Raw genomic sequence first — 1,153,433 nt, forward strand, 5'->3', positions numbered from 1 at the left:
TTCTGTGCCTCAGTTTCCTCATCTGTAAAATGAGGATTGATTCTGTGAGCCTCATATGAGCAGGGACTGTGTTCAACCCGATTTGCTTTATGTATCCCAGCTGTTAGTACAGTGTCTGGCATACAGTAAGCACTCAACAAATACCAGAATTATTAATATGACTATTATTATTACTATACTAGTCAGAGAGAAGGGGGAGGCAGTCTGAGACTTCAGACTAGAGAAGCAGCCTGGATTAGTGGCAAGAGCCCGGGCTTGGGAGTCAGAAGTCATGGGTTCTAATCCCGCCTCTGCCACTTGTCATCTGTGTGACTTTGGGCAAATGACTTCACTTCTCTGTGCCTCAGTGACCTCATCTGTAAAATGGGGATTAAGACTGTGAGCCCCACGTAGGACAACCTGATCGCCATATATCTACCCCAGTGCTTGGCACATAGTAAGTGCTTAAGAAATACCATTATTATTATTACATTTTCATTTCCACTTTCCAGTCATCTTGCTACAGGCAGAAACCTGGCATTTTCCTTCACATTTTGAAAACGTGGCATTGTGTCTACAAGGGCTCTTCATCAACCACTGCCTCATAGCTTGTGTTGCCCAAAATGGGCTACTTACTTCTTGAAGAGTAAAGACCAAACCTCTATTTCTAATCCAATCATAAACGAACCTCCTCTCCCCCATCCCCGCAGACAAGACTCATCTGGACTGTTCTGTGACATCAGAGATCAGGGAGATGGACTCTCCTGGGAATGCCTCATCATGTCCCACAACTGAGGAGAGAGGAGCCCACAGGCCCCTGGGAAGGATGAAACATTAGAAGATACAAGTCCAGACAGAGATAATCAACAAATTAGCCCCCAAGTGCACATGCCCATGAGTTTAGACTGGAGAATTTACACAAAAACAGATCCTGCCCTTTCTCGTAAGTACGTAGATTTTAAAAGAATGAAATTGGCTTAGAAAACCCTCCTCTCCTTGACCTAGAGGGTTAAGAGGGCCAGACAAACCATGGAGGAAATAGATAAGCCAAAAAGTAGACCTGCAAATTGTTGAGGACATTCTTACCGCCAGGACCTGGATGGGTGCTTACCTTGGTGACAAAAGAGCTTAAAAAGGAGCACACCTCTCGGTCCCTGCCAGATATGTGTCCCAGGATTGGAAGCAGTGGAGAATACAAAGGCTGCCTACCAAGGAGCATACTTAGAGCTTACCTTCCTGGATACCAGGGGCATTGCCTGTTTCCTGGAGGGGAGGGGCTTCCAGGGGCAGCTGGGAAGTTATCTAGCTGCACCTGTGGACAAAACTCTGACTTGGCTGGGAAATCTGGGAAAGAACGGAATCTCTCCCCTCAGGGCACAGGTATATCCTATCCCACTGGGAAGAATTGGGTGCTGGGGTGATGATGAGAAAGTCTGGATCCCTCCTACCAGCAGGATCATCATTATCATCAGTGATATTTATTTAGTGCTTACTATGTGCAGAGCACTGTCCTAAGCATTTGGGAGAACCTGATCTACCCACATCTTAAGCCTTCTCTGAACCTGATTGCCTGGAGCAATGGCTGACTTCATTAGCCACCTGATGGGCTGCAAATGGGGTTACTTCCTGGTCCTCATTTGATGAGAGGAAGCTGAAACTGCCTCAGTTGGTGAGCAATGGCAGAAGCGGTGGCTATTATGCAGGAGAAAGAAGGAGGCGAAGAAAGGACAGGTTGAGGAAATAAATGAAGAGAATGAGAAGATAATTCCCATGCCAAATTATCTTGGGGAGACAAGCCAGGAAGGAGAGTGGCGGCCGGATTCTGGGTTTTAGAGGTGTAATTGCTGAGGTCAAAGAATGGATTGCCCTTTTTTGACACTGTATTTATTTGATCTTTTACAGAAGTCTACAAAAACAGCTCACACCATACAAACAGAAAATAGAAATTCCTCCAAAAGAGATTCGAGAATAGAATCCAAACAGCACTAGCAGTGCTCTGAAAATGTAAGTAAATGAGGAAAGAGGACTTGATCTGGAGAAGGTCTTAGAGGCAGCACCATTCTGTGCCCAGAATGCCTTCTGCTACCTTTCCACTACGGGCTAGCCAGCACAGCTGTATGGCCTATGCCAACAGCGGTTTGTATGTGCCATTTCTCTTGGTTCTGATTCTTAGAGGATAGGCCTGAATTATAGAACCAGATTCGTTGACTGGTCCCTGGTATCAAATCTAATTAATTTGGACTCTGCTCCGTCACTTGGTTCCTTAGAGTGACCAGCCCTTGTGGCATTAGGCTAAGGGTCTCATCTTAGACCACTTGAATTGCTCCAGTAACAGTTACCTTTTGAATGCAGAGGGATTCAGCTTTTAAGTGTCAGATGTTTTTGTTGGATTCCTGGTTTTCTTCTCATGAAAAGCCAGCAAGTACAAAAGACCATTTACTTTCCCCTTCTGCAAAATCGTTTCCCAAAATTCTCATGCTTCACAGACTCCTGCTGGTGGCCTGGTTTATACTACCCTGAATGGGAGGTGAGGTGGCCCCTTCCCTGCCTTGAACATCTCTTCCCAACCAGCGGTAAACTTAAGGGCAGCCCTCATCTCTATCCTCAGAAACCATTCCAGTTCAACTCTGAGTCCACTCGGGAGTGTCTCCGTTCCTGGGCCAATCCGGATCCTACGTAGTGTGCTCCCCCTCCACTTGTGTCCTACCCCGACTCGCCCACACAGAACAGCCCTGAACCTCCAACTCCTCCAGACCAGGAATGGGTCAGGGCCCAGCTGGGAATCCCGGACCTTCCCTGAGTCCACAGCTTCAGGGCTGGATTTTCTTCCAAAGGAAGATGTGACATTCACCCAAGGCCTCATCCCGGATATTAGATTTCCTCCCTAGCTTCAACCTTCAAACCCCTGAAGGTTTTTGTCTTAGAAGTCCCCATTTCACATCTGAATCACCTTTCATCATGAGGCCTTCTGTGACCAGGGATTCTGAAAGGGGCAGGATAAAGCAGTAGTCAGAGAAAGAAGGGAATCAGGTCTCTGACATCAAAGTTTAGGGTAATGATTGGGAGGTGCTAGGCAGCAGGAAGGCCATTATTCCATCACCCCGCTGGCCAGGATGCTTCCTACATATAGCCAATAAAATATCTGGAGACGGGTATCTGATGTAACCAGCTCGGGCAATGCGGAGCCAAACACTGTTGCCTCTCCAGCCAGCTGTTTCCCTCTTTGCCGCCAAAAGGAAACAGTCATAAAGAGAGAGGATGAATGGTAGCTCCTCATCCTGCTTAATTCCTTGCCCCTGCCCTTTCCTTAATACTTTATCTCCCTTACACTTCTAGGACTCTAATACCAGACGTTCAGTCCGCTCCTCCGATCCCCAGCCTCTCTGACACCAACCCTTACTGGCTGCTCCTGAATTGAGTGGAATGGCCACGTTTAGCCTTGGTGGATGGTACAGGTAGAGGATCAGCACTGAAATTTTATCTGGCCTCCCTGAGTGCTATGGCTTATTGTCACATGTTCTTCCATCTGGGTGACTGGAGTTTAGAAGAAACATATTCTAATTCTTTTCCCTTGCAGAATTTGAGCTTCTTAACTTCTTTTGCTTGAGGAAATGAGAGAGGTGTAGGCCTGGGAATCCGATTTTGCTGCCTCACCTTGTGAAACCTAGGTGTCCTGTGGCTTCGAAGAGCCCTGTCGATTTCCTGCCTCTGCTTCCACACAGAGGAAACGGCCGAGTCTCTGTTGAATGTTAATTGCTGAAGGAGTTCAGTGGTTTGGGGAAAACATCGTGCATTCATTCATTCAACTGTATTTATTGAGTGCTATACTAAGTGCTTGGGAGTATAACTTCAGGGCAGTAAAGCAAAAATAAATGCTTATTTGAATGCAGCATTAGTACAAATCTCTGCCGTAAGTGTGGAGGTGTTTTCTAGGCTCTGTTGGGGGTGCTGGCAAGCACCGAGAGACTCACTCAGCCTTATTTTATACAAATGTGACAGGAGCCTTCTGTTGTATAGAATTAAACTGGAATGAAAATGTGGTGCCATTTCTTAACTGCCCTGAACTAGTTCTGATGACATTCTTTCTCACAGACTCTAGGTCACTACTGACAGTTTTAAAGTTATTTTTTCCAAAAAAAATGGATTCACAAATGTTGGTCACCCAGCTTAAACTTCTTCTATAAATCCAGTATTGATCTCATTTTCCTATATGAAAAAGATAAAATTCATAGTACCATGAAAGAGAATATAATCTTGCCATCCTTGCTGATTTGTAGTTTTCCACAATTCATTCTGAGTCACAATTCATCTTATAAACACTAAACTCTTCACCCTTCATATGGCTGCTTTCAGAGTTTTGAATTGGGATGAAAACAGAAAGCCCATCAAAGACAATGTGGGGTGCAGGAATCAGAGAAAATTACTATTAAAAAAATAGAAATAATCTTCACAAGAAATTAGGAACCACGAAATATATATAGGAATGATTTGAAAAATGAGTGTGAGAAAGCTTTGCAAATTACCATGTAGTGCATTTCTCTCTTGCCATAGACATATTGAATGAAAAAGTCACTACTAAGGAAAGATGGTGCAACCTTTCTCTGAGCTCACTGCAAGATTTCACCATGGATCATTATTTCCATGGGGAATTATGTTTGCCGCAGATCAAAGCAATGGTATGTGGTTATCAGCCGATTCATACCATCACAGTACCATGGAAAAAGCAAAACTGGATTGAAATGAAGAGAACGGTTGCATTTCAATTGTCCCGTGAAAATCTTTTTCTAGAATCTCAACACAGAGTTGTTTTTTGCTGATTTCAGTTATTAAAGGCTGTTCATGAAACACTTTTGCATAAATAATAATATATTCACATGTTTATACTAAGCCAACGAATGCTTTTGTGTCAAATTCTTTGCCTGTCCCTTGCATACAATTCTGACCGAAGTCAGTTGGCAGTTGCAGGAGAATAAGTGAGGCTAGAATTGGACTCCTTAAGATTTCTAAATATCTTCCGCATATTAAAAAATAAGAAAAGAATAGACTTTGTTAAAATTCATAATCTGTACTTTGTAAAAATACTCTCCTCTGGCGAGATCAGGCCTACTCCCTCAGATCACTCAGCAACAGAAAATTCTCCCGAGAGAAGTTTTAATTCCAATGGGAAAACCATAAACAGAAGCTGTAGCTCCTGAATCATATCCACTTGAAGGCCAAGAACTTTGTTCTGGGGAAACAAAATGACAGAAAAGCATACTTAAACATACACCATCGTACATAGAGGCAGAATATACAAAAACTTTAATGCTATGGCTGCTGATGTTTTCGTTCGTAGGCTTTGCTAATACGGCCATCGTATAGATTTTCTCAGCAAATAAAATTCAAACATCTACATAACTCCAGCAGAAATATCAACTTCAGGTCCCCTATGGCAGCGTGATCATCAGTTTAAAAAAAAAAAATCTCATGACAAGTTGGAATTAAATTATACATGAGTGCAGCTTGTTCACTGGAAAAACAAAGGGGACAACTCCAGAGATTATTTTCACAATGCCACTCGTATCTGCTTGTTTCCACTCAGATGTCGAGAAGGTCGTCCCCACTTTCATCACTCTCCACAGTGAGCTGCCGGGTCCACCATTTTTTGACTTCGGAGCCACAGGAAGCTGCATCTGACATGGGGTTCATTTTGCAAACCACAGACTTCATTGTGGAACGGCCTCCAAACCGTAAATTGACCGAAGACACAGAATGGCTTATTGGTTTTGGTGCTATGGAATAAAAAAGAGTTGTGTGAGCAAACCGGCTCTGTATTACCCATGACCCATTTTATTTCTGCAGTGCGTGGACTAATTCTTCAAATAATGAGCTTTTCTTTATATGTGGATGAGCAGGGCTGGGAGTGGAATGAGTTCCACTCTCTCCAGTGCTTAGATAGTACTCTGCATATTGTAAGCACTTAATATCACTGCTATGGACACCACTGAAGCAATATCTCAAGGATTACAGGGACAAAGATGCTGAAAACACAAATCCCCAGTATGCTCTGGCCAAAGAAGGAAGAAAAGGATCTGGGTTTAGATTTTTTGGAACTTTCATCTGAGTGCATTATCCCTCTAGAGCATTGGGTTCATCAAGATCAAAATTCCTAATTATTCAGGGCGTGTCCTAATTCCCTTACTTGGGAATTACTTGGGCTGTTTTTTAGTTTATTTGCTGCATGCTATAAGGGAATGATAATAATAACGGTAATAGTATTTAAGCACTTACTATGTTTCAAGCACGGTTCTAAGAGCTGAGTAGATCCAATTTAATCAGGTCATACACAGTCCCTGTCCCATACGGGGCTCAAAGTCTAAGTAGTAGCCAGAACAGGAATTGAATCCCCATTTTACAGATGAGGAAGCCGAGGCATAGGAAAGTTACGTGCCTTGCCCAAGGTCACCAGGAGACAACTGGCAGAGCCGGGACTTTTCACTCATTCAATCGCATTTATTGAGCACTTACTATGTGCAGAGCACAGTACTAAGCGCTTGTATTAAGCGATTAGAACCCAGGTCCTCTGACTCCCAGACAACTGCTCTTCCTACTAGGTACGCTGCTACTCTACATCACGGAAGCGATGTGAGTTGCCATCTCTGCAGTGAGTTAAAGGTTGGCATCTCAATGAAATATTTGACAATAGGAATATTTTGGGAAGAGATTTTCATATAGAAAATTCCATTTTGGCTTGAATCTGCAGAACTGGATCTAACTTTAGGAGGCAACAGAAGATTATTTGGCATTGCCCTGTAAAAGACAGGATTAGATGTATCTGAACTGTAAATGGATCTGCAGTTGATCTTTAGGTAGAGATGACATAGCTAGTAATGAAATTTTTATCCCGCTGTGCAAGTGTGGCTGGTAAAACTAATAATTGAGCAACAATCCTTACAATCCCTTCAAAGAGTGTGCATACAAATATTGCCGTTTGACACTTGTTGAATTAATTACATTGGGGCAGCAAGTGAAACTTATTTTCTTATTTTCTTTCACCCATAGTCTCAGAATTGGGTAGAAGATGGGATATTTCTGATCTGGAATCTCAGGCTGTGGAAGAGAGAGGATCAATAATGAAATTCATGCAAAGCTGAAAAAACTATGAAAGATATGGTATTTGGACAAACAAGAGTTTACTAACTATGAAATGCAGCAGTCTCTGGAGGATTTATTTATTGAGCATTTACTGTGGCACAACACTGTCCTAAGTGCTTGGTTATGCCTTGTGAGACTGTCATCCCTGACTGAATGAACTGGAACTAGCTTCAATTCAGAAAGGAATCTGAAAGATCAGTGCTAGAAGGTGACTTTGCATCTTTAGGATGCAAATTTTTGGTAGTCTTCTTGGGGTGATAATAATAATAATAATTATTATTATCTGTACAAACTGCTCACTGAGGAAAAAAATATCTTAGCTTCTGGAGTCCCTGTTGAGGACTATGGTGGCCAGTTGTCCAGTTTTATATCAGCTAATCCAGTTTTCAGTTGGTTCTGATGTGGTACCAGATGGTTTTATGTCCACTGTTTAAGTTTTGGAGCCAAACGTCCCTTTAGCTGCAGTTCGTGCCACCAAGTTTTGGGGTCAGATGCTGTACCAAACTTCACACTGACTTGTGAAGTAAAAGCTCTGGAGCGAGTCTGGGGGTTCAGAGATGCAAACTTGGCATTGTTCAGAAAAATGGTGCTTATGTTAAGCTGCATGCCTGGGATAAGGCACGTGATGTTATCTTCAGCAACTCGTCTGGGATATGGGAAGGCCATCGGTAGCCACCCTACTAAGGACCTAAGCATAAAAATCATTTGTAGTTACTGGAGCCGGTCCTTGTTTTCTTGTGACCCACATCTCACAATAATATTTTTCTATGGCAGAAAAGCACCACTTCCTAGAAAATGATGTTGTGATTTTTCCCCCAAACTTGCCAATGGCTAGGGAAGATTGTGAGAAAAATGGCCCATTCTGTTTAGGCGACTCGAGTAGGTCTTGGTTAATGTAGTCACATAATTTTCAGAATTTTAGGCTAGATATTTTCAGAAGATAAATTTAATCTTTCTATTTTAGACAAATACGTTTTGTGACATATGTTTTTCCTTTCTTTCTCTTGTTCCTCTGTATATCTACTATGTCCTGGTGATTTTTGCTCATACCTTTAATATTCTTCAGAGAGTCCACTCACCAGATATTTGATGCTCTTCACCTACCTGAAGGCAAACGCCACTGCCCAAATTTCCTTTGAGGTTTTCCAGCATCTGTGGAGTCCTGTCGACACCCTCCTCTATCAGATAGAGTTGGACTCAGTAGCTGTTGCTGGCTGCTTGTCTAAAAGGAGTAATAACAGTTGATGAATTTTGATAATTATCCTCTTTCTTAGTCCCAATCCTCTTTGTCATCCTGGTTTATCTGCACTACCCCCAAAGCTTCTGGTTGATCTTTAAAATAGCTCTGGACTGGGAAAACCAAGGACCGTATAACAAAATGATCAAAAATCAAACATCTAAATGCCAAAGGTCAATCATCAACAATTAATGTTTAAAGTCCAGCTGCCAAAAAAGTCGATCATCCACCCTATTGATAAGCCAACTACTATTCCTACTGCAACTAAAAATCCCAGCTCCGCCACTTGGCAGCTGTGTGACTGTGGGCAAGTCACTTCACTTCTCTGGGCCTCAGTTCCCTCATCTGTAAAATGGGGATGAAAACTGTGAGCCCCATGTGGGACAACCGGATCACCTTGTATCTCCTCCAGCGCATAGAACAGTACTCTGCACATAGCGCTTAACAAATACTAACATTATGAAAAATAATAATAATAATGCTATTTGTTAAGTGCTTACTACATGCCAAGTATTTGGTTAGGCACTGGGGTAGATACAAGATAATCACATCTGGCAGTCAGCCCAACATGGAGCTCACAGCCCAAGTAGAAGGGAGAACAGATATCGAATCACCATTTTCTAGTTGACGAAACTAAGGCGCAGAGAAGTGCAGTGACTTGCCCAAGGTCACACAGCAGGGAAATGGCAGAACCGTGACTGTAGCTGGAACTCAGGTGTTTGACTCCCAGGCCTGCTCTTTCCACTGGATCACACTGCTTCCCAAATCCTAGCTTGGCCTCGCCCTAGTCTTATATTTTGGGTGATTTCAATTCTGGGAGTTTGGGAAATGATGGTGATTGGAATCTGTCAATCACCGCACTCCTAGCACTAAAAGAAGCAGCATGGCTCAGTGGAAAGAGCCTGGGCTTGGAATGAGGTCATGGGTTCGAATCCCGGCTCTGTCACTTGTCAGCTGTGTGACTGTGGGCAAGTCACTTAACTTCTCTGTGCCTCAGTTACCTCATCTGTAAAATGGGGATTAACTGTGAGCCTCACGTGGGACAACCCAATTACCCTGTATCTATCCCAGCGCTTAGAACCGTGCTCTGCACATAGTAAGCGCTTAACAAATACCAACGTCGATTAGATTGTAAGCCCATCACTGGGCAGGAATTGTCTCTATCTGTTGCCGGATTGTACATTACAAGCGCTTAGTACAGTGCTCTGCACATAGGAAGCGCTCAATAAATACTATTGAATGAATGAATGAATGAATGAATGAACCTTCCTCCAGAGTCCTGCTACCGTATGGTGGCCCGACCTTTACCATCCCACATTTTTCTAAGAAAGGAAGAGAAAGAGTGATGAGGTGAGGAGCAGAGAGTGTAATTGACTGACCAAATCAAAAGGGTCCAAAGTCAATAGTAAGAGAGCGAGAACATTTGAGGAAGTACGAGGGACAGGTTGAAAGCTCCAGTCAGGGGGCCAACCTTCCCTTCAGAAAGGGAGGCCACATGGGATTTCCAACCTGTGCGGCTAGTCCTGGCTGGCTGGGTTCAAGGTCTTCCTCTTGACTTCTCTTTCCTTGCTCTTAATTAGTTTCAGAGTTCACTGGGGGTTGAGTCAACGGTTCATTCCCCTCCTGTCTTCCCTTCCCCCTCATTTATTCCCCTTCCAACTCTCAGCCGGCCACATTTCTTCTACTGTCACATCCCAACTCATGCTTTCTTGTTCCCCTACTATCATCCCTTTTATCCTCTTCCTCCCTCACACCCCTTTAATGTCCCTGGCTCCCTGTCAGTCCCTACATGGAGTACCCGGAGAGGTGCTAATAATCAATCGGACTGTAAGCCCATCAAAGGGCAGGAACTGTCTCTATCTGTTACCGATTTGTACATTCCAAGCGCTTAGTACAGTGCTCTGCACATAGTAAGCGCTCAATAAATACTACTGAATGAATCTACTACATTTATTGAGCACTCTGTGTGCAGAGCACTATGCACCTTATTTAGCATGGCTTAGTGGATAGAACACGGGCTTGGGAGTCAGAAAGTCATGGGTTCTAATCCTGGCTCCGCCACTTGTCTGCTGTGTGACTTTGGGCAAATCACTTCCCTTATCTGTCCCTCAGTTGCCTCAGATGTAAAGTGGGGATTTAGACTGTGAGCCCCACATGGGACAGGGATTGTGTCCGACTCCATTTTCCTATATTCACCCCAGCACTTAGTACAGTAACTGTCACATAATAAGCGCTTAACAAATACTATCATTATTATAAGCCCGGCTGCCTGGTTGCAATCCTGGGACAGATTGGATTGGAGAAAACGGCATAGAGTTCCCTCAAACCTGGACTCCATTCACGATTTGGTAATCGGTCCACCCCCTTCCCCCGACCTCTGCCCAAGAAGTTTTAAGCCGTTGGTTTGGCCCTGGCAGAATTAACCCACTGCAGTTTTCATAAGAAACAGAGCCCCTTCTCCCCTTCTCAAAATCCTGGTATCCGCTCAAGGTCATTAAACTCAAATGACAGCTCTGCTCTGATGGCGGCGAATAGGGAAGAACAGTTCTTCTTTGCCAGCTGTTCCTCCCAGTCAGAGTCTCCGTAGGCCTTTGATTCCTGCCTGGTTTTTTATAGGCTTAGTTAGGGCTAACAAACACAAGCATCTCCTAATATGAATTTCTGTAATCTGAGGGCCGAACTTCATTTAATGAGCCGGATTCGCTGAGTGCATAAACCGCATCCCAGGAGCGTTAGACATTTACAGAAATTGCAGAACATTTTAAGACACCAGGGGAAAAGGGATGAAACGACCACTTTGGGACCTAAATTATACCTTAAAATGTAATCTCAGCTTCCAAAAGATCCTTGCTCACTCGTAGCCTGGATAGCAGGAGAACCTACCTGGTTGAATGTGTTTCATTCTGAATATTAAAAAGGTTGACTCCCCTTTTCATAGAACTGAGAAACAAACGTGTGGAAATGTTCTTTGTGACCGTCATCGATTCCACCAATTTTTTTTTTGTTTTTTTCCCAGGGAGGGGCTATCCGGTGAGTTCTTGTCAAGACCCATACCTCTGGTTGGGTGTTGTTATCCTGATTATTGGCGTTCATGTCTTCGCTCGGCTGGGTCGTCTCAATGCTGGGAGGATTCAGAAAGCGGCTCAGCTCTTGCTGCTGGCTCTCTCGCAGGCTGTGGATAATGCTGCATGACTGCTGCTGTTTCTAAGGAGATAGGATATTTACTTCAAAATGGAAAACATAAAAAGCCCAACAGTGTATGAGGTTTTGCAAATTTTTATTTGGCCACTGGTCAGAGCCAAGGTTGGATCAGTGCAGGGTGACACCTGGCTAGTGACCTTCCCTCTCCATGGCTGCCACCACCCCGCCCCCCACCCCAATCCAGCTCAAGCAAAGCAAGGGGGACAGAGATGTATTTAGGTCCTGGGTCCCCTTGTCAGGCTTGGGGAGGGCATCCTGACTAGTTGCTGTGGGACACACCTCTAATGTGCCATATTAGGGTGGGGTTCACTGAGGGTGGAATTAGGGAGCGTGGTTTTGTGTGGGACTGCTGATGCCAGCCCAAGGAATCCTTCTAGAACTCAAGACCCCATACTTTTGGGGGCCTGGACAGTTAGGGTGAACCTGTAGTTGAATTAAGGGTTCGATCCTACTCTAAAGCAGCCACAAGATTTGGTCCTGAACACCAACCCGAGGTCTCAATAGATGGTCTGGTACTTGTCTCATCTTCCCCCAAATCAATGGGCTGGGACGGCCCTGGGGCTGGGCACTTTCTCTGTGCCTGTGTCCCGTCTGGCCACTTCTCTCTTGGTCTGAGTTTACCGCGGTTTAGCCTTCGGGTTTGCGACTGGGGAGATGAGGCCTGTTCTCCTAGTTACATTAACTGACTTCGAACCCATGACCCCTGACTCCCAAGACCAGGATCTTTCCACTGAGCCACATTGCTTCCAGTGAGTCATCTCTTGTCTGGACAGGCTAGCTCAGTGGTGGTGACACTCCTGTTCATTTCTTGTGATGACCTCAGTGGAAAAGCACTTTTCCAGTTACCCTTCCCCCTGAAGCTCTACTTACTGCTCGGATACGCTTTAAGCACTTTTTCAGCCACATGCGTATCGTCTGCTTGGCTACTTCCTCTTCTATTGTGTACTCCAATTGTTCTCTGGCAAGGAGCTCCTCTAGCTGAAGGCTCTTTCTGATATCGACAGATCTGTATGAAAGCATACTGAGGGGGGAAAAGCAACAAGTTAAACCTGGTCAATGTTGTGGACATCACATGACCTCCACGAGGGCAAGGGTCGTATCTACCAAGTAGGCACAAGAAGAAATAGCATGGCCTAGGGAGAGCAGGCAGTGGCCTAGTAGAAAAAGCACAGGCCTGGGAGTCAGAGGACTTGGGTTCTAATCCCGGCTCTGTCAATTGCTCTGCCAACTACTTGCTGTGTGACCTTGGGCAAGTCACTTAACTTATCTGTGTCTTAGTTTCCTCAACTGTAAATTGGGGATTCAATAGCTGTTATCCCTCCCGTGTAAGAGCATGAGCCTCCATACGGGACGGGGAGTGGGTCCGACCTAATTAACTTGTACTTACCCCAACTCAACACACTGTAAGCACTTAATAAGTACCATCAAACGAACAAACACATTCGCTGCCCACACAGGGTTTAAAGGAGAGCCACTAAATATCAGCGGTTCCCTATGCTTTATTAGGATTCTGTTTTTCGAATAGGCTTGAGGCTAGGGTGACTAGAGATGGCATTTGAAATATACACATGATCGACATTTAAAATATACAAATGAATGACGAGATGCACGTGATGTCACACATGATATGCCAGCATACAGTGTGATGCGATGATAACAGATGGTCACCACTTTGTGGAACTTGTTTTGGCCCAGATTGGTCTAACCCTAGAGCATTTCTCTGGGCCATGCTGATCTTCCCAATTACTCCACATCCTTTCCAGGTTTCCTCCATTCTGCACACAGTAAGCGCTCCACAAATACTATTATTACACTACTAATACTATTGCCAATCTGAAACCGCAATTCCCGGCAGGACTCATGGTGGAGTGGGGTTTTGCATCAAGCTCGTTATAGGCAGGGAATGTGTCCGCTAATTCTGTTGTACTGTACTCTCCCAAGTGCTTAGTATGGTGCCCTGCACATAGTAAGCATTCAATAAATATGACTGATTGAAAAATTAAGATAATATGGTACTCTGTCAAGAACGAGAGAGGGGATAGACTGGCTGAAAACCAGACTTTCGGAGATAAAAATGGCTCCCTGGTCCCCCTGACTGAAGCTATCAACAGTACGGTTTTATTTACAATGCTCTAGGGTTAGACCGATTTGGGACAAAACGAGTAAATTTCCACAAAATGGTGACCATCTGTTATCATCGCATCACACTGTATGCTGGCATATCATGTGTGACATCATGTGCATCTCGTCATTCATTTGTATATTTTAAATGTCGATCATGTGCATATTTTAAATGCCATTCCTAGTCACCCTAGCCTTAAGCCTATTCGAAAAGACACAATCCTAATAAAGCATAGGGAAACGCTGATATTTAGTGGCTCTCCTTTAAACCCTGTGTGGGCAGCCACAGTAAGCTCATTGAGGGCATGGAACATGTCTACCAGTTCTGTTGAACTGTACTCTCCCAAGGGCTTAGAACGGTGCTCTTCACACAGTAAGTGCTCCTAAATATCATTAGTGTTTCTATGAATTCTACTACAACAGGCTCCATTAGACATTCCTAAACTTGTATCCACCCTGATTACTGGGTATAAGCGCTCATCACTGCATGAAGTAATGTAACTTATAACTGACATAGCTCGGGGAACAAAACGGCGGATATAACTACGGACACAATTCATTCATGGAGGGAGGGGCGTTCAGGGGCAGGTCTAGTCGTTTGCCCAGGAATATCGTCTACCTTACCTTAGCACATCATGGAAGGTTACGTCACCACCATTATGCAGTCTCTCCATTTCATAGCACATATGTTTGAACAGAAGTTTGTCTTTATCTAGATCCACCTCCAGTCTTCCACGCAGCAGCCTCAGCAGAAACTTCACTCGAAAAGTAGGAATTACCCCCTGGGGAACATTGTAAATCGATCAATAGCGATTCAGGGAAGGCTTCTTTCTCAGCAGACGGATCGGAGCTATTTCCCAGGGTCGAGACCGCACTAAGGGAAAACGCCTGCAGGATCTTTTTTCTTCACCGAAGCTTATGCAATATTACATGCACTAAAACAAGCATCAGAGAAGAAAACTTAGAAATAAATGTGGATGGTTTAAAGTGTTGACAATACTTGTTAGGATTTCTATTTTCAAATTGAGCCCCTTTAATTTTCATTTTAACCACAATACTGTATCCTTTGCAAATAGTTTTCCACTGGATTTTTACCCTGAGGTTTTTGACCTGTATTAACCCTATCTATGAAGACACTTCAGAAAGGCTTAATAAAATTCAGAATGTAGTATATATTATCAAATCTCTTACCTCTCTTTTATCATCGACCATATTCCATATGATCTGAAAGTGCCGAAGATCACTGTAGCTTAAAAGCTGGTCCTCCTCAGTGGAATAAAACAGTGAAAAATTCTCCACAATTATAGCTAAAGATATCCAGAAATTGAACAGTTAATAAAATACCTATTAATGATAGTGGAGTCTTTACTCCACATATTGGGGCAAGTTTCAAAGTAGCCTCTGCCTGAACTCCGTTACTGCATGGCTACAATTGGGACTAATTTATTTACCCACATTTTTGCCTTTTCAGTTCATCAGAACTAGGAGCATAAACACCAGTTCTGGATTCTATATTTAGGCCGAAGAGCACAGAGTAACTATTTACTATTGCTTCTTCCTACCTTTTCCGGATATAATTAAGTTTATTTGGGCAGGGAACACGTCTACCAACTCTTCTGTATTGTCCTTTCCCAAGTGCTTAGTTCAGTGGTCTATATATAGCAGGAAGTGCTCAATAAATGCCATCAATTGATGGATAGATTGATATAATTTGTGAAAAAGCTAGGGGTCCCGGGCTGGGGGCAAGGGGTGTGCCTAAATATTGTCAGTCAATTACTGAGCACCTACTAAGGTGAAAGGTTTATACTTATTGCTGAGAGAGTGAGATTACTCCAGGAACAAAACACACCCTCCTTGCCCTCAAGGGAACTGAAAACTCAATTAAAAAGTTGGGTCTGAGTCGACTAAGTAGACCCCTTAACTACAATCCTGTTACACTGGCACTTGCAATTCACTTTCACTTCCACCCCTATCAAAACAATTTTCCTGCTTTAAACCATGTATAATCCACATTGATTACACCCCATCTACATTCACCCCATGTAATTATCTGAAACAATCAAGGATTTACATCTTTAAATGCAGGCTTTTTAATTTATGCTTCCATTTTCGAAGGGTATTTCTTACCCACAAGTAGATTTAGCATGATGTATGCGATGATGACATAAAAGGAACAGAAATACATGAGAGCACCAGCGTAATTTCCACAATCCGTTGCCCAGTATTTGAATTCATCTGGAGTGCAAAAAGGTGGTTGAACCTTGGGAGGCAAAGAATACAATGTAAATAATTTAGTGGACTTATTTTTCTAAGAATATTCCTCGGTGAAAAAAACATGATGAACTTAAAATGATTAAATCAGCACATCTGGGGCCCCTTCAAGTATTATGAATATTTGATTAGTTGTATATTACTGGTTGTATATATTAGTTGTACATTACTGGTTATGCCCAGGATCTTTCATACTGAGACATCCCATGGTTTATTATTCCTGGAAACCTGGAACTCAAAATGAGTTCCCTCCCCCAACATCCCACGTCTTTCCAAAAGATAAGCTAAAGCCTTTACAACTGGAAAGAGCACAGGCCTGGAAGTCAGAAGGATCTGCTTTTTAATTCTGGCTCTGCCACTTGCCTTCTGCGTAACATTGGGCAAGTCACTTAACGTCTCTGTGCTTCAGTGGCCTCATCTGTAAAATGGAGATTAAGACTATGAGCCCTGTGTGGGATACGAACTATGTCCAACCCAATCATCTCCCTCTAGACTGTAAAATTTGCTATGGGCAGGGAACATGTCCTCTAACTCTGTGGTACTGTATTTTCCCAACTGCTCTCACATAGTCACCGCTCAGTAAATACCAATGATTGATTGAGACCATAAGCATAAACTCATGAAAAAGTCACTAGGAAAATGAGGAAGTTATAAGCTTACGGTATTTGTTAAGTGTTCACAATGTGCCAGGCATTCTACTAAGCGCTGGGAGAGATACAAGCTAATCAGGTTCCACACGGGGCTCACAGTCTTAATCCCCATTTCCAGATGAGGTAACTGAGGCTCAGAGAAGTGAAGTGACTTGCCCAAGGTCACACAGCGGAGCCAGAATTGGAACCCAGAGCCTTCTGACTCGCAGGCCTAAGCTCTTTCCAGTTGTAAAGGCTCTAGCTCAATTTTTGGCAAGACATGGGGGCGGGGCAGGGAGGAAACCCATCAAATCCTTCATAAGACTTATAGGTTGTTGGTTCTCCAAAGGCCTGTCCCACACCCTGGATGGAAATTAGATTTTTCTGGAAGCTGCATGGACTCCTTCAAGTTACAGGTTAGTAAAACACCATTCCAGGCCCCTAGCTATACCAATAGAAGATATTTTTTATTGAAATTACCAATAACCGATAGAGATAAACAAGGAGCATCGTAATGGCCACACGAGAGAGACCTGGTTCTATTTAACATTCAGAAGAAGCAATACCGAAGTGGCTTTGATTCCTGATTGCTCTTTCAGAGCAGAGAGGATCACATTCTAGTTTCTGGAAATAGCTGGTATTTACCATACAGTCATGCATAATCTTGTTCCAATCTTCCCCCGTGACTATTCGGAAGAGAACAGTAATGGCCTTGCCAGCTGAGGAGAAGTTTGCATGTCTATTTTGTTTGAAAAAGGAAAAAAAAAGAGAAAAATGTTCATAGCAAAATGTCACAGATAAATTCCTGAAACTCTTCGAAAATGCAGTCCATCTGACAATCGTTGGTTATTTGTTATTCTCCACAGTTCTTTCTCTACCTAATCCCACCACAATGCGTAGCCCTCCCAACCCTGCCTCATATTGAACACGTTTGTTAGGCTTAAAATCTTTTCTAAAATTTTGTAAATGTTCAGATATTGGATTCTGATGTTTATAAACTATGATAGGACATGATTGAAATGTTAACTTTAAATTAAGATTTTCAGATTTAACACACAAAGGTATACAATCTTTATCCTGCCCCATTTCATGCCTTTAATTTGCCAATTTAAAACTAAAACTAGCCAGACTTTTGGGGATAAAAAGAAAATATCAAACTCCAATTACAGAGAAGCCACAAAGCCAATCTGATTTTATGTATGGAGATCCTCCTGTTCAGCATTGTCTATCTTCCTCTCCGGACTGTGAGCTCGTTGTAGGCAGGGAATGTGTCTACCGACTCTGTTATATTGTACTCTCCCAAGTGCTTAGTACAGTGCTCTGCACGTAATAGGCGCTTAGTAAATATGACTGAATGACTGGCAAATTCACCAGAGAGGGACCATTTTGAAGGATATTTATCAGAGGGACTGTTCTCTTTCTCAAGTGCACTAAGGTTTGGATTTGGCATTGGTAGAAAAGACGGGGTAAGGGAAGGAAGCATGTGCGGCTCCCTCCACAGCTGGTCGGGGTGGGCTTTGGGGGGTTCAGAGTAGGGCGCCCTGCATTTCCCAGGAAATTCACTTCTCTCTGGGGGAGCTTCCAAAGCCCCCACCCGCCCCACCCTCCAAAATAAAAACTTTGGGCATTTTTATACCCAAAATGCCACTGATATCCGAACCCACTCCTCTCCCCCTTCCCACCCCTCTGGGATTGGAGATGAGCCTGGATTCCAGTTCCAGTCACATCCAAACTGCTCCTCACCCACCATTCCCACTGTCTACAGTTTCTTCTTTGGCTTTGGAAAGAGCACGGGAATGCTGATCGAGAGCAAGACTTTGGTTTTGAGCAAGACTCAGTGACTGCTGACTTCTTACCGTGCCCACTCTCCCATATTCAAAACCGTAGGGGATTGTGTCCCTGGACAGAGGACTCAACAGGGAGATTGTCCTACCACTAAGATTGTCCCAAACAGTCAACAGGAAACACTGCCCACAAATCAGAACCTGGCTGGGAGATCCAGGGGAGAGGGCAAATCATAAACCAGTGTAATAATTGGAAGAATCTGAACAGAAATCTTTCCTGCAAGCCTTTCATTTGTTGAAGGAGACTAAGATTAACAGACAGCACACTGGTCATTTACCCACTTCAAATATTTTCTTATATTTTTCAGTGACTTCTTTTCTCTTCCCCCAGGAATCCTTTCATTTGAAAAAAAAAAGATGTTTAACTCAAACTCCAATCTGTATGCCCATGTTTAATAGAACTGTGCTGTAGTATTAAAATCATCAAAATTACTCCCGGAAAAATGAAGTAGAGTGATGCCAACCTGTTAATGTTCTCTCCATATTTCACGGTGCCAAACAAAACAACTCCAGCAAAAGCGTAACAGAGCAGCAATAAAAACATCCCTACTATGATGAAGAAACTTTTGTACATGCTGACAACCACAGTCAGCAGGAGCATCTTTAGTGTAACCTGTTAACAGGAAGAGGAAATATAATGAGAAAAGTTGATAATTCATTCATTCAATCATGTTTATCATTGAGTGCTTACTGTGTGTAGAGCACTGTACTAAGCACTTAGAAAATACAATTCAGTCTCAAAGAGAGACAATCCCTGCCCACAACAGGCTCACAGTCTACAAGGGGGGAGACAGACAATAAACAAGTAAATAGGCATCAATAGCAGCAATATAAATAGAATTATATATCTATATATACACAGCAAAACAAGTTAACAGGCATGAAAATAAATTGATAGAATTACAGATATGTATATATATTCCCAAGAGCTGTGGGGTGGTGGGGTAGAGCAAAGGGAGCAAGTTGGGGTGATGCTGGGGGGAAGGGGAGCTGAGGAAAAGGAAGGCTTAGTCTGGAAAGGCCTCTTGGAGTATTAAAGGACCTTTCATAATAATGATGATGGTATCTGTTAAGCGCTTACTATGTGCCAAGCACTGTTCTAAGCACTGGGTAGATACAAGGTAGTCAGATCATCCCACGTGGGGCTCACAGTCTTAATCCCCATTTTTCAGATGAGGTCACTGAGGCATAGAGAATTTAAGTGACTTGCCCAAAGTCACACAGCTGACAAGTGACGGAGCCAGGATAAGAACCCATGACCTCTGACTCCCCAGCCCGGGCTCGTTCCACTGAGCCACGCTGCAATTGTCTGCTGTGTGACCTTGGGCAAGTCACTTCACTTCTCTGTGCCTCAATTACCTCATCTGTAAAATGGAGATTGAGACTGAGAGCCCCACATGAGAGAGGGACTGTGTCCAAATAGACTGTAAGCCTGTCATTGGGCAGGGATAGTCTCTATCTGTTGCCAAATTGTATATTCCAAGCGCTTAATACAGTGCTCTGCACATAGTAAGGCTCAATGAATACTATTGAATTTACTTGTATCCACCCCAGAGATTAGTTCAGTGCCTGGCACATAGAAAGCACTTAAATACCATCATATCATCATCATCATCCTCATCATCATCAACAACAATTCCTCTCAGATTGCACAGATCCTAGGGATGGATCCAGGATTCATCTCAACTCTCAGAGAAGCTGAGAATACCATTCTTAATCATTTATTGCCCAAATTCCTAACTTAAGTGGGAGTTCAAATGACGAGGTGGGTATTTGAAACCAAGTAAAGTTATACTTACGTGCTTGCCACAAATGGAGAAAAATCTGAAGACAATGACGCAGGCCCCCATCATATATGTATAGGCATTCTGGAATGTAAACGGAAGAGGTGTTCCATTTCTATGTTAAGCCCTCTAAGAACCGTTCAGCACAATATTTCAATAAGGTATGTACACTGGGATTAGAAATTAGTCTAAGAAATGTAGAAAAGGCCACCTTCAACTTCTAAGAAAACATTTTATACCCCAAATGCCACTGATATCCGAAAAACTGAAACGAAACTCTGGTTTGCTCAACGTTTTTTCTACCTTAATGGGTTACTAAGCAGAAAAGGTAGTAAGACATTCATCTGACTGGGGACAGACTGAGAAACGACATTTGTAGTGGTTTATGAAGGATTAAGTTATATCAGCATGGCCTAGTGAAAAGATTGCAGGCCTGGGAGGCAGAATAATAATAATAATAATAATGATGTTTCTAACATAGGCTTTGCCACCTGACTGCTGCGTGACCTTGGGCAAGTCACTTAACTTCTCTGTGCCCCAATTCCCTCATAATAATAATAATAATGATGTTGGTATTTGTTAAGCGCTTACGACATGCAGAGCACTGTTCTAAGTGCTGGGGTAGATACAGGGGAATGAGGTTGTCCCACGTGAGGCTCCCAGTCTTCAGCCTCATTTTACAGATGAGGGAACTGAGGCACAGAGAAGTGAAATGACTTGCCCACAGTCACACAGCTGACAAGGGGCAGAGTCGGAATTTGTAAATGGAGATAGAATACCTCTTCTCCCTCCACCTTAGACTGTGAGCCATGAGGATAAGGGACTGTATCTGACCTGATTATTTTGTATCTACCCCAGCACTCAAGACAGTGCCTGGTATGTGGCAAGTAAATAACAAATATCACAATTATTATTATCAGCCAATCAATTAAGGACATTTATTGAGCATTTACTTGGTGCAGGACACTGTTCTAAGAGCTTGGAAAAGTACAACAGAGTTGGTAGACATGATCCGTGCCCACAGGTAGCTTATAGTCTAGCGTCTATTATTATCTAAAATGTTTTTTGCTGGCAGTGAAAATTATTAATCACAGGAATGGGTTACCCAAGGAGGCCTTAGGCTCTTCTTCTTTAAGGGTACTTAATATTAGGTTGGAGTCTCAATTATTTAGCATCGCTTAGGATTGCTGTCAAAAGGTATGGGCATGGAATAGGTGATGTATTCAGATTGCTTTCAGCCTTAGAATCTCATAGTTTGCCGGTCATAAGTGACTTCTCGACTCCATGTTTAGACTTGATCCCTGTCTATTCTGAGAGGGCCGTCCCACTATTTACAGTTGTTATGATTTTGGCTTTATGACAAGCTTTCGGTCCCAGTATTTTGCCTAACAAAAGGCCACCAGTATCAGAAAAGAATGGCAGCGATACTGATCAATGCATCCCTAAGGTTCTAATGTTGGAACCTGTGTGAGTGTGTTTGGGAAAGAGAGAGAAAGAGAATGTGCAAGAGTGTGTATTAGTGAGCATGGTGACTTTCCAAAAGCAAAGCCAAGTAAGAAAGAGAACAGGAAGTCAGTGTATGCTCTAAGGAAATATTATTTTTTAGGAAGGATAGCCAGAAGGTATTGGAAGAGCAGGACTTAGGGATAGAGGACTTGTGTGTCTTCTCCCTTTCCTCTCAGTAATGAGTGCGGCATTCAGAATTCGTGAGGAGTAGAAGCCGGGGAGTATGGGTTAAAGTTTCCCAGCATTTTGGGAATTCCATACATGCAAGTCCCAAAAGGCTGTGAGGACTAAACTGAATACAGACTAGCCCTGACACAGAAATCCAAGCATTTCGAGTGAACAAGAGCAGTTGGGGCCAGTGTAAGTTACATTTAGCTAGGAGACTCCCAAGCCTAGAATATTTATATGATTATTTAAGATTGCCTAGGACAGGCCCAAAATTCCAGAATTAGTCAACTAATCAGGACCATATCGTCAGCCTGGACTCGGGGATTCTCTTCTCCTCTCTTGGGAGTTGACAGACACCTTTTCTGATGAGAGGTTTAATAGGGAAGTAATAGGAAAGAGGCCCTTTCTCTTTCTCACTCATGAAAGAGGAGAGGTTCCATGGCTTATGAGCCCATGGGATTCCAGCTTTGTAAGCTCTCCTTTTAGGGACTGGAAGAAATCATTTTAGGAAGACAACAGGCATGTGTATCTTCCCTGTGTGTATTATTTTTGTCATTTGTTATTATCACTAAGACATCTACTACTAATAAATAAAGCCAGAATAAATTAAACATAATTGCAAGTTGGTAATCTTACAAGCAGAGCAAAGTGAAGAATCACCCAAATAACCCCAAGAGAAGTCACTAAGAGATCATATCGATTTCTTCTGCTTTGCCAAAAGCCAGCGGGAGACATGGCAATAATCTTCATTGTAACCTAGGAAATAATGAGGACAATGTGAATGCATTGTTTATATTCAAGCAAATTAAAAACAAGAATAACCTGTCACCACTTAAAGGAAATAAAAATATGACTAAGAAGTGATTTTTAGCTTAGGTGAGTTGTGTATTGCTGTACTTTAACGTGAACCTTAGTTTTTTCCTGTGTATTTGCTTTTTCATTTGCTTCTCATTAATTTTGCCAGTAGCATAGTTTGCATCTTCAAGGAAAGTTTACAAAGACATGGATAAACAGAGCTGCTAATTAGTGGAAAGACAATTTTGCCTAATGCTATCAGGAAGTGTGTGTGTGCTTGTGCAGTAGTAGAAATAGTCGTACCGTATTGATGTATTGCAGTAAGTAATTGGAAAGTACAAAGAAATGGCACGTTACCTACCTACAAGGGTCATATATTCTAATGGGGTGACAGACACAAACCTAATTACAATACAGTAGTCAAGGTAAGTAATTCCGAGTCCAAATTGAAAAAAAAATATTCAAAAGTGAGAAACAGTGTGAGTCAGGCAATAAGAGCAAGGATAGTTAAAAGACTCATTTGGAGGAACGAAGGGGGTGAGTTGGAGAATTGTGGATGAAGAGTACGGAAAGTGGAGAACCTTGAAGACAACTGTGAGGAGTTTTTGTTAGATGTAGAGGGTCACGGGAATCTAATAAAGGGTTTTGAGGAACGGAGACCTGTGTGCTGAGTGATGCTGAGTGTGTGTGCTTGATGTGAACTGATATATACTGAATTCCTAAATAGGTAATTTATTTTTAGACTGTTTGGAGACTAGGCCTGCCTAGATGGAGGAAGATTTAAAAAAAAGCCTTTCTTTAACTCTGAGCTCTGAGATGGGGTTGGGTGAGTGGGAGAGGTGGGCCACTAAGGAAGGGTCAGGAATGTGATCTAGACCATCAGAGAGGTGGGCTTCTAAAAAGAGGTTCCATACTTAGTTGTCTAAAGTCTCACTTCAAACATTTAGCCTCTCTTTTCTCTCTCCTTTTGGGGTTAAAGAGGAGAACTCCATTTCAAGCAAATGCCCCTTTCAACTGAGTGCCCACATCCACTTTGACTGACAGTTCAAATAGCTTCTGAATGACCCGATGAATAGTGGGACTATCGGAGAGTTGGAATTTTCCGTGCTTCACGGGAACTGTTCATCCCTCTCAGTGAATCTGCTTTCAATGAGTTTTCTGTGATAGAACGGCGACATTTCACTTTTGGGGTTGGACCACCTCTGTGGGACAAGCACTGTGTCCAGTGTGACTACCTTCTATTTACCTCAGTACTTAGTACAGTGCTTGACATTAAATAAACACATAATACGATTACTGTTAATCTCAATAACAAGGAAAATGTAATTGCTGCCCAATGAAGAGGCACATGTTCAAAAGGGAGTGTTTTAATTGCCAAGTCTTTAAAGCGACCGTTCTAAAACAATGGAACGAATGAGGAAAAGACACATGAAAGGCAGCCACACTATTTCTTTAAAATGGTAAAGAGTGGATTTTTTATTTGTGGACTAACCCAGAAACACATTACTGTACCTCTAGAACGAAGATGAAGGTGAAAACAACTGACATTGTTGCTAAAGGAACAGTCACTGGATCTTCAACATCCCACTGAAAACAGAAACAGCTTAAATTACATCTCATGACAGGAAAAAAGTGAATTTTAGTCATTGTTTAGTGTGACCCTGAGTGTTAGCTACTCTCAGATCATCATCAATGGTATTTATTGAACACTTACTGTGTGCAGAGCACTGTACTAAGGGCTTGGGACAGTACAGTACAACAGAGTTTGTATATACGCTCCCCGCCCACAACGAGTATGATGGGATTTTTATCTCAGCAGGATTTGCTCTTTCCACGGGTGTAGCTCTGGATGAAAAATTCTCTCAGACTACGGAAGGAAGGGAAATAGGCCAACTCAAAGCACCTTAACTGACAGTAACACAGACTGAGCCAGGACGAGTACTGCGATGGTCCGCTTGAAAAATGGATGCTGGGTGATGTCGTACATCTTAGCTCTAAACCCATCATTATCTGGAAGAGAAATGTTTAAGCAAGGGTGTTGGAGATGGAACAGATCTTTTCGGAGTTAATGGTCATCTTTTTGCTTTACAATCATTTTATATTTTGCTACTGAATCACAGACTAAACAGCCCTCTGGAAGGAGTGTCACAAATAAAGTCTTTGCTCCCTGAAAGATGATGGCCGTATTCAGTTTCTGTTAGGCTATTCTTTTTTGCTCATATCATCAAAAAGCAAACAGATGTATTTCATTTAAAAATTCATATTTTGATGGAGGACAAACAACATTTAGGTGGCCAATTTAATAATCTTCTCTATAGAAAGCTCCTACCTCTGCACTAAATTATGCCTAATCTCCTTGTGACCCCTCAAATACAATTCTAGCTTGAACTTTTGACTCTTGGGGAATTATGAACATCAGTATGAATAAAGTCAGAACATTCTGATACCTGGACGAGGTGGAAGATGAAGAGGTTGGGCTATCTTCAGTCGGCTTTTCAGATCTTCCCATCTTCTCTGATCTACAGTCAGCAAAGCCGTACCCTGAATAAATGACGTGAAGCACAGAGAAGCCCTCGGGGATTTAAACTCGGAACACTCGAACGAGTGGACGTGAAAACACAGTAGCTACTGCAGCACAAAACCAAGATTCACACCGTTCAAAATCATTAATTTCCACGGCATTTAGATAGAGAGGGTCGGATTTTCAGTCTGTCACTGGAAAAGGATGCTAAATAAGTATGGCTTGAGGGGAAACTGTTCATCAAATTGAGGGGGACCCACTGGACATTGGGAAATCCTATGAAACTCTTTGGAGGAAAATACTCTGAACTTTGCCATTTAACATTTCTAGAACAAAATAAGAGTTTGCCCATCTCATTGGGCATCACGGACTGTTTCTGAATCTGGTATCCTTATAATGTCAATGATAAAATGCTGCCCTCTCCAGGTGATCAGATAAATAAAGGAGACACGGTGACAATCCATTAATTTCGATTTGGGTCTTCATCTACTTCAGTTCATTGCTTCGTGGGTCCCGAGGCCAGAAAACGGTATTGAAAGATGAAAAGACTGACTTCAAATTGCAGTTCAAAATCCGGCTCTAGGAAGATTTTCCTGATTAGGCTTGATCACTCTCCATACCACCAAGGATTCCGTAGCATCGGCAGGTTCATTGACCCAGTCCTTCTTCCTTGACTCATTCTTACCATTATTAAATCTATTACATACATATCATATGTATATTATATGTATTACATGCATACAGGTAATATATGCATTAAATACTATGTATAAAGCACAATATGCATATCTATTTGGAGCAGTGGAAACTTTAAAGAAAACAACATTTTAAAAAATAATTTTTTTCTCTGGATTTAACTCTAAAAATGATTGGGGAGGGTGTAGAGATTGAGTGATATAAGCTAAATCCTAAAAATCCATACCCTAAAGATAAGCCTTTCTAGGGTATGTACGTGTTTTGACCGATACAGTGCATATCTAATATGGCATTTTTATTCTCCTGAATGCTTGACAAATGTGATGGATGGCAAACTGAGTTTCCCTCAGTGGATATGATCTTTATCGCTGTCCAGGTTCAGAAGAAGCACAGCAAACCAGCTTATCTGCAGGCCTGGAGCTCTGACCATTCTATTTGCCTTGAGAAATTCATTAAGGTTTTAAGGGCCCCTCCTAGATAGATGGTACTGCTAGAGTTGAAGCCTTGATTTATATGAACGTCTGTCTCACCCCTCGAAATTTTTAGCTCCTTGTGGGCCACGAACCTCTTTACCAACTCTGTTACACTGGACTTTCCCATATGCTTATTACAATGCTTTGCACTCAGGAAGCGCTCACTAAATACCACAGGTCAATTGATTGGTTTCCCCTTACCAAAAGAGTGAAACATAGTTTTGTGATAGATCCCGTGTTATTCAATCTCTTCTCTCTGGGCAGGGAATGTGGATATTTATTGTTATATTGTACTTTCCCAAGGGTTTAATACAGTGCTCTGCACACAGTAAGTGCTCTGTAAATATGATTGATTGACTGACTGACTCTGCTATCCAGCTTGGGAATGGGTCAACAGCTCTGAAATCTATTGATAAAATACCCCCTTCTGGTCCTCTTGGAAACCTTTTCAGCTAACAAGTTTAAGTGTCACTGAAAGATCTGAACTGTCATTGAGTACCACTGATTCACTGCTAATGCCGTTTACTCCGTCCTAGAAAACCCACCCCTATTAAGTTCATCTGACCCTACTTTCCCCATCTTAGAAGCCCTCCAAAAACCTTTCCTCCTTCAGGAAGCCTTTCCAAATTAACTCCCAACATCCCAAGTCCCAGCAATCCTCCAGTTATTCTCAACACCTAAGCACATAAGTACAGTTGATCGTATATTCAATTATTTATTCAGCTATTTCATCCTGACATTTATACTAGCACCTGTCATTTGTTCACCATCCTGTTCCTGTGAATGATAAATATTTTTGTCTCTCTCCCCCATTAGGTTGTAAGCGCTTTAAGGGAAGGGGGTGTGTTCTTGCTTCAGTGCTTCTTTCCAAGCTTAGGCTTAAAAAATGTCATTGATTGATTTCAGATGTTTTGCTCTGGGGGTATGTCATGAACGCCCACACAGGTACATGCAGAGGCATGGAGGGGATGGGAAAATACTTTTCACAGTCGGTTTGAGGCTATTGGTTCTAAGCCTGAGGAAGTTTGAGTTTCAGGATCGACTTGCCCCAGGAAATCCTAAACACCTCCCAAATTGTTCAACAGCTGTGAACTAGAACTACTGAATTACATATTTCAGACAGTGAACGGTCCAACAGTAGACTAAAAAAAGGAGGAGAAAATCAATTTAGAGATCTCCCCTAGCCTTTCAGACCGAGGCAACAAGTCAGACCAGACTGAAGGTGTCATGAGTAAGAATAGTACTGCCCAATCTCATCTAAAATAATAATCATGATGATGGTATTTGTTAAGATCTTACTATATGGCAGGAAACTATCAAAAGGCCTACATCTAGCACAGAAATGATATCGGGTTTCTTGATTGAGGTTCCCCTCCAAGTCGAATGTAACATTTACTGGCAACATAGGATAGCTTCCTGGGTCACTTGAGAGGAGAATGAATGATAACTGGACACTTGAGATATTTCTTTACAAGATGCTTAAATAGGCTGTCTTGAAGTAGGGATGGTAGAATAAGTCTTTTTAAAGGCACAGTGAAAAACAACTTCAAATGATGCAACAGCTTTTGGGGGACGAAGGGGGCACAGAGACCTCCAGGGATTGTGGTGGATTTGCCTGTGAGTGGAGGCTTTGAAACGATCATAAGAATCAGAGGCTAGGAACTACAGTTTGTAAACTCTAGACTGTACGCTCCTGTTCTGGACAGGGAACACGTACACTAATTTTGTTGTATTGTGCCCTTCCAAGCACTGAATACAGTGCTCTGCACACGATAGACATTCAATAAATACCACTGGTTGATTGATTGACTGCAAGTCATAATTAGAGGCAAAATAAAGACCAATTTGCCAATGGGCAGGGTGGGTATCTATCTGCTTATCTCTCTTTATACCTGTCATTAAAGTTCACTGTCAGTAACTTCATCTTTGAACATGAAGTGACAATTTAAGACCTTCTTGACCATCATGAAGTTTGGACACTTGAATGGGCTAGAATAGATAGGTCTCTATCCTGGGTGAAAGGGCTTCAGTCTCCACTTGCTTAGAACTAGGAACATGACAATTTGAAAGCACTGTCAGTCTTAATTAATAAGTTCAGGCTGGGGACAAAGAGGACTGGGGCCACTCTTTTCCAAAGAGTGATTGACAAGTTCTGGCTTAGAGAATTCTTAATATCATCCCCCAAAGCTTCAGACCACAGGGGAAATGCGGCAAACGTAAATAGAGTTCAAATCACTCCAATGCTGAGGTTTAAACATTTAAAAGCACGTCTTTGTACTGATTATATCATACAGAAAGAGTATTCAAAAATTAATTTCCTATTAATCTGGGCAAAATTAAACACAATGAGTACTCTGGGATAAGGAACATGCTAACCAATTTACTCTATGAAGTTGTTGAGATTTAAAAGTGAGTGTCACATCCAGCTAATTAAATCTCAGGAAAACCACCTGTTAATGGAGTCACCTGGGACAGATTATAAGCCTCTTCAAGGGCCTGGACATCAGTCCTGACACCAGCCACAGATGGAAGTACTGTTTACCCAACTCTGGCATGGAGGTTCTAAAAATTGCACAGAAGGAGCCTGCCCAAATCTTTCACTCTTCACCCTGCATCCCACGTTTTTAGAATTGGCCGGAACATTTTGGGAGTTGGGGATGGTTGGTGGGGAAATATGACCAAGGAGAAACTCCCAACCTGAGGTAGACAAAATGGAGGGATGGGATGAGAGGGAGAGAAGTACCCTGGGAGCTGGGTTTGAACAGCAGATAAGGCTGCAGGTCATAGAAAGTAGAAGGGAAATATGAGGAGCAGTCTGGGATCTGGGAGTTGAAGGTGAGAACGTATGAAGGCAAAATTTAGGGGAAGGTTGCTGGCTTTCCAAATCCTCCAGAAGTAAGGATAATGGATTGCAAATGGGTGCAAGAACCAGGTGAGAGAATGGAGTCCAGCTGGAGTTGGGGCTGACAGCATGGCAACATAAAGTCAAATTTTTCTGAGGAAGAGCCCCTAACAGTGGATTCGGGAGCCACCTATCAGCTGGCTCCTCTCTGCACTTTGAGAGGCCGGAGTGATTCCAGGCCCAAATGATGGACTATCTTGAACTAAACAACTCTATGTTACCAAGATCAATTCAATATGGGAACAGTAACCTGAAAGAGCACACGTGAAAGGTAGTCTCGAAGCAATGTGTAAAACAGAGATCAATTTTACTCGTAGACTTAGGGTTCAATGTCTCATTTCATACAAACCTTCAAGGAAAGACTAGGAAAGGTTAGATAACTACGGCACTGAAGCCCAGAATTCTTACCTTATTTTCATTGAAATTAGCAATGACTACACCAACAAAAAGAGTCAGTCCAATCATGCAACCCAAGAATACAAAAACGTGAATGTAGATTCCATGGATCTGTAAAAATGGAAACCATTATCATTTATCAAACCAACACAGGCAGGGCTTCAAACACTCAGACGATGCTTTGTGCTGGCTTACCGGCCCCACCCGGTGAATAATAACATCTCGGACTTCAACCCAGCCTTTCAAGGAAAGAACTTCAAACAATGCTAACATAGCATTTCCGACATTGTCAAAATTGAAGTTCCGAGGATTTGCCCTGAAACACAAAGACAGTTTTGCGACATCACAATGAAGAAAAATTTCTTATTTAAGAGTCTGTGGCAGTGTACTTTTCTCTGTAGCTATTCAGTGAAATACTGACTTATCAATGAACCTCACGTGCAGTGGTATTTTAATGTGTTCCAGTGTATTTCTGGTTGGATCTTATAAAACATGACAATACCTGCAAGCATAGTTATAGGCCAAAAGTATATTCCAAAATCTAGAATAGTAATTCAACTCTCCTTCCAGAGGTTCTGCTCCTGTGAAATTACTCACCATACTCGGGGCACCCAAAATCCAGGCTTCTTCTCTCCGGGTCTTAATTTTAAGTTTAAATTTTTGGAGACGCTTACATTAATTCTGAATATGCCATGGCAATCTTCCTAAAGCAGAAGAGACATAAGTCATATTAAACATGGGGATAAATGGACACGCAAGATTCAATAACTTTGTAGATGGCAATAACTAGTAAGATTCCCAGCCTATGGGTTACACATGTATATGTGAGAATGGTGATAATCGTGACGACGAATAATGTTGGAGTGTTACGTCTCAAACAGTGGATGAGCATTAGTCTCGCTCTCAAGACTGAGAAACTGTGCAAAGAAATTGACTTCCAGCATAGGTCTGGGAGTCAAAGGGCCTAAGATCTAATCCCCGAGCTCTACTGATTATCTGCTGTATGACCTTGGGCAAATCACTTCACTTTTCTGTGCCTCAGTTTCCTCATCTGTAAAATGGGGATTCAGTACCTCTCACTTGGACTGCAAGCCCCTTGTAGCATGGCTTAGTGGAAAGAGCCCGGGCTTGGGAGTAAGAGGACGTAGGTTTTAATCCCGGCTCTGCCGCTTGTCAGATGTGTGACTTTGGGCAAGTCACTTCACTTCTCTATGTCTCAGTTACCTCATCTGTAAAATGGGGATTAAGACTGTGAGCCCCACATGGGACAACCTGATGACCTTGTCTCAACTTCAGCACTTAGAACAGTGCTTGGCACATAGCAAGCACTTATTATTCCAGGTGATTCACTGGCAGCTACCTTAGTGTTTAGAACGGTGTTCGACACATAGTAAGTTCTCACCAAATATCACCGTTATTATTATTATTAGGGTGGTGGTGGTCTAGCCTTATGTCACCTACACTTTCAGCTACGTTCACATCATCCTCTTACGTTCTGCTGACTTCCCGGGGAACAGAGAGAGGATAAAACTGAAGGAGAAGCTTGGGGCTAATGGTGGATCTGAGGAAGGGCTGTTCTTAATGGCCTTGGCTTTCCCACTCATTTTTCCACTGTGGTTAATCAATCTATCGGTGGTATTTATTACGTGTTGACTGTGTGCGGTCCCAGCTTTTGCAAGGTCTGCTTGTGATATGGATTTCTTTACTCTGGCAAACGGGGCTCGATTTCATCTGGAGTGCTACTTGTCCATCTGACCAGCTCGGATGCCACGGTTGTCCAATGCCTCACTTCGCACTCTGCCATCCCTGGTATCCTGCCAGCTCACATACTCTGCTTCCCTGTGGACTGCCCTTCACATCAGAAGAGCCATCATTCATTAGCTCACATTAAGAGTTGAATTTATAACCTTCTTTCTTTCCTCTACCTGCAATTCATTTTCGTGTCCATCTCACCCACTAGTTGGAAGCAATCGGGTCTACTAAGGCTACTGCGTTCTCACAAATGCTCAGTTCGGTATTCGGCACAGAACAAGCGCTCAGTAAAAACTATTTGATATAGCCGATTGATTACAACTGAGAGAGGCTGTGCTCCCTTATTTTTGGCTTCGAGGAAAAGGGAGCTCCTTACCCGTCTCATAATTTGAGGATCATTGCACTTCGCCAGTTTCCCAGCGAACAGCTGAACTCCAAAGCTTGCAAAAACAAGCATCAATGTCAGCAAAAGAATGGATACCTGCAAAATGGAGATTATCAACATCCTTTCATAAAAGTTACAGGTGGGAAAATATATACAATAAGACTTTACTTAAACCCTTTTGTTTGCAAACTTTGGCACTGAAAGGCAACTCTTCCAACACAGACCAGCTCAGTTTACTACACACTGACGGCATGAGGATTAGTAAAATGAATGTCTCTCAAGCATTTTGGAATGCACAGATAGAGCGAGTGATACATTATGGAAATAAGAAGAAATCTTTTTATCTTATTTTTGGTATTATGGTCGATGTTTTATCTTTCGTTCGACGAACGAGTACTAGGAGTATCTTCGTATTTGTTTTTAGTTTTCAAAAATCTCTCTTCTAAGTAAAAGCTAATGATGGTGCTTCGTTTGTTACTGTGAGCTTGTATGTGTCTGAGCATTTATGTGGGTATGCACGCATACATCTGAGAGTATTTGAGATTACGCTAGCAAAAATTCCCAAATTTCTATTTTTGAATTCACTTGGACTCCCTCTGCTGGCTATATCCCTCCATTTCAGAAGAGAAAGTTCAGGATTTAGCTAAAATTCTCAATTATTACAGGGGTTAAATTATCTTTCATGTGCTACTCAAGCATATATTTTAAATAATCATCCAGAAACGAAGCTTTAGATAGATTTTTAAAGTCACCACTAAATTTTAACAGCATGAACACTAGTCCAATGTGGGTCCTAAAACTATTAAGTACTTAAGGCGATTGGACTCAAAGAAAGGGGATATTTGCGGTCTATTCACGTATGATATAAATTGTTGAAATAGTATACAATGATCCTTATTTTTCACTGGCTGAAATCACTGCCAGTCTGTAAACCTTGACTCCCTGAATCCAAGAGATAGGAAAATTTCCAAATGCTGTTTGAAGGCTAACATCATGGTCTTGTCCTTAGGAATTATTGAAACTCTGAATCTCTCTGTACTGTCTTTGAGCCTAAAAAGTCAAGGGTCAGATTTCTTAGTATGCAGTTAGCAGTCAGGAATAAAAGCTTTAATTTCTGAAATTCTGCTCTTTCAGTGGTGTGAAGGGAATATGTCACTTTCTTGTTTCATACCCCAAACTCTTAGTACAATCAATAAATCAGTCAGTGGTATTTGTTGAGTGCTTGAGGTGAGCAGATCACTGTTCTAAGTGTTTGGAAGAGTACATGGAAGAGAAATTAGCAGACACGTTCCCATCCATAGTAAGCCTACGTCTAGGAGATTAACATTGTTTATTAAACCCAGAAATGCTATCAGTACTTCTGTTTACTGTGCATTCTGCATAAGTTAAATCTTCTGTGACTACAAGAATAGTGAAATATCTGTGAATTTCAATTTTGCTGCTTTTGCATAAGCATTTACATTGACTTCAAAACGAGCTCCAAGAACATCCTGGGGCAGGTCCCACTCTCTGACGGAGCAGGGCCCTTAAGTCACCCGGGCCCATCTCACATAGCATTGGGAAGTTAGTTTACCTTTTCTACAAAAAAAAGTCACTGAACGTACCAGAAAAATTTCCTTGAAACCGCTGAATAGTTCTCGCACAACCTTCCTCATCTGAGGCACCAATTTGAAAATTCGAAGGGGTCTCAGGCACCGCAGTACCATTAAAAGCTGAGCTCCTGATTTAGCAGGCACGTTCTGAGGCATCCAACAAAGGAATATCAAACTCACCTACAGAGAAAAAATACCCAACATGAAGATGTACTGGAAAGATTAAATAATGACATAAGCCTCTTTTTTTTTATTGTAATAACCATTCCATTCAAATCTCCCTCTGCAGCACAGAGATAAGTTCTCTGAGAGAAAGAGCTCCTGATTGAGGAGGAAATTTACTTGGTAGACCATGTCTTTCCATTAAAAGAATATCCTGAATTTCATTTAGCAAATCTTTTCACATAATCGGCAGGTAATGGGTAAAGTTCAGATTTTCTTTTCTGCATACCGTACTCTTGCCCTCGAATCAAGAGAGGACAAAAACCGAAGAGGCCGTTCTGTGAAATCTATGCATTCTTTATTGCAGGGTCCGGATTCTATCACCTATGACCAAATTTATCAAATCATTTTCTCATCTGTTCATACTTTTTAATTATAGACAGATATTTATGAAGTATTTTATTTGAATAAGGTGGGTGAGTTTTCACAGAAAATGCAATCAAATATCTATTTATGAACTCTCTTGATACCTGAACACTGTTTTGATTCACTCATTTTGTCTTTTGATTAAAAAATGCCTATATATCAACTAATAATAATTGTGGTACTGGTTAATTGCTGACCACATGCCAAGCACTGTGATACGTGATGGGGGAGATAGAGGACAATCTGGTCAGACACAGCCCATGTCCTGTATGGGGCTCACAGTCTGCTACCCCCATCTTACAGATGAGGAAACAGAGGCCCAGAGAGGTTATATGACCCTCTCAAGGTCACACAGAATCTCCAACTGGAGGAGTCAGTTCCAGAACCCAGGTCTCCTGACTCCCAGTTCTGTCCTCTATCCCTAGGTTATGCTACTTCTCATTATACAGAGGATGTAATGCTAATAATAATTACGGAATTTGTTTAGCACTTACTATGTGCAGAACACTGTTCTAAGCGCTGGGATAGATGCAGGATAATCAGATTGTCCCATGTGGGTTCACATTTTTTAATCCCCATTTTTGCAGATGAGGTAACTGAGGCACAGAGAAGTGAAGTGACTTGCCCAAGGTCACACAGCAGACAGGTGGCGGAGCTGGGATGAGAATCCACGACCTCTGTGGTCATGTCACTAAATAACAAACGTTCCCTTTATTAAACTTACAAGATATATAAATATGTCCATTACTCCTCCAAAGTCCCTAATGACAGCGGTGGGGGTAAAAAATAAACCATCGGCCATTATCTTCAGGTTGAGTTCAATGCTCATGAAGATCACGAACACATACTCGGCAATCTGCAAAGTGGGGGAACCAAACGTCAGGGTAGTAAAAGGCAGTGAAAAACAAGAGGTCAGTTTTTAACTGCTTTGGCTCGGTGTTGTGATTTAATGCATTACCTGCAACGTGGGTGCATGCATGACTCTTCGAAAGGGGGATTCAAACATCATCGAAATGCAGGAACAGATAGTCACAATGATCATAACCCAGTCCAGGTACGTAACCAATCCCAGCAGATCACTGCCAAAAAATGGACTTAGCCAATTAAAATAGGCATCAAAACAGCACTGAAAAATATCGCTTACATTACTGAGATGATTAGGGTAGTTTCTTACAACTATTTTATAGTAAAAAATAGTAGTATATAGTAGTATAGGATAAAAGATAGAGGTGGGAGAATATATAAGCTATATCACGATAGGTAAAAACTTCAAGCACACATGTAAAATTGCATTCCACGTTCTTACTAAAGTTGATGATACTTGGTATTTTTCACAGCTCCAGTAACAGGGTCTGTTTTAGAGCTGGAAGAGATAAGAACATTTCAAAGTTGACAAATTATTAAGTATTTTTTGCTTGTTCATAATTCGTATGCATGCAGTGCATGTTTGAAATAGTGATCCTTCTGTTCATGCAAGGGTAAAGGGCCAATTGAAAAATTTGTGCTATGTAATATTATAATTAATATTGGACAAAATAGATTAATTAAGAACATGGAGTAGGATGCTTTGTAGATCAACACTTTAAAATTAGAAGCCAAATTTATTGTTTGAAAAGTGATTTTAAAAAAAAATCAACTAAAATATTTTCCATTTCACTGGAAAAATGAATTTTTTCCTATCCGTGCTCTTAAAATATCCTGTATATCTAATAGCAAAGAAGTTATACTGGACAGTATACTATATCCATAGGCCAATTCACTAGACATAAAGAATGGGAGCAAATTTCCTGATTTTTAAATTTGTAGTGGGCTAAAACTCTTCAAATAAAGCACCTGACATTAGGGTTCTAGTATGTTCAATATATTTTACAATAAACATATTAAATGACTATGTATTATACATATTATAAGAGATTTTTGAATTGATTCAAATTGCAATGTCGGTAAAGGGTAAATTTAACCTAAAGTGAAGGTTTCAAAAGATTTGCTACAGGAATATTAATGATTTTTGTGCCAGAAAAGCTGCATCTAATTTTTTTAAAAATCAGGACAGATTCCATGCTTGAATCTTGCTGATTTGGGAGGACCATTTCTAAACGTTCCACATTCCCGTTCTGCATGTTGGTTAAACCCATTCTCTGGGACCAGAGGGCATTTCTCTTTCTAGTTATTTGTTTATCTGATAGCTCTAGAACGGGCCCACTTTTGCCATTGATTTCAGAAGCCTCCGGTCTCCTGCAAGTGAGTGTAGCAGGGGGGTGAGGCTCTGGAATTAGTTCAATAACTATTCTGCAAATGAATATAATATAGCACATTTTTCTTTCCTTGTGCTATATTACCCAGAGAGACCAGAGGCTGTAATACTGTGAAAATACTGGGGTTGCAAATTCAAGTTTCAAGCCATCTAATGAGGGGTTCATCTTGAGTCTCGGTAAGCTTTTGCCTGTTTCTCCTCATTCATACCCAGGGCAAATAGCACCTACCTAATGGGGTGGCTATTAAGAGTGAAAAAGAAAATGAACTGCAGAGTACTTTGCAAAAATAACATACTACCTCATTGTAAACTATTGATATATTATGTGATTTTAACCCGGTCCCTTGATGAGGAACCATACTTATATTTCTGTCCATCAGTGAGGTTACCCATTTTTTTCCTCTCATTAATGAAACCATTAGCTTGTAAACTCTTCACAGACAGGTACTCTGTTCTTTTACTTGTACAGGATTTTTCCAAACAGTCAGCAGAGAACTCTCCACACAGTCAATGGTCAATAAATATGAAAGATGATGACGATGACGATGAAAACGAAATATACTCACGCATTAAAACGTGCTCGGACCACCACACGACAAAAATTTCGGAACCTGTGTTCACGACCGACTATGAAAAGTGGCTTATCAAAATACGGATGATTCTCCCTCAGTTCTTCTTCTTGCACTTTCCTTTAAAAAAGTGTTTAAAAAACATTCTCAGAAATAAAGAATCCTCCCGAAAGGCATGCCCAAAGCCTGAAATGTTTAATACCTCTTCATTTCGGCTTGTTCTTTTTTTTCCTGGATCATCTTTATTTCACTATCTTCCCTCTGGGCATTTCGGTATCTCACTGTGTTGGAGTGCTAGAAATAAGTAAAGAGAATTCATAGTAAGCACTTAACAAATACATTATTATTTTTCCACCCAAGTAAATATTTGGTATGTTTTTACCAACAAAAGTAATGACTTCATGTGAATCATTCTTTCTCCACACATATAAATATTTTGTATGTTTTTACCAACAAAAGTAATGACTTCATGTGAATTCTAAGGATTCATGTGGTGTTTGGCCAAAGTTTTTTCATTCAATCTAAGAAGACCAATATGACGCTGACATCCACAACAATTTCCCTTACTGTTTAGCTATATGTACTCTATTTGTCAACTAGATTATATGGGGGAAAAAAAACTCCAAAACTATTCTGAATTTAGAACTTTTAAAGGTCAATTTCAATTCTCTGCCCTGGTAAAGAAGAAAAGACGGGGTTCACCCAAAAGCTGAAAAATAAGTATTCATAAACTCAACTGACCCCATCTGATTTGGAATAAAACATGATACACGTTAGAGACTTACCCCCCAGTCTCATTCCACAGAATAGCTCCTCAAGGGCCTGGTTCACATACACTAATACTACTGTACTGTCTCAAGCCTTAGAACAGCCTTCTGCACACCAAAGGTGCTCAACGGATATCACGGATAATAATTATGTTATTTGTTAAGCACTTACCATGTACAAAGCACTGTTTTAAGAGCTGGGGTTGATACAAGGTCATCAGGTCGCCCCCGTGGGGCTCACAGTCTTAATCTAGAGAATCTTAAGCTAGAGAAGCAGCGTGGCTCAGTGGAAAGAGCACGGGTTTGGAAGTCAGAGGTCGTGGGTTCTAATCCCGGCTCCGGCACTTGTCTGCTGTGTGACCTTGGGCAAGTCATTTAACTTCTCTATGCCTCAATTACCTCATCTGTAAAAATGGGGATTAAAAAAATGTGAGTCCCATGTGGGACAATCTGATTACCCTGTATCTACCCCAGCGCTTAGAACGGTGCTCTGCACATAGTAAGCGCTTAACAAGTGCCATAATTATTAATCCCCATTTTGCAGATGGGGCAACTGAGGCACAGAGAAGTGAAGTGACTTGCCCGAAGTCACGCAGCTGATAAGTGGCGGAGCTGGGATTAGAATCTATGACCTCTGACTCCCCAGGCCGGGCCGTTTCCATTAAGCCACACCGGAGCCCCATCGGCAACTTGAAGATATACTGGATGACCCTTTGTTCACCTGAAAGGTGGGCTATACCAGCCGTACAACATAACTCGCGATGACTCCGTATCGACCCTTTTGCAGAAATGTACAGAGCCCTGCCATCACCTCTCCCCCTTGCTCCAGAGCCACCGTCTTCACCCAGATTCTTGTGAACATAGGTGCCGTTACTGAGCTGTAAGACGTAGTGCGAGGAGAAAAAAGGAGGCCCTGGTGTTTAAAAAAAAATACATGGACACGGTGATGTCCAGTACTGCACTGGCAATATAGACAGTGCTTAGTCCAGTTCTCTGAAGCACTCAATCAATATCAATGACTGATCGACTGACACTCCCCGAAAACAAGCTATCCTCTATAAAGCCAGACAAATCATTACCCCAAGGATAAATGTAAATGCAAACGGAAATCTTTACTTTGATAAGTATGGAGTGGTAGTAGAGGACCGGTAGCAATAGCAGGGATGAGCATGCTCACTTGATTCAAATGTATTTACTGAGCGCTTACTGTGTGCAGAGCACTGTAGTACGTGCCGGGGAGAGTACAGTATAACAGACACATTCCCGGCCCACAACGAATTTACAGCGGAAAGTGCCCACTGTATTTTTGTTTTCCTTCCCCAACGGAGTGGAAGCTCCTTGTACACTCTAATGGGGGAGGAGAACAAAAATATTTTTTTACAACGGCTTTTATTAAGCCCTTACTACGGTCCAGGCACCGACCGGTTTAGTGGAAAGAGCCCGGGCTTGGGAGTCAGAGGTCATGGGTTCGAATCCCCGCTCTGCCACTTGTCAGCTGTGTGACTGTGGGCAAGTCACTTCACTTCTCTGGGCCTCAGTGACCTCATCTGTAAAATGGGGATTAACTGTGAGCCTCACGTGGGACAACCTGATGACCCTGTATCTACCCCGGCGCTTAGAACAGTGCTCTGCACATAGTAAGCGCTTAACAAATACCAACATTATTATTAGATGCAAGCTAATCAGGTTGGACACAGTCCATGTCCCATCTGGGACTCACATTCTGGATCTCCATTTTACAGATGAGGTAATGGAGGCCCAGAGAAGTTACCTGACCTGTCCAAAGTCACACAACAGAGAAGTATCGAGGAGGATCTAAATTAAGTTCATGAGTGCTAGAGTAGGGTACAAGCATGATATCTCTCTCTCAAAGAATTGATTTTTGGAGAAGGTGCCACTTGGCAGCTGTGTGACTGTGGGCAAGTCACTTAACTTCTCTGTGCCTCAGTTACCTCATCTGTAAAATGGGGATGAAGACTGTGAGCCTCACGTGGGACAATCTGATTATCCTGTATCTACCCCAGCGCTTAGAACAGTGCTCTGCACATAGTAAGCACTTAACAAATACCAACATCTTAGGAGAGAGATGACTTTGGAGAAAGCTGATGCGGAGAGGGTGGGAGTTTCAAGCCAGAGGAAGAGTGAGTTGTCGTCATGACTAAAGTTATAGCTCTTTGACATGATAAGCTTACCACAATCTAGAAAATGAAGCAAAGAAATGCTTAGAAAGTCACGTTAGGGAAATACTTCCTACATTTGCCATTTCCACTTATTAGACTGTAAACTTTTAGAATAAGAATTCTTAGACAGTGAGCCCAGGGTGGAAAAAGGACTCTGATATTCTGATTATCTTGTATCTATCCCAGTGCTTGCCAGAGCTTGGCATACGGTAAGTGCTTAATAATACCATTCTATACGAAGGAGCCCCAAATGTGTCCCAGAAAGGCACTTCTATGAAGCTTAGATTTAGAAAAATATAGCAATTCAAGAGTATTGTAGTTATAAGATCATGTCTTACAAAAATGTAGATAATGTTCAAAAGAAATGCTGTGGAAATACCGATACCAATATATTGAATTTTTTTGTTCAAATCATTGATTCTAAAAATATGTGCCATAAAAGGTCAGGCTTGCCTTGAATGATTCTGTACTACAGTAATAATATTTTTTTCCAAATCCTTTTTGAGACTCAGTTCTAAGATTTAAGAAAACTACAGACATTGGGTTTATCTATCAATATATTGTATTTTTTTTACAATTTTTTCAAATATCCAAAGAACTTTTTTTATATAAAAACTTACATCTTGTGTTAAGGTTTCAAGGGATTTTCCTCTGCTGATACGCTGACTGTTGGATCCATGTCTTAGTGACCTTAAACAATCAGAAAAGATTTGGTGATAAATACCACACTCAACTTTCAATATTTATGACTAATAGCTCTGATAAGTTGATTTCCTAGCACTTGCATACACACGCACATACACACACCAACACACACCACATACAAACATACACTTATGTGTATGTGTGTGACAGCATATGTGGGTGTGGAATTCAAGGCATGACAATTATGCAGAGGAAGCAGTTATGCTACTGAATACACTGTGCATATATTCTGGGCAGGGACTGACTCTATCTGTTGCCCAATTGTACATTCCAATCGCTTAGTACAGTGCTCTGCATACAGTAAGTGCTCAATAAATATGATTGAATGAATGAATTTACTAGCATAATTGTCTCCAAAGCATAATTGCCCCGCCACTGAGGAGGAAATAAAACATTGTATTTTGAACGACATAACTGTAAGCAGTGATAGAAGTTCAGCAGAGAGAGAGTTCCTTCACTGACTGCCTGTATTGTGGCGGATGCAATAGAAGAGAAGCAGACTCAAGTGCCTTCTTAGCTCCTTCTTCCTTCTTCACTCCTTTCAGTTCGTCAGTCAGTCAGTCATAGCTATTGAGTGCTTACTATGTGCAGATCACTGTACTAAGCGCTTGGGAGAGTACAATATAACAATAAATAGATATGTTCCCTGCCTACATCTCTTCTCCTTATTTTGCTCTTCTCTTCTACCCCGCCCCATCTCCTTGTTACTAGACTTAATTCTTATGACCTGCACAACTTCCCCATTCATGGATTCCTGTAACAAAATCTGGTGAAAAATTGGAACAGTTTTGTAATTGTCATGTCTATGTACTCATATCTATACTTGTAGATCAAAATGCCTATCATTTTCCTTTTCTTATATCGAAAGGGAATATACTCTTCAGCTATCTTTTACCCATTTAACATAAACCCAATTTTTCCCCTATGAACTTGGGAATTAATACTTTCATAGTCCATGAAAAAAGTCCATTTGGAAAAATAACCCATTTCTATCATATTCTTTCTGCTGAAACCAGTTTTCCAAATTAATTTACCTGCGCTCTTGACGGATATGATGCTGTACACTGAGGATTGACCTCTCCTTTGCTGGTTGCCCCTCAAAAGATCCGCTCAGCATCCGTTGCCTGGTACAGGCCCTAGAGAGAAATAACACGTGGGAAGCCCACGATTTGAAAGTTTCAGCATGACAAACTCCATGATGATGCTTTACTATGACTACTTTCATAAAGGAGCAATCTGAAAACAAAATATGAGAAGCTACACCGAATACTTAGGAAATGCTAAACAAATTAGACCTGGGGACCAGAAAGTTTCTGGGTGGACAAATGGCTTCTGGTTTGATAACTGAAAAAACAACAAGCATGCCAACAAAAAACAACAGAGGTTAACATATCACTCGACCTAAGCCCGGTAGCAAATTGTGACTGTCAGATGGGAATAGGAACATTGAGGGTTTCTAATGAGCTGGTTTATAAACATTCATTTCCCTCGGAAATGTTGTTAGTTGAATGAATATAAGCATACAAATATCACTAAAACAGGCACATTATAGAAAATCAAATTTATTCCTTTATGAGTTCCCATTTAGGTCCTCGGCAGAGGAGACAACTGCAAAACAAGCAGCAATTTAGCAAGTGAGTTCGGATTGAAGACATTCCTACTTGGTCCCAGTATACATTCAAGATGAGGATCAGGACCCAAGATGGTTCCGTAGCCTAAAATTTTTAATGGAACATTCAGCAGAATTTAAATTGAACCCGTGATTTATTGGCAACCGAGCTGAAGAACTGCTGTTCTTTTGATCTCAGTAAGAGGAAGTAACTATAAAATGAGCAAACCATATTCTCTCACGGCTACTTCTGGGTTCACTTCAATTGCCGTCTCTTTGCTAGTTTTTTTTACTATGGACTCTGACGAATGATTGGGATGGAAAAATGGTGAACAAACATTTGGAATATGATGGAAGAAAAATATTCAAATTGCTATTAAGTGGCAGATAAAGATTATCAATGATATTTGGGGTTAAAATCAGCTTCCTTGAACAACAAGGATCACTTAACAATAGTACAGATAGCACTTGCCAGCCCTATCAATCCTATAGTCTCAAAATGGCTTTAGAAAACTGATTGCCACAGGATAGTTCTTGAAGTCACTTAGGAATTAGTTGAAGAGGATTTTGTCAGGATCTCAGTTCTGATTTTTCAATCCAGATGATTTTCTGGGGGGCTTCTGGGTCTTGTCTTAGAAGAGATGACATTCCTGAATAACTGGACCATTAAGTGAAAGCCTATTGACTTTCTCACTCATCATCACCTGGGAGAAGACCTTTTCCCACAAGGGAGTGGTGGGCAGAAGCCAAGATTCTGGGGCCCAGAGCTTCTCAATGATCAAAGCTCTGGGGTCCACCTGAGGGGGCCTGAAGATAGGAATGCCCCCCCCCCCACCCCGGTTAGGGGGCAAGTAGATGCAGCCTTCCCTCACTTTGGAATGCTGGGAAGGTTTGGGTGGTTTGGTCAAGATCGTCTCTGCCCAACATGGATAGGGCCAAAGGATTTTCCTGCTAGGTGAGGTACCCACACTCTTCCTGTTATTTCTGTTTTATTTTTTCTTTCCCAATTCACTTCACTGTTTCTTTCCCAGCATATTTGCCCTCCCCTCTTATTTTTAGAAGGATTAGCACCGCTGTACCTGTTGTCCTTAGCACAGTGTTCAGCACATAGGAAATACTTAACAAATACCAGAAACAAATAAAAACTGGGCCATGGCACATGTGACTTAGGCAACTAACAATATAAACACTTTGAAACTGAATTAGAAAAACTAGCCAGAATCAGAATACCTCTTTTTCACGGGAAGCTGTGTAGCAGAAAATATACTTATATATGTAAAATAATTATATATAAAACTCTATTTTACACATATATAGTTTCAAGAAGGATGTGGATGAATGCATAGACCAGTAGTCCATACGGGCTATTAAAGGGAAAGTTGGTGTGTTTAATGATCTGATCCCTACCTAGAGGTTGGGTGCCCAGTAGGCAACTATTAAATGCCTCCCAGAGGCTTAGTGTAATGGCCAGAGATAGTGGAGGCACTACTGGCCTGATCCAGTATTGGCATTTCTCATGTTCTTAGGTTCTTAGATAGGTGCTTTAAATTGTAAATGCTAAACTGGAGGTCTCTGCCATTCTCTTAGAGGGGTCCCCTCTCTGGAACACCTTTTCTTGCGCTCTGCTCAGACCAGGCATAGACTGTGTTTCTTAGTCCAAACGTGACCTGTGAAATCACAGGGGGCTAAGTTTCTGCAATCGGCACCTGGACCGAGCGGCATAGTCTTGCTCATACACATATACAATGTCATACATAATAACAATAATAATACCTTCAATAAATCTAGCATTTTTATTTTACCAAAGCATTTTTTTCATTCATTTTCTCACTTGAGCCTCCCAACATCCCCGTGAAGTAGGATGAGGGAGATGGCGATGAAGAAACTGAGGCCCAGAAAGGTTAAACGGCTGATCCGAGGTTGTGACAGCAGGTGAGTGGAAGAGCTGAGACTAGAACTCAGGTCTCCTGAGTCCTATTCCCATGTTCTTTCCAGTAAGACCACAATGCCTCAGTACAGAAAGCCTTATATAACATATAGGATATTTACCAGGCTCTGGAAATATCAAATACCAAAACCATAGTTAGTCCCAACGCTTAAAAAGTAGGTGAGAGGATACCACTGGAAAACAGGGTATATGCTCTTTGGCTCTTCATTCCATTTTAACCATCCCCCCATCAGAAGAATCAAGATAAATAGAACTCACCTGCTTATAAATGACATTACGGTTTCTCTTGCTTATAGTTCTGTGTCACTTTTGTTCATCTCTGTCATTGGTTTCTCTTACGTTTGGGTATTTCTTTTTTCTGTTTCCTTCATTAGATTATAAATTCGTTGACTAAAAGGAATATATCTTGTCCTTGTACAGTAAATATTCAAACAATGTAGCCATTTACCCGTCAGGCTTGAAGATGACACCATTGACTGGTAAGATTTTATCGGTGTGTCCAAGTGTGGCTGATAAAATTGGTGCTTTTCTGACAATCCCTTCCACATCACATGCACGTAAGATTGCTCTTTGCTGTACTGTTGCATTTGTCACCATACTGTGAGTTGCCTTTTTGTTTCCCCCTCTTGGAGTTACAATATTCCTGAAGCTTCTGCTCCAAGGCAGTCAATCTATTTTCTATTGCTGGGTGTCAGCCTGAAGTATCTTAAGCTGTTTTTTTCCCAACCAACCACTGCTCTGCCATTAAAAAACAAAGTTTTGCTTCACTGCATTTTTAAAATGCTCTTTCTGTCCACCTGATCTAAAATGACCTTATTCAGCTCATCACAGGGCAGCTGTTTTGTGTCCCCTGCTTTAATCTCTTCTTTTCAAATATCCTACCCAGCAAAAGTAGGTGATGAGCACAGCTTTGAAGGTGGGAGTCTGACTGCATTCCAGCCCTTCACTGTTTGAAATCGGGACAAGACAGATGATGTTAAGTATGGCCCAAAGTGGCACTGGGGAAGCAGCTCGAGAAGACAGATATCGTGTCTACGGAGTCTGGATCTCACACCTAAGAAGAAGGCAGGTCAGCCACTAGACCTCCAGATCTGTCTGAATATTGATTCCATACTGATGCCGCTTTGTGTGTGTCCCAAATGAGACACTAACTTTCTTATCAATCAATAACATTTATTATGTGTTAACAGAGTGTCAAACACCTATCCATTAATCAACAGTATTTACTGAACGCAAAAGGAGGGGTGGAGGAGGGCGTGAACAGATACGTGGGGAAATAAACAATGAAATTTAAATATAAATAAATTCAACATCCTTAACATCTGTAAAAGGTAACATTTTATTTCAGTCTCCTCACCACAACATTTTAAATGTTGATAAAGCACGTTTCACAGCAAAGCTCCCGAGTGAAGAGGAGAGGGGAAGTTTCAATCGTGGACGGCCTCTTGGGGAACTCTTGAGTGCAAGTATCCAGATTTCTGTCTGCCCTTTGCTCCGGCAGGGAGAGGCATCTCTCCTTCTGATTGACGGGGTAGGAGGATGGGGATGGGCCCCTATCTCGGGCCATTTGGCTGCAGATTCCAGAGTCATTTTTTCAACTCCCTCTCTCTATCCTTCTTATTCTATCTCTAGATAATATGCTACTTAGGTAACATAATTCTGTAACAGTGCAGCCCTTTGCTTCCTCTGGAGATCTTTGGTTGAGTACAGGGTTTGCAGGAGTGGGCCGGTACCTGATCTTGGTCTTCACACTGATTACCAATCCATATCTCTCTCTTGATTCTGTGAAGCAGTTCCTAGTCATCTTCATGCCTCCTGGGCTGTGTGCAAAATTCTATTAACCCTATGTTAAAACTCTGAAAGTCTTAAACGACTCTCCCAAAGTCACACAGTTGGTAAAAAAAAAGTTTATTCTGCCTTTCAATTATGGATCAATTAGTCAATGTCTTTATAAGGTGCATTTCCACCTAACTTCAGGGGTAGAGAAGCAGCGTGGCTCAGTGGAAAGAGCACGGGCTTTGGAGTCAGAGGTCATGGGTTCAAATCCCCGCTCGGCCATTTGTCAGCTGTGTGACTTTGGTTAAGTCACTTAACTTCTCGGTGCCTCAGTTACCTCATCTGTAAAATGGGGATTAAGACTGTGAGCCCCACGTGGGACAACCTGATTCCCTTGTGTCTACCCCAGCGCTTAGAACAGTGCTCGGCACATAGTAAGCGCTTAACAAATACCAACATTATTATATATGCCAAAAGGGGAAAAAAGGTTATATGCTTGCTAGTGATTTATGGCATCTTGAAGAATCTTGTTCTTTATTTTAAATATTTTGCCTTGGCCGGCAAATATATCAACTGTACTGCACATGATTCCTTTGAAGGGTGGAGGTATTTTTCTTGCATAGCTGGGATAAACACAGTCTGCCAGAGTAAAAATTGTGCTAGAAAATGAAAACATTTGCTAATTATTCATTAGTAGGAATTTAATACATTAAAAAAAAAATCAGTCATATACCCCAACTTGTAAAAATGCTACTGTTGAGATCTTGTCAACCTCACTGAGATGTTGATTTAAGAATGAAAGATAAAATTTTTGTTTTATATTCCTTTTGTTCAAAATAATTTGGCTCAGGCTTTGCTAAAATAAGCATGGTAAATATTTTACTTGTTTAGTTTCAAAAATGTTTAGAGATTAGCCCAGTACTAATGTTGGTATTGATTTTGAAAACTCGGTTTAATGTTCATCCCTACTAGTGTCTTAGAGTTATGGTTTCCTGCTTCTTCACCTGCGTGTCTTTCATCTGAAGGTTCAGACTTGGCAGTGGGGTTGGACTGCGAGCTCTGTAATGAAAAACAAGAGGCCATGTTTTTTCTGGCTTGGGCTGTTCTAAGAATATAAAGAAATGATTTATTCATCATATTGTGTCCCCTTAAAATATCGGCATCTAAGAAATTGCAAGTTTGTACAACAACAATCCACCCAGCAGCAGGTAAGTTGTAAAAGATAACTATAGAAATGTATAAAAAATGTAGGAGCATTTCCTAGAAATGGATCTTACCTGACTCCATTAGAATGACAGTGTTATCCTCCAAGGAAGAGACAATAGCAGGTTCAGATATGAAAGTTTCTCCTGTAAAAGCTTCTCGCTGAGATAATGAACGAGACTGCATTTTTATCTTTGTGACTGCTGCCAGAGTGAAATAGTGTACTTCTATACACACGCCTCTGATCCTTTAATAGCCAGGAATCACATGGTTTTCTTTATTCTTTTGTCTTCCACATAAACATTTTCACATGCTGCTACACAGATCACTCGCATAGCCAATTTATGATCACAGATGAGTAAACTGACCTTTAACGTACATACCTAAAATAATAACTTTCACCTTAAAAATGAACTGACAAATAACTACTATGGATGGAACATGAATTTCTGAAAAAAATGAAGGAAAATGATTTAGATAAATTCAGGCAATAACTTAGAATTCCAGTCTAGTCTTCACAATGGCTTCTCCTCAAACATTGGCAGAAAAGTATTCAGTACAGTATGTTAAATTGGAATAAATGAGTGAATTCTGATCAGACAAAAAGTGAATTTTAGGGAATCTGTGGTCATAGGAACTAATTGTTTTCTGCAAATGTTTGTATTTCACCAAACCCATATGGGAGAATGCATTAAAGACATAGTAAACTCATATGATTATAGATTGTAATCTGTAGGATCATAACATAAAATTGTTAACTTCAAATGCAATTAGTATCTGACCTAAATCTCAAAATTATTCAATAAATTTGTCGTCCTTATCGTTAGTTTGGGAACTTCAAAATTAAGTCATCTGAAAACATAGCGTTGGTGAACTCTATTTGGCTATGTTTCAATATTTTGACAGAAAGATTACTTCAAGTTCTGACTTGTTTTTGCTATCAACAATTCACTGCAACCCACTGACGTCAAATTATTCTACACTAATGTGTGTGAAATATCAAAGGAATGAAAGCTTAATCTATGAAATCGCCCTGAAGTTGCATAATAAGTACTCTGCATTAATACCCAAATTTAGGACTATTTTAAAAATTAGTCTATGACTGTGGGCAAGTCACTTCACTTCTGTATGCCTCAGTTATCTCATCTGCAAAATGGGGAGTTAGACTGTGAGCCTCATGTGGGACAACCTAATTACCTTGTGTCTACCCAAGCGCTTAGAACAGTGCTCTGCACATAGTAAGTGCTTAACAAATACCAACATTATTATTATTATTATTATTATATAGGACAGTTGAAGTAAGCTCATTATGGACAGGGAATGTGTCTGCTAATGCCTTTGTAGTGTACTCTTTCAAGTGTTTAGTACAGTGTTCTGCACATAATAAGCACTCAATAAATACGATTGATTGATTGATTGATTCCACCTTATTCTGGTGAGAAATCACTCATTCCTGTTCAAAGCCTAATGAAAGGAGCTAGAATTTATCTCCTAAATTCAGGGCAGCGATATGACAACTCTCAATTTTAACAAACACCACAGAAGCACACTTTTCATTTCAAAGTCGATTTCTAATAGTGAATTTGTCTTCATACGTTTCTAACCCAAGGTGAGCAACTTTCAGTATAGCACTTTTTCCGATTAACTAGAACAAGCAGAAAGCTCCCTGAGGTATGTTGAAATGAGGGTTTACTGTACATAATGGGACACAATGTGAGTCCCCTCATGAGCCGCTTCGCTTCAGAGCACTCCAGCCCTGCAATGCTGAGTTGGGGGGGAGACGTTCTACTGGGGTTCCACTGGGAGACCGTGGAACGTCACGACATACCCGGCACATCCGGCAGCACGGGAGGTGCATTTTGCCCGACGTACCCGGCACGTTAAGCAGCGGTGAAGTGGTTTGACCTCTTCCAAAGATGCTGAATTGTAACTGGTTAAGAGAAGGAGAGTTTCAAGAGGCAAGTTGCCGAAAGGAAAAGCCAAAATGGGGAGCTACAAACTCTTGTTTCTTATTTTCTTTCGCTCTTAACGTTCTCAGATTTGGCAGTCCACCGACTTGATGTTAGAGACTGCAGATTGGAGAGGGAGGCTCCACATATTACTAGTTACCTGCTTTAGGTGACAGCGGCCATCGTTTGGGAGCATATTAGAGATGGCATTATGTTTCAGAATACTCTGAAACCAGTTCTTTCCCTGAGGTTCTTCATGCTACATTGCCACTTCCCCTTACAAAAGATTATGATATATACTGAGGAGCTCTCAGTGGAGAAAATATTATAATGCGAGAACCTCCTTAGCTAATACGACGTGCCTTACCCTTAACCAGGGGGAGACTATCCTCTTCCTCTCATTTCCCCTCATCTAAACTCTATTCCTAACACCAAAATTCACTGTCAACCCAGCTGGGTGGCAGGGGACAGCAGGAAAAAGAGTCAGAAATGGCCAGTGGAGAGAAGCGAAGAAGGGTGGTGAGTAGTGGCAGTTGCAAGTGATCCGCTGATCCCTTTCCTTCCAGGGTGTGTCTGGGAGCTCAGGAGGAATCTATTTATTTTCGGCCACCCAACACTTCCATCCCCAACCTGGCGAGGCCAGAGTGGCTCCGGAGATGACGGAGGCAATGGAGAATTAGGGCCCGCTGTTGTAGCCCCTCTATAAAAAAAACTCTGCATCCTCTTCCTTTTCTGTGATGGTGACAGTAGTCAGAATTGCCTCTACCACGGCTGCTGCCACTGATGATTCTTTTCTCATCTGTCCTACAATCTCAGATGAGATTTTATCCCTGAATGCTCCCTGGATTTTTGAGTGGTGGGCCAGAATCCTCCCCCCTGCCAAAAAGCCTGACTACTTTATCTAATAGAGGACTTTAAAAATGCATTCTAAATACATATTTTTGTACACACAGAGAAGCAGAGTGGCTTGGTGGAAAGAATGCGATTCCCAGGACCTGTTTTCCAATCAACTCTGTGCCACTTACTTGTTGTATGAACTTGGATAAGTCACTTAGCTTCACTGAGCCTCAGTTTGTTGTCCCTCTTGAGACTGTGAACCCCATGTGGGAGAGGGCCTGTGTCCAACCTATCTTGTATCTACCCCAGCGCTTAGTACAGTGCTTGGCACACAACAAACCCTTAACCTATACCACAATTATTATTACTATTATTTATTCTAAATATATGTGGCCCTATGTCTGACTTGAGTCTCATGTTGGGATTGGAACTATATGAAAAACAGCCTTGTGAAGTATCTACCTCCAATCACAGTTGTAAGACCTTCTTGTCTTACTGGGATAAAGACTATGTGGAGGGAGCCTCTTTTGGGAGGAAGAGCTCCATTCACGTGAGTCTCATCGAAACAAATGCAGCAGGCTTCCTTAAAAGGGTGGTCTCAAGGGTTTAGCTGAACATTTAAGCGATCTGTTGTTGCTACAATGACTCCAAATATACAGATGAAGAAAGCTGATGTGTGCAGAACACTGTTCTAAGCACTTGGGAGAGGACAAAATAACAGAGTTGGTAGACACATGCCCTTCCACAATGACCTTACAGTCCAGAGGGAGTTTTCTTAGCTCTTGGTCTTTACTCTAGCCCTACAGTCTGAATTTTTAGGTCTGTCCAAGGATGTAGATGGAGGTGACAAAATCTACCAAGCATTAGTCTTGCAGTGCCACAGGCGATTTTGAAAAGGGATGTGAGATGGAAAGTGACAACATGGGCTCTGAATTCTGCCCAGCTAAGAGGCCTAGTTATGCAGTATGTGGGCTGTGGTTACATTAGTTCAGCGAATAGTAAAAAATGCTTCATTTTTTGGCACTCTCATTCTTGGAGGATCCCTGTCACCCCAAACCCCTGCCACATATATATTTTGCCACTTTTCCAAGGGGAAAGAAAAATGTGTTGGGGTCTCTGACCCACTGAGAAGGGAAACAAGAGTTACATGCTTTACTTCATTCCTACCAGCAATGACCAAATTCTGGGCTACCTGGGATTAAGCAGAAAAGAGAAAGGGAAGGCCAGGTTTATGCTGGGGGTGGGGGGGAACAATAACGGATGAGGTGAGGCACCCAGGGGAGCTCAATGGCTTGTGAAAAGGGGCTATACTAAGCATGCAAAACATGTTGTGCTAATGCGCAGTAGCCCACTCTCCTCTTCCTTTTTATCTCTTTCCTGTGATCCTTTGATTGATGCCACCTCCAGCTTTCCCATTGCAATGCAGAAAAGAATAAAAGAGTGACAGCTGATAGGTCTGAGTAGAGCTTTGGGAAGTAGTGCTATAATTTGTTCAAAGGTTGCCTAGTGCCTTTGACATTCACCTCCTGTATTAATGGAAATGACTCCATCTTTAACCAAGAGATTTAAAAAAAAAATCTTTTTCATTTTTTATTTGACTGTTCTTACAAATCAAATCATTCTTGTAACTGGACATGTCTCATTGTGTAGGAGAGATGCATTCCTGAAGCATCATTGGTATAAATTCCTTAGACTGAGTTTTTCTTTCCTAACACATTATTAAACTTCCCCTGTAAACTGCAAGGTTCTTTATGGACAGGGACTGTGCCTTCCAATTCGATTGTACTGTGCTTCCCCAAGAGCTTACTGTAGTGTTCTTCACATAGAAATGCTCAGTAAATACCATGGATGGATTAATTGTTTTATTCTTCCTGCTTCGGGACTTTCCTCGAGACTTCCACTCAAGAATCAGAAAAGTGTTCCTACCGATTTCTCACCCTTTCAAATTGGCCTGGTCCCTAGGGAAGAGCCGAAGGAGCTGGGGGGAAAGAATGGGGGAGGGAAAGGGAGAAGAGATGAAAGGGGGATGAGAATTCAGCCATCTGAGTTTTGAACCCAAGCCTCCCTGCCTTATTACGTCAGCTCCAGCTTCTTCTCTGGTTCACAGGCAAGCAACAGCTTCAAAATCCTCAGGTTCTAGGCCTGCTTTAGGGTCTTCAACAGAGACTTCATTAACACTTTGAAAACCCTGGGGAGAGTCTAAATCCCACCCCCACTTTCTGGTGTGAACTTACGGAACTTGCCCAGGGGATCCTGAAAGTCAGGACAACAGGGATATCCATGAGAAGGGTGGGGTCTCTCCTTCTCCCCACAAAGATGGATCAAAAGTTAGACAAATTTCAAGTTAGGTTAGCAAATCTGTCCCCTAAAGTAGGAGTTAAATACAAATTGAGTTGAGGTATGAGGACTGCTTGTTTTTCTATCAACATCAATGGTATTTATTAGGTCCTTACTATCTGCAGAGCACTGTACTAAGAGCTTGGGAGAGCAGAATACAACAGAGTTGGAAGACACATTCCCTGTCCCCAGTGAGCTTACAGTCTTAGGGGGAGACAGACAATAACCTGAATATATAATTCAAACTGTATAATTTAAAGATATGTACATAAGTGCTGTGGTGTTAAGGGTGGGACAAGAATCAAATGCCCGTAGGTCACAGATGCAAGTGCACAGATGACACAGAAGGGAGAGGGACCCAGGGAAAAGATGTCTTCAACAGGGAAGGCTTCTTAGAAGAGATGCGACCTTTAAAGGTCTTTGAGGGTGGGGAGAGTGGTGGTCTGGTGTAAATGAAGTGGGAGAGAGCGCCAGGCTAGGGGAAGGACATGGGAAAGAGGTCAGTGATGAGATAGATGTGATAGGGGTAAAGCGAGTATTCTGGCTCTAGGGGAACAGTGGCCTTGGGCAAGTCATTTCACTTCTCAGTTACCTCCTCTCTAAAAATGGGGATTAAGACTGTGAGCCCCATGTGGGACAGGGACTGTGTCCACCCCTCACTAGTGAGATGAGGTGCTGGGGGAGGCAAGCTGATTGCTTTTTCAGTAATAATAATAATGCTGGTATTTCTTAAGTGCTTATTATGTGCAGAGCACTGTTCTAAGCATTGGGGGAGATACAGGGTAATCAGGTTGTCCCACGTGAGGCTCACAATTAATCCCCATTTTACAGATGAGGGAACTGAGGCACAGAGAAGTTATAGGAGACTACTGAGTTGAGGTGTAGGGTGAGGCAAACTGATTGACTGCTTTAAAGCCAATGTTAGGAGTATTTCTGTCATAAGACAGTGCACTCAAACTCTGCCACAAATCATCCTAAGCACCCAATAAATAAAATGCATGCTGTCCATTGAGGACCACAAAGAATAAAACAGAATAATTAACTAATTAATGTTGGTATTTGTTAAGCTCTTACTATGTACAGAGCACTGTTCTAAGCGCTGGGGTAGATACAGGGTGATCAGGTTGTCCCACGTGGGGCTCACAGTCTTAATCTCCAATTTATAGATGAGGTAACTGAGGCCCAGAGAAGTGAAGTGACTTGCCCACAGTCACACAGCTGACAAGTGACAGAGCCGGGATTCAAACCCATGACCTCTGACTCCCAAGCCCAGGCTCTTTCACTGAGCGACGCTGCTATACAATAAGTATATCTTCTTGAATACTATCTCTCTAGATATATGTAAGTAAAAGGATCGAAAGTCTTGAACTTACCTTAGGCTTCCAGGCCCATTGAAAGTACTGGTAACTTTATAAAATTAAGTAAATCATCATTATTATCAACACTGAGTGGTTTTGTCATTACTCCTTACATTATCCAAAACAGTTAAGAGGGCAATGAAAATCTGGAGCCAGATTTCTGCCCTTGCTCCAAAGATGGCTTGTTCTCATCCAGCCCCAGAAGGAGGAATCGTGGCTTCCAATGTATAAGTAAACGTGTCTAATCAGATAGGTGTGCTGCTCACAGTCCTTAAAGACACCTAAGTGCAAGACAGGTTTCAATTTCCACTCATTAGGTTTATATATTTATCAACGGCATGGTAGTACACTTTGCTGCTGATAGAGCCAGAGACAAATCTAACCTTTACGCTAGACATTCCACCCCAAGGTGAAAGCTGTAGGATAATACGGTTTTAGCTAAATGGGACATCACTAAGCAATACAAAAGTGTGGAACTTTTAAAGGAATTTAAATTTCTTAATTATATTATTTCACCGTGACTGGATGCATCTCTTAGAATGATAGTGTCCATTATTTTTCCCATTTCAGTATCTACGGGTAATTGATAACACTACAGAGATATAAGTGGCAGCGTCTAGGCTTCTGAAAGCACACCGCTGCTTGTTTTTGATTTTCTCCAATATGGAGAAAGGGTCACTGCCTCCTGAGGAATACTTTCTTAAGAGGAGTTGAACAACACACTTTAAATCAGTGTGAATTTAATAGTGGACTTGGGTTTATAATTTAGGCAGTAAAACACCATCCTTTCATACTATACTCCAGTCAAGTCTTCAAAAATATGACAGATGGCTGTTTTTGCCAAGTGAAAACCTGCACTTAAGCATGACAGACAATCCTCTCAGCCTCTGTAAAAATGTCATAAATGTTTTCTTCTAGAAGCAAAAATGTTGTCACTCATATCTAGAAGAGGCTTGCTATTTATCATTACATTAAACGGAGAATGAATCAGTAGCCATTCAAATTAAAGTTGTTAATGTGCTAAAGCCTGACTGCCTTCCACTATTAAAAAAAAAAAATATCCTCTTGAGTACTTTCACTTCTGGCTGACTTCGATGAGGTTGATTTTCTGGTTCGAAAAATTTGGACCATGTCCCCTCCCTGGTAAATTACATGGAACGAGGCACCGTAATACTGTCTGCGGGGGCATATATTTGGGCACGAAGTTTAAAAAATCAATAGCTAAGCTCAGCTCTGGCCCCCAGATCACTTTCTGAAGGTTCCTATTATGGCAAAAGCTGACAGTTAACAATAAGCAGCAAGAGATCCTTTAGATGTCCAGGAGATGTGAAGGTGGACACTGGGAAAGGCGAGACGCTAACACCAATCAGTCGATCAATGATATTTATTGAGCTCTTACTGAGTGCAGAGAGCCCTCCTTAAAGTGCTTAGGAGAGTACAATGCAAGAGAGTTTGTAGAAATATTCTCTGCCCACAGTGAGCTTACGATCTAGGGGGAAAGCTTACAGTCTAGAGGGAGAAACTCTAGAAAACTAGGTGATCTAAAGTTAAGCTCCCATTGATTACTCAGTCTATCAGGACATTGAAATGGTGTGGACCAAGATGTGTGGAGAACAGATTCCCCCCTCCCCCCCAATAATGTTGGGCACAGATGCATTTTCCCTAATCAGTATTGTCCCTAGTAAGTATTGTCACCACTGCCGGTGACACACCTCTAGGTATCAGTTACATATGGAAGACTGATTTAATGAGAAAGATGTATATAAATAAGAAGATAGATATATGGAGAAAGTCATAAGGATCTGTTTTGCTTCTGAACCAAGATGAGAGCATTTGAGGCTATTTTAGCATACCAAGGAGTAGTTTGCCTTAAATTCAATGGATGAAAGTACGCAGAAGGACTCTGTCATATGAGGCACCTTCATAACCTTCTTCCTCGTACCTTCTCCCTCCCTCATGAACAAGTAGTGGAAGTGAAGCCTATACTAGCTTGGAAGGTCTGGAGAATCAACACACATGAAGTCTGTCTCCTGCATATTTGACACTGTTCCCTTTGTTTGCATCTTTCCATCTGTGCTTAGTACAGTGCTCTGCACATAGTATGTGCTCAATAAATACTATTGAGTGAATTGAATGAATGTGTGTGTGTGTGTGTGTGTATATATGTGAGAAAGAGAGTGTGAGTACAGACACTGAAGGGACAATTCCAATTGTTCAGCTGAACTAGGTCTAGTACTTGTGAGGACTGGTTAATATCAATGGAACCTGGGAGGCCAGGATCAGTAGATTCTGAAGGGAAGAGAACACCCAAAATGCGCTCCTAAGGGCACTGTCTCTTAATGAAAGAGCTTACTTTCATTAAAAACGCCTTTATCTTCTAGGCAATTGCCAAGAAGTGAGGTCAAAACTGTTTGTCACATAGAAGGGCAAAGAAAGGGGGATAAGCTGGTGGAACTGGGCTGCACAAGATGGAACACAGAGGGCTGGAAGAAGTCAGTTAAGCAAAGGTTAAGGTGTGGGGGAGGGAAATGAAGGGATAGATGATTTTTTTTTTCCTATTCTGGAATCAGCTTTTAAGGTAATGTCTGAAATTTAGAGGCATCTTGGTTTCAGAGTAATGCAGAATCTTTGAGTTCCCACAATACTGTGGGGGATGGACTACAGCTTCATGACTCTCACAGGATCACACAAAAGAGGAAGTACCATCCTCTGGAATCTATTCTCTCAAAAAGGAAATTACTGAGTATTAAATATGCCCTTTCCCTTAGATTAAGACCTTGGGACATGGCAAATTCCAAAGATATAAAATTGATATGAAAGTACAGAGTTGTCAGGGCCAAAGAGTGGGGAAGGTATTGTTATATTAATGGACAACAGTTGTTCATTCCAGCAAGATCATCTTTTAAAGGTAAAATCCTGAAGAATATTTACTGAGAATATAAAGTATCACCAATGAAGAAAGAATTCCAACTGGCTTAAGATCTTGTTTTGGTAACAAGGTGTGCAAATCAATCAATCAGTTGATCATATTTACTGATGATGATGGCATTTGTTAAGCACTTACTATGTGCCAGGCACTGTACTAAGTATTGGGGTGGATACAGGCAAATTGAATATGGAATTGGACACAGTCCCTGTCCCATGAGGGGATCACAGTCTCAATATCCATTTTAGAGATGAGGTAACTGAGACCCAGGGAAGTGAAGCGACTTGCCCAAGGTCACACAGAAGACAAGTAGCGGATCCGGGATAAGAACTCATTACCTTCTGACTCCCAGGCCCGTGCTCTCCTCCCTACGCCACGCTCATTCTCATATATTGAGAAGTTTACTGCATACGGAGCACTGTACTGACATTTGGGAGAATACAATATAAAACTGTAAGAGACACATTCCCTGTCCACAGTGAGCTTACAGTCTGGAGGGGAGACAGATATTAATATCAATAAATTACAGATATGTACATGAGTGCTGTGGGGCTGGGAAGAGGGCTGAATAAAGAAGCAAGTCAGGGTGATGCAGAAGGGGGTGAAAGAAAAGGCAGATAAGGTTCAGTCAGGGAAGACCTCTTGGAGGAGATGTGCCTTCAATATGGCTTTGAAGGTGGAGAGAGTCAATGTCTGTTAGATAAGAGGAGGGAGGGCATTCCAGGCCAGAGGCAGGAAGTGGGCAAGAGGTACACGGAGAGATGAATGAGAATGAGGTACAGTGAGTGGGATGGCATTAGAGGAGTGAAGTGGGCAGGTTGGGTTGCAGTAGGAGAGTAGCGAGGTGAGGTAGGAGGATTCATTCATTCATTCAATTGTATTTATTGAGCGCTTACTGTGTGCAGAGCACTGTACTAAGAGTTCGGCAAGTACAATTCAGCAATAGAGACCGTCCCTGCCCACCCTGGTACATAATAATAGTGCAAATAATGTGGCAATTATTCAGCACATAAGTGTAATTGTAAATTGTAATTGTTAAGCACTATGTGCCAAGGACTGTACTAAAGTTCTGGGGCAGATACAAAATCAATTTGAGGTTTTAGAAACCTGACTTGACACCCATTTTGTTCTAACGTGGTTCATTCCTTTCGGGATTCAACAAAAATCAGTAAGTCAATCAATAGCATTTTTTGGGCACCTTATCAGGGCAGGACAGTTTGCGTAAGTTGTTGATATGAGCTATATGAGTTGATATGAGTTGATATGGCATAGAGCGATGCCATATAGAGTTACCCATAAGGGAAAGGACTAAAACGAATCATCAGACAAAGGTGATTCACCTGTGCTGGGCAGCAGGGGCACGGGAAAGAGTTAAAGGCCGATGATCAAGGGATCAAAACGTTGATCAAAGAGACTCAAGTTTCTTTACTGCGCGGAAGGTGGCAATGGTAAACCACTTCCATATCTTTACCAAGAAAACTCTCTGGATGCACATATCAGAATGACTTTACAGCAGAAGATGGGAGGTTCTGGAAAGGATGTGTCCACAGAGTCGCTTTGGGTCAGAAACAACTCGATGGCATTCGAAGAAGAAGAATGGTGTAGACAACACCATATTAAGTACTTGGAAGATTACAGCAGGAGTGGAAGATGGGATCCTGCCTTCAAGGAGATTGCTATCAGGTGGAAGAGAGAGACAGCAAAATACATTATAGCTAGGAGGAAGCAAGGCAATGTTAATCATGTCCAAAATGCTGCACATCACTATTTCCTTCTCTCCGTGGTGTGCTGCACAGTGAATATGAGTACAGTTCGGTATAGTCACGTGTCTCAGTTATAACCTGGTGCAGCTTCCTCAATCTAATTAGCCGACACTATGTCTTGGTTAAGCCATAATGGTTTGCATAACTTTTTTGGTGTTCTATTCATTTCCCAAGCGAGATTGATCTTCTATTGATTTTTAAAAATCTCCAACAATTTCCAGTGCTCCTGAGTATCTAAGTTTTGGACTCTTCTCCTGGGTCTCTCCTAGCTCCGTCCCCCACCCCCAGGTTTTGATGTTACATCCGAATAAGAATCCAGGTCAAAGAGTGTAGAAGTATTTCTCTCTGCTTTGCCATCAAATTGCTCACCTTCACTTCATTCAGCTGGAGGTGCTTCTTTAAGGATGATTTAGACATAGTTCAAGAAATAGAAGTCAATATGTGGCTTTATGTGGCTTTATAGTGATGCAGAATTCAAAAGAGGGGCATTCCATTTATCCCAATTTGAAATCCCCCTCTTAAGTACAATACATGGTGATTCACTGCCCTATTAGTACTAAAATATTAATTTCTGATTATATGCACAGCTAAGTGCTGGGAAAGACTACAAAGGAGGGTATTAGAATCTACTAGATCATTCCACTGAGCCACTAGACCACATGTATCAGCGTATATATATATATATGAAGGGTTAAATTTGAACTGCTTCCTTTTATGCACGTGATATTTTTGCTGTGAACCATACTTTACTTTTAATATATGCAAGGGAATGTTTTCTTGTGAATGAGTATGGTAATTTTATGCATGAATGGATGAACATGATAATTCTGTAAACTGACAGATGGGAAGCCCTCAAAAAGACAAGGTCCTCTATAACTACCCTACCATGGTTTAAGCCTGTGGGGAAATAGAACAGTTTTCAGTTCCAGCTTTCTACTGATTAATTAGCATTCCCCAATTTTCCTTATATTGCTCCGGCACCAACTCCTTCCTACTTAGCCTACAAGAAATCATTTCTTCATGGGAACATGCAAAACCTTCTAATCTTGCTCTATAGTAGTTATTTTGAGATGCGGAAGATCTTGTGTCATTATAAGACATAAATAGCATATTTACTAAACATTCTGTCGCTATGGGTGATTATGGAAGGGAGAATGGAAGGTATAGAAGGAGAAACCACACTACGCTCCTAGGTTTCCTTTGCAGTTGGTCATAGTATAAAATGTTATGAACACAGGGCCTTAGCAACACTTCTCCAGCCTCACATAGACATTTCTGGCTCCTCTGAAACACCTACAGAGTGTAACACGTGGATTGCTATCACAGTAGTTAAGTTATATAGAAACAAAGATCTACAAGATCAAGCCCCCCCACATTATTAAAGCAAAGTATAAACCTTTCAGATTTTAAGGTAAATTCACATAATATATGTAATTATCAGAAAAATGCTTAGATTTGTGTGCAATTCATTCATTCGGTGCTATTTATTGGGCACCTAGAGTGTGCAGAGCCTGTACTAGACATTTGGGAAGTGTGACAGAATGTTTGTATTATCTCTTCTCGAAGGATAATTTTTAAAACAATATTTTTTCAATCTAGTTTGGGAAGATTTAGAGTCATATCTTCATATTATATTATTCATATTATATTATTCATATTATTGTAGCTATAAATATGATAGTACAATCTCGGTGTCATCCTTGACTCGTCTCTCTCGTTCACCCCACACATCCTATCCATTAGCGAGACCTGCCGGTTTCACCTTTACAATATCGCCAAGATCCACCCTTTCCTCTCCACCCAAACGGCTACCTTACCGCTACGGGCTCTCGTTATATCCCGGCTAGACTACTGTGTCAGCCTTCTCTCTGACCTCCCTTCCTTCTCTCTCGCCCCGCTCCAGTCTGTTCTTCACTCCACTGCCCGGCTCATCTTCCTGCAGAAACGATCTGGGCATGTCACTCCCCTTCTTAGACAACTTCAGTGGTTGCCTATCAACCTCCGCTCCAAACAAAAACTCCTCACTCTAGGCTTCGAGGCTCTTCATCACCTTGCCCCTTCCTACCTCTCCTCCCTTCTCTCTTTCTACCGCCCACCCCGCACTCTCTGTTCCTCCGCCGCCCACCTCCTCACTGTCCCTCGGTCTCTCCCATCCCGCCGTCGACCCCCGGGCCACGTCCTCCCGCGGTCCCGGAACGCCCTCCCTCCTCACCTCCGCCAAACTGATTCTCTTCCCCTCTTCAAAACCCTACTTAAAACTCACCTCCTCCAAGAGGCCTTCCCAGACTGAGCTCCCCTTCTCCCTCTACTCCCTCTACCACCCCCCTTCACCTCTCCGCAGCTAAACCCTCTTTTCCCCCTTTCCCTCTGCTCCTCCCCCTCTCCCTTCCCATCCCCTCAGCACTGTACTCGTCCGCTCAACTGTATATATTTCCATTACCCTATTTATTTTGTTAATGAATTGTACATCGCCTCGATTCTATTTAGTTGCCATTGTTTTTACGAGATGTTCTTCCCCTCGACTCTATTTATCGCCATCGTTCTCGTCTGTCCGTCTCCCCCGATTAGACCGTAAGCCCATCAAACGGCAGGGACTGTCTCTATCTGTTGCTGACTTGTTCATTCCAAGCGCTTAGTACAGTGCTCTGCACATAGTAAGCGCTCTATAAATACTATTGAATGAATGAATAGTACAATTTTGGTCCCCATTTTCTCTAGTAGTGCTTCCATGGTGTTTTTGAATAAACTGATTGTTGCCTTTTGTACTATTCTACCCTCAATGTTACAATTCATAATCCATATGAGAAACAATGAAATCATATGCAAACAAACAACACATTTTCAAACATTTAAATCTATATCAGATTCAATGACATGGAAACACGACATATGTAAATGATGAATTGCTCATTTTTGGTCTCTTGGTCTTACTCATTTATATTCCTTAAAAGAACGTGACTGTTTTCTTTGTTTACGTGTAAAAATACAAAAGTTTTTGTCTTCCAAAACAATTGGAAAAATATTCTGTGCTAATAGTTTGCTACGTACCTAGAAAATCGGTCGAGTACTTTCACATCCCTGCAGAATAAATACAACAGCCTTTTTTGCTTATTATTATAAATCCACTTGTAATGCAAAGTTCAGTAAGTGTCAGTTTATTGGTGTTACCTAAGAATTTTAGTGATGGCAGTCTCCTTTTCTAGAAGATTTCTTGCCCTGATGCTGAAAACAGATTTACGAAGCTGTAAAATGAAAAGAGTTTTGATTTTAGTATTTTCATGTCATGGAGAAATACACTGACAGACTATTAACGGACACGCTTTATAATAGAACATAAAAACCATTTCAAAGCAAATCTTAAAGAGTCTCATTTTCTGTTTTACTCTCTATTTTTGTTCTAGGAGGGTTCATGGAGTGGTTTGAAGATGGATGGGAAAATGTATGCCTCAGCTTTGTTCCCCTGGAAAGAAGACAGATGACAAAAGAATTTCTCAAACAAATCATTGCTCCCAACTACCACTGGCAAAGTTACCATCAATTAATACCATTATTAACAGTATTACCATTAATCAGCCCTATTCCTGACCCTAGGTGGAAGTCCAGGAAGATTCCAATTTCTCTTGAGTGTTGGAAAAGTCTAAATGAGTCACACAATCCCTGGAGACGTGGCAGGAAGAATGAAGAGAAGGGAGAGGAAGGGGTTTTGTAGTGGGGGGAGGTTAGGGGTTTTCTTTTGATTCATTTCTTTCACTTGTTTTGTATGTACACCGCTACTGAGAGGAGAGGGTCTCCATCAGATTGGAAATACTTCTATTCATGGAGAATGACGTCTTTCAATTGATAATCATCATTAATTAAACTGGACTCTGTCTTTCTTCTATTGGTCAGAGGTTGGCTTCATTGGCTAGAAGTCTGCCTCCCACGGATGGAGATGCCATACAGTCAGGTGAGAGGGATCGGTCAGAGACATGATGGGTCTGTTGCAATCTTTTATAAAAAGTAGAGTAAATTCAGCCATCTGCACCCAGATCAATCAATCAATAGGATTTACTGACCACTTGCAACACAAAACTTTTCCCCGAAGGAGCTTAAAGTCTAGCAGAAATTACAGCCACTAGATAGTGAAAGCAAGAGAATTTAAAGATGTGTAGATAAACGGAACCGGGTGAGGGACGTCAGTACTCCGGTGCTTAAGTGAGACAAAAGTGCTGATCTGGCAGAACTGGGGGAAATAAGCTGAGGAGATGAGAGATCGATCATGGAAGGCCTCTTGAAAGAATTATGATTTCAGAAAGGCTTTGAAGATGAGGAGAGCGGTGGGCTGCGAGTACGAAGAAAGAGGGAGTTCCAGGAAGGAAGGAGGATGTAAGAGATTGATGCGAGAGAAATGAGGGAGTGACACAGTGAGCAGTGGCATGAGAATGAAGGATGAAGGCTGCGTTGTAGATGGAGAGGAGCGAGGAGAGGTAGGAGGGAGAGAGACAATACAGTGCCTTAAAGACTATGGTCAGGAGGTTCTGCTTGATGCTGACATGAATGAGAAGCCACTGACAGTCTGAATTCAGCCAGGTGGCCGATACCAAAAGTTAAGTAGCTGCAATCGACAGCAGTTTTCTTCACGGGGCTGAAAATTCCTTCTATGAAATCGCTTTCTTAAAGTTATAAATTATTCAACATTTCTTAAGTTTATTTGCTATCACCTAGGTCAACTTATGTCTGTGTTTCTTTTAGCCTAGAAGTGTCTAACAAATGTGTAATGATGTTCAATGAATGACATCAACTGAGCACTTTCTGGGTAGAGCACTGTATTAAGCATTTGTGAGAAAAGGAGAGAGTCTCATGAGTGCTAAAACTCTGCCACTGGGTAATTTTGCGGATCAGTATATTTACAAGAAGTAGTAGGAGAAATATTAGAATGGGAGAGTTTGTGATTGTAACAACACCAGGGACTTTAAAAGTTAAGAATTGGAAAAGTCTTAAACAAGAAAAAATGATGTAAGAACTCAGGCTATAGTAATAATAATGATGGTACTTGTTAAGCGCTTACTATGTGACAAGCACTATTCTAAGCGCTGGGGTAGATACAAGGTAATCGGGTTCTCCCATGTTGGGCTCACAGTTTTAATCCCCATTTTACAGATGAGGTAAATGAGGCACCAAGAAGTGAAGTGACTTGCCCAAACTCACACAGCTGACAGGTGTTGAAGCCGGGAGTAGAACCCATGACCTCTGCTCCTAAGCCCGTGCTCTTTTCACTGAGCCACGCTGCTTCTCTGCACACTACTATCACTATTATCATTATTATTATGTCAAGCAGGTTAGACCCAGTGCTTCACTGGGGAAACATTAGAACGCTTTTCATTCAAGAGTATTTATTGAGCGCTTACTATGTGCAGAGCACTGTACTAAGCGCTTGGAATGTACAAGTCGGCAACAGATAGAGACAGTCCCTGCCCTTTGACGGGCTTACAGTCTCATCCATTCATAGGTCAATCCTACGAAGCCCATGAAGGATACCTCAAGTACAGTTCCTCAGAAGCAAGCAGTTCTGGCTATCCCCCAAGCTGCGAAGACTCGTTATTCTTTGCCTATTTTATTTCTGACCGTGAGAGCAGATGTGTTAATTCCTCTATTAGCTGAAATTTCTTGTCCCGCAAAGGGAAGGGTGGCCAGAATTCGGTACGGAGAAAGGGGGAAACCTTCTTCAGCCTGGCTTCTTTTGCTGACTCCAGAGTGAGGTGAGACTAGTGTCATCCAAACTCATGAATAGTATGCACTTTTTTCTAATGAATAATATTAGTAATGATGATTCTGGTATTTGTTAAGCACTTACTATGTTCTAAGCACTGGGGTAGATACAATATAACCATGTCAGTTACAGTACGGGTCCCACATGTGGTTCAGAATCTAAGTAGGAGGGAAAATAATCCCCATTTTACAAATGAAAAAACCAAGGCACAAGAAGAAGTGACTTGCCCAGGGTCACACAGGAGGTAAGTGATGAAGCTGGGATTAGGTCTTCTGAATCCTAGGCCCCAGCTATTTCCATTAAATCACTCAGGAAAAGGGACAAGCAATGAAATATGGGACAGTTCTGTGTATATGGAATGAATGAATGAAATTAATCATATTAACTATGTACGGGGCACTATACTAAGGGCTTGGGAGACTACGACAGAGCTAGATGGCATAATCCTTACACTCAAGGAATTTACAATCTAGCAGACGTCTAGCCACCGTTAAAAAAAAAAGAGTTCCGTCTACTTGGTCACAGCAACTACCCATGAAGTGATTCGAAATTCAAGGAGATTCAGTATCTGTGTATTATCAGGTTTTGGAATGCTGCAGTGACTCATTCTAAAATAAAATTATTAGCCCAATTCAAGTAAACATGCCATTTCCACAGCCATTCTTTTTCAAATCTCTGCTTTTTAAGTTAAAATTCCCTATGATTACAGACTCTTCCTCCGCTGATGATCTTAATTTACTGACAATAATTTCCTGATTTATTACTCCAGGTTTTCCAGCTTTACACTACGAGTTTGCAAGAGTACTTTAGAAACAAAGTTATCTGCCTACATCAGAATATATCATTTTTAGTGTTGAAAGATAGCGGGTCACCACCAGTCTTCATTGCCATCTTGTGCTTGTAAAAAGAAAGTCACGTACTCTGAACGGTCATATTCATACCACACTTTCAAAGAATAAGGTGTTATTTTTTGGGGGAAAATAAATTGAACGAAGCCATGTAGGACATTTAGATGGACTATTAATCTAAGAGACGGGAACTACTTAGGAAATGACGGGCAGGCCTACTTTAGCCTGGTTTGTGTCTTCTTCCGAATCTGCCTTTCTAATTTAAGCCTAGGTGAAGCATGGACAATTTCAATGATGGTAAATAGAATTGTTTTTGGTAAATTGTTTCTAGAGTCCACTGAGTAATATTTTGGCAGTCATTAAGTTCTGAATCATTGATTTATTTGGGGCTTACTGAATGCCAAACGCTATACTAAGCACTTGTAAGAGCATAATAAAAGCAAGGTACATGTTCCCTATCTGCAAGGAATTTATAATCCAGGGGAAGAGATAGAAGGAAAAAAAAATTACATTTTATAGCCAAAAAAGGCTAGAAGAAGTAATAATAATGAATAGTAGTAATTTAACAGTCAGTTTTATTTATTGAGAACTCACTTTGTGCAGAATACTGCAGTAGGTGCTTGGGAGAGTACAATATAATAGTAACCAGACACATTTGATAATAATAATAATAATAATAATAATAATAATAATGTTGGTATTTGTTAAGTGCTTACTATGTGCAGAGCACTGTTCTACGCACGGGGGTAGATACAGGGTAATCAGGTTGTCCCACGTGAGGCTCGCAGTCTCAATCCCCATTTTACAGATGAGGTAACCGAGGCACAGAGAAGTGAAATGACTTGCCCACAGTCACACAGCTGACAAGTGGCACAGTGGGGATTCAAACCCATGACCTCTGACTCCCAAGCCCGGGCTCTTTCCACTGAGCCAAGCTACATTTCCTGCCCACAAAGAGCTTTCAGTCCGGGGGACGTTTACAGTTTAGAGGATGAGTTCAAGTCTAACAATGGAGTAAAGGGGCAAAACCTTGATTGTAGTGGGTCAAGATGAGAGCCGGGGGATAGGAAGTGAATCGAGCGATCAATGACAGGTATTGCTGAACTGTACGTTCCAAGCGCTTAGTACAGTGCTCTGCACCTAGTAAGCGCTCAATAAATGCTATTGAATGAATTTATTGAATGCTTACTGTGTGCAGAGCACTGACTTAAACACTTGCGAGAGTTCAATACAGTTGGGAGACATAATCCCTGCTTTCAAGGAGCTTACGGTCTAAGCAGAGCTCCAGCAGGGAAATGGTAATAAAAGCAGACATGATTATTTCAAGTGGTTGTTAACTTTACTTCGATATTGTTTTATGTCCTTTTTTGTCTGGCCATCTTTGACCAGCAGCACACAAGTGCGATGACTTGGTTCTATTTGTTGCTATTGTTTTTGTCCGTCTGTCTCCCCCGATTAGACTGTAAGCCCGTCAATGGGCAGGGATTGTCTCTATCTGTTGCCGAACTGTCCATTCCGAGTGCTTAGTACAGTGCTCTGCACAGAGTAAGCGTGCAATAAATACTACTGAATGAATGAATGATAGCGGGTATAGTCTATGGTTCCTGAACAAAGACCCTCCGGGGAATACCCCAGCAGCTGACAGGGGTATTCGTTCAGTGGTATTTACTGAGTGCTGACTGTGTGCAAAGCACTGTACTAAGCGCTTGGGACAGTACAACAACAAACCGACCGAGTCCCTGCCCCTAACGAGCTCACAGTCTAGAGGACAGAGGTAGCTGTTCATTCCTACCAAGCGGGCGCAAGACAAAAACAATCATTTTCTGGAAGAAAACGAATATACATCCCACGACACCTACTCATTTTAAGAGCTCTGCCACTTGTCTGCTGTGTGACCTTGGGTAGGTCACTTCACTGGGCCTCAGTTACCTCATCTGTAAAATGGGGAATGAGACCGTGAGCCCCACACGGGACAGGGATTGTGTCCAACCCAATTTGCTTGTATCCAGCCCGGCGCTCAATAATAATAATAATAATAATAATAAGTGGGTATTTGTTAAGCGCTTACTATGTGCAGAGCACTGTTCTAAGCGCTCGGGTAGACAGTGGAATTAGGTTGTCCCACGTGGGGCTCACAGTCTTAATCCCCATTTTACAGATAGATAACTGAGGCACAGAGAAGTGAAGTGACTTGTCCACAGTCACACAGCTGACAGGTAGCAGAGCCAGGATTTGCTTAGTTCAATGCCTGACACATAGTAAGTGTTTAACAAATACTGCAATTATTATTATTGTTATTTTTATTAATAACAAAAACGTAAATTCTCCATTATCTTGGTTAGCATGAGCTGAACAGAAAGACATTTAGAAACTTCTTGGAAACCCATGTTCTGCCACAGCAGGAAAGACGTTGAGTTCTTACCCTTTTAAAAATTCTTTTTATTTAAAAATAAACACTACTCCACAGAATGTGCAATTCCGGTTCAAGATAAGAGGCCATACAACTTTTTGATATAGCCTTTGATTTTTTTAAATAGAAAAATGTTCTTGAACTATTAGGAAAGCTTAAATGGGATTCTTTAGAATATAAAATTCCCTCATCATCAAAACATACAAATGAAGAGCAGACACATTAGTCCGATTTGCTACTTAATGTTAACGTTACAGAGGGAGTGAAAAAGCCGACAAGGGTTTTGCCTATTTCTCTGGTCATCTGCTTGGATTCAGTGGAGGCAAAAAAGACCAACGGTTAAAGTGCCATCCAGAAAGGAGAAACAATTTTGGGCTGAAGCTTGGAGAAGTTGTGAGGAAAAGAAGCTGATGGAAAAATAACATCAGGAATGCAAATGACAAACCCCCCATAACACATTAAAGGAACACGGAATGAACACGGAATGATCGGTGTCTTGGGATCCTCACTGGCCTTTTCAGCCACAACTTTGCCAATTGGGGGATTTCACCACCAGCCACGGCATCTTCTCTGAATATGAGACACATCTCCATATATACACTCTTCCTTTCGACACCGGTGGGAGAGCAGCCGCTACTCACAGGATGCCATTTGACGTTTACAGGGGAAAATGCGAGTATTTCTTTTAAAGAGGCGATCCGAGAAAGGTAACAGAGATAGGCTATTTTTAAGAACGTGCGTCTGTGAATTGCAAGGTTGCCATGGGAATTACTTGTTATTGTTGAAAGCCAAAGTAATTGTGCTGTCAAAATCTTACCTAACGTAAGCGTCTTCCCCTTTTGTTTGCATATGTGAGACCTCCATTTGAAGTGAGAGCTATCCAGAAATGTTCCTTTATCTCTGATTGTACCCTTTGCGAGTTTTAAAAATGGACGCGAGACAGACCAGATTCACTTTTAGATGCAGACCAGGATGTGGACCATTTTGTTCACAAGGAAAATGATAAGGGGAAAAGTTCTATTTTTTGGCAGTTGCCAAGCTCAGTGTGCAAGTGTTACGTTAAGCTCGCCCAAAATATCCCTTTCTATTGTACTGTTCTTTGAAGAGCAGAGATGAAGCACCCTGCACTGACCAGAAGGTGAAATTTTCAAATAGAGGAAAACATTTTTATCTTGGATTTCACAGGTTAGCAGTCTAAAATTCATAGTCTAACATCCTACGGCTGATCGTATTGTGATCGTATCCTGTGTATCTTGATCGTATTGTGAAAAACACATTTTATTTTGGGATAATTTCAAAGTTTCAACCACTTTCCAAATATGAAAGGCCCAAGGGCCAGAATCACTTATTCCTCATTTCTGTTCATGTTTGAACCATATGTCCATTATTTCATTTCACTGTGTATTTGTCCCTAAGGAAAGAGACCACACTACAGATTTCAGTGGATATCCCTCAGTGGAACGAGCACGGGCTTAGGAGTCAGAGGTCACGGGTTCAAATCCCGGCTCTGCCACCTGTCAGCTGTGTGACTGTGGGCAAGTCACTTAACTTCTCTGTGCCTCAGTTCCCTCATCTGCAAAATGGGGATTAAGACTGTGAGCCTCGCGTGGGACAACCTGATGACCCTGTATCTACCCCAGCGCTTAGAACAGTGCTCTGCACATAGTAAGCGCTTAACAAATACCAACATTATTATCCCAACCACACTAGTATACAAGTGATTTGACAACACTGATGAGCACGGAAGTAGAGGACTGATGGGAGTGGAGGAAAAGGTGCATCTACTGTGCCTGAATTCAAAATCCTGGCCTACAGCTTTAAATCTCTTCATTTTTTTCTCTTATCGCAGAGCTTTATAATCACCAGATGGCCAGTACACGCTGTGATATCGCTGCGTGAATATCAGCCCAACCTCAGTGACCTATAAGTAGCAAATTGGACTAATGTGTCTGCTCCTCGTTTGTATGTTTTGATGGTGAGGGAATATTATATACTAAAGAATGACATTTAAGCTTTCCTAATAGTTCAAGAACAGTTTTCTATTTAAAAAATCAAGGGTTATACAGAAAAGTTGCGTGGCCTATTTTCTTACACCTGAATTGCACATTCTGTGGAGTAGTGTTTATTTTTAAATAAAAAGAATGTTAAAGAGGGTAAGAATTAAAAAAACATATTTGATGATTCATCTTTTCCCTCAATACTCCAATGCTGCAACTACTGTGAATTTTGTTCGAGGGCAGAAGGATAATCACAGAAACATAATTTATACTTGAATTTCTCACCCAAGTGGCAGGAAAGACAAGGCCTTTCATGACAAGTCATGTGACTGCGGCCTTTGAATACGTGCTGTCACGTGGTTTCTGTTGATCAGTCATATTCCACAGTGAATGATCGAGAAGAGATTTTGTTCTAGGAGAAAATATAGGCTGAAAAATCAATTTTTGTTACTGAAGGCGATGTTTCTTACCTTTTGATCAATGTATTTATTGTCTTCTATTGCAGATCGTTTAGAGTGATCACATGAGGAAGAAGAGGCTGACGGAAGTCTTCGTAACAGACAGCTCGTATCCTGTTGTTGACGATCAATGAATTGCTTCATGAAACTTTCCCTTTTCAAAAAAACAGACGTATCAAGATTTGCTAACGAAAGTAAGGTGATAAATGCTTACTTCTATATTTGCATGATTCCAAGGTAGATACCTAGGTAGAAAACAACAGTTAACGTGAAACGAAAAATCTGCCAACCAAAAAGCTTTTAGTTTATAGATATGATTATTAAAATACAATTTTATTAAGAGGTGGCTAGCTCACAAGCAATCCAAAACAGAAGCCTCTACTCTCTTTGATAAAGTCTCATTTTTATGTAAGTTTATTCTGTTGCTTATAACTATTTATGAATTTATAATATGGTTCACAAGTTGCCACCTAAGAAATGTTTACACAGTTCTAATGACAAACTTCATCTAATTTTAGAAGGTTAGCGAAAGTCCAAACATCATCTCCCTTAATAACCGATGTAAATCTAGTCTTCTTTAACACGCACCTAAATCAGGCAGGTTCCTACCCTCCAAGAAAAAATAATTATGACATTTACAAAGCGCTTTCAAGTGTTTGAGATGGGATACAGTCCCAGTTCCACATGGGACTCAAAATCTATTTTAAATGCACATTTTATAGCTTGAACTGAGGCTCAGAGAGGTTGAGCACTTTATAGAGAAGGAGTGTGATTTAGTGGAAAGAGCAAGGGCTTGGGAGTCAGAGGTCGTGGATTCTAATCCTGGCTCTGCTTCTTGTCAACCTTGTGATTCTGGGCAAATCACTTTATTTATTACCTTATTTATTTTATTACCCTATTTATTTTGTTAATGAGGTGTCCATTCCCCGATTCTATTTATTGTGATTAAGTTGTCTTGATTTTGCCCGTCTTCCCTGATTAGACTGTAAGGCAGGGATTGTCTCTATCTGTTGCCGAATTGTCCATTCCAAGCGCTTAGTACAGTGCCCTGCACATAGTAAGCGCTCAATAACTACTACTGAATGAATGAATTTAAATTCTCTGTGACTACCTCATCTGAAAAATCGGGATTAAGAATATGAGCCCCATATGGGACAACCTGATTACCTCGTGTCTAACCCAGGGCTTAGAACAGTGCTGGGCACAAAGGGCTTAACAAATATCATCATCATTATTATTATTACAGTGCTCTGCACAGAATAAGTGTTCAATCAATACGATTGAGTGAATGAATGAATTTGCCCTAGGTCACACAGTAGGCCAATGGAGAAGCTGGACTCAAAACCTGGATTTCCTGACTCAGTTCCATGTTCGTCTCACTAGGTTACCTAACGGCAGATCTAGGAAATATGCTAAGTATTAGAAATGACTTTATTTACATTGGTAAAATAATATACTTATCGTTCTCTTTCCCTTTCGATTATCCTCCCAATCTTCAGTAATCTCCACTGTGTGCATGCTTCCTAACTTTCTCTCTCTCTCTCTCTTCTTCTCTTCCCATCCCTCTCTCCACTTTTCCCTCGCTTCTCTGCCCTTTTCTTAACCTATCTCTGCGCCTCTGTGAGTTGGTTGGGAGACATATGAATTTCTCAGGTCTCATAAATACGCCAGTGAACGTGCAGACAACTACACCGGCATTTTGACATTTTGATTTTCAGTTTTTCAGTGACTACTAGACATGCTAATTTCTATTTGCCTGCTAAGTAAAGGGAATAAAATATTTTCAATTTTTTTTTTCATAAAGTGACAGCTCAACCCGATGCTCGGCACTTGAAGCTAATGCCTGCAAATCAGAAACCTTAGTGGCCATCAATTGGGCAATTTTGGAAGCAAGAACATCATAAAGAAGAGCTAAATCCACAGTGGGCCTTTTCAAATTCTGGAAAGAAAAATATGCCATGGCAACCAGAGAACTGGACAGCTTTTGTGTTGTAACCTGCAACTTTTTGTGGGTGTGCCATTTTGAAAAACAAATTTCACAGGAAAAGCTTAAACCACAAAGAGAACCAAAGATAGGCTGTACATTAAATAGGAGATAGCATTCCACTGCAAAAATACAACCAAAAAAATACCGCTTCTGGTATTTTGGTGGTAAAAAATCTCTGCCTAGCTCAAAGAGTGCAAACTGGCCCAAGGAGATGTTAGATTTAAACTGCAAACTAGTTAGCTGATTAAACGGTTTTGTGACGATCACTCCAGGTCAGTAGATAAATACTAGAATACCTTTAAAAGAGGGGAGAGAGAAGCAAAACGGCCCGTTTTAAAAATAAATATTCAATCATTGAAAAAAATACATGCCGTATTTCAATCGCAAGCTTTGGGGTTTTGGAGAAAAGGCAAAATCGAGTGGTAAAGAGGTCACGATAAGCAACTATGTAACACTTAGAAAGGAGTAAAAGATGTTAATACCTGATTTTTGGAACGGTGAAATCTGAAGGCAGTTTTGAAATTTTCACCATCTGAGGCCGGTTGGGAAATTTTTCAAAGATCCGTAAGCGCAAAGGGAGTTTCTCTTTAGTGTCTGCATTTGCTTCACTTTGCTTTAGCTGGAAAGGGAGAGTTCGTTAGGTGCCTGCTCCTTCACCATTTAGAACCGAGAGAACAAGAAGGGAAACCACATGAAGGAACAGAAGATGGCAGCAAAGGCCTGCTGAGGCTAATCTTCCCGTTTACCTGTCGTGGTGTGAAACCTGAGATGAAATGCTGAAAACAGATCAAGTTGAAAAATTAAGAAATGATTATTTTGGTATAAGAGGGATGACTGAAATTGTATAGACTATGACTAGAATTAGATGCCTCTCTAACCAGCTGAGCTTGCATATTCATGTTTTCTTCCTTCTCATTTATCAAAAAAATTAATCTTTTGTGTTTTTATTTAAATGTGTTTCCTTGGGGCAAACGCAATTTACAGAGAGCACAAAAGGAAAGGATGGGAAATTTCAAAAAAGCACGCTCGGCGGTAGTGTTCTGAAAAAGAGAAAACCTTCCGAAAGTGATGACAGTTAATAATCGGTACTTCGATTGCATTCATGTAACAAGAATCTCCATGAGAAAATATCACATCCCGAATTACTTGTGGCATCCTAGAGCCCGGGTTTGGGAGTCAGAGGTCGTGGGTTCTAATCTCCGCTCCGCCACTCGTCAGCTGTGTGACTTTGGGCGAGCCACTTAACTTCTCTGGGCCTCAGTTCCCTCATCTGTAAGATGGGGATTAAGACCGTGAGCCCCACGTGGGACAACCTGATGACCTTGCAGCTACCCCGGTGCTTAGGACAGTGCTTGGTACATAGTAACAAATACCAACATTACTATAATTATTATACTTGGCTCAGTGGAAAGAGCACAGGCTTGGAGTCAGAGGTCATGGGTTCAAATTCTGACTCTGCCACTTGTCAGCTGTGTGAATGTGGACAATTCACTTCACTTCTCTGGGCCTCAGTTACCTCATCTGTAAAATGGGGATTAAGACCGTGAGCCTCATGTGGGACAACCTGATGACTCTGTATCTACCCCAGTGCTTAGAACAGTGCTCTGCACATAGTAAGCACTTAACAAATACCAACATTATTATACTTCTGGCATGTTATAAACAATAAAGATTAACTGATTAATCTTTACAGCATCTTTGTGTGGGAGGTTAAGGTTGTACTACATATATCCTATTTACAGCTCAAATGAATAGAAGGCATGTGACTTTAGGTCTCCCAGCTCAGAGAAAGAAGCCAAAAATGTTCATTTTTGAGGGTTGGGCTATCAGTCATAAATTCATAATAACAGTAACAATAATCATAGTGTTTGTGGTATTTATTAAATGCTTACGTTCTGCCAAGCACTATGAAAAGTGCAATACAGTCATATCAGTCCACGTTCACGTCTCATATACGACTCACAGTTCAGGAAGAGGGGAGAACAATCATTCAATTCCTATTTTATAGATAAGGAAACTGAGGCACAGACAAGGGACTTGCTCAAGGTCACACAGCAGGCAGTTTGGAGAACTCGGAATAAAACCCAGATTTCCTGACTCCTAAATCTGTTCTTTCCACTAACCATGCTGATTCTCATGAAAATTATGATTCTCCCCCAAACTGACCCCCCCAAAGCCCATGAACTATAAATACAATACAGAAGCAGCATGGCCTAGTGGAAAGAGCATGGATCCGGGGAATCAGAGGAGCTGGATTCCAATCCTGGCTCTACTATGTGTCTGCTGTGTGACCTTGGGCAAGTTATTTCACTTCTCTGTGCCTCAGTGCCCTCATCTGCAGAATGGGGATTTAATACCTGTGCTGCTCCTACTTAGTCCTGTGGGACTTGATTATCTTGTAACTACCTGGTGCTTACAGTGTTTGAGACCCAGTAAAGTGCTATCAAATACCACAATTATTATTATTATAAGAAATCAGCTATGTCCAGCTGGCCTTCACTTTCAAAGATGACACCACTGACGGAGAGATCCTAGAGAAAGGAGTGAGGCAAGGAGTGAGTAAGGCTGAGAAGTTGGACATACATTTAATTTGCTCCATTCCACCATAACATGTATTTTCACTACATGTTTCTGGATAGAACGTGATAGCAGTGTTAAGGAAGTTTCTTCTGACACCACGAGCCTGTAAGGATACAGTGGGACATGGTGTTAGATGAAACAGATGGCAGAAGAAGCTGCTGAATGGTGAACTGAAACGTTGGCTATATAATCAAGGACGGCAGAACAAGTACGTTAAAAACACACCCAAGTATCATCTCCAAGAACATTTCATGTTTACCGCTGGGTCGGAAGTCCTTAATGCCCTAACAGTGCACAATGCAGAGAACTCTCATAAACACGAGTGAAGCTCACCTTGAAATCTGAATTCTACCTGGTGCCGAATTGTACATTCCAAGCACTTAGTATTCATTCATTCAATAGTATTTATCGAGCGCTTCCTATGTGCAGAGCACTGTACTAAGCGCTTGGAATGAACAAGTCGGCAACAGATAGAGAGTACAGTGCTCTGCACATAGTAAGCACTCGATAAATACTATTGAATGAATGAATGAAGAGAAAGAGGGCAGAAAGACGGAATATACTCAGTCTATTTTGGTCTGATTCCTTTTACACCTATGACAATCGGCTGAGTGTTTATTTTCAGGCCTATCGGCTCTGCCCCTCATTCCTATTTAAAACTCCTTAAGAGAAAGGTCTGTGCCTTTAGTGTGCTTCATCTCTGCAGCTCCAAGTTAGACTGCTACTCACTAGCGGGTGCTCAATAAGCTTCATCAGTTAAATGACTGACGGAGGCTTCGCTCTCAGTTGGCCAATTATAGCATCTTCGTGAATAAAACTGTTTCCACGTCGAAAAAGTGAAATCTTTGCCTTGTACCCTCTCCCTAAAGGTCTCTTCTGAGTCTCAAATGGCTGGCAAAGTCTTCAGAACACATAAGCACATTCTTTTAACGGGGCTCTTAGAGCAAGAGAGGGAATAAGCCTAGGGGAATAGAGAATATTCAAAATTGCAGCAACCCAGAAAATGAGCCTTCCATTATCTGTGGAAACAGCTGTTGGGTGGAACTGCAGTGAATAATAAGAATAATAACGATGGCATTTGCTAAGCGCTTACTATGTGCCAAGCACTGTTCTAAGCGCTGAGGGAGATACAAGGCGATCAGGTTGCCCCACGTGGGGCTCACAGTCTTCATCCCCATTTGACAGATGAGGGAACTGGGGCGAGAAGTGAAGTGACTTGCCCAAAGTCACCCAGCTGACAAGCAGCGGAGCCGGGCCTAGAACCCATGACCTCTGACTCCCAAGCCCGGGCTCTTGCCGCTCAGCCACGTTGCGTCTCTGCAGTGGAGTGAAACCTCCACCAATGACTATACTCTTTCATCGTACCCTCTGTGGATAGGACACCCGAGGAGAATAAATAATCCAAGAATACTCGATCATTTGCTTGAGTGTGAGCTAAAATGGGCAAACCTCCATTGATGCCGCTTATCAATCACTTAGGAAATGGTATTTATTGAGCGTTTACTACGTGACGAGCACTCTACTAAGTGCTTGGGAGAGTATAATATAACAGAATTAGCAGACACGTTCCCTTCCCCTAACAAGCTTATCGTCTGGAGTCTAGCGATCAATCAACGGCATTTAACAAGCACTATACGGAGCACTTGGAAAAGTACAAGAGAGTTGGTAGAGGCAGCGTGGCTCAGTGGAAAGAGCATGGGCTTTAGAGTCAGAGGTCATGAGTTCGAATCCCAGCTCTGCCACTTGTCAGCTGGGTGACTGTGGGCAAGTCACTTAACTTCTCTGTGCCTCAGTGACCTCATCTGTAAAATAGGGATTAAGACTGTGAGCCCCACATGGGACATCCTGATTCCCCTGTGTCTCCCCCAGCGCTTAGAACGGTGCTCGGCACATAGTAAGTGTGCTTAACAAATACCAACATTATATAATAATAATACCACTTATATATTATTATATAATGTTGGTATTTGTTAAGCACTTACTATGTGCCGAGCACCGTTCTAAGCGCTGGGGGAGATACAGGGCAACCAGGTTGTCCCATGTGAGGCTCATAGTTAATCCCCATTTTATTAATGTTGGTATTTGTTAAGGACTTACTATGTGCAGAGCACTGTTCTAAGCACTGGGGGAGATACAGGGTAACCAGGTTGTCCCATGTGAGGCTCACAGTCTTCATCCTCACTTTACAGATGAGGTCACTGAGGCACAGAGAAGTTAGGTGACTCGCCCACAGTCACATAGCTGACAAGTGGTAGAGCCGGGATTCGAACCCACGACCTCTGACTCCCAAGCCCGGGCTCTTTCCACTGAGCCACACTGGTCCCTTCCCCTCCAGGAGTTTAGATTCTCATTATGATTCTCATAATGATTACGATTATCAACATCATAATATTGTGATTATTATTATCACAATAATAATGTCTCACTATTTTAATGAGACATACATTAAAATAAGTTATAGTTAGGAGAAGCGGCAAAGTAAAGAATATCAGCGGACTGTTGGGCGGCCGAGGTAAATGACAGAAGATGGCCTGGTCGTTAGCATCAGGAATAGGGTGATTTTCTTGGAGCAAGCCCTTCAGAAAGAGGATGATACCAAGAGAAAGAAAGGACGGGAGAGCCGGGTGCTACAGGTAACGTATTCAACACAGCTGCCAAGGAGAATCATTATAAGTACATCACAGAGAAAGGGGCAAGCAGCGTGGCTCAGTGGAAAGAGCCCGGGCTGGGGGGTCAGAGGTCATGGGTTCGAATCCCCGCTCTCCCACTTGTCAGCTGGGTGACTGGGCAAGTCACTTCACTGTGCCTCAGTCTCTGTAAAATGGGGATGAAGACTGTGAGCCTCGCGTGGGACAACCTGATTACCCTGTATCTACCCCAGCGCTTAGAACAGCGCTCTGCACATAGTAAGCGCTTAACAAATAACAACATTATTATTATTATTGGCCTAATCAAGCCCTACTCATCATCCTATTAAAATTTCAACTTCAGTAGCTTCAACTTCAGACCCAATGACAGCAAGACATATTACATGTGGTACCTGAATGCAGACCCCATCCAATAACAAATTTTGAGTATTCAGAGAAATGTAATCCAGGAGACCCTGTAAATCATCTAAAGAACCCACTGCTATGCATTATCGGATAAAAGCCAACAGACGGCTGTTGGGCTATATTTCTAATGGGGGGTTCTCAGTAGATGATCAGTAGCCCTGAATAAAGATTCTGTATAGACAGGTTGACCGTAACATTTATGAAACTCCATATGTGTTTACACTAGCTACCATTAAAAAATGTTTAAATGATCAGAGTGGGATTATTTGCATTTAATCAAAGTTGTAAATCTGCCCAGCAACCCTTTTAGAAATCGAATTTATCTTTTTTTTGCAACTCATCTCGATTAGATTCCTTTAATCTGTACGAGGGCAAAAATGAATTTTAATCTCCATTTCCATCGATTTGGTGAGATGATAGTGGCAAGGCCATTTAATTCCTACATGTTTTAATTTCTCTCTGTGCTACACAAATACAAATGCTTTAAATCTACTTTCACTAATTCATTTAATCTACTTTTATTCATTCATCTTTTAAATGTGATTTCAAAAGGGAAATTTTTCTCAAATATAAAATCAGTGGAGCTCTTTGAAAAAGCTTTTCACATCTGGGATATTCGACTTGGATGCATCACAGTTTTTCTTTTACATGACAAGGTCTCCGAGAGACTCATCTGCACATTCCAAGCGCTTAGTACAGTGCTCTGCACATAGTCAGCGCTCACTAAATACTATTGAATGAACGAATCTGAGTGAATGTCATTGCACCAATGAAGAATCTCTGAGACCATTTCTGAGGGACCATTTTCTACATGCAGATTTTATTATTTTTAACATTTTGGTGTTTGTTAAGTGCTTACTATGCCTCAGGCACTTTTCTAAGTGCTGGGGTAAATGAATGTTAATAATTGGACACAATCCCTGTCTCTCATGGGGCTCTCAGAGTTTAAGTAGGAGGGAGAACAAATACTGATTCCTCATATTGCAGTTGAGGAAATTGAGGCACAGACAAGGTAAGTGATTGTCCAAGGTCATTCGACAGGCTACTGGAAGAGCCAGGATTAGAGCCCGGGTTCCCTGAGTCCTAGTCTGATTTCTCTGACTTCTGCTTTCCACAAGGTCATATTGTTCTTAATGATTTTAAGGATCAAGTTTTCTTTACAGCAAGTTTTATTCAAATACGTAAGTATGAAGATGAATACGAATTGAAGGTCTACCCCATCCCTGCTATAAATGCATTAACATAGCGTGCGTTATCACTGTACAAGAAAAAAGAATGACAAAGGTTATTCACATAACCGTATATATGGAGAAATTAAGAATCTGAAAGTTAGTTATGCTTGAGAAGGGGAAATACCATTCATAGGCGCTTAAAGGAATTTATTCTTTTTACAAAAATTCACTGAGCAATACAAAGGAAAGAATTGATAAAAGATTCAGTTGAGCGTGAAGCCTGAACACTAGTGATAGATCAGAGATAGTTTTGTAATAGACTGCCATATAGCATTGGAAGGCACATTTACAAAAACGTATAGTTTAAAAGGTTGAGCTTTCAAAACCTAAATCATCTAAACTCACTGCTCTTCTAGAGCTCAACATCTGTCATACTGAGATACCATTTCACCCTGGGTAGCTGAAAGCATTCAGCTTTACTCTGTACCTCTCAAGAGATCTATAGTATAATTGCGGTGTATGACAAACACCCTGTTCTGCCTCCGTGCTTAAATTTTCCATATTTCAGCCGGCCTTTCTTAAATCAGAATACACAAATATCATTCAGGTTCTATCTCCTTCTACATATGGCGTTAAATGACAGAAGTGAAGGATTAAGTGAAATGAAATTATGCAGCCCTCTGTCATATTTTTTGTCCTTGCTTCAAATGATTCATTTAAAAAAATGAAACGGAAATGATTCACTTTAGTATATTTGAATCTCAGTTGAAACAGGTTCGCTACTATGTGAGTTTAGAGACAGTTCATGAAAATTCTTGTGGGAGTAAAACACAGCATTTAATATTGCCGGGAAATGACAGGCTACTATTTTCTACTCATTCACCGGCATCTCACGTTTACGAGGTGACATTTCCTCCTACGAAGGTTAGTGTCCTTTTGAGTCCATTCCCTGGTTTTTCCAAATTTCCAAAAACTGTGTGTGATACACCATGTCAGATGATGGTCCTTTTTTGACTGACAGAAACTATTCACCAAAAAGATTCCTGCTGTTACTTTGCATGTGGAGTTTTAAACTCAAATCACACACATAATCACGTAAGCAGAAATACAGTGGTCGGAGGAACTCAAATGGATGGGATTTGCCAGTTTTAACAGGACTCCTGATTGTTCTGATTTGCAAATGGGAAATATTTCCCCTACAAATCCTCCGGGATGCTCCAAAGGATAAAAATCATGTGAATTTAGGGTTCCTCTGACTTCTAAAAGCTGAGCAGATTTTCTACTTTTGCTCACTGTACATTCCTTAAATGAATCAAAAATATTTCAAGATCAGCCATGGATTCCATTCATTTACAAGATATCAGAGAGAAGACAAACCTCACTGTCAGCAGAAAATAAAGAGGTAATTTTTCCTTATGCAACCCCAGAGATTACTATTTCACTTACAGGATAGCTTCAAGATAGTTTGGAACCTAGGAGTCTATAAACACAACCCAAACTGGGTTTTCTATAACATTTATTTTTTACATTATTTCTCTCATTCATTCATTCATTCATCATTCGTATTTATTGAGCGCTTACTACGTGCAGAGCACTGTAGTAAGCGCTTGGAATGTACAAATCGGCAACAGATAGAGACAGTCCCTGCCCACTGGCGGGCGCACAGTCTAATCGGGGTAGACGGACAGACAAAAACAACAGCAATAAATAGAATCAAGGGGATGTACATCTCATTAAAACAACAGCAATAAATAGAATCAAGGGGATGTACATCTCATTAACAAAATTAATAGGGTAATAAAAATATATACAAATTTCTCTCCCAAGCTTTACAGTGGAGATGACTCCCTCATGGGAATTTGAGGGCTGAGTCACAAAAACATGTTCACTGGTGAATAAAAAAAATGCATTCTTTGCTCCTTCTCAAATGAAATTATATAATAATAATAATAATAATAATAATAATGGTATTTTTTAAGTGCTTACTATGTGCCAAGCACCGTTCTAAGTGCTGGAAGGAGACAAGGTTATTAGGTTGTCCCATGTAGGTCTCACAGTGTTAATTGTCCATTTTACAGATGAGGTAACTGAGGCCCACAGAGAAGTTGAGTGACTTGCCCAAAGTCACACAACTGACAGGTGGTGGCGTCGGAATTAGAACCCACAACCTCTGACTCCCAAGCCCGGGCTCTTTCTACTAAGCCATGCTGCTTCTTTTAGATCTAGATATCAACTAGAGACCAGATTCTAGTTGGGAGATGACTAGTCACCTAATAATAACTGGCTGGAGTACTTAAACTGAAGAAAAATACATGGAAAACACAGACATTTAATACACAAATACTGTTTCTGAAATCGAGGCCTAGGCGTGGTTCTGTGGAAAGAGCCCGGGCTTGGGAGTCAGAGGTCATGGGTTCGAATCCCTGCTCTGCCACACGTCAGCTGTGTGACTGTGGGCAAGTCACTTCACTTCTCTGTGCCTCAGTTACCTCATCTGTAAAATGGGGATGAAGACTGTGAGCCTCATGTGAGACAACCTGATGACCCTGTATCTCCCCCAGCGCTTAGAACAGCGCTCTGCACATAGTAAGCACTTAACAGATACCAACATTATTACAGGTGAATTCTATCTGCCTTATGCTCAGTCTCATATGGGACCTCGCCCTCCATTTAGAACCAGTCACTGATCCCACCGACACGTTTATTTTTGGCCTTAATTGTGGCCTGGAAGGAAAATAATACTATTAATAATAATAATGATAAAAATTAATAATTGTGGTTTTTGTTAAGTGCTTACTATGTGCCAAGCACTGTTCGAAACATTGGGGTAGATACAATGTAATCAGATTGGACACAGTCCCTGTCCCACATGGGGCTCACGGTCCTAATCCCCATTTTACAGTTAACGATAATAATAATAACAATGATAATGTTGGTATTTGTTAAGTGCTTATTATGTGCAGAGCACTGTTCTAAGCGCCGGGGGAGATACAGGGTAATCAAGCTGTCCCTCGTATGGCTCCCAGGCTTAATCCCCATTTTACAGATGAGGTAATTGAGGCACAGAGAAGTTAAGTGACTTGCCCACAGTCACACAGCTGACAAGGGGCAGAGCCGGAATTCGAACCCATGACCTCCAACTCTTAAGCCCGGGCTCTTTCCACTGAGCCAGATGAGGCACAGAGAAGTGAAGTGACTCGCCCAAGGTCACCCAGAAGACATGCGGCAGAGCTGGGATTAGAACGCACGTCTTCCGACTCCCAGGCCCGTGCTCCTTCCGTTAGCCCACGCTACTTCTCTAAAGTGAGGGAACTTTGTCTAAAAAGGACAAGGAAAATTCCCTTATTGAGTAGTAACTTTAATAGTGAAGATATAGTCATTTTTCTAGAGTCTGTTTTATTTGTATTATAACAAGCAAATAGAATTAAAGGTGATTAAAAAGGATTTTTTACAAACGGTCCATTCCTTTATCGTTCAAATTCACCATGTTTGAAGCAGGCTTAGAACGCTTTTTCTTGGCCGTCTCAAATCTTTTGGACCTTTATCCAGGGGAAGCAAAGCCTCAGAGGCTCTAATCCCATTTGCCCCATGAGCTTTTGTTCTTATCAACCCCATTTTTGTCAACCACAGGGACTTGCAGGAATCTAACTCCTGTGGTTGATGAGGGTGTTCTGTAAAAAATATTTAAAACCTCTTGAAAGAAGTAAAATATTTCCACCCGCCCCCCCCCAAACAGGCAGTACTACTTTGGGAAAGACTGAGATGGGACAAAAAGAAAATTGGTTTCTGAAGAGGAAAGACCAAATGCCCTCGATCTTTCCTTTATTCCCCAAATGCAGAATAATAGAAGATGATTTATTCCATCCCGCTCTATTTCTACGGGGCTCCCGGAACTGGCTCCTCTGGGACTGCTACTTGAGGTGTGGATCTCTGAAGAAGACCAACTCTTTCATCTCTGATGTCAGCCCTTGGGTATTTAAAGAGTAATACCCTACCACGGGGTATCTAAGAAACAGGTCTTTAAGTGGGAGGCGATGTTGGAAAGGACCAGCGTCCTCCTGAGATTAAAAAAGATAAGGACTAGTGAGCTTAAAGTCCATTAATATTCCTCCGGAACCTCCTAGGGCTCTTCCTGGCCAAGAACCTAACAAGGATTCACCCTCACCTATTCCCATTCATTCTCTTTCCCTAGAGAGAAACCCAGGATGGAATTAAAATCGGAAACCGGGCAGCTTTGTCTGAACCCAGAAAATACCTCGGTGTGTCATTCTCTCCGCTCTCTGGGTCTGTATCCGGCCGAAACTCCGGGGAAATCTATTAAGGTTAATTTCCTGCCTTTCTCAGCACGTCCCCGAAGAAGCGGCTTGGTCTAATGGATAGAGCACGGGCCCGAGAGTCGGAAAGACCTGGGTTCTAATCCTGACTCTGCCACTCGCCTCAGGGCACAATATCAGAAGGGGTGACAGCGAGGCACAGATGCAATTAAAAGCCCCCAGCCCAAATCGGAAGCGGCACCCGTGTGAACAAGGCTCTCGAAGGGGAACGCAATATCTAATAATAATAATGTTGGTATTTGTTAAGCGCTTACTATTTGCAGAGCACTGTTCTAAGCGCTGGGGTAGATACAGGGTCAACAGGTTGTCCCACGGGAGGCTCACAGTCTTCATTCCCATTTTCCAGATGAGGGAACTGAGGCACAGAGAAGTGAAGTGACTTGTCCACAGTCACACAGCTGCCAAGTGGCAGCGCCTGGATTCGAACCCAGGACTGCTGACTCCCAAGCCCGGGCTCTTTCCACTGAGCCACGCTGCTTCTCTTTTTTATGGTATCTGTTAAGTGCTTATTATGTGCCAGGTACTGTCCTAAGTGTTGGGTAGAGACAAGTTAATCTGCTCCACATGGGGCTCACAGTCTAAATCCCCATTTTACAAGATGAGGTCACTGGCACAGAGAAGGGAAGGGACTTGCCTAAAGTCACACAGCAGACAAGTGGTGGATCTGGGATTAGAACCCAGGCCCTTTCGACTCTCAGGCCCATGCTCTACCCACTAGGCCATGCTGCCTCTTTAGTAGGGACTGGGATCACGTTTCATCGGATTGTCCGTTCCAAGCGCTTAGTAATAATAATAATAATAATGTTGGTATTTGTTAAGTGCTTACTATGTGCCGAGCACTCTAAGCGCTGGGGTAGACACAGGGGAATCAGGTTGTCCCACGTGGGGCTCACAGTCTGCATCCTCATTTTACAGATGAGGTAACTGAGGCACCGAGAGGTTAAGTGACTTGCCCAAAGTCACACGGCTGACAAGTGACCGAGCCGGGATTCGAACCCATGACCTCTGACTCCAAAGCCCGTGCTCTTTCCACTGAGCCAGTGCTCTGCACATAGTAGGCGCTCAATAAATACTACTGAATCTCTTGGAGTAATGCTCTAGGTTTAGGGTTTTGAATGGACTTCCGTGTGCACTGTGCTCATTCACTATAGCATAATGCCTATTTTTTAATCTGCCTATTTATTCTACAAAAGGTATCCTGGATCACAGCTTGCAATAGTCTACTTGCAAGGAATAATTACATTGTTTTACAAGTCAAGATATTTGAATACAATATCCTTCGATTGCTTCTTGTCAATTATTGATCAGAAAATGATTAAACTGCTTTGTGCTAGCTCTGTAATTTGTCCCCGTTTTTAAGAGAGAATTTCACACTCTGAATGTCTCTTTGTGTGTGTGTTAAATTCCTTCTCTTTTCATTTGCAAAAAGCTATTACCCAGGAAATCTCTGGATATTTGGGGTCTTAGGAAGAAACGGTATAATCAAAATTATTATTGTTTTGCCGATTACTTTAGCGTGTGTGATTCAGTTATTATAAATATATCATTAGCTTGCATTTGAAGCGAGAAAATAATATTTACAAGAAGATTTTGAATTTACATGTGATATTAACTACATCTTTAATTACACCTTAGCTTTCTTTATACTGTCAAACCAAAGTGCCATCTTTCGCATAGGCTTAATCCTTTGCAGTTCAACTGATGATGAGAGATAAGGAGAGAGAGGCAGTAACTGCAATTTCCCACTGTTATATATTTAAAGAAAATTCCTTTCTAGTTTATATCATATTTTTATCAAAAGTGTAATCTTTGGAATGCATTACTTCCTGACATGCAGAGAGGCATATTTGGCAAAATCAAAGAAACACCATTTCATTATTTTCACTCCCGTAACAATCCTGAAAATTTTTTTTCCTATTTCCAGCAAAGAAGAATAATGACGTCTTGAGTGCCTTTTTCCAGGGTTTTTGCAGTGAACAGATTGAATGAGGTGGAAATGACTTTCAGAATCCTAAATTCCTCTACGTAAACTTTATACTGGGCATGTTTGCTAGCAGATCAATAAATACATGGGCAACTTGGGAAGAAGCATGGAGGGATATAGGAAAATTGTTTAAAGATATCTGAAGGACTTCATTGGAAATTCTGACACCACCATATTGCCCGGGAATTATTGTTAACCGAAACCCTTTACCAAAATCACAGCTGAAAGCTAATTAATTTGTATCTAAGTACAATCTTTACTAATACATGCAGGCAAGTCTATCAGGGGCTTAATAAGTATTTAGTATGTACTTTTCATGCCTGAAAACCACAGGTAGTTTAGAGATCACATTTTGAGCCCATAGGAGAATCCGGAAGGGCCATTTCCCGGCCAGACCCTCAATCTTCATTCCTGCAACTTCAATTCTAAAGACATTTGTTATGACTATTGTCTGTTCCTTCCGCTAAACAGGTCTGATAGGCGAGAGGTATAGGAAAGGTCTTGGACTGTAAAGAGTACTAATAAAAGGCTGTTTCTGAAAACTCAAAACAACCTCTTCTTCTGAAGAAACCGAATCAGTCTCAGGACCCAGACACGATGATGTAGTTCAGAATAAGCTAGATATTTACCTGGGGCTCTCCTTTACTACTACTTGTAAATTTTGGCTCGTGTTCTTGCAGAAATGTGATTTTTGGGGGGGTATATGTTTGTATACGTTGGAGAGAAAATTAAAAAATCCTGTAAAGTTTTGATTTTTCTCACTCAAACCTATCTACCTTTTCACTCTAATAAATTCTCATTCGTTCATATTCTTTTGCTCTCTGTCTCCCTGTGATTGTCTCTCTCCACTGGCTCCAGACGGTAATCCAATGACACAATTCCATAAAGGCAGAGTGTCAGAAAAGGTGACACTTGGCAGTGTGGAATTATAAGCACCCGGCCGAAATCTGAAGCACTGATTGTGTGAACGAGGCTTCTGAAGGGGAACACGGTGTCACTTTAAGGACGGGGATCAAGTTTCCGAGAAACGCTCTAGGTTCAGGGTTTTGAACGGACTTCCACGTGACGCCATTAAACGTGCTGCGTGTTCATTCACTGTAGCGTAATACCTCTAAACATGACATCATAACATAGAGATATCTTATGAAATAGCAGAGGCAGTGAATTGTTCCTGCTTCCAGGGTGGCCAAATGTATGAAACCAATCTCTCTCTCTCTTTTTCCTTCCCTACTAAGCATCCTCTGAAAGTATTCTCAAATGGCGAATGTCAATATGAGGGGTGGGGATGGAAGCCTGCACAGGTGTCAGGCGACACAGTAGCTAGAAAGAAATGGACCGATGGGGAATCGGATGGAGGAGAGTCAGGTCAGCCTATGAGAAACCCAGTCTAAGGAACATCGGGTCTGAATCCTCCCTCGCCGAGCCGAGAACAGGCAAAGAAGTTGGGAGCTCTTAGTTCAGGGCTGAACAGGAGCTTAATACCGTATTTATTTTTAAATTTTCACTGTCTGAATGGGCAGGAATCTTGATGCTTATTGTCAGATTTCTGAATTGTATCAATCCAAAGACTCAACAGGCAGAGGTGAAAATGCTCATTAAAAGAATGTGACAGGCATGTATCTGAGATCAGACTTGGATGGTGTCGCCTGAGCCTACTGTCATGTCACAGTCATGGGTTCGAACCCCGGCTCTGCCCGTTGTCAGCTGTGTGGCTGTGGGCAAGTCACTTCATTTCTCTGTGCCTCAGTTCCCTCATCTGTAAAATGGGGATTAAGACTGTGTGTCTCACGTGGGACAACCTGATTACCCTGTATCGCCCCCAGCGCTTAGAACGGTGCTCTGTACATAGTAAGCGCTTAACGAATACCAACATTATTATTATTATAATGTCCTGAAAGTATCTTTTCCCCAGATTTTCAATTCCAATATGACTGAAAAAATAGATTGGATTTGTAGAGCCGGGTTGGAGGAGAAACCCACTGGAGAGAACCACTTTGTGGAAACATCTGTCCACGGGAAGCCTGGCGATGTCCTGATCTCTGATGCCCTTTCCCCAACTCCCCGAAACTGGTTCTTTCTTCCCACATTTCTTGAGTGGTACACGGTGATTAATTGGTCACAGCTCCCCTGATGCACACACAGGAGCTTCTGGTAACCAAGCAACACCCTCTGTGTGTTAATACAGTAGAAAAGTAAAATGACCAGACTTTAGAATGTCTACTGCATTACCTGGTTGCCTCCAACTATTGAAATGACACCAGGTGATTTCTTTCTGGGGACACGTTTCCCTTTTGACAACTACCTTGTGATTCCTGGGAACTTCCTCCTTGTTTTCTAATACCTGGTCATTGAGCAATTGGCATTCTCTTTGCAGCCAGTCACTCTGGTAACCTTTTCTCAATTGACTGATATTCTGCTTTGTGCCTGGTGCAGATGTTATTCATTATAGAGAGTACTTTCTCAAAAGGTGCATTAGCGCTAGGAATGTCAATATGAATTCAATCAGGAATCTACCACTGTGAGAAAAACTGTCCCCAAAAGCCCTGCAAATCCAATCCATTTTTTTCCCATCATACTGAAATTGAAAGGTCGGGGAAAAAAAATACTTTCGGGACACTCACGTATATGACAGTGGGCCCGGGTGACACCGTCCACGTCTGACATCAAATATGCTCCCGTCAGATTCTTTTCATGAGCATTTTCACCTCTGCCTGTTGAGTCTTTGGGTTGATACAACTCAGAAACCTAACTGTAAGCACCAAGCTTCTTGCCTCCACTCAATCAGGCAGGAAAAAAAAAAAAACAAATATGGCATTAAGCTCCTGTTATGTGCCCAGCCCTGCGCTAACAGCTGGGGTAGATACAAGATAATCAAGGTGGACACACTCCTGGTCTCACAAGCAAAAGGAGAAGATGCATGGAACTGGTATTTCTCAGATATGAACCGAAGCTAAAGGAGTTGTGGTGATTAATCTATTACTTTAGTCCTCCCTATGGACTTCACCCAGTAGACAAGTTCGATAGTAAACTTACTCTAAATGCCCGAGAGATTAACCCCAAAATTTCAAGTATCAACCCATTAGCCTTCAAATGTTGTCACTGAAAGTCAAATCGTCAATGAAATGAATTGTCGCCACAAGAATCGATCTAATCAATTGATCGAGGGCATCCGTGGAGCACTTACTGGGTACGGAGCACTATAATAACCACTTGGGCTAATACGATAGAGTCGGTAAATACGATCCCTACCTTTGAGGAGTTTACAATGCAGTGCGCCAAGCTTTTATCCTTAAGCTTGGATGTGGGAGAATGGGGAAGGAATCTGGGATAACAACTGGGGGGAGCCTATCTCTGCTCTAGAAGCTACTATTTCCCTCTTTATCTCATGTAAAGACATTTAAGTGCAGTCATAAATATGTTTGTATTACTTATGCTATTTCTATTTTTTATATAACTTTTTATAGAAAATGAATTCTTATGTAAATGAATATAAAACTATATTCAAATTTGCACTAAAACGTCATTACTTTGAAGGTATTACCTAAAAGTACACGCAGTCTTCCGATAACATGGGGAACTTTCCTGCAGAGCTGTGTCTTCGGGATATTTGCTTTGCAGTCCCCACCTTGCGTCTGCTGCTGCTAACAACTTCTACCGCCACTCATTACACTATATCCAGACGTTTCTCGTTGGAAGAACGTTCCTTAATCTTCTGCCCGTGCGAACTATCCAAAACGCAAAGTGAAAATACACATTCTGCAGGGCTGTAGTACTTTGCTCTTACTGAAGTCACTTTGGGTAATATACGGACTTGGCCGGTTTATTTTCGACCTGAATGCATTATTCTGTTCTACAACTCTAAACTCTTAGAGAAAACATATTTCAACTAGAAACACATGTCACCTGAAAGAAAAAAGGGGAAAGAAAAGGGACTTTGGATTTCCTAGAACTCCTCTATTTATTCTGTTGACTATGTAACATGATTGCATTAGAGAAAATGTTCGCTAGAAGGAGTCATATCAATATGAAGTGTCAATAAAAAAACTCAAAACGTGGCTGGAGCATCAAGAAGGGCAGAGGAAACACTAAAGGAATAGTTCTGCCACCAGATCAAACTACGGCAAGTCTACCCCTGAAAGACTGGATTCATTCATTCATTCATTCAATAGTATTTATTGAGCGCTTACTATGTACAGAGCACTGTACTAAGCGCTTGGAATGTACAAATCGGCAACAGATAGAGACAGTCCCTGCCCTTTGATGGGCTTACGGTCTAATCGGGGAACAATAATATTGGTATTTGTTAAGCGCTTACTATGTGCAGAGCACTGTTCTAAGCGCTGGGGGAGATACAGGGTAATCAGGTTGTTCCACGTGAGGCACACAGTTAATCCCCATTTTACAGATAATAATAATAATAATGTTGGTATTTGTTAAGCGCTTACTATGTGCCGAGCACTGTTCTAAGCGCTGGGGTAGACACAGGGGAATCAGGTTGTCCCACGTGGGGCTCACAGTCTTAGTCCCCATTTTACAGATGAGGTAACTGAGGCACAGAGAAGTTAAGTGACTTGCCTAAAGTCACACAGCTGACAAGTGGCAGAGCTGGGATTCAAACCCATGACCTCTGACTCCAAAGCCCATGCTCTTTCCACTGAGCCACGCTGCTTCTCTAAGATGAGGGATGAGGCACAGAGAAGTGAAGTGACTTGCCCACAGTCACACAGCTGACAAGTGGCAGAGCCAGGATTCGAACCCATGACCTCTGGCTCCCAAGCCCGGGGTCTTTCCACTGAGCCTGCCTGGATGCAGTTCTGGTCACCATATTTTAGCAAAGACACAACAGAGCTGGAGAAAGTTCAGAGATGGACAACCAAGACCTACTCGGGGGGGGAAGAGGGGGGGTAACGAACTACTTCTGTACCAGGACACACATAAATAAATTGGACTCTTCAGTCTGGACTGAGGTAGATTGAAAGGTGACATGACTGAAGTCTAGAAAATCATATCCACTGTAGACAGAATGAGAATTTTTTATTAAATCCCACAACACCAAGGAAACACCTGTCTTAGCCTAGTCTCAGATGTAAGTTGCTCCATTTTCCCCGCTCATTTTGGTTTCACTGCTCTGGACCTTCTCCAGTCAGGTTGAACGATCATAATAGGGATGGTATTTGTTAAGAGCTTGCTATGCGTCAGGAACTGTACTAAGTGCCGGCGTGATATTAGCAAATCGAATTGGACACAGTCCCCGTCCCATGTGGGCCTCAAAGTCTCAATCCCCATTTTACAGAGGAGAAAATGGAGGCACAGAGAAGTGAGGGGACTTGCCTACGGTCACACAGCAGACAAGTGGGAAGCGAGATGAGACCCATGACCTCCTGACTCCCAGGCCTGTGTTCTACACCCAATATGCCGCGATGCTTCTCTGGACTCTACTCTGTCCTTGGTATCTTGGCTACCTTTGAGATTGTTCTCTTCTCCTTGAAACTCTATCCAACCTTGGTTTCTCTAACGGTATCCAACTGATTCTCCACATACAATAGTTTCGGGAAGGAAAAAGAACACGAGAAATGTGGCGGTCTGGGGTAGCTACGGGGAACACAAAAGAGAGCATCATTTTTAAAGCGTATTTCTCCTATCATGTATAGATAGAGTTAAAATATCTAGCATTACTTTTGTTAACAGATTTTCACACAGACTGAGAAAAAAAACTTTATGAGACTGTCAGACACACCAAGAAAAACTAAAACCCTGTTGTCACACTTTTTTTTCTAGTACTTTAACTACCTAGTTCCTCACCCTGTTAGGGGATTTGAGAAAAAAGTTCCGCTAGTTTTCCCCTTAATGATCTTTTTTGTTATTTTTGATGAAGGAGACAATTTGGTACTTTTTCCACTTTCATCTTCTTAATCAAAAGAATCGCTTGAGTAGAGGTTGCACGGAAGAATCAAAATTTAAAGCTTCTGCATTCCGCCCAGAACCGCCTTTGGGGACAGGAGAAGGGCGGCTATCCGAGGGCTGTGATGGGAAATGGCCATCGCTGGCCTGGCCTGGCTTTCCCCACAAATGGCGATGCCCGAGTCTCTCCCTCGAGCCCTGGCAGTGAGAGAATGGGCCAGCCAGAGACAGACTGGCAGTTCACAGTCCCAGCTTGGTTGGCGTTACCATCTGAACCTGTAGTTTGAACAGTCACCTGGCAGGAGGGCAGTTGAAACACAGAGGGGAGCCTGAATCCTCCGCCATAAGGGCCGGGCCGCTTGGAAGCTCACGGACTCCGAACCCATTCAAGGAACCAATCTCCGTAGTGGACTTGAGTCCAGTTTCCCTTTCCTCCCCCCACCCCAACGACTATAGCCTTCTGTTGGAGCAGAGAGGAGGCTCTGAACACTTGGGATCTCCAGAGCTTTTCCTTTGCTGGACCTGCGGCTGGGGGCAGGAGGAAAACGGGTTAGCTTTGATTCCTCGGCTTCAGCCCAGAACCGGTCCCGACCGGAGGCCAACAGCACAGGGTCCAAACCAGTTGGCCCCCGGCAGTCCTACCAGCTCCTGCAGGGGCCGGCCTGGATCTGAGCGGGCTGCAGGGGCCGTGCTGGGATTGGGGGTGGGGGAAGGGAGGGGAGAAATCAGCTTGAGTTCCTGTTATTCAATAGTATTTATTGAGCGCTTACTCTGTGCAGAGCACTGTACTAAGCGTTTGGAATGGACAATTTGGCAACAGATAGAGACGATCCCTGCCCATCGATGGGCTCACGGTCTGTTCCCACCAATCCTTCTGGCCAGCAGGACTCCTTCCGACCGAGACGGGGGAAACTGAGGGGGGCGTCCTCATCTGCGGGGTAGCAGGGTGACCCACGGCAGCCCTCAGCACCGCGACCGTAGACCGGACCCCCTTCCAGCTCCTCGTGCAACACCTGGCCTTACCGGAATGGCCCCACACTTAAAGTGGCAGGGGCAATTTTAAGTGCCCCGGCCTGCCCCTCTCAATCCCTTGTTCCGTCCAGAGTCGATTCTAACTTTCACCGTTCTCCCGGTGAAATCAGACATGAAATGGCCGCCTTGAAGCAGATGCCTCGGGGAGATGGGGGTAGCAAGAAGGAGTTATGAAAACGTCAGACATCATAGGTAATGAATGCATCCCTGCAGAAGAAGGAAAGCCTCGCAGACACACAGCGTGGGAGGGATCGTCAGTCAAACGGTGCCCTTAGCGGTCACGTTCACCCACGCTACACAGTGTGATTTTTGAATCCCAAGGACAAACCGATACGTAGCTCTAAACACACATCCCACGTTGACATTTTCCTACGATTAGCAATATCTGCCTCCAGGACTAAGACTAATTTAAAAATGAGGTTTTACTGAAAATACCCAAGTTACCATTCAAGAAGAGTACATATTAAAGGGACTAAGGTGAGGAGAGTTGGTATAGTCCCCCAAATTTACATGCACAAAGCTAAAACGCTTCTACACAGCCAAACAGAACTTTCTTGGTTGGCTTTCACTCACAGTGTGGAAAACAGCAACTGATCAATCAGTTCTGATGCTTAACCTCTGCAGTTATGTTCCTCAGAACATAAAGCTCCCCTGATAGCTAGCCAACGGTAAGTGCGATCCCGTACAGCGGATGAATTATGCTGCAAAAAAGCAGCATGCCAAGGGTGACAAATTTTATAGGGCTGAAGATAAAATGCGGTGACAAGCTATATTTCAATTTCCCTTAAGGTTGGCCCCTTCTTTCTTTAACATTTATTTTTGGATGAGCTGAATCTCAAACTAAGATCTTGAAGATGTACAATTTTGTGGGAAATGTCACAGTCGGTTTTACATACAGAGATTCAGAATTTTAGAATTGGTAAAGTTGATTTATTTTTCTGAGTAAAGCTCTAGTCTATACTTCAATATTTCAAATGGTGGTAGGGTCTCATTGGGATTACTGGAGGCCAATGATTACCTGAAACTGCACTCAAATTGGAAGTTGAAATTATTTCTATTGCAGATAAAGCACAAATCAGCATTCTAATTCAATTTTACCGATTCTGTTACATTGTATTACTCTCCCAGGTGTATTTGTTTTTGCTTTTTGTGGTAATTCCTATGCATTTACTAAATGCTTAGTAAGTAGTACTTGTCCCAGGCACTGTACTAAGCACTTAGATAGATACAAACTAAGCAGTAGGACGCAGTCCATGCCCCACATGGGGCTCACGGTCTTAATCCCCATTTTACAGATGAGGTAACTGAGGCGCAGATATGAAATGATCTGCCCAGAGTCACACAGCAGACAAGAGGTGGATCCCAGGCCCGAACTCTATCCAGTAGACCACGTTGTCTCTGTTGTGCCTGACGAGAGTAGATTTCTGTAGGGCATGACTACATTGCCTGATTTTTCCATGCTGGTGCTTTTGACAAACTTTAGAAGTCAGGAGGCGTCTTCTTGTAACTTGAAAAGGAGAGTCTACTTGTGAAGGCTACTGACCTAAGGGATCGGTAGATGGTTAACTGGGGGAAAGACACGGTCCCCGTTTCTGGGAGTTTACAATCCAACAGTGGGGATTGATAGGTTGCACTCTATTCAGGTCTTCAGGCCCACTATTAGAGAAAAGCTGTGTAAAACGCTCGGGTCGATAACACAATAGCATTTAGTGAGCGTCCAATCAATCAATCAACCGGACGTACCGATCCCCTCCCTCAAGGAAGTCCGAAGTATCTCAGAGACCCGACTGATGGTCTAATGACTTCGACAATGACTGATCACTTAAGAGCATTATATTGTGTACTGTGAGGAGAGCGCTGAATTAAGCATTCGCAAAACACACTGGCCTGCCCTGGAAGAGGTCGTGGCTCAGTGGAAAGAGCACGGGCCTGGGAGGCAGAGGTCAGGGGTTCTAATCCCGGCTCCGCCGCTAGTCAGCTGTGTGACCTTGGGCAAGTCATTTAACTTCTCTGTGCCTCAGTTACCTCATCTGTCAAATGGGGATTAAAAAACTGTGAGCCCCACACGGGACAACCTGATCACCCTGTATCCCCCAGTGCTTTGCACATAGTAAGCGCTTAACAAATAGCACAATTTATTTTTGATTTATTTATTTTATTCCCGAGTTCGGGTTACCTTTAAAATTTACTTGTCTCCATTAAACATATGTCCTTCAGATTTGATACTGGACATCATTTTCCAATACATAGACATTGCTGCCTTTTCCATTTCTGCCACCCCAGACCCTTTTCCATTTCTGCCATCCTCACCCCCAAGGCAGCAAATCTGGGAGACCGAGATGTGGTTCGATAGGGTTGGGAGAGGGGCAGGCAGGGATGGTGGATGATTGGTGTAGAATATCCAAGACTCTTCCCTGTCTGCCTCTCTGGCCATCCTAGCCTGGTAGTAGTCGGGATGGGGCTAGAGTGAAAGTGACCGCTAAGAAAGGAGTGGAATATATAACTTCTGAAGATTCGAAGGACGCCAGCATTGACGACTATCAGCGTTATTCAGTCCTGGTAAAACCTGTGATGTTTGATGTTGGTATTTGTTAAGCGCTTACTATGTGCAGAGCACTGTTCTAAGCGCTGGGGTAGATACAGGGTAATCAGGTTGTCCCACGTGAGGCTCACAGTTAATCCCCATTTTACAGATGAGGTCACTGAGGCACCGAGAAGTGAAGTGACTTGCCCCCGGTCACACAGCTGACGAGTGGCAGAGCCGGGATTCGAACCCATGATCTCTGACTCCCAAGCCCGGGCTCTTTCCACTGAGCCACGATGCTTCTCTGTTTGGTCCATCTGTCTTTAGGTCGGCTTCATGCAAACATCACCAATAGCATTTTTCTTTATTTTCTTTTATAGCCCTGTCACATTGTTATTATGTCATTTTTTATAAGACCGCTATCTCCTATTCACTTACTAACGTGCACTTATTTAAAAGTTGCTTACTTGTTTAAGTTTCTTGAGGTCTTCATCAAGTTCCAGGTTGTCTAAAATAACAGCAACAAACAAGCTCAGGAGAATCTGCGAAACAAAAAAATACGTATACGAAAGCACCGTTATCCCAACATTATAATTATACCTAATCATCCCTTCGTGAAGTTTAGGCTGTATTTATTTAATGCGCATTCAAATTAATGAATGGAAAATCCAATATTAATATTTAGTGCAGATACGACAATCCAGGTTCAATGAGAAAGGTATTCCCAGAGAGTTGTTTTCAGGGTTTGTCGGCGGGACTGATCGTGCGCTGGGAATATGTCTGCTTACTGTTGTACTGTACTCTCCCAAGTGCTCAGTAAGTGCTCAATAAATACGGTTGAACGAATAAGATTAAAGTGAGACTGACAAACCCTTTCACACCACGTGTAAGTGAAGATCGGTTCTTGCTGCGCTCCTACATCTGCTCCTTGCAGTGCCTGACACTGTTTTCACTTCTTCTTGGTGTTATGATTTTCCCAAAGCCTCTTTTCCAAGACAGCCACTCCATTTCTGATTCCTGCATGACAGGTTAGCTGCCTTCTGTTGCTGCCTTCCAGCTAATCACTGCTCTAAACTACACTGTGTGAGAGTTTTGTTACTGTGTCTTTAATTTTAAAGTTCAAAGGGACTCAAAAGGACCTGGGTTCTAATCCTGATTTGCCTGCTGTGTGACCTTGAGCAAGTCACTGTAGAAAGGAAGGGTGGAATGTCGAGCATCCGGTGAGCAATCCTTGGCACTTGCTAACAACTGAAAGGAATTATATTGTCATAGGAACATTTGCCGGGCAGGTGTGGTTACACCTAAACACAACCATTTAAACTCGATTTTTATCTCAGTTAAAAAGCGACCTAATAAATAATTCATTCCCTAATTGGGTTTTACCCTACCACAGCCATATCACATGTCTCTATAATTGTTAAAGGTGAAATCATGTTTTAATGGATGAGAAAAGTAGTAATCCTAGGTGGGATCATTTTTTTCCCCTAACTAAATTGGCTTTAGCGGTTAGTGTCACTTTTTCCCCTTAGGCAAAAATAAACTGTATTCGAGATGCCATTATATCAGATATAGCATCTTACTTCACTGAGATATTCCTTTTTAAATGCTTGTTCTGCATAAAAATCAGAACAGAAGAGCAAATAATTCACAAGCCACATGCTATTCACCCAGATTTATTACTAAATATGCTACATAGTTCTGCATTAACGATGCTAAAATATGTGAGTTTATTTTTAAATTAAGAATGCTATTTTTCAAATAATGGAAATGTGTATGTTAATATTATACAAAAGCGGACACAGTTGAAATGTTTTTGTTGGACAAAGAATCCTTCAAACTGCAAGCTATAAAATGGAAATTTTTACCATCACAAAATTTCCCCCAAATAATTTAAACTGCTGCTCCTTGATGGGAGCATTGGAAGGGAACCCACATTTGGAAAAGAACACAAACCCAGGAACGTGAATTTGTTGCATGCGTTCAGGAAAAATGACCAATGGTTCAGTAAATGTGAATAAGGAGCGTTAGAGTACATGTCCTTAAACTAAGATAATAATGTTAATAATGTTGGTATTTGTTAAGCGCTTACTATGTGCCGAGCACTGTTCTAAGCGCTGGGGTAGACATAGGGGAATCAGGTTGTCCCACGTGGGGCTCACAGTCTTAATCCCCATTTTACAGATGAGGGAACTGAGGCACAGAGAAGTTAAGTGACTTGCCCACAGTCACACAGCCGACAAGTGGCAGAGCTGGGATTCGAACTCATGAGCCCTGACTCCAAAGCCCGTGCTCTTTCCACTGCGCCACGCTGCTTCTCTGAGTTGTGTTGTGAGAGTGTGTTAAGAGTTGTGAGATTGAATTTTATAATACATTTGAGCACTTCCGATTCATTAGGGAAATGTCATTAAATTATTAAACATATTACTTCATTTTATGGACACCCATGAAGAGCATGTGCATTCTGGCAAATCACTGAAGACTTCTTCATGTATTAAAAGTTTTAACTAGTGAAGATTTACCCCATGCATTATATGGATTTGGTGATGATTTTTCTAAAGTGAGGACACTGATGAGAAGCAAATTAGCCATTAATCATTTTCAGCTCCAAATTTTTGTCTTCCCCATATGCTGTCTTTATTGGAACAACATTTCTTTTTGAGTTAACACCATGTTATGAGACATTACAATAAGTGCAGACATGAAGTACATTACTTTAGGAAGAGACTCTCTCAATGTGGAAATAACTAGTTCTTCAAAGTACTGCAATTATTTTCTATTTTCTATTTCATAAGTTTCAATCTTACCTAGGTAAATTTCATTAATAATGCTAAAAGTCAGAATGGCTAGAGGTTTGTTTCTTTCCAGTCTCTCATTGCAGAGTTCACTTCCACCAAACCATTTCATTTTTCAAATTGCAATTCTTCTTCAAATGTTCAAATAATATTCACTCATTTCTTCCTAAGTCTCTAAAGTCTTCATCTACTGCATATGCTGAGGAAAGGGCTTGTTTATAAAAAAAAAAACCCACTGTTATCTCTCCTGGAATGTTTCACTGACATTTTAAATTTTCCCTCACTCTCCACCTAGACATTTAAATTCGATTCCTTTCACTTTTCATTTTCTTTTCATTTGCTCTTGCCTTCAAAAGGCTTGATTTAAGTTAAGGTTGTAATTTTTCTTTTCTACAACTAAAAATGGCCTCGGTTGAAATGTCACCTTTAATGTTACTTCCCGCTTTATTAAAAACTGCTATTTTTTGTTTATTTTGGATCTGAGAAAGAAGCACAGCAGGAATCTCATCAACCAGACTTTAGTAGTTCTTATCGTCCTAATCGCATTCTACTCTAATTCCTTGCAGCCAATTCTTTGAAATAATTTCAACTGTATAGGTCATAAAATGCCACATTCAATCCCGGTTAGGACATTTTCAACATTTTAAATGCATTTTGGATAGTTAAGTTATTGAATTCACAAGTTTGTACACTACAGTTTTAAAAGAGATCATCACCACTAAAGCACAGAAAAGGAGATTAGGTCCATTTAAACACCGCAAAGGTGACCAAAAGTCTATTCCAATACACAGCTAACTATATTTTCTCCTTCTGAGCAGTGACATATCAAGGGTTTTCCTTGAAAGAGTCGGGGAAAATGATGCCCAAATAGATAGAGATATCAAATAAAACACCACAGACTCCAACGGAGAATTCAGCGCTTGGTAAAGTGCCTGGCACAAGGTGAAAGCTTAACAAGTACCGTTAAAAATATAATAACGAATGCTGATTCATTTACCTTTCAAAATAAAAAAAACCAGAGAGGATAGTGCAAATAAAGCTTTCAAGCTCACAAATGTTGAAATTATGTGTACCGTACAATATAGTACACTATTTAAAAGAAAAAGAACACTATAGGGGGTCTCTAGGAAATAGTTTAGGATTGCTATAGATCTGGATTTTGAATTCCATTTTAGGTTGATAATCTAACATTTCTCGGGAGGATGAACTCAGTCCATCGATCTGTCAGCATTCTGATCTGACCTACAATAATAATGATAATAATGATAATAGTACCTGTTAAGTACCTACCATGTGCCAAGCACTGTAGTTAGCATTTATGGCCATTGTTCTTGTCTGTCTCCCCCGATTAGACCGTAAGCCCGTCAAAGGGCAGGGACTGTCTCTATCTGTTACCCATTTGTACATTCCAAGCGCTTAGTACTGCGCTCTGCACATAGTAAGCGCTCAATAAATACTATCGAATGAATGAATGAATTCGGGTAGATAAAAGATAATTAGGTCTCACATGGGGCTCACAGTCTAAGTAGGAGCAAAAACTGTGGTACTGAACCCCCATTTTGCAGATGAGGGAACAGAAGCATAGAGGAAGTGAAATGACTTGACCAAGGTCTGACACGGAAGACACGTGACGGAGCCTGGATGAGAACCCAGGACCTCCGACTCCCAGGTCCATGCTCTTTTCACTAGGCCACGGTGCAACAAAGTAAGGAGAAAGAAAGGACACCAGTAAAAGGAGGACATGGACGACATTTAATCCATACAGAGGACGGGGATGAAAGGGTACGTAGTTGAGTGGAGAATCCAAGGGGGGGGAATCATATACAAATGAAAGGGTCAAGTCAGACGGCTGAGCTAGAGATAAAAATGATATGACACTACATAGGACAAGCAGGCCAGTGCCCCAACAGAACCTTAAAGGGAAAACCATATGACTGACAAATTCACGATCGGCAAAAGCCAAATCCAGTTCTCCATAAGTCTGACTTTTAACCTGGTCGAGGTGGGGATTTAAGGGGGAGATGAGAAAAAAGAACGGACCAAAATTTCTGTTTTTACTTGCTTTTCTCTTAACGGTCATGTGGCGGTGGGGAGAGCGGATGGCTGGTGTGATTTTTTTTCTCACGAAAGAAGACAAAGGACAGAGCAGAAGCTAAGTAAGCAGGATGAAACAAATCCCATTTTATTCTCTCATTACATGGTTTGAAGTCACACCCTTTCCTGCACTTGCCCCTTGATTTCAACAGCACTGAGATGATTTTTAATTAACAGCTCGTACCCTAAGGCCTTACGCTTCCGTCTTCAATTTAGTTACAGCTGTGAAGAGACCGCAATGAAACTGGAGAGTGTGTTTCGACATGACAAATAACAAGCCCCAGTTTTACTTGACGATCATCTGAACTGTGAAGGCTCACAGGCAGAAGTACTACGGGGGCACGGGACGGAAGGATTCTGGATTTTAACGTAAGGAGCTGCTCGAACCTGCCAGACGGAAGCGCCCACCTGAAGATAAAAGCAAGCGTCCCGGAGTTCGTAACGAGAAGGCTCACGATAGGATAGAGACACGTCCGTGACGATTAAGGAAACGGTCAAATCCCTGAAATGATTCTTTCAAATGAAAAACGCACACCTAGTAATTGAAATCTCGAGGTCATAACTCACCAGGGTGGCGAAGAGATGATAGAGAATGAAGTAGATTGCAACAACAGGTGCCCACATGTGTCCCACGGCGTTGAGAGTCTGGTCCATTACGTCCACCCATCCTTCCTGGGTAAGTATCTGGAACATTGACATAAATGCCTACGCAGAAAGAGAAACGGGAAGGTCAGCACCAACTGAAGGACCACTTTTTGGACCGTATGGATTGAACAGAGAGTAACAAAGTTCGAAGTCGCACCACGTAGATTTTACAAAGCAACTGGGATACTGATCACCTTCAATCAATCACCAATCAATGGGATTTATTGCGCCATTACTATGTACAGTGATAATAATTATGGTATGTTGTTAAGCACTTACTATGTGCCGGGCACTGTTCTAAGCGCTGGGATAGATACAAGATAATTGGGTTGGACACGGTCCCCGTCCCTCCCAGGGTCACGGTCTTAATCCTCATTTTACAGATGAGGGAACTGAGGCACAGAGAAGTGTGAAGTGATTTCCCCAAGGTCACACGGTGGACAAGTGGCACATCCGGGATTAGAACCCATGGCCTTTGACTCCCAGGCCAATGCTCTATCTACTAGAGCACTGTACTAAGCAACTGGGAGAGAACAACAGAGTTGTTAGATACGTCCCTGCCCACAGAGAGTTTACAGTCTAGAGAGGGAGACAGACATGAATAGAAATCCATTATAAATGAATGTAAAACACATAAATTACTTAAGGATATAATAATAATAATAATGTTGGTATTTGTTAAGCGCTTACTATGTGCAGAGCACTGTTCTAAGCGCTGGGGGAGATACAGGGTCATCGGGTTGTCCCACGTGAGGCACACAGTTAATCCCCATTTTACAGATGAGGGAACTGAGGCCCAGAGAAGTGAAGTGACTTGCTCACTGTGTGACTATGAGTCACAGTCACACAGCTGACAAGTGGCAGAGCCAGGATTTGAACCCGTGACTTCTGGCTCCCAAGCCCGGGCTCTTTACACTGAGCCTGTAGGGTCCTGTGGAGCTGAGGGTGGGGTGGAGCTTAAAGGGTACAGATCCAGACGCAAACAACCGGATACGTGTTTTCTTTGAATGGAATCCCAACAACATCTTAACCTTCCTGTCTTGCACCATCAAAATTCTTACATTAGAAAATAATCGTCTCCCCCCAAAGTGACGCCCAAGTGATTTTTACCTAAAAAGTATTTTTAGCTGAAAAGTGCCTTTCCTACCGCTTACGCTAAAATAAGTCTGAAATTCAACCCTACTGACAGAAACAACAGCTGTGAAAATGAGTCCTAGAGATTTATGCAAATATGACGCTTCTGAATTAATTTCCTTCATAACATCGACTGTCAGGTTTCTTTGAGCATTTATTCCCTACTTTGCCGTTGGTAGTCAAGGTAAATTTCAGAAAGTGGAAGACATCCTTCACCGGTAAACACGTCCTCCAAAATTTGGAAAATTGGGTAAAAGTTCAGCACCGTAGAAATATAGGTACAGGTGTCAGCCCTTCCGCTTTCTTTACATATGGAACTAGATTTAGTATCGTACACACACCGCTCACTCCCATAACAAACAGACATGGGATCTACAAATATAAGCCAGCCTTCGTTAACTTGGGCAGCAACAGGGACTCCTGCAAATGATTCGCTAGAGAAGCAGCGTGGCTCAGTGGAAAAAGCCCGGGCTTGGGAGTCAGAGTTCATGGGTTCGAATCCCGGTTCTGCCACTTGTCAGCTGTGTGACTGTGGGCAAGTCACTTCACTTCTCTGGGCCTCAGTTCCCTTATCTGTAAAATGGGGATTAACTGGGAGTCTCATGTGGGAGAACCTGATTCCCCGGTGTCTACCCCAGCGCTTAGAACAGTGCTCTGCACATAGTAAGCGCTTAACAAATACCAACAATATTATTATTAGTAGTAGTAGTTGTACCATCTCTCTTATTATCACATTCTAGGTAAGGGACCTCAATGAGGAGACTGCTGTTATAAAGACCAAAGATAATAATAATAATGTTGATATTTGTTAAGCGCTTGCTATGTGCAGAGCACTGTTCTAACCACTGGGGTAGATACAGGGTCATCAGGTTGTCCCACGTGAGGCTCCCAGTTAATCCCCATTTTCCAGATGAGGTCACTGAGGCCCAGAGAAGTGAAGTGACTTGCCCACAGTCACACAGCTGACAAGTGGCAGAGCCGGGATTCGAACCCACGACCTCTGACTCCCAAGCCCGGGCTCTTTCCACTGAGCCACACTGCTTCTAAAGCCTCCAGTGGTTAGCCACCCATCTCCACATCCAACAGCAACTCTTTACTCTCAGCTTTAGGACACTTCATCAACTAGCCCCCTTTTACCTTCCACCTCATTTTCAGAAACATACAAGGCTAAATATATTCACAATTAGATCACAGTGGAAAGGAACAGACTGGAAGGCCAGATGTGATTTAAAGACCTCTAGGGAAGGGCAGTGTACTTTTAGAATGGAAAAAAAGATAATTTTCACCCAACCTTTAAGTTTTCATAAAGGATTCTAATTTTACCGATCGACTTGTTCTTGGTGTGCCTTGGTGTAAGGTAAATAATAATAATGTTGGTATTTGTTAAGCACTTACTATGTGCAGAGCACTGTTCTAAGCACTGGGGGAGATACAGGGTAATTAGGTTGTCCCACGTGAGGCTCACAGTTAATCCCCATTTTACCGATGAGGGAACTGAGGCACAGAGAAGTGAAGTGACTTGCCCACAGTCACACAGCTGAGAAGTGGCAGAGCCGCGATTCGAACCCATGACCTCTGACTCCCAAGCCTGAGTTCTTTCCACTGAGCCACGCTGCTTCTCTATATGTTAATGGTAAATGATAAATGGTAAATGATAATAAAACTTCTCTCTCATATTTACTATTTCGATACACACCCGTGGAAAAGTAGTAAATCTATCCAGTTCTTCTACAAAGCAGAACATCTGCAGACTAATCGCTGACATGACGATGAGAAGGCTCGCAGTGAATACAACCAAACTCCCAAGCTTTTTCCCGGGACCAAATATTTTGTACACAAAGTCTTCCAAAGCAGGAGAAATCTTAATAAGTCGGACTACCCGAAGAACCTGTGGAGAGAGAAAATATACTGCACGGTCGTATCGATCATGAACAAATTCATTTAAAAACGCAAGAAAATTCTGTACCGCTCTGCTCTTTAAAACATTTACTACTTGCGCGCCTCTGGAACAATAATAGAGTAGATAGTTATGACATGCATTCTTGTTAAAATGTAGCGGTCAATGGTATTTATTGAGCACTTACTGTGTGCGGTGCACTGTATTAAGTATTTATAATAATAATGTTGGTATTTGTTAAGCCCTTACTATGTGCAGAGCACTGTTCTAAGCGCTGGGGGAGATACAGGGGAATCGGGTTGTCCCACATGGGGCTCACAGTTAATACCCATTTTACAGATGAGGTCACTGAGGCACAGAGAAGTTAAGTGACCTGCCCAAGGTCACACAGCTGACATGTGGCAGATCCGGGATTAGAACCCTTGACCTCTGATTCCTAAGCCCGGGCTCTTTCCACTGAGCCACGCTCTTCTCTATTTGGTAGAGTACAATAGTATTTGGGAGAGTACAATACAAAAGAGTTAGTAGAATCTATTTCTGCCCACAAAGAGCTTCCGGTCGAGAGGGAGCTTCCAGTCCAGAGGGTGTTTAATGGTTTTCCAAACACATAAGCAATTTTTTTTAGAGACAAAGACACCCGCTTGGTTCACTGTTGGGAAAAATCATTTCAAAAAACAATTTTACCCCTTCAAATACTGCATGAGCTATTTCAGGTAAGGGATCATATCTAATAACTCTACTCAACTAAGATCTTCTGATCTTCATCTTTTTATTCTCTTTTGCTCTCACATGTAAATAGTTTTGTGTCTACCATGTTAGACCATAAGCTTATGAGAGCAGGTTTGGCGAATTTTTCACCCCTATTTTCCTCTCCCAGGTATTTAGAACAGTGTTTTTGCGCTCGGTAGACACTCTTAAGAACTACTGAATGAATATCTGCAATATTATAGCACAGTGCTACCGATTTCCTTTAGAGAATCACATCACTTGAAGCTATAATGGCATTTTACATTAGGTAAAATGTACGTTAGGTAGCTAACGTGATTTCTCATCAATAAGAAGCTTCTTGAAATCGATGTTCCAAATGGTTTCCAATACCTGAAAGTACGTGAACTGAGAATGATAGAGATCTGGATATATGTGAAGCGTTGTTCCCATTACAAGGAGCAGTTCAAATTTGTGGAGAGAGGAACTGATGTATCCAGTAAAGCCCAAACACCAAATCTTCAGAAGAGCTTCCAAATCAAAGAGGACAGTGAAAGCAACCTGACGGCGCGTTGGAAAAGGAAAAGAAGTAGTGGAATTTAAATCTTAAATAATCAACGGCTATGTCAGACAACTCATGCACTTCCAATAAATGACTATCGCCGATTAAACTTCCAGATCGACAGAAGCCAACATCTGGTATGATTCTTTGCAGATACACACACACACACACACGATATGATAAGCAAACGGTTTATCCGACAAAATTAAATTCCAAGAGAATTAAGCTACAAGATATAGCTTTATGATACGATATAAGCGAACGGTTTAATCGACAAAATTGAATTCTAAGAGAATTAAGCTACAAGACATAGCCTTAATAGACTCCCTCACGGAGAAAGGAGGCTGTAACAGGAGTAGTGAAGATTGGGAAGTACCTTCATCTCCTTGCACATGTTTCACTCAATCATTCGCTAGTATTTATTGAGCACTTACTGGGTGCGGAGCACTTTACAGTGGGAAAGTACAGTGCAATAGAGTTGGTAGACATAATCCCTGCCCGCGCCTGAGCTCGCTGTAGAAACACCAAAGGAGGGATTCTCCAGTGCAACACTCTGTTCCAGTCAAAGGCGTTAATACATTTGAACGTTTACAATTGAGAAGCAGTGTGGCCTAGAGGAGAGTGCAGGACCCGGGAGTCAGAAGGACCTGGGCTCTAATCCCAGCTCCTTCACTTGTCTTCGGTGAGATGCTGGGGAAGTCACTTCACTTCTCTGTGCCTCAGTTACCTCATCTGTAAAATGGGGATTGAGACGGTCAGCCCTATATGGGACAGGGACTGTGTCCAAACTAATTAGCTTGTATCTACTCCAGAGCTCGGTCAAGCGCCTGGCAAATAGTAAGCGCTTAACAAATACCGTAAAAAAAATGGAATTTTTATAAGACGTTTCAGGTTCTGATCAAATCCCCGTGGGGCACATCCTCCCGCGGTCCTGGAACGCCCTCCCTCCTCACCTCTGCCAAACTCATTCTCTTCCCTCTTTAAAACCCTACTGAGAGCTCACCTCCTCCAAGAGGCCTTCCCAGACTGAGCTCCCCTTTTCCCTCTGCTCCCTCTACCCCCTCCTTCACCTCTCCGCAGCTTAACCCTCTTCTCCCCCTTTCCCTCTGCTCCTCCCCCTCTCCCTTCCCATCCCCTCAGCACCGTACTCGTCCCCTCAACTGTATATATCTTCATCACCCTATTTATTTTGTTAATGAGATGTACAACACCTTGATTCTATTTACTTGCTATTTTTTTAATGAGATGCTCGTCCCCTCGATTCTATTTATTGCCATGGTTCTCGTCTGTCCGTCTCCCCGGATTAGACTGTGCGCCCGTCAAAGGGCAGGGACTGTATCTGCTACCGATTTGTCCATTCCAAGCGCTTAGTACAGTGTTCTGCACATAGTGAGCGCTCAATAAATACTATTGAATGAATGAACCTAATTCAAGTTCCTGAGGCCTGGGCTACGGTTATGCAACTCTCCACTGGGGAGGCCAGTTCAACTAGTCTTGCTTTCGACCCCGGAGGGGACACAGCTGTCGGCACATCAGCTTGAACAACCCAAAGCACTTCTGATGGAAGTACTGCTGCTATCTAACTCTCTGTTATCCGACTGCCATCTTCCGAGGCCCAGAGGGGCATTCTCCCCTCCAGATACACTGACATTGAGGAACAGGGGAAAAGAAGCATCTCCCGCCAGCCAGGTATTAGCTGGCAACTATTAGAACTCTTCCTCAATCAGGAGATCCTCATGCAAGGAAACCGTATCTTCGGAAAGGGTCTCCAAGATCCCCAAATCCCTGCAGTCGCCGGATGAAATGGGGCAAAAACGTGAATTGCCCAATTCCTTAGTCACTGGGTGGAGAGAAAAGATAGGCAGAGCAATGATCGTTCTGGTCTGTGCCATTCAGCCCAATTCTGAGTAGGGGGATTGTAGGGGAAGAAGGCCACTGGCTACGCTGGAGCTCCTGGATTGGAAGCAGGCAAGAACGAGAAGCAGCGTGGCCTAATGGGTAAAGCTAAGCCCTCTTTTTCCCCCTTTCCCTCTGCTCCTCCCCCCTCCTTTCCCATCCCCTCAGCACTGTACTCGTCCGCTCAACTGTATATATTTTCATTACCCTATTAATTTTGTTAATGAGATGTACATCCCCTTGATTCTATTTAGTTGCTATTGTTTTAATGAGATGTTCTTCCCCTCGATCCTATTTATTGCTATCGTTCTTGTCCGTCCGTCTCCCCCGATTAGACCGTGCGCCCGTCAAAGGGCAGGGACCGTCTCTATCTGTTACCGATTTGTCCATTCCAAGCGCTTAGTACAGTGCTCTGCACATGGTAAGCGCTCAATAAATACTATTGAATGAACGAATGAATAAAGCACGGGCCTTGGAGACGGAGGACCTGGATTCTAATCCCGTCTCCGCCACTTATCTGCTGGGTGACGTCGGGCGAGTCACTTAACTTCTCCTGTGCCTCATTTATCAAGTGCGTAAAATGGGGATTGACATTCCGAGTCCCACGTGGGATACCTGATTAACTTGTATCTGCCGCAGTATTTAGAACAGTGCTTTACACATAGTAAGTGCTTAAGAAATATAATAATAATAAAAACCTGATTCGCTTGCTTTTACTCCGGTACTCAGTATAGCACCGGCCACACAGTAGACGCTTAACAAATAGCATCAAGATCAAAGTAAAGAATAATTGGTTGGCTGGGTTCTGAGTTTCTGAATTCTACAGTGGTTTGGGCAGCCAGGCCTGTTGGCTGGTCCAACTGACCTCTGGGGATCCTGATTCAGACTGGGGGGACCTTGGGAGAAATTCAGGTTGGAGCAAGATAGCTTCACGTTGGGGTTCCTTGTAAGAGGCTAATAATAATAATAATAATAATGCTAGTATTTGTTAAGCATTTACTATGTGCACAGCACTGTTCTAAGGACTGGGGGAGATACAGGGTCATCAGGTTGTCCCACGTGAGGCTCACAGTCTTAATCCCCATTTTACAGATGAGGGAACTGAAGCCCAGAGAAGTGAAATGACTTGCCCACAGTCACACAGCTGACAAGTGGCAGAGCCGGGATTCAAACCCATGACCTCTGATTCCCAAGTCTGGGCTCTTTCCACTGAGCCACACTTCTTCCTGGACTCAAACCAATACCGGGGGATTAGATTGGTCCCAAAAGCCAATCACATCTACAGTTGGACCACAATTATTCCAGAAAAAATGCCCAGTAGAGGAGGGGCATCTCAAAGCCTCTGCCCGCCGAGAGATAAAATCTTTCGGTGTCCATATAAATTTAGATCCGGTTGAAAAAATCACCAGGGTTTTCAGTGGAGAGTTTTCTGGAAACTCCCCCTAATGCAGATGAGTAATTTAGGGGATAAAACACAAACATAAAACCACATGCTTTTTAAATGATGCAGAATTTCTATGTTACACAGGTGCCCTCAAGTGAGGAAGAGCTTCTTTCATCTCTGTTGGTGTTTGCACATTAAACACCCCTGATCATATCCATTAGCAGTTGGTTTGCTTATGGCACAAAATACAATTTTGAATAAATCTAGTAGGTAAATCTCACTATATTATGTATTTCACCGTTGACAGAAAAAAACTATTCATTTTACTGAACCTCGCATCTGCTGACAAGAAGAATCTCAAAAATGATGTGTTAAAATGATTTTAATGAGTGCTAAAAACATGTAGTCAAAATCATTTGCATTTTTATTTGTTCAGACAGAACACCGAAGGCTTTTCAAAGGTACCCAAAGCACTAACAATTAAAAACGCTCCAAATAATTTGCGTAAAATGTGCTTACACTTAAACACCTGTCTTCCCACTAAGAGAGCCATTATTTTTCCTCCTTGACTGTCAGTGAATTCAGAAATCAAATAACCAACGATTTGTTGTTCGCAACATAATGCTGAAAATTTTTGCACAATATTTATAATTAGCACAAAAATAGTGACATGCAATTTGAAGGTTCTACTTACAATGTATAGCAAATTCTTCTCATTTACCCTGAAGGGAAATTACTTTTAGAGCACTTAATCCACAAACAACAGGTTCTCAGGGAAAGAACAACAAAAAACCTCTAGAAGATTCTTAACTAGTTTCTCAGAGACTTGAGTTACAGCCGATAGCTGTATCCTTCAATATTTTCAGACGCCTGGTGTGTTTGATGTGAATATTGTCAGTAACGTAGTACGGGAGAGAAGAATGAATATTTTAAGCACGTTTAAGTAAGTTTGGCTTGCTCAACTTTCCAAGATGGGACGTCACTTGCCACTTGCATGGATCTTGGTTAAACCCACTCTGTGGAAGCCCCTGGGAAATACTTTGGAATTGAATGGAAATTTAATGCAGGAAGACGTTATCACTCTAAGGAGCATGGGGCTGCATTTGGTCCCAGGCTGCTGTTTTGTGGAAAACATTTTGTGAGGAAAAAAAATAAAAAGGAGAAATTTAGATTGAGTGTCTGTTTTCTGCTTACGTAATTTGATTCCTAAAGCTAGAGGGCATGGCAATTAGCTGAAGAGTTGAACAAATATAAGAAAAATCTTTTAAATTGCCCAGAGAGCATGACATTTTCATATCGGCGCAAAAAATAAACAATTACCGAAAGTTGGAATACCATTTCATTCTGTAACGATTACATAATTCATAGATGGCAAATCCTAAATGAATTGAAACGTGGCTCGCCGTCCCTAATAACACGAATAACTGTCAGAGTCACCACAGATGGCAAATTCCAATTATAATAAACCCTCTCAAATTGTTAACATCGCTCATATTTCATACAATTGAAGTATCGGGTAGGATGATTCATATTTCGGGTCATCACGCACAACAAGTCAACCGATACATTCTCAAAAGGGATAATCACTGTTAGTATATTTAAGCTACTAGAGATAATCAATTCTCTGCTGCTTAATAGGAAATATCAATTCTTCCTGGTTGAAAAGAATAATTACCCCTGCCTTCTCATTTTTTAGGGTATTTGTTAAACGCTTACTGTTCTCAGCACGGGGCTAGATATGCTATTCAGGTCAGACACAGTCCCTGCCCCACCTGGGGCTCCCAGTCCAAGTAGGAGGGAGAACAAGTATTGAATCCCCATTTTGCAGTTGAAGAAACTGAGGCACAGAGAAATTAAATGACTTGCCCCAGGTCACACAGCAGACATTTTTCTCCTCTCCTTATTGCTAACCTTAATTCTTATATGATTCACATAATAGGCTCACTCCCGTTTAAATGAAATAAAACCAGAGAAATTATGGGCACAAATATAGTATGCGTTTACCACCCATTCATACCGTAATTCGACATAACACCAGCAGTTTTTTAGTGCAAAAAAAGTGCCCTTCAAGGCATATCCTGTTAGCCTGGAAGAGTTAGTACAGCTTCCAAAATGGCCAACAAGTTTTCAGGATGTACACCTTATGTCCTGGGCGAATCTGCTCCGAATTTTTACAGACTCAACACTGAATCATCTCTGACCTCTCTGATTAAAAAACAAAAACAACAAAAACAGAGCCCAGAAAACTTATGGGCTGGCAACCCTTCAGTTTTCATTGGATTAACTGCATTATGGGCTTTTAAAAAAATCAATGGAATCCTTTTAGAGCTTTTCCCAAAAGCGTAGGAGTCCACTGAGTGCCTGGTGCCTGCTGTTTAAGGGGCATGTGGGAGTTATAATTCATATTTTTGACACGGGATAAGTAGTTTGTTTTTTTCAAACGCAAATATGTGTAAAAAAAATACGTGTAGAAAAATGATATTGGATATTTTATTTCTTCCTCAAATATTGGGGTGTGCGATTCTGCGGTAAGAGCAATTGTGCAGGCGAATACGATGCATTTAGAAAAGAAACATAATAAAAACTAAGCATGTTGCAAGTTACCCTCGCCTCCAGTTGCTTCGTTCAAGCACCAATTCATTACTAGAGACACTTGTTTTCGGGAACTACCTTAAGGTAGGCTGTTTGACAGTCCTCTTACACTCTGTCAGAAAGCAGAAGTTTAACAATCCTTAGAGCTTAAGGGAAGCAAAAATGATAAATTAAAAGTTCCCCGGTAATCGCATCTCTTCTGCCCTGCTTGCAACAACATCCGTAGAGCTCGCTCGATGCTCACCTCTGCGAGATAGAATTCATCATACTGTCTTCTGAAGTTTTCTCCTTTGTAGTAATTGCTAGCGGCAACAATGACGTCGACAGCCACCATGCTCAGAATGAACATATGGAAAATGGATGACCTCATCATCTTCTGTAAGGAGAAATAAATAATCCAAAGCTCACCAGGACGTCACTTTTATTAAAGAAATCAAATCAATCACGGCATATTGAAATGGATTCTATACATTGTCAAGACACGTTAAGAGAACCGTACACCCCGATGGCGACTCCCTTTTTTCAAAGAACAACATGTCCAAAAAGATCGTTTCCTCCAGCAATCCCTCGGTAACGCCACTGCTCCAGGATGTTGTTTACTGGGGGATGGAGAATTCAAAGGAAAGACTGTCGTACATGACTTATCTTTTCTGTCTTCTTGTTTCCAGCCTCCAACACAGACATTTTCGGTAGTGTGGGGCTGTGTCACGCCCTTAGTCTTGGAAATTGTTGAAGGAAGTGACAAAGTCCAAAATAGATTCCATAAAATGATATTCCAAAGAACTGTAAGCCCACATAGGATGGGGAGGAGGAAAAAGTGTATAACTGATGGAAAGATGGTCTGTCATATAATAATAATAATGATGATGGCATTCGTTAAGCGCTTACAATGTGCAAAGCACTGTTCTAAGCACTGGGGGTGGTTACAAGGTGATCGGATTGTCCCGCGTGGGGCTCACAGTCCCCATTTTACAGATGAGGTAACTGAGGCCCAGAGAAGTTAAGTGACTTGCCCAAAATCACACAGCTTACAAGTGGAAGAGCTGGGAATAGCTTGAAGTCCCCCAAGCCTATTCATTAATTCAATAGTACTTATTGAGCACTGTACTAAGTGCTTGGAATGAACAATTCGGCCCATCCAGCTCCGCATCCGACAGAAAGGAGTTATAACGGGCTTTGGAGTAGTTCATCAGTTCGACCTCGCCTATTTTACCTCGCTGATTTCCTACTGCAACCAGGGCTCCTCCAATGCCAAGATGCTCGCTGAACCTTGATCTCATCTATCTCGGCACCGATCATTTGCCCACGTCTCCTCTCTGGCCTGGGACTCCCTCCTTCTTCATATAAGACAGAGTACCACGCTCCCCAACTTCAAAGTCTAATTAAAATCACATCTCCTCCAAGAGGCCTTCTCTGGCTAAGCCTGCATTTCCCTTATTCCTTTTCCCTTCTGAGTCTCCTCTACCCACGGATCTGTACCTATTAAGTATTTAATATTCACCACACCTTCGGGCCCACAACACTTACGTATAAATCTCTACGGTTAACATTTGTCTCCTTCTCAAATCACGACAACGATAGTATTTGTGAAATGCCGTCAAGCACTCTTCTGAGGGCTGGGGTAGATAGAAGCTAATCTAGTTGGACACCGTCCATATCCCACCTGGAGCTCACAGTCTTAATCCCCATTTTACCGATGAAGGAACTGCGGCAGAGAGAAGTTCAGTGACTGTCCCAAAGTGGCAATTGGTGGAGCCGGGATTCGAACCCAGGTCCTTCTGACTCCCAGGCCCGTGCTCTATCCATTGGCCACACTGTTCCCTAAATTGTAGAGGCCAGGAACATGTCTTCCACATATGTTGGGTTCTCCCGAGCGCTTCGTCCAATGCACTGCACAAATTAAGCGCTCAGTAAATCCCATTAACTGATTGTATTCACGGTTAGATGTTAGTTCCATTAAGTGGTTGAGTTTCTACACTCTTCTACACTTTCCATCCTTTTTAAAAGGAGGTAATTTACTAAGGGGATGATTCATTCCACGACTGGTAATTCTTGAACACCTACTGTGTGCAGAGCGCTTGGCCAAATGCTTGGGAGAGGACAACCGAGTAAGCAGGCAGAATTCCTGCCCTCAAGAATTTGCAATCTAGCGGGGAAGATATGGGCAGAACGGCTGCTTGGGATCATTTACCACTTGATGTGACAAAATCTTACAATCTGTGGGGAGTATTTAAATGTGGAAGTACTGGAAGTACTTTTAAAGGTCTTCTAAGGGGATGTATTAACATATCCTATGTGAAGCATTAAACCTAATATTTAAGGCATAAAAGAACTTAACGTACTTAGCCACTGATTCACACAAGTGACATCGTCCATTAGTCCCTTTATATAAGTAAGAGCTCTAAAGTTTCCAATACCCATTAGAATAACATTCAGGAAACTATATTCTCCCTGCCACTTAGACGGATAGTGCCAATCAAAAAGAAGAATGGTCTTTTTATTTCTGATGCTTATGCTCACAGCTCTTTGAGCTTCCAAGAGGAGATGTAGCTACAATCTATTTAACTATTATTTTTTTATCTTTTCTTAGAACTATGTAAAAAAACCTATCTGCAAAATTCCCTTTAAAAAAAAAAAAAGAAAAGACATGTTATTTGTTTAAAGCTTACTAGGTTCCGGCACCGTTCTTAGTGCCGGGGCAGATAGACGTTAATCGGGTTGGACACGGTCCATATCCCACATGAGACTCACAGTTTTAATCTCCTTTACAAATGAGGTCACTGAGGCACAGAGAAGTTAAGTGACTTGCCCAAGGTCACAGAGCAGATAAACGGCGGAGCCAGAACTAGCACTAAGGTTCTTCTAACTCCCAGGCTCATGTCTTCCCCACTTGGCCATGCCGGCTTCCACAATTGTGACTGCACAATAATCAAAAGTATCTCATTTTATTTCCCTCGGTTGATGTCTGTCTCAAGTAAACGCATATTATGGAAAGGAACTCACAAAGCCGCTAGAGTTGGTTGTCAAACAATTTTATAAGTAGCGTCAAGAGTGTTGCTTCGCTTTTGTGCTGGCAGGATAATTACGAAGTTATTTGTCCACATACAGCCATTCAGTTCCTAGAATATTTCCTTAAAATAGATTTTGAGATTCCCTAAATGCCCTTGTGGAATCGGAATTTGGAAAATTTTCAATTTCAAAGAGTAAGAGAGCCATTATTCATGACAAAATCTTGGATCTATACGGGGCTGCTGCTTGAAAATAACAGCCTACCAATTGTTCTTAATTACACCTGATTTTCGTAACAAGCAGTAACTTGTAGCTGCATGTCAAGATTTGCATGTCTAACACGAACTAGTTTGGGCAGTTTTATTGTCTTCTACTGTTCTTCCATGGCCTCAAAAGAAATGAGTGCAACTTACCCAGTCCTTTTAATTCCCAACTCTGAAACGCATCGAGACAGGGTTGAATGTATTAGGTGCCTGTACTGGGTGTAGTGTACATATTATATGCAATCGATATTATAATGTTAAATATCATATTATATATATATATATATACACACACTATATATGAATACATATTTCCACACACCCCTTCCCTGGAAATTCCTGGCCTGCTTTTTGGTAAAATTCCAACCTATACATGAATACGCAATCAATACCTATTATATGCAATCAATAGTATAATGTTAAATATACATTATATATAATCAATATTATAATGCTAAATATCATACATTATATATATACACACACACTCTATATGAATATATATTTCCACACACCCCCTTCCCTGGAAATTCCTGGCTTGCTTTATGGTAAAATTCCAACCTATACATGAATATGCAATCAATACATATTATATGCAATCAACAGTATAATGTTAAATATCATACATTATGTATATAATCAATATTATAATGCTAAAATCACACATTATCTATATATACACACTATATATAATAATGTTGGTATTTGTTAAGCGCTTACTATGTGCAGAGTGCTGTTCTAAGCGCTGGGGTAGTTACAGGGTCATCAGGTTGTCCCACATGAGACTCACAGTCGATCCCCATTTCACAGATGAGGGAACTGAGGCACAGAGAAGTGAAGTGACTTGCCCACGGTCACACAGCGGACAAGCGGCACAGCCGGGATTCGAACCCACTGACTCTGACTCCCAAGCTCGGGCTCTTTCCATTGAGCCGCACACCCCCTTTCCTGGAAATTCCTGGCTTGCTTTTTGGTAAAATTCCAACCCATATATGAATATGCAATCAATACATGTTATATGCAATCAATATTATAATGCTAAATATCATACATTATATATATATACACACTATATATGAATATATATTTCCACACACCCCCTTCCCTGGAAATCCCTGGCCTGCTTTACGGTAAAATTCCAAGCTGAGTGGAAATAGATCCTCATCATCCAAAGTCAACCGCGGGTCTGGCGCCACCCTATCTGATCCAGGATTGAGCGGCCCCGACTCTCAGAGCGGAAGGGACTCCGTTGATCCCGGGATTCAGTGAGGAGATTGTTGATGGCAAGAGTTTCCATGGGTGTGACTGATCGGCCCAAGGGGTCCTGTACCTTGTGCCTGTAGAGCCCGTCCCCTGCTGGACTGCCGCACCTCACCCTGCTTCCATTTCTCTCTCTACCAGTTTTCAAAAGACTCTACACTCTGCTCCGTCTATCAGCCCCATTTTTGCTTGCTACTAGTCATTCATTCATTCATTCAATAGCATTTATTGAGTGCTTACTAATAATGTTGGTATTTGTTAAACGCTTACTATGTGCAGGGCACCGTTCTAAGCGCTGGGGGAGATACAGGGTCATCAGGTTGTCCCACGGGAGGCTCACAGTCTTCATCCCCATTTTCCAGAGGAGGTCACTGAGGCACCGAGAAGTGAAGTGACTCGCCCACAGTCACACAGCTGACAAGTGGCAGAGCCGGGATTCGAACCCATGACCTCTGACTCCCAAGCCCGGGCTCTTTCCACCGAGTCACGCTGCTTACTAGATGCAGAGCCCCGTACTAAGCGCTTGGAACGGACGATTCGGCAACAGATACCATCCCTGCCCATGGACGGGCTCACGGTCTAATCGGGGGAGGCGGACGGACAAAAACAAGACAACTTAATAGCGATAAGTAGAATCAAGGGGACGGACGCCTCGTTAACAAAAGAAATAGGGTAATAAAAATATATACTAATGAGCACAGTCTCTTGCTGTACCGACCGTCTATCGCCTGGCGACATCACTTCCACCTACAACCGCGAGACTGACGTTTCGGTAGCTCCCAGAAGACAGCACGGGAATCAGAGGACCTGGGTTCCAGTCCCGGCTCCTCCGCTGGTCTGTTGCGTGACCTCGGGCGAGTCACTTAACTTCTTTGGGCCTCAGTTACCTCATCCGTAAAACGGGGATTAAATCCTCCTCCTTCCGAGGCCCAAGTGGGACAGGGACTGTGTCCAACCTGATTATTTCAAATCTACCGAATTAATTCTCTTCCCCTCTTCAAAACCCTACTTAGAGCTCACCTCCTCCAAGAGGCCTTCCCAGACTGAGCTTCCCCTTTTCCCTCTGCTTCCCCTCTACCCCCTCCTTCACCTCTCCGCAGCTAAACCCTCTTCACCCCGCTTTCCCTCTGCTCCTCCCCCTCTCCCTTCCCCTCCCCTCAGCACTGTGCTCGTCCGCTCAACTGTATATATTTTCTTCACCCTATTTATTTTGTTAATGAGATGTACATCACCTCGATTCTATTTATTCCCTATTGTTTCGGTGAGATGTCCATCCCCTCGATTCTATTTATTGCTAATGTTCTCGTCTGTCCGTCTCCCCCGATTAGACTGTGCGCCCGTCAGAGGGCAGGGACTGTCTCTGTTATCGATTTGTCCATTCCAAGTGCTTAGTACAGCGCTCTGCACATAGTAAGCGCTCAATAAATACTACTGAATGAGTGAATGAATCTACCCCCGGGCCTAGTACGAGTGCCTGGAACGTAATAACGATGCTAACAATAATAACAACAATAACAATGTGGCATTTGTTAAGTGCGTATTATGTGCTAAGCGCTGTCCTAAGCGCTGGAGTAGATACAAAATAATCAGATTCCACACGGGACTCACAGCTCGAATAGGAAGGAGAATGGCTATCGAACCCCCATTTTTCAGAAGAGGGAACTGTGGCCCAGAGACGTTAAGCCCTAAGTAAACGGCAGGCGAGTAGGGGGCCAGAATTAGAACCCAGAGCCTCTGACTATGAGGCCCAAACTCGTTCTACTAGGCTCTTCATAATGGCATTTGTTAAGCACTTACTATGGGTCAGGCACTGTACTAAACACAGGATGGATACCAGCAAATGGGGTCGGACGCAATCCCCGTTCCACATGGGGCTCACAGTCTCAATCCCCATTTTACAGATGAGGTAACTGACGCACAGAGAAGTGAAGTGACTTGCCCACGGTCACACGGTAGACAAGTGGTGGAGCCGGAATTAGAACCCATGACCTTTTGACTCCCAGGCCTGTGCTCTGTCCATTCAGGGGAAGCAGCGCGGCTCAGGGGAAAGAGCCTGGGCTTCGGAGTCAGAGGTCATGGGTTCGACTCCCGGCTCTGCCACTTGTCAGCTGTGTGACTGGGGGCAAGTCAGTTCACTTCTCTGGGCCTCAGTTACCTCATCTGCAAAATGGGGATTAACTGTGAGCCTCACGTGGGACAGCCTGATGACCCTGTGTCTACCCCAGCTCTTAGAACAGTGCTCCGCACATAGGACGCGCTTAACAAATACCGACAATATTGAATAGGATCTCTGGTAATATCCCAGACAATCCGAAGCATCGTGGCTCAGTGGAAAGAGCCGGGCTTGGGAGTCAGAGGTCACGGGTTCGAATGCCGGCTCGGCCCCTTGTCAGCTGTGTGACTGTAGGCAAGTCACTTCACTTCTCTGGGCCTCAGTTACCTCATCCGTAAAGTGGGGATGAAGACCGGGAGCCTCCCGTGGGACAACCTGATGACCCTGTCTCTCCCCCCAGTGCTTAGAACAGTGCTCTGCACCTAGTAAGCGCTGAACAGATACCAACATTATTATTATCATCCATGACATCTCCAGGAAGCTAGGAAGAGTCGATCCCCGATTGGAGTGGACCTTTAAGGTTGCGTTCTCCGTGTCGGAGAGGGGCTGTCTCTGAGCTGATCTTCTCGTATTCTCCCCAGAACTTAGAACAGTGATCGACACACAGTAAGGCCTTAACAGATACTATCATCAGCACAGGTTTTTTGGGAACTGGGGCCGATCCCAGATTTTAAATTCAAAGCCAGGCCCAGAACTAAAATATTCACATAAACGTTTTGTTGTTGTTGTTTTAAAATTGGATATCGCCTCACTAAATTGCTGTGCAGATGCTGCTGCAGCAGCAATTTATTTAGCGTTTAAAAAGTGCAGATGCTCAACTATCTACTGGGTGAGAACACAGTGTACTAGAGGCTTGGGGACGTTTTACAGGGTTAACAGACCTGCAGCTCGGGAGTCAAAGGTCATGGGTTCGAATCCCGGCTCTGCCCCTTGCCAGCTGTGTGACTGTGGGCAAGTCAGTTCACTTCTCCGGGCCTCAGTTCCCTCCTCTGGAAAATGGGGATGAAGACTGGGAGCCTCAGGTGGGACAACCTGATTATCCTGTATCTCTCCCAGCGCTTGGAACAGTGCTCTGCACATAGTCAGCGCTTAACAAATACCAACATTATTATTATCCTTTGGGAATTTACAATCCAATGGTTTTTCTTGTTTTCATATACATTTCTTCCCTTCATTTCATTCCCAGTTTTAACCTCCTGAAGCTCCGATCGCCAAATAAAACCCAATCTATTCACCAGAAGCCACACTATGAGGGAAGAGATTTTCAGAAGCGAGAAGACACTGTGTAGACAATTTCTTCAGGAATCTAAACGAATTCTCTTTTGCTATGGGAATTGACTTCATTTTGTTTTTAGAGCTGTCAACACCTGCGCAATTTTAAAATACCACTTAGGGAACTTTCCTCATCAACACAACACATTTAAGATTCGGAAGACTCTCACATCCAGAAAATCAGAGGCAGAGTTGTGCTCAGACCTCGATCAACAAGTGAGGTTTTCCACGTTTCAGTCTGAACTGCGCTGTTTTAAAATGTCTTTGTGAGTAAGAATAAAAACCTTTCTTTGGAACTCAGTTTTATCTGCGGGTGACAAACTGAATTAACCGCCCCCCAAAAAATCGCACACGCCAAGGCTGAACTGGCAACAAGAGATGCTGAAAATAATTCAATAGTCCTTCAACATAAAATGAAATTCTCAGAACATCTCGGTTGTTATGCAGGCACAGCGATTGTAAGAGGCAGGAAATTCGGTACAAAGCAAATCATCCTCTTCCCCACCTTCTAGCCTGTTCCATTGAAATTAATGTTCCACAGCTTTGCATATCGAGGAAACGTCCAATTTTTCTCTAGCTTGGCTTTAAAGGGGCAGATGTTTAAATAATGGGAGGATTCCTGGAAACAGAGGTCAAGTCTAACGTCCTAGAGCCGAGTCACTGCCATTCCGGTCACTATGAAGTCCTGGAAATGTGCCCACGGACTTATATCGAGCTCCCCGAAGCACTCAGTACAGTGCTCTGTACATAGCAGAGAAGCAGCGTGGCTCGGTGGAAAGAGCCCGGGCTTGGGAGTCGGAGGTCAGGGTTCGAATCCCGGCTCTGCCACTTGGCAGCTGGATGACTGTGGGCAAGCCACCTTCACTTCTCTGGGCCTCAGTTCCCTCACCTGTAAAAATGGGGATTGAGACTGTGGGCCTCACGTGGGACAACCCGATCACCCTGTATCTCCCCCAGCGCTTAGAACGGTGCTCGGGACATAGGAAGCGCTTAACAAATACCAACATTAGAGAAGCAGCGTGGCTCAGTGGAAAGAGCCCGGGCTTGGGAATCGGAGGTCAGGGTTCGAATCCCGGCTCTGCCCCTTGTCAGCTGTGCGATTATGGGGCAAGTCACTTCACTTCTCTGTGCCTCAGTTCCCTCATCTGCCAAATGGGGATTAAGACTGTGGGCCTCAAGCGGGACAACCCGATCACCCTGTATCTCCCCAGCGCTTAGAACGGTGCTCGGCACATAGGAAGCGCTTAACAAACACCAACATTATGATTATTATTATAGCAATAAGTACCACATGTCCATCGAGGCGAAGTGACTACTGGTCTTAGCATTTGGGAATCGGAATGTACAAGAGACTCCGGATTGAAGGTCCGGATCGTTTTTCTTAAAAACCATTCAGTCCACTTCTCCGGGCTCCTCAAGACACTCCAGTGGTGGCCTATCTACTTCGGCATCGAAGAGCAACTCCTTACTATCGGCTTTCAAGCACTCGATCGGCTCACCCCCTCCAACCTCACCTCACTGATTTCCTACCGGAGCCCAGGCTGCTCACTTCGCTCCTTGCTCACGGAGCCTCCGCCTCATCTATCTCACCTCTGACACCTTTCAAATATCCTCCCTCTCGCCTTCATCCCCCTTCATCCACGCCAGACCACCACTCTCCCCATCTTCAGCCTTATTTAAGGTCACATCTCCTCCAAGAGGCCTTCCCTCATTAAGCCCTCTTTTCCCCAACTCCCTCCCCCCATCTTTCATTCAATAGTATTTATTGAGCGCTTACTATCGATATCGCCGAGATCCGCCCTTTCCTCTCCACCCGAACGGCTACCTTACTGCTACAGGCTCCTACCGTGCCGGCCTGCTCTCCGATCTCCCTTCCTCCTCTCTCGCCCCGCTCCAGCCTATTCTTCACTCCGCCGCCCGGCTCATCTTCCCGCAGAAACGCTCTGGGCATGTCGGTCCCCTTCTTAAACACCTCCAGTGGTTGCCTATCGACCTCCGCCCCAAACAAAAACTCCTCACTCTAGGCTTCGAGGCTCTCCGTCACCTCGCCCCTTCCTACCTCCCCTCCCTTCTCTCTTTCTACCGCCCACCCCGCACGCTCCGCTCCTCCGCCGCCCACCTCCTCGCCGTCCCTCGGTCTCGCCCGTCCCGCCGTCGACCCCCGGGCCACGTCCTCCCCCGGTCCCGGAAGGCCCTCCCTCCTCACCTCCGCCAAACTGATTCTCTTCCCCTCTTCAAAACCCTACTTAAAACTCACCTCCTCCAAGAGGCCTTCCCAGACTGAGCTCTTCTCCCTCTACTCCCTCTACCGCCCCCCCTTCACCTCTCGGCGGTTTAACCCTCTTTTCCCCCCATCTCCCTCTGCTCCTCCCCCTCTCCCTTCCCATCCCCTCGGCACTGTACTCGTCCGCTCGACTGTATATATTTTCATCACCCTATTTATTTTGTTAATGAGATGTACATCGCCTCGATTCTATTTAGTTGCCATTGTTTTTACGAGATGTTCTTCCCCTCGACTCTATTTATCGCCATCGTTCTCGTCCGTCCGTCTCCCCCGATTAGACCGTGAGCCCGTCAAAGGGCAGGGACCGTCTCTATCTGTCGCCGACTTGTTCATTCCAAGCGCTTAGTACAGTGCTCTGCACATAGTAAGCGCTCAATAAATACTACTGAATGAATGAATGAATACTATGTGCAGAGCACTGTACTAAGCGCTTGGAATGTACAAACTGCCTGGGGAATTTGATCGGCACCTTTTGAGCACTTGATAATAACGTTGGTATCTGTCAAGCGCTTACTATGTGCAGTGCACTGTTCTAAGCGCTGGGGTAGATACAGGGCAATCGGGTTGTCCCACGTGAGGCTCACGGTCTTAATCCCCATTTTACAGATGAGGGAACTGAGGCACAGAGAAGTGAAGTGACTTGCCCACAGTCACGCAGCTGACAAGTGGCAGAGCAGGCATTCGAACCCATGACCTCTGACTCCCAAGCCCGGGCTCTTTCCACTGAACCACGCTGCTTCTCTCCATGGGTCGATTATTCAATTTTTAAGTTCCTTTGCAAAGTCCCTCCTCTTGTAACCCACTACTTTCTTGTGGACATTTTAGTGTTGTTGACCACCTCCACCGGAATGGACGAGGGAAAGGAAGAGTAATTTTGAATGAATTAATTTTGTTTCTCATAGACAAATGTGGACAATACCGAGGGAGCAACGAGACTGAAGATGCTGTTGAAATGAAGTCATTTACATCATCCGTAGCATCCCATTATAACCGGGCTACGTAACTGCGTAAAATTAAGGGTTGTTTACATAGGTTGATTTCACCCTACTCTCAGCCCCACGGCACTTCTGTACATCTTTTTAATTTCTTTCTATTAATAGTAACGTTGGTATCTGTTAAGCGCCTCCTACGTGCCGAGCGCCGTTCTAAGCGCCAGGGTAGACGCGAGGTAATCAGGTTGTCCCCCGTGGGGCTCACGGGCTTCACCCCCATTTTACAGATGAGGCCCAGAGAAGTGATTTGCCCAAGGTCACACAGCTGACAAGCGGCAGAGTCGGGATTAGAACCCACGACCTCTGACTCCCAAGCCCGGGATCACTCCACGAAGCCACGCTGCTTCTCGTCATCACGGTAATGTCAGTAATCACGGTACCGGTTGAGCGCTTACTCTGTACTTCATTCAACTGTATTTACTAAGCACTCGCTGCGTGCAAAGCGTTGTACTGAGCGCTATACCAAGCACCATTCTAGGTTCTGGGGCATAAACAAGTCATTTAGGTTGGACACAGTCCCTGTCCCACAGTCTGAGGAGGGAGTAGGATTTAATTCCCATTTTGCAGATGGGGTAATTGAGGTACGGAGAAGTCAAGTGACTTGCCCAAGGTCACACAGCCGACGGAGCCAAGGGTTAGAACACGGGTCCTCTGACTTCCGAGCCTGTGCTCTTTCCACTAGGCCACACTGCCCTATCCTAAGATGGGAAGTGTCAGGAGACCAGGGAATGGAGCCGATTTTCGCAGAGCCGGGGCTCTGGTGGAAATACACTTGAAAATGAAGGTATTCATTCATTCAACAGTATTTATTGAGCGCTTACTATGTGCAGAGCACTGTACTAAGCGCTTGGAATGGACAGTTCGGCAACAGATAAGAGACGACACCTGCCCGATGTCGGGCTCACGGCCTAATCTTGAGTCATCTCCTACATGTCACGTGACAGAGACATAGATATCGATCAGTAATATTTTTTGAGTTATTACTCCGTTCAGAGCACCGAACTAAGCGATCGGGAGAGTGCAGTACAATGCTGTTTAATAATTCGCCAAGATGTTCCAGTATAACAATAGTTATCACCCTGGACTTCAAAGAAATAAATCCCGATTCCTGGAAAAGAGGGATAATAGAAGAGAACTAAATCCAGGAATCAGAGGTTCACTGCCCGCCTTTTAAATGATATCTGCGTCCGGGACAACGTAGAGTCATCTAGTTCAGTGGGATGTCCCTAATAATGATGTCGCCATTTGCTAAGCGCTTACTGTGTGCAGAGCACTGTTCTAAGCGCTGGGGGAGATACGGGGTAATCGGGTTATCTCACGTGAGGCTCACGGACTTAATTCCCATTTTCCAGATGAGGTAACTGAGGCCCAGAGAAGTGAAGTGACTTGTCCACAGTCACACAGCTGACAAGTGGCAGAGCTGAATTAATTCTGAGAAGCAGCGTGGCTCAGTGGAAAGCTTGGGAGCCAGCGGTCATGGGTTCGAATCCCGGCTCGGCCGCTCGCCAGCCGTGTGACTTAGGGCCAGTAGCTTTGCCTCTCGCTGCCTCAGTTCACTTCACTTCACTTCTCTGGGCCTCAGTTCCCTCATCTGGAAAATGGGGATGAAGACTGTGAGCCCCACGTGGGACAACCCGATCACGTTGTATCTCCCAGCGCTTAGAACACTGCTTGGCACATAGTGAGTGCTTAACAAATACCACCATTAATACTGAGAGCCCAAATATGCAGAGAGTGTTTGTTCTAAGCAGTCTAAAAGGGCACAAAGGAGAATTTTCTGTACCTCCTAAGAGTTTAATCATGTTTGTTGAAGACTGCGTTCATGAATGCCATTTGTAGGATTTGAGTATTCGCGGCGGAGCTTTAGTGTTAACCGTGAATATAATCATTTGGGAATCTTGGACCTGAGTTAAATCTCCGTCTACTTGCGCTAAAACCTCGCGTTTCTGGCCAAGCGTAATCTTCTCCCCCAGCACGTTTCCCACACAGCTTTCCAACTCAAGTTGTTTGGCAGAAGGACCTGCTAAATCTCTCCCCTGACCCTCTTTGGTTCCAGTGCATTTCTCTGTTGGTGGGAAAAATAGAAATGACTAATGAAACGATCTCCAGAGACCCTTCGAGGTGAAAAACTATAATTTATGGATTAAGGGGTCTAGAGGACTAATCATTGACAAAAGGAAAAGTTTTGAAATTGGATGGGCTGAAAATCCAGCCATTTGGGGACTAATTAGAAAATGTTGCTTTGTAGATCTAGTTCACTTAACGTTTGAGGGTTAAAGCAGAAATTATAATAATAATGTTGGTATTTGTTAAGCGCTTACTATGTGCAGAGCACTGTTCTAAGCGCTGGGGGAGATACAGGGTCATCAGGTCGTCCCACGTGAGGCTCACAGTTAATCCCCATTTTCCAGATGAGGTCACGGAGGCACAGAGAAGTGAAATGACTTGCCCATTGTCACACAGCTGACAGGTGGCAGAGCCGGGATTCGGACTCATAACCTCCGACTCCCAAGCCCGGGCTCTTTCCACTGAGCCACGCCGCTTCTCTATCATTATATCAACCAGTTATATCAACCAATTTTGTTTTAGCTCACTCCAAAATGATCTGTGGCATCTACAGCAACATTCTGTTCCCCCACAGGAGCGGCATGGCCTCGTATTCATTCATTCAATAGTATTTACTGAGCGCTTACCATGTGCAGAGCACTGTACTAAGCGCTTGGAACGGACAATTCGGCAACAGATAGAGACAATCCCTGCCCAGGGCCAGGCTCACAGTCTTAGCGAGCACACGTAAAGGAGAAAAATCAGTTCTTGATCGTTCAGGGAGAGGGATCCAGCCCTTTGAGTCTTTCCCTTTCTCTCTCCATCTCTTGCGCATTATTGACCGGAATCTTATTTAATTCCTCTGAGTTTCAGTTCTCTCGTCTATAAAATGGCTACTGAAAAACTGTTCTCTCTGTCGTTTAGACTTTAGACCCTATGTAATGTTGGTATTTGTTAAGTGCTTACTATGTGATGATGATGATGTTGGTATTTGTTAAGCGCTTCCTATGTGCAGAGCACTGTTCTAAGCGCTGGGGTAGATAAAGGGTCATCAGGTTGTCCCACGTGGGGCTCACAGTCTTAATCCCCATTTTACAGATGAGGGAACTGAGGCACAGAGAAATGAAGTGACTTGCCCCCAGTCACACAGCTGACAAGTGGCAGAGCTGGGATTCGAACCCATGACCTCTGACTCCCAAGCCCGTGCTCTTTCCACTGAACTACATGTGTCTGATCTGACTGTAGTGTATCTACCCCAGCACTTAGAGCAGTTTTTGATGCACTGTGACAAATAAGGAACAAACAAGTAACAAATACCAAAATTTTTAATAAAATGCAGGCATGTCTTAAATTTAAAGTGGAGAAAAGCATTATTACTATTACTACTAGTATTATAGCATTCCTACCACGAGTACTAGTATTAATAACATTAATACTAATAGTATTAGAGAAGCAGCGTGGCTCAGTGGAAAGAGCCCGGGCTTGGGAGTCAGAGGTGATGGGTTCGAATCCCGGCTCCGCCCCTTGTCAGCTGGGTGACTGTGGGCAATACTATTGAATGAAAGTCACTTCACTTCTCTGGGCCTCAGTGACCTCATCTGGAAAATGGGGATTAAGACCGGGAGCCTTATGTGGGACAACCTGATGACCCTGTATCTCCCCCAGCGCTTAGAACAGTGCTCTGCACATAGTAAGCGCTTAACAGATACCAATATTATTATTATTATTCTTGTTATTAAGAGCATACCAGGGTGTCTGATGACGTCAGGAGCGGATTAGAAGTGGTAAGGAGTTGTTTCCCACTGATTACAAGAGGGCCAGGATTCAATAGGATATCTTGGATGAGGAAAGTAAAAGGAATGTATCTTTCGACATGTTACAGAAGAAAATACTTGAACACCCCGCAGGAGATAAAAGTGAAGATCAGGGGGAGAGGTTTGTTTTTCCCCGTTAAATTGTAGACTGCTTAAGGAAAGAACTCACCTTTGTTGTGCTTCTACTTTTAATATATGTACCCGAGCACTTAGTACGGTGTTCTTCACACAGGTAGCGAAGCAGCACGGCCTATTGGATAGAGCACGGGCCTGGGAGCCAGAAGGACCTGGATTCTAATCCCGGCTCCACCATCCGTCTGCCGTCTGCAGATTGTCTACAGTTTGCCTACGGATTGAGAAAAGCCCGAGTGCAACAGATGGGCAAGTCACCCTGGGCAGGTCACTTCACTTCTCTGTGCCTCAGTTACCTCATCTGAATAATGGGGATGAAGACCGTGAGCCCTTATGGGACAGAGGACTGTGTCCAACCCGATTAGCTTGTATCTACCCAAGCGCTTAAGAACAGTGCTTGTCACGTACTAAGCACTTAACAAACACCACTATCCTCTCCTGCCCGCTCCGCCTTCTCCTCCTCACGTTGGGTTCAGGAGTTTCTAACGAATAAATAATGCACGGCCGAGATACGCTTCGGAATAGTGAAGCTGTTGGTTTAATTTAAGCCGAAAGCCAGTGGCAGTGAATGCCGTTATCCAGAGTTGGGCAAAATGGTGATAGAGTGGAGGTCCATATTTAGGTTCTGGGATGTGGAATGTTGGAAAACTGAGCATCAATTTTGTGAGTGGAGAGTAACGCCCTTGGAGCAACCCTGCTGAAAAATAATTTTGGTGACAGAGTTAGGAGACCACGGGGAGGGACAGAGGGGACCTCTGGGGAAGGTAAGGGGTGTCATAAAGAGGTTATTTGATTTCTTTAATCTTTCTCAGTTTAATTAGGGTGTTCAGTATTGCCCTAAAGAGTATTCCACATCCTCTATTCATTCATTCATTCAACAGTATTTATTGAGCGCTTACTATGTGCAGGGCACCTGCACTGTACTAAGCGCTTGGAATGTACAAATTGGTAACAGATAGAGACAGTCCCTGCCCTCTGATGGGCTTTCAGTCTAATCGGGGGAGACAGACAGACAAAATAATGTTGGTATTAAGCGCTTACTATGTGCAGGGCACCGTTCTAAGCGCTGGGGGAGATACAGGGTCATCAGGTTGTCCCACGTGAGGCTCACACTCCTAGTTCCCATTTTACAGATGAGGGAACTGAGGCACAGAGAAGTGAAGTGACTTGCCCACAGTCACACAGCTGACAAGTGGCCGAGTCGGCATTCGAACCCATGACCGCTGACTCCCAAGTCCAGGCTCGTTCCACTGAGCCACGCTGCTTCTCATTTATCTCAGAGATAAATGTCTTTATCTCTGGACATTATTACCTAATACCTACCTGAGTTGCTATGCCATTTTCTATACCCTGCTTATTACAGAGGAATGATTCTTTAAACCGTATTCAAGAAAAATAATTAAAAACAATTAAATGGCATTACAGTTTTTGCTTTGCTCAAATGCGTCATAGTGCCATGCCACTTAGGGAGCCATGCTGTTCCTTTACTTGTACTGCGGTAATTGTGTTAAACGTAAAAAATGGAACGTGATCATTTAAATACTTGGTTTCAACTTGATGGGATTTAAGGGAGGCGACACATACTTAACCCCAGAAACGAAGGCTTATACTGGAAATAGAACCGATCCTTAATTTTAGTGGCAATGTGGAAAAATGCTACATTTCTCCGACGTGAATGTGCCCGCAAAATAGACTATTACTATTACAGGGCAAATGTCCATTAATGAATATAATTAGTCAGGCAAAAGGTCTACATTACTTATTCAAAGTGTAGTTTGGCAATGGAAAAAGCAATGTAAGGTCATTTGAAAGAAGAAAATCCAAAGTTATTTAGAATTTTCCTTTCTCTTAACAATATTCATCACACTAATAAGTTAACCAATGAGTCCCTATTAAAGGAGCAGTGGATACAATCATATATAGTTGTATTACGACGCACCTGACCCTCAGATCTCTCCGCATCAGTACAGTGCTTTGCACACGGCAAGCGCTCAATAAATACAACTGAATGAATTAGAATTTTGAACGTCTATATCTCTTCTGGTGATGGCATTATAAAAATTTTTAAAGATGCTAAAAGTCTATAATGATAATAATAATTTTGTAATATTTCTCGTAAGTGAAATTAAAGTACCCCGTCCATTAAAACTATAGGCGTATTTCTATGATCCAAAAGTCAGTTTCTCTGGCAACTACTAGTTTCATGGGTTCAACAGTAGATGTTCATTTTTCATAAATCTCTGGGTCAGAGCTAACAATACAGCGGCGGAAACCATTCGGCGACTAATAAATAGCTGGAGAGTAAAATGTACTAATACCTAAACAGTCCTATATTTCTGACTGTAATTATTTTAGTCCAAAGGATAAGAAAACTATTAAACAACTGCAAACACTGAGCCCATTTTCTGTTTACAAACAACACAATCTCCAGGTTGCATTTGTATAATATTCCTAATTAGTCCTGCCTGCTTGAGCCCTTACTGCCAGCAACTTTATTCTAATCTTTGAGTTTGAAACCCATGAAAATGATTTAAATTTATTATAATGAAACAGAGGCAAGAAATATTAAGACTACAGAATCAAGCACTCTTCCATCTGAATCAATACAAGTTCCCTGTGAATGTCAGACAACAGAAGGTGGACCGCAAATTGCTAATGTTCAGAAAAGATTTATTTATTTTCCAAGAGACTCCACGGAGGTCCAAAGAGCTCCGTGCGAGTAGGAAGGATGATGTCACACTGCCCCCCACTATCACCGTAACGTTCGGGATTAAAGTTATGAAGACTGGGCGTCACAGTCACCGAAACATTTGTGAGCACGGTTACTAGTGAATAATTATGGGACTTACTGAGTGCTTTCTATGTGCCCAGTACTGTTCCAAGTACTGGCGGAGATAGAAATTAATCAGATTGGATTGACCCTGGCCAACATCTGGGGCTCACGGTCCAAGTAGGAGGGAGTAGGATCGAATCCCCATTTTACATATCAGGTTATCGAGGCACAGACAAGTTTAGTGACTTGCCCCAGGTCACAAGGCAGACATGTGGCAGAGCCAGGATTGGAACCCAGGTCCTCTGATGCCCAGGCCTGTGCTCTTTTCACTAGACCACGCTACTCTGTGGTTAACGTGGGCACGTGATGCTGCCCGGTTCGTGATTTTTCAGATCCTGGCCACTCTAGGGACACAGTCACGCAAACGACCCAACCAGCACTCTGACGGTTGCCAATACCTTCCAGTCTTTTCCCAGACACAAACTTCACAAATTCTACTCAGAAATGGATATATTCTCACTAACTGATGAGCATGCTGCCCTCTAATGCAATAAAAATCTCAGCTACATCAATGATTGCATATTTAAAATCTGTATTTGAATGGGGAGAACAAGGCCAAGTCATCCCCATTAAAAAATCCCCAAATAACCAGTGGTTACTTGGAGTTGTTCACCTTAGAGTGGTAGAACTTTACAGAGCAACATGACAGCTCATGACTGGAGAACAGGATCCACAACAAAAGGTTAAAGAAAGCAGTGAGGTTATTTAGGATGGAGAAGGATGATGTGTCTTCTGTGTGACCTTGGACAAGTCACTTATCTGTGCAAATGGGGACTAAATCTTTGAGCTGCACGTGCCAAGTTTTCTGCCTCTCCCTTGATTATATTGTATTTATCTCAACACCAAGTCACTTAACCTCAGTTCCCTCAGCTGTAAAATGGGGATTAAGACTGTGAGCCTCCCGTGGGACAACCTGATTACCCTGTATCTACCCCAGTGCTTAGAACAGCGCCCTGCACAAAGTAAGCGCTTAAATGCCAACATTTTTATTATTATTGCAATGCCTGGCCGACAGGAAGCACTTAACAAATACCCTAAAAAGGAAGAGCTACTAACCAGCCTTTTTCTATCCAGTATCAAATTCCCACCTGTATATTCTCTCCCACTGCTTAGTACATCGCTCTTGACAAATAAGCATTTCTTAAATGCGATTACTACTTACAACAGTGAAAATGAGTTTATAGACAAATGGTCCTGGGTGGCGGGTAAAAATAAAGCACTGAAATGTACCTGGAGACAAGCTGGAGCTCTACCCTGAGGCTTATTCACATCCACAGCTACAAGTTGCCATCCTCCAGCAGCATCTTCATGGAACATCTTCAAAGGAAGAAAATGTCTGGGTCAAAAACGCTCGCATTAATTCGATATTCTAATCACTGTTAGCGGTAAGGTACAATAGCACACCGGCATCCATCTTCTTCCTTTAGATATAGATAGCTGTTTTAGAAATAAACTTGTTTTTGGCTGTCTCTCAGAATCCCCCACCTAGCAGGGCCCCAAATTCCTCTTGCATCACGATGCACGTTACCGTTGAACCTATTTACAACCCACGGCATATATCGTTCTTTCGGTTAGAAAGTTTATCTCGTCAAAGATTGAGGCATGTCTATTTACCCACTCAAATATTTTCACTTCTCCTCTTTTTGAAAATATTACATTCCGATAACTGGCTCACATATTTTCACTTCTCGTCTTTTTGAAAATATTACATTCCGATAACCGGGGGATACTTTAGGTCACTACGAGGAGTCGGTGTACTGTTTCTACCGGGGACGGGCATTTAAGGCACAGAAATATTTCTTTTGCCGCACACACTTATGTCCTTGTGTTTGGCTGACACTAATAGCGAGGGAAAAATATGTGAGCACGCAAGATTTCGGTAACTCTACGTCTCCCGGTGATGGAAACTTCTGGGAGATCATCTGAAGCCTCGTCTACAAATATCTTTGCCTTGTGTTCTCGTCTTGAAGTACGAATAGCAGAATTCACAGACGATGGCCTCAGCACATGGAAAAATCCTGTGTTCGGGCTCGAAGCAGCTACGGCGGCTACACGATACAGCCCTACAGGTGGCCAAGAATGTCAAAAATGCACCTCCAACTGACCAACGGCCTCGGAATCACTTTCACACTAAAAAGTCGTACTTAGAGAAATAAGGTTATCCTCTTTCTCGACAATAGTTTCGCTTTGCAAACAGAAAAACTGAATGAGAGGAGAATTTATCTCCGCAAAGTCACTACCCAAAAATAGCTGGATGTTTCCTTAAAAGGACAAAATCCTTGAGTCAGTGGCTGAAAACAGTGTTGATATCTCATGAGTTTTCTTACCTCAGCACATAAGGCCCCCGGGACATACAATGTTGTTGAACAGTAGCTATTTTTTTTCTGTTAATTAGGGATAATTCTCATACATCACCTTAATTTTCAGTAAAAGCAAGGTCACTTTCTCGTATGAAATCCTTGCCTATACACTGAAAACCTCTACTACCTAGAATGCTTTGGACTGAGGCAAGTTCAGATGTCCACGTGTCCTGCGGATGACTGAGTTTTCTACACTGTGGCCACATAGATCTCAAAGACCCTCCAGGTCGGGTGACTAACCCATGTGTCAACTACGGTTCGAATCCCGGCTCCGCCGCCTGTCAGCTGTGTGACTGTGGGCAAGTCACTTCACTTCTCGGCGCCTCAGTGACCTCATCTGTAAAACGGGGATTAAGACTGTGAGCCTCATGTGGGACAACCTGATGACCCTGTATATCCCAGCGCTTAGAACAGTGCTCTGCACATAGTAAGCGCTTAACAAATACCAAAACAAAACAAAACAACTCCACGTGAGGAAACTGATATTCCCTTGGGGTTTCAGTCATCTGAGTTGGAGAGCACCTGACATATCTGCTGTCAAAATCTGAAGCAGGAGGCATACGGACAGAAACTGAATTGTACGCCCGGTGTGGGCAGGGATTATCTCTCTTTATTGCTCAATCGTACTTTCCAAGTGCTTAGTACAGTGTTCCGTTCACAGTAAGCGCTCAATAAATCCGACAACGAATGAATACCAGAGGATCGGGCTGCCCTCACGTTGAGAATCCCTTAATAGCAGGTACTTATTGGAACAGAGGCAAATCAGGTCCTGAGTGTGTTTTTACCGCAAGCTTGTTCTACGTCCTATAGGACCGGAGGGCTGATTTTCCTATATATTAGGTCTCTAGGCCATGTGTTTCTCTCTGTCGGCACCCCTGGAAGTTCGGATTTGGATCCAAGTGGTCTGGAAGAACTTCAGGCACGCAGGGAGTACTGTCCGTAAAATATTCTGGCTTTGATCTGGAAGTGACTCAATCATATGGAAAAATCAATGAGAGGTCGAATTAGAAAGGGGGAAGTTGGGGATGGAATTAGAAAGCAATGTGAAGGAGAATGAATGAATTCATTCATTCAATAGTATTTATTGAGCACTTACTATGTGCAGAGGACTGTACTAAGCGCTTGGAATGTACAAATCGGTAACTGATAGAGACAGTTCCTGCCCTTTGACGGGCTTTCGGTCTAATCGGGGGAGACGGACAGACGAGAACAATAGCAATAAATAGAATCAAGGGGAGAGACAACAGCAATAAATTAGAATCAAGGGGATGGACATCTCATTAAAACAACTGCAAATAAATAGAATCAAGGCTATGTACATTTCATTAAAATAAATAACAAAATAACAAAATGAATTCTCAGGCCCACTAGTTATTCATTTTATCCCAGAGAAATTCCAGTCGGAGGGAGCTTCCCAAGGGACATAGGGTCAAAACCTAGAAATTCACCATAGATAGTTATAGATTTGCCAAAGGATTCAGGAATCCTCTGGATAATTGGCAATTTTAGAAATAACTACTTCCTCAGCAGGAAGAGACACGGCTTATAAGGAGAGTCATTTGTAACATAATTAAACTACGAAGGGAAATGGAAAAATCATGTCCAAACTCAGTTGTCCAAACTAATCCTCACTAGTCTATATCGTTAGGTGTGGAAAATTTTTATCTCTTTTAAGAAATGTGCGCTTTTATTTGGCAAAGTCTGGTTTGATTTCCTTAGTGAATTAGGGTTTTGGGGGACTCCATCTGCCTTAAGTGAAATCCTGATTTATTCCTTCCTATCCTGTTGCTATGACCACTCGTTCAATGCTGGTTTTGCATTATGCTTCTTAGTCTGCAGCTCCTCCTAGTAACTGAATTCATTCAATAGCTCAAATATTCTTCTCACGCATGGTCTCAACTGGTGACCAAGTTGCTTTGGATGACTTTTATCATTACCTTGAGCATGTAGTAGTTCTCAGGTTGCTAAGGGGCTTTTCCTCAATATTTTTTCTACGTGTCCCATCCTTTCCTATTTCTTTCTGATATCACATATTCACCCAGAAGTCATCTTCTAAACGGCAGGGCTTCAGATATGTGTTTTTCAGAGGTGACAGGAAGGAAAACAACACGGGACCTAAATTTAGGCTACGTTCTCTCTGGTCAGCGTGTTTCCCCTCTCATTCCTTGAATAATATGTAATATGTGACTTCAGTGGCAAACTCGGAAGTCTGCTGTTGTTGATGATGACGATGGTATTCGTTAAGCGCTTGCTATGTGCAAAGCACCGTTCTAAGCGCTGGGGGGGGGGAATACAAGGTGATCAGGTTGTCCCACGTGGGGCTCACAGTCTCAATCTCCATTTTACAGATGAGGTAACTGAGGCCCAGAGAAGGGAAGTGACTTGCCCAAAGTCACACGGCTGACAAGTGGCGGAGCCCTGGATTAGAACCCACGACCTCTGACTCCCAAGCCCGGGCTCTTCCCACTGAGCGACGTGATCCTTTCTTTAACCCCGAAGTCCGCAGCCCCGATTCCCATGCCGGATGTTCTCTGCTGGAAACAACTGAGGTGGGACCTGGAGGAGGACCGGATCTCCTGGAATACACTGGGAGAGTTCTGAATTGATCACTCTACAACAGGTTGGAAACCCTGGAGTCACACTGAACGGACCGAGAATCTCCACAGTAGCTCTGGAGGAGGTCCTCCCTCTGAGTCACGAGGAGAGATACACAGAAAGATCTGCGTCGGTCCGGAGCGTGTCTCACAGTTCTCGGCTATGCCTAATGGCATATACTTTACCCTATACAACACGGCAAAGTGGGGTGTCTCTAGTTGTAAGCTCCCTTGAGACTGTAAGCTCGCTGTGGGCAGGGCCCGTGTCCGCCGACTCCGTTGAACTGTAATCTCCCAAGGACTGAGTACGGTCCTTTGCAAATATTAAGCGACCAAGAAATAGCACCGATCGATCGACTAAATATCACCGATGATGATGATCGGTTGCATACTGATGATCCTCCTATGGAAAACAACTGGAGAGAGGTGGAATGGCCACAGGTCATCACCTGGCTTCTTGGTAGTCTTCTTAGAGAAGCAGCGTGGCTCAGTGGAAAGAGACCGGGCTTGGGAGTCAGAGGTCACGGGTTCGAATCCCGGCTCTGCCACTTGTCAGCCGCGTGACTGTGGGGCAAGTCACTTCACTTCTCTGTGCCCCAGTTACCTCATCTGTAAAATGGGGATTAACTGTGAGCCTCACGTGGGACAACCTGATTACCCTGTATCTACCCCAGCGCTTAGAACAGTGCTCGGCACATGCTAAGCGCTTAACAAATACCAACATTAATTAATTAATTAATTAGTCTACAGGTCATTAGTAAAAAGAAACGACTCTAGTGATTCTTGTTAGTAATGATTCTTTGGTGGATGTTGGAGATAGATGAGATCGGGAGTTTCTGGTGTACTATTTCTAAAGGCTCCAGGGATCTTCATAGAAGCAGCGTGGCTCAGCGGAAAGAGTCCGGGCTTGGGAGTCAGAGGTCATGGGTTCGAATCCCGGATCTGCCACTTGGCAGCTGTGTGACTGTGGGCAAGTCACTTAACTCCTCTGTGCCTCAGTTACCTCGTCTGTAAAAAGGGGATGAAGACTGTGAGCCTCACGTGGGGCAACCTGATTCCCTGTACTTACCCCGTGCTTAGAACAGTGCTCTGCACATAGTAAGCGCTTCACAAATACCAACATTATCATTACCCGACAGACTTCTGCTGAGAAATGGCAGACTACAGCAATGAGAATCAGAGCTATTAACGAGCGGTTGGAAATGTCTTAGAGAAGCTCCTCTGTCTTAGTAAGATGGATGACTGGATTATCCCTACCGGTCTGAGGAGGTCCACTGTTTCCTGGATATATCCAGGATATACATCTGTTGCCGAATTGTACGTTCCAAGCGCTCAGTACAGTGCTCTGCACATAGTAAGTGCTCAATAAATACTACTGAATGAATGAATATATCCCAACCTGGGTTTACAATTAAAGGTACCTGAGACTACATTTTGAGGTCCAAGTTTAAGGAGTCTTACTCTAAGTATAAAATAGAGAGGGGGGGCAATTCATACAAATGCATTTCACAGCATGTCACAGTAACTGAACTATGATTTGTTCTTTGTGTCGGGATTCTTGCTCCTATTAGCATATCCACACCTACCTGTCACCTTTAAACTAGTCTTTTGTAAAATCCTCCAAAAGATATGCAGGTGTAGATTTTTTCAGCACATCTCACATTTGATAGTTTCATGCTTTTTAGGCTGTACTATCAAATTTTCCGGTAAGGTTCTTCCATTTCTGACAAGGGAGGGCGTTTGGTTGCTAGGCAGCAGGAGTGGTACTGCTTTCGAAGAGGCCGACATGCATGGGCTCATGTTACCTAGCAACTGGCCCTTCAACAATGCCTTTTTTTCTTAGTGTCGATTTCCACCAATTTTTATCCCTTTTTCCTCAGTTTAAAATGAAGATATTTACCCCACAGATGTGCTAAATATCCTCCCGATTGACTACGATGGTAAACCAACATGATTTCTGCCTGTTTTCCTCCAAGGTTCCAGATCTGTCTGTTACAGACTTGATTTTTCAACTGCCGGTCGGGTCGTGTGCCCAAACAAATAATCCCAGAGCTACAGTCATGTGTATCTGCTAAACTGTAATTTCATGGCTGATCGACTTAATTATTCATGCACGCAGACACTTTAGAGCATTTCACAGGCAGATTCCGTGTACACTATGAATTCCAGATTCAGGGGTGCGCTGATGAAATAGTTCAATTTTGATTCACCGCATGTAATAAAATACATATGTAGGTTCTTTCTCTTAGGTGTAAGAAGCCCCTACTTGGGAGAGGATGAAGAGCGTATGATCGCGTGAAGAGCAGTACTTTTGTTTTACGGAATTTGTTAAATACTTCCTATGGGTCTGGCACTGTATTAAGTGCTGGGGTAGAAGCTAATCAGGTTGAACACAGTCCATAGTCTACTGGGGCTCAAAGTCACAGTCACAATTAACAAATGAGGTAACTTGAGGCACAGAGAGAGAATTTAAGGGATTTTCCCAAGGTCGCACAGGGCACAAGTGCTGGAGAACTTCTCAGTCAGAGGCGCTAATATCACCTCTGGTAACCACCAGGACCCCAGTGGTTCTATGTGTAATTATTTAGATAAAAATTAGCTTTACTTAGGAAGGATAAACTGGCTTTACTTAGGATGGATGGAGATTATATGTTTATTTGCTTCATATAATCTTGGACCTTGGGTGTACAGCACCCTCCTTGAAGGCCTTATTGGGGATTAGATGTGCAAAATCCCTGACGGGAGGAATCATGTCTTCCAAATCTATTGTAATTGTACTCTCCCAAGTGCTTAGTCCAGTGCTTAATAAATAGCACTGATTAACTGATTGATTTTTTCTCTCGGAAAAAAAAAAGATTAAAAAGTTCTGTTGTGGAAATAATAAGAACGGAGAATGTAAGATAAAAAATCTGAATTGCAGATTGTTGATTCCTTACTCAACTTTAATACTCCTTCTATGACACAGGCATGGCATATCATAGTCCCTGCCTCAGATAAACTTTGAATAAATATAGATCACATAGATTACCAAATTTCATAGGCGTATAAAATTGATCTTAGGATATCTGAATCAAATACACTCATACAATAAGGCTGCTATATCGCTTCCAAAATAATCTATTCAAATAGCTATACATAGTTTTTGAAAAGCCATGTCAATACACATGAGTTATTGCGATCACTTGAAAGAATGTGTGGAAAAAGAATAGATTAAATTCATTTTTTTCTTGGAACATTCCTGTCACAATTTTCTCAATGAATTACTGCATCTGAATGTTCCGTAGGCTTTCAAGACACCACTACACATTACACTCAATGGATCGAGGAAATTTCAGTAAAATATCCATAACCATTTTTCCATAAAATTCAAGTAATAATGGATCCTTCTCAGTTTGGATTCTTCAAAGCAATATTAATTTTATTTATGTACTCTCCTCTCCTCTTGAGAACTTCCATCTTTATTTTAAAGGAAATTAAATTTAAATGATTAGATTCTCCTTAATTATCTGTGCGAGAACCGAACTAATAATAGTGTTGAGAAATTCCGCTGTGGGTGTTTTAGATGTTCAAAAATAAAGCTGAATGAAAAAACACATAACTATCTGAAACTGGAAAACAGAAAGAACTTGCGGAAAACTTGTGAAAACTTAGTGGCCATTTTAAAAATGAAAACAACAAAAGAATCCTGGTCGGTGGGTTAAAAAAAATGGTTCCGTAGAGACAGATGCTCAGATGCAGACGGAAATGGAAAACCAGAGAAATGCTCCGGTAGGCAACTTGGAGCTCTTTAACATCCCTTTCGCCTTTCACCAAGGACACCCACCAATTCAGTGACCCTAGGTTTTCAAGATACTGAGATGTCTAAGCAGAATGAACGTAATATATACTGAATTTGATTTCCTCCAGGACGTAAGTTGTGGGTGTTCATCACTGCAGGATGGCTTCAAGTGAGGCATCGTCAGCAAATGGAAATCATTTATTTTTCTTAGGTCACATTTACTCCCGATCCTGAGATACTATGCTATTCAAATCTTTGGAGAAGTAGAGTTCAATATTACTTTGCTTTTGCGGAGGACATTTAACTGTTCAAAGTTCTCCCCCTCTAGACTGAGCTCGCGATGGGCAGGAATGTGCCTATTTGTTGTTATACTGTACTTTCCTAAGCCCTGAGTGTGGTGTTTGGCATATAGTAAGACCTCAATAAATATGACTGAATGAAGGAAAGTACGTCCCAATCACTAGAGTATATTTTTTATGTTTCTTTTTCCAGTTGGAGGGTACGCTCTCAAGTGCCTACTATAGTGCACTGAGCTTTGCGGGTGCTCAGTAAATGCGACGACTCCTATTCCTCCTATGAAACGTGAATAGCATTTTGGTACATTACCTGTGTTGTAGCTGTTGAAGTGGTGCTGCTCCTGGATCCCCACATCTGCTGAAACTGCACTCGGATTTCAGCAAACGTTTCAATAATAACGGCAATGAATACGTTCTAAAAGGAAAAAATAAATATATACATGTAACCCGGTCTTAAAAAGAGGCTCGGGAAAGAGGAAAGTCCAAGAGCAAGGCGGCAGAGCATCATTAGTATGCCTGACAGCTTTATCAGAACAGAACAAATTGTACAGTACCTTAACGAGCCAGGCAAGGAAGAAAATCAAGGTGATGAAATAGAAGTACGAACGCCATCGGGGAAAGCTGTCAATTGCTCTATACATAAGGAACACCCAACCTTCTTGGGATGCAGCTTCGTAAACGGTAAATATGCTTGTTCCTGTGGATAGAAATGACAACAGAGGGTTGTTTTTTTTAAGGGAAAATATTCTCCTGCTTTCTGTTTGAAAATGGAAAAAAGCCTTAAGGATATTGTGTACTACATTATCATGCTATTGCTTTTCATCACTTTGGCTAGACATTTTCTATTATTCATCCTGTGTGATTTTAGAAGTATTATGACTATTTCATTCAAACGGTCTAGGCTTTTAAGTATGGGATAACTAATAGGTCTGTAGAGAAGCAGCGTGGCTCAGTGGAATGAGCCCGGGCTTGGGAGTCAGAGGTCGTGGGTTCTAATCCCGACTCCGCCACTTGTCTGCTGGGTGACCTGGGGCAAGTCATTTCACTTCTCTGTGCCTCAGTTACCTCATCTGTAAAAATGGGGATTAAAAAATGTGAGCCCCACGTGGGACAATCTGACTACCCTGTATCTACCCCAGTGCTTAGAACAGTGCTCTGCACAAAGTAAGCGCTTAACAAATACCATAATTACTATTATTATACCAAATGAACTTTCATATGTACTTGAACAATGAGGTTAAGCGAGTAATAAGGTGTTACCAATTTCAGATTCCCTGGTGACCTACCTACACGAGCTCTAATGTTGCCCGGCAGAAAGGAAATCATTTTGAAAACTGAATTTTTCACTTGACCTTTCCTTCCGAGAGGAAGCTGACGCCCTTTGTGCATTCAAAAATCAAAGCCATTAAAAGAGATTATTGCTTTTCCCTGCCTCTCCTGCTTCAGGCTCTGGTGTGGCTTTCTAACCGAATTATCAGGGAACTGAGTTGAAGCTGCTCTCTGCACATGGCCCTTCGGAGTAAGGTTTCCTGCATCAGCACAACATAATGGAGTGGCAACTTGCAGAGACAAGATTTAGGCAAAGGTGCAGCTTTCCAAGAAAGAAGGGCCATTCACAGACGTTTCCCAAGGTAACATTAGATTTGGCAGGAGACTACTTCTCAAAGGTAAGTTAATTTGACCTTTAGGATTTAGGGAATGTTGGAAAGGAGCAGCACAGACTCGAAAGAAGTGGAATCAGACTGGTAGAGGGGTAGGATAGGCAATTCTTCTAGATGATAACTTTTTTAAAAAAGAAAAGCAACAAAAGCATAAAGGGAAAAGTTACGGAAGACAAATCCCAAGGCTCAAACTGTGTTACCAAACAAGATCATTTGTTGTGGCTCAGAGAGATACCTTAAATGGTTTGCACAGAAGACAAAGTGGACACATATTCCCTTTGATTTATTTGTGAAAATTGAATGTTCATTCCGTGTGGACAGAGAACATGTCTCCTAACTCTGCTATATTCTACTCCTCTAAAGTGCTTAATACAGTGCTTCAGCAGTCAGTGAACACAAATGATCGACTGGTTGATTACATTCATTAAATCCAATGAAACTGAATTTCTTAAGACTCTTCTGGTTGAGAAACAGCACACATCGAAAATCTCTTTGGGGGAAAACCTCCATAAAAGCAAATAAATATGGATACACTTAATGTTAAACACGAACACATTTTTATAATAATAATAATGTTGGTATTTGTTAAGCGCTTACTATGTGGAGAGCACTGTTCTAAGCAATGGGGTACACACAGAGGAATCAGGTTGTCCCACGTGGGGCTCACAGTCTTAATTCCCATTTTACAAATGAGGTAACTGAGGCCCAGAGAAGTGAAGTGACTTGCCCACAGTCACACAGCTGATAAGTGGCAGATCCGGGATTCGAACCCATGACCTCTGACTCCAAAGCCCGTGCTCTTTCCACTGAGCCACGCTATATAACATTCATATTCTGATACCCGATATCTTTTTTGAAGCACTTAATACACACCAGGTACTGTACTGTTCGCTGGGACAGGTACCAACAGACCAGGTTGGATGCAGTCTCTGTCCCAGTCTTAATCCCCATTTTACAGATGAGGAAATTGAGGTAAAGAGGAGTGACTTGAAACATGTCTATGTATTCTAGAAGTTCTCCTAAACAGATCAGCTACCTGAACAATCTTCACAATGAGAAGGGAAGTAGAGCATTTGGCAAATATTTGATTATTTGAGCGATATAGGGAAAACAGCTAATTTGGGCCTCAAAATGACATTTTTCATGGTTAATTTGAACCAAATTAACTGAAATGTTACGTCTAAGGTTCATCCTGTTCTGAATAGGCAGTCATAAAACTCTACAAGCCATTTGAACTGAAAGCTATATTTAAAGGAAGAAAGACATTTTCCAAGATTGGTACTAAAAAGCTGTTAATGACAGAACTTGCAATTAATTACCAGAAGTGAATAAAGGAAGAGAACATAAAAGGTGTCATAAAAAACAGTTACAAAAGATTCCGTAGACTATCTGCCACCTATAGATAACACAGTAGAATCAGGGGGATATTAACAACAGAACATATCTTTCTGACAACTTGTAGAGCTTTAAGTTCCAGTTTCATAAAGCAATAATTAAGGATTCGAATTATTTTGTTGAACTTCAGCCTACAAAGTAGCGAGGTCTTTACGCCTGCTACGTTCGGTCATCGAACGAATGGCTAAAGATGTCGATGAACCATCAGAAGATAAGTGCAGTAACGAAAATGCCAACTTCATCTTTAATAGCAAAATAATTCTCAATACATCCCTTAAGATAGATAATAACAATAGATGTTTTAAATTCTGTAATTTATAAATAGGGTAAAACAACTCTAACTAGAAGCTATCTGGGAATGACGTTCAATCTTAAAGTGTTCTTTGGAATCAGAAATACAAAAGTGATCGCAATCTACTTTATTATTCTTCGGGAACAAAGCCAGGAAATAGGATTATTTTTTTTTTAGTACTTATGAAATATATTCTTATACTGTGCCTTCTGTGCTAAATTTCAAACAAAAGGAAATATTTTACAGATAATACACCACCACGACCTTTTCTACCAGAAGACATCACTTAGATGCACTGCAGTAAAATGTAAAGTGGAGAAAGCTAACAGGACTTGAACTGATATATGTATATAGTCCCAAAGGTACCAAACAACTCTTTCAAAATGCTGAGAGTGGTAAAATGAAAGGATTGCCTCCATTTTTATATTCTTTCCATTTTCCTTATCAGATGAGCAGTGGGAAGTTTTGGACGTTGCAGTGCTCAATTTAAGACTGCCAGGAAATATGGAAACTTGCAACTCTAAAATTTGCTGATGAACAGGTCAACGAGTGAGGACACTCGATCAATCAATGGTATTTATGGAGCACTTAGTGCGTGCAGAGCACTTTACTAAGCCCGGATGGCCAGAAAAATGAGCTCTGATTGAGCTATTCTACTGCTCCATTCACCCTGGTGCTCCTCCCCATCGTAAACTTCCAGTTTATCTTCCTGGAATACAGGGATTGAGGGAGGGAGAAGAGGGAGGAAGTTGCCGCACAAGGTTACTAGAGGATCAAGGAGTTTCCTGGGGCTTCTCTGCATATCACTATCAGATGAGATGAGAAGCAGTGTTGCCTAGTGGATAGAGCACGGGCCTGGGAATCAGAAGGCCCTGGGTTCTAATCCTGGCTCTGCCATCTGTCTGTTGTGTGACCCTGAGCAAGTCACTTAACTTCTCTGTACCTCAGTTACCTCATCCGTAAAATGGGGAATAAGTCTGTGAGTCCCATGTGGGACGGGAACTGTGTCCAACCTGGTAAGCTTGTACGTAACGCTTAGTATAGTGCCTGGTAGGTAAGTGCTTAAAAAATACCAATGAAAAAGAAACAAGATTTAGCCAGTGCTTTATTTACACTGGGCAAAGTCCTGGGCATAGAAAAAATACAGAACTTCTCCTACTGACTAGGGAAACTTCTTGGGTTGGATTGCTTGAACAGGGAGAGGAGGAGGGATATCTGGCAAGCAGAAGCTCCTCAATTCACAGCCAAACATATTCCTCAACAGCCCCTGACCCTGGTCAGACATTATCTTGGAAGAGAATTGATGTGGGTAGGCAGGAAGAGCTATTATCTCTATTTTGTTAAAAAATAAAGCTTTCTTTCAAAAATCTGATCATTCCGAACTACACAAAAGAAACTCCCTTTTGACTCTTCCCATTCTCTCTGCAGACGGGTCCCAGGACCATTTTATGGAGGTAATGTGCCTTTATGGAATATGATCCTGCTTTTTGGAAAATCTCTTTAAGGACTGACAGCCATGAAGCTGGTGTTGTGGGTCGTCGATGCTTTCCACAATGAGAAGTCCTCTGAGCATCCCTTTCACCGTACTAACGAAGCGGGGGTGGAATGAAGCTGCTTGAGAGAAGCAGCGTGGCTCAGTGGAAAGAGCCCGGGCTTGGGAGTCAGAGGTCATGGGTTCGAATCCCGACTCTGCCACTTGGCAGCTGTGGGACTGTGGGCGAGTCACAACTTCTCTGTGTCTCAGTGATCTCATCTGTAAAATGGGGATGAAGACCGTGAGCCTCACGTGGGACAATCTGATGACCCTATAACTACCCCAGGGCTTAGAACAGTGCTCTGCACATAGTAAGCGCTTAACAAATACCAACATTATTATTATTATTATCATTAATGAACCAAGCAGGGTGGTCCTAAACACCTGGCATAGAGTGGGTTCTCTGTACAAAATGGGTGCTGGGGTTAAAGTACTCTGCACAGAGCAGATAACCAATATAGTTCCTTTTAAACAACATATATAGCTGCTTCGTTTTAGAAAATGATAGTGCTGATGGTGAGATTCTGAGTACGGTTGAGAACTCCAGTGCATGACTGATGTTTCTTGCACTGATGCACGTAAAACGGTAAGGTAAGGCTCAGAAATGGGCCAGCATCTTCGCGAAGGCTTTGCTTGAGCAATGTCGTGCAATGGCTACTCGTCAGGCCGAACAACCTGCTGCCGTGGTAACAGAAAAATCCAATGTTAGGTCTTAGTGTTGGAGACTGACTTCCTTATGTAATTACTCATTTATTCTACTTTCCCGGTTGCTTGTTCAAGGCCATCGTGCTGCCATCCATCCACTTCACGTCCCACCCAGGGGAGTTGTTTGCTCACAGTCGGTGAACTAACTGCGTTCCAAAGCCATTTGTTTCCAGCCTTTTGATGTTGACTGTGGCAGCCAAAATGCTAAGCTTCAACTCGTAATCAACACCACTAGTTCCGTCGTCCAAAAGAGAGAAAGATATCACGAATGCACTGATGGACTCAGCAATGACCTCATAAATGTTATACTGTTGTCCATAAGCGAACGATGCACAGCCATTTGAGGAACTGAGTTCTGGACTCTGCAACGGGAGCCTAAATGTCAGATAAAAGAAACCTTCCTTCCGTCTAGCTGTGAGCCCCATGTGGGACAGGGACCGTGTCCAACCTGATTAACCTCTATCTACCCCAGCGCTTAGAAAAGTGTTTGACGTACGGTGAGCGCTTAAGAAATACCATAATTAAGGAATTACGCGATTCACCTGAAGACCACGTATCGGTTCGATACCACAGCTACGGCAACCAAGAGAAACTGCAAATCGGGTAGAATAAAGATCCGCTTCTTTCCAAAAACACAATTGGAATAAAATTCTTCTGTGTTGACTATGTCACTAATGTTATCAATGAAGATAATTTTTACTTTGGGCAATATTTATGAATGGTCTAAGTAAGGGGTTTGAAAGAGTACAGTACTCTATTTGCAAATTCTTTTATTCTCAAATGAGGGGCTTTAGTCTTGCAAGTTTGGATGAATTATCAGCAGGAAAGTAGGAAAAATGACACCCTAGGAGTTTCTAGACTGACAGTTCCTTTTTGAGCTACCAGATCTGTGAGACAGAAGTCAACTAAATGAAGTGCAAAGGGTATCATTAAGGCAGGATGACTTCAGGGAGAGTGAATTCCTCAGACTTAACACTGTCAAGGTGTCTTACTCAAAGTCCTCAAGTGTGTTAAGGCTCAATTTGGGCACTGCTTGGCGAGACAGGGAGTGGGGGAAGTAGGCAGGGTGGTATTCCCTCCTCCACTTGCTTTCAACCAACATTTATTGGGGGATACGTATTTTCAGAAGTTGAGGGGAGGGGAAGCTGCCATAAAAGGGGGCCCAGCTCCCTCTTGCCCCATCCCATCTCATCAGCGATCACTCTGCAGTTACCATTCCTCTCCCAGAGCTCCCCGATCGATGAGCGCAACCTCCTAAAAGTCCTTAGACCCACCATTCTTCTCCCAGAGGCCCCACCCTGCTCTTTTCATAGTAGCAGGACGGTGTGGACAACCTGCGGCCTACGACCGTCGGAAAGCTGGACTAGACTGTGAGCCCGTCAATGGGCAGGGATCGTCTCTATCTGTTGCCGAATTGTACATTCCAAGCGCTTAGTACAATGCTCTGCACATAGTAAGCGCTCAATAAATACTACTGAATGAATGAAAGTTTGAGAATCTGAGGTCTGAAGTCACGATGTTACTAGCTGTTAGGACTTTGGACTCTAATAATCTTGTCTTGGTGGCAAGGAGATCTCAACTTCTGTGGTGCTAATTCTTGCCTTTGTCTATTGCCGTTGTTCTCTGTTTTTGCTTTTTTGCTTTTTTCTTTTTCAAACTTTCTCTTCTTAAGGGCACAGAGAAATGGAGTATAGCTATGGCGCGGGGAGGAGGTCTCCGACCTATCAATCAACATATTTATTGGGCACTTATTACGTGCAGATCACTGTATTAAGCGGTTGCAGGCATTGAGCAATCCCATGAGAGAAATCCCATGCCACACACTCCGTATCCCGTACGTACACATCTTTAAACTCCGTTGCCTCCTCCTATTTGTAATTTCACGGTTTTTCTTCCCAATTTCTTGAGAGCCAAGATCGTGTCTACTAACCCCACTGTACAACTCCCAAGTACTTACTCCAGTGCACTGCACAAAATGTTCAATAAATACTATAGATTGATTTATTGCGTGTCAATAGCTCAAAGAGAGAGAGAAAGGGAAAGTATGCGTGTGTGCGCGTTTGTGTGCGTTTCAGTTTCCTCATCTGCAAAGAAAAGAAAAGCTGTGTGACTTTGGGCAAGTCACTTAACTTCTCGGTGTCTCAGTTACCTCATCTGTAAAATGGAGATTAAGACTGTGAGCCCCACGTGGGACCACCTGATTCCCCTGTGTCTACCCCAGCGCTTAGAACAGTGCTCGGCACACAGTAAGCGCTTAACAAACGCCAACATTATTAAAAGATCTGAGCTCTAATCCTGGCTTCTCCATTAAATTTATCCTGGGACACCCAGCAAATCAATGGCAAGGTCTCAAAAAGGACCCAGAAGTCCCGACACCCACCTCCAAGTTGAAGATGCTCAACTATCTTCCCAGTCCTGCTGGAAGGAAACTAATTATAATGTTGGTATCTGTTAAGCGCTTACTATGTGCAGAGCACTGTTCTAAGCGCTGGGGGAGATACAGGGTAATCAGGTCGTCCCACGTGAGGCTCACAGTTAATCCCCATTTTACAGATGAGGTAACCGAGGCCCAGAGAAGTGAAGTGACTTGCCCACAGTCACACAGTTGCCAAGTGGCAGAGCCGGGAATCGAACCCATGACCTCTGACTCCGAAGCCCAGGCTCTTTCCACTGATTGAGAGGCAGTATGTCCTAGTGGAAAGGGCCTGGGAGTCAGAGGACCTGCAATCTAATCCCAACTCTACCATGTGTCTTCTGTGTGACTTTTAGTAAAGTCATTTAACTTCTTTTTGCCTCAGCTTTCTCATCTGTAAAATCCTACTCCTTCTTAGTTAGACTGTGAACCCCATGTATCTATGTGTGCCCTGATAAGTATCTAGTCCAGTACTTGACACAGAGTAAGTATACAACAAATACCATGAAAAAGGGTTGGGAGGAGGAATGCGATCAGAAAGAGCAAGCTGTACCTCTAGGAGAAAGAAAAAATTACTGGAGCAAACACTCAGAGCTGCAATTATCAACCACTCTCCAAGCTGCAGATTCTGTCTAGTCTGGAAGACGGTGGATGCAGGAAAAATCACCGCTTCACCAGGCAGATCTGCCCAACAATCAGATCCTGCTTGAGGGAAACCAATCACGGGAGGAGGTCGGATTGTAATGCTAAATTTTAACTGGTAACAGCAGTACAATGAACCTTTCCCTGAAGGCTTTTCGACTATAAACAGAGCTTTTAGATTAGCAAGATACACCCCATTTGGGTACCTTGAAATGCACTTCATTAAAGGGAGCCAAAGGTTAGCCAGGAACAGTGTTTGGCTTTGTAAAAAGCAATGGATGCTTCAAATAATTTATCTTATTATGGACTTCCACGTTATCATAAACAATCTCTGTCCATTTGTTAAACTAAAGAAAGTCTACCATTTTCCCAGTTTTTTCACTTTTAATTCTATTTTAGAAACTCCTGTTTTTCTTTCCCTCCTTTCTCCTTTCTTTCTCTCTTGGTCTTTGCTGTCTTTCTAGCCCTTTTCCTCTTTCTCTCTATTTTACGTTAGATTACATTAGATTATTTTACATTATATTTACATTTCTCTCTATTACATCTTCCTTTGGGAAGAGTATGCTATTGAAGGGAAGATTGTATTCATGTGTTCTGATTCGACAGATTGAAATCTAATGACAATTCTTTCACGCTGCACCCATTAGAGGCTATCTCTGGAGCCGTGTTGCTTAGCGGACGGAGCACAGGCCAGGGAGTTAGAAGGACCTGGATTCTAATTCTGACTCTGTCACATCTGTTGCGTGACCTTGGGCAAGTCACTTGACTTCTCTGGACCTCAATTACCTCAGTTAAGAGTGTGAACCCCATGAGGGATAGGGACGGAGTCCAACCTGAATGACTTGTATCTACCCCAGCACTTTGAACATAGTAAGTGCTTAACAAGTACCATAATTACCATTATTACCATCCTTCGCTGTGCTGACGCACCTATTAATAGCAATGCCCAATACCGTTCTCAATAGTTTCTTTTGCTATCACAAATTAGAAGTATTTCCTAGAACTCCACTGTGAGGATTGAGATCCATGATAAGATTAAAAAAAAAAAGGTTAAATTCAACCAGATTGGGTTTATAGGGGTTGGGAAAAGAGTTACTGTTACCAGGTAATCCAACATCTTGAGGTTTAGCAGCAATCTGTTACCAGGAAAATTAGCAATATTGATAACTGCTCTGACAGCATCTGGGGGGGACAGACTGACGGATGGAATAACAAAAAGACATGAAAGACAATGATTGGCTAGAAATCCAAAGTACCCGGAAAAAGTAATTTGCAGGATTTAAACATAACTGGTCGCGTAAAGGACAGCCAAGGAGAAAGTATAAGAAAATAATCCATCTTGTGTTTCGTAGCAGATGATGATTATATAGAGATGTAGTTAATAGGCTTTTTTTTTAAACACATCAATTGTATTTATTTAGCGTTTACTATGTCAAGAGCTGTACTAAGCGACGGGGAGAGGACAATAAGACACGCTCCCTGCCCGTAACGAGCTTAGAGAGGGAGACAGGCACTGATATGAATGAATAAGAAATTTATAATAAAGAATTTAAAGATAAGTCCATAGGTACTGTGGGGTTTGGGATGGGGAGAATGTCAAGTGTCCGAAGGTCACAGATTGAAGTGCACAGACAACGCAGAAGGGAGAGTAAGTCAGGGAGAAGAGAGGTGAATTGAGGAATGCCTCTTGAAGGAGAGGTGGCTTTAGTAATGCTTTGAAGATATGTCTTAAATGATATGTCACATATGTCTTAAATCATAAAAGGATACATCTGATTCAGGATTATTCACGGAGAATACAGCCTTTCTAACAAATAACAGTGCAAGAATAAATTACCTTGAAAAATTAACTATTCGGGTCACACTGCCTATATTTTTAGTACTACTAGGCGTACAGATAATTTGTGGAAATTATATACTACAATCAACTTGATTACTCAGGGCAAAGTTTGACAGGGATAATTTGTACAAAAAATATTTTATTTCTTTCTCAACAACTGCAGTATTTTTCCCTGTCCCTGACCAACTTTTTACACGGTGGCTAATAAGCAGCGAAGTGGCAGAGAAACAAGTCACATGGGGAAGAGGGAAGAAAAGCGAAGGGTATTAAAAGGATAATTAGAACTCAGATGATCAAAGTGACTCTGCTCTGTCTATCTTATGTGAATAGGTGCATCCTGCTTCTCTATCTGTTTCGGCTGGGAGCCACACATCTAGAGAAGCAGCGTGGCTCAGTGGAAAGAGCGCGGGCTTGGGAGTCAGAGGTCACGGGTTCTAATCCCGGCTCCGCCGCTAGTCAGCTGTGTGACCTTGGACAAGTCACTTGAGTTCTCTGGGCCTCAGTTACCTCATCTGTCAAATGGGGATTAAAAAACCATGAGCCCCACGTGGGACAATCTGGTCACCTTGTATCCCCAGCGCTTAGAACAGTGCTTTGCACATAGTGGGCGCTTAACAAATACCACCATTTAGTTATTTATTTATCTAATGGAAACGCTGGTTCACCAACAATGAGATCCTAAAACGCGATCCCCTCTCTAGAGTTTTGCTTATTTTGCTAGAGTTTACGCTTATCTACGAGAGGCATTTTATCACTTTAGCTCCCCAAACCCTTTACCTAAAAGTCCATTCTATTAGGCCCATGGGTGGGTTAACATTTATGGAGGATCTAGATGAATTAGAAATTTGGTAATTAACAATTGTATTTTCCCCACAGCAACACCCACTAAGAGTTTACAATTAATCTTGATTATGTCACTCATCCCCTTTAGAATGTAAACTCACTGTGGGAAGGGGATGTGTCTACCGACCGTCGTATTGTACTCGACCAACAGCTAGTACAGTGCTCTACACCCAGTAAATGCTCAATAAATACGAGTGATTGATTGATAGATACATCCTGTTTCCCTACTGTCCTTTGGGAGCCTTCCTTTCCATTTCCTAGTCTTGGTCCTACTCTCCATGCTGTTTTAACATTAGGGTTAATGCATTCATGCTTACTTCAGGGATATGACTTTACAGGAAATAATAATAATAATAACGTTGGTATTTGTTAAGTGCTTACTATGTGCAGAGCACTGTTCTAAGAGCTGGGGTAGACATAGGGGAATCAGGTCGTCCCACATGAGGCTCACATCTTAATCCCCATTTTACAGATGAGGTAACTGAGGCACAGAGAAGTTAAGTGACTTGCCCACAGTCACACAGCTGACAAGTGGCAGAGCTGGGATTCGAACTCACGACCTCTGACTCCAAAGCCCGGGGTCTTTCCACTGAGCCACGCTGCTTAACACTTATACTCTGGGTGTATAATTTAGGTTTGACAGATGTGACCAACTTTCTAAAAAAAAAAACCCTCATAACTTTCTAATTTAGAAGTTTTTTGTGGAATCTTCCAACAGGCGGAATGTGCGATCGTATAATAATAATGTTGGTATTTGTTCAGCGCTTACTATGTGCAGAGCACTGTTCTAAGTGCTGGGGTAGATACAGGGTAATCAGGGTGTCCCACGTGAGGCTCACAGTTAATCCCCATTTTCCAGATGAGGTAACTGAGGCACAGAGAAGTGAAGTGACTTGCCCACAGCCACACAGCTGACAGGTGGCAGAGCCGGAATTCAAACTCATGACCTCTGACTCCCAAGCCCGTGCTCTTTCCACTGAGCCATGCTGCTTCTCTATACATGTGATGTATACTCATCACATCCCACTTAGAGTCGACTAGCAGTTTAACTGGATTGCTGGATTCATTCAATAGTATTTATTGAGCGCTTACTATGTGCACAGCACTGTACTGAGCGCTTGGAATGTACCAATTGGTAACAGATAGAGACGGTCCCTGCCCTTTGACGGGCGCACTGTCTAATCGATACCAATCCCCACCCCTCCAACATTTCTGAGCTGCTGGAGAAGTTTGGTCTTCTCTAGGATAGCCTGAGGAATTCATTCCCGGATCCAGTTACCTGGGAGGGACGGCCCCGCTCCTAACTGGGGAATCCTCAGGGTGCAATGGACGCTGATAAATTCTGGGAGAGTCCAGAACGCGGAGGGGATAACGATAGGGAATCCTGATTAAATCAACTTTTCTGATAACGTTTCATCCTTATTGCAAAAATATTAAGCCTTTTCAAATACCGATGAAGAATAATCCACAGAGAGAGCCGAATTTCCAAGAACCAAAATTCACCCACGTCAACTGGCATACCTGAAATGTCTACTAAAGCCTCCACCTTGCTTTTCTAGGCCAGAAAAAAGCAAGAAAATGGTTGGTGCCGGAGAAAGAGGTAATTTGGCTCTCTGTCAGCAATGTGTTAAGATATTTGAAGCATTTTAAACTTAAAATCTGGGGTAAGAATGATGGATGTCAATGCCAGAAAGAGAAGTAAAACTCCAGAAATTCCATGGAAAAATAAATGAGAACATTGCTGCATTCATTATCTGTCAATCAAAGACATTTTCTTTTTCCACCAAATTATTTTACAGGTCCATCACCCATATAATTTTATTCAACACCAAACCGTTATGCGACAGCAAATGCTTCATGAATTTTTCTTGTTACCTACATCCATAATTTCATCATACCACTAATTTTTCGCACTACAACAGCAACTCTGTTAACTTTTTTTATGGAATTTGTTAAGTGCTTACTACGCTACGTACCGGGCACTGAATTAAGTGCTGGATAGATACAAGATAACGAGGTTGGACACAGTCCATGTCCCGCATAGGGCTCACGGTCTTAAACTCCATTTTATAGATTATGTCACTGAGGCGCACAGAAGTGCCTTGACCAAGGTCACACAGCAGACCAGTGACTCCAGGTTCTCTGACTCCCAGGCTCTTTCCACTAGGCCACACTACTTGCCTGTTTTTTTCCAAGTAACTCCCAGTATCTCATTCAACCTGATTAAGACTAGAAAATGTTTCACCCCAAGGAATGCTTATTCAACAAAGTTCTCCCAGTTTTTCTTCAAGGAAAAAGTATTGCCTTCCTTTATATTCAAGGCTGATAGTCACATTTTCAAAAGTGATGAAATTGGGATGGGTGCCTCTCCCTCTCTTTCACCCAATCTTCCCCACCCTTCTCTTTCTCCAGTTGTTGGATGGAAGAAGTGAAATGATCCGAATTTATCACACCATCTGATTTCATCATTTCAACCCTGAAAGTGCATTGAAAGCTAAGTGAAAAATCCACCTGCCTTACACTAAACGGCCAATTGAAATTCCCTGGCTGCATCCCTGTTTATTGAGTTGACTGACTTGCCAGAGAGAAATAGAAGAGGAAAACGTAAAGGGCCACAATAGAGAAAATAGGAGTCCGTTCAGTAAACGTGCCAATCATGAATAATCATTAGCGGCCTAAATCCCATTTTTCTGAGGCAGGGAATTTTGATGCATCTTTACGAATTGTACTCCCCAGGCAAGAAGAAAAGAATAGCAGAGGCGAGAATGCAATTACTCTAGAAACAGAGTGCAGTATACTTAATGGTTTCCCCTCTTTTGAAGGTGTTTTTAATGGTACAGGTGGGGAAATGAGGAAGCAAGGCAGGTACAAGGAGGTCTTTACTGACTAGAACTCTGCAGGGTTATTTTCTAAGCTTCTCCTCTTAGGCTCCAAGCAATCACACACATTCATTCATCCATTCAATCGTATTTGCTGAGAGCTTACTTTGTAGAGAGCACCCTTCTGAGTGCTTGGGCGAGTACAATATGCCAAGAAACAAACACATTCCCTGCCCACAATGAGCTTACAGTCTAGTACATGATACTTAGCAATCATGGCCGCCTCAACTGGGTGTAAAAGGAAATTACACATAGTCTCATGCTTCTGTTCAGGCAGCGTAAAAAGCAAAATTTAAGCACAAAATACACGATAGCAAATATCATCAGTGAGCATCATCACTCATCATTGGTATTTATTTAGTGTTTACTCTGTGCAGAGCACTGTACTGAGGCCTTGGAAGAATTCAATTCAACAGAGTTGGAAGTCACATCCCCGTCCCACAATAAGTTTACAGTTGGGAGGGGGAGACAGACATTAATATGAAGAAATAATTTATAATATATAATTTATAGGTATCTACGTACCTATTTATCCCCTTTTCACTTGTTAAATCCTCTCCCATTCATCAAGCCAAAGCAGAGCACACTGAGTAGCCTCACTGAGACAAAGCTGTATCTTGTAGATCTCTCGATATTTAAATATTCAGATAAGTGGCAGTTACATAATTATGATGATGATAATAGCAATGATGACATTTATTAGACAATAATGTGTCAAACATTGTGTTAGGGTAATGATAGTGATAATGATCATAATAATATTTAAGTTCTGATTTGTTTACTCTGTATCACCCACTGTGCTAAGCATGGGGATTAATACAAGTTAATCAGATCCCACATGGCACTCACAGTCTTAGCATCCCATTTTACAGATGAGGTAACTGAGGCACAGAAAGTGAAGCGATTTGGCCAAGATCACAGAGCAGAGAAGTGGCAGGGCCGGAATTAGAACCCAGGCCCTTCTGACTTGCAGGCCTGTGCTCTATCCCCTGGACCAGCTTGCTCCTCGCAAGATAATCAAATAGGATTATTCTTGGCCCACTTGGGGCTCACAGTCTAAGGCGGCAGTAGACGAGCTATTTCTATCGCCATTTTACAGATGAGGGAACGGAAAAGAGCTGGGATGAATAAGGATCTACATTTTGATCTTTCAACAATTTCGGAATGGATAGAACCCGACAGTGAAATCCCCTCCCGATCCTAGCCATTTCCTAATTCCTGTAGCTTTCCAGAGTCCTTACTTCAAATGGACCAGAAAATCTCACGGCTCCCCGACTGGTACAATTTCCCTTTTCCCTTCTGCCACTGACCAGAGAGGACACATGGCCAATTAACCCCTGTGAAGGCCTAAGCTGTAGGAAAATCAAGCATATTAAAAAAACAGAGAGAGACGTGTTCGTACATGTGGCAACCTGTGAGCTACACAAGACTTTTTAACGGATAGAACCTTCTTAGGTGGTTGTTCTTGACCCTTCTCGACTACTTAAATTGCATAAAGAAGGAAAGAAAATATAAGTGCTCTCCATATTCTAAAGTCAAGTATCATAAAGTAAATGCAGGTTCTTTTTCAGATTTGATTTTGATATTTTTCTGTCACTATTTTGCACATGAAATTGAGAGTTCAGAACTCTGAAACGATAGGTATTTGGGTAAATTGACTTTGTGCCCTTCTTGAGGCATCTCAGAAAATCTAAAATGGCACATAAACTACAATTTTGGCTGGGGTCTATTCTAATCCAACATCGATGCAGTGGGGTGAAAGAGAATTGATTTTCTTCTCTGTCCACCCTCAGACACATTTCTCCCTGTCGGAACAAGAATATAGGAAAGGGAGAATGGTAGGAGAATGGCAGGACTGGTCGGATCAATGGTCAATCTAATTTTGTATTTCTTCAGCATCATGGAAACAGGATGCTTGGAGGAATAGTGCGAAGGCTTCCTCTCCTTCCACTCCTGTTCAAACTGCTTGACTCGGTGGTACACAGCTGCTGTCTCTACATCTCCTCCAACTTCCTCCTTGACCCTCTACAATCATTCGTTCATTCAATCATATTTATTGAGCGCTTACTGGGTACACAACACTGGGCAGCATTCCCCGCCCACAAGAAGCTCACCTCTTAACTCCACTGAGACCGCGCCTCTCTAAGGCTATCGATGACCTACGTGCTCACAAATCAACCAAATGCAGTCCATGCTAATCTTGCTCGACCTCTTGGCTGTCTTGAATACCCAAGTCCAGCTTAGCACCGAAACACTCTTCCTCTAGCACCAGCTTACTCGCTGTGCCTCGAGCCTCATCTATTTCACCACTCTCTCCGTTCCCATATCCTCCCCCAAACCTGGAACACACTACAGTTACACCAGACCACCACTCTCCCCACCTTGAAAGCATTATTAAAGTCACATCTCCTCCAAGAGATCTTTGCTGATTTTTCCCCACCTCTGTCTCCCTTCCGGGTCATCTGTGAACCTGGATGTGTGACCTTAGGGCACTTGATATTTACTCACCCACCACAGCTCTTAGGTACATATCTTTAAAGTATATATTACAAATTATATATATTAATGTCTATCTCCCCCTCTAGAATGTAAGCGCATTACGGGCAGGGGACATATCTGCCAACTCAGTCGTACTGTACTCTCCCAGATGTTTAATACAGTGCTCTGCAAATAGAAAGTGCTCAATAAATAGCAACGATCGATTCACTGATTTTCAGTCCTCTCCTGGTTTTCTTCTGTTGTTTCTGCTGTATCCTCCTCCGCCTCTTTTGCCAGTTCTTCCTCTTTCCCCCACTCCCTAACTGTGGGCGGGGGGGGGTCTCAAGGTTCTTTTCCGGGTCCATTTTTCTTCTTAATCTACACACTCCCTTGATGAGCCGGTCCCTCTAGATCTTAAGTTCGTTGTGGGCAGGGAATGTGTCTGTTACACTGTCCTCTCCCAAGCACTCAGTTCAGTGCTCCGCACACAGTAAGTGCTGTCTGGTTCACTCGGCTTCCAATCTGCCCCTTGCCGAGCGGGGCCGGGATCCCCTTGGTGAGGACGGGAGCCGGGCGTGAGTCACGATCTTCGTGGCATAGATGTAACCAGAGTCCTCTCTTTGGAAGCAGAGCTATTTTCTTCTCTTCCTCCCTCTCCCATTTCCTCCCACCCCTCCGCTTCTTCCTCCTCTGTTCTGCCAAAGCCCCGTCCTTTGGCTCAAAATGAAAAGTTGACACCCCTTCTACTATGTGAAAAATGAGAGGAATTTTTATAGATAAGTAGCAATTTTCAATGGGGTCAAGGAAAGTTAATGCATTTAACATGGGACTTTTAAGTGAAGTTACTGTTATTTTTCCAGTGATATATATATAATAAAAGCTTTTATATATAATAAAAGCTTTCTTGGGTTTCAAAATTGACATTATCGACTTGGATTTAATCAGGGTGCTACTGAATAATATGACTGTGTCAATGACAATCCTTTTTCTTGAGAAGCAGCGTGGCTCAGTGGAAAGAGCCCGGGCTTGGGAGTCAGAGGTCATGGGTTCTAATTCCAGCTCCCCCACTTGTCAGCTGTGTGACTTGGGCAAGTCACTTAACTTCTTTGTGCCTCAGTTATTGTAAAATGGGGATTAAGAATGTGAGCCCCTCGTAGGACGACCTGATTACCTTGTATCTCCCCCAGCGTTCAGAACAGTGTGTGGCACATAGCAAGCGCTTAACAGATGCTATCATTAGTATTATTATTTTCACGCTGTATGAATATAAAGATTGTCCCTTGCTCCATTGTTCCACCCGCTGCTTAAAGCGTCTGATACTGTTTTAATTTCTCCCTCTTTGGGATAGGGGAGGTGGGGATGTCATAATTGTCCTAAAGTCTATGCTCTAAAACAGTCAGCCCACTTGTGTTTGTTACGCACAATCGAGGCTGACTGGTCTTCTGTTCTCTCAACTGCCAATGGTCATTCATTCGTTTAATGAATGAACAACAGAAATATTCCTGTCCACAGTGAGCTCACAGTCTAGAGGGGTAGGCAGACAGTATAAATACATTAATATAAACGAATGAATAAATTTTACATATGTCCTGCGAGGATAAGAGGGAGTATGAATGAAGGAACAAGTAAGAGTGACACAGAAAGTAGCAGAAGAGGGAAAGGAGGGTTCAGTCAAGGAAGGCTTCAGGGAAAAGATGCGCCTTCCATAAGGTTGTGAAGTGGGGCAGATCAATTATCTGCCTGATATGAGGAGAGAGGGTCATGGTCAGGTCCTGTAGACTGACATTTTGCCCACTGTGCCTTTGAAGTGCCTCTTCTATCCTGCCTATTTACAATCTCTACGCTTCAATTCACCACGAAGCAGCTATTGTCCATTTTCCTCACAAGCCCTGCCTAGTGAAGGAATAGCTCTTCATACTACAGAATAAGTTGTACTTCTATCCAATAACTGTTTTTAAGGTAACCAAAACTATTTGACTTTCTGTATGTTTCTTTATTGTTCAAATCTATCATGTGTAGTGTGGATTTAGAGTGTTCATTTTTAAAACTTGCAACCCTTCCTGAACTTTACTCGCAACCCAAAACATGGAATCGCTAATCCCATTTGTCCCCTAACCCTGTAGCCTTGCCAGCCAAAGGGACTTGCAGGACCTCAGTGCCAGGGTTGGTTTTTTTTTTTTTTGTGTATGTTTGTTTTTAAAATGGTACTTGTTAAGCACTTATCATGACTCAAGCACTGTTCTAAATGCTAGGAGACACCTATGTTGATCAGGTTGGCAAGAGACACCTGCACTGAGTAAATAAAACTTAAAATCTCCAACCTCTGTGTTGTCTTTCTCTACTGACTATACTGTCTTTGATAGGAAGGATGCTGTCTAATCCCTTCTATTGATTTATCTGAGATGATTTATATTCTCAGAAACTCTTATACGTCAACAGTCTGTGACATTCACATTTGCCCAGCCACTGCCTCTTGGGAGTAAAAACCTGTGGTACTCGTTAAGTGCTTACCGTGTTCTAGACTGGGAGCCCGTAGTGGGCAGGGATTGTCTCTGTTTGTTGCTGAATTGTACTTCCCAAGCTCTTATTATGAACACAATAAGATCCAGTCGACAGAGAAAAACACATGGATACTAAGCGCTCAATAAATATGTTTGAATGAACGACTGCGTCCCAGGCACCGTACTGAACACTGGGATGGATACAGGCAAATTAGGTTGGACACGGTCCCTGTCCCACATGGGGCTCACAGTCTTAATCCCCATTTTACAGATGAGGTAACCGAGGCCCAGAGATGTTAAGTGACTCGCCCCAGGCCACACAGCAGACGAAGTGTCGGAGCGGGGATTAGAACCCACGACCTTCTGACTCCCAAGCCCACGCTCCATCCACTGTTAAGACTTGAAATAGGGTTGGCAGAGTTGTTCTATCCGTACACTGACTGGTCTTCTATTGATGCGACTTTCCAAAATCTGTATCGCCCAGCCACCCTAGTTTGGCTCAATCCACTTAACTGTCCCCATTCCCCATCCTTGGATGTGACTCATACAAATGTGGATAATCCTGCCGAGGGCCTGACAAACCATGCATTTATGGTAACTCAGTATAGTGTCATTCTTGGTTTGTTCGATTTGCCCCATTTCATCTACTAAACATCCATTTTAAGGCTTATTTATGTGTTTTCTAAGGCGACCATCTTAAGTGTTGAAAATGCAACTGAACACCTGGGTTTCACTGTATCAGATTACTAAGTAATGCCCAAATCACTTCTGTTTACAGAGCTTAGGAATTAGGCTTCTGTTCTCAATGTTTTGAGAACAAGAACATTTGTAGTTAAATAAATCAGTGTCTTGGATTCCATGATCAGATTTACGTAGATGTGTTTTTGAGATGGAGATTCTCCTGCCGTAGCAGGCAGATAGATTTATGATCTTATATTTTTCTCTCATTCCAAATAAATCTACAAGTTATTTTGGAATCAAGCCACTAAAATTATAGGAATTAAAACGATTTGTATTAAATCTAAAATGCACACAATAAGATCTAAATTACAGAGAAAAATACATGGATAGAAGAACTGTATATCTGAAAAGAATTAGCATGATTCACTTAGAAATCTACTTAATAATGATGTGGGAATTGTAGGAAAAGTGGTCATTTCAAACGTGCTTTTAAAAAATGAATTGTTTCTTTTGAATTAATAAAAATGACCATGCATTTTACTAGATATGCATTCAGGCCATTTGAAAACAATTACATTTCTTTAATTCCAAGGGATTAATAACTCATAACGCGATAAGAAACCTCTGAAACAACTGCTCTGATCATATGAAAATGTCTTGAGATTACTCTTGTTGAACCTTTACCTTCCTAGGGAACCATGAGTTGATCTGACGATCAATAATCGGCATTCCCAATAGTTCAAGAAACTATACATTCAAGAACCCTACAACAGTAATTCAGTAAAATCATATCTTTGCTTTTCTGAATGCATTTTGCTTCTATTCACCTAGGTGTTTTAACCCTGCATTACTATAATTCTTAAATGCTACCTGTGCTATCTCTTGGTAATGTCAAAAATATACCATTATTTCAGAAGTCAGAACAGATATTCCCCAAATAGAAAACTTGAAAATGCATCTAGCGGGTCATAGCAGGTGATGAGAAGACTAAACAGCTTGCAGATAAAGCTTTGAATTCTTTGCTCTTTAGACCCATAGGCATGGAAGTTTCCTAGGCATTTCATTTTCACATAAATCCTGATAAAGGTTTCTCCCATTAAGCACTTTTCCTGGTATTGGACCAGTATCTGACTCTTAGAGAATGTGCTATAATTAGTAGGTTCTAATGAGGGTTCTTAAATTGGCTGACCTTTCACTGCCTCTCAGTAATTGCTGCTGCTAATTTGGGGCTGGACATAGAAAACTCAGCTCTATTTGAACAAAATATTTGTTAATTTTGAGGTCAGCCAGGCCTCAGAGTAAAATAAACCAATAATCACAAGGAAAACTCTGGAAATAAAGATATTTCTCTTCCTAAGTCCCACTACAAAAAGGCACAGATGAAAATACCTACTCATAATATCACTGCCATCACAAAGAAATGGAAGAAAAAAATTATTTTTTCTAGTCATTCACATGCCTATAAAGCTCTAACCAAGTTTGGTCCATCGTACCTCCACTAATGATGTAGATCTTTCAACTGAAATTCTTATTTCTGGATTTACTTCATAAAATATTGACTATCTATTAAGTTCTAATAGCAATTTATAGCAGAAAAAAACCCGTCCACTCAACACTTGGTTCCTGTATCAGCATTTAAATTCCCCAAACAAACTTTTAAGTTTAAGTAAAGATATTACCAACTGGATATTTTGTCACAGTCTCACATTCCATAATACCTTTCCAAATATGCATATTATGGACACCCAAAAAAAATTTACTCTAGCATGTATTACGTTATGGCAAATTTACATTTGATAATATGCATACGTTCAAGGTCTGTCGCTAAGTCACAACATTCCAGGACAACAGCTACCATTAAAAACACACTGGATTTTTATTCAATAGTATTTATTGAGCGCTTACTATGTGCAGAGCACTGCACTAAGCACTTCAATGGACAATTCGGCAACAGATAGAGACAATCCCTGCCCACTGACGGGCTTACAGTCTAATCGGGGGAGACAGATGGACAGATGAAAATCTAATTTTAGTTGCGATGGATTAAAAAACGTGATCCAAAATGTGTAAGTAATTTCCAAGATCATAAGCACAGGCTAGACATTTGGGCAGAAACTTCTTGGGGTTCAATGTCAACCCTGAGGAGAACATTTAGGTCAAATCTCAGCACCTCTAGCCCCAGCACTGGGAGGATTACAGGCAGGTGACTGTAAACTCATTGTGGGCAGGGAACATAATAATAATGATAATGTTGGTATTTGTTAAGCGCTTACTATGTGCAGAGCACTGTTCTAAGCGCTGGGGGAGATACAGGGTCATCAGGTTGTCCCACGTGAGGCTCACAGTTAATCCCCATTTTACAGATAAGGCACAGAGAAGTGAAATGACTTGCCCACAGTCACACAGGTGACGAGTGGCAGGGCCGGGATTTGAACCCATGACCACTGACTCCCAAGCCCGGGCTCTTTCCACTGAGCCTCACTGCTTCTCAACATGTCTGCCAACTCTGCTGTACTCTCCCAAACTCCTAGTTCAGTACTCTCCGCATAGTAAGCGCTCAATAGATACCACTGATGATAAGGAGGCATCTCATATTGATTCTGGTCTCCCATCTTTTCACTCTCTATTCCCATCCTAAGGCAAACTTGGAACTGTAGGTGCTGTTGATATGAGGTGGTTAATAAATCAATCAATCAAGGGTTTTACTGAGAACTTACTATGTGCAGAGCACCATACTCAGCGCTCGGGAGAGTATGGTACGACTAAATTAGCAGAAACATCCCCTGCCCATAACAAGTTTACAGTCCAGAGGCCGATCGTTATCAAGCTCAAAAAAGTGTTCACGGCTTTTCTCGTTGTGATTTACTGCTTTTCTCTACGACTCTTGGTAAAGAAACGGGCAAATTACTTCATTTTCCTGGGCCTGTTTCCTCATTTGCAAAATGGGCATTTAATTCCTGGTCTCCATCCTACTTAGACTGAGTCCAATGAGAGGCTTGGACAGTGTTCAACCTGATTCTCTTTTATCTACATCAGCACTTAGTAAAGTACTTTACACATAATAAGCACTTACCAAATATCATCATTATTATTATCAATACCCATTTTTCTTTGCTAAAGGCAATCAGTAAAAGAAAGTTTCTCCGTTGAAAATGAGGGAAGCAAGAGGAGCTTCCTTGCAGGCTCTTCGTTCATTTTGCTCCGACCACCGGTTTGGGAAACGGCTCTATAATTTATAACATTATCAGGAGATTTTCGTTATGTTCAATTCTCTGACCAGCAGCAGATTTTATTTTGACTGCCAGGACATGACAGCTGTACTCATCTATTTGCGTTAGTTTCACCTGATTGCCTGGTTTAATGTCAAAGTAAATGATTTTTAAAACGCTGCAGTGATACATTAAAATCCTGGAGTTTTGCTACACCCTTCCTCTCCCTGTACCAAGATGGGTCACCCTAAATTCAGATTATTAGCAATAATAATAATAAAATTGTGGTTTTTTTTTTAAGCACTTACTAGTGCCAGGCACTGTTCTACGTCCTGGGGGAGACATGAGTCAATGAAGCCAACGTTGGTTAACGTTTCTAGGAGAAGGGGTGGTCGAAAGCAGCTGAGAGGTTGAGGAGGATTAGTATGGAGCAGAGGTCGTTGGAATTGGCAAGTAGGAGAGGGAGATGGGGCAATAACTGGAGGGAGACAAAGTCAAAGGAGGCTTCTTTTTTAGACTAGAGGAGACACGAGCATGTTTGAAAGCAGTGGGGAAGAAGCCACTGGGGAGGGAAGGGTTGAAGAGGGTGGTCGGGGAGGGAAGAAGAGAGGGAGCAAGCACTTAGACAAGGTAAGATGGAATGATTTCAGAGGGGTAGGTGGAGGGGGTGGATTTTGAGAGAAGGCAGGAGAAATCCTCGTGAAATACTGCTCGGAAGATGGAAGAGTTGAAGAATACGAAGAGGAGCTGGAGGAGGGAAGGACTGAAGAGGAGCAGGGGAGTTTTTAGGGAGATCACGCCAGATGGTTTCGATTTTTTCAATAAAAGCGGCATATTCTAGCAGCATAGGTAGTGCTGATGCACATGGTTCTGAATTCAGGGATTAATTCCTCTTCAGAACAATACTGCACAGTTCAGATGGATTCAGTCAATAGCATTATTGAGCACCCATTGTAAGGAACACTGGAATAAGGATTTACGAGACAGAATATGGCCTTTACACGTACATGGCCCTTGCCAGTATACGGCATTCATCTGTTCATGCAGTCGTATTTATTGAGCGCTTACTGTGTGCAGAGCACTGAATTTAGTGTTTTGGAAAGTACAATACAACAAGGAGTTCACCCTTTCAAAGGGATATTTAAGGGTATGATACAAACTTCTGAATTCATGGAGAGGACAATTTAGGACGATCTATAATGTTAGTTGGGATTTTATGGTCATATCAATTGTAGAAGCAGTTTGTCCTGTTGGAAAGAGCACAGGCTCGGGAGTTGGTGGACCTAAGCCACTTGTCTGCTGTGTGACCTTGGACAAGTCACTTAACTTGTCTGTTTCTCCAATATCTTATCTGTAGGACGGGGGGTGTGGCCACACTTATTATCTCATATATGCCCCAGCTCTTAGTACAGAGACTGGAACCGCTTAACAAATACCATTCTAAACAATGATAGTGTTGACGTCAATTAGTCAAGCTGCTGGTGGAAATGTTCACAGCAGGTAAATGCAACCTTTCGATGCTTTTCAAAGTGGAATTAATTATTTATAACTCCACTGTAAAACTTAAAAGAATTAGTCTTGACGTTGGATTTTAGCAACTGTACCCCCAAAAAGCCTCCCTTGTAACTGTTTTTGGAATTAAAAAACAATCATATTACAGGTGGGTGCTAACTCCCATTCTACGTCATGTGTTTTCAGAGCTAAATTGACCCGACACGCATTATGAAATGACGATTTGGATATCTGGGTTTGTTAACCATTTGGAGTCACCACAGAATCATCTTCACCAATTCATTCATTCGTTCAATCGTATTTACTGAGCGCTTACCGTGTGTGTGGAGCGCTTGAAAAGTACAATCTGGCAACAGATAGAGACAATCCCTACCCAACGATGGGCTCACAGTCTAGAAGGGGGAGACAGACAACAAAACAAGTAGACACGCATCGATACCATCAAAATAGATAAACAGAATTATAGATATATGCACATCATTAATAAAATGGAGCAATAAATACATACAAATAGACACAAGTGCTGTGGGGAGGGGAAGGGGGAAGGGCAGAGGGAGGGAGTCGGGGAGATGGGGAGGGGAAAAGGGGGGCTCAGTCTGGGAAGGCCTCTTGGAAGAGGTGAGATCTCAGGAAGGTTTTGAAGGGGGGAAGAGAGCTAGTTTGGCAGATGAAGGGAGGGAGGGCATTCCAGGACAGAGGCGGGACGAGGGCCGGGGGTCAACGGCGGGACAGGCAAGAACGGGGCACAGAAAGGAGGTTAATGGCAGAGGAGTGGAGTGTGCGGGCTGGCCTGGAGAAGGAGAGAAGGGAGGTGAGGTAGAAGGGGGCAACGTGATGGAGAGCCTTGAAGCCAAGAGTGAGGAGTTTTTGCTTCACGCGAAGGTTGATAGGCAACCACTGGAGATTTCTGAGCAGGGGAGTGACATGCCCAGAGTGTTTTTGTAATCCCTGTCCCACATGGCGCTCACGGTCTAACATCGGGAAAGCAGGAAGTCTAAAAGGCTTATTAGAATGTTTTATGCACCAGTTAGCTAGGGTGATGAACACCCTCCGCCCTAAGCAGAGGAGCGCTTAGCAGATTCCATTTCTCACAGGCAAAAGCTGTTCGACTGAAGAGACAACTTCTGACTCCTCTTGGGGAGAAGCCTAGTTTTCTCTGCTACATTGCTGGATGGGAGAATAGCATTTACGGCTTCCTTTCTGAGCCTAGGACGGCACATGAAGGGCAAAGTTGAGCCCATTACAAGCACATTTTTTAAATGATGATAATGATGACATTTGTTAGGCCAGGGACGGCACTAAACGGTGGGGTAGATAAACCTGATCGATCAATCAATGGTATTTAATCAGGTGGGACGAAGTCCGTGTCCCGTACGGGGTTCACAGTCTTAAGAAGCAGCGTAGCCTAGTGGGTAGGGCATGGGCCCGGGAGTCAGCGGGACCTGGGTGCTAATCCCGACTCCTCCACTTGTCTGCTGTGTGACCTGGGCAATTCACTTCACTTTTCCATGCTTCAGTTCTCTCATCTGTAAAATTGGGACTAAGACTGTATGGGACTCGGGAACTACGACTTGTGGGACGGGGACCGTATCGAACCCCACTTGCTTGCATCCACCCCAGTGCTCAGTACAGTGGCTGGGATAAAACAAGCACTTAAAAATACCACAATTATCAATTATTATTACTCCCCATTTTACAGATGAGGTAACTGAGGCATTGAGAAGCGAAGTGACTTACCCAAGGTCACACAGCAGACAAATGGCAGAGCCAGGATTAGAACCAGTCGGAAGGCCACGTCCACGCCCTTTCTACTAGGCCACGGCTGCTTCTCAAGTATGTAAAAGCGTAAACTTTTTCAGACTCCACATTTAACAGGTCTCCCTTAAATTTCACTGCATTTTACGTTGGTCAATGTAGAGAGCCACAGATTCTTTGGTTTATTTTTGTTTTCTTTAGAAAAAATAGCTTTATCGCATCTCCTATTGCATGTTAGTTTCCTTGATTTTTCTCAAGGGATTATGAGGAGCAAATGGGCTGTGTCTATTCTAATTCAGTTTTGTTCCAACGTCCTATTTTATCAAGTGTTTATTCAAAAGTAAAGAAATACCTTGTTTTTCACTTCAATGTTCAATTAACCCACAGTTGAAACCCATACAGATACAAGGTGTTTCTTTTTTTTTTTTAACGCAGTACAGCTGGTTGTAAAATATTTCCTATCTTTTTTCAAAGATCATGACATTTAAATTACCAGTTTTCTCTCTCTGCTGTTTTTCATGTTTCTATGTAAAATGGATTTCTTCTAAGTGACAGCACTCATTTATCTAGGCAATCCGCTATCTAATCAATGTCTCTCCGTGGGATATTAATGATAACCTTCCATGAGAAAATTAAGACAAGAACTGTATTGCTTTTCAATTTTAGCGGTCTCTTTGGCTCACGAGGATGTTCAGAAATCCTGGGGTTCTATTTTCAGCTCCGGCGGTGATTTGGTAAATATCTCGACAATGCCACAATTTTCCTAATAATGTCTGAATGGGCTTATCCTCTCTATATGGAGGACTGGGGAAATGTCACGAGACTTTTAAGCGCCATCATCTTTCTCATTCAATCCACATATTCACTCTGTTGCCAAATCTTGTCAGTTCTATCTTCACGACACCTCTAAAGCCTGCCCTTCCCTCTCCATCCAGCCCTTCCCTCTCCATCCAATCTGCTATCCAAGGATTTATCATATCCCGCTCTACTCTATCGACCTCGTTCATTCATTCAAATGGTGGAGCCTCCTCGCTGACCTCCCTACTTACTTCCCTCTCTCCCCACCCCAGTTCCTACTTCCTTCTGCTGCCCAGATCATTTTTGCCATTGAAATATTCAGGCCACGTCTACCTACTCCTCCAAATAATAATAATGCTGGTATTTGTTAAGCGCTAACTATGTGCAGAGCACTGTTCTAAGCGCCGGGGTAGATACAGGGTCATCAGGTTGTTCCACGTGAGGCTCCCAGTCTTCATCCCTATTTGACAGATGAGGTAACCGAGGCACAGAGAAGAGAAGTGACTTGCCCACAGTCACCCAGCTGACAAGCGGCGGAGCCGGGATTCGAACCCATGACCCCTGACTCCCAAGCCCAGGCTCTTTCCACTGAGCCACGCTTAAAGACAAGGTGAACACTGCCTCAAACAACTGGACCTCGTAGCGGACTGGAGGTAGCCCGCTGCAATCTATTACATATCCTCAATAATAGTTTGTCAATTTGTTCCAAAGATCAAATTGTCCTTCAAAGAGAATAATTTTAGGAGAAGGCATTTCTATCCTCATTTGAAGACGCTACGTAGTTGATAATGCTTAATCCCAGAACTGAGAAATTTACTTGGAGCCCCCAGATGGCTTTATCGCAATTCTTTGCTAGAAGCTTCCTTTGAACTTCCCTTGATTTCTGTGATTACTTTTAAGAAATGTTTTGCCTATATCCACTCCGAAATATTTTACATTCTTCCTTAAATAAGACAAATAATTCCCTTGTTCCCAGGGGACTAGAAGTGGGATAATTCTTTTGACGAATGCAGGCTGAAGTAGAGAACAAAAGAATACGGGAGAGAGAGATAAAGACAGAACTATCTGCCACTGAAGGCCTTTCTTGTGGGGCAAAGGATCCCCAAATATGTGGCTGAGGGGGAATCAGGGGTGGGGAATCGGAGGGGCAAAGTCCAGGACATCCGACCACTTTATATGTAAAGTCTGTACACGGGAAATTCTCTCTTCATGAAGTTTGTCTCTCTCCCATTCAGAGCTAGTGAAGAGCAATTCAGGAAGGGTACCAAAGCTCATCTTCCCTCCCCTCTCAGAGACAGCAGGTTTCCCAGCCCTAAGGGGAGAAAAACCCCTCAGGCTCATTAATTCTCAACATGGATTAAAAATTGAAGGCATTCCATGATCCATAATTTGATTAGGAGGGAAGAAATGATGTAGTGTTCTTTAATAAATCACGATTATTTACACATAAAAATACACTAGCCAAATTTAGATGCACAATTATGCACTTAATTACACTGCAAATGCAACCTCATGCTCGAATAGATGTCCGCGCTTCCAAGAGCACGATTTAATTCCATGATCTTTAGCAAAAAGCTATCTTTAGTTTCACGAAATCTTAAAAATCACCTTTGCACATTACTTGAGCTGGCCCTCAGTTGACATAAAATTCCCAATTTTTCTTCAGCTACAATTTCCACTTGCATATTGATTTAACCATTACCAAAGCATATAACTATCAAACCTCCTATGAATATAGGTACATTTGGAAAAAAAAAACCCAAAATGCATCCAATAAAAATCTAATGACTAAGTACTAGTCAAATAAAACATGGACAAGAACATGGAGAGGTTATTTTGGCAAGCAGAAAACTTCAGGGGGAATTTCCGTGTTTGGATATATATCAGTCCATTAGACTGTGAGCTTGTCATCAGGCAGGGACTGTCTCTATCTGTTGCCGAACTGTACATTCCAAGTGCTTAGTACAGTGCTCTGCACATAGGAAGCGCTCAATAAATACTATTGAATGAATCAATCGGTTATATTTATTTATTGATTGCTACGTGGGAAACGGTGGGAACTTAATAAAGGTAGTTGCCTGGCTGACGTAGAAATGATGTGATTATCAAGTGTTACTTTGTTTACTTTGTGTTACTTTGCCAATCCTTCCTACTTGCCTATTCCAAGGAAAAAGACTTTGTCCATCCTGATTAACTGATTAACTCCAGGACTTAGAACAGTGCTTGACACATAATAAGGGCTTAATAAATACCTTAATCTTCTAACGATGTGTGTTTTAAGCTAAGAAAAGTTCTGGTTACAACATGGTGACGTCTGAAGAAAATCTTTCGGGCACGCACCTTGTAGCGGAGAGGGAGCAAGTACTATTAAACAAATATCCCCTATACCCAAGTGTGGTCTCCAGCAGGAAGAGGGGATGCGTGACATTTACAAATCTTTACAATGTTGGGATTTTTCCGCTACTTTACAACTGTACTGGAGTTAAGGGAGCGGGAGTGAGGAATGAGGTAGAGTGAGGAAGTGAAATGGGGAGAGAGAAAGAGAGAGAGAGAGAGAGACAGTTTTAGTTCGGATGTTGTCTTTCCTATCTGTTATTTCCATGCTCGTCTTCCCCTGCCAGATTGTGTGATCCTTGTGGGCAGGAATTGTCTTCAAATTATACCTTCCTTGAAGAGTTGCAGGACATTTTGTGTAATAATAATAACAGCTATAATATTAATAACACTATGCCTCAGAAAGGTACTGCAATTTCTCTAAAATAATCCTCTCTTTCCCCAAAAGACCTGTCAACGAATGATCCAGCCCAGGGACACTCTTCAGTAACAGACCCTCAGGGAACCGAGAAGCGGCACTGCTGACTGGAGAGAGCACAGGCCTGGGAGTCAGAAGGACCCGGGTTCTAATCCGAGCTCTGCGACCTTGGACAAGTCATTTCACTTCTCTACACCTCAGTTCCCTCATCTGAAAACGGGGATTAAGACTGTGAGCCCCACATGGGACACGGACTGGGTCCCAGCTGATTAGTTTGTATCTGTCCCGGCACTTGAATAATCCCTGGCACACAGGAAGCACTTCAATACCATTGAAAAAAAAAATAAACGCAGCCCGGTGTACATCAGCTTAGCATGTCAGACAGGTACTCCAATTGAAAACCGTTATCCCAACTCACCAACTTGGCCCCTGTCGTGTTTTTACAAGGAAATAGAAATGAGGATACGGTCAGTGAGCTTTCTCCTGGGAGGGATTTCCAGAACCTTTTGCATCTTCCACAGTCCAGTCCAGTCACTTTTATAGGTGATATTACTGGTGATATTACAGTGGCTACCACGCGACTCCCCCTTCCCTGGCTACTGTAGCTATTAATGCCAAACTACCAGAAAGCAAGGTGATGACTGATGGGACTGTCGGAATAATAACAATAAAAATGTTGCTATTTGTTAAGCGCTTACTATGGACAGACCACTGTTCTAAGCGCTGGGGTAGATACAGGGTCATCAGGTGGTTCCACGTGAGGCTCACAGTTAATCCCCATTTTCCAGATGAGGTAACTGAGACACCGAGAAGTGAAGGGTCCACAGTCACGCAGCTGACAAGTGGCCGAGCAGGGATTCGAACCCGTGACCTCTGACTCCCAAGCTCGGGCTCTTTCCGCTGAGCCACGCCGCTTCTCTAATAGCACCTCACCCTAAAACTCTAGAGGACACCGCACCCCGAGTTCTATCTCCAAAGGTTTCACATCGACCAGATAAGCTGCTGCGGCGATCCATCACTCGCTACAAATAAATCCAAACTCAACCATCTGAGAGGGATCACCAAGATGCAAACGCTCAAATAAAACTAGTTTGAAACTCGAGATCGGTTTTTCAATTTGGACTAGAAACAATCGAGTCAAATGAGTACAATTTGTACTGAACTGCAGCTAATGAAGCATCACTAATTGTGTAGCGACTGTTAAACTGCTAAGATCTTTGATCACTAAGGGGAATGACACATTGCGGGAACCAACAGGAAATAAGGCAGGCTAAGTATAATATTTAATGGTTACATAGCATCGCGCTTGAATATCAATATAATCATATATTCTGGCCTTGGATGTTTTTCACATAATGCAATTGTTGGTTTTAAATGACAGAGCAGAAAGCATAAATTACCTGAAATGAGATATTCTTCTTCTTGATAATATTACCAATGACAAAGACAATACAATGCTTCTCTTTTCTGAAGACACAACTGCATCTGTCTAGTACATATTTTTCTGCGAGTGCCCTGTTGTCTTTTTGATCATTTCATTTTCAGCCATGCTAATTGAATTACTCTAAACTATTCGTGTCCTTATTCTCTTTGGGTACAAAATACATGATTAAGAAATAAAGTTATCATCAGAACAGAATGGCAAATTTTAAAGAAGCCCCAATTTGGGAAAAAAATTCTGAGTGCCAATAATAATAATATTGGTATTTGTACAAATAAATACACATACGCTCACTATGGGCCAAGCACTGCTCTAAGCACTGCGATAGATACAAGGTTATCAGGTTGTTCCACGTGGAGCTCACAGTCGTAATCCCCATTTTACAGATGAGGTAACTGAGGCACGGAGAAGTGAGATGACCCAGCTGACAAGTGGCAGGGCAGGATTAGAAGCCACGACCTCTGACTCCCAAACCCGGGCTTTTCCCACTAAACCACACAATTTAAATAATAATTTAAATTCTTTTTCCATTTAAATTGAAATTAATCTCTCTGAAAATTATAATCAATCATCAAGAAATATTAGCAAGAATATAAAGAGAGCTTTACCTATGGGGCATCAACTAATTTTTCAAAATAAAATACTGCGCAAGTGTAGGATGCCTCTTAAATAGAACAGATCAATCAGCCAATGATATTTACCGAGCATCACCGTACGCAGAACGTTGCTCGTGCGACACAAAGGTCATAAATACAGATTTTCAGAACGATTCAAACTGAACTTCTGTTCCTACTCTGATCAGTATTAACTACCTAGCCATCGTAAAACAAATATAAACATTTTGGCTACAGACACACACTCTTCTCTCCTATGAGCTCTTTGGCTTTTTTCAGAAAGTATTCTCGCGCTTGGATTTGACACGTTATCATTCACATGTCTAGTCCACCCATTTTATAAGCATTTTAAATGGATACTGAAAATGTGTTTACCAGTAAGACAGACCTATCTCATTAAAGCCACTGTAGCCCAGCTCTTGCCTGCTAAGTCCCAGATCTTCAAGGTCCATGCACTTAAATCCTGGTGGGCATTGATAACCTTCTTCCAGTTCTCTCGAACAGTGGGTGTCTGGGATAGCTAAATTATTCCAGGTCACATTTCTGTGAAAAACATATTAAATCGTTAGACGAATTCAATTCTACACAAGTTCACTGAAAATGAAAGCAATCACTGTTAATTCAGAACTGCTGAAAATTGATTTAAACTTGATATTAACGAGTCGTAAATGGAAAACAAAACGGGGAAGAAACTATATTTAAGGCATCCAACTTATCCACGTCCCCAGATGGGAGCTTGCAAGGCTCATTATCCCATTTTATATTCCAAGGAATTGAAAAGGCACAAAGAGAGGTGAACCGAGAGCCTCCTAATATTTAGAATCGCGAGGACTTTTCGCTAGGCAACGGGCCCACCGACGCCGGTAGCGATGAACACAATCTGTGCTGATGTGGCCTTCTGTGACTGCACTTCCCAGACCGTGGATATGAGACAGGGCAACTGGCCTATCTCTGGTGACTTCTCCGTGACCTGTAATTGACGCACTTTGAAAATATAATTAAAGGCATTTTTCGAGCAATCTTATTTATTAAGTGCTTACTGGGTGCACAGCACTGACCTAAGCACTTGGGAGAGTAGAGTAGAACAGATTCGGTAGACACGTTCCCTGCCCTCAACGAGCTCAGAGTCTGGAGAGGGAGACAGACATGAATAAACATAAAAAAAACCTTCTGATACGTATGTAAGTTCTCTGAGGCCGAGGGAAGAGTGAATAGAGAGAGCACACACCAGGGCAATGCAGAAGGGATTGAGAAAAGAGGAAATGAGGCCTCTTGGAGGAGATGTCCCTTCAGTATGGTTTTGCAGGCGGGAGAGCAGGAAGCAGCGTGACTCCCCATTTTCCACATGGGGTCACTGAGGCCCAGAGACGTGAAGTGACTTGCCCACAGTCACACAGCTGACGAATGGCAGCCATGACCGCTGACTCCCAAGCCTGGGCTCTTTCCACTGAGCCGCGCCGCTTCAATGTTGGTATTTGTTAGGCGCTTACTAGGCGCAGAGCACCGTTCTAAGTGCTGGGGGAGATACAGGGTCATCAGGTTGTCCCACGTGAGGCTCACAGTTAATCCCCATTTTATAGATGAGGTCACTGAGGCCCAGAGAAGTGAAGTGACTTGCCCACAGTCACACAGCTGACAAGTGGATTCGAACCCCTGACCTCTGACACCCAAGCCCGGGCTCTTTCCACTGAGCAACGCTGCTTCTCTAAATACGACTGAATGAATACGGCTATTTTTAAAGCAATTTTAAACAATTAAATTCCTGGAGGAGGATGCTGAACGGGGGTTGGTCACAAGAAATTTAACTAGGCTATACAAACTTTATCTTTAATTTACCACAGAAGGATTCGGTGGGGAGGGGAGGAGGAGTTATCTTTGCTAGAAAATGTTATTTCCTTTATTTGAATAATTCAAAAGTTCAAAAGTCTGAGGGTATATCCCCTGCCTCACAGTATCCCCCGCGGCTCTGAGTTCACTTTCAGTCAAACTAAGAGACCATCAGTGCTAATTTGCCCTGGGTTACGGGCTGGCTCCAGTTCGACGACTCCTAGCGAAATGGAATAAATCAAAAATTCAATTTGAAAAATGCCTAAATAGACATGACACATCCTTCCTACTCTGGTTAAGAAATGAGTTCCAGGTGGAAGAGATGGGAATACAGTGAACATTTTGAAACAATTTGCAAAATCGCATTAACCGACGTGCTATATAGTAAAGGCATTTGTTGAGAGCCCAGGAGGCGCAGTGCACTGTACTAAGCCTTTGGAAAAGTACAACAGAAGTATGACTTGAAAATCTAATGCAGGTAGCGGACAAAAATGTATATACCAATAGGGTGAGCAAAGTGATCCGACCGTACAGATGATTACACATCTCTACACTGAGTGCCGAGGGAGGTTATAAATACATACGTGCTAGAGGAACTTCAATTACAACCAAATTGACGTAAAAGTATCTTCTTTTATAGTGCTCTGCGCACAGTGAGCGCTCACTGAATACGATTGAATCAATGAATGAGTGAATGACAATTTTTTTAAGCCAAGTTTCCGACATTACGGTGAACGTTTAGACTGTGAGCCCGTCACTGGGCAGGGATTGTCTCTCCGAACTGTACATTCCAAGGGCTTAGTACAGTGCTCTGCACATAGTAAGTGCTCAATACGTACTACTGAATGAATGAACGCACTCTCTACTCATTTCCATTTTTCCCCATTCAGAGAACACACGGCCCTCTGAAGGACGATTCCCAAGGAGTTTTTTCAAGGAAAAGGCCTGCATTGTTGAAGATATTATTCCTAACCCATTCTCTGCTGAAAAATCCATTATCGATTAAAACTAAAATTCGTACTATACGTTTTATTTATTTGCCTGTTATTCTTTCTTTCTGTCGCCATCAATACCATTTCTTCTACTCTTCTTGCTTTTAAAAGTTGAACATCTACTCCCACATCATCCTTCCCCTTACATTAAACTTTCAACCGTGTTATCTTTTAAAAAATCTTCTTTCAATCTTATTCCAGAACACACTTTTAGCCTCTGAACAACCAATTGTTTCATTTCCTTCACTGAATTCACCATAAGACGGTAGCGACGTCTTCCCATCCTCTACGTTTGTTTTCCCTAGTTTCTGTCACAGAAAACAAAGCATCTCGCCAACACATCTGGCATTCTCTAACACCTGTTTCTGCCACAGGTCATTGCTCTCTTCAGCCTTCCTTAGGACGTTAATTCCTCTGTGTAGTCTGAACTGATTAGCTTCAGTTGTTCCATAATTGCTTTAAGCCTTCCTTCATTACCAGATTATAGGCCTAGCTACTTCTCGCATTTCTCCGACGAAATGGCTGGGGTGACCGGCTGTTTTCTTCCAGTTTAATAAAAGAAGCCATCATAGACAGCGAAACGGCTTCCTCTTCACCCCGCTTGCTTCGGAGAGAAAATTCATTAAGTTCTAAAGGTCAGACAGAGTACACCGAGAGAAAGCGAAATTTTAGGCTGAAAAATGATCCCTTGGAGCATAGATAAGGGTTTTGGTTGTCAGCAGTTCCTGTGTATGCTTGGTAAGTTTTCTGGTTTTTGTTTTTTTTTTTTACCAATTACCATCCATCCCACTGCTACGAAGAATTACGGTATCTATTAGTTGGAGTCCCCACCGTCCTATCCCCCGACCTCCTCCGAGGGCCCGTCAGAAGAGCTAGTCTGCCAATTGCTTCCTTTGTGACTTACCTTCTCTGTGCCTCAGTTTCCTCAACTGTAAAACGGGGATTAAATCCTACTCCCCTCTACTTACATCGTGAACCCATGTGGAACGGGGACGGTTTCCACTCTGATTAACTCGTATCCACCCCAGTCCTTAGAACGGTGCCGGGCACGGAGTAAGTGCTTAATACCACGATAATGATAATTTCACATAATAATAATAGGAATAAAAGAAGGAATGGGGGAGTGATCCAGCCTGTCTTGGATGGGAAAAACCTTGGCAGGGGGGGCAGAAAGAGGCTGTCCTTCTGATATCATTTCTCCCTCGCCCCAATGCTACCATCTCCTGCCATTTAACTGGGTTTGATTTGACCAGAGAAGAGTAACGGAAGGATAAATGGCAAGGGCAATTAGACTTTTAAGGCCACCTGCTCCCCTTAATTACAAAAATACTGAGAAAAGTAATTAGAAAAACATGAAAAGCGGATAAAAAGCTGTGCAGCAAGTCATCAACTGAGCAAATTTAATGCTAAATCAAAAGAAGACACGATTGTGACTGGGCAGAAACTGATGATCACCTAATTTGGAAACGAGAACAAGAGATGTTAGTCCAGACCTGATTAGCAGTGGAGTCTGAGATCGATGTCTCCTGAAACAAAAGTCTTTATTTTGAATGCCCTGATGAGTTAACTAGTCCCAGATCCTATCCAAATGACTAATACCCCGGCTAGACTCCTGTGTCAACCTTCTCTCCGATCTCCCTTCCTCCTCTCTCTCCCCGGTCCGGTCTATTCTTCACTCCGCTGCCCGGCTCATCTTCCCGCAGAAACAATCTGGGCCTGTCACTCCCCTTCTTAAACAACTCCAGTGGTTGCCTATCGACCTCCGCTCCAAACAAAAACTCCTCACTCTAGGCTTCGAGGCTCTCCGTCACCTTGCCCCTTCCTACCTCTTCTCCCTTCTCTCTTTCTACCGCCCACCCCGCACGCTCCGCTCCTCTGCCGCCCACCTCCTCGCCGTCCCTCGCTCTCGCCTGTCCCGCCGTCGACCCCCGGGCCACGTCCTCCCGCGGTCCTGGAACGCCCTCCCTCCTCACCTCCGCCAATCTGATTCTCTTCCCCTCTTCAAATCCCTACTTAAAGCTCACGTCCTCCAAGAGGCCTTCCCAGACTGAGCTCCCCCCTTTTCCCTCTGCTCCCTCTACCCCCCCCACCTCTCCGCAGCTAAACCCTCTTCTCCCCCCTCTCCCTCTGCTCCTTCCCCTCTCCCTTCCCATCCCCTCAGCACTGTATTCGTCCGCTCGACTGTATATATCTTCATCACCCTATTTGTTTAATGAGATGTACATCACCCTGATTCTATTTATTTGCCACTGTTTTAATGAGATGTTCTTCCCCTCGACTCTATTTATTGCCATTGTTCTCGTCTGCCCGTCTCCCCCGATTAGACTGTGCGTCCGTCAAAGGGCAGGGACTGTCTCTATCTGTTGCCGATTTGTACATTCCAAGCGCTTAGTACAGTGCTCTGCACACAGTAAGCGCTCAATAAATACTATTGAATGAATGACTAAACAAAATCCATATTACCTACGATACTGGGAATGTGAAAGAAAGTAAAACATTCAACCTGGGTAATGATATTTTTAGACAACAAGGGAGACATCATTTTGATTTTTCAAAGTAAGTTTTAGGCTATTTAAATTTGAAAGAAGCTTCATTTTCTTTTAAAAATACTGTTCTATGCCTTCCTGAAAATGTGACTAAGATTTCTCAGATTGCTCTAGTTCAGGTGTCTTTACGGAATTAAGAGGTAGCCTGAAACGCAATATACAAACATTATTGCTCTTTCTCCTGAGACTGCTGTAATGTTTCTTAAGTCTGCTGCATGTTGAGACATTTTTAATAATTTTTAGGAAAGTTGTAACAGTCAAATCTATTCCACAGCCCATATGCTCAGTAGGCATGAGAAAGGAACACACCTTTTTTCAATTTCTATAACAATTTGTTGATCACAGTTAAATTTAATCGTCGGTATGGTGCTCAATTGAGGGGATGAATTAAACAAATTATAATCTGACATTCTAGTCCACATTTAATGTCTATGTAACTTTATAATACATTTGGAATAACTGGAATATTTACATAATTCGTTACGGAGCAGCTTCTTAATAATGTTGGTATTTGTTAAGCGCTTACTACCTGCAGAGCACTGTTCTAAGCGCTGGGGGAGATACAGGGGAATGAGGTTGTCCCACGTGAGGCTCACAGTCTTCATCCCCATTTTAGAGATGAGGGAACTGAGGCCCAGAGAAATGAAGTGACTTGCCCACAGTCACACGGCTGACAAGTGGCAGAGTCGGCATTCGAACACATGACCTCTGACTCCCAAGCCCGGGCTGCTTCTCACTGAGGCCTGGTGGAAAAAGCACGGACCTCGGAGTCAGAGAAGAACCTAGGTTTTAATTCTAGCTCCTCCACTTGTCTGCTCTGTGCTCTTGGGCCAGTTCCTTAACTTCTCTGTTCCTCAGTAACCTCACCTATAAAATGGGGATTAAAGGTGTGAATGCCATGGGGTACCCGCTCTGTGACCAACCTGATTATCTTGTAATAATAATAACAATAATGTTGGCATTTGTTAAGCGCTTACTATGTGCAGAGCACTGTTCTAAGCACTGGCTATATAGGGTCATCAGGTTGTCCCACATGAGACTCACAGTCTTAATCTTCATTTTCCAGATGAGGTAACTGAGGCCCAGAGGAGTGAAGTGACTTGCCCACAGTCACCCAGCTGACAAGTGGCAGAGCCGGCATTCGAACCCATGACCTCTGACTCCCAAGCCTGGGCTCTTTCCACTGAGCCACGCTGTCGATCCTAGAACTTAGGACTGTGCCTGGCACATAGTAAATGCTTAACGAACACTATTAAAAAAATCGACCGGATTTCCAAGTTGGCTGCAGAGTCACAGTTAGTGATAGATTATCCTGAATAGTAGCAAATATTCTTGGAACTCTTAGAGTGCACGTGTTTCTAGACTAGAACGTTTTCAGCGTGCGGAGGACAAATCGATCCTGTCTACAAGGACTTCAAGGCGCATTCCCAGAACCTCGACATTAGAGAAGCAGCGGGGCTCTTGCGCTTGGAATGGACAATTCGGCAACAGATAGAGACAATCCCTGCCCAGTGACAGGCTCACAGGCTAATCGGGGGAGAGAGACGGACAAAAACGAGACAACATCATCACGATAAATAGAATCAAGGGGATAGACACCGCATTAACAAAATAAATGGGGTAATATAATAAATAGGGTAATAAAAATCTATACAAATGAGCACAGTGCTGAGGGGAGGGGAAGGGAGGGGGGAGGAGCAGAAGGAAAGGGGGAAAGGGGGCTTAGCTGAGGGGAGGTGAAGGGGGGGCAGAGAGGGAGCAGAGGGAAGAGGGGAAGCTCAGTCTGGAAGGGGAAGCTCAGTCTGGGAAGGCCTCTTGGAGGAAGTGAGCTCTCAGTAGGGCTTTGAAGAGGGGAAGAGAATCAGTTTGGCGCAGGTGAGGAGGGACGGCGTTCCGGGACAGCGGGAGGACGTAGGCCAGGGGACGACGGCGGGATAGGCGGGAACGGGGGACGGTGAGGAGGTGGGCGGCAGAGGAGCGGAGCCTACGGGGCGGGCGGTAGAAAGAGAGAAGGGAGGAGAGGTCGGAGGGGGCAAGGGGATGGACAGCCTTGAAGCCCAGAGTGAGAGGTTTCTGTTTCGTGCGGAGGTTGATAGGCACCGACGAACTGAGCCGATGGCAAACCTACCGAGCTGATATCTTGTGGACACCAGCACGAGGATCACAGATCAGTATTACCTCCTAGAGAATCCAAGTTGTTCACCTGAGTGACCAGGATTCATCGAATTAGATGCCCTAAGCCGGACTAGCTCAAATCAACGGGAAAGGGATGGTGAACAGCTGCAGCTAGAGGAAGGCTCCACCGGTTCGGGAAAGGGGCTGTAATTATTCAGCGGGATATATTGCTGGAGGTTCTTTCTCGGTTTCAGGGTACTGTCCGTTCACTAGGGCAGGGTGACTACAAAGGGATCAATTAGAAAAAATGAGTTATCTCCATGAATGACTGCCTGAATGACCTCACAAAAATAGGCAAGTGCATCCTTCAAGTAAAATTGTTATTTTCGCAATTGGAGGACAGTGAGATACTCTCTGAGGATGTTCCGGAAATTCTTGGTCAGTTTACCACATACACCGGGAGAGGCAAAGCAACTCTCATTCTATAATAATAATCATGTTGGTATTTGTTTAGTGCTTACTATGTTTCCCTCTCCTGTCCCACCCCCTCAGCGCTGTACTCGTCCACTCAACCGTATATATCTTCATCACCCTATTTATTTGGTTTAATGAGATGTACATCACCCTGATTCTATTTAGTTGCCATTGTTTTTATGAGATGTTCTTCCCCTTGACTCTACTTATTGCCATTGTTCTCGTCTGCCCGTCTCCCCCGATTAGACTGTGCGCCCGTCAAAGGGCAGGGACTGCCTCTATCTGTTGCCGATTTGTTCATTCCAAGCGCTTAGTACAGTGCTCTGCACATAGTAAACGCTCAATAAATACTATCGAATGAATATATGTGAGAAGGTGGGAGTCGTCGAATGCTTAGTTGGAAAGTCCCCTCAAAAGCAGCTATCTGACTGGACTAACGAATGAAAAGGAGGGTTCTCTCTCCCTTAATGTGGAGGGTAATTACTGGCACTGCAAGACTCTCTCGCTGAAAATGCTGAGTTAACCAACAAATTGTAATGCTCTTTTCAGCGTGGGCACTTCTGGGAAATGAGTCACGGATTAGGCAGGAACTGTCTCTATCTGTTGCCGACTTGTACATTCCAAGCGCTTAGTACAGTGCTCTGCACATAGTAAGCGCTCAATAAATACTATTGAATGAATACCGTGTGTTGAGCACCGTTCTAAGCGCCGTGGGAAGTCCAGGGTAATCAGGTTGTCCCGCATGAGGCTCACAGTCTTAGTCCCCATTTTACAGATGACAGATGAGGTAACCGAGAAGTTAAGTGACTCGTCCAAAGTCACACACCTGACAGGTGGCGGGGCCGGGATTAGAACCCATGACCCCCGACTCCTAAGCCTGTGCTCCTTCCACTGAGCCACGCTGCTTCTCTTCTTGATCATTCTTCCCCCAAATTCTGGATCTGCCTCTTCCTCCCCCCCCAAACAGCTACCATAATGGGCCAGATTTTTGTAACAATCAATCGAGCAATCAATAAATGCAATTTATTGAGTACCTACTTTGCACAGAATATTGTCCTAAGCACAATACAGTTGATAAACCCGATCGCTACCCTCAAGGAGCTTACAGTCCAGCGGGGTAGGCATACGTTAAAACAGCGGGCTCCAATATCTCCACATCTGCCCTCTTCGGCCTCGACCATCTAGCTCGCTCTCTTTGTTCTACCCTGAAAACTTAATAACTGCACCGTGCTCTCAATCTCCTCCTTCCAACTCCTTGCTCATGCTTTCCCCCAGCCTAGAGCTCCCTGCCCATGAATCCCACCAAACCACTGCTCTCCCCGTCTGCGTGGCTGAGTGGAAGGAGCCCGGGCTTGGGAGTCAGAGGTCACGGGTTCGAATCCCGGCTCTGCCGCTTGTCAGCTGTGTGACTTGTGGGCAAGTCACTTCGCTTCTCTGTGCCTCAGTTACCCCATCTGTAAAATGGGGATTAACTGTGAACTGCACGTGGGACGACCTGATTACCCTGTTCTATCCCTGTGCTTAGAACAGCGCTCTGCACATAGTAAGCGCTTAACAGATGCCAACATTATTATTAGATCCCTCCGACAATCCCACCTCTTCCCGGAAGCCTTTCTTAAGTCACAACGCTCCAGGCACATAAACCTGTCCCCCTAAGCACTTATGCACTTGAAGCATTATTATTAATAATAATAATGATGATAATAATAATAACTCCAACCCTACTGTTAGGTTTCAGGGGCAAGAGGCCTACTGTTGGCAGAGAGAGGATCCATTGTGGTTCAGGGCCTACTGCTCTGAACTTGAGACCATCTATCATGTTTTCCCAGTCACGCAAGAGAAACGGGGGCTCCGTACACGGCCCACAAGACACCAATCGATCATATTTATCGAGCATTTATCGGGCGCACTCTACCAAGCGCTCGGGAGAGGACGATATAAAACATACCAGAGGAAAAGATCAGATATACGTTTGCCTTCAGGGTTTCTTGCCTATTCAGAAGCCCCCACACGCCAACACATTTTGGGTCTTTCTCCCGTGACTCCCTCACATATCATGGGATCCTCAGTTTGGAAAACAGCCCCAGTGGATCCTCCTACTTAAAATGATCATTTGAAGTTGAAAAGAGTTGGAAAAATGATATTCTATTTCTGGATATCAACACTGCCCGATTTTTTTTCAAAAGATGACTCGCTGTAGGTTTTTTTGCAGTCTTATGGCTAATTAACATTTCTCTTAATTTTGGGCCATGACTACTCATTACAGTATATATTTGGTGTCTCTTCTATTTAAAAAAAATATTTATATGCAATTATCTCATCTCATGTCCTTATCTTCTCTCAAGCTTCGGCAGGAAAAGGGCAAGGGAAGAGGGAAATGGAAAATGCTCTTTAAAATATATAATTTTAGAGGCAAATGGAAGAAAATATTGGTACGTTATGTAGAAGAAAGGTCGATAACAGGAAAATCTGAAAAGGAAAAGGAATCATTATTTAACTTTATATTTACAGAAAGGGAACGAGGAACGGTACGGGGAACCGTTACCGTGAGGATGGGAAACCAAACTGGAAGGGGGCAAATTTGGGGGACGACTAGTTTTAAAAGATGTGATGTAAGAAGGTAATGAAAAAGAGTAAGGTAGATTCTCCCAGTGTGTATGAAAAGGCGCACTGCACATAGACAACATTAATATAATAATAATTATGGTATTTGTTAAGCGCTTACTACGTGCAACGCACTGTTTTAAGCGCTGGGGTAGATATGAGGTGATCAGGTTGTCCCGCGTGAGGCTGGTGATGATAAAAATGATGGTGATCCAGGGAATCGTATAGTAGGCGGATCCGGAATCAATACTTGATACACATAAACGTTTGTTTTCAGATGACACTACGCCAGCCTTCAGAGTCATTTCAAAAAACTTTGGGTCACAAAAATATTCACCTGCTAGTGAAATACTTTCATCCCAACACCTTTCATGCATTCAATGGGAGAGCTCTGTAATGCTCCTTTAGACGAAAAATTAGAATAATAAGCTCCCTCAGCCTAACAGCAGTTACATACACAGCGTGGCTTAGTGGAAAGAGCCCGGGCTTGGGAGTCAGAGGTCATGGGTTCGAATCTCCGCTCTGCCACTCGTCAGCTGTGTGACTGTGGGCAAGTCACTTCACTTCTCAGTTACCTCATCTGTAAAATGGGGATAAGACTGTGAGCCTCACGTGGGACAACCCGATGTCCGGTACCTACTCCAGCGCTTAGAACAGTGCTCTGCACATAGTAAGCACTTAACAAATACCAACATTATTATGGGTTCTAATCCTGGCTCCGCTACTTGTCTTCTGTGTGTCCTTGGCCAAGTCACTTCACTTCTCTGTGCCTCAATTAACTCATCTGTCAAATGGGGATTAAAAGCGTGAGCCCCACGGGGACAACCTGATTACCCCGCATCTACCCCAGTGCTTTGAAAAGTGCCTGGCACATAGTAAGCACTTAACAAATACCATAATAATAACCTATGCTTATTTTTTATATCAATTTCTGTCTCTCCCTCTAGTCTGTAAACTCACTGTGGACAGGGAACGTGTCTACTAATATACTGTACTCTCCCAAGTGTTTAGCATAGCGTCACCTGTACATAGTAAGCGCTCAATAAATATGATTAAATATGAGCTCCTTCTTCCCAAGGATGGCTGTTCGTCACTATCCAAATTTCAGGGCCATTTAGTATCAGTTTTTCCTGACTACCTGTGGCTTGACTAGCTACGGCAGCCCAGAGTTTAATATTTTGTTAATGCGCTTAGCAAACAGGTTTCACCTTATGACACATTTCACTAATTGTCTCTAAATCTAATCAAAAAATATTCCTTTAACTATAAACAAGATTGTATTTGGGGTATCTTGAGAGACCGTACTCAAGTCCACTGTGCTACCACACAAAATCCCCGATGGTCTCTCCTGATTCTTGGTTACCTGAAGTTTTTGAATAACTGGCACTTCCCAGTTCAACTTTCACTCTATATGTAATATTGATATGCAGATTATTTATAAAGTAAATATAGTGCATTACTTGTTTCCTGGTAAAATGAATGAAATCAAAGTAGCAGAAATTTAAAAAACACTCATTCAGCCTAAACTGAATATTGTTTATCCATAAACTTACCCTGGTTGAGTGTCGTCCGTTACGCAGTGATAGGTAAAAGTTCCAAACATCTGAACTCCTAAAATTCCATAAAGAAGCAGAAAGAAAAGTAGGAAGATTGAGACACTCCATATTTGCTCTCCTGAGCGCCTGAAAAGTGAAAAATAGAAAAAATTCAGTTTACTTACAGTGAAAATCTGTGAGTCATCCTAGATAAAATCCTTAAAGAATACTTACTTTAAAATATTTGTTATCCTCGTTCTAGGTAATTCAAATCGAAAATAAATCCTGAACGCTCGAATCATAATGAGAGGTCGTGGAATCCTCAGCATACCCCAAGGTGACATCTGATCAACTATGTCGGCAATTTCAAATACCTGCAGATGTAAAGGCGAAGGGTTTTTAAAAAATTCTTTTATTTATCAAATTCATAGCATTTTCAAAATCTTAGTTTCAAAGGATTCTTACAATGTGCATTTCCCCTTAGGTTTAGCTGTTACAGTTTCTTTCAAATCCAACTGTGGATAGAGCTATTGATTGTCTGCCACAAATACAAAAGCACCGTATTTGGTAAAATACAGTAGAAGCTAATAAAAGCGAGCATTCTGTTGACTAAGAACAAAGATTCAAAACTACTGTTCCCAAACTGTCCACGGTAAAACTTTATCTGCTATTTTACCAGATAGAAAACTGCACTAACTGCAAGGTAACCTTAGCTGAGCGATTTCTATCGATGCAGGAGTTTTGAATTTTTCCCAGTAGGTACTTAGCTCTCCAGAGGCACCTGCTCATCCTATTAAGAGGTCATTTAGGTTAAATCTTCAGATCTCTTCAGGACTCTTTAGAAATCCCCATTCTCCACTGATGTGGAGGAGACTGAGCTCCCCTTCTCCCTCTACCACCCCCCCTTCACCTCTCCGCAGCTTAACCCTCTTTTCCCCCCATCACCCTCTGCTCCTCCCCCTCTCCCTTCCCATCCCCTCAGCACCGTATTCGTCCGCTCAACTGTATATATTTTCATCACCCTATTTATTTTGTTAATGAAATGTACATCGCCTCGATTCTATTTAGTTGCCATTGTTTTTACGAGATGTTCTTCCCCTCGATTCTATTTATTGCCATTGTTCTTGTCTGCCTCTCTCCCCCGATTAGACCGTAAGCCCGTCAGACGGCAGGGACTGTCTCTATCCGTTGCCGACTTGTTCATTCCAAGCGCTTAGTACAGTGCTCTGCACGCAGTAAGCGCTCAATAAATACTATTGAATGAATGAATGAATGATGTCCTACTCTGCTTCAAGCAGTTTGCACTTCTCAGGAATGTTCTAGTCCTGGTATTCCTAATGTGATAGCAGACAATCCTCTCAGTTTAAGGATCTGACAGATCTCCCAAGCTGATGAGCAAACTGCCTATCAGTGACTGAGGATCATTATATTGTTTCTCCTCGGCACTTGAGAAGGTATTTACTTGAGTCAACTGGGGGCTAAGCATCACCCTGCTGATCAACTTCTATGCTCAGTTAACTAAATTTCGGTGGACAAATGCCTTCCATCCCCCAAGCAAACTAGATCAATCGCCTAGAATACGTTAGTTTGGCATGAATGTTAAACCTATATATTGATAATCCCACTTACAGCTGATTAGGCTCTCAGCATTCATTCATTCAATCAAATTTATTGAGCGCAAAGCACTGTACTAGCGCTTGGGAGAGTACAATATGGCAATCACCAGATAAATCCCCTGCTCACAACAAGCTTACGGTCTAGAGACGGACCTTAGGGTCTCAGTAGAGAAATGGATGGGTTTAGGGGCTCCAGTTTTAAATATTTAAAGTGACTTCAGAGAGTAAAGTCATAGTTAAAGAGTTGAAAACTATCTAGTGGAAAACTGAAAACACAAGAGATGATTCTTCCTAGAGAAGAAAAGTCTAATAAGGTGTGACTGGATAATATTTCCTGGGTAGATATTGTTATGAGGAATATGGTGTCCACTTAGTTTCACTGAGGATAAATGACAATCAATTGATCAGTAGTATTAACTGAGCCTTTACTGGGCACAGAGAACTGCAGTAATAATAATGTTGGTATTTGTTAAGCGCTATGTGCCGAGCACTGTTCTAAGCGCTGGGGTAGACATAGGGGAATCAGGTTGTCCCACGTGGGGCTCACAGTCTTAATCCCCATTTTACAGATGAGGGAACTGAGGCACAGAGAAGTTAAGTGACTTGCCCACAGTCACACAGCCGACAAGTAGCAGAGCTGGGATTCGAACTCATGAGCCCTGACTCCAAAGCCCGTGCTCTTTCCACTGAGCCACGCTGCTTCTCCAGTAAGTGCTTGGGAGAGTACAAAACTACCGAGTTGGTAGATACTTTCCTGGCCCACGATGAACTTGCAGTCTAGAAGGGAAGACAGGTGTTTATATGAATAATTTATAATTATATACATAAATACGAGGGGTAGGGGACCTGAGGGTGGGGTGAATCTTAGTTTCAAAGGATTCTTACAATGTAATATAATCAGGGCTCCCTTAACGCTTGTTTTCACTCTGCTTTTTGGATAGGATGCTGTGGGGCAGTTAGTCAATGTCTGTCCAATTATGAATAATAATCATAATAATTATGTTGGTATTTGTTAAGCACTTACTATGTGCAGTGCAGAGCACTGTTCTAAGCACTGGGGGAGATACAGGGTCATCAGGTTGTCCCACGTGATGCTCACGGTCTTAATCCCCATTTGACAGATGGGGTCACTGAGGCACAGAGAAGTGAAGTGACTTGCCCACAGTCACACAGCTGACAAGTGGCAGAGCCGGAATTCGAACCCATGACCTCTGACTCCCAAACCCGTGCTCCTGCCACTGAGCCACGCCGCTTCTCAGACAGAATGTCTGTCTGAGTAGCAATGCAAAACATCAGAAGAAGGGTTAGTATTTCATCACAGTGCTCTGCACACAGTGAGCACTCAATAAATACGTTTGAATGAATTTTGCATGGAGCATTGATCAAGGTGTGCAAATCATAACTGTGAGCTTTTCTTTAATGCTTTACAGGAAAACTGAATATACTTTGGCAGCAAGGGATATTGATTTGCACCCAGAACATCCAAAAGAAAGACAGATTCAGCAAACAGCATTCATTAAAGTTAATAGGACGTTAATTATTCTATATATTGTGCTAATAAATTTATACTTTTAATGCCTGCGATAGTTTTGTTTTTAAACAAAGTATATATATTTACTTCAAATTATTTCATTACCTGTAACACTAAGGAGACCCAAAGGCAAAAGACCATAAATCCATCAAATACACACCAGCGATCTTTCACATAGGAATTATCTCCCTGAAAAGGAATTGGAAATAGTGTATTGTCAATTTGAAAACAAAAACAGAACCTCTGTGAATGCAAAGTTGTTGAATTGGTAAAGTTTTTTGCATTTTTCAAATACCAAAGCAACAAAAGGTCAAAATTCCATTCATTATTTAGTCAACAGCAGAAAGTTAGGCAACGCGTTTAGTTGATCCAAGAACAACTTCTCTTCCCCGAAGCACTTTTTCCAAGATAGGTACAAATACAAATAGGTACAAATTTGTACAAATGGTACAAACAGGTAGAAGCCAGACCAAAAGGCACCCAAAACATTTCTTCCTTTTAGACATATGATTATTCATCAACTAAGGCAGCGGGAATCCCATTCTATCAGAAATTCTACCAGTGTTTCACTCGCTTTTCCTTTTCTCTTTTCACTGTCAGCTCTTTGAGGGCAGGACCGTGTTCTTTATCTTAACTGTAATCTCCCAAGAGTTAGAGGTACTGGTTTCACATTGGGGAATAAACGTTTTTACATTAGTCAGGGCAAATCTTTCAGTGTGGATGAATTTTGAGGTGAGACCTGAAAGAAGTCAGCAACGTAGCCGTACGGAGTGAAGAGACGGCTCTTTCCAGGCTCTTTCACCTGCTTGGATGTGGGAGACAGAGAAGCCTCGGTTGAGTCCATCTGGATGGTTGGAAAAGATTTTGTGGGTGGGGGTCAGAAGGAGTAGATGAGGATAGGTAATTTGGTACTCTGTTTAAAAAAACTGACCATTGAAAGTGAAATACTGTAATAGGATTCCCCCGGCTCCGGTCCCCCTTCCCAGACTGGAAATTCACTATGGGAAGGGAATGCATCTGTTTATTGTCAAACTGTCCCTTCCCAAGCACTTAGTACAGTGCTCTGTACACAGTAAGTGAACAATCAATATGATTGGCAGTGCAAGATGAAATGAAAATGGGAAAGTCAGAATACCCAGACTTCTCTGGATTTTTGCTCTAATTCATAATAAATACAATGAGCAGCGGGATGTCAACACTGCTTATATCCGGCTTATTTTCAGGTCAATTTCCTGTGCTGATCATCCTTTCTTTCTGTGTCTTCCTTAGGACTGGCAAAAGATTGAGCCTAGCGGATAGAGTTCGATTTGGTCGGTGACCAGGGCAGGGGTTTGGTGGGAAAGGGATTTATCGCAGATGCTCTTCGTGGCTGCAATTTCATCTTCAGTACATTCTGCTAATCCGAGACAAAGAGGATGGCCAACCCACAGAGTCATATGACTCGCACTTAGGGGTAGAAACCTGCTGGGCTGATGGGTTTGTCGCTCATTTTAGAGTCTGCCTCTTGTCCTAATCTCTAAGTTATTACTTGAGGAGAGCCTTCCCTCTCCTGATTGCTGCCAGAGAGGATGCTTTATCTGCTGCAGTAATTCCACCACAGTCTATTGTAAATTTTTCACGGTTCCAGGGTGTGCTTCACCAGGTCATTATTCTCATCACCGTTAACCGTATCGCCATCCTTCCTGTCTCCCAAACCCGCAACCCTGACATTATCCTTGACTCATCTCTCTCCTTAAGCCCACATATGCAACTAATTACTAAATCTTGTCAATTTTACTCTCACAACAGCTCCAGAATCCAATCCTTCCTCCCCATCCAAATTGCTCTCACATTAGTTGAAGCTCTTGTCATACCCTGGCCTGACAACGGCATCAAGCTTCTTCGTTCACCTCCTTCCTTCTAGGCTTCAGCCCATTCCTCACTCTGCTGCCTGGAATACTGTTCTAAAAACAAAACAAAAAAAATTCTGTGCACATTTTCTCGATCCTCAAATACATCCAATGGCCGCTCATCCATCTAGGCATCAAGCAGAAGCTCCTCACCATCAACTCCAAAGCACTCAACTGCAAGCTTCTCGAGGGGAAGGTTCCTTTTGTCTACTTTACACTTGTGTACTCTTTTCTGGCACCTACCTGCATTCAGAAAACACTTAATAAATATTATTAATAAATCAACTCTCACCCCGTCTTTTTCTTGCTCCTCTCCCATGACAACCCAGCCCACACACTTGCCCTCTCTAATCCCAAACGAGAAGCAGATTGATAAAGTGGATGAAGGATGGGCCTGGGAGACAGAAGGACCTGGGTTCTGATCCTGGTTTCCGCCGCTTATCTACTATGTGCTCTGGGGCAACTTCCTTAACTTTCTGTGCCTCAGTTCCCTCATCTGTAAAATGAGAATAAAGACTGTCAGCCCCATGTGGGGCAGGGACTGAGTCCAAGCCGATTAGCATGTACTTACTTCAGTACTTGATTCAGTGTCTGGCACATAGTAAGCGTGTAACTAATGCCATTAAAAATAAACAAAATAAACCTACTCACTATGCCTTACTCTTATCTCTCCTGCCATCAACATCTGGCTTGTAATCTGCTCCCACTTAATTTCCAACACAAGACTGCCTTCCCCATTTTCAAGGACTACTAAATTCACATATCCTCCAGAAAGCCTTCCTTGATCAATCTCTCATCCCCTCTCCCTTTTTCCCTCCCTTCTGTCATCTATGATTATCATGTCATCTCCTCAACCTATTAAGTCTCTTTTCTGCATCTTGTATGCACTTAAATCCACATCTTCTAAATCCTTTGGTATTCACCCCAATCCCACAGTACTTAATGCACATAACAGTGTAATCCCCCAGTTAGACTGTAAACCCGTCAATGGACAGGGATTATCTCTATCTGTTGCCGAATTGCACATTCCAAGCGCTCAGTACAGTGCTCTGCACATAGTAAGTGCTAAATAAATACTACTGAATGAATGAACAACAGTACTTAATGTACATATCCTTTACTTGGTTGTTTTTCTTACCAGTAATTTATTTTCATACATGTATGTCTTCCCTGCTAGACCGGAAGATTTTCGAGAGCAGGAACTGTATCTATTTACTGTTCAGTACTCTCCCAAGGATTAATAATGTTGGTATTTGTTAAGCGCTTACTATGTGCAGAGCACTGTTCTAAGCACTGGGGGATGTCAGGGACATGAGGTTGTCCCACATGGGGCTCACAATCTTCATCCCCATTTTCCAGATGAGGTCACTGAGGCCCAGAGAAATGAAGTGACTTGCCCACGGTCACACAGCTGACAAGTGGCAGAGTCGGGATTTGAACCCATGACCTCTGACTCCCAACCCCGGGTTCTTTCCACTGAGCCATGCTGCTTCTCTATTAAGAAGCAAATAAAATGCTCTGTACAAAGTAAAACCCGACTGCTTGATTCTGTTTTCCTCACTTGGTGTACTCCTTTGTGGTCCCAAAATATACTTAAACTGGTTGTCATAATCTCCACTGATGAATTACCCCTGTCCTTGCTTCTGAACATGGCCAGTGTAATCATAGTTTAAAACTGTACTTTCAAAATTATATTTTATGTACCAAATTAATATTGCCATTTCTAAAGAAATATCGCCATTTCTAGAGAAGCAGCGTGGCTCAATGGAAAGAGCCCGGGCTTTGGAGTCAGGGGTCATGAGTTCGAATCCCAGCTCTGCCACTTGTCAGCTGTGTGACTGTGGGCTAGTCACTTAACTTCTCTGTGCCTCAGTTACCTCATCTGTAAAATGGGGATTAAGACTGTGAGCCCCATGTGGGACAACGTGATTCCCCTGTGTCTCCCCCAGCGCTTAGAACAGTGCTCTGCACGTAGTAAGCACATAACAAATACCAACATTATTATTATTATTATTAAATGGCATAATCACTGATATGGATTTGAAATGACTTAATACACTTGAGGACATCTGCTGGTTACCGGTTTTAACCTTGTTTTTCTCCCTGCTCCTCTTATTTATCCATAATTTATCTTCGTCTGCTCCAGATAGATTTTAAAGCTGAGGACACATAGCAGGTGGCTTGCTTCCCTTGAACTCTCTCGAGTGCTCGGCACGTAGACACTCGACAGATAGCATTATTGATTGATACTAATAAATGAATCATTTACCACACACACAGATATAAACAGGTTTGTCCCATAGCTTATCACCAACACTTCAGTAGGATCATTTAATATAAAATCTCATATGCACCCAAATAAGAGTTGGGTCTTTCAGATGTGGAACTTTATGTGATATTTGATATTTAGCCTTATAACCTAATGCTGAAAGGATTTTACATTTAAAAAAAGTTTGGGAGTTTCCCTTGTTTACGTAGTTCAAATATTGAAATAATATTGCCATTTGCTACATAATAATTTGAGTAATATGCCACAAAACAGAAAAAAGGCTTTATACTTATTGTAAGAATTAGGCAGAAGTGCTGATTATTTTGAAGTGCAAAGAACTTGACAAAACACTAGTCCTATAATTTTCCAAGGCTTGGCATAAAGCTATTTTAAAATGGGGACAATTATAAATAAACATTTGACAGAAAGAGAGTAATTATAGATTAATGTGATAAAGACAAAAAAGGGGGTTGGTTTTTTTGTTTTTATATGGTATTTTTCCAAGGAAGATTTTTTTTAAATTAAAAAAAGGTTATAGCTAATGTCACTACAATTAGCCTCTTTTATTGCTTTAATTTGCCTTGCAATTAATTAAATTTAACAAAGTTGCATAGTGCAAGCATCTCAAAATATTTTAAGGATTACTTTAATGAAATAAATGAGAGAAATATTCAGTATGAAATGAGAAACAAGGTCAATATTTCTTACATAAAATCACTCCTTCACAGTAATAATTGGCTGACACTGGCAAAACATTTACAGTCTAACAAATCTATAAACAAATCCAACGTTGGTGTAATTTTCCTGTTACATCACGGCCATCTGGCTTTTCAAATGAAAGATTTGGTCATGCTTAACTGCCCTACTGGTTTAAACAATGATTTCACGTTTTAAACACCAAATTCTCCTGTATTTTAAACATCAAATTCTACGATAGTTACTCTTATATATTAGAGAAGGGATAGATCTGTCATTAATCATGCCGGGGCCAAGAAGATGTCCCTAGAGGTCCACGGACTCTCTTCAGGGATGAAACCAAAATTATCCCAGAGAAGCCGGGATTTCTTAAAGGGAGAATTCCCCAATGTCCTAGGTTTAAGCTCTGGTACGATCGAGTGTATTTATTCATTCATTCATTCAATAGTATTTATTGAGCGCTTACTATGTGCAGAGCACATTATTTATTCAACTGCCATTTTCTTTTCAGGGGTCTTGGGTACTACTGAGCTATAGAATACAGTTGTGTCAAACAGTCATCACTCACCGTTCCATATTTACCAAATCTCCAGATTGGAACACTTGAGATTGCTGCTAAGCAACCCCTGAAGCTCTGAGAATGTGCTCTGTCGGCTTCCTACTCCCATTACGCCACCATTGAAGGCATACGCTCATGGAGTTCGCCGGAGGTCTCGCCTCTCTGGAAATGATCACTGAAGAGCTCCAAGCAGCTCTAGAGATTGCTCCCCATCATTGACCACCCAGCCAGGGTCCTATGGCCCAGTTACGGTATTAGATGAGGTGGGAAGGGATCCCCATTTTACAGACGAGGCAACCGAAGCCCAGAGAAGTGAAGCGACTTGCCCCAAGTCGCAAGGCTGACAAGTGGCAGGGTGGGGATTAGAACCCACAACCTCTGACTCCCAAGCCTGTGATCTTTCCACTAAGCCACGCCGCTTCTTTAGGGGAACAAAGGAGAGGTCTTATCCAACTTTCTGGTGGGGTCTCTGAAATCAGAAACTGAAAGAGCACAGTCTTGGGAGTCAGAGGTCATGGGTTTTTATCCCAGCTCTGCCACTTGTCACTTCATTTCTCTGTGCCTCAGTTACCTCATCTGTAAAATGGGGATTAACTGTGAGCCTCACATGGGACACCCTGATGACCCTGTATCTACCCCAGTGCTTAGAAGAGTGCTCTGCATATAGTAAGCGCTTAACAAATACTAACATTATTATTATTACTAATCTTGAAGGGCAACTACGTGCCTCTGGGGCTAGGAGCGGGGTATGTAATCAAACTTGGTGAAAACTCTCAGTAATAATATTAGCTATATACATTACGCAAACAGTACACGGCTCTGCACATATATAGCGCTCAATGAATACCCAGTGGAAAGAGCCCAGGCTTGGGAGTCACTCATGGGTTCGAATCCCGGCTCTGCCACATGTCAGCTGTGTGACCTTGGGCAAGTCACTTAACTTCTCTGTACCTCAGTTACCTCATCTGTAAAATGGGGATTAACTGTGAGCCCCATGAGGGACAACCCGATTACCCTGTATCTACCCCAGCGCTTAGAACAGTGCTCTGCACATAGTAAGCACTTAACAAATACCAACATTCTTATTATTATTACCCTTCATTATATATATATATATATATATATATATATATATATGAGATCCACGTCTGTCTTCCCCATCTTCTCCTCGTGAAACTATTCATTTTCTGCAGTAGCCACCATCCATTCTTTCCAACACGATTTCTAGTGCTGTTGGGTGCGACTGTAAAATAAATTAGTTGGTCGTATTCACGAGTAAAATACATTAACTCCAGAGTTTAAACGATCTAGACAGGCTGCAAGAAGGTGAAGCTGCTTTTCCCCTAGTGTCTAATCAGAATTTGTTCTGGTGCAGCCCGTGGCTTTGGTTTACTTGTTCCAACGTGAGAGATTTCTGTTCACTTATGAATTCCGTTGAAAACATCTACCAACTGTTCCAGCTAGTAGGGAGCAGATTTCAAGAAAAAGAACATTTTGGTTCACGAGCCTTAATCAATCAATTTATTGAGTGCTTACTGTGCGCACAACACTGTACCAAGTGGTTAGGAGAATACAACAGTTGAGAGACACTGTCCTTGCCCACAATGAGCTTACAGTCTATAGGTTATTCTAAATCAACTAAAATATCAAGTATATGTTCCGTAATTTGACTTTCATTAACAAAACTTTAAATTTAAGGTTAAGGACTATGTCCTATACACACTATGTGACATCCCTATCACTAATGGATATTTATTGGTGAAAGATAATATATTGATATATATTAAATATAACTTATTCTTGAATAAGGCACACGGTGATCTCCAGAAGGGGCTCTGGTCACTACATTCCTATTGAAGAAAATTTTCTAAAGCACCGAATTTTTTCAGGGGCATTAGAAGGAGAATCAGGTAGGATGCTAAAAGAAATCAAATTCAAATGACCAGGTTGTCCCTCGAATAAAACACCTCTCCTACTCCATTTTGTCCCCATTTTTCCCAGTGCTTCCTCCTCATTCCTTTCCTCCTTTCCTGCCCGAATCCAGGACTTATCTCCATGTCACGTCTATCCTTTATATCTCTTCTTCATTTCCATACTGCTTCAAGTGGTTTAAATTCTATCCAAAGTCTCTCAACTCTGTTTGACTCATTTATCCTCCAACAGCTGTTCATTTCTCTTCCTACTATCTCAGGTCATTCAAGTATTTCTTTCCTCAAGCACCCCTAATTTATCTCCCTCATTACCACTGTATTTTCATTTAAATTCTATCCTTTGAGTAAAGAGAGCTATACAAAATAAAGTTTGACTCGTTCATTTTACCAAAGTGAACACGCTAATAGCATTAGTTCTTATAAACCAAACTGAACTGCAATTTGTATAGTACTGAAAATATTTTGAAATACTCACCTTTACTATGCCACGTATGTGCATCTTTGCTATCATCTCTGCAGTGTAGAGGAACATCAAGAGAGTGTCCAGGGCAAAAGTTACATATTGTAGAGGCGGATAATGCTCAAAAGTCATTGGAGTATTCATGCACACAGAAATCACACTGATGATGGCACAGATACGCAGCAAAGAGTGAACCCACTAAAAGGAAAATGGAAACAAAATTAACTGCATTTCCACAAATGTTATAGCTTAGATATCTAAAACGTGTTGATATCAATGTGAATAACTTCATATCACTCAACATGTTCTCGGAGGGAGTACGGAAGAATTCCAATCCAATTAAAAAAATAAGCCTAGCTATTTGCTCAACTGGACATTTGTTTTCCTAACATTCCTTTTTTATTTGGGAAACATCCTAGAATGTGAAGCCACTGTTCCTGAGCCCAGAATGGGACGTTTTGGCTGCCTTTTCCCGATTGACACTGGGTAACTTGGAGACTCTGCGAAAATATTACTTTCCTCACTTTGCTTTCTTAGTACACGTAGCCACAACGGTTCCTGACTGAAAAGTTACTTCATTTAACACGATCTTAATTTCTTAATGTCAACTGTTGATTCTTCAAAATGTGGGGAAATCTATAATATACATTTACTGAAACCGAAGCTCGTTGACAAAGTATAAAAAATGAACTATACATATTTATTAACATTTCAATTTAACATAAATTATGCTGTTAGGTAAGGAGTTCATGTCTGTAAATTCTGAAATAAATACACCCATTTGAAAGTTTTGTAAACATTATCGATCAGTAGAATGATACCCTCCTACACAATCAGTAGTACCGATAGCAATAAGTGCTCAGTAAATACCACTGATTGACAGAATGGGGTTTTCTAATTCATTGTCCAGAAAAGTATCCAAGCAACTGCAGAACTCAAATCATGATCTTTGAAATGTAAAAAGTATTAATATATGTACGTACAGATTTTCGTGTATGATCAGATGTTATATTCACAATAATAATAAGAAGAAGAATGGTACTTAAGTGTTTACTATATTCCAAGTACTGTGCTAAATGCTGGGGTAGATAAGTGATTTGCACAAAGTCTCATAGGACCAAGTGGTAGAGCTGGGATGAAAACCCAGGTCCTCGGATTCCTAGGTTCATGCTCTTTCCCTAGATCGTGCTGCTTCTCATGTTTTTAGGTATAGCACCGTTCTGATACAGGAGTTGTATAAAATACATTTAAGCAAATAATTGTAAGTGCTTCTCAGAACACTGAGGTATCTGACTGAATCACAGTATTTATCCAGCCATTATTATATTTTCAGGGAGAAATATTCAGGTTAATGGGGATGCACTGTCCCGCTGAAGTTCAGAAATAGATTTGTGAGCTACCTTAAATTCATATCTTCCAGCTGATGGCTTAAAACATAATAATAATAATAATGATGTCAGCATTTGTTAAGCACTTACTCTGTGCAAAGCACTATTCTAAGCGCTGGGGTAGATACAGGGTCATCAGCTGTCCCACGTAAGGCTCACAGTCTTAATCCCCATTTTACAGATGAGGGAATCTTATAGTTTCTCTAGTTGAGAATTAATCATTTTTTCCAGAACTGACATTACAATATCTAATATCGGTAGAGCAGCTTTATCCAACAATCTCATCATGCACTCAAGCGTCAGTCCTTTTCTGCTTAGCCCTACATGCCCAGGTTTCTAGAGAGACATGAGCACATCCTGTTTCAAAAACTTTTAATGATACCAGATGCTATTCCCATGCCTGGTGGATTTGATTTTACCTCCAAGATAAAATACATGATAAGGTTAAGTGACTAACACCAGGTTTTCACGAGAGCTGAGAAGTGACACTCGGGGCCGGAAGGACCCCAAATTGTGGCTTTCTTTCGACCTGTTGGCTTTATGATGCCTGTCCTGTCCTCCCTAAATCCCCATCCCATTCTCACACCCAAACTCTAAATGAAAAATTGGCACCTTGGTGAAAAGTGGTTATTTCATGCGATACGGTTAAATTACAACTTACTGGCTTGTTAATCCAGAGTATGTCTGCGTTGTCGGACAAAGATTCGTCAGGACCAAAGTCTGTGACTGGCTGGGCTTCCACCCTGGAGCTCTGTTTCCTTTTCAGCATACTGAAGTTAACTTTGGGTATCTATAACAATAGAACACCCTGAGAAAGAAACACAGCTTTTAAAATTCACATCCACAGGGAAGCTAGGACTGTTCGGCGAAGGCGGAGAGGAATCACTCAATGAGGAGGGATACCCTGGCTATTTAGGAATATACTCATCACATGTGGCAATCAGTCAGTGGAACCGCAATTAACTGGGGCAGGATTCCCTCCACAGATGCTAAGGCTAATTCAGGATATGGTTTCAAGTGACCAGAGTTTCTTAGGTCATCCCTGGTTTGGTCTAAATATGTTGCCAGACTGTCCCCGTGACAATATACGGGGTTTGCCTCACTTTGGCCACTTTTCAAATCAGACTTATAAGATTCTGCTTTGTCCCTAATTCCCAACCTCCCTCTCCCTTTTAGGTTGAGATGGCATGTGGGGAATAAAATGTGCATTGTTATGCCCATCATCTGGCCTGGAATGTCCTCCCTCTTCATATTTGACAGACAATTACTCTCCCCACATCTCCTGCAAGAGGACTTCCCTTCCTTTTCTCCCACTCCCTTCTCTGTTGCTCTAATTCCCTTAATTCAACCCTCCCTCAGTTCCACAGCACTTATTTAAATATCTGTAAATTATTTATATTAAATGTCTATCTCCCCCTTTAATAATGTCAATAATAATATTGGTATTTGTTAAGCGCTTACTATGTGCAGAGCACTGTTCTAAGCCCTGGAGTAGATACAGGTCATCGGGTTAATCTGATACAGGGTAATCAGGTTGTCCCACGTGAGGCTCACAGTCTTAATCCCCATTTTACAGATGAGGTAACTGAGGCCCAGAGAAGTGAAGTGACTTGCCCACAGTCACACAGCTGACAAGGGGCAGAGCCGGAATTCAAACCTATGACCTCTGACTCCCAAGCCCATGCTCTTTCCACTGAGCCACGCTGCTTCTCATAAATTCAACTCCATGACTGTACAGTTGCTTATAAAGCCTTCAATACAATTTCTAAAGCATTTCTAAATCAATTATTCATTTTTAATTGACATCACACCATCTTTTAAACCTTTTTTCCTGGGATGTGTGGGACTGCCATCTGATTTTATTTTGGAATTGCTTAGAATTACAAAAGAGAGGAAGGAACATTCATCCACATATGGGGCTCTGCCGTTAGCAGTCAGGAATTCCAATGAATCTTTAAAGTAATATCAATCAATAGCATTCATTGTGTTTCACCTGTGTGCAGAACCCTATACCAACCACTCGGAGAATAAAATAGAGATAAAAGACACAATACCTCCCCACAGAGATCTGACAGAGGAAACGGAAATACATTGCAAACGAGAGGAAGAGGTATTCAAATTTTTAAAACACCTGAAATCCTCAAATTACTAAAGTTGTCCCACACACATCTCCCTGCTCCTCTGAAACCTCCATACCAAGCAGAAATTTCTGAATACGGACCATTTCATCATTTCGTTTTTCACTACACCTCAGCTCACGCTCTTCATTCCGCCAGTTAAACTCAATGTGCCGTGTTTCTTCTTGACACTCCCACCTCCGACTCCTTTACTCTTGCTCCTCTTCTTGTCCGGAACTGCCTTCCCTTCCACCTGCCCCTACCTATCTCCATTTTCAAACCCTTCCTGAAAATTCACTTCCTCCAAGAGTGATTTCCTCCTTTCCAGGTGGCCTCCATCCCACAGCTGCCCTTAGCACTAACATTTACTCACCTACCCTTAGGAACTATCATGTCACTGTATATAAACGTATTTATTTCTCCATTTAACCTTTCATACTTCTGTTATCAATCGGTGTACCGTTGTTTCTTCCACTCCAAACTATTTGTGAATGGCTGGTATCTATCAGTTTTTCCTTGTTAGAAATCCTTTAGGGCAAAGATCACACAAATGCAGTCTCCCAAGAGCATATTACAGTGATCAGCCAACATTAATTGTTCAGTTCAGTTCAGTTCAGTTACTCGATCCATTTATTTATTCATTTTGGGCTTGCTTTCGCTGTTACCAGTTGCGTCTTTTTACCGACTTTGTATTTCTCATATTGCTTTGTATCTGATTATTAGCTCCTTACTGGGGCAGATCATGGCTCCTATTTCCACTGTGGGCTCTGAAACACCTAGTAGAGTGCTCCGTACACAATAGTGATGATGATAACGATGAGGACAAGTCCTGATCTTGAGGATGAGTTTAAGGAGGGTAAACACCACATTTTTCATCCAAGCCTCTTTTATTGGCCGTCAGAGACAGAACGCTGAATGGGATGGACGGCTAGGCTGACCCGACCGTGACATTTATTCTGTTCTTGCTTTCCCTAAGGGACTCTCCTTAATGGTTGTGTCTAATTTTCTGATTTTCAATTGAGCCATTTGTCACTTTGAATTGTTTGGAGACATTTATTTCACAGAATATAGGTCTTCTTCAAGTGAAAGCAGGGTTTGCATTAAAATGAAACTTTCTATTTGGTTCCTTTAAAATGAATTTATGATATACTGATTTATTTCTAAATTGGCCCTAAGAAGACAAGATTCCACTGTCAACAGCCCAAAACAATGTACTAGACAGGAACGCAGGATCGGATAAGGTCATTTGGGGATATTAACCAATGCACACACTTGATGCTCTTTTCTGAAACTCTGTAACCAAGTACCCCATAGAAGAAAATGACTAAAGAAGTTAAGTGTAGTCAAAGTTAATTATTATCGCAGTTAGCAATCCACGAACAACTAACTCTAAAGATACACCGACATCAATAATCTGCATTCACATAATCAAAATCTCATCATCTAGATTTCCCTTCCAAACAACACCCTTCAGACACACTCCCTTTAGTCATCTTCACTGGTAGATATACAAATGATGAATCTATTCATCCATCATCACAGACCGAGGCCTAGTGAAGCCAGGAGTCATCACCTCTAATGATAAGGTCTACGATAGAGTCAGCACTTAATAAATACCAATGACCTCACCTGAACTGAAAAGACTGATGCAAGATGGACACATACACTCCGCTCCACTCTCTGATGTATTTAGAGAAGCAGCGCGGCTCAGTGGGAAGAACCCGGGCTTGGGAGTCAGAGGTCGTGCGTTCTACTCCTGGCTCTTCCACTTATCAGCTGTGGACTTTGGGCAAGCCACTTCGTTTCTCTGTGCCTCAGTTACTTCATCTGTAAAACGGGGATGAAGACTGTGAGCCCCAGGTAGGCCAATCTCACGACCTTTTATCTACCTCAGCACTCAGAACAGTGCTTGGCACCAAGTAAGCACTTAACAAATGCCATTAATATTATTATGATGATATAAGAATAGGTCTTTGCTGTATTATTATACCCCACAAGGACTGCCTTTGCTTGTGAAGAGATACACTCTCACTCATTAATTTGATTATCTTGGGCCACTTCTACCCTTTCGTTCTCTGAGGTAGTAAAAACCATGTCTATTTAAACCAGAAGTCTAAGATTTAAATTTTTTCTTCTTTGAAATAGAAAGTTCCTTGTCAAAATTTGCAATCAACACATTCAGAAAAACGGGAATTCTTCAGTCCTGAAAACTGTTTAGAAAAAAGACCAGCATTCATTTATTCAATCATATTTACTATGTGCACAGCACTGTACTAAGCGCTTGGAATGTACAATTTGGCAACAGATAGAGACAATCCCCGCCCAATAACGGGCTCACAGTCTAAGCAGTTCTCTGAGGTCAACTTGTCCATTCTACATTTCAATTTGCTTCAAGCTAGGAGCTATATCCAGTTAGGAGGAATAAGTATCACAGCATGAAGCTTCCTATGACATTATTAAACCAAAGTTCAAAAGTACATGACAAAAAATTGCATCTTTCACTGATATAGACTAACTCCACAAGTTCTTTTTTTCCCCAAGAGAAACACAGTGACTGGACAAAAACTTGACAAAATATACAAGGAATAAGAGCAGAAGAATAGAGATCAATCCTTTTGCAGATATTCACTAATTCTGTATTTTCAATAACAGGATTAATGGTCACCTGGTTTAAGTAGTGATCAAAAATCCACACAACCATTTTGCATTTATATTCCAATCCTCAGCTCATTCATGGGAAGTCTCTAGGATCACTTTCCTCCTCCGATGAGCCGTAATGAATCAATCAGTGCTATTTTATTGAGCTCTTACTGTGTGCAGAGCACTGTACTAAACACACGGGAGAACACAACACAATTAGCAGGCAAGTTGCCTACCCGTAACGAGCTCACAGTCTAGAGGGATATATTGACAAGGATTCCCTCTTAAATATTCTCTTTAGTTTCCTGAAGTCGTTCCCGAGACGAACTATGAAAATGTTGGTTTCGAGAAATGCTGCCGCTATGTTCTTCCTGTATTTTCCAAAAATGCACATTGTAAATTACTAACCATCTTGAGTTCAAGTAACCAACAGGAAGGAGATAGGTACAGGGGACTAATGAACTTGGAGGTTTTCTTGAACTCCCTGAAATGATGTTTTGCCAACCTGTGATGCCAGCAAAGGGAGAGACAGATATTTGGAAAATTGGGATGTGGAAAGTAGGTGGGAGTCAGGTGTCTAATAGGCTCTAAGTGGAATCCTACGAAGAATGAGAAATATTGCTATTTTCCTGAGTTGTGAATAATCCTGAAGGTAAGAATGTTTGGAAAGTAACCTTAGTAGGAGTAATAGCACTCACTGGACATGGATTGGGAGTACTAGACCGAACAAAGCATTGGATAGCAAAAAAACCAAAATCATAATAATAATTTTGATATTTGTTAAGTGGGTGCCGGTATTGTACTAAGCGCTGAGGTGGATACAAGCAAATCGGGTTGACACAGTCCTCGTTCCACATGGGGCTCACAGTTTCAATCCCCATTATACAGATGAGGGAATGGAGGCCCAGAGAAGTGAAGTGACTTGTCCAAGGTCACACAGCAGACATTTGGTGGATCCAGAATTAGAACCCATGGCCTTCTGATTCTATCCATTACGCGATGCTGCTTCTCTCAAAAAAGTGACCTGCTTTCTCCCCACAAGGGTCATAGACTTTAAAGAGGGTTAAGGTGAAAGGGAGTGAAGAGGGCAGGTTTCTTGTGCCAATGTTTGGCTCGTTTGCCGGAGAAGTATATCATCGATTTTGAGCCCGGGCTGGGGAGCCAGAGGTCATGGGTTCGAATCCCGGCTCTGCCACTCATCAGCTGTGTGACCGTGGGCAAGTCACTTAACTTCTCTGTGCCTCAGTTACCTCATCTGTAAAATGGGGATTAACTGTGAGTCTCACGTGGGCCAACCTGATTACCCTGTATCTACTCAAGCGCTTAGAACAGTGCTCTGCACATAGTAAGCACTTAACAAATACCAACATTACTATTCTGAATATTCGTTTCCAAGTGGCAGCATCTCTACCCGCCCGGGCATTTGAAACTTCCAAGATAATCAATTTGTCATTAAAAGGAAAACACCGACCTCTACAGAGATAAGTACATCATCTTCCCCACTTTTGGCACTAGAGGAGGAAAGGGAAAGCTGGGCTGTCGCATATTCCTTCTCCAGACAGACTTAAATCCCCTCCCTCTCTGTCAAGGCACATGGCGACGGTCCGCCAGCAGAGAAATGGAAGAGATGAGCCCAACAAGTTAGAAGATATGGCCTAGGGCCATTTTGGAATTACCATCCAGAGATTTTAGGCCACACTGAAACTGACTCTCCATTTTACCGAATATGTGAATGTCTTTGCTTCTCTCGTTACAGAGTTCTAGGGGATGAAATGCAGATACGCTTTCATATTTAAAAGGAAGCCTCTGCTCCCCACCATTTCTCATCTCTTCCGTATGCATGATTCATTTTTCTTTTGACATGGCTATTCATTTAGGTCTCAGGACCCAAAACAAGGAGGGCAGTATTGTAAAAATAGAATGTTGTGTGAACCTCATTTTAACAGCAGGGCCACAGGAACCACAAAGGACTGGCAGAGAAATGGAGGAAGTAAAAGATTTCAAAGGAAAATCTCAAAAGAAAGGCTCTTCTTTTCAGTTTTTCTTTTTTGTCAGCAATAATTGCTTAAAAATAAAAACCGGTTTGTAGTTTTTGCACCAAATCCCTAAGAAAAAAACAGTAATGCAATTCTGCGTATTAGTTTTGCAAATATTCCAAATTCCTTACTTTACAAATACATTCTCACATAGACAGATTTGATAATCTTCATTTAATCCTGTCGTTATAATGCTTTACAAAAGACTTCTCTGTGCAGTTCACCTCCCAACATTTTTTTTTCACAATTCCTTCTATCTACTAAAACAAAATAGCAAGAGGACACCTGTGAATCTTTGCCAATAATTCAATTAGACTAAACAGAATATCACCACCTTCTACCGAGAAACATTTCTTCAATGAAGACCTTGTAATTTATGTATGATTTTACAGGTAGACATATATCAAATTTTCATGAAGTAGCTGGGGTACTGAATATGGAGATGTCAGGAAGCCCTAAGGAATTCTTTTTTTTTAATGTAAATTACAAATTTAAAGCAAACTTTTAAAATGGTACAATATGGTTGATGACTTTGAAGACAAACTGATAGGAGATAATAAAGCCACCTGAATTAGATTTGCCTGTCTGTAAAAAAATACCATTTCGTCCAAAGAAGCATTTGTGACATCTTCCATTTGCCTTCTTCCTCTATACTACTGTTAATATGAGTTAGAAATGACTAGAATTGTCAAGTGAGGCTATCGTAGCCTCACTTGATGACAAAAGTCATCATTATTAAGTGAAATTCTAAGATTGAAAATGCATCTTAAGCAAAAAGAATGTGCACGATGGAATTTACCGACGATGGAGAGTAATAGCCCGTAAAGAATGATGACTGTGTCTCATTCCTGAGAATTAAATACCAAGGACTAGGGCGAAGGAATTGCTTTCAGTCATTGCATTCTGCACAGAACCACTCAAACTCGGTCATCCCTGATAACTATATTAATAATGTTAGTATTTGTTAAGCGCTTACTATGTGCTGAGCACTGTTCTAAGCGCTGGGGTAGATACAGGGTAATCAGGTTGTCCCACATGAGGCTCACAATTAATCCTCCTTTTACGGATGAGGTAACTGAGGCACAGAGAAGTTAAGTGACTTGCCCACAGTCACAAAGCTGACAAGTGGCAGAGCCGGGATTCAAACTCATGACCTCTGACTCCCAAGCCCGGGCTCTTTCCACTGAGCCACGCTGCTTCTCTAACCAAAACATGGAATGCGACTGTAAACTCGCTGTGAGCAGGGAATGTGTTTGTTATATTGTTATACTATACAGTGCTCTGCACACAGAAAGTGCTCGATAAAAGTGACTGACCGACTGACAGAAGTACAGCATATTGTGAGATGAATAAAAAGGCTTTTATATTCAAGACCCATTTACTACTGAGATAATAATGATGATGATGATGATGATGACGACGATGATGATGAAGGTATTTGTTAAGCACTTACTATGTGCCAAGCACTAAGTGCTAGGAAGATACAAGGCTATCACGTCTCACTTGGGACTAACAGGGGAAGCAGCGTGGCTCAGTGGCAAGCGCCTGGGCTTTGGAGTCAGAGGTCATGGGTTCGACTCGCGGCTCTGCCACTTGTCAGCTGTGGGACTGTGGGCAAGTCACTTCACTTCTCTGTGCCTCAGTTATCTCATCTGTAAAATGGGGATTAACTGTGAGCCTCACGTGGGACGACCTGATTCCCCTATATCTACCCCGGCGCTTAGAACAGTGCTCTGCACATAGTGAGCGCTTAACAAATACCAACATTATTAAATACCAACATTATTAACAGTCTTCAAATCCATTTTACGGATGAGGTAACTGAGGCACAGAGAAGTTAAGTGACTTGACCAACGTCTCACAGCTAAGTGGGGGAGTCGGGATTAGGACCCACGACCTCTGACTCCCAAGCCCGGGCTCTTTCCACTGAGCCACGCTGCTTCCCCCAACGTCCGCGACACAGTGCCGACGGTACGCCTTGGGCCGAAACGCCGTTATCTGTGGATTTGTGGACCTGTGACTATCTGTGGGTTTGTCACTGTGGTTAGCCAGCTGGTTTTCAGGGTTCTCGATGGGCCCGTCCTCCTTCTGAAATGCTGTACGTGATCCCTCAGTCAGGAATCTTCACCATTGACGGCGTTGCTTCGGCAGACGTTCCCTGACAACAGAACTGAGAGTAGAACCCCGATTTTCTGCTTCTCGATCAATTAATGGTATTTCCTGAGCACTTACCCTGTGCAGAGCAGTACACTAAGTGCTTGGGAGAATATAACAGAGTGGGTAGACACAATCCCCGCCCAGAAGGAGCTCACAGTCGAGCGGGAAGGCAGACGTTAAAACAAATTACGGATAAGTACGAAAGAGCAGAGGGTGAGGTGAATGAAGGGTAGGAAGGGTAGAAAGCCATGTGCGAGGGCGGAACGAGTCGTCTACAATGGCTGCTTAGAATTCCTTAACTCCCATTCTCTCCTGGACCCCCTCCAATCTGGCTTCCGTCCCCTCCATTCTACCGAGACTGCTCTCTCTAAGGTCACCCTCCTTCTTGCCAAATCCACGTGACCTCCTTCTTGCCAAATCCAATGGCTCCTACTCCATTCTGATCCTCCTTGACCTCTCCGCTGCCTTTGACACTGTCGACCAGCCCCTCCTCCTCCACACCTTATCTCACCTTGGCTTCACAGACTCCGTCCTCTCCCGGTTCTCCTCTTACCTCTCTTGCCGGTCATTCTCCTTTGCAGGCGCCTCCTCCCCCTCCCATCCTTTAACTGTTGGAGTTCCTCAAGGGTCACTTCTTGGCCCTCTTCTGTTCTCCATTTACACTCACTCCCTCGGTGAACTCATCCGCTCTCACGGCTTTGACTACCATCTCTACGCAGATGACACGCAGATCTACATCTCCACCCCGTCCTCTCCCCCTCCCTTCAGGCTCGCATCTCCTCCCGCCTCCGGGACGTCTCCACCTGGATGTCGGCCCGCCACCTAAAACTCAACATGAGCGAGACTGAGCTCCTCATCTTCCCTCCCAAACCCGGTCCTCTCCCAGACTTCCCTATCACCGTGGATGGCACGACCATCCTTCCCGTCTCTCGGGCCCGCGATCTCGGTGTCATGACTTGTTCATCCCAAGCGCTTAGTACAGTGCTCTGCACATAGTAAGCGCTCAATAAATACTATTGAATGAATCCTTGACTCGTCTCTCTCGTTCGCCCCACGCATCCTATCCGTTACCGAGACCTGCCGGTTTCACCTTTACAATATCGCCAAGATCCGCCCTTTCCTCTCCACCCAGACAGCTACCTTACCGCTACGGGCTCTCGTTATATCCCGGCTAGACTACTGTGTCGGCCTTCTCTCTGACCTCCCTTCCTCCTCTCTCGCCCCGCTCCGGTCTATTCTTCACTCCGCCGCCCGGCTCATCTTCCCGCAGAAACGATCTGGGCATGTCACTCCCCTTCTTAAACAACTCCAGTGGTTGCCTATCGACCTCCGCTCCAAACAAAAACTCCTCACTCTAGGCTTCGAGGCTCTACGTCACCTCGCCCCTTCCTACCTCTCCTCCCTTCTCTCTTTCTACCGCCCACCCCGCACGCTCCGCTCCTCCGCCGCCCACCTCCTCACCGTCCCTCGGTCTCGCCCATCCCGCCATCGACCCCCGGTCCACATCCTCTCGCGGTCCCGGAACGCCCTCCCTCCTCACCTCCGCCAAACTGATTCTCCGACTGTGAGCCCCACGTGGGACAACCTGATTCCCTTGTGTCTACCCCAGCGCTTAGAACAGTGCTCGGCACATAGTAAGCGCATAACAAATACAAAATACCAACATTATTATTCCCCTCTTCAAAACCCTACTTAAAACTCACCTCCTCCAAGAGGCCTTCCCAGACTGAGCTCCTCTTCTGCCTCTACTCCCTCTACCGCCCCCCCTTCACCTCTCCGCGGCTTAACCCTCTTTTCCCCCCATCTCCCTCTGCTCCTCGCCCTCTCCCTTCCCATCCCCTCGGCACTGTACTCGTCCGCTCGACTGTATATATTTTCATCACCCTATTTATTTTGTTAATGAAATGTACATCGCCTCGATTCTATTTAGTCGCCATTGTTTTTACGAGATGTTCTTCCCCTCGACTCTATTTATCGCCATCGTTCTCGTCTGTCTGTCTCCGCCGATTAGACCGTAAGCCCGTCAAAGGACAGGGACCGTCTCTATCTGTCGCCGACTTGTTCATCCCAAGCGCTTAGTACAGTGCTCTGCACATAGTAAGCGCTCAATAAATACTACTGAATGAATGAATGAATGAATGCAGGAGGGAAAGGAAATAAGGGAAATGTGGGCTTAGTCTGGGAAGGTTTCTTGGAGGAGATGTGATTTTAATAAGGCTTTGAGGGAGATGTGACTTTTATAGGGTTTCTCATGGCCAAGCTCTTTTTCTGGAACCAAAATCAAGAACAGTTTCTCCAAGGCTGTTTCAGTAGAGGCTTAGAATCTTCAACCGGAAACCATACTCACTACTTAATTGGAAAATTAGCCAAGAAGAATCAATATACTTAGTAGTTGTCTCAAGAACAATCTGATTTGACATATAGCTCAAGGAATCAATACAACATTTTTCATAAACAAGATATACACAAAATTAGTCTAATTATTTGCCATACTAGGGGGATTAGAAGGATGTATAATTTTTATAACTCAATTAAAAAAACCATAAAAAACTTAAGGGCCTCAAAATAACTTTCTAACCCTTAGTTATATATCTGTCTCCTAGGCATAAGCTGAAGCCTGTGATTCTTTTCTTCTTTACATTTTATAAAAATGATATTCACCAGGCGCTTACTATGTATCAAGCACCATTCTAAATGCTGGGATAAATACAAGGTAATCCAGTTGGACACAGTCCCTCTTCCACATGGAGCTTATAGTCTAAGTTTTGGATCTCCATTTTACAGTTGAGGAAACTGAGGCAAAGAGAAGTTACGTGACTTGCCCAAGGTCACACAGCAGGCAAGTGGCAGAGGCGACCTTAGAACGCAGGCCGTCAGTTCTACGGCCACGCTCTTTCCACAGACCATGCTGCTTTTTTCTTTCTCTCCATTATATTTTTTATTATCTTCGTCCCTTCTACTTCCCAGCACAGGTAAATGGAATAGCATTTGAGCTGTAAGAAAGCAAAGACAATAGGATTGGTTGATTATGGTGAGATACGCAGAAAAATAATAATGTTGGTATTTGTTAAGCGCCTACTATGTGCCAAGCACCGTTCTAAGCACTGGGGTAGATACAAGGTAATTAGGTTGTCCCACATGAGGCTCACAGTCTTCGTCCCCATTTTACAGAGGAGGTCACTGAGGCACCGAGAAGTTAAGTGACTTGCCCAAAGTCACACAGCTGAAAAAGACTGCTGGATCTGAGAAGACAGACAACTAAGCTGAAAGAGACAATTTCCATATTTTTCTCCTCAAGGATTTTAATTAAATAACATGAAATTCCTCCTAAGGAAGCAGCGATGTCTTTAGGAAACAGACCAATATTTTGCGTCCTGAGAATGCGGCTGAGAAACGGAATCCATCCATCGGTCTCTTGTTCTACTTCCTACCATTCCTTCCTCAGAACGTGCCAATCGTGTCATGAATTTGCATTATTCAAAGAAACCTAAAACAACTGCATATTTAATAAAGGTTGATCATTAGCATTTAGTATTTATTACTAGCAATCTTTATGGTGAGTGGGAGATTTTTTTCCTGATCTGTTTTCCAAACAGTTTTTCGCTAGGAGAGAGAGGCTTTCCAAAGTAACATTCAGAGCTAGGCCTATCAGCATTTGAGCTCCTCATCTGCAATAGACAATATATCATAAAAGACTAGTAGATACCCTTTCGATGTTATCTTGAACACACGCTTAGGTTCTTTAAAATTCTTTGTAATAACTGCACATATCTTTAAACTCCACTAATGTCTCCCATTTATTTTAGTGATGGTCTCCTCCCCCGACTTAAAGTACTTTGCGGGCAGGGATGATACATGTTAATTCTATTGAATTCTTCCAAGACGTTGGTATTGTGCTCTGTGCTCAGTTAATATATTAAAATAATATGAATGATCGATTGTTTGGCCGCATCCCGAACTCCGCTGCTGTGGAGATATAATCTGACAAATTCTCACCAACACCCGGGGAACTGAAATGCATCATTAGCTTTTCACTCATGTACTTATGTTGACGTCCCTAGCCTGTATAAAAGCTGCTCCATAGTACGAGGTACAAGGCAGGATGAAACAGGAGACTGAGACATTTAATTTCTTCAAATGGGAATAAGCTCATGTGATCACGAACTATTTCATAACTCACGAAAACTTCAAGATCTACTACCTCTGAGAATATTTGAAACTCTAGTCAATGGAAGGTTTGACTTTGGGACATAATCCAAATCTGGGTTTTCAATCTGGAAGAGTCCTTGAGGTAATACTTAAATGGGCAAGGGAAAAAAACAACAACACCCAAAAAACAAACCAGCCACTTCTTTTTAACAGTTACCCAGGTATTCTCCATCTTCTTGGAACAACTATCTTCACAAAGGAACAGCTGAACTTGAGAACAACCGTGAATTTATTCCAGGTGCACTTAGTCCACTGTTTTATTCTGTTCATTTTGTTTTATTTTATTTCTCAATTCACTAATGCCAAAGCCCATCATTAAAAATGTAATTAAACAATCGAGAGTTCATTGTTCTGAAATGTGTTCATTTTGACAACATAAGGGCTCCGGGTCATTGAATTGACCGAGCAAACCCTAATATTGCGTTAGTATTTCTTGGGATGAAGCCAGAGACGAGTCTTCCATCTTGTTGTTGAAAATAATGAGGTTCAGACTTTAAAATTGTGAGCAAACTAAAATCTAAAAGGACCTTCGTTTCAGAAGTGAGACCGTATAGCCTCTCACTACTCTCGAAACACTGGAGGTTCTAGAGGAGTGGGGCGACACGGACTTAATAGCTTTTTAGGAAAATGATGAGGGCAGCAGAATGAAGTAAGGACTGGAGGGGGGAGAGCGAGATGAAAGGCAGGAGGTTGAGCGAGGAGGTTGATGTGACTGACAAGACAAGGTACAGGTTCTTGGATCAGCATGGTGATCGTTTGGAGGGAAATGAAAGGGCAGATTTGAGGGATATTGGGAAAGTTACCCTTCCACCTCCTACCCCTCCTCCCTTCTCTCTTTCTACCGCCCACCCAGCACGTTCCGCTCCTCCGCCGCCCACCTCCTCACCGTCCCCCGTTCTCGCCTGTCCCGCCGTCGACCCCCGGCCCACGTCCTCCCGCTGTCCTGGAACGCCCTCCCCCCTCACCTCCGCCAAACTCATTCTCTTCCCCTCTTCAAAGCCCTACTGAGAGCTCACCTCCTCCAAGAGGCCTTCCCAGACTGAGCTTCCCCTTTTCCCTCTGCTCCCTTTGCTGCCTCTCTGCCCCCCCTCACCTCCCCTTTGCTAAGCCCCCTTCCCCCCCTCCCCTTTCCCTCTGCTCCTCCCCCTCTCCCTTCCCCTCCGCACTGTGCTCATCTGCTCATTTGCGTAAATCTTTATGACCCATTTATTTTGTTAATGAGGCGTCCATCCCCTTGATTCTATTTATTGCTATTGTTTTTGTCCGTCTGTCTCCCCCGATTAGACTGTGAGTCCGTCAGTGGGCAGGGACTGTCTCGATCTGTTGCCGAATTGTCCATTCCAAGCGCTTAGTACAGTGCTCTGCACAGAGTAAGCGCGCAATAAATACTATTGAATGAATCAAACAGAAACTTTTTACCATTGGCTGTAAGCTCCCTGGGGACAAGGAATATTTCTACCAACTCTGTAGTCCCATTTTATTGTATTCTCTCTAACTCTTTGTACAGCGCTGGGCACACGGCGTTGGATCAACCTTCACAACGTCCCTAAAATCCACCCTTTCCTCACCATCCAAACTACTACCATGGTAATCAAAGAACTTATCCTATCTCACCTTGATGACTGTATCAGCCTCCTCGCTGACCTCCCCGCCACCTGTCTCTCCCCACTCCAGCCGATACTTCACCCTGCTGCTCGGATCATTTTTCTGCAGAAACACTCGGTCCACCTTTCCCACTCCTCAGGAACCTCCATCGGTTGCCTAGTCACCTCCACGTCAATCATAATAATAATAATGTTGATATTTGTTAAGCACTTACTATGTGCAGAGCACTGTTCTAACTGCTGGGGTAGATACAGGGTCATCAGGTTGTCCCAATCCCCATTTTACTGATGAGGGAACTGAGGTAGCGAGAAGTGAAGTGACTTGTCCACAATCACATAGCTGACAAGTGGCAGAGCCGGAATTCGAACCCATACCTCTGACTCCCAAGCCCGGAGTCGTTCCGCTGAGCCCCGCTGCTTCTCCAGAAACTCCAGCATGGTGTGGTGGATAGAGCAGAGGCCTGAGGTCTCACCCGAGAGTACGGTCTGAGAGTCAGCCCATAACTTCTGGTCATGGGTTCTAAACCCGGCACCACCACTCGTCTGCTGTATGATCTGGGACGAGTCACTTCACCTCTCTGTGTTTGTTACCTCATCTGTAAATTGGTGACTGAGGTGGTGAGTAAAATAATGATAACTATTATTATTATTATTTTAAAGCACTCAATCAACTTGCCCCCTCCTATCTCAACTCACTGCTCTCCTATGACAACCCCGTGTGGCTCAGTGGAAAGAGCCCGGGCTTGGGAGCCACAGATCAAGGGTTCTAATCCCGGCTCTGCCGCTTGCCGGCTGTGTGACCCGTGGGGAAGTCACTTCGCTTCCCTGTCCTCAGTCACCTCATCTGTAAAATGGGGATTAAAAACTGTGAGCCCCACGTGGGACAACCTGATTGCCTTGTATCCCCCCAGGGCCTACAGCAGTCCTTTGCACATAATAAGCGCTTAGCAAACACCACCATTTTTATTACAATTCCCTCCTCCAACGTCTCCTCTAACTTACTGTACCTCAATCACATCTCCCCCGATTAGACTGTGAGCCCGTCAACGGGCAGGGATTGGCTCTATCTGTTGTCCAATTGTACATTCCAAGCGCTTAGTACAGTGCTCTGCACATAGTAAGCGCTCGGTAAATACTATTGAATGAATGAATCTCTCTCACTGCCGTAATCATGTCTTATTCTCTCTCTCACCAATCATATGACAGACCACCACTCTCCCCACCTTCACAGGCTTAAGAAAACCACATCTTCTGCAAGAGGCCTTCTCGACGAAGCCCTTACTTCTCCTGTGCTCCCTTCCCTCCGTATCCCCTATACATTTCGATCACTAACGGTAATCAGTACAGGACCCGGTAAGCACGGGATATTCACCCCATCCTCAGCCCCACGGCTCCTACGTACATATCTTTAATTCGTTTTAATGTCTGACTTCCCCTCCGGACTGTAAACTCCTTGTAGGCATGGGCTTTTCGGCCAACTCTGTTGCACTGTACTCTTCCAAATGCTTCGCACACAACGAGCGCTCAACAGTTACATTTAAAATTCCTTTAGTTCAAAGAGATTGTTGTCATTTTTTTGGGAAAAAAAATCAACACCACCACCTAGAAAAATTCCTTTCCAGAAAGAGAAGAAAATGAAGTCGTTATTTCACCTCTTTACTTTTTCGGTCATTCATTTTTTCCCCCCGTAAATTTTAAATCTATGAGAGGTAATTTCTCATCGCATGACTGTGGGCAAGTACTTGTTTTCTCTACGAATAAATAAAACCATAAACAGTGCCATATTGGGTAAGGCCAGTTGTATCCAACCCAGTTTTCCGATACTAGTAGTGACACTCTAGGTTATTTGGAAAAATACATTTTAAAATGCTGTTCACAGCGTAGCTTTCTCCGTCTCTAGCATCTCCAATCGCTCTCCACTTTTACATAAATTAAAAAAAAACCTGATTTCAACATCAATCATCGCCATCAATATTATCTCTAGCGTGCTCTCCAACCGCCTGCCTTTTACCGGTCCACTTTCTTCTATCTTAGCTTAAGCTCATCCTCGCTCCTCCCAAGCTAACTTTCCAACTCTAGAGTATCCGGTTCGCAATTCTACCATTTCTGACCTATTCTCCCACCATTTCCTCCACATGGGCTACGTACTGTCTGATTAGCACATCACTGAATCAACTACCTCCACAATCGCAAACCACATCCCTTCCGCCTTTAAAGTCCTTCTTAAGATCCACTTCCTCCGAGACACATCCCTTCCTTATGCCTTTCTTGTCTTGACATCCCACCGGCTTTATGAGCACTTGTGGGTATCTGCTTAGGTTCCATCCTATCAACGAGTTACTTTTATTTTCATCCTTTCTACTTATATTTTTACTTTCACCTAGTGTAGCGTGACAACGTGAGCCTCCTTGTCCTCCCACATCCGACCGTAAGCCCCTTAAGAGTCGGAACGATGTACTCTAACTTCATCGTAAGCGCCCCGATTCTCGCAAGACTGATCTGCACGTAGTCGGTGCTCAATAAATGTCGTTAGTGATATAGGATCTCAGTGAAATCCACCTTCGGGATTCATCGCCACCCAAATTCTGGAACTCCGCCCGCCATCACGATCGACGGAACAGTAAAGAAACCCTCCCGACGGCAGTCCGAGGTATTTCGGGTCGAAATCACATAAAGCGGAGAGAGGGTCGGTGGATCGTATCTGCGGCGCGCCACGTCTCGGAGCGGAAAATCAGACCCGTACCCTTTCGAGTACTCTTTTCATCTCTCGATCGAGCCAGGGATCCAACCACAATTTTAACCCCATCGCCAAAACTCCATCGAATACGGCTTCTCTCCGACGCGACCGTCCGCGGCCGGCGACGCGAAGGGAAGCGACACGACTCCCACGGCACAAACCCGTCCTCGAAAGGTCTCCGGCCCGGTGAATTCGCCGACCGGCCTCCGGGTGGGCCTTTACACCTCTGGGTCCGGCGGAACCACACTCTTCTCACCGTCGTCCGGCCGGGGCCGCGAACGGGGCGCGGGCCCGCCGAGGGAGGCCGACGGGGCGGGACGCCCGGCGTCGGCGAGGGAGGACCTAGGAAGGGAGGCCGGTAACCCCAAGACGGTAGGAGGGAGAGAGGCGACGGCGCGGAGGCCGAGGTGACACGGACGGGGTGGACGTCGACCGGGTACCACCTCGCCGCCCGGCATCCCCGTCGGCCGAGCGGCGTCGCGCCGGCGGGCCGCGGCGTGGGATGGGACGTCTTTGGGATCCGTCCCTGTTTTCCCACCACCGAGGCCAAGATCGACTTGCCGGGGCGAAACCTTCCCGTCGAGATCGGCGGGACCGAGCCCGAGGTGGCGACCGGGTGCCGCTGCCCGTGTGCACCCAGCCGGGGCGGAGAGGGATGCTGATTTTCATCCTCGCCCTCTTCTCCCATCCTTGGAGTGGGCTGTGTGGAACTGAGAGCCGGCGGGGGGCAGGTGGCTCTCCGGGGGGGATGGGATGGCCTGTCTTTTGGGAGGGAAGATGGAGATGCACTCGGGGAGCGGTGAGACGGGCAAGGCCCGGCCGGTCCCCGCCGCCCTTTGAGGCCGGGGAGGGGTGTAAAGGCCGGCCGGCCCAGCCCGCCAAGGGTGTGGGGTGTCTCCTCTTGGTCCCCCCGTTATCTTTAGCCCCCCCCAGCCCCCCGGGCGGGGCCCGTTGCTTACCTCCGGCGGGGGCCGACATGGCGCGGGCCTCGGGGGGCCGGGCCCTGCCTCTGCGGCGGCTCGGCGGCGGCTGGACGAGGTCGGGGGGCTCCGGGGGGCTCCGGGGGGCTCGGCTGGCGTTGCGGTGGGCCGAGGGGCGGCGGGAAGGAGGCGGCCGGAGGGAGGAGGGCGGGCGGTGGCGGCGGGTTCCTGCTCTCTGCCCGCAGCCTGCGGTTTCTCAGCAACAGCTCGGCCGTCCTTCCTCAGCCGTCCTTCCCTCTCCGCGCTCTCTCTCTCTCTCCCTCCTCCTTTCCCTTCTCTCTCTTTCCTCTCCCTCGCCCCCTCTTTTTCTCTTCTCTTTCCCTTCTCTCTCTCTCCCTCTTTTTGCTCTTTCCCTTCTCTCCTCTCTCTCTCCTTCTCCCCCTTTTTTCTTTCCCTTCTCTCCCTCTCCTTTCTCTTTCCCTTCTCTCCTCTCCCCCCCCCCTTTGCTCTTTCCCTTCTCTCCTCTCCCTCCCTCTCCCCCTCTTTTTTCTTTCCCATCTCTCCTCTCTCTCCCTCTGCCCCTCTTTTTCTCTTTCCCTTCTCTCCCCTCTCTCTGCCCTCCCCCTCTTTTTTCTTCCTCTCTTCCTCCTCTTCTCTCTTTCCCTTCTCTTTCTCTTCCCTTTCTCCTCCCCTTTTTTCTCTCTTTTCTATTTCCCTTCTCTCTCTGCCCCTTTTTTCTTTTTTCCCACCCTCTTTCTCTTTCCTCTCTCTCCCCCTCTGTTCTCTCTCTTTCCCTCTCTCTCCTCTTTTCTCTCTTTCCCTTCTTTTCCCTCTCCTCCTCTTTTCTCTCTCCCTTTCTTTTCTCTCTATTTCCCTTCTCTCTCTTTCCCCCTCTTTTTTCCTCTCTTCCTTTCTCTCTCTCTCCCCCTCTTTCCCTTCTCTTTCTTTCCTCTCTCCCTTTCCCTTCTTTCCCTTTCTTTTCTCTCTATTTCCCTTGTCTCTCTCTCCCTTTCTTCTCTCACCCCCTCCTCCTCCCCTTCCTATTCTCTCACACCCCCTCACACCCGGGGCGGGCTTCGTCGGGATTCTCCCACCATTCCCAGGCACGGGGCCCAGTTGCCCCCCTCGCCCCTGCCGTGCATCCACACATAACGCCCTGTAACCATAGTACAGGCACATATGGTATGAACACATACACGCCCACAATGTAGGCACCACAGACACATACACAAACAGCCCACCTACTACTCAAGTGTTTAACACAGTGCTCCGTACCAAATAGGTGCAGCACGGCCTAGAGATAGAGCACAGGCCCGGGAGTCGGAAGGACCCGGATTCTAATTTCGGATCCGCCGCCGGTCTGCCGTGTGACCTCGGGCAAGTCGCTTCACTTCTCTGGGCCTCGGTTGCCTCATCTGGAAGACGGAAATTAAGACTGCGAACCCCACCTGGGCCACAGCCTGTGTCCAACCTGATTAGCGTGTATCTTCCCCGGGGCTTAGTACAAGGCCTGGCACGTAGTCAGCCCGTAATACCAGTGAAAAATAAATTCATAAATAGATCCTACTGACCGATTGCTACCGTTTCCCGGGCAAGCACGACGTCACTGTGTAGAAAGAACACGCTCCCGTACCACAGATTCAGCTACACGGAACAGCATTTCGCTTTTGCCGGTTCTCACTGTCACCCATGGTTCACTTAGGTTGCTCAATGCACAGTTACGATTCTATGAGCGGACTGCTTTAGGAGAGCTCCGCTACGTCTGTCAATCCCGAAATCCTGATTCTCCTCAAAGATTCGGTGGCAGGAACCCCGATGCCCAAGAAGAGACAATGGATAGGGTAGGAATGCACAGGATGTCCTAGGCTCCATCGCCTGGGGAGATCTCTAAAAGATCATCAGGAGATTTTCATCTGGGATACTATCATTCCTACCATCTCATGAACAAACTTTATTAGAGACAACCATGGAGCTGTGTCCTTTAACAATCGATCATATTTATTGAGCGCTTGCTGTGTGCAGTGCTCCGTACTAGGCGCTTGGGAGAGAACACTGTCACGGAGCTGGTAGACGTATAACTTGCACACAGTGAGCTTAGGGGGAGACAAACATTAATATTAAGAGAAGCAACGTGGCTCAGTGGAAAGAGCGCGGGCTTTGGAGTCAGGGATCATGGGTTTGAATCCCAGCTCTGCCGCTTGTCAGCTGTGTGACCTTGGGAAAGTCACTTCACTTCTCTGTGCCTCAGTTACCTCATCTGGAAAATGGGGATTAAGACTGTGAGACCCACATGGGACAAACTGATTCCCCTGTGTCTACCCCAGCGCTTAGAACAGTGCTCTGCACATAGTAAGCGCTTAACAAATACCAACATTATTATTATATTAAGTATAGAGATGTATAAAAGTGCTGTAGGGCTGAGGGAGGGTGGGAAAAAAGGCAGCAAATCCAGGGGCAAGGACAATGTAGAATTCATTCAATAGTATTTATTGATTGCTTACTATGGCAGAGCACTGTATTAAGCGCTTGGAATGTACAAATCGGCAACAGATAGAGATGGTCCCTGCCCACTGACGGGCTTACCGTCTAATCTAGAACGGAGTGCGGGATGAGGAAATAAGGGCTTAGTCGGTGAAGGCCTCTTCAACTCCACGGCATTGATTGGTACTTAAAATGTTCTAAAATTCTGTTTTTGCTCTATATCTGGTTTGACTCCACCACCCTAGCTTCCTTTTTGGCACTAGTTTCAAAGGAATATGGGAGCTATAAATAGGGAAAATTGTAAAATTTAGATGAAGGGGAGGAGAAAAGGGGATAAAACATAAAGAAGATGTGGATCCATCTGGATGAGCTTGCTGGGCGGTGGCTTTATCGGATTGCTGGACAGACTCAGGAGGGAGGATTGACGTATCCATCTATGTCTATCTGTAATTGACTGAAATACACAATTTCGGTTCAAGAAATAATCCCCCCATTTATAACACTGTTCTTATAATTAAAATAGGTTCGATTTACAACGTTAGGGCATGACACACTTCTCAGTAAGGAAATGTGTCAGAGAGAGAATGCGAGAACAAGCATGAGAGAGTTTTCCTTTGGTTAGAAAGCAGCAGCAATAAGAACCTTCGCTGGTCCCTTCTCCGCCAGAATAGAATTCTGTTATACAAGAGATCTCTCCCGACCCTCGCCGCCGGGACTTCCCATCGGCTCCCGTCCCGCTCCTGCTCCACGACACGGAGAAAGAGCAGTGACCTTATGAGACCTTCAAAGCTGTAGCTGCGACATTTGTGCTCTGAGACACAGGAAGCCTGAAGGTCTGCTCCCCTAGCCCACAATTCCTTATTGCTCTTTTTATATTTATCACTGTCCTTGTCTTCTGTATGCTCTTTGGAGTTCCTTTTTACAGTTTTAGCCTTTTGTGTTTGATGTTAGCCACCCTCTGTCCACCTACTTATTAGATTTTGAGTCCCTTGGGGGCCAGGGACCATGTCTAATTCTCAAAATTGTGGGGGGTTTTTGCAAGTGCTAAGTACAGTGCTTTGAACATAGGAGGTGCTTAATAAATAACACGGAATGAATGGATGCAATCTAACAGTGACACTATTTATATTTTTTATCTCGTATGAGTTTGGTGCAGTCCCTTCCATCTCATAGGCACGCAATTATTTTCCTTTATTGTACTGCTGTATTTGCTTCCCGGCAAAATTGGTCATTTCCCTTTCTATGCATTGCGGCCTTTTCTAAGACAGTTATCCCATTTCTAAGTGCTGTCACTTTTAGTGACAGAGGAGAGCAATAAAAATGAAAGAAATAATTGATCTTCTATTATAAATTATATAATTTAGGAAGATCATATTCAGCCAGAGGAGATTTGGACCAATTCTAAGCTTACCTTATAACTGTGCATGGATTAACTGATGATACTGGACAGGTGAACAAAATTTACCAATTTGATAGGAGAACTATAAGGATAATCAATCAGCGCTATTTATTGAGTGTTTAATATAATAATAATGATTGTATTTGTTAAGCGCTTACTATGTGCCAGGCATTATGCTAAGCACTGGGGTAGATAACGAGCAAATCGGGTTGGACCCAATCCCTGCCCCATGTGGGCTCACAGTAGCAATCCCCACGTCACAGATGACGTAACCGAGACCCAGGAAAGTGAAGTGAGTTGCTCAAGGCCACACAGCAGACACGTGGTGGAGTCAGGATTAGAACCCATGACCTTCTACTATATGTAGAGCACTGTTCCAAGCAAGTATTTGGAAGACTACACTAGCATATGTAGACACCATTCCTGCTCAATTTACCTTTGATCAACTTTCCCACAGATTTAATTAGCCTTACCATAGAATTAGCTTGTGTACACTTATCTCCAGGGTGTTACGGTATGTGCTATGAGAACTCTTTTAGTGATGGGTTATAATCCCTGAACATGAACTATTACACATTCAAATTAATTGGTCTCTCATTTGATAGCTTGTGGCAGGTAAGGTCCCAAATGAATTACTGAACAAAATTTGGGGTGGTGAGGAAAATGAAATTGGGAGACTAATATTTCCATGGAAAGATCTATGGTACTTTGATTTAAAAAAAAGATTATTAATAGTTTCCTTTTCTTATTCCCAGCCTGGCATTCAATAAAGTGAAAAGGAGAATGGTATTTTGTAGCACAACTAGGTTCAGATTTACCTTAAAAATGCTCACGTTGGGCTATCAAAAAAATCAAAAGTGGCCAGGCATGCTCAGGCACGTTCATGATTAACAGTCGATAACTTGGGGCTCTGCGGGCAGAGAGCAGGGGAGAGGGGAAGGGGGGAGGGAGGGAAGAGGGAAGGTGCTGATAGTCTTGCTCTTCATTCCACAGTGTTGCCAGTCTGCCCGGACTCTGGAGATTGGCCTGAAGCAATCCTAGGCTGGCAGTGGCAGGAAGACAGGAAATCAGGAGTGGGAATGGCAAAGTCTGAGATGCCCACTATCAGGCGGATGTGCTCAGGTCAGAATTTCTGTTAGGGTGGCCATTTATCTGGTTTTACGCCAGACAGTCTGATTTTTTAGTTGGATTGTCCCTTTTCCAGAATGGTTATGGCACCAGTTACTTTTACAACTATTACCACAATGCTAACGCTAACCTTCTCACGGTACCTCCACCTCATCTCCCTCACCGCCTACCCCTCACTCACCGCCTCCCTCTGGCCTGGAACATCCTCCCTCCTCAAATTTAACAATTACCCTCCCCGCCTTCAAAGCGTTATTGACGGCCCCTCTCCTCCAAGAGGTCTTCCCTGACTAAGCCCTCTTTTCTCTTCTCCCACTCCCTTCGGCGTAGCCTTGACTTACTCCCTTTCTTCATCCCTTTTCCCATCCCCACAGCACATAGGTTAAAATCTGTAATTTATTTATATCGTCTTTCTCCTCCTCTAGACTTTAGGCTCATTGTGGGCAGGGAATGTGTCTTTTATTGTTATATTGTACTCCCAAGTACTCAGCATAGTGCTCTGCACACAGGAAGGACTCAATAAATACGATTGACCGAATGAATCGCCGTGGCCAGGGTTGCACAGAATTATGAAATTCTGTACCTACACTTTCTCCCTAATTTTGAATCATTTAGCTTGCCCTGGACTCTGAAAGTATTCTTGTGGGGTAACAAGCAGCACTGGGGGATTGGTCTGAGGTCCTGGGGTTCAGCCAGCCTTAGGGTATGACTGCAAAATTCAATAGTATTTATTGAGCACTTACTATGTGCAGAGCACTGTACTAGGCGCTTGGAATGTACAATTCGGCCACAGATAGAGACAATCCCTGCCCACTGACGGGCTTACAGTCTCCCACCTGGACATTCTTCAGGGTTGGCACCAATAGATGGCTTGAACTGTGATGATTCTATCCCCCAATTGGGTTGTTTTAGTTACCTTCTTGATATTGAATGAAATACGATTTCTCTGTTTTCTGTCCTAAATACTCACCTGGAATTCTTTTGCCCCCCAAATTTGGATGTAAATTCACCATAGCTGGTATAAATGATAGATTCTCATTTCTCTCCATATTCAATTTTCTTCTCAGTAAGGCACCCTTCAAATCTAGGTGACCTCTTGAGATGGTTTTCAGCCTTTAAATTCTAAAGTTATTAATAATCAGAGATCTTTAAATCCACCATCCTGAGGTAGTCAACTTTTTAGTTTGGAAATAGATTTCACAGTAATATCTACTACTAATAAAATACAGACAGAATTTTATTGTTAATAAAACCAGCCCAGTCTCATATGATGGTGTTTAAATTAGATAATGTTCCCTTTTCACGGTTTAAGTGTTTCCAACTTTGACCTCTTACTTATTCTGCCCTGCCCTGTATCTGTAATTTTGAACCAGTTATCTCAATATTAGCATAGATTCTTTCGCCACAGGACCTGTATTCATTCGTTGTATAATTATTCACTGCCATTGTCTTTTTTTTTTCACCAGATGGGGCATTTTATTCTTTTGGGGAAACACGTTGAAATGTTCACCTTATCCTGGGGCCAAACCTCTAAGCCACATAGGCATATTCTGGAATCCTCAGCTCTAAATTTCATACAATTATTTTTTCTGTCCAAAAGTAATAAATTAATGGCAGATGTAGCAAGACTGATAATGCAAAAGGTTTAATTGCTTTCTGCTTGTTGAATACTCTACAGATTTAGTTAATTTTCTTGATGTTTTGATTAGAATCACGATGACATAATCTTTATTGAAAACACTAACACAGACCCAGAAAAGACTCCAGGGCGTGGAAATCTTGTGGAAATCTTGTCAATTCAAAGCAATAATATCTTCTGTAGGTAAGCTACACTTGCAGAGTTAAGACGTAGTAGTTTTCAGAGTCCTTTTCATTACTTAGGAGAGTGAATTCACTCCTCTAGGACACTAATGAATTAAGCAAAGGTGCCTTTCCTGTTGAGCTTCTCCCTCCTCCCTCCCTCTTCAGAAATCACAGATTTCCTGGAATCCAATCTCACCGCACTCCAAACTTGGTCCTCAGTATTCCCCATCCCCTACTGCCTTTCTCTAGTCTATATTTTTGTAGCTTTAATAATTTTCACTGCAGCTCCAACACTAGAAGCAGTGTAGCCTAATGGAGAGAGCAGGGGCCTGGGGTTCACGAAGGACCTGGGTTCTAAACCTGGCCCTGCCACTTGTCTATGTGACTTTGGGCAAGTGGGTTCACTTCTCTGTGCCTCACTTACCTCAGCTGTAAAATAGTGTTGGTATTTGTTAAGCACTCACTATGTGTGGAGCACTGTTCTAAGAGCTGGGGGAGATCCAGGGTCATCAGGTTGTCCCACGGGAGGCTCACAGTCTTCATCCCCATTTTACAGATGAGGTCACTGAGGCACAGAGAAGTCAAGTGACTTGCCCAAAGCCACACAGCTGACAAGCGGCAGAGCCGGGATTCGAACCCATGACCGCTGACTCCCAAGCCCATGCTCTTCCCACTGAGCCACGCTGCTGGGGATAAAGAGTGGGAGCCCCACAGGGGACGGGGACTCTGTCAAATCTGATTAGCTTGTATCTAATCCAGTGCCTAATACAGGGCCTGGCACATAGTAAGCGCTTAAACAATATCATTGAAAAAAAGATGGACTTTCCTATTGGTGAGGCTTTCCACCACACTCTTCCGGTCCAGGCAGTCCCACGTTCTGAGGCTGCAAAACCAGAGGTGGTACCGGGGAATAATAATAATGTTGGTATTAGTTAAGCGCTCACTATGTGCAGATCACTGTTCTAAGCGCTGGGGGAGATACAGGGTCATCAGGTCGTCCCACGTGAGGCTCGCAGTTAATCCCCATTTTACGGATAAGGAAGCTGAGGCCCAGAGAAGTGAAGTGACTTGTCCACAGTCACACAGCTGACGAGTGGCGGAGCCGGGATTCGAACCCATGAATAGGGTAGGCAGCAATGACGAGATGGGGGTGCAAGGAGAAAGGGGGCCGGGAAAGACACAGAAATAAGAGGGGAAGGAATTGGGCTAAGGAAGGGGTGGAGACGCTTTCTTGGTAAACTCAAAAAAGGAACGACTTCAGCAGCCATCACTTTGAGAGGAAATATGGATTTCCCCCCGTGCTGACACAGAACCACCAAAAAAGTACTCAAATTATTATTAGATTATCCTGATTGAATTTACATTCTCCTGAAAGGTGGTAGAATTTACAATTGCTGTTTTTCATCGTACTTAGTATCTGATGATCTTAAGCTTTAATCAATCGTTAAATCAAATAGTCAGTGGTGTTTATTGAGTGCTTGCTTTGTGCAGGGAACTGAACTAAACCCTTGGGGAAGTTCACTGCTGTTGGGTAGAAACAACCCCTGCCCTAAAGAGGCTTAGGTTCTAGTGGAAAAGACAGTAACATAAATTACTAGGAAGGGAAACAATTTAGAATGAGGAAATGTAGGTAAGTGCTGTGTGGGGGTGGGAGTGGGGAAAATATCTAAGTGTTTACACGATATAAATTTAATCCCAGGTTTCTCAGTCACTCCTCATTAATGCTGCTGCCCAATTCTCTATTTGGCCACCTTTAAAAAACAAAACAAAACAAAAAACTAAAGCTATAGTTTTCAGAGACTATTATAAGTTTTCTATAATAACTACCAAGTATATTAATACAGAATTTTACTTCAGGATGAAGTGCTTTCATCTGGAAAATTTCTCCTGTCTTTTTCACAAAACAGTTAGATTGTGAGTATTACTTATATAATGTCCGTTATATAATTATTCCAAAACATTCCTGGAACTATACTCATAATCCTTGATTAAAAGCCACTCCGCCATTTCCATGTAGTAATTTATGTATTCCAAATAGCTGATTATCGAATGGTAGAATCAATACCTCAAGAAATATGACTTCTTCCAGTTCTACCTTAGAAGCATCGCTTTAGATAATGATGATGATGACAGTAATGATAATAATAGTATTTGTTACAGAACCTATGATGTCCTTTAACCATACCAAGCCCTGGGGCATATTCAACCCTAGCAGATTAAGCACAGTCCCTGTCCTACATAGGGTCACAGGCTAAGTAGGAGGGGCATCAGGGATCATATTCCTATTTTACAGATGAGGAAACTGAGACACAGAGAAGTGGGCAGTGTGAGTTCCCCAATCCGGGCCACACGATGCACATAAAAATTGTCCTTTCTTACGTTGCTGTATGTACTGTTTGCATTGCTTGGTTTGATTTTGCTTCTGCCCCCTTGGTGTCATTCTTCTGGCACTGTAATCATATTCATTACAACACAGCGATGCTGGCTAGGACAGCAGCTGCATGGAAAGTTAAAACTGGGAAAGTGAAAACAAGAGCCAGAAAAGATTTCTTATGGATACAGCACAAACACTTCTTCAGACAGTACTGTTACTCAGCAGGAAAGTTGGAAAATCCCTTTCTGATCTTTCAGCAGCAGATCCTGTACCTTATATTACATTACTTTTATATTAATAATGTTGGTATTTGTTTTTGTTAAGCGCTATGTGCAGGGCACTGTTCTAATCGCTGGGGTAGATACAGGGGTAATCGGGTTGTCCCACGTGAGGCTCACAGTCTTCATCTCCATTTTACAGATGAGATAACTGAGGCACAGAGAAGTGAAGCGACTTGCCCACAGTCACACAGCTGACAAGTGGCAGAGCCGGGATTCAAACCCATGATCTCTGACTCCCCAGCCCGGGCTTTTTCCACTGAGCCACGCTGCTTCCCGATTGGATATATCCAATTATATTGGATCTAAAGAATGTCTTTTCCCCAAAACCCCACATTTGCACCTTTTGTAATGGCCCTCTTTTTCAGGCTATGAATTCCAGGTCGCCTGGCGTCCCGTGCGTATTTATTCATACAGTTATGACACGACACCCTATGGATGCAATAAATGTTTACAAAATCTAAGTCATTTTATTCATACTATAATCAATATAAGCAATCCCAACAGTATATATAGGATCAAAAGGCACTAGGAAAGGAGGATTATGAGCATATTAAATATTATTGGCAAAACAGTTGCGAAAGATTTTGAAAAACGACTGGGATTAGCGATAGCAAGTCATGCCTGCACAAAATAAGCAATTATCCCAAAATGTCCTTTTGTACTGTAAAATTCCTTTCAGATCTCTATCTGCATGGGGCTAATCTCCATTCACCGCCAATCCAACCATCCGAGGATTATGCCATATGGATGGGGGCTGGGGAGAGATTTCTCGGTCAATTACCACAATTCCCATTCCCGTCGGAGCTCCTTCCCTTAAATATGGACACGAGCCCCTCCTGATTGGCAGACAAAAGTTATCTAATTTAGCCTTACTTTCCTTGCCCTGCCTTTGGTTCCCGAGTCTGAACTAAGTCATGTTGGTTTATTTATGGGCATTTCGGTCCTAATATATTATTGTCCCCTCTCTCCTTAGGTCACTGACCAGAAGAGGGTAAAAGGATTAGACAGAATGAGAGGTTAAATGTAACGGGAAAGGAAAGTCTTAACAGGAGCCCTCGCATCAGAAAGGTTAAGAATTTTACAGTCCATTAAAAGTTACAGTACGATTTCACACCTTCCTAGAGCATCACGTGGGTCTCCAGCTAAAATCAGCTGCAGTTTGAGCAGTGTCGTCCTTTGGCGTATATAGGGCATCGAAACAATCGGACATCCTAAATCCATATGAGCAAGAGGAACGTATTTCAAATCGTGTGACATTTTCTTATCGAAACCGGGAAGGGGAAAGAGATGACCTTAAAGTGTCAATCAGGCGGCTCGCCTGTCGATCAAGAGGCGTGTGCAAATTCATATCTACTCATGACAAACCCAGCCAGTGATGGAATCGTCAGTTCGCTCTTCAAATATGAAGAAGATACACCTTGGCCAGTGTATTGTAGAGGGGCAGTTTCGGTCCAATCCAGAGTTGAATTAAACGATTACCGGCCTGAGCTATTTCCACTAGGTAGGGCTGCTTTTTATTTAAAATAGTCTTTGAGACTTACACTTTCTGAACTGGGCCAGGGAAAATAGCCATTCGGGATCCGATGGTATTTGTTCAGCATCTTCCGTATTAAGTGCTGGGATAGACCCGACACAATCACGTCTCATGCACTCTCTTGTCCCATATGGGCTTACATAAGTAGGAGGGAGAATGTCCTAATGTTTTCCTTTTCCTTGGTGACTTTTTTCCCGCTATTTCCATCTCAGTGCCTGCATTTCTTGGTCCTGGCCACCTTGGACTTGGCCTGCCTCTTGCACAGAGAGAACAGAACCAGATTCAAGACCAAAGCTGAAGGTGAGGCTCCCTGTGCTGCCACGGCCCACCTGGGACGACTCGAAATAGAGCTCCTGAGAGACTTATAGAGTAATAATAATAATGTTGGTATTCGTTAAGCGCTTACTAGGCGCCGAGCACCGTTCTAAGCGCTGGGATAGATACAAGGTAAGCGGGTTGCCCCACGTAGGGCTCACGGTCTTCATCCCCATTTTCCAGATGAGGTCCCTGAGGCCCAGAGAAGTGACTTGCCCATGTCACCCAGCTGACAAGTGGCGGAGCCGGCATTTGAACCCATGACCTCTGACTCCCAAACCCGGGCTCTTTCCACTGAGCCACGCCGCTTCTCTGAAAAGAAAAGAAACCCCGTGCTCAGAGCAACAAACTATCACACGCTCCACTACCTCAAGGGCTGCCAAACATCTTCTGCAGCCCCTCTGTTCCTGAATTCCACCGAGGGAGATCAGGCCGCTCCTCCCCTCATAGGAGGAGCTGAGCCTGCGCCGTTGGTTTTTTTGGGGGGGGGGGAAGGGGAGGTGTTTTTGCGTGTCTGTATTGTACGTGCCGTGTTGCAGGTGAGTCCGGTGAAGGTGGGGAAAGATGTGAAATGGAAGAGGAGCTAAGCCGTCTCAGTTGAAACTGAAATGTTACACAGGCTGTATTCATTAATAATTGTTATAACTATATTAATAATTGTTATAATAACTATAATATTTGATTCGGTGATTTGTGTGTGTGAATGTCTTGAAGAACCCAAAAGAATAATCCTTTAAGAAAGTTTTGGGGAAGGGACACTCTAAAATTGAGACATCTAATTAAGTTAATTTAAAAATACATAGAGTTCGCAAGAGAAGCAGCGTGGCTCAGTGGAAAGAGCCCGGGTTTGGGAAGCAGAGGTCGAATCCCCGCTCTGCCACTTGTCAGCTGTGTGTCTGTGGGCAAGTCACTTCACTTCTCTGGGCCTCAGTGACCTCATCTATAAAATGGGGATTAAGACTGTGAGCCTCAGGTGGGACAACCTGATTAGCCTGTATAATAATGTTGGTATTTGTTAAGCGCTTACTATGTGCAGAGCACTGTTCTAAGCGCTGGGGTAGACACAAGGGAATCAGATTGTCCCACCCCCAGTGCTTAGAACGGTGCTCTGCACATAGTATGCGCTTAACAAATACCAACAATATTATTATTTGACTCAGCACCGAAAGACAAAACAGTGCTCTGAAAGCCCTCCGTTAAAGTGATCGTCATTGTCTGCAGTCTGTGCTACCTCAGTGGATATTTTATATAAGAGAAGTGATTTCTGGGTATTTTATAATCTAAGAAATGTGATTGGGAAATCACATTTCTCGGATTATCCAAAATAATAGGGCGACAAAACTTATACTCGGTTCAAATATTTTGGTGCCTGGGTTGCGAAAGCTAGTCGGTTTTCTAAAATCTGTGAACGGGACGCTTTTTTGTGTGTGTCAAAATAAGCCATCTGGTTGGACAACTGTTTCTAATTTCTTCCCTGCCTAGACTGTAAACTTTTAGGTTTGGCACCAAGTTCCCTCCCAGAGAAGTGCCGCTGCCCAAATCCTTCCAGGCAGCTAATCAGAGGCACTTGCAGCGCCGAGGAAAGAGTCGAGCCGGTTCTGGCCAGCTCTGGGATTTGCGAGCCTGGTGTCCGGTCGGTCTCTCCGACCGTCGATCTGTCGGTCCGTCCGTCTGCCGAACCCTCTTGCGGAAGCCGACGCCGACCCCCAAGCTTCCTCTGGCCTAGCCATGCCTGTACAAGGCTTCGGGAAGCTCTTGCTCCTGGCATCTCTGCTTCTCGCTGGACTGTCGGCTGTTCCTCAGAGTTTGTCGCTATCCCTGAGGTAAGTCTGATTTGTTATTCTCAAAGTGGTTTGTGTGGCAGGGCTCCGGTTGGAGTCTAGTTGCCTCAAGCAGGAAACTGTTCTTAGGTTGCAGAATAAGGGGGCGGGGGGGGGGGGGGGGCATTTTCAACCTGCTGCCACGGCTTCCTTTCTCTAAATACAGATAAAAAGAGTGTCCCTTTCCTCGTTCAGGTCGTCTTATCCTCTCTGTAGAGGATATGCACGAAGAGCACGGGTAATGCACACACAAAATACATGGTGCATTTTACTTTATACGCTGCCCACTGACTAAGGGTCGCTGACAGAGGTGTATCGAGTTTTATCATTTGACAGACTTCATCCGTGCAAATTCAGATTTCCTTGCCTAGCTCCCTATAGACTCTATTCATTCATTCAGTAGTATCTATTGAGCGCTTACTATGTGTAGAGCACTGTACTAAGCACTTGGAATGTACAATTCGGCAACAGAGAGAGACAATCCCTGCCCATTGACGGTGTCTCAGTCTAATCAGGGGGAGAATAATGTTGGTGTTTAAGCGCTTACTCTGTGCAGAGCACTGTTCTAAGCTCTGGGGTAGTTACAGGGTAATCAGATTGTCCCACGTGAGGCTCACAGTCTTAATCCCCATTTTACAGATAATAATGTTGGTATTTGTTAAGCGCTTACTATGTGCCAAACACTGTTCTAAGCGCTGGGGTAGATACAGGGTCATCAGTTTGTCCCACGTGCGGCTCACAGTCTTCATCCCCATTTTCCAGATGAGGTAACTGAGGCACAGAGAAGTGAAGTGACTTGCCCACAGTCACACAGCTGACAAGTGGCCGAGCTGGGATTCGAACCCACGACTTCTGACTCCCAAGCCCGGGCTCTATACCTATTGCTGTGACACCATAAGCATCTGTGGACCCATTCTTATTTCTGGCCTCTACACAGTGATCGAAAAATCCAGCGGGGAGATTATGAACACGATCAGCACAATAATCTTGCATTAGTCTAATCTTCATCCACCCGAACTATGATTCAGCGACAAACCGTTTCCAGTGACTGTTCTGGCCTTAATGGGCTATTTAAAGCTCGGAATGGGACAAGAAAATGCCTTTCAAAATATGAAGATTCTCACGAGCCCCCGCCAGCCGGATCCTTCCTTCAGGAAAGTTTTCCTGCGGGCAACGCACCGGCTCTTTTCGGTGGGTGGCAAAAACCGAATTGTACATTCCGAGCGATTAGCACGTAGTAAGCGCTCAATAAATACTACTGAATGAATGAATGAAAAAACAAAAAAAGGACCGGGATTTTCACTAACAGGTAGGATGTGTGTTTGTGACTTCCTGTAGGAGCCGGTCAGGGGGTACCTGCAGACTGTCCAAGGCTGAGGCAGAGCGGCGGTGCCGGGCCCCCGGAAGGCCCTCAGGGAGCCAGCTGTGTAATGGCAGAGGCTGGTGTGACTGCGGAGTCTGCATCTGCCAGGTGACCGAGCCCGGCATGTACTTTGGCTCTCTTTGCGAGTGCCATGAATGGGTGTGTGAGACCTATGATGGGGAGACCTGTGCAGGTAAGGGAGAGACAGTGGGGACAAGAGGGGATAAGAACAAATCACCCAGAGGTAAGTGTCCACGTTCACTCGACGCCTTCGCTCTCCCTGCCGTACGAGGTTCGGGAGAGAATTCGGTGCATGTCTGCGTATCGCCGTCGTCGTCGTTCGCCAGGTTGACTCAGGGCGGGCTCTGTATAGAACGCTGCACTAGGTGCGCGGAGCGCTGTCTTGACGACCGGGGAAAACACGGAAGAAACACGACGGAGATCCTGCCCTCCTGAATCTGGCAATCTAATGAGGAAGCGCCCCGCTCTCGGAGCGAATGAGGTACCTATTACATACATAGCTTATTAGCGATCCAGTTAACTGTTCAGTTAGCTTAGTAATGAGAGTCAATCTGAACTAATAACACTTGCTAAATGCATACTTGGCGCCAAGCAATGTACTAAGCACTGGGTGTAGTTACAGGTTAATATGGTCAGACACAATCCCTGGCCCACATGGGGTTCAGTGTCAAATAGGAGGGAGAACAGGTATTGGGATCATTTGCTTCATCAGAACATGTGGATGAATAGTTATTAGATAACTGCAAAATTCACCTAGTAATTCATAAATTTCAACCACCTTCAAGTCCACATTTTGGGTAAACATTATCCATTCGTCATTCAGGAAGAGCGCCGGGACGTAAAATGCAGGCCAGCTCTTTCGCCAAAGAAATTAATAAAGGCATCTTTTTGTTTTCCTGGTTTTCTATATTTCTGATGTCCTGGATTCCAAGGTTGGGTCTGCCTTTCATTCCCATATTTAAGCCATAGAGTGTAGGAGTGAGCAGGGGATTGCAGTGACTAGCCCGATGAATGAACACAGAAAGAAGACCGCTCCGAAATATACTTGCTTTAACATTATTACCACTGCACCTTGGAAACTCTTGCTCCTTATGTCTCTGAACTATGGCCAAATAGGGTACGTTGCAAACAGCCAGGGTGGAAAAAAAAGCAATATCCTTGCAGATTCCTTAGAAATAATGCAGGGCCTGATATGGAAAGAGCCACTGAAATTCTTCTTTGGGAACGCCTCTAACCCCTTTACCAGTTTCACATAAACGTGTCATTTTTTGAGGCCAAAAGGCTCAATTAGGTCATTGTGAATGTTACAGGAATTCCGTTAGTAAAAGGATAACACAAATGCATTCCAACAGCGGCTTTGGCAAATCTTGTAGGAAAAAAAGAGCAACTTATTTTAGCAACAATGTCGCTAAGAATAAGAAGTCCAATACTAACAGGGAAAGATCGAGAGAGTGTTCAAAGCAAAAATGCTTGCGCTTGGCTTCAGGAGTCTTAAATTTAAATGGAAGAGGCGCTTAATATTCAGTCTGCTTAACAGTAAAATGAAAAAAAAAAGGAGAAAGGAATTCTGAGGCTCACCGGTTATCCGCGGTGTCTTGTTTACACTACGTATGCAGCTTTTCAAACCTTTAAAAATTAGGCTAATTCCAGTTTATTATTTATCCTCTTTCCACTGCGGAAGCAAAAATATGGTTGGGGAAATCATCTGGAATGAGAGCGACATATTTTATATTTCATTCCAAATGCACCGCTCCACGGTTTTTATCATCTCCAACGTGTCCTCGTGTAGTATCACAAGGGTTTTTTGTGCTTTCCTGTAAAAGGGAAAGCTGGAAACGAGAAGTCGTCCGTTCTTGAAAGGAAATATAAAACAGTTCGAGAGCAGTCCAAGCCCATGGGGAGAATTGTTGCTTATAAAGAATCTTAGTTGAAGAGTTGAACTTTAGGACCTTTTCCTCACCAGGACGCTGACGGCAGGAAAGGGAACACTGCATGTACTTTCCATAAAAAGAGATTTTAAGGAAGTTTGGGAGTGGCATAATATCATTTTAGCAGTCTCTATTACTTAAAGCAAATATTTTAGCTAGGCTTAATTGATCGATTATATTTACCGAATGCTCATGTGCGAGGCACTGTACTAAGGGATTATTTTTAAAGTGCTATTTGTTAGCACTTAGCTCAGTGCTCTGTACAAATAAGGGCTCAATAAATGAATTAATAAAACTATAAAAATAAATGAATAAATAAACGAATGAATGAGCGAAAATGTGCCAAGCACTACACTAAGCATTGTGGTAGATACGAGCTAATCAGGTTGGACACAGTCCATGACCCATATAGGGCTCACAGTCTTAATCCCCATTTTACAGATAAGGTAACTGAGGCACAGAGAAGTTAGGTCATACAGAAGACAAGCGGTGGAGCCGGGATTAAGAGGCAGCGTGGCTCAGCGGAAAGAGCCCGGGTTTGGGAGTCAGAGGTCATCGGTTCGAATCCCGGCTCTGCCACTTGTTAGCTGTGTGACTGTGGGCAGGTCACTTCTCTGTGCCTCGGTTACCTCATCTGTAAAATGGGGATTAACCGTGAGCCTCACGTGGGACGACCCGATGACCCTGTATCTACCCCGGCGCTTAGAACGGTGCTCTGCACATAGTAAGCGCTTAACAAAAACCAACATCCTTATTATTAAGACCTAGATCCTCTGACTCCGAAGCTCGTGCTCTTTCCCTAGGGCGTGCCGCTTCCTGTTTAGGCTTGGGAGAGTTTAGGAGAATTAGTGGGCATCATCCCTGCTCGCCAGAGACTTACAATCTCATAGAGGGGGAGAGACGCTTTCAGACAGGCAGACGAGTCAGAGTGCAAAGGTATAGTATGTAAATACTACACGGAGGTTCAAGCGCTAAAAGTATTCAACCGCTTAGCTGAGATGGAAGTGCTCTAGTGCCAGTTGGGTTGGGGGAATGAAAGATTAACCAGCGAAGGTCTTCTGGAGCAGATGGGATTTCAGAAGGCCATCAAAGATGGGGAGAACAGAAGAAGTCAGCTGGATGGGGAAAGGGAGGGGGTTTCAGGCAGAAGGAGGGTGTGACCAAGAGTTCAGGAATGAGACAGAAGAGATCGAGCCACAGTGAGTGGGCCGGTTTGAGAAGAATAGCGTGGGTGAACCGTAATGTAGTGAGGGAAGAGTGGTTGCCTGTCCAGTTCAACGTCTAACGGAAACACTTGACCATCCGATTTAAAGCACTCGATCGCCTCTCCCCGTCCTACGTTACCTCACTGATCTACTACATCCCAACCCACGCTCTTCGCTCCTCCAATACCAACGTAACTCACTGTACCGCCGCTTCAGCCAACTCACTCTAACCCCTCGCCCACGTCCTCATTTTTGGCTTGGAACTCCCCTCCCCTTCACATAAGGGAAATCACTCTCTCCGCCTTCAAAGCCTTACCAAAATCACAACTTCTCCACCTCATATCCCAAACTTCCACTTCCTTCTCCATTGTCTATGCACTGGGATTGGTACCCTTTAAAAATACTTGATCATTTCACCCCACATTCGGCCCCACAGAATGTTTATTTGCACAGGTGTAATTTATTTTAACATCTGTCTCCCCTTCTAGATTCTAAGTTCCTGGTGGGCAGGTAACACATCTGATAATGATAATGATGGTATTTGTTCAGCGCTTACTATGTGCAGAGCACTGTTCTAAGTGCTGGGGGAGATACAGGGTAATCAGGTTGTCCCACGTGGGGCTCACGTTTTTAAATCCCCATTTTTACAGATGAGGTCACTGAGGCACGGAGAAGTTAAGTGACTTGCCCAAGGTCACACAGCGGACAAGTGGCGGAGCCGGGATTAGAACCCACGACCTCTGACTCCCAAGCCCGGGCTCTTTCCACTGAGCCACGCTGCTTCTCTACCAACTTGTATTATACTCTCAAGCACTTAGTACAGTGGTCTGCATACAGTAAGTGCTCATTAAATAGCACTGACCGATAAGTGGCGGGGGAGCCGGTTGATGCCTTGACGTCAACGGTTAGAGGTTTCTGCCTAATGTGGGGAAGAACGGACATCGCCTGGAGGTTCTGACTGTGGGGAGACGGGCACAGGATGATGTGTTATAAAAATGATTATAGTAGAGGGAGATATGAACTGGAGAGGGGAAGAGACGAAAGGTAAGTCAGGCGCGAGGAGAGTGACGCAGCAGTAATAATAATGTCGGTATTTGTTAAGCGCTTAGTAGGCGCAGAGCACTGTTCTAAGTGCTGGGGGAGATACAGGGTCATCAGGTCGTCCCACGTTAGGCTCCCAGTTAATCCCCATTTTACAGATGAGGTAACTGAGGCCCAGAGAAGTGAAGTGACTCGCCCACAGTCCCGCAGCTGACGAGCGGCAGAGCCGGGCGTCGAACTCATGACCTCTGACTCCGAAGCCCGGGCTCTTTCCACTGAACCACGCTGCTTCGATGGCAAAGTCAGGTGGCGAAGAGGATTTGGGAGGGGAGATGAGTTGAGTTCAGTCAAGCTTGAGGTGCTGCCAGGTCTCCACGTAGAGATGCAGGAGGAGATGCGAGTTTGCAGAGCACGAAAGGGGTTGCGAGATAGATTTGGGAATCGTCTCCCTGGTGGTGGTTGAAGCCACGATGGCAGACGAGCTTCCCGAGGGGGTAGATGTAGATTGAGAATAGAACTGAGTGTTGAGGGACAGTCACGGAGTAGGAGGCAGAGGAAGAGCTAACGAAAGCCATTCGGAAGGAATGGTCAGAGCGGCGGGAGGAGAACCAAGAGGGGACTCTGTCCAGAAATATGAGGTTTTACGGCTTCTTTGTTATTTTTAATTTGAAACAAAAGGTCACCGGTCAGTTGGTGGTCCAGTCCGGAAAACGCTGAAAGCAAGAATTCTCCGTTTCTCGCAGCCCAGTGATATGGGGAAGGGCTGTAGGGGAATGCAGGGGAATGACAGAGAGGGAAGAAGCGTAGGGAAGCAGCGTGGCTCAGTGGAAAGAGCCTGGGCTTCGGAGTCAGAGGTCATGGGTTCGACTAGACTAGACTACTAGTCCGGCTAGACTACTGTGTCAGCCTTCTCTCTGACCTCCCTTCCTCCTCTCTCGCCCCGCTCCGGTCTATTCTTCACTCCGCTGCCCGGCTCATCTTCCTGCAGAAACGATCTGGGCATGTCACTCCCCTTCTTAAACAACTCCAGTGGTTGCCTATCGACCTCCGCTCCAAACAAAAACTCCTCACTCTAGGCTTCGAGGCTCTCCATCACCTTGCCCCTTCCTACCTCTCCTCCCTTCTCTCTTTCTACCGCCCACCCCGCACGCTCCGCTCCTCTGCCGCCCACCTCCTCGCCGTCCCTCGGTCTCGCCTATCCCGCCGTCGACCCCTGGGTCACGTCCTCCCGCGGTCCTGGAACGCCCTCCCTCCTCACCTCCGCCAAACTGATTCTCTTTCCCTCTTCAAAACCTTACTTAAAAATCACCTCCTCCAAGAGGCCTTCCCAGACTGAGCTCCTCTTCCCCCTCTACTCCCTCTGCCATCCCCCCTTTACCTCTCCGCAGCTAAAGCCTCATTTTCCCCTTTTCCCTCTGCTCCTCCACCTCTCCCTTCCCATCCCCACAGCACTGTACCCGTCCGCTCAACTGTATATATTTTCGTTACCCTATTTATTTTGTTAATGAATTGTACATCGCCTCGATTCTATTTAGTTGCCATTGTTTTTATGAGATGTTCTTCCCCTTGACGCTGTTTAGTGCCATTGTTCTTGTCTGTCCGTCTCCCCCGATTAGACTGTAAGCCTGTCAAACGGCAGGGACTGTCTCTATCTGTTGCCGACTTGTTCATCCCAAGCGCTTAGTACAGTGCTCTGCACATAGTAAGCGCTCAATAAATACTATTGAATGAATGAATGAATGAATGACTCCCGGCTCTGCCCCTTGTCAGCTGGGTGACCGTGGGCGAGTCACTTCACTTCTCTGTGCCTCAGTTACCTCATCTGTAAAATGGGGATTAACTGGGAGCCTCAAGGGGGACGACCTGATGACCCTGTATCCCCCCCAGCGCTTAGAACAGTGCTCTGCACATAGTGAGCGCTTAACAAATACCGACATTATTATTATTATGAAGAAGCGGCGCCGGTTTACGTGTATGGAAAAGGCATATTTTGCAACTTCGTGAAAGTTTTGTAGGGTCAAAGTGATTCTGAGCCCATCTACAAGGCAGCATTAGCTCTGACAGAGGACTCGTTCAGCCAGCGGGAGCTATGGGGAGAGTCGACTCCCGTTACCTCAGGGTTAGTTTGTCGGGCTTGAGAGTAATGCTTCGCAGATGAATTTTTGGAGCACACGTGGCTTGAATGCAGTGGCACGACAGTTTTGGCCCAGGCAGAAGAACACAATATTTTTACTCCGGCTCACCCTGAGGTACTTACAGAATTGAAAGCAGGGAATGTGCCACTCTTGGCCTGAGGACTGGAGGAAAGAGAAAAACAACTCGGCAGAGCAGAAAACCTTATCGGGAAGCTGGAACACTGCAGAGTTTTCGACATGATAATTTTTTAATGGAATTTGTTAAGCCTTTACTTGGCGCCAAACACGTGTACTCAGAACTGGGGTGGAAACGAGATCGTCAGGTCAGAGTCCCTCTTCCACATAGAGTTCACAGGTTAAGTAGGAGTCAGATTTTTATCCCCATTTTGCAGATGAGGAAACTGAGGTACAGATGACTTAAGTGACTGCTCAAGGTCACACAAAAGGCAAGTGGCAGAGTGGCGGTTTCTTTCCACTAGGTCGAGCGGCTTCTCAAATGCTGTTCTATTTCAGGGAAGCCACAGTTCGTTCCTTCAATGGAATTTTTTAAAACATTTAAGCCTTAACTATGTTCCAGACACTGTACGAGGCCCCGGGGTAGATACAAGTTAATCGGGTTGGACAAGATCCACGTCCCACACGGGGTTCGCCGTCTCAATCCCCATTTTACGATGAGGGAATTGAGCCACGGAGAAGTGAAGTGACTCGTCCAGGGTCCCACAGCCGACAAGTGGCAGAGCCAGGTTTAGGAGCCAGGTCATTCTGACTTCCAGGTCTGTGCTTCATCCATCAGGCCACGCTGCTTCTCATTTATTTAATAATAACGGTGGTATTTGTTAAGCGCTTACTATGTGCAAAGCACTGTTCTAAGCGCTGGGGGGATACAGGGTGATCAGACTGTCCCACGTGGGGCTCACAGTTTTAATCCCCATTTTACAGATGAGGTATCTGAGGCACCGAGAAGTTAAGTGACTTGCCCAAAGTCACACAGCTAGCAACCGGCAGAGCCGGGATTCGAACCATGACCTCTGACTCCCAAGCCCGGGCTCTTTCCACTGAGCCACGCTGCTTCTCTGAGCCACGCTGCGTCTGCTAAGAGCCGAGATCGGAACCGAGTTAGGGAGGCAGAAAACCCACCGTCTCTCTCGATAGGGCCAATTCAATAATAATAATAATAATAATGATGATGTTGGTATTTGTTAGGCGCTTACTATGTGCAGAGCACTGTTCTAAGCGCTGGGGTAGACACAGGGGAATCAGGTTGTCCCACGTGGGGCTCACAGTCTTAATCTCCATTTTACAGATGAGGTAACTGAGGCACAGAGAAGTGAAGCGACTTGCCCACAGTCACACAGCTGACGAGTGGCAGAGCCGGCATTTGAACTCATGGCCTCTGACTCCAAAGCCCGTGCTCTTTCCACTGAGCCACGCTGCTTCTCCAATATTCTCTGGCTGTAGGGAGGGTTAGAAGAAAATAGGGCCAAGAACTTACACAGAGCAGAAATTTTTAACAAAAGCAAGAAGGAGGCCGTGAAGAAGGAAGTCTTTTTCCAGAGCCTCCCAATATTTCTACATCTTTAAACACTAGCAATCGAACAAGGAGATTGTCCATATGGAGGGGTGGGGAGAGGGCGTGTACTCGGAAATCACTTGGAAGATCTACATGGATGATAATGAGGCTGATCGCAAACAATCCATCATATGGTCACTTCTGCCATCCTAAACTCTTTATACATATCCACGCGTTCTGAACCCCCTCTTTCAAGGACAGCTTGCTTTCCTGAGATAATAATGATAATGCTGGTATTTGTTAAGCGCTTCCTATGTGCAGAGCACTGTTCTAAGCTCTGGGATAGATACGGGGTCATCAGGTGGTCCCACGGGAGGCTCACAGTCTTCATCCCCATTTTACAGATGAGGGAACTGAGGCACAGAGACGTAAAGCGACCGGCCCACAGTCACACAGCTGACGGGGCAGGGCCGGGATTCGAACGCATGACCTCTGGCTCCCAAGCCCGGGCTCTTTCCACTGAGCCACGAGATCATTCCTTTGGCCAGTATTTTCAAGAAACGTTTATATTTTTGAGGCAGATGGAATGGTTTAATAATCATAACGTTGGTATTTGTTAAGCGCTTACTATGTGCAGAGCACTGTTCTAAGCGCTGGGGTAGATACTTGGGGTAGATACTGACGACCTGATTACCCTGTATCTCCCCCAGCGCTTAGAACAGTGCTCTGCACATAGTAAGCGCTTAACAAATACCAACATTATTATGACCACTTAAAAAATATATATTTTCTTTAAATCCAGGATTAGAACTAGGATTAGGATTAGCACATCCCAGGCACATGCTCTTTCCGCCAGGCCATCAAATCGGCTTTGATATCCATGTCCGTTAAGAACTCAGCTCTATTAAAATATTATCTGAATCGTATTTAATGGAGGATCAGTCTCTTATTATAATGGGTTTCGGGGATAGATCGGAAGACCTGGGGACAAGCAGAAAATGAAAATGTCAGGCCTATTCAGAGATGCCCATTTCCTCCAGTGAATCAATCTGTCCATCAGTTCATCTTACGGACTGAGCGCGAGCGTTCAGGGGTCTACGCTAAGGGCCTAGGAGGGTGCGATAGAATTAGAAAACATGATCCCTTCCATCAAGACTCTTAGAGCGTAGAGGAGAGACGCGTTCAACTGTTTACAGATAAACACGAGGAAGGAAAACTGGACAGGTTAAGTAAGCAAGTCTGTCCTCCATCAGATTTTCCCATCACTGTAGAAAACACCACTGTCCTTCCTGTCTCACAAATCTGGAACTTTGGCATCATCCTCGAATCATCTCTCTCATTCAACCCCCCTATTCAGCTTCTCTAGAATCGCCTTTTCTTCTTCATCCAAGCACTTATAATAATAATGATAATAATGTTGGTATTTTGTTAAGCGCTTACTATGTGCAGAGCACTGTTCTAAGGCTGGAGTAGATACAGGGTCATCGGGTTGTCCCATGTGAGGCTCACAGTCTTAATCCCCAATCAGGTTGTTCCACGTGAGGCACCCAGTCTTCCTCCCCATTTTACAGATGAGGCCACTGAGGCCCAGAGAAGTGAAATGACTTGCCCACAGTCACACAGCTGACAAGTGGCAGAACCGGGATTCGAACCCCCCCAAGCCCGGGCTCTTTCCACTGAGCCACCCTCCTTATCATATTCTTTATCACTTATCATATCATATCCTCCTTGCCTTCTCCTCCTTATCCTTGACAGATCCTCCTTATCACTTATCATATTCCTCCTTGACTACTGGAGGCTGATCTTGCAGACCTCCCTGCTTGTCTCTCTCCTCTCCGGTCTCTACTTCCCTCTGCTGCCCAGATTATTTCTCCTCAAAAAATGTTCAGGCCACAACTCTCCGCTCCTCTAAAACCTCTAATCGTTATCCACGTATCTTGGCGTTACACAGAACTCATTAGCTTTAATCAGCTAACCCTCTTCTTCCCTTACCTCAGTGGTCTCCTAGTGCAAGCAGTGTGAGAAGCAGCGTGGCTCAGTGGAAAGAGCCCGGGCTGGGGAGTCGGAGATCACGGGTTCAAATCCTGGCTCCGTCGCTTGTCAGCTGTGTGACTTTGGGCGACTCACCTCACTTCTCTGTGCCTCAGTTCCCTCATCTCTAAAATGGGGATGTGAGCCCCACGTGAGACGACCTGATGACCTTGTATCCTCCCCAGTGCTTAGAACAGTGCTTTGCACATCGTAAGCATTTAACAAATGCCATCCTCATCATAATCAGTGTTGCCTAGTGGATAAGCTTAGGAGTCTGTTGTGTGACCTTGGTTAAGTCCTCTGTGCTTCAGTTTTCTCATCTGTAAAATGAGAATTCAATATCTTTTCCCCCTCTTATGCACAGTGTGAGCCCCATGTGGGACAGGAACTACATCTGACCTGATTATCTTGTGCCTATCCCAGTGCTTAGTACAATGCTTGGCACCTCGTAAGTATCTGACAAATCCCACAGTTATTATTTCTAAAGTGATTTAAAGATGGGGAGAACTGTGGTCGGACAGCTCCGACTTAATTCTGTATAAAAACAATGGACAAATATATCCCATAAGAAAAAAAAATGTGCTCCCATGGTCCTAACATTTGGAATAATCATTTGTTAAGAAAAGAAGTATTTTACATTTTTGTGGTGTGGTGCTCTGACAACTCTGGAGAAAATGTACAGTACGCCAAATTCCTTGGTCACACATCAGCACAATTTAGCCCTGGGAACAAATTGTTGCTTCGTTTCTCCGTTGCACATAATCAGGCTTCAATTACGAGCTACATCTCCGCTTAAAAAAATCCAAACTGGGTGACTTTTCAGAGGTTGAAATCTTATTTAGAGCAGCAATAGCTTCAAGAATTTAGCGGTCAGCCCGGAGCCATCTTGACGGATTCCCCTAGAGCCCACGCCGGGCGGGCCCCCATGGTGGGCTCCAGGGAAAACCCTACTATTAATAATAACTGTGGTATTTGTTCAGCGCTGACTATGTGCCAGGCACTAAGTGCTGGGGTGGATACAAGGAAATTAAGTGGGACACAGTTCCCGTCCTTCGTGGGGCTCACAGTCTTAATCCCCATTTTACAGCTGAGGTAATTGAGGCACAGAGAAGTGACTTAGCCAATGTCACACAGCAGATAAATGGTGGAGCCAGGTCCTTCCGACTCCCAGGGCAGGGAACGTGTCTGCTAATTCTGTTGTACTGAACTCTCCCGAGCATTTAGTGCAGGGCTTTGCACATAGTAGGGCTCAATAAATGCCACTGATTGATTGGCACCAACTTTTGCCATCCTTCCTCGGTTTATTATTTCCACCTCAGCTTCCTCCCCAGGCTCCAAATCTTATTCCTCTCATTCCTCTTTTTTAAAGTTTATCATCTTTTCTCCCCATGCTTCCTTAGTTTCCTTTCCTCTGCAGGTCTTCGGAGGACGGTACTCCTCTGAAGGCCTTTTTCTGAACCTTCTGGGTTTTTTTTCCAACTCAGCGCTCCTTTCCATTCTGCTGCTGCACACCATGCAAATCTCACTGCCTCAGTCTCATCCGGCTTAAAAGAACAAGGAAGTTCCTTCTCCCACAAGGAGGTCCCAGTGACCCTGACATTCTCTTCCCACTGGGCACCCATTTGATCGTGCCCGCCGTTCTGCGGCATTGCTCAAGGAATAATGGCATCTTGTCAACTGCAGAAAACTCCTGGCCTTGGCCCAGCTGATTTCAAGGCCTCGGAAACAGAAGGAGGGGATGGTTACGGAAGTCTATTTTTTGATCTAAATATTAGGAAATCACCATTTTCGGCTATTTCACTGGACAGATCTCAAACACATTTGAAATGGAACACGACCTTCGAGAGCGGATATATTTACGAGACAATCCGATATTTTAAAATGTATACGGGATGGTCCCTCTTTACGGACTTCTCAAATCATAAGTGAAAATAATGACAATAACGATAACAATACGTGTGATATTTTTTAAGCTCTTAGTATGTGCTGTAAGCCCTTTACTAAGCAAATGTGGGGAGATATAAGATAATCAGGTCTCACGTGGTGCTTATAGTCTGAATAGGAGGGCGAACAGGTGAGGGATGAGGGAACTGAGGCACGAAGAATTTGATGATAATAATAATGATAATAATAATGGTATTTATTAAGTGTTTACTGTGTGCCAAGCAGTCTTAAGTGCTGGGGTAGATGCAAACTATATCAACTAGTGAATAAGAAGTCCCAGTTATCTTGATAATCACAGGATTATCAGAGGAAGAACTTTAACCTAACCTAAATCTCTGCAAATCACATTCAAAGTATCCTTCAGCTACCTGTCTAGTTCTGGATGCTTCTAATACCCCTGTGGTGAGGGACACATGGAAAGAGACAGAAGTAGAATACAAAAGAGATTCCCTTTTCTTTTTGCCTTTAAAGTTAGGTCCTACTGGGAGTGGAAATGAGCAAAACCTGAAATTACATCTATCTTGACCCCAAAAAAATCTATTTAAAACTCCTAGGGCAGTGCTATGTTGCCCCGAAAACAAATCAGCCTTGTAATTGAGCTGTCGACTTACCCCGTGACCCACCACACCTAAAATCTGGTGTAACAGAATAGAAGAGCATCCATCCCTCCTTTCACTTTACCTGAAGACCGTCTATCTTTACCTTTCTATTTCTGGGCCTCTTATGAGTCACACCCCCATTTTCTTTTTCCCTTCATTTTTCGCACAATCCTACAAGCTCTTTGTTATTTATTTTTTTTAACTTAGATGTAGTTTTTGAAGTGCGGCAGGATGCATCAGGTTGAGAGAAACACACCCTCCTACATCCAGTGCTTAGTACAGCGCTTAACAAATACCATGGTCATCATCATGACTTACCCATACTCATGCATATATATATATATATATATATATATATATATATATACATACTTCCAAACAGAGAGAATTAGGTTGTCAGATAATGCGGGCAAGAAAGATAAGGGCAAAGAGGGTTAGGTCAAAAGGAGGAAAGAGATGATATCACTTCCGCTGTTTCCCCATCAGTTTCTGCATACACCATCCCATTTGAGAACACGGCTGGCAATGCTTGACTGCAATTGATTGAGCTGTGACTTCATAATTAAATTTTTAGCATTAAAAATGAGCATTTCATCTCCTTTCATTGATGAAGCAATGTCGTATTTTCTTGACTATCCCCTAGGAAGTTTGCATTTCTCAGCCTTGGTAATTACTTGAATTACAACCAAAGTTCAATAGGATTGAATGACTCAGCCTGACACAGAAAAGGGCCAGGGAACCAAATCAAGACCTCTCTTCCTATTGCTAGATTGGACAAGAGCATTTGACTCCATCAATAAACCAGGGCTCTGGGAACTAGTTACTGTAGCTACTACATTAGACTTCCTTCAGGATCTCACTAAGATCTTTAGGATTCTCCATTATGTCTGGGGTTTAGACAGTTGGAAAAGTGCTTTTATATTGATGGACCTGCCACAGAGCCCGGCTTTTCTTGGATAATCATTTTAACCCTAACACAACTTGCTACGCTCCACAGTGATGGAAAAAGGATGACGATATCCTTATACTCGCGTGCTTATCTGTAATTTATTTTGCAAGCAGAGATGTGGCTATCAATTCTATCGTACTGTACTCTTCCAAGTGCTCAGTATAGTCCTCGGCGGACAGGAGTGCTCAATAAATACCGCTGATTGACACACAGCAATTGTCTAGAAAGTCCACTGTGGCAAATCCCCATCGATATTGGAATAACGTGGGGATGCGAGGTAGGTCTTTCCATGTCCACTATGCTTGAGCATGGCCTACTGGATAGAGCATCGACCTAGGAGTCGTAAGGTCATGGATTCTAGTCCCAGATCCTGCACTGGTCTGCTGCGTGACCTTGGGCAAGTCACTTCACCTCTCTGTGCCTCAGTTACCCTATCTTTAAAGGGACTATGTCCAACTCTACTTGCTTTTATCCACCCCAGTCCTTAGTACAGTGCCTGGCGCATAGTAAGCACTTAAACACCATAATCAGTTTTACCATTTTATTATGACCTGGAAGCTGGTGTCAGCATATATTTCCAGTTCACCTCGAAACTCATCCAAAGCTACAGATTATAAAATCTTCCCAAGGGTCGGAGACAATCACGCTAATACTTTTGACTGTACTCCAAAAGGGAACATCCCCAAGAAGAAATTTTAGACGTGGTAGTCACAGAGCTGCCTGCCTGACGGTGCTTTACCCCACAGTCGCCTCATTTTCTTACTATATGAACATATTCATTCAATCGTATGTATTGAGCGCTTACTGTGTGCAGAGCACTGTACTAAGTGCTTGGGAAGTACAATGCGGCAACAGATAGAGACAATCCCTACCCGACACGGGCTCACAGTCGACAGGGGCGAGACAGACAACAAAACAAAACAAGGAGCCAGGCATCAACAGAATATTAGAATGGCAACTGTGTCGGGACACCTGTGCCTTGCCAACTCTGAACCAGCCTAGAAAACTGGGAAAGAGCATAGATGAAAATCCCCAAAGAATAACTAGTGGTCAATCGTTGTACCCTCATACATCGTGCCCAGTGAAAAATGTGATTTTTCTAAATTGTTTCAGGTATAAATGGCTTCATTAGTACCCCTCTCCCCCCTGCCAAAAAACCCCCAACTAGAACCATCTTTTAATATAGGATCTCCAAGTAATTTTACTTGGGGCTTTTTAAAAGTGTAAAGTGTCCTTTTCCAGACCAATTTTTCCCAGCTAGATAACTCATAACTTAAGCTTGGAACAAAGAAGATTTATGTTCTAATCCCGGCTCGGCACACTTGCTTGTTGTGTTGCCTTAAGCAAGTCACTTAATTCTCTGTGCCTCAGTTTCTTCCCCTGTAAAATGGGGAATCAATACCTATTTTCCCTTCTAGACTGTGAGCCCCATGTGGGGACAAAGACTGTGTTTAATCTGACTATCGCTCTCTGCACACAGTAAGTGCTCAATAAATATGATTGAATGAATGAACCAACTTGTAGCTACCCAGCACCAAGAACAGTGTTTCACACATAGTAGGCACTTAAATATCACAGAAAAGTCTCTCAGTCTGTACCCCTAAAAGATAGAAGTGCAGATTGTCTTCAAATGATGACACTCCCCATTCTTGGCTTCCTATTTGTCAGACACAAATGCACAAAAAATGACGTGAAAATCGGTAGCTGGTGGAGGGGGTCATAAAAATCTCCTTTGTTTTCCTTTCTTTGCAGTAATATTTCAAACATATTTTGAAGTTCTCTAAAAGGGTCCGCTAGTGGGTCTCATTTTTTCATCTCATTTATTTTCACAATTTTGGTAAGGGAAGTCTCCAGCTTTTGCCCTCTGTGCAGTCCATTATGCTGAGAAGAGATAAAACTATGGCTCTTTCCATCCCAGCTTATTATCTTTCACTTACAGCCTAGAGCCAGGTGGTGAGCTCCTCTACAATTTCACGAGCCAATTTAAACTCTGGCTGGTATCAGTTCGTATTAGACCTCGGGAACACAGTAAATGGTGTTGATTCTGCAGATAAAATCCTTTGCTTAAATTAAAACTTACAATAATACCTTTGCCTGTCCAAATGAGTTTATAAACGTTCATTCTAGAATAAAGGCTAGCTTTGATGTAAAACCCAACAATGATGTTTTAATATCTAGCAGCAGATATTACCATTGCAATGTACGGAGTGTTAATGTAAGGGAAATTGGCTAACGTCAAAGAAATCTCAAGATTGTTGCCAGAGAAACTCTCTTTTTGAACAGAAGTGTAAATCTAAGGTCCATCAGTGATTGACCTGCTACAGGCTTTACTCCCCCGCTCCAACACCCCCCTCCAAAAGACGCTGGGAAGCCAAAAGTCCTCCAAATAATTATAAACGACAATTTGATACAGTTTTCTCCTCGGCAATTAGGCTGTGTTTGGGTTTATAAAAGGGATTTATCTATATATTCCAGGCCAAAAGAGTTGTCAAATTTACAAAGAGAACTAACCGCTGAAGGATAACTCTTCCCTTCTAATCGAAGCCTTAATAACATTGATGAAAAGTTATTTATTTTAAATAGTATATAACAGTACATAACAAAAGAATTCATTTAGACTATTGTTTAAGTAAAGCTAGGTGGTGAAAATTTTATGAATTGAGAAATTACTGGTAAAAATACTTAAAAACCCCCAATAAATGTCCATGGATAATAATGCACAAATCTCCTGCCTTTTGAGCATCACGTTCATAAGCACCATGGCAATCAAAGAAAATTGGGCAGTGGTAACCTTGGTAGGTTAAAAAATATGTCTCATTTTCATATCAAATAACATGTGCAGGACATTAAAATAATCATATTCTATTTCAGAATTAATCAGTGAGGATGAAATGCAGGCTAAAGCTTTAAGGAATCAGGTTCTATTCTGTTATTAATCCAAGAGGAAGAGGGAGGCACAGTCAAAACCCTGGTTCGGAATCCTCTTCGTCAGCCTCGATCCTGCTCCGTCCAGCAAGCTTGGTACAATTTAAGATTGGGGACTGAACTCTCCTGGGGTAACACTGAAGAGTGGAGGGGGAACATGGATCTTAGGCAGGTCATTTTACTTCTGGGGAGTCAGAGGTCGTGGGTTCTAATTCCGCCCCGCCACTTGTCAGCTGGGTGACTTTGGGCAAGTCACTTCACTTCTCTGACACTCATCTGTAAAATGGGGATCAAGACTGTGAACCCCAAGTGGGGACAACATGATTACCTTGTACCTATCCCAGCGCTTAGAACAGTGCTTGGCACAGAGTAAGCGCTTAACAAATATCATTATTATTATTATTGATTCTCTGTTTCAGCTTCCTCATCAGTAAAATGGCGATTCAATATCGATTCTGCCTCCTATTTAGGCTTTAAACACCCACGGGGTACAGGGACTCTGAGTATACCCCACTGCTTAGCACAGTGTTTGTGCTGCAGCAAGTGCTGAAATGCCATTCTTTATTATTGTTAATATTATTAGCCTACTCAAATATAGAAAAGGGTGACGGGGACACGAAACCACCATAATAAAGGGTGGGAAAAGGCGGAAAATAATATTGATAATATTTGTCAAGCACTGTTCTAAGTGTTGGGGTAGCTAAGTTAATCAGGTTGGACACTGACCCTGTCCCACACGGGGGTCCCAGTCCTAATCCTCATTTGGCAGATGAGGTAACTGAGGCCCAGAGGAGTTAAGCAACTTCTCCAAGGTCACACAGCTGACTAGCAGAGGAGCCAGAATTAGAACCCAGGTCCTCCTGATCTCCAGGCCCACGCTTTTTCCCCTGGGCCACACTGCTTTTCTATATGAGGCTACTTTAGGCCCCAGACTATAGTCCCAATTCAGCCTCGAGTACCTGTGCTGGGCGATAGCAGCATGACAGGGAGTCGAGGGCGGATACTCAAGGGTACTGTGTCAAAGAAGGCAATGGTAAACGACTACAGGATTTTTAATCAAGTAAATTCTACGGATCCACTACCGGAACAACTGCAGATGGAGGCGGGGAGCTCTGGGAGAGATGTGTCCGTGGAGTCACTATGGGTCGGAGACGACCTGACAGAATAAGGCAAGACGAGACAGTGCAGTAAACGCGTAGGTGGAAGGAAGGGAAGATGAAAGAATCTAGCTCGGTGACTGTTTTAACAAATTAAACTCAATTGTACAATTGTATCTACTCCCTCTTCACTTAAAGGTAACTGAGGATAGGTACGTATTTTTTTACAATGATTCGGAATTCTCTCAGGATCAGACAAATTGCTGGATTTGCCTTCTGCCCAAGTGTATTTTTGACCACGTGATTGGTTTCTCTTGGGTACATATGCTGCCTGACAGATAATTCGTGCTCCTTCAACTCCTCACTTTTCTCTTTACAAAATAAAATGAAGCACAACCTAAAACGTTTATGTTTTTTACGCATTTCAAGTGTTGTTACTCAGAGATTTAACACATTGCTTCTTCTGTCCTACTCACCCCCAAATTTCTCCATTCTTTTTCCCCTCTTCTGTACCATAAAAGAGATGAAGAGCTCTAAAAACTAATTCTCAAACTAGCAGCACCAAATGGTAATGGAAAAACTTGATTCCCAAGATGCTGATTATTTTTATTCATTAATAGATCTAAAAATCCATCGCAATTGGATATCAGAGATGCACAAAACCACTTTGAATAATAAAAAAAATCCAGCAAATCAATCATATTTTTGATAGTGGCAATTCCTAAATGGGCTCTAGATCAAAGTAAACCACTGGAAGAAGTGAATAACCAAGATTAATGATGATATTCACTTCTTGTAATATCCCATTCTTTGATGAATTCTAAAATCAGATTTCAAATTTGGTGTATTTTTCTCATCCAAATTCTGCCTGTGATATTGTCACTGGTATGAAAGGCTATGAGCATACCAGTATGCTTGCTCTCTGGTTGCAAAATAGAAATCTTTAAAAAAATGGAATTGAATGAATTTGAAATTATGATGTGATTGCTAGCTCTTAGAGAAAGGGAACACAGTTACTAAGTGTTTAATATAGTGATTTATACAGGGATTCGGATAAGTTTTTAATGTTCTGTCCAAGTTTTTTTCTTTGACTTTGATATGTTCTATATTTTTTATTGGTGCATGAGTAAAGGGCCATACACATCAGGTTTTCTGCTTTCTCAGAACTGGGTTTTCTATCTGGCCAACTAGGGAGCGCTGACAAACTATCTGGCTTAGGTCATTTCACCTGCTCTCCTACATGCCCTTTCCTTCTCAGCCTTTCACACCTTGTTTAATGGTCAGCCAGCTGCAATCTTGCTCACTGCTGAGCTTCCAATTGGGAACATTAGTTAGTTAAAAGATTAATGTGAGAACTTCTGGATTAGCAAATGATGAATTTAGGCAATAGTGGATCAGGGAAGTGGGATCTGATGGAGGAGAGGAAAGTTTGGGGTTGGGGAGAGAGTGTTCTTGGGGAGCATAATTTTATGTGCTAGACATTTCAGGGGCAGAGAGTCTCGACCCCTTGCTCAAACCCAATCGCTCTCCTGGAACTCCCTCTCTCTTCACATATGACATTAATTCCCTCCATTTTCAAAGCCCTTTTAAAAATCACAGCTCCTACACCAGCCCTTCCTTGATCAATCTCATGTCCCCATCCTGTTTTCCCTTACTGGCACTTTACCATGTCCACAGGGCATGTAATCAATGATACTTATCATAAGAAAAGCTCTGTACTAAGCACTTGGGAGAGCAGAATTAGCAGACATGTTCCCTCCCCATAACTAGCTCACAGTCTAAAGTGGGGTCAAACAACACTACAAGTGCTTTATAAAATATAAAGATGTGTATAATAATTATTATGGTATTTAAGTGCTTAACTATGTGCCAGGCACTCTACTAAATGCTGGGTTGGACACGGTCCTTGTCCCACATGGGGTGGGTTGTCTCAATCTCCATTTCACAAATGAGGTAACTGAGGCACAGAGAAGTGAAGTGACTTACCCAAGGTCACACAGCAGTCCAGTGGCAGGGCCGGGGTTAGAACCCATGACCTATCCTCCACCATGCTGCTTCTGCTTCTCACGTCTCCATAATTCCTTATCCATTTCACTCTTGAACACTTTGACCCAGGGAAAATCAAAAGGCACAAAACCTAATTACATGGTGTAAGTTTATATAGTTGTTCCTTTGAGGAGAGAGAAATAGTATGAAAATTGTGTATAAACTGTCTGTTGTATGTATATATATGTGTATATATTTATATATATATAGGCAATATATATTGCCAATATTCTATATCTATATTCTATATCTATAGAATATTTCTAATTGGCAATATCTATTTTTCTCTCTATCTATGCCAATATGAAATAGCTTTAAAAAAATGAGCATGGGTCAGGTTTTTTTTAGACCAATCCCTGGTGACGTCATAAAGTTTTTCACAGGATGGGACTGCACGGTTTCTGAGTCAACGCCTAGATCCGTGCTGAATAAGAGATTCCCTCTGGTGAGCGGAGAATGTCATTCCATCATTTTCCCGGCACCCTCCTTACTCTAGACCAAAGGGCATTTATTGACATTTGATGTACTCTTAGAAGTACTACAGCCTAGCCATTTTCAGAATGAGTAATGGTGCTAAGATAATCATATATCTAAGCTATTTTTGGCTGAAAGCATGCAGCAAATGTTTTTTCCCCGTAATATTTATAACTTTGAGTTTTATTCCATTGTAATGCCTAGTGAGTCAGCATGGTAGAAAACCTACACTGTCCAAAGAGAGTGCATTCAGCCCTTCTCTTTCCCACATCCTGCCCTAGCCCGGTCTCTGCCTATTGGCTTCGCAATCTAAAGTGGGAGTCGGACTTTTCCTAAATTCCTGATCAAAAAGGATTTTGAAGTTTTGCATGCTGATGAAGATGTTTGGTCTGGAGGGGAAGGTGGGTTTTCCTGATGCAGATTTACCAACTAATCACTCAGAGGCAGTGGGCTGATAGAACCACATACTAAATGTGTTTTTGAATACCATAGGATGGACCGGTCACCATTTGATGGGATGCTATTAATATCAATTTACATTTAAGGGCAGTCATTTGTGCCTTTTCATCCTTCCCCCTCCCCTCCATGGTAAGGGAACAATTTGTTTTCAGTGCGATCTTTTCTGGTATTTGGAGGCTGCTCTGCTCTCACTATGTGTTTCCTTTGGAATTCAGAATCCTGGGTTTAACTGCAGGCATGGGATGAGAAGCAGCGTGGCTCAGTGGAAAGAGCCCGGGCTTTGGAGTCAGAGGTCATGGGTTCGAATCCCAGCTCTGCCACTTGTCAGCTGTGTGACTGTGGGCAAGTCACTTAACTTCTCTGGGCCTCAGTTACCTCATCTGTAAAATGGGGATGAAGACTGTGAGCCTCACGTGGGACGACCTGATTCCCCTGTATCTACCCCAGCGCTTCGAACAGTGCTCTGCACATAGTAAGCACTTAACAAATACCAACATTATTATTATTGTTATTATGTCCTAATTGTACAGAACTCTGGTCCTTCATTCAATCATATTTATTGAGCACCTCATTCTCTTGTCTTTGCATTTGGGAATAAATATCTTCTTAACAGCAAGCTGAATGGGGAAAAGTGTTAATATGATTTTCTCTTTCCTCCGTCTAACTGTCGGGGAGGAAAGATTAGTTAATGCTAGAACCTCCAGATTAACAAATGATGAATTCGGGCAATAGTGGATCTGGGAAGTGGGATCTGGTGGAGGAGAGGAAAGTTTGGGGTAGAGGACAGAAAGGTGTACTGGGGAGCATAATTTTATATGCTAGACATTTCAAGGGCAGAGAGTCTCTACTCGGAATATTAAGGCTGTGATTTCACGGGCTGCAAAGTATAATGACAATATTTTACAGAGAAAAGGCATTTTCAAAATGAAGGGACTTAGGTTATAAACAGGGTTTGTGTAGATTAGGCCCAGTCTTCCTCAAACTAATGTTCATTAATAGAAAAATGTTGCAAGTGAAAATGTTAGGTTATTCTGTAAATATACAGGATTCTTGTAAAGTTTCACCTCAATATCACATGTTCAGTTAAATCTTAACTGCCATCTGTCTATTCAAAACAGAACGATGGGAAGCAATTACAGTCCGGATCATTTTTCAACGAAACCATTCAGTCCTTGTTTAACCAATCCTCAAAAACCTCCGGTGGTTGCCTCTCCACATTCCAAGTGCTTAGTACAGTGCTCTGCACATAGTAAGCTCTCAATAAATACTATTGAATGAAACAGAAACTCGGTACCTTAGGCTTTAAAACAATCACCTTGCCCCCTCCTACCTTACTTTCCTGACTTCTTACTAAAACCCAAGCCACACTCTTCACTTCTCTATTGCCAACCTACTCACTGTGCCTCTATCTCATCTACCATGCTACCGACCTCTCGTCCGCGTACAGACTCGGGCCTGGAACTGTGCCTCCGCCCCCCCATATCTGACAGATCGCTACTCTCCCCACCTTCAAAGCCTTATTAAAAGCACATCTCCAAGAGGCCTTCCCTCAGCCCTCATTTCCTCTTCTCCCACTTCCTTCTGTGTTGATCTTGAACTTGGATTTGCACCCTTTATTTACTCCTCCCTCACCCCACAGCAATTCACTTCTCTGTGCCTCAGTTACCTCATTTGTGAAATGGGGATTGAGACAGTCAGCTCCATGTGGGACAAGGACTGTGTCCAACTTGACTTGCTTGTATCCACCCCAGCATTTGTTTTCCCTCTGCTCCCTCTACCCCCCACTTCACCTCTCCGCAGCTAAACCCTCTTCTCCCCCCTTTCCCTCTGCTCCACCCCCTCTCCCATCCCATCTCCTCAGCACCGTACTCGTCCCCTCAACTGTATATATCTTCATTACCCTATTTATTTTGTTAATGAGATGTATATCGCCTTGATTCTATTTATTTGCTATTGTTTCAATGAGATGTTCTTCCCCTCGATTCTATTTATTGCCATTGTTCTCATCTGTCCGTCCCCCCGATTAGAATGTAAGCCCGTCAAAGGGCAGGGACCGTCTCTATCTGTTACCGATTTGTCCATTCCAAGTGCTTACTACAGTGCTCTGCACATAGTAAGTGCTCAATAAATACTACTGAATGAATGATTTATTTATATTCACGTTCGTATCCTCGTCTAGACTGTAAACTCGTTGTATGCAGAGAATGCGTCTACCAGCTCTCCCACACCTTTGTACAGTGTTCTGTACCTAGCGAGCATTCAATCCATGGATTGATCGATTACGACAGTTTCCCAGTTGTCTAAACGCCCTTTTGGTTTTTAACAGAAACACTGGATAATCCAAACACGATGAACTACTACTCATTTTTTATTCTGGTCTTTTCATTTTGAATGAATGGGATTTTATTCGTTTGAAATATTTAGGAATGGTGGATCAAAACCTGTCTGGAGAATACATCCAAAGAGTATCAGTGGGTTGATTTTCCAGGACTGATTTCTTTAAATTTGTTGCCAGGTTAAAACACCAGACAGTGCAAAACCGGTTCCGAAATACGAGGCGGGCACTTCAATTTGAAAAGGCCAAAGCATTCTGTGAAAAGCTAACATAGAAAGAAACGCTGCTTGTGCCTAATACAGTGGGAGCAATTACTCAAGATGCATTTAGCCGTGTGAAAATATGTTCCCCGTCGTGCTGTCAAAATAATTTCGATCTTGGCTGATCTATTCCCTAAAGTTTAGGCTGAACAAATGAATGATTCTTGAATTTTGTCTACATGCCAGAACCTACATTTCCAGCATTTCTCGTCTCTGGGTACCTTGGCAATCCTGAAATTAAAATGTTGAAAACAAACACAAAAAAACTTTACAAGGTGGGCACATCTTTTTTGGACATAAGCCTATTCATATCTTCTAGAGAGCTATTTTCCAAAGGGTGAGACCAAGCACGGTGTTTTCTCCAAGCTGTCTTCCCCCGTTACCCGTAAGCTCCATGTGGCCAGGGATCGTGCTACTGATTCTGTTGTTCTGTACTCTAACTGCTTAGTACAGTGCTCTGCACAAAGTAAGCACTCAATAAGTACCTTTGAGCGACTGATTGACCAAGTGGGACGGACCTGAGAGTCCGAGGACTTGGGTCCTAAACTTAACCCTACAATTTGCCCGCTCTGTGATGTTGGACAAGTCCTTAACTGCTTTGCTTCAGTTTCCTCAACTGTAAAATGGGTATTTAAGACCCGTTCTCCCTCCTACTTACACTGTGAGCCCCATGTGGGACGGGGACTGTGTCTGAAATGATTACCTTGTACCTACTCCAGTGCTTAGAATAATGCTTGACACGCAATAAGCACTTAAATACCATAATAACAGTGATATTAATAATGGGTGGGGGCAGAGACAGCACTCGATCTCCTAGGAGTTCTACTACTGTCAAATGGGATAGCGGTGGAGAAACGAAGAAGCAGAGCTTCGAGTTCTTGCTCTGGACAGAAAACTGAACTAAGCACTTGGGAGACTGCAGTATTCATTCATTCATTCAATAGTATTTATTGAGCACTTACTATGTGCAGAGCACTGTACTAAGTGCTTGGAATGTACAAATCGGTAACAGATAGCGACAGTCTGAGCTCTATACCTGCCATTTGCAAGAGGTGTGACTGTGGGCAAGTCACTTCACTTCTCTGGGCCTCAGTTCCCTCATCTGTTAATTGGGGATTAACTGTGAGCCTCACGTGGGACAACCTGATTACCCTCTATCTACCCTAGCGCTTAGAACAGTGCTCTGTACATAGTAAGCACTTAAATACCAACATCATTATTTGCAAGACACTTCATTAGGAGCGAATTGCGTTTTTCACCCTTTGAAGCCAGAAACTGTCTTCCGCTTTGAATATATACATCCAACCACTGAGTACTCTACAGGCAGCGGTTCCGTAGTAAAGAATGAACTCTCAATTAAAGGTATTTATTAAGCAATGAGCTCTATTGTGTGCGGAGCTCTGTACTAAGCACCGTCTGACTCACCGTGTGCAAAACACTATACTGAGCAGGTGGAAACAGGTAACAGAAGTAAAATAGAAGGGGGTCACTACCTCTACGGAGTTTATATTCTCAGAGGTGGGTGAAGACAAATAGATGAAGATGGATAATATTCAACAGTCAAATATACAATCTGTAAATGAGAATGATCATAAATGCAAATGAAAAGCTATTAAGCAATTTAAAATGATTCAGACAGATATAGATACGCATGCTAAAATGGCTGATGGTGGCTTTACCAGAAAATGGAGTATGAAAAAGGGAAGGTCTTCTAGAAGAGGTGGACATTAGTCTAAACCATTCAATTACCTTGCTTCTAGTCTCCTTTTCTATTAACCCCTCCTCCTCCCCCAGTCTCTCTCCAAGGAAAGCATGCTGAGCACATCTCTCGGAGGTGCATCGCACTGTATTTGTGGAAAATGTCAACTTTATGGAATGTCAAGAAGTGAAGTGCAGAACACTGCTATTTTGTCCAAATTAAGGGATAATTCTAAGTAGAAATAGGTAAGCACAGAACATAGTGTTCAGCAGGTCATCTCCACATGGAGTGCTTGGCACTTTAAGCATTTTGTGAGTCCATGCTGTGATTTAAGTTATTACCATGTCACAAGGTTGACTACTTAGTTATTACAAACAGTTAAAGCAGGTGATTTTGCCAAGGACCAAACCCTAAAAGGAGTCGATTTATGCAAAAAGCAAGCTATTTTGGGACTTTTTTTAAATCTGCTTTCATTCTGTCTGGAATGCTGTCTGAGTGAAAATGTCGCCACTGTCTCTTGAAGGGAACTTTCAGTTTGTTTGAGGTGTCAAAAGATACCTTGATGCTTTCCTCTTTTCCTTGTGCTCCTGGGGACTTTTGGTGAATGTATTCTGGAAATCCGGATTTGACTTGATTTCAAAAACATTTCTCCTGCGCTCACATAATGGTGATTATAATTTGGGATGACCCAGCAATAATAATACCAACAATAATAAAAATGATTAGTTAAGTACTTACTATGTGCCAAGTACTGTACTAAGTGCTGGGGTAGATACATGATAATCAGGTCAGGCACAGTCCCTGTTCCACATGGGACTCTCAGTCTAAGTAGGAGGGAGGCCAGGCATTTAATTCTTATTTACAGAGGAAACTGAGGCACAGATATGAAGTGACTTGCTAAGGTCACAGAGCAATCAATCAGTGGTATTTATTGAGTACTGTGTGTGGAGCACTACTCTAAGTACTTGGGAAAGTTCAACTGAGTTGGTAGACACATTCATTCATTCACTAGTATTTATTGAGCGCTTACTATGTGCAGAGCACTGTACTGAGCGCTTGGAATGAACACGTCGGCAACAGATAGAGACAGTCCCTGCCGTTTGACGGGCTTACAGTCTTCCCTGTGCTTACGGTGTAGAAAGAAAAACACATTAAAAACATTATGGATACGTACATAATTGTCATGGGGCTGAGGGTGGGTTGAATGTCAAGAAGGGGGGAAATGAGGGCTTAGTAGAGGAAGGCCTCTTGGAAGATATGTAATTTTAGTCAGTCAGTCGTATCTGTTGAGCGCTGTGTGCAGAGCACTGCTTTAAGTGTTCGGGGAAGTACAATACGACAATAAACAGACATCACCTGCCCACAATGAGCTTACAGTCTAGAGGGCTTTTAGTAATGCCTTAGACTGTGAGCCCATCATTGGGCAGGGACTGTCTCTATCTGTTGCCCAATTGTACATTCCAAGTGCTTAGTACACAGTGCTCTGCACATAGTAAGCACTCAATAAATACTATTGAATGAATGAATGAAATATGGGGAGAGGGGTGGTCTCACTTCTGTCAAAGGGGAAGCGAGTTCCAGGCCTGCTTGGGCCTGGGAAAGAAAGGCAGACTGTTTTGTTCTGATGTCAGCTGTGATGGGCCTGGCTCTCCTTGGGGTGGAGGTCACGGTACCTCCAGCGTAGCTCAGTGGAAGGAGCCCGGGCTTGGGAGTCAGAGGTCATGAGTTCTAATCCCAGCTCTGCCACTTGTCACTTTTCTGGGCCTCAGTTACCTCATCTGGAAAATGGGGATGAAGACTGTGAGTCTCACGTGGGACAACCTGATGACCCTGAATCTACCCCACCGCTTAGAACAGTGTAAGCACTTAAATACCAACATTATTATTACTATTATTACATCCTCAGCAGCAGCAGGCCCAGGGGCTGGCCTGCATTACTGTCACGCGTCCCCGACCGACATCTCCCCGGGCAACAGCAGGAGCTCGGCCTCTGTGAGAGAAGCAGCTGGTCCAGGCTTCAGTCCCTCAGCCAGTCCACATACCCAGTCCCTCCCACCCAAGTCTAACGGGCCGGCAGGAGACCCCACCTTTATGTCTCTTTAATCTGCTTCTGAATATTCCTGTCAATTTCTTCTGGTGGAGAGTAAGCCTCGGGCATCTTTTGTACTTTCCCACCACTGAGTAAGGTGAATTGCACCCAGGGGGTGCTCAGTACAGGCCATTACTGCATCATAGTACATCATACGATGGGCAGATGTTCCAAACAAATAAAATCCTATCTACAGGGACCAATCAGCTGATGTGGTTCATTAGCTGGGCATAAATCAACTCTTTCAGATAGAATTCAGGCACCCCTGTAATCCAATCAAAGGGACCCTAGGCGATTTGCACCCCATTGCCCGGACTACTAATACTAATTATTACGAGTGTTATGCCTCTCTCTCTGTGTCTTTTTTTTGCTCTTCTCTCTGGGCTCTGATTTTCTCTGCTCTCTGGATTTGCCTCTGTCTCGGTGACAGAGTGCTATTTTCTTTCATGAACTATTCGCCCTTTTCTCCTCCTTTCCAAAATACAGTTCCAATAGGCTTTTGGCCTTTGTTCTTCCCGTTCTCTGAAGTAAAGGTGACCACCGTGTAAAATCTGTGATTTTTCAATTTGCTACTGGCACAGCAGTGACAAGGAGATGGCAAAATGCAAATAAACAGAGAGTGAACACACACCAACCTTCATAACTGTCAGGGAGGTGTTGACTTTTTGAGTTTTCTCAGTGTCTCTAAATGCTGCTGACCTTGCTGAGTTTGAAAACACCTTGAAAACTAAGATGGCATTCACTACAGTAAAAAGATTGGTCTTTTACTCACATTTATATGCATGGGAACTACCACTCTGTCAATAAGATAATCTCCTAAACCAGGGAAGCTCTATACATATGTATTAATATTCAAAGACATGCAAACACACATAAAAATATGTTTGAACACTTAGGCAAATATTAATCATTTTTTAACCCCTGACAAGAATGAATGTTTTTCTAAATTTTCATTTCTCTTTAAAAATGAGCAAAGTATGTGCATTTTAACTAGGCACTGGTGAACAAACCCTAATTTGGTTTTATAATTTAATTAGCACCCAGCAATTGGCCAGGAAACAAGTTGCTGTTTGATTTTGCTATATGTGTTCACTACAAATAAGCAGCTGTTCAGCAAACATCTGAAATTTCAGTTTTATTGCAGATTATTCAATCGCCACATTTCTACATGGGAACTTGTTACCCTGGGATGGACGTTATAGGGAAAACTAAGTTTTTTGCTGTGCGTTCATGAGGCCATGCCTAGTCCCAGCCTAGAGATCTGAGATCATTTAGAAGCCCAGATAGAGGAAATAGAAGAGAAGCAGTGAGAATGAGTCCTGGCTTTGAACAAACTAATGCAGGTGGAGGAAGAACAGCCTGGACAATTCTCCTGGGCTTTAGCTGAAATTAATAGGCTCCAAAATTGAAGTGGATTTGAGCAGCTGAAAGCTGTTTCAAAAATTCACAGGCCTGGAGGCTATTTTGGAACAGCATACAAGAAGCACAAATAGCCGAGTGCAACTGAGAACAAAAAAGGAAGAGATTCCCAAATCCTTCTCACTTAATGGATAAATTGGCCACGATAAATTTCTTTTTTTTTAATTAGGACACGTGAAGAAACAGTGGTATAACTGAGGTACACCATAACGTCCTACATTATGGGCAGGGAATCTGTCTAATTCTGCTGCATTGTACTCTCCCAAGCGCTTAGTACAGTGCTCTGTTCATAGTAAGTGCTCAATAAATGCCTGATTGATACATGCCTACATGCCCTCATAATATGTATGAATGATGAAAAAAGGTTTTTTTTGAAAGTTAAACCATGGGATAAGGGACAATACTCACAAATGTATAAATCAATGACCCCAACACCATTTACCATGGAAGCGAGCACAAAATGCCCAAATTTCTCATGTAGGATGAGGGGGTCCCCTTCCCCCATCATCTCAGCAGCCTGATCTAATGCAGTCTTTTCCATATGCCATCCCTAGTGTTTCCACGGAGGCAACTAAGAGGAGTAGAATAAAGCTCTTGGGTTTTCCACTTTACTTTTTAATCTGATTTGGTTAAAAACACCTCCAGAGAAGGACTACATTGCTATTTTTTCATGCAGATCTGCTGAACCAAGGAAGGTGAAATAATTTATGACTGGCTGACTGTATGCAGAGAACTGGATTAAGCATCTGGGAGAGTAATAATAATGTTGGTATTTGTTAAGCACTTACTATGTGCAAAGCACTGTTCTAAGCGCTGGGGTAGATACAGGGGAATCAGGTTGTCCCACGTGAGGCTCCCAGTTAATCCCCATTTTACAGTTGAGGTAATTGAGGCACAGAGAAGTGAACTGACTTGCCCACAGTCACACAGCTGACAAGTGGCAGAGCCGGGAGTCGAACCCATGACCCCTGACTCTGAAGCCCAGGCTCTTTCCACTGAGCGACGCTTCTTCGGGAGTTGGTAGATGTTCCTTACCCACAAGGCTAGAGGGGAGACGGGCATTACAGATTACAGATATGTTTATAAGTTCTTGAGGATGAGAGTAGGGTGAATATCAAATGCCTAAAGGTTATAAATTCAATTGCAACATATAAAGGGAGAAGGAGTAGGGAAAATGAGGTTTTAGTCAGGGAAGACCTCTTGGAGAATATGCAGTGTTAACAGGGCTTTGAGGGTGGAGAGGGTAGTGGTTGGTCGGCTAAGGAAGGGTGTTTCAGGCCAGAGGCAGGAGGTGGGCAAGAGTTTGACAGTGAGACAAGATCGAGGTACAGTGAGTAAGCTGGCATTAGAGGAGTGAAGTCAGCACGGTTAGATAGGCGATTGAGTCCTTTAAAAATCAGTGGTAAGGAGTTTGATGTGGAGGTAGATGGGGAGGTTCTTAGAGAGTGGAGAAATATGGACCAAACTTATTTTTAGAAAAATGATCTGGGCAACAGAGTGAAATATGGACTGGAGTGGGCAGAGGCAGGGAGATAAGCAAGCAGGTAAACAAGGTAAAAAATTTATTAAGATGTGGCATTTTTCTCTCCGCAGAAATAGCACAGACATTACAGTTTTGATATTTCTTAAAAAAAAAACAACCTCAATTTTTGAATCACATTTAAAAAGGCTCAATCTTGTATGCTAATAGGTACAAGACAGGTGAACTAAACTCCTAGTGTGCTTTGGGAGGAGAAAGATAACGTCCCACGTGTTGTGTAGAAATTGTTGGGTGCCTGACTAATATTGCCTACGACACTTGCGAGAGAAATAGTTCCAGACAGCAGGAACAAATAGGAGGAAAAGTTGGAAGGCCAGAGCAAGCATCTAATCCTAAGAAAGGAGTCCTTTCTCCCATTCCTTCAAAGGTGTTATTTATTTTGGTTGTATTTCTTTGACTGAGAGGTCCATTTGGGCAGAGACTCTGTCTTAAAATGCCTTCAAATGGGTAAAAATCTGAAGCATTAGCATCTCTGGATTGAATCAGGGTTTATAGGGCTCTAATTCATTCTGTCATATTTGAGCGCTTACTGTGTGCAGACCACTGTAGCCATAGGGAAGCAGCATGGCCTACAGGAAAGAGCAGGGGCCTGGGAGTCAGAAGATCTGGGTTCTAATTCTAGGTCTTCCACATATCGGCTGTGTGACCTTGGGCAGGTCAGTTAACTTTTCTGTGCCTCTGTTCCCTCATCTACAAAATGGGGATTCAATACCTGTTCTTCCTCCTGCTTAGAATGTGAGACCCCTGTGGGACCTGATCATCTTGGATCTACCCTAGCACTTAATACAGTGCTTGGCATATAGGAATTGCTTTAAAAAATACAGAGAAGTAGCGGAGCTTAGCGGAAATAGCTCGGGCTTGGTAGTCAGAGGCTGTGGGTTCTAATCCCCCCTCCACCACTTATTAGCTTTGTGACTTTGGGCAAGTCACTTAACTTCTCTGTGCCTCAGTTACCTCTGCTGTAAAATGGGGGTAAAGAATGAGCCTGCCATGTGGGACAACCTGATTAGCTCGTATCTATCCCAGTGCTTAGAACAGTGGTTGGCACATAGTAACCACTTAACAAATACCAGTTATCATTATAAACCAGGACAAAGATCAATCATCCCCTACAAGAGAGTATCAAAGGAAGGTACGTATTTGAGAAGTCCACCCAGGGCCCCCTTAATTTGGCTCTGTAAACCCCAGCTCACCATGGTCGTGCTAGAGCCCCGTGCAAGTATTATAAGCAATCAGAGTTAATTAGTAACCAATCAGGAATTAATTAGTAACACAAATAGAGAACTTGCAACACAGAACACAGGGAGGGGTTAATCAATCATATTTCTTGAGGGCTTAAGATGTGCAGGGCACTCCACTAAGCACTATAACACCACAAGACAGACACACTCCCTTATGCAACACAATTATGCAGATTTATAAAATGGGTTACCAGACCACCCAACAAGAAGTTAGTGTGATTACCAGACTCTCCTTTTTATCCCATGTATAGATAGCTATATCTACAGCAATATGTACAAATAGATAGATAATCTATATCAATAAGCAGAATTTACCTGCTGCAAATTTTTTCTGGCTGAATTCCTAGGGTTAGGAGTCAGGCCTGCTGCTCCTTACCCTGACAACTTGACAAAAGCACCAACATTCTCCTGTTCACCAGAGCTTAGCCCAGCCCCCAAAGGGGTGGAGCTTTCTATGTTACTAGTCCCAAGACAGTACCTTCCAGAATATTCCAAACAACTCTGGAGAGGTGTGAGTTGGAGGCAGGGAGGAGCATCTTGCCTGAGCCAACTAGAGGCCCGTCCTATATGAGGCCATAGCCATAGATTGCATCTGCTTTGCAATCTTAATGTCACTGTTGCTGAGAAATTGATAAATTTGGAATCTTCATCAAAAATAGTTAGCCAGGTTACATCTCTGATTCTAGTGCGAATGAGCAGCTAGTTGTGCCCTGAAATTTGATTTCAAATATTTTTGCCTTAAATGTACATCACACCACTTACACATTATACCAGTTTCTCAAGAGATCGCCTGCCTTCTCTCAAAATCCAACCCCTCCACCAGCACCTCCTACCTCATCCCTTAACACCTATCAAAGCGATTGCCCCTCTCTTCTTTTTTTTTTTTTTTAGATTAAGCGCTTACTATGTGCCGAGCACTGTTCTAAGCGCTGGGGTAGATACAAGGGAATTAGGTTGTCCCACGTGGGGCTCACAGTCTTCATCCCCATTTTACAGATGAGGTAACTGAGGCACCGAGAAGTTAAGTGACTTGCCCAAAGTCACACAGCTGACAAATGGCCGAGCCGGGATTTGAACCAATGACCTCTGACTCCAAAGCCCGTGCTCTTTCCACTGAGCCACGCTGCTTTCTTCCCCACCTGAACACCAACTTCAACTGTTCATTCATCCAATCATATTTATTCAGCACTTACTGTGTGCAGAGCACTATACCGAGTACTTGCAATGGTTTTTTTTCCCCCCACTGCTTACAAACACGCTCATGCTATCCTAAAAAATCCCTCCCTTAATCCTACAGCTCCATCCAATTATGACCTCATCTCCCTCCTATCATTTCTCTCCAAAATTCTTGAGTAAATTTTGAGGATTTTGAGTAAATACCTGCTCTCCTTGACCCACTCCAGTCTGGTTTCTGCTCCTTTCACTCTCCAGAAACTGCCCTCTTAAAGGGCACACGTGATTTCCTTACCAAATCCAATGGCTTCTACTCCATCCTAATCTTCCTCGACTTCTCAGCTGCCTTTGCAGCTGGAGTTGGCAGATTTGCCACAAAACTAAGGGATGTTACTCATGTTATGTAGCTTTAAAGCCCCATTTCCTCCACCACCCTACTGCCAAGAGCCCAGATGAACCGCTTCACAGCAAAGATCACTATAATAATCTTCTCAATATGCTTTCTAATTTAGCTCTGATGAAGTCACTAACACAAAATCATGAAACATGTAAAACCTGAGTATCTGATGTTATTGTTGAAGAAATAAACCGAGAAGGAAATCAACGTAAAGTTGACGAACAATGTATGGAACTTCGAATAAATGGCACAAGACTTTAAGGTCGTCACATGATCACCACCTTCAAAAGGAAAAGGCTAGAGAAAGCAGTTTGGAAACTTACAGGACATGCTGTCCATTACTGACAAGATTAAAGGAGAATCTTTTGAAGAAGGAGAATCTACTGAAGAACATAGTCAATCATGCATTACCTGAATATAGAGAAAAATGCTGCCAAAGTAATAGGCTTTACAAAAAGTGACACTCAAACCTCTACAATGATTAAAAAGACTTCACCAAAGAAATTGTTACTACTAAGAGATTTGGGTTCTGGCAAATCCGAAGGAAATTTGACCGCCCTGAAAAGTTCATCAAGATCTTTACGCCATGTTAAAATGGTGTCTGAATTGAAAAAGATATCCTGTTTGACTCTTGCACGTTGTTACCATTATGGTGAAACTGAACTGTGTGTTACGTTTGGTCCTGTCCCATCTATTCCATTCCACTATGCTTGCTGACGCAATGAGAGACTGGAAACCAGACAGAATCCATGAGGAGACACTTCAAACTCAACAAACTCTACGCATCATGAGAAGTCTTCTAGGATCTACTGTACCCAACAAATGTGCTTTTTAATTACACCCAGAAAGACAAGTAGATGACTGTGAACTGGTCTGCAGAGTCAATGGAGTGCAAGAGACTGCAAGTATACCCGAAGAAAACTCAGGTTCAAAAGACTGGGCCAGATAGGGAGTCGACTGCACCCAAATGCCAAATTTGAAAGGGAAAAGCATCGCTGACAGGCCTCTAGCATAGCATTGAAACCACCTACTTAGAGTGTCTCTATTTTGTGGTGGGAAAGGTTTGAGATTTGTATTGAAATTTTACCCCCTATTTCAAATTGATGCATTCAAATTAGGTTCTCCCATGGAGCCTTCATATATAATTAGTCACTATGGGGAGTCTGTTAGCTCTTACAGATCACTAGGGTGTCAACTGCAGAATGATAGGTGAGTATTCCATATCTTAATGGTCAGGAAGAGTTAATAAATTTCCAAAAGTGCTTGACTCCCCCTGCCCCCCCAACACAGAACCTTTGAATGAGAGGGATTACATATATATATAGCATATATATATATTGCTAACATTCTCATTAATTCAATCATGTAATTTAATAGCATAACGCCTTTGTCTCTTCTGAGTGTATTCCTACTCTTTGAAGTTAAATAATATGAAGAGGTTTCGTGTTTAAATGAATTTAAATTCATTTCATTTTTAATGAATTTCCAGTCTACAAAGGCAATTAAATGTGGATACGTGCTAATCGATCACTCAGTCAGTAGTATCTGTTGGGTGCTTACTATGTGCAGAACATGGTACTAAGCTCTTGGAAGAGGGCAGTAGAACAGATTTGGTAGATACGTTCCCTGCTCAAAACGTTACGATGGGGATGCAGATGTAGATGAGGAGACAGAAATCAGTTGTGTTTATTGAGTGCTCACTGTATGCGTACCACTGTATTAAACGCTTGGGAGAGAACAACATAACAGACTTGGTAGACACGGTCCCTGCCCACAGTGAGCTTACAGTCTAGAGGGGGAGAGAGACATTGATAGAAATAAATAAATAAATTACAGTCCCCTCAGTATCTCACATCTCACAGCAGCAGGAGCTCATTTCCTCAGGTCTCCTGACTATTAGTTCGGTTTGGATGTGATTGCTGGAGATTGAAGTGGGATAGCAAGATGTATTTTTCACTCCTTCCAAGCCTGGGGGAGTTTCAATACCTTAATCTTTTCTCCTGCAGTTTTCTTCTGCCTCCTCATGAATTTCTGTGAAAAAGCCCAGCTTTCATCTTGGCTGGGACTGTGACGGGAGGTTGGGGAGGATGGGGGGAGTGAACAATAGGGACTCAGGCTCCGGTTCCAGAAATATTAGAGGTAAATGTCAGGGGTCTCTAGGGGACTGGCTGGTCTGAGTCCCACATAGTGGGGCTAGGAGAACCTTCTTGGCAGCACTTTTCCTTCTTTTCCTAGAATCCCCGTGAAAAACCCAGGCAGGACCCAGATCTATCCTGCTTCCTCCCCCATCCCCACTCCCTTTCTACTTGGAATGCTGCAACTGAGCCTTAAGAGATTTGAGAAAGGGAATAATCGCTTTGTAAAGCCTCCTCTAAATCTCTGGGGAATTCTCCAAACAAGAGGATCACTCTCCATTAAATCAGAGTGACTTGGTAGAGACACTTTGACTTCAGAAATATGGGGTTCCACTACAGTACGGAAGAAAATACAATACATAATAAAATATAAAAGACTATTCTTTAGTACTTGTACACAGCTTTAGGCTTTTAATAAAATTTAGTGTCAGGCCTTCTACTGCACGGTCTTGGGTTGTCAACATGGAGATTTAAAGATAGTATTTTGTCCACAAGATGGCTCCAATATTCCTTCCGTACAACATATAGGAGCAAGTAGGTTGCTCATGGAATCTTGAACCAATATATGCCCAACGACCTATGATATACAAATCAAAGTGCGTTTCTAGCTCACATCAAGATCCCTTGAATGCACATAGGATACCCATCTTGAGCTAAGTGTAACCATCTCTTTCGGTTTGAAGAAGACACTACTAGCAGTGAGAGCCCATTCAAGATAGGAGTATCACGCCGAGAATCCCGTGCACACTTGCATATTGTATGGTTCGAATTCCGGCTCTGCCACTTGTTAGCTGTGTGATTGTGGGCAAGTCACTTCACTTCTCTGTGCCTCAGTGACCTCATCTATAAAATGGGGATTAACTGTGAGCCTCACGTGGGACCACCTGATTACGCTGTATCTACCCCAGTGCTTAGAACAGTGCTCTGCACATAGTAAGTGCTTCCCAAATACTAACATTATTATTATTAAATAGCTACGAATACATTAGAGCACCTTTTCTGGACCCCTGTCATTCGGTTGACTAATGCTCTGACACCAGTGATTTAGACTGTGAGCCCGTTTAGCCTGTGAGTCCGTCACTGGGCAGGGATTGTCTCTATCTGTTGCCAAAGTGTACATTCCAAGCGCTTAGTACAGTGCTCTGCACAGAGTAAGTACTCAATAAATACTATTGATTAACTGAATGAATGAACAGAGGGAAAAACACTGCCACTCAGGCTTGAGCTTCAGTAATGATAATAATAATTATGGTATTTGTTAAGCACTTACTATGTGTCCAGCACTGTTCTAAGCACTGATGTAGATACGGGATAGTCAGTTCGTCCCACGTGGGGCTCACACTTTTAATCCCCATTTTACAGATGAGGTCACTGAGGCCCAGAGAAGTGAAGTGACTTGCCCAAGATCACAGAGCAGGGAAGTGGCAGAGACGGGATTAGAACCCACGTCCTCTGACTCCCACGCCCGTGCTCTTTCCACTGAGCCACGCTGCTTCTCAAAGTGAGGTAGTGTGGCCTAATAGAAAGCGCTTGCCTGTGCGTCAGAGGATCTGGGGGTCTGATCCTGGCTCTGCCTCCTGTGTGATTTTAGGTAAGTCACTTAACATCTTGATCCCTCAGTTTAGTCACCTGTAAAATGCAGATTGCATACCTGTTCTCTCTTCTTCTTAAATAATAATAATAATAATTATGGTATTGGTTAAGCTCTTACTATGTGCAGAGCACTGTTCTAAGCACTGGGGTAAATACAGGATAATCAGATTGTCCCACGTGGGGCTCACATTTTTTAAATCCCCATTTTTGCACATGGAACTGAGGCACAGAGAAGTTAAGTGATTTGCCCAAGGTCACACAGCAGAGAAGCGGCGGAGCCGGGATTAGAACCCTTGACCTCTGACTCCCAAGCCTGGGCTCTTTCCACTGAGCCACGCTGCTTCTCTAAACTGTGAACCCTGTGTGGAAAGAGATTATGTCTGAACCGATTATCTTGAAATTACCCTAGAACCTAGTTCAATGCTTAACACATAATGAGTGCTTCATAAATACCATTCTTCTCTTTATTTATTAATTTATTATTATCAAGTTGCCCTTGCAGTTATTGGGGTGGAGTAATAATAATAATAGTATTCATTAAATACCTATGTGAAGCACTGATATGCTATCTAGAGTAGCTTCGGAAGACTTTTTCATTTGCAAAACCGGGGAAATAGTTAAAGCATTAAACCAAAAGCGAAACAGAGCTGGAAAAACATAGACTTGTCCTCTGCATAGGTAGACCGGAATTGAAAAAGCCTAGAGCTTCTGAATCGCAGGGCATAAAGGGGTTGTTGCCGCGGGCAGTACTGTACCGCCAGGCAGTCACTTTTACCTCAAGGCGAATCGCTAACAGTCTAACTACTGTCTGAAATCCTTTCCTCTGATGAGGTAAAACCTCTTCAAAACAGGGTACAACTTGCACCAGGCCTCGTGAACCCTCTCTTGGCAGGCAATCCACCTTGACCCAGTGCTAAGATACTGACTCAACATCTGGCCATCTTCTTCGGGCACTGACTGTTCTCATTGTTCTCATTCTCATCCTTATCAGAATGGGTGGCATGTGTTGATTGTGAAGGAATGGACTAGACAAAGTTAGCCACATAAAAAGATTAAAATCCTCATCTACCCAGAAAGCTAAGATTCAAGGAGCCTGATTCTAGAGGTTCCCTTTTCTGGGTCGGGAGGTGTGGTGTAGGGGAAAGAGCATGGAAATACGAGTCAGAGGAATTGGGTTCTGGACACAGCCTGGCCACGTACCGGCTGAGTGTCTGTGGGCAAATAGTTTCCTCATCTGAAATGTGGGGATAAAAATACCTGCCTTTCCCTAACCCACTGGGATGTTTTGAGAACAAAAATGGTCTAAGTAATGTGAAAGTACTTTGGGAACAAAAATGCTATATAAAATCAAGATATTATGTAATTTTTTTAATATGGTAGGCAGCCCACTTGGTCAAGTGGCAAGCCCTCAGCAAATTCCACTGACTGACTGATTGAATCAGGAGACCCACATTCTAGTCCTAAAATTGCCACTGCTCTGCTCTGTGATCTTGGGCAAGCCACTTAACCCTGTGCCCTAGTTTCCTCACCTGTAAAATGGACGATAAATACCCGTCTGCCTCTTTCTTAGACTGTGAATCCCATATCGGACAGGGATTGTGTCAGATCTGTTTAATTTGTATCTACCCCAGTGCCCTAGCACGTAGTAAATGCATAACATATACCATAAATATTCAAGGCAGGGACGGTATCCTTCGGATAATCTTGTATCTGTCTCTTAGGAGCCAAAGGAGAAAGAATTTTCGTGCTGGACTGAATTCAGGATCAAGCCATGACATCCTGTATTCAAAATTCAGGATTCCATTAATGAAGCTGAATAGGCCATTCGTAAACTTTACCTGCAAACAGGCGGATTAAACAAACCGGATTTAATTCAAAATTTAGAGTGGTGCAACAGAAACTAAGATGTGCACCAAGAAACTCTAAATAGACCATCAACCTCCCCTTTCTGGCCTACATTCTTATCAATTTAAGGATAGGTTCTCTGCTCCCAAGAAGAGCCAACTCTGAAGAGGCCTCTGGCTCACCCAGCATCAGGAGGAAAGGAGAGAGAGCAGAAATTCTTCCTCACCTTTATCAAGGGCAGGAAGGGGCTTCATTCTGGCCCAAGACCACTCTCTCCTGTGGTGTTAAAAGGTCACGAGTCAGCCCCTTTGATTCCCGGGAAATGTAGTTTCTCTTTTTCTTTGCTATATTTTCTTGGCCAACCTTCAGCAGGATCTTTGGGGTGACCTTCAGGACGACCAAAGGCTGACCATAATTCAGCAGAGCCAACATTACCTTAGTGCTTAGCGAATAATATGGCACATAGCAAGGGCTTAATAAATACCTTCTTCTCATCAGATCTGTGGAAGATCATGTAAGAAAGAGAAATGACATCCTTTTAACTTCCTCCTGTTACCTGGATCCAATTTGTATACCTTAGCTGAGGGTGTCTCACTATCAATGTAGAATGTGCTGGCAATTAGAAAGGGCTCCATAATGGAAGTTCTGGTTGAAGGAAGTGAAAGAAAGGGAAAGATGAATACATTTTAAATAAATGGAGTGTGAAATTTCACTCCAGGTTAACCAGAAGTCAAGGGAGGGCTTCTGACATATTTCCCTATAAGCTCTCCTCTCCTGGGGTAACACAATGGAAGGCCATGGAGATGAGAAAAACAAACCAACAGACATAGCGATGTCACTGACTCAGCTTGCTGGTTATCTGTGTCCGAATCCTTCATCTCATTTTTAACCAAGAAAGTAGTGTTGATTCATTTGAATTTGACCACATCCTCTAAGGTACTGTTCATTGTAGGAATCAGTCATCCCACATTAATTATACTCAATTTTATCTCTAAATGAATTCTTGGGAAGCTTGATATTTTTCTCTGAGCGCTAGAAACAAATTTAGCATTTGAAAGAAAAATTTGCCCAAATAGAATGAAAATGGAATTTTAAAAGGATTCATTTGATTATTCATAAATATATCAAAATATGAAACGAAGATCTTGACAATCTTCCTTAATGTTTTCTCTCATTATAACTAACCATGAAGAAATAGTTTTTTCTCCGAATTTCTCTTTAAATAAACCAGGTAATTAATCGGTTAAAAATTAATGTAGGTGGTGTTGAAACACACACAGAATTTTGAGACCAAGGATCCGGGTTTCCTGATTCTCAATGATGCACATTTTTGATCAGATTTTTCAGAGAATTATAGAATATGAAATGGAAGAAAGTGCAACAGTTGTAAAGTAGAGCATCTTCATTTTACTAAAGTAGTTCATAAAGCACTCTGCAATCAGGGTTGAAAACTAACTTTAAAGCTCCAGGGAGCTTTAAAGCTCATACTCCCTTCTCCTCTTATTAGAAGATGACTGTTTGACCATGAGTTTGCATCCATGCATATGAATGTCATTGAGCATCTCTTGCACTCTCGAACACTATGTAATTTTGAAATAAAACATAAGAACTCGGGATGAATCATTTCTTTTCCACGACTAACTAGAGGAAAGTGATTTACCCTCTGTCTCCCTCCTTTTGCTGCTCCTCAAATTCCAGTATGAACCTGGAAGATTCATTTAAAAGGAAAGATTATAGTTCTCCACTGTGCATGCACCACCTAGCTAAGTGAGAGTAAAAAATTCTTGCCATCCCCTGAAAGGTTTAAACATCTGTTATGGAGAGGAACTTCTGAGAAGTGGGTGAATGAAAATCAGCACAGCCTAGAAATCACAGGCAGGTGAATGAGAAGCTGGTAAATTCTAGTTCAGATTCCGGCCGCTTTCAAATGCGTTTTCATCAGCTGAGTGAACTGGGATTTTTGAGGCAAGGACCCAGAAAATGCAGGTCATTTACCTTGCTAGTGAGTATATAGCTACGTCTGCATTGGACAAGCACTTCTCTTCTGTTTGGTTATGTGAGAGTATATTAAATTCTTCTGAAATGTGTGTTTTCACTGTGCATTTTGTTAGAACGTTGCTAGGGAATTAGGAAACATTCATCTGACAGGAGTCTGTTTGAATGCAACCTACCTTGGTGTAGGAAGAAAAGCTTATTCTGATCATCTTGGCGTTTGAATGGGTGAGAACTAAAACAAAACTTTTCCTTATCTTGGAGATTTGAAGAATGCAGCACCTATATTTAAGGAGAATTAGGTGTTGCTTTCCTGCAGAAATATCAAAATATCTGATCCCAATTTGAATCCGGCAAGACAAACCACTTGTCCCATGGAGACAAGAGAAACCTTGGTGCAGTTCAATCCTCCCACCTGAACCCCACCTAGCCACACCAGTCGGTCTCTTTTCCTGTCTATGGCACGCACAGTAGTTGTTTGGATGGGCAAGAGAAAGGTTTCCAGTGTCTTTTCTTTCTTTTCTCTCTTTGGACTCTCCTGGTCAGGAATTTTCCAGCGACTTGGAAAATGACCAGAGCGGGAAGGAGTGGATTCAGAAAAAGGGAAAACAAATTGGTAGTGGGGAAATGTTAAAATATCTACAACTGGTCTTCTTGTGGAAGGGATAGAGGGAAGGAATGCCCCCAGGAGGTAAAATAGTCCCTGAAAGGGAAGTGAGTGGGTAGGGGAAGAGAGGAACAGAAAGACCAAGGAGTGTATCTGCCATCATCATCATCATCATTAATCAATCAATCACTCAACCAATCATATTTGTTGAACATGAACTATGTGCAGAGCACCGGGAAACTACAATATAACAGAGCTATAGTCATGTTCCTTGCTCACAGTGAGTTCAGTCTAGAGAGGGAGACCGAATTAAAATATGGTATGGTACATGAGTGCTCTGAGGCTGACGGAAGGACGAATAAAGTGTGTAAATTCAAATGCAAGGATGATGAAGAAGGGAATGGTAGAAAAGGAAATGAGTGCTTAGTCGGGGAAGGTCTCTTGGAGGAGATGTGGTTTTAATAAGGCTTTGAAGATGGAGAGAGTGAACATAGGTTGGATATGGAGAGGGAAGGAGTTCCAGGCTAGAGGTAGGATGTGGGCAAAGTGTAGGTGACATTGAGGGACAGTGAATAGATTGACAACGGAGGAGTGAAGTGTGTGGACTGGGTTGTAGTAGGAAATCAGGGTAGTGAGGTAGGAGGGGGCAAGATGTTTGAGTGCTTTAAAGCCACTAGTCAGGGGTTGTATTTGGTGCAGAGGGGGACGCACCACCTCTGGAGGTTCTTGAGGAGTGGGGAAACATGGACTGAGCTTTTTTTAGGAAAATGATCCAGAGAGCAGAGTGAAGTATGGACTGGAGTGGGGAGACAGAGGAGGCAGGGAGGTCAGCAAGGTGGCTGTGGGATAAGTAATCAATGTGGGATAAGATAAGTGCCTAGATTAAGACGGTAGCATTTTGGACAGGGAAGAAATGGTGGATTTTAGCGACGTTGTGAAGGGTGGACTGACAGGATTTGATGACAGATCGAATATGTGGATTGAATGAGAGAGATGAGTTGTGGGTAACTCCAAAGTTATAGGCTTGTGATACAGGGAGGATGGTGGTGCTTTCTTCAGTGATGGGAAAGTCAGGGAGAGGATGGGGATTGGGTGGGATCATGAAGAATTCTGTTTTGGACATATTAAATTTGAGGTATTGACAGGACATCCAAGTAGAGATGTCCTGAATGCAGGCAAAAATATGAGATGGCAGAGAAGGAGATAGATAGGGCTGGAAATGTGGATTCCATTTGCATAGAGATGTTAGTTGAAACCATTTTTTATGGTATTTATTAAGTGCTTACTAAGTGTGAAACACTGTTCTAAGGTTGGACACAGTCGCTATCCCACATGGGGCTCAGAGTCTAAGCAGGAGGCAAAACAGGAGAACTGAGGCACAGAGAAGTTAAGTGACTTGCCTAAAGTCACACAACAAGCAATTGGCAGAGCTGGAATTAGAATCCAGGTCCTCTGACTTCCAAGTCTGTGTTCTTTCCACTAGGCCATGCTGCTTTCATCAATGTAGGAGTGAATGAGTTGTCCTAGGGAGTGAGCGTAAACGGAGACCAGAAGGTGACCCAGAATTGAGCCTTGAGGGGCTCTCACAGTGAGGGGGTGGGAGTACAGTCTGTTCTGCCATAATTATCTTGTGTTCAGTATGCAATTTGGATAGAATACAGTTTAAGGTATGGTCTTTCCACGATGTGGGTCTCACTACAGTCAAGTGACACAGTTGTGTGTTTTTGTGCCAAACTGTAAGTACTATATATCACAATCTCTCCTCAGTGTGAGGTTCTTTAAGAACACAACCTGCATTGAGGGAATACTGACTGTATTAATCACATACTGACTTGTACAGAATACTAAAAAAAAAAAAATAGTTGGTATTTGTTAAGCGCTTACTCATTTGATGTCTCTCTGTCTCAGTTCCCTCATCTGCAAAATGGGGATTCAATACTTGTCCTCCCCTCCTTAATAATAATAATAATAATGTTGGTATTTGTTAAGCCCTTACTATGTGCCGAGCACTGTTCTAAGCACTGGGGTAGACACAGGGGAATCAGGTCGTCCCACGTGGGGCTCACAGTCTTAATCCCCATTTTACAGATGAGGTAACTGAGGCACCGAGAAGTGAAGTGATTTGCCCAAAGTCACACAGCTGACAAGTGGCCGAGCCGGGATTCGAACCCATGACCTCTGACTCCAAAGCCCGTGCTCTTTCCACTGAGCCACGCTGCTTCTCTGCTGCTACTAGTATTGGGGAACATTCAATAGTAGTTGGAAACATGGTCCTTGTCTTCAAGAAGCTTACAATCTAATGCGTAAGCCAGACAGTAACAGATAGTGTATATTCAGTGGAAATAAAGGGGACGGTCTAAAGGTGACTGGTAACAACAAAAAGAAACTAAAAATGATGCATCAATGAATTAATGGATAAATAAATCGATCTGGAATGGTTAATGCTAACAATAGCTAATGGGATGAACTGATCAGGGAGATTGGAACTACTATACTGGAAATTTGTCCAACCGCTCATTCAGAAGGAATTCACTGCTGATCACATGGCCACCGTGCTTAGCTTAAAATCACTACCTCAAGTGGTCTTCAGTTATAGAACCTCAGGGTAATGAAACAGATGCCTTACGAATGATAATGGATAAATTGAAGGAGTTTTATGCCTTCTAAGATTGCCTACATTAAAGGGATTAGAGGGAGTAGAGTTTGAAAAAGTCAGATATGAAATGTCACTTTAGCCCAAGTCCTGGGCCAATTGGGAGCCAAGCCTGCAGTCACATGGGGAAAAGAAAAATTAAAACCGTGTTTTCGCTGCCTATAACCAATGACTCATTACATCTATGTAAAGAGTAACTGCTTCTGCTATTTCCACATTTATTGTGTAATAAACATGGCCAGAAGCATTTCCCCTTTTAAAAAGAACATATGGCTCTGGGAATGTTTCTTCAAATGGGTGTTTCTTTTGCCTTATACTGACTTAGACTAGCTACATTAGGTGTGGGGCAGTGGAATAAGGGAAAGGGGGTGCATTCATTTATATAATTTACATTATATGTATATATCTGCTTATATCTGTAATTTCTTGATTGATTTATTGATTGATTTATATTAATGTCTGTCTCTCACTCTACACGGTGAGCTCAATGTGGGCAGGGATTGCATTTGAAATTATACTGTACACTCCCAAGTGCTTAACATAGTGCTTTGCACAAAGCAAGCACTCAATAAATATGATGACTATTATTAATAATACACACACTGGCCTTTAACAAACTGGTAATTACTCAACTACCCACTTCATTTTGCTTTGTTGACCCAGTCTATGTCACTTCTTAAACAACTCCAGTGGTTGCCTATCGACCTCCGCTCCAAACAAAAACTCCTCACTCTAGGCTTCAAGGCTCTCCATCACCTTGCCCTTTCCTACCTCTCCTCCCTTCTCTCTTTCTACCGCCCACCCCGCACGCTCCGCTCCTCTGCCGCCCACCTCCTCACCGTCCCTCGGTCTCGCCTATCCCGCCGTCGACCCCCGGGTCACGTCCTCCCACGGTCCCGGAACGCCCTCCCTCCTCACCTCCGCCAAACTGATTCTCTTTCCCTCTTCAAAACCTTACTTAAAAATCACCTCCTCCAAGAGGCATTCCCAGACTGAGCTCCTCTTCCCCCTCTACTCCCTCTGCCATCCCCCCTTTACCTCTCCGCAGCTAAAGCCTCATTTTCCCCTTTTCCCTCTGCTCCTCCACCTCTCCCTTCCCATCCCCACAGCACTGTACTCGTCCGCTCAACTGTATATATTTTCGTTACCCTATTTATTTTGTTAATGAATTGTACATCGCCTTGATTCTATTTAGTTGCCATTGTTTTTACGAGATGTTCTTCCTCTTGACGCTGTTTAGTGCCATTGTTCTCGTCTGTCCGTCTCCCCCGATTAGACTGTAAGCCCATCAAACAGCAGGGACTGTCTCTATCTGTTGCCGACTTGTTCATCCCAAGTGCTTAGTACAGTGCTCTGCACATAGTAAGCGCTCAATAAATACTATTGAATGAATGAATGAATGAACTTCTACACTTTGAATTCACCAGCAGATCAGGCATTTCATAGTTTCTAGTGAACATCCTGATTTCTCCTAAAAGGCCTCCATCAGGCACAGATGGAGAGAAATATTTGGCTTGCGTAGGTTTTTGCTTGTATAGAAAACATCAATTATTCAATTAATAATACTTACTGAGCTGAGTACTGTAGAGAAGACTATACTAGGTGGCTTGGGAAAGTGTGTAGAGAAGCAGCATGGTAGAGTGGACAGAGCGTGGGCCTGGGGATAAGAAGGTCATGGGTTCTAATCCTCACTCCAGCACTTGTGTGCTGTGTGACCTTGGGCAAGTCATTTCACTTCTCTTCTGTAAAATAGAGGTTGAGACTGTGAGCTCCATCTGGGACAGAGACTTTGTCCGATTTGATAAACCTGTGTCTACCCCTGCTCTTAATAAAGTGCCTGGCACATGGTAAGGGCTTAACAAATACCACAATTAGTATTAATTATTATTGTTATAAAGTTGCAAGAAACACCTCTCCTGACCCCAATAGATTCTTAAACCAATAGGGGGCAGAGATGTGTACAAATGATTTACAAATAGTGGGAGCAGGAGGAAAAGTAAGAACAGAACAGGAAGCAGCACAAATATTATCGGGATAAAAGAACCAAATAGTTGAATACCCAACTCAATATTCATATTCACTAAAATGCAGAGGGTGGGTAGTCAATACACAAGTGCTAAGGATGGCTGTTGGGTTGGGTTAAATCTGGGACGGCTTTCTGGAGGAGGTTTTTTTTTAGAAAGGCTTTGAAATGGGAGAGAGAGCAGGAGAGAGAGCCATGATAGGAGAAGAGCATGAGCAATGGGTGGAAGTGTGGAATGCTAGGTGAGGTTAGAAGAAGAGGTTGGGATAAAACTTTATGGCCACATACTTTCTTTCTCCCCACTTTTCACTTAAGGCTCCTGATCCGTTGCTAGAGGTTGCTGAAGATACTAAATTTTCAAAGGCATTCAATTATATATAACGGGTGGATCTCTTGCAAAAATACCCATGGATGCCAAAATCAACTCGATCCATGTCCAAACCGTACTTTATGTGCTCAAGCATCACTCATCCTTTCTGTATAGAAAACGTTCTGTTGTCTTGAGTATTTGCTAAGTGCAAGCTTCATTCTGTCACTATAGGAGCAGGAACAATGTCTCGTTTTTACTTGGACCTCAACTGCATGTAAATTGATGAATACGGATGAAAATTTAGAATTTCAAATGCAATTTCAGATGCTTAATTTGATGAGGATCGATGAAATCGTCTCTGAATAAGAAGAGGACAGGGAGTGGAAAAATAAATTGCAGTCTACCTTAACGACTCTCAAATATTTGGGGGCTCAGTTGTATTGCTTCTATTCTATTGCATTAGGGTCACATCTGACCTCTTTAGAAGTAGGAGGACCTGAGCCTCACCTTATTGATTCTGTACTTCAACCAAACCTGGGGTTTGCTTATTCTCTGAAATGCATTTTTATTCCACTTTCTGGCATTGCCAGCCACTGAAAATGTTATTTAATCAGCCTACTTTTTGAATGATTTTTTTTTCCAGAATTCTTTACTTATTATTTCTGCACTTAACTGTGAATTGAAGAGAATAACAACATGAAAGGTCTAATTAACTCAATTATACCTCCTACACCTAGACAGTGTACTTAAGACTGCAGGACTGAAGCATGGTGTTTTAGGAGAAAACAACCTGTTCCCCTTTCATCCATTATATTCTTTGAGCATCAGAAGTTTTGTAATTTCTTAAGGAATACAAATGGAATTCATTTCAGTTGGTCCTGCTTTATCATCTTTTAAAGCCAAGGAGAATCAGCACATGCGCCGTGTAAAAAAGTAAAAGAAAAAGACTCCACAACTTCAGTATGATGTTCCTAAATCTGTCAACTGTTGTCTCTTTGCCAATCACAGTGTTATGCTCTTGAGCTCCACTTCTCCACCACTCTGATGACATGCACTTTATTTTTTGTCTCAGGAATCCCAGATTGGTCAAGCAAAGTCTGTATCCCTGGGAAATGAAATAATTTAAAAGATCTTGGTTTAAAATCAATTTGATTTTCTTTTCTAAGCCCTACAATCTGAGCGCTGCATAATGATTAGCTTGATAGGAAAGATCCTCTTCATTATGATCCTTTTTCTCTGTAGGAAGATGTGCATTTCCCAAGGTCTTGATCTGCTCAAAAAAAGCCAAACTATACTAAGAATTACCTATGAATCACCAGGATTTAGATTTGACAGTGCTCATTAGAGACATTTTAATTCCATTTTTGCACAAGGAAATCCACAGACATGGCAAGCGCTAATTAACTTCTTTATAGAAACATCTCTATGTCCTAGTTCACAAACTAGCCGAGAGACTGCTGTATTTTCTAAACAATGACAAAAACAAAACAATCCTTTCCCTGTATATCAGTTCAAGGTAGATAGTAATAACATTTGTGGTAATTGTTAAATGCTGGGGTAGTTACAAAATAATCAGATAGGACCCAGTCCCTGTCCCATGTGAGGCTCACACTCTCAGTATCAAGAAGAACAGGTAATTAATCCCATTCTGCAGATGAGTAAATTGACACAAAGAGAAGTTAAGTGACTTCCACGCAGAAGGTGGGTGGAAAAGTTGGGATTAGAACTCAGTTTCCCTGACTTCCAGGCCTGTGGTTTTTCTATTAGGCCATGCTGCTTCTCACATGAGATTTTTCCAAGAATTATTTTATTCAAAGCCAGATGGTCTGCTTGGGCTACATTCCAATAATCTCTTATGCATCATTCAGGAATTTCCAATGGAATTTGCAGCTTAAAATCTCAATCACAAGTCCTTTCCCTAGCTGCCAAATGCTTTTAGCAAAACACTTCTTCTCACCACAAAAGGATGGATGGCATTGGTTAGTAGGTCTTTTATCACACTCTCTTCAGAATCACATTTCATTATTTGTCATTTCAACGGGAATTAAACATCTTAACCTAACCACCAGACACATATTTCTGGAAAGTAAATTTTTACAATGTAAATTAGATGTACGTTATGTTTTGCTCCTTCTTACAGAGGGCGATCGATCCATCCTTCCCCCTCTCCCACAGCCTTATTCCCATCTTCCCACAATTTATCCTCTCTTCTGTATTTCTTCTTTCAATTTATGTATTGCATAATAGCTTGTAACACCACTGGATTCTACTGGTGACCTTGTGGATGCTATGACCTTAACTGTTCCGATCTGGCCATTTATAGCCCGTGGTCCACAGTCCTGGGTAGGAAGCGATGGGGGTGAACAAAGGTGGGATAAGGAGGGCAGGTGTCAGAACAGGAGGAAGAGGAGGAGAGAGGAGATAAAGAAGTTCTATTGGCCAAACCCTCCTCCCCCTCCACTCCCTGTCCTCCCCACACCCTACCCTACGTCCACTGGGAACCGCCAACTACGAGAATGGTCTACGCCACGGCGACAGCCGCAGGAGCAGCCAGGACTGTGATAGAGCACAACAGTTTGGAGCTATTAAATAAAAATAAATGAAAAGAATAGGTATTACGATAGAGTGGGGATGGGAAAGGATTAAATTATAAGCCCTTTGTCAGCTAAGGAACCTGTCTACTTTGTGTATCTTTTTCCAGTGTACTTATTTCAGGGCCTTAACACACATTAGGTGCTTTGAAAATACTATTAGTCCTACAGAACGACCAGGGAAACAGAATGAGTAAGTTTAGGGTAGAAGGAGGAGGGACAGGAAAGCTGCAGAAACTGGGGAGAGGGCAGGCCGGGCTTACACACCTGGGAGATTTGTCTTCTTCAGTGGGAAAGCGCTTGTGGATCATTTTTCTAAAAAAATTTCAGTCGATGTCTCCCCACTCCTCAAGACCTCCACTGGTTGCATAACTACCTCCACAACAGACGGAAACTCTTTACACCGCCTGGAAAGCTCTCAACTAGCTGTCCCCCTCTTACCTTTCCTCGCTGATCTCCTACTTCTAGCCAAGCCCTCACACTTTGCTCCTCTAACAGCAGCTTACTCACTGTGCCCCAGTCTCATCTATCTCACCGTCGACACCTGTCCCACATCCTCTCTCTGGCCTGGAACTCCCTCCCCCTCCGTATATGCCAGACCACTATTCTCCCCACTTTCAAAGGCCTATTAATGTCACAAGTCCTCCAGGAAGTCTTCCCTGATTAAGCTTTCTTTTTCCCAGACCCCTTCTCCCTTCTGTATCATCTGTGAATTGAATCTGTAACCTTTATTAGACTGTGAGCCCGTCAATGGGCAGGGATGGTCTCTATCTGTTGCCTAATTGTCCATTCCAAGCGCTTAGTACGGTGCTCTGCACATAGTAAGCACTCAATAAATACAACTGAGTGAACTTTATACTTGCCCAGAACAATTGTATTATCTATGAATTATATATTATAAATTACGTCTTTATATTAATGATCCTCTCCCCTTCTAGACTGTAAGCTCCTTGTGGGCAGAGACTACGTCTATCTACTCCATTGTAGGGTACTCTCGCAAGTGATTAGTACAGTGCTCTGCACACAGTAAGTGCTCAATAAGTTCTACTGACGATGACTGACGATGACCACACTTGAAATTGGCGGATAGATGAGAGACAGTGGATAATTTGCATGACAGTGGTTAGGTGAGATTTTTCTGAATTTTAGAATCATTCGTTATTCCTCAGCCTTCTTGAATTATGGAACCATCTCTTTTTTGAAGTCCATCATTTTATTTCATGTAATTCAATACATGTTCTTGGCCCCCTCAGTATAGAATAATTTAGATTCCAGCTGGCTGGGATCACAGTGAATCTATAGATGGACCGTTTCTCTCTCAGGAAAAGGACCAACAATCGTGAGAATGATAATTACAGCATTTGTTAAGTCCGTACTATGTGTCAAGCACTGTTCTAAATATTGTGGTACGAGTTAATCAGATTGGACACAATCCTTATCCCATACGAATCTCACAGTCTAAGGGGAGAGCACTTTCTATCCAGTTTCACATATCTCACAACTCTCTCGTGGAAGGTTGGAGCTTTTCTCCTTTTGCAAGGAGCTCAGTTTAGTACTCCAGGGACTACGAAAATGAAAGGCTTATTTCTTTTTAGACAACATAAAATTGGTGGTAATAAATTTGGCACTTGGAATAGAAGGTGTGGAAATAATTGATGGTGATATGGAAATCAGTGAACAGATGTCAAGGTGCTTTGGGATTTAAGGTGATCTGCAAATGCCATGTTTTACATCATTATTATTATCGTTCTCAATTATACCTTGTTTTGTAGGGCATGTAAATGAAAGGGCCTGGGGTTGTGTAGCTCCAGGAATTGGAAGCTATAATTCAGTGATGATTTCTGCATGCTCCCTTCTCAATTTCCCATTCCATAGTACTAAAGTGCCACACCTTTTAAATGAGAGGGGATGTTGTCAGAGTTCAGTGTCAGAACTAGTTGTTTTAAGCAACAACTTGGCATCATAAATTGGAAGCACTCCCTCTTCCTATGTGCTCATAGGATGCCGACAGCAAATAGAGCCTGTTCCTAGTTTCTTTCAGGTTTAAATTTTCCCAGCTCCCTGGACTGAAGGAGCAGTCCTCCATTCGTTCATTCAATCAATCGTATTTGTTGAGCGCTTACTATGTGCAGAGCACTGAACTAAGTGCTTGGAATGTACAATTTGGCAACAGATAGAGACAATCCCTGCCCAACAACAGGCTCACAGTCTAACCTCCCGCCTTTACCCTCTCCTATACTGCCCTTTAATCTTCTCTCTCCTTCTATAGTCAAGTGACCTTTTTACTTTCTTGGACTCCATGGTTTCCTATCCCTGTTCTACCCCTAACCCCATTCCTAATAATAATAATAACAACTGTGGCAAGGATTAGAGAACAAACAATGATTTTGCTATCAGAGTTGGTTTGGGAATTAGACTTCAGGTAACCCTAAATATATCACATTCTTTTTCCATCATTTAAAGGCATAAAACATTTGATTCAAATAGGAAGTGCCTGGAAAAATATGATGTTGAGACCTTAACACTTAAATTTTTGCTTCAAAAACTACAAGGCCATTCAATGAAAAATACACTGTGACTTTTTTCAAACACAAATACTTGTTATCCGTCAAACACTGTATACTAGATCCTGGGGTAGATCAAATCAAATCAAATCAGACACAGCTCCCACCCAACATGAGACTCCTAGTCTAAAGAGGAGAGAGAACAGGGAGTGAATCCTCATTTTACAGATGGGGAAACTGAGGAATAGAGAAGTTAAGTGACTTGGCCAACATTACACTGTAGGCGAATGGCCGAGTTACGTCATCTGATTTCCAGGCCTGTGCTCCTTCTGTTTTACAAATGAGGAATCTGAGGCAAAGAGAAGAGACTTGCCCAGGTCTCTTGCATCCAATCCAGTGCTCTTTCTGCTAGGTCATGCTATTTTTCGCAGTAATACAAACTTCTTAACGTAAGAGTGGGAGACCCTTGATGCAGGAGAAGAGCCAAACTGAATGGTAATTTAAGGGGAAGAAGGAAAAGTGGTAATGGTAAGAAGGTGATTACCTCCGATGCCTTTCCGAGTTCTGGGAAAATTTAGGAAAATCTGCTTCCCTCAGAAAACTTCTTGGGGTTCCAGGGCAAAGATTAAAGAAGAAACAATGAGTTTGCTATCAGAGCTGGTTTGGGAGGTAGGCTTCAGGTGACAATCTTTTTCCATCAATTAAAGACAAAAAACATTCGATTCAAATAGGTAGTGTCTGGACAAAGACGACATTGAGACTTTTACATTTAAATTCAATTTTTGCTTCAAAAACTACAAGGCCATTCAATGAAAAATACACTGTCCAGCACAAACAGCGAATTATTAACATAAATCTTCAACCCCAAGCTGGTTTGATGGATAAAGCTAATCTGTCTCAGTCTTCCTGGGATATTTATGTAGTCAGCCTAAACAGCATGAATCACATTTGAAACTGTATCAGCTTGTACCTCCTCCAGTGCAACAAGCTAGAGCTGAATCAATTTAATCTAGCTTCCGTCTCTTTAAGATGTTCAGAATCTCTGATTAATTTGGGGTTCAAGTTCCTTCTCTTCAGTTTAGATTTGAAATCAAATTCCAGCAAGAAAGGGAAGGAACACCATTTTATCCTAGAAGATTCCTTTCAACGTTCGGAGAAAAAATGTTCAAAAAGTTGTAATGGTAATAATAATAATAATTATAATTATAATATAGTATTTGTTAAGCGCTATGTGCCAAGGACTGCTCTAAACTGCTGGGCTCCCCCTGATACAAGGAAATCAGTTTGTCCCAAGTGGGGCTTACAGTCTTAATCCCCATTTTACAGCTGAAGCTAAGTGACTTGCCCAAAGTCACACAGCTGATAAATGGTGGATCCGGGATTAGAACCCATGACCTTTGACTCCCAAATCCAGACTCTTTCCACTAAGCCACGCTGCTTCTCCAATACTTTAACAATCTAAAATACCACTGACGCTATTTATGGAAAAATAATCATTCTTATTCCTAGGCAGAAATTCTGAGAAAAGGCAGAATACTTTAGCACAGCGGAAAAGAGATTTGGTTCTAAACTTTATGAACAGATTATTTCATTACTGATGCTAAAATTGAGATCCTAATCAACTCAATTAATGCCTGGCATTAAAGAGTAATGACAGACAACAAAAAGCAGAGCCCCACGCTTTCAAATACCTCCCCTCCCTTTTCACTTGGGAGAAAGTTCTGTGAGGATTCATTTACCTGGGTCTCCAGAGGCCGCAGCAATGTATCTCTGAAAGATAATGAGAGGGAAAAAGCGTCTCTCCTCTTATTCAGTCTGCTTCTCTAACTTGTGCTGCTGCTCCCCTCTCCATGTCTTTCTAAGCCCAACTTTCAAAGACATTAAAAAGATGTTGCCATGGGAACTGGGAAGTGGTCCCTGTGATGGCAGGATCCTTGGAGTAAGAACATCCTCACCAGTACTCTCCCGGCACAGTCTTCGCCAAGCCCTGAAATGGTGCTGTCCCTTTACTGAGGAGGGATGTCACGTAGGGTCCTCTAAGTTGAGCTGCAGTAGCTTATTTACAGGAAGAATCAAGCCCGATATTCACAAAACCTTCTTGAGCCCACTGATTTCTCACGGCATAAAGCATCACCTCTGAGCAATGGGGAAGTTTCTAGAAGTATTTCAGTTCTAATCAGTGGAAGGGTTTGGAGAGTTGGGGAGATGAGGTTTCTCCAACAAGAAAAAGCATGGCAATCAGTTGTAAATTGGCAAGAAAAATGGAAGGATTCCAGTTCGAGGACTTGTTGTCTGTCAGATTGTTGTGTATTGTGTAGTAATCTTCACTCTTTCCATAGCTATCTCCTGAAAACACAATACAAAGGGCACAGCTAACTACACTGTCCCTTAGAGCGAAAAGTCAAGGAATCACCTAAATCTGCTGCTCTCTTTTGATTTGGTACTTTCTAAGTTGAGCATTGTTGGCTATAAATGAGATTGAATTCCCTGGAGTGGGCAAATCTGGTACAGAGTGATACCATGACATAAAAATTATGGTACTTGTTAAGCGCTTACTATGTGACAAGCATTGTTCTAAGCACTGGGGTAGATACAAGTTAATCAGGTTGGACACAGGCACTTAGTAAATGTTCCTACTATTACTAACACACCTACTAACTTAGAGGCTTTTCTTCTGAACTCTGTGCCTTGCACATTTCGTGAGTGGGAGAAGGAGTATTGTGCATTTTCACTCAGAATCAAGCTCTGCAGAATGGATGTGAGTGGTATTTGGATAGCAACTTGTTCAAAACACACTCATGACTGGGGATCTTCCCAGCTGATCAAACCTTTTAAAACTTACATTGGAAATACACATTTTGGGGCTAGATTTGCGATACATAATTAAAATGATTTAAACATGGGGAAAAATAGACTTGGTTGCATTTTTACCAAGAAAATATGATTTTTTTCACTCATCTGATTTAAAAAAAATTAATTTAGACCTCATCAAAATGCCTGTGAAGTTCCCAGTTCTAACAACGTTGCTTTACAATGTTGATTTCGTTCTCTAACTTACCTCTGCAGAAATCATAATTTCTCACAGCAGAACTTCTTTACTGGGTTTGGAGTCATTAGGAGGAATGAAAATATCTATGAACCAGATGGTTTGAATGATCACTCACACCCAAGTGCTCTTCCAAAAATCTTTTTTTTATGATTTCCATATGAGTTTGAGAGTTGATACTACCAAAATGTGTGAAGATATTAACTTCCACTGTCTTGTTTTAACAGCCTTTCAGTAATATCCTCCAGAGGGCACCATTTTATTTTCATTCAACATGCGATTCATAGTTTTCCCCGCTCTCTGTCCCAAAGATGCTAGTTGGTAATATTCTTTTAGGAGATGTAATCTCTCTATTGTGGGGTGGCACAACTTAGATTGGAATGTATAGTTCTGGCCAGGAAAATCTCCCTAAAATAGCTTAATGTATAAAAATAAAAATGAAATAATGCTGAGACGAAACATTAATACGGTTGTACTTCTACCACTAACCAATCAATGAATGGTATTTATTTAGTGCATAACTATGAGGAGAGCAAACAATAACAATTATAGTATTTGTTAAAGCGCTTACTATGTGCCAGGCACTGTTTTAAGTGCTGGGTTAGATACAAGCAAATCAGGTAGGACGTCCCACATGGAGCTCACACTCGTCCCCGTTTTTACAGATGAGGTAACTGGCACAGAGAAGTTAAGTGACTCTCCCAAAGTCAAACAGCGGATATGTGGCGGACCCGGGTTTAGAACCCAGGTCTTTTTGGCTCCCAGCCCCGTGGTCTATCCACTGCACCATGGCGCTTCTGAGAGCACTGTACGAAGATCTTGGGAGAGGACAACACAACAGTATTAGCAAACACATTCCCTGCCCATAATGCACTTACACACTAAGGGAGTGATTTATCTATTCGGATCCATCTCATTTACTTATGCAAGTCCCAGACAGAAAGTCAAGATTCTTCTGGAGTCATGATTGGGCAGTTAGGTTGTGGCTGCTTTAATGAACTTCTTTCAAAGAGTAAATTTCCTAAACTAAAGGATCAGGGTAAAGGAAAGCCTTTGGATGCCTCGCTTGGAAGTTGTACTTTCAATTCAGGATGTTTTAGGGTCCATTTTAACTGATACCTTAGTATTCCAAATGAGGATTAATTATAGTCAGTGGACAAATTGGTAACTTGCACCTGAAATGAGGTAGAATCAATCAGTCAATCGATGGTATTTATTGAGCACTATGTGCATAACATTGTACTAAGCACTTGGAGAGTACAACAGAACGTGCAGCCACGTTCCCTGGCTGGAACAAGAATGACAGTACATAGTAGAGTAATCCCAAAGGAGTTTTCCTAATGAAAGAGAGACAGAGAGGGAGAGAGAGAGAGAGAATGCACACACACATAACTAGGCTTCACTATAACAGCCATAGTTTTTTTCCAGTCCGTTTCTTCTCTTGCCTTATGTAATGAGAACACTTTGAAATGAGTTATGGATAATATCGTCCACACAAACCTTATTCCTTCAGAGATAAATTGATTGTGAGAATGTAGGTCTAAGAAACTGGTCAAGGAAGAAAGGAGATTTGTGGGGATTAAATGATCCAGATTGACGCTAAACTGATCAAATTTGCCAGACGATTACTCTGTTTTACTGGGTCTGTTGGCCTGTGTACCCACACCTGCTGACCATGCCCTGGAAAGGAGCAGAAGAATATTAGCGTAACTCCTCTTTTTTACATTTTTTATGGTTTTTGTTAAGGGCTTTTTATGTGCCAAGCCCAGTACTAAGCACTGGGGAAGATACAAGTTAATCAGGTTGGATACGATCCCTTTTCCACATACGGCTCACAGTCTTAATTCTCATTATACAGAGGAGTTAACTGAGTCCCGGAGAAGTTAAGTGACTTGCCCAAGGTCACACAGCAGATAGATAGCAGAGCTGGAATTAGGACCCAGGTCCTTCTCGCTTCGAGGCCCGTGCTCTATCCGCTAGACCACCCTGTTTCTCTTTTTTATTCTCTTGCAACACATGTACATTTCACGCTAGTTCATTTTGAAATCTAATAATAATCTCAGAAGTAATGATTGAAAACCATCTTCAGGGTAAATCTTAATATGTTCTATTTGGACTATTCCTATATCTTCATTTAAATGAGATTGGATGAAAATTTACAGTATTATGAAATATTTCCTGTTTTTAACTTTTCCATTTCAATCTAAGAATAAATTGTGTCTTGCTATCACGTCTCCACAACTTGGATTATGCTGTTTTTAATTCTGACCATGCATTGTAAATATATCCTCAAGAATTTAGAGGCATTTAATATTTGGGAAAATGTAGTCTGAATAACACTAAATATTACTTGGTGCATTTAACAATGATTCTTATTTCTTTTTCATTCCACACTCCATATGCATTCCATTTCCCAAAAGATTGTAAATTCCTCGAGTCAGGAGTTTTGTCTACCACCTTTATCATACTCCCCCAAGTGCTTAGTATAATGCTCTGCACACAGTAAGAGTTCAAAGAGTGCCACTGATTGATATTAGAGCTGGTTTTGGATTGTCTTTTTGTATGTTAGAAAACCATAGTTTCTATTGGTATAATTCATTTCCTGAATTAGGTTCTGGTTCCTACCATCGTCTGTGCTCAAGCAGGACATAGATTTCTTAATTCGGGTAATTTGTTAAGCCATTCGATTATTATCTTGTGAAGAACTTGTTTGTATTTGAAGTGGAAGACATAGTTATAAGATAAATGCGACCATCTGCGGAGAGAGTGAAGGATTCTCTTGACTCATACATGTTGCCGCTTGGCAATATTCCTCTGTTCACCGCCAGCAGAAGGATGTCTCAGATGTAATGATTCATTCGACTTGTGGAGGTAACAACTATTCTACACATGAATGGGTAATTGCTGTCTGGGCCAGAACTAACTTTAAAGAAAACTGTACCTAACTGCTACCCAATCCAAGTTGAGGTAAAGATTGATTTTATAGAGAACTGTAGATTGCATCTCAATAGCTGGCTCATTCCAGGATAAGCGTATCTTGGGGGCGGAGAAGAAAAGAAAGTGACACATAGAACATTCTATGCCAGTGTGAGCAATCTGCCTATCCTTAATAGTAGGCAACACATTCTCCAGAAGATGATGCTGGCCCTCAGTGTGGAACTGTATTTTCTTCAAATAACGCTACGGTTCTCTGTCTAGAGAGGAGGTAGATGAAATCAGCCACTATGTTATAGGAATGTGGGATGGTGAGTCAGTTATGCATTAGTCCTTTTCGTTACAGCTGCCCCTGTGATCAGGAGCAAATATTAAGAGCTTTTGATAGATCCTATTAAACATCCATCACGTTTCTTCTTCTTCTTCAAATGCCATCAAGTCATTTCCTACCTGCGACTCCATGGACAAACCCTCTACCGAATGTCTTATCTTCTGTAATTAAGGCATTCTGGTATATATATCCACAGAGGTTTCTTGGTAAAGATACAGAAGTGGTTTACCACTGCCTTCTTCTGTGCGGTAAAAACTTGAGTCCTTACCGTTGTCTTGGATCAATGTTTCGATTACTTGATCATCCGCCTTAGACTCTTTCCCAGGCCGCTGATGTCCATGTTTCTAGTTGTCCATATTTATCCTTCACCCTGACCTTTTGGTGATTTGTTTAACTGTTCATTATTCCACTGAGCTAATGCTAGGCACTTTATTAACTGAATTTCCTTGGTTGTCAGACTTTGAAAAATTCTAGCATACACTATCTTAGTTTAATTTTCAAGGGAAAAAATTCCAAACAGAAGAGCCCTAAAAGGAAATCACTCTGCCTCTTTTTTTCTTGATACGTTCCTATTTTTCTTCACATAAACAGGTGAAAGACAAAACATGTGGTTGACATAGTCAATATTCCTAGCTGGGAATTACGTAGGTGGTCTGAATTGTTGAACACTTACCACCTACTTCATCCAAGAGGGTGAGGATCCATACATAAATCTCCATAAACCATTATTTGCTAAAAAGCAAATAATACTGAGCATTATTACATTACAATCTGTTCTCTTGAGGTTTTCTAGGTGCTTCTACAATGACATGGTGAAATGGAGTTATGGATCATCGATAGTATTCATTTAGCACTCACTGTGTACAGAGAACTGTATTAACCACTTGGGAGAGTACACCATTACAGAGTTGGCAGACACATTCCCCGACCACAGTGAGCTTACAGTTTAGGAATGTATGTCCCTACATCCAAATTGTTTTCTGACAGATTAGGAAATTGTGATGGTTCCTGGATACTGACTGAATGATCTTCACAGTAGGCACTCCATGAAGCATGATTCAGGAAGTCTATCTTTCTTTAAGGATGAACCATATGGTCTCTCTGGGGCTAAGCAACACCCCTTTTCCAGCCGGAGAAATCCTCTGGAAAACTGGGTCTCCGGAAGTCACTGCCTAGCAGTTTGAAAACAGAAAAACATTCAAACAGGTTTCAGCCACTGTTTAAAGATCAGCTTGCTCCCAGCTTTGCATTCAAGCCAAAAACTGGATGTCTGACAACTCCTAGCTTTTTATGTGCAATTAAATATGCTTCTCCTTGGAGACTAAGTTAGAAAGGTGAAGCAACAGGCCTGAAAACCACTTTCAGAGTTTCCAGATTTGGTAATGTTTGACCCTGACTGCAGTCCTACTTCACCTGCCCTTCACTCCTGCAGAGAGCAGAGATGGTGCTGAGCTCAAGCAATTAAATCATTTTCTATTTTAAAAGCGCAATGCCAGCCAATGCTTGTCGGTATCATTGTCATTATTAACAGTGACAATAATGCTGGTGCATACATAGTTTGAACTGTTGCAAGTGATGATGAATAATAATAATAAGCAATGCCCATCAATACTCAGGGCAGAGCATTGTACTAAGCATTTGGGAGAGTACAATATAACGATAATGACGGACACATTCCCTGCGCACAAGGAGCTTACAGTTTAGAGGTCCCTTTGATTCTCTTTAAGGTCCACACCTCACGTTTGCTTTGAGCACTGAACAGCAGGAGGAGAGCACACAGTATGACAGAGGAGGTGGAGGGGGAATGGAGAAGAAATGGCCCCACTGAAGGAAGGTGCTTTGTAGAAAAGAAACACAGCTCTCCCTGCTAACCCCCTGTCCTTCTCCCCAGTTGCTAACTCCACTGATTCCCACCCTGACCTAGCCTGCCTATCCCTGGACTAGGCCCCCACCTTTGAGGTTGGAGGATGGCGGAGGGCTGGAGATCTTCAGCTGTGGCAAGGTCAGTTACGTTGGAGCTGTTGAGGGGTCTCGGAGACCAAGGGGAGAGTGAAGGGTGTAGAAAGCCCTGAGTGATCAAGATACGATAAGGGATCATGGTACTGGCGTATATATGGGGAGCGGGCAGACCTAATTTTACATCATTCAAATGGAAAGAGGTCAAAGATATAAGTTTGAAAGCTTCTAAGACAGTAAATGTTAATTCTCTGAAGGAGAACATGTCATGGTTTGGGAAGCAGGATTAGAGGCAGAACTAGTAATTCCAGTTTGAATCCTACATTCCATAGATACATTAAATCTCAATTTTGCATCTTATCAAGGATTCATCAATCCATCACTTAAAATCAAATATAGGAACAATGATAGGCATTCTAAAGCTGAAGAAGGGTGAAAGACAAACAGTCAAGATAAGTTGGGTGGAAGAACTAAAAAAAAATAGGACTCCAGATAGAAATATGAAGGTAAAGAGGGGACATGATTGAGTTCAACACAATCATAAATGATGTGGAAAATGGGAACATAAAATTAATGCTCACTAAATCTTACAACCCTATGATAAGGGGACATCCTTTGAGGATAATACATTCAAACCAAACCAAAGATTCACACCAGGGTGACAGCAAGAAGTTATTTGAGCTGAAAAGATTGGTGGGTTCAAGAGAAATTTGGATATATCCAAGAGTAATAGTTCCTAAGAAGATTCTAGAGGAAAAATTTGTCATGGAAAAGGAAAGTTTAGGGATGTTAGATCACCCATCCCTAGATATGAGACTGGTCATCCAGAAGGAAAACCATCACGTGGTTCCTCAAAGCATCATGTCGCCATTATTGGGATAGAGAATACTGGGATGGATCAGTCTGACCCAGAAATGGCATCTTATATGACCTCATCATTAAATAAAAAAAAGCTTGCCTTAAGGCCTTACTTTCTGTGAAGCCTCAAGCTCTTGCACTAGGAAATGATTTGCCCTTATTTGTACTGAATGCCATTATCTTTTGTAGCAGAACGTTCCAGGGATGGGAAAATGATGCAATTTAGAAGCTATTAGCACATATTTATGTGCTGTGAGCCTAATATGACTGTGAAGATGGCAAGGATTTCTTGGAATACAGGGTTCTTCTGTGCTCAAAGGCAACCAAACTGCTGTCAGATGGTAAATGTTTTCAGTTGCTGCTGACAAGAGTTGGACTCAGGCCGGAGAGACAGACTTATTATGAATCCTTAATCTCCTAGGGCCTTAAAAGCAGATTTTGCAATGAATTTTCATCATTTAATTTCAATAATAATTAATTCAAACTTTAATCCTTTTCCATCATTCATTATATATGGACTTATACTGGCAAATACAGAATAACTGCCACATGACACAAGGAAAAGACTCAATAGGGCTAGAAATGGGCATATTCAAAACATCTTGTGTTTCTCCATGTGATCAAATAATCATTCTCTTGACTGTAAGCTCCTTGTGGGCAGGGAACAGTGCTATTATATTGCATAATGATAATAATAATAATAATGATAATGGTATTTGTTAGTCACTTACTATATGCCAAGCACTGTTCTACGCACTGGGGCAGATACAAGGTTATTAGGTTGTCCCAGATAGGGCTCGCAGTCTTAATCCCCTTTTTACAGATGAGGTAACTGATGCACAGAGAAGTTAAGTGACTTGCCCAAAGTCACACAGTTGACAAGTGGCGGAGCTGGGATTAGAACCCACGACCTCTGACTCCCAAGCCTATGCTCTTTCCACTAAGCTACGCTGCCTCTCTTTGTGAACTCACCTATGTGCTCAAAACAGTTCTCTTCACACAGTATGTGAACAATAATTATGATTGATTGATTGATAGTAAGGTCCCCTGGACTGTAAGATCCTTCTCTGGATGGCAAGCTCCTTGTGGACAGAGAACACATCCACCAATTCCCGCTATACTGTACTTTTAAGTGCTCACTACCATGCTCTGCACAGTGTTTAATAAATATGATCGACTGATCTATCATTTCAAACCAAAATAGGTCCCAAACCTGGGATTTGTGCACTCTATCTTCAGGGAGTTCAGGGAGGTACATTATCAACTGGTTCTATTGAGACTTACTTCTAGTTGCTTCCTCTTCAGGGCATTCTCTTTTTATCTGGAGAAAATGTTTTATGGATCAGTTAAAGCATCTAGAAAATGGAGTATAAGAAGATATTTTCCAATTAAAACAGGGCTTTCAAAAGTGACGTTTTCTACTCTGACTGCCCTTTCTTTCCTTTTCCCTTTTTCCTCTATTTCCTCAGTCACTGAGATCAGGATTAGTGAAGTTGAGAGAGGAAGGCATTGCAGGAGGAAAGTAAGGTGTGAATAATGGTTGGAAATGGGAGCATTGAAAGACTGGAACAGGAGTTTTGTGGTAATAAATTCTCAATACTCAATACTCAATAAATACTATTGAATGAATGGTAAGGTGAGCTGAACTAGTGTACTTTCTAGCAAAGCGGTCAGTATTCAAAAGATTGGGCAGGTTATTTGGGGTGGGGCAAACAGCACAAGCTGTGCTCTAACAGGGAAAGAGAAGATCTTTAAGATGAAGCTAGCTAATAGAGAACCTCGAAGATGATGATCAGAAGGTTTTGCTTGAATTAAGAAGTGATAGGGAGCCACAGGAGATTGTTGAGGAGAGGAATGATATGTTCCAATAGATATTTACTTTCCTGCTGTGACTGTTGACATTTATTGAGCACATACTGTGTGTTTTTCATTTTCCCCTTTAATAGATACTGGGATAGAAAAGAGAAGTTGGGTCTTCTATTTTTGAAATCATCTTTATAAACACCAAGTCAAATACAGTCAAGACATACATCATTACTTAACGAAACACACTGTCCGCCAGTGCCCATGTCATTTCCTTGGTGATATGTCAATTGCTTGAAGGAGGCATATTGAGTCTTTAAGTAAACAAGGGGAACATTCAGGGTAATCATGAAGTGATTTAATAGAAAAACAAGTCCCCGATTACGAGAGTGAGTTCCTTCATTTTAGGCTAAACTGTTCAGTTATTACCAAGTTTTTAAAATTCTACAGTGCTACTTCTTTATGTCCTAATATTGATTACCCTTATGTTCATTATGCACTCACATAAATGTTGTATATAGAATCTAGCTAGATATTGATCTAACTAACTAGATAAGGAAATAGAAAAAAAGGGAACTTCTAAATGCTTTAGAAATTACTTCTTTTGGTTACCTTTTAAAACTCTTAGGATTTAATGAACCTATTGACCAAGTAGTAAACCTACAGATTCTTCTGCTTCAAGATGATGAAATAGTGTTCAAAGATTCCCAAGTTTACTTTATAATAAAAAAGAAACTCAGATAGAATATCAGATGGCATTTCAATAACAAAAGTGTTCAGGCCGAGCAAGGATTCCTCAAAAAAGCACAATTATACCACACAAGAAACTCCAAACACAATTCCATAGTAATCCAATACAACCATTTTGCAGTTGTCATAACTCGAAACAGTCAAGTTTAAAAAGATCTTTGGACAAAACCTAAGAGTAACAGAGAAGATGAGTGGGAAGACTGAAAAACACTTGGAGAAACTTCAAGTGGATTAGATAATTGAGATGAGTAAACCTGTATAATCCTGCTTTAAGCCTTTGCTGACTACCAGACTAGAAGTCCTGAATTAAAAGCAGACCTTTAATTTGGTTCTGGAAAGCCCAGGAGGACCTAGTTTGTCACGGTTTCCCCACTGGTTCCCGAGAGGACTCGGAACCAGATTAGCTGATGTACACCTTCCAGGCCTCGAACTGCAAGTCTGAAACTGAATATTTGGAGAGACTCATCTCTTGTAAAATTCCTGACCCCAGTTTTTGGGAATCCAGAGAGGAGACAATTAGTAAGACAAGTGAATACCTATTGAGTTTATTTTGGAGATCATTTTGAGGTAACTCAAAACTGAATTTTGGGAGTTTCATTCTGGACTGGCTTTACAAAGTAAGTCCAAATATGTGTATGCCATAGTTTCCTACATTTGAAACCAGCAAAGCATAATTGAATCACTAGGCAATATAGTGTGTCCTGTAGGCCCTCAAGAAATACTTATTGAATAAACAGACAAGGTGCACTTTCAGAAGAGGTGGGTACAGCCATGACAGTCCAATTATTGACACTGGGCATTGGCCAGTAGGCAATTATCTCCTTGAATTTGGCTACTGCCCTGAAGCTCTATGTGACTAAAATGAAGATAGGTCTTCATCATGGTGGTCTTCATAGACACACTTTAACAGAGGACATAATTTGAGGTCTGAATATTGCTTATTCCCTTAGTGAGAGATCCTTCTTCTTGAGGGAGATACAAACCCTTAGAATGATGGCAACCTAAAAGGGTATCCGTTTTGGTACCGGTAACTTTTTTATTTATGTTCCTACTAGTGGAGTGATCCAAACAAATCTGGGAGATGGATACAGGTTGAAAATCATGCATTCAGCAGGAAAACATCCATATGTCTGTCTTCTTTGTCCTCTTACAAAGGCTCCCATGATTAGTTCCACTTCAATACTTTGAGCTCTGACATCAGCACCTATATCTGCTGGTTAGAAGGTATCCCAGGGTTTGCTCCCTAACAACATCTTCCATCAGCCCAATTGAACCCATCACCCACAAACTGCCACAGAGTCCTGATCTTAATGTAGAATAACTCTGGATCTTAGTAAGGAAAGTTTAGCAGCAGAGGTGCTTACTAGAAGGAGTTGAGATTTGGAGATCAATGATAATGTCAAGGCTCTGAAAAGCAATCTACTTAGCCTAAAAACCCATGAACATGGAATGATTTGCCACTGTTATGCTGGGCTTCTCTCCTATCCCAACTCACAGTGATCGATCCATCAATCAATAATAATTATTGAGCACTTATTGTGTGCTGAGCACTGCATTAAAAACTTCAGAGGGTATAAGAGAATGAGTAGACGTGATCCTTGTCCTCAAAAACCTAATAATTAAGTGGATGAGACAGACACTAAAATAAATGATCAAAAGGAGAACCAAATGAATAATCAACCGATGGTATTTAAATGCTTAGTTTGTGCATTATATTTACTGTACTAAGCACTTGGGAGAATACAGTATAACAGAGTTGGTAACCTGTTCCTTGCCCACCAGGAGTTTACAGTCTTGAGGAGGAGCTTACAAGCCAAAATCGCATGTTACAGAGATTGTGAGAAATTGATCTACAAGTCCCCTTGAAGATAGGCAAGTTCAGAAAAGTTTTGAAGAGGGGGAGATATGTAGGTGGGAAGATATAGAAGGGGAGAGATTTCCAGGTTCAGGGAGTGCATAAACCAGAGGTTGACTGAGGGAGAGATCGGTATGAGGCACATAGAGTAGGTTAACTTGAGAGAGATGGAAAGTGTGAGTAGGGCATAATGGGAGAAGAGAGAGGATAAGTAGGAAGAAGAGAGCTGATTAAGTGCTTTAAAACCAACCTCTTGGGATTTCTGCTTGATGAGGAGATTGAGCATCCTTTGGAGTTTTAGAAAAATAATCCGAATAGTAGAGTCAAGTATGGACTGTAGAAGGGACAGACTGGAGGCAGGGAGATAAGTGAGGAGATTTGTCAAGTTTGAATAGAATAGATTCTTAGATCAGCATGGTGACCATTTGGTTAGATGGAAATATTGTGTAGGAAAACCTATAGGATTTGGCCACACACTGAATGTAAGGGTTGAAGGGAGAGATGGGGAGTCAAGGATAATACCATCTTTACATCAAACAGAAACTCATCATCTGCTTTAAAACACTCCATCACTCTGTCCCCTCCTCCCTTACCTCACTGCTTTTCTATATGACCCAGCCTGCACATTCCACTCCTCTAGCACCAGCTCACTGTGCCTCGATCTTGCCTATCTCACCGCTGATCTCTTGCCCACATCGTGCCTCCGGTCTGTAATGCCCTTCCTCTTCCATTCCAACAGATGATCACTCACTCCACCTTCAAACCCTGATTGAAGGCACATCTCCCTCAAGAGGCCTTCCCTGACTAAGTCCTCCTTTCTCCTTCTCCCTTTCCCTTCTACATCACTCATGTCCTTGTGTTTATACCCTTTATTCACCCCTCCCTCAGCTCCACAGCTCTTATGTACATATCCATAATTTATTTATTAACATTAACATCTGTGCCTCCCCTTCCCCTCGCCCAGACTGTAAGCTCGTGAGCAGGGACTGTACCAACTGTTATAATGTGCTCTCCCAAGGATTATAATAATGTTGGTATTTGTTCAGCACTTACTATTTGCAGAGCACTGTTCTAAGCGCTGGGGTAGATACAGGGTAATCAGGTTGCCCCACATGAGGCTCACAGCTAATCCCCATTTTACAGATGAGGGAACTGAGGCACAGAGAAGTTGAGTAACTTGCCCACAGTCACACAGATGACAAGTGGTAGAGCCGGGATTCAAACCCATGACCTCTGACTCCCAGGCCCTGGCTCTTTCCACTGAGCCACGCTGCTTAGAACGGTGTTCTGCACATAGTAAGTGCTCACTAAATATGATAGATTGATTATGGTCTTGAGAGATGGGGAGGATAGTGTGAACTCTAAGGGGAAAATTAGATGGTAGAGAGGATGTGGGAGGGAATATGAATTCAGGGTGGGACATTTTTGGTTTGAGGTATTAACAGAGCTTCTATTTAGATATGTCCCGGAGGCAGGAAGAAATGCAAGATTAGGAAAAGGAGAGAGGTCAGGGATAATAAGGTAGATTTGGGATTTACATAGAGTGGTAGTTGAAGCAATGGGAATGAATGAATCTCAAAAGAGGGTGAGTTGAAAGTGAGAAGAGAAGGGCACCTGCTTTTAGGGAGTGGGAGGCAGAGAAAGAGCTGGCAAAGAGACTGAGAGATAAGAGGAGAACCAGAAGAGAGCTGTATCGCAAATCTAAGGATAAATCATTTTTCCAGGAAAAAGGATCGGTCCACAGTGTCAAAGGTGGAAGAGAGGTTGAGGAAAATTGGAAAAGAATCTATGAGATTTGATGAAAGGAAGAGACTAGTGATCTTGGAGAATCTATCAGAGGAGTGAAGGGAGCAGCAAAAACTGGATGGCAGAGGATCAAGAAAGGAGTTAGAAGAGAGGAAGTGGATGGACCAGGTGGATACAACCAGTTCAATTAGGATCAGGACCAATCCCAAAGGGCCAAATCATGGATCAACTGGGTGGGAATGTTGGAGAAATCCTCCTCAGTCTCTCATAAGTTGTTAACGTTTGCTTCTCCTCTCTAATTTGAATAAACAAATAATTTACAGAAGATTTCTATTAATTGAGGAAGCCACCCAGAACATGTCCCTGGAAAATGTCTCTATCAGTCTGGGCCAATAGTGAGTGACAGAAGTCTTGTCTTTGAAAATGTTTCCTACCTGAGCACCTATCTCTTACAATTTCATTTTTCTTTATATCAACCCAGTTTTTAAAAGGAACATATTTATCAAGCATTTATTTTTCTTTCCTTCACCTTGTCCAGGAAGTTCTTTTGAATTTCACAAAATGCTCCATGAGTCACTTGGAAGCTGATAAAATGAATACTAATCAGCCCAATTCAGTCACCATGCCAGCTGCTGATTTTTCTTTCCTGAAGACTAATTTCGTATTATAGAAAGAGGACCTGACATGCAGTCCTTTCACCTGCTCAGCAAGAAAAATATTCCATTTTAGCTCGTAAACAACATTTGTTGAGCACCCATTATGCTCTGAGTTACAAAGGAATTAGAAAATGGAGTCCTTACTCTCAAGGAGCTTACTGTTCAATTTGGTAAATTAAAAGGAAAAATAGGGTGCCTCCACCTGGCTTAGAATCAGGGAACAGATAACGGTCAAAATGAACAACTGAATACTACAAAAGACTATGACACAGAGAAGAGAAAAAAGGACAGTACCAATTCATTTCCCTTTATGGTGTATTAATTGTGTAAGTCGGAAAAATACTTAAAAATAGAAGTGTAACGGATGTTTTGAGTTTCCAGCAATATTTTATTTATTCTGATTTGACCATTGCATGGATATTTTTGAGAGCCCATTTAGAGAAGGATTTAATCATTTTTATTCATCTCTCTCCTTTCCAAAGCTCTCATTTTGGACAGTCCTGTGAGCCATTTGTGGGGGAACACTATGCATTTCCTGGTGAGACTCAGGTCATGCAGTATAATCTTCAAAGGGTGGTCCTTCCATTCTGTTTTCCAGATTTTAGGGTTAAGAGGGTAACAATCAATCAGCTGTTTACTGTGAGTGGCAATCTGTACTGATCACTTGGGAGAATACAGTATAACAGAGTTGGTAAACACATTCCCTACCCACAGTATAACTTCTGGAGGAAATGGTTTGTCTTGTCTTACGCTGGCGAGTTTCTTACGCTGGCGAGTTGTTTCCGACCCATAGCGAAACCATGGACACATCTCTCCCAGAAATCCGCTCCTCCATTTGCAATCGTTCTGGTTGTGTACCCATAGTGTTTTCTTGGTAAAATACAGAAGTGGTTTACCCTTGCCTCCCGCCGCGCAGTAAGCTTGAGTCTCTGCCCTCGACTCTCTTCCATGCTGCTGCTGCCCAGCACAGGTGAGTTTTGACTTGTAGCAGATTGCCTTCCACTCGCTAACCAATGCTCAAGCTAGGAATGGAATGGGTAGGCCTCTGCTTGACTCTCCCTCCAGTACTTGAGACTGGTAGAGGACTGAAAACTCCCCAGGTGTGAGCCTGACCTGGGGGAAAAGGTTTAGAAAGGCATGAAGTGGAGACATATCTTCTATTTGGGTCTGCTTCACAACAATTGCAGAGGCTTTTGTCCCCTCATATTAATTATGATGTTTATAAAGCTCTTAGTCTGTTTCAAGTATTGGGGTACATTTCCACTGAATTAAATTCATCTAGTCTAACTCTACCTACAAAGTGGAAATACCAAGTATATGAGAAGCAGCATGGTGTAGTGCATAGATCATGGGCTTGGGAGTCAGGAAGGCATGGGTTCTAATCCCGGCTCTGCCACTTGTCTGCTGTGTGACCTTGGGCAAGTCACTTAACTTCTCGATGCCTCAGTTCCCTCATCTGTAAAATGGGGATGAAGACTATGAGTCCTCTGTGGGGCAGTGATTGTGTCCAACCTGATTATCTTGTATCTCCCCCAGAGCTTAGAATAGTGCCTGGTATATAGTAAGTGCTGAACTAATACCATAATTAATTAAATTAAATTAAGTGGATTTAGAGCAGGCACCTTTTACTATTTCAAAAACCCCACGGTTTTCTCAAGTCACACACACTCACATTTTAATCTTTTTCTGTCTTTGTGAGGATTTTGTAAATATGTTCAAAGGTTTTAAACAGACGGGTAACTTTAAAGTATCTTTGAGAACAAAAAAGCCGTTTATTTCAGTATCAATTCTGAAAAAAATAAACCCTCAGAATTTTCACTCTGAGGACTGGAGAAGCTCACTCCTCCCCCTGCCCCCCAGCCAAAACCAAATAACCCCCATCCTCCCACCGCCCCCCAAAAAAAAAACCAAATCATAAGTACCAAAGTCACTAAAAAGCTTTTTTGAAAACACGACATTGTTAAAACATAGAAATATGGAATATATAGTGAGTTAATTTTATTCACTGTAACTTTTAGGGCTAAATGTATTTTCAGAATAAATGAACTTATCCATAAAACACATCATGTCTAGAAAATCAGTCCATGGGCACATAAAGGACCGAGTGTTGCTCAGTTACAATTGTAACTTCATTTAATGTTGATATTTGTTGATATTTGTTAAGCGCTTACTATGTGCCAAGCACTGTTCTAAGTGCTGGGGTATACAGGCTAATCAGGTTGTCCCACATGAGACTCACAGTCTTAATCCCCATTTTACAGATGAAGTAACTGAGGCCCAGAGAAGTTAAGTGACTTGCCCACAGTCACACAGCTGACAAGTGGCAGAGCTGGGATTCAAACCCATGACCTCTGACTCCCAAGCCCATGCTCTTTCCACGGAGCCACGCTGCTTCTCTATTTAGTGTGGTTGAAGTAGAATTTTACTATTTAGTTTTCAAGACTTTTGTTTAAGCTGACTGTTAAGCCAAAAACTGAGTTGAGAGGAGTGTTATCCCAAAGTGATTTCACCTTTCAGGCTTATGAAGATAGGAAGTCAAATTAAGTATATCTTATCTAACAATAACCCAATTCAAAGGTCTTCCTCTTTTATTTAACTAATTCTTCCAGAGAAAAATATTTACAGTACTATTATGGTTCTTATTATCAGTATTTAGAAGAGGTTGACATTTCTACTCAGGCAGAATCTTTATTATTGCTCTTTCAAAGCAAAACATTTTAATTTAAAGTGTAAAAATGCTTTTTTCTCTTTGTGAACTAAGGTATTTTGATTACTTCATATCTCCACTTACCTAGGAAGATTAGTGTCTTTCAACAACTCCCGGTGAAAGAGATTGTGAAGTAGTGGTAGCTAAACTGTTGCATCGTTTAAAGAATCAGGAAGACATTTTTCTTTTTTTGTTGGAGATTCTATTTTGTACCAGCTCAGATCAAGTCATTAAGATTATTTGGAAAGCCAACAAGAAAGCAGGCTATGCTAGTGAACTGTGTTTTCCTTTAAGTAAGAAAAGCAAACACAAGTGTTTTTTTTTTAAATTTCCTTTTCCTCGCCACCAGGTTTATCTTAATTTGCAGAGAAGGCACTAACTACCACTTAAGTTAATATCAGTTACCACCATTTTTATCCTATTAATCGGGCTGGATTCTCTTTATCTTTTTTTTTAACTGGGGTCTTATTTGAATATTGTTCCTAAGTATGTGTGGTTGTTCAAATACGTATTTCCTAAATTTTGGAAATCACTCTATTTTCTAGTATGTCTTATACATCATTAATACAAATGTAAAAACGTCTTTAGGATGATATTATGCTAAATCGAACAATGCAAAGAACGAAGGACACCTATTACTTTTGGGTTAGCAAAGCTGTGGCTAGGATACACAAACTCAGTCAGAATCCACCCTAGACCCGAGCAAAAAACTAGGAATCAAGGATAGTCTGACTATCTTCCTGGGTTATCTTCCTCAATCAGGTCTTTTGAATCTAAAAGTTAATTTCCTCCCATGAGGAAATGATTGTATTGTGTTCTTCCAAATGCTTAGCACCGTGCTCCACACTTTAAATACCACTGATGGATTAAACAGGATAAATACAGAGTGGGTCTGTATGGATTACTTCTTGGGCAACTCTGAAAGGTTTTGAGAATTGAAATTCTTTGTAAATCATTTTAGTAAATTTTTAAATGGAATCCTATGGATTTACAGTAGTCCCTGGCATTAGCAGGTTATTTGGTTGGGTTTCAGACTATTCACAGTTGGTTTGACTTAATTGCTACAGTGGAGGACAACAGCTCCAACACTTCAGTTAGCTAGTCTGCCACCCTAAATTCCCTGGAAGACTGTGATTATTTTTAAATAAATGATCACAGCAATGGAACTTGTGGTTTTATCTCCTTCTAACCAATCATCAATAAACAATGAAGCAAATGTATTGAGTGTCTCCCTGGTCCTTGCTTTCACTAGGAACTTGATTTCTAAATCCTTCTAGATTGCCCGTTATCCATCAGTTGTACTTTTGCCAATGGGAAGATGTTGGATCAAGTAAAACTTCCCAGGTTCCTCTTTGGGTGCAAGTATTTGATGAGGCAGATCTTTCAGTCTACTTACTTTCTAGTGCGTCAGAATTTAGAAGCTTCAGAAAACTTAGGCAATAATAATTTTGTAATAACCTAATGGGCAATATATATGCTCTATTTTTGCATGTTCAGAAACACATCAGTGTTTAATAAGACAAACAAAAGGAGGGATGATGTTATTTTGGACCCACCCCAGTTTTAAAATTAGAATGCAGCTATTTTCTCAAATATGTGGATTTTCAAAATGTGCAGTAGATTACCTCTGAATGGTCTCTTAATAGCTGAGCTTTCATCTTCCATTGGACTCTGCGTAATTTTAGGTAACAGACCATGCCTTTATTTCTAGCTAATTCACAAATCAGCCAATTCAGTGTTCATTCATTCAATAGTATTTATCGAACGCTATGTGCAGAGCACTTCCACCCACAGAAAGTACTTAATAAATACTGTTGATAAGCGTAATGATTAAACATTTGTGATGTGAAAGTCACTAGGAATGTATACAAAATTGTTTAATGATATACTAAAGTATTTCTTAGAATGCTGAATTCAATGGAGTTCGGTTAAGATTTATTTTCCTTTAAATGATATATTTAGGAGATGTAAATGTTAGACTTTAATCTGTAAGTATTTCATCATCTCTGTTGCATTGTACTCTCCCACGTGCTTAGTATAGTGCCCTGCACACAATAATCACTCAAATACAAATGAGTACTCAGAAAGACATATTGCTCTGCCACTCCGTCTGAATTTCCTGTCCATTATTTAATACTTTAGAATACCTATCTGAAGTGATTTGCCTGAAAGATTCTAATGCCCCAAATCATATCATGACATCATTTTGATGTCTTTGATGTCTTTATGCTATCCTAGTATCCGGGACACTTTTGTCATATATACTGATACTCTCTGAAATCGACTAGAGAAGCAGTGTGGCCTAGTGGAAAGACTGTGGGCCCAGGGGGACCTGGGTTCTAATCTCAGATCTGCCACTTGTCTGCTGCATGAACTTGGGCGAGTCACAACTTCTCTGTGCCTCGGTTATCTCACCTGTAAAATGGATATTAAGACTGTGAGCAGATGTCCGATAGGAACTGTGTCCAACACAAATATCTGCCACTTGTCAGCTGTGTGACTGTGGGCAAGTCACTTAACTTCTCTGTGCCTCAGTTCCCTCATCTGTAAAATGGGGATTAAGACTGTGAGCCCCACATGGGACAACCTGATTCCCCTGTGTCTACCCCAGCGCTTAGAACAGTGCTCTGCACATAGTAAGCGCTTAACAAATACCAACATTTATTTATTTTATTTTTGTATTTACTCCAATGCATAATATGGTGCCTGGCACGTAGCAAGCACTAAACAGATGCATAAACAAACAAAAACCTACTGTTTACAGGATGTTGCTTCCTTAAATTCCTAGGTCATGGCAAGTGTGACTGTGGAAAGTGCAAGTGTGATGAAGGATGGTATGGTGAGGCTTGTCAGTACCCAGTTAATTGTGACCTTACAAAGAAGAAAAGCAATCAGATGTGTAAGAATTCACAAGATGTCATCTGCTCAAATGCCGGTAAGAAAATTTATTTTTTATAGGTTTATTTTTTAGACCTTTTCACTAGACGTTGAAGTGATAACAATGGTACTATAATGGAACTATTCCTAAAAATATTTTAGCCTGAAGTATGTAGTTTTGTAGAGAAAGTAGGACTGCTTGTGAGTGTATTTTTCTAAAATGAAATTCAAATAAATCAATGGAAAAATCATTATCCCGCTGAGACTTGTACGATCGGCCGAGACCTCAGCTGTTAGAAACATGCTCCTCAGTCAGAATATTTGCAGGAAACCACACTTTTCCTACATTTTCTGCCATAAAAAGTGAATTTCAATGTGAGATTAAATCTTATATAAAGGATTGGTGTAAACCAATTTATTATATTTTGATTATGTATTGAGTGCTTAAATTTCCACATAGTGATTTCACTGATGGAAGCTTCAGTGGTACTAGATAGAAAAATTTACTGAAAGCTTGCTCTAACAACTTGAGCACTGTGGGGACTGAGCCTAGATCTTTTATGGTTTGCGAAAAAGTATTTCATAGGCTTAGAAGCATTTGAAAACATTCTTTCAATTGAAGAACTTTAGAGCAGATTAATAAAAGGATAATGCAAAGCACTTGTGTTCCATTTTGGTACTGTATGAAGGCACTTTCCCAGCAGGAAGACAATCAACCTTCCCCTTCTCCTCTTGAAGAAATTAGGGCCGTGACCCTAATTAACAGGAACTCTGTTTACCCACCTGGGTCATGGTGAAAACAAGCTTCTAAATTCTCAGAATCTCATCTTGACTGGCTCAAGATACATACTCTCCACTGGCTGATAGGCCATTCCCTTCGTGGGGGTTGAAAAGGTTTTTTGTGGATAAGGGCCTGAGGACGCTCTTTAGAGCTTCACTTGGCATTTACAGAATATCACTTTGCTGAACAGTGGTTCTGCTGTACCCGAGAGAGGCCACAACATGACTAACTTCAGACTGTCAAGTAACAGTTGGCGGAAGTAACCATATTTCCAACATCGGTGGCTCCTAACCAGTTCTGAAAACTAGCAGTATAGCATTTATTGAGCACCCACTTGGTCTAGTGTGCTGTACCAGACACTTGGTAAAAACCGAATAACAAAATGGCACATTGCTTGTCCATAAGGCACCTACACTCTACCAGGATCTACCAAAGGTTCGCTTGCCAAACTCTCAAATTGCCACCCCCAGAGCAGATGCCGTGAGGGACAACTGCGGTCAATTAATTAATGGAATTTATTGAGTGCCTGGTAGACACATTCCCTGTTCGCAATGAGTTTAAAGTCTAGAGGCTGAGTTGACAAGATGTAGACAGAAGCTACTGTTAAAGAGTTTGTAGAGCCAGTCTGAGTCACTTCAAAGGCAATAGGGATTCGGAGAGAATTCTGAGGCGATTCAGAGGAGAATCGGCCTAGTCAGTGGGGCAACAGGAACTGTTATGATGGCTTGGGGGACTTCATGCTAATCCCGGATCTTCCACCTGTCAGCTGTATGACTTTGGGCAAGTCACTTCACTTCTCTGTGCCTTAGTTACCTCATCTGTAAAATGGGGATGAAGACTATGAGCCCCATGTGGGACAACCTGATTACCTTGTATCCCCTCCAGCGCTTAGAACAGTGCTTGGCACATAGTAAGTGCTTAACAAATGCCATTATTATTATTGGTTTCCCAATAGGAACCTAGAGGAAAAAGGTTTAATGTGAATCTCATTGACTGGTCCTTGCTCTGTGTAATCTCCCAGCACTTTTCTTAACTCATCATTCAGCAAAAAGAGTCCACATGCAAGCCTACCAATCTGGCTCTTTCATAAAATTAAAATGCACATTTTTTTCCTGTCAACCTTTTCAGGTACTTGCCAGTGCGGCAGGTGTAAGTGTGACAACTCGGATGGCAACGGACTGGTATATGGGAAATATTGTGAGTGTGATGACAGAGAATGCATAGATGAGGAAACAGAAGAACGGTGTGGAGGTACGTGCAAATAAAAACTCCGTGGGGTAGGGACTGTCTCTATCTGTTGCCCAATTGTACTTTCCAAGCACTTAGTACACAGCCCTACGCATACAGTAAGCGCTCAATAAATACGCTTGAATGAATGAAAATAAATTACAGATGGGGGAAATGGCAGAAAGTAAGGATATGCTCCTAAGTGCGCTGGGGCTGGAGTGAATAACGTAATGGGATGAATGTGAAAGTGCCGAAGGTGTACAGAACCAAATATATAGGTGACACATTACTGGTGAGAAGCTCCTAACCACATACTGGAAAGTAGATGAAAAGACCAATGTGTTACCTCATTTACACTGAAGTTTAGATCTTTGCTGCATTAATGGGCTTGTGTAATACAGGACTCTGGTTCTGAGCCAACTTCCTGGTATCCTGATGGTTTCAAAGATCTTGCTCAAAGAGATCAACCCTTTCCTGCTCTCCCACCCACCATGCTGGTTGGTTTACAGCAGAGATTTTCTGATAATTCACTGCCATTCTGCAGGGTTTGAAATTGCAGTGTTGAGGAGAAACTCGTGCGGATGTTTGAGGACGAGGGCCCATCCATCCCATCTTCTCAGGGATCTTTACTGTTTTACGTAGTTTTTGATTGCAGAGATTATTTTCTGATGTGATCTTTCCACATATTGAGATGTCTCTAAAAACTGCCTGTTTCACCCAGACCACACTGGTCTCATCAACAAACCATGACTGATGAGCAGCCCTGGCAAGATCAAAACTGTAAAGGAAATAACACTAATAAAATAACCATCATGTTATGGAACACCTGGACACTATTTGATAATGATTATTATGATGTTTAGGTGCCCATTATGTATCAAGCACTCTTCTAAGCATTGGGGTAGATACAAGTCAATCAAACCAGGCACAGTCCCTGCCCCACCTGTCCTTCACCATAAATAGGAGGGTAAAGAGGCAGTGAGTTCAGATTTTAATAATTGTAGCATTTGTTGAACGCTTACTATACAAGTCAAACCAGGCACAGTCCCTGACCCACCTGTCCTTCACCATCTAAATAAGAGGGTGAAGAGGCCATGAGTTCCGATTTTAATAATTGTAACATATGTTGAACGCTTACTATGTGCCAGGCACTTTAGAAAACACTGAGGTAGATGCAAGTTAACTATGTCGAACACAGTCTGTCTCACGTGGGGTTCAGTTGTAATCCCCATTTTACAGATGTGGTAGGTGAGGCACAGAAACGTTAAGTGACTTGCCCAAGATCAACAGCAGACAAGTGACCGTGCAGGATTAGGACCCTGGTCCTCTGACTCCCGCTCTCATGGTCTTTCCACTAGGCCACGGTCAACTTGCAGCATAAGAACTGGCCACATACTCTGTTTCTATCACAGCAATAAACTAAACTACTGGTTGAAGGACACCTTACAGAGATCAACCTTTTCTTTAAAGAATCACAGCTTTTAGAGTGTGATTGTAATGACCTAAGGGCGTTCCTTCTAGATTGTAAACTCATTGAGGCTAGGAAGCATGTCTACCAACGCTGTTGTATTGGACGTTCCCAAGTGGTTAAGACAGTGCTCTGTAAACAGTAAGCACTCAATAAATACCGTTGATGATGATGATTTTCAAACCCACCCAAAGGTTGAATCAACTGTCTGAAAATACTGTAAGTATCACTGAAGAACAAGAGCTTTGCTATCATCACCAGTGCACATGCCTCCGATGTGATGAATTGTTAAGAATAAAAATGAATGATTGTACTGAGAATTAGTCACACTGCAGAAGTACCAAACATCCCACAAACTAAATACAATGGGAGATTTTAATGCTTGGGCCGACAGCTATGTCCAAACATAAAAAAAGATCACGAGACCATGTAGAATTGTCAAACCTAACAGCAATTGTCCATAGTTACTCCAGGAATGTATTTAACATCGTCTTGACTGCCCAGACTTCTTTCAACAAACAAAGAATACTCATCCCTGAGCTAAAAAGTGGTAATTCTGACTATATCACAGTGAAGAAGGGCATTTTTCATAGCTATGCTGGAAGAAGAAGCAAACAGCCTGGTCACGGATGCTAGAATAAGCTTCTGCTCCTCTCAGAATCTCACCTAATACCTCTTGCTCTGAGCATTCATTCATTCATTCAGTTATATTTATTGAGTGCTTACTGTGTGCAGAACACTGTTCCTTAGTGCTTGGAAAGCTTACTTAAAGTCCCAAAAATTATTGCTATATCATCATCATCATCAGTAGTATTTGAACATTTACTGTGTGCAGAACACTGCACTCTTGGGAGAGTTCAATACAGTAGAGTTGGTGAGTATGTTTCTTGCTCACAGTGATCTTACAGTCTAGAGGGGGAGACAGACATTAATATAAATTATAATTATAATTATATATATTTACATAACTGCTATGGATCTGAGGGGAAGGCAAATATCAAATGCCTAAAGGTCACAGACATAAGTCCACAGACGAGGTAGAAGGGAGACGTGTTGAAGAAGGGAGCGTGGCTGTTCTGTAAAGATACACAGTCAAGAAGACACACAGATGGCAAACCACTTTGACAAATCAGAGCCGTGCTACGGAATGCCCGATAAATCTAAAGGAAACTGATGGAATGTGTTAGCCTGCACCAGAAATTCCTACCCACCATGACAGTTTTTACATCAGCTTCGAGGAGCTAAATGCTACACAGAATTCTATTAACCTAGGCAGCACACGGGTCACTGATGCAACAACTGACAAGGAAGCAGAAAGTCAAATTAAGAAAGTCAGCACATCCTTGGGGAGACTTCCAGGCAGCGAAGTATTGATCTTTCACCTAAAATGAAAGTCTACAGAGCTGGAGTGTTATCTAATCTCATCTATGATGTGGAATCCTGGATATCCTTCAGCACCACATCCTACTCCTGGAGTGGTTTATCAGCACCATTTAGGGGCACATTTAACTGCAAGTGGCAAGGTAGAATTACAAATGAAGTCCTGATATCAAGGTAGTTTGACATCAGTAAAGCTACTTTCACCTCCTCACAACTTTGCTGGGTGGGACATGTAAATAAAAATGGACAACAGTAGGATACACTACTGCATGGTGACCAGAAATTGGACAAATAAAATTATAAGGGACAAAGAAAACGTCAATAATTCAATAAAATTAAGACTCATGATGTTACATATGCTGGAACTCGGAAGATCGCTATGGTATACAGACTGGCAGAGTACGCAGCAATGGAAAGGAGTCGCTCCTCATGAGCAGAGGCTTGGAGAGAGAGGAGTAGAGGCACAAAGAATGCCAGGCTTGGCAAAGCAAATTCAGAAACTTCTGAAGATCGCTGTGCAAGAATGGTGTAGAAGAATAAGAATAATAAGAATAGTTACGGTACTTAAGTGCTTACTAAGCACTGGGGTATTTGCTTGCATCCATCCCAGCGCTTACTATGCAGCAGGGATTGTATTCATTCATTCAATAGTATTTATTGAGCGCTTACTATGTGCAGAGCACTGTACTAAGTGCTTGGAATGAACAAGTCGGCAACAGATAGAGACAGTCCCTGCCGTTTAGACTGGGTTTACAGTCTAATCGGGGGAGATGGGCAGACAAGAACAATGACAATAAATAGAGTCAAGGGGAAGAACATTTCATAAAAACAATGGTAACTAAATAGAATCAGGATGATGTACATCTCATTAAACAAAATAAACAAAATAAATAGGGTGATAAAGATATATACAGTCGAGTGGACGAGTACAGTGCTGAGGGGGTGGGATGGGAGAGGGGGAGGAGGAGAGGGAAAGGGGGGAGAAGACAGTTTAGCTGTGGAGAGGTGAAGGGGGGGTAGAGGGAGCAGAGGGAAAAAGGGGGAAGCTCAGTCTGGGAAGGCCTCTTGGAGGAGGTGAGTTTTAAGTAGGGATTTGAAGAGGGGAAGAGAATTAGATTGTCTGAGGTGAGGAGGGAGAGCATTCCAGGACTGCGGGAGGACGTGGCCCAGGGGTCGACGGCGGGATAGGTGATAGCAAGGGATGGTGAGGAGGTGGGCGGCAGAGGAGCAGAGTGTGCGGGGTGGGCGGTAGAAAGAGAGAAGGGAGGAGAGGTAGGAGGGGGCAAGGTGATGTAGAGCCTTGAAGCCTAGAGTGAGGAGTTTCTGTTAGGAGCGGAGGTTGATACGCAACCATTGGAGGTGTTTAAGAAGGGGAGTGACATGCCCAGATCGTTTCTGCAGGAAGATGAGCCGGGCGGCGGAGTGAAGAAAAGACTGGAGTGGGGCGAGAGAGGAGGAAGGGAGATCAGAGAGAAGGCTGACACAGTAGTCTAGCTGGGATATAACAAGAGCCTGTAGCAGTAAGGTAGCCGTTTGGGTGGAGAGGAAAGGGTGGATCTTGGCGATATTGTAAAGGTGAAACCGGCAGGTCTCGGTAACGGATAGGACGTGTGGGGTGAGCAAGAGAGACGAGTCAAGGATGACACCGAGATTGTGGGCCCAAGAGACGGGAAGGATGGTCGTGCCATCCACGGCGATAGGGAAGTCTGGGAGAGGACCGGGCTTGGGAGGGAAGATGAGGAGCTCAGTCTCGCTCATGTTGAGTTTTAGGTAGTGGGCCGACATCCAGGTGGAGACGTCCCGGAGGCAGGAGGAGATGCGAGTCTGAAGGGAGGGGGAGAGGACAGGGGCAGAGATGTAGAGATGGTAGTCAAAGTAGTGAGAGCGAATGAGTTCACCAAGGGAGTGAGTGTAAATGGAGAACAGAAGAGGGCCAAAAACTGACCCTTGAGGAACTCCAACAGTTAAAGGATGGGAGGGAGAGGAGGTGCGAAGGAGACAGAGAATGACCGGCCAGAGAGACAAGGGGAGAACCAGGAGAGGACAGAGTCCGTGAAGCCAAGGTGAGATAAGGTGTGGAGGAAGAGGGGATGGTCGACAGTGTCAAAGGCAGCTGAGAGGTCAAGGAGGATCAGAATGGAGTAGGAGCCATTGGATTTGGCAAGAAGGAGGTCAAGGGGAACCTTAGAGAGAGCAGTCACGGTAGAGTGGAGGGGACGGAAGCCAGATTGGAGGGGGTCCAAGAGAGAATGGGAGTTAAGGAATTCTAAGCAGCCATTGTAGACGACTCGTTCTAGGATTTTGGAAAGGAAGAGTAGTGGGGAGAGAGGACGATAAATGGAAGGGGAAGTGGGGTTGAGAGCGAGTATTTTTTAGGATGGGGGAGACGTGGGCATGTTTGAAGGCAGAGGGCAAGGAGCCATTGGAGATTGAGTGGTTAAAAAAAGAAGTTAAGGAATACTAAGCGCTGGGTTGGATACAAGCAAATTGGTTTGGACAGAGTCTATGTCCTACATGGGGTTCACAGTCTTAATCCCCATTTTACAGATAAGGTAACTAAGGCACAGAGAAGTAAAATGACTTGCCCAAGGTCACACAGCAGACAAGTGACAGAGTGGGATTAGAATCCTGGTCCTTCTGACCCCCAGGCCTGTGCTCCATAGGTATTCCACATTAATCTTGTCAGCCTCCCGTGAACCCAAAGGTGAACCTCACATTTTATATTTTTCTTCTGAGCATGGAAGGCCGTTAGAATAGAGAAATAGAAAAACACATGTAGATTATAAGCGCTCATTTACTCACCTGGACAAGAAATTTTTAGCGATATATGTGGTCACACTAATACAGACAGACACAAAAATTTGCCTATTTGGAGAAATTGCTTCAACCACAATGTGACTGTGCCTTCTGGGTATTATGAAGCATTGCTTTGTCTATGTAGATAATGCGCTAGTGAGAGCTGAAGCAATTTCTCATTATTTCAAAACCTTTGCCTTCGAGAAAAAGAGGATTATTCGATCAGAATGATCTATCTTGTGTGTCTATATAGATTTTGAATTATCCAGGGAGTGGCTCAACTCTCATTTTCTTTTACCTATGTAGACAAAGCCAATGATATCTAGTTTTAATCTCACCTGGGAGCCAGTGGAAAAGGGAACAGAGTACCCTTAGTATGTAATAATAATAATAATAATGTTGGTATTTGTTAAACGTTTACTATGTGCCGAGCACTGTTCTAAGTGCTGAGGTAGATACAGGGTCATCAGGTTGTCCCACGTGGGGCTCACAGTCTTAATCCCCATTTTACAGATGAGGTAACTGAGGCACCAAGAAGTTAAGTGACTTGCCCAAAATCACACAGCTGACAGGTGGCGTAGCCGGGAATCGAACCCATGATCTCTGACTCCTAAGCCCGGGCTCTTTCCACTGAGCCACGCTGCGAATGCACGTTGCGGGCAGTGCACTCTATTAAGCATTTGAGAGGCACAAGGCAATCAAGCCATCGATGGTATTTACTGAGATCTTACTTTGCGCAGAAAACTGTATGAAGTGCTTGGGGAGGGCTGCAGTACAACAGAGTTGGAAGGCACATTCCCTGCCCACAATGAACCCATTTACAGTCTGTAAGGAGTTTATACTCTAATGGGGGAGACAGACAGACATAAAAGCAGCTAATGAATAATCAAAGTAAGTGAAATGCACTATTGAATAGATATTTATACATAGGTACCAAGGATGAGTACGTGGGACATACATAAAAGTAGCTAGTGAATAATCAAAATATGTTGAATGCATAATCGAACAGACATTTATATATAGGTACTAAGGATGAACAGAAGAAGATACAAGGTAGAAAAGATTCGATTGGCTCATCCTGCAATATAAGAGGTTTCGTTGCTCTTTCAGTTTTGGTGTTTCAAGTCCTGTTTGGTTCTGCTCATGCACAGCCTGACCGGTCCATCCCTCCAGACCTCTCAAAATGGCTCCCAACCATCATTAATGTCATCATTATCCACCTTGTACTATTGATGCCTAGCGAATACACACCAGCCCTAATTTGTCCTGGGAGTTGTCGAGGGGGAATTGAGAATTCTCACAGCTGTCAGTCTCCATCGCGGTGTCTTCGGAATGAAAGGTGGAAGAGCGGGGTTGGGGGACATTTGGGAAGCAAAATTCTTCTGTTATCAGGATTAAATGTTGCCATCCAAGACTTGGAGCTTTCTTCCCTCAGCTGATGGAAAAATGACTTTTGCATAGTGAGTTGAGTTCATTTGGTTGACTGCTGGAAAGGGGAGATTTGGATTGCTCTGATCTCCTTTTGTGGCAGTTTACACATCAGAGATCCCAGCGTTCCGTCCCCAGGTTCAGGGAGTGAGCAAGGCTTGCTCTGACAGGAAGACAACCCTGATACACCCAGTCTTTCCTATGTGACACAGCCCAGAGCCTAAATAGTCCCAGATGCAGCCCAATTTAAAATAACCAAAATTTTAGGAGCTAAAAAAGGAGAAGGGCTCTGGACCGGAACAAGGCAAAATCTGAAAAGGCAGGAAAGACAGAATGGTCGAGTGCCAGAGATGCACAGAGGTGGAAAGGGGGAATAAGACATATGGGAAAGGGAAAAAAAAATCATAGAAAAGTGAGGCCGAGAATCATAAAAGCAAGTATGCAACACTCCTCTGCAGTGGGATATATGCCCCTTTAGCACTTAATATTCATCCTACCCTCTGCCATGCTCCCGTTCTATCATTTATTTTAGTGCCTGTCTGCCCATATTAGACTGTAAACCACTTGTGGCAGAGATCATATCTGCCAACTCTAGCGTATTTTCCCAAGTGCTTAATACAGTGCGCTGCCCACAGTAAATTCTCAATAAATACAACTGATTGACTTCACTACAGGCACCCAAAAAGTGCAAAATAGACATTTCTTTATGTAAATAACTCAAGTTTACAGTCTCTCCATCTAGACTGTAAGTTCCTTGGGGACAGGGAAACTGCCTACCAACTCTGTTATATTGTATTCTCCCAAGTGCTTAGTATGGTGCTCTGCACACGGTGAGCGTTCAATGTGTGTGACTGATTAATTGAAAGACACGTCACTACTTTAGCCATTTCTAGACAAATTCCAATCACTCCACCCCACCCAAGTTTGGTCATATAGGAAGGATCTGAAAATATTACATGTCAAAAAGCAAAGACTTCACTGAGGGAAGAACCATAGTTAATTTCTTTTCGCATTAAGCTTTCTGAATTCTGTTGAAATACCAACTCAGGGAGACAAGGTTGAAGCAATGTTAGGATAAAAATACTATAGTCACAATTCTTATATAAGTATCACCGGAGAAAAATCTCAGTGCTTTTTAATACATGATTACAAGCAGGACAAAATTCAGAGCTTATCACTTCATCGATCAGGCTGTTTAATGAAACCAATAGAAAATCCTTTGAATGGCCAACTTAGACCCTCCAGCAATGACTGGCACTAGTAAAGAAAAGCTGAATAATAGCTGAATGTGGTTTTAATGTTTATCAGTGTTTCTTTCAAATTTATGTAGAGAATGCTATAGATTTCAAATATAAGTCTCACTGATGAGATATTTCAGTTTCGTTCCTTATCTTGGGCTAAATAAGAATGAATTCTATATCATGGATTGGAAATTCATAAGATTATTTATTCATTTATATTAACATCTGTGTCCCCATCTAGACTGTAAACTCATTGAGGGCAGGAAATATGTCTGCCAACTTTCCCAAGCACTTGGTACAGTGTCTGGCACACAGGGAGCACTGAGGAAATACAATTGATTGAAGGTCGCTGTACCAAATTCTGGATGAGAATTGTGGTAGGGAGGCTCAGGAGAGAAGGAAGTGGAAAAGAGAAAGAACCAAAGGGACAGTATAGATAAAGAATAGAATAGGAAATATTTTGAGAACTTTTGGTGGATTTTTACACTTAAAAAGGGTTTGATTCTGAATAATAGGCAGAGAAAACAATCTTACCTTCTCTGCTCAACCCAAAGTATTGTCTTGAAGAGGGAAGACAAAGCTGAATTGCAATAAATGGAATAATTAAGTGCTGAGTACAACACTCTTCACACAGTAAGCACTCAGTAAATACCATCGATTGATTAACAAGTCCCTTTAGTTAGCTGGCTAATGAGTGAGGTCACGCTGGGGTCTCTAGCAAACAGGTGAAATCTGTGAACTGTTTTTCAGTCGGTCACCTGGTTCAAGCCTTTTAGATGCAAGAATGATCACTATTGATTTTCCTCAGGTAAAAGTCCATTGTCTTCTAAATTTGCCCCGCTATTTGAAAAGTACAGTGATTTTAATAATATTCTCCAAAACAGGACCACGCAGGTTTTTGTTTATGGACAAGATGGATCTCTTTGATGTATACATTTTTCTTTTGGAAAAAGCATGGAAATAATTCCTGCCATTTTAGTTTGAATCAACAATTTCCATTATATATAATATACCGGCTTCTGTTAGAACTACTACTAACATGCTTGTTTTAAGGAATGGGAATGTTTTCATTTCCAGTTGTCAATTTTGTCACCTAGCTGAAATGTTGAAGGCAATGGTTTTGCAAAATCATTTTTTTTCACAGGAGAGATTGCTTTAATTATGAATATAATTGTGGCAAAATTGTCACAAATAGTTGGAATGTTAATGCAGCTTTTCAAACTTGCCTTTTTCTCACTTTATAAAATTCATTTTGGGTAAAGGCCATGGAAAGTGTTACTGTGGAAACTGTTTCTGTGAGGCTGGTTGGCATGGAGATAAATGTGAATTCCAGTGTGACATCACCCCCGGGGAGAGTAAGAGAAGATGCACATCTCCAGATGGCAAAATCTGCAGTAACAGAGGTCTGTCTTTCACATACTTTGCTACATATATAGACTGAATGGGGGAAAGAGCATGTGATGTTTCCTCTTTTTATCCTCAAACTTTCTTTTCATTGGGGTGGACCTTGACTTTTAAAGTTATGCATAGGGTGCCTAAAAAAACACTATATGTATATATCTCTATACACACACACACACACACACACACACATATATGCATATATGTATATATAATTTGCTCTGATATTTCCAAACCGGAAGGAAGCAACCTGCAAGATGAAAAATTTACCTTCATCATCTGTTCTGCTTAGCATCACTGAATAAATTGTGAAAATACAGGCTGTAATTTCTTTGGCTGTTTGCCAAACTAGCCCAGTAGCACCAAAAGGCAATTCTCAGAGATACTTATGTTAAATGTATCTCCACTAACAAAGCATTCTATAGCATGTGCGTCTAATTATCCTGAGAACATTTAGAAAACTCTTTTGTTAATTATGGGGAAATTGAAAGCTTGGCACAAATGCCGAATTGATGAAGGTTCATTTAACTTCTGGTCTCAAACAGTAAAAGTCCAATATTGGGAACAATAAATTCACAGAGGGTATGTGTCAAATTGGATATTATTTTCACATTATGATGCTGATATTTTACAATGCAAATTAAGGTAGGACCTAGCCAGAAAACATTTTATTTAAATTAGAGCAGGAAACCTGAGTGGTGAATTAAGATGGATGCCACTCAAAAACAGGCAGACCACTGCAGACGATCAAACAAAACCATTTCTGCTGCTCCAGAGCAGCTGTTTGTTCAAATAGACCTTCATAATGTCTCGTCGTGTTTCAGGGTTTCTTGTAGACACGATCATGCTGCATATTTTGCATTCTAATTTTATCAGGCTTTTAAATTTGTTCACATATTTTTCAAGATTTTGCTATTGTAAAAACATGCCCTTTGGGGTGAACAATCAACTCAGGATTACTTATGTGACATGCCACAGAGTAGAGCGAGGAAGCTGACTGCGTATGACCTTCTGTCACAGCTCAGAGTGGTCCTGGAGTCAAACTTACTGTGAACCCAGTTTTCCGCCCCAGCTACTAGATCCATGATGTCTCCTCATCCAGACCTCAACACCTGTTCTAACACAGGGTGATAAGAAAGGGTTTGAAGAGATAACATGGTAAAGATAAGGCTTTTTCCTAGGGTGTTAAAATCACTGGCCTCTTACCTTTGAAGTCATTTATCATTAACTTCCTGTCTTTAAAAACTCCTTATTTTTAACACCCTATTTTAAAATCTGGTGTGAAGAGCAGACCTTGAGTGGAGAGGGCCCATCTTTAACACTTTCTTTTTTTAGACCCATAATTGAAATGCCCCATCTCAAAACTGAATGGGGAAGGATTTCCCCCCAATCGCAGCCTCCAGAGGATTTGGGAAGGAGCCTGATCCAGTGTGTCTTACACTTTCATTCCTTGTACCTCATGACTTGCTCAAACTCCTGATTATCCAGGATTCAAGTTTTGGCTGCATACAATTAGTTTAGACTAAACATTTAGCCCCAGGTGGGACAACCTGATTACCCTGTCTCTACCCCAGAGCTTAGAACAGTGCTCTGCACATAGTAAACTCTTAAATACCAACATTATTATTATTAAACATTGTTTTCTGGCCACCTCCTCTCCACATTCCAGTAAACCAGTTGCAAACAAAGCTTGGAATGCAGAAACATTTTATCACACTAATCTGGCGTCACTGGTAGCAAATGAGCAACCTTTCCTTACAAACCAATCTTTTTCATTATCATGTAGACTCTAGCTAAATGCCCAGATTAGGAAAAAGTGTCTTTGAAGTCTTGTTTCTAAAAGAAGTGATCTTTCACAGAAATTGTGCTGTCGGTGTTACCTGGCATTTTTACATTTCCGTCGCTATACAAATCGTAGAACTACGTACGTGTTTTTCTATGCCGTTTTATAATAATATCGTTGGTATTTAAGCGCTTACTATGTGCTGAGCACTGTTCTAAGCGCTGGGGTAGATACAGGGTCATCAGGTTGTCCAACGTGAGGCTTACAGTCTTAATCCTCATTATACAGATGAGGTAACTGAGACACCGAGAAGTTAAGTGACTTGCCCACAGTCACGCAGCTAACTAGTGGTAGAGCGGGGATTCGAACCCAGGACCCCCGACTCCCAAGCCCGGGCTCTTTCCACTGAGCCATGCTGCTGTTTTATTTATTATCCTATCGCATTCAAATACATTTCTTAAAACTTGATAGACATTCGTATTCCTTCCCTTCTGCCCTCTTGTCTCTCCACATTTGGTATTTATCTCATCCCCACCTCCGCCATGCTTTTTCATTCATTCATTCATTCATTCATTCATTCATTCATTCATTCATTCATTCATTCATACATATTGAACGCTTACTGTGTGTAAAGCACTGTACTGAGCCCTTGGGCGAGTACGATACTACAATAGACACATTTCCTGCCCACAACGAGCTTACTTATGTACAAATCCATAATTTATATTAATATAGGTTTCCCTCTCTAGAATGTGAGCTCAGTGGGAACAAGGAACATGTCTACCAACTCTGCTGTATTGTGTTCAACCAAGTGCTTAGTACAGTGCTACAGTGCCCTGCACAAAGAAAGCACTCGATACCATTGATTGATTTTAGACATTTACATATGGCTGTCCTCTGGGGTAATTGGAGAGCCTTAGGTAAAACCACCCTGAGGGCTGTTGCTGTATAAAGGCAGATCCGACTACAACGGGAAAATGCTAAACATGGAGGGACAACCACTTGTCAATCTAACTTGTTTCATGTTCACCAAATGCCGACCCCTTCTTCTGCTCCCTGTCACCTCCTCTATCTCTCGACTACCATAGTGGATCTTTGGAAGCCTGATGGATGAAAATATAAGGGAAGGATGTTTGGAGAAGTCCAAACTCAGGAAGCCAGTAGGTACTTCGGAGCCTCATAGATGAGGAAAGGAGGTGTGATTCCCTCTAATTATGCTGAGCAGATTTTCTGGTTTTACCAGGGCAGGATTAGAGATGTGGAGGTTGTTCCAGGCAACTGGAAAAAAAAGTCCAAATATTCATTCATTCAATAGTATTTATTGAGCGCTTACTATGTGCAGAACACTGTACTAAGCGTTTGGAATGTACAGTTCGGCAACAGATAGAGACAATCCCTGCCCAATGGCGGGCTTACAGTCTAAACAGATATTCTAGAGCTCTCAATATCCTGACAAACTGATCAACTGACCTTTCACTTGGATCCACCAAGATGCTTAGCCCACCCTCACAGCACTTATGTCCATATCCTTATACTCAGTTGCTTCCTTTTCTTGGAATTTATTTTAATGTCCACATCCTCTTACTAGGCTGCAAGCTCCTTGAGTTCAGGGGTTGATTCAGTTGCCCTCAGCACACAATAATCACGTGGTAAATTCCATTGATTTACTGCACTGGATTAATGCTGCTCTTGCTCATTTTAAGTGTCTTGATCATTTTAGCTCCTATCTTCATGTCCAGTAGATTATTTTAAATTGGGTAGAGTCAGGAGCAGCTACCAATGGGTTTCCACAGGGTTTGAGGCCAAATGGGTGAGGCGATGGGATATGCAACTTTGACTTTACATCTCAAAGTCCTAGCAGTGCACAGATTTGATGAGCGGGTCAGGAAAATGATATCCACCGCTTCATTTATCCCCGGCTCAGACAAACCTCTGAGTGAATTTCTGCTTTCTTCCAGGCACCTGTGTGTGCGGTGAGTGCACATGTCACGATGTAGATCCGACTGGCGACTGGGGAGACATCCATGGAGACACCTGTGAGTGTGATGAAAGGAACTGCAAAGCTGTCTACGACAGATATTCTGATGACTTCTGTTCAGGTATGAAATATTTTTAATTAAATGACACATTTTCTCAATCCTCCATTGGTTGCCCACCTACCTCTGCATCAAACCAAAACTCCTCACCATTGGCTTCAAAGCACTCAATCGTTTTACCTTTTCACCTTGTCCTATCTCTCCTTGGTACTCTCCTACTACAGCCCAGCCCTCAAAATTTGATCCTCTAACTCTAACCTTCTCACTGTATTTCAATCTCCGTCTATCTCTGTGACAACTTTCACCCATATATTGCCTCTGGCCTGGAAGGCCGTGGCTCCTCAAATCTGACAGACAATTACTCTTCTCCCCTTCAAAGCTTTTTTGAAGGTACATCTCCTCCAAGAGGCCTTCCCTGACAAAGTCTTCTTTTCCCATTCCATTCTGGGTCACCCTGACTTGCTCCTTTTATTTGTAAGCTCGTAGTGGGCAGAGGATTGTTATATTATACTCTCCCAAGTGCTTAGTACAGTGTCTGCATACAGTAAGGGCTCAATAAATATGATATGAATGACTAGAGCATATTTTCAATACATTTGCATTACATTTCCATTATTAAATAAGTTAATAATTTCCATCATTAACTAGGTCAGACTGGCTTAATGTTGATAGTTGCTCTAATTCTTATAATACTCCTAGATTGGCATAGTTTATATTCATAAAAACAGAAGTGTGAGGGCATGTTTTCCCTAGAGACACTGGAGTGAAATATTCTCTGCAGTCTGTTTCCTGACAATCAGGTTCTTCACTTTCCCATCTTTAGCCAAGGCAGCATTTTCCTCAGTTGCAGTCTCCTATGTGAGGCTAATATTTTCAAAATACATCCTGGTCACGTGTGGATGATAGGCAAAAAAATCTTAGTACTGGTCTCCTGTATTTGCTCATATCAAAATGACGATAATAATTAATAATAATTATGGTATTTGTTAAGCGCTTACTATGTGCAGACTCTGTACTAAGCTCGAGGGTTGGATACAAGCAAATCGGGATGGACAGAGTCCCTGACCCACCTGGGGCTCAAAGTGTCAATCCCCGTTTTACAGATGAGGTAACTGAGGCACAGAGAAGTGAAGTGACTTGCAGACAATTGCGGAAGTTAAGTCAAACAGCCGAAAAGTGGCAGATCTGGGAATAGAACCCATGATCTTCTGACTCCTAGACTCATGCTCTATCCCCTATGCCATGCTGATTGTCATGATGATGATGATAGCAATAATAATAATGATAAAAGCAGTTAAGCACTTACTAGGTACCAGCCAAGCCTTGAACTAAACACTGAGGGAGGTTCACCATTATTCATTCATTCATTCGATAGTATTTATTGAGCGTTCACTATGTGCAGAGCACTGTACTAAGCGCCTGGAATATACAATTCGGCAACAGATAGAGACTTACCATGTCAGACACGGTCCCTGTCCCACAGAGGGCTCTCAAAGTCTAAGAGTGGTGAGGGAAAGTGGTATTTAATCCACATTTTACAGATGAGGAAACTTAGGCACTGAGTAGTTAAGTGGCTTGCCAAGGTCAAGCAGCATGCAAGTGGGAGAGTCAAGATTAGAACCCAGCTCCTCGGACTCTCAGTGAGATGCTCTTTCCAGTAGGTCACCCTGCTTCTTTTGTCCATATTCAGGACATATATTTTTAGGCTGACTGAGAATCTGCAAAGAAAATCTAACCTTTAAAAATGGCATTAGTTTGGATTTTCTGAAGTATTGGACTATCTTCTTTTAACCTGTCAAATTTCCCGAGGGACCAACCTACCCAAGGCAATTGTGCGGTGGAACTTTTGATGATGCGATAACCCTTCTAAGCTACTAAGGCACTGTGCAGGACTTAGTTTCTCTGCGCTAAACAGGGTAATATCAACTTTCAGGGACCAGGACCGGCAGAAATTAAAAGATGTGGACATACTGTTTCAAGTTTCTAAATATAATCCTAAGTAGCACTTGATAGTTTTAAGAAATGACTCAATTGCAAGGAATTTGGTTCAGAATGGTATTAAATAATGTCAAGCAGGCCAGAAATAGCTCATTTAGGTTCCAAGAGGGCTTGAAGTGCTCTAAGGAAGAAGCCCACTTGCTCCGAAGATGCTTGGTCAGTGTTCCTTTTCAAAGGCTGCCATTCCACATGCCATTGTCAATCAGTTGTATTTATTGAGTGCTTACCATGTGCAGAGCACTGTACTTGGAAGAGTACAATATTACAGAGTTGGTAGAGACTTTCTCTGCCTACAGTCACTCATTCAATTGTATTTTTTGAGGGCTCACTCTGAGCTGTGCTAAGGTGCTTGGGAGAGTACAAAATAACAATAAACAGACACATTCCCTGCCCACAGTGTACTTAGAATCTAGAGAGGGAGACAGACATTAATATAAATTACAGATATGCACGTAAGTGTTGTGGGGCCGAGGGTGGGATAAATAAACAATACGTATCCAAGTGCAACCCCTCTCAGCATCGCACCTGGAGAGTTTCCAGTATTCTACCAGTCTCGACTACAGGAGGGAGAGTCAAGCAGGGGCATATCCATTCCATTCCTAGCTTGGCCAGGGGCTAGCGAGCGAAAGGCCATATGCTACAAGTTAAAAATCACCTGTGCTGGGCAGCAACGGCATGGGAGAGAGTCGAGGGCTGAGACTCAAGTTTACTGCGTGGAAGGAGAGAATGGTAAACCGCTTCCGTATTTTTAACAAGAAAACTCTGGACACACTATCAGAATAATTGCAGATGGAGGTGGGGCGTTCTGGGAGAGATGTGTCCATGGTATTGCTGTGGGTCGGACCCGACTTGATGGCATAAGACAAGATCCAAGTCCGAGGAAGAATCAGAAGGGTTAGGGAGTAGGAGATATGAAGGCATAACTGGGGAAGGCCTCTTAGAGGAGATATGATTTTAATAAGGCTTTTAAGGTCAGGAAGAGTGATGGTCTGTCAGCTATGAAGGGGGGCAATGTTCCAATCATTCAGGTATAATTGAGCTCTTACCGTGTGCAGAACACTGTATTAAGCACTTGGGAGAGTGCAGCATAGAGTTTGGAGACACTTCTCTGTAGACAATAATAATAATGTTGGTATTTGTTAAATGCTTACTGTGTGCAGAGCACTGTTCTAAGCGCTGGGGGAGATACAGGGTATTCAGGTTGTCCCACGTGAGGCTCACAGTCTTAATCCTCATTTTACAGATGAGGTAACTGGGACACAGATGAGCTTACGGGCCAGAGGTATGGCATGGGTGAGGGGTTGAAGGCAAAATAAACGAGATCAAGATACAGTGAATAGTTTGGCATTAGAGAAGCAAAATGAACATGCTGCATTGCAGTAGAAAATCAGCAATGTAAGATAGGAGAGAGCAAGGGGATTGAGTACTTTAAAGCCGATGATAAGGAGTTTCCCTTTGACGTGGCGGTAGATGGGTAACCACTGGAAATGCTGGAGTGAGGAAGCGTGGACTGAGTGTGGTTGGAGAATAGAAGCGGACCCAGAGTTGAGATCTTGAGGAAGTCTCACATCTAGGGGGTGGGAGGCAGAGGAGGATGCCATAAGAGAGACTGAAAAGGAACTGCCAGAGAGATAAAGTTACATCCCATATGAAAAAAGCTTGAATGCTGATCAACGGGCAGTTCATTGTCCACATACAAAATTTTACTGGATCATTTCAAATTGCCAAAAAATGTTGCACATCCTGCAACTGCAATTCCACAGTATAGAACAACAAACATTTTTTTTTGTTCCTGACTAGTTGTAGATAATGTCTTTAAAAGATCATTTAACCTCCATAGAACTAAAGTGACTGACAATAGTGTCAGCTTCTATATGTATCTGATTTGGGAAATGCCTCTTCAGAGACTTGAATGAAGTAATAGGTCAATCCAAATAAGGATTCCTGATATAGAAATTCTTAATGAGATTACACAGAACTTGAGGCATGAAGTTAATAATAATAATGTTGGTATTTAAGCACTTACTATGTGCAGAGCACTGTTCTAAGCGCTGGGGGAGATACAGGGTCATCAGGTTGTCCCACTTGAGGCTCACAGTTAATCCCCATTTTACAGATGAGGGAACTGAGGCCCAGAGAAGTGAAATGACTTGCCCACAGTCACACAGCTGACAAGTGGCAGAGCCGGGATTCTAACCCATGACCTCTGACTCCCATGCCCAGGGTCTTTCCCTGAGCCTCGCTTGGGGAGACACAACCTGAAGTACTTGTAAATCCAGGACTATGGGATTATGTTGGGAGAAAAAAGATGTTATTAACTGAACAGAAAGGTGATTTCTAAGGGTCTAGGGCATTTTTGCTCCAAGTTATCCTAGAGAACTGCAAATACATTCCCCTTTTTAAAAAAAAAAGAGTGAAGAAATAATTGGACCTGAGATGTATGGAGAATGGGAGAGGAACAGGAAGAATGGGAGGAAACAGAAGTCTAAGGCCACTAAAGGATCAAGCAGGATCTTGATCAAGAATCTGACCAAGAACTGAGGAATCGGGCATGTCACACTCGAGAGTTTCCACCACATGAAGAAGTCAGTTCACTGAAAATGGAGATCATACACAGAAAATGCTATTGCTATTGGTCCATTTGGGCTGACTAGTTTGGCCTAATAGTATATGACTCTGGGAGTCAGTAGGACCTGGGTTCTAATTCTGACTCTGCCACCTGACTGTTGTGTGACTTTGGGCAAGGCAGTTCACCTATGCGTCAGTTGCCCCATCTGTAAAATGGGGATTAAAACCATGGGACATGGACTGTTTCTAACTTGATTAGCTTCTATCTACCCAAGTGTTTAATACCCTGGCACATAAGTGCTTACCAAATACCATTAAACGGCAACATCAACAGCAAAATATTTATGATAGAGCTGTGGGTGTCTTGTCTGACCTATCCCTCACCAACCCTTCATAGTAGAATTGAGTTCTAGATCTAACTTTGTCAATTTAATCTGTGCATCCTCCAGCTTGGCTGCAAGAAAGGGACTAAATAGCAGTACATTTTGCATCCCCCCAAACACACAACGTATAACAGACTATGTGCATAGCCAAAATCCTAAAGGGAGTCATTGAGTGACTGTTCTATGGAGATGGCTGTTAGCGGAGTACACCCAAAGAGTCATTCACATTCGTAAACCTCTTTGCAAAGTCTACGTGGTGCTACGGACCGATTTATGAATCTGAAGAAAATAGAAACAGTGTATCAGATCTACACTGGTAACATGGAAATGCATGCGATCACAGAATTGTTTTACCTGGCAGCACACGATGTAATGATGTAGCGACAGGCAAGTAACAAGTCGGCCAGTCAATCGTATTTATTGGGTGCTTACTTTGTGCAAAGCACCGTTCTAAGTGCTTGGTCATGGGTTCGAATGCCGGCTCCGCCGCTTGCCAGCTGTGTGACTTTGGGCAAGTCACTTAACTTTTCTGTGCCTCAGTTACCTCATCTGGAAAATGGGGATTAAGACTGTGAGCCCCACGTGGGACAACCTGATCACCTTGTATTCCCCCCACAGCGTTTAGAACAGTGCTTTGCACATAGTAAGCACTTAACAAATTATTATTATTATTATTACTATATAACAGTATAACAGATACATTCCCTACCCACAATGAGTTTACAGTCTAGAAGGGAGTAACTAGAAAGAAAGCCCACAGTCTTGAAAGTGGGAGACTTAGGTTTGAATATCAACTCTACCACTTACTTTCTTGGTGTGGGAAAATACCTTAATAATAATAGTAATAATAATAATGTTGGTATTTGTTAAGCACTTACTATGTGCAAAACACTGTTCTAAGCGCTGGGGCATATAAGGTGATCAAGTTGTCCCGCGTGGGGCTCACAGTCTTAATCCCCATTTTCCAGATGAGGTCACTGAGGCACAGATAAGGTAAGTGACTTGCCCAAAGTCACACAGCTGGCAAGCGGCAGAGCCGGGATTCGAACCCATGACCTCTGACTCCCAAGCCCGGGCTCTTTCCACTGAGCCACACTGCTTCTCTGTGTGCTGAGCCACACTGCTTAACCTCTCTGTGAGCCCTGGGTGGGACAGGAAATGGCCTAATCACGAAACCTTGTAGCTTATCAAAGAGTGTAGCACAGAGTAAGCACTTTCATAAATATCACAACTCTTGCAATTCTAAGAAGACCCGTATATACTTCAGCAGATCTTCCAATACGTGACCACAATGGGGCAATCAAACTTTAGACCAAAGAGAAGGGCTAGGGAGCTGTAGTTTTGTCCTACATTCCTTAAAACTATGAGACCCTTCTCTCCCGAAGTGACGTATTTGGTCCTTAAGCACTTCTATCATCATTTTCTATGGGACAAACACAAAAATAAAGCCTGAAGCAAATGATAACACAGCTTGCTGGATGGGAGACATGGCCTACTGGATAGAGCATTGGCCTGGGAGTCAGAGGGACCTGGGTTCTAATCCCGGCTCCATCACTTTTCCACTGTGTGACCTTAGGCGAGTCACTTCACTTCTCTGTGCCTCAGTTCTCTCATCTGTAAAATGGGGATTAAGACTGTGAGCCCTTTGTGAGGCAGGGACTATATCCAAGCTGACTGTCTCGTATCTACCCCAGCACTTAGAACAGTGCCTGGCACATAGTAAGCGCTTAACGAATACCACACTATTATCATTATTATTATTACACATGAGTTGCACGGATGACAGGCAATAGTATACCAAGCAGCTGTTTGGTGAGCTCAATAGGATCCCTGAAAGAGACTGAGAGGAAACACTTAAAAAAAAAAACACCTTACAAAGCAACCTTATTCAGAGAGGCATCAAAGCTGACGGTTGTGCCCAATAGGCCAGCTTGGGCTTCGGCAATCAAAAACAATGTGACTGATTTTGAGCTGAAGCTTCCAGAGGACCATAAACAAAAAAATAGCTGTTTACATTATCTTTAGTGATAGCTTTCTTAGAGTTTTCAGAAGATGTTTTGTGAGATTTTTATCTCTGCGCATGTATATGTCTGCATGGGTGTGATAAGCTTAGGCTTAGTCTGAGCAGCTTTGCCTCTAAATCTTCTTAAGGCATCTAAGATTCAGAGGGTTCAGTGTTTCACTCTTGTTTCCTCCCACTTACTCCCCCATTACCTCAGCAATCTCCCGATTCTCGTAGCTTAACGGAAGCTTTTCTAAGCACAAAGTAGTACAGACGGATCCTCCTTTTGCTGAAAACCTATGCTAGCAGTAGAGAAAGATAGGGAGAAAGCAGAAGGGAGTATCTGATCTGAAGTACCATAAATCCTAGTTTAGAGGGGTCCAAATTAAGGACATTTATGATATGTGTATATTCAGTTGCATGGACTTTCGTGGTAAGTGATAGCCAGTTGCTTGAGGGCAGGGAGTACATCTACTAATTCTATTAAACTCCCCCATGCATTTAGTTCAGTGCTCTGCACACAGTAAAAATCCAAATACTATTGATCGATTGAAGGGATAGGTGCAGAGGCTTCGTGTTTTTCTTGTGGGTTGCTTCTCGTTAGATGGTTCGGGCGATATTTTGCCTAGGTTCCACTGAACAGAAAACAACCTTGAGGTTGTCAAAAGAACAATGGAAAAAATTTGACCAAAAAGACACCTCAACAAAAGTAACAAACAAATCCTAAAACCAACAAATGAATCATAGTTAAAATATGGTACTTACATACCTAGAATACCAAGTATTAAATATTTTCTGGTTTTCATAGTGTACTCTCCATCTGAAACTGACATATGATGCTGTACTGGATAGGATTTTTACTACCGGAGTAGATCTCAAAATGCTGAGATTTTTTTTCAAACAGTCCTCCTGAATCCCAATATTAAAAAACTGGATCATCTGAAGAATTTAACAGAACAATTTGGCCTTCACAACTATGGTGTCAATTCTTGCCAGCTGGGTTTGCATGCCTTAGGAGTTCATTCATTCATTCATTTAATCGTATTTACTATTATATTATATTATTATATTAATTATATTATTATATTAATCGTATTATAGGGGAAGCAGCGTGACTCAGTGGAAAGAGCCTGGGCTTCGGAGTCAGAGGTCATAGGTTCGACTCCCGGCTCTGCCACTTGTCAGCTGTGTGACTGTGGGCAAGTCACTTCATTTCTCTGTGCCTCAGTTACCTCATCTGTAAAATGGAGATTAACTGTGAGCCTCACGAGGGACAACCTGATGACCCTGTATCTACCCCAGCGCTTAGAATAATGCTCTGCACATAGTAAGCGCTTAACATATACCAACATTATTATTATTTACTGAGCATGTACTGTGTGCAAAGCACTGTACTAAGCATTTGGGAGAGTACAATGTAACAATAAACAGGCACATTCCCTGCTACAAAACCTGTTTTTACTTTCTCAGTCACTGAAAAATCTGTTTTCACGTTTCTTTCTTAGCATAGGGCTACCTCAGCTCTCTTAATCAGTTTGCAGCTGTTATTTAATTTAGTTGGTAGTGTCAGACTGCCTTCTCAGAAAAGACAGAGTGTCCTGTATTTTATCCAGCTTCCTGAAAGCAGTTCTAGCAATTCTCCAAATGAAAACATGAACCTCCCAAGACCTGGGATCCTCTTGATCAGTATAAAATTAGAGCCAGACTTCCCAAATTCCTATTTTTCCCCACTTTGGTCTTTTTGAATGACTTCTTTGTGTTCATTTTTCCATGCTGAAGGGATCATTAGATTCTTAAAGTAGATTAGGACATTGGAGGGGAAAAGTAATAGAGCCAAAAGAATACTGGAATAGGGAGAAGGTATCAATTGTTTCCATACATCTGGCTGCGCCATTTCTAGGTGACGTTTCCTAGGCAAGAGGAGGATTGTGTGAATAGATGATAAAGGCGGCATAGACTCCTCTCAAACTAACAGCAGTTGTCAAAGAGGTGAGTTAAAATAAAAAAAAATGGCTGATCACCCTTTTATTCCACTAAAACACTTGCCATGGAGTGATACTGGGTTTTAGCCAAGTCAGACCATAACTTACTATGTGCCAAGCACTGAACTAAGCAGTAGGGTAGATCTGAGGTCATCGAGTTGGGATCAGTCCCTGTCCCCTGGTAACAGTGTCTAGACTGTAGATCTTTAGTGTTTTGAGGAAATGAAAGGAGAAATGTTTCTTTAAGGGATTAGATCCAAACAACATCCCCTTAGGATGCTATTTTTTAGGACTGTTAGAAAGTCATGCAAATTGAATTCTTCACATTCAGATAGATCCAGATTTATAACCCTCTTAAAATATTGGTTTTAGACCGTTTGATTTCATCTTCCCTGCCATCCTAATGATTATTTCATAAAAATCAGGGTTATAGAACATTAGAGAGAGTACATTTTTGTTTCAAGTGTAAGGTATTGTCTGAATTAAAGGCTCTGACTCATTCAAGACCTTCATTCTTGGAATGGAAACTGAGTCTGATACTCTTTTACCTCATGCTCACTGTAAAGGTCACGGACAGTGTAACTGCGGAAAGTGCAAATGCAAAGCTGGATGGTCGGGGAAGAAGTGTGAGCATCCCATTTCCTGCCCGCTGACGGCAGAGGACAGTGCCAAAAGGTGCCGAGGAACCTCCAATCTGCCTTGCTCTGGACGAGGTAAGTCCTCTTCTTTAAAGGCGAGCTAGGTCAGCTCCTGCTAACCTCGACCCACTGGACTATTAGTCTGTAAGCTCCTCGAGGGCAGGCACCCGTGTCTTTAACTCCTTTTGTGCAATCCCAAATTTCCAGGATAGTGTGCTGCTCATGATAGATGGCCGATCAATACTGCAATTAAGTTGACGACATTCTTTCACCTTTTAAAAAAATCAGCTGAGATTCCCTTATGAGGGAAGACTATAGGAGAAGCAGTATGGACTGTGGCAAGAGCCCAGGCCTGGCAGGCCAGGGGACCTTTATCCTCATCCCGACCCCATCGCTTTCCTGGTGCGTGACAATAGGCAATTCTCTTAATGGCTCTGGGCCTCAGTTTCTCCATCTGTAACATGGAAATTAAATGCCTGTTTCACATTCCCTCTATGAACCCCACAGGGGATGGGAACTTTTCCAACTTGATTATTTTGTTAGTAACCTGGTGCTTAAATGCCACGGTTTTGATTAACATTCTTTCGGAAGAAATAATAATTGAATCAGCATGACTGAATGAACATGGCAATAGACACATACAAAATGGCCTTCTTCTCAGGGTCTTCAGCTGTAATAAAATCCATTCGCTTCAATGTCAGACTAATTTTGTGTGGAGGATTAAAAAAAAAAGCCCAAAACACTTAATACCAGTGCTCGACTGTTATAGATGTTGTCATTAATATGTTTCCCATCGATAAAACCTAACTTTCAGTGATTCTTCTGACTCTTGAACACCTCGTTTTGAGAAGCCTAATGTCTTCCACCAAGCTTTAAAACCTTTATTTATGAATTGGCTTGTATAGTTTGAAAAGCTTATAGTCACAGGTGTGTCTTAAACACTGGATCAACAATATCAACCAATATCAGAGTTGAGAGAAAAATCCATCTAAAGAAAACAGGTTTCATTCTTTTTGATTTATCGAAATATGGAATTTGGTTACAGTAGTGATGGGAATAGAAAGTAAACGTGAAATGGACTTTGGCTGGAACTGGTAAGTGAAGTCAGTACAGATTTTTCCAAGGAGAAAAACTGTTGCGTTTGCACCTGACCTCAAATTGCATTTCATTTTGATGGGCTTTTTTCCATTAACGTGGTTTACACTGGAAAGCAACCAAACACCAGATATTATTGATCTAGTTCAGTTGTGTTCCCGCAAATTTGTACCTACTGGCCATGGCATCACTGCAGTGTTCAGGTAAACCTAGCAATTTTTCACAAGGATGAAGATCAACTGCTGCTGGAGAAGAAGATTCTGACCGGCCCTTGCCATTTCTCTACCAAACAAACAGCATACAAGTAAAAACCCTGACTGAAGGGAAGAGTCCCAAGCCTTGGCCTGCCACCTTCCCTGGGAATTCCCAATTCCTGTAATACCAGATTATCTAAGGAACAAGAGGATTGTTGCCAAGCCTGGAGAAATCCCAGGACACACAAATTGAAACCAATCCAAGAGCCTCTCTATATCTCTGAAAGATGTAAAGGTGACAAAGAAGGGAAGGAGGCTAAGACAGGGAAGTGAGAAAAAGCATGACCTAGTGGAAAGAGCATAGGTCTGGGAGTCAGAGGACCTGAGTTCTAATTCCGGATCCACTACATAGCTGCTGTGCAACCTTAGATGAGTCACTTCATCTTTCTGTGCCTCAGTCACTTCATGGGGAAGCAGCGTGGCTCAGTGGAAAGAGCCTGGGCTTAGGAGTCAGAGGTCATGGGTTCGATTCCCGGATCTGCCACTTGTCAGCTGTGTGACTGTGGGCAAGTCACTTCACTTCTCTGTGCCTCAGTTACCTCATCTGTAAAATGGGGATTAACTGTGAGCCTCAAGTGGGACAACCTGATGACCCTGTATCTACCCCAGCGCTTAGAACAGTGCTCTGCACATAGTAAGCGCTTAACAAATACCAACATCATCATCATCATCTGTAAAATGGAGATGAAGTGTGATGAAGCGTGATGGAGATGAAGACTGTGAGCCCCACGTGGGACGACCAGATTACCTTGTATCTCCCCCAGCGCTTAGAATAGTGCTGGGCACATAGTAAGCACTTAACAAATGCCATCATCATCATCAGCCTGTGAGTCCCATGTGGGACCTGCTTATCCTGTACCTATCCCAGAACTTGACACATAGTTAGCACTTAACAAAAATTCCATTGTTTCTCCCCTTACATTGTGCATGTAGGTTGCCCGAGTTGAATCAGCTGTTCTCTCTCACTCACCCCTCCTGGAGTCTCCATGCCATCTGTTGATCCTCCTGGCTCTTATGCCTCAACGGCCACCTCCCCTGGAAATTTCCAGTTCTTGTCTCTGCCCATGGTGCCACCCTACTTTGCTTTCTACCGTTCATTTGCTGTAAGTGGGAGGACACGCTAGAAGTCCGTCAGTGGTAATTACACATATTCGACAATGATCATATAGCAGCTAAACAAGGAACAACGCGTCACAGTAATTCATTCATTCATTCAATAGTATTTATTGAGCGCTTACTATGTGCAGAGCACTGTACTAAGCGCTTGGGATGAACAAGTCGGCAACAGATAGAGACAGTCCCTGCCGTTTGACGGGCTTACAGTCTAATCGGGGGAGACGGACAGACAAGAACAATGGCACTAAACAGCGTCAAGGGGAAGAACATCTCGTAAAAACAATGGCAACTAAATAGAATCAAGGCGATGTACAATTCATTAACAAAATAAATAGGGTAACGAAAATATATACAGTTGAGCGGACAAGTACAGTGCTGTGGGGATGGGAAGGGAGAGGTGGAGGAGCAGAGGGAAAAGGGGAACATGAGGCTTTAGCTGCGGATGAATGAAACCTAATGAAATGCGGAGTAATGAAACCTCTATTATACCTTTTTTCTGTGAAAGATTCAAATATCTTTATTGGAGCCAAATTTAGCATCGCGTGTCCCGTATTGATTTCCAAAAATATTCCTGAAGAGTAGTGACTTGGTTTACTTCATGCGATTTAAGCTTTGGAATTGACTGAAGCATTAGATCTTGAATGTACTTGATAGTGAGAGAAAAATATAGAAAAGGTGATTCTAAAACACAAATGTGATCACGTTTGACCTGATAATCAATAGTTGCAAGAGTATTTTTGGAGAAACCAAGCATCATTTTTTCCTAGTTTGCAACTTAGGAAAGAAACACAGCTCTGGCTCAGCTTCTTTTACAGATAAAATTTGCTTGCTTTCCCACCGGTAATGGGAACTTTGCCACTTGATTTACTACTAAATGCTATTAGAAAAATAAGACATTTGAACATGTAAAAAGAATGTGAGTTTTTTATGGTTCCTTTCACTAGAGTCTTTAAAATCCCTTTAAAGGCCAATAACCTTCCCCATTTTCCTGGCCAGAAAATGGATGTCAGAGTAGGAAGCGAATGCCCAAGACTCACAGAGATTCTAACCAAACCAGAAATGAAAACCCAAGCAACCTGCTGTCAGATGCTACACCAGCATAACTCTGGCACAGGAGTCCTTCGAAGCAAATGGCTGAACAGGATTAGATTCTTACAGTTTATGAATGAAAAGAGCAGCTGTGGTTACACTAGCTAGGAAAGCAATTACAGGGCCCATCAACCTCCCTGATTCAGAGCCCCATCTGCTCACCAGCTGGGGGCCACAGAGGAATTCGACTCATAACCCGCTTTGGTGATTTGTACAATGCTAGCCTCTCCTTCCTTGGAAATACCACATCGTCTGTTGGGACCCAACTCTGATCAGCTGGCTTATGGCAGGGATGATGTTTGGGCCTGTGTCCGAGCTGTGGAACGAGTCACTTGATTTCTCAAAAGGTCAGCCTGGACTCTAAGGAGACTTGGAGCTGCTCCTTATAGTCCTGGAGCTTAGACCAGACAAAGAGCTACCTGCTTCCAGGTCTTCATGTTGAGAATTTCTGGTGAAGATTTTGGCTTAACTCTTCTTTCTCTGATTATATATGCTGGTTTGGACAATTCTTATATATCATATAAGAATAGAGAATAGACGTTATTTATATATATATTAAGTATACATTATTTAATGTGCTTTCTACGTGCCAGACATTGTCCTAGATGCTGAGGTAGATACACACTGATCGGTTTGGACACAATCCATGTCCCACGTGGGGCTCACAGTCTTAATCCCCGTTTTACAGATGAGGTAACTGAGGCAGACAAGTGAAATGACTTGCCCAAGGTCACACAGACTAGCGGAGCAACTGGGATTAGTACCCAGGTCCTGCTGATTCCCAGGCCCATGTCCCATCCACTAGGATCTGCTGCTCCTCAACTTTTAAATTAATGGTATTGAGCACTCACTCTGTGAAGAGCCCTACCCTCAAGCGGTTTACAGTTTAGCTGGGTAGACAAACACTAAATTAAAGGTGTGCGCTGGGGTGGATGGGTGAGTAAGTAGCAACAGAATTTAAAGATATGATAAGTGTAACCAAGGGCAGTAGGACAATATATTTCAACCCATTCATTGTTTGTGCTGCTCTCCTCTTAAATATGGGATTAGGATATTCTTGCCCAACTGCAGATAGGATCCAACCATTGACAAAAAAACCAAAACTATTTGAGATTCCTATCTGGTCCCTGTTTTATAGTATTATTTAGGATGATATTTTCAATAGAGCTTTAAGGAAATGTGATATCATCTTGATCTGTAGAAGCACATCTGATTAGGAATTTATTCCATCACATTATTGTTATGTATTTACTGTTAAGAATTCCCTACAACAACATCTTATTTAGATTTCCATGTAACAAATTCTCCCACCTTCTCTACGTGACATTTTCTCTCTGAGAAAATGGATGATTTTCTGTCAACCACGTCAGCTCTATCGGTCACCCATTCCAAATCGTTTTTGATGTCTGTCATGTGGAACAGTTGAGGGGGCTACCAAGAGTTAGAGGACACAGTCCTTGATCTCGAAGCCTTTAAACATTTTGAGATAGTTTTTTTCTTTCGTAATAATTGACCATGGTCAACCAAATTTCTACAAGAAGTTGTCAAGTGTAAAGTATCTCACAGGAAGCCAACACTGAATGACCATAGAAGCTGGTACCATGTGGGGTCGGAATGGGAGAATTATATGGAGAAATTAGATCTTGAAGAGAACTTGAAAAAGGCAGTGAGGCTTGTCAGGGAAGAAGAGATGGGAGATTCATGCACAGACATGATGAAGCAGCATGGCATAATGGATAGAGCTTGGGCTTGGGAGTCAGAAGGTCATAGGTTCTAATCCCGGTAGGCCACTTATCTGCCATGTGGTCTTGTACAAGTCACTTCGCTTCTCTGAGTCTCAGTTACCTCATCTGTAAAGAGGGGATTAAAACTGTGAGCTGCATAGGTCCAACCTGATTTACTTGTATACACCCCAACTCTTAGTCCGGTGCCTGACACATGGTAAGTGCTTAAATACTATTAATATCATTATTATTATTATTAAGTAAGCACAACCAGCAGTGCAGGGGAGAATGATTGTTAGGGCAGCCTCAATATTTTCAAATCCTCAAATCAGGATTTTATTTGATTTAGAACCATTAAAGGACTACAACATGGTTCTGAGGAGGAACTGTACACTTGAGGTAGAAAAGTTTATTCCTATTCTCAAGGGGCTTATAATACTCTGCCTTCATGGTGAATCCCATATGTCTTTAAGTTTTTAGGTCTTTTTGATTTCCTTCAAGTATAATATCCCATATGTTTTACACCTTTTGGAGTGGACAAGAATTAAGAAATATGCCATCTTCTCTGCCCCGTCCCCTCCCCTCTGCCCCTCCCAAAGTAGTTTCAAACAGATATTTTGGACTAAATTAATTGACTAAAAAGATCCAGAGGAGCATTTCAGTGATACAACATTTAGGAAAGTGGGAATATTGCCTCATTTTTTTAAAATCAGGTACTATTTTAATTATAACATTCTGAAAACTGTTTCAATTCCCTTACCCATGAATGAATATTCTTTGAAATAGAAAGGGTAACATCTGGAGATTTTTTCTTATTTTACTAATTTTCCCCATACCTTTATGAGAAAAAGCCTAGCTCATCCCTTTAAGAACAATTCCCCCTGAATCATCATTGCTTTGGTATTTATTTTGTTCTTGTTTATAAAATCATGGCAGACTAATATTTGCCTATCCACTGATATTTTTAATATTTCCTTCTTCTTCCCCCTCTACAGTCTCCCCCTCTAGACTGTAAGCTTGTTGCGAGCAGGGAACATGTTTACCAACTCTGTTGTATTGCACTCTCCTGAGCCTTTAGTACAGTGTTCTCTCTGCATGCAGTAACACTCAATAAATACAACTGATTGATCGATGTGTGCCCAGTTATCCATGGACCTATTATGAGTAGTCAATGTATCAATGCCTGGTAATAATTTATATTTGCTCATTACAAAATACATGATCTAGTCTAATGCTGTCAAATTTCATACACTTGCTGCTTACAACTGGGAAAAAAAACCCGGCGTTACTTGTGCATAACTGGATGCTACAAATTCTATGCTTGGCATCAGAGTTACAATTTGGGAACATTTCCCCTGTGCGAATTACTGTAATCATCATAATTGCCATTACCTAATCAAAGAACAAACTGACATTAATTTCTGTTAGACTTCCCTTGAATTCTTTAACTAGTCAGTCTCTTTCACTTGATGGTGTATTTAGCTGAATGTAGTCCTGGAACATATCCACATCTTGAATGTGGAAGTAAATACGCTGTTAAGAAGAATTTCTGAATTGACGGTTCTAGATGGATTGTCCATGTGGCAGAATTCAGGAGAATCTCAATATTTCATGATTTTCCTGAAGTGGCTACATTCTTCAGGTTTTGTCTGTCTGTAGCCCTATAAAATCTTAATGTGGGCAGGTTGTTTGAACTTTCCAAACACTTTAGAACAGTGCACAGTGGGTATTAAGCCAGTGTTATTGTACTACTGTACTCAATACAAAATAATTTGTGACCTCTTTAAGAGTGCTCTGGGAAACAATAACCCTCATATTTGAGGGCTTACTGGGTCCAGAACACTTTACTAAGCATTCAAAAGAGTACAGTTTAACAGATTTGCTCACAAGGACAATTTGTTAAATGTTTACTGTGGACCAAACACTGCACTAAGCTAAAGACAATCTAAGAAAATCAGACAGTCCCTGTCTTTGAGGTTTAGAGCTATTTTCTCAATTTTACAGGTCAAGAAACTGAGGCACAGAAAAGTTAGATGACTTGCCTAAGGTCATACAGTAGGCAAGCGGCAGAGGTGGGAATAGAATCTAGATCCCCGGTCTTTGCAAAAAGTATCAAAACTATGACATATCCCAACAGTTTTGATGCAGGTTTAAATAAGTTTGACTTCCAGAATGAAGGTATCATTGAAATATTACTCCAATCTTCAGAGATCAGGCTACGGGTACTATTCAGCAGTGTCTCAATGGCTCCACAAAGATCCACGGGGTCTGAATTATTCTTGAGCTCACTGACCCTGATATCTTAACACTGCTTTAGTTCCATATGTCATTCCAATAATAATATTTGTTAAGCGCTTACTATGTGCCAAGCACTGTTCTAAGCACTGGGATAGATAGAAGGTTATCAGGTTGTCCTTCCTACGTGGGGCTCACAGTCTTCATCCCCATTATACAGATGAGGCAACTGAGGCACACAGAAATGAAGTGACTTGCCCAAAGTCACACAGCTGATAAGTGGTGGAGCTGGGATTAGAACCCACAACCTCTGACTCCCACGCCCGAGCTCTTTCCACTAAGCCATGTATCTCCACTTGGATCTTCAAATGCATCTTTCCACCTTATTGTTGATATTTTTTGCTTTTCTATTCAGATGGATGGAAGTTTCCAGGTAAACCTTCAAATCTTCCAACTTGTTTAGTACAACATAATCCTGATCTTGATCCCTGGGCTTTCAATCCTTTAAAGAGGCAAATTCGTGTAAATAGAAATGCAGTGCTAAAGCTCTTCCATCTTATTTTCACTTAAAAAAGGATAGGTGAACTGATCCACCTTAGACTGATCATAAGCCTGGGATCAGACCCGTATACTCATTTAGGATGTCTCCTCCATGCTTTTCTAAATGTTCCTGGATGCCTTTGCCAGGACACATCTGGATGTCTTTAAATTTTTTTTAAAAAGATAAAAAAGAGTCCAAAAGGAAGTTTGTCACTTTTCAGATAATAATAATAATGTTGGTATTTGTTAAGCGCTATGTGCAGAGCACTGTTCTAAGCGCTGGGGTAGATACAGGGTGATCAGGTAATCAGGTTGTCCCCCATGAGACTCACAGTTAATCCCCATTTTACAGATGAGGTAACTGAGGCACAGAGAATTTAAGTGACTTGCCCACAGTCACACAGCTGACAAGTGGCAGAGGCGGGAGTCGAACCCATGACCTCTGACTCCTAAGCCCAGGCTCTTTCCACTGAGCCACGCTGCTTCCCTATGACTTCTAGGCAAAGTGAGATCCCTTATCTTAGTAAAAAAATAGAAGACTTGACATTGAAAACAAAGTTTTGGGGGAAGGTGAGGGGTGGTGAACAGTAGAAAACAAAAATCAAATAAGGTGGCTAAATCACAGAAGTGAGCTTCTGCAAAGTATATAGGAAGGAATCAAGGAAACAAGCCAGTAAATAATATTCACTAGAGTTGGCAGATGAACAACTGAGGTGATGCCCAGTAATTCTGAAGGAAAAGGAATGTCTCTTCAGGGATTCAAGGGATCATGGTTTCCTTGCTTGAATTAATGGGTGAGAGACCGTAGTTGCTTTATAAGTATTAGCCGTCTCAGAAGATCCAAGCTCTAGGCTACAAAGAGATTAGGGGAGTGAAAACCTTGGAGAGAGATGACCTGCTATTGCCACGGCCAGCTAGCGAGAGCCTCTTCTCTTATTTTTAGAATCAGCATTGAGGAATCTTATACTCTCCCGTATACTAATAATAAATACAACAAAAAACGATACATTCCACTACTAGTCAATACAAGAAAAAGCGATATATTCCCCACTCACCAGTAGCTAACCTTCTCGTAGGAGAAGACAGAGAAAAATTCAAAAATAGAGTTCTTAAAATAAAAAATTTAATATACAGCTGTATAGACATATGTACAAAAGTGCTGAGGCAGGGTATAAATAAGTTTGTAAGTGCTAGGAATGGCTGATGATGCATTTTAGGGTGCTGGTAATCAGGGAAAGTCTTGTTGGAGAGGGTAAGGGAGTTGGGGGTCTGTGAGACTGGGGGGAGTGAGGGAATTTTTAGCTGAGGAATAGCATGAGGGAGGGGTTGGTGGGGAGAGCGAGCAGGCCAAGAGTGAGCTACAGTCAAAGGGCTAGCTTTGGAGGAATGAAGAAAGCGTATTTGGGAGTAGTGGGTGGGATGCAGGACTCAGGGAGTTCAGTGAAGAGGCCTATATGACAGTCTAGCCAGGATGTTCACCAGAGCTTGAACCACAGAGGCAACTAGGTGGAAAGGAAGGGGTGGCTATAGGAAATGTAAAAGAAGGACCAGTAGGATATGTCAGTTGATAGGAAGGGAGAATTTGAAATCAATCAATTTTATTTATTGAAGACTTACTGTATGCAGAACTCTGTGCTAAGCACTTGGGAGACTACAACATAACAGAGTTGCTAGTCACCTTTCCTGCCCACAGCAAGCTTACGGCCTAGACAAGATAGTCAAGCGTCAAAGAGGGCACTGAGAATGCAGGCTTCAGGGACAAAAAGGTTGGTGATATCATCTGAGATGGGATATTTGAGAGGAGGGAAGATGAGGGCTTGTATTTTGGACATAAAATAAGGGAGAAAATGTAGGAGTGCGGGTGAGAGAAGGGGTCAGGGTGAGAAAGATTGATTTGGAAATGATCTGAATTGCCTCTTGTGGGTTAGGGACCGTGTCTCACCTGTTTGATTTGTATCTATCCCAGTGCTTGAGGCATAGTATGTCCTTAACAAATGCCATAAAATAAGCTTAGAACCCATGACCTTCTGATTCCCAATCCCATGCTCTATCCACCAAGCTATGCTGCTTTTCCTGATTGGTCTAATACCTTGTCTGGTTGATGGTTGCCATTGCTCCTCCATCTTTCTCTAGACCGTATAAGTTCCTTGTTGGCAGGGAATATGTCTACCAAATCTGTTATATTGTATTCTCCCAAGTACTTAGTAAGGTGCTCTGCACGCAGTAAGCGGTCAATAAATATGATTGATTGATTCCTGTGAAACTACCCACATTTGGGGAGGGCCCTTAAGTTCCCCCAAGATCAAAGTCAGAGCAACAAGTCCTGGAAAGGAGGAAAAGGAGTGACTGTTGATTGACCCACCAGTGACACCTACAGTGACAACTAATAATAATAATGTTGGTATTTAAGCGCTTACTATGTGCAGAGCACTGTTCTAAGTGCTGGGGTAGATACAGGGGAATCAGGTTGTCCCACGAGAGGCTCACAGTCTTCATCCCCATTTGACAGATGAGGGAACTGAGGCCCAGAGAAGTGAAGTGACTTGCCCACAGTCACACAGCTGCCAAGTGGCAGAGCTGGGATTCAAACCCATGACCTCTGACTCCCAAGCCCGGGCTCTTTCCACTGAGCCACGCTACTTCTCTGGAGTCCTGGAGGAGGCTGGGAAGTAGGATGTTATGGCACATGGTTTGGAAAGCATTAAGCCTGATACTTAGTATGAGGTGTGGCTCCAGGCACGTGGATTTTTCTACTCCACTACAGGGAAAGCAGTATGGTGTAATGTGGATTGAGCATGGGTCTGGGAGTCAGAAGGTCATGGGGTCTAATCCCAGCTGTGCTGTCTTGTCTGCTCTGTGATCTTGGGCAAGTCACTTCACTTTCCTGTTGTTCAGTTACCTCATCTGTAAAACAGGTATTGAGACTGTTAGCCCCTCATGGGACAGGGATTGATTTGCTTGCATCCACCCCAGTGCTTAGTACAGTTCCTGGCATGTAGTAAGTGTTAAACAAATACCATAGTTTCTATGATTGTTTCCAAACAAACTATTTCCCCAGGCAGACTTGTTCCCTCATCCAGAAGGTGGATATTATAAATAATCCTTTTATATATGTGTATTCCTAGAATTCCTTTAGAATCAACTGTCTCCCTTTTCTTTCCTGAACAAAGAACTCCCAATTGCAACTCTAGTATTGATTAGGTAAAGATAACTCTGTTTTTTTTTTTGAGAACCAAATTCTCATCACATCTTTTTTCTTAGAGAGGGTTAGACAAATAACTATCAAGGGACAGTGGGAAAAGAATGGGCCTGGGAGGCAGAGGACTTGGGCTCTGATTCTATCTCTGCCACTTGCCTGCTGTGTGACCTTTGGCAAGTCCCTTAACTTCTCTATACCTCGGTTTCCTCTTCTGTAAAATGGAGTTTCAATACCTGTTCTCCCTCCTACTTAGACTGTGAGCTCCATATAGGACAGGGGATGTGCTCAAACTGTGTTTCTACTTGCAGTTCTTGGCGAAGAGAGTGCCTAACAAATGCTACTGTTATTTATAAATTGCTTAAAGGAACTGGTACAATGACGTTTTGGTAATGGAGACAGAGGGGTATAGGACCAGAAGAAAAGTGAAGGATTTGAAACATAACGAAACTCTTCCTCCCTCTCTCCCTTATTCCCTTTTTAATCTACAAGATGCCTATGACCTTACACAGTGTCAGGAATGAAAACTCAAAACATCGAGGCATTCCTCATCTTTCAATTTCAGTTATGGAGCCAAAACTTCAGCCACAGCCATCTGGAGAAATCCACATATTTCCTTGTTGATAAAATGGCTCAGTAAGGTCTGGAGAAACCTCAGTAGATATTTTATCCCGTAAAGAGACTAAACAGAATGATTTCACTCTGGGATCAGCATTTTCACCCTTGTTTACAAAGGAAATAAGGATCTATTCATCACAGTACATTGCAATAAGGACTTCTTGTCGCTTCCCAGATTTAAGTGTTGTAGTTCTTAACAGTTTATAGGAGGAAGAGATTGGTTGATCACTAGAATGTATTGTGCACGGAACTAAGTACCAGGAGTTAAGGGATAGGTAATAATTGAGAGTTAATGCTAGAAAATGTTTTCTTGATAGTAGATAAATGTAGAATGAAGCCAGTATTTCTAAAATGGGGAGCATTCTTTCTGAGACACAATATAGGCTAATACAATACTTTTTTTCCTGTTTTATCAAATAATTCTCATAGGTTTAATCATTGTCTGATGCACAGCTGATGCAATAAAGTGTCAACAACTGTCCATTTAATTATCATCCTGCTGTTTTGAGATTGGCTTAGAAAATAAATTACCCTGGGCTTTAGCCAGTGAAGGATTTTCAACCAGAGGAGAAATGTGTTATCAACTCTGTGAGAAATCTTCCTGTCTGGGATGGGGATATTACCATCTCTACTATTTGATGTTGTGGTTGGCAATATAGGCTCATGCCCATTCTTCAAGGTTTCGTTTTTACCTGATTAGCTTTGTACCTCTTCAGTCTTGATATCTTTCACTACTGGCCACATTTTTTTTTTTTTTGGCTTGTTGGTATTCCGTGAAGTCGGCCTAGGATCAGTATCTCTTTTTCATGATCATGCTGATCCACCAAGGTGTTTATGATGTCCTGCTTGTTTTGCAACAGCAAGCTCTTCCATCTCAGATCATTCCATCACATATTTTAAAATAAAAACATGAGGCATAATGCCACCTCTGTACCTGACCAGTTGAAAACCAGGTTTTCCGATTGATAACTGGGTAACAGGTTGGCCCTTACCTAGTACTCTGTGCCATGTATAGTGCCAAAAATTTAAGTATCCATATGCTTAGTCCAGCGCTTAGAACAGTGTTTTGTACATAGAAAGCGTTAAACAAATACCGTATTTATTACAGTGTTCTGCACATGGTAGGTGTTCAATAAATGTTATTGAATGAATCAGCTCTCACTGTATAACAGTGATATCAATATCTACTTGGATTTTGGGTACAGCCATGAAGGATAATACGTAAAATGAGTCACAATTCAAAGTGTGAATTTTGTACCCAATATTGACCTGTGTGTCATTTTTTACCTCAGATAATTTGATAACAGCATTTTGAATCCCCCCCTGCCCAGTGAACTAACTGGACTGGTTATCCTCAGGGGATCTGTGCAAACAGTATGCGGCTGATCCTAACATCAGAAAAAACTATCTCTAGTACTCGTGGTTAGAAGGTGATAGATAGTAGGTGATGGTAGGAGGTGAAAGCACGAGCCTAACTTACTTGTGATTCCCAGTTGCAGAAGATCAATCAGAAAAAGCTCATGAATTCATCATATTAGCACTTTTGGATTGGGAAAATGTTCTAAGATGTCAGCAATGTGGGCAGAAAACATCACTGTTTATTGATGTATTTTACTTTCCCAAGTGCTTAGTACAGTGTACTGCCCACAGTAAGCACTTAATAAATATGATTAAATGAATTGCTGCTGCTGTAGAAAGTGTTCTTTTTCAACAGAGGCTGTTACCCAGCTAACCTAATTCCTGGAGCTATTCATCTCACTTTCATGGCAGCAATAATGTTAATAATGTGATGTATGAACAAGAAAGAAAAACAGAGAGATGTGACTTTGTGCGGTTCCAGCATCTGAGGAATGCAAATAAAAAAGGGAAATCTATCTATTTTAATGTTTCAGAAGGCAAGTCTTAAAATTGGTCTCCAGGGGTATTAACCGTATTCCTTCTGGAAGTACCACCAAATGATGGACAGCCCCATCCAGAGAAATTAATTACAGCTTTCTAAGGGCGGGAGGGATGAGGAGTCCATCACAATATTTATGTTTTCAGGAAAGGCAGCCACTTGTCTGTTGCAATGAGTTATGTTCTAAATTTTTCTCTCTGGTTTTCATTTCAACTGAAATGATTACTGAAAGTAATATCTACATTTGTTCAAGCTACATATTTATATAAGTTGATTCAAAATTTAGGTGAGACCAACAAATATTGCAACATTATTTGGACATTTTTGGTGCTTGCGGATTAGTGAAAAAGCTAGAGTGTACATTGCTAAGATTAAATATTTGAAATGGCTAATTAAACAAGGTCTTCCAAAACCAAATTTCCAAAGTCCCAGTTACCCAGATAAGCAAAATGTAAGCCCACCCAACTTATATTGCCTTCTTTTATCAATTACTCTACTTGCAGTTTCACCCTGATCCACTTATCTTCCCAACTGTTGACAGCAAGATCAGAATGATACCAAGGTGAACCAAAAGAATCTCTCTGTAAAATATTTTTGGCTTTGAAAAATGGATGTATGTCCGTGTGGTTGGGGCAGTTGATAGTTTTAAGGCCTTGGTACTTGACATTAGTTAGTGTATTAACAATGAATCAGTAGCCAAAAGCTATCTCTAATGTGATCAGCCTGTTCCCTCCTATCTCATTATTCACCCACCTACACAATTTCAATTCCTAATTAATTTTAAAAGTACTATTTGGCTGTTAGTTGATATTAACATTTCTAAGGTTCAGAGTTGTTCTGAAAATGATGGTCAGTAAAATGGAAATCTCTGGTTTCTATTCCGGGTTCAGAACTAGATTCTCTTTATTGTGGTTGGATGGTTAACACAATATGTGTTTACTGTAATATTTGGCCCAGACATTTCAAAATGCCAGTGATTTGCTCTTTGTAGGGGGTCAAGGAAAAGATATTGTGGTATAATTGCCATGCAGAATTTTGAACAGATGGCTAAATTGGAACACGCCTAAAGTGAAAGGCCAACTTTGAAGCTTACTTCGTAGATTTTGAATTAACTCATACAACCAATAGAGCTGTCATAAGGCAGTCCAAAAGTCCTCTCTTTAAAGTGTTCATTTTCGTATTCTGCAATTCTTTATGCAAAATATGTTTTATAAACAGTGACACTACATAGGAACGAAGAATATTCAAGTTTATTGGTATTCTCTTTAAAGGAAAAGTTTCTTTTCCTTCTGTTTGGAAGCTAATAGTGCTCCTTTGAAGCAACAAAGTCTGTTTCAATATCAGCAAGCAGTAAGATATGTGACATGCAAGTTTTCACCCTGTAGATGTTGGCTGCGTGCACATGCTGTTTACTGTTCCATTAGAAGAAAAAGAAATGTGTGCTTGGGAGACTCTGTGGTGTCACAGGTAGCTACACTTTTCCACACCTTCTAACACAGTGGATATTGTGTGTGTGTGTGTGCGCGTGTATTTGTGTGTGTGTGTGTGTTGTCATTTTCTTCTAAAATGAAGGATGTAGATCATTCAATCAATGGTATTTACTGAGCACTTACTACGTACAGAGCACTGTAAGTGCTTGGGAGAGTACACTGCAAGCGAAAATAGCTGAACATGTTCTCAGCCCATAACGAGGTTGCAGTCTAGAGGTATCACTGGTGTTCGAAAACAGTGAAGAGATTTCATCTGAGTTTATTAAAACGATCTCTTCTACACTGATCCCACAAATTAGGGCCCACTGGTAGAGTATTAACAATAACTGAAAACAATGCAGCAGGGCGGCGGATCAATCAGATTTATTGAACGTTTACTGTGTGCAGAGCACTGTACTAATTCCTTGGGAGAGTACAATATAACAAAATTGGTACAAATGGTCCCTGCCCACAACAAGTCTAGAAGAGGGACAGACATTATCAATAAATAAATTATGGATAGATAAATTATGGCTCTATAAAGATATATAAATATGGAGATTCCTAGGAGGCAAGAGCAACTAACGGACTGACTGGTTAATAGTGAATCAGTGATAGCTATTGAACGTCTATTGTGTTCACAAAGTGCTTGTCAGAATACAATAGAATTAGTAAACATAAATCCTACCCTCAAGATTCATTCAGTCAGTTAATTGTATTTATTGAGCACTTACTGTGGGCAGAGCACTGTACTAAGCACTGGGGAGAGTGTCATATAACTCAAGATTCATTCAGTCAGTTAATTGTATTTATTGAGCACTTACTAGTACAGGTAGAGCACTGTACTAAGCACTGGGGAGAGTGTCATATAACATTATAACAGACGCATTCCCTGCCCTCAACAAATTTACCATCTCTTGCAAACTAGCTCAAAGGCAGTCTAGTGAGGGGAGACAGTTGCCAAAAAATTTATAGACAGAAGGAAGAAGGAAAAAGAGAAGGTGAGTCAAGTAGGAGCAACTTTTCTAGAAGAGAAGGTTGCGATATCAAAGACAGATTGAAAACACCAGACCCTGAACAAAGGAAAGGCCAAACATGTGGAGAGTGTGACAGTTTGTCGGTCACCTCCTTGTCTTTCCAGGAACATCTGAATTTATGGACCGATGATGGCAGCCTTGACCTTTAACCCTGAAAATAGCCCGAGGTTGCCCCATTAGCAGGGAACAACCTAACCAGATCCTTTGGCTCTTCAGAACTTCAAGGAACCAAGCTGATCTTTAAATACTCCAGTTATTACAGCTACTTGAGCAGAGACAAAAAAACAAATGCTAATAACATGAAGGGAGAGAAGAATTCCTCAGAAACGTTTGAGATTTTTATCTGTCAGTAGGCAAGGGAATGCTAAAAGGAAAGGTAGGAAAAGGTATCCTTTCTACTAATTAAGAAACTTTATGCATATCTGACCTTCTTCTGGAGATGTAGCGCTTTTATTTTAAAAACAAAGTCTCTGATCCTGCTGTCTTAATTAATTATAACCATCTAGACTACAACTACAACCAAAACAGCACCGTTAACTCTCCCACTGCCAGAGTAGGACTTCAGCTCAAGACCGAATGCTCAGCAAATGAGAGTATAGTCCTTTGTTTTGCAGTTTTCACATATCTTTATTACAATTCTAATATTTAATAAGCCACTGATGACAAATGGCGAGTTCCTAGCAGCGTTTTCTGAAGACGTAGGCCACGCGGTCAATGTGAGGGCAATTTTCTCACCTACCCCTTAGACCAAATGTCAGATTATTATATTTTTACAGTTATCCAACAATATAGAGCCCTTTCCATGGTTGAACTAGATGAGTAAATTACCCTCCATCTTGAAATTGTACCACTTGCTTCCTTTGGATAAATAGGCCGCAGGAAGTCATTTACCTCAGGTAGGATAATTGAAATAAATCACCTCTTTTAGGTAACCAAATGATCTCCTTGGAAATGATTGTTCTCACATATATTCATGAATATTTATTTAGCACCAATTGAAGGGCAGGGCACTGAATTAATTCCTTTTAGATGCCTGAAGAAAATACCTTTGCTTTTCATTTCACAAACAAGGAGACAGTCTAGACAGTCTTGAAAATTAATCATGCTGTGGGGACATGCCTATCCATGACAGAACATCCACTCTTCTGCCATAAAAACTATTTTGATGGAGAATTTTGTATCGATGAAACGGTAAATTTCTTTTTATTTCATTATATTTCTTTTCTAGCTCCATTTTCTCACTTTTCCTAGACTATTGAAAGGGATACTAAAGTCACTTGGGAAAGATTCCCTCTTTTCTGATTCCTTTTTAAACTAATCAGGTACTGGGTTTTTGGTTGGATACAGATGAGAAATTGATAGATGACAAAGATAGAATGAACCAACGTTTTTGCATATTTTAGGGGAAAAAAATCCATCTAAGCGGCTTACATCTAGTATTTTGTTGTTGTTGAAAATCATTATATTATCAGAGCTTGATATGGAGTAGACAACAGGGTGTGGCCATATTCCTTTCCTTTTCAAGAAGATCTAAACTACCTGCTGCCTTTTAGTGTCTTGGAAATCTACCCAATATTTTCATTTTGCCTGTGGTTAAAAAATTCAACTTCCTTCCTTCTTCAGTTGAAATGATAGAAAAATCCATTCCATTTCTTCTCTTGTCTCCCTAAATGCCCTATTTATTGACAGACTTGTGCTTATTTTTTAGCTGAATAGAACTGATGAAAGTCACATGGTACTTATTTATTTCTTGAACTGCTATAGAAACAAATCAAAGCATCCTTCTCAAGTCGGGACCTTGTGAAAGTTTTGTTTTCCTCCAAATGGGGCAAAGGTACTTTTTTCTAGCTTGAAAAAAGTTCCTAAGGAAGAAATCACAAATGCCCAGTTAAGCTAACCCAGTTACCTGGGATTCATTAAAATCCATCTATCACTGATGCATTTCCATCGAGAAGGAAAACCCCCACTTTTGACTGTAATTCAATCAATCCGCTGGAAACCCTCTTGACAGTTTCCAGCCCTCTCCTTAAAGACGGCGGCTGCCGAGATAGCATCTTAACACAAACCACTTTGAACGGACCAGCTTTTAAAGAACCACTCTTGCTGATGTTAATGGCTTCTGCAACTTCAGCAAGCACTCGGTGCAAATTTCGGGCATCTTTTGGCGAAAAGTAGCACAGCTGTGTATGAAGCTCCATCAAGAAAGTGTTTGTAGTCATGCTTACATGTGAAACAAACCATGTCAACTCACACATTGAGTACAATCTGGTCTGAAAACGTTTCCAAAACTCAATTCAACTCAATGAAAATATGAAGTTTACAGGAGCCCTAAGCAGGTGGAGCTCCTATTACTGTCAACTCTTCAGAAAACTGCTAGACAGGGACTTCTAAAAGGGGATTCCCAGGGCAGCCTGTTGTCAAGACTAGCTGAGTGAGATCAGGTAACTCGCCTTCCTCCCCTGCCCCCTGGAAAGCTCTTCCCTCCCATCTTGCGTATCTAGTAAGTGGATGGCTGGGCCATTTTTTTGACCATCTGCTTATCCAGGAGGCAACTTGGATCAGGGGAAGAGGGCAGAAGAGAGAAATTCAGGAAACTCAGGTTCTAATTTTAACTCTGACACTGGACTGCAGCTGGGTCTTGCGCAAATCGCTTCACCTGCCTAAGCTTCAGGTTCATTTTCTGTGAAAAGGGGACAGAGTATCTGTTCCCTCAGCCGCTTAATTTGCAAGTCCCATTCGGGGCCAGCGTTATCTCATATGATAATTACATATGAGCCAGTGTTCAGCACAATGCAAGTGCTTGAAATATCATCATCATCAGGTATTAGAACTGCTGCAGACTGTAGTGCAGGTCATCTGCACTTCTGATATCTGACAAGTCATTCATTCAATTGTAATTATTGAACACTTACTGTGTGCAGATCACTGTACTAAGCGCTTGGAATGTACAATTCGGCAAAAGATAGAGAAAATCCCTGCCCAACAACGGACTCACAGTATAAATTTTACATGGGATCAATATCAAAAATACAATTGAATGAATGAATGGATCAGTTGAACAGAGTGGCTTACCTGGGAGGATAGCAGAGAAGTTTAGGAGCTTAATGAGTGGTATGGGAAAGGTGGTTATTCTTTTTTTAAAAAAAAACTGTATTTGTTAAGCACTTATTATGTGCCAGGCACTGTATAAAACTCTGGGTTAGATTCAAGCTAATCGGGTTGGACACAGTCTACATCCCACTTGGGGCTCACAGTATCAATCCCCATTTCACAGATGAGGTAACTGAGGCCCAGAGAAGTTAAGTGACTGGCCCACGTTCATACAGCAGAAAAGTTTGCTTTACTGTCCTGATTGAGGCAGTTCGATCCCAGCCAGGGATCAACTAGATCAAACTGGAGTTTCCTGCAGGGAAACAAACAGGTTGGGACTTGGGAGGGAAGGCAAGAGTTAGCAAGCTGTTGAATTAGAAAGATATAATATGAGAACTTCTCCATTCCAAAGGTCTCAGACCATGTCATTGACTTAGGATGAATGTGGATGGGAGTCACAAACTTGAGAATGCAAAAACTATGCTTATACATCCCAAATGGAAAACCAGGGGGGCACCAAACCCAATCACCCATCTCGGAGATGCAGTGGGACCTGGCAGAGACAGGATTCTGAGGACCTGGATTCTAATCCACTTGTTTTCTCTTTGACCTTGAGCAAGTCACTTCTTGGAGCCTCAGTTTTCTGGTCTCTAAAATGTGGTTTCAGAAATTCTTCTCCTTCATCAGAGAGAAAGCTTATTATGGGCAGGGAAAGTATCTGCTAATTCTGTTGCACTCTACTCTCCCAAGTGCTTAGTAGAGTGCTCTGCACGTAGTAAGCCCTCAATAAATATAATTGATTGATCCAACCGGAGTTGGAAATGAAAATGTGCTATCTGTTGTAACTTCCAGGTTGACTATCAACCTGGAAACAGGCAAGACACATTGCTGGGGTCAGTTTGCTTGGCACATTGTAAGAGCTTAACAAATACCATTATCATTATTATTATTATTATTACTTGGTTACAAATAGTCTCTGCCCAAATAAAACCTTTGCGTGTAATTCATAATGTACCGCACCCATATCTGCTAATTCATTTGTTGTGGTCCACGATTGAGAGAACACAATTGTCACGGATGAAAAAGTGTGAGTGTAATGCAAACCATTAGATTATAATCAATTCCATTGCTGAGGCACTCGATCCTGAAATCTCGGTACCGGGATTCATCCGCCAATCGCGATGGGAGTCTCCGTTATCATTACATACTGCTTAGACAGCTGAAAATCTCAGTACTGGGATTCGAAATCTCAGTACTGGGATTCGTCCACCAATCGCGATGGGAGTCTCCATTATCATTACACACCGCTTAGATGGCAGCTTGGCCTCAAGGAAAGAGGAGAGGACTGGGAGTCATTCATTCATTCATTCATTCAATCATATTTATTAAGTGCTTACAATGTGCAGAGCACAGTACTAAGCACTTGGGAAAGAACGAGACAACAATAAACACTGACAATCCTGCCCACAACCAGCTCATAAGCCAGGGGTGGGGACAGACAGACATCAATACAAATAAAGTTACAGATACATACATGAGTGCTGCGAGGCTGAAGTGTCTGGGAAGAGCAAAGGGAATAAGTTAGGGTGACACAGAAAGGAGTGAGAGATGAGGAAAAGTGGGGCTTAGACTGGGGAGGCCTCTTGGACCAAATGTGCCTTCAATAAGGCTTGGAATGGGGCGCAGAGTAATTGTTTGTTGGATTTGAGTCAGGAAACTTGAGTTCAAAATCTGATTCTGCCATTTTCCTGCTGTTTGACTTTGGGGAAGTCACTTAACTTCTCTGTTCCTCAGTTTCCTCATCAAAAAAAATGTAGGGTCTCAGGGACAATAACTGCGGACTGCAACCGTTCTCTCTACTAGCCAACTCACAGAGCCTGTCACTGGCTACAGGGGGACCAGTCAAGAGAGGCTGTGGATGGTTCAGTGCAACAGAGCCACACAGGAAGTAGCAATAACATTTATTAAGCGCTTATTGTATACTAAGCACTATACTAAATGCTGGGAACGAATACCCGGGTGGTAATTTGACACAGTCCCTGTTTCATTCTGAAACCCCATGTCCTACAGATGGTGGGATATACCTTTCTTCTGAACCACTAATAACTGCACGGAGCTCACTTAAATTGTAAAGGACCAGAAGAGGTGCACTGCTATATTTTCAGGGATGAAATTGAGCAAGAGATTTTTGTCATGGTATTTGTTAAATTCTTATTACATGTCAGTCACTGTTCTAAGCACTGGGGTAGATACAAGTTAATCAGGTTGGACACAACCCATGTCTCACATGGGGCTGACCATCATATTTCCCATTTTTCAGATGGCACAGAGAGACAAATTAAGTGACTTGCCCAAGGTCACACAGCAGACAAGTGGTGGAGCAGGGACTAGAACGCAGGTCCTTCTGACTCCCGGACCCATCCTCTATCCATTAGGACAAGGGGCTCCTCAAACTCCTCCACTCACGAAGCTTAGGATGCTATCCCATCAGTAGCAGCCTTGTCTTTACATCTAAAGACAACTCTGCTACTTGTAGAGCCAATCGCATAATAGATCAATTTTGATACTCTGATAATTGGTTACGTTTTAAAGATGAAGCAAACTTCATAGAAATTTTGCTGCGGAAAATAGACTGCAACCCAGAATGTTAGGCCACAGGGCCAAAGGCAAAAAAAATCCTCAAAGAATAACAGGAGAGAAAAGTCTAAGACTTTCTGGTTTAAATGGAAAAGTGCATATATTTACAAAGAGCTGATAGATGGAAAAGTAGAAGAGTTTTTGTCTCTTGGGAAAACAAAACCTTCTGGCATACTTTGCAGTGAATTATGACCCATCCTTCGGTCTAAATAGTCCTGGATTAGTTCAAAGCTAAAATCAAGTTAATTTAAGATTTATTTCCATTGTAAATGTAATATATTTCTAAGGAAATTCGCAAGGGATCATTTTTTTTATGGCAAAACTTTTAAAATGCCTGCTCTAAGCATAGTGAAGTCATCTTTTCCCTTGTTCCTGTCTTAATTTAATCAAGTAAATATGCCTTTAGAGGCATGGTATTTCAGAAAGAGCCTTTGTATAATCCTAATTGGGAGGTTGTCATTGATTGTATTCCCTCAGCCCATTCCAGCAATTTGTTTTTGTTTCTGAAGTATTTAAATTTGCTTCATCTTTAAAACGTAACCAATTATCAGAATATCAGCACATACACAACACGAATAAAAATTAGTCATTCCCCCACTTCTTGCCTTTTGTTTCCTTTGCTGATTGAAGGGTTTGGTAAATGACTATGGTTCTTAATAACTATAACAGTTAAATACTATTTTTATCCATTCAGCTGCGCTTGAAATACAGCACTGCAATCTATCATTCTGTCCTAGACAGAAATTCTAAAAACACATGATAGCATCACTTTTTTTCATATTCTGGAGAATAAAATCTTATACATGCAAGCAATGTCTTCACATGTTAATTATTCAGTCAAGTATTAGAAAGACAGGACACTCCTGAAAACCAGTTTCAATAATTATTTTTGATAAGAATAAGAACTAAACTTTTCCTTAATTTTTTTATAATATAGAGCTATAGGATTCTAATGAATTGGGGCCGTTCATTTAATCAGATGCATCAGCCAGTCAATCAACTGATGACATTTAGTGTTCACTGTGTGCAGAGCACTGTATTAAGCACGAGGGAGTGTAATACAACAGAATTGGCTAGACGCATTCCCTGCTCATGAGGACCTTACCATCTAGCGTCCTTTCAAGGATAAGAATTGGTTTTCACTTTAGCATTATGTATTTATAATAGACAATTATGGATACATATACATTAGGGTAATTTAGGTATAAGTAAATATCAACTTTAGATTTGTACGGTGAAATTATCCTCTTGTACATACATGTGTACATTATATATATATATATATATATATATATATATATGTCTGTAGAGCCATTGATTTTCCCTTTCGACGGTGATGGTTTGCAGTCCAAACCATGGTTTGGTTTCCTCTTGGGAGGCACCATGGCCTAGTTGAAAGAGCATGGAAATGGATTCTAATTGCAGCTCAGCTGCTAGGATGCAGTGACCTGATTATCTTGTATCTACCCCAGTACTTAGTACAGTGTTTAGAACACAGTAAGCCCTTAAATATTACCATTATTATTATTATCACCTTAGCCAAGTTGTCTACCCCAGCACTTTTGTATACATATTCATCTGTAGTGCATTTTACTGTCTGTATGTCTGTCTCCCCATCTAGTCTGTAAACTCCTTGTGAGCTCGGTTGGTGTCTATCTACCCTATTGTACTGTACTTTCCCAAGCACTTAGTAAAATGTTCTGCACACAATAAAAGCTCAATAAATACCATTGATTGACGGAGAAAGGATGCACACCAAAGAGCTAACAGATCAGAATGCTACCATTCTGGGTGCTTTCAATGTTGACTGTACATTCCCAGGTGTTGCCAGACACCTGAAATAAATGGGGCCAGTGATCCAGTTCTAAAATCTGTGTGTGGGATCACCCTCATCCACTCCATGTCCTGAAGCTTATGCCCTTAAATTTCCTCTCTTTGACTTTAGGGGAATGTTCATATTTTATTTGGGATGTCCAAAAGACAACCATGATAATCGGTGTATCAATCAATCGCATTTTGTGAGCCCTGTGTAGAGAGCACTGTATTAAGTGCCTGGGGGAGTACAATTCAGTAGGGTTGATAAGCAGATCCTTGTAGGTGTAGAAATTCACTCTGCCATTATTCCAGTCAAGCTTCCTTTTTGCCAGGCTGACAAAAGCTGTGATTCCCAACCAGCAGTCTCAGCATCTCATCGTATACTAAGAACTGTAAAAATGCACTACCCCCTAGATGTAAGCAGTTAACACTGATTAATGCCAAGTGAAACCATAGTGCATGTTCATAGGGAAGAAAACACCCACTGGTTTTTAATCTTACTTCTGCTGGGTGCTCTATTGATGTGCTTTCGTTGGCTTTTATCCCCCTTCCCTTCATTTTCTCCATTAACTTGTTGAGTTTAAATACCATTTGGGACATTGACACACGTTTGCCGTCCCATGCAGCGATTCTGGGAATGAAACTCTGGAACCTTTTTGACGTAATTTCTCAAGTTTGACTATTCACCATGAAAATTAAATATACTTTAAATAGACCACGTATCAAGTCCTCTTTCCAAAAGGAAGGGCCCACACTTTTTAATTAAGGTAAATTTTTCCTTTAAGAAAGGGAGTGCTTTGCCTTTATAATGGGACTGGGAGTATTGCACTGCTTAGAATTTGCCAGAGGTTTTCATCTCTTATGTTGCTCAAAGGTCACAGATTTTGTACAAAAACCTAACGGTGAACTACATGTTGAGTGTTCAGTGTTGGTCTCTCACAATCTGATATTCTTCTGGGTTTCAAAACCACATGTTTTCTGGAAATCAGTAACGTTCTGCTACTTTTTATGAAATGATAACATAAATAATATTTGGAAAAGAACAGCTTGCAATTAGTAATATGCTAACTGTTGGGATCTTTTGAATCAGCCAAAAAAAATGAGGTTTTTTGTGCATGGCACTGCTGGTATTGAAGGTTCCAAAGGAAATTCTGCACATATTTATTCCTGAGGTGGAGAAACCTAATGATAGTTTAATTTTCTCCTCTTTCCCAAGAGATTTTTTAAGAAGCGGTCTCCTACCTATTCCCTAAATCCACCCCATTACCCGTGTCTCTGGCCCCCAGAAAGTCGATCTCAAGACAACCTAATTTGAATTAATGCCACGACAATAGATCATCAAAATCAGCTTAGCCCTTTTGAAACCATTTTCTGACTCACCAGCTCCTTCCAAATGCTATCCGAAGAGTGACATTCCTGATCCGAATAGTATGTTTCTTTCCGACTTCCTATGACTCTGTAGAAAAATAATGAAGAAGCCAGGTAGATTAAAAATGAAAGCAATTATTTGAAAATGAGGAGCTAATAACAAATTATAAGTAAGAGATATTCCATTTAAAACAGAGCAACTTTGTAGCCTGTGTGTGCATTCGGTGCCTTACTCCTTTCTCCCACCTTCTCTGGCAAATGTGAAAATCTGTCCTTTATTGTGTTCTTTTTTCTTCATCCAATTTTAAACACACACTTTCCATAATTCATCTCCCTTCTTCTAAATGTGAATGATTCAGAAAACTGTCTGAGCATTCTTGCTTCCTTGTCCATTTCTACTGCTCTCAAACCTTCTATGACAGCTAAATATCCTGTCACTCTCCTAATAGCAGAATGACAAAAAATGAAATTGAACTCTCTATCATTTCCTCCAGACTCTCCTTTCCTTTGCTCTGCCAGTTTTGTTCATGGGCAATTTCACTTTGGGGCCATATTTAGCTCCCCCTCTCTTTCTCCATCTTTATCTAAAGGATCCCAAAGATCCATTTCTTTTCCTATTAAGCATTTGCTCAATTCTCAGTGTGTATCCTCTAAGGTTTATAGCATATGCGGGGCTGGATCTGTGGCTGAACAGGGTCTGAGGCGGATCTGTGATGAGGCAAGGGTAAATATGGAGAGCAGGGAGAGAATGTTCCTGGGGGATGTGGCCCATTTCCGTGGAACTGATAGTGACAGATAGCCTGCTCCTAACATCAGGTAGTGTTATGATGTCACTCACTACATTTCTAGCTGGAGCAAACTGGTCATGCCCAATCCTACCCAAACCTCAGGTCTTGTTTTGAATAGAGTCCAAGAAAATGACTCACCTTTATTCTCCTCCACATCCTTTTCCTCTGAATCTGAGTATGGATGCCACATCCTTTTTCTCTTCATCAGCTGAAGCCAGTTTCCAACTCCTTTTCCCAATAACAACAATCAAAGACCAGATTTGAGATTCTGTGAGATTCTTCTCCTCTGTGTCCCTTTTGTACCTGTCCCTGTGTACCTTTTGTTCATTTCTTGGAGCTCTGAAATCATTTCTTCTTCCTATGGGACTTCCTGGCTCTAGAATAATCTGATCCTACTCAATAACAAATTGCCAGGAGTTCATGGGGTTAAAGCTCAAGGACTCCAGCCTAAAGGAGGGTCATGAACAGTCCACTTTGTGGCCTGCAGGCATGTGACTTGCTGTCACCACTGGAGTCTGTGCTTTCAACTAAAGCCACCCTGAAATACGACACACATTTCCCCACTGTCAACCCTCTCCAGCAGTAGAATTCCTTCCCTGCCCTAAAGTTCCAGGCTGTTGTCTGGGAAGATCCCAGAATGTGATTGGCAGAGTGGTCTGACCTCGGGCTGGAGAAGGTGAAGGGAGGGGAAAGTGATGATACTGAAAAAAGAAAAGATTGCATTTACAAAGGAGACAATGGAGTCCACACTTTAGTCTCTCCCACCCAAGCCAAGAGTTTGGGATTCTCAGTGGTACTACCAGAAACCTTCCTACCCACTTCTCCCACCTACTGCTGATTTATCTCATCTGCTCCCTCTGATTTACCTCAGCTGCTGCTTCCCAGGGAGAATCACCAAATTCATAACTCAAGGAAAAAATGAACAAAAGCAGAATGGGAAAGGACCTTTTGGCTTTTTCTTTTTATGGTATTTATTAAGTGCTTACTATTTGCTGGGGGACAAAGTGCTGGGGTAGATACATATGGGGTTCACAGTCTTAATCCCCATTTTACAGGTGATCTGGTAGTTGAGGTGCAGTGAATTTAAGTGGCCTACCCAAGGTCACACAGCAGACAAGTGGCAGAGCCAGGATTAGAACCCAGGTTCTTCTAATTCCCAGGCCTATACTCAATCCACAAGGCCATCCTGTTTCTCTTTGTACTCAAATTGGAATTTGGAGATGCTCCCTAGGAAGCAGGTTGATCTTTGTGAAGCAAGGGGAGGAGGAGAAAACTGAGGGGAATTCTGAATGTGGTGTTGAGAAGAGCTGGGTGGTCCTCGTAGACCACATATGGCTCCTCACTCCGGGGTCTGAACATCCTGGGTACTAGGAAGCAGCATAGTCTAGTGGATAGGGTGTGGGCCTGGCAGTCAGAAGTACATGGTTCCTCATCCTGGTTCTACCACTTGCTTGCTGTGTGACCTTGGGCAAGTTGCTTCACTTCTCTGTGCCTCAGTTACTTCATCTGTAAAATGGGGATTAAGACCACAAGCCTCATTTAGGACAGGGACTGTGTCCAACCCATTTTGGTTGTATCCCCCTCAGTGCTGTAAGGACTGTAGTGTAAGCACAGTAAAAATACCATGGTTATTTACTATTACTAGGAGAAACTCCTGGGCTTCTAGGGGAGATTTCTCTGTTTCCTTTTTGTCCATTTCTCTGCTGCCTCTGACGCATATGACCCGAGATGTAACAATGCCAATCAACTAGCTGGAGGGCTTTTGAAAATTGATTTACCTTGGGCCCAGATGGGGATCCATGCAGTTGTACAGGCACGGAGGATAACCACCTTTTTAAAAATAATTTAAAAAAAAAAATGCTTACCTAGACTGAGAATGGCTTCATCAAATGGAAAAGGTTACTTACATGCATCACTTTGGAAGGATGAGCTTAATTAAAATTAATACCTTACTAAGTGCTCCAATTATTTTTAATGTTCAATTTTGAAGAGAACTGAAGATGACAAGGAGGGATTTTATTTTCATAAAAAAGACACTGAGGATGGGGAGATTGGATCTGTAGGAATTCAGGCCGAGGAAGCGTAATGTTTGTTTTCTGAGTGTTCACGAGTCTCTAACCCCATCGTGCCAGCTCCTTCGAACTGGGAAAATGAGAAGTGCTTAGGTGTAAATGGGCAAGTGCTAAAATTCGTCAGTACGCCACGATTCTGGGCGGTGTTAGTCATCTTTGACACAGGATTAGACACTGTTCTTTGGAAAGGGCAACTAAATGAAACACTCAATATGAATTCCAAAATGATTAGCTAACTCTTTGCTTCTAGAGCAAGCAAGATGGTAGTTACCTGTAAAGTGGGGAACTTGGTCTCTTGCAGAACCTAGTAGTAATAGTAATCAATCATATTTATTGAAGACTTACTGTGTGCAAGTCTTGGACGATTCCAACATCTGATAGACACATTTTGTCACATCAAGTTTATTTATTAAGGGTTTAACGTGTGTGCACTATACTGGTGGAAATTAGACATGGTCCCTGCTCTTTTGGGGGGGCTCACAAACTAAAATAAAAAGCAGAGAGGACTGGAGACAGACTAAGGGAAAATGAACCCAAGCACTAAGGTCACCCCAGCATATGGGCCAGCCAGGAGGGTGGGTTGTTCACCCTAAGTAGAAGCTTTGCAAAGATCAGAATACCAAGAGTCCAGCTTGGGATCAAAGACAGGCCCGTGCAAGAAGGATATACATTTACAGACAGACAATACAGAAGGGCATATAGGTATATATTGAACTTTCTTGCCTTACCCACGCTAGCAAGCACAGTTCAACTCTTACTTCCAGTAACATGATTTTTGAAATTGCAGAACAGTCGGTAAACATGGGGTTTGACATCTGAGTTACCTCCCAGTGTTTCTATTATTTCCTTCCATTTTTAAAAACTTACTACATCTCAAGCACCATTCTGAGAACGGGGTAGATATAAGTTAACAAAGTCGATAAGATCGGACACAGACTCTCACACGGGGCTCACAGTCTAAGTAGGAAAGAGAACGGGCATTGAATCCACATTTTTGCAGGTAAGGAAACTGAGGCACAGAGAAGTGAAGCGAGTTACCCAAAATCACACAGCAGGCAAGTGGAAGAATAGCAGCATAGCCTTCTCGGATTTGGAAACTCCAATTATTCTTCCTGCTTGGAATAGCCTTCAGCTCTCAGTTCCACCAATTACATTCCCTTCAAAGTGTTCAAAAGTCACTCCTCCAGAAAGCCTTCCTTGATTAATCTCTCACCTTTCTGCTCATGCTATCCCAGTTGTCACCCCAGCACTCAAGAAACCACCCATTTATTTACTCTTGATTGAATAATTCCATTCATCCTCTATGGGACAGAAGAAAATTACTGTTACGGGGTGTCTCCATATTTTCAATTATGTCCAATTCGTTATCTGGAAGATAAGCTCACTCATGCTGAACTTATTAACTCATATATGCAAACAAGAGATCTAGGAAGAAAATGCATTTCACAGAAATCTGTGGTTTGGTCAACTCAGAGCCTGCAGTGTTTAGACTTGGAATAACATCTATCCAGAAGAGAAGACATTCACTATTTGTTCCATCTAAATGTAAATGTCTTAAAATGGTCTCTCTGCAGAATTAAATTTATAAAATGCAGGAGTCATTGTATTTCATAATCATTGGAGTAAATAAAATTTAAGGTGATCAAACATATTCATTCATTCAATCATATTTATTGAGCATTTGGGAAAGTACGATATAACAATAAACAGACATATTCCCCACCCACGGTGAGCTTTGGGAGCTCAGCAGGATGGGAGTGGAGACCTCTGGGTGAAAGAGGTGATAAAGTCTGAAAGGAAGTCAGAAGGTTGGAGAGACAAAGAGGGAAAGGACACACAGAGAGAAAAAATAGAAGTTAGGGGAAAAAAGCAAGAGAAAGATTGAGATGAGAGGAAAGAGAAAAGAGTAGAAATGGAAAAGAGAGAAAGGGAGAGAGAAGGAGAGAGAGAGAAGGGAAGACAAACACAACCTTCCTGCCTACTCAAACACAAAACCACTAATATTTCTCCAGCCAGTGGCTTCTCTTGTTGTGCTATGATGGCACTGCCATCATTTTCTGTTTTAGGTTGCCCTAGATCAAGCTCCCTGTTGGTCCCAACTACAGCCAACGACAACTCCCTGGAAGACAGCAGCACCTTTAGTGTAGTAGGATGTAGGACATAATTCAGTGGGTGGGACAGAGATGAGAAGTTCATTATCTGCCCAATGGCCGATTTGGTATATGTAGTCAGAAACAATCCAATTCCCTCAGCAGAGGCCGACAGAGGGTCTTTACATACTTGAAAATGATCAAAATGACAAGAAATTATAAAAGACTGAAGCAATCTAAGAGAACAGCAGCACTTTTTCTTTCATTCATTCATTCATTCATTCATTCATTCATATTTATTGAGCGCTTACTATGTGCAGAGCACTGTACTAAGCGCTTGGAATGTACAATTCGGCAACAGAGACAATCCCTGCCGAGTGAGGGGCTCACAGTCTAATCGGGGGAGACAGACAGACAAAAACAATAGCAATAAATAGAATAAAGGGGATGTATATCTCATTAACAAAATAAATAGGGTAATAAAAACATATACAAATGAACAGATGACCACAGCACAGATCAGGAAGAGTATAGGAACTGTTTCTTGTGCTAATTTTGATTTTTCCAGAAAAAATGAGTATTCGATTTAACCATTCAGTAAAATTTGTAAAAATGACCAGAGTGGATGGTATCAGCCAACCATGTAAATAACGTTTTCAGTCACCCTGTCTGTAAATTATTCCGTCATTCATTAAATCGTATTTATAGAGCGCTTATCGTGTGCAAAGCACTGTACTAAGCACTTGGGAGAGTATAACACAGCAGTGAGATCACAGTCTAGAGGGAAGACAGTCACTAAATAAGAGATATATACATATTCCTTCATGCAATAGTATTTACTGAGTGCTTACTATGTGCAGAGCACTGTACTAAGCACTTGGAATGGACAATTCGGCAACAGATAGAGACAGTCCCTGCCCATCGATGTGTGTTGTGGGGATGGGAGAATGAAGGAAGAGAACAAGTCAGGGCAATGCAGAAGGGAGTGGGAGAAGAGGAGAGGGCGGCCTAGTCAGGGAAGGCTTCTTGGAGGAGGTGTGCCTTCAATAAGGCTTTGAAGTGGGGGAGAGCCATAATTTTTCTGATATGAGGAGGGAGGGTGTTCCAAGCCAGAGGTAGGATGTGGGTGAGGAGTAGGCGGTGAGATAGACAAGATGGAGGTACAGTGGGAAAGTTAGCAGTAGAGGAACCGAGTATGCAGAGTGGCTGGGAGTAGGAGAGTAACAGGGTGAGGTAAGCGGAGGGCAAGGTGATTGACTGCTTTAAAGCCAACGATGAGGAGTTTCTGGAGGCAGAAGGCAGGGAGGTCAGCAAAGGATGCTGATAATATAATCAAGGCAAAATAGGATAAATGCTTGCATTAATAATAATGTTGGTATTTGTTAAGCGCTTACTAGGTGCAGAGCACTGTTCTAAGCGCTGGGGGAGATACAGGGTCATCAGGTTGTTCTATGTGCGGCTCACAGTTAATTCCCATTTTCCCGATGAGGTCACTGAGGCCCAGAGAAGTGAAGTCACTTGCCCACAGTCACCCAGCTGGCAAGGGGCAGAGCCGGGATTCAAACCCTTGACCTCTGACTCCCAAGCCCGGTCTCTTTCCACTGAGCCACGCTAGTTTGGCTGGAGAGGAAAGGGAAGATTTTTACTGATGCTGAGAAGGTAGAACTGAGAGGATTTAGTGAGGGTCTGGATAAGAGCGAGGAATCAAGGATAATACCAAGGTTATGGGTTTGTGAGACAGGAAGGACGATGGTGCCATCAACAGGGTTGGGGATTGAGCTGGAGGACAGGGTTTTGGTGGGAAGATAAAATGTTCAGTTTTAGCTATTAAGAGACAATCATAGGACAAAAGTTAGTTTCCTCCATTATTCTGGAACAAATCATTTATTGTTAGCCTGTGGTATCTGAAAAACTCACCAAACAATTCCATGATTACCCTTAATTAGCAAAGGTCCACGGGAATGACTGTGACTCTGCTGTTTCTCAGGAATGAATTAGTTCCTTTATTTGTGGATTAGTCTGACTTTTTCAGAACAGGTTCAGGAATGAAAGGCCAGGTGTAATTTCATAATAATAGAGATTCATTAACTGTAGCCTCTAATGAATGCATCAGCGGCACCTTGAGTATCTTAATTATACCCTCCTGGCTCCAGTTTCATCATCTGGAAAATGGACCTAACAATGCTCACTTAGTATTGTTACTTACTTCGGTTCTGAGATGTAAACAACAGAAATGACGGCAATAGGGCTTCACAAACAAACAGCTTGAAAAATGGCAAGTAATCAGGCTTCCATTGTTCATTACCGAGTTTATTTCATCAACATCAGCCCCAGAAGCATTTATTAAAGCACTGCTTATGTGTGGGGCTGGACTAGACACTGGGTGAAGTAAATTAAATAGGAACAGTCACTCCTTTTTAGGAGTGTCTGATCTGACACATACAACAAAGATGTAGCCTCCAACGGGGAAGATCTACAGACAAATAAACAAACATGAGACAATTGTGGAAATTTGATTAGGTGCAAGTAATGGGGGAAGGCTTGACGCCATGTATTGTGCTCTCATCTTTTCCAAGGAGATTTTCCTGGAATGAAAAGAGGGTAGATGGTACATCTGTGCCTCTAGCTCTCATTTCATGATTTCCAGTGAATGTTGAGGACTTGTGGCTTCTGAAAAGAGAAAATGGTCTTGTAAAAGGTGGGCTTTACTTATTTGCAAACTACATCTCAATTCCAAGAGATTTTTGGACTACTTGGATTCTCTTGTGGTCGCAAATTTGACTCCACTAACACGGGAACAACTACTTGACAAAGAACAAAATTAATAATGATAATAATAATAATGATGATGATAGCATTTGTTAAGCGCTGTCTATGTGCTAAGCACTACTCTAAGTGCTAGGATGGATGGAGGGTAATCAGATTGCCCCACGTGGGGCTCACAGTCTTAATCCCCATTTTCCAGGTGAGGTAACTGAGGCACAGAGAAGTTAAGTGACTTGCCGAAAAGTCACACAGCTGAAAGTGGCAGAAATGGGATTCGAGCCCATGACCTCTGACTCCCAAGCCCGGGCTCTTTCCACTGAGCCACTCTGTTTCTCAAAATGGCTTAAAATCTGAAACTTTACTTCCCTGAACCATTTCTCAGTATATTATTCAGGCACCTTATACACCAAGACATTTTTGACTTTAGGAAACTTTCTTGTAAACTTATGCAACTTCTACAGAATAGGAAAAGCAAAACTGATTGGACTTGAGGGAATAAGAGTCTTTCATTTTGAATTTTCCTTCACTTTTGTTAGGCTTAGTTTTCTGACAGTTTGCTAGAAATAAATTATTACTGAATTATTTTTGATTGACTATTCTTAAAATAGATATTGCATTTATCTCTTAAGCTGAGTGACCAACTAAGAATTCCTTTAAACAGGCACAACCTGTTCCCATAGCTGTTTTTCAATGTTTTTCAAAGTTCTGAAGTTTAGTTTGTTTACCGTCATTGCAGTGAAAATGTTCCACAAAGCTCTTCTGGATTGAAAGTATGGATGGAAGTAGGAAACTCAATCATCAGCTGTATTTTCAATCCATCAATCTGTTATTTCTTGAGCACTTAGTGTGTGACGAGCATCATACTAAGCCCTTGGGAGAGTTAAGTGTATAAAGCCATGATCCCAGCCCACTAAGAGCTTACAGTCTAGAGGGCATAATAATAGTAGCTTCATTTTTATCTGCTTTTATTGCCCTTATTTCTCTCACAGAGAAGTGCTGTGGCCTTGTGGACAGAGCACGGGCCTGGGAGTCAGAAGGACCTGGGTTCTAATCCTGGCTCCTCTACTTGCCTGTTGTGAGACCTTGGGTAAGTCAATTAACTTCTCTATGCCTCAGTTGCCGCATCTGTAAAATGGGGATTAAGACTGTGAGCCCCACGTGAGTCAGGGACTCTGTCCAACCCAATTTGCTTCAATCATCAGTATTCATTGATCACTTACTGTATTTTATAGATTTATTCCATTATTTCTTTTGACCACTGTAGTGGTAAATAATATTATGTTTATCTCCCTGGTTAGAAGGAAGGCTCCATCTGGGCAGGGAATACGTCCTTATTCTCTAGTTCCCAAGTACCTAGCACTCTACAGTGCACTGTACCAAGTGGGCAATCCAATACTACTACTAATAATAGTGATAATAATAATAATAATAATAATTGTGGTATTTGTTAAGTGCTTACTATGTGCCAGGCACTGTTCTAAGCACTGGGGTGGATACAGGCAAATCAGGTCAGACACAGTCCCTGTCCCATGCCAGGTTCACAGTCTTAATCCCCATTTTACAGACGAAGTAACTGAGGCACAGAGAAGTTAAAAGACTTGCTCGAGGTCACACAACAGACAAGCAGTGGGGCTGGGATTAGAACCCAGATCCTGACTCCCAGGCACCTGCTATATTCTCTAGGCTTTGCTGTTTTCCTCTGATTACTTCTTGGGGAGTGTGCTAAATAAGTATGTGACATGATCCAGGTCCTGGAGGAATTTAGAATCTAATGAGAGTAGACAATACATATAATTGCATAATTAAGCGAATAAAGATACACTGCATGGAGGCAGAGAAAACTGAGGCAGAGGCAAGAATAGGAAGTGGGGGGAGAAATCAGGGAAAGCCTCCCAGGTGATGTGACTTTTTTAGTAGTTCTTTGAAGAGAGAAGGGATGGGGCTTGATGAAGATGAGGTGGCAGACATTTCTGGGTGGGGGAATGTGTGATTGGAGGAAGAAGAGTCAAGAGTGAGAACAGCGAGAAGATTGAATGCGAGGCGAGTTGAAAAATTGCTTCTAAATCGCTTCAGTACGCAGCATTCTCAAATGCAGACTGCTGGATAGCAGTGCTGACAAACATCCATCTGGGCTGAAGCAGTCAGAGTCTCTTGGAACTGAGGGCCTCTCAGACCATGAGTTGGAGAGGCTGAATCGAAAGCTTGGCTGTAGAAAGGGGCTACAAACAAGGATATTGCTGATACGGAGGCACTGCAGAAGGGAATCGCTGACCATGAATAATTGGTCTTTTCAGTAGCCCTCCCTGTGGTTAGTGATAACTATCAGAAGGGCAATCTTCACAAACTATGAAGAAAAGTGTGTGTTGTGTGTTTTCCAGGCAATATTTGCTTCGGTCACAACTCTTGAATAGTCAGAAATGGCCAATGAAAGAATGGTTAGGTGATTCGGAGGTCAGGAAGTTAGCATATTAACAGAAAGTCCTTTTTTCTATTTTGTCCCAGTGGAACAGTAAGTCCTGTGGGGAGAGTTAATTGTCTTTTATTCCAAATGTCAGCCCGAAATAGAAAGAACCATTCCATCTTATAGGTAGACTCATTAGATAGGAAGATGGGATGAGGACTAAGGAACGATCATTATGTGGCTGGTAGAACCCAACCAGCCTTTCGTATTTATTTTTCGATTCATTCAGTTTCAAGAACATCTGTTACCCTTTTTCACTTTCTGCCTCAGAGGTCTCGCACATACTTTTCTGGGGGAAATTATCATATTTTTAATAGTTTGACCTAATCTTCTGAAACATCTTCTTGAAGTAGTTATATCTCCTGCCCTTCTTTCCTTTTCCAGCAGCAAGGAGAATTATAAACTGTGCAGACTGAGGTACGATAATACGATATGTGTAAACTCATCTTGCAGCCAGCACATCATCTGACATTTAGACTCATTAAAAACAATGTCTAACAGCTCTTCCATCAACAGCAATTGATCTGTAATGACTGAGTAGCTTGCGCGTCAAAAAGTTGAAACACCGCTGTCTGGATGGCATATAAAATACGGAATATTTTAGATGTCTAGAGTGAAGTGGTTCGTACCTGCTAAAATGCAGTGCTTCTTTATGTGGATGAAATTCTATGGACTATTAGGGTTCTTCTGTGTTTAATTTCTTCTACAGAGCTCTAGAATTTTGCAGAAGAGTGAAGAGGCAGAAGCTTTTCTAAGAGAAGCAGTTGCCATGGTAAACCTATTGTTCTAGGCAAAGAAAGAGCATGTTACTAAAGTGTTAATCTCCTTTCTGTTTTAAGTGAGCCCCTAATTACTCTCCAAGGATTGAATGTGAACTGCAAGTATGGTTATCACAACAGAAAAGGGAAAAAATGAGGTTATAGAGAGTACGCATGTTGCTCTTTCCCTAGCAGATGCTTTTTATGATCGAACACTATCCCTGACTTAGCTCACTCTTAATTCTTAATGTGAAGATGAAAGAGAAAGGAAGACAGCCTTTACACAATGACCCCAAAATCATCCTGCTGCAATATTCCTTGCATAGCTTCGTGTTCCCTGTGGACACTTAATAAATACTTGAAGAGGTGAGTAATTCTTCTTTCAAACCTCCTAAATTGGACATCAGTTGATGACCTCTAATTTTTTAAAGTAAATATGGCAACGCACTTTGAAATTGCTTTTCCCTGCTTCCACTCCTCCCTTTGAGGGAGAACGTTGAGAAATGCAAAGGCATTTGGGGCCTCAACGAGTACTTCATCATCATAAGCATCAGCTCCATCATCTCCATCATCTCCATCTCCATTAATACATGTTGGTATAATAATGTCTATCATGAATAGTACCGACACGTATAAATCCCTTTCAGGATGCCAAACACTGGACTAAACACTGGGATAAATTCAAGATCAAACACAATCTCTTTCCCACAAGGAGCTCACAATCTAAGTAGGGGAGGTCAGACATCTAGGGCAATAGAAATATAATCCAAAACAGTTAATACATAACATCTAAACAGACTTGGAGAGAGATATCACCTTAGTCTCTCCCACCCTAATTTCCCTCCCTAGTGCCTCAACCATGCATTCATTCCTTTCCCCCCCTCCGCCCAACTCAAGCACTTAGGTACTACTCAGGAGAAGCAGCGTGGCTCAGTGGAAAGAGCCCGGGCTTGGGAGTCAGAGGGCATGGGTTCTAATCCCGGCTTTGCCACTTGTCTGCTGTGTGACCTTGGGCAAGTCACTTGACTTCTCTGTGCCTCAGTTACCTCATCTGGAAAATGGGGATTAAGACTCTGAGCCACACGTGGGACAACCTGATCACCTTGTATCTCCCCAGCGCTTAGAACAGTGCTTTGAACATAGTAAGTGCTTGACAAATACCAGCATTATTATTATTATTACCCATCCTACCCCACAGCACTTATGTACCTACTCTTATACTCCTTCGCTTCCCTTACTTGTGATTTATTTTAATGTCTGTCTCCCCCAGTTAGATCATAAGCTTCTTGAGGATTGGGATTTGATCTACTCCCTGGACCGTACTCTCCCAAGTGCTTAGTCCAGTGCTGGGCACGAATTAAGTGCTCAATAAATACCACTGATTCATTGATTGGTCAAGCACACAAACCCTGCTTAGAAATTGACCCAGCCACAGTTCTAAAAGTGGCACAGGGGTTTCTGCCTATTGTGAATTAGTACAGTTTGTGGCATGGTTTCCCAGCTTCTGATGGGAGGTGGGAGCTTGTTTAGACCTTGAATTAAGTGCTCAATAAATACCACTGATTCATTGATTGGTCAAGCACACAAACCGTGCTTAGAAATTGACCCAGCCACAGTTCTAAAAGTTGCACGGGGGTTTCTGTCTATCGGGAATTAGTACAGAGATTGTGGCTTGGTTTCCCAACTTCTGATGGGAGGTGGGAACTTGGGCGGACATTTACAGACATGGGAGCTTGGGACTTCCCCTCTTCAAAACCCTACTGAGAGCTCACCTCCTCCAGGAAGCCTTTCCAGACTCAGCCCTTTCTTTCCCTCTCCCCCTCCTCCCTCCCTCTGCTCTACCCCCTTCCCCTCCCCACAGCACTTGTGTATATTTGTATATATTATTTATTACTCCATTTATTTTATTAATGATGTAGATATATCTGGAGAAGCCGTGCGGCTTAGTGGAAAGAGCCCTGGCTTGGGAGTCAGAGGTCATGGGTTCTAAACCCAGCTCCACCACTTGTCTGCTGTGTGATCTTGGGCAAGTCACTTACTTTCTCTGTGCCTCAGTGACCTCATCTGTAAAAATGGGGGTTAAAAAAAGTGAGCCCCACGTGGGGCAATCTGATTACCCTGTTTCTACGCCAGCGCTTAGAACGATGTTGAGCACATAGTAAGCGCTTAACAAATATCATTATTATTATTAATAATTTTTTGCTGGTATCGATGCCTGACTACTTGTTTTGTTTTGCTGTCTGTCTCCCTCATTTAGACTGCAAGCCCGTCGGTGGGCAGGGATTGTCTCTATCTGTTGCTGAATTGTACATTCCAAGCGCTTAATACAGTGCTCTGCGCACAGTAAGCCCTCAATATATACGGTTGAATGAATGAATGCCTGCACAGTTGCTGGTCTACCCCCACATCTCTCATTAGACAGCAAGCTGCTTCAGGAGACGGGTCACATCTAACTCCCTTCAGTACCTATTGCAGAGCTCTGCTTTAAAGAATGCTAAATAAATACAGATACTAATTAAAAACCTTTTTTTCTGGGCAGAGACTGGTATTAGGAGCTGGGGAGGTTCAAGGATTATAAAAATACTCTCAGTGCCTTTGGGCTTACAACCTGAGGGTGAGGTAAATGCATAGAAAATGTCTAAAAATGCAAATTGTACGAATGGGGAAAGCAAAGAAGGCAAATAAGAGAAGGATGGTAAGTGGAAATGGCAAGTGTTTCCCAAATTCAGGGCCCAGTGGGCACTTGATGAAAAAAAAAAGAATTCAGAAAACTTGCAGGATTTCTATAAATCGTGTAATAGGTAGTGACTCCGTAGAAAAGCTCCTGGGATTCCCTGGCAGAAAGGGTGGGAGAATTCAAAGGAGTTGGGAGTGGGAATATCAGTGGGGAAAATGGAAGATGCAGGGGAGAGCTGGTGGAAGAAAAGGAAGCAGAGAAGAATGGAGCCTTGAATTCTTACTACCCCAAACTCAGAACCAGTTCCAGGCCCTACATCTCCATGAGGTAAAGCAAGACAGAGCTAACTAAACCAGTCTGGCATCTCGTGGCTTAGTGGCAAGAGCCGGGTTTGGGAGTCAGAGGATGTGGGTTCTAATCCCAGCTCTGACACTTGTCTGCTGTGTTATGTTGGGCAAGCTGCTTAATAATAATAATAATGTTGGTATTTGGTAAGCGCCTACTATGTGCAGAGCACTGTTCTAAGTGCTGGGTTAGATACAGGGTAATCAGGTTGTCCCACGTGGGGCTCACGATCTTAATACCCATTTTACAGATGAGGTAAGTGAGGCCCAGAGAAGTGAAGTGACTTGCCCACAGTCACACAGCTGCCAAGTGGCAGAGCTGGAATTCAAACCCATGACCTCTGACTCCCAAGCCTGGGCTCTTTCCCCTGAGCCATGCTGCTTAACTTTGCTGTGCCTCAGTGACCTCATCTGTAAAATGGGGGTGAAGACTGTGAGCCTCACGAAGGACAACTTGATTATCTTGTATCTATCCCAGCACTTAGAACAGTATTTGGCACACAGTAAGCGCTTAACAAATACCATTATTATTATTATTATTTGAATTTGATAAATCCTATTGAGCCCAGGTTCTATGAAAAGGTTAACGCAATCTCCCACTGAAAGAAGCTCCTGGAACTATTGAAAAAGGGTGAAAACTAAGAAGATGGCAACGTAAAATTATGCCCTTTCATGAACTCCAGTTCATGAAATCTTTGTGGATGGAAGTCTCAGAAGCTCCCCCGGATCTCTTTTCATTTCAGCCTGTGATTCAGTTGTACTTTCTTCTCCTGCAAGTGAAAATGTGCATTTGCTTACTTTCACTGAAATAATGGAATTTTTGCTTATAATTGCTTTATGGCCGCTGCTGGTAAAAACATGACGAATGAGAGTTTCTGTACAAGGCAGTTTTAGTATCCCCAAACTTCAGGTAATTATAGTGATTAAGTGGGATCCTGTTCTCCCGATGAAACTTCATTATTTTACTATTTCAGTTCATCTCTAAAGAGCCTGTTAATTTGCAAATGGGTTGGACTCATTAACAGTTTGTATAAACGGTATTCACAGAGCTCTCTTTCCTAGGCAGGCCAATTTAAAAATTCTATTTCCATTGTAAATTCTTAGGCAGTTGGTTATGATTTAAAGAAGAAGAGCTAAAAAAAAAATCCCACCGAAAAAGTAAGAATGCAAGGAACACTGGATGATGGAACCTTAAACTCCATCAGATAGTGAATAAAAATCACCCTATCCTGAAGTTAATTGCTTGGTATTGGTGTCATGGGTATGATTAAATTTCACATTCGTATTCAAATCATAAGAATATGTGATAGATTTTAAAGAATGCACTCTGCGAGTCACTAATGACCTCCTTCTTGTCAAACATAATGGTTCGTACTCAATCCTTCCCCTCTCAGCAGCCTTCCACACTGGATTTCCTCGGTATAGGAAGATATACTTCATCTTCCTCCTACCTCTCTCCTTGCTCTTTCTCAGTCTCTGTCACTGACTCTTCCTCCATCTCTCATCACCTGTGGGTGCATCCCGCAAGGCTCCTTTCTGAGTCCCTATCTATTCTCACTTCATATTCATTCGATAGGAGAGTTAATCTACTCCCAAGGCATCCTTTAACACCTTTATGTGGGTGGCTAGCAAATCAATTTTGCTAGATGAAAGCAATCTCCCCTTCAACAATCAGATATTGAGACTGTGAGCCCCTCCATGGGCAGAGATTGTCTCTATCTGTTGCCGAATTGTACATTCCAAGCGCTTAATACAGTGCTCTGCACATAGTAAGTGCTCAGTAAATACTATCAAATGAATTAATATTTCTTTTTGGCTACAGGACGTCTAACTTCACATAGGTATTTTCCCATCACCTTAAACTCCAAACATATATTCACTTCCAAACCCTCTTCTCCACCTAACTTTCCCAATCCAGTGGACCAAACCCACATTATCCCCTCTGAAGCCTGAAATTTAACCATTATCTTGGATTCACTCTCATGAGTGAGTCATATCTAGTTGCTAAATCCTGTCTTTTTTTCCATAATTTGTGTTTCTGCCTTCCCCTCCATCCATATGGCCACCATCCTCGTCTAGGTGCTCATCGTATCCCATATTGGCCACCTTAACGGTCTTCCTGCTTCCTGTTGGGAAAGGCCCATGCTCTTTCCAGGGGTGCAGTGTCTGTACATACTATAAAATCAACAAATACTATTCTTACTAATAATGTTACTATTAAGGGAGAGATGGGATTTCTGATTACCTAATGGCAGTTCTAGAGATTAAGCAGCCTAGGGAATGGCCTTTGTAAAACACATGGGCCTGAAATCAGAGGACCAGGATTTTAATCTTGGCTCTGCCACTTGTCTACTGTGTGACCTTAGGCAAATCATTTGATGTCTCTCTGTCTCAGTTCCCTCATCTGCAAAATGGGGATTCAATACTTGTCCTCCCCTCCTTAATAATAATAATAATAATAATGTTGGTATTTGTTAAGCCCTTGTAGAGCACTGTTCTAAGCACTGAGATAGATACAGGGGAATCAGGTTGTCCCACGTGAGGCTCACAGTCTTAATCCCCATTTTACAGATGAGGTAACTGAGGCACGGAGAAGATAAGTGATTTGCCCACAGTCACACAGCTGCCAAGTGGCAGAGCTGAAATTCGAACCCATGACTTCTGACTCTCAAACCCGGGCTCTTTCCACTGACCCATGCTGCTTCCCTAGCTTCCTTAGACTGTGAGCCCCATGTGGGGCAGGACTAGGTCCAACCTGATTACTTTATAACCACCCCAGCCTTTAGTACAATGCTTGGCACACATTAAGTGCTTAACAAGCACCACAAGTATTATTATTATTATTATTATTATTAGGGACCTTGGTAGAGTTGGTCTCTTGATAACCAATTAGAAGACTTTACTAGAACATTCCTCAGCAGTGACTTGCAAGGTTTCCTTGGGTAATACTCGTTCTCACACTGACAAAAGGCATGCTCTTGAAAAAGGATTTGTTTCCTGCTGTTTACGCTTAATTTAGCAGATCTATTTAGTAAATACGAAGGAGGCTTAAACAATAGTATAGTTATATGGGACTGTGAAAACAACCAATCCAGATCACTCAGAGTATAAAATAATCCTGTTAGATTCCTTCAAGATTTTCCAAATAATTGCTCAAACCACAATCCTCTGGCCTTACCATTATCATGATTGTTTGTCAAGAAAATGATGAACATTAGTATTTTACAATTTAATTCGAAGGCCAAGATTAGTGCAAATGAAGCGGATGGGAAGCTATGTGGCTTAGTGGCAGGAGCCCGGGTTTGGGAGTCAGAGGTCACGGGTTCTAATCCCGCCCCCCCCCCCCACTTCTCAGCTGTGTGACCTTGGGCAAATCACTTCACTTCTCTGGGCCTCAGGTACCTCATCTGTAAAATGGGGATGAAGACTGTGAGCCCTACGTGGGACAAGCTGATGACCTCCTATCTACCCCGGTGCTTAGAACAGTGCTTGGCACATAGAAAGCGCTTAACAAATACCAACATTATTATTATTATTATCATTGTTAAAGAGGAGGAAGTTCAGGCAATTCAAGCCTGCAACGCATATCCGCCTCAGTTAGTGGAGATTTTCAGGCCTGGCAACACTGAAAGCTTGGGAATCCTGGTGACAGCAGTAGGATGTAGGTAGGGCTCTGCAAAGGTACTGTGAAGCCACTTTGACTGTAAGCTCACTGTTGGCAGGGAATGTGTCCGTCTATTGTTATACTGTTCTCTCCTAAGTGCGTAGTCCAGTACTCTGCACACAGTCAGTGACTAATAAATATGACTAAATGTAAATGAATTTGATTTAATGGACGATGATCCTCCTGTTTGGTGAATTCCTGAAAAATTGACCATTTTTGAGGTGGCACGTCAAAGGAATTATTTCCTTTCTCAAGCATACTAAAGCCGATTTGGGCATCGCTAATGAAGAATGGGTGTGCGTGTGTTGGGGTGTGTGTGTGGAAGCAGGGCGGATAAGGGTCCTCCCTAGATTTTTTGTGAAGATTCATAGGGAAATAGAGGGAACGTGCCTGTTTTTTGTTGTAATATATTCTCTCTAGCTTGTAGTATAGTGCTCTGCACATAGTAAGTGCTCAATAAATACGATTGAATGAATCTAAGTAGAAGAAAGATTTTCTGCTTCCTCTCATTTTTTTACAGTTTACTTTCTGCTTGCCTTCCCTGCTTACCTCTTGCCTACACTGTTCCCCGAAGAAAAAAATAATCTGCGGAGTTTGATGGAGATTTGTATTTTCTGTTCTCCTTCCCAGTTGTATGTCATTTATTATCAGATTTCCCAGGTTTAATTGTCTGCCAGACTTCTAAGGGGAGCAAAACACCCACCTTCCCCGGTTTAGGTGGCTCCATTGGGAGTTGGATTCAGTTCAGAAACCCTCCCAGTTGCTTCCAGACTCTCCTCCTCACCGTTGCTTCCCGCCACTCACCACACCTTCCACAGTTGCTGTGGAAAGACCAAACAAAAGAGAGTGGGAGCTAGCAGCTGAGATGTTTCCCACCAGTCAGGTTGTGGAAAGCACTCAACAGGCAGGTTTTGCTACCCATAAGCTCCTGTTGCGCCAACAAAACAGAAGAGGGGACAAAAGGGCAGAACATAAAATGTTGTTTTAATTGGAATGAACCCCAACAATAAAAGTTGTTAGCTGCAGGAGTCATAGGTTAGCAAGACATCGATTAGCAAAATGTACACCTTTTGTGTACCCTCCCCAAGTACTTCCCTGACCCCGATGAAATAACTCAGGCCGTTCCACTCTTTGTGCTCTCCCTAATCTGCTCCAGGGGAGGAGGCAAGAAATGAAACCATTTTGTCATCAGGATGGGAGGGAGAGAGGGAGGTGAAAAGAAGATGCTCCCAAGAGAGGGAATCCAATATTACAATCCAGCTCAAGGTACAGTCCTTATTTCAAGAAGATTAATTATCTTGGTCTGAATTATCCGGATAATTACCTCAACTTTCCACTGCAGAAAAGCTGAAAGCCATGAACATTTATCAAAATTCCCAAACTTTCTGGACCGTAATTGATATGTTCTTTGAACACAAAACAAAAAGTCCTTACTTGTTTTCCAGGGGAAGAATAGTTCCGAAAAACTTCATTTCCCCGGGAATTTTCCATCTGAAGAATTCCCTTAGTGGTTCAGCCTTTTTTTATTCAACCTGGATTTCTTCACCCACAGAAGCTCTTCCTGACTTTGGTTTTTATTTTTCTGTCACCCACACTCTTCACGAGTTGGAAACAGGGAGCAAAAGCTAAGACGATCTGTCTATTTATACTTCTCCAATTCAGAATTCCTTTAACCAGGCTTTAGAAACAGCAACAAGGTGACCTATAAAACGCTTTTGGGTCAGCCCCAAAGTAGACAGTGGTAATTTCAGTGGTGACATAATTTTGATAGTGAATAACTGATGTACAAAAGCTGTGGAGGTCCAGTCTTTCAGATGATGGAGTATTCTTTACATTATATACATTATTTTCATGCTGCCTCAAAGAATCAAAGCAATAGTTTGCATACTTCCTGTCTAGTACAGCACACTGCACCAAGAAGGTAATAATAATAATAATATAATTACAGTATTCGTTAAGCAATTACTATGTGCCACGCACTGTTTTAAGCTCTGGGGTGGATACAGGGTAATCAGGTTGTCCCTCGTGGGGCTCACACATTTAATCCCCCTTTTACAGATCAGATAACTGAGGCACAGAGAAGTTAAGTGACTTGCCCAAGGTCACACAGCAGACAAGTGGCGGGGGCGGGGTTAGAACCCATCACCTATGACTCCCAAACCCAGGCTCTTTCCACTAAACCACAACAGCTGACTCTACTTAATACTACAATTAGTATTACTAATTTCCTCCACAATCAAGATCCGAGCCCCAAATCCTGATTTCCCCTAACATTTACATGATTTCATGATTTCACATGAGGGATACATTCCTAGCTTATTAAACATCAGATTTTGGAATAAAGATGGCATTTTCTGGTCACTATTACAGAGCTCATAAACTGTCATGGAGAAACAGCATGGCCTGGTGGATAGAGTTTAGGCCTGAGCTCTAATCCGGCTCTGCCACCTGTCTGCTGTGTGACCTTGGGCACTTCACCTAATTTCTCTGTGCCTCAGTGACCTCATCTGTAAAATGGAGATTAAGAATGTGAGCCCTATATGGGACAGGGCCTGTGTCCAACCCAATTTGCTTGTATCCACCCCAACGTTTAGTACAGTGCCTGGCACATAGTAAGCACTTAACCAATACCACAATTATCATTATTATGATTATCATATTCCTTTTACCTTCCACATCACTTACACACTAGGGAACTCATCCATTAAATACTTGGATACTTCTGGATAGCACATATCTTTAAAGTCGGTAGCTTCTACCTACCTGCAACTTATTTTAGTGTCCGTTTCCCTAATTAGATTGTAAACTCCTTAAAGGTGAAGATCATGTCTACAAACTACTGCACTCTCCCAAGCAGTTAGTACAGCTCTCGGTACAGAGTAAGCGCTCAATAAATATGTTTGATTTGATACAGGGAGGCCTCCCTTTCCCCCACACTAGGGAAAGAAAATGCTCTTGGCACTCTTTCAGTATAGTATTATATTTTAATGCTGAGATTTTTTTAGGCCACCCTCAGATTTCTCAACAGGGCTCTGGTTATACGGCATGTGCCATATTTTCCCCGGTTCAGACACTTCCCTCCTTTCACGCCGTTGAAGAACATTTGAAGTACTTTCGATTGAAAAGATCAATTAAAAATTCATTGCAATAGTCCTTCATTTAGCATTAGATTAGCAATAGATCTTTAATTTGGCATCTCAAGATACTTTTCTGCTAAATGGGATGTAAAAGACACCTCTTTGAAAATATTTACACACGTAAGCATAAGAGATATCAAACTCAAAATATTTTGTTTTTGGAACATACTCATGGTATTATTTGATCCGGTAACTATCTATTGTGTTTTTATCACTGTTTTGAAATACATTTATGTTGTTCTGTTCAACATTGTGGCCTGTGGAAAGCTAAATTTCTTTTAGCACTCTTGTTTAATGCTGTATTTTCTTGGACCAATTATGAGAGTAAATTGGGGAGTTCCTCTTTCATAACTAATGAAATGGGAAGAGGAAGAGTTTGCTGTAACTGAATTCTCTTTCTATGTGGCTGGAAGACAAAGAGAGGAAGAATCAAGGTAAATGTCTCCTGAAATCAGCAATATTATTTTATTTTTTCCTGACATGTTTGCTTCAGAGTTATTTGGAATTCAATTCCCTGCGGGCAGGGATCACATCTACCAGTGCTATTGTACTGTACCTTCCCAAAGACTTCGTGCCGTGCTCAACGCACAGTAAGCACTAAATAAATACCACTGAGTGACTGATGTAGGGAGGCAATATTACTCACTGAATCAATGGTGAAAATGGATGCTTCCATGCTTTTTCTAAAAGCTATATTTTACGAGAAGCTCATTCTTGGTTCTCCTTGTTTTCTTCAGGGAAATGCGAATGTGGTCAATGTACATGTTTCCCACCAGGAGATAGCAGAGTATACGGCAAAACGTGTGAATGTGATAATCGGCGGTGTGAGGATCTGGACGGCACTGTCTGTGGAGGTACGCATTTGCCTCAATCCTCCTATTTAACACATCTCCTTTCATCCCATGCTCAACGTCCTGGAGCTCAGTCAGCTCACAAGCACTGAGGCAGTGATCATCACAATGTAAAAATTCCAAGTACTGTATAAACCAAATATTTTAAACAGCAATCACCGATTGCTTTTTTCATGGTTTTTGTTCAGTGCAGAATGTGAGAAACAACTCTGAACAAGTACTGAATGTTAGCATGCACATGGGGAGACCCAGGCTGTGGATACTGAGAAGAGAGACCACAGAACTTGGAGATTCGGGGGGGTGTCTGTGAAAGTGAGATGTGCGAAAGGCAGCCAGAATGATTTGAATACTAATTTGTTATTTGCCATTAGCGTTCTCTGACCAGCGGTGATGGATTAATGGTGTGGTATCCGGACCAGATGCCCACGTAACTGCTTGGAAAGGCTGTGATGAATGAGATAATAAATGATAAAGACCCTATTACCTTGTCTATGAATGTTTAGAATGAGTCACTTTCTACTGAGGAGCCAACTGTTCATTATTGTAGAATGAAGCAGACCGGATGCTTTCCGTCCTGCAACAGGACTTAACGTGGAATCCAGAGTGATTTCCATCATTTGGTTTATGTTTTCTTTGAATCCTTTTGATACATCCTATGGCCTGGCCACTCTGTTTGAATTGTGTAACTGCCCTTAACCTTTGTAAAATGCATTCCAACAGGCCCAGTCCAGGCTCTGTGAATAGGGAGGGACAGGTCTGGAAGGCAAAACTAGGCCTTTTGACCTCATTTAATCACTAATTCTGATTGGATGAGTTCTTTTATCTCTTCTGTGTCTCTGTCACCTCCCAAATGAAACACACACCCAGAGCCCTACCTGCCTTACCCTGCCTTACGGGGGCAGAGTGGCTTTCAGAAAATACGTGAGACTGTTAGATTCCTGTTCTAATCTTTGCTCTGCCACTTGCCTGCTGTGTGACTTTGAAAAAGTCATTAGCTTCTCTGTTCCTCAGTGTCTTCATCGGTAAAATGGGGATAAAATGATTGCTCCCCCTCCCCATTAGATCGTGAGCCCCATTTGGGACAGTGACTGTGTCTGATCTGAATTATCTTGTGATTACCCCAGCTGTTAACATATTGCTTTGGCACACAGCAATCAATCGATCAATTGATCAATCAATCAATTGCATTTGTTGAGCACTTACAATGTAAAGAAGACTGTCCTAAGCACTTGGGAAAGTACGGTACCACAGATTTAGCATACACATTCCCTGCCCACGACAAGCTTACAGAGTCGAGTCCTACAGTCTAAGTAAGGGCATAAAAAATAATCATCATTATTAGGTAGGGAGAAAAGGAGGGTGATAGGACTCAGAGCAAGATCAAACTAGCCTCAATAAGGTCCAAACCTCCACTGGGCATTACCTGGGACTTCGTGTCCCCCTTTATATGTGACAGACTACCACTTCCCTACCTTCAGAACTATCCTACAATCACACCTCCTCCAAGATGCCTCTTTTTTTTCATGGTACTTGTTAAATGCTTGTATTTGGCAAGCTGGGGTGGATAAAAGAGAATCAGATTGGACACAGTCCATGTACCACATGGGACTCCCAGCTTTAATATAAATGAATAGATTATAGATATGTACATAAGTGCTGTGGGGCTGGGAGGAGGGAAGACTTAAAGAGAGCAAGTCAGAGCGGCGCGAGAGTTGAAGAAAAGGAAAAGAGAGTTTAAAAAGAGGGAAGGCTGCCTATGTAGGAGACTCAGTTGGAGTGGGAGAAGGAGAGGGACTGCCTTCTGACAGGGCAACACATTTCCCCTATCCTTCCCGAAGCAACGGGGCAACGGGGACCAAGTTCTGTGCTCAGTAAGGGAAGAAGAGATCAGAGATGTTTCTCCAGAAAGAAGTGTGAATGTCTGCCTGGCTACATGCTGAACAGGCCCATTTGCCAAAAAGTATTGGAGGTCCCTAGTCCTGGGTGCTTTTCAGGGGCTTAGAGAGCCAAAATCAAGAGCGATCAATACTTATAAGTAACTGAAACATCTCTCTATCTTTTCAAATTGGCCTGACTTGTGGTTCTGTAATAAAGAATGGCTCTAAGACATCCCCCTGATTAAACACAAATGAGCGAATATTTGGTTACCAGTAAGTTGTTGAGGAATTCCTATCCCACCTTAATTACTTGTAGTAACCTCCTTGCTGACCTCCCTGCCTCCTGTCTCTCTCCACACCAGTCCATCCTTCACTCTTCTACCTGAATTGCTTTCCTCCAAAAACGTTCCATTTCACCCACTCCGTGAGCCCGTCGCAGGGAGGGAATGTGTCTGTTTATTGTTACTGTCCCACTAGTACAGTGCTTTGCACACAGTAAGCACTCCATAAATATGACTGAATGAATGGATGCATCTTCAAGTGACTGCCATCCATCCACCTCCGCATCAAACAAGAACTCCTTACCATTGGCCTCATAGCACCTGGTCATCTTGTCCCCTCCTTCCTCACCTTGCTACCTCCTACTACATCCCCAACCACACACCTCGCTCGCCTACTTGATACTTCGATCTCCTCTATCTTGCCACCAACCTCTCCCCCACCTCCTGCCTCTGGCCTGGCACACCCTCCCTCTTCATATCTGAAAGACCATTACTCTCCCCCACTTCAAAGCCCATCTCCTCCAAGAGGCCTTCCCTGACTGAGCCTTCTTTTCCTTCTCTTCTACTACCTCCTGTGTCACCCTTACTTGTTCCCTTTTTTTAATCTGCCCTCTCATCCTCACAGCACTTATGTACATATCCATAATTCATTTATTTCTAGCAATATCTGCCTTCCCCTCTAGACTGTAAGCCACTTGTGGCCAGAGAATGTGACTGTTATGTTGTTACATTGTACTCTCCCAAGTGCTTAGTACAGTGCTCTTCATATAGTAAGTGCTCAATAAACACAATTGATTGATCAGTCGTTTCAGGGTCCACTCCTCTTCCCATACCACCCATTAAAGGGGCGCATTAAACCAGATTTCATCTTGCGCAGTGGTGACTAGTGGTTAGAGAAGTGATCTCTGTGGTCACATGATGCAATAGTCTATTTGCTCTCCTCAAAGCTCTCAAGTTTCCACTTAATTTCATGCCTTTTCCTCGTTTCACAGGGCATGGCACTTGTTCCTGTGGTCGATGCGTTTGCGAGAGAGGGTGGTTTGGAAAACTCTGCCAAAATTCAAGAAAGTGCAACCTGACAGAAGAAGAAAATAAGAGTTTGTGTGAATCAGCAGATGGCATCTTGTGTTCAGGAAAGGGTAAGTCCTCTAGTAATGTAAACCTGTGACTAAATCAGCACCTGTTTTGCAAATGCCTCAGTATACTGCAGGTTGTAGCAATTGTCCTTGAAATGTGGGAAATGTCGAAACGCTGTGGTTTCTGCGATAAAGAAACTACGAATGAGAGAAAAGCATCAAATGCAACCATGCAAATTAGCACTTGTCCACATGTACAAAGGCTTAAAAAAATTACATCAGTCCTACAAAAAAATCAATTGGTGGTTCTAAAAGTAATCAGGCAGCATGTTGAAGGGAAATTTTGTGTTCTCACCCTCTTCTTCCGGTTCCCTTTTTGGTTTGCTTTACCTGAAGAAGTTTGAATGAATTTCCTGTGGGCCAAACTTGTCTTCTCTTGGTCTCAGAGTAAAGAAAGGAGGTAGAATTGATCGGTCTGAAGTGGTGGCATATTAAAGATTGCTTGAACTTGTTTGACATGAAAACTGGAAAGAAATCCGGTAATCAATCAGTGGCATTTATTGAGCGCTTACTGCGTTATGAGTACTGTACTGAGCAATCAAATCATATTTATTGAGCACTTACTGTTCCTTGGGAGAGTACAATATAACAGAGTGGTTTCCTTGCCCACAACAAACTTACAACCTAGAGGTGGAGACATTAATATAAATACAATATATATTTATAAAATATAAATACATTATGGATAAGTGCAAAGGTGCTATGGGTCTGAGGGAGGGGTGAACGAAGGATTCAAATCTAAGTGCAAGGGTATCACAGAAGGGAGTGGGAGAAGAGAAAATGAGGATTTAGGGATGGCCTCTTGGAGATGTGCTAGACTGTAAGCTCATTGAGGGCAGAATATTTTTGCCTGCTAATTCTGTAGTATTGTGCTCTCGCAAGTGCTTAGTACAGTGCTCTGCACATAGTAAATGCTCAATAAATATGATTGATTAATTGATTGAATAAGGCTTTGAAGGTGGGGAGAGTGACCATCTGTAGGATATGAAGGGGAGGTGCGTTCAATCAATCAGTCAAGTTTTTTGAGCACTTGGGAGAGTACAATACAACAGAGGTGGTAGGCACATTCCCTGACCATAGAGAGTTTAGGGTCTAGAGGAATTAGGAATTATTGGAAGGAACACGTAGGGATGGTGGAACACAACAATCAACTTCTTCTTCCTCTCACCAGAAGAGCCAGTCATGGCAGGTCTTCAGGTGGGCCTTCTGCTCTATGTCCTGCTACTCTCCATTCATTGTAAGCTCCTGGAGGACAAGGATCACGTCTACCAACTCTATTGTATGGTATTCTCTCAAGCCCCTACTACAGGGATTGATGGCTTTCGCAGAGAGGATCCCCAATTGAACTAATAAGGTCCTTTTACCACAGGACATTAAATGATAGGATGGTCTGCTGTTTGTAAGTCCGGCACTGTAGAGGATCAGGGCAGGGAACTAGAATTCATTACCTTTCCTGCTTCTGAAAATCAGAAGGAGTGGTGCCCTACATAGAGCCTTAAGGATCTGGTGAGATGGCAAGAGGAAAAATGTTCCAAATGATCAGACTGAGTTGTCTATTTTCATAAACTGCCTAGCTTCTAATCACCCGGTTAGATTTCTCCCTCCTATTTATCCACTTTAGCTCCCAATACACCACCACTTGCAGTCTTCCTTCCACTCCAGTTATAATAATAATGTTGGTATTTAAGCACTTACTATATACAGAGCACTGTTCTAAGCGCTGGGTGAGATACAGGGTAATCAGTTGTCCCATGTGAGGCTCACAGTTAATCCCCATTTTCCAGATGAGGGAACTGAGGCCCAGAGAAGTGAAGTGACTTGCCCACAGTCACACGGCTGCCAAGGGGCAAAGCTGGGAATCGAACCCATGACCTCTGACTACCAAGCCTGGGCTCTTTCCACTGAGCCACGCTGCTTCTCTGACTCACTGCGCCATTTTCATCTCTCCCACTACCGACCACTGCTCACACCCTTTCCTCTTTCTGCAACTCTCTCCCCCTTCATATCCAGCAGAACACTGCTCTCCCCACCTCTGAACCCTTCTGAAATCACACCTCATCCAGAAAACCTTCCCTGATTAGGATCTAATCTTCACAGGTTATATCTCTTCCAGCTGCGTGGCTCAGTGGAAAGAGCACGGGCTTGGGAGTCAGAGGCCATGGGTTCAAATTCCAGCTCTGCCACTTGTCAGCTGTGTGACTGTGAGCAAGTCACTTAACTTCTCTGTGCCTCAATGACCTCATCTGTCAAATGGGGATTAAGACTGTGAGCCTCACGTGGGACAACCTGATTACCCTGTGTCTACCCCAGTGCTTAGAACAGTGCTTGGCACATAGTAAGTGCTTAACAAGTACCAACATTATTATTATTATTATTTCAAAACTGTGGCCACTTAGCTTGTATACTTACATCCTCCTGTAGCTCTCATCTGTATATATTACTTACATACCCTATTACTTAAGCACTAATTTATATCATATGCCCATCTGTAAATTATTTTAGTGTCTATATCACTTGCTGGATTTGAAGCTCCTTTAAGGCAAGGATCATGTTTGCTCAGGTTTTTAATACTGTGGTCTGCACAGAGTAGGAAATCAATAAGTAGTACTGATTGATTTATAAAAATCCACAATTTGGTAAGGTTTTCAGTGAAAAGTACCACTTGAAAGGTTCCTCATTCGTCTTTTTGACATGGGATATGTACGAGAGTTATTCCTTGAGAAGGCTGAGGTAGTTTTATATATATATGTATATATAGATGTATTTACATCTACATCTATATAGAGAGGTATTTGTTAAGTGCTTACTATGTGCCAGGTACTGTACTAAACTAATCAAATTAGACCCTGTCCTTGTCCCACATGGAGCTCATAGTCTTTAATCCCCATTTTATAGACGAGGCAACTGAGACACTGAGAAGTGAACTGACTTTTCAAGATCACGTGGCACAGCAGGATTAGAACCCAGGTCCTCTGACTCCTGGCCCATGCTCTTTCCAGTGGGAAACATTTTTTATCATTGGTACTAAGTTGGTAATTTAGCAGCATCCTTTTACTCAAACTTTCAAAAACTGCAAGACTTTTTGTTATTCAAAGGCTAAACAGAGCTGTCACCTCAGGAGACAGTAGAGAAATGATATTTATTTCCTTCCAGATTTGTAGTGAAGAAAAACCTTAAAACAAATACAGTTTAGAGGACCATTCACACCCCAGGGATTATTACAAAAATGCAAGGTGCCAGCTCCGATGTCACAAATTCTAGCACTTCCACCGGGCCGGCAAATGTGAAGTGAATTTGAAATCTCTGAGTATTTTTAAAGAATCGAAATGATTCGATCTAGCACTTCGAATGTCCACGTGCTACCCGAGAACTCAGTGACTGAGGCTGTCCCGGACTACTTCAACATCCTCCCCATATCAGTGAACTAAGGATGAGTTGTTGTTGAGGTAACCCGATGTGCTTAGTACAGTGCTCTGCAGTAAATGCTCAATAAATGCAATCGATTGATCGATTGATTTCCAGTCGGCTACCCTGGGTCCATCTTTCTGACAAAGCTTTCTCAGGCTCTGGTTGGGATCATTCCCACTCCATCACATGTCACGACCAGTAAATCTTCAAGATATTGGTGAGGCAGTGGTTTAGACATATGGTGATTACTTTTCAGTCACTCCTCATGTCTGAGGTGCCCCATATGAGGTGATATCTGTCCTTGGACCTGTCCTTTAGGAATGTAAGAAGATCGGCGAGATCACGTGGTTGATTCCTGAGAGTTGGGAATTGAAAGAAAGAGGCATGAGGAGGTCTGGATAGCCTTATGTGACCCTCTAAAGAAGACACAATTTCTTCTTCTGATGCACGGGGCATGCGGCCCTTAGATAGAGCAGCCAGCTGAAGGGTATAATTAAAGGTATTAAACGAATCCAGTTCAGCGGTTGGAAACCCAATCTCCCTCGGTGTCGGACATCTACCGTGCTCGAAACAGAGCAAATTGCATTACTGAGTTCAAAGGGAAAGCAAGTGGAACTCTTTGGAGGAAAAAGAATATTTCAGCACATCGTCCATTTCTAGCAAAATAAGAGCCCACTCTAATGAAGTCACCAATCATTCTTTTTCAAACCTTAGTGAACACAAGACCTAATTCGTGGACGGATGCCTCTCACTTAGATCCGTACTGAGATTTCAAAGTCGGCAACTAAGTCTGCCTTTGTGGCAGTGATAATTACGGTATTTGTTAAGCACTTAATGTGCCAGGCACTATTCTAAGCGCTGGGGTAGATACAAAATAATCAGGTTGGACGCAGTTTTGCTCCCACACGGGGCTCACAGTCTTAATCCCCGTTTTATGGATGAGGTAACTGAGGCACAGAGAAGTTAAGTGATTTGCCCAAGGTCACACAGCAGGCACGTGGCAGATCCAGATTAGAACCCACGACCTCTGACTCCCAGGCCTGTGTTTTTCCACTAGGCCACACTGCTTCCTAGGATCAGGGCATTATTGTGCCTCGATCCTAACTTGCAGGAGTATCAAGTTCATGATGGATGTATTTTATACAGATCATTTCATCCCCGGGGTACTTGGCTAGTTATACATGTTGATGATGGTGCTGATGCATATATTATCAAAATATTTCATATAATATCAAATGAAGATCCATTGCAATCTCGATGCTCATGAAACAGTACCGCTATGACCTGAATTGAACCATGGTTGAAGTAACTAGCAAATTAAAGGCCTTCCAAGTTAAATTGATTAAAGAGCTAATGAAATAGTCTCATATTCCTCTAATGAAGGATTGAGGCTGCCAAGTATTAACTTGAAATGAAAGTTCTGCTCATCTATTTCCATGATAGATTTTTTTCCTGTCTCAGTATGATGCAAGTAACAATATGATTATGACATGTACTAATATACATATGAAGTCATATCCCTAACAGAATGATTAATATTGTTTGAATTGTTTTGGAGCTGAATATAAATACCTTTTCAAAATCCACAAAAACATCTGATTTTCCAAATTATTTATCAGGCCTCAAATTTGGCAACAGATGCAGCTGGTAGCTTTAGGACCTTTAGATTCTGCCCTAAGACAATTAAGTGAAATAAAGGATATTCTCTCCTGCTACATCAGCCAAGGAGAGGAAAAATATGCCCGTTACAAAACAGATTACACAACAGGTGTAAAAATCAGGAAACGTTTTGGATTTTAGTAACAGAAAAGAAGGATTTTGTTGTAATGCAAGGGTAAGTCAATGAGGGAGAAAGGAAAAACACAAACTATGCATAAAAAAGCAACTCGACACTACTTTTCTAACATTGAAAATACAACTCAGAACTCCAACATTAATAATGATAGTAATAATGATAATTGTAGCATTTGTTGAGCATTTACTATGTGTCAGGCACTGTACTAAACTCTGGAGTAGAGACAATATGATCAGGTCTCAGGAGGTCTTGCAGTCTAAGTTAGAGGGAGAATAGCTGTTGACTTCCCATTTTACAGGTGAGGCAAGTGAGGCCTAGAGAAGTGAAGTGACTTACCCTAGGTCACACAACAGACAAGGGGTGCAACCGGAATTAGAACCCAGGTCCTCTGGCTTCCCAGACCATATTTTTTCCACTAGGTCATGCTTGCTTTCCCCCCTTTCCCTCTGCTCCTCCCCCTCTCCCTCCCCCGCCCCAGCATTGTGCTCATCTGCTCATTTGTATATATTTTTATCACACTATTTATTTTGTTAATGAGGTGTACATCCCCTTGATTCTATTTACTGCTATTGTTTTTGTCCATCTGTCTCCCCCAAATAGACTGTAAGCCCCTCACGGGGCAGGGATGGTCTCTATCTGTTGCCGAATTGTACAGTCCAAGTGCTTAGCACAGTGCTCTGCACATAGTAAACGCTCAATAAATACTATTTAATGGAAGTCACTTCGCTTCTCTGTGCCTCCGTTCCCTCATCTGTAAAACGGGGATTAAGACTGTGAGCCTCACGTGGGACAACCTGATCACCCTGTATCTACCCCAGCACTTAGAACAGTGCTCTGCACAGGGTAAGCGCTTAACAGATACCAACATTATTATTATCTTTGAATTTCTTTCTGGGTTTAATGTCTGTCTCTCCCTCTAAACCGTAAACTCATTTTGGGCAGGGAGCATGTCTACTAATTCTGTAGTGTTGTACTCTCCTAAGCGCTTAGTATGATGCTCTGCACATAGTAAGCACTCAATAAATACAAGGCCAATAAACACCTGAGGTATGAGGAGCAGTTGCACCAGTTTTATCCCTCGGTCAGCCTCCCAAACTGGGAACACAGGTATGAGAGATACGATCGGTGCCGAACTTTTGGGCTGCCTCACTGGCACTCATAAAACACTTGAAACCGCCAGACGTAAATGAGCCAGCCACATAAAGGTAACGACTAGCCTAGCCGATATTCCCGGACTGATAGTGTGAGGCATTGCCAATTCCGCACGAAAAAATTGGATTTCCAATCCATTCAGTTGCTCAGACTGTCAGCATTTTTCAAACAAAAAGTGATTATTTGAGCCAGGTTTTATCAGAAATGCCTGAAAGGAACCTTTCCATATTTAAAGTTTAAAGTTAATGTGCGAATGGAGAAGCAGTGTAGCTCAGTGGAAGGAGCCCGGGCTTGGGAGTCAGAGGTCATTGGTTCGAATTCCAACTCCGCCACTTGGCAGTTGGGTGACTGTGGGCAAGTCACTTCACCTCTCTGGGCCTCAGTGACCTCATCTGGAAAATGGGGATGAAGACTGTGAGCCTCATGTGGGACAACCTGATTACCCCAGCGCTTAGAACAGTGCTCTACACATAGGAAGTGCTTAACAAATACCATCTTTCATATTAAATAAGAAATCAATTTGCATTGCAATTTGGAACATAACAGATGGAAGAATAATCAAACCCAAAGAACGGTTGCCGCCTCACTTTTCAGAGGGCTCCCGTTACTGAGTGGTCCTGTCTTATTCATCCCTTCACTTCACTCACAGATTTACTCACATCCAGTTGAGCGCTTACATGCAGAACAGAGCACTCAACTCACAGCATCCAATAAGAGCAACAGATACAGTTTCTGCTCTCAAGGTGCAAAAACATTGAAATGTTGCACTCTGAAAGAGTTCTTTCATCGGGGGTTTTTCCTTATATTAGTTTAAACAAAAACAGCGTTCCTCATTTTGATCTCTTTTGATCTCTTTGTAGGAGTTATTAGGTGGACGGAACACAGAATTGACTTTGCCATTTTCCTACTGTGCGACCTCGGGCAAGTTATTTAACTACTGTGCTTTGGGTTTCTTATCTCTAAAACAGGGATAAAATGTCTGTTCTCTTTCCTGTGAGTCCCCTGGTGGACAGGGACTGAAGCCGATCCAATTATCCTCTATCTACCACATGCTTAACTTAACTTACACATAGTAAGTCTTTATTCACCACCCCCTAGGCCTCCCAGCACTTATTTATATATCCATAATTATATTAATATCGGTTTCCCTCTGTAGACTGTAAACTTGTTGGTGGCAGGCAACTTGTAATAATAATAATAATGTTGGTATTTGTTAAGCACTCACTATGTGCAAAGCACTGTTCTGAGAAGTGGGGTAGATACAGGGTAATCAGGTTGTCCCACGTGAGGCTCACAGTTAATCCCCATTTTACAGTTGAGGTCACTGAGGCACAGAGAAGTGAAGTGACTTGCCCACAGTCACCCAGCTGCCAAGTGGCAGAGCTGAGATTCGAACCCATAACCTTTGACTCCCAAGCCCGGCCGCTTCTACTGAGCCACGCTGCTTCTCTTGCACTGCACTCTCCCAAGTGTTTATTTAATACAGTGCTCTGCACACAGTAAGTGCTCAACAAATGCTACTGACTAATTGATTTATATGTGTATTTTGAGCGCTTACTGCGTACAAAGCACTGTACTGTGTGAGAAGCAGCGTGGCTGTGAGAAGCAACGTGGTTCAGTGGAAAGAGTGAGGGCTTGGGAGTCAGAGGTCATGGGTTCGAATCTCAGCTCTGCCACTTGGCAGCTGGGTGACTGTGGGCAGGTCACTTTACTTCTCTGTGCCTCAGTGACCTCAACTGTAAAATGGGGATTAACTGTGAGCCTCACGTGGGACAACCTATTACCCTGTATCCACTCCAGTGCTTAGAACAGTGCTCTGCACATAGTAAGCGCTTAACAAATACCAACATTATTATTATTTGTAATTTATTGATATTAATGTCTGTCTCCCCCTCTAGACTGTAAACTCACTGTAGGCAGGGAAAGTGTCTGCCCAATCTGTTGTACTGTACTCTCCCAAGCCATTAGGAGAGTGCTCTGCACATATAAACACTCAATACATACCATTGATCGACTGATCGATAATAAATATCAACATATCCTATCTTATATTACCAGGTAAGCGTCTAGTTAGCAGGAAATGTGTGTTAAAACTCTATATAATCGTACTCTCCTAAAAACTTAGTAAAGTGCTCTTACCTGCTCAATCAATTCTATTGATTGATATATAATCATATATTCACTGTCACACCCAAATCATACTGTAACAGAAGATTCCCTCTTCCATTAGGGGAGGGGGTTTAGATGTGTGATAGAAAAGGGTTTGGCATTATTATACTTGAACCAGTCTAATCTAGCTCCACATATTGAGAAGTGAGACCCCGGAAATCACTTGGTTACCTCAGCTCCCTATAAGGAGAATCTTGTCTGACGGTGATTGCCGGATCAGGCAGAAGTGAGAGATTTATTTTTGCACATCTTTGACACTTCCACCTCAACCAGAACTGGAAAGAGTGGCTAACGAACCCCCTTAACATTTAGGTTCTGGCTCCTTTTCAACCTGTTTAATGTTAATTACAGCTTCTTGGAAAATCTCAAGGAGCAAAAAAGGAAAAAAGAAGATAAAGGCATTGCCTTTTTCAAGAACCACCTCTTATGTTAAAGCTCTCCTCTAAGGGGCCCTGCTAGTCAATAAGCTTTTATCCTCATTATCTACTTTTAGCTTGCTTTCTAGCTAGGGAGCAATCGTCCAGGGGCCTGCAATGTTCTATTCCACAGTGAAAAGCCCAGCTGTATGGGAACGGCAAGAAACGATCTTGATCATTTCAGGTTCTTGTCACTGCGGGGCCTGCATCTGCTCTGCCCAGGAATGGTACATTTCGGGAGAATTCTGCGAATGCGACGATCGAGACTGCGACAGACACGATGGTCTCATCTGCACAGGTCTGGTATCGACTTCCCCTTCATGGCTTTAAGCGGCGGCCCAGTGAACAAAAAGTTCCCGTCTCTCCAGCCTCTCCTTTTCAGACTTTCTCAGGGGCTCCTCCTCGGTCTCCCACCCTCTGACTGTGGGAACCCCTCGAGGCTCACTTCTGGTTCCCCTTCTATTCTCCACCTACACGCATTCCCTTGGACAATTCATTTGCTCCCAAGTTTCAACTACTATCTCTCCGTGATGATTCCCCAACCTACCTCTCCAGCCCTGACCTCCTTCTTCCTCAGCACTCTCGTATTTTCTCCTTTCTTCAGGACATCTCTATTCAGATGGCCCACTGACACCTCAAACTTAATAAATGGCCAAAGCCAAACTCATCTTCCCACCCAAACCCCTTCCTCCCCAAAACCCTCCCATCAAAACTTTCCCCAAAACTTTCCGAATGTGAGCATCGCCGTCCTCCTTGTTTCGCAAGCCTGCAACCTTGGCGTTATCCTCATCTCATCTCTCTCATTCAATCAGTCAGTTCCTTCCAGGCTAGTGGCATGAAATCGATAAATCAGTGGCATTTATTGAGCGCTTACTGTGGGCAGAGAACTATACTAAGTGCTCGGGAAAGTACAATATACACCCAAGTGCTTAGAACAGTGCTCTGCCCCCAGTAAGGGCTCAATAAATGCCACTGATCGACCGATTAATTGGTAAGTAGGTTCTCTTCCCGCAAGGAAAAGCTGCAAGGGAAGCACCTTGGCCTAGTGGAAAGAGCATGAGCTCTGCCTCTACCTGCCAGATGACCTTGGGCAAGTCACTTCATGTCCTCAAATGTAAAATGGGGACTTGAGGATTGTTTGCCCTTCCACTTTAACAGTGTAAGGCACCATGTAGAGCAGGGACTGTGTCCATCCTGACAATCTCGTACCTAGCTCATACTCAGATGCATAGTAAGCGCTTACCAAATGGCCTTATGCAGTGACATTGATTGAGCACTTACTGCATGCTGAGCACACAGTGGAAGGGGGGATTTCTAAATTGTATACACATTTTATAGTTTATATACATTTCATATAATTTATAAAATATGATTTGTAGATACCTACTTAATCTGTCAACAAATCCTGTCAGTTCTTCCTTCACAATACTGCCTCATCCTTTCTTGGCCATCCAAACTGCCTGATCCAAACACTTATCATATCCCGCCTTGACTACTACATCAGCCTCCTCACTGACCTCTCTACTGCTCTGTCTTTCCCTACTCCAGGCCTTACTTCACTCTGCTGCCCAGATCATGTTTCTAAACAAACAAACAAAAAAAACCAGTCCACATCTCTTCCCTCATCAAGAATCTCAAAGGGTTTCAAATTTACCTCCACATCAAACAGAAACCTCCTTACCATAGTCTTTAGAGAACTCAATCAAGTTCATGTCCTCCTTCCTACCTCTCTGATTTCCTATTACAACCCAGCCCAAACACTTCACTCCTCTAAAATAACTTTCTCACTGAACCTCACTCTCATCTATCTCTCTGCCAACTCCTAACCTCTATCCTCCCTCTAGCCTGGAACTCTCTTTCCCCTTCATATACGACAGACCATCTTCCCTGACAAAACCCTCATTTCCCCCATTTCCTTCCCCTTCTGCATGACCTACGTATTTAGATCCGTACCTGTGAAGTATTTGATATCAAGCAGTGGTGTTTATTGAGCACTTCGGTGTGCAAAACACTGTACTAAGCTCTTGGGGCAGTATGATACAACTTGTTCCCTACTCACAATAAGCTTACTGTCTTGAGGGAGCAAAAGCAGTTGTTGGAAGAAGAGAGGGACTGTACCCTCAGTCCCACAGCACTTATGTACACACACAGAATTCATTTTAACATCTGTCTTCTCCTTTACACTACAAGCTCCTTGAGGCCTGGGAATGTTGCACTTTACTCCACCAAATGCTTAGTGCAGTGCTCTGCACACAGTATAAGCTCAAAAAATGCCATTGATCGATTCAAATGGACCTGCTGTTTTCTCTCTCTGTGGATGGCAGAATTGGAACATTCCTGTCATGAAAATGGATGTTACGTAGACTGTCCTGGCCTATAGGTAGCACAGGCTCGGAGTCACATTGATTTACGAAGGACAGCTGAGTAGCAGAGCGTGGTTAGTAATCAAATCACGGCGGAGCAGCAACCCGAAAACGAAATGAATTTTTTTCAATGCAGCATTCACCCTGGAGCACGGGAGGAGCAGAGGACATTTCTTTGGATTGCAATCTCTTGGAAGGAAGAGATGGTCTTTGAAGGAATGGGGTCCACATTTTGCATAACTTCGAAATCTTAAGAATTGGGTAGTTGTATGAAACACTGTGTGGGCACCAAGAGAGGTGTCTGAAAGCGGTGGTTGGAGGGACTATTGGTTGAACATTTTCAGCTCTCTTGCTGATTTCCAGCAGCAGAAGGAAAAAGTCTGAATAATAATAATAATAAATATATTTGTTAAGCACTTGCTATGTGCCAGGCACTGTATTAAGCACAGGAGAGGAACAGGGACCAAGAGGGCAAATGGGGAAGGGAGAACCTTAGCAGTGAGGTATGGCTCCTCACCGTCTTTGTTTTTAGAGAAAATAAAAATCCGTCCAGGGAATTCCCTTTCATTCTACCTCTGCTCTCGGATGTCAGCCTGCCTTTGTGTGGTTACGCTGGTCTGTGTTTATGACATTAGTTCACTAAAAGTAATGTTGCTGGAGTTTGTAGCTTGCATCTCCATGCACTGAAGGAAGACGGAGGATAACACAGAAGCACAGCTGGGTGCAAAACATGATGGAATAATTACAATATTTACTCTTTCGCTGATGGCATTGCTAGAAAAAATGCCATTAAATATTCGAAAGAGTCAGTATTTCACGGCCGCTTAATCAAACGGAAAGTGTTCTGCACAAAAAGACGATCCATAAAAGGCCAATGAAATGGTTTTATTATGGCTTGCTAAGTTTTATAACAACACGTTTTAATGGTGTTCATTTCAATTATGATAATTATTCCCCTGTTCGTTCTGTTCTAGGCAATGGTATATGTAACTGCGGAAACTGTGAGTGCTGGGATGGATGGAATGGAAATGCCTGTGAAATCTGGCTTGGGGCAGAAAACCCTTAACAATGCATGGAAAACATTATGGACTGAGTTGTTCTTTTATTGTAAGTTGTTAGAACACATAAATGCAAAGCAAACAGCATGTAATCACCACCAGGACTACTTAAACAGACTATTGTTATATTTTTCCAAGTCTGAATGCCTGAGTAAATTCTGGGTATCCATTTAACCACAGAGTCTAAACAGTCTGAGTGGGAAATAGTACAAGACAGAGCTTTCTTGAATAATTTACTCCTCTATCAGCTCTGTCCACGGCAAAATATATATATATATATATATATGTGTGTGTGTGTATATATATATATATATATATATATATATATAAGTACTTACTAGAGCAGCAGCATCTTATTCAAATCTGTAAAGCTCTACTCTAGCACTTTGTGGACTTTGTCTGATTCTGAATTTCTACATGTATATAAGTGAGATGTGAATGATCTGAAGTATAGTCGGTGGGGTCAGGAATCCATGCTGGGGTACAATTCTTTGCCTTAGAACACAGTGCTTTCATTCCACGATTAAGCTGGTTGGTAGGTTGGTTCTAAACCCATGCAGGATTGTAAAGATTAAGGAAAAAGAACAATTTGCCAATTTTAATAAATACTGTCGTTCATGTACGCCCTTTATCATATGCTTTCTGTGAATGTGAACTTACCTATTGAACTTTAAAGCATGGGAAATGAAAAGTGATGATTTTAAAGACTTGGAGCGACTAATCTTTTGTAACCACTAAGCCTCCCTGCTTTGGAAAAGGCTAGAGGTTACACACACAAGGGTTGGATTCACTGAACCTGACGTTCCCCAGGGTCTAAGTTACTGCCCTCTGTCAGAAGTTAGACCGCTAGGGAAGTCTCGAGGTTCGAAAGAGACAAAATGCTTTCCTATTCATTTAAACTATCACGAAGAGGTACTGTAGGCACTGGAAAGATGAGAGCAAAAAAGATGGGCTAAGATTCAGTGCTGTCACTTCACAAGTTCAAAAAGTGGTTAGAAAAGAGCTGCAGATTTAATAGTAAAAACAAATATTCAGTGTAGTGTTCCGAATAAAATTTTATTTCTTTGCAGTGGTGAAATGAAGCTCAGTACCAAATTCACATTGAATTAGGAAAAATCAACAATTTGGGGGCCTTTCGAAATGCATTTACATTGATTTCGGCAGCCCTTCAATTTTTCAGAGCAAAAAAAAACCCACAAACCCTTTGTTTCTAAATAGGAATTACATTCTGTAAAATTCTGGTATAACTTAGCAAAAATCATTTTTATGGTGTGAGAGATGACCATTTTAGTAGCAAACTTCATTTTTAGGATGCAGAAATTTAGGTGCTGTGACTTAGAATTGTTAGAACATGACTAGAAGTTGGGATCTGTGTATATTGAAAAGAAAAACAATTGTGACTTCCGTTATGGAAATCTGAATGCTTTCTGCAAGGACATAATTTTAGCAGTACAAAATTTCTGGTAACCAAAATTGATTGTGGTTGAAAATTGTCAACCTCTTCCAGAAGGTAAATCGATGCAATCTTAATAACCTTACCTATATTCTTTATAAGAGTAGCAGTTACTTTCCTACTAATGGATAGGAAATATTTCAGGTCAAAAGACCCGAAAATACTGAAAGATACATTTGTTTCCCCTCTTTAGATTTAATACCAAAAATGAACTATCTTAGCAGGTTAAATTTGGTAGGGATGAATTATGTGCATTCACTATTCATTTCCCAGGTTTGAAAGAACTTCTCTTTCTGCTCTAGGACTAGTTGTATTGATTCTCCAAAGGAGAGCATAACTTCTCATTACCTTTGGTGGGTTTAATATTCTATATGATTATATATGAATATTTCATTACCTCAGTAAATTTAAACACACAAACACATTTAGTTTTACATTTTCTTGTAAGAAAAGTGTGAAAAATCTCCCCAGAAGGCATTCCTATAAATGTTTCTTTTTCTGGAGAAATGATTTTAACCTAGACATGACAGTTCAAAGGGTGTTTTATCTAAATTGTTTGCCCAAGTAACCGTGAGAGAAATACTTGATCAAGCTAGAGTCTGCAATTAAGAGAACTACAGATTCTTAAAGCTGAATTAGGATTGCATAAGTCTTGGATCGTGATCTGCACGGTAACTAAACTTTCATTTTAAAAGGTATCCTAGTGTGAACAGTGTCGAAATGTTTGCTCTAAGTCTGGCAAAGCAATTCCCGTCAGCTCCACTAAGAGGTGCATCGCAGCTATTAGAGATGAAACGTGGTGCTACATTTAATAATTTCCCACATGTAAACAAACAATTTTTCTTTTAAATTGCTAGGTTACATCTTGACTTAAGGGCCAACTTTTTCTGGGCCCCAAACCTCATAATGACAAAGAAGAAAAGAACAAAATTGGGTAAAGGCCCACCATCTGGACAACGAGAAAGGGATGAGATGGTCTGCGGGGGTCAGAAATGGACAGAACAAAATAATCAAACAGCTGGGCTTTCCTCTTCAGAGGAACTATCGAGACATCCACCTCAAAGCTCTTCCCTTTAGGGCCTTTGCTCTCTATTCATGTAAGTTGACTGGAAGTACGGTATGGGCCCCTGAGACTGATATCTTATTGAAATTCTTCCCCCGCTTCAAACCCTCCAAAGCCTCAGTTAGGTGATTCAGGCACAAATTGACATTTACTGGTCTGTTTCTCTGCAAATAGTTAAGCCTCAGGTTCCGAACAAATTCATCCCATCGGATCCAGCCTCTCTCCCCCAACGAGCTTGTGTTTCACATAGAACCTAACCATAACCTTAGCTGGATGGGCTTCCAGTTTGAGCCCGGAAAGGCAAAGAGCAGGTAAAAATAATGATATGTGGCGGTTCGGGACTAAGTTAATTTGACTGTGGGGGTACCTCTGTAGCCACAGGGATATTTTGCGATATTTTTGAAAAAAAAATAAAAAGAATATGGGTACCAGCTATTTTGCAATGAATTAAGTTGCCTGCCAGAAAATATTTGAGAAGTAAATGGTAAAATATAATAACTATAGGGTATCCTTAATTTCAGCAATCAGCCTCTCACCTAAGAGCATAAATGTCTAGGGAGACATTTAACATATGTATGTCAGCGATCTGGGATTCAGTATCTTTTTAAAAATAACAGTTCCTTCTCTTTAACTTTGGAATGTTCTCTGGGAGAATCGCTAGTGGTTCTGAAGGCTGAAATATGACTTTTAAAGACATTAGATGCTTGTTTGATCCACATACGTGCTTTCCAAAGCTCCAATTCGGAGCAGTGAACAAATCCGCCTCTGAGGATTTGTTTTATGAGGTCACTTAGGAAGGACCTGATTTTTGAAAGGAGGAGGACCAAAGAAACAGAAAATTCAACAGCCAAAATTTTGTCATTAGGACCAAGGCGTTGCTTTGTGTTGATGCCAAAGTGGAATACTGTAACACCTCTCTGCAATTTTGCCAAATAAAATTTTAGCCCCCAAAACTCTCATTTTAAAGTAAAGAGAGTGACTCTACTGCATTATGGAATATCTACATTATAAATTTGCGTGTGTGTTAGTTAATAAAACAGAAGCGATATTGGAGTCTCTCTGTGTGGGCCTCAACAAGGCAATCTAATTCGGTACTACATGACAAGAAGAAAATAATCCCGAAAATAAACCCGCAAAAGTATGGCATAATATAGAGACTCGATACCTGTGGCATAGGTACAGGGGAATATAAACCACACAATCTGTAAATATAAATTGATTCCACCAATTTTACTATACAGTACTTCAGTAGTAACAGACAGTTGAAAATAATTTTCACTTACTTAACAGCAAACTTATAATTTTGGAGGGAACAGCATGGTGAAGTCTTATCCTGGAAAAGAGCAATAGAGGTATTAGCAAGGAGCTAAAATTTTCTTTGGCACGGTAAAAGGGGCGGGGGGCGGGGTAGGGAGAATCGAGTCTGCCAACCTATTTACAGGACGTTCTCAAGATCAGTGGGTGGTGCGCTGATATTTTGCACATTCTAGTTGTTACATAAAGTTGGTTTGATGTTTTTCAATATGCCTTCGTATAAATATTTTATTCAATACATTGCATCTGTGTAATACAACAAATAATAATAAACACATAAACTGTACAATGCAGACAAACTCTTTGCATATATGTATGTAAATTTAGTAATACATACCAACAGTTCTTGATACACAGAACCTACTACATGCAGTTCATCATTGCCATCCTCTTCCCATGCAACAGATGAGACAATAGACGAAATTAAAGTAATAACAAAAGCACAAGGAACAAACAACCCTCTGCTATATGTTCAGACGTATTTTTTAGAAGAAACTGTTTAAAGACAGCCATTCATAAGAATCAACACCCTTATAGACAATCCGTAGAAACAGGGGGAAAAGAAAAGCAAATCAAGAATTTTACATTTACAGTACATCCTAATCATTTACAAAAATAAATCCAGCTGAAATTGTCAAACCAGTCAACTGGCTTGCAGGAGAAATAAGTACCCACCCTGGCGGGGTTTGGTTTCGAAAACGGTGGGGAGGGATGTGTGAATGTATGGGTGAGCGTATGGTACTCAAGGGCCATGTTCTATCTTGTCTTTCTGGCATACTTTGTCACAACAACAGAGCTTTTCCCATTTTTTTTCCCTCTGGGGGGCGGGTGGGGTGAGAGGATATAACAAATAATCAACTTCACCTCCTGTGCTTCATCTCCTATAGTAAAACTACGCACATTTAACACAGGGCTTTTTTTCTTTTCAAATAAATCAACCAGAAATTAATAACTGTTTTAAAAAAAAGTTATCTGTGATTTAGCAGCATTGACAATAATCTACTGAAACATCTGACTAACTTTTATTTATTAAAACTGAATCCGATGTGAAAAATTCATAAGCATCAACAGTTAATGTATTCTGAATCCTTAATCAGCTAAGCAGGCCAAAAGTTTAAACAACCGGCGAGGGCTAAATCTGACAGAGAGCAATGATGAAATAAATCTCCTTAAATACGTCCACGTGGGATAAATGTTAAATATATCATCCTTCAACATTAAAATAGTAGCAGGAGGCCAGGGCATTGATCCCACATGTAGTTTTCTAGAACTGAGGTACAGCTTGGCCTTAATAATGCCTTCTGAGAAGGAAATATGTCATTTTCTTAAGCAGACACGGAGTCCCCTTATCTTTTCAATCTTTGACAAGTTCACTGCTGAGGGTTTTGGAATTGTTGACTTACAACGTTCAGCATTTTGCATCATGTGATAATTTGTTTTGCCTCACTGACCTCATGAAAGCTCAGCTATCAGCATCACTGTTTCCAAAGAAAAAGGAACAACCAAAAAGCACGTAAACGATCCAAGAACTGGGTCTCCTATACAGAGCTGGGTTTCCTCTGGGTTGACTTACAGTAGCTGAATATACTGTATTGTGAGTACAAGGCAAGGCACCTTTAACTGAGCCATTTGGCAAAGCCTGGCCTATGAAGCTGGGTTAGAGGTATTACCTATGAAGTACCCAGGACCGGACTCGCCATGCTGAGCTGAGCTTCAAAAAAGACAAAACAACAACAAAAACCCTTTTATTTTTCCTACGTCCTGTTTAAAAACTCATCTTTAAACCCCAAAACTATTGAAGTCTAATTCAGAACTCACCCTTTCACTGGTACTACAAGAAAACCACACAACGGCCGCCTTGCCCATCCTCCGCTGAGCAAGAGGGGAACGCAGCCAGAAATCACGATGGCGTTAAGTTCGGTTCGTTAAAAACAGGAAGGGATTATATTTGAAATGGATTTAGGTAGCGCAGTTCTTGGTAGTCATAACTACTGTTTTTCAAATCATGAGGGTTAGTTGATGAAGTATGAGCCTTAATTCAGGCCTACAAGGCCTACAGAGTTCTTTGGACCCACTTTCTCCAAAATAAGCAGGTCTGCTTGCTGGCCAAGGCAAATGTTACCATACCAGTAAGCTTGTGATATGTATAAAACACACCACACATACACGCGCACGCACATACATGCACACACACAGACACACACACACACACACACACAGAGAGAAACTACCAGGGGGTGTCAAACACCTGTCTCAGCAAACTCTCTGTTGATTGTGTTTGACCCATCTCCCTCCACAATAATGCCAACCTCGGGACTATGGAATCGGTTATTAAAGTGTACTGTGGTTAATCGATATTGGAAGTCAGAGACAATGACCCCATTCTTGCTAGATGCAATTTATAATAATAAATTTTGAAGGCTTCCTGATTCCCTGATTGCTTTCAGAACTAAGCCACCTGCAACATTTCAATTCTAGAGAAACACATCCCTGCAAAAGGTCACAGACAGTGGAGCAAGCAGCTTGGTGAAAAAAAGGGGAAGAGAAATTCAGAATAGCACGGGTGTACAGCATCTAACTAGAAATTACTTGAGATTATCTGTGTGCTACCAAATCAAACTGAAACACATGGGATTTCGCTGATACTGGACTCAAAAAAGGATTATGGTTACTGTCGGCAGGCAAAGTATCAAGTGAACTTGTGAAAGATGTCATTCACATGAAGTGTCACAGTTACAGAAAAGAGAGTAAAAAGGCATTCCATATCTGGTAGGGGCATTCCATGGTCTGAGTTTAGCTGGTAATCCAGGTGTCTTCTTGTCGGGGTGGAGCGACATGTTGAGATTTATCCCCTTGCAACAAGTTAGTTCAGAAAGGGCCAAGAGCAAGCGTTGGCTTACTTCTAGCCAATCCTCAGCCACTGGTGCCTGTTAGTCTGGCAGGGATAAATCACTCAACTGTGCACGGGTGCAGGAAGTCACAACACCTGTGAGGATCTGGCTATGTCGTCTTACTCTTGTTCACTGGTTTGCCTCCATTCATTATTGCAGAAGCACTTGTGCTTTTACTTGGCGTCACCCCGGGCTTCGGCACTGTTTCTCCGACGTCGTGCAGAGATGGTTCTCGGTACATGGCCACTGGGGATTAAAGCGGAAAGAAAAAGCAAAAACACAAAACACTCGGTCAGCACTTGTCTGGATCCCCCCCACATGGATACTTCCTGTTCTCTCCCTCCCTGATTACATCGGGGTCTTTCTAATCGATCAATGGTATTTACTGAATGCTTACTAGAGCACTGTACTAAACGCCTGGTAGAATGCATGACAACAGAGTCGGCACATACGTTCCCTGCCCTCAGTGAGTTTACAGTCCAGAGGGATATCCATCACTGCCCCCAAATTCAAGTAGGTTTTCTTCTCATCTGTTTGCACACATGGGAAGTGGGTTTTCGGTGGGGGGCTCGTCCTCCAAAATTAGATCGGATTTCTCTCCCTTGACTATACAAGAACATTAAGTCTGGGGAAGGCTGGGCTTTTGTCAAAGCAGATCTAATATCTCAAGCTAAATTCCTGATTGAACTTTGGATTCTAGGTATTTGCAGGTGGAGATGGCGCATTCTGTTTAGTCCTGTCGCTGCAAGGGCATTATGTTCCCATTAGTGTCAAAAGCCAGAGGCGCAGAATAAGATAGAGGAGCAATTTGGACCTTAATTAAAGCAGAGTTTTTCAGAGATTGCCGCTTGATTTATCATATTTAATTGTAAATGCTTTTTTGGCATTTTATTGTCATTCATATGCCATTGACGGATACAACTGTAAAATACAGAGTGAAGAGAGGATATTTGAGGTTAGCGGGGGGAAAAGTAGGTCAGGTAGTGGGTGTTTCTTAGAGACAGACACTCGTGGGAAAGGATATTTCAAAGTGAATGGCACCTGGGGAAATCTGAAGCTACGAGACATAGAAATACCCAGCAAGCACAATTTACAAGACAGTCTGGTTAGCCCAGCAGACTTATAGGTTTTCTAGTAGTTCAAACCCCTTGTGGTAGGCACCTGCTTCGAAACGACAGTCTGCCATTTGGCTTCCCCTTTGATTCATCTTGGATTTTATCCTCCAAAACATTGATATCCATATCTTTATGTGTATAATGTCTAAAAGACACTATACACTCCCTTTGGATGTCTCAGAGGATATCGTGTGCTGGTGAACAGAGGTCCAATTGGCCCCTCGACTTATTAATTAATATTAATAGCAACCAAGGACTGACCTTAGTGGTTTAATGGAGAGAAGTTTCAGAATAAAGACAAATGACCCATAATAGTTCTTACTAATGAGGCACTTGCTCTGCCACCTCCAGTGACAATTTAGATCATTTTATTTCTTAGGAACACTTGAAATGAAAAACAAAGTAGGAGCGAATCTATGGTTTTAGAGCAGCCCCCATCGTTGTTTATAGAGCACTTCAGTTGCTGTCTGATTCGTTAGCAACCCGGGGCAACAGTAGGATGGCTAACACTAAAGATGAGTTCGGAGTTAGACGTAGCCGGCTAAAGACTTGAAGTGAATGAGATACAATGTAGGCCTGTTATTTATGATAGCCCTTCTGGGGGAATGCAAAATAACTCACTTCCGAGCTTTGCCTAACTTAATCAAATAGAAAGACCTAATGGCCCTACTATGGGTGAACCAGAAAAGATTATTTTTTTCCATTATGGGAAGGAGCGTGGATTGCACATAAAACCATATGGCCTCTTTTTCAATAAAAAGAAGTCTCAATTCACTTCAGCAAAGCATGTGGGTTTAAGAGCTAGGAACAGGAGTTGAAAGGCGTTGATATTTCAAAGGCTATCTGCCTATGAGCAAATGACTTAAAACCCTATCAACTTGGAGTACTCATAATTTCAAATCCACGAGTCGGGTTTCTCTCCATCAAGGAAGCTGAACACACCTAAACAGAACACATGTCGGAAAGTCCTTAAAATCACTTCCCACTATGCAATCCTCAAAAGGTTAACATAGAGAGAAAAACCACTTCTGATGGGACAATTAGAAAGGTCTAACAATTTCCATTTCATTGACAAGACATTCTAGTATGGCTGAGTGGTGGTTTGTTTTTTAATGGTATTTATTAAGCGCTTACTAGGTATCAGGCTCTGTTCTAAACATTGGGGTAGATACAAAATAATCAGGTTGAACACAGTCCCCGTCCCTCACGGGGCTCATAATCTTGGGTCCATCCTCTATCCACTAAACCAAGCTGTCGATCAAAGTAAATAAACTTTCATTTGCAAATGCTATGAAAAGACTAGAACCTCAGGTAATAGTGGTAAGTGAACTCAATACATTCATAAACTTGAAGAGAAAACATATTGTACATTATACAAAAAAAGATAGGAAATTTATGACCCTTTATTGTTAGGTCAGATTTCCTTCATTTTGTATCATTTCACACCAATCCCAGTATAAACTGTGTGTTGAATAGGAATATTTACTAAATTTATTTTCTGCCCTGTCAATCATAAACACAAGCACAGAAAATGAAGCAGCTGCTTCTGAATACTTAAATCCTCACACTTTCTTACATTTTTGCAGCATCCCGAATATATGTATTTTATCTACATTTTCAATCACTAACAAAAATGGAAGGATTTATTTTGCCAGTGGACTATTATCAGCTCCTTTCTCTGAGAGGACCTTTTTGTTTTTGAAAAGTGCCATCCCAGGTAACAGATGGTAAAATTTTGAATTTCTATTTACTTAATCTCGCACATGACTATTTTATAATAAAATCTATCCCACTACAACCCAGCCCATATACTTCACTTCTCCAAAACTAAGCTGTCCACTGTACCTCAATCTCACCGGTCTCACAGATAACACCCTCTTCATGCACTCCCTCTAGCCTGGAACTCTCTCTCCCCCTTTAGATCTGACAGACCACCGCTCTCCCCATTTTCACAATCTTATTAACACTAATAAGCAGTGTGGCTCAGTGGAAAAAGCACGGGTTTGGGAGTCAGAGGTCACGGGCTCTAATCCCGGCTCCACCGCTAGTCAGCTGTGTGACCTTGGGCAAGTCACTTAACTTCTCTGTGCCTCAGTTACCTCATCTGTCAGATGGGGATTAGAATTGTGAGCCCCACGTGGGACAACCTGATCACCTTGTATCCCCCACAGCTTAGAACAGTGCTTTGCACATAGTAAGTGTTTAATAAATACCATAATTTTATTTTTTATTTACTCCTCCAAGAGGTCTTTTCTGATTAAACCTGCACTCCCTATCACTTCCTGTGCCCCCTACAGACTTGAGTCTCTAACCCTCAGGCGCTATGATAGCCACCTCATCCCAGCCGCACCAAATTTATATACACATTCCTGTACTCTATTCTTTCTCCTATCTGTGATTTAACTAAATGTATGCCTCCCCTACTGCTTGAGAGAGTCAGCAGTTAGTCAATCATATTTATCGAGCCGCAGCACTGTAATAAGCACTTGGGAGAGTACAATTTGATAATGCACAGACACATTCCCTGCCCACAATGAGGTTATAGTCTAGATGGAGAGACAGACATTAACATAAATATGTAAGAAATAAGCTCTTTAAAGACGGGAATCGAGTTTGGCATAGTTTTCACACTGTACTCCCCCTGGCACTTAGTACAGGGCTGTTCACCTAACAAGTGCTCGATAAATACATATGATAGATTGATTCGGATGAAGAAGCCGATCGAATACTGAAATTTCTCCGAGCGGAGTGGATCACAGGGCCGAGGAGCTGTAAACATGATTGGTTAATACTGGTGGGTCTCACTGGGATCTCACAAAACTCACCTTCCAACGGCTTAGGTAGAAAATGAGCTGCTGGTTTTGTTTTCTTCACTCTGTTACCCTTCATAACTTGGCCTTCCTTATTGAGCCCCAGGAACCACGCCCTACCAGATTCTTGTTGTCTGTACAGCATGGATGAGTAGATTACATAATAGTTTTCAAAAACAGACTCTTTAAACTTGCATTCGGGAGTAAAAAGTTCCTATAAGGAGAAAGAGAAGAGAAAGTTAGAACTAGTAGGAGCATAAATTGATTGCCCACTAGATCTAATACAATATAACAGGTAGCTTGTATACCTGGTGACACATTGCCTGCCCACAAGAAGCTCACATTCTAATAAGGGAGATGAATTAGGCTCCTCTGTAATCAAGAGTACCTTCAGCAACAGTCTTGATTCACCCCAGATCCAATCCTGTACTTGCGGGCAGGTGTTAGGGGAAGGACCCTTAAACGAAGCAGAACCTTGTTTTTAAAACACTCTGTTGCCGTGGAACAGGAAGGCGCTGAAGCTAACCATTGTGCAAATCAACAGGCCTCCTGTTTTCTCCACTTTTCAAATGCCTCATTTCTTTGAACAAGGGAAAACAGGCAGCAACAAGGTTAGAAGAAAACACGTACGTGAGTCGAAAAGCGACAGCTTTCTGATCAGTGGTACCTTAAAAGAGGAACTCTATGTGCTTTGAAATAATTTTCCAGCCACCAAGGAACTGCCAATTACCTAGAGCATAAGAAAATAAGAACCAAACACCAAAGTATCCCAGTACAGTTGCTTAAGCCGATTTCACATTTCATTCGCAAGCACAAGTACAAACACATATTTCCTCCAAATTTTGTAAATGAATTAAGTGAAAGTGCCAGACTGGAAAATGCAGCAAAATCTTTCTTTTGCAGACACAACAGAGCATCAACAGTTGGAAAATTCACTTCCCCACCTCACACCAAATACGTTAGGTGAGCAAGCTTGAGTATGAAATGAGATTCTAATCCAATATCCTTTTGGCTGAAATTTCATATGTGCTCAAGGGTCTAGAGGCTCTAGAGTATAGAAACAGGGTGGCAAAGAAAAATATAGAAGGGCCAGTGTGGATTTTGTGGGTGAAGGTTTTGGACAATTCTTATCAAGGCTGTATTACAGAAGATTTTCTATTAAAATAATCTCACAGTGAAACAAATCTCTTCGGTGGAGTAGGCAGTGAAACTTTGAAAAAAAAAGTCAAACTTTGAGGGATTTGAGAGGCAGCATGGCCTAGTGGATGAAACATGTGCCTGGGAGTCGGAAGGACCCGGATTCTAATCCCACTCCATCACTCACCTGCTGTATGACTGGGCAAATCACTTACCTTTGTGCCCTAGTTACCTCATTTGTAAAATGGGGGCTAAGACTGGGAGCCCCAGGTGACATGGACTGTGTCCAACCTGATTAGCTTGTATCTACCCCAGTGCTTATTACAGTGTCTGGCACGTGGCAAATATCATTTTTAAAAAGGCAATGATAGCTAGAAACCTTTAAAATTGGCCTGAAAAATAGATGGGCAAATTGTACCAGACATGCAACAATAATAATAGTATTTATTAATGCTTACTCTATGCAAAATGCTGTATTAAGCTCTACACATTGGTGAGGTCATAGACAAGATCCCTGGATACTAAGTGGCTCCCAATAAGAAAGTGAGAAGGGAGAGGGAAATTGGCAACAGACAAGGTGGAAATAAGACCAAAAATACATAAGACAGATGATGAGAAACATGAAAGGAGCAGCAGGATTTCGGGTGTCTCGCAGCTCAGACCATCAATCAAAGAAGTCACGGCTGTGGTTACGGTGATGACCTTTCCAACATTCTAAAAGTTTTGAAAGCCAAACAAGGTTGGCATCTGTGTCCTTGCTGGGTTGGAGCAAGGGTTAATGGGAGCTCTGGTGTCAAGGCGGTGGGACAGCATCCCTTCAGCCAGACATCAAAAAATTTCACCAATTTAGAAATCTTTATGCTTTCTACCCTCACCAAATGAAGAAGGCCATAGGACCTGACAGTTTATCACACTGTAGCATATAATAATAATAGTAATAATAATGATGATGGTATTTGTTAAGCTATGTGTTAAGCACTGTTCTAAGTGCTGGGTAGATAAAAGGTAATGAGTTTGGACTTAGTCCCTGTCCCACATGGGGCCCACATCCTTAATCCCCATTTTACAGATGAGGTAACTGAGGCACAGAGAAGTTAAGTGACCTGTCCAAGGTCACATAGCAGAAAAGTGGTAAAGCTGGGATTAGAACCCACATCCTCTGGCACTCAAGCCCATGCTCTTGCCACTAGGCCACTCTTTGAGGACTGAAATGATGACACAATGGGTTGGTTTTTTTAATTTAGGGACTGGCAAGTAATATGAGAAAACAAACTACAACAAAAATCAGAGGAGGGCAAATAAAATTTCTACTTTTGCATAACTATTTCTCAGCAAGTTGGTTATTATTGCCTAACAAATACCGTGATTATTATAACACCAATCCGTTTCCTATAAAGGGGGACACCATAACATACTCCAATCACGGCTTTGTATTTGGAATGAATCATCTGTTTAAACTTGATAAATTTCGTACCTTGGGAATATAATAGCTGTTTTTATTTTCCTCCTTTTAAAAATGTGAAAAATAAGCACATTGGGCATCAACAGGCAAACCCTAACCCATGAATATATTATAAAGGTACAAAGATCAGATAGACTAGAATCTGATCATTTAGTCTCTCTGACTTTTAAATCAGAGAGACTAAAATCTACCACATATGTAACGTACAGATATATTTCATTCCCTTTATCAAGACAATCAAAAATCATGTCTTCAGGAGCAATAGAAAGTTTCACAAGGAATCAGAGTTTGCTTATGAAATACCACCTTGGCCTAGAGTAATGCCATATGGCTTTCACCAAATGTGGATTTTAGGTTTGATGTCTACATCACATTTTCTGTTGACTCCAAAGCTTTGACTCTGGTTTTGCTCCAAGAAAATGGTCTTGGGCCTTCACTGTTCTCCTTCCCATTAACTCCGTATCTAATAAATTACAGTGTCCATCAGTCTACCTGTGTCATGCCTTAAAGAAAAGAACTGATGTTATGGGTTTTGTATATATACTTAGAGTCTGGAGAAATGAATAGAATGTTAGGTATATTTGGCATCCCCCAGAGAGAAATACACAAGATTTACTGGATGAAAATCTACATTCTAAAATAAACAGAATAGCTTGTGGCACCCATTTGTCCTCTTTAAACTAGTCCACAGCTTCAAAGGATATTTTTCACTGATAAAACCTAACAAAGCAACGAGGAACAGAAAATAACATGAGCTGATATTGAAACTCATGCCAAGGAGCAAATAACTAATCCAATTCAAGTATTCTCAGATGTTCCCGGCCCTCAACTACTTCGATCAAATTACCAAGGCAATATTTGGCAATCGGCTTCCTGTTTGGTAATGGTAGACTTTTCATGGGCATAGTTATTATCATTATTATTATATTTGTTAAGGACTTATTATAATAATAGTTATTACTGTGGTATTTGTTAAGCGCTTACTATGTGCCAGGCACTGTACTAAGTGCTGGGATAGACACAAATCTGTCAGGTTGCACACAGTCTCTGTCCCACATGAGGCTCGTGATCTTAATCCCTATTTTCCAGATGAGGTCACTGAGGCCCAGAGAGGTGAAGTGACTTGCCCAAAGTCATATAACAGACAAATGGCAGATCCGGGGTTTGAACCCAGGTCCTTCTGACTCCCAGATTCATGCTCTAGCCACGAGGCAATGCTGCTTCTATCAAGCACTGTTCTAAGCACTTGCGTAGATTCAAGTCAATCAGGTCAGAATCACAGTCTTAGTAGGATGGAGTAGTGGCATTGAATCAGAAAGCTAAGGCGGTCTGAATTATGCTTTAGGGGCTGAGATGAGCCGGTGGGTTATTGCCTAGAGGAGGCACTCAGCCTGCTCCAGTAAAGATCCAATGCGGGCTTAAAGAGGATTCCTCAGCACCTTGAGGAAATGATGATTTTCAGAGGTCATACCCATAACACTGGTGGAAGAATGAATTTGGGGGCTGGGGAGGAGGGAGATACACAGTCAGTCAGTCAATAATATTTATTGGGCACCTACTGTGTGCAGATTACTGTACAAAGCACAAGGGAGAGTACAATGTAATGGACACATTCCCTGCCCGCAACAAGTTGACAGGAAAAGCATGCTCTCAGAAGAACATTAGCTCTCAAGGACTTGCAAAAGTCTGTTGAGTGCGCAATAACCCATCTGAACATTTCTAGCCTGTCATTCTCCTTGGAAACATCTCTTAGAGGGGCTCCAAATTTGGAAAGAACCCCATTTTTTCAAAATTCATTGGGTGAAAGCTGGTGCACAGAATTTGGAAACATTCTCTTGCCTCTTACCAAGCTGCTCCCTGTGCAATTTGGATTTTCTTTTTTTTCCTCAAATCTGTGAGAACCTGATATAAAATTGATTTCTGGAAAGAATAACTAATGAGGCCGAAAGCTACCAGCCTGATGTTCTCTACCTGCCCCTGCTGTCTCAAGAAAATACGGTAACCTAAACCCCACATCGAGTGGATAGAAGGCTATTTCAATTGCTCAACCCCTTGAAGTAGCTCCTTCTGCTAACTACACTCTAAAATCAAACTACTTCCACTATAGTTTTGGTCAATCAAGAGTGAATTCATGAATCCTATCCTGGTATTAGTATATCCTATATCCTATGGTCTATATGAGGTTGTGTGACTAGCATAGTCCCTATCACCCAGTAGGGCTCACAATCTATCATCACCATTTTAGAGGTGAGAAAATTGGGGCCCAGATCAGTTCAATAACTTGCCCTGACATTTGACCATGTACTCTTTCTTCCTCATCCTCCCTGTAATTGCCCTTCACAGTTTTGAGGTCAGTTCAGTCTTCCTTCAAGTCTCCTGTTGTCCAAGTTACACCTAATATTTTCAGTAACATTTCCTCAAAATTTCTGTTTTTAGCATATATTCACTGTGCTTCTCCAAATTATTTCTCATTTCCTACAATTCTCAAGTTCCTTAGTCCTAAACCTGACCCAGGATCCTAATAAGGGCCCGACCAAAACTGAGATTACTTCATTCATGGAGTGTAAACTGGGAGCACCGAATCCCCAGAGTGTCTTCGAAGCACTGTACTCCAGGGGAACGCCGACTCCAACTCCAAAGCATGCAGTGGATTTTGCTTTTGATCTCCAGTTCTCACAGCCGCGGCTGCTGCTACCAATCTCCACTTCTGGATGAATATGAACAGAAGGGGATGTTGGAGAGAAAGGAAGTTTGGGAGGAGGGGGAGGAATCTCTGGAGAAACCTTGAGATGATAAGAGGGGAACCTTTCTAAAAATGGCTGAAGCCTCCTGCCTTAATTTATTTAGGGAGGAATACTTACCACCTGAGTCTTTTCAAATAGGCTGAGCAGTAATTTGGTTTTATAAATAGCAGAAATATTCCTTAAAATGCAAAATGAGACACCAGAATAGTTTTAGTGACAAAATTCCTTCACGTGGTAAATATCACATAGCGTTATTAACTACATGACATTTACCCACTCCTTCTCTATTACAAACCACTTTTTAGTTTCCTCATAAATATGGAAATAGAGTAATTATGCTAATTATCACTAAAATTATCCTGTTTACTTAGATTTTCTATATATAATTTATAATTTTACCATTCTAAAACTAAGTACCTATAGTGAATGATAGCATATTGATCAATAGCGTATCTTTTCCTCAGAAGTTGTGGTAATTCAAAGAAAAAAATTTGGCAACAACTGTAAATCCAAAGGAGCTGTTTTCACTCTCTAGCTTCGAATGTCACATTGAGCTGTGGGGATGAAGTGGAAAACTTAGTTACCAGTAAATTAATCCATGCTTTTTACACAGTTAGTTGATTTCATGATGCTGAAGTGAAAATCCATAAAGTAAATTAGAAATCAATATTAGTACTAGTAGTACAGTGCTCGTTATACAGTAAATGAACCACTGATAATAATATTAGGTTCTAAAGCACTACTCCTGTTGTTCCGGGACTAGGATAGAACAAAATCACAAAATTTAACTCTACAGGAAAATTAGCATACCCTCACCTTCAAGCTCTTACATGGGTAGAATGGGTGACTCACAGAGAGATTTAGCGCTTTATATTTCTCAGCTTTCTCCGATTCTTGTTGATTTTTAATGGTATTGAAATCACTTGGTATTTCACTTCTTGCATGTGAGGAAAATGGATGATAGCAGGGTAACGAAGCAGCTGTCGTACGGTGAAATGAATGGGGATATTGGTAAGCAGCGTGGGCTGAATGAAGAAAGATCTAGGGAGGCAGAGGCTCCAACAACCTTTGGGAGGCCACTGAGAGGATCAGCCTTAAGGCAGATGACAGGAGAGGGGCTGTTCTCTTTCAGCAAAGATTTAGGGAAATTTGGGGGGCCGAGAGGAATACTTAAGAACAGACACTGGAAGCAAGCAAATGCGTTACTATAGTAAGTCATGCATGTGAGCGCAGTTTAAAATGGACTGTCAGTCACAACTGTTCCACTGAACACAATATCTGTATGCTATTTTGTCTTTATACTAAAACTATTACTGTTGTTGGTGTGAGAGCATATACACATATTTAGAGAAAGAAAGATGGAGAGAGAAAGGGAAGAAAGAGACAAAGAGGGAAGGAGAGGCAGAATGAAAGAGTGGGGAGAGAAAAAGGGAGGGTGAGGGAGAGAGAGACAGAGAGTGCAAACATCACGGTCTACCTTTTGAGGCTATCTTGGAACTGAATAAAAATGGCTCTCGTTACTCAACTGAATAGTGGTACTTATTGAGCATCTGCTGTGTTCTGGGCAGTGTACTAAACACTGGGGAGAGTATAATACGCTTAGATGATGTGGTTCCTGCTCCCGAGGAGCTTACCTTTTAGTAGAGGAGGCAGACACTAAGTTGATTTATAAATAGAAGGAATAAAGAAAACAGAGACCAGAAACATGACATGGAGGAGTCAGTGACTTACGAGGTTGCTTTAAAAGAGAGTAGGTGACAGCAAAATCGTCCACGGAGAACCAGGAATAAAGATCACTGAACTCCCGGCTCTTGATTCCCCAGAATGGTTCTGTGGAGTGCACGGCAAAGCAGTCACTAGGTTTCCCTGCCCTGCTCCCCACCTCACTCGGGGTTTGGGGCTGGGTCTTGTTGGTCCATAACCCTCAAGGGCCTTTCCTCAGCTGGGATGGATCCTGAAAGTCATTCCACATTTGCCAGAAGAATGAAAAATGAAATGAAACAAGAGACTGTTTCTGTTAAATGTGTATTCTTTTGGGACTTTATAGGATCTTTTGAGACATTATAGGATTTTTTGGGACATTATAGGCTATATAATGAACAACTCCTCAGCCTCATTAGCATAACTCTCAGAAGCTAGGTGGAGTGGATCACAGATGCCAGGCAGGAGTTGTGTGAGCCTCTCACAGCTCAACTCTGTGTCAGCTGGTTTCATGGGGAAAAGAGCAGGTACAATATTTCCCAAGCTCCAGACCCAGTAACAGAGGAGACCAGGATGAGCATCAATGAGCTATATTCTGCTCTGCACTCTAGGGAAGCTGCCCTCTGGACAGAATCTTGGGGGAATTAGCCGCTGGCTTCATTCCAAATGAATCCTTCAGGGCCTGTCCTGGCAGATGGCCAAAGCAATTCTCTAATTAGGCAGGGAGATAGGGGAAAGAGGGATAGAGATTCGCCAGATATAGAACAGTCTCTCTAGGGAAGTTTCCTGCCTAGACCAGGGCATGAAGGTGCATAAAACTTGCTGAACCTGAATGGATTCTGTATATAGAAAGGTTTTGATTTGGACCACAGACTTTTGTTCCAGTTTATTTCTCATATCCTTAATATTTAGGTACCAAAGGGGATGCATTAAAATGTCAATCAACATTGCAGAAATTCCAACAAAACCATTCATTCTTTGCTTCTCTTGACCTTCTGCAGGTCCTTTGATTAGGGCTTCATGTTCACTAGTTGCTCAATACATACTACTCATTCACTGAAGATCACTTTAAGACATCCACCATTTATCAACCAAATGTAATTTTATAATTCTTTGTGACTTGGGTAAGAAAAGGGGATGTAGAAAGGGGCAAAAACAAGGACAAAATGTTGCTGTACAATACAAGCATTCCATTTTCTTGACACACATCATTTTAAACAACATAACTCCCCAAATTGAATTGACAACAATGTTGGGGTTGAAATAAGACGTAGAATTTTGCCTCCAAAATAAAAAGAAAACAGTCTTTTGAAAAAAGAGAAATAAACACATGACTCATTAGATAGTCAAGAATAGAGCAGCTTTAAACCTTTCCCTATTTCCCAGAGCATTCAAGAGAATAAGGTCACCAGACACACCAGTAATGTTGGAAGCTGTGCTTCATTTTTATCTGGTAAATACCCTGAGGCTGTAAATTGCTCAAAACCGGTGTATTGCAGAATCATGCTGTTTATGCTCTCGCATCTCCCATTATAAGGCTTTTTCACTGTTAGATGATTATATTTTGATTCTGAACAACATTAAGCCAGATTATAAATATCTCCATGACAACATCTCTGCATAATATAGTATTGAAGTGATTTTGTTTCTCAGAAAAGGCAGGGTGGCCTAGTTTAAAGAGCAAGTCAGGAGACCAGGCTCCGGTTCTGGCTCCAGCACCTAGTTGTGAGTGACCTTGGGTAAATCACTTAATTTATCTGTGGTTCAGTTGCCTCACAGGGATAAAATGCACGTTTTCATCCCTCCCCTTAAGACTGTGAGCTCCAGTATGGTCTATGTCTGAACTGATTACCTCGTATCTACCTAGGCACTTAGTAGAGTGCTTGGCCCATAGTAAGCACTTAAAGAAGTTCATCATCATTACTATTAAGGAAAATACGTAGAGCCAAATAATGGAGTAGATGCTTTCCCCATGTGAAATACACATGATTCAGCTTTTAGGGTAAAATAAAATCTTTTGTAGGAAGGGATGTTTATCTTTGAAGAATTACCACTACAAAGGATTTACTGTGAAAGAAGTCAAATGTTGAGATGGTTACTGAAGAGAAAGGATTTTTGTTTCATTTTAGAAATAGAGAATACCAAACTATACGGCCTTAACATCTAAAGAACACTGAACTTGGTACTTCAGGAGCTAAAGAAAAAAAAACAGCCAACAGTCAGTTGGGAGGGTGAAAGATTGAAAAAAAGATAACTTCAGAATAAAAAAATAATTTAGAGGAAGGCGGCACTCAATCTCCTGTAGGGTCAACAACTTGAACAGTGGTTAGAAAAAGCTAAATCCATTGAAGTTCAGTTCTTGTATGGGTTTAGGTCCTCCAAACTAGAAGTGAATCCTTTCCATGTTCTTTTCTAAACATTTAATCAATGGTATTTATTAAATGCTTACTTCAAGCTGAGCACTCTACTAAGCACTTCTGAGAGTGCAACAGAATTGGTAGACATGATCTTACAATCTAAGAGGGGGAGATAGACATTAAAATAAATTGAAGAGATGGGGAAGCAACCAAGTTTGAAGCTAGGTTGGTATATGAGTTGGGGTAAGTACCCACGGGCTTAGTCGTGGAAATATTGATGTGACAATAGTGGGGGAAATTTGATGGGGAGATGAAAGATTAATCAGAAAAGGGAGATAAGATTTTGGGGCTAGTTTTGAAGATGAAAGCAATGGTTTGCCAGACGTGAATGGGGAGGGACTTCCAGGCAGGAGGAAGGACCTGAATAAGAGGTTGATGGTGAAACATGAGAACAAACCACAGTAGGTAGGCTGACTTGAGCATGTAATGGGATAGGAGTGAGAAGTAACTAGGAGACAGATGATTGAATACTTTAAAGCTTAGGGTCTGGAATTTCTATTTGCTGTGGAGAGGAATGAGCAAACTACTAGCTGGCTTTGAGGAGTGATCAGACATGCACAAAACAATGTTTTAGAAAAATGATCTGGACAGCCAAACAAAGTGCTCACTGGAGAGGGGAGAGGCTGGAGACAGACAGTCCTTACAGGAGGCTGACGCTGTAGTAATATTCTGACTTGCATCAGAATGTGGCCATTTCCATGCAGAGGAAGATGCAGAGTCTGTAGATGATGTAAAGAAACAATGCCAAGATTTTGTGACTAACTGATCATGTGGATTGATAAATCAAGGATAAGTCAAGGATAATGCCAAGGTTATGGGCTTGAGAGATGAGAAGAATGGTGGTAAATTTGCTCTGGAAGCTCTCACGGTGCCAGGAAATTCCAGAACAAGGAGGTAGCAATTAGAGGAGGAGAAGTCCCACTTAGATGGTGAAATACTGGCAACTTGTGCTGCTTTGAAAAGAAAAGTGGGAACGTCAAGGCTTTTCCCAACTAATCCCCATTAACTTGCCCCAGCAATCCTATCTGCCTCCCTCAGCACCACTGGGTGTATTATTGGTTTATTTACTTTGCTTGATCATTCAATTCATGTTCTGTGTTCTTCTATTGTATCTATGTTTTTCCTCTTGTTCCTACTGCTCATAAATGCTTGGTGTCTGCTTGTCTCCTCCATTTAATCGCAGGTTTCTCCAGGCAGGGACAGAAACTTCTACCTGCATTTTATGCCTCAAAGAACATAATGCATTTTGCTCCCTAAATATTAACGATAACCAAGATGACAAAGCTCTTGATTCCCAGTCTGTCAGTCATTCGCACTTACTGAGCACTTACTGTGCGCAGAGCACTGTACTAAGAGCTTAGGAGAGCACAGTAAAACAATAACAATGCTATAGGGAGGAAATCCAGTCAGAGCAGGATCCCGACTTCATATCTCAATGGATGATAGCCTCATCGCTGAAAATAATTATGAAATGTATTGATTATTGCCTATGTGCTAAGGCCTGGGGTAGATAGACGCTTAAGAAACCAAACAGTTTCTGTCTTCCTTGGGAATAACAGTCAAAGGCTATCCCCATTTTACATGTGAGGAAATTGAAGTTCAGAGAGGTTAAGTGACCAATCCAAGGATACAAAGCACAAAAGCAGTATATCTGGGTTTAGAAACCGAGTTTGATGACTTCCAGCCCCATGCTCTTCCCAGAGGGCCAATTCGAACCCTATTCCTATGATTCCCAGGCCCACACTTTTTCCCCTATTTCTAAGGATTCAATAGCCTTCTATGATTGTACTCTCCTTTCCATCCAAAAGTAGGTGAAAATCATGATTACTACTCACTGAAATTTAAAAAGATAATCTGTTAAAGACCTTTTCGTTGGCATTTCAAATCAGTTGTATTTTTCTTTTTAAATGAAAGGAGGAGGTTCATACAAATGACTATCACTACCTGGTACACAGTGAAAACAAATAAGGACAGACCTACATGGAGAAACATAAATAACAAAACTTCAGACTTCAGATCAACACCAGCTGATATGGATTTAATGAGTGCATGCCACTCTCCACAAGATGTGCACAAAACAAGATGCCCCCCACCAAAGATGAATTTACTATTGAGAACATTTACATTTAAAACAATGCTCGTTGTGGGCAGGATATATGTCTGTTATTGTACTCTCTCAAGTGCTTAGTACAGTGTTCTGCACCCAGCAAGTGCTCAAGAAATACCACTGATTGGTAAATACTCAGAACTGCTGATGCATAGACTGCCTTGCTGACTTTAGGTGGAAAGACTGTGTATTTTGGTGTATGTCCCGTGTAGTTGGTTGACAATTTGGTCCAGTTTTTATGGTTTGTAGAAGTTGATTCTCTGATTGTGAAAGGCATGTTGAGTAGACCCCTGGAATTTTGATGCCATCTCTGCAGGGTGGAGTCAACTTCACTCTTCAGTGGTATTGTGCTAGTACATGTGGCCTGTTAGTCTTTAATAGTATCCAAAATGCTCCTCAGGAAGTGAAAATACTGGAGGCAGAATTCCAGGAAGTGTTTGGAAGTGTTCCAAGGATATGTTGTCTTATGCAGAAGACGAGGAGTGTTGCCAGCGTGACTTGAAGAAAGCCACGAACGAAAAAAAGGGAGGATCAAGCAAATGATTAAACCAGCAGGAATAAAAAGTGAGGATTTTAAAATGAAAATGGCGTTCTATGCATAGAAGATAGTTGGGAATTTGGTGCTTCTGAAGCTGTTGGAAAAATTTTGGAAAGGGAAGATTTGGTGGTGAACAACATGAAAATATGAACCAAATAACTTGAGAGGTGTAAATCAGTTTTCACAAATTGTTCTAAATCAGTGTTTTTCCTCTCATTTCTCTCTCTCATTTCTACATTTTGCAACCTCTCTGGAGAATTTGACTTACTACCTAATTGGAGGATCTCCTGATGTCTAGAGAATTAAAAGGCAACAAAGTATGGAATTTCCCACAGGGCTAGTCTCCAAGGAGATCTCTTCAATATGTTGGTCTGTGTCGACGGGGCAAAATGGAATTCTCTGTCAACTGAGCCACGTCCTCTGCGTGTTTTTGTATTGACTAAAATTTCACCCAGGGTTATTAACATTCACCTCCCTGCTTAGAAAGAAATTCAGTTGAGGGGCTCATTCATTCATTCAATAATATTGATTGAGCACTTACTATGTGCAGAGCACTATACTAAGCGCTTGGAATGTACAATTCGGCAACAGTTAGAGACAATCCCTGCCCAATGTTGCAACGCTTCTCCAAAAAGGGATAGACATCTATTGACGAATCAACAAGAGAGTATCTGTGAACTAGATTGACTACAACACTGCCCTCGCTGTGTGTTGATAATATCTAAAGCTTGAATGAAAACTTCCAGTTCATATTTCCACACACCTTTTCTAAAAATCTAGAAAGTGAATTCAGTTCCACACTTCTCATCTCTCTCTCTGTGTATATGCGTATTGTTACAAGTGTATCTCTATTTACAAATATTTTATTTTAATGACCAAAAAATGGGTTAAAACTCAGCAATGGGAGAATTTTGTTATGAAAAATTTAAAACCAACCAATACAAAATCAGAACATGGTATGAGGTGTTCAATAAAACACAATTTAAAGGGTCAATTTCTATTCTCTTCATTCTTTCACTGTCAGAGTGTCTAGCTGTTGCTCAGATGAATGCAAATAAAATGAAAATTATTTTCCCAATGTAAGTAAAGTTGGGAAGCAAGTTACCGTTCCATGTCCTTTTCTTCCTACTTTAAATATTACATTTAATTTAGGGAAAGAAAGGAACTGATTTTTGAATGTTGTTCTATCTGCTGTTTGGTTGATACTGCCAATTTTATCTATTTTGGAAACTAGTCCATGTTACAGAGCTTGGAAGTTCAGTGCCATAGCTAAGTCAACTGATTTTCTCCCATTGTACACTGAACATATTTAAAACAGAAGATGAAAGAAGAAATGAGCATTTGTCTTTTACTAATTAGTTTTTCATAGAAATAATTCTTAAAAACTATAATGATTCTAAATATGCAAGATGTGTGGACTGAATAGCATTTGGAAAAGAGCAATGAGGAGTCTTTTCTACATGAAAGTTTTGACAAAAATAAAGTTCTGCAATTTGAACTCTTCCAAATAAACAGAAGCTCTCATTTCCCTTACCTCCCCTCCCCTCTGTGTCTGCTATGCACTTGATCGAATATCCCTTAAGCACTCTGATATTCATTCCAGGCCTTCAGCATATATATACATATCCTTCTACTCTATTTCCACTGTTCTCAATATATTTTAATGTCTGTCTCCCCCCGTAGACTGTAAGTTCCTTGGGGGAAGGGATTGCATCTACCAACTGTATTGTGCTATACTGTTTAGTACAGTGCTTTGCATACAGTAAATGTTCAATAAACACTTCTGATTGATTCACTGATTGATTGACAATCCCATTCTCCTTCCAGGCTCTTCTACTTCCCTTTTGCCAATCAAAAAAATTGGTGGTAATGTCTGTTTCAAAACTACTTTTAGTTACATGTAGATTTATATTTGAAGAACTGACATCACAACCTTCTATTTGATGAAGAAGAGGCATCACAACCTTCTATTTGATAAAATCCTCTGTGCAGTTCATATCTCTCATATTGTTATATCTCTCTGCGAGTTCTTGATTTGTTCCATTCTATACGAAAAATGTATACACCTAAAAAGTCTATTGTGAAGTTGAGAATCAAACTACTCTTTCATTTTCACTGAAGACAAGGAATGTCATTTTTTACAAAACGAAAACATATTTTTATGACTAAACACCATGACTGCAAATTTAACATTTAAAAAAACCTCTCTGGATCTTAATCAGTTGGTTTGTTGTGACAGGAATTATGTTACCACAGGAAAAATTTGATAAGCCTGAAAAATGTTGATATAATGTGAATCCCTAACCTTTAAATAGCAAATGTATTTACACAAGATGATGTTTAGCTGAGCTATTTCTTTTCCAGCTCATGATAACTTTGCATTAGAAACTAAATGATTAAAGCACTTCTTCTTTTCATTTCTTCAGGCAAGTGTTGGAAGAAGGTACAAAGAGGAATGGTAATGTCACGAGAAAAGTAGATATGACCTATACATCACTAATCAAAACTATACGCGTAGGTTTGAAAAGAGAAACTCATTTATCCTTTGTCCTCAGAGCATCTGAATTTTACTTGATATTACCCTCCCCATCCTCTCCACCCAAACGTCTACCACTCTGGTCAAGTCAATCACATTGCAAACAGACTATTACATGTGCCTTCTCACTAATCCCCCTGCTTCCAGGCTCTCCCCATGGATTCTATATTTCATTCTGCTGCACAGATCCAAGACAAAGGTTCCCTCCTTCACCAAATCCCACAGACCACAATGCTCACCACATTCAATGCTCTCCTATAATTTACCTCACCCAACAAATCTTCCTCAATTATTTGCTAGCATCCGGTCATATAAATCTGCTAGCCTCTCCAGCAGTTATGCACTTATTTATGCCTATTGGAAGCCATTTTGTATATATGTTATTCAGTGGAAGAGTCAATTATTTACTCCGGTTACTTTATTGGTTAATATTTTTTTGTCTGTTCCCTTCTAAGTAGGGAACTTTTCTAGAGAAGCAGTGTCTCATAGTGGAAAGAGCACGGCCTTGGGAGTTAGAAGATGTGGGTTCTAATCCCAGCTTTGCCACTTCTCTACTGTGTGACCTTGGGCAAGATACTTCACTTCTCTGTGCCTCAGTGACCTCATATGGAAAATGGGGATGAAGACTGTGAGCCCCACGTGGGACAACCTGATTACCTTGCATCTATCCTAGTGCTTGGCACATAGTAAATGCTTAGCAAATACCATCATCATCATTATTACCAATTCTGTCATGTTGCAATCTCCCAAACACTTAATACAATATGCACAAAGTGCTCCATACATATGATTGATTGTTTGAATGATGGTGGGTACAGGGGTAATGGGAAGAGGAATTAATAATCCAACAATCATCAGTTGTAGAAATTCCCTAGACCCTCAAGAGACCTGCTAAAGATTGAGTTCCTCTTTCTCCAGAAAGTCAGTTTATATTAAGCTCAATTTTGTGGTTCCCAAGTGTTTAGATTCAGTGCATTGCACGCAGGGGATGCTCAGTAAGTACTTTCACTTCTCCCATTTTGTTACCTATAGCATATTTCTTGATGAAATGGTTTGTCTCTATGTCGAAGCCAAACATAACTATGGCTGAATCCCATTTCTGAGAATAAAAGAGAGATTGATCTTCCGGGAACACTGGTGTTTCTCTGAGACACATGTGCTTTATGGAGGAGACAGTTTCTTTGGAAAATATTGTTCTGAGAATGTTTCTAACACTCTACTCCAATTTTCCATTAGCAGTGCCACCCTCCCCCTTCTGATCTGACAGACCATCTCTCACCCCATATTCATAGCCCAATGAAAATAATATATCCTAATAATAATAATGGGGGCATTTGTTAGGTGCTTATTGTGTGTCAGGCACTGTGCTAAGCTTTGGGGTGGATACAAGCAAACTGGGTTGTACACAGTCCATGTCCCATGGGGCTCACAGTCTCAATCCCCATTTTCCAGATGAGGTAACTGAGGCACAGGGAAGTGAAGTGACTGGCCTAAGGTCACACAGCAGACAAAGGTCCTTCCGTAAGCCTTCAATCCCCCATTTTCAGCCTTCGATCCCCCATTTCCCCCCCCTCCTTTGGTTTTGTAGCCCTTAAGCACTCTGATGTTCACCCCAACAACCCAACACTTACGTATCTATTCATCTATGATTTATTTTAATTTCTGTCTCCCTCTCTAATCTGTAAAATCCTTATGGGCAGGGATCATATCTACCAACTCGATTGTATTGTACTCTCCCAAGAGCTTGGTACGGTGCTCTGTACCCAGTAAAGGCTCAATAAATACCATTGATTGATTGATTGATTAATGAGTGAAAATAGAAAACTTCCCAATTAGTTTCTAAATTAATTCAGGAAGTTGGAGCTTAGATTAGTCAATTTCAGATGGGGAGGCTCAGATTTTCTAGTCTAGAATGAGCTAAATTTTCTTGTTCCCTCTTCAGCCAGTATATGGACTAATGGAAGGAAAGCTTGAGGGAGTCATTTACCTAATAACCTCTGACTTATGGACCAGGATTTTATAATGCCTGGGAGGAATAGACTTGTCTAGTTTCTACTCCAGTGTTTAGTACAATGCTTGCCCCATAATAAGTATAGAATACTTGCCATATAATAAGTACTTAATACTATTATTATTAAGGCCAGAACACTCCCCAAACCACTGAAGCATTACCCCCTTGTAGTGAATTCTTCTGGATAAATGTTCTACTGGAATAAGCACAGTGCTTACTAATGACTGCGTGGACTTTTCTGTGTTGCATTTTCTGCTCAGCCCTCAGACAGACTACCATATCTAAGTATATCATAAATGATGAGTGCAACACTCATTACCTTCCCTAGCTAGCTGGTCAGAGAAGAGGAGTTTTTATTGTTCTATTTAAAGAGTGTGGGATATGCTTATTGTATTGGCATTATATCTGCCAGCTGGTGCGTTAATATAATGGGCGGTAGAATTGCTCACATAGATCTTCCATCGGAGTCACTGGACCTTTCACGTATTGATGAATTACAGTGATCTGGCTTGGGCAGTGTTTCCACTGAAGCTAGCCCCCAGGGATGTCGATGAGTTAATAGCGTCCCATCCCAACTCTGCTAGCAAACCGAATCCATTTTCTCTTCAAGCCTATATTTCCAAAGAGTATCCTGTACTCTTGGCAATAGGGTACCAGACCCTTCCTTCTTAATCAACTTCTTGTCTATGTGGAACGTATCTGTGGGCTTATGTTTTCTTCTTCTGATAGCTTGGGCATGATAGAATGATTATTTCCATTTTAAATGAATTAAATTTTGCACCTGAACTGCAGAGGATATACAATTTATTCTTGACAGAGGAATCTAAAGGCTTACTGAATTTACCTTGTATGAAACAGGATGTAGGAAAGATAAAAACCATCACTCCATGACAGAGACCTATACTTAATACACCTTATGTCTCTGTGGAGAGCATCTTCCCTCTCCTTTTTACTTTTGAGGGAAGATAAATCACTTTAGCAAGTCTGAAAGGTCTCGAGGAAGCACTAAATACTCTTCGTTTAATCCCTAGCTATCTTTGGATTTATAATATAGCACCTATCACTCTTCACCCATTATACTTAAAATGCTTCCATGCTGAGCAATTCATGGATTGTCACCAAGGAAACTTTTATAGCTCAGTGACTGCACTCACAGTTTGTGCCTATAAAAACACAGGAAAGGTGGAAGTTGAAGTGATGGTTTAGATTATTCAGGTCATAAAGTCCCCCAATCGCTGAAGGAGAAGCAAGGTTTGGGAGTCCTAAATTATCCAGGCATGGGACCGTTCAACACTTAACTTCACTTTGGCTGGAAGGGGCAACATTAAAATAATCACGCCAGAGATGGATTATGGAAATCTTTTGTTAGTAACATAATTATTCAATAATTGCCCCATTTTTTCTCACATAATTTTTCTGACACTAAAGCAGGGGGGCAGCAGCTACTACACAAATGATAAAAGAATTAAATCTAACCATAAGGGAAACAGGAGCAAAAAAGAGAAGAAAGAGGAGGAAAAGAAGGGAGGAGAAAGAGAAAGGTAGGAAGGCACTTGAGACTGTTTCTTATTTCTATTCATTCAATCGTATTTATTGAGCACTTACTGAGTGCAGAGCTTCCCCAAGCATTGCATTCAATAGACACTCAGTGAATTATGGTAAGAACCCCTCCCCTCTTTTCCTCCAAGAGTGTACCCATTTCAATGAGGAAACTCCCCCTCACCAGCCTGAAATCCATCTCTGTTGCATTTTCTTCTAACCGATCTCCTCTTCTTTTCCCAGCTCACGCTGTTATCACAGTTTATGATTATGTGATACAAACCTGCCTTTTATTCCCTCTTTAAAAATCAGGGTGGGTCAGCTATTCATCGCAGGCAATTAGGGGTGTAAATATAATGTTTCTTTTTATATCTTCCTCTAATAAGACTCTGAACAATCTAAGGATTTGTTGGGATTATCTGAAGAGCAGGACGTTGCAAATCTGCAGGGGACAGGCCTTCTGGTTGCGTATGGAGAAAGAGGGTGGCGGGGCGGGGGGGATACCTTCGGGACAGGTAGACGCTACAGTATGATGATGATGATGTTGGTATTTAAGCTCTTACTATGTGCCAAGCACTATTCTAAGTCCTGGGGTAGATACAAGGTAATGAGGTTGTCTCACGTAGGTCTCACATTCTTCATCCCCATTTTACAGATGAGGTAACTGAGGCCCAGAGACTTGCCCCAGGTCACAGAGCTGGCAAGCGGCGGTGCCGGGATTAGAACTCATGACCTCTGACTCACAAGCCCGGTCTCTTTCCACTGAGCCACACTGCTTCTCTAGGTCTGGACAGGGAAAGTCTCGTGTGAATGCCCTGGGTGATAGGAGAGGGGGCCGTCTGTTGGCCATGGGCTAACAGCAGTTTTTCTGGGAATACAAGAGTGGCCACTTTGCTCCTTTCCATTGCCTTCCACGGTGGGGCAAAGAATCAGGGGAGGGTATGTTTGTTAATCATGGTTGCAGGCACATGGGGAGTGATTCTCCCCTTGAGAAGGTAGGAGACAATTTGAAACTTAAGTTTGGCCCAAACTCTTAAGATGACTGGGAGGCAAAGTGTGGAGGCTGGGCAGCTAGGCAGGTCTCTTTTAGCACAGGAATTTTGAGAAAAACAGAGAAGAAGCAGTGTGGCTTAGTGGAAAGCCTATAGGGGTGGAAATCAGAGGACCTGGGTTCTACTTCCAGCTCTGCCACTTGCCTGTTGTGTGACCTTGGGCTAATCACCTAATTTCTCTGTGCCTCCATTCCCTTATCTGTAAAATGGGGATTAAATGTTTTTTCTTTCTCCCCCTTAGACGGTAAGCCCTATGTAGACAGGGCTTGTGTTCTGCCTGTTTTAGCACAGTGCTTGACACAGAGGGGAAGCAGCCTCTTCTACGGGAAATACCATGGGCCTGGAAGTCAGAGGACCCGGGTTCTAATTCCAGCTACGCTGCTTGTTGGCTATGTGACCTTGGGCAGGTCATTTAGTTTTCTATGCCTCACTTGCCTCATCTGTAAAATGGGGACTAAGACTGTGAGCTCTATGCGGGACCAGGACTGTGTCCAACCTGATTATTCTCTAGCTACCTTCATTACTTAGTACAGTGCCAGGCACATAGTAAGCACTTAATAAATACCATTAAAAAAGCAGGTGCTTATCAAAAACATAATTATTATAATTACCACTTGAGCAGAGGATGAAGTGAAAATAGCTTTAGGTTCTGTAACTGGCTAATGAAACAACTGAAGAAAGGACAATCGCTGACTGTCACACATCAGTCCTTCCATTAGAGTACAATTCTTCACTAGTTCAGCATCTTCATTCAGGAAGCTCAGGTAGCTGTAAAGATACTAATCAAGTCCTGAACATTTGGAAAATGCTCAACTTTAAAACATTTGCTCTACTGAAGACTCTATTTCAATACACACAATTTCTGAGAGTGATGTTTATGCCAATATTACAATCATCAATTTACACTTACTGACTTTTGAAGTGCAAACTTCCCAATGGTTGCTCCCAAGTGTTTTGCACGGGCTTTCTAAGAGTATTCTGTAAATATAACAGAGCTACATTTTTCATATGGCTTCTCCAGCCTCTCAAATGCATATGATTGCTTGGTTAATTTTCTCTTACTTTGCCTTTTCAAAAATCTATGCCCAAAGGAACCTATCTGTATGAAAATTAGATTTCACATATCACAAAGCATCCATAAACTATCAAGGAATTTAGATAAGGTAATGCAATCATGTCCTTGCGAAGGGTAATATAAATTCTTCAACCACTTAAATAAGCTTTGTAGTCCATTCTGGTTAGCTGCTCTTTTCCCCAAAAGTAAAATGTGGTAATTTTGCTCCACTAAAAAGGACAAAAAGAAAATTAACTATAGTTGTCATGTAATCTGCTGTCTATTTGTAACAATTTGATGATTCCTTCTCAGTAGCATCATCAAAACATGACAAAGTTTATTCAGCATTTCTCTTCAAAAACCAGAATTTATCCTTCCTTGAGCCAATTATGAGATCCTACACATACCTTCCGAGTAGTTTTGTTGTATATCACCAATCACCTGCAGTAAATTCCTCCTGTTTTTAGCTCACTGATTCACACCTCACCAGGTGTTTTACAGCTACCCACACCATAATATTGAAAACAGAGAATGAGTTACCCGATATCAAAAACAACAACAAAAATGGCTAGGAAAGAAAAAAAAAAAGCCTCCTATTCTGCGAAACCTTGCTTTAATATAGGGACTTATTTGGTTCAAGTCAAAGGTAGGTGCTTGCTCTTTAGGCTTTGCCAACAAAAAACATTCTAATATTCAGTGCTTAAATGTTTTCCGCTAAATACAAATTATTTAAGCATGTATATATTCTAGAATTGTTCCTATCAGTCAGTCAGTGCACAGGGATCATGTCACCTATAACTCTATTGTATTCTCCTAAATGCTCTGCACTAGCAGAAAGTAAGATGCAAGGACAGGGATCATGTCTACCAATGTTATTGTACTGTACCTTCCCGAACACCAAGTACAGTGTTCCACACACAGTCAGCGCTCAATAAACACCATTAACTGACTGACTGATAGTGAGGGGCTGCCATGTAACGATAATAAGACCATGAGCCCGTTATGGGCAGGGATTGTCTCTATTTGTTGCCTAATTGAACTTCCCAAGTGCTCAGTATAGTGCTCTGCACACAGTAATGCTCCATAAATATGACTGAATGAATACTAATCATGATGGTATTTGTTAAGTGCTTACTATATGATAGGAACTGTACTAAGCACTGGGGTGGATACAAGTAGATTGAGTCGGACACAGTTCCTGTCCCATGTGGGGCTCACAGTCTCAATCCCCATTTTACAGATGAGGAAATTGAGGCACAGAGACAGTTTTGCAGCTGAAGTCAGACAGGACTGGAGATCTCAGTGGGAGTCCCAGGCATCGGGTCTGGTTTCTGACTCTCCGGAGCTGTGTTTGGTTCCAATCCCAGATTCTGCAGTTTGTTCCCACAATGATGCTGACTGGAACAGATTGTTGCTGGATAGAAAATGAGTGTGATAGGGAAATGGGAGATAACTGCAGGCTCCATTCTCCTGCCCTGATAAGACATGGCTTGGTCTCAAGAATCACATCTTCCCTGCTGGAGTCCAGAGTTGCGAGAGGAGGGGAGTGGTGTCATCCACATTTGCACTCCTTTTTGGAACAGAGTTGTCACTGACGGTCGAGATGACAATCAGGCCACATGGTACTTATGTGAAATTGAATGATTAATTTTCCATTCTTTTAAAAGCGGGCAGGCTAATCCTATATTTGCAGCTTTTCTCAAGTGGGTATTTCTTGGTAACAACATTTAGTTTTATTATGAAACGAAACACTGAAGCCCAAATTAAGATACTTTATGTTACAAAAAATCCCACATTGAAAGATATTTTTAAAAAGATTAAACGGGGACAGCTGCTCCTCTTGCCTGCTGCTCGTTACCCCACCGTCCCATTTATGTGGACTAGAAAGTCTCCAAAATATTCTGATGAAAAAAGCAAACACTAATTACCCTATAATGATTATATTTGCTATTTTAAAGTTGACTGGGATCAATGGGACTATTGAATGGAGGAAGGAATGTACTATTTTTTTTTTCAAAAAAGTTTTATAAAATTCAAATGAGTGCAAGAAAATAGAGCCAATAAACACTGTTTAGCACTAAATTGATTGAAAAAGGTCAAGTTCATTTTTAAATGTCACCTAAGAATAAAAACTGAAGGCATTAATTAAGAGGGAAAGCTCTTGAAAGGAAAAATTTTAAGCAGAGTTGTTATTGTAACTGTTGCCAATAATAAAAATGTATTTTGCATTCATTCATTCATTCAATCGCATTTATTGAGTGCTTACTGAGTGCAGAGCACTGCACTAAGCGCTTGGAAAGTACAATTCGGCAACAGATAGAGACAATCCCTACCACATACTATGTGCCAAGCACTGTACTAAATGCAGGAGTAGATACAAGATAATCATAAACAGTTCCTGCCCTGACATGATGTCTACAGTCCACATGGATGGGGAAACGAGTGAGGTACATGAAACACGGAGAAGTTAAGTGGCTTGCTGAAGGTCACACCGCAGACAACTGGTGGAGCTGGGATTAGATCCTTCTGACTCCCAGGCCCATACTCTATCTACTAGGCCACGATGCTTCCCTAATGCATTCGTTTAGTACATGGAAATATTAAGTATGGCCAGGAACTCAAGTGTGTTATTCCCTTCACTGCTAAATTCTCCGAACCATGTCTAGATGAGGTCTGTTCAATTATTTGAGCATCTTGATTTTGTTGGATGTCTTTAAAATATGAATGGGCAACTGGTCATAAGCTAAGCAGCAGTTTTACAGGCCATTAGATTTTATAGTGAAAGAGAATGAGAGGCCCACCTTCACCTTTCCCCAGATCTCTAGTTCTCATTCAGCCAACTGTGCCTCAGACTTAAGCAAGAAAGGAAAATTTAAGAGATAACATGAGCATCAAGACTCCTATCCCACAGTACCGATATAAAAAGTAATTCAGAGTGAAGATTCCCAATGGAATTTCAAGGGAGAATGGTTCTCTTGATTCCATCTGGTCTGTTTCCCCTTGGAAGGTTATTAGCCATCCACTGAGAAGACAGATAATCTTTACAGGAATAGTAAGGAATTCCTAGAGTCACGTAAACCTTGATTTAGATGGAGGTCATCCTCTATGTATTTAGGGCTCCAATTAGAGGAGCAAGGCCACCTTACTATATTAACTCAGAAAAACTGAGATTGAGAACACATTTCGGGAGATTTACATCCAAGTCTCAAAGATGAAGCGACCGGAGCTTAAACTGTCGAGGCGCCCCAAAGCTAGACCTACCTGTTGCTGAGAAATCCAAAGCCACAGTAACCCTAAATATGTTCAAAAACTTCTTGGAATAAATTATGAAACAAGACTTAGAGGCAGCAACCGAATTTACAATTCAGCTTCTGCTGATTTTTAAAATGTAAAAACAATTGCCCAAGAAAGATGAACTACTGTGTTCTCACCCCAAACCACGGTCATTAATCTGACCCCTTCAATAATCAGCACCCTCAAAACATTTTAGATTGAGCCACCTACCTTTTCTGCCCTAAAACTCTTTGTGTTTGCTGGGGTTTGTGGTTTCATGAGGCAGAGCCCTGGCTAGGATTGCTAGGACCTGAATATCTATCTGGTTTAAGTGCACTCTTTGGGGTATTGGCCAAGTGATGAGTGATTCCTGCAGTACCAGTGGATACAGTCCTCCCTGGGAACCAGATCCCGTACACAGTTACCTGAGACCGGCGAAGAAACCAGATTGACTTAAAATTCCTTCTGTAAAACATTTGGTCTAATGGAAAGTGCACAGGCCTGGGCATTTGAGCTTGCCTCCTATATGACCCTGGACAACTCACTCATCTTCTCTGAGCCTTAGTTTCCTCATCTGTAAAATGAGAATTAAGCAGCTATTCTCTTACCCTGCTAGATCGCGAGCTCTGGGTGGGACTGGAATGTGTTTTATCTAATTATCTTTTATCTACCCTACCACTTGGTATAGAGCTTGACAAAGAGTAAGCACTTAAATACCACATTGATAATAATAACAATATTTTTTCACTAGGGAACACAGTAAAAGTAGTTTGAAGAAGAAAATGTTCTGTAGAAACGTAAACCAATAATGATAATGTGTTCAACTTCACACTGCTCATCTTAGGATATTGAAAGAGGACATGGAACAATGGTGCTCTATTGAATTTCTTTAAAAGCCATGATCTGACATCTCTCGGGAAAAAAAATATTTTCAAATAGGCACAGGTTAGTTAATAGAGTCTTTAGATACACTGCTCCACAGAAGCAATGATAAGAATGCTAGCATCAAAGGGCCAAAATATCAGTGGGAAGAACCACACCACATTGACAACTCTGAATGGATATGCTCTTTCTCTAGAGTGCAAGCTCCTGAGGGGCAAGAAATGTGTCTATCAACCTTGCTGTATTGTATTCGCCCAAGCCCTTAGTACACGATTAGACTGTGAGCCCATCATTGGGCAGGGATGGTCTCTATCTGTTGCCAAATTGTACATTCCAAGTGCTTAGTACAGTGCTCTGCACATAGTAAGCGCTCAATAAATACTATTGAATGAATGAATATAGCAAGTGCATAATAAATGCCGATGACATTTTATGCCAATAGACACTCAATAGAAAACTACTATTCGATTGATTCTTGGAGATATTCAGAGAAAAAGGGTCTCAGTAACACTCCTAGATTCTTGTTCTCCTATGAACTAACATGTATCACCACTTTAATTTTACAGTGTTTACCTGCCATTTATTTTAAAGTCTGTTTCCCCCTATAGAAAGGAAGCTCCTGTAATTTCCATGGTATTTGTTCTGCGCATACAGTGTGCCAGGTAGTATACTAAGCTAATCAATCTATGTCCCACATGGGGCCCACAGTCTTACAGATATGGTAACTGAGGCACAGAAAAGTTAAGTGACTTACCCAAGGTCACACAGCAGACTAGTGGTGGGGGCAGGTTTAAAACTCAGTTCCTCTGACTTCCAAGGTCCATGATCTTTCCAATAGGCCACTCTGCTTCTCACTGGTCACTACAGTGAGGGCAGTAATTGTGTCCACCAACTGTACCGATTATACTGTACTTTCCCAAGCAGTTATTATAGGGTTCTGTACACAGTAAGCACTCATACCATTGAATGACTGACTGATATTATCTCTTTCCTATTGAATAACTCAAGCGTTTCCACGTAGGTTGGTCCTAATTCTTCCAGTTCCTCCTGGAAGTGAATTAGGTGGTTGGGAAATTGCCCCAGTTACCTCAGGTCACAAGGGTTCAAACTGGAGCTTTGAAATCATAGGGATAAAGAGGATTCTACAATGATGTGGAGAGATTTCACTGAAGCAGCACCAACGTCAGACAAGATGATTGTCAGATGGTTTTCCAGTGCATTTGCAAGTAGAAGTAACACACAAACCCAGTTGGACCTTGAAGAATTGTGAAGCTAAATATCAGAGGTCTATGAGTGTGCACGCAATGTATATTCAGGTTCGTGTTTTCCACATAGCAGGTGCTAAAACAAATGTTGATGCTGCTGCTACTGATGATGACTGTGATGGAGATGATATTGGGGAGAAGGATCAGTCTCAAATTAAAATGTATCCCTGACCTGATCTAAAGCAGTAGAAATGATTGAGAAGAAAGAGCAGAATAGGGATATAAAGCAAAATTTGGATCAAAGAAACTGACCTGTCAAAAAGAACTCTGATGTCTCCCTTCGGAAGCTAATATAATGGCTAGTGTCTGTTATAATGGGGAAGCAGAGCAATACAGTGGTTTGCAGTGAGAAGATAAGCAGTTCAGCCTTTTACTTTGTTTCAACTGAATTGGCCAATGAGTCTTTAGAGATGGATTTCTCATATTTCCACATAAAACCTATGCTTAACCAACAAATAATTTCATAATCCTCTTCAGGTATATGAGGGCCTCCCTGGCAGGACAAAGGCCTGGAAGAGGAATGAGATTGAAGAGGGATAGGTCGAATGCAATAGACATGAAGAAAACACCATTCCATCGGGACGGGAACTAAGAGAACAAATAGAATATTCTTCCTAAGAAATCTTTATTAAATGTGGGCTTTCATCCGGCTAACTAGGTCAAATGGTGGTCTTCTTGAAAAATGGGAATTTGACTAGATAGAACAGTTGCCAATTAGATGGAGTATTAGAGTGCAATTGCCCCCATTTGAGCCTGATTGCCAGGATGATGAATCTCAGAACACTGAAATGGCCTAAGAACCAGTCAGTCAGGACTGAAAAGATCCCAGATGGAGACTTTCTGGCTTACTAGCTCCTGGAAGCCAGTTTTCTCCTGTCCCTATCCTCATTAAATTTCTGACTCCTTTTATCCCCCGACTCTCAAAATGAAAATTTGGCACCTCTGCTGGATGATTCTTTAAGATAAGTTAATCAATCATTCACATTTATTGAGTGCTTACTGTGCGCAGAGCACTGTACTTTGTGGGAGAGTACGCTATAACTGGTAGTCACGTTACCAGCCCACAACAAGCTTACAGTCTTGAGGGGGAGACGGACGTTAATATTTATAAATAAATTATGTGTATGTACCTTAAGTGCTGTGGGGCAGAGGGAGGGGTGATCACTACCAACTTCAAATAAGGGAATATAGTCGACTAAATATTGTTAACTGAGATACTGTACTAAGCACTGAGGTGATATATTATAATCAAATCAGACACAGTTCCTATCCCACATAGGGTTCACAGTCCAAGCAGGAGGGAGAAGTGACATTGAATCCCTATTTTACAGGCAAGGTAACTGAGGCACAGGGAAGTTAAATGACATGCTCAAGATGACATAGCAAGGAAGTGATAGAGCTGAGACTAGATTTAAAGTCCTCCAACTTTCAGGCTCACGCTCTTTCCACTAAGCCACGAGAGCTCTTGGGTCTAATTCGGCCCCCATCACAGAACCACTGAAGGATCTTAATGAAACCCTTTATCTTCTTTGAGTCTCAGATTCTCTGCAGGAATCAGAATATCTGTTGCTGACTACTTCATGAAAAGATGAAGATAAATGAGATAATACTGAATAGTGAGATGGCAACAAAGCTAAATCCAAAGACTGTTGTTATATAAGCAGCAGAACCAGGTTCAAAAAGAGTCATAAAAAGGGTAGCTTATAAACCTATCCATTTACAACATCTGGGCCCATCATCTCTTCTTAAAACTCCTTCAGAAAAACAGAAAAAAACAAGTTCTTTGCTAATAAAAATACCGGTACCTATTGCCTTTTCCTACAAATTGTTGCTTGGATGTGTTTTATAATCCAGTGTACCAGGGTTCAATAACACTTAAATAATGAGCAGCAATAGTAGAGGAAACCGTTTTCAGCATCCGATGCCTGGTTTTACTTGGCTGGTATGAGCAAGGCAACTCCTACTTGCCATATTGCTACTTTCCTTTACAGCTTCCTCAGAAATCCTGAAGAACTAAAAACAGACAAATAGAAATGACTTCTGTTCAGGTTTCTAATAGGTTTCCAGATTTACCAAACAGACGGCCTCAGATGTGTGTTGTGAAAAGCATGCCAATTTAACAAAACAGTACTGTGGCTCTAACACATTTCTATTCGCTTTCCTTAAAACTGCCTGCCTTTGTTTTAACCCATTTGAGATTGGAAGTTAGCATATTGGGCTCAAGTAATTAGGTGTTTAGCTAACTTTGAAAAGAAGCTAAAAACCCCTTATGCTTTGATGAACAGACTTGGGATAACTTAGCAAGAACAGCCCACCTGCTAACTTTTCTGGATCAACCAGAAAATGGCAAGCAAACATTTTGGCTGACAATCATTCATTAGTGTCCTAAACAAAAGTCATTTGGCATACAATTTGGGATGAAGAGCTCCCCACATGCTTTGTGTTGAGTTTGAGATGATGTTTCTTTGACTTTTTTTTCTCCACTTTGATCTGATTTCTAGCTGGCTTCATCTTGCCTTTGAAATCTACTGTTTGGAACCATTCAACATTGGTCTCATGACAGCATAATAACTCTGGGCCCCTTGCTTCCACACTTTGGAAAGCAAGAACCAGCAACATCAAGTTAATTTGGGCTTTCAGCTCCTTACTGAGTGGATAAGCCTCAGGAAGGGTTTAAGTGGAAGAGTCTACATTTTATTTTCAGGGAAAGAGAAGAGTAAAGGATGGGCGGGAGGAAAAATCCTCATGACTGGAGACGCCATAAAACTGGGCAGGTCTGAGACCCTTGGGAGATACCCAAGGACTTGGCAGCCTCCTCCCCCTTTTTTATGGTATTTTTTAAGCACTTATTCTAAACACTGGAGTAGATGCAAGTGAGTTTGGGCACAGTCCCTGCCCCTCATGGGGCTCACAGTCTAAGTAGAAGGGAAAATAGTAGAACTGAGGCACACGTAAGTTTCTTCCCCAAGGTCAAACAGCAAGCATTTGACAGAGGCAGGATTAGAACTCAGATCCTCTGACTCTTGGGGTCGTACTCTTTCCACTAGGTCACGCTCTTTCTCGACCTTGTGGTAACGAAGCTCTGTCCTTTCACAGGCTCCTCCTTCCTGCCCCAAACTGCAAAAGTGTGGCTCTCTTCCTGGCTGAGGGGAAAGTTGTGAATGTCTGTAAGGAGACTGAAGACTGTGCCCTCCAAATACCCCTTGAGCTGTCCGTTTTCACGTAGGTTAATTTTGATTATTGAATCTTTCATTTATTCTTAGTGTTTGCAATTCATTCCTATCTTCTATGAACTTTTCCTCCCTCATTTAAACAGTAAGCCCCTTGTGAGACTGGGATCATGCATATGATCCAACACTGATAACAGTTCTTGGCAGTCACCAAGTGCTCAATGAATACCATAACCAAATATTACTTCAATCAATGAATCAATAACATTTAATGAGCACTTACTGGGTTTTAGAGCACTGTACTAAGCACTTGGGAGAGTCCAATAGAGCAATTAGACTTGACCCACTCTCATAGAATGCATTTCTTTTGGTATTTGTTAAGCATTTATTATGTGCCAGGCATTGTACTAAGTACTGGGGTAGATAAAAGCTAAACAGGTTTTTCACAGTCCCTGTCCCACATAGAGCTCACAGTCTGAATCCCCATTTTACAGATGAGCCAAGTGAGACCCCGAGAAGTGAAATGATTTGCCCAAGGTCACAGGCAGACAAGTCACAGAGCCAGGATTCTAGCTTCAATTTAAAATGTTCAGAAAAACACCTTCTTGAATCAGCGGGCTCATCGAGAAGAACATGAAAGAAGATACGACTGAACGGTTACCAATTCGATTCAGAAAAGCTTCAGAGGCAATGAGAAACCCCAGTAACTCAGCTCAGGTTATACATTTCCAAAACTGCTGATGCCCCTTTAAAGATTCAGGATTATACTGACAAATCAGTCTCACTCTGGGCCTGCTGAACAGATCAAAGTGAGAAATTCCCTTGAAGAAGGAATCCTTATTGGATGGGAAACCCCTCTGTGTCACCCCCACTGCCGGCAGACACTTAGATATCTTCAAAGGAGTGAAGCCTCTCTTCAGCGGTCGCTGCAGGCAGCGGCTGAAAAGGGCTTTTCCTTGTTAGTAATAAGCACATTGCTTAACAGGAAAAAAGGGAGAGCTCATATTCCCAGTGAGGGAAACCGATGGTCACTAGAATTGATATTAGCAAAACCTATTGATCTACAACTCCTAATCAAGAAATCTGGGAACTGGAAGGAGTGGAGGATTGAGAATGGACTGGTCTCTTCGTGTGTACTCCGTTACGGAAATATATGTAGGTTCTGTGGGGCCGGGAGGGGAGAAGAGCAAAGGGAGCAAGTCAGGGCTTTGCGGAAGGGAGTGGGAGATGAGGAAAGATGGGGCTTAGTCTGGAAAGGCCTCTTGGAGGAGATGGGCCTTCAGTAGGCTTTGAAGGGGGGAGAGTAATCGTCTGTCAGATTTGAGAAGGGAGGGCTTTTCAGGTCAGAGGCAGGACATGGGCTAGGGGTTGGCTGCAAGACAGGTGAGATGGAAGCACAGTGAGAAGGTTCGCCCTAGGGGATGATGATGGCATTTGGTAATCGCTTACTATGTGCAAGGCACTGTTCTAAGTGCTGGGGGGGGATACAAGGTGATCAGGTTGACCCACATGGGGCTCACAGTCTTAATCCCCATTTTACAGATGAGGTAACTGAGGCCCAGAGAAGTGAAGTGACTTGCCCAAAGTCACACAGTTGACAAGCGACGGGGCCGGGATTAGAACCCATGACCTCTGACTCCCAAGCCTGTGCTCTTTCCACTGAGCCATGCTGTTTCCCCATAAGCATGAGAGTGGGGAGTGAAGTGTGTGGGCTGGGTTGTAGAAAGAGAGAAGCGAGATAAGGTAGCAGGGGGTGAGGTGATGGAGTGCTTTAAAGCTAACTGAGAGGAGTTTTTGATTGATATGTAACACCTGGAGTTTTTTGAGGAGGGGGCGGTGACATGTCCTGAAGGTTTCTGTAGAAAAATGATCCGGGCAGCAGACTGAAGTATGAAATGGAGTGAGGAGTCAGGAGGTGGGGAGGTCAGCAATCTCAGACATACAACAAACCACTGTCCCCTTTAACATGTTTCAAAAAGGCTTTTAGGACCCTAGAACCACTCAGAACTCAAATCACATGGTCCAGAGATGCAGCACTAAGATTCTTGGGACTAATAAAAAATTGCCATTGGCTAAATTGGGCTAACCGGGAAATCATGTTTCTCATAAACTGTTGGACCCTGAAGGAGCACAAGTGCTTCTGCAGTCAACCTCCCCATGTTGCATGCCCACATTCCCTGGAAGGAGGTAACCCTGCGGGGGCATCTGTCTGATGTGTGACTGTATAACCAATGTGAAAGAGAAAGAACTGAAGGTACAACTCAGAACTGAAATGTTTTGCCTCGAAGACCTTGCAGCTAAAAAAAAGACCACTTGCCTGCTCGGGGATCACGCCAGTAGACGCAGCCTGTTTTTCGATTTAGTCCGTTTGTGTGAACTGTGGTGATTGCAAATGTCACATTTCCATCCCCCCGACTCTGAATCAAACCCTTTTCGGTCCTCTTGTCAGATTTTTCCTGTTGCCCTGAGGACTATCTTCATTTAAGTCAGTGAGTCATACTGTGGTAGACTCAATACAATGCTGCAGGGAGTGTCTTTTAGTGTCGTCTCCCGCTTGCTCCCCCTCACTGGGTGCCCGCCGCTATTTCTTCAGTAAATATTCCGATCATCCCTTGGGAAAAGCTCTAGGACTGCCAGCCATTTTCCAGCAGCCATTTCTTCATTCCATTTCACAGGAAGTTATCCTTACTTTGGGAAATAAGGTGTGTCTGTGTGTGTATCACACGATCAGGAAGATGATATTGCTGGCACAGATGGAACAGATTAATAGCCCTTCTAATTCATTATCAATGCCACTAGTTAACATCTAATAATATCGGCACTGGAGAGAATTATCAGCACTTTGGAAGCAGCGCGGCCTATTGGCAAGAGCGCGGGCCTGGGAGACAGGAGATTCGGATTCTAATCTCAGGTCCACCACTTACCGGCTGCATGATCTGGGCAATAACTTCACTTTGTGCCGCAAAGTTACTCTTTCCAATAAATCATCAATCAATGATATTTACTGAGGCTACTACACTGAGCACTCTACTCACTGGCTAGAAACACCAGAAACAACAGATGTGGTCCCTGTCCTTGAGAGGCTTGCAATCTAACAGCAAGGAAACAGAAAGCCCTAAAGTAATTTGAATTCACTTAAAAGTAATCACTACCTGCTTGGAGCTATAGGATAGATGCTTAGGTTGGGTTGTGGGGAGGATAGGGGCGGGGGAGGAATTGGCCTTAAAACAATACAATGGAAAGATTTTCCAATTTTAACATCTGCTATTTTTACAAATGGAGCAACATCCAAATCCCCCAGAAGGAGAAAAACACGCATATGCGGAACTGAGAAAATCTGAGGGGTGAGTGGGAGAGGGTATTTTCTGAAAGCAGAACAGAGCGGATTGTGCTCAACAAATGCTTGTTGCCAAGGGGCCTTTTCTGCTACTCCAGCATGCCGCACTGTTAAACTCTACTTTAAGGCAAAATGCTACTCTGTTTTCCTTTCATTGTCCTGTTTGGAATAACGGGAAAGGAAGTGTGAACTCTTTTCAAGCATTCTTAAAAAATGTTAATTTAGGATTCCTTTGTTCACTATCTACAATTCATATGGAGGTGTTGTGCATGAAAGCAAAAATGACCATTGCTTTGCAGAGTCGGGAAATGCCAACAACTGCTTCAATAAACTTCAACCTCTGATCATGCTCTAACCATTGAACACACTATATTTGAGGGTCACTGTAGTGTAATTAGGTTGGCAGTATATTTGAACAATGACGAGAAGCAGAGTTGCCTACAGGATTGAGCACAGGCCTGGGAATCAGAAGGACCTGGGTTCTAATTCCGGCTATGCCACCTGTCTGTTGTGTGACCTTGGACAAGTCACTTAACTTCTCTTTGCCTCAGTTACCTCACCTGTAAAATGGGGATGAAGACCTCTGTGGGCTGTGTCTGTGACTCTGACTGTGACTGTGTCCAACCTGATTATCTTGTATCTACCCCAGCACTTAATACAGTGCCTGGTACAGAGTAAATGTTTAACAAATACCATTTTTTAAAAATATGTGAAATTCATGAGAATCCCACGCATGCTAATGAAATAGAGCATTTCTCTCTTGAACTGTACCCTCCCAAGCAGTTGGTTCAGTAATGTGCACCCAGTAAGCACTCAAAATAAAGCAGTGATTAATTAGATGTGAGCTTTTACAACAGTCCCATTCTAACTATATGTTTCACAATTCCATTTCCATTGGTGAGGTACCAGAAGCAGATAAATCATCAAGCCTAAGACATCTTTCCATTATTGAGAACGGGGAGATCAGGAAGAGCAATTTTCTTTCTGCATCTTCCCTCTAAGGCCCATGAAAGAGAGCTAATGATTCAATGCAGCCAGGGGAATAATCAAATAATAAAAATAAAATTAGAGTGCAACCTGGAAATGAAAATTTTTGAATGGCTATTATGCTCATGTAACTTTTAATGGTGTTATGTGTCATGGGGAGTTTACTCCCTGAGTAATATTTACCTGGGTTCTAAAGTGGCAAAGCAAAGGGATAATGACCAGGCTTGGGAGCCATAAATCGTGGGTTCTAATTCCTGCTCGCCACTTTGGGCAAGTCACTTAACTTCTCTGTGCCTCAGTGATTGCATCTGTGAAATGGGGATTAAGACTGTGAGCCCCACACGGGACAACCTGAATACCTTGTATCTACCTCAGCGATTAGAACAGTGCTCGGCACATAGTAAGCGCTTAGCAAATGTCATTATTATCATTACTTTTTTTTCTAGAGCCTATGACTCAAGAGCTCCATTTGCAAAGTCAGCTGTAATGCGGTCTCTCAGTTCATACAGATCATGGCCACATTATTGCTAGTAAAATCCAGCTTCAAGCTGACTTCCTCATAATATAGACATTGCCACACCGGAAATGGTATTTAAGAAGAGAAGAGAAAATGGTATTTAAGAATGGTGTTTAAGAAGAGAAACTCAGAACCCTGAACAAAACCCAGATCTCTTCAGAAGCCCGTTCACATGCCCAAACCCCGTCAAAACTCTGTATGTTCTAAACGCTGTTTTCTGAGATTCAACTGGTAGTTTCTGTTCTCCACAAAGTAGCAGTGATATACCACCTCAGGGGAAATCTAGCACAGACAGCAGAAAACACTGACCAAAACACTGACCAAAGAGCTTATGCCTGGAGTTCCTGGGTCCTGCCTAATAGCGTTTGATGCCTAATAGCATTTGATGCCAAATAACACAACATAGGTATGTTTCCCCTCATTAGAAACACACATTAGAAATGTCTTTTCTTAAATTCATCAAAAGAGTCTTCCGATTTAAAGCCAGTAGAGTGTCTGCTTATGAGTTTTAAGATTGGAGCTGTAAACTAGTCTGAATATGTCCATAGATTTTCACTAGCTTTTAAACAGCCATTGCCTAGTGCGGCTAGGAGTCAGTGACTCCTCTATAACTCTGTGAGTTAAATCACTACTATAATTCTCCCTAAACAGATGGAGAAATAGAAGAACAGAGACATAAGCGAATTGCCCTGCTCCAACAAAATGGCAGGTTTAGAATGAAAATTACTGGCTTTGTAGATGCCAACTCTCTAACCACCAGTCCACAACAATTACCCAGAGCAAAACGCTATGACTATCCACTGCTGACAGCAATCACAAATGCTACATCACCATGGAAGGTTTGAAAAACCAACGAATTTCTCTGCCGAGGGTCTTCCCCACCGGGTGCCTGACCAGAGAGCTTGGGTTCAGAGAGGTCAGCCTCAAGGGGGTTTATGTGTCCTCGTGGGGGCCCAGGCAGCCCCAATGATGAGTGGCAGGTTGTTGAGGCGCTAGGCCTCGTTAGGCAGCATTTGTAAATCATAATTGCGAAAATGTACTCGCTCGTTTGTAATCAAGCAGAACTACATTACAATTCTAAGGCTGTCACCAACAGCAAGGGCTGACATTTGAATTTAACGGGCACCCATTCTCCTGGCTTGATGTTGCCACCGTGCCGTGGGAGCAGTAGCTGAAGGATTTGCCCTCAAAGACAGCCTTTGGGATTACGACTGAATAAACCACTGGAATTTAAGTCCCTTTTAATTACGCTAATTATCTGCTACAACAAGAGGAGAGTTTTGCCTGCAAACTTCCTATTAAGGCTCCATGTCAAGGCTAAAGGCCAAAGGGACATCTGCATCTGTGGCCGGCTCCTCTGATCGTCTTTGTTTAAATTCCCCAACTCCAGCATTCCAAATTCATGGCGGAATGAATCTGGGTCAGAGCGGCAGGCGGCCTCTTCCCTCGAGCTGCGAAAGCGGCACGGAGCTAACCCGGATACCAGACTGACTGGGCTGCTGTTTCGTCTGAAGTAGCAGAGGAGAGATGAGGACAGCGTCCGGGTGCTCAGCTAAAGAGTTCCACAGAAAGGGAGAAGGAAAAGGTCACCAGCTCCGAGACACAGCTTTAGGCTCCTGAGGCTCGTCCATTGTGGGCAGCCTGAATGTGACTCTGGGACATTCTGGGGCATTCTGAGTCAAGCTGGTTAGTAAAAGATTGAGAGAGGCCTGCCTGGGTACAAAGTTTTGTGATAACACGTATTTGGAGAAGTATTGCGAAGAGAAGTGAGGGAACTGTGGTAGAGGCCGGCCTAGGTATATCGCTTTGTTGCCCTTATTCCCTGGCTACAGATTGCTTCTTCCATCCATGATGGAAGCCCGCTACACTTCCGCCAAGATGTCACTCCTTCTCCAGTCAGGAGGGATGAGGGAATAGCTACTTTCCTTCTCAACTTTTAGAACAATGGGACTGCAGCTGGGACGGTTGGACTCGGAGTCAGGGGAGCCCCCAAACTCGACTACTTCTGCCACGATCTATTGATCCCTCAGTGGTATTTATTGAGTGTTTGTACTGTACTGTACTGTAACCTGTACTTGAGAAACAGGGTGGCTCAGTGGAAATAGCTCAGGCTTGGGAGTCAGAGGTCGTGGGTTCGAATCCCGGATCCACCGCTGGTCAGCTGTGTGACTTTGGGCAAGTCACTTCACTTCTCTGGGCCTCAGTTACCTCATTTGTAAAAAGGGGATGAAGACTGTGAGCCCCACGTGGGGCAACCTGATCACCTTGTATCCCCCAAAGCACTAAGAACAGTGCTTTGCACATAGTGAGTGCTTAACAAATACCAACATTATTATCATTATTATTATTGTTATTATTATTAAGCACTTGGGAGAGAACACTACAACAGAGTTGGTAGACATCCTGTACTTAGGGTTGTCCCGGTCTTTTACATTACCTCTGTGTTTTTATTCTTTTGTTTCCTTCTGTGTGTCTCCACCCCCCATCTCCTTCCTTGCCTGCTGTGTGACCTTGGGCAAATCACTTAACTTCTCTTAGCTTCAATTACCTCATCTGGAAAATGGGGATTAAGACCATGAACCCCACGTGGGACAACCTGGTAATGTTGTATATACCCCAGAGCTTAAAACAGTGCTTGGCACACAGTTAGCACTTAACAAATACCATCATTACTATTTTTATTATTGTTATGTGCCAGGCACTAAGGGCTGGGATGGATACAAGCAAATCAGGTTGGTTGTTACAGTCCCTGTCCCTCATGAGGCTCACAGTCTCAATCCTCATTTTACAGATGGGGTGACTGAGGCCCAGAGAAATTAAGTGACTTGCCCAAGGTCACAGAGCAGACAGGTGGTGGACCCAGGATTAGAACCCAGGTCCTTCTCACTCCCAGGCCCATATCCTATCTACTGGGCCACTAGGAAGCAAGGACATTTTCCCTCTAATTAACTGATGTAGCAGGAGGGAATAGCCTTTATTTCATTTAATTGTCTTAGGACAGAGTTTACAGGTCCTACAGCTACCAGCAGCATCTGTTGCCAAATTTGAGGATGGATAAATAATTTGGAAAATCAGTTTGTTTTGTGTGGATTTTGAAAAGCTATTTGTATTCAGCTGTAAAACAATTGTTTAAATTGTTTAAATGAACAACTCTAATAATTCTGTTGGGAGTATGACTTCATAGGTATGTTAGTATATGTCATAATCATATTGTTACTTAGATCATACCGAGACACAGGAGAAAAAATATTTTATTGTGGAAATAGATGAGCAGAACTTTCATTTCAAGTTTGAGCTTATACTTGGCAGCCCCAATCCTTTGTTAGAGTAATATAGGACTATTTCATTAGCTCTTCAATCAATTTAATTTTGAAGACCTTTAATTTGCTGAAGTTACTTCAACCACGGTTCAATTCAGGTCATCGCAGTACTCTGTGACCTTGGGTGAGTCACTTAACTTCTCTTTGCCTCAATTACCTCATCTGTAAAATGGGATTAAGAATTACTGTTTTATGAACCTCAAGGTTCCAGCAGATCTTAATCTGATATTCTATGAAATATTTTGATAATATATGCATCAGCGCTGTCATCAAAATGTAAAACTAGCCAAATACACTAGGAAGAAATTATCTGTATAATATACATCCATCATGAATTTACCACTCCAAGTTAGGATCAAGGCATTAGTAAGCAGTATGGCCTAGTAGAAAGAGCATAGTCCTGGGTGTCAGAAGACATGGGTTCTAATCCTGGCTCTGCCACATGTCTGCTGTGTGATCTTGGGCACGTCACTTAACTTCTCTGTGCCTCAGTTGCCTCGGCTATAAAATGGGGATTAAGACTGTGAGCCCCATGTGGGATAGGGACTGTGTCCAACTTGATTACATTGTATGTAATCCAGCGCTTAGAACAGTGCTTGGCACCGTAAGTGTTTAACAAATACCATAATTATGGTTATTACTAATAGTTCCTAGATTGTGAGCCCCTTGAGAGACAGGGGTCATGTCTTTTTCTCTCCTGTGAATTTTTTTTCCCCAGATCTTGGTACTGTGCTCTTGTATATAATAAGTGGCTAATAAATCCCATTATTACTGCTGCCGATGGGATGCACAGGATGGAGTCTGGACAGCACGTGTGGAAGTAATGGGACCACTAGAAAGGGCATGGAAGCAGAGGCAGGGGAAATAAGCCCTAATTTTGTCCACAAAGGAGCGGTGGAACCCCAAAGTAAACATAGATTCAAGTTATTGAGATGGGTTCTAAAAGTTACCATTCATCTAAATTTGATAAGAACAATAATGCTACTAATTACGTGCTTACTATATATCAGACATTCTGTCTTAGCTGAGGTAGAAACAGAATAATAAAATTAGGACACAGTCGCTGGCCCACATGGGGGTTAATGTCTAAGAGACAGGAAGAACAGGTATCTTGTCCCCATTTTACATATGAGGAAACTGAGACGTAGAGATTGTACGCTAATGCTGGAACTGGATCCAGAACCCAGGTTTTCTGATTTCCAGGCCGATGCTCTTCCATCCCTCCTGTCTCCTCTCTAGAATACACTCCACCCAAACTCCCTGAGCACAGTTTTCAATTCTTTCCTTGAATCCTGCTAAAGACAAAAATGCTATTTTCTTCCTTGAAAACCGATTCCTGGGCCTAAACAAACATAAATGTCGAAAAATGACCAGCTGCAAAAAGTTCATTCCAAGCAATCAATATTGTTGTGTTAAGCACTTGGCAGTGTAAAATAGTCAGTAGATGTGATCTCTGTCCTTAAAGATCTTAAAATCTAGTGAGAGAGACATTAAAATAAATCACAACTAGGAGGAAGCCACTGAGTATAAAGGTAGATCCATACTTTCATATACGCATGTAAGCTTGTTATGAACAGGAAACATGTCTACCAACTCTAGGTTGTACACTCGTTGTGGACAGGGAATGTGTCCCTGTTAAATGTTATAAAGTACTCTCCCAAGCACTTAGTATGGTGCTTAGCACATAGTAAACGCTCAATAAATACAATTGAATGAATACTTTCCCAAGTACTTAGTACAGTCCTCTGCACACAGTAAGCACTCAATTAAATATGATGAATTGATTGAGTGACATGTGCTTTGGTTTGGATGAGGGAAAGAAAACATGCGTATCCAATTGTTTGGGTGTTACAGGACTCGGGAGGTGGGGAAGTAAGGGGAACAAATTTGTTAGTGGAGAGATTATAACCCACATCAAAAACTATTAATCATTCAAAAGCATTTTCATTAAACAAAAACTCATCAAATGAACAAAAGTAAAAGCAAGACACGTCGGTTGCTGAGTCATTGGACCCTTACATTGATGTCATAAATCCCACCGTCTTGACTCGCTGACCTCAATATTACACACATTGATCTGTTATACTGCACTTGATCCTCTTAATTATCTCGATGGATTAAAGGGATGTAGTTTGCATTCACAAGCTCTCGGCTCTTATAGCACTCTGACTTGTTGATTATCTGACATTAGGTACAACTACAGTGCAAGAGAGGAAATCAGAACATATTGCTTCCAAACTCAATATGCCACTGACCCACAGTGGTTCATCTAAGCTGTGGTTCTGTATCTTCATCTAAAAAAACAACGGTAATCTCTGCTTTCACCCTAATCAACAGGGATGTTATGAGGTTAAATGACAGAAACTTTATGAAACTAAATAAGTTCCTCTCAATAAAAGAATAATATAAAAGAGGATGGAACAACAATTTCCTTAATATCACAGATTTTCAATAGTCCAAGCCAGAAAATTCCCGCTTGCTTCTTTCCTTCTGCAATCATTTGCCTAACCTGAGAGACAAGTACAAGGAAACAGCAACTGATAAAAATCTTGCAAGTTAAAGACTAAATAAAATAGCAATCCAGCATCTACCAGCTGTCATTCTCAGCAGTTTAAGCCACAGAACTGTTGCAACAGATTTTTCTGATTTTTAGTGCGCACCTGCTAAGCACCATATGCTGAAATTTTTTTCCCAAGGAATCCTTGCAACCTTGACGCATTAGACAGATGTCTTTAGACACTGCTGAATAAATTCTTCTTGCTCTCATTCTTCAGAACAGTTGAGCTAAGCTTTGAAGTGTGAATGCACAAAGATTTGGCTCCTTTATTGACTTGCAATTATCCGTGTGCTTGAGAAAGAAAACTTGGATCCACCTTAGATCAAAACATTGGCCACTCCCTGACAGAATCATCAGCCCACACTGAGACTTAATGGAAAATTCACGGGAGTGGGAGTCAAAGGACTTGTCTGCCGAGTAACTTCGGACAAGGCACTTCTCCGGGACTCCTTTTCCTTATCTGTAAAATGGGGATTAGACTTTGAACTCCATTTGGGATAGGGACTCCGTCTGACCTGATTATTTTGCATCTACTGCAACTTTAGTACAGTGCTTGGCATTCATTTAGGAAGTGCTTAACAAATACTATTATCATTAACTATTTTATATTTCTAAATATGCTGCTATGCATGACGCTCAGTATCACACTGATCTTTGGCCGGTATTCTGATCATCCAGATAGTTAAAATGCAAGGTAATGATAATCTGACCTGATTAAAAGATAACCCAGCCTATTTTGTATCCACCATAATGCTAGCATAGTGCTTGACTCATAGTGAGCACTTAACAAATACCATAAATGATAATAATAATAATAATGGGTTTGTTAAACACTCACTATGTGCCAATCACTGTTCTAAGCATTGGGATAGATAAAAATTCTCAGGTTGTGTGGGGTTCACAGTCTTCATCCCCATTTTATGGATGAGATAACTGAGGTGACTTGCACAAGGTCACATAGCTGACAAGTGACGGATCTGGGATTAAGAAGTCAAACTCCCGGCAGAGTACCTCTTGACAACATTGAAGCTGGTTCTGGCCACGTGAGCAATAACTCAACACCTCTACTATTCACCAATCAATGGTATTTACCGAGCACTTGTTCCGTGCGGAACACTGTGCTAAGTGTTGGGAAAGTACAACACAATAGAATTGGTAGGCACAATTTTAAGAAGGAGCTTAGAGTATATCCCACATTGTTGATTAGGTGTTGTCTGTTGCTCTTGTGGAAATAACTACCTCTCCATCAACCAATCAATCCATGGTATTTATTGAGCGCTTACTATGTACAGTCCACTGTACTAAGCATTTGGGAGAGTATAATACAACAGAATTAGCAGACACATTTCCTGCCCACAATGAACTAACAGTCTAAAGCATACTGTAAGCTAGAGGTGACATTCTAAAGGATACAGTCCAGTCTAGAGAATGCTCTCAAAATGATTCGGCACAGGTTTCTGCTTTTGGGAATATGCATAGTAAGGAATTCCCTTTTTCCTCTCCCTATTCCTCCTAGTTTCTGACCTACAGAATCCAAGTGTTAATGATTAGCTGCTTCAAAATTCAAACAGCGACGTATATTCCACCAACTCAATTATTTTCGGTTTTAAAAATTGCAATCTGGCAAGTAAAACCCAAGAATAAAGCATAATAAAGTGTATGTCACAATGAATGAAACCAAATTGGTGTCATTAGGACATTGTAAGTCTTTTGTTTCTTAAAACTGGATAAAATTAATTGAAAATTAAAATGCTGAATAGGGAAAAAGAGTTCAGAACGACTCAAATTGGAACATACCTTCAAGCAGAAAGCAATTTACACCACAGAGGAACATTTGGGATCATAATGTTAATAATAATATTTATTATGCACTTTACTACATGCCAAGTACTGTGATAAAGTGTTGGGGTAGGTAGAAGATAATGAGATTGGACACAGTTCCTGTTCCACATGGGGCAGGCCGTCTAAGAGTGAAGGAAAACCGATATTTCATCCTTATTTTACAGATGAAGATATTTAGGCTGAGAAGTTCAGCCACTTGCTGAAGGTTATAAAGCCAACCAGTGATTTCACAGCTGACTCTCTGTCCCTTCTGAACTGTCCTTGCATTTGGACCTCTGCCCTTTAGGCCCTAGATATTCATCCCATTTTCTGCTCCACAAAAGTTACATATGCACCAGTAAATCATTACACTGTCTGTCTCACCCTTGAGATTGTAAAATCCTTGTGGGCAGGGAATTTAGCTATCAACTCTGTTGTACTCTCCCAAGCTCTTAGTACAGTGTTCTGCATGTAGAAAGTACCATTCATTGATTGACTGAATGGCAGGGCTGGGGCAAGACCCCAAATCTTTCCCCTAGCTCCATCTTCTTTTCCACTACACTATGCTACGAAAGGGCTATCTTGGGCAATATGAAAATCCAGGATTGCTGTAAAACAAGTTTTTCTTATTCATAGCTGAAGTCTCATGTTTCTATCCAGAGTGCACAAAGTAACTGCCGTGATGAAAAAAAAGGATAGTCTAAAGAATACAGTGAAACAGTTCCGGACGCATCTCTCCCCCACCTTCAAATTCCTTGTGAAAACACATTTCCTTCAGGGAGTCTTCCTTTATAAATCTCAAATTCCCCCAGTTTATATGCCTTAATTGCCACTTAAGTATGTATAAACTCCACAAAACACTTTTGTCTCTAGACTGTAAGCTTGTTATGGGCAGGGAACGTTTCTGCTAATTCTGCTGCATTGTACTCTTCCAAGTGTTTTAGTAAAGTGCTGTGCATGTAGTCAGCACTCAATAAATACCATTGATCAACTGATTGATGTACCTATTATACCATATTACTTCTTACCTGTAATTTATGTGTGCCTGTCTTCCTCATGCAATTACAAGCGCCTTGAAGAATGGAACATGTTTACTAACGTCTACTGTACTCTCCCAAGCATTTTAGAGCGCTCTAAAAAGAGCACGTAATCAATTAACATTTGCAGCAGCACCAAAATCCCAGCCATGTTGCAGCTCCCCCAAGTTTCTTGAGGCTAGAAATATTTAAGACAAATGAAGATTTTAATAGTAATATGTGGAAAAAAATTGTTAAGCTTAATCTTTCAAAAGCCACATTAGGTGTGGGGTTATGATAGTGGCCAGGATGAAAAATTTAGGGTTGGAACTTGGGTCTGATTTGGGTTCTTGTTTTTGATAAATGGGATACTGATTGTCAATTAATCAATCAATGGTACTGAGCACTTACTATGTGCAGAGCACTGTACTAAGTGGCTGGGAGAGTACAACAGATTTAGCAGACTAGTTCCCTGACCATTACAGGTTTACCGTCACTTAGTTTTCAATAATCCAGCCGTGTCATTTTTCCATAAGAAAATTCTACTCTTGTGGGTCTAAGAAAACACCAAGCCAGAATGGTTAATTCAATTTGAACAAAAACAAGATGTTAGGCAAAAGTATGAAATCAAAACAGCTACCTGGCTTCCTCGGACTTGACTTCTTTGCCAAAGATGAAATCAGAAGGAAAAGGTAATATAAAATTCAGGTCAGGCCTGGGACAGGTCACTGAAGGGTCCATGTGAGGTCCGGTCTCTAGTCTGAGGAATCCAGAAAGTGGGAAGGGAAGTTTTGGGACCTGCTCCTGAGCTGGGTTTGGATACAGATGGATTCTTGGGACGAAAATAACTTAGCCCCCCCGAGTCCCACTCCTTTCCCTCAGAGCTATCCCAAATCCAAGGACTCTCTGTCCCAGACTCCTCTCATCTGGGAAGTTGACCCAGACATGGCAGTATTTTGGGATCCCTTTGGATTCTCCTGTTTCCATCCCAATTCCCGGGGATCGTTCTGAAGAGCACCCCAGCTGCCCTTGTTCCAACTCTCAGCTCCTTATGGGCAGACTGTTTCTGCCAACTCTATTGTATTTTGCACTTCCAAACACTTAGCACAGTGCTCTGCACACAGTAAGTGCTCAATAAATATCACTGATTGACTGATTGATGGAGGGGCACATACGTATGACTTTTCCAAAATGGCCTCACCAATATAAATGACAACGATCTCACTCTGCAAAGAAAAGAGTTCCCATTGGAATTTGGTGTTTTGCTGTTTCATTCTGGTGTTTATCATACTCAAAACACAAACAAGTCAAATGGCAGAGTTGTCTCCAACAGGAAGAATGTGTGCTGGAAATTGATTAATCAGAAGAGAAAGGATGGCATCAGCGTGCAGTGCCTGAATGCAGATTCAAGCCTTTGGCTTTAGAGATTGTGTCTCGATGACAGTAATGCTGCCTAGGAAGATAAGTCAGATTTTATTTGTCTGATTTTTTTTCATATATCTTCTAGTCAAACATGGCCTAGATTATTAGTCAGAAGAGGAGCAATAATGTCTACCACAAATCTTTTCTGATTTGGGTGGAAACAGCCCAGACCTCAGACATTCCCAAAAGAAAAGCTTCCAGAAAATCTTTTCCCATTATCTTGAGACTACTAAAGCCACACAGTCTTTTTATTCCATTAACAGTGATTACAAAAGGTACCGTTTACTAGGAAAATTCATATTGGAGATTACGGGACAATGGTGTGATTCTGAAATTCTCAAGATAGCAGTGAAAGGCATTTCCCCATCCTGAGATAAGAACTGGGTCTGAAATTTCTTTCCATTTATCTCTTGCCACTGGTTCCAAATGATTCTTTAGACATGACTGTTGGCAACCCTGTATGAGAAATGTAGGAATGCTGTTATTCAAAGGGTATTTTTCCCGAGGAACCAAAAAAAAAAAAATACCTGAGCACAGAGCTTGAAGACCATTCCCTTTTCTTCCAAGATTAATCACTGAGCAGAAAAACAAATTCAAACCACCTAATGATCAATTTAATCCTGGATAGATGCTTTGATTCTGATTCTTATTCCCCAAGATTAGGTCATTAGGATAAAAAGTTCATTTATGAGGTAGCATATGAGCTATTAGTGAGGGTATTTTTCTAGTTATATGAGATATTTCATAAAAATATATGGTAATGAAAAAAGATTGGATTTGAAAGAAAGCAGTTCACCGGTGAATTCATAAATTAACCTACAAGTCCCTTGCCATTAAATCATTGGATAATAATAATAATAATGTTGGTATTTGTTAAGCGCTTACTATGTGCCGAGCACTGTTCTAAGCGCTGGGGTAGACACAAGGGAATCAGGTTGTCCCACGTGGGGCTCACAGTCTTAATCCCCATTTTACAGATGAGGTAACTGAGGCACCGAGAAGTTAAGTGACTTGCCCAAAGTCACACAGCTGACAAATGGCCGAGCCGGGATTTGAACCCATGACCTCTGACTCCAAAGCCCGTGCTCTTTCCACTAAGCCACGCTGCTTCTCTAATAACTGGTGTCTTGTGAAAAATAAATTTATAATTTTCCACTTAAGAAAATAAGGAATTTAGGTCATCTCTTTGTTGGGAACCAACTTTTTTTTTATCAAACCACACTAGACTATTCCCCATAAACTCTTATCAACTAGTTAATCTATCAGGTGTATTCATTGAGTGCCTCTTATGTGCAGAGCTCTCGGGAGAGTACAATACAACAGAATTAGTTACGTTCCCTGCCCATAACAAACTTACAGTTTAAAGAGGGAGAGAGACATTAATATAAACACTTCATTATATATGATGTAAAGATACGTATGGATTGGGGATGGGGTAAATATCAAATGCCGCAAGGTCAGAGGTCCAAGTACATAGATGACATAGAAGGGAGAGCAATCAAACTCTTGATTAGATTATAAAGTCCTCAAGGGAAGTAGCCATGTTGTCTACTTTTACTGTTGCTCCTGAGTATCTGTAAAAGTGCTCTGCACACAGCAGATGAATGAATACTGATGGTGAAGATCTGGAAACACAGAACAGCTGAAAATATTAAAAATGGGAATTTTTTTCCTATCTTGCTTTGGCAGCCAATTTAGTCACTATCTGAGGCAATGTCTTTGAGTAGACTGTGTGTTGGGTAGCAGGAGTGATTTCTCTGGGTGTGACAGGGGTTGGCAAGCCCAACAAATTCATCTGACTTTACACCTCTTCCTCTAATTAGGAGTCATTTAAGAAGTGAAGCAGCGTGGCTCAGTGGAAAGAGCCCAGGCTTGGGAGTCAAAGGTCATGGATTTGAATCCTGGCTCTGCCACTTGTCAGCTGTGTGAATTTGGGCAAGTCACTTCACTTCTCTGTGGCTCAGTGACCTCATCTGTCAAATGGAGGTGAAGACTGTGAGCCTCACGTGGGATAACCGGATTAATCTGTATCTACCCCAGAGCTTAGAATAGTGCTCTGCACATAGTAAGCGCTTAACAAATACCAACATTATTATTATTATTGTAAATACCCCCAAAAGGTTCATATTTGCCAACTAGTGGTACAGGGAAAAGGACTGTTCTCTCACTGTAGGCAGATTTTGCAGCTAATCTCAGCTGGATGTAACAGCAGAGTTATCAGTTTGGTTCTGTCCTCAGGTGTGACGATTAATTCCGCATTGATGTCAATGGGAACATCCTGTCCCTGGGAAGAAAATGGACAGGAAGAAAGAGCTGATTCAAAAAATGGAATCTAGGCTTACTCTGAACCCAACCAGCCAACAGCAGGACAGGAATTGACCCATGTAGGAGCGGATGGAGAGGAAGGCTTAATCTGCAGATGAGGGGAGGTGCAAAAGACATACGGTGGTAGAAAATGAAGGATCTGGGCCTTGGGGCAGAGTGTCCATATACCCCATGGCATCATCAACAATGAATGAATACCACTGATCAATTGACTGATTGATAAGTGTTTCCCGGGACTAGTCTAGTATGGTTTGATTAAAAAAAAAATAGGTTCCCAACAGAGAGATGATCCAAGTCCTAATTTTCCCAAGTGGATAATTATAAATTTGTTTCTCACAAGGCACTAAAGAACATAGTGAGGGGTTACTCTCCATTTCTACCGGTGACACATGAGACAAATTAGGCTGAAATTAGTAGCAGCAGTCCAGAGCAGCTAAGCTCTTGCTAGCACCAGCTCTCAATTATACTGCAGTGTTTGGTGAATTCCCCTCTGCCCCAGCTCAACTCCACCTACAAATGGCATGGGTTTTTGGTAGCCAACCAGGGCAAATCAGATAAAAATCTGGATTCCCTGATCTTAGCTACCTCAAATAATCCCTCTTACAATTCCAAATCCCTCCTGAATTAATCAATCAACGATATTTATGAAGGAATTACGGTGTGTGGAAAACTGTACTATGAATGTCATTCATTCATTCAATCGTATTTATGGAGTGCTTACTGTGTGCAGAGCACTGTACTAAAAGCTTGGGAGAGTATAGTACACCAATAAACAAATGCATTCCCTGTCCCCCAATGAGCTAAGAGTCTAGTGGGGAGATAGACATTAATATAAATACATTACGGATATGTACTTAAGTGCTCTGGGGGTGCGGTGACAAATGAAGGGAGCAAGTCAGGGAGACACAGAAGGCAGTGGGAAAAGGGGAAATGAGGGCTTAGTCATGGAAGGTCTCTTGATGGAGATGCGCCTTCGATAATAATAATAATTATGGTATTTGTTAAGTGCTTACTATGTGTCAAGCACTCTTCTCATCACTGTTCTAAGCAGGGGTAGGTACAAGGTAAGCAGGTTGTCCCACGTGGGACAATTGAAGCAAATTGGGTTGGACACAGTCCCTGACTCACGTGGGACTTTACAGATGAGGTAACTGAGGCCCAGAGAAGTTAAGTAGTTTGCCCAAGGTCACACGGCAGACAAGTGGTGGAGCCGGGATTAGAACCCATGACCTCTGACTCCCAAACCCGGGCTCTTTCCACTGAGCCAAGCTGCTTCTCTACAAGACTTTGCAGCCGGGGAGTGTAAATGTCTGTAGGATCCGAAGAGTCGGGGTATTCCAGGCCAGATGCAGGATTTGGACGAGAGGTCAGCGGTGAGATAAATGAGATGGAGGTACAGTGAGTAGGTTGGCTGTAGAAGAGCAGAGTGTGTGGCCTGGGATGCAGAAGTAGCAGGATAGTAGCGAGGTAAGGAACGAGGGGCAGGGCAATTGAGTGCTTTAAGCCAGAGGTAGGGAGTTTCTGTTTGACACGGAGGTGGATTGGCAAACCCTGGAGGTTCCCGAGGAGTGGGGAAACACGGCCTGAAAATTTTTGTCAAAAAACGATCAAGGCAGCAGAGTGAAATATGGACTTGGCGAGCGGAAGGACAGGAGACACAGAGTTCAGCAAGGAAGCTGATACAGTAATGAAGGCCGATTACGAACGTGAATCTCACCCCACCGCATGTATCTACATATCCCTAATTTATATTAATGTCTATCTCTCCTCTAGACAGGGAACACTGCCATCAGATAATAGGGTTTTGAAGCTGCGACGGGTCCCCCCCAATAATACTTTTAGCTGCGTTGCAAATATTAGGCAGTGCTCCTAAGAGGAGAATTATTATTGGAGCTAAAAGGTAAGACAGGAATATCCTAACCCCAGTGATTTCCAAGATAGTAGACAAGTGGTAGGAAAATGAAAGACCAAAGAAAACTGACTTGATGAATATTACAACCGTCTACGGATCTGTGGCCTAACAAGGGGACTTGGGGGAGAAAGAAAAGGTTCTTAAAAACATCATCCATTATACTCCTGTAGGGTTTGTAGTTCAATATTCATTACTAGGGCTTTTTCCATTCCTGAGGGTACAGGACAAAATTCTGGGACACCGACGCTTTGTCTCAAAATCAGAAACACAACTTCTGACTCTAAACATTGAAAGCCGATCAAAAGGTATCACTGTCCCCTCAAAAATAGTTACTCAATCCTATTTGGCGACTATCACACCGGTGGTTTGTCCATGGACCTATGGCTATACTGTTTGCTCTCTGAATGACCACCACTACAACTTTGAAATGTTCCTTCTTCCTTTCTGGATTTCAGGTGCATCATTTCAATTCACCATGCAGCAGTTTACAAAAGTAGAGCAGATGTGAGTTTCTTAGAATGCATATACTATAATAATAAATTGTATGTAGACATACTGCATACAACATTTAAGTGCTTCAAAGTAGTCATGAATGATATAAAAATGAAGAGAGACCTGGTGCTATAGTAAGGGAAGCCCACAAAGATACTGTAAATAAACTATAATTATACTTCTAATTATAATATAGTAAATACGAACACTACTATTAATAGTAGTGATAATACGCTATATAAATTACTTAACTAACCAGAAAGAGGATTGCTAAATGGACACCCAGAACAAAAGCCTACTGTGTGCCTGGAAAAATCACTTAATGTTTCTGTGCCTCAGTTTCCTCACATGTAAAATGGGGATTTGTTCTCTCCCACTTAGACTGTACATCCCAAGTGGGACAGGAACTGTGTCCCAATCTGATTGTGTTCTACTGACCCATCATTTAGTTCAGTGCCAGGTGCTTAGAGAAGCAGCGTGGCTCAGTGGAAAGATCACAGGCTTAGGAGTCACAGGTCTTGGGTTCTAATCCCTGCCCCACCACCTATCAGTTGTATGACTCTGTGCAAGTCACTTAACCTTTTGGTTCCTCAGTTACCTCATTGGTAAAATGGGCATTAAGACTGTGAGCCTCACGTGGGACAACCTGATTACCTTGTATCTACCCCAGTGCTTAAAACAGTGCTTGGCACATAGTAAGCGCTTAACAAATACCAACATTATTATTATTATTAACCAATACCACAATTATTTATTATGAATATGAAGTTCTTACGCCCAGAAAACATTGTGCACCCTTTCGTAATGGACTCAGATCAACATCATGTTTATTATCATCATTATTTTAACATCAAACTGGAAATGGGAAAGAGCTTCAGTAGTTTTTTTACATCATGAAAGTGAAAATTGAGGTGAATGGTGAGTAAAAACAACTGCTTAAAAATGACTTTATATTACCAAATGGCATTAGATGCATCCTGAAAATCACCTGCCTACTAGCTGCAATCTATATTTCATAATTCACAGCTTTTTGTTACAGTTCTTTGAGTTGCTTAAATCTGCAGTGCATAAACCAACTAACGGGACTTCAAAGCCCATAGAAACACAATCATTAGCAAAGGAAGGGAGCAGTGTTGTCTAGTGGGTAGAGCCCAGCCTGGGAGTCAGAAGGATCTGGATTCTAAATCTTGGCTCTGTCACGGCTGCTGTGTGACCTTGAGGAGTCACTTAACTTCTCTGGGCCTCTGTTACCTCATCTGTAAAATGGGGATGAAGACTGTGAACCCCATGTGGGTAAGGGACTGTGTCCATGTGTATAAAAGACAAACATTAAGGACATCTTTCTGGCCCTTTAGTATTTGAAGTTTTAATAGAAACATCTGCTTTTGTCTTCAGTGTCTAGTAGTTTCAGATTGGCTGTCAAACTCTGCAAATTCATCCCCCAACTGGGGACAAACCTGGCACAGATAAGGGAATCTTCCTTGTTTTTGGCAGTGTTGTTCTGCTAAAACAAACTCTGGGATTTTAGCATATTAAAATTATGTCTATCAGCATCTAGATAGCAGGAATTCCTTCCTACTCAGTCAACCCTCTGTGACCCTTGGAGAAAAATTGAACATTATCCAAATTACATTTTCGTGTTGTTCGAATTTTACTGCTAATTTTAGAGCCATCAGAGTTGCATTCGTTCAAAAGAATAATTCTTCTAAAGGAATAGCAGTGTGTCTTGCTAAATGGATAGAGCACAGTCCTGGGAGTCAGAAGGACCTGGATTCTAACCCTGGCTTGCCACACGTTTGATGTGTGACCTTGGGCAAGTCATTTAACTTCTCTGTGCCTCGGTTCCTTCCTCTGTAAAATGGAGAATACGACTTAAACTCAATCTGGGACACGGACTGTGTCCAACCTAATTGGCCTGTATTCATTCATTCAATCATATTTATTAAGTGCTTACCGTATGCAGAGCACTGTACTAAATGCTTGGGAAAGGACCATACAGCAATAAAGAGAGGCAATCCCTGCCCAGAATGAGCTCACAGTCTAGAGGGTCATCCCAGTGCTTAGTACAGTGCCTGGCACATAGTAAACTCTTAAAAAAATACAATTAAAAAAAGGAGGAGACCAACAGCATTTTCAAGAAGGCTGGCAAGGCTGAAATATATTTTGGAGAGTGATATCCCTCATGTTTATACCACAGTATGTTTTCTTATCAGTTGCACTGATGCAAACCTCTTTCACATCCTGACTGATTCCCAATCTCTGCAATTAGAAGACCACCGTATTCAGGTCACTCCTCAAGCCATAACCTGCTGATAAATATCCCCACATTCACCAGTCACTGAGAGGCAGTTTTTTCTACTTGGAAAAGCTCACTAGTAAACTTCAAGCTCTCTTTCTACATTTCCAACTGGGTGGGAATTTCTTCAGGTCAGGGACTGCACCTTTGATTTCTACTGTAGTCTCTCAAGCACTTGATGTAATGGTGTAAACACAACAGATGCTCAATTATCTTGAGGATGATATGAGCATCTTGTGGGTAGAAACATTTCTAACCAACTCTATGGTCTCTTTCTCTCCCAAACACATGAGGGTACTCAATTAGTGCTCAATAAATACCATTGATTAATTCATTCATTTTCCCCATTGACAGATGGATCTGACAGGACCTGAAACCTGAAAAGTGGAAAAGAAATGTGAGCATGAGTCCCTCCCAGGTGCCATCTTAAGTCCACATTTCATCCTTCTAGTTAGAGATGCTGGCAATGACTCTCACAGCGGTGGCCCCCCCCGACTCATCTTTGTACTCAGTACAGTGCTTCGCCCACTGTAAACGCTCAAAAAATACGATCAAATGAATGAATGAATTCATGTAACTCTGCAGGGTGTTCAACTGTCTGTGAGATGACTGTCGATATGTCGGGAGGATAGTGTTTCCTAGGGCTGAGTATGTATTGTTAGGGATCAGTGTGAGTCTGATTCAATCAGAAACTTCAAAGACTCCTCCTGGGAACACTGTCATGTCTTCTACTTACTCCTGGAAAATACACCTAAAGACGGTGGGCCACGACAGCTTACATAATTCAGCGTCAACGGCATAGAGGTAAGCTTTTGCAGTCATATGAAGAGTCAGTGTCAGAGTTATACTTTTCAATAATGTTAACAAAACCCTTTCATCTTATAAACAAAGTGTCAATGGAAGGACAACTTCCCCGATTTCTGTGTTTTCGTCTCAATCAATCAGTATTATTCATTGAGTACTTACTGTGCAGAGAACTGTACTAAGGGTTGGGAGAGTACGGTATATAATAGAATAAGTAGAATATCCCTGAGCTCAACAAGATCACAGTCTGTCATCAATCGATCAATCATATTTATTGAATGCTTACTATGCACAGAGTACTGTATTAAGTACTTGGGAGAGGACAACAGAAATAACAGATATGTTCCATGCAGAATTTAAACCATGGGAATGAATGAGCTCCTAGGAAGTGTGTGTAGGTGGAGAACAGTAGAGGGTCACCCACAGTTAGGGAGTGAGAGCACGAGGAGGTGCCCATAAAAGAGATTGAGAATGAGCGACCAGAGAGAGAGGAGAAGAACCAAGAGAGGACAGTCAGTGTCAGTGAAGCCAAGGTTGGATAATGTTTCCAGGAAAATGGGGTGGAAGACAGTGTTGAAGGCCGCTGAGAGGTCGACTGGACTAACTCCTCAATCTTATCTGTCTTATCTGTCATTCAATCAATTATATTTGAGAGCTTATTGTCTGCAGAGCACCTTATTAAACTCTTGGGAGAGTACAATATAAAAGAGTTAGTAGACACATTCCTTGCCCATAAGGAGCTTATAATCTACAGGAATGAATCTTTAAAAATCTTATTCTTTATCTTAAAAAAAATATTTTTAAAAAATGGCATATTTTTAAAAAATCCTCTATCTTTTAAATCTTTAAACCTTCTGTCTTTCTGAGACTCCAAAATCTTGTCACTCCTTTATGCTTTATAAGAACTGTATTTGTTATGCAATAACTATATGCCAATCACTATACAAAATGCTGGGGTAGATACAATTTATCCATTTATTTATGTTAATGTCTGTCTCCCCCTCTAGACTCTGAGCTCGCTGTGGGCAGGAATGTCTCTGTTGTTATATTGTACTCTCCCAAGCGCTTAGTACTGTGCTTTGTTGTTACATTGTACTCTCTCAAACACTTAGTACTGTGCTTTGCACACAATAAGTGCTCAATAAATATGATTGAGTGAATACCAGGTAATCCCACTTGAGGCTCTCAGTCTAAGTAGGAGGGAGAATAGCCATTTTGCAGATGAGGGAACTGAAGCAGAGAGAAGTTAAGTGACTTGCCCAAGTTCACACAGCAGGGTTAATGGTGGAGCTCACATTAAAACCCAGGCCCCCTGACTCCCAGACCCTGCTCTTTCCAGTAGGCCACACTCCTCGTTTGTTTTATGGTAGTTGTTAAGCACTCCATATGCGTCAAATACTGTTCTAAGTGCTGGGGTAGATATAATTAGGTCAGACGAAGTCCCTGTCCTGCAAGGAGGCCCAGAGTTTTAAGTAGGAGGGAAAACAGGTATTGAATCCCCATTTTACAGTTGAGGAAACTGAGGCACAGAGAACTTAAGTGATTTGCCCAAGGTCACATGGCAAGCAATTGGCAGAGCCGGATTTAGAACCCAGGTCCTCTGACTCCCAGGCCTGTGCTCTCTCCATTAGGCTGCAATGCTTCCCTATAGTCCGAGGACTGTGTGCAAATGGATAAGCCCACAGCTCCGGAGCTCTTAAGTACTACCCTTAAACTCTCCTATTTCCCCGATCTGTTATTTGTTCTAATGTCTTGCTCCCCTTTCCGACTGTAAATTCCCCGTGGGAAGAGATCACGTCCACCAACTCTACTGTACTGTACTTCTCCCAGTGTTTAGTACAGAGCTCTGCACACATTACGTGCTCAATAACTATCATTTATTAATTGATTGACTGATGGCTAAGAAGGGCAAGTCATGGGGAGTTCCTCTAGCTGCTCTGGTGGGTGTCTGGCAATCGGAGAATCTGAGGATTGCTGAAAATGCAGAGGCTTTGTGAGTTCAATGGTCAACCATAGTAGTTGCATATTCCTGGGGCACGTCTGTGATCTAAATAAATCGGGATCTACCTTTATAGACCAAGGACCTTCATAAGGGAGAAATACCAGCTCCAGTAGCTGAACATTTCTTAGATTTACTACAGTTTTAAAGATATTCATCAAATTTACTTGAGCCTCACGACTTATGTGTAATAGGTTAAAGAATGGTGGATTATTTTTGAGTCCTCATACTGTTTCTAGAGTTATGGGAGTAGAAAAGGAAGCAGAATGGCCTACTGGACCATATCTAAAAATCTGCTGTACTCTCCCAACTGCTTAGTACAGCATTCTGCATACAGTAAGTGCTCAATAAATACCACTGATTGATTGATTTTCCTTTCAACTCATCAGAAGGCTCTAAACTAGCACATCCCTGGAAATGGACACTCACGACGACACATATTTTCTTGGCCCACGGACAGATTCTGTAAATTGAAGTACACAAGACTTCAAGGGGGGTCGGGGCAGATGGCGGGAAGGTGCAGGTCCCTGAGGCTCCTCCCCTGATGTGTCCAGGGTTAGTAGAAGATTGCTCCAGGTCCCTGGACTCACCTACAGCTAAATCAAACTCGGTTCTCCCAAAATGTGTGTTTTCACTCATCTGGGGGCTAGAACGCTATCAGGGAATTTAGAAATATTCTTCTGACAAAGTGAGCCTGGCTGCATCGCGAAGCGACACGGCCTAGTGAAAAAAGCACAGGTCTGGAAGTCAGAGAACCTGAGTTCTAATCCCGACTGCCACTCATCCGATCTAGGGATTTGGGCAAGTCACCCAGGTTCAGCTTCGGGTGCCACAGTTACAAACGAAGAGAGAGGAGATGATCTAGCGATTCTGGCAGCCAAAACGATGTTAAAGGAAGAAGGGGTGAAATTGGGCATCTCGAATAATAACCACCTCATTAATCATCCGGTAACATTTTACTTCTACAAGTGAAATGACACACAGCAGTATTTCTCTCCTGCAGACTGGAGCATGGCTGAAGATAGCCAGGCTGACAAGATAGAAGATGACTGACCTAAAATGGGATATAGCCAGATTTACTTCCTCTACCTCGGCACTCCAGAGTATTATCTTAATCCCAGCCATCAAGTCATCGATGACATAGCCGACCTTCACGAAGGGCAGGAGGGATTCCGCCCTCATGGAGCGGACACGTATCGGACACTAGGCGGTTGCAGGTTTCCTCTGATGTACATTGCCGGCAGCTGTGCCCCAAAACATCCTGTCCCCTTCCTAGTCTTAGGGTTTACTGCCTTTCAGCTTCCTGTGTGGGCTTTCACCTTTTCCCTCATCTCTTTTGCCATCTAAGTTCCAATTCAGGCCTTTGGCAGACCTGCTTTCCCTGGTCATTGCTCTGCCCCCGCCATGTGAGGGGATTTAAGACGAGAATTAATTGCACTGATATGAAGTTATCAAGGGACTCATCTTTGTGAGCTGTTGGCCTACCCCAAGGGATAAAATGTCAAAATTACAACAGAAGCAATAGATCAGTGAACCTAATGGTCCTGATGCCTGACACAATGCATTATTCCCATAAAAGACTTTAGGCTTGGCCATACCGTCATGAAAGAAAAGGAAAGCAGTAATATTTTTAAAGCGGATTTACAAGGAAAAAAATTGAATGCTCTTATTTCTAACTTTGTCTGTGGATAGATTGATCTTTATAATTTTATTCAGATGACTGGGAATAAGGGCATTATTCAAAAGCTGTGTTGAAATGAGAAGCAGCATGACATACCAGAAGGAGCATGGGCCTGGGAGTCAGAGGATCTGAGTTCTAAACATGGCTCCTCCACCTGTCTGCTGTGTGACCTGGGGCAAGTCACTTTAACTTCTCTGTGCCTCAATTATCTCATCTGTAAAATGGTGACATGTGGGACATAAAGCGTGTATCAACCTTGTATCTGCCTCATCACTTAGTACAGTGCTTGGCACATAGTAAGCTCTTAACAAATACCATTAAAAATAGCATAATGGCAATTTCATAATATGTCCAAGGTAAGTAAATCCAAAATGCAGTTTAAACCAAAATCTTTTGTGTTTAAGTACTTAATTAATCAATCAATGGTATTTATTGAATGCTTACTGAATGCAGAGCTCTGTACTAAGCGCTTGGGAGAGTACAAGTGAGTTGTTAGACACTTTCCCTGACCACAGTTTGTCAAATATTAGGGAATCTTCTTAGGTTTCTTAATACCAAACTAAAAGAGTATAAACTAAATATTTAGGTAGTTTTGTGATTCTTGGATTTTCCTCAAATTTATAAAAATATGTTTTCCTTTTGTCACTCTAATGAAAATAGATAAATTCCCTATAGATGTGAGAAGTAGAAAGGAACATGAAAAACCTCAAAGACCTTCTCAAAATGCAGATTTAGGGTAATCCAAGGCTACAGAAATTATATGCAGGTTTCAACGATTCTTTGGGAAAACCTGGTCTTCGGAGAATTCACTTGTAGCAGAAAAATGATATGAGGAAGAACCACCTCAGTTTGGAAACAAATAGGATGATGCGTTCAAGGTGATTCTCCTGTCTGTTTGGGGACGTAAGGTGATTAAGTCTCAATTTGCAAACTAGTTTTACCCCATAAAGCCAGGATGCTGCTGCACTGTAATAAGGAAATTTTGGAGGCAGAAGTAGCCTCACTGGATACCCACAAGTCAACATCAGATCGGATTCTCATCTTGCCTTATTTATAACACCTGTCTCAGCTCCCTGCAAGCAACAGAGAGAAAAATGTCTGGTTCAAATAATAAAACACTGGTGGATAATGCTGTCTTGTGCAGACACTAACCTCTGTCAATAGCAATTATTTTCCTTTTTCTTTCTTACGTGCCATCTTTTCTATAGCAAGATGTCTAGGCCCTCTGGCCTAGTCTGTGATAATGCCCTGACTTTTAAAAAATACGATCTAGTCCTAGACAGTATCCGTCAACTGCCCTGTTTCACATATGGACAATAAACCTGCAAGCATAAAGAAGTACCTCTTATAAGGGGATCAAAATGACCCATTTCTTCTTTTTGTGAATCTAATAACTGTCATTTCATGGTTTGAAAAACTCCAATAGGTCACTGCTTTAAATCCACTTAATTATCTAAGGACAGATAAAGGATAACCACCACAGGCCTCTGGCTGTGACTAAGCAAGTCTGGTTTTCTTGAAAACGGCACCAAGATCGGCTATGCTTGTGCCATCCATCGGGTCAGAGACAAGGTGCCTCGTCCGACTTTTTTCATTTTGGACAGGGTTGTGTAATAACTGCAGTCTTCTTCAATCTCATCTTCAATGCCATGATAGAGAATGCAACATTGGACCCGGAAGCTGGTGTTAGCATACAATTTTGTCCCTCCAGGAAACACTTTTGATTCAACAGATTCGGCATCATGAAAAGTCCTTGAGATATAGCCCAAGAGCTGCATCCTAAACCGGAGGCAATGTATATGAAAAGATAGGCTGATGCTTTTTAACTCCCATGCAAAATCAGATCAATCCTTGGATTAACCGAAAAGGACGAGTTCGTGTACCGGTGATATGAAGGAGTCCCCGTAGGGTAACAGAGATTAATACCGTCATTTCATTTGTTGCCCATGCACTGTGCTAAACAATAATACGTCATTAGATGAAGAAGTGGAAAATCGAATTAAAAATTCTGTTCTCCCTCCCTCTCGGACTATGAGCTCTAAGTGGGATTGGGACTCTGCCTGAACTGATTTTCCTGTATCTATCCTAAAGCTTAGCACAGTTAGTACTTGGCACAGAGTATGCACTTAATGAATACCATAACTATCATTAGTATCATCATTAATATTAACATCAAGTAGCATGATCTTTAGTAGAAGTCAGCCAGATATGCATTTCTTCTCTCTGTTATTTATTTTAATAAATTATTTTAATGTCTGTCTACCCCCGTAGATTGCAAACTCCTTGAGTGCAGGGACTGTGTCTACCAACTGTCTTGTATTCTACTCTCCAAGGTGCTTGGTTGTGGTATTTGTTAATAACTGTGTTATTTGTTAAGTGCTTCCTATGTGACAGGCATTGTACTAAACACTGAAGTAGATACATGAAAATCAGGTCTCACATGGGGCTCACAGCCTAAGTATGAGGGAGAACAGCTATAGAATCCCCATTCTGTAGGGAATTGAGGCACAGAGAAGTTAAATGACTTGCTCAAGGCCACACAGCAGGATATTCCGACTGGAATACTGCATCAGTCTCCTTTCTGATCTCCCATCCTCCTGTCTCTACCCGTTTCAGTCTATACTACACTCTGCTGCCCGGATTATCCTTCTACAGGAACGCTCTGGGCAGGTCACTTCCCTGCTCAAAAATCTCCATTACAGGAAATTACAGGTATATACACAAGTTTTGTAGGGCTGAAAAAGGGAACAAATACAGGAAGAAGTGCTTGTAGAATGGAGTACTAGGAGAGGAAATGAGGGTTTACTTAGGGAAGGCCTCTTGGAGGAGACATGCTCTGAATGAAACTTTGAAGATGGGGAGAGTGATTGTCGGTTATGAAGAGCGAGGGCAATCCAGGTCAGAGGCAGAACGTGGGCAAGAGGTTGGCGGCGAGTTAGACGAGATTGACGTACAGTCAATAGGTTGGTATTAATAATAATGATAATAATGTTGGTATTTGTTAAGCGTTTACTCTGTGCAGAGCACTGTTCTAAGCACTGGGGGAGATACAGGGTCATCAGGTTGTCCCACGTGAGGCTCACAGTTAATCCCCATTTTCCAGATGAGGGAACTGAGGCACAGAGAAGTGAAGTGACTTGCCCACAGTCACACAGCTGACAAGTGGCAGAGCCGGGATTTGAACCCATGAGAGGAGTGAATTGTACTGACTGGGTTGTAGCAAGAAAGCAGCAAGGTAAAGTAGGAGGGGGCGAGCCGATTGAGTGCTTTAAAGCCGACCGTAAGGACTCTCTGTTTGCTGCGGAAGGAGAGCCACTGTTATAAATGTTTGCTTTTGGCCACAGGTGGCATATTCAGCTTCTTGAGTAGCTCCATTAATACCAGATAAGTATATACTCAACCACAAATGGCAAGGCAGGATCCCAAAGTGTAAAGTTCTAGAAGGCAGAGAGTCCACCAGCACAAAGGTAGGACCAGTTGCAAGAGAAGTTTTGCTGGACTACATCTTTGGAAAGAATGGAAGGGCACAGGGACAGCAGAGCAAATTTCAGGGCAGTCAGATGCCCTTTTGAAGACGCAGTGATGCCCCACCCCAATCAATGCAGAAAAGCTTTGGGCTCCTGAGAAATAACAGCCTGTCATTTGGCATTTAGGAATGTCAGTAAAGATCATAACAGCAAAACACAGGACTGAAAGCAGCATCGGTTAAGACCTAAATAGCCAACGTAACAGCCCGGCAAAGATCCGTCTTTACTCTGAGGGTGGGATTTTCATTCATTTATTAATCTTTTCAGATAGCACCATATACATTAGTAAAATCTCACCAACGAGAAGACCGTGTACTGAAGAACAACCCCCACACACGTAGACACGCAGCGTAACCTTTAGCCAGTACCCGGGGATTTGGGTTGCCACTTAATGTTCCATTTGGCTTTTATGAAACACTGTTCGAAGTCACTGTGGTTTCCGGGCCGGCGCATCAACTCGGCACCTGCTGTTTCAGACCGTGTGCGTTATTGTTCACCGCTGTGACGTTGCGTCACTGCCCGGGGCCTGCCGCGCCATCCCCAACGGGGAGTCGATCGATGCCCGAGGCCTCCGGCCCTCACATGTTGAATCACATGGAGCTGTTAAATCTGAACTGGGGCTCCCATCACCCGCTCCTTCTCTAGCCGGAGCATGAGGGGCGGCACCATTTGGACCATCTCCTCCCTGACTGTCACGGTGATTGCGGCTGAGGCTGTTTGAGGGTGAGGGTCTGAAGCGCAAGGAGCTCGAGGCTCTGATCCGATAACCACAACGTCTGATGACTCTGATTTTCTATATCGTGGTCCTTTTATATTTTTGTGTTTTGTACTGTTTCATTCTTCCTTATGTGGCTGTCTTGTACCCCTTCTCCCCTCCTTTGTTCTTGAATCACGAGATCTTTGGCGACTGGGGACCATGACCAATTTTCAGCGGTGTGTCTTTTCCCAGGGTTATCACGGTGCTCTGCCCAAACCAAATGCTTAATAATGAAAGCATTACTAGTGTAGTTTAGTGGAAAGAGCAGGGGCCTGAGACGATAATTAATAATGATTGTGGTATTTAAGCGTTTACTATGTGCCCTGTACTGTTCTAAGCGCTGGGCTAGAACAAGTTAATCAGGTTAGTCACAGTCCCTGTCCCACACTGGGTTCATCCTCTTCATCCCCATTTTACAGATGAGGCCCAGAGAAGTGAAGCGACTTGCCCAAGGTCACACAGTAGACATGTGAGTCAGATGCCAGGTCCTTCTGACTCCCAGGCCCGTGCTCTATCCACTAAGCCACTAGAAAGCTGTGAGATCTACCCCCTCCCCAGGTCTCCAACACCACCTCTGCCCCATAATAAACATCGATGTTAGACAAGATATCCAGGAACAGAGTCCAGGAGTGAAGTCAGTTTTCAGCACTAACTCAGTGCTCTCACTGGGTGGGGTTTGTGCAGCGAATGGGACAGTGGGATATACAAGCAGCTGCTGTCTGGCCCCTGAGGGCAGGATAAAGGGATGGAAGAAATAGTGAAGCACAGTCCCAAATAACCCAAAATAGACCAATTAACAGACCAATCTAGCAGGTAACAAATGTGATGAGAGTTGCTCACCTAGAGTCAAGACTTTATCCTGAGAAAGGGATCGAATAGTGAAGCACAGTCCCGAATAACCCAAAATAGACCAATAACAGACCAATTAACAGACCAATCTAGCAGGTAACAATTGTGAGGAGAGTTGCTCACCAATAACAAAGACTTCGGGAAGACCAGGATGCCAAGAGGCAAGACTTTATTTAAAAAAAAACCCTACGAATCCCTTGTTTTTTAAGCAGGGCTTTTATTTTTCTGAAGCACTTCTACATCAAGTGGAGAATCGAGGAGGAGTTCGGTGGAGGCATCCCTACCTTCCGCACCTAGGAAATCGCAGAAGCGTTCCTGAGATGACACAGGCCCTTGCACTTTTGAAATCCTTCATTTGATCACAAAATCACTGGGTATCATAAGGCTTAGAGAGAAGTTGGTACCAAAAGAACCAAAAGAGTAAGTTGATTCTGTCACACTAGATGAAATTCAAGGATGTGAAAGACTAAAGCTATCGAAAACTGGTTTGTGGTCTGTGGAGACCACTGAGCTTTGCGCTTGAACGTGTACGATAGAGTTGGTAGATATGACCCACGCTCGTTTCAAGCAGTCTGTTCCGTCGGACCCTTTCTCTGACATTTATCAATGATCACTGGCACCTCATTGGAATCACACTGAAAGTCAGCTTCCTGTAAATAATGGATTGATAAATAGTTGTAATTATCCTCTGCCATGTTAAAAAATACTTACAGTGTACCCTGGGGATACTGTCATTTGCTTCAAACGAACTACAGAAGACACTTTCGGTTGTAGAATTTCATGCCATAACCAGTTCAAAGCCACAGTTTGTGGTAATTACTTTCCCCTATTCTTCAGTCAAATTCTAGCCAAATGGCAGCCTTCAACATCGCGCTTAGGCAAAAATCCCTGTATTCCCCAGAGTGATGAGAACAGAGACTAATAAAGATTAAGGGAATTTACAAATCCCTCTAAGATTACACCATTTCTTAATACCTCCAGTAATGCCTTACTGATTCCCTCCATCACTCCAGTTTAGTTGTTTTAAATGGTCTCTAATACCCAGAATCATAATTTTGGTATTGCTTAAGCACTTACCATAAGTCCAACACTGGGTTAAATGCCAACATAGACATAGGATAATCACATCAGAGACAGTTCCTGTCCCAGACAGGGCTCGTCACCTGGAATGGAGGGAAACCAGGTATTTCCCCTCCATTTTACAGATGAGGGAATTGAGGCACAGGGAAGTTAGGTTAATTGCCCAGGGTCACATAGCAGGTAAGTGGCAGAACTGAAATTAGAACCCAGGTCTTCTGACTCCCAGTCCTATGCTCATCCACTGGACCACACTATTTCTTTCCATGTCGTTCTCTCACACACATCTAAATGCAGATTCACTCAATCACACAGCTTACATGACCTATCTTTCTGCCCTGTCTACACAACTCTCCAGTTCTGTAAAAAAAAATCAAAGGCAGGCAAGGTGGCTGGGAACACCTGATGTGATGAACAGAGTCAACTCTTGTCTCTAGTTATATATCTTGAAACAGAAGAGTAACATCTAATTAAACCACGATCTGTTCATTCAAAATTGTGGGCAATCACCACTGTCATCATCTACAACATTTATTTAGCTCACGCAGCTGCTATTCCCCAACTCGATGGCCTATTGTTCTTTAATAAAATTATCATATAACTCTGATAAACTCAGACTCCATTTTTAGACCCTTCTGTTTTAAATGGATAATTACTCTGAATTTCTATGTCCACATTAATTTCTTTTATTTAATAAGGTAATATTCTACATTAAAGCACAATTTATTTGTTCATATTAAAGCTTGTCTTTCCCTCTAGACTCAAAGCTCCTTGTGTGGCAGGGAATGTGTCTACAAGCTTTATGGTATTGTAGTGTCCTAAGCACTTAGCCAAGTAAGCACTCAATAAATCTTGATTGATTGGTTGATAGTATATCGGCCAAAACAATTTAACGTTTGTAACACCCCAATCAGACGAGAAGCTAATTTGTAGTTTTTGTCGATGATGGTAAATTTTGGTGGACCCCACAGAATAATTTTAGAATAAATTGATACACTAGATGCAAAGAAATCACTGCGACAAGGACCAGACGGTATGCACCTGAGAGGTCTGAAAGGACTCCGAGAGAAAGCTGTGCAACTCCTGGCTAGAGTATATAGTCTATTTTTATAAATAGCTACTTAACTAGAGGAATAACATATTGCCAGAGTGGCTTCCCTCTATAAAATGGGTTCCAGAGGTAATCCTAGGAATTAAGAATCATTAACTCATTTCTTCACTTGGCAAATATGGTAAGAAATCCTCACCTTTAATGTTTGCTAGTATTCTGGAAAAAGTACTATAATATTCATTTTAAATAATGATAATAATAATAATCATGACAAAAACTGTGACATTTACTAAGCACTAATTTTATCCAAGCACTGGGGTAGATATACTCAGTGCACAGTCCCTGTCCCACATCAGGCTCTATATTGTAAGCTTGTTGTGGGCAGGGACTGTGTCTACAACTCCGCTATACTGTACTCCCCCAAGTGCTTAGTACAAACCTCTGCATACAGTAAGTTCTCAATAAATATGATTGATTGATTGGCTCACCACATAAGGAGAAGGCAGAACTGGTATTTGATTCCAAATTCAATGATGAGAAAACTGAGGCAGAAAGAGGTTAAGTGACTTAAGTCACGGCAGACAAGCGGCAGAACTAGGAAAGAACCAAGGTCGTCTGACTCTCAGCCCTGGGCTCAGTTCAGGAAGCCACACTGCTTTGTGGGAGAGCTATGGTATGGCAGATTTAGACAGGAGGGGGATGATTTGCTGGAGCAGACTGAGGCCAAGTAAAAGTCAGCTTGATAGACTCAGTATCTTGGAAATGATTTCTCTGCCTTGGGATTCTGGCTGGAAACAAAGCTCACCGAGCAACAACAAAAGAAACACTGGGCAGATGGTAGCTGACAACTGGAATCATTGGGTCTTCCCCACTAAGCTTTAGTGTTTCCACTATAAATCTTTTATTTTTGAAGTTTATATTGTAGTTTGTTGGGGTTTTTTTGGAATTGTTGAAAGCACAACTTCAGAGGCTAAAGGTAGGCTCTTATTTCAACGTTTCAGAGTGACAGCAGGAAGGGAAGATGACCAATAAAAGAGTAATGATTATTATGGTATTTTGTTACGTGCTTACTATGTGCTGAACACTGTTCTAAGCGTTTATTATGGTATTTGTTCAGCACTATGTGCTTACTATGTGCCAAGTACTGTTCTAAGTGCTGGGTCAGATATTAGGTAGTTAGGTTGTCCCATGTGGGGCTCACAGTCTTAATTCCCATTTTCCAGAGGAGGTAACTGAGGCCCAGAGAAGTGAAGTGACTTGCCCAAGGTCACACACCAGATAAGTGGCGGAGCCGGGACAAGAACCCATGACCTTTTGACTCTCAAGCCCATGCTTGATCCACTACGCCATGCTGCTTCTCTAAAACAGGAGCATAGTGTAGAATTTTCACCCCTCAAACACCAAGAAGTTGATTTAGTTTCCATCTTGAATGATTTCAGGAGGTTTTTGTTTGAATGGGATGGTTTAACTACTCCTGAACAAGTCTAAGGTTTGATGATTTGAAAACAGAAAGTGACAAAGACAAGTAAGATTTGTTCTTCTAAAACTGTTCGACTGTTCTCCCTCCTACTTAGACTGTGAGTCCCTTGCAGGACAGGGAATGCTCTGACCTGAATAATTTATATCTACCCCAGCATTTAGGACGATGCTTGACACGTAGGAAGGGCTTGACAAGTACTGTTTTTGTAAAAAAAAAAAAAGCATTGGGGTGTCTCAGCCTCTTCTCCTCTTCTTCCCTTGTCTAAGCATTTCCCCTGCAGCAAAATAATGGGGAGTCAATTAATCAGTCAGTAGTATTTCTGGAGCACTTATTGCGGCAGAGCACTGTTCTAAGCACTGTCCCTTGTCCCCTACTTTTCTTCCATCTTCCACAGAAAATACTATTCACTACCCCAAAAAGGGAAATGGTAATAGATAAGGAGGGAATCTGAGGGAATAGAGAATAAAGAAAGGAGCAATGAATCCAAGGGTCAATAATTAGCAACTGAAATTACAAAAGAAAACAAATCATTTTATATATCATGATCCACCAAGGCAAAGAAAAAGAATCACAGGTGGGAAAAATGCTTTTCCCTTGTCATTAACTGGAGTCGTTATGGGAAAACTTAACCCTTGCAGCCAAGAGCTCTCATTACATTTCCCTCTATAGTTCTGAGGCCCATGGTTGGCAGAAGAATAACTTTAATTGCTACATTTTCTCTCCTTTATTTTGGGTGGACTTTCAAGGGAGTTGCTCCACCAGTAAAGCCACATGAGTAGATACAATGCAGACTGAATTATTTACATGTTCCTAACCCTCAGTCTACTATAGTGCAGCATTTGAAGGACTTTTCACAAGAAGTTTCCTAAAGAAAGAAACAGGGTACAGAGTTGCAGGTATCTTCAATGTGGTCAGGTGCCTTCTCTGTTGATCCTTGTCCTCTCCCCAGGAGCCACATCACCTGATCTCAACTGGTTTCAACTACAGCCTTGCGGTGCACTCTCTCCTATGCCTTCTGAATCAGACTTCCTTTTTCTAGTGTTCAGTGAGCTGAACTTTGTCTTTTTCACAAGCCTCAACTTTTGTCTTATACTGGGCCTTCTGCCTTACAATTCATTCATTCATTCAATAGTATTTATTGAGTGCTTACTATGCGCAGAGCACTGTACTAAGTGCTTGGAATGTACAATTCGGCAACAGAGACAATCCCTGTCCATTGACGGGCTCACAGTCTAATCGGGGGAGACAGATGAACAAAAACAAGACAACTTAATCACAATAAATAGAATTAAGGGGATGTACACCTCATTAACAAAATTAATAGGGTAATAAAAATCTATACAAATGAGCACAGTGCTGAGGGGAGGGGAAGGGAGAGGGGGAGGAGCAGAAGGAAAGGGGGAAAGGGGGCTTAGCTGAGGGGAGGTGAAGGGGGGGCAGAGAGGGAGCGGAGGGAGCAGAGGGAAAAGGGGAAGCTCAGTCTGGGAAGGCCTCTTGGAGGAGGTGAGCGACCAGTAGGAATTCAATGGCGTTCTTGGCTTTCCACTTAAATTCTTCTTTACAGATCTGGCTGTGGTTTCCCTTTTGAGGTCACACAAGAGCTGGCACCTGTAGCCCCCCTCTTTTGAAACGGATCCCTTGTCCAAAGTCATGTTACCTCCGGCAACAGGTACATCAAATAAGATTTTATTACTGTCCCTGAAACTTTCAGGAATAAAAATCCTTACAATTTAATACATCCAGGCTGCAGAGAATTTCCTTTCTGCCAGTCACCACTTGCCAAATACACCCATTACATTAGGAGATTTCAGAGAGAAGTAGTATGTGTGCACCACATAAAGAGAAACAAAGAAAGGAAGATCCAGCTAATTGTCTTTCATTACACCACCGTCTCCAACCATTTTTCAGACCCGACAGTAGGCTCAGAAAAACTGACTGCAAGATCCTCAAGGAAAATTCTCCAGTAAAGGAAACTCTACAGAGCAAGGCCAAAAAAGAATATATAGCATTTGGGTATGAATTTATTAATCCGCTCTCTATCTCCCCATCCTTGGGGCACCCCCTGTTCCCAGTTACTTCCTCTACTAGCATTTATTCCTACCCCATGATTCACAAGGATACAACCAGAGTGTCTACTTGCGGGCTGAGGAACACTGGAAGCACAGAATCATTCCCAAAAGGCAGGTTTCCTGTTGTGCTGTGGAAGCTCTTGCTATTTTTAGTGCCTCCAACTAGTTTGGTTTTTTCTCATTGTCCCATAATCCTTTCAGAGCTTTTGGGATTCCTAAGTGATATATATATCACTTGTGTGACGTATATATATATATACTTTTCAGGGTGTTTCTATCACTTTGGAAGATCCTCACCACAAAGGCCTAGACTGCCCCCAAATTGGTAGATCCTCACTTGGGATAATGTAGTCACATCACCCAGTGGAACTCATCTACTTTACAATCTCACGTTAGAGAATGAATCAGGAACAAATCAGAGTGGGTGCCCTGATTTACCCTTCTGAATGCTTAATCTGACCAGTTTATGCACTTTTGAAAGCAGGAAAAAGTCTCGTTCACCCCAGCCCAGGTTTTTGCTGAGCAATTTGTGAAGTGCTGATTGTCAAATAAACAATAAAGGACTAATTTAAAATTCTAATTTTCAATGACTCAACAGTATTTATTGAGTGCTTACTGCATGCAGAGCACTGTACTAATCACTTGGGAGAGTACAACATAACAATATAGTAGAGTTGGTAGATACATTCCCCACCCAGAATGAGCTTATAGTCTGGAGGATGAGTTTCCAAATCCCTAATTTTAAGATGGCTGTTGGCTTTCAGTTTGGTTTGGATCTCACATGGTGCAGACTACATGCAAAATGATCTTTCCGGCAAGAAAACTGAAACCTACTCTTAGGAACTCACTGATATTCTCTCTTTCAGGGAGGGCATAAACTCTTTCAGGCTCCAGAGATATGTCTTGAAAGTTTCAGCAGAACCAGTGTTTACACAATGGCCTGAGAAAGATACAGCACTTCTAAGTTTACTTATTTCCCATCAGGAGGAACCTATCTGTTAGTATGTGGTTGTCTGACCTTTTGCTTATAGAGACATCAATGGTTCTAGGGCAATACCATGCCCATTCTGAGCACTCAGCAAAAATTAATGGAGGACGAATCATTGAGTCTAGTATTATTCAAATCCCATTTTCTGAGACAGATCCCCTTTTAACAACTGCTTTCGTTCACCTCCATGTGCTAAGGTAACTCGTATGAGGTAATTATGCTCTGTTAAATAAGGTTTTGGCTCTCTCTAAAATTTCCAATTTGGAAGTCATGCAGGAGCCCTTAAAGCCGACAATCATCATGGTTACCATCACAGAGAACTTTTTTCCTCGTCTTTCTGATTGGTGTTTGTATGCAAGCTGAAGAACAATGGAATAAATTTTGGTTTCATTGACTAGGAGTGTTCATACCTTGAGAGTCAGTCGCCCATGTCCTGTTGATCTCTTTGGGAATAAATTTGGAAGCACTAAGACACTATTTCATTGCAGCAGAATTGCTGGACTAGGAAGTTAGATAGAATCAATCGTTCGTATTTTTTGACCGTTTACTACGTGCAAAGCATTCATTCATTCAATCGTATTTATTGAGCGCTTACTGTGTGCCGAACACTGTACTAAGCACTTGGAAAGTACAATTCGGCAACAAATAAAGACAATCCCTAACCAACAATGGGCTATACTTTTAGGGAGAGTGAGATAGAGTCTGTAGACACATTCCCATTGACCATAAAGATATTCACTTTTACTAGGGTAGAATTGAGTTTGGTGCTGCTTCAGTGTAGTCACGCTACTCCGGTGGCCTAAAGAGTTACTGAATCTTCCCAAAGTGCTGAATCAGTTAGCAAAGAACTGGATGATTGTGTCAAATTCTTCATAATTTTTATTATTTTCTTTACAACTCTCGTGTAGGAGACCAATAAGTCTGTCATCACAGAGAGTATAAAGTTGTTTATGAAAGGAGAATCTGAAATAGATCCAAGTACTTCTAGGACTTCTTAAAATATAGCATCTAATACTTGGTTATAAACTCGAATTCCACATAGACAAGAGCCCTTAAAAAACATACAACAAAGTTACCCGTCATAGGTAACCCATCTAATAATCATGGAATTTGTTAAGTATTTACTGTGTGCCAAGCACTGCCCGTTGTTGGGCAGGGATTCTCTCTGTTGCCAAACTGAACATTCCAAGTGCTTAGCACAGTACTCTGCACACAGTAAGCGCTCAACAAATATGATCGAATGAATGAATGAATGCTGGGGAAGATAAAAGATCAGGTCAGTCACTGTCTCTATACCACATGGGACTCACAGTCCAAATAAGAGGCAGAACAGGTATTTAATCCCCAAGAGGAAACTGAGGTCCAGAAAAGTTAAGTTTGTTGTCCAAAGTCCCACAGAAGGCTAATGGAAGAGCTGGCATTAGAAGCCAGGTCACAAGAAGGTACAGAGAAGGACAACCAAGATGACCAGGTGCATGGAGCAGCTTCTGGATAGATTGTTGTCCTTTGGCCTGAAAGACAACTCTGTGGATGGTGAGACTGAACCCACAGGGGTGTATATCCCAAAGAAAATCTTTTGCACACTCGTTCTACCCAACCAGCCCTTCTGACTGGGCCTAGCCCCTGGCCTACATTCCCTACCTCCTATATTATTTATATACTTGCACTAAGCTATCTTAACCCAACATGACTTGAACTATAAGTCTATGGCAAGACTTTGGCATTACACAAGAAAACAAGATAGAATCGGAAGGATCATTCATTAATTCATTCAATAGCATTTACTGAGCGCTTACTATATGCAGAGCACTATACTAAGCACTTGGAACGGACAATTCGGCAACAGATAGAGACTGTTGCCATTGATGGGCTTACAGTCTAATCAGTAAGGCATGCTGAACTTGCATAGTTTAGCATGAAATTAGACAGCAGACTTCAGCCATTTTAGCCCAAAGAACCTAAGGAAAATGAACATACATTAGAGCAAAATAAATAGATATTTTATTAGTGATATTGCTACTTTTTTAGATTTATGACTTGGCCCTGAAAGCATAAAGCCTCTGGGTTTAGGATTTCTCTACTATTAAAATGAGAGAGTGGATTATCCCAGCTGTGTGTGACAGCTAGAAAGAGTCTAAAATGAATAAGAAACTATTTGATAGATCAAGAGAAACACTACATTGTTCAAATATAGAACTGCTCATAATAACAATAATAATAGTTATTACACAGTTTTGGTTGCCATAGAAATCACTTCTCTTCCTGTCTTCCCTCCAAGCAATTTAGAGCTCCCAAACAATTCAGGCTCCTAATCCCAAAATATGATCTCCAGGAGTTAGAATTAAGAGAGGAGTCAAATCCAACTTTGAACTTTCCTTCTCTGCTACAGCTTGAGTCTGTTCATTCAATCGTATCTATTGAGTGCTTACTCCATGCAGAGCACTGTACTAAGCACTTGGGAGAATACAATATAACTATAATCAGACTTATTTCCCGTCTACAAATTTACAGTCTAGACGGGGAGACAAACATTAAAATAAATAAGTAAATTACAGATATGTACATAAGTGCTATGGGGCTGGGAGGAGGGATGAATAAAGGGAGCAAGATGGGGGATGCAGAAGGGAATGGGAGAAGAGGAAAGCAGAAAGACCCCTTGGACGAGATGCGCCTTTAATAAGGCTTTGAAGGGGGGTAGAGTAATTTTCTCTCGGATTTGAGTTGGGAGGGTGTTCCAGACGAGAAGGAGGACAGGGCCTAGAGATCAGTGGCAAGACAGATGAGAATGAGATACAGTGAGTAGTAGAGAAGCGGGGTGTGTGGGCTGGGTTGTAATAGAAAAATGAGGTGAGGTAAGATGGGGAGGGGTGACTGAGAACTTTAAAACCAACAGTGAGGAGCTTTTGTTTGATGTGGAGATGGATGGGCAACCACCAGAGTATCTTGAAAAGTGGCAACTGGTATCCCCACCAGGCTTCTATATTAGCTAAATGTGAACTGTTAGCAAACATAAACACCACACAATCTTTCTGATTCATTACAAATCTGCAAACATGCTAAAACAAGAAGTACATTCTTGCAATAAGCACATATATGCAACTCTATTGCATATGAAACCTGTTCTCACTGTTTGGCGACTAAAGTGCATGCAACCCTTCAGAATAAAAGAAACAAATTTTATGTCTAGCTAGACTGGTTCGTTTATTGGGCTAATGGAGAGATATCAAGTATCTTACAGGGAGGAAATCTGCCTGGCAAACAAATGAAATGAGAGTCCCTTATATTGCGTAAATTCAATATAAGTTCTCAGTTGGAGTGTTGGACATTATTTTCAATGGACCATGGCAGAGTGAATTCGAAAGCATCTAATGTGCTTGTTAGTGATGGGTTAATATTTAATTAGTAAACAGTATATTGTGAACTGCAAACCAAAGGATCCCAGATAATAATATGACAGTTTACTTTCTCTAAGCAGATTTAACTGGTTCATTTCTATACTGAGTGCAAAATACACCCAATGTCATAACTCAAATTCAATTTATTTATTTCAGGGTAATTGCTGAATAATTCTTTATCTCCTCTCACTGCAAGTTCATTCACATACCGTATTTAACCGAGATTGATGAAGTCTGCCAAAACTAGGTTAGAGAAGCACAATCGTTCTGTCTATGTGAAAAGGTCACACAGGGATGGAGTAGCCGACTGCCTTTAACTATCCACCTTACTCATAACGAGAACAGAGCTCCTTATTTTCCTACCCAAACTCTGTTCCTCCCCTTGACTTTCCTATCACTGTAGACAGCACTACCATCCTTCCTGTCTCACAAAAGCCCATAACCTAACTCCTCTCTCTCCCCACTCCAGTCCATACTTGACTCTCCTGCCCAGATCATTTCTCTACAAAGACGTTCAGGACATGTCTCCTCACTCCTCAAAAATCTCAAAAATCTCCATGTCCAACAGGAACTCCTTACTATTGGCTTTGAATCACCTTGCCGTCTTCTATCTCACCTTGTCGTCTTCTATCTCACCTTGTTATTCTCCTACTACAACCCAGCCCGCACACTTTGCTCCTCTAACGTCAACCCACTCACTGTTCCTCGACCTCGTCCATCTCTCCAACAAACTCTAGGTCACCTCCTCTCTCTGGACTAGAATTCCCTCCCTCTTCGTATGTGATAGGCAATTACCCTTCCCACCTTCAAAATGTTATTAAAGGAACATCTCCTCCAGGAGGCCTTCCCTGACTAAGCCCACATTTCCTTTTCTCCCACTCCATTCTGTGATGTCCTGATTTGCTCCCTTTTTTTCACAACCCCCCCCCCCAGCCTCAAAGCACTTATGTCCGTATCCATAATTGATTCATATAAATTAATGTCTACCTCCCTCTCTAGACTGTATGCTCACTGTGGGAGGAGAATGAGTCTGTTATATCGTTCTCTCCCAAGAGCTTAATACAGTGCTCTGCATACAATAAGGGCTCAATAAACACAATCAATGGATTTCTATTTTTTGACCAACCATAGTTAGGCTTCAACTCCTTCACTGCAGTGAAACTGCATTCCCTAAGATCACCAATGACCTCCTTGGAGTCAAGTCCAAAGGATTGGACATATCAGCTGTTTTTGACCCTGTGCACCACTCCTTTCTCCTCAGAATCCTATTCTGTCCTAGTTTGGCTGGTACGATACTCCCCTATTTGTTTAAAATCCCCAACTGCTCCTACATAGTTGTGCCTACTGCTTCTGTTTCTGCCTCTCATCTTCTTAATGAGGACATTTTGCAAGTTTCCATTCTGGGTCTCCTAAGCTTCTCACTCTCCTTTCTCTTTTTATTGGCCTGCATAGCTTCAGCTACCATCTTTATACTGATGATTTTTACATCTTTCTACCCCTGACTTCTCATCCATTCTACATATCCACATCTCTACCTAAATGGTCCCCTGGCACTTCAATTCAATGTCTATAGCAGACCTGAATCAAGACTGTGAGCCTCAGGTGGGAAATGGACTGTGTCCAAATTGATGAGCTCGCATCTTCCCCAGTGCTTGGAACAGTGCCTGGCACATAGTAAGTGCTTTACAAAAAGCATTAAAAAACACAAAAATCCCCCCCCCAAATCCATACTCCTCTTTCTAAATTTGCCATTCCATCAATATCACCATTTTCTCTCTCCCACAATTCCCCCAAAGTCAGAGTCATCCTTGGATTCCTTCTTGCCTTCAATTCTCTCATTTAATTTACTGCAAAATCTGTTTCTTCCTACATAGTATTTTCAAACTTCATCTTTTTTTTCTCCATCTAGTTACCTTTGCCTCCCACCTCTCATCCCTCCAATCTATAATATATTCTGCTACTTGGGTCATCTTATAGGATCCTCAAACTCCAATTCATAGAAACCTACAACAGTCTCCAACACTTAAGCACTTATTTATACCCACCCTGAGAACTTCTGTGTTCATGTTATCCATCAGTACATTCAATTACTTAATCTGTTTACTAGCATATTTTTATGTCTGAACAAAACCATTCCCACAAAAGCAATAGGCAGCCTTGGGGAATGACTGAGGAGAAAGAGACCGCTGATGGACAGAGGCCAAAACCAGATTCAGTTTTTTCCTTAAAGGCCAAAAGGGAAAAAAGAAAAGGGAGAGAGAATGTGAAGTGCATTGTCTAATCAACCATGGCAAAGACCTGCTACTTTTTTTATGGTATTTGTTAAGTGCTTACTATGCGACAGGCATTGTAATGAACGTTGGAACAGATACAAGCTAATCAGGTTGGACAAAGCTATGTCCCAAGAGCAATGCCCATTTTACAGATTAGGTAACGGAGGCAGAGAGAAGTTAAGTGACTTGCTCAGGGTAACACAGCAGATCTGTGGTGGAGATGGGATTAGAACCCAGCTCCTTCTGACTCCCAGGCCTGTGCTCTGTCCACTAGGTCAGGCTGCATCTCAACTACTTCTACTGGTCACTTTTAAAATGTTAGCTTGGAAATTTTAACTTGCTATGAATTGAGTATTAGAACCTTCCTGGAGCCATTTGCAATTAATGTACAAAACACTGATTATTGCTGCAGTCTCCTGTCACCCTCATGAACCACTGAATGAGTCCAGAAACAAAATAAAGCTGTCTGGTTTTGAAAGCTGAGGCAGAATTGCTCCCACCACTTTTCTGGGTTGGCTCAATAATTAACGTTATCGTGAAGACTCCAAATTCAGTAGTGAAAGGGCTATTCCTAATCCATAGGGCTTTTCTTAGTACATTCACTTCCATATAGACATGCAGCTCACATTGATTTTTAGATTAACCTCATAGTAGACATTACCACTCCTTGCTGCCTGACCTGATCAGTACAGTCTGATTGATTGATTTCAATCCTTAGATGTTCCTGATTTTATTCGAATGATCACTGAGGGGAGATGAAAAGTAAATCCTGGCTTGAAGAAGACATCAATGCCTTAAGAAAAAATTGCCTATGGGTCCCACTTCTATTTGTCTTTAGTGAGGTCAGATATGGAAAAAAAAGACACTTAGTGTTCTGACTTCATTCCTTCAGGATTTTCTGTCTTTCTGGAAGAAATTCCATCTTTGTAGGTCAAACAAATACAGCTACTGACGGCAGATTGAAACAAAGTGAGTCGAACTGATTTTACTTGAGCCACTAGTGAGCCAGGTTCTGAAACTTGCATTACAGTTTGATGCATTTTATCAATGAGCCAATCAATGCTAAATTGAGTGTCCTCTGTGTGTAGAGCACTGCACTAACATTTGGGAAAATACGAGAGAGATAAAAGATAGGAACCGGACCCTCGATACACAATAATACAGAATTAAGACACGTGTTCCCTCTCCACAACAAGCTTACAGTCTAGAGGGAAAGACAGACATTAATATGAATAAGTAATTTATAATATACAATTTAAATATGGGCACATATAATAATGTTGGTATTTGTTAAGCGCTTACTGTGTGCAGAGCACTTTTCTAAGCCCTGGGGTAGATACAGGGTAATCAGGTTGTCCCTCGTGAGGCTCACAGTTAATCCCCATTTTACAGATGAGGTAACTGAGGCCCAGACAAGTTAAGTGACTTGCCCACAGTAACACAGCTGACAAGTGGCAGAGCTGGGAGTCAAACCCATGACCTCTGACCCTGAAGCCCAGGCTCTTTCCACTGAGCCACACTGCTTCCCACATATGTGCTGTGGGGTTGGGGGTGGGGTAATATCAAATGTCAGTCAATGAATATTAATTGAGGCCCTTGGCATCAGAGCACACAGAATTTCTTCCTGCATGGAGTTTACAATTTAACACAGAAGACGAGGGGCATAGTTGAGGTCCTCTATTTTAGAACACAGAAATTAGGGTTAGGGTCAGATTGGCCACAGTACCTCTCCCACATGGGGCTCATGGGGAATAAGAATAGGTATGCAATCCCGATTTATCATGCGAGGAAACTGAGGCATAGAGAAGTTAAGGAAACTTGCCCAAGGTCACACAGCAGGCAGGTGCGGAGCCCTGGTCTCCTGACTCTCAGACCCATGCTCTTTCTACTATCACTCACTGATGTTTACAGCTGATTAGCTGATACGACGATGCTTATGACCTTTGAGAAAGGTTATCTCAATTCGTGTTGTTCAAGAGCTCTTTGCCAGTTGAAATGAGAAAAGAACAGTACTGCAGCACCTACTTATTAAAATACTACTGAATACCAATAAAGGGGATTCTGAATTCTCAAAGACTGTGCCTAGAATGTCGACTAGTGTACAAATGGAAATCAATAGGTAATTCATCACCTCCACTGGGGTAATTAGAATTCAGCAATCTGTCCATAGCCATTAAACCCCTGTCCTGTGGCTTGTTGCATAATTGCAGTCTTGGGTTAACTCACCTTCTGTTGATTTCCCTGAACCCGATGCATCCAACAGACCACCTCGTCTGATGGATGGGCTTTGTTATGCTGTGCTGACGATCCAGGGAAGTGAATGGAATGCACTTTCCAAATGGCGGCACACTCCTAATTCACGCCCACCGCTGCTCAACGGGGGAACACCAGCGCCACTTTATCTTCCAAACCGATAATCATGTAGGCCCCAGTGATCATGCAATCACTTCCAAGTGAAAGCATTAGGAGCTTGAAAAATCTTGAAGTACAACAGAAATCGAGACAGGTACGCTATGGGTGCCAATTCATTTCATTTCCTTCCACTGTTTTATTTGCTATATTTACTTTCATGTCTGTTCATCCCTGAACTTCTTGCCCTTTTTTTTTAGTCTGTTGACCTGCTCCATTTTTAGAATTTTATGACTTTGCAAACTTTTTTTCCCCCCAATACTAGCCCACCACAAGCATTTCAAGCAACCCAGACATTAGGGCCAGCTAGATAATAAAAAAAAAAGCAACCTATCTGTAAAGTGGAAGCCTCAAGTGTTGTCTCCCTTTTCAAAGAATAAGGACTATGGCTCAGCATATGATTTGTGAGAGTAATAATAATAACTGTGGTATTTGTTAAGTGCTTACTATGTGCCAAGCACTGTACTAAGCTCTGGGGTGGATAAAAAGAAATCGGGTTGGACACAGTCTCTCTCCCATCTGGGGCTCAAGGTCTTCATCCCCACTGAACAGATGAAGTAACTGAAGCCCAGAGAAGTGAAGTGACTTGTCCAAGGTCACATAGCAGGCAAGAGGTGGAGCTGGGATTAGAACTCATGTCCTTCTGACTTCCAGGCCTGTGCTCTACCCACTGGGCCATGCTGGAACCAACACTGTTTGTTCTTTGTCCACCACCACAGGCTAGAGGAGTTGGGAACGAGCTTTGCATTCATCTTAATCTGAGGAAACCAGAGCTCCTTCCAATCTGCAGCTCATTTATTCTTAAAGTTTCTTCCAAGGCACGTGGCATAATTAACTCCTCTTGGTCTTTAATGAAAAGCGTGGAGACTAGATCAGCTCAGTGATATGAGACTGGACACCCTAGGAAACTAAATCTAGGTCTCTTGTTTCTCCAGTCATGGAAATGAACAACTATTTAGAAGAGGTTCCTTTGTTGAGACTGTAAGATCTGTGAGGACAGGGGATCACGCTTTCAGCCTACTTTGCAAACCTCTTCTGTGGTTTCCTAGTTTGATATAAGTTTTATGTCTTACCATTTGCACACTTTAACCCTTTTCATATTTGTGTTTGAACTCTCAATTGCACACTAAATTGGAAATTCAGGAGTACGGGAATCACTCTTTTTTAAAAAAATTCTGTAATGACACACAGTTTTCCTACTGTTTCTATTACGGTGCTCTGCTAAAGTAGGTACTGTGTAATTGCTGACAATTATCCATATTCATCAGCAGTGATCTCACGGTTTTTATTTTTTCTGCTGGATTTGAACCTTGCCAATTTTTCCCAAATGGGAACTAGTATGTTGTAGAAATAACATGGCCTAGTAGAAAGAATGTGGAGCTAGGAGTCCCAGCTTCCAGGTTCAAGTCCTAACTCGGCTATTTTCCTGATGTGTGACCTTGGGCAAGTAAATTAACTTCTCTGTGCCTCAGTTTCTTCATCTATAAAATGGAAATTTAATGTCTGTTTTTAGACTATGAGCTCCACGTGGAACCAGGATTGTGTCTAATCTGATTTATTTGGTATGTAGCCCAGTGCCTATATGTCTGGCACATAGTAAGCGCCTAACAAATACGACAATTATTATTATGCTGCTGCTGCTGTTGTTGGGGGTGTGTGGAAATGTACAGAATGAGGGAGTCTTGTGCTTCCTCCAAGGAAGAGGACTGTGCCTGGAGGATCCTCAGTAGACCAATCTATCAATCGATAGAATTTATTGAGAATCTACCCTCTCTGCAGAACACTAATCACCTGGGAGAGTACAGCAGCGTTAACAGGCATGATCTCATGATCTCTATCTTCTAGAGACTTAGTCAGGGTTCTCCAGAAACTTAAACTGGCCCTATTTCTCCTTCCTAAGTCTGCTGTTGCCAATTCTCTTCATCAAAAAAACTGCATTGGGTGAAATTTTTGTCCCTAACAAGCAAACAGAAATCACAGATGACATGAAAATCTGGATGTGGTCAGAAAATGAGTGCATGTTTTGGCTACACATTCCAGGAAACAGTCAAAAAATATAATGGGCAAGAAAAACAAGCAGATATGAGCTATCTGTGAGGAACACCAACAATCTTCCTGTAGTCCAAATCTTAAAAGAAAATCCAGAAAATCTCATACGCATGTGATAGATCATATTCTATTAGATTATGAGCCTCATGGGGACAGAGACCATGTTTCCCCCCATGCATGTTCTCTCAGCAACTTGGTGTATTTACTCTGCACACAGTACGTACTTAATAAATACTAACCCACACCTCAAAAAATCTGATGAGCAATAATGTAATTCTTTTTTCATACCATTCTAAGTCTACACGCAGTGTTTGTCTTAGATCCCACAATATACCTTAGAAACATTCTCAATGCATCTCAGCTTGCTCCCTCACCCATGAATTAAGTTCACATTGCCTAATTCACAGCTGAGGCAAGAGAGTCATGGAAAAAATTAGATTTTCTCACACTCCTGAAGGAGCTATAAATAGAATCCCAAGTTCTCTTTCTGACTTCAAAGCTCTTACCGTTCTACTATATTCTATTTTTGTTTGGAAACATCTATTTCCTGAATCACCCCACTCTTCCCAATGGCCATGAGGGGGATTCAGCTCATATCATCTTCTCCTTAATCCAAAACAGAGGTTTAAGATTGATATTGCCTGCACAGTCTACAAGAACATTTACTCTATGAAAAAATATAGTGCTTTTTTCAATATAAATGAAGAAAACAATATGAAGCAATAAAGGATTCATCAAACGCAAAACTTGTAGGCAGTTAAATTGGATATGGTTTCTATTGAGAAGCAGCGTGGCTCAGTGGAAAGAACCCGGGCTTGGGAGTCAGAGGTCATGGGTTCAAATCCTGGCTCTGCCACTTGTCAGCTGTGTGACTGTGGGCAAGTCACTTAACTTCTCTGGGCCTCAGTTACCTCATCTGTAAAATGGGGATTAACTGTGAGCCTCACATGGGACAACCAGATTACCCTGTATCTCCCCCAGTGCTTAGAACAGTGGTCTGCACCATAGTAAGCGCTTAGCAAATATCAACATTATTATCATTATTATTATAAGGCACTTGGGTTTAAATAGTTATACAATTATGTGTGACACAAGGACAAATTATTCTAAAGAATCAAAGGCTTACAGAGTAACCAACCTAAATGTTAAGGAAGATGAACTCTTCCACTGACTCTATCATGCTCTTACAATTATGTTGCCTGCTCTGGCCAATCGTTATGGAAATAAAAAAATGACCGAGTATTCACAGATCAATGTATTTACGGTCTGGCGAGACCTTTTAGGCCTTCAAATCACTGGCTCACTAGACTGAAAATACCCTGTCAGAATCTCCGTTAGATGTTGGATTTATGTTGTTGCCAAGGCGGTGAAATCAATCTGGATGCTACAAATCCTCATTAAATATTCGGTAGAAATGTTTCACTCCAGTTGCTCTTACATCTCCAGCCCTGATCTCTCTCCCTTTCTGCCGTCTCTCATTTCCTCCTGCTTTTAGGACATCTCTACATAGATGACCTGCCATCACCTCAAACGTAATGTGTCAAAAACAGAATCTTCCCACCCAAACCCTGTCCTTCTTGTGACTTTCCCATCACTGTAGATGGCACCACCATCCTTCCTGTCTCACAAGCCAGTAACCTTGGCATTATTCTTGACTCTTCTCTATCATTCAACTCATATATTCAATCTATCACTAAATCCTGTAGGTTCCACCCTTTTCTCTCCAAACTGCAGCCATGTTAATCCAAACACTTATCCTATCATGCCTTGATTGCTGTAGCAGCTAACTTACTGACCTCTCTGTCTCCTATCTCTCCTCACTCCTTTTATTAAATATATTATCTTTTCAGAGGGTGCTCTAAATATATCATTTTCTTAAGAAGAAATTAATATGGAACATAATTCATAGTTTAGATTAGAAAATTGAAAAGCCTGGATACTAGATGAAATGCATTTATTGAGTAGATGTATTTCATTCAATATACAGGCTTTTCAATTTTCTAATTTTCTAAACTTTCAGGAAAGATTGGAGAAAAAAATACCACTTTAATATAAAGTGAAGCTCATTTGAAGATATGCTTTCTGAGGGAAGAGCACAGGCCTGGGAGTCAGAGGACCTGAGTTCTAATCCTAGTTCCGCCACTCACTTACAGTGTGACTGAGCAAGTCAATTAATTTCTATGTGTCTCAGTTTCCTCATGTGTAAAATGAAGATTCAATACCCACTCTCTCTCCCCTTTAAACTATGATACCTCAGAGGGACAGGGGCCTGTGTTCACCATTATAACCGTGTATCCACCCCAGGATTTAGCACAGTGCTTTGCAAATATCGAGTGCTCAACGTATATTATTAGTACCACTATGATTATTATTTATTCAAATTTGTGCAATGAATGCGCTTAAAATTACCAATCACTATTATTATAGCCTCTGACTCTGGTTCCTGCATGGTTGTACCAGTCGATGAGAATATCTTTTTCCCTCCCGAGTGCCAAAGACATTGCCCAGCTGGAAGAGGGGAAACCAGGACAAGGAAGGCATAGGGCATGATGAAAAATCCAAGTTCCTAAATGCACTTTGAGTCAACTCCTCCAAGTTGGAGTGATAACTGAAATTTTACAGCTACATGATCTTCATTTAATTAGATTTAAATCATATAATGAAAATAATGTGATTCAACAAGAGGAGTTTCCATGCCACCCTCTCTACTTAGTTGTCTCCTAAGGCACACAGATTGAATGCACAGAATATTTGAAAATATTGGTCCTGAACATTTAAGATACCAATTCAATTTTCCAAATGCCTGGCTTTATCAACACATTATTCGCTTTGTGAATAAATCTTATTTTGTTCTCTTCAAATCAAGCATTTTTACACTGCTCTGAACAGAACAAGCATTTCAGGAAGTACCACTGTTTGATTAAGGGGCAACTCCTTTAAGAAGTTGGTAAAAATGGGTAAAAAAAATGTAATCCATTAGTAATGTGATTAAGCCCCTTTAGGATAGACTAGAACTGAAGAGGAAAATAATGCAGGCATTTAAAAATGTTGTTTTAAAACAATATACAAACAAGGGAGAGAAATTTTTCCCAGGCGAATTATTATTTTTTCCTATTTGAAAATATTTATGAAAATCATTTCAGAGATACCTATAATCTAAAATTATCTTAGTTTCAGGTATAGTGATATCCCTTGTAATAAAATGACTGTTTCAATTATGTAAATTTGACAGCTACAAGATGCAGTTTATAAATTCCAAAAAAGAATGCTATTGAAATAACTCACTGATGGAACTACTGCCTAAAGAGCCTTCTCTTGCACATAAACTTCAATCTATCATGCAAAACAGCAAATGACCCAGTTCATGCTCAAATCAGTGAAATGTGCTGCTTTCTGAAAAGCTGACTTCTTTCTCTGAAAGATCATGGACTATCTCTTAAAACCATATCATCTATTAGAAACCAGCTGTATTTTAAAAGCAAGGACACATGCCGATTTCACTTTGCAAAGTACAGATCCTTAGAAACCACATTAGAATTCCAAATCTCATCTTCTGGTAAAGCAAATGCTGATGGATCTATAAAGGATGATTTTTTATCAGAGTATTTATAATCTAGGCTCTTCGCAGTTCTAAAGCCAACTTTCTCCAGGCCTGGTTATAAGTAGAGAGCTCATACCAGAGGAAACAAAATGCAGTTCAAAAGTGAAATGTCAAGGGAAATCTAAAGTAACATTTTCCTGCAAAGGAGCAGAGGAATTTGATTCAATCCCTAGTCTTCCCCCCGACCTAGGTTTCATAAGGCCAAATAAAGAGATATGGTCCTTGTTGTGATAATGAGGACAAAGTCTTCCCATCCCTAGGTGATGCCTGATAATCAGTTCCTAACTAGTATTAGGAATGAATAATACATGGGCCCCATGACAATTAGTCTTGACCACAATCTCTACATAAAAACAGTAATTATGATAATAATGATAATAATAACGACATTTTTAAATCACTTATTATGTGCCAACCATTCTAACACAGGGATAGATACAAGATAATCAACTACCTTATAAGGTTTCCAATCTAAGTACGAGCCACGAGAAGCAGCGTGGCTTAGTGGAAAGAGCACGGGCCTTGGAGTCAGAGGTCATGGGTTTGAATCCCAGCTCTGCCACTTGTCAGCTGTGTGACTGTGGGCAAGTCACTTAACTTCTCTGGGCCTCAGTTACCTCATCTGTAAAATGGGGATTAAGACTGTGAGCCCCACGTGGGATGACCTGATTCCCCTGTGTCTACCCCAGTGCTTAGAACAGTGCTCTGCACATAGTAAGCGCTTAACAAATACCAACATTATTATTATAGGGAGAAATAGGTATTGAATCCCCATTTTACAGATGAGGAGACTGAGGCACAGAGAGGTTTTTTTGATGGTACTTGTTAAGCGCTTACAAATTCAATCCCTTAACAGGGCAGCTACACTGACTTTAGCATCACTACGCTGGTTGGAACACGTTAGGAGAATGATTGGTGCAATATACCTAAATAAATGCTTCACGAAGAGTTGGAATTGGGAATCTGAAAGCAAGGAAAGCAGAGGAAACATTTCAAGGACACAGTTAAACAAAGCCTCAAGACATGTCCGCATCCCAGCTGGAAAATAAGGAAGGGTTACTGAGGATAAACAGCATGGCACGCTCCTAATGAAAAAAAAGAGGAGCTCTTTCGAGCAAAAGCTTCGTTAGAAATTAGAGACGAAGTAACCAAACAGAAAACAGCACCTGGCCCTGAAGACATCAAACACACCGATACATCAAGAGATGGCTTTTTTGTAGGCATAATGCTGCTGGGACTGTGATACCCACATTAGCCTTTTCAGTCACACACAGGCAACTTCACCTTTAGTGGGGTTCCACTAGATTGTAAATTCCTTGAAGGCAGCAACTCTAACGTATGTACTGTCTCCCAAGAATACAGTGTTCCCCACACAGTCAGTATTCAATAAATACCATAGCAACAGTGGAGTTTGCTAAGTGCTTACTATATTCCAAGCACTGTATTAAACAGTGGTGTAGATAAGATGGTGTAAATTCAAGCTCTGAACCTTTTTCTCATAAAGACGTTCAAATATTCCACAATGGTCTAGATTTTAAAACGTGCAAAGGGCAACTATAATGAGGCTTAATGAAAATGGATGTGATAATTGAGACTACCTAAAGCCACCTCAGCTCCCCATCTGGAAATCTCCAACTTTACACCTGAATGATTAAATCATCCCAATTGTTTTTTCCATCAGACAGGAGAGATTATCCACAGCGAAATCAAGGAACAAGGAAAGAGAATGATAATCCAGATAACTTGTAGCTGTCAGTACTTTACTATCAGTTCTTTAAAAGAGTTCTTCCAGGATCCATGGCTTGGAGGTCAGGCCAGACACTTTGCTGATACTTTTCTAACTCTTCCTAGTGACAAAACCAAAGCAACACAAAGAGACTGGCTGACTGACAGCTGACTCGCAAACTCTGATTTGTGGCAGCATCAAAGAAAGTCCACTGGAGTAAAACAAATGAACAAAATCATCTCCCACAGCCATGTGGCCGGTAGATGGGTACCCTTACAAAGTAGTGCCAGGCAATTGTATTTATTGAACACTTACTGTGCATAGAACACGTGCTTGGGAGTATAATAAACACAGTCCCTGCTACCAGCTTACAGTCTAGATAGGCAGCAGCTAAGGCTGGGACCCTGTTAGCACAAAGCAGTGAGATCATTTGAATGAGAATGATTATTCTGAGATCAATTCATTCAATAGTACTTATGGAGTGCTTACTAAGTGCAGAGCACTGTACTAAGCGCTTGGAATGTACAGTTCAACAGATAGAGACAATCCCAGCCCAATCAAGGGCTCACAGTCTAATCGGGGGATTAGTGGGATACTTGGAGCAAAACAAGTAACTTATCAGCAAAGGGATGCTTTCAAAGGTGCCACTATTATCATCATCCTCAGGAAGTGATAGAGTTGACTGCAGAAACTAAATAAAATATCACTGCTCTCCATTTCACAATTTTCTAGACCTCGGACTTTCCCCATTTTAAGATGAGATCACTTTTTGAAAAGTTAATTTCTTAACTTTGGAATCAAAGGGCTCAACCCACTTACTACACCACACATTTACTTCAGGCCACCTGGGACAATCATGGAATCATGGATTGCCATGGGACAATCAATATCTTTCTCTTTTAACCACACTCACTTCTATAGCTTCTCATATCACTAGGCTAAGAAAGAATGAGTGGGGATAACCTCAAGAGCTCCTGATTTATAACTTATGAAAGACAGCCTTACCAAAATTAATCAGTGTTACTACTTTAGGAGCTCATGAATCTCAAACTCTATCAAGTCTCCCTAACCTAGGGAGATGGATAAAGTGTTCAGGCTACTATTGCCCTAAATTTTAAGCTAAATTTTAAGGACAGTTTCTGTGGAGTGAAGGGGACAGAAGCCAGATTGGAGGGTTTAAAGAAAAGAACTGGAGGATACATGCAAAAGTTCAGGCTTTATTTAGTTATATCTTTGAGGGCCATGTAATTGTCACTGTCTGAGATAAAATATTTCCTTCCTCCCTAACTTTCTTTCTCTCCTAACAATAGTGGAAGGAGAGTAGAATTCTTACCAAGACTAGAATATGATAAAAAAGACACCCTTATAAGGGAGAGCCTGATGAACTGAGCCAAAAATAACTGTATCTGGTAAAAGTACTCTGAAAAAAAGCACCTTTCCATGATTTATTTGAATGAGTTCTTTACAGTTCCCTGCACATTCTTTTTGGGGGACAATTGGTTTGCAGGGTCCTCCAACCTCAATGGGATACATTCACAACTGAGGTTCACTCTGCTTCCTTCCTTGAAAAAGGGACAAAGAAAGACTGGCAGCCGCAAGAATAACCATGTTAATTCCAGTTCCACTATTTGACCCACAAAGTAAGCCTTCTTTCTTTTTTATATGGGCTGACAATGAAGAATTTCAGGACTTGAAATTGGAATTGTGGGCCTATAAACATATGTATTTTCATAATATGTATCATTATGGGTCCATCTAAAGAGCTATATTTTAAGGGTCCCCCAAAATTCTGATTGTGTCAAGATTTCCAGAGTAGTTCTGAAAATGAAAATGGAATGGCTTAGCTAGAAAAAGATGAAATTGGCTGTTCCTAGGATGAGGAAAACAATCTATTTAATAACAAGTCCAAACCATAGTCCATAAACTCAGCTGTTTATCTCCACTGTGGAATGGGTTACGTGGAGGAACTATATGATGGCTTCTCTCCTAGACAAGATCATCTTCAGGGCTAGAGATGAATCTTCTACCACCTTCAATTCTTCCTACCAGTCTTAAATTTTTTCCTCCCAATCAACTATTATTCTTGAAATTATCAAAAATTTTCTGGAGCTAATTGCTATTTCCTCCTGCAAAATTTCCTGCAGTAAGAAATTTCATGTTTCCAAAAACCACCACGATCAAGGGGGACTAAAGAGAAGAATTAAAGTGATTTTCTCAGAAATCTTCCCATATTCAATCTTTGTAGCATAAGAAAATTTCCTGGGAATCCTGACACTTCCCCAGAGGGCATAAAGGCAAATTACATTTGTTGTATTTTCAAATCTCATTTAGTCTGCAGACTTGGGCACTGCTGTCGACCATTATACCAGCTTGCCTTGGCTAAGTAACAAATTATTTTAAGTAGTTTGTTTATAATTGCTTAATTAAAATTAAGGAGCTTACTTTCTAGCCATTTGAAATACCAGGATGAATGAATGAATACAAGATCCGGACCAATTCCCCCAAATCCTCCAGATTCCCCTTCACTTCCACTTAGAAATGTCTTGGAGCAGGGATTACAAAGATGCAAACCACTTTTAACTTCTGTGCAGGTTTATCAGATTAGGCAGCTGGCAACAGGGAAGGAAGGGGAGAAGTGGAGACGCAGAGTTGCATAATGGTTAGAGCATGGGCTTGAGAGTCAGAAGGCCCATTTTTTTCTTTTAGTTGTATTTGCTAAGTGCTTCCTATGTGATAGGCACTGTTCTAAGCATTAGGGTAGATACAGAGTAATCAGGTTGGACACAGTTCTTGTCCCACGTGGGGCTCATTTACTTTATCTGTAAAATGAGGATCAAAACCATGAGCCCCATGGGGGACATGGACCTTGTCCAGCCTGATTACCTTCTTCTATCTACGCCAGTGCTTAGTACAGGGTCTTTCACATAGTAAGGGCTTAACAGATACCATTAGAAGAATCTTTCCTTTAAGAAGTCTTTAAAAGCAATGCATATTTACTAATATAAACAATTTGGATAGTCAAATTAGCCTTCAGTGGGTGAACCATGATGATTAATTCTCATATAAATGGAGATGAAGCTTCTCCATGAACAAAATACATGCAGTATCTTTAGGTCCTTTACGTCTTTGAACAATTGGATGTAGTTGAGACAAGAGACTGTGAATGATGCATGTAAATAAAGAGTATTTCTTGTATTTTGATTTCCCCGTGATGTTATTTGATTTGGCTACAGTAACCTGGGAGACAGCTGTACCCGAAACCTCCCAAAGCTGAAATCTAAATGATTCTTTCTATTTTCAACTGGTTATACATTTATCTTGTAATATCTATAATGTATCTTTTTGAAGTAAAGAAACTGCATTAGGTAAACATTTCCTCTACTTTATTACACTGAATCATATTTCTCTTCAGGAACAGGAAATGTCTGATGCCTTTTCTGCAAAGTGTTAATAGAGTTGGATACATATGGAGAATGTTTTAGGTGTTTTGTAAAATTCTCAAGAGTACTGAAATACTGGTCACTGAACAGTGCTTATTGTTTACTGTGACTCTATTCTAATTCATTCTTGCACTGAGATACATGATAATTCTTTTTAAATCAAGATCAATACTCCCATAGTGCTTAGCACGTTTCTGTGCATCTGTTTGTGTGCAGTCTATACTTGCTGACTAATTCATCCTATCTTCAGTCTCCATCAGACGTTCCATTAATGTTGTTGCAGGAGATGGAAAACAACAGAAACAAATGACACTCTAATCATGAAATACTAGCCAGCGAGTCAGTGTGGCCCCAGAATAACCGTGGTGTTAAAGCTGTACTCAAATATGAAAATGATGCTCCGTGAATTCATTCAGTCTTTACAGGGGAAAAAATATTAGAGATATTTCTACTGATAAATTGGTCCCCTATGAAAGCTTCTAATAAAACCAAGTAAACTTGATTTTGATAATAATGGTTAAAGATAAAGGAAAGGAAGGGCTACTTTTCAGGATGGAGCGTAAATAGCAGGGACTCAAATGATCAGTGTTACTATGGCAAAAACATTCTACAAAGCACTCTGAGAAAGTTCCCTAGAGTAAGGAGACATGATTCCTGCCCTCTATGAAATGTATAAGACATAATAAAGTCCAGAAACAAATTGGGGCAACGGATATGACTCGTGGGTTGGAGCAGTGTTGTATGAGGCGGTAATCTGAAAAGATTAGGACCATTCAATCTCAAATAATAATACAAATGACAAAATCTTCCTGACATTTTAGCCCAAAAGAACCATTTTGCTTTAGAATTCTGCGTGAGAGTAAATCTGCCACTGGTCTTTCCTAGAAGTCTGGCAGCTATTTTGCATCAGTTGGAGTCTTCCTGCCCATCCAGATTACAATTCTTGAGCTTCCCCTTTTCAGGCAACAGTTCCTTCAGTATGTTCTCTCATCCTTGGAGTCTGTCTTCAGGAAATACCCTAATAGGGATCTAAATGAAATCCCATACCTTTCTCCCATCACCCTGGCTTAAACTGTTATTCTCCCTTGATATGCATGGGTAACACCTCCGTGTTAGGATGAGTTCCCTATTTATATACCAAACTGCTGCCACCTGAGAAGTGGTTTAGATGTCGAGGAGTGTGAACTCTGATCAGAAGGGAACCTTCTTGGGAAAAGAGGGTAATTACATCTAGAGCCGCTACTCGATCTTGGCCTTCCAATCCCACAACCAACAGGGGGACCAATTAGGATTCCTTTGCACAGATTCTTGTTTTATTGTACCCCAGTGAAAGGTTGCTGATCTTTTTCTCAAATCAATCCAGGATACAGATCTTCACAAACGATATCTACACCAAAAGAAAACCTCTTCACAGGCCTGAAGTTTCATTCTATCAGAAAGAAACACGCTGCATCCCTTCAGTGGAGGTACATAAAGCAAGAACACTCAAAGAGGGATACATCCGTGACAACAGAGTGGTATAACACTTAGAATCATTCGAAATTCAATTTAATCCCAAACTACAGTACCTACTAGAAGTCTTCCAAGGGGGCAGGATTTATTAAAAATTACCATTCAGCATAGCAACCCAATGTAAAAATGAAAATGCGAACGGGATTCCCAGCTGAGTAACCATTATTCCTTGGGATATGCTATTCACAGACACAGCTTTTCATCCAAGTGAATGCAGACAAAGACATGACTGGGAAGCTGCTTAGGATTTCAATACTATATTTAAATCTGAGCCCTCTAGAGATAATTGTCAAGAAGGAAGAGTAAGAAATGAAAGCCTTTACCCAGAATTGAGTAGAAGGAAAGTGAAAGTCACTGTCGATAAACAGATCCCCTCAGCCAAGTCTTAAAAATAAACAAAAAAAATCACCAACTGGTGAATTCAGGGCTGCAAAACTTCCACAAATCAAAACCTATTCTTCAAACAGAAGCATGTGTCCCCAGATATTCATATTTGGGTGGCATTAAGTTTTAGTAGCATTTTGCTCTTTAACCCTGTTTTATTTCTCACCATCATTCATTTAACGAGATTATTTTCATTTTTATAGTGTGGGCATAAAAATAATAGAAACATAATACTGTTCAAAATGTGTTTTATACCACTTGATCTCCTGTAGCTTTACATCCTTAACATTTACTCTTAAACTCTTCAATAGAATGATTGGTACAACCACCTGAAAACAAAATCTCAATCATTGCTTAATTCTGTAAGCAATTATAATAGCAATCTCAGTCATAAAGTTCTCTCTACTGAAGTTACTACTTGAAATTATAACTGTAGCTATTGAAGGACTTATTTTTCTTCTGCAGCAGTAAGAAAATGTCCAAGCTATTCTATTTTACAGCATTTTAAAAGTATAACTGCCCATATTGCAGGATTTTTTTTCCTTTATAGAATAAATGAAATCCCATAAAGTTGGTCTATCACAGCAATTTTGCAACTTGTAAAAATTATGAACAAATAAGGATAATCACTTTGTGAACAATTCTTTTTTATTGTTCCAATATCAGTGAAGGTTTTGCAAGCATGCCCATTAAAAGTCTAGATTTACTTTCTTCACTGGAAACCTTTCAGGAGACAATATCTCTAGTCACAGTAATGTAATTCGAGACTATATGAAAATGCTGACATTGTCCACGATAGATCATATCGCAGTTCCCTTGGTTACTCATGCATTTTCAGAACAGAAGTGTGTAAATAAGTGGTTCATCACAACTCGGAACTACATATTAAACAAATGCAAAACTACCTTGCCTAATGCACATTTCCATAAAGGAAGATGGAGGACAGATGCTTTAATCCCCATTTTCTGGCTAATGGGAGCAGCTGTTCTGAGTCCATTTCTTAACCAAGCCAGCTGGAGCCCATGCTGAGTGTTTCAGGAGTTCAGTAAAGAGAACCTTGGGCCTCAGCCTAACACGTGTGATCCTTATAGCTGCAGCTGGAAGAGACAGAAGATGCAACTAAATGAACCCACCCTGACCACCATCTTCCACCATTCGCTTACCAATGGGTTCTTCCCTCTCTACTCCCTCTCCTTTCTGCATCACTCTTCCACTTGGATTTGAAATCTTTATTCACCTTATCCTTAGCCACAGAGTACTTATGGATATAGCCATAATTTATTTTAAAGACTGTCTTCCTCTCTAGACTGTAAACTTCTTGTGGTCAGGGAACATATCTACAAACTCAATTATGTTGTACTGTCCCCAGCAGCTCGTATAGTGTCTGCACAGAAAGTGCTCAATAAATATGATTGATTGATTCTCCACTGTTTTCAAATACATTCTTGTATCTCCATCCCCCCAAACCCCTCCCTTAAACCCACAGCTGTTTCCAGTTTTTGCCCCATCTTCTGCCATTCATTACTATCCAGGCTCCTTGAATGGGTTGTCTATATAATAACTGTGGTATTCGTTAAGCACTTACTATGTGCCATGCCTGTACTGAACACTGGGTAAGATACAAGCAAATCGGGTTAAACACATTCCCTGTCCCACATAGGGCTCAGAGTTTAACCCCCATTTTACAGATGAGTTAACTGAGGCACATAGAAGTTAAGTGACTTGCCCAAGATCACACAGCAGATTAGTTGCGCAGCCGGGGCTAGAACCAAGGTCCTTCTGACTCCCAGGCCACGCTCCTTCCATATCCACTGGCTCTACTTCCTCTCCTCCAAATCTCTCCTTGACCCCTTCTAATCTACATTATTCTCTTTAAACTACACAAAAACTGCCCTCTTTGAGGTCACTGGTGACTTTCTTCTTGCCAAAATACAGAAGTCTCTACTCCATCGTAATCCTCCTCTACCTTTCAGATCCTTCGACACCATGGATCCCTCCCTTCTCACTGAAACACGATCTCATCTTGCCTTCACAGACACTCTCTTGTCCTGGTTCTCGTCCTATTTTTCTGACCATTCATTTTCCATCTGTTTCACAGACTCCCCCTCACCCCCACCCCTTGTTAGAGTCCCTCAAGGCCTAGTTCTGGGTCCCCTTCAGTTCTCCATCTACACTCACTAGCTTGGAAAACTCATTCACTCCCGAGGTTTAACTACCATTTCTAATTAGATAATTTCCAAATCCCTCTCTCTAGCCTGATCTCTCTCCTTCTCTGCATTCTCACATTTCCTCTAGCCTTCAAGATATTCATATTTTGAGAGTTTACTGTGTACAGAGCACTGTACTAAGTGCTGAGAGATATTCTCTACTTGGACCTCTCCCAGACGCCTCCAAGCTCCATGTACAAAACAGAATTCATTTTCCCACTCAAACCCTGTCCTCCCCCGACTTTCTCATCACCGTAGACAGCCCTCTGTCTCACAAGCCCGTAAACTTGGCACTATCTTCGATTCATCTCTCTAATTCAATCCACATGTTCAATCTGTTATCAAATCCTGTCTGTTAATAACTTCACATCACTAGAATCCACCTTTTCCACTCCATCCAAATTGCTACAACTCTGATACAAGCACTTAGTAAACACTTCTGATTACTTATCAGCCTTTTTGCTCACCTCCCTGCCTCTTCTCTCTCCTCACGCCAGTCCCTACTTCACTTTGCTGCCCAGATCAGTACTCTGTACACAGTAGATGCTCAACAAATACCACTGGATGATGCATTAAACTAAATCACACTTCCGTACTGCAGAGTCGCAAAGTTCAAAGGTGGTGTCGATCCAAACTCATGCACACAGAAATGTGGCGAAAGCGAGGTTGGTCTGTATTTCTATTCTTTCATTAATAATAATAATAATAATGTTGGTATTTGTTAAGCACTTACTATTTGCAGAGCACTGTTCTAAGCGCTGGGGTAGACACAGGGGAATCAGGTTGGCCCATGTGGCGCTCAATATATTAATCCCCATTTTACAGATGAGGTAACTGAGGCATAGAGAAGTTAAGTGACTTGCCCACAGACACACAGCTGACAAGTGGCAGAGCGGGAACTCGAACCCATGACCTCTGACTCCAAAGCCCATGTTCTTTCCACTGAGCCACGCTGCTTTCATTAGTGCTCTCAGTTGGTTCCAGGAAAATACAGTGCTAGGCAAAAGAGCACTGCACACAGTATAGTATTTCCTAGGAAATAAACTGCATTAATTATATCTCCATCTTCAAAAAATGACCAAAACAATACAAATGTAAGAATAGATGATTTCTGCCCACTTAACTCCTCATTCCCCTAGGTCACCAATCAATCAATTATATTTAATGAGCACTTACTGTGTGCAGAGCACTGTACCAAGAACTTGGGAGAATACAATAAAACGAAGTTGTTAGACCTGTTCCTGGCCCACAAAAAGTTTACAGTCTAGAGGGGGAGACAGAGATCACTGTGAATAATAAATCAACCACAATTATTAAGTGGTTACCATGTGCAGCAGTGACCTCTTCTTTGCCTCATCAGTCAACAGATTTATTGAAAATTTACTCTGTGTGTGTGTGTGTATGTGTGTGTGTGTGTGTAGAGATACCGTACTAAATGCTTGGGACAGCACAAAACAACAGAATTGGTAGACAGGTTCCCTGACTACAAGAAGCTTACAGTTCATTAGGGATAGGTTCATAAGTGCTTTGGGGATGAAGGTGAGTGAATAAAAGGTATAAATCCAAGTGCAAGAGTTAGGCAGAAGGGAGAGGGAGAAACGACAACTTAGACAGGGAAGGCCTCGTGGAGCGATAAAGAGTGTGAGTTGGGGAGTAATCAAACAATCCATAAATGGCATCACTGTGCTAAATGCTTGGAAGATTACAAAAGCGTTGGTGGACATGTCTCCTCCCCATTAAGGAGCTTACAGTCCATCAGTTATGTCATATTGTACTCTCCTAGGCACGTGCAGTCTCTGTATACAGCAAGCACTCAATAATCAATCAATAATATTTGAGCAATTAAATGTGCAGAGCACTGTACTGTTAAATAAATCAATAACTACTATTGATTTATTCTTCTTCTAACCTAATTCTTTTACTGTTCTTGGTTGCTTTTGACACAATGGGCCACTCTCTTTTCCTAAAAATACTGTGTAGCCTTGGTTTTATCAATCTAATTCTCTCCCTGATTCTCCTCTTATTTCTCTGGCCTCTTTGACATAGTCTATATCACTGGGTCCTCTTTCACCTGTCATGGCCTAACTGCAGAAAGAAGGGGGAGAAAATTGTGGAAACAATCATGGAATCTCATGGCACTCCATTCCTGACAAGATCCTAACCTATTACCCTTAACTGGCTGCAGAAAAACACTGAAATTCTGGGAGGTGGATTTTTTAAGGAGAGAACAATGGATAATCCTTTGTTCTGAAAGTACAGGATTGAGAATCTGTGTGTGAAGGAGCTGATTATAATGATAGAGGTTTGGGCAGCTTCACTCATCCTCTGTCATCCCTGCTCATGATGTTTCACCGGGGTACCTAATCCAGAGAGGAAATAGGAAAGTAGGATTGCAGCATAATGCTTATGTGCAGGACCTATTTATGGACAGAGTGGCCACAGCATAGTCCCAAAGCTGTACCTAAATCCAGCAGGCCACTGCTTTGGTAGCTGCCACAGTTTTCATCACCCATGTTAGCCAGATTTGGGGGGGGATTCCTGCTGGATCCGTCTACTTCACCAAACACCCCAGGTGGTTCTTTGGTTGGAAAATTTCACCAGTGATGGAACAGACTCTGGCAGCATTGTCCATCTTGCAGAGCCAGCACGAGAACCCAGATCTCCTCATCCCCAAAGCAAGGCTCTTTCCCTGGCCCAATAGCAGTGCCGTCACAACTCAGTAGTGGACGTCGCATGGAAACAGTAGTATGGAAACATCATCTGGCACTGCCAATGCAGGTGGGAGACTGCTGTATCACAAAGTTATTTAGTGGAGCTAGAAATTGGGGTCAGTTTTTCATCTGAGGACTTAGTTACCTATACAGTCCGGTATCTTGTATTGTGTTTTAATGTAGTCCTTATCAATTGGGTCATGATGTATCCTGCTGGTTCCAAACCTGGGAAAATCTACCTAAGAATTTCCAAAAGAAAATAATATGTAACCTCAGATGGTTTAATTATTTGGAAATCATGAAAAATAGGTTCGTTACTTAAGCGGTTAAAGCAGCATGGCTCAGTAGAAAGAGCAGGGGTCTGGAAGTCAGAGGACCTGGGTTCTAATCCAGGCTTCACCACTTGCCTGCTGTGTGACCTTGGACAAGTCACTTAACTTTTCTGGTCTCAGTTCTCTCATCTGCAAAATGGGGATTCAATATCTGTTTTCCCTCCTACTTGGACGGTGAACCCCATGTAGGACCTGATTAACTTGTATCTACCCAGTGCTTAGTACATAGATAGCGTTCAAGAAATGCCACTAATAATAATGATAATTGTGGTATTTGTTAAGCACTTACTACATGTCAGGCATTGTGCTAAGTGCTGGGTGTTAGATGTAAACAAATTTGGTTGGACACAGTCCCCGTCCCACATGGGGCTCACAGTCTTAATCCTCATTTTACAGATGAAGTAACTGAGGCACAGAGAAGTTAAGTGACTTGCCCAAGGTCACTCAGCAGACAAGTGGAGGAGGCAGAATTAGAACCCAGATCCTATCACTCCCAAGCCTGTGCTCTTGCTACTCGATCACGCTTTCTTCAATTTGTTCTTTCGGGATGCTTAATTTGTAATGAAAAGAATGTCAGGACTTGGGTGATTAAGTATGCAGTGACATTGAAAGGGGATATCGATATCGTTATTACCAAAACAACACTCTCAGATATTAAACTTCCCAATCTGACTGGCCTGAGATGCCAGGACTATGAATGAACTCCAAACCCAGAGATGCTAGGGAAGAGAACAGGTAAGCCCTAGAATAAATTAAGCTCTACATTTTCCTCTTGGAGTGGATTACTCTACAAAAATAGCCCTAGTGGTTTAAGCGGCTTCTAAATACCATATGGGGTGGAGGCACGTTGAGATGCCAACTGTGGTAAGTCCTCCCAGCTGCTGGTTGTACCCCGGATAGGTCAGGTGATCAAATGTCCCACCGTGGTACTCAGAATACATCTCCAAACCACCTCTGGTCTGGCCCGGATTCGAGGTCTCCAAGACGACCAACTGAGAAGCTTGGGTTGGGGCCGGGAAGGAGTCAAGGAGCCCGTTCCTTCCCAAAGCCCCCTAAAGGACTCCCCGGGCCAGCTCTCCTCCTGCTACAGGGTACAGCAAAAAGAGCAGTGTGATTCTGAGGCTATGACAAGGAAGCAGCGTGGCTCAGTGGAAAGAGCCTGGGCTTGGGAGTCAGAGGTCATGGGTTCGAATCCCGGCTCTGCCACTTGTCAGCAGTGTAGCTGTGGGCAAGTCACTTCACTTCTCTGTGCCTTAGTTACCTCATCTGGAAAATGGGGATAAAGACCGTGAGCCTCACGTGGAACAACATGATTACCCTGTATCTAACCCATCGCTTAAAACAGTGCTCTGCACATAGTAAGCACTTAACAAATGCCAACATTATTATTATTATTACTATTAATCCATCCATGGGTCTGCAAAGCTGACTGAATTAATAACATCTGAGCTCATGTGCTGAGCATACACTAGAGTCCCTAAAAATCTTTTTTAGGATTTCATTCAGCTAGACACCACACGTCAGTTGAATAATTTCTTTCTTTCTCTGGATGACTTCTTCATGTTTATGTGAAATTGTTACAGTAGGGTCTCCATCTCCTTAAATGCTTCATTGAAAAGCATCTTTCCATCATTTTTCAGTTGCTACCCAAACATCTTTTACTGAAACTCAGTTCTGAAACATGTGGAGTCAATTTTAGCTCAAAACAGACTCTTAAGTCTGATGTCTACTGAGTTAAACAAATTTCAGCAATGCCAGCGCTACAGTCACAAATCAAAAAATATAAAAATATTAGTGATTGAGGGTTCGATTATTATTTTAAACTGCACACGTGACTACTTACAATTCAGGGTATATTGTAATGAAGCAATGAAATTTTTAAAATACTATTCAAGATTCAAGCATTCGCATAGACAGGCATATCACATTTACCATCTGGTAAAGAGGTATGATATACTTCCAGTCTCACCGAGCTGCAGGTGGAGATTTGTCAGCAATTTCAGTACTATTTAAAAAGTAGATTAATCGTGAAATCAATACATGACATCCATGCATTTCTGAAATGCACATCCCCAGGAAATTTCTTTTGCTTGCCCCATCATCTTCTCTGAAGGAGAAATGGAAAACCCGTGTGGTATTCTTATAGGAATTCACATATTCATTCTTAGCAGCTACACAAAATAAGCACCAAATCCAATAAGGGAAAAAAAAACAACAGCCTTAGGGAACTACGAAGATGGCACTGCATGAAAACCATCATCTGTAGTGATTAGTTCACCGTGGTGAGGGGTGGGGGGCAGAGAGAGGATTGTTTTTCTGCTCCTATGGCAGAATTTCTTAGGCTTATTCGAGAAAATCCATCTCTTTTACCTTACAAATCCGTGGGGAGTCTCAGGGAAACTTTTTGCTTAAGGTTTGCTTGTGGGAGACACTCAATAAGAGGGTTTGATGCTGCATTTTTCTTTTCATAGTAAAATCCTGAATGGCTGTCGCACATCAGAAACCAATATGAACGATTTTCTTCAGGGCAACAACAGTTTAATCTACCTATTTTCATCTCAAGGGATAATGAAAGCAAGCTGTCTATGTGCCATAAGGAAAAATTAATTGAATGATAGAAATATGAATGCAGTGAAAAAAAAATCAATCTTTAACAATAGGCTAATAGTCTACGAAATCATACAATCCTAGTAGAAAAAGTTCAATTCCAACCCAGGCTATAAAATTATCCCCAAGCCACAGAGGAACTTTCGCACAGCTGTATGAACTATACATATGGACATATTGAATGAGCTTTCTCTTAGGCAGAAAAGTCTGGTAAAGCTAACCAGAGTTTGGTGCATCTTTTCATATGTATTATTTTAATTAATTCTCTATCTTACAAGAATATTTTTAAATGAAATCCACAAAGCCATCATTATGAATGCAAATCATTTCCACATCTCTTTTGCTAAGAGGTGTTTTGGGCAAATGCAAAGATTAAAAAAAATGCAGATGTACTTTGGAGGAGGGAGGAAGGAGGCATGTCAAACATTTCTAATGAAAATGAATCTTACTGCTTAGCAATCTGGGCCAGACCCAGATTGCAAGCCTGCCCCAGGCTTCCGGATTTCACTGTTTTCCATAACAATAAGGCGGCGATCAATATCCATGGAATGCTACTTACTGATGTGTAGAGGTGACCTTCTCCGTTCATGGCTATATACAACCCTGTCTTTACCCCCTGGATCGCAACAACTCGAAGTCCCACTGGTATGAGGTTGAATAATGCTGCAAAGATAAACGTGGTCTGTCACAGATGGGCAAGGAGAAGCAGAAAATGCCAATAACGTTAAATAAAGAACAAACAGTGCTTTTATTATCATTATTACTATTATTATATTTGTTAAGTGTTTACCAACTGTCAAGCACCGTCCTAAGCGCTGGGGTAGCTACAAGCTAATAGAGTCAGATGAGTCCTTGTCCCCCGTCTAAGTAAGCAGGCATGGAATCCCCGTTTTACAGGTGAGGAAACGGAGGCACAGAGAAGTCAAGTGACTTGTCTAAGGTCACACAACAGGCAACTGGCAAAGTCAGGATTAGAACACAGGTCCTCTGACACCCAACCCAGTGCTCCTCCCACTAGAACATGCTGCTAGGTTGGCCTTTGCAGAGATTCTGACCTGAAAACCTGTGCAGTGAAGTATTGTCTGTGACACAGGTAGCACTTCAACATGAGACTGGAAATAGAATTACCAATCACAATATTTGAATAACAGGGCAGTTGTGGAGATAACAAATAAAAATAATGTCTCTCAGAACCACCACCAGTATGATGGCATCACATTCTCAAACGTCATTTCACCGGGAAAGAAAACCACACTATTCTGAGGGAGCGATACAGCATTTTGGAGTGAAAATTTGGTGGGATTTTAATTCATACAGGTGTGATTTATAGCTGTAATCATGGATAGAAAAGCCAGCTAAAAGACTATTTCGAAAACTAATTTTCCTCTGCAAAACCCAATTTGAGACCTGGAGAGATATCGCCTATGTTTCAAAATAGCCAGAAGGCAAGGAAGACTTCAATACTTCAAGAGGTAAGGACTGGGGAGAATTAGAATATCGGAAAGGGACCATCTAGGTCGGTGACAGTCACACTGTGGTCTCAAAGTACATTTCCTGTCAGCTGGGATGCCAGTTTGGAAGAACGTGGCTAACAAACATGTGAAGAGTTTTCCACCTGTTTGTGTACTGTTTGTATTTGCCCTGGGAGGAGGAAGTGAAAGGGGATCTAGCTAATCCACATGAGAATTATCTGTTACTGGAAATTGGGTCTTCTAGGGAGGTGAAGATGTTGTGGCTGGCCAGAGCAGAAATCTCCCCGTTATTAGGGCATTTGTGCCACTCTACTGGCCCTTAACAACAGGCAGAAAATGGAACCACATTTATGGTGAGGGTCCTGGATGCAGCTTGGGAGTCAAAGGACGTGGGTTCTAATCCCAGCTCTGCCAGTTGTCCGCTGTGTGACCCTGGGCAAGTCACTTCACTTCTCCGGGCCTCAGTTACCTCATCTGTGACTTTGAGCCCCACATGGGACAACCTGATTAGCTTGGATCTATTCCAGGGCTTAGAGAACAGTGCTTGGCACAAATTAAGCACTTAACAAATATCATAATTACTATTATTATTAACTGGGACAGAAATGGAGTGGGGGCTGGCTGAATGCACCTGAAAGACAGGGGCTAGGTGAGGGCTTATTTTGCCAAGAGTTAACAGTATTTTGGTTACGATAATTATTCCTTTGATATCAAGTTCATTCAGAGACAGGACATATAACAGTGCCTCACACCCAAAGAAGCCCAGAGAATCAACCATTTATCACTAGCCACACAACAGGCAGATCAAGGGTAACAATTTTTGCTCCGTCATAAAAACTCATTTTTCAACTTCTAAGAACAGGGAGAATTTAAAATGCAACTCCCTAGTCCCATCACAGTCTTTTTGCTTCAAAATAAAATGGGGAAGATTTATCCACTGAAATTTAACTTTGAGAAATTAACTCCCTTTCTGACAATACCTACATCATTTTCATCGATATGATACTAAGTATCCAGAGTTAAACATACTCTCTCTATCTTCAAAATCTACTAAAATTACATATCTTGCAGGAGGGATTTGTGGACTAAGGTCTGATCTCCTTACCTTATTTTTCCCCTACTGGGTCACCTACACACTTGAATCCTCACCTTCTAGACCCTTAGGTACTCATCTCACTTCCCACCAGTGAAGCACTTCTGTATACTCACCTGCCTCACCCGACCTCTGATTTATTTTAGTTACCGTCTCACTCACTGAGCTATAACTCTTGAGGGCAAGGATCACATCTTCTAACTCTACCGGACTTCCCCGAGTGCTTAGTTTAATGTTCCAAGTGCTCAATAAATACTATTACATTCACTAGAACTATTTGGAGGAAGAGTCTCCCTCATCCATCTGTTTCGTGTAGAGTAGCCCCAAACCTCCTGTCTCTTTTCTATTAGGCTGTCAGTTGGTGCTTTCAACCACAGAAAGGTTCCTTGCACGTAGATATTCTGGCCTCCTTTTCCATAAAGGAAAGTGCTACCGTACCAGAGAGAAAATCAATTTCACAGTTCATACTTAGTGGCCACCACTTGAAAATCCCCTTTGGAAAAAGAGGATGAGTCACTTTCTAACAATAACTATGTTTTTTTAAAAGTCCTACCTGCCTTCCCTGTACCATTGGAGCTGACTTCCAAGGAGGGCAAAGTCACTCCTTTGCTCTAGGGACCTGAGTGCAGTATTAGTCCTATGAACAGCAGCAACAACCTGCAGCTTCACACACTGGAGCCTAAACAGAATGATGGACTCCATCCTGTCTATTCCAGCTTCCCCGAGAGAGTTTATCAGCTAAGCTCTGAACATGGACCTTTCATCTGGGCTTCAATCCCAACCACTTGAGGTACCATCAATCAAAGAAGAGAAGGGTCCAACGGCTAAGGTCGAGTTGGGAATTGGATGGAGTGGGAAGGCATTCCATTACTACACCCATCTCCTTAAGTTTACTGCCTTGTGCTGATCCCTGGAAAGGTCTTCTGGGGTAAAAAAATGGGTATGGATAAATAAGAAGACCCAAATTCTTTCAGGTTTGTGTGAAACACCTCCTACAGAAAGGGGAAACTGAAGCCAGATGGTAGCTGAGATTTCTTGTTTTCCAAACTGAAATCCAGCCACCCTTATGAAGAATTTATATTGCATAGAGATAATTTGAATTATGTTTTCCAGTAGTTTCGTTAATTAATCTAGGGAGTTTCTGCCATATTTGCAGACATTTATACAAACAAGAGGGTTGTCAATCGGGGTTGACACAGTCTCTGTCCCACACATGGGGCTTCCAGTCTCAATTCCCATTTTGCAGATGAGGGAACTGAGGTACAGAGAAGTGAAGTGACTTGCCCAAGGTCACACAGCAGACATGTGGCAGAGCCAGGATTAGAACCCATGACCTTCAGACTCCCAAGCCTGGGTTCTATCCACTATTCCACGCTGCTTTCTCTTCCTTGAAATACAATTAACCTCAGTATTGACCAACTCCCAAGAAGGATATTTATAAGTGGAAGCCAGTGAGCCCTAAAATTGTAATTTTCACTGAAAGGAGAAAATTCTTCCTCTATCACAACTCTAGTTGCTTAATATAAAAGGACCCGGAAGCAAGGCACACCACCGTTCATTCAGTGTCACTTCTTCATGCTCTGCATGACAGTAAACATTGACCAAGTAAGCCAAATTAATTTGAAAGGGAGTACTTCACAAAGGGCTTTTTTAAATTTTGATCGTAAAACAACTGCGTTCTTTCTTCTCTATTATCTGGCCAAGACTAAGCAACTCTCTGGTGATTCTTGAAGACAGCCATATTATGACACGCTCAAAATGGAACACTGTAGTAGCAGCTTCAATAGATGAAGCGCTTATTATGTGCAGAGCGCTGTACTAAGTGTTGGGAGATAGTATACGAGGGGAAATGAGATACAGACCCTGACCTTCGAGGGGCCCAGGATGGAAGACCCCCAGTAGGGGGACCAAAAAGGTAAAAGAGGTGGACTCAAAGAGACTGAATCAGAGAGAAGAGGAAAGCGACAGAGAGGGGGAGAAAACGAGAGGAAGAGATCCACACAAGGATGGAGAAGGGAAGGAAGGCAAGAAAGAGGTGGAAGGAGTAGGGGGAATGCACACATACCTACTCATATACATACTCACTCACTCTCACAAACACTTTCATTTGCACAGACACAGAATCAGGGACTCCTTCACTCACATCCACCAGCCGCAGCAGCAATGGAGGGAGAACCAACATCGCTAGTTCTCAACCTCTGGGCTTTGTTCCCTGAAGGCTTCCAGCAAAGTGTGGCTCATTTGCACTCAGTTCTTTTTGCCAGACACAGCAGGGCAGCAAAGTAAGGAAGCGATAACCGAAGCAGAAGCAGCTATGGCCACCGGGGCAGAGACAACAATGAGGTTTGGCAGAGGGAGGTCATCTTGACTATCTCCTCCCTTTTCTACTCACTGAAAAAGGGAGATCATCCATTGCTCTTGTGATTCTCTCTGCTTTTTTTCCTACTCTCTTGCCCCTTCTCCACTCTTCTTTATGGTCCCACCACTCTTCTGGCACTAGGAAACCCCACCCTTGTTTGGGCTAAGGTGAGGTTTTCTGGGTACCAGAGCTTTAGATGTGTGTTGGTCAGGGGAAGGGGGTGGAAGTTGAGGAAAGAAGGAGGGCAGCATGCTCACCCATCCCTATATTTAGGGCCAACACAGATTTTGGGATCCTTTTCCATCACCTAAAATAGGGCCATTGAATTCCTTAAGATCTTCCTTTTCGGTCTGTGTAGTATGAGGGGATATGAGCTTGTTGTAGGCAGGGATTTTCTCTTTTCATTGCTGTATCGTATTTCCTCAAGCACTTAATACAGTGCTCTGCACATGGTAAGCGCTCGATAAATATAATTGAATGAATAACGGTAACAGCAGTTATAGCAGCAAACTCCCAAGAGAATGCTGCTCCTCCTCTTCCCCTCCCTCCTCCCATTTTCTACATCCCCATTCACTTCTATGGGAGGCCTTCCAAATCTCATATCCCACAGATTTGTAGTGTAGGGGGAGCTCAGGCAAACCTCAGAAAAGAGCTACGGGCAGTCGCAGCCTTGCAGAAAAAAACAATGACTTTTACCACAGCTGTGCACAGGACTAACTACTGAGGACTTGGGAAAGGATAATCTTGGTAACTCTTTGAGAGAGGGGCAAAGTGAGGCTCCTTGTCGACAAAGAACATCTCTATCAACTCTGTCATATTCTACTGCCCAATAAATAATATTGATCAACTGATGTATATGCATATATACATGTAAATGTATATACAAAATCTCTTGTCCTCCTTCCAATCTCTCATTCCTTCTTTCTCCCTCTTTCTGTCAGTCAATTTTTCAATATGCCCTGCCTGCTACATCTTAATTCTTGGTGGCCACAGTCCTACCCTAACTAATCAGCACTGGAGGAAATATTACCAACTGAGCTGAGCTAAAAATCCTCACCTAAAACCCCTAAATACTAGGAATGCCAGGCTAGCAAGAAGAGTCTTGAAAGTTCACTGAAAAATGAAGACTGGTCAAAAACCAGATTAAGTCAACTCCTGGACTTCTGCCCTGCTTTCCTTTCCAAGCCAGAAAGGGGAGTTAGATGAATTCATTATGAAACCAAAAGCTTTCCAAATACAAAGCCAAGAAAATAGGAGGCATGTCAGAAAAAAATTAGAAAATATACTAATTGTGGTATTTATTAGGCACTTACTATAAGTGCCTATATGGTACTTACATATATATTTATTATATACAACAGAGTCAAGCCCTCTGCTAAATGCTGGGGTAGATACAAGATCGTCAGGTCAAACAAGTCCCTGTGCCAAATGGGGCTCACAGTCTAAGAGGGGGGTAGAACAGGTCCTTTGACTCCCAGTGGGAAGAACCCAAGCCCTAGGAGTGAGAAGACCTGGGTTCTAATCCTGCTTTGCCACTTGCCTGCTATATGACACTGGGCAAGTCACTTAATTTCTCTGTGCCTCAGTTTCCTCATCTATAAAATGGGGACTAAATACCTATTCCCCTGCCCCCTTCGACTGTGATCCTCATGTGTCTAACCTGATTATATTGAATGCACCCAAGTGCTTAGTACAGTTCTTCGCACATAATAAGTGCTGAAAATACACCACAATTATTATTATCATTATTGCTCCCAAGTCTAAGGTAGACTAAATCTTATTTATTTAGCTGGGCCTGAAGCACCAGATTGAAAGCCAGTAGTGTCACAGTCTTAAATGGCACCAGAGTCAGTTACTCTCCACCAACCATAAACCAAGACTGCTCAAACAGAGCAAGGGAAAGAGACATGTTCAAATCAACCCATTGTGGAGAACAAGAAATACTCACAAGTAGCAGCATAGAAAAGCTATGTCCAAAGCAGTAGAAAGATGAAGAGTTACATAACTTTAACAAACGAATATTTCTTGCTCTTAAGTAAAAATGTTTACATATTATATATGCTGCATAAAACAACATAGTAAAACCGTGTATAGTATCTTTGAAGACGCGCAGTTCATAAATAAATATCATCAGATCTCGGGACTAAAGCAAAAATCGATACCTTTCAACTCTTTTTATTTTCCACAATCAATTGGGTGCTATTTTGTTTAAATTGTGGGGCCGCTATTAATTTATGATGAAAAGTGAATAGAATTTGCCACTGAAATTATCTGTACAGTTTGGAAGCAATGTTCTGACTTAAAATGAACTAATACCTTACACACTATAAAAACTAATATAACTTAGTATATAACTAATAAAAGCTATTTGGATTTAGTGCTTCTTGGATTTTGCTCAGCTACCATTCCCAAATATTGAATTTTCAAAGCCATCTTCCCTAGCAAAATGCTGCATAATGGGGCCAGAGAAAACAATGTATTAAAAGTAAATGTTTTTAAATCACTGTTTCATTCAAATTGGTAGCCACAAGTGATAATTCTTTCTGCAAAGAGGATTAAAATGAATCATTTCAAGGTGGGCATGTTAATCATATGAGTGAGAATCGAAAGTGCCATCAGATTCCCAAATGAATGGGGCTGCATTCCCCCAACCCGCCTTCTATTTAGGACTGTGAGAAAAAGAAAAGAACATGCTGATGGGGAAACATCGGCAGAATCGACTGATATTTCTAAACACATCCAACTGTGCTCCTAATTTATATGAACCGTGCCACGTCCCGGTATCCGAATGATAATATCTACCAGCTGCGTCTTCTGTTAAACCCAATGGCCTACAGTGGTCACTTACTAGAATTACTGCTGTCATCCTTAGTTCCATCGAGAGTTCCATCAGGGTGCATTTGCAAGTAGTAGCCTTGTCTGCAATACAACCTTGTCACTATACCCTTGAGCTGGGGATCTGAAAAGCAAACACATTTTGTCATAAGCCTCAAAGCGTTTTCACGTGTCACTTTAGTTCCCCGTCTGGTTGCAGGGCATTTCTGTGGAAGCAGCAGAGCACGGTCACTATTCTCACAAACTAAGGATTTTCCTAGTGGGAGAGTGAAACGAAATGTGAATTTAAACCCTCTAATGTAAGGAACAGAACCCACTTCTTGCACCAAGGAAACCCCCTATGGAAAAATGGGAACATAATTGTCCTTTGTAAACCCGTTGGAGTTCCTTTAGCTGCCATTTAAGATGGAAATTTTGTGGAGGGTAATCTAAAATGGTTCTGCTTACTCTGGGTTCAAACGACCTTAATCATCTAATAACAGAAACGTCACATTGTAAATTTTAAATCGGAAAAAATGTTTCATTAGAAAGTTAGGAGAATTTTTATTAGAAATGAGTGAATGTCTGCTCCCTTATTTGCTGATAGGAAGGAAATGGCATGAATTAGCATCTTTGGTATTTTCAGAATTTGATCTAATTATAGCAATGATCTTCTCCAATAATTACTGTGAGTGGCTGCAAAGGGATATTCAGAATCAAGCTAAGAGCAACATCTGCCCACTTGTGAAACTGAATCGCTATTGACATTATTCTCTGACAGCCATAACATGAATATTAGAAAAAAAAATGAAGAATACTTCTGAAATTACAGAGTCATAAAAGAATGAAATGACTCCTAGGTAAATTTACATCAATCACATAAAAGGAGGGAAACAGGTGCGATGGAATTCTTGGTTGGAAATGGATTATGGGATTAAGGATTATGGGAGAAGCAGCGTGGGGTGAGAAACAGCATGGCATAGTGGATAGAGCACAGGCCTGGGAGTGAGGAGGTCATGGGTTCTAATTCTGTCTCCGCGCTTGTCTGCTGAGTGATCTTAGGCAAGTCACTACACTTCTGTGCCTCAGTTACCTCATCTCTTAAATGAGCCCCATGTGAGACAGAGTGTACTCAACCCAGTGCTCAGTACGGTGCCCGGCACATAATAAGCACTTAAATGCCATAATTGTTATTGTCATTTATTAGGTCCTTGAGTAATACCTGATAAAGCCGGATATCCCAAGTCACCCAGTGTACCAGAACCAGTTGTTATCTGGATGACCTAAAGGAAGTCATGCTTATGACCAAACCAAGTGGATATTACCTGGTGACGGCCCAAGCTAGTACTGACTGGAGGATCATTGTTTCCTATGCTAAGTCAGCAGGTGATTTACTCTCTCCACAGCAACAACCTGAGTCACATGCCATCGGCATGTATTAAACACTTACTAGGTACCAAATATACTACAAATCATCGAAAAGGAAACGTTCTGTCAAGTCAGATTATTCAGATAAGACATTTTCATTAACCAACAATAGAGCACTGAACCGACCCAGGGATAATGATCGTTTCAAATTACTTCGCATAAACTGACATTGGATGAGCAAGATTCTTTTGGAGATGCCGAACCCAAATAGCGTCAGAGTTACTCCTACCAAGACTCAGGAAAACCCAATGAGAATTAAAGAAAAGAACAGCAGGAACTGGAAACTACTGCTCTTCTGCTTCCCATTTTTCCCTAAGGCCTTCTTCCTGACTGGCCCAAGGCCAGTGCCAAACTTTGCCATTTGGATTCAGGCCTGGCGGCACAAGATTGACAAAAATTCAAGACTCCCCCTGCTCTGTAAAGAGAATAGCTGTGTCTGGAAGCCCAAATTCGGTGGGGAATTGAGAAATGATGGGGTTGAGTTGCTCCAACTGGATCATTCAGGGCAGAAAGTCGACTTTGGGAGCTCAGTTGATTTGTTGGCAACTGGGAAAGTGAACCAGGTAACTCTTCATGCATCTTTTGTTCTCAGACTTGGCAGGCTGCTGAAGGCTAGGTCGGTCAAAGCGGTGTGATGGAAACACCCTCGGGCAAGTTTGGTTGAAAACTGAGCAATAGAACTGAAGGGAAGGAAAGGGCAAGAAGCACTATATGATCCAGAGTGGTTTGCCTTCACCTCCTATAGATCCCTGGGACCATCTAGGAGGAGTTTGCCTCCTCTGCCAGTAGTGAAAGAAATCCACCCAGCTCTGCAGGGAACAGAGGTTTCCCAGAGATGGCTCTAAGGATAGCCTCAAAATAATGATAATAATAATTAATAATGGAGGCATTTGGTAGGTACTTACTATGTGCCAAATACCATACTAAGCGCAAGGGTGAATACTAGATAATCAGGGCGAGCGCAGTCCCTGTCCCACACATTCATTCATTCAGTAGTATTTATTGAGCGCTTACTATGTGCAGAGCACCGTACTAAGCACTTGGAATGTACAATTAGGCAACAGATAGAGACAATTCCTGCCCAATGACGGGCTTACAGTCTAATCGGGGGAGAGAGACGGACAAAAACAAGACAACATAATCACGATAAATAGAATCAAGGGATTGGACACCTCATTAGCAAAATAAATAGGGTAATAAAAATCTATACAAATGAGCACAGTGCTGAGGGGAGGGGAAGGAAGTGGGGAGGAGCAGAGGGAAAGGGGGCTTAGCTGAGGGAGGTGAAGGGGGGAAGGGGGAGGGAACATAGGGTGGAGGGGGAGCAGAGAGGGAGCAGAGGGAGCAGAGGGAAAATGGGAAGCTCAGTCTGGGAAGGCCCCTTGGAGTAGGTGAGCTCTCAGTAGGGCTTTGAAGAGGAGAAGAGAGTTAGATTGGTGGAGGTGAGGAGGGAGGCTATTTCAGGACAGTGCTCTAAGAAGTAGGGAGACCAGGTTTTGAATCCTCAGTTCACAGATGAGCAAAAGGAGGCACAGAGAAACTAAGAGACTTGCCCAAGGTTACACAGAAGGCAAGAGGCAGAAATAGGATTAGAATCCAGTTCTCTGGACTCCCAGGCCCATATCTTCGCCACTAGGTCCAATTACTTCCTAGCTGTACTGGTTTGCTCCTGGCTGGCTGCTGGCAAGTACTCCTTTGCTCCCTGATACGTTCCGGCCTAGAATTCTGCTATTTTCCCTGTGGTGGGGATGTCTCTTTTGGCAGAAAAGAGGTCTAAAGAGAGAGGCTACTCCAGTCTCTGCCTTCTCTCTGGCCCTCCCTGCTCTCTTTCTCCAAGATTCCTGTCCCCAGTCTTACAGTCACCTTTCCCTCTGCCCTTTAGCAGCCAACATCCCAATCAGAACTCCAATCACCCCACCCCTTGCCCACAACTCTGATTTGACTCGAACTAATTTCTTGTAAAATCCACAAAGGTGTTTACATGGAGCTTATACCCACTGCTCTGTAGAGGCTTCCTCATGAGGATACACTGAAAGGGAGAGATTAAAGCTGAGGAGAAACATGATGAAAGCCAATGAAATCCCAAAGGGCCTGGACAGGCAAATATGGAAAGGTTGTTCACCAAAGACCACAGCACTCTCAGCTGCTGAGGGAGCAGCTCAAACTTGAAGGGAGTAGGGACAAAACAAAAAAAGGGAAACACTTCTTCATATAGTTGGTAGAAAATAAAGGGAATTCATACCCACACGAAGTTGGACAGCTCAATATATCAGTAGGTTCAAGAAGGGTTTGGATACTCTAATGGATGATAGATGTAAATTGGATTTCTAGAGGGCACGCTGTAAAAGATTAACGAATACCACAATTATTCTTATTTTCAGAGAAGAGGTTAGGGATATCAGGTGGCCCACTTCTAAGCATGAGGATGGATGGCCAGAGGAGTAACGTTGGGTAATGTGGGTGTGATTTGCTTGGCACACAGTAAGCACTTAATATTTTTGAATGGATAAGGGCTTATTTATTTGGTTTGCTGATGTGTCTAGGGATCCTATCAAATATATCAATCCCTAATAGAAGGGGTTGAATTACAACTGAACATGGAGCCAGGCCCCTTATGTTTGACATATGCTAGTCTTACGATGCCGTCTGATGCCAGCCTGATGTCCTCCCAGATCCACTCCCCATCCCTGCAATCTATATGCATCTCTGACGGAGGAAACTAAATGTCAGAGGCTCTCTCCTCTGAGCCTGTATGGTGGAGCCTTTCCCCTAGCCCCTGCTTTAAAGGTCAGCTCTGGAGGAGGACTCTAGTCAGACTCTCCCCTGGCCCACACCACAGGTAGGGTTAGTTTCAGAGGAAGATTCTGGACAGGCTCTCCCCAAGCCCACACTGCAGGGGAGGTCAGATCTGGAGGAAGATCCTGAGTAACGTCTCCACCAGCTCACACCATGGGGGGCAGAGAGGATCAGGTCTAGAGGACATCTTGGGCATCCTCTTGCAACGGCCGCTGATGTGGATCAGCTCCAGGGTGGGATCAGCTCTGGGGGAAGGGAACCAGGTCTTCCTCTGGAGCTGACACCTTTTCATCCCCACCCTGTGGTGAGGGAAGGGGACAGAGACTGGCCAGGGTCTTCCTCCAGGAGTATCAGAGCCAGGCTGCAGGAGAGGTAGAAACGGGGGAGAAGGGTTTTCACAGGAAGTCCCACCTCCCTTTTCACCACTGTCAACCCCTGGTCGCCAAATCAGGTGAACTTTTAAGTCAATTGATGAGGAGCTAATGTAAACAGCTCATTTATTGGATCATCTCGAAGGATGTTGCCTGATTAACGTGTCTTTGAGCAAAATGCACCAATCCATTTTGGAACCTCAACAGTCACAGTTTCTCCAACTGCCCTGGGGCTGCTTTCAGAGTTGGACTCCTGGACTAGAGAACGAATTAGTCTGAACTAATAATTGCACAGCCATTGTTTCAGTGCTCCTTTATTCCAACTTACTGCCACAGGAAAAAAAAAAAGAAATGTATCCTGGGAGAGAATACACAGGTGGGAATTAGATATAGTTCCTGTCCCTTCAGGAGCTATGACAGAGGACTCCAGGAAACTGCCATCCTCTACCCCCATCACTCCCCAACAAGCAGGTGGGTTGGGGGGAGGTTTCACAATCCTGAGGGCAGAAGCAGCATGGCTTAGTGGATAGAGTACAAGCCTCGGAGTCAGAAGGTCAGAGGTTCTAATCCTGACTCTGCCACATGTCTGCCGTGTGACTTTGGGCAAGTCACTTCACTTCTCTGAGCCTCAGTTTCCTCATCTGTAAAATGGGGATTAAGAGTGTGAGCCCTAGACTGAGCCCGTCTTCTAAACTGTGAGCCCGTTGTTGGGCAGGGGTTGTCTTTCTTTGTTGCTGAATTGCACTTTCCAGGCTCCTAGTACGGTGCTCTGCACAGAGTAAGTGCTCAATAAATATGGTTAGATTGAATTAATAATGTTGGTATTTGTTAAGCGCTTACTATGTGCAGAGCACTGTTCTAAGTGCTGGGGCAGATACAGGGTAATCAGTTTGTCCCACGTGAGGCTCACAGATAATCCCCAATTTACAGATGAGGTAACTGGGACACAGAGAATTTAAGTGACTTGCCCACAGTCACACAGCTGACAAGTGGCAGAGCCGGGAGTCGAACCCATGACCTCTGATTCCGAAGCCCACGCTCTCTTCACTGAGCTACACTGCTTCTCCGTGGGTCCGAGACAGTGTCCAACCTGACAAACTTGTATCTACCCCAGGGCTTAAAACAGTGCTTGGAACAGGGTAAGCATTTACAAGTACCATAATTATCATTTTTAATAGAAATTGCAGATACAATCAAGTATTCTGCTCAGTTGCCTCCCACCCCAACACCTTGGAATGCATAACTCCCCCCAATACCCACCCAGCTCTCAGCTCCTCCCCAGAATCAGCCGCTTGCCCCTAGCTCCTCCCCACAGTTAGCTCAGGGTTTATCCCCTGCTCAGATCCTGGGGCTGCTGAAAAACAGTTGACTTTAAGCTCCAGCATTTCTCTTCTACCCTAACAGCCCACAGCTGTTTGTTCCATTCTGGTTCTCCCATTCAATAGACAATGAAGGACTCCTTCTACTTTTGCAACCACAAAAGAAATATTCCTAAAAATGATTACACCCTAGAGGGAAACCATAAAATTTCTGCAATGATGAAATATTTAGGCACGACGTGTCTTTCTTTAAAGACATTAAACCTTAACTTCACATAGATAGCATATTTAATGTACTTAGGGATATCTTCCCTCTCTCTCCCCATCTTCCTTCCCTTTGTTTTGCTTTCTTTTTTCAAGATGTATTCATTTTCCATCCATATTTAACTCTAAAATGTATGGAGGGCACATTTGGGGTGAAAGACTTTACGCCAAAGAGCAGTGGTATTGTATTTGTAAAAATGGAAAATAATGAAAGTTACTGTGCTTCAGTACCAAAGTAAAAAAGAAAACATTTCATAATGGATTACCTTCAACCTCAAAGCTTAAACAAATGCAAATCTGTCCCACTGCCTCTAGCTACAGAAAAAGGTAGCATTTTAATTAAAACAATCACTGCCTCAGAAAAGCGTTCAATTAAAGTCAATCACCATCACAAATTGTTCACACCTAGCGTGCTGATTAACAAAAGTAAAATTAGGTTGGCCCATCAAAATTACACTTTAATGACCCTTTTCTAACAACTTTCTTGCCTGCTTTAAATAAAGCACTAAATAAATGACAATCCTCTCAATATTTTCTTCTAAATGAACAAAATGGGGAAGTATATGTCCTAAAGAGCCTCTCCCTTATTAACTGTAGAAAATCTCACTTCCCAGATGAGACCTTTGTGTAAAAATCACATATGTGGCTCTTTTGGGCAATCCACTAGCCCAATAAATAAATGGTATTTATTGTTTACTGTGTGCTTGGAACACATGATCATAGATCAAGCAAAGATATTTATTGAACACTATTGCGTGCAGAGCACTTTACTAAGCACTTAGGAGAGTATAATGTAGCAGAGTTGGTAGACAAGCTACCAACAGAACTCCTTATCTTCCCTCTCAACCCTGAATTTCCCATCACTCTAAACAGCATTACTACCCTTCCTATCTCACAAACCCATTACCTTGGTGTTATTCTTGATTCCTCTCTCCCACTCAACCCACATATTCAATCCACCACTGAATCCTGTTGGTTCCACCTTCACAGCATCGCTAAAATCCACCCTTTCCTCTCCATCCAGACTACCACGTTCATACAATCACTTAGCCTCTCCCATCTCGATTACTCTATTAGCCCCTTTGTTGATCTCCAAGCCTCCTGCCTCTCCCCACTCCAGTCCACAAGGTGAAGTAGAAGGGGAGAAGGTGATTGAGTGCTTTAAAACCAAAGGTGAGGAGTTTTTGTTTGATACGGAGATGGACGGGCAAACCACTAGAGTTTCTTGTGGAGTAGGGAATCATGTCCTGAATGTTTTTATAGAAAAATGACCCGAATTCCCTAAGCACTAAGGTGGATATAAGCTAATGAGGTTGAACACACTCCCTGTCCCACATAGGGCTCACAGTCTTAATCCCCATTTTATAAATGAGGAAATTGAGGCAGAGTGAAATTAAATGACTTGCCCAAGGTCACACAGCACATAGGAGCCTGAGGGAGAGTTTTCCTGATCCTCAGAATGTGAAAAGCAATATTGCCATTTAAACAGGCTGAAGAGGCTGGCATTGGTAAGTGGGTCATTGGTAAGTGGGAATGAGGATGGTTCAGATGAAGTAGGGGAAATCCCATTGAGGGAGGTGGGTACTCAGATTTTTTTTAAACAAAGAATTTAGTTTTACCACAACCCCCACGTCCCAGTCCATAGGGTTTCACTTCTGTAATCCCCACCTGTCCCAATCCAACCTCCAGGATTGACTAATCGATAGCATTTATTGAGAATTCACTGTGTGCAGAGAACTGTACTAAGCACTTCATTCAACTCAATCGTATTTATAAAGCGCTTATTGTGTGCAAAGCACTGTACTAAGCACTTACACTTGGGAGAGTGCAATATAACAGAGTTGGTAGACACCTTTCCTGACCACCTGAGGTTTACAGTCCAGAGAGGAGCTTAAATCTAGATACCCTGTAACGGCAAATAGGGGGTCCTCATTGATCTCTCTAAACTGGGGTCTGTGCAGATGACAGTGGTTTGGGAAAAGTGGGCAGGGCGATAAGACACCCAGCTTATTTCATTAAATTTCATCTACATTTTAATTTATGATACACTCTAAAAAGTTCCTTTGGAAACAGTATATGGCATATTATGTGCACAGTTCAATAGGACAATGATAGTATAATTCACTTCTTAAGTATCTGGGCTTGAACCAAGGCCAATTTGTGATCTTTACATCCAAGGAAGCTTTACCCATAATTTAGAGCGGCGGGGTCCTTACGTTGCTACTAACTTCATTTACTCCTTGCCAGAATGCATAAACGCATAGGAGAAGAAAGGCAATATTCTGTCTAGTGAGATATTCTTTGGCATCACTCTCCTCTGGTTTTGGCATCCTCTTAGACTACAATGCGTTACACGTGTTCTCCCTTCCTGTGACACTATAACACAGTATGGACTATTGAAAGAAAATCTTCACATTACTTTCAGGAGCTTTCCCTTTTCCTTCTCTTAGCATAAAAACTGTCAAAAAGAAGCAAAGTCAATTAACGATGTTTACTGAGCACTTACTGTATTCAGAGTATTGTACTAAACTCTTGTCAAAAAAAAAAGGCATTATTGAGTGATGTCATATTGAAGATTTTGTGGCTCCAGCAGGTATAGATTTTCAAAAATTGACATTAGGGTGAAAATAGTATCTGAAAGCATTCTTCACTCACTAATTACCTAAAGCCATTTATTTAAGAGTAGAGAGACGTAAATGCTTACATTTGCTATACTTAAGCAGATTCTAATTACACATTTGTCTTGGCATTTTAGTTCATATTTCTGGTATGTTTATGTAACTCAACGAGCTCTACAACAACTAAGATTTCAGAAATACTTTCAAAACATTCCATGATTCTCTGAATTGTCCTCAGCATTTTTCCAGGTCCACGAAAGCAGGAAGCAGGGGATTAAATCCCACAAGAAAGCTGACTTTTGAACAGCATGCCTCTGATTGAATCTGCATTTCTGTGCCTCATATTTGCCAAGCTTACAGCTGTTCTGCTGCCCTTCAACCTTTGTTTCTGGAAGTTGAAGGGAAAATGCCAAAATGCTAGTCCTACCCACATTATGCGCCAGCCACACTGCAGCTTCTGAAAGCCGTCTTTATCTTGAAGGGGCGTTCCCTTTGCTACATTCTGATCCGTCCAGTTACACATTTTCACACTTGTATAGAAATGAGTAACATTATAAAATCGCCCTGTGGCCTATTTTCATTTTCTTTCTCTAAACCTAGTCCTGGTAGAGTTGTGTCAATGAATTCGGGAACAGGCAACAGATAACAGAATGAGAAACGTTTCCTCAAAATATCTGCAGGCAAATGACATTGGAACTAAAGCTCCAGCATTAAAAGCAGTTTGTGTGACTGAAAAATATTGTAGACCAGTGTGTAGCACTAAGCCTGCCTCTCTGATCCACATTTCACAGATAGAGTAATTATTTTCTGGAAATCCTGTGAAGATGTTTGGCTTGGGCTACTTAATGAAGTCCAAACTACTGACAACCCTGATGTTGCTGAGGCACATCACGGGCTTTCATCTGCCAACCCCATCAGCTCTCTGTCTGCCAACCCCAACTGTCTCTGCGTGTGAACCCTCACAAAACGAGGCCTGGTTCTCATGCTGGTCGGGGAGGAGATGTGTCAAAGGACACAGTGGGAATGGTCCCCACTGTAACCCTCTCCCCCAACGTGGCACTACCCAACCCAAACTACAGAATATTCCTTTGGAAACTCCATGAAACTTACGGCTTCAGTTCTCCAGTCCATTATACCCTCAAAAGCATGAGTTGCATCTCACACTTTACCACAAGTTCCAGGAGTCTAGTCTACACACATAGGGGCCTCATCAATGCTGATGATGATCATGAGAGTGATGAAGAGACTATATGGGGTCAACCTAGGAAAGGATCTTCAGATGCCCTGTCGGCAGACAGCTGGTCCAGTGCCAAAGACTAAACCCAATTTCCAGGGCAAATTACTCTAGCAGAACCATATTGCTTGCATTTGATTTCTGGAAATCCCGTAAAGATGTTTGGCTTGGGCTACTTAATGAAGTCCAAACTGACAGCCTCCTCAGCCACCTGTCCCACTACATGTAGATAGCTGGATCAGTATCTGTTTGTAGATCCAAAATCACTTAAGTACAATAATCATAAACTTAAAGAACTTAACTTTATGGAGGAGAGCAAGCAGAGAACCATAAATGAATTGAGAACACAAGTAAACAGAAACATTAAAATCGATAAGAGCCCAGACTGAGAGACCCAGGTGGGACAGGAACTGTGATCTATTCATCTTGCATTTACCCTAGCACTTAGTGCACAACACGAAGTACGTGTTTAATAAATACCATCAATACCTAGAGCTGATCTATACAAAGTTAGAGAGAATACAAACAAGCAATGCTTGATTTATAATGCAAAGTGTTTCAGGACCCAAGTGATAATTTAACATTTTAAATGTCTAATCAATTTGAAGTGGGATTATTATCATTTATTACTAATAATACTGCTACACATTCATCATAGCAACTTCTTTTGAAAGAGAGTCTGCAAGTACAGCATTGGAGTGTTAAATGTTTATAATATCTAAGATAATGTATTTTCATAGCTAAAATGGTAAAACCAAAGCAGCCAGCTTATGAACTGTCTATCCCAGGGTTATAGGGCAAGTTTTGACTATAAGGATCGTGGCTCTTCTGGGATAGGAACAGTCTCCAGTTGACATGATGCATTTAAGAACACTTCCTTCAGAATTTCTACATTTTTCACTTAAAATAGACCTCTTTAAGGGAAACAGATCACCAGTCATTTTGCCTGTATCGATTCAACTCTGGACCTGTGTAGATAGAGTGGAATGGCAGTTTCTACTACTGCGAGCAGTTCAAAGTTCATATTCCAGGCCAAGATGATAAACTCTTTTGAGGGCAAGGGATGTGTATTCCAGTTCTAGTGTACTGTCCCAATCCTAAGTAGAATGAGTTGCTGAGTGGATACTCATTAAATAATATTTTGATCGATTGTCTGATAAAATCAAAACCATGAATGAATTTGCTTTTGCTCACCAACCGAGCCATAAAACCGAGAATGGCCAGACAGTGAAATATGACCCTAAATTGAACCTGTTTCTAAACCTTTAAATTTTTAAAATGTTAACTAGGGCAATTAGTAGCTTAAAAGTAACTTAAAAGCTATTCCTATGGAGGTGAGTCGGCACCATATCTATATAAATTAATCCCAATGCTCTAATAAAGACATAATCCTCTTTTCTAAAAGCAGATTTGTGGATTATGGGGTGGTGCATCAGATTAAATTATACTGACTTTCTGAATAGCAGAAAAAATGATGGAAACTAATACTGAAGGTCTAACCACATCACTGTTTGATAGGGATGCCAAACATCGCTATGAACTGACTGCTGAAGAATTGAGGGAAGAATGCACCAATCCAAAATAGTAAACTGATCCTTGTAATCATGACTTGTTCAGATAAAGTACTATTTTCTCAGTAATTGCCTTTTTCTGTCAGATGAGATTTCCCTGTGCGATTCATCAAGAAATTTTGTAATGTAAGGTTCTTGAGGGCAGGATTGTATCAACTAACTCGACTGTATGCTCCCCAGTGCTGTGTACAATTCTTCACATAGAATAAGTGATCAATAAATCATTAAAACATTGAAATAGGGCAACCTGGGAATGATCCCTGGTTATATGCATGCAAGGGTTATGTACTTGATCCACGTACTATTAATTGTCCCTGATTAAAATGAATTCAACAAGAATTCTGAAAGCAAAAGAAAACCATTTGGAAAGAAATGTGCTGCTTGCATTGGAATATGATTTGTTCTATGGGTAGCCATAAGTATTTTGTCTTTTCTTTGAGAATTTCAACTTCTAGAGATATGGTACCTTTTTATTTAAGCTTTATAAGTCAGCTGCAACAACCACATAGCTAAAGGAGACTTATAATTGATCTGAAGATGAGGAAGGAACACATCATTTAATTGCACAGATGTGTTACATAAGGAATAAACAAGCAGATATTTAGCCCAACAAATAAGTTTTCCTAACTCTTTAGCACCACGGGAGAAGTTTAACGCAGATGAAATATTATTTTTTGAGGCCCCAATCTGGAATTTACAATCCTGTGCTTGTACAGGATGGGCTTGGAGGTTAGTTCAAAGCCAAAGCTTGTGATACTTCCACAGGAGGAGTATTTATATGGGAAATTGAATTCTAATTAAGGATTTATTGGCACTGCATGAGAAGAGAGGCTTTCTAAGTAGATCTTTAATAGAAAAGAACAGAACTTTGAATTTGAACCAGTATTCTACTGCAGTGAGATTGAGGAGGTAAATAAATCAACATCTTTTCCTTAAGGTTTACTTGAATGCCGTCCCAGTAATTATTAAAAGCTTTATATTCGATCCTTGCACGGCCCAGAATGGGGCAATCAATCTATAGATCGATGAATGCCCACTGTGCCCCTCATTACGGGCAGGGAATGTGCCCGCTAATTCTGTTGTATTGTACTCTCAAAAGTGCTGCATATGGTGCTCTGCACATAGTAAGCTCTCAATAAATACGATCAATTCTAAGTGCTTGTGAGAGTACAACAGAATAGAATTGTTAGGTATGACCCCTGCCCATAAAGAACTTAACAATCCACAAAGACAGATGCTAAAATATATGACAGAGAGGGGAAAAAGTAGAGCACAAGGATATGTACATAAGTGCTATGGAGCTGAGGTGAGAATGAAAACGCTCAAGGGGTTCACCGACAAATGTATAGTTGACAGCGAGGGGTGGGCGGAAGGGGAAACCGAGGGCTTAGGGAAGGGTTCTGGGAGGAGATGTGAGTTTATGATGGTTTCGAAGGAGAGAGTAGTGGATTTCCAGATACATAAAGGGAGGGTGTTCCATGCCAGAGAACCTTGGCAAAGAGTTGGTGGTGGAAAAGATGATACAGAGAATAGTTTGGGGTTAGAGCAGAGTATTTGCTGGATTGTAGTGGATCAGCGACATCAGGTAGGAAGGCAGTGAGGTGTCTGAGTGCTTTTAAGTCAATGATAAGGAGTTTCTCATGGATGAGGAGGTGGATGGGCAACTAGTGGGGATGCCTGAGGAGTAGGGAGGTGTGGACTGGACAATCTTTCAGAAAAATGATCTGGGGAGCAAAGTGAAATAGGGGAGAAGATGGCGGCAGGGAGGTTGGTAAGAAAGCTGTGCAGTTAAAGTGAAAATAATAAGTGCTTCGATCAGCAAGGTAGCCATTTGGATGGAGAGGAAAAGATGGATTTTTGTGATACTGTGAAGGCAGAATTTGGTGACAAATTGAATGCAAGGATTGAATAAAAGAGATGAGTCGAGGATAGTGCCAAGTTTACAGTTACTGGAAAAGTTTCATGCAACATCAATACAAGAAATATTTTTTTGAGGGAGGGTTTGTTAAGTACTTACAATTCAAGCACTGTGCTAAGCACTGGGATAAATACAAGGTAATCAAATTAGACACAGTCCCTTTCCACGTAAGAACAAAACGTTTTCTGTTCTCTAATGAGAATGCTTGTAGAGATGCCTATTCTTTTTAGTCTGTCCATACAAAATATGAATTTCTTAGCAACAGGAATATCTGAAAGCTATTTCACATATTACTGAGTAACATTATTGGTTGAACATGAAAATCACAAACCACTGTGCCAGCTGGAAATATCTGGGAAGAAGCAGTGTGGTCTAGTGAAAAGAGCTCAGGCCTGGGAGGCAGAGGATCTGGACAGTAATCCCGGCTCTGCCATTTATCTGCTGTGACTTTGGGCATGTCACTTAACTTCTCTGTGCCTCAGTTACCTCATCTATAAATTGGGGATTAAGACGGTAACTTTAGATGCCAAATTTCCATAGTTTCCAAAATGGAATTGCCCGATGTCACAGTTCACAATTGCCAGCTGTGTTAAATAGGGTCTAGGAGTTTTTAGATGAAAATCCCCAAGCAGAAAATGACTGCAATCTGCCCTGTCATTGTCTCGACACTGGGAGAAAATGAAAAGGAACTGGAACATTTTTTGTACCACAAACCAATACTAGTAACAACTCCATGTTCACGTGAACACTCAGCATTCCCCATGTGAAGCCACAACATTCCAGGCTACAAATTTCCCAGGTCAGCACAACGAGGTCACCAAAGTGGGAGAAAAGTAAATGGTTCCATCCGTACTTCTCTGGTAAATACCCATCACCCATCCTACAAGTAAAAGATATGATACAAAGCAAAACAAAAACGATTTGATATAATAATAATAATAATGTTGGTAATTGTTAAGCACTTACTATGTGCAGAGCACTGTTCTAAGTGCTGGGGTAGATACAGGGTAATCATGTTGTCCCACGTGAGGCTCACAGTCTTAATCCCCATTTTATAGATGAGGTAACTGAGGCCCAGAGAAGTTAAGTGACTTGCCCACAGTCACACAGCTGACAAGTGGCAGAGCTGGGATTCAAACCCATGACCTCTGACTCCCAAGCCCGGGCTCTTTCCACCGAGCCATGCTGCTTCTTGTAAAACAGGCCCCGGGTGAAAAAGAACCTGGGTTTTTTAGGAAAACAACAGCCGGGGCAAAATTATTCAAGAACCAAAGAATGATTTTAAAGGGCACAATTTGATAAGAAAACCGATCTGGGCAGTAGAGAAGTAGGAACTGGAGTGAAGAGACAGAGGCGGAGGTCAATGAGGAGGCTAATGTGGTAGCCTAAGCTGGATATGCTAAGTTCTTGGCTCAGCATAGTGGCAGTTTGGATAGAGAGGAAAGGGCAGATTTTAGTGATGCTGTGAAGGTAGAACGGACAGGATTTGGTGGGATGAATGAGGGAGATGAGTCGAGACTAAAGCCAAGGCTTTGTGAGATGGAGGGGATGGATAGTGATGAGAGAGAGAGAGAAAGTACCACTGGGGCTCTCTCTTCTCTGCCATCATTTTCCTGCTGGGGCATTGTGAAATTAGTTGAATGTAGACTGTTGAAACCACCAATTCCTCACTCTCCTGCCCATTACACATCTCTAAATTACAAAGTGTCCAGGTAAGTGGAGCATGTTGCTGAGGGTCGTTTTATCTCATCCATCATGGGGCTGTACCTAGGGACATCATTAACGTTTGCTTTTATGAAGTGCTCAATCTCTTACCTTAAGCGCTTTGTTCACGTGGAAAGGGCTGATGTTATATTTGGTGCCAGTGCCCTAGACTGAGAGTCCTGATACCATCTCGTGTGAGCACTAGAGGAACACCTCACAGTGGCTTTTCAATTGGGGCTTCCAGAAAAAAATGAGATTTGCAACTCACCAGGCTATCCCAGAAAGCAAATATTTTAAACGGAACAACAACAACAACAAAAAAAAATCCACAGACCCCCGTGGAGGACAGCCCAAAATAGGTTAGAATAACAGTATAGGTTAGACAACAGTCCTCCACTCCCACGCAGCCACGTACAAGGAACAAAATGTTTCTCTGCCATAGAACATCAAATTAGGTTTTAAAAAACACAAAAGGCTGAAATCCAAATCCCCACGAGGCAAAGTCAGCAGCACAAAAATTGCCCTTCCTGACAATCTGCACCAGAGGCCAAAGATTCATGAACACAGAGGCCGGAGGCTCTGCCTTGCACTCCACTCTGCATGACAGGCACACGTCCATCCTTATCTTCCAAAGTGCTGTCACCACACTCTTGACTGCAATTAATTAGAAGTCTAATGTGAACAATAAGCACGTCCCATAGGGCCACGCTGAGTCACTTGCCCTGGTTTTGAAGCTTTAAAAGAGTCGCCACGGGCCTGGCCTGACGGTCACATGCTGATACACTGAGCTTGACTGGGGCATACGATGCATCATCTGTAGCTTGCACCGTGCGACCAAACTATTGTGATATTTTGCTGAATTTCTGTGGTTCTGACGATCAACTTCTGATGACTGCCGGCAGAAAGACTGAAGATAAATGAAATCCATCTATCACCTAAAATCTTTGTTTTAGCAAATGGATTCACATTCATTCCCTAATGATTCCTCTACCATAATGGAAAACCCAAAAAAGCAACCTGATATTTCAGCTCCCCCTCTGTCCCCAGCCCTGCCGTAGCGGCAAAATGATAGTCAATAGAAAAAAAAATATGAGAGAGAAAAATGAAAGGGTCGCTCTAACCGAATAATCCACAAATCAGCTAAATCGGCCCCTGTGTAATCAGGAGAAGACTGTGCTCTTTGTAACTGTTCTTCCATACCTTCTCCAAAATAAATAAAAGTCAAATCAAACCCATTCATTGCTAAGGAGAGAGTGACTGTAATCCAATCCTGGATGGTCAGTGCATTTATGATGTATTACATATCTGCAAATACAATGCACCTAAATTAAGACTGAGATGTTGAGGGTAATATTCATCAATAAATGCCAATAAATTCCAAATGTGAAAGTAATATAAATTAACTGGGGTCAGTAATTTGGGCTCCACAGATTTAGGCAATCTACGTTTTAACACTGGCTCCAGTTCATCATTCTAACATCTCAGGAATCAGTTCAGAGCTTAGTCGTCACCCTTTTCAGATCTCCCTGATCACACTTTTCATAAAACAAATCAAACATGAGCCTCATTTATTTACCTGAACATGACCATGAACTCTCTACCAGCACATGGCATCCCCCTCTCCCAATCCAAATCTGTCTCCTCAGTTTCTATCCAGGAACTAAATATACACGAGGCAAATGCCTAAAATGCCCACTGGAGCATTTCCTTGAGGACTTACTTCTGTGGTGGAAAAGTGGGGAAATTACTGATAAGAGCAAAACTGTTCATTGGCCAAGCACGTCAATTAGTGACCAGAAACATAATCAAATCCTTGTACTTGCCATTAAGCAGCCCATCATATAGCTAATGCAGTTTTTAAACTGTGGCCAATTTCTCATTTAATTTCTAATTAAAACCTGTTCAGTGATACAAATAACAAATGTCTATAGGTGCAGATGAATAGAGCTTTATTTTCATTTTGGAAAAGGCTAAACACACACTAATTAAAGTAATTTGTTTTTCTTCCTCCCTATCAAGTTCTTTAAGGTTACTCTTTTCTCACAAGAGAAGAGAAACAAAGAGCAGAAGCAGCTAGAAGTAGCTTTTTATGTCTGGTGACTGTCAGAGGATCTGTAAGCTTCCAAGAGAAACATCCTTTTCTGCTGGTGAAAACCATTTTCATTTATCTAGCTTATGAGTTTTGCTATTGATCTAGTGGAAGGTACACTGTCTCGGGAATCAGGAGATCCGGGTTCTAATCTGCCTTCTGCCCACTCGGGCCATGTTCTCAGTGATGACGATTTCTCACCAATGACCTAGCTGAACATTCTGTGAAGATGAGAGGCTCAGCAGGGATCCTGAAAAATGGCTGGCCAATGTGGCCAGCAAAGACGGCAGTGGCTATCAAAGCAACCATGTTCTGGGTCACGGTGCCATGACACTGCATTGGGACCTGGCCATAAATGGGTCCTGCAAGTAAAAAACCTCCACAAGCCCTTCTTCATGTGCCGCCACACCTGCCCACTTTGCCCGCTTACTCCATTCAGTGCCTAGGAAGGGCAAGAAAACAATACCTTTCCCACTAAGACTGGGAACCTCATGTAGGAAAAGGACTGTGTCTGGCCTGATTAACTTGTATCTACCCCAGCATTTAACAATGTTGGTATTTTTTGGTCTTTGTTAAGCACTTACTATGTGCAGAGCACTGTTCTGAGAGCTGGGGTAGATACAGGGTAATCAGGTTGTCCCATGTGAGGTTCATAGCCTTCATCCCCATTTTCCAGATGAGAGAACTGAGGCACAGAGAAGTGAAGTGACTCGCCCACAGTCACACAGGTGACAAATGGCAGAGCCGGCATTCGAACCCACGACCTCTGACTCCCAAGCCTGTGCTCTTTCCACTGAGCCATGCTGCTAGGTCTGTTTAGACAACAGTGTTTGACACATAGGAAGCACTTAACAAATGCTACAATTAAAAGCAACGGCAGTGAGCTAATTTAGCTGGTTACTTTCTCCACCTGACCATCAAGGCCTGCAGTTTGATAGAAAAAACTACCTATCCCATTGGGCTCCCAACAATCCCTGCTCTGCAGTACAGTGCTCTGCACACAGTAAGGCTCAATAGATACGATTTAATGAATGAATGCTCCAGGGACTAACAGTGCATCTCAACTCCTAGAACTTGGGGAAGGCCATTTCTGTGCGTAACTGCAAAACTGAGCCACATAGAGCCCAAAACTCTGCTTTTCTACTCACAGAACCCTATTGCTCTTAACCTAGTTATGATGGTCTCTGTCCTTCATGTTGTGTTCTTGCATTTTTATTGCTTCATCTTTCCTTAGAGGTCTGTTGCCAACCCACTGTACCCTCTTCTACTCTAAGATGATGAGTTCCTTGGGAGCCCTGGATTGCGTCTAATTCTCACCTGTGTTTTTCCTTTCCCAATAGAAATCAGTAGTCAGTAAATACTATCACAATTATTTAAAGAATATCATTTTTTGGACATATCAACTTATGGTGCTTTTGTATCACTTAGATTGTCTGTTCCTACCAGACTGGTACTCTCTCAAATTATATATTTGAGCTCCGCACAAAACAAAAATTTCTCACTCTGGGCTTCAAGGCTCTCCATCACCTTGCCCCCTCCTACCTCACCTTCCTTCTCTCTTTCTACTGCCCACCCTGCATGCTCCTCTCCTCCACCGCTCACCTCCTCACCGTACCCCCTTCACGCCTATCCCGCCGTCGACCGATGGCCCACATCCTACCGCTGTCCTGGAATGCCCTCCCTCCTCACCTCCGCCAAACTAACTCTCTTCTCCTCTTCAAAGCCCTACTGAGAGCTCACCTCTTCCAAGAGGCCTTCCCAGACTGAGCTTCCCATTTTCCCTCTGCTCCCTCTCTGCTTCCCCTCCACCTTCTGCTCCCTCTCCCTTCTCCCCTTCACCCCACTCAGCTAAGCCCCCTTTCCTTCTGCTTCTCTCCCTCTCCCTTCCAGTCCCCTCAGCACTGTACTCATCTGTATAGATTTTTATTACCCTATTTATTTTGTTAATGAGGTGTCCATCCCCTTGATTCTATTTATCATGATTTTGTTGTCTTGTTTCTGTCCGTCTGTCTCCCCCGATTAGACTGTGAGCCCGTCATTGGGCAGGGATTGTCTCTATCTGTTGCCAAATTGTACATTCCAAGTGCTTAGTACAGTGCTCTGCACACAGTAAATGCTCAATAAATACTATTGAATGAATGAATACATTTCTTGGATTTTCCTCAGACACTTAATGAAGCAATACTTGAATTGTGAGCAGTCAAACTTTATGAGAATGATTATGTTTGGGATGATAATGATAATCAGTTTTGCAAGTTCATTAAACTAATCCCTTCCAAGAGTGTTGGTGAATAATTTTCATTACCGTTTGCTTTTCATTTTTGTGTGTGTTTTACTAAATACAAAAGTCTTGTTAAGAAATGAATATTGCCAATATTTCTGCATTTCTGTATTTCTCTCAAACCTAAAGTGAAACATCTTTTCAAAGCTACCACTGGCTTTTCATCTCTAACACAAAAGTAGCCAGTTTGCACAATACAGCAGATTAATGAAAACTATAATCTTAGAAGGAAAGAAATAACAAGCACTTTTCATTTACATAAATTATAAACAACATACATTTAGCCAATCTGGAAATACACATTTCAGTCCTCCAAGCCTTTGGCTACTGAGACAGACTATTTCCTCCATTAACGCTGGATATCCAGAGGAGCAATAACTACACGGTTCCATAAAACATCATTTGGCATCACTGTCAGAGAAAGAGTCTTGGGCTGGATGGACCAATATTTAGGTTGGCGTTCTGTTTCGTGGTCTTTTGTTTCATATTCTAGTTCACTGAACTCGGATTATGAATGCCTGCCATTTGGCTTGCACTGTACCAGAGATTTCTCCTTTCTGGTTAATCCGAGTTTTTTCTATGAAACCAAATTTTAGTATCATTTTGTGCTCTTTCTTGGATGTTTTGTCGTGGGTCACTCTCTCAAAGACTTAATTTTGAGTTGCAGTTGAATAACGGGAGATGTGCCTTGAAAGAAGTCACTGCACATTTAAAATTTTCCATACACATTATCGTTGGGAATGGTATGGTTATCCTCCAGATTCCCCTCCTCTTTCTGCTTTTCTTCCAGTGACAATTAGGTTGGTTATATGCAGCATGATGGGTTCTGTTTCTGTGCCCGCTCTTTTTTAAAAAGCCTCAATGCCTATCGAAAGAGCTTCAATGGTAACACCTCTCCCTGTCAAAAGAGTCAAAGAATTTGCTCTCAGAGCACAGCGATAACAGGGAATTTGCTCTCAGAGCACACCAATAACAGGCTACAGAAGTCTGAGTGGAAGCGAACTGGAGAGATATGATATACTTAGAAGAGCACATGCCTCTTTCTGAGAAAAAATACAATGAGGTTTATCACATGTTCCTGCTGAGCTCCGTATCTTAAGTGCAGGTTGGCACAGAACAGTAGGGTTTATTTGCTGGATAATTATTTCCACTGCAGGAGAAAGAGACCCAGGAGATTTATTTTAGAGTTTCTGCCGCTTGGGAAGTTCATGGGTAGATAAGGAGGATGATGTTTATTATTGGTGTCTACCATTTGATTGCTGAGGCTGATCAGACAGGATGAGATGAGGTGGAGGAGTCAGCAGAATTTTTTTAAAATGACAAGAGGCATCTACAGAAACACTGCTCACATAAGGGTCCCCAAGAGTCTGCAAATCCACAGAGTAGCAGCTTCTCAGGTTCTCACACACCCATATAAAGAGCCAGAATCTGCCCTACTGAGTGTTAAATGGATATCTAGGAGCAAAGGAGATAAAGAAAAGCCCTATTCTTCACTACCCACTACCTGAAGATTTGCCTGGAGGAAGTTAGCATAGAGATTCTCTCATCTGGAAGAGAGAGACAGAAACAGAGACAGAGAGACAGAATGTGTGTGTGTCTAAGAGAAAGAGAAAAATTGGACCATCCTTCAAAGCAGATAGAGGCTGAATAAAAATCTACCCACCTGTCAAACTCCCCAAGGGAAGGCTAAGGCATGATTTAACAACCTTTAACTCTAGAAAGTGTTATTATGAGGAAGAAATGGACCAATTTTTCTCCAATTCCACCCAGGAACAAATGAGCAGCGGAGAGTTCAGTTAGACAAAGACCTCTGGGACAGGTAGGCTGGAGCAGGATGATAGACTAGAACTCTTTATCGAGAGCAGTTATGGATAGTCCATCCCTGGAGATATTTAGTCGTGAATCAGTAACTCTCAGAAACTCTCAGTCCTTGACGACGCAGTTTGCTCACCTGCTGGGAACCAGGAGGCTCGGCCAGGGAGCTACTCGAGTCCTCTCCAGATCACGTCTCCTCCAAGAGACCTCCGCCGACTCAACACTCATTTCCACTCTCCCACTCCCTTCTGGGTCACCCTTGCAATGGATTTGCACATTTTATTCACCCCTCCTTCAACCCACAGCACTGAGGTACAAATCTTCAATGAATTTACACTGACGTCTGTATCCACCTCTAGGCTGTTAGCTCCCTGTGGTCAGGCCAAGTATCTACCAACTCTATTATTTTGTACTCTCTCAAGTGCTTAGGACAGTACACTGCAAGCAAAAAGCACTCAACAGATAGGCTTGATCGATCACTGATTGACACAAAGCGGTGGATAATCCCTGTTAGCCGTCCTTTGTGGAAATCAAGGAATGAAAACAAACTCTTCCTCTTCAAATCCCAATCACCAGCTCAGTTTCCCCTTCTCTGGGGTGGCTACTTTCTAGCTAGACAGAGGAATTCAAGGTTTCAGAAGGAGTCGTAGTAATAGAGAAAGAAGCAATAATAGGAATGGTGTTATTGAGTGCAGAGCACCGTATTAAGTACTTGGAAAGGTACAGCGGTAACACTGAGACAGGTTCCCTGCCCACAACAACTTTTCACTCAAATGCTCTCTAAAAAACAGCTCTGTTCCTGCCACCAGAGCCAGACTAGCTTGCTGAGGCACTGGGGAAGGCTCAGTGGGATAACGACTGGGTAGGTCCATCTGGGCCCTCTGGGTGTCAACTGTCACTAAACTGTTCCTTACCCGAAGCACACAAAGAGCCCCTCAGAGCCTCTTAATGAGTACGTGCCCCTCTTCCCGTCGTGCCCCCCTTCCCGTCGTGCCCCCTTCACCTGCCATCCTAGTCTTCACCCCACAACTTGCCAGGAATGATTTTGGAATTAGACCATTCACGCCTATAGCCAGAGCAATCTATAACTTTGAGGGCATGCCTCAAACCGGATTTTCATAACTGCAGCATTTTCAGCAAAGCACCAAAGGAAACACATACTTCTATGAAATGATCCCTCGGGAAATGGTACGTTTCAAACTCTAGTACGGGAAATGTGCTTCATTACTAGAAGCAGTTATTTTTTACACATTCTATATTGTGAAGAATTGGGTCCCATTTTGGCCAGATTTCACTAGCCACATTTTCCGAGAAGCTGAAATTAAAAGAGGTTGAAGATGAATTGAACGGCCTGATTAAATCCCAAGGAGCAAATGAAAATATAAAGACAGAGGCATTTATCCAGATGTTTATTATAAGATGATTTAGGGAGCGGTTTAGTGGTCTAAGTAGTCATCGTGTAAGCAAGATGCTCTGAATGTGAAGCAATTTGACCCAGGCTTTAAAATGATTCTTAGCAATATTTGAAACATTTTTCTTACTTTTTCAAACAAATGGGAGGTGTGGACACTAACCCATAACATAATCAGGCGACATGTCTATGAAATCTGTTATATTGTACTCTCCCAAGTGCTTAGTACAGGGCTCTGCTCACAGTGAGCACGCAATAAATAATAATAATAAGATAATAATAATAATGGTGGTATTTGTTCAGTGCTTACTGTGTGCCATAAATCTGCCCCACCAAATTCCAGCTTGGAGTGAAACTGGGAATAAAGTGCTTATGACAGTGCTTTGCACACAGTGAGTGCTTGCTAAATACCTCTGATTGATTGATGATACTATAATGAAAATCAGCATGGCTCAGTGGAAAGAGCCCGGGCTTGGGAGTCAGAGGTCATGGGTTCGAATCCCAGCTCTGCCACTTGTCAGCTGTGTGATCGTGGGTAAGTCACTTCACCTCTCTTAGCCTCAGTTACCTCATCTGTAAAATGGGGATTAATTGTGAGCCTCACGTGGGACCTTATTATCCTGTATCTACCCCAGAGCTTAGAACAGTGCTCTGCACGTAGTAAGTGCTGAACAAATACCAACATTATTATCATTATTATTATTACTCTGCTTCATGGGGTTTTCTACAATTCCCCATTATATGCCTACTAGGGGGCAGAAAAAAACCACCGACCACTACTTCAGTAGCTTCTGCCCAGGTCAAAAGAAAGCCATTTTGGAATCATCCGTAGCCCTGCATAGAGTGGGATCCAGCCCACTTTTGCACGAATAAAACTCTGCCCATGTTTCTCCGGGGCACTTATGTCTAGGGCAGGAATGTGGCCTTCACAGAGGTACAATATATTCCTTGATGATTATATCTGGGGAATTCCATCAGCGACAGAGTGTAGCTTATTCTATCTCTTACAGAAAAGGATCCAGTGTTGTTTGCAGTGAGCTCTTTCCACTAAGCCACTCTGCTTCTCAATGTTCTGTCCTGGCTTTATTATGTCACAAGCATTGATGTCAACACTTCCAATATGAAGCAATACAAACAAAAAACTGTGTACAAGTGATGTTGTCCAACTTACAAAATGGGTGGGACAATACCCCATAATTAAGAAAATAATATTTCCGGTAAGTCAAAGGTGGAGGGAGTTGCAGGCAAGGAGCTGGTGGCAAGATAGATGAGATTGAGGTACAGAGTACCTCGAGGGTAATATCAAGGTCATGGGCTTCAGAGGCAGAGATGATTGTGGTTCAGGTTCATCGTGGGGCAACAACTCAATTCATTCAGAAAGATACCCTTGAGGAGGAGGCATTCGCCAATTCCCCCAAATTCCTTCAACTTCCCCATTTATGTGTTACCTGTTGACTTTTCCTTTTATTTCAGTATTTATTCATTTGAGGCTTGTGGTTTTACAAATTTTATCTAGATTTTTCCTCGTTACCACTGCATTTTCAGTTTGTGCCTGCATTTGCGCCCGTTTAGACTGCAAAGCCCCTTGAGGGTTGTGGCTGTGTCTAGTTTTATTATACGATCCTAGGCACACTCAGTACAATCCTCTGCACTAATCTGATGCTAAATAGGTTACGCTGTATAAATGGATGGGTGAGAGGAGAAAGAGGAGGAAGAAGAAGATAGTGAAGATGATGATAACACGGGAAACTGGGGCTGAAAAGAAAACTACTCCCAAACTACTCCAGCAGCCCTGGGTTTAAAAGTAATAATAAAAACAATAATGTTTGTTAAACACTTACTACGTGTCAAGCACTGTTTTAAGCACTGGGCCAGATACAAGGTAATCATGTCGGACAAAGTCCCTGTCCCACGTGGGGCTCACAGTCTACGCAGGAGGGAGAACAGGCATTTAATTCTCACTTTACAGTTGAGGAGGAAAACTACACCCAGGGAAGTTGTGACTTAAGCAAGGTCACAGAGCAGGCCAGTGGCAGAACAGAGATTAGAACCCAAGTCTTTTGTCTCGCAGGCCCATACTCTTTCCACTAGGCTACACTGCTCTATAATTTTGGAGATGACAGACCACAGAAGCTTTCTGATCTTCAGGGAGCCTGAGCGATTCCTCTATGGGAAAAACCTTCCCAATAAAAGCCCAATTCAATTATTTGAATGATTTTTTCCACAACTTCCAGTCTCACACTTCCTTTCGATTCACCTAAAACCGAAGTAGGGTGGATGGGGGGCGGTGGGAGGACGAAAAAAGAAGGGGGACAGAGATTGTTTGGATAACTTCTTACCCTCTGAACGCTGCCTCAGCCTGAAGACCTCTTTATGAAAACAGCATCCATCCAACAGTCTGCTGTAAAGATGAGGTCATTATTGACCCGTCTGGGCCTTGGAAATGATTAAGGGGTTGATGGCATTTACTTGTAGGGAAAGAGTAATAGAATTAAACACTTATAGCTTAGCCTAATGGGAAGGAAGATATGCTAATCATGACCAAATATTTGAAAGTTACAAAACACTCAAGGAGAGAAAGAGGTTTTTTTTCAGTAAAGTTCAAGGAGATAAGATGGGGGAATTAAACTAAAGTTGGGAGTGGGATTCTGAAGGGAGGGGAGTCTCTGTGGGTAGCAGGGGGGGAGAGGGAGAAGTATGGCCCCTTCGCTAACAGGAACCTTCCCCAGCAAACTCGGGTCATCGTGGCTATTTGGAGCTCATGGCCTCAAAGCTCTCTTTCAAACGATGACTGTACCCTGTCCACTCCCAAGGTATCCTTTTTGACCCAGCCTGCCAGTGAGGAACAGGGCGGTGAGAATGCTGAAAGGATTTTAGGGGGAAGAAATCTCACAGATATGACCATTTTAAGAATAGGAAAGATTCAGTAATTTATCATTATTAATGTTTCCAGAGTACCAGGGAGAGCTTAGACACATGATCACTGTAGCTCCAAGCACTCACGATTGTCACATTATACTGCGCTGTAGTGACTGGTTAACCCACACTGAAAATATTTCTGTCACTCAAAACACTTTACACAAAACAGTGAGATAAAAAAAAAATGCTATTGAGGAAAATCTTCCTCCAGAACCTGAGGAATGAATAAGGCTGTGACTTCTGTCAACCTCATTCCAATTTCTGGGACATTTAAATCATTTGACAGCAATTTTTTTTTTTGTAATTCTAAGTCATTCTTGTATGTTATGGTCATATCTGTGACCTGTGATCCTGTCTCTTCACCACACAGTGTGGATTAACTAATCAATGCTAAATAGCTGACTGAAGAAGGGCTTTCAGTCAGGCAGTTGCTGGGATCAGGTTTTTCAAGTTTGCTTGCAGTTGTAGAGGGTACTTGCCAGGGACACTCTGCTAGCCCCTGAATCTACTGTCCTTGCCTACATATGTTCTTCTTTTACACTCCTTCTGTTGTCCAGGCTCTCGTCGGTCCACTTCTGAGGACAACTTTTCTTTCCATCACATTTTTAATTTTATTTTTTTGGGTGGTTGTTAATTGCTTTTCCCCTGGCTTCGCAAGAAAATGAAGAAAACTTCCCCGATCCTAAACCAATCTGAGTATCATACCCAGCAGCGGCTTGCCAAATGGGTGAGAGCAAATTGGTTCTCCTGCTTTTGAGATTCACGTTTCTCTAATTATGAACTGGTTAGAGAACTTGTTCTTCCTACCACCAGCCAGCTCAGAAAGTTGATGGGACCAGAGATTGTGGGTGACAGAAAAAACAGTCGCCATCACTGTAAAAACAACTTCAGTGCGGGCTCTGCTAGGGGTAGGACCTATCTTTCCCCTCTTAACCATTGGAGTTTGAGCTGTGACAGGGGGATTGAAAAAGTGTTCTGCTGTATCCTCTTGGACAAAGTGTGCAAGAAATTCTGTCTTAGATACTCTCACTCATAGAAGAAGTCTCAATGCTGGAATAATGATAATAATAAATACTTGTTTAGCACTTACTATGTGGCCAGCCCTAAGGTAGATACAAGGAATCAGGTCAGATAAAGTCCCACACAGGTCTCACAGTCTAAAGGGGACAGAAAACAGGTATTGAATCCCCATTTTACAGATGAAGAAACTGAGACACAGAAACTAGTGACTTGCCCAGGGTCACAGAACAGGCAAGTGGCAGAGCTGGGAATACAACCCAGGTCATTTCCACTAGTAGCCTTAAACTGAAGGACGATCCTACTACAGTGTTTTTAACCTCTGTGTATTTTTAATATCTGTGATAATAATCAGCACTTTCCCTCCCTTTCCCTTCCTTTGAAGTCCTTATCATTCTCCCACGCCACCCACTCCAGTTACCAGTCATAGTCATCTACCTCCCCGGCTTAGACCGTGAGCCCGTTACTGGGCAGAGATGGTCTCTATCTGTTGCTGAATTGTACATTCCAAGCGCTTAGTACAGTGCTCCACACATAGTAAGCACTTAATAAATACTATTGAATGAATGAATCTACTGCATCCCCAGGCCTCTTCTGCAACTTTATTAGTGATTTTGATCTCTTTCTCACATTCCTCTCTCTTTGTCCATCCCTACATGGATCCTTGAAGATTTCAAAATCCATGTGGATGTTTCCTAGGATGCTTCCACTTCCCACTTCCTCTCATTCCTCAACTTCAGTGACTTCCCACTCCACCCTACATCACCTATTCACCAACCTGGACACACACTTGATCTCCCCATCCTTATCTGTATAATTTCAACCCTCACCAACTCCGAAATCCTGACCACAAACTCCTAACCTGACTTCTCTCTTACACACCCACTCTCAGCAAATCTGACCTGTTTCCCCATAGAGACCTCTGATATTTTGACCCCCTTCCAATTTTCTCCATTCATCCTTCCCCGTTTGGTGTTCACACCCAAACTACCTTCTCTTTTTGCACATATCAATACCCTTATAACCACCCGCTTCGTTGAACTCAATCCCCTTGCTCCCCCGTCCCTCCGTTGATGTCATACCATTAACTCACATCCCTGGATCACCTCCACAGTTATGCTTCCACTGTTCCTGTGCTTAAGTTGTGGATCCCTGCCGGAGGAAATCCAGATACCATGCTAACCTCACCTCTCTCAAATTCTCCGTCACCAGCTTTCATTCTGCCCTCTCCTTCACCTGGTAACACGAATCTATAGTCTAGAGACCATAAATATGACTGATTAATTGATTTGGACTTCAGTGAGTCCTCTAAAACTCCAAAAAATGATTTTAGTATACACTGAGAAGTTCTTTTGTAAGTCATCTGAGAAATACCCATTCTTACTGTTGAGGATGGGAAGTGGGTGTTGGAGGCGAATACGTTGCCGAGGCTGATGTGGGAAAAATCTCATCCCCATGTAAGGAGACAATAAACTCAACCTTCAAATAGAGCCTGAGTTTCGGTTTTGGCTGAACATCGCGTCACGTGTTGTCAACACTTAGCTGATTAGCACCACTCAATTAGAAGACAACATGCATCATGACTAGGAAAAGCTGACTGTCTGAATTCTTCAGTGGAAATAACACATTACGTACAGAGTGTTGTTGATAATTACACCCACATCGTAGGAAAAAGGGGGCGTGCTTTTTTCAAATCGAAGACCTGAAGCCTTTATGCAAATGTTGGCATATCAGATGCCAAAAGGCACGGATGGGCTTTTTGGGACAAAAGCGATTTCTACACCTGCTGTTGTGACCCAGAAATTCCAAAGGGGAGAGCAAGGATCTCACCATATTAAATATTTAGCCATACTCCATAAAAGGGGAATTTGGAGAGAATGAGGGGAATATCAATCAAAATCATTAAAATAATTATCTTTGCAAAGGAAATCTAATTGCAAATTTAATTCAGTGAAGCCTCAGGCATTTTATTTAACTTCTTTTCACCATAATTATTCATGGGTACTTTATACGGAGTGTTTTATAAATGCATGCGTGTTCACAGGCAACAGCGAAGGTGCTCTCTATTCAGATTATAGCTTTGATTAGATTTTTTGCCTACCTTATGCAGCAAGCAAGTGCTGGAGTAGATATAAGGAGTATGTGTCACTGGAAAGAGCCCGGGCTTGGGAGTCAGAAGACGTGGGTTCTAATCCCCGCTCCGCCACCTGTCTGCTGTGTGACCTTGGGCAATACACTTTACTTCTCTGGGCCTCAGTTTCCTCATCCGTAAAATGGGGTTGAAGATTGTGAGACCCACATGGGACAATCTGATTACCTTGTCTCTATCCCAGTGCGTAGAACAGTGCTTGGCACATAGTGAATGCTTAACAAATAACATTATTATTATCATTAATAAAGGCATTTGGTGGGAATATGTGTGTGTGTGGCCATCCTAGCAAATCTACTAATTTATCATAGAAGGGGTTGAGTTATGACCCAGTATGGCACCATCTGCCCTAGGATCGACATCTGCCAGTCGAATGTTGCAATCTGATGCCAACCAGGAGCATCTAGTCCACCCCCCACCCCCAGTCAGCTCCAGAGGAACCACATGCACGTCCTCGGGGCAGGAAACCCCATATGACCCCAGAGTCTCTACTCTGTCCATCCCGCTCCTGCCATGGGGGTCAGGAAACCACTGACCTGGGGAATCTCAGACAGGGAGGGGAATGCTTCGGGAGGGGCACGGTCACTGCCGAGAGGCCGGGACAGAGCCATTTTGGTATTTCCTCTACATCCTCTCTATTTCGATAAATCAAAATTATTTATTGTAAATGACTTATTTACATTAATGTCTGTCACTCCCTTCAGACGTGAGCCCACTGTGGGGTGACAGTGTGTCCGCTAATTCTGTCGTATTGTACTCTCCCAAGTGCTCAGAACAACGCTCTGCACATAGGAAGCACTCAATAATGCCACTGACCGATTTGATTGTTCGGGGTGGCTGCAGCAGCACAGATAAGGGGATTTTGACCCTAATAAGGAAGTAGCAGGGACAGATCTCTGTACTGTACTGAGAAGCAGCGTGGCTCAGTGGAGAGAAGCAGTGTGGCTCAGTGGAAAGAGCACGGGCTTTGGAGTCAGAGGTCATGGGTTCGAATCCCGGCTCGGCCACTTGTCAGCTGTGTGAATTTGGGCAAGTCACTTAACTTCTCGGTGCCTCAGTTCCCTCATCTGTAAAATGGGGATTAAGATTATGAGCCCCAAGTGGGGCAACCTGATTCCCGTGTCTACCCCAGCGCTTAGAACAGTGCTCGGCACATAGTAAGCGCTTAACAAATACCAACATTTTTATTTTATTTAAAAGAGCATGGGCTTGGGAGTCAGAAGTCATGGATTCGAATCCCAGCTCTGCCACTTGTCAGCTGTGTGACTGTGGGCAAGTCACTTAACTTCTCTGTGCCTCAGTTACCTCATCTGGAAAATGGGGATTAAAACTGTGAGCCCCACGTGGGACAACCTGATCACTGTGTATCTACCCCAGCGCTTAGAACAGTGCTCTGCACTTAGTAAGCGCTTAACAAATACCAACATTATTATTATTACTACCTGAATGCCATTTCTCCTGCAAAGGCCCTTCCTTCCCCCTTTGCGGCTCTGATCCCCAAGAAGAGAGGGTGACTGCGGCTTGGGTTTCTCATCCTGCTCCTCCTCTCTCTGCGTGGCTGCAGAGGCTCGGACGGGGGCAGCTCGGGGAGGAAATGTGTGCCAGAGGCTACATCCCCCCACCTCTGCCGTGGGGGGCAAACTCCAGGGATGAGGTCTTGTAACCAAGGCAGTAACCCCCAGGTCTGGTCCGCGCTCCCGCAGTTCACATGCACCCCCAGGTAATAATCATCGTTGTTATTATTATTCTCTACTTCAGTCTCCCATCTGCAAAATGGGAGTTAGGAAACCCCCAAAGGCCTGTATCTGGAAAGCATGGGAACTTTGTGGCAAGGCATATCACTCTACGTTCCTGGAGATGCTGAGAACTTTAAATCGACTGCTCAATGTTCGGTCAGTGCCAAACGATGCTGCACACCCCTCATAATCCAAAATCACATTGGAATTTTTAGCAGAGATAATGAAAACATACATTTCTTCCCATCTCCACTCCCTCAATTCAGTCTGTCGGTTGAACTTCTGGGCCACACTTAAGCTTCTCATACGTTAATCCACCCGGCATGAGTTAATTTCGTAACTATTTTAGGGAAGGTATTTCTACAGCATTTAAGGGTTCAGAAGAATCCATGTGCTGAGAGACCAGGACATTTTAAAGGACAGCTTCATAGAATCAACTCACACACATCAACTCACACCATTTTAGTACCTATCAACACCCTCTGTGTTTAGAAAACTTAAGACTCTACCCTTCAGTGCCTCCATAAGTAGTCTCATAAAACGGTTATCTCTGCAATAAAATGCTTCAGATTATTTTCTATTAACAGTAGCATAGTTTTGTGTGTCCCTATAGTCCCTCAAAAGTGATCATTAGGAACACTTCAAAGAAAATACAGAAGAGAGCTAGAGTTTTTGACACAAAACTAAAGCACTCTAATTAGCTTTTAGTCTCTAGTGAGCTTCATGCTTCAACTGCAGATTTAACCGTTTTAAAAATTTGGATTTTCAGCATGAAAAAGGAATTCAAATCCCACACTACTCCATTTTCTAGTGATCACATTTTTTTCTGTAAAGTTGTTCAAACTGCACGCTCCGCTCCTCTGCCGCCCACCTCCTCGCCGTCCCTCGGTCTCGCCTATCCCGCCGTCGACCCCTGGGTCACGTCCTCCCGCGGTCCCGGAACGCCCTCCCTCCTCACCTCCGCCAAACTGATTCTCTTTCCCTCTTCAAAACCTTACTTAAAAATCACCTCCTCCAAGAGGCGTTCCCAGACTGAGCTCCTCTTCCCCCTCTACTCCCTCTGCCATCCCCCCTTTACCTCTCTGCAGCTAAAGCCTCATTTTCCCCTTTTCCCTCTGCTCCTCCACCTCTCCCTTCCCATCCCCACAGCACTGTACTCGTCCGCTCAACTGTATATATTTTCGTTACCCTATTTATTTTGTTAATGAATTGTACATCGCCTTGATTCTATTTAGTTGCCATTGTTTTTACGAGATGTTCTTCCCCTTGACGCTGTTTAGTGCCATTGTTCTTGTCTGTCCGTCTCCCCCGATTAGACTGTAAGCCCGTCAAACGGCAGGGACTGTCTCTATCTGTTGCCGACTTGTTCATCCCAAGCGCTTAGTACAATGCTCTGCACATAGTAAGCGCTCAATAAATACTATTGAATGAATGAATGAATGAACTGCATTCAAATACTGTACTAATTTAGAGACGCACAACCATTTCTGAGGGCAGAAGAGAGGAATGAAATGTTTCCAATACAAACTCAGAATTCCTAGGCTCCCCACCAAAGCAATATTGTTATAACGTGCTCTATAGCTTCCTTCTGAAATCAGAGTAAATGAAAAATGTGTCACCTCATTTTAAGATGGGAACAGGGTAGAGTTATAATTTAAAAAAATATGGCATTTGTTCAGTGTTTACAGTGTGTCGAGCACCGGTCTAAGCCATGGGGTGGATACAAGTCAATCTTTCAGACACAGTCCCTTTCCCACGTGGGACCCACAGTTTAAGAGGGATGGAAAGGTATGTTTCCAATTTGAAAAAAAAAAATGAAGTTTCTTATTTAATGGCATCGGGGAAGCCAATGAGTCCTTAATGTATTTGCTGACTTGGAAGATGGAGGAAATAAACCACTTGTTGCTGTGTTCCAAACTTAGAAGTGAAACTTGAACTGCAAGAAGGAAAAGTATTATCTGACCATTATTGAAAATTATTTCTTCATGGAATTCCTAACCATCACTGTCACATGTATTAAGTGCTTACTGTGTGCAAAGCACTGTACTAAGTGTTTAGGAGAGCACTACAATAATAACAGAGTCGGTAGACACATTCCCTGCCCATAACGGGCTTTCAGTCTAGAAGACAAACTTACAGTCTACGGTCTGGCACGACTGAAAAACTAACGATGTATATTTATGTAAATCACATTTACTCATAAATAAATCCAGTCTGTGAAATCAAATCAACCTTTTGCCCATTCTTTGCTAGAATACTGTCATGTAAAAAAAAACAAACAACCAAACTTCAAAAACATTTTAAAGGTGTTCAAGCATAAACTCCATCTCATCCTCCTACTCCACCAAAACAAGCCAAAAGCACTTCACACCTTAGCCTCTCTAATGTTATGTATCTTAAAAATTCAGAGTAAACTGTTCCAAGATTCCCTCAAATAAGTTAAATGATAGCCTGGTTTGGAAATTCAAGCATGTCAACAGAACCACCACAATCAATCCTGATGAGTTTTCAGCATGACTACGACTCTCACACAAAATGATGCCTTTTCAGATCAGCAGTCTTCTAGCAACTAGACATTTGAAGGGAAAAATCAATGAGGTTTTTTTTTTCCCCCCTCAAGAAAGAGCATAGACAGCTGTGCAGATCAAATACATTTTAAAAATGTTTACGTGGCCACTGAAGACCCAAGCCACATGTGGCTTTTAGTTCCAAAAGAAACAGAACTGCACATAGCCGCTCTTCCTTCCTGTTTGCTGCCCATTTCTTTCAAAGATGGATGGCATTTACTTTCCTTTAAAAGGTTATTTGCATGAAGCTACTTCTATATATCTTTTGGAATTCCTGATGGGTTCTACTCTCCCTGTCACATATGAGAGGAGAGTCAATTTGCACCTCTGCTCTTACATGGTTTCTCTATAATTCAGGGCTTGCATCATATCCACCCCTAGTTGATATTTCATTTAGTTCTCATGCCATCAAGCACATTAAGGTGAGTTTACAAGCAGCTTACATTCATTCATTCATAAATACTATTGAATTAATGAATGAATGTAAGGTGCTTGTAAACTGACCATTTTCTGCTGTAGCTGTTTTTCCCCAGGTTTAGCTCGTTTCAGTAATAGGGGTAGTAAGCTTCAAGAAACAGTCCAAAACCCAGCCTTCATTTTTGTAAAGCTCAAGTTACCCGACAAAAGCGTGACTCTCATTTACTTTAGAAATAAAGAAAACTGAACATCTAAGCTGAAATGTCCCCAATTCCTCTATCGTATGTAAATCTTAGATAATTTTCAAATTTTGCCAAATCCTCCTTGAGCGTGATCCTCCCTGCTCCTTAAGTCACTCGTTTTCTAAGAATGCAGGAAACCTTTCATTGCTAAGTAATATTTGTAAGCAGGGAAGGAGGTCTGTCTCTGCTTTCTGTGTGGCCAATACGAAAGGGAAAAGTACAAATAAGATGAAACAGAATAAATGGTAATAATTGGTGCCATACCTAAAAAGCAAACTCATGCGGCACAAGTACTTAAAATAGCAGGAATGAATTGGCTTTTATAAAAGCCCACTATCCAACAGATTAGGTGTCAATTTCAATCAGCTTTGGGATCACTTTTATATAGCTGTAATTAACCCAATTCTAAAGCCATGACACTTCAACTCTCTAGAGATCTATTCGACGTACTTCCTAACTGGGGAAACAATTTCTGGGCTAGGATCAATAGCCAGCAAGAGTTTTTAGCAAACCTGTGTTGGCTGCAATCAACAAGTGGAACAGGTATTTGAATTCCACGCTGCATTTCTACCAAGGCAATAACTAATGAAGCCCACAGGTATGTTTTCACGACTTCACCCATCCCTAGCGACTAAAGGTGTACCTTTACATTCACGTTGGATCCAGCCATACAAATCAGATCGATTTCATGCCACAGTGAGTCTCCAACACTCTGCATAGGCTTCAGCCAAGAGAACGATGGCACTTAAAAGCAGGGCACGTTTCATACATGTACATCTACAAGTATACGTGCATACGTGTGTGTAAGATATGAAAAATACCTCTTTTTTACTGTGGACGGAACAACTCCGGTCCTATTTAGTGCCCATTATTTTCCGAACAAAAACGATGGCGATGACAGAATCACCGGAGTCTCATCTCTCTGGTAGTGAGATGACATTTAATATGGTAACAGACCAAAATCATATCCCTATCAGCTCTTAAATTTTAGCACAAAACAGGAAAAGGTCATTTGAAGGTGTTCTTCTAAAGAATAAAATAATCTTTGGATAGCTGCCAGACATTTCCTTGGTTCTTTCTAAAACAGTAAGAAAAACACAACCGTACTAAGCTGAAAAATATCCCTTGATTTATTAAAAAAAAATAAATCCTCATCCCGTCACTTGGAATCCCACTGCAAAATAGTTACTGAGCTGTAGTCTAACTCTAAAGGCGGGTAATCTCTGTTTCTAACTTTGGGCTTGATCTATCCACGTCGAGGCTATCCGATGACCCTCTTCACTTTCCCCCTCCGCTTTTAGCCTCTCTGATTATTTTGACAATGAAAGTTTTTATAAACGGAGATCAAGCGTCGGTATAAGGCTCCCAGTGCCCTCGCTGTCTATCACAAAGGCAAACCACGACCTCATAGCACCAAGAGCAAAGACGGCTGTGAATTAGAGGGTGTAATGTGTAGCGTGTACACGCACACACAGACACACACACCCAAATAGTCACCCCACACCTATCGATTAGACCGTGAGCCCGTCAACGGGCAAGGATCGTCTCCATCTGTTGCCGAACTGGACATTCCAAGCCCTTAGCAGGGCTCCGCACATAGTAAGCGCTCAATAAATACTATCGAATGAATGAATTTGCAAAAGCCCAGTGATTCCGGCAGATATACTTTTCACGGTCAGCAGCCAAGCGGACGACTCGGATCTCACCAAAGCCCCGCTACCCGTCGGCGGAGCCCTTGGCGACCGAAGGCCGGCTCCGGTGATGATAACGTTGGTATCTGTCAAGCGCTTGCTAGGTGCAGAGCACTGTTCTAAGCGCTGGGGGAGATACGGGGTCTTCAGGTTGTCCCACTGGAGGCTCCCAGCCTTCACTCCCATCTTCCAGATGAGGGGACTGAGGCCCAGAGAAGTGACTGGCCCCCGGTCACCCAGCTGCCAAGGGGCAGAGCCGGAATTCGAACCCCTGACCAAGCAGGCTAAGCGCTCACGGTTTCTTCTCGCTCAACTCCGGGGCGTTTCGAGGCTGCGAAATAAAAGGCGATTCATCCCGCGGAGCGTTGCCGTCCATTGAGGAACCAGCCGGCGAGAGGCCACGGTGGATCTGCAGCCGTCGGGCCGGGCTCGGCCCGGTTAGGAGGGGCTCGGGGTCTTGGCCGAGCCGGGCAGGGGGAGCTGGTTGGTGCCACGGTCTCATCGGGGCAGGGGCCCACGTATACCCATCTGGCACACACACACACACACGTACACGAGTACACGGACACACAGGCGTGCGCACAGAGACGGGGGGCGGCCGGGGCACCGACCTGCAGGGAGGCCTGGGCCCGGGCAGGCCCGGCGGAGGGGGCGAGGAGGAGGAAGAGGAGGCAGGGAGGGAGGAGGAGGAGGAGAAGGAGGAGGAGGAGGAGGAGGAGGAGGAGGAGAATGAGGAGGAGGAGGAGGAGAAGGAAGGCCGGCCGCTACCTACAGAAGTACTGATAGAGTTTGGAGCAGAGGGGCCCCATGGACCCCGGGGGAGAGAACCGCTGGGGCCAGGCGGCCCTGGGAGGGGCTCCCCCGGCCGGGGCACAGGGGGAGGAGGAGCCGGGCAGCCCCGGCCGGGACAGGGGGAGGGGGAGGAGGAGGAGGAGGAGGAGGAGGAGGAGGAGGAGGAGGAGGAGGAGGAGGGGCCGGGCATCACCGCCTGGGACAGAGGGGGAAGGAGGGGCCGGCCACCACCGCCTGGGGGAGACGGGGGAGGAGCTGGGCATCCCCGACCGGGGCACAGGGGGAGGAGGAGCCGGGAACCACCTGCTAGGGGAAGGGGAGGAGGGGCCGGGTACCACCGGCCGGGCCAGACGGGGAGGAGGAGCTGGGCATCACCGCCTGGGGCAGAGGGGGAGGAAGAGTTGGGCAGCCCCCGCCGGGGCAGGGGGAGGAGGGGCCGGGCACCACCTGCTAGGGGACGGGGAGCAGGGGCCGGGCACCACGGCTAGGAGAGGGGGAGGAGGAGCCGGGCACCACCGGCCGGGGGAGAGGGGGCAGGGGCCGGGCACCACCTGCTAGGGGAGGAGGAGCAGGGCCCGGGAACCACCGGCTGGGGAGCGGGGAGGAGGAGCTGGGCACCACCGACTAGGAGAGGGGGCAGGGGCCGGGCACCACCTGCTAGGCGAAGGGGAGGAGGGGCCGGGCACCACCGGCCGGGGCAGGGAGAGGGGGAGCGGGAGTTGGGCACCCCCGGCCGAGGCAGGGAGAGGAGGGGCCGGCCACCCCCGGCCGGGGGAGAGGGGCGAGGGGCCGGGCACCACCTGCTAGGGCAGAGGGAGGAGGGGCCGGGCAGCCCCGGCCGGGGCAGGGTGGGGAGGGGAGGGTCCGGGCCCCACCGTCGGGGGGAGGGGAGGGGAGGGGTAGGGAAGGGAAGGAAGGGAAGGGAAGGGAAGGGAAGGGAAGGGAAGGGAAGGGAAGGGAAGGGAAGGGAAGGAAGGGAAGGGAAGGGAAGGGAAGGAAGGGTGGGGAGGCGGCGGCCGTCAGCCCCCGTCGTCAGCCCCCCTCCCCCAGCCCGGGCCGACAGACCTTGGCGCCGCAACCTGCGCTTCTTGAGCCCGAAGATGCGCACCCGGGAGAAGATGTCCACCAGGCTGCCGTTGCACAGCCCCCGGGGCTTGCTCGGGCTGCTCCGCCTCCTGCCGCCCGACGGCCGCTCCCACTGCTGCTCCCGAGCCTGACGCTTCTGCCGGATCAGCCCGCTGGCGATGGCCGCGGCCATCCTGCCCACCCCCGCCACCCACCCACCCACCGGGACGGGACGGGACGGGACGGGACGGGGCGGGCGACCACCCACCCACCGCGGGGGCGGGGACCTGGGGCTCGGCTGCACCGGTGCACTGCGATGAAGGCTGGGGAAAGGGAGGCCGGGGAGGGGGCAGATGGGCAGGGGGCGTTCAGCTCCGGCCGGGCCCCATCGCCTCCCGCGATCGGCCCCTCCCCTGGCACCTAACCCCAGCCCCGACCCCGGCCGCCGGTCACCATAGGCCGGCCCGACGCCTCTCCCTCCTCCTCCGCCTCTTCCCGTCCGGATCTAAGTGTGGGGGCTCCGGGGAGCCGGCGGGAGCCCCGCTTTCACCGTCCTGCTCCGGTTGCCCGCGCCCCGGGTCCAGGTGGCCCGAGCTCCGGTGGCCCACCGATCGCCGAGGGCCGGAGGAATCAGCATCTGGAGAGCGATCTTCTCCCCCGAGCCGGGAGATCCACGATCACCCCCGGCACCTCCTTCATTCCTCCCTCCCTTCGGCCGGAGGGCAAAGGCCGGGGGCCGGAGGAAGGACCGACCCCTCGGAGGGCAAAAGGGGAAGGCCAGCGCTGGTGGGGAGGAGCGGGCGGGCAGGGAGACGGGAGGCTCCTCCGACCGCCGCTCCACCTGCTCGGCTGGTCCTTCCAGGGGGGAGGGTGGCGGTCTCTGGTTTCCCTCCCCGCTGAGGCAGGAGGGGGCTGAGCCGGGCAGCCCCCTCCCCCCCACCGGGGAGGGGGGGGGGGGTCCCCCAAGCGCTCAGCGCAGTGCTCCGCACATAGTAAGCGCTCAATCGGCACTACTGGATGAATGACAACCCGGCCGGCTGGGACCGTGCAGGACGGCTCCGCTGCAGCCAGCCAGGACTGAGCTTGCAGCGCAGGACCCGGGCCACGTCTGGGGGAGGAGGAGGAGGAGGAGGAGGAGGAGGAGGAGGAGGAGGAGGAGGAGGAGGAGGAAGAGGAGCAGGGGCACTGCCCCGTCCAGCCTCTCCCTGCCTGCACTCACCCCTCACTTCTCCGGCTCCCCAGGGCCGAGAGCCGACGGGGTGGGAGGGATCTCCAGGGAAACCCCAAGGACCGGCCGGGAAAGGTGGCCCCTCCCTCCCTCCCTCCCTCCAAGCGGGGCTCCAGCCAGTTCTGTCGCGACAGCCTCCCGGTCCAGACGGGTCTGTCGCGACAGCCTCCCGGTCCAGACAGGTCAGGTCTGCGGGAGGGGGAAGGCGGGGAGTGGAAGGGGTCGGCGAGGGAGGGAAACTCTGTCCGTTCTGCCTGAATCCCCAGCCTTCTCCCCGGGTTCCCTCCGGAATGGCAGCTCGCAGGCTCGCAGTCCCCTCTCCCGGTTTGGGAATCACACTAAGGTTTAAAACACACACACACCCACGCACGCACACACAACACACACCCCACCCCTCCACCCCCACAAAAACCACTCTAGGCCTCTCGTCCATCGGTGTGCGAGGCGGGGGAAGGGAGATCCTTCGGGGACTCTCCACTTGGTGCGTAAATTCCACATCTGAAAACCCTTCCCGATCGACTCCCGGGGGCCACATCTTCTCCATCCTCAGACCGACCGCCCCGACACCAAACCGACACACACCGTCTACGTCGTGTCGGAAATCCCAAGCGCGACAACGGGAACCGGGAAGTCCGGGAGTTGAATAACCGGGGGGGGGGGGGGGGGGGGGGGGGGGGGGGGGGGCGGCCTCCTTCCCTCCCTAAGAACTGCCGATTATTCCCTTCCCTTTTTCTCTCCCTATTTTCCCCCCATTTCATTTTCACCGTTGCCCTTGAGGACATGAAAGGCTACTGGTGTCTCTGGGATGATTGCCGAGACACAGACTCGGGACCTAGGTCATGATTCCTAAAGAGAACCACCAGCGTTCATGGAGAGGACAACCTGGGCAGTAAGTGATTTTTTTTTTTTTCCTAAGACCTCTCTCGAGCTGAAAATATCTGATCCAAGTGGGCGGCCGAGTCTAAATGTCCCACAGAGGGGTAATTTTCCGGCTTGAGTATTCCAGTCCCATCCAGTTCCCTTCTTCACCCGCCAGACACACTTTAGGGGAAGGGTGGGTACTCTTGTCCATTCTTCTCGTTAAGTGATTAGTAAACATTATCCTTCCTATCGTTGATTCGTGAACGTTGTCCTTATCGACTCTTACATCGCAACAAACCTATCGTATCGCACTCTCCCAAGAGCTGTACCGTGCTCTTCACCCAAGAAACCCTCCGTAAATACCATCGATTGACTGTGTAGGAAAAATATCCGTACTGCAAACATCAAAACACTTAAAATTCCCCAACTCAGAGAGAAACCGGTGGAGTCTGGACAGACCCGAGCCCTTCTAATAACGCACGCATGATCTGCGACTAAATTGTGCTTAAAACCAACTTTCTAATCAGAGGAAAATGACTGGTGTTTTCGGATCCGAAACTGGACTTGACCCTGACCATTTCACGCCGGAAGAGTCCCTTGACAGTGAAATAAAAACAAACGGATTTACCCAAAAGGCGTGCATTAGACCGGCAGTGAAGCATAGATTAAAAGCGCGATGCTCTCATGTCATGTCCACCAATAGGATTCAGTTCATTTTTAAAGTGTTTTCTTGCCAAATTCGGCTCTGCCTTCTTCTTTTGGCGGGGTGGGGGGTGGGAGGGCGGGTGAGGGTCACTCGATGTCATCAAGCAACCGGATCACGGGATTTTCTTTTCAATTTTCAAAAGCCACCGTTCTTTCCTAACTCCAGAAACGAGTAGAGGATTTTCTCTCCTCTTCTTTCCATAAGTCCCACTGGTGGTTGGAGTCTCTGTCTTCCGGCACTCAACTTTCTTTACTCTTTCCTCCAAATCCCGGCCGAGGACACAATCGATGGAGAGCTGGCCAACAAAGTTTCGTTTCAGGACCGGGGACAGAAAGAATCGTTTATGAAAGTCCCGCCCCGAATGGTGACTGCCCACCCAGAACGAGATTGACTTCTAGCATTTTGATCTAAAGGCCAAACCACCAAACCATCTCATTGAACGCTCTGCTCTTTTTTTCCTTCTTCTTTTCCCCCGAAGGAAAGAAAACTTATCTCCCTAACTCCCACTAACTTACTAATAGTAGGGAAGCTCAGATCGATGCAGCTTCCTGACAACCCCCGAGTCACACATCCCTTTCTTTTGCTGGAAGGGACCGTTAAGACTCACTGTGCAAATTTTCTAACCACCGGTTCCAGTTCTGTCTACGGACTTGGCTTTAAGCGGTGTTTTCTATGAAATAGGAATGGCCGATTCTATTATATTTGACGATCCTAATTTTAGTAGAGTGGGGTAAGACCCGGAGCTGGCACGAGGGAGGACAAGCCTCTTGGCAGTTCTTCTGAAATAAAGGCTGGGCTGCTCCATTCCTCTCTCTGAAATGTCTCAGAGTTGTTTACAGTTTAAATACCACAAAGAAAACTCAAGAGAGCCATCTGCTGTCTTAACATATGATTAAAAAAAAGTGTGCCGCGCTACCCCAAAGATACGTTTGAAGCAATATAACAAATTTCCATCCGCTGCTAAAATATCATCTAAATTATGTTCCTCAACCAATAGGACCCGTCCACACTTTACAGATCCTCCCCTTCCTCGCCACCCGTACAATCGCTTACCTAGTTCGGGCACCGGTCATACAACTACTGGAGGCTAAGCACTTGAGAAATATGCAACAGAAAAGTGATATATTTCCTATACTAAAGGAGCATACTCTGTAAAGTTTACAATTAGGATAACCTAAGGGAATAATCGAATGCCCAACTGAATTAAGACATTTGCAAAATCACCGAGGAAGGGTATAAATGGGTAAAAGTGATGGAGATGGCTGGTGGGATTGGTCGACTTGCAGTGCGGTAGACTTTTAAGAGAGTGGGGCGTGCTGAGTGATGCCTCAGGACGATGATCTGGGCTGCAGGGTGAACTATGGACTGAAGTGGGGAATCGCTGGAGAGACGGAGAGACAAGATCGGGACTTCACCGCAATATCATCCCTTTGAAACCCTGCTCGACATTGACCTCTGCATTCCTCCCAAACCTCCAAGGGAAGCAGCGTGGCTCAGTGGAAGGAGCACGGTCTTGGGAGTCTGAGGTCATGGGTTCGAATCCCGGCTCTGCCACTTGTCGACTGTGGGCGAGTCACTTAACTTCTCTGTGCCTCAGTTACCTCATCTGTAAAATGGGGTTTAAGACTGTGAGTCTCATGTGGGACAACCTGATTACCCTGTATACTCCAGCGCTTAGAACAGTACTCTGCACATCGTAAGCGCTTAACAAATACCAACATTATTATTAGCTTCTGCATCGATCAAAATAATCGTAATAATAATCATTGCATTTGTACTATGTGCCAAGCACTGTTCTAAGTGCTAGGGTAGTTACAAGGTCATCAGGTTCTCCCACGTGGGGCTCACCATCTTAATCTCCATTTTACAAATGAGGTGACTGAGGCACAGAGAAGTTAAGTGACTTGCCCAAAGTCACAAAGCTGACAAGTGGCAGAGTCAGGATTAGAACCCACGACCTCTGGCTCCCAAGCCCGTGCTCTTTCCACTGAGCCATGCTGTTTCTCCATGAAGCATTTCCACGAAGGGTTTGGGAGAATTCTTTAGAATTAGTAGGCAAGATCTATGCCTTCAAGGAGCTTACTGTCTAATGGGGAAAACAAATACTAAAATCACTTACAGAACGGGGAAGGAAGCAAAAGTGGAAATTCAACTGATTTAGTGGATATTGCCATGGGCCTCATCTGGAAACAGAACTTTAAAGATGTAGGGATTACTGCAGCTATGCAAAGGGATAGTTGATGGACGACTGTATGATCCACTCCAGACTCACTGGTCATTCAACCAATGAGCCAAAAAGCATCAACAGGCCACCCACCATACATCTGATCCCCTGCAATCAGCTACAAGACAATATCACAGCGTTGTTCCTTGGTTTTAAGACTTCCCAACAGTGCTCTTCTCACACCCTGCTTTTACTCTTGAATTTTTTTTGCCCCTGTCAAGCCCAACTCCTGGCTCTAACCCACTCATCTTTTCTGAGTCCTTTCCCATAGTGCTCACAGGACCTGGAACTCCCTTCCCTCAAATATCCACCAAACTTCAATCTTCCCGACCTTCATCGTGTTCCTAAGATCCCATCTCCCCCATCAAGTCTTTCCCAACTAATGTCCAGTTTTCCAATTCTCATCCACCCTTCAGCCTCTTCTTCTGTTTTTTTTTTATGTCCAGCCCTCAGCATTTCTATATATTCATATTTTATATTTCTATGTCTACCTAACTCATTGGAGATTAAGCTCCTTGTGGGCAAAGAATGTTTTTTCACTGCATCATCCATTATCAGTAGGTGTTCAATAAATAGTGTGATTTTTACTGTTACTATTTCACCTTTGATATTTTCATGATGTAAATAGAAGTTGGTATCACCTACACTGATCTTTTGCGTTAATCCGCTTTGAAAATTAACAGCTTTATGTATGCATGTCCACACACATGATTATGTTTACTGCACATATGTTCATTTTTACTTACCAAAGAAATAATTCCCAAGTGCAAGATTCATTAATTAGGCTGAGGACAAATCTTACATATTTGTCCTACATAAAAGTGAATCTAGAATAGTTTTTCACTTGATCTCTGTGTATAAAAATTCATTATCTAGTGGATTTGGGTCACCAAGTTAAAAATCAATCATAAAAGTACAGGATAATGACTAGTCTTATTTTGCCTAATTTTCTCACCAGAGCTCACAGATGTGTTTAAACAGTTTGGTTAATGGAGGGGCTTGTATAAAATATTCCTAGTTCGGTCACCTAGATTTATGAATGTTGTGAGAGGAAAATATGAATATTGAGTCCACGTTCAAATACAGTCCATCATTTTTGCCACATTTACATCAAATTTATACATCTGGTTTTGAAATACAGAAGTGACAAAAGATATTTTCCCTCCAATTTTAAACCTGCACTTCTGCATGAAATAATTTCAGGATAGTTCCAATATTTCACACGTCATAACATACTATTTCTCTGGGAGAAATATCCACTATTAAAATGTGAAAAACAGTGCTCCAGCAATTATTTTTGGGGGGTATAATATGCAAACTTGATTTTATTTTCAACTACATTACTGTTATAGACACCCAGGGTCTAATCCCCATTCAAACAAAGCACAATTAACCACAAATTCGGAGTTCACAAATCTAGAAGCATTAAAATAAAATCACATTTTCTTAGAATTTAGCTAGTCGAAAACATTTCCCTTCTCTGGAAAGCCATGGCCGTGACATCTTGGCTTCAAGCGCAGAGTCGGAAAGAACAGTTCCCATAGTGGTTTCCCGGAAGCTTCCGGGTCCCTCCTTTTTGTTAGGGTTGGTCTGAGACCATTATAGTCAGCCTTATTGAAGTGCCCAAAGCCTCTCAGATAATCCCCAGCCCAGGTGTATATCACCCAGCGGGCTCCAGAAACTCCAGGCTCCAGGAAAATTTCATCCATCTGGACCATTATGGCCTGACCCAACCTAGATTCCTAAGATCTTACCCGTGTTTGATTCAAATGCAGAATAAGGCTCGCTAAGTCTGTCTATGAAGAAAGTATTAAATAAATACTTGACAAACCTGAGCCTTTTGAATGAATCTTTTGGCTGTTTTAGGAAATAGGGATGAGAGTCTTCTGAAATAATTAGGGGACCTAGAGTTACTCCTTTCCGTTTCTGACTACTCCTCACCCATATCCGACCTTCAGATGAGTCAGTTAAATGTCCTCCACCAGTAGAACGGTACTCCGAGTTCTCTGGTTTCAAATCGGCAAACAGACGATCGACGTGCCCGACCACTTATGTTCCGTGCGGTCGTAGCTCCTTTATCCATCGGTCTAAATGAAGCCACTTGAATGAATCACTCAGACGGGTCTCTAGGGGAGCATGACTCCATTAAAGGAAGAAAAAGCACCGGGCCTATGAATGGCAGTTTTTCCTAGCAGAAGCAGGTGACTCCTGCTGGCTGTTGTAAGGAAATGTACTGTCTGCACAGATCTATTCACTCAGAGAGCCACGTTTCCTGATGATTAGATACCTGATGATTGGATGCTGATATAATCAGAGCCCAAGGGCCAAAAATAGAATACTGGGGCTTCTGGTGTCACTACCTGCCTGTGACCAGCAGTCATTTCCACCTAGGCGGCTAGTTCCAATCCCTTCCAAGCGGTCGGAGGGGACGGAGAGAAGCTGAATCTGAAAACAGCAGAGCAGAGGAAAGGGTGAGGAGAGAACCAGGAGCCCTGGGAAAAGCAGAACTCCCATGACTGAGCCATATCCCAAACCAACCCTATCTTTCCTGCCTGACTCAATTCCTGAGCTGAGCTGGGTGTTTGACCCTAACCACGGCTAGACTTTAAGCTCTTTGAGGTCAGGGTTCATGTCTATCAACCATATTGTGCTCTCCCAAGTACTTAGTACATTGATTTGGACTCTGTAAACACACAATAAATACCACTGGTTGATTGATCCAAGGTTGATCATTTTCTCATTCCTCCCTGCAAGGTTTCTTCATTTGCTGCTTAGACATTAGGCAATAGAGGATTTCGCTTTAGGACATAATTCATGTACTTGCCATTGCATTACAGGCCAGGGAGACAATTACAACCAGAGGCAGTTTTCTGGGACAAAATAATCCTTGCTATGTGGGAGTTTATTTTCTGAGGGCACTACATCTCATGAGTTTCTTCTCAGGGATCTTTACCCAGAGGACAGTGCCAGCATAAACTCCCAGGTGTCCTGTGGACCTCCCCTGCCCAGGGCAGCCTCACCACTCCAGAACAAAACCCCGGGGTCACAACCTCCCCTCTTCCTGGAACTTCCTTTGCCCCGCTTTTTCAAAGTCCTTCTAAAATCACGACATTCCTCTAGGAGTGTTAATTAATCTCTAATTAATCTCTCTCTTCACTCTATTTCCCTGCCATCGCCACTTCAAAACTTCCATCCCACCTATGCATTTGAGTGTTCCTCCCCTTAATCAGGTAGCTACTCCTTCCCTCCTCCCTCCTCCCTCTTTCTCCCACAAGACTTATCTATTTTAATAATTGTGGCACTTTAGCACTTACTATATGCTAAGCGCTGGGGTAGATACAAGATAATCAGGTCAAACACGGTTCTTTTTTTAATGGCATTTGATGAGCACTTTTCAGGCACTGTAATAAGCAATGGGGTAGATACAAAATAATCAAGTTGGACACAGTCCCCGTCCCACATTGGCTCACAGTCTAAATTCCCGTTTGACAGATGAGGTAAGTGAGCCACAGAGAAGTTAAGTGACTTGCTCAAGGTCACATAGCAGACAGGTTCCTGTCCCACACTATCGAAGGACAGAAAACAGGCATTGAATCTCCATTTTACACATGAGGTAACAAACCCAGAGAAGTGTAGTAATTTGCCCTAGGTCACACAGCAGGCAAGTGGTGGAGTCAAGATCGTAACCCTGGTCCTCGGACTCTGAGGCTTGTGTTCTCTGTACTAAACCACGCTGCTTCCCAGCACCTCTCTCCGTGGAGACTGTAAACTCCTTAAGGGCTGGGATCATGTCTACCAGCTCTTTTGTGTTCTACCAAGTGTTTAATAGTGCTCTCTGCACAGAATAAGTGCTCAGTATACATCCTTGCCTGAGTGAACTACAGCAGAAACCTTTGCTTTTGGAACCTTTAAGAAACACTGATTACATGTATGTGTTAACAACGGTTCATTTGAAAGGGATCCTTTTAATTCAAAATACATAAAGCTGTCAGGTACCTCTTGGAGAATTCTTCATCTTTCTAGTTTTATCCTTAATTTTGTATTTTTGTGCTCCCATTGAATGTAATTTGCTCCCTTCCTATTCATTTCTCTTTCCTCTGCACCTGTCTTCATCCACTTAGATTGTCAGATCCATGTGAGGCAGAAGCTGGGTCTGATGTGTTTGTTTTGTATTCCCTTACAGCACTTAACCATATGGCTTTGCACACAGTAGGTGTTTAACAAATATACAACTAACCCCAGAATTCATTATTCAGGTATTTTTTGGAATTAATTAATGAGGGTTCTTTGTAAATAGAGTATCCAAACCACACAAACCCTTCACTTGGAAAATATTGGAATGTAGATGAATATGTGGCTGGGAAAATTAAAAATTCATGCCTGTAAGATTCTGGGTGCAAATGGGCTTCTTGAGGGTAGACAGTTAATAAAAAGTTATTTGCCCAATGTATGAAATGCAGAAAAAGAATTCTGCACAAAGTATTTAGAACTGCTAGGCAGGGATTTATCCCTAAAAGATTTACTGTTAAATTACCTTCTGACACTCATCCATTGCATAGGATTTTAATTTTATGATGTGTCACAGGGAATGAAGCAAGAATGGAATTACTGGAGAGAAAAAGAGAATGTATTTCATTCACTCAGTCATAACAGAAGACTCTCTACAAACACGGTGTCCCAGAATTGAAAATTTCTCAGTTTTCTGATCCTGAAAAGTGTGCATTAATCTCATCAGCCCTCAGAGCAACTGGACCTGATCCAATTTCATACCTGAGGCACTTCTTTTTGTGCTTGATTCTGGGGATTTACCACAATGTTCTCTTGCAGAAGTACTTTGCCTCAGCCAAAACATTATCATCGCTCCAGTCCTCATTTCACTCTGTTGCCCAGATCATTTTTATAAAAATCTTTCAGTCCATATCTTCCCACTCCTCACGAACCTTCATCCACCTCCACATCACACAGAAACTTTTAACCATCGACTTTGAAGCTCTCGATCAGCTTGCCCCATCCTATCTTACCTCACTGATTTATTTCCTACCACAACCCAGCCCACACACATTGTTCCTCTAACGTCAACCTACCGACCCCTTGCCACATCATCCCCTCGGCTTGTATTCACCCCAGGGCTTAGTACAGTGCCTTGCACATTATAAGCGCTAAAGACCATAAATATTATGATTGTTATTATTATTACTGGAACTCCCCCACCCCAACACTTTTATATATGACAAACCAGTCATTCATTCACTCGTATTTATTGAGCACTTATAGTGTTTGGGAGAGTACAATATAACAACAAACAGACACATTCCTGCCCACAGTGAGCTCAAACCACCACCCTCTCCACCTTCAAGCCTTACTAAAATCACATCTCTTCCAGGAGGTCTTCCCAGACTAAGCTTTCATTTCTTCTCCTTTTGCAGTTGGCTCTGCACCCTTTAAACATTTGATATTCACCCCACCCTCAGTTCCACAGCATATGTGTACATATCCCAGATGTATTTTTAAGTCTGCCTTCCCCTGTAGAATGTAAGTTATTTGTGGGCAGGGAAAGAGTCTATTGTGGGGTACTGTGTTCTCCCAAGCCTTCAGTACAGAGGTCTGCACGCGGTAGTGCTCAATAAATACCACTTATTGATTGACTGATTGATTAGCCAGGATGGCTGCTGTAGGACCTGAAGTTTGGGGGCTATTCAAGGCACTGGGGCTTCCTGATCTTCCAAAATAGTTCTGGCCACAGAACTCGTGGTGGTAAAAGTGGTGCTATGGTGCCAAAGCCCTTTCAGAAAATGCCCAGATATCTGCCTGCATCTTAAGATCAGCACATCCAAAACTGAGAATCTTAGCTTCTGATCCCAGTCCCCTACTCCATCAGAGAGTCCTCTACAGTTGACTACACCATTATTCTCCCCATCTCTAAAGTCCATAATCTTGGTATGATCCTTGACTCTTTTCATTCTTTTTCAATTCCCAGATTCAGTCTGTCACTAAATCATGCCACTGATTCCTCCACAACATTACCTGAATCCACCCTTTCCTCTTCATCCAAAATGACCACCAGACTAATTCAGGTGCTTGTTTTATCCTGGCACGGCTACTGTGTTGCTTGACCTCGTTGTTCTCCCCTTCTCCCTCTCCAACCGTACTTTATTGTCTGGATTATTTTTCTTAAATGCTGTTCTGCTCATATATCCCCATTCCTCAAAAACCTCCAATAGTTATAAATTCCTCTCCTTAGCAAGCAAAAACTCCTGAGCATCATCAAGACAACCATTCAGCTCTCTCACTCCTATTTATCCACTTTGTTCTCCCTTCACACCTCAGCATGCTTCTCTCTTATGAAGCTCACCTACTCTCTTTTCACTCCTCTTAAAGAAGGGTAAGGAGTTTCTGTTTGATGCAGAGATGGATGGGAAATCATCGGAGATTCCCGAAGAGTGGGGTGACATGGGCTGATTTTTTTTTTTTAGAAAAATGATCCATGCCGCAGAGTGGAGAGAGTCAGGAGGCAAAGAGGTCAGTGAGGAGGAAGATGCAGTGGTCAAGGTGGGATAGGATAAGTGTTCGGATCAGCATGGTCACAATTTGGATGGAGAGGAAAGGATTAACAACGTTAGGAAGGTGAAACTAATAGGATTTGGTGACAGGTTGAATGAGAGAGATGAGCAGAGGATAACACATGGTTGCCTGGAGTTTATTGCATTTGTCCTAGAAAGTTGGTGATGCTGGCAATTCAGCATGTTAATTTTAACCCCTAAACCACTAATGACTAGGATGAAGTGTTTTCTTTAATATGAATCTTACGGCATCATCAACATTTCTGGGTGTTCCATCTTATGTTAGTGATATTCCGTGGGTATATAAGTCAATCAATGGCAGTACTATATGCAAAACGCTGTACTAAGTGCTTGGGGGAGTACAACCGAGGTGGTAGTCATGTTCCCTGCCCACCAAGAGCTTTCAGTCTAGAGAAAAGACTAAATCTAGTCTAAATCTAAAAGACTAGATAAAAAGAGAGAAAAGAGGAGACACAGAAGGAGAGAGGAAGAGAGAGAACCCTGTCTTCTTCTTTTATAAGGTGACATCCTTTCCATGCAGTAAGATGTGGCTGAGATGATCAGTGCATCAGCAGCAATATGGTCCACATTGTGAGCAATAAATATGGTGTTTTGCTCTACAGGTGCCACTGACATTTTTGAGGACTGTCAGAGTTTTCAAATGAGCCTTTTGGTTTCCTGCTCTCTACTACACAGGGAGGAATGATCTCTTTGCATGCCTTGAGGGCTCCTGTTGGTTAAATTTGCTGGAGCCCTCCACTGGCTACTGCCTAATGCCAAGCACCAGATGACACTAGCCTCACTGTGAGACGATATTTGGGGCCAAATGACAAAAATCCAGTTGGCAATTACTTAAGGGATGGACAACCTCCCAGGCTGAAGAGCCTCAAATCAGAAACATAATAAGGTCAGGAGAGGTTAAATTAAATGGATTCCTTTAATTGGAATGGTGCATTTGGGGAGGCCAGAGCCCTGGATGGGCCTGGCCACCCACCACAGCTGACCCTGGCCCAGGCCTGCTGGATGGGATTACTAGCTCAGGAGTTGGAGCAGCAGCTCGTGACAGCTGCTGTCACCGTAGTGAACTAGCCCAGCAAATGTGGGCAAGTCACGTGTGGCTCCCAAGCTATGGCTAGCTCAGCCCCGTTCAACCTGACTGCCGGTTTTACAAATATTTGTCTTTATACAAACCAGAGCCCTGAGGCTTTTGTGTTACTTTTATCAAAAGTGTCCCGATAAAAGAATCCTTCAACTCCACATTTTTAAATGCTGCCCCTGCACGTCTACTGTGGATATGCATAAAATTCTAATACACACACAACCACACACACACACATGCATTTTTGTAACGTGTTTTAGCATTGACAAAATGCATTAGGTCTGTTATGTCTCCTCTGAGTCTTTGTGTTGAAGAACTACGGTATTCTAACGATATCTCTTGAATAACTGTAATATTTGTTAAACACTATATGCCAAGTGCTGTAGATGCAATGCCCTGAGATTAGACACAACCCCTATTCCCCAAAGTGTAATTGGGAGGGAGAACAAGCTTTTAATCCCCATTTTACAGATGAGGAAACTGAGGCACAGAGAAGTTAAGTGACTTGCTTAAAGTCAGTGGCGGAGCTGGGATTGGAACCCAGATTCTCTGACTTCCAGGGCTGGGTTCTTTCCACTGGGCTACACTGCTTCTCTTTGGATACTGGATCGAGGGGCTGCACTCTGCCCTTAGCTCTCCCAGTGACAACGTGATGCGTCTTACTACCCTGACATCTCTTCATATTCAAAGGTTAAAAACGTCAGTTTGAATATGTGTCACGGGGAAAGACAGATGATCGCTCTATCCGGTGTTTATCAATTCCGCAGCGTGTTACAGTGCAATTATTCGATTTGCCAGCAGTGGACACTGTTACTCTAGATATCGATTTATACACCGACTGGAAAGTGTTCCACAGCCCCTTGGCAAATCCCTCTCTCCAGTCTGTAGCGACATAGACATCCCTTTAGAAGAAGACATTACAGTACAAAAATGTTGAAGGTAAATATCAGAAATATATCATCAATATTACCCACTTCTTTAGTGACGCCTTCGATTGTTGGGAAATACTCTGCTCAGATGAAATTCTGTTTATTTCTCTCCAGGCATTCTTGGAAATGGAAGCTCTTCCCCCTTCAAATTCCACAGATCACAGTTCCCCCCCATTTTCAACCCCCTTAAAATCGCATTTCCTTCAGGAGGCTCCCCACAACTAGACCTTCAGTCCTTCCGTATCACCGAAACCAGAGTACCACAGCCCCTGTGGCAAGTATCTGCCTCTTTATCCAGGAAAATCTTTGCTGTTGTTCACCATCTCTCCCCATAAAGGCACTTCCTTGGTTGGTTCCTCTTTTAAAGGTCTAATACAGTAATTTGCTCCAGGATCCTCTCAGAGCTTCCTTTGAATCCTGCGAGTACATTATGACCCTTAGGAATCCGAACCTATCATTGATATTAAAGTAATATCAGCCTTGCCGAAGGAGTCGCTGCCTTAAATGCCCTGACGAGTCCATGCAACTTTGTGGTGTGGTGAGAAGTAGCATGGTGTAGTGGATTGAACACGAGCCTGGGAGTCAGAAAGTCGTGGATTCTAATCCTCCACTTGTCTGTTGTGTGACTTTAGGCAAGCCACTTAATTTCTCGGTGAATCAGTTCCTTGTCTGTTAAATGGGGATTAGACTGTGAGTCCTTAATGGGGCTGTGTCCAACCCGATTACCTTGTATTTACCCCAGTGCTTAGAACAGTGCCTGGCACATAGTAAGCACCTACCAAATACCCCAATTATTATCACTGGACGTCAGTCTACCTTTGTGGAACAGCTTATGCTTTGGAAAATCTAGGTTCCTAGTTTGTAAGAATCGTTGGGTCCTGTTTCGTTAGCACAGGTTCAAACAATGTGATGCAGCAGCGAACTGTCTGAAAAAAACACACCAAACAGCAGCAGACAGAAAATCCCAAAATGAGGGATTTATCTTTCTTTGCATCAAATTTTCACTTCCTGAGGGGGGTTGCTTTCCGGGGACAGAGATTTGGGGAAGATAACAACAGGGCAAGAGGAACATTTGAGAACCTCTGAACCCTAATCTTGGGGGAAGGGATCAAGTCTATCAACTCTTTCGTCTACCAAAGACTTATTACAGTGCTCTGAATACAGTGAGCAAACTCTTAAAAAATGGTATTTGTTTAGCTCTTACTCTGTGCCAGTCACTATAATAAGCAGTGGGGTAGATCACCATCATCATCATTATTATTATCACTGAATTGGCTAAGGGCTCACTTTGCGTCAAGCATTGTAATAAGCTCTGGGGTGGATACAAGTGAATTGGGTTGGACGCCGTCCCTGTCCCTCACAGGATTAGAACTCAGATTCTGTGTCTCCCAGACCCAACTCTTTTCTATAGGCCATGCTGTCTCATGGAACAGCTATTACCTCTTAGTTATATATCATAATCAATAAAAACAATCTATTCTTCCCGGCTTACCCTGCCATTTTCTAAGTCCACAGCATGGTTTCATTACCATTTAGGATTTTGTTCTACAACTGGTTCCCTTTTTACTTCCTTAGCTTATTTAAATTAATCAATCATACTTATTGAGAGCCTACTGTTTGCAGAGCGTGTATTAAGCACTTGGGGGACTGCAGCATGACAGAGTTCATATACACGTCCCTGTCCACAACGAGCTTACAGTCTTGAGGGGATTGTAGTTTAGATTTCGGTCTATCAAGTATTTACAAAGTGGGATTTCTCAAGATATACAAAGTGGAATTTAACCTTGCTGTCATCCTTCACTCTTTTCTCTCATTTACCCCACATATTCAATCTGTCACCACAGTCTGCCGGTCTCATCTTCACAACGTTGCCAAGATCCGCCCTTTCTTCTCCATCCAAACTGCTACCAGTTTAGAGAAGCAGCGTAGCTCAATGGAAAGAGCCCGGGCTTGGGAGTCAGAGGTCATGGGTTCAAAGCCCCGCTCTGCCACTTATCAGCTGTGTGACTGTGTACAAGTCATTTCACTTCTCGGTGCCTCAGTGACCTCATCTGTAAAATGGGGATTAATAATAATGTTGGTATTTAAGCACTTACTATGTGCAGAACACTGTTCTAAGCACTGGGGTAGATACAGGGTCATCAGGTTGTTCCACGTGAGGCTCACAGTTAATCCCCATTTTACAGATGAGGTAACTGAGGCACAGAGAAGTTAAGTGACTTGTCCACAGTCACACAGCTGACAAGTGGCAGAGCTGGGTTTTGAACTCATGACCTCTGACTCCCAAGCCCAGGCTCTTTCCACTAAGCCACGCTGCCTCACGTGGGACAACGTGATGACCCTAATATAGCCCAGCGTTTTGAACAGTGCTCTGCACATGGTAAGTGCTTAACAAATACCAACTTTATTATTAGTATTAGTAGTAGTGGAGTCACTCATCCTATCTTGACTGGATTACTGCAACAGCCTCCCTTATGATCTCCCAACTTCTTGTCTCTTCCCACTTCAGTCCATACTTCACTCTGTTGCCCGGATTATCTTTCTATAGAAACTTTCTGGGCATATCACCCCCTCCTCAAAAATCTCCAGTGGTTGCCTATCAACCTCCATATCAAACAGAAAATCCTTCCTATTGGTTTCAAAGTTCTCCATCACCTTGCCCCTTCTTACCTCACCTCCATTCTTTCCTTCTGCACACTCCACTCCTTTGGTGCTAACCTTCTCATTATACCTTGTTCTTGCCTTTCCCTCCGTCGGCCCTCAGCCCACATCCTACCTCTGTCCTGGAACACCACCCCTCCTCAAATCCACCAATCACACTTCTCCCATTCAAAGCCCTACTGAAATCTCACCTCCTCCAAGAGGCCTTCCCAGACTAGGCTCCTCTTTTCTTCAGCTCTCCTTCCCCTCCACATCATCCCGACTTGCTCCCTTTGCTCTACTCCCTCCCCAGCGCACAGTACTTGTGTATATGTGACATATCTATATTGCTATTTATTTATATTGCTGCCTGTTTGCTTGCCTTGATGTCTGTCTCCCCACTTCTGGATCGGAAACCCAGTGTGGGTAAGGATTGTCCCTTTATTGCTGAATTGTACTTTCCAATAACTTAGTACAGTGCTCTACACACAGTAAGCACTCAGTAAATATGATTAAATGAATGAAAGATATCTTTTGTACAGCATCAATTCTGGGAGAAGTTTTGAACAATGTAAATTGAAGGTTTTAGGGCAGAGAAGTTCAGAAGTCATTGGGTCCTGCCTCCTGGCAGACTTCCTCTAACCCATTTCAGGACAGTTATCCCAAGGTTCTTCAATTTTTTTGTTTTCAAACATTTAACAGATTGTCAGTTATCCATGGTGAACCACCGAGAACACAGATCCCACTCTGCCTTTCCAGTCTTCATCACCTTTATGCATCCAGAAGCTGAGAAAAGTCTCTCCAATTTTCATCCTTTTAGGTATGCAAAGGAATGCTATTCCAAGTCCTGTTTAGGGGTTGATTTATCTTCTACTCTGTCTTTCACTTGGAAAATTTCCCTGGTATGCTGGCCAGATCACTCAACCCCGCTACTGTCTTGTCTCATTCTAACATCCTACTATTCTCCTTCCCCACCCAACTTCTGGACATCTTACACAGCCCAAAGTTGATCAAGGCTTCAGGTTATTTACCTATTTCCCAGTGCCAACCAAACTGCAACCTCACTCTGCTAGGTTTGAAATTGATGTCAAAGATAGTTGGCCCAAATCTTCAGAATCAGTTTGTAGAGGCAAAGTCAGGCTAACCCAGCGGCTCAGCTGTCAGGGTGCATCATCATCAGTCATCAGTGATATTGAGCACTGACTGTGTGAAGAGAAATCTAGCATTCCATCATATTTATTGAGTGCTGCGTGCAGAGCACTGTACTGCTTGGGAGAGTACAAAGCAACAGAGTTGGTGGGCATATTCCCTGCCAAAAACAAGTTTAAGGTCTACAGGGAGAGACAGACATTAATGTAAGTAACTTATAAAAGAGCTGTAGGGGGTGCATTTAGATAACTCACATTATAGGACTGAGTGTGTCAGGACTGAAATGACAAACGACATAACCGAGCCTATAATCCCATGAGATTTCAATTTGATATCTGGAAGGGTTCCAATCTTGGCTGGCCTAAATCTGGACCATGGGAGAAGAAGGCTGCCTAAAAGTCTCCTCAGCAAGGACATGACTTTTCCGGAAAGTCAAGGAGAGGATGTGACATCAATGCCCCCCAAGATACCTCCTTCACCACAGCCAACCAGCTGCTGATGCCCACGGTCTCCTCCTTCATGGCCACCACTTCATTGTAGGCAAAGGAAGAACTGAGAAGAGGGGTAAATTACCTGGGTGTGGTGAGATTGGACCTTTCCTGCTGCCTTAGACCTTCCCTCTGACCTTGGAGCCAGGCCCTCTAACCAGAAGCCCAAATTTCTGGAAATGAACACCTGGGTTTCTGATGGGTCTGATAGACCAGCTCTCTCTCTTTCTTCATTCTCTTCATAAATATATGTTATCCATATGTATTAGCACATCGGTCTATTCAGTGTTTTAAAAGGCAACAACAGATCATATGTGGGTTACAATGCTCTGTTCTCTTTCCAGTTCTGTCTGGAAATTTAATTGGATGGCACAAGAGAAATACCTCGAGCAATTTTAGCCACAGAGACGCTTCATTTCTAAGTGTCACATCAAATGTGCTCTCAATTATCCTCACAGATAGTAGGCATACAAACATTTAATGCCGCTTTCCATCTTGCGCGTACAAGACTGAAAAAGACTTTGTTTCTTGAAGAAAAGCAACAGCGTGATTTATGTGAGACAGGAAGTTGAGCCCAGATAAGCATGAGAATAAGCTTTCAAAACACAACATTTTACTGCAAAAACCAACCATTGAAACAATCTCCACAATCTGCATAGGTAAGTGTTGCTGTTTCTGGAGCATCCTGATTAATAGCTGTAGTGATGACAAAATGATCAGATTTGCCATGCACCTCCAACATCCAAAATAGACTCTTAACTTTGGTTGAACAGAAGATGAAGAAGTTACCCAGAGATTAGTTCCCTGCTTGCTCACTTGTCTCTAGGATTTAACACACCTGTCCTTATCCACGCTCTCGGTCTTGGATGTAAACTCCTTGAGTGTGAAATTGTATCTATTTATTTCTCTTTTGTCCCATGCCAAAGATTATGAACACATCCAGGTACTCTACAACTTGCCAAATTCCCACTTGCCACCTTTTTTCTTCTTCCATGAGTGGTGCCACTAAGTCATAGCCTCTTTTGTCACCAAACTCTGGGATTCTCTTCTGCTTTCTCAACTTCTACTCTAACCCCCCTCTGCTCATTGTTCACAGTCTCCTGCCTCTTAGAACATTGCATTTTTAAGGGCAGGAGTCATGGTAATATGTGCAAAACACCGTATTAAGTGCTGGGAAAAAATACTTGATTGAGAATTAAACGCGGTCCCTGACTGCCAAGGGACTCATCATCAAAGAATAAATTAACTATCTTGTACCTATAGTAAGCACTTCATAAGATCATTAGTGTTAAGGGAGGAGAAGGGTCAGGCAGCAGACACGTAAAGGAAGGTGGTACTTAAATATAAAAAGAAAATAAAAGATAATGGCAAAGATAACTGCAAAATATACAAAGAAAAATAGCAGGAAAACTCCGAGGCCAGAGGATCAAGACTTGGACAGCTCCACGCATTGGTAAAATGGACATTAAATACCTCTCTCTTAGATTACGAGCCTTCCCCTTTAGACTGTGAGCCCCTAGAGGGACAGGGTCTATGTCTGATCTGATAATCCACGCTGCCAAATGCTTAGTACAATGCCTGGCTTAAAGTAAGCACTTAAATACCACAATTATTATTTGATATTAACATTTATAGTCACAGCCTTCTTGAAGTTATTAATATTATGGAGGTACGACGCAGGCCTTGTGTCCTTCCGACTGGAGCAGGTAAATCAGGAACGGGGCAGCTAATCCCAGCAGTCCAGACCTGCTGAAATCATCCTTTTCTCAAGCCCCTGAGTACCTGAACCCCTTTTTTATGTTATCTTGTAAAGCACTTAATATGTGACAGGCACTGTACTAACCAGTGGGGTAGATAATAATGTTGGTATTTGTTAAGCTCTTAGTATGTGCAGAGCACTGTTCTAAGCGCTGGGGTAGATACAGGGTAATCAGGTTGTACCACGTGAGGCTCACAGTTAATTCCCATTTTACAGATGAGGTAACTGAGGCACAGAGAAGTGAAGTGACTTGCCCACTGTCACACAGCTGACAAGTGTCAAAGCTGGAATAGATATGAGCTAATCAGGTCAGACTTGGTCCAGGTCCCACATGGGCACAGTCTTAATCACCAATTTACTGATGAGGTAACTGAGGCACAGAGAAATGAGGTGACTTAGCCAAGTTCACACAGCAGATGAGTAGCAGAGCCGGGATTAAAATCCAGGTCCTTCGGACTCCCAGGTCAGGTCTGTTCTATTCACTAGGCCAAGTTGCTTCTCAAACTGGGAGCCATGCCCAATCAAGTTTGGCTACCCCAAGAAAGCTTATGCCGAGTGTGTGTTGCTCAAATATGCTCAGCTAGTTCATGGCTGCACCTGGTCACCCTTAGCTCCTCCAGGACAAGGGGACCTGGTGGATTCTCCTTGAAAAGGCCTGAATCTCAAAATGCTAAAAATCTACAGCATATCAGTCAATCAATCAGTGCCATTTACTGTGTGTGCAGCACTGCCCTAAGTGCTTGGGAGAGTATCAAAACAAAGAAGTGAATTTAGAGATCCTTCCCAAGTCATGCTGACTGAATAGAGGGGAAGACAGACATTGAAATAAAATACAGATGCATATGTGCATCACTGCTGGTGAGGCTACAGAAGGGAGAATATCGAAATCCTTTAGGGAAAGAGACCCAATTATCTCTATTGTGCAGGTGACACAAAAAGGAGTATTAACACAGGAAAGTGGAGGGCTTAGCAAGGGAAAACCTCTAGTCTGTTGAGAATATACAAAATAAAAAACCTCAAAGCACAATTTACCTAATCCACATTATTTTTCCGTTGTTTGGACAACGCCTTGAGATCAATTAGAATTTCAAGGAAATTTTATTTTGCTCTCAATATTGGAGTCGACTCCAAGCTCTCAATGATTTCCTTCCCCTCATTCATTCATTCAGTCATACTTATTAAGCACTTACTATGTGCTGAGGACTATACTAAACTCTGGGAAAGTACAATACTGCAAAATAAAGAGAGACAATCCCGGCCCACAACAGGCTTACAGTCCTCGAGCACACACTCACACACACATCTGTCCCTCCCAGGAAAGGAGTCACAACTTTCCAAATTCATCATTTCTTGACAGTTGATATATTATCGTTATCCCTTTCCTGTTTCAGTGATCATTTTCAGCCCAATGCTCCTATTTTCCCCAGAAACAGTGAAGAAGCAGTTTGTAGGTGTGGCTGCACCTCTTCCCTCGTTAGCAAAGGAGGCAAGGAAATCTAGCTATTTGCATTTCATCCAAATATAGAGAAACCTAATTATAGGTTTTCGAGATTATTAATCTATTCGAACGCTGATAAAGTAACTTGCAGCCGCTGTGGCAGCTGACGGGCATGCCAATTCAAAGATCGGGTATGATAGCTTCAGGATGCAGATCTGAAAATGATTTGAACAATGCAGCATTGAACAGGCAACCCCTTGCAGAATTTCAGTGGCTGGAATTTAATTCCATAAGGTGCATCGCAAGTCATCATTCTTTTGCATCTGATGACTTTATGGCTTTTTGAGGTGCTTTTATGTAGGCTTCATCTTTCTTCCTGTCTCATTCAGCTCAATATTCAACAGTATGTGACAGAATGGGAGGCTCAGAGGTACGGTATGTGCCAGCTACCTATAAAACAGACATGATTAGAGTTCTAAACCAAAAGTACACCTCACAGTGGAACATATCAAAGAAAAGCATTAGAAGACCCTACGTGAGATGAACAAAAAACTTCATATGATTTGAGCCCTTGAAATAAGTAACTAAAATCAGAAAAAACTATCTGGCCGATTGATTCATCTTTTATGTAAAATGAATCATTTGGGCCCGGCAATTAATTTGAAGTACTTGGAGTTTCTCAAAACGGCACCTATTTCATCTGAGTCTCCCACGGTAGACAGCATTTGCCAAAAACACATCTATCGGTTTAGGATGTGTCAGCCTCTGAGTAAACCATTACACACACACACACACGCAGACATACACCACATACACACTTTCTTGTAATTAGTATTAGAATGTATTGGGTCCCAGAATATTTCCAAAATGTATCAAATAGGCCTCACCCCACATGCTCCATGAATTAACACTGTTTCAATGGTTTTCTCTTTCACAATTGAAAAACTGGCTTATGGATAAGTAAAATTCTGTGTACAATATCACACTTTTCATTTATTCTTTCAGTCGTATTTACTGAGCATTTACCGTGTGCAGAGCATGTGAGTCACAGACACTGAAGAGGAAAAGAAGCAGTGTGAGCTAGTGGAAGGGCACAGGCCTCAAGTCAGAGGATCTGAGTTCTAATCCTGGTTCTGCCACTTGTCTGCTGTGGGCCTTGGGCAAGCCACTGAACTTCTCTGTGCCTCAGTTGCCCAAACTTCAAAATGGTGTTCTCCCTCCTACTTAGACTGTGAGCCTTGAGAGGGACTTGATGATCTTGAATCTACCTTAATGCTTAGTACAGCGCCTGGCCCATACAAGAGCTTTAACAAATACCACAATTATCATTATTATTGCTGTTACGGTATTAAGAAATAATGATGAAAAATGGTATATTCAAATACTGAAGTCTAAAAATGATAACTCTGAATATATCGTTATCACTGCAGACCTATCAAAATTTAAACTGTAGGCACATCCTCTAGACTGGAAGCTCATTTTGGGCAGGAAACGGGTCTGCTAATTCTTCTGTACTCTTTCAAGTGCTTAGTACAGTACTCTGCACATAGTAAATGCTCACTCAACACCACTGATTAAATGACAGACTGATCGATTGTTGACATCACGGCTACCTGGAGTATCTGTAATTGTTTTCGTGTCCGGCTCTGCCTCCTAGATAGAGCAGTCGTTTCCTGGCTGTTGCTGGTAAATAATAATGACAGCACTTGTTAAGCGCTTACTATGTGCAAAGCACCGTTCTAAGCGCTGGAGGGATACAAGGTGATCAGCCTGTCCCACGTGGGGCTCACAGTCTTGATCCCCATTTTACAGATGAGGTAACTGAGGCTCAGAGAAGTTAAGTGACTTGCCCACAGTCGCACAGCTGACAAGTGGCAGAGCCGGGATGAGAACCCACAACCTCTGACTCCCAAGCCCGGGCTTTTTCCAGTGAGCCAATTTTCTTAAAGTGTTTGTTCTGCCTCCTGGCCTGAATATGCCCCATACCAGTTCACCATACAGTAGTTACTTGGGCATCCTCCAAGTACCCATTCTCCTCACTAGCTTCCCACCCCTCCAACTCATAGAGTTGTAGCAAAGAAACTGTTCTAGAAGTTAAATGTGCCTTCTGTCAGAGGGCTCAGGGTTTACAGCCACACAGAAAGCTTGGAAAGTCCTCAATTCAGAAAATACTCCAATTTCCTGTAAGGTAGAAATTGGCCAGCTGCCAGGTGATCACAATTCTCTCTCTTGACCAGCAGCAATATTATAAGAGTATATCAACTTTCTAATAACTGACAGAGCACCCAGAGAAACTTTGAGCACATTTTCCCAGTAATAACTGAAAAATGTCAACCTCATGGAGCTCCTAAAGAATAATTTGGTGGGGACAGGGTGGAGTAAAATGAGATAGAACAAATTCTCCACTGATCTCAGAGATCAGGCTTGTCCATAGTGAGAATGAGTCACGTAGACCTGAAGCTCAATATTGTTCTCCAGCTCTAAGGCCACTTTCAGAGGACAGATTGAATTTTATTAATGATGTTGGTATTTGTTAAGCACTTACTATGTGCAGAGCACTGTTCTAAGCGCTGGGGTAGATACAGGGAAATCAGGTTGTCCCACGTGAGGCTCACAGTTAATCCCCATTTTATTAGCTATGACTGAAGATGACAGTGGAAAACTGATTGATTATATTATTCACAGAGTTCCCTTTCACTATCATAAAGTGATGCTCTATCCAAATGATATTATGATGTGAATCTATATGCACACACATTAACTCAGTGATGGATGAGCAAATCTTGAGGAAGTTATCAGTCATTTATCTGATATGTTTTCCACTGATGAAGAGGAATTAATAAAGAGGACAGGTAAAATTGTTAGTGATGAGCAAATAGTGGCCGTGCCTCTGCTTTAAGCGACTCCATAATGAACCCAAGAAAATGTTTACCAAATTTTCTCTTATAAAATATACCAACTTATAATGCAAATATATCTTAGCACTGTTTTTTTGGCTGTGTCACGTTTGGCGATAATGTCTTCTTGGAAGGAAGCCATTCAGAGAGACAATATGGTTTGAAAAAAGTGTCATAGTAAAGTCAGGAAATGAATCTGACGGGTTTGGCAGGATGGTTGCTCAGTAGAGCACTGCAGCACTGAACTCCTAGATCCTAGCTAGTTTCACTAGCTCGAAGATTTTCGATGATGTCTGCAGTCTGTTGTGGAAAGAGGGTTTCCACAATACTTGAGGGCTTATTATGTACACTCAAGGGCTTGGAATTACATAACAGAACTAATTGAAATGTTCCTTGTCCTCAAGGAGCATACAATCTAGCCGGGAAGGAGGCACAAAAATAAATTTGTGTTTGGAGGTAATTTCCACAAAGCATAGAGTTAAATGGAAAATCGGTAATTATTTGGTAAAGTCAATTTGCGTTTGGAGGAAGCAAGAAATTGATATAGAGATATATACAAAAGTGCAAAGGGATGGGGGTGTAAATATCCAAGGGGTTTAGGTGACGGGGAAGTGCTGAAATGACATTTCTCCATAGGGTGGGGAAATGACAGATTAATCCGGAAAGATCTTGTGGCTCAGTGGCAAGAGAACGGGCTTGGGAGTCAGAGGACATGGGTTCGAATCCTGACTCCGCCACTTGTCTGCCGTGTGATCTTGGGCAAGTCACTTCATATCTCTGTGCCTCAGTTACCTCATCTGTAAAATGGGGATTAAGACTGTGAGCCCCATGTTGGGCAGCCTGATTAACCTTGTCTCTACCTCGCACTTAGAACAGTCTTGGCACACAGTAAGTGCTTAAAAAGTACCTTTACTTAATTAATTAGTTAATTCACAGCTTTACAAATGGGGCAAGAAGTGGAACTTTAGGGGTTCCTTGCCTGGTGGGTGCATTTTGCTTTGTGAACCCTTACTCAGGCACAATCCTTCAAAACAAAATGAGAGATGTGTGTTATTTTTAATCGGATACTGATCTACCCAGAGTTTAAATTATTAGGTCCCCTGGTCTTCTGAATTGGGGGCAGCGCTGGGGAAGAGGAAGGTGGGCCTTTCCGTGAAGCTCTGTACAAGGAACGAGTGTGTGGACAGCAGCCCGGTGACAGGAGCGTTCACACTGTCCTCCAAAGCATGTGTGGGTAAATCTGTGGTAGGGGAAGGGGTGAACTTAGCTGGGGCAGTTGAAGCTGGGGTTTTCCCGGCCAATCACAGAGAGCAGTTTCTGTAATAGCCTCCCCTGCCGGGACGGGATGGTCAGGGGAGATGTGTGCAGTTCCCTCTGTTGGACCGAGGGGCAGAGAGGCTGCTCCATCAGGAGTTGGTGGGAGGTCTATCTCCCCACTCGTCAGCCCGGTCTCTAGGTCAGTTTCCTTCAACAAAATACATATGATAGTAATGATTATAATGATGGTATTTGTTAAGCGTCTACTATGTGCCAAGCTCTGTTCTAAGCGCTGGGGTAGGTACAAGGTCATCAGCTTGTCCCACGTAGGGCCCACAGTCTTAAACCCCATTTTACAGATGCAGGAACTGAGGCACAGAGATGTTCTGACTTGCCTAAACTCACAGAGCTGACAAGGGGAGGAGTCGGCATTAGAACCCATGCCCTCTGACCCCCAAGCCCGGGCTCTTTCCAAACCACTCTGCTTCTCAAAACAGAAAGGGACAGATGAAGGGTACGCTAACTTCTTTATGTTGTCTGAGCATCATTCAGTTGGATTTTGCAAATTTTTAGAGCTCCAGAATGGTAGAGCCTTGATTTCAAAGAGTTACTACTTAAACCCAAGAACCTAATTATCTTCACAGCAGGTTTCCTATCCATGACAGCCATAAAATGCTTGCATAATTTCCCTGAATCTCAGAATTCTAGGCTTGGAAGGGGCTTTAAGGAGTACCTATTTGATATCACTTCCTTTCAGGTCCAAAAGACTTTTGACAATCTCTCAGTCACCTAGCAAGATTGAATGAATATCCTGTGAATCGATGGAAACTGAAATGCAGACTTGAAAGACTTCTTCGGGCCATTCAAAGGTAATAATTCGTATTTATTCTCACCATACAGCTCCCAAGTCACAAGAACACATCAGCCATCTCTCAAGTGTTTACAGAACTACTCACATATCCTCAGCACATCCTCGGCATCTACAATATCATTATCTACTTTGGTTACTTGGTTTTAAGTGTTTGACTCCCCCATTAGAATGCAAGGGGGCAGGGAGTTTGTTCTGTACTCGTTTTATACATCCCAAGAGCTAAGTACGATGCACTGCACTCAGTAGATACTCGATAAATACTACTCCCTCTTCAACCACGACTGTTACTAGGAAGTTATTAAAGCGGTCGTCCATCCACCTCCGATCCACCTCACTTTGTCCTGGCCTATCTTGCGTTGCTGATTTCTTCCTAAAACCCAGCCAGCTCACTTCACTCCTCAGTGCCATCCTACTCACCATAACTCAATCTCGTCTATCTTGCCTGGAACTCCCTTCCCTTCTACATACGCAGCACTATTCTCCCCACCCTCAAAGTCTCATTAAGATCACACCTCTAATAAGAGGTCTTCCCTGACTCAATCCTCATTTCTCCTACTCTTTCTACCTTCTATATTATCCTTGCATTTGGATTTCTACCCTATTTGCCCCCAACCTCATTCCCAAAGCACACATGTACATAACTATAATTTATTTAATGTCTGTTTCCTCCTCCAGACTCTAAGCTCCTTAACATGTCTCCCAACTCCGTTGTATTGTACTCTCTGAAGCGTACAATACAGTGGGCAGGGATTGTCCCTCTCTGTTGCCAAATTGTACATTCCAATCGCTATGTGCTCTGCACATAGTAAGCGCTCAATACTATTAAATGAATGAATGCTCTGAGCACAGTGAGTGCTGAATACTATTTTCTGATCGATTGATATCCAAATCACTAACTACCTTATAATCCTAAACTTTATGTGTCTCAAACTCCGCCTATCCTTTTTTCTAGCACTCTTTAATGTAACAGGCTTCAAGTTCATACAGAAACAAAGCATTTGAAACAAAGCTAGTCAAACTATCTGCTTCACTGGAATCATTATATCCTGTTCAGTGAATCACTTCATTGCAATGCAGGATGCCAGGACCATATTGTTTACCAAAGGCATCATTTTTCTTCTTCAAAACGTTGAGCTTCATTTGACAGTTGTCTCTAACTGGGAAAACAATCACATTTGTAGAGTTTGAAGCAGTTACATTTCTGAATTTTCTCAGGAAGATTTCCAGAACCCCATGACCAGAGATTTAGCCAAGCAGGGATCTTCCGAAACTGCATTCGTAGCATTGAGCAGAGCTGGAAGGAACCTACGGAGATTATCTGGCAGCACAGATGCCTACTTCCAGGCAGATAAATGACTAAAGCATCAGGACAGATGGATGCTTACCCTTTCCTAAAGCTCTCCAGAGATGGAGACTCTGGTACCACTGTTAAGGGGGAGGTGTTAAATACACAGCAGGTGCTAAATAAACAGTCTGCAGGAAAGGGAGGATCCCAAGAGGCCTTAGAGTTTAGGCAAAGAAAAGATAAGGGAAGTGAGGTGAGATTTAAAGAGCTACCTGCTCCTACAACCATCCATTAGCTATGAGCCACCCCCCTGCTCCTCTTTCGCAAAATCTCATGGATGAACATTACTTTCCCTTTCTGTAAGCCTCTCTCACTGGCTCAGATGGAGAAATGGATCACTCGAAAAGCGTTTTTCAAGGAAAAAAAAAGAAAAAGAACATTACTCACCACACTTTTAGTGCGTAGGGAATATTTTTCCAAAAAAGTTCCCTCCATATTACATTTCTCTTTGTAAATTATTACAGTATATTACCGGCCCATTACTTAATTCATTGTCTGTTTTTCTGACCTACATAAAGCTAATATCCAGTGTTAATAGAGTTGGAGCCAGGTGCTGTCTGTATCACCAAAATTTAATTAGAAAATATCATTAACACTGCCACTTTCCAAACCTAAATAAAGGTCAAAGCTGTTAGTAATTTCATGGGAGAATGATGCAGCTTATTCATTTTAAGTGGGATAATGAAAACACTTTTGAATAAGGAATTAATACCAAGGGGGGGAAGAGGGCAATCAATACGGAGAGAAAATGAATCAGCTAACAGTATTACTGGCTAGATTTTTAGATCACATACCCATCCCTCCTTACCATCGACTTTTAAGCATTCAGTCAGCTCTCCCATTGTTACCTACCCTCACTGATCTTTCTCTCTATAACCCAACCCACAAACTTTGGTCTACCACCACCAACCTATTCACTACACCTTAATCTCTACTTCCTCGCTTATGATCCCTTGCCCGTACCCTCCCTCAGCCTGGAACTCCTTCCCCTTTCATCCCAAGCAGACCACCACTCTCCCCATCTTCAAAGCCATCCTAAAATCATTTCCAAAACCCAAGAACCTAAATCCAGAAGTTTAGTTTAATGCCCAGAAGGAAAAAAGAGGGGAAAGCTGAACCAGGCCCATTTTAATACCTACCCTAAACAAAGAAAATACAACAGATTATAAATATACCATGAAGCTTCCTCAGAATCACATAGTTCTGTGTACTCCCAAGATAGCCCAAGGGCAGCACAAGTATTAATAAAGTTTCTTACTAGAGGTAGAGCAGTGAAAGACACATCCATCTACTGAAAGACACATTTGCCTATACTCCTGAAGAACTGCATAGCTAGCTCTCTTCCACGCTCAAGGGGAGAAATGAATACCATCAAAGGTTTCCTGTAGCATTTTATATGGTCACCTCATTTAATACCCAAATACCATGACAAAGAGGGACAAATCTCTCCAAATGATAGAGCTTTCCAGACTTTAATCTAAATCATGCATCCATCTAGACTGTGAGCTCCCTGTGGGCAGGGAATGTCTCTGTTTGATGCTGCATCGTACTCTCCCGAGCACTTAGTACAGTGCTTTGCACACAGTGAGCTCTCAATAAATACAAGTGAATGAATGAATCCTTCAGCCTTGAATTGCAGGCTAAGGGAGACTAGTTGCAAGAGGTATGATAAGCCTACCACGGTCATTAAAAAACAGCCAAAAAAGACTTTATCTTCTTGGAAGTGCTAGGATTCATTTTGCTTTTCCTCCTCTTTTTAAAAAATGAAAGGATTAATTATCTCCAAGTAATGGCATCTCATTACTTCAGACATTCTGCAATGAGAAAGAGACTTGTTTTGTTATTTTGTAAGCAAATAAGTGTGCTATTAAGTCTGTTTTAATTACACAAAATTATAGAAAAAATAGCATAGCTATTTCTAATAATCCAAAGAATTTGCCTAAGTAAATAAGAGAAGGAAAGCGGTTACTAAAATTTATCCATTCTTGTGCTTATATATCATTAAATATTTATATCATTAAAACATTTTCCTATTTGTCAATCACTACTGAATACCCAATCACCGAGATGAGAATGGCAGCAAGGATATGACAGAATGAAAGCAACTGATTGCCTTTTTATGTGGCGAGCTTGAAAAAGAAGCCACTATCAATCAGTCAGTGAGTATTTTCTGAGCACCTACTGTGTGCAGAACAATGTCCTAAGCTTACCTAAGGTTTGGTGAGCAGTTAATGTTGCCAAGTAGAGAAGGGTTGAAAGCTAGATGGGAAAGCATACAAGAATTTCACATATTTGATATTAGGAAAACCTTTTAGGTGGACTGATTCTTCCTCATTGATTATATTTGAACTTAGAAAAGTATTCTATTGCCAAAAATTCAAGATCAAAATGCTCTCAAGTTAATTTTTGGAAGACAGATGACAACTAAGAATGAACAGAGCTGGGATAGGCTTTCAGAAGGCTACCAGTACCTCAGGTTCCATTTTCCTCAGTGGGAACGAGCCATGCTGGTCCTATCCATTGGAAAGGATTCAGAGAGATCTGAAAGGCCATTAAGGTTGGTTTGAACGACACCAAAAGTCCCTGTGGATATTGTTTTACTTTCATTCCTATGCTCTGGACTTTCAGCTAGTCACATTGTTACAAAGGTAAGGGAGTAATAAAGGTACTGACAACGCACCTATTGGATGAAATATACTAAACAAAGCACTTGGGAAAGCCAAACAAAAAGAGGAGACTTATTCCCACCCTACTAGGAGCTTACACCTAATGTGGGGGGCGGGAGGGTGAGTGACAGAAATGAAATTATTTACAAGTAGAGCAATCAGAATAATCACTGAACATTCACTTGAAATATATGTATACCCAATTGCTGAGAATAGGCACGATAAATGAATATATGGGACAGAGAGGATATATGTCTCGATAAACTTGGGGTGTTGGGAATTAATTGGGGAAGATTTGTCAGAGGAACTGGAATTTTAAGAAGGTTTTGAACATGGGCAGAGTTGGGATCTGTTAGATTTGGGGATGAAGGGAGTGAGTTACAGGCCAGGGGAAGGGTGTGAGTGAGGAGATGGAGGAAAGAGAGTTGAAAGTGAGATACCCCTTTTAAAAAAATACGACCTAGGGGATGAAGCAATATAGCCAAGACCGTTACCCAGATAACGGAGATAATACTATCGTGGCACCAGTATTTGGCCGGGGTGGGGGGAGGGAGGCCTGACTGGGGGGGAATGGGTAGACCACCCAGAGGCAGTAATTCATTCATTCATTCAATAGTATTTATTGAGTGCTTACTATGTGCAGAGCACTGTACTACACACTTGGGATGTACAGCAATGTGCCTCTGCCTATGGTCAGTGACCTTTGTCCTTCTCTGCAGTCTTTTATTTCCTCCTGACTTAAAGACATCTCTGCTTGGATGTCCCACGGTCACCTCAAACAGCATATCCTAAACAGAACTCCCCACCTTTCCACCCTAACCCCTTCTTCCCCATGACTTAACCCATCACTTGAGACGGAACCATAATCATCTCTGCCCCGCAACCCCGTAAGCTTGGCGTCATCCAGCTCATCTCTCTCATTCAACCCACATATTCAAATCTGTCACCAAATCCTGTCGGTTCAACCTTCACGACACTAAAATCCACCAGTTCCTCTCCATTCAAACTGCTCCCACGTTGATCCAAGCACTGTGTTGATCCAAGCACTGATCCAATCTCACCTAGACCACACTGCATCAGCCTGTCTCCTCTCTCTCCATATGCCAGTCCATATTTCACTCAGCTGCCCAGATCTTACTTCAGATCATATTTCCCCACTCGTCAAGAACCTCCAATAGTTATCCACCCACCTCTGCATTAAACAGAAATTGCTCACCACTGGCTTTAAAGCACTCAATCATCTTTCCCCCTCCTACCTTCCTTGGCTGATTTCCCACTACACTCCAGCATGCTCTCCTCACTTCTCCAACACCAATCCACTCACTGCACCTCATTCTGAACTCTCACAACTTCTCTGGTGTGGAACATTCATATCCAACAGGTAATCACTCTCTCCTCCTTCAAAGCCTTATTAAAACACCATGTCCTCCAAGAGGCCTTCCCCAACTAAGCCCTCATTTCTAGCCCTCCCCCTCCCATCTGCATTATCTTGCACTTCCATTCAGTAGTATTTTTTGAGCACTTACTATGCACTTGGCACTTGGAATGTACAATTCGGCAACAGATAGAGACAGTCCCTGCCCACTGACGGGCTTACAGTCTAATCGGGAGACAGACGGACAAAAACAATAGCAATAAATAGAATCAAGGGAATGTACACCTCATTAACAAAATAAATAGGGCCTTTGTACTGTTCATTCACCCCACCCTCAGCACATATAAATATTTTTAATGTATTTTATTGTCTGTCTCTCCCTCTAGATTTACGCTTCTTGTGGGCAGTGAACATGTCTACCAAATCTGGTATACTGTACTCTCCCGATTGTTTTGTATAGAGCTCTGAGCAAGTAATAAATATAACTTATTGAGTGATTAATTGATGCTACTTACTCTCTACCTTTACAGGCTGTTTATGTGGCTTCCAAGAACCCAAAGTCAGAAAAAAAACTATCCAATTTCACTGGATGATAACCAGGAGTTGACTGTACTAAATGAGCCGGTTGTCAGGTAGAGATTTTCTCTATCTGTTGACGAATTGTACTTTTCAAGCACTTAGTACAGTGCTCAATAAATACAACTGAATGAATGGTCAATCAATTGATGGCATTTATTGAGCACCTACCTTGTGCAGAGCACTGTACTAAATGCTTGGGTGAGTACAATGCAACAGAGTTGGTAGACACGTTCCCTGCTCATAAGGAGCTAAAAGTCCAGAGGGAATTACACATTAATTTGGAATTGCATCTGCATTGAAATCCACTGAACTGGATTGGAACAGAAATCATATCCCCTATGTGATTCTGTCCAATTGTCTGACTTCCAAATTTTCGCTACAACCAGGCATTTTTTTAAATGTTTAGATGGTTGAAAACAGTGACACTGGTTGATTATGCAGCTTATTCTAGTGGAAAGAGCATGGGGCTCAAAGTAAGAAGACCCAACTTCACAATCTACCTATGTGACCAGGGGCAAGTCACTGAACCGGTCTGTGCCTCAGTTTCCTCACTTGCAAAATGGAGATAAAATAGCTGTTCTCCCCATTAGACTGTGAGCCCTCTCTGGAACAGGGACTGTGCTTCATCTGATTATTTTATATCTACCTCAGTGTTTAGTCTAGTGCTTGGCACATAGTAAGGGCTTAGTAAACACCATCATTTTTATCATAATTGACAGGAAAGAGGTATGAATGATGGCCTCTAGTTATTTAAATGCATATACAAACTTTGAAATGTGGTGTAGTACTTGATTTCTGGAATTATAGGGTTTAATTGAAACAATTAATTAAGGTATTTGTTAGGCGCTTACTATGTGCTGATCACTGTTCTAAGCCCTGGGGTAGATACAGGGTGATTAGATTGTCCCACGTGGGGCTCACATTTTTTAATCCCCATTTCTACAGATGAGGTAACTGAGGCACAGAGAAGTTAAGTGACTTGCCCCAAGTCACACATCAGACAAGTTGTTATATCCCGGCTAGACTACTGTGTCAGCCTTCTCTCTGATCTCCCTTCCTCCTCTCTCGCCCCGCTCCAGTCTATTCTTCGCTCCGGTGCCCAGCTCATCTTCCTGCAGAAACGATCTGGGCATGTCACTCCCCTTCTTAAACACCTCCAGTGGTTGCCTATCAACCTCCACTCCAAACAAAAACTCCTCACTCTAGGCTTCAGGGCTCTCCATCACCTTGCCCCTTCCTACCTCTCCTCCCTTCTCTCTTTCTACCGCCCACCCTGCACACTCTGCTCCTCTGCCGCCCACCTCCTCACTGTTCCTCGGTCTCGCCTATCCCACCGTTGACCCTTGGGCCACGTCCTCCCGCGGTCCTGGAAGGCCCTCCCTCCTCACCTCCGCCAAACTAATTCTCTTCCCCTCTTCAAAAACCCTACTTAAAACTCACCTCCTCCAAGAGGCCTTCCCAGACTGAGCTCCCCTTCTCCCTCTACACCCTCTACCACCCCCCCTTCACCTCTCTGCAACTTAACCCTCTTTTCCCCCCATTTCCCTCTGCTCCTTCCCCTCTCCCTTCCCATCCCCTCAGCACTGTACTCGTCTGCTCAACTGTATATATTTTCATTACCCTATTTATTTTGTTAATGAAATGTACATCGCCTCGATTCTATTTAGTTGCCATTGTTTTTACGAGATGTTCTTCCCCTCGACTCTATTTATTGCCTTTGTTCTTGTCTGTCCGTCTCCCCCGATTAGACCGTAAGCCCTTCAAATGGCAGGGACTGTCTCTATCTGTTGCCGACTTGTTCATTCCAAGCGCTTGGTACAGTGCTCTGCACATAGTAAGCGCTCAATAAATACTATTGAATGAATGAATGAAGAGGATGGATTTGAAGATAGGGCCAGTTGCTAAGGATTGGTGCTATCTCTGGGTGCTTATTGAAGTGGGACGACTGTGGGACTCTGGCTTTCAATCAAACAATAGCACTTTTTTGCACATGGAGTAAAACTTGTAGTTCTATGACTTTGGCTAAAGAGAACAAACCATTATTTTGAGTTGGATTTTGAAAACCCTAACTTTTGTCAAGTTTTATAGTCCCATTCTCAAAACACTATTTGATGTCAGGTCATTGATGTCACTTATAATAGGCTTTTATTTAAAATAATACATTAAGTAAAGTAGTTATTTCGGATATAGTTTTAATTCATATGCTAGCTGAATTGAATTGCTATCGCTTCAGTTCCAAGCATGCAAAGAAAGCCTTCATGTGTAAGGACTACTCTTCACTCTTTTAAAGTAAATTCCATGACTGACATTTTAAGAGTTTTTATAATGGAGAATCAATATGTAAAATACTGGCAAAGGAGCGGGCAAGATGAGCACTTACAAAATTACAGAAAAATGTTTTGCATTATTTCTATCCCTTCCCTATTTCCCTAAATCACCACTACTAATCATCAAGGACATATCCCTAATGCATTACTGATGCCTCTCAAGGTATGTGGACATCTGCTAGGAAAATAGCTTTTATCTTTCAGGAGAGGGAACTCAGAGTTCAGACAATGAAACCCTAAATTCTTCAGTTTTGCATTTATGCTCTTAACCCCATCAACTGTCTTAAGTGACAAAAGTCTAAAAAGTCAAGAGGTAGCCCAATGAGTGAATTCCCAAAGAGCCTCTGCCTGTCTTTAAATCTTTTAAAAGCAGTTCAAGTGCCTTAGGGGAAACAGGGATTGTTGGGATCTTCATTAATAATGTCAGAGCAACTCGCCCTACTCTCCATCCTCAAAGGACTCCAAAGAATCTGGTACATTTACCACTAAATTACTGCTTACATGCTGAATCAGAAGATTATGATCTAACTGGATATTACACAGAGAAATCACAAAACTCCAGAATAAGAAGGCATCACAAGAGAACAACTGATTCAGGCTGCTGCCTCCAAGAAGTTGCTATTAAACCACCCATGGCAGCTGATTCCCTACAATTTTCTTGATGATCTCCAGGTATGGCAGATCCGCGGTCTCCCTGTCGAACTCTGTCCAGTATTTAATCACCCTGACAGTGGGGAAGTTTTAATCCAAATTTATCTTGCTGGAATTAAAGCCAGTATTCTTTTATCTGGACCTCAGGGAACTTGGGTCATCAGCAACGTCCTCAAAAAAACCCCTCGAAAAAGTAAATGTCACCATTAGCTATCTCTCAACAAAATATCAATTCCTCTACCTTTTCCTGATAAGACCTTTATCCATCCCTTTAATACTTTTTGCCATTCTTCTGTGACTACCTCCCTGATTCTTTACATGCCTCTCAAAATATAGCGGCAAACTGGCCTTTGGAGAGCTGAAAGATGATATCCAGCCTAACATACCTCTATTGAGTACCAGCTATCTTAAGTGAAGACGTCAAAATGGTATTTCTCATTTACTGAGCCCTTACTCAGCGTGGCTCAGTGGAAAGAGCATGGGCTTTGGAGTCAGGGCTCATGAGTTCGAATCCCAGCTCTGCCACTTGTCAGCTGTGTGACTGTGGGCAAGTCACTTAACTTCTCTGTGCCTCAGTTCCCTCATCTGTAAAATGGGGATTAAGACTGTGAGCCCCACGTGGGACAAGCTGATTCCCCTCTGTCTATCCCAGCGCTTAGAACAGTGCTCGGCACATAGTAAGCGCTTAACAAATACCAACATTACTATGTTCAGAGCACTGTGCTAAGCATTTGGGAACATGAGAAACAACAGAGGTGTAGAGATCAGTCAATCATATTTATTGAACACCTACTTTGTACAGAGCACTGTACTAAGTTTTTGGGCTTATATGCAACTTCTAGACAATACTCAGGACTCTTCCACTCTACAGTGTTTCCCGATCCAGGTTTTCTACATCCTGAGTTATACTCCACACTTGCCCATATTAAATTCTATCTATTCTTGAAGGCCTACTACTTCAACTTATCTAGACTAATTTAATTTTTATTCTTGTCTTCCAAAGATCTGTCCATATGGGATCCTTAGTATATCAGATGAGCATGCTCCTCTTCGTCACATGCCATCATATCTGACCCATAGTGACCCCATGGACACCCCCTCCTCAGAACACCCCATCTTCAATCATAAAGTCATTCTGGTATGCTTATCCATTGAGTTTTCTTGGTAAAGCTATGGGGAAGTGATGATTTACCATAGCCTTCTTCCACAGGGTAAAAACCTGAGTCTCTGGCATTGACTTGATCACTTGATCATCCGCCTTTGACTTTCCCATGCCCAGCACAGATGAATTGACTTTGTCTAAAGCTTCAGCTTAGATGTTGGCATGTTGGCATGAGGGATAGCCTCATATGGCATAGCTCTGAGCTTCAGCCGTGCATTCACACTCTCCTGCCATGATAACGTGTCGATTCATAGGAGAGGAGAATGCTCTTAATTCCTCTCATTCATAATAATAATAATAATGCTGGTATTTGTTAAGCACTTACTATGTGCAGAACACTGTTCTAAGCACTGGGGTAGATACAGGGTAATCAGGTTGTCCCTCGTGAGGCTCACAGTCTTCATTCCCATTTTACAGATGAGGTAACTGAGGCACAGAGAAGTTAAGTGACTTGCCCACAGTCACACAGCTGAGAAGTGGCAAAGCCGGGAATCGAACCCATCACCTCTGACTCCCAAGCCCAGGCGCTTTCCACTGAGCCACATTGGTTAAAACCATCTGGGAAAGTCCTAATAAAGTCCTCCTTCCTTCCTGGAAATCCATCCCCTTTCCTATTCTCTAGAATGTAAGCTCTCCATGGGCAGTGAATGTGTCTATTATTCTGTTCTTGCTCAAGCATTTAGTACAGTGCTCTGCACGCAGTAAGATCTCAATAAATGTAACTATCTGACCTGTCCCCCAACTCCAAAACTCACCCTCCTCCCTATCTTCAAAGACCTATTAAAAATCATACCTCTTCCAGAAAGCCTTCCCTGATTAACCTCTCATCTCTCTATCCTATTCATCCTCCTTTATGCATTAACTTTAATTTTAGGTCTGTAATCCTTAGCTACTTGGATACTCACCTCATCCCTACACTCCCAAAGCTCATATGTATATATGCTCATGTTCTGCTGTTTTCCACTTAATGTCTATCTCCCCAACTAGGCTTCAAGCTCTTTGAGGGCAGGGATCATTTCTACCAACTCTATCGTATTTTTCTCTACCAAGTAGCTCTGTACAGTGTTCTGCACGCAGTACGGTCTAAATAATACTGAGTGATTGATATCTCTTCAAGAATGGTACCTGACTCATCGGTGACTGAACACTGTGACATTTAACTCAGCTGAATATAAGCAGTAATATAAGGAAGTTCATACTTCTCCAATTTATCAGTGAGGACAGAAGCAAAGCCTTTTTGAAGTCTACATAGAGTCCATCTATTACCTTTCCCTATCTGTGTGATCTGGATTTGTCATGTAAATTCTGCCTTTTTCTTGGATCATCCGGTCAACACAAAGTCATATTGGTTGCTCCCTAGCATTCCCTTCATTCTCCCAAAACACACTGGAAAGGCATTGTGATGGTGAACGCCAAGTGGGACAGTATTTTCTTGTATCTAGTGCTTGGTACATAGTAAAAACACTTAAATATCACAATTATTAGTGTGGCCTTGTGGAAAGAGCACAGGATTGAAAAACAGGGGATTTGAATACCACTTCTAGGTCTGACACTGACTCACTGTGTGACCTTGGACAAGGTACCCTAAAAGTGTGAGCCCGATATAGGACGGGGGCTGTGTCCCACCTGATTATCTTTAATCTACCCCAGTTCTTAGTACTATGCTTGGCATATGGGCCTGACATATAGCACTTAAGAAATACCATCGTTAATATCATAATATAGTAAGTGCTTAACAAATACCATGACTTCTTTTCCCTCTTTTCCTGATGCCCCTTTACTAGTGCTGAACGTCTCCAAATAAAAACTCTGAAACTGTCACTCTGCAGCCACATTAATCTTCGTGGTGGACTGGACTTTCTTCTAAAACGACCAGCCTGTTCAGCTGCCATCCATCTTGTTGAACTAACAGGCAGAAGCCAAAGGAAAGCTGAGACTTGCAGAAGCTTAAGCCGTTGTTTATTCCAAGCCGCCATTCTGCTCATTTCAACCCAGAGGATTTAACTCTTACTTCTGAGTTGTTCAAATGGACTAGAGTTCGCAACTCCTTCCTCGCTTAATCTCTTATCTCACTACCATATTTCCCCCCTCTTCCTGCTAATTCATTGTTGCAGAATGTACATAGCTTCATAATCTACTGATTCCTACCAAGTGTAATTTTTTCTTTGCCTACTGCTTGTAATGTATTTTATGTCTGTCTTCACTCTTCCCACTACATCATAAACTTCTTGAGGGCAGGGATCAAGACTACTGAATCTACTCCCCTAAAATGGTGGCACAGTATTCTGCATCCAGTAAGCCTGTGATAAATACTCAAAGGAGAGTGCAGAAACCTTTCCAACAGATTGTTAGATTTGTTCAAGAAGGTCCCTGGTTTTGGTTAAGTTTTCCATGATTTGGGGGAAGGGCATCTCCACTTTCTGGTAATCTCTCAGGTGTAAGCAAAAGCAAATAGAATATCAGCTGTTTCCATAAATTAGCCATCCAGTAGTGACATATAGGTCCTTTGCTTACACGTAAATCAGGTATGTTTGTTCTGCTCAGCACACATGGTAACTGCACAGGCTTGGCAAAAATTACGCAAAACCTCCATGGAACGCCAGCTAGTGAAGACCAGACTGTGACTGTAGTTGGAGCATAATAATGCTATGCTTCTCTGAAGAGGGCCAACTGAGCTATCAAGAAAACAATTATTCCCTGGCCACAGAGGCAGATTGGATTTCCTTCTCTGTCATGATGCAGTATACACCCATTTGATCTTTACTCCTTTACAAAAGCTGGGGGAAGGCATATCATATACCTTAGGACTTTCTGGAGAGATTGAGTCTAGGAGTCAGGTGGATCTGGCTTCTAATCCCAGCTCTGCCACTTGTCTTTCGTGACATCTCGGGCAAGTCACTTAACCGCTCCGTGCTTCAGTGACCTCATCTGTAAAATGGAGATTAAGACCGAACCCCACAAGGGACACGGATGGGGATCAACCTAATTAGTTTGTTTCGAGGCTCTGTCCCCATCCCATTTTGAGCTCTGGTCACCTTATGGAAGAGTGATAATGCTTGTTTTCCTAAAATTAAAATTTATGAATTATTCTTCACCACATTTGCATTTTTCCATTAATTACATTTTGAAGTCATGAGCCCCCGAAGCCCTTCCCAGTAGCCTAATGAATATTTGCCAGCCTCCTTTCAACTGGAAGTTTGGTCCTGGAAAAGTAGATCTCAGACCGATGTCTCTTAAAAGGGCTCGTTTAAGACTGCGTGAGGCCCTAAGAAATATCTGACCTAATTATCTTAAACTGCTAGAATGGGGTATAAGGGGACCTAAAATTATATTTTTTGGCTGACTTGATTCTGAGTCTTTAGGTCTAAAGTTTCCTGCAGGCTTGAAACAGACTTACTGCAAATGATTAGAGAACAAAGGATATAAAAAAATATGAGTCAGTGCACCTCCATCAAAGTGGAACATCTTATTCTGGACAGCAAAATGATTTCATTCTTTGGATCTAAAACAGCAGACCTCATCATTTTGACTGTCAATCAACAAAATTATGAAATTATCAAAATAACATGTTTTCATTTAATAGTATATTTTTCATCTATTTTAAGAGGCTTATTCTTGCTGAGAGACTGCCATCTTAAAAGTATTTACCACTGTTAGTCTCATTTTTAAAAAAGCAGAGGTGCAAAATTATTTCGGTGGCTGCAATAGTAATCCATGGCAAAATTCTACAAGAACCATTAATTTAGGATGACTACTTTCTGAACAGTTTTCAAGGTATTGAGTTCTACAGGTAGCACAGATGGCAATCTAATTGGGTGGTTTGGGTTGTCTACTCCCGAAAGATGGAATCTTTCTAAAAGGGCATAGTATTAATGGAGTGGACACATCATCATGAAGAATAAATTCAGTAGCTCATACTGTTTCATTAGGAGAATGATGTGATTAACAGAAGCCACTGCGAATGGCCTGTTTTGGGGGGGGTGGTTTTTAGCTCCAAGGTCACACAGACTAGTAGTGAGAAACCAAATGATTTGAATTTTGATGTTGCACTGTAATCCTTGAAGGGTCCGTATGCAAAGTTCATGAAGTAATGTTTTTCATTTAAGGTGAAATATGTGAATTTGAAAAATCAATCAATGAGTGGTATTTGAGTGCCTACTGTGTTGAGGGAGCACTGTCTTAAGTAGAGTTGGAGTCTACAAGGAATTTATAATACAGAGGGAGAGAGACATGAAAATAAATTACAGGTTGAGGATGCAGCAGAGTATAAGAAGCTGTACATAAGTGCTATAGGGGAAATTGTGGGGTTTAGGGGGTACAAACCCAAGTGCATAGACAACACAGGAAGGAGAACAGCTAAGAATTTACAATAAAATAAAATCTCTTCTCAATCCTCTCCTTGCGACCATGGTAGTGGACTTGACTTTGGTTTGAATGACCACCGACAAAGAGTAATTTATATGCACTAGATCAATGCATACTCCTTCCAGAAATGAACTTTTTTTTTGCTCTGTGCATTGGCTTTGGAGTTGCACAACACACAATTCCTTGGAGAGGGAGCTATTTCATTTGAAAAGCAAACAATTATCAGGATAAAATGCTCCAACATTTTCCGGTTAAAACTAATGCTCATTTCAAACTCCTAAAAGGGACCGTATTCTGCTGGATACGCACCCAGCAGGGAATGTGTTTGTGTTTCTAAACTTAGTGGCAAAATGATAGAAAGCAAAAATTGCAGATGGCAGCTAAAAGCTAAGAGAAAGTCCACAGAAGGATAATGGAAAAGAGAGTAAAAAGCTAAGTGGGAAGGAAGCAAGAAGATCTTTCCTGAGTTATTGTCTCTGTCCTCTTCATTTTTTTTTTGTTCTTCTCCCTCAGCTGGTTCTGGCTGAAATCCAAATGTTTGTTTCTTTGGCCGTATCTCTGGCTATGATACTGTTTCTGTGGGTGTCTTTTTGGTCTCTGTTTTCCTCATGCTGCCTGGATGTCCTTTGTTTCCACAAAGGGAAACACTGTTGTCTCATCAACAGCATTTGTGAAAACCTTCTACATGTAGAGTGCTGTACTCAGTGCTTGAGAACCTACAGATGAAGTCAAATCCACAGTCCCTGCTTGCAGTCATTTGATATACCTTGCTCCAGTTACTAACACACACCAGCAGCAACTATGAAGAACAAGATAACGGGAGAAACCGTGGAGCTGAGGCTCTTTCTTCCCTCATCAGGCATGGAAGTCTGATGACATGAATCCAAGAGGCCACTTTGAGCTGAATGACTCCTCTCAGCTTCCTTTCATAACTATCAGATGCCACTTCAGCCCTTTTCCATATTTGAAAGAGAAGAAAAAGGACCTGCCCAGCTTGCTTAGTCAGAATCCACTGGCAGTAAGCTACTTGAGGGCAGGGATCCCACTCCCTTCTGCATCGCCCTGATTTGCTCACTTTTTCACCACCCAGCCACCCTCTCCTCTCAACAACACTTACATACATATTCATAATTTATTTATATTGATATCTGTCTTGCCCTCTGGACTGTAAACTCATTGTGGGCAGGGAATGTGTCAGTTATATTGTTGTGTAGAACTCTCCCAAGCAGTCAGTACAGTGTCCAGCACAAAGTATTCAATAAATAAAACTAATCGATCGTGTCTCCATGTACTCTCCCGGGCAAGAGTTTGATAAATACTATTCACTGATGGAGTGAGTCCTGTCTAGGAATGGCATTGTATCAGATGCAACAAGGAAAATTAGGCAAAGGTAACTAGGCTGAAAGTGAAATTCTGTTTAGATGTTGATTTTGTTTATTAAGAAGGCCACTGCTGGAATTCTCAATAGTCTGGGAATGTTTAGTTGCCTTCAAGTTCCATTACTCAACAATTCCCAGGAAATAATAATAATGTAATATTTGTCAAGCACTTACTACGTGCCAAGCATCATAACAGTTCATTAGAGATGGACAAGTAAAATGATCAGGTGGAGAAACTTCCAAATGAGAATTGACTGAAAAGATTAGGATTCTGAAATGGAATTTTTTTGGAGTTTAAGCTCAAGCATCAGTAGGTTCAGGAAGGGTTTGGGTAAATTCATGATCCTGGGTAGGATATAGGAGGGAGCGTGCCTCAGTGTAAGGAGCCCGGGCTTGGGAGTCAGAGGTGATGGGTTCGAATACCGGCTCTGCCCCTTGTCAGCTGTGTGATGGTGGGCAAGTCACTTCACTTCTCTGTGCCTCAGTTCCCTCATCTGGAAAATGGGGATTAAGACTGTGAGCCTCACGTGGGACCAGCTGATTACCCTGTAAATCTCCCCCAGTGCTTAGAACAGTGCTCTGCACATAGTAAGCGCTTAACAAATACCAACATTATTATTATTAAAAGTGAGATGTTTGAATTTGTACCTCTAAGGAAGGTGTCGACAACCACAGCAGTGATCTGCCAAGCATCCCGGATTGGATAGATTATGGGACTGATCCCTATCTCGTTCCTGTGCGCATTTATTTCCTTTCCTGCCTTCTGTGTCTCTGTACCCTTCTCCAACTCACACTTTCCTAACTTCTTCCATGTCAACTCTAATTTCTGAAATTCATCATTTTCACTGAGCAAGTTTACTTCTATCCCAATTTAATTTCTTATCTCATCTCCTTCACCTATCCTATAAAGTTTTCAACTGGTATTCACTTGTCCCTCAAGACCTGTCAATAAAAAAAAAGAAAAACCAATAAATCAAAGCCATTATGTCCAAATGGGAAAAGGCATATATTTGTAGTGTTATCTCCTTCCATGGAATGCAAGCTCCTTGAAGGCAGAATCTGTGCAATCCTTCTCAATAGTGTCTTAAATAACTGTTAAATGGAAACAATAAAAGAGAAAATTCACATCTGCAAAAATCAAATGGAACATTAATAAAAATGTGGCAATATTTGCATAAGCAGATGCTTCCATTTGTGTCACTAAACGTGCTGATTCCTCATTTCAAATGAATTAGCAGGATTTACTCATCTTTTCATTTGTTAATCACGCAGCCAACTGTAACTCATTGAATATAAGGTAACATTCACTACCCATATGCGATGCATTTGTTTACGGCATTTAATTTCAACTCGAAGGGGAATGCTAGATAAAAAATTTCAGCTATTTGGAAAAGAAATCTCTGATGATTTATTTCACAGAGGATTTTGAACAATGATGTGTAGGTCAGGTGACTTTCCTGTTCAAAGCCAAAAATCCAAATTCCATTATAAAATGGGGTGGGCAAATATTTGGGCCTCTTCTATATTTATAGTAGACTCTGGGCTGGCCACTTTTGAAGAGTAAAGATGGCAATGGCATTTATAAAGATCTCACGAGGCGTCAAGCACTGTGGTAAGCACTGGAATATATATATAAGGTACTCACATCTGACACAGTCCCTGTTCTATCCTTCATGTGGCTGGCAATCTAAGGGGGAAGGAGAACGGGTTTTTTTTATACCCATTACAGAGGTGAGGAAATTGAGGCACAGAGACGCTGAATGTCTTGTGTGACAACCAGGCCATAAGGAAGGGCAAGTAATGGAGCCAGGTCTGGAACGCAGGTCTCCTGAATTCCAAGTCCTGTGCTCTTCCCTCTGCTCCCCAGGGAGAAAGGGGGAGTTCCATCTGTGGAAATACGGCTACTTTCCCCTGAAGTAGCTTCCTCCACACTCCCAAACAGCTGCGGCATCAGTCAGCAGCTCACTCTGGGGATGGTCTTGGACTGAGGGTAGGCCCGGCCGCTGCCATCCGTGTCTGCAGCCTGAACAGGATGGGGTGGAAGGCTCTCCAGGGGAAAGATGCTGGCTCAGAGTCAGACCAGAACCGACTCACGTGCTCTATCTCATCCTCTCCTGTTGATAAAATAACAAGGTTCCCTGCAGTGATTCCCTGCAGTCGACACAGCGTGGCTCAGTGGAAAGAGCCCAGGCTTGGGAGTCACAGGTAATGGGTTCGAATCCCCGCTCTGCCACTTGTCAGCTGGGTGACTGTGGGCAAGTCACTTCACTTCTCTGGGCCTCAGTTACCTCATCTGTAAAATGGGGATGAAGACTGTGAGCCTCACGTGGGACAACCTGACGACCCTGTATCTCCCCCAGAGCTTAGAACAGTGCTCTGCACATAGTAAACGCTTAACAAATACCAACATTATTATTATTAATTTCCCTGGTGAGAACTGAAAGCACAACTTTTTGGTGGTTTTCCCACAAGTGACTAAAATCTCCACGTCTCAGTTTTCAACGTGAAAAACAAATGTAACCTCCTATCCTTCATGGCTATCCTCCTGTTATCCTATCCTATCATGGCTATCCTATTCATGGCTATCCTATCTGTTGTAAAGAAACTGAAATCAGATTAGGGAAAACATTTTGAGCAGTTTTAGAGGAAGATGTCTAAGTAGGCCGGACTATTTTATTATTCTGTTCCAGTGAGTACAGCAAATTCTTCAGAGGTTTCTGTCCAAACAGTCCTTTCATAGACAACAACTCTAAGGCTGATCAACTTGGGGTCAAAATAATAATAATAGTGTTTGTTGGGCCCCTGATATGCCAAAATCTGTATTAAACATGGGAGGAGATACAAGATAAGCGGGTCCCACATGCGGCTCACAATCTAAGTAGGAGAGGGAACAGGTGTTGAAATCCCCATTTTGCAGATGAGAGATCTGAGGCACACAAGTTAAGTGACTTACCCAGGGCCACCCAGCAGGCACATAATAGAGTCGGGATGAGAACCCAGATCCTCGAATTCCTCAGGCTCTAATCTCTCCCCGCAAACCCCCATTTTCACATATTTTTGGTAAAAAATCACAACCAAATGCCTCTCATTCATACACAGAGAAGCGGCGTGGCTCAGTGGAAGGAGCCCGAACTGGGGAGTCAGAAGTCATGGGTTCTAATCCCGACTCTCTCACATGCCTGCTGGGTGACTGGGGGCAAGTCACTTCTCCAGGCCTCAGTGACCTCATCTGGAAAATGGGAATGGAGACTGTGAGCCCCATGTGGGACAACCTGATGGCCCTGGATCTTCCCCAGCGTTGAGAAGAGTGCTCAGAACATAGTAAGCGCTTAACAAATACCAACATTATTATTATTATATTCTTTCACTTATTTTACCCATTGATAAATTCCATTTTTGATGACTCTCGGGCACCTGCTACGCTGCGTGCCGCCGCTAGAGGGAGGTGCTGCGTTCCCTGCTACTAACTAACCTTGCCAGGCAAATTCCAAAGACACTAATGCTGGGAAAAGTCCAGGAAAAACATGGAAGAAACAGATCCAGAGCAGCTCTCTGCAGACATTCCATAAGCACAGTCACGGAAGAACCTTTATCAAGGTCAGGGCTTATGGCAGAAGACTGGACGTTCCTGAGAAAAATGCATCCACGCCGTCGCTGTGAATCGGAAACCACTCGATGCCACTTGATGATGATGATAATAATAATTATGGTATTTGTTAAGTGCTTACTAAGTGCTGACCACTGTTCTAAGCGCTGGGGTAGATACAGGGTCATCCCACGTGGAGCTCACGTCTTTTAAACCCCATTTTTTTTTTTTTTACAGATGAGGTAACTGGCCCAGAGAAGTTAAGTGACTTGCCCAAGGTCACACAGCGGACAAGTAGCACAGCTGGGATTAGAACCCACGACCTCTGACTCCCAAGCCCGGGCTCTTTCCACTAAGCCATGCTGCTTTTGATTAGCTTCTTTCATTAACGTCCAGTTTCAGTGGAACCAATTAAGTTGGAGTATCAAGAGAGACCTGAGGTCAACAGGCAGATTTCAGGAGAAGTGGTGGCCAGAAGAGGAGACTCGCCAAGCTGAAGTCAGGACCCGAAAGAGATGACTAGCAGGAAACGGCAGATGGGTGAGAATCAGGAGAGAACATCTAGCCTTGGTGTCAGGGACAGAGAACATCTAGCCGTGGGGTCAGGGACCCTTAACTCTGAAAAGGCACACAGTAACCTCTCAATAACTGCAGTAAGAATAATCACAGGAAGATGCCCTAACATTGACATGGAGGTTGGCAGAAGAAAAAGATATATCCAGAGAAGGAGAGGGATGACAATAGGATTGGCTGACAGAAAGACTATGAGGTGATCAGTGGTTCCGTTTCATGCAGAATCTGGTTTCAGTTGATCAGTCTCCAATATGGCTCTGGGTACTTTTTATATCTGATATTTTCAGAACCAACCTTCTTCCTGCTCAGTTTCTGGTCTAGTGGATGAGATTCAGCGTGGCCTAGTGGATAGAGCAGAGGCTCGGGAGCCAGAAAGTTCTGGATTCTAATCCCAGCTCCACCGCTTGTCTGCTGTGTGACCCCGAGCAAGTTGCTTTACTTTTCTGTGCCTCAGTTCCCTGTAAAATGGGGATTAAGAATGTGAGTCCCATGTGGGAAATGGACCGTGTCCAAGAGAAGCAGCGTGGCTAAGTGGAAAGAGCATGGGCTTGGGAGTCAGATGTCATGAGTTCGAATCCCAGCTCTGCCACTTGTCAGCTGGGTGACTGTGGGCAAGTCATTTCATTTCTCTGGGCCTCAGTTACCTCATTTGTAAAATGGGGATGAAGACTGTGAGCCTCACGTGGGACAACCTGATGACCCTGTATCTCCCCCAGCGCTTAGAACAGTGCTCTGCACATAGTAAGCGCTTAACAAATACCAACATTATTATTATATCTACCCCAGTGCTTAGAATTGTGCCTGGGACATAGTAAGTGCTTAGTAAATACTATATCTATCTAGATATATATACATAATAACTGATAATATATAATAAACACCATATATGCCTAAGGATCTAGAGAGAGAGAGAGAGAGAGAGAGTGTGTTACACAACTTGGAAACAGCAGTTGTGTTCAGAGGGAACTGGGAGGAGAAGACTGTGGCCTCTGGAGAAATTGGGAAGTGGGGCCAATGTCAGAGCATGCCACAAAATCACCTTTGAAATCCTCGAAAAAGGTGTTCACATGACTACATGTGATGCTGGGGACCAGATTAACGCATATGACTCCACATGTGTTTCAGGATCCCCCTCTAGCCATCTTCCGTGGCCAAAGCGTTGCGGGGGGGGCTGAGTGTTGATGATATTCTTAAATCTAGGACAGAAAAATTACAATTTGGAGAGTGAAACCTTTAATTATAATACTGGTCTTGGAAAATCCATTGTCCTGTAGCTCTCAGCTCACAGTGGGTGACTAATCAAAACATTAGAAGATCTTTCTTCTGATTGCCACATTGATGTATTCATCAGGAAGCTGCAACTCTAAATGTTTAACTGGCATCCATTTTCTATGCACAGCTCTTCCTAACAAACTGCTCTGATTGCTTTTCAGTGATAAGAATCAAGTGCCTGGGCTTCGTAAAGCCTGTTCTTGCTCACCTCTGAAATGTGGAAGGAATACCTTAAAACTGTTACGATTACTTTTAAAAGTCCTTTACAACTCTCCTCGGGCTCAATTTGAATCTTTGGGTTCTTAACTGACAGCTCCCACTTTGGAAGAAGAATGAAAAAATTGTTAATTTTCCCCTCCTCCCAGAAAACATGGCAACTGTTTTAGAGAGCATAGAAAAGTTGCTATATCCACAGAGAGCAGTTAGTTCAGCCACATCAAGGAACTTTCAAAATGGTATTACCCAATCACTTCCTGGAAGAGGTAAAATTTATGCTGCCGTGTTATTCTATCGCCTTCGGACATGACAGTTCAAAGCAGTGCTTCTTCCTCAGCTCACCATCAGCTTAATGGAAATATTGCTCCCTTGTGACTCAGTGGTCACAGATGAATTATCTGTTGGTGGGTAAATATTCTGATTTGTTTTGGCCATTGGACTAGCTTTAGAAAAGCCCTGTAAGCTCATTATGGGCAGGGATAATGCCTGCTAATTCTCTTGTACCATCCCCTGCCCAGCACTTAGTACAGCGCTCTGCAAATATTAAGTGCTCAATAAATACCATGGATTGATTGATTGAGAAGGGCAATTAACGGTTTTCATTGAGGGCTTACTGCATGCAGAGCACCCACTTGAGCACTTGAGAGAGTACAATAGATTAATTGATGGATATGATTCCTAACCATAAGAGGTTGTGCTATAACAAGGAAGTTAATCATGGGGGCTGAACTTTGCTCAGATACTCTGTAAAAACAGCTAGGTTTTCTAGTCACAATCTCTCTGGAGAGAGTAATTAGTTTGCTTCCTCAAATTACTGTTGGCATAAAAATAGCTTTATGAAAAATAGACTGAAAACATATTTTGCTTTCATTCAGACATTCGTAAGGTTTATTGAAGCTAGGGAAGCTGAAGTTGTCACAACGGTAGCTTACTAGGTAGAAACAAACCTATTAGCAGGGATATAAAAGGCAAAAAGGTAGGCAAATGAAAGTAAATGATGATGATGATGATGGTATTTGTTAAGCAATTACTATGTGCAAAGCACTGTTCTAAGCGCTGGGGGATACAAGATGATCAGGTTGTCCCACGTGGCACTCACAATCAATCCCCATTTTACAGATGAGGTAACTGAGGCACAGAGAAATCAAGTGACTTTCCCAAAGTCACACGGCTGACAAGCGGCGGAGCCAGGATTGGAACCCATGACCTCTGACTCCCAAGCCCGGGCTCTTGCCACTGGGCCACGCTGCTTCTCTAATGCAGTACACGTCTCACATATGAGGGTACGCTATCCATACTGTGGTTTATCTATGCCGTAATCCCCATGGCGAGTATATTTAAAAGTTGGTGACTTCTGCCTGTTTCGGTGAACAGGAGGGCATAAGGAGTAAGAGGCTTAGTCAAATCTGTGTGTGGGGAGGAGTGAGAGAGAGAGAGAGAGAGAGAGAGTTGATTAGCCCCTGAAAGCACGGGGCTTTCAGTAAAAGTAGGAGAGGATGGCATTAAATCCCCAATTTGCAGATTAGGAAACTGAGATGCAGAGAAGTTTCATAACTTTCCCAAGGTGACACAGCAGACAATGGCAGAGTCCGGCTTAGAAACCCGGGGCTCCGACTCCCAGGACTGTGCTCTTTCCACTAAACCGGGCTGCTTCTTTGCGGTGGTCACTTTTGCCGCTTCGTGTCATTCTCAAGCCTCCGGGCTCTGCAGGTTGCCCGAAACCACTGCTCTAGACAGGCCCGGGCCATCCCTGATTGCTAGGTGTTTGCCTCGCTCCTCCTTGTGTTCCCTGTCAATGGTGTTTTGTTTGAGTATTTACGTGGAATCGATGTAGGCACACAACTTCTGGCATGTCAACTGCTGCGTATTGATCTAAAATGAGAACGATAAAAGGGTCCCAGAGGCCCAGCTTTTTGACTTTAATGACAGGCCCTACTTTCGTCTATTAAGTACATTACCCGCCCTCCTTTTCCTCAAGACTGTGAGAGTCCCATGTGGGACGGAACTGCGTCTGACCTGATTAACTTGTATCTACCCCAGAACTTAAAACAGTGCTTGGCACATAGTAAGCACCTAACAAATACCACAGTTATTATCACTCTCTGTTGTGTGATCTTGGGAAAGTGACAATTTCTCTGTGCCTCATTTACCTCTTGTGTAAAATGGAGATTAAGACCGTGAGCCCATGTGGGCCATGAACTGCGTCCAACCTAATTATCTCGTATTAGCTTAGTACGGTGCCTGGCACATAGTAAGCACCGATGATTAGACTGTAAGCCCGTAATTAGACTGTAAACCCATCAGTGGGCAGGGATTGTCTCTATCATTTGCCAAATTGTACATCCCAAGCACTTAGTACAGTGTCCACACATAGTAAGCGCTCAATAAATACTATTGAATGAATACCAACGTATTGGACAGTACAAATAATAATAAAAAAAACCTAAGGGTCCACTGTCTTGTTTCCCAAATACTCATCCCACGCCAACAACACTTTATGTACATATCTTTAGCCACTCACATTTTCCCTCTGATTTATATTCATGTCTGTCTCACCCTTTACACAGTAAAATCCTTGTGGGCAGTGATTTTATCTATTGTACTATAATCCTGTAAGTGAGCAATAGGGATCATAAATACCTTTGACTGATGTAGGTAGGTCTTCCACACAACTCCACCCTCAGGGGAGTCCTGAAGGACCAATTCCTCCTAATCAGCCTCTGTCATCTAACCCTTCCTTTATTTAGATTGTACAGTCTTGGAAGCAGCATGGTGTAGGGGATAGAGCCCAGGCCTGGGAGTCAGAAGGTCATGGGTTCTAATCCCAGCTCTGCCGCTTGTCTGCTGTGTGGCCTTGGGAAAGTAATTCACGTCCGCTTGTCTGCTGTGTGGCCTTGGGAAAGTAATTCACGTCTCTGTGCCTCAGTTACCTGTAAAACGTTTGTGAACCCCATGGGGACAGGGACTGTGACCAACCCAATTTTCTTGTCTCCACCCCAGCGCTTAGTACAGTGCCTAGAACATAATAAGTGCTTAACAAATACCACAATTAATATTACGTGGGGGAAGGGATCATGTCTACTTGTGCTCTCCCGAGTGCTTAGTATAGTGTCCTTCACAGAATAAGTCCTCAAATACCACTGACTGATTTAGTCTGCTAGGTTCAGGAGCCCTGTCAAAGCTCCTCCAAACCCGAGTTTGTTTGCCTTAATTAGAACCTGAGTTGTAATCCATACTTTGCCACTTTCCCGCTGTTTGACCTTGGGCCAATGAGTCAATCAATCAGTTGTATTGACTGAGCACTTACCGTATGCCGAGCACTATATTAGGTGTTTGGGAGAGCACAATATAAGAGTCTGTAGACACATTCCCTCCTCACAAGGAGCTTTTAGTCTAGAATTGTGTTGCTCAGTTTCTTTATCTGCAAAATGGAGATTCAACACCTGTTCTCGATCCCTTAACTAAATGCCTACTCTATGTAGAAGCCTTATCCTGAGCCCTGAACTATATAGAGCACTGTGCCAGACAGTTGGGAGGATAAAACAGAAGTAAAAGATATTGTCGCTGACCTCTAAGTGTTTATAATATAATGTTATATTCTTTAATGAGACAAAACATATCAGTTCAGGGCAAGCAGGGAAGATAAGGGCATCTCTCAGGAGAGCAGACCATGGCTGCTCTAATGCAGGCTGAGTACGACTGACTACGATATAGTCAATCTTTATTCTTTGATTTGTTTTTCACTTGCAAAGCCCTCTGTGGTAAATGTGTGTTTTTTTGTAATAAAGGAAATCATTCAGGGGTGAATCTGGAGATAGAGAAACCATTTTTTATGGAATACTCTGACAAATATTTCTATCTATTCATACTAGGCAGAAATTCATAGGATAAAATCTATCCTAGTATATACTGGCTTTGAAGCATCAAAAGACATGACAACATTTAAGATACTAAGAGATCCATTTTCTCCACTCAGAATTAGAGAATCAACATGGCTTAGTGGAAGGAGAGCAGGAGTGGGAGATTGGAGATCCAGGTTTATATCCTGTCTTCACCATTTGGATGTTTCATTAACCAATCAACCAAGTGATGGAGGGCTGCTGCAGAGAGCTGAAGTAAAAATTTTGTAGAGGACAGTAGAGATAGAAGATGCCTTTCCAGCCTCAAGATGTTTAGGATCTAAGGGAGAAGAAAAAGTGGCAAATGATTTACAAATGAGTGAAGCAAGAGACAGAATACAGCTACTACTGTTGACAGCAGGAGTTTGACAGGATGAAGCTTAATGCTTACTGTTAATTGAGGTACACAAAAGTACAAAGGATGAAGGAGGTGTAAATGTGAGTCTTGAATGAGATTGCTCTAACATGGAGGAGGAGATTAGTCAGAAACTGCTTCCTGGAAGTGGTAGGTTTTTAGGAGGGCCTTAAAGATGGTTTGGCAAATATGAAAGGAAAGAGACCCCCAGGCAGAAGAAAGGGCATAAGGAAGAGGTTGATGGCAGCAGAATCAAGAGTGAGGGAGAGTAAGAAAGTTCAGGAGAAATGAAGAGAGGAGATAGGTGAAATTGTCTGTTTTTTTTTTATTTTAACAGGGAGAGACATGGTGGAGACCATGGTGAAACCAATGGTAAAAGTTCCTGTGCAATACAGAAGGAGATAGGTAATCATTGGAAGAGTTTGAGGAGTGGAAAGATGTGTGCTGAGTAATGTTTTTAAAAAAAGGATCCAGACTTCAGGGAAACGTGGTGGAAGAAAAATCAGGAGGATTAAACAACGAAATGAATGGGAAAGTTGACAGAGGGAAGAGATGAGAGTCATAGCAAGGTTTTTGGGAAACGGAGGATGGCGGTATCAACTGAGATGGGAAAATTAGGAGGAATGGGCTTGGGAGAGAGGAGAAATTCTGTTTCATCCCCGATGAACTTAAGGAGCAAGGGGGTCATCCATGTGGAAACAGCCTGGAGGCAGGAAAAAATGTGAAACTGCCAAGGAGAGTTGAAGTGTTGGAAAATAATCAGCATAGAAGAGGTAGCTGAAGTACTGAGAGCAGATGAGGGCTCTCAGATCATGAATGTAAAATGACAAGATCAGTGACCCAAGAAAGACGTTTGGGGTTGCTTACAGTTAGGGGATGAGAAAGAGAAGAACAGCTAGATAATGAGACTGAAAAGCAAGTGGCCAGAGAGGTTTGAGGAGGACCAGGAAAGAATATGTCAATGAAACAATGGTTGATCGCATTTCCAGGAGGAGAACGCGATTACTGGTGTCGAAGGCAGCTGAGAGGTCAAGGATGTTTAGGACCACGTATAGTCCATTTGATAGATCAAGGATGAGCTCGTTGGTGAACTTCTGCTGGATCGTAAGCTTCTTGAGAACAGGGATTGACTCTACTTACTCTAGTGTACTTTCTCAAATGCTTAGGACAGTGTTCTGCACACAGAAAATGCTGAAAAAATACTGTCAGTTGATAAGTTGGAGAATCTCAGTTGAGTGAAGGAGGGGTAAAAAAAAAAAAAAACTCACTACAGAGAATCAAAAATAAAGTTTGAGAAAAAGGGAAGGCAACATATATTTACAACCTGCTTAGGGAATTAGGATAGAATCGGGTATACAGAGTCTTTACTTCAAATACCAATCACAGAATTGTCTATTTTCTGGTATCTGGGCAAAGATAAACTAAACTACCAAGATTATTCAATTAAATAGGACATTTATAAGAAAAGAAATTGAATGACCTATTCAATTTGCAAGTGTAAACTATATTTTTCTTTGAAGAGAAGTTTGAACCCCTTATATGGGAGTCTTGGGAAATGTTCTGAAATTAATATAAACCTAATAAGTTCTTTTTCCAACTCTGCACACTTCTAAAATGCATTTTGGGAACTGTAAAACTATTAATCAGCTATTTACATAGGCAGAAGGAGTGTAAAAGGTCTTTGATATGATGCAAGTGGTTTTATAGCACTAATAAAGAAACCCAACCACATCAGGGTGGACAAAGATTTTGTTGTATTCAATTAACTTAAGGGCAGATTTCTATTTAAATGTGGTTTTCTTCAGAGCAGGTCATTATTTTCCTGTCTCTGCTGCCTGTAACAACTTTGTCTTTCAGCTCACACAGTAGCCTAATGGCTTGGGGAAGGTTTTGTTTGTTATTACTGTAATAATAATAAAATAATAATAATAATAATAATAATAATGTTCTTTGTTAAGCACTTGGGTGTCAAGTGTTGTAATAAGTACTTGGATAATACAAGATAATCAGGACAGCACAGTTCCAGGTTCCACGAGGGGATGATAATCTAAATCAGATGAGGAAATTGAGGCATGGAGAGTTGTGACTTGCCCAAAAGTCAAAGAGCAGACAAATGCAGTAGGGGGGCCTCTGACACTTAGGCCCCTTTTCTTTTAATCAAATTTATTGAGCACAACTGGATAATAGAGCACTCTATTTGGGAGAATACAATATAACAGAGTTGGTAGACACATTTCCTACCCACAACCAACTTACATTCCTGGGAGGGGAGGGGCGTGTTGCTTCTTTAGATGGGCTGAACTGTGCAAAATTCAACCTTCTCTAGCTGCAACTGGACTCAGGCAGGGGCTCAGAGTATATATTACTAAAGCATTTTAAGTGTCCTTAGACTGAATTCAATAGGCAAAAATCATGAAAACTCCACTGACCACTGGGTGAAAGAACTTTTTTTCTTTTCTAATTCACCTAGATCGCACTGTTAGGCTTTTACACCAATCCTAATCAGGGTCCAGCCGACCTTGTGCTTGTCCCTTTCCAAAGAGGCTATGGAATTATTGTCTTTGGACATTTCTCAAACTATGATAAAAGAAGAGTGATCAGGGAATATAGGCAGAGAATAATGCTGAAGCCAGGAAAATGAAAGGAACAAAACCATAAGAGAAAAATCTAAATCAAAAGGCGATACAGCCAACTTTATGAAAGATATACTCGTAATGAAAAGTACAATCAATATTAATGGAAAAGAGCAATAATCCTGAACACTCCAACAATAAATCCTGGAGGCTTTATGCAATAAATAATAAAAATCACAATGTTTGTTTTGCACAGTTCTGTGGCTTTCTCCCTTCCTTCTACAAACTCAGAGCCAAATGGATCAATATAACCTCTGTAGCCCTACCAACTGGAACTGTAAAATGCAATTTGTGATTAGGTCTACAAAGCATGCCAGGCCTGGGGCAAGGCAGACACTGTAGGCTCCAGAGGATTCATAAGTGGTTTCCTCCTTTCCAGCAGAAGACCCTTTTTTATTCACCCTTCAGTTAAAAACATCAAGGTCCCATTGAAAAGAGCCAGTCCACAGCATTGCTCTGAAATGCAAACTTGAGCCTTATAGTCAAGGACAGTGGCAGGCAATTAACCAAGCCATTAACCATGGCAGAGGCTTGAGCTCTGATTCATTAGGCCCTGGGAAATCCACCTTTCAGGAACATCTGCAAGCTGTGGGGACCATTCAAATCCCATTCAAAGTAGAAAACAGTTGGATGGAACGGAAATTAGATGTTCACCAAGTTCAGAAGAGATGAGAATTACCAGAGTTGAAAGATTCCCTGCTTCCCCACCTCAACTGATAGCAAGATCAATCAGTCAATCAGTGGTATTTATTGAGAATGTACTGTATGCAGAGTTCTGTACTAAATGTTTGGAAAAGTACAGTCCAACAGAGGTGGTAGACATGATTTCTCCCCACCACAGCTATTTATTGACCTCCCGCTGTATGTGGAGGAATTGTAGGAAAAATCTTAATACTTTCATTCATTCAATTATATATATTGAGCGCTTACGGTGTGTTGAATACTGTACTAAGCGCTTGGGAGAGTACAATATGACAATAAGCAGACCCATTCCCTGCCCACAATGAGCTTCCAGTTGCCAACCCAATGGGGAACACCCAAAAGCAAAGGAAAGAAAGCCACTGGGTTTGCTTTTATTGCCTGGCTCACAGTAAGCGCTTAACAAATACCCTTATAATTTCATTCCCCAGAAAACAGGATTTGAACAACTGACTGTGATGACTGGGGATGCTGATTTTTTTTCATCAGTGAACTATTGGAATTAAGAATTATAACTTCAAAAAGAAAGGATAAATTTGAAACAAAGGGAGCAATCTCTTTTGTAGCTAAGTGGAAGTGACAGTCTTTTTAAAAATGTGTTACAATTACATTTTCTTTAATATAGATAAATGAACTTGTCACTTCCATTTTGGGTTAATTTATAAAGCTTCTAATCAAAACAGGCTTCACATATTTTATTAAGAGCCACTTGATTCAATACAAAGTTGGTGAATAAATTAAAAAGGAAGACATTTGTTATTAAAAGCATGAATGAACATTATTCCCCAAAGCTTTCCTCTCTGCTCCTAGTATTCTTTGGCAATGTCACCTTTCATTATCAAGGTTAAGAAATGGAAATTGTAGTTTTCATTGAGCTACCTGGGAACATTCTGAAGTTTCAGCAGCACTGAAAATAATCCTCAAAAATCAAATCAACAATTGCCCAATTTACATGAGTCAGTACCATCCCTGGCTTACCATAGTACTTCCCATCGTCTAATTGGGTGCAGAGTACTGTGCTAAGCTCTTGGGAAATTGCAACAGAAGTAGACGTGATCCCTGTCTTCAAGTCATAACCCACCCAATTCAAATATAGATTTCCCCCCACCCCGATATTCCCTCTCACCCCCACCCCCAAATTAAATAAATAAAGGCAGTAAGTGGATGGGAAAGGACAAGGCACATCCAGATTGGGGTGGGGCATGGACCTTTTTTCTCTAGGCTGCCTGACTTCTCTTAATAACCAAGAACTTTAGTCACTTCTTAATCTCCTTGCTGATACTGCTGTGCTCTGAGACTGTACTAATGCATGTTACTCTGAGTGTAACTCCGGTAGACAAGAAGGAAGACACTCACAGTGGTGATGGGAGAATCTGTTTACCCCACTAAGAGGAACTTCCAATAAGAATGATGATTTTAGTCCCCAGAGGATGACTCTGGAGATTTTTAAAGGAAGGAAGCGAGTTACCCTATTTATTTTGTTAATGAGATGTACATCACCTTGATTCTATTTATTTGCTATTGTTTTAATGGGATATTCTTTCCCTTGATTCTATTTATTGCTATTGTTCTTGTCTGTCCGTCTCCCCTGATTAGACTGTAAGCCCGTCAAAGGGCAGGGACTGTCTCTATCTGTTACCGATTTGTACATTCCAAGCGCTTAGTACAGTGCTCTGCACATAGTAAGCGCTCAATAAATACTATTGAATGACTGAATGAACTAATTATCTCCAGGACCCAGTGCAGAACCAAAGGACACTCATATCTCCACCGACGTTGACTGAACCCTTACCTGGTTTGAGTTTACACTTAAACCCATTTTCTCTATCCAAATACTTTGCCAGCATTTGGATCAGGAACCATACGTATCATAAGAATACTCTAAAATAGTTTTCCAATCTGCAGAGAAGCAGCGTGGTCTAGTGGTTAGAGAAAGGGTCTGGGAGCCTAAAGGACCTGGATTCTAATCATGGTTACCCAACTTATAGGCTGTGTGACCTTGGGCAAGTAACTCACTTCGTGCCTGTTACCTCAACTGTAAAGTGGGATTAAGACTCTGAGCCCCAGGTGGGACAGAGACTGTGTCGAACCCAATTAGCTTGTATCTACCTGGAGTTTAGTGGAAAAATAATAATAATAATTGTGGTATTTGTTGAGCAGTTACTATGTGTCAGGCACTGTTCTAAGCACTGGGGTAGATCCTATTGGAGAGAGGTTCTACAGGCTTTAGTACAGGGCCTGGCACATAGTCATCACTTAACAAATACCTTTCAAAAAAAAAAAAAGGAGGGAAACAAGAGTTGGCTTTCTTTAGGCACCATAGAAGCACTACACTAACCACGGGAGTTGGATACAAGGCAATCAGGTTGGACACACAGTCTTAATCCCCATTTTACAGATGAAGTACCTACGGCAGAGACAAGTTAAGTGACTTGGCCAAGTTCACACAGCAGACAAGTGGCAGAGCCGGGATTAGAACCCAGCTCCTTTTGACAGTACGGTACAGGCCTGTGCACGCTGCTTCCCCTAATAACTACAGTGGTTTCTGAGTAGCATCACTTGCACTCTCTGTGCCGTCACACCACAACCTACGAGATAGGTGTCTTGGTTGCTTTCGCGACAGGAGTCACCCATCTCAGCTGGCTGTTTTAGGATTTGTGCAGGGCCCGTCCAGCCCTCAGGACACCCCGGTGTTTCCTTGCTCAGAAACCTGCACTATTCATGGTGTAGCCCTAGGAGATATTCCCCTGCTTGCAGATCCATAGAAACCAGGTGTCCTGAGTCCCTAGACTGTGAGCACCACATTCCGCAACTTGAAGTCAATTACCCAGCCAGAGAATATTTACCCCATCCCTATTCATCATAGGATTAAGCCCAGAACACTTAAATCATGGAGTTGGAAGGAGCATTATTGCATTTTAAAAATTCAAGGGTGGTTGACTGCTTAGGCTAAGTTTGAGGGTATTATTTTAAAACCCATTTGCAATTAGGTTGAGTGAAAATTACTTCCTTTTAAGTCCCTCTATCTTTTATTCCTTAATTACAAAATCTTTTCCTAAAAGTAGCTATTGGAGACCAGCCTTCATTACTTTGTGAAGAGAAAAAAGAGCACTATATTATTCGCCATCTTATAAGGATTCCAGTCCACAGTAAGAAAAATTCACTGAAAATACAAAAATGGATGTAAAAGCTACTCGTTATTTTAGTTATCCATTGTCATGCAATATAGAGTTTCTTTTTTCAGAGAAATTGTAAGACATGAAAATTTAGCACTAATTGAAAAGAATATTAGGTAGCTGGTATAGAGAAAGTACCTCTAGCTTTTCACTATTTCACCATTTTCAAAGAGCAATTCGGGAAATTGTGGAGCGTAGTCGTCCGTTATAACATGACAATTTTGTTCTCGAAGAAGCTTTTGTTACGGAGAAATAGTATACAAACTTTGGATTCCATCGGTAATGAATAGATTAGAGGTTAGATGGCTTAAACATACCACTGTGACTGCCATTTTTCAAGACAAATTCCCGTATTATTGTCCTGCCTACCTCAAGGTAGAATGCTTTAGCCCTGACTACTCATCATTAATTTGCCCTATTAAATGCTGTAAAGATGGAAAAAAGGAACACAAAATACTATACAGTTCAGTAACGTTAAGACAGGGATGGAAGAGAAAGCATCATCACGCCTTGACCGATACTACGCTCATCAATCAATCACATTTATTGGGTGCTTATTGTGGGCAGAGCAGTGTACTAATATAACAGAGCTGGTAGACACATTTTCTGCTGACATTTAGCTTACAGTCATTAGTGGGAGACAGACATTAATAGAAATAAATTACAGATATGTATAAAAGTGCCGTGGGGCTGAGGGAGCCGTGGATCAAGGTGCAAATCCAGCGCAAGAGCAACACGGAAGGAAGTGAGAGAAAAGGAAATGAGGGCTTAGTTGGGGAAGGTCTCCTGGAGGAGATGTGCTTTTAATGATTTTAATAAGGCTTTAAAGATGGGGAGAGTGATCTTCTGTCAGAGGGGAAGAAGAAGAGCGTTCCAGGCCAGAAGGGACATGGGTGAGAAGTTGGTGGTGAGATAGATGAGGAGGAGCTACAGTGAATAGTTTGGCATTCTAGAGGAGCAAAGTGTGTGGCCTGGGTTATATAGGAGAGCAGTGGAGGTGGGTAGGAGAATGCTTGAGTGCTTTAAAGACTCTGGTAAATAAATATTTCTTCCTACACTAAATCTACTTGTGCCAACTTGTGGATTCAGTTCTATCAGGCCTAACTTGTCTTTTGGGAAGACAAGAGAAAGACAATGCAAGAAGGATGAAGAAACAGAGAGGGGAGGTGATTTGGCAAAAGGGAAAAAATAATGGGGAGAGGAAAGGAAATGAAAGAAATCAGGAAAATAGCAGTGATACCTTCATGGCATTTTCTACCCAGTAAGAATGATGGACTACTTTAACTACTTAGAATATGGACTGATGAGGCTTGATATTAGTTTCTAAAAGAAAAGCTAGGGTGGAATCTTGAGGAACCTCGCCCAAACACCGCTGGGCACGATGCCCTTTCTAAGAAAGAAGCCTCGAGCAACCAAGCCAGAGAGTCATTCTTGACCTGGGAGATGGGGAGCCAAAGGATTAGCTTTGGTGTGGAGGACCCACATCTTTTAGGACTCTAGATTGAAAAGCTCCTTGTGAACGGGACTTGTGTCTACCAACTGTATCCTACTCTCTCAAGTGCTTATGACAGTGTTTGGGATATGGTAAGCACTCACTAAATACCACTGATTGATGGATTAAACTACTCAGCCCACTACTACTCAGGGTGGGCAGCAAACACTCCCAAATTCACCTGTTATCGCAGCTTGGGTTACTTCAGCAGGAGACAACGCTGGTTCCTTGGAATAGACCCAACCCTCTGCAGCTGGTGTGGGTGCCATGTTGAGATGCAGGAACTCTCACCATCATTTCCAGCAAGACAGTCTCTCCCAGCTTTGAGTCTGGAAGCAGAACTGTCTAGTGGATAGAGCAAGGGCCTGGAAATCAGACGGACTTGGATTCTAATCCCTGCTCTGCCACTTGCCTGCTGCGTGGGTTCGGGCAAGTCATTTCCCTTCTCTGTGACTAAGTGACCTCAACTTTAAAATGGGGATTTAGACTGTGAATGCCATGTGTGACAAGAACCGTATTATTTAGCACCACAATGAAGTTCACTGGCTCTGACTCTGCATAATAATAATAATAGACGTTGTTAAGCACTCACTTAGGGGAAGCAGCTTGGCGCAGTGGAAAGAGCATGGGCTTGGGAGTCAGGGCTCATGAGTTCGAATCCCCGCTCTGCCACTTGTCAGCTGTGTGACTGTGGGCAAGTCACTTCACTTCTCTGTGCCTCAGTTCCCTCATCTGTAAAATGGGGATGAAGACTGTGAGCCCCACGTGGGACAACCTGATTCCCCTGTGTTTACCCCAGCGCTTAGAACAGTGCTCTGCACGTAGTAAGCGCTTAACAAATACCAAAATTATTATTATTATTACTCACTCCAGGCCAAGCACTATTCTAAGCACTGGGGTTAATCAGGTTGGACACAGTCTCTGTCCCACATGGGGCTCACATTCTTAATCCCCATTTCACAGAAGAGGTAACTGAGGCCCAGAGAAGTGAGGTGACTTGCTCAAGATGACACAGCAGGCATGTGGCAGAGGCAGAATTAAAGACAAAGTCTGTATGACGCCCAGGCCCGTGCCCTGCCCACTAAGGTTTTTGAGAGCCAGGTCAAGCTTGCATCCCCAATGACGATTCAGTTTTATCAGTAGGTGGAGCAAAAACTCCTTAAAAACCTACTGGTTGGAGAAGAATTAAAACAAAAATACAGTTTTATCCTGATATGCATTTGAATACCAAACAGTTTTAATTAAGAAAGCTTGAGATTTTGGAGGGTTTTTTGCAAAAATCACCATTGTCTGAACAAATAACAGCTTGGGCTTTAGGAAGTGTTATTTTCCATCTGTTAGAACTATTAATTTGGTTTTGGCTTGGAAAATTGGCTCTGTCATAAATCTGGTCCTAGCTAGTTAAAACTGTCACAGCCTGACAGTGCTCTTAAGTAACACATTGATATTAATTTATCTTTGGCTTAAAATACAATCTGTATTTAAGCAGGGGGTTATTACCGTATTGCAAATCCATACTAATTACCAAGTTATAAAGGCTGGGGTTTAAACATGATTTTAAATTAGAATAGTAATTTCTGCTATTTTTTTTCCCTAACTAAACTTAGAGTACCAGTTCTCTTGCACTCCTGTCTGTGCGTATTCTTTCCGGATGCTTCGCTTGATATTTAAATTTCTTTAAAATTTTTGACCAGAAACCAGTTAAGCATTCAAAATAATCGAACCAGGGCAAAAGCTTTATTCCAAAAATTGTGGCTTTGTTAAATGGCCGTGAAGAGTAAAATCTTTGAAAATCTGCAAACATTCCTAGCTGCTCTTCATTTTTACCTTCATTTTAATATTTAAAATGCAATAATAAAAGTTATTATATGGAGAAGCAGTCTGGCCTAATGGAAAGAGCATGGGATTGGTAGTCAGGGGACCTGTGTTCTAATACCAGGCCCACCACTTACCTTCTGTGTGACCTTTGGCATGTCAGTCGACTTCTCTGTGCTTCAGTTACCTCATCTATAACGTGGGGATTTAAGACTGTGCTCAACCTGATCATTTTGTAACTAATCCAGCACCTGGTACAGTGCCTGCTACATAGAAATCCAGCTACTATATAAATACCATTAAGTTAGTATTAATAATAATAATAATGAATTGTAGCATTTGTTAAGTGCTTACTACGTGCCAAGCACTGTGCTAATCTTTAGGGTATATAAAAAAAGAACTGGTATTTAATTCACATTTTACAGGTGAGGAAACTGAGACCCAGAGGAGTTAAGTGACTTGCCCAAGGTCACGCGGCAGTGAGGCAGCAGAGCTAGGATTAGAACCGTGGTTCTCTGACTCCCAGGCCTGAGTTCTTTCCACTATGTCACTCTGCTTCTCAGTGCAATCTGATTTATCACCAACAGGGATCTCCATGTTGTTTCCATGTTTTGTTTCATCTCTCCTTATGTATCTGTTGGCAGCATTTTCAAATGGTGAGACCCCCTAAGGGACAGGAGCCATACCTAATTCCCACCTGTTTATTGCTACTCAGTGCTTAGTACAGTACTCTGCACACAGCAAGTACAGTACACAATACAATTACAACTACTATTTAAGCAGGTTGGACAATAATCTAATCCCCAGACATAATCAAATGCTTTGTTTTCCATGCTGAAAATAAATTTCTCAATCTTCTAATTCTTCAACTGGCCTAGGGAACATGCATTGTTCAGCAAAGGTTTCTGATCATTTTTACCTACCTTCCCTTCCCACTCCCCATATCCCATTTCCAGCTTCTTGCTGTCCTGGGCATCTTTTCTTTCCTCTATTCAACCCTGGGGTCTTGTCAATGAGAATGAATGACTGCAAATGCCCTATAATTGCTGCTGCTTATTAAGTGTTCATTTACATTTTCTTCCTCTTCATTTTCAAAGCATAAGTGAAACATTCAGAGCATTTTCTGAAATGCTCTGATTTCTTGAGCAATCCCATTAAGCATCACATCTCCCTGCCATCCATACCTATGCAAGACAGAATCCTAAACAGTGAGGTCCTGAGAAACACGCACCTACTGACATCAAAGGTCACAACATAACTTGACTGAGTGGACGTAGTGGGGCATTAAAGTGATAGGAACAAAATGAGGAGAGTGATAGTGATTCTAAAGATTTTGTAAAGCACAAATTCATATGCTGTGGCATAACTGGAAGACAATACCAGCAGATCAACTAGCATGGCATGCCACAGCAACTGGGAATCAATCAGTAGCATTTATTGAGCAATTAATGCACGCAGAGCACTATAATAATAATAATAATAATAGTGTTATTAAGCACTTACTATTTGCCAAGCACTGTTCTAAGCGGTGGTCTAAGCTCTTGGGAGAATATCATACAATAGAGTTGGTAGGCAAGATCCCCACACTCAAGGAATTTATGCAGGTAGTTTGTTTTAGAGAAGCAGCTTTTAAGATGTTGGAAAACCAAGATCTAGAAGTGGAAACTGTATTAAGCAGGTAGTAAAGGTAACACAGCAAAGGCCAATCTTTATACCTATCTAATGAGAAAATGAAGACATTTCTACGTGAATTTTTTCACCACACGAAATCCAGGAATTAAATTTCACTCTCAGGAACATCTTATTTAAATCCCAAAAGTCGCTCTATAAAATTACTGAATCTTTCTTCATCGGGGTGGGGGGGGACATTTAACGGGATACTTCTCATACCCTGTTAAAAAAAAAAGTGACCAATATGTCACTGTTATTTATTGAGGTCTTACTGGCTGTACTGCACTGATTGAACTAAATGCTTGGAAGAATACAAATGAGTAAGGATATTCAATCCCTACCCTCAAAGAGTTTACAAAGCAGCAGGGACAAGCTTGTATCTTCCTCTGACAGAACTCTTTCAGAAAGAGCAGCAAAAACACCTCCTCTTTTTCACTCTAAACACTTCTTCACCTAACAGTTAAAGAGTTAAACAGTGAAGCAGTAAGCAGGTAAAAATACATATTGAAGTTATGTGATCCTCTGCTGTGTGACTTTGGCCAAGTCACAACTTCTTAATGGCTCAGTTTCTCCATCTGTAAAATGGGGATTTTACTTGATCTCCTTCCTACTTAGAATGTGATTCCCATATGATACGTGGGACTATCGTATCTTGTATCTACCTTGTATTTTGTATCTATCCCAGTGCTTAGTACAGGGCTCTGCACATAGTAAGCACTTAACAAAACACCACAGTTATTATTATTACTAAACAAAATATGAGGTGAAAAAGGCAAACAGTATAGAATGCCATCAAAATCAGTCAGCATTGGTTCTTCTAAAATCTGGCTAAACAACCCCTGAGGAGGATTAAAAATCAAAAGCCAAGAGTTATTTCCTGCTCGTGGAAGCAGGTCTGTGAAGACAGCAGGTGGCAAAGAAACTGCAGGGCAAACAGGAAGAAGACCAGCAGATCTGAATTTCAAAGGAAATATAAAGATAGAGGACACACACTGTGAATATGGGAGCATGTGCGTCTGCTGTGAGGAGGGCACACGAACACATATATCCATACCTGTTTCTCCATTTCAGTAAAGTAGTCAGCTGAGCTGGCCAGTGACCTAGGACACATTCTCCTTCGATGGGTCTGTTTATTGTTATGTTATACTCTCCCAAGCGCTTAGTCGAGTGCTTTGCACACAGTTAAAAGCTCAATCAATACAACTGACTGACAGCCAGAAGTGTCCATGCCCCCTCTCCCCTTCTACTCCATGTCTCCCTCTCTTTTACCTTTTCCCTTTCCTAATCTCTCCACTCTTCTCTAGACTGTTTCCCCCTCTAGACTGTAAGCCTATTGAGGACAGGAAATGTTTCTAACAATCCTGCTATATTGTACTCCCCCAAGCACTTAAATATGATTGATCTATCTTCTTTCTCCTACTGTCCCCTTCTCTTTCTCTACCTTTTGGGCTCCACCATCTGGGGGCGGGGGGCGCAGGTCCTGCCCCCATCTTGCCTGTATCTCCTCCCAAAAGGCACTTTAATTAGATTCAGCATTGCTCCACCTAATGTTTAAGGATAACAGAGAGGGAGGAATTCACAGAGCAAAATTCCAGGTACAGGATTTGCTGAATTTGATATGAGAAGTTTCTGTTCCTCACTGCTCTTCTGCCTCCAGCTTGCCCAGAAGAGGAGTAAACTGTGGTTCCTTTGCTTATTTCCAATTTCAGATAAATGAATAAACAAATCATCCAATGTGCTTCATCACATTCTGACACAATTTCCACTTGGGAGTATTTGGTATATAAACAAGACCCTTGGAACTTGTTTTGTACAAAATCAGTTCTAGTTATTTTGGTGATCGCTTAAAAAAAGAAGATAGAGAGAAGGAATTGGGACTTGCAAAGCGCCCTCCTAGAATCTATTCTCAGGTCTTCATTCTGCTGGCCTGTGCATTAGGGAGCCTTCTCTGGAACAACTCAAAATAATTTTAATTATGAAATGTCTTTAGCTGGCCGAACTGAATGTTGCAGATGTAAAACAGTCCCTCTGTAAAACATAATGGAGCATTATTAAGAGAACTCATTACTAGCAAAATCAGCATGTGAGGAGTGTTGTTTCAATGGGGAATAAGGAAATGCAGTCTAAACTTCCCAAGTCCCTATGCACCATAATGTATTAATCAATCAATCATATTTATTGAGTGCTTTCTGTGTGCGATGTACCTGAGCTGCTGAAATTTTATGTGGACAAAGCCAATGCATGCTCTTCGAATAACCTGTATGCCAGAGAACTGTAAAACAAAAACAGTCTTCTGGAAAACAGAGACCCATGGATACAGCAGCTCGTGGTCATCGTTAAATTCATATTTCTCCTGCAATCCCTCCCATTTTGCTGCTCAGATTCATTCGATCACATTTTTGAGCACTTACTGTGTGCAAAGCACTGTAGTAAGCATTTATAATACAATTGTAATATTGGTTGAGTGCTTACTATGCACCAAGAATTGTACTGAGTGCTGGCAAGGTACAAGATAATCAGGTCATATACAATCCCTGCATCTTAGGGGGTGGGAGGAGAGGTATTGAATCCCCATTTTACAGATAGGAAACTGAGGTCCAGAGAAACTAACTGACTTCTCCAAGGTCACAGAGCAGGCAAGGGATGGATCCGGGATTAGAACCCAAGTCATCTGACTCCCAGTCCCGGTTCTCTTTCCTCTAGGCGACACTCTGTGTCTAGGCGACACTCTGTGTCTCGGCTTGCTCAGTTTGCCATCTGGGTGCCTGAAGTCATAGTTCCAGATGTCCAGGCAACAGATAGAGACAATCCCTACCCAAAAACGGGCTCACAGTCTAGAAACAGTACTAAGCGATTGGGAAAGTACAATACAACAGAGTTCTTACTGTATTCCCTGCCCACAATGAGCTTACCACCTGAAGGGGGAGACAGGCAATAATAGAAATAATTTACAGATCTGTACATAGGATCTGAGTGGCTGAGGGTGGGGTGAATACCCCATGCCCAAAGGATAGAGATCCAAGTATATAGACCCTCAGATTGTCCAGAAATGAAAGTTGTGTCAATTGTGAAGCCATCTAGAGCCCTGATTATACTTTTCCAGCACTGGCTCACACAAAAAAGAAGCACCGTGACCTAGTGGAAAGAGCATAGACCTGGAAATCACAGGTTCTGAGTTGTAAACCTGGCTCTGGTCTGCTGTGTGGCTTAGCCAAGACACTTAATTTCTCTGGGCCTCAATTTCCTCATCAATAAAATGGGGATTAAGTACCTCTTCTCCTTCCCCCTTATACTATGAGCCACATGAGGGATAAGGAGCGTGTCCAATCTGATTGCTTTGTACCCACTCTAGAGCTTAGCACTTTGCTTGGCACTTAGTAACTGTTTAATAAATACAAATGTTATACCAAAGAGAATGACAGAGGAGGAAAAACTACACCAAAAGGGAGAAATATCACATGCTATTGGGGAAGCAGTTAAAAATGCATAATTCAGACCAAAAAAAAGTCAACTTGCCTTTTCCAGTAAGGTTTAAGGCATTCTCATCTTCCTTCCTATCTACTGCCATGCTCAACAAATCTGTCTCCTAATTCTCCCCATTTTGCCTGCTAGCCCAACTGCATTCCTAGTTTTGCTCCACCAATTTCAATAAATGTACCCCAATGACTTAATCAATAGGCTCCATTCAACACGATAAACCTCTAATCACACACTCATAATGTTATGCATTTAATTCAGTGTTTTCTGGTTGATTACATGTTTATTTTATCTCCCCTAATAGATTGCAAATTCCTTGAAGACAAGGGATTAAGTCTAATGATTTGTGGGAGACAAATGCTTTGGTAAGTTTCCTGAAGACTACTGCACTTTGTTCCCCTGTGATTTTCTTATCAACAACCTCTTGTGGTTATTTTGCCTTGAAGAGGAATGCCTGCCTAAGAAGAATTTATTCTGAACCTGTGAAATAATGTTCTTTTGTTAAGCTTATTCACTGACTAAATCATTCAGTACAGGAGAAAAGAGTATTTTCATTAGAGAAAGAAGCAGCAATCTTTCGGCATGAAATATTTATTGTTCACCACTAATTAAAATAACATCTTTATTCATTGTTTTTCCTTGCCAGATTTGGCTGAGTTCAATTTTGCATTCTCTTTCTTTGAAATTGTGTACCTCGCCATTCCAAAAGGTTGACATGGGGATGAATGAGGAACACACAAAATATTATGGTAATAATATCCCTGCAAGCTACAAGAGCACGAGATGATAGGTAGACATTTCAGAGAAGCAGTGTGGCTTAATGGCTAGAGCATGGGTGTGGAAACCAGAAAGACCTGGGTTCTAATCCCTGCTCTATGACCTTGGGAAAGTCACTAACTTCCCTTTGCCTTAGTTACCTCATCTGTAAAATAGGGATTGAGACTGAGCCCCATGTGGGAAAGGGATGCTGTCCAACCTGATTTGCTTGTATCCACTAGAGTACTTAGTACAGTGCTTGGCACGTAGTAAATACTTAACGAATATCACAATTATTATCATTATTTTCCTATAGGATACATAATTTCTGACCAGCCCAGAGTTGTCAATAAACGATAATAGGCTCTGCAAGTTATAGTCTTGGATGCACTGGGCAACGTTCACTTTGCTGACTCTCTGCACTCAATATCCCCTCCAGAACAACAGAAAATACTAATTATAATGATAGTAATATTTGTAAAGCACTTATGTGCCAGGCACTGTACTAAGCGCTGGGGTGGATACAAGCAAAGTGAGCTGGATACGGTCCTTGTTCCACGTGGGGCTCACAGTCTCAATCCTTATTTTACAGATGAGATAACCGAGGCACAGAGAAGTTTAGTGACTTCCCCACAGTCACACAGCAGACAAGAGCTGGAGCAGGGATTAGAACCCAAGACCTTCTGACTTCCAGGCCTGTGCTCTATCCTCTACGACATGCTGTTTCAGCAGGTGTCACTGTGCAAGCCACTATCACTGCCATCAATTCCTTTGTCCAAGTTCTTGGTCCTAAAGTCTTTCTTGAGAACAAGGCTCACCTCATTTTTAAACAGAAGCTCCATGTCTGATATAGTGTTCTATGGTCCCTAATACTTGAAAAATAGGTTTTAAAATGAAGGTTTTCAACAATGCTCCTTCTTAGCATTAAAAAAAAGAGAAGCATGGTTTTCTAAAAATGCCATATTCAATATGGAATGGAAAGCTACTACAGAGAACAAAATATACAGCACACATCCCCAGTTCTGTGTCTTCTCAAAAGAGAGTTTCTATTAATTCCAAGAACCCAGAGATATGTGCTGAATCCACCACAAAAGATGCCAGTCTACCTGAACAATGGTCCCTGCCTTGGGATTACTTATTGGGTAAGTGGGAGGAGGGAAGATGAGATGGGGGGTGTGATGCATATCACATTCACTTGAATAGAAGAGAGATGCTCACATTTTCCTGCCTCAATTGGACAGCGGTACAGAACAAGCTAAGATAATTGCAACATCATTTAGCGTGCTCAGCCAGCAAGCGTTTTAATAGTTTAAATATGAGTCTTCAGTTCTTTCTCGCTATTTCTATTTCACCTCCTACTTCATTACACTAATTCGAGAGCTTGCAGCAGCCTTTTTTTTTCCAATTATTCCCACTCACTCACTCACTAGGTTTCAACTCTGAAGGGATGATGGGGCCAATTCCCTCTACGGGTTTACCAGCTATGGGAGTGAAGCCACTATACTCACCCTCCAGGTGTTTTGGGCATCACTCCCAGGTTCGCTCACCCCAAGCCTCAGACAAGACCTGAAAGCTTCTGTCCAGGGCTGAAATGACACCCAAAATTGGGGTCTGGGACCCGTTAACATTTTGATGTGAACCAGCTGTTCCCAGGAAGATTCCTGCCTATCATCCCCTAAAAGCCCCACATCCTTTCTGACCCTATGCTAAAAAAGGTATTTGGCAACTAAACTCTCATTTTCCTTTCTCTGTTTTTTGTTGTTTTTTTTTTAAAGAAAAACAGTGATTCAAGAGAATAATCTGAAATGTGATGATCAGAGTGCTTTGGACAAAATAAGTCCTTAACTCCAAAACTAATGGAAATAGTAATAATAATTATGGTATTTGTTAAGCACTTACTATGTGCAGAGCACTGTTCTAAGCGCTGGGGTAGACACAGGGTAATCAGATTGTCCCACGTGGGGCTCCCAGTTTTTAATCCCCATTTTTACAGATGAGGTAACCAAGGCACAGAGAAGTTAAGTGACTTGCCCAAGATCACACAGCAGACAAGTGGCAGAGCCAGGATTAGAACCCATGACCAGCAGCGAAACAGCATCGACTAGTAAAAAGAACTCAGATCTGGGAATCAGAGGACATGGAGTCGAATCTCAGCTCTGCCACTTGTCTCCTGTGTGACCTTGGGCAAGTCACTTCACTTCTCTGGACCTCAGTTACCTCATCTGTAAAATGGGCATTAAGACCGCAAGCCCAAGTGGGACTGGGTCCGACCCGATCTACCCCAACGCTTAGTCCAGTGCTTGGCTTATAGTAAACACTTAATTACCATTAAAAATAGGTTGGGTGTACATTAACTAGTCTGTTCCCATTTAGCTTTAATGAGAATAATGATGGTCTTTGCTACTCACTTCCTCTGTGAACAGTGTCTGGCAGATAGTATGCGCTTAATAAATACCATAATTAAGTACTGTACTAAGGAATGGGGTAGGAACAACAATCAAATTCGACATAATCCCTGTCCCACATAGGGGTGACAACCCAAAGGGAGCTCCTAGAAGTTGTCGCCAAAGAGGGTCACTGAGAAGAAACATTAAAAAACTCCCTTTGCAGAGTGAGTTTACAACACAAACACAAGCATTCAGTTTTGAGGGAAGCCTCTGCATTTAAACACTGATGTGGAATCAATTCTTGACTGGCTGCATTAGGTGAAGAAAAATGGTTGCGCAGAAAGCTTTAATTACCACAGGGCACTGCAAACAATTTGAGAAAATTCTCATTATAAATCAAATGTTCTTCTCTCCTTGTTTTAAAATTACTTTCCTGCTTCATAAATAACTGAAGGTTCTGACATGCCTTCATGCCAGCTATCATTCTAATTACAAATGGGATTCTGTTAGCAAAATCTGCAGAAAAGCAAAGTATGGCTAATTGGAGGCAAGCAAAATACAAAGACTTAAGACTGCCTAATAAGATACCGTTGAATATGTTTTCTCTTTCACTACAACCCAATATCTGCCCTCTTGCCATGTTTTCACCACCATGAGCATACCCGTGCAGAACACCCTGGACCTACACCAAAGCCTTTGGGTAATATGCATTATTCCGCCATTCTGAAATGGCCACCACCACCACCCATCATCAGATCTGGGGAGGTGATAAATCAAAAAAACCTTCTTCACTGGGCTTCTCTCCCTCAAAGACTCCTTCCAGCAGGAATAACAGCCAGAAGGCGGCAGCTTTCTTGATGGACTGGTGGAGGGAGGCATGGGGGGAGGGGAGAGAGAGAGAGAGAGAGAAATTCTCTCTCCCCCCACCCCCAAGCAGCATGGAAGAGAATAACTGCTGGTTCAGATCCAGGCAGGTAGGAAGAAAATTAATGGGCTGAATAACCTGGATGGTTAAGAGCTGGGAAATATTGTACCCCATAAAACTCTTCCTACTTCAAAGGCCCAACTTTCCCACATTAGACATAACCGGCACTGTGGTCCTCTCCCATCATCCTGTTGGCCTGCTTGGGTCCTGCATTTTCAGACAGGAAGGCCGAAGCAGGCTGAGATCTTCCTCCTCCTCTCCCGTTCTCCACCTTCCCCCATTCTATTCCTGTTTCTTTATCTCTTCCTTTCCACTCTCTCGCTTTCTTTCATGCCCCAACTACCACCTTAGCACTATTTCCAGACCTTTCCGGTACAGGAAAATTGCATGTCGGGGGCATGCCAGAAACTTGCCAGACATTTGCACATGCAACTGCGAAAGAAGGGAGGAGCAGTGGTGTTTGCAGCAGTTGAAAAGGAAAGGCCAGGCCACGAGGCTGAGGCAGTGGTAAGGCAGGGTGACTTAATATACGTGCTTGTTGTATATCTTTGTGCATAATGTGTGTATGAGTGTGTACGTGTTCACACACCACCTAGCTCATGGGCATACGTCTGAAAGCCCTACCCTCGTCTCTGCCCTTTTCTCTCTCTTCCCCCTCCATCTCCATCTCTCTACTTGTCTCTTTTTATGCCTTTCCTGCCTTTTGTTCCTTTATGCTGTAGGGCCCGCTCTCTGGAGACTCCATTTCCTTCATGATGACAATCTGATGAACGCACAGCCGTTCTCCCCAGAATGTGTTAGGCCTAATGAAAACCCTAAAAAACTCATGGAAAGGAATTGTCTGACTATTTTAACCCTATAGAAGTGCTATCTGGATAGCCATAGGTTCATCTGTCTAAAGCTAGGTAGGTCCACTGAAAAATCCAATGATATTAAAAGAGCTTTCTTAAAATACAACCATAAAAATGCATGCACAGTGACAAAGAAATCTAAGCTCTAAAAAATGGGTGGTTTCATTGGGTTATAGAACTGTGAATCTAACCGGTTAATTCTAAGACACAGTACATGTGGAAGAATTTGTATTTGGGGGAAATGAATAATGAAACTTCTTACTCATAAAAAGTGGGATGCTAACAGCTGTATAACTTGTTTTCTCTTGTTCAACGGGACAATTGCAAGTGCACCTTCTCACTAGTTGGGCTGCCCAGATCAAGACAAATGGTGGATGAAGCATCTCACTGGTTAAGAAGCATTTTGGCCTAGTAGAAAGAGCACAGACCTGGAAGCAGACGACTTGAGTTCTAATATTGGAATCACCACTTTTCTGTGTGATTTTGGGCAAGTCGCTTAACTTCTCTGTGCCTCAGTTTCTCATCTGCAAAAATGGGGATTCAACACCTTTTCTCCCTCCTACTCAGACCGTGAGCCCCATGTGGGACCTGATTATCTCATATCTAATCCAGGTCTTAGTACAGTGCTTGACAAATAGTAAGCACTTAAATACCACAATTATTATTATTATCATTATCTGTACCTACCATACAGAGCACAGGTCTTCTGTCTGACCTTGATCAAGTCATTTAACTGCTCCATGCTTCGGTTTTATCATTTTTAAAATGGGGATAGGATGCCTGTTTTCCCTTTCCCTTAGATTGGAAGCCTCATGTGAGAAAACTGGCTGTGGCTGCACTGCTTCGGTAGTATCTACCCCAGAGTTTACCCCATTGTTTGGCACCTAGGAAACACTTGACAAATACCACTGTCTGTCTTTCTTATTATTATTATCTTCCTTAAAGGCAGCCCTAGATCATTTAGGTCAAACAGTCAATTATGTGGTCTCAGTTATTCACTTGGGCTGGCTATGCAGAAAAAGCAGCAGAATGGCCTAGGGGATAGAGTATGGGCCTGGGAGTCAGAAGGACCTGGGTTTTAATCCAAGCTCCACCACTTATCTACTGTGTGAGACACTTCGCTTCTCTTTGCCTCTGTTTCCTCATCTGTAAAATGGAGATTAAGACTGTGCATCCCATGTAGGACATGGACTATGTCTGACCTGATCAGCTTGTATCTACCCCAGTGCTTAGTACATCACCTAGCATATAGTAAGCTCTTAACAAATACCATAGAAAAAAATCCTCGAGGTAAATCTGAGGTGAGTAATATTTTTCTGCCAGAGAACCACTTCCCGGATTGTTGAGGCTGGTGCAGGCCCTCTGGCGAAGGTCTGAGCAGATGGCGGGATAGGGAAAGGCTTTAAAACTCAAAAGTGTCATCATTTTCACCTACGGCTCTACTTCCCGACTCCACTTGGGTCTTGGGTACAAGCAGTGGCCACTGGTACCAGGGTCAGGGGTTACCAACCGCCTCAGTGCCTGGACCAATGCCATAGAGAAGTTGCTGTTGGTGAAGGCAGCAGGTTCAGAACTAGATTGAATCCCTGGGAGGCTACATGTGGCCCTGAGATAATGGCTTAATTTTCCAAGTCACTTGGGCTTTGCAGCCCCAGGGACCACCTGAGGGGGTGAGGAACTTGGAGAGAGCAAGGAAGAAATGATACAGCTGTTCAACTCTGCATCTAAGACATGCCGGAGGCTACTGATTTTTACCAGCTGGGAAGTGCAGGATGGCAGACACCAACAGGAAATTTGACTAGCTAATCTCTCTTTTGCCCTTCAGCTCTTAGATGGTAGCTCCTCATCAGGTCCTTGGGGACTCACAGGAGCCAGTGTTTAAAAAGGTAATTTTAACCAGTTTTACACATTACAACGTTTGAGATTGTTTGAGTGACATCTTCTAACAAGAGATTATAAAATAGCCCATATGTATATGTGCATATACATAAATAATAATAATGTTGGTATTGTTAAGCATTCACTATGTGCCGAGCTCTGTTCTAAATGCCGGGGTAGATACAGGGTCATCAGGTTGGCCCACGTGAGACTCACAGTCTTAATCCCCATTTTACAGATGAGGTAACTGAGGCACCGAGAAGTTAAGTCACTTGCCCAAAGTCACACAGCTGACAGGTGGCAGAGTGGGGATTAGAACTCATGATATCTGACTCCTAAGCCCGTGCTCTTTCCACTGAGCCATGCTGCTTCTCATATGTATACATACACACACATACACATTATATATATATATATTATATATTATATATATGTGTGTGTATGTATATATATATATAATATATATACACACACCCACATATGTATATTAGAACTAGAAGCTTTAAAATTCATCATTTAAATTCACTAAATATATCAAATAAGCCACCTAGACCAGTTGAGTGATGATGACCTCACCAAACACACTTTGCCCACCAGAAGTGAGAATTCCTCTTTGACTTGATAAACTGACATCCATGATTCCATGTGACTTCCAGGAGAATCAATCAATGGTACTATTGACTGTTTATTACATGCAGAGCACTGTACTAAGCACATGGGAGAGTTCAATACAACAGTTTTGGGACTGAGCTTACAGTCTAGAGGGATGAATGATTTTCTGAATAAGAAGGTTCGTGAGATCACCAAATAAACAGACGATGCTTTTTTGGGGGATAAAATACAGTGGAGATAAAGTACACATATTGGTCCCACTAAAATTATGTAGAATTCTACTTCTTGTATCTTGGATCAAGTCAGCAGGATGATATTTTGCAACTTCAGAAAAGAATCACAGACTGTTCATGGCATTTCCTCCTGGCTTTGAAGCCCATCAATAAAAAAAGAGAGTTTAGGGTGCTCCTTCTTTCAGTCAGTCAATAGTATTTATTAAGCACTTACTGTGGGCAGAGCACTGTACTAAGCACTTGGAAGAGAACAATATAACAATTTAACAGACACATTCCCTGCCCATAACGAGCTCAGAGTCTAGAGGGGGAGACATACAGACATTAGTCTTTCAAGCTAAGTGTGTTTGATTCGTCAGCTAGCAGCTTTTGGGGGGAGGTAATGCATCTGTCCAACATTCTGTGAGACAGGACTTCAACCAGCAGACCCGGGCAGAAGGTCGCAATCAGAAAGAAACAGCTTGCAGTAAGTGTAAACTTCAACCCCACATTCTGTCGTGGTCTTTGCTGATCAGACTAGATATGCTGGTTACTCATCTGCACGGAAGCAGGGGATTAGCCCAGATGAACTCTGGAGTTTGCTTCCAACCTTATAGTTCTATGCCTGTAGATAGTAGAGAAAGCAAGAGCAAAATAAGCTCTATGCCCTGCTCGATTCTCATTCTGGGAGTGCAGTTGAGCAAGCAATTCTGCAGCCAGGCTGACAGTATTCCTCCACTGGGATGCAGAACTGCACTCGGCACACTATCTGCTTCACGTTTAGAAAGATTTCCCTTCTTCCAACACCTTTAGAGAGCGAGGTTCCCATCTGTAGGATTATTATTACGTAGAGGCCTGCATTTCTCCCTTCATGCTATCCTCTGATACTGCAAATGCCGGACATTTTTGGATAATTGCCTTAAAATCTCACCGGGTAGTCTGTGAAAGAGTTATCAGCGTGAAAGCTTTTTCACCTCGAAACCCACGATCCTCTCTACAGCGATGGCCATTTAACAGCATTTTCATGCCGTGTCGGGAATGCTGGGCCCTGAAAATTGATCTTCCTGGTTGTTAGACTAAGATGGTAGCCTGAGTTTTATCTCCATTGCTATTGTACGAGAGGAATGGGAGCAAGGAATACAATTTACTTCAGAGCATTTTGATAATATGTACCGATTTTTCGGCAAGTAGAGACCATAGTTCATGCTTCTAGAGCAAAAGGAGAATGTTAATCATTTACATATATAATTTTCAACTCCCTTGAAGGCGGGGACTCTGTCTAGTACTCACTGTGCTCTCCTAAACACATAGTATAGTATACTTGGAGAGCACGGCTTAGTTTTGCAAATATCTCCCTATGAAACATGAAGGATAATGCACAAGAGTTATTGGGATCAATAAACCTTTCTAAATAATTAACGTTTTCCTTTCACATTCTCCTTTCTTCTGTCCCTTAGACTCTGAACCCCACATTGGGCAGAAAGGGTGTATGATTTCCTTGTATATATCTACCCCAGCACTTAGCACAGTGCTTGACATGTATCATAGTAGTAATAATAATTAATTGTACTCTCTAGAGCACTTAGTACTGGGCTCTGCACACAATAAGAGCACAGTAAATTAAATCAATAATGGTATTTATTATGTGTTTGTTTGCAGCAAGAAATCTGAAATTCATCAGATTTAATTAATTCGTTCATTGATAATGGTACTTAAGTACTTATTGACGTGGCAGGCACTGTCCTAAGCACTGGGTAGGTACGAGATAATCAGATTGGAGACGTTAAGTTTGAGGTGTAGGTGGAAGGACTTTTTCTAGTTTGTGAGGTGAGTTTTTAGTTTCTCCTGTGGAAAATGGAAATCTGTCAGTGAATTCACTAAAATTAAGTAGGTCTAGAGAATCATTTGACATTTTCCCCTGATAATTCAATTGACCACGATGACCTCCGCTACTGGAATAAATTGCTTTTTGTCATGAGGAAACATTGGCCTATTTTTTAATTGACATTTACATGTTTGCCTCTATTTAAGGTGATATAAAGGAGTAAACATTTTTGCTTTAAAAGAGTTTAGGAATCAATATCAAAGAGCTTCTGCAATTCTACACGGTGTATTTTCCCATTGTCTGTAATGATTCTCAAATAGAAGCTAGTTTTTCAAGTATCAGTGAATGGAGACTATCAATTAATCAGTGGTATTTATTAATAATAATAATGATAATAATGATGGTATTTGTTAAGCGGTTACTGTGTGCAAAGCACTGTTCTAAGCACTGGGGGGATACAAGGTGATCAGGTTGTCCCACATGGGGCTCACACTTTGAATCTCCATTTTACAGATGAGGTAACTGAGGCCCAGAGAAGTGAAGTGACTTGCCCAAGGTCACACAGTTGACAAGTGGCGGAGTCGGGGATTTGAACCCATGACTTCTGACTCCCAAGCCTGGGCTCTTTCCATTGAACCACGCTGCTTCTAAAGCCTCCAGTGGTTAGCCACCCACCTCCACATCCCACAGCAACTCTTTACTCTCAGCTTTAGGACACTTCATCAACTAGCCCCCTTTTACCTTCCACCTCTATTAAGCACTTACTATGTGCAGAGCACTGTACTAAGCACTTGAGAGAGTGCATACAACAGAATTAGTAGGCATTGATCGATCAATCATATCTATTGAGAGCCGTGTGCGGAGCAAATGGGAGGGTACAATATAACAGAGTTCAGAGCCCACAACCACAGAGACACACACTAGAAAGAATTGTGAGAGCATATTTAGATAGCTTACTTAATGGTTTCAGGAAACCTTCATTGAACAAGATGGTTACATAATGGAATCATATCGACTCATTTCCCTCCAATTTCACATTGTTAGCCTGAGGTATGCATTAATCTGCAGCAAACGATGCTTCTCCTCTTGAGTTGGTGGCTGTGTCCGATAATCATCACTGTGACTGTACCAACTCTAATTTAATCAACTAGGTAAACCCTGTTACCATCATTATTATTGTGGTTGTTATTGACTGTTTCAGGGAATCACTTGTCCTAGCAGTAGTCTGGAAGACGGTTTAGGAAAAGAATTCGTTGCAGTGGCTACGCACCGCTGAAATGCGGTTTGAGGGTTCGGATACTGTGGGTCCAACCCTGGAGGACGGGAGGGAGCTCAAGGTCAAAGGTGTTGGGTTCTACGAGAACCCAGTAGGGCTACTGGTTGTAAATTTGGCAGCTGTGGGAAAGGGCTGAACACCAGAAGAAAGATGGTGAATCCCCTGATTCCCCTGAATCCCCTGATGCACTGTCAGCATCCAGTTGCAACCGGTTGAGATGTTACAGCGGGGACCCTGCTCCAAGGATAAGATGACTGCACAGGATCAGAGAGGGTGACCGCGGACTTCCCCTTAAGCCGCCCGTTTCCTGACGTCTGCATTCCTGGTTCTACAACATGCAGAGGTGACATCCAGTTCTGGGAAAGAGAGGAGGAACTTTTTGGGAAAAACCACGGTACGGTACACTGTCGTTAAAAGGGTGGACTGAAGGCGGGGCACCTATAAATGGTGAAATCACTAACTCTATCCAATCTTCTCTCCTGTTGGTGGTCAGATTGAGACGTCCCTGTGGAGGCCACGCATAGTGGGGAACCAAAGCAATAAAGCCTAGGCTCATAGAGGCCCTAGTCTTGGGGACTAACCTGGTGGGAGGGTTCTAGAAGGGATATTTCAGGAAGTGTGGGCCCTGGGCCATGAAGGATGGGGGGGGTTTGCCTGTGACAGGTTCATCAGATTGGCTTCCATGAAATGTAAATGAATAGCTCAATCTGCACATTTGCTATCAAGCCCGTGACTAAAACAGCCCAAGAAATCTGGCTAGTTTTAGACAAGGAAGCTATGTATCTTATTATTATGGTATTTGTTAAGCACTTACTATGTGTCAAGCACTGTTCTAAGCACTGGGGTAGGTACAAGCAAATCAAGTTGGACACAGTCTCTTTCCTACATGGGGCTCCCACATGAGGGAGAATAGTTATTGAGTCCTCAATGGAGCTAAAATCATTTTTGCTGAAACTCATTTCCCAAATGAATAATAATAATAATGGTGGTATTTGTTAAGTGCTTACTATGTTCTAAGCACTGGGGTACATACAAGGTAATCAGGTTGTCCCACGTGGGGCTCACAGTCTTAATCCCCATTTTACAGATGAGGTAACTGAGGGTCAGAAGTTAAGCGACTTGCCCAAAGTCACACAGCTAAGCGGAGGAGCCGGGATTAGAACCCATAACCTCTGATTCCCTAGCCCAGGCTCTTTCCACTAAGCCATGGTATCCAAACCGATTTCCAGTGCTTAGTACAGTGCCTGGCACATAGTAAGTGCTTAAAACTACTATAATTATTATTATGGTGGGGTCGGGGGAAGACAGTGTTCAGTTTTGAGGAGAGGGATTTCTTCAGCTCAGCTCTGGCGTGTCTTTGGATAGAAAGACAAAGTTTGGGTGGGGGCAAGGCTCCCTTGCTCCCCCCTCCCCTCCCGCCCCCAGGGACAGACATATCTCCATCTTGGGGGTGGGGACAGGAATAAGTTATGGAAGACCTTCATGGATATGTTTGTGCGAGAGCAAAACTCACTAGAAAGATTTAGAGGCTGGTCGAGGAAGATGAGAGTTCCTCTGTGGTAACTGGAAAGGCTTAACTAGCTTATTTTCAAAAGTTTAAATGAAAGATATTTTTTTATCATGACCTCAGCTTACTATAGAGTTTCTGATTGAAAAATCTCATCAGTTTGTCTCATACAAAGGAGCAGGAAATTTGTGCTGTTGGGAGTATGCCTTCAGAGATGGTTGTCTGTTCTACACCTTTATAGGGTGTGATTGTACCTTGCCATTTTAGGTTAACCATGTCCCTCAGTTGACCTAGTGGATAGAATTTCTGTGTTAGGCTCAGGTTTTACAGTTTATAAAGTAAGTTGGAAATTACAGTTGGTCTAATCATCCTACTTGGTCAGCCTCCCAAAGGGCACACACTATCAGTCAGTCGATAGGTGGCATTTAATGGGCAGTTACTGCCTGCAGAACACAATGCTAAACACCCAGGACAGTACAATAGAGAAGATAGATCTGATATCTGCTCTTGACTTGCTTTTCTACCTCTTGGTCTCTCCTGGCATTACCAGATAATGTACTCCACTTGTGGCAAATTAAAAGGCTAACAGTAATAATGTTGGTATTTGTTAAGCGCTTACTATATGCAGAGCACTGTTCTAAGCACTGGGGTAGATAGAGGGTAATCAGGTTGTCCCACGTGAGGTTCACAGTTAATTCCCATTTTACAGATGAGGTAACTGAGGCACAGAGAAGTGAAGTGATTTGCCCACAGTCACACAGCTGACAAGTGGCAGAGCCGGGATTCAAACCCATGACCAGTAATAATAAGTAGCCACTGTTATTCCATCACCTTAGACCTGAGCTTTTGCTTTACCAAGACACTATGAATTTATGAAGCAACCTCGATGTTGTACTCGGATATTTTCGGGAAATGACTTCTGTCCCACGATGACAAACTTCTATCTTCCCTCCAGGGGAATATGGCCAGTCTTCCTCAAATGACTCACAGCAACTTCAGTTAATCCTGGTCATTTAAAAAAAATCATTAAAAGCCACTAATGTCATATGCTTTCTTGGTTTAGGAAGTGCTGGGCTTCTGGTGAGAAATAATTTGTGTAATAAATCTAGGTAGTCCTTACTCAGGCAAAACTACTCCAATTTAGGTCAGGCAAGGAAGCTGAATCTGAACAGGCCTAGAACTGTAGGCATATCCTAAGAAATCCTAATTTGAGCAAACTGAGAACAGGTTCCAAAACAAAATAGATTCAGGTCTCTGATTTGCATCATCCCATTTCAGATACAACCTTTAGATCCTGCAGAACCTTCTAATACATAAACCCTAAGTCCCATAAAACACTTCTAAGTGTCCAGCTCCATCAAAATTTTGCCACATTGGTATAATTCCTGACTATTTTGCTGATTTTGCAATAACGTCAGCTTACAGTACTGTAGATTTTCCCCCGTGTTTCTGCTTTATTTAGCAATTTGTCTTTTTTAAACAAGTTTACTTTGGTCAGAATAACCTCATTTCTCTGCATAACAACATACAAATGGGGAGTGTAGTTTTAAGCACACTGCACAAACACTGCAAAACGCAGACCCTGAAGGAGCTACATAAAGCCTTGTTTCATTCATCCACAGAACGGGTCACCTTCCACTGCCTTTCCACTTCAATCTTCATGGTACTAGCTGGGTGGCTTAGTGGGTGGCCCTCAGAGATGAGAAATCCCAAAAGTGGTTTCACGCCTGATATCACTGGTCCTCTAGAGGAGCCTAGGTGAGAACTGATGCAGAGAGCACAGCACCAAGCAATCAGTCAGTCCATCATGTTTATTGAGCACTTACTGTGTGCAGAGCACTGTACTAAATGCTTGGGAGAGTATAACAGAGCAATAAAAAGACACATTCCCTGTTCACAGTGAGCTAAGCGGCAGAACTGAGTTTGCTATAGGTCACTTGAAAATGACTGACATATATAAAATTGCCTTCCACCCTCACTTTCAGTTTTTGAGGAAGAAATGTGAGATTATTTTTGTAAGCGGTGATAACAGCTTATGCCGGGGTAGGAAGAGGAGAAGGCTAAGAATCTTCTAGAGCCGTGAATAACAGCCTCGTGGTGGAGAGTGGAAAGTTTCTTCTTTGAAAATGGGATGGAATAAAGGGAAGGATGCTATTATAGTTCCTTGAGTTTCTACTGTATGCAGAACTTGGAAAAATACGCTAGAAATATGACAATCTCAAGTACCCTTTTATATGGTATTTATTAAGCGCTAACTACTGGCATGCACTGCATTAAGCGATGGGATAGATATTTATCTATAATGATGCCTGTTTCCTTATTTTGATGTCTGTCTCCCCGCTTCTAAACTGTGAGCCCACTGTGGGCAGGGATTGTCTTGATATGTTGCTGAACTATACTTCCCAAGGTCCAGTGTTCTGCACAAAGTAAGCACTCAATAAATATGATTGAATGAATGAATGAATGAATGAAAGCTAATCAGGTTAGGCACAGCCCATGTCCCACATGGGGCTCACAATCTTAATCCTCATTTTATAGATGAGGTAATTGACACAGAGGAGTTAAGTGACTCTCCCAAAGTCACGCAGCAGATAAGGAGTGGAAGGAGGAGTAGAATTCGGATCCTTCTGCTCCCCAGGCCCATGGTCTATCTACTAAGCCACACTGCTCTCTTATCTGCTTCTTTCTCCCCTCCTTTCTTTCTCTTATCTTCTCCACATTTTTCTCCAGCTCCCTTTATTGCTATATTTAATTCCCCACATCACAACCCCCCCCCCCCGTTTTTGAGTTGCAAACATTTTGCACAAAAATGGGTCATGGATGTAAATATGGCATTTTTTGTTTCAGAAAACCTGACTGAATTGTTTCTCAGTAAGGACACACAACCACTTCCTTCCTTTCTTTAATCTATTGGTATCATTTTGAAATGTTTTCCTTCTTTCTCTGTGTCAATCGGCCTACCCATTTAGTATCACTAGACAAGTCTGTTACCTAACCTGATGTTCTTTTTCAGACTGATTATACAATAAATGCCACGAGTTATTTGGCACAACCGTCAATTTTTTTTTTAAATTTCTCCTGTATCCCAATGGCAAAAATCTCAAATTTAGTCCGCTACCCAGCACGATGGACAGAAGATGTGTCTTCCTCAAGGCAGGCAAATGAACTTGGGAGAGGCACACAGATACAATCGGTCACAGCCTGAGATGTCTTACACTTTTATTTCACCATCCACCACTCAATGCTGACTGCTAGGTCACGGGGAAGGAAGAGTTAGCAATGTGGGTGGCTCGGTGGAAATAACCTGGCCTTGGGAGTCAGAGGTCATGGCTTCGAATCCCGGCTCGGCCACTTGCCAGCTATGTGACTGTGGGCAAGTCACTTAACTTTTCTGTGCCTCAGTTACTTCATCTGTAAAATGGGGATTAACTGTGAGCCTCATGTGGGACAACCTGATGACTCTGTATCTACCCCAGCACTTAGAACAGTGCTCGGCACATAGTAAGCACTTAAATACCAACATTATTATTACTATTGAAAAACACCTCAAATCATATTTTGCGATGAGTGGAGTACCACCTACCCTATCTTAAACCAAGGTTCCATTCAGGACAGTAGATCAGGGTATTTGTTTTTCTAAGCAGTGCAGCTCAGTGGAAAAAGCCTGGGCTTGGGAGTCAGAGGTTATGGGTTCGATTCCCGGATCTGCCACTTGTCAGCTGTGTGACTGTGGGCAAGTCACTTCACCTCTCGGTGCCTCAGTTACCTCATCTGGAAAATGGGAATTAACTGTGAGCCTCACATGGGACAACCTCATTACTTTGTATCTACCCCAGCGCTTAGAACAGTGCTCTGCACATAATAAGCGCTTAACAAATACCAACATTATTATTATTATCACTGAAGCAGCAAGGCTAGCCAGCAGGACAATGAATGTCCTTATGAGCAGTAAATAGTCTTCATTCTTTACTAAATACCCCACTCTGATCAAACTCTTTTTAAACGTCCTTCTATGAAGCACTGTTTTGGGAATCCCACAGATTCCTAATTCATTTTTTTTGATATAATAGTATTTTTAAGTCATTCCAGGAAATTACAATGAATGTTAGATATTTTTCACATGTGGTAAGAGTATTTGGCATTTCTAGAGTAATTTAAACTTACAAACGATGTGAAAATTAAAAATTGGAGTGCCCAACACGAGGTAAAATGGTTAAAAAAGATGGCGTAGTCATGCACTTATGGCAGGTAAATATTAAATGAGTAGTCCATGACTTCCAAGACTCACATTAATTTGAAAATCCCAAATGGTTTGTCTTTTCATGAACCAAACCAACTTTTGAATAACCATTTAGAGATCATCTGTACTCCTCCTCAAAAGTTGTGACCTGCAGGGCTGACCACCTGGACCATAAACATTTGCTTCTCTGTTTTCAGTCCTCTGAAATCTAATTTTTAATCTCCAGCTCCTTTTTTAACCATATCCAAATTATATTAGTGTTTAACCAACATTTCATTCTTTTAAAATATTCTTGCATGGATGATCCTGTGTCAACCTTGGTGACTGACTTCCAATGTATTCTGAAATATAAACTCCTATTTTCCCCACCAGATAAAGCCCATCTATCTTTCATAGTTAGTATTTTTACCTCAATAACTTGCTTTCCTTTTTTCCAAGACAAGCTTTCTGCAGATATTTTGTTTCATTAGTAAGTGTCAACAGCAGAGCACTGATTGAGAAATGGACTTGGCGGAATTGTTTATGCCCAAAGAGCTATTGCCTTTTCCTTTCCTGAACATGCTATTTCCAGTGTTTTTCTCCTGTCTGATCTGGAGACAAAGGCAAAGAAGAAAACTGCTTCAAGTGCTGCAAATGACCAGAGCAGCACAACAATCCAGAAGAATCTTTGTGAGGTCACGGTGTGTTCCACAGTGTGGTTTTATTTTGGCTTATTTAGCGTGCAGCCATAACGGAGCTTAGCTGTAAGGGTATGAGGTAAGAAGAGTATAAGGAGAGTAAGAAGAACAGCTCAGTGGAAAGATCCCGGGCTAGGGAGTCAGAGGTCATGCATTCAAATCCCAGCTCTGCCACTTGTCAGCTATGTGACTATGGGCAAGTCACTTAACTTCTCTGTGCCTCTGTTACCTCATCTGTAAAATGGGGATTAAGACTGTGAGCTTCCTATGGGACAACCTGATTACCCTGTGCCTACCCCAGTGCTTAGAACAGTGCTCTGCACATACTAAGTGCTTAACAAATACCAACGTTATTTCTTTCTCTCTCTCTCTCTCAGAAGCAGTGTAGCCCTGTGGATAAAGTAAAGGCCTGAAAGCTAGAAAACCGAGGTTCAAATCCCTCTGCCACTTGCCAGCTGTGTGACCTCGGGCAAATCACCAAACTTTTCTGTGCCTCAGTTTTCTCACCTGAAAAATGGGGATTCAGTACCTGTTCTCCTTCCTTCCTTGACTGTCAGCCCCTTGTGGTACAGACCTGTGTCTGGCCTGATTGACCTATCTACCCCAGTGCTCACAACAGTAAACACTGTGTCTTACTCATACAGGGTAAGTGCTTAACAAATACCATGAAAACACAAACAGAAAAATCTACTCTAGGTGGAGGACTGCACCAAGCGGACTCTCCCTTTCTGTTCTATCTCTACCTCTCGCTATATTTCACTTGCTATGTCTGATGAACTGGAGGAGGGGCTCACAGAACAAAAGAGGCACTTCAGACACTCAACAATAAAAAAACACAGGGCCTCCTCTCAAGGATTTCGTAATCTAATAGGGGAAACAAACAGACATACCTTAATTACAATGAATGAATGGGAGCAGAAGGAGAACAAAAGATCCAACTAACAAATAACAAGAGTAAGGAAAGATGGAAAGGGAAATAAACTGGTAAAACACATAGATCAATATATATATATATATATATCTAAGAACCAGTGCTTCCTGGAAGAGTTGGGATTTCAGAAGGACTTTGAAGCTGGTGGGAGATCTGGTCTGGGTGATTTTAAGTGGGAGAGAGTTCTGGGTAAGAAGAAATGTATGAGCAAAGAGTGAGATGCAGGAAAAGCAAGAGCGAGTTAAAGTGCGAATAGCTTGGGAGGAAGAAAGTACACAAACTGGGGAGTAGACATCATAACCATCAATTAGTGGTATTTACTGAACACTTAGTAACTGCACTAAGTGCTTGGGAATCAACAATAGAAAAGAGTAAGTACTGATGATCCCTGGATGCGAGGAGCTTACAATCTAAAAGGGATACATGAGGTAGACAGAACACACACAATCTCTGGTTCATATGAGGTTCACAGTCTAAAGGGGAGGGAGAACAGGTATTTTAATCCTTTTTTACAGATGGCACAGAGAAGTTAAGTGACTTATCCCAAGGAACACAGCGGAGATTAAAACCCAGGTCCTTTGACTCCCCAAACTACTTTGCAAGAGACCCTTGAAGACTATTGGGAAGAGTTTGTTCCCTGTCTTCCTCACTTCTTTTCGACCCACACACCACACATACAGTCCACATTCCCACGTATCCAATAACCTCAAAACGTCCAAGTTGCATTCTTCCACAACACCACACTAAGGACAACTTTGGGTTAACAAACACCCCGTCTAATGCTGCATGTTTATATTCATACAGTTTCCTCCAGCACGGCAGTGTTGTGTTTCTAAATAGGTCTGTGTTGCCGGACAAGTATTCTCTAATTCCCTAGCAACACTCTAGCCAAATTTCCTCGTGACAACCTATTTTATGGCAGAAGTAGGCATGTAGGGTAAACACATCCTTATTCATTTTACTTAATCTCTGTAACTATAGCATTGGAAATTCCAATCTAGGTCAGAGTTCCAGACAATAAATGCCACCAACACGGGGAAGTCCAGGCACATTGAAAGTTGGTTCGGTTACGATGAAGCCAGTGCAAATCCAAGCAAACAGGTCTGGAGCGTTGACTCGGTCTGAGATTTTCTAATAATACAGATAATAATAATAAAATATGTAGGGTACTCTGCTATAGAAAGCTTCATAGTCTTCCTTTCCACCTTAGTTTCTCCTTTCCATTCCTTATCATTGGAATTTACAACTGACTTTTCAGTTAGCAAAATATCCTACAAATCTGGTCCTGTAACTCTTCTTTTCGCATAATCCTGCCACTCGACAGTCAAGTTTTCTCTACAAAAAAGGTCACCCAAGACACCCATTTAAATGACTGCTTAACCTTCCTGTGAAAACTCCCAGCAATAAACTCACTAAAAGCTTGGTAGCCATCCATTTTGGACAATAAATTGTTTGAATGTGAACCTATTCATTGTCTATTTGGCGTTAGACTATTTAAGACATATTGCACAATCCTAATTTAAGAAGAATTCTATGATGATACTAAATGTTTTCATAAATATTTTGAATTAAAATCCAATTCCATGAATTAAACATTAATAGATTAAATCTTCAGAGTGTCTATTATGGCAGGGAAAAATTGACCTAATTTATCTCTATGTTAAAAAATATGATTCCCACTCACCTAGTTGCATTCTGGAGATTTTTACTCTTTTTTTTTTTTGCTATTGTTCAATAATACCATCATTTTTATGACTCTCCTCCAGAATTGGAGGCAACTTTTGGGGCACCCAACACTTCTCCTCTGTTTTCCCTTCAAATACATTATTCTTGGCCAAGAGATATAAGAAGAGATAGAGGATGGAAAACAAGGAAGAGCCCCCAGTAAGACCACACTGCCCTCTGCCCCCATTCCCTGCCCAGCTGCAGGGTTGAGCCGGGAATCGAAAGGTCAGTCTGTCGTATTTATTGAGCGCTTATTGTGTGCGGAGCTCTGTACTAAAGGCTTGGGATAGCACAGTATAATATACAGACATATTCCCTTGACCATAATGAGCTTACAGCCTAGAGGGTGTGATAGACATTAATATAAACGATGGATATGTACATAAGTGCTGTGGGGCTGGGAGAAGGGTTGGTGGGGGGTGGGTGAATAAAGGGAGGTGCCAGTGAAGAGAATGCATCCATCACCACCATCAAAGATTTGGACCATCTTCCCCACTCTGTTCTTTTTAAAAGATGCTCCACAGTTTTCCAATTCCTGACTAGATCTAACTCCTAATTTGGACTTTCTAAAGGAACTAAAAGCTCATACACTCTCATTATCCCAGCCGGTTTATCACACGGAGTGGGGATGCACTTGACATTCCACTTCCAAGCAGATGGTCCTGACAGTTACTTGATGATAGAAAATGGCAATTCCCCAGAGATGGCCGAAGAAAACATATGGAGGTTCACAAATCATCTATTTTCTGTATTTACACAAGACTTTCACTCGTGAGAACAAGGCAATTCACTTGGGGATGGCAGTGCTCAGCTCAAATCAACCCGACCCGAAGATCCACAGGTGAGAAACTAAGTCGCAAAAATACGAGGTGAGAAGGAGGAAGGAAAAAAGGGAATAATGTTTCCTGTGTGGAAGAGATGCGACAAATGGGACATAGAAGGGACATCAAAATTCCAGACATATGCAAAGACGGGAGCCCAGATTTCGGGCAGCTCCAATAAAAACATCCTTAGCGGTATTCAAAAACTAAGCAAAATGTTGTAGATTCAAATTCTATGGTAAATAAGGGATTATAAAATCCAAAATTGGGAATCATCAGGTTATAATGAGCCCCAAGACCAAAGACTCAGTTTACCTGACTCACTGGGTTGTTACCGACACTTCAGGGATGTTTAAAGACATCCTCCCTTTGAATCATAGGCAAAAACAGCTTTTGGCAGAGAGAAATTGGCTCTAGTATGAAAAATGGCCGTTTTTTTTTTCTAACACTCTAGTCAAATAAAAAGGCCAGCACAACATGCAAAATGTTTCATTTGTTAAGCACTGTCAGAGGGCTCTCATGAAGCTTTTGCCTATCTCCAATGTCATAAAACCCAAGTTCACACAGATTATTTTATATTATTAAATCAGTCCATGGATAAAAAATTTTCTATTCCAAACTAAAACAAACTGAGAAGTCAAAAATAGGAAGAAGTAGGATAGATCTTTTATTTTTTAACAGTATTTATTAAGTACTGTTCTAAGCACTGAGGTAGATAAAAGACAATCAGGTGGGACACCGTCCATGTCCCACATGGGGCTCACAGTCTTTAATCTCCATTTTACATATGAGATGACTGAGGTACAGTTATGTTGTGACTTGCCCAAGGTCACACAGCAGATAAGTGTAGAGCCGGGATTAGAACCCAGGTACTTCTGACTCCCAGGCCCATGTTCTATCCATTAGGCACACTGTTTCTCTGAGGTGCTAATTCTTTAGCCTGATAAACTAAGTCAGGAAGTCAATATTTAATGAGGTCTGGAAATCGGGCAGAAGGGAGGATGGTCAATGAATGGTAAATATAGAGTTAGAAAAATTTTGTTTCAAAGGCTCAGTAGCATTATGATATATAGGGCTTTAGAGAAAACAAATGTTATGTGTCACATCTGTGGTGGAGAAGAATGGAAAAAAGGCAAGAGGAAGGAAGCTCAGTGATTCCCAAAAGACCCACTACAAAACAAAGCAACTACAGAAAAACCTGGCAAAAAAAGCCTAGGTGACTATCATCCTAGAAGCTGAACAGCCTTGCCTTTAGCTTTCAAAATTCAGATAGTATTCAAATCCGGGCCAATAGCCTAGACGCGACTGATTTCCATTCTCTTTTGCCTTTATAACTTATTTCCCTGGCTACTTTGATCTAGAATACCCATCACTATTGTCATCGTCTTATGCAGTTTCCTTTAAATACCAAAAAACTTGCCAGATTTTACAGTAAAAAGTTTGTGTGTTTGTGTCCTAGGAACTAGCCAGTTTCTAAAGTTAGAGAAGGCCCCAAATTCCAATGAATTCAGCTCTTTCCCAGAGTTAAAATAAATGAGATCAGTAAGGTCATTGTGGGCAGGGAATGTGTCTTATACTGCTATACTGTTCTCTCCCAAGCGATTAGTACAGTGCTCTACACACAGTAAGCATTGAATAAATACGATTGATCTAAAAATCACAAACTAACCTCTTGACAGAAGAGAAAAAGAAGTTGTGTGCAACCTGCCTTGCTCTCAACATTCAGAAAGGGACATATGTGTGTCAATGTTTCAAATGTTAAGATGAAAACTCTAGGGAACCAAAACGAACATTTCACACTGACAGGTAATTTGGGGAATGTTTTAAAGGCTAAAGCAAGAAATGGTGGCACGAGAGCAATACTCTAACAATTTTCTGCTAGGCCACAGTGTTTCTTTAATTTTAATATTTATATTGAAATCTTGAGCCCCTTAAAAACTGATCTTTGCTAAAATATTTTATGATTAAACCTCGAATTAATCAATGTATTGGGATGCAAAATGAATCATCTATTTCTCCCTTCCTTTCAGAACTACCCCGCGATCCAAAGGGCTTAGAATGTAAACTCCTCATGAGCAGGGAGCATATCTACCAACTCTACTGTATGGTACTTTCTCAATGGCTTAGTACAGTGCTCTGCACAGAATACACACTCAAATACCACAGATTAATTGATAATTAAAATAAACCATGTATCTACTCTGTCAATAGGATCATTTATTTTTGAAAGGAAGTTTATATTAAGTTAGAGAAAAAGCAGAAGTCACTTGCCATAGGATTTGGGATAATGCCTTCTTTATCATGACAAGAATTGCTCAATTTTTATCTGTGGCAGATGGGAATTCAAGTCTGATGTTTGCCACGAAAATTTTTTTTGTATAGCCATCAATAGTTCAAATAGCTGTGATATAGTAACACTGCTACTAAAAACTGCTGCATTGGCTAAGGACTCCCATTTTACTGAGTTCTTTATCCTGGAAAACTCACATTGTAGTTATTAGGCCTCGGTCATCTTGGCACGCATATGTAACGATCATTTATTCTAACATTGTGTTGCGTTCTATCCAGACATATGTTACTGAAGGAACATTCCCTTAATCTGCTGTCCCCTTCTCTCTAAAATGCATAGTGAAAGGGTGTGTTCTGAAAGAACTAATTTAAATCTCCTGTGAATGTATATCTATTTGAAAACATACTTGAAGAAAGCTCACGAGGTAAAATTCTCACCTCTCCACTCCACCATTTTTTATTTCATTTCTATAAGATGCTTGCAAACTCCCCAGTGATAGTATAAACACCAGGGTTGATTTAATCTACATTTTCCCAGGGGAATAGATGCCTATGAGATATTGAATGGCCATATTGGTTTTTGGAAACTGGGACTAAGGAACAACCTTTGTCTTTTCTCCTCCCTCCTCAGTAATAGCAGCCCTACCACTCCAGAACGTCTTTTGTTCTAAATTGACCATGGACTGAATATGCTCTGGTACCAGGCAAGGAAACCCAATCTGTTAAATTAAATAAGACCCCGCTGCACCTCCATTTGGAATCTGGACATTGTGAGCGGAGAACATATCTCCCAACTCTGTTATATTCTACTCTCTTAAGTGCTTAGTACAGTGCTCTGCACATACTAAGAGTTCAATAAATACGACTGATTGATTAGGTTCAGTTTGAGAGCCAGGATAATCCCTCTCCTCATGTCTGGATCCTCAGAGCTTGTCCCCTGCACAAACACGGGGTGGGCAGAGGATGCCCTAACACATTTATAATGTTGGAAAGGTTATGGCTCTACGGTCCTGGCTGGACTCTGAGTAGACTCGGAACCATTCCCTCAGGAAATAATAAGCCATTATTGTTTCTGTTGCCATTGTTGCTTATTCTATCCTGTTTCCTTTTCTAGACTTCTTTCCCCGCCTCGTTTCCTTGATTCTAAAATTGCCTCTGTGCACTCTTGTGACTATATCTGGTAAATTCTTCATCCTCCATCCTTTTGCAAATTACTATTATGCCGGCCTCAAATCCTCTATCAGTACCTTGCAGAATCCTTCCCAAGTAGACTGAATGAGTTAGCGTTCCCTTAGTGCTTGGCACATAGTAAGAGCTTAACAAAATACCATCATCATCAAAGTGCCTCATACCTACTACTATGGAGTAAATTTAGGTACTGTACACTGGGAGAATTGGGCTCTATAAAGGGGACAGTCAAATCAGCAACTGAAACGGCTCAACACGCTCTAGTGAAGACTCTCAAGGACAATTCATTCAATAGTATTTATTGAGCGCTTACTATGTGCAGAGCATTGTACTAAGCGCTTGGAATGTACAAATCAGTAACAGATAGAGACAGTCCATGCCCTTTGATGGGCTTAAAATCTAATCGACGGGCAATGGATTCATCATACACTAACCTTAATTCTGAGGTAAATTCTGTCTGATTGATATATTACCAAAGAAGCAATAGTATTTAGTAAGGGCTTTCTAGGTGCAGAGCACTGTACTAAGCACTGGGAAAAAATATACAGGTGGGAATTGGACATGGTCCCTCTCCCTTGGGGGAACTTGAAATAGTCTCGACAACAGATCATTAAATAGCAATCAGATAAGGCTGAGGCGGATAGACAAAAGTAGCATGGTCTAGGGAAAGGCCACAGACCTGAGAGTCAGAGGACCTGAGTTCTAATCTCTGATTCACCTCTTGTCTGCTGTGTGACTTTGGGCAAGTTACTTAACTTCTCTGTGCCTCAGTTGCCTCATCTATAAAATGGGGATTAAGACTGTGAGCTCTATGTGGGACAGGGACTGTGTCCAATCAGATTATCTTGTATAAACCCCAGTGCTTACTACAGTGCCTGGCACATAAGAACGGCTGAGGAAATACAAAAAAAAAAAAAAGGCTAATATGGAAAAAGTAGACAAGAGAAATAAAACTGAGCATAATAATTATCCAAGGTTCATTTTTTAAAAGATGTGGGAATTCTAAATTAACTGCAATTTTGTCGCCGGAGTCTCGTTGCTTCATACATAGCAACAGTACAATCTTTCTAGGAGACAGACCTGCTTTCTATTTTGGTTTTGATACACAGCCAATTCTCCCTGGGCAGTAAACACTAAGGGGACAGGTGGAAGTCCTCTAAGGAATCGCTTGGCACCAAAAGAATGACCTTCTTGCAATATTTCGCACTTGAGAAAATAGCATTCACCTGAGCATTCCCAAGCTTGTAGGAGTCAAGCATCTCTAGGACCTTTTAAATGAAAAAGGAAAACCAAGACAGAGGATGAAGGGTTTTATCCGGGTCCTGTGTCGGCTGGGTGGAAACAAAAAGAAAAAAGGAAAATCAACTGAATTGGAAACAGGTTATCCTGTACAAAAATCTATGACTGCAGACCATGCCCCAACACTAAAAATGTGCTTTTGTAGGGCATTGTTTCTCTCAGCTCTCCCAACACCATTATAGGCTGGATGTCCTATCCCTTGGGCTTACGTGAGTACCTAGCCATCGGAGACAAGCTAGCAGAATGGAAATCCCACAATGGAGAGCGTGCGGAAGCTCACCTGTGCACTGGGACCCAATATCAGCAATATCAACACATTTAAGGGGTGAGTAGATATCCTGCATTAGTTGCCCTTCCTTCTTGGGACTTCAACCCATCCACCCAAAAACCTCTGAGAACCCATATTAGAATCCCCCTACCTGTAGACCATAAGCCTCTTATAGACAGGGACCACATCTATCGACTCCATCATATTGTACTTTCCACAGAGGAAGCATTCAGTCGATACCTTGATTGATTCTTACTGGAGGAGTGAGGGGGCATGAAAGTTACACAGAAGTGTTGGCAATAAGCCCTCAGGAGGCAGAATGGATGAGATGTTACCCAATTTTCTCTTTTTTCTTTTTTTCCATTTTTGGTGGCAGAGACAATGTCATCACATTAGCACCTGAACTTGCCCATCAAGGGCCATTTCTGGCACCTTCCAGGAGGGCTAGGATATCTATATTATTTTTCTTGTTACAATTTCCTTCTCTAACCTAGGTCGACCTGGGGGCAAATCTAATTCTTGTCACCGTTCAAATCTTCTCAGGTAATGATTTCAGAGCCTCAGATCCTGCTCCAAAACAGGGCTGCTCCCACCTCAGCTGCGTTAGAGAAGCAGCTTGGCTCAGTGGAAAGAGCCCGGACTTGGGAGTCAGAGGTCATGGGTTCGAATGCCAGCTCTGCCTCTTGTCAACTGTGCGACTGTGGGCAAGTCACTTACCTTCTCTGTGTCTCAGTTACCTCAACTGTAAAATGGGGATGAAGACTGTGAGCCTCACGTGGGACAACCTGATTACCCTGTATCTACCCCAGTGCTTAGAACAGTGGTCTGCACATAGTAAGCGCTTAAATACCAACATTATTACTATTAACAGGCAGCAGCTCACCCTTTAAAACCCCTTGCTTCCTGCTATACCCCTCATGGTAGACGTCAGGGGCTGTCCCATGGTCAGTGGGGCAGAAACCCAAAGTCACCAGGTCCCGTGGACGGTAGCTATCAATTAAACAAGCCAATTTGGAAAGATGCAATAGGATTCAAATCCCTTAGCAAATAAACCCTGTCTGAAAGGCTAAAACCCCTCCAAAGTATAACAATTCCCCTGCCATTTGGCTGCTTCTTTAGGAACCTTTTAAGAAACTCTTGGGATGAGGATTCTTTCTCCTCACTCAAATGCTGGTTTTATTTCATACAAATTGTGTTGGTTGGTGAGGTTGGAGTGAAGCTGTCATTCTTGGCCTGATTTAAGGAAGAGGAGCATGGCCCAGTCAAAAGGACACAGGTCTGGGAATAAGAGGATCTAGGTTCTAATCCTGGCTCTGCCAATGGCTTGCTCTGTGGCCTTGTCGAGTCACTTAACTTCTCTGTGCCTCAGTTCACCTGTCTCCCTCCTACTTAGACTCCTACCTAACTTGTACCAAATCCAGCATTTAGAACAGTTTTTGACACAGAGTAAGCACTTAGCAAATACCACTGGAAAGAGGAGTCTAATTAAAGTTTAGTTGTGGACAACTGATCCATTGAAAATACAAGTTTAAGTAAAGAGATGGCCAGGATGGAGAATTGACCAGCTATCACTCAAACCAAAATTTAGGAATTAGAGTTTTAATTTCTAATAGGAATTTTCCTTCCCATCATCCAAATGCTGGAAGTCCTCTGTTACAACTCTTACCACAGGCCTCAGGTCCGGTGAAAGAAGACAAAGAAAAACCCCCTTGAGGAGCACTGGGATTGTAAAAGTTGGATAGAAAACGCAATAATAGATAAGTTATGTTCTTGGCTTCGAGAAAAATTCAGAATCTGAACTAGTTCTCCTTTTTGTAAGAGAAGTGAAATGCCCTTGAGTACGACAACTGTATTAAAGGATAGAAAGGGGACCATTGAATGAGTGATGGGGCGTCATTTATTCTATAAATCTATAAAGCTGGAAAGAAAGGAGACAGAGTAGATGAGGAAGTATTAGAGTACGTCCACGGATCAGCAACATTTAAGGTTTGGATTCTCTGTTTTTGATTTACTACTGCCAAAGAGCAGAAAACCACTCCATTACTAAACCTGAGAGTTATAATGTGCGGATTTACCACTGGAGGGCTCTATACGTGCTCTTTTCCTAGAGAAATTTTTCAGGATGACAACGGACTTGGGGGAAAAAAAAATCAGCTAAAAGAAGATCTTGATATAAAAAGCCTGATGTATGTGATCTAACGAGCCAATGAGAAAATGGAAAAATACAAACTGTTAACTCTAGGTTGGTATATTCTTTCTTCTGGAATTAAATGTCTACGTGGGAGGAGAATGAGCAATGAGGAGCTTTCTTCTGAATTTTAAGGTGCATTATAATTATTGAAGCAAATTGTTTTGAACCACTGTACCGTCTCGAGTTGCGCTACAAAAGTCAGGCAGAATGCCGCACGGTGGCGACCACAGGTTTACGATTGCCTGGATTTGGTTGGACTGCCTTCAGAATTCAGAGCTCCAAGTTGGACCTGGATCTCCTAAACCTCAGGTACATATCGCCTTCCCTCTTGTCAAGCTGAACCAGCTTATGGCATTGATAAAAATAGCATCTGACCTGGTTGCTATCTTTATACAATGATGTGCTTGACTCATGATTGCAAAATACCTCTTTGTTTTCAAAAATTGGTTTTCCTTCTCTCTCCTTTTCTCCGGAAACTCCCAGACATTCACTAGGATAAATAATATGAGTCCAATTTTCATTCATTCATTCAATTCATTCAATAGTATTTATTGAGAGCTTACTATGTGCAGAGCACTGTACTAAGCGCTTGGAATGGACAATTCGGCAACAGAGACAATCCCTGTCCATTGACGGGTTTACAGTCTAATCGATGTTGGTATTTATTAAGCGCTTACTATGTGCAGAGCACTGTTCCAAACGCTGGAGTAGATACAGGGTAATCAGGTTGTCCCACATGAGGCTCATAATTAATCCCCATTTAACAGATGAGGTAACTGAGGCACAGAGAAATTAAATGACTTGCCCACAGTCACACAGCTAAGCGGCAGAGCTGGGATATGAACCCATGACCTCTGACTCCCAAGCCCGGGTTCTTTCCACTGAGCCATGCTGCTCTGGGTGTACACACACACATACACATACACACACATGTGCATATATATATATATATACCTGCATATATCAATAAAGTTTAATTGGTTACCAATTATATTTTTTGAGCACTTACTAAGTGCAGAGCACTGTGTAAAGCACTTGGGATAGTACAATAACACAGAGTTGGTAGTCATGTTTCCTGCATACAATGAGCTTACAGTCTAGTGGCGGAGACAGGCATTAATATAAATTACCCTGATCAATTCATACACATACACACACACACACAGACACACATTCTCCATAAACCCTTTCAAGTCACTTTTTTGAACCACTGAATCTGCTGGACACAAAAGCTAAACAGTTCAAAGATATGGTATTTTTCTGGAGACCTCAGTGAGTCACATCTGTCATTCCTTTATTGAAGTGATACAATTAACAAAATAATTCAACTCCAATCAACCTCATCTTCTAATCATTAACTGTTCTCCTCCTACATGAACTGTGAGTCCCTCGTGGGACTGGATCTATGTCTGACCTGATGATCTGGTATCTACCCCTATGCTTAGTACAGGGCTTAGCATGAAAAAAGCACATAAATACCACAGTTATTACATTACGAAGACATCAATTCTCTGGGAACAGCAAATTCCTTGCTTGAATTAGAATTTGACCAACCTTTATCAAGTTCCCTTAATTCTTACCTCGTGCCTCTTTTCCTCCATCTTCTGAAAACTCTCCCTGCCTCCAATCTGCTTTCCTTTCCCTGGCCCATCTTAACCATGCCCATGTCCCCACACCTGGGGACCTTCGCCACTGGTGCTTAATTCAGCACAGAGCATTAAATGTCCTCCTGCTCTAAGATCACAGATCCTCGGGTCAACATCAGCACGATATCTCTATCTTGGAGATGTTGCAGGGGTAAGATAGTTGAGCTAGTCTCTCAGTGTTTATGGTTTGAAAGTTCTGCAGGGAAGGAACCATCAAAATACTCAATGATCACATAACTGTGAAAGTATAAACAGTCAGGAGGGATGGAGGACATTATGGAATAATACATGTTTAATAACTGGAAGAATGCCTACTAGAAAGAGCACCCCTTGTGTCATTTAGGGGTTAACCTTTGTTAATAGCCCTGAAATCATTTTAGTCACATGTATGGAGATTTTTCATATGCAAACTAATCTTTCCCATCCTCAAGGAATCATCACTAAAAGTACTAATCGACCATTGACTTTATGTAGGTGCCATAGAAACACTTGGGGAAATCCTTTTAGTGGTTCAAAATCATTTTAAAGGATTTTCTTTTTAAAATAAGCTAGGGTGGCATTGCGTCTAAGGGAAGCAGTGTGGCCTAATGAAAAAAGTACAAGCTTGGGAGTCAGGACCTGAGTTCTAATCCCACAACCTGGACTGGACTGCAGAATGACTGTGGACAAGCCACTTCGTTTCTCTCTGCTCAGTGACCTTATCTGTAAAATGGGGATTAATCCCTCCTCCCTCCTGCTTAGACTCTGATCCCCATGTGGGACAGAGAGCGTCCAACCTATCTTGCATATACCCCGAGACTTAGTACGGCACCTGGCATGTAGTTAGCGCTTAGGAAATAGCATAAAGAAAGAGAAAGTAGAAAATGGTAATGATTTTTGTTGCAGAAGTGAATGTCACACTCCATACCAGTAAAAAAAAAAAGCGGAAGGGTGTACATGCCAGAAGTACTGTAGAGGATACACACAGATATTCGGTTCTAGAGCTTCAGGCTTCACCAGCAACCCCATCTAGAAGAATGACCATTTATATTTCTGCTACTGAAATCAATCATATTTATTGAGAACTAACTATATGCAGAGGACTGTACTAAGCACTTGGGGGAGTACAGTGGCCCAGTGGCTAGAGTACAGGCCTGGGAATCAGAAGGACCTGGGTTCTAATCCCAGCACCACCACTCGTCTGCTGTGTGACCTCGGACATGTCACTTCACTTCTCTATGCCTCAATTACCTCATCTGTAAAATGGGGATTAAGACTGTGAGCCCCACGTGGGACAACCTGATTGCCTTGTATCTACCTCTACACTTAGAACAGTGCTTGGCACATAGTAAGCGCTCAACAAATACTATAATTATTATTATTATCAGATTGTATCTACTCCAGTGCTTAGTACAGTGGCTGGAATGTTGTAAGCCCTTAAATACCATAATATAAAGTTTGGCTGGCTCAGCACGATGCATCCCAACTATTGGAAAAACTCAAGTGTACATACTGCTGATGGAAGGATATTCCCTAATCCAACAGAAACAATTTACCAGGTAAAGTGGTCCTACCATGTTACAAGGACATGGAATGGGTAAAGAATAATGGACTTATAGACAGTGAAATCATGGCTTTGGGGAAAGCCTGTTGAGGCCCAAATCGTTCATCAATACTTGCTTTGCTCAGCATTGCTGGTTGGAGAGTCCTATGCTGCTTAAAACAAAGGTTCACTATAAATTGAAATCATATTAATTTAATCTAAGAAAATATGTATCAAATGGAATCCATATCCAGATATGAAGAAATTGAACACACATATTTGAACAGTTGTAACGCTCCAGTAATTATCATTTGTCCATTTTTGGAAATCGGATTCCATTGTGAACTGCCATAATAGGATGGAACAAATTTCTTATACATCTCCCCTATTTTGAATCAAACGCCACAGAAAGATTCTAAGTTATGGGATATAGAATGCAGTCTGGAAAACCAAGCTTTTATGCAGTACCCAGAATTTCCACCCAGCTTAACAGAATCATTTTCAATCAATTTCAGATCCACTGGTCTGAAGCACTGGAAGGAATGATTAAAGATCAGCCCATTTGGGGCCATCAAATTTGAGCCCAGACCTCTCCTACTATCGGGTGTTTAATAAATCCCATGGCAGTGGCTACCAGATGCTTAAAGTGTTAACTGTAGGTGTCAATAAGAGATGCTTTGGATACTTCTATAACGACTGGAAAGCTCTGTCCTTCCCACTCACCACAAAAAAGTATTTGCTATAACCGTCTTTGGCATCAAGCTGCTCCTTGGCTTCTTCTGCATTTAACAGAGCATTTGAGCGGAAGAATGACGCATGTCGTGGGCTCGACAGGAGCCAGGAGAGGATGACCATGATGCTTGGATCTTAGCTGCTTTTTCCATGCTAACGTTGCCAGTGCTCTAATACGAGCCCTGCTCTCAAGAAGCTTTAAATCTAATCGAGGAGAGCTGGGACACAGACACAAGATAATATAAAGATAGGAGGAAAGGGATAGTGGAAAGATGGAGAGAAAAGTGAATAAGTGCTCAAATAGCATATATATATATATATACACACACACACACATATATAAATATGCATACACATACATATATACATACCTTAGAGTACATTAAGTGTGTAGATGGTAAGTGCTCAGCATAGGATACAATCTCGGGAGAAGAAAAAAAAATCACAGCTAAGAAAAAGCATCCTGGAGGAAATGGAATTTCAGGAAGTGTTTAAAGATGGGAAAGGCTGGTCAATTTGGAAGGGAAAGAATTTCCAGATAAGAGAAAGAGTGGGAGCTAGAGGTTCAGGTGTGAAGCGGCATAGCCTAGCGCTTAAAGCATGGGCCTGGGGGCCAGAAGACCAGGGTTCTCATCTCAACTCTACCGCTTGCCACCTGTGTGACCTTGGGCAAGTCATTTAACTTCCCTGCCTTCTGTTTCCTCAGGTGCAAAACGGGAATTCTATACTGTTCTCTCTCCTTCTTAGAACGTGAGCCCCATGTGGGACAGGGTCTGTATCTGGCCTGATGAACTTACATCTACCCCAGACCTTAGAACAGAACAGTGCTTGATACATAGTAAGCGCTTAAATATTTTTTTTTAAAGAAGTCACAATGAGGAGGTGATCTCGTAAGGAAAAAAGAGTGATAACTGAGGTGTTCCTATTCTACACATACGCTGGCCCCTCAGACACCCTACCTGGCTCACCCTATCAAACATTCCTCAGAGACAGCTGGAGAATCCACTCCCAAGATCAATGAACAAGACAGTCTCTCAGTCTGCCAGGAGTTATACTAAACCTAAGGAATAGGTTTTCTATTGGGATCACTGGGATGGACAGGAGCAAGCGGAAAGTATCGTTTCCCATCTCCCAACATCTAACCTATGTAGTCTCTCCCCAAGTGTAATCCAAATTCAACAGCACTGACGATAGCTACCCCAATCATCATCTTGACGATAACTGTCTTTGGTATCAAGCAGCTTTTTGGCTCAGGACCTGAACCCTAAATGTCCCAAAGGTTTCCTGACATCCATGTGTTCAAGCCCTGGCTAAGGCTTATAACAAATATCATGTGGGAAAAGGAAAAGATGAAAACATGAAAATAGAATGCTGTCTTCAGAGTCATTGATGAATGTTTCTCTTAAAAATAAGTCATTCCCTACCTCAGATCTGGTTTTTTAGGCTTTTCGACAATGTAGCGGGCATTGTTTATCCTCTGATAGTCTAAGTCCTACTGTTTAATGTCCACTATTCAAGTAGCCATGTGCAAAAAGAAATGGATCTCAGAAATATCATTTTCTGTGACACAAAAGAAAGCTTTCTTTCTTTCTCCTAAATTTTTCTTCCTCTAGCTAAACCCAATGAGAAGAGCAGGCTCACTCCACTTGGCATAGGCCTGTCATTGTGTATTGAGATCCTGCTTTGTGCAGAAGGCAGTTCTGAGTGATCACCTCAGCAACATTATCACCAACAGAATTTACTAATGCCTACTGGGCGCAGCACTGCACTAGAAATCAAGATGTCATTTCTGACCCCAAGAGTGACACGTGGACAGAAACTGCCAAGCCTTCCATGGCTAGAGTAAGAGCATGGATGCAGATGGTAAGAACAACAGAAAGGTAGTAAATGTCAATCGGTCTGTGCTATTTACTGAGAGATTATTGTGTGCGGGGCACTGTACTGTTTGGGAAAGTAGCCTTCCCTAAGTGATCTATCATTTTGCCACACGAGATATTTACAACTTGTTCCCTTATCATTATCATAATTAACAATTCAAACAATAATTGTGATATTTGTTAAGCGCATTCTATATGCCAGGCACCATACTAAGAGCTGGGGTAGACACAAGATAATTGGGTCGAACAGTCCCCGTCCCACATAGAGCACACAGTCTCCATCCTCATTTCACAGATGATTTACTGAGGCACAGAGCAGTTAAGTGATATGCTCAATGTCCCTCAGCTGACAAGTGGTGGAGCCGGGATTAGAATTTATTCATCTCCATGAACTAACTAGTTTTGGTTTTCAGGAAAACAATTATTTTTGGGCCACTACTGGAAACATTCTGAGATTTCAAATGCCACAGACGTTGAGGACAATGAGAATTGAGTAAAGAAATAAATATGGAACTGGGAAATGTGGACTCTTCTCTTGCGTGATCTAGTCCTGACATTTCTAATGTTTTATGTTCTTAATCAGTGTCTTCACTAGCTGAAATAAATTTGGGAAACTTTGGAAAGTGGGGAAAGAAGCACTTTCCAAGACAAAGTGTACTCTGAGTCCAACATCTAGAGACGTGTCTTCACCTCTCCTTTATTCTTAGAACCTTTTCAGCATTATGGCCACTTTGGAACTAAATGGACCCGGAATCACATGTAACTCTCTTAAAGTTATGATGGACAGTATAGTAGGGGTAAGACAGACAGTACTACTAAGGTGCAGAAGTCTTCCTTATCCCTTGTCTACATAATGGTGGGCTCTCATTGGGCGTGAGAACCATTCTCATTCAGTAAACCTGGTGGGGTTATGCAATTTAATATTGTGAGTTGGACATAATGCTTACTTTCAAATACACCCAGTCAACAGGTTCATTGTTCATTATCAATTGTTCACTTCAACTCTTGACTTGGGAAATATACTTTTACTTATTAATATTTGAATTATAGGAAATAATGAAGTGATTAATTAGGATTTACTTTCAAATATACCCAGTCAACAGGGTTCGTTGCTCAGTGTCTGTTCTTCACCAAGCTAATGAGTTGGGCCATACATTTTTACTTAATATTTGAATTACAGGAAATAGCAAAATGATTAATTAGGAATCTTCTTACTTGCCATCAACTCTGTTATCATCAAAAATAGTATTATTGAACACCTGCTGGCTCTAGACAGCACGGAACTAAGGTGCTGGGAAAAATATAGAAAAATATATCAAAGTATAACATGCTGTTTCTGTCCTCAAGGAATTTACAATCCAGGCTTAGAAGGGAAAGAGAGCATGGCTATCCCCAAACCTCACTGGTCAGTTTCAATTTCTCCTACCAAATCTCTCTCAGCACTAAAAGGTAATAATATTCATCTGATTTCAGGTGAACAACCGTATCTTTGAAAGATGTACTAAACAACAGTGGAACGTCCAAAAAGAAAGAAGGAGAAATAGGCTTCAACCATATAAGAACTCTAAAACAGCCCCTCAGCGATCATGAGTTGATTATATAACCGTACCAAGAACAATTTAAAAATAGTTTGATTAGCCCAGTCAGCTAGTGCTGTATGTAGCAAGCAGCTCCTGGATTAAGAGCCAACTCAAATTCCCTTGGATGGGCTATTTTAAGCATTTTGTGATGAAACCCAATTTAAAAGACTGGATCACAGGACTGCATTTACTGGAAAGCAATTGAAGAGAAAGCTTTTAGAAATGTAGATTTCTGGCTAAGGCATCTCTGAACTCTTCTTTTTTGTCATTATGTAGCCAGTGGGGCCAATTTCCAAAGCAATTCATATAAACGAATGTGACTTTCAAATCAATGATTTTACGACGTGATGTATAGGAGAACAGATTGAAGTCGATCATTAAAAGATCACATGAATGCTTTCCACTCCCAAAAGCTTCACGTAAAAAAAAATCAGGAATTTTAGGGAAAATGGAAATAAAATTAGTAATATTTCATGTTGTCTGGAATTTAGGTAGACAGGTGACTTGCAGAATCCCCAAAGGGACCTCATTGATTTTTTTGCTGCTTATTAAATGGGAGCTACAGTGATGAAAGATACACACCCAGTGAGTTAACTGAGCCAACACTGAAATCAGGTTCTTTGTAATAGCTGTTTTACTGCTGATTGGGGGATTGCAACAAATTTGCATCCCATGAATTATTTTTGGTTCTCTGCTCAGTGTAGAGAGAGACGCCTGATTTCATGCTCTCTTGAGTTACCCATCAGAGCAGTGATTATCACTACTCTGGGAACCTGAAAAGGTACCCACAAACCTCCTCTCTGGCAAGCTACCTGAAGCCATCGCATTCCCCGCCGCACCACTGAGGGGTGTAAACCCAGTTTCCCCGTGTCTCCTGCCACCTCACCAGGATTCCAGGAATGGAATTTTCAGGTATTTATTCAGGCAATTTGGGAAGGTCAAGGTCCTTAGAATGAACTGTTCCTCAATCACAAACAGCAGCAGTCTCTTGGTACATAAAGAGTACCGTGCCTCAGTGCCTAAATCTAAAGGAGAGTGAAGCTAATGCCAGCTGAGGGATACATTTTCAAGTGTGCCAAAAGAACCGCATCCACATTTCAGCACATATTTGCATGTGACTGCCATTTTGCACACTGAACACAAAGTTTTGCCAACTTCAGAAGGTGTTGATTTTGAAGGAGAAATTAAGAGTATACATGAGCCAAACTATGTGTAGTGAAGCTCAAAAATTTCATACCAGATCACATAATCTGAAGGGAAGAAAGTCAGGGAACCATGGAATTCAAACCAGGCTTTCAGCAAATTGCTCTTCACTCAATTGATATCATTTTGCTCTGTTTTATGAGATTTGAAATGCCTTGACTTCACTTCTGGTTTTGCAAAGGCTCTGGGTAAAGGAATTCTCTTGCATTAATGCCATTCCAAGACAGAATACAAGAAAGATACCCGAAAAACATCTAGACCGTAAGGTCGTTGTGGGCAGAGACTGTGGCTGCTAATTCCGTTACATTTTACTCTCCCATAGCGCTCTGCACACGGTAACCACTTACTAATTACGATTCTTTGACTGAAGAACAATGCGATATCTTTTAGCTCTCTCCAAAGCATTTTGCTAATTCTACACTAAAACATCTGGTACCTCAAGTTGAGTTGTCCCCCTCTCCCCTTCAACTTTCCTCTCTAGCATTTGCTTGATCTTAACACCTGATTCACCACGTGGGTGTCGACATCTAAGAAATGTCCAGTTTCCTCCAGCTGTCTCTCACATACTGTACCTAGTCCTGAGAAATCCTGGAGGTGCCCAATTTACCCTTCCACCCTCTCACACTTACAGGGAGTGGGGAACCAGGCCTCTGAAAGAACATGTGAAAGTCACTGCAGTAATTCTGCTTCACTCCCGGGAGATTCCACTAAGGAAAAACTAATCTCACCCTAATGAAAATAGTTCTCTCTCCCTCAATCTCTGCTGTAACTTGAGCCAAAGTCTGCTTAGTAGTCATGTTGTTTATTGAGCCCCTGCTAAATGTAATACACCATGATAGGCTCCTCGGCTTGATGGTAAACTCCCTGAGCTTCCAAGTGCTTAGAACAATGCTTTTCACAGAGGGAACACTCAATAAATACTACTGATGGATGAAAACACAAACCATCCTCCCCGCCCATAAAGAGCTTACGCTCACAGGCTGCCAGACACAGTCTGGAGACCTCTGGGAGGTGGTGTGGGTCTAGGAGAGTATTTTTATCTCCACTATCGACCAAAGGAGTGGCTTAGCAGTAGAGCTCATTTGGATGTTCGGAACAGCAAGACGGGCGAGGAAATAAAGCCTAACCAAATTAAGGCTGAGTAAAAACAGAGTCAGGTCAGGCTTATGAGTTTCTAATTGTGTTGCCTTCTTGGAGCCTTAGGATACAGAGGGTAGTGGAAAAAGTCTGATTGAAAACACTGGTCATTTTAGAGAAGCAGCGTGGCTCAGTGGAAAGAGCCTGGGCTTGGGAGTCAGAGGTCATGGGTTCATATCCCAACTCTGCCACTTGGCAGCTGTGTGACTGTGGGCAAGTCACTTCACTTCTCTGTGCCTCAGTGACCTCATATGTAAAATGGGGATTAACTGGGAGCCTCACGTGGGACAACCTGATTACCCTGTATCTACCCCAGTGCTTAGAACAGTGCTCTGCACATAGTAAGTGCTTAACAAATACCAACACTACTATTATTAATACTTTCCCAAATGAGAAAAATGGTCCCCACTGCATATACCAAGACAAAATTTGAAACCAAAGAATTGCCCATGTCTTGGCTAGAGTTTTAAATGTGGTTATTCAGCTTTGTCAACTGGTCATGGGAAACTAGGTGTCTATTCCATTCCTGAAGCTGTACTGGTCAACGGTTTAGGTAAGAAACTGGGACCAAAGCCAGTGCTTTTCAACTTCTTTTTCTGAAAGTCCTTCAAAGGCAATGGCATTTATCCTGAATTCTAGAAGGCAGAGAAAGGAAGGGGAAGCCACTGATAGACTGATTCAAGGACGGAGCAAATGATTAAAGTTAACAACCTTTTCATGTGACTGGGACCCATGAGCTATGGAAAGTAAAAGAAATTCCCTCTCTTCCCTTAGTAAAGCAAACCCTTCATTGGCTTGATTAAAGCACTAGGAGGAAGTAATACCTAAGATTCAGCATTCACTACCACTGGTGGTATTAGAGACAGTGGTTGAAAATAAGTCTACTTGGTATCCTAATTCATTCTCATCAGCAAGTTATTCCACCATAAAACTGTTGCAGTTTCTGCAGCAGATTAAAAAAAAAAAGACCCATTTAATGATAGCGAGCAGAAAATATGAGAAAATATATGATGAATGAGCCCATTGAGCCTTCAGGTGAACCCATTTAAGTGAACTGATTTTGAGAAAAATGTGGGAGTGTTGCAAAGTCCTTTTGGTTACTTCTCTGAGATGGCCTTTGATAGTGCCAACTCTGAGCATTAACATGTTTGAAATTTTGTGCCCAACAGATACCAGGTACAGTGAAATATGTGGCTGGATTAACTGTACATTATGGTAACAATTTGGTCATTCTTCAGTTGCCAGGGCAACTCGTTTATAAATATAAAAGTACCAGTTTGTGTAACACAAAGTAATTTACCCAATGGTCATCTTATAAAGATGTTTTAGCATCCCTCTTGAAGTTCAGGCAATGACTCATTTATAGCCTTGTGAAATTCTGGAATGCATACCTTCACCTTTTTTTTTTTTTTTTTTTTTTTTACCTCACAGCACATATGAGAATCACCATCAGTCAAGCAATCAGTCATACTTTTTGAGCACCTATTATGTGCTCAGAGTTTGGGTAAATTATGTTAGTAAACATGAGCCCTGCCCTCTATGCTCTTTGTAATACATTCATGATCCCACTGACACCCCTTCAATTACTGAAACACTGCATGAATGATCTGGAAATTCCAGTTTACTTTCCATCATCGGGGGATAGACCCCAAAATAACTTACAGATAGGAAGTCAAAGGGGGTTACAGATATGAATTAAGGTATTTGAGATGAGTGTTATAGAAGACTGTGGATTCGCAAGAGCTTAAATGGTGCAGTAATGTTGAAGTGGCAGGTGGGATATAACCTAGGGAAAAGAAAATTCATGAAGAGGGGCATCCTGGAAGAGATGGATTTCCAAGGGGATTTGAACATGGGGAGAGTTGTGGTCTGTCACATTTAAATGTTGAAGGAGTTTCAGATGGCGAGAAGGGCATAATAATAATTATGGTATTTGTTAAGCGCTTACTACGTGCCAAGCACTGTTCTAAGCACTGGTGTAGATAGAAGGTAACCAAGTTGGACACAGTCCCCATCCTACATGGGGCTCACAGTCTCAATCCTCATTTTGTAGATGAGGTAACTGTAGCCAGAGTGGTTAAGTGACTTGCCCAAGGTTACGCAGCAGACAAGTGGTGGAGCCAGAATTAGAACCCATGACCTCTGACTCCCAAGCCCGTGCTCTTGCCACCAAAGCCACGTTGCTTCTCATCTGGGGAGAGAAGCGTGGACAGCGGGAGAGGCAAGAATAAAAAACAGTGAGTAGGTTAACTTGAGAGGCACTAAGAGTATAAACTAAGGTTTAGAGGAAGAAGAAAATGGATACGTAGGAAGGAGAAAGCCGACTGAGTGACTTAATGCTAATGGCAAGTGGTTTTGATGTGGATGAGAATGGGTAGCCATTGGAGGTTTTGGGGGAAGTTTTGGGCAGAATGTTATTTTAGTAAACTTTTCTTTTAAAGACACAAATCTTTGCTCTTTGTAATATATTCATGATCCCACTGACATCCCTTCAATTACTGAAACACTGCATGAATGATCTGGCAGAATTCACACTTCTCTCCCAAATGAATGTCTAAAGAAGAGCATTAGTAAAACTTTAGGGAACTGCGTGCAGAGCAGCTGCATACAGTTTTTTTTCCTTTGGTATACTGTTCATTCTTCTCTACTTGCTTTGTCCTTATATAATTTTGCAAGTAAAAATCAGCTTTCTTCAGAATTACCCATGCATCCTATTTGCAGCTGTCTAGGGTATGCATTTTGGGGCTACAAATGCCTTCACATTCTGACAATAACTCAAGTAGCAAATAACTGGATGATAGTTGGATTAAGGTAGAAAATTATATCTGCAGTACAACCTACACACTAGCAAGTACATTCGTTTGTTCTTATAGTTATCCTCAAAACCAATAGCTGCGAGTCATGTTTGGTTAGGCAGCGAACTGAAATAAGGTGAGGATAAAGAACCAAGTGATCCAAGTTTTATGTCTTTTCTGAGGCACATCCTTTCTCTAGTGCAGAGTGTGTCCAGGGAATGAAGAATTATGAGTCTTAGCATTAGAATAGTCCTGTTCTATGACCAGTGTGAAAGCAGAAGATTTTACCCAAAGGAAAACTGGCAAACACAGTACATCTTTCCTCCCAGAGAATTAACCTGGTGAGGAATAATTGCATCATCGTGAGGTAGTCTCCTAAGCAAGCAGACTATCCTCGGGCTGCACTTGGATATGACAGATGAGTGACAGACCAAAGGATAATGAGATATATTTGTTTTCATGCAAAACAGCTGCCTTCTTTCCCAGTCTAGAATGAATAGAATCCTGAGTGAAAAGGGGGCCAAAGACTGCTTTCATGATATTATTTTTAGAGGCGACAAGCACAGCTTTGATAAACACACCACAGTGGAAAAAAAAATGCTCATGTCAATGCAATTAAGCCTTTTCTCGGGGTCCCATCAATACATTCGCCTGCGGAGAATATACTGCAGATTTCACAGCACGGTTAGTCTGATTAATGCTCCCAAGCAATCAGAGCGTAACTATGTAAATATTCGGGGAAATGCCAATGTATGCAGCCCACCTCATAGAGTATTATAATCACAGGATTTCTTCTTGTGACCTCTATTAGAAACTTGGATGCACACATTTCATTAAACTGTGCTGTTTTTGTAATGACTTCAAAGGTCTGCCTTTAAACCGGTGCTGATCCTCAGGAGTGCGGGGAGGGTGAAGAAGCCAGAGAGGCAGCGGAACAGGGGCTGCAGGTGTTAAAATCAATAACAGGAAGGGAAAAAACTGAGCGTAAGATGTGGACATAATAATAATAAAAATAATGTTGGTATTTGTTAAGCGCCTCCTATGTGCAGAGCACTGTTCTAAGCGCTGGGGTAGATATGGGGTCATCATGTTGTCCCATGTGGGGCTCACAGTCATAATCCCCATTTGACAGATGAGGTAACTGAGGCCCAGAGAAGTGAAGTGACTTGCCTGCAGTCACAGAGCTGACAGGTGGCAGAACCAGGATTCAAACCCATGACCTCTGACTCCCAAGCCCGGGCTCTTTCCACTGAAGGGGGTACCTAGGCGCTTAAGGGAGGAGTTACGCTTATGGGAGAGGCAATAGGGAAGGAAAATAGTATGTGTGGGGAAATAGCAGCTCAATCTGGGAAGGCTTCCTTGAGGAGACATGATTTCAGTAAGGTTTGGAAGATGGAGAGAGTGCTGGTCTGTAGGATATGCAGGAGGAGGGAGTTCCAGGCAGGAAGGAGAGCAGGGTGTTGACAGCAGTTGAGGCATGAGAGAGGAACAGTGAGTACATCGGTATTCGTAGAGTGCTCTGCACACAGTGAGCACTCAGTAAATACGATTGAATGAATCAATGAGAGTAGCAAAGTCGGGATCCGGGAAGCCAACCTGCTGAAACCGGCCCTGTTCCTCTGGAGCTCACTGGAGGCAGTCACCGGAAAGCCAGGCTGGCTTTCCTGGAGAATAAAAGACTGTAGCTGGTTAGCAGTTCAAGGGGTCATGCGACTCCTCCATTGGGACCCAGCTCGCTCTCTCAAACCCTTGCATTGTGACTGTGGGCGGGAAACAAAAAAGTCTTGAATTCAACTTTCCACTCCTCCACTGACTAGTTTCCCAAGGAACTAAAGTAGTTTGTAAGCCTCTGGGGAAAGAAGCTGACTGTGGGCAGGGACCTTATATTGTACTCTCCCAAGCACTTAGTACAGTCCTCTGCACACAGTAAGCGCTCAGTAAATACTACTGATTGACTAGTCCCCTGTCACTTATTACTTGTTCCAAGTGCTTTTCACACACTATTCAATAAGCAAAAACAGATGAACGTGCTGCCATTTCCCCACCTATAAATGGGCAGAGTTGTTCATTCATTCAATAGTATTTGTTGAGCACTTACTATGTGCAGAGCACTGTCCTAAGTGCTTGGAATGTACAATCCGGCAACACATAGAGACAATCCCTGCCCATTGGCGGGCTTAACAGTCTACTTTCCTCAAAAGGGTGGTGGGAAGCCTCCAAACAAACCCTAAGGGTCCCTCAGAAAAGACCTACAGCATTACCATTTCAATTATGGGAGCACCTTGTACTACTAAATGATTAACTCGGAAGTCTCTGCTATGATCCCTGAGGATCCCGGAGAATTGGCGTGAATTATGCTCTCTGGTTTCCGAGTTTTCAACTGCTGAAATCTTTGCACCAAATTTATTTCAAATTGTGTTTAGCAATTTGTTACCAGGAAATATGCAAAACTGTATCATAGCTTGTCTGACTGATTTTCCAGTACCCTTATAGTCCACTTAATACTGTATGCATGCAGAGGATAATCCATGCAGATTATGTTAACACTCTGAAAAAAGTTGAAGCTTCCAAAATGTGCCTTTTTTTAACTGCACTAAATTAGATGCTTTAAAATTATTGCACTGTTCAACCAGTCAAGGGTGAGAATGTAAACCCTAATGGGTCTCTGTGTTAAGGAAAATAATTATGCATATAAAATGAGCAGAGCTCTACCACAGATCCCTTCGTCTATCACCTTTTCCCTTCCTTCCAGTCTACACTCCGTCATTTCAGTTCTCAAAGATATATTAAAATGGCATTAAAGATTAAACCTTTTTTTCCCTTCCAAAAATTCTCACCACTTCTGAGAAACTTTCCCCAGCGGTCCGTCCTTCTTTTCAACTTCTCCTTCCACCTCTGCTGGCAGGTCCACCAGCTGGCCTCCAGTCTTGGCCTACAAACTGCAGTCATCTGATTCTTTTCATCTTTGCCCTCCAAATCTGCTTAAGGTTCCAGCATGTAGGGTGCAGTGCTAGATATGGGTTGATTACTCAACTAATCGATGGTTATGATAAATCGTCCTGCCTCTTTCTACATATCTTTGCTCAAACCTCCTCTTCCTGTTTAGCTCTGTTCGTCAAATGCCTTGTTCTGGTCATTTCTTAGCTGGAAAATTCGCACCACCTCTTGTGTCCTCGCCCCTTCATATCTCTTTCTCTCTCATGATGAGTAGCAACTGTATTTTGCAGCACACTGAAATGAAGAGGGCCAAGCACTAAACCAGGCACCTACTGGGTAGTGAGCACTGTACTTGATACTATTCTGTGTTATTTGTTAAGCACTTACTACGTGTCAAGCACCGTACTAAGCACTGGGGTAGAAACAGATAATCAGGTTCCATATGGGACTCACAGTTTAAGTAGGAGGGAGAATTGGTTTGAATGCCCATTTTGCAGATGAGGAAATAATAATAATAGTGATATTTCTTAAGTGTTTACTATGTGGCAAGCACTGTTCAGAGGCACAGAGAAGTTAAGTGACTTGATCACCGGGCAGACAAGGGGCAGAGCTGACTCGCAGGTCCAAGCTCTTTCCACTAGGCAGTGGCGCTTCTTAGATACAAGATAATTAGGGTGGACTGTTGATGTTCCACATGAGGCTCACAGTCTACTGATGGCATCATCTTCCATTATGAAAGAAGTGGTCCCTCTAGACTGGAAGCTCGTTGTCAGCGGAGAATGGGACTATCGAATGGGTTGTATTGTACTCTCCCAAGCACTTAATACAGTGCTCTGCATGATGTCAGTGCTCAGTAAGTACTATTGGTTGATTGGTGAGTGAGCATGGGAAGTGATAGGGTGGGGCTGCTTTCTGCTGAGAAAGTTGAGCACTAAGATTACTCACTGTGCCATGGTCTATGGCTAGGGTTGCCAGCACAAAATGGACCAGTGCTGGGGACTTCGAGGGCTTCACTGCTGACTACCTGAGAAGTCAGAGTAGCTTCTTGTGGTGATTTAGAGTTTGTGAGCCAGTCTGCTAATTTCTCAGTCTCCGGAGCGGTTTGGACAAGGGAGAGATCAAAGTGAGTGGACAAAGCTCTCTCTGTGGGGATCAGAATCCAGAACTGGAATCTCTAATTGGACTGGCTAGTTTGACACTAAAATGCTGCATACGATTCGCCACTACCATATGAAGCACCTCAAAATATCCATAACCAACTGGTTAAATTGGGAACTGTACCCCTTCACAGCATTCTGTCTGTACTGCTGCCCTTGTTTAGGTGTTGACCCAGGCATTTTTCCTTGATGACGCTTCAGATTAGGAGGGGGATCAGTACTGTCCACTTTGGAAATACAAGTTAGAACATTTAGCAACCGGAAGAGAGGTGGAAGAGAAATGGGAAACCATCGAGGATGTTTTGGGAGCAGAGTGACATGTTCACAGTGATGAGAAAAGAAAGTATTTTTGATAGTAGCCTAGAGGGAGCTCATGGCTCCTGTCTCCACTATTTATTGTAAGCAAGGAATGAGTCCTTATGCCTTTCCTTCATGTCCCTAAACAGTGCCCTTTTCAGAGTAGGTATCCCTAAGAGCGCCCTGCATAGGGTAGACACCTTGGACAGTATCCCTCCTGGAGTAGACAGTACAGTACCCCGCTTAGAGAAGGTGCTGAGTACCTTACTATTTTTATCCTGCACCTAATACAGTGTTTGGGACATAGTAATCAAAAGTCTTGATTATTATTGAGTTGATCCACTCAGAAGATTGATGAATAACATTTACCATGACGGTTGTCTTTGAGACACAAAGACAGCCCTTTACAATTTTGCCTTTGCTAGATGTACCATGTGACAGTTTTCAGTTTCTTCTCTTCGGTATGCCGTCATTCTGAAGCTTCTGCTCAAGGGGGGACACCTCTTAAGATTGCTTCATGCCCCCTTCACATATCATTTCACTAAAGTCTAAAACCCAGCGAGTCCTTCAATATCAAGCAGACAAAAGATCTGATCATGACTGCTGCTCTGTCTCATTAATAGGGCCGAATGCAGGTCATGATCCCCTAACCGTATCTTACTGGTGTTGTCCTTTAGGCAAGCAGTGTAGCCTAGTGGGAATAGCATAGGCCTGGGAGTAAGACGATCTGGATTCTAATCCCAGCTCCACTTGTCGGCTGAGTTAGCAAGTCACAACTTCTCTGTGCCTCAGTTACTTCATCTGTAAAATGGGGAATAAATCCTACTCCCTCCTACTTAAGCTGTAGGACTCAGGTGGGACATAGACTTTGTCCAAACTGATTAACTTGCATTTACACCAGTACTTAGAATGGATTTGGCACATATTATATATAGTAAATGCTTAACAGAACCACAACATTTATTATTATGATCCATATCAGCTCTGTGGAATCTGTTTCCTGGCTTTCCTAGCTGAAGGAACAGCTCTGAGCAATGTCACTACGAGTGAGGTGCAAAACATTATCTCATCCAGCATCATTCTTTTCATCTGGAACCTTTCTCTTTCTGTGGAGAGTCAAAAAGCAGAGTCTAATGACTCGTCCTCACTTTTATTCCAAGTGGCAACTTCTTTGAAAGAAGTAACATATTCTTGGCTCCTGTCTTTAAATGATAAAATGAGGATTTCAGGAACCTTCAAGTCACAAGTGGATTGTTAATCAATAGGCTGCAGAGCAAGCAATGAGATGGAAACATCGAGAGACTTTTGGTTGGTAGAGGTTGTGACCGACCATAATGATTTCAATGACCGTCCAAAAACACCCATGACTCCATTGATCAGTAGGCTAGCCTGGAAGAGAATTTGCTAAAGTAATTGTATTCAAGACTAGAACACATATTTCATCTCAATGATAACCAAGGGCTGAAAAGAATTCTGTACCATTGTGCTAGAGGAAGAAGTAATAATAAGGTACATGTTTCATATGAGATACAAACAGTTAAAGCTTAAGAGGAATAATCGACAGACTACATATTCTTTTTCAGTTGTATGAAGCAATCAGTGATTTAGAAATCTGCTACTTCTAGATGCCTTTAGACTCGTTCTTTATGGTTTTTTACATCTTGCTTCCCTCCTAGTGTGAATCCTTTTCTATGTAAAGAAAATGCATGAAAGTAGTAATTCATAGCAATGCCATTCATCTCTACAGAATTCAGAAAATATTCATATCGTAAACACTTGACACAAAGCCATCCTACCTTTTAATAAATAGACTTCTCTATTATTAGAGAATTAATTAAAATTAATCAAAACTATGTGATCCAGTAATGTGGGTTTAACAACTACTGACAATAGAGGAAAGAGGAGGAGACAGGAAGCCATAGTGTAAAATCTAGCCACAGAAGAACCACACACCCACTGGTGTTTTCTCTTTCCCTATCCATCCCAACCTGGTTTCACAAGCATGCATCTTGTCCCAAGGATTCTCTCAGAGCAAGAAGAAAAGGAAGCAATCACCCTGGCTCAACAACCTGTGGCCCTCCAGCTACAGAATGAATCCTAAGCCACCTGAGAGTAATGATCATGTCTACTTACCCTATTATACTCTCAAATGATTAGTTTGACATTCTGCACAGAGAAAAGCATTCAGCAAATACCAATGATTGATCAAAAGCACCAAAGAGGAGAGGGATGAGGGGCTGAGGTTTGTGTGAGGGGGAAGAGAGGGAAGAAAGATTTACTAGTATTTATTGAGCACTCTCTGTGTACAGAGCAACTGCCTCTCAGCAGACTGACCTTGAGTTCAATCTCAATAGCAACTTGGGCCAGATCCCCATGCACAATCCCTACTCCTCCCCAAAACATGCCTCCTTTTACAATTGGTCATTGCCAAACTAGAGATATTGTCCTTGAATGACATTCTTGAGTTTAATATGCATGGGTTTCTGAAAACGGCTTGGAAGAAGAAAGCTCAAGACCATCCACAAGATAAATTTGCTTCAACCCAGCAGAGAGCAGCAATATAGATAGACCTGTTTAACTCCAGGACCTTGGACTGTGTACTTGGGACCTTCCCAGCAGACGAATTTGAAAATGGCCTGAAATTTACTACTGAAATTTACACAAATTGCCGTCTCCTGGAGAATCTCTACACATTTTCAAATTCCTTCCCTTTAACCAGCTAGGTTAATCTTCTCAGACTGCTGGGTTCTTAAAATTTCTTTGATCACTATTCCTGAGAAGCAAGGTCAAACGCTGTAGCTTAGGAGTTTCTTTTTTTTTTTTTTCCCCCGGTATTTTGTGATTTTCTTCAAATTCCTCAATTGGGATCCTTGCGTTACCCTTCCTGAACTGCCAGCTGGGCCATATGCTCTAGTAATATATAATATAAAGAGGCCGCATTCTAAAATAGATGTGTGTCTATGTATATGTGACATGCACAAGTACACGCATACATGTACACACACACTCCTTGCTCAGAGATGGTTTGATGCAGTTTATTTGCTTTGCTGTCATGAAAAATTCTTTCTATTTTCATTGGAAGGCCAATAAAACCAAGAAAAACCATCAGGCACAGAGCCTGAATCAAAGAGTGGAAGGGATATGGAAAGGTCCCTGACACCAAAGAGATCTGCTTCAGCAGCTGAGGGTATCCAGCTTGTAAGCACCTCCAGGAAAAGAGCTTCCACAACACTTCCTTTTCCCTTCTGGCTATAAGCGATGATGAATAACCTTCATTTTCCAAAGGATTTTCCTTAAATCTGAGCTCAGTGAATGCTTTGCACTGGACTGAGTCACTCTTTGTGCATTTCTCACTTGGAAGATGGGGATACATTTATGCATTAAGGCCTACATTTGGTAACTGTCCAGTATTTTCATTTTACCTGTTGCCATCCACATGGACGACTCGGAGACTTGGTTTATCCTTGACATTTCATTAGTGACAAATAAGACATTTACCAGTAAATAAGCATGGATTTTTTTACTGCCTAAAATTCAGGCTGGTCTTTATCTTTTACAGCTCTCTTTACATGTCTAAATAAATCTGGGTCCAGCTCTTGAATGATACTGCCAATAGTTCTGAGTCTCTTCAGTTCAAAGGATGTGATTTCTTGATTGATAGATCAAGTCCTTAGATTTGCCCAAGAACCCAATATTTGATTAGTGTAATGTCAATTCTTAGCCTCTTCACCTCACAGATTTTTAAGGAGGGCAGTTCTCCTCGATTTGAGAAACCCATTAGCATTAGTAGAGCCTCAGCATGACTGAACTCTCAGCCCTATTCACTCATTCAAACCTCTGTTGCCAAGGAAACACTATGGTGCCCCTTCATTTAGTCCTCCCTCCAAAGTCACCTTTCTGAATCTCTGCTTTGTCTTTTCTTGATGAATCAGAAGTGCTAGGAAAATGGTAATGTGTTGACTGTAGAAATGACTATAAACATTTCTTTCAGATATTACTATTTTATGTGCCGTGATAAAGTGACATAAAACTTCTTCCATGAACTGCTTTTGGCAAACTGTTTTTGATTTCATCGACTTCCATATCAGGCAGAAACTCCTCACCATCATATTTAAGGCACTCAGTCAGCTCTCTCACCTTTACTTAGACTCACTCTCTCCACCACATTTTGCTCTAACACCAGTCTAATCCCACAGCGCCTCACTCCTGTGTCACCCACCACTGACCCCTTGCTCAATAGGTCTGTCTGTAATTCCCTCCCCCTACATGTCCAGTGGAAACAGTGAGCTTCCCATCTTCAAATTACTACTAAAATGCCTTCCCTGACTAATCACTTATACCCCACCTTCATCCATGCACTTAGTTCCAGCACCTATCCTTGCTCTTGGTTGCTTCTCTTACCTGTAATTTATTTTAATGTCTGTATTCTACTCTCCCAAATACTTAGTATAGTACTCTGCATAATGTAAGCACTCGATAGATACTAGTGAATGATCAATTCTATCTAGTAGATGTAACTGTCAGAATTGTAAACAGTTCTACATAAGAGAAACCCTATATTCCACCAGAGATTTTTAGTGTAACATATTGCTAAATGCTTGTATGCTACTCAGGCAGTTAAATGGAAAACTTACAGTATAATAGAGAAGTGGAAAACTGAGGTAAGAGGTATTCTACAGAGCTTTCATTCTAAGCAAGGGTTAGAAAAATCTTTTGAGCATCCAAAAAGTCCAAGTCCCCTTGAACTCTGGAAGTTTTGCCCATAGATAGGCATTTGGAGCCATGCCAGGCTTGGAGACACTTCCAAATCACCTTTCTTTTAGACTGGGAGCCTGTTGTTGGGCAGGGATTGTCTCTATCTGTGGCCAAACTGTACATTCCAAGCACTTAGTACAGTGTTCTGCACACAGTAAGCACTCAATAAATACCACTGAATGAACACCTATGCTTTTGAACTCATGCTGGAAGTTACACAAGTGGTTTTCACTAAGAGACCATCACTCTGGAGTAGTGATCCATTTGCACCTTCCCTACACGGTGGTTTCTGTGGATTTTTTTCTAAATTTTAAGTTGATTCTATGGGATGTTCCCTGGGGCATTACTGAGCACCTGCAGAAAAGTTTCTGGTCATTTTAAATCTAGCAAAAACATGTCAAGCCAGCATTGTAGCTCCACCACCCTACCTTACAGAGTTCCCAAATAGGGGTCTTTAGGGACAAAATGTCCACCCCCTGACTAAACACATACTTCCAGCCCTCTCAATAATTCATCTAGTGATACTTAAAGAATAATTGCTGAAAACCAAGTAAGAATTCCAGGAATTCTTATGAAATTGTTCGCTCGACTGTATTATTTGCACATAGACATACACAAGAGCTTTGCGATATTTGAAGCCTTATTATTTCTTAATATTTAGCATCTAGGAACTAGAATGCTTCCAAGGAATCTTCTATTCAGAATAGAAATGGTGAAAGGAAAGATTTACATCTCCTAATAAGAGGGGAAAAAAAAGAGTTTTAAATAAGCAAAAGAGGATAAGTTCTCATTTTCAGAGAGTACTAGAAGAATAAAGCGTACATGAAGCAGCTCTCAAAGATGAATTTAGCAACAGCATTTGTGCTGTTTATCAGAGATTTCAGGAAAAATAGCTGACTTTCAATGAGACTCCCGTCAGTTGCCCAAGTTTCTTTAGCAGCCAACAGATGCAGTGCCTAGGACTCTAAGAAAGAAAATCCAGGGGAACAAATGGAGACCTGAAAACAGAATGACAGTATATTCCAACCTGGGAAGAGAAACTGGGGGTGAGGCCATGAGACCATTTCTCTGCAGTGCAGACTTAAATGCTATTAAGCGCCATTACTCTGCACTGCAGATTCAAATTACCCACAGAGTGGCTCATCAGCAGTTCATTTTTTTCACTGAAATGAGTGGGGAAAAAAAGTGCGCCCCAGGCATCATGGCCACACTCTCTCTCTCTCTTTGCCCTTCCCTCCCACATGTGGGAATCTTTTGATATTAGATATATTAGATACATTGGTCTTTAAAGGTCATTCAGGCACTGAAGGCAGAAATGTTCAAATCTAGAAATCCATAATCTCGTGAAACAGCACTCAGTGGAGATTAGAGAATTGGTTTGCTGGCAAAAATATTTCTAGGTGACATAGAAAACAGAGCTTATGATTATTACCCATTCTATAAGGAGACATTTTAGCTGCAAAGCCACAGAAGACCTAAACGGGCTAGTTCTAAGGAAATCTTGCTATGGTGGTAAGGAATAGTGGAAAGAGTCAGAGGATCTGGGTTCTAACTCTGCCTTCCCTTGTCTGCTATGTGACTTTGGGCAAGTCATTTAACCATTCTGTTCCTCAGTTTCCTCATCTGTAAAGTGGGGACAAATTAAGAACCTCTCTGGGGTAGCCTATATCTATCCCAGTACAGTGCCTGGCACATAGGCAATGCTTAAATACCATTAAAGAAGTTTCTCTATTTCTGAAAACAATATGTTAGCCTATAATATATGAGCCTATCTGCTGCTGAACTACACATCCACAAAATGGAAAAGCGCTCTCAGTAATCTTTTCTGATATTTGTCAAGAAACACTGGTGTTTGGTCATTTAGTACAGTGTTCTGCACACAGTGAGCGCTCGACTAACTGACTGAGGGAATTCTCTCAATCACCATTATACTCCAACAGACATCTCTGCAGTCCAAGCGAAGGTTTTATAAGATGGCCAATATGCTTTTCACTTGCAGATGAAGGGTTTAGAAGAGCCAGCTGCAAATGGACCATAACTATTTTATTGTACTCTTCCAAGCGTTTAGTGCAGTACAGAGTAAGTTAAGTATCACTGAATGATTAACTCAGTTTAGGAACCATAGCTCCTCCATATTCCACCTTAAATTGATTTCATTTAAATTCAATCTGAAGCCAAATGGGACCCTAAACTGTAACTCAGTTTGGATGAGCCAAACACAGTTCAATCCCAATATTCGATCTGCAGTCAACTACATCTCCTGATCTTTTGCCTATCAAACAATGGAGTTTGTTGAACGCATGGTGCGCTGTACTAAGTCCTAAGAAGAGTACAATAAAGTAAACAGGATCTCTGCTCTCAGGGAACTTACACTGTAATGAACTGTCCTCTTCTTGTTCTTCCTACTCCTCCTTTCTATTCTTATTGAAGCTCCAGAAAATAAAGTGCCACAGAAAGCGGCCTATGGCTCTATCTGGAGGTGTAATAGCCCCACACTAGGGAGCCTGCCATGGCCACTGAGCACTTGGCTGACAGGAGCATCACTCTGCCTTTTGCCAGCCCCGTGGCCATGGAGAAGATGAGGCAGGCTTCAGGTTGAGGGGCCCTTCTCTCGGCACTTCCCCAGGCAGCACTTTGATGAGACCAAGGCAGGGCAGATGTGGGTTGATTGAAATTCTTCATACCCACACACTCATTAATTCCTAGGAGTCAAATGACATCTATATGTGTTAGTGTATTCCATCATTTCTGAAACCAAATGAAACCCATCCCTGCAGCCTCAGAATAGTTTCATTGTCTATTCCGGGAATGTTCTGAATTTCAAATTTTCTATTTAAATCACCTGACTAGTAAGATGAAAAAATAGTTCTCTGAGAAGCTGTGTTGCCTAATGGAAAGGGCACTGGTCTGAGAATCAGAGCACCTGGGTTTTAATCCCAGCTCGGCCACTTACCAGCTGGGTGACCTTGGGCAAGTTGCTTAACTTTTGTGCCTCAGTTTCCTCTTCTGTAAAATGGGGATTAAATCCTACTTCACCCTTCTTAGATTGTAAACTCTATCTGCGACAGGGATTGTCTACAACCTGATTATCTTGTATCTCCCCACTTGGAACAGTGCTTGACACATAGTAAGCACTTAAACGCCATAACAATAATAATAGTAATTTGTATATCTAGTCCTTCCTTTCTCTAGATTGGAACTCACCTAAGTAGGACCCCAGCCTGCTGTCTGTGCTCTGCAAACATGAACTAATAAAAACCCAGTTGAGATTGTGCCATCTTTATTATCATTCAAATCAGGTAGATACGGACCACTCAACACAGCAGATGTTGATTGACCGGTGAAATAATAATGATGGTATTTGTTAAGTGCTTACTATGTGCCTAGCACTGGTCTAAGCGCTGGGGTAGATACAAGGTAGTCAGGTTGCCCCACTTGGGGCCCACAGTTTTAATCCCCATTTTACAGATGAGGTAATTGAGGCACAGAGAAGTTAAGTGAATTGCCCAAAGTCACACAGCTGACAAGTGGCGGAGCCAGGATTAGAACCCATGACATCTGACTCTCAAGTCTGTGCTCTTTCCACTAAGCCACGAAGTGATTTGCCCAAAATCTGGAAAGCTAAAAGACTTACAGAGCCATCAAGTACATTCCAAGTGCTTAGTACAGTGTTCTGCACATAGTAAGTGCTCAGTAAATACTACTGAATGAATGAATGAATGAATCAATAATTTTGCCTTTTTTAAAATGGTATTTAAGTACTTTGCGCAAAGTGCTCCATAAATACAATTGAATGAATGAATGCTAGGCACTAAGAGCGGGGATAGGTACAAGATAATAAAGTTGGACATAGTCCCTGTCCCACATGGGGCTCAGAGTCTTAATGCCAATTTCACAGATGAGGTAACTGAGGCACAGAGAAATTAAGTGATTGCCCAGGGTCACACGGCAGACAGGTGGCAGAGCCAGGATTAAAACTTAGAACTCCGACTCCAGGTCCATGTTCTTTCCATTAGGCCATGCTTCTTCTCTAAAAATCACTCCCCACCAACACCCAAAGCAATCGACAAGTCAGCCAAACCAAATACACATAAATACCCCAGATACTGCAGTAGGCTTCTAATTCATTTTGAATTTACCTTCCTGTTCATCGCTCCGATGGAATACAGAATGTTAAAACCATCCTTACGGCATCGGCTTCTGTTGGCATTTCTCTCAGTGAGCTGCTTTGTTAGTCAAATGTGATTAAAGATGTGTAAAAAGGGATTGGAGAAGGAATGGAAGAAGTTAAGATGCCAATGTAAAAATATAAATTGTGCTAATCAAAGGTAATGGTTGTATTCTTCGTAAACTCTCCCTTAAGAATCGAGGAACGCGTCAGTGTATTTTTAGCAGCCCGTGTTCTCTTTAAAAAACCAGTTTAACTAAACCCAGTTTCAAATCCATTCATTAACTATGCATAGGCTATTCAAAGATAAACATTCATCTTTTCTATGCATTTAATTTAATATTCAAAATGAGATCAATAGTAAGGGGTATTAACAATGATAAATGAGATCAATAAGATCAATGACAGCAGCCTGGCCTTCGTCTCCGAAATGTGAATAGAAACTACATCAGAGAATGATTTTTCCAATTAGATTTGATGTAGACAGACAAAAGCAAATCTGAGCAGGAGACAGAATAACTGAATAACATTAGAAAGGGGAAAGACTACATTTACCAAAGCCACAGCTGAGTTCCTTTTGATTGCATGACGTTCCTCAGTTCAGAATATAGTGAGCACAAACAAAGACGTAGCCATAAATCAATATCGGTAGCAAGGACCTCTTGTAATATTAGATGCCTTGTACCATAGAAAAGGAGTAAAGAAACACGATCTCTGCCTTCGAGGAGACTCTAGTTCTAATTCTGGCTCCCCGGTTTGCTTTCTGTGTGATTCTGGGCAAGTCACTTCACCAATCATCACATTCATTCATTCATTCATTCATTCAATAGTATTTATTGAGCGCTTACTATGTGCAGAGCACTGTACTAAGCGCTTGGGATGAACAAGTCGGCAACAGATAGAGACAGTCCCTGCCGTTTGACGGGCTTACGGTCTAATCGGGGGAGATGGACAGACAAGAACAATGGCAATAAATAGAGTCGAGGGGAAGAACATCTCGTAAAAACAATGGCAACTAAATAGAATCAAGGTGATGTACAATTCATTAACAAAATAAATAGGGTAATGAAAATATATACAGTTGAGCGGACGGGTACAGTGCTGTGAGGATGGGAAGGGAGAGGTGGAGGAGCAGAGGGAAAAGGGGAAAAAGGGGGTTTAGCTGTGGAGAGGTAAAGGGGGGGTGGCAGAGGGAGTAGAGGGAGAAGAGGAGCTCAGTCTGGGAAGGCCTCTTGGAGGAGGTGAGTTTTAAGTAGGGTTTTGAAGAGGGAAAGAGAATCAGTTTGGCGGAGGTGAGGAGGGAGGGCGTTCCAGGACCGCGGGAGGACGTGATCCAGGGGTCGACGGCGGGATAGGCGAGACCGAGGGACGGTGAGGAAGTGGGCGGCGGAGGAGCGGAGCGTGCGGGGTGGGCGGTAGAAAGAGAGAAGGGAGGAGAGGTAGGAAGGGGCAAGGTGATGGAGAGCCTTGAAGCCTAGAGTGAGGAGTTTTTGTTTGGAGCGGAGGTCGATAGGCAACCACTGGAGTTGTTTAAGAAGGGGAGTGACATGCCCAGATCGTTTCTGCAGGAAGATGAGCCGGGCAGCGGAGTGAAGAATAGACTGGAGCGAGGCGAGAGAGGAGGAAGGGAGGTCAGAGAGGAGGCTGACACAGTAGTCTAGCCGGGATATAATGAGAGCCCGTAGCAGTAAGGTAGCCGTTTGGGTGGAGAGGAAAGGGCGGATCTTGGCAATATTGTAGAGGTGAAACTGGCAGGTCTTGGTAACGGATAGGATGTGTGGGGCGAACGAGAGAGACGAGTCAAGGATGACACCGAGATTGTGGGCCCGAGAGACGGGAAGGACGGTCGTGTCATCGACGGTGATAGAGAAGTCTGGGAGAGGACCGGGTTTGGGAGGGAAGATGAGGAGCTCAGTCTCGCTCATGTTGAGTTTTAGGTGGCAGGCAGACATCCAGGCGGAGACGTCCTGGAGGCGGGAGGAGATGCGAGCCTGAAGGGAGGGGGAGAGGACAGGGGCGGAGATGTAGATCTGCATGTCATCTGCGTAGAGATGGTAGTCAAAGCCGTGAGAGCGAATGAGTTCACCAAGGGAGTGAGTGTAAATGGAGAACAGAAGAGGGCCAAGAACTGACCCTTGAGGAACTCCAACAGTTAAAGGATGGGAGGGGGAGGAGGCTCCAGCGAAGGAGACCGAGAATGACCGGCCAGAGAGGTAAGAGGAGAACCGGGAGAGGACGGAGTCCGTGAAGCCAAGGTGAGATAAGGTATGGAGGAGGAGGGGATGGTCGACAGTGTCAAAGGCAGCAGAGAGGTCAAGGAGGATCAGAATGGAGTAGGAGCCATTGGATTTGGCAAGGAGGAGGTCATGGGTGACCTTAGAGAGAGCAGTCTCGGTAGAGTGGAGGGGACGGAAGCCAGATTGGAGGGGGTCTAGGAGAGAATGGGAGTTAAGGAACCTACTACATGCTACCTACGGAGTGCAGGACACTATAAGTGATTCGAAGAGTACATTTAACTCCTCTGCCACTCACTTTTGTCATCTATTATCATCATTAGGAAAGAGCCTGGGCTTCGGAGTCAGAGGTCATGAGTTCGACTCCCGGATCTGCCGCTTGTCAGCTGTGTGACTGTGGGCAAGTCACAACTTCTCTGTGCCTCAGTTACCTCATCTGTAAAATGGGGATTAACTGTGAGCCTCACGTGGGACAACCTGATTACTCTGTATCTACCCCAGCGCTTAGAACAGTGCTCTGCACATAGTAAGCGCTTAACAAATACCAACATTATTATTATTATCATTATCATCAAAGGTATTTACAGAACACTTACTCTGTGCAGAGTTCTGTACTAAGCGCTTGGGAGAGTACAATACAACAGAGTTGGCAGACATGTTCCCTATAAAATGGGGATTTAATAAACCTATTCTCCCTTACCCTACACTGTGACCTCATTATCTAATGGGTAGATGGCAGACATAAATGGACAAATATTAGATCTTTTCTTTTTCCCTTTCGGGCCATTTAAAGCCATTAAGATTACTTCCACGGTGGAGACTTAGCAACAGCAATTGTCTAGACACAGACAAAACACCACTGCTTCTAATTTTAAATAGGCCAGCTTTGTGCCCCTGGTCATGATTTATCCCATGGTGACAGCCGAAGAGTAGGAAAACTCATTTGTAATGTATTTCCAATGTAACTCTTTGGAAGGGGTAAGGGGCAGGGAAGAAATAGTGGCCACTCCTAAAAGAAACCTGCATGAGATCTCTGTGGTGAGTGGGTCAAGAGGTTGCTCATTTCCTTCCTGCAGATTAGTATTTTCCAGACAGATCCTCTAGAGACTTTCTTGGACTTTGCATGAAGAGTGGATGGGATGGAAAACGACAGAAAACGTTAAAGGGAAAAAGCAAAGGAGAAGACGAATAAAGGTGATATTCTAAAGGAATAGTTTTTATATGGAAAGAGTACTGGAAACCTGGTTTTTAATCCCATTCTGTCATTCTCCTCCTTCTCCACCACTTCTCTGCTGTGTGACCTTGGGCAAGCCACTTAACTTCTCTGTGCCTCAGTTACCTCATTATCATTATTATTATGAGGTGTGAGGGAGGCAGCATGGTCTAGTGGGAAGAGCATAGGACTGGAAGTCAAGAGACCTAGGGTAGAGTCCCAGATCTGCCCCTTGCCTGCTGTGTGATCTTGGGCAAGTCACTTAACCACTCTGGGCCTCACTGTTCTCATCTGCAAAATGGAGATAAAATAGCTGTTTTCCTTCCCTCTTCGACTGTAAGCCCCATGTGGGATGGGGGCTGTCTCTCATCCGAGTGCCTTGTACCTACTGCAGTGTTTGGTCCGAAGTTAGTGCTTAATAAATACCATCATTATTGTCATTGTTTCTTTAACCCACTGGGATGTTTTTACCACTGGGTATAATGCTGGATACGCTACCGGAACGATTGCAGATGGAGGTGAGGCTTTCTGGGAGAGATGTGGACGTGGAATCTCTCTGGGTCGGTGATGACTCAACAGCGTAAGACAAGACAAGAAAAAAGGCTGGTGGTATCAATATGCTCAAGAACTCCCAGTGCTTCTTGGGGCGATCCCAATGTTCCTAGAGCTTTTTCCCACATTAGGTTTTGATCTGTCGATTTGTCAGTTCTAAAACGGAATGGAAGGAAACCCATTCTAAAGGTGCAAAAGGATTTAATAGTTTGGAAAAGTGACGGTTCACATTTTCCCTGCACCAGCTCATACAGCAGGAATGGAGCTTCACCTCACTTTTCTGGGTCACGCTGTGCCAGAACTAATAGACACCTTCAGTTTCTTGCTGGGCGGTAAGCGTTCAAGCTCAAATGCATAAACATACACAGCCCTCTAAAATTTGCTTCTTTTCCCATGCTCCTTCTAAAACTAGAGCTAACTAGATAGACATTTAAACTATGTCACATCCTAAAAGCATTCCAGATTTTGGATCCCAGAACCACAATTTCATGAAGATCAGTTTTTACAGCTATAACTTCCATATTTTTGAGAACAATGATCCTGCATAATTTTAAATAATGTTAGCGATCAGATTCAGCTGTTTGAGAAGGGCAAGCGAACTCATCCACAGAACATGCTTCCACTAATATTCTCCAATATTTATATAAACTATAGGTGAATATAGTACCTGTTATACTATAGTTAGTATAGTTCCTGCCAAAGAGAAGAGTACATTTTTGCATCTTACACCTCTTCTAGCTCTACATTCCTCGCCCATCCAGAGGTCTAGCTTATCCAGTTTGGTCTCCAGCTCTAGCCACATAAAGCCAGTTTCTCTCTTTACTCTATCGCTCCACGTTTCCAACCCAGCTCCTGGCTCCCAGACATCTCAACAGTGGCAACCCAACTTCTCCTTTCACTTCTCTTGTCCAGGGCATGTATGAAAGAGGCATGAACACGAACGATTGAGTGATTGAGTGATGAGCATGATCTTCAGTTAGTCAGATTCACTGGGATATCTAGTTTTTCCATTACCCACCTCCTGCTCGTTCCCAAGCAAACCAGATAATGTGGATTTTATTGTGTAAATTTTCACATTTATCATCATAACAACCTTGGCAAATGGAGGCAGCTGAGGCTTGCTTCTATATCCATATTCAAGATTGAGAAACTGAGACCCAAGAGTGATCAATAACTTGTCCTTGTATCCCATTAGGCACACTCAGTGAAAGGTGAAGGGCAGCTTCGTTAAATGTGGATGGAACCCAGAAGAGAATAAATCATAACCAATAGGTAAAATAGCTAAATACTTTGAAATCTGTAAAGGACCAAAGAAGAATTTCAAATCTGCTTGGTCACTGAGGAAAAGATCAATTGGGTATTTAGCTTAATCAATAAAGAAGAATACCGTCTAGAATCTTGTCCTTCGTGAAAATCACCGTACCCTCCTTTCCTGGAATAACATGTGATTTTGTACGCATGTTCTCGAGTCCCTTGTTATTGAGGGCCAATATTAATCATCCTACTTCCACCTCTCCATATGCTTCTTCATTGGCCTGATTTGCTAGAAGTCCCCAGTCCCTTCCTCTCTCATTTCCCTCCTGGGCCTAAGTCCAGCCCAGGAAGGCCTTTATCTCCTCCTCTTCCTAAAGCAGAACCAAAAGGCACAAGGCTTCAGGCTTCCTGCTTAGGTCATCATTTCACTTGAGCACAGTGGTGCTAGTGATTCATTAATGTCTAGAAAAGAAATGGCCCCAAAACGTGTTTTCGGAGACTAGCCGGGCCCTTGAGCAACTGGTCAACTGAAGGAGTCACCAGAAATCAATCAGTCGCATTTATGTGCTGTCCTTTTGCAGAGCTAGGCCACGGGCTCTTGCACTTCATTTTCTGGAGAAGAAAAATTCCTCTCTTTTCTGCGGCCACTCTTCTGTCGGTACAGTATTCAAGGTAGTTTTTACACTTAACACAGATGCAGTTCGTGACAAGTAAGGTGCCATGAATTCTAATGAAACTAAAGGAAATTTTGATTTGATTCCCAGCTCTGTCTTTCATCATCTGTGGGTCTTTGGATAAAGCTTCTGGCTAAGGCTGGCAAAGTATTTTGAAATACTTGAATATTAAGTGTGGCAATAGCTACTGTAATAAACAAATAATTAGTTCACCATGGTTAAAAAAACTGTGAGTTTCATCAAATACTTTTACAACACCAGGATATTTGGCATGATGTTTATGTCATAAAAATATAATAATTGCAGTTCAAATAATATACACATTAGCAGATGATACATGCTTCTATCAGTTTTGTCTTATAAATACCCTAAATACTAAGCACACAACAGATGGAAATGACATAAACAGCAAAATGCCTGCATTATTCATGAGCCATCGTTATGTTTTCCCTGGCTCTTTTCTGCTAAGGAATGTGTGTGCTTATTTTTCTTATTATAAACTAAATTACCAAATAAAACAGAATAATAAAATCAAGTTTAGACAGGTCTGGATTGTAATTCAGTTATTTGTGGGTTTAGGTTATTTTTTAAAGCAACAGAAAGAACGGATTTCAAGCAATGTCAGGAGGTTCTACCTAATTAAAGAATCAAATTTGTAAAGGGGTTAGGGTAGAATTTTAGCCTGGATTAACAGATTTATGAATTTCTCATGGATCTACTATAACAGCATACTATAAAAACAAGCAATATTAAGGACAAAGTAATGGACATTTTATGACATCATTTTTGCTCATAAATGAGCTACTTAATAAAAAGATGTGCATGATGAAGTTTCAAGTGAACAGTGGGAATTTTACTTACCATTAATTCTTAAGCTTTACTTGAAATAAAATAATATTTTATTTACATTTTGAGAGAAAGAGACCAACAGATAGAACCACAGCAAACCTTACTTACTTAGCAAAGCAGAAAGTACCCTGCTTTTGGGATTATAACAGTGATGCATACCAACAACCATGATCCACTTTACAGAATCAGCAAAGCTCTACAGAGTAACAACTGGCCAGACAACCTAAATTTGACAAATTACATATCCAACAGTAAAATGCAGTCGAGATGAATTCTGACATTGAATTATGCTACCCCAGCAGCACACACTGTCCAATGATTCAACGATAGACAAGGAAGCAGAAAAGTGATTCAAAGCCAACATCTTTCAGGATACTTACAGAGTTTAATTTCAATTTAACATTGAGTTTAAGATTAAACTGAAGGAATACAGAGCAATATAATAGAGTCCAAATTTCCCTATGGCAAGAGCAAAATTGAAACAGGCAAAGGACAATATTTACAAACACACTTTGTGAAAAGGATTGTTCCTTGTGCATCTGTCTTTTCAGTCACTCATGCATATGAATAAAATGTCACCGTCAGGAGTAGCAAAGTCTTTGGAACCCAGGGAAGTGTTCTTTAACTATTTCAAACTAAAGGACAAATAAAAATCTTGCACTTCTCAATTCTCATGCTGAGAAGCAGCATGACTTAGTGGATAGAGCACGGGTCTGGAAGCCAGGAGGACCCGGGTTCTAATCCTGGCTCTGCCACTTGTCTGCTGTGTGACCTTGGGCAAGTGACTTAACATCTCTGTGCTTCAGTTGCTTCATCTGTAAAATGGGGATTAAGACTGAGAGCCCCATATGGGACATGGACTGTGTCCAACCTGAATGACTCATATCTACTCCAGGGCTTAGTACAGGGACTGGCACATAGTAAGTATTTAACAAATACCAGAAAAAAAAAAAAATTCCAGTGTCAGTCTCTCGCCCTACAGTCTCACTGCCTTTCCTCTTCGTTAGGATCTCAGTCTTTTCATTTGGTCCTGGACCCATTAAAGATTCAGGACAGTGGGAGAGAGATCATGTTTTCAAGGAATTAAAGAAAAAATCAGAGATGTCTTTACTCTGAAAGCTTTCAAAGTATTTTTAATGTTGTTTGAAACCTCCCTGTACTCAGTCTCAGGGAACTGGGCCCCAGTAAAGTAATAATATAATAATAATATTGGCATTTGTTAAGTGCTTACTATGTGCAAAACACTGTTCTAAGCACTGGGGAGGATACAAGATGATCAGGTTGTTCCACATGGGGCTCCCAGTCTTTATCCCCATTTTACAGATGGGGTAACTGAGGCACAGAGAAGTAAAGTGACTTGCCCAAAGTCACACAGCTGACAAGTGGCTGAGCTGGGACTTGAACCCATGACCTCTGACTCCCAAGCCCAGGCTCTTTCCACTGAGCCACGCTGCTGAGGCTATACCAGCTCCTCAATTAAACACTATTTAATTGAGCACTTCTCGTATACAGAGCACTCTACTCTGCTCCTCCTCTTTAAGATTCTTATTTCGTTTTACAAGGCTTTCCAAGACAAGATGAAGGACATTGAATTACTACAAATCCAATCCAAGTGCATTTTACTCAAAACAAAGCGGCTGCTCAATGGCAAGACAATTTCAACTCCAGATTTTGTAGTGGGAACAGGGAGGCTAAAGCCTCCAGTGACATGAAACAATGGATCTCTACGTGGTATTTGGTGGTATTTATATACATCCTAGGAAACCTGCTTGGCAATCTGGACATGCAGATGTTTTGCTTGTGATCACAAAGTGTCATTTTCAAAATGCTTCAAAAGCTGAGAGCTAGGGAACAGGAAGGAGACTCATTAACACTAACCCCTTACCTATAAACTCATTAGCATTGCCCTCATCTCTTCTCTCCTACCATCTGCTTCCCCTCCCCTCCACCGCCCCTCTCCTTATCCACAGTCATCTTTTCCCTGAGTGAGCACCTCTCTCCGCTACCACCAGCTCCCTCGAATTCAGAGCTCAGAGAGAATCCCGACTTTTCTCAGAGAGGGGAAACAAATGGATTATCTGGCAGGAAATCCCTCTGATGGCAGGTGGTTCTCAAGGGGAGGGAAAGGAGCTGGTTGTGGCCTAGGAAGAGTTAGTGAACTCTCTGTTTAGCTTTTCATACCATGGCCATGTCTGTTCAAACACACTGTAGTGCTGCTCCGAACCATAATTTCCAGTCAAAGGGGCATGATCCAGCTGTGTCCACCATGTGGTGCGGTCACGGCTCAGTCTCACGGTGAGCATAGCTGGAACTGGCTACTCCGACTGTTAGGCAGCCCTGCATGACGTTTTCACTGAAGCAGACCAGTACACCTGGGAGGACAAGATGGAGACAGAATCTCCACACAACTTCACCTCATGGAAAGACACCACGATCTGAGGGAAAGGCTGTAATCTTCTCTTTTTTTAAAAAAAGCAAAAGTGGTTAAAAAAAAAAAAGTGAAACTAAGGAAATATGGGAACCAGTGCTTAAGTGGCCACAGTGACTGAAGATGAGTGACATGGGAAATCATCAGATTAACATCCAGTAATTAGAAATGATAGTGATAATCATGCTAATATCTAAATAAATATTAATTAATATTTGTGCCAACAGCTGTGCTAAACCCCCGGGCAGCCAAATCAGGCACAGTCCCTGTCCCACCTGGTGTTCATGGTCTAAGGGGAGGAAGAGGAAACAGGGGAAATTCTAGATCACCTCACTGTGGGCAGGAAACATCTCTATTAACTCTGTTATACTGTACTCTCCCACCCAGTACAGTGCTCTTCATGCAGTAAGTGCTCAGTAAAAAAGAACTTCTCTGCACAGATAAATTAAGTGACTTAAACAAAATCACACAACAGGCAAATAAAAAATGGCCGAGGTGGGATAAGAACCCAGATCTCCCGATTCCCAGTCATCTGGTCTTTCCTCCGCTAGACCATGAGAAAAGCATAACAGTCCCATTAAGGAAAAGAATGAGGGAGGGACAAACCCATTCAACATGGTACATCAGCCTTCCGCAGAGTGACTAGCAGCAAGCCCCTCAGAGGCTCAGTTATTCTAATCAGGTTTGCTGCCAGGACTTTACATAGTAAAGTATCAACTCTATTTTCCCCCACCGTGAGAAATGTCCCTGTGCTTTCAACAGAAAGAATAGAAACCGTGGCTGAAGGCAGTTACCTCCAACTTCCTTTACACATTGTTGAGACTGCCGCTCTTTAAATTATTCAACACCTGGGAAGAAATATTGACAAAGATGGAGATTTCTTCGAAAAGACCGTTAAAGCAACCTGCTAAGAAAGTCATTCATTTCTACAGCTACCACTCACCCAGCGTGCTTTGAAATTTAGGGATCGGCAATCATTTAATGAACTGAACAGTCAAAAGAATTATGCCATTACTCTTTACAAAACGCATCAGTATTAACAGGAATTTACTTCTTATCCGTGATGCCCAGCAAGTGCAGAAACTTATAGGGGAAAGGTGCAGCTCAATCAGTCGCCTATATTGAGTGCTTACAGTATTCAGAGCACTTGGGAGAGTACAATATAAGAGAGCTGTTCGACAAGTCCCCTGTCCACAATGGGCTTGCAGTCTTGAGGGTTGAGAGTCGAGACCCCTCTTTTACGTGCCCTCCTCCCTCGCGCCCACCCACCCCTCCCTTCCCGGCCCACTACCCCAGAAATGGGGGCGTGGTTCTGGGAGCAAGAAGGTTGGGCCAGCTGTAGAAGAATGAGGTAATGCCCAGGATGCCGAAGCAACTGTTCTGCTGTACGCTCTTCACATGGATCTCTGCATCAAGTAGGAACTCCTCACCTTCTACTTTCAGTGCTTGTTCAGTTCTCTCTCTAGTCCCTATCCTCAGTTCTCTCCCATTACAATCCAGCCCAAACATTTTGCTCCTCCAATACAAATATTCACTGGGCTTTGCTTTATGCTCTCCCAGTGCTGACCTCTCGCTCATTCCCTTTCTCCTGCCTGGAATTCACTCCCCCTTCATTTCTGACAGATGACCACGCATTTGCAACGCCCATGCTAAAATCACATCTCTTCCAGAAAGCCTTCCTCGACTAATCTCTCATCTCTAGACTGTAAGCTCATTGAGGGCAGGGAATGTGTCTATCAATTCTGTTACGTTGTACTCTCCCAAGTGCTCAGTACAATGCTCTGCACACAATAAGTACTTGATACATATGACTGATTCTCACTCTATTTTTTCATTCATTCAATAGTATTTATTGAGTGCTTACTATGTGCAGAGCACTGTACTAAGCGCTTGGAATGTACAAATCGGCAACAGACAGAGACAGTCCCTGGCCTTTGACGGGCGCACAGTCTAATCGGGGGAGACGGACAGACAAGAACAATAGCAATAAATAGAATCTATTTTCTCTCCCGACTTCACCACCTATGCACTGAGTTTTAATCCCCTAAGCATTTAGGTATTCATCCCACTCCTACCACACTTATTTTCATATCTTTACTCTCGTTCACCTCCCCTGTAATTTACTTTAATGTCCACCTCCCCCAATAGTCCGTAAGCTTCTAGAGGGCAGGGATCTTGTCTACTTCTATTGCACTTTCCCAAGCACTTAGTCCAGCGCTCTGCATACAATCGGTGTTCAATAAACACCTTTGATTGACTATACACTTAAAGTGTGGTCGGAACATCCGGTCTCCATATTGCCGCCTAACATCTTTAGCTGGTTAGCAGTTTCCTGGAAAAGGTACAGGGTCAGGCGCCCAGAAGGCACTCAAATACTAGATGATATTAAACTCATTCATTCAGTGATGGAAATATTTGTAAACAAAGTGTTTTCACCACCAGACATACTCCCGCAACAATGTTGCAGAGCTCCCTGCAGGCTGCTGTCATTTCAATGGAAGGTTTCTGTACTAAGAATGCCCTTTTCAATGCCAGAGTTTTCTTTTTTTATTTATACTTTGTGATAACAAGGCTCACATTACCATTGGTAGGGTCAAATTGATGGCAATCATGCTGTCCTTCACTAAATGAAAAATACCCATAGGAGAGAGAGCATGGCAGGTGACCTTCCGTAAGGAGAACAATATATCGATTTAAATGGAATTCTCCTCCTCCCCACTTTAAAAGGAGTTTGAGGAGCACCTGACAAACCAAATGGAATAATGCCAGCCTGCTGAAGCAAATTCCAAGTGTCTCACCAATGGAGGATGGTTATAGGCAGCGTCAGGCAGTGACACACGACCTACAAAGGGTGGGTTCGTTGTAAACTAACAGTCTGCGTTCAGGCTGAACGTTCTTTCTCATCCTAAATTCTCCCAGCCTTTTGGCTGATCCAGAAACAAGTTTTTCCATTCCCATTTTACAAAGAAGAGGCCAAAACAGCTACTTTCGACAACCTCCAGGCTAGCATTGGTTTAATGCCCATCTGCTCCTAATATACAAAGGCCATTTTAGGTCAGCACGATGGTTCAGTGCAAGACAGGTTTTCTTTTCAATTGTACCCTTTGTTTTCTCCTCCTGACACCTGTCTCATTTGGCTACTTTTGTCTCGGACATATCAAACCACCCTTCTACAAGAGCTGCACTGTCCATTATTTCCTTCTTTAGCTTCTGCCTTTCATCTCCCCACTGAGAGATGGCAGTTGACGTGCACGATTTTAAAAGAATTGGAAACAAGAACTGAAATTTCATGACCAATTTACAACATGCCAATTTTAAAGTTACTTTCATTCAATAGTATTTATTGAGCACTTACGACGTGCAGAGAACTATACTAAGTGCTTGGAATGTGCAATTCGGCAACAGATAATGACAATCCCTGCCCAGTGACGGGCTCACAGTCTAAACAATTTAAACTGGCGAGAAAAGGGAAAAGAAAATTAGATCGATCAAGAAACCCCCAGCTCCTTCAAAGGAGAAACAGATCATGGAGCTGATCAAAATCCCCCTGGGCGTAGAGTCTAGCCACACTGTCTCCCCTCTAAGGAACTGGCGGGCCTATCGTCTGAGGCACTGTCTGCTCCTGTTGGCAGACAATATTTCTATTTACTAGGAAGACATTCTTAAATCAAATTAATGGAGACCAGGCACTCAGTGAGATCAGTGGAAATTTCGGAAGTCAATAGGTTGTCCTTATCAAGACGTAATCTATCAGCCTCAATGATTTAAGCCTGGTAAGTATGCTCTTTACTGCTATAAAATATAACCCTTCAGAACATTAAAGTTAAATTAAAGCAAAAGTCACACATAACTGGAAGAACAAATTCTCCTGCTTGGATCAAATTAGCTATTAACAGCATCTGTCTTGACTGGCCAATCTAAGTCTTACCGGAAAGATAATTTGTTTGGGTTTTGTTTTGTTTCTAATGATGGACACGAACTGCATTTTAGAGAAACTTACACCATTGAACTGAACTGGTGGAAAGAGGAATTTTTGCTGCTGAGAATTCAGAAAATGCTGTTGGCTATGTGTTTGCTTTCAGTTATAACTCACCAGGACACGGACATGGATCTTAGAACATAGAGGGAAGACTCAGGGATTTTAGATGATCTAACTTTAAGAGGGATATTCGGGGGGCCACTATCACATTGGGTTCTCTAAGAATCCTGAAATTACTGTTGGAGCCAGAGGCCTAGGCTGGATGGAACATTGGCCTGACCCAATGACGGTATTGCTTAAGTTCATAGCCTTAGAAACTTCTCTTTCCCTCAGGAATTGCTGCAGATGTTTTCCCAATATCATATTTTCAGGATCAGCCCAGCCCACCATCTTGTTCTTTATTTTTTCAAAACAAAAATTTTTCTTTAGCTAGATCTGCTCCTTTCCTTTCTACATTTGGATTCAAATCAAAAGGAAATGAGAACAAAAGTCTAGTGCCACAAGTCCCACCTTACTGGAGCCTAAAATTGAGTAAATGTACTATAAAGCACTTCCTGGGGAGCTTTAGGTGGAAATTATCACAGGACGCCAAAGGATATGGAGCAAGGACATAGGAGCAACTTTCATGAAAAGAAATGAGGAATTGAGTTAGACTCAATCAATAGTATTTATGAAGTACTTAATACCTGCTGTCTGTCCACCTAGACTGTGAGCTCCACATGGAACAGGAACTGTGCGCAATCTGATTAACATATTTCTACCACAGTGCTTAGAACAGTGCCTGATGCATGGCGTCTACAAAATACTGTAGTAATACTCTCTTCGGAGTGCTGAACTAAGCATCTGGGTGAGTACAAATGTGCTAAAGTTACAGTTTCTGCCCTCAAGGAGTTTACAGTGTAGCAGGGAAGACAGACACTAAAACAAAAGCAACTGAGTATATAAATAAGTGCCATGGAAAAAAAGGTGGAGTGAAAACCCAAATGCATATGAAGCTTATCATTAATAGATCCAAGCTGGAACTCAGAGTTAGCCAAAAACTCTTCCCCAAATTTGTTAATGAGCATTCAGATAGAACTCATAAAAGGTATCACCAGAAACACCAGATAATAATAATGTTGGTATTTGTTAATAATGTTGGTATTTGTTAAGCGCTTACTATGTGCCGAGCACTGTTCTAAGCGCTGGGGTAGACTCAAGGGAATCAGGTTGTCCCACGTGGGGCTCACAGTCTTAATCCCCATTTTACAGATGAGGTAACTGAGGCACTGAGAAGTTAAGTGACTTGCCCAAAGTCACACAGCTGACAAGTGGCAGAGCCCGGGTTCGAACCCATGACCTCTGACTCCAAAGCCCGTGCTCTTTCCAGTGAGCCACACATTTGTTAAGCTCTATGTGCAGAGCACTGTTCTAAGCGCTGAAGTAAGTACAGGGTAATCAGGTTGTCCCATGTGAGGCTCACAGTCTTAATCCCCATTTTACAGATGAGGTAACTGAGGCCCACAGTCATATAGCTGACAAGTGGCAGAGCTGGGATTCGAACCCATCATCCCTGACTCCCAAGCCCGGGCTCTTTCCACTGAGCCACGCTGCAGATCACGACCATCCCACAATACATATAACTCAGGGATTTGACTGTTAAATGTCACCTTCACAATTCAGGGCACTGATGCAAGGTGCACCACATGGACAGATGTAGAAGTTTTGTTTTCTCCACTAACAGCAAAACTTTGGGAATTAAGAGGTCTTGCATCAATCAGTGTGTTATAATGGAAAGAGCATGAGTCTAGGAATTGGGGTTCTAGTTCTAATCCTGATTCCACTACTGCCTGGTGTTTGATGTTGGGCAAGTAACTTCTCTGTTCCTCAGTTTCCTCATCTATAAAATGGGGATTAAATGCCTGTTTATACTCTCCCAGGTTAAATGCCTGTTCCTTTACTCTCCCTTAGATTGCACCCGGTGTGGGACAGGATTAACGTGTCTGATTATCTTATATCTACACCAATGGTTGATTTGTAACCTGTGCTTAACAAATGGAATTTAAAGAAAGCAAATAAATGAATAAAAATCACTGAAAAATGGTGAAAGAGTTCAAAGAGATGAAGTTTACAGAAAGCATTAGTTTGTAACAAAGTACCAAATGTAGTCAAGAATTGAACACATTCTACATTAAAGTTGAAGAATTCATTCAATATGGATTGAGAAGGAATTAAGGGATGATAGATGTTTAGAAATATCAGTAGACATCCTATTCTGACTTTTGTCCCTCCCTAAATTCCACCCCGTTCTCCTCCATACTTTTTTTTATTTGAACCTCCTCTTCCCTTACTCTCCCTCTCTGGGTCTGCTGTTTTTTCTTTCTTCTCCCTCTCCTCATCACCCCCATTTTATGGCAGCCCATTAGGCCCCTAGAGCAGATTTTCCAGGCTTTGTTTCCATGATTAGTTCTCCGTTAATGATATTTCCATTTGAATTATGACTCTGAATGATCAACCTCAGTCTAAAGTAGCATAAATTCTGAATTAGTAGGCCATAATTAATGAGGTTTTGCTCTAGAAGAAAACCGTAAGCACAATTTAATCTCTGACCATGAGCAAACTGTTCTAGTACATTCCCATTTCCATTCTAATTTGCCATGTACTCATGGACTCTGGGGGTTTCTAGAGCAAACTCTAGAACTAGTACAAGGTCTCTTGGAGATGGGAAAAAAACAACTAGTCATCTAGGGACGATTTAATCTCAAGCTACTAAAGACATTTCCGCTTATTTCCATAGTCAATTTTCCATAAATGGTTGATCATATTTGAGCGCTTACCATGTTCAGAGCTCTATATTAAGTTTTTGCTTGAGTACAGTACAACAGAGTTGGTAGACATATTCCCTGCCCCAAAATTGACATTTGGAGGTTTCCCTCCCCATTTGTTTTCCCTGTAGAAATGGGGATAAATGGCAAACAGAGACTGAACATGGTTTGATGAAGCAGCTTAATTGATCAGACAGAATGTCGCTCGTGTACAGAACTTTAAAAGCATGTGAATTCCCCAAATCAGCCACTTTCTTCAGCCTCCAATCCCAAATGTGAAAACTGCGAAGGTTCCAGTACTTGAAATAATGTATTTGAGAAGAGAGTGAAGTCCTCAGGCAGTTCGATCGAAGATATTACGCCTCATGAAAATTGCCACTTGCACACTATCAATACATTTCTATTGTTATCAGCACCTCCTATTCTGAAGGCTATTACCTGAAATTGGGCAAGAATTTCATAAACTAAAGAGTAAACTCTTTATGTGTGAAAATTTTGAAAGTCCTAGAAACTTAAAAAGCTAAAAAAAGTAAATGTTTCTCCACTATAATTTTCAAAGTCCTTTCAAACACAAACAACTATAAAAGAAGCTGCTCAGCTCATTGAGCTTTTAAGTGAATACCTTCGTTTAACATCTCTCTCCGAAGGAAAACAACAACTTGCCCTTGAATGCATGTAACGTAACCATGGCCACAATAGTCAAGATGTTATGACTAGTTGTGGAGTTCGGCAGGTTGTTTCATTGGCTTTCTAACAAACTCACCAGTGGCTGGAAAGGTATTGTCTGTAGCTTGCATCAATTAATTGGAAAGAGGGTCCTTTTTTTTTTTTTCTGTGGCTCAAAGTCCAAGTGGGAGGGAAGGCTGCCTATTTGGGGTACTTTCTAATGGTACACTCACAACGTGACCTTCTGTAGGAGAAGACAGAGAGATGCTGACAGCAAGCCAAGTCAGAACTATTGTTGAGGTGGACATTTTGAGCAGTTTCTGATGTCCTGTAATAGCAGTTACAAATGTGCTAAAAAATAAAGAAAATGTCCCAAGGCCAGAGCCAACTTGTATTTATTTTTTTTTGACACAAGCATAATTTGCTGGACCTTAAAATTAGGTTTATGTCTATTTAGGAAAAAAGCTAGCAATAAAGAACTCCTTTCAAATGACAGTTTCATAGCTATTATCTGGATCATATGGACAATACTCCAATCTACCCATGTTCAAGTAAATCTCAAGGCATCTGGGAAGCAGCCATTTATGTAAAAATCTGAGAAATATTTATGAGTCAATGAGTGAGTGATTAGCCAGTCAAGTCACAGTTGAAGATACCTTTCCCAACCCTTTCCCCATTACTGAGTGAAACTATTATTTGCTGCCAAATTCAAAGATGCAATGAGTGGTATAGAAACCTAAGTCAGAAAACACTTCCAATTAACTGGTAAGAGGACAGGCAAGTGATTAATAATCACTTTGCAGAGTTAGAAGAAAACTGAGTTATATACCAGCCAAACGCTACACACATTAAAAATGTTTCATCAGCAAAATAGAATGTAATGTCACTGAATTCTGCTGCCGAGGCAGGTTACTATCCTATATGCATGGATAAACAAAGTATGCAACATAACTTTTGGGAAATTGACAGAGATTTCTGACAAAGGATGACAAAATTTTGGCCTATAAAGCTGTAGTTGTATCCAGCCTTCTCCATGGCTTTGAGACCCAGGCATTTTACAGCTGTTCACATCCGATTTCCTGAGCAGTATCCCCAGATTTCCCTAAGAATCAGAGTCCACATCGAATAGCAAGGTAAGATTGCCTGAAACGCAGCTAGCTCACCAACATGGTAGCAGTGAAGCTTTCTTCAAGTGGATTGTGAGGACAGAATGAATGATAAACTGAGTGGTCAGAAAGTGGCACACTGAGGTAGAATCTCAAACAATATGAGAGAGAAATGGGTTGCTCTGAGACAGACACAGCAAACAGATCAGCCTGGCATGTAGAAATTGGAAATGGGGGCTCCTCTCTTTGGGTGATAGGTTCATAAAGTTTAGGACACCAAGGGGCAGACTCAGAATGAGACAGAGCCTGTATGGGGTCAAACTCATCAATGCAGGAAGCATCACCTTGACAAGTACAAAATTTAAAAGATAGTTTTAGTCTCATCAGTCTCTTGAGCTAACACGTGTCAACTGCTGGGGTCTCAACACCAGTTCCCGCTTCATTGTGAGCAGGGAATGTTTCTGTTATATGTTGTATTGTACTCTCCCAAGCACTCAATATAGTGCCCTGCACACAGTAAGCGCTCAATAAATACGACTGACTGACTTCAAAGACGGGCAACTCTACACACGCACACATTAAAATCATATACAGGGCTTGAAAATCATCAGTGTTACTGGCGCCAGAAGGATAAATCTCCAATTGCAATCATTAATTTGTTGCTAGCACAGTTCAGTACTTCTTTATTAAGGGTTCAGTTCCCATCCATCAGAGAAAGAAGTATTGTTAGGATTACCAAAGTATGGGTATCCTTTTCAAATGCAATTTTCATTTCAATCTGTAAAAAGCAAACAAAGGGCTATGCAAGACACAGCTTAACAGTCAAAAAATTGTGATTACAATGGGAAATTCTATATAAAACATGCTTTGTTTAATCAATAGGCAGCTTATCTACTGATTTTCAAGGAAAACTGATTTAAATTTTCATTTTAGGTAGCCAGACAACAACTTCATTTTGAACAAAATGTTTTAAAACTTTTCATGTAGGTATAGTTCCCTCTTCAGAGTTCAACTTCTATAGGTGCCATTGATCTAAAGCAGAGTTCACCTATTGCTATATGTAGAAAGGAATATGTAATACATTATGCAATATCTAGTCCAATGTTATAAACATTACACGCTTTGAAACTCAATGCATTCTCTGGGCTCTGAAACACTCAGAAATCAAATAACCTAGTGGAAAGAAGCCGGTCCTGGGAGTCAAAGAACCTGGGTTCTAATCCTTTTTCTGCCACTTGTCTAGTGTGACCTTAGTCACGCTATCTTTCTCCTTCCTACTTAGACTGTGAGCTTCATCTGGGACCGGATTATCTTGTATCTGCCCCAACACTCGGTACAGGGCTCGGCACATAGTAAGTGCTTAATAAATACCACAGTTATTATTATTACTTAGCCACCTTGAAGGGAGTCTTAATTTTTTGTTCAAAGAATACAAGATCTCGAGGGGGCAGCGGCTATGTGTTTTAACATTCTGTGTAGTTCCCAATCTGTAAGGTGGAAGGTAGATAGCAGGTGGTCAATAAGCATTCATTGATGGAAAATGTGTCTCGTTTAAACAGCCATAATGGACTTCTTTACAATTGAACATCTTGGACAAAGTGTGCAGCTTTTGTGTAGGGAAATTGATCACTTTCCATTTGGCCTGCTGCCAAAATAAAGACTTTCCAACTGTTTTCCTTTGTCACCTTGTCATGACTTCACTGAAGAGCAAACAAGGAGATTCACAACAAACATTGGAACTAGATACTTCTGCTTCTATTTATGCAGTCTTTGATTGTTGCACCTTACCCCTCCTCTGACAGTTCCAGAAGCCTCTAGTGTTTCGAAGGGTTGGGAGAAGATTCTGCTGCCCCTGACCCCCGCTCAGAGCCTGGGCTCCCAGTCTCTCACCCACCCATTGCAAAAGGAAGCCTCTCCTGCCCAGAGATGAATGGGAGGCAGTGGGCGGCCTGCAGGCATCACCAGTAGCAGGTGTAGATGGTGCTCTTTAGAACCTCAAGCAACCAGCCTCGCTCTTGGGAAATGTGCAAATAAAGTCAAAGTCAAAGGCAATCTCAATCAGATCTTCCAAAACCTGCAGAGTCCACCTGGAACAATGTTCCATTCCCTTGAAATTTAAAATGAAGTGGAAAAAAACAGCTCAAAAGTGGAGAAAGGTCTATTTGAATTGGCTATATTAGAACGCCTCCACTAGTCGACATTCCCATGGTACTTCATCCTTTCTTGGATTGTCTACTTTTCATTTGTCTTAACCTTATTTAATGAGATAAGAAGATGGTGATGACTATGAAATAGGCTCCAAAGGACATCGACAAAGAAAGTGGACACCAAATATTCCAGTCATGCACTTATAAAGATGATCAAGAATCCAATTTGTTAAGTGATTCCTTATTTTATCTCATGGCCTAGTAGAAATGCCATGGGCCTGAGAGTCAGAGGACCTGGGTTCTAACTCTTTTTCCCCCACTCGTCTACTGGGTGATCTTGGAAAAGTCACTTACCTTCTCCGTGCTTCACTTTCGTCATCTTTAAAATGGGGATTAAATCCTACTTAGTCCCTGACCCACATGGGGCTCATAGTTTAAGAAGGAGTGTGTCCAAACTGATTATCTTGTATCTTACTACAGTGCTTGGCACATATTAAGTGCTTAACAAACACCATAATTATCAATGGGACTCCATTCTCCCATTCTTCACCACCAGAACTGATGGAATTGCTCTGATTCCAGTGGAGTGTCAGCAAAATTGACAGTTGAGTTATACTTTCCCTCTCAAAGGAGTTAAATGCCTTATTTCAAGGCTAATAACAACAACAGAGGTATTTATTAAGCTCTTTATATGTGCCAAGCACTGTACTAAGCTCTGGGTAGATATAAGAGTATCGGGTCCTACAGTCTAAGTAAGAGGGAGAGTAGGTACTAAGTCCCCATTTTGCAGATAAGGCACAGAGAAGTTCAGTGACTTCTCTTTTTCTATGGTGTTTGTTAAGCACTTACTCTGTGCCAGGCACCATACTAAGTAAGCGTTGTGGCCTTGCCTCATGCAGTTAAGTCATCTCCGACCCATAGCGACGCCATGGACACATCTTTCCCAGAATGCCCCACCTCCTCTGCCATCGTTCTGGTAGAGACAAATTAATCAGGTTGGACACAATTCATGTCTTCCATGCAGCTCTTAGTATTAATACCCATTTTATAGATGAGGGAACTGAGGCATAGTGAAGTGACTTGCCCAAAGTCACACAGCAGACCAGTGGAAAAGCCAAGATTAGAACCCAGGTCCTCTGACTTACAGGACTGTGTTCTTTCCACTGGGCTTGCTGCTTCACCACCACCCAGAAAAAGTGCCTCAAACTATAGAAGTTGAAATGTGGGCAAAATATCTACTCATGACATACTGTATTCTAGAATATAAGCTCCTTGTGGGCAGGGAATGTGTCTACTAATTCTTCCACGGTAGTCTCTCCCAAGCGGTTAGTACAGTGCTCTGTACAAAGTAACTATGCAATATGATTAATTGATTGATTTAGACTAGAAGGAATTCTACTTCAGATAAAGGCATCAAATGACACAGAGTTGATGCCTAAATTGTGGCAATTTAAGCAGTTCCCTAGGGAGAGATTGGCTGGCGCAGGGGAGAGTAATAGCTTTCCACTTTGACACATTTAAATCCCATAGGTTTCCCTCAGGGCAGCAACTCAGCAAGGAACAGCCCCAGAAACAAATTTAAAACGATAGAAATCCCCACCTCTCCTTCCTCTTGCATTCCCTTTTCCTCTACATTACTGAGGCTGTACATAATGGAATAAGGGTCTGTACTTCTCTGGGGTCAGAATTTCAGGGAAAGGATCCAATTCTGTGGAACTAGGAATTGCTTTTTGATTAGCAAACAAAAAGAGTTCTTTTATTTGGACTGGGTCTGGGTCACATGTTGCTGTGAGTATTGAGTCAGCTGTGGGTCTCTACTCATATCAATGGCATTTGATTGCTTACAATGTGCAGAGCACTGTACTAAGCACATGAGAAAGTACAATACAACAGATCCACACAACTCAATAAAACTGAGAAAATCCGCAAAATTCTAAGCATCTGTCATTTAAAAAAAACACTTTTAAAAGCAACTACACCATCAGCAATCATGCCACATGACTTTGCCGTCTAGAACCGACTCTCAACAGACCTCTTAAGTGAGGTACACTGAGCTGTTTCACTCCCACAGAATTTGAGGCATGATGCAATAACTTGAGAATTCTTTATGACAATGCCTTCAGGCAAACACCAGCCGACTGATAACTGTGAAAGTTGGTTTCACACATCTTGCTTTTCTTATCCGTTGAGAAAAGTATCTTGGAATTAAAAAAAAAAAAATGACCCGCAGAGAGGGCAGTAGGTTCAATTATGGCCACTGAACCTGTGTCTTGACATCTCCCTTGGAGGCAATTTCATTAGGAACATCCCTTTGCTCCCGCAACATCACTCTAGTGCTTATTTCAGAGTGCTTCCTGTCCTTTTTGTTTCCTGTTCCCTCTAGAAAAGGTAGGAATGGACTATTTAATCAAGATGTACTATCTACATTCTTTCTCTGAAAAGCGTTCACTACACGTAGCACTAAGTTGGCCTTTACTTCTCTCTCATTCAACCCACATATTCAGTCAGTCTCCAGATCCTGTCGATTCTACCCTCACGACATCTCTAGAATCTGCCTACTTCCTCTCCTTCCAAAATGCTACCACACTGGTCCAAGCACTTGTTGCATCCCACCTAGATTACTCCATCAGCCTCCTCACTGATCTCCCTGCCTCAGGCCTCCATCTCCGGCCATACTTCATTTTGCTGCCCACATCATTTTTCTAAAAAAAAATCATTCTCCACACGTCTCCCCACTCATCAAAAACCTCCAGTGGTTGTCCATCCATTTCTACATCAAACAGAAACTCCTTGCCTTGGGCTTAAGGCACTCAGTCAGCTCTCCCCTCTTACCTAACATTCCTCTTTTACTGTGAGGGGCAAGGATTGTATCCAAAGTATCTCACATCAACCTCAACTCTTAGTATCTCAGCACTTTGTTCAATGATTGCTTGGTGTCATGTACTGTACTAATACTACAGTTTTCATTATTACTAATAACAACAACAATGCCCACACACTTTGCTCTTCTAACATCAGCCTACTTACTGGGTTTTTATCATGTCTCTTTTGTCTAAGGGTTACTCATGTACTTCTTCCTAGAACTCCCTCCATTTTTGTATCTGTAGACTAACCCTCTTCCCTTCCAGAAAGCCATACTAAAATCTTAAATGTCCCTAGGACCCCTTCCCTGACTTACTTCTCATCTCCCCACCTTATCCACCCTCCCTCTCTGTGTTGTCTCTACACTTGGATCTAAATCCCCTAAGCACTTTGGTATTAACTCCTATTACCGCAGTTCCAAAACACATATTCTCTGTAGTTTAATGTCTATCTCCTCCACTAGTTTATAAGCTCCTTGATGGCAGAGATCACATCTTCCACCTCTATTGTACAATTGGTCGTCAAAGCCCGATAATGCTTTATTTCCAAGGAAAGATAGAATTGGAAGCATTTCAGTTGTGAATATAATTTATCAGTTCAAATGTGGAAGAGAGGAACCAGGTGATGGTCCCCAAACAATGAAACAAATCCACAACCAGGACCCTCAACCAAGCACAAGCATCCTCGATGCTCTTACACAGATTGGGTGGGGGTGGAGGATGCCAACACACTTCTATGTACCAGGGAGGTGGGAGGAGAATGACGCATCTGAGACACCCATTCTCCAACTCTGCAGAGCCGGGCTCTTGCTTAGATTGCTGCAGTTACCGTCGCAGCTGCGGGTCTCTTGAGTTTCCAGGGCCCGGGTCTATTCTGTCCAAGCCTCCCTGCATCGGGGACTTGGCCTCTGTGGCAGATGTCTCCATCCTATTTATCAGCAGCCTGTCACTTCAGCAATACCTCATTTCATTGCAAATTCACCTTAACTCTCTAGCATTCTGCCCGTTTAATATTTCTTGGTTATACGTTAATATTATCATAACACTGGGTAATTCTGTAACACCAAACTTACTGTAATACTGGCCTTGTGCATAGAGTTAGGTACCAATGTAATATCAAAGAGCTACAAGGAAAGGTGTCATTAGAATTCTGAGTGACTGGAATAGTTTTTTTTTGGTTGTTGTTCATAAATCCTGTCCGTGTACTTCCTGCTGATGCTCTAGCAGCCTAAGGGGAAGCTATCTGCCTATAAGGGGGTTGGCGGGCAGGTAAGCGAGGATGATGGGGAGAAGCCGTGCGGTTGGGCCACTAGAAAGAAGCCTGCTCTGGGAATCAGAAGACTTCATTTCCAGTTTGGGGTCTCCCTCAAGCTAACGTGGGTGAAGGCTTGGCAGTGTGCTGCACTGCTGAGTCAGAAGGTCGAGAGTTCTAATCTCAGCTCTGACACGTCTGCCGTGTGACTCCAGGCAAGCCATTTCACTTCTCTGTGTTTGTTTCCTCATCTGTAAAATAGAGATTGAGACTGGGAGCCCCATGTCAGACAAGGACTGTGTCTAACCCGATTTGCTTGTATCCATCCCACTGCTTAGTACAGTGCTTGGCACAAAATACACGCTTAATAAATGTCATTGTTATTATTACTGCCTACCTCCTTGTCTGTTGCACTCTGCCCCGGGAGGAACAAAACCGGCAGGGATGATGTAGTTAAATCTTTACCTCCAAGCTCTTATTCAATCGTATTTATCGAGTGCTTACTGTGTGCAGAGCACTGTATGTATTCGCCCCAGCATCTCTCCCAACAACACTTACGTACACTTCTTTATATTTGGTGGCTTCCCCCACCTATAATTTGTGTCTCCCTAGATTGTAAGTTCCCCGAAGGTAAAGATCACGTTTAGTAGTCTACTGCATTCTCCCAAATGCTTAGTGCAGCGCTTGGCCCAGAGTAAGTGCTTACTAAATGAAACTGACTAATACAAGAGGAACTGTGCAAACCACTAAATCTACAATCAATTCCTCTGTAGAGGTTCTTGGTCACGCAGTCTCTTGATTTATCTGTCATTCCTGAAGAAAAAGATTACATCTTCTAAGTGTGTGGATGAGGGAGAATTTATATGTAGCAGCATAGCCTAGAGGAAAAAGCACTGGTTTGGAAGTCAGAGGACCCGTGTTGTAAATGCAGCTCCATTTCTGACTTCCTGTATGCTCTTGGCCAAGTCATTTAACTTCTGTGCCTCAGTTTTCTCCTAAATAAAATGTAGCTTCTGAACATGCTCTCCCCTCGCATTGACCGTGAGTCCCAGGTGGGACAGGAACTGTGTCCAAATAATTTACCTACCCCATTATTTAGTGTGGTTCTTGATAGATAGTAAATGCTTAATAACACTATTATTCTTTGAATGATATTTGTTAAGTGCTTGCTAGATGCCAGATACTCTACTAAATATTCTAGGGTAGATACAATGTGGTTGGACACAGTCCATGTCCCAAATGTGGCTCAGTCAACTTCTCTGCTTTGCTGCGAGAGAAGCAGTGTGGCATAATGGAAAGAGCCTGGGCTTGGGAGTCAGAGGTCGTGAGTTCTGTTTCCCCCATTTGTCTGCTGTGTGACCTTGGGCAAGTCACTTAACTTCTCTGGGCCTCAGTTACCTCATCTGTAAAAATGGGGATTAAAAAATGTGAGCCCCACGTGGGGCAATCTGATTACCCTGTATCTACCCCAGCGCTTAGCACAGTGCTCTGCACATAGTAAGCACTTAACAAATACCATCATTATTATTACCTCAGCTACTCCTCTCATAAAATGGGAATTAAATGACTTGTCTAAGGTCACACAACAGACAAGTGGTGGAGTCAGGATTAGATACCAGGTCCTCTGACTCCCAGTCCTGTGCTCTATCCACTAGTCACGCTGCTTTCATTATTTCTCTTGCCTGTGCCTCTCTGTTAGTGCTCTGTCTTTGTTTCCGACACTTTGCATCCTATTCTGCCTCCCTGCTTAGATCTCTCTGTCCCTTCCTTCCACCCCTTTTTCTCCCTTGTCTTGTGTTTCTGTCCCTGCCCCCCTGAAAGTTTCACCCACTAACATTATACTTGCAAGAAAATAAAGTTTCGTTCATCAATACATTCTCTTTTTGTTCTATTTCAAGTTTGTATATTGACCTGCTCATGTTTTACAAAATGCATTACTCGTTTGCAGCTTTTCTGAGGCACAATCAGTGGATGTATATGTAACTTCATAGGTAATCCAATCTCAGTAATATGGGTGCTGACTATAGTTTTACTCTGTATGCCTGTCTAAGATGTGAAATCTATGAGGATCTGTCAGTGGGGAGGAAAGAATGCCATTAAGTAAATTCCCTTCCTCCCACAAACAGCACAGTTAGACAAATGAATTCTCCTTGGGACTGAATTGTATATTCATAGAAACAAACATTTTACATGATATAGAGTCAATTTCAAATCTTCAGCTTAGAGGCTGCTTGACTAAATGGTCCATTACATTTTTTGGTTATTCTTTTTTTTAAAAAAGCCATCTCCCAGTTGTTGGGAAGACTCCTCACCGTCATTTTTTTCCCTTTAGGAGCAGTAGTCTAGGACAAGGGGAATCTAACATATGGACAAGAGAAGGCTGGGATACTAGAAGCAAAAAGAAAAAAGTTTAAACCTTAAGATGGAAAGCAGTTCATGGGAAGGCCACTGGAGAAGAGTCAAGCTGAGAGTGATAGAAGAGGGGACAGATTATTTTCATCACTAGTATTTATTGAGTGCAGAGCAGTGTACTAAGCTATTTTAACTGAGGCTTGTGGAATTATTATACTTTCACGAGTTTTGTACTTCAGAAAACTAAGTCATCCAAAGAGTGAAGATTTAGTTTTGAGTTACCCGGAAGTTCCCATCTCTTTCTACTTTCTACTACCTCTCTTTTGGATAGGATTCAAATGAACTCTTTTTTTTTTTCCATTTTGTTTCTTCAAAACCTCCTGAGAAGTTACATCCTTCCTACCTAAATTCCTTCCTGGCCCTGCCAAACTATCAGACATCACAGCACTTATTTTTTATCCATTTATAAATGTAAGCATTCACTCAGTTTAACTGCTTGCTTTTGTGTGGTGTCACTGGTAATAACTGCGATAATAGTTAAGTACTTCCTATGTACAAAGCACTGTAAGAGATGCCTGGGGGTAGATACAAGATAATCAGTTTGGACACAGTCTCTGTCCCACATGGAGCTCACAGTCTGAGGGGGAAGGGAGACCAGGTATTTGATCTCCTTTTTGCAGAAGAGGAAACTGAGGGACAAAAGTAAATTAAACCTCCCTAAGGTTTCTCAGCAGGCAAGTGGGGGAAATGGGATTAACATGTTTCCAATCTATCTACTCAGTGCTTGGCTATTTGTATTTATTTGCCTCCTTCATTAGTTTAAAAACCTCCTCAGGGCAAGGCCTCTGCCTTTTCCTTCTGCTGAACATTTCTAATTTCCTAATTGCATAGCCTAATGATTGTTCCATTAATGTTGTGGATGATTATGGTACACCTGGTTAAAACCTCTTGTAAAAGCATCGGCAAAAAAAGTTTGAGATTTTATTTCCATTTCCATTCTTCATTAGCCATGGATGGAAGCTGAATCAATTCTAAGTCTAATAATCCCACATGACCTGACCACAGGTTGTGAAACTACAAAGCATAAATGGAGTAGAAGAGAATACCTATACTGCTCTTCCTCCTCACTCCCTGATGCAGCACCGGGATCCCATGCAATAACCACACTAAGCTTTTCTACCCTGGTAAAGACACCTCTGCTAGGATCTGCTCTTAGGCACATCTTGAATTTATTTTGGGTGAGGACAGGAGGCATCTGTATTCCTGGTCAAATCAGATCCTTTTTTTAAAAAAAATAGTTAGGTGCTTATTATGTAGCAGTCAGTCTCCATTTTACAGATGAGCTGAGACACAGAGAAGTGACTTGACCAAGGTCACAGCAGCCAAGTGGCAGATCCAGATTAGAACCCAGGTCCTAACTCTCAGGGCGGTTCTCTAACCACTAGGCCACACTGCTTCCAGGTACACGGATGGTTTTGTCACTTCTCCAGTCCCAAGGACACTTTTCACTTCTCCCTAGAACAGGAAAGGAGAGAGAATTCCACCTCACACATCTCCAGTACTCAGACCATCTCGATGGTTAGGCCCACACTGTTGCGATAGTTCTGCTCCCGGAAAGGTGAGAGGCTGTTCTGGCCATATGTGCTCAAATGATTATTTTTATGGTATTTGTTAAGTGATTACTTTGAGTCATGCACTGTATTAAGGTAGATGAAAACTAATCCGGTTGGAACATCAGTCCTAAGTGGAACTCACTGTCTAAATAGGAAGGAGAACAGACACTGAATCCCCATTTCGGAGATGAGGAAACCGAGGAACAACTGTCAGAGTCAAGATTAGAAAGCAGATCCTCTGACTTCCAGACCCTTTCTATTAGGTCATGCTGTGCCTCATAAATGATCTTTGATGCTTGTTAGCTAACTCTACCTTTCCCTAATTTAGGCTGTCAGTATCTTGAGAGCAGGGACAATCTTCCATTTATTTTCTTCGTATAATCCCAGGGAGAAGCCGCGTGGCTTAGCGGAAACAGAACCGGCGTGGGAGTCAGAGGACGTGGGTTCTAATCGCACCTCTGCCACTTGCCTGCTTTGTGACCTTGGGCAAGACACTTAATTTCACTGTGCCTCAGTTACCTCATCTGTAAAATGGGGATTAAGACTGAGCCACATGTGGAACAACCTGATTACCTTATATCTACCCTAGTGCTTAGAATAGTGCTTGGCACATAGTAAACACTTAATACCTTAATTATTAAACACATTGCAGGTGTTCAATAATGTTAGTAATGAAATGGATGAATGTGTCATTTCTAACACTGCACATTAAAAGTTAATATCAAGTAATTTATAAATAATACCCAAGAGATTTACCCTGAGGCATTATTTTCCTTTGATACGTTTAATTTCTCTGCTACTAAAGAATATGATGGGGATATATTAAAAATTCAAGTTGTTCATTAGTTCTTACTAAAGGTTACCAGAACAGTAGGTTCTCTTATAAAGCTGGGTTAGTTTCCCATAGAGCCCCATGTTACAGAAAACGCCACGAAGCAGCATGATGTACTGGATAGAGCATAAGGCCTGGGAGACAGAAGGTCATTGGGTTCTAATCTCATGGGGGATAGGGATTGCGGCTGACATGTTTACTTTGTACCTACCCCAGTTGCTTAGTATTGGCAGGAAGTAAATGCTTAACAAAAGCCATGGTTAAAGAAGCTCTATGAACAAAAATTTTATACACACAAATACATTTTACCCATTTTTCTCTAGAGGAGCCTCTCCCAATCCTACCACAATATCACCAAGACTCTTTGATTCACCTTTTCCGAGATCAACACTAGGACAAGATCAGGAGTCCAGGAGCTAAAAGTTTCTCCTCTGACTCATACTTAATGCGTGACCTTGCACAAGACACTTAACCTCCCTGTAGCCTCAATTTGCACAACTGGAAAATAGAGATTTTATTATCTGTCCTTCTCAGAGATGCTGGGATAATCAGAAGGGGTGATATAAGAAAGCACAATCAGAAAAGTAAGGTGCTTTATAAATTAGAGAAGTTATTATTATTTTCTTCATGGTTTTGGAAGCTTCTCCCACTACACTGTGAATGGGCCTCCATCCCAAACTGGGAAGTCCAAGTCTGCCTCCTTCAACACAAAGTGCAAGCAACTACATTTTTAAAAATTTCGATCGCTACAAGAAGTAATCCAAAAAGAAGTCATCGGGATCAGTCTTCAAGATGAGGCAAAAGAAAAATACCCAGAACATTTTAAATTTTAAATCTTATTAGAAGGACTTCCCTTCTCTCTTAAAGACACATATTCCCCAAGATTCACGCACACAGTTTGAGGCTGAGCAAATTGTAGAGAAAAGCTGCTAGATAGTGTCAGAGGAATGTTGCTGCCCGAAGCAACAGAGCTGCTCTTTGCACCTGTTGCCCATTTGAAAACATCCCTGCTGAAGAGAAATGCAAATCCTGGGGGTTTCAAGCTTCTTAAAGTTGATGCAAGGCTCAGGGAAACTGCTCAGAGTCAGAACAGGATATCTTGTACAGATATGTCTTCTAATAGCAACATAAATGACTGAAGACATATTAGTCTAACTTCAGGATCTCGTGATGGCTTCTTACTAGGTTCTCCCCCTGTTCCTTAAGGGTCATAAATTTCTTTAGGATGTAACATTTTTGTGACAGTCATTTGCTTGTTTTGTACTTCAAGTGTTTAGTACAGTCCATTCCAACCAATAAATGATTACTACTCTTCCTCCTCCTCATCCTTCTTAGAGACCACCATCAGTGAATCATGAGAAACAGTCTCCTGATGTCTTTTCTCCCCTTGATTTTTCTAAATTCCACTAGCCCCTTTTATTTTTAATGGAATTTGTTAAGTATTTACTATGTGCCAGGCACTGTACTGAGGGATGGGGTAGATTCGAGCTAATCTGGCTGGATCTGGTTGGACATGGTGGGTCTATGTCCCGCTTAGGGCTCACATTGTTAAATCCCGGTTTTACAGATGAGGAAACTGAGGCACAGAGAAATCAAGTCCCAAGGTCACAGAGCAGACAAGTGGAAGAGCGAGGATTAGAACTCAGGTCCTTCTGACTTCCCTGCTCCTGGCTCTATCCACTAGGTCATGCTTGTGAAAAAGCCAGCTGATTAATATCTCCTATAAATTAGCATATTTGATTGTTCTTTCATGGCTTTTTCACTCAGATTTCTCTAAAACCCAACTTCTTCCCAAAAGCCTTTCCTGGTTTATTCACCACATCCCAGTTTTATCAGACCAAACCCCATTCTTATCCCTTGAGGACTTGAATCCTATTCTCAGCACTCGACTATACATGTACATTTTCATTATTATAAATATATGTATCTGTGCATGCAATTGTGTGTTCTATTGTGTGTTATAAATATATGTATCTGTGCATGCAATTGTCCTGATGTATCTGTTTTCCTTCTACTTGTTTTTCCTCTGGCTTTCATGAGCTGTAAAGAATTTGTTTCCCCCCTTACACTGTAAACTCCTTGAGGGCAGGTAATTTGTATCTTGCTATCACTGTACTCTCCCAAGTGCTTAATATACATTCCCTAGCACTCAGCAGGGGTTGAATTAATGCCACTGACTGACTGAGAAACAGACCACAGAAGAAATATGTTTGGCATTTCTGTTGCATATACTGTGGTTCTCCAGACTATAAATTAATCTCTAGACTGTAAAATCGTTATGGGCAGGGAACAAGTCTGTTAATTCTGTTGTATTTTCCAAAGTACTGCAATGCTCTGCACATACTGGGTGCTCAAAAAATACCTTTGATTGATTAATTTACCTAGCCTTTTTTGTTTGTCTGTCGGGACCCAAATCACTCGGAAACTACTGACAAGTGTAGTACAACATGGGAAGAAACAGTTAAAGCAAGCTTTCAGAGTGGCTGCTCTAAACCTCTTGAAAAATAACACCTGTCCTGTCACCACCCTCAACAATCTTTACCCGGAAATGAATCTCTGTGTGTTTCCATTAGAAAAGATCAACATCTTCTTCCTTTACCTGAAGACTGTTGAGTTGAAGGGGAAGAGGCATTCATTTATTAATATGATACGTTTGCAGAAACCACTAGAGAAATTACTTTGCAGAAGAGAAAAACCGAAAGCCCTGATCCAGCAAGTAACTGCTGCCCCCAAATCTTATTTTTAGTTCTAAAATGATTCTCTAATCATGCTAGTTTTGCTTGCTCTCTTTTTAACATTTCAAGGGGCTCTGTTCTTGGCTAGGGGAGGATGGGAAAGGAAGAAAAGTTCCTCCATTCACAAAGGAATTGCAGGTGACCCTCAATCAGCATCTGGTCCTCTTTTTTGCCTTATCTTTGCATTTTTCAGGATGCACAGTAACAGGCTTTCTGGGCAAAGCGAAGACTCACACCTCCACTTAAGGAGCAGGAGGTCCTAATCTCACATCAGAACACCTGGAACTAATGTTGTCATAGGAAGCACTTGCTTTTCCCTACACAATACAGGGCACCAGAACTGAGACCTCAGTCTGGCTATGTAGTTGGAGCAATGGAGAGAGGGAAAAAGGCCGAGAATGAGACAGAATAAGATTCCTGAGATATTCTGGTTTGGGAGACTACAGCAGAAGCTCTGAACAGTTTGACTCATGGTGAAGGGAAGTTCTTTTAAAATCCTCCCTCTCATTTCCTAGTCTAAGTGTTTGCTCTCTGGAGGGGAACAGAGACACCGTCATCCCTTTAGAAAAAAAATATCTTCTTGAAAGCTGAAAAGACTTCTGAGTCTGCCTTCCAATGAATTGGAGTGCTGAAATGGCATGAAGAAGCCCTTTTTCTGATGACACCAGCATCGGGCCTGAACCACTTCTTTGCCCTCACCCTTTCACATTGGCAAGACAATCTGAAAAACCTATGATTTGTTGCTCAATACATTACACAGAAATTTGAATTTTTTGAGTAAGTGAAGATTAGGAGGCTGTTTGATCACTCAGTGATTTTTCTGAGGTCGATTTACCTTCTTCAACCACTCAATTTTAGGAAATAGGGAATCTCTGTCTTCAATTTTCAAAAGCATAAAAAATGCTTTCCTGAGGAAATGGAGATGATACACCTGCCTGATTGTGTTTCAATCAGTTCCAAACCTGGAAAGGATTCACTTTGGATGGTCAATTTTTATTTCCCAGGAAGGTTTGTCAGAAAAGAAATATATATGCCCTCAAAGAGAACCCACAACCCCATGTGAGGATGCACAAACACATACACACAAACACACACAGGAAGTGTTCCTGAACCAAGCTGCACATTAGTTTCACAATGATAGCCCAAACACTTGAGTTGAAAACCGCCAATTTGTTCTTATTAGTTGAAATGGGGAAACGACCCAGACACTTAAATCAGACTGGAAGACAGACAAAATAGTGGCTTTTGCCTTAAAAATCCCAATGAGCTATTGACTTATCATCTCCTTCCCTTTGCCAGTCCCTAGGGTGGAACTCAGACCCCAAATTCCTATAGTTACAGAATATTCAGGGGGAAAATGAAAACAAATTGACTAATTCATTCTTCCTTGCTGCCCCTTAAAAAATTTCCAACTACTTTTAGCACTGATGTAACCAATTGTTAGAGAAGCTTTCCTAGTTATAGTTCTTCATTATTCCACCCAGCTCTACCAGGGAATGCTTTCTGCTTTCTTTTCTCTCTCTCTCTCTCTCTCTCTAGATAAGGAAACTAAAAGCAGGCAGGAAGTGAAATGACTTAGCCAAGGTCATCCACAATGTTACAGCTACAGACAGGATTAAGAATCAAGCCTTTAGCATCTAATCTGTCCCTCAGCCTCTGATCTACACTACCTTACAAAGCACCATTGCTTTATTAGACTACATCGGCCTGAGTCAGAGGCAACAACCTGCTCCTTCTCTGCCAGATTCTCACCCCATAATCTCTCCAAAAACTCAATCACATTTATTGAGCACTTATTGTGTGCAGAGCACTCTAAGCTCTTGGGAGAACACAACCCGAGTTGGTAAACAAGCTTCCTGCCCACAGGGAACTGACAGTGTCAAAAACGGAGCCAAATGAGAGACCTCAGCTCTGCCATTCTTCCTATGGGGTCCTTAGCTGCCACTGATATCTAATGGAAAGATGTCAGTAGTTGTCCAAGAAAGCTTTATTGCCCTCATTCCCACTACCCACAGATCGCACAGCCCATAGAAAGGGAATCAAGGCTCATTGGCCCAAAGCATTGGGCTACTGTTCAAATCCCTTGTTATAAAGGAAAGGGCAAGTCTGATCTCCCACCATTTTGTAAGTGGGGGAAAAAAAAAAGTTTAGACATGCCAGAGGTCTTTTAACATCCAGAAGAGGAGACAGAGATGCTATTTCCACTATCCTCCATTGGGCCAGTGGAAAAAAACAATGCTGTGGGAACTAAGATCTGTGTTCTAATATCTGTTCTACCTGTAGCTAATGTGGGTGAAGGCTGCCTATGCAATTAACAATAACAATATTTTTTAAAACACTTACTATTTGCAAGTATAATCCCTTTTTTGCCAAAGAGGAAACAGAGGCACAGAGAAGTTCAGTGATTTAGTCAAACACACACACCAATCAGGATTAGAACGCAGGTCCCCGTTGTGCTACATCCCTGCCAACTATTCACTGACTGCCCTCCGCATCCCAGTAGAAATGTGGAAAATAGAGACAAGGGGAGAGAAGCAGCTCTGCTTATAGCACCAATACTGCAATCCATTCCTCTGTAGGTTCTTGCTCCCCAGGCTTTAGGGCTGAGAGAGATCCCTAGTACCTGATGGGAAGCTCCATCATAAATGCTCTTACCTCCTCGATCCACTGGATCACAGCTCCTTGACCATCAGTACATGAATGCACTCTTACTTGCAGAGGCCACCAGCTAAATCACTCTCACCTTTATGTACCAAGTGATAAAGTTTTACCTTAATTTTATTTGACAGAAGAAAGGGCAAAAATACAACTTCTTTCCCTCTTGAAAGATCCATAACCTCCCATTTGAGATCATCCATTTCTCCATTTGAGAAGATCATCTATTTCTCTTGTATTGTCTATTGTTTTTCTGCTGCAAGGAAATTTAAATGTAGACCATCAGGCCTGAGGAACTAGGTCACACCTGAACTCTAAGGACAGGGATCATACTATGGCCTCTATTGTACTCTCCCAGACTCTGCACACGATAAGTGCTCAGTAAATACCACTGATTGACAGCGATTCAATCGTTTCCAATTTAAGGAGTCATCATCTTTGAAAAGACTTCAAATTATAGGCTCATTTATATCCCCAGTTCCACAAATGAAAAGTGGAGAGGTTAATCCTTCCAAGCTGTCAAGCAAGAAGGCAACCAATCACCTCTCAGATTTGCACACCTCTTCCCCCTCATCTTGCTCTGAAGCAGTATCTTCGCTTCCCACATCCGTTTTATCTTTAGTCATATACCTTGACAAAAGGACTGCAGAAATAGCTCCCTTCGAAAAGCAGTAAAGTGGAAAATTAGGGCAGAGATAAAAATCAACAAGCCTATGGATCGAGATATAAAAGAAAAAGGTTGCCATCCTCACTATGTTATAATTTATTAAATAAAGCAAAAATATCTCCAAAGGTTGGAAATAAGGGAAAGGAAGTACTAACTAAATGAGGATTCTAAAGAACTAAAATGAAACGGGCCATTTTAGATTCATAGAACCCAGATGTGGGTCTCCTTTGCACATATCTGTTAGAAGAGGGTTAGTTCCACGCTTGCACCATACATCTGCTTGATTGAAGGGGACTTGTTCTACACTTGTGTCTTGGGACATAGGCACAGTCAAGAGAACATCGGTTGCCTAGGATACATAACAGGTTATGACCAGAAGGGAGTTGGCAGCTCTGCTAAGGTGGGGCTCTGAACCCGGGAAGTAACAGCAGCCTGGGCTACTTTAATTGCTTCTCTTAACATTCTCCCCTCTTGCCTACCTGGAGGGCATATTTCTCTGGTTATTAGAGAAGGAATATTCTGCCAAACAATCAATCGTATTTATTGAGTACTTACAGTGTGCAGAGGACTGTAATAAGCACTTGGGAGAGTATACTACAGTAGAGGTGATAGACACCTTCCCTGCCCACAAACAATGCTATTTTTCAAGTCCTTATTGTATTCATAGCAATCTAGTACATTACAATGAATTTTGGTAGGCGCAATCCCTGCGGTCTGGAAGAGACTGACATTAGAAAGAATATAGATGGGGGACACTGCAGAGGATGAGGGTGCGTACACAAATACCATCGGACTGGGATTGGGGTGAGATTCAAAGTGCTTAAAGGGTACAAACTCATGTGCATAGATGGCACAGAAGGGACGTGAATAAGGTGGGAAAATGAGGAGTTAGAGAAGGCTCTTGGGAGATGTGATTTTAGTAGAGCTTTGAAGGTGGGGAGAGTTGTGTTTGGTCCGATATGAAGGAGGAGGGAGTTCCAAGCTACAGAAAGGATGTGGGCAAGGGGTGAAGTTGAGATCAGAGGTGATAATGAAATAGCATATAAAGAACCAGATGCTATGAACAAATATACTTTTTTCAGGCAGTAAATTGGCACATTAAAATCGAAATGCATTAACTTTCACAGCAAGAAAACATTATTTTTCAAATATGTAGCCAATTTTTCCTTCAGTACTTTCAATAATGGAACCACCACAGACCAAATAATTTATGCATCCCCTAAACCACTTCATTTACTCACCCACAGTACTAGCCGCAAGTAGGGCCATCTTGAAGCATTTGGCTGTCATGAAGCTAGTAGGAAAAACCCGCTGTTTACTCCGTTTACATGTGATGCTATTTCACTGCTCTAGGGAAGCAGTGTGGCCTAGTGGAACTTGGGTTCTAATCCTAGCTCTGCCACTTACTTGCTGCGTGACCTTGGGCAAGTCGCAAATTCTCTGCACCTCAGGTCCCTCATGTGCAAAATGGGGAATCAATACCTGTTCTCCTGCCTATTTTAGATTGCGAGCCCCAAGTGGGACCTAATTATCTTGTATTTAACCAAGTGCTTAATTAATAAAGTGCTTGGCCCATAATAAGTTCTTAATACCACAATTATTAAAATAAATATTATTGTTATTCTGTATGCTACATGCTAGGCTCTGTGAAAAATCATAGGGTCATCAGCCCAAATCCTCATACCTAGAGGGGCTTTCTTTAGAGGCCTTTAATCCTTCCCTCACTTTTTTCCCCCGTCCAACTTTTCTGGGTTTCTCCTCCTAGGTCCCCATTCACACAGACACCACTTCTGACTTTGGTGGAAGGGGACTAGGAGCTTTCAAATTTTCCAATGTGGTGCTGTCAATCCCTCTCTAGATAGCTGTTTCTATCTGTTTCTCCCCTCACTGCTGTTGTGAAATTCCCTTTGGGCTCAAAGCTGACACCCATCATATTTTCTAAGCATTTACCGTGTGCAGGACATTATACAAAATGCTTGGGAGATCGCAATATTACGGAGTTGGTAGAAACACTCCCTGCCATTTGCATGAAAAGATCTCCAGCAACAAAGAAATCATTCCCACATTGTCAATATAAAATGAGCGCATGGCTATAATCATGCACTTGTTATTGCCGTGTCCGCTTGTGACTTGGTGTTGCATTATGTGGTAGAGAATGGTTTGGAGATCATCCTGCTTTAACACCTCAAGAAGTCAGATGTGCCGTGGTGGTAGGTCCAGTGCTCTCAGTCATAAAGAAGATTGGAGAATAGTTTGACTCTTACTTCGTGTTGTCAGGTGTCAACCTTCCACTCTGTCTCCCAAAGATCAATCAACAGTAATTATTGAATACCTACTCTAAGTTCTTAGGTACTTGGGAGAGTGCACAGATGGAATGGACACGATCCCTACCCACCAGGAGCTTACTATTCTGGTCTTAAGTTTTCTCTCTGCTGGGGCACCCTTGGGTAGCAGGCCGCTTCTGTAGCAGAATCGAAAGACTACATTCAGCTCCCTACCACCACCAAAAACCTTCCACAACGCATGGACCTAGATGCTGCCTTTTGCCTGTTGAGCTGGAAAAGTACAACGGGAGCTTGGGCTATGAACAGCATCAATTTTATTTTAAAATTATTCTAGGAAACTATCAGCTGATTTAATCATAGGATGAAATTGGATGATGATGAAAATATTGGATTTTATGAAGCTCTTGATGCAGTGCCCGGTATAATTTAATTTCCAAAATTAGTAAAAATTGATTTGGACAAGAACAGAGAGACAGGAATTAAAAATGGAATGAGAGATGAATGGTAGTGAATCCCAATATGGATAACATCAGAGTGTTATTGTCACTGCACTGACCAGCTTGGAAGTGTATATTAAAGTTTGTAAAGGGCAGGAATTTTAAATGTGGCAATCACTTCTGAGAGGAAGCCAATAGGATGCATAAATATGTCGTTATCTTGGAAGAAAAAAAAAGAAATATGTTCCCGCCTCATCCTTCCCGGGTCTTAGAAGGAAACACAGAAATAAAGCTTGTCTCTGCTATTAGATATATCCTTTACCTTGCTCACTGAATTGTAAGCTCTCTGAGGGCAGAGGAAGTTACAACGACAATTCCTCATGGAAGTGTGATGACGACGATTAGGAATCTTGGCACCATTTTATTTTGCACAGTCAGTTGAGGATCAGTTGTTATTTGAAAGGCTTATTGGCACTTAAAAAAGAAACAAAGGATTGATGCAGTGCAAGGAAAACCCAGAATATATCAGGTTCCTATTGATCTCTATAGCCCAAGTGTACTTACAGCAAACACAAGTAATTGTGTTTCAATTATCAAATGACTTTAGTCTTTTTTTGTAAAATAATACCATTACTTGCTCTCTGATGGCTATAAGCCAACACTTCGACCCTGGCCACTAAGTATTTAGTTCTTAATAATAGCAATCCCAAGGGATTATCAGCGATACGGTTATAAATGTGTTTCAATTGTCTCCCCACAAAGAAACTGAGAACAGCACAACATCCTACTAAAATAAGAAACTGAAACCTCCTTTCAGACCTTGGATTCCAAACCTCTGGTGACCTCTCAGCACCTGATAGCTAGGAATGGGGGGCACAAATCTATTTTTAAACGTTTCATTTGATTTTTCATATAATTTACATTAGTCAAGAATTTTACCAAGGAGTATTTGGCAAGATATAATGTACTTGCAGAATTAGAAATTCAATGGCCTAATCTAATATTAGCATCTGTCTCACCCCCTTCCTCCCCAGACTGTGAGCTCCTTACGGACAGAGAACATGTCTACCAACTCTGTTGTACATTCCCAAGAATTTAGAGTGCTGTACACAGTAAGCACTCAAATATCATGGATTGAAATACTATTAATCTAGTGGCAATTTTTCTGGGATTACTTGAAATGCATTATCAACCCAAAAACATTCAAAATTTTCCTACTTAGGTTTTTTCTAAAGTCGCCTCTACACTGAAGGCTCATTGTGGGCAGGAAATGTGTGTTACATTGTACTCTCCCAAACTCTTAGCTCGGTCCTCACACAGAGTAAGTGCTCAATAAATACGCATGGTACATCAGTCACAACAAATGAATGACATGTCAGGGGCACAAGGTTGGGGCCATGCCTTGTGGATGGATTGATTCCGGGGCTGAACTCAGGATAAGATGGGATAGGAGAACTGCAGTTAGTTGTGTAGGCACCAGCCCCTGTAGCTGACTCTACAAAACTATGGTTGGCTCCAGCCTTAGGTTGTGTGGTTTCTTCCTAATCTATGATAGACACGTTCCCTGCCCACAACGAGTTCACAGTCTAAAAGGTACATTCCTAAGTGCTGTGAGGTTGAGATGAGTATCAAGTGCTTAAAAGCTAAAGATCCACATGCATAGGTGAGGCAGAGGGGAGAGGGAGTAGAAAAGAGGGCTTCATCAGGAAAAGCTTCTTGGAGAAAATATGATTTTAATAAGGTTTTGAAGGTGGGGAGACTGCAGGCCGTTACAGGTTAGAAAATGGGTATGATCAGGCTTTCCCTTCCAGTATTCGTGGGGTGGGCCCCCAAAACAGGGACCGGCCTGCATTTCCAAATTTTGAAGATAGATTTTGCCATTTTCCTACCTTAAAAACCTGAACCTGCAGTGCCAATACCCTGACAAGTCATGGATTTCCAGCAACGATTTCTGACATGTCACCCTTCACATTTGCCGCCTGTGCTCCCAGGGCTCAGGACTGGCTTGGGACAGCCTCTTGCAAATGCCCTAAGTTTCCTGACCTAGGATTCCTCCAGGGACTGTGGGGCTTCTGGGGAACCTTTGGGGTTATGGAGGGCCAACTCTATCCAGGACTCTCTGGAATCCATCAGTGGCATTTATTCATTCGTTCAATCATATTTGAGTGCTTACTGTGTGCTGAGCACTGTACTAAGCACTTGGGGAGAGTACAATACAACAATAACAGTGACAATCCCTGCCCACAATGAGCTCCCAGTCTAGAGTGGGGGAGACATATCAACACAAGTAAAAAAAAATTACAGATATGTATATTTATTGAGTGCTTACTGTGGGCAGAGACTGTACTAAATACTTAGGAAAGTTCACAGACATGTCCTCTGCTCACTTAGAATCCCACCAATCCCAGTGGATTTCTACAGGGGAATCCCAATCTACCCCAACTCCTCAGGGCAGAGCAACCCAGTCTGGACCCTTCTGGGTGCTTGAGATCTTGGACCCAAGCTGAATCCCATAGTAACCTGGAGATTTCCTAAACATGTCACAGGACTTGGAGGGGTGATTTAAGGAAAGAGTGTGGTCTAGTGGAAAGATCACAGGCCTGGGATTCAGAGGACCTGGGTTCTAATCCCAGCTCTGCCATTTACCTGCTGGTGACAGTGGAAAAGTCATTCAACTCCTCTTAGAATGTGAGCCCCGGGTCAGACTTGATTACCTTGTACCTTACCCAGCACTTAATATAGTACTTGGCACATAGTAAACACTTAAATGCCACTATTATTAAGTCCTGTGACTGTCTGGTCTCTGGGTTTTGTAGGCCTTGTACTACTTCCAAGTCAACTGATGCTATGGTCAAATGCCAAGTTCTGTTTTGGTCCTTCCCCAAAGAGTTTGAATGCAGGATATCACCTACGGGATTTAGACTTTGTTGAAACAATGCTCACCTTGGTAACAGAATTCAAAACACAACAATTTTCCTAGCAGAAATAAGTAAGTCTTAGCAAAATGATGTTTTGGTTCTTACTTAACACAGACTGCCTCAGTAGATACACCGGGGCTTAATTAAACTTGGCAGCTTTTGGGATGAATTATCTCTACATTAGCCTAGCAAACCTCTTAAATAAAACAGGATGTAAGGAAAGAAATCAAGATAGCACTGTGAAGTGAGCATCTTTAAAAGGAGAAATAAATCACTTGATAGCAATTTCAAGGTGTTGCTCTATAATCATTACATAGCATGTATTTCTAGAATGACGACTTTTAGCCTCTTTCTCTCTTCCTGAAGATAATATAAGCCTGAAAATACTAACTGAATGGCACATTATTAGAAATAACAGGTGCTGATTTTGAATGACCAGTATTCCCTAAAACAAAATTCTAAAAGGTGTTCCAAAAATTTCCTCAATTCAATATATAAAATATTTCAGAAAACTAAATTCTTTCTTCACAATGGTAAAATGGAAAAAAAAGTCCTAAATATATTAGTGGTAGAGGTGGGTAGTTCTGCCACAAATGACTGAGGCCACATATGCTCTCCTTTGTGAATATGATTCTTCAACATTTAGGAGAAAGAAAACCAATTTTTTTTCAATGACATCATTAGGAACAGAAAGGCACAGCTCTTTTCACTGCATGATTGTTTAAAAAAAAAAAAAAAACCAAACCCAACATTTTAAAAGCCCTAACTGACAGTGGACTATAATTTGGAATTCACCAAACTTTATTATCCTCTGAAAAGCAACCTGAGAAATTGTCACCCCCACCTCCATAAATCAGAAACTTTTCTACCAACAATTCTATGAAAATGCTAAGTTAGCTTTCCAAGGACAAAGCCCTCTGCCTATTCTATTTAGGGCAGCTTGTTCTGAGGGGCTGGGAGTAACTTAGAATAAACCGCTCCTTGATTATAGAACACTGTGCTCTACTCTCCTATCAAGGTATCTTAGCTTGAATGAACCCCTGGGCAAGATGCCCCACCGCCCCCCCCCCCCCAAGCAATGGATAAAACCTTATCTCCTCTCCTCAAACTGGGGCTGAAAAACAAAGCTTATAAAAACTGCGATTGGCACATTAAACTTTCATGGGTGAAAGGAATCAAAGATGAGAAGACCCACTTATGGGAAACAAACATTCTTATTTTATCTAGAGCCTGCAGCTATGATTCTTGCAAGTGCCAATGTAGTCTATTTCTGTGAAGTCACATATTTAAATGAAGCATTTTCTTTATGAAATAGCTATTTTCAAGTGGCTAAAATAAATTTACAATATAAACAAATTTGATAATTTTGCCATTTTATTCCCTCCCAGATCTTTTTTTTCCTCCATGAGTTCATGTCCATTTTCATTCTTCCCCTAAAAAGACTGAAGAAACCACCTTGGCAAATGAAGAAACGGTGCACGCTATCCCTAAATCAAATCACTGACTTTGAGCACTCCCTCTAGGCTATAAACTCTTGTGGGCAGGGAAAATGTCTAACAACTGTGTTATATTGTACTCTCCCAAGCACTTAGTGAGTGCTCTGCACACATTAAGCATTCAATGAATAGACTTGACTTGTGTGCAGAGCACTGCCCTAAGCACTTGCAATAGTGCTGATAGACATGATAGCACACCATATAGGCTCAGAGAAATTTGGGTGCTTTACATGAAAGACCACTGACTCATCCCCGCTTACACAATCAGTGGAAAAAACAACACTTGATCTCTAAGCTCTCAATTCACATACCCATAGAATGCATGTTAGTCTGGGGAAGGTTCCTAGGTATTAACTAAAAACTAAGGTACTACTGCTATATCTGAATACATCACCTACTGAGCAAGTCTGCTTACTATCCTAAAACCATACAGAAAACCCAATGGAATCCACATAGCATCCCCCAAGGCCAAAGGCATATGGTGGATTTGAATATCAGTCATGCAGTAAGATAGATACAATGCATTACCTTGGCAACAGGTTATAATATATGCCGGAAAGCTGGGAAGAGTTCTGAGTAGACTGGATTTGTTTGTTGTGAGATCAGGCCTATCATATCACAGAAACGGAGATGTTATCTTTACCCTAAAAGAGATTTCAACCTAAAGAGATGGAGTTCACAACCAGAGAGTGAAGTTTCCTCCCCTCCTTCCTCCCACCCCCTCCACCCCGTTCATGGCTGTTGGCTATTGGGAAGAAAGTGCTTGGGGGAAAAAAAAAAAGAGTCATGTTCTAGCTGCCACAGGAAATAGAACTTGTAGGGGATTAGAGAGGAATGGACGAATGAGCAGGAGATGGGAGACCAGTAAATGACCAAAACGCCTTGTGAAGATCACTTCCTTCCATGGAAGGGGAAAATGCCCCAGGGAACCATATTTCCCAGATATCCATGGGGTCATGCCTGAGCTGGATGACTCCTCGAGTCGATAGCTGAGACAGACACAAGTAGATTTTCTTGTGCTAGGCTCACGGGGATTAATTTCAGACCAGAGGGTCCAGTCTTCTTATTTCTTCATCTGCAGGGAGCAAAAATGGGCCCTTTTTATACTTCAGGAATTTTAGGAGATCATAAAATTTAGGATTAAAGAGGATTAAATTCAATAAACAAGTGAAAAAAATCAGGCTAGGCAGTACTCTCTTGTACATCTCTCTCAACATAAATCTTAAATGACCTTGGATGGGGGGAGGAAGAAAGAGTGCAACCGCAGAAGTAAATGATAGTTCAAAAAGAGATTAATGCATCGATGAGATGAAAATATTTAAGTACAGTCAGTACTGCCATAACACATGTTTGCATCATGTATTCTGCCTAGAATTCTGTTTAGGAATTAAAGAATGTGCTTACAACATCGCCCGGAACACAGTGCCATGTTGAAAGAAGGTTGTGCGTGTGCTCCAGCATTGGTCAAACAATGAGGATTACAAGATTTTCCCTTAACTCAAGGTTCTTCCAGAGCACATCTTGTACATGAAGAGACGACTAAACTGCGTGAGAAAACCTAGAGACTTATCGGTTTGTCATGTCCCTGAATATTTTTTTTTTTTAGAAAATGATGCAGAATGATATTTATCATCTTTTATTTGGCTTTTCCCCTAAACAATGTGCAAATTCCATCTATAGAAGAAAAGAGAGACTCAACTGAAGTCTGATCAATTATAAATAGGCCTCTTTTTTTCCCCAACACAAAGCAGGTAAGAAAACATAGGAAGCAAGCCAGTACTATTCTGAAAGGTATTTAAATGCCTCATCTGCATAGGATCTTTAGCAAATTCCAAAATGTCTCTTTCCTTTAGAGACTTCAGATAACAATACATTCCAGGAGGTCTGACACTATTTTGTGATGCTTTGAACACTGGCTTTTGTATTCATTTTTTGCCCATCTCACTATATCTAGATCCAAAAGCTGTTGTTACAGCACAAAATGAAAACCCAAGACAACACACTGAGAAGTGAAAGCAATTTCAAAGAGGGCTGATTTCAAAATTAGAGACTCATTATTTCAAAACTGAATGGGGTTATTTCATTCATCAAGCAAAACTTCCTTTCAAAGAAGGAGTTGTCTGCAGAATGAAAAAGGTGACAAAAATATTTTCAAAACGTGGTGAAGTCAATAAACCGGGCTTGTATGTGAATAGTTGCCTTCTCTGATATCTATCTTAATGGTCAGAAATGAACTGTGCATTTTTCCCAGATTTCCACTAGTGTACAGCTATGGATTTGTCATTCAAGAATTTCTCCAAATCCTTCTGGTTTAGGTGGAAATTTTTCAACAGAAATAGTTTCCTGTGGAAGCAAAATACAACAGGCTATCTGCTGAATGAAGGGTTTCCTTTTGTTTATTTTGACTCTGTCAGTACTTATCCTCTGTTCCTGGTGCTTCGATATGGGGACAAAACAATCATATTTGAGCAATTGCTGTGTGCAGAGCAATGTACTATTCCCTTGGGAGAATACAAGCTAACAGATTTGGTAGAAATGTTCCCTGCCCACAGTGAGTTTTCCATATCTTACCTTTTTACACTCTTCAATCATATTCCAATTTCATCTTCCCAGACTGAAGAACCCAAACCTTTTCATTGCAAAGAAGCTTTGAATCACACTGATCACACTGGCCCAGAGTGATGACTTTAACTCCTGGATATTTACAGATGGGACCTGGAAAAGTTCTTCAGTATAATAATAACATTGGTATTTATAAAGTGCTTACTTTGTGCCCAGCACTGTTCTAAGTGATGGGGTAGATAGAGGGTAATCAGATTGTCCCACAGGAGGGTCAGAAACCAGTCAGGAACTCAATCTTTAATAAATATCTAATTAAGCTCTTACTCTTTACCAAGCACTGGGGTAGATATAAAATAATGAGGTGTGACATTCCTTGTCCCACATGGGGCTCACAGTTTTGACAGAAGAAAATAGGTACTGAATACCCATTTTACAGGTGAGAAAATTGAGGCATCAAAAAGTGACCTGCCCCAGGTCATCTAGTAGGCAAGTGGCAGAGGTGGGATTAAAACTCCCAGGCCCATTCTTTTTTCCACTAGGTCATGCAGCTTTGTACTGGGCCATTTTGATTCCAGTGGTCAAATTTCAATCTCAGTTCCAATGCTGGAAATGAGATGTATATCTTTTTTCATTTCTAGAACCTGCTTGTGCTTTCAAAGCTTTTTAAAAAAAAAAATTAGTTAAGTGCTTACTATAGGCCAAGCACTGTTTTAAACGCTGGGGTAGATACAAGCTAATCAGGTTGGATTCAGTCCCTGTCACACGATGGGCTCACAGTCTTAATCCCCGTTTTCATTCATTCAATAGTATTTATTGAGCGCTTACTATGTGCAGAGCACTGTACTAAGCGCTTGGGATGAACAAGTCGGCAACAGATCGAGACGGTCCCTGCCGTTTGACGGGCTTACAGTCTAATCGGGGGAGACGGACAGACAAGAACAATGGCAATAAATAGAGTCAAGGGGAAGAACATCTCGTAAAAACAATGGCAACTAAATAGAATCAAGGCGATGTACAATTCATTAGCAAAATAAATAGGGTAATGAAAATATATACAGTTGAGCAGACAAGTACAGTGCTGTGGGGATGGGAAGGGAGAGGTGGAGGAGCAGAGGGAAAAGGGGAAAAAGGGGGTTTAGCTGCGGAGAGGTAAAGGGGGGGTGGCAGAGGGAGTAGAGGGAGAAGAGGAGCTCAGTCTGGGAAGGCCTCTTGGAGGAGGTGAGTTTTAAGTAGGGTTTTGAAGAGGGAAAGAGAATCAGTTTGGCGGAGGTGAGGAGGGAGGGCGTTCCAGGACCGCGGGAGGACGTGGCCCAGGGGTCGACAGCGGGATAGGCGAGATCGAGGGACGGTGAGGAGGTGGGCGGCAGAGGAGCGGAGCGTGCGGGGTGGGCGGTAGAAAGAGAGAAGGGAGGAGAGGTAGGAAGGGGCAAGGTGATGGAGAGCCTCGAAGCCTAGAGTGAGGAGTTTTTGTTTGGAGCGGAGGTTGATAGGCAACCACTGGAGTTGTTGAAGAAGGGGAGTGACATGCCCAGATCGTTTCTGCAGGAAGATGAGCCGGGCAGCGGAGTGAAGAATAGACTGGAGCAGGGCGAGAGAGGAGGAAGGGAGGTCAGAGAGGAGGCTGACACAGTAGTCTAGCCGGGATATAACGAGAGCCTGTAGCAGTAAGGTAGCCGTTTGGGTGGAGAGGAAAGGGCGGATCTTGGCGATATTGTAGAGGTGAAACTGGCAGGTCTTGGTAACGGATACGATGTGTGGGGTGAACGAGAGAGACGAGTCAAGGATGACACCGAGATTGCGGGCCCGAGAGACGGGAAGGATGGTCGTGCCATCCACGGTGATAGAGAAGTCTGGGAGAGGACCGGGTTTGGGAGGGAAGATGAGGAGCTCAGTCTCGCTCATGTTGAGTTTTAGGTGGCGGGCAGACATCCAGGTGGAGACGTCCTGGAGGCGGGAGGAGATGCGAGCCTGAAGGGAGGGAGAGAGGACAGGGGCGGAGATGTAGATTTGCGTGTCATCTGCGTAGAGATGGTAGTCAAAGCCGTGAGAGCGAATGAGTTCACCGAGGGAGTGAGTGTAAATGGAGAACAGAAGAGGGCCAAGAACTGACCCTTGAGGAACTCCAACAGTTAAAGGATGGGAGGGGGAGGAAGCGCCAGCGAAGGAGACCGAGAATGACCGGCCAGAGAGGTAAGAGGAGAACCGGGAGAGGATGGAGTCCGTGAAGCCAAGGTGAGATAAGGTATGGAGGAGGAGGGGATAGTCGACAGTGTCAAAGGCAGCAGAGAGGTCAAGGAGGATCAGAATGGAGTAGGAGCCATTGGATTTGGCAAGAAGGAGGTCACGGGTGACCTTAGAGAGAGCAGTCTCGGTAGAGTGGAGGGGACGGAAGCCAGATTGGAGGGGGTCTAGGAGAGAACAGGAGTTAAGGAATTCTAAGCATCGATTGTAGATGACTCATTCTAGGATTTTGGAAAGGAAGGGTAGTAGGGAGATAGGGCGATAACTGGAGGGGGAAGTGGGGTCAAGAGCGGGTTTTTTTAGGATGGGGGAGACGTGGGCATGTTTGAAGGCAGCGGGGAAGGAGCCATTAGAGATTGAGTGGTTAAAAATAGAAGTTAAGGAAGGTAGGAGGGCAGGGGCGATGGTTTTAAGAAGGTGAGAGGGAATGGGGTCCGAGGCGCAGGTGGAGGGGGTGGCACTTGCAAGGAGGGAGGAGATCTCCTCTGAGGATACTGCAGGGAAGGATGGGAAAGTAAGGGAGAGGGTTGGTGGGGGGGAGGGGAGAGGCAGAGGAGTGACTTTGGGGAGCTCAGACCTGATTGTGTTGATTTTCGTGAGGAAATAGGTGGCCAGATCATTGGGGGTGAGAGATGGGGGAGGGGGAGGACAGATGAGACACAAAGTTAAGCAACTTGCTGAAGATCACACTACAGACAAGTGGCAGAGCTGGGATTAGAACCCAAATCCTTTTCATTCATTTAATCTTATTTATTGAACTCTTACTGTGCGCTGAGTACAACAGACACGTTCCAGCCCCAAATGAGCTCACAGTCTAGAAGGGGAGACAGACATTAATATCTAGATAAATAAATTACCGATAATCCTTCCGGTTTCCAGGCCCGTGCTCTAGCCGTTAAACTACAGTTATCCCACAGATCATCCCGGTAAAATCATTCACTATCATTTCCTCTGTTACACAGATGAGAAACAAACAGAAGGGTTTGCCAAATGGCAGTTCTGAGGAGGAGATGGGGTGAGACTTTCCTGCTCCAACGTCCCATTCTGTTTCTGGTGAGGTGAGTCAGGTTACTCTCCTCAGGGGTCTGCCAAACCTTCAATTCCTGAAAAGGATGTGCTCCTCATAGTGATGTGATTGCTCTAAATTCTCTGATACTGCCTCCTAACTGACAAGCAGTCTTTCTGTGGGCAATACTGAGGGCACTAGGAGTTCTGATTTTTGGTTGAGATGCATCAATTTGCACACCTGAAAACTTCAAAGAGTACACCCAGGAGACAAACAAGGATCAGAAAGACACATCTGAGCTAATCTCAAATATGGTGCTCTAAGAAAGGTGATAATTGAAATCGAAAATCACAAAAACACTTCTCTCGCTAAAGGGACCATACTAAGTGTAAAGATATTCCAGTGTACCTGCAGAAACAGTGAACTAGGCATATGTACTATCCAGCCCCATTTGGATGAATCTCTTACAGCGATACCCACAGATTCATTCATTCGATCGTACTTAGAGTGCTTACTGTGTGCAGAGCACTTTAAGGGCTTGGAGAGTAAATGGAGGCAATCTGGTAGAATTTATGCAATTTCCTTTCCACAAACAGCCCTGATGGGCCTACTGGACCTTCTTATTCCAGCCCTGAGCCCATCATGGCAGGACATGACAAGCCTAAGAGTTCAGTAAGTCACACTGCAGGCAAATGGCAGAGCCCAAATTGGAAACCAGGTCCTCTGACTCCCAGGCCCAGATCAAGATCTTCCCACTATGCTCCATTTGTATAATTTCTGTTATTGCTTACAAAATCTCGACTTCATGCTAAAGGGAATTTAAGATTCTGATTTCAATATCCATACATTCAGAGTAAATATCATCATCAGTAGAGCATGCTGACTTAGGACAAAGGGGAGGAATAGTGACAATTGGCAAACTCTCTTTCTTCCTAACTCGATTACTCTAAATCCTCCAGGGACAAAGCCTAAGAGATAAGGGAGGGTGGAGCATTTTAACCTGGTATTCTTGGGGAACACTAGCTGGAGCCATTTATCATGGATTAGCAAAAGGTGAGAATTTCATTGAGCATCCTCTTCTGATCTGGGACTGTTTTGGTTAGGAAGAGTGGGATGTGCTGACTTTGTTCACACAACCTGGAGTTTTTGCATTAGAGTTCCTTTTTCTTACCTTGATCTAGCCTCCTTGGAGTAGGATCGGAGCTTCCTCACCTCAACTGACCATAACAGTGGCTGTAAAACGCTGCTCACATTTGGCAAATCCATCACCCCTTTTAACTAAAAGTGGCCCAAAACAATCACAGGATCCACTGGGCGGTGCCTGCCAGACTAGACGTACAGATCTATAATACACTGAGCACACTGTACAGTAGAGTAGATAGACATTATCCCTGCTCTCAAAGGGTTTACTGTCTAGGGGGAAGATAGACACTGACAAATTATGAGTAGGGGAAAGGAGCAGAATTTACAATTGTGTATGAGGCTGAAGGGTAAAATTGCCTCTCTAGACCTTGGCCTGATTAGCTAAAAATAAATCCACCACTGGGTTAAGGACTTTAATTTTCAAACCAACCCTGTTGCAATCTCAGCAAAATGTTCACAATTGTCTTGTGGAAATAGCCTGAAAATGTTGTGCGCCCAAGTTAAATCCACCTGATCAATCTGAAAATGTGGCTTGGTGGAAAGAGCACAGATTTGGGAGTCAGAGGATGCGAGTTCTAAACCCAGCTCTGCCACTTGCCTGCTGGGTGACTTTGTGCGAGTCACTTAACTTCTCTGTGCCTCAGTTACCCCATCTGTAAAATGGGGATTAAGACTGTGAGCCCCACATGGGGCAAGTTGATAACCTTATATCTACCCCAGTGTTTAGAATAGTGCTTGGCACATAGTAAGCACTTAAATAGCATCATTACCACACAAATGGTTTATCTTTATTTTACACGTATATGAAGACTTTTTAAAATCTATTAATACATGTTAATAGAAAATGCCACCTCACTAAATATTAAAATTCCTGACTTTTGAAATAGGAACTACAACATCCTTCATTGTTAGTATGTGGCAATTGTTGAATTGCTAAAGGAACTCCCCTATCCCTATTGAAAAATGCTTCTGTAATACTTGAACGACAACATCAAAAAAAAAAAAAGAGAAATGAAAATATGCTTAAAACATATGAGGCCAGGAACAGCACCCATTTCCTTTTTAAATGGAAAAAACAGAAACACAGGCACTCTAATGGCTGGTACTATGCTGATAGGGAAGGATATCAGTGTTTAGGTGCCTAGGATTGTGGAAGCATGGATGTTGGGGGTCTATCCTGTGGGTACTGCCAACATTTCAGCTGCAAAACCTGTCTTTTCAGAAACGGCATACTTTTTCTAGCAAAATGAGACATTTTTCATGCATTATTCTTTAATGACTCATTATCCGAACAAACCCAGATGTGTCACACTAGCATCAGCTAATCAGCCTTTGGCTCGTGACTGACATCTTCTCTTGCTTATACTTTCATACAACCAAAGGTATCCCTTTACATCTTAGGTGCACATTTCTCTTGCCCACCATGGTTTTCCAAAGTCCATGCTGCCTCTCCCTACACAATTTTGTGAATGCTATTTTGACTACCATAGAATAATCTTTGAGTAACCGAATAATCTTTGAGTAACCTGAGTTTTCCAGGGACAGTTTTCCTGTCATTTCAAATAAGCTACAACTGGGATCTCACTGTGTCAGCAGTTCATTAGTGTTACACAGGGAGCTGAACAGTAACTGCTTAAAGTTTACTGTTGCCAATATGGAGCACTGCTTGCTTGAAAAAGCCTTAAAATGCCTATTTGATTTTCTACAAACCTTCCATGTAATCGAAGTCAGACAGTCCTACCTCCATTCCTTTAGCCTTCAGTCTTACCATCCAAAGCTACTTCCAGGAACCTACTCCCATCGCTAACAAGGAAAACCTACATTTTTCAAAAATGGTACTCGTTAAGCACTATGTGCCAAGCTCTGTATTAAGCACTGGGATACATAGAAGATAAACACAGTCCCTGTCCCACATGGGGCTCACAGTCTACAGAGGAGGGAGGAGGACTCCATTGCTATTTTACAGATGAAACAGTTAAGGCACATAGAAGCTAAGCGACTTCCCCAAGATCACATGGCAGACCAGTGGCTCTGAGGAGTTGGAATTGTAAGTCTTCTCTAAATTATTCTGTAACTACAAAAGGTAGAGAACAGTAAATAATATACACTAAATCAAAACTAAATCAAAGATCAAATGCCATCTCCTTCCAGTGATCAAGAATAAAACAACTATAAAGTAGAGGAATAACTACAAATTGAACAGTCCAACTTAGAAGATACCAACCAGCTCCCCTACTAGGGAATCAAAATAGTTGAAAATCCTTGGATTGAGAAGCAGCGTGGCTCATTGGAAAGAGCATAGGCTTGGGAGTAAGAGGTCATGGGTTCTAAACCCCGCTCTACCACTTGTCAGCTGTGTGACTTTGGGTAAGTCACTTAACTTCTCTGTGCCCCAATTCCCTCATCCGTAAAATGGGGATTAAGACTGTGAGCCTCACGTGGGACAACCTGATTACCTTATATCCCCCCCAGCGCTTAGAACAGTCCTTGGCATATAGTAAGCCCCTTGTTGGGTAGGGATTGTCTCCGTTGCTGAATTGAACTTCCCAAGCGCATAGTACAGTAAGAGGTCAATAAATACAACTGAATGAATAGTAAGTACTTATTATGTGAATTTAGTACAGGTGCTAAATATGATCATTGATGCTTTCAATTTATATAATTTTAAACTGCTGTGATCCTAGCTCCCCACCCATAAACTTCTGAGGAAGCAAAGGGCTAAATATTTTAGACAAATGAATTTTATAAGAGGATAGGATCCTGAAACATTTGATTCCTCACCACCAATAGAATTTGTCCAGGGCAATCTGCTGCCATAAATGAAACATGCTTAGAGCTTGCTTTTTACATGAACCGCTAACAACCTATCTGCCAGAGCGAAGAACTAAAATCCTGTTAGGTTATCATCACTGAGCTCTGAAATGCTTACACAAAGACTCTCTCAGTGCTTGGCAAATTGCTGACATATTTACAATGTGAAACCTTTAGATATTTATATTTCCCTCAACTCATCAAAACAAAATGCTACAGCTCTGAATAGGTTACTCCACTGCTGGTTTAAAAAACAAAAAAACCCACAAAACTACATCCATTTCCAAGGAAGACTGTTAAAATCCTTGATTTGTACTGTGTATTTCCCAAGACATCTCCAGCACTGTATAATTTACCTTTCAAGTATTAGATAGAAAGGCATGCAATTCATAGTGACTTAGGTGGTGTATATATGTATATAAAACTTTGTAATTACCTGTAGAATTGATACTGTGTTCAGAGTCCAGCCAATTCATGAGTGAATTTTAGCAACTGGCAAGAGACTCTGGTAATCATCTGGTTGGATATTGATTGGACCTTGGTAGCTTTAAGGGAATTGCTATTATTCCAACCTGTCTATTTTTTAATATGGAAAAATATGGAAAAACCTGAATTACCTTACCAAACCCATAATGATTTTGTGAAGTAGACATTCAGTAGTCCCTGTTTTCCAGCAATTGACAATCTTGTTCACCTTTTCCTACTTTAAAAATCCCAGTTTCCTCTTCTCCCCAAATATACCTGTTAAAATTCAGCCTAGAACCATGGAGATGCTGCTATCCTCTGAATGAAGAGATAGCCATTCCTGGTATCTCCCGTGGTTTCCTACCTCATTGCAGCAAATCTCCAGAGCCTTGGGTAAACCGGAAAGAACGTAATTGACCCATCTGACCCCAGGCCCTGCCCAGGCACCAAGGTTTGATTTGTCCATGGCTTCCAAAGTTCAGGCCTGGTAAAACACAGGGGCCATATAATCTAAGGCTTGACGTGGGATAGGAGCTGGACGACTCTAGGAGATAATAATAATAATGTTGGTATTTGTTAAGCACTTACTAGGTGCAGAGCACTGTTCTTTGCACTGGGGTAGATACAGGGTGATCAGGTTGTCCCACATGGGGCTCCCAGTCTTAATCCCCATTTTATAGATGAGGTAACTGAGGCACAGTGAAGTGACTTGCCCAAAGTCACACAGCTGACAAGTGACAGAGCCGGGATTCGAACCCATGACCTCTGGCTCCCAAGCCCGGGTTCTTTCCACTGAGCCTTGCTGCTTCTCTAGAGAACAGCAGGGACCTTGGGTTTGATTAGGGTGATGACAGAGGCTGTGACCAAGCTCAATCGGGCACTTTCAGTGGTATTTGAGTTTTCTGGACTGTAAGGTCGCTCTGGGCAGAGAATGTGTCCGTTGTATTCACTCAAGTGCCTACAACTGTGCTCTGCAAGCAGTAAACGATCAATACGACTGATTACTTACTGAGGGCACAGCACTGTACTAAGCACTTGGGCGGGTACAATGGAGTTGGTAGACAAGTTTTCTGCCCTCAAGGAGCTCACAGTCTAGTGAGGGAGATGGACATTAAGATAAGTTACAGTTTGGCGAAGCAGCAGCATATAAGGATATGTACTTAAGAGCCGGGGCCCAAGTAGTTAAGGCGTACAGATCCAAGTTTATGGGAGATGCAGAAGGGAGAAAAAGTAGGAATAAGATGGCGGGAAAGTCCTCATGGAGACATGATTTTAAGATGACCTGTCTGATGATCTGTATCATATGAAGCGGGAGAAACGAACAGGCCAGAGGGAAAATGTTGGTAAAGGGGTCAGTGGTGACAGAAGATCGAGGTAGCTGCCACATCCTATCTGGACTGACGCAATAGCCTCTATGCAGACCGCTCGGCCTCCAAGACCTCCCCCTCCAGTCTACATATCACTCTAGTGCCCAGATCATTTTTTTTTTAAGTGTCATATTTAAAAGTATTTGTCCCCTCCGAGAACTTCCAGCAGTTGCTCATTGCCTCTCCGCATCAGAGCCTACTGATCTTTGACTTTAAAGCACTCAATCATCTCTCTCCTTCCTACATATTCCCTCTCCTTCCTGGCCCACCCCCTTTGTTTCTCTAAGTTCACCTACTCACTGGACTTCCTTATCTTACCCACTAAAGACCTTCCTCTCCACCTGGAACTCCTGCTTTCATACCCAAAAGACACCAACTCTCCCCATCTTCAAAGCCCTTCTGAGATGACATCTTCTGCAGGAGGCCATCTACAATAATCTCTGTTATGTTCACTTTCTAGCGTCAGCTGCCACTTGTATCCATCTTTGTCACCTAAGCACTTCAGTTACCTCAATGGCTGTAGCACTTATGCACATATTTTTAATGTTCCATTAATCACCCCCCATCTGGAATTTGTTTGTTTGTCATCCCTGCTAAACTTTCAGCTCCTTTAGAGCAGTGACTACACTTTCCCCAACCACTTAATACAATACTCTGGACCCTGAAGAGACTCAATAAGTCCTATTGCTTTTCTGATTGATTGGGGGTCAAAGACTGGAAATGGAAGCAGGGCCTTGATTATCCCTCTCTCTCTCTCTCTCTCTCTCTAATGCTGCACTCCTGGAACCCACTAATACATACCAATGTTTCCAGTACCATTCCACCCATAAATTCGAGCTACCACCAAATCCCGTCGAGGCTATCTTCTCAGCATTTCCTTTCCATCCAAACAGCTACCATACTGATCCAAGAAGTTATATTTCACCTCTACTACATCTGTCTCGTTGCTGACCTCTCAGCATCCTGTCTTCATGCTCCAATCCATACTTCACTCTTATGAATGAATCATTTGTCATAAAAGTTTGGTTCATGTCTCCCCACTCCTTGAGAACCTCTAATAGTTGCCCATCCTCCTCCGCATCAACCAGCAACTCCTTATCATGGCCTTTAAAACACTCAATTTTAAGCCATCTCCATCTTACCTCACCAATCTACTACAGCTCAGCCTGCACGCTCCTCTCCTCTAGCACCAGCTTATTCACTATCCCACAGTCTCATCTCTTGCCACCAACCCCTTTCCCACATCTTCCCCCTAGCCTGGAATTCCCGCTCCCTCATTTACACCGAACCACCACCCTCATCCACCTTCAGAACATTATTATTAAGTTAACATCTCCAAGAGGCCTTCCCTAATTAAACCCTCATTTCCTTGCTCTTTCTTCTGCATAGTCATGCACTTCAATCTGTGACCTTTGACATTCGCCCCAACCCCACAGAACCTTTGTATATCTTTAAAGTTGTTATAAATTACTTATTTATATTTGATGTCTGTCTCCCCCTCTGAACTGTTAACTCATTAAGGGCAGGGAATGTGACCCTAATTATCTTTTATTATACTCTCCCCAGAGCTTGGTATAGTGCTCTACAAATAGTAAACACTTAAGTATGATTGATTGACTACTGCTATAACAGTCCAAAGAGATAGTGAGGCTCCCATACAAACATCTCTTGGGGCCCTAAAATCCATCCTTATTCTATCTGCCCCTTCCAGGCATACTTAATATTTGTTCCATCCTGAAAGCGGAGGTTTCTCTATGTGATTCACTTGCAAAGTTTTTTACACTTAGTGGAAATAGGTCAGAAGTCAGAAAATTCATCAGGATAGAGGTGATCATCTAAAGGTGGGATTCATGGTATTTAGTTCTCTCAGACACAGATGTATAGAGTTCAAGGCAACTTTATTTCTCATTTTGGAGGCCAGAACCTCCACGTTTTTTTCGGCTGTGAAGAATCTGTTCAACTAATTTTCGAGCAAAATGATTAAATGCAAACAGTAGTAACGCGAAAGCAAAAATAAATCAAACACAGAAGGCCTAGCACCATCTGCTCTAGAAAATAATTCCGACTAGCCACATGTAAATGTCCAAATGATCAAGAACGCATTAACGTTGCAAAGACACCGGCAGGGAGGTTGCTTGTCCATTTAACACTCTGCAGTTCACCTTGTCCTCTACCTGCACCATATGCTTATAGGACTGTTTCTATTTTTTATGGTCTTTGCTCCTAAATTATATAAAACAAATTAAAAAAGGAAGAGCAAAGTTTCTGCTGATAGAGAGCAATGGAAACCTGTGAATGGCACCTAGGAGAGGACACAATAAGAAGGAGACTGATACTTGTCAGTTGCTTTTTCCAAGAACCTATTCCAGTGTTAATGGGGATGGGTTTATGTGATAGACTAAAAAGAATTAAGACAAAAGTTTATTTTGAGGAACTGAGCCCAATTGCTAGTGTAGTAACAGAGATTCCCTTTGCTTTGGGGATTATCTTGCTCACAGTGAGATTCTAATCCATGAGTAAGAGATAGAAAGAAATCTCTAGCACATTTACACACCTTGTCCATGGAAATATAGTAGACCTTATTTGAAATGAATCTTTTTTGAGAAGCCAGGTAGCCTTGTGGGAAAAGCACAGTCCTGGAAGTCAGACAACCTGTTTCTAAACTCTACTCCACCACTTGGACTGATGTATGGTCTTGGGCAAGTTATTATTCTTCTCTGTGCTTCAGTTTCCTCATCTGTAAAATGGAGATTCGATATCTGTTTCTCAGACTGCGGGACAGGAATTGTGCCCAACCTGATATTCTTTAATATACCTGAGCACTAAATACAGTGCTTGACACAAAGTACTTTACAAATACCAAATTATTTTTTTTCTGACCCCTTTATCAGGACAGCATTGCCCATATACCAATAGCCCACCTAAAGAACTCTGAGAAGACTTGGAAGCAAAATGACATTGTTTTGATGTTGATTCTACCTTGAAAAAATTTATTTTCCTCAGGGAAGAGATTGGATTGCATGTGGATTTGCAGTCATTAGAATTGAGGGCTTACTATATGCAAAGCACCGTACCAGGCAGTTCGGAGAGTACAGTAGAATTAGCAGAAATCTTATCTGCCCATAACAAGTTTACACTCTTTACCTCACCTCCACAGCATTTATGCTCATATCCTAATTTCTTTACAGTAATGTCCGTCTACCCCTTTAAGTACACTCTTGGCAGACAGGGAACTTGTCTACCAACTTTGTTGTATTGTACTCTCCCATCGCTCAATGCAGTACTCGATAAATAATCCCACCTCTGCCACTTGTCAGCTGTGTGACTGTGCGCGTCACTTCACTTCTCTGTGCCTCAGTTACCTCATCTGTAAAATGGGATTGAGACTGGGAGCCTCACGAGGGACAACCTAATGACCCTGTATCTACCCCAGTTCTTAGAACAGTGCTCTGCACATAGTAAGCACTTAAATACCAATATTATTATTATTACCACCACTGATTGAGAGAAACGTCTCCTGAGACCACTGGGCTTCCTTGAAAGCTATTTAGGATTGATTTCTCCCCGCCATTTCCCTTGCAGTCAGTGATATTTATTAAGCATTTACTATGTGCAGAGCACTCTACTAAGCATTTGAGAGTATACAAGAATTAGCAGATTTGATCCCTGACCATAGCGAGCTTACAGTCTAGAGGGGGATACAGACATCAGTATGAATAATTTATAATATAGTGTATTGCAATAAGGAATGAGTAATGCCCCCTCTCAGGGTCATATCTGGAGAGTTTCCACTACTCTACCATTCTTGACTACAGGAGAAAGAGTCAGGCAGAGGCATATCTATTCCATTCCTAGCTTGGGCAATGGCTAGGGAGTGGAAAACAATCTGCTACAAGTCAAAACTCACCTGTGCTGTAGAGCAGCGGCATGGGAGACAATCAAGGGCAAAGACTCAAGTTTACTGCACGGAAGGAGGTAAACCACTTCTGTATTTTTTTTTAAATCAAAAAACCTACACTACTGGAATGATTGCAGATGGAGGTGAGGTGTTCTGGGAGAGATGCGAGCTTGGTGTCGCTATGGGTCCAAGACGACTCAATGGCGTAATACAAGAATTAATAATGCAATAAGCAATTTGTAATATGTAACGTAAAGATATATACACCTGTGCTGTGGGTTGGGGAAGGCATGAGGCTTCCATCCCCAGGGCTGGCTTCAAATACTTCACCACCCTGAGGAAGGAGAGAGTCACCCACCTCTTCTATTATTATACCATTATCATTATTACTACATTTACACTGTGTGTGTGTGTGTGTGCAGGCAGTGTGATGGTTATTATACCATTATTATTACATTTACACTGTGTGTGTGTGTGCAGGCAGTGTGATGGTTGACATGATTACATCACACTGCCTGCAAACACACACAGTGTAAACAATCATAATGATGATAATGGCATAATAATAATAATAATGATAATAATAATAATAGTATTTGTTAAGTGCTTACTATGCGTCAAGCACTGTTATAAAAGCTGGGTTAGAAACAAGCTAATCAGGTTGGACACAGTCCCTGTCCCACATGAGGCCCATTCTTAATCCCCATTTTATAGATGAGATGACACAGAGAAGTGAAGTGACTTGTCCAAGATCACACCACAGACAAGTGGCAGAGCCACGATAAGAACCCAGGTCCTTCTGACTCCCAGGTCCGTGCTCTATCCACTAGGCCACACTGCTTCCTATGATATAATGGTTATACAGGAGTCTATTCAAATCTTGAACCTGGAGCTATTTCCGGGGGGGGGGGGGGGCTGTCCCTTCCCCATCCCTTGCTCCAGAATTATTGCAATTCCCTGCCAGGTCCCCGTTCCCATGTGTCCCCTCCTGCTGAGTGAGAGCTTTGATAGTCTTAATGACTGTCACCCAGTCATGAGTCACGTGAACCCAGTTTTATCCAACGCTTAGAACAGTGCTTTGCACATAGTAAGCACTTAAATGCCATCATTATTACTAATTCCAACTTTACTCACATCAATTCCTTATGTTTCTATCCTGCCAGCTATTTTATACCACAAACTCAAAATGCTGGCACCAAGCTTAATCCTATATAGCCTGTAGCGTATTACTAATTCTCCACTAATACTGTGGCTTAACGATGGCCATTTTCTCCTAACTGAAGCAGCTGCTCCTGCAGTGAAAAGGTTTTACTTATTTACCCCTTTTTGAAAAGGGTTCAAAGGAATGTGAAATAAATGAATAAAAATGGCAGAGAGCAACCTTGTAGTCATAAAAGTGAGAGTGGGTCAGGAGAAAGTCATGGTCTGGACTGACTTTGTTTATAGTAAATGATAAAAATAATAATTAGTTTGTAAACTCTTACTGTGTGCCAAGCACTCTACTAAGTGCTGTGGTAGAAGCAGTGTGGCCTAATGAAAAGAGAAGGGGCCTGCAAGTCAGAGGACCTGGGTTCTAATTCTAACTCTGCCACTTATTTGCTGAGTGACTCCGGGCAAGTTCCTTAACTTTTCTGTGCCTTTCTTCAATTGTAAAATGGGGATTCAATAATCTGTACATAGGAATGCTAGTCCTATGTAGGTCCCATTAATCTTGTATCCACCCCAGTGTTTAGTACAGTGCTTAGCACATAGTAAGCACTTAAACACCACATTTATTATTAGTATACGATATAAGATGAATGGAAACAGTCCCCGTCCCTCATGGGGCTCACAGTTTAAGGGTTGGGTGGAAAAGCAGGCACTGAATCCCCATTTTACAGATGAAGAAACTGGGGCACGGAGCGTTAACTGACTTACCCGGCACACGGCCGGCAAGGGGAAGAGTGAGGATTAGAACCCAGGCCCTTTGAGTCCCAGACCTATGTTCTTCCCACTACATCACACTGCTTTCTCAGTGCAATCTGTTTGATCACCAGAGTGCAGTCACAGCAGGCTCTGGTCAGGGCGGAGTAGCTGTGGGACCAGATACAACTGCTTAGCACCTGCTGTCTCCCCCCTTTAATCACGACCAGCGGCCCTGAGAGGGTTTTAAAATTTGGCCTTTGTCCGATCGGCCCCCCCAGAATTGCCCACCCCGGACTAGATCATCTTTGGATTTGGATCAGTTTCAAGATAGAGATGCAGCGTGGCTCAGCGGAAGGAGCCCAGTCTTGGGAGTCAGAGGTCATGGGTTTGAATTCCAGCTCAGCCACTTGTCAGTTGTGTGACTGTGGGCAAGTCACTTAACTTCTCTGTGGCTCAGTTACCTCATCTGGAAAATGGGGATTAACTGTGAGCCTCACGTGGGACAACCTGATTACCCTGTACCTACCCCAGCACTTAGAACAGTGCTCTGAACATAGTAAGTGCTTAACAAATACCAAAACGATGATTCTGGTCAGGATGGATGTAGAACTGCTTGGAAACTTTCTGAACTTGGCTCAGGTCACTATTTTTACAGCGTCTTCTTTAGTCTTCATCTCAAAATTGAAGATCAGAGCAAAGGAAAGAAGCATAACATGATCTTCCATTAGACTATTCCATTACAAAATGCCTTCATCTGAAAAAGGTATTTCCTCCCCCCCCCACCCGTCCCGCCCATCATGAGATAGGCACTTCTATCAAGGGCAGACCTAAGAGGTGAAAACCAAGGAATATTTCCTGTGCCCTAGAAAAACTGACTACAGAAGAGCTTCAAATAGTTTTCCAAACAGTTCATTTCGGTTCACAGTTATTTCTTGGATGGGTTCTATAAAGGTTTATTTTTGGAAGCTGTTTGTGAAAAAATGATTGATGGAGTAAGGTGAGCATACTTTATTCCAAATCATTACAACCTGTGAAACGCATTACTTTTTGCTTTTCGGCTATGACATGCAATTCCAAGATCACTAACCAAATCAAGAATCTCTAAAGAAAAACTGACTTGTAAGAAGAATTACTAGTGGTGTGGAATTCTTTGACCTGGTCCCATTAAGACCTAATTGACTATATTTGATGTTCTAATGTTTCATCAACCTTTCTCTTCCAGTGACTAATGACATAAAGCCCTTGTATTTTCCACATAAAAATACATTTCCTTAGTGATAACTGTGTACCACAATCCCCATTAAAATTGCTTTCTTTTAAGCTATGTTTCACCTCAATGAATTTTAATGCAAATAATATTTACCAGGTTCTCTCATTAAGATAATGCTGCAAAGTTTCCTTTGGCTTAAACACAGAGAAGCAGTATGGCCTAGTAGAAGGAGCATGGCCTGAAAGTCAGAGAACCACAGTTCTGATCTCAATTCTGCAATATTTCTGCTGTGTGACCTTGGGCAAGTTGCTTAACTTTCCTGTGCTCCATTTGCCAGATGAGGTAACTGAGGCACAGAGAAGTTACTTGTCTGCAAGCGCCTAACGTGACCAGAAGTAGAACCCAGGTCCTCTGACTCCAAGGGCCATGTTCTATCCATTAGGCATTGCTGCTATCACTTGGCATCTCAAAGTCATGGTCAGGTAAAAGCAAAGTAAGAAATGAGCCCCTCATTGGGCAGGGATTGTCTCTATCTGTTGCCGAATTGTATATTCCAAGCGCTTAGTACAGTGTTCTGCATATACTAAGAGCTCAAGAAATATGATTGAAACTAGAGGGAAGCAATAGGGCCTAGAGGATTCAATCATATTTATTGAACATTTATTGTGTGCAGACCACTGTATAAAGCACTTGAGAAAGTACAACATAAGAGTTGGTAGACAATAATAATATAATAATAATTACAGTATTTATTAAGCACTATGTGCCAAGCACTGTTCTAAGCACTGGAGTAGATACAAAGCAATCAGGTTGTCCCAGGTGGGGGTCACGGTTTTAATCCCCATTTTACAGATGAGGTAATTGAGGCATAGAGAAGTTAAGTAACTTGCCCAAAATTACATGGCTGATTAGTGGCGGAGTCATTCATTCATTCAATAGTATTGATTGAGCGCTTACTATGTGAAGAGCACTGTACTAAGCACTTGGGATGAATAAGTCAGCAACAGATAGAGACAGTCCCTGCCGTTTGACGGGCTTACAGTCTAATCGGGGGAGACGGACAGACAAGAACAATGGCACTAAACAGCGTCAAGGGGAAGAACATCTCGTAAAAACAATGGCAACTAAATAGAATCAAGGCGATGTACAATTCATTAACAAAATAAATAGGGTAATGAAGATATATACAGTTGAGCGGACGAGTACAGTGCTGTGGGGATGGGAAGGGAGAGGTGGAGGAGCAGAGGGAAAGGGGGAAAAGAGGGTTTAGCTGTGGGAGGTGAGGGGTGGGTAGAGGGAGCAGAGGGAAAAGGGGGGAGCTCAGTCTGGGAAGGCCTCTTGGAGGAGTTGAGCTTTAAGTAGGGATTTGAAGAGGGGAAGAGAATCAGTTTGGCGGAGGTGAGAAGGGAGGGCTTTCAGGGCCCGCGGGAGGACGTGGCCCAGGGGTCGACGGCGGGATAGGCGAGAGCAAGGGACGGTGAGGAGGTGGGCAGCCGAGGAGCAGAGCGTGCGGGGTGGGTGGTAGAAAGAGAGAAGGGAGGAGAGGTAGGAGGGGGGAAGGTGATGGAGAGCCTTGAAGCCTAGAGTGAGAAGTTTTTGTTTTGTGCAGAGGTTGATAGGCAACCACTGGAGATTTTTAAGAAGGGGAGTGACATGCCCAGAGCATTTCTGCAGGAAGATGAGTCGGGCAGCAGAGTGAAGAACAGACTGGAGTGGGGCGAGAGAGGAGGAAGGGAGATCAGAGAGAAGGCTGACACAGTAGTCTAGCCGGGATATTACGAGAGTCAGGATTAGAACCCATGACCTCTGACTCCCGAGCCTGTGCTCTTTCCGTTAAGCCACGCTGTTTCTAATTCCCTTCCCACATGGTGCTAAAAGTCTAGTTATGACATATCTGTACTTTATATTAATGTCTAAGTGCTTTGGGGCTGAGAGAGGGGTGGATAAAGTGGGCAAATCCAAGTGTGAGGCAGAGGGGAGGGGGAGAAAAGAAATGAGGGCTTATTTGGGGAAGGCATTTCGGAGGAGATGTAATTTTCATAAAGTTTTGAAGGTAAAGAGAGTGAAGTCAGATATGAAGAAGAGATTTCCAGGCCGAAGTCAGGATGTGGGCTAGGGCTCAGCAGCGAGATAGATGAGATTGAGGAATAATGAGTAGGTTGGCATTACAGGAGTGAAGTATGCAGTTTGGGTCATAATCAGAAATCAGGAAGATAAGGTACAAGGAAAAACAACATGGGCCTAGGAACCAGAAAATCTGAGTTCTAATCCTAACTTTTCCATTTGTCTGTTGTGTGACCTTGGGCAAACCACTGCTCTGTCCTCAATTCCTTCATCTGTAAAATGGGGTTTGAGTTGATTGAGAGATTGTGTCTACTCTGATTATCTTGCATCCATCTCAATGCTTAGCTCATAATTGCTCAACAAGAATAATAGTAACAATGTCACCTTTCTAGATGTAGCAGGCCAGACATGCTTCTAGTTTCTAACCACCTGACAAGTGTCTCAGACTGACTTATGCAATGTTCATGATATAGTGATCATGGTCCAATGTACACATTACTTTAGGTAAAAGATTGCTATTGTTTTTGTCCGTCTCCCCCGATTAGATTGTAAGCCCATCAATGGGCAGAGACTGTCTCTGTCTTTTGCCGATTTGTACATTCCAAGTGCTTAGTACAGTGAGCTGCACATAGTAAGCGCTCAATAAATACTATTGAATGAATGAAAGGCTATCACATGGGTGAAAAGGGAAGCAAAAAAGTCATCTTCCTCTGTCACCATTTGCCTTTAGTCAGTTGTCAGCCAATTCCTGTAACTCCCCTTACCATCATACCAGGACTGGACAAACCCAGAGGAATATGGTACCTCAAAATTGGCGTACTATGGGTAAAAAAACAGCACTTTTGTCAGTGGTAGTAAGAGGTTATAGACTCTGACCTACCCCTGTTTCCACCCTCTAACGATTGACACATTTCCTATCTCCCCCAAAACCTCTCCTCTCATATTCTGAAAATTTTCCTGGCAAGCTTGTTCTCTAGTTGGTCATCTATATATAACCAGAAAGCCAGATCACATGCTTGAAACCCCAGTTAAATACTGTAAAGGCAACACTTTCATGGAATTTAGACCATCACTTATAGCTACATATTCAGAAGGGATGGTTCTCAGAAGCCATTACTGAAAAAGACCTGCTTTCCTAACAAAATATTTTCCCACAGTTCATGAGGTTTAAAGCCCGAAACAATTTGGCATTAAAAATTATCGGTTGCTACAAACTGCTTTTTACTGGAAAGTCTCCATCTTCACTCAGACTAGTGCTGCCTTTAGCTTACTCTAGGGAATTGGAACTTTTTACTTTTATTTAGTGGACTTTTCAGATCAGTCAACAAATTTGAGTAAAACCTTACAATGAGTAGACCGCACTCTCCCATTACTTTTTCAATGTGGGATACATGCTCTGCAAGAGATATAGCTGTACCAAATTATATTTAAAAGCTAAAAAAAATGCCATTGTGGAATATAATGCAAAGGATGACCTTTAAAGTGTTGCTATCTGCAATGCAGTAATTAATTTCACAAAACCTCCAGACGTAATAGCACAGTGTACTCAGTGTTGAACAACATTTTATGATTTTTAGAGAAAACCCCATTTTGTTTGGGTCCTTTAAGGTACAAGGAAGCAAAGAAAACTGAGAAACGATATTACATATGCAGAGACAGGCAATAATGAAGATTTCTTTTCATTACCTGCTGGTAGCAGTTTGTGGTAATGGATTTAATGTGTCAAATGAGACAGTGATATAAAAAAAATATAGTCAAGCACAAAGAGAAAAATCACACAGTCCGTCACTGGCACAGCCATTTTCCTTCAGCAGCAATATAGTACTAAAGAAAAAAAAAAAAAAAAGAAAAAAAAAGCAACTTTGGGTTCATTTTTAAAACTTCATTCCATCAAGTCCCTGGAAGAATAAAAATCTGATTAGCTATACTAGAACAATTGAGAAATAGGTAAATTTAAATTAAGCTATTTTCCTCATGCAAAACTTTTGATCTAAACACTTAATATTCAATGGCAAATAATAATAATTATGGTATTTGTTAAGCCCTTACTATGTGCCAGATACGGTAATAAGAGCTGGAGTAGATACAAGAAATCGGGTTGGACACAGTCCCTGTCCCACATGGGGCTCAGTCTCAATCCTCATTTTTCAGATGAGGTAACAGGCACAGAGAAGTGAAATGATTTGCCCAAAGTCACACAGCAGAGAAGTGGCTAACTACTATGCCACGCCTTTCCACACAAAAAACACTAAAAAACCCACCTTAACTGAAAATAAACATCTGCTCCCTCAGATCCTATTTCAAATTTGAACTTCCCGAACCATTTTTGTCTCTATGCTTTATCATTAGAGAAGCAGCGTGGCTCAGTGGAAAGAGTCTGTGCTTGGGAGTCAGAGGTCATGGGTTCCAATCCCTGCTCTGCCCCTTGTCAGCTCTGTGACTGTGGGTAAGTCACTTCACTGGGTCTCAGTGACCTCATCTGTAAAATGGGGATGAAGAATGTGAGCCTCACAAAGGACAACCTGATTACCCTGTATCTATCCCAGCGCTTAGAACGATGCTCTGCACATAGTAAGTGCTTAACAAAAACCAACATTATTATTATGAATATGTATAATTATAGCCAATGGGATTTCACTTTTTAGATTCTGGCACATGACTGGTAGGGGAGGCGGTACCACTTTGGATCATAATTCAATCCCCTAGGCTAGAGTTTGATAGAACTAATAGGGATCTGGACAAATTTGTAAGCCAACTAAATATACCTCTGGTAAACTGCACCCCTCCCGTGGACTGGTAGAGTTATTCGCATACTGTACGGCCTGCCGGCTGAACAGTGTAATACTGCCCTGTTGGTATGCTTAGGTTAGGATAGGGTCACTCATCAGAAGATATTTAAGGAGAGCTTACTAAGCAGAGCACTGAGCTAAAGCAGTGTGGCTCAGTGGAAAAAGCCCAGGCTTGGGAGTCAGAGGTCATGGGTTAGAATTCCGGCTCTGCCACTTGGCAGCTGTGCGACTGTGGGCAAGTCACTTCACTTGTCTGTGTCTGTTACCTCATCTGTAAAATGGGGATCAACTGTGAGCCTCACGTGGGACAACCTGATTACCCTGTACACTTAGAACAGTGCTCTGCACATAGCAAGCAATTAAATACCACCATCATTATCATTATTAAAGGTCTTCTAATGAAGAGAATCCTACCAGGACCTGCTTCCAACTTGTTTACTGTTCAGTTTTACTGATTGACTTGTGTCTGAATGGACCTGGGTTCTAATCTCTGTTCTGCTATTTGTCTGCTGTATGAATTTGGGCAAGTCACTTCTCTGGCCCTCCGTTGACTCATCTGTAAAATGGGGATGAAGATCGTGAACCCCAAGTGGGACATGGACTGTGTCCAACTCAGGTTAGCTTGTACCTACCCCACTTATAGTACTTTGCCTGGCACATAGTAAGTACTTAAATATCACTTTTGAGTGTATGTTAGCTCTGTCTTGAGGGCTGCTGAATTGGATTCTTTTTCCAGACCCTCAGGCCACAGGAAAGGGAAGGTTGGCATGGGATAGTAAAGGAAGGCACTGTAAATAGCCAAACTAGGCCACCCAAGCTCAGCTTTACCCTGTTGCGAGCTAGGCAACTGCCTCTTTTCCTCACTGCTGTTTCTTCACCACCCATCAAAGTCCAACTGCCTTTTACAACCCTTCCTTTCATCCAAAAGGTGTCAAATGTCTCGTGTCAGCCTTACCCAAATGTCAACTTTTCACCCCTTCCTGAAATTCCCTGAGAAGGCGTGGTGGTGCGGAGGCTTCATCCTGGAAGTCTCAGTTTACACTAGGCTACACATCCTACTTTCCATGGCCATCAGACATTCTAACACTGGAGGATTCTCTTCTGGTCTCATGTGTATTAAAAGGTTGACTATACTTTCTTTTCCTCCTATTCAATGTGAGTTTCAAATCTACACTTTGAAATATTTTAAATGAACTCACTGTGTAATTGTCACTTCCACCCAGCCCCACACAAGGGCATTTACCTAATTAAGCAGTGGTCTTAGAGGAAGCAAATTAGCATGACTATCTCCTTAGATGAATACTGCATAAAGAGAGATCATTAATCTGTTAAGGAAGCAGGAAAAGCCAAAAGAAAGAACTCATGAAGCAAAGACTTGATCACTCAAGCATATCTGTTTAGAAGTGTTTTTTCTCTCCCCTTTCCAAATGGAGCAGAAATAGTCATTTAATTCTGAAAAATGAGAAATTATCTAAGCTTCAAGATGAGCTGAGGACAAATAAAATTCGGCATTCTTTTATAAGTCCAAGGAAACTAATTGTACTGTTAATAAGTTTCTCTAGACAATAGTTTGGCTCTGATTTTTTGCTTGCAGTGGGCTCATTTCACCTTTCCCACATCTACAGATGAGGAGAGCTGAGGTCTGATGATTTCAACACGAAAGGGAATTGCAGACTGTCAAGCCTACAGTCATAAGTGATGAGTGCAAGTTTGGTATTAGTGGGTGAAGAGCGCTGATTTGTAAAATGGAGACAACTGGTGGAGGGCCTTGAAGTCATTAGAGATTGTGGAGGAGTAGAAGGGTGTGTGCTGAGTGACATTCAAGACGTTTCTCTGGGCAGCGACATCGAGAGTGGGCTGAAATGGAGGAGACAAGGGTTCTGTTTCTGAATGCCAATGAAGCATTTAGTTCCAACAGAAATGCAAAAGAAGAAAAGTGGTATTCGTAAAGTGCCAAGCACTGTGGTAGATTGAGGATGAATGACACAGTCCTTGTCCCACACGGGGATCCCAGTTTAAGTAGGAAGGAGAACAAGTATTAAGTTATTTTACAATGGAGGAAACAGGCAAAGAACAATTGAGTGACTAGACCAAGGTCATACAGCAGGAAACTGGCAGAGGCACAATTAGAACCCAGGTCCTCTGACTCCCAGACTGATGCTCTTTCCACTGGATCACACTGTTTCCCAAGTTGGGAGACCACTCTGAGGGTAAGAACACTGTCTCCCCTCCCCCCGCCCTTCCCCCCCTCCTCCCCTTGCACCCACAGCTACTTTCAAGTGTGGCCTCTGGAACCCCCGCTCTATTACAGGCAAGCTACCTTTCATCCATGACCTTTTCCTCTCCCGCTCTCTCCTCCTCCTCGCCCTTTCGGAAACGTGGCTCTCTCCCGAAGACACGGTCTCCGCCGCCGCTCTCTCCGGCGGAGGCCTCTCCTTCTCCCACTCCCCCAGACTCACCGGTAAGGGAGGAGGCGTCAGCTTCCTCCTCTCGCCCCGATGCCGCTTCCGCACTATCCCTCCTCCCCCCTCCCTCTCCTTCCCCTCCTTCGAAGCCCATATCATTCGCCTCTACCACCCACTCCAGTTACTTGTCGCCGTCATCTACCGCCCTCCCGGTCCCACCTCCGACTTCTTCAACCACCTTGACCCCTTTCTCACCTTCCTCCTCTCCTTCTCTCTGCCCACTCTGATCCTTGGAGACTTCAACATCCATACGGATGTACCCGACGACTCCTCTGCCGCCCGCCTGCTATCCCTCCTCGACTCTGCCGACCTCCTCCTCCACCATACCGCGCCCACTCACCGACTCGGTCACACCCTCGATCTCGTCATCTCCTACCGCTGCACTATCTCCTCCCTCACCAACTCTGAAATCCCTCTCTCTGACCATAACCTTCTCACCTGCCTCATCTCTCACACTCCCTCCCCCTGCAAATCTTCGCTACTGCCCCACAGAGACCTCCGCTCTCTCGATCCCATCCGTCTTTCCAATAGCATCTCGCCTCACCTTGCCGCCCTGTCCTCTCTTCCCACTCTCGACGAGCGGGTCTCCGCTCTCAACTCCACCCTCTCTACTCATCTCGACTCTCTCGCCCCCCTTTCCCTCCGCCGCTCTCGCTCCACTAACCCACAGCCCTGGATCACCTCCTCCGTCCGCCTCCTACGCTCCTATGCTCGAGCTGCTGAGCGCTGCTGGCGAAAGTCCAAGCACCAAGCGGACCTCACACACCTCAAATTTATCCTTTCCTGCCTTAACTCTGCCCTCTCCTCCGCCAGGCAAAGCTTCTTCTCCTCCCTCATCGACACCCATGCCCATCACCCCCGCCGATTGTTCCGGACCTTTAACTCTCTCCTTAGGCCCCCTGTACCTCCCCCTCCCCCATCTCTCACCCCCAATGATCTGGCCACCTATTTCCTCACGAAAATCAACACGATCAGGTCTGAGCTCCCCAAAGTCACCCCTCCGCCTCTCCCCTCCCCCCCACCAACCCCCTCCCCTACTTTCCCATCCTTCCCTGCAGTATCCTCAGAGGAGATCTCCTCCCTCCTCGCAAGTGCCACCCCCTCCACCTGCGCCTCGGACCCCATTCCCTCTCACCTTCTTAAAACCATCGCCCCTGCCCTCCTCCCTTCCTTAACTTCTATTTTTAACCACTCAATCTCCAAGGGCTCCTTCCCCTCTGCCTTCAAACATGCCCACGTCTCCCCCATCCTAAAAAAACCCGCTCTTGACCCCACTTCCCCCTCCAGTTATCGTCCTATCTCCCTACTACCCTTCCTTTCCAAAATCCTAGAACGAGTCGTCTACAATCGATGCCTAGAATTCCTTAACTCCCATTCTCTCCTAGACCCCCTCCAATCTGGCTTCCGTCCCCTCCACTCTACCGAGACTGCTCTCTCTAAGGTCACCCATGACCTCCTTCTTGCCAAATCCAATGGCTCCTACTCCATTCTGATCCTCCTTGACCTCTCTGCTGCTTTTGACACTGTTGACCATCCCCTCCTCCTCCATACCTTATCTCACCTTGGCTTCACGGACTCTGTCCTCTCCCGGTTCTCCTCTTACCTCTCTGGCCGATCATTCTCGGTCTCCTACGCTGGAGCCTCCTCCCCCTCCCATCCTTTAACTGTTGGAGTTCCTCAAGGGTCAGTTCTTGGCCCTCTTCTGTTCTCCATTTACACTCACTCCCTCGGTGAACTCATCCGCTCTCACGGCTTTGACTACCATCTCTACGCAGATGACACGCAGATCTACATCTCCGCCCCTGTCCTCTCCCCCTCCCTTCAGGCTCGCATCTCCTCCTGCCTCCGGGACGTCTCCACCTGGATGTCGGCCCGCCACCTAAAACTCAACATGAGCAAGACTGAGCTCCTCATCTTCCCTCCCAAACCCGGTCCGCTCCCAGACTTCTCTATCACCGTGGATGGCACGACCATCCTTCCCGTCCCGCAGGCCCGCAATCTCGCCGTCATCCTTGACTCGTCCCTCTCGTTCACCCCACACATCCTATCCGTTACCAAGACCTGCCGGTTTCACCTCTACAATATCGCCAAGATCCGCCCTTTCCTCTCCACCCAAACGGCTACCTTACTATTACGGGCTCTCGTTATATCCCGGCTAGACTACTGTGTCAGCCTTCTCTCTGACCTCCCTTCCTCCTCTCTCACCCCGCTCCGGTCTATTCTTCACTCCGCTGCCCGGCTCATCTTCCTGCAGAAACGATCTGGGCGTGTCACTCCCCTTCTTAAACAACTCCAGTGGTTGCCTATCGACCTCCGCTCCAAACAAAAACTCCTCACTCTAGGCTTCAAGGCTCTCCATCACCTTGCCCCTTCCTACCTCTCCTCCCTTCTCTCTTTCTACCGCCCACCCCGCACGCTCCGCTCCTCTGCCGCCCACCTCACCGTCCCTCGGTCTCGCCTATCCCGCCGTCGACCCCTGGGTCACGTCCTCCCGCGGTCCTGGAACGCCCTCCCTCCTCACCTCCGCCAAACTGATTCTCTTTCCCTCTTCAAAACCTTAAAAATCACCTCCTCCAAGAGGCGTTCCCAGACTGAGCTCCTCTTCCCCCTCTACTCCCTCTGCCATCCCCCCTTTACCTCTCCGCAGCTAAAGCCTCATTTTCCCCTTTTCCCTCTGCTCCTCCACCTCTCCCTTCCCATCCCCACAGCACCGTACTCGTCCGCTCAACTGTATATATTTTCGTTACCCTATTTATTTTGTTAATGAATTGTACATCGCCTCGATTCTATTTAGTTGCCATTGTTTTTACGAGATGTTCTTCCCCTTGACGCTGTTTAGTGCCATTGTTCTCGTCTGTCCGTCTCCCCCGATTAGACTGTAAGCCCGTCAAACGGCAGGGACTGTCTCTATCTGTTGCCGACTTGTTCATCCCAAGCGCTTAGTACAGTGCTCTGCACATAGTAAGTGCTCAATAAATACTATTGAATGAATGAGTTTGGAGGAGTTGAAATAATAGTCATTTCCTTGCTCTCAAGGAGCTCACCAGGAAGCACACACATAATGGGAAGCAGCAGGCCTAGTTCATTCATTCATATTTATTAAGCACCTGTGTGCAGAGCACTGTACTAAGCGTTTGGGAAAGTACAGTACAACAACAAAGAGCGAGAATCCCTGCCCACAATGAGCTCACAGTATGGGCCTCGGGGGGGAAGACAGACATCAATACAAATATAAATAAATAAAATGACAGATACATAAGTGTTGTGGGCCGGGAGCAAAGGGAGCAAGTCAGGGAGATGCAGAAGGAAGTGGGAGATGAGGAAAAGTGGAGAGCACAGGTCTGGGAGTCAGAGGACCTGAGTTTTAATCCCAACTGTCACTTGCCCGCTATATGGCCTTGGGCAAGTCACAACCTCTCTGTGCATCAGTTGCCTCAACTGTAAGATGAGGATTCAATACCTGTTCTCCCTCCTACTTAGACTGTGAGCCCATGGGGGACAGGGTCTGCATCTGACCTGAAAAATGTGTATCTACCCCAGTGCTTAGTACAAGTACTTGACACGTAGTAAGCATTAAAATACCACAATCATCATAATGTCATCCTCCATCACCAGCCAGCCATAGTGCCTCTTTGGGAACCAGCACTGGATCTCCTCTACATCATCAAGGAGGCTATCTCATCCTGCCTTATCCCACGTCTAGTGGGAAAGATAAAGACGCCCACAGAATCAGTCCCGCCACAAAACCCCAGGAATAACAACAGTATTTAAGTGCTTACTATGTGCCGAGCACTGTTCTAAGAGCTAAGGTAAATGCAAGGTAATCAGGTTGTCCCACGTGAGGCTCACAGTCTTAATCCCCATTTTACAGAAGAGGAAACTGAGGCACAGAAGTGTGAAGTGGCTTGCCTGAGGTCGAACAGCAGGCAAGCGGCGGAGCCAGGATTAGAACCCAGCCCGCTGACTCCCAAGCCCGTGCTCAGGAAGATTGGTGCTTGCAGGAGTGGTTCCGTAGCTACGGGTGTGCTAGACCGAGTCACGAAAAGTCTGAAATTCTGCTCCTCTAGCCTCAGCACCTATTGGTTTTGTTTTTATTTTGTGTATTTGGCTGGTGTGTTCTAATATTTCATAGTTTCTAGTGTTCCTCCCTTCTCTCCTATGTATTCTCTCCCATTGTGTAATAAATACATTGCACAGCAAACTGTAAGAACGTATTAACTCCAACTAGTTACCATAACCTGGATGTGAATTCACTGGGACACAACGTGGGTCTGCAAAGAAAGGATCACATGGCAAGCCGTCAGTCCTTAATGTGCATTGCAAAGGGAACCGGATACAACTACACTCAGCATTCCTCTGTGATGGTTGACAAACCCAAAGTAAAGTGATTAATATTATTTTATCTTCTGCATTGTCTATGCACTTGGATCTCTACCCTATGGGCACTTAGTATTTACCCGATCCTGAGCATTCAGCGAAATATCTAATTTATTTCTATTAACGTCTGTGTCATCCTCTAGACTGTAAGCTCGTTGTGGGCAGGAACGTGTCCATCAACTGTGTACCCAAGTGCTCTTATTGTACACACATCTTGACCAACCGTGTCTATGCATACAACCGTTTCTTCTGACACTATCACGTCCTATCCGTATGAATGCCCATGATCAGAAGACTGTTCACTAATTCTCTCCAAAATGCATTAAAAAAAAAAAATAGTCTGAAGGAACTGAGTTTATTTAAAATTGTTTACTAGACACTGATGAAGCAGTTGCCGGCTGGTTCAAAAGAGGCACTAATGACCACCGATAAGCATCGGAGAAGTATCAAAGAAAGAAATCAAGTACCCAACTTCCCTTCAAGATTTAGCTGGGATTCGCTGTAACTCGAGATCACAAGATAGCCAGTCCAGAGGGACTCCAGCTAGGGCATTGCAGGGTAGAACCTCACAGCAGTTTCTGCAGTTAGCTTTCCTGATTTTACTTTTGAAGATGGTGAGGAGACCGTGAGCCCCATGTGGGATGGGGACCGGGAGTGATCAGATTATCTTCTGACTAAGCACTTAGTAGAGCGTTTGGTACAAGCTAAGTGCTTAACAGACACCCCACTTACAGTTCTAAATTAGTAGACCGGATCCCTGCCCTCGAGTTGCTCTGTAGTTTAATTGGGTGATTGTAAAACCTGAGGGTGAACAGGACACAATTTAAAAGGAAATGCCTTCCCATTAGTCAAACTGGACCTGGAGGTCAAGCTAACTAGCAGGGATGCTCCCCTCCCTGACCATCAACAAGCCCAGTATTTTCAGAATGGCAACTCTATGACAAACTTTACCTCACTCTCTACACTGCTGTCCCCAGTCCTCTCGAACACACACCTCTAATAACCACGATCCAGGTCCACAAGGCCTGGCAGCAACTGCCAATTAGGCAACCCCCCTGGTTAAATCAATCAGGAGACACACACTGATACAGTCTTCAATGGAAGAAGAAGAAAAAGCCCCATTTGCAGGTCCTCGGTCGACTGCTTTCAGCTCTTCCTTGCTAAGTGCAAGGAAAAGTACAAGCAGCAGTGAAGTTAGCTGACAAGCAGGTCAGATGCTTTCTCTAAAATTGTTTCACCCTAATGATATGTTGCCTCACAGAGACAAAGCCTTGGTCTAAGCAGATTTCCCAACCGCAGGGGTCCAGTCCCACTTTTCAAGAAGCGCTGAGGAGTCAGCATTTTGCTGAAGTCGAATAGATGATTGACAAAGGGCTTTTCAGGTGGGCTGCACTGGATAATCAGAAGTCTGGCTATCGGGCAGTTTGGGGAGACTGATCTGAGTGATCGAACATCCAGCCCCAAAGATGGATGACATAGGACAGGAAGGGAAGGACCCACAGAGCCAAGAAATTAGCCAACGGTTTCAAGAAACAAGAGATTCTGACTGCAGTACATTTTCTTTTCTAAGGGCTACAGAATCCTATTATGCCTGGATTGTCTTCTCCATTCTTAGTTCCTTTTTAGAAGGAATGAGGCAGAAAACAGGGGACTGGGCAGCAGACACCTATAGTTTTGAGACATTCCTTTTACTTTAAAATATCCTTGCAAAGTGGGTGACATTCAAAGCCCTCCAAACAGCTGAACGTGACCTATCATCCCCACAGAGGTAAAAAACCAGCAAAGAGGAAAGTTTTGGAGCTTTTTTAGAGGAGCATCTTCAAATGAAGAACAAACTATCAGACACAGATAAGGAATGAAGTGCCTGGAAACAAACAACGAGGTGCCCAGTAACGACAGATGCTATTTCAAAGACGAATGCAATTTAAAGGAAACACGGGTCCGTGCTCAGAGGAATTAACTGGATCCTTTCCACCCTTCTGAATGGTGTTAACATCCAAATTTACCAAGACATTGCTATTACACAAGCTTTGCTGCACTGCACCAAATGCACTGAGCAGACTGCATCACTAAAACACTACCCCGGCTCCCCGATAAGCATGTTGACAAAAAAAGGACTCCTAAATTATTCCAAGTCCTCAGGCTTTTTAATCCACCGGGAAGATACATTCACCTCAACACCTCATATGGGTGCTCAGAGGTATAATACCATTCTAGACAGTCACCGGTACCTTACTGTGCCGTACTAGAAGTTACGGCATCTCTCTGCGATACGCTGCTAAGTATAACTCGAAAGAGACAAAGAAAAAGTTCCTCTGCTTAAATCCAAATTTGGCTCTTCAATGTCAAGAATTATATTTGTTGTATAGGAGGCTCACATAGCTTCACTGCACAGCCCGGAAGTAGGAAGCATATAAATGTGTGGAACAAGATAAGATGAAGCCACTGAACCATATAACAAATGATACATATCAAAAGCCATCTTTTGCATATCTGTTTATTCCATAAACTGAGGGTATGGCTGAAAATCTTTCAGAAGAGCCAGGTAAATAGAAAAGATAGGACATTTCTTCTGGATAGTTTCACTTTATATCTGCCCCCGGGCCTCTGATCTAAATAATGCTGGTGAAGACAATACAAGGTTCCTGGACAATCAGACTCTCAGTCCATCAGTTTCTGGAGCCTGTCATTATATAGCCCATGTAGCTTTAGGGCTTTTCATCTTGTTTAATGCCAAACAATCTGGCTTTCATCTGGTCCACCCCAGGTCAATCACCTTCCCTTTCCTACCTCACCCTGCTACTGTTCTATTACATCCCAGCCCTCACACTTTTCTCCTCTAATGCTAACCTTCTCACTGTAACTGAATCTCATTTATCTTGCCTCCAACCTCTTGCCTTCATCCTGCCTCTGGCCTGAAACGCCATCCTTCCCCGTGTCTGACAATTACTCTTTCCCCCTTTCAAAGTTTTGACGGTATAGCACCTTCAAGAGGCCTTCCCTGATTGAGCCCTCCTTTCTTCTTCCCCAACTCCCTTCTGCACAGCCCTGACCTGCTCTCTTTATTCATCCCCGCTCCCAGCCTCACAGCACTTAAACACATATCTAAACTATTTACATTAATGTCTGCCTTCCTCTCTAGATTGTAAATTTGTTGTGGGCAAGGAATGTTTCTGATTACTGTTGTATTGTTCTCTCCCAAGCACACAGTAAGTGCACAATAAATACGATTGACTGACATCTGTTATTGATCGTTATGGGCAGGGAAAGTATCTGCTAATTCTGTTGTATTGTCCTCTCCCAAACACATAGTAAGTGCTCAATAAATACCACTGATTGATATGGCATCAGATGCCTTTCTGTCTAGTACCTTAAGCCCTCTGGGTCTCCAGGAATTGAGTCTCACAGTTGGAAGTGATAGCCCTGCTGACAGATCTGGAAGGAGATCACAATCGCTCTAGAGCAAACGGAGGTGTGGTCAGGGTATAGCCTAAGAAATGCGCTATGATCAGATGACTTATTCAGAAGGAACGTTTTGCAGTAGAGTGGCATATCAATTTCTCCTAGGAATCGATGCCTTAAGGGAGGAGAGTTTCCATAAGCTGATGAAGTTTAGGTCTACGCCCAGGCTACCCACAATGGAAAGGTCTAAGCCGAAGTGTCGGATAGTTGATTCACCAATGCTGGGCAGCAGCAGCATGAGAAAGAGTCAAAGGTTGATGATCTTGTGATCAAAATGTTGATCAAAGGCAAGAGATTCAAGTTCTTACTGCTTGGAAGAAGGCAATGAATGGTAAACCACTTCTGTGTCTTTACCAAGATGCACATAGCAGAATGAACTTCGTGATGTAAGAAAGAATGTTTTGAAGAGGGTGTGTCCATAGGGTTGCTATGGGGCAGAAATGACTTGATGGCATTTGAAGATCCATTGTACTTATCTAGTGTTTATTCTGGACAAAGCATTGGACTAAGCACTTGGGAGAGGACAATACAATTAGATCTTTCTACCTTCAAGAAAACTTAAAATCTAGCAAACTGTTTAGTTTACAATTTTAACAATTACAGAGAAATTGAGTAATTAGCTCACGTTTACACAGCACATGAAAATGACGATTAATAATGCTATTTGTTAAATGCCTGCTAAATGTGCCAAGAACTATACTAAGCCTTGGCATAGAGACAAGATAATCAGGTCAGACAGGCCCAATCCCACATGGAGCCCATGGTTTAAGAGACAGAGAGGGAGCAGGTATTTTAATCCTCATTTTAGAGAAGTGTGGCCTAATGGAAAGAGTCCGGGCCTGGCAGTCAGAGCACCTCAGTTCTAATCCCAGTCCTGCCAGTTGTCTGCTGCCTGACCTCCATTAAGTTCCAACTTAACTATGCCTCAGTTTCCTCATTAGTAAAATGGTGATTCAATCCTCTTCTCCCTTTTTAGAGTGTATGGTACAGAGACTGTATCCAACCTGATTAACAGTGCTTGACACAGAAGCTCAATAATAATGAAACTGAGGCACAGGGAAGTTAACTGCCTTACCCAAGGTCCCACAGCAGGCAGAGCTAAGTTTAGAACCCAGGTCCCTAGACTCCAGTGCTCTTTCCACTAGGCCATGCTGACTCCCACATCATTCCATAACATCACACACTTCTGAGAGCCCAGTATTTGCCAGCGCCCTCAGTCCTCTAGTCTATAAGCTCACTGTGGGCAGGTAACATATCCACCACCTCTGTTAAATTGCATTCTTAGTACAGTGTTCTGCTCACAGTAAGTGCTCAATAAAAATCAGTTGATTGATTGGCCACTCTAAGGAAGTCACTTTCTGCTTTCTAGCACCCAAAGTTACTTCTGTGTTCAGATTTCAGAAGGTGAACAGCAGAATATCAGAGGAGCCAAACAGGTCACCTTCATGCAACAGGTCATGTGGAGTCTCATTCTCAGACCACTGGCCGGTATTCCATTAAGTGGTTACTCGAGTGTTTGTGTCTTGCTTGTACTCTGCAGAGAGGAAGGAGCAAGGGGAGTGGAGTACAGACCAAAGTGTGCACATATCTTCCTTTGCTTCCCTGAAGACACAGCCTCCTTCACAGAGGACCATGCAAATGGCACCAAGCTCTATGGGGAAAGGGAGAAGGGGGAACAAGGAAGGCTAGACAGCAGCAGCTGCACCATTCTCCATCTGGACCGTGGTCAGTTCAGGAAAAATACATTTTTCTGTGTGTTCGTTTCTTCCCTCCCAAATTAGATTTCAGAATTTTTGAGATCAGAGGCAATGTCTTCCTCGGACCCACACTGTGCTCGACCCGGCACTTGGGCTCTTGGTAAATAAACTGCAAGTTGGCTGTGGGCAGGGAATGTGCCTGTTATATTATTGTATCTTACTCTCCCAAGCGCTTAGTACCGTGCTCTACCCACAGCAAGCATTCAATAAATACAACCGATTATTAAGGAAAAACAATCTGCAGTCTCAGGGTCAGTAACAACAATAATTATTAACTGTGTCAACCCCATCCAAAAGACTGCTCAATGAGAATGAAGAATCTGCCACACTGCTCAGAGAGAATGAAGAATCTGCCACTGACAACTGACTGCTGCAAAAATGAAAACTGGTTGACTGGCTAGAATTATCCTCACAGCTTATGTCCAAGCGACAGGCAGCCTCTCAGTTTCCTGTCAGTGGCACGAATTTCTCTGGGATCCCACAAGACTTATCTGTCGAGGTATAAAAAAAGACAGCCCTGCCTTCCTTATCCCTTTCCCAGTTCTTGCATATCTCTCGTCCTCTGAACTAATCCTCCTGTCCAGCCAGTTCCCCTATGCCTCCCTCTTCTAGTGCATATGAGGGGGACATTTATTAAGCAGTTCCTTTGTTCTTGCGCATTCAATCAGCTCATCCCCTCCTGCCTTACCTCAGTGATCTCCTGTAACCCAGCCTGCACACTTTGCTCCTATAACACCGAGCTACTCAAATCTCATCTAGCCTGCTACCAACTCTCGCGCGCATTCCCTTCTCCCTCACATAAGGCAGACCACCACCCTCCCCATCTTCAGAGTCTCATCAAAATTAAATCTCCTCCAAGAGGCCTTCCCCAACTAATTCATCTTGTTCCCTTTGCACTTAGGGTGTGACCCTTAAAGCACCTTGATTTTCACCCCACCCCTTAAAGCATTTTGATTTTCACTCCACCACTACAGCACTTATGAATATATTCACCTGTAATTTATTTTAATGTCTCTCTCCCCGCCCCCCTCCGAATCTATAAAACCCCTGTGGGCAGAGATCGTGTCTACCTACTCTATTGCCTTCTCTCTGCAAATAGTAAGCACTCAATAAGTACCATAGACTAATTTATAAGTATTGGGGTAGATACAAATGAGGCAGATAAGATAAAGATCTAGTTCCACACAGGATCTCACCACCTATGAAGGAGGTAGAACAGGTATTTTAATCATTTGACAGATGAGAAAACTGAGGCCGGAGAGATAAAATGACATAGCCAAGGTAACACAGCAGGCTGGAGATTATTCTTTTAACAGACTGATGTATTTTTAGCCGATGGGTTAAACAATCATGGTACTTGTAAAGTGCTTACTATGTATTAAGTTCCGTACTAAGCACTGGGATAGAAAATCAAATCAGACTCCATTCCTGTCCCACAGCAAGGACATCATTTCTCCTGCTGCCACTCCGTGGCCTTTCGGCCTTGGTCAGTCCCCACTTTCCAGAGCGGGAAAGTCAGTGAGCAGAAGCTGGACTGTGGTGGGATGGGAGAGCAGGCACTCCCAGAGGAGAAGTCACCCCCTCGGCCATCCCCTCCTCCCCCCAACCTGCCTCTTTTCCTTCCGACAGCTCTCTCCTGCCCCCCATCCCACCCCTTATGGCCCTGGCACTCCAGCCTTGCAGCCCAGGAAGGCAGGAGAGAAGCTGCGGGGTTAGTGGTGTACCAGGAGCAGAGACAGCAGCCTCTGAGCAGGGGAATAAATAGTAACTTCCGCAGAGCTGACCCGGAACCTGCCTCTCACAGCCATAAAAATCAAAGAGAAAAACTCACAAAATCGGTTTCCTTTTTCATGTAAAACTCACTCTTGCCTGCAGCAAATCCAGCTGGCCTTCCCAAATCACACCCCAGGCCCCAAATCCTACCCACAGCACCTGGGCCCAGGCTTCCTTCCGCTGCCTAGCTCAAACTCGGGGCCCGGTGCCAGGACAGTCCGTTTCCCCTTGGGTGCATTGAAGTGGCTGCCAGAAGGCCATCCAGAAATGACCTAATTCTAATCTCCCTTCTTCTCCCGGACCAGAGTTACCTCTGAGGCTCCCACCTGCCTCCCCATATGGTCCCTTTCCCACACGCCACCCACCCACAGGGGAGACCTGAAGCCACTCACTGAGGAGCTCAGAGAGTCCTTCAGATGGGCTAGCTAGTCCGAGAACATCCCGCCAAGTTTCCTTCGGTCCAAATGAGCTCACAAAATATGAGCCAAAAGGAAGGACCATCTCAACAGTGCAGGAGGAGAGACACGTCTCAGAAATGTTTGGTTCCCAAGAACCCCATCCCACCCTAAAATCCTCCCAAGTCTTTTATCACACGGAGAAGCAGCATGGCTTAGTGGATAGAGCATGGGCCTGGGAGCCAGGAGGACCTGGGTTCTAATCCCAACTCTGCCACGTGTCTACTGGGTGAACTTGGGCGAGTCACTTAACTTCTCTGGGACTCAGTTACTTCATTTGTCAAATGGCGATTAAAACTGTGAGCTCCACGTGAGACAGGTACCATGTCCATCCTGATTACTCTGTACCTACCCCAGCACTTAGAACAATGCTTGGCACATAGCACTTAAGAAATACCATCATTATTAGCAACTCCTGTCTCTCTCCCGTCATCGCTCTTGGTGCCTTTGTCCAGTTTCCTCTCTCAGATTTCTTCATGAGCATGGTTGATATTCCCTTCTTGCTTTCCTGATGTTGTTTTCCTATTTTCTCCTCTTTTCTCGTTACCTGCTCTGAACAACACACTCCTTGTACTCTCATTTTTGTCTCGTCTTTATATTTTTCCTCTTTCCCTCCCCTCAGATGCTCAAAGGAGACTTTCCTCTTCTCACAACAGTAATAGTGAAAAAACAACAGCAGAAGATCTGTAGACATTGGAATCAGATCGTAGCTTTGATGCATTAGGCTTTCTGAGCCTGCCCTACAAAAAGAAACAAGGAAAAAGCCTTTTTATTCCATTCTTAATAACCTCAGTCAAAAATACTAGCTTCATATCAGATCTTGAAAATAAGTTATAAGTTGTCTAAGCACCTCAAAATATTTTTGTACTCATAATGGGCTATATTCTCAAATCTGTGGCCGCTTTGAACATCCACAGCATTTCAAGAAATGGAAGAAGGAATGCAGGCTACAACATTTCTTTGCCTTTGAAAAAAAAAAATTTAGGTTGCTAATTTAAATTTCAGCAAGGAAGACATGCAGCTATAAGGATGAAAAGGTGGATACTACATGACTTTTCTGGTCTGTCACTTGATTTGATCCTAGACTGTAAGCCTGGTGTGGGCGGGGATAGTTTTTATTGTTGAATTGTAATAATAATAATAATAATAATGTTGGTATTTGTTAAGCGCTATGTGTAAAGCACTGTTCTAAGCACTGCGGGGGGATACAAGGTGATCAGCTTGTCCCATTTGGGGCTCACAGTTTTAATTCCCATTTTACAGGTGAGGTAACTTAGGCACAGAGAAGTGACTTGCCCACACACACACAGCTGGCAAGTGGCAGAGCCAGGATTAGCGCTTAGTATAGGGCTTTGCACACAGTAAGCGCTCAGTATGATTGAATGACTGTCATCTTTTCACCCCCCCCACCCATAATCTCCACTCCCCCCCACCTGCCACCAAAATTCTAGTCTTTCATGAGTCCCACAAATACCACCTGCTTCGAGAGAAGTTCTGATCCCAAACTTATAGACATAACCTCAGTCTATATTTATGATTAAATATTCCTATTTGTGTTCTTGTTTTTAAGAATTCTTTGCTAAAAGTTATGATCCATGATGTTCTTCCCCTTGACTCTATTGCCATTGTTCTCGTCTGTCCGTCTCCCCCGATTAGACTGTAAGCCCGTCAAACGGCAGGGACTGTCTCTATCTGTTGCCGACTTGTTCATTCCAAGCGCTTAGTACAGTGCTCTGCACATTGTAAGCGCTCAATAAATACTATTGAATTGAATGAATGAAAATGGTGTTCAAATTGTAGTCACTGTCACTTTTCTGAGAGTTTGTATGCTTGCTTAAGCACTTCTAAAACCTTGGGTGGGCTAAGATGAGTCAAACTTATTTATCGAGCACTTACTGTGTGCAAAGTTTTTATTTCCACTTTCTCCCTCTGTGTACCTATTATATGTAGAACTGCCCTGCCTTCTCATAAAATGATTTCAAAGTGCATTTTAAAATGAGATGTTGATGATTTTTATAGATGTGATCCTTTTGAATATGTGCTGACTATTTGACCAACTTTCAATAAACTGAAAATCATAGGGATCTGAATTTCAAATAATAAAAAGTAGGTTCAGGTTGTTCCCAGCTTTACTGGGGGTGTTTTTGTCTATTGGTAAAGCAGCTGAGAGTAACTGCAGGTCTGGGGAACATAGAAAGAGTAAGAAATTTCACCAATTCCCCAATTTTCCCAAGATTAAAGAATCAAAAATCAGCAGGAGTAGGTGGTTCTGCAAGTAATTTGCAAAATGTCATTCAGAGAATAAACCAACGAACAAGTTCTCGACTCCCTCTTAATCCCTAAAAGTTTTATGGTTTCCTTTAAAATCATTGCAATGTTATGGGGAGAATGTGGTCTAAATGGAGATGAAAGTCAGATTATTGGATTAATTGTTCCCATTGTCTTTGTTGGATTTAATTTAGCCTGCATGCCCTAGACAAACTAGGTAGTAAAATGAGGGCGAGTGAAGCAATTATGGAATACTGATACAAGAAAAATAGAAAAACAGGAATCGCAAGTAGAAACAGATCAAGTTCAGCATTGAGGTGATTTGAAGTACATTTCTGCTCAAGGAAAATTCTGTTTTGTCCAAGAAAAAGTAGAGTCAGTTCTCAACATTCAGAACTCCACTTTAAACATCCGAATTGTACGTTCCCAGCACTTAGTACAGTGCTCTGCACATAGTAAGAGCTTAATAAATATTATTGAATGAATAAACATCCTTTCAATGACACGAATTGGTTTTTCATTAACAAAGTGATACTCTGACTGCCATCCTCCATCCTCATACCCAAGAAGAGCAGGGGGAAAAAAGATGAATGCACTATTATACCAAACTCCTGAAGCTTAAATCCACTGAGAACCTTCCCCGATCTACCAGTTTACTCAAGCCTAGGGGAAAGAGCACGGGTCCAAGTTCTCATGCCAACTCTGCCACTTCCCTGCTGTGTGACCTTGGGCAAGTCATTTAACTTGTCTAGTTCAGTCTGCTCATCTGTGAAATGGAGCTGAAATACCTGCTCTTTCTGTCCTCTAGAATGTGACTCCCAAGGGGGTCGGGGACCCTTTATGACCTGGTTATCTTGTGTCTGGCCCAGTGTTTAGTACAGTGCTTGGCCCACAGCAGGTGTTTAAATACCAGGATTGGTATTGTAATTATTGATAAGGACTCAAGTTCACGGAGGGGGAGAAGTGACTTACCTAGGGTCACTCTGCAGGCCAGTGGCAGAGCTATGATGCAAACTGTGGTTACCTCTCAGTCCTAATTGATTCTAATGCCGTCTGTTAATGACAGCCTCCTTAACTAAGAAAGAAAGACCTTAGCGGGCAGATGTCCAGCCAAGAAGCAGCCATGATTGTTCAACATGAAGTGGTGTTTTAGTGAGCAAGTTTCACTCACTGAAAATCTGGGTGAGAGAACTGTGATAAGCATGATCACATTTCGGGCAATACAGGTTCCAATCCCAGCCCTGCCACTTGCCTGCTCTGTGACTATGGGGCATGTCACTTCACTATACCTCAGTTATTTTATCTGTAAAATGAGCATTAAGACTGAGACCCATGTGGAACAGGGACCGCGTCCAACTTATCTTGTATCTCCCCCAGCGATTAGCAGAGTGCCTTGCACATAGTAAGCACTTAAATACTATTTAAAAAAAATTACTAACATGAGCAGGTTAGTTTGTCAAGGATGATAAATTCAAAGAGAGCTAGATATATTAGAAAAGTAGTCCAAGGCAAATTCTATAAAAAAGGAATTCCCTTGGGTGATTTCAATCCAACTGGGTTCAGACAGGTTTAATGCATTGTTGGCTAAACTGAATACAGTCATAATGCTGCAGGGAGAGGTGACTTCAATTTCATTTTTCTGTAACAGTGGTGATAATGGTATTTTTGAGTGCTCTACATGCAGGGCGTGGTATTAAGAACATCTGCTATAATTCCCTGAGAATGTTATGAGGTTTATTCTAGCCTCGGTAAATTAGGACACAAATTTTAAATTTAGTTTAACTTCCCTGCGCTTTGGTGAGAATCAGCACGGCATAGCAGATAGAGTACGGGCCTGGGAGTGAGAAAGTTATGGGTTCTAACCTGGCTCTGCCACTTATCTGCTGTGTGCCCTTGGACAAGTCACTTCTCTGTGCCTCAGTCACCTCATCTGTAAATTAGGGATTAAGATCGTGAGCCCGACATGAGACAGGACTGTGTCCAGCCTGAATTTATTGTATCCCCCCCTGCACTTAGAAGAGTGCCTGGCACATAATAAGCACTTTAATACAATAAAGTTGGAAAAAAAAAGTACATAGTTCTCAAGCTCAGGAATTTGGACTAACGAAGTGGTTTAAGATGATAACTAAGACTCTTGGGTAGTGTAGGAGCCATTTCTGGACAATCATCAAAAACAAAAATACCTCAGGGGGTGAAGGAAGAGGCCACAAAGGTTGTCAGACAAAACACAATGGTGGAAATAAAATCAAAGCGGACAGTGGAGTTCGTGATGTTGGAGTCCTTCTATATTATGAGCTCACTATGGACAGGAAATGTGCCCATCTGTTATGGTCTTGTACTTCCCCAAGTGCTTAAAACAATGCTTTGCCCACAATAAACACTCAAATAAGATTAAATGAACGAATGACTCCAAAACCTCACTTCCTCTCCTCAAGCAGAGTGGGCCAGAGCCATGTATTCCCCTCAAACTGATAGATACTGAGTATTAGAAGTCTTTTGCAGTCGGCAAATTCTGTAATCAATGCAGAGCTACAGTTCCTGTTGATTTGTAATTATATTATTAAAGGAAAATATTTGTAGCTTACACGCTAATACACTTCTAAAATTACAGTAGGACTTCAAAAGAGAAGTCCTAAGCCATAGAAGTCATTCGTCAGCATGATATTTATTACTGGTTACCAGTTTTATGCAAAATCGTTTCTCTTTTGGAATCGATTGCCACAAAAATCAAAATAGTAACTGGATTAAGGGGCTGTTTTCTTAAAATAAAGTTGGAGGATCTTTAGGTTAAAAATTTTATAAAACGTAGGAAGTCGACAGAAGCAGCATGACCAAATGGATAGAGCCCAGGCCTGGGAGTCAGAAGGGCCTGGGTTCTAATCGTGACTCCATCACTTGTCTGCTGGGTGACCTTGGGCGAGGCACTTGGCTTCTCTGTGTCTCAGTTTCCTCATCTGTAAAATGAAAACTAAGACTGTGAACCCCTTATGGGACGTGGACTGAGTCCAACCTGATTAGCTTATACATATAGGTATCTCAGTGTTTAATACAGTGCTTGGCACATAGTAACTGCTTAACAAATACCATAAAAAAGTCTGTAGGAAATGACTAAGATGGGGGCATTTAAGTGTGATAGGTATCTTTTATATGCATATATGTACAATGTGCATCTGCATACACAATATTAGTGATATTTGTTAAGTGTTTACTAAGTGCCAAGCACTGTTAAGCGCTTGGGTAGACACAAGACAATTAGGTCCCAGCTGGAGCTCAAAGTTTAAGTAGAGGAAGAACAGGTATTGAAACATTCTGCAGATGAGGGAACTGAGACACAGAGAAATAAAAACTCACACAGCAGACAAGCGGCAGAGCCAGAATTCGAATCCAGGTCCTTGTGTATCCCAGGCCCTTTTCACTAGGTCATGCTGTTTCCCACATATATTTGCCTGGAGTTCAGACAGGAGATTTTTAATTACTGGGTGTAAATATAGCTTCTAAAACCTATATGTAACCATATGTAGAGATTGTTCCAGGCTTCCCTGTTGCATTTGTTCCCCACCCACAGTGCCTTGTACCATTTCCATTTCTCTCAGTTGGGATCGCGATCTTTCGGAAGCTTCAGCTCCGAAAGACTCACCCCATTTCCATCTGGGGCACATTCGAGCAACCTGTCTTCTGCTGCCAACTGCCAAATGCCCACCACTTGGCACACCACTTTGTTTTACTTCACTGATCTTTGAAAGTGTTTTAGTCCTTCCTGTTTAGGGTTTCCCCATTTTTGTTCACCACAGTTTGGCCGGTATAGCTTCGATGCACTAAAGAACCTCACCGTTGATGAGCCTGTCGCGTTACTGGATGTTAGGTACGGTCCAAAACTGGTGCTGGTAATTTTCAACACTGAACATCCCTCCACCGTGGCTTCAGCCACTGTGGCAGACTTCACCCTGATCTGCAAGTTGACGGGGGAAGGAGAAGAGGGGCTCAGGGGTTTCCCTGGACAAAAACACTCACGGATCATCTGAAATCCACTTGTGACCTCATCATATGCATCTCCTTGTCTGTTTATATGGCAGGCCCATCAGAAAACATGCCCTCACTCTAGACGTTGGCCATGGTGATCAAAGAGATTGATCAGAGGCAAATGGCAGCTCAGACAGCACCCTCTGAAACAGGGACTTTTTAAAAGAGCCACGGAAATATTTGTAGCTTACCATGAAATCCGAGAATGGTAAATCCAATGACTTAATGCATTATGCATATTTGCCAGTGATAAGCTGCAACTGTCTGCATAGATCTCTTGAAATAGAGAGTGGGACCTCCCCCAGTATGATTAGACTGTAAGCCCATCAAAGGGCAGGGACTGTCTGTTACCGATTTGTACATTCCAAGCGCTTAGTACAGTGCTCTGCAAATAGTAAGCGCTCAATAAATACTATTGAATGAATGAATGAATGGAGGAGGAAGCAAAGAAAACGCATCCTATCCGCCGGAGCCGTGCAGTTCGCAGGAACTGTGGCATTGCAGGGGATAGGCCTATTATATTTGTCCATCATTCGGCCCAAACACAATTGATCCCTAAGGTATGTGGAAGCCTGCAAAATGTTGAGCCTCTAACAGCTGGTGGTGAATTGTAGGTGTTTATGAAGACTGAACACTTAAAAGGGCTATTGATCAGTCCCCTAGGGCCCCACTCCATTTCAAAAATTATCATCTCTACCAAGGCCAAGAGGAATGCTAATTAAATGGCTTCACAAAAACAAATAAAAGGGTTAGAGCTATTACATGGTTTGTCTATTCAATTTCCACCTACCTCTTTAGAGGTTCTTCCTGTTAAAAGTCTCTATTACACCTAGTCTTAAATGATTTGGGTGATTAATGAGTTCTGGGTAATACCTGCCCTCTGACCAAAAAAGTATGCTGTGTTAGAGCTTCTTAATATACCTATTGTAAAGCAAACCTCCAGGTTTTCAGATATAATAATGAGAAAAGTTACCCTTCACCCCACATTTCAGTGTCAAAAATAATGTCAATGCTGGGTCACCCCAATGGTCTCTCCAGCTTGGGATCCTGAGTCCAACAGCAGAAACAAAGATCAAATGACAGTAAGTGTCCAGGAAGGCAACTTTCATAGCTATAGCATCTAAAATCCTCAATTTTCCCCTCCAATAACCCATTAAAGAGCCCCGATTGATCAATTCAGAGAAAAAGTTCTAAAAACCTTAAAAAGATACAACTTGACTTCCAGTTTACTCTATAAATGAAAAAATTCTGAATTTGCATTTCTACTTAAAAAGTAGAGGTTAAAGAAGATGTAAAATTAAATTTCTTACTGTGACCTCCTTGCCTAGAGCTTTAATATGCTAACTGCTACCAAACTAAGACTATTATTCAAAACTAAAGATGTTATGTAGCCTAGAGCCCCTGACCAGAGACTGTCGGTGAATGTAAATGGGAAGCAACATGACCTAGTGAATGGGGCCCAGGACTACAGTCGAGGCCTGGGTTCTAATTCTGACTCTTCCAAACACTTGCCTATTGTGTGACCTTGGATAGGCCACTTGTGTGCCTCAGTTTCCTCAGATTAAATACCATGTGTGGGGCAGATCTGATTCCTCTCTTGCTACCTGATACACAGTAAGCACTTGAATGCTACAACCATTACCATCCACTCTTATCCCAGACTTAGATGGGATGTTAGGGTGCATGAGCTTCCTCAAATAAATGTTGAGAAGTCTAGTTGTGGCTACCACAGCTGAGGCTACCAGACTGAGCTTCCAGAAACCCAAAACTGCTCTAATAGATAGAGCACCTGATGGTTTTTATCAGTATATAACCCTGTCCTCACGCTGACTGCATTCTTATTGTTCACTTGTATGTCCTGTTTCCCCCTTCATTCTTAGATTAGGAGCCCTCAGAGGACCCTGATTATTCTCATCTGTGTAGCCTTTCCTAGAGCTTGATACAGTGTTTTGCACTCTACAAGTGCTTATAAAAATACCATTATCATTGCAGAGATGGTGATGATGCTTAGTACAGTGTTCTGCACAAAGTAAGCGCTCAATATATACTATTGAATGAATGATGCTACAAGGACTTGCTGAATTTTAAGTTCTTACAGTGGCTGATGCTAGTCTCGCAGTTTGCAACAAATTCCTTTTTTTATTTTAAAAAGTGATTTTTAAACACAGGGAACTGTTGAAACAAAAATTCTGAGTGCACAAAACATGTAATACACGTTGCTTTAGAGCACAGCCTGGGTTCTAATCTCAGCTCCACTCCTTGTATGTTGTGTGACCTTTGGCAAATCATTTCACCACTCTGTGCCTCTGACTTCATCTGTAAAATGGGGTTTAAGACTGTAAGCCCTATGTGGGACAGAGACTGTGTCCAACCTCATTACCTTGTACTTACTCCAGAGCTCAGAACAGTACTTGGAACATAGTAAGCACTTGAACACCATTTAAAAAAAAAAAGTCTTATCTGCTTCTTTTTTTAAAAAGCCTAGACTACAGAAAAGTAATTTAACCCCCCTAAAGCCCACCATATCTCTAGAACCAACTCAGATTTCCAAGGATCAACCTGGTTTTTATCCCTTACAATCGACTCTTACGATTCTTCTCAATAATACTTATTGAGCACTTACTTTGGGCAGAGCACTGTACTAAGCACTTGGGAAAGTCCAACAATTTAACAGAGTTGGTAGACACATTCCATGCCCACCATGAGCTGACACTCTAGACTGGAGAGTTTCTTTCTCCCCAAATCTAATTGCTCTCTGGAAAGCCAAGGTGGAGTTTGATTTTCTAAAGGGATTATGCTTTATTCAGGGATATACTTCCCATTTATGCCATAAAAATCAACCTCAAAATCAGGTATCCCCCATCACATCTCACATTTGTTGGTAATATTTTGTGAAGGAGCTTTAAAACAAATTGAAAATAAGAAGTTTAAGAAAAGAATAGAGAGCAATGTGAAACCACTTACCACTCTGCAATCATGATGCTCACAAATAAATATCTTACTGGGATCTATAAGTACGCTTAACATCTCTTAGCAAGAGAGTCCCACAGCCGAAATTTTCACACAAACCACGTCAATATCAAAAGGCTGAGGTTCTCAACTCAATCTCAAGGAAATGATAGATGAGAAAGGTTTTGTTAGGGTAACACACACAAGATGGTGCTTTACTAGGAAAGTTCTTTCAGATATACCTGTGTTTCAGCAGCAAAAAATAAGGACAAGAAGAATTAAGGGAAATTTATTTTAAATATAAGTTGTATATTTATTGCCTACATTACTATCAGGAAAGTTATTCTTTCTTCCTCTGTAAGTAGGGAAGTAAACCAGAAAAAGACAGTTCTAAAAGCCAAGTATATTCTTATATTCTTAGCCCTCCTCCTTTAATTTAGCCCATTTTTTCTCTTCTTAGAGCTGATAGGCAGTTAGATTCCTCAGTAAGGTAAATTGTGAGTACAGGTCAAAGAAATTTTATTGAAGTTTGTAAAAAGAAATGTAAGAATTTGGAGTTTGTCTCCTGGTAGACAAAGTTTTTCTTAAGATAATAATGATGATGATGGTAATTGTTAAGTGTTTACTATGTGCCAAGCCCTGTTCTAAGTGCTGGGGTAGATACAAAGTAGTCAGGTTGTCCCACTTGTGGCTCACAATCTTAATCCCCATTTTGCAGACGAGGTCCAGAGAAGTTAAGTGACTTGCTCAAGGTCACACAGCAGACAAGTGGCAGAGGCAGGATTAGAACCTTCACCCCCAAGCCTATGCTCCTTCCACTAAGCCACACTGGGTTATTCAAGAATACTTGAAACAACCATGGCATTGCCCCTGACTTTTCCACCATTAACTCTGATTGATAAGCCAGCTTTCATAAGATTCCACTTGTAACCCTATGGTTTCAGATTTTGATATGAGAACTATTTATTGGACTTTTTGGAGATGGATAAAAAATATATTTCATGAAATATAAAGAGAAGTATGACATAGTGAAGAGAGCCCAATCCCAGGTGTCAGAGGACTTGGGTCCAATCCCAGCTCCAGCAGTGGCCTGCAGTGTGATCTGTAGCAAGTCACTTCACTTTGTTCCTCTTCTGTGAAATGCGGATTCAATCCTCTTTCCTTTGACTTAGATTGGGAGTCCCACGTGGGACAGAGACTGTATCCAACCTGATTATCTTATATCCACCCCAATTTGACACATAGTAGACACTTAAATACCAGAAAAAAAAAGCTCAAATTCACAACCCCGAAGAATATTGCCATTCCACAACAACACTTTTGGGGGCACTTCCTAAACAATCATGTCACTTAGCCATATCCTAACCCTAACTCTAACTGTGACTTGATCACTATAAGACCGACCCACTAATATGGCCTGTTTCACCACTGGAAAAACCCCAAGAGAGACCACTAACAAGACACTTCCACAATATCACAGTTGGGGAGGAAAGTAAAACACAAGCAACCAAATTTCAAATGTTTCATTTGTAAACTAATGCAACCCAATTGCTTTAAAACTCACCAGACTTCATGTTTTCCCTGGTCTGCTAAGCCAGCAATCCTTGAAAAGGTCAAATTATAACTGTGAAAAGCTCTCCAAGTGGCTGAATTCAGAGTTTCTTAAGGAAAGCAAGTAGAGCGAGCTTGCGTGAAGCTCTGAACAGCACAGAGAGGAACCGAAGAGTAATTTGCCCTGCCTACCCTCAGTTCCTTAACTATCCTTCTCCATGAGAAACAGGTGTGTGCCTGCTTTAAAAAGTGAATAACAGTCCAAGCAGCTGCAGCTTGAACTGTTTTCTGCACCACAGTTTGACAACAGCCTCTTGATGGTGCTGGGGCAAGGAAACAATCAACCAATCAATGAGGTTTATTGAGCCCTTACTGTGTGCAGACCTTCGGAAAGTACATTGCACAGAGTTGGTAGATTCGACCACTGCTCACAAGGTGCTCACGGTCAACAGAGGGAGATAAACATAGAAATAAATTATGAATAAAGGAAAGAGGAGAGTACAGAGATATGCACTTGAGTGCTGTGGGGCTGATATGAGCACCAAAGTGCGTATTAGACGGTCATGTTTATAGTTGAGAAAGAGGAGAGGGCAGATGGGGGAAATGAGGACTTAGGGAAGCCCTCTCTGCATTGTCCTAGAGGTTGGCCAAAGGAAGGCCCCATTCCCCTCTTCCCACACCCCCAACCTGGACCTGCGTAGCTGTTCCGCCGAGGACTGAAATGAGTCAAGTCTGCATCAACACCGAAAGAAGACTCTGGATTGGCAGTTACTGTGTCTAAAGGCAGTTTGCTGTAGTGGTGGAAGCTGTTTCTCAATCAGTGAAGTGCAGGGTAAACTGGCATTGTTATCCATCTTTTGTAACCACCCTACTGAAAGCTATCCTTATCTTGTCCAAATGCCATGCTGAAATCTGAGAGGAGCATAATGGCCTGAGAGCAGATCGGCTTCAATCTAGATATGCACGATAAAATGAGGAGAAAGAGAGCTGGGGCCTCTGCTAGACCCTTGTTCTCTAATTGCTACTATATCTGTAGAAGCATCAGGCCCCAGTAGAAAGAATATGGGCCTAGGAGTCAAAAGACCTTTTTTTTTTTTTTTGGTATTTGTGAAGTGCTCACTCTGTGCCAGGCGATGCACTAAGTACTGGGATAGAGGATCGTCGGGTTGGACACAGTCCGTATCTCACATGGGGCTCACAGTCTTAATCCCCATTTTACAGATGAAAAACTGAGCTGCAGAGAAGTGAAGTGACTTGCCCAAGGTCATCCCGCAGGCAACTGGCAGAGGTAGGATTAGAACCCAGGTCCTTCTGACTCCGAGGCCCACACTCTATCCACTAGGCCACGCTGCTTCGCATTCTAATTCTGGCTCCACCAATCGTCTGCTGTGTGACGTCCGGCAAGCGACTTGACCTCTCTGCGCCTCAGCTCTCTCATCCGTAAAATGGGGCCTCAATTCTTGTTCTCCCACTTATTTAGATTGTGAACCCTAGGTAGTGCCTGATTATCTTTTCTCTACCCCAACACTTAGTACAGTGCTTGGCACTCATTAAGCGCTTAACAAATACCCACTATTAATAATGGTGGTATTTGTTAAGCGCTTACTATGTGAAGAGCACCGTTCTAAGCGCTGGGGGAGTTCCAGGGTCATTAGGTTGTCCCACGTGGGGCTCACAATTAATCCCCATTTTACAGATGAGGTAACTGAGGCCCGGAGGAGTGAAGTGACTTGCCCACAGTCACACAGCTGACAAGTGGCAGAGCCGGGATTCGAACCCATGACCTTGGACTCCCAAGCCCGGGCTCTTTCCACTGAGCCACGTCACTATTATTACGTCTAGAACCAACCCAATCGATCATCTGACCCCACCCGATCCATTTCGTGGTCATTTGGGGGTGTTGGCTGGGTAGCGTGTTTCCAACCAAAGAGAACTGACCCAGTGAAGCCAGTTCAGCTGAGTTGTTTCCGTCGAAGTCGCTTGTTCTGCCGTTGCTTGGGCCGCACATGGTCTAGCTTCCCGGGGAGGAGCTGGCAGCTCTGGTTTTGGTCACTGCAGTCAGATCTCCCCTCTCCTTCTCTAAGGGGAGACGCCTCAACATGCCTGGGAATTTCCTCAAAGGAAATATTTTGAGAGGCAGCCTCAGAAATGGAAAATAAGCCAGTAAAAAAAAAAACCTGTTCCCAAGCTAATCTGCAAGTGTGAAGATGTGAGGAAATTAAATAGCAAGAACATGAAAGAGATGCCTTTATTTAATATTATCATTATTCAAATGACATTAGGAAGTGCTTACTATATACCAGGCACTGTACTAAGCACTGGCATAGATAAATGATAATCAGGTCGGACCATGGCCCACCTGGGGCTCACAGTCTTAATCCCCATTTTACAGATGAGGCAACTGAGGCACAAAGAAGTTGCCTAAGGTCACGCAGCGGACAAGTAGCAGAGCCAGGATTAAAACCCAGGTCCTCTGACTCCCAGGCCCAAGCTCTTTCAATCAATCAATCAATCAATCAACTGTATTTATCTAGTGCTTAGTGGGTGCAGAGCACTGTACTAAGCACTTGGGATAGTAAACCACACTGCTTCTCAGACATTAGCCTGTTATATCTGCCCGAAATTTGAATGGGAATCCAAATGACAAAATGGTAAGGGTCAATGAGGGAAGCTTTGAAGAGCAAAGGGAAAATTCCATTTTCCATGAATGTTTGAACTGCAACCTATGATTTCACAAAAAGCTTTGCAAACAGTTTTGATATATTCCACTGCTATGCACCATGTTCTGAAATATATCATCCAAAAATGATGACTAACTCACAGCCAACCCATTTCTTCTTGAGCTGTTAGTTGAAATTCTGCCATGCTTCTTAATGGTTTCACGTCTTTCAACTGTTAATAATAGTCTGTACTTGTATGGCATGTTTTTATGAAGAATTCCAAGTACATACCTAAATGAAATTGTACAGAAGTCTTGCAAGATGGACATCCGTCATTTTACAGAGGAGTCGAGAACAGATCTGTGATTATTATTAGTAATATTATTGTTATTATTTTCTGTGAGGTTTTATTCCAGATCATACAGTACATTTATGGCAAACCTGATAATAGGAAGACTTGACTTCTAATTCCTCACCCTAACTCTCCAGTGAAGTTTCCAACCATCTGATGTTGTCTAAGAAAAACAGCCCATAAATTAAAGAGGTATCTAGATATATTTCTAGACACAAGCAAGTTCTGTATGTCAAACTACATAAAATTTGAGAACCAGATTATCATGCTGCTCTGAGTCTTGGGGCATCCAAAACGCCACCCACAGGCCATATGAGCTTTCCAAATTTGGAAAAATGTTTACTTGCGCATCCAAGTTTCCTTCCAAAAACCACCTCCTTCCACCTTGACCTAATATGACTCCATAGCGCATGGCCAGTTTTCAATATGTGAGACGAGTACAAGAGAGGGATGGTTGAGGCCGACTCAGGCTCCGGGGTTCTTTTAAAGAGATCTTGTGTTGCAGTTGAGGGTTCCAACTTCCTTTCATCCATGGTGAGAGATGAAATCTTACAACCTCATTTCTGTTTAAAAGTCAATGGAGGTTTCTGAGTTTCCTCTCATCCCTAGGGAGGGAATTTTTTTTTCTGGTTTCACAGGATTTCTCATTTGCCTCCTGGAACAATTTCCTCTTTTCTCCTGGACAAGTCCTACGGAGCATCGACTTTATCCAGAAACACTCTTTCCTGCTCCTCCTTGAGTTCCTGTTTTATATGACCTCCCGTGGCTGCTCCTAAGGCTAGCTCGGCCTTCTGTTTTAATGAGACTCCTTTCAACCACACCTAATTTTCCCATCACTTTCAATCAACCGATCATATTTTTGAGTGTTTATTCTGTGCAGAGCACCGTACTAACAGCTTGGAAGAGTACAATATAGAAGAGTTGATAGCCCGTTCCCTGCCCACATTGAGTTTACAGCCTAGAATGGGATATAGATTTAAACATAAATAAATCAATTACGGATATGTACATAGGTGCTGAAGGGCTGAGGGAGGGGTGAATACAGGCTGCAAATTCAAGGGCGACGGCGATAAAGAAGGGAGCGGGAGAGCCGTTCACGCGGACCCAGAAATTCACACTTTTGGTATCATATTTTTGTTTTGCTGTCTGTCTCCCTCTTTTAGACTGTGACAGGGATTGTCTCTGTTGCCGAATTATACATTCCAAGAACTTAGTACAGTGCTCTGCGCACAGTAGGCACTCGATAAATACGACTGACTGAATGAATATTCGACTCCTCTCCGCCATTCACTTCAGTCGTTCTCATAATTCTGCAAGGTTTTCCTCTATCTTATTTCATGGAGCCTTCTCTCCCTCTCCATCCTAATGACCACTCCTCTGGTTCAGGCCTTCACCTCCTTCTAGTGGGATTATTGCAACAACCTCCTGCCTGGTCTTCTTGCTGTCACCAGTTCTCTCTCTTACACCTCAACTCACTGGACTCCCTTTTCCAAAAATATTTCCTATGAGTGCCTAGAGTGCAGCTCTCCCTCCACTGACCCACAGCTCATGCTATCCCTTCCATGCATGAAGCTCCGGTCTCCCAGTTCAAATTCACATCTCCTCCAGCTTTCAAAGCCTCCCTCTCCAGAGACCATTCTCCAACTAATTCTCCCTTCCTGGTCATATGCCTCCCTCAATCACTTCAGCATTCTACTTTATGACCCATTCATTTAGTAGGGTTCTTCCTTTTGTTATTATCATTTTCATCTATACTCAGTCTTTTAAGTTTCGAAGAGCCGGAAGCCCGTTTCATACTCCTCTGACAGTTTCCAATGCTCTGTCTAATACTAATAATCATTATAGCATTTGGTAAGCACTTACTATGTGCCGAGCACTTTTCTAAGCCCTGGGGTAGATCAAGGTAATCAGGTTGACCCACGTGGGGCTCACAGTTTTCATTCCCATTTTGCAGATGAAGTAACTGAGGCACAGAGAAGTGAAGCGGCCTGCCCAAGGTCATGCAGCAGACAAGTGGTGGAGCCGGGATAAGAACCCATGCTCATTTGAATATATTTTTATTACCCTATTTATTTTGTTAACGAGATGTACTTCCCCTTGATTCTATTTATTGCTATTGTTTCTGTCTGTCCGTCTCCCCTGATTAGACTGTGAGTCCGTCAGTGGGCAGGGATTGTCTCTATCTGTTGCCAAATTGTACATTCCAAGCGCTTAGTACAGTGGTCTGCACAGAGTAAGCACTCAATAAATACTATTGAATGAATGAATGAATGAATGAATGTCTTCTGACTCCCAAAGCCCGTGCTCTTGCCACTAAGCCACGCTGCTTCCCACGCTGTGCCTATAGAGTAGACATGCTATAAATGCAGCTGTTGATGGAGATTTTTGCATTTCTCCTTCCACTCAAAACATTTAGCAGAACAGGGATCTTCACTGGGGTCTCCTTAAAGGAAGACATTCTGCCTTTCAGTGTACTCATAGAGCGGAGAGGCATATCATCTCCAGAAAGAGACCAACTTCAGTGCTCATATTTTTAGCTCTTCCTTAGGAGAGCCTCAGAATCTGCCCCAAGCTGAAAGCACCACAAGAACGTTTCAGTCATCTGAAGGACCATTTAGTGCCGAGAGAGTTACAGATGTCCTAAGAAGTCTTCCCACAGTCTGGATATGGACTGAATGAAGTCTGCCTGCTGATTTAGCGAGTGACTTCTTTTAAAGTATTACATTTCATGGCACCGCAGAGACTTGGCAGAGTTAATACAGCTTCCAAAGGTGTTGAACTCGAGAGTACCTCACACCCTGGGAGAACCTGATTTATGATTGCGTCCAATTTCCAACATCCTTGGGAGAGAAGAGGGAGTGCCTGCCCTGAGTGGGTGAGGAAACTGAGTTACGAAACTCTTTAGGACCTTGTCCAGGTCAGAGGACTAGAACGCATATCCCTGGATATAAGCAGATGGTCTGGCCATGCTACCCACAATCACCTCCACTGGGCGCAGTTAAAAATAAAGGTGATGGGAAGAACTGATAGAACAGGTTTTGAGTGTTGTAGGTGACTGGTTAATAATAATAATTATTAATAATAATTATAGTACTTGGTAATCGTTTCTGTATAATAATGTTGGTATTTGTTAAGCGTTTACTATGAGCAGAGCACTGTTCTAAGCGCTGGGGTAGATACAGGGTAATCAGGTTGTCCCACGTGAGGCTCACAGTTAATCTCCATTTTACAGATGAGGTAACTGAGGCACAGAGAAGTTAAGTGACTTGCCCACAGTCACACAGCTGCCAAGTGGCAGAGCCTGGATTTGAACCCATGACCTCTGACTCCCAAGCCCGGGCTCTTTCCACTGAGCCACGCTAGATATTTTATCTTCAGCAATCCAGTGAGCTACGCTGCTTCTGTATGCCAACCACTGTTCAAAGCCCTAGGACAGATACAAGTTAAGCAGGTTAGACACAGTCCCTGTCCACATAGGGCTCACACTCTTTATCCCCATTTTATAGATGAGGTAACTGAGGCCCAGAGAAGTTAAGTGCCCAAGGTCACACAGCAGACATATGGCGGAGCCGGGATTAGAACCCAGGTCCTTCTGACTCCCAGGCCCGTGCTCTGTCCACTAGATTTGGGAACATTGCCAATGGGATTCAGCATGATTCTTATCTGTGATCTTCTCATCTCTCTGGCTGTCAGCCTCTTGCTTGCTAACCTTTCCCCGGAGTGCCAAAGAGGAAGTTAGAGAAGATGGAAATACTTCATTGTATAAAGCTGGGTGGGGAGGGAATCTCTCTTACCATCGATCCCTTGCACGCGTCCTCCCGCTGGCCTGGTCCCTCCCTCTTCATAGCACTACTCTTCCCCTCCTCAACACTCTACTAAAATCACATCTCTCCTCCAAGAAGCCTTCCCTGACTAACCTCTAATTTCCTCACCCTATTCACCCTCCCTACCGAACCACCCATGCACTTGGATCAGGACCCCATAATCAATACTCCCTCCAACCGCAGCCCCGCAGTACTTACATTCATAGATATAGAAAGACGTAGATGCTCTTTCCCTTATCTCCAATTTATTTGGATATCTGTAGATTGCAAGTCCCTTGAGGACAGAGATCATGTTTATTCACTCGATTGTATTGTTCTGTCCCAAGTGCTTAGTACAATGCTCTGCACACATTACGGGCTTAATAAATACCACTGATTGATTGATTGATTGATTGATAGATAGATAGACTGTGTTCTGAGGTTTGGAAATGTAAACAGAGCTTCTACCCGGTTACCAAAAATACCGGGCCCTGTCAAAAACGACCCAGAACATCTGGAAGTGAATAAACAATGCTCATCCAAGGCCTGCTGCCCAACATTCTGTGCCAGGATTCTGGTCCATAACAAAAAAGTCTTCTCTGAAAAACTCACGATCCATTTGCCGTGTTAACCTCAAATGTGAGAAAAGATCTTGCTAACAGGGAGAGTGCCCAAGAGGGACCATGGGAAGCCTCTTGAATAATGGAAAGGTCCCAGCTGGGGTTTGGACGAGGGAATCACGGATTCATTTTCGCCACTTTTCCCTGGCTGACAGTAACACAAGAGACAAGGAACGAGCACAGTCCCTCCTCTGCCGAATCGACGTGCCCGGTAGTCATGGGAGCCCGTTCCCCAGCCCATCTGTCCACATCTCAGTCCCTGCAAACACACACACGTACACACAGGAGATGATGTCCAAAGCAGCATGTCCCAGCTCTGCTGACGAGGCACTGAGGCAAGTCAGGACATGCTATCCTCTGGGCTCTGGGCCGTTCTACCCATTCTCTCTCTCTCTTCTCTCGCTCAGCAATTTAGTCGGTCGAAGGTCCACATTGGGGTAGGTTCAATCCATTCTATGTCAACTTCAGTAAATAAATGCCAAACTTCATCTGATATCTCAGAGCGAAACCCAACATCTACCCTTAATATGCAAGTAGCTCCAGAAAGTGAAATGGGTCTATCATGAATAAACTCTGCTCCAATGTGTATAATGAATTAATGAACCCCAGGGGAGATATACTCCACAGGGCCCATCAGTGAGTTTTTATCCAGAAAGTAGATTGAGAGATGGGGTACATTCCAAAGAGAGCTGTGTAATAAAGGGGTAGCTGACTGCGAAATCCCATTCTTGAGACGCAATTCAGGCCCTTCATCTTTTCTTCAATTGCAGTGGCTTCCCTGATTATCCGACCACTTAAAACGGTTCATCTGTCTCGTGGTTTGGCTTCCCTGCAATTGATGGTCTCTTTAGTTTCCTGAATATAGAGGCAGCGTGGTCTAGTGGAAAGAACATGGGACAGGAAGTCAGGTTAAAGTCCTTGCTCCACCACTGGCCCGTTGTGTGACCTGGAGAAAGTCACTCGATTTATGTGGCCCTCAGCCTCCTTGCCTGTAAAATGGGGTTGCATACCCCTCCTTTCTCCTTCTTGGGCTGTGAACCTCATGTGAGACAGGGACTGTGTCCAACTCAATTATCTTGTACCCACCCCAATGTTTAGTAATAATAAATAATCATGTTGGTATTTGTTAAGCGCTTAGTATGTGCAGAGCACTGTTCTAAGCGCTGGAGTAGATTTACAGGGTAATCAGGTCGTCCCACCTGAGGCTCACAGTCTTAATCCCCATTTTACAGATGAGGTCACTGAGGCACAGAGAAGTGAAGTGACTTGCCCGCAGTCACACAGCTGACAAGCGGAGCGGGGATTCGAACCCATGACCTCTGCCTCCCAAGCCTGGGCTCTTTCCACTGCACCACGCTGCTTCTCACAAGCTAGTACAAGCTTGGCACGGAGTAAACGCGTAACAAACGGTAGTTACAAATTATTATTATCATTATTCAAAGAAAACTAATGCAGTTCATGGCCAAAAAAGCCCAGGGGCCACAAATGGAAGAAAAGTTAGAGGGACATGTGTTAGTACAACAAGCAGCATGTCAAAGACTTAATGCGGGTACTGCTGACACTAAGAGCGGAACAATTTGCCACTGACCTGGGAGTTGAGACATTTGTGTCCATCAAAGTTTCTTACCTGAGCTAAGGGAGACAGAAAATGTGAAAATCAACAGGCAAGCGAAGAGACACCAACAGAGGACACGCAGTTCACGTATACTTTGCCAAAATGACACTCTGGGTTGAAGAGACATGAGATGGTGTGTTTCAGGAAGTGATTGGTTATTTTTTTGTTTGATTCGTTTGGTCTTTTTTGGGTATTTGTTAAGTGCTTACTATATGGTAGGTACTGTATTAAGTGCTGGGGCGGAAACAAGCCAATCAGGTTGGACACGGTCCATATCCTACATGGACTTCACAATCTTAATCCCCATTTTAAAGACGAGGTAACTGAGGCACAAAGAAGTTAAGTGACTTGCCCAAGGTCACCCAGAAAACAAGTGGCTGAATCAGAGTTAGAACCCAGGTCCTTCTGCCTCCCAGGTGTGCTCTCCATCCTCTGAGTTATGACGGCTCTCCCAATGATGGAATCATCAAGGTTGAGATCAGAAATAAGTCTTCAGGGCCCAAGGAAGGCAGAATCATAGAGGGTGAGGAGAACTTCACTCTTGGTGTTTCCTTTAAACTGCTTTCTGCTACCTTCTACTTGGACACTGAAAGGGCGGAAATTCATGGTTTCTAGAAAAGGGGCTGCGTCCTTCTCCTTCCTTCTTCTTAGACAGTGAAACTCATGTGGGACTTGAACTGTTAGGTTAGCACTTATCTTGTGTCAAGCATTCAATAGTATTTATTGAGCGCTTACTATGTGCAGAGCACTGAACTAAGCGCTTGGGATGAACAAGTCGGCAACAGATAGAGACAGTCCCTGCTGTTTGATGGGCTTACAGTCTAATCGACGGGTTTACAGTCTAATCGACGGGCTTACAGTCTAATCGACGGGCTTACAGTCTAATCGACTAAGCACTAGGATAGACACAAGATTATCGGGTCAGTCCCGATTCTTGTCCCACATAGGGCTCACGGTTTTAGGGGAAGGAGAACAGAACTTTACAGATGAAGAAACTGAGGCACAGAGAAGTTAGATGACTTGTCCAAGGACACACAGCAGACAAGAGGTGGAGTTGAGAGTACGGAACTATTATTTTTAATGGTAAAATGAATGATATTAAAATGAATTGTACCGAATTTTTAATTGGATTACAATCAGTTGTACTTAAAAAAGCCACTACCTGGAAGGAGCATGGCCTAGTGGGAAAAGGGTGGGAATCAGAGGCCCGGGGTTCTAATCCCAGCTCTGCCACTTGCCTGCTGGGTCTTTCAGACAAACCGCTCAGCCATGCTGTACTTCCATCTCCTCATCTTAAAGAGAAGATAAAATATCTAGCGTGGCTCAGTGGAAAGAGCCCGGGCTTGGGAGGCAGAGGTCATGGGTTCGAATCCCCCCTCTGCCCACTTGTCAGCTGTGTGACTGTGGGCAAGTCACTTCACTTCTCTCTACCTCACTTACCTCATCTGTAAAATGGGGATTAAGACTGTGAACCTCACGTGGGACAACCTGATTACCCTGTATCTACCCCATTGCTTAGAACAGTGCTCTGCACATAGTAAGCACTTAACAAATTCCAACATTATCATTATTATTATTATTATTATTATTATTATATCTGCTCTCCCTCCCTCTTAGTTTGTGACCCTCTTGTGCGACAGGGATCCTATATGATTTTCTTGTATCTGTCAAAAGTAAGAGTTTAATAAATACCATAATCATTATTATTATATTGGAAATAGTGTTTATGGGCCTGTTGATTTTTTTTGAATCCTAGGAAATAGACTTGGAAATCTCTGACACTTGAGAAAATCAGAAAATGTCACTAAAATTAAGATCTTATAGCAATATTTTCAAACTGTTTCCAATCGTGGCTTCGCTTTCAAATGCAAAATCCTGTAATATTCCCTCTGCACATCAATGGCCACAAGGACAGACTGCCTGGATAAGTTTGGTACGGCTGCTAACATAGTTTGAAACAGTACATACTAATGTGCTGCAAAACTGCCCGCCAAATACAAAAATAAAAAATAGATAAGAAAGAGAAAAGAAGATAGCAGTTCAGTTAATTGCCAAATCAGATGGTTAGGTCCCCTGGGAATATTTCAAATATCTCATTTATCATGCTATTGGTATTCAACTAAATGGTTCCCTAGACCTCCTGTATTCCCCGTTTAGACTGTGAGCTCGTTATTCGGCAGAGATCGTCTCTTTCTGTTGCCAAATTGTACATTCCAAGCGCTTAGTACAGTGCTCTGCACATAGTAAGCGCTCAATAAATACGATTGAATGAATGAATATATTGTTTGGAATCCAAAATTCCCTTTGTTTTAGCACTAGTGGGCATATTACTAGTCCTTTGGGTCATCCATTAGGGAAGCAGTACAGCTTAATGGAAAGAGACTGGGCCAGGGAGTCAGAAGCCCTGGGTTCTAATCCTAGCTTGGCCAGCTGTGTGACCATAGGCAAGTAACTTGTCTGTGCCTCAGTTCCCTCATCTGCCAAAAGGGGAGTCAATACCTGTTGCCCCATAGACCGTGAGCTCGTGTGGGACCTGATTATCTCATATCTACACCAGTGCTGAGTACAGTGCTTGACACATAGTAAGTGCTTCACAAATACCATAATAATTATTATTATTGGGTGAGTACAATAGAGTAAGTAGACATAATCCCTGTTCTTAAGGAGCTTAAAATCTACCGAGGGAGACAGACACTAAAATAGATTTAGAGGTAGAGTTGGCTTCCTAGCTAAATGTAAATAATCCCGTGTCGGTTTCCAAACCCAGAGATGGGTCTGGTTTACTCAGACCTGGAAGCTATCTAATACCTAAAAAGGTGCGTTGTTATATGTTCTTTGTATTGTGACATTTCTTTTTCATAAGAGGAAAAATGAAATACCATGCAGCGCTAATTTGAAAACATTCCTAGAGCTGCTGTTTTGATCTCTCTAACCTGATTTTTCTTTCACTGGAATTAAATACCGAGTGGTTAAGCGAGAACCAAAAAAAAAACCCTTTAATAACCGTATTCTCTGCCCTGTGTTTTTCAGGCTGTCATGAGAAGAATATGGAGAGCTTTTAAGCAGATTATGTAATTCACAGCAAGATCTGTTCCATTCTTAGTTATCTATTGAATGATTAAGTGAGCGACCGGGATCTAGACACCGCTTTTGACTTCTAAAAAAACGGAGGAATGAAATGTATAACTTATTAAATGTACAATGTCCTCTCTATGAATAAATTATTCTGTGGCTAGAACTTTAAAAATTTTTTCCATTGCTACTCAAACTTAAATTCATCAAGTCATCTGGTTGACAGAGAGCTAAAAAAAGTGATCAGAACTGTCAAGAAGGAGCAATTGCTTATAATGATTCCTCCCACCTTTCAAGAACATTATTAAAATGGCAGCATGTCCCCAGAAAGCTGCTGTGCCTATCAGCCATTAAAACTGCAGTCCTTGTCATTCCGAGAAACAAACAATGATGTTTGGTCATTGCAGCAAATTATTATTTAGATGTGCAGCAATACGGGAAGGAGCCTGACCCAGGGGAAAGAACACAGACCTGAGAGTGAGGAGACCCAGATTCTAACATCAGCTCCACACTGCCCTGCTGTGACCTTAGAAAAGTCACTTCTCTGTTCTGTGACTCAGCTTCCTCCTATATAAAATGGGAGTGAGATACCCGCCATCTCCCTTCCTCTCAGACTGTGAGTTTTCGGGGGGAAAAGGGTTTGGGCCCAAACTGATTATCATATATTTTGCTCCAGACCTTAGCACGGTCCTTGCTAACCAGTAGGCACTTCATAAAAACCATGATTATTATAGTCAATGACCACCTGAAAGGACTATTTTCAAAGAGAATGTTTTGGTTCGTATTATATTTAGTCAGGCCAGAAAAAGTGAATCAACTACTGAACAGCCTGGGTGATTCTTGGGTCTTATAGGTGTAATTTCATTGCGTGTCTCAGTTGATCAGTGAATGAATTGTATTTATTAAGTGCTTAATACTTGCTGAGCACTGTACTAAGTGCCCGGGAGAGTACAGTATAGCAGAGTTGGTAGATATGTTGAGTTATCAATTGAAAAATGGCATTTATTGAGTACTTATTGTGCGAACAGAGTATTGTACTAAGAATTTGGGAGACTACAATACAGTAGGGTTGGTAGACACAATTCCTGCCTATAGTCTAGAGAGGGAGATGGACAGTAAAATAAATTACAGATAAGGGAAATGACAGGGTAAAAGGATGTGTACATAAGTGCTGTGGGGCTGGAGATTGGGTTCTTTAAGCATAAAATATCCTAACATCCTAACATGGCCTTAACATGACCATTTTTCTTATTTCTTCCTAATGTGGGGGCCAAGATCCAATCACTTCCCCATAGAAGATGCTGAATCATCAGGTGATCCAACCTGGGAAAAACTTCCTAAAGTGGAGTGGCAAGCTGGAGCCCCTGAGTTATGACATACCTTGAGTGGTTTGGGCTCTCGCTTGATTGAAAGCCTCTTGAGGACAGAGGTCATGAATACTATCTCTATTCATTCATTCATTCATTCATTTGTATTTATTGAGCGCTTACTATGTGCAGAGCACTGTACTAAGCGTTTGGAATGTACAATTCGGGCAACAGATAGAGACATTCCCTGCCCAACAACGGGCTCACAGTCTAAACGACACTCTCCCAAGTTCTCAGCAAAGAGTAAGTGCTCAATAAATTGGATTGACTAATTGAGGAAAGTTTTAGTTGGAAGATATCGGGCCTGGAAAAGAGTCAAAGGAAATTCTCCAGAACGTTCTTAGAAATTTCATGAAATAAAAGAGAAGCAAGTTGGACTAGTGGAAAGAGCACTGGCTTGAGAATCAGAAGGCTGGGATTCTAATCCCTGCTTTGCCACTTCTCTGCTGTGTGACCTTGGACAAGTCACTTAATTTATCTGCCTCTGTTCCCTCATCTCCAAAATGGAGATTCAATACCTGTTCTCCCTCTTATTTAGACTGTGAGCCCCATGTGGGACCTAATTATCTTGGACATCCCCCAACACTTAATACAGTGCTTGAAACACCATTAACAAATATCATTATTATCTGACACTTAATGGGGACACCTCAAAGACAAAAGACCCAACAGCACATGCCATCCCTGCTCTTAGTTTATCTTTTGTTTTTTCATGGTATTTGTTACGATCTTAGTGTGTGGGAGGCACTGTACAAGCTAATCTGGTTGGACATTAGCCACGTCCAACGTGGGGCTCACAGTCTCAATCCGTACTTTACAGATGAGGCAACTGAGGCCCAGAGAAGTTAAGTGACTTGTCCAAGGTCACATAGCAGGCAACTGGCAGAGCTGGGATTAGAACCCAGATCCCTCCGACTCCCAGGCCCATGATCCATCCACTAGGACATGTTGCTTCTTAGTTCCAACATAGTCTCTGCTTCTGCCCCAAACAGCCCCAGTTCATGTGGATATGGGAGGACGAGTCTATGTTTGGGTGTCTATTCCAAGCATTGTACTGGCCCTGCCTGCCATGTAAATTGCCACAGGGCTAGAAGGGCATTAACCTTGCAGGGCACAGAGTGGCTTTTACTTGCCTGAGAGAGCAAACATACTTTCCTGACAGACATACTCACTATCCGAGAATAGTGAAAATCAGCCTTATTTTGTTTTCTCTCCTTGCGGGCCCGCTTTAAAAATGATGAAATGGAGACAGGGAGAGGTGAGGTGGCTTATCCACGATCACTGTCCGAAGTGGAGCTGGGTCTAGAACCTGGATCCTTTGATTCTTAGCACAGGGCTTTTTCCCTTAAGCTCTACTGCTCTTATACCTTAAATCCAGACCTCTTCGATGTTGACGTGCCACTTTACCTTTTTATTTCATGACCATCCAACACTACAAAATATGTTCACTGAGGATTCCAGTCAAGAAGCCAACCATATTAAGCCAAGAAACTGTCAGTTTGGTTTTGCTTAACAGCGTGGCTCAGTGGAAAGACCCCGGGCTTGGGAGTCAGAGGTCATGAGTTCGAATCCCAGCTCTGCCACTTGTCAGCTGTGTGACTGTGGGCAAGTCACTTCACTTCTCTGTGCCTCAGTTCCCTCATCTGTAAAATGGGGGTGAAGACTATGAGCCTCACGTGGGACAACCTGATTACCCTGAATCTACCCCAGCTCTTAGAACAGTGCTCTGCACATAGTAAGAGCTTAACAAATGCCAACATTATTATTAGTCCATCCATTATCATGAGTCTTGGGTTCTAATAGGCTTTTGGTTATTATTTGGTTATTATTAACCCGTCATTCCCTTTATTCTTATGTATCTGTCGATTTTTGTATCTTTCCTAGGATGTTTCATCCCTTTCTCTCTTTGAGTTCGTTCTGGTTGTTGAGGACAGGACAGAAAGTCAGGGAGCCTTGGAAAGATCTGATGCTAATAGGCTTCTGTTTTAACCTTCTTTGACTCTTTTACTCTGTATTTCCTATTAGAGATCAGGAAAGGAAAATGAGAGCCCAGAGCTTTTAAAGTTTGTGAGAGAATGGCAGCTGTTAAGCAAAAAGAAGTCTTCAACGTTAGAAGCTCCGAAAAGTGTTAAGTACTTGCTCCGTTGGTCAGATCGGCAAGACAGGTTTACTAGCTATCTGAGAAGGGACTAAATGGTGTTTGTGAGTGTGGGCATTCATTTCTCATTATGTGTATTGGTTATGCTCACCATTTCATCCAGTACAGTAGTTACTGTACTGAGAAGAGACTTGATGAAGAAAAAGCTTCATCTTGGCTATGGGACAATATACCTAATCCTACTGCTTGATAAATACTATTACTACTCCAGAATAAATGGGAAGATAGTAGAAGGGGCCAAAGAAAAAAAAGTCAGGCAGGGAACTGAGGAGCAGAAAAGGGGGCCTGTCAAAGAGAAAAGTATTTCCCCTTCAGATTGCCCCTCCAATTCACTCAGTTCGTTCAATTTCCCCCTCTAGACTGTGAGCTCATTGTGGCATCTGTTGTTGTATTGCACTTTCCCAAGCCCTCAGTAAAGTGCTTTGCACACAGTAGTCACTCAATAAATACAGTTGAATGTATGAACGAATGAATGAATCATAGAACAGGTTCTCTGGCTCCCAGGCCTGTGCTCTTTCCACTGGGCTGCACTGCTGCCCTGCTTCTTCCTCCTTCTTAGACTGTGAAAGAGAGACAAGATCCTACCCCCAACACTGAATACAGTACAAATGCCATTATTATTGGTATCCTGATGATGCTCAACCCTGGATCATGCCATCCCAACGCACATCACTCTGACCCCTAGGACCAGTTGGTTCTGTGCCTATTGGGCATTTGGTAATTGACCCCCTGGCACTTACATATCTAAGAATTTTATAGTATAAATTATTTATATTAATGTCTGTCTTTATTCATTCAATCATATTTATTGAGCGCTTACTGTGTGCAGAGCTCTGTTCTAAGTGCTTGGAAAGTACAATTTGGCAACAAATAGAGACAATCCCTACCGAACAACGGGCTGAGACTCTAAAAGATTGTAAGCTCACTGGGGGCAGAGAACGTCTACCAATTCTGTTATACTGTACTCGCCCAAATGCTCTGCACATAATTACCTCTCAATAAATACCGTTGATGATGATTTGGTATTCACCCCACCCTCAGTACCATAGCACTTGTGTACCTATCTATAAATTATTCATTTACACTAAGGTCCCTCTCTAGACTCTCAACTTGTTGTGGGCAGGGAATATGTCTACCAACTCCGTTGAAATGTACCCTCCCACACACTTAGGACATTGCTCTACATGAAATAAATAATAAATAAATATGATTAAAGGCAATCCTCAGCAGGGTCCACAGCCTACTTATCCTTAGGCTTAAATTAGTATTTCCCAGTCCATGAATTGTAAAATCCTGAGTCTTTCGACCCTCCATCAGCTTATAGTGTTGTGAACTTATGGGATCTTGTTAAACTAGGCCATGTTCTGAATATTTTGTGGAAGAAAGTACATCAATGAATCTTTAAAGACGCGAAGACATATTGTGTTCTCACTAAACAGCAGTCCCGGAGAATAGATGAACACCACTATCTTTTAGGGTGAGAATTGATACCAGGGTGGTACAAAGCATTTTGAATTATTACTTGCTATATTCAGACAAAACCCAGGGAAGACAACTGAGCTGAGACTGTGGGCTGCCAGTGACCTATTAAAAGCCATTTTCCTTTAATGCAGCTATTGTGGTCAAAATGCTCATTACTGATGACATCATACAATATTTACTTAAGTTTCTGTCACTGCACTAGCCTATTTTAGAGCAGATATTACAACTCGTCAGCAGTCAGCTTCCACCTGAGAACATGCCTCCAAAAGAAAAAATGGTTTTTTAAATGCCACTAGAAACATCTAGGAAAATCATTACACAAGGGACTAAAAACACAAAACCCTTTACAAAGCCAAAATAACCCTCCAGAACCCTCCAGCTTTACCTTGCTGCTGACTGATCAGGTAGAGAATTCAAACTTTTCTCTTTCGCACACGGAATTTTCAGAACTCCTGTCCAGGACAACCATTGACAGATTGCTTTTTCCCTGGCAAACTACACAGTTTCTAGGAATGGTCAGGTCCCTCAAAATACTGTAAATATCGAGCTGATCTCCATGTTCTTTTTTTTCCCTGGATTTGGAGAGGTACAAAAATAGGATTCGTGTAATGAGGATATGGTCATCCAAAGGAAGATGTGACGAGAACTGGAAAGGTCTGAAATAAAACCAGCCCACCCCAGGATGTTGATTAGGGAATTATCTCGAGCAAGACCTCTCACTCACATTCTGCCTCTGGCCTGGAATGGCCTCCCTCTTCTTAGCTGACAGAAAATCACTCTCCCCATCCTCAAAGCCTTATTGAAGCCACATTTCCGCTAAGAGGTCTTTCCTGTCTAAGCCCTAATTGCCTCTTCTCCCACTCCCTTCTGTACCTCTCTAGCACTTGGATTCACACCCCTAATGCACCCCTCCCTCAGCCCTGCAGCACTTATGTACAAATCTGTCAATAATATATTTATATTAATGTCTCCCTTTCTAGACTGTAAACTTAGTGTGGGCAGGGAATATGACTTCCAACTCTATGTTGTATTCTCCCAAGTGTTTAATACAGTGTTCTGCACACAGTAAGTGCTTAATAAATGCCTGACTGACTGATTGAGGGAATCTCCATCTTACGGCCCCTGCAGCTGATGTGCTCTGGGACAGAGGCAGCTACGATCCCGCAAGAAATGGTAGTTATGCCTCCCTATTAAATTCTTTGTGAAACCAAAATGGTATCTCAAAATGCCTTCTTCTTTCTTCCCCATTCAGCTACTCACAGAAGATCCTGCTTAAGTCTAGTCTCCTCTGCTGACTTACAAACAACATCTGAAAGGACAAAGTGTCATCATGGAAGAATGATTTGCCCCAGAATGGGAAAAACTCAAAAAGCCTTCTAAATTTGAAATCCAAGTGTGGTAAGAGATTGTTCCCATGCTTTAATTTCAGCCCAATCATCTCTAACCACCACAAGAGCTCTGTTACACAGAGTAACAAAGCTGTAATAACCTCAAGGGTCTTACCTAACGCAAGTGGTGAGCTATTATAATGCCCAGATCGCTTAAGCAGGATTCCAGCCAGAATGTTTGAGGCAGAAGAGCACCTTGTGACTGGCTACTATTGACAAATAGAGGCCAAAAGTCTCATTTCACCCTGTTACTAATGGAAAAGTTCTCACCTGAAATCACTGGAGTGCTTCCTCATGGGAGGTTTCTTTTCAAAATCATAGAGGGTAGGATGAAGGAGACAGAATACAATAGCCACAGCTAAGCATTTGGCTGTGTTACGTCTATGAGAGGCAGGCAGGCAGACCCCACAACACAGTCAACATCTGTTCCTCTAAAATGCAGGTGCATTCAAGTGGCTGTATCACTGTGTTGGAGATTTACGAGGAATTTGTTAGGTTCTCTTCTACAAACAGATCCTGACACGATGAGCAGGTCCTACCGGTAAAGAGTTCCTCCCAAATTCTGTCCTCCTCTCCCCTTGCTAGTTCCCTCCCTTCTTCCTAGAGACTTTCCTGCTCTGCCACACTTCTCTCAACTCCCTCCTCCCCTTCCTTTTTACCTGCACTCTGCAGTACTCAATGTATTTCTGCCTCGAAAACAAGAAAGAAACCAACTAATACTGTATTTCATTGGTTTACATTAGTAAAATGCTTCCTTCACTTGGAAAGAAGTGTGGCCTCGTGGAACAAATATGAGTATGGAAGTCAGAAAACATGGGATCTAATCCCGGCTCCTCCACTTGTCTGCTGCATGCATGACTCTGGGCAAGTCACTTCATTTCTCAGTGTCTTCATTTGTAAATTGGAAATTAAATCCTACTCCCTCCTCCTTAGACTGTGAGCCCGTGTGGGACAGAGATAGCGTCCAACCTGATCATCTTGGGTCTACCCTAGAGTTTAGGACAGTATGTGGCCCACAGAACGCACTTAACAAATACCATAATTAATTATTATTAAAATTTATCAGCAACATTTGCATCTTATCAAATTTTAGTGCATGCTTCCACAATTTTTAATGTCTCTAATCTCTTCCTGGATTCCAGTGGTGTTTCCTGGAAACCTGAAACTGTGTCTCAGCTTGGAAGTGAACAGATTTGATGGAGACGAGCTGAGAGTCTGTTTTCAGGGCCTAGTTCAAAATCCAACTGCTCTTCCCTCATCTGTAAAATGAGAATTAGGTTCCTTTGCTCCTTCCCCCTTAGACTGTGAGCCCCATGTGGGAGAAAAACCTGATTATGTATCCCGCTATTTGAGATAGTACTTCTTGGCACATTTTGAGAGCTTTACAAATACTACCATGATGGCTATTATTCTCTCTGGCCACATTTCCAGTTGCAACATTGATAGCCAGGATCTTTCATATAAATAGTCCAAACAGTGTACTCTTAAGAAGACTCTGCCATCCTCAGAAAGATGCTCTTTTTTGACAGGGAGCAATGGAAAACAATTCTTTTATTTTCATTCTAAAGTGCTTCCTCTGTACAGCTTCCATTCAGGCAGGAACTTATTATTATTATTAAGCACTTATTATTAAGCACTTATTATTAAGCACTTACTTTGTGTTAAGCACCATAGTAAGCACTGGAGTAGAAACGAGATAATCAAGTTGGACACACCCTCTGTCCTACATGGGGCTCACAGTCTAAATAGGAGGGAGTAAGATTTAATCCCCATATTACAGATGAGGAAACTGAGGCACAGAGAAGTTAAATGACTTGCTCAAGGTCACAGAGCAGCTAAATGGGAGAGCCAGGATTAGAACCCAGTTCTGTGCTCTTTCCACTAGACATACTGTCCTAGCAGTAGAAGCAATCTGCTACGCATGAGCATTTCACGGCATTTTACGGCATGAGCATTTCAATTTATTATTTGGGGCTATATATGCAAGCGATTTGTCAAAAATTATAAAAGTTTGACCATATCTTCTCTATGTTCTGTGTTCCACTTTCCCACCCAAAGAAAGTAAGTTGATAGAACATGGGCCTGGGATTCAGAAGGATCTGAGTTCTAATTCTGTCTCTGTCACTTGTCTGCAGAGTGACCTTGGGCAAGTCATTTAACTTCTCTGTGCTTCAGTTACCTTATCTGTAAAATGGGGATTAAGACTGTGAGCCCTATGTGGGATAGGGACTATGTCCAACCAATTCTCTTAGTACAGTGCTCAAGTGCCTAGTAGAGTGCTCTACACATAGTAACTGCTCAATAAATACAATTAATTGATTCACACTGATTATGTTGTATCTAACCCAGTGCTTAGTACTGTGCCTGGCACATAGCCCAGTCATTATTATGATTAGCATTATTATTATGGACCCCAACCTGGAAAATCCTAATTAATAATAAAGCCATATCATCTGAAATGAACATACATTTTGTCTGTAAATAAGTGTGGTAATTGTTAAGCATATACTATGTGGCAAGCACTGGGGTAGATACAAAGTAATCAAATCAGAAATTTTGTACCACATGAGACTCACAGTCCCAAAGGGTGGGAGATCAGGTATTTGAACTCCATTTTACAGATGAAGAAACTGAGGCACAGAGAAGTTAAATGACTTGCCCAGCATCGCACAGCAGACAAGTGGTATATGAGATGAGAACTGGGATTAATTAATTAATTCATTAATGATGGTATTTGTTAAGCGCTTACTATGTGCCAAGCACTGTTCTAAATGCTGGAGTAGATACAAGGTAATGAAGTTGTTCCATGTGGGGCTCACAGTCTTAATCCCCATTTTCCAGATGAGGGAACTGAGGCACAGAGAAGTGAAGTGACTTGCCCAAGGTCACACAGCAGACAACTGGAAGATGCGGGATTAGAACCCATGTCCTCTCACTCCCCAGTCTGTGCTCTTTCCACGCTGCAGCCACTAAATTGCCAAACTGTCCATTCCAAGCGCTTAGTACAGTGCTCTGCACATAGTAAAGGCTCAATAAATACTACTGAATGAATGAAAAGTCCCCATAGTAACACTGGGCTAAAATGTGGACCCTGCCTTGGGGACTTGCCTGTGCCATTAAAGCATCACATCAGTTCACACCGAGATCCCGGGTAACCGTCGAGCTAACGCAATATCCTCGGGCCTAGCATACGTCAATTGCATTTCCATTTAGAGGTCACTAACTTGGGATTTTTATTTTTAGATGCACAAAACATTTTCTCTCTCAAATGTTAAATAAAAATCCATTTTTTTAAAGTTTAAAAAGGAAAGGATGTGCTGAACACTTCAACAAGAGTCAAAGAAAGGAGACTTTAATAAGCCACTGAAGAGAGGATATTCACACATCTCTGGTAATTCAATGAAATGTAAAGCCTGATCCAGAAAATAGGGGACAGGGAGGGAGGGCGGGAGGGTGGGAGGAAGGGAGGAAGGAAGGAAGGAAGGAAGGAAGGAAGGAAGGAAGGAAGGAAGGAAGGAAGGAAGGAAGGAAGGAAGGAAGGAAGGAAGGAAGGAAGGAAGGAAGGAAGGAAGGAAGGAAGGAAGGAAAAGGAAGGGAGGATGAGAGGGAGGAAGGGAGGAGATCTTTTCTGCCATTTACTTTGGCTTGCACTCTTGTGATATAATGTCTCATTCAAAGGGGATCTCATGGAAGATCCCCATTCTCCCAACAAATTCCTGACACTGGAATGTCCTGGAGCCATAACTGATAATATGCCCCATTCGACTGTAAGCACCTTGAGTGAAGGGTTCATGCCTATCAACTCTACTGTATTGCACTCTCCCAAAGGCGCTGCACAAAGTTAATGTTCAATAAATACCATTGATTGACTGATTGAATGATTGACACCCATTCTGGGAGATCGACACCTTGCCCTAGTTAGTTGGTCCCCAGAGTCTACAATCCTGGTGTGCTCTTGCCAAGCAGCAGAAGGATCTCTGGCCAGAAGCCATAGACATCTGCCATGCTGAATTGCCATGGGACACCCTCACCAGCTGCACAACCCCAACTAGATGAAGTGCTGAGAAAATCAATCCCTAAAGATGCCTGACTCTAGAACCTCACAGTCCAACTGGGGATCCAACCCCGGGAACTCTGTTAATCCAGTGTAACAGAAAGATCATGCTACTGAAATCTTAGAGGTTTTGTAATTACCATCATTTCAAAACTCAACGGGATCTATTTTCAGTTAGTTTCAAGCACTCTGAATGAAACACTGGGGAAAATTCCTTCACTGTAAAGATTGAGAAGCACCGTAGGTTATGGCGAGTGTTTTTGAGGGGCGATTACCCAGCTATCTTTCAGCGATGGTTTGAGAAAGATCCTGCCCAGAGGCAGAGGTATGGATAAAATGACCTCTTGAAGAACTTAAGAGAATGACTACTACCCACCTCCAAACTGAATGAGAACAACTTGTAATTAATTGATTTCTCCCCTCTTCCCCACTGGAAAACAGTGTTCTTCAATGAAAGGTTTGCCTTACTTCACATCTATCGTTTCTAAACCTCCTTTCCTTACATCAGAGACTTATCATTAAGCATTTTAATCAAGACTTCCCCTCAAATTCCTTGATAGCTTGTCCTGTCCTGTTTCCAATCTAACTGCTCATCCTCTTTGGACATTTTAAAAGCATTTATAAGGTTTGGGTATTGTTTATGTACTAACTCAAGGGTAACTGGGTCCATAAGCATTCTGAGGGACTAACTGCTTTTCCGAATGCTTCAAAGCCCAGGTAAAATCCCAGAGCAGGTAAAATCCCACTAAAAAAACCTTAAAACACTAAAAAACTACCTTACTCCCTCCAAATCCTCTTTATCAATTCCCTCTTCCTCCCCTTGCGGGCAGGCATCGTGTCTACCGACTCACTTATACTGTACTCTCCCAAAATCTTAGTACATTTCTCCGCACACAGTACGCACTCAATAAATACCATTTACTCATTCTTCTGAATGGCTTTTCCCACAAACCATTTTCCTTTTCTCTATCTTCTCTCCCCAGCCCCACTGCAACAGGGGAATGTCAGTGAATTTGTAAATGTTTCCAAGTACCTATGTAAGGGTTTAAATTGAATCAGTGTATGTTCAGGTGTGTGCATGTAAGCGTGTACATGAGCGTGTTTCTGTGGGTGTTATGTCTGTGACTGTGAGTGTGCACGGGGGCAGTGTGGAGGAAGCCATTGTGTGTGTGCATGTGAATGATAATGTACATAAAAATATGATAGTCTCTATGTGTGAGTTAATAACTCAGGATGAGGATGCTTGAGTGACTGAGTGTGTACAGATGTGGAAACCTCAGATGTGTTTTCAAAAATTTCTTCCCCACTATAAATTCATTTTAATTCATCTGTTCACAGAATGGGTACTCATTTGGTTTAAATAATAATTTTAAACTCAGTGGGAATTATAAGCTGGAAAGCATTCAATGAACAGTAAAAAAAAAAAAATGTACCGTATTGCCCCAACACATATTTTGACAAGCTATTATTTTCTGTCTTACATATTATAAATATGGTTGAGTGCCAGTTCTCTATCATGAATGTGTTAGTAACTGAGAGGGAAACAGAACCAGGCCTTAATCAACTTCCTTATCAGAGTTACCCACTACTGGCAAGCTCCTAAATCTTCTGGATAGAGGATTGTCAACCACGGCAGAAAATAAATGGAAATCTATTTTTTAACCCACCTGTTCTCCTTACAGTCTTTCTCTCCAATCAGATGAACACCAAATCTGATTTCCCAAAAGGAACTCAATGTGAAGAAAGCAATAAGAAAATTATTAACACAATATATCTGAGAGGATGATGGTGAACATCTCCGTTAGAAGTGCTTTTTTACTGCCCTCTCATTTTCAAAACCTCATAACTCATTTTCTTTTCTTTGGGGTAAATTATTTGCAATTAATATTGAGATAAATTTCCTTAATGGCTTGAGGAAAAATTTATTCTGCTTAAACAGATGACTGAACAAAGAAAAACTTCTCCCTTGAACCTTCCCTTCCCACCACCCAGAAATCTCCTCTGTTGGTTTACAAGAATTAAACTTTCAATGGTGTAATCTTTTTGAAGGATGGTTTGATTTTTCAAACATGAAATCAACTTCACATTGCATGGGGGACCCAAAAAGAGTAGATTACTTAAGGATTCATTCAAAGTGACTGAGTCTTGAACTAAATGTTGTCTGCACCAAAATATCACGATTTCTGTGCGGCCATGTCTTTGTGATATCATCATCATCAAATTATAATTATTATCATTCATCATAATAGGAGCTTGACTTTGTGTGGCGCCCTTCTGTTCCCAAAGCACTTGAACATTTATTAGCTCATTTTCTTTTTATAATATTCCTTAGAGAGGCAAGCTTAATCATCTCCATTTTAAAGATGGAGAAACTGAGGGATGGGGATTTTAAGTGGGTTCCTTGAGATAGCACAGCAGTGGCATAAAGAGACTGAAGGAAAGAGAAAGAGAGAGAGAGAGTGAGAACTGACCTTTATTTCTGAAGATGACATTACTGATGGTGCGATCCCATTCATATATATGAGTCTGATTGAAAAGACCAATGTGTTGCAGGCATCACCTTCATCGGGGGCTGGCAGAGATAAATACTTGCTGGACTAACGTGTTTGCCCCATGCAGGATCTCTCTCTGTTTTCGAGGATGTTTTTCATTGTTTTGATTTCCTCAAAGCCTCTATTCAGTCAATCGATCGATCTATGGTATTTATTGAGAATTTACTGGAAGCAGAGCACTGTACTAAGTGCTTAGGAAAATACAATAGAAGCAACTTGCTAGACATGATCTCTGCTCACAGATTATTTACAATTCAGAAGAGAGCAATCTCTGTTTTGATCAAAACAGTAATCAAAAGAGAGATTGCTGGTTTACTACTGTGGTTATCACCCTTCAGCCCTCTGTTACATCTCAGGTTGGTGTTTGTGATTCAAATAATTCATTCTGCTAGATCTGACTGTCTCCCTTGGGTTTGCCAAGTTGAATACCCAGTGAATGCAATCTGCATTGTTTTCACTACACTTTTACCCAAAGGAAAAATAGTAAGTGTTTAACAAATACCATAAAAATGCATGGCCAGCAGTAGTGGTTTGAAGAGGAAAAATGTTTCCCTCCACACAAGGGGTACAATAAGGCCACTTTAAAGAATTGGACTTTGAGATGTAGATGATATATGTCACCTAAAGTAAGTTGATAATGTCACCCATGCACCGTTTATTTATTTAGAACTGACAGGATTTGGTGACAGACTAAATGAGCAGGGTGAATGAAAAAGACGAGACAAAGATAATGCCAAGGTTGTGACATAGGGAGGATGGTGGTTCTGTCTAATAATGGGAAAGTCCCGGGGACGGCAGGTTTTGGGTGGGAAATGAGGAGAAAGATCAAGGCTAGAGATATAGATTTAGGTGTAGATTTGGGCAACGTCCTTATAGAAATGGTAGTTGAAGACGCGGGAGTGAATGAGTTCTCCAAGACAGTGGGTGTAGTTGGAGAATAGAAATGGACCCAGAACTGAGCCTTGAGGGACACCCACAGCTCTAGGGTGGGAGGCAAAGGAGGAGCCAGGAAGTAGCATCCAGAGAGACAGGAGGAGGAGAACCAGGAGAAGACAGACAGTGATACCAAGGTTAGATGGTGTTTCAGGAGAACGGTGTAGTCCACAGATTCAAAGGCAGCTCAGAGGTCAAGGAGGATTAGGAAGGAGTAGAGTCCATTGGATTTAGCAAGAAGAAGGGCCTTGGAGATGGTAGTTTCAGTGGAATAGAGGGGATGGGAGCCAGATTGCAAGAGGTAAAGAAGAGAGCTGGAGAAGCGGAAGAAGAGGAAGCAGGTGTAAGCAACTCGTTTCCTCATTTCCCCAGTCCTGGACCCTGGGGGTCAGCACCATCTGCCTCAGTAGGGATCTACTTCCAGTTGGGAAGCAGGAAAATTCAGCCAAGTCACCTGGTTCCCTTCTCTCTCTGGGGGAAGCTCCTTAGGGTCCCCTGCATGGAGGGAAGCTCACCTGAGTCCTAGAATTTCTCTCCTCTCCCCCACCCATCTCTCCTCCCTTAGATGGTGTCTCCTCCAAGAGGCCTTCCCTGACTAAGTCCTTCTTTCCTCTTCTCCCACTGCCTTCTGAATCACACTCCCTTCTGAATCACCCTGACTTGTTCCCTTTATTCGTTCTCCTACCCCCAGGCCCACATCATTTATGTACGTAACTGAAATTTCTTTATATCAATGTCCGTCTTACCCTCTAAACTATAAACACACTGTGAGCAGGGAATGTGTCTGTTTGTTGTTATATTGTTCCCTCCCAATCACTCAGTAAAGTGCTCTACACACACTAAGTGCTCAATAAATATAAAAGACTGACTGACTGGCTGATGCTGGGAGCCAGTGGTTGGAGCATGGGGGCTGACAGTAGATCTGAGACTGAGGCAGGGCTGGGAAGGGCACCATGACCGCTGAGCCAACTTTCTTGAAAGCGATCGTCCTGTTGTAAGATACAATGCTGTCGTGTCCCTGAGATGAGGCATAATTGAGTCATGAAGGCCCAGAACAAAAGGGCAGCTATTGAAGTTGGAAGGTGGTAGTTACACAATGAACAAAAGAAAAACCTTTTTCACACAGCAAGGAACGGTCGTGTGGGATTCATTACCACAGAAAGTTGAGCAGGCTGAGAATATCAGACGTTCGAATAGCTTGGTTAAGTTTATGAAGGCGAGTTCATAATACGCTATTAGAGGGAAATGTTCATGCATTCATTCATTCAATCGTATTTATTGAGCACTTACTGTGTGCAAGGCACTGTACTAAGCTCTTGGGAGAGTACAATATAATAATAAACAAATTCCCTGCCCTCAGTGAGCTTTCAGTCTAGAAGGATGGGCAGACCATATGAATTTCAGATATGAACATAAGTGCTGTGGGGCTGATGTGAGAAGTTAGAAGGTGCATCCCAAAATGTAAATGAATATTAAAAAGGGCAATCGATCAGTGGTATTTATTGAGTGCTTCTATGTGCAGAACACTGTACTAAGCACGTGGGAGAGTTCAATACTAAAAAGTTGGTAGACACCTTCCCGGTCTATCCCACAGTCTGTTTCTGTTCCACCGACTAACTTTTGGTATCATTGCTGGAGACAGAATACTAAGCTGGAAGGCCCATTGTCCTCATAAACCACTAATCTGAGCCAATTGAATCTGAAGATTGAAAAAGATCTCATCTGTGTATACATAATTTGTAATTCTGACTTGGTATTGGCATCCTGATAAAACCTGTATTACAACAATATTGTTCTCTAATTATATTAGGAGAAAAAATTTACACAATAATTAAATCTGAGAGAAAGAAACCATTTACCCGATTTAAAGGGATAAAAAAGAGGGAAGCTTCCCTTACAAAGGAAAACAAAATATGGGTTAATTAAAGTTAGTGAATATTGTGAAGTACTGAATCATCAAAGCACACTGCTGGGCACTGGTTTAATTTCAATGCTATTCTACATGTGGTCATAGAAAAACAAGAGAAATGTATTATGATACAAGGCCGCTATGCCTATGAAAATAAGTAGAAGTAGCGTGTCCTAGTGGACACAACGGGCCTGGGAGTCAGAAGGACCTGGGTTCTAATCCCAGGTCTGCCACCTGTCTGCTGCGTGACCTTGGGTAAGTCACTTAACTTCTCCGTGCCTCAGTTACCTCATCTGTAAAATGGGGATTAAAAGTGTGAGCCCCACGTGGGACAATCTGATCATCCTATATCCACCCCAGCGCTTAGAAGAGTGCTCGGCACATAGTAAGCACTTAACAAATGCCATCATCGTCATCATCAACAGTGCTCAGCCCATAGTAAGCGCTTAACAAATACCATCATAATCATTATTATTATTACATATAGACTTTTTTCACCATGATTAGGTTATATCTACCCCAGCACTTAATATGGTGCTTGGCTCATAGTAAGTGCTTAACAGATACCATTAAAAGGTAATTTAGAAGTTTAGTCAAAGAGATCAAAATATTACTTAAACCAAAAAAGTCTAAGGGATAAGATAAAGATCTTGCTTCAAAATGTTACCCCCCAAAATCTGTGATTTTAGTGCCACTACAGTGTATGGGTGATGTTTCACAAGTGGAGGCTTTCCTGATTACAGTATATAAAAATAAAACATTTTTGTCTTCTCTGATTTTTCTCATTCTCACATTTTCTTGTGTCAATAAATGCTGGTATTTTAAAACTTGCTAAAGCAGAATTATTTTGTAATGGCTGAGCTTTTTAAAGTCTGGTCTGTGCTGATAATAACATTTTTCTCCTATAGAAAGAACGACCCCTTAAATGGGGTCAGATGATCCCAGAGGAATGGTAACAGGAAAGAAATTAACAAATTGAGATGGCTTATCGGTGAGGGACTGTAAAGATGGAGAGTGAGTCCATTACCAACAATCATTAATCCAGTATCTGTTCGACACCAACAGCTGACCGCTTTAAGCCAACCCTCTATGATCCTCAAGGTACGTGTAGTAAGGGTTTGGAGTCAGAGGAGTTAGGGGAAGGTTGGGAGTTTGGGATCACCACAGGACACTCCCACATTATCTTCTCCCAACAAGTTGGCAGAAGTTCTGAATCCCCCAGACACTTCCACCACAGGCTCCGGAAACTGGCCTTGACCATGCAGAATTTCTAACCACAATTTGCCTGAGGAAAATCAAACCACCGAGAACAAACATTTGCAAAAAGAGCCCCATAAAGTCGGATAATATTTTGGCGATGACGCTAATCCCACCTCAGAGTAGACGCCAAATAACCTCGTGTCAACAGGTCTCCTAGCAGATTTGATTTCAAGCTTTTCCAGCTCCCCATCTCTGTCCCTTCTGTTCTGCTGCCTCCCTGAAGAGATTCAGAGCCAGAGTCTTGGCAGGTTGGCAGAGGAAAGGGGTCCCTAACATTTCTAGATAGCAGTGTCAATCAAACCGGCTCTACAAGGTAACAAGAAGCACACACAAGGACACCACATCCCGATTAAAACCTATGAACACAAGGTTCAATTGAGCAACTCTCAGACAATCCACACCTAGTACAAGATAACTGTTGGCCAATCTTCTTTCAGTGAGAGCAAAGAGTGCTGGAAGTATTGGTGGGAGGAAAACACAGGGAAGAGTTACAGGATTAAGAAGCATGTGGATTTTCAATTTTTTATCTTGTTCCAGATTAGCATTGCTCATCGCCCTTCAGCCAGGTCAGTGGTGACATCAGGGTCAACGACAAGGGTCCCCGGATTCCTAATCTTATCCACGAGTCAAGACGTCCGGACTCTCCACCGCCCGGCTCAGACCCAACAGACACTATTTTCCGGTCATAATGGGGGATTACCATCAAAGGAATAAGGGACTGGTATTATCACTACCAGAAAAGGGCCAATTTGTCTTTCCTATACAGAAGGAAAAGCAACAGATCATAATAAACGCTCTATCTCCTCTGCCAAAGGGCATCAGTTGCCAAGAACATTTTATGTGTCCTGTTGAATTGTTTGATTGATTTTCCTCTCTATCCACCCCCACAAAGACATTGCCAGGTTTCTTTCCCTCTCACATTTAGCATTAAGCGGCGTGTTATTTCAATCCCACATCATGTGGATTTAGGCCTAAGGACATCTCTTCTGCAATAAGGACCTTGGGAATCATTCGGTTATGCTGGGGTCTCTTATGTCCTCCTTCATCAGAAGTGAGGCTGAACCAGACCCTTATGTGATCATGTCCCATTGAAACAGTGATTCACAGCATGAAAAAAATAAAAGCACACGGTTTGATCACTCGAATTTTTCAGTCGTTCTGAGGAAATTGCTTCAAGAGCCACTGAACTTTACTCTGAGCTTTTCAAATTAATTGCCAACAGCTCTAATGTGCACATTGGTAACAAGTTGAGAGTGTTTATTTCCTCAGTAAACACGCGAATGACTAAAAGCGGTATTTCCATACCACATTGCATTAAGTATTGAGTGTTGGATTATTCATTCATTCACTCGTTCATTAAATCATATTTATTGAGTGTTTACTGTATGCAGAACACTGTACTAAATGATCGGGAGAGTACAATATAACAGTAAACAGACACATTCCTGGATTAATAATACAGGGATGGGATATGAGTTATTATGGCCCTTTGGTTATTGGGCTTTCCCGTGGTCCAGACTTCAAGTCAAGCCCATTCCAACTCAACTGTAAATGGATCCTCTTGACCAGCTATAAATGAATCATTCTGTAGGTTATATTGGTTCAGTCAATTTTAGAGAACAGCTATGCATGTTTAGCTCCTAGGAAATTCCGCAATTATGTGAAAAAGGGAATCGTGGCCACTCGAGGGCTCCGAACTAGACAAATGTAACTAAGATCTTGCCTATATGAGCATAAAATAAATGCAGTTCATTTTTGTATGAAAGTGCAGAGCTGCCTGGTCTCATGGATTCCAGCTGAGGTCCGTGAGAAGATCTCTGTAATTGCTTGGCCTACTGTATGCATTCTTAAAATGGATTCCTAGACAGATTGCTATTCCTGGGCTTGATTTTTTCCTTTGACCCACCCCTGGGTCCACATTCTCCATCTGGGAAGAGGTCCACTTTTCGGTGAAAGGGAGAATCATCTGGCAGCCCCTGGAGTTGAACTAAGAAGGGTTAAACTGCAGCTCCCAGAAACCTCTCCTCTGCTCTGGGAGAGTAGGGCAAAGACAATAATAATAATAATTGTGGTATTTGTTAAGCTCTTACTATTTGCCAGGCACTGGGGCAGATACAAGCAAATGGGGTTGAACACAATCCCTGTCCCACGTGGGGCTCACAGTCTTAGTCTCCATTTTACGGATGAGGTAACTCAGGCACAGAGAAGTGAAATGACTTAGAGAAGCAGCGTGGCTCAGTGGAAAGAGCCCGGGATTCGGAGTCAGAGGTCATGGGTTCGAAGCCTGGATCTGCCACTTGTCAGCTGTGTGACTGTGGGCAAGTCACTTCACTTCTCTGTGCCTCAGTGACCTCATCTGCAAAATGGGGATTAAGACTGTGAGCCTCACGTGAGCCAACTTGATTACCCTGTATCTACCCCAGTGCTTAGAACAGTGCTCTGCATATAGTAAGTGCTTAACAAATACCAACATTATTATCATTACTATTATTACTTGCCCAAAGTCACACAGCAGGCAAGTGGTGGAGCCGGGATGGTGATGTGCCATTGAAGGATCAAGTGAAGAAGGTCCCGGCTAGCCCCACCTCACTGCTCTCCTATTCCTCCTCTGCTTCAGACTCTCCCCCTGGGTCTACGGTTCGGCTGACTAGTATCTCTAGGTATGTGCCCAGAGTAGTAGGGATCAATCCTAATCTTATCCCCAACCCAGGCCAACCCAAGCCTACCCCACCCATTACCCCCATGCCTGGGATCATTAAGCGGAATCATCTTTAAAATAATGTGTGAGGTGAACAGCCGGTACCTGAGTCAATCGACATTCCGATTGAAACTAGAAGCCGTTGTTTAGACTGTGAACTCGTTATGAGCAAGGCAACTTTTTGCTAATTCTGAGGCACTGTACCCTCTCCCAAGCACTTAGTACAGTGCTCCGCATATAGTAAACCACTGACTGATTGATTTCAATCGTTGAGGTTATAATTACTTATCGAAATATGTGGACTTGGAGACCAAGAAATAAAGATGAAGCACATCTTCAAAAGCAGCCTTGTTGGTAGTTTCATATAAAATTAGAATCTCTGGTAGAAAGATTCCTAAAAATGTAATCGTGGGTGGGATTAAAGGCATCGAAAATTAGAGGATGATCAAATAAGGTCTAGGTGAGCTTTTTGATCTCAATGACCACCTTCATCACAGTTACTTCTATGTCATCCCTCATTCTCCCTAATCATCACTCCCCCAGCCCCCTGGTCCCTAGGCCAGCTTAAGATTTCAGTTTCAAATAGAAATGAATGGAAAACAGGAAGCTAGGTGGTATATTCCACTGCTGTAATGATACACCCTAAGCCTGTTCTTAGAAGGCTCAAATCCCTTGCAACCTGGGAACAAAGTCATAGCTTATAGAAAGGACTCTTGCATATGACTGCAGACCAACTTGTGTATGAAACATTAATAGAGCATTCAACCCCAACCATCTCAGTGTATAAAGTTTCAATTTAGAGATTATTTGACTCTGAGTATAAAGTCACTGATCCGATTTATTCTGTGATGCAGAGTGAGACTTATGTATCTCCTTTCAGCCCAGGGCTGGGGGTAGTGGGGGTGGGAAGGGGGCAACATTTATTTGACAGCAAGCCGTTGTTTTCATGCTCTCTCCTCTCTCTCTCTCTCTCCATCCCTCCTCTTTCTTTCACTCTTTCTGTCTCCCACTCTCTGCGCCTTCTTCCAGATGAAAGAGCGATCATTACGCCCTCAGCTTGTGCCTCCTCAAATTTCCACTCTGTAACATCGGAATCATTAATGTCCTGGAAAATATCAGGATTTACTAAAATATTATATTTAGAGCCAAGAAGTTGAAAACAAAAACTAGGATGGAAGCCAATGCATTAGATAACTAGCCCAGGGCCCTGCTGCTCTGAAATGGAGATGACAATTTCTCTCTCCAGGTCTGGTAAGCGTCTTCAAAATTCCAGTCCTTTGGAGGCTGACCAATTCTCTCAGCTGGGAAGAGGCCTGGGTCCACCTGCGAAAGAGAGCGATCCCCCAAAGTCCCTGCAAGGCAGAGAGAAGAAGGTAGACCCATGGTCACATGACGGTTTGGAAGACAACAGATCCGTCTGTTTGTCCAGCCGGTTACGGAAAGTCCTTTCCCTGACTCAGAGGTGACAGCATCACCAGAGTGAAAAAAGGGCTTGTGATGGGCCTCCTGTCAGGAGGTCTCGCCTCCAGGAAGCACCAGGCACCAATCCTCTGAAGTCACAGACCCGTTCTCAGACAACATTTGGCTTTGGAGTGTGCCCGATCCCCAAGGCGGCTTCAGTCCCGGGCCGAGAGCCCAGGAAGCTGCCCTGAGTGGGCATAATTTCATGATGTCATGCCACGTATACCGAATAACATCACACTGGATTTACTGCTCATGTGGCAGGGCCAGGGAAGGGAGAGAGAAGCTTACTTTCAACAAATACCACTGATCGGTTGGTACATAGATTGATTCATTCACATACACACTGTAGCGTTTATTTAGCATTATGTACCGAGCTAAATAAGCACCGGGGTAGCTACAGGCTAATCTGAAATCGGAGTTGATGAGCAGTGAAGTGGAGAGAAGAGGCATTGTGCCGTGTGTGGGTCAGGAAGGGAAGTGGGAAGCACGGCTGAGGAGGATTTCCTTCACCCTCCTGGGCAGTAGGAGAAGGCCGCAGGGCAGGGCAGACCCGAGGTCTGCAGTCGAGAAGCCTCGGGTCAGGAATGGGATCGGGGGAGGCCTGAATCCAAAGTGGTACCTGAGTTGACAGGAATCTAAAAGGGGAACTCTGGTGCCTCTGGATCAAGCGGATTTTATCGTGCGCTCACTAAACCGAGCATTTGGTGCCAGACACTGTTCTATGTGCTGGGATAGAAACATGAGATTTGGGTTGGGGACAGTCCCCGTCCCACAGAGGGCTCACATTCTTAACTCCCGTTTGTAAGCTCGTCTCTAGACTGTAAGCTTGTTGTGGGGAGGGAATGTGTCCACATATATTGCATACGGTAAGCACTCGGTAAATGTCATTGAATTAGTTAATTAATTAATGAACAGGTGAGGGAATTGAGGCACAGAGAAGTTAAGTAATCCATTAAAGGTCGCACAGCAGACGAGTGGCGGAGCGGGAATTAGAACCCAGGTCCTTCTGTCTCCCAGGCCCGTGCTCTATCCACTAAGCCACCCTGCTTCTCAGTGTGTTGTACTAAACACACTGTTGTTCAGTACAACAGAGTTGGAAGACTTGATCTCTGCCCTCAAGGAGCCTACAGTCTAGTGGGGGAGTTTATGATCACGAAGCACAGTTTAAATCAGAAGGATTCTGAGTTAGTCATTAATGCGCACTTCAGTGAACAGCTAATTTTCGAGTTTGTAAACAGAAACACTGGGTAAATGAATATCTTATGTAGGTCCATTAAAAGAAGCCTCTTAAAAAGAATCCAAGCCATTGCTGGGCAGATTAATTGCTCATGAATAACTCACAGGCGCCGTTCTGAGACAAACACACAGATCACAAACATTTCACAGCCCCGATTCCAGGGAGATTTTGCCGAGAGTGTATTGTGAGTGTTCCCTATTAACAACAACAGATAGTTCAAAAGGCCCTGGTATGTGATACCCTCTTCTTCACATACTGTTTTCCCCTGGTGTAAATAGAGTAATGTCTGTGCCTGTGCACGTCTGCTGCAGTAATTGCTGGACAAACTGTTCCACGAGCCGGGCTCTCGGCGTTACGCTAGAAAAATGATATCACCGATTTGTGGCTTTCCACCGTCTCGGGGGGCTCTGATTCTATGGTTTCCTCTGGCTTTGCCTTTCGAAAAAGGCCCCCGCGATTTCCAACAGATCCACGGCAGCAAAGAGAAAGAAGTCCACCAGTGTGAGCTTTCCTGCTCTCCCTCTCCACCCGCAGAAAGGAGAAAGCAAAGCGCCGGGATCCATTCTGCTTTCCTGCTCTGCGAGGAGAGAGCCGGGAAAATGAGAAAAGGAGGGAATGCACCGAGTACATGGAGAGACGGGCTGGCTTTCCTGGTGCCGTGGCAGCAGTTGGTTAACGATGCTGAGTCACGTCGGCACGATCTCAGGTTGCAGACATCGTAATGAGATATTAGGGAGTTGTACCATTTCCTCCTTTTGGGGGCTAAGTGGCCGTTTAGTTATTCAAGGTTGAGTGCTGCTATCTCAGAAATTAGCGTAGGCGCTCAGTGGTCTGGTACCGAGATGAAACAACTGCTCTTCCCACCTCACCGCAGTCCAGCTGTAACCGAAAACCCTGTCGTTTTCCAGACGGACCATCAGAGAGAAGCCCCGGGGAGAACAGTCAAAGATATACACGCAAACATATCTAGTACCTTCGGGTCGCGGAGTCGGAAAAGCGCTTTACCTTAATTCACAGGTGGGATGCAGAGAGCTGGATTACTAGATCCTCCAGTCTTTAAGAGCAGAGATCCTGTCTCCCAATGCTACTGAACCGTATTCTCCCAAATGCTAAACACCATGCTCTGCAAACCATCAGGTTTTGATAAATACCATTGATTAATTGACTGAAAGGTGGATCCAGGAAATCTAAACTGATTGACTTGAGGAAACTTTTATACTTGTACACACAAGCATACATGGGCCCTGCTGTGAATTGTTAGCAGATAATAATAGTGATAGCATTTATTAAGCATTTACTTAATAAATAAATTTACTCAATAAACAGAAGCACACAGGGTAGCACAAGATGATCATATCAGACAGCTTCTGCCTCACCCAGAGCTCGCGGTCTAAGAGGGAGGGATAACAGGTGATTTGTGGTCTCCTTACCAACTGTCAGGACACGTTCTGCCTCACTCGTCCCAAGCCCCGCACTATGATCCCGCCCCCGCCAGGGGAAAGCGGCAGGGAGAGCCCAGGGTAGCCCCACAGGCCTCCGGAGTAACCATTATATGGCATCACGGAGAGGAGCGGCATGGGATTGGGGAAAGAGCATGGGCCTGGGGATCGGAGGACCTGGGTTCGAATCCCAATTCCGCCACCTGCCCGCCTTTCGACCTTGAACAAGTCATTTAACTTCTCCGTGCATCAGTTTCCTCATCTGTACAACGGATATCTGACGCCTGTTCTCTCTTGTACCAACTCTGTTATACGATACTCTCCCAAGCACTTAATCCAGTGCTCTGTTAAAGGCTCAATAAATGCAACTGATTGATTGATAGATTGTGAGCCCGACCTGATTACCTTGCATTTCCCCCAACTCTTAGAATACTGCTTGACACATGGTAAGTTCTTAACCAGAGTAATAATAATGATAATGATAATAATAATAATAATAATAGTGGCTCAGAGCTAGAAGTTCAGCTCTTAATCGAGAAGCGGGCCTGGTTGCCCAAGCATTTCTCAAGGTGTGCCAGGAATTGTCATTCACTCAGTCAGGCAATGGTATTTACTGAGTGCTTTCGGTGTGCACAGCATTGTGCTAAACTCTTGGAAGAGTACAATAGAACAGAAACATTCCCTCCTCACAGTTCGCAATCCCTGACCTATCCCCCTCTATCCAGAGGAGCCCACAGGTTGCTGAGAGTCCGGTAAGGGTTTCTGTGGTCCTCCCCATCGATGAGAGTAATAATTACAGTATTTGTTAAGCATATATTATGTGCCAAGCACTGTTCTAAGCACTGGGGTAAATACAAGGTAGTAGAGTAGTCCCAGGTGAAGCTCACAGTCTTAATCCCCATTTTACAGATCAGATATCTGAGGCCCAGAGAAGTTAAGTGACTTGCCCAAGGTCACACAGCAGACAAGAGGCAGAGCTGGGATGAGAACCCAGGTCTTTCTGACTCCCGGGCCCGTGCTTTGTCTGCAAGTCCATTCTGTTTCATTATACTTTCCCAAGTACTTAGTACAGTGCTCTGCACATAGTAAGCGCTTAATAAATATCATTGATTAATCGATTGACTAAGGTGCAGCTATAAACAAAAAGGGACCAGCACAATCCAAATTGGATTCCTGTAGGGAGATCACCCAAAGAGAACTGATCATAACTCTGCATAACTCTGCTTCCCTCCCGCTGAGGGGAAAATAATGCAGGGTCTGTGTCATCAATCAACCAGTCCTATTTATTGAGCACTTACTGTTCTAATTAATCATCAGCCCTTGGACCTGGAAATTAAATCTCCGTTCCTTCCCTCTTACAAGCTTTGCGGTCGGGAGAGCTGATGGAATGGGCCCTGAAAAATGTGAGCTCTAAATGTGGGCAGACCACTGTTCTGAGCAGACAGCAACACTCGGACCTGGAAATTGAGTCTCTTTCCCCTCCCTCTTCCATGTCTTGCGGCCAAGAGAGTCCATCAGACCGAACCTGTGAAATACTCTAATGATAATGGTAGTATTGATTAAGTGTTTGCTATTTGCCAAGTACCATGCTAAGCATCGGGGTGAATACAAGATATTCAGATCAGGCACTGTCCCTGTCTTACTCAGCCTCCCAATCTAAGGGGGAGAGGAAACAGGCGTTTTATCCCCACTTTACAGATGAGGAAGCTGAGGCACAGAGAGGTTAAGTAACTTGTCCAAGGTCACAGAGCAGCCAATAACCAAGCTAGGACTAGAACGCAGGTCCCCTGATGCCCAGTTTTCTTCTCTTTCTAGTAGGCCATTCTGTCTGTCTGTAGCATGTTCTGTTCCCGACAAATCAGTCAATCAGTCATTCATATTTATTGAACACCTAACCTGTGCAGAGCACTGTATTAAGTGCTTGGCACATCTCCCGGGACAAATTAGACCCTTTTATGCTGCCTTCCCTAGTAGTCTCCAGTCCTGGGGTTCAGTCTGTGACCGCTGTCATTTTAATAATAATAATAATGTTGGTATTTGTTAAGCGCTTACTATGTGCCGAGCACTGTTCTAAGCGCTGGGGTAGACATAGGGGAATCAGGTTGTCCCACGTGGGGCTCACAGTCTTAATCCTCATTTTACAGATGAGGGAACTGAGACACAGAGAAGTGAAGTGACTTGCCCACAGTCACACAGCCGACAAGTGGCAGAGCTGGGATTCGAACTCATGAGCCCTGACTCCAAAGCCCGTGCTCTTTCCACTGCGCCACGCTGCTTCTCTGATTTTCTGTCACATTATTAAACCCCATTTGCTCCACGGATAGTACCCTTTTTCTGCTAATATCGTTAAACACGTGATGATCTTATAACTCAAGACAGACCCATTCTTTGGAAATAATTGACAGACTAGAGTTTGTTTTTCTTAAGAGTGCAGTAGGCTTCTTTATCTCGTGTAATTCTTGAATATAAATAATGCATCCTAAGAGCTAATAATAATATAATTTTTTTATGCCGATCTCCCGCTATTTGTCCCAGAGTGACCTCATTGATGCTTGACATTTGAATATAAATTCAGGGTGTAATTTCTGCAGGGTAGTCCCTGAGGAGAGCAGCCCTGCACCCAGCCTAGGCTCATCCATGATGTTTTGGATCTCTGTGGGTGACCACAGACTGGATCTTTATCTGCAACCCTTCACCCCTGGAAACCAGGAAGCCAGGAAGCCAAGCCTGGAGGAAACAAAGGTCGGAGGTGGGGAGGTGGGGATGGGTCAAAATGATAGCAACTGGGATATATTGGTCCTAAAACTCTCCAGAAAGTGGCAATTTGAGTCTTAGATAGTGTAAGCTAAACAGGTGATCTCTAAATGCAGGTTCAAAATGCATACGCTTATATCCGTAGCTGGGTCCAGGATGCGTGTGGCCTCCGAGTTACTAATAATAGTATGGTATTTGTTTACCATTAAAGGTCTAACTGGGCCAGTTTTCCTGTCACGTGCCAGCCGGCCATTCCCTTTCCCAGTCCATGCTGCTATCTTAGCCACTTTCAGAAGCATATAGCCTTTCTGGAAGCAAGGGCATGATCCAGGAAATTCTGATTTGGGGGGGATTTCTACCTGGGCAGACAGGCTTTATGAAGTATTTTGACCTCCCTGAGAAATCTAATGGACATGCAGAATGGCATTTCCTGAAGAGAGAATGCGGGCCTGGGAGTCAGAAGGTCATGGGTTCTTATCCCAGCTCTGCAACATGTCTGTGATGTGACCTTGGGCAAGTCACTTCACTTCTCTGTGCCTCAGGTACCTCATCATACAGTGGGAATTGAGACTCTGAGCCCCACAAGGGGCAGGATCTGTGTCCAACCTGAAAATCTTGTGTCCATCCCAGTGCTTAGTACTGTGCCTGGCAAATACAGTCCAAGTACAGTGCTTAACAAATACCACCACATTTATTATTATTTTGTATATATAATATACAGGCACACTTATATGTGCATAAGCAATTTTGAGTTACTTATTCAGTACCACATCTGCAAATGTGGCTACGTCAGTAAGGTAAATAAACATGCCCAAGAACCATGCCAACTGCTTTTCTGATTCCTTCCCCCACCCCCAACTTAAAAAAGAGGGGGTGAGATACACTGAGGCAGAGCAGAATGCATATGAGTCACACCAAGTGACTGATTACCCTTATAGTTAAAATTGAAAGATAATTGGAGTCAGTGATTTTTACGACTACCTTTGAGAAGCTTTCAGACCCTGTGCCGTTCTACTCCCAAGAAGTAGTTTTAATGCTGATCTGAATGTCATTTTTCTTTCAGAGCTGTTTACCAACAGCCAGAGAAAAAGGTCAGACTGAGCTTGGTTTCCTGATAGCTCCACTCAGCCAATTCACCAGATAAGTTCCTTTCTAGCGCAAGCATGAGATGACGGAGATCGGATTCTTGTGATTCTCCATGTTCCCGGGCAAAGTTGGTTTACTACATTGTTCTGGACTAGACCCTGTTGGGTGTAAGCTTCTTTCTTAGTGTCAACTAGAAGTCTTGGGTACACCAACAACTGTCCAATTTCTACCCTAGTCATTAAATAATCCCTTAAGAATAAGAACAACTGTGGTGCCTAAGCACTGCGGCAAGAGCTCAATTAATACCATTGATTGATTGCTTACTACTACTAATATTAATAATTGTGGTGTTTGTGAAGCACTTACTGTGCGTCAGGGACTGTACTAAGTGCTGGGGTGGATACAAGCAAATCAGGTTGGACGTAGTCCCTCTCCCACATGGGCTCCTACTCTCAATCCCCACTTTACAGATGAGGTTACTGAGGACTGAAGAAGTGAAGTAACTTGCCTAAGGCCACACAGCAGACAAGTGGTGGATCTAGGAAGCAGCGTGGCTCATTGGAAAGAGCCTGGGCTTTGGAGTCAGAGGTCATGGGTTCGACTCCTGGCTCTGCCACTTGTCAGCTGTGTGACTGTGGGCAAGTCACTTCACTTCTCTGGGCCTCAGTTACCTCATCTGTAAAATGGGGATTAACTGGGAGCCTCACGTGGGACAACCTGATGACTCTGTATCTACCCCAGCGCTTAGAACAGTGCTCTGCACATAGTAAGCACTTAACAAATACCAACATTATTATTATTATTATTATCTAGGATTAGAACCCATAACCTTCTGGCTCTCCCGCTCATGCTCTATACGTGACAATCACTGTATTAAGATTCGAGATAATTAGATCAGACAAAATCTCTGTCCCACATTGGGCTCACATTCTTAAGGGGAGGAAGAACAGGAAATTAATCCCTATTTGACATATAAGGAAGCTGAGGCACAGAAAAATTAAGTGGCTTTGCAAGGTCACCTAGCAGGCAAGTGGTAGAGTCAGAATTAAAACACAGGTGCCCTTACTCCCAGCTCCACTAGGCATTGAGCTAGGCTGTTTCCAAAGAGTAACTCATTCAGGTCTGGCAGATTATTTTTCTTTCCAGATGGAATGCTTCATTAAAAGAGATTTTTGCATCAATCACACATTTTAAGTTAAAGGCATAGTGGCCAAATTTATCCAAACACATTTTTTATGATCCAAAGCTTTCGAGAAAACCAGGGTCAGTTCGGAGACACTTTTCTCTCCAGAAGCCCACCTGGATCGATACCAAAGATCAAGAGAGAAGGAGCCCGTGGAAAACTAGATCGAAGTAACTAGATTTCCTGTCCATGAGGGCAAGGTTTCCAAATGGATTTTAGTTGTCAGAAAGGCGGGGGAATAGGTTGTCCCATTTTCTTTTTAATTTTCATCTTCATCAGCATGCAGGCCCAAGGGAAAGATTCATTCAATTGTATTAATTGAGCATTTACTAAGCGCAGAGCACTGTGCTAAAATGAAAGATGGGATCTGCAGCTCATTTTTCTAGAAGGGAACTAATTCACCTTTACCAGATGTGACCGTTGCCAGTTTCATGCTGCATTATCCGTTGGCCGAAGGAACAAAAGAGCTGACTCATGCCAATGGATTTCTCCTGGCCAGGGGTTTCCGCTTCCCCCTCAGTGTGGATCGGGAAATTAAGATTTCAGGCTCTTTCTTTAATGAAACTGAACACTTCATGCCCTTCTTTCATTATTACTTAGCACTGCAAATGAATAACTTTTCCCAGACTTGGAAGAATAGAGAAGACAACTCAGGTGGCCTGCTCAGTCTATGGAAGATTTATCTCCCCCGCAGCGTACGTAATACTAATAATGCATGGTATTTATTGAGCACTTACAGCTCGGGGTGGTACAACGGAAGTACAGTCAATAAATCAATCAATCAATCTTACTGATTAAGCTCTTACTCAGTGCAAAGCATTGAACTAAGGGTTTGGGAGGGTACAACAGGATCCCTGCCCTCAAGGAGCTCCCTGTCCCCAGGGAGCTTATATTCTAACAGGGGAGCTGTATACTTAAAAATATTGGCAAATAGTGTAATTGGATTAAATAACTTAAATATTCAAGCAAACATACATGTGTACACAACTGCTTAGGGTGGGTCTACATAGATCATATGCAAGTACAAAATGTGACTATGGGTTGATATGCTTGGAGTGTGGAAAATGAGCCGGGAGATGTGAAATGACGATCACACTCTCTCCTCCTCTTCTATAGGCAACCCAAAACCAAGGTCCCTAGTCTTCCTTTTGAGAAATGCTAGAAAAGTGCCCTGAGGCTGTGAACTAGCCTAGGAAAGATCACGGGTCTGGAAGTCAAAGGACCTGGGTTCTAATCCCTGCTCTGCCACTTGCTGCTGTGTGACTTTGGGCTAGTCGCTTAACTTCTCTGGGTCTCCGTTTCCTCATCTGGAAAATGGGAAATAAATCCTACTCCTTCCTACTTAGACTGTGAGCCCCGTATGGAAAGGGACTGTGTTCAACCTGATTATCCTGTACTTACCCCAGAGCGTAGTATGGTGTTTGGCGTAGAGTGAATGCTGAATGCTGATTATGAGTTACTCATTATCATTATATTGTTATTGTTATTATGAAACAAAGTGAATTTTTCAAGGAAATTTGTTTATCTTGTTTTCTAACTTTCTTTTAGGAGGTGCATACAAAACTTGTTTCTTGCACAGCTGTGACAACTGATCAATGAAGAAATGGATGGGTCAATATCTCTGGGGCCCTACAGAGATTCTATCACATTTTGAAGTTTTTTTAAAAAAATCAAATGACATTTTTCAATCAAGGGCAGCTCTACAGCACACACAGAGATTTTCAGGGCCCAGATTCCCAAAAGCAAATATTTATCCTGTGTTCTCCCATAGGTGCTTTCTGTTGTGTTTAAGCATTGTCAACAGAATCCCCTTTAGCTCGCAATGGCCTAATGAATTGTGCATGTTTGCCTGTGATTAGGGTGAATGTGTAAGGCACTAAAGGGCTTCGATCAATCTGGCTGGAGGAGGAAAGCGCTTGTTGAATCTCGTTCCAGAAAAGAAACCAGAGAACCTAAAGGTATAGCACAGGAAACATCGCAGCCAAGGTAAGATAAAAGGTTTGGCTCAGGAAATCCAAACATTTGGCAAACCATTCCTGCTGACTCTACACAAAGGGACAGGAAAGTTCACTCAGAAAAGTCCAAAATAATACTCTAATTTGAGTACAGTCTTCTCCTCCCTTCAGTAATTATAAGAACCGTGGCATTTGTTAAGCCCTTACTAGGTGCCAACCACTCTACGAAGCACTGAGGTCGATAGAAGATAATCCAGTCGTACTTGGGGGGGGGGGGTCACGGTCTAAGGGGGAGGGAGAACAGGTATTGAATTCCCATTTTACAGATGAGAAAACTGGGGCATCAAGAAGTTGTGACTTGTCTAGAGTCACACAGCAAGCAGGTGGCAGATCTGACATTAGAACGCAGGTCCTCTGACTCCAAGGTCTGTCGCATTTTCCACCCAGTCCCACTGGTTCTCACCAGTCCAATCCTGGATGATGGATCAATCCAGAGACAGGTGCATATCTGGATCCAGACAAAAACTCCAGACATAGGTTCACAGCACAGTGTGCAAATCACTGGTGCCATCAGATCAGCAGTCTATTTCTGGACAGGGCATTCAACCAATGTTTCAGTGACAGTGGTGATTTTGACATATTAATGTTGGTATTTGTTAAGTGCTTACTATGTGCGGAGCACTGTTCTAAGCGCTGGGGCAGATACAGGGTAATCAGATTGTCCCATATGAGGCTCACAGTCTTAATCCCCATTTTACAGATGAGGTAAATGAGGCCCAGAGAAGTTAAGTGACTTGCCCACAGTCACACAGCTGCCAAGTGGCAGAGCCGGGATTTGAACCCATGACCTCCGACTCCCAAGCCCGTGCTCTTTCCACTGAGCCACGTTGCTTCCCACATCAGTCTTTTACTGTAAAAATCCTGATTAATAGTATATTATGAAACTTGACATAGAACAAATTCAAAGTATATATATCCATATACGTATACATATATACGTATATGGATATATATAAACTTATAACATACATTGAAGCAGCACTGCCTAGTGGATAGAGCATGAGCCTGGGAGTTAGGAGGACCTAGGTTCTAATTCTAGCTGTGCTGCTTGTCTGCCGCCTGATCTTGGGCAAGTCTCTTAAATTCTCTGTGCCTCGCTATCTCATTCGGAAAATGGGAATTAAGACTGTGAGCTCCGTATGGGACCTGGACTGTGTCCAACCCAATTTGCTTGTATCCCCCCTAACACTTAGTACAGTGCCTAGAACATGGTAAGCATTTAACAACCACAATTATTATATATATATAACATATATATATTTACACACACACATCAAACCCAATAAACTTGGTGGCACTCTCCAATAAGACAAAGTTTGACAAGCCAAATTAAAACTAAAGTCAGCAGGAAGTTAATTTGGAGAAAAGGCACAGAAGGAAATAATGAACCATTAACTTTGTAGCAAGCACTTTTCAACTTTAATGTGAGAGCTTCAACTATAGTCTAGTAAATTCTGTCCACAGAACCGCAAAAAATGTGAGCTACTAGTAAAAAATTAAAAGCGGGACAGGCAAACGATTTAAATGTAAGTAAATCTGATACAGTCAAAAGTCGATAATCTATCAATCAATGGTAATTACTGAATGCATACTGTGTGCAGAGTTCTGTACTAAGCACTTGGAAGAGTATAATATGGCAGAGGTGGTGGACACATTTCCTGACCACATGGGGCTTAAAGTCTAGAAGGTGAGGTCGACATTAATATAGATAAATAAATGATGGATTTGTACATAAGTAGGGCTGAGGATGTAGTGAATATCAGGTGCTCAGAGGATACAAATCCAGATGCAGAAGGATAGGGAGAAAAGAGGAGCTTACGATTTAATGGGGGACCCAGATATTTTAAATCCAGTACTTAAGGACTAATCAAAAATAATTTTTATAAAGTTATTAAAGTTATTAAAAATCTGATATCTCAAGAACCAAACCTCTCCATTTCCCCATGACTCAGTGATTCAGGGGACACAGTTTCATAAGTCACTCTTTTCCAAGAACACAAACACAGTGCTATATGATGATTCGCTTTTGAAGACTGAATCTACTATCCTTGCTAAAAATAAGAACTTGAATTTATAGGGTGCTCATTAAAATTATTCTTCCAAAGTCCTTTCGCATCAACCAGCTCATTTTATCTGAACAACATCCCTGTGACATACGAGGAGAAAGGAATTATTATTTATCCCTCTTTTACAGGCGAGGAAAGTGAGGTTAAGCAATTTGCCTAAGGTTGCAATAGCATCTTGATAATGGTTTAAAACAGTAAAGGCAGTGAACTATATCATCCAAATAATAAGAGTGATTGTGGTATTTGTTAAGTGTTTACTCTGTGCCAAGGACTTGGCTAAGAACTGAAGTAAATACAGGATAATCAGATAATAATAGACTTTAGGCTCTAGACTATAAGGTCCCTCTGGGCAGGGAATGTATCGACCAACTCTGTTATACTGTACTCTCCCAAGTGCTTAGTATAGTGTTCTGCACACAGTAAGCACTCAATAAATATGATTGATTGATAGTAACTGAGATATTTGTTGAGTGCTTTCTATATGCCAAGCACTGTATTAAGCAGCTGGGTAGATACAAGATAATCAGGTCCCACATGTTGCTCACAGTCTAAGTAGGAGAGAGAACAGATATTGAATCCTCAAAATCAAATGAGGGAACTGGGGAACAGATGAGTTAAGTGACTTGCCCAAGGTCGCACAGCATGTGTGTGGCAGTGTGTGGATTAGAACTCAGGTCCCCTGGCTCTCAGGCCTGTACTCTTTCCACTAGGACATGCTGCTTCGGAGACTGTCCTTGTCCCATATGCACTCACAGTCTGAAGACCTAAAACAGCACTATTTCTGATTGAAGCGAAAAAGAGCCAATACGGTGACTGACTGCATGATTGGCCATGGAATCTTTCCAAGTTAAAGGGGTAAAAAAAAAAAAATCCCGCCAGCTTCTTTCCATCCTCAGGGTGAGAACCACAGTCTGAATACTACAAAATGTAAAAAGTAAATAAAACAAATAAATAAAAGTATTCTCACCCACTTGGAAAATCAATAACCAAAATCAGCAACCTAAGAACAAGAATCCCTGGGCAGGTGACAGGATGTAGGTGCTTGCCTCATCCCTCTCCTTAATGAAGTGGAATGATTACAGCTGCCAGTCTGCAGGTATTGGGAAGCACAGAGGCTAGGCTAACGCCAAAGTCAGAGATAGCCTGATATTGACTCCAACAGGCTGAAAATTGTAGGATTCGGGCAGATCCACGCAAGGTTCCCTGAAGGGAGGGTAGTATTTTACTACTTCCTCCTCCCCGTCCCCTGCCTGGCACTATTACCGCGTTGTCATTGTGCTTCTGGAAAGGCAGGGGAGGGGCTTTAGAGGCCAGAGCTTCTGGGGCTGCCTGGATGGTGGGTCAAGACCAGGGAAAACCTAAGAGATTCCCTCCCACACAAATGGGAAATTGGCCAGTCGAGGTGAATCTCTGACTGACAAGACAGAAAGAAGTTTTTCCAGTCACTAACATCCTGCCCCTATCCATTGCTTTGGTGCCCTTTCCTTCCAAACCACTTCCTCCACTATTTCCTCCTCTACTCCCCTCCTCCCGAACATTGGATCATCTTAGGGAGTGAGGGAGGAAGGGAAGGGGCTCATGTGGTGCAATTATTTCTGAGATCTCTAGTCTCAGTGATGACTGTGGTGGGAGAGAGGATAGCAGCAGAAGGGGAGAGGGGATTTGATAAAGAGGGAGGATGTGCGGAGTTGTCTCTACATCTATGGCAACCCTGACTCCACCGATACGGCGGACAGACACCCACCTCATCTCCCTAACCCAACCGGTGAACCATTGATTACAGTCATTTGAATGCTGGATCTGGATTTGCCATCAAGATTCTCTTTTCACTCCAACAATGACAATACCAATCACTGTGGTATTAATGTGCACACTATTTGCCAAGCATTGGGGTAGATGCAATATAATACAATACCCTTCCCTGTCCTACATGAAGCTCGCAATCTAAGAGGAAGGGAGGACGGGCATTTAATTCCCTTTTTATAGATGAGGAAACGAAAGCACAGGGAAGTTAAGTGACGGCCCATGGTCACACAGCAGGCGAGTTGTCGAGCAGAGATTAGAACCTGCGCCTACCTCCCAGGCTCTCACTTGGGCCAGGTCCACTTCTCAAGATTTCCAAGCCCCAACAGGAGGCCCTAGCACGGCTCACTGAGATTCATTTTTGACCACGGCACCCCTCCATCCCCATAACCACAACGACTCCACAGCAGCAGCTGCTCCTCTCAGAACTTCCCGATGAGCCCCGGAGAAGCAAGCCCTAGCTCTACCTACCCTGATTCTCAAAAACCAACGGGTGACCCTAAAGCATCCGCAAAAGAAAATGGAGCCGCAATAGAAGACGGACAAGGCAGCCGTTGTATGGTAGTCTCCCAAGCGCTTAATACAGTACTCTGCACACAGTAACTGCTCAATAAATACCATAGGCTGATTGATTTAGGGGGTTCAGGTTGTGAAGCAGGAGTCAGGACTGCCAGCAACAAAAATAGACAATGGAATAATAATAATGATAACTGTATCTGTTAAGTATTTACTATGTGTCAAGCACTTACTAAGTACTGGGGTGGATACAAGATCATCAGATTCCACAGGGGTCTTACATTCTAAGAAGGGAGAACGGGTATTGCGGATGAGGGAACTGAGGAACAGAGAAGTTAACTGACAATTACTCTCCCCACCTTCAAAGCCCTACTGAAGACACATCTCCTCCAGGAGGCCTTCCCTGACTAAGCCATCATCTCCTCTTTACCCGCCCACTTCGGCATCACCCTGACTTGTTCCCTTTATTCTCCACCCCCTTCCCAGTCCCTCGGGACTCATGTACATATCCATGATTTATTTATTTGTATTAATGTCTGCCTCCCCTTCTAGACTGTAAGTTTGTTGTGGACAGGGAACGTGTCTGTTATATTGCTGGGTGGTACTTTCCCAAATTAATTAATTAATGTTGGTATTTGTTAAGTGCTTACTATGTGCAGAGCACTGTTCTAAGTGCTGGGGTAGATACAGGGTAATCAGCTTGTCCCACGTGAGGCTCACAGTCTTAAACCCCATTTAACAGATGAGGTAACTGAGGCCCAGAGAAGTGAAGTGACTTGCCCACAGTCACTCAGCTGACAGGTGGCAGAGTCGGAATTCGAACCCATGACCGCTGACTCCCAAGCCCAGGCTCTTTCCACTGAGCCGCGCTGCTTCTCTGCTTCATTTCCCAAATGCTTAGCACAGTGCACTGTACACAGAAAGCACTCAATAAATACTATTGGGTGATTGGTGGATGGACCTCAGATAGGACTACTGCTGGTCCTGGGATGGGAGTTTATTTTTTATTTAAATTAAAGTGAAATGCAAGCAAATCCGAGGCTTCTCTCAGGTGCTTCACGCTTTGGTTTGTGCCGCTTTTCTGCTTTTAGGGGAGGGAAAACACCCCCTGAAAAGACACACCTTGGATGGGTACACGCACGGGCTTTGGAGTCAGAGGTCATGGGTTTGAAGCCCGACTCTGCCACTTGTCAGCTGTGTGACTGTGGGCAAGTCACTTAACTTCTCTGTGCCTCAGTAACCTCATCTATAAAATGGGGATGAAGACTGTGAGCCCCACGTTGGTCAACCTGATTCCCCTGTGTCTACCCCAGCGCTTAGAACAGTGCTCTGCACATAGTAAGTGCTTAACAAATACCAACATTATTAGTATTATTATTATCTCCCTTGGCTCACAGAGCCTGGCAGCAGTGGAGCTAGCATGCTCTCCTGCCCTCCAGCTCCCTCTCCTTTCACAGAGCTTTCCCTGCTCCCGCCCGATGAGTGAAGAGAGGACCTCAGGCTGCTCAAACCCTCCTGAGGAGTTGAGTGAGCCCTAGCTGTGGCAACACGGACTCGGTAGACCTCAGGTTCACCCAAAGCCACCCCCGTGGTCGGTCTGCATTACTTCCTCCCCAGCTTCACGGAAAGTCCAGCCTCCCTCCTCCCAGTGACGCCCCTTGCTCGCCATATCAGACGGCCTAGTAAATCGAACTCTTAGAAGATCAATCATTAGCTCTGCCACTTGGCAGCTGTGTGACCTTGGGCAAGTCACTTCACTTCTCTGGGCCTTAGTGACATCATCTGTAAAATGGGGATGAAGACCATGAGCCTCACGTGGGACAACCTGATCACCTTGTAACACCCCCAGCGCTTAGAACAGTGCTTTGCACATAGTAAGCACTTAACAAATACCAACATTATTATTATGATTATTAAATCAAATGGGAAATTTAGAATAAATGAATAGAGGAGAACCACTCCTGCCACTGTTATCTGCAAGCAGTGGAGTGGGGCACGCACAGATCCACCACTTTCCTCAGCTCCTTTTCTGTTTCTCCTCCCCTCCCAGCTCACACCTACCAAGAGAAGCAGCATGGCTTAGTGGATAAAGCACGGGCCTGGGGTCAGAAGATCATGGGTTCTAATCCTGGCTCCACCATTTGTCTGCTTTGCGACCTCGGGCAAGTCACTTAACTCCTCTGTGCCTCTGTTACCCTTACCTTCTCTGTGCCTCTGTTACCTCATCTGTAAAATGAGGATTGAGATTGTGAGCCCCACATGGGAGGAGAAACAGAAAAGGAGGCTAGGAGAATGGTGGATCTAGGCATGCCCCACTCCACTGCTTGCAGATAACAGCGACAGAAACGTGTCTCCTTTATTCATTTATTCTACTTTCCCATTCCATTCATATATTCGGACGGTGTCCAACCAGATGTTCTTGTATCCACCCCAACGCCTAATACAGTGCCTGGCACATAGTAAGTGATTAACAGATACCATAATTAGTATTATTATTACCAATGCCACCTAGGTATCCTGCCAGCTGCTTCCCCTTTGGCTGACCAGGATATGGCCCTAAAAGCAGAAGACTTAATCAGGATAGGAGCGATAGGCAGAGGTCTTTCCGAAGAGAGTCCCGGCAACCATCAACCTAGATTTCATAGCCACTGTCTGACTTCCTCCTCCCCTTCCTACCACTTCAGCCCTGGGATGCCAAGGACCCTGGAAATAAGTGGGATGTTCCTGGTCTCAAACCTGCAGGACTCGAGCTCCCTCCAAGAGGAGGCCTCACTTCCTGTCCACCCCATGTCTGCCTCCTGCCCATTGCCTGCTCCAGACGATGATGAACCCAACCCAAGTTAACTATATTATGGACTTGTGGTCGTTTCCTACGATTATAATGGCTGGAGGCAGTGGACTAGGCTGCAAATAGCTCACTGTTTATTCCCCAGTGTCCCTGTCAGTCACCTCACTAAGTGACCCATTGAAGTCCGTGGCGGGATCTCGCTAATTGGAGAGACAATTCCAGCCAGAGGCGGCAGCCCGCTTACATCATTTCGTGGGAAACCTCCTGGCAGCGTTTCCTCTAGAAACTGAGAACTCAAGAATACCCAACAGACAGCACTTGACAGCCGTTGATTATTTTAAGAATTGAAAGGAACTCAACTTGCATCTAGTTTAGTATACGGCTACACACAGCCATATTCTGGCCTCTACGGTATCAATCAATCAGTAGCGTTCGTTGAGCACTTACTGTGTGCAGAGCACAGTGCTGAGTTCTTGGGAGAGTATAATATAACAACTGGTAGACAAGTTACCGGTCCACAAGGATCTTAGAGTCTAGAGAGGGAGAGAGACATTATAATAAATAATAAATAAATGAATACGTAAGCGCTCTGCGGCTGAGGGTGGGTTGAACAAAGAGTCCGAATCTAAGTCAAAAGGCGATGCTGAAGGAAAAGGGTGTAGAGGAAATGAGCTCTTAGGGAAGGCCTCTTGGAGGAGGTGTGATTTTAATAAGGCTTTGAAGGAGGGGAGAGTGATCGTCTGTCGGATATGAAGGGAGCAGGAGTTCCAGAACAGAGTCAGGACACGGGCAAGGTTTCAGTGGTGAAACAGATGAGATCAAGATATGATGAGAAGCTTGGTGTTAGAGGAGAAAATAAAGGTGCTGGGTTGTAGTAGGAAATCAGCCAGGTAAGATGGGAGGGGGTAAGGTGAATGAGTGTCAAACTGGTCTTAGAGCCAGCAGTCAAAGTAAGGGAAAAGAGCCCATTCTTTCTGCTAGTGGATTCCCAAACTTTCTGCTCTTTGAAAATGAACCAGGGACGAATTGTCAACCCAAATCCCTAAACCTCCCCTCAGCCCTGTGCTCGTCCGCTCATTTGTATATATTTTTATTACCCTATTTATTTTGTTAATGAGATGTATATCACCCTGATTCTATTTATTGCTATTGTTTTAATGAGATGTACATCTCCTTGATTCTATTTATTGCTATTGTCTTTGTCTTTCTGTCTCCCCCGGTTAGACCGTAAGCCCGTCAGTGGGCAGGGACTGTCCCTATCTGTTGCCGATTTGTCCATTCCAAGTGCTTAGTACAGTGCTCTGCACATAGTACACGCTCAATAAATACTATTGAATGAATGAATGAATGAACTGGATAGCGATGGTCCACTTGACCCCTTCAAGTGGATCAACCCCAACCTCCTAATCACTTTACTTGAGTATACATAAGTTGAAAGACGACTAGAGATATGAGGTTAACTTAAAGGCAACAGACCCAACTCTCATACCACTGTGTAAACCTGTAAGCCAAGCTTCTACAAAGAAATTGCATTCTGGGAAACGCTGTGACATTTATAAATTACTCTTCTATAAAACAACATTACGGATGGTAAAGGACTGAATGGGTACATTTCAATTCAAAATGAGATCTATAACTCATAATCCAATTGAGGCATATGGATACAACACACTACAATCGCTGCCACAAGTTTTTATGGATTTCTCATATTTTTAGAAAAGAAATTCTCTCATGTTTCCCCGTGAATCTTTAGTCGCAGGATTGCCTTGTATTGGTATTTACTTAGAGAACAGATTTTGGAAAACGAGTGATGCAGAGAAACCCCAAAGGTACTGTTCCTTCTTCTCAGCCACAACTTATTTCACATTTTTTACGAAACTACATGTTCACTGCACTGTGAAGACAAGAGGCCTTAAAAAAAAGGAAAGGGTCAAGCACTATATTTATCAGACATCAGATTTTATCAAACAAAGCACCAAGTAACAAGAAACAACAGATACATGAACTCCAGGGGTGTCCTCTGGCTGCCTAGGGTAACAGTTTACACTAAGAAGTATCTTCTCTCCAAGGATCTCAGAACAAGTAGGAGATGTTTTACAAGTAGGATCAAAAACCTAAGAAATGCCTTGATTTAAACGTTTAATTAAAGGAAATCGGACAGAAGGACTAAGAAACCTATAAAGCGGTGTGGCGTATTGGCTAGAGCACGGGCCTGGGAGTCAGAAGGTCATGGGTTCTAATCCCAGTCTACCACTTGTCTGCTGTGTGACCTTGGGAGAGTCAATTCACTTCTCTGTGCCTCAGTTCCTTCATCTGTAAAATAGGGATGGAGACTGTGGGCCCCACACGGGACAGCGACTTTGTCCAACCCGATTTGCTTGTATCCACCCCAGTGCTTAGTATAGCGCCTGGCACAAAGTAAGTGCTTAGGAAAGACCGTAATTATTATTATTATCACTTGTGCTGGTGAACGGCAGGGGCTGTTGGGGATGGAGGGTCTGCTTTAGGGGTAGCAGGTCCAGAGGGGGTTGCTGGCCTTAGTGGGTGACGACTGGTGACAGCTCAGCTGAGTTCTGAGAGGTGGACCCCACTTAAGACACCTGGCTCGGCCCAGGCTGACAGAAAAGGGTCACCACACCAACCCCGACCCCAGGCCTCAGTGTGGAAGGCGTCACAGCAGAGAACCCCTCGTCTTGCTTCACAGACCCTCATCTCCAGCTAAAGGGACAGGAGGGAGGACAAAAGAGCATTCTCCCCCCAAAACTTCCAGGGTCTGTGAGATGCTCTCCCACTCCCTCATGCCTCCCCGTGTTTGCTGTGATGATGATGCAGCTTTCCGAGCACGGGGCCTCGTTCACACTCAGTGTCTCCTGCTTGTCACCTCTGAAATGTCACCGGACCGACTTGCTGCTCCTCAGCCTAAGGTAGGAGCCCAAAGTAGGTTAGGAAGTGGGTCGTCCTGGCAGTAAGGCTGAAGATGCTGAAAATAGAGCACCACGGAGAGAGAAAGAGAAAAATATAGCAGAAAGAGAGAAAAATAATAACAATGATGATGATATCTACTAAAGGTGTACTAGATGTCAAGCACTATTTTAAATGCTGGATACAAAATAATCAGACCAAACATAGACAGTGACCCACACGGGGCTCACAGTCCAAGAGGGTGAGAGTACAGGTACTTGAGCCTCATTTTAGAGATGAGGAAACCGAAGCCCAGAGAAGTGATTTGCCTAAGGTCACATAGCAGACAGAAGGTGGAGCTGGGCTAGAACCCAGGTCACCTGACTCCCAGTCTCCTTTTTCTCCCCTTTCTACGTTGCCTGGATCTTAACCTCTTGAGAGCTTGACCGTCACTCAACTCCCAGCCCAACAGCACTGTGCATAGCCTTATTGTCTCCCTTTCCCCCATCAGTAATTTCTTTAATGTCTGTCTTCCCTTCTAGAATGCGAACATCCTGAGGGCAGGGAACGTGTCTACCAACTCTGCTGTACTGTTTTCTCCCAAACAACTAGTATGGTGCTCAACACACCGTAAGCACTCATTAAACACCATTGATTAACTGACTGATAGACTATGCTGCCTTGCAGAGAGAAGAGAGATTGTGTGCATGTGTGTGTGTGCGCACGCACACATATCTATGTTTACGTGCGTCTCTTGCCTATTCTAGTGGCTAGTCTATTTCTGCTCCCCACTGGATGTTCTCTGGAAGTTTCCAGAATGGCGCCATGTCATTAGTAAAACCTTCCCAAAAACTCCAGGAAGAGGCCTGGGCAACTGCAGTGTCAACAGCGGTTGACGGTGCCACCCACCGAGGAAGAGAAGTAGAGGAACATCCCACCTATTGCGGAACAGGGTGATACCACCTCAGGCCTCGCCAATGCATTTCCACGCTCTCTCACCTAGTAGAAAGCGCCCTGGCTTGGGAGTCAGGAATCTTTGGTTCTAAATCTGGGCTCTGCCATTTGCCTGTTGAGTGAACTTGGACAAGTCATTTGGCTTCTCTAAAACTCAGTTTCTTCATCTGTAAAAATGGGGAAAAGATTCCTGTTCTCTCTTCCTTTAGACTGGTGAGCACCATGTGGTATGGGGGCTCTGTCTGATTTATTTGTTTTCTTTCTTTCCCAGCACATAGTACAGTGCTTGGCACATAGAAAGCACACTATTATTCTTAATATTATTATTATTCCCAGAATAGACTCTACACAGTCCCGCTGGCCAGGAAATCAGCGATCAGGGCAGTGTTGAATACTAAGGCGAATCCAACTCCCAGCTTTCCCTTTTTCGTATATACATGAACTTGAAAATACCAGTGCATTTTGGATCAATTAGTTAATGCCATCATTACAAATCTGCTAATAAATATCGCTCCCGAATAAAGCAGCGGATATTTTTGTAATCGAGCCCTAGATGTATTCGATGGGAAATGGCACACAGAATAATGTCATATTACCAATCAGCTGAACAGGAAATTTATTTTTTTCAGGATGGTTATGAATTTCTAGAGTGCCATATACGCTAATGCTTTTTTTCTTCTCCTTTGTTACTTGCTCTTTTCTGTCTAATACATCTGTCAAAGCGCCTAGATACTGAGGTGACAGATAACACCGAAACCGGTACATGTATATTGGATAGATGGATGGGTTTAGACTTTCTCTGTGCAATTTTTTGTTCCAACTCTGACTTCTAGGTTATCTAGGAGGACGGTTCTATTTGCGTGAAGTGTAGAATGATAGCTATTCAGAGCAGTGGCAGGTTTTAGATGCATATAACCATGAAATAGAATTTCCAAAGACGGCCCGACCGATAAAGCTCACCTGGAGAACCCATTCACTTCATTCAGTTCGGAGATCTTACTCTGGATAACATCTGGTACCAACTCTAAAAGGAAATTCATCACTGACCCTCTTTGAGGCCACACATGACTAGATTTTCAGGAATCTTTTCCCTCATTGCTATTCTGAAACACAAGTTTCAAAATCTGAAGGACATATGCCCTTAGACTACTTTAGAAGCAGCGGGGCTTAACAGAAAGAGCCCGGGCTTGGGAGTCAGAGGTCAAGGGTTCTAACCCCGGCTCCATCACTTGTCTGCTGTGTGACCTTGGGCAAGTCACTTCACTTCTCAGTGCCTCAGTTACCTCATCTGTAAAATGGGGATTAAGACTGTGAGCCCCACGTGAGACAACCTGATTCCCCTGTATCTACCCCAGCGCTTAGAACAATGCTCGGCACATAGTAAGCGCTTAACAAATACCAACATTATTATTATTATTATTATTCTCTTGGCCTCAGTTACCTCATCTGTAAAAATAGGGATTAAAAAATGTGAGCCCCACGTGGGACAAGCTGATTACCCTGTATCTACCCCAGCGCTTAGAATAGTGCTCAGCACAGAGTAAGCACTTAACAAATACCATAATTATTATTAGAATGAACCTTCATTAAAATCTTTTGGGGGGGCGGCTTTCTCTTTTCTTATATAACTACTGATATCGTGCATGCTTTCTAGAAAGAGCACTAGGGCAGAAGATTCTTTCAGACCGCTCTGGCATTTACATGGGGCAACCGTAGATTCCAGCCAAAGCACAGGGTTAACTAGCACATGGGGAAATGCCAAGCATACATTCCCAACTCGCTATGTAAACATTATTTCTGCACATTTTCCTTTAAGTCTTTACATAATGAACCACAGGTGCCTTCAAATCACCGTTTGGAGTTCCTACATTGCTTGTCTGATTTGACCCAGACTGACCTTGTGAAGTCTACTATGCTTTTGATTTGATTACCCCACGTTACTGTGATTTGAGATTTCTGTTACTCCAGTGTTAGTTTTCAACAGAAATATCACCATCAGAGCCAGAGATCTAGTAACCAGAGGAAGAGTTGCCACTGGGGACGGCAACACCCTAAGACATTTTTATCCTTTCTGGGCCAAGTCCAAATGGCAGGTACGGTTGGACTGGAAAGTCTATACCAGTGGGAAAAATCACCCGGTAGTGGAGGTTATTAAGAGGTCATTCCTCAGAAGGACTGACTTTTTTTTAATGGCACTTGCTAAGTGATTACAATGTGCCAGACACTGTACTAAGTGCTGGGGTAGATGCAAGATAATCAGGTTGGAAACAGTCTTCACCCCCACTTGGGGTTGTAAACTCATTGTAGGCAGGGAATGTGTCTGTTTATTGTGGTACTGTACTCTCCCAAGCACTTAGGATGGTGTTTTGCATACAGTAAGTGCTCAATAAAAAGATTGAATGAATGAATGAATGAATGAATGAATGAATGAATGAATGGCTCACAGTCTTAATCCTCATTTTGCAGATGAGGTAACTGAGGCACAGAGACATTAAGTGACTTGCCCAAGGTCAAACAGCAGACAAGCGGCTCAGTTAGGATTAGAACCCAGGTCCTTCTGACTCCCAAGCTTAAGAAAGTTATCCTGGCTGTTACTTAAATTACACAGTGAGAGTAAGCCTTGCATCTGAGAAATGTATTCATGAATTAGATTGAATTATGGAGGAAGCTGACAGGAGAGAAGCAGAGTGGCCTAATCTGTAGAGCATGGAACTGGGAGTCAGAAGTAGTTGGATTCTGTTCCTGGCTCCACCACTTGTCTGCTGCGTGACCTCGGCTACTTCACTTAACTTCTCTGTTCCTCATGTGAAAATGGGGATTAAGACCTTGAGCCCCATGTGGCACTGGGACTGTGTCCAACCTGATTAGCTTGTATCTACCTCAGTGCTTAGTACAGTATCTGGTACATACTAAGCCCTTAACAAATACCATAAAAAAATGAGAGGAAATACAGCCTATTTTTCTGAAGCGCTACTTTGAGCTTTTTCTAACATCCCTGAGAAGTTCAGCAATAAGAGCAAGGCCTGGGGTAGGGGCAGTTTTAAAGGGCACATTGGAGAGGAAAAACAAGAGACAGAAAGATGGGCCCGAAAGGAAAGGATGCGGATTAAGAAGGTTTTTGAAAGAGGAGAGATATTGCTACTTAGCAGTAGAATAAGTCACCATTCCCCAAAATGGAGTATTTAAAATGCTCTAGCAAATGATGGGTAGCTGAGCACCGTATATAAGTGCAAATTCTATCCCGCAACACAGAATTATTTCCAGAGAGCATTAACAGTGGCATGAAGTCTCAGGTGCATTCAAATGGGATTTTCCCCTTAGTAATGTGGTTTTTACAGAGGGAATCAGTGGGTCCCAGAGGAGAAAGCAGAGGCCTGGGAGTCCGAGGACCTGGCCTCTAAATCTTGGCTCTGCCCTTGTCAGCTGTTGTGATGAGTCACTCAACTTCTCTGTGCTGTGGTTTCCTCATCTCTAAAATGGACCTCCAATACCTGTTCTTCCCTCTTACCTGGTCTGTGAGCCCTAGTTATCTCATCTTATGGTTTATCTTATATCTATCCCGGCATTTAGTACGGTGTCTAGCACATACTAAGCACTGAACAAATCCCAAATTATTATTATTGGTAACACAATGCACACCAGCTCGGCTGTGTGATTGGGATTAGTGGAGCAGAAGTGCCCGTTCGTGTTACTTGGAAGAACTATACCAGGCAAAAGTTTGTTTTATGGTATTTGTCAAGCACTTACTATGCACTGTTCTAAGCACTGGGGTAGGTACAAGTTAATTAGACTGGACAAAGTCCCTGTCCCTCACAGGGCTCCCAGTCTAAGTAGGAAGGAGACAGGTATTTAGTCTCCATTTTACAAGTGAGGAAACAGAGGCTCAGAGAAGTTAAGTGACTTGCCCGAGGTCACACAGCAAGCAATTGGAAGAGCCAGGATTAAAACCCAGGTCCTCTGACTCCACGGCCCATCCTCTTTCCACTGGGCCACGCTTGCAGTCACCACATTCATGCCAAACACTCATAATGTCATTCATAAAGGTCATCCACTCAACAAGTGTAACTGATAAAATCTCAAATCAAATATCCAGAGTTTTAATTGTCCACTTCACAGTCAGCAATGGGAAATGTCCCAGTGTTTTGTGCAATAAAGAGCCTCCCTTCCATACTCCAAACTGTAATTGCTTTTGTGGGTAATGGTATGAACAAAATCAATCATATTTATTGAGTGTTTACTGTGTGCAGAGCACTTGAGTACTAAGCACTTGGGAGAGTACAGTTTCACAGAGTTGGTAGACAATTTCCCTGTCCACAGGAAGCTTACAGTCTAAAGGAGGGCCTTACCCCTGGAAAATCCTAGCTCTGATGACAATATTCTCAAATGATCAGATAAACTGATGATGAAGATTTAGGACGGTGCCACGGAAGTTTAAGCCCCACGTTTTGAAGAGCAGTTGTGATGACGACAAAGAAAAAGCGGCAATACACAAAGCCACAAAGATTGATTTTTCTTTTATTGACTGAAATGATTGAATTTCCTGGGTTGGTTAGCTGTATGACCTTAATCTCTGTTAATTCTATTTCTAGTGAGGAACACCGGATATGTGCGATAGGAATGCAAGGAAATCGTTGAGTGCCTATAAAGAGGACAGCTTTTCCTGACTAAATAAAACTTTAGGTCTATTAGGTCACCAGCTCCCAGATTCAAAGGAGAAGGGAAAAGGAATTAGGTACATTTAGTATATTTTGTTCATTTGTATTCACAGAATCGTAGCGGCAAGGAAAAAGCACGGTCTTCTGCAATAAACTGCCTCGCGAGTCTTCAGAAATGGCCTGTTCTCTGCTTCACCGTCAGAACACCTGGTGCACAAGATGAACCTGGCTGGAGAAGGGAGTTTGGGGTGTGGAAATGAGGCCGCTTTTGTACACCTCCAAGCAAAGAATGCACTTGCACCCTTTCAAGCTTGTTATTTCTTTTTAAAAAATTAAACGGCAGCGCAAGGACACGCCCCAAGTTCCCGCGGGGACCGAAGATTGTTAGCCTACTTTAAAAGGGAGGAAGTGTCACAGAAGTGGCAAACACACTATTCTATGAGCCACTGTGATTACGGAGACAACGAAATGTTATAGGAAAAAAGATTTTGATTAGAAGTACTTTCAGTTCTATCTAAACAGCAGGTGTGTACACTTACATATGTAAATGGAATACAACTCCTGCTTCCTTCTCTTTTCTCACTAGGCTTGAACAGCTAATCTGAAAACTCAAGCAGGATGCGGCATTGCGCACAAAGGGGCATCGGTTGAAAACAGAAAACTCTAGCAAATCCCAAAGATCTTCTCTTTGAGTTTCTGCCTTTGGTGTAAGGCATCTTCTCTCACGATCAATGGTTTTCCGGTTACCGATACTGGGTAAAGATAGACTTCCTGAACTGTTCGCACCAGGAGTCATCTCTCGGAGGAACTTGGGGAATATAAAAGTTTCCTCCTTTGCTGGCAAATCCACCCCTGCAATCCAACCTGCCTAGTGTCGAAGTTACCAGTGCATGGGAGTTTCCAAGAATATCTAGGGGAGAACAAAGGGGACGGGAAGACGGGTGAAGGACCAAGGGCAACAGAAAAATCAGTCCTGAAGAGAGAAGAGATTGGGCGGGATCGAGGCAGATAAGAACCTCTCAAGGGAGAGTTACGACTCGGTCCAAATTTGTCTGTGGGTTCACAGGACTTGGTTCCACTGTCCTGTGAGCCCTAGGAACACAGAGAGTAGCAAGTGGCAAAGAACATGGAAACCTATTGGCTAGAGCTGCAGTGAACAGGTGGAGGCATTTGACCCCAAATATTCAGGGGATAAATTTAACAATCTGCCCCAGGTCTGTGGTGACATTCTGTTCCCTATCTCACTTTGTACCATTAGGTCCAGTCAGCCATCTTGCACAAAATGGGCCCTGGACACGGGCTAATAGCATGTGGATGATTCACCTCAGCACATCACCACTACAGCAAAGGATAACTAGGATCAAGTTCTCCTGCCAGAAGGCTACCTTGTGATCTCAAGCACGGTTTCGGGGGACAAGCGGAACGAAGCTGAATCTAACACGCTGCACTGCTTTACTCTGTTGGTGACGGGGCAGGGATCCGATGAGATCCCTGCTGATGCCAACAGTCGGAGCATCCTAAGTAATCTTGGGATCTTGAGTGACTTTTAAGTGCAGCCAAACCTTTTGTAGCCGTTGCCAGAATCCAGATTTATTGATGATGTAGAGTGATTTTGCACAGTCTGCAAGCACTGTGTGAAAGTCTCGATGTTGTTTCCTTGTTTCCTGTTTCTGACGTGCAGCCAAGATCACGTCTGCTGTGCCCTGCTGTGGTCCGAAGCTGCATTGCGATTCCGGGAGTGCCTGGTTAACTATGTTCTTCAGTAACCGGATGAGGAGGACTCAGGAGAGGATCTTGTCAGCAGTGCAAAGCAGGAGCTACCATGGTGATTTTGGCAGTCAACGCTCTCCCCTTTCTCCTTGAAGATGATGAGAATGGGGGCATCTGAAAACCTGTGTCATTTATTGACTTTGCCATGTATAAGCAGGTGATTAACTGCTTACGCTTATGTAATAAGCTCCTTGTGGGCAGGGAACATATCTACCAACTCTCTTGTATTATACTCTCCCAGGGGCTCATGCAGTGCTCTACCCACAGTAAGCGTTCAGTAAGTACCATTGATTGATGCAGATCTGGGAATTTTGCCATTCTTCATGACTCTAACTACAACAGTGATTTTATTAAGGATCGTTCTAAAAGCCATATCGTCCCCTTTTCGGGATCAGTCGATCGATCAGTGGTATTTATTGAGCACTTACTTGTGCGGGGCACCCTACTGAGCGGTTGGGAGAGTACAATATAACAAAGTTGGTAGACACATTCCCTGCTCACAAGGAGCTAAACTAGTCTTCATAGAACTTCATCCAAATGTGTTAAATGGCATCGTTGAAATTACTAAATTTTTGCCAATTCAATAAGGATTCTTCTTTGTCCATGATCGGGAGGACAAAGCCACCTCTACTTTTCAGTGGAGATGTGGAGCTAGGTATGGATATGACTTTGAACTCCTCATTGAGTTCTACAAGCTGATAATATACCTGGAGAAAATTGATATACCAGCTTGCAGCTGGAAAACCCTAAATGCAAACAAAAGTTTTCATCTTAGACCGTCAGCCCTATATGGGGCAGGAACTGTGTCCAAACTGATCACCTTGTATCTACTCCAGAGTTTAGAACAGTGCTTGACACATAGTAAGCACTTAAAAAACACCATTTAAAAAAAAAGCTCCTGGGGGGAAGGAGACCTGTCTGCTAACTCTGTTGTATCATACTTTCTCAAGAGACTACAAAGCAAGAGCTCAGTAAGTAGCATTCACTGATTGATCAGTAACATAGAGCTTAATGTCACTGAAATACACTTAACTAGAGATGGACACAATTCAACTATGCACAGATAAACAGAGAAATAGGAAATGGGCAAGTCTGGCAGAGTTTGGCGACAAGGAGCACCGATCGATCAGTCAAATGTATTTATGGAGCACTTACTGGGCAGAGTGCTATTCTAAGTGCTTGGGAGAGTACAATATAACTGACTTGATTGACTCTTTCTCTGGCCACAGTGAGCACCAACCTTTTTGCCAAATCGAAGGTCTTCCAACCTCTATGGGAAGACCTGGACCCACCACAGAAAACCAGCCAACTTCTCTAGTATCACCTACGAACCTACGAAAAGCAAATGGCAGGACAAGATTGCCAAGAAAAGGTCCCGGATCTCACACAGCTCAGCAACACTGACGCAGTGTTCACAGCAAGAAAGCCTCACTGGTTGGTCCATAGGAAGAAAACGGATGCTGGCAGGATTCCCAAACAAATGTTGCATGGTGGCCTGAAATGGATGCTCAAGCTAGTGGGAAGGGCAGAACAAATGTTATAAAGGCACGCTGAAGCAGAGTCACAGAGTCCAGCCGTGGACCGTTGGGAGACAACAAACGTCAATCAGACTGGTGTGATGGGCAGCAATCTGAAAAGGAATTAATTATTCTCCTTGAAGTCTGAGAAGTCAAGGGAAAGATTCGAAAACGGTTAACGAGGTTTGCAAATCGCGAAGGTAGCCCAACAGAAAAAGACAGTTATTAGGTAGCCTCAGCATAAAAAAAACCCCGTCAGTCTTCATCGGTGTCTTCAACTACATACTCACATGCGGACAGCATCTCAAGAGCAAAAGCGGAATCTTCACAAATGAAGGTCAACTGGTTTTACCTGATCTGACTCGCTTTCTTTGTAGGAATATACATAGTAGCAATCACCCATATGGACAGAGCTATGGCTTCTGGAGCCACGAACGACTGTGACCACCACCGAATCTACACCGGGAGCATAGACCTTAACACAGCCAATCTCAGTTTACGTCCACTGTCTTCCCCCATTAGACTGTAAGCTCCTCAAGTGCTGGAACCAGTCCAATTTATCCGATCTCAAGTCGCTAATATAGTGCTTTGGAACCAATAAGCACTCCATCAATGCTGACGATGATGAAGAGAGGTGGGAGAGGTAGAAGAGGAGAACTAAATAAAATTGGTTGAGTAGAAGGTGGAGGGTGGCCTAGTGGATAGAGTAGGGACCTGGGAGTCAGAAGAACCTGGGTTCTAATTCTGGTTCTGCCACCTGCTTGCTGTGTGACCTTGGGCAAATCACATAACTTCTCTGTGCCTCAGTTACCTCATCCGTAAAATGGGGATGAAGGCTCTGAGTCCCCATATGGTACACTAACTGTGTCCTACCTGATTAGCTTGTATCTATCCCAGCACTTTAATAGAGTTCCTGGCGTATAGTACGTGCTTAACAAATACCATAAAAAAGAGAAGGAAAAAGAGAAAGGGAGGAGAAGATGGACTTGGAAAAGAGAAGAAAGAAAAGAATTACGGAGAAGAGGAAGAGGGGAAGGAGAAGAGGAGGAGAAGGAGAGGCCAAGGGAAAGGAGGATGAGAAGAAGAGGAGGAGGAGGAGGAGGGGAGAAGAACAAAGAGGAAGAGGGGGACAAGGAGAAGAAGGAAGAGTAGGAAGAGGAAGAGGAGGATGAGGAGGAGAAGGAGGAGAAATGACCACGGAGTTCAATCATTAGGAAAAATATCTCTAACCAATTGGGAGATCATAAGTCCTGGGACCAGGTCTCTGGTGAGGTAGCATCCATCTTCGATCTAAATTGATTTGATTAGGGTCTACTCATAGTGGAAACGGAATCAATACATCCCCTCTGTTTCCCCTCTGTCACTGAGAGGCAGGTTAACAGTGAGATCAGTAGGGTGCAGAGAGCACCTATCAATCAGTAAGTGCCCAGGGACATGCCCAAGGATGCGATCTTTCTAAGGACATAACCTGCAAGGCCACCACCTGGTGCTGGTCAGGACTCTTTTGCTGAATTGTGCTGAAAAGTACTATACTAAGAGCGAATTTTCCTGTCATTAACTACCTAATAAATCATACATAATTAAGACCATAAAGACAAACGTGGATTCTGTATAACAAATTTTTAAAAATTTGACATTGAATTTGCCACACATTTGGCTAATGGAACGAAAGAGATAGAAGGGGATGCTCTTCGCCCTATCTCCTTCACCACAGTACTACTCTCTAATGACCTACGGGGCATTCCGTTATAGAACAACTTGTGGAAGACCTTAGTTTCCTAACGTCTCCCTGTGAAGCAAAGAGATCAACTGGGGAGAGGGGGGATGCAGGGATGGAGGGCATACCAGCTTCACCTTTCCAGATTTATTCAGATCACCCTGCTTTGCTGCCCCCGCAGAAACATCAAAGTGGAAAAAAAACCAAAAAAGCAACAGGCATAAGAAAATGCTCCAATTGCCAAAGGAATGAGATTAGAATTTAGAGAAGCTGATGGAAATCGTGCTCCACAAACCAACGATACACAACTACCAAACAGCGAAATTGGGTTATAACAATCAATCATTACGGCACCCGTTAAGCACTTACTATATGCCACGCACAGTACTATATGCTGGAGTAGATACCGGATAACCAGTTTGACCACAGTCCCTGTCCACATGGGGCTCACGGTCTAAGTAGGAGGAATTGGGATTTAATCCCCATTTTTCAGGTGAGAGCCGAGGCACAGGGAAGTAAAGTGACTTTGCCAAGGTCACGCAATTGACAAGTGGCAGAGGCGGGATTAGAATCCAGGTCCTCTGACTCCCAGGCCTGTGCTTTTTCCACCAGACCACGTGGCTTCCTGGGTTATAGTCTGGAGAGGTCATTGATCATTACAGCTACGTTATCTAGAACATGGTAAAAATAGACAGTGTAGAATTGAGTATCACACATATAAAGGTTAACATCAGGTTTCAAAAAAGCATAAAAAGGTCTGGGCTTGCTTTCACAATGGATGCAATTATTAACTGACACTATTTGCAATGAAGCAACTACTGCAAGAGTTAGAAAAAGTAAATTTGTTCTAATTAAATTATACCTCAGTGCAAACTTACTAGCTACACCGCTTATATAATTGACTTCCGTAAGCTTACCGAGGAAGCTAATGTCATAATCCTGTAAGTCACCGTTTTTCCAAGTAGGAAACAGCTAAAATTTTTAACTGCTCCTATTTCAGCATTGTAACAATATCACCTAGGAGCAAAAGTCATAGCATTTTCGCGGCTACCACAAGAGCAAACTTTCTTGTTTAGACATACCATGAAACTAAAGTGGCCTATTCTGTGACTTTACTAATATAAAACATTTTTAAAATGTTCCGGGCAAGGAAGGTACAGTAAACAAAGTGGGAGAATATCCTGATTTTTCTAAATGGAAACATTCAATTCTCCTCAGATAGAGGATAGGTAATGGGTCATTACAAATGAATCTACGAAGAAAGTTCACGAAGGGTCCCGATTTTTTAATCGCTTAAAAGATTTTAATCTTTAGATGAAAAAAAATGGAAGTCTTTATTTCCACAGTTTTAGGGGATAAGGTTCAGTGTGAAACCATGAAATGAACCTCTGATTGGGCTTTAGCACTCCTGGGAGCATTCTCATTTGAAAGAATTTTCTCATTTATGAATGTAGCCTAACAAGCTAGCTGTAGGTTCAGTCAAAAATCATCCTGATTGTTAAAACTAACTTTAGATGATCTGGCACTGAGTTTCACACGTTTCATCTCAATTGAAGAAGAAATCCATTCACAGCTGTGCGAAGGGTGGGTGGGACCATCACCAGCTCCCACCCCCTCGGGCTGCTGTCATGGCAACATCCCGAACCCAGCTTTTGTCCAGTGGGAAGCACAAGTGAGACAGTGGGAAAAGGCAGCTCTCTTTCCCCTCTACATCAAGCTTTGGTGAAGCAAGGTCCTGAGACAGTTCCATCTTGGATATCCCCCCAAGCCCGGCCACCGCCTCTGTCCACCTGGACAGTTCCAATCCACAAAAACTGGGAGATGAAGAGGAAAGTGGAGAGTGGACACAAAGCAGCGGGGCTCGGGAATGCCTTGGCAGAGCCCTGAATTCCCTCTACCATTTAGTAGTCCTGCTTAGGCTGCTCTTTAACGCTTCAGACACACTGCTCTGAGCACTGCTGCACTTAGAGAGTTCAAAAATTGAAGAATTCTACCCAAACCTCTCTCCACCCCAGATATTCCTTTTCCTAGGAATGCAATGACTCTCCAGCTCCACGGAGAAATGAAAGAGCCAGTCAAGTCAGGGCAGCACACATCGAGGGGGACTAGGGAACTTCACCCCAGCCTCCGGACAATCCGGCTATCAAGGTGGATAATGCGCATCTTCCCCCGGAGCTGCAGACTCTCAAGGAGGATTTCTTTCTACTTGTCCTCCCCCTGACCACATAGGATTTTAGCAGTCCTTGAGAGTTCAGGGTTTCGCCGCCCTGATTTGGGGTTCGGGGACTTCGGAGCATTGACGTACTTGCTGCAAAATGGTTTCACCATTTAAAATGGCTCCTTCCTGGATCAGATCTGAACCGGTTTGGGACTCAGGAACCTATGTTTCTGGGGTTCAATATGGGAAGCGGCTATTTAAAGAGTGGAAACACGAGCTGGTAGGCAGTTCCTTCCTTCAAACACGCTTTCTCATCTCTCCCATCCCTGGGGGGCATCTTATTTAGCTTTAACGTGAACTAAAAGTGGCATCCTGGATACGAACAGTGCAAGCATCTATACCATAATGTTCAGTGACATTTCCTTTTGTTTTACCTTTTTTAGACCCATTTAATTGCCTGGATTATAATTTCCAAGACCTCATCAGCAAGGACTGATTTTTTTTTTAATCTTTCATATTGACGTAATGGTTTCTTTTCTCGGTCACTTTTCTCAAGAGTCCTAAACTTGGATTTGGAGGTCCTGGATTCTTGCCTTCAACATCTGGTCGGCACATGACTACTATTCCATAGACTAATATAAAATTCTCCAGGGAAATACAATAATTTGGAATTGATGCTCCACTACATTAGGGTTTGTGTTGACTAGGCCAGTGAGGCTCAGAAATGTCTTGACAGAGCCCTGAATTCCCTCTCCACATTAGAAGTCATGCTTAGTCTGTCCCTTAATGCCATCAAACACACTACTCTAAGCAGTGTTGCATCTAAAGAGTTAGAGAATTGAAGAATTCTATCCAAACCGCTCTCCATCCTAGACGTCCCTTTCCTAGGAATTCAATGGCTCTCCAGCTCCATAGAGAGCTGGAACAGCCAACCGAGCTAGGACAGCACACACCGATGGGGAAATATAATCATTTGGAAGTAGTGCCCCAATGTGTTAGGGTTAGGACTCGAATGAAACCCTCGAGAGAAAGCCGATGGTGTTAAATTCTACCCTTGAGTATGAAACTACAACTCTCGTGGCAAAGTAGCCAAGACTTCTCCAAGACAACAGCAGTATTTAATATTGGACGTTCAATGTTTATGATGGAAATAAGAACAACTCCCTCCAAGTTTAGGGTTTTATGTCTCCCTAGAGTGAATCGTTATTCAAATATGAATGCTCTTCCCCAAAGGGAAAGCCGCAACTTCATTCAGGTTTCAGTTTGGTCCTCTGATTGATTCAAAAATACAGATACTTGATCAAAATTAATCAATATTACTTAGATGGATCAGAATAATGAACCAATGGTCATCATTTACAGTGTCATGATCCTCATCTGCAACCAGAACTTTCAGAGTAGACTTCAAGAACTGCCTGCAAGTTTTGCATATTCAACTCTAAAATACACTTAAGGCTCCCAAAAGACAGGCATCTCAGGGTTATAATATTCAAATACAACTTTTTCCATAGGAAGCACTGACAAATGAAGTAGTAATAATAATGTTGGTATTTGTTAAGCGCTTACTATGTGCCGAGCACTGTTCTAAGCACTGGGGTAGACATAGGGGAATCAGGTTGTCCCACGTGGGGCTCACAGTCTTAATCCCCATTTTACAGATGAGGGAACTGAGGCACGGAGAAGTTAAGTGACTTGCCCACAGTCACACAGCCGACAAGTGGCAGAGCTGGGATTCGAACTCATGAGCCCTGACTCCAAAGCCCGTGCTCTTTCCACTGAGCCACGCTGCTTCTCCAGCGTGGTAGTAGTAGATAAAAGCACAGTAAAAGTATACTAGATCAAAGTGGTAGTAGTAGATAAAAGCACAGGCAAACAAACACTGTTTTTCAGTATCCAGTCCAATGCTTTTTTTTTTTTTTTCATTTTTAAACGTTGACCCAATTATTCCAATTTTAGGCACAAGAAGATGGCAAAATAAATGTCAACTTGTTCCTTTGGGGCTTTTACTGTTAAGGTCCGGGGGATTCCTCTTCATTTTAATTGACCAGCTAACTTCCCAGCTGAAATGCTTTCTTGGGGTGAGAACCCTGCAACAAACCTCAGACTTCATTATACTTGCAGATGGTGAAAGAATTGAAAAGTAACATTACCAGGAGCTTTTAAAAGACAAACAGTAAAACTTACTAAATTACCACTAAAAAACATCTGAAGTCTCTCCCTCATACTGGTTTTTATCCTCAACCTGTCGACTCAACCAACATATCTGATTTCTCGGGGATGTGGTTGGCCATACTCAGGCGTACCATCACTTCAAGTATGAGGGCTTGAGTACTCACAAAAGTCAAAATATATTGTTCCAGAACCAACGTCATGTGTTCGGCACATACACAAACACCGGTGGGGGGTGGAGGGGCGGGAGGACTGACTTTTTTTGAAAGAGACAGAGGTGGGTGAATGGAGGGCTGGGTTTGGGGGGCAGGTGGGGAATGATTTTTAAAACTGTTAAAGCATGGGGTGGAGGGGTAAGTTAGTGCTTCCAACCAAGGCGACTACAAAAGATCGCAAGGAACAGCTCATTAACTTCCCGCTGTTTAATGAATTGTTTACTAAGAGATGAGCGGGGACTAACAATTCCCGAGCTAGTATGCCAACAGACAGGAGGAGGAACCGTGGGGTGGGTCAGGTTGGGGTTGGGTGGGAGGGGAGGTAAACTCAGAAAGAGACGTTTGTTTCTGTTCTGATCCTGTTTCTGCTCCTGATCCCCGACCTTTTCCTGCTACTCGGAGTGTCACTCTATCTCGAGTCCCAAGTGGACCCACTTTGATCTCGCTGCGGGGAGGGTGACCTGGGAGGAGAGTGGTCCCGGTGGCTGGCCTATTCCCTGAGGGCTTCGGAGGGGAGCTTGGAGAATGGAAACGGGGAGAGGGAAGAAGGGAGGAAGAAGGAGAAGGGAGAAGGAAAGGGGGAGGGAGGAGAAGAGGGAAAGAGGGACACTGGCTCACTGCGGTAGAGAGCGGGGTGCTGAGGAGCTCCCCTTGAGCGCATCAGAGCTTTCTGGGGCTTTCCTTCCCTGAGCCTGGGGGCTGTTCCCCCCTTAAGGATGCTCTGCCGCCCCCCATCCCGTGTCCCGCTGCCCCCCGTCCCTGCATTGCCTCCCACCAGCCCGAAAGGCCCCCCTCTTCTTCCCACCTCCCTCCCGGAGAGCCCAGGCCACTGGCTCCTTTTCCCACGGGGCCCCCAGCCCGCAAGGCCCGGGGCCGGGAATGGGGGGAGGGGGGGGGGTCCCCTCCGGCCCGTTGGGGTGTCAGAAAGGCGGGGACGGTGTGTGATCTACTACACTGCAGTGCCTCTGCGGGGCAAAGCTCCCACCCGGCTCGGGCTTCCAGGGCCGGCCCCGAGGGGCCGGGGGACACCCGGCCCTCACCCCTCGCCCCCACGGCGCTCGGGACGCTCCTCCGGCCCTGAGGCCAGCGGTCGGCACACCGTGAGCGCTTAGCAAATACCACCACCATCATCGTCACCAGCATCATCATCATTCTTCTTCTCACCCCAAGCCCCCACCCCCTCTGGAGACCAGCGGGCCCCCGCAGCTTACGGGGAGGTGGGACGGGATCCCCCCCCCCCGCCCCCCCGGCCCGTCGGGGGGAATCTTCCAAAATACCGAGCCGGGGATGGGAGGGAGGGTTAGGGGGGCGGGGGGGGAGGGGAGGCCCGACGGCCCGGCCTGTCGCTGGCTTATGTAACCGGCCGCAAGTCGCCCCGCTCGGAGGCGGGGGCGTCGAGGGGCGCATCCTCCCTCTGTCGCGCCCACGGCCTCCGGGCTGGCTCCCGCGGGAGTCAGGTGGGCGGGATGGCTTCGCAAAATGAAAAAAAGGCCAAAGCCGTCGTCCACAAAGGAGCCAGGGCGGAGGGGAGGCCCCCTCCTCCCTTCCGCCGCCGGGCTGGCCTCCCCCCGCCTCCCCTGCCCTCCTCTCCCTCTCTCTCTCTCTCCCCCCTCCCTCGCCCCACCGTGGCATTTGCGCCCCACGGGAGGGGTGGGGAGGGGGCGTGGACCGACTGAATATTCTGCCACCGTGTAGCGGGGAGGGGGGCAGGGACGGAGAGACGGGGCGGCCCATTCTACTTGGGGAAAGGCGGCCGTCCGGGAGGCGGATGTCTAGCCGGGGCAAGTGGAGTGTGGAAGCCCAGGCCCGAGCTCCAGGGGTCCAAACCGCAGGCAGAGCAGCTCCATCCTCCTCATCCCGCCTCCCCATCCCTCCTCCTTCCCCCAACTCCATCCAGAGCGCCGCACTAAAACCATTCCTGCAATAGTCCACACATCGAAGGAAAAGCATCCCTCTGGGGGTCTGGCGGGGGGGGGGGGGGGGGGTCGGTTCGTTTTTTAAAGTTTCCTCCTCCCCCCCACCGATGGGATGTCGGAGGCGAAGCCGTTTTTTGCCCCTTCCTCTTCCCTCGTTCTCTGAAGCCGGCCGTGCTCATTCATACAATACCTCTCTGCCCCGGCTGTCCCGGCCTCTTTCTGAATCCCTTCCTTCATCTCCCGGCCGAACTGCAGCCTGGCTCGATGAGCAACAGACAGGTTATTGTGGAAGCAGAGAGAAAACGCGAGGCACGAATCGCTTACCAGTTGGGTTCTTGTTTTTCTTAAGACTCTTGCCACAAAGACACTGCAGCATATGCGTTCCTTTGCTGAATATGTTCCAAAGAAACCACATTGATTTGGGCGAAAAGCAATCCAGCAGCTTAGACCCCCTGAGAAGGAACCGATCTTTGTGGTTGCATAATAATAATCTGAGACCAGTTCTTCCGAAGAGGGGCACCAGTTTTACCATAGGAAAAAGCGATATTATTCCGATCTTCTCCCAGTTTCTTTCCCCCCCCCCCACCCCACCCCCCCTCACGTGGTGTATTTCTTTGAGACTTCTCAATGAATGTTGATTTTTTTTTTTTTTTCTGGTGGATGGGGTCACCACTGGATCTCTACCCGGAGGGTGGGAAAAAAATCCTTTTCGGGAGGGAGGCGAGTGAGAAGGCGGAGAAATCCCAGCCGGGGGCCGGAGCTGGTCGGAAAGGACGGAGGAGCGAGGAGGAGCCCCGATGAGAGAACCATAGCCTTCACTTGATGGCTCTGAGGATGGGTGGATCTGCGGAAGCCGAAGCGGGATGCATCTTACGGAGAGAAGACTGCCATCGTGCAGCCCCTAGGAGAAAGAGAGAGGAGAGAGGGGGAGACACTCTCTCTCTCTCTCTCTCTGTCTCTCTCACACACACGCTCACATGCACACACGAGTACGCACATACACCCCCCCTCCCCAATACCTCCTCTCCTCACTCGCAGAGATCTCCACTCTCCTCCGGGAAAAAACAAATTAAAAAGAGAGGTGTCGACGTTTATAGGATCGGTCGTCGATTCCCCCCACCCACCCACCCACCCCCCACCCCGCAGGAGAGACGCGAAGGTCGGTCCTTCTTCCCCCTTGGCGCTCCGAGAGGAGGCGGAGGAGAGGGAGCCGGTGCCTTTCTTCCTCCTCCCGTCGCCGGCCCCGCTGTGCATGAGGAAAATCTGCCTCCACCCCCCCCTCCCGCCCGGCGCCCCCCCCTCCTCGGACCGCTCTCCCGAGCCTCGGATGGGAATTACAGGCATTGGAGGGAGGAGAGGGAGGAGGAGGAGTTGAAGTTGGCATTGCCTAGCCTGGCCTGCCATGACGTAGCCACGTGTTCCCAGAGCCCGTCACCACCGAGCCCAGGAAGGGCCCTCGCACTGCGGTGTCTCGGCTCGTCCCTCCTCTTCACACCCCCGTTCCCATCCCGCTTCCCCATCCCCAACCTTTCCCCCCCCCTCCTCCCGCCCTCTCCTCCCGCCCAGATCCTCCCCAAGCCCGGTCCGAATCCCTGCTCTTCCCCCGGCCTTTTCGCCGCGGCCTGAGCTTCTCACCCCGGCTGCCTCTCCGCAAGGAACCGAAGGGAAGGGGCACCGACGGGGAGACGCAGTGAAAAATGAGAGACGAGAAACTCGGGGGGAATAATGCGGCGTCCCCCCACTCCGACCCGTTTTCCCTTCCCTCCCTACCACCTGCCCGCCGCGTTGTCACGTCTCTCTCTTCAGGTGATTTTTGCCTCGAAGCCCCAAGATCGTCGAAGACTCTCCATTTCCCTTCAGAGCTCCCCCGTAGATGAACGCTAACGAGATTTCTTAAAATCCACCCAAGACGGGTTTCTCCGGGGTGAAGAGTCAGAGATCCGGACGGAGGTAGGCGACGGTCTAGAAGTCCTTATTCTCTCGAGAGACGGTCTCTTCCCCCCCCCCCCCGGGAACATTCAATTCGGAAAAGTCACGCTAAATTGTGTCCCGCTGCTCGACTGCCGTTTCCCCGGATTGAACTATCAGAATCAGCCTTTCCTCCTCTCTTTCTTCTCTTTGCTCGTTATCCATCCCGATCGTACCACGCCGAGCTGCTTGCAAACAAACCTGGTGTCGGGATTCCTCCCTTTCAGCCTCAGTCCTGCCTCTTCGCCTCCCCATCCCACCGCCCGGGGAGCAGAGGAACTGGGGGGCAAAGAATCACGGATGGGTGTACTCACAAATTCTGCGGCAGAACTCGTTTTCTGGGGGAAGATTTCATTCCCTTTGGAATCAGTATGGATCTAGAGAAAAAAATCGTTGGAAATCTAAATGAGAGCAAAACTAGCCACATTTTGTCTTTCAATTTAAAAGCCCCAGAGAAACGTCGAAAATACAATCTTTTCTGAAGTCGGTCTCGCCGTCTTATAGAGAAGAAAAGAGTTTGGGACCGAGGATACTGGCGGGCTGGGTTTCGAGACTGACTCCAAAGGGAATCAGTAACTTTGCCGGTGGTTACTGAGATCTGCAACTGATGATGACGAAGAGAAATAGTAATAATAATAATGATGTTGGTATTTGTTAAGCGCTTACTCTGTGCAGAGCACTGTTCTAAGCGCTGGGGTAGATAAAGGGTCATCAGGTTGTCCCACGTGAGGCTCACAGTTAATCCCCATTTTCCAGATGAGATAACTGAGGCACAGAGAAGTGAAGCGACTTGCTCACAGTCACACAGTGATAAGTGGCAGAGGCGGGATTTGAACCCATGATCTCTGACTCCCAAGCCCGGGCTCTTTCCACTGAGCCACGCTGCTTCTCTAAAGGTGATATCCTAGCTTTAACCCAGTCTTCCACTAAGCCTCGCAGTAGTGCAGATGGCCTTCAAAGATTCCCAGATTCGCACGCAGCTCTCCTTCTCCCATTCCACCACTCTGGAATGTCTCGTATCAAATTCAGTCGAGGGCAAGAAGAGTCAGGTCAAATCGAAGCAGAATCAGAAAACCATGGAAAGAGTCGAAGCTAGCCAAGGGCATTATAAGTCTAAAAAGAGAGCGGATCGGGTGACCTAAGGGAGACGGATTATAACGGGGAGATGGATTATCACTGCTTTTGAAATAAAGAGAATAAAGATTGAGTGGAGGGTGAAGGAAACCCAGAGTTCATGAGTTCCATCACGGATGAGTTGGAAACAGAAACCAGAGATCCCCACCACTGTATCCCACCAGACAGAACTGTGCCCAATTTTGCTCCCTGCATTACGCTACGCGAGTTTGGAGGACTAGTGTTAAGGAGGGTACATCAGTAAGGACTAAATTCACCTTAATCGGCCATTTATCATGTTTGGGACAAGCTTAAAACGCCTTACATTGGACCACCCCAACCTTCCTGATCTTTTCCTGTATAAAGGAAGCCAGAGACTCGTGGCCCAAGAGCCTTTATTTCACCAAATACTCCTCTGACAGCCAGGAAATGATCAGTCAGTGGGTCGAGCAATCGGTGAATGGTATTTATTGAGCGCTCACTCTGTGCAGCGTGCTATAGAAGAGACTCTTGGGGAGTACATCGGAGTTGTAGACGTGATCCCTGCCCTCGAGGAATCTACAGTCTAGCAAAGGAATTTACAGTCTAGCAGAACCTGTCTGCCACAGTTGCAAAGGAGACCTCTGCTTTATCCCTCCGCATAAGCATTATCCCACACGCTTTTAACCAAGAATTATTTAGAATATCTTCATTCATTTTCCTAAAATCCGGTTTCCTCCATACAGAGTTGGAACAGCTATCCTACATGTTGTTATATTTTAGTCAGCTGGTGAAAAGCTATAAATGCTTTCCTCTCCCTCTGTGGGGCTATCCCTTTCTGTCTTAAACTCAGATGATTTGGGCATCTCTTCATTCATGCGGTATCTCTACCTCCCCCCAATATTTTCCACCGAGCACTCTAACCGTACCATCCTGCTTCGGTGTAGATAAACTACGAGAGCATCTTCCTTTCCATTTCTTATCGTCCTGCTTGCTGAATGTCCCCTCCTTCCCCGTTTCATTGACAGATTGCTACATGTCAAAACCCCCCTCTGCCGTGCAGCGGCTGCACGGGAGAGATTCGAGGGCGGACACTCAAGTTTACTGCGCTGAAGGAGACCGTGGTAAACCACTTCCGTATTTTAACCAAGAGAACTCTGTGGATCCACTACCGCAATCATTGCATGTGGAGGCGGGGCGTTCTGGAAGAGGTGTGTCCACGGTGTCGCTGTGGGTCGGAGACGACTCGACGGCATACGACAAGACTAGATAAGGATATCGAGTTCCGAGAGCCGAAGCAAGAACCCTGCTGGTGATCATGCCTATTGTTAACCTACTTAAATGTCGGTCCCCCGTGTAGACTGTAAACTCCTCGTGGGCAGGAACGCTTCTACCAACTCGGTTGTACTGTACTCTCCCGAACAATTAAGTACGGTGTTTTGCGCGCAGTAAGTCCTCAATACATACCACTGATAGATTTCCTAGACAATGGAGTCAAATAGGAGTTGTCTCCTGATTCTAGGATCAGGTTGCCCACCATTCGTTCATTCATCCATCCAATCATATTTATTAATAATTTGGTATCTGTTAAGCGCTTACTATGTGCCGAGCACTGTTCTAAGCGCTGGGGTAGACACAGGGGAATCAGGTTGTCCCACGTGGGGCTCACGGTCTTAATCCCCATTTTACAGATGAGGTAACTGAGGCACCGAGAAGTGAAGTGACTTGCCCAAAGTCACACAGCTGACAGTGCTTAGTGTGTGCAGAGCACTGTACTAAGCACGTGGGAAGTATAATTTGGCAGCAGAGAGAGACAATCCAAATATGGGAAAACCCCAGCGGATCAATGTTATCGGGAGTCGATTCTAAGCTGGGCCAAAGTCATGACGGACAAGTTGGGGAATGGGCCCTTATGGGTCCTGGACAGTTTCGATCATGTCGGGAGCTGGGTGCAACCAGTTGTTGGAAGTTGAGCGGACTCTGCTCCTGGAACACCTTTTCTTTCGTTCCCACCCTCCCTGCCCTGCTTTCAAGTCTTGTTGCTGGGGGCTACTAAAGATGCATTTTTTAAAATGGTATTTGTTAAGTACTTGGTGCCATGCGCCGTATTAAACCCTGGGGTAGATATAAGCTAATCAGGCTGGACACAGTCCATGTCTCACATGGGGCGCACAATCTTAATCCCCATTGTACAGATGAGTTAATTGAGGCACAAGGAAGTTAAGTGACTTGCTCAAGTCACAGAGCAGAGTAGGGATAGAGTGGGGATTAAAACTCAGGTCCTCTAACTCCCAGGCCCGTGCTCTTTCCACTAGGCCGTGTTGCATTTCAAAAGCGTGTCTAACCCTACCTTAATCTTTATCTTTGTGATTAATCTCTTAACTATCGTCGCACCAATTTCCACCAATACGGAGAATGAATACGGAGAATTGAGGGAATCCAATTCAAGAGATATCTGTAGGAAATCATACCCCAAAGCAAAGTTCTTAAATTCAGGACTACCAAACTGGGATCCATGAATAATAACGATGAATAATTATGGTATTTGTTAAGGTCTTACTATGTTCTAAGAGGTGGGGTAAACACAAGGTAATCGGAATGCTCCACTTGGGGCTCACAGTCTCAATCCCCATTTTACAGATGAGGTAACTGAGGCACAGAGAAGTTAAGTGACTTGCTCAAGGTGACACGGCACACAAGTGGTAAAACCGGGATTAGAACCCACGACATCTGACTTCCAAGCCCGTGCTCTTGCCACTAGGCCCTGCTGCTCCTCTATGAACTCTTACAGCGATAGGTGGGACTGAATTTGAATGGTCATATTTTATATTGCAGTCTCATTCCAATTATTAATACCTAACAGGTTTAAATTGCCATCAATAACCAAAACATAACTATTCCTTTAGATAAAATAAATCAATTCCCACTTTTTGCCGAGGCTCCGAACCTCCTGATCCATCAACACTGACATGTTTGACAAGATCCACGGTATTCTCAATGTCACTATCATTTTGAATCGTACTTTTCAAGCACTTAGTGCAGTGTTCTGCACGCAGTAAGGGCTCAATAAATACAATTGAATGAATAAATGAATTTCGAAGCCAGTTGCTAACTTTTCTTGCTCCAGCTTTATCTTCCTTTCTTTCACACTTCATCAGTGATCACAGTTTGTTTTAATACATTTTAAAATATGATACCGAATTCAGATACCTGAAGCTGCTGATGGGACCTCAGTACGAGATTCTGTCCGGATCTGGAGTTTCTGTCTGGATCCAGATATGCATCAGGTATTCATTTGAGCTCACCATCAAGCAGTTGTCATCCGTTCTCCTTTCACGTCCCACTCAGAGGCGTGATGTGGCAAGCATTGTTTGGACGCTGGAGGTCTGACTCATTCCAGAATCTCAGTGTGTGTGATCCCGATTCAACATTTTATATTAAATGACGTCCATGGAACTGCTCTAATAGTCAAACGTGATGTCTATTGTAAATACGGGTCCCTCACTTAAAGAAGGATGGGCATTAAATTCATCATCATCATCCTCATCGATGGCATTTACTATGGGCAGAACATTGTATGTAGCACTTCGGAGAGTACAATACGACAGAGTTGAAAGACTCCGTCTCTGTCCACAAGGACGCGAACACCTTACCCTGTGTTTGAGCCTTCCAAAGGATACATTAGCCCTCTTTTTTTTTTTCAACCTCCGTGTCTTTCCTTGCATCTCTGAACAGTGGTGCTGCCCAGATAACAGGATTCCGTAACAGTTTTCAACGCTGCAGTGTTGACGGACAAAGTTGATCCTTGGTTGTCTCTGCTTTACTAGACAAAACCTGGTACGAAATCACTTTCAGTCTAATTATTAATCAGTACTGCTTGGCTGACTCTGTCTAAGAAGTTCTCAAATCACATCTCCTCCAGGAGGCTTTTCCTGATTGATTTCCGCTCTCCCCATCTTGCTTTTTTAGCCCTTCCATGCCACCTAAACAGTGAAGCACCCACAAACCAGCTCCCCTTGCACTCAAGTGCTTACCTTTATACTCTATTATATCCTCCTTCCTGTAATTAATTTGGATGCCTGTCTCCTCCAATAGCTTCTAAGGTCCTTAAGAATAGGGATCATGCCTAGCAATTCTATATGTACTCTCCAAAACTCTGAGTTCTGCACCCAGCAGGCCCTTCAATAAATAGGATTGATTGATTGATTTCAAAACCATGTATTTTCACCTCTTCTTTGTGTTGCTTCCAAAATACAGTCATCGGTACTGTTGTGCTAGGAATTCAAGGACTCTTGAGGATGCTTTCAGCCTACGGACTTAAAGGGATTCTCAGAGGATTGGAAACGGATTCTGACACCAGTTCCGGATCCCCTTCTGTGTCCTCAAGTATAGCTACCTGCAAAACGTTGAGCAGGACCAGTCGGAGTACATAAGCCCGCTTTATCAATCGATCAATGATACTTACAGAGCTTTTACTGTGTGCAGAGCACTATGCTAAGCTATTGGGAGAGTACAGTGGAATTAGTAGACATGATCCCGGTCCCCAGGAAATTTATAATCGTCCTTGCAGGTGATGAGGAAAGGAATTGACTAGCTCCAAGGACCAGTTCTAGAGTGGCCAGCCATATCGTGGTGGAGAAATCTAGGAATCTTGATCATTTTTTAGTCAGCCAAACATTTTGGGGCTGCCAGAGACCAGGTCTGTAGTAGGTGTCAACCTCTTCTGTCAGGTTTATGAGTCCTGAAAAGAAGTCTTGCTGGCGATCTGAACATTTCTCTCAAATATAATCATGCCTGCCATGGCTAATGTCCCATGCCATTTCTGGGTGGGCAGGAGTCACAGGGCTCTTCAGTAAGTGGTACAGCAGGATTTGAGTTCAAACCTCGCCGGCAGTGCGTTCGCAAGATAGCGTTCACAGTCAACTTGTTCTCCTTCCTGAAAGATAATGACATTGGCAGCATCCTCTAGTGTGTAAATTCATTGTGAGCAGGGAGCATGTCTGCCAATTCTGTTGTACTGTGTTCTCCTAAGCGCCTGGTACTGTGCTCTGCCCACTGTAAATGCTCAATGAATACCATCGATTGATCTTTGAAATTCAATATTCCTCAATATTCCAAATATTAAAAGAAGAACCTGTGAAGGTGATAAAGGCCTAAATACTGGGGCTACTATAAAGAAAATATCTCCCCAGAACCCAACACCACATCCCATCGTATAACATGAAAACGTCATTCAAATTTTACTTGAAAATAGTCACCAGTAATTCACAAACGGTTTCTGCAAGGAATAAACTTCCATGTAAAAACACCCAAAATTTGAGTTTGTAAAGACAAGTGCTGATTCCCCTTTCTCCATCTGAGAAAATATTTCTCTGATATCCACACTGACATCATCAGCGGCCTCCACATTCACTCGTATATTTTCATGAATACTGGTCCTCGCCCTTATTTGGTAGCATGACACATCACAGCTTGTGTACCCACTAGGAATCACATCTGCCCAAAAGAGACTCATCTCCTGTTCGTTGGGTGGGATTTAGAACAAAACAAAAAAACCTTTTCAGAAATGCGAGCCCCCTGCGCCTCTCTTCTCCTTCTCCCCCAGCGCCTCCAGTCTGTGATAAAAGGATGTTTCGATATTCCAGGCACATCGCCAGTATTACATGCTGCACCTCTGCTGGTCATATCCCCGAAATAGTGCCGGACTAATAGCTTCTGTTTTGAAACATCTGTTGAGATTTTGGTTTCTCTGTTGTTATCAGAAAAGCTTACCGTAGGTGTTGCTTTAATCAGTGATTACGATGTGCCAAACGCTTTCTGATGATATTCCTTCCCAAACCGTTGCAATTTCATTTTCCAAGAAGGAGATTAAATGTCTTCTATTGGAGAACTAGGCTGTGTTTTTCAACCAACTTTAACACGACCGATTCTTTCTGTAATCCTTCCTTGATTTGAGGGAGAATTATATCTTCTCTCATTTTTATTTGGTTTTGCTTTACCCCGAAAACTGGAATTTCTTTCGAAATGAATTTATATTTACTTGTACTCTTTCAAATTCACATTGTATAGCTTAATCAATCTCCAGAAATGCTGCCCCCACAGAAGGAGTTATGTATGTGTGTGAAGCATGAGAGAGGGAAAGAGAGATAAAACAAAAAGAAAGAATTCCTTAGTCACATCTCCTCTCCAAGTAAAATTGGAGAAGTCCACTCAGTCAGCTGAGACTAATTTGTCTTCAATTCTTGTCTCTTTCTTATTCAGCATCAGGTCAACTGGGCAAAACTTCTCCTCCTTTTTCCTCTTTAGAATTCACAAGGAATACTAAAACTTTGTGTCCAAAATATCCTTCGCCGCAGAATTTGAAAAGAAACTTCCCCACTCAACCACGTCTAACTGAGAGGTGATACGGTCCTTGTTTTATGTGGAGGGAAATTAAGGCTCAGGAGGTTGACTGGCCTAAAATGACTAAGCCAGATTTTCCCGCCTCTAAATTATTCCTTGGTTGTAAATAAGACACGCTTGGAAGTTGCATCAATTTTTTTTTCCAACACTCAGGGCACCATTTAGTACACTGAAGAGTAAACTCACTCAACATTCATTCATTCATTCAATAGTATTTATTGAGCGCTTACTATGTGCAGAGCACTGTACTAAGCGCTTGGGATGAACATGTCGGCAACAGATAGAGACAGTCCCTGCCCTTTGACGGGCTTACAGTCTAATCGGGGGAGACGGACAGACAAGAACAATGGCAATAAACGGCGTCAAGGGGAAGAACATCTCGTAAAAACAATGGCAACTAAATAGAATCAATAGTATCAACAGGATACTGGCTCACTGTTCTTCAATATTTTTGAAGCAGTCACAATGAGCATGGTGCTGGTAAGGGAGTGAATCAGAAATGTGGCTGAGAGCAGAACTCTTGGGTCCAAATGCCCATAGGAGTCCATAAATATGGCTCTGCAATGAGCATATGAGAATCGGCATCACACGGCTCCCCATCGAGGCAAAGCAGGACCATTGGCCTGCACCTAATGTGTTCGAGAACGAACAGCTCTATTCATCTGAAAGTATTTACAAATCTTCACCATGTGTGTCCGCAGATTTTATCCTGGCGAGTAGCCTGCCAATTAATCAGAAACCTGGCCAAACTTAAGAGTATAAAAAAAAGTCTGGTTCTGAGCCGCCGGGAGTACGGAGACGTAACTGCTCTTGGACTGGGATAAGGGAGTGGGAGGGGGATAAAGATAGAAGCAGTTCCCCCTTGGATGCACACTGAAGTAGCTTCGAGAGCATTCTCTCCTCCAGTCAAGCACAACAATTCCACTCAGGAAATCCTGGGCCTTCCTGACATCACTGGAGAGCATTGGATGGAATCCATCTCCCAGCAGATAGCAAGCGGTTCAGCCTAACCCTTTAACAGAATCCACCCCACACCTGACCTGATGACACAGAAGAAGTAGGAGAATGCCTACTGGGGCTATCCCATCCATAAATGGCAGACATCTTGAGCCAAAGAATCAACTAAGGGGTCTCCGGTAATGGACAGGCTCGGCGGAAATCCTGAAAATGACTGGCTAACATGGAAAGCAAGAACCGCAACAGATACCAAGGAGGTTTCCCTGAAAACCACCTGTTGGTCCATGGAGCTACGACACAGCTTTGGCACCGTGGTGTAGTCACTCTGGTTCTCACTGGGTTTTGTGCATAAGATTATTTCATGCAGTTTGCATTTTGTCACACCCCTTCCTGCCTTTTCATTTGGTGGCACCTACCGTCCTCAAGTGCCACAGGAACTATAATCAATCCCTTCCGCCTAGGGATTCGGTCCCAGAGTCTTCACGATTGGACGGAGGCTCGCCCATCATTTTTCGAAAAAAGACTCCAATATCCGTCATCGTACGGAGGCAGAGTATCCATAGTCTGAGATTCGCAGAGTAACTGCTAAACTCGGTTTCCAAGCGCTTGTTGAAAATTAGCCAAATTAAGTGAATTACAGAAAGTTCTTCTGGAACACCAAGATGTTGATTGCATAATCTTGTTCTCTTCCTAGAGATAAAAAGAGCCAAAGCATCGCGCTGAAGGATGTAGATGTTATTGTAAAAAAAAAAAAAGATCTTCATAAATATCAACACAAAGATTGGGCTTTGCACAGAGGTGAGAGAAGTAAAGAGAGGGAGATGGAGGAGACACCGAGGGGTCAAGAAGTCAGAGAGGAACAGTTGCAGGACAGAGAGGGAGACATGATCGGTTCAGGGGAGGGTGTTGGAGACAGAGGGAGGTGCACCAAACTTTCATTCGTTTCATCTGATTGTATTTCATGAGTGCCTACTGTGTGCAGAGCACTGTAGTAAGCACTTGGGAAAGTACAACCCAACAAAGAACAGTGACCTTCCCAGTCCATAATGAGTTTATTCACTGATACTTCCCTATGTCTTGGTTTCTTCACCTGTAAAATGAGAATGAAATATCTGTTCTCCCTCCAACTTACAACTGTTAGCTAAATGTGGGACAGGGACTCTGATCTGATCGTCTGGCTTCTACCCCAGAGCTTAGAACAGTGTTTGGCACATAGTAAGTGCTTAACAAATATCATCATCATCATTATTATTGGAAGCGATTCCTCTGGTCCTGGCCCAGATTCTGCAGCTGAACCCAGCGAGGCGAAACTGGGGAATGCCAGCTGCACCCCCTGGCAAGAAGGCCAGTTGCTGACTCCCAGAAGCTGGGTTTGGCTATATCCCTAAATTCATTCTCACATCGCTGCTGAGCAGAATGGACCATCTCTAAGTGAACAATCACCAGGATGGGTCGTGAGAGGCGTTTACTCGAGCTGATTTCTCCCACCCTGTTGTCTGGGCAAAGGCTCGGCCCCCAGAACAAAGACTTTCCCCGCTGGGGCCCCTGTCCAGGTGGGAAGAGAAACAAAGGGGTCATGTGTAGGGCAGGGGCAGCTTCAGACACTAATCTAGAGTGGCAGTCACCTCAGGGTATATGACCAAGGAGGAGGAGGAGGGCAATGGTGATTGAAAATTTGAAAAACTCACGATTCTGGAGATCTGCAGGTTGGAAGCGATGTTGGGGTTAGCAGGGATCTGGTAAGAGAGCGCAGTGATTTTGGTGTGAGGGGGAAAGGGATGAAAGAATCAGAAGCCCCACCCAGTGGCTTAGGTAGCCTTCGTTACGATATCACTACAATTCACTGCGTGCACAGGGTGTCACGCGCATCTCGTTGTCCAGGATCAGCAGTCTAGGGAGGGGGCAACCACCCTAGACCTAGGTGGTCTCCCTAGGGGAAGGCTAGCTTCTTTAGGGAGAGGGCAGCATTTTTTTTTCCACTTTAACGCAGCCAAATATGTCTGAAGCCAGGCTTGGGCGGAGGATGGAGGGATGGGAAAAGTGTTGTCTACAATTACCACCCAATTGAGACCGAATTCCTCACTGGAGGATGGGTAATAGAGCACCCTGGCATGGAATATTAAGCGGTTAAGAAGATGAAATATTACAATTTAGATAAATCAAACTGTATAAAATAACTTCAGAGTCTAAAGGGAAATGTCACTGCAGGAGCAATTAAGAGTGAATCTAAGCAAATGTTGTAGATTTCAGGGCAGCTGAGAACAAACGTAAAAATAGCTTGGCCTAAATTGCCTAGGTGATAACAATGATTTAGCATCTGTAGCTGTTTGATTCAATTTCAGATATCTGTAATCGCTAAGAAGATTGATCAGTGAAACTTTCAGAGCTCTTAAAGAGCAAAGCGTTTTGCAGGAGAAAGTTTGTGGGTGAAATTCAAAATTCATTCCAGAAGAAAGGAGAAAACGGGAGCGGGGCAATTATCATGGCATCTAACCGCTTTCCACTGCTTGCAAGATCTTGGCCAGATATATTCTGAGCCAGGCCCCGAAGAATAGCTTTGACCCTATCCTCTCAGAATCACCTCAGGGTTTCATCCCACACTGTGGCATAATGGGCGTGATCCTCACAGCTCACCAGATTTGGAAGAAATGCAGAGACCAGCCTCTCTACAGCTTATCAGAAGTTTTTGACCTCATCGGTAGATCTGGACTCTGGCAATTGTTTAGTTAAACTGGCTCCTTTCAAAAGTTCAAGATTCAGAGGCTGCTCTACAGAGAAACAGCTTGGCTCAGTGGAAAAGAGCCCGGGCTTGGGAATCAGAGGTCATGGGTTCTAATCCCGGCTCCGCCGCTAGTCAGCTGTGTGACCTTGGGCAAGTCGATTAACTTCTCTGTGCCTCAGTTACCCCATCTGTCAAATGGGGATTAAAACTGCGAGCCCCACGTGGGACAACCTGATGACCCTGTATCCACCCCAGTGCTTAGGACAGTGCTTTGCACATAGTAAGCGCTTAACAAATACCACAGTTCATTTATTTTATTTATGTAAGAGCTGCAGGTTTCCTCCCTGATCCATTCCTCAGCATTAGTGGAGCAAAGCAGACTTGTATAGTAGTCAATCTACCAATCAGTCTATTAAGCAGTGGTATTTATTGAGCGCTTACTGTGAGCAAAGCCTGTGCTAAGTATTTGTGAGAGCCCAATACAACCAAGGTGGTAATAATAATAATAATAGTTACGGTATTTGTTAATGATAATAACGATGTTGGTATTTGTTAAGCGCTTACTATGTGCAGAGCACTGTTCTAAGCACTGGGGTAGATACAGGGTAATCAGGTTGTCCCACGTGAGGCTCACAGTTAATCCCCATGTTACAGATGAGGTAACTGAGGCACAGAGAAGTGAAGCGACTTGCCCACAGTCACTCAGCTGATAAGTGGCAGAGCCGGGATTCGAACCCACGACTTCTGACTCCCAAGCCCGAGCTCTTTCCACTGAGCCACGCTGCTTCGCATAATAATGTTAGTATTTGTTAAATGCTTACAATGTGCAGAACACTATTCTAAGCGCTGGGGGGAGATACAGGGTCATCAGGTTGTCCCACATGAGGCTCACAGTCTTCATCCCCATTTTACAGATGAGGTAACTGAGGCACAGAGAAGCTAAGTGACTTGCCCACAGTCACACAGCTGACAGGTGGAGGAGCGGGATTCAAACCCATGACCTCTCACTCCCAAGCCCCTGCGCTTTACCCTGAGCCACGTTGCTTCCCTGTTAAGTGTTAGGCACTTAACTATATGCCAGACACTCTATTAAGCTCTGGGGCGGACACGAGCAAATTGGGTTGGATGCGGTCCCTATCCCGCATGGAGCTTGTGGTCTCAATCCCCATTTTACAGATGAGGGAATTGAGGCACAGAGAAGGGAAGTGACTTCCCCAAGGTCACAGAGCAGACAGGTGGCCGAACTGGGATTAGAACCCGTGACCTTCTGACGAACGGGTCCATGCTCCATCCACTACGTCACGCTGATGCCATTAAGAGCTTGAGCCCCATGCGGGACACGGACTGTGTCCAATCTGATAAACTTGTATCTACCCCAGCGTCTGGCACATAGTAAGCGCTTAACAAGTACCATAATTATTGACAATTGCTATTATTACCAAGTGCCCAAAGGGTACAGGTTCAAGTGCATAGTAGCATCAGGGGTGTTCAAGCAGCATACTCTAGTGGAAAAAGCCCAGGCCTGGAAGTTGGAGGAACTGGATTCTAATCCTGGCTCTGCCGATCGCTTGCTGTGGGACCTTGGGCAAGTCACTTAACTTCTCTGTTCCTCAGTTTCCTCAACCGTAAAATGGGGATTCGGTACCTGCTCCCCCTCCGACTCAGACCGGGAGCCCCATTTGGGACAGGGACTGGGTCCAATCTGATTAACTGGTAACTATCCCAGCACTCAGAACAGTGCTAGACACATAGTAAGCATTTAACTAATGATAATAATAATAATAATAATTCCATGCATCCATCCATTCATTCATTCTATAGTATTTATTGAGCGCTTACTATGTGCATAGCACTGTACTAAGCGCTTGGAATGTACAAATCGGCAACAAATAGAGACATTCCCTGCCCACTGACGGGTTTACACTCTAATCGGGGGAGACAGACAGACGAAAAGGTGCAAAAAGGAACCTGGGGACAGGCACTAGGGCAAGCTTCCAATCCTCTGGGAAACGCTTAAGAAAAATAATTACGATATTTGTTAAGTGCTAACTATGTACCAAGTCCTGATGTAGGTACAGTATAGTCAGGCCAGACACGGCCCCTGCCCTGCATGTGGCTGGCAGTCTAAGCAGGAGGAACGATAGGAATTGGATCTCCATTTTACAGGTAAGGAAACTGAGGCACAGAGGAGGTAAGTGGCTTGCCCGGGGTCACACAGTAAGCCCGAGGAAATTTGAATCAAGAAGCCAGAACACCCTAACCCAGACTCTCAAACAGAGCGTGTTGGCATCTGGGTATTCGACTCCAGAACCAACTAATTCTCTATAAAGCTGTAGTGCGTCCCGATCTAATCTCCGGCCGTGATTCTCGGATACCCTAAATATGCCGCATCTGACAGTTCGAGGAGCTCCGTCGGCATCGCTTGCGGGCCACGCTCGACGTCAGGGGGGCCAAGCAGTGTCACAGACAGCTAAGTCTCGGAATGGATTTCGTCTGCTAGTTTTGAAGCAATGCTCACCTCAAGGTCTCAACACGGTGCTCTGCACACAGTAACCACTCAATAAACACTACTGACTTAGCAGGGCTTCCCCGGGTGGGACAGAGGAGGAAAATGGATGAAGTAGGACACCCAAATAACCGCCGCATTGTGCACCAGTAGAGTGAGTTAAAAGAGGGTAATGAAGAAGAAGAGGAAAGAAGAAACATTTTAAGGACTCGGTAAAATGCAGCTTCTACAGTACGGCATCCCAGGTGAAAGCTCGGAGCCGACAGTGGCAGACGGACCAGACTGGTGATCTGCACTCCAGAAAGGAGTGGTTCTTTTGGAGCAGAGATCTCCAAATGATCATAAGACAAAGAGGCAAAAGTGAAAACAGAGCCAAGTGTGGCAAACAGCAAACAAAGGAGGACCGTGAAGAATGATTTCTGAGGGTGCTGGTCGGGTTGGACTGTGGATTCCTCATTGGCCCGTTCAACCACACATTGACTCCTGGGCAAAAGCTGTCACCTGCGGTGTCATCTTTGCGTATAAAGTACAGTTACATGCATACGTTAGAGAAGGACACAGAATAATTAGTCAAACGGCATAGCTTTACTTTAGGAAAATTACAGGTTTTGTTGAATTCTGACTGAGATACTTCGGTACAAAATAGCTGGTATTTATGAAGCTCTGACTCTATGCTAGGCACTATGTTAAGCACTGGGGTAAAGACAGGATAATCAGTCTAAGGGGTTTCTTAGAGCACGGGCTTGGGAGTCGGGGGTCATGGGTTCAAATCCTGGCTCAGCCGCTTGTCAGCTGTGTGACTTTGGGCAGGTCACTTAACTTCTCTGTGTCTCAGTGACCTCATCTGTAAAATGGGGATTAAGACTGTGAGCCCCATGTGGGACAACCTGATCACCTTGTATCCTCTCCAGTGCTTAGAACAGTGCTTTGCACATAGTAAGCGCTTAACAAACGCCATTATTATTATTATTATGAGCCCCATTTTAAAGGGGAGGAAGCTAAAGTGGAGAGAAGTTAAGTGACCTGCCCAAGACCCACAGCAGACAAAATGGCAGAGGCAGGACTAGAACCTCTTCACACAGCAGACAGAGAGGCAGCGATAACGTTAGAGCCTCGATCTGCTAATTTCTAGGCCTGCGCGCTTTCCACTGGGCCATACCACCGCTAGGAAAAGTTGGTCTCCTGGTTCTTGTTTTAATCTCTGTTTTATAAAATACTACCTCCGGGAGGCAGTGGCAGAGTCGGGATTAGAACCCAGGTGCTCTGACTCCCATCCCACGCTCTTTCCACTAGACCACGTTGCTCCTCGATCAATCAAACACATATCGAGTGCCCACAGTATTGGGAGCACAATAAAATCAATCAGTGAATCAGTAGCATTTACTGAGCCCTTACTCTGTGCAGAGCACTGTACTAAGTGTTTGGGAGAGTACAATAGAATCGATGGACGTGATCCCTGCACAATCTAGCAGTGGAGACAGACACTCAAATAAATTAAAGGGGAAGCAAGAGAGTTAAAAAGTATGTACAGAAGTGTGGTGAGAGGAGGAGAAGGAGTAGCTAAGTCACCCAAGTGAATAATTGCTAGAGTAGGGACTGAAATAGGGTGGCGAGATGAGGGATTAGTTAGGGACGACATCCTCAAGTACTAACCACTTGGAAAGCTATCTTGTGCCGTCGAGTCGTCTCCGACTCATAGCGACGGGACGGACGCATCCCTCCCAGAACACTCCACCTCCATCTGCAATCGTTTCGGTAGCGTATCCGTGGAGTTTTTTTGGGAAAAATACGGAAGTGGTTTACCACTGCCTCCTTCCGCCCTGTAAACTCGAGTCTCTGCCCTCGACGCTCTCCCACGGTGCTGCCGCCCAGCACAGGGGAGTTTTGCTAGTAGCAGATTGCCTTCCACTCGCTAGCCCCTGCCCGAGCTAGGAATGGGATGGATATGCTTCTGCTTGACTCTCCCTTCTCTAGTCAAGACTGGTAGAGTACTGAAAACTCTCCAGGTGTGACCTTGAGAGGAAACTTGGAAAGCTACCATAGAGATGAAAGACTTGATTCCTTCCTGCGGGAAGTCTACGATATAGCGGAGCAGATAGACAGCGTCCCATTGTCCTTTTATAGCACTGCAAAACACAACGCCCAGGGAATGATGGACTATGAGTTTTCCCTCCGCTCCACTTGTGTATTTTCTTCTCCAACTGGGTTTACAGGCAGTTAGGTAGACGATCTGTCCAAACATCCCCTTCTGCGTCTCAGAGAGAGCCGGAAAGTGGTTATCTTAGAGAAGCGAGATGTCTTTTGCTACGTTCTCAGCACAGATAGCAAAAAGATAAAACAGCCACTTTCTCCCTGCTGCCATTCAGTACCCACTGGAGGTGTTTGCTGAGATACGTGCAGCAGTACAGATACACCGTGTACCAGAATGGGTTTATCGGGAGTAGATCCATTCGACTATCCCACCTTGAATGCAAATCTGTCTTCTGCAGGTCCTGTGGGTTGGACATCCTATTTTGCTATACGCGTATTCTTCAAATTGGTTTACAAATTGGACTAATGTCATCTCATTAGCCTCCACGTTATTCTTGCAAAAATATTGAGGGATATCTATTTTCCTATCACGTGGCTTGAGAAATTAAGTCAAAGGGATTTTACAGATCTTTTTCATATACATGACAACTCCAAGTGCCGCTGTTTTCCTTGTTTTTGCTTTTTTTCCCCGTTACTACTTTCCCTGTGCATCCATCTCCTCCCACCATGGGACAGAGATCAGTCTGAAGTAATATCCTTGTACCTTGTCTCAGTCCTTAGTAAATACTCTGCACAAACTAAACACCGAGTAAATATCATAATTAACACTGATACGATAACGATGAAGTCCGTGATTTACTCACTAGAACTAGGTAATGCCCCTTTCTAGATCATTTTTATTTATGGAATATTGTTCTGAGATAAGACATGAATGCGCAATAATTTCATGATCGGGAGAGATCATGTAGAACTAATGTGATCACAAGAGTCCGTGAAATCTTCCATATTTTCAAAACATAAAGTCTTGCTGAACAAAGTAATTAGATAGTTGACATTGCAGAGTGTTCAATCATGAGGGTTTTTTTTAAAAAAAACCCACATATTCTAGACCAATGAGTCAGAACAAGAGAGGGATGATAATTTCTAGAGTGTTCTTTAGAAAGGCTAAACATTTTTTGATCTCAGCTTCTGAATCTGATAATAGAGACAGGAACTGTATGTTCTTGTAAATGTAGTAAAATCTAAGGCTATTACTCTAAGGACATATATGCCGTACTGAAAACTGGATGAATAGAAGGTCTAGACTTGTTTAAGTGAAATTTTTCATTTGGATTTACACTGTCCCATAAAACCCCTCATCGGTAGTTGCCTGAAGAATCCATTTTCCTCAGACGTCCGCAAACTGAACCAATCGATCAGTGGTATGTACTGAGTGCTTTCGTGTGCAGAACACTGTACTGAGTGCTTAGGAGAGTACAATATAATAGAGTTGGCAGGAATGAGCCCTGCCTTCAAGGAGTTTACAATCTATTTTACAGTCTACAAACTTAACTAGACAGGACCGAGCCAATTCTTTTACTTCTCTCTTTGCATTCATAGTCTGGTTTCCAAAAGCACATCCACATACCAAAGGAAATAATGAAAGCACAAAAGACATTGGAAACAAAATCATTAGTTCTCTTTTCTTCACAGTTGAGCAATTTATATTCCAACGAAGATTACCAATTGGATCAAATCTGTGCTTTACGCTTCTGTCGTTCCCCCCACCCCCCCCAAAAAAAATCCATCTCAGTTTTCTTGGATATGAACCACAAATAAAGAGGCATCTTTGACTGTGTGCCCGGGAAGGACAGAGACCATGTCTAATTCCCACCTGTGCATTCTCTCCCAGAGCCATACGGTGCTCTGCACACAGTAAGCACTTGGTCAATCAATCAATCGTATTTATTGAGCACTTACTGGGTTTATTCAATCATTCAACTGTATTTATTGAGTGCTTACTGGGCATACTAAGTGCTTGGGAGAGCAGAATATAACAACAAACAGACACATTCCCCATCCTCAACTGAGCTCACAGTCTAGAGATGAGCTCACAGTTTAGAACGCTGGATGTAGAGTACTGGAGTGCAAAAGTAACCACAATTATTAGGATTATTATTTTCCCAGGTGTCTCAATACCCTCATAGGAAACCACAGGTCGAGGTAGGATCTGAACACAGGACAGGCTCAGCTTCTGGGTTCCTAGATCAAAGTGTCAGAGGGATCTTGATTGGTCTCCAGTACTGGTCTCCAGCCCAAGCAAGACTCTAATCCGAGGGTGTACGTCACCCAGTTCCAAGATATATTCATCTTCCAATCTGTCTAAATGATCTTCCCATTTGATAATTCTGCAAGGTCACTGTTGATTCCCGATGAACTATCATTACATTTTTCCTCTGAGAATTTGTGAGGTTTTTAATGTTTTTTTGAGATTTACTCATCAGAAGATTTTCTGTTTTGCTTCCGTTACCCCAGTTTTTAATTATATGGTCACTCACCGGGAAATCCTTACCTTTACTGGGAAGCAGCACGGCCTAGTGGAAAGAACATGGGCCTGGGAGTCAGAGGTCCTAAATTCTAATCCTGCCTCTGCCCCCTTGGGCCAGTCACTTATCTGTGCCTCAGTTTCCTCAAAACTGTAAAATGGGAATTTAATACCGATTATCCCTCCTTGGACTGTGAGCCCCATGTGGGACAGGGACTGTGTCCGACTTGATTAACTTCTATCTTCCTCAGTGTTTGATACATAATAAGCACTCAACAGATGCCATTAAAAACGTGATAGGAACATAAATGCTGTGGCTCTGGGGTGAACATCAGAATCCTTAAGAGGTTTATCGCAAAGTGCACAGTCAACACAGAGGGGAGGGCTGATAAGGGAAATGAGTCAGCGAAGACCTCTTGGAAGAGATGTGATTTTAGGAGGGTTTCGAAGGTGGGGAGAGTAGTAGACTGTTAGATATGAAAGGGGAGTGGGCGATTGAAGACTGAGGGAGGATGTGAGAAAGGGGTCAGGAGCAGGATAGATGAGATCAATGTACAGAGAGTAGGTTGGTGTTAGAGAAGCAACATGGTGTAGTGGATAGAGCTTGGGAGTCAGAAGGTCATGGGTTCTAATTCTGGCTCTTCCACTTGCCTGTTGTAGGCAAGTCACTTCACTTCTCTGTGCCTCAGTGACCTCATGTGGAGAATGGAGATTGAGAATGTGAGCCCCACGTGGGACAGGGACTGTGTTCAACCTGATTTACTTGTATCTACCCCAGGCTTTAGTACAGTGCCTGGCAAATAGTAAGCGCTTAACAAATGCCATAATTATTATTATTATTAGAGAAGCGAGGTGTGCAGATTGGATTCCAGTAGGAGATCAGCAAAGTAAAGTAGGAGAAAGAAAGCTAATGGCGTGTCTTAAAGCCGATGGTGAGGAATTTCTGTTTGATGCAGAAGTGGCCGGGCAGCCATTGGAGATTTTTAAAAGGTGATGAGAGGTGGACTGACAGTTTTTCAGAAAAAATGATCTGGGCCAGCAGAGCAAAGTAAGAAGCAGGGAGGTTAGAGAAGAGGCTATTGCAGAGGTCCAGGTGGGGTACGATAAGTGCTTGGACCATGTGCTAGCAGTTTGGATGGAGAGGAATGGATGGATTCTAGAGATGTGAAGGTAAAATGGAAAGGATTTTGTGATGGATTGAATGGTCGGGTTGAATGAGAGAGATGTGTCAAGGATAACATCCAAGTAACAGGCTTGTGAGCCAGGGAGGATAGTGGTGTTTTCTAGGGTGATAGAAAAGTCTGGGGGAGGACAGGGTTTGGGCAGGAAGTTGAGGAGTTCTGTTTTATATATGTTAAGTTTGAGGTGTCAGCTCGAAATCCAAGTAAAGATGTCCTGAAGGCAGGAGGAAATGTGAGACTGCAGAGGAGAGAGACCCGGCTGGAGAGGTAGTTTTGGGAATTATCCACATAGAGATCATGGAGTTCAATAAATTCCACTGATAAATTGACTCTAAGAACCCCATGGGGAAATATTTGTTTTAATCTTTTTTGGAGGTAAGGTCACATAGTTTCAAATTCCATTTAAAATCAAAAGTCAGAGATTATGAGGTATCAGACTGACCAAGAGATGGGTGATAAGGTCCTAATTTAGTATCTGAGTCTTCCTGTTTAACAGCAGATCACCGGGGCTGGGTTTTGCTTCCTTTGTTCTTTAAGAAGAATTTTGGCTCTTAGAATAATGCATAAAGAAAAATGCCCTTAAAAAAAAGCACAGGTGTGTTGATTTCTGGCAACTATTAATCAAGCTGCTGTTTGAATTTTCAAATTGTAGTACTCCAATTAAGTAGTCCAATCTAAGCAATATCTCCATGTGGTGAGTCAGAATGATAGTTCAGTTAAGTCCCACTAGCACCCTTGGAAACCACTGTATATTGTGAAATTGTGTTTTCTGAACCACTGAGTTAATGGGAAGCAAGGGATTCCTTCTCTTTGTACGTCGGAGTTGCTGGGATCCAGTATTTAATCAAGCCTGCCTGGTTGAGGGAGGCTGAGTCAGTTTGAGCCTGGCATTTTGCAGGGTCGATATTAGGCAAGAAAGGGGTTAAATTTTGTCACCTGCCCCAGGGTTGAAAGCTCTCCTGCCAGACCAAACTACCAAATTTCTGGGCCAAACTGTGGTGAATTTTCATCTTTTGATGGTGCCTTGCGGGAAATTTGCCTGATGACATTTCCCATTTAATAAATTTCGGGACTGAAGTGCTTAATATCGTTCCACTCAACCTCGAAAATTGTTTGTTGTCAAGCTGATTAGACATTTCTCTCTTCCTCTCCCACAGTCTGTGAATCCCAAGTGGGACAGGGACTTCTTCTGATCTGCTTCTACTGTATCTGCCCCAGCACTTAGTACGGTGCTTGGCATATAGTGAGTGCTTAACAAATACCACTAAAAAAAAAGTGAAGTAGCTTACTCGGCAGACTGATGGATCCGTGAGAGAGTCCTGATTAATAATGTTGGTATTTGTTAAGCGCTTACTATGTGCCGAGCACTGTTCTAAGCGCTGGGGTAGACATAGGGGAATCAGGATGTCCCACGTGGGGCTCACAGTCTTCATCCCCATTTTACAGATGAGGTAACTGAGGCACAGAGAAGTGAAGTGACTTGCCCACAGTCACACAGCTGACAAGTGGCAGAGCTGGGATTCGAACTCATGACCTCTGACTCCAAAGCCCGTGCTCTTTCCACTGAGCCACGCTGATTCCGACTCACAGGGCACCATACAGCCCAGGGCAACTTCGCTAAGCATCATGATGCTCGATGCAAAAATAATCAGCCTAAAAAGATGTTAGTCCAACCAAATCGGAGCCTGTTAGGGAACGACCCAGAAGATTTGGACCTCTCCCTTCTAAATTCCAAAGGGAAGTCATTTCTTGCAGGAGAAAGTTCCAAGAAGACAGGGACAGAATGTGCACAAAGTCCAGTCGGCAACATATTGAGATCCGGTCTTCGAAACTAACAGATGGTATGAGCCAAAAGCCCTGGAGAATGTGTCGGAAGTACACGTTGTGAAGAACTCTGACAGATTAAGTGTTGTCAGTGTATTTGTAATTTGATGTGTAACGACCCGGGTTGGGAAAGGCATTGGCCGTTGGCAACTATTACATCATTTATCACCCTGTTACCGTTGCCCGGAGAGAGCCCCGAGCTGGATAAACCGGTGATCGGCCCCAGGGAACTCATGGCTTGTCAATCGATTAATCAGTCAATCATTGATTTTTATTGAGTGCTTCTGAAGAGCACTGCGTTAAACTCTGGGGAGAGAACAGTTCAATAGAGTCGGTAGTCAACGATCCCTGGAAGGAACTTACATTCCTGCAGAAGAGTTTACAATCTAGTGGCCTTATCACTGAGCCCCCAGGGGCTGCGTCCAACCTGACTAAGTAGAATCTACTCCAGCACTTAGAACAGTGCTTTTTTTAAAATAATAATAATAATAATAATGTTGGTATTTGTTAAGCGCTTACTATGTGCCGAGCACTGTTCTAAGCGCTGGGGTAGACATAGGGGAATCGGGTTGTCCCCACATGGGGGCTCACGGTCTTCATCCCCATTTTACAGATGAGGTAACTGAGGCCCAGAGAAGTTAAGTGACTCGCCCACAGTCACACAGCTGACAAGTGGCCGAGCCGGGATTCGAACTCATGACCTCTGACTCCAAAGCCCATGCTCTCTCCACTGAGCCACGCTGCCTCTCTAATATTAATATTAAATATTAAAAAATAATATCTGTTAAGCACCTACTCTGTGCCTGGCACTGTACTGCTGGGGTAGATACAAGCCCCTTACCGTGTGTTACTGGATCAGCGATAGAGTTAATATGGTCCTTTTAGCCATTAATAGGACCTGTACGTAACATCTAATAATGATGGCATTTGTTAAGCACTTACTATGTGTCAAACACTGTTCTAAGAGTTGGGGTGGACACGAGGCAATTAGGTGGGACACGGTGCCTGTCCCACATGGGGCTCAAAGTCTGAGTAGGAGGGTTTAGGATTCACTCCCAGCCTCCTGTCGCTCCCCACTCCAATCCAATCCGATCCAATTCAAACTTCACTCGACTGCTCGGAAAATTTTTCACCAAAAACGCTCAGTCCACGTCTCTCCAGTCCTCAAGAGCCTCCCGTGGTTTCCCATCCACCTCCGGATCAAAGAGAAACTCCTTACCATTGGCTTTAAAGCACTCAGTGAGTTTGCCCCACCCTACCTCACCTCACTAATCTGCCACTACAGGCCAGCCGGCACACTCCGCTCCTCAAGCGCCAGTTTACTCACTGTGTTCCGATCTCATCTGTCTCGCCGCCGACACCTTTCCCACTTCTTCCCCCTAGCCGGGAACCACCTCCTCATTAATATATGCCAGACCACCCCTCTCTTCACTTTCAAAGCCTTACTAAGGTCACATCTCTTCCCAAAGGCCTTCCCCGATTAAGCCCTCTTTTCGCCCAGTATCTCTCTCTTCTGCATCATCTATGCGCTTCAATCTGTGACTTTTGGACAGAGTGCTTATGTTCATATCTTTAAATGATATAAATGTAAATTACTCATTCGTATTAATGTCTGTCTCCCCTCCAGACTGTAGGCTCATTATGGGCAGGGAATGTGTCTGCTAATCCTGTTATATTGTACTTTCCCAAGTGCTTAGCATAGTGCTCTGCACATAGTAAGCACTCAATAAATACGATCGATCGATCGACTGATTTAATCCTCATTTTACAGAGGAGGAAACAAGCAAAGAGAAGTTTAGTGTCTTGCCCAAGTTGACAAAGCAGACCAATGGAAAAGGCAGAATTAGAACCCAGGTCCTCTGACTCCCGGGCCCATGCTCTTTCCACTAGGCCGTGCTGCTTTACAGCACCTCTGTAAACTCACTGAGGGTAGGGATCATATCTACCCCTCAACAAGGTCCCGTGAGAAATGCCTCACAAATCTCAAGATCCAAGAGCAATTCCTTCACATAGGTTCTAGCTGTGAGTCTCAGGGCCAGGGGGTCACTGGCTAAGCAAAGCAGCGTGGTTCAGTTGAAAGAGCCCGGGCTTGGGAGTCGGAGGTCATGAGTTCGAATCCCGGCTCTGCCATTTGTCAGCTGTGTGACTGTGGGCAAGTCACTTAACTTCTCTGTGCCTCAATTACCTCATCTGTAAAATGGGGATTAACTGTGAGCCTCACGTGGGACTACCTGATTACCCTGTATCTACCCCAGATCTTAGAACAGTGCTCGGCACATAGTAAGCTCTTAACAAATACCAACATTATTATCCTTGACGGGAGACTCCGGCGGAAATCCAGATCTCAGAACTATCCAGAGAATCTGCCTTTAATAATGAATAACAGTGACTGTTACAGTCCAAATAAATATTCAGGATAAATTGATTCCCAGCTTCTGGCCTGAATTACCCAGATCTTTAGAGCCAAAAAAACCCCAAAAGGATCTGCCTGAAATAGCCAGGTCATTTAGGCCAAGGAATATTTCAGAGGCTTGAATGAGCCTATTAATTGGTGTGTATGCACATAGCCAGTATCTGTCATTCCAATTAACAGTCCCATCTCTCCCAGGGACTCCATGGCATCCAGATTAGCCTGTATTCCTGCATCTCACTACACACGCTTTAGCAGCAGACAGCAGTTCGGATCTTATTTTTCTCCGTAAATGTGTACTTTTGTATCCAGATGCAGCCAAGAGGCTGCCGAACCTCCGCTATTAGCCCTAACCCTAATTCCATCTCAAAGAGATGCAGTGAGCTGTGCTTGACACGACCCTTCGAAATGCTTGCCAGGTATCCAGTGCTCAGCCTCTTAAAACAGGGCATACAATTCTGGGCTCCTGATAACACAAAAACATTGGGTAAATCCAGCCATCTGTCTCCGGCCTTTGAAATCCCTCCAGGTTGACAGATACGGGGATTTTTGCCTGAAGGAGAGGAATTTCAGCTCTTCCTTTAACAGGAGATAGAATAGGGGGTTTAATAGTGTCAACAGTCAATAACCAGGAAGCCAACCTCAAGGCCAGGAATGGATCACCAGCCAAGTGCTATTCCGAGTCTGAGCTACATCTTCCAGCTCTGGTACAGCTGGAAATCTTTATCTTTCTCATCGCACCCTGACATCTGTCCAAAGGGCTTGGACCCTGGAGTCAACAGTTCCAAGATCCTTCTCTAAGCCCTGGCTCTGGATTTAGTGATCCTTAATTAATAATATTAGTATCTGTTAAGTGCTTACTATGTGCCAGGAACTTCTAATCTCTGGGGTAGATAGAAGATAATTGGGTCGGCCACAGGGCCTGTCCCACGCAGGGCTCCCATTTAACAGGGAGGGAACTGAGGCACAGAAAAGTTAAGTGACTTTCAGCAGACATGTGGTGGAGCCAGAATTAGAACCCAAGTCCTCCTGACTCTCAGGCCCGTGCTCTATCCACTAGGCAACAATGCTTTCATCAAGATCTCTGCGGAAAGAGACCCCCCCCCCCAGTCTTCCTCCTTCTCATGAGGAGCGTTTGCCTTAGCCCTATTAAGTTTTTCTTTCTCAAATGAAATGAATAATCATAATAGTAATAACAACAACATTAAGGGCTTACTATGTTACAATGTACTGTAATAATAATGTTGGCATTTGTTAAGCGCTTACTATGTGCAGAGCACTGTTCTAAGCGCTGGGGGAGAGGCAGGATAATCAGGTTGTCCCATGTGAGACTCACAGTTAATCCTCATTTTACAGATGAGGGAACTGAGGCGCAGAGAAGTTAAGTGACCTGCCCACAGTCTCACAGCTGACAAGTGGCAGAGCCAGGATTCGAACCCATGACCTCTGACGTCCAAGCCCGGGCTCTTTCCACCGAGCCACGCTGCTTCTCTTCTACTGTACTAAGTGCTTGGGTATACACAAGAAAATCAGGCTGGATACCGTCCCTGTCCCACATGGGGCTCACAGTCTAAAAGGTAGGAAGACCAGGGATTGAATCCCCATTTGACAGATGAGGAAACTGAGGCACAGGGCAGTTAGGTGAATTCCCATAGGTCACACAGACAGCAAGTGGTACTGCCAAGATAAGAACCCAGGACCTCTGACTCTCAAACCTGTGTCCTTAAGGCCACGATATTCCTCTTGCAATAGAATTACTTGTCGTTGAGGTGTTGGGAATTTAGCGATTGGCACCATTTCTACTCCATAAAGATGGAGCACTGGGAGTAGGATGGCCAACGTAAACAACTTCCCAGTTATCAAGTCCACCGCTAATAAGAGTGTGACCAAGCATGAAATGCCTCGTTAGAGCTCAACTTCCATCCAGAGAAAGCAAAGACCTCGCTACATTCTCAGACCGGTCTAAGGTTAATTGCAGGACACAACTGCGTGCGCATTTCCTTGGGAGAAATTGAAGGGGAAATTATGGGAATCGCCAAAGTCCCTCAAGGACGTAGAGCAGCCCTCTGCACTCCGTCCACCAGGTTTTGCAATTTAAATGACTTGAAGGAATTCTGGAGAGACTCAGCCTACAAGAGATATAATTCATCAAAATGCAAATCGGAGATGACTAATCCAAGGATTATTCCCCGGAAGGCCTGAGGGAACAGTGTGAATGCCATCCTGGCTTCTCACCTGTAAGATAGTGACATCTGTGCATTCTCTCCCCGAGGGATCAGTTCTGTTTTTGCTTCCAGTCCAAATTCAGGCCAGAAATAGGCCCTGACAGCAGAAACCCAGCCAACTGTCCGTTACGGGCAGGCACGGGGATGGGGTTGGGGCTGGGGCGGGGAGGGTGCTTAGGGTGGATAACTGAAATCCCCAGTTACCTCATCTTTAAAATGGGGATTAAAACTGTGAGCTCCACGTGGGACAACCTGATCACCTCATATCCCCGAGTGGTTAGAACAGTGCTTAGCACATAGTAAGCGCTTAACAAATACCACCATTTTTTAAATCTCTTTTCAGCCGATGGTTTCACATTTCTCTGCCGCTAAACTTGTTTGACAGGTGCTTCCCACGGGAAATTCTATGACTTTCACCCCTTACCTTTTTCCTGGCCATCCTCTGCTAGAGAGGCATCTGGGTATTTGATATTCACCCCACCCTCAGCCCTACAGGACTCATGAACATATCCATAAATTATTTATTTTGACTAATGTCGTCTCCACCTCTAGACGGTAAACTCGCTGTGGGCAAAGAATGTGTCTACCGAGTATGTTGTATTGCACTCTCCCAAGTACTTAGTACAGTGCTCTGCACTGAAGAAGTGCTCAATAAATGCCACTGATGGATCGATTGACTGAAATGCTAATGAACGGCAAAGTGGCCAAAAGCGGGTCAGCTGGACGGAGAAGAGCGATCCCTAAATGGTCCCCAAACTGGATTCATTCAATCGTATTTATTGGGGGCTTACTGTACGCAGACCACCGTACTTAATGCTCGGGAGAGTGCCACACAGCAAAAAACAGACACATTCCCTGCCCACGAGCAGCTTACAGTCTAGAGGATAATGATTGTGTTTGTTAAGTGCTTACTACGTGCCAAGCACTGAGGTAGATACAAAATTATCAGGTTGGACGCGGTCCCTGTCCCACGTGGGCCTCACAATCTTAATCCCCATTTTAAAGATGAGGTAACTGGGGAACAGAGAAGCTGAGTGACTTGCCTAAGGTCACATGGCAAACAAGTGGCAGAGCTGGGATTAGAACTGGATATTCAATACTGAACGTTTGGCAGATGCAGTTTAACAATATGGTTACTGCTGGAAATCAAGAAATCCTGAATAAGTGAGAGTACACCCAACTGGCCCTCCCTCCTCCCACCCCTGCAACTCAAAAAAGACAGGAAAGAGCCCTGCGTGGCCTAGAGGAAAGAACACAGGTCCAGGACTCAGAGAACTTGAGTTCTAATCCTGGATCTGCCACAGGCCTGCTGTGTGACCGCGGGCAAGCCATTTACCTCCTCTGTGCCTCAGTTTCCTTTCCTGTAAAATGGAGATCCAATTCCTATTCTTCCTCCTACTTAGACTGTGACCCGATTATCTTGTACATACCTCAGGCGTATAAGCAGCGTGGCTCAGTGGCAAAAGCCCGGGCTTGGGAGTCAGAGGTCATGGGTTCTAATCCCGGCTCTGCCGCTTGGCAGCTGTGTGACTTTGGGCAAGTCACTTCACTTCTCTGTGCGTCCGTTTCTTCATCTGTAAAATGGGGATTAAAACTGTGAGCCCCATGTGGGACAACCTCATTACCTTGTATCAACCCCTGCCCTTAGAACAGTATTTTGCACTTAGTAAGTGCTTAATGAATACCATGATTATTATTATTATTACTTAATAAATACTATTGATTGATTAATTGATTGAAGTCCTGACAGGTGGGGAGCTCGGAGACATCTGTGGCCTCTTTCTCATCCTGCAGTGGGCTCCAGAAGTGTTCCATTTTAATGAGCTCCTTATTTGCTGGGTATGAACTTTATGAACCCCCATTCCCAGAAGCTCCATACAGGGCCCCAATTTCTAGAAAAGGATAATAGTCAGCATAGGGAGAGGAGAGAGGGCCAGTTAATCAATCAATCAATTAACCAGATTCATTGAGGGCTAACTGTGTGCAGAACACTGTACTAATCACCTGGGAGAGTGCAATATAACAGAGTTGGTAGACAGGCTCCTGCCCACAAGGAATTTACAGTCCAGAGGGACCGGAGAAGCGGGAAAGACCATAGATTGTTCCGTGATCTCATTGTACCTCCCAAGCGCTTAGTACAGTGCTCTGCACCCAGTAAGTGCTCAATAAATACTATTGAATGAATGAATCCTTAATTGCCTGTAACTGTTTATCATCAATGGCTTTACATGCCCTTTCAGACACACCGTAAGGATGAACTAGGTAAGTGTTTAGGATTGTCTCGAAAAAGACTGCATCATTATTGATTTTCTGCAGCACATGGGCACTTAGAGATCAAGGCTCAGCCACTGTTAGAAATTGTACATATCAACAACGTTCAGCAAAACCTGCATTACTCTTCTATTGGCATACGTAAGTGACCAACTTCCATTACTAGGATATTTATGCATCACAGACTGCAATTCTTAGATCAGTCATATCTGCACAACTCAGACACAATCAGAATAGTTATTGGATTAACTCCCTTGGTCTACCATGTGGATGATCGTGTTAGAGAACGAGAGGATTTAAGGGAGCGTGGGCTCTGCATAGAGTTGGTTAATTAGCAGCTGAAGCGTTGATCACGCAACCTGAGCAGTACAGAATATTAATACTCTTAATAGAAAGATCACCATAAAATATGTAGGTAGGTAGCTATCCATTCATTGAATTTTGAAGGAACTGACATTTTGAGTGCGATGAGAACAATTGAAAGAATGGAATACAAAGGTGACTAAGGACACAGAATTCTAAGCAAAAAAAAAAAGAGGGAGATTGAAGCTGTGGTCACTCAGTCAAAAAAGGCTTCTGTGAGAGTAGCTCTTGAGCCTCAGTTAATCAATCAGGTAAGTCGCTTATTGCCACCTAATCAAGCTAAAGTGCTGATGTCCTTCAAGTCCACAAAGCTGAAAAAAAATTCCCTTTGGATATGCCCTTCGTCCCCCTCATCCTTTTAACTAGCTTAGGCTAGAGCTAGCCAAGAGTGTGGGATCAGCACAGTCGCCATTTGAATAAACCATTATCTATTTTGATGTTCTGTCCATGCCTTGGCATTTGGAGATTTTAACTGATTGGTTTGAAGAATGACTGGTGCCAAAAATTAGAAGGAAAAACCTAGCAAATTCCCAAGAAGTGGACACAATTAGGAATGGCTGGGAAGAGAAAATATAGCTTCTGAAGTCATTTAAAAATGAGTGCTTTTTTCCCAGAGTTCATTAATGTTTTTCCAATTCACATTTTATTTCCCCGATGCTAAGCTCTTCCAGTCACTTTGAGTTATTTTTATCTGAAAAAAATAACAGAAGCAGCGTGGCGTAGTAGATAGAGCACGGGCCTGGGAGTCAAAAGATCATAGCTTCTAATCCCGGCTCTGCCCCTCATCTACCGTGTGACCTTGGGTAAGTCGCTTCATTTTTCTGAGCCTCAGTTACCTCATCTGTAAAATGGGGATTGAGACCGTGAGCCCCACATGGGACAGAGACTGTGTCCAACCTATGTTTGTATCCATCCCAACGCTTAGTACAATGCCTGGCAAATAGTAAGCACTTAACAAATACCATAATTATTATTATCATTAGATAAAGAATGAGCATTTCTTCTCTGGTTGATAAATCTTTCAGAATTTCCAGCGGGGGAGAGATTTGAATGTCCAGGAGACTGATCACAGAGCGTTCTTACAACAGTCAGAGTCGGGATCAGGGCCGGATGGGTCACTGGCCTGACCAAGAAGAATGTAGGTGTGGTTTCCTGCTTTCATTTTAATTACCAACCATGTAAGAGGAATTATGTGCTGGAGGCAATTATGCAAAGAAATGCAGTACTCTACTAGTCATTCTCAGCTGGACTGTCTATTGCTCTTGCCTACCTTCTGATCGCAATTTTGAAAGACTAAAATTTCGCTTCATGATGGCTTTAAAATGTCTCATCTGTATACCCGGGTTATAGACTTGCAATTTCAGCTCATCAGACGACAACTGCTTGGGTATCTTGCTATGACCCATACTCCTCATACGATCCATCAAGCTACCCTGGGTTGCTGTGAAGACTGCCTCAGTGATGATGATGCCTTGCAGGATCTAATCGTGTCGTTTGGGGGAAGAAGCTTGGCCTAGTGGGTAGAGCACAGGCCTGGGACTCAGAAGGACCTGGGTTCTCATCCCAACTCCGCCACGTCGGCCGTGTGACCATGGGCAAGTCACTTCACTTCCCTGAACCTCAATTACCTCAACTGTAAAATAGGCATTAAGACTGTGAGCCCCACGTGGGACGGGGACTGTGTCCAAACTGCTTAGCTCGTATCTACCCCGGTGCTTGACGCATAGAAAGCGCTTAACGAGTACCATCGCTGTTATTATTATTTTTCTGTTAGTTGATAAGTGTGGCATATCAGTGACGTCTGGACTTGGAGTATCATCCACAAGGTTACACAACAAGGAGTGTCTTCCTGTTGGAACAGCATTTCCATTTATTTCCTCAGTCCTGGGAGAGACTCTGCCGTTCAAGCCGTTGCTTGAAACAGGGAGTAAGATTTCAAAGCAGTGGTTCAGTGAGCATATAAATAACTAATCAATACTAAAACAGCAGTTCTCCAGCTAACCCACAGATTACATTTTAACTATCATTAGGGGCACTGTGGCACTTGGGGCGAGATTAATGTTCCTATGGAACCGCACAATTAATTCTTGACCAACCCAGAGAACGTGACGATCTTCAAGGTATTGGAAGTTGGAGTGCGGAACTTCTTTCTATCAAATATCTAAAAGCAAATATCACAGATTTTCATGGAAAATTCGGTGGCTTTCAATACTGCTTGTATGCTTTAGAACCTTAGTATTATGTCATAATAATAAGTTTCATTTTAGCCATTAATAACTCTTGAAGCTAAATGAAAACACTTGGGCTTAAATCCTCTGACTCCTTGTTTCCTGGTATAGAACCCTTCATTTGTTGGAACAAGAATATGAATAGGTCTTGGGCAGGGTACAAAGGATCCTAATCTGCATCTTTTTCCTCTGGAAGAAACCTTGGCACCTTTTTAAATCTCCTAGGAGTGGACGGGGTCCTGGTCAAAAAGGGCAATTTGGGAATCACAGAAGGTTGTTATTTGGCTCTGTGGGTACGTCTAGTAGCTCTGGACATGGTTCAAGGCTTTCTTTTGATTCTTTTCTCCACTGTTTCCAGCAGGGAAATTAAAAATGGAAAATTAACAGGTTAGAGGGTGATTTTAAAGTGGTACAAAGGAGCGACTTGAATTTACGGAGACCGTCGGTTGGAGTCCTGAGAGAGCCGGTCCTTGGTTTAAGTTATTCAATGTTATTTTTAACGGTTTAAAATGGCTGTACCTTTAATGGGCCGATGGTGTCAGATTAGGTGCTGTAGATAGCAACTGGGAGAACTATAATGACCTTGGCGGGTTGGGGAAGAGGGCAGAGACTGGAAGGAGGGTCCAAAAAAATTAATTCTGCTAAATCGTAAGTCCCTTCAGGGCAGGAATTGTCCGACCAACTCTCTTGGGCTGTACTCTCCCAAGTGCTAAGTATCAGTGGTCTGCACACAGTAAATGCTCAGTAAATACCACTGGTTGACTGAATGGACGTTATGGCAAAAGCATATTGAAATAATAGGCTACAGGGAAGCAGCATGACCTAGTGGATAGAACACAGTCCTGGGAATCTGGGTTCTAATCTTGGCTCCACTATTGGTCTGCTGAGTGACCTTGGGCGAATTACTTCACTTCTCTTTGCCTCAGTAACCTCATGTATAAAATGGGGATAATAATAATAATGTTGGTATTTGTTAAGCGCTTACTATGTTCTAAGCACTGTTCTAAGCGCTGAGGTAGATACAGGGTAATCAGGTTGTCCCACGTGAGGCTCACAGTTAATCCCCATTTTACAGATGAGGTAACTGAGGCACAGAGAAGTTGTGACTTGCCCACAGCCCATGACCTCTGACTCCGAAGCCCAGGCTCTTTCCACTGAGCCACGCTGCTTCTCTTAATGAAGGCTGTGAGCCCCATGGGGGACAGGAACTGTGTCCAACCATGTTCACCTGTATCTACCTCGGTGCTTAGGAGAGCACTTGACACATAGTAAGCACTTAACAAATAATATCATCATCATTATAAGAAAACATCAGTGGGTAGCCTCAGGGCCAGGAGATGACTTTACACATTCCCTCCCTGTCCTTTGATCCTATGATTCTAGGTGATGCTTGATTACTGTAGAGTTCCCCAGCCTCTACTTGAAGCAGATACTAAATTTGTAGTTACTTAGGGTCTCTTTGCACTCACTCCTTGGTGCAGTGAGTTGTCAGAGGTTAAATAGGTGACGTGCGATGTGAGCAAACCCTTCCCGGATACCATTTGGAAGAAAGGGGAGGGCGAGAGTACCCTTCAACTGGGTCGGAATGCGTCATTGACCCAGAACCTGTTGACTGTCGTTGCCCTTCCCCTTCGCCAACGCACCGCCTCACGTCGGCTCCCGCTGACCTGATGATGCATAGCCTGCAGAGCAAAGTTATTCCCTTCAGTCTGCAAAAGAGCAGCGACAGTTGAGATGATGGGAAGGGATGGGATTGGAGAGATGGGAGAGCTGTAGGCCGTAGGGAACGTGAAAGGGGAAACTGGATGGAGTGACAAGTAGGAGCCTATCTCCCTTTATCAGTGATACAGTAGCCATGGGTGGAGCTAGGAACTGTGAGGGGGAGAAATCCTTTCCTCAGATCAGTTATCATGCAAACTGCATTTTGAGGGGTGGAAGATTCATTCATTCAGTAGTATTTATTGAGCACTTACTATGTGCAGAGCACTGTACTAAGGGCTTGGAATGTACAAATCGGTAACAGATAGAGACAGTCCCTGCCCTGTGACGGGCTTCCCAGCTGCTCCAAATGACTGGAAAGAGAAAGTGGTTGTGTGTTAAATGATGTTCCTGAAAGAGTTGCTAGCCACTGGGCGGTTTGATTTCCTTATGATGCCTATTAACTCTTTGTCATTGGACTCTGCTACTGTCCCAAAAACCTTCAATTTTGTCTGGACCTTTATGCTGGTTGGCATCCTATCGACCTGCCTGCATCCAAGGATCAGCCTGCGATGTCACAGTCCAAGCCCTTTTGATGAAGGGAGAATGATGGGAGTCACTTTGCTTGTAGAAGCAGCATGGCCTAGTGGATAGAGGATGGGCCTGGGAGGCAGAAGGTCGTGGGGTCCAATCCTGACTCCACCACCTGTCTGCTGGGTGACCTTGGGCAAATCACTTCACTTCTCTGGGCCTCAGTTACCTCATCCGTAAAATGGGGATTAAGACCGCGAGCCCCATGGGGGACAGGGACTCTGTCCAACCCGATTAGCTTGTATCCACCCCAGCGCTTAGTACGGTTCCCGGCGCATACTAAATGTTTAACAAATACCATCATTATTATGACTTCAGTTAGCTTCATATTTAATAATATAATAGTGATGGTGGTATTTGTTATGCGCTTACTATGTGCAAAACACTGTTCTAAGCGCTGGGAGGATAAAATGTGATCAGGTTGTCCCACGTGGGGCTCCCAGTTTTAATCCCCATTTTACAGATGAGGTAACTGAAGCACAGAGAAGTGAAATGTCTTGCCCAAAGTCACACAGCTGGCAAGTGGTGGAGCCGGAATTAGAACCCATGACCTCTAATTCCCAAGCCCGAGCTCTTTTCCACTGAGCCACGCTGCTTCTCAATATCACCAGTACTGATGATACACTCAGCGAGTAATAATAATGTTGGTATTTGTTAATCTCTTACTATGTGCCAAGCACTGTTTTAAGTGCTGGGGTAGATACAGGGTAATAATAATAATAATAATGTTGGTATTTGTTAAGCGCTTACTATGTGCCGAGCACTGTTCTAAGCGCTGGGGTAGACACAGGGGAAGCAGGTTGTCCCACGTGGGGCTCACAGTCTTAATCCCCATTTTACAGATGAGGGAACTGAGGCACCGAGAAGTGAAGCGACTTGCCCAAAGTCACACAGCTGACAAGTGGCCGAGCCGGGATTCGAACCCATGACCTCTGACTCCAAAGCCCGTGCTCTTTCCACTGAGCCACGCCGCCTCTCTAACTTGTCCCACGTAGGGCTCACAGTCTTCATCCCCATTTTACACATGAGGTCACTGAGGCTCAAAGAAGGGAAGTGACTTGCCCAAGGACACACAGCTGACTAGCGGCGGAGTCGGAATTCAAACCCATGACCTCTGACTCCCAAGCCCGGGCTCTTTCCACTGAGCCATGCTGCTTCTGGGTAGAGTACTTCCCTGAGAGTCAATGCAGAGCCCTGAACAAAGTAGAGCATTTACTATTTGCAGGCCACTTGAATAAGCTTGGGAAAACATACACTAGAAGTAAAAGATGAATGCAGTGGGAGACGGAAAATGTAAATTGGTGAATATTCCATTGTTAAGAGGGAAGGAATAGATATAAATAATAGACATAAATAAATGAATAGGTACATAAGAGGACCAAGGAGGCTGATAGGATAGAAAGGTGAGAAACTAAGGCCACGGAGGCTGATAGAATAGAAAGGTGAGAAACTAATCATATCATGCCTCCTAAGGGGATTCATATATCTGAATTTTTCGTTCGGAGGCAGAAGTTCTTACTCAGAAAAGACATATGACAGAGCTCACACTAAATGAGCAAAATACAATTGCAGATGCCGCTAACCCCCTAAATGCCGTACTTACGGGGAGAAGGGAAAAACACTAAACAAAAAATATTTATGACATCTTTAAAAGATACCACCTTCCATAGATCACAGTCCCAAATACCACGTGATACTAAATCATGACAGAGAAGATACTGACAATTCATTAGGCAAACGTGCTAAGTTAACTTTGGCAGAATTGGGATGGATTCATCAATCCGTTTAATCCATCAATTTGGCAGGAAAAATGTTAATAGAAACTTCACAAGTCTTTAAATGTTCAATTGGTTTGACTTTCATCAGCTTTAACTCCAATTTTTACCAACTGGTCTGGGGTTGGAAACAGGATTAAATTGGATAAAACCCTAAATATGCATACCCTAGTTAAGAGTGTAGCAGGACCCATCTAAATTTAGCTCTCCCTTTTCTGTAGAAAAAAAAAAAATGTTATGTTCATTCACTCTAACCTTGCCCTACTTACGGTCAGAACCTCTATCAGGTGGTACCTCACAGGACCTAAGATTCAGTCGCTTTTTTAACCTAGGATTTTTCCTTGGGTAAAAGCAGGGGCACAGGGCGGAAAACTGCGGTCTTTCTCAATGTACTTTAGAGATTTCTTTTACCGCCTAAGTCCAGTGTGTATACAAATCTTGGCATGGGTGCTATGCTTTTTTTTTATATATTTATTCTCATCATGTATTTGCTCTCTGTTATTTCAAGGCCTCATTTTTTTTCAACTAAAGTGTAATTGAAAGATAAGGTTCTGGACAATCTATACTATAAAATCTACACTGTTTTACGTTGTCAAAGGCCAGTAGTTAGCCATTTTCTATTTATCTCTACTCCTCGAGCCCATATCGTCCTCCTTGGTGAGAACTCGTGGGTAAACACAGTGGGAATCCACAGATGATTCACGATATCCAGAAGGCATGTGGATCACACTTCTCCAGAATCCTCCTTTTTGGGGTCAAGCTAGTGGAAGGACACGGACACTAAAGAAAAAACAAACATAAAGAGAGCTTCCCCTTTTCAGTGCCCTCCCACTTGACAGTGGTATTTGCTAAGCATTTACTAAGTGCCTAGCACTGTTCTAAGCACTGGGTTAGATAGAAGATAATCATATTAGGCAAAGACCAAGTCCCCATTCTGTTCTGGGTCTGGAGGATTTGGGCTTTGAGCTGAAATTTAAACAAGGAAAGAAATTTAAAGATCCATGGAAGATGATCAGTGACAAAAGTACAGGGGAGGGATGAGGAAGAGACAGGTGCAGAAGGCATGGTGTAGCCGGAATGAAAGGTTCCTGGTGTGAATGTGAATTTCAAATGGATGCATGGAGTCTGCCCTAGACTGTAAGCTCGTGTGAGCAGCACATGTGGATATTTATTGTTACACTGTAAGCTCTCAAGGGCTTGATACAGTGCTCTGCACACAGTAAGGACTCAATAAATATAATGGAACGAATGCTGACCTCTCACTTAGTCTCCCATGAGCTTTACTCCGTTCAGAGCCAGTTTCCATTCTCTGCATTTTTCTCCAAATTTTACTGTCATTTTTGCACTTTTCTTCAAAGTCATGGCATTTGAACAAAAAAGTAAGTGAGTGATGTATGAAGAGGACAAAGAAGTTAACGTATTGAACCGAGTTTATTGATCAGGAATTTTGACATTTTTCTAGAGTAATTTGTACCCGCATTATAAACAAATAACAGGAACAAAAGGAAGTCAAATCGATTTTTCCAAGCTGTTTGTTCCTTTGTTACTCATATTTGGAATGCTTATTTTTGACCTTCTCAAACATCTCCAATTTAACCTACTTGGACGAGCCTCAAAGTCCCTAACACATTTATCCTCTGATTCCCTTCCCAACCTTAATTTTGCCAACCGTGGGGACTCCTGGTATCTAAACCTAAGGGTTGGTGAGGGCAACGTTCATTTGTTAACAGAGATGAGGATGGTGATAATGATGTTGAGGCAGAGATTGGTTGGACTGTGGGAAAGGGACTGAGTATGTCGTGCTTATACTGTATCTAGTACAGTGCTTGCCACCTAGAAAGTGCTTAACAAATACCACCACACGACTCATTAGGCAGTGGCAGAAAATGGAAAACAGCAAAGCTAATTGAAATCGGCATCAAAGGGAACGGTCTACTCGTCTAGTAATTGACACAGAGCCAAATGTTTCTCTGTAAAACACACCATGACTAAACGTTGGATCTTCTCCGTGCATAATCTGCTCCAGATAAAAAGGTCATTGATCGCAAATGCCAACACACTGTTGTCTTCTTGACTTGGGGGCGAAGGTGCTCATTAATTTGAATATCTTTCCACTTGCTAAAAAAGAGCTCTATATCTCCAGATGAACGTGCCTCATGATGACCGTGGTACGGTTTCAAAACTATGATTTCCCCATTCTCATATCACATACCACCCGATTCTATTATCAGATTCCCGGAAAAGCTCAAATAAAATACCCATTCTCCCTCTTATTTAGACTGTGTGCCCCTTATGGAAAAGGGATTGTGTCTGACCTCATTATCTTGTATTTACCCCAGCATTTAGCACGGTGTTTGCAGATAGTAAACAGCTATTTAATTCGATTTTTCAGTTGGTCCTATTGGTTGGTCCTTTTCTCCTCAGTTGTTCAGTCCTGCTTCTGCACCCCGACTCATTCTGTTTGCCAGCACAACAGAGACATACAAGGTCTGGCTAGAGATGAGCAGAAAGGGGCATGGACAAGGCAACAGGGCAGGTTGGAAAGAGAGACTGAGAAAGGGTCTTTCTTTGTGTTACCCATTTTCTTGAGGATTTCCAGGAATATTTACCACACCGATTTCAGACTGACTCAAGAGGCATAACTCACAGTCTAAAGGGGAGGAAGAACGGGTATTTAATCCACACTTTAACAGATGAGGAAACTGAGGCATGGAGCAGTAAAGTGACTTGCCCAAGGTCACACAGCAGGCAAGCGGCAGAGCAGGGATTAGTACAGGCCTGTGGGTGGACACGCTCGGTTGCCCAGAGGCTCAGCCGACCATGGGACCAGTACCACTTTCCACAAGATTCCCCCAAAATAAATGCGACAAGAACTTTTAGAGGAGCGGGGGAGTGACAAATCAGATTCAGCTAGCTTGAATCCTCTGGGATGCACAACTGAAGCATGCTAATCTCCTGCCTGTCCACAATCGGGGCCATACTTCTCTCTGCTGCCCAGATCTAAAAAGAGTTCAGTCCATGCTTCCCCACTCTTTAAGAACCCCCAGTGGTTGTTCATCCACCTCCACATCAAACAGAAAGTCTTTACCATTGGCTTTAAATCACCCAGTTACCTTATCCCCTCCTATCTTATCACACTGATTTCCTTCTACAACCTAGAGCTGCCTTCACTCCTCCAACACCACTGCACCTCTATCTCTCAGCCATCCCCTCCCTTACAATCTGCTTCTGGCCTAGAACTCCCTCCTTCTTCATATCTGCCAGGTGATCACCCTTCCCACCTTCAAAGCTTTGTTAAAATCACATCGCATCCAAGACCCCGTCCCGATTTAGCCCTCAATTCCCCTACCCCTCCCTTCTGTGTTGCCCTTTCACTTCGATTTGTACCCTTTATTGATGACACCCTAAGCCCCACAGCACTTACGTGCATAGCAATAATGTATTTTAATGACAGTTTCCCCCTCTACACTGTGAGCTCCTTGTGAGCAGGGAATATGTCTACCAAATCGGTTATATTGTACTCTTCCAAGGGTTTAGTTCCCCTCTCAGGATCGCACCTGGGGAGATTCCAGGACTCTACCTGTCTCGACTACAGTAGGGAGAGTCAAGCAGAGGCATATCTATTCCATTCCCGGCTGGGGCGGCGGCTGGAGAGTGAAAGACAGTCTGTTACAGGTCAAAACTCACCTCTGCTGGGCAGCAACGGCATGGGAGACAGTTGAGGGCAGAGACTCAAGTTTACTGCACGGAAGGAGGCGATGGGAAACCGCTTTCGTATTTTTACCAAGAAAACTCTATGAACACACTACCAGAACGATTGCAGGGCATTGGAGGGGAACATTTTGGGGAAAAAGCGCCCGTGGTGTCGCTATGGTTCGGAGGTGACTCGATAGCGTAAGACAAGTGCTTAGTATGGAGCTCTACACGTAGTAAGCGTTCAATAAATATGGTTGATTGATTGATTATCCCCAGATCTTACCCTTCAACCAAATGAAGCTTATAAACATTTCAGTATGGTCCCGGCGGTATTATCATTAAGTTTTCCCTATTAGCACAGGACCCGGCACTAGTCCTTAGGCAGCTGGTACCTGGAGAGCCGAAGCAGACGGATGACAAGCGATGTTGGTGGAAGGAAGGAAGGAGCCAAGGCTAGTGAGATGAAACTCCGAAGCAAAGTAGCAGCCGGTCAGAACTGGCTCCTGTTAATCTGAGATGGTGTGGCCCCATGAGAGGAAAAGCTATGATCCAACCCAAGGTGCGAGCTGCGGAGAGGAAGAAGAGAAGAGCTGGGAGCAATGGTCGTGTTCCCCACCAGGAGAGCAGGCGGTCTATGTGAGCAGTGTGATGGAGCAGGGGGTCAATCAATCAATCAATCAATCAATCAATCATTAATCAATGATATCTGTTGAAAGCTTACTGTATTGTCCCCATTTGGTTTCTTCTGTGACTGGCTGGAATTTTGCGACGGATTTAGGGTGGCGACATCACGATGTCATATGCCCTCTTGGGAGACTTGGAAAGGCGACACAATTCACATGACTTGACCCCGTGTGAGCAATGTTACACTGTGAGCCCCGTGTGAAACGGAGACTTTGTCTGATCTGACTGTACTGTATCTATCCCACCGTCTACTACAATGCTTGGCACATAGTAAGTGCTTAACAAATCCTTTGAGAAGCAGCTTGGCTCAGTGGAAAGATCCCGGGCTTGGGAACCAGAAGTCATGGGTTTGAATCCCAGCTCTGCCACTAGTCAGCTGTGTGACTGTGGGCAAGTCACTTCACTTCTCTGTGCCTCAGTGACCTCATCTGTAAAATGGGGATTAACTGTGAGCCTCACGTGGGACAACCTGATTCCCCTGTGTCTACCCCAGTGCTTAGAACAGTGCTCTGCACATAGTAAGCGCTTAACAAATACCAACATTATCATTATTATTATTACTGGATTAGAGCACAGGCTTGGGGGTCAGAATGAGCTGGGTTGGGTTCTAATCTTGACTCTGCCATTTTTTTGCTACGTGACCTTGTGCAAGTCATTTCACTTCTCTGTGCCTCAGTTACCTCATCTGTAAAATGGGGATTAAGCCTGTGAATTCCACACGGGGACATGGACTTCGTCCCACCTGATTAGCTTATATCTACCGCACTGCTTAATACAGGGCCTGGCACATAGTAGGCATTAAGCAAATACAATAAAAACAATTAGAAAAAAGAGCACAGAGCAGGCAGTAGGCAGAAGCAAAACTAAAGTCCAGCTCTTCACTAAACCAAACTTCCTCCTTAGATATTAGTAATGTGGTTCGAAACTCCTTGGCAACAGGGAATGGGTTACTTGTTTATTTTGTATTTCCTAAGCATTTGGTTCACCCAGTGTGCCCTCGATTAGTTAATAAATGCTATCGCTACTACCAGTTTCTCTGCAGTAGAAGTCGCAACTGCTGCTGCCTCCCCGTGACTGAAATGACCAATCCCCTGTTGATGTATCTTGGCCTCCCTCTCTATCTTTTCTCCTCTACCTCCTTCCTTATGTCTTTTATTTCCCTCTCTACCTCTGACACTCTTTCTGCACAACTTTAGGTAATTCCCTAAAAGCCTCACCTCAGGCCTTCGCTCCTAATCCACTCTGCGCTTTCCGAAACACTGATCGCCGTAAAATACAGAGCCTCTCCTGGAACCAGAGGAGGGTCACTTCTCAGCAGAAGAAGCTGGGATCGGCACAGAGACCTTGTTTTGTTTTTTATGGTGGCTTGTTAACGGCTTATTATGTGAGAGGCGCTGTTCTAAGCACTGGGATGGATATAAATTATTCAGGTTGGACACAGTCCATGTCCCACATGGGGCTCACAGTGTTATTCCCCATTTTACAGATGAGATAACTGAGGGCCAGAGAAGTGAAGCTACTTTCCCAAGGACAGACAACAGAGAAGGGTGGAACCGGGATTGAAACTCAGGTCGTTCTGATTCCCAGGCCTGTGATCTATCCATAAGGCCGGTTGTCAACTCAGAGTCGGCTCCGGGCCAGGGGTCCCATCTCGGCTGGCTGACACCTCCCTTAACCCTTGTCCGGCTGGTGTGCAATCCACCGCGCTGCAATCGACTACAATTAACTCAGCCAATGCGGGCCACCCCCCTCAGCCCAGGACAGCTAGCCCACCTGGCCAACGTTCCTCCGGTCCGGTCTGCCCATCAGTGTTGATGACCGGTCACCGTCAGTAACAGCATCTGCACGGGACAATGGCGAATTGGTCAAGTGATGTTTCTGAGCTGTTTCTCACAAGCTCCCAGTGAAGGAAGGCAGCATTAACACAGCACATTCCCCCACCGGGGAGCTAAGCACGGGGAGTTGATGTGGCTAAGAAAGGACCTCACGGGAGTTCAGAATGAGAACCGAGAATCTCTGGCTTCGGCTCGCTTGGCTTACAAGGCGGGATCTGCCCTGTTACGTTTCTCAGTGAAAACACTGATTTAAAAATAGAAATCCTCGCTACTGCAAGGTAAGATCCGTTTCATAGATTCGACCACTCGCTCTGAAAGCATCTCATTTAAAGCAGAGCATTAGCTGCCGCTAGAGGACAAATAATTGTCCATTAAGGCTTTTCTTCTCTTTATATTGTACGGCTCTCGGAGAATTGGATTGGATCCTGTAGATAAAAATGGCGGAGCACACGATGGGCCGCTAGCCGTCCTCGATGGAGATGTGCAGAGACTCTAAATGAACTCTATCTTCATTCGCGTGGTGTTCATAAAATGCTTTCCTTATATAAACCCCCTTGCTAATTACAAGCCCTTTCCTTCAGATTGAGGAGCTTTTTTCTATTTAATTGACCGCCTAGGGATTTGAGGAAGGTAATAGTCGAAAACGAAAACTGTTGTTTTAAATAGCCAAGTAGACGTTGGCATGAACCACTCTTTGGCATGAAAGTGGAGAAACATGAATGAGTAAGCGTGAAGGTCCTGAGGACACCAGAATCCAACTGGAGGCAAGAGAGAAATCTGACTCTCTAATGGGCAAGATTCCCAGAGGAAAAGTAATTCCGAACAGGCCAATCGATCGATTCATCCATAGCAGGTATTGATTGGCTACTGTTTACACCGCACTGTTCTAAGCTCTTGGGAGAGTATAAAGGAACTAGAAGATATGACAGAGTTTCATTCATTCAGTAGTATTTATTAAGCGCTTACTATGCGCAGAGCACTGTACTAAGCGCTTGGAATGTACAAATCGGTAACAGATAGAGACGGTCCCTGCCCTTTGACGGGCTTACGGTCTAATCGGGGGAGACGGACAGACGAGATCAAAAGCAATAAATAGAATCAAGGGGATGAACATCTCATTAAAACAATAGCAAATAAATAGGATCAGGAGAGTAATAGATTATAATAAAAATATGTGCATTCGTGCTACCAGGGTTGTGGTAACAAGTGCTTGGGTTGTGGAGCTGAAGTGGCAATTGGGGGATATAGAATGGGAAAATTAGAAGCAGTGTGGCCTAGTGGAAAGAGCACCAGACTGGGAGTCAGAGAACCTGAGTTCTAATCCTGGCTCTGCCACTTGTCTGCTGGGTGACCTTGGGCAATTCACTTAACTCTCTGAGCCCCAGTTTTCTCATCTGCAAAATGATAATTGAGTCTCACTCCCTCTTATTTAGAATGCGAGGCAGTCGGTCAATCGATCGCATTTAATGAGTACTTACTGTGTGCAGAGCGCTGTACTAAGCGCTAGGGAGAGTACAATATGACAATATTACAGACATTCTCTGCCCACAATGCTTTCAGTCCATCAATCATATTTATTGAGCACTTACTCTGGGCAGAGCACTGTACGAAGCACTTGAGGAGGCACTTGAGAGACGGTAGACGTGTGCCCTGCTCACGAGGGGCTTACAGTTTAGAGGGGAAGACAGGCATTAATATAAATAAAGATTGTGGTACAGGGACTGTGTCCAACTTGACTATCTTATATCTATTCCAGCAATTAGTAAGGTAGGTAGTAAATGCTTGGCAAGCACCAAAATTATTAGCATTTCTTCAGAATGTCTTCTGCACAACCTAAATGCTCGTTACCACAACAACCCTGATAGCACTAATGTGAATATTCTTTTTTATACTCAATTACTCTTCTTATCTGTAATTGCAGCATCTGTCGTATCTTCTAATTCTTTTATACTCTCATAGTAGAAATAGTATCTATTAAACTCTTTCTGTGCACAGAGCACCAAGTACTAAGTACTGGGAAAGAATATACAGGGGGTAATTAGGCGCAGTCCCTGAAATCTAGCAGGCTCATGAGGAAGCTTCTCCATCCCACTGACCTCTTGGTTACCTATTTTTAAAAAATTATGAAACAGCAAAAACACCCACAGAGATGTTTTTATTTCAGGAACCAGAGGGAAACGGCACCGCGACCAGAGACCTCGCTTGAGTCGCCGCCCACACTCTGCCACAACCGCAGCAACCGTCTTTCATCTTTTCTATTGCAAGATCGCCCTTTCAATCCTCTGGCCTGGAACGCCCTCACTCCTCAAATCTGCCAAACAATCACTCTTCCCCCCTTCGAAGCCCGACTGAAGGGGCACCTCCTCCAAGAGGCCTTCCCAGACTAAGCCCCCTTTTCCCCAGCTCCCCCTCCCTTCCGCGTCACCTCGACTCGCTCCCTTTGCTCGCCCCACAGCACTTGGGTATATACGTATCTATCTATAATTCTCTTTATTTATAGTCCTTCAATCCTATTTATTGAGCACTTACTGGGTGCAGAGCACTGTACTAAGCGCTCAGAAAGTAGAATTCAGCAACAAATAGAGACAATCCCTGCCCCATATTGATGCCTGTTTACTTGTATTGATGTCTGTCTCCCCCGCTCCCAAACTGTGAGCCCGTTGTGGGCAGGGATTGTCTTTCTTGCTGTATTGTACTTTCCAAGCGCTTAGTACAGTGCTCTGCACACGGTAAATTCTCAATAAATAAGATTGAATGAATGAATGAAAGAAATCCCTTAACTGAGGTGGTGTTTGCTCCTTATTGTTAGCTCCTTTAGGCAGGAGTGATGTCTAACTCTCCCAAGTAGTCAGTGCAGAGGTTCGCCCAGAGTAAGTGTTCAATAAATAACATTAGCGGATTGATTTTTTTAAATCCCGGGGAGCTGTAAGGCAATAGATAATTGCTTGAATCATGGGGATATCTGGGACTGTGAGAGACCCTTGTCCCAGGCCCTGAGACTTTGCATACATGGACTCGCCTAATCACTCAACAGGACCAACAGGCACCCAGTGAAAGTTGAAGGTAAACTGTTCAAAACCAAGGTGGAGAAACTTCTTCATACAGAGCAAGGGAGTCATCTGGAATGTGATCCCCTAGGAAGTGGGGCAGACCAAAATTCTCTGCAGGTTCTGTAGGGTATTTAGATAAGTTCATGAACAAAAGTTCCAAGATGAGCTGTGAAAAGGAAATTCAGGGATGTAGGGGAGAAAAGTTAGGGATAGTATTCAGTCCTCAAACATTAAGATCAGTGACAAGGAGGGCAGCTATCAAACAGTTCCACCAAACAACCTGTTTTCAGTATTTTTTTAAGGCATTTGTTAAGCGCTTACAATGTGCAAAGCACTGTTCTAAGCGCGGGGGAGGATACGAGGTCATCAGGATGTCCCACGTGGGGCTCACAGTCTTCACCCCCATTTTACAGATGAGGTAACTGAGGCACAGAGAAGTGAAGTGACTTGCCCAAAGTCACACAGCTGACAAGCGGCGGATCTGGGATTTGAACCCATGACCTCTGAGTCCCCAGCCCGGGCTCTTTCCACTGAGCCACGCTGCAGTATTGGAGACTTAATACTGGCTAAATGGATCGTTGATCTGATCCAGTAATGACATTTCTGCAATTCTTATATGCTTAAGTCTCTCTCTTCATATTAAAAACTTCTTTTCTTTAAATGCTGCCTATGATCCTGTCCTTTCCAAATTGCCATCTTCCAACTTGGCAATGTCCTAAAAGTTCTACGAGTTCTTGATTTGAAGAACATCATCCATCTTCCACATTGCCGGGAACGGCTGTGGTGTTTTTGCAGTTAACTGAAATTGAAATGTAAACTAATTAAGGCAAGGGGATAAGTGATGAGCCCATCCTTAGTCGGTGAAGTTTAGCTTGGGGAAAGCAAGTAATAGAATTTGGGGATAGCTGGTTCAGCTCATTTTTCTGATAGGTGTATGCCAATTATGCCCCAGTTGTTTTCCAATATAAGAAAGAAGAATTTGCAACAGAGACTTTTCGGGGAAGGATAGGATTGCCTCCTGACTGACTCTGAAAGGCCAACCTTCTAAGTAAGTCAAATGTTTACCACCTCCACTCCCGCATTGTATTATGAAATACAGGTCTGTCTCTTTTTTTTAATGGTTTTTATTAAGCACTTACTATGTGACAGACCCTGTCCTAAGAGTTGAGGTGGATATGGGTTAATCAAGTTGGACACAGTTAAGTCAGTCATAAGCATCAGATTATGGAGATAGATACTTTAGCTCTCTGAGGAAGGATAAAACCACTTTGTTTCAAGTGGGCTGAGAAAGATCAAAGTTATTTCAAATTTAAAGATGCATTTTAGGGTAAGGAGGTTTATATTCTTACTTTAAAGCTACTGCCTATCTATTTCACAGAGCATCTGGAAGGCATCTGAAAATGTTTTGAAAGACCTGTGCTATATCCATAGGAATGATGAAGTTGGAAGCTCTTTGGCAGCAGTGATCATGGCTTTTCCTACTATTGCCCTCTGCCGAGCACTCTGTTCTCCATTTACACTCACTCCCTCGGTGAACTCATTCGCTCTCACGGCTTTGACTACCATCTCTACGCAGATGACACGCAGATCTACATCTCCGCCCCTGTCCTCTCCCCCTCCCTTCAGGCTCGCATCTCCTCCCGCCCCCGGGACGTCTCCACCTGGATGTCGGCCCGCCACCTAAAACTCAACATGAGCGAGACTGAGCTCCTCATCTTCCCTCCCAAACCCGGTCCTCTCCCAGACCTCTCTATCACCGTGGATGGCACGACCATCCTTCCCGTCTCTCGGGCCCGCGATCTCGGTGTCATCCTTGACTCGTCTCTCTCGTTCGCCCCACGCATCCTATCCGTTACCGAGACCTGCCGGTTTCACCTCTACGATATCGCCAAGATCCGCCCTTGCCTCTCCACCCAAACGGCTACCTTACTGTTACGGGCTCTCGTTATATCCCGGCTAGACTACTGTGTCAGCCTTCTCTCTGACCTCCCTTCCTCCTCTCTCGCCCCGCTCCAGTCTATTCTTCACTCCGCTGCCCGGCTCATCTTCCCGCAGAAACGATCTGGGCATGTCACTCCCCTTCTTAAACAACTCCAGTGGTTGCCTATCGACCTCCGCTCCAAACAAAAACTCCTCACTCTAGGCTTCAAAGCTCTCCATCACCTTGCCCCTTCCTACCTCTCCTCCCTTCTCTTTTTCTACCGCCCACCCCGCACGCTCCGCTCCTCCGCCGCCCACCTCCTCACCGTCCCTCGGTCTCGCCTATCCCGCCGTCGACCCCTGGGTCACGTCCTCCCGCAGTCCCGGAACGCCCTCCCTCCTCACCTCCGCCAATCTGATTCTCTTTCCCTCTTCAAAACCCTACTTAAAACTCACCTCCTCCAAGAGGCCTTCCCAGACTGAGCTCCTCTTCTCCCTCTACTCCCTCTGCCATCCCCCCTTTACCTCTCCGCAGCTAAACCCTCTTTTTCCCCTTTTTCCTCTGCTCCTCCACCTCTCCCTTCCCATCCCCACAGCACTGTACTCGTCCGCTCGACTGTATATATTTTCGTTACCCTATTTATTTTGTTAATGGATTGTACATCGCCTCGATTCTATTTAGTTGCCATTGTTTTTACGAGATGTTCTTCTCCTTGACTCTATTTATTGCCATTGTTCTCGTCTGTCCGTCTCCCCCGATTAGACCGTAAGCCCGTCAAACGGCAGGGACTGTCTCTATCTGTTGCCGACTTGTTCATCCCAAGCGCTTAGTACAGTGCTCTGCACATAGTAAGCGCTCAATAAATACTATTCAATGAATGAATGAATACAGAGCTCTGTGGACAGAAGGAGCTTAATACATGTACTGATGATGTGCCGATAAGCGATTATCATCATTATTATTATCACAGTTAAATCATCAGCATCTATCCAATTTCCCTACTTTGGTCACTCTCAGAAAGGGACAATTCAGACTATTCAGACAATGAAATTTCTGAATTTAAACTCTCCCTTCCATTCTTCATCCTACTTACAGATTCATTTACTCGATTCTGAGGCATCTAGAGAGCTGGGAATCAGTGCATGATCCACGTGGGGTTACTTTTAACCCAAATACATACAAGGGGATAACTGTGTTTGACTTAACATGTCTACAGCGCACCGGCCTGGGAATCAGAAGGGCCCGGGAGTCCGAAGGACCTAGATTCTAATCCTAGCTCTGTCGCTTGTCTGCTGTGTAACTTTGGGCAACACACTTAACTTCTCCATGCTTCAATTACCTCATCTGTAAAATGGGGATTGGGACTGTGAGCCCCATGTGGGATGTGAACTGTCTCCAACCGAATCACTTTGTATCTACATAGTAAACTCTTAACAGATACCACAGAAATCTGTCATACTCTATCGATCAATCGATCAACTGCATTTATAAAGCACTTACAATGCTCTGGGACCTTGGACGAGTACAATATAACAGAGGTGATAGACACATTCCCTGGCCACAAAGAGCTTACAGTCAAGAGGAGGGTATGGTGTGTACATACGTGCTGTGGGGTTGAGGGAGAGGCGAATAAAGGGTGTAAATCCAAGTGGAAGAGCAACACAGAAGGGAGTGGGAGAAGAGGAAATGAGGGCTTAGTCAGGGAAGGTCTTTGGAAGAGGAGGGTTTTTAAGACTGTAAGCCCGTCAAAGGGCAGGGACTGTCTCTATCTGTTACCGTTTTGTACATTCCAAGCGCTTAGTACAGTGCTCTGCACATAGTAAGGTCTCAATAAATACTATTTATTCATTCATTCATTCAATAGTATTTATTGAGCGCTTACTATGTGCAGAGCACTGTACTAAGCGCTTGGGATGAACAAGTCGGCAACAGATAGAGACAGTCCCTGCCGTTTGACGGGCTTACGGTCTAATCGGGGGAGACGGACAGACGAGAACGATGGCACTAAACAGCGTCAAGAGGAAGAACATCTCGTAAAAACAATGGCAACTAAATAGAATCGAGGCGATGTACAATTCATTAACAAAATAAATAGGGTAACGAAAATATATACAGTCGAGCGGACGAGTACAGTGCTGTGGGGATGGGAAGGGAGAGGTGGAGGAGCAGAGGGAAAAGGGGAAAATGAGGCTTTAGCTGCGGAGAGGTAAAGGGGGGATGGCAGAGGGAGTAGAGGGGGAAGAGGAGCTCAGTCTGGGAACGCCTCTTGGAGGAGGTGATTTTTAAGTAAGGTTTTGAAGAGGGAAAGAGAATCAGTTGAATGAATGAATAAGGCTTTGAAGGAGGGGAGAGAGATTGTCAGTCAGACATGAAGAGGAAGCGCATTCCAGGCCTGGGAGGGATGGGGGTGAGAGGTCGGCGGAGAGATATGTGAGAACGAGGTAGAGTGAGTATGTTGACATTAGAGGAGTGGAGTGTGGGGGCTGGGTTGTAAAAGGAAATCAGGGAGGTAAGGTAGGAGGGGGAAAGGCGATTGAGTGCTTTAAAACCACGGTAAGAAGTTTGTTACTGTTGTAGAGGTGGATGGACAACCACCGGAAGTCCTTGAGGAGAGGTGAAACGTGGACTTTACGTTTTTTAAGAAAAATGGTGTGGGCAACAGAATGAAGTATAGCCTCAAGTCGGGAGGGAGATCAGCAAGGAAGCCGAGGGAATAATTCCTTCATTCAGTAGTATTTATTGAGCGCTTACTAGGTGCAGAGCACTATACTAAGCGCTTGGAATGAGCAATCAAGGTGGGGTAGGGTAAATGCTTGTATTAACATGGTAGCAGTTTGGATGGAAAGGAAAGGGCAGATTTTAGCGACGTCGTGAAGGTTGAAAAGATGGGATGGGGTGAGAGATGGAACACGCGGGTTGAATGAGAGCAGTGAGTTGAGGTTAACACCAAGATTAAGAGTCTGTGAGACGGGGAGGGTGGCGGTGTTGTCTACGGTGATGAGGGAGTTGTGCGGGGGCGGTGGGGACGGTGTTTGGGCGGGAAGATGAAGAGTTCTGTTTTGGACGTGTTAAGTTTGGACATGTTAGGTTTGCGGTTTAGGTGGGACAGCCAAGTAGAGATGTCCTAAAGGCTGGAGGAAATAAGAGACCACAGTGAAGGAGAGAGATCAGGGCTGGCCGTGTAGATTTGGAAGTTATCCGCATAGAGGTGGTAGTCGAAACCATGAGTTCTCCTGGGGAATGGGTGTAGATGGGAATTAGAAGGGGATCCAGAACTGAGCCTTGAGGGACTCCTACAATTAGGGGGTGGGAGGAAGGAAGGGGCCCATGAAGGAGACTGAGAATGAGCTGCCAGGGAGATAAAGAAGAGAAGCAGGAGAGGACAGTGTCAGTGAAGCCGAGGTTGGATAATATTTCCAGGAGAAGGGTCCGGTCGACAGGGTCGAAGGCTGCTGAGAGGTCGAGGAGAATTAGGATGGACTAGAGGTCGATGGTCGACGGACAAGAAAGATCATCGGTGATGTTTGAAAGGACAGTTTCGGGCAGCCAAGGGGGTGGAAGTCAGATCGAAGAGAAGCTCCCAAAGGGTTTAGTAATAATGATAATAATAATATCGGTATTTGTTAAGCGCTTACTATGTGCAGAGCACTGTTCTAAGCGCTGGGGTAGATACAGGGTCATCAGGTTGTCCCACATGAGGCTCACAGTCTTAATCCCCATTTTACAGATGAGGTAACTGAGGCCCAGAGAAGTGAAGTGACTTGTCCACGGTCACACAGCTGACAAGTGGCAGAGCTGGAATTTGAACCCATGACCTCTGACTCCTAACTGCTTAGTACAGTTCTCTGAGCACAGTAAGTGCTCAAAAAATATAATTGACTGATTAATTGAGTTTATTATATAGTCTGTCTCCCCCTCTAGACTATACGCTCTTTATGGGCAGGGAAACTGCCTACCAACTCCGTTGAAATGTACTCTCCCGTGCTATAAGTCTGAATATAGTAAACAGTCAGTAAACACCATTCATTGATTGATAAATGTTTATAATCATCCAATTAAAGACTGCTCATTGCTCTCGATCCTGATGATCCACAGTGTCTTGTAGAACTTCTGAGCATTGAATAAAGCTTCCTCTTTGAAGCGGAAAATTATCACATATTGGGTATCCTTAACCCGTGACCTTCATAAGGCCCTATTCAGTTATGAAGCACAATCTTGGTAGATGGAGCACTTCCAGAAGTACCTAACTTCCCTCTCAAGAGGTGCAACCCTCTTTCTTAGTAATTTAATATTAATTATTGAGCATCTACTATGTAAAGCACTGTACTATGGTCTTGCAAAAATATTACAGAATCAGTAGACTTCATCCCTGATCACAAAGACCTTATAGTCTAGCTGGAGAGACTGACACACAAAAATTACAAATAGGAAGAGATAATGTGGTATAAACAAATATATATATATATATATATTTATGAGATGTTCTTCCCCTTGACTCTATTTATTGCCATTGTTCTTGTCTGCCTGTCTCCCCCGTTTAGACCGTAAACCCGTCAAAGGGCAGAGACTGTCTCTATCTGTTGCCGATTTGTACATTCCAAGCGCTTAGTACAGTGCTCTGCACATAGTAAGCGCTCAATAAAGACTACTGAATGAATATATGTGAGAAGGTGGGAGTTGACGAATGCTTAGTTGGAAAGTCCCCTCAAAAGCAGCTATCTGACTGGACTAAAAAATGAAAAAGAGAGTTATCTCTCACTTAATGTGGAGGGTAATTTCTGGCACTGCAAGACTCTCTCGCTGAAAATGCTGAGTTAACCAACAAATTGTAATGCTCTTTTCAGCGTGGGCACTTCTGGGAAATGAGTCACGGATTTTTTTTTTTTTTTTGGTTCCCTCGATAAAAATTTTATTTTAAAACATGCACCCTAAAGCACTGTTCTTTCAGTGTTGCCTCAGGAACAAATATTGGCAGAGAAGAAATGGTCAATTAGCATTGAGAATCAGTATTAGTGTTAGGGAGTTAAAAAATGGATGAAATCACATCCAGGCTACCGTTAAATTTTTTTAAATGGATTGGAACAGAGCCAAGATCAATACATTTTTATAGGTTCTCTCATAAAAAGCTCACTTTTTTCAAGGTATCAGAGTTGACATTAATAAATAAGATAATCTTTAGGTGGTCACTTTCAGCAAGGCAGATTGTCTCAGAGGTTCTCGGTGGAGGTTCTTCTTTATATTGCCTCCTCCCTCCTTTGAGAATGCAGAGTCTTTCAGACCAGTGGTTTCCGGACTCTTTTTTAATACTGTGACTGTCCCCAAGAAGCCTATGCTCTACATCATCCTTATTCTCCAAAAAAAACCTAACTTGGGGCTGGAGGGGCAGTGGCAATTTCCATACTTTTGAGCAAGGGAAAGCAATCGTGTCAATAAAAAGTTGTGGACTCACCTGAGTTTTGTTGATCCTCACAACCTCATTTTTGAAGATGCTGATATAGGCATCTGACTTCAGATTTCTGAACTGATAGTCTGTTCACTTCCAAGAGCTGTAAAAGTATTTCTCAAATTAGCTTAGAACCCTAAAAGTAGCTGAAAAATAAAAAAAGAATATGGCAAATATATTTCTAAAAGAAAAAAAAGTAACTACCAGCTGATCTTCCCTGCCTTAAAAAATACTGGAACATCGCATCAGAGACTGTAACTTCACAGCGTGGCTTAGTGGAAAGAGACCGGGCTTGGGAGTCAGAGGACGTGGGTTCTAATCGCGCCTCCGCCTCTCGTCTGCTCTGTGACCTTGGGTAAGTCACTAAACTTCGCTGTGCCTCAGTTACCTCATCCGTAAAATGGGGATTAACGTGGGACAACCTGATTATCCTGTATCTACCCCAGCGCTTAGAAGAGTGCTCAGCCCACAGCAAGCACTTAACAAATACCATAATTCTTCTTCTTCTAGACTGTGAGTCCGCTGTGGGCAGGGATTGTCTCTATTTGTTGCTGAATTGTACCTTCCAAGTGCTTAGTACAGTGCTCTGCACACAGTAAGTGCTCAATAAATATGAGTGAAAGAATGAATACCTAGAACATCCACAGGTGCAGGGTGTAAATTGAAATGGTTTCTTCAAATTCTAAAGAGTCTTTTCTGTGACAGGCGGTTGTAACATCTTTTTCATCTTGCTCCCCTTCCTTATCTGGTCTGGTTAGGACCTCCAGGAAACTGGATCAAGAGCTGGTGCCCATATGAACCAATCTGGGCCAAATCCATGGCCCTGGGGACCTAATCGGTGAGTGGAAGCGCTGGCTCCTTACAGGATCTGGGCAGCTCTGAGCCTGGTAGGGATCAGAGGAATTTCCTCTCCTCAAGCCCTTTTTCCATCTCCAAGCCTTGATTCTGGGAATCTCCCAATAGGATTTTCCAAAGGGACCCCCACCCCCAGCCATTTCTTATTGCTGATTCCGTGATCTCTTAGCCCTTGTACCTGAAATCTTGGCATCGTTTTCATTCCAGTTATGGGAGTCTTGACCTAAAGATTCTAGATAATGCATTACTTCTGCCTAGGTTAGTTAGTTGGCTCTTAAACAGACACACAATTTGTATCTGCTGCTTCCAGTCTTCCTCTAAAGCACATCTCCTCCAAGAGGCCTTCCCCGACTAAGCCCCCAGTTCCCCTATTCCCTCTCCCTTCTGTGTCTTCCTGGCACTTGAATTTGCACCCTTTATTCATCCCACCCTCAGCCCCACTGTGCTTGTGTACATATCCATAATTTATTCATCTATATCAGTATCTGCCTCCCTGACACGAGGGAACATGTCCACCAACTCTGTTATATTGTACTCTTCCACGGGCTTAGTACGGTGATCTCTACACCGAGAGTGCTCAATAAATACATTTGATTGATTGATTTGTGTTCTAAGTGCTGCCACTAAACAAGCCCTCTCTCCTCTACCAATAGTAATAATAATAGCAATAAGAAAATAACTGTTCTGGTCATTTGAGTGCATCTTTCAAGTGGTTGTGTGACCTTCTCCCTTGAAAGCCTCACTTGCTGTTACTTGTCAGCCATCCATGGTTCCAGCCGACCATGGAAATGAGGAGCTGTCCCCTGGTCTTTACCAAGATATTATCATCTGACCCACTCTTGCTGACTATAATTCTTTTTTTCAAGCATCATTGTTCTCCGAGCGTCTGATGAAAGGGTAAGTGCAAACCTTGAATTTCCCTATTCTTGTCTACAAACTGAATATTAACAATGGCATAATTCAGTAATAGAAATGTCCACCTTGCACCTCCGTTTTAAGTATTTGAGCTCCTCTTGGGATGACTGTCTCAAGTGACATTTGAAAATAGCTAACGGTCGGATGTCAAGAAACAGGAGACTCATTCGTTTTCTCCTTTTATGGTATCTAAGAGCTTACTATGTGCCAAGCACTGTACTAAGCACTGGAGTAGATAGAAGATAATCAGATTGGACACTGTCCATATCCCATATGGGGCTCAGTCTTAATCCCCATTCTGCAGCTGTAACTGAGACACAGAGAAGTGAAGTGACTTGCCCAAGGTCACACGGCAGACAAGTGGTGGAGTTGAGACGAGACTCTAATCCCGCTCCGCCACTTGTCTGCCGTGTGACCTTGGGCAAGTCACTTCACTTGGCTGAGTCTCGGTGACCTCATCTGTAAAATGGGGATGAAGACTGTGAGCCCCACGTGGGACAACCTGATTACCTTTATCTACCCCAGTACTTAGAATAGTGCTTGGCACATAGTAAGGGCTTAACAAATACTATAATTATTATTGAATGACATGCCAGCAGCACACACTGCAGGCTCGGGTGAAGCCGGGATTAGAAATCAGGTATTCTGACTCCCAGACCCGGACTCGGTCCACTTGGCCACCCTGCTTTTCATCAGAGAACACCCTGGCTGACTGCTATCTCCCTGCCCCAGCCAACAACAATCAGTCCTTGGTCTGAGGGACTCGGGGCCTCGGGTTAAGCAGGCCCCACCTAGGTCAGAATGAGCCGCCCCTTCGGCCAGAAAACAAGCATCCAAGAAGGCCACTCACAGGTCTGCAGAGCTTGGTCTCTTCAACCTGTCTGGGCCATGGGGGGCTTTTGTGTTGAATGAAAAGCCCACCCCCAAAATCTCTACTGGGATAAAAACAAGCCTTTCCTGTTTGAGCAGTGGTGATTTCCCTAAATGAAAGGGGAGAGTGTAGTAAAGCAGTGAACTTTTTTTTTCCGTAGAAATGCTGGAGGACCAGTCCTTGAGGGAAATTAACAAGGGAAGTGAGAAATCCAGAGTAGAGAGATGCACAATAAATGTCAACAGCAAAAGAGCAGATACCCAGACCTGGGAAAGGGAAGGAGATGAAGAAAAAAGGTTGTAATACTTCTGTCCACCCGAACAGTTCTTCTGGGTTCCTCACCAACTCCGGGATCTGGCAACAACATTACCTCCCCCTCCCTTCCCCATTCCGCCAGATTTCTTAGATCCCAGAGTCATACATATGGATCGCTTGGAGGTTATGTGAACAGTAATGTATCTGAGGTTTTCAATGAGCAGGGGAATTGGCTTCTGTCTTTCTTGCTACTTTGTCCTTGTTAAAGGAAAGTGGAATTACAATCTGAATGATAAACACTGCTTGGAAGTAAAACAACTGAAAACGCATCATGTAGGTCAATGATGTGGTGAAGATTTCTCCCATAATAGATGGAATTTCTGAAATAGAGAAGGTAAAATAAAGCAATGGGGAGAGAATGATGATTCGCCCCTTTAGGATTAAGGAAATATATTTTGCCACTACAGTACAGTGGTTTGTTTAACGTTCATAAATGACCCTTGTGGAATATACGATTCTGAATTACCTCGCTTCTATAGCCTGAGATTCTACCAAGGTATTGTTTCTGTTACTAATGTGTTCCTTTTCTTCAGATTGCTCTATCTTTAAATCAAAGTGTTACCTTACCTTTTTAAAGAACTGAGCCCTTCTGGGCTCTGCTAGATTCTATATCTCTCTGCATCCCCGAGGTAAATAATAATAGGAGACGACTGCCACTGAAACATTTAAATTACCTTAGCATGAAAAATACATACAATTCTGTTGAGAAAATACTATTCAATGGTTACGTGAGGCATGAAATGTGGAAACAGTGAACACTTCACGCTGTTTACAAATTTACCATAATGGATGAAAATGATGGTTTCCTTTTTACTTTCCTTCGTTCCTTTTTCTCCTATGTGTTTCCCAGAGGAGGGAAAACAAACGCAACAAGGGGGCAAATAGTAACCGTGTCTATATACCGACTCTGCTCCGTTCTACCAACTCTGTTTTATTGATATGTCGTGCTCTCCCAAGCATCTAGTACGGTGCTCTGCGCCCAGTAAGTACTCGATAAATATGATCGATCGACTGACTTGTCTACGGCAATGTGTATTTTGTGAAGAGAATTGTGGGGGGAAAAAATCAGCTCTAAGCCTAAATTTGCCTGTATTAGGGTGGCCCTGGTAATAATGGTACAGTGGCATCACAGAAGTAGAGAAGCAGCGTGCAGTACAGTCCCCTTAAGGCCACCGTGTCTCCCTTTCTCTCTCCTCTCTCAGGGCTTCTCTCCATTTTTCAGGGCACATTGTTCCGATATTCCAGGCTGCTCAGTGCCAGGATTATATCTGTGCCCTCTGCTGGCTACTGAATGATACATTATCTCTGAAATAGGCTCATCTGACATCACAGTTGAGGTGGGACATTTCCAAGATTTCAGGAGAGGCCTTGTCTCGCCCTTCAGGTTCTTTTGAACACATTTGTCTTTTAAAAAGCCCAAAGGGAAAAGTAATCTAGTTGTTGAAGACTGGGAGGCGGGAGAAGGCAGGGAAGGCATTCAAGGCTGCCTGCTCTGACCCCGTAGGCACAAAGGTTGACCCCTGTACAGGTAGCGACAAACACCAGAGCCAATGTGGGAGAGCCAGTGGGGGCAAGGCCAAGGATGGACCAGAATGGGAGATCCAACCAAGCAATCACCAGGGCCGCTGCAATCTGGACAAAAATGGTGGCCCCTGGTAAACTGGGCCGTCAGACACTCAGCGGACATAGAGGTAGTAGAAGAGGCAGCGACAGAGAAAGTGGGTGAGCATTCCCTCACTCCATTGCCCCATCTTTATCCTTTTAGTCTCTCTTTCCCCCCTCCCTTCTATCCCCGTCACCTACTCTTTGTTTGTCCCCATGAAACACAACCCCAGAAGGGCACTGCTGTGTCTTAAATCGATTTCAGAAAAGTTGGACCAATGAATGCCCAAAAGAATGACAGAGAATGAGGTGTAAGGCAAATCAGTTCAAAGAAACCGAAAGTTGGGTGGTGCAAATATTATGTACAGAGGGATAAAGTGTTCTTGGAACCAAGCGCGGGGAGGTAAATTCTGAGGAAGCTTCATGGAGAAGGTGAGTTTGGGTCAGTATTTTACGGTTTGACTTGGTCAAGTGTGAGGGATAATATTTACCACCTCCCCCATGGAATTATAAGGCTGGGTTTCACTGAACTCTACTAGATCTCATATCTCTGAATGAGAGGACCAATTCAGGGGATTCCAGGAACACACTGGGGATTTGGATTAGGAATGGGGGGGGCCTGAGGACCCGCATAGCCAGCAGACACTCCAAGAAGGTGGGAAAAAGGGGTGACTGATGGAACGACCTCATTTCTAAAACTTTTCTGACTCAAGAACAGAGACATGTTGCTTCTATTCCTCGGAAACCTCTTATGATCACCCATTCCTCTCCAAATCGAGCAGAAGATCCTGAGTATTGATTTTATCGACTACTTTTCATTTCTACCAAGCTAATCTTCTCACCGGGCTTCATTCTTGACTCCGATAGTAATAATAATTGTAGCCTTTGTTAGACACTTACCCTGTGCTAAGCCCTGGGGTCAACAGAGGATAATCAGATCGGACACAATCCCTGTCCCACACCTGATAATAATGATAATGATCAAAATAATGGTATTTGTTAGGGGCTCACTATGTGTCAAGCACTGTTCTAAGCGCTGGGGAAGATACAAGGTAATCGGTTTGGCTCACAGTCTTAATCCCCATTTTACAGATGAGATAACTGAGGCACAGAGAAGTTAAGTAGCTTGCCTAAGGTCGCACAGCAGACAAGTGGCGGAGCCGGGATTAGAACCCACGTCCTCTGTCTCCCAAGCCCAGACTCTTTCACCTAAGCCAAGCTGCCTCTCTGCACACCTCTGACCTACGCGGGATCTTCTTCCTGCCCGAAACGTCTTCCTCTTTCAAATCAGCGGTATTCATCCGACAGACCGTGAGACCACAGCTCCCCCGATCTTCAAAGCCCGCCGCAAATCCCACCCCCTCCAGAAGGCATTCCCTGATTAAGCCGCCCCTTCCTAGGTTATATCCGTCCAACAGCTGTTCTTAGCCTTGCGTTTAATCACCTACCCCTAACATCCTCTCCACTTACTTACGTTACACTGATGAATATGCTTCCCTCCATTAACTTACACTTACCTATTTAACCTCCCACACTTCAGCTATCAGCAGCCACAGCGTTGTTTCTTTCTTTTCCTTTTCACTATCCATGACTGGCATAAGTCGGGCTGTCTCCCGTTAGACTGTATGCTCCTTGAGGCAGCAACCCTTTACTATTATACTCAAAATTGTACTTTTATTCATTCATTCATTCATTGAGCACATTACTAAGCACCGTACTGAGCGTGGCTCAGTGGAAAGAAAACGGGTTTAGGAGACAGGGGTCCTGGGTTCTAATCCCGGCTCGGCCGCCTGTCAGTTGTGTGACTTTGAGCAAGTCGTTTGACTTCTCGGTGCCTCAGTTACCTCATCTGGAAAATGGGGATTAAGACTGTGAGCCCCACATTGGACGACCTGATCACCTTGTATCTACCCCAGTGCTTAGAACCGTGCTTGGCACACAGTAAGCGCTCAACAAATGCCAACATTCTTATTACTATTAATAACAATAAACAGACACTTTCCTCTGCACACAGTAGGTAGTACAGACAAGACAGAAATCCTAAAAGAATATTATCTGCCTCTTGTAAAAGACTGATTTTTTTTTGCCTCGGAAAAAGTCTCACAGAAATCGTGAAGTACACACGTTTCTCCGTCGCTTCCACCTCTTGATGGCTTTGCCGTGATTTCTTCGACTTACATTCAAGAAGATGATGATGACTTGGATTTATTCAATTTTCCTCTTAGCAAACCCATCAATCAATGGCATTTATTGAGTGCTTATTGTGTGCAGAGCACTGCGTATTAAGCACTGGGGAAAGAGCAAGGCGATAGTATCGATAGATGAGATCTCCGCTCACACTGAGCTTACAGTCTACAGGAGAATGTCCTGGAGGTGTCTGATCAGGGTTCGAAGACAAAAACGAAAAAGGGAGACCAAATCAAATGCCAAAAAGTGAAGGAAAAAGAATGAAGAATACCGATTCATTTGAAGTACAAGAAATCTTTCATCATCCCGTCTGGTGAAGTAAACCACTTCAGGATTGAAGGTTTGCTGCCCTCAAGAGGAGACTAAACAAATCTGAAAGAGTGGCAGTGTCTTCTATACTCTCAATTTTGGAGAGAAAAAATGGAAACGGTAAACCTTCTTCATTATGGCACTGCGTTCTGAATCATGATTAGGTTTAGTCTGATTAAAGTGCATCGTGAGGGAGAGTTAATATCTGAACAGAGTATGAAAATCTGTTTTGAAAGATGATATTGTCACCGTGATGGCTCCGAAGAGGCTGTACTTGGATAGTGTGGAAGAAGATGAAAATCAAGAACCTGCGGTGGATGTTCCTCCACCCTCGCAATAAACAGAAACTCCTTATCGATGGCTTTAAAGCATTCATTCGATAGTACTTTTCTGTTCATTCATTCAATAGTATTTATTAAGCGCTCACTATGTGGAGAGCACTGTACTAAGCGCTTGGAATGTACAAATCGGCAACAGATAGAGACAGTCCCTGCCCACTGACGGGCTTACAGTCTAATCGGGGGAGACGGACAGACGAAAACAGCAGGAGTAAATAGAATCAAGGGGATGCACATCTCATTAAAACAATAGCAATAAATAGAATCAAGGGGATGTACATCTCATTAACAAAATAAATAGGGCAATAAAAAATATATACAAATGAGCGGACCAGCACAGGGCTGAGGGGAGGGGAAGGGAGAGGGGGAGGAGGAGAGGGAAGGTGGGGAAAGGCGAGGGAGTTCTAATCAATGCTATCTATTGAGCACTTACTCGGTTCCAGAGCGCTGTTCTAAGCTCTTGGGAGAGCACAACCCAATAGAATTAGTAGACACGGTCCTTGCCCATGTTGAGTTTAAAGGCACAGGGAGGATGTGGGCAAGGGATGGCAGGGGGGTAGAGGAAACTGAAATACAGAGGGTAGGTTGGCATTGGAGGAGTGGAGTGCGCAAACTCGTCTGTAGTAGGAGAGAGCTGATTGAGTGCCTTATCAATAATAATGTTGGTATTTGTTAAGCGCTTACTATGTGCAGAGCACCGTTCTAAGCGCTGGGGTAGACACAGGGTAATCAGGTTGTCCCACGTGAGACTCAAGCATTCAATCAGCTTGCCCCCTCATCCCTTACCTCACTAACTTCCTATTATAACCCAGCCTACACACTTCAGTCCTCTAGCGCCAGCTTGTTCACTGAGCCCCAATATCACCTCTCTTGCCGCTGATCCCTTTCCCAAGTCCTCCCTCTTGCCTAGAGCTCCCTCCCCCTCTGTATATGCCAGACCACCAGGATCCCTAACTTCAAAATCTTATCGAGGTCACATCTCCTCCAAGAGGCCTTCCCTGATTAAACATTCGTTTCCCCAGTTCCCTCTCCCTTCAGCATCATGTGCGCACTTGGGAGACTACAGTGCTGCCGGTATTCTCAGGGAACATGAGAAGCAGTTTTGCCCCGTGGATAGAGCACAGGCCTAGGAGTCCGAAGCACCTGGCTTCTAATCACAGCTCCGCCGCTCGTCTGTTGTGACCTCCGTCAAGTCACTTCATTTTTCTGTGCCTCAGTTACCTTATCTATAAAATGGGGATTAAGACTGTGAGCAACATATGAGACATGGACTGTGTCCTCCCTTTTTAGCTTATACCTACCCCGGCACTTAGTAATAGTGCCTTGGTAATAGTGCCTTGGTGATAGTGTTGGTATTTGTTAAGCGCTTACTATGTGCAGGGCACTGTTCTAATCGCGCTGGGGTAGAAACAGGGTAATCGGGTTGTCCCACGTGAGCCTCACAGTTAATCCCCATTTTATATATAATAAGCACTTAACAAATACCATTTAAAAAAAATACCAACTCTGTTATATTGCACTCTGAGCACAGTGAGCACTCAATAAATACCACTAATATGATGATGATGTATGTTGCGTGTTTGTTGATAAAATCAAATTTTAATCTTGGCTTTTAACATAGACGGCGTTGTACTCTCTCAACAACTTAATATAATGCTCTGTATATAGTGGGTGTCCCATAAAAACCACGGGTTGAATTGGTAATGAGCAGTCCCACTTTATTAGTTAATTAATGAAATGATAAATAAGATAAATAAATGATGATAAATAAGATAAAGTAAAATCATTCAGGACAAAGGCTGGATCTTTTAGAAAAGAGATGTTAACAGGAATAGAAGTGATGTCGTTTGGGCTCGATAAATATGATTGAGTGAATGAATGAATTTTAACAAGGTGTCAAATGTAATTTGACATTAGAAAGACAGTGATTTAAACACTACATAAGAGTAGGCCGTCTAGAATCACTCCAGGATTTAATACGAGAAGCAGTGTGGCTCGATGGAAAACAGCACGGGCTTTGGCGTCAGAGGTCACGGGCTCGAATCCCGGCTCGGCCACTTGTCAGCTGTGTGACTTTGAGCAAGTCACTTAACTTCTCCGTACCTCAGTTACCTCATCTGTAAAATGGGGATTAAGACTGTGAGCCCCACGTGGGACAACCTGATTCCCCTGTGTCTACCCCAGTGCTTAGAACAGTGCTCGGCACATAGTAAGCGCTTAACAAATACCAACATTATTATTATTATTACTTGTGCTATACTTCGACTTGACAAAAATAATAATAATAATAATGGTATTTATTTAGATCTTACTGTGTGCCAAGCTCTGTTCTGAGCTCCAGTCCTCCTTGACCTCTCTGCTGCCTTTGACACTGTCGACCATCCCCTCCTCCTCCATACCTTATCTCACCTTGGCTTCACGGACTCTGTCCTCTCCTGGTTCTCCTCTTACCTCTCTGGCCAGTCATTCTCGGTCTCCTTCGCTGGAGCCTCCCCACCCTCCCATCCTTTAACTGTTGGAGTTCCTCAAGGGTCAGTTCTCCGCCCTCTTCTGTTCTCCATTTACACTCACTCCCTCGGTGAACTCATTCGCTCTCACGGCTTTGACTACCATCTCTACGCAGATGACACGCAGATCTACATCTCCGCCCCTGTCCTCTCCCCCTCCCTTCAGGCTCGCATCTCCTCCCGCCCCCGGGACGTCTCCACCTGGATGTCGGCCCGCCACCTAAAACTCAAAATGAGCGAGACTGAGCTCCTCATCTTCCCTCCCAAACCCGGTCCTCTCCCAGACTTCTCTATCACCGTCGATGGCACGACCGTCCTTCTCGTCTCTCGGGCCCGCGATCTCGGTGTCATCCTTGACTCGTCTCTCTCGTTCGCCCCACGCATCCTATCCGTTACCGAGACCTGCCGGTTTCACCTCTACAATATCGCCAAGATCCGCCCTTTCCTCTCCACCCAAACGGCTACCTTACTGCTACGGGCTCTCGTTATATCCCGGCTAGACTACTGTGTCAGCCTTCTCTCTGACCTCCCTTCCTCCTCTCTTGCCCCGCTCCAGCCTATTCTTCACTCCGCCGCCCGGCTCATCTTCCCGCAGAAACGATCTGGGTGTCACTCCCCTTCTTAAACAACTCCAGTGGTTGCCTATCAACCTCCACTCCAAACAAAAACTCCTCACTCTAGGCTTCGAGGCTCTCCATCACCTTGCCCCTTCCTACCTCTCCTCCCTTCTCTCTTTCTACCGCCCACCCCGCACGCTCCGCTCCTCTGCCGCCCACCTCCTCACCGTCCCTCGGTCTCTCCCATCCCGCCGTCGACCCCCGGGTCACGTCCTCCCGCGGTCCCGGAACGCCCTCCCTCCTCACCTCCGCCAAACTGATTCTCTTTCCCTCTTCAAAACCCTACTTAAAACTCACCTCCTCCAAGAGGCGTTCCCAGACTGAGCTCCTCTTCTCCCTCTACTCCCTCTGCCATCCCCCCTTCACCTCTCCGCAGCTTAACCCTCTTTTTCCCCTTTTCCCTCTGCTCCTCCACCTCTCCCTTCCCATCCCCACAGCACTGTACTCGTCCGCTCAACTGTATATATTTTCGTTACCCTATTTATTTTGTTAATGAATTGTACATCGCCTCGATTCTATTTAGTTGCCATTGTTTTTACGAGATGTTCTTCCTCTTGACTCTATTTATTGCCATTGTTCTTGTCTGTCCGTCTCCCCCGATTAGACCGTAAGCCCGTCAAACGGCAGGGACTGTCTCTACCTGTTGCCGACTTGTTCATCCCAAGCGCTTAGTACAGTGCTCTGCACATAGTAAGCGCTCAATAAATACTATTGAATGAATGAATTAATGAATACAAGCTAATCGGGTTGTCCCAGGTGGGGCTCACAGTCTTAATCCCCATTTTCCAGATGAGGTAGCTGAGGCACAGAAGAGTTAAGTGACTTGCCCAAAGTCACACAGCTGACAAGTGGCGGAGCCGGGATTAGAACACACGGCCTCTGACTCCCATGCCTGTACTCTTTCCACTAAGCCACGCCGCATCTCTGAATTCCTCTGAATTTATAATTTACTTGTCAAACAATTGTGTGGGACAGTGTGACAGATCATCTAGAATGAACAACTACTGGGTAAGCGTGGACACACCAATGAGTAACGTTAATAATAGCGATTATTTTTATTTGGCACTTACTACGTAGCAGGCACTGTGCTAAGCGCTGAAATACATACAAGTTAATCGTATTGGACTCGGTCACTGTCCAACCGCTTTATCCCCATTTTGCAAGTCAAATGAGGCACAGAGAAATGATTTGCACAAAGTCACACGGTAGGCACGCGGGGGAGCCTGAACTAGAATCCCTGTCACCTGATTTTCAGTTCTTTGCTCTTTCTACTATCAACTTGCTGCAACCGACAGGCCATTGATCAAAACAAACACTGATTCCTAGACTGTGAGCCTTTCAAGGGACAGTCTTCTTGCCCACTTTTTAGCACGGTGATATGCACACAGCAAATGCCCAATAAATATCACCACTAATATCTGTCTCTCGTTCTTGCTCACTAAACCTAGCCCTAATCTTAAACTTTATCCCTCGTGAAGCTTTTCAATGACTGAGGTGGCAGACAGATTTGAATTTTTAGAAAAGTAAACATTTGGAAATGAATGACTCCAATTTTAAATAACTTCTTCTTGAGCATGGAGCGGGTCCAGGCTTGGACTCTCTCTGAGACGTCTTTAATGAGCTGTATAAATTAATCTATAAAATGGGATTATTGAAGAGAATCTTTCTGCTCACTAAATTGAGAGACCACTTACCTTTGAGAGGTCACTTACCTCAGAGATGAAAAAAACTCATCTCCTAGTGAATGTCTGTTGAAGATTGCTTCAGCAATCAAATTCAGGGCTCAACTGTTTAATTAGAAAACTCTTCTCAATTAAATTCAACTTCCTATTCCGAGATGAAAATACTTAAAATTTTAAGGGGAAAGAATGTTTTTCCCTTGTGATTCCATGCAGTTTAAAAACGCAGTTTACCATTCACATCTTCTCCCGAGGTGAGCCTTTTAAATATTGGGGAAAAAAACAACCAATTGTCATAAAACACTTATTTTAAAATACGTAGGATTTCAAGATCTGTTGTTCCAAAAAGCAGAGATAAAAATGGTGCTGCCAGCTTTAGTTGTTGTTTTTTTCTTTTGCGCACCGAATAAAAACAGATGCTTTCTTGCGGGGGATTCCACTGGAAATAGTCTGAAACATTCTACGTGTATGTATACTCAACAGAACGTAGCACCAACAAATTAGAAATACTTGCAATCTGTTGGAAGATTTTTAGTAGAACTCCTCCTGATGTATATTCAGATCCAGACTGCGAGGCTAGGTGAATTTGCCTCCACCAAAAAATACGCAGGTCAATTTTCCCCCAGTTTTGCTTTCCCATTGTTTCGACTAGACTGTGAGCCCGTCATCGGGCAGGGATGGTCTCTATCTGTTGCCGAATTGTCCATTCCAAGCGCTTAGTACAGTGCTCTGCAAATAGTAAGCGCTCAATAAATACTATTGAATGAATGAATAGATGGTAGAGTTTGACTGCTGGTGAGAGAGCATATTTTCCCCCTCTTTGTTCATTTGTTCATTCAATCGGATTTATTGAGCGCTTACTCTGTGCAGAGCACTTGACCAAGCGGTTGGAATTTACAATTTGGCAACTGCCGAATTGCCTCTTGCCCATTGGTATCCGAGCAGCGCCCAACCAAACGGCAGGAGATTAGAAGTGCAAAGTGTGGAAGAGATTCACTTCCAAAGACATTCCACCGTATTTATGGGTGACGGTCTCACTGTCAGCAGCATCATCTTCAGATCAAAGGATCATCTTCCTAGAGACTGGCTTTGGCATATAATGAGCTCTCCTGCTTCTGCTTCTCTTTACGTTCTAGTCCATCCGCCAGTAAACACCAGAAAAATTAAAAAATCACTTATTTGTTGGCTTTAGCTGTTCTCCTGTCAAGGTAGCACGGATGGGAGGCGGAGAACTAAGGCTGGATTTAGTTCCTAGGATCAGGTTTATTGTGTCCTCTTAGTTGATTATTTGTAAAATGTAAATCAGGCTGTACTAGAAAAATATGTTCATTCCATTATGAACTTCTTATGAAATTAACACAGATCTTCACCTTTCCTTTCAGCAATGGAATCGAGGCCTTAGGAAAGTGATTACAAGAATTCGGTGGCGATACACCTTTCTCTATCGATTTTTACGTTAACTCTTTCTTATATTGAACTCCGGTCAACATTTTCCTTCAGCCACTTGTTGTTGCTAGAAAAGGTCTTCCACCTCATGTACGCGAGTGCCCTATTCCCAAGGGGAGCTCACTTCTGGCATGCTGCAGACATACAAAAATCCCTCTCTACTAACTCCTACCTGTGTATTTTCCCCCAGCACTTAACACATTGCTCTGCACACAGTAAGCACTTGATAAATAAGTGCATATTAATAATACTATAATAATAATACTTAATGATATTACTTCTCCTGTGGCGATTTGCCCAGCTATTTCATAGGGCATTTAGGTGATTTTCCTCACAGATCATTAATTGAGAATATGAGGCTTCATTTGTCTCGATTATACTTACGTTCTCTCCTTCTCTTACAAATAGGTTCCTTCTGTTTTATACTCTTCCCCAGGGCTTACTTTAAAACTTCAGTGTGTGTGCCATTCCCAGATAAATTTCGGAGAAGAGAGGGAGACCCTCTAGAGATTGGAGTACGTGGAAAGGAGGAAGGGATAGCATCAAAATGGAAGTCTGGACTTTAAACCGGAATGAAAGATCCTGGCAGTGGAAGACTGAGAGGAGAGCTTGGGGAATGGGAAGGATGAGGTGAATCTCATTCTGAATCTGCCACCCACTCACAGGCTGGAAAAATCAAACCTTGGTGCTGATGACACTGTATTGAAATAATTCATTAAAATGATAATAATAACTGTGGCATTTGTTAAATGTTTCTTATGTGCCAAGAACTGTACTAAGCCTTGGGGCAAATATAACACCATCAGATCAGACACAGTCCCCGTCCCATATGGTGCTCACAGTTCAAGTGGAGGGAGAACAGGTATTTAATCTCCATTTTACAAATGAGGAAACTGGAGCACACAGAAGTGAAGTGACTTGCCCAAAGTCACAGAGCAGGCAGGAGCGGTGCAGCGTGGCTTAGTGGAAGGAGCCTGGGTTTAGGAGTCGGAGGTCATGGGTGCTAATCCCAGCTCTGCCATTTATCAGCTGCGTGATTTGGGGCAAGTCGCTTAACTTCTCTGTGCTTCAGTTACCTCATTTGTAAAACGGAGATTAAGACTGTGAGCCCCATGTGGGACAACCTCATTACCTCTCTCTACCCCAGCGCTTAGAACAGTGTTTGGCACATAGTAATTGCTTAACAAATACCATGATTACTATTAATAATAATAATCCAGGGTCCCTCATTCCTAGTCCCGTGCTCTTTCCACTAAAAAAAATATTAAAAATCGTAAAAACCATTAAACAACTGTGATGTATTATTGCATGTAGATTTTGGAAGGCCCTTTAGAAATTTCTCAAAGCCTACAAATGAATCACTCCAGAAATGGCAGAGCCGTTTAAAAGTAATTTTCAACTCCAGATAACGGGGAATGAATCACAGATCAACTTTTTTTTAAGTGAAGAAGGCTTTTTCATTAGCTAGAGTTTATGGAAACTCCGAACTGAGAAGGAAAAAGATCGATCGACCTTGACTACAGAAAACTCCTACAGCTTTCGAAATACTTCTGTGTGGGTGAGGAATTATACTTCTGACTAACGACTGTACGGTTCTAAATTTAGCAGGTGAATCTGCAAAAACCTATATGTGCTTCCCCTTGGCAGGGCATGCTGCTTCAGAGTTGATTATTGGAGGAGACGCGGTCAATATTTACTCTCGGCTCCTTCTGGCCCGTCGGCTCTATTAATACTCCTGCTTTTTTGGCTGAGGTCCAGGTGACATCGAGTATTTTTTAAATGAACATAAACATATGTGCACGTCTAGTTAGAGCCAATTAAGAACGGTTGATATAGCACTTCAGAAAGGAATGGAAATAAAGGAAGCCTAATATCAGCTGCTTAGCATTCGAGTTACAGGACGAGATCTAATTTCACTGTGAGACACTGAGGGCCTTCCCAAAGCTGCTTCTCTACTCGGCAAAGATTCTCATTTCATCTGAAGAGTCTCTCATGCCCCAGTCAGTGAATTTGGTGATCTCCTTCTTGATGTGGAAAGTCTAATTTATCCCTCGATATATAACAACAAAGTATGGTCTTTATTAAGTGCTTACTCACGTGCCAGGCACTGTACTGAGCACTGGGGTGAATGCAAGCAAATCGGGATGGACGCAATCCCGGTCCCACCTGGGTTCACAGTCTCAATCCCCATTTTACAGATGAAGTAACTGAGGCCCAGAGATGTGAAGCGACTTGTCCGAGGTCATACAGCAGACAAGAGGCAGAGCTGGGATTAGAACCCACTCCTTCCCTGCACCATGCCGCTTCAAGATACGTGCCTCCCGACGGGCCGAAACAGGGATCGCATCACACCCGATTATCCCAAAGACGGCTCGGAGCTTGAGGTCCATTTATGACCTTGGATGCCGCAAACTGGTGTCATGAATAAACTATGGGAAGACTGCAATCGCGAGAACGATTACAGTGTCCATATTAGAGAAGCGGCATGGCTTGGGAGTCAGAAGGACTCCGCCGCCTGTCTGCTGCGTGTCCTTGGGCAAGTCACTTAACTTCTCTGTGCCTCGATGACCTCATCTGTAAAATGGGGGTCAAGAGTGTGAGGCCCAATTGCGACAGGGACTGAGCTCCACCTGATTAACTTGTAACTACCCCGGTGCTTGGCATAGAGTAAGCGCTTAACAAGAACCTTAATGATGATGATGATTATCCTTAAGTGAGAGGAGGAAATTCTTCCAGGTTGGACAGCTACAGAACAAATAAATGGGGTGTTCCACGCAGTGTGAACACGTCCACTCCCTCTGCCCGGCGGCTTTGCAGTGGTGACTATCCTTTCAGGCACAACTATACCTGATGAGAGCCGGACCTGGGAGCCAGCTATGGAGAGGAGGAAGAGTTCTGGAGGGGCAGCCTCGGGGTCACCATCACGGGGAGCAGGGAAATCCTTCTCTCTACTGCAAAGCTTTTGGGGAGCCGGGATTGTTGAGACTGTTCCATGGAGGTTAATCAGTCGATCAATCAGTTGTATTTATTGAGTGCTTACGATGTACAGTATACCCCAGTGCTAAGTGCTTGGGAGAGTTTTAAAAAGGTAGACATATTCCCTGCCCTCGATAACCGCATCCGCCTCCTTGCTGACCTTCTACACTCCCGTCTCTTCCCACTCCAGTCCCACTCTATTTCACTCTGCTGCCTGGATCATTTTTCTACAGAAACGTTCAGGCCACAGAGAAGCAGCATGGTATAACGGATAGAGCATGGGCCTGGGAGTTGGAAAGTCATGGATTTTAATCCCCGCTCCACCTTTATCTGCTGTGTGGTCTTGGACAAGTCACTTAGCTTCTCTGTGCCTCAATTACCTCGTCATAAAATGGGGAGTGAGACTGCGAGCCCCGTGTGGGGCAGTGACTGCGTCCACCTCAATTTGCTTGTATCCACCCCAGTGCTTAGTACAGTACCTGACACATAGTAAACGCTTAACAAATACCATAATAATTACGATGATGGTGATGATTCTCCTCTCACGAACCTCCGGTGGTTACCCACTCACCTCTTTATCAAACAGAAACTCCTTTAAAGCACTCATTCTCCTTGTCCCTTCCTACCTCACCTCGCTACTCTCCTGCTCCAACCCAGCTCCCCCACCTCCTTCCTCTAATGCTAACTTTCTCACCGTACCTCAGTCTTGCCTATCTCACCGCCGACCTCTTGCTCACATCCTGCCTTGGGCCTGGAACGCCCTCCCTCATACCTGACAGATAATTCCTCTCCCCCCCTTCGAAGCGTTATTAAAGACACATCTCCTCCGAGTGGCCTTCCCTGACGGAACCTCTTTTCCTCTTCTCTCACTCCTTCCTCTGTCACCTTTATTTGCTCCCTTTATTCCTCCCCCCCCGTCTCAACCCCACAGCGCTTACGTATGAATCTGTAATTTATTTATCTATATAAATGTCTATCTTTCCCTCTAAACTGTAAGCTTGTTGCGGCCAGGGCATGTGACTGTTATATTGTTATATTGTACTCTCCCAAGCTCTTAGTAGAGTGCTCTTAGTATGGTTCTCTGCATACAATATATAAATATGATTGATTTAATGGACAGAAGCAGAATGGCCCGAGGGAAAGGGCATAGAATCGAGAGTCAGAAGTCCCACAGCTCTAGTCCCCCTCCGCCACTGGCCGGCTATGTGTGCCTGGGTAAGTCACTTCACCTCTCTGATCCTCAGTTTCCTCATCTGGGGTAGGGATTGTGCCCCATGGGATAACCTTGTACCACTCTGCCACGTTATTATATCTGTTTGCAGTAATATTTACTAAGCACAAAGTCAGCACTTAATGCCGTTGAGCTGGGTTCTCCTCTTTGGATTTAGAAGGGCACAACAGTACACTCTCCTGGACCAAAAAGGAAGATGAGTTTCTATTTACTGTCAGATGGTAGGTTGGCAGTTGAGCTGGGTGAGGGAGACAGAGCAAATCCCGGAGGGGTTGTAGAGGCTCTCGGAGAAAAGGAAGAGTCGGGCTCACGGACAGTGTCGCGTAGCTCTAGAGTAAGAACCTAATGTCATCGAAGGGAGGCATCCCGTAGGAATTCTCGGCTCTCTTTCGAATACCGTTTGCTCTCCTTTTGCCGGACTCTCAGTCTGTTACAGACGTGCTCCTATTCCTGGGTCAATTTATTTGTCCTCTTTCTAACTCCCGAGGGGGTTTCCCTTCACTCGGATGGATGCGCTTAACGAAAGTTAGCCGAGCCTTTAATAATTAAAATTAATATACTAACATCATCGAGCGTGACATTTAATCACTTCCCGGCTTCCTTGTAGGACCTTTTTAGCTTTCTGCAATTTTCTTCTCATTTATCAAAGGAGCATGTCGCAGATCTGAGGGTGACCCGAAAGTACTTACGCAAGCATACCGATGAATAAGAAGTGACTAAATACCTGCTAAAAATACATCCGTAAATGTGACTCCGGATTTGCTAGTCCAAAATACAGACATAGTATACTACGGTTGTCTGTCGTTCAAATGAAAATCACGCACATGTTTTCTGGGGAAAATAGGTTTTACTTTTTCTTTATTTGTTTGAGCATGCTTAATTTTTAATCTTTTTAGAAATACATAAAATGGAGCAACTGTACTTACCCTACAGATAATTTTGACATGAATACTAATAATAGCAATGACAATCGCAGTATTTGTTAAGTGCTTACTGTGTACCATGCACTGGTCTAAGCACTGGGGGAGCGACAAGACAAGCAGGTCAGACACAGTCCCTGTCCCACACGAGGCTCGCAATCTATGCGGGAGGGGGAAAGGGTATTGAATCCCTATTTTACAGATGAGGGAACCGAGGCACAGAGAAGTTAAGTGACTTGCTCAAGATCACATAGCAGGTAGGTGGCAGAGGTGGAATTAGACCCTATGCCCTCTGACTCCCAGGCCCATACTCCTTCCACTAGGCCACACTGCTCCTCACGTTCCCATTCATACATTCCAAATACATGCAGAATTTACCCCCAGATATGAATCCCCTTGAAAGTTTGTCAAAGGGGAAAGGAAAGGGAGAAAAAAGAGATCAGTAATTTCTCGATTATCAGTGGTCAGAGAGAAGGAGGGGGGTCTTCTTCCCCATCATGGAAACATGTGGTAGGGGTCTTAACACCGACGCAGGCCCATTATCAACATCTATGGGATTAACATACACTGCTTTTCATTATACGATAAAAAGATTGTTTACCTCATCCTGGTGCTTTCTTTTCAAAACAGAAGCAGAGGCCCATTTACCACGCAGAACTGGAATCCTTCTTCTCCTCCCCCCGATTCCTTGTACTTGTCAAATTGGTATATACCCGGGGAAAAAGAATTGGAGCTCACCGTGACCTCTTCTGGTAGAGAAGCAGCGTGGCTCAGTGGAAAGAGCACGGGCTTGGGAGTCAGAGGTCATGAGTTCGAATCCCAGCTCTGCCACTTGTCAGCTGTGTGACTGTGGGCAAGTCACTTAACTTCTCTGTGCCTCAGTTACCTCATCTGTAAAATGGGGATTAACTGTGAACCTCACGTGGGACAACCTGATTACCCTGTATCTACCCCAGCGCTTAGAACAGTGCTCGGCACATAGTGAGTGCTTAACAAATACCAACATCATTATTATTATTATTAGGTGTAATTTCCTTGAGAGCAGAGATTGTGTCTATAAACTCTACTGTATTATCCCAAGTGCTTTCATTATCATCATCATTATTATTATCATTATTTGTTCAGCTCTTATTTTGTGTCAAGCCTTGTTCCAAGTCCTGGGGTAAATACAAGTTAATCAGGTTGGACAAAATCCCCATCTAAAACGGGACTCACAGACTAAGTAGGAGGGAGTAGAATTTAAACCCCATTCTACAGCTGAGGAAAGTGATCCCCAGAGAAATGAAGCGACTTGCCCGAGGTCACACAGCAAGTAATTAGCAGAGCCAGGATGAGGACCCGGGTCCTCTGATTCCCAGGCCCTGGCTCTTTCCACTGGGCCATGCTGCTCTTCCGCTCGGCACACAGCAGGGGCCCCATGAGCTTCATCGATCGACGGACTGAATGGTAACGATTATCCAGATCGTTACAGAAGGTGCCGTAACATCCCGAAAGACTCATTTGTGAAGCCGAACCACAACCAGAAGGTGTCACCGTTTCCGTTAAGTCGAGAGTCAAAGAGACTAGCCGAAGAGAAATCTCGGCGAAATGAAATGACGTGAGGAGGCCAAATACATTTGTTACTCCGAAAGAACTGGAAGGGGTCTTGAGAGGTCATCTGTCTCGTCCCCTGCCCCCCGGGCAAGTGAATGACTAAGTCATTCAGAAACGATGGTAGTCTTTTTAAAAAATCTCTAGGGATGGATATTGCAAACGTAGTTTTTGAACAAAATTTGCTTCGGGAGCTACTTTTTTCTGGCTCTTCCTTTTTTAAAAATTAGGCTCACCCACTCCCCGAAGCCTCCTTTGCCTTACGCTGTCGAGTCATCTCTGACCCACAGCGACACGATGGACGCAGCTCTCCCAGAGAGCCCCGACCCCATCTGCAATCGTTCCCGTAGCGTATCCGAAGCCTCCTCGTACGCACCCAATCGTAGGGAGAGAAAAGATAGAAAAGGAAGATATTGCAGGGAAAGAGGGAGACAGTGTTGAAGAAGAAACAGGAGGAGATGTGGAGAGAGTTGGAGATAAGACCAGAAAAAGGAGAGTGAGACAGAGAACTGGAGAGAATCGGAAGACCCACAGACAAAGGAACAGACACGGAGTGGGAAAAGAGATAAAGTTTATGCCCTCCTTCTTCCTTCCCCTCTCCCACTCCAGCATCCAATGCCAGATTTTCAGTTTCTGGAGGAGCCCAGGAAGAGGAAGTCTTGGGAGGGGGAGGTTTAGGGGGCACCTCTCTCAGTCTCCCCTTGTTTTAGCACCCGAAAGGACCCCGAGGAAGGGCAGAATTGAGACGCAGTGTCAGGAAGACAGCACTGGGCCCTCTACTGAGCCTGAAAGTAAGCTATCTGAGAGCAATGTATTCAGTTAACCTCTGTCCCGTCTCATCCAGTTGAAACTTCCTGCTCTCTTCCCCTCTCTCTGACCCCTCTCCTCAGTCTTTCTCTCCTTTCTTAGGCTTTCAATCCCACCACTACTTTAATCCACCAAAGCTGGGGAGGATGCTCGCGGCCTTTTAGCTGGTGGTACCCAGAGGACCCAAGCTTGAATGTAGGGTAGAAAATCTGTGGGGCTTTGGGAGGGGTAAGGGCGATGGAGTTTGGGAAGATCACGAGACTGTGAAAGATAGTGAGTCACGGCAACCCTTTCCACCCTCACTTAAAAACTGTTCGGCCTTTGCCGGTTTCTGTCAGCTCTGGGTGTGGCTGTATTACAGCCGGGGTAGTAAGATGAAACCTCCTCTGTTCAGATCCTGCTGTCATTTTATGGCTATAACATCGCTAACCTCGTTTTCAATGGATAAACTATATTGAGTTCACCAGCCTAGAGTAATGTTTCCCTGTGTCTGCTTTCTCATTGACCTAGGAAGTAGTTTGAAGGACAGCTGATGATGAGGGGTGCGACTAGACCTACACTGTCCTAATCGTTCCACCTCCAGCTTCCCAATTTGCCCCAGGGCAACAAGGTTGGAGATTAATAATAATAATAATAATGGTGGTATTTGTTAAGAGCTTACTATGTGCAGAGCACTGTTCTAAGCGCTGGGGTAGATACAGGGTGATCAGGTTGTCCCACGTGAGGCTCACAGTCTTTATCCCCATTTGACAGATGAGGTAACTGAGGCACAGAGAAGTGAAGTGACTCGCCCACAGTCACACAGCTGACAAGTGGCAGAGCTGGGATTCGAACCCATGACCTCTGACTCCCAAGCGGGTGCTCTTTCCACTGAGCCGCGCTGCTTCTCTAGGATTAGGAGCGAAGGGGCAGTTTGGGATGAGGGGTAGATTAGAGATGTAGAAAAGGACACTTTCTATCAGTGAGGCAGATGGGTTGGGCTTGCAGAATCATTTGCCTCACCTATTATTTTGGCATCCATTTATTCTGCGCGTTTCTTATACTTTCTCGCTTATCGGACTTTGAGGCACGACAGGGGAAAGAATTCTGCGCTTAGAAATTTTGACACTTTGTGGGAAAGACATCAGTCTACAATCGGTGACGAGTGAATTTTTGCAGCAGATCCACATGTGCTCCTCTCACTGTAAGACAGCGATGGAAGAAGATAAGAATGACTTAGGAAGAACTGCTAAATGTAGATAGGACTAATCTTGCAGCCTAAGACCCATTTTTATATGGACTTTTTTTTAAAAAAAGCAACTATGCTCATGTTTTTTCAAGTTTGGAATATGAAGAGAGTCAAAACGTCTTGATTGTTCCAACTGTTTTAGAATCACTTCTCTCACGAGTGTACCCTTGACTCCCTGATTCTCCAAAGCCCCAGATCCCTTAGGCCACCAGAACTGCCTGAGCTTGCCGCAGAGTCTAACACAGGGCAGGGAGGAAGGCACGATGTCCTGAAAAGGTGACGTTGTGAGCGCTTGGGAATGGGGAAAGTCCGGGTCCCATTTTGGAGCCACGACCTCCACCTCTCAGGCCTAGAGAGGTCCTGAGGTACACGCGGCCGATGCGAAAAAGTAACCTAGAACGATGCAGGAGGGGAGGGCAGCTTGAGCGTTCTGGGAAGAAAACACGGGGTCTTTTTCAGGCCCCGGGCGGAGCTGCCTCCTGGCAGTGACTCCGACCTACGCTGGTAGAAAAACAGCTTTGGGGAAGACTCTGGGCCACAGCTACCTTCCATTTACTGGAAGACCTGGAGTGACTTCCCATCTGCCCATTCTTCCCCACCTGTTCCTCTCTCCCTCCTCTTCTGACCCTGCCCCCAAGTCCACTCGAACTACTAATACATAACCAAGTACTAAACTAAAAGCACCTCTCTGAGCAGCATTTATTTGACTTCTGTCCTCTATGATTAAGGCAAACTCTGCCCGCAAACCAACAGAACGTACTTAGGAAACAGAAGTACGTAAGGACAGAAGTCATATGCTGATCCGAAAAGTGCTTTTAGTTTAATACTTCCAGAGATCTCCACGGCATCGAAGGGAAGGGAAAATAACGAGAGCCTCGGGTTCCCGCTGCACACTACGTCAATCCTCCGCTGGTGCGTTTTAACTGATTTTTATGAAAGTGGAAATATTGCTTTTCCTATTCTCCGACCCAGATGAATTTTCGCCCTCTTGAATTCATTTTGTTTTCTTACCCTAAATCACTTTTAACTGAAGATCAGCCCGGCTGCCCCGGGCAACCGTGTACACTGTTTTCTATACCTTAGAGCTTTCACCTATAAGCGAATGAGACAATAGAGGAGATGGTCCCTGCCTCTAAGAAGCTGCTGAAGAGAAAGACACAAAGAGACACAAAGAGAGGGATCCAGGCAGAGAAGATACACTCTCACATACACGCACACCATCAAAAACGCAAACCGGGAGAGAACGCCCCTCCAAAACAGAAGACTTTGGGACGGCCTAGAAAGGCGGCAAAACTGCCCTCAGCCCACAGTTTTCCCCTGCCTTGGCCAAAGGTCACGCCCCATCCAATCCTGCCCAGTAGAGATGCGGCTGCCGTTTTTCCAACTACTGGAATCTTGTTTCCCAAGGTTTCTCTGGTCCCGTTGAGACCGTATCAAACCAAGCTTCCAGGGAGCCGAACCTAGCGATAAAGCAGCAGAACCTCTCCTATGCAGGAAGGCCGCCAAGTCGAGGTAGGGAGGCAACGGCCGAGAAGTGGCAAATCTCTACCTCGGTCCCTTTCTCCCCGTCCCCATCGCTGCTCTATTCCGACCGATAGATCGATTTTAACGGGTCTCGTTAATCAAAATGTACTTTCTAATCCTGTTGTGTTCCGATAACCTGGTCTGAAATACTCTCCGGACTTTTAATCCGGTGTATCGATTTAGTTGGATAGATCAAATAAATGAAACTGAACTCTGATCAACAAAACCTGATTATCCAGGACATCTACTCATCTAGGTACCTGTGTTTTTACTGCACAACTTAAATTGCAAATTCCAAACCAACCCTATTTTTGAAGGTAGAGGAGATGCTCTGCATGTTTTGCTGATGCCCAAATGAAAATGCTTTTTTTAAAATCTCTTTCCTTCCAGAGCTTCCTGTGGTCGATTGTGTTCCCCTTTTAGAGACAGTCTCAGCTGTATCACTGTCACATCCTTCTCCCTGGTAATAATAATAATGATGTTGGTATTTGTTAAGTGCTTATTATGTGCCGAGCACGGTTCTAAGCGCTGGGGGAGATACAGGGTAATCGTGTTGTCCCACGTGAGGCTCACAGTTAATCCTCATTTTACAGATGTGGGAACTGAGGCACGGAGAAGTTAAGTGACCTGCCCACAGTCACACAGCTGACAAGTGGCAGAGCCGGGAGTCGAACTCATGACCTCTGTCTCCGAAGCCCAGGCTCTTTTCCACTGAGCCACGCTGCTTCCCCTAGCGTTTCCATCCTTCCGCTTTGCCCTGTCCCTCTTTCGTGTTAAAATAAGTAATGAAGCATCAGGGTAAGCGTCGACATCACTATAAAGGTCAGATTTCTCCTCTTCGGGTGCCAAGGCATCAATCCATCAGTGGTATTTATTGAGAACTTACCGTGTGTGGAGCATTGTATCAGACAGTTCGCGAAGTGCAATAAAGCGGAGTTGGTAAATGTGATCTATGATAATAATGATAATGTTGGTATTTGTTAAGCGCTTACTATGTGCCGAGCACTGTTCTAAGCGCTGGGGTAGACACGGGGGAATCAGGTTGTCCCACGTGGGGCTCACAGTCTTAATCCCCATTTTACAGGTGAGGTAACTGAGGCACCGAGAAGTTAAGTGACTTGTCCAAAGTCACACAGCTGACAAGTGGCCGAGCCGGGATTCGAACCCCTGACCTCTGACTCCAAAGCCCGTGCTCTTTCAACTGAGCCACGCTGCTTCTCCAGGGCGCTTTCATGATCACAGGGAGCTTACATTCTGATGCTTCCACCCGGCTCCTGCCTGACTTAGAGAAGCGGCGTGGCTCAGTGGAAGGAGTCCGGGCTTGGGAGGCAGAGGTCACGGGTTCTAATCCCGGCTCCACCGCTTGTCAGCTGTGTGACTTTGGGCAAGTCACTTCACTGCTCTGGGCCTCACTGACCTCATCTGGAAAATGGGGATGAAGACCGTGAGCCCCACGAGGGACAACCTGATCATCTTGTATCCCCAGCGCTTAGAACAGCGCTTGGCACATAATAAGCGCTTAAATACCAACATTATTATTATTATTTATTAATCCTGTCTGCTGCTCCGTAACTTCATTCCCTGGTATCATTCATTCATTCAATAGTATTTATTGAGCGCTTACTCTGTGCAGAGCACTGTACTAAGCGCTTGGAATGGACAGATCGGCAACAGATAGAGAGACAGTCCCTGCCCATTTCACAGTCTAATCGGGGGAGACAGAAAGACAAAAACAATAGCAATAAATAGAACCAAGGGGATGTACATCTCATTAAAACGATAGCAATATACAGAATCAAGGGGATGTACATCTCATTAACAACATAAATAGGGTAGTAAAAATATATACAAATGAGCGGACGAGCACGGTGCTGAGGGGAGGGGGAGAGGGGGAGGAGCAGAGGGAAAGGGGGGGAAAGGGGGCTTAGCTGAGGGGAGGTGAAGAGGGGGTTCACCTCATGTTCCCGCAACTATTTTGGAAATCAGTGTGGGTTAGCAATAAACACCACCGAGACTCACAAACACAGAGGGACAGGCCCACATAAGAATGCGCAGAACGGGTTGCCCGAATGCAGAATTCTGGATGGCGGGTCACCCCTCCTGAAGATCAGATTGAGCGCAAATTTCCGTGACCCTCCAGTAACTAGTTTTACCCTAAAGGAAACCCTCAGAGAGTCTGAGGTTGAACACAAAAATCGGGCCAGCCAAGCAGGGGACCGTCGAAGACGAAAGGTGCTCTTCACAAATACCTGCATGTAATCCGGCTACTCTAGCGGTTTCCTAACGTGTGATATGATCTCCTCTGAATTAAGAGAGAGAAGCCTATTTCGATATCATAAACAAAACCATTACCGTAATGAGATACCCCCCAGATGATTCCATTTTCAAGCAGCTTTCCCCTAGGTCCTATCATATTCTGTTTTGACATATTCTATTCCATTCATATTCTATTCTATTCATATTCTATTCTAGTTGTTTGCTGCGTGTCTCCCCCGTTTAGACTGTGAGCAGGGATTGTCTCTCTCTGTTGCCGAATTGTACATTCTAAGCGCTTAGTACAGCGCTCTGCACATGGTAAGCGCTCAATAAATGCTACTGAATTGAATGAATGACGGATCACTCTTGTTTCTCCAAACTTGGATAGTACTTGGGTTAAGTGCTTCTCCCCTAGTTTTTAAAAAGTAGTTAAATTAGCCAGTTTTAAGTACACACATCCCAAATTGCTTAAGGAATTGGGCAGATGTTATTGCAGGGCAACAAGCTAAACAACCTGATTCTCCCCTTCCTGACTGACTCATCTCTTGCTCCTGAGGGAACCCAGGGGCAAGGAAACCATTCTCCTAGAGCAGGTCATGGGTTCTAATCTGCCTCGGCCACCTGTCTGCTGTGTGACCTTGGGCAAGGCACTTCACTTCTCTGTGCCTCAGTTACCTCATTTGTAAAATGAAGATTAAGTCCCTGAGCCCCAAGTGGGACAACCTGATGACCTTGTACGGCCCCTCCAGAGCTTAGAACAGTGCTTGGCACATAGTAAGCGCTTAACAAATGCCACCGTTTAAACCGTGAGCCCGTCACCGGGCAGGGATTGTCTCTGTCTGTTGCCGAATTGCACATTCCAAGCGCTCGGTACAGTGCTCTGCACATGGGTCATGAATTCTAATCCCGGCTCCGCCGCTTATCAGCTGTGTGACTTTGGGCAAGTCGTTTCACTTCTCTGGGCCTCAGTGACCTCTTCTGTAAAATGACTGTGAGCCTCCCGTGGGACAACTTGAAGACCCTGTATCTCCCCCAGCGCTGAGAACAGTGCTCGGCACATAGTTAGCGCTTAACAAATACCAACATTATGATGATGAAAATGGGGATTATGACTTGTGAGCCCCACGTGGGTCCCCCGATGGCCTTGTATCTCCCCCGGTGCTTAGAACGGTGATCGGCACATAGTAGGCGCTTATTTGCTTAGAACAGTGCTCGGCACATAGTAAGCGCTTAACAAATACCAACATTATTATGATGAAAATGAGGATTATGACTTGGGAGCCCCATGTGGGACCCCCGATGACCTTGTATCTCCCCCAGTGCTTAGAACAGTGCTCGGCACATAGTAAGCGCTTAACAAATACCAACATTATTATTATGAAAATGTGGGTTATGACTTGTGAGCCCCATGGGGACCTCCTGATGACCTTGTATCTCCCCCAGTGCTCGGCACATAATAAGCGCTTAACAAATACCAACATTATTATGATTAAAATGGGGATTATGACTTGTGAGCCCTATGGGGCCTCCTGATGACCTTGTATCTCCCCTGGTGCTCGGCACATAGTAAGCGCTTAACAAATACCAACAAAATTATGATGAAAATGTGAATTATGATTTGTGACCCCCATGTGGGACCCCCTGATGGCCTTGTATCTCCCTCAGTGCTCGGCACATAGTAAGCGCTTAACAAATACCAACATTATTTTGATGAAAATGGGGATTATGACTTCTGAGCCCAGCATGGGCCCCCCCCCCCGATGACCCTGTATCTCCCCCAGTGCTTAGAACATTGCTTGGCACATAGTAAGCGCTTAACAAATACCAACATTATGATGATGAAAATGTGGATTATGATTTGTGAGCCCCACGTGGGTCCCCCTGACGACCTTGTATCTCTCCCAGTGCTTAGAACAGTGCTTGGCCCATAGTAAGCGCTTAACAAATACCAACATTATTATGATGAAAATGGGGATTATGACCTGTATCTCCCCCCAGTGCTTAGAACAGTGCTCGGCACATAGTAGGACTTTAACAAATACCAACAGTATGATGATGAAAATGGGGATTATGATTTGTGGGCCCCCCTGACGACCTTGTATCTCCCCCAGTGCTTAGAACAGTGCTCGGCACATAATAAGCGCTTAACAAATACCAACATTAGTATGATAAAAATGGGGATTATGGCCTGTATCTCCCCCAGTGCTTAGAACAGTGCTCGGCACATAGTATGCGCTTAACAAATACCAACATTAGTATGATGAAAATGGGGATTATGACCTGTATCTCCCCCAGCGCTTAGACCGAACAGTGCTCGGCACTTAGTAAGCGCTTAACAAATACCAACATTATTATGATGAAAATGTGGATTATGACCTGTATCTCCCCCAGCGCTTAGAACAGTGCTCGGCACATAGTTTAAGCTTAACCAATACTAGCATTATTATGATGAAAATGGGGATTATGACCTGTATCTCCCCCAGGGCTTAGAACAGTGCTGGGCACATAGTAAGCGCTTAACCAATCCCAACATGATGATGATGAAAATGGGGATTATGACTTGTGAGCTCCACGTGGACCCCCCCTCCCCACCCCAGATGATCTCACATCTCCCCCAGTGCTCGGCCCATAGTAAACATAGTCAACGCTCAATGACTACTGCTGAATGAATGAATAACTAGGACCGAATGAATGAATGAAGGAGGCGGGCCGGGGGCAGGGAGGGCCGCTCCTCCTTGGCGCAGGCGCATTGGAGGCGGCCGGGCTCCCCCCTCCCTCCTCGTCCCCCTCCCCCCGCCGCGCGCGTCCCCGCCCGCCGACGTGGCGCGCCGTCATTGGCCGCCCCCGCCCGGCGGCAGCCCCGCCCCCCGGGCCGCCCCCCCTGCGTGGAAGGCTGTGATTGGCGGACGGGGCGGATGGACGGGCGCCCGGCCCCGCCCCCCGGCTGCGTCTCGCGCGCGCGCGCGCGCCGCCGCGCCGTTTGCCTCGACGTGGTCCTCGCGCCGCCCCCCTCCTCCCCCGCCCCCCCGCGCCCCGGCCCGACCCCGATGGCCGCCGCCGCCGAGGAGCCTTTCCCCTTGCACGGGCTCCTCCCGAAGAAGGAGACGGGGGCCGCCGCTTTCCTCGGCCGCCACCCGGATTATGACGGCCGGGACGTCCTCATCGCCGTGCTGGATACGGGGGTCGATCCCGGGGCGCCGGGCATGCAGGTGACCGTCCTGGCCGGGCGGGGTGGGGGGGGAGGGGGGCGGCAGCGCGCATGCGCGTGGCCGACAAGGACTGGCTGTCTGTGTGTGTGTGTGTGCGCGACCCCCCCCCCCCCCCCCGCAGAGCGTCCCGCGCACCGCTGGGTGACCTTGAGCCGGTCACTTCCCTCCCCCCCGCAAAGCGGAGACTGAAGGCCCAATTGTCCCCTCCCAGTGCTCTGCACAGAGGGCGCGCTCAAGAAACAGGATTGAAAATGGTCCCCTCCCAGCGCTCAGGCCAGTGCTCTAAACAGAGGAAGCGCTCAAGAAATACCATTGAAAATGGTCCCCTCCCAGCGCTCAGGCCAGTGCTCTGCACAGAGGAAGCGCTCAAGAAATAGGATTGAAAATGGTCCCCTCCCAGCGCTCAGGCCAGTGTTCTGCAACAGAGGAAGCGCTCAAGAAATACCATTGAAAATGGTCCCCTCCAAGTGCTCAGGCCAGTGCTCTGCACAGAGGAAGCGCTCAAGAAATACCATTGAAAATGGTCCCCTCCAAGCGGTCAGGCCAGTGCTCTAAACAGAGGAAGCGCTCAAGAAATACCATTGAAAATGGTCCCCTCCAAGCGCTCAGGCCAGTGCTCTGCACAGAGGAAGCACGCAAGAAATAGGATTGAAAATGGTCCCCTCCCAGCGCTCAGGCCAGTGCTCTGCAACAGAGGAAGCGCTCAAGAAATAGGATTGAAAATGGTCCCCTCCAAGCGGTCAGGCCAGTGCTCTAAACAGAGGAAGCGCTCAAGAAATACCATTGAAAATGGTCCCCTCCCAGCGCTCAGGCCAGTGCTCTGCACAGAGGAAGCGCTCAAGAAATAGGATTGAAAATGGTCCCCTCCAAGCGGTCAGGCCAGTGCTCTAAACAGAGGAAGCGCTCAAGAAATACCATTGAAAATGGTCCCCTCCAAGCGCTCAGGCCAGTGCTCTAAACAGAGGAAGCGCTCAAGAAATACCAATGAAAATGGTCCCCTCCAAGCGCTCAGGCCAGTGCTCTGCACAGAGGAAGCACGCAAGAAATAGGATTGAAAATGGTCCCCTCCCAGCGCTCAGGCCAGTGCTCTGCAACAGAGGAAGCGCTCAAGAAATACCATTGAAAATGGTCCCCTCCAAGCGCTCAGGCCAGTGCTCTAAACAGAGGAAGCACGCAAGAAATAGGATTGAAAATGGTCCCCTCCCAGCGCTCAGGCCAGTGCTCTGCAACAGAGGAAGTGCTCAAGAAATAGGATTGAAAATGGTCCCCTCCAAGCGGTCAGGCCAGTGCTCTAAACAGAGGAAGCGCTCAAGAAATACCATTGAAAATGGTCCCCTCCCAGCGCTCAGGCCAGTGCTCTGCACAGAGGAAGCGCTCAAGAAATAGGATTGAAAATGGTCCCCTCCCAGCGCTCAGGCCAGTGCTCTGCAACAGAGGAAGCGCTCAAGAAATACCATTGAAAATGGTCCCCTCCAAGTGCTCAGGCCAGTGCTCTGCACAGAGGAAGCGCTCAAGAAATACCATTGAAAATGGTCCCCTCCAAGCGGTCAGGCCAGTGCTCTAAACAGAGGAAGCGCTCAAGAAATACCATTGAAAATGGTCCCCTCCAAGCGCTCAGGCCAGTGCTCTAAACAGAGGAAGCGCTCAAGAAATACCAATGAAAATGGTCCCCTCCAAGCGCTCAGGCCAGTGCTCTGCACAGAGGAAGCACGCAAGAAATAGGATTGAAAATGGTCCCCTCCCAGCGCTCAGGCCAGTGCTCTGCAACAGAGGAAGCGCTCAAGAAATACCATTGAAATGGTCCCCTCCAAGCGCTCAGGCCAGTGCTCTAAACAGAGGAAGCACGCAAGAAATAGGATTGAAAATGGTCCCCTCCCAGCGCTCAGGCCAGTGCTCTGCAACAGAGGAAGCGCTCAAGAAATAGGATTGAAAATGGTCCCCTCCAAGCGGTCAGGCCAGTGCTCTAAACAGAGGAAGCGCTCAAGAAATACCATTGAAAATGGTCCCCTCCCAGCGCTCAGGCCAGTGCTCTGCACAGAGGAAGCGCTCAAGAAATAGGATTGAAAATGGTCCCCTCCAAGCGGTCAGGCCAGTGCTCTAAACAGAGGAAGCGCTCAAGAAATACCATTGAAAATGGTCCCCTCCAAGCGCTCAGGCCAGTGCTCTAAACAGAGGAAGCGCTCAAGAAATACCAATGAAAATGGTCCCCTCCAAGCGCTCAGGCCAGTGCTCTGCACAGAGGAAGCACGCAAGAAATAGGATTGAAAATGGTCCCCTCCCAGCGCTCAGGCCAGTGCTCTGCAACAGAGGAAGCGCTCAAGAAATACCATTGAAAATGGTCCCCTCCAAGCGCTCAGGCCAGTGCTCTAAACAGAGGAAGCACGCAAGAAATAGGATTGAAAATGGTCCCCTCCCAGCGCTCAGGCCAGTGCTCTGCAACAGAGGAAGTGCTCAAGAAATAGGATTGAAAATGGTCCCCTCCAAGCGGTCAGGCCAGTGCTCTAAACAGAGGAAGCGCTCAAGAAATACCATTGAAAATGGTCCCCTCCCAGCGCTCAGGCCAGTGCTCTGCACAGAGGAAGCGCTCAAGAAATAGGATTGAAAATGGTCCCCTCCCAGCGCTCAGGCCAGTGCTCTGCAACAGAGGAAGCGCTCAAGAAATACCATTGAAAATGGTCCCCTCCAAGTGCTCAGGCCAGTGCTCTGCACAGAGGAAGCGCTCAAGAAATACCATTGAAAATGGTCCCCTCCAAGCGGTCAGGCCAGTGCTCTAAACAGAGGAAGCGCTCAAGAAATACCATTGAAAATGGTCCCCTCCAAGCGCTCAGGCCAGTGCTCTAAACAGAGGAAGCGCTCAAGAAATACCAATGAAAATGGTCCCCTCCAAGCGCTCAGGCCAGTGCTCTGCACAGAGGAAGCACGCAAGAAATAGGATTGAAAATGGTCCCCTCCCAGCGCTCAGGCCAGTGCTCTGCAACAGAGGAAGCGCTCAAGAAATACCATTGAAAATGGTCCCCTCCAAGCGCTCAGGCCAGTGCTCTAAACAGAGGAAGCACGCAAGAAATAGGATTGAAAATGGTCCCCTCCCAGCGCTCAGGCCAGTGCTCTGCAACAGAGGAAGCGCTCAAGAAATAGGATTGAAAATGGTCCCCTCCAAGCGGTCAGGCCAGTGCTCTAAACAGAGGAAGCGCTCAAGAAATACCATTGAAAATGGTCCCCTCCCAGCGCTCAGGCCAGTGCTCTGCACAGAGGAAGCGCTCAAGAAATAGGATTGAAAATGGTCCCCTCCAAGCGCTCAGGCCAGTGCTCTAAACAGAGGAAGCGCTCAAGAAATACCATTGAAAATGGTCCCCTCCAAGCGCTCAGGCCAGTGCTCTGCACAGAGGAAGCGCTCAAGAAATACCAATGAAAATGGTCCCCTCCAAGCGCTCAGGCCAGTGCTCTGCACAGAGGAAGCACGCAAGAAATAGGATTGAAAATGGTCCCCTCCCAGCGCTCAGGCCAGTGCTCTGCAACAGAGGAAGCGCTCAAGAAATACCATTGAAAATGGTCCCCTCCAAGCGCTCAGGCCAGTGCTCTAAACAGAGGAAGCACGCAAGAAATAGGATTGAAAATGGTCCCCTCCCAGCGCTCAGGCCAGTGCTCTGCAACAGAGGAAGCGCTCAAGAAATAGGATTGAAAATGGTCCCCTCCAAGCGGTCAGGCCAGTGCTCTAAACAGAGGAAGCGCTCAAGAAATACCATTGAAAATGGTCCCCTCCCAGCGCTCAGGCCAGTGCTCTGCACAGAGGAAGCGCTCAAGAAATAGGATTGAAAATGGTCCCCTCCAAGCGCTCAGGCCAGTGCTCTAAACAGAGGAAGCGCTCAAGAAATACCATTGAAAATGGTCCCCTCCAAGCGCTCAGGCCAGTGCTCTGCACAGAGGAAGCACGCAAGAAATAGGATTGAAAATGGTCCCCTCCCAGCGCTCAGGCTAGTGCTCTGCAACAGAGGAAGCGCTCAAGAAATAGGATTGAAAATGGTCCCCTTCAAGCGCTCAGGCCAGTGCTCTAAACAGAGGAAGCGCTCAAGAAATACCATTGAAAATGGTCCCCTCCAAGCGCTCAGGCCAGTGCTCTGCACAGAGGAAGCACGCAGAGCTGGAATTAGAACCCATGACCTACGACTCCCCCGCCCGTGCCACACCGCTCGGATCTACCCCAGCGCTTAGAACAGCGCCCGGCCCGTAGTGGGCGCCTAACAAATAGCGTTGTTATTATCGTTCTTATTGTTATGACCAGAGGACAGAACGAGGGACACCTTCCCCGCCCGGGTCCTTTGGGCGCGGCGATTCCAAGGGCGTTTCGAGAGGACAGGAGGGCGTCGTGTCGGACAGCTCCTACATCTCCGGGGCGATCGGATTTCTCTTATAACCTGGAACCCTCGTTGGGTCGGTCAGCGGTGTTAATGGGGTGTGGAGCGGTGTGCTAAGCGCTCGGGACCGTTCAACCCCTTTGATAGTCACGGTCCCTGCCCTCCTCTAGACCGTAAGCCCGTGTCTGCCAATTCTCTTTTAGGGTACTCTCCCAAGTGCTTAGTACAGTGCTCTGCACACAGGTGCTCAATAAATACGATCTATCGAGGACCTTAGGGTGTCGTACGTCTAGTACGGTGCCCGGCGTGTGGTAAGCTATTAATGAAGTACCATAACCGTTCTAATGTAAGCGCTTCCTAAATTCCCTAATTGTCATCACTAGGGGCTCCAGAAGACCGATAAGAAAGCCGGCCGCTTTCCTCGGTTCTCTTTAATCGGGTGCGTCTTCTTGCGTCGGCGGTCTCGTCCTTGCTTATTTTACGGTACAGTCCTTTCGAATACACGTGGGGTTTGGAGATCTGACGCCGGTTTCCATTACGGCCTAAGGAAATTGCAGCTGAAGGGATCGTTCGACATCCTGGGGGCCGGGGAGGAAAGGGCCTCGCTGTATTAAGACTCCCCCGAGTTACGGGTCTTTAGTGAACGCCCACAGTGTGCGGATTACGATTTCATTCCGTTTACGTTATTATCAAGGCCCCTCTGAAAGCCAGACGTTTAGCGACAGCGAAGTCGGAGGGCTCCGCCGCCGCAGGGGAAATAAGAGCCGCGGGTTGCGTTACGAGAGACCCTTCTCCGGGTCTTCGAGGGAACGTCGGATCTTCCCGTCGGCTTATAAATCCGCGGTTAGGACTAAGGAAAAGTCGGGTAGCAGGAGGCTCTCCGCATCTAAATCGGGGATCTGAAAGGTGTTCGCTCTCTTGCTCTGAATTTCCCACCTCACCCTGAAGCATATTTGCCCCACGGGGATTCTTTGAAAATTAATTTGTAGGACAGGGTTAATTTGCAGAAGTCTATTCAGGAGGAACACTCTATAAGCCTAAGTAGTTATTATCGATACTAATAAAATTCCTTCTGGGAAGAATATGCCTTAAGCCTTTAATTAAGGATCATCCTCCGTTTGTACCATTAGCTTTAGTGTCACACAACGGCTTGTGAAGAAGTTGAGAAGCGTGGTGTCGCTCCGTGGTTTATGAGAGTAGGTGTCGACTCCGTTCTTCTGTAACTTTTGTTTGTCTCTGTATTTTGAATAGGGAATGTTCTTTCGTTCATTCATTCAGTAGTATTTATTGCGCGCTTACTATGTGCAGAGCACTGTACTAAGCGCTTGGAATGTACAGTTCGGCAACAGGTAGGGACAATCCCTGCCCATTGACGGGCTTACAGTCTAATCGGGGGAGACAGACAAAAACAATAGCGATAAATAGAATCAAGACAATAGCGATACATAGAATCGAGAAATCCACACCTTATCCGGATAGAATGAGATTCCCTGTCCAAAAAAGTTGTACGCGCATGAATGGCACTGATTGAGGTGTGCGTCCATAACGCCAGTTTCCCTTAACGTGAGATTTGTCAGGATTGTACTCCCTGCATTCAAGGAAGCAGAGTATATCTGCTGCTTAGTATGTTTCACAGAGACCGCAGATTATTCTCATTATCCACCTCAGCCATCTCCGGTACGTTTGGGGTTTTTTATGGTATTTGCTAGGCTCTTACTTAAGCAACCGGACACTGTAGTACGCGCTGGGATAGGTAAAAGATCATCAGGATAGACACAGTCCACGTCCTTTGTGGGGCTCACAGTCTTAATCCCCATTTTCCAGACGAGGTAACTGAGGCACGGAGGAGGGAGGTCACTTGCCCAAGGGCACGTGGCAGAGCAGGGATTACAACCCAGGTCCTTCTGACTCTCAGGCCCGTGTTCTGTGGACTAGATCTCGCTGCTGGAGCCATGTAGAGATGGTGGGATAACGTGCCTGTCCTCAACCCAACCCAAGACTGCACAAAATTCAGGCCCTTGTCGTCCTGCCAGGAGACTACTCATCACTTCCTCTCTCTTTCCAAATTAAATTCATTCAGTCGTTTATTAAGCACCTCTCAGACCGAAGCACTGTGTTAGGTCCCGGGGAAGAGTACAACGAAGGGTAACCAAGACTATATCCCCGGCACTCAGGAGACTCAGGTTTAAAAGAGGGGCCCAGAGGTCGGAGACAGGCAGGCGGTGTGAGGAAGGATACGTAAAGACAAGGAAGATAGAGAACGATAAGAGCAGCAGAAAGTTGCAGTCGAAGGAGCCGGTTGCACGTCTTTCCCTGCCGGGGTTAGAACCTTCCCGATGTTCTAACCATTTAAGGTCACCCAGCCCGGCTCGCATTCGTTCCTTCAGTCAGTCGAATTTATCGAGCAAAAATAAATGACAGATATGGACAGAGTGGGGCTGGGAGGGGGGTGAATAAAGGCAGCGAGGCAGAGCGACACACGGGGGAGTGGGAAGGCTTAGTCAGGGAAGGCTTCCCGGAGGAGATGCGCCTTCAAAGGCGGAGAGAGAAATTGTTTTTCGGATGTGAAGAGGGAGGGCGTTCCAGGTCAGAGACAGGACGCGGGCTAAGGGTCGGTGGTGAGGTGGACGACGGAGGTACGTCGGGAAGGTTAGCGTCGGAGAAGCGAGGCGTGCGGGCTGGGTTGCGGTCGAGTGGCGAGGTGAGGTTGGAGGGGGCAAGGTGATCGAGTGCTTTAAAGCCAACGGTGAGGAGTTTCTGTTCGACGCCGGGGTGGATGGGCCACCACTGGGGTCGTTTGAGGAAGTGCGGAAACGTGGCCCGAACGTCTCTGTAGAGAAACGATCCGGACGGCAGTGTGCAGGGCGGACCGGGGACGGTAGTGGAGACCCAGGATGATTCAGTGGGAAGGCATTGGTGGTGTTCAGAGTCCAGAGGGGTGGGAGGCTGAAGTGGTTTCGTAATTGCCGCAGAGGCAGCCGTGTCTTTTGACATCACTGTCCGTATTTATTAAGCTCTCACTAGGTCCCGAGATCAGAGCTGAGCCGTGGGGTGGATACAAAATAATGTAATCCAACGTAGTCCTAGTCGGGGCTCACGGTCATAATGACGGGGAAGGAGAGTGGTATCTTAAGTATACCGAGTAGTATCTATATCTTATATAAGCGGTATCTTTGTCCCATTTTTCAGATGAGGAAACAGGCTCGGAGAAGTTAGACTGTAAGGTCCCCGTGGGCCGGGAACATGGCCGTCAACTCCGTTATATCGTATGCTCCCAAACGCCTAGCGTAGCGCTCTGCACGCAGTCGGCGCTCAAGAGATACGATTAAGTTAGATGAATTGCCAGAGCCGGCACTAGAACCCGAGTTTCCTGACTTTCAATCAGATGCCCTGTCGACTAGGTCACGCTCTGTGTCTAAATTACCCTGTGTGGGAACACACTGCCCTCGACGGGGCGAGGTACTAGCAAAGAAGAATAAGTGTAAAAGACACACGTGTAAATGGGTGAAATCTCACTCTCAGCGTCATCTTCAGGTTTAAAGGACCCGTATTTACCCCTCAAGCCCGACGCCGTCATATTGAAATCCAGACCGAATGGAAGGTCCGTTGGGCGACTGGAGAGTCCGAACTTCTTTATGACTATGAGCTCTGGACCTTCCGAAGATGCCACCCCTAACTTCAAGAGCGGCCCCATCAGTGCCACTTATTTGAAACATTTAACGTGACAGACAGAGAGGTCCTGGAATGCGGTCAGTCCACCAACGTCAAAGCAATACTCATTGCAGAGATGCTAAGCGGAGTCCGTGAGAATGGACAGCAGTAGGCCACCGAGGGGTGAGCTGGACCGGGTGTATCGAGAACAGGATTGGCCGAAAAAAACAAAATATTTCAAAGACATATAATAAAACCGCAAACAGCGAGGCCTAGCCAGGGACTGTTTGGAAGTCGTCAGCCCAAGAAAAGCCAGCCTGGCATTCAGCAGTTAACAAGGTAACTAGTTTTGAGCGTTCAGGAGGGAGAAATGGAAGTTCTGTCAGCTACTAGGGGTTGGCAAATCACAGGGCCCCAAAAGGCAATAGTAATACTAATATATTAATAATAATGGTATTTAGGTGCTTATTTTGTGCCAGGCACTGTTCTAAGCGCTGGGGTAGATACGAGATAATCAGGTTGGACATCTTTAGATGCCCTCGGAGCGGAAGGGATTACCGACTACTCGTTCTCGTCGGCCTCACTGACACTCCAGTAAAAAATTCATCATCAGGAGCATCTTTGAGCCCGAAGGACAGCTTTATTTGCAGAATCGGATATTTGAGTACCTGCTTACGGTGTGCCTACATGTCATAATTGAAAGATCCAAAAGTTAACTGATCCGTATCCTCTCCGACCGGAGTGAGCGAAACGATTGCTGAAGAGTTTAATTTCCAAGGAAGCCGCCTCTGCCTGTGCCGACCTCTACCTATGAGCTACTTGTGGGTAGGGAACGTGTCTTGGCTTCCATTGTATTTCCCAAGGGCTTAGTAGAGGGCAGCGCCTTCAGTTGGCACTCGATAATTACCCCTGGCTAGTATCAGCTAGCCAGCTGCAGGAATAGTCATCGGTCTCCCTCCGTGCCATGACTCTGAGGATATCGGTACAGCTCGTCCCGAGCCAGGTAGGAATGCCGAGGGTGGAAATCACGGCACTTTGCAAAAGGTGTAAAGTGCCCCCGCCCCGTCCCCCGGATCAGATGACTGCCCACCCTGGCTTCAGGGGCTTCCGATCTGACACCTTATATCTCAACAATATAAAACGCTGTAAAGCCTACGGAGAAACCATACTGAGCACTGGGACCCCCATTAATCACTTGGTCCACGGAAGTGTGTATTTCACATTTGTCTTGGTTTGAGATCCTGCCCAAAACCGTAGTCTGAGAACACTTTACGGAGTCCACGAAGAATCAGACTGAGTTCTGGACTACAGCAGAGTCTGACGTGAGAACCTAGTGTTGAAAATAGCCGTGCCTTTAAGAAACTCACGTCCCGGGTAGGATAAATTCAGAAAAATACACCTAAGCGCCCGCTTTGAGCTAAGCCCATGTAGAGCAGGAAATGGAATTAAATTACATAGGAGAATTTCTTATTTATAAAGGTGGGATATTCAATTTATATTAAAAGTTGGGCGTCGCATCGTCGTCGTTAAATTTCCTTTAGGTTCTTGGTCCTTTCGCATCCTTAAGATACAAGAGGATGGGAGGAGTGCAAGAGAAAGACGGATGAAGTAGTGGTCGTGGGTGGGAAGAATAGAGTAGAGAAGGATATACTCAGAAACAGTCCTGTGACTGTGAGAGGAAGGCAAGATCAAGTTGCTCTTTGAAGTACCGTGCGTTCCGCTTTACTACTCCCCTAAGAGTTTCTGGTTATTCCTCAGCCTTGTTCTAGTGCTTTAATTACCATAGCGAGTTTGGAGGAAGGGAAGAGCACTATAAATCATTTCAGTTTTTATTGCGAGAGACATTAGAAATCAGTGTGCAAAAAGGATTTCTTTCCCTTTGATCCTTCCATAAATCCTGGCCCTGCAACCTTTCAAAGCAAAGTATAAATTATAAGAACAAAGAGCTCCTTTTCTTTATTTTTCCAATGACGGTGGTGTATGAGTAAACCCTGTTTTTAATAGAGTGCTCCCGTGACTGTCCGTGAAGAGTTAGAGAGAAAGCATTTGGAACTGACTTGTAGGAGGAGGGAATGGTGGGGAATCCTTGAAGATGAATTGGTTATGAAGTGGATTTCCTTAATTGACACGAAATAAAGGAACTTTTAGCAAGAAGGGACTGGGTTTTTCTTCTTCTTGTTTAAATTGATAGTTGAGATCTTGAGAAGTTTCTTCTTCTGCTCTGCTAGTGATAACACTGCCGCTCTGGAAGCCCAGCTGGCACTGAGAATTGGTATTTAAAAGTGAATCTAAAAAGCGACACATTTTTTGTTAATGGGGCAAATCATCTGTAAAACCTTGCAGCCTCTGTAAGTGAAAAATTAAAAATGATTTTTTGCCGTATTGTTGACTGACCCAGCAAATTCCATTTGGCTTCGGTACAGACATTAGGTCTTTCTCTCTTACGTAGTAATAGTGATGATGATGATATTTGTTGAGCGCTTACTGTGTGCCGAGCCCTGTGTTTAGAATAGAATGGGGTAGAAACTGAACTCCCTATCTTTCCACCCAATCCCTATCCTCCCCTGTCTTTCCATCACTGTAAAGAATACCACTATCCTCCGCGTCTCACCAACCCATAACCTTGGCGTTGCCCTAGACTCACCTCTCTCGTTCCACCCACCTACTCGGTCAGTCGTTTCTACCTTCACGGCATTGCTAAAATCCGCCCTTCCCTCTCAATCCAAACTCCTCTCCCGCCCTGACTGCTGCATCTGCCTCCTCGCTGTCCTCCCAGCCTCCTGTCTCGCCCACTCCAATCCTCACTTCAATCCGTTGCACAGATCGTTCGTCGACAAAAAACGTTCGGTCCACGTCTCCCCGCTTCTCAAGGACCTCCGTCGGCTGCCCGTCCGCCTCCGCGGTAAACAGAAACTCCTTACCGTCGACTTTAGAGCACAGTCGGTCAGTCGTATCTGTTGAGCGCTTACTGGGTGCAGAAAACTGTACTAGTTGCTCGGGAGAGTACAGTATAACGATAGACGTATTCCCTACCAGCACGCCCCACCTTACCTGATTTCACTAATCTACTCCGGCCCCCACGCTCCTCTCCTCTCACGCCAGTTTATGGTGCCCCGTTCTGGTCCATCTCGCCACCCACCCCTTTCCCTCCTCCTACCCCCAGCCTGGAACTTCCTCCCTCTCCATCTCTGCCAGACCATCACTTCTTCCACCTTCAAAGCCTTGTTAAAATCACATCTCCTCCCAGAGCTCTTCCCCATTTAAGCCCTCTTTTCCCAGGCTCGCTCTCCGTTCTGTATCATCCGTGCACTTGGATCTGTGCGCCTTGGTGATTCGCCCCACGGCACCTATGTGACTATGTATCCCAAATTATTCATATTAATGTCTGTCTACTCTTCTAGAGTGTAGGCTCCTTGTCGGCAGGGAACGTGTCTGATAATTCCGTAGTACTCTCCCAAGTGCTTAGTAGGGTGCTCTGCACGTTGTAAGCGCTCCATAAATACCATGTAAGAGGATCGCATCTAGTCCCCGTACCACATGGGGCTCACAATCTAAGGAGGTGAACAGGTACGTTAAATCCTTATAATGCATAAGAGGAAACCAAGACACGGAGAAGTTAAGTGACTTATCTAGGGTCCCACCGCAGGCAGGTGGAGGAGCTGGGGTTAGAAGTATTTAGGACAGTTTTCTGCACACAGTAAGTGCTCCATAAATATGAATGAATGAACAAACCCAGATTTCAGACTCCCAGGCCCTTGCTGTTTCTCTGGAATTTAATTACTCCATTCTGTGCTTCTCTTGCTTCTTGCCCCGTTCCTTTATTTCATATTTTTCTCTTCAAAGCTTCTGAAGAAAGGCCGGTACTGTATAGTCTTTGGGGAGAGTTGAATGTGTTTTCCCATGAGATTAATCGTGCACCTTCAGTTTAATGTGGTCACCCCTAAACTGTATAAATTCTCCGTTTTTGTTTCTTTGACTAGCGGGGGTAATCGTACAAAGCTTGTAGCATCTCATACACTTAATACTGGCATAAAGGATATATAGTACAGAATAGTTTATCTTGCCACTGAACCGGGTCTTTTTTTGCGTCTTTCTCCTCATCGGTTCTGGGCTTCTCTAGCCCAAATAGCACCTCTTTTATTACCTCTGTCCAGTAAACCTGCTCTTTATATCTTATTAAGAAATTTGATGCCTGTTGTAAGTCTGATGCAATTTTAATTGGAAAATATTTAATTCACCTTTTAGAGACTTGTGTTGACTTTTGTTGCGGGAGATGCTTTAAACTCTCTCTCTGCAATTTTCAGATAACAACTGATGGGAAACCCAAAATTATTGATATCATAGATACCACAGGAAGTGGTGATGTGAACACTTGTACAGTTGTAGAACCAAAAGATGGGGAAATTATTGGACTTTCAGGACGAACTCTTAAGGTAAGAGCTTAATAAGAATGGTGTTTATTAAACCATACTATGTGGCAAGCATGTTCTACAGCACTGGGGTAGACAGAAGTTAATCAGGTTGGATTCAGTCCCTGTCCCATATGGGGCTTTCTGTCTAGGTAGGAGGGCACAGAATATAAACCCCAGTTTACTAATGAAGGTACAGTTTATAAATGAAGAAAATGAGGTGTGTGCTCTGAGTGTCTGTTTTTGTTTTTTTGTTTTGTTTTGTTTTTTTTAGGGGTAAATTGATTAGAACCCAGGTCTCTCAAATTCCTTCTTATGAACTAAACATTTTTCTTCTTTCTTGGTTCATTGTGAAGTAATTTAGGTTATGTCATTGCAGGGTAGCATTTCAGTGTCCGCTCAAGTATTACCAAATAATTTTCCCTTTTTTCCACAGATTCCAACAAATTGGATAAATCCTTCAGGCAAATATCACATTGGCATTAAAAATGGCTATGACTTCTATCCTAAGGCTCTTAAGGAAAGAATGCAGGTAAAATGTTACATTTTGTCTAATTATTTTGGAGGTTGCTAAAGGGAAGCAATTTTATTATGAAGAGTATGAAAACTGGAGGTCAAATCCAAATATTGTTCCCCATGCAAATATTATGTGTTTACTGTACTTGCTCTACCCTTTTGTACAAAAACAAATTCATTGTTCCAAAACACCCTGCCAAACCTCATCCTCAAACTGTTGGAGAACCCAGACTCAGCCCATCTCTTTTCAGGGTGGCTAAACCAGAGGCAAGGGCTGAGAATCTCCTCCTTTGCCTTTTATTTTTTTTCCAGTCTCCCCATAGTGTCTTTTTTTATTAAAGTATTTAAGTGCTTACTATGTGGCAGGAACTGTTCTAAGCGATGGGGTAGATACAAGATAATCAGGTTGGTTATAGTCCGGGTCCCACTTGGGGCTCACATTCTTAATCCCCACTTTACAGATGAGGTAACTGAGGCAGAGATAAGTTTAGTGACTTACCCAGGGTCACCCAGCAGGGAAGTGGCACAGCTGGGGTTAGAACCCAGGTCCTCTGACTCCCAGGCCTGTGCCCTATCCTCTAGGCCATGCTGCTTTTCTCCCCACTCCTCAACATCTGACCACCGGAGAGTTAGGATAAATTAAAAATATATCCTTGACCTTCAGCCTCCTTGATGAGGCCTTGAACTCAGTCGTGCTATTTCCGTCTCTCCTCCCATGTGAGCTCTGCTAGCCCCTAGCCAAAGTGCAAAAGGGTGGACACTAGCCAGACAAGTTTTAATGTGATTCAGTTCTTAAATTGAGAATCCGTGGAGGGTGGACTGAGTGGACCTGGGGTGTAATCACTACAGCCGGTTAGATGTGGCAGGGATTATCTCTGTCAACTCTGTTGCACTGTACTTTTCCAAGGCTTGATGGGGTGCTCTGCGCACAGTAAGCACTCGATAAATACTATGGATCGAGACTGGTCGATTCGGGATGCTTTCAGGAGCATATTAATGGCCACGCTACCAGTTTATAGTAGGAGAGACTCTGAGTGGCCAGGTGGTGCCTGGAAATCAGGGATCTATCTGCCCCAATTCCACGGCCTGTTCAAGTATTCCTGCTTCGTCTAGACCAGTGAGTGTTCAGTTAGATTGACGAATACGAGCTGGAAGGATGGGTGGAGACACCTGGCCTACGGGTAGCCGCTCTCATTCTTTCTCCCTGGTTTTGCCTCACCCATATAGTATCTTCAGTCCAGCCGCACCGGTCCGAAATTCCAAAGCCGCCCCATCCCGGCTGTGTCCGCGTACTTCCTCATTCCAAAACAGCCAGCCTGTTCCCCCATGTCGGTCTTGCTCTTAGTGATAAATTCTAGGTTGGGATGGAAGAGCAAGGGAAATGTACATTTATCCGTTCATTAAAAACCCGATTTGGCAAACCACTGTTATTGCCTCATACTTTTAGGTGCTACCTATTGGGTTTAATTTGTAGTCATCTATTTGTATAAATCCTTATTTACAGTAGCAGGAGTGGTGGAATTATGGAAATGGCATTATATTCAAATTAATCAGCCTAGTAATGCTAATGCACTGGGGCCTGGTGAGCCAATTCAGCTAAGACACAGACAACCCCATTACTAGATCTGAGCCCACCAAACCGGTATTCTGTGTCCGACTATGGCAACATCGTGTCTGGAGAAACAGTGTGATGGTTAGTCTCCCAAGCAACCGTCCTAATGGTGTGACATGGACCATCCGGCATCTTTAATTATCCCTGTAATTACCCCTTTAATTATCCCACTTTGGACCCCTCATCCATGAATGGGTCCAAATCCCCCTTTTGCCTACTGTTTCACATCTCCACAACTTCCTGTGGTAATGCCTTCCTCTAGACTGTAAGCTTATTACGGGCAGGGAAGGTGTCTGAATTCTGTTATATCGTACTCTCCCAAGCACAATGCGGTATTCTACACGTAGTAAGTGATCAATACATATGATAGATTGATAAAGACATCATCAATGTATAGCCCGGTGGGTGAAGGATTTCCTTGTGTTTGTTTTGAACCTCCCACCTTGGGGCTTTTCTGTGGATCCCTCGCCTTGTTGAGAAATTTGGTGAGCAACAATTCCATGTTCACCCAGTCTACATTCTCTGAGGAGTTGGGGAAGATCTCCTGTGCTGGAGATTTCCAGACACCACCCCACCCTTGTGCCTGGCTTACCTTTTTCCTCTTCTCCCCCCAACCTTCTTCCTTTACTAGTATAAAGATTTTTGGTCTCTGTGCGGGGTGTGTAGATCACTTTCAGTAATGCAAGCTCTTCTCACCCTGGGGTGGGAGGACCACTTAGGTGTTCCTAAAGCACCATTTTGATCATTGGTCTGCACTGCCCGGAATAGATAAAATGGGCCTTCCGGAGTCTCAGCTGGGGATTGCATACCACCTAGCGTGGCATTAAAGTACAGTCGTTTCAGTGTCTTTTAGAGAGGGTTCTTCTACCTGAAATCAGTCGATCGCTAAAACGGTGTTGTTTATGAAGTGGTTACTGTGTGGAGAGCGCTGTGCTTGGAGAGTAAATACAATACAGTCGATCCCTGCCCTCAAGGAGCTCACAATCCACTAGGCTGACCTAGGAGGTGACCAGAATCAGTGGGAAGAGATATCTTCTGTGTTTCCATTTAAGTGTATAGTATTATCTTATGAAGTTATTAATTGTCGGCTAATTCTTCATCATTGCAGAAAGAACGCAAGGAGAAAATCTGGGACCCCGTTCACAGAGTTGCACTTGCAGAAGCCTGTAGGAAGCAAGATGAGTTTGATGCTGTGAACAACTCTCCCTCTCAAGTTGGTGCTACTGTCATTAATAAAATCTGCCATAGAAGCTAATGAATTTAATGTAAACTATATGAATTAAAAGTAGTGTTTAAAAGTATATTTAACCAAGTATCAGGTAGGAATTTTACCGGTTTGAAATCGTTGAGGCTGTACTACATCATTTTTTTATTCCCCAAGCGTCAATGGACTCATCATCACCATCTCTTTCTCTAATCCTTGGGAATTGAACCTCCCGGTTAGTTTAAGAGAAGGGGATGAGAGTAGTGACTTTGACTCGAAGAGGTCAGTGATTTCCATAACCCCCGTGGCTCCAAAGGGATGAAATGATTTAGGAGAAAGCCTCGGAAGTAAAATCTCATGCTCGGTAGCCTGTGCGATGCGGCTTGGACGGTACTAATGTAATGGATTGTAAAATTTTTATAGAAGTTGGAAAACAAACTTCTAGATATCAGGTGTTCTCATTACAAGCCTCACTATCTAAATTAATACCTGCAAGGGCACTTAGCAGAGTGAGCTGTGTTCCAAGACATATACTTAAAAATTAAATTACTCTTTTCTCGTCTTTTTTTAGATAAGTAAACTCATAAAAGAGGAGCTACAAAGTCAAGTAGAATTATTAAATTCTTTTGAAAAAAAATTTAATGATCCCGGCCCTGTGTATGATTGTTTGGTGTGGCACGATGGTGATAATTGGAGGTAAATTGTTTCTTGCTCATTTTAATATGTACTAATCATTGTAAAATGCATTTGACTTTGATCTGCAACACAGTAAAGCTCTTAGCAGTTCTCCTGACTTTGGTTTCAAGAGACAATACCATTTTCTAAACGACCCGGGAGAACAAAAAGTCTTTTCTGAGTGCTGCACTTTGGAAGGCTTTAGGAAGCACAACTCACCCAGATCAGCTTTTCAGTACTTTTCAGTAGTTTGCAGTTGACAGCATGGACAACCTGACCTGGTGTATTATCATCACCAGTATTATTTTATCATTCGTGTAAACTGACGGTCAAAATTTGGCAAGTATGTGATTAGTTAAACGTTGTAGCAAGATTTCCATTAGTTACACCGAGCTTTGTAAAGTATAATGCACAATTAAAGGAAATGCTTAGAAAAGGCAACTCGAAGATGGCTTAGAAACGCATGCCTGAGAGAGATTTGGCGGTGCCAGTTTGGTAGTTTTCAGGTAGTAGATTTAATAGGATAAGGGATATTCTAGAATTTGGATGCCATAAATGTTTTAGAGTCAGTATTAAACAATGGTATTTATTGAGCGCTTCCTTGCATATCACTGTACTAAGCGCTTTGGAATGTAAAATATGAATGTGGGAGGTTAAAAAAACGCAGTTGGAATGTTAACAACAATGAATTAAGTTTACCGTACTTTATTAGTTCTTATTCATGTTTCTCTGCATGAAGATAAAATGAGCAGTGAATAAGAATTGAATTTTATTGAGAGTTTTGTTTAAACTGGCTCAGGTTTAAAAGTAGAGAAGACAGGTGAAAGTGAAAATTGGTAAGAAACTTTTTCTGCTGGTTGCTTAGTGGAAAGAGCACAGGACTGGAAACCAGGAGGCCTGATTTCTGATCCTGACTCTCCCATTTGCCTGCTGTGTGACCCTGGGCAGATCACTCTACTCCTCTGTGCCTTAGTTGCCCATCCGTAAAAGGGAATGAAATACTTGTTTTCTCTCCCCCTTGGACTGTGAGCCCCAAGGGCTTGGATTGTGTCTGATGTGTATTTTATATAACCCCACCACTTAGTATTGTGGTTGGCATATATAAGCGCCTACCCACTATCATTATTATGATGAAAATCTTTACCGGAGATTACATCATCAGAATTCGATGAAAGCCAGAAAGGTTGCGTAGATCCCCATTTCCGCCCCTTCTCCGATTGTTAATTTCAGTCAATCAGTCCTGTTTATTGAGGACCTATCGCGTACGGAGCACTGTATTAAACTCTTGGGAGAGTAGAGTAAATTTGGGAGGCCAATCCCTGCTCTCACGGAGTTTATCGTCGGGGGATGGAGACGGACGTAGAACGAAGCAGTGTTGGAGGAATATAAAACTGGGAAAAGAAAAATGAGTCAGGAAAGCGTGCGGAGGAGGTCGGATTTCAGAGGGGCCTACCTCTACCCATTTCACCGTGCGAGGCTAAGTTCTGTTGATCAGCCAGAGGTGGGCATCTATTTTGAAGTCGGGGTGGCTAGCAGTTTGGGTTTGAGTTGAAGCTTCTGCTACTTTCACTCTTGGTTGCTTCTACTTGGCTTTGAACCCGTCGCATTCGTGCCTGCTGTGACTTCTGGCTTGTGGCCTATGTGTGGTAGGCCTGAAGTCAGAGGCCACTCTGGGCGAGAAGCTGCCCTTTTGCAAATTGAATGTCAGGCTGATGGAATAAATTATCGTCTTGAATCCAGCCGGTAGGCTCTATTTTTGTCCACCCTTGGTGAGAGGGAAGGCCAACTGCGTGTTGTCAGTGGCCAGGAAGTGTCAGTGCTGCTCTTTTGGCGTTAGCAGAGCCAGTGCTGTCATTTTAGTCAGAGCAGAATTCCTAATAGCCAGGCTTCAATCAGCTGTACTGATTGAGCGCTTACTTTGTGCATAGTACTGTACTAAGCACTTGGGAGTGTAAAATACAACAGAATTAGCAGACACGTTCCCTGCTCGTGCGAGCTTACAGTCTGGAGGTGATCTAGTAATTTTAGTTTTTGCACCTAGGTGAAGAGGAAAGATCAGAAGCAGTCAAATGCTTTGGGTGGGACGGGGAAGGAAACAAGCTTGGGCATTTTGCAAAGAAATATTGTGCCGAGTGTTCAGTCATTCATTCAATAGCATTTATTGAACGCTTACTATGTGCAGAGCAGTGTACTGAGCGCTTGGAATATACAATTCGGCAACAGATAGAGACCATCCCTGCCCAATGACGAGCTCACAGTCTAGTCGGGGGAGACAGACGGACAAAAGCAAGACAACATAATCGCGATAAATAGAATCAAGGTCATGAAGTGAATGCATAATTTTGCTCATTTGGTGTACTTATCTTCGTTAACAGAGCCTGCATTGATTCAAATGAAGGTGGAGATTTGAGTAACTGCACTGTATTAAGAAACTATAAAGAAGCCCAGGAATATGGATCTTTTGGCACATCTGAGATGTTGAACTACTCGGTTAACATTTACGATGAAGGGAACCTACTTTCTGTTGTGACAAGTGGAGGTATTTTTAAAAATTGGCATATCTACAAATCTCTCCAAGAAGTCATATTTAGCCTTAAGTATTTTTTAGCGGGTCGGTAAGCAATTCAAAATCTAAACGGATTTGATTGCGTTTGGTCCAGATCTCATTCTTAGATTCCAAGTTTGGGGAGCCTTCAGTTCTAGCTGGATCATTCCTGTATTGTTCATTTATTAAATGAATGTTTAGCTGATTTTTTTTTTTTAAAAAAATTTTGTAATCACTTATGGTTTTCCCTGCACTTATATTAGGGTTATGCCAAGAAGAGACAGTGAAAAGTGAGCCAATTTTAAATAGTGAAATTTAAATTTAAATTTCTTCCCACCATATAAACATGAATTTATTTTAAATGATCTGGATAATTTTTACATCCAAATTCTTAGGTACCACTGTCAGAAACTGGTGTTTTGGCACATTAGGCATTGATTTAAGAACTTTCCCACGGAAGCGATTTAGACTCCACGTACCTCCTATGAGGGAAAGAGCTCCTTCATTTGAGTTACCGTGAAATCCAGTCTGATTCACTGACAGAGCCTTGTCAAAAATGGCATATTTATATAATCTGACTTTAAAAGAGAAGAAAGAAAATGGAGGGACTAAATTTTAATATCACAGATGATTCACTCAGGAATAGTTTAAAGAAGGCAAAGGAAACGGGGATTTTAAGGGAAGGTTAGGGTGAATGAGAGGGGTAAGGTTTGAAGAGCTAAGGGACAGAAAGTCTCCATTAGTACGTGCTACCCTTTTTTTTCTTTCCACTTAGGAGCTCATGGAACACATGTAGCCAGTATAGCTGCTGGACACTTTCCGGAAGAACCCGAGCGAAATGGTGTGGCTCCTGGCGCTCAGATTCTTGCAATAAAGATCGGCGATACGAGATTGAGTACCATGGAAACTGGTACAGGCCTTATAAGAGCCGTGAGTATTTCCCGAGTTCATTCTCCTGCTCCTAGGTACCCGTGAGCCACATGTGGAACATGGATTGTGTCCAATCTGGTTCACTTTTATCTACCCCGGCAATTAGTACAGTGCCTGGCACGTAACAGAAACCATAAAAAAGAGAGTCATCTATCAATAGTTGGTATTTACTGAGTGCTTACTAGGTGCAGAACACTGTACTGAGCATTTAGAGAGCATAGCTGCACTGTAAACACTTTAGTGGCAGGGATCGTGTCTTCCAATTTCATTGTATTTACTCTCTCGAGTTGTCTGCATATAGTAAGCGCTCTATAAATGCCATTCATTGACTGATATTGAAATGTTTTTGTAAATTTTCAGTAGATGTATTTTTCTCAACTTCTACGGGCTAATTAAAGCAATTTGAGATGAAAGTTTGGAATTTGATTTTGGTGATTTTTAAGTAGCTTTTGTGAAGCTGGTAAAAACGATGTGCTAGTCGAAATAAGCTTGACTGCGGTGCCGAAAGGCTGTCCGTTCACACTAATACTTGCAAAATTCTTTACCTTTACCAGATGATCGAAACAATCAAGTATAAGTGTGACCTTGTCAATTACAGCTATGGAGAAGCAACTCACTGGCCAAATTCTGGGTAAGCCTACCTCAAACTAAGATTAAAAATGGTAACGTTTATGATTGTTGGCATGATAATTTTTGTGATTAGTTATGGGAAAATCATCTAATCACTTAGAGCTCTGATGGCAAACACAGTTGTAATATGGGCATGGTTTCCAAATTTTACTGCAGGGTACAATATTAAATTTGTAAGTCCCTCAGTTATATCTGTTTCTCCCTGCTTATTATATACGAATAATAATTGTCACAAGCGACACCCTAAAGGAAATTCTGGCCTTGGACTTATCAACTTTTTCTACCCTGTGACTCCCTCTTTCACCCTTTAATTGACCCATATTACCCCAAGGATCCTTCGTTTCTTTTTCGGGTCAACCACGGCCTGATCTGGGAATGTGGGAGATGGGTTTGGTGGAAGTGGACTGGCCAGACGTATGACACCCTTGGGAAGAAGGGGGAAGTGATAGAAGAGGGCCTAAAAGCAGTATACATGTCCTTCAGGAGGCAAGAGAGGTGGAAAATGCACTGGTGTGGGTAAGAGCTCAGACTTAGAGTCCAGATCAGACTGGGCTGAAATTCATTTGTGCTCCAGCCAGATTGGCCTACCAGCTTCTCAGTTCCGGGGCCGTATTGGGCCCGGGAGTAAGTTCAGCTTGGAAATAGTTCAAGCATTTGATTTTCAGCCTTTGGAGGGCTTCTGTGAGAGTGGGATTTGAAAGCATGAGCTGAAAGCAGGTCAACTGACGCTCAAGGAAAAAGGGAGAATGTTTGGGGAGCAGTTACTCTTGTCCCTTCAGCATTCTTCTGACACTCCTCATATGAGAAATATCATTCTATCCAGGCCCCTGATAAAACTTATTTGTTGAGGAATTACTTGCCCAGAGCTCAGTCTGCTTTCTGTAACATTCCTACCCTGGTGTTACATCGGTCCTGTGTACGGTCTTACCCCATACTACTAAGAGTTTCCTCTGCAACTCACCTGCTGCCCCCAACCACTCTTCCGTCCCTTATTTCTCAAGATCTATTTGTTTCTCTCGTGTTCTAACCTTGCTTAGCCCCATTATTGTGGCTAGTGTCCTTAGCGTGGATTACAAATAATATTTTACAGTTGTAGTTTCTGCCTAAATTAATTTAATACACTTCCTATACCATCCTCTCTTGTTAAGAAAGTGTTTGCTCTTCTCTATCCTCTAACTCTAGACAAATATGTCTGTTTTTAGGAGAATTTGTGAAGTAATTAATGAAGCTGTGTGGAAGCACAACATAATCTACGTTTCCAGTGCTGGGAATAATGGTCCATGCCTTTCTACAGTAGGTTGCCCGGGTGGAACTACTTCAAGTGTAATAGGTATTTCTTGTTTAAAAATGATTTTTTGCTAGAATTGTCATGATAATGGCCTCTGAAATGTCATGAGTGGATTAAAAAGAAAACAAATAAAAGTGTTCCTCTTCACCCGTATATCTAGCAGCCAAGAATCAAGCTGCCTACTTTTTGCTAAATCCTGGATTTCATGTTAGTCGACTCCGTGTCCCGACGTAGAATGCAGGACATCTCATGTTCATCGAAAGCCGTTCTTAGAATCCCCTAGTGCGATTTGCTTGGTCCCCTTTCTTCTTTTGCAACATCCTGCAGACTGCTGCTTTTCCCTCGTTGCTACACAGAATAGCCAATTCACTTCACGCTAAAGTTGGAGACATGAAGAGGGAGGAGGGGTCACATTGTGTGACCTGAGCAGTACTCCCAGGCAGGCAGAAAACCTTTGCTGGAATACTAGGAGATAGTGGTCAAAGTCAAGATATAAACCAGTCTGGAAACTTCCATGTAAACAGTGTTTTCTGTATAGGGTGCTGTCTTCTTATTTGATAAACCATATCCCATTAAAACATGTTACTGTTTGAGTAATAGTCAGCATTTTTCAAGCAGTAATTTATTTTGCTATTCTGATTTTGCAGAAAACTATTAAACTCTAGTAGCTAAAATAGTCCAATCTGTACTTGTGAAGGGACTGGGAAATAGATCTTCTATCCCAGAGATTGATCACCCTGAGTGGGGAGTAATTTTTATCGTGCTGCTGTAGAACAACAGCAGTCATTACCAAAACCAAATCATTTAAATAGTTTATTTCTCTTGAACAACCAAGTTTGTTCTGGTTATTGTTCTAAAGTATCGAGCATATGTAATGATGGCAATGGAAGAACAATGATGCTATTTTTGACTAGTCTACTTAGTTTTAAAAATATTTCAGCCAGGTTAACGTGAGATATTTAAAACGTTAACTCATTCTGTAGTTTCCTCTTCCATTTTGTTCATGGACTGCAAAACAGAGGGGTTTTTTTATCTTTTTCACTTTTCAGGTAATTTCTCAATTTCAGATGAATTAGTGCAAAGGAAGAAGATGTTCTTTTTACTCCAGCAAAAGTCACTGCTGTTTAAAATTGGATTTTCTCAGTAGTAGTAGTTTATGTTTTATCCATATATCCAAGGGACTTTCTCATTTCAGCCATTTGGGGTAAAGCTACTTTTCTTGAATAGTTGCCTTTATCCCTAAACTCATCATTGTTGAAATCATGGAAGCAGTACTGGATGGCTGTCATCTCCTCTACAGCACTTAGGGTTTGACCCCAGTAGCTAATTTTGGAGCTTTGACAAGACGTGAACCTCGATAATATCGCTTATGTTTTGTATTCGATCTTTCATGGCGTCATTTAGGGTTTTTTTTCCAAAATTCAAAAGGGTCAGCATTAAAACTAACTTAACGATAGGTGGCAAATCTTCTTTGGTCTTTAGTCCAGTTTTGAAAACTCGTTGTGGTAGTCCATTTATTTTTGTCACCTTTTTTTTTTTTTTTTAACAAATTGTCATCCAAAGGGGCCAGTTTTCAGTATCGCAGACATAACTGTCTTTTTAACCAGAGCACTATTGCATCACTTGTGGTAATTTGGTTCTTCCTGTTTTTTCAGAGCCGCTTTTGCATTTTTAAAATTAGCCTTCAAAAATTCTGAAGTCTTTGGCTAAAGTGTCACAAATGAGAGTCCCAGCCAATGCATAAATAATTTGGGGCTCAGTTCATTTTTAGATTTCTTCCTGCCTTTGCGTATTACACACTTGAATAAGTCTTAGAGATGATAATAGCTCTTAATGCCAGTTTTGTAACTTCTACATTCTCCTCTGGTTGTATGCCTCCATATTTTGAGTATTAAATGTAGCTGATAAATAGCAGGGTAAGCAAACTCCTCCTGCACACTGTAACCTCCTTATGGGCAGCTGTCTGCTAACTCTGCAGTATTGTAAATTCCACTGATTGATTGAGTAATAAATGTGATATGAGATTTTAATTGTTTTGGCCTGAGCTGTCAAGATAAATGAACGCAGGCTAAATCAGGTGCCTTACTTGTGGGAGAGGTTTGCCTCTCTTTGGGGAGTACAGTGAATTCTTTTAAAATACGAAGATCAATTCCTTAACTATATATCAGTACTGAGGTATTTTCTTAAAAACAGCATCAGAGAGCTTATGAAATTATTTGTGCCTAAAAAAGTATGAACCTTTCTGGGGTATATAGGTTCAGTTGTAGCTGGGAGATCATTAAAAAAAAATATGGTTAATTTTTACAGGCTCCTGTTTATTCAGAAGATCTTATTTTGACATTAAAAAATAGCATTGTCTTTCTTTAGCTCCGGGCATTCCTCGACATTTACAGACTGGGTGTGTTTGAGTGCCCTAGATGGTTAACACATATCTCAAAATGGGGTGAGATCCTTGGGGGAGACCAGCTGGACCAGGGACTTGTGTGGGGGAATTGATGGTGGCGCCTGTGGTTTGCCCATCATCACTCACACTTTCCCACATCTGCCCGTCAGTTTCCTGTTGGGGCACGGAGGCTAGCGAGCAAGTAGGCTTTTCTTTCCACCTCCTTAGCATCTGTTCTGCTCCTCTCTGCCTGCGGAAAGTGAGGCATACACTTCCGTCCTCTCCTCTCTTTCTCTGGATGGTGTCCAGACAGGGTTCTTGGGTGCAAAGCCTGGAAAAAAGTGGGGCATGGATGGGGACTTGTGGTTTACGTGTAATCGGAGAGACCGGACGTCTGGGTCCAGCCAACATTTGGAGACCTCTCAGGGCACTGCCACTCTGAATAGAGAGTGAAGAGAGCGATGCCCTGTCAGATAGGAGGCAGGATGTGGGCAGGGGATCGGCGGCAAAACAGAGGACATAGAGGTACAGTGAGTACGTTCGTGTTAAGGGAGCATAATGAACGTGCCGAGTCGTACAAGGAAATTGACGAGGTAAGATAGGAGGGGGGCAAGGAAATTAAATTTTTTAATGTAAGGAGCTTCCGTTAGATGCAAAGGGGGAAGGGCAACTACTGGAAGTTGTTGAGGAGCGGAGAAACGTGGATTGAACATTTTTTTAGAAATCCAGGCAGCAGAGAGAAATATGGTCTGGAGTGGGGTGAGACAGAAGGGAGGGAGGTCGGCAAGGAGGCTGATCCAGTAGATAAGGCAAGATAGGGTAAGTACTTGGATCAGTAGAGTACTTATGTGGCAAGGAAAGAGCAGATTTTAGCAATGTTGTGAAGGTAGAGCCGACAGGATTTGGTGACAGACTGAATATGTGGGTTGAATGAGACAGAAGTATGGCTGAACTACTCAAAGTAGAAATTATGGACAACTAATTCTTTTTTATTTTTATTTTTTGATAAAGCCGAACCTAAAAACTAGAGGCAAAATAGTCTGTCAGAATTTGGGGGAAGAAAAAGTGAAATGTACAGGCTCCCTTTTAATAAAAAAAAAAAGTTAATTTGTGAGGAGCGTGTTTTTAAATTGTGATTTTCTTGGCTAAGATATGTGACAACCTGTTTACTACTTTTATTTTCCCCCCCTTAATATTTTTAAGTTCCTTTTTCAAAATACTGCATTTTGGAATTTTGATTCCACGTCTTTGCTTTACATTGCTACCTGGTGGTATGTTTTAATAGATTACGAGTATTTTATCAATCAGTGTTATCTTTTGAGAGCTTACTATGTGCAGAGCACAGTATTAAGCACTTAGGAGAGTATACGCAGCAGAATTAGCAGACACATCAAATAAGAATACATATAGTTTCGGGTTTTTTAAACTAGGACTGGACTGGATCTAGGACCGGATCATGAGTTATTAGAATCCTTTTCTGAAGAACATGTATCGTACCTATGTTTGGGAATGTTAAACTATTTTAGCTAAACAGGATAGCTGTAACTGTTTTTTCAGTATATCTTTGTATTCTAGGCTTGGGCTCAAGCCTGTGAGTAGCCCATTTGTATTATTTCTAGGAGTTTGTGAACTCCTCTAGTGGCTTTGAACTGCCATATTAGGTCCTAGGACACCATTCAGCTGCTCTCGTGGTCAGGGCACTTTTACTTAACTTGCAGAGTGCAGTGCAAAAAAAAACCTGTCTTCCGTGAAATAGAGGATGGGAGAGGGGCACATACACATTTTTAAGCCCAGTATTCCACTAGTCAATCCTATTATCCTTATTAACTGCATGCTGGGTGCAGAACACACTTGGGAGAGTACAGTAGAAGCCAAACTCACATTTCCTTCCTCTGAGGTGCTTATCCTAGAAACCAGGCTGAGATTGGGGGGAAGGAGGAGTAAACTGTCAGAAGGACCTGGGTTCTAATTCTGGCTCTGCCACTCGTCTGCTCTGTCACCTTGGGTGAGTCACTTAACTTTTCTTTGCAGCAGTTACCTCATTTTTGAAGTAGGAATTAAGACCGTAAGCCCCAGGTGGAACATGGACTATGTCCAACCTGAGAACTTGCAGTGCAGTGTCTCGCACATAGTAAGTGCTTAGCAGATACCATTAAAAAAAAAAAATGAAGGCCAGTGCTGCCTTAGAGTTGCGGTTGACCAGAAGACAATTTTCTCTTTCCCAGGAGGAGGTAAAAGGTGGTGGTCAGGGACTGGGTTTTTCAGGGCTTCGGTGACGTAGAGAGCTGTGTGACATTTTGGATTGAGCTTTAACTTTTATATAACTGATATTTTAGCTTACATTTTTAAGAGGGGGGACACTTTAGTTTGTCTCGGTGATTGTGTTCTTAATGCTTGAAATAAGTTTGGAAAAATAATCTTCCTCTTCATATATTTTGTTCGGTCTTTCACCGTACCGGTGATATAGGAGATCAGATTCTGGTTTTGGGGAGTTTTTAACCTCATCACTTTCTAAGTGTGTAATCCTTTTGGCAGGTGTCGGTGCGTATGTTTCTCCTGACATGATGGTTGCTGAATATTCTCTAAGAGAGAAACTACCGGCGAATCAGTATACTTGGTCTTCCAGAGGCCCTAGGTAAGTTGAAATTGACCTGTTGAAGTGGAGAGTGGAGCAGGTAAATCCAGTGGTTCATTGGTCCTCCATCATTCTGCCACTTGGGGTTCACGTGCCCTCCCAACAGAAAGTGGACGGATAAATGAAACGATAAAATGTTCTCAAATCATTTATTATGAATAATTGAATTTCCAGGATAAAACATGGCATGACATTTTCTAGTGGCAGAATGGGGAAATATAGGATAGTCTTGAGGTCCATTCACAATGGGCTGAAAAGATGTAGCAGTTCAATTTTAAAAACATTTAGTTAGGGAGCAGTCACCCGTATGTCTAAGGGAGATGAAACAGAAGTAAACTAGGCTGTTCTAGGAATGATGGTATTTAATAATAATTATTATTATGGCATTTATTAAGCGCTTACTATGTGCCGAGCACTGTTCTAAGACCCGGGGTGGATACAGGGTAATCAGGTTGTCCCACGTGGGGCGCAGTTTTAATCCCCACTTTCCAGACGAGGTAACTGAGGCACAGAGAAGTTAAGCGACTTGCCCACAGTCACCCAGTTGACAGGTGGCAGAGTCAGGATTCAAACCCACAGCCTCTGACTCCCAAGCCCGGGCTCTTTCCACTGAGCCACGCTGCTTCTCTTTCTTCTTCGGCTTCCTTTTCTTCTTCTTAATAGTAGTGCATTTGGTAAACCCAAGAGTTCTGGGCATTGGTAAAGTTCCATTTCAGATTTATGTCAGGCAGCTGGTTTTAGTGGCTACGCTTTCACCTGCTAACTGGACAGTAACCTGGCTGTTGGTAGTTCCAGCGAATCTGGGAAAAGTGTCAGTATCTCAGATGGGGCAGAGCGGGGTACAGCGAATCGCTCTCAACTACATCGGGCTCCCAGATTCCTAGGCCTCATGATGCCCATCGGCATTTGGGCTATTATGCAAAATACCTTAGCGGTGCTTTCCGATTCAGCGGTGGAAAAGTGGCCGACTATTATTATACCTTTAATGCCAGCCTAGTCTTTAGTGGTTTTTTTCTTCTTTTTTTTTTTTTTTTCCAATTTGCTCTCATCTTGCCAACTGGAGATTAGTAATGGAAAGTGATACTAAGTATTTCCATAGATTTTGTTTCCTGCCGAGGTGCTGCCCATGGTGACAATTAGAATGTTTGGATTTTTTTTTCTATTTTTAGTACCGATGGGGCTCTCGGAGTAAGTATTAGCGCACCAGGAGGAGCCATTGCATCTGTTCCTAACTGGACGTTACGAGGGACCCAGCTTATGAATGGGACATCCATGTCTTCTCCTAATGCTTGTGGAGGCATTGCTTTAGTACTATCAGGTAAAGAATAATCTATGTTGAGAGTCTGAAAGTTATTGAGGTGGGTTTTTTTTTCCGGTTTAGCGTAACTGATCTTAAGCATGTAATTGGGATTGACTTTTACTGTCAGAAAAAATAAACTACGAAATTTTACATTCGGGCAATCAAGTCAGCAGCAAGTAATATCTCTTTTATTTTAGGACTCAAAGCTAATGGCATTGATTACACAGTTCATTCAGTGAGAAGAGCTTTGGAAAACACTGCCGTGAAAGCTGAAAATATAGAAGTATTTGCTCAAGGGCATGGTATTATTCAGGTACTGTTGCTTCTAGTAAAACCAGACTTGAAATCGAATCATCTGTGACATGAAAATTATTTCTGGTGTAATTCCTATTTAATGTAGCCAAATTCTGACTGGTTTTACAGTAAATGTTGAATTTGAGAGTCATGTTGAATTAGCTTGCCTTCTTAGGCTTTCCTAGTGGTTTTTCCTCATTAGAGATTGCCCTCCCATCTCCCAAAGAATGTTCCAGTTTACAAAATGGACAATTGAGAAGTCTTTCCATGCCAAACGTTGTCTTGGAGAAAGTTTTATGAAAGTAATAGTAATAATAGCATTGACTGACAGGCATCAAAGTATTTACAAAGAGAATAATCAAAATAATTGAATAAACATACATAAGTGCTAGAGGTGGCTGATGGATTTATATAATCTGAGATGCTGGGAATTAATTTAGGAAGGTGTGTTATAGGGGTTGTCCTTTCAGTACTGCTTTTGAATGTGGGGGTGTGCTGCGACCTGCGACCTGTCGGATTGGGAGGAAGGGGGTACTGAGCCAGAGAGACGAGGATGGAGATTCACCTAGAAGGTTAGCTTGGGAGAGGCGGTTTGGCAAATAGTGAATGAAGAGAGCAGATATCTAAGGTAGAGTGAATTGGTGAAAGCCCTAACCGAAACTGAATTAAAATATTTCAAACTGTATCATTTATAAGAGGGAATGGGAAATGGGAAGCAGCGATGAGGCTGTGATTTAGTCTCCGCCGTTGTTTAGAGGTGGAATTATCCTAATGGTCATAGTGGGAAGGAGACTTCTTTCTCCACCCAGAGTTTGTTGTTTTCTCTGGAGAGCCATGGAACCCCAGGGAGTTGAACTTGTGGTGGTGGTGGAGCCCTCAGGTGTTTTGCCCTCAGGTTTACTGGTTTGAGCGCCTGAGTGAGATGGTGGAAAGATGGTGAGGAGTGTGGGTAGTGTGGCCTAAAATAGATGAGGGGCCGGGGAACAAAAAAACGGATCAGAGCTAGGAAGATGGAGGTATCGTAAGCTGAAAAGAGCTGGGACTGAATGGAGGACATTGGGTAATGATCCGGAAAAGGAGTGGAAAAATCCTGGGTGGAAAATGGAAAACATGAAAATCCCAAACAAGCTTCCACCTGCCACAGCCTGGGGAAAGGACGTCCTCCTCCAGGATCCATAACCCTAGTGTGGATCTACCTGTGCAGGCATCTCCAAGTCGTCTTTCATCGATATCGTCACGGCATCTACCCTGTGACTCTTGGGCAGGGTGGTGCAACATGGTGGCTTTTCTTTACGGGGCAGGATGGTGCACTGCTGCACAATTATCTTCGTGAGGAACCTGAGGGCAGATTCGTAACCCTCGTGACTTGAAGTTGATGGGTTTGATGGTCCCTGATACCTTCAAAAATCCAGGGTGGCCTTTAAGAATATGATTCTGTAGGATAGCCACAGGTATTTAGATCACAGTTAAACCGCTTACATTGAGGTATGAGTTAAGGTGCTGAATTTCAAGCTCTGATTTAATTTAACATTTTCATTTCCTAATTTTAGTTCACTAATGATGATTGGCATGTAATATTGGACATTCCAAGGGCTTAGTACAGTGCTCTGCACACAGTAAGCACCCAATAAATACTGTTGAATGAATGAATGTAATAGCACCAGTTGATGCTTGAAGTGTCCCTAGAAGGAATTTAATATTTATTGGTCATGATGACAATTTCTCAAATTCATGTATTACTTTTGTTTTCCAAGATGTTTACATTATCTCTTTTGTCCTTAGACCTTGAAGGGTAAGGAGGCATGGGAATTATCACCATTTTGTAGATGAAGTACAAAAACATAGTTATCTGTGTGATGGTTATACTTTACTGATCAGCGACAGTACAGGTCGGAAACATCTGTTTTCCAGACTTCGAGACCTGTGTTCTTTCCGCTGAATGCGGTGCCTCCCAGGTCACGAGGGCTTGTCCTAAATTCATGGTATAACAGGAAGTTAACTCTGATCTCTCACGTTGCCCTGAAGTGATGGAATGAAAATTTCTGAAGCTTAATCTGTAGTCCTGTCGATCTGTGTAACCAGAATCCTTACGAGATTCAGACTCGGTCATACTTAATTGTGCCTATTCGCTCTCTTCATTAGGTCGATAAAGCCTATGACTACCTCGTTCAAAATACGTCATTCACTAGTAAAATAGGTTTTACCGTTACTGTTGGAAATAATCGTGGAATCTACCTCAGAGATCCTGTTCAGACAGCCGCACCTTCAGATCATGGAGTGGGCATAGAACCTGTGTTTCCAGAGAACACAGGTAAGCAACAGAGATGTAATAAAGATTTAACTCACATGGTCTAATAAATTGATCCATACTATGAACAAAACTGAGTACTAGTAAAAGCAAAAGGATGAAATGCTGTTTGCATCATTGCCGAAAAAGAGTAACTTAAATCTTTAAGACTAAAAATTACATAGGGAAGTAGCGTGGCTCAGTGGAAAGAGCCCGGGCTTGGGAGCCAGAGGTCATGGGTTTGAATCCTGCCTCGCCACTTGTCAGCTGTGTGACCGTGGGCAAGTCACTTAACTTCTCTGTGCCTCAGTTACCTCATCTGTAAAATGGGGATTAACTGTGAGCCTCAAGTGGGACAACCTGATTACCCTGTACCTCCCCCAGTGCTTAGAACAGTGCTCTGCACATAGTAAGCGCTTAACAAATACCAACATTATTATTATTATATTGGCAGTTAGTTGTCGGTTTTCCCTCAGATTCCTTAACCATCTTTGAGATGGGGAATTATCAGAGGGGACAGGGGATATGGTTGAAAAATTGTCTTCGTAATCCATGAAAAGAATTATATAAACTTCCAAGGGAAGCAGTATAGTTGGGGCCAGGTATCAGGCTCTTAATTTCTTATTGGAACAGGTAAATTTTTTTATATGAATTTTCCCCCTCTTCCCTATTTTGTACTAACTCAGGTAATGGGTCGGGGGGGGTGATGGGTCAGGGGAGGTCTCTTTAGTACCCTATTTATTTTGTTAATGAGGTGTACATCCCCTTGATTCTATTTATTGCGATTAAGTTGTCTTGTTTTTGTCCGTCTGTCTCCCCCGATTAGACTGTCAGCCCGTCAGTGGGCAGGGATTGTCTGTATCTGTTGCCGAATTGTACATTCCAAGTGCTTAGTACAGTGCTCTGCACATAGTAAGCGCTCAATAAATGCTACTGAATAAATGAATGGTGAGTGCCCATCAGGAGGGCAGTTTTCCTCTTCCCCCAAATCTTAGAGGAAGTAGCTCCATCCACATTTCAGAGATAAATAAAACATTCATCATGTGAGAGTACACACCCTCTTATGTTTGGCTCACAGCATTTAATAATGTTAGGCTGCCTAAAATATTTTATCCACATAGATGCCTATTGAGAAATGTAATTTAGCAATCGGTGATAGTCAGTGAGCATCGACTGTGTGTAGAGGGCTGTGTTAAGGACTTGGGAGAGTACAGAAGAGTTAGTAGACATGATGGTCGCCCTCAAAGGGTTCGCTATCTAGTGAGGAAGAGGAAGACATTACAGTAATATTAAGTAAAAAGATATGTACATAAGCGCATCGAGATGCATTGGGGCCTAGCGGAAAGAGCACGGACCTGGCAGTCAGAGGACCTTGGTTTTTCTTTTTAATGGTATTTGTTAAGCACTTACTGTGTGTCAGGCATTTGTACGAATTGCTGGGGTGGATACAAGCTGATCAGATTGAACATAGTCCATGTCCCACATGGCGGGGATCATGGATCAATATTTAAATGTCAAAATCATTCTCTTTTGACATTTAAATATTTCTGCCTCTCATTTGCAATCAACTATTTTACCAGGCAGTTATTTTATTGTTTTACAGAGGAGGTAACTAGGGCACAGAAAAAGTAAATGACCTTTCAGTGGTCTCACAGCAAATGAGTAGTGGAGCTGTGATTAGAACTCAAGTCCTTCTGTCTCCCGGGCCTACGCTCTGTCTACTAGGCCACACTCCTCTAGCTTTGTAACTTGTCTCTGTGTGACCTTGTGTTAAGTCACTTCTGCGCCTCAGTTACTCTTCTGCAAAATGGGGGTTATGACCGTGAACCCCGTTTGGGTCACAGACTTTGTCCACCTGATTATATTATATTCATTCATTCATTCATTCAATAGTATTTATTGAGCGCTTACTATGTGCAGAGCACTGTACTAAGCGCTTGGAATGAACAAGTCGGCCACAGGTAGAGACAGTCCCTGCCGTTAGACGGGCTTACGGTCTAATCGGGGGAGACGGACAGACAAGAACAATACCTCAGCTCTGACACATAGTAAACATTTAACATATGCCATTTAAATTTTTGTTCTTAAAAGCGCTGTACGAGTACTTGATGTGTTGGCTTGACAGGTAGAGAGATTAGAAATTGATTGGAGAAAGCCTGGAAAAGATGTGATTTTAAAACAGATCTTTGCTCGGTAAAAGAGTAAAATTGAATTCAAATTTTTGCTTGCTAACATACGTAAACCTAGTTACAAGTGCTTAGTACAGTGCTCTGCACACAGTAAGCGCTCAATAAATACGATCGAATGGAAGTAAAGATTTCCCATTTCTTTCATTTGGGAATAAATGAGAATCAAAAGTGGTTGCTGAATGTTACGGAGGACGCGCTCTTTGTGAAACTTAAATTTTCTTCCTGCATATAAAAACCAAGAATGGGGAAACAGAAGGAAACAGATAACATATTTGTGTGTCTCTTTTTTTTTCTGGCAGATAACTCCGAAAGAATATCCCTTCAGCTTCATTTAGTTTTAACTTCAAATTCAACATGGGTTCAGTGTCCTAGTCATTTGGAGCTTATGAACCAGTGTAGACATATTAACCTACGTGTGGACCCCAGGGGTTTAAGAGAAGGACTACATTATGCAGAGGTACTGATTTCTCTTAAGTCGGCACCAGTTGCGTAATGAATGTTCTTCATTGCTCTCGTGATAGGTTAGAAAAATCCTGCTCTTTTGACATTTAAATATTTCCGCCTCACATTTGCAATCAACTATTTTACCGGGCAGTTATTTTATATGTAGCTTTTTTCTTGCTAGGAAATGTTGGAATTTGATAACTTTTCTGAATGCATCAAAATCCGGCAGTTTCCAGTATACTGAAACAGAGTCTGGCAGGATATAATATCTTGATGAGATTAGCCAATATATGATTTTATTTGGCCTTCCACCTCTATGCAGATGGCTCATAAATTTCCTTTCACTCCTGAATGGCTCCCTCGTTGCTTGAGTGGATTTAGGAACTGGAAAAGTTGAGAGACTTATAAAACCTTAAATTTGTTTTGCGGATTCTGGGCTTTAAAAAATGCCCAGAAAATTAAAGTATCTAGCGTGGCATTTGATTAAAATTTCTGGTAGTGATTTCTTCTAAAATTTTAACTTTTTATGTTATGTCTTGTTCACTTGGGGTCTGTAAGAATGATTTCCAGTTTGTTAACTATAATAATCATTCTGTATCTGGACTATGTTTTAAAATTTCATTATATTTTCGTAAGTGTTGTGGTATTTCTTTTCCCCCAATAGGTGTGCGGCTATGATTTAGCATCACCCAATGCAGGCCCTTTGTTCAGAATTCCAATTACTGCGGTTGTAGCAGCGAAGTGAGTAACGTCAGAGATTGGTGGAGGTTTTTTTATTATTACGATTTCCTTAAAATGTTACGTGGATTTTTTTTTTCCTGGCTACATTATTAGGAATCGCCCTTAATTTATAATCACTCATTCAGTAAGTGTTATTGAGTGCTTCCTGTGTACAGAGCACTGAAGTAAGCGCTTGGGAGCGTCTAATGCAGTAAAGTCAGTAGACACGATCCTTGCCCACAAAGAGTTGAACAATCCAGTTTAGCCTCGCTCACCGGTAGAGTCAACTTGTAAGGAACGTGCACTCCTCTAGCGTGGGCGGTCCTTTAATTTTGGTGATGAAGAAGCGACGTAGAGAAATGGGCGTCCGTGCATTTTCCTCGTGTATTAGGACAACGGGCAACCAACCAACCGCTCTGTGGCCACTGGAAATTGGAAAAGTCAAAGCAGTGAGGGCAGCGGAAGCGTTTTAAGGAAATGAAAAGTAGGAGTCACTGGCTGAGGCTAAGCCAGTATGACGTTCTGCTATCAGGTTTGGGAAGCAGCTTGGCTTACCGGATAGAACACAGGCCTGGTCGTCAGAAGGTCATGAGTTCCAGTCCTGCCTCTGCCACTCATCTGTTGGGCGACCTTTTGCGAGTCACTTGGTTCCCTCATCTGTAAAATGGGGATTGAGACTGTGAGTCCCATGTGGGACAGGGACTGTGTCCAACCCGATCTGCTTGTGTTCACCCCAGTGTTTAGTACAGTGCCTAGCACACAGTAAGCGGGACCACTATTATTGTTATTACTAATATTAATAAGTGATGCTTCTTTTTGAACAAAAAAGCAGAAGAATGAGAGGAAATAGCTCTAAATACTGCAAACATACAAAAATTTTGTACCTACAATTTGACCAGGACTGTGGGCTCTGCATTGGCCTTTTCAGTCACAGATACTCTTCTAGGTGAATTTCACCTTCAGCGGCTACAAACATTACGTAGAGTAGAAAGAGATAAATAGTAGTCTTTGTGAAGCACTCAGTTAAAATGGGATATCGTTCTTTGAACGTGTCAGTATTTGGTAAAGTGTTGAGTAGAGCCAAGATAGTTGATTTCTATCTTTGATATTTTGGGGAGAGGGTGGAATAGAACTGACTAGGAGCAAAACATTCCCTCTTTAAATGATCCAAAGTAAAATTCCACATAGTCTGTTATCCATGCCTAACCCATCTTGCTGAAAGTAAAATCTTAAAGAGAATCCCCTTTCTTTTTGTTTTAAAGTGATAATTTGCCTTGTGAAACTTTATTCTGTCATATTTAAGGATTCAATGTATTTTAATGATTCACAGAGTAAATGAATCTTCTCACTATGACCTTGTCTTTACTGATGTGCATTTTAAACCCGGTCAAATCCGAAGGCATTTTGTTGAAGTTCCTCAGGGAGCCACGTGGGCTGGTAAGAAAAATGAAATTGTACATTTTTCATGTGTAAAATGCTTTCTTTGTTGCATGACTCTGCTAATTTTGAGATTCAGTTTACTCATGCTGTGTCCATGGGATGCTGATTAATTTTTGTATTTTTATCCTCTTGTACAAATATCCGGAACAGTGGTCTGAAAGTCAGTTAAATTCACAACTCAAAATCAAAGGTGTTGTGCTTTAAAATAAGCCATTCATCTATTTAACGACATGAAAATAGTTGGAAAGTTTTCTCAGTTTATCTGTAATTTAGAATGTCTTCGTGGGACTACATAGAGTTCTCGTGTTTGATTTACTGATGTTGATCATTTCCCTGGCAAATTGTCTTGCTCCTAAACTGCCCAGAATCCAGTCTGGGAGTGAGTAGTGTAGGGAACTTTGTTTCAACTCTCCTCATTAGCAGAATCCTGGGAAGTGCTGGAATACTCAGAAAAAAGGAACAAAATGGGGAAAGAGTTAAGAAGATGCACTGGGGAAGAGTCTGTGTTTGTGCTAATGGAGTTTAGGGCTTCTGGCCATGGTTTTGTTTTTTAAATGGTATTTGTTAGTCACTTGCTACATGCTAAGCCCTGTACTAGGGGAGATGCAAACTAATCAGGTTGGACATAGTGCGTGTCCCACATGGGATTCACAGACTTAATCCCCATTTTACCGAAGAGATAACTGAAACACAGAGAAGTTAACTGACTTGCTCATGATCACACAGAGGTCAAGTGAAGGAGCTGGGATTAGTACACAGGTCTTTCTCACTCCTAGATCCGTGCTCTATCCTTCTCCAAACCAGAAAGATCTTTACTGTATCATGGAAAAAATGCTATAGTCAAAAATGTTTATGACCTAAGCAGCTTGAGAAGAAAAATAATTTATGAGTGAATCATTAGGCATCCTGCAATTTTAGGGTTAAATAATTTCTTTAAAAACAGCCCCAGAATTTAATGATGTCCCATTTTATTTTACTCCAGCTTCACTAATAATAATAATAATAATAATGTTGGTATTTGTTAAGCACTTACTATGTGCAGAGCACTGTTCTAAGCACTGGGGTAGATACAGGGTGATCAGGTTGTCTCACATGAGGCTCACAGTCTTAATCCCCATTTTACAGATGATGTAACTGGGGCACAGAGAAGTGCAGTGACTTGCCCACAGTCACATTGCTGACAAGTGGCAGACCGGGAATTCGAACCCATGACCTCTGACTCCCAAGCCCGGGCTCTTCCCTCTGAGCCATGCTGCTTCTCAACCCAACCACATCCGAAAGGGCTCTGAGTTTTAGGAAAAATAGAATATTTCCTCTGGATTGCATATTTACATATTGTTCTAAAACAGGGCATATAATCTGTGGGGTGGTTTTTTTGCTGCTTTTCTGCTAGAAGACATTTATTCCTCTTAGGTTAGAGTCTTGTTCTTTTTCTCTCATAGCCGTTCTCTCTCTCCTTTCTATTCCAGAGGTCTTTTTATAAAATTTTAATATCTGGCACTTTCAGTCTCTTTCTCCTCCCTTGTCCCTATAAAACAAGCTCTCTTAAAATACTAAGATTGCATTTTCGCAGACTTCACACATGCCCATTACTGTGTAAATGTGCACAACAACATCTTTGGACAGCGGTAGATACGTTGCAGCTTTTTAAAATTTAAAATTAACGTTTTCTTTCACGTAGAAGTTACTGTGTCTTCGTGCTCCTCCGATGTGTCAGCCAAGTTCGTCCTGCATGCGGTGCAACTTGTGAAACAGAGAGCGTATCGAAGTCATGAGTTCTATAAGTTTTCTTCCCTTCCAGAAAGAGGATCTTTGACTGAAGCATTTCCTGTCTTGGTGAGTATATGAAATACTTTGAAGTTCTAGGAAATAAAAAAAGCTGTCTTGAACTGTGGAATGAGCTACTTATTTCAAATTTGTTTGTTTTTTTTTAAATGGTCAGAAACGAAAGAAAAGCTACATCAGACTAGTTTCAGGTTTTTAGGTCGTTCATTTTCCAGGGAAAATATTACTTAATCCATCTAGAGGTGTGTATTTTCTTATTTTAAAAGCTAGCCTGATCATTGGAATATGGGTGAAAATGAATTATATACCGACGTGTGTTTTTCTGTACCATTTACAGTTTAGTCATATCCAAATTGCTTTGATATAATTGCCATAGAGAATTATCTACTCTATACTAGGCAGTATTTATTCTCAGTATTCAAAATTGGAGCACAGTAAACTGATTTCTCTTTCTTTTCCAACTTCACAGAGCCACCAGCTCTGTTTCCTCATGGATATTTTTGGACTCTCCTCTTCAGCCCAAAGTAGCATTCTCTCCCTTGCTCAGAAAAGCTAGCCCTTTTCTGAACTCAATCTTTCACTGATTTCATTTGTTACCAACATCTTCCTCGACAACCAAATCTAAACAATCTATCTTTAGCTCACTTCCACCTGAAGGCCTTAAAATTAATCAACCTTTCTAAATATTTTCTATGCCCAGTCACTACTGCTAGGAATTATTCTCTATCTCCTGTAGTTCCTAATAATTTATACAGTCTATTAATCAAATATTTATTGACCACTTCTGTGCAACGCACTGTACTGAGCACTTGGGAGGATGTCATAGAGTTGGTAGGTAGGATTCCTGCCTTCAAGGAGCTTACCATCTGTGTCATTTTATTGTCCTGCCACTTTTTACTTTTACTGTCCTTTCCCCTAGCCTAATCCTTAGTAAAAGAATCTCTAGACTGAATTACTGTAAACAGCTCGTTAGCCTCCACACATTTGAGCATTTAATTGCAAAATATTCCTCTCCCTTCTACCAGTATGACATAGTTCCTGACCTCAAAAGACCTCAAAAGCTCCCATTAAGCTATCCTTGACCATCTACTTCCTTTCATCTAATCGTCTATTCCGTCCTTTATTTGGTTCCCCTCAAGCTAACTTTCAGAGGACACACTATGCATTTTCATTCTCCAAACTTGTTACCATCTGAAACACTTCTCCCTGTACATGAAGCATCCATGTCCATATTTAGGACCTTCTACAATATCACATCTTTTGCAGAATTTATGTCTAAAATGAAGTGAGCTATTCTTCTCACCAACTCACTGTGAATGCTTTAATTCTTTCTCCATAGTATATTTTTTTCAATCTGTTCTTTTCTTGGACTTGGTCCCAGATTTTCTCTATTATTTTTTTTTTAATTACTTTAAGGGCATTTGTTATGTGCTTACTATGTGTCAAATGTGGGGTAGATACAAATTAATTGGGCCTGATACAGTCCCTGTCCCTCATGGGTCTCAGAGGCTAAAGTAGGAGGGAGATAGGATATTGATTCCCCATTTTGTGGTTGAGGAAACTGAGGCACACAGCAGTGAAGTGACTTGCCAAAGTCTCTAAGCAGGCAAGTGGCTGGGCTGGGATTAGAACCCAGATCCTCTGGCTCCCGAGGCTGTGCTTTATCCACTAGGCCATGCTGCTAAAATATATAAATATATATATATATTTGCACACCTTTATAATTTTCTTATATAGCAGTGTAGGTTTTCTTCTTTATGTTTGGCTGCGTCACTATTGCCAGATAAGATACGATAAGATAATGAATTCCCAAGGTGGACAGGGAAGATGCCTTAAATGTTCTTTGAATTTCTTCTCCTTATAGGTTTGCATTATTTTGTGATCTTTGCAGTGATAACTGTGTACCAGTGTGTTATTTTTTTTAATTGGGAAATAATGTAAAAGAAAAGGATATGATATTTATGCTTTGTATTTTATCCTTTATTTGCAGGGTGGAAAAGCAATAGAATTTTGCATTGCTCGTTGGTGGGCAAGTCTCAGTGATGTCAATATTGATTATACCATTTCCTTCCATGGTATAGTTTGTGCAACTCCTCAGTTAAATATTGTAAGTGCCTACTGTAGTCTATTTTTTTTTCTGTGAACTTTAAGTTCTGCATGAAGATACTTAAGTACATTTTGATAAATATTCACCGTTGTACTTAGGGAAGTCACTGCTCTGGTTTTTGACATGATAAAATTTAAGAAACAGGTAGGCAAGAGTAAAGTTAAAATTTCTGCAAGTATTCCTCTGTAGATAATATTCTGTTTGCGGGAGAATCAACTTTCTTTACTATTTCTTAATGTACTGCTTAGTCCAATAAATATATTGCTAAATTTAGTATATTTTTTTATATATTCCATTCTGTCATAGTATATGATTTCAGGATGTATTTTGGCTAGGACTCTGTTAGGGAAATAGGGAACGTTATCCCGGCATCACGAGTCCGTTTTCGTATAGCCTACCGCGGATTTGGAAAAAATGGTTGTGAGCATCTGCACAACAGGCTGGTACTCCAGCACAAGTTTTCCTTGCAAAAACACAAGCCTTGCAGAGAAATAGAACTGGGTGGATTTAATCAGAGATACCGGCTATATTTTAGGTATATGAGCCTGTGTTCCATTTTAAGGCTAGACACTTGAATAGGTATTTTAAAATACAAAAATTAACTAACTAAACTAAAAAAAAACCTTTACTTTTAGCATGCTTCAGAAGGAATAAACCGTTTTGATGTGCAGTCTTCCTTGAAATACGAAGATCTCGCACCTTGTATAACTCTGAAGAGTTGGGTCCAAACCTTACGGTACCGTCGCTTTTTTTTGGTTTTATTTTTAACTCCATATGTTGTAAATGGTCTGTGTGGTAAGAAATTGCCTCTCGTGCCGTCCTATAAAATGTACTCGACCTTTCGCAAAACAGCTCCCGCAGGCGCATGAACACCGAAGCATCAACACCCACCCAGATATAGATATATAGACTCCATTTCTGTTCCCCCCACCCATCGTATCCTCACTTTCTCACGTAAAGTTGCTCGGGCCTCTTCCCCACAGCTCCGTCACACCCGTTGTGAGCCACACAGACAACCGTTAATTCAAACAGTTCGTTTGCTTTAAGGGAGCATCTTCAGTGAAAATCACCGTTACCTTCTCAACATTCTAAATTATTCTCCACCTTCTGCTCCTGCCAAGGGCGAGCTTTCTCCCAGTGATGGTGGGCAAAAGGGCTGCCCCCCTCTCCTTCAGAGCTCTCTGGAGAATCTCCTGATCTGATTTAGGAGAGACCACGGAGACTCTGGTGCCGAGAGTGAGAACAGACCGGCTAAAAAGAGGACGTGAGAAGGGCATTTCGGTCTCTGGGCTTTGCTGTTGGAAGGTAGAAGGAGTACCGTGGGAGGTGGAGGAAAGCAGAAAAGCCAGTGGAGCCTACGGGGCAAAAACTTAAAGGGAAAAGGCTCAGGGAAGACTTGGCGATGGGTGGGGACTCTGCTACTTTAAGGGTTTGTGTCTCCATAGCAGCAGGAACCAGAGAGGAAGAGGGAGGAGGTGAGGTAGTTTTCTCCCTTGGTCCCCATTTTCACCACAGTCTATCTTCTATGGGAGCCAGGGCCGCGTCAGGGGAGAGACGTACTACTTGGGGAAAGCCCCAATCTCTGTTTTGGTTTGTTTTTGCTTGTTTTTGAAAATCTTCATCATACTGTTTACCTACAGTCCAGTGAGTGCGAAAACAAAACCTTTGGGATCCCGAGATGTCCTGCCAAATAATCGTCAGCTTTATGAAATGATCTTGACATACAACTTTCATCAAGTAGGTCTTTATTTTGTAAAGTCAAATATTTATAGAAGCTTGATTATTTTGAATGTGCACGATTCCCGATGCCCACTTCTCCCTTTATTACATCTATTACTTTTGTCTGAATTCCCCCCTTTTCTTCTTCCCATATTACTCTCTCTACATATTGGGCTGTTTTTGCAGGTCAGATCAATTCTTGAGGGCAGTGACCATGCCTACCAACTCTGTTGAATTGTACTCTCCTAATTGCCTAGCAGAATGTCGTGCACACAGTAAGCACTCAGATTCCATCGATTCATTGGACGCAAGGTCCACAATAGGCCGAACCTCAAAGTAGGGATAGTCACCCTTTTCTTCCTAACGTTGTTTGCCACCACGATACTAGATTTTGGTTGGATCCAGTGGGGCGTCTCTCATACCGTCTCGGGTATGGATGGGTCAGGCATTAATTAACATTTAGGCAAACCCAGTCAAAAGGATGTAACGGTGAGGTGAGGATAAAATAAAGGTCATTGGTCCTTAATAGTCATGTGGAAATGTTATCAGTGGCTTAGGTGCTATGATTATTTGGGCTCCGCTGGGGCAGCTAGTCCAGGGGCCCAGAGGATAGCATTGGCTGTCATTTAGGAATTCAGGCACCCGCAATGCCATGCTTGGGATCTCAACAATGAAAGGAATCTAGTGTGACTCCCAAGAGTGGGCATTAGAACATTTGCAGTAAGTGCTCTCTACCCTCCTCTTCACCTTTTGTTCAGTTTCAATTGTTTTTCTCATCTATCTAATAGAAGGAGAGGGAGTGGTATTTACAGTACAGTATTTACAGTATTTATTGACTGTAACCTCATTATGAGTAAGGAACATGTGTAGTACCTCTGTTGTACTCTCCCAAGTGCGTAGTACAGTGCTCTGCCCAGAATAAGCACTCAGTCAGTGCCACTGGTAAATAGTCCACAGTTCCAGGGGTTGGGCAGGAACCTTCCACTGCAGAAGCTTTACCCAGGATACTACTCCAACATGGAGAATTTTGAAATACTATTAGGGTAGAGACAGAAACTCCAGGTTCTGACCAGTGGGCATCAACAGTTAGCCATTTTACCCTAGTGTCACCAACCCCACCTCTCTCAATTCCACTTCATTTGAATAATCGTTCTGTCTTTGAAATCCTGAGGATCACTAACTTAACATAGTTGGCTGGTAATTGCCATTTTGTGAAACTGTTTATTTTTTCCTTTCTATTAATTCTACCAGGTAAATCCTGACCTAAGTGCCTAGAGCCTAAAATGAAGTTGTGCCGAGTCTAATGAAAATTGAGTGTGCAAGCATAAAAAAATTCAGTGTACTCTGTTCACTGTTTTCTCATTTAGTTTGAGTTTATTAACTTCTGGGCTTGGGGAGAATTCATGAGGGTTTTAGCTTGAGGTGAATGCTTGTTCTTTCCTTGCAGTGTGTCCTAATGGAAAGAACAGAGGTCTGGGAGTCAGAAGATCTGGGTTCTATTCCCAATTCCGCTACTTGCCTGCTGCATGACCTTGGGCCACTCACTTAACTTCTCCACACCTCCGTTCCCTCATGTGTAAAATGGGAATTCAGTGCCTGTTCTCCCTCCTGTTTAGACTGTGAGCCCCATGTGGGCAGGGAAGGTTTCTGATCTGAATATTTTGTGTCTAGCACATAATACCATGCATGGCCACAGTAAGCACTGAACAAATTCCACAATCATTACTATTATTAGAAGTAGTGGGAAGTATCAATACGTTTGAATATATAGTTGTCCTTCTATTCAAAGAAGATACCACTAATGATGTTCACTATGGGTGTGTGTCACCGAAAAGGCCAATGCAGGACTCAGTTATGACCACGTTGTACACATCCAAGGACCCTTTTATTATGCTGATGTTTTTCTTGTCGGATTTGCCTAGAACATTTCCTCCCCGCCCACCACACGCACACACCCGCATTACAAGAAAATCTAGCATTTTAATCTACAGTCGTTTCTCCTTTATTCAACTAAATTATGTCACTTTAATTTCACAAAGTACTATACCAGCCATTCCCATTAAACGTTACTTTTAGTGTTTCTTGAGGACATTTGTATTTCTGTTTTGTAGCCGAAAAGTGGAGAAGTGACGCCAAGTTGCCCGCTGCTGTGTGAACTGTTATATGAATCAGAATTTGATAGTCAACTCTGGATTATATTTGATCACAACAAAAGACAGATGGGATCAGGAGATGCCTATCCTCACCAGGTATATACGGTGCAATGTTTTTTGAAATAAACTGCATGTAGTAATTTCTTGTTTCTATCATACTGTAATTCTGTGTTAAAATTGCTTTATTGTTTACGGTGATACGGGTCTCTCATACACATAGATGACCACACTCTATCAAAAATTACAATTAAAAAAAAATGAGAATCAATTTGAGGTGTGGCTAACTTTGGCTAGGCTCTTTTCCCTATCTTAATTTGGACTTATTCTAATTTCTCTACACATGTCATTGATTTTTAAATTCCTCAGCCTTTCTCTTTTGAATAGTATCATTTTTTGCACCTGGTGGCCTTAAACGTCTCCTACTATGTGTATATTTTTCTCGTACATTAATGTACAAATTGGAATTTTAAAAAATCATTTCATGCTCGTTATGGGCAGGGAATGTGTCTGGCATGTCGTTATATCGTACTTTCCCAAGTGCTTAATATTGTGCCCTGCACACAGTAAGCACTCAATAAATGCGATTGACTGACTGAGAGAGCTATAGTCTCTGTTGGCTTTATTTGATTTGTGCTTTGTGTTGTTTTTCTCCCTGTTCTCCACTTTTACTTGTTAAGGCTCGTGGCTAGAGAAGCTTCTGAGCTGCTCTACTTCCTTGTAAATGTCATCCCCGTTCCCACATTTAGCAGCATAATGTAGTATTTATTACGTGTTGTCTATGTGCAGAACACTATAGTAAGCACTGGGAAAGAATGCACAGGTGGGAATTAGGTGCCGTCCCTGTCCCGCTGGTGAAGGGGGGTTTGTTACGTACACGCTAAATATTTGCTTTTTCTCTTGATAAGCGGGCATGTCAGTTAGGTGGTTATCTTATCCAATACTGAAATGTCAGATTCCCCATTGGTCAATATTTGGGGTGTAGTTTTATGTTTTTAAGTACTTGTCTTCTTCATTGCAGCAGGGCATGGAAACTTCTTATACTTTAAAGGCTGCTAGGTTTAGGTCTGTTTTTACAGTGCTGCCAGAGAGTGAGGACACTCACAGTGTCTGCCCTTGTTCCGTTAGCTTTCTTCTCCATTCAATTCTTTTTCATTTTCTAACCTAATTTAGAAGATAATTATTCAAAGATTAAATATTCAGATGATTAAGATGGTCAACTATAGTCCAGTAAAATGGAATGCCTACCTTGTAACATTTTGTACTAATATCTTGTGAAAGTATTAAAGTCACCGTCTCTTATTGGTGTTGCAAAGAGAGCCCCTTTTCATTTGCATCTCTTCGGTGTTGATGGATTGCAGTGCTTAAACTTGGGGCGTTTTTGAAGATCTCTCCAAAGCAACTCCAGCTGGTGCAGAATGTAGTGTCCCATCTATAGGGTATCAACTTGTGTTCTTCAGTCTGTACTGGCTACCTCATAGTTTCTGATGCTACTCAAGGTGGCACTTTGACTTTTGAAGCCTCTATATGGTTTCAGTCCTTTTTGCCTTAGAGATTGGTCTTCTTATTCTCTAATAGAGAAGTCGAGATTAGTTAGGGATTTTGCGTGCATTCCCCAATTTTTGAGCCTCAAGGATTCGTGGGCATCTATGTGTGTCTGTTTTATGGCATGCCTGTTGTGGAAGGCCAAGCCTACATGCCTTTCATAATTTGGCTTGAGTCATAATTCATTATTTTTCTTCTCAGCCTTGTTTTTTTTCTGTTGCTTGATTTATGCAAAGTGATTAACTCCAAGATGATTTTTCCCAATTGTGATATTGTACTGTTTATAGCTGTCACAGGAAGCCCATAGTAAAAACAAATGTTATGAATTTTGTCTTTTAACCCCTCTTAATTTTGTAAAAAACGTTGTGCCCTAAGGAAAAGCATCCATTTCACTTTCCTGGTAAGAGTTATATGTACTTCATTGATCACCAATGCTGTCTTTCCCCCTCTATTTTTAGTATTCCGTGAAACTGGAGAAAGGCGACTACACCATTCGACTACAGATCCGTCATGAGCAAACCAGTGACCTGGATCGTCTTAAAGACCTGCCATTTATTATTTCTCATAGACTATCTACTACCTTAAGCTTAGATATTCACGAGACTCATAGTCTTGCACTGTTAGGAAAGAAAAAATCAAACAGCTTGACATTACCACCCAAACACAGTCAGCCGTTCTTTGTTACCACCCTACCAGATGACAAGTAAGTGATTTAGCCTAATAACCTTCAAAAATAAATTGCTTCCTACTTTCTACTCAGCAGCCTTCTAAAATTTCATAGTCTGCTCCGTAGGTGTGTCGAATAAATGTGAAAGTGAAATTTCTTGCGGGAGCTGGGGTGCTTCTCCCTCCACCCCCATCCCCGTAATCTTAGGGATGAGAGGACTGTTGCCATTTGAAGTGTGATCCTACTCTTTTCCTTGATTCGACTTATAAATGTTGTTCTTCCTCTTATTTTTTCTTTCTGATTGCCTCATTAGAATCCCAAAAGGGGCTGGACCAGGATGCTACCTTGCAGGATCCCTAACCCTGTCAAAGACAGAGCTTGGAAAGAAAGCTGTGAGTATCCATTTATTAAAATATAGTTTAAAATAATTTAAGTGTGGGTGTGTAGATATAATATTAAAAAATAATTCTCAGAAATTGACTTTCTCATTTTTATTAGTGAACTCAAGATACCGGCCTTAGAAATTTGTGTTCTATTAATTTTTCACCTAATCTCCTTACTTTACAGAACCATAGACATGCTTCATCAGATAGCAAAATGAATGCATTTCCGAAACTTTTCTGAAGTTCTGGTATATAATGATTATTAGGGAAAGGGGCCCATGCCAGTTCGCATAGTTGTGCTAATTGTTCTTGACCCTTAAATTAAAAGATGGTCTGTTTAGCTCTGTATAGGGTTCACACTATGTAGAGGTTATGAAGCACTGTCCTAGAACGTCTTTAGTATGCCTCTTTATACTAGGGGTTTGATCATTTCTAAACTTTTTGAATTTTTTGTGTCAGTCCAGCTAAGCCAATGCTTTTAGATTTATAGAAAATTTTTTAAATGAGGGGATTAAATCAATAACTACTCTATTTCTTTTTTTTCTTGCCTGAGCAGAAGCTTTTAGATCTTGACTTTTCGTGTGTTTATATACAATTCAATGAAAACATTCTGAATAAATCTATGAGCATTTAAAACTTTTGTAGAAAAACACCGTTACAAACGTGTTTTCTTCTTGCAGGTGTTAAGTGTTCAGCTTTTTGTACACATTGCACTGTAGTGATTGAGGATTTCTGTTATGCAGCACTTGCTTTTGATAAAGTCCTTTGAACAGTATCTGGCTATTAGAAATTGTCATAATGAAAATGTTGCACCAGTGAATTCCGTGCTTCTTCCAATAACTTCACATTGAGTTTTTTGAAAGTTATTTTTTGAAACAGTTAATTTAAGCTTTGATGTAGTGTTGGATTTTTATGCATTACTTTCATCCAATATCTAAATACTGAACGGGCAAATTCACCTTGCCTAGAATATTCTTCAGAATTTAGAGTAGTAAGATGCCTGACAGAATAGCTCTCTGTAGGGTGGACTTAGAAACAACTGTGATTAATGTGGCAGTGTTTCTGTAATTAAAAATGGTAACTTAAGTAATTTAGTTTGGGGTTCATATTTTTGTTTCCAGATTGTGTGCATAGTCCTCCTCCCTGTACAGAAACATAAAATGATGTAATACCTTGTTTTAAAATAAATTCATATCCTTCTAGTCAAATTTAGCTGTTAAGATTTAGTTTCTTACTTGATTCCTTAAAGCAAATAATGTGTAGTAATTCACTTTTAAAATACGTGTCATTGCTGATAGCTATTTTGTCAGTTTAGACCTTAGAAGTGAATGCTTTTGAAAAGGGGAGAATAACCTACAGTCCAAAACTTAAAAACATTTTTCACCTCATTCTTCAAATAAATTTGCCTTGGTAACTTCTGGAAACCTGCTAGGCTTCATTGGTTGGATATGTGCCTATTCATTCTATTTCATTCTGACCATTCCAAGGAAGGATTTCTTTTCTCCGTGAATTTAGAGGAAATGAGAGCAGAAACATGTGGTGGGGGCATTATTTGATCTCCTTTATGCCTTATAATCTATCAAGTGCTATAGACCTTTTTGCATAGGTAATTATTGTTCTTGGATTTATTTTGTAAGTTTTGTGAATTAAAAATCATCAGCCCATTGTAATAATCAACTCTTCTAAAAGCTTAACGGAATAGTGTACCCACCGATGTATTTAAATGCCTTTGTGATTTTTAAAAGTATAGTTGAATGCTTTGAGAAAACCATTTTGCCGTTGTCACTGACCTTACACTTTAGTAGTGCGTCATGTACAGGGGAAAGTAAATCACGCCAGTCATACAGTGGTGGTGTCTCCATCCTGTGTAGCTTATGCATGTTTTCTTACAGAATGTTGTTCTAACTCCCAGGGGCAGTCTGCAGCAAAACGCCAAGGAAAATTTAAAAAGGTACTGATTGTCAGTTCTTGAAAAATTTGTATTCAAATATTCTTTGCATCTTACTTAGAATCATTTTATTTCTTGTTAGCATTATAAACATTATAAAACTTTTTTAAAAATTCCCCCTCAGCTGCCTTCTCTTGAGTTTTGCATTCACTCTTGATTTTGAATAGGAAGGGGTCCTATAAAAGTCCTGTTCTTTATTTTTTACTTTATGTCCTACTTCCTAAATCTATTTTTTTTTTTAATTAGAATGGTCACTGCTCTTCTGAAATGCAATACTCTGTCCTTATAAAATGCATTTCTGAAGGGTACTAAAATAAGCAAGGAATGTAATTAATTGACGTTTGTTTTGTTCCAGTATTCAACATCCTGGGGGGTGATAAATCTTCCTTTTAAATTGGAAAACATGCCTAATGAGCATGTTGTTACCTTTTGAAATGAAATGGAATATGCCCCCTTCTTGGAAATCGGGACCCTGGAGGAGAAGCGTTGTTTTCCCGCACCTGGCGTGAGAACTCTAGGTGTGTCCTGGGCCAGGGTGGGACTTCCCCAGTGGGATTCTTTTCCTTCTCTGCCCGTCTTTCTCATTTACCCTCCTCCTGGCACTGAGGCAGAGGCAGGGAGTGGCCGTGGGACCCTGCACCCAGCAAAGCTGTAGCTGTTGCAGAGCAAATCTACCTCGGGGCGGGGATAGTGCCAGTGATGGAGAGGAGGAGCCTCTAGGCCCTCCAGTCGTGCTTCGGTCCCAGGGCTCGACTTGCCCTTCCCGGCTCTTCGTGGGCCGCTGCCCCACTCGTGCAATTCTGTTGCCTTTATCCCCACTATAGGAAGTTGAGGCTAAAGGAGGGTAAAATGGCGGGCAACTGTTAAATCCTGGCCATTCCACAGCCAGAAGAATTTACGAACTACCTCTACTCTGAAAGCGCTGCTGTGGTTCCTCCGAAACTAATGCGTAATAAAATAATCTCCTGGACTAGAAAAAATAAATAGTGGAGAATTGTATCCAAGTTGAGCTTGGAAAGTAACTTTATTCCTGATTCCAGTCCAAAACTTCCCCTTCTAAATACTAGAGCGAGGAATTAAACTCTAGAGATTTCGCTTCTGCGTGTCTGTATGTTATGTAATTATAATAGTAATATTTTCAGCTTGTCAATCTCCCAGTTACTTCCATAATTTAGCATGTTTCCTTTGGAACGTACCACCTTCCAGCTCCCTCGCCCCCAGATTCCGGTGCTGAGGGGTTTAGTGAACAATCATTTTTTGTTGGCTCTGTTGCCTCCTTAGCGATTTTCAACACTTGAGTCCTATTCCTTCTTGGCCTTCGTAACAATAATAATAATAATGGTATTTAAGTGCTTCCTTTGTGTCAAGTGCTGTTTTAAGCTCTGGGATAGGTACAGTCTAATTGAACGTAATCTGTCCCTCATGGACCTCACAGTCTAATAGAAGGGAGAATAGGTGTTTACCTCCCATTTTAGAGCTGTGGAAACAGTTTCAGAGAAGTTAGGTGACTTGCCCAAGGTCACAATGCAGGCACTTGGGCAGACCTGGGATTAGAACCCAGGTCCTCTGACTCAGGCCTATGCTCTTTCCAGTAACCGTGTCGCTTCCCATGTTTTCACGCCTAGGTCCAAGTATTTACCGTCAATATTTTTTACATTAATTGATGTTTCCCTCTAATAACCATGCTTACCCTTCTCTGCACCTTCTCAGGATATGGTATGTTCTTTTTACAATGTGGCAACCGTATTTGCAGATAATATTACAACTTTGGGGAGGCCAGTGTTTATAAAATGACAAAACCATAGTTTTTGTTGTGTTTTCTCTCCTCTTCCTGATGATGCCACTCAGTATTAAGCTAACATTCTGAATATTTTAAGGAAATAAAGAAAATCGGTATCCCATGCCAGTTCAAGGAGTTCAAAGCATACAGTAAACTTTGCAAAGCTGAAGGTAAAGGCAGCGTTGCCTTGAACTGTATTAGCAATTACGAGCCTATTTGCAGAAAGTACAATTTTGATTCGCAGATTATGTGGTTGGTTTTGTTTCTATCACCATTATAGTCTCACAACTGTTAAGCATCCTAGACTGAGTTATTTTAATTTTTAAATGAGGATTCAGTTTACATTTGAAAGGTTATAGGTTTCAGAATCTGTACTTCAGAATTTCTAAAGACTTTGATTTTGGATTAGTCTTATTTATAGTTTTTTTCTGTGGTATCCATTAAGTGCTTCGTACATTCATTCAATCATATGTATTGAGCACTTACTGTGCGCAGAGCCCTGTACCGAGCGCTTGGAAAGTACAGTTCGGCGACAAAGAGACAATCCCCGCCCGCAGCGGGCTGACAGCCTAGAAGGTGGGGACACAGACATCCGAAACAGTCCAGGCACTGTTGAGAGTGCCGGGCTAAACAAAGTAGTCAGGTTGGACACAGTCCATGTCCCTCACAGGGATCACAGACCTGATCCCCATTGTACAGATGTGGTAACTGAGGCCCAAAGAAGTTAAGCAACTTTTTCCCCGGGTCACACAGCAGATGAGTGGCAGGCGGGATTAGAATCCACATCCTTCTGAGTCCCAAACCCGTGCTCTGTCCACGAGGCCATGCTACTTCTCAAAATATTCTGGTTCTAAAATATTTTATGGAAACACATAGTGGACTCCACTGTCCTGTATTTGAGAGTGGACTAAGCATCCTAGATCTGAAAAGGAGTGCATATCTTTCTGCTACGTGCTCCCCTCCAGCCAAGACTCTCTCTCAATGCAGAGTATACTCTTACGCGTAGATCATTATGTGAAGATAAAGGCTATAAAACCCATCAAGAATGTCAGGAGACTCATACCTCTTCCTTGTCCCAGCTCAGCACTCATTTAGGTAATAGGAACGTCCTTAAAATGTATTTCTTGGTTTGTTCTCTGGATATACAGAAAATAGACCTCAACAAAATTCTGAAGAGGAATAGTTCTCGATCATACTAAAAATGTTTGTTTTGAAAATAAATTTGTGGATAGGAATGCAAGTAGAAAATGTTGGGTCTCTTATACCAAATTTTGTCAGGGTTTTCGTTCAGGGAGAAATTTGTGTAATTGTTCTTTTGTTTCCCGTAAAATATTATTTTAGTGAATCCTACAGTATTGTTATTGTATAATACAATCTACTTTACTTTTACGGTATTTGATAAGTGCTCACCATGTGCCAGGCACTGTTCTGATCTCTAGAGTAGATTCAAAGTAATCAGGTTGGACACAGTTCATGTCCCATATGGGGCTCACAGGCTTAAGCCCCATTTTACAGATGAGGTAACTGAGGCAAAGAGAGGAGAAGTGACCAGACAGCAGGGAAATGGCAGAGCCAGGGTTAGAATCCAGAGCCTTCTTCTCTATCCACTAGGCCACCTTGCATCCGTTGTGCCCTTCTGAATGACTTCTTACCGTAATAACCATTTTTTCAGAAGCAAAATACTGTAGTAAAACTAATTCTCGTCACTCCAGGTCCATTTTGGGAAAGGACAGGGCTCAGATTAGTTCATTTATGTGTCTGAGGTAAATCCTTTCTTCAGTGTTAATATCATCTAACCTTCCCTAATTCACTGTTCCTAAATAAGAGGCATCAATAGACTGTGTAATGAAGACACAGTTATTGTCTCAGCGTTTATAGGCATTTTTGTATTGGTAAATTATTTCAGCAGACAATTGCTTCCTTTTAAAAATTAAAGTAATAGAAAGAAGAGGCCAATTTTTATGCTGTACATGAAAAATATTCAATAATGGGTTGTAAATAAAATACAGTCTGTTTTACTCTCAACAAAAATTTTGGGGATAATTTTATGGTGGTGGAAAGAATCAGATCGCATAATCTGTTAATCTTGGCTCTGTTCCAGCATTTAGCATAGTGCTTAGCAAAGTTAATAAGCACTTAATAAATACCATAATAAATACTATTTTGTTTTAGTACAAGTACCACTTGGAACTAGAATTAGAATTACTAAACCTACACTTTGAAAATTTGATTTTCTTTTACTAAAGGAATTTTATCTTATTGCCAAGGAAGTGAATAGAGAACAAATTTTTAAAGTTTTTAAAAATTATCATTCAAAGGAGGTGACTTTGAGGTTTGTTTTAAAACTTTGGGATTTTATTTTAGCATTCATTTTTACGATGGCAAACTTTTTCGCACTATTACTTATAAAGGTTGCCAATTAGCTAAATGAATGCTTGATGTCACAGTTGCCCGTTGACATATATATTCTTATTTCAACAATAATGATTAATTTGGGATTTGGGGTTTAAACGTGAATCTCAACGCTATCCGTATCTTGATTGGGAGGAGAAAGTTATATTTTAAAGCAAGAGGAATGATGACAGTCACAAGATCTCAGTACAGAGTCTAGTTACCCAAGGAAACTCTAGATTCCTTCCAGAATAAGGGCAATGTTCCCCTGAGAAAATATTGGTGATGTTTTATAATAACCAAAATTTCCAGAGATCGCATTCCAAAGTAAATGGTATCAATTTACTGTGTATGTGCTAGATTGACTTGATTGACCAGGGCAAGATATCTAGGATTTGGTGTGTAAATATTGTGAAGTATAGGACTGATCAGAATAGCAGAGAGTGAGTTTCTGTATCATTGAGCTGCAGTGGGAAAAAATATGTATTAATAATAGGTGATGGACCTGTAAAAGATGTATTAACCCTCACCATTACCAAAGTTCTCTACTAACAGAGAATTGGAACATTTTTGAGATATCACGCTACACAGCGAACTGGGTTTAGGACCCACCATTCCTAGAATTAACCCAATCTTTTGCTGGACTCCAGTGTGAGACACCATCAGCTGCTGTGATTTTGCCACCTAGGTGTTGTACAATTTTATGCTCTTAAAGCTGAACACGGCTCAACTAGCCACACACAGCTAACTACGCTTGACTGCACTATTTAACCTGACATTCTCCCCCAGGATTATACCTTGTGGAAAGGGGAATCCTAAATTGGATTAGTGGAAGGATTAGACTGCCTTATCGTCTCTTCCTTCTTGTAGGATTCGTGAGGGGTGCTTCCTTGCCTTAAAGAAAGAGACTGGACCTGAATGAATGCAAAGTTATAACGTGTTCAGTAGACTATATTTCAAAAGGGTTTGTACTTCACCATTTGATTTCCTAGCATTCTGCTTCCGTCACCCAAGAGAAGGTGATTTAATCATTCGGTATTCACGTATTCCAGTTGAGCACCTGCTGAGGACAGAACACTGTTCCAGAGTTTGAAGGGTGTACAGAAGATGAAGGAATCGAGAACATGTTTATTAGATATACGGATAAAGCAAGATTGGCAGTGTTGTCCACGCTTTAGAAGGCGGGGATCAAAATCCAAGTGATTCAGATCAGGGGGATAAAGGTCCCTGAGGAAACCACAAAATTAGGTAAAGGAAAGACAGTTTCCGAGCCAAGTCCAGTAGAAAAGGGCTAGAGCCTTAGTACAGCAGAAGCCAATTGATTCAGCAGTGTAGTGTTATTATTTCAGAGGCCAGTGGTCCTGGGCCCTTCAACAATCAGTCAGTATTTATTGAGTGCCTATTATGTGCAGAGCACTGTATTAAGTGTTTGGGGGATTACAGTACAAAAGTACAACAGACACATTCCCTGCCCACAATGAACTTACAGTCTAAAGGAATGAAAAGGAATGAGTTTACAACCTAGAGGGGAAGTAGTCGTTTGGCTGTAGTCTGCAGTCGATTGACAGTTCAGGGGACCATCATCTTCAGTTATGTTCATCTTGCTTTAAAATGTATTAAAAATAAATTGGAAAGAGTCCTGGAAATGGATTCTCTAAGCAAAGGTTAAAGAAATTGGGACCCTCTAGGGAAGCAGCATGGCCCAGTGGAAAGAACACGGGCTTGGAAGTCAGAGGACCTGGGTTCTAAACCTGGTTCCACCAATTAACTGCTGGGTGTCCTTGGGCAAGTCTCTTAACTTCTCTGTGCCTCAGTTCCCCCATCTGCAAAATGGGGATTCGACACCCATTTCTCCCTCCTACTTAGACTGTGAGCCCCACGTGGGTCCTGCTTATCTCGTACCTACCCCAGCACTTAGTACAATGCTTGGTACATAATAAGCGCTTACCATATACGGCAATCATTATGATTTAGAGCAGAGAAGAGAAGGTTTGGGTGGCTTCATAACTAAGTTCTTCAAGTGCGTGCAGGGTTTTCATAGGATAATGACCAATTTTTAATGCTGACTGAGGACTCTAGGTATTTCAACTGAAATGGCTTGGAATTAAAGCCGAACAGATGTTGTTTGACAAGAAAATATTTCTTAATTGACTGAGGTATAAAAACCTGTAATGAGCGCTTTAGCAGAGTCTGTAGTCCCCTCCTTTGCAGATATTTAAGAACAGACCTCAGATTGTCCTGGAGGATGGGACTGAATTAGGGCATGAAGCTTCTTCCAGATCTTTATTTTTATGATTTTGTGACTTAAGGACAAGAAGAGTGGCAACTGTGGGGATGTTGTCACTTTTGACCATGATGGTGGAAGTGGGGAAATGTTGAAAGTTTGGAAGGGAAGAAAATGAGCCCAGTTTTCTGCATATATACCTCAGGTTAATATAAACTGTCTTTGACTCCCTGGTTTTCTGCTGCCTGGCTTTCCCACAAAAGAATAGCAGGAAATAAATTAATGTGAAATAAATTCTTTTGTTCTTATCATTTTCAGGGTAAAGTACTGGGAGGAGATTGGGTGTGGGTTTTTGTTTGTTTGCTTTTATTTCCTTCCTAATTATGTAACTTGGACAGTATCTCAGAGATGCCAAAGAAAGCCTGAAAGGGATGTTAAATACTTTTGGCTTTAGTATGAACTGTCTTTGGTACTGATGTTTCAAGAAGAGTGTTGTGTCTTCTGGAGAGCACCAAATCTTCATCGGTAATGCTGACTAATATAAGACGTCAATATCCTAAACGAGGCAATACTAAGTATTCATTTTTGCTGAAATTTTGATTTTAATTTACGTAAAATCTTAGCTCTGTTTTAAGACTATACGTGCCAATGCCTTTGCATTCTATTACCCTTTCGTAAAACGTTTTAATTTTGAATAATCAAAATTAAGACTGACATTTTATGATTTGTTGGCAGTTTGGGATATGAGAACCATTAAGTCAGTAAATTAGAAAAGGAAACGACGGCTCTATGGATCACACCGATTGCCCATCTAACCCAGTTTTCCACCTCCAGAAGTGGCAATAAGGTGCTGGAAGGTTGCTTTCCACAGCATCCATCTCTGCTCTCCATCCACTGAAGGGTTTAGGACAAAATACTGAGTTTGTGATGTAGTCTATTTTAACCACGCCTTTTTTCTTATTTCTTTATGAACAACCGTAGCCGTAGATGACCCTCCGTAGGTTACTATGGCCCAAAATTCTTCTGCGAGCCTGTTCAAATTAATATGTGATTTTTTTTTCAGCACATTTATTAGTAGCTATGTGTATTCTGGCACAGTTTTAACTGCCAGTATTTTATTCGGTAATTCTTATTTACCCGTGAGGGAAATGAAAATGATTTGGATAGCGTAGTTTTATCCCCAGTCCTAAATTATCATAATTCCACCTTAATTAGATTGCCTTGAACCGAGATTTGAACTAGTGCCACGTGGCTCAGGAGAATCTTCCAGGCCTCCCGGCAGACAGGGAGTGAGGTGGGTAGACGGTGACTTGCCCTCGTGAGCTTCCGAGCCAGTGGCAAGAAGAGCCTCTGGCCTGACACTAGAACTCGGGTAGGATAAGGAAAACTGATCACAGTAATAACTGCACAACAGTGAGCACAGAAATGGTTGGTTTCCTCTTCCTTTCCCCTTAGTATCCTCTCACCCTACTTGCCCCCTACTCCGTTCTTCCCTTCCTCAGTCTTTTCCTCCACCCCTCCTCCACCTCTAGGTACCTCAACCCAAGGGCCCCTTTAAGTCAAAGAAAAATTGACATCCCTATATTCAGTCATTTAGGTTCTGCGTCACTTTGTACAGTTATTGGGTGGTCAGTATATTTTTTAAGAGATTAAACACAATTTTGGCAAGATGTCTAAGTTTTATATATTCGGCTTCCTCTCGTACAGGATGTAATCCCTGTTCATTACTACCTAATTCCGGCACCAACGAAATCAAAGAATGGCAGCAAGGACAAAGAAAAGGATTCAGAAAAAGAAAAGGATATAAAGGAAGAGTTTGCCGAAGCCTTGAGAGATCTGAAAATACAGTGGATGACAAAGTAAGTTTCAGACACTAAGATCACTGATGGTATTTGGGAGATTATTTTTCAGAGTACTCATTATTTTTAATACGTTACTGTCGTTATTTTATTCGTTAAGTGCTTCCTGTGTGACATGCACTGTTCTAAATGCTGGGATGGGTACAAGTTAACCAGGTTGAACACAGTCCCTGTCCCGCATGGGATCAGTCCAACTAGGAGGGGGAGAAGGCATTGAGGGAGTACTGTCCTAAATGTTTAAAAATGTACAGGAGAAATGAGACGTAATTCCTGCCCTCAAGGAATTCCCAGCCCTACTAGGAGATTTGGAAATTTACATCCTTTATATTTCATTTGACATATTCCGATATTGGAGAAGAAAGGAGTTCAAATAGTAGAGTGAGGTGACGCTTGGGCAACCTAATCTCTCTTTTTTATCAAATCAGTTGTGTTCGTTGCACATTTTCTACATGCAGAACACTGTATTATGTGCCTCGGAGGGTATGATAGATGACTACTATGATATTTGCCCCTCATATCCACTTTTGAAAGTCTTTAAGAGCATTCTGTACTGTTCTTCCGCCACAGGGCAAAAGGTTTTGAAGCTCCAGGATAAAGCAGTATATTTTAAAAGTGCCCCTGTAGATAGTTTAAACCTGAACTAGAAAAGCGTTGTCAAACGTGCTATTGAAGAAATGAACCGGCAGCCTGTGTTCCTTCTATTCGTAGGTTGGATTCTAGCGATACGTATAATGAATTGAAAGAAGCCTTTCCCAACCACCTTCCTTTGTACGTTGCACGCCTTCATCAGCTGGACTCTGAAAAGGTTGTCAGTCTAATTTTAAATATGAGTATTGTTTCCTTCCTATTTATTTTCCTCGTTTGATGATTTCGATGGAGAAACTAGGGCCTGTCTTCTATTTTCCCTGCTACATCTGTTGGTTCTGGAATCCTACTATGACCGGTGAAAGCAGTTCATACCTAAGCCGTACGTTTCGATTCGGAACTGCCTGTGAAAGCTCCCTCTTGGTCCAAGCGTAAGAGATCGGACAGTGGCAGGTGGCAAGTGGGAAGGGGCTTGTTTCCAGGATACCTTGCCGTAGCTAATTGGAAACCAGCACGGGATCCCGGATAGATGGCGAAAGGTGGGCTTGTGAGCCTCGGGCGTGGTTTGGAAAAGAATATGGTTTGTACGTTTAAGGATGGCACAGTATGGATCTCCTCAGACACTGCTGCCCCGTCATTTGTCGCACCCCAGCTTTCTTTAGCTGTGTATTTTTCCTTTGGTCCCTAATCTTAGGGATTTATTGTTGCCTAGAGGTTTGTGATGATAAAGTGATTTTGTTTTATTGATTAGTTGTGTTTCCTAGCCTGTATTTTGAGGGGTTTGTGGCATTCTTTTTGAGAACGTGTTTAATCCTGTTGTTGTATTCACTCACCTCTCCCTCTCTTCTCCCCCCGACCAGGAGCGCATGAAGAGACTCAGTGAGATTGTTGAAGCGGCAAATACTGTTATTTCCCAGATAGATCAAACAGCGCTAGCAGTTTATCTTGCAATGAAGAGTGACCCCAGGCCCGATGCTGCTACTATAAAAAAGTACCTAACCAGTAAATACTCATTCTTGCATCTCATTTCTTAGTGATGATTTTTCGATTAGGGATAAATCATCTGCAGGAACGTGTAGTGTAAGAAGATAACTTTCGAATGCTATTTCTGTAGCGGCCTCTTTGTGCTGGATTGTTTCGAAATCTACCTTAATTATCATCTTAATCGTTATGAGTATTGGAGAAGGTTGAGTATTGGAGAAGGTTCTGTTTTTGAACCAAGTCTCAGAGGCAGAGTAAAGTGTCCTAAGTGTGTGGGGGGGGAGGGGGGTGTTTCTTGGGAAATTATGAGCTTTGAAAAACTTGAAATTAACTTTCAGCTCAGGCTTTTAACCTTTAGAAAGCGTCAACTTGCTGATCGTTCCCTTGCCCTTGAGTCTGTACCCTTTAAGCACTTGATATTCACCCGGCCCTCGGCCCCACAGCGCTTACACACGTATCCAGAATTTATTTTATTGTCTCTCTTCCCCTATAGACTGTAAACTCCTGGTGGGCAGGGAACATGTTTAACAACTCTGCTGAACTCTCCCAAGTGCTAACTTAGTACAATGCACTGCACCCAGTAAGTGCTCAGTAAATACCACTGATTTTATTGGCTCCCTGTTTTTAGGACTCTTAAGTTCATTACGAGCAGGGAATGTGTCAGCCGACTGTGTTCTGTTGTACTCTGCCTGATGCTTACTACAGTGCTGTGCACGTAGTAAGCGCTCAGTACTGATGATAACGATGATGATGACTGAACCACCTCGTACACCAGGTTTATCACATATGTATATAGAATTACGATTAATATTTAAATGCCCGCCACCAGCGTTTTGACTGTGCATGTGCTAAAGCGAAGATTTGCAGTTTTAAAATAGAGATTCCATGTTGTAGCAGCAGTAGGGAAAGCCACTGGAAAAAAAAGATTTCATGATAAGCACTTTGCAGTTGCTTAAAAAAAAAAAAAATACCTTCGGTGCTCCAGAACTGGAAGCAGGGTGCTGTTGTAAGAAATTCCGGGAAGAGTTAAGGGACCAAGTGGCAGGATTGGTAGAACAATAGCTGGCTTACCAAAGAAACTCCAATGCAGATAAAACCCAGTCAGTATAGAAAAGGTCAAAGGAGAAGAAAAGATAGGGGAACGATTGCTTTGGGAAAGACAGGACAGGCAAAATAAGGGTGGTAAATAGCCACGATATTATAGAATATACAGTCCATGAAAAGAACTGGTGTTTCTACTAGTTTTATATATGGGGGGGGATAATATATATGTGTATACACACACATAAATATAGTATTTCAATCAATAGTATTTATTGAGCACTCTCTGTGGGCAGAGCACTGTACTGAGTTCTTGGGAGAGCACAGTACAGTAGAATTAGTAGAATGTTTCTTGCCCAGGAGGAGTGTATGATCTAGAGGAGGAGCCTACAAAGTAGCCACAGAACCCACCCCCATGCCCGCGGTCCCAAATTCCACCCAGTTTCGTCCCTAAGACGTTCCAGGCGATGGCCACAGTCACACGCCGTGTGCCCAAGGGTCCTAATGCCTCAAGTAATCTAATCCCTTATTTATAATTAACATTTTAATTTTGCTTAAATTATTTGGTAGTTTCATATTTTGCTATTCTTCTGCCTTACTGATATTAAGCAGCAAACTGGCAGTTTTACCATAGGTGACAGATTGTGGTTTTTTGAGTCTTTAACTAGTGGGTTTTATACTTTAACTACTCTCCCTTGATTTTGGGATGCAGCGACATGGAAAAACAGAAATCTACCCTAGTGGATGCCATTTGTCGAAAAGGAAGCGCACTGGCAGACCAACTTCTTCAGTTGCAAGCGCAGGATGGAGCTGTTTCAGGTGAATCAGAAGGAAAAGAGGATGAACGAGAAAGCTGTTTGGAGTCCCTCTCGGAGGTTTTTTGGGAAACTACAAAGTGGACCGATCTTTTTGATACCAAGGTAATCTGTCTGGTCGCTTTCCACTTGGGCGTTAGCTTCGTGAGAGTCTTCTCCATGTTGCAGAGTCACCGTGCAGTCCATAAAATAGCTTTCCTCACCTCTTGCCAGCTAGAGTGACTTCTTCCCGGTTGGGCTTTTGCAGAGCTACCTGATTAATAGCCAAGGATAAAAACAGGAATTAGCCAGAGTGCTGAATTTAAATTAGGATAAGCTTTGATTTTGCGATGCTAACATACTTCTTTGATTTTTTTAGAGGAATATCAGGTGAAGAGGCTTTCTTGTTTTTGTTTTGGTATCTATGGCTTTGCCCAGATGGCTTTGGCGGACCTAGTCTAGGAGTTGAATGTGGTTTGTGTGGCTAGTCCACACCCCTTAGTCGTAAAGAGGTTGGATATTGTAGTTGCTCTAGAATTGGGCCTGAGGCTTGATGCCACATTGAAACCACTCTTGATTTTGAACCTAATAAAGGACGTAAAAGTCATTTTTGATTTTCTACTTGTCTTATTTGTCACTTTTTGACAGAGTTCCATTGATTTGTTTGACTGCCCGGACAGTAGTATTCAGTGACAGCATTCATTTTTGGGTCACCGATGGAGATCTTGGTTCTGAGTCAGGTTATCTTGGTAAAAGTTAATGCAGAACCTCTGGGATTTCGTTTCTGTTTTTTCAGAGAAATTGTCCGTCTGTAGCTTTTTACTGTTTCTGAGAAGCCGTTTAGTCAGTCTGGGCGTCTTTGAGGGTTTAGTTCAAGTCTATGGGAAATCCTCAATGCGCAACTCTAGGACTTTTGATGATGATCATTGCCTGTCGGGTTTAGTTTCGCAGAGGATCTTAACCCCTGTTCCGCCCCAGATTTCTATGACATCCCAGTGAATTATAAAAACACTGAATATAGTTTTCGGTCACTGTCAAAAAAACAACGTGTAGAAAGTGACCGTGGACTTATTAAAGTGTATTTTCACAGAAATATTGGATATTTGTCACCCCTTCTTTAGTTCAATCTGTGAGAGATTTTTCATCTTAGAAGAAGCAACATTGTGGCTTGTTACGATCGTGCTCGGTATCCATCATAATTTCTAGTTTATTGTACTCTTCTATCGGGCGTATGGAAAAGCTGACTCCGTCTAGATTGCTGCCTCTGAATGATCTGACTCAGAGATCTATCCTGGGGAGCCGTTGCCTTTTTGGAATGGGCCAGGCGGGCAGTGGAAGCAAAAATAGAGGCATGGGGCAGGGGGCCAGGGTTTGAGTATGTGGAGCATTCAGGATTTCTGAGAGGAAGAAGAACATCACGGCTATTCTTGAGGAGGAAGCCTTGCTGACAAAGGAATTGGGTTCAGAACAAGGGCGGGAGCCAGGGATGGGGTCGCTGTAGTCATAGTGGTCCTGCGGGGGATCATCACCAGCCTTTGTTTTTTAAAGGATATCGAAGCACTTTGTGAGTTCCAGGCGCTGTACTAAGTGCTGGGGGGGATACCAGGCATTTAGAGTGGACACAGTCCATGTCCCACATGGAGCTCTCAGTCTTAATTCCCATTTTACAGGATAGGTAACTAATAATAATAATAATGTTGGTATTTGTTAAGCGCTTACTATGTGCCGAGCACTGTTCTGAGCGCTGGGGTAGACATAGGGGAATCAGGTTGTCCCACGTGGGGCTCACAGTCTTAATCCCCATTTTACAGATGAGGGAACTGAGGCACAGAGAAGTTAAGTGACTTGCCCACGGTCACACAGCCGACAAGTGGCAGAGCTGGGATTCGAACTCATGAACCCTGACTCCAAAGCCCGTGCTCTTTCCACTGAGCCACGCTGCTTCTCCAGCGTGAGAAGCATACTCCATACTGAGGTATGGAGAAGTGAAGTGACTTTTCCAGGGTCACACTGCAGACAGTTGGCGAAGGACTTCACCTATCTCCTCACATCTTATCTCCTCGTAGTTTCGAGGCTCCCCACCAGCTTTCCCCATCTTACTACAGATCCACCCACTACTCCACAATCTTCACTCCTTCCAAGTTCACCATCTAACTGGACCCTGCTATTCTCCCACCTCCAATCCTTCACTCACATTTTTTCCTGGCCTGGAACTCCCTCCCGCCACCCAAATCACCGAGCCACAGCCCTTCCCAACGTCAGAGCCGTCCTAAAGTCCCACCATCTCTGAGCAGCCTTCTCTAACTGATTAATCCCTTGATTAATTCCCAGTTAATTAACTGATTAATCAACTCCTCGTGGGCAGGAATCATGTCTACCAACTCTACTGGATTGTCTTCTCTCAATGAGCACTCGAAAAATACCTTTGTCGGATTATGGATTATGTCAATCCAGCAGCCCCCATTTACGAATCTGTGTACCTAGGTCCACCCTGTATGCGTACATCCGATTATTTGCTCTTCCTCCTGCTCACTTTATTGACAAATCATAATTTTACCTCTCATTTCCTTGTTCTTCCTTCGGCTCACACTGCAAATCGTTTTGTTCCGTCTCCTCCGTTAGACTTTATGAAGGGAAGGAATTTAGATGTTTCTTCTGTTTTACTCTCCTAAACACTTGAAGTACAATGCTGTCCACTCCACAGACACTCAGTTACCGTTTAATCGTTGCTGACTGATCGATTGCTTTACTGCCCATTTGCGTAAAGAGAAGGGAATAATCATAAAAACCAAAACAGGAGAAAATTCCATGGAGAAAGGGAAAGAGAAATAGTCATACACTGCTTAGGTAGAGACAAGGGATTTCTGTGTGGTTAATGTGTACCTTCATGTCCATCACCGTAGCTCAGTGGAAAGAACACGGGCTTGGGAGTCAGAGGTCATGGGTTCAAATCCCGGCTCTGCCACTTGTCAGCTGTGTGACTGTGGGCAAGTCACTTCACTTCTCTGTTCCTCAGTGACCTCAATTGTAAAATGGGGATTAAGACTGTGAGCCTCACGTGGGACAACCTCATTACCCTGTATCTTCCCCAGCGCTTAGAAAAGTGCCCTGCACATAGTAAGCGCTTAACAAACACCAACATTATGGAGAAGCAGCGTGGCTCAGTGGAAAGAGCATGGGCTTTGGAGTCAGGGCTCATGAGTTCGAATCCCAGCTCTGCCACTTGTTGGCTGTGTGACTGTGGGCAAGTCACTTAACTTCTCTGTGCCTCAGTTCCCTCATCTGTAAAATGGGGATTAAGACTGTGAGCCCCACGTGGGACAACCTGATTCCCCTATGTCTACCCCAGCGCTTAGAACAGTGCTCGGCACATAGTAAGCGCTTAACAAATACCAACATTATTATTATTATTATTATTGTTATTATTATAGTATTGGTGGGGATCCCGTCCCCGAATGGAGGTAAAATTGAAAAGTTATTTACTCAGTAAGATTTGTCCTTTTATTTTCTTCTTTAAATGTGGAATTTATATAATTGCTGTCGGCTATATCTGTGAGATGCATTTCTAGGAATTTTCTGGTGTAGAGGAATTCCGACTCAAATTTTTATTTGTTTCTATACCATAGGTTTTAACATTTGCATACAAACATGCATTGGTAAATAAGATGTATGGAAGAAGTCTCAAATTTGCAACCAAACTGGTGGAAGAGAAGCCAACCAAAGAGCATTGGAAAAACTGTATACAAGTAAGCGGTCACTACCTTACTGATCATAGCACAGTGGGACTCTAAAAGTCATAAAATTCAGCTGGATTAAAATCAGAACACCTTGGCCTTGAGCGGGCATCAGGAGGGAGAATTATCATTCCGTGTCTAAATCCCCTCTATATTTGAGATTCCCTCTAATACCGGCCTCTGCGTAAGAAGGGAAAGTGTATACACTTTGTTACCGCAACATGATCGTGAAAAAAGAATTCCCACTCCCAGCCTCGGATCTGATTTCCTCCTACGGCTCTTTTTCCTCCCCATAAACTAGGGTTCACGGACGCTATCTTGAAACGTGTCTTCTAGTAAGCTGCTTTATAAAAATAAGATCCTCGATGGGCTCGTTGTTTCATCATAAAACCCAGAGCCTTTTTAGAAACAGCGGTGAACGAGTGTGAAACTATTGTACTGGCAATATTGCGTATATTGCAAATGAGTCTCATTGGCCCAGAAACAAAATGCAGCTCAAGCCTGGACTGGATCTGCCTGAAGCAGAGCGTACCGTACACTGTTTCCGTTTTTTAAATCCCTTGGCTTGTGACGGGGACGTCTCCCGCCGGGACCGGCGGATGAGACTGCGAGGCCGAGAATCTGCAGAGAGGAACCGATGCTGGTGGCTTAGGCCGTGCCGTGCGCACTCCCTTGTCCCTGCCGGCCGGGTTCCCTCTACGGCAGGTAGCAAGTAGGTGGGCAGGTGTGCAGCACAGTGCAAAGACTCTAGGCAGGACTGGGACCGTTATCCGGAGCCAATTCCCAAAGCAGTATTGAAGCCACCCTTCCCACAGAAGGACTTCCTCGGGCCTGAAAAGTATAGTAGAGAACTCAAGGCTCAAGTGTAAGGGTCAATTTGGGTTGGGATTTATCAGTCAACCATCTTTATTGAGCACTTACTCTGTGCAGAGCACTGTACTACGCTCTTGGGAGAGTGCAGTACGAATTCCCATCCGGAAGAGAGCCACTGCGTGACGATACTGTCTCCGTCATCCGTCGTGAAAGTAGAGTGAATTTGCAGAGGCCTCTCACGAACAGCTTCTAGCTAGAGAGCGAGAGAAAATGGAGCTGTACTCTGCTAAAAGTAAAACTCTTTGTGAATCCTTATGAATCACTAACAAAGAAAAATTCACTACCACGTCTCTCAAAACTAGTAAATGTAGTTTTTTGGGGGGGTTTTTTGTATTACTATTTTTACTCAGCGCCAGAATTATGGCTGAGAGAGATCAGACGACTCCAAGAGCCACATGTTTGTTTTTCTACCTAATAAGCTACCGTTTCTTTTCGGCAGCTGATGAAGTTACTTGGATGGACCCACTGTGCGTCTTTCTCCGAAAACTGGCTGCCCATCATGTATCCTCCTGATTATTGCGTATTCTGAAATTACACCCGAAACCTAAAATTTTAGAAGAAGAAGAAAAAGTTTTCTATCGACCAGGTATAAAAACGAGAAATTTGTGACATTTTTATTCTAGCGCATGTTTTCTTCCAATTATTAAAATGGTGTGTATTTATCCTAAAATGCACTGGCGTGTGGCTTCATGTAAACCCGGATCCCTGACGTGGAGGAGTCCCCTTAGTGCATCCCATTGCTGGCAATGCGATGTGCCTTTACCGCCGGCACCAGGGAGTTGGCCTGGGTTGGCGAAGGCTTGTTGCATGCCTCGTAACTTCTTAACTGTTTCTTTTAACTGCAAACCTGTAAAAGCTCTATTTTTATTTTTTAAACGAACAGGGTTGAAACATGCTTGATTGACTTTGTTTTTCAATTGTACGAAGGCCTTAAAACGAGCTACGTTCAGGGTAGCTGTGATTATTTATTAGACTAAAAAATAACGGAACTTCATTTTCTGCATCGTTGCCAAGTGTTTACATTTCAACTAAGAGAAAAACATGACAACCTGTCACCATAAGTGTATATCTCAGTTGTTGGAGCGCATCCGCTCCGCTAAACCTTCACCTTGGAGTTACTTCAGGCAAATTGTTTTTTGAACATCCGTGAGAAGTTCGGAAGGTTCGGTAAAACCCCGCGTAGCGAGGCGGTTGAATTAATCGAAGATGCCGTGTCTCCCGCAGCATGAAATTGGTGGAAAATAGACAGTTGGGTTCTTTTTGTCTTCCCCCCCACCGTCCCTCCCCGACCCCCGCCACCGCAGAGACGGTCGCGCCGGGTAACCCCGGCGCGAAGGCCCCGATTTTAACCCCACCCGTCTTTGGCCGGCCGACGGCTCCATCCTTCCAACTGGAAAGGGGCACACGGAGAGCACCGCTGGGCCTGGAGGTGAGAGAGCAAGGCCCTCCCTCCTCCTCCTCCTCCTCCTCCTCCTCCTCCTCTCCAAGGACCAGCCACACCTGGCGGGCCACACCGCATGTCTTCGGAGGTCTGGGGATTCGCCACTCGGTGGTGGGTTCGGGTTTCCTGAAGACACATGAAGTGAGGATTTGTCCTGTCGGGGTGAACTGTTACGTATACAAGTGCCAGACGGTTAATTCTTTATCAGGTATTGTAAAGCTATACATATGGTATGTTTATTAACGTTGAAATAATGTAAAACACTTAAGAATAAATGTGCACAACTAAAGATCGAAACACCATATGCACTCTAATACCCTATGGATTTTTTTATAATTAATAAAAGTGATTATCGAAGCGACTTTGGTCCTCCTTTTCTCATTGCCTTAAACGGGCGGTCGAAGGTGTTTAGAATCGTGAAAAATCTTGTGGACGACATTTAGCAGACAAGCCTCCGAGTAAGTGTCCGTTAAAGCACCCACGGGATACGTACTCTATTGGATTAGCCACCCCCCTCGCGAGGATCACCTTCCAATCCTTGCGACAAGTCGGACACCCGACCGCCGGGCCGAGGGGTCCGCCGGGCTCCCTCCCTCTGCTCGGGGAAAGGGAGAGGGGCTCTCGGAGGAGGAATATCGCTATCTGCACTGAATTGGTATTCGATCGTGTTTGGCTAACCCATTTCTAACTTCCTTATTCAAAATGAAAGTTACCTTAACTGTGGTAAACTCACCAGCTTTCATTTGCGGTAACGGTGGAGAGGACGGTATCGATTAAGTGCGTACTGTGTGCGGGGCACTGTTATTAAGCTCCGGGAAAGAGCGGCCCGGGGAGAAATGGACATGGGCCCTGTCCCCCTCGTGGCTCGTTGGGTCCACTGGGCAGGCTGGGACATTCGCCCCCCCCAGCTCCCTCGATGCTATGGACTCGGCAGCATCCCTTGCCTTCTCTACCCCGGGGTTCTTCTCCGTGCCTCTGCAGCCTCTTGTCCCGTCTTCAAGTAGCCACGGACGGACGGGGCCCACGGTCATATAGCAGACGAACCGGCGGAGCTGGGATTCGACCCCAAGTCCTCCGCCTCCCGGGCCCACGCTGTTTCAGCGAGGCGATGCTCCTTTGGCTCTTTGCCTGCCTTTGCTATTGTTACCTGGAGAGAGACGCTCTACTTCGTCGCTACTACCGGACCTGAACGTACTCGAAGCTCAGGGGAGCCGGGATACTCCTTCCGATGACGGCGGTCTGCTTGTCTGAAAAGCAAGAGTTCTTTGCAGTTGGACTGGTAATATTTACTTGGCACCTACTGTGCGCAAAGCACTCTACTACTCTGGGGAAAAGAATACACCGGGGCTCACGGTCTCAGAACAAAATGGGTCTGGGGGGATGATGAATACATAAGATGGAACAACACAAATACATCAGCCTAGAAGGCCACGGAATTTAAAGCAAGGAGTAAAGTGAGAGAAGCAAACTGAGATTACAGGAAAGCACTAAAACTAGTGTAAAAGCCGTGTTACCAACTCAACCGTGTGCCCACTGCGGGCAGGGAACGTGTCTACCGACCTTCTCCCAAGCTCGGTACAGTTGGTCTCTGCACAGTAAGTATGCAGTAAATACCATTAATCGGTCGATTGAAGGAGCACCGTTGTCCATTTTCAGATGGGATGAAATCGCTTTTGTAGCGATAAAGGAGTTGGGATTTGCTCGCGGTAAATTGCTTAGCACCGATAATGGCCAAACCCGTTTCTCGTCGTAGGTGTGGATGGTGAATTTTTTGTCCTTTTCTATCTCCAGCTGTCTGATGATAGGATAGAGAATCAGTTTGTCATGTCGTGTGTGTATTAGTCACGTACCCAGAATCAGTCAGCATTTGGGCACTTAGTTCAGAGCACTGTAATAAATGCTCGCCAGAGTTTAATAGAAGTAGTGAACATGATCCCTTCCCTCGAGGATCTTACAATCTAGAGGGTGAGACAGGCACCAAAATAAATTACAGGTAGGAAGCAATAGAGTGTAAAGACCCGTGTGTATATAAGTGCTGCGATGTGAAAGAGGACGATGGGAATTGGGGAGAAGTTTAGAAGGTAGCCATCTAAACGGAGAAGAGTGGATGGAATGAGGGCCATTCTGTTACATTTTTTCCTCAGAGAATGTTTTACAGATCGCGAATGTGGAAGGAGGTCTTTCTTCTCCAAATGTAATTATAAAATGAGTTTATTAACATCTCCTGGACTACTTAGAATCTAGTACTAGTCAAAAACAACTCCCCCCCAACACCCAGCATTATAAAGTATATTTTTTCTTCTTGTTAACGATTTGATTATACTCTTCCCAAGCACTTATTACAGTTGACTCTACTAAAGTCCTTCGATCCTCACTGTGGTGTCGTTGCTTTAAAGATCTTGACCGTCGACTCTGGATATTCAGCAATAAGTGTTGTATTGAAAACTTGCTTGAATTTTTCCAGAAATTCATAATCTGTGCTGAATCTGAATTTATTGGCCCACAGCAATACGGTTCCTGGCTGACACAGGTATTTCATGGTGGTCAGCAGTTTCTCCAGAAAATAATGGTGATAGACCACATCACTAGCTAGAATAAAATCATAAAAGTGAGTTGACTTGGGGAAATTTAGCTCAAGATCCTCTCCCCACACCAATTCCTTCACTTCAGGCCGGTACGGTGTGCAATTTTGGGTGTTCTGTGAAAGGTTGTATTGGAGATTTCCCAGAACGTCGGGTAGGTCGGTTGCTGTGACGTAAGCACCTGAAAGAGAAAAGCCAGAGAAGAGTTGAGCGTAATTTTTGCTACCTTTTCTTTCTCTTCATCAATTTCGTCACTTCTATTCATCCTTCAGTTTAGCGTTCCACGTTCAGTGGCCATTTTATTCGGAGGAATCATTAATAGCACCAAAGTCATAATACCTCTCCCCAGTTAAGCCCTCTTTTCCCCCGCTTGCTTCCCCCTTCTGCATCGTCTGTGCACTTGGACCTGTGACTTCTGGGCGTTTGCTGTTCACCCCACCCTCAACCCCACAGGACTTAGGTGCAAATCTTTAAATGATATATTATAAATTCTTTATAATTAATGTCAGTCTTCCCCGCTAATTCATACCATTCAGTCATTTTTCTTGAGCGCTTACTGTATGCAGAGTACTGTACTAAGCGCTTGGGAGAGTACAATACCATAATAAACCATCGCATTCCCTGCCCACAATGAGCCTACAGTCTGGGGGTGGGGAGAGAGAGAGAGACAGACATCAATACAAACTAATAAAATGACAGCTATGTACATAAGTGCTGTGGGGCTGGAAGGGGGAAAAGAACAAAGGAAGGAAGTCAGGGCGATGCAGAAGGGAATGGGAGATGAGGAAAAGTGGGGGCTAAGTCTGGGAATAATAATAATGTTGGTATTTGTTAAGCGCTTACTTTGTGTAGAACACTGTTCTAAGCGCCGGGGTAGAGTTACAGGGTAATCAGGCTGTCCCACGTGAGGCTCACAGTCTTCATCCCCATTTTATAGATGAGGTAACTGAGGCCCAGAGAAGTGAAGTGACTTGCCCACAGTCACGCAGCTGACAAGTGGCAGAGCGGGGATTCGAACCCATGACCTCTGACTCCCAAGCCCGGGCTCTTTCCACTGAGCCACGCTGCTTCTCTGAGGCCAAGGGGCTTTGGAGGAGATATGCCTTCAGTAGGGCTCTGAAGGGAGGCGGGGTGTGTGCGTAATTTTTGGATTTGAGGAGGGAGGGCCTTCCAAGCCAGAGGCAGGATGTTAGCTAGCGGTTAGTGGCGAGGCAGGGGAGAGCGAGGCACGTTGAGGAGGTTAGCACTAGAAGAGCAAAGTGGACGGGCTGGGTTGTAGAAAGAGAGGAGCGAGATGAGGTAGGAGGGGGTAAGATGGTGGAGGGCTAATTCTGCGCTCCTATACTCTCCTAACCACTTAGTTCAGTGCTCTGCACGTAGTTAGCGCTCAGTAAATACCATTAATCGATCTAAATGACAAAGATCGTAAATCTACAGTCAAGAGCTCTAGGGAATGTGTCGTCCTGCCCCTTGCAATATTTTTAGGTATTCTGGGGAGAGAGAGGAAATGAAGCAGATTTACTAACCTAGAATACTCACTACAATGGACACCAGGCCTGGTCCAGCCCCAATTTCTAATACTTTGGCCCCTTGGAATCTGAACTCCTCTGGATGCTCTTCCAGATACTGGCACAAAGCTATAGCCTGAAATGATGTAAAAATGAAGGAAGATGTCACCTCTGAAAAAGCAGTGTCATGTTTAACATTGAGAGGATAAAACGGAACATGACGGTTTATATGGTTTACGTATTGAGATAGAAGAGGAAACCAGGCGAAATAACTTTGCGTGGCGAGATCTTTAATGGCCTAGCGGAAGGAGCACAGTCAGAGGATCTGGGTTCTAATCCCGGCTCTGCCGCCTGTCTGCGTGCGACCTCGGGTAAGTCACGTAACTTCTCTGGGCCTTGGATGCCTTATCTGTAAAATAGGAATTAGGCTGGTGAGCCCCTAGTGGGACTTAGACTGTGACCAACCTGATTAACTCGTAACGGCCCCGGGTGCTTAATACGGTGCCAGGCACATAATTGGCGCTTACCAAATGCCATAAAGATATATACAGATACCTTAATGTGTCTATATTATTATTATGGTATTTGTTAAGCGCTTACTACGTGCCGGGCACTTGTAATAAGCGCCGGGGTGGTTACAGAGCAAATCGGGTCGGACGCAGTCTCTGTCTCACATGGTGCTCACGATCTCAAATGAGGCATCTGGGGCGCAGAGAAGTGAAGAGACTTGCCTGAGGTCACACGGCAGACAAGCGGCAGTGCCGGGATTAAAACCCGTGACTTTGCGACTCCCAGGCTCCCGTGCTCTATTCCAATATCACTCGATCGAGTGTACCACTAGATGATTTTGGTGAAGATGGTTTTATCCGATGTGTCATAGACTGTGTGCCCCCTTCTAGACTGTAAGCCCGTTGTGGGCAGGGATTGCCTGTCTTCATTGCTGAATTGTACTCTCCAAGTGCTTAGTACAGTGCTCTGCACTTGGTAAGTGCTCAATAAAAAGATCGAACGAATTAAATGAATATAAATGTTGTTTTTATGTTTACTATTGATTGGGAAAAAAAATGATTCTCAACTTAAAAGGTTAAGATTTAGGACGCAGTTGGTTCCTGAAAACCGTCTTTGAAATCGGAGAACTGACTTCAGGTGGCTCGCATCTTCAGAAATGTTGACGTAATGACGTTAATGGTCACGCTTACCCCCGGCCACACTACGGATCCGTAGTTCTCTATTGACTCTTGAAGGATAATCTTCTTGCCTGCGTACAGATACTGCTCTGTAGTATAACTGTCGTAATTTACAGGAAGAAGCTTCTGGACACCATGAAGAGATGGCTCTACGTTGTTTAAGTCTGCGGAAGGGAAGGAAGAAAAATATTTTATCGTTTGGTATGTTGTGGGAAGAAGCAGTTGCCTAGTGGTAAGGGCACAGGCTGAGAGAGGACTTAAGTTCTAATCCCTCGCCACACTTGTCTGTGGTGTGACCTTGGACAAGTCATTTAACTTCTCTGTGTCTCAGTTTCCCTATCTGTAGAATAGGGATTAAATCTACTCCCTCCTACTTTTTTTATGGTATTTGTTAAGCACTTACTATATGCCAGGCACTGTACTAAACACTGGGGAAGATTCAAGCTGGTCAGGTTGGACACAGTCCCCGTCCCACATGGGGCTCAGAGTCTTAATCCCCGTTTTACAGTTGAGGGAACTGAGACACAGAGAAGTTAAGTGATAGGCCCCAAATCCCACAGCGGACAAGTGGCAGAGCCGGAATTAGAACCCGGTTCTGCTAGCTCCCAGGCCCGAAGCAGCATGGCTCAGCGGAAGGAGCCCGGGCTTGGGAGTCAGAGGTCATGGGTTCGAATCCTGCCTCTGCCACTTGTCAGCTGTGTGACCGTGGGCAAGTCACTTCACTTCTCTGCGCCTCAGTTACCACATCTGTAAAATGGGGATTCAGATTGTGAGCCTCATGTGGGACAACCTGATTACCCTGTATCTCCCCCAGCGCTTAGAACAGTGCTCTGCACATGGTAAGCGCTTAACAAATACCAACATTATTCTCTCCATTAGGCCACGCTGCTTCGACTGAACCTAAAATGGGACAAGGTCTGTGTCCGAGCTGATTATTTTGTTTCTACTCTGTTTAGTACAGTGCCTGGCACATAAGGAACTACTTAACCTTACCCTGTATCTACCCCAGCGCTTAGAACAGTGCTCTGCACATAGTAAGTGCTTAACAAATAACATTATTATCATTATTATTATTATTATTAAGTACCATATTTCTTATGATTATTATTATTATCATTCAGCAATCAAACCGTAGATGAATAATCTCCGGTGCCTGCCCACAAATGCCTTTTGCTTGTCTGAACAGAGGCAGAAAGCCAGATAATGCAGTCCAAGAATGATAGCAGAAGAAAGTGGGAGAAGAGGAAAGGGGAGACGTAGTCAGGGAAGACCTCTTGGAGGAGATGTGTCTTCAATAAGGCTTTGAAGTGGGGGAGAGTAATTACAGCTTGGTTTGAGGAGGGAGGGTGTTGCAGGCCAGAGGCAGGATGTGGGCGAGGGGTTGGCAGAGAGACCAGATCGAGACACAGTGAGCAGATGAGCATTTAGAGGAGCGAAGTGTGCGGACTGGGTCGTAGTAGGTAGAACAGAACCTTAACAAGTCATTCGGAATTAAAGGGAGGGAGAAATCTAAAGCGTAGGGGCCAGAAGAAGGGCAGAGGGGAAATTGATCACAAAAGAAGAAAGGGAATACCTAAGGGGAAGGTGTTGGGCCCAGAAAAGAGAGGATGAGCAAAGGAGCAGAAAAGCAGAGGGGAAGAAAGATCTGTTAGGGGAGGAATTGAGAGGACGGGTTTATTGGAGGGATGGGAGACCGCGGCTCCGAGGGAGAGTGGAGAGATGAGTTTTCTGAAGTTCAAAATCAACCGTTAACTTTGTGTTGGCATTGGCCTCGTGGTGCGGCCCTGCCAGAGACCTGCCTCAACAAGAATTTTCCCTCCCCGGCGATCGTATTTATTGAGTTCTTACTGTGTGCAGAGCACTGTATTAAGTGCTTGGGAGAGTATAACGGGCACGCCCCCTCCCCCCACAACGAGTTTACAATCTAGACAGGGACGCAGGCATTAATATAAATAAATTGTGGATATGTTCATAAGTGCAGTGGGGCTGGGAGAGGGATGAATAAAGGGAGCAAGTCAGGGTGACGCAGAAGGGAGTGGAAGAAAAGGAAAAGAGGTAGTCGGAGAAGGCCTCTTGGAGGAGATGTGCCTTTAATGAGGCTTTGAAGAGGGGAGAGGGATTGTCTGTCGGATACCAAGAGGGAGAGTGTTCCACGCCGGAGGCAGGATGAGGGTGAGAGGTTGGCAGTGAGATAGAAGAGATCGAGGTACGCCGAATGGGTTGGCATTAGAGGAGTGCGGGCTGGGTTATTGTAGGAAAGTAGTGAGGTGAAGTAAGAGGGGGCCAAGGTGACTGCGTGCTCTAAAGCCAAGATAAATTCCTCAAGGTCCTTCGGAAGCTTCCTGCCTCCAGGTCCCCGAGAACAATTCCTCCGATGCCCCCACCTTCAGAGCCAGCTGAAATCCCATCATCAGGAATGCTTCTCTTCTCCCCAGGTAATTATTTCCCCTCTCCTCTTAAGCACAGCTGCACCGATTACACATTAATGCACCCTTAGCCCTTCTGCACACAGCGATTTATGTACCCTATTATTCCTCCTTTCTCTTCTTTCTGTAAATTATTCTGTCTGCCTTTCCCACTGGACTGTAAGCTCTTTGAGGGTTCATGTCTGCCAAGATTCTCCAGTTGCTGCCAGTAGGTGCTCAATAAATACTGTAGATTGACTGATTGGTTCAAGTTCTCTGAAGACAGAGCCATCTCAGACAAGGGTTAAGATCCGGGATTTGGGTGCTCTAAATTGCCTTACGCTCTAAATCCCCAAAACGGGCATCCAGAGTTTTATTGCACGGAACCGAGGGAGATAAACTGCACTCATAAGGATGACTCCGGGGATTCAATTCATTCATTCGGTCGTATTTATTGAGCGCTTACTGTGTGCAGAACACTGTACTAAGAGCTTGGAAAGTACAATTCGACAACAGATAGAGACAATCCCTACCCAACGATGGGCTCACGGTCTAGAATATGAGCTCTAACAAGGGCCGTTAAAACCCGTAGGTCATGGGGTCATCATTCCCAATCACTCCTATTCAGTGGAACACCAAATGTTTGCAGTTTCCTCTGTCTGGCGTTGAGGAATTACCTTCTTTAGGGTTGCGGAATTCTCCCATGATTGAAAACTCAGCAGGGCTCTGAACAGCGTCCCGAAGAGGGGTGTTAGATAGTTTATCTTCTAACTGGCCACTGCAGAGGCTCCAGATGCGCTCTTCTGTAGGCTGAATACTCTGGGGAGAAAATAGCCAGACTCATTAGCCCCGAACAATGGGGCGTGGCACTTTGCAATTCGTAATTCGGCCCCTTCATTTAGGGGCTGTGCAGGCAGGACCCCCCCCCCCAACTTGGCTCTTCCACCCAGGGGAATCCATCCAATCGGTGCCATCCAAAGGAGCTGGGAGACCGGCCCTATGCCACTCTGTCTCTGCCAATCTCTTGGGGGACAGAATGGAGGTCAAGGGGTGAACAGGCAGCTGCGAATGCCCTCTAGCGCTATTAGGCAGGTGCTCCCACTTGTTATCCTGAAGCGAAACCAGGTCGCGGAATCTCCCACGGCCTTGGTCAAGTCCACACGACACAATCCCCACCAGTATCGCTGTAAGCTCGTCGTGGACAGGGAATGCGTCCCTTATACTGTTGGGCTGTACGCTCCCAAGTGATTAGTACAGTTCTCTGCCCACAGAAAGTGCTCAAGAAGTACTATGGATCGACTGATCGAACGCAGGGTTGAATTGGACCCTAAAGTTCTTTTTAAAAAACAGACAACTTCCAGCAAGACCATTCAGTAACATCATTGGGCTCCCCTTCCGTCACACACCGAGAAAAGAGCGGCAGGGCTGGCCCTGGTTGTTGAACGGTAGACGTGTCCTGGAGAAGATGAGTGTGAGCTGACTGAGGGTCATAACCCTATCCAACGGCGCCCGCTGGATTCTTCTGCCAACCCCTGTGACTGAATTATAAAATCATCTGCTTGGTTCTCTGGACCAGGAATCATTACAGATGGAAAACCTGAATAACACTGACCAAGTTTTATCAGCCAGTAACCACTCATTCTGCCCCCGCCAAAAGTATTGATGTTGTCATGGAGCTGAGTACAGTGCTAAACCCTGGGGTAGATGCTAGCCAATCCAATCCGACCCAGCTGTATTCCTGCCTCACAATATCGCTTTTGTGCTGTGCGGGTTCCTTCCAGATAAAAAGTCTTCTAATCACGGCTGTCCCTTTCCAGACTGAAGCACCCGTGCCCATTTTACCCTGAAGTTTCTCTTAATTGATCTGAAATCTGACATCGGTATAAGCGAAGTAAGATTTTCTTCAGCTCTGCACACTTTTTTTCCTTTCTTCCCAGCAAACATCCCCATTCTGGTGAGAGTAAATAGGGTCTATATTTCAAGCCTAGCCCCCGTGCGCGTCTTAAAACGGTGCCTTTAACTTTACCGCTAACAGCAGACGGAAGAGCCGCTGTTCAGTAGCTAGGGGATCCTGCCAGAAGGAAATAGAACCGACGACAGAATCTGAGACTTAGTCTCTGCCAGCAAGCCTGATTTTGAACCCTGCTGTTTGCCCCATACGGGGACGTCTGTGGGCAAATTATACCAATTAGACCCTGTTATCCTCTATCTACCCCCTTGGGAGAGTACAGTGCTTGGCACACAGTAAGAGCTTAGCAAATATCACAATTATTCATCATCATTGTTGTTCTAATTTTGTTAGCCCCATACAAGTTCATTTACTACTCAGTTCCAGCAAAAAGATGGTTTAAAAGATATTTTTATCTTTTGTATTATCATTTGTATTATCCTGAATTCAAAAATCATCCTTCTAGGCAAAACCTTTGAGGACCCATGCGAGATTTAGTCAGGAATATGCATGCCTTCTCGTCAGTCTCAAAAAGATTCACCCCCAAAGAATACAAAACAATTCTTCCGATTCTGTTTTAAAGCAGGAGAGGGATCTTTTCAAACCTGTGCTGAGGAATGGATTCCTGAGGTGATGAGTTGCTCATCCTCAAATGGGTGATCTGAAATTTATTTTTCCCAAGTTAGCTACATGCCTAAAATATCCTCTCAACACATTCATTTGTAAACATCTCTACATTCATGATTACTTTTGTAATGGCAGCATATTTTGTTCAATTTGATCATGCGTCTATAGAATTAGTTGGGAACATAGCTCCTTTTAGCTACGACAATTCATTCACATTAGTCTAAGAAAGGCGAGGACATTACCTTGTGTTCTTGAAAAGGTCCGAAGTTCCCAGGGCATCTTCCAGCCACCACAGTTTTCTGCGGATCGAGCTCGGAAGGGATTCATTATTTATGCCTCCGAGCCGGCCAGTAGGAGCTGTGGCTATTTAGGGCAACATTACCTAGGAGCACTCTCAGGGAAGTTACTGCGTTACACCTCAGTCTCTTTAACCCACTCCTTGCAATGCAAAGATCAGAGCACAGTACTAAGAACTTGAGAGAATGCAACAGAATTGGTAGACAAGATCCCTGACCCCATGAATCTACAGTCATGACAGAAAGGGTGTGTGAGACTCTCACACTGACCGTGGGCCAGGGAGACAAGAAGAGCGAGTGAGTACAAACCGAACAGCGTCAGAATGAGCTGAGGATTTTTCGGGGAAAAATGGGAGCAAACTACTCAGCCTAATAGGAAAGGAAAAAAAAAAAGTCACTGCCTCTTTGAGAAGAACAAGTCCATAAAATTGAGAGGGAGTTGTGTACTTTGGGACACTAACACAAATAGGAATTTCAATTTCTACCAACAACCATTAATATAGAGAGTGATATTTTTACTGAGCTGATTCGGTAGGAATCAGAGTGGCTTTAACAAGCAGGCAATCCTACACTTTTCACGCCCCCATCTTCTTTCCTCCTGTCTATCACGTAGAGACGATTTAAAAGTTCATGCATCCTTGGATTTAGATGTTCACCCAGATTGGGGAATTGAAATCAATTGAAATTGAAATCAATTAATTGAAATCAATTAATGCTTCGGTCATTATTTCTGCACTAAGGGGAAGGAAGATCTTTGTCCTCTGATTTGTAAACTAGACGATACTCTCCCAGGTGAGTCCACTTGGGACTCACGTTTAAGCACTGCACGGATAAGCACTCAATCAATTGGGAAATTGAAATCAATTAATTTGTGCTAGTTTAGATATCATTAAGGGGAACAGGAAAACTTCAATTAAGAAAATAGACATCAGCCATCTTGCGATGCCTGTAGGAAAAGAGACATGGACTTTTCAAGCTCACTTTATCTGCTGCACTTTCTTGTCTCATCTTAAAAACTCCATGAGAACAGAGCCTACCTTTTTCCATGTGCTGTGAGTTCCAGAACTCCGACCACTGTAGAGAATTGTTCTCTTGATTCAGGGTTGCCTAGAAGTGTTTACTAAATCTGCATTCCATAACCTGGTTCCTCTATACTTCTGCAGTTACTTGCAGATGGCACTGATATTTTCGAGAAATAACCCAACAAGCATTTTTCTCTTTTGAAAGGAATTGGAAAACCTTCGCTGTTACATTTTCAATATTATATTATTAGAACAGGAAGAATGAGGTCAAGGAGGCATTCCAAATTGATTTGGAATGTGAATTTTAAATTTCATTATCTGGCAATATATGAACTGTCAAATTCCGATGCAGAAAATGTGAGAACTCTTCATAGGCTAGCAAATGCGCCTCATTTTGAATTCCGTTGTACAGTTACTGAATCTGAAGCACAGATAAGTTTAAGGACTGTTCTACGCTCAACTGTAGTTAGTGGGTTTTTCCTGTTTTCAAAAGCCTTGAACTCAGCACTTCAGGACAACTAACAAGCTTACTAACATCCCTCTTTAACAACTGTGCTATTTGTTCTGTCCTTACTGGGTATCAGGTACCATTCTAAGCGGTGGGGAAGATATAAGAAAATCAGGTCAGACACACACAGTGTGTCCCACACAGCGTTCCCAGTCTAAATAGAAGGGAGAACAGGTATTAAATCCCCGTTTTACAGATGAGGTAACTGAGGCACAGGGAAGTTAAGTGATTTGGCCAAGGTCAGAGCAGACAAGTGGCAGAGCCAGGATTAGAAGCCAGATTCTCTGACTCCCAGGTCCGTGCTCTTTCCACTAGGCCTTAGCTGCTCCTCTAGATTCAGAACTTATTAAAACCCTTTTCCCTCTGCTTATCCAGTTTTCATCCACTCAGGAGGAGACATAAGGAATGGTGTAATTGGGGGTAATCTTTTGTTCCTCCTTTGGGCTTTACTATTGGTTCACTATGTTCCTTATCTGGAAAGTGGATATCAGCCCAAATGCAGTGTCCTCAAGTGCCAGCCCAGGGCTCTTGTCTCCCGCTCTAAAACCCTATTTGCCCCCATAATAAAAGGGGATCCATGAATCGATCCAAAATGGGCGCTGATAACTCCGCCATACCAAGACTGGTCTAGTAGATTAGCTCCCTTTAGGGGTTCAAACACGTGAATTTTAATCCCTGCTTCTCTGAAACTGCTCCCCACAATGACCTCCACATAAAGTAGGGAAAATGGTGTCTGCCATTCCTGTCCAGATCTGATCGGGAAATGCTTCGGTCATTATTTCTGCACTAAGGGGAAGGAAGATCTTTGTCCTCTGGTCTGTAAACTAAATGATACTCTCCCAGGTGAGTCCACTTGGGACTCTCAGATAAGCACTCAATAAATACCACCGACCGATTGATCATCATCACCATCATCATGAATATTGATTGTCTACTGTGTGCAGAGCTGACAGGTACTTGAAAACATACGAGAGTCAATCGATGGTGTTTATTGAGTGGTTACTGGGTCCAGAGCACTGTATGAAGCACTTAGTTGAGTAGAGGCAGCGTGGCATAGAGGATAGAGCACAACAGGCTTGGGAAGTCAGGAGGTGATGGGTTCTAATCCCGGCTCCACCACTCGTCTGCTGTGTGACCTTGGGCAAATCACTTCACTTCTCTGTGCCTCGGTTACCTCATCTGTAAAATGGGGATTAAGACTATGAGTCCCACATGGGACAGGGACTGTGTCTAACCTGCTAACCTTGTATCTACCCCAGCACTTAGAACAGTGTTTGTTACATAGTAAGCACTTAACAAATGCTATTATCACCACTATTATTATTATTATTATCAGAGATGGTAGACATGTTTCCTACCCACAAGGGGCAAACTGCAGACCTAGGAGAGCAAACTCACTGACTAACACCACCCCCCTAGATCAGATCCATCTTCAGGAGTGGCCCAGGAGGTTCGAAGGATACCATGAAAAAATCCCAGGAATTAGGCCCTCAAGCCGCACCACAATCATGGCTCAATTTCTGCTGAGCCCCATGCAATTGGATAAGGCATCCATTACATTTGCCGGTACCTTCTTTATCCATGAGAGCGGTCACAAATTAGTTCACCCTCTGAGACTGCTAGCAGCCCATGACTCTCTGGGAAACAGGCCTACTTGTGCCTGTCTCCTTCCACATGGCAAATTCCCCTGGAAACCTAAGAATTGAGCAGGGTGGGGAAGAGGAATAAAGCACCCAAAGCCCCAGCAATCATCACTGAAATAATACATTGATGTGTTCCTAACTAGATGAGCATATTGTTCAGCAATCAAATGAGAAATATTTTAGTAAAATTATTTCCCTGGGGTTTAAAACTAAGTAGGTTTTTCTGCATTAAGGAGAATAGGTTTTTGAAAATTGTCTCATTCAAACAGTTCTGCTTTGGTTTTGCCACACCATGAAACAGGATTGCCCTAAAACAAATGATTTCATTCTTATTCTCCCAACAGCCAGTTCCTTTTCCTCCTCTTCTTTCTTCTCCTCCTCATCAATTGATTGAAGCTAACCTAAATGCAGCCCAAGCCATCTCCTAGCCACTTGGGAAACATACACGGAAGTAGAAGGTAAGATTCCCGCCCTCTGAGACCCGGGAGACAAGTGGACCCACCCAATTGGCAATATGCAATTGTTAAAACAGTGAGAGAATAGCTAGAAATGATAAACGAACCCCTCGGGGCCCTCTCCATGGATGCAGTGGTCCCCATAACTCTCTGAGCCCAAAGCTCCTCCTCACTCCTCCCAACTCTCTGAAACGCCCAAGAGGTTCCAGTCAGAGATGAAAAGACGCAGAATGGAGACTTTCTGGCCACTTAACTCTTTGAAGCCTGTACCTTCCTAGTCTTCGTCCCCCTTAATAAAATTCCTACCCCCGTTCTCGCCTCTGCACTCAAGATGAAAAGCTGTCATTGAACAGAAACGAGTAAATAACTAACAAACATAAATGTCTGAGTCCTTACAAGGCTGAGCAGATGACATGACCGAGAAGGTGGGAGATTAAGCAGGGAATTCCTCCTAGAGGAAGTGACTTTGTTGGGGATGCCGAGCGGAGTATAAAATGAGCCTAAAGCCAGAATATATGTTACAATTGATATTTACTGTAATTTCATTGCCCTTATGGATCTGTGAGGTTTAGAATAGCTGTTACACGGATGAATCGCTTGCTTGGGAATCAATCGGTGTGATTTATTGAGTGATTACCGTGTACAGAACACTGTAAGTGATTGAGGGAGACAGTACAACAGAGTTGGTAATCAGTCAGTTGTACTTATTGAGTGTTTACTGTGTGCAGAGCACTGTACTAAGTGCTTGGGTGAGTATATCGCAACCACGAGCCCACAGTGAGCTTACACTCCAGAAGAGGAGACAGACAATATAAATAAATAAATTTTGGATATGGACATAAGTGCCGTAGGAACAATCCCTGCCCTTAAGGGGTCTATGGCCTAGTGGGGAAAATATCTAGATGAGAAACTGGCATCTGGAGTTATGCCGGCTACAGAAGCTGCCCATATAAAGATCAGTCTTTCAACACCATTCTTTCCATATTAACTTTTATTTATTGCATGTTTCCAAGTTGTCTCGTGTGCGTTACGGAGCCTCATCGTATAAGGCTGGAAAGGGAGCAGGCGCGAAGGGGAGTGGAATTTAGATCTGAGAGCAGAATGGTTCTCATCGGAGCATGTGGGAGGCAGAGAACATGCCTACCGACTCTGTTAATGGGAAGCGGCGTGGCTCAGTGGAAAGAGCCTGGGCTTGGGAGTCAGAGGTCATGGGTTCAAATCCCCGCTCTGCCGCTTGTCAGCTGTGTGACTGTGGGCATATCACTTCCCTTCTCTGGCCCTCAGTTACCTCATCTGTAAAATGGGGATGAAGACTGTGAGCCTCACGTGGGACAACCTGATTACCCTGTAGCTACCCCAGCGCTTAGAACAGTGCTCCACACATAGTAAGTGCTTAACGAATACCAACATTTTTATTATTATTATTATTACTCCACCAAGTGATCTGTCCAGGTATATGCTCAACATTTGATGGATCGATTCTACATCTTGGGTCTCCTGGTTGAGTCTCAGGAATCAAAAGTAAACCCATCCACACTTGTTACTGCTAGGTAATCAATCAATCAGACAGAAGTTACTGATCTTATCTCTGCTCATTCTTGACTTTCCACCTACCCCTAGCACCTCCTGTCCCTTGACTGATGAACCAACTCACTTTGCCAATGTGGAGCTATCGTCCGCTACTTTGAGGTTAGAGGCTCAGAGGTGTGGTTTAGAAAAATGACACTGGAGGTCACCGGGGCCGGGGTCTGTGTGCAATTTAAATGGAGATGAAAATAGAGTCATCCCAGGCCAGGGCAGGATTTCCCTTGTATTAACCTCAATTCTAGAAATTTATTTTCAGATCCTGCCTATAATGGTACACTACCTGGAAGTTAAAAATGAAAATAAAAGTAATCGGAGCAGATTTCTCACTTGCCCTTTCCCTATGCGTACATATTTTTATGCTCAGTTGGTTCCCCTACCTGTGACTTATTTTAGCAACTGTCTCCCCATAGATTGTAAATTCCTTGAGGGCAAGGATCATGTCTACTTGACTATTGTACTCTCCCAAGCGCTTAGTACAGCATTCTGCACCCAGTAAATTCCCAGTACATACTATAGACTGATTGATTGACTAGCAGGGGTTTCTGATACCCGACCAGCAGTCTTGCTATAAACTCGTTATGGGCGGGGACTGTGACTGTTAATTCTGTGGTATTCTCCCGCCCGCTTAGTACAGTGCTCTGCACAAAGTGAATGTTCAGTAAATACCATTAACTGATTTATTCGTAGTCACTGCTTTTAGACGCTGGTGGTGTCGGCAGGAACTCTCTCTCTATCGCTGAATTGTACTTTCCAAGTGCTTAGTATAGTGCTCTGCATTCAGTAAGCGCTCAATAAATACGACCGACTGAATGAATGAATGGTGCTGATAATAACGGTTGTGATTCAACTGAGAAGCCTGGGGCCCCGCGTGTCTTAGAGGCTCTTAAAGCCAAACTATTATAGAACTGAGCATTGAGTTGAATTTTATGAGTGTCCTATTTTAATAGCCTCTTATTTACTCTGTAATCCCTAGAGGCAGGAACTGGGTCTCGCTCACTGAAATGGTGCCCAGAGAGCCAGGTGCACGGAACAAATTGGGTAGCAAAAAGAAGAGAGATCAGATCTCAGTCGCTCACCCCTTGACCTCCCCCTCGTGCCTGCCAGTGCAAACCTCTCCCCCGAGCAATCCCCAAAAGCTTCTGGGTCTGGATCCCGCCCGATCAGAGCCCCGATTATGAGATCTGAAGTCATAAGCGGCACCACATCCTCGGGTCCGTAATGTCGCCTCCCCCTCCTTCTAATTAGCCTCTGGGTCTAACTTCCTGCAGCAGAGAGGTGAGGGATCGGACCAGTTGCAACTCGATCTTCAGCAGAGAACCAAAGTAGAAATCTGATTATCCTGGATCTGGCACCTAACACCCCCGTGGTTAACTCATCATAGGCACTTAACCGATACCAACTATTATCGTTATTTTTGTAATTATTATTAAAGAAGCAACGTGGCCTAGTGGAAAGAACATGGACCTGGGAGCCAGAGGAGCTTGGTTCTAATCCCAGCTCCACCATGTACCCTCTGTGTGACCTTGGGCAAGTCACTTCACTTCTCTGGGGTCACTATTACCTCGTCTGTAAAATGGAGATTAAGACTGGGAGCCCCAAGTGGGACAGGGACCGTGCCCAGTCCAACACCTAACAAATACCATAGGGAGAGAAGGAGCCATTCGGTAAAGGCATTCAGTGATCCATCTTGTTCAAATTTGCCCCAGGATGAGGGGCACAAGCCCCAGAAATGAGGGTTTTGAAAGTCAGGGAGGCTGGGGTGGCAAGAGCATATGTCAACTGGCTTTAGAGTGGATGGGGTAGAGACTTCCAGGATGATATTCCCCGAATTTAGGTTAGCTGTGATGCCATATTGTCTGTGGACCCTTCAGAGGGCAGAACACGGACAACATCACTAGATCATAACCTCTTGTCGCCGTTTCTCCTAACAGTGTCCAAGGAATTAAGATCTTGGTTAAACAGATAACGGGGACCAGGGGCAGCTGGAAGCGGCCAGTCTCCAAGCTGCTCCGGGGGGGGGGTAAAGGTTTCCCCACTCAAGGAAAACACGGTGAGGAGCTAAACCAGAAGGAAAACCTGCTTGCTGGGAGCCAGTGGCAAGCCCGCTCCGGAAAGCCTGAGACCACGGGTCTGGGAGTCGGGGAATCTGCGTTCAAATGCTGGCCTTACCACTTTGCCTGCTGTGTGACCCTATTAGGCAAGTCTTGTTTCCTCATCTGTAAAATGGGAATTAAATATCTGTTCTCCCCCTCCTTTATACCGTGAGTTATGGACTGTGCCTGATCTGTTTATCTTGGATCTGCTCCAGCACTTAGTACAGTTCTTGGCACATAGTAAGTGCTTAATATTAGATTGTGAGCCCCCCCAAGGGATAGGGATGGTGTCTAATTCCCATCTGCGTACTTTTCCTAGAGCTCAGAACAGTGCTCTGCCCACAGTTAGCCCTTCATAAATGCTACTATTAACAAATACCACAAGTCTTATTATTAGTTTTGTTGTTATTATCAGGATTACTAAAAACAAGCCAGCATTTCCAACCCGGCTAACTTCTAAGTACCCTCCCTCCTACTCTAACTCTCTCCTTTTCATATCCACCCTCTCCCCATCTTCAGAGCCCTCCAGAAAAACCTCATCTCCAGGAAGGCCTCTCTGATTAACCCCTAATATCCTCCCACCACCATCATTCTCCCTCCTGATGGAACTCAAATCATTCCAACACCAACAGCCTTTGTGGACATATCCTTAGACTGGATTTTTTTCCTTAGGTGTAATTTATTTTAACATCCGTCTTCCTCATTAGACTGTAAGCTCCCAAGCGCTTAGAACAGTACTCTGCACAAAGTTAGCACTCAATAAATACTACTGAATCCATTACTTTCACCCCCATATCATTCAGTGCCCCTCTAGTATGGAGACAGCAAGGCCTGCTACTTTGGTTTTAAAGCCTCTAAATGAAATTGGCCCACAGAAAGCAAGAATAAAACCTCATGGCCAGGACTTTGATCTTAACCCAAAGAAATTAGCAGGGCTTTTTACACCAAACTCTTCTAAAGAGCAAATGGCATAGAAAAACTACTATCCAGAGATGATACAATTTAATTTATGTACTTTCGTATTTGGTCTTATACCTTGGAGAATCTCTTTTCAGAGAGATGCAAAGAGATGACGATGATGACGACAGCATGTCACATTTTACATATCACCCTTCCCACTGTCTACTAAAAATCCCCTATTGAATCCCATGTAATTCAGTCTACCGATTGGATGCAGGTGACAGACTGAGAAGTAAATCCACTTAAGTGCTTGACACATGTGCAAATGTTCAGCTGCTTCAATCACAGTCTTGATTCTCTGCCCAGCACCACAGTGACTGTGGCATTATCGGAAGGTGGAGGGGGTAAGGGAAACGAATACGGATTTGCAAGGTGACGATTTGTTTTGGTCTGGAGCCGGTGTCAGGTAGAAATTACAAAGACGACCCAGTGACTTCATCAGGAGGGACAAGATTGAAGACCGTGTGCTGCAGATGGATAAAATAGGAAATCCCCAGTCCCGCATAACTGGAAAACAGAGATCCAGCCTGTACTCTTAAAAATGAGGCCAGGACGGCACAGCCCAGCAACCTCAGGCGAATGTTACTCCCGTAACTTCAGAGAACACCAAGTCCATAAAATATTCTCTTCATGAAATGTATCTGTGTCTCTCTTCCAGGAATGGGTTATTCTAGCTTGAAATCCACCCTAAGCTATTACAGCTATTTTAAACCTTTCCTCTAGGTGATTCCAGAAAACTCTGTAGTCCTTTTATTAGTCTGAGTCCGAGAGCTAGTTGAAGACCGTAGAAAGAGTCGCAGGTGGTGTTTTAGAAAAAAACATGCTTCCCCCCAAAATGGTATGAATAACTTAGTTCAACCTAAACCTGAGAATGGCCCCATTTAGTGCTAGGGGTGGGGTGGAGGAGGGAGGGAGGAGTTGGGAGTCAGAGGAGACTTGGAAAAATGGAACGGAAGCAATCCAAGAGCTTCTGAGGCTAGAACTGGTTCGCAAAAGGGGGAAACCCAGGGATCGCTCTCTGCTTTGAACGCTTGTTTCTGGCCATTCGAATCCAAATTTCCCAGCTCCGAGGCAGCTCAGAGCAACCGTGAGAGGCAAATAGCCTAGACTGTGAGCTCTTTGTGGGCAGGGAACTTGTCTACCAACTCTGTTGCATTGAACCCTCCCAAGCGTCTAGTGCAGTGCTCTGCACACTGAAAGCATTGAATAGATACCATTGATGAGGATGATGATGATGGCTGGGGAAAGACTGGATTTACTCTCCTGGTCCTTAGAAAAGTACTAAGGTATTGATCAATGAGACATGACTCAAAAGCTTCCGACAGTCAATCGGTCAATCAATCAGTGGTATTTATTGAGTACTCACTGTACATAGACCAACGTATTAAAGACTTGGGAGAATACAGTGCCACAGAGTTTGGTCGACGTAATAATAATGATAATGTTGGTATTTGTTAAGCGCTTACTATGTGCCGAGCACTGTTCTAAGCGCTGGGGTAGACATAGGGGAATCAGGTTGTCCCACATGGGGGCTCACAGTCTTAATCCCCATTTTACAGATGAGGTAACTGAGGCACCGAGAAGTTAAGTGACTTGCCCACAGTCACACAGCTGATAAGTGGCCGAGCCGGGATTCGAACTCATGACCTCTGACTCCAAAGCCCGTGCTCTTTCCACTGAGCCTCGCTGCTTCTCTGCCTAACACCAGAACCATCGGGCTAGAATTTTCCTGGTATACCAGCGGGCCGATCCAACCCCAAATAGATCCTATTTCAATCCAGGAGGACTTTATCCTGGGAGATGACAGCACCGTCAGGGAACCTGAAGTTTGTACATCGCTCACACAGCCAGATGTTTGCCTCTCTTCCATTGGAAAATCAGCAGAATTGAGCCTGAAGCCCCTCCTCCAAGGGGAGCATCGTCTATGTTCAGTCAGTAAGTACAGTGAACCCCAAGAGATTCTTTTTCACATCTAGGCCTGGGCCTCCTTGCCTTGCGGTCTGGAGGCCACGCCTATTCCTAACTTTGAAGCCTGTCAGAGTAGACTCACTCTGTTTGTGTTCGAAGGAAGAGTTTCCGTAATGGCTATAAATTGTCAGGGAAGGGATCGCTTTTTACACTATTTTATATTACCAGTTGCCCAGGGAATCTTTCAACGTGGAACACAATAAAATGTGTACACTCTCTTACACTGGAGCTAGGACAGCATCGGGAACATTTTCTGTTGGACAGACCCCCGGGCTATAACATTTAACTTCCCGGGGGACTCCAGTTTGCAGTTAGTGCTTGTGGAGTTTAAAATACTCTCCTTGGCATCTTGGTAATCAAGTTCTCAAATTGTCATCATGTGTTTTTCTGCCTTTTCCAGAGATGATAATGTCATCTTGAAGAACTTGGCCCCCCTTTAAAATGGATCGTGTGTCTTTCTCTGGACCATTTCCTGTGCCGAACCTCAAGCGAACAGTTCCCTTGCAGACTGCCCTCTGCCAAGGGGCCAGTGGAGCGTGGGGAGGAGACTGCCTTCTTTGACTGATCCGAGGGGGTCGAACAGGTGGGATTGGGCGCGACCACTCCCAACCTGCCTTCTCTCCCTCCTCTGAGGGAGACGAGACGTCTCCTCCCGTCTCTCCGGTCGAAAGCTCTGAACCCCTTCTGGGCCATCCATCATGCACTTCTGGGATGTGGCCTTTTCTACATAGCACACTCCTTACTCAGAGTTGACTCTTCTCAAATCTTGGTTCGTTCTTTAATAACGTCGCCTATTTTCAGCCAGTATGCTGAGATGGTTTTAGCTATGCCTAACGTTTTGCCCGATTTATATTTGATTGCTAACACTAACGGATTGGTTAAACACATAAATGCCTCATAGATTTTCTCTTTGAACATATATTTAATACAACCACATTTCCAGTTAACCACTATTAGCCAGCTTGGATCATAAGAGGGCTCTCTTCATTATTTTTTCTGAAGCTCTGTTGATATTATACGGTTTATCATCAAGACACCTTTCTTTAAAAATGACAATCAATTTCAGGGCCGCTAATGCTTTATCTTGGCCTGCGTCTGACCCGCTGGCTGTGAAAGGGAGCAATAGTTCATCGTCTGTTTCTTCACTGCCGTTCGTCTCTCGGGGTTGCCTTGTGACGTTAATCCGATTTCCCCTCTTTGTTCCGTTTTCTTCCGTTCTTCAAACCCTGGCACGTTGGCATCGGAACAGTGGGAGAAGTGAAAATGAGGTGGGCGATGGGAGCTCTGACCCCCCCAGGATTGGGATTTTTTTTTTTAACGGCATTTGTTAAACAGTTACTACGTGCCAGACGTTGTACTGAGAGCCGGGGTAGACACAAGATAATTAGGCTGGACACTATCTATGTTCCACATTCATTCGGTCGTATTTATTAAGCGCTTACAGGGCACTGTACTGGGTGCTCGGAGCACAGTCTTAATCCTCTTTTTACAGATGAGGTAACTGAAGCACAGAGAGGTGAAGTGACTCGCCGAAGGTCACAAAGCAGAGAACTGGCGAGACGGGATTAGAACCCGGATCCTCTGATTCCCAGGCCCGTGTCTTTCCATTAGGCCTTGTTGCTTCTCAGTCAAGCAGTGCCTCTGCTTGGTATTGTGGGGAGAAGCCAGTCACTTTGGTGCTGGGGAAAATAGCTGTAGTTGCCCGCTGTTGCTTCCTGTCACTTCTGACTGGGCTGGGGGTTTCCCTCAGTTTTCTTCAGGCCTATCCTCCATCCGTAGTGTAACCCAGCCCTTTCGGCAGTGCTTGGGACATAATAAGCACTCTTTTTTAATGGTATCTGTTAAGCACTTACTACGTCCCAGTCACTGCTAAGCACTGCGGTAGATATAAGATAATCAGGTTGGACACAGTCCCCGTCCCACGCAGGGCTCACAGTCTTAATCCCCATTTTACAGATGAAGTAGCTGAGGCATAGAGCAGTTAAGTGACTTGCTCAAGGCCACGCTACACTTTGAATACTACGATCGGTATTATTACAGTTATTAAGCTGCTCCTTTGCGCCCTGCTAAGAGAACACAGTGAGGTGCCTTGATTTACCAGCGACACTACATTTTCCTACTACATAGGGAAGCAGCGTGGCTCAGTGGAAAGAGCCCGGGCTTCGGAGTCAGAGGTCATGGCTTCGACTCCCGGCTCTGCCACTTGTCAGCTGTGTGACTGTGGGCGAGTCACTTCACTTCTCTGTGCTTCAGTTACCTCATCTGTAAAATGGGAATTAACTGTGAGCCTCAAGTGGGATGACCTGATTACCCTGTTTAATAATGTTGGTATTTGTTAAGCACTTATGTGCAGAGCACTGTTCTAAGCGCTGGGATAGACACAGGGTACTCAGGTTGCCCCACGTGAGGCTCACAGTTAATCCCCATTTTACAGATGAGGTAACTGAGGCACAGAGAAGTTAAGGGACTCGCCCACAGTCACACAGCTGACAAGTGGCAGAGCCGGGAGTCCAACTCATGACCTCTGACTCCGAAGCCCAGGCTCTTTTCCACTGAGCCACGCTGCTTCCCGGCGTTTCTCCCCCAGCTCTTAGAACAGTGCTCTGCACATAGTAAACGCTTAACAAATACCAACGTTATTATATAGCTTATTAACGTAATGAAGAAGAACAACTCTAGCCAGCACCCTGCATTTCAGAATGCTATTTGGTTCTAGAGGCTGAACTGGCCTGGTTATTTAGTCCTGACATTCTTTGTCCCATTAGGTCAGCAGGTTACTCTGACTTTGCCAGAGGATGAGGCTCAAAATGCCTCCAGAGAAAATAGGCGAATGTCAGCGGCACCGACAGTCCTCCTCAAAGAGACAACCGAACGCTAAAGCCGCCGGGGATATGTTGGACGTCGTGTGGCATTCCATGAAATAATGGAATTAAAAAACGTCTCACAGCAAGGTAGCTGTCTAATTCTAGACGGTGACAGTGTATCCCTCACTGGCCTAAATAGATACTGTCTAATCTCGATGGCTCGCCCTTACAACGAAGAAGCTTAGAGAATGGCCATCAGCCGTATTTACAGTCGGCAAGCAGTCATTATGGAACATATCACTGAGGAAACACCTTTCTTCTTCATAATAACTTTCAAGCACCGGGCCTGCTATAAGCTTAGAAAGACCAGTTGGTGCCGGGACTCTTTTATAGGTGGAAAAAGCGGTCACGTGTATCGGAGCTAGACTCTTCCTGGCCTCTTTTTCGAGGAACTCGCCTACGGCCCGTGTTTTAGCGTCCTGCGTCTAGGACGCTTCCCACCTGCCAAAGCTTTTTTTTTTTTTTTAACGGTATCTGTTAAGCGCTTACGATGTGTCTAACGCTGTTCTAAGCGCTGGTAGGTACAGGTTAACTAGGCCGGACGCAGTCCTCGTCCTTTATGGGTCTCACAATCTAGTTAGGAGGGAGAACAGGTATTTTACATTTTACAGGCGAGGAAGCTGAGGCACAGAGAAATTAAGTGACTTGCCTAGGTCACACAGCAAGCAATTGGCAGAGCCAGGATCACAGGCTCGTGTTCTTTTAAAATCACATCTCTTCCAAGAAACCTTCCCTTGACTGAGCTCTCTTTTCCCCTACCCTTTCTCTCCCTTCTGCATCACATATGCACTTAGATCTGTAATAACAATAATACTAATGATGATGATGATGGTATTTGTTAAGCACTCATTATGGGTCAAGCACCGTTCTAAGTGCTGGGGTAGATACAAGCTAATAAGTTTGGACGCGGTCCCCGTCCCACAGAGGGCTCACAGTCTTAATCCCCATTTTACAGATGACGTAACCGAGGCACAGAGAAGTGAAGTGACTTGCCCAAGGTCACACAGCAGACCAGTGGCAAAACCGGGATTAGAACCCCGATCCTTCTGACTCCCAGGCCCGTGCTCTATCCACTAGGCCACCCTTTAAGCACTTGATAGTCACCCCATCTTCAGGCCCACAGAACTTACGTACATTCCCGTGATTTATGGATATTAATGTCTGTCTCCCCCGTACACTGTAAGCTCCTTGTGGGCAGGAAACGTGTCTTCCAACTCTTTTAACTGTATTCGCCCAAGCATTTAATACACTAAGTGCTCAAAAAAACCCAGTGATTGATTACCTTATAAAACCAGTTCTCTTCCTAACTTTCCGACCTTTGCAGCCGCCACCAACTTCTCTCAGAAGCCTCCTCCTTCTCTCAGAAGCTCACAATCATAATGCCAGTCCGATATCCTCATGCCCTGCTAGCCTGGCCGTGCAACCAACTTTTAAATCCTGCCAATTCTTTTTCCATGATATTTAAAGGGTCACCCCTTTCTTCCCACTCAAACACTTTCTACCCTGGTACAAGCTCTACCCTAACGCTGTTAAATGACTGTATTAACCTCCTCGTTGATATTTTCTGCCTCCAACCTCTTCTACCTTCGGTGCGTAGTCTATGCTGCCGAACAGATCCCCTTCATGTAATCGATCAATCAGTAGTATTTACTGAATGCCTACTGCGCGCAGAGCACTATACTATGTCATGAGAAGCAGCGGGGCCTAGTGGAAAGACCTCTGTCCTCAGAGTCAGAAGACTGGGATTCTAATCTGGGCTTACCTCCTGTGTGACCTTGGGAAAGTTACTTTAGTTTTCTGTGCCTCAGTTCCCTCATCCACAAAATGAGGATTCAGTACCTGTTCTCCTTCCTACTTAGACTGTGACTGATTATCTTGTATCTATCCCAGAGCTTAGTTGACACAGTAAGCGCTTAATAAATGCCACAGTTATTATAATAAGCAGTAGAGAGAGTACGTCGTCATCCTCTGTCGTCAAGGAGCTTGCCGTCTAGCAGGCGAGAGAGACGTGAAAACGTTGGAATAATGGAGTATGAAGATAGGTACATAAGTGCTCTGGAGGCTCCGAGTGCTTAAGTTGTGTTGTACTCTCCCAAGCGCTTAGAACAGTTTTCTGCACACAGCAAGCGCTCAATAAATACCATTGTTTTGATTTATTAAGTGCTGGTGGGAAGGAAGTGCTGAAATGGCAATTGGGCCATATAATAATAATGGTATTATTATTGTTATTGCTATTATTTTTGTTACTATTATTATTAGCACTTACTATGTGCCAAGCACTGTTCTAAGCACTAAGTGCTGGTGGGAGGGAAGTGCTGAAATGTCAGTTGGGGCATATAATAATGGTATTATTACTGTGATTCTTATTATTATAATTAGCACTTACTATGTGCCAAGCACTGTTCTAAGCCCCGGGGAGATTAGAAATCAATCAGGGAAGGCCTCGTATAAGAGATGGGATTTCAGAAGGGCTGTGAAGATGGGGAGAGCAGTGATTTATCTGATGTGACGGGGGAAGGGGCAAGAGATCGATTGTAGGAGAGATGAGAATGAGGCACGGTGAGTAGATTAACTTGAGAGGAGTCACGGATGCGAGCTGGAGTACAGTGGGAGAAGAGAGTGGACAAGAAGGGGGAGAATTGATTGAGTGCAACTGATTGTCTTAAAGCCAATGGTCAGGAGTTTCTTCTCGATGCAAAAAGGAACAGTCAACCATTGGAGGTTTTTAAAAAGTGGAAAGATGTGGGGAGAGTTGTATTTTAGAAAAATCATCGAGGGAACGGAATGAAATATGGGCTCAAAAGGCAAGAGACTGAAACCCAAGAGATCCGACAGGAGGCAGAGTTCTAGTCCCGACTCTGCCCCTCGTCCGTTGGTGACCTTGGGCAAGTCGGTTAACTTCTCTGTGCCTCAGTTACCTCACCTGTAAAATGGGAATTCAGAATGGGTCAGCACATATGGACTGTGTCCAACCTGATTAGCTTGTATCTACCCCATCTTAAAACAGTACCTGGCGCCTACTAAGTGCTTAAAAAATACCATAAAACAACCAAACTGGGATATGACCAATGCCTCAACCGGTGTGGGAGCAATTTGGATGGAGAGGAAAGGGCAGATTCCGCAAATGCCACGGAGGAAGAAGAGAGGACTTTATCCCTCCCCGCCCCTGCAACCGGGACTCCCGTCAGCCACTCCTTCCTTGCCGGGAAAGGTTAGAATCTTGGAACGACCGTGATCTGCTCGCGGTGGTGTCTGCAGCTGTGTGTAGGACTCCGACCTATTAGGAGGTTGAAAATTTGTTCCTCTAATCACAATGCCCTCTCTTGCTGTATTTAACATCATCCTGGTTTTTTTAAAATATTGCTTTCACGTTGTTACTATTCTTTCCTTATGTCTCTCTCTCTCATTCCTTCCCCCTCCTGATTCTTAGACTACGAGCTCCCGCGGGGCCAGGGCTGTGTTTAATTCTCATACGTGTATTTGATCTCAGTGCCTAGAACAGTGCTTGGCACAGTAGGCCTTCTAATCTTAACAGTGGTTTTCTCCCGTGAATTTCCGTCCGTTCCACTTAATAATTATCCCGAAATGTCTCTCCCGTGGACGTCTTCCCCTCTGCCTTTTGTTCTTGCCTTCTCTCGGGCCTTTTCTTCAGTCCACTCCTCTGTCTCTCTCACCCGCCTCTCTCCACCCCTGCGGCACCTTGATTTTCTTTGATCACCGCTGCCCTCCGTGGCCGCCACCTTCCGCAAGGGGCATGCCGACTTTTCTCTATGAGCTTAACAGCCGGGAGTTGGCTCTGGGGGCCCTTATGAGTTTCTTGACTAAAAACCCTCCTCTGGGGCTCTGGGTCTGAGAAATGCATCACCTCAGGCATTCCAGACAAAACCAAAGCCTGTTCGAGGCTTCTCAAACTGAACATCCCGCATACCAGCCTTTCCTTCTTCACCCCTGTTGGCAGCACATCCATGGAGTGTTGATCACCAGTGGAGACCGGCCTGTAATCAGAGAATTAGAGGTGAAAATTCTGTGGGCTCTCTGAGGGCAGGGATTTTCTCTACCTACTCAAGTGTACTCTCCCAAACATTTAGTAGAGCGCTCTACCCACAGTAAATGCTCAATAAATACCACTGCTTGACTGACTGCACATGAGGACTCTTTCTCCTCATTCCTCCCAAACGATGGAGATTGACGCATGCCCGAGATGTCTTTCCACGCAGCGGTGGCCCTGATCTTGATGTTTCTTGCCTTTTCCCTTAGGCCCTGCCACCTGATTTCTGAAGGGATTCTTCTGGAGGGATTTGGGGTCCCTGGAGCCACGGGAGCAACATTGGGTAATGGAAAGAGCACGAGCCTGGGAGTCAGGGGTTCTAATCTTGGCTCCTCCATTTGTCTGCTGGGTGGCCTTGGGCAAATCGCTTCACTTCTGTGAGCCTCAGTTGCCTCATCTGTAAAATGGGGATTAAGACTGTGAGCCCTACAGGGGACAGGGACTGTATCCAACCCAATTTGCTTTTATGTTTTTATCCACCCCAGTGCTTAGTACAGTGCCTGGCACATAGTAAGCACTTAACAGATACCATTATTATTATTATTCTTATTATCATCTCACCTCATGCTTGGGAGTCCACACGATTTTTTCTGTCAGCAGATTCTGGGTTTCCTTGCCAGTGGGATCAACTCCGTTCCCAAAGCCAGTGTATCCACACTTCTTCCTCCCCAAAGACGCCACCTCCCAATATCCCTTTCTGCCAAGATGGTCTTATCTTCCAACCTGCTGTCCTCCTGGTGGTCCTCTCTTGCTTATGTTTTCTTTTTACCCTGTTTCCAAACTTGGCTTTCCATCCTGGACACTCTTTGTCTATATGGATTGATGTTCACGTACACAGTTTTGCCCACTCCTATTATCAGTCCCGTCAGCTCAAATTATATGTGTTTCTTCATCCAGAGGTCAATCGGTCAATGAATCAAAAGCATTTACTGTGGTACGGAGCTCTGTACTTAGTGCTTGGGAGACTATAATGGAGTATAACAGATGACACGATCCCTTCCCCAAGGGGTTCATGGTCTTTAAGTGGAAGTCGGACACTAAATTGAAGCTAGAGAGCAGCAACTGTACTTGCTCCACTACTTTCCTGCTGTGTGACCTCTGGCAAGTCATTTCACTTCTCTGTGCCTCATTTATATTCCTCAACTGCAAAATGGGGATTCAATACCTGTTCCCCTTCCCACTTAGACTGTGAACCCCATGTGGGGCAGGGACCATGTCCAGCCTGATAAACTTGTATCCACTCCAGGGCTTAGAATAGTGCTTGACACATAGAAAGCGCTTAACAAATACCATAAAAAAAACTCAACAAATAAAACAGCATATGTACATAAGTACCTTAGGGATAGGAGGGTTCAGAGTCCCCAGATGCTTACGGGACCCAGAAGGGTTCAAGTGGCAATTGGTGGGGGAAATAGAAGGGGGAGATGTGATGAATCAGGGAAGGCCTCCTGGAGGAATTGTTCTTTCAAAGGGGCATTGAAGAGGAGGCCAGCAGTGGTGTGCTGGGTGTGAAGGGGGAGGGAGGTCCAAGATATCTTCTAAGCATCCAGAAAAGTATAAATCTAAGACTTGACAAACTAATTAACAGATTTGGAACACTATATATCATCATGGGATTAGAAGAATTAGCACGACCGATTCTGAGTAGTCTCTGGTTGCGATGGTTAAATAGAGAAGAGGAATCCTGGAATAGAAAGGCAGGGCTTTAGCCAAGAATAAGAGGTGGATTGTAGGCTATGCTCTATCAAGTTCACAGGTCTCAGGGTTAAACACTTTAATATCCCACACACTCGAAAGGACGACGATTCTTCGAGCTCAGCTGTCGTTGGGATATCAAATTTACCGCATTATTTGCACACATGCGCTAGAGCGTACTATCCCTCTGTATCGGATACTGCCCGGCACTTTCGTACCTTACCGAGCCAAGAGAGAGCGTATCAGTTCTGATTATCTATCCTAAGGCCTTTGAGGCACCTAGCCCTTTAAGTGGAAATCCTGGCTATTGTGGATAGCGGCCCAGAAATGGAAATTCCTGTCTGGTGCCACGGCACCGCCCCTGAAACGGAACCCTCCTACCTGCGTATCCCCTGTTCATAGAGCTCAGGCAGTTATCACCTGTGGTCTGGCTAGCTTTGCAAAGGCTATGACATTTTTTGCTTTTCATTTTTTTGTTCTTTCCTTTTCCCCTTCCCAAGAAAGTGGGTGAAGCACTCCTTGACCCTTATTAAGCCACTCTGGGGATTATACTGAACATGTACTCTCCCAAATGCTAGTACAGTGTTCTGCATACAAGAAGGGCTCAGTAAATATGATTGACTGACTGAAAACAGGGAGGACCCAGTGGTCAACGGTCAACAGTCAGCGTTCTCCATCCCTGGCAACCATCTCTCCCGGCATGATAATGCGGACTGAGGAAGCGGGCAAAGGAGTGTGGATGACTCAGAGCAAACCATCGCCGCTGCTGCACGGACAACTCAAATGCACATCCTGCCTACAGCCCAACGCACTTTTCCCCTCCTCGTCAGTGATGTCTGCGACAAGCTCACCCAATGGCAAGCAGGCTGGAAGGGTTCGCTGGCAATCAATCAACCCAAAGTATTTATAGAGCGCCTACCGTGAGCGGAGCAAATGTTTGGGAGAGTATAGAATTGCTCAAGGAGCTTAATTCTGTCAAGGTAAACCGGTACAAGATAATTTACAGATAAGAAGAAAGGAAAAATGGATACGTAGATAAGTAAGTCTCTCCTATAAGTCAACGTCTTATCATGGCAGGAGAGTTTGTGTACGCCAGTGAAGCTTAGAGCGATGCCATTGAGAGATATTCTCTCTCCAGGGTTACCCATAATGGAAAGGTCTAATCCAAGTGCCAGGCAAAGTTGATTCACCGGTATCAGTCGGCAGTGGCATGGGAAAAAAATCGAAGGGGGATGATCAAGCGATGAAACTGTTGATCAGAGACAATGGCAGAGACTTAAGTTTTTACTGTGTGGAAGAAGGCAGTGGTAAACCACTTCCATATTTTTTTTTTACCGAGAAAACTCTATGGATATACATGCATAATAACTACAGATATGGCAGAAGAGGGGTCGTTGCGGAGAAGATACGTCCACAGAGTCTCTATGGCCCGGAAACAACTCGATGACCCTTGATGGTGATGAGATGAGTAAGTGCTTAATAACAAAGTGTGCAAGAGATTCAAGTGTGACAGTTGCACGTGTCTACGAACTGTTATATTGCACTCTTCCAAGCACTTAGAACGGTGCTCTGCACACGGTGAGCGCTCAATAAATACCACCGATTGACTAAAATTCGATTGATGGATTATAGACGTCTGCCATCAGCAGGGCTGTCTTCGAACCAAAGGGCATTTTATTCCACGTGTGAACCCCAGCATTTGGGCTTTTAGGATGTTTTAAGATATAGGGGAAATAATCCGGATGGTAACCTGAACTGAGAAGCAGCATGGCTCAGTGGCAAAAGCCCGGGCTTGGGAGTCAGAGGTCATGGGTTTGAATCCCGGCTCTGCCACTTGTCAGCTGTGTGACTGTGGGCGAGTCACTTCACTTCTCGGTGCCTCAGTGACCTCATCTGTAAAATGGGGATGAAGACTGTGAACCTCACGTGGGAAAAACCTGATTACCCTGGATCTACAGTGCTCTGCACATAGTAAGCGCTTAACAAATACAAACATTATCATTTCTATCTTCTTTACAAAATTTCTTATTGCATTTCTCTGGTGGCAGGCAATGCCATAGCAAAGAAAGGATAAACTATTTGGTCCACCTTGCAGAGAAATTCAGGAGCTCGTCCATCTGGTCCCCTAAGAAGTTAATGGAGTGAGTCATCATCAGCTGCATATGTTAGGTGCTAATGAATTACTGTCATCCTCCATTCCTTCTCTTCTTTCTCTCCTGGTGCATGGACTCATGGGCTCATGTTTCAGAAAGAAAGCTGTTGCAGCTGGAGCCTGGATCCCTGCCATTCTGACCCTACCCGTCTGCCGACTCCGCGCCCTCGCTGTTTACAAAAAACACCTTTTGGTCTCTGGGGGCTCTTGTTTCCTCAAATACAAAGAGGAGGGATTACTCGGTGGAGGCAATAAAGGCAGCAAACATGAGGGTTAATGGAGGTATACAGACATGCGATTTCTGGTGACCGAAGGAAATTTCATATTTTGGTCACAACTGAAAGCGTAAATTCGTCTCTAGACTGTAGCTGGTTATGGGTAGGGAATGTGTTTATTGTTATATCGTACTCTCCCAAGCGTTTATTACGGTGATCTGCACACAGTAAGTGCTCAATAAATAAGATTGAATGAATGATGACAGAAGCCTAAAGATGCTCTATGATTGAAAATATCGTTTGATTTTCAAATGGATGATCCTAGAGGTTAAGGTGTGTGCCTTCTTACATGTTATGTGGATAGTGCCTAACCCACCTGGACAGACAATAAATATTCTAAATCTTTTTAAAATTATTAAAATGGTTTCATGGTGTTGCTATTTAATTACTCATTATAACTTTAAAAAACGAAAATCCCTTAGGCCGTAGGGCGGGAACCGACTGATCTGATTATCGTAAATTTATCCCAGTGCTCAGCACAAAGTAAATGCTTACAAAAGCCAGGGTTGCCAGCCGCGACATTTCAAGAAAGGTACTGGGTCCTTAAGTGGGTCGGGTGACTAAACTGGTTGCGCTTTCACCTCTCAGAGAAGAGGTTACATGGGTCGCTTTGACCCGGGGCTACAGGTGGGCACCTGATAGGCGTTCGGTGGCTCAAGTCAAAATCCCCCCACAAAGATGGCCGGAAGAGGAAGATATGCCTGGGTCACTTTTGGGGTAGATCTGAGGCTCTCGCCCGCTCCTTAACCCCAGGCCCGGAGAGCTCTCTCTCCCTTGACTCGGCCCCCGATCTTCTTTCGCCAACAGTGGGCTGTACTAAGTGCCCCAAACAAGTCTAAGGATCAAACTCACCAAACGCTTACCCCAGAAAGAGCTGGATCTTACTCCAGTTTATTGCTTGACTGAGTTCACAGGCACATGCTTCTTTTTCATTTCTGCTAATTCCGCTCATCTCCCGGATACTAACCTGCAGCTTAGTCTAGAGAGGCTCTCGGGAAAATATCGTCACTGATGGCAGGATGAATCTGAACTAAAGGATGCCGACAAGGACTTCATTAACTTCCTAGGGCACCTCCACGTGTTCCAGGAATCTGAAAAACTGGCGATTAAAGGTGTGCGGAATCCACTCTGACTCAAGATACTGTGAGGGATGTTCCAGCGAATGGTTTTGTGCCTGACCCCCGGTGAACCCGCTGGTGAGCAGATGTAAAAAAAGGGCTTTCTGAGTGCGAATCTGGAAATGAAATCGTCACCTTCCCGAGGGGCCACTGCTTTCGATTCTGATTTGCTTGATCGAGAAACCTCCGGTGGGTCCGGCTTGGCGTTCACCTCTTTCTTCTTCCATCTCCTCTGCATCTCGGCAACCTCTTCGTAATTGCAGATAAAGTCCAAATATTTGTTGCTCTTCCCAAGTAACTGAGCTGGAGGGTTCTTTTCCTCTTGGTTTCCTGGAGGTGAATGGAATTGTCTTTTCTTTTCATCTAGGGGTCTGTCGGTCGATTCGGGTAACGGAGGCTGACTCGCTCCCCTCTCTGTTTTTGGACTAAATACTGAATGGGGCCCGGTCGGCACGTCTGAGCTCCCCACTGACAGTCCGGATGCTCGATGATGGGACTGGCTTTTGTGGATTGGGCATTTCATTTTCCTGGTTTGGTGGGGTTTGTTGAAGGGTGCAACGGCACGGAGGCTGTGCCTCTCGCGGCCTCGGTTATGTCGGCGACCTGGATTTCTTGGGACAGAATCTGGGTTTGGTGTGGTCCCCGCTCTTTCAGGAGGAGACCGTCTTTCTGTCGTCCTACATCTTTGAAATCCATAGTGGATTCTGAGATCCGTTTCACACGGACACTTATGGAGATCAGCGTATACCGGAAAGGATTCATATCTCTGTAATTCATAGCACTCACACTCCACTCCCGACGTCTTGACGGGCGTTTCGAATTTCTCCGACACCTCCTCAGAAGGAAGTGGAGATTTCTGTAAGGGAACGGACTTTTGTGTATTTTCCCGTTCCCTCTCCCGAGGGTGTGGAATGGTTTTATCTTTCGGATTTGAATCCCTCTCTTCCACCTCTGACATCTGGAAATGGACTTTCTTGTTGTTTTCTTTCTTCTTTAGAAGAGGTGGGGATTCTTCTGGCAGAGGAGGGGAATCAGTCATATTAGAGATTACGTCATGAGGCGGAAGAGCTTCGGCACTCATCGTGGAAGATGTTTCCGGCTGTTCGGGTCTCAAGGACTCCATCGACATTAAATGGAACTCAGACTGAAAATCAGGAGGAATAAGAGGCTTTATTAATGTTTGGAATGATGGTGGAATTTCGTAGATATGTTGTTCTAACCCTTCCCTTGTGTCGGGAGGAGAAACCAAAGTTTCGTCTTTCCTGTCATCTCTGGTTTCTTGGGTGGTGTTCATTTCAAGCCCTTGAGTCAGTTGGGGGAGTAAATTTTCAACAGGACTCTCCAACAGGCATTTGTGTTTTATATCAAGGTCTTCTGGATGGAGATCCTTCTCCTCCATCTCCTCCTCCTCCATCGATGGCCAGGACCGATCTCTTGATTTTGAGACTTGACTCTTGAGCTGAATCTCTGAAGACTGAATCTCCTTTTGGCCGCAGCCGTGCGCTGCTGTGAAAGATTCCCTTACTGCTTCGGGAATTTTCATTTTCATTTCCAGCGTTCTCACTCCCAGGGACATAGTGAGCTTGTTCAGCTCTTCGGGGGAAAGTTTGCTGAGAGCACAAGTTTGTGGTATCTCCCTGGTCTCAGCATGAGTCACTGAAGAGTTGGGATTTAATAGTAAATGCATTTTTATGGCCACAGACTGCTTCTGGGTAGTGCAATGATGCGTGATGTCTAATTTTTTGAGAATCACTGTTTCCTTGCCCGGGGCAGGACCCGACTCCGAGGACGGGGATGGGAATGTGCTCTGAGTTTCTCCTACTTGTTTTACAATTCCTTGTTTCCCAGGAGCCGTCATCTTTCTCGGGTGGCGTTCCAGGCCCTTTTTAGTTTTGTCATCCGGGAAAACCGAACTAACGGTGCTTCGTAACCCTTCGTCTGCTTTCTTCTTCTCATGCCTTTCTCTGAAGTCCAGAGGAAGGGGCCTGTGGGTCCGGCTCGAGCACGGGGCCTGGGTCCACAGACCCGATCGGCGAGGCATTTGTTTTTCATCGTGGTGCGATTCTGATCTCGCTCTGACTATTTTTGGAACAGACACCGCTTCGGTTTGGCTGGCTTTGGTGTTTGCTCCCTCGGCTGCTCTGGGATCGGTGCCTCGGGAGAAAGTCGGAACCTCCGAAGCGACCTCTTGAAGGGGTTTTAAACCGGTGGTAGGAGAGCTCGAGGGGGATGTGGGATGCTTGTGTTGTAAATTCAGCTCTGAAGGTTGCATCTCTTCCTTGGATCTAAAATTCTGATTTCTGCATTTGGCAGACGTATGATCTCTAGAACTGCCTTCTTCTTCTGGAACAGGATGTTCCTGGAAAGAATGGACTTTCTGTTGAGATTGATCTACCGTTTCAGGCTTCAAACCCTGTCTTGTTTCTAGGGCTTTTCCCTCAGTACGCATACTGAGTTCGTTTTGGCTCTCAGGGGTAGGATTCTGCGGATTGTATGTCTTTGGAAATCGGGTTGTTTTTAAGTGTACAGCTTCAGTCTTTCTTTCGTGCATCTTCAGGGAACACGTCACCTTTAGGTTTTTCTCCTTGACTAATGTAGAGACTTGCACTTCTCTCACCTCATCAGTAGAAAGCACCGTTTGGCCCTGTGGAGCAGGGGACAAATCCTTCCGCAGAGGCGTCTCTGCCTCTGTGGTAATTTCCCAATTCCCCTGAGAAATCACCACCTTCCCCAGGTATTCTTTACCAGATAAAGTTGAATTATCTGTGCTTTTCCCTAGGGTGTCATCTTTTACTTTCCACTTTGTCATTTTAGGTGACGTGGACTTCAGGATCGGCTTGCGTTTCGCTGCTTCTAGGATATTATTTTTCTGTTTGTCACCGGAAGGTGGTGGCTGATTTTTATTCTGAGAGGATCTTTGTGGTGCTTCCTGGTCCTTCCAAGCCAAGGCTTTGGGTTGTTTCCCCTCACCAGAAGATTTCTCAGCAACTGAGAGCCTTTCCTCTGTTTTGCTATCCGAAGGCTTTTCCTTTTTCTCCCCGGAAGAATTCCCAGCAATTAAAGGTGTCTCCTCAGTTTTGCTATCGGTAGAGTCTGCCGCTCCGCTCAGGGGCATTTCACACGGCAGATCATTTTTTAGCGGTTGAAATATACATCTCCTCTTCCACAAAACAGGGACCTTGGATAAAATCTGACATTTATCATTCTCTCCCAAAACCCGAACTTGGTTATTGGGAAAACATAAAAGGGGAGGAGGACACAGGAAGTACGTTCCCTCTAGGTTTTCCGAAGCCGGCACTCTCTTCCTCACACAGTTATATGGGCAAGTCGAAGAAAACCGAACAATCCTATGTTTGTTTGGGTTTGGTGTTTTGAGAATTGACATTGACTTTCTCGGTGAAAATGGAATGATTTCACATTCACGTTGTACTAAATGTCTCTGGCAAGGAGGGTGTTCCCGGAGTTCCGAATGGAACAAGGAGGCTCTCGGAGCCCCGCTGGGAAAAGGATATCTGAACTGACATCCATGGTCACTGCCCGTGGAATCCCTTCTTGCCAGGGGTATTGTGGTGATGTTGGCTGTAACCAATGACCACTTCCTCACAGGTGAAACCGGAATGAAATTGGCTCTCTCTGCAGATCCCCGTCTTCCAAGCGAAACTGGAATGATGTGGCTTCTATCTACACATTCTCTTCTTCCAGGTGAAGCTGGAAAGACATTGCCTCTATCTACAGATTCTCTTCTCCTGGGTGAGACTGGAATGATGTTGCTTCTATCTATACATTCTCCTCTTCCGGACGAAGCTGGCGTGATGCTGCTTCGACCTCCAGATTCCCCTCTTCCAGGGAAAGCTGGAGTGATGTCTTGGTAGGAGTATTCAGTGTAACAGAGTTCGTCGTCATTCTCCGGAATGGTCCCGAAATGTCTGAGGCAGAAGAGAGCACGGGTTACCCCCACAGAATCTGACTGTGCACTTGATTGCGAGGATTAGATTGCATACATAATTAGAGTCACTCTTTGTGCTGCCCATCCTCGTGGTTCAATGTGGGGGGTTGGCCAGAAGCTGGGGCTGCCACAGAGCTCTGGGCTGGGACCCTCTCCCAAGCCCAGCCTCGACTTGGGAATTCGTTCAATCGTATTTACTGAGCGCTTACTGTGTGCAAAGCACTGTACTTAGTGCTTGGAATGTACAATTCGGCAACAGATAGAGACATCGGGGCTGCGGAGGCTTCCTGGCCCCCAGACCAAGGGATGTGTGTGTGCGTGCTTGTGTCTGAGTGTGTACGGCGTGCGTGCAAACCTGCATATCCCCTCTTCGATCCTGGAGGTGTGTATCTGTGTCCCTTCCCCAGCCTCGTGTGTCAAAGTGTCCCTATTTTCCCTCAACAAACAATCAACAATTCAAATCAAACAATTTGGGATGGCACCTCTTAGCGCGGATGCACTGAATCGAGACACGTCGCTTACCTTCTGCTTCTTGAACGTTTCTGAGTTTTGGACCCTGAATCTGCAGGTAAATGGAAAAGAGTGGATATAACAAGTGTCTTCTGTATGTTTGACTTGCCTTAATTAGAAATGAAATGAAGACTTCTGCGGGTGTACCTTTTCTTGGGGATGTCTTGGGAACTTCTTCATCCTCCTATTTCAAAGAAAAAAGGAGAGACGGGAGCAAAGAAAAACGTATATGCATCAATCAGTTGTACTTATCGAAAACTTACTCTATGCAGAGCACTGTACTGAACGCTTGGGAGCTTAAGGCACTTCATACGGATTATTCTTAGGGAGAAATCTCTAGACGCTAAGCTCGTTGTGGGCAGAGAACGTGCCTGCCGACTCCATCCTATTGCACTCTTCCTAGCGTTTAGCACTCCTCTCAGGGTCGCACCTGGAGAATTTCCAGTCCTCTACCAGTCTCGACCAGGGGAGGGAGAGTCAAGCTGAGGCCTATCCATTGCATTCCTAGATTGGCCAGTGGCTAGCGAGTGGAAGGCAATCCGCTACAAGTCAAAACTCACCTATGCTGGGCAGCAGCGGCACGGGAGAGAGTCGAGGGCGGAGACTCACGTTTACTGCGCGGAAGGAGGCAACGGTAAACCCCTTCCGGATTTTTACCAAGAAAACTCTACGGATACACTACCGGAACGATTGCAGAGGGAGGTGGGGTGTTCTGGGATAGACGTGTATATGGCATCAGAGACGACTCGACGGCATAAGATGAGACAAGCATTTAGTACAGTGCTCTGCACATAGTAAGGGCTCAATAAATACCATTGATGAGGAGGAGGAGGAATCTCATTCTTCATCCTATTCTCACAACAAACCAACACAATTGGTCCTTCTTACCCAGTGGAAAGCTGTCAGTTGGCCTGAACTGCCTTGTGGTTGAAATCCAGGCCTCGACATACAGGATGTGAAAATTTCCAAAAGGATTATCTCCAAAAGAATCCCCCCAAAACCCATAAAGAGGACCAATTTCCAGTTGCATTGAGACACCCAGGCGAAAAGGTAGTCCCACAAGGGGAAAATTTCATCTTCCCTAATGGGAGTCTCGCCACTCTTAAACAAACAATATTGTTTCTGGATTTGGAAAAAATCTTCGTAATTGTGGGATGTGGTTCCATTCTGATTTTCTTGAAGGAAAACGAGTAGAAGAAGTAGAAGTTGGCAAACCCATCTCATCCCCTCATGAGGTACTTTGTCAGGGTAGCTGCAGAGGCCCCCGGTAACTTATCGAATGCAGGAGGGAGTGCCTGACCCCTTTCTGAGGTGAGAGGAGTGTCACAATGGGGGTAACCGAGCTCAGGCCAACTTCCCCTCTCTAGGGAGAAGAGGGTATTGAAGGACCGTGTGGTCGAATCGGTAGATACAATCCTGGCTGTCAAGGACAAAGTGAGCACGTAGACGTACTTGCATTTGCACCTTTTATTCACCCCTCCTTCAGCCCCACAGCACTAATTAGTAATTTATGTATTTAATTATCTTCATTATCGTACAAGTTGATAGTGGGCAGAGAACACGTCCACCAACTCTGCTACATTGTACCCTCCTGAGAGCTCAGTACAGTGCTCTGAACACAGTAAGAGCTCAATAAATACGATTGATAGAATAATAGTAATAATAATGATGTTTGTTAAGCGCTTACTAGGTGCCAGGAACTGCACTAAGCACTGGGCTGGATAGAGAAGCAGCGTGGCTCAGTGGAAAGAGCACGGGTTTTGGAGTCAGAGGTCATGGGTTCGAATCCCGGCTCGGCCACTTGTCAGCTGTGTGACTTTGGGCGAGTCACTTAACTTCTCGGTGCCTCAGTTACCTCATCTGTAAAATGGGGATTAAAACTGTGAGCCCCACATGGGACCACCTGATTCCCCTGTGTCTACCCCAGTGCTTAGAACAGTTCTTGGCACATAGTAGACGCTTAACAAATACCAACATTATTATTATTATTATTACAGGCAAATCGAGTTGGACACAGTCCCTGACTCACGTGGGGCTCACAGTCTCAGTTCCCATTTTACAGATGAGATAACTGAGGCTGAGAAGTGAAATGACTTGCCCAAGGTCACACAGCAGACAAGTGGCGGAGCTGTACCCGTGTGACCTTCTGACTCCTAGGCTGATGCTCTATCCACTACACCACGCTGCTGCTTCGGCATAAAGCATAGCAAGTGCTCAAAGCATGTCATCACGATCACAACTTCTTTATGAGGTTAACAGGGGCGTGGATAAGAAATGATCCCTAGACGGACAGAGAAAGCAGTCCTCGACTTTAGAAGTTTCGAGTTACAACAGATGGTGGCTTCGTTCCTCCATTCACGCCCTGCTTCAGCTCTTGGACACGTTGGGTTCGACTTTATAAGGCCAGCCCCGGGAGAGCACGGGAGCCATGGAGAAATGGGAAAACTGTTTTCAGAACTATAATTGCAGGCGCAGGGAAAGAGGGGAGGGATGGAACAGATGTCACTGGGAGGGAGCGGCGTTTCCCGGTTGCTAAGCGGAGTCACTGGGGAAGGGCGACTCCCATTTTATGTCCGTGCAGTAAAAGTTGGCTTACCCCGTTGCGAAGCTTCTTCGGCCCGAAAAGAATACATTAATGCAGGTATCTGACTTATCCCAGATCGATCCAGTACACCATTCAAGGTAATCTGGTGAAAGTAAAGTGTCTGTGTTTCTGGAATCAATCCCCCATTTATAGCATTGTTCCCATAGGAGAATCGGTTCTGATTTTACGTGTCAATTTAAGATGGATTTTTTTCAAGAGCCAATTGTGCTGTGAGCTCAAGGACGACCTTTATGCGCCGCTTTGGCTTTTTCCCCCAGCGTGCCCGGTCCCAAAGTAGTTAGGAATGCAAGATCGGGGGATTCAATGTCTTCTCAAGTGATTTACGAACGAGGAAAGAATTTCACCTTCTTCTTGCTTGTGGTCTGTCTTTACATCAAGTGCATTAAAGTCACTTTCTTCTAGCTCTAATTTATTTTAATGTCTGTCTTCCACACTAGATTATAAATTCCTTGAGAGCAGGAATCACATCTACCACCTCTATTATTTTATATATTCCCTCCACTGCCTAGTAATATTGGGGAAAGCACCCAATAAATATCAGTGACTGACCTCCACTCAGGGTTTTCAGCCATCACTTTATACGACAGCTTCCCCAGGCTTAGCGTACTCCGATTGCCAGCATCCAGCTAGCTCTGGATCTCCCTCTATGTCTCTGCCGTTTGTAGGCAGAAACTGTGGGTGGTTTATGATGCATTTAGAGGACCCCTTCTTGGCATGGTCATTTATTTGCTTTTTACATAAAATATGAATGCATTATTAATATATTGGCAAGAATGCCATTTTCCATAAAAATGATTTTCCTTTTTTTTCAGGAAATAGATATGCCATCTCTTTCCAGTGTATATGATTTTGTAAATCTAAGTTCACCTCTTTCTTTCATGACAATGTCATTGACATCTGACACCCTTTGGATGAGATGGGTTACTTTAGCAATTCAATTTGACACTAGAGGTATGTTTTACATATATATAAAATCCCCACTGTTTAAATATAGCAAAGCCCCTTAGCCCACGGGGGCGCGGAGATCCCTATGGAATTAATAAGAAAATCCACAAAAGCAACACAAAGGTTGTGACTGGTGATAATTATTCCGTGTCAACATTTACAATTTCTTGGATCCATGAAAAAACTTCTTTGTTAATTTCCATCAGAATATCATTAGTTGCCCGTCCTTTGACTGCCATGACATGGTTTGCATTTTCCACCCAGTAGATTTTGCTAGGAGCTCTCATTTTGCTTGTCACTTTCTCCAGCAACGTCTACAGAAAACAAGTAAGAAAGGGGGGAAAGAAAAAGACTTTTATCCTAGCACTCTTAGTAAATGGGGGGCCCTCTTCTCTCCCAACTAACCCAAGGAGACAACCGGGGCGGGGGGGTGGGGGGCGCATTTTAATGAAAATCAGGTAGAAAACAGAATCCAGTTTTCCTTCCACAGAAGGAGACGGGCCCTTTTCGAGGCACTTAGACTTTCCCACCCCAAGAGGATTATGTAGTAAATGCCGGGTTACCTGGTAACCTAACCCTTCCCTACAGGCCCCAATTCCAGACCGGCTTCCCAAATCCTGTGGCCTTGTGCATAAAGAACAGAAGATTCAGGGTGATCCCGGATATGTCCTCCAATTCCCCATTTGATCACCTCTCCTGCCCTCCTACCCCACTCACCGGTGTTTGCTAGCAAACGCTACAGTGGGTCAGTGTGGTGCCTAGCTAGGCCTCAGCCTTCGGCCACTAATCGTTTTGGGAGTAGCTAAACTGCGTGGCCTCCAATTCTTTGGAAAAATGACTAGTTTGTCCTTCTCTCAACGCCCCCGGTAATGCCTCCTGCCTTTTCCCTGCGACACTCATTCACACAGACCCACTCAGATTCATACTCTCTGCCCAGAGTCCATTCACCTTTTTACACATCCCGTCCGCAGAGCCGGAGACAAAGAGCACCGGGTCTTGGATCAGAAATAGGTCTTCGTCCCGGAGTTTGCGTTCCTGCTTCGGACGGTGCAGGGGATACGACAGACAGATGAGTCCTTGGATAAAATCACCTTCCTGACCGAGTCCAACCCGAGAGATCAGTGAGGCGGCTGCTCGGGAGCCCATCGAACGACCTAGCGTTGTTTGGAAACAAACCAGACCGGTTCTGGGATTACAAGAGAATGACCGTAGAGTGAAGAAGAAGTACCTACATCCCTTAGAGGATCCACGAAACACCAAGTCTATGTGACATTTGAGAAACAGGTAGAAATGAACAAGTTTCCGATCATGCTCACATCCACCGGCAAATAAAGAGGTTCGAGGCCCTAAGAACCTCAGTAGTGCATCTGCCGGGTCAGAACCGTCGTCCACCCCGTTCAGTAGTTAGACTTCATTCATTCATTCAATCGTATTTATTGAGCACTTACTGTGCGCAGAGCACCGTACTAAGCACCGGGCCTGTCTACTTGCCTTGTTTTGTTTTCTGCCTCCCCCTTCTAGACTGTGAGCCTGCTGATGGGCAGGGATTGTCTCTATCTGTGGCCGAATTGTACTTTCCGAGCGCTTAGTACAGCGCTATGCACACAGTAAGAGCTCAATAAATACAATTAATTGATTGAACCTCCTAATGTCTTCTGCCTACACAACTTCCTATAGTAACAAATTCCTGCGGCTTTCCCCCACCCATTGGATGAAGAATTATTTCTCATCTTACCTCACAGACTGTGAGCCCCAAGTGAGACAGGGACTGTGCCGATTTGATTATTTGCATCTAAACCTGCACTCACCAAAAAACAAGAAGCAGCATGGCCAGCGGCAAGAACATGGGTTTGGGAGTCAGAGAACGTGGGTTCTAATCCCTGTTCCACCACTTGCCTGCTGCGTGACCTTGGGCAAGTCACTTCACCTCTCTGTGCCTCATCTGGAAAATGGGGATTAAGACTGTGAGACCCACAAGGGACAACGCGATTTCCTTGTTATCTACCCCACCGCTTAGAACTGCGCTTGGCACATAGCGCTTAACAAAGACCATAAGTATTATTATTATCATTATTCCTGACCCATCTCGCATCAGGGAAAATGAGCAGATATATAAAAAAGACAAAAATCAGCAACTCACCTGCCAGGAAAACCCCAGTAAGTTTGTATTCAGTTGAGGACTTCAGGAATTCCTACCCAAAAATATACACACACATTTTATATATATATATAAATATAAATAATATATATATTATTTTTAAGTACAATTATAACATTGGTAAGAAAGTAAAATTTTAAAAAAACTCTTAGAGGTGTGCCACAAAAAATCTGTAAAATATTTCTCCTTTTTATCCCTAAATTTTCCACAGATTCTTTTGGAAAAGTGGATATGTACAAATTCACCATCTTCTAAAAAACCCCTTCCTATTTTGTTATTTAAAAGCCAGAGACAAACTGACTGGAAATAAATCAGGTTCTCTCTCCCACCACTCCTCAAAAACTGTGAAAGCTGTTGGATTGTTTTAACAAAATGCCGGCCCCCAGAAATACCATTTTAGAAAGTTTTCAAAATATCCGATAAACATCTTATATTGAAATTACAGTCCGGTTCATAAACTCAGGTATAATTGAATCTTTGAATTTTAAGTTTCCAAAAAGTGATTTCACATGCACGAGTGGGGAAAGAACGGTTGCGGTGGGACTGAATTGACTCTATCTAAACCCGTACTACAACACGGCAGCGGGAAATGATAATAATAGAAAGTGAAAAAAAATGAGTTACATAAACGATGATCGGAACTCGAAGGGACTTTATCGTTCACGCTACAGCATTTCGGCCATCAGGGGAACCTAGTGGCTTTCGCTCACCAAAACAGAAGCATAGGCCCTAGTTCTGTAGTTGATATTTAGTCCTTTGCAAGTAAATCTCAGGCAGAGGAGTCCATGAGATGCAAGGTGGGCCGCCAGGGACACCAGATGGGGGCCATTCATGTCTCCTCCGGCGCCGTGGGTAAGAATGACTCCGTACGTTAAGGGCTTGTCGGGGACAGAACAGACTGCATCCAGCTGCTTGTTTTCAAATGGAATTTTTAAATCAACCTGGGTGAAAAACACAGAACAGGGACAGAGAATGATTTCCCGTCTGAGGCCGTCAACCTCTCCGATCCCGACTCTCTTTACCCGGCCCGCTTGAAACGCAGGCACGATCTGTTTCCAGGCTCAAGGCGCCGCGAAAAATAAGATCCGGAAGGAAGAAAGGAGCCGTTTCGGGAGGCTCAGAAATGGCAAGGGGCCTCTGCCGTGTGGCAAGACCGAACGTCTCCCTTCAGGTTCAGAAGTTAAGCCGGAGGGGCGACGGACGCTTCCGTTACCTCTGTAAAACTGCCCGCTCTCGATGTCTCCTCCGTAAAGCCGAAGCTGTCTGCCTGCAACATGGCAGCGAGGCCCCACGCGGAAAGGAGGCTCGGAGAAGTCCGTTGGCAGGCAGAGACGAAAGCGAGGGTTTTTGACCTCAGGTAGCCCAAAGTCTCCCAGTAAAACCTCTCCGTGTTGTCCCGCGGCGAAAGGAGGCCTGGAGAAGTCTGTTAGATGAAAAGAAGGGATATTGAGTTCGGGTTGCCCGGAGCCTCCCAGTACGACCTGTCTGGGTCGTCCCCGCTTTGATCAGCACGGCGGATGACCTCACCAAATCCTCAGATTCCCCGGCACCCTACTTCCTCCCCACCACCCCAAACCATTGTGACCAGAGCACTGAGTCACAATATCATGGTTACTGTCTCCTTGCTCTAGCGTTCCTAGATCGTCCCACCTTGGGGCACCCGTAATCTTCGCTTTGCCTTCTCCCTTCCAGAGTCTCTGCCGTTTCCAGTGACCCAGCTCTTCATACGGAAGGCCGATCAATCACTGGTACCCGTCGAGCGCTTACCGCCTACGGAATACGGAACTAAGCGCTTGCGAGAGTACAACGCAACAGGTAAACCCGTTCCTTGCTCTGGAGGAGCTTCGAGTCGGGAGGGATTGCCTACTCTTTCGACTGCTTGGCCCTTCCAGGCCTGTTCCCAGTACAACGCCTCACACCCTGCCGCGGGTCAGTCGTACCGCTGAGGTCAAGGAACGGGAACACAGCTCAGAAGCCGTGTCGGAGCGGAGCGGAGCTATACGTCGGTATTTATTTAGCACTCACTAAGTGCAGAGCACTGATCCGAGCGCTGGGGTAGAAAGAGGGTAATCAGGTTGTCCCACGTGAGGCTCACAGTTAATCCCCATTTTACAGACGAGGTCACTGAGGCACAGAGAAGTGAAGTGACTTGCCCACAGTCACACAGCTGAGACGTGGCAGAGCGGGGATTCGAACCCATGACCTCTGACTCCCAAGCCCGGGGTCTTTCCACTGAGCCACGCTGCTTCTCTATATTGTCTCTAGGTCTGTATTCCAGACAAACTACAACTGTGCAAACAAGGATCACCCTTGCCTAAGGGCTTTATGACAGGAACTCCCCAAAAAGTGAATAAATACATATAGGTCAGGCTCTCCCAATCAAACAGTCGTGTGCTTGGCACCTAGTAAGCTCCTAACAGATACCATCGTTATTATTTATGGAATGCCTACTGTGTGCAGAGTACTGTACTAAGCTCTTGGGAAGCAGCTTACAGTCCAGTCACAGATGGAGGTGCCCTGTAAATAGAAGGGCTCGTGTTCTGAAACCACAGAGTTCTCGTTTTGCCCCGCAGGAAATTACAAATCCCTGGATGAAATTGAAAAGTAAAAGATGCCCCGGTTGACAAGCTCTCTCCCTTCGCGGGTGGTAGATGAGCAAAATGTAGGTACTTGAATCTTTTTCTGCACCTCAGAGAGGATTCTTCAACCTCACCCCCAAAATAGGTGACTGAGGAACCGAAGGGAAACAACCGTTTAAAAATCCGAATCAGAGACTCCCTCCTTTCCAGCCCAGGAAACGAGGCCCCGATGCCGAGTGAAGCAGCGTGGCTCAGCGGAAAGAGCCCGGGTTTGGGAGTCAGAGGTCGTGGGTTCTAATCCCGACTCTGCCACTTGTCTGCCGTGTGACCTGGGGCAAGTCTCTTCACTTCTCTGGGCCTCAGTTACCTCATCTGTAAAAATGGGGATTAAAAAGTGAGCCCCACGTGAGCCAATCTGATGACCCCGCATCTACCTCAGCGCTTAGACAGTGCTCTGCACATGTAAGCGCTTAACGAATACCGTAATTATTATTATTAAAATACTTCAGCAAGGGGCTTCCCAGTCTTGCAGCTGGGTGTTCTGCAAGTCGATCAAGTTAATTATAAAAGCGAACACGTTTTCCGCTTTGTAATTAAGGTTCCTGCTTCTTTTGAGGAGCAAAACAAACCTGGCCTCCGGTGCCCTGGTCCCCAAAATATGGGAAAAAAATGAATCGCCCACTGCCCTCCCACCCCGACCAGGGTTCCCAACTTGTTTCTGGCCTAAATACGAGCCGGAGCCGGTATGGACCCGGGTCCCCAAAGAACCCTCCCCGAATACTCAGGGAACCGGCGAGCCGACGGCCTACGGCCAAGGGCGGCCTCGCCGGAGCGCCAGATGGACGCACGGCTCTGGATCAGCCAGTTGGGAGAATTCGATACGACACAGGAAAACGGACCGGGAGGGAGGACGGGACAAGGGAAGAGGAGAAGAGAGGAGTGACGGTGCTCGGCACAGTGCTCCGCACACAGTAGATACGATCGAACGAATGAACGGTGGGGGGAGGAAAGGACGGTGGAAGAAGGGGGCCGGAGAAGAGACGGGGAGAAGAGAGGTGAAGAAGGCAAGAATGATGGCGGGGAGAAAGGAAGGGGGCTGGGGAAGAGATGAAGAGGAGAGAGAGGGAGGCAAGAATGACGGTGGGGAGAAAGGAAGGGGCGGTGAAGGAAGGGGAGTGGGGAAGAGATGGGGAGGAGAGAGAGGAAGGTGTGAATGAAGGTGGGGAGAAAGGAAGGGGTGGTGAAGGAAGAGGAGTGGAGAAGAGAGGGGGAGAAGAGAGAGGACGGCAAGAATGACGGTGGGGAGAAAGGAAGAAAGAAGGAAAGGAAAGAGAGGAAGGAGGGAGTTCTGGTGGGAGGGAAAGGAAGGGATGGAAGAGGGGCCGGTGAAAGAAGGGGAATGGAGAAGAGGAGGGATGGCGGCAGGGTTTGGAGAGGGGCCAGTGAAAGAAGGGGAGGGGAGAAGACGAGGGATGGCGGGAGGGTTTGGAGAGGGGCCAGTGAAAGAAGGGGAGGGGAGAAGAGAGAGGAGGGGAGGAGGGGTGGCGGGAGGGATTGGAGAGGGGCCGAGTGCGAGAAGAAGGAGGGTGGAGAAGCGATAGGGAGAAGAGAGAGAATGATGGTGGGGGAAAGGAAGGGGCGGGGAGGGTGGGAGGGAGGGAGGGCGGTTGTGTCTGTGCCTCCCCGGCCGCCCCGGGCCAGGGTCCGGGCGAGGAGGAGGAGGAGGCCTCCGGGCCGTCGGGCGGGGGAAAGCGCGGGGGGGAGGGAGGCAGGCAGGCAGGCAGGCAGGCAGGCAGGCAGGCAGGCAGGCAGGCAGGCAGGCAGGCAGGCAGGCAGGCAGGCAGGCAGGCCGGCCTCCATCGGGGGGCGGGCGGGAGGCCTCCATCGGGGGGCGGGGGCCGCACCTGCCGCCGGCGGGGCCTCGCTCGGTGGGGCGGAGCGGACCGGCCGCTGAGGAGGGAGGGAGGGAGGGAGGCCGGCCGGGCAGGCGGGCCGTGGAGGAGGAGGGAGGCCCGGAGGGCGGATCCGGCCCCGCCTCATTTCCTCCGCCCCCAACGCCGCTTTCCTCTTTCGAACTTCCCGCCAAAGCGCTTGGGGCCCCGCCCGAGCCCCCTCCCCCCCGCCATCACCCACCGCTCACCACCACCCTCATCGCCCCCACCACTAACCACCCCCACCACTAACCCCCACCATCACCCTCCACTCACCACCACCATCATCACCTCCACCACCACCACTAACCACCACCATCATCACCCCCACCACCATCACCGCTAACCACCCCCCCCACCCCCCAGTAACCGCCGCCATCATCACCACTCACCATCACCACTAACCACTAACCACTAACCCCCACCCCCACCACTAACCCCCACCCCCACCCCCACTAACCGCCACCATCATCACCACTCACCACCACCGTAGCCTGAGCCCGGGCTGGGCAGTCAGAGGTCATGCTTTCGAATCCCCGCTCTGCCCCTTGTCAGCTGTGTGACTGGGGGCCAGTCATTTCACTTCTCCGGGCTTCAGTTCCCTCATCTGGAAAATGGGGATGAAGACCGAGCCTCCCATGGGACAACCTGATGACCCTGTATCTCCCCCAGCACTTTGAACAGGGCTCTGCACATAGTAAGCATTAACGAATACCAACGTTATCATCATCGTCACCATCGCCAACCACCACCACCGCCATCCCCATCATACCGGGCCTCGCAAAACACTTGTGACACACCGAACACTGTCCCAGGACCCCGGGACCCGCCACAAGGCCCCACCGCCGAGGCCCCGCAACCAAAGGTAGATCGAGCGCTCAGTCTACACGGACAACTGGATCAGGCCGTCGGGGAACACAATGCCGGCCGGCCCCGGGCCCCGGCCCTACCACACTCTGCCCCCCTCTCTGTCCATCTCTCTCTGACTTCCTCTGACCATCTCTCTCTGTCCTCCTCTCTCTGTCCGACTTCCTCTGACCATCTCTCTGTCCATCTCTGTCCGGCTTCCTCTGACCATCTCTCTCTGTCCATCTCTGTCTGGCTTCCTCTGACCATCTCTCTGTCCATCTCTCTCTGTCCGGCTTTCTCTGACCGTCTCTCTCTCTCTGTCCATCTCTCTCTGTTCATCTCTCACTGTCCGACTTCCTCTGACCATCTCTCTCTGTCCCCTGTCCGGCTTCCTCTGACCATCTCTCTCTCTGTCCATCTCTGTCTGGCTTCCTCTGACCGTCTCTCTGTCCGGCTTCCTCTGACCATCTCTCTCTGTCCTTCTCTCTCTGTCCGACTTCCTCTGACCGTCTCTCTCTCTCTGTCCATCTCTCTCTGTTCATCTCTCACTGTCCGACTTCCTCTGACCATCTCTCTCTGTCCCCTGTCCGGCTTCCTCTGACCATCTCTCTCTCTCTGTCCATCTCTCACTGTCCGACTTCCTCTGACCATCTCTCTCTCTCTGTCCATCTCTCTCTGTCCGGCTTCCTATGACCATCTCTCTCTGTCCTCTCTCTGGCCTCCTCTGACCATCTCGCTCTGTCCTTCTCTCTCTGTCCATCTCTCTCTGTCCTTCTCCCTGTGTCCAGCTCCCTCTGCCCCTCTCCCTGTGTCCAGCCCCCTCTCTCCCCTCCCTCTGTCCAGCGCTCACCGCTCCATTTTTGGAGAAGCACACAACGAGGCCTGGAGAAAAAACCGTAGGACCGGGAGTCGGAAAATCAGAGACACGATGTCGGCTAGGGATTGTCTCTGTTGGCGGACTTTACTTCCCGAGCGCTCAGTACGGTGCTCCGCGCACAGTAAGCGCTCCATAAATGCGACCGAATGAATCCCCGTTTTGCCGCTTGCCTGCTGAGTGATCTCGGGGGCCCATCCCTTAATTCCACCGCCCCTCCGGCTCCTCGTCCGTTAAATGGGGACTCGGATACATGCTTGGTTTTTTGGCAAGAGGCCGGACTTGGGAGGCAGAGGCCTTGGGTTCTAATGCCGGCATCGCCACTTCTCTGCTGTGTGACTTTGGGCGAGTGACTTCACTTCTCTGGGTCTCAGTTACCTCATCTGGAAAGGGGGATTAAAGACTATGAGCCCCACGTGGACAACCTGATTACCTTGTATCTACCCGGTACTAAGAACAGTGCTTGGCACGTAGTAAGCCCTTAACAAATACCAAATTATTATAATCCCCGCTCTGCCACTTCTCTGCTGTGTGACCCTGGGCAAGTCACTTAACTTCTCTGGGCCTCAATTACCTCATCTGGAAAATGAGGATTAAGACCGTAAACCCCACGTCGGACAACCTAACTTATTTCTGCCCCAGCGCTTAGAGCAGTGCCTGGTGCATAGTAAGCACTTAAAAACGATCATTATTATGTTGTCTCTCTCTCTCTCTCTCTCTGCCTCTCCCTTAGGCTGGATGCCCCGTATGGGACAGGGACCGTGTCCCACCTGATCATCTTGAATCCACCAGTGCTCGATACATAGTAAGCAGTTAATATAGATCATCGTTCTACCTCATTTTGCTGAACACAAAGGAGAGGAGTAAAAAGATGAGGAGACAGCGGAACGGGGCCGGGGGGAGGTAAGGAAAGAGGGTAGGGGGAAGAAAGGGAGGGGATAGGCAAGAGGCTTATCTGTTTTGTCCGTAAGATGGAAATAGGATACCTGTTCTCCTGACTCTCTACGCCTTTTGAGAGCCACAGTTAATTGAGGGCAATTGGGAGGATTACCAAGCAACAAAATACCACCCATATGCTTAGCACATAGTAAAGCGCTTAAAAATACGATTATTATTATTATTCTTTATAAAGAAAAAGAGCTGACTAGGGAACTATTGTGCGATCTCATGGCTTCCCACTGCTATCACAACTAGCAGAGTCTTTAACACTGTTATTCACCATGTGGGCAGGGAACATATCTATTGACTCTTGTAACTTACTCTTCCAAGGAAGAAGTAGTGCTCTGCACACAGTAAGTGTTAAATGAATACCACTGATTGATTGTTTGTTTCTTCCAGGTGTGTGGTTTGTTTGGGAAGAAACATCGGGCTTGAAGAATTCCACAACTGCGGAAGGGGCAGTGCCAAGTTAAAAAAAAAAAAATAGGAAAGTTGGTGGGGTTGGGAGGAACGGGAAAGGAGCAAAGATATACTTACTTCATCTAGGGTAACATCACGACCAGAGTTCGTCCCCATTCACTCAGTAAGCCATTCTTTAAAATGTTATAGATGGTTTTATTACAAAACTGTAAAATACTGCTTAAAACAGAGCTTGGTAACATACTTCATCATAGAAGAGGAATATGGGTTGTTTATTCAAACTATTGCACGATATATATTTCGTATTGTCCACTGAAGTGTGGCAATAAGAACAATCTTTTATGTTTTTGGCTTAGGAGAAGTTCTTCAGAGCAGTCAACATTCCAAGAGAAAATCTTCTTCAGGTTAGAGTTCGTCCCTGGCCTGTAATACGAAGAACAACATTGAGACTTGGAACCCAGTTCCCCATTACTGTTTCCCAGCTATTTCTCTACAATAGAATAAGGAGATGGAGAACAAGGTGAGAAGAGGTCGGGTTACCCTGGTTATTGCTAAAGGAAACATCTACTTGAATATTGAGAGAGTGAAGTGGTCTTGTGGGAAGCTCATGGGCCCCAGTCAGGAATCCTGGGTTCTAATTCCGGCTCCATGACTCGCCTGCTGTGTGGCCTAGGACTAGTCACTTAACTTCACCGTCCATCTCTTTCCTTATCTATAGAATAGGGACTGTTCTCACTTCTCAGATTGTGAGCCCCATGGGGGACAAGGACCACATCTGAGTGGTTACATTTCAATCTACCCCAGCACTTAGGTAGTAGTTAAGAAATACCCAATCGTTATTACCATCCATCTGTCTAGCTTTGGATAGCACAACTCCAACTCTGTTTCTTTTCCTCAATAAGAGCCATTGATGTCTGGCCCTTATAGTGAGAGTGCTCTGGGGACCTAATTAAAAACGCATATTCTCATTTCTGTGCTTGATAGGAAATCAAAGATTCAGGAATAATGCCTCTGTGTGGATATTAGTAAATGAAAAACTTCTGCACTGGAGTGAAGGGAAATTCTTGGCCAGAGGCAGAATAGCACTATTGCCATCCAGTCGCTTCTGCAGGGTCTGTGAAATCTAGTTTGCTTTATCAGTCAATCTTTAGAAATTGGGTTTTCAGGTATTCCAAATGTGATCTAAAACATAAAGTAGACCAAAACAGGTCACCTTTGATTGCAGGTACGTGGAAGTCTTTATGAGGTGGGATTTCTGATCAAGACAGTGGTTTTGAAGTTCTTTTGATTTTTTTCCTCACATTAAAAAAATGGTTAGCCTTTGTATAGTGCTCCACTCATTGAAAAAGTTCATAGGGTTGCCATTTTCCTTCCCAAAAGGGACACACTGACATCAAATCTATTTGAACAGATTACAGATTTCTGCAAGAAGCACAAGCTACTGGGAGGGTTCAGTGAAAGGTGCCTGACGACGCTGCCTGCTTTCAGAGGAAAGGGGGCAGCCAACCGGGAATTAACTGGTGGAGAAAACATCAACGTTGGGTGAAACAGCATTACCTTTTCAAAAGACGGATTAGGGCCTGGGTGTCAGGGTAGGTGCAGGGAGAGGAACTCTGGGGCCAGAAGCCTGAGGATGGCAGTGGACCAGGTGAATAAGGGGAAGGGAAAGAACAGAGCCTACCACCCTGGGAGGGCTGCTGTGCCTGCCACAGCCCCGCCGCCCCCCATCCTCCGCACGGAAATGCGGGAGGAGGCAGAGGTGAGAATTCTTTCCTGAGGATTAGCTAGGATCCAGGCTACCATTTGGGATTTGGAATTTAGCTCCGAAAAGGCCAAACCAAATCCCTGGCTCGTCCACAGGGCTCCTATCCTGTCAGGATATCTGGCTCTACCTGCAACGTGCCGAGTTTAACCCTAAAACTCCACCGTCGTGAGGGATGGACTCCACCGAAAGCCAAGGTACCCGCGGGCCCGCCCTTAACCCTCCTGCCACCGAGGGATAGAGTGGATGAAGCCGGGTTGGTCTCGATTCCTAGCCCCGTGGCACCACCGCAGGTTTGAGTAGACTGGTCGTTCGAGAGATGGGATTTTTCGGCTCTTTTCGAAAACGCAACAGGCTGGCCAGTGGACAGAGAGGTAGACCGTGGCCATCGAGGGTTCCGAGTGAGGCCCAGCCTGACCGGCTGGCGAGAGTGATCTTTCTCGGCCCCGAAGGAGCTGGGACAATCACCCGGGCCTACCTTGTCTCTGTGGCAAGTACACGGAAAAAGGTCATCTTCAGCCTGAGGCTCCACCTTCTCCATACCATCTCGGATTTGGGGTTCGCTCACTTGTAAACTGGCATATTCCTAAGGGGAAACAAACCCCACGCCGCTTTACTGGTGACTCTGGCATGTACCCATCTCAGCGTAGCCCTCAAGCAAGTACCCACTTGACTATGCTTTAGTTATCCCAAGTCAACAGAAAGGCTCTGAGTCTATCACATAGTTTGCTATTATAGCTCTTAAAACCTCTGCTAAGGCTTCTTGCTGGGGACAGGAAGGCTTTGGTTTAGCAGACCGTTAATGCCAAATTCCCCCTCAGAGCTCTCTAGAGTAGACTTTTCGATCCTTGGGAGAACTCTTCGATCCTCGGAGACGGAGATTATAGCACAGTGGATCGGATAGGAAGAAAATGCTAGTTGGAACACTTCTGGCGTCTTCCTGCATGTAGCTTGAGCGCTGTTCATTTACCGTAATTCGGTCTGAGCCCAGGAAGTTAAGTTCTCTTCTTGAAGTGACAGAAGGCTAGGGGTTACAAGTAGACCTCACAGTTAGAATCAAAATTACTTCTGACATCCGTTCAGTGCGTACAGTAAACTGGATTAACCTCTGGGGAAGGAACAAGGCTGTTGATTCACTCTTCCTTCTTCCTTTCTGGTACCCCTTCTTTCACTCCGAGATTTTTCAGCACGGTTGAGAGTCGGTCAAAAGCAAGAGTCAAATTGTCAAACATCTATTCAGAGCTTTACTAGGTTTTTCCAAGATCCCGAATGGAGTGCTGCTGGCATGAATACATTTTCATCTGCTAATAATATTAACTCAGAAATTATTAAGTGCTTACTCTGTGTGAAGCATTCTAGTACTGGAGAACGAGTACTTGTCCTGTTTCTCCACTGTTTTGGAGACGCAGAGTGGCCTAGTGGAAAGAGTGTGGGCCTAGGATTAGAGGACCTGGATTCTAATCCTGGATCTACCAATTGTCCACTGTTTGACCAGAGGCAAGTCACTTCACTTCTCTGTGCCTCGGTTTCCTCATTTGTAAAAAAAAATGAAACTGGGGATTAAATCCTACTCCCTCCTACTTCGAATGTGGGCTCCATGTGAGACAGGGACTAGGTCCAACCCGATCTGCTTGTATCCACACCAGAGCTTAGTAAAGTACCTGGCACATAGTAAACACTTAACAAACACCATAATTATTATTATTTACTAAGCGGTACAGTAGCTACACGGTAATAAGGATCATCATAGTCCCTGTCCCACCTGGGGCTCGCAGTCTAAGTAGGAAAGGTATTTTAAGAGGAAACTGAGGAATGGACCAGTTAAGTGACTTGCCAAAGGTTAACAGGAAGCAAGTAGCAAATCCAGTCAATTATTATCATCTCTCAACCGATATTTTAATCCAAGCGTTTGCTCGTTATAATAATGATTGTGATATTTGTTAAGCACTTACTATGTGCCAGGTACTGTACTAAGCTCTGGGGTGGATACAAGCAAATCGGGTTGGACACAGTCCCTGTCCCACATGGGGTTCACAGAATTAATTCCCATTTTACAGATGAGGTAACCGAGGCCCAGAGAAGCAAAGTGACTTGCCCAAGGTCACAAAGCAGACAAGTGGCAGAACGGGAATTAGAACTCAAGTCCCTCTGACTTGCAGCCCCACCCTCTATTCACTGAGCCACGCTGCTTCTCTCGCCTAGGATGGTCCAGTCAGATGAGTGACAGAGTTGGGAATTAGAAATCCCTCCAGTTCACGTCAGGGAGCCATACCACATCTTTCTGTCATTCCATTTCTGACCATCTCATTAAGTTAAACGATCAGTGTAGGCTCATCTCTGCTCATTAAATATTAAGTACACTAAATGAAAGGTTAAACCACTGTGGAAAACTTTAAAAATCATTTTCTATCACTGACTTTAGGCCTGTGATAACAACAGGACCCTCAGCTGCGACTTGGTAAATAGTATCCTAGCAAAAAGTCAGTACATAATTAGGCTGCTTAAGTGCAGAAACCTCAAGGAGCACACAGTTGTCCAGGCTTTAAGCCGTAGATCTGGTGATGATTCGCTGTCAACATACCCCAGGACAATTCCCCCAGAGATTCCCTTTGCTCTCACGTTAAGCCCCTGACTTTCTCTTTAAGTGTCTATACCACTGCAAGTCACCACACAATATCTGTATTATGGCCACAGCAGACATTGTTGAGCAAAACTCCTTCCTTTCAATCAATCCATGGTATTTATTGAGAGCTTACTGTGTGCAGAACACTGTACTGAGCGTTTGGGAGGGTACAATGGAAGAGAGTCGGTAGATTCATTTCCCTTCCCACAACAAGCTTACAGACTCCCAGATGTATTGGCAACCAGGAGCATGCATGAGACTAGGAAATTCATTATACTCTCCCAAGCTGTTAGTACCGAGCCCGTGCTAAGCAGGTGCCCCACGAATGCCAGAGATCGACTGAATGACAGGAGCGACTGGTCTGTTGCCCCATTAATGCAATAAGAAATACTGACCTGAAAAAGTTTGAAGTAATAGCAAAAGATGTTATCCCCCATGAGGTTATTTCTTGCAAATTCCTGTCCTGCTTTTGCTATATTCTTCGCCTGTGGAAGAAGACCCAGGATTAGAAAGGGATTTTACCACGCAAGCCGGGGGGAATCGGAAATGACACCCTTCTGAAACCGCAGCCTAAGCTGGAGGGAACCTGGGGAAAGAGACATCTGTCCGTGCCGCTCTAAATAATCGAGAAGTAGAGGGAGAGGAGAAAGGAGGGAATAAACGGCCTGTGTGAAGAGGAACCGAGCTGTAAGACGACTCAGATAACGTCGGCTTTACCGGCAGACGGAACGGGAAACGTCCTGGGGGCCGGCAGGCGGCAGCGGCCGAAGGAAGAGGACCGAACAGAAAGACGGGCCGGTGCCCCGCAGGAGGGAAGAAATCAAACCTGCCCCGTGGGATTACGGGAATCGAGCGCGAAGCTCCACTTCCCACACCACTGGGTGGGAGATCTTGCTTGAGTCATCCTACGACCCTACCTTCCGCGATCCGACAGAACCCCAGTAAAAACCCAAAGCTTGAAGGAAAGAGATTTGCCTCCGGGGACATAAACTCCCCCAAATCTTCAGAACACCCGGGGGGGGAAGGGAGAAGGTGAATGATGGGGTACAGCCATTCCGGCATCAGCAGTCGCAGCAGCAACTCTGACCAAATATCTGACACGGGAGAGTACCCGGGAACCCGGGTGGCTGCAGATGGAGACGACGGCAGCTTCTCTGCTCATCGGCTCCACTGGGGGTGTGAGGGAGGTGGGGGAAGTGGAGGAGGAAGGGAGATGGGGAGCAGATGGGTGTGAGGGGAAGGAATTTCAGCCTTGAGCACAGAGGCACAGCCAGAAAACGCTGGCTGCAGGGTGACCGACTGACTTTCACATCGAGGGTTTAATGATCCTTTTTGCTACAGGCTAAAAAGAGAGAGAGTCTTGACGCCGGAGACAAAAACAATCACAGACACTGACAGAGGATAATGAATAATATCGGGGCAGGGATCACACCTACCAACTCCGATTTACTGGACTTTCTCAAGTGCTCAGTACAGTACCCAGCACACAGTTAGTACTCAGGAAATACCTCCGACTGATCGATTCAGGCTCGACTTTTACTTAAGAGTCCAACTTTAAACTCTTCTCCTGGTCCCCCCAAACCCTGCTGCACTTTGTAAGTGGTTTTTCCCATTTCTCGGTGCTTCAGTGCACCCCCCCACCCCTCCGGTCTCCCTCTCCCGGTCCGGAATGCCCCCCCACCATGACCTCCCTAACAGAGTCACCTTGTTTTGAAAAAAAATACAAACTGTGTTTCACGGCCATAGCGCCTTCCCCTGCAGCAGCCCTCAGGCCTGCCAGAGCCATAGGGCCCAGGACAGATCGGGGCCGAACGGAATGGAAGAGGGCAGTGGCGGCTCCCTGCCGAACCTTCTCTTTCTCTCTGTCTCTGGCTCACTCTGGCCCAGGCCTTGCGCGAGTGATGGTCCCGGTGGCTGCCACTGAGGCAGGGGGCCGGTTGTGGCCATTATCATCGACGGTATAATTATGTGAGCGCTTACTGCGCGCAGAGCACTGTATTAAGTGCTTGGGAGAGGACGATACAGTGTGATAGACGTTCCCTGCCCACAACAAGCTTTCGGTCTAGACAAAACAAGTTAAAAAAAAAAAAAAGCATGGGGAGGAAGGGAGGGGGAAGGAGGCATGGGATAGAGTGGATTCAGAGGAGAAAGGGATGTTGGGAGAGTGCATGAGAGGAGGATTGAAATAACCGGGAAAAAAATATCTAAAGCCACAGTGGAGAAAGAAGGGAAGGAAGGGATGGCATTTCCCGATCACCGCTTGGAGACTTCAGAGAGGATGGCACATCTATTCTTCCGCCAAAATGAAAGTCGACTCCGCTTCCCCAGAACCGCTAGAAGTCAGTGCTGAGTTTTCTGCGGCTATTCTGTACTGGAGAATTACTAGTTTCTGACTGACTGTCAGGTCCACGGAATGCTGAAGACACCTCCTCGGTGGGGCAGTCACCTAGTCACTGACAAGCCAACCACTGACGCGCTTAAGATCCGGGGCACGTCAAATGATTCCCCTGACCCAAACTCCTCGACACCCGGGTCGTCCGTCGCCGAGACGGTGAAGCTGCCGTGCAGCAGACTTACCTCTTCGTCGTGATCTTTGGCCCACTTCAGTTTCTCCAAGAGATCGCTCAGGTTGCTTTTAAATGGAATGTAGTGTTCCCAAGGCTGCAGCTCATTGTAAAAATGTTCATAGTAGATGGAGTCTTGTTTCAGGACAACGCTGTTGCCTGCCAGGAGGTAGGGAAGCCTATAGGCTGCGACTGTGCCGTCCACGTTGATCTGATATTTATGCTATAAAACAGGAAACACAACAGAAGTCCAGTTACCTTGTTTTTTCCGCCCCCCCCCCCCCGCTTCCTTGGTTACTCCTTGGTGAGGAAACTGCGCTTTGGGCCTTCATTATTTGATTACTGCTCCCGGAAAGCCCTTCTTACATGTCCCGGCACCTAAATATCCACTCGGATGTTTTCCTAATAACGACAACACGAGAATCTAGACACACACACGCAAGGCTACACCGGGAAAAACGCTATTCATTTGTGGATTTGTAATTTACTGCTGTTCGTCATTTGTTCTACATTCTGGAACGCATTAGCTGTGGCCTGAAAATACCAGATGGCTGTCTGAATGTCTCGCGGGAATAACGAGCTGTAATCATGAGCACAACTGTATCACTGACGTAATTGGCATAATATTTGGCTTCTATAATATACAAAAATTGACCAATTAAAATATAATAAATGGCAGATGAAGTAAAATCTGGTGAGAAACGGAAAGAGCCGATGGTGTTTCTTTCCACCATGACCTTACTTCTAAATGCCCTTCGGACATACGGATGTAAGGCAGGGAGAATGTTGATATTCTTACTCATATCTGCTAGAATGAATAGGCCGGTTATAAGGCCCGGGACCCGCAGAGATGAGAAGGGCCCACCCCGCTCCAAAGCCGAGGCGTCCTTTTACTCCTTTTACCTCGGAATTTTAAAGGTCCCTCGGTGGCCTGATACAGAGAGGAGAGTTCTGTTGGTCAAAAAGTGAGTTTGGTGGGCAGGGTGGAGTTTCCTTCCAAGCTCAGAAGGTGGAGGCCTGTCTGGCCGAAAGTCTGGGGAAGGAGGTCAATCAGATATCGATTCATCGGGTGGTCGGCAGGGGATGCCGAGCCCCCAAGACCGGCTTGAAAGGTCCCAGATATTAATAAGACCTTTCATTCCCCTGCAGTCACCTCGCTGAACTCGCTAGCGTGTCGGTGTAGCAATGATATTCTGGAATATTCGCCCTGAAAATTGGTACCTCAGCCCTTTCAAAACTGCAGCTGAAGGAAAAGATGAAGGGAAACAGTTCTCAATCCCTCTAGACAGCAAGCATTCAAAATATCACGGTATTAAAAAAAGGGCTGAATAAACACTGGCATTCACTCTTTGACAGGAGACGAGTCTGGCTGAGAGCCTAACAGGCCCGCGGCTGCGGCTGGCTGTAGACGAGGATCTCGCCCCTGCGTACGGCTCAGAGGCGAGCTCTGTCATTGGTTTCAAGTCGGCCGGTTACCGTCAGTGGCACCTTCTTCAAATACGCAGGAAAAGAATATACGAGGCAACAACTCAAAGAAGTTCCAAGTTTTCGTGTCACGTCGAGCCGGCTGCAGACTTGGTTTCAGGAGAAAACTGAGCTCCCGTTTAATACTCTGCTTGGATTCAGCAAATATTCATTTGTTCTATCGTATTTATTGAGCACTGTGTGCAGAGCACTGTACTAAGCGCTTGGAAAGTACGATTCGACGCCACGGGCCATCAAGGGGAGCCGGACCGTAGGTATGCGGATGAGCGAGCACGAAAAAATGAAGCCAGTGTGAAGAAAAAAAAAAGCCCAATCAGGACTATTTTCCTACCTTGAAGAAATCAAAGAAGGAAATGTGTTTGACGATGGGACCGTAGAGACTCTCGTCGTGCTTGAAAAAGAAAAAGTTGGTGAAGGCGGCGTCTATGATTTCCGGGTGCTTCCTGCTGAGTTTTACGAGCTCGAGCCTCTCTTTTCGGCTGTCTCGGCCCCTCCACACAGCGGTGGTGTTTTTATCCTCCCAGGCGGGTCCCGTGTTAGCCTGGACGGACATCATGTCCAGGCTCACTCTAGAAGGTGGAGAGGACAAGGGTCACCTTCCCAACAGCCGAGCGGATCGCATCGACATCTACGGTGATTACCGAGTGTTTACTGTACGCGGAGCGCTGTACCAAGGATTTGGGAGAGAAGGATACAACGGAGTTGGTAGACAGGTTCCCTGCCCACATGAGCTTACAGTCTAGAGACAAGCAAAGTACGGCGGGGGGAATCCCACCTGCGTTTCAGGGTTTAAACGCTTATTACAGTGCTCTGCACAAAGCAAGCGCTCAGTAAATACGATTGATATAATCACCCAGGCTCCCGCTGAGGGGTCAGTCGCGTCTGTGGATGAACCAGGCAGCACGGCCCAGTGGATAGAGAACGAGCCCGGAAGTCAGCAGGACGTGGGCTCTAGTCCCGGCTCGGCCGCTGGTCTGCTCTGTGCCCTTAACTTCTCCGTGCTTCACTTTCCTCCTCGGTAAAACGGGGATTAAGACTGTGAGGCCGACGTGGGAGAGGGACGGTGCCCCACGCCTGTGGGATATGCTTGTATGGTCCCCGGCACCAAGTAAGCACTTAAAATGCCACAGTTGTCATTATGATTATCCGTCTCTGGACGTCTCTCATCATCAGCCCTGGCTAGGGTCCCGATCCCACCCGGCTCTCGATCCCCGGGGACCGGGCAGAGCCCACTCACCGGCCCATGGTTTCCAAGACGGAGTCGGTCAAGTCATAGGTCGGCATCACAATGTCCTTGGAGTCAGTAGATCCACACCATGAAAAGATAGGATGGAGATTATCTGGGGATTTCTTTTTCTCCAAGGGCCAGTCTCCCAGGTTGACAAAGAATTCAACATCTGGCATCTTCACCTACACAGAGAAACACCAATTAAACGGGCTGCTCTGCTTTCTCGCACAAAATCTGTAATAGAAAACGTAGGAGCTCAATCTGTGCGTTTGGAAAAGGTTCTGTTATTTTATTCCTTTCTATAAAGCAAAACGGTCCGCTTTACTTCATTCAATCGTATTTACTGAGTGTTTACCGTGTGCAGAGCACTGTACTAAGCGCTTGGAATGTACAGTTCAGCAACAGAGACAATCGCTGCCCGAAGGGTGAAACTACGTAACCGGGGGAAAAAAATTCTCTACAAACATGTCCTGGAGAAGCTATCACACCTAGAGAGGGAAATGCTGGTCACTGATCTCTCTCAGTTCAGCTTTCAAATTAGCAGCTGTTCTTTAAATATCTTCTTTAAAGGTTTAGTGTTTGTCTATTGGCTAAAAAGGGCAAAAAGGGATTTCCATTAGTTATCGACCGATGGTATTTACTGAGCACTTACGGTGTGCAGATCACTGTACCGAGTGCTTGGGAAAGCACAATACGGTAGAGTTCAAAGTGAAAGGCTGTGAATCACAGCCTTCTACGTGCAACCAGGGAGGACCCTGACATCGGCTGAAATGGTGGCCACTTTCCGTACTCTGGCAGAAGTATTAAAACACAAGCAGACTGTTGATACTTTTATGAAATCCAGTGACGTACACAGTGCAGACGGAGGATCGCCACTTTGCTGAAAGAAAAATTACATACTCACTTTTCTCGTCAAAGAAAGCAATATGGCATCCATGAAAATCCTAAAACCCACATGTTCTCCATGAGTCTTGATGTACACCTGTAAAAATTTTAAAAGGCATCACACCCTTCGTGAATATGAAAACACTGGCCTCGGTCTAAGGCCAGTTTTTGCTCCAACACAAGTCTTCTTCTTAACTGAAATCGTTCTGAGAATTACCAAACCTATCGTGCGTCGCCAACTAAAATCCCACCCTGAAAACGGTTAAAGCAACTCCATCCCCTATTGTACCTTGTTATTTTTCACAGTGTAATGACACAGGCTCTGTCTCTGTCCAAATCTCTGTGGGATCTCCACTGCAATTTTATCTGGGTCGACCGTGGGAAAATGCGCCAGATCTCTCTGAATTTGTGGAAAGGACGCCGGACAGTTCATCACCTCCAGCCACGAAGCACTATCTTCCTGAGGGCAGTCACAATTCTCATGGTAAACGGGCCCTGAGACGTTAATAACAAAAACGGCATTTTTATATTCGGAGCATGGGACAGCCACCGGCTGGATCGTCTCCTTAAATCCCTGCGGGTACTGAAATTTAGAGCTCCAAATTACACTTATCTAGTTTCTCTTAGTCGCTCCAGGGTGTGATAGGAAGCAAACTCTCCCTCTTCCAACGGATTGTCCCCAGTTAGAGTTAAGACTATCCCAGAAAGCCACCACAGCTGGGTTTTTCCCGCTGCTCTGTTGCTGGGAGAGGAGTATCGAGAAGCCGGGTGAATCGGTGGCAGGACTGTCACAAATATCCTGCTTAACTACGATCGCTGGCGGGAGTGTAAAGCCCACAGAACGAAATGGGACCAGCCACACATCTTGGGATTACAAGGCTCGTGTGAACTACTGGAGGGAGGACATCCTTATACGTCTTTCTAACACGGGATCCCGGCAAGTCAGAATCATTTCCCCTCATTCCTAATCCGCTCAGAAAACCAGACACTGGATTAGCTTTTTATCAGTCTGTGTCCGGGAGATATTCTCCGATCAATTCCCCCATCTCCCCAGTCATTTTTTTACAAAATGGCATTTGTTAAGCTCTTCCTACCTGTGCCGGGCACTGTTCTAAGCGCTGGGATGGATACAAAACCATCAGGTTGGACCCAGTCCATGTCCCAGAGAGGACTCACAGTCTTAATCCCCATTTTATAGATGAGGTAACTGAGGCACAGAGAAGGTAAATGACTCGAGAAGTTCAGTGACTCGTCCGAGGTCGCGCAACAGATAAGTGGCAGAATCGGGATTAGAACCCAGGTCCCTGTGACTCCCGGGCCCATCGGTGGTCTATCCTCTGAGCAAAGCTGGGATCGTGCCGTCTTAGTACTCGTGTGATATTTAACTGCTTACTTTCGGTCAACTCTTCTTCTCTCCTACGTGCTGCCTGAGCTGCTGTTCCGGGGCAAGGCCCAGCCTAAACCAAACCTTGGAAGTCTGGACCCCAAAACGGGTCAGACTCGATGAAGCTGACCACCCTTCCAGAGGCGGCTAGCAGATACCAGCGCGATACCCCGAGCTGTTATTCCCCGGGGCCAATGCCCTCTCCTGCGGCAGAAGCCCGTGAAACCTTCCAGAATTCAACCGGGCGAGATACGTCGCGCGAAGCGGCGTGTCCCGACGGCCCCCCGTTACCTTTTAAGATATACGGGGACTCGGCCACGTGTTCATCTTGGACTTTGACCTCTATCTTCAGGTTCTCGTAGCTCGCGTACATTCGGTAGCGCACGATGAAAGATCCATCTTTTCGATCTAACGTCTGAACCCCGACGCGAGTGAACTGTTCGTCGGGGGCTGAGATCTTAACCTGGAATGCTTTTTCCCCTGGAGACGTCGTGAACCTAGAACGGAATATCGAACGGCAGGTGCTTAGCTCCGGCTCTGAAAGAGGCTGCCGGACCTGGACCGGGGGGCCGGGGAGGCCCGGCAAGGTTAGGTACGACCCGGGTCCCGTCGACGCCGCGCAAAAAGGCCATTCAGAGATCGGGCACCTTCAGGAAAGGGAGAAAACGCAAAACGAAAGGCAGCGTTTTTGCCACTCTACAAAACCACACTTGGACCTGTGGGCAGGGAACGCGTCTACCGACTCTGTCGTGCTTTACTCTTCCAAGCGCCTTCGTTCACCGTTCTGCGCGCTCGATAAATCCCACCGACCGAGTACCGTGGGCGGTTCTGGTCGCGGCGCCTTAGGAACGACAAAATAGAACTGGAGAAGGTAGAGAGAAGGGCAACTGGGATGTTCGTGGAGTCGGAGATACTTCCAAAGGGACAGAAGGTCAAAGATGGGGAAACATGAAGAGACAAAGTCCAAGATGGACTTGACTGAAGTCTACAAAATCGTGAGAGGGAGGGCCAGGCCACTGAGTCGCGGGCCAAAATATACCATCAAAGAGTCTTACTTATATCAAGAAGCGAATGGGTCACCACAGGGGCCCTCTGTGAAGCTTAAGATCGGTACATTCCAAACGGACTGGAATCACCGCTCTACCCAGCAGACGGTAAACCTACGGAATCCGTTTCCTCCGAACGATGCGCAGGCGCTCATGGGACGCTCAGGAGCGATCTGGATGAATCTGTGCGCAAGTGGTCAAGCATGGGACACTGGACAGGACGTTTGGGACGGGCAGGGGCAAAGTTAGGACTGATGGACGATCCCCTCCTAACTACGGGGAAGGACGTCCAGGCCGGCAAGCCACACCGGCCCCCAAGTGTCCCGTTGCCTCCGTCCGAAAGAGAATATCTGGCTGGGTGGACCACGGGTTTGACCGGGAGTGGCCACGCAAAGGGCTGAAGCTCTTACCGAGATTATAGGGATCTGTCTTTCGCCGAGCCTGCCTCCACCCTCTGTCTCTAGGCGTGGGCCCGCTAATAATAATAACAACGATGATGATGGTATTTAAGCGCTTACTATTTGCAAGCACCGTTTTAAGCGCTGAGGCAGACACAAGGTGATGAGGTTGTCCCACGTGGGGCTCACAGTCTTTAATCCCCATTTCACAGATGAGTGACTGAGGTACAGAGAAGTGAAGTGACCTGCCCAAAGTCACACAGCCGACAAGTGGCAGAGCCGGGATTAGAACCCACGACCTCCGACTCCCAAGCCCGGGCTCCTTCCACTACGCCACGCTGCTTCAAAGCACAGCCGTGGAACAGCTGTATTACTTCTAAAAGTCCGGTTTTAGGGGCAAGCCAATAATGATAGTAATAATGATGGTATTTGTTAAGCGCTTACTATGTGCCGAGCACTGTTCTAAGCGCTGGGAGCTGGGGAATACAAGGTCATCAGGTTGTACCATGTGGGGCTCACAGTCTTAATGCCCATTTTCCAGATGAGGTAACTGAGGCACCGAGAAGTGAAGTGACTTGCCCAAAGTCACACATCATTATTATTATTGTTCAGTCAGTTGTATTTCCTGAGCGCTTACTAGGCTCAGAGCGCTGTACTAAGCGCTCGGAAAGTACAATTCGGCCAGAAAGAGGGACCATCCCCGCCTGACGAGGGGGGGCTCGGGATCTGAACTGGTGGGAGGGGCGGCCTCCCCTTGCCCTCCCCCTCCGCCCGGCGCTTAGAATAATAATAATAATAATGTTGGTATTTGTTAAGCGCTTACTATGTGCCCAGCACTGTTCTAAGCGCTAGGGGAGATACAGGGCAATCAGGTTGTCCCACATGGGGCTCACAGTCTTCATCCCCATTTTACAGATGAGGTAACTGAGGCCCAGGGAAGTGAAGTCGATTAGACCGTGAGCCCGTCATCGGGCGGGGGTGGTCTCTCACTGTTGCCGAATAGTCCATTCAAAGCGCTTAGTACAGTGCTCTGCACCTAGTAAGTGCTCAATAGATACTATCGAATGAATGAATGAATGAAGTGACTTGCCCACAGTCACCCAGCTGCCCAGTGGCAGAGCCGGAATTCGAACCCACGCCCTCTGCCTCCCCAGCCCGGGGCCTTTCCACCGAGCCACGCCGCTTCTCTAATACTGCTGGTATTTGTTAAGCGCTCGCTACGTGCCGAGCACTGTTCTAAGCGCTGGGGTTGATACAAGGTGATCAGGTTGTCCCACGTGGGGCTCGCACACTTCATCCCCCTTTTCCAGATGAGGTCACTGAGGCCCAGAGAAGCGAAGGGACTTGCCCCCAGTCACCCAGCTACCCAGTGGCAGAAGCGGGATTCGAACCCACGCCCTCTGCCTCCCCAGCCCGCGCTCTGGCCACCGCCGCTTCTCGCCAGCGCCTGGCCCAGGAGGAGGAGGAGCAGCTTCCCCGTAGAGGCAGTTGTGGTTCGGTGGAAAAAGCCCGGGCTGGGGAGGCAGAGGTCATGGGCTCGAATCCCGGCTCTGCCACCTGTCTGCTGGGTGACTGGGAGCCAGTCACTTCTCTGGGCCTCAGTGACCTCATCTGGAAAATGGGATTGAAGACTGTGAGCCTCGGTAGGACAACCTGACGACCCTGTATCTCCCCCAGCGCTTAGAACAGTGCTCTGCACAGAGGAAGCGCTTAACAGATCCCAACACGAGAGAAGCAGCGTGGCTCAGTGGCAAGAGCCCGGGCCCAATAATAATACCAATATTATTATTATTAAAATGGGGATGGAGACTGTGAGCCTCACGTGGGACCACCTGATGACCCTCTTATCTCCCCCGGCGCTTAGAAAAGTGCTCTGCACAGAGGAAGCGCTTAACAGATACCAACATAATTATTAGTATTATTATTAAAATGGGGATGGAGACTGTGAGCCTCGCGTGGGCCCACCTGATGATCCTGTCTCTCCCCCAGCGCTTAGAAAAGTGCTCTGCACAGAGCAAGCGCTTAACCAATACCGACATTATTATTAGTATTATTATTAAAATGGGGAGGAAGACTATGAGCCTCGCGTGGGACCACCTGATGACCCTCTTGTCTCCCCCAGCGCTTAGAAAAGTGCTCTGCACAGAGGAAGCGCTTAACAAATACCAACATAATTATTAGTAGTATTATTAAAATGGGGATAGAGACTGTGAGCCTCGCGTGGGACCACCTGATGACCCTGTCTCTCCCCCAGCGCTTAGAAAAGTGCTCTGCACAGAGCAAGCGCTTAACAAATCCCCACGTTATTATTATTAAAATGGGGATGGAGACTGTGAGCCTCGCGTGGGAGCACCTGATGCCCCTGGGTCTCCCCCAGCGCTTAGAACAGTGCTCCGCACCGAGGAGGCGCTTACCAAACGCCAACGTTATGACGATGATGATTATTCTTATTATTGTGATGCTGATGTCGATGCCCCCGTCCCTCGATCACCTGCGGCCCTGGGCGTCCACGGCCTGGATGTAGAAGTAGCGTGCGGGGAGGACGGGCCGGGCTCGCAGGCCGGGGCCCCACAGCCGGCTCCAACGCGGGCTCGGCCGCTCGCCCGCCCCCGCCGCCCAGCAGCAGCAGCAGCAGCAGCAGCAGCAGCACAGCAGCGCCGCGGCCCACATGGGCGGCGCCGCCTCCCGGGCCCTCGTCCGGCCCGCTGCCGCAGCACCCTTGCAACCTCCCCTGCAGCTCCCTTGCAACCTCCCCCGCAGCCGCTCCCCCGCGGCTGGTCCTGAAGGCGCCGGCCCGCCGCCGGGGGGCGCCCCCGAGCACCCGACCGGGGGACCGCGACCACGGAGAGAAAGCTCAAAGCCCATTGGCTGTCCCGCGGGCCGCCCGGAGAGATCGGGCTCCTCATTGGCCGGCGCCGCCCGCCCCGCCCCGAGGGCGCTTGGGATTTGTAGTCCGGCCGCCTCTAGCCCACTGCGCCTGCGCCACGCCGCCACCGTCCCTCCCCCCCACCCCAGGAGGCCGGGGCCTGCTGCCGTTGAATGATCGTTCATTCATTCATTCATTCATTCAAGGGTATTTATACTAATGGGGTATTTGTTAATAATAATAATGTTGGTATTTGTTAAAGCGCTTACTCTGTGCGGAGCCCTGTTCTAAGCGCTGGGGGAGAGACAGGGTCATCAGGTGGTCCCACGCAAGGCTCAGTCTCCATCCCCATTTTAATAATAATAATAATGTGGGTATCTGTTAAGCGCTTCCTCTGTGCAGAGCACTGTTCTAAGCGCTGGGGGAGATACAGGGTCTTCAGGTGGTCCCACGGGAGGCTCCCAGTCTCCATCCCCATTTTAATAATAATAATAATAATAATGTTGGTATTTGTTAAACGCTTCCTCTGTGCAGAGCACTGTTCTAAGAGCTGGGGGAGATACAGGGGCATCAGGTGGTCCCATGCGAGGCTCCTAGTCTGAATCCCCATTTTACAGATGAGGTCACTGAGGCCCAGTGAAGTGACTTGCCCACAGTCCCACAGCTGACAAGTGGCAGAGTCGGGTTTCGAACCCACGACCGCTGACTCCCAAGCCCGGGCTCATTCCACTGAGCCACGCTGCTTCTCATCAGGTCTGATGCCCTTATACTTCCCCCCCGACCCCCACTGAGCCACGAATGAGCTAACGTTGGTATTTGTTAAGCGCTTGCTATGTGCAGAGCACTGTTCTAAGCGCTGGGGGAGATACAGAGTTATCAGGTGGTCCCACAAGAGGCTCACAGTTAATCCCCATTTTCCAGATGAGGTCACTGAGGCCCAGAGGAGTAAAGTGACTTGCCCACAGTCCCACAGCTGACAAGTGGCAGAGCCGGAATTCGAACCCACGACCTCTGGCTCCCAAGGCCGTGCTCTTTCCATTGAGCCACGCTGTACATCCCCTTGATTCTCTTTAATGGCTTTTGTTTTAATGAGAGGGTCTTCCCCTTGATTCTATGTATTGAATAGAATTAGTTAGAGAAGAGAAGGTCGAACAGTGCTCCGCACATAGTAAGCGCTCAATAAATACTATTGAATTTATTGCTATTGTTTTTGTCTGTCTCCCCCGATTAGACTGTGAACCCATCAGTGGGCAGGGACTGTATCTGACCCCGATTTGTCCATTCCAAGCGCTTAGTGCAGTGCTCTGCACCTAGTAAGCGCTCAAACTGTATATATCTTCATTACCCTGTTAATTTTGTTAATGAGATGCACCTCCCCTTGATTCTCTTTAATGGCTATTGTTTTAATGAGAGGGTCTTCCCCTTGATTCTATGTATTGAATAGAATTAGTTAGAGAAGAGAAGACCGAACAGTGCTTCGCACATAGTAAGCGCTCAGTAAATACTCTTGAATGAATGAATGCAAATACGATTGAATGAATGAATGACGGGCGGGGGCGGGGGCGGGGGCGGGGGGAGCCTCGCTCTCCCGGGCGAAGGGAGAAACCACCTTCCCTGTTGCGCGGGGGGGAACCAGGTTGGGGAAGAGAAGAAACCACTTCTAGGAGAGGGGGGGGGTTGGAGAAACCATTTTTCGGAGGGAGGGAAGGAGCGACCATCTGTTCCGCGGGAGGGGGGAGGCGGGAGGAACCATTTTGGGGAGGGGGGGGAGGCGCTGTGCTGGACGCTGCGGGCTGCGGGTGAGTGTCCGCCTCGGGAGCCCCGGGAGCCCCGGGGCCGTGCTGGACCCCCCCGGTTTCTTCCCCCCCCCCCCCCAACGGGGGTTTGGAGCGGGAAGGGAAGGCGAGGAAGGAGGGCGCGGGCGGGTGACCTTGGGTCGGGCCGGGCCCTGCCTCAGTTTCCCCCTGCGGCGGGGGCGGCAAAGGGAAGGTGAGCGCGGCTGCCCGGAGCCGGGGGACCCGAGCCTCACCCCCACCCGTCTCCCCGCTGCTCCCACCCTGACACGTCGCCCCTTGCCCCTGCCGCTTCTCCCCCCGTCCCCTGCCATCTCACCCCCTGCCACCTCTCCCCCTGCCACCTCTCCCCCTGCTCCTGACTCCTCTCCCCCTGCCACCTTCCCCCCCCTCCACCCCTGGCACCTCTCCCCCTGCCCTGGCACCCCACCCCCTGCCATCTTACTCCTTGCCACCTCTCCCCCTGCCACTCCCCCCACCCCACTACCCCTGCCACCTCTCCCCCTGCTCCTGACTCCTCTCCCCTTGCCACCTCTCCCCCTGCCACCTTTCCCCCCCCCCAACTACCCCTGACACCTCTCCCCCTACCCCCTGGCATCCCACCCCCTGCCCTTGCCATCTCACCCCCTGCCACCTCTCCCCCTGCCACCTTCCCCCACCCACCACCACCACCCCTGTCACCTCTCCCCTGTCCCTGCCTCCTCGCCCCTTGCTCCTGCCATCTCTCCTCCTGCCACCTCACCCCCTGCTCTGGCACCTCTCCCCCTGCCCCCTCCCCTGGCTCCTCGCCCCTCGCCCCTGCCATCTCTCCCCCTGCCATCTCTCCCCCTGCCACCTCTCCCCCTGCCACCTCTCCCCCTGGCACCTTCCTCCGCATCCACTACCACTGGCACCTCTCCCCCCGTCCCCTGCCACCTCGCCCCCGTCCCCTGCCATCTCTCCCCCTGCCCCTTGGCACTTCGCCCCCTGGCACCTCTCCCCCTGTTCCCTGCTATCTCTCCCCCTGCCACCTCGCCCCCCGTCCCTGGTAGTCCACCCCCCGCCGCCTCCTGCCACCTCCTGCCACCTCCCCTCCCACTACCCCCGGCACCTCTCCCCCTGCACCCCGACACCTCACTCCCCACCCACTACCCCTGGCACCTCGCTCCCCCGGGGCGGGGGATATCGGAGATAGTGTCCTCGAACGGGGCACCAGCCCCGGGCCACGGGGCACCTGGGTTGGTGCTTCCTTGGGCCCCAGCAGCCCCCCCCCCCCGCGGGCGCTGTGCCTCCCCCGGCCGGGGGGACCCTGAACCAGTTGTTGCTGCCGAAGAACTGCAGCTCTATTTTATCTATTTTATTTTTATTTTATCTCTTTTTTATCTATTTTATTGCTATTGTTTTTTGTCTGTCTCCCGCGATTAGACTGTAAGCCCATCAGTGGGCGGGGACTGTCTCTGTCTATTGTCCATTCCAAGCGCTTAGTACAGTGCTCTGCAAATAGTAAGTGCTCAGTAGATACTATTGAATGAATGAATGAAGAAGTGAGGTCCGCGGAGGTGTCTTGGGCCTTCCAGTCGATCAGTCAATCGGTGGTATTTATTGAGCGCTTACCCTGTGCAGAGCACTGTACCGGGGCACTTGGGAGAGTACAATGTAACAGAGTTGGTAGACACGTTCCTCGCCCACAACGAGCTTATAGTCTGCGGGAGAAGACGGACATTCCATCGTCTTCACCCTCATCCGTCGAAGTAACTGGAATACCTACTGGGTGCGGAGCGCTGGGCTGAGTGTATATGCCAATGCCTTTGATGCTGTCGATGCCTGTCCACTTGTTCGGTTGTCTGCCTCCCCCTTCTAGACAGCAAGCCCATTGTAGGGTAGGGATTGTCTCTATCTGTTCCCGAATTGTACTTTCCAAGCGCTTAGTACAGTGCTCTGCACACAGTAGGCGCTCAGTAAATACCACGGATTGATTGATTTGTTCTCTGACTTGTTATGCTGCTCTTATTCACCCAAGCCACCGCTTTCCTCCAGGAAAAGACCCTTGGACCTGGAGAATATCTGGTTCCTTTCGGATTTGGGAACCATACCGCTCCTGGATTGGATACTTCCGGTCTGCATCTTCTCAGTCAGGAGATGACTGAAGCCCCTGAGGTGACCAGCTTTGCCCTGTGGACTTCATCTTGAATTAGGTAAACTACCCGACTCTAGTCTTTAATTCGGGCAATATATTGCTTCTCTGAAAATGAAGCTCCTTTCTCTTAATGCTAATTTTAAAAAACCAACCCTTGGCTCTCCTGTTACGTGCAAGTTGTGCTCTCCTTATACATACTCCTTGTGAACAGAAACTCAGGTTGTACCGGTTCCAATTCCAGGGGCTGGAGCACAGGTAGTTTCTGTGGTCAGGTGGCCCGCAGAGCTCAAGGCCGGCTTGCATTGGCAGAAGAGTCTTCCCTAATTCCCTAATGGCAGGTTAGCTAACATGTAGAGGGACAACACCTGTTTCTGTGGACTTGAGTATAAGGTATGCCCCAAGCCCAGGGCGTAAACAGAAGGAAAGAAGGTGAAACCCCCTCCCACCCCCTCAGTTGTCGAATAAGCCCGGTCGAGGGACTGGTTGCCCCCCCAGCCCCCAACACGCTCACATTTTTTTAATTTTCAGGAGTCCGATTAGCCGTTCGCAAATTTTGGAGAATGCACTTAGCTGGCGAAATTGGATCTTTTCCGAGGGAAGCTGGTGACTTCTTCCCGGAGGCATAAAGTTTTGCCATCACTCTCGATGCCTAACGTTGTCGAAGCCGAAAGGACAGATGGTTCTCACAATGGGGAGAACAGGCCCGAAAAAAACTCTCCAGAAGCGGCGCGTCGAGATGCCGGAAAAGCTTTCTGCGGCCCGAGCGCTTCGGCCGTGTCCTTGGGTGCCGGAGGAGGCGGTCATTATCCGTGGAGCTGCCCTGTGACACACACCCGGGAAAAGATCTACGCTATTTGCTCCGACTACGCCTTTCTCAATCAGGCTACTTCCGTTCATAAAACTCCCGGCTCTCCTCTCTCTCCTTGCCTCCAGGAAAACTCTGCCTTAACCATTGGAAATCACTCCCCTAGGTACATCGCCGTCCCCCCTAGTTCATCAGAGATCATCTATAGCGAAGACAGTAGCTTGGAGAGTTTATCTAGTAGCCTAGGGAAGCTGCCTCTTGCGTGGGAAATTGACAAGTCCGAGTTTAATAGCATGACTTCAAATTTGAAAAACAGAGCAGGTAAGGAACTCCCGGACCTCGACCTGTGAAACTAATTAAAAAAAAGGGTTTGGAATTGGGTTTAGAGCTGCTAAAAGAATTAGGTTCCACACGTGGAGTCTGTTCGGACATTAACGTCACTTTGGAATGAGAGCCTCTGAAATGTCGTCTGCTGGCTTGGGAGAAGGGATGGTAATAACAGCAATAATGATAATAACGACTGTGGTGTTTGTCGAGCACTGTGCTAAATGCTGTACGGAGACCTGGGGTAGATACCACACAGTCAGAGAGGACACAGTCCTGGTCCCACGTGGGCTCCTGGTCTGAGAGGGAGGGAGAACAAGAATTTAATCTCCATGTTACAGATGAGGAAACTGAGGCCCAGGGAATCGGTGCAAGGTCACACACAGCAGGCACGTGCCAGAGCTAGGATTAGAACTCAGGTCCCCTGACTCTGAGGTCCGAGCGCTTTCCACTAGGCTACTCTGTCTTCTCCTGGGAAAGCAGGGGAGTGGGTGGGTTAGTGGAGGGTGAGTGGGACCTTGAAGGAAAAAGTTGCCTCCTTAATCTCTCTTCAGCCCCTTCCCCGTCGTTCTGGACCTATTCGGCGCTGTCCAGTTTGGCTCTCCCTCCCTCTCCCTTCCTGCAGCCTAAGGATTATGTTTTGAGGGCCTCTGTTCTACAGAGGCTGCAAAACACGGGCTGTGTTCTCTTCACTATTTTGATCAGCTTTCAGAAGCAGGCTGTTCTGCCCAGTTTAAGTAGTGGTCTTCAAAAAGGGGAGCCTGTGAAGCTTGTCTGAAAACTCAAGGGCTCAGTATTCTGGCACTCTCTCCTCCTCCCTCTAAACCTGGACTATTACAAGACCTCTGCGCCTCTTCCTGTCTGCACAGACCCTATAAAAAGGGTCTGATGATCCTGGCGCAAACGATTAATAAAAAGGAGGAGGAAACCGTGTGCTTGTCTTTGCCAGAGCTTTGCTCGCTTCAGGTTGAGGGATGCTAAAGCTTGGGTACAGACAGAGGACGGGGCTCCGCACACAGTAAGCGCTCAAGAAATTCCACTGATTGAACGATTGACGGGATACGGGCCTTGGCATCCGCCTATGTAGAAAGACTGGATCTTTGCTATTTTCACCAAGTTGGCGCTAAATAAGACCTTGCTTGGTAGGAAGGTTGCCTCATTTTTAAAGCTTTTCCATCCTGTGTGGTAGAAATACAGAAATGTCGGAAGTGCCTTGACTTGGGTGGAATACATTGTTTTCCCGGGGGACAAAAAATGACAGCCCCCGGATTCCCTTTAATTTACGCAAGGAGAGTAAAGTGTTTCAAGTTCCTCGGGGCCACTTTTTACTTTTATTGTATACTTCTCAAGCCCTAGTTTAGCCCTTTGCATACAGTAGGTGCTCAATACATATTGATGATGCTGAGGAGACGGGGTTCAAATCCCGCCTCTTTGCTTGCCTGCTGTTTGACCTTGGGCCTTGGGTCACTTCATTTCTCTTGACTCAGATTTCCTCATCTGTGAAATGGGGATTCAGTACCTGGTTTCGCTCACCCCCTGAGCCTGTGAGCCCCATGTGGGACAGGGGCCCATCCCTGTCAATCTGATTGTAGTGTATCCTAGTGCTTAGTACAGTGCTTGGTGCAAAGTAAGTGCTTAACATGACACAGTTATTATTATAATCATGGTGAACATTTGTGGGACAATATTATTTACTATGCTAGAGAGTTTCTCTTAGGCTTGGGGAAAAATGCTGTTCATTTCTGCTGTATATTTGAACCTATTGCCATGATAATGCTCTTTGATAGAGTAAATAATCAACTTTTTGTGTTTCAGCTAACATGAAGAAACAAGTTTCCAAAAAAAAGACTTTAGATAAAAAGGGCAAGCACCATCGGGAGTGTCCTCAGTATACTGCTCTTGAAGATATTAAACAACGGAAAGTGTTAGACCTCAGAAGATGGTACTGTGGTATTGTAATGGGTTTTTGATCCTTCTGAGCAGACGTTGGGGCTCCCAGATTCTTGCAACTGGCTAGAACCGGTGGGTTTTAGTCAGTCAGTTGTATTTACTGGGCTTTTACTATGTGCAGAGCACTGTACCATGCTCTTGGGAGAGTACAACAGAACGCTCCCTGCCCCTAGTGAGGGTGATTTGTTTGGGGAGCACTGTGGAAAGGTGATACTGCTCCCCCAAGTCCCCCATAGACAGTCCATTCTCAGGGGTGTAAAAGGCATGTAAAACCAAACGGGAAGTACAGTGTTGGGAGGAAGAAACCCATAGCCTTGGGTGAGCAGACTTGGAGAAATCTGGCAATTTATCGAGCACCTACCGTGTTCGGGGCACTGTGTTAAACAGTTGGGAGTGTACAACTGATGTAAGACACAATCTTAAATGGGAAGGAGGTTTGTGATCGTTTACAGATAGGAGGAAGAAGCCTAAAGTAGTAGTTATGACTCGATGTATGCGAAAGTGCTGAGGTGTATTTGGGAGGAGGTAACCCGAGAAGAAAAATAATGGAGGAAATTTCCTGGAGAAGGTGGGCTATCAAAAGGGCTTTGATGATGGGGAGAGTTGAGGTCTGGTGGATTTGAAGGGGTAGGGAGGAAGGGCAGGAACCAGTGGTTGGGGGAGAGAAAGTTGAAGATGAGACACCGTTTGAAGGTGAGTGGGAGGTGGGATGTAATAGGAAAAGAGAGTGGATAGATTAGAGGGAAAGAGGAGATGGAGTGCCTTAAAGCCAGCGATCAGGAGTTTCTGTGGGACGTGAAGACGAGTGGATCGTTCCCGAAGATTTCTGAGAGACTTGGACAGAATGATGTTTTAGGGAGACGATCCGAGCAGCCTAGGGAGACCAGCGAGGAGGCCGACACTGTGGTGAAGCTGAGCTAGGTTGACCGCCTGGATCAGGTTAATGGCTGTTTGGATGGAGAGGAAGAGGAAAATCAAGGAAATGTTGCGAATGGAAAAACTGGCAGGATTTAGCAACAGACAGAACATAAGAATTGAGATAAAATGAGGAATGAAGAATAATGCCAAGGTTTCACCTTCAGAGATGGGGGAAGGGCGGTGCCGTCAACCATCATGGCAGATTAGGGGACGGAGAGGGTTTGGGAGAGAACCTGAGGAGTTCTCTTCCCAACATATTGAGCTTGAGGGGCCACTGGACATCTGTGTGTTCTCTTACGGGAAAGAGGAAATGTGAGAATGCCTGTGGGGAAAGAGGTAGGGCATAACAGTAAAAAAAAAAGTGAGAAGAGTAGGGAGGCTAAGAGTAAACGGCCTTAGGTACAAAGAGATGAGAGTCTGAAAGGGGAGAACCAAAAGCACTGCTTCAGAAAAAACAAGGTTACATGGTATTTTCAGGAGAAGGGAGTGGTCCTCGTTGTTCCGAGTGGCTGAGAGGTCAAGGAAGATGAAGATTTGGCAAGAGGAGGTCCTTGGTCACTTTGGAGAGTGCAGTTGCAATGGCCAGGAGGAGGTGAAATTTGACTGTAGAGGGAGTCAGAGACAAGTAGAATGAGTAGGGAGTAGGTGAAGATAATCTCTCTGAGGGGTTTAGACAGGAATGGAAGCAAGGAAATGAGATGATAGTTGGAGTGGGCAGAGGGATCTAGAGAAGGCTTTTTTATACGGTGGAGATTTGGGCATGTTGAAGGCAGAGAGAAAGAATCCATCAAGGACCGAGTGAAGCTCGTTAGGGGCAGAGAACGTGTCTTCCGACTATTGTACCCTCCCAAGTGCTTAGTACGGTGCTCTGCACTCGGTAAACATTCAATAAATACCAGTGATAATGATGAATAAAGATGTAATTCCAGCCAATCAACAATTCAGTAAGTTATGCTGTAAATTCTGCTATTGTTCCAGTGGAAAGAGCACTGTTCTAAGATCAGAAAACCCGGGTTTTCGTCTCAAGTTCCGCCTGCATTTTGGCTAGTGGGGGTAAAGATTGCATTTCACAACGTGTTGCACCCCTTCCCATCTCTTTGCTCACTGTGCTCCGTTTCCCGGGGTCCTCTGTGGATTTGTTTACGTTTAGTCTTTGCAATGCCTGGAATTGTCTCTCTTACCTCCTTTTCTCATTTTTTATATGAAGATTTTTCTCAGAGAGATGCTTCTTTCTTAATAATACCACTCATTACGTAGCCCTCAAGCAATTTAAATAGATATTTTCTACTTCACTTAGATATTTTATTCTTATTCTTGTGTTTTCTGTAAAGTACAAACTCCCTGAGGGCAGGAAACATTTACCAAATCTGCCATGTTGCGCTCTCCTAAGTGCTTCTTATAGTGCTCTGCAAACAGTAAGCGCTCACTAAATATAATTGGAGTAAACCGGTCCAGGATTTTCATGCATTAGGCTGAATTATAATAATAATAATTTTGGTATTTCTTAAGTGCTTACTGTTTGCCAAGCGCTATACTGAATACCAAGGTAGCTAAAGGATAATCAGGTCCCACATGTAGGAGGGAGAACAGGTAGTGAATTCTTATTTTACAGATGAAGCAACTGAGGTTCAGAGAAGTTAAATGACTTCCCCAAGGTCACACAGTAGCGGGATTAGAACCCGGGTCTTCTGGCTCCCAGGACTGTGCTCTTTCCACTTAGGCCACACTCCTGCATCTCTGAATCATCAGGAGCTGGCTTTTTTTATCTGTGACGCATTACAGAGGGGGATGTAGTTTTTGCCCAATAGCACACTTGTGAATCGTATCGGAAACATGAAGGTGATTTCCTTTAGGTGAGACATTTTCACTGAGAAGCTGTTCAGACTTTGGTTTGGAGGTGAAACAGATGAGCCTCGAAGGGTGCATGTAACCGTGAGGAAAACCACATACTGTCTCCTCAGGTACTGCATCAGCCGGCCGCAATACAAGACGTCCTGTGGTATCTCCTCTCTAGTGTCCTGTTGGAACTTCTTGTATAGCACAATGGGAGCAGGAAAGTAAGTTCATTAACCAAGAGTGTATCTGTACCTGTTCTTGCCCTGTTCTCGAGCTTTTCTCATCCTGAAAGATTCTTGGGGGTTCTTGTGCGTTGTCTCACATCCCTTTAAAAAAAAAAAAAAGGCATAGTCTCATGCCAAGAAAATGTAACAAGTCACAGGAAAAAGGGAGTTTGGACTATGGTGGAAATGAAATGATGAGAGCAAGGAGCCAGGGGTGGTGTCTGGGTGATGGAATGGGAGGAGCCTGAGGTATTCAGGCATGCTCTCAATCAATCGTATTTATCGATCACTTGACATACAGACATGTTCTGAACTCTTTGGGACCTTCTGCTCCACCCAAGGATATCTTCAGGCCCTCATGGGAGAAACTCTCTAAGGCAATTCCCTTAGCTCTGACTTGAGTTGAATCTATAGTCCTGATTATTTTTTTAAAAAAAAGGTGTGATTGGACATGTTTTTCCTTTGCTGACTTAAAAATACTGAGTTGTAAATGATGGTATGTGCTTTAGTGTATGGGATGGCTAATTTGAAAGGAGAAAACAGTTTTTCAGAGACCCAGAGTTGATTATCTCTTCTGTTTCTTGTGCAGCCTGCCACCTGTGACTCAAGAAGAAGCTTTGCATATTTTGGGATTTCAACCCCCATTTGAAGACATTAGATTTGGCCCTTTTACTGGAAATACAACATTAATGAGGTATGAAGCAACATGTAGGACGAAAGGATAATATCTACCAAATAAATTAGATCTTTATTCATCAAGTGCCAAAGTAATAATGTCCTGTGTAACACTGATAGTGTCAGAGACTGACGCTCTGGCAAATTTATGAACCTGATAGATAAGTTAATAAATTAAACTATCTAAAAAAGGCTTCTCACAGAGTGTAGTTTCTGAAAATGAACTTTCTTGTTATTTTCAGGTGGTTTAGACAAATTAATGACCACTTCCATGTGAAAGGATGTTCTTATGTTCTCTATAAGCCTCACGGGAAGAATAAAACAGCAGGGGAAACTGGTAAGTAATTTTAAAGTATCAGCATTGGTGATTAACGTCTTCCGATTAAAACACTGAATAGGTGATACAAACATGAAAACATTGACCATCTAGAAATTGTCAGGCTTTATAACGGTGGAATCAAGTGCAAATTTATGTCAATGAATCCGCCTCTTCAAATAGCATATAGTATCCTGTGAGTTTTTTTGATGCTTTACTGGCTGCATTTCAATATTTTGAGACCTTCGTGTGAATCGGACGTTCATAATACTGCCGTACAAGTGATCTTTCATCTGCTTTCTGGAAGAGAGAGAATGCCGATTTGTTTAATTTTATTAGTTGTGAAAGTGGTGCATTAGATTGTTTATATAGTGGTGTCATTTGCAACACGCCTGTCTCCCGGGCTTTAAGGTCTTGCCTGTTTTTCTGAGATCGTGGGATGAGCAAAGGTAATATGAGTTTCTTTTTTGCTAGGGCATGATGAATAATGTACTGTGCACTTCACTTTGAATCTAAAATTACTCCTGTGAAGTAGAGATCTACTATTACTCCATACTACCAGTGTCTGAACTCTAGTGGGGCATATACTCAGGCTTTCACCCTTTAGTACTTAAAGACAGTTGTTCATCTTTAGTCGTGTCCTTGCTGTTTTTGTCAATCTACTTCATCCTAATGGTCGGCTAAAGCTGAACTGTTACAGAGGTAGCCTGTCGGGAAGAGCTTGGGCCTGGGAGTCGGAGGACCTGGGTCCTGGATCCGCCATGTATCTGCTCTGTGACCTTGGGCAAGTCACTTAACTTCAGTCTGCCGCAGTTATCTCATCTGTAAAGTGGAGATTAAAACTTGGAGCCCCATGGGGGACATGGACTGTGCCCAACCTGATTAGCTTGTATCTACCCCAGAACTTAATTCCGTGCTTGGCACACAGTAAGTGCTTAACAAATACCATTAAAAAAAAAATCAAAAAAAAGCACTAATGAAATGTTGGTCCAAGAAAACTGAGCCCAGTGGACCGACATTCTCTTTGGAAAAATGGGACCGAGAGGGATAGCATCCTGTGAAACTTGATGAGATATATTTATTTTCCATTTGGTGATGCTGCATCCTTTGTTACAATATTCATTAAGTGCTTAGAATGTGCCTGGTGTAGTATTTGACGAGAAAGACCTAATGAATGGACATCGAGATCTCTGGAATGAGATCTTGCCGTTCAGATCCCTTCAGGGAGGGGAGAGCTTTAACGTTGTTGGCTGTTAAGCATGTTTTTTCTCTGGAGGATTTCTGATGTTTGCCAGATATATTGTCCTCTGATGTGATGCAGAGGTGAAAGTGAAAATATCTTCTTCCCGGGACACCGCTGGGTCGGTGGGCACTGATCTTCGTGGAGGGGAAGGGGGAGAGTGATACTGGAAGGCCCGGATCATCCCCACGGGCCCTAGAATGGGTGATGAGGGTGTCGTGGTTTGCCCTGGACCCGGTGAGGACACTAGCAGCCCCACAGATCTCCAAGCCAGTGGCAGCATCCTTTTGCCCCCGCCCTTTTGGCCAAGGGGAATAGCCCCTTCACCCACCTGGACTGCAGAGGGGCTGTGGCACCCACCCCTGCCCCGGGCCCTCTTGAGCCCATCAGAAGCTGCAGTCTCCCCTCCCCATTTTTCATTTTTACAGGGAACTCTCAGCAAGGCCACCGATTAGCCACCGCCCCCACAAACCCCAGGTCCAACTCCTGGATTAGTCGTTCCAGTGCCTTTCCCAAGCCGCAGCCCTGAAAGAAAAATTTAAAAAAAGGGTCCGCTTTGAAGTGATTGATCTCGGAACAGTTGTTCTGGTATTTGGTTTTACCAGAAGTGTGTTCTGGGTGGTTCCAGCCTCCTTTCACCACTGGCGTGATATAGCCTGGCTATTGCGTGTGCTCTTTCTGAAATTTCCTCGCCGCGTGGTTTAGGGCCGGTGCCGAGGATTGCCTGGATGGAAATCAGGAACGGGAGCCTGCCCCGTGCTACCGCAGCCCCGAGCCCTGGACGGCGCTCCCCGTATGAACTCGCTGCCTCCAGCCCGTTTGGGTTCTGTATTCCCCACATACTGTCCCGGACGGACTGAGCGAAAGGATTTGGCCTATTAATCCTGCCGTCTCTGTTAGCGTGGGATCCCACTGGTTGCATTCATTTTATTTGAGGCCAAATTTCTAGGGCAATTTTTCACAATCTCTATTTCTTACTCTCTGCAGGGTGGCTTTAAATGACTACAGAGTGAAAAGTTGTTGACAGATGTAGTATTCTTCTTTGGAATTCATTTGATTCATTTCTCTTCGTACTCACCGCTGCATTCTCTTCTTCTCTCAGGAGATTTCTGGTTTTGAATAATCCTAAGAAATCCTGCAGTATACCTGCTTTAGTTCCTAGTCTCCCCTGTTTCCAGCACTGTTTCCAGTTAAGATAGAAGGTGACCAATACCTCTTCTATGATGTTTTTGTTTCCAAGACAGGTGAACTCAAATGTGTTCTCAGTTTAAACTCTGTCATTTGGTGACTTTCCACTGCCTTTTTTAAAAAAAAGTGGTATTAAGGGCTTACTCTATGTCAAGCACTCTTTTAAACACTGAGATAGATAAAGTTGATCAGGCTGGATACCGTAATACACGCTTAATACCTGTCAAGGACTATTCTAAGGGCTGGGGGAGTTGCAGAATAATCAGCCCTTCTACGTGGGGCTAACGGACAGGTATTAAATCCCAACTGAGGCCCAGAGAAGTGAGATGACTTGCTCAAGATCACCCAGCAGGCAAGTGACAGAGCTGGGATTAGAACCCAGGTCCTTTGACTTCCAGGCCCATGCTCTAACCATTAGGCCTTGCTGCTTCCTTAATACTGGATCTTTTTACAATAAATACCCCAAGTGAAATATAATCTCTCCTGAGTTTCTTTCTGTGTACACTGTGGACCCAGTTATGTCGTTCTATTTTAGGGATGCTCAATTTTAGACTAAAACAGCCCAGAAAAGAAAGTACTGTGAATGTTCTACATCAGGGGAGCCCAGACTGTCAGGGGCGAAGAGAAGGTTACTTGTGCCGATTAAAAACTACAAGTCAAGGATTCTCGTCTCCGTGGCTCTTCGTGGTAGCCGCGAACCATGCCTCTCTTCCGCCATTTCAGTAAGCCGCAGATCAATGAGGCGGCCTCTGGCCTCAATTCTGACTTGGGAAGCTTGTCATCTGCTTCTGCTGCTGATAGCGTTTTGGACTTCAGTGGATTGTTTTTTCATGAATAATTTAACTTCCAACTGATGTTCAGTGAACCGGTCTCTCGAATGGCTCCAGTCTACATGCGGTCCCAAGCAGTGATTAGTTTGTCATGGAAACGTGCCCTCTTCTTCATTCTTACCAGAGTTGTGGTGTAAGGGAGGAAGAGAGGCAGGGGCCCGCTAGTTGTCTGCAGTCTCCGGAAAGCGGATATCACCGGAGATACGAAAGGTTCGCTCGGCTTCCGCCTCCATCATTTAGGTCATTTTAAGATCTCATTTGACTGGAGTCTCTACATTTTTGGAAATTTTCTCCGAGTTACTCTGGTGTGCCTCACAGAGGTGCCTAGGATACTTGATAGGACTCATTAGAGCCTCAAAGTGAGGTACAGAGTACAGTATTCAAGATGTCTCGCGTAGCAATTGATTGGGTCACGATTTTCCAGGCTCTTGATTAAAACACACGTCCATAGTTACTGAAATTGACTCCGAAAGCTAAAACTGTAAATGAATGTCCAGAAATTCCTTGCCCTTTCCCCTTTCTTTCTTTAAGAATTCTCAACTGCACACCAAGTGTGAGAAGCCCCGTGACCTAGTGGAAAGAGCACAGACTTGGGAGTCAGGTGATCTGGGTTCTAATTCTGACTCTGCCACTTGTCTGCCGAGTGACCTTGGACAATTCCCTTAACTTCTTTAGGCCTTAGCCACCTCATATGTCAATTGGAGATTAAGACTGTGAGCTTCACGTGGGACAGGGACTCTGTCCAGCCCGATTATCTCGTATCCACCCCAGTGCCCAGTGCAGTGCTTAGCACACAGTAAGCACTTGATTTATTATCTATGTCGTTGGAACCCTTGGTTAGCCCTTCCTGCACAATCTGAGAACTCATTAGGAACATTCAGATCTGTATTTTCTCTTGCAGCGGCCGGGGCTTTGTCCAAGCTAACGCACGGATTGAAAGACGAGTCATTGGCTTTCATTTATCATTGTCAAAATCATTATTTTTGCCCAATTGGATTTGAAGCAACCCCTGTTAAAGCTAACAAAGCATACAGGTAAGCCCCAAATTCGTTTTTTTCGAATCCTGCACCAAACTAATAAGCCGTTTCCTAAAGGCCATCTGCTTTGAACAGATGTCAGTTTAGTCTCCTAGCATCCTTAAGCGTTCTAGTGTCTGGTGACAGTAGGAAAGGACAGAATCCTGCCGTGTGGTTCTTCCCTGCCCCCGTTGAGTCACCGTGCTAAAAAGCCCTAGAGAAAACCCCATCCAGTCGTGGATCTATTTTATGGTTAAAATACACTTGAAAAAATTATTGGAAAAGAATGGTCGTTAGAAGATAATGTTAGGGAGAAATCCCAGAGTACCTCTTGAGACCCGTGGTTCTGCAGTGGGTTTTCTTGGCAGGCTCCCAGCCGGGGCATTACTGCAGGCTTGCTTGTAATGGATCATCAAACCTGAAAGACCTCATCAGTCGGGGGGGTTGGGAAGGGGTTTTGAAGGCGGGGCAAAGCCACCACAGATGGGAGAGCGGGCCCCTCCAGCTGAGTTGTTTTTGGAGAGGTGGGTAACCTGGACCCTACCCTCCAACCCAAAGCTGGTCCACTGCCCCTGCGTGCCCCAACCGTTAACCTGTAAATCACCCCTGCTTCCGCAACACTGGCCATCACCATGATCGATTTCTTTGGCCGCGTGGACGTGTATGAAAAGGCAGTGGGTGATATTTATTCAGCCCCGTACTAAGTGCTTGGAATATATAGTAGGAATAAAAGGGTAGAGTAGCGGGACTCCATTTCCCTCCTCGTTTCAAGCAGCATTTAGGCTTTGAGGTGCTGCAGGTGAGCTCCTCTTACACCACTCACAGGGCCTTTTCTATAGTAAAGGGCTTACTGCGGCAAATACCGTAGGTTTCATGTGCTAGAGAAGCTACCTGTCCCAGAGAATTGGAAGCTGTTAAGAAGGCAAAGGGAGTGCCCTGTTTGCCGTGCGTTTCCGTGCCCCTCAACTCCGTGTGGTATGCTCACTCTGCCCCCTGTCACTGCTGCTTTTTGCCCCGCCTGGTGACAGTATAGCCAGCTTGGTCCACGCCCCCTCCGCCCCTTCCTGGAGAGCTGCCCCCGCTTCGGAGGTGAGGGAGCCGGGGGATGTCGGAAACTCGGTCTAGCGTTGTCCAGACTATGCCAGAGGAGTGGGAGATAGAGCTGACAGCGGCAGTCGGTCTCCTCTGACTCCTGAAGCTGTCGATTGGAGGCTGGTGGGGAGGGAGAGTCGCGAGCTGAGAGATATAAGAGTGGAATTTCCATCCTTTTAACCTCCTTCCCTCTTGACCAGTGGGGCCTGCCCCAGCTGATGACAGGAAGGGAGTGCAGGGGGGGTGCCCCAGACCACTGCATTTCTTTCAGGTGTCTTAACCCTCAAAAGAGTCTTTTTACTCATTCCACTAGTCTTGACTCAGGACGGACCACCTCCAGAGAGCTGGGGAGAGCCAGTTGCCGAGTGCTATTGGGTCTTCTTAGTCAATGGTCCATTAGTTTCTACAGCCAAGAATGGGTTTTTAGTGATGGTGAATGGACACGGGGCCCTAAGCTAGTGAAAGTAGAGCTTTTTAGAGTCTTGGTAGAAGATTCCAGTGGGTAGGTGGGAAAGACAAAAACAGCTTCATTTCATGTGAGACTTACTTTGGGGAGCTTCCTCTACATGTGAAACGTGCATTCTCTCTTTTACATCCTACGCTAAGCATCCAAGCTGTGATGAGCGTAGTTTAAAAGGAGGAGGAATTCTCTCTCGGACTCTCCCTCCTACTTATATCGTAAAGCCTAATGTGAGACAGGGAACGTGTCCAAAGTGATTACATTATATCTACCTCACCACTTAGTACGATGCTTGGCATTCAATAAGCATTTAATGAATTGAGCACATTCTCTTCCTTGATGAGTGTCCCCCTGGCCGAATGGTGATGAATCTTTGTATGTAGGCCCAGTCAATCAACGGTCGATTATCTGGGTCCAGTTAATCAATAGTCGATCATATGGAATTTATGGAGTGCTTACCATATCCGTGACACTCTACTAAGCTATACCTCCCGATCCTCCTTGTCATACTGTCCCCTAGAGTGTGAGGTTTCGAAGCCAGTCCCTCTAAGTGGGTCTCTAGTATCTTCCAACTCAGCTGTGCTGGAAGTGTTTCCTGTTTTTAGTGCATGTTCTACTGCAGAGCCTGTATATCTCTTTTGGAAGATCTGGGATGAACCAAAGACCTAAATAGGGTAGAAATGTGCATTTGAACTGTGTGCTGCGATTACCGGGTGTGCATTTTGTGTTCAGCAGGAGTCACCTCTTGCAGCAAGAAGTAGAATACTGGATCTTAATTGGAGAACCAAGTAGAAAACACCCTGCCATTCACTGTAAAAAGTAGGTGAACTGTTCGAATGTGTAATGGTAAGAGAACCCTCGGCCTCTGGTAGCCAGAGAAAGCACACTGGGCCCTTCAGCGGGTTGGTCATCCGAACTCGTCCGGCTTTGCGGGTGGAAGGCCGAATGTTTAGGGAATCCATCTGGCGACTGGGAGCTCTAGCCAAGCCTGGGAATGGAGGTAGGGACGGTGGGGTGGGGAACCATTTTCAGTAAAATTCCTCCCTCTTAAAGTTTCCATCATACTTTGACACGGAGCCTGTGTCGTAGATGTATTTACCTTCATTCTGGCTCATCCACATTGGCGTCATGAGCACAGGGCTACGGTGCTTGTCCCCAGTCGTTTGAGAGAAGGAACAGAGTCTTGGGAGTGCAGAGCTCGGTGACAACGAGGGAGCGGCTTGGGGATGGGGACCCTCAAGGAATATGTGGATCCTTGGCAGCACTGTCTGAGAAGACCACTGTTTCTAGGAGGCTCCACCCTCCCGGGGCTCGGGGCAGGGCGATGCAGGATTGTGCCACTCTGTCTGACAGCAGGCCCCTTCATCTCTGCCCCACTGGTGGAGTGTCCCCTTCAGAGCACCCTGCTTTGGCACTAACAAGCTGAGAGGTCACTGAAAAGCCCTCAGGAGATAAGTGGCAGCCCTGTGGTGGTGGCGGGAAAACTCTTAGAGGCTGGGGACCTAATTAAGCAAACTGGTTAATGCTCTTGTGCTAGCTCTGGTTGGTTGGAGGAAAGAGAACAGACAGGGAATGAGGCCTGCCAGAATGCCTGAAAGATCACCGATTTTTCTATGGCCCTGTCCCATCTTTGTTGCTGTTGAACGATCCCTCAAGCCACGCGAGCCCCAGGAGCTGTAGACATCTTCCAGTTCTCCCATCTTCCTCAGCCTCCTCTGGAAAGGCCCAGCAAGGCAGGCTTTTCTTGCCCATGCCTGCCTTGGATGGTGGGGGGTCTTCAACCAGTGGATTGCTTGATTCAGATTGTGTGAATCACTGAGGCTCACAGTTCTTGCCTTAGAGAGAGTAAGAGGACTAATGGGACAGGAAAATCAACATGCGGTGTGGTGATCTCTCCTTTATTTCAACACTGGAGGAAGTACAGAGGCCAACACAATCTCGCGATCTTCCGAGTCCACATTGATTCTTTGCGCCTGTATCGATATAATGGATCCTTGGTGTTTTCAATTGGGTAATTGTAGGTAATGGCAAAGGGGGCACTTTTCAAGAAGATAAAATGTATTTCCTAGTAGGCCTGAAATACAGACTGCCCATGAGGCTGGGTCATGATGGCTCAGCGGATGAAACGTTTCCCTCCGCAGCAAGTGACATTTCTCTGATCGTGTCTTCAATTTCCTCCTTAAATTTCCATAGATGGGCAGATATCGTTACCGACTTGAACACTCAAAACCCGGAGTACCTTGATATTCGGCACCTAGAGAGGGGACTGCAGTATCGAAAAACGAAGAAGGTAAGATCATCTAGTTGGCAGATAGTTCTTTGATAAATTTTCAGTTAAGCACCGGAGGCAGCTAGGTGAGGATCATTGATGCTTGAAGCTCACGGTGAAATATTGGAGTTATTTCAGCCATTCAGTTGCTCTGTGTTGGTCCGGTCTAACCCTTTCTCACCCTTCTGTCCACCTCTGGGCCTGAGGGTCACGAACCCCTTAAATTCCAAGAGAATTTGTCCCGAAACAACATTTTATTCATTATATTGGGAGTCTCTTCACTTATTTTTCTTTTTTTTTTAAAAAATAATTTGCACAAGATAGGTGGTGCTCTATCCTGAGGGAGGGAATGGCCTAATCGATAATCAGTAGTACTTATTAAGTACTTACTCTGTGCAAAGCACTGTGCTAAGCACTTGGGAGAGTCTAATAGAATTAGCAGAATTATTAAACCTGAGTTTTAATCCTATCTCTGCCACTTGCCTGCTGTGGGACATTGGGTAAGTCACTTAACTTTTCTCTGTGTTTCAGTTTCCTCATCTGTAAGATGGGGATTATTCTGCCTCACTGCGTCTGGTCCGATTGTATCGTATTTATCCCAGTGTTTAACACAGTGCTTGGAACATTGTGGGCAGGGAACGTGTCTGCCAACTCAGTTGTATTATACTCTCCTTAGCACTTAATACAGTGCTCTGCGCATAGAGCTCAATAAATACCATTGATAACAGTGAAGCGCTAAACAAACACCATTCATTATTATTTTTATTGTTATTATATGATATGACCCTGCCCCCAAGGACCTTCAGTCTATTATTTTCTAGTTATTCATATTTTGAGCTTTCTGTTTTTTTAAAGAAAAGCTTCCGGCTAACAGAAGAAGGTCTGTGGTCAAGATAAAGCTTAATGAGACCTTCATTTTTCATTATTGCTTGTCCAAGTAGCTTGGGCTGCTCCCTTCTGCCATAACCAAGTGTCTTCTTGTCATCAGATTGGAGGCAATCTGCATTGTATCATAGCCTTCCAGAGACTAAGCTGGCAGAGATTTGGCCCTTGGAACTTCCCCTTCGGAAACATTCGTCAAGAGGTACAACCCCAGACAAATGTCCAAGGAATTGCTAAATCCGAAAGCGAAGACAATATCTCCAAGAAGCAGCACGGGCGCTTGGGACGGTCTCTCAGTGCAAGTTTCCATCAGGATTCGGTTGGGAAGAAGATATCCGGCATCAGTGAGAGAAGGAACAGTGGCTACCAGAGTTATAATGATTACGATGGGAACGACTAACTGTGTTCACTCGGACTCGGTTGTTGTCCTCCATCCTGTGGTAGGGCACAGGCTGTTTTAAGAAGCCTTTATTTCAGATGAGTAGAGCGGATAGTGCTAACCACCACTATGAGATCATAGTTCTTCAGCTTGCATAGAGTGGTGGTGGGTGATCTCAGACGTGTGGAATAACAGATAAGCACAGATTGTTGTACTTTTGTAATTAAGCGTAGTCAATCGGGATGAAAATTCGTTATTTTTTTTTTTGGAGTACAGACATTAAATGGTGGATGCTATGGTCAAAATGACTCGAATATTTAGTACACTTAATGTAATCGATATGTAATATTCAACAGAGCATGAGAAGATCCGTGGAGATTATTCCACCGAGGTATCAAGGTGTGGTTTTGTTTTCCGCTCGTAAAAATTGATGAGGCGTCCAAATTTTCAGACCAGCCGAATCCGCGAATGGTAAAAGCCCATTTAAATTGATTTATCGAGTTAGGTTCTCTTTATGGGTCGGCATCTCTCTAAAGCGACCACCACTTTTGACCTTTTTGGGGGTCGCTTTTGCGGGATGTCGGAAAGGAAGGGAACAAATGACTGCCTTATTTAGGGTTTCACTACTTGGATTTACTTGATCCGAGTCCTGGATTAGGTGATCGAGGATTTGCAGAACGCTAACCAGAACTGGCTGAAGCCAGGTCTAGGTTTTTCAGGTTGGGAAGAGCTGAAGGAGGAGAAGAAGGAGAGAGGGAGTGTAGTAAAGGAAGAGAGGTTTCAGGTGCAGGAGAATAACCGAACCCCAGCTTGTTAGCATAGAGTGGGAGGGTGGAAGGCGGCTTAGATGGTCTCTTAAGATTCCCGCCAGTTCTGCTGTCATACCAGGATCTCCAGCTCGAAAGGGAGGCGTTTGTGTGAGAGCAATATTAAAGGCGCTTAGGATTCAACCGTTCTGTCTTTGTTATACAGTGGAATTTAATCTCTGGGTCTGTGAACCAGCTACCACCTCTTTTGAGCAACTAATTCCACTTAACTGTTCGAGCAAGCCTTGGAAGAGAAAGAGGGGGGTCTGACAAGAACCAGGTGAGCTGCTGGATATTTTCCCTCCGCTGCCAATTTGACGACGGTGACCGGTTCCTGCTTTTCACATCTTGCACAAGAGGGTTTTGAAGGTACACATTAATAATGGCACCGGTCGTCCGTGCCGGAGATGCTGGTGGTATCTTTGTAACGTATCTTAGGAGAGTATTCAACCTTTCTGTTTTCAGATACGCTTAGAGTTCTTTATTGGATTATTTACCCACCCGTATTTAGTCTTTGCCTTATCATTCTTGATATTTGATCGGGAACCGGTCATTTTCCTCAAATGTAGACTTGACGTGGAACAGAAAGGGGTGGTTGTAGGTTCCTGCTTTTAACCAAAACTGGAATTTTTGGAAAATTTTGTTCATCAAATAAAGCCTTTTTTTCTACTTTTGGACATTTGAATGTTTGAACTTTTTTTTTCTGTACTAGAGGATTGATCTTTCCGATTCAGGATGACATATGAGATGTTAAGGCCCTCCCCTCAACTATGACTAGAGGTCTTTTTTTTTTAACATTAGAGTTCCCAAGTCAGTAGCCCACAGTTTTCTTTAAGAGTTAAACCCTCTCACAGCTGTCATTTCAAAATATCTAGCTCTGATTGAGGAAGATCCCCCTGTAGATTGTGGGCAACGGCCTATTTCACTTTAAAATGCAAAGTACAATAATATTTTCCAAGTGGCGTTTATTGCCAGTCTGCCAGCCGCATAGACATTTAGGAGGCACGCCAAACACGATTACGTGGACAAAAATGCTCGTCGGCCAGGGTGAACCCGATGGTTTCACGCAGATCCAGAGCCATTTCAGATCGATGGCCATCCCTGGGATTTTGTCGGGGTGAGCGTCGACTTGCCTGCTGAGAGAGCTTCAGCGGCAGGCCGGTGGGACAATCCTCCCCGGTCCCCACCCCACCCTCTGGAGCAGCTACCAGGTCCTCCGTAGTCGCCTACCCACCGGAGTGCTGTCGGTGGCTCGTAATAATAATAATGATTATGGTATTTGCCACGGAGATGAGATTGAGTGGTTAAAAATAGAAGTTAAGGAAGGGAGGAGGGCAGGGGCGATGGTTTTAAGAAGGTGAGAGGGAATGGGGTCCGAGGCGCAGGTGGAGGGGGTGGCACTTGCGAGGAGGGAGGAGATCTCCTCTGAGGATACTGCAGGGAAGGATGGGAAAGTAGGGGAGGGGGTCGGTGGGGGGGAGGGGAGAGGCGGAGGGGTGACTTTGGGGAGCTCAGACCCGATCGTGTTGATTTTCGTGAGGAAATAGGTGGCCAGATCATTGGGGGTGAGAGATGGCGGAGGGGGAGGAACAGGGGGCCTAAGGAGAGAGTTAAAGGTCCGGAACAATCGGCGGGGGTGACGGGCATGGGTGTCACCTGGTATTCCCCCCCCCCCCCCCTTCCCCCCGGTCCCCCCAGCGCTTAGAACAGGGCTCTGCACCTAGGAAGCGCTTAACAAATCCCAGCATCGTTATTATTAATGGCCATTTTACAGACGAGGGCGACTGAGGCTGGGAAACGAAAACTACATTTCCCAGAAGGCGGCGCGCCGCCCGCGTCTGGACGCGCTGACGTCACGCGCGCGCGCCGGGGCCCCGGGACGGGCTGCGGCGGCGCGCGACGAGGTAGGTGCTCCCGCGCGCGCGCGCGGCTCGCGCTCCGGCCCCTCTGCACCTCCGCCCCCCCCCCGCCCCCCGCCGGGGGCCGTCGTTTGGCTGCGTGGTGACGTCACCGGTTCGGCCTCCCGGCACCCTCCGCGCGCCTCGTGACCTCTGACCCCATCCCTAATTGCCCCCCCAATGCCAGGCCCCCCCCCCCCATCCCTTTAGGGGAGCAGCCTGGCTTAGTTCATTCATTCAATCAATGATCATCATCATCATCATCATAATGTTGGTATTTGTTAAGCGCTTCCTCTTGCAGAGCACTGTTCTAAGCGCTGGGGGAGATACAGGGTCATCAGGTGGTCCCATGGGAGGCTCACCGTCTTCATTCCCATTTTAATAATAATAATAATCATAATGTTGGTATTTGTTAAGCGCTTCCTCTTGCAGAGCACTGTTCTAAGCGCTGGGGGAGATACAGGGTCATCAGGTGGTCCCACGGGAGGCTCACCGTCTTCATTCCCATTTTAATAATAATAATAATCATAATGTTGGTATTTGTTAAGCGCTTCCTCTTGCAGAGCACTGTTCTAAGCGCTGGGGCAGACACAGGGTCATCAGGTTGTCCCACAGGAGGCTCACAGTTAATCCCCGTTTTCCAGATGAGGACACTGAGGCCCAGGGAAGTGAAGTGACTTGCCCACAGTCACACAGCTGACAAGCGGCAGAGCTGGGATTCGAACCCATGACCTCTGACTCCCTAGCTCGGGCTCTTTCACGCTGCTTCTCTTCTGTTGATTGAATCGCGGGAAACTGGCCCAGAGAGGAGGGTAGAACGTGTACATACGTGGCTGTTTGATGCTGTCCCATTAGCTTTGTACCATGATCCCCTTGATTCTATTTATGCCGATTAAGTTGTCTTGTTTTTGTCCGTCTGTCTCCCCCGATTAGACCGTAAGCCAGTTAGTGGGCAGGGACTGTCTCTATCTGTTGCCGAATTGTCCATTCCAAGCGCTTAGTACAGTGCTCTGCACATAGTAAGCGCTCAATAAATACTATTGAATGAATGAATAATGAAATGAAAAGCAACAACAAAAAAAACACCTAACTGGCCTTCTTTCTGTCACAGATTCAACTCCTGTGAAGTACTGAGGAAGCCCAAGTACCATGGGTGTTCAAGGACTTTGGAAACTGCTCGAGTGCTCTGGAAGGGAAGTAAACCCGGAGACTCTGGAAGGAAAGATTCTTGCCGTCGGTATCCTTAAACCTGTCTCGATCCCCAAAATGGTAATTTGCTTGATGCTCGGTGGTCTGGTGGAGAACTAACTCCTCCCTCTTCTTATAGACTCAGCTCCCCCTCCTCTCTCCATCTCCCCGATTTGCTCCCTTTGCTCTACCCCTCTTCTCCACGCCACAGCATTTGGGTATATATAATAATGTTGGTATTTGTTAAGCGCTTACTATGTGCAGAGTACTGTTCTAAGCGCTGGGGGAGATACAGGGTCATCATGTTGTCCCACGTGAGGCTCCCAGTCTTCGTCCCCATTTTACAGATGAGGTCACTGAAAGTGAAGTGACTTGCCCACAGTCACCCAGCTGACAAGTGGCAGAGCCGGGATTCGAACCCATGACCTCTGACTCCCAAGCCGTGGCTCTTTCCACTGAGCCACGCTGCTTCCCATATATGTACATGTCTATCATTTATCTATAATTAATGCCTGTTTACTTGTTTTGCAGTGTATATATAATTCGATTGGTTTATATTGATGCCTATCGGCTTATTTTGATGTCCGTCTCCCCCCTTCTTGACTGTTGTGGCCAGGGATTGTCACTCTCTCTCTGGCTGAATCGTACTTTCCAAGTGCTTAGTACGGGGCTCTGTGCCCAGTAAGTGCTTAATAAATACGATAGAAATGAATAAATTGACTTCTCTTGTGAGCTGTGTGACTGTGGGCAAGTCACTTCACTTTTCTGTGCCTCAGTTCCCTCATCTGTAAAAGGGGGATGAAGACTGTGAGCCACACGTGAGACAACCTCATTCCCCTGTCTCTCCCCCAGCGCTTAGAACAGTGCTCTGCACGTAGTAAGCGCTTAACAAATACCAACATTTTTTTTTTTTGTCAGCCTTCTATATTATCTGGTAAGCTCTTACTACATACCAGGCACTGTAATAATAATAATAATAATGTTGGTATTTGTTAAGCACTTACTATGTGCTGAGCACCGTTCTAAGCGCTGGGGTAGACACAGGGAAATCAGGTTGATTTCCCATGTGGGGCTCACAGTCTTAATCCCTATTTTCCAGATGAGGTAACTGAGGCACAGAGAAGTAAAGTGACTTGCCCACAGTCACACAGCTGCCAAGTGGCAGAGGCGGGATTCGAACCCATGACCTCTGACTCCAAAGCCCAGGCTCTTTCCACTGAGCCACGCTGCTTCTCATGCCAGCTAGTCAGGTCGGGAACAGTCCCTGTCCCCAATGGAGCTCACTAGTCTGAATCCCCCAATTACAGATGAGGTAAGAGGCTCGGAGAAACGAGTGACTTCCCCAAGGTCACGGCAGACAAGTGGCAGAGCCGGGCGCTCCTCTGCCGCCCACCTCCTCGCCGTCCCCCGTTCTCGCCTATCCCGCCGTCGACCCCCGGCCCACGTCCTCCCGCTGTCCCGGAACGCCCTCCCTCCTCACCTCTGCCAAACTCACTCTCTTCCCCTCTTCAAGGCCCTACTGAGAGCTCACCTCCTCCGGGAGGCCTTCCCAGACTGAGCTTCCTCTTTTCCCTCTGCACCCTCTCCTCCCTCTCTATCCCCCCTTCACCTCCCCTCAGGTAAGCCCCCTTTTCCCTGCCTTTCCCTCTCCTCCTCCCCCTCTCCCTTCCCCTCCCCTCAGCCCTGTGCTCCTCCACTCATTTGTATATATTTTTTATTACCCTGTTTATTTTGTCAATGAGATGTACATCACCTCGATTCTGTTTATTGCTCTTGTTTTAATGAGATGTACATCCCCTCGATTCTCTTTATTGCCATTGTTCCTGTCTGTCCGTCTCCCCCGATTAGACTGTAAACCCGTCAGTGGGCAGGGACTGTCTCTATCTGTTGCCGATTTGTCCATTCCAAGCGCTTAGTCCAGTGCTCTGCACATAGTAAGCGCTCAATAAATACTATTGAATGAATGCATGAATGCTTGTGAGAGTCCAGTGTAACAGATTCGGTAGCCGTGTTCGCCGCTTATAAAGACTTTACAATCTAGAGGGAGTTGCCTTCTAAAGAAGAGTAATGGCCAGAAAACACTACTGGTTTGAGTGTGACTACAGCATAAAGTCAGCAGCATTTGAGAAAATGGCTGAGTAAAACAAAATAGGTTAAGTGGATTGTCGATGTTGATGTATTTCATTCATATTTGAATGATTTGGATCACTAATATAGTTCCCTTTTGGGGATTAAAATCCCTTTTATATAGCACGGTTAAGTTGAGTTTCTTCAGCGAATAACTTCGGGCTATACATAGTGGCAAGTTAGCAATAGAGACTTTTATTTGTCTATTGTAATTTAGAATCTTTGGTTGCAGAACTGAATTCTGACCATTTGACCTAATGATTTTTATTTTAAGTCCGTTGAGACTTCAGGATTAGCTTGAAGGTTTGCCGCTCAACCCCTGTGACTTTGTTCCCTAGCTTTAAACTATTAGTTGTGTACGCTGTCGTTAGAATTTTTACACGTTATTCCGAGGTCTTTAGTACTGAACAAGTAAATGAGATTGGATGAACCTGGAAAAGCCTTTCAAAAAAGCATTTTAATTTGAAGCCCGAGATACTCTGCTAATGAACACTCCTAGCAGTCGTTGCCTGGAGCCTGTCCAATATCTTCCGCTCTGGTACTTTAGTGTTTTGCTTAGCCGAGCTGAACGGAGCTATTTTAAAGCTTGTTAAATGAAGTGGGGGGGAGAATGAATTATTTAAAATTAGGCAACTTTTAAGAGTGGGGAAAAGAGAAGGGGAGTCTCACTTTTAATCAGTATTTTAGTTTGGGGTACGGGTAGTTGAAGCCGGGGCTAAAGGAGGCTCGGTGACTTGTTAGACGGAAGGAGGGAATCTCGACAAGGTTCCTCCCTCCTTGCATCGTCTTGTTGCTGCTGTAGAATTCAGAATATTGACGGGGATAATAGTAATGATGGTAAGCGCTTACTATGTGCCAAGCACTGTTCTAAGTGTTGGGGTAGATACAGGGTAATCAGGTTGTCCCACATGGGGCTCACACTTTTAATCCCCGTTTTACAGATGAGGTCGCTGAGGCACAGAGCGGTTAAGTGACTTGCCCAAGGTCACACAGCAGACACGTGGCGGAGGCGGGATTAGAACCCACGTCCTCTGACTCCCAAGCCACGTAGGTCTCACCCAGTAATGCCATTTCTCGTGGTCTTAAATGTCTCCTATTCAGGAAACTCAGGTCATTATGGTATTATTATTTTTATTGCTATTATTATGGAATTAAGCGCTTACTACGTGTCAAGCATTGTTCTAAATAGTAGAGTAGATACAAGTTAATCGGGTCAGACACAGATCCTGTCTCACGTGGGGCTCACAGTCTACACTGGGGGCAGACAGGCATTGAATCCTCATTTTCCAGATGAAGTTCAGTGACTTGTCCAAGGTCACCCACAGCAGACGCCCGGGATTAGGACCCGGGTCCTCTGACTCCCAGGCCGGTGCTCTTTCCACGAGGCCTCATCGCTTCTCGTTCAGAGGATCCGGACCGGGATTGTGTTGAAAGGAAGGTGTGAGCTTGCGGTACGGCTTTTTCATTAACCGTCCTTCCAGACATTAGCATCTGGCTGAACCAAGCCCTCAAGGGCGTACGGGACCGGCATGGCAACGCCATTGAAAATGCTCACCTTCTTACTCTGTTCCATCGACTCTGCAAGCTGCTGTTTTTCAGAATTCGTCCCATTTTTGTTTTTGATGGGGAGACGCCGATTTTGAAGAAACAGACACTGGTATGTACAGTCCCTGGTTTATGCTCTTGGTACAACCCGCGTGCGGTTATTGCACTGCGAGATGGCACGGTGCATCGTTAATGGAGAAGTTTTGGAGGTGGCTTGTGTATTTCACGGCTGCAGGCGGCTGAATCTGAACTACGACTCGAGCACGGTAACTCCTGCGCAATCGCTGGGGTATTTTTCAAAAGTAATTCTAGCAATTCCAGTTGCTTCTCGCAAAGGTACTTTCAGACCTTAATTGTCTTGAAGAAACAACATGCTCGAATACACTGTTTCCTGTGGCAAAATAGAAACAGAGACAAATCGTCGTAAATCAGTAAATTCTGGAAATGCCCTCTGACACTCCATCTCTTTGTAGGCTAAGAGAAGGCAGAGGAAGGATTTGGCTGCTAGTGACTCCAAGAAAACTACAGAGAAGCTTTTGAAAACATTTTTGAAACGACAAGCTCTCCAAACTACTCTGAGAGGCAAAAGGCAAGAAAAGAAAAGTATTTGGGTTTGTTAAAAACTGCCGTGGTTAAAAAAAAGCGAACCGAAGTGTATCGCTCACCCCGGTTGTGGCCGTGCCCCTGTCTTCGGACTGCTAAATGAAGGTTCTGTCAGGTGAGAGGATAATCCTCCCGCCTGATAAACTCATACGAAAATGGATCGTTTTACGTTTCATCAGGAAAATGTCTCTTTTCCTAGGGATTCACGAGAAGTTGGGCCGAGATCGAGTGGGCTGAGGGGTCCCCCCCTCCATTTCAACGACAGGGTAGAGGAGATTGGGAATGGTCTCTGGACCCTCGTGCCACTGATAATAATAATAATGTTGGTATTCGTTAAGCACTTACTATGTGCTAGAGCACTGTTCTAAGCGCTGGGGTAGAGACAGGGTCATCAGGTTGTCCACGTGAGGCTCACAGTTAATCCCCATTTTACAGATGAGGTAACTGAGGTACAGAGTAGTGAAGTGACTTGCCCACAGTCACACAACTGACAAGGGACAGCCGGGATTCGAACCCATGACCTCTGACTCCCAAGCCCGGGCTCTTGCCGCTGAGCCACGCTCCTTCTCGATCCTTTTAAGGATGGCGTAATGTTGGGTGAAAGTTTTACCTGGGAACAGGTAGAGCTGGCGGAGAAACCGAGCATTGAACATTTTACATGTGTGTGTAGTTAAATCTTAGCGGTAACTCACCCTGTTCTTTTTAGGCAGTAAAGCACACACAGATGAGCTTGAGTTAAAAATTGTGATTTGAAGCACACATGCATTGAAACAGAGTTTCTGTTCCTGGGTGAGAGATTCCCATCAGGCAGAGATCAGCTTAAAAACAACAGAGTTTTACAAGTCGACTTACTATGTGCTAAGAACTGTTCTAAGCACTGGGGTAGATACAAGGTTATCAGGTTGTCCCCCGTGGGGCTCACACTTTTAATCCCCATTTTTCAGACGAGGTAACTGAGGCATAGGGAAGTTAAGTGACTTGCCCAAGGTCACACAGCAGACAAATGGCGGAGCCGGGATTAGAACCCACGTCCTCTGACTCCCAAGCCCGGGCTCTTTCCACTGAGCCCCGCTGCCCTACTCCAGCATGCAGCACAGTGCTTGGCACATACTAAGAGTTTACGGATACTGTTATCGTTAGTAATAATGATTAATATTATTAAGTGCCATTCGTTGTAGATTCCATCGTAAATCAAAGAGTGTCTTGAGTCTAAGTGAAGTATATAGCGTCCCCCCAACATTAGCGGGGGTGGAACTGGATTAATTCGGGGAGATTAGCTTTCCCTGTGCCTTCGTTTCCTTTCCCAGTGCACAGTGATAGCGACCCAAGATATAGATGGCAGTTATGAGGAGTGAGTCGCTTAGTTATAGGTTTGAAGTAACGTTTATTATATTGTCATTTTAGAGATGAAGCACTCCCCAGTATTACTCAAGTTCACAGAGCGAAAGTGGATGACATCTTTATTCTGCCCTCCTTACAAGAGGAAAAAAACAGGTAAGTAATAGAGGCCTAAAAAAAAAAATCTGTTTCACTCTAAGTAGTGGCATTGTGTCTGGCCAGCACCGACAGTGTATGGCAAGGGGGAAGAGGAAGGAGGCAAGCGAGATAAAGTAGCGGAACGAATTAATACATTAATAGTAATGCTCTTAATTGGAATTAAGTCCCAGCACGGAGGGGAACAGGTAAGAGAGGTGAAAAGGAGGAGAGGGCTCGATGGGCAGTCTGAGAATTTGAGAGGGAAAGAGTTGAACCAAGACAGAAGACAAAAGAGGGGAGAGAAAGTTCCCCTCAAAAGCTTAGCTATTCTGCAGGTTGTACTTAGAAGGAGATGGGTAGGTCCTTTTAACAAAAACTCTAGATTGTAAAATAGGATTGGATTGATTCAGTAAATTTAGATCATTTAAACAATATTACCATGTAATTTTGATGTTTTGTACGTGCTCCGTATCAGTGGTAAGTCACTGTGGTAAGAACAGTGGTAAGTCAACTACTTTAGTTGCTTGAGTGTGTGCTTTAGGGGATACGCAGTTGTTTTTATGTTTAAGTGTCTATTTCTGGTGTAAAATCATAGAATTTAATGTCCAGCTCGTTAATTCTCCCAAAGGAGAAGATAGAGGAATACCTAATATTGCCCTGTAGTATGAATTTAGAGGATGATTTATTTAAGTATATGATGATGAAATTCACAACGAAGATTTCAAGTGACGATGCTTTTGTGATTAGTTGGGCATTTGATGGTTTTCTCTCTCAGCACTGGACTTAATGCCCGAATTAGCATAATGCACCCACATGTCGATTAGAATGAATTTTAGGAGAACTGTTTTTCTCATTATGACCGACTTCAGTGATTACCATAATGAAATTCTATAATCTGTTGGATCTGGATTTTTATTTTTCTGTTCTTGAAAGACCCTAAGAAGCTTTAAATCAGCTTAACTGAAGGCATTTTGTTGATGTGAAGAGATGTCATTCTTGCCTTTTTTTTTAAAACTTTTGAATTTTAGCTCAGATGAGGAAGATGAAAAAGAGTGGCAAGAAAGAATGAGCCAAAGGCAGTTGTTACAGGTAATTACAAATACCTATGAAACCTGAGGCCGTTTGGTTGCCTGAAATAATGGAAGCAAGAAGGAATTATTTAATTTTAATGTATACCACGTGCGTTATGGATATGTTCTGAATTAAGGTAAAGCCATCCATGCTTTATTATCTGTTTAGAAATCCCATTCAAATACAGTCCTGTGCACCCAATTCTTTGTTTCCAGGAAAACTGCAAGAACACAACAAACCCCACATTTCAGGGAAGCTCGGTGTATTTGTGGTTTCCCCTTCAGGGGCTTTTCTAACATTCAATGTCATGTTATGTGCACTGTTATTTTGTATTTGTGGGGAGAGAAATGGAATGGAATGCAAAATAATAGAGCACTCGCTTCCACAGTTCTGTTCGCCTCAAACAGTAATTTTTTTAAAAAAACCCAACAAAAGAGAAGCTTCTTCTTCTGAAATGTCCTCCCTGGACATGATTATCATTGACATCATTTACTGAACATGTATTGGGGCATAGTCCGATACTAGACACAAGGGGCCATGCAGAAGAAGTAAGCAACCTTTGACCTATCCATACGGTCTATTGGGAGAGATCAAATACCCAATTGGTTAAAAAAAAGTAATATTAATAATAAGTGTGACATATGTTAAGCACTTACCATACGCTGACCACTGTGCTAAGCACTGGAGCAGATACAAGATACTCAGGTCGAAAACAGTCCCTGTCCCTAAGTAGGAAGGAGAACAGTTATTGAAATTCCCTGAGGCACAAAGTCAAGTGATTTGCCCAAAGTCACCCAGCAGGCCAGGGGTGGGGCCCGGATTAGGACCCAGGTCATCCGACTCCCAGGCCCATGCTCTTTCCACTCGGCCTCAGAGATGAATGATAGAGCCGAGTGAATAAATAACATATGAATAAACAGTGCTGAGTTGTCGGATGGAGTGGAATGGTTAGGAGAAGACTCCTGGACGAGGTGGCTTTTCAGGAGGGCTTTGAAAAAAGGCTGGGGAGTACGTGGTATATTGAAGTGAAGGACTTTCTAAGTAGAGGGGGGAGGAAAAGTCCGAGGAATTGGGTCTGACCTTCACCACCGTCCCAGCTTGCCGTTCTGTCCGTCGTCACTCCGGCCTTTAACGTATTTGTCATTTATTTATCCACCTATACTTGTCATTTGGGGTCTGTTCTCGTGTCTGTTGCACGCTCATCGTCTCACATACGACGTCTTCCTCGACAGATTCTAAGTTCCTAAAAGACAGTAAGCGCACTGTGGGCAGGAAACACATCTACCAACTCTGTGGTATTGTACTCTCCTAATCGCTTAGTACAGTGCACACAGTAAGCACTCAATTAGTACGATTGTTGTTAATGATGATGATGATGATGACCATACTACACTTCAGGATTTAGGTGTCTGAGACAGTGCTCTGCACATAGTAGGTGTCCAGCAAATACTGAGAATCAACTCAGGTTTGGTAGTCAGCGACGAGCAGCCTTTTTGGTTGACGAAAATTACTCCTCACCCCGAGTGAGTGAGTGGCTTTTTAAAATATCCCTTGTCTCTTCTTATGCCGTCGAGTCATCTTCGACCCATAGCGACGTCTCAGAGTTTTCCAGATGGGTGCGGGTGTCTCTGAAGGGGAATAATTCAAAGCGTTGAGGGGGAACAGCTACCCCGATAATGGCAGCAGCGACAACTTATTGGTTGAGAGCTCTGGGGAGCCCAGCAAGAAACAGAACAGCGGCAGCCAGGATCCATGTGAAGAGAATCCGGTCCCGCGGATTTAATCATCGCTGGTTCCCAGAGTCAGTGCCCTCGCCAGGATCTCAGGACGAAGCGGCCCTACCGCCCCAGAACAATAAAGTAGGAAGACAGTGGTCGTGGCCAGATCTCTCAACTCTGTCTTCAATCAATCAGTCAAGGGGATTTTTTTTGAGAGCTTCCTGTTTGTAGAGTCCTGCACTAAGCGCTTAAGAGAGTATAGTAAAATAGACACAATCCCTGCCCTTAGGGAGTTTATTTCAGGGAGTATTATTATTGTATGTGTGCGCAGGAGCGCGGGTGTTTCAGAGGGATATCAGTTGAAACCTCCAAGTGATATGAATAGAGTTTCTAAAAGCCGGTCTTATAGCATCTGAAATAGATATACATGAAAGTGAGACTGGATCCTCTTTTTGCTAGAGATGATTGAAGGAGGGCCAAAATCCTCAAAGTGAATCTCGGGAGGTCTTCGGTATTGCTTTGGGGACTAATTTTGGCTATCTTTACTATAAAATAAAGGATTGACTATTTTTTGCATAAAATTGTAATCCAGGAGGGATAGGATGAGTGATGGAATGATTGAGTGATATCCACAGTCGTGGAACTTAACAGGATTACCTAACACTTTCAGATGCTGGAAAATACTAAACATAACACTGCTTTGTATAAAATTCATGTACTGCCACATAACTTTAATGACTATTTGGAAAAGCAATAACTGAAAGATGGCAAAGGAGAAATCTGAATTATTCATCTCCTTTCTAACCGTGTGTGTGTGTAGATGTTCCCGAAATGCCTACATAATTATTTGTCTTGTAATGAGTCTTTGCAAAAAGTTCACATAAAGGAAAACCGTCTCTCCGATATTCAGCCATTCCTGTACCACACATATGCACACAGATTGTTCAAGTACCACGGTACCCTGTAACCAAACAAGCACATATTGTCAGACAGATGTTCCTTAATTCTCTAACAAAAGGCAAAAGACATCATGAAATCACACATTATGGTAGAATGGAGTATTATGGACTACGTCCTGGGAATGCATCTTATCAGAAATAGATAAACTGTTCTGTCACATTTCTGTTCTGTGCAGGTAGCGATAGGAATCTCCTTTTATAATTTAGACTTTAGTTACTCCCAAATATTGTCTGTATTTTAAAATAGTTTCTAGTTCTATGTGTTCACATCTTTATATCGTTAATACAGATATTCTTCATTTTCAAAATTTAACCTTCTGACACTAGCTTGTATTTCCTGTAGGAAGAGTTCTTTCATAATCCTAATGCGATAGACATCGAATCAGAGGACTTCAGCAGTCTGCCTCCAGAAATAAAGCATGAAATCTTGACCGATATGAAGGAATTTACAAAGCGGAGGAGAACGTTATTTGAAGCAATGCCGGAGGTAAAATAAATAATCAAATGGCCCTTGCGAGAGTAATTTGGAAAATCTGCCTTTCATGAAAGTGCAGGGATAATTACCCAACAGTAAACCATTTCTAAGGTTAGAGTTAGAGAGTTATCTGGAAAATATGACACAAAGTATAAAAAAAAGTCAATTAAGGTATTTATTAAGCCCTAGCTATGCACCTAGCATAATGTTAAGCACTCGGACAGGTACAATCCCTACCGCACATGGAGCTCACAGTCTAGCTACATGGGTTGTACGTAAGTGACGGTTTCACAATACATTATCTCTAGAAGGACAAGTCATTTTAGAGATGGTATTTTTGATGAACTAGCTGAGGTTAAGAATTCAAAATCCTAGTTAATCATGAATTGTCACCTTGGTGCCACTTTTCTGCTCAATTCTTTTCACTTTTTAAAGGTTTTAGTGTTGAAGTGAGGTAATCCTTTATCTTTGTTTTCTGTTCCGCTTTAAATGTCCTCTTTTGCATAGCTACCCAGACCAAAGATATCAGCATTTCAATTTGATTCGCTCATTTGTTTTTATTTTAAGGAATCCAATGACTTTTCGAAATATCAACTCCAGGGCCTGCTTAAAAAAAACATTTTAAATCGCCATATAGAACATGTTCAAAAAGAGATGAATCAACAGCATTCGGGCCAGATCCAGAGACAGTTTGAGCATGACGGAGGCTTCATGAAGGAGGTGGAAGCCAGGAGAGTAGTCTCCGAAGATGCCTCTCATTACATCTTGATCAAAGGTATTAGGGTCTCTTCATCTGGGTCCCAACTCACAGCTCTAACTTGCGGCAGGACTGTTGTCTTTGCTCCATTATTCCTGCAGCTGGCCTCTTTGCTAGCCCCGCAGACTCCACACTCTTCTTTTGATAACATTTGAGATGTCCAAAAGCCGTGATATGCATTGGGATCTCTGCACAGAAGCCAGTATGTCAATCATATTTATTGAGCGCTTACTGTGTTCAGAACACTGGACTAAGCGCATGGTCTAGCAACATGATACGTTGCATCCCCGGGACAGTAGAGTTGGTGGAAGCTGTAAACAAAGCTGGATGTAATTACCAGAATTCTCTGTTGGCTGACTTCTCTCGCATGTTCATCTTTAACGCTCCTTCAGTTGAGTAGAGAATTTGAACTTTACAGATCGTTCCCAAATTGGTAATTGAAACTATCATTTTTACAACAGACTTATGACTTATTTTCCATCCGTCATATTATACTCTTTTGCCATTTTTTCAAGGAAACATTTGTTCTTTTCAAGGTATTCAAGCCAAGAAAGCTGAAGAGATGGAACCGGTGTCTGCTGGCCCTTCTTCTAGTAAAGTGTTCAATCCAACTCTGTTTGAGGCTAAATTACCTCCGCATGAGAAAACAAAGCCAGAGAAAGACACCACTACCGATGAATCACCCCCTTCTCCAAGGACTTTGTTGGCTATTCAAGCTGCCATGTTAGGAAGTAGTTCAGAGGAGGAGTTGGAGAGTGAAAATAGAAGTCAGTTAAGTAGGAACCGGGCTCACACATCTGAAACTGTAGTTGAAGGGTCTGTATCACCAAGAACCCTATTAGCTATTCAGGAAGCTCTAGAAGATAACGATGTGCAAATAGTTGCTGGTACGAGTGATGGCACAAAGATCCGGTCGGGGGTGAAAGAACTACTGATTATCAGCTCAGATGAAGAAGATCGAGTCCCTAAAGTGAGAAATGGCAACACATTATTATATACAGCAGCAGTACATTCAACCAGTCAAGTCTCTGAACAAGGTGATGAATCCACCATTAAGGATGGAAAAGAACAGACGACGCGATCGGTAGGTACAGTCGTATTGCAAGATGGCAAAGTCAGCGTGCAGGATGGAAGAAAACGGACAACAATACATCCGGTAAGTATAGTTGTATCGCAAGATGGCGGCGCCAAGGATGACGATGGAAAAGAACATACGGCGACACATTTAGTGAGTTCAGCTGTACTGCAAGATGTTGACGCCAGTATTAAGGATGGAAAAGAACTGACAACAATGCGTTCAGTACGTGCAGTTGAGTTGCAAGATGATGAATCCAATGCTCAGGATGAAAAAATACCGGCAAGTATATCTCACCCTACAACTACAGTTTCTAGTCAAGACGGAAAACCTGAGTTTCAGATTAGAAAAGACCTGATCCCTACAAGTACTTCAACACACTCAGTCTTGGCTCAAGAGGATGAGTTTGGTCCCCAGATTCCTGATTTCAAACTGGACCAAGGGATATCCCAAAGCGAACGTGATTCCTCCACTCTGGTTACTTCAAGCGACGACGAAAGAGAAGACAAAAAAGACCCTACTTGCATAAGTGACACTAATTCCTTTCGAGAAAGGACTACTGTAACAAAATCGGTCGAATTGCCAAGGCAGGTTATTTCAGAGCCTGGGAGTCACGGCGGAACAGTATTGTCTTGTACGTCTAAAGAATCTGAGAATCTACTAAAGACAGTGCAAGATGTGAAGAATGACTTTTCCTCTGAAACATGGATGCCTGATGCTCAACTAGTGGAAATTGATTCTGAAGAGAGTGCATCTGATGGTATGTGGTTTTTTATTACTTAATCTAACATCAATCGAGACTAAAAAAAATATATGGGTCCAGTTTATGGTTAAGTCCAGATGCTCTGGTAATTTTTTTTTATACTTTTCCAATCTGTTTTACAGCACAGTGGTTTGCTAAGTAACAGCCACTCAGTCGATCAGTGATATTTATGGAGCACTTACTGTCTGCAGAGCGTTATACTTAGAACTTAGGAAAGTAGAGTACAACAGGGTTGATTGACGCGATCCCTGCCCACAAGGGGAGACGGACGTTAAAATCTGCACTGTTCTCAAATTAATCGGCTCGATCTCTCCTTTGCAGCTGAAGGGGTGTTACAGTCTCCTCCATTTGTTGTTTGAACTGGGCTTTTGCGTTGGCCCAAAGGGGAAGATTATTGCTTGAGTGCCAGGAGTGGCTAACGGCCATCTGTGTGCGCAGCTCTGGTAGGTGCCTGAGTCCAGGCCTGAAGCAGTGGCTCGTACTAGATTTGAGGTAAAATCCCCAGGAGTGAGCATTTCTAGTAGTAATAGCGTTTCTTAGCCACCCACTGGGTGCAGTGCACTGTTCTAAGCACTTGGCAATACAAAACACAGAAATGAGATACTCCGTGCCCGCAAGGTGCTTAATACTCTTAATGAGTGAGACAGACGTAAAAATATTGACAAATAGAACACTCAGAATGTATCCTTGAATGAAGATATATTCCAGTGTATAGTGAAGATGGGGGTAAACAAGTCCATAAGTGCTCGAGATGGGCAGCATGGCACGACTGCAGGAGTCAGAAGAAGCCACTTTTCTGCTGTGACCTTGGGTAAAAGCACCTAACTTCTCTGTGCCTCAGTTACCTCATCTGTAAAATGGAAATTAAGACTGTGAGCTCATGTGGGACAGGGACTGTGCCGAACCTGTTCTACTCCAATGCTTAGTACAGTGCCTGGCATATAGTAAGCACTTCACAATACTACAGTTATCATTATTATTACTGTTGTTATTATTTGACTGGAGGTGCTGGAAATTAATAGGGAAAGGCACACTGGTGGTTAGTGACCACTTTGCCCTGCCTTGAAACAGCACAAGGTCAGGCCACTTACTCTGTCTGATTTTGATTATCAGGGATTAGCTCAATGCTTGGCACTTGGTAAATACTTCATAGAAAGCATAATTATTACGCCATTGTTTAATACTTGGGGATGCAGTGCCATCAGTTTGTCAGGAGACTTTTTCCTCATTCTTCCCTTCCCCACCTTGGGCATGTTTGACCATTTCCCCTGGAGGGAGAATTTAAAATGTTATTAAAAATATTTGAAAATGTAAATAAATCTAAAAAAAATAATTACCCACTCTGGTTGCCATCCATTTTAAGTTTACAGTTAAGCTTACCGCGATCCAGTTTGAAAGATTGTATTAGAGTTTGCCGTATTTTGATGGATGCTCTTCATTAAGTATTTCACTAAAACACATTCTTGCATTTTGGGATAAAACTCTTCCCGTTAAATTTGTTTCATATCTGCCTCACACATCTGAATATAAAATTCAGGGAAGGCTCCTCTTTTTTCCTTGGGACAGGTAGCTTCGTTGCAGTGGACAGTGAAACTAGTGATGACGAACTTCCGACAGAAGGGTGTGATGTATCCGAAGTTTCTACTGATCACGATGAAAAATTAATTGCTCTGGAGGAGGCTGCCGACGTTGAAAGAAAAGGAGTTGGTGACCCAGAGACTGTCCTGAGAGACAATGCTGAAGAAGTGGAGTTAGCTATTCGGGAGAGAGAAGTTGAAAAGGATGCCGAGGAGGCAGCAGATGAATGGCAAGATATTAATTTGGTAATGACGTAGACTTGTATTCATGTTTAACGAAGGCAGCCCCGTTTTATTGAATAGCCAATTTTTTGAGTTCTTGAGTGAATTTAGAGGCTTAGCTAATTCTTTACACGTATCTTCATTTCATGCTGACCCCTGCTTTCTTACATAGGTGAGTGTCTGATTGACAGACCCTGCTATTGTATACCTTTTAGGGAGGGAGCTTTAGATACCCTAGTAGGAGACCAACCAAGGGGAATTCTTCATAAAGAACAATGCACATTGGTAATTTCAGTCAGATTTTTTTCCCAGCTTTATGTAATTATCAGACTTGGTTAATTGCTAACAGCGCCCTTTTTTAAAAAATAAAATATTCAGGAGGAGCTGGAGACTCTGGAAAAAGACCTTTTAGTGGAGCAGAATACGCTTCAAGCTCAAAAACAGCAACAGGAACGCATTGCTTCCACTGTAACGGGGCAGATGTTCCTGGAAAGTCAGGTAGGTTTACTCGGCTCTCTGTCTCCTTCAGCTCCTAATGATATTCTTGTCGGGTGGCTTCTCGGGGCGTATACATCCAGTAAAAGTGGTCAAAGGGCAGTGGGCACTGTTCAGTAAATGGTCATTTCTTCCTCACTGTCTAGGAACTCCTTCGACTGTTTGGTATTCCTTTCATTGAGGCCCCCATGGAAGCAGAGGCCCAGTGTGCCATTTTGGATCTAACTGATCAGACCTCTGGGACGATCACGGACGATAGTGATGTTTGGCTGTTTGGAGCACGGCATGTTTATAAAAATTTCTTTAATAAAAACAAGTTTATAGAGTATTACCAATATGGGGATTTTTACAACCAACTCGGTAAGACCTTTGAGGGATGGGGGTGCCATACTGGCTTTAAAACTTAAAAAGACCTTTCTGAAAATATCTCGACCATTTCAAAATTTAATCATTTTTCTCTCGATGCTAGTGCGTGTTTGCCTGCAGGAGCTTGTCTTTGACTTCTATTAAAATATCCGAACCTAGAACTGAGGAGACGCTAAAAGGCTTCCAGTTGATCCCAAATGAAGCAGCCAACTTGTTGGCCAGAGAGTGATCTAGTTTATTTTCAGTCCCGTAGGGCCTAAGGGGGCTGGCCAAGGTTACAGGGAGGAGGAACAGGGCCTGTTTCAGGTAGGCAGGGAAGGGAAGAAAATGGGCAAAATGGAGGGACAAGCGGGAGGAGCTGAACGGCTGGAGGGGAGACCAGTGATGAGCTAAAATTCCGGCAGCACTTGGCTTATGTCAAAAATATTTATGCAGAACGTCAGTGAGGATAAAATAAGTCAAAAGCTACTCTGAGCATGTGGAGCCCTAAAATAGGGTTTTGAACCAGGTCCAAACCATTTGCAATCTTGATGTCACCTCTGACTCCTCTGTCATTTAACTCCCCCACTCAGTCGGTCTCTACCTCCGGCTCGTGGTTGGTCTGTATTTCACAGATCCGCCCTTCCTTTCCATCGGTAGAGTCCCTACCTTAGTTGGAGTCCTCGTCACCTCCCGGTATATCACTGCAATGGCCTCTTTACTGGAAGCTCTTCCTCGAGCCTCTCCCTCTCTAGTCTGTTTTATATACACCTGCTTGTATCTCTTCAAAATGCCTCGCTCCCTTCCTCCAAATTCTCTAATGAACACCTGCTAATCCCATTAAACAAAAACTCTACCAACAGCCTTTTCTCTTAAATTCTCTTAACCTGGCTCCTCTCTCTTAGAGAAATAGCGTGGCCTAGTGGAAAGAACACGGATCTGGGAGTCGAAAGTCCTGGATTTTAATCCCGGCTCTGCCATTTGTCTGCTGTGTGACCTTGGGCATCCGCTTCACTTCTCTGTGCCTCAGTTGCCTCTTACCTCATCTCTAAAATGGGGATTAAGATGGTGAGCCTCATGCGGGAGAGGAACTGTGTCCAACCTGCTTATCTTGTATCGACCCCAGCATCTAATGCAGTGCCTGGCACATAGTAAGTGCTTAACAAAACCCATAAAGATTAAAAAAAACTGTCCTCCTGATCCCCCCGGTGGCATTTTTTGGTCGTCCCAAATTAGTCTCACACAGACATATTGCTTTCCCTTACCTCCTACAAAGCCCGCCTACTAAAAAAGCCACCTCTTCCAGAAGATATTCTCTGATCGATCCCCCGACCTGCCTCGTCATGTCAGCTCATTAGCCATCTCGGCTCTCATGTGTATATCATTTATTTACTTGATATCCTCCTTAGTTTTTTATCATTTCTGTCTGTGCTTACTCTTTGACCCGCTGTATATTTGGCAATATGTGCTCACTCGCCTCTCCTATTAGATTTTAAACTTGAGATCAAGAATTAGATCTTTTACTTCTGGTGTGTCTTTCTCCAAGCACCTAAGTAGTGTTCACATAATGGGGGCTCATAAATTTTGTTGATAACGGTTTAGTTTGATGCCATATTCCAATTCAGCACTAAAATCAGTGCCAGGTCTCGCAAGTAGCTTGAAGATGAAATAAATGGAGAGACACAAATCTGGAACCAAAAGGGCAGAACGGGGTAAGTGTGGTGTATCATTCAGGGAGAGTAAACAGTATTTTTAAGGATTAAGCAGCAATATCTTTAAAAGTTACGTGAAACTAAAACTTCACTTTACGCACCAAGATTGAGTTGTTGTAATTCTTTAAATTCAGTTTACAAAGTCTCAGTTTCCTCTTCTTTGGTTGCAAGGCTATAGGTATAAATGCTTATGACACTAATAGTGATGTGTTTACTATCTTAAGTCTGCTTACTTTCAAACTTTTTAATAATGAATTGTAGATATTGTCCCTGATATTCATGGAGAGGCATTCCTGTGCTCTGCCTTTAGGATTAGACCGGAACAAGCTAATCAATTTGGCCTATTTGCTCGGAAGTGATTACACGGAAGGGATACCAACTGTGGGCTGTGTAACAGCAATGGAGATTCTCAATGAGTTCCCCGGGCATGGTCTGGAACCTCTCTTACATTTTTCGTAAGTTTTTAGTTTGTTTCACTTTAAAGTTTTCCAGCTTTTTCATTATATAAAGAAGCTCATCATGGATAAGGTGAATATATGGAATGACAAATATAACTCTTTTTCTTTATCATTTTCTTAACACCCCATCCTCAACTCCACAGAAGTTAGGAACATTTAAATGATATAAATTATGTCTTTATATCAATGTCATTACTCCCCCCCAGACTATAAGCTTGTTATGAGCAGAGAACACACCTGTTACCTCTTTTGTATTGTTTTCTCCTTAGCGCTTAGTGCAGTGCTCTGCACATAGTAAGTGCTTGATAAATACCATTGATTGATTCATTCATTAATTCAATAGTATTTATTGAGTGCTTACTATGTGCAGAGCCCTGTACTAAGCGCTTGGAATGGACAATTCGGCAACAGATTGATTCTGCCGCACCTGCTAGTGACCACCATAATTTGTCAGGTGATAAGACTTACTTTCCCCATGTATTTCATGCTAAGTGCTTTCCACTTTTCATAAAATGACTGTGAGTCTGTCAATGGGCAGGGATTATCTCTATCTGTTGCTGAATTGTACATTCCAAGCGCTTAGTACAGTGCTCTGCACATAGTAAGCATTCAATAAATACTATTGAATGAATGAATGAAATGAGGTAAGATGCTAGGCAAGAGGTTTTTGCCTTTCTGACAATGGGTTTAAGTATAATTTTCATATCCTTTCCTTCATGAAAGTGTTTAGGAGCTGGTCTCCTGCAAATAACTTGAGGAGATTATTTCTGGAGAGGTTTCCAGGACACCTAATACTTGAAGTTATATTTCCTCAGAAGTTTTTAGCAGTAGCATCTTGCAAAATATCTTGTGGGGATTATTACAGATGATGTTCCCGGACAGATGTATCTAGATGGGATGCTGGTAGACCTAGAACAGACATCTAATATCTCAAGTTATCTTCAGTTTTGACTCTTTATATGTATAGGGTTAACATGTAACTAATGCAACTGAGATTATGTCCCCGTGGAGAGTGAGAATGAGTGGGTTTGCAGTGGATATGAGCATAATATTATATAATATATAATATAATATTGAGCAAACTATACTAATAATAATAATGTTTGTATTTGTTAAGCACTTACTATGTGCAGAGCACTGTTCTAAGCGCTGGGGTAGATACAGGGTCATCAGGTTGTCCCACTTGAGGCTCACAGTTTTCATCCCCATTTTACAGATGAGGTAACTGAGGCCCAGAGAAGTTAAGTGACTTGCCCACAGTCACACAGCTGAGAAGTGGCAGAGCAGGGATTCGAACCCATGACCTCTGACTCCCAAGCCCGGGCTCTTTCCACTGAGCCACGCTGCTTCTCTAAGCAACATCCTCTGAAGAGTTGAAAATCATTCCCTGCCTTGTTTTCATTGTCAAGAAGACAGCCTCCTATGAGTTATTGGATAGTTTGGCTCTAAATTCACAACACAAGTGGTACTGACTGACCATTGGATGTGTTTTTTTCTGGACTCCTCAGAGAATGGTGGAATGAAGCTCAAAAGAATAAGAAGATAAGACCTAATCCCCACGACACCAAAGTGAAGAAAAAACTCCGGCAACTGCAGCTGGCTCCTGGCTTCCCCAATCCGGCCGTGGCGGAGGCTTACCTGCGACCCGTGGTCGATGAGTCGAGGGGAGCGTTCTTATGGGGAAAGCCTGATGCAGAGAAAATTAGACAATATCCTTCCATCGCTGTAACGTGACGCCATCAGTGAATCAAATATGGGCTGGAATTTTCATTCATTCATTCAGTCGTATTGATTGAGCACTTACCGTGCGCAGAGCACCGTGCTGAGCGCTTGGAAAGTACAGTTCATTTTCCATCCATCGGTAGTATCTGTTGAGTGCTCACTGTGTGCCGAACGCTGTGCTAAGTGCTTGGGAGAGTAGAATATAGGAGTTGTTCCCTTCTCGTAGAATTCATTCTTTCAGTCGTGTTTATTGAGTACTCACTGTGTGCAGAGCACTCTACTAAGCGCTTGGAAAGTACAGTTCTGTAACAGAGACAATCCCTACTCAACAACGGGCTCACGTTCTAGAAGATATGGTCCTACCGGAAATTAGATGTATGAAATTTAAGGGGGTCAACCCAAATCTGATAACTACTCTTTATTTCTCCCTCTTATACTGCAGTTTCTGACATTAGTTATGGATTCGAGGATTTTAGAGCTTGAATCACTCAGTTCTGCAAATGGCCGCTTACCTACTCACTTGGCAAGGGGATAGAAAAACTGCTAATCTCCTTTCGTTAGTCTTACTTAAAAAGGGTGGTGAGGAGGAGCTGGTGAAAAACACTGTGTAGATCGGGAATTTCTAAGACAAATTCCAATTCTGTGGCAGGCCCTTTAGTGATTCTTATTAATGACTCTCTTTAAAAGCTATTTAATTTGTCTGATTTCTTCTCGAAAGTATGTACGTTTTCTTTTTTCCCATTATTTCAGGAGCAGCTGTTCCTTGTCCTCAGTTAAAGTCTGGAGCTTTTCTATGCTAGTTTGTCTTGCAGAGTGACCAATTTTTGTAGCCAGGGAGCAGTTCATGGTCTCAAAGTTACTTCAATTGGGCCTCTTTCATCTGAAGCAGCTCAAATGACAGGAACAGGAAATGTCAGCACCCGGAACGTTCTGTGTATTCTGGTGGCTGTATCTTTAGTGGCGGTGTGAGGGCAAGAGAAAGTTTAAAGAAGGGTAGCTAAGATGATCAGATGGTAGAACAGCTTCTCCAAGCTAAGACTGAAAAGGTTTGGGTTCTTCAGTCAGGAAAAAGGGGTTTAAAGTCAGTAAGATTATTAAAAGTGCAGTAAAATAATTAAAAGTACATCTCCTCCAAGAGTCCGTTCCCAACTAAGCCCTCATTTCCTCTTTCCCCACTCCTTTCTGCATCATTCTTGCACTTGGATTTTCACTCTTTATTCTCCCCACCCTCAGGCCCACAGCACTTATGTACATATCCGTAATTTCCTGCTCGTTGTTGGGAGGGACCGTGCCTGCGATTCGGTCATGTTATACTCCCACAAGTGCTTAGTACATTGCTCTGCACACAGAAAGCATTCAATAAATCCAGTTGATTGACAGATGGATTAAAATCCCAAGAACCGTAGACCAGGCAAACACGAAGTTGTTGTTTGGAGGTCCTTCCGTAGAAAATGGGCAGCACCTGTGTAAATGTCGAAGAAGGTAGGGGATTAATGGAACCGAAATGGTTCGATTCTTCATCCCCTGGATAGTCACTGTTTGGAATGTACCTCCTCAGAAAACTGCAGGCACATTATTTTGGTTCCAGAGCTCTCTAGATAAAGATGTGTGTGATTGGCTCTCAGTGGGTCGGTTATTGGAGGGAAAAGTTGAGGTTTATTCCGTGGTCCGTCCCTATTGGCGACAATGGATGACGAGGAGGGCCGCCTTCTCACGGCTCCTCCGAACATCACGGTGCACCGTCGGCTTACCGACCCTGAAGTGACCTAGCGTATGTTCTGCTCTTCTAATTGATCTTAGTTGTCTATTTTAAGTGCTCTTGATCTGGTTTTTGAATCTGGTCACCTGTAACTCTTCAGAGAAGACATCGTCACATAGGATCAGATTTTGTAAGTGTGAGGTCTTTCGACGTTTCGTACACGAATCCCTTTCAAAGATGGTCATGCCTTAATTACCTACAAATTCTGTCAGCGATACTTTGGGTGGAACAAGACCAAGACGGATGAATCTCTGTTGCCAGTATTAAAACAACTGAATATTCATCAGGTATGTCCTAAATGGAGTTGTTGTGTGTGAGTGTGTATGATCTGATTTCCATTTTGGAACAACACAGTTTAAGTCACGTGCCTTTGAAATGATAGATCTTGATAAGAAGCAGACAGTCTCTATCCTTAGTTCATGTGGAGGGCTGTGGCAAGGGGAAATCCTTTCGCTCAGGGGCCACGAGCTCTGCGCTATCATGAGACACCGCACCCTCACTGCTGCGGTTGCCACCTTCAGCAAAACTCACACCGAGTGGGGTCCAGCTTTTCATGTGGTGTTTCTTAGCCCTGGACCCACCACCATCAACTTTTCTTTAGCCCACGGCATGTCCAGGTTGTGTAGTTGCTGAAATGCTTCCTTGGCCACCCTCTTTCCTTGCGCTATCCTGTTTCCACCAATACCTCTGCCCCCCCGGCCAACTGCTCTGGTTTGTGTGGTTTTGAAATATTAAGATAAAATCCCTTTCATTTGACTTTCCCTTGTGGGATGGGAAAGGTCCACCTACCTAAGGGAAAAGCAAGCCGCTTATCCTCTCTGTCCCTCATTTTCCTGATCTCCAGGAACTATCAATTGTCTATTTTGAGTGCTGACTGTGTGCAGAGCACTGTACTAAGCATTTGGGAGAGTACAGTACAACCATGGGGATAATAACCTCTACCTCACTAGCCTGTTAGGAGGATAAAATGGGATAATTGATGTGAAAGCGCTGTGGAAAAAAAAAGTTCCATACAAATTCAAGGGATTGTTATTGTTTCTTGAAGGCCCCTTGCCATATCATTTTCCTCTTGTTTGACTAGAAAGATGAAAACAGCATGGTTCAGTGGAAAGACCCCAGGCTTGGGAGTCAGAGGTCATGGGTTTGAATTCCGGCTCTGCCGCTTGTCAGCTGTGTGACTGTGGGCAAGTCACTTCACTTCTCTGTGCCTCAATTCCCTCCTCTGTAAAATGGGGATTAAACTGAGCCCCACGTGGGACAACCTGATCACCCTGTATCTCCCCCAGCGCTTAGAACAGTGCTCTGCACATAGTAAGCGCTTAACAGATGCCAACATTATGAAAAATCCACTGGCTAGCCCAGTCGGACTTAGTTGTACTCTAGAGTATGGTGGAGATGCTACTAGTTTGTTTTTCGTTTCCTTTTTCTTTAGCGTATCTTGAAAAGTAGCCAGGCGCCCCGGTTCAACTCCCAGTACGGGAACGATTAGATTCCTCTAGCCTCTAAGCTTGTTGTGGGAAGGGAATATGTCTGTTTACTGGGATATTGTACTCTCCCAAGTCCTTATACAGTGCTCTGCACACAGTAAGCGCTCAATAAATACGTCTGAATCGAAGAATGAGTAGCCAGATAGTAAGCAGTATACCAAACAGAGCTGAAAGGTGATGAGTATTTTCTTAAAGGATCTTGAAGTTGTAGAAGAATCTGCATTGCTGGAGCCTGTGGCAGACCACTTGATTTATAAGGCTCAGGGCAGGTGCATTTTGCAGCTCTCTGCTGCCGCTAAATGTGAGGTCCAGTGAAATGCTCTTTCCCCTACCTCTCGTGGGGCATATCAGGTCCCGGCCGGGATGCTTTGGCCTAAGTTCTCCCCTCCCCTCCGCCCTGCCCGAAGCCTTCACAGGGCTAATGCTTGCTTCCACCTGTAACAGCTAGGACTGTCTCTGTTTCCAAAAGCTTACCCCGTGGCCCTTAGCATCCTCCACTCCGGCAGGGATGCCTCCAACTTGTGTACTCTGAGTGGTAGAGGGAAATTACCGCCACCATCCCATGTTTGGAAGGAAATGCCCCTGGAGGGACAGGAATCGTCCGTTATTCATCCCTGTCCTAAGCTGGGGCCTAGCTGTGTGTGGGGAAATGATGGATTCCAAGACCCATCCCCCCAGGTTTAATGAGGTCCCAATCTGAACATTAGTGGGACCCCCAAAAGCAGACTCCCTTTCTTCTTATTGGAAAGTGGTAAAAAACCCATTTTTAGGTAACATAAAGTAGGTCATTTTATATGGTATTTGTGAAGTGCTTTTCCAGGCACTGTACTAGGCCCTGGGTTACATACAAACTTATCAGGTTGGACACAGCCCCATCCCACATAGGCTCACAGACTTAATCCCCCATTTTACAGGTGAGGAAACCAAGGCACAGAGAAGTGAAGTACATGCCCAAGGTCACACAGCAGACACGTGGCAGAGCCGGGATTAAAACCCAGATCCTTCTGACTCCCAGGCCCATGCCCTACCCACTAGGCCAAACTGCCAATTGTGCAAACCCACGGTAATGAAAAGGCTGCACTAGAGCACGGTCAGAAGCACTGCCTGCTGTTCAGTCCTGCCTGCTGTTCAGTCTTCGGCGAGTCGCATACTTCCACTGAACCCTAGTTTCTTTATCTGTATAATTGGGATAATTATACCTGTTCTGTCCATTTCACGGGGATGGTATGAGCATAAATGAAAATACGTATGGAATTGTTTTGAACTCTTTATAGAAAGTGCTAGATAAATTCAAGCAGGTCTACGAGTCAGTAGTTTTTGCTGAACACCTCCTCTGTGCAGAGCACTGTAGTAAGCACTTGGGAAAGCCATAGTAGAGTCAGGAGACACGATCCCTGCCCTGAAGGAACATACAATCCAGCAAATTGTAGTTCTTCTTGTTTTCATGCTCAATGGCACTTCTGCGAGAACCTAAAATCATTAAGCTTTCATTTGTTAATTTTGGAGACATAAGGAATAAAAAAAAACCCCTTCTGGTATTTATCACGTCATCGACATTATCCGCATCGTCATTTCACTAGGAAAATTCGTATACTTCACCACCTTGTTGACTGTGTTTTTGGGGCTGGTTTTCCTGTAGACCCAGCTTCGGATTGATTCTTTCTTCAGAGTGGAACAACACGAGAAGCAGGATGCCAAAGGTATAAAGAGCAAGAGACTAAACAGAGCGGTGACGTGTATGCTGAGAAAAGAAAGGGAAGGAGATGCTACGGAAATACAGGAGGCTACTGCTGCCCTGGAGAATGAATTTGAATTACTTGAGAAGACGAAGGAGAAAACCTCTCGGAAGGCCACAGAAGAACGGAAAACCCCACAAGATCTGAAAAGGAAGAGACTTTCAAGTCCCGAAGAGGAAAACCGGTGTGGGGGTTTTGTAGGCCAACTCTCTCTGTGCGAATCACCTGATGGGCCCTCCGGGGAAGGGGTCGAGAGAACAACTTTAAACAAAACCGAGAGGGGAAAAGGCAGCCGAGATCCAGAGATCCAGTCTTCCAGGGTGCGAAAGCCAGAGAGACGTGAGTCTGAGGGAGGGGAGAAGATGGCGAGCAGCTCTAGCGGTGAAGACGAAGAAACACCGGCAATCATGGTGACTGCCAAACCTGTGTTTGAGAAGAAAAAAGGGAAACTGAGAAGTGGGAGGGGAAGAAAAAGAAAAGCTTAATAATGATTTTAAGAGAATTTTAAAAATCCCGGTGTGATAGCGTTTCCTAATGAATTTGTGCAGAAACAAATAAAATATCAACTACTCATGAATTGGTAATGGTTTTAAAATCAAAATCCAAAAATGTCCCCTCCCTTTCCGTTCATCCATTATTCAGAAACGGTTTGGGAATCCCTTTAAAATTAAAACCCTTGGCATGGTGCGGAGATTTTGGGGGTTTGGAGTATGGATTTTGCCGTCACCGATCATATCACAATAAGTAGACGATCGCTCCAGCTGGATTAGCATCGTTTTGGAAATTGTGGGAGAAGGGATATGATTGTAGATTGGGACCTACATTAGATATTGCCGCCCAAGGGAACCTTGACATTATTTGCTAATGCCACTTTGTAAGTCTAGTATTGCCTTCTTTTTAAAATGGTATTTGCTAAGTGCTTATTAAGTACCGGGCACTGGGCTAAGTGCTGGGATAGATACAAGATAGGTTGGATGCAGTCCCTATCTCCCACATGGGGCTCACAAGTCTTAATTCCCATTTTACAGATGAGGTAACTGAGGCACAGAAAATTTAAGCCCTAGGTCACATAGCAGACAAGTGAACCAGGTCCTCTGACTCTCAGGCCTGTGCTCTTTCCACTAGGTCATGCTGCTTTAAATAATTCCTTCCAAGGAATTGGAAGTACTTGATGAAAATTCCAGTTTCATGGGGCAGCACTAAGAGGTTTGAGGGTTTGGAGATACCAGAGCTTCACTGTCTACATTTTAAGCTTGAAGGCAGAAACTATGTTTTTTATTGTGTTACTTAATTGCCAAGAACAGTGCTCAGCCAACAATAGGGACTCAATACAATGCTTTGCACACAGAAGGCGTTCAGTGCTCAGTAACTGTCATTGATGTTGATTGTAATTGACCTTCATTTAGTCCTAAAAAATCCGACCCCCCCCAAAACACCTCACTCTGAAGAACATTAAACTTGGGTGCTCTAGAAGTAGGATGGATTGGCATCCCTTCTTTCCCATTTAATAATAATGGTCTTTATTAATCTCCCACTGAGTTCAATGCAGCATACAAAGTGTTTGGGGACGATCAACAGAAACACAAGACTTGTTTTCCCCGCCCACAGGAAGAGTATACGTTTAACGGGGGAGGCAGAAATATTTTCAGTTAATTCCTCCAGGCAACTGGTAAGCCTGACCACAGAACTTTAGAAGAAACGTAAAACTTGAGTAGGAGATATAAGGATTTGATCGGTCATTCATTCGATCATATTTATTGAGCGCTTACTATGTGCAGGGCACCGTACTGAACGCTTAGAATGTACAATTCGTATCATTGATATATCTGACTTCATTGCTATGTCATCAGGAATCTCCCTAAGGTACTTTCATCCGTCTGCTTGCCCCGGGTACAGTATGTGCGCATTTTGAGTTACCCAATATAGACTTTCCTGCTGTGGTTGCCTAGAGACCCTTATCTGTGGGGGGCCTCATGTCCACTGCCAAATAACGTGAGACATTGACATGGCAGCTGTCGGGATCTTTAATCCCTCCCGTGAAGACGGAGTGCCAGCAAGTACAGTAGTTCATTTTAGTGCCGCTCCCTCGGATGACCACTGCCTCATCAGGACAGAGGAAACTAACCTGTGGATGATCTCAACTTTTGGAGCCCAAGACCAAAGCACCTAGGTAGGTTGGCATCTCTGCCTCTCAGATAAGACCCTCCCAGCTCCCTGCATGACGACGGTTAGTGTAAATTGTAGAGTCTCCTGGAAAGAAATTTGGGCAGAGAATAAGGGGACAACAGTCCCGGTTTGAGTCCTGCCACTAACTGCATATCCTTAGGTAAGTCAACTTTTCCTTGAGGAATGTGAGAGAAGTCAGCTCTGCCTTTCCTCAGGTCGCCTCCTTTCATACACCGTCCCTGTCAGGTAGGTGGAAGTACCGAGACTATAAATTCAAGGACTATAAATTCAAGATGGCACTAATAAGAGTTGCTCTAGCTCAGATTCAGATGCCAAAGTTTAAGCGGAAAGCATCAAAACGGTTATACTGCAGCCTTCGTTTTCTGAAGTTCCATTCATTCAGGGCACTAATATTTTCTAAGGTGAGGCCATTTACGATTTTCATATTATAATACTTTTTGCTTCCGAAATGCAGCCTGCTCATCCCGGCAGAGTGGAGGAAAACATGAAGAATAGAGGTTTCTAAAAGGTGCAGGGAAATAGTATTTGGAAATAGGGGATAATTACTAATTATTGGGACACTGGAAAGTAAGAACATTTTTCACTTTGGTCATGAAAGGAAACTTGTTTTCGAATTGATTCCGTTGTCCCTTTACTTTGATCGTAAGCATTTCTATTTCATTATGAGCAAGTGTGACAGTAACAACCAACTACACTTTCTAGTTCTATTGATTCTTCTGTCCTAAGAGCTGGATTTGCTTTTCACTTAATTTCCAGATCCCATTATATTATTTACATATATCTTTTTACTCCTGATTTCCTTGAGCTATTCTTTAAATTAAACTACATCAGGTAAATGCACTGAAAGTATTTTATTGAATCTGTATCGGATGAATCATCTTATTTTGGTACTTCAAAAAGTATATTTTATCCACCAGATATTCAGGAGATGGATATGAAATCATCACAGTCTAATAATCATTTGTTAACTGTCAAGTCCATGGAACCTGAAAATCAAGAAGGTAAATCACTTTGGCATTTCATTATATTTCTTATCTACTCAGAAAATAATTAGTAGGAAAAATAACATGCCTCTGCAGAGTTTGTTCATTTCAGTAATGATAAAGAGCTACGGTAGTTTTCCTAAATTTTTAATGAAGTCCATGTTTTATAATATGCTCATAACCTACTTACAGGCTTAGTTGATTTTTTTGAATTGGTATTTGGCACAAGGATCCTGTAACAAGTTTCTATTCTGTAGTGTCGAGGTAAAATTGTCAAAGCCAAATATGAAAATATGTACCAGAAAATGCCTATGTAGTTTTGAAGTTTTATTATTTGGAATACAGAAGGATTGTCTTTTCATAAATTCCCTAATAGGCAATAAGAGCTTTCTTCCAAATTATAAGAATAAATAAAATTCCAAGACAAAAAAAATTGAGGGAAAAGGTCAAAAAAGTTCATGCACTGAACTTTACACCAACCCTGGTAAAATATACATGATGAAGAACAAGCAGAAGTCACAGAATTATGATTTCCCTTGGAAATGAGACGTTTTCTGTTAGTCCTCGTTCTCCAAGTACCAAAGCAGATGACGGCACTGACAGGCGAAGGCCCCCAATGGTCGGGGAGTGCGTACCTGTAAAAGAGGTTGATGTGGGATGCAGAGTCCACCTCACCGTACACACACAGTTCCATGCTGTTGTGTTTGTTGTTTGTGACACCTGGCACTGTTTTTGCTGCTCCGCTCTATGTATGCGAGTGTGTGTGTACAATAGATGCGTATGCTCCTATTTATTGCATGGCACATGTTTGGATAATAATAATAAATTTGGTATTTGTTAAGTGCTTACGATGTGCCAAGGATTGTTCTAAATACAAGGTAATTAGGATGTCCCATGTGGGGCTCATGGTCTTAATCCCCATTTTACAGATGAGGTCACTGAGGCACAGAGAAGTGAAGTGACTTGCCCCAAGTCACACAGCTGATAAGGGGCAGTGCCAGGATTAGAACCCAAGACTTCTGAGTCTCAAGCCCATGCTCTTTCCACTGAACCTCGCTGCTTCTCAGATGAGTGCCCTTATCTTTTCTACCCAGCATGAAGGATATTTGTAAGGGTCAGTTGCTCACTACTGGCAAAACCATAGGTGGTAAAGCCAAAGACTGACGGGGCAGAGTCGATCAGATGACGTCCTTTTTTTGTGACGAGAATAGCATTCTAAATCTGTGAGTTGTAATGCTGTTCGAGGGAAAATCAATCAATCAATGGTATTTATGGAGCACTTCCTATGTGCAGAGTACTGTACTAAGCGCTTAGGAGAGTACAATACAACAGAACAAGTTCATAACAAGTCTAGAGGGAGAGAAAGACATGAATATAAATACGAAATTTATAACATATAATTTAAAGGTATGTACATAATTGCTGTGAGGTTGAGGGTGGGATGATGGAGAGAAGGATAAAGAAAGAAAGTTATATCAGAGTAACTCTTTAAAATCTCTCATTTAAAATACTTTCATGGGTAGCATTCCCTAACATTTCTTATCTTGTGCCTCTCGCTTTTCTGGCCAAGAGTTCATTAGCATTGGAAAGGGAACAAATTGTAATGGTGAAGTAGTGAAGAGTGACAGTGAGGTTCCTTGTGTAATGGTGAATCAATCAAGCAGTGGTATTTATTGAGCGCTTACTGTGCAGAGCACTGTACTAAGTACTTGGGAGAGTACCATATGACAGAGTTTAGCAGACATGTTCCCTGCCCATAATGAACTTACAGTCTAGAGTGGGAGACAGACATTAATATCGGTAATTCATGATATATAATTTAAAGATATGTGCATAAGCGCTGTGGGGGTGATGATCGGGCAGATATCAAATGCCCAATAGATCCACACGCAGACGACGCGGATGGGAGAGAGAGCCGACGAAACTATTTGATGAGAAGTTTAGTGAAAAGAGTAGGCGTCCGAACGCCCAAAATATTTCCCCGTGTGCGTCTATCTTCCCTTTGGAGAACGTGCCAATTTAAGTGTGTGATCATTAGGGAAAGGTTTTGTGACTTGAACCACAGCTGTCTGTCAGTCACCGACATTTTTGGAGTGCTTGCTGACAGCAGAGCACTTCATCAGGAGCTATGTTGCCCTTGTCTTGGCGATTCCCTTCGCTCCTCCCCGTCATTAGTGATTTACCGAGAGGAGCCGTTGGTCTTTCTTCCCTTCTGTGAAGGACTTGTGGGGGAATCGGAGTCATCCGCTCTTCATTTATTGTCCGGCTCACACCAAGTGACTTCTGCTTTTTTGAACACGTCTTCTTGGGTCAGGCTGCCTCAGTGGGCTGGCTTTGTTCCCAGTGTTGGCCGGATTGAGTTGCTTGAAAATGACCTGCAGTGATCCCTCTCTGAGAACCGAATGCTTTTCCTGTAGCCCGAGGAGGGCGGGCTCCAGGCTAGATTAGATTGAGCTCTACGTTCAGTGAAGTTCATGAATGACATCATATCGGGGGAACACCTTATAATAATAATGATAATGATGGAATATGTTAAGCGCTTACTATGTGCCAAGTACACTGTTTTGAGTGCTGGGGGAGATACAAGGTGATCAGGTTGTCCCACGTGGGGCTCCCCGTCTTCACCCCCATTTTACAGATGAGGTCATTGAGGCACAGAGAAGTTAAGTGACTTACTCAAAGTCACACAGCTAAGTGGCGTAGCCGGGATTAGAAACCATAACACCTCTGACTCCCAAGCCCATGTTCTTTCCACTGAACCATGCTGCTTCTCTAATGATGGTAATTGTTAGGCGCTTACTATGTGCCGAGCACTCTTCTAAGCACTGGGGTAGATACAAGGTAATCAGGTTGTCCCATGTGGGGCTCACGGTCTTCATCCCCATTTTACAGATGAGGTCACTGAGGCATAGAGAAGTGAGGTGACTTGCCCAAATTCACACAGCTGACAAGTGGCGGAGCCGGGATTAGAACCCATGACCTCTGGCTCCCAAGCCCGGGCTCTATGTACACAGTAACACACAGTTTGCGGTTTTTTAGTTCTCAAGCATGCTAACTTCCCCTTCCCTATCTCCTTCAAACAGTCCAACTGGGTTTATGAGCACTGTGAGGGAGGTATTCTGGAATGCCATCATGGTAGTAATCAATCAATGAATCGGTTGGAGTTACTGAGCACTTACTGTGTGCAGAGCACTGTACTAAGCACTTGGGAGAGTACAATACAGAAGAGTTGCTAGACTGGACCCTGATCCCGAAGAGCTAACCATCTAGTGGGAGTAATAGTAGCCACAGCAACATTTACTGAGCACCTACTGGCTGCAATGTGTTTGCAAAAATGCAATAGTAATGAAAATTGTTATATAGTAATGATAATTGTACTTTTTAAGTGTTTATTGTGTGTCAAGCACTGTACTAAAAACTGGGGTGGATACAAGATAGGTCAGGTACAAGTATTTCTGGTGTTGTATAAGTATCCACAGAGGACCGACCAGCTGAAAAATGGACAGTCTGATTTGAAACCAGAGGATCGGGTCACCTCAGTGACAAAGGAACCGGAGGCGGGGTGGAAAGGCAGCCAGCCTTTCTAGGGAAGAGCTTCGGAGGTAGAATTAGACAAATCGTAGACCAGGGAGTCTCTCTCTCCTTGTTATTGGGCAGATTAGCAGAACCCATAACTGTTTAGGATCGGTGAGACCTTAGAAAATCACGACTGTACAGTCAATTAATCAATCAGTCATATTTAATGAGGGCTTACTGTGTGTAGAACACAGCATGGACCCGGGAATCAGAGGACCTGGTTCTAATCCTGGCTCTGCTACTTGTCTGTTGTGGGACCTCGGGCAGATCACTTAACTCCCCTGTGCCTCAGTTAACTATAAAATGAGGATTCACCCAGCTCATTCATTCATTCAGTCCTATTAAGTGAGCGCTTGCTGTTGTACTAAGCGCTTGGGAGAGTACAATCAAAGAATAAACAGACACAGTCCCCGCCCACAACAAGCTTACTCCCTCCTACTTAGACTCTGAGCCCCATGTGGGACAGGAACTGAGTCCAACCTGATTATTTTGTATCCACTCCAGCACTCGGTACAGTGTTGTCTCATAGTAAGTGCTTAGCAAGTACCATTAAAAAAAAATTACTTGGAAAACTGAGCAAAAATAGCGACATGCATCTTCCTTAGCAATATTAAGCCTGATTTTGTTCAATTATCCAAGCTGCGTGGTCTTGGCTTTCGTGTCGAATAATAAGAAACAAGCTCCAAAAGACCATGCTTAATGTTTTTAAAATCTTTTGACTAGCCTTGATGATCCATTGTTTCCTCGAGTCTGTGTTTTGAGACCTCCTGGATCTTACATAAGAGAAGACCTAATTCTCCTTCCCGCAAGGGAGAGAAGATTTAGTTGATTAACAATAATGGTGCTTAAGAACAGTGTCAACCTAAAGAAATGCCACAACATCTTCAAGGTGCCATTTTAATCACCACAGTGCACGTAATTGCTGTTGAGGGAATCATTTAAAGAAAGAATCATAAATATGCTGAAATGTAGCAGAGCTCTATTTTGAAGGAGGGACTTGGTTTAATGCTATGTATAAATCTACAATCCGAAGAAGCTGTTTTAAAGAAAATGAAAGTCTTAGTTTTGAGTTGTTTGGGGCATCACGGGGAAAAGTTAATGGTCTGATCTAGTGAATACCCGGCTATTTGAATTTCAGCTATGCTCTATTCTTTTTTCTTGGCATCTACAGAATTGCTACCATGAGACTAGCTCTAGCCTTTAGAAGGTGGGGAAGTGCGGTGTCATTATTTGGTCTTTATTAAAAGCGGAGTCACACTGCCTAAGTAATTTTGCCATCTCAGCTGACAGAGCGATTGTGAAATCAGTGTTGTAATGAAAGAAGTTTTGGAAATGAAGGCCTTGTGACTTCGACTTTGCCAAAGTATCTCTTTGCCGTGACCATTTGTTAGTCTGAAAATATCTTAAATGCTGACTCTTATTTTTAAGGATTTCTTAGCAACACATGACCACCACTCCTGAGAAAACATCCCAGGTGAATGTCAGCTTCTTAATCACTTTAGGCTTTAAATTTGTTGAGACATAAATTTCTCTGAGAGTGTTCAAATGTAAATGTTATCTAATATTGAAATAGCCTTCATCTTGTTTTTCTGTACCAGGCAGAGGGAAACAGAGAACATTGTGACTGAGGTGAATCTTCTCTCGTATTGACTTTAAAACGGAAGCAAAATCAATTAAAAGTAGGTATTGTATTGAACACTGTATTAAGCTCTTGGGAGAGTACAGTACTATTAGTCGACACTGAAACAATCAATCAATTGTATTTATTCAGTGCTTACTGTATGCAGACCACTGTACTAAGCGCTTGGGGGAGTACAATATAACGGAATTGGTAGACATATTCCCTGCCCACAACTAGCTTACAGTCTAGATGGAGAGACAGGCATTTATTTAAATGAATAAATTACAGATATGTGCATAAGGGCTGTGGAGCTGAGTGTGTGGTAAATAAAGGGAACAAATCCATGTGCGAGAGCAACACAGGAGAGAGTAGGAGAAGAGGAAAAGAAGATTTAGTCGGGGAAGGCCTCAAGGTTTAGTCGGGGAAGGCCTCTTGGAGATATGCCTTTAATGAGGCTTTGAAGGTGGGGGGAATGATTGTCCAGTATGAAGTGGGGTGGAGTTCCAAGCCAGAACATGGATGTGGGTGAGGGTTGGGCCTTGCCCTGAAGGGGTATGCAGTCTATCAGAGAGACAGATGTTAAAATAAATTACGGATAGGAGGAAGTAATAGAGTATTAAGATACATACATTAATTTCTACTAGGGAGTGGTGTGTGTGAGTACCCAAGGGCTCTTCGTGGGCAGGGAATGCATCTGCTAAATCTGTTGCATTGTACTTCCCCAACAACTTAGTATAGTGTTCGGCACATAATAAGTGCTCACTAAATACCATTGACTGACTAAGTGATGCGCAAATGCCGCAGTAGCAGAAGGGGAAATATAAGGTAGAGAATTTAGAAATTAAAGCAAAGGAGTAGAATCTATTTTGTGTTTCAAAGGTTTGCTGAAATGAGTAGCCCAAACACAGGAAGCAGGTATGCCTTAGAACATGCTTTGATTTCTGTTCAAAAATGGTCACCATCATGTGGGAAAGTTTTGTGAATCTGCACTTCACTAAGGCTTAGAAAGACCTGCAGCACCTGACCATCATTCCTCCCATTTCAGTAGAAGTTTAAGAGTAGAGTACTGGCATCAAGTCTTCTAATACAAATGCTTTGTTGCATTGGCAAAATGTGGTATTAAAAATAATCAAAACGATGATAGATAAAGAAACCAATGAAGTACATTTTGAAATTCAGAAACATTGATGGAAAAAAAGAGCTTAGAAAATAGAATGCGCTCTTTCTAGGAAAGAAGGCAGTGAGGGAATACCACCCCACTTGGAAATCCTCCCCTCCTCCCTCCAGAACCTAGCATCTGCCAGAAATGGGAGGATTCTGGAATTTTGAAGCTAATGAAAGTGCCTATCTTACCTCTCATTCATAGCTAGCAGGAGAGATTTTCATGGAAGGAGGTGGTTACAGTCCCAGTGAGCCTGTACATTGGGGAGAGGGGGGACACATAATCTCTCTCCAGAGCCCCAGCAAGGCAACCATGAGCGATAGAGGGTAGACCAGTAGCATGACCAATCAATCAATGGCTTTCAACGTAAATTTGATTTCACCTGCCCAAAGGCTATATAAATTAAAAATTAAAGATGGTATTTGTTAAGCACTTGCTATGTGCCACACGCTGTTCTAAGCACTGGGGTAGATAGAAGATAATGAGGTTGTCTCACGTAGGGCTCATGGTCTTGGTCCCCATTTTATAGATGAGGTAACTGAGGCGCAGAGAAGTTAAGTGACTTGCCCAAAATCACACAGCCAACAAGTGGCAGAGCCGGGATTAGAACTAACAACCTCTGAGTCCCAAGCCCGGGCTTTTTCCACTAAGCCACGTTGCTTCTCCAGTGATCTGTTTCCAATAAAAACCTAAATTTGGTCATCCTGAGTGTGTGAGGGATTTATGTTAGGATCTTGACAGAGCTAGGTTATGTGAAGTTGGCTCTGGTTTTTTTTTAATGGTATGTGTTAAGCACTTACCACGTGCCAGACACTGTTCTAAGCACTGAGATACAAGCTAATCAAGTTGGGCACGGCCCATTTCCTAATTGCGGCTCTCAGTCTTAATCTCCTTTTTACAAATGAGGTAACAGGTACGGAGAGGTGAGTGACTTGCCCAAGGTCACACAGCAGAGAAGTAGCGGAGCAGGGACTAGAACCCAGATCCTTCTGGCTCCCGGGCCCATGATCTCTCAACTAGGTCATGCTGCTTTCCACATTGCGGTTGTCTTTGGAAACAGAGATTTTGAATATAGTCAGTGTGGGTAGTATGGGATTGAATTCCTGTAGCTGCCCCTTTTTTTCCAGAGAAAAGGAGCATGGAAAATATATCTACTAACCCTATTGTACTGTACTCTCCCAAGAGCTTAGTACAGTGCTCTGAAAATAGAAAGTGCTCAATAAATACCATTGATGATGATGATGATGATGAGTCTAGGCAAGTTTTTTGATGAATAAGAGAAGTGTCTTTAATTTGCCTGCTCAGTGGAAGTATCCATCATCACCCCTGCAGCTGTTGGGAAGAAGCAGTGACAGGCCCTTAAAGGAACCAACGAAGGAGAGGTGTCAGATCGTCTCAGTAAATATCCGCTGGCAAATGTCTTACATCACAGACGTGGAACCTAGAGAGCTGCTCCTGGGATTTACTGTTCTCCAATTTTGGCTAATCCCAGAGACCTCCTAAGACCCGTCCAAAACCTGTAACGTTTCCGAACGGTCGGTCAAAAGCCCCACGGGGACAAGTTCAAAGGAAGGTTAGAGAATCGATCGACCTTTCTTCTTTGCTCTGAAAAGCTAGGAGAGCAGAAGCTACCAGAAAAATCTTAGCAAAGATAAGCAAATGTAGTCAGAGGAAAGTTTCGAGGTTAAAATCGTCACATTTCAGAATTTCTTCAATTCCCGAAGTTGCTTTCTGAAAGCAGTGAGACCCCCTTGGTGCCTGGAAATGTGTAGTATGCAAGCAGGAAGTACTGTATTGGGTAGTTGGTTCTTACTAATATCATACAGCAGGGAGGAGTGGGAAAGCAGTGGAAGCTTTTAAAAAAAAATCCACATAAGAGACCCTGTTTTTATAAGCTCCGTTGGGGCAGGGTAGTTGTCTCTCGCAAGTGCTTAGTACAGTGCTCTGCACAAAGTAAGTCCTCAATAAATGTGATGGATTGACTGATGGATGGATTGAGTGTGGGATCAGCCCAGGTGGGGGTAATAATAATAATAATAATAATGATGATAATTGTGGTTTTCCTTCAGCGCTGTCTCTAGACTGTAAGCTCACTGTGGGCAGGGGGCGTTTCTGTTTATTGTTGTTCTGTACTCTGAAAACACTTAGTACAGTGCTCTGCACACAGTAAGTGCTCAATAGATATGATTGAATGAATGAATATGTGTCAGGCACTGTACTAAGCACTGGGGTGGAAACAGGCAAATCAGATTGGACACAGTCCCTGTCCCACATGGGGCTTACAATCTCAATCCCCATTTTACAGTTGAGATACCTGAGTTACAGAGAAGTGAGGTGACTTGCCCAAGATCACACAGCAGGCAAGGGGGTGGGGCTGGGATTTGAACTCAGATCCTTCTGACTCCCAGGACCGTGCTCTATCTGTAGGCCAAGCTGGGTGGAGGAGGTAGGCTCAGTGCTTTGGGAGAGAAGGGAATGGATGGGGCAGCTGTGAAGACAGAGGTTTGAAAGAGACAAAAGAAGGGTAAGGCCAAGTGGAAATAGCCAGTGTTCGGAGGTTAACAGATGTAGGGCGGGGGTTAGCATAAAAACAACCCAGTATGTTTTGTCATAAAATATTACACACCGAACTATTGTGGAGCCCACTGGTTATCTTCTGTTAAATGTGCTAATTTGTGAATAGGAGCTCTCTTTGAATTGCGGAAGTGAACTGTACTACTTTCCAATTCCAGCCCAAACTGGAAAGGTATTGCAGCAGTGAAGCCCAGAGGAAGAAATCTTAACTCTTGTGAAATGATCAAATCCAGACCTTAAAAACTAGAGTGCACTCTTCTCATTAATTGAGGTGGAAAAATTGCACAATGGCTATGCATAGGTTTATGCATACATACATGTTAAACACATGGATTAAACTTGCAACTGTGGAGAAATTATGAGCTAATAATAATAATTCAAGCATTTACTATGTGCCAAGCACTGTTCTAAGCACTGGGGTAGATATAATTAATCAAGTCGGACTCTTAATCTCCATTCTACAGTTGAGATAATTGAGGCCCAGAGAAGTTAAGTGATCACACAGCAGAAACCTGGTAGAGACGGGATTACAACCAGGTCTTTCTGACTCCCAGGCCTGTGCTCTATCCACTAAGCCATACTGCTTTTCAAAGCATTCATCTCACAAATTCAAATACTGTAGGTAGTCGAAATGGATAATTCCAATCCTTGAGCTCCCAAACTCAGGCTTCAGGTCTTAATTTTTCACATTCAATCACTGGTATTTATTGAGCACTTGTTCTATGCAGAGTATTGTTCTGAGTGCTTAAGAAAGTACAGTATAATAGAATTGGTAGATGCGATCTCTGCCCACAAGTATCTTACAGTCTAAATACCATCTATATTGCCCAATTTCAGGGAGTAATTTTCCTCAGCCCTCCACTTGCCCCTGATGCTGAGATAAGAAACTACTGTGCCTTTGTGGTCCATATTCCAAGTTAAATAGGATCCCATCACTCACCTAAGCCAGGGAAGTACTCATCAATCCACTCTGCATTTTGTCTAACAGTTTTGCTAATTTAGCAACCATTTTCATTTTCAGGAGAAAATGGAGACGAGCAGATTATTTCCGAGATAAAAGCAAGATGTTTCTGCCCTACCCTGGTAACAAGCACCTCTTGGGAAAGTTTTTCTTTTGTTGGCCAAGAAATCAGAATTACTGAAGCCACCGACTGCTTCGGGGCCGTAGTCTGGCCATCGGTATGATTTTATGTTAAATGACTCCGCTCGATGGCTCTGAGGGGCTCCTTGTTCTTTACCGACTAAGAGGATAATCTGTGGTCTGCGCCCTTGGATTAGTATTTTAGCTCAAGCATCCAAAAATAAGAAATGATCACCTTTACTAGATTGCAAACGCCACGTGGGAATCGTGACTTGCAAGCACTTAACGAATACCATTAAAAAAAGAATAATGCTACAACTACTGGTAGCGTAAATGTGGCAGGATAAATGAATGAATACATAATTGTAATATAAATCAATATGTACACCAGGGCTGAATACTGGTTTATAAATGTAGTGCTTAAGGTGGCTGACAGATTGGCACAGTCCGGATAGGTGGAGATTAGTCGCTAGATTGTAAGGTTCTTGTGGGAAGGGATCATGTCTCCCAACCCTATTGTACCATACTCTCCCAAGTACTCCCCCGAGATCCGAAAGAATACCATTAATGATGGATTAGTCAGGAACTGGCTCCTGGAGATGGTGTTGCAGAAACCTGAAAAGTTCTGCCCCATCCTATTTGTTTCGCTCCAGTCAAATATTAAAAACCAAGTCAATAGTACCATCGATCTAATCACCTTCACAAACGTGTAAATTGAGGTAGCCCCAAACCCTCTTCCACTGGGGAAACAAACCATCGCCCAAATCGCTTCTTCCCACTCTCTCCTTAGAGCTCTTGCCGTGGGCAGTTGTTTCCTCAGAGATCTGATGAAGACTAAAACGCTAAAGCTCAGGTTTCCAGGGAAGACCACCAGGGATCTCCTTGCTGAGGGGGAGAGATGGATTGAGTTCATGGAGGAGTTTATTTGTTACCTTTAGATCCAGTTGCGTTGACAGTGTTCATAAAGTCTACAATCGAAAAATAAAGGGGAATCATTATATGTTACATCTCTGGGTCAACACAACACTTCCGTCCTTCTTTTCCTCATAGGCTCTGGTGCTGTGCCATTTCCTGGAAACAAATGTGAGGCAGTTGGATCTGGTGGACAAAAATGTCATTGAAATTGGAGCTGGGACAGGACTGGTGTCAATTGTGGCCAGTTTGCTTGGTGAGTGAATGTTGGATGGGCTGGAGGGAGGAGCCTCAAGCACAGATACCAATGTCCATCGCTTCTCCCCGACAGCTTTCTTGAGCATGGGGCTTCCAGGAGGAAAGTGGCAGCCTGTCTCTTGTCTCTCCATGGAGCTGGATTAGGACTGGAATGGAGCTGCCGAGATGATGGCTTCCAAACCAAAGCCGGTCCCCTCCCATTAGGCTCAGCTTCCCCCCGGTCCTTCTGAGTTTGAGGATCTTTCTGTTTCCCATCTCTGCGTGAGAGCGTTTCTTCCCATATTCTGCAGAACCAGCTACCCTCCTGTTGGCCCTGGTCCTCAACCCACCCCCATTCACGACCCTGCTGGATTAGGGACTGGGACGGGGCTTGTCTTGTCTCCAACTGGTCTGGAACCACGCCCTAGCTTGGCATTAGGTCTTGGCTTTGGGGCCTACCCCTCCTCCCCAGCTTGGGCTCTTTCGGGCCTGCCTCGGTTGGGCCTCACCTCTGGGACTTGACATTTGAGGCCTGCAGCCTGGAAGGCTGTCTCAGGCCCTCTCTTTATTTGAATGTCTCTCTCTTCCTCTGGACTGTAACCTCCTTGTGGACAGGGAACACGTCTCCCAATCCGGTTATTTGTACTCTCCCGGGAGCTTAGAACAGTGCTCTGCACACAGTCAGTGCTGATTACCACTACAAACTTAGGAAAGTACAGCACAGCAGAGTTGGTAGATGTGATCCTTGCACACAAGGAGTATAGAGTTCACAGCGCTAGAATGGTAAGTGGATTTTCTAGCGGCAGGGCTTCTCACAAGCCCCTCACTGTAGATTCTCCTGATATGAACTAAGTCGTTACCTCAGTCTTCGCTTCTCATGAAGCTGGGTCTGCCATTCCAGGAGAGCTCTGGCATTGGCGGTGAAGCAGGGCGAGGCTGAGGAGAAAGATTCGGGGTTACCCTTGTGCTTGCCGACTTGCTTCTTTTCCATTCTCTGCTCTCCCTTTCTCCAGGTTGTTGGGAGCTATCCCACAGTACTGTGCTGTCTCTGTCCATTCTCTCTCAAACCTTTTCTGTTTCCATTTTCTCTTTCTAATTAACCTTCCATTTGTTTGCACGGTACCCAGTTCCACCTGGACATGCCTGCTGGTCCAAAGCAGACACCTGGACTTCTAAAACGTCCAGAGGAGTCCAGGACTTGGAAAGCCATTCCAAAATTTCCAATATCAGGAAACAAGTGAATGCTTCTACACAAGTCAGAGACTCTCCACATCCAGAGGCCAAGGTTTTCCAATGCGTGTGCTTGGAAACAAGATTCTCATGAAGTTCCTGGCAATATCGGGGACTGTTGGGATACTCTCTCTCTCGTTTTTTTGGCAGAAAGGAAAGTAGGAGGGGGAACAGTTGATCACCTACCTGGGCTTGATTGACACGACTGTGCTAATAATAAATAGTACTTACAATAATAGTGGAATCTGTACACTTAATATGTATTGAAAACTATTTTAAGAGCTGGGGTAAATGAAAGATAATCAGGTTGGACACGCGGGGCTCACAGTCTAAGTAAAAGGGAAAACAGAATCCTCATGTTATAGACCAGGAAACTGAGGCACAGAGAAGTGAAATGATTTGCCCAATATCGTAGAGTAGTCAAGTGGCAGATCCAGGATTAGAACTTAGATCCTCTGACTCCCAAGCCTGTGCTCTTTTTACTAGACCACGGTGGGGGGGAAGACCAGGGCTTGAGAAGAAGACAAATGGATCCGTCCACCATAAAGTTAAGAGAGGGACCGTGTCCCTCTGGCCATGATTTGCCTGCATGGCTGTGTTTGCAGGATAGAGCTGCCCAGGGATTGGCCCGCTGGAATATTGGACACATTCCGCTGGACTGATCCCGGGGTGGACCGCGTCTGGTTCCGAGTGGCTCCGAGTCAGCCTGGAATGCTGCAGATGGGAGAAAAGTAACACAGGAAGGCCTTGCTCAATGACAGCTGTGTGAACCGCCTGCCATTGCCCTCGCCCCCTGCCTTTGGGGTCCAGCCTGGTGGAAGGGGTCCTGCCCGATACACGTGACTCAAACACCAACTTTGAGAACGTTGAGATCCCTGCCTTAATGGCGGCTGGGACTACTGTGACCTTTAGTCTGAGTTCTGAGAATCCTCAAGCCCTTATGCTCCTTTCTCGTTTGTTGTCATCTTTGGCTTTTGTATTTTTGGTGTCCTTTCCTTAAGGGTCTGTTTCCCACCCCCTACTTGCCATCACTCTTAGATTGCCAGCTCCCTTGGCAACCAGGGACCATGTTTGTACCTCGTCCATTTATTTCTTTCCCAGCGTCTTTGCACATAAAAAGCGCTTAATAAATGTCACCGTTACTGCTATTACTACGACTTCACCCACCCAAGATTTCCCGATGTGAGTTTTGAAGCCAGTCTGACTCTGGAAGTACCTCATGCCCTCCTGAATCCGTTGCCTCTTTGAGGGCCCCTTCCTCTTCCCTTCAGTTTCATGGAGGCCTCCCAAGTTAAGGGGTAGGGCAAGATCTAGTGGAGGAGAACAGTCTTTCGCACAAGCTTTGCCCATTAGAAATCTTGACCTGACCCTCCCTGAGGGAGGGGGATCAAACAAGTTCTTTGCTGTCCACCCGTGAAGGTTTGGCTAATTGAACTGTGCCTTTTGTACGGTAAGCTAAGTCGCTGAATCAATAATCAATCAACAATATTTACTGAGTGCTCACTATGTGCAGAGCTCTGTCCTAAGGGCTTGGGAGAGTACGATACAACCGAATTGGCAGACACGTTCCCCTCCTGTAACGAGCTTGAACTCCACAGCCGGTGTGTCACTCTCACTGTCGTTCTTTTGCGCCCCAGGTGCCCGGGTGACTGCCACGGACCTGCCCGAGTTACTTGGAAATCTGCAGTACAACATTTCTCGCAACACAAAGACAAGATGCAGGCACCCACCCCGAGTGACCGAGCTGTCCTGGGGCGTCGACCTGGACCGCCACTTCCCCCAGGCCTCCAACCACTTCGACTACGTCCTGGCCGCTGACGTGGTGTACGCCCACCCCTTCCTGGATGAGCTCCTCGCCACTTTTGACCATCTGTGCAGCGAGAAGACCGTTGTCCTCTGGGTCATGAAGTTCAGGCTGGACAAAGAAAACAAATTCGTGGATCGATTTCGGGAGTCGTTCGACCTTGAGGAGATTTCCAGTTTCCCCAGCTGGAGCATCAAACTATATAAAGCGGTGAAGATAAATGGGAAAGATATCTGAACTCACTGCCGAATAGTTGCCCGGAGCTATTTTTAATAGAGATGGTTCTAAAGAGGATTCGCCGACCCAGCGGAGGGATGGTGCAGAGAGAAGTCAGTCGCAGGGCAAAGGGTAATGCGAAGCTGTTGGAAAGCCTGAGACAAGCACTCTGATGACCCAGAGGTGTAGGTTAATGAATAGTAATCAGGATAATTATGAGTGGTACTAAGCCCTTCCTATATGCCATAGGACTGTACTAAACTCTGGGGTAGGTACCAGATAATCGAATCAGAAGCAGTCCTTGTCCCAGCTGGGGCTCCCAACTTTTAAAAGTTCTGTGGGGAACCAGAACAGAAAACTCAAACTTGCGTCCAGCACTGAATCTCTCCAGGAAGGGTATAGTTTCATGGGGCTATTTAAGGCCGAAGTAGAATTCCAGGCAGGGTGTCTCACACATTGCTGTCATCAGAAACCAAGAGTTTCTTCGACTATTTATGCCCACTCAAGCCTGCTGGTGCGTAGGGAATGTGTTTACCAACACTGTTGTGTCATACTCTCCCAAGAGCTTAATACAGTGCTCTGCACGTGATAAGTGCTCCATAATTACGATTGAATGAATGAATCCTCGATAAATACGATTATCTTAACACAGACATTGCCCCAAGCTAAGTGATAACAGTACAGAATGTGGTTCACATCATCTATGGCTAGTTGTCTTCTATTTAAGGAGAGCGTGGCTTGGTATCCCAATACTCTATGTTCAGTTTAGGAATGGAGAATGTCCAACCTTTTTTATTATATGATAGTTAAGTGCTTACTATGTTCCAGACACTGTACTAAGCGGTGGGATAGATATAATAAGATAATCAGGTTGGATACAGTCCCTGTCCCACATGGGGCTCAGGGTCTTAATCCTCAATTTCCAGATGAGGTACTTGAGGCACACAGAATTAAGTGACTTGTCCGAGGTCACACGGCAGACATGTGGCAAAGCTGCGATTAGAACCCGGGTCCTCGGATTCCCAGGCCCGTGGTCTTTCCACGAGGCCGAACTGCTTCGATGGGCTGATGATCTTGTATCTACCCCAGCACTTCATAAAATGCTTGGCACAGTAAGTGCCTAACAAATACCACAATGATTATGTTAGCAGTTGTCCTTGAAGATAACTGCCAAAGCAGAATCTGTGGTTGTCAGAAGATGCTTTTTAATAAAGATGGCTCTAAATCAGGCAGCATTTGTGGTTGATGGAACTCTACAGTCATTATTCTTCTTGAATTATAAGTACATCATCCCTCCTCTTAGGAGAGACGGACAGTTGGATGGAAGTGAGGTTACAGACACTTGCTGGGTTTGTAAAACTAAGGATGCTGACCACCATATTGGCTCAGTCTTCCTGATGACTAAGTAGCTGGGTGATCCTTTACGTTGCCGCTCTTCCACTGGTGCTGAGCGGTACTCAGCGGTACTTGAGAAGCAGCGTGGCTCAGCGGAAAGAGCACGGGCTTTGGAGTCAGAGGTCATGGGTTCAAATCCCGGCTCGGCCACTTGTCAGCTGTGTGACTTTGGGCGAGTCACTTAACTTCTCGGTGCCTCAGTTACCTCATCTGTAAAATGGGGATGAAGACTGTGAGCCCCACGTGGGACAACCTGATTCCCCTGTGTCTACCCCAGCGCTTAGAACAGTGCTCGGCACATAGTAAGCGCTTAACAAATACCAACATTATTATTATTATTATTACTCCTCCCAAGGGGCCCTCCTCTATTTTCAAGGGCAAAGTGGGGAAAGGACGCAAAGAGGTTGTCTTCCAAATCAATCATTCAATCAGTGATATCTACTGAGCAATTACTGTGTACAGAACACTTATAAGCAACTGGGAGAGTACAATATCACACAGTTGCTAAACGCGTTCCTGGCCCACAGAGAACTTTAATAGCTTAGGTGGGGAAGCAGAGCAGAGGCGTTAAAACTCACGGGCAACAATGTCTTTGAACTGGAAGTTCAACTCTTCAATTTCGTTAGGCCTAAAAAAGTCCCGTTTAAGCCCCTGGGCTGGATCAGGCCTGTTGGATTCAGGTGACAAGCAAGGCCATTTAATAACTGCCTTATTGAATGGAATATGAAATAAAGTAGAAAAAAAAGTTGATCTTTTGGAGGCTGTTGTGTTTTAAGTTAGTTTGGACGTTCCAAGCAACTCCCATTTCCAAACATCACAAACCTGGGACAAATAAACATGAATTTAAAAAATACAGACGGAAATATTTAGGCCTCTAATCCTAATCTATAATATTCAGAAATGAATGCCAAGTGCAATTGAAAGCTTTTTGTTGAAAAAAAATTGTAATCCCAAATATTTGAAGTTCTGTGTGAGTGCACACAAGCGCTTTAGAGATTAGAATAAAGCCCAAAGCAATTAAAGTTGAAATGCAAGTGGTTCAGAAATCAAGAATAGGGCATTAAATAACACTCAAGATGATTACTCTTATGGGGCAATGTTCTGGGGCTTTGGAGCAAGTCCAGTGCTCCGAACTCTTGTAAATTGTTTCTACTGGACACTGCTAAACAATTGTTATCTATTTGTGGTGGAATGGAGTCACATCTTCCTTCTCTGTTAATCTTGGCTGGCCGTTGCTCATCACTGCAGCCAAACCTAACGGCATCAACTGTGCCCAGGAAGCCAAACGATGGAGTTGGGCCTTGTGTTACCAAATTAACTGCTGTAGCTCATTCCGTTGGACCTATTTTTGGAGGCTCGAATGCTTCATATAATCCTCAGAGCCCCCATAGTATCTCTCTCTCTTGCTCTCTCCCTTACTCACACGCACACATATACACCCAGAGCCTCTTTCTATAAAAGGATTTGAATGTACTTGGTAAAGTCACAAAAAGCTGCTTAAGCAACTTCAGCTCTGAATCCTTTGCTACTTAAAAGTTAAAACAAAGCTTCTCTCTGCCCCATCTTTTCCCCTTAAATCCCAAACTCCAGAGCTCTCCTTTTCTAAAGCCCCGACCTTGTCCCAGTGAATGTCTAGTGGAAAATGTTATGCAATGCTGGGAAGTTTAAAAATCTCTGATGGGGGAATATATGCATTCAGGCATGTACCAGCCATGCAAATAAACTCTCCTCACATACCTTAGACCTAAGGATGAGCTCAATGGAAATCGGGCAGCAAGATTTGAAAGAATGCTGTGTACTCAACTCCTCCTTTCTCTGTCTCTCTGATTTGATTTGTAGAGAGCGCTGCCTTTTTAGGGGAACTCGGAGGTCTTTCCGGCAAGTGGTCAGTTCATCTGGTCTTGTGCCCGGAGAGGGGCAGGAAAGGGGAATGTGGAGGTGTTAGAGGGAGAAGAGATGATTTCGGAGATATTTATTGGAGAGATGATGGAATTTTTGTGGATCTAATTATTTTCAAGAACTCTGCAAGTCTGGCTGGTCTCTTTTGAATAAGCCTGGAATATTTCATAAGCTCTTTTTAATATTGTGATCCTCACAAATCCAGGTTTTGTTGTGCTTATTAAAAAAATAAATCTAGGCTAGTCTTTGGGAAGTTGGCTTCAATATTCATTTATTTGTACCCTCCTAGGGATCAGAGAAGAACAGGCTACATAATCACATGTGATAATGATAATGTCAGTGCCACTGTTAGCATGAATTAATTCTTGGCCAGATTCACTCCTTTTATTAAGTTTCCTGATACGTAACAAGACTGTTTACTCAGGATTATAATTGACAGCTTGACCTTTGCCCTCTGCTCTGACTGATTTTTATGGGTAGAGTTCAAAGAGCAATCTTCTTCTTCCCTGAACTTACCGTAGCCAGAGTTTCTTTCAGTCCTGTGACAGAAGTCTCTCCCATAAACTCAACCAAGACATTTGCAGGCTGCAGCGACTATATATTAGACAGTTCTTTGCACGGCTCTCTGCCTGTGATGAAAAAAATGCTGGATTTGATCACACGCGACAAAGCAGTACTAGATCTTTCAATTTGTGTGGAAAATTGAGGGGAGTTATTTTCTAAGGGATAATGGTGGAATGTGATATGTTTTAGAAGGGAAAGCTCAAATTGGAATAGAATGAGTCCACATTTGACATTTCATAAGGCATCTGAACATTAAGCCTTGAAAATTCACCAGGTGGCTGAAAAAATGTTGGTTTTTACTTTCGTGGAAATGACGTTCTGCTTCCGTTCACCGCCACAAACCTCCGCTGTCCTTCGTTTTACCTTTTCACCCTATTTTTCACTCCCCTTCCTTTTCTGGATGGCTCAGAGTGATGCAATTTCAGTTTTATGTGTGGGTCTCCCCTGGGGTAGACCGACAGAGTGACTCTTCCGACCATTACGCTTCACGAAGGTTTGTAACTGAAACCACTGGGCATACCAAATAATGCAATTGTCCTTAGGTTAAGCACTTGTGAAAACAGCAGCGTGGCCAAAGAGAAGAGCATAGGACTGGAAGTCAATTGACCTGGGTTCTAATCTCAATTCTGCAACGTCCCTGCAGTGAGACCTTGGCAAGTCACTTGACTTCTCTGTGCTTCGGTTTCTTCATCTGTAAAATGGGGCTTAAGTTCCCATTTTCCCTCCCCCTTATCCTGCTAGACCACCCTGGGAGAGGGACTGAGCCCAATCTGATTGTCTTGTATGTTCCTCAGCACCTAGCACAGTGCTTGGCTTGTAGAAAGCACAGAACAAATACCACAATTAGGGTGATTTATACTTTTATCCTTATCCCTCCTAGGTGAAAGGACAGAAATCAGGAAGCTGGTAAAACAGCGAGCTGGGAAGACTGCAAACAAGCCAAGCCAACCAGCTTCATATTAAACTAACGGCGGAGAGAAACAGGGCAGAACAATGCTCTATCTTAGGGGAAAACATCACATTGTGCTCAGGGGATGATAGTCTAATTTACATATTATTTTATATAAATTTGCATATTGAGTTCAAGGGGTCCTGAGCAGGCCTATTAAAATAAAATAATTAGGTCAAACTCCTGCAGTTGAATTTCCTTCTGCATCCCTCCCTCTCTCCTTCTTTCCCTCCCTCTCTCCTCTCTCTTAGTTCCTATTTTCAAGGGGTAGTTTTCATACGCGGCAAGCAGCGTGGCTCGGGGAAAGAGCCTGGGCTTGGGAGTCAGAGGTCATGGGTTCGAATTCCGGCTCTGCCACTTGTCGGCTGGGTGACTGTGGGCAAGTCAATTCACTTCTCTGTGCCTCAGTTCCCTCATCTGTAGAATGGGAATGAAGACTGTGAGCCCCACGTGGGGCAACCTGATGACCCTGTATCTCCCCCTGCACTTAGAACAGTGCTCTGCACAAAATAAGCGCTTAACAAATACCAACATTATTATTATTATTATTATACCAGAATGGGACGAGCTGCCTTGCCAGGAGAATTCTGGAACCTTCCGTTTAGCAGCTCTGGCTGAGGGCAGCTGGGAACTCCCCGAGCCACGGCCACCCGGGGAAGCATTGCCGACACCCTGCCCGGAAAACCCAGTCCTCCCTGGCTGTGTGGAGGGCACTGGGTTTTGGGGTTTTTTAATGGTATTTTTAAAATGCTTACTATGCTCCAGGCACTGTACTAAGCAGTGGGGTAGATACAGGCTAGGCTAGTCAGCTTGGACAAAGTCCATGTCCCACCTGGGGCTCACAGTTTTATTTACGAATTGACGGATGAGGGAACCGAGGCACGGAGAAGTGAAGTGCTTGCCCAAGGCCACACAGCAGACAAGCAGTACAGCCGGGATTAGAATCCGGCCCTTCTGACTCCCAGGCCCGTGTTCTACCCACTGGGCCACGCTGCTTCTCATGCTGCTGACATTTGAATCTGCAAGTGACCAACCCAGCCAGATGAGCCTGATGGGTTAACCCCGGGCGTACTGCCTGGCTCCTGAACTGCAGAAACGTGGCACCATGATGATTTCTGGGGCAGCGCTGGAGAACTGGGGCAGATCCCAATTTAAAATCGCCCCACTTGCTCGGACAGATAGACGGTGAACACGTCCGTGTTGACGGAAGATGCTGGGTGAGTGTGATGCGTATGAACTTGTAAGCCCCGGGTCTGTTAATGAAAAGGCAGGGAACGCTTACAGAGGATCTGAATTGGGCAGAAATAGTAACCTTTTCTCACCCATCGGCCACTGAAGCAGTTTGACCCTTGCTTCAGGCTTATCGGAAGGGAGAGACAAGGAGCAGGTGATATCTGATACCACACCTGAGAAGAAGCAGCGTGGCTCAGTGGCAAGAGCCCGGGCTTAGGAGTCAGGTCACGGGTTCTAATCCCGGCTCCGCCGCTTGCCAGCTGTGTGACTTTGGGCAAGTCACTTCACTTCTCTGGGCCTCAGTTACCTCACCTGTAAAATGCGGATTCAAACTGTGAGCCCCACGTGGGACAACCAGCTCACTTTGCATCCCCCCAGCGCTTAGAACAGTGCTCGGCACATAGCAAGTGCTTAACAAATACCAACGTTATTATCTCAAACCGAGCCTGTGTCACAGGACCTAAGGTGGAAGAGCTCTTGCTTGGGTGGGAAGGGTCATGGTGCTGGAGGAAAGTGGAGCCCTGATGTGCTGAGACCGAGAAGCAGCGGGGCTCAGTGGAAAGAGCACGGGCTTAGGAGTCAGACGTCATGGGTTCTAATCCCGACTCTGCCACCTGTCAGCTGTGTGACTTTGGGCAAGTCACTTGACTTCTCTGGGCCTCAGTGACCTCATCTGTAAAATGGGGATGAAGACTGTGAGCCTCACGTGGGACAACCTGATCACCCTGTATCTATCCCAGCACTTAGAACAGTGCTCAGCACATAGTAAGCGCTTAACAAATACCAATGTTATTATCCTGGCAGGGTGACACGGCCTTCTAGCATAGAGGACACCACGAGGCTTCTGAGTAGATGTTTATAAGTAGTCTATGGTGCTTAGTAGAGAAGCGCTGGTCCTGAAGACATGACCTATTATCATATAATAGCCAGAGATAAGCAGCTGACATGTTGGAGAAATGGATTCTCCGAGCTTAGCAGAAGGAGCCGTTATTGGAAGACGTTATTAAGGGACGGTAGGACTCGAGCCGACACTATAAGCGGGGGCTTCGTGTCCTGACATTTTATCAGACTGTGGTATGCAAGGAGGGGATTAAAATGCTGAGGGTGGAGGGACTGACGGAGGTTATGATTTCCACCGCTGAGATGCTTAGGGAGGACGAGCGGTCTGAAGATCTGCTGGAATTGAAGAAAAGGAAAAGGGGTATGGAGAGGGAGAATAGAAAGGGATCTTCCAGGCACACCTTTTAATAACTGAGCTTTAGAAAGTTCCTTTCGGTGTGGAAGATAAGAAAGGTTTCAGCTTTATGGTAAACGCTACTGGTCAGGGCCCAAACCCGTCCTTGATTCTGACAAAACCAGGTCGAGATTGAGCTCCCAAGTCGACTTCCGAAAAGACATTCAGGTACAGCAAGTAGCCACTGGGGGTCCCCAGAGATCTGCAAAAACCAAATTTCCTCTTCCAAGAAATCTGAAAATTTAGGAAAAAATAGATTTCAACAAGAACATTAAATTATGAAAGATTACATGCAAATGAATCAGAAGCAGTAAGGGGTAAATACACAACGGCATAATGCAATAAGTATGTGGTGCTTTCTTCCTTAATTAGTGATTGTTTAAATTCCAATGCCCTTTCCTGGTAACGCACACCTATTATGAAGAGAATTTAGGAGGAAATGGGAAAATAAATAACCATTTGGTCCTGTATTGTTCATTTATAGGCCTCTGACTCCTCTACAGGAGGAAGGAGAGAGTAGGAGAGTGTGAGAGCGAGAAAGAATAGCAATAGGAAAATGAGAGGGGTGACAGGGAGGAAGGTAGAGAGTAAAGGAACAGAGGGGATGAAGATGCGGACTTGGAAGCTGGGGGGAGGAAGGAATGAGGAGAAATGAGAAGCCTCGGACTGCCTAGATTTCTCTTTTCATTCATCTCACTGAGGAAGAGCAACTATGGACTCGTCTCCATGGTTAATTGCTACTGTTTGGTTAGAAGATGGGCTGGGACGCCCTCTGCACCATGACCATTTCAGTTGGATATATAGTGACTTGACAGATCCATTCTTTATTATGACATTTGAGGGCTCAGCCCCTGAGGACACAATGTCTGAACCCCGAAATGAAGGAGAAAATAACTCCCGTCAAAAATACATGAAAAACAGTGTAGCCAGGTGGAAGGAGCACAGACTTGGACATCAGTAAACCTGGGTTCTAACTCCACCTCCACCACTTGCCTACTATGTGAATTCAGGCAAATCACTTGACATCTCTGTTTTCTCATCTGTACAATGATGATTCAATACCTGTTTTCCCCTTCCTCTGGGCTGTGAGCCCTGTGAGGGACAGGGACTGTAACCGTCCTGATTATCTTGTATTTACCCTATCTTGTATTGGCACATATTAAAAGATATCATAGTTGTTATTATTATACATCGAATAAGAGAGGGCAAGGTCGGAGCACAAGCAGGGGGCAGATGACAGAGGGTATCAAGTTGAGAAAAAATGAATCAATGGTATTTATTGAGTGCCTACTATGTGCAGAGCAGTGTAGTAAGTGCTTGGGAGAGTACAATACAACAGAATTAGCAGACACGTTTCCTACCCATAACGAGCTTACAGTCTTGAGGAGGGGACAGACATTAAACTGAATAAAAAATTCATAATTTATAATCGCATTTCTTACCCATTATGGCACGGACTTGATGTCACCATCTTCCTACTTTAATTCAGTCACCCCTTTTCCGAATGCCACACACCAGGTTGATGGATCTCTCAAGTGTCACTTGTTTAGCCACTGTCTACTGAGGGGATCGAATGCTATTGTGGGGTTTGTGAACACGGATTAAGAAGTCTTGATTTGTTTTGTTTACTTCTCTTATAGCTGAGATGAAACAGAGACACTTCCATTTGTGATCCATTGTGGTCTGAAACCACAGTGTAGTCTGGAAACTCATGCTACTGAGGTACCTCCGTGATTGGTCCAGTGGTTGGGACACAGACTGGCATTCATTTATTCATTCAATTGTATTTATTAAGCACTTATTGTGTGCAGAACACTGTACTAAATGCTTGGAAGAGTACAACATAACAATAATAGGCACATTCCTTCCCCACTGCTTGCCAGCAGTGGAGAGCAGTGAGATTCCCAAGGTAGTTTTTCTGTCTCCTCTCTCCTCTTTGTTACTGAAGATGGTAATTTTAGGGGCGTCTTTGAAATTAAGTGGTATGTCCCATACATCCCTGTGTTGAGCAGAACATCCCTTTGTAGCTTTTAGCTGATATATTTCAGATGCAGAAACTCTGCCGTTTTCCCAGCTCTCTTTAACGTGGTAGTGACTTAGTGAAGTGTTGGAGAGAAAGCCCCCTCTTCACATGATGGCAGGCAAACTACTCTGCAGAGAAGAATCCTTAACAGTCGAAGGAGTGTTAAGGCGATCACTGAAGTATTCCTGCCATCTCTACGATTGCTTCTTTGTCAGAGTTGAGTGTGTGGAGCCATCTTTACACTTTCACTTCTCCTATGATAGCGTGGGTGCACTTCAAGATGGAGTTCGGGGTTTGGTTTCCACCTGTGTAGTATGGTTTCTCTTCAGCCTTAGCATTTCATCGTTCTCACGCTTCTCATTTCTTTCTGTATTCCACGATGGAGGTTACAATAAACATTCCTTGCATCAGGGTTGTGAGAATCATTAAGATATTACTGATATTTTGCTTGTTTTCTAGCAAAGACCTCTTTAGTTTCAACGCCGGCCTGGAAGAGAACATTCTTTAAAGATGTAAGCTCGATGTGGACGGGGAATGTGTTCATCAACGTTTTTGTATTTTGCTTTCCCAAGTGCTTAGTACAGTGCTCGGCTCACAGTAAGTGTTCACTAAAGACCCTTGATTGATTCACTGATTGATGTCCAACTCATTAGGAGAGGCACGTGGAGTTTCTTGCCCTAATAAAAGTGAAGTTCCTTGAGAACTTCTTCATCCTCCAGGAATTTGATATTCTGGGATAGTTGGATTCCACTGTGATGCTTTGGCTTTAACATTAGAGAATTAGCATGTCCCAGTGAGAAGAGGCCAGGCCTGGGAGTCAGAGGACCTGGATTCTAATCCCAACTCCACCATTTACCTGCTGTGTGATCTTGGGCAAGTCACTTAACTTCACTGTGCCTCAGTTCCCTCATCTGCAAAATGGGGATAAAATACCTCTCTGTAGCTCTGTCCCCAACTTCTAGATTAAATGAAAAACGAGGAGGTCGACCAACAACCAGGAAAGTTAAAACATATTTTTACTTGGAATTCACTCTGGAGAATTTCATCCAGCCCTTGACTGCCATCCTCCCTTTTTCCTTAGAGATGTGTCCTACAGAAAATGTGCAGGAAAAAGTCATGCCCTCAGCCTTTGCTCCTATTTTTACATAGATGCCGGGGTTCCGGTCCTCCGTTCTGGAAAGCAATGGTGGCAGACTGCTCCTACGACATCCTCCAGCGGATGCGACAGAAATTGCCAATTTAAGAGATAGTGAATTACTTCCACAGTGGGCTCCTTTTGATCTCTTGGGTTTCCCACTCCCCATTCCTTCCCCCAATTTCTGGGAATCATTGCTTTCTGAGAGATATTTTCTAGGGAAGTTTACTTCCTGTTCTACATCATCATCATCAGTGCTATTTATTGTGTCCTTACATTGTGCAGAGCACTGGACTTAGAACTTGGGGCAGTCCAATACAACAGAGTTGGTAGCCATGTTCCCTCTCCACAATGAGCCTACCTCTCCCTCCAAAATAAAGTAGGGGATTTAAAAGACTGGCTTTGGTGACACCCGCCGCCCCCCACCAGGGGACGGGTTCTCCATGATAGAAGGCCTTGTTCCAAGCCTCCAACCCACAATAGGGCAGAACAAATGGTCCTGATTGGACCCCTCCCCTTGCCTGTCCTGGCCATTTTCTACCCGGTGACAGCTGTTTCCATCAGCATCACTGTGATATGGAACTGCTGGGCTTGGGAGATGAAACCAAAGACAGTTCTATGGAGACAGTGACCAGTTCTGAGGCCTGTGCATTTGGCAGGCCTTCTCCAGTCTGATGATCCTGAGTCCAGCTCACCCTAATTATACTGATTCACCCCAAAAAGTACTTTTGGGGTGGGGTGACACTCCTTTTCTATCTCAGAATGGGAGAAGACCATGAAGGGGAGGAACGGTAGAATTTCTTTGGTTGGATAGCACAGTCTCCAGCGTCCATTGCTGGAGCTTTTATGGGGAATTTATTAAGCATGAAAATAAAAAAAGATTCAATTAATTTGTGAGTAGGAATTTGTTAACTTACCTTCCCGGAGATGTTCCATTCCTGAGCAAGGCAGTGAAAAGGAAAGGAAGAATCTTCATCTTAGCTTCTCCCCCTCCTTCTTTCCTGTCAACTCATGACCCTGGGCAGTTCGAGGGGATTGTTGCCTCAGGTTCTGAAGGAAGCTCAAAGCTTCCACAGAGCTGATGGCTGTGGTTACTCTAAACCGGGGCCCAAACATCATAGTAATTAATAATGATCGTGATATTAGTTAAGCACTTACTATGTGCCCAACACTATCGAGCGAATAGGGTTGGACACAGTCCCTGTCCCACCTGGGGCTCACAGTCTTAATCTCCATTTTACAGATGAAGGAACTGAAGTGCAGAGAAATTAAGTGAGTTATCCAAGGCCACACAGCAGGCGAGTGGCTGAGCAGGACTTAGAATCCAAGTTCCCTGTCTACCAGGCCCTTGCTCTTTCCACTAAACCACCCCTTGTGTCAGCAGGCCTGCTCAACTGGATAAAAGCATGGTATTGCCCCTAATCCAGTGATAATTTAAAACCATCCATAAGAATTGAGAGCACATTTTGTTTCACCACTTGCTATGTGACCTTGGCAAAGCCACTTAACTTCTCGGTGTGCCACTATTTCCTCCTCTGTATAAAGAAAATTAAATATCTTTTGTCCCTCGTATTCTCTGAAACGAGCCACGTGGGACAGGGACAACATCTGACCTGATTATCCTGTATCTATCCCAGTGCTTAGACAGTGGTTGGCACATGGTGAATGCTTAAAAAATACCACAGTTATTCTTCTTATTGCCTGGGAAGTCCAGAGTTCAGGGTCCCGTGTTTCCCCTCGAGAATGCAGAGAGATGACGAACCCCTTTCGGGGGAATGGGCTCTTCACCTTGTAACCAGCAATTGCGGAGTCATCACGGGGAGACAGGAAAGCACCAACACCTGTACTTGGATTTTGATGGGCTTTGGCTATGTTTCCGCAGTACTGGACCTCGTCGGGGGCTCGTCGGGCTACCTGCAATTTTATTCTTGAAAGCATTTCCGTTGGCTTCCCAAGGTAGACTCATTTCGAGCTGGAGTTGTGGTTGTAAACATGAATTTGAGCTTTTCCCTTTTGAAGCAGGCTTTTACTGTCCATTATGTGCAGCCTGATCATACTAATAAGTAGTTAGCCACAGAGGCCAGAAGAACAATTTGTCAACAAGGTCAGCCTGCATTACCCTTTGCAGGCTGTGTTTCTGTTTAAAGGACAGCCAGACCTGGCATCGGAAGGAGAATTGAGATATTGGAGGAGAATCTTGATTTTGATCAATTTGTTCCCGACATGAAGACTTCCTACATGAAAACGGCAGCTCAGCTGAAAAATCACATTGGCCGTACATGCTCAAACGCATCTAGGTACACGTATGTTCTCAAACGAATATAAATAACTAGAAATATTCGGGCATGATTCATGTGAGAGAAGCTTTCCTGTACAGTGCTTTCTCTTCACCCGTGAACATTTCCCTTTTCTTCTGTAATGAATAGTTTAACTACAGATCCTCCCGAATTTTGATCCTCCTCATATCAGATGAGGTTCAGCTGTTTTATTTAAAAACACAGTGATGGTTATTTATCGTATATGTGTTGAGGTAATATATCAAAAATCAAATAAGTACTTTCATTTTTAAATAGGCTCTCAATGGGCATTCTATAGAATAGCCAATAATCACGTCCAAGCACCTGTATTTATAGGACAAGGTGGTAATTGCATTAGAAGTTCATTAAGCCCTTAAAATAACTTGTCCTTGGGAAGAGCAAATGTTCTTTTTGGATGAAGTCTCTGATTTGTCTAATCTAGGTAGCACAGAGGGCCAGCAGAGGGCATTGTGGTGCTTTAAAATGGTGCTGAGAGAGAGTTATTTTACTCGATTTTTCACTTATTTTTAGTCTTCTCCAAGGCCCGTGTCAAGGATTGACCAAAAATGTGAAGACCCCCTTAGACAAAAAGACAGGGCCATCATATCAGTTTCCATTACGAATGTTAGCTTGGAGTTTTTGATTCTCCCGGCATTCTAGATAGTATTATATTGACAAGTTTCAGATAAAAAGAAAATATAGTTTTCTAATGAAACCCCCCCACCAAATAGTATATTTCCTTTGATCTGAATGCTTGATGAAATAAGTAAAATCAGTGACTTCTCTCTTCAAAAAAAATGCAAACTCTACACCTATGTAATGTATAGGAAACAAAAGCAAACATATGAAAGTCAAGGTAGGTAAAAGCCAATATTTTTGTTGCAACATTATCTAGATTCCATACCCTGTGCAATAAACTGGGAATTGAAAAAGTAATCAATTTTAGATCATGTGCATGCAATATGGACAAGTGTCAAGGAGGACATAATTTAGAATTTCCTGACTCTGTGTCCACAGTTCACAATTTGACTCTAGTCAGGGGTTGTGTACATAATCCCCTGGGATTATTTGTGAAAGAAAGTATGGGAGAGTGAGAAAAATGCCCCCTTCAGTTATCCTGTGACTTGGTAAACCTTAGTTATTTCACAGTGTGGTAATGATAAGGATTAAAAACCTCACAGAGTAGTTTAACAGTCAAAACCATATTTAAGGTACTTAAAACTTATTTTTAAAAATACATTTTCTTCAAATCTCAGTAAGGCCAGACATAATATAACATCAACCACACTTAGTTTGACATTTTAAAGTTTAACTGGTTTGTGGTTTTTGAACATTAAAATCCCTGGAGGAAATCTACAGAAAGTGCAATTTTTTAATAATTTAAAAACATTTTTTTTTTTGGTTTTTGTAACTCAGAAGTAGCATACAGAAGAAAACCAATTTCAAACAAAACACAATTCCATTTAGGGTGAGGTCACATGGAGATTTCCCCCAGCCTAAAATTTAGCTGTATGTGGAGACAGAAATTTGTAACAGAAAGATCATTTCAGTCCTTAAACCACAGTTATGTGTTCTGATCTACACCTCAAAAATATAAAGTGCTAATGGGTAACTATAACAAATCACAGTAGCCTCAAAGAGTCATGATTTTTCCAGAGCTTCTGCTTGCTACATGCCAAGCTAACCTGTTTTCTTCTGCTGTATCCCAACTGAACACAACTACACTACAAGCAGTGTGGCCTGGTGTAAAGAGTATGGGATGGGGGTTAAGGAGATATGGATTCTAATTCCAGTTTTGCCACTTGCCCCTGCGTGACCTTGGGCAAGTCACTTAACTTCTCTGTGTCTCTGTTTCATCAGTAAAATGGGGATAAGATTTCTGTTCTCTCTCCCTCTTAGACGGCGAGCCCCATGTGAGACAGGGGACTGTGTCTGATGATCTGATCATCTTGTTTCTAACCCAGCTGTTGGTAAATACTATGTGCTTAATAAATACTAGTATTATTCTTACTTTGATTCAGTATGTCTTCAAAGTGTTTCTTCTCTTCTCCCTGTTTGCAATTTTCCTGCGGGTTGGGTATTCTGCTCTCATCCATTCTCTACCCATATTTTGCCCGGTGAAGGTGTGATATTTCTAGCACTGCTTTAATCCCGATAGACTAATATATCTAAAAATAGCAATTTTTCATATTTAAGGAGACTCCTCGAATCACCCCCTGCCTCTCCCCCGACTCCTCCCATTCGGTCCTCCGAGAAGCTCTCTTTCCTGAGTAAAGTGAGAAAGGAGCCAGGTGTGTGGAGTGGTCAATTGCGCACATTCCTCTGTCTTTTATTTTCTCTGAATGTTGGCAACCCTTTTGGGTTGTTGCCTGGAATAGGGAAGGAGAGGATTAGCAATTGTTCCTTGAGCATTCTCCCATGCCTTCTTCAAGCTCCTGTTTCAAGCCAACCATGTCATAGTTGTCATGTGACAAGCCCAATTCTCCTTAGCAATAATAATATTTCCCTAACGGGTTTGTGGTTGTCCAGGAGTGGTGGACTATCTCTTTTCTTCTCATAACAGCCTGGGAGACAGAGTGGGGGCATTATTACGGCCCTTGTGAAGATGGAGAAACCAGCGCCGTAAGGACCTGGGTCAGCCAAGCCTACAGGAAATAGTTGTGAACAAGAGATGGAAAAGCGCTGAGAAGTAATTGTGTTTTCGACAGGAATTTCTTCGCCTGCCAAGAGGGAACCAAAGGTTGAAGGTGTTTGGGAACCAGGGAGGGGTAGGGAAGGATTACCTACTGCCATTAGGGTGGGAGGTTACATTTTTTCCTCTTAAAAGTAATCCTTATTGTGTATTTAGCACCGGTAAATCATGCTCATGTGACAGCTTTAGACAACATTAATCCATCCACGAGGTTGAGAAAGGGTAGCAGCCACACCGAGGCGTAGTTGATGTAGTCTCTTTTGTCCTACTTGACAAGCATCACGGGGATGGAACAGGACTGGGAGTCAGAAAATCTGGGTTCTAATGCCAGCTCTGCAACTTGCCTTCTGTGTGACCTGGAGCAAGCCACTTCTCTTCCCTGGGCCTCAGTTTCCTCACCTGTAAAATGGAGATGAATTACCTATCATCCTTTCCTCAGGCTGAGATCCCTTGGCTAACGGAAGGTCTGGTCTAATGGATCTGCCCCAGTGCTTGGCACATAGTAAGTGCTTAACAAATATCATCATTATTACTATGTTCCTGATGTGTGATTCTCCCTGCTACTGAAGGAGAGAGGAACCATTTCCAGATGGAAGAGTGGGACTCCTCCTTACTCACTTCATCACTGACCGGCCTTAGAGACCACCAATCTGGGACCATTTATGCTAATTACAGTGTCAATTAGTGGTGCGATTGGTAATAATGACGGTATTCGTTAAGTAGTCACTCTGTGCCCAGCACGGTGCTAAGCACTGGGGTAGACATAAGATAATCAGGTCAGACATAAATCCCTGCCCCAAATGAAGCAATTGAGATTGAGTAGTAGAGAGAACAGGCATTGACTCCCCAACAGACATTAACTCATTTCCCAAAGAGTGTATCCTTGAGTTACTCCGGGCAATCCAACAATGAGAAAAATAAATAGGGAAAAATATACAGGCAATCCCCAGATCCCCAGACTAGTTATTTCTCAACGGAACGATCCCGTTGTATTTCAGGAATAGAACTCAAGCCATTCTTTAAATGATTTTTCTGCATAGCAGAATTTCATTTGAGCACCCTTCTCACCTCTTATCAATAATTTACTTTGTTATTTAAAAAAAATGTTCTGTAAAAGTTAGATATCCCTTCATTGACTTTTTCAGTCCAAAGAAATAGTTAACCTAATTGTACTGGGAGCAAGAATTCACTGATTCAACTCTACCATATCTTTTTATATTTAATGATTACTTTCTTTAACTCACTTGTGGTATATGTAAAATGAAATTAACAAGGGCATCTTTTACTATATTTCAAATTGATGAACAATAGACCCCGTTAAAAAATGAGTAGATTTTCTTTCCATTAATTGACCACATTCCTGCAGGTGAAAATCCTGAGTACCAGATTTGAGAATGTAAACTTATGAAAGTGGCTTTGTGTTAGCAAAATTCAATTTGAGAGATTTCTGAGCTAGCTACTCATTATACCTTTGAAAAATTCCCATGGCCCTTGATTGCATATGGACCTAAACTGCTAGTCTTTAATGATTGCCAGTTGTAAATAGTTTTTAAGTTTGAAGAAAATTCTCCATCTATAAACCTGTTAGACTACTTAAAAAAAGAGTTTCAAACCTTTTGATTTTGGTTTCAAAACTTTATTTCAGTTGGTACTTATATACTGTATGTTCATAAATCCATTCCAGCCCCAGAAAGCTATAAAGACAGACCTTTAGCATCGGCAGTGTGAACACCATTTCAGCAGAATCCCTCAATTAGCATAACTCTGTCAGTCTGACCTGGTGATCAGTGCTTTAAAAAAATAAATCTTTTATTTTTTACTACTTTTTTTCATTAGATTCTAAAGTCCTTGAGTACAGGGATGGATTTTTTCAATAGAAAAATACTTTCAATTGACTGAAACTTGTCAATATTTTCAATAGACAGAAACTCCCCCCACCTCATACATAAAAGCATTGTAAATAATACATCACTGAAGATCATCCTGATTAATTAATGTTTTGCTAAAAATGTGTTAGGGGAATCAAAATATTTGAATGCTTTATTTCCAGAGACTCATCTCAATAATCTGCTAAATTTATCAGGGGCCAGAGTCCGTGGCTCTTCTCTTGGCTGCTCTGTAATGGGCGAGATTGCTTTTCCGTCCATTAGGTCAGAGAAACTACACCCTACGGCCTCCAAAATTCACTGAGCTCTGCCTGTGTCATAGCAGCACTTTCTGTCACAATTCATCAAGGAAGGGCTGAAAAGTGTTGGAGGTCTGCAGCAAGGTGATTCCTGAGGGATTTCCTGGCTCATTCATGCCTCCTAGCTGGCTTTGCTCTGCTTTCCCCTCCCCTCTGTCAACTAGCCTAAGCCCTGGGTGGAGGGGGCTGGCCCCTGGCCACCCAAGAGGGTAGAGGAGTCAAGAGAAGGTAAAGAAAGCAGAAAAGCTGAAGTGAAATCTATCAAAAAGATGGGCTGGCCAAGAAATAGATAAGAAGGCCAATGGCTCCAAAAATGCTTTTCTGCCTACCACACTCTCTGCTATCTCGTGGCCTAGTGGATCCAGCACGATCCTGGGAGTCAGAAGGACCTGGGTTCTAATCCCAGCTCTGCCACTTGTCTGCTGTGAGCCCTTGAGCAAGTGGCTTCACTTCTCTGGGCCTCAGCTACCTCATCTGTAAAATGGGGATTAAAACTGTGAGCCCCACGTGGGACAGGGACTGGGTGCCACCCAATTTGCTTGTTTGCACCCCGCATTTAGTACAGTGCCTGGCACATAGTAAGTGCTTAACAAATTCCACCATTATTATATTACTACTATTATTATTATTGTTATTTAAGTTATTCCTTAGGACCAGGCTTGCCTCAGTTAGATTTGACCCAAACAGATTTTTCAGCCAAAAAAATCTTCTAAAAAGCCTACCTGCCCCATAGGGATGAGTGAGGAATGTGAACACTAATTATGGGGAGAGAATGTATCTGTTTATTATTGTATCGTATTCTCCCAAGTGCTTAATACAGGGCTCTGCACACAGTAAATGCTCAGTAAATACGACTGAATGAATGTGTGGATGTGGAACAGTTAAGGGGAGCTAACAAGCATTATCACTTATACACAGATGTTTCTGCTGGTGCCCCATCCAGGTAGGAGATTCATTCATTCATTCATTCATTCAATCGTATTTTTTGAGCACTTTCTGCAAGCGTAACATTGTACTAAGCACTTGGGAGAGTACAAAACAACAATAAACAGACACATTCCCTGCCGGGATGTTCCAGGTGTTCTATTATAGAGCTAAAGCTTAGTCCTGGAGGATGTAGAGTTTATTCAAACTCAATCAACAAATCAATCAGTGGTATTTATTGAGTGCTTACTGGGGGCAGAGCACTGTACTAGGTGCTTGGGAGAGTACAATACATCAAAGCTTACGGTCTAGAGCGGCCAAGAATCAAAAGGGTAGGAACAGGTTGAAGGGAAAACTTTTAGGATTTAAAAGTTTCCACTTAAGTGGAAGCTTCACTATTGTTCTCCCCAGGCAATGATACTGCTTAAACAGCTCTACCCGTGCCCAATGGCAGTAAGAAGGACCTTGGTTCTAATCCCAGCTCTGCCACTTGTCTATTGTGTGACCTTGGGCAAGTCACTTCATTTCACTGGGCCCCATGTGGGACATGGACTGTGTCCAACCCCATTTGCTCGTATCTACTTATTTGCTATTATTTTAATGAGATGTTCATCCCCTTGATTCTATTTATTGCTATTGTTCTTGTCTGTCCGTCTCCCCCGATTAGACCGTAAGCCCGTCAAAGGGCAAGGACTGTCTCTATCTGTTACCGATTTGTATATTCCAAGCGCTTAGTACAGTGCTCTGCACATAGAAAGCGCTTAATAAATACTATTGAATGAATGAATCTACCCCGGCACTTAGGACAGTGTTTGGAACAGAGTTCATGCTTAACAAGTACCTCAACTATTATTATTATTATTATTATTGTTATTACTCGCTCCTCACCATCACTGGGTCCCAGCAGAATCATGGATGGCAGGGATGAGACACAATCAGCACTACACAAACCTCCATTACGACACTCGGTTCTATCACTCTGGTTCTCAGTCCTGAAGTCTTGGTGACTGGATTAAAGTTCATCTTTCATTTACAGATCATACGGCTGTCCAAAGCAAGTTAGGCAGATATGGAGGGACTAGACAGGCTGAATGTCGGGACACCTGGGAGAGAAGAAATGGCCCTCTTGACAACTGATCCCCCAACTGTCTTTCTCAGGACCAACTTCTTTCCAATGATGGAGTTGGATTCTTTCCTTGTATAGACCTGGCAAACATGCTGCAGGAATCATTAGCTACCTGCGAAAATTGCTCTGACCCACTGTCCTTGAGAAGTGCTGTGGCCTAGTGAAAATGACCTGGGCCGGGGTGTCAGAAGACCTGGAGACCAGAAGATCTATTCCTGGTTCTGCCCCCAGCCTGCTGCGTGACCTTGGGTAAGTCACTTCTGTGCCCCACTTTCCTCATCTGTAAAATGGGGATTCAATACCTCTTATAACTCCTACTTGGACTGAGAGCCCCCTGTAGGACAGAGACAGTGATTGACCTAATACCTTGCATTTAAGTCAGTTCTTAATGCAGCGCTTGGCACATAGTAAGTGCTTAACCAGTACCATATTTACTAATTTACTAGCTGGAATGGATGGCCCAACCCTTCTCCTGGTTGAATTTGGATCCTCAAATTACATTGAGCCCTGCACTGAGTTTAACAATGGCTAGACAGGTTTTAGCTCAAAGCTATAAATGAAGGCCCCTCACTCTTAACTGCTGCTTTAGCCAGGGAAATTCTGGAACCAACAGTCGGGGAGGACATTCTTCCCTCCTACCCAGTTTGCTCAAGTGCTCCATTGGCTGGCTTGTCACTGTTCAGGGGCTCGGACCAAGGATGTAGCCAGTGATCATTTGTGATAGGTAAGCACTACTAAGTATTTAGGTACAGTGCTCTACACATAGTAACCTCTCAATATAAATGATTGGATGAATGTGGAATTAAGGGGGACCTTGGCCTTGACAATGATGATGATGGCATTCGTTAAGCAGTAACTATGTGTCAAGCACTGTTCTAAGCTCTGGGGTAGATACAAGCTAATCAGGTTGGACCCAGTCCTTGTCCCACATGGGGCTCAGAATCTTAATCCCCATTTTACAGATGAGGTAACTGAGGCAAAATGAAGTGAAGTGACTTGCCCAAGATCGCAGCAGATAACCGGCAGAGCCGGCATTAGAACCCAGGTCCTTCTGACTTCCAGGCCCATGCTCCATCCACTAGGCCATGCCACTTTTCATTGGCCCTCACTTTCATTCCACCCTCAGCACTGTTTCCCCTTTTCAGCTGCTGCCTCCAGAGAAACCTTGCAATTCTAAGTTGGGCCGGGGGGAAAGCTTATCTCTGGGGGACCGGGGCAATGTTTCCATCTGCTACTTTCCTCAGATACCCGTTGTTTGGTAGGGATTGTCTCAATCTGTTGCCCAATTGTACTTTCCAAGCACTTAATACAGTGCTCTGCACACAATAAGTGCTCAATACATACGATTGAATGAATGAATGCTTTCCCGGTCAAGCCACACCGTAGGCATGAGAGCCAGCGGTGACCCTGGTCTAAGGAGCTCTGCTTGGTCATGGCCCTTCCCTCCCCTTCACAGAGATTTGGAATTCTGACTCCTTGACTCCTGCCATCTCCCTTTGTGGTTTATCTTGCCTTTGGGATAGCAAATTTTGCCAATATTGTGACAGAAAAACACCTGGCCATTCGAACAGATGATCTGGAAACTCCATTCCGCTGAGCTCCCTCAGTCCTTGACCATATCACCTCCCCCAGCCCCGAAGGCCAGGGTCAAGGGAGGAGCTTTCTATCCTCATTCCTTCTGTTCATTTCCGGTAGTGCCTAAGTAACCAGGGACCATAGAGTTTATGTACTCTAATTGATAGGTGTCATAAAGAACCCGGTGAGATAAAATGTTTGACAGGATTCTGAGCCATCTCCACAATCCTAAGCCACCTTTACCCTCTGGAACCAATCGGTCATGTCAAATCGTGGGCCATCTCTGCAGAGTGCAAAGTGATAAGATGACGATTCACAGCAGGGAAGGCAGCAGTCACTGTAGAGGATTGTGAAATGAAATGCAGCGTTGGCAGAGTGGGTTCATAATCTAATTTAGGCAGACATTAAAGGCCAGGCCCCAAGGTAGAGTAAGGGATGGGGGAGGGTGGGTAGGCAACCGAACTCCAGGGGAATGGTGGAGTGTGGGTACGCAGCCGAACTCCAGAGTACTGTGGAGGGACAAGCTCTCTTGACATTCCTGGTGGGTTGTATGATCAGTCCAATATTATTCCACGGGTTCTCCAGTTTCAAAATGTCGGCCTCTCGTGGGCCACTTGTGTGCCATGGCTGATGGACCTGTCCACTCCCAAGGGCGTAATACAGTTCTGCATCCATGGAAAGTGCTTAAAAAAAATGTGAGTAATCTGAACAGGAGCCTTCTAGAAAGCGTTACCAGGAACATCATTCAAACTCTACCTTTTCTGAAAGTCACATTGTTTGAGACACTGGGAGCTTATTAGATCTCAACAAGCCTCATTAAAACTGCTTTCCAGATGCACAATACAGAATCTGGGATATTTCCCAACACCTGTCTGGGTGACTTGTAATGGTCAGTAACCTGAGCATACTCATAGAAACTGATCAAGACACGTTGGCCCACTGGTGTGAGATGAATGTTAAAGTGCATATGGAATGGACAGTCAACAGCAGGATAGGAAGAAGAATTCAGTGAGAATTTTGGCTACTGTCATCAGCTTTCTTCCCCTCTTTTCCCTCTATTCCAATCCCTACACAAAGGTGCCCTTCTTTTTTAACAATGATCCCACCAGTAGTGTGATCCTATCCCTTCATATGGGTTTAGCTGGCTAGGTCTATCTGCTTCCACTTTGTGCTGCCAAACTCCACCCAAAGCCCCGGGCAAGTAAAGACCACCTTTTACTGTGCTCATGTGTTTTATAAATCGTCTCGTAATCATCAATGCTAGCGGACAGAGCCCAAGCCTGGGAGTGAGAAGGATCTGGGAACCGGCCCTGTCACTTGTCTGCTGTATAACCTTGGGCAAGTCACTTAGCTTCTCTGTGTCTCAATTACCTCATCTGTCAAATGGGGATTAAGAATGTGAGCCTCAAGTGGGACAGGGACTGTGTCCAAACTGATTAGTGCTTAGTACAGTGCCTGACATAGTAAGTGCTTAATAAATATCAGGTAAAAAAAGCAACCCATCATTGTCCTCATGAACATCATAATGATTACTATATGCCAAGCACTGTGCTTGGCACTGAGATAGGTGCAATATAGTCTGATTCATCAGAGTTTTTGTCCCACCTGGGCTCACAGTGTTAAGGGAAGGAAGAAGATATATTTAGTCCCCACACGGCAACAGGCCCAGACAAGATAGGTGACTTGCCCAAAGTCACACAGCAGGCAAATGGCCAGCTGGGATTAGAACATAGGTCTTCTGGTGCTCAATCCTTTACACTTTTCACTGAAAATGAGTGTAGCTGCTGGACACTATCTCTGTACATAGATCTTCAAAGGTTTTGTCCATCATAAACTGCATCATCAAAAATATCAACTGTATTTACTGAACTCCTGCTCAAACAAACCCCCACGTTGGGTTCTAAACTGACAATGAAAGTTTAGCTGCCTGTGTAAAAATGGCCAAAAATCCTGCAGCATGATCTTTCACATCAGGTGTATGGAAAGATTGTCTCTTCCCCTCAGCTTCTGTCTGTGCTTCAAGCCCAAATTTCTGTTACTGCTGCTGCTGGTGTCTCCCAACTGTTCACATCTCTGCATTATTGTCCGTGCTTCACTCCACTGTCTTTAAAACATTTGTTTGCAGTCTAGATGTCTGAGCTCACAAAGAAACTTTTGGGAAATCCTGCTGTCATTCATTCTCCTGAGGTGATTGACCAACAATGTTCGATTGTTCTGAGAGTTCATTCATTCATTCGATCGTATTTATTGAGCACTTATTGTGTGCAGAGCAATGAGCTAAGTTCTTCTAATGTGAACTTGTTCTGCCATTCATATTAAGCATGGTGCATTAATGAGGGATGAACAGCTTGAAGTGTTGGTTGTCCACAGTAGCTGTTCCGGAAGTTGGATGCACAAATTTTTCCACAGACCTTCAGTTTGAGAGTAAATCGGCAGCTAAAATGATAAAAAAAAGAGGTGTTGGCAGAGTAGAGAAAGAACTTTCCTGAAGTTGCATTATTATGAAGTTTAGATTGAAAAATACAGATTCACTTGGGAGCTAATTCTGCATCCCTTTCATTTAGTTGGCGGTAAGACACAGTAGGAATGTGTGGTCTAATAGAGCAGAAGGTAAAGCATCCAAAATGCAAGCGAGGTTTGCTTCAGGTCCAGGCTGCAGAACAAACGTAGACCCAATCCCAATCCCGTTTATGTTTCTTGGATGCCTCTGGCCTAGAGTTGGGGCAAATGAGAAGTTAACTCAATTTTTATGGAATCAACTACCACAGCACCTGCATTTTAACTTGCAATTTCAAACTCTAATAGAAAGTAGTTTTTAACAGATCATCTGGCTTACATAGTAAAACATGTGTGAACCAATGCTTGAAAAAATAAAAATAAGCATTCTAGAGCTCCCTAGAGAAGCACGGTTGTATCACAAAGTAATGCAGGTGAAACCTTGATGTAATGAGGACTTATAAAATCTGAAAAATTCTTGTTAAAAATAGGTTTACGTTGTATAATTTGTGTCAACGATTCATCATGTAGCTCATTAGATAACCTCTTTTTCTCTTTTTCCTGGGTCTCTCAGTTTCTTTATGTCTCTCTCTGTTTCTCTTTTTCCCTCTCCTCTTCTCTGTCATTCTACATTTTCTGCCTTACACTGGGCAAAACAATTTAAGATTCAGTTTTTAGAAAATTGTATCGTATACTAACTGATAATAGTGTATTCATTTAGCATTCAATTCATGTCAAACACTGTTCTGAGCAGTGGGGAAGAGACAAGATTATCAGGTCAAACACAGTCACTATCTCAGCCAGGGATAACAATCTAAGTAGGAAGAAGAACCTTCTACAGATGAGGTAACTGAGGCATGGAGAACTTCTGACTTTCATTCATTCATTCATTCATTCATTCATTCATTCATTCATTCAATCATATTTATTGAGCACTTACTGTGTGCAGAACACTGTACTTGGAATGTACAATTTGGCAACAGATAGAGACATTCCCTGCCCAACAATGGGCTCACAGTCTAAAAGGGGGACTTGCCCAAGAGCACACAGCAGGCATGTGACAGAGCTGGAATTAGAGAACCCATGCCCAAGCCCCTTTCTTTCCACTAAGCCACATAGCTTCTCCATATGTGTAAGTAATTTTGCTTTAGCATCTTCCATCATCATTAATTATGTTTTTTGAATTCTCCCTCATACTGCATTTTACAATGTTTTTGGGGTTCAGGGGGATATGTAGATAGGTAAGTGGTAGCTCAAATTAAGTCAAAGCAATTCCAAAATATTCAAAATTCAAATTTTAATATTCAATATCAAAAATCCAAGAGAGATAATTTTTAAAAATAACAATTGCAAACTGAAGCTAAACTTTTAGTACAGCCTAATCTTGAAATATAATAGATTAGAGCAATTTTTTTAGTGAATCTATGTGGGCACGTTCTACCCACCCACCCACAAAAATCTAAACATGCTTAAATGGTAAGCTCTCGATTACGCAGAGCAACCTGTGCGACTGACATACTGGAAAACCCAAAAGCATGAATGATCAAAAAAATGTCCCCTGTGGCAGAGGTGGGGAGGTTTTTCACTTCGGGTGTATCGCTGCGTCAGCTGTCTGAGTTGGAAAAACTCTCTAACCTTTGCCACGTGGCATTCGGGACTTCTTCCCCTACATGGGTGGTTTGTCCCTCACGTCACTCAGGGGGACCTAAGTTACTGAGACACAGAGAATTAAACACATTTGCCCAAGGCCACACAACAAGACAAGTGGAAAAGCTGGAATTAGAACCTTCTGAGTCTTAGAAGTGCATCTATTAAGCACTTACTTCGGGTCAGACACTGTTCTAAGTGCGGGGGTAGATACAAGTCAATTAGGTCGTCTGCTAATTCTGTTGTATTGCAGTCTTCCAAGTGCTTAGTACAGTGCTCTGCACAGAGTAAGCATTCAATAGATACCATTAATTGATACTAGACTGTAAGCGCCTTGAAGGCAGGGATCATATCTACCAGCTCTATTGTATTCTCCCACCCGTGTAATATGGTCTTCTGCACATAGTAAGCCCTCATTAAGTACTACTGATTGCTGTGAACCTGGGTTTGTGTTGGAGGAAAAGTGCGTGGCAAAACTTTCCTACTGCCACTGTGAGGGTCACCGGCTGGTCATCGCAGGCCTTTCTCCATCACTAAATCCTATCTGCCCCTCCTTCACAACATCGCTAAAATCCGCCCTTTCCTCTCCATCCAAACTGCTACCATGTTAATACAAATCACTCATTTTAACTTACCTGGTTTACTGCATCAGCCTCCTGTCTTTCCCCTCTCCAGCCCATACTTCAGTATGCTGCCCAATTTTTCATTTTTCTATAAAAACGTTCAGCCCATGTCACCCTGCTCCTCGAAAACTTCAGGGGTTGTCCATCCACCTCTGCACCAAACAAAAACTCCTCACCACTGGCTTCAAAGAACTCAACCACCTTGTCCTTTCCTATCTCACCTTGCTACTCTCCTGCTACAACCCAGCCCCCCACACTTCACACACTTCGCCGCTCCTCTAATGTTAACCTTCTCACTGTGCCTCGACCTCCTCTATCTCGCTGCCCACCTCTGCCCACATCCCGTCTCTGGCCTGGAACTCTTTCCTTAAATCCGACAATTACTCTCCCGCACTTCAAAGCCTTATTGAAGGCCCAGCTCCTTCAAGAGGCCTTCCTAGACTAAGCGCCCCTTTCCTCTTCTCCCACTCCCTTCTGCATTGCCAACGTGCTCCTTTTGTTCTCCCTCCATCCCCCATAGCCCCACAGCATTTGTGTACATATCTGTAATTTATTAATTTATACTAATGTTCATCTTCCTGCTCTAAACTATAAGCTCATTGTGGGCAGGGAATGTATCTGTTTACTGTTGCATTGTACTCTCCCAAGTGCTTAGTACAGTGCTCTGCACACATTAAGCATTCAATAAATATGGCTGAATGAATGAAAGTTTGGGAATGTCTTAGCCCTGGAGTGTCACAATCACCACAGGCTGGAAAAGGCACAGAATCTGTCCCCCGAATAATCTTTGGCTGGATAATCAAGCTCTTCTTACATTTGGAGTTTGATGTTTATGTGTCCCTTTAAATCTCTTGTCTTTGCCACTACTTGAGTCACAATAGCTGGCTCACATGCTTATGAGTAAATATTTCTTTGCAATATAATGCAGTAGAATACGAAAAAATTTAAAAACACTAAATGAAGTTTGATGGCTTTCATGTGACAAACATTTATACTGAGGCTACTACCTTGCCAATAAGGTGCGATGACATTGTTTGCATTAAAATGTTTATTGTTCTATGTACTTGTTGTAGATAGAACTTACAAGTAATCCCATCCTTCACAGTCCATTTTTCCATTTAAATACTTTTTTTATAAACCGTTTTCTTGCAATTCAGTAACCATGATGTAGTTACTTAAAATGCCTCCACCTGGTGAAACAGAAAATGTATTTAATCTCTATTTCTTTTCAGAGACATTTGTAAAAAGAAGTGATTGTCTTTCAGTAAATTTTGGATAACAAGTGGAATGGGGAAAAAATGAAAAAACAGTCACTTTACCAAACTGTTTGAGTTGCATCCATGTTTCCTCTCCCTTGTGAACTGCCTAAAGAAGCAAACAGAATAAAATCATGCTTATCTTCAACAGGGTGACTATCCCATTTCCCTGGGCCTGAATTAGTATTTGGATAAAGATCCTTTGTCAGTTGCTCAAATCTACTCCCAAGCTGAGATTAAAATACATTCTTAGTCAATTAAGATGTCCAATAATCTGGATGAAATCACTATATTCTCTGACAATTTCTGAGTGTGTTAATGTCCCTTCATCAAAAATGCCACTGAGCTTGCCCACTGAGGAGTACATCTCAATAGAGGCGAGGAGTTGAATAGGGCACAGAAAACGAACTACCTAGATGCAAAAAAGTAGAAAACCAAATAATATTATTTGGACGATGAGTGGAGCATGCTTCCAATGCCCTATTAAACTGTAGACCAATGCAGTTGCGGGACCCATCCCTCAATAGACCAAGTCCAACCAGTCATGCCGCATCAGACACCTTGAGCAGTTCCAGTAGAGGTGTCCACAAACAATCCCCAGGGAAGCAGAGAGACAGCGGACAAGAGAGAGTCTGTTCTTCAGGTTCAAACATGACGCTTCTGTAAAGGAAATTTTTATCAGAGTGTGAGAAGCTGGCTGATAGGCCAATGGGGGATTGACAAACCTTTCTGCTTCATGTGCATGTGGAGATTGCTGCTTTCAGAGAAGCAGTGTGGACTAATGGAAGGAGCACAGGCCTATTAGTCGGAGGCCGTGGGTTCCAATCCTGGCTCTGCCACATGTCTTCTGTGAGATCTTGGGCAAGTTACAACTTCTCTGTACCTCAGTTACCTCTTCTGTAAAACGGGGATTAAAACCTACTCCCTCGTAGTTTGGCTGTGAGCCCCATGTAGGACAAGGATTCTGTCCAAACTGATTAGCCTGTATCTTCCACAGGACTTAGAACAGTGCTTGGTACTTAGTAAGGGCTTAACAAATATCAAAATAATAATTATTATTTACAGTTACCTCATCTGCAAAATTTAGTTCTCAGGAGTAAATTCCTATTATTATTATTATTATCTTATTACTACTACATTGTTGCACTTTCTAGCCATGCTGCCAGGCCATGTTTTCATTTCTTCTCTGGGTTTCAGCTATTTCAAAACCTGTGTTCTCAGATTGTCACCCCTTTCGAAATCACTGATCACCTACAGCAAGTTTTTGTTATGTACTGCTGTTCCCCAATTCCCAAGAACAAAACTGCATTTTTGTAGTTCGATTCATCAGTTGTATTTATTGAGCACTTACTGTGTGCAGAGTACTGTACTAAGGATTTGGGAATAATAATAACTGTAATAATTATAATTGTGGTATTTATTAAGCACTTACTATGTGCCAGGCACTGTACTAAGTGCTGGAGTAGATACAAGCTACAAGCTAATTAGATACAAGCTAATTAGTTTGGGCACAGTCCCTGCTCCACATAGGACTCACAGTCTTAATCCCCATTTTACAGATGAGGGAACTGAGCCACATAGAAGTGAAGCAATTTGCCCAAGGTCACACAGTAGACAAGTGTGCAGAGCTGAGATTAGAATCCAGCTCCTTCTGACTCCCAGGCCTGGCTCTAGCCCCTGGGCAGTACACTGTAACAATGTAACAGAGTTGGTAGATATATTTCCTGCTCTTGATGAGCTTACATTCTAGAGGGAGCTGTTTTCATTGTGTCTGCTTATTGGTTTTATTTACTCCAAGTCAGTTTAGCATAGAGCAGCTCTTTGGGCATCCTGCAGTTATCCGTTCTCCTCACAGGTTCTCACCAGAGAAGGTGCGTTATGACAAGCACTGTCACTGTGGTCTGATTGAGTTCCGAGGCCTTACTGTGGGTGATCCTGTCTACTTACTTGTTTACACCTGGGTGAAATGGCAAAACTGCCCTAAGAGTCAGTGTGGTAGGTCTGAGTCTCATAGCTCTAAAGAAAGCAGAGTAAGTTCATTTATCCAGAAGGTGGGTGTCTTTTAAATAATATTACGATTTTTAAAATTAGATTACAGAAGTATTTATTGCAGAAGTAAAAATTTCAAGTAAGAACTCTATATTGTACTCTCCTAAGAGCTTAGTACAGTGCTCTGCACACAGTAAGAGCTGAGTAAATATGATTGATTGATTGATAACAAGTTAGTCAGCCATGACTACTTAAAGGGCAGGCTTTCGTGTGCCAGTCGTGGGAATAAAGAGACTGTGATTTTATTTCTGGCTTCATGACAAATTTGCTAGATGGCTTTGGTCCCGATCACTCTTTCTCTTGGTGCTTCAGTAGTTTCCTATGTTAAGTGGACGATGTGGAGAGTTTTGATGAGAAAGTTCTTAAAGTCATTTGAAATGTAGGATGGACATTCATTCGTTCAATTGTATTTATCGAGCGATTACTGTGTGCTGAGCACTGTACTAAGCATGTGGAAAATGAAGTTCAGCAGTAAAGCGAGACAATCCCTGCTCACAATGGGCTTACAGTCTAAAGAGGGGAGAAAGACATCAAAATAAGAAAGCAGGCATCAATAGCATCAATATAAATCAATAGAATTATAGATATATGCACACAAAAACAAGTAAACAGACATTAATGTAAATAAATAGAATTATAGATATGTACATATATACCCAAGTGCCATGGGGTGGGGTGGGGGGTAGAGCAAAGGGAGCGAGTCGGGATGATTAGGAGGGGAGGGGGAGCTGAGGAAAAGGGGGGCTTAGTCTGGGAAGGCCTCTTGGAGGAGGTGAGCTTTCAGTAAGGCTTTGAAGAGGGAAAGTGTAATTGTGTGGCAGATTTGAGGAGGGAGGGCATTCCAGGCCAGAGGTAGGATGCGGGCCAGGGGTTGGAAGCAAGATAAGAGAGAATGAGGCACAGTGAGAAGGTTGGAAGCAGAGGAGCGGAGTGTGCGGGCTGGGATGCAGAAGGAGAGAAGGGAGGTGAGGTAGGAGGGGTCAAGGTGATGGAGAGCTTTGAAGCCAACAGTGAGGAGTTTTTGCTTGATATGGTGGCTGATAGACAACCACTGGAGTTTTGGGAGGAGAGGGTGACAAGCTCAGAACACTCTTATAGAAAGATAATCTGGGCAGCAGGGTCAAGTGTAGACTGAAGTGGGAAGAGACAGGGCGTTGGGAGGTTAGAAAGGATGCTGATGCATTAATTCAGTCGGGATTGGATGAATGATTGTACTACACGGTAGCGGTTTGGATGGAGAGGAAAGGGCGGATCTTGGCGAAGTTGTGAAGGTGAGATGGGCAGGTTTTCGTGATGGATTGAATTTGTGGGGTGAATGAGAGAGCGGAGTCAAGGATGACACTAAGGTTGCGGGCTCGTGAGACGGGAAGGATGGAAGTGCCATCCACAGGGTCGGGAAAGTCAGGGAGAGGACAGGGATTGGGAGGGAAGATAAGGAGCTCTGTCTATTATTACTATTACTGCTACTAGATGAAATCCAAATCTTGTTAAAATCCACTCTGATTACTTCAATTCCATATTGAAGAACTTCTTTCTGCCTCACATAGTGGCACTCTAGATGAAATGTAGTGAGAGGGAGTAGTCTAGGTCTAATATCCTTCTTCCCAAGAAGAGTAGAGAATATGTTTGCAAAGGAATGCCCATTGAAATCTCATTCACTGAGGTTCTTGGAAAATCAGTTTGCTTAAGTCCTCTTGTAAATAATACCTGTCAAAGGCTTTCTGTGTACCCTCATAAATCGCCTTAGATGGGAGGTTGAATCTATTAGTTCTCGGGATTAAATTAGATATTTTACGCCCATTATCAGCAATCTGTCAAGCCATGCATAAAACCACCCTGCTCTCAACCTGAATTCATTTATCCACGACCCATTCAAGCCCACCTAGACAGACTTCTCGGTGCAATTAATTAAGTTAGATGGACCGAAGCTCTTCCTTTTGACAGATCTCAGGTACGGGGATGGGGACTACACAGGAGCCGCCATCGCTGTTCATCTGTCCCTAGGTAAGAACCTCATGAGTCTCAAATCCCGAAAGACACCCTGAAATGCTCTGCGCTATTCTTCTCAACGCCCCAGGAGACTTGTCACTTGAAAATGTTTCAACTGCTGTTTTCATTTCCGTTTTGATAGTAGAGGCAATCAGTTTCTCATTATCCAGGCGATCCAGTTTGGGCATTTTAATTTTAGCCAAATATGTCATAATTTCTCTCATATCAGCTGCGAGCTCAGATGAAAATAGCATCTTGAAGCAAAAATTTCGACCTCCCTATTTCGTTTTTTGATAGTTGATTTACTAGTGTCAAAAGAAACTGACAACACTGAAATTAAATCATTATTCTGAGTTTTTTCTTCCTGATTTAGCTTTTTAATCAGTGTTTTTTTTTTCCTTGAGATAAGCAAATCTGCTACAAAATAGAATAGAAAGAGACTGGGAGAAGACAGGAATAAAGCATTAATAAGTACTAATGTCATAACTGATTAGGTATTGATTCACAAGAACTCCTCTGTGCTTTGACACCAAAAGGAAATCATATAGTTTTCCCTTGTTTTTCATGGGGAAAGGGTCTCAGGCGAAATTGCAAACCATGGGCAGGAAACTCAGGGTGACAGTTTCCTTTAGATATCAGTGAGGATGCATCCTACAAACCTGAAGTTTGGTTTAGTGGTTACTTTGCTAGGCTCCTTTAAATTCCCGGGTGCTTTCCTATCTATCTGTGCCCAGTGAAAGGTGTCCTTCATCAAGACGTTTCTCAGTAAATTCTAGAACTGAAATAATTTTCGGCACTCATCTCATCCATCCCCCTGTGTTCAGACAGATAAGAGAATCTATTCCTTAAAGGGCTCTAGAGAAGGAGGCTATACAAATTCCATGCTTAACAATTTCCACTGTCAGGAAATTGTACTTTATATCTAACTTTATATCTTAACTTGTAGTTAAACTCATTTCCTCTTACTTTATCTTCATCTTCATCTCCAAGAAGACCGAGAACAGCTGAACATTGTCCTCTGAATCACAAACCTTTCTCCTGTTACTGAGAAAATTCCTCCTGTGAATAGAACCAGAACCTAAAGGCTGGGATTTTGGTTCTAAGGGCCCCTGGCTGGGTTGCAGCATTATTAAAGCATTCTCTGCCATGACTCTGAGGAACAATTTGATTTTAAGTAAGGAAATGTCCATTTTACAGAGGTAGAAATTGAGACCCAGAGACTGAGGCCCAACTAGTGAATGGCAGAGCTGGGAGTCAACTCCAGACTCTCAGAGTATCTATGAAATGAGTTCGATCCACCCCCTAGAATTCCATGGCAGCTTTCACTTTTCCACACTGGGGAATACGGAAGGCTTAACTGATGAAAATGAGTGATCCCAAATGTTTTTCGGAATAGTGTACAAAAGATCCTAGCCCTGCATTACCCACTCCCCAAAATGAATGATAATAAGTATCATATGCAGGCAGAGTGTTAAACAATGGGATTCATTCATTCATTCATTCATTCATTCAATCGATTTATTGAGCGCTGTGTGCAGAGCACTGTACTAAGCGCTTGGAATGTACAATTCAGCAACAGATAGAGACAATCCCTCCCCAGCAACGGGCTCACGGACTAAGAGGGGGAGACAGACAGCAAAACAAAACAACCACCCAGTCAGATGGAGCACAGTCCCTGTCCCACATGGGACTGATGGTCTAAGAATGGGTAGAACAAGTATTTTAACCCCATTTCATAGATGAGGAAATTGAGGTACAGAAAAGTTAAGTGACTTGCCCAAGGGCCCGCAGCAGACATGTGGCAGAATGGGGACTGGAATCCAGGTTTCTCGAATCACTTTTCCAAGGACCGAGGCCCCACTGCATATAACCGAAAGCCCGTTTACCAGCTTCTGTCTTAGGAGGCCAAGGTGAAATGGAAGGAAAATGTCCTTTTCAAGTTGAAACTCTGGATTAAGTAATAGTTGGCCCACCAAGGTGAAAGTCAGTCTAAACCTTGGGATTAGCACTCTTACTAAAGCCTACGGGGGGAATGAATAGTTAATGTGCAGAGCTGGTCGGGACTGGGGTTTTAAAATTCACCTAAAGCATTTGCAGCTTTTAGAGACAAAATCCTTTATCTGAGAGATTGATGTGCTGAATTGAAGAGTGTTTTAGGAAAAGAGTTGTTGATCCTGGCTCTCATGCCCGAGTAAAGATTATGGTCCAGCCACGAGGAAGCCATCTTCCAAACAGGTTTTACCATTGCATAATAAGGTGATGGTTATGAGTCACACCATTGTCACCATCATCAGTGGTATTTATTGAGTGCTTTCTGTGGGTAGAGCACTGTACTGCAAGAGAGTTGATAGGCATGTTCCCTGCCCACAACACGCTTTACGGTCCAACGGGAGAGACAGACATTAATATAAATAAATAATTTATGAAGTATAATTTATGGATCTGTACATAAGTGCTGTGGGGCTGAGGTTGGGGTGAATATCAAATGTCCAAGTGGACGGATGATGTAGACGGGAGAGAGAGCCCAGCAAAAGAGGCCTTAATCTGGGAAGTCCTCTTGGAGGAGATGTGACCTCAAAAAGGCTTTTGCAGGTGGAGAGAGTGGTGGTAATAATAATAATTAATAATTATGTACTTGTTAAGTGCTTACTTGAGTGCCAAGCTCTCTTCTAAGTGCTGGGGTAAATACAAGATCATCGGGTTGGACATAGTCTCTGTCCCACATGGGACTTACAGTCTTAATACCCAATTTACAGATGAAGTAACTGAGGCCCAGAGAAGTGAAATGACTTGTCCAAGGTCACACCGCAAACACGTGGCAGAGCTGGGTTTAAAACCCAGGTCATTTTGACTCCCAGGCCAGGGCTCTAGCCACTGGCCCACACGGCTTGGTCTTGCATATATGGAGGAAGGAGTTCCTCCTAGTGCTAACTAATCACTTGCTTTCAGTCGCTATCTTAGGACTCATTTTAAAATCCCTTAAGGTGTCACTTTATCCCCTCTTTTTTGGTATTTGGTAAGTGCTTACTATGTGTCAAGCACTATTCTAAGTGCTAATTTAGTGGATACTACTTAATTGTCAGACACAGTCCTTGTCTCACAGAGGCTCACAGTCTAAGTAGGATGGAGAACAGGTATTGAATCCCCAATGGGCAGATGAAGAAACTGAAGCATTGGCAAGTTAAATGACAGGGTCACACAGAGGACAAGTGGCAAAGCCAGGATTAGAACACAGGTCTTCTGACTCTTGGGCCTGTGCTCTTCCCACTAGATCATGCTGCTTCTCTATTGCTTAGATTCCCCATGTTCCCAGATGGGAATCTTACTAACTCAGAGCCCACATCTTCCTGTAGACTCTGTAACTTTAGTAGAGAAATAATAGCTGAACAAATAGAAAAAAACCCCTAAATTTTGCAGGAGAGAATTTGGACTTTTTTTTTCCCCCAGGGCTAATTGGTCTGCCCAGTGGATCGTATTTAGTTAAATTAATTATGAAATTTGGAATTTATCCAGCTGTGTACAAGATAATTGTAAAAGTGCTTTGCTTAACTGTGTGGTATTTTGCAGGAGGGCCTCTTCAACCTTTGCCAACTGTACTGAATCGAAGATGACTTAGTCCCTAATAAGAAATGTTGTCATCAAACTAATTGCATCCTAGGAGTTATTCAGAAGCAATTTGTTTTAACAAAAGTGCTCTAATCTGTGTGGTTTTAGTTTGAGTAGACAAGAATTGCGGAAATAAATTGGCTGGTGGTCCCGATGATAAAACAAAAAATAACTCCTTGGTGTAGTTTGCTTTCACCAGCTCCGATTTCCAACATCAACTGATGGCTCATCAGCAAGGATAAGTTCATTCCAAAGAAGGAGGCAAGACAGACCCGGATCGAACCACGTGTGAAGTAGATCACTATTGAAGCTGCGCCTTCTTGAAATCAGAACTAAAAACCTTTCCAGAGTCAATCGGACGGGGCCCGAGTCCATTCAAACCCAGGTAACCCTATTCTGCTTTTGCTCTCCAATGTGAGATTGGCTCCAAATGAATGGCAGACTGGATGGACTACACTGGTGGAAAGAGGGGTTGACCTAAATAGTACATACATTACCTAATTGAAATGCTGTACCTTCGAAACGCTGTATCTCACTGAACACTCTTTACCCAGATGTCATGACCTCTGGGGTGTTATGACCTGTTTCCAGGTTGCAGTGACTAATAAAGGGGGAAGGTGTTTAAGGATTAACCATAATTAAGGAAAGAACATGAAAAAAGGGGAGTTCAATTTTATTTTAAGTAGAGAGAAACAGAAGACTCTAAAGCAACTGAATCCTCTCTGGAGAAGGTGCATTGATTAAGAAGATCAAGGCCATCCCCAGTAGAAAACCGATCAGGAGAGTCATCAGACAAAACAACTGTAAGTCACTGATCGAAGACGAGTAGAACATCCAGGCATGTGCTATGAGATGACTACTGCAACCTTTTAACCACATGGTACCTTCCATCCAGAGATTTATTTGGTTGCCTTATTTAAAACCTACAAGATTCCAGCTCCATCAGAGGTAGTGAATCACAGTTTCCGTCTTTTTCCACTAAGCCCTGCAAGCTCTTTCCCTCTAGGAAAACCATGGGAAATCTTGTCTTTTTTCCCCTTATTCTACCCCGACCAATAATATTTTCAGATGAGCTCCGACAGTTGAAATCATGCTTCCTGAAGGGAGACTTTCACAGGGTTTCAAGAGTTCTTTTATGGTATTTGTTAAGTACTTACTATGTGCCAGGCACTATAATAAGCACAAGATAATCAGGTTGGACACAGTCCCTGTCCCACTTGGGGATCATAGTCTTAATCTCCATTTACAGATAAGGAACTGAGACACTGATAAATGAAGTGACTTGCCCAAAGTCACACAGCAGACAAGTGGTGGAGTAGGAATTAAAACACAAGTCCTTCTTACTTCCAGGCCTGTGCTCTATCCACTAGATTCAGTAAGAATCAATCAATCAATCAATCAATTGTATTTAAGGAGCACTTCCTGTGTGCAGAGGACTCTACTGAGCGCTTGGACGAGAACAATATAACAGATTGGGCAGACATGTTTCCTGCTCACAAGGAGCTTATAGTCTAGAGGAGGAGATGGGCATTAAAATAAATTATGGATATGGACAGAAGGCTGTGGGTCTGAGGATGGGGGGGGAAATGGACACAAAGGCAAGTTCAAAGGCCATACAGAAGGGAGAAGGAGTAGGGGAAAAGAGGGCTTAGTCAAGGAAGGCCTTTTGGAGGAGATGGGCTTTTAATAAGGCTGTAAGGTAGGAAGACCGAACGTCAGTTCTCCCCTCCTCACCCTATCCAGTGAAGAAAGAGAATTATTCACAGCAAGGCTTTCTGGATTTCCAGACAATGAAGGAAAGAAACACAGGATGCAAGTGCACACATCTGCAAAAAATATTTTTAAAGCTGAAGCTGATGTAGGTTTGTTCCCTTAATAAACCCAGTGGGCAAATGGAAAACCTACCACAAAAAGGCATGAAGAGGCACTTAGCAAGAATAACTTGTTCATATCCAAGATGCTCTCTGGGGAGGAATACATAGAGAAGTGCATTAGGCACAAAGGGGAAAAAGGGGAAGGGGAAGAGCAGACCAGAAGACTTTGACAGCTATAAAATCAAATTTGCTACCCTCTCACTGATGGAGATATCAGCAAGTTACAGAAAAGGTGTGCTGAGAAAACTCAGCATGGCATTTCAAGGTGGAGGCAGTGGGAGGAGAAAAGGAAAAATGTCTCTTGCAGCTCAAATGTCCGGTTTCTCATCACCCACGGATTGCTCTCTAGGTGTAGGCGATACACTGTTTTTGACACTGCCTTGCTTCTCTCTCTGGGTTCCTGAGAGAACTCTTTGACAAGACTGTAAACTTCTGTAGGCAGGGGCCATGTCTACCAACTCTGCTATACTGTCCTCTCCCAAGCTCTTAGTACAAGCTTTGCACAAAGTACTCAGCAAATATGAATGATTGATTGTTGCCTAAAGGCATGCTATAGAGGCTATATTTGCTTTTAATTTTCAGAGTCTGGTTCTCAAAAAAAAAAAATCTTCATCAAGAATACAGTCTGGCTTCTACTTCTGAGCAGGCAGTAGTACCCAGAATCCTTTGTGGTTTCCAATCTAAGGTCTAACCAGGATCCGTTTTGTTTAGCTTCCACTACTGGACTCATCCAGGCTGATGAATGGTTCTTTCTTTCTCTTTTCTTTCTTTTTTTTTAATTTTATGGTATTTGTTAAGCACTTACTCTGTACCAGTTACTGTATTAAGCGCTGGAGCAGATACAAGGTAATCGGGTTGGCCTTAGTCCCTGCCCTCCAAAAGGGCTCACAGTTTGAATCCCCATTTTACAGATGAGGTAACTGAGGCACTGGAAAGTGAAGCGACTTGCCCAAGGTCACCCAGCAGACAAGTAGCCCAGCCGGGACTAGAACCCAAGTTCTTCTGATACCCAGACCCGTGCTCTATCCCCTGGGCCACACTACTTCCCTCTTATTATTCAGACCTTTTCTAGCGGTATGATTCTTTGATTCCTGTATGGCCTTAGCAAGCAAGAGGGTTTCAAAGACGTTTTGCGAGTCCTTCTCAATATATCCATCCTTTACATCCCTTCCTTCTATATGGTTGGGGGACTGCAGTGCATTTTGCCCCTGTTGAACTTTATTCTTTCTGTTTTTGAGTATTTCTGCAACTTATCACAGTCTTTTTGATTTACAATGCAATCTTCTAAGGGGTTTACCACCTCTCTCGGCTGGGAGTCGGCTTAATGAGAGTGCTTTCTCTTCAATCATCCAGGTCCCTAGTGTCAATACTAAGAATAGACTCAGGACCTACCCCACATGTTCCGATTACTTAACAAGAGTTGTTGGAGGTTGCAGAAGAAGTAATTTCCATTCCCATCACGTTAAAAAAAGGTACAGGGCCCTCTGAGGTGCATCCGCACAGGACTGTGACTTGATTGAAGATGAGGCCAAAGGGGATAAAAATCAGTGGAAAGATGCATAATTATGCAGGAACTCATGATCCTAACTTGGTCAACTGTACAGTCACTACAACCCTTGGCTAATCGAAATAGTTTTATGCTTTTGAAGATATTACTGATGTTGAGGATCAAGAATTTGTACAGAGGTGGATGAAAAATTGTCATCACATATTGGGCTTATTATCTCCACATGTGCAAGCACTGCAGCCTAGTAGAAAGAGCATGAGCCCAGCAGTCGATATGGGTTTTAATCCTGGATCTGCCCCTTGTCTGCTGTATGACCTTGGGCAAGTCACTTAACTTCTCTGTGCCTCAATTCCCTCATCTGTAAAATGGGGATTAAATCTTACTCCCTCCTTACTTAGACTGTGAGCCCCATGTGGGATAAGACTGTGTCCAACCTAATTATTTTTTATTGAGGCATTTTGTATGCTTCTTGGTACATAATAAGTGCTTAACAAGTACTGTAATTATTATTACTAAGAGAGCAGCCAAGGTGGATGGAGGAAGTTAGGGAAAGCACAGTCAGGAGCAATATACAGTTCTAGGGACATGGTCTCGCCACTACTCTCCTGATTTATTGTCTTATCTTAAACATGACCACTGGAAGAAATGATTGCCCTCGTTTCTTAGAATAATATAAATAAAAATGTATATTTATTATATAAATAATAAATGTCTGTTATTTTAATAAGAAGATTTCGGGACCATTGTCTTATCTTAAACATGACCACTGGAAGAAATGATTGCCCTCATTTTATAAAAGAGATGACCTATAAGGGAAAGGGATTATTGATCATTATGGAAGGAATTCTTTGTTTGTTTTTTTTCCTGTAGATACGATTCACGGAGGCGGCTTTTAAAGCACTCAATCTTCTTACCCCTTCCTTCCTCATCTCACTGCACTCCTACTATAACCCAGCCCATATACCTTTCTCCTCTAATACCAATCCATTCACTCTACTTCGATCTCCTCTATCTCGCTGCCAACCACTCACGCATATCCTACCTCTGGCCTGGAATGCCTTCCCTCTTCACAACTGACAGACAACTACTCTCCCTCCCTTCAAAGCCTTACCCAAGAGGTCTTCCCTAAGCCCTCATTTTCTCTTCTTCCACTTTATTCTGCATCGCCCTTGCACATGGATTTGCTCCCTCTATTCACTCTCATTTCAGCCCGACAGCATTTATGTACATATCCATCATTTATTTATTTATATTAATGGCTATCCCCCCTCTCGTCTGTAAACTCATCGTCAATTATCATAGTCAACTATTCAGTTTCTCTCTTCCATGTCAGTTAAAAAAATGTACTGTTAAGCTTGTTATGGGCAAGGAATCTGGCAGTTTATTGCTATTGTACTCTCTCAAGCACTTGGTACAGTGTTCTGTACACAGTAAGTACTCAACAAATATGATTAATGGATTTTTAGGGGAATAAAGATTTGGTTACCATTAAAATCAGCCAATCAATAATATTTGTTGAGTGCTCATTGTCTGCAGAGCACTGTATTAAGCACTTAGAATTAGTCCCTGTCCTCAAGGAGCTTACAACATTCTAAATCTACTACTTAGAATTTACTAAGAGAAATTTGTGTTTAAATGGCACTTTAAGAGTAATTTCTGTGCTTTGCAAATCTTCTGAGACGCTTCAAAGCTCAGTGATTTTTTTGACTTCAGATGGACTACATTTTCCTTGTGCCTGCTACTATCAAACTGCAAATATTTATTGAATTCCCTTAGCTTTATCCTCTCTCAACGTGTGCTGCTTCCAATGATGAAAATCTTCTCTCCCCCTGTTTTGTGATTTTTATAAGCCTTTTCTTTTTTGAGCATGAATCATAAGGTGATAAACTCTCAGATGCGGTTTATTTTGCAACTGATGCAGTTTGCAAAAGCCGGAGTCCATATTCATTTTCCACTGCTGTCCTGACCGGAACGAACATTCTCAATCAATCAACATTTCCAGATTAATTTTTCCTCCTCTGTGAAATAAAAAAAGAATTAGGAGTTAAATTAAGCTTCCAGAATTATGTATTTATTAATCCATCAACTTTCTACAGAATATCAAATTGATGCCCTCAGCACGATAGCAGCATACAAATTTTCCCGACTGCTTGCGGGAAGAGTGTGGTCCAGAGGAGAGTCTATGTGCTCTGAAAGTGTTTATACTGCACTGCTGCCCTAGAAATCCATCTTCCCTCACTCTCAACTTTGTAGCCACTATTTAACCTTTTTCAACATGTTTCTCAAATAAATTTCCAAAAAGACAAAAAATAACCCTTAAAGGGGATTAGGTTCTGTGGAAATGGTACTCCAGCTTTCAAAAAGGCTATCTGGGACTCTCCCACCAATTTTAGCAGAGAGCTGATACTTTGGGACGTTCTCGACTGTGACTGGATTCTTATCTCTTTTTTTTACCCCCTTAGGGTTATCGGGTTAGACACACTGTGTCAGCTTTTCCAGAGAGAAACCACTTGAGCCTTGGAGTCCTCCGGCAATTGACACCAATGATTATGCCACAGAGAGGATGAGTTATGTGATACCGACACTGATCTTTCAGCGTGAACTCAAATTATTCTCTGCTGGGCAAAACTGCTCATTTATCTTGTACGTGACAAAATTTTGCTAGAGCATATGGTTTCATCTGCTTTGCTACAGAGACTCATTTTAATTGCTAGTTAATACTTCTAGGTTAGTTTCCTTTCATTTACAGACCCATTATTAGCTGTGATCTATTTCTTTTTAAGCGGATATAAATGAGGATTGGTGTCATGCCCCCAATTACTGAATTTTCACTGTGACTACTTTTCCGCTCCAGATCACCCTTCCTGAGACCCTAGGTAACCTTTATAACAAAGAACATCAAAGGGTAATGCTCTTGAAAGTCAGGGATTGGTCATGGAGCAGGAGCAAGAGCAAAGAGCAAGAGCTTCCAATTTTCTTATTTTTTCCACTCGACACTATTAGACTGTGATTCCCATCATTAGCTCCCCAAATGAAGGCCTGCATGAGAGCAGTGACAAACCCCCACAGCAATTCCATACATGGCCTTTACTCTTCCATTAGCCTATCTGTAATTTATTGTAATGTCTATCTCCCCCTCTGGTCTGTAAGCTCCTTGTGGACAGGAATTGTATTATCATTGGAATAATAATAATAATATGAAGATGGTATTTGTTATGTGCTTACTTTGTGTCAAGCACTGTGCTAAAGTCTGGGGTGGATACATGTTAATCTCATTGGACATAGACAGTGAGCCCCATGTGGGTCAGGGACTAAGTTGGAAGGACAGGTATTGAATCCTCATTTTACAGATGAGGAAACTGAGGCATAGAGGTCAGACAGCAGGCAACTGGCAGAGCTGGAATTAGAACCCAAGTCCTCTAACTCCCAGGTCCCGTGCTCTTTTCACTAGGCAAAGCTACTTCTCTCCCAAGTGCTGTTGTTAGTACTCTATGCACAGTAATCACTCCAGAAACCCCACCAAATGATTGAACAGATCCAGGAAACTAAGTTGTTGTTCGAGGGATTTACGTCAACTCTGTTTCATTCCTTCTCCCTAGACTAGGAGAAGTGAGGCCATTGTGCTGCTCCTGCCAGTGATTTAGCATCCTAGGGTAGTAGGGCTGGAAATTGGCACACTGTCTTTGGACTGCAGGGGAATTATTGGTGAAAATGAGTAGACTGTTGGTTTATGATGCAAATCGTTGTGGTTGAGAGCTGATTCTCTTTAGCCCCTTCAGAGTGGGAGCTTCTGGGAGTTAAGGAATCTGTCTCTTGCTGTTTCACTTGGAGAAGCAGTGTCGCTTAGTGGAAAGAGCCTGGGCTTGGGAACCAGAAGTTGTGGGTTCTAATCCTGACTCCACCACTTGTCAGCTGTGTGACTTTGGGCAAGTCACTTCACTTCTCTGTGCCTCATTTATCTCATCTGTAAAATGGGGATTAAGGCTGTGAGCCCCACATGGGACAATCTGATCACCTTGGATCCCCCAGCGCTTAGAACAGTGCTTTGCACATAGTACCATTATTATTATTATTATTATTACTACTACTATTACGCCAGAAAAACTTTCTGAGAGTTGGAATCGGAGCAAGGCACTGAAGGAACGTATTTGAGAAAGAGGAGAGAAGCACCACGGCTTAGTGGAAAGAGGGTGGGCCTGGGAATCCAGGACGCGGATTCTAATTCCATCTCTGCCACCTGTCTTCTGTGAGATCTTGGGCAAGTCACCTAACCTTAACTTCTCTGATTCTCAGTTTCCTCATCTGTAAAATGGGGATTCAATACATGTCCTCCCTCCTATTTCAACCCTGAGTCCTGTGTGGGACAGGGACTGAGGTCATTGTGACTATCTTGGGTCTACTGTGCTTAGCATATGGTAAGTGCTTAACAAGTAGCACATTTACTTTTCATTCATTCATTCAATAATATTTATTGAGCGCTTACTATGTGCAGAGCACTGTACTAAGCACTTGGAATGTACAATTCGGCAACAGATAGAGACAATCCCTGCCCAGTGATGGGCTTACAGTCTAATCGGGGGAGACAGACAAAAACAAGACAACATAATCACGATAAATAGAATCAAGGGGATGTACACCTCATTAACAAAATAAATAGGTAATAAAAATATATACAAATGAGCACAGTGCTGAGTGGAGGGGAAGAGAGAAGGGCAGGAGCAGAGGGAAAGGGGGCTTAGCTGAGGGGAGGTGGAAAGGGGAAGGGGGAGGGAGCAGAGGGTGGAGGGGGAGCAGAGAGGGAGCAGAGGGAGCAGAGGGAAAAGGGAAAGCTCAGTCTGGAATCTCACTATGGAGCCTCCTGGTCAAACAGTGAATGAGCTTTCATTCATTTATCCTTTCAATCATATTTATTGAGCGCTTACTGTGTGCAAAGCACCATACTAAGCATTTGGGAGAGTACGATATAACAATAAATAGATGTATTCCCTGCTCACAGAAAGTCCTAACACATCTCCACCATAGTATTTCCAGGGGAAGGAAATTCGAATGAGCGAATGGCATTCCAGATCTTGTGGTGGTCTTGTGCTGCTGTTCTCTACTGGCTTAGTGTTGGTCTGTTTGGGGCCCCATCATCTACTGAGAAATGAAGCCGAAAACTGGTGATGAAAAAGTCCTTTTTCCAGGTTTTTGGGATTTCCCCAGCAGGCATACCCCTCGTAAAGACGGACTTGAAAGGGTGCCGTGAAATCAGAGGCACTGCCCGTGATCCACTTAAGCACTTAGCCTTGAGCAGTACTCAGGATGGCCTTCTCGGATTCCATAAACGGTAGCTATATGACTATTTTATTACTTGCCGCGATGCTCACAGTTGTAAGTGGTTACCCTGAACTTTAGCCCCTTTTAGTTTTTTAGAAGTCACGAGTCAATAAACCGTGAGTGATGTACATGGGGAGACCTCTGCTGTAACCTCTTCCCCCTACCATTATCTCTGCATAGTGTCCTGGGTGGGAGGAGGAGAACGAGGATAGGCCCCGGTGCAGCGGAGGAAAGTTTGGAATGGGTTTTCTCCCGTTCCGCTTGGGTCCAATCAATGACACCAATCCCGTTTCCCTGCCTCCCTGTTCCTTCCCAATCCCTGGAGCTACCACGGAAGCAGAATGGGTGAGCGGGTCTGGGGTCACCTATGGAATCCCCCAGGGGCCGCTGCAGCAGCAGTAAATGCAACAGTTGGGATGCACAGTGAGGGATACTGGCTTCCAGCTGTATCAACCTGGGAATCCACCACTGCGTCAGCCTGGGGATCCAACTCTGCTCAGCCTGGGGGTCCATCCCTGCATCAGCCTAGGGGACCACCATTACATCACCTTGGGTCTCCCTACCGCACCAACCTGGGAGCCCACCACTGAGAAGTTGTGGGTGAGCAGGGCAGGGTGAAACCAGGTGTTCGAATATTTCCTCCCTAACTTGGGGACAAAGGAACTTGGTGAGAATTTCATAGATCAATTGTATTTGTTGAGCACCTACGAAGTGCAGAGCACTGTATTAAGCGCTTGGATAGTACAATCCATTAGGATTAGTAAACATATTCCCTGCCCCTAAGGAACATAGTACGTGATCTTGGTAGTTATGGCCTCAGGTTTAGGGCTGGAGGAGAGTCTGAGAACAGATCATTATGCAACTTGAACTGCACAGTGTATTAAGTATCAAGTATCAAGAGCATTAGTATTTGGGCAATGCTCATCTCGATCAGTTAGGGATCAGGAAAACTCCCCTGCATTTTCTAGGTCACACTGGGCAAGTATGTAAGAGATTCTCTAGGCGGGGATAGAATCACCCTCAGTAGCTTCTTATACAAGAGGATAACTCCATTTTTGCCAAATTCCTAGCACAGTACTGTGAGCACAGTGTGGCCTAATGGAAAAAGTTCAGGCCAGAAAATTAGAGAACCTGGGTTCTAATCTTGGCTCTGACACTTTCCTGCTGTGTGACCTTGAGCGATTTCTCTTTGCCTCCATTTCCTCAACTGTAGAATGGGCATTCAATACCTGTTCTCCCTCTTCCTTAGACTGTGAGCCCCAAGCAGGACAGAAATGCTCTCTAACCTGATTAACTTATATCTATCCCAGCACTTAGAACAGTACTTGACACGTAGTGCTTACAAATTCCATAACTATTATTAAGTATTACTATCATAGGGGCTCAACAAATGCTGTTGCTGCTGAGTTGCTGCTGCTAGTGATGACATGCGTGAAATGTGGTAAGGAGAGTCTTACTGGTCTTATCAGACCCACTTTTACTTACCATTAAATACCGATATCTTCAAACCAAAAGGACAGTTTTATATATTCTATGAGACATTCAAAGTTGACATTCATTTACTAGCATTTCTTTAATTCAAATTTGAGGAGTTTCTATTAACCAAGTTGCTCAGAACTTTGTGCAAGTGTCCTCCTCTATCGACAAAGGACTATAAACAGCTGTTCTGTGAAAGCTGGAAGAGAGTAGGTTTCTAGAAACTGTACTTAGTACAGCTAGTTCTAGTAAAGGCACACACCTTTCAATTACACCAAATTTATGCTTACTGCCTGACGGGTCAAAATTTCAAGGCCGGATGTTTCCTTTAGTTCTAATCCTGACTCTTCCCTCTATCTGCTGGGTGTCCTTGGGCAAGACACAACTTCTCTGGGCCTCAGTTACCTCATCTGTAAGATAGGGATTAAGTCTACGAGCCCCACCCGCGACATGGACTGTATCCAACCTGATTTGCTTGTATTTACCCTAGAGCTTAGTCCGGTTGCCTGGCACTTTACAAATAACTTTTTTTATTTTAAAAAAACAGCAATGGAGAGTTGATAACAATAGTAATCATCCAAAATTGAGCTGTGTCACTGGAATAATCAATCGATCAAAGGTATTTATTTAGCGCGTACTGTGCCCAGTGCTAAGTCCTTGGGAGAGTACGCTATATATAGCGTTGGTAGACATGACCACTGCCCACAAAGAGCTTACAATCTAGGAGATGAGAGAGATATTAAAATAATAAAATAAGTAGAACTAGAGAAGCAGTGGGATTTAGTGCTTAACCACAGCCTTGGAACTCCCACCATCTTCAGGCTTAATTTTGTCTTTCTCACAGACTCACTTCTTCCTACTTTACCTTGCTGATTTCCTACTACAGCCCAGCTCATAAACTTTGCTCCTTTAATGCTAACTTACTCGCTCTACTTTGATCACTCTATTTCCCGTAGACCCCTTTCCCACATCCTTCCTTCGGTCTGGAAGTTCCTCTCCTTTCTTATATCCATTTATTCAATCATATTTATTGAAAGCTTACTGTGGGCAGAGCACTGTACTAAGCGTTTGGGAAGTACAATTCGGCAACAGATAGAGACGGTCCCTACCCAACAACGGGCTCACAGTCTAGATATCAGACTACTGTTCTCCCCACCTTCAAAGTCTTATTGAAATCACATCTCCTCCAATAGGCCTTCCCTGATTAAGCCCTCTTTTTCTCTACTCCTCCTCCTTTCTGCATCCCCTATACACTTAGATCTGTACCCTTGAAGCACTTGATATTCACACTACCCTTAGCCCCACAGCACTTATGTACCATACATAATTTATTTCTATGTTGTAATATCTGTCTCCCCCTAAAGACTTTAGAAGGGTAAGAAGAAAGACACATTAAAAATATTTCCTTTTGTATTTGATTTCTAAATGAATTGATTTACAGCCTAGAGGATACTCCCATTTGTATCTCGATCTCATCTATCTTGTCTCTGGCCACTCACCCACGCCCTGGCTCTGGCCTGGAATGCCCTCCCTCTTTATATCCAATACTGTCCCCACCTTCAAAACATTATGGAAGGCACATCTCCTCCAAGAGACCTTCTTTCCATTCAGTAGTATTTCTTGAGCGGTTAATATGTGCAGAGAACTGTACTAAGCGCTTGGAATGTACAATTCGGCAACAGATAGAGACAATCCCTGCCCAATGAGGAGTTTACAGTCTAATCCCTGACTAAGCCCTCATTTCATCTTCTCCCACTCCCTTCTGCATTGCCTTGATTTGCTTCCTTTATTCACCCCTCCTTCAACCACACAGCACTTAAATACTTAACCACAATTTATTTTTTTATTAATTTCCATCTCACTCTCTAGACTGTAAGCTTACTGTGGGAAGGGGATGTGTCTACTAACTCTCTCATATTGTTATACTCTCCCAAGTGCTTAGTAGAGTGCTCTGCATACAGTGAGAACTCAATAAATATGATCGATTGACTGATTGGAGGGGGATTTCACCAAAGACCTATTGAGAGTGATCGTCTCATTCAGGGTATTATGCCTATGCCCTCTCTGGGTCAACTCTGAAACACACATCGTTTCCCCGGCTCCTCTGAAAAGCTCTCTGGGCCTAGTTTACATGAGTCTTTATCTACCTGACAGAATAATTGTGAAGAGAGTCCTAAGAATGATTGCAAAGTGATCTATGAATATGTAATAGTCACCATTACCAGCTGATGCTCCCTGCTTTGAAAGAGATGATTTTATTCTTTGTGGGGACAATGAGGAGTAATTTGAAATAATCTGGGGCCATTGGTGGCTAATGCATCACCAATCAAATTAGCCCCACTCTGCCCTTTCTTGGCCGCTTTATAATGATGTAAAAATAAAATCTAATTTTTATTCTGGATCTCACATTTCCTTGCCTTCCTCCAGAAGGCTTGGCTTCCCTTTTTTCTCCAGTTTCAGGGCAAGGGATGGGTCTGTGGTAACATAGTGCCGTTGTGGCTATGTTTAATCCTCACGCTGCACCCAGTGAGCAAAAGCAGGAATGCTGAGGGGAGCCACGCATCAGCACAACACATTGTGTGGCACTGGAAACCCCACATTACCTCTTTCCTGTTGAGGTACACCAATCTATCCCCAGGCACACCTGGTCATGGATCCAGTCCCACTCTTCCCTCCCAACCACCAGCAGAGGAACCTGACAGAGTTGAAGCTGTTAGCAGACAAAATCAGCTAAGAGAATTCTAACTGAATAATGGGGAAGGAAAGGGGGGCTGAAAAGAAAAGTTGGGAAAAGAAAAGTTGGGGGCGTCCAGGGGATGGAGAAGCTGTGGAAACTGAGGGGGGTTGGCTGTTGGGGTAGGGTATGGAAGAGGAGGCATGGCTCCTCCCTGGGTGAAAAGCAACATAGCTTATTGCAAAGAGCAAAAACTGGGAGTCAAAAGGACCCGACTCTGCCACTTATCTGTTGTGTGACCTAAGGCAAGTCACTTCACTTAAAATGAGGATTAAGACTGCAAGCCCCATGTGGGTCATGGACTGCGTCCAATCTGATTATCTTGTATTTACCCCAGCGCTTAGAACAGTGCCTGGCACATAGTAAACGTTTAACACACTCCTTAAAAAAAAAAAAATCATCCGGTACCTATGTCTATCTGGGCAGAGAACATGTCTACCAACCCTGTTACATTGTACTCTCCCAAGTGCTTAGTAACAGTGCTCTGCACACAGTAAATGGTCAATAAATATGATTGATTGATTGACTGATTGATTGATGGCCCCACCCTTCAGACCACTCTCAGACATTAATAGCCTGTACTCACATCCTGACCTTCAACTTCATAGCTCCACAGCAGTGCTTCTAATAATAATAATCATGATGATGGTATTTGTTAAGTGCTTACTATGTGTCAAACACTGTTCCATTCCATAATGGCTTTCATTTCTCAGTACTCCACTCATGAGCTCCGCTCCAGCCAGCTCACCTGCTCACTCACGCTCAAGATTGATTCTTCTGCCTCTAGGCCATTCCCAGTGAAGTTCCCCAAATGACAAACCCATAACTTATTTATTTATATTAATGTCTGTCTCCCCCTAAAGACTGTAAAGCGTGTTGTAGGCAGGGAACATGTCTACCAGCTCTGTTATATTCTCTCAGTAATTTAGTACAGTCCTCTGCACACAATTAACACTTCATAAATATGTTTGAATGATTGATTGATTGATTGATTGATTCTCCCTATGAGACAGCGCTTAGAACAGTGGTCTGCACACAGTACAAGCTCAATAAATGCAATTGAATGAATGCATATCTTCTTTGCCAATAGCGCCCACCCTTATTCTTCCAGGGAGACTTCCCTGATTAATCCTACTTGACACAATCCCTCCAGTTATTTAGAACCCCTCAGACCTCAAGTAAGTACTAACCATCAAGTGAACCATCTCTAAAAATAGAGGACAGTGATATAAATATTTGTATAAATGCCATACAGTCTACAGGGGGAGACAGGCATTAATATAAATAAATAAATTATGGATATGTATACAAGTGCTATGGGGTTAAGGGAAGGGTGATTAAAGTGTGGAAACCCAAATGCAAGGGTGACGCAGAAGAGACTGGGAGATGAGGAAACGAGGGCTTAGTCAGGGAAGGCATCTTGGAGGGGATGGAATTTTAATAAGACTCTGAAGGTGGGGAGGGTGATTGTCGGGTATGAGGAGGGAGGGCATTCCAGGCCAGAGGCAGGATGTGGCTGAGAGGTAAGTGGAGAGGTAAGTGGAGTAAATAGAGGAGACTGAGGTACAGTGAGTAGGTTGACATTAGAGAAGCAAAGTGTGTGGGTTAGACTATAGTAAGAAATCAGAGAGAAAAAGCAGGAGGGAGCAAGGTTATTGAGAGTTTCAGTGTCAATGGTAAGGAGTTTCTGTTTGATGTGGAGGTGGATGGGCAACCACTGCAGTTCTTGAGGAATGGGCAACTATGGACTGAATGTTTTAGTAGAAAAATGATCCAGGCAGCAGAGTGAAATGGGAACCGGAGTAGGGAGAGACAGGAGGCAGGGAGGTCAGCGAGGAGACTGATGCAGGACTTGAGGTGGGATAGGATAAGTGCTTGGATTAATGTGGTAGCTGTCAGATGGAGAGAAAAGAGCAGATTTTAGCAATGCTGTGAAGTTGGAACTGACAGGATTTAGTGTTAGATTGAATATGTGGATTGAATGAGAGAGAGGAGTCAGGGCTAACACCAAGGTTAAGGGTTGGTGAGACAGGAAGGGTGGTGGTGCCATCTACAGTGATGGGAAAGTCAGAGGGATTTCAGGAAAGTCAGGAAAGTGGGAAGATAAAGAGTTCTGTTTTGGATGTGTTCAGTTTGAGGTGTGGGCCGGACATTCAAGTAGACGTGTCCTTAAAACAGGAGAAATGAGAGACTGCAGAGAGGGAGAGAGATCAGGGCTGGAGATGTAGATTTGGGAATCATCTGCATAGAGTTGGTATTTGAAGCCATGGGAGTGAATGAGTTCTCCAAGGCAGTGAGTGTCGGTGGACCATAAAAGGGGACCCGGAACTGAACCCTGAGGGACTCTCACAGTTAGGGGGTGGGAGGCAGAGGAGGAGTCCATGAAAGAGATTGAAAATGAGTGGCCAGAGAGATAGAAAGAGAACCAGGAGAGAAAAGTATCAATGAAGCCGAAGTTGGATAATGTTTCCAGGAAAAGGGGGTCGTGGACTGAGAGTTCAAGGAGGATTAGGGTGAAGTAGATGCCATTGGATTTGTCAAGAAGGAGATTATTGGTGACCTTTGAGAGGAAAGTTTCTGAGAAGTGAAGGGGACAGAAATCGGATTGGAGAGGATCAAGGAGAGAATTAGAGGAGAGGATGTGGAGACCGTGAGTGTAGACCACTCGCTGAAGGAGTGTGAAGAGGAACGACAGGAGGGGATTGGGACAATAGCTGGAGAAGCTACTAGGTCAGGGGAGGGTTTTTTTAAGATGGGGGAGAAATGAGTGTGTTTGAAAGTAATGGGGCAAGAGCCATTGAAGAGTGAGCAGTTGAAGATAGCAGGCAGGGAAAGAAGAAGGAAGGGGGCAAGCATTTTGATAAGCTGCAAAGGGATGGGGTCCGAGGTGCAGGTGGATTTTGAGAGGAAGCAGAAGATCTCATATTTATTGAGCACTTACTGTGTGCAGAGCCCTGTACTAGGCACTTGGAAAAACACAGTGCAAAAGTATCCATCTATTTTCTTTCTGTTATTACCCTGGGAAGATTAAAGCCCATGAACCAGATTTGAGTTTAGTGAGACACACAGTGTTTCTGGTCCTGTTTTGTTTTTTTTAGGTCTTTCCCCATTTGAGGTGAGCCGTGCTTTCCTAAATAGGGCTGCTTGGCCCACTGCTGACTAAGATGGATAGATTGATATATAGACACAGTATCATCAACAGGATCTTTTGAATGCCTAGTATTTGCAAAACACCATTTGAGTATCTCTTCATTCAATTGTGTGCAGAGCACTGTACTAACCTCTGCTGTTCAGAAGATTTTTTTATTTTTTTATGATATTTGTTAAGTGCTTACTATGTATCAAGCACTGTTCCAAGGGCTGATTATGCAAGATAACCAAGTGGGACACAGGTCCTGTCTCAGACGGGGCTCACAGGCTTAATCCTTATTTTACAGATGAGTTAATTGAGCCACAGAGAAGTTATATGGCTTGGCCAAGGTCACTGAGCAAAGTGGTGGAGCCGGCATTGGAACCCAGGCTCTTTCCATTAGGCTCCACTGCATCTTCTTTATTTCCTTTTGAAGGCCCTGGGTTGGTGGAGGAAGGTGGCTGATTTCAAGTTCTTTCTCCAGGGGAATTTTGTAAAATAAAGCTTGGGGTTACTGTTCTTCCCATATTATTATTGTATTATTTCTATAGCTAACAATTGCTGGGAGTTTTTCTGTTTAGTGCTCCTGAACTGAACAATTTTGATAATATTTAGGGGCAAAACAAGATATATTTGACACTGGAACACTGCATTATTATTTTCCTTGTAAGAGAAAATTAGGTGGATCATAAAGAAAATGCCTCTACAAAGAAATCTAACATCACCAACAACTGATATTTCTAATCTAAATCTGACCCATGATTTGTCCAGGAGTCAAGACTTAGCAACTATTTTGAATTTCTGAATAAGGAAGAAAAGGCCCTTATGCTCTCAGTTTTTGATTATTGCCAAGGAATGGTGTTTCCTTGTTTCTTTGAGTGTGGCCAAAAAGTGGAAATTTGTTTATAAATTGGGTATAAGCATTCTTCGCATACAATTCCTCAGGTGTTTACACAGAAGTCCTTAGGATTTGAGGAAAGGCTCAATCAATGAGAAATGATCAATCAATAAATCAATGACATTTACTGAGCACTTACTGTATGCAGAGCACTGTGTACTAAGTGCTTGGGAGAATACTCGTGAGCAGGGAACATGCTTACTGCTATACATTGTATTCTCCCAAGTTCTTACTTTAGTGCTCTGCAATCAGTAAGTGCTCAATAAATATGATTGATTGATTGATTGATACAATACACGATGAGCTTACAGTAGGAAAAGACAGACATTAACACAGGTAATAAATAATCTGCAGATATGTATATAAGTGCTGTGGGGTTAAGGGTGGGGTGAAATGATAATACAAAAAAGAAGCAGTGTGGCTCAGTGGAAAGAGCACGGGCTTTGGAGTCAGAGGTCATGGGTTCGAATCCCTGCTCGGCCACATGTCAGCTGTGTGACTTTGGGCAAGTCACTTAACTTCTCGGTGCCTCAGTTACCTCATCTGTAAAATGGGGATTAAGACTGTGAGCCCCACGTGGGACTAACCTGATTCCCCTGTGTCTACCCCAGCGCTTAGAACAGTGCTCGGCACATAGTAAGCACTTAACAAATACCAACATTATTAAAAGGAAGGATTCTGTTGTTTGTTTCTTCCTCCATGAGTAAAAGAACAGGCTGTGGTCCACCCATTTCTCTTAATACTGTCGGAATGCGTCATGTCAAATGAAAAGGCCCAGATTAGGTGTGTTATTAGCCACGTTGGAAAAATGAGCCAACCACATACGTAACTGGGTTTGATCCTTGATCGGCAGCAATTGCAATAAACCTGCTGAAACAATTTGGACGGGGAAGATTGATTTTATAGGAAAGCAGTTTCCATTGACAGATTATTATATATTGTAAAAGGAATAATTTGCTATTTATGCGGAGACGATTACTCATCACTCACTTAGACGACACTAAGCCAGCAGCCTCCCTTTGCCTCAGCAACAAATAAACAAAAACACATTGAGAGCAGGGATGGGCTTTGTTTTCCAGTTGCTTTAAGAGAGCTGGGCTTGCAGTTTTTCAATCAATCGATCAATGAATGGTATTTATGGAGCGCTTACTGGGCAGAGTGCACTGGGAGAGTTGGTAACACTACAGTGGAGTTGATAAACCTGATCCCCACCCTCGAGGACCTTAAAATCTAGTGGAAGAGGGAGAAGAGGGAAGGGAAAAGCACTGTGTTTTCATTCAGCATCTTAGCACCTGAAAGTATCCACAGTTGCCTTCACCTCCAATGGCTGTTTAGTGTAATAAGGCAGGCCCCTTGGGACATTTCTGGGGGTTCTCAACCCCAAATCCATCTGACTAGTCCCCAGAGGCCTGGACCCCTATTAGCCTTTGCTGCATCCAAAAGCACTCTACTCTGTGTAAACCACTCCTTTCTCCTAGAAATGCAATAAATATAATCTTGTTTCTCCTGATATGATTCTCTCCTGATTTTCTCTTATCTCTCTT

At 43.4% G+C, this 1,153,433-nt stretch overlaps 11 protein-coding genes, 2 long non-coding RNA genes and 3 other non-coding genes across 38 annotated transcripts; 8 read left to right on the plus strand and 8 right to left on the minus strand.

The window, feature by feature from the left end:
* Nucleotides 1-1,847: 1,847 nt before the first annotated feature.
* Nucleotides 1,848-211,823, minus strand: NALCN (sodium leak channel, non-selective). 6 transcript variants are annotated; one of them, XM_029073990.1, is made up of 45 exons: nt 211,768-211,823; nt 193,970-194,116; nt 191,936-192,118; nt 184,222-184,305; nt 181,204-181,343; nt 180,988-181,116; nt 169,265-169,419; nt 137,486-137,628; nt 137,242-137,346; nt 129,134-129,220; nt 110,130-110,261; nt 103,845-104,012; nt 102,546-102,737; nt 99,638-99,775; nt 94,652-94,726; nt 72,087-72,223; nt 69,630-69,771; nt 61,324-61,397; nt 61,204-61,254; nt 41,484-41,585; nt 40,365-40,434; nt 37,000-37,091; nt 36,795-36,917; nt 35,281-35,337; nt 34,933-35,053; nt 34,699-34,830; nt 33,399-33,566; nt 31,786-31,890; nt 30,255-30,361; nt 29,853-29,973; nt 29,670-29,768; nt 25,117-25,210; nt 24,573-24,679; nt 24,182-24,256; nt 22,535-22,630; nt 20,216-20,284; nt 18,881-19,029; nt 17,218-17,311; nt 15,800-15,932; nt 14,864-14,979; nt 14,297-14,454; nt 12,422-12,572; nt 11,405-11,554; nt 8,218-8,335; nt 1,848-5,750 (listed from the first exon to the last, which is right to left on the minus strand). In XM_029073990.1, exons 2-45 carry the CDS (start codon nt 194,075-194,077, stop codon nt 5,557-5,559), a joined length of 5,244 nt encoding a protein of 1,747 aa, XP_028929823.1. In that variant the 5' UTR covers nt 194,078-194,116; nt 211,768-211,823; the 3' UTR covers nt 1,848-5,556. The 6 variants fall into 6 exon arrangements, with proteins under 6 accessions (XP_028929823.1, XP_028929821.1, XP_028929822.1 ...); XM_029073988.1 differs by having other exon boundaries at nt 22,511-22,630; XM_029073989.1 differs by having other exon boundaries at nt 5,557-5,750; nt 22,511-22,630; nt 61,204-61,233.
* A 12,695-nt stretch (nt 211,824-224,518) lies between these two features.
* Nucleotides 224,519-390,188, plus strand: ITGBL1 (integrin subunit beta like 1). Of its 2 annotated transcripts, XM_001513577.4 has the most exons (12): nt 224,519-224,863; nt 226,199-226,416; nt 298,424-298,570; nt 300,422-300,544; nt 310,096-310,236; nt 313,976-314,116; nt 323,553-323,699; nt 370,299-370,415; nt 373,563-373,709; nt 382,831-382,944; nt 385,984-386,116; nt 388,378-390,188. In XM_001513577.4, the coding sequence occupies exons 1-11, from the start codon at nt 224,769-224,771 to the stop codon at nt 386,073-386,075; spliced, it is 1,482 nt and encodes a 493-aa protein (XP_001513627.2). In that variant the 5' UTR covers nt 224,519-224,768; the 3' UTR covers nt 386,076-386,116; nt 388,378-390,188. The 2 variants fall into 2 exon arrangements, with proteins under 2 accessions (XP_001513627.2, XP_039769154.1); XM_039913220.1 differs by lacking the exons at nt 224,519-224,863; nt 226,199-226,416 and adding an exon at nt 226,420-226,467.
* On the plus strand, nt 316,559-316,696 carry LOC114814891. Its single transcript, XR_003762687.1, has one exon. It is a non-coding gene; the product is annotated as a small nucleolar RNA SNORA7 (small nucleolar RNA).
* Nucleotides 387,105-820,069, minus strand: FGF14 (fibroblast growth factor 14). Of its 4 annotated transcripts, XM_029073997.1 has the most exons (6): nt 819,992-820,069; nt 819,284-819,860; nt 500,304-500,414; nt 493,091-493,194; nt 396,729-396,927; nt 387,105-393,034 (listed from the first exon to the last, which is right to left on the minus strand). In XM_029073997.1, exons 2-6 carry the CDS (start codon nt 819,489-819,491, stop codon nt 392,898-392,900), a joined length of 759 nt encoding a protein of 252 aa, XP_028929830.1. In that variant the 5' UTR covers nt 819,492-819,860; nt 819,992-820,069; the 3' UTR covers nt 387,105-392,897. The 4 variants fall into 4 exon arrangements, with proteins under 4 accessions (XP_028929830.1, XP_007666187.1, XP_001511194.1 ...); XM_007667997.3 differs by lacking the exons at nt 819,284-819,860; nt 819,992-820,069 and adding an exon at nt 748,727-748,858; XM_001511144.3 differs by lacking the exons at nt 819,284-819,860; nt 819,992-820,069 and adding an exon at nt 537,684-537,876.
* On the plus strand, nt 715,530-715,667 carry LOC114814870. Its single transcript, XR_003762666.1, has one exon. It is a non-coding gene; the product is annotated as a small nucleolar RNA SNORA7 (small nucleolar RNA).
* A 16,423-nt stretch (nt 820,070-836,492) lies between the features above and the next one.
* On the minus strand, nt 836,493-836,630 carry LOC114814879. The gene has a single exon (XR_003762675.1). It is a non-coding gene; the product is annotated as a small nucleolar RNA SNORA7 (small nucleolar RNA).
* Nucleotides 836,631-901,561: 64,931 nt separating this feature from the next.
* On the plus strand, nt 901,562-967,610 carry TPP2 (tripeptidyl peptidase 2). Of its 3 annotated transcripts, XM_029072967.1 has the most exons (30): nt 901,562-901,738; nt 914,046-914,174; nt 914,587-914,682; nt 917,387-917,491; nt 918,054-918,178; nt 920,533-920,696; nt 921,478-921,632; nt 922,187-922,263; nt 923,465-923,592; nt 928,469-928,568; nt 929,738-929,886; nt 930,066-930,181; nt 932,305-932,473; nt 934,938-935,095; nt 935,747-935,823; nt 937,133-937,239; nt 938,924-939,078; nt 941,018-941,134; nt 941,770-941,870; nt 942,775-942,871; nt 944,965-945,102; nt 947,007-947,251; nt 947,529-947,607; nt 949,511-949,549; nt 957,649-957,800; nt 958,509-958,605; nt 959,246-959,376; nt 961,120-961,327; nt 964,828-964,947; nt 966,248-967,610. In XM_029072967.1, exons 1-30 carry the CDS (start codon nt 901,577-901,579, stop codon nt 966,335-966,337), a joined length of 3,786 nt encoding a protein of 1,261 aa, XP_028928800.1. In that variant the 5' UTR covers nt 901,562-901,576; the 3' UTR covers nt 966,338-967,610. The 3 variants fall into 3 exon arrangements, with proteins under 3 accessions (XP_028928800.1, XP_028928801.1, XP_028928802.1); XM_029072968.1 differs by lacking the exon at nt 949,511-949,549; XM_029072969.1 differs by lacking the exons at nt 964,828-964,947; nt 966,248-967,610 and having other exon boundaries at nt 959,246-959,387; nt 961,120-961,231.
* LOC114814579 lies at nt 938,876-942,149 on the minus strand. Its single transcript, XR_003762337.1, has 2 exons — nt 942,081-942,149; nt 938,876-939,104 (listed from the first exon to the last, which is right to left on the minus strand). It is a non-coding gene; the product is annotated as an uncharacterized LOC114814579 (long non-coding RNA).
* A 1,867-nt stretch (nt 967,611-969,477) lies between the features above and the next one.
* On the minus strand, nt 969,478-978,438 carry METTL21C (methyltransferase like 21C). Its single transcript, XM_039913280.1, has 6 exons — nt 978,373-978,438; nt 975,609-975,750; nt 975,180-975,207; nt 972,539-972,752; nt 971,358-971,475; nt 969,478-970,012 (listed from the first exon to the last, which is right to left on the minus strand). Exons 1-6 carry the CDS (start codon nt 978,436-978,438, stop codon nt 969,621-969,623), a joined length of 960 nt encoding a protein of 319 aa, XP_039769214.1. The 3' UTR covers nt 969,478-969,620.
* Nucleotides 978,439-988,940: 10,502 nt separating this feature from the next.
* On the minus strand, nt 988,941-1,005,920 carry CCDC168 (coiled-coil domain containing 168). 4 transcript variants are annotated; one of them, XR_486113.3, is made up of 6 exons: nt 1,005,535-1,005,920; nt 1,004,794-1,004,830; nt 1,004,659-1,004,698; nt 1,000,040-1,004,116; nt 994,831-994,897; nt 988,941-989,264 (listed from the first exon to the last, which is right to left on the minus strand). XR_486113.3 is itself a non-coding variant. In XM_007667995.3 (5 exons), exons 1-4 carry the CDS (start codon nt 1,005,868-1,005,870, stop codon nt 1,000,078-1,000,080), a joined length of 4,452 nt encoding a protein of 1,483 aa, XP_007666185.2. In that variant the 5' UTR covers nt 1,005,871-1,005,920; the 3' UTR covers nt 996,555-996,634; nt 1,000,040-1,000,077. The 4 variants fall into 4 exon arrangements, 2 of the variants coding, with proteins under 2 accessions (XP_007666185.2, XP_007666182.2); XR_003762396.2 differs by having other exon boundaries at nt 994,768-994,897; XM_007667995.3 differs by lacking the exons at nt 988,941-989,264; nt 994,831-994,897 and adding an exon at nt 996,555-996,634.
* A 2,396-nt stretch (nt 1,005,921-1,008,316) lies between these two features.
* TEX30 (testis expressed 30) lies at nt 1,008,317-1,014,904 on the minus strand. 2 transcript variants are annotated; one of them, XM_029073310.2, is made up of 6 exons: nt 1,014,838-1,014,904; nt 1,011,568-1,011,777; nt 1,011,065-1,011,295; nt 1,010,337-1,010,388; nt 1,009,145-1,009,350; nt 1,008,317-1,008,510 (listed from the first exon to the last, which is right to left on the minus strand). In XM_029073310.2, exons 2-6 carry the CDS (start codon nt 1,011,628-1,011,630, stop codon nt 1,008,337-1,008,339), a joined length of 726 nt encoding a protein of 241 aa, XP_028929143.1. In that variant the 5' UTR covers nt 1,011,631-1,011,777; nt 1,014,838-1,014,904; the 3' UTR covers nt 1,008,317-1,008,336. The 2 variants fall into 2 exon arrangements, with proteins under 2 accessions (XP_028929143.1, XP_007666181.1); XM_007667991.4 differs by lacking the exon at nt 1,014,838-1,014,904 and adding an exon at nt 1,012,005-1,012,118.
* A 2,437-nt stretch (nt 1,014,905-1,017,341) lies between these two features.
* LOC114814629 lies at nt 1,017,342-1,019,270 on the plus strand. Of its 2 annotated transcripts, none has more exons than XR_003762397.2 (2): nt 1,017,342-1,017,490; nt 1,017,926-1,019,270. It is a non-coding gene; the product is annotated as an uncharacterized LOC114814629 (long non-coding RNA). The 2 variants fall into 2 exon arrangements; XR_005660468.1 differs by having other exon boundaries at nt 1,017,353-1,017,392.
* POGLUT2 (protein O-glucosyltransferase 2) lies at nt 1,018,126-1,034,094 on the minus strand. 3 transcript variants are annotated; one of them, XM_029073303.2, is made up of 11 exons: nt 1,033,813-1,034,094; nt 1,030,169-1,030,374; nt 1,028,783-1,028,988; nt 1,028,513-1,028,590; nt 1,027,618-1,027,790; nt 1,026,712-1,026,949; nt 1,024,909-1,025,118; nt 1,022,727-1,022,816; nt 1,020,679-1,020,732; nt 1,020,187-1,020,294; nt 1,018,126-1,018,369 (listed from the first exon to the last, which is right to left on the minus strand). In XM_029073303.2, the coding sequence occupies exons 1-11, from the start codon at nt 1,033,989-1,033,991 to the stop codon at nt 1,018,352-1,018,354; spliced, it is 1,560 nt and encodes a 519-aa protein (XP_028929136.1). In that variant the 5' UTR covers nt 1,033,992-1,034,094; the 3' UTR covers nt 1,018,126-1,018,351. The 3 variants fall into 3 exon arrangements, with proteins under 3 accessions (XP_028929136.1, XP_003430815.2, XP_028929137.1); XM_003430767.4 differs by lacking the exon at nt 1,020,679-1,020,732; XM_029073304.2 differs by lacking the exons at nt 1,018,126-1,018,369; nt 1,020,187-1,020,294; nt 1,020,679-1,020,732 and adding an exon at nt 1,020,754-1,021,123.
* A 281-nt stretch (nt 1,034,095-1,034,375) lies between these two features.
* Nucleotides 1,034,376-1,055,983, plus strand: BIVM (basic, immunoglobulin-like variable motif containing). 5 transcript variants are annotated; one of them, XM_029073306.2, is made up of 11 exons: nt 1,034,376-1,034,394; nt 1,037,997-1,038,154; nt 1,038,625-1,039,222; nt 1,041,041-1,041,167; nt 1,044,055-1,044,150; nt 1,044,743-1,044,847; nt 1,045,071-1,045,165; nt 1,049,304-1,049,436; nt 1,051,703-1,051,789; nt 1,053,164-1,053,260; nt 1,054,228-1,055,983. In XM_029073306.2, exons 3-11 carry the CDS (start codon nt 1,038,742-1,038,744, stop codon nt 1,054,519-1,054,521), a joined length of 1,515 nt encoding a protein of 504 aa, XP_028929139.1. In that variant the 5' UTR covers nt 1,034,376-1,034,394; nt 1,037,997-1,038,154; nt 1,038,625-1,038,741; the 3' UTR covers nt 1,054,522-1,055,983. The 5 variants fall into 5 exon arrangements, with proteins under 5 accessions (XP_028929139.1, XP_028929141.1, XP_028929138.1 ...); XM_029073308.2 differs by lacking the exon at nt 1,034,376-1,034,394 and adding an exon at nt 1,035,603-1,035,673; XM_029073305.2 differs by lacking the exon at nt 1,034,376-1,034,394 and adding an exon at nt 1,035,952-1,035,986.
* A 1,186-nt stretch (nt 1,055,984-1,057,169) lies between these two features.
* ERCC5 (ERCC excision repair 5, endonuclease) lies at nt 1,057,170-1,083,051 on the plus strand. Its single transcript, XM_029073302.1, has 16 exons — nt 1,057,170-1,057,210; nt 1,058,316-1,058,441; nt 1,062,001-1,062,176; nt 1,062,538-1,062,653; nt 1,064,072-1,064,161; nt 1,065,172-1,065,232; nt 1,068,235-1,068,378; nt 1,068,934-1,069,141; nt 1,069,660-1,070,958; nt 1,072,528-1,072,784; nt 1,073,139-1,073,258; nt 1,073,402-1,073,615; nt 1,075,623-1,075,767; nt 1,077,279-1,077,479; nt 1,079,454-1,079,538; nt 1,082,378-1,083,051. Exons 2-16 carry the CDS (start codon nt 1,058,354-1,058,356, stop codon nt 1,082,957-1,082,959), a joined length of 3,786 nt encoding a protein of 1,261 aa, XP_028929135.1. The 5' UTR covers nt 1,057,170-1,057,210; nt 1,058,316-1,058,353; the 3' UTR covers nt 1,082,960-1,083,051.
* A 3,688-nt stretch (nt 1,083,052-1,086,739) lies between these two features.
* On the plus strand, nt 1,086,740-1,100,881 carry LOC100082766. The gene is made up of 4 exons (XM_029073738.1): nt 1,086,740-1,086,791; nt 1,095,599-1,095,756; nt 1,096,709-1,096,826; nt 1,099,675-1,100,881. The coding sequence occupies exons 1-4, from the start codon at nt 1,086,740-1,086,742 to the stop codon at nt 1,100,076-1,100,078; spliced, it is 732 nt and encodes a 243-aa protein (XP_028929571.1). The 3' UTR covers nt 1,100,079-1,100,881.
* The last annotated feature ends 52,552 nt before the right edge of the window (nt 1,100,882-1,153,433 follow it).

The sequence above is a fragment of the Ornithorhynchus anatinus genome, chromosome 10 (genome assembly GCF_004115215.2).
Source record: "Ornithorhynchus anatinus isolate Pmale09 chromosome 10, mOrnAna1.pri.v4, whole genome shotgun sequence".
Classification (NCBI taxonomy): Eukaryota; Metazoa; Chordata; class Mammalia; order Monotremata; family Ornithorhynchidae; genus Ornithorhynchus; species Ornithorhynchus anatinus.

Bases quoted from the DNA above. Each gene is read 5' to 3' on its own strand.
- NALCN (XM_029073988.1), bottom strand. From the start codon at position 194,077: ATGCTGAAAAGGAAACAGAGCTCCAGGGTGGAAGCCCAGCCAGTCACA. The intron at 34,831-34,932 runs GTAATGCATTAA...CCCACTTTGCAG, and splicing joins TGCATGCACCCACGTTGCAG to ATTGCCGAGTATGTGTTCGT. The intron at 11,555-12,421 runs GTAAGTAGAGCT...CTATCTCCTTAG, and splicing joins GCTTAAAGCGTATCCGAGCA to AAACAGCAGCAGTCATGCAG.
- ITGBL1 (XM_001513577.4), top strand. From the start codon at position 224,769: ATGCCTGTACAAGGCTTCGGGAAGCTCTTGCTCCTGGCATCTCTGCTT. The intron at 310,237-313,975 runs GTCTGTCTTTCA...GCTTTCTTCCAG, and splicing joins CAAAATCTGCAGTAACAGAG to GCACCTGTGTGTGCGGTGAG. The intron at 370,416-373,562 runs GTACGCATTTGC...CTCGTTTCACAG, and splicing joins GGACGGCACTGTCTGTGGAG to GGCATGGCACTTGTTCCTGT.
- FGF14 (XM_029073997.1), bottom strand. From the start codon at position 819,491: ATGGTAAAACTGGTGCCCCTCTTCGGAAGAACTGGTCTCAGATTATTA. The intron at 493,195-500,303 runs GTAAGTGACCAC...TTATCTTTGCAG, and splicing joins GGATGACAGCAGTAATTCTA to CATTATTCAACCTCATACCA. The intron at 396,928-493,090 runs GTAAGTAGCATT...TTCTCCTTATAG, and splicing joins AAGGTCACCTCTACACATCA to GAACTTTTTACTCCCGAATG.
- TPP2 (XM_029072967.1), top strand. From the start codon at position 901,577: ATGGCCGCCGCCGCCGAGGAGCCTTTCCCCTTGCACGGGCTCCTCCCG. The intron at 929,887-930,065 runs GTAAAGAATAAT...CTTTTATTTTAG, and splicing joins CATTGCTTTAGTACTATCAG to GACTCAAAGCTAATGGCATT. The intron at 942,872-944,964 runs GTAGGTCTTTAT...TCTGTTTTGTAG, and splicing joins TGACATACAACTTTCATCAA to CCGAAAAGTGGAGAAGTGAC.
- METTL21C (XM_039913280.1), bottom strand. From the start codon at position 978,438: ATGCATGAACTTTTAAATCGTCTCTACGTGATAGACAGGAGGAAAGAA. The intron at 972,753-975,179 runs GTATTTATTGAG...CCTTACCACTAG, and splicing joins AACCAATCAGTCAATCTACA to GCAACTGCTTCTTCCCACAA. The intron at 970,013-971,357 runs GTTAGTAAATCT...TTTCTCTTTCAG, and splicing joins CATTGTAGTGAGTATTCTAG to GTGCTTACGTCACAGCAACC.
- CCDC168 (XM_007667995.3), bottom strand. From the start codon at position 1,005,870: ATGAGATGGGTTTGCCAACTTCTACTTCTTCTACTCGTTTTCCTTCAA. The intron at 1,004,699-1,004,793 runs GTACACCCGCAG...ATTTACCTGCAG, and splicing joins CAAGACATCCCCAAGAAAAG to ATTCAGGGTCCAAAACTCAG. The intron at 1,004,117-1,004,658 runs GTAAGCGACGTG...CTTCTGCCTCAG, and splicing joins AAACGTTCAAGAAGCAGAAG to ACATTTCGGGACCATTCCGG.
- TEX30 (XM_029073310.2), bottom strand. From the start codon at position 1,011,630: ATGTTGCAGGCAGACAGCTTCGGCTTTACGGAGGAGACATCGAGAGCG. The intron at 1,010,389-1,011,064 runs GTGAGCGAAAGC...ATTTTTGGGTAG, and splicing joins GGGCCTATGCTTCTGTTTTG to GAATTCCTGAAGTCCTCAAC. The intron at 1,009,351-1,010,336 runs GTGAGTTGCTGA...AAACAACGCTAG, and splicing joins TACTGGGGTTTTCCTGGCAG to GTCGTTCGATGGGCTCCCGA.
- POGLUT2 (XM_029073303.2), bottom strand. From the start codon at position 1,033,991: ATGTGGGCCGCGGCGCTGCTGTGCTGCTGCTGCTGCTGCTGCTGCTGC. The intron at 1,030,375-1,033,812 runs GTGATCGAGGGA...ATTCCGTTCTAG, and splicing joins GTGGACGCCCAGGGCCGCAG to GTTCACGACGTCTCCAGGGG. The intron at 1,028,989-1,030,168 runs GTAACGGGGGGC...TTAACGTCTCAG, and splicing joins GTCCCCGTATATCTTAAAAG to GGCCCGTTTACCATGAGAAT.
- BIVM (XM_029073306.2), top strand. From the start codon at position 1,038,742: ATGCCTAACGTTGTCGAAGCCGAAAGGACAGATGGTTCTCACAATGGG. The intron at 1,051,790-1,053,163 runs GTAGGTGAACTG...AAATTTCCATAG, and splicing joins CCTGCCATTCACTGTAAAAA to ATGGGCAGATATCGTTACCG. The intron at 1,053,261-1,054,227 runs GTAAGATCATCT...TCTTGTCATCAG, and splicing joins AGTATCGAAAAACGAAGAAG to ATTGGAGGCAATCTGCATTG.
- ERCC5 (XM_029073302.1), top strand. From the start codon at position 1,058,354: ATGGGTGTTCAAGGACTTTGGAAACTGCTCGAGTGCTCTGGAAGGGAA. The intron at 1,062,177-1,062,537 runs GTATGTACAGTC...ATCTCTTTGTAG, and splicing joins TTTTGAAGAAACAGACACTG to GCTAAGAGAAGGCAGAGGAA. The intron at 1,068,379-1,068,933 runs GTAAAATAAATA...TTTTATTTTAAG, and splicing joins TATTTGAAGCAATGCCGGAG to GAATCCAATGACTTTTCGAA.
- LOC100082766 (XM_029073738.1), top strand. From the start codon at position 1,086,740: ATGAAGGATATTTGTAAGGGTCAGTTGCTCACTACTGGCAAAACCATA. The intron at 1,086,792-1,095,598 runs GTAAAGCCAAAG...TTTCATTTTCAG, and splicing joins TACTGGCAAAACCATAGGTG to GAGAAAATGGAGACGAGCAG. The intron at 1,095,757-1,096,708 runs GTATGATTTTAT...TTTTCCTCATAG, and splicing joins GGGCCGTAGTCTGGCCATCG to GCTCTGGTGCTGTGCCATTT.